At 43.1% G+C, this 1,153,433-nt stretch overlaps 18 protein-coding genes and 2 non-coding genes across 38 annotated transcripts; 13 read left to right on the top strand and 7 right to left on the bottom strand.

The window, feature by feature from the left end:
* Positions 1-290: 290 nt before the first annotated feature.
* Positions 291-1,208, top strand: LOC131812730 (olfactory receptor 1L6-like). Its single transcript, XM_059142587.1, has one exon. It carries the CDS (start codon positions 291-293, stop codon positions 1,206-1,208), a length of 918 nt encoding a protein of 305 aa, XP_058998570.1.
* A 6,843-nt stretch (positions 1,209-8,051) lies between these two features.
* LOC131812999 (olfactory receptor 1G1-like) lies at positions 8,052-8,993 on the top strand. Its single transcript, XM_059143084.1, has one exon. The coding sequence runs from the start codon at positions 8,052-8,054 to the stop codon at positions 8,991-8,993; it is 942 nt and encodes a 313-aa protein (XP_058999067.1).
* Positions 8,994-13,082: 4,089 nt separating this feature from the next.
* LOC131812998 (olfactory receptor 1N1-like) lies at positions 13,083-20,069 on the top strand. The gene is made up of 2 exons (XM_059143083.1): positions 13,083-13,289; positions 19,089-20,069. The coding sequence occupies exons 1-2, from the start codon at positions 13,083-13,085 to the stop codon at positions 20,067-20,069; spliced, it is 1,188 nt and encodes a 395-aa protein (XP_058999066.1).
* Positions 20,070-37,323: 17,254 nt separating this feature from the next.
* LOC131812997 (olfactory receptor 1G1-like) lies at positions 37,324-39,321 on the top strand. Its single transcript, XM_059143081.1, has 2 exons — positions 37,324-37,383; positions 38,383-39,321. The coding sequence occupies exons 1-2, from the start codon at positions 37,324-37,326 to the stop codon at positions 39,319-39,321; spliced, it is 999 nt and encodes a 332-aa protein (XP_058999064.1).
* Positions 39,322-43,703: 4,382 nt separating this feature from the next.
* Positions 43,704-47,614, top strand: LOC131812996 (olfactory receptor 1361-like). Its single transcript, XM_059143080.1, has 2 exons — positions 43,704-43,772; positions 46,676-47,614. Exons 1-2 carry the CDS (start codon positions 43,704-43,706, stop codon positions 47,612-47,614), a joined length of 1,008 nt encoding a protein of 335 aa, XP_058999063.1.
* A 25,055-nt stretch (positions 47,615-72,669) lies between these two features.
* Positions 72,670-73,629, top strand: LOC131812994 (olfactory receptor 5C1). The gene has a single exon (XM_059143079.1). The coding sequence runs from the start codon at positions 72,670-72,672 to the stop codon at positions 73,627-73,629; it is 960 nt and encodes a 319-aa protein (XP_058999062.1).
* Positions 73,630-79,601: 5,972 nt separating this feature from the next.
* LOC131813117 (olfactory receptor 1K1) lies at positions 79,602-80,552 on the top strand. The gene has a single exon (XM_059143291.1). The coding sequence runs from the start codon at positions 79,602-79,604 to the stop codon at positions 80,550-80,552; it is 951 nt and encodes a 316-aa protein (XP_058999274.1).
* Positions 80,553-91,474: 10,922 nt separating this feature from the next.
* On the bottom strand, positions 91,475-99,679 carry PDCL (phosducin like). The gene is made up of 4 exons (XM_059142479.1): positions 99,499-99,679; positions 97,858-98,034; positions 95,289-95,470; positions 91,475-93,465 (listed from the first exon to the last, which is right to left on the bottom strand). The coding sequence occupies exons 2-4, from the start codon at positions 98,027-98,029 to the stop codon at positions 92,914-92,916; spliced, it is 906 nt and encodes a 301-aa protein (XP_058998462.1). The 5' UTR covers positions 98,030-98,034; positions 99,499-99,679; the 3' UTR covers positions 91,475-92,913.
* An 11,762-nt stretch (positions 99,680-111,441) lies between these two features.
* On the bottom strand, positions 111,442-164,716 carry RC3H2 (ring finger and CCCH-type domains 2). Of its 3 annotated transcripts, none has more exons than XM_059141345.1 (21): positions 164,349-164,715; positions 157,208-157,505; positions 154,321-154,438; positions 150,464-150,697; positions 143,156-143,331; positions 138,915-139,115; positions 138,303-138,435; positions 138,070-138,188; positions 136,615-136,727; positions 129,010-129,318; positions 123,872-124,086; positions 122,632-123,065; positions 121,850-122,020; positions 119,661-119,807; positions 119,121-119,334; positions 118,603-118,687; positions 118,250-118,331; positions 118,031-118,165; positions 117,662-117,769; positions 117,416-117,564; positions 111,442-116,779 (listed from the first exon to the last, which is right to left on the bottom strand). In XM_059141345.1, the coding sequence occupies exons 2-21, from the start codon at positions 157,436-157,438 to the stop codon at positions 116,584-116,586; spliced, it is 3,570 nt and encodes a 1,189-aa protein (XP_058997328.1). In that variant the 5' UTR covers positions 157,439-157,505; positions 164,349-164,715; the 3' UTR covers positions 111,442-116,583. The 3 variants fall into 3 exon arrangements, with proteins under 3 accessions (XP_058997328.1, XP_058997329.1, XP_058997330.1); XM_059141347.1 differs by having other exon boundaries at positions 116,601-116,779; positions 117,435-117,564; positions 164,349-164,716; XM_059141346.1 differs by lacking the exon at positions 121,850-122,020 and having other exon boundaries at positions 164,349-164,716.
* LOC131813403 (small nucleolar RNA SNORD90) lies at positions 138,522-138,632 on the bottom strand. Its single transcript, XR_009346803.1, has one exon. It is a non-coding gene; the product is annotated as a small nucleolar RNA SNORD90 (small nucleolar RNA).
* Positions 164,717-165,919: 1,203 nt separating the features above from the next.
* Positions 165,920-184,643, bottom strand: ZBTB6 (zinc finger and BTB domain containing 6). Of its 2 annotated transcripts, none has more exons than XM_059142086.1 (2): positions 184,523-184,643; positions 165,920-170,195 (listed from the first exon to the last, which is right to left on the bottom strand). In XM_059142086.1, the coding sequence occupies exon 2, from the start codon at positions 170,184-170,186 to the stop codon at positions 168,918-168,920; it is 1,269 nt and encodes a 422-aa protein (XP_058998069.1). In that variant the 5' UTR covers positions 170,187-170,195; positions 184,523-184,643; the 3' UTR covers positions 165,920-168,917. The 2 variants fall into 2 exon arrangements, with proteins under 2 accessions (XP_058998069.1, XP_058998068.1); XM_059142085.1 differs by lacking the exon at positions 184,523-184,643 and adding an exon at positions 171,565-171,717.
* ZBTB26 (zinc finger and BTB domain containing 26) lies at positions 172,669-184,620 on the bottom strand. 2 transcript variants are annotated; one of them, XM_059142089.1, is made up of 2 exons: positions 184,527-184,620; positions 172,669-177,058 (listed from the first exon to the last, which is right to left on the bottom strand). In XM_059142089.1, exon 2 carries the CDS (start codon positions 177,046-177,048, stop codon positions 175,723-175,725), a length of 1,326 nt encoding a protein of 441 aa, XP_058998072.1. In that variant the 5' UTR covers positions 177,049-177,058; positions 184,527-184,620; the 3' UTR covers positions 172,669-175,722. The 2 variants fall into 2 exon arrangements, with proteins under 2 accessions (XP_058998072.1, XP_058998071.1); XM_059142088.1 differs by having other exon boundaries at positions 184,523-184,618.
* On the top strand, positions 184,244-191,247 carry LOC131812993 (serine/arginine repetitive matrix protein 2-like). Its single transcript, XM_059143078.1, has 3 exons — positions 184,244-184,935; positions 185,513-185,634; positions 190,166-191,247. Exons 1-3 carry the CDS (start codon positions 184,244-184,246, stop codon positions 190,243-190,245), a joined length of 894 nt encoding a protein of 297 aa, XP_058999061.1. The 3' UTR covers positions 190,246-191,247.
* Positions 191,248-194,998: 3,751 nt separating this feature from the next.
* Positions 194,999-348,089, top strand: RABGAP1 (RAB GTPase activating protein 1). 6 transcript variants are annotated; one of them, XM_059142080.1, is made up of 27 exons: positions 211,137-211,268; positions 222,229-222,512; positions 223,242-223,281; positions 234,308-234,542; positions 235,625-235,829; positions 237,581-237,755; positions 238,345-238,502; positions 245,192-245,302; positions 245,687-245,753; positions 246,430-246,532; positions 247,433-247,602; positions 258,221-258,395; positions 262,225-262,318; positions 266,799-266,949; positions 308,649-308,762; positions 314,032-314,106; positions 317,197-317,322; positions 317,955-318,098; positions 319,868-319,909; positions 320,149-320,277; positions 331,948-332,040; positions 332,460-332,570; positions 341,232-341,336; positions 342,139-342,222; positions 342,778-342,849; positions 344,848-345,045; positions 346,359-348,089. In XM_059142080.1, the coding sequence occupies exons 4-27, from the start codon at positions 234,362-234,364 to the stop codon at positions 346,479-346,481; spliced, it is 3,006 nt and encodes a 1,001-aa protein (XP_058998063.1). In that variant the 5' UTR covers positions 211,137-211,268; positions 222,229-222,512; positions 223,242-223,281; positions 234,308-234,361; the 3' UTR covers positions 346,482-348,089. The 6 variants fall into 6 exon arrangements, with proteins under 6 accessions (XP_058998062.1, XP_058998064.1, XP_058998066.1 ...); XM_059142079.1 differs by lacking the exons at positions 222,229-222,512; positions 223,242-223,281 and adding an exon at positions 194,999-195,088 and having other exon boundaries at positions 211,069-211,268; XM_059142081.1 differs by lacking the exons at positions 211,137-211,268; positions 222,229-222,512; positions 223,242-223,281 and adding an exon at positions 195,026-195,088.
* On the top strand, positions 217,645-217,752 carry LOC131813308 (U6 spliceosomal RNA). The gene has a single exon (XR_009346731.1). It is a non-coding gene; the product is annotated as a U6 spliceosomal RNA (small nuclear RNA).
* GPR21 (G protein-coupled receptor 21) lies at positions 275,449-284,165 on the top strand. The gene is made up of 2 exons (XM_059142087.1): positions 275,449-281,838; positions 282,269-284,165. The coding sequence occupies exon 2, from the start codon at positions 282,660-282,662 to the stop codon at positions 283,707-283,709; it is 1,050 nt and encodes a 349-aa protein (XP_058998070.1). The 5' UTR covers positions 275,449-281,838; positions 282,269-282,659; the 3' UTR covers positions 283,710-284,165.
* Positions 348,090-351,067: 2,978 nt separating the features above from the next.
* On the bottom strand, positions 351,068-496,428 carry STRBP (spermatid perinuclear RNA binding protein). 3 transcript variants are annotated; one of them, XM_059143363.1, is made up of 19 exons: positions 496,275-496,428; positions 424,626-424,794; positions 420,777-420,997; positions 415,557-415,722; positions 411,109-411,253; positions 403,245-403,336; positions 402,612-402,707; positions 401,421-401,532; positions 400,661-400,758; positions 400,342-400,453; positions 387,302-387,394; positions 386,685-386,884; positions 381,304-381,462; positions 377,465-377,599; positions 377,124-377,264; positions 373,924-374,047; positions 369,609-369,653; positions 363,577-363,710; positions 351,068-351,308 (listed from the first exon to the last, which is right to left on the bottom strand). In XM_059143363.1, the coding sequence occupies exons 2-18, from the start codon at positions 424,626-424,628 to the stop codon at positions 363,706-363,708; spliced, it is 1,947 nt and encodes a 648-aa protein (XP_058999346.1). In that variant the 5' UTR covers positions 424,629-424,794; positions 496,275-496,428; the 3' UTR covers positions 351,068-351,308; positions 363,577-363,705. The 3 variants fall into 3 exon arrangements, with proteins under 3 accessions (XP_058999346.1, XP_058999344.1, XP_058999345.1); XM_059143361.1 differs by lacking the exons at positions 351,068-351,308; positions 363,577-363,710 and adding an exon at positions 366,424-367,068; XM_059143362.1 differs by lacking the exons at positions 351,068-351,308; positions 363,577-363,710 and adding an exon at positions 366,424-367,068 and having other exon boundaries at positions 496,334-496,417.
* Positions 496,429-577,056: 80,628 nt separating this feature from the next.
* Positions 577,057-600,938, top strand: CRB2 (crumbs cell polarity complex component 2). Its single transcript, XM_059142347.1, has 13 exons — positions 577,057-577,222; positions 584,246-584,569; positions 586,413-586,608; positions 586,743-586,882; positions 587,326-587,511; positions 587,738-587,851; positions 590,572-591,447; positions 591,539-592,047; positions 592,624-592,789; positions 593,573-594,359; positions 595,215-595,331; positions 596,029-596,146; positions 597,750-600,938. The coding sequence occupies exons 1-13, from the start codon at positions 577,126-577,128 to the stop codon at positions 597,972-597,974; spliced, it is 3,855 nt and encodes a 1,284-aa protein (XP_058998330.1). The 5' UTR covers positions 577,057-577,125; the 3' UTR covers positions 597,975-600,938.
* On the bottom strand, positions 600,842-1,096,864 carry DENND1A (DENN domain containing 1A). Of its 8 annotated transcripts, XM_059142348.1 has the most exons (24): positions 1,096,550-1,096,788; positions 1,055,924-1,055,994; positions 971,899-971,942; positions 948,505-948,554; positions 937,320-937,439; positions 864,689-864,758; positions 859,407-859,487; positions 854,485-854,538; positions 838,362-838,472; positions 818,536-818,636; positions 801,883-801,928; positions 778,231-778,332; positions 754,937-755,062; positions 664,768-664,872; positions 664,291-664,378; positions 662,790-662,830; positions 660,481-660,552; positions 659,168-659,224; positions 650,580-650,711; positions 626,878-626,934; positions 620,130-620,218; positions 607,111-607,239; positions 604,302-604,560; positions 600,842-603,277 (listed from the first exon to the last, which is right to left on the bottom strand). In XM_059142348.1, the coding sequence occupies exons 1-24, from the start codon at positions 1,096,564-1,096,566 to the stop codon at positions 602,063-602,065; spliced, it is 3,237 nt and encodes a 1,078-aa protein (XP_058998331.1). In that variant the 5' UTR covers positions 1,096,567-1,096,788; the 3' UTR covers positions 600,842-602,062. The 8 variants fall into 8 exon arrangements, with proteins under 8 accessions (XP_058998331.1, XP_058998334.1, XP_058998337.1 ...); XM_059142351.1 differs by lacking the exons at positions 948,505-948,554; positions 1,096,550-1,096,788 and adding an exon at positions 1,096,796-1,096,864; XM_059142354.1 differs by lacking the exon at positions 607,111-607,239.
* On the top strand, positions 1,069,073-1,069,237 carry LOC131812610 (small ribosomal subunit protein uS14-like). Its single transcript, XM_059142356.1, has one exon. It carries the CDS (start codon positions 1,069,073-1,069,075, stop codon positions 1,069,235-1,069,237), a length of 165 nt encoding a protein of 54 aa, XP_058998339.1.
* Positions 1,096,865-1,153,433: the final 56,569 nt, after the last annotated feature.

Here is a 1,153,433-nt window from a genome sequence, read left to right as displayed (position 1 = left end):
GAATAGCCTAAGAACATGGGTATTATACATTTTGTCTCTTAAATAAAAAACAGATGAAGTACCATGTTCAAGTCCACAAAATTAGTCAGATGCAAAGTTGGAATTGAAATCAAGGTAGCCAACACTAGTGCTGTGAAGTCATATCATAAAATACATGGTGGGCTAAAAGAACTCCCCTTCTGCAGGGCACAAGTTGGAACAAGTTATAGATATCTCCTCTACCAGACTGAAGACCCCAAGCCAGGACATACACCAAACATTCCTCCATATGTTTTACTTATAGGAAAGCAATGCTAAGGGGAAACCAGAGCCGTATGACTGAATTCTTCCTCCTGGGACTGACCAGTGACCCCAAAGAGCAGGGGTGGCTCTTTGCCAGCTTCCTGACCATGTATCTGGTCAACGTGGCTGGCAACTCAGTCATCATTGCAGCCATCCGCCTCCATACCCCCATGTACTTCTTCCTTTCCAACCTCTCCCTGGTGGACATCTGCTTTACAAGTGTCATTGTGCCAAGGATGCTGGCAAGTATGCTGAGCCAGAACAAGAAGGTCCCCTTTGCCCAGTGCCTCACACAGATGTATTTCTTTGTGGCCTTTGGGATCACTGACAGCTTCCTCCTGGCTGCCATGGCTCTTGACCGCTACACAGCCATCTGTCACCCACTGCATTACACCACAACCATGAGCCCCCAGCGCTGTCTCCTGCTGGTGATGTCGTCCTGGGTGCTGTCCCACCTCCACTCACTCGCCCACACGATTCTCATGGCCCGCCTCTCCTTCTGTGGGCCCAACATCATCCACCACTTCTTCTGTGACGTCCAGCCACTGCTGACGCTCTCCTGCTCTGACACCTCTGTCAATGAGCTTCTGGCCTTCACAGAGGGCTCCTTTGTGATCATGAGTCCCTTCATCTTGATTATTGTCTCTTATGTTTTCATCACCCGTGCTGTTCTGAGGGTCCCTTCCGGGGGAGGCAGGTACAAGGTCTTCTCCACCTGTGGATCCCACCTCACAGTTGTGGCACTATTCTATGGAACCATAATATTTGTGTACATTCGCCCCTCATCCACCTACTCAGTGACAAAGGACCGTGTGGTCACTGTCATCTATACAGTAGTTACTCCCATGCTGAACCCTTTTATCTATAGTCTTAGGAACAAGGACATGAAGCAGGCCTTGAAAAAGCTGATCAGAAGAGCAGAATAGCAAAACCCATTCATTCATTCAACAAGAACCCATGAAACACCTGTTGTGTACCAGGAACTGTATTGAATTATGAAAATATTGCAAAGATATATCAACCATAGCTCTGTGTCAAAATTAGCCACAGTCCAGTAAGTGGAAATGAGACAATTGCAATAGAAGGTTATTATACCTTTTGGTAAAAATAAATAAAATGAGACACAAATATTGATGTCTTACTGTATCAGACACACAGTTTCCTTTTTTTTTTTTTCCTTTTGTAGTCTCTGGCTCATATGAGTCACAGACATAACCATGTTGTGTAAAACAGTATCCTGAAGAAAAGCTGGAAAAACTTCTGTTGTGATGTTTTTTTAATCTCATATGAAGCCTCAGTAAGTCAAGATTGTCATCATATGAGTTATTCATCTCATGCACAAACTCCTTGGGTCTGGCTAATGGATATTCCTGTTACCTTTAGAATAGCTCATAACCTCTCCAAAGCTGTTCACATAGTTGTCAAAGAAGGTAGCTTCACTGGCATAGTAATAAACTCCTAAGATTCAGAGTGAAAACTTAAGTTGCATCTTGATCTCACAAATTGTGTGACCATAATCAAGCCATGAAATGCCCTGAACTCTTTTTCCTCATCTACATAATGGATTCAATAAATAATCTCACTACATGGTTGTGGGTGTCAAAGGAAAAATTCTAAGTTTAGTCACTTTGAATCATTTACCTAACCCCTCTGAGCTTCTGCTCCCTAGTTCTGAGATTATACTACTTGGCCTAGAAGCCCAAATCCACCATTACCAACCCCATGATCTTGAGCAAGTACATTAACCCCTCTGTACCTCAGTTTTCATATGAAAAGTAGAGGGGATTAAATGCTGTGGGGATTAAATGATGTAGTAAGTGTCCTAAAATATATATTATTTCTGTTTTAAGTCTTTGAGACAGTGCCTTGCATATAGCAAGCTTCAGATAAATTTCAGACACTATATCAAAACTTGATGACAGTGTGTCCATGGACCCTTCCCAGATAACATCTGAAGATTTGTAATAAGGTGGGAATTATCACACATCCTCAAAGTGAGTTCAGTCTAAGTGTCTCCTGAAATTATTTCAGTGTTTCCAACTGTTTCACTATAAATGATTCTGTCTTTAGGTCCTTACCACTATATTGTCAACTTTCTTAAGAATTCCAGTGGGTACAGGAAAGGCCTCACCAATATCCACAATAACAAAATGTCCCCCAGCCTCCTTTCTCCATCCCTCCTCCCTCCAGTCCAGAATTTCACTATCAAAAGAATCTTCATGAGGAATGCTATTTGACACTTCCAACTCCTGAAATATAATCTAAAGCTGTGGGGTGTATAGGATTCAAGTGAGGGAAAGTTGGGAGAAAAATATAACTTTATCCAGGAGGAACTAAGAAAATTGGATATAAAAGAGGGACGGGGGAAATGTAGCCACCTTCTGGAGAGGAAAAGAAAAGGTGTGGTGGATGATTAAGTGAACCTTCAAAGAGTACAAGCTCTCAGCTATAAGATGAGTGAATTCTGGGATCTAGTGCACAGCATGGTGATGATGGTTAACAATACTGTATTACATACTTGCAATTTGCTGGGAGAGTAAATAATCTGGAGCATTCTCACCACAAAACAAAAATGGTAATTCTGTGAGGTGATTGATATGTTTATTGGAGTCATCATTCTACAAAGTATATGCATATCAAATCATCATAAATATGTACAATCTTATATATCTAAAATGAGAAAGTTTCTGAATTCCAAAATGAAAAGCCCTAAAGATATTAGGTAGGACAATGTGACCCTTTCTTATGCATCAGTGAAAAAGAATAACCTGTAGCTACAAGTATCAATATGAATGAATGTCAAAAACATAAAATTGAACATGGATGGACCCACAAGGTATTACACTAAGTGAAATAAGCCAGACAGAGAAAGACAAATACCATATGATTTCACTTACATGTGGAATCTAAAACACAAAACAAATGAATAAACAAACAAAAAGCAGAATCAGACTATAAATACAGAACAAACTGATGGTTGCCAGAGGCAAGGGAGGCAGGGAGCAGGCAAAATGGGTGAAGGGGAGTGGGAGGTACAGGCTTCCAGTTATGAAATGAAAAACCCACAGGAATAGAAGGCACAGCATAGGGAATGTAGTCAGTGGTATTGTAATAGTGTCGTATGCTGACAGACAGTAGCTGCACGGGTGGTGAGCCCATCATGACATAAAGAGCAGTTGAATCACTGTTGTACACCTGAAACTAATGTAACATTATGTGTCAACTACATGCAAATAATTTTTTAACTTTTAATTTAAATTCAACTTAATTTACACATGGTGTATTATTAGTTTCAGAGGTAGAATTTAGTGATTCATGAGTTGTGTATGACACCCAGTGCTCACTACATCAAGTGCCCTCCTTCATGCCCATCACCCAGTGACCCCATATTCCCAGCCACCTCCCCTCCAGCAACCTTCCATTTGTTTCCAAGAGTTGAGTCTTATGGTTTGTCTCCTTCTCTGATGTCATCTTAATTTGTTTTTCTTCCTTTCCCCTACACTCATCTGTTTTGTTTCTTAAATTCCACATAAGTGAAATCATCTGATATTTGTCTTTCCTTGACTGACTTATTTCACTTAGCATAATACCCTCTACTCCATCCACACCATTACAAATGGCCAAGAATCCATCCTTTTTGATGGCTGAGTAATCTTCTGTTGTGTATATATACCACCTCTTCTTTACCCATTCATCAGCTGATGGATATCTTGGCTCTTTCCACAGTTTGGCTATTGTGAACATTGCTGCTATGAATCACTGTTTGTATCCTTTGGATAAATACCTAGTAGTGCAATTGCTGGGACATAGGGTAGTTCTATTTTTAACTTTTTAAGGAACCTCCATACCATTTTCCAGAGTGACTGCACCAGTTTGTATTCTCACCAGGAGTGTAAGAGGGTTCCCCTTTCTCTGCATCCTTGCCAACATCTGTTGTTTCCTGAGTTAATTTTAGCCATTCTGACTGGTGTGAGTATCTCACTGTGGTTCTTTTTATGGTATCTTTTTTTGTTCTTTATTTAAATTCAATTAGCTGATACATAGTACCTCATTAGTTTCATATATAGTGTTCAACAATTCATTAGTTGCATATAGCACCCAATGGTTTTGTATATCCCTAATGCCGAGTGCTTTTGAGCCTTTTTTCATGTGTCTGTTGGCCATTTGTATGTCTTCTTTGGAGAAATGTCTGTTCATGTCTTCTCTCCACTTCCTGACTGGATTTTTTTGTTGTTGTTTTTTGGGTCTTGAGTTAATAAGTTCTTTATAGATTTTAGAAAATAGCTCTTTACTGATAATACATTTGCAAATATCTTCTCCCATTCCATATGCTGCCCTGTGTCCTTTGCTGTGCAAAAAAGACTTTTATCTTGATGAAGTTCCAACAGTTCATTTTGGCTTTTGTTTCCCTTGCCTTTGGAGATGTGTCTGGCAAATAAGTTGTTGTGGCTGAGCTCAAAGAGGTTGCTGTCTATGTTCTCCTCTAGGATTTTGATGGATTCCTGCCTCAAATTTAGGATTTTCATCCATTTTGAGTTTATTTGTGTGTATGGTGTAAGGGTCCAGTTTCATTCTTCTGCATGTGGCGGTCCAGTTTTCCCAACACCACTTGCTGAAGATATTGTCTTTTTTCCACTGGATATTCTTTCCTGCTTTGTTGAAGATTATTTGACCATAGAAAACAATTTTTTAAAAAAACAAAAACATAAAATTGACAGGTGCCTGGGTGGCCCAGTTGGTTGGGCAATTGTCTTTGGCTCAGGTCGTGGTCCTGGGCATCGGGCTCCCGGCTCTGTGAGGAGTCTGCTTCTCCCTCTGACCTTCTCCCCTCTCATGCTCTCTCTCACTCTCTCTCTCTCTTTCTCAAATAAATAAGTAAAATCTTTTAAAAAATCATAAAATTGAGTGAAAGAAGGTAAATGTTCCATTCATGTAAAAGACAAAAATAGGCAAATAAAAATAATACATGATTCACATATATACACATAGCTGGTTAAACTGTAAGAAAATGGTCTTATGTGTTTTGCATGCTGTGTTTTATACATGATGTATTTCACAATTTAAGAAATTTAAAATAACCTTGCATGCAGAAGCCTCTACTATTTCAGCAGATATTTATAGATGATCCATCTCTCTCATCTCTGGAATTATAGGGAACAAGTATGTTCACCCTTTCTATGTACAGAACAGTAGGAATTTGAAGACAATGTGTAGCGCATCCTACACCAAACCTGTCCAATTCATTTATTATTATGATTTTCTGAGAAAGTATAGGTTTTCTTTAAGAGGATTGGAATCTGATTAGAGTGTGTAAACTCCATGGAAGGTTGGGGAAGGAGGAGATAGAGCTCTCCCCTGCCTGTGCCCAGGGCAAGGGTAGCAGGTGCAGGATTCTCAGGAGTCACAGACAGATGTGGTCACTCTGAGACAAAGGTGCTCCTGACACTGCTGGGACTCACAAATCCAGGGCCCAGAAGGGCCAGCTGGGAGGTTGGACATTTGCCCCATCTTGTCTTTAACTAGGAGATTGGGGATTAGGTCCCAGGAGATACTACACATGAAAAGCCTACAGCTCTCCTTGGCTCCTGTTCCTGACGACGGGTTGCTCCAGCCCGAACTCTTTAGTCCATGCTGCTGTTACAGAGGAGGAAGAATACTGAGGCTGTAGCAAGTCCTCTCGTTTTTTTTTTTTGTTTTGTTTTGTTTTGTTTGTTTTAAGATTTATCTATGCGTTTTAGAGTTTGGTGGGGGCAGAGGGAGAGAGAGTGAGAGACTCCCAGGTAGACTCCACCTTGAGCACAGAGCCCAACATGGGGCTCAATCCCATGACCCTGAGATCCCAACCTGAGCTGAAATCAAGAGTAAGATACTTAAGCAACTGCATCACCCAGATGCCCCATAGCAAGTCCTCTTGAGGAAAAGAAGGGGAAGCAAACCAAATAGGCAAGACAGACCCAACACCTAGTGATGGACACAAAACCTGAGGATGGTCAGATTTTCCAGGTAAGACCTGAGGGGGTGAAGATGGGAGGTACTTGTCACAGATACAGACACACACACACACACACACACTTCCTTCTCCTCCTATTCCTTCCTCCTTTCCTGTCCCTTCCTTGCTCTCAGTCAAATACAACCAGGCTTGCTTAACCACCACAAGGAGAGCCTCTACTTGATATCCATGAATTCCCTGATAATCCAGCCTGAAGTCAGTGCAGATCAGGGATTCCCAAGCCCCCGGCAGTGGCTAAGACATTGTATCTGTGCAATAATAGTGCTCAGGACCCCTTGACTTTCATGGACAACTCCCTCTCAGCCCACGGGATTATGAGTGGCTTCCAGAATCAGTCTATACCACCACCAAATGAAACAATCTCCACAATAATTAACAGGCCAGCACACCCTAGCTAATTTTTTTTAAGTATCAGAAGTATTTGCAATAGATTTATTTAGGCTCATTTTCCAACTGAGGTTCTGAGAAGGTAAATGATTTGGCCAAGATGGTAGACATGGGACTCAAACTTGGGCCTGCACATGTCACATGTGTGAGTGGAAGCTTTGTCACAGTACTACTAGGTCAGAGCTATTGCCACCCAAGGGCATGATGACGAAATTGGCGACAACGGCTCTTAAAACTCTATATATGAAACTTAAAGTTTTGAAAACTCAGCTTCCCACAGACCGGGACCAAGAAAAAGTCCAACTTTCTCAGGACTGAGGGTTTTTCCTGGAAGTGAAATGTTCAGTTTTGAAAGGGGGTAGAAAAGTCCAGAGCAAACATGGAGGACTAGTTGGTCACTCACTCCAGAAGGCACCCTCCTTTTGTTACCTCTGTCAAAAGAAAACAGTAGTATCAGGGAAAGCTACTATTTGATGAGCATTTGATATAAGTCAATCACTCTTCTAGTTCTGTACAATCCTTCTATAATTTAATCCTCAACAACCTTCTGATTTTGGCATCATTATCCTCTTTAAGCAGATGCAGAAACTGAAGCCAGAAACACTGAGAAGACTTGTTCAACATCACAGGAGGCTGGGGCCCCATGAAGGCTCATCAGACCCAAAGGGAATATATCTTGTTGCCACTTCAAAAAGCATGCTCATAACATGAGCACAGGCTGACATTGCCTGTTTGTGGGTTCATCCTTCTATACCATCCAAATATATGAGATAAAATCTCTCAATTTGGATTTTACAACACAGGTCCTGAAAAAAACGTTTCATTGATTCTGGTATTTTGAGGCATTCAACAGTCCTATAGGGTAGGTTTATGTCTCCATATCTTATAGGTAAAGAAAATGAGGTTCAAAGGATGTAAGTCTAAAATATAAAAAGTAATGAGGATTTAGACAGGATGCTCCTTAGTAACTGTCCAGCAAATTCCCATCCTCAAGATATCTTTTCTCAGACCTCTAAGCTATGAGCTTAAGATTTTAGTTTTTAATAAAGTAGAGAGTGGACTAAGACCTGGGAAGATTCTTTCGAGCTAAGCTCCAGTTCAGCCTCATCCAGGAGGTCTACAGGACAATTTATGAGACACCTAAAATATGAAGTTGACCCCCAAAAGATCTCCTGTTGCTACTGTCCATAGTACTCAGATCTGTACATGCTTACATGCCCACCAGTGAGAGATGGAGTGCATCATGCACCAGGAGGGCATTTTAGTGGCATCTGAAAAGAACAGAGAAAACCGATGAAAGGCTTTGAATGATATAAATTGTTGGAGTCTGTGTACACTTAAGCAAGAATTCCCTGCAATTCTGCTACTATAAATGGCAATTAGAAATCAAACTAGCATCTCCGACTTCCTGCTCCTGGGCTTCTCTGACCACCCAGAGCAGCAGCCTCTCCTCTTCGGGCTTTTCCTGGCCATGTACCTGGTCACCATGTTGGGGAACCTGCTCATCATCCTGGCCATAGTTTCTGACCAGCACCTCCACACCCCCATGTACTTCTTCTTGGCTAATCTTTCCTTCGTTGAGACCTGCTTTTCCTGCACCATTGTCCCCAAGGTGTTGGTGAGCATTAAGACACAACACCATGCCATCTCCCATACTGGGTGTCTCATGCAGATGTACTTCTTCATGGCATTGACCCTGCTGGATGATTTCCTGCTGGCTGTGATGGCATATGATCGCTATGTGGCCATCTGCCTTCCTCTCCACTACACCACCATCATGTGTCCCCAACGCTGCCTGCTGCTGGTCGCCTCATCCTGGCTCTGCGCCCACCTCCTGGCCTTCTCACTCACCCTCCTCATGGCTCAGTTCTCCTTCTGTGCCTCCCATTCCATCCCACACTTTTTCTGTGATGTACCACCACTCCTCAAACTTGCCTGCTCAGACACCCAGATCTATCAGGACACAATGTTAACTGAAGCAGTTTTCACAGGCATGATTCCTCTCACGTGTATCTTGGTCTCTTATGCCCACATCATGCACACCATCCTCAGGATCCCCTCATCTGGAAGGAAGCACAAAGTCTTCTCGACATGTGGCTCTCACCTATCAGTGGTCACTCTCTACTATGGGACACTTTTTCTGGTGTATTTCCGGCCCTCATCCTCCTACTCAGCAGACACTGGAATGGTTGTATCTGTGATATATACAATGGTCACCCCCATGCTGAATCCGTTCATCTACAGCCTGAGGAACAGAGACATGAAGGGGGCTCTGTGGAGGCTCTCAGGCTGGAGAAGATACTCTACTCCATAATGGGTCCTGCCCCAGACTGGAATTTCAGGCTCTCTGAAATGCCTTCTCCCTGCACTTCTCCACAGCAATTTTGAAAACTCAAGTTCAAGGCAAGATGGATGCTCACCATCATGAGCAGGTTCATCAAACAGAGAATGCCTGACTGGACAGAATGAGAATAAGATGAATTTGCCAAGGACACAGCTACAACCTGGAAGAAGGAGTGGCCCCCCATTCCTACAAGGTGACTTGATTAGTGGGTATACAGGTGTCCAAGAAGATTCAAACCACACAGTGGGAATCACCAAAATTGAGAATTTTGAGGTTCAGACAGAATTGAGGTTCTGGGATGAAGCCAGGTACCAGCCCAGTCTATGACTAACAGGTCCCACTCACCAACAAGCAATGCTCACAAGAGTTGGAAGGATCAAATGCTCTCAGTTTCAGGGACCATTTCCAAGCCCAGCTTTTGAAGCAACTCACTGAGAGGGGAAAACCTACACACACAGAAGGCTGAACTGAGAAGACACACAATTTCCTGGGACTGAGAAAACAAGAATAATTCTAGGGGGGAAATGAGGCACAGAGAGATCAGAGGACTGGCCCCAACACACACCCCAGGGATCAGATCAAAGATAGTGACAAAGAGATTACTAGTTATGGACCAGTCCTTGATTTTTTGGTTTTTAAACTCTGGGTTATTTCATGTGTCTCAACTGCAGAATAATACATGCTCATTAGAGTTAATTTGTAAAACATAAACAAATAGGAAAAAGGAAACACAACCCCTCCTTGTAAAGAAAAACATTGATAATATTTTACAGTATTTCCCACCTACCTTTTTCTAATGACTTTTTGTCTTTACTATGTTGAGAAAATATTGCTGGTACAATTATATGTACTTTCTTGGTTAGTCTTAAAACATGAGTTGTCTCCCTGTGATTATCTCTTCCTGAATGTTTGGCTCTCTGAGGTTACATCACAAAAACATCCATGATACATTTGCTTTTTCACTACGGTTGGATGATTAGGGGGTTTCTAAGCTTTCACTATTATAAACAATGATGCAAAAGAAATTATTTTCTCTGAAAAGGAAAGAAATGATTTCTGAAACCATTTCTGATTCTGAAATCAGAATTTCTCTGAAGTTCTGAAAAGAAATGATTTTCATATATTCATAGTCTGTTACACTTAATATTTTCAAAACTAGAATGCTAAGTAGTACCTTTTTAGGGCCCTTTATCCATTCTGTCAAGATGCCCAAATGAGAGTGCCAATTGTCTCCATCTTCTCCGTATTTTGATGTTCACATTTTCCCCTTAATTAAAACTGATATGATAGACAAAATGGTATCTCTTTGACTTAGTTTTAACTTCTTTGATTTTTTTATATTTTTCTTTATGTTACATTAGTCACCATACAGCTCATCATTAGTTTTTGACGTAGTGTTCCATGATTCATTGTTAGCCTGGTGATGAGTATTAAGGAGGGCATGTATTGCAGGGAGCAAGGTTTTTTACACAAACTTCTTTGATTTTTTTAAATTTTCTATAATTTTATTAGTGAAGTTAATAATCTCAATATGTTTGTTTTTTACATATTGTTTTAGGTTTTTTTAAATTTTTTTCATTTATTTTCAGCGTAACAGTATTCATTGTTTTTGCACCACACCCTACTATAAAGCTGTGATCACCAAGACAGCATGGTACTGGCATAAAAAACTTCTTTGATTTTTGGTGAAGGAACTGTTTTCCTGGATCTGCTAACCATTTTTTTCCCATTTCATTCTTTTTTAATATTTTTATTTTTTGTTATTATAATTCCAGTGTAATTAACCTACAGTGTTCTATCATTTTTTAAATTGAAGTGTAGTTGACAAATAGTCTGCAACATAATAATATCAGCTTCATATGTATGACATAGTAATATGACAACCATATACATTACAAAATGTTCCCCACAATAAATTTATATTTGGGAGTTGGGAAATTCAGCTAGAAATAATCTTAGGAGTAAAAGAAATCAAAATGGCTTTCAGAAAATATTGTTATCTGAATGAAAACCAATTATAAAACATTATTTACAAAATATTTTTCACAAGAAAATTAGTTATATGCAAATGTAAGAAAACCAAAGAAAAGGTTACAAAACACTAAGTCTAGAATCCATCTGAAAAAAAACAACAAATATCAATCCAAGCAAGAAAACAGCTGAGAGCAAAATATGATAAAATAGAATAAATCTACAAAGCTAAAAGATTTTTTGAAAAGTTAATTTATATTCCTCTGATGAAAATGGTTATAGGGTAAAATACTAATTATCAATAAGAAGAAAAGAGTGACATTACCTCTGATATTAAAATAAAGAAGATATTACAAACAATGTTATATAAACTTCAAAATTTAAATAGATTTCTAGAAAAACATATCACATCAAAACTAATATAGTAAAAAAAAACAAAACCTAAATAAACCTATAACCATTGAGAAAGTTTCATTAGTAGCCCTTCCTTGAAGAAAGATTCAGGCCCAAATGGCTGCAAGAGTGATTTTCTATACACAGTTCAAGAAGGAAAACATAAATCCTTTCAAAAAAATAGAAAATGCAGGAACACTCATCCAATTCCCTTTATGAGATTAACACAAACTTCATACCAAAAGCTGATAATAACATTGCAAACAATTACCATAACAAGTTGATCTCCATGAGGATAAATGCATCAAAGAAATTTATAAAATAAACGCACCACCCAAAGTAAAATATTAGCAATACAATCACAACAATTCAGAAGAAAATAAAATGTATCATTATCAAGCTGAGTTTTCCCAGGAAGGAAAGGTGGATTTTACATTCAAAACTCAGCCAAAGAAAGTCGCCATATTTATACAGCAAAGGCCAAAAATTATCTGATGCAAGAAGAACATCTCAACAGATGGAAGAAAAAACATGTCATAAACTCCAACATCCACTCACTGAAAGGTCCTCTTGGCAAAATGGGGATGAAAGAAAACTTTCTTAACCTGAAAAAGGTTGCCTTGTTTTAAACAGATGGCATATATAATACATAAGGGTTATCACACATTTAAATCTGTTGTCTAAACAAGGAATGAGAATACCAGCTCTCACCACAGCACTCCAACACTAGACCTGAGGTCTCATCCAGGGCAGTGAGAGAGAAAAGACAGAGAGGATGTAAATTCTCTACAGGAAGAAACATGGGAGCATTTTGTTTACAGATAACATTTCCATACAATTGCAATTCAAAAGAGTCTATGGAAGAACCACTGGAATTAATCATTAGTGACCATCATACAAAAACAAATAAAACACAGACACACACAACCCCCCCCCACTCAGACACACACTTCACTACACACACAAAAATCAGTTCCAGATGCACTAAAGAACTGATTGGGGAAAGCAAAATTAAAAAGTTTTTAAAAGAAAATGCTGGCAAATATCTTCCTGAACTCATGAAAGAAAGCACCACTTCAACCAGACACAAATAAAGCACTCAGGGGAAAAAAAAAAAAAAAAACTGATGAATTCAATCAGTTAAAATAAAAATACTGATTTAGCAAACAGCACTATAAACAGTGAAATGACAAACCAGAGATAGAGGAAATGTTTATCATATACATAAATCAACAAAGGACTAGGATCTAGAATAAATAGTTCTACATAGTTCTATAAATACATCTGAATATGACAGATAACTAAACGGAAAAAATGAATAAAAACTGAAACAAGCACTTTCAAAATAAGGAAATAAAAATACTAATGAGTGGCACCTGGATGGCTCACTCAGTTAAGCCTCACTCTTGGTTTCCCCTCGGGTCATGATCTCCGGCTGGTGAGATCAAGCCCTGAGTCAGCTTCTCTCGTCCCTCTCCCTCCATCCCTCCCCCTGCTCCCTTCTCTCTTGCTCTTTCACTCTTTCTCTAAGATAAATAAATCTTTTTTAAAATGCTAATGAGTATTTATAAGGAACTCAATCTCATAATTAACCACTGAAATATAAAATCAAACCATCAGGAGATGAGACCCAAACCACACACACAGCAACATGACCACAGTGGAAAAGGCTGAAACCACCAGGACTTAGCCAGGATGTGGTCCAACGAGCGCTCTCACACGTTGCTGGTCCAAGTGCAATGTGGGACAATCTCCCTGGAGGTCAGTTTCACAATGTGTACCCAGCTGGAGGATACGGATATCTTGGAACCTAGCCTTGCCATTCCTGGGCATGTACACAACAGAAAGGAACGCATGTGTGCACCAAGACTCAGGTACCAGAATGATCAACTCACAGCAATGGTAATGAACATACCGCCACTACATACACATATCCAGAAAAATCTCCTATAAGTAAAAATATTGAACAGAAGGAGCCAGAGAAAAGAATACATAGTGGATGAGCACATTTATTTAAAGTTCAGAAACAGACAAAGCTAAAAGAAACTGTTCCAAAGGGGACAGGGATTATTTTCATCCAGAATGAAAGAAAAGTCATGATTATTAGCAGGACACATAAAACGAGTGTCAGATGTACTGGCCACATTTGACTTCTAAATCTGGGAAGCTGCACAGAGGGGACTGGTTTCTAATATTTCTTGGGGGTCGAGGGGTGTTTGTGTTTTGCACAGTTTTCTCTGTCTTACTCTTCACTGATTAACTTTTTAAAGTACATACCATGATTACTACTACATTGGCACCAGAATATCTATATACATTTCTGTGATACAAAAATCTCTCATGAGAGAAGGATTTTCTATGCATTTGCAGTGAACTCATTGAGCAGGTCACCATAATCTGAATTTACACGAGGGTATGTATAGCCTGAACTAGTTGTACTCAGTGTGACTACACATTCCTTCTGTTGTGGAAATAAGGTATGTTTGTGTCCCCAGGACCCTGTGAGAGAATCACAGACAACATACACACACAGTAATTCCAAACTCAAAATGTCTGAAATCAGAATTCTGGCTGGCTACAGGGGTGCATAAGGAGATGCTGTGATCTGTACGAGATACCACTGAACATGAACACCCTTCAGTTACGTGCCTGAGTATGAGGAAGAACGCTAACCAACAAGCCCAGTTCACAGAAGAATGTAAAAAGTGTAATTCCATTCCCATAAAGGACAAAAACAGGCACATTTAGAGTTAACTATACAGTGTGAACTGAACACTGGAAAAGAGAGCAGGGAGAGACCAAGGAAAGAGATAGGCCATGCCCATTGGTAGCAAGAGTGTTATTAAGCAAGGGAACTTACACGCAGAGCATGTCTTATCTAGGGCACCCCAAGACAAGTAGATGGGCACACCCTCCCACCAGAATCACAAAAGTTTATATACAGAGAGGCTTCACAGGGGTTCAGTCACTTAGCCTCCCAGAGGGTCTCGAAGGCACATGGCTAACTCAAGGCTGTGTGCTTGAAAATGGCTCCCATCATGGGAAGAGTGGGCAGAGCTACATTCTGAGGTCAGGGGAAGGGATAGGGAGCCTCCCATTCCCTGGGGCTAATTCATGAGTCAACTGGGGGGTCACATCTTCTCCAGGACCTCCCCCAAAGATGCATATGTGGCAAAACTACAAAGAGCAACAAGAAATGATACACAGTGCTCACAACGGTGATTTCCTCAAAAGGGGGAGGAAAGGATGTGATGGGAAAATGGGTCCACACAGGGCATCTGCAGGATTCAACTATTTAAGCTGAGTGCTGGAAGAATGGGCATTCATTATATTACCACTCGTTCAAGAGCACAGATGTTTTACAAACTTTTTTTGAGAGTATGATACAATTACAGCAAAAAATTAATTTAAAAATTCAGAGATTAGGACACCTGGATGGCACCTGCAGTTCAGGGTCCAACTCTTTTTTGTTTTTTTTTTTAAATTTTCAGCATAACAGTATTCATTGTTTTTGTACCACACCCAGTGCTCCATGCAATCTGTGCCCTCTCTAATACCCACCACATGCTTCCCCCAACCTCCCACCCCACACCACTTCAAACCCCTCAGATTGTTTTTCAGAGTCCATAGTCTCTCATGGTTCACCTCCCCTTCCAATATCCCCCAACTCCCTTCTCCTAACTCCCCAAGTCCTCCATGCTATTTGTTATGCTCCACAAATAAGTGAAACCATATGATAATTGACTCTCTCTGCTTGACTTATGGGGTCCAACTCTTGATCTGGGTTCAGGTCCAGATCTCAGTATTATGAGATCCAGCCCAGCATGGAGCTCAGCTCTTGGCACAGAGTTGGTGTGGGATTCTTTCTCCCTCTCCCTCTCTCATCCTACCCATGCTCTCTCCCTCCAAAACTGAATAAATCAATCTTTAAAAAAGAATTTAGAGATTGCATCCTGAGCTTTATAGACAGGCTACATAGTATTCATATCTCTGATCTCTAGGGACACTGAAAATAGGAATAGTCCCTCTACTATATGATATTTGAAGTGGGATTTTCTTTGTATTTTTTAAAGATTTCATTTATTTATTTGACAGAGAGAGATCACAAGTAGGCAGAGAGGCAGGCAGAGAGAGAGGGGGAAACAGGCTCCCTGCCGAGTAGAGAGCCCAATGCAGGGCTCCATCCCAGGAACCTGAGACCATGACCCGAGCAGATGCCCAGCCCACTGAGCCACCCAGGCGCCCTAATAGTTGAAGTATTGATCATTTTCTTAATCTACAGTTTTTTAAAGATTTTATTTATATATCAGTTGATTCATTTGATACAGAGAGAGAGCACAATGAGATGGTGGAGGAGCAGAGGAAAAAGGACAAGTGAATTCTTCATCAAGCCTATACCCCAACACAGGGCCATCGCAAGCCGCAAGATCATGACCTGAGTGAAAATCAAGAGTTAGATGTCCAAACAACTGAGCAACCCAGGTACCCCTGCTCCTGATCTGTTTCATCTTCATTCTTTTTTTCTTATTTTCCAGGATTGACTGTATCTCATCCATGGGGACTGGGCTCTAATTAGAAAGAGTGACTCTATGATACAGATAGGCCCCATTCAGGATCAGACCAGGAGGATGCAGCCAAGCAGCATCTCACACAGGGGAAAAACCAGGAGTCCCTCAGGGATCCCAGCCCTGGTCATCTGAATGGTATTATCACTGACGCTGCCAGGACACAGAGGGTCCTGATGCAGATGGACCAGCTGGTGGTTGGACAATTGCCCCATCTGGGCTCTAACTAGAAGATTGGGAATGGGTCCCAGGAGACACTGCCTGTCAAAAGTCAGCAGCACCTGTGCCTGAGATATCACCAAGACTGGAGTCTTTAGTCTGTGCTGCTCCTACAGACAGGGAAGGGCTCTGTGACTCACTCCAGCCATGTCTTCTCTAGCAAACCCTATCTCCTCCCTGGAAGTGTCAGAGACTGAGGCTGGCCAGCATGTCCAGGTAAGAACTGAGGCATATGGATGGCAAGAGAGCCGTATACCTTAGCCCCCTTGTAAGCATGCTTGCTCACACACACACACACACACACACACACAAAACACACAGAGGTGCACACACACACACACACAGAGCAATAATCCTGCTCCTTCTGCTTTCCCTCTTTCTATCCTACATCCTCATCTGTCAATCAATTTCTGGCTCTTCAGATCATGAGCAGGGCCACCTACCTCGGGGGTTCTTCATGTCCCTGATGATCTAGTTTGAAGTCATTGAAGAGAATGGGCTTCAGACCACCCTTCCCCAAGCCCCATCTGTGTCCTGGACAAAGCACACTTCCCTCTCAGTCCACTTGGGCGGGTGTGGTTCCAGAAACTCTCTCAGCCACCACACCAAGTCAGTACTGGTCACTGACTCCTCTACATCCCATCAGTTTACCAAACTTGTTCGCACCCTCTCTTCATCTAAAAACTCAAGCCACCAAAAACTATTCCAGATAGACTCATTCATTCCCATTCCTCCGTTAATCACTGAGGCAAGGGGGAGCTCTGATGATTCTGTGATTTGTCCAAGTTTACACATGGCTTCAGATCCCAAAATGTCAATGGCTTTGCCACTGACGGGTCTGAGTAGAGATATAACTCTTCAGAGCCAGTGCTGCTGACGCTACTGATGGTTTCATGGTCACAGTGGTGGAGGTGGCTTTTGATGTCCTTACCCCACAAGTGGCAAGCCCAATCTAGAGGCACAGCCCACAACACCACAACCTCAAAGCACCCGCACGTTATTAAAAAAGGAAAAAAGCAATTACAATACTAGACCCTATTTACTGAGCATTTACTATGTACCAGCCTTGGTCTAAACATTACACCATCATTTTTTGTCCCAATGTAATCTTCGCAAACACTGGATTCATAGAATTCAGATATTATCCCATTTAAAAGATATTATCCCATTTAAAAAGTTTAGCAACTTTCTCAAAATCATATAAAGAGTAAAGAGTGGGGGCACCTGGGTGGCTCAGTGGGCTAAAGCCTCTGCCTTAGGCTCCGGTCATGATCCCAGGGTCCTGGGATTGAGTCCCACATCGGACTCCCTGCTCAGCAGGAAGCCTGCTTCCTCCTCTCTCTCTCTCTATCTCTCTCTCTCTGTGTGCATGTCTGCCTTTCTGCGTACTTATGATCTCTGTCAAATAAATAAATAAAATTTTTAAGGAGTAAAGTGTGGGAGTGGGGCATCTTGGTGGCTCAGTCTGTTGGGCATCCAACCCTTGATTTTCGCTGGGGTCTGATCTCAGGATCCTCGATCAAGCCCTACGTGGGCTCTTCCTCAGGGGGAAGTCTGCTGGAGATGCTCTTCCTCTCCCTCTGTCTCTCCCTCACTCCTCCCTCACTCACCGTCATTCTCAACCTCTCTCTCTAAAGAAATAAAACATAAATGAAAAAAAAAAAGAAAAGTAAAGAGTGGGGAAATTCTGTCTAACTCCCAAGGGTATATTACATTTTTTTTTAAAGATTTTATTTATTTATTTGACAGACAGAGATCACAAGTAGGCAGAGAGGCAGGCAGAGAGAGAGGAGGAAGCAGGCTCCCTGCCGAGCAGAGAGCCTGATGTGGGACTCGATCCCAGGACCCTGAGATCATGACCTGAGCCAAAGGCAGCGGCTTAACCCACTGAGCCACCCAGGCGCCCCCAGGGTATATTACATTTTTATCACAACCCGAAACAAACATGGTACAGGAACAGAGCTCTAACAGGGCATCTGATGCTTTTCCACTGCATCGTGTGTCCCTGCTTCACAGTCAGCAAGTGTGACCAACAATGGCAGGAGCGTCACCACCCTCAACAGTAGCCTGCCCTCCATACATGTTATCTCAGTCATCATCTCAATGACTCCATGAAGGTGCTGCACATGGTCCAAATGAGGAAATACACAATCAGAGTTCAGAAACTGGCCAAGCTTAGACCGAGATAAGAAGCAGAGAAAAGCTTCCCATCCTGTCTCCAGCACATCTTCTTTTTAAAGAAAGATGGTGGTGGCGAGGTTGATGAAGACAACGAAACTGGTCTGTCGTTAATAAGAGAACACATCTCAGTTTCCAATGTTCTCATGTCCACGCTGACTCAGCAGAATGGTTCTCTAAGACAAAGGTCAGCAGAACACCCCACTACACCTAAAAACCCCTGGTCTCCACTGGCTCCTCTCTGGAGAGACTCCTCCACCATCTCCCCCAGGATGCACTCTCACACTCACACACATACACATAGGCTCCCTGTGCCCACAAAATCCTGGTAGATGCAGGACCCCAAAATGAGCTCCAAAAGAGAAGAGACCAAGCTTGTTGTTCTAAGTTTTTTAGAAAGGGAACGGAATTTGCCAAAGTTCTCTCAGGGGAATCCCAGTTCATGTCACTCAGATAATCCACGCAAAAAACTTGCTACATGACAAGAATCTAGAACCCAAACTACAGCTCATCCTCAGGCCTCATTACCATAGTCCACAGCCCTCAACGTTTATAAACCCAGAGTTACAGCTCCTAGTGAATCTCACACCATTCTCCACACCATTTCAAAGTGACCATTTCAAAGAACACAGTGACCATTTCGAAGAACACAGAAAAAACAAATCAAAGCCCTTGCGGTCTGTATTTTTCAGAGCCTGCCTTATTTAAGCAAAATTCTCTTCCAATTTCTCTACTTAAGGAAATCAGAAACCACACAAGCATCTCCGACTTCCGGCTCCTGGGCTTTTCCAACCACCCAGAGCAGCAGCCTCTCCTGTTCGGGCTCTTCCTGGGTATGTACCTGGTCACCATGTTGGGGAACCTGCTCATCATCTTGGCCATAGTTTCTGACCAGCACCTCCACACTCCCATGTACTTCTTCCTGGCCAACCTGTCCCTCATTGATACCTGCTTATCCTGCACCATTGTCCCCAAAGTGCTGGTGAACACCATCACTCAGCACCACACCATCACTTACACTGGCTGCCTCATGCAGATGTACTTCTTCATAGCATTGGCCCTGCTGGATGACTTCCTGCTGGCTGTGATGGCATATGATCGCTATGTGGCCATCTGCCTTCCTCTCCACTACACCACCATCATGTGTCCCCAACGCTGCCTGCTACTGGTTGCCACATGCTGGCTCTGCGCCCACCTCCTGGCCTTCTCACTCACCCTCCTCATGGCTCAGTTCTCCTTCTGTGCCTCCCATTCCATCCCATACTTTTTCTGTGACCTTCTCCCTGTCCTCAAACTTGCCTGCTCAGACACCCAGATCTTTCAGGTCATGATGTTTGCTGAAGGAGCCCTCGCAGGTGTGGTCCCTCTTGCCTGTGTCCTGGTCTCTTATGCCCACATCATGCACACCATCCTTAGGATTTCCTCAGCTGGGGGGAAGCACAAAGTCTTCTCAACCTGTGGCTCTCACCTGTCAGTCGTCACGCTCTTCTATGGGACACTTTTTCTGGTATATTTCCGGCCCTCATCCTCCTACTCAGCAGACACTGGAATGGTTGCATCTGTGATATATACAATGGTCACCCCCATGCTGAACCCATTCATCTACAGCCTGAGGAACAGAGACATGAAGGGGGCTCTGTGGAGGCTTCCAGGCTGGAGAAGATACTCTACTCTGCAATGGGTCCTGCCACAGACTGGAAGTTCAGACTCTCTGAAATGACTTCTCCCTGCATTTCTCCACTGCAATTTTGGCAAAAACTCAAGTTCAAGGCAAGATGGATGCTTGCCATCATGAGCAGGTTCATCAAACAGAGAATGCCTGACTGGACAGAAGGAGAATAATCAACTTGTGAAGGACACCGCTACAACCTGGAAGGAGTGGCCAGCCATTACTACAAGGTGACTTGATTAGTGGGTATACAGGTGTCCAAGAAGATTCAAACCTCACAGTGTGAATCGCCAAAAGAAAAACATCAGACAGAATTGGGGTTCTGGGATGAAGCCAGGTTCCAGCCCAGTCTATGACTAACAGGTCCCACTCACCAACAAGCAATGTTCACAGGAGTTGGAAGGGTCAAGTGCTCTCAGTTTCAGGACCATTTCCAAGCCCAGCTTTTGAAGCAGCTCAGTGAGAGGGACTAACATACACACAGAAGGCTGCACTGAGAAGACACACAATTTGCTGGCACTAAGAAAACAAGAATAATCCTAGGGGGAAAATAAGGCACAGAGAGATCAGAGGACTGGCCTGAACGCCACAGGGATCAGATCTAAGACTGTGACAAAGAGATTACAAGTTATGGAAAAGTCCTTGATTTTTTGGTTTTTAAACTCTAGGTTATTTCATGTATTTCATGTCTCTAAACTGCAGAATAATACATGCTCATTAGAGTAATTTTGTCAAACATAAACAAATAAGAAAAACAGAAACACTCACTGCCCCTCCTTATAAAGAAAAACATTGATAATATTTTACAGTATTTCCCGCCTATCATTTCCTAATGACTTTATTTTAATTTCTTTTTGAAATAACAGAATTCACTGTTTTTGCACCACACCCAGTGCTCCATGCAATACGTGCCCTCCTTAACCACAAGGCTCCCCCAACTTCACATCCCCGCCCCTTCAAACCGTCAGATTGTTTTTCAGAGTCCATAGTCTCTCATGATTTACCTCCCCTTCCAATTTCCCTCAACTCCCATCTCCTCTCCATCTCCCCTTGTCCTCCATGTTATTTGTTATGCTCCATAAATAAGTGAAACCATATGATAATTGACACTCTGCTTGACTTATTTCACTCAGCATAATCTCTTCCAGTTCCATCCATGTTGCTACAAAAGTTGGGTATTTGTCCTTTCTGATGGAGGCATAATACTCCATAGTGTATATGGACCACATCTTCCTTATACATTCGTCCATTGAAGGGCAACTTGGTTCTTTCCACAGTTTGGCGACTGTGGCCATTGCTGCTATAAACATTGGGGTACAGATGGCCCTTCTTTTCACTACATCTGTATCTTTCGGGTAAATACCCAGTAGTGCAATTGCAGGGTCACAGGGAAGCTCCATTTTTACTTTCTTTAGGAACCTCCACACTGTTTTCCAAAGTGACTGCACCAACTTGCATTCCCAACAATAGTGTAGGAGGGTTCCCCTTTCTCCACATCCTCTCCAACACACGTTGTCTCCTGTCTTGCTAATTTTGGCCATTCTAACTGGTGTAAGGTCGTATCTCAATGTGGTTTTGATTTGAACCTCCCTGATGGCTACTGATGATGACTACTTTTTCATGTGTCTGATAGCCATTTCTGTGTATTCATTGAAGAAGTGTCTGCTCATATCTTCTGCCCATTTTTTGATATAACTATCTGTTTTGTGTGTGTTGACTTTGAGAAGTTCTTTATAGATCCTGGATATCAACCTTTTGTCTGTACTGTCATTTGCGAATATCTTCTCCCATTCCATGGTTGCCTCTTTGTTGTTTAATTTATTTTTTTCAGCATAACAGTATTCATTATTTTTTCACCACACCCAGTGCTCCATGCAATCCGTGCCCTCTCTAATACCCACCACCTGGTTCCCCCAACCTCCACCCCCCGCCCCTTCAAAACCCTCACATTGTTTTTCAGAGTCCATAGTCTCTCATGGATCACCTCCCCTTCCAATTTCCCCCAAGTCCCTTCTCCTCTCTAACTCCCCTTGTCCTCCATGTTATTTGTTATGCTCCACAAATAAGTGAAACCATATGATAATTGACTCTCTCTGCTTGACTTATTTCACTCAGCATAATCTCTTCCAGTCCCATCCATGTTGCTACAAAAGTTGGGTATTCATCCTTTCTGATGGAGGCATAATACTCCATAGTGTGTATGGACCACATCTTCCTTATCCATTCATCCGCTGAAGGGCAACTTGGTTCTTTCCACAGCTTGGCGACCATGGCCATTGCTGCTATAAACATTGGGGGCACAGATGGCCCTTCTTTTCACTACATCTGTATCTTTAGGGTAAATACCCAGTAGTGCAATTGCAGGGTCATAGGGAAACCCTATTTTAATTTCTTGAGAAATCTCCACACTGTTCTCCAAAGTGGCTGCACCAACTTGCATTCCCAACAACAGTGTAGGAGGGTTCCCCTTTCTCCACATCCTCTCCAACACATGTTGCTTCCTGTCTTGTTAATTTTGACCATTCTAACTGGTGTAAGGTGATATCTCAATGTGGTTTTGATTTGAATCTCCCTGATGGCTAGTGATGATGAACATTTTTTCATGTGTCTGATAGCCATTTGTATGTCTTCATTGGCGAAGTGTCTGTTCATATCTTCTGCCCATTTTTTTCTATGATTGTCTGTTTTGTCTGTGTTGAGTTTGAGGAGTTCATTATAGATCCTGGATATCAACCTTTTGCATGTACTGTCATTTGCAAATATCTTCTCCCATTCTGTGGGTTGCCACTTTGTTTTCTTGACTGTTTCCTTGGCTGTGCAGAAGCTTTTGATCTTGATGAAGTCCCAAAAGTTCATCTTCGCTTTAGTTTCCTTTGCCTTTGGAGACATATCTTGAAAGAAGTTGCTGTGGCTGATATCGAAGAGGTTACTGCCTATGTTCTCCTCTACGATTCTGATGGATTCCTGCCTCATGTTGAGGTCTTTTATCCATTTTGAGATTATCTTTGTGTACATGTAAGAGAATGGTTGAGTTTCATTCTTCTACATATAGCTGTCCAGTTTTCCCAGCACCATTTATGAAGAGACTGTCTTTTTTCCACTGGATTTTTTTTCTTGCTTTGTCAAAGATTATTTGACCATAGAGTTGAGGGTCCATATCTGGGCTCTCTACTCTGTTCCACTGGTCTATGTGTCTATCTTTATGCCAGTACCATGCTGTCTTGGTGATCACAGCTTTGTACTAAAGCTTGAAATCAGGTAACGTGATGCCTCCAGTTTTATTTTTGTTTTTCAACATTTCCTTAGCGATTCGGGGTCTCTTCTGATTCCATACAAATTTTTGGATTATTTGCTCCAGCTCTTTCAAAAATACCGGTGGAATTTTGATCGGAAAGGCATAAAAAGTATAGATTGCTCTAGACAGTATAGACATTTTAACAATGTTTATTCTTCCAATCCAAGAGCATGGAATGGTCTTCCATCTTTTTGTATCTTCTTCAATTTCTTTCATGAGTGTTCTGTAGTTCCTCGAGTACAGATCCTTTACCTCTTTGGTTAGGTCTATTCCCAGGTATCTTATGGTTCTTGGTGCTATAGTAAATGGAATCGATTCTCTAATTTCCCTTTCTGTATTTTCATTGTTAGTCTATAAGAAAGGCATTGATTTCTGTACATTGACTTTGTATCCTGCCACGTTACTGAATTGCTGCATGAGTTCTAGTAGTTTGGGGCTGGAGTCATTTGGGTTTTCCATATAAAGTATCATGACATCTGTGAAGAGAGAGAGTTTGACTTCTTCATTGTCAGTTTGGATACGTTTTATTTCTCGTTGTCTGATTCCTGTTGCTAGGACTTCTAATACTATGTTGAACAAGAGTGGTGAGAGTGGGCATACTTGTCGTGCTCCTAATCTCAACGGGAAGGCTGCAAGCTTTTTCCCATTGAGGATGATATTTGCTGTGGGTCTTTCATAGATAGATTTGATGAAGTTCAGGAATGTTCCCTCTATCCCTATACTTTGAAGTGTTTTAATCAGGAACAGATGCTGGATTTTGTCAAATGCTTTTTCTGCATCAACTGAGAGGATCATGTGGTTCTTCTCTCTTCTCTTATTGATTTGTTCTATTATTGATTGATTTGCGATGTTGAACCATCCTTGTAACCCAGGGATGAATCCCACCTGATCATGATGGATAATCTTTTTAATGTGCTGTTGGATCCTGTTTGCTAGGATCTTGTTGAGAATCTTAGCATCCATATTCATCAGTGATATTGGTCTGAAATTCTCCTTTTTGGTGTGGTCTTTGACTGGTTTGAGGATCAGGGTAGAGCTGGCTTCATAGAAAGAGTCTGGAAGTTTTCCTTGTGCTTCAATTTTTTGAAACAGCTTAAGGAGAATAGGTGTTATTTCTTCTTTGAAAGTTTGGTAAAATTCCACAGGGAATCCTTGTTTTTCGGGAGGTTTTTGATCACTGCTTCAAACTCATTACTAGATATCGGTCTATTCAGGTTGTCAATTTCTTCCTGGTTCAATTTTGGGAGTTTATAGTTTTCCAGCAATGCATTCATTTTATCTAGGTTGTTTAACTTATTGGCATATAACTGTTGAATAACTTCTGATGATTGTTTCTACTTCCTTGGTGTTTGCTGTGATCTCTCCCTTTTCATTCATAATTTTATTAATTTGAGCTTTCTCTCTTTTCTTGTGGATTAGTGTGGTCAATGGTTTATTGATCTTATTCTTTCAAAACCCAGCTTCTAGTTTCATTGATACATTCTACTGTATCTCTAGTTTCTGTCTCATTGATCTCTGCTCTAATCTTGATTATTTCCCTTCTTGTGTGTGGAGTTGGTTTGATTTCTTGTTGATTCTCCAGTTCTTTAAGGTGTAGAGACAGCTGCTGTGTTCTGGATTTTTCAGTTTTTTTGAGGGAGGCTTGGATGGCTATGTATTTCCCCCTTAGGACCGCCTTGGCTATATCCCATAGGTTTTGGACCGAAGTGTCTTCATTGTCATTGGTTTCCATGAATTGTTTCAGTTCTTCTTTGATCTCCTTGTTGATCCAAGCATTCTTAAGCAAGGTGGTCTTTAGCTTCCAGGTGTTTGCGTTCCTTCCAAACTTTTCCTTGAGATTGAGCTCCAGTTTCAAAGCACTGTGATCTGAGAACGTGCAGGGAATAATCTCAGTCTTTTGGTATCGGTTGAGTCCAGATTTGTGACCGAGTATGTGGTCTATTCTGGAGAACGTTCCATGTGCACATGAGAAGAATGAGTACTCTGCTGTTTTAGGGTGGAATGTTCTGTATATATCTATGAGGCCCATATCGTCCAATGTGTCATTCAATGCTCTTGATTCTTTATTGATTTTCTGCTTCAATGATCTGTCTATTACTGAGAGAGGCATGTTAAGATCTCCTACTATTAATATATTCATATCAATATGACTCTTTATCTTGATTAATAGTTTTCTTATGTAATTGGCTGCTCCCATATTGGGGGCATAGATATTTACAATTGTTAGATCATCTTGGTGGATAGTCCCTTTAAGAATGATGTAGTGTCCTTCTGTATCTCTGACTACAGTCTTTAGTTTAAGATCTAATTTATCTGACCTAAGAATTGCTACCCTGGCCTTCTTTTGAGGCCCATTGGCATGAAAGATGCTTCTCCATCCCTTCACTTTCAATCTGGGTGTATCTTTAGGTTCAAAATGGGTCTCTTGTAGACAACATATGGGTGGGTCCTGTCATTTCATCCAATCTGCAGCCCTGTGTCATTTTATGGGCACATTTAGGCCATTCACATTGGGAGTGATTATTGATACATTTTTATTGACATCGTGTTACCTTTGAAGTCTTTCTTTCTGTAGATTTTCTCTATATTTCTGTTCAATGTTATTCTTGGGATTATTCCTTTTTTATAGAAACCCCCTTAATATCTCCTGCAGTGTCGGCTTAGTGGTCACATACTCTTTTAAGCCTTGCCAGTCTTAGAAACTTTTACCTCTCCACCTATTTTTAATGTCAGTCTTGCTGGATAAAGTATTCTTTTTTTGTTTCTTTGTTGGTTGGTTGGTTTTTTGTTTTTTTTTAATTTATTTTTTATTTATTTTCAGCATAACAGTATTCATTAGTTTTGCACCACACCCAGTGCTCCATGCAATCCGTGCCCTCTATAATACCCACCACCTGGTACCCCAACATCCCACCCCATGCCCCTTCAAAACCCTCAGATTGTTTTTCAGAGTCCATAGTCTCTCATGGATAAAGTATTCTTGGCTACATGTTCTTCTCATTTAGTGGCCTGAATATATCTTGTCAGCCGTTTCTGGCTTGCCAGGTTTCTGACGTTATTCTGATGGGCTTTCCTCTGTATGTAAGGAGCTTCTTTGTCCTAGCTGCCTTCAAAAGGGCCTGCCTACAATTATAATTCTTCATTCTTACTATTAGGTGTCTCAAGGACTTTTGAGCAATCTATAACCTTGGGGGTAAACCATTGTGCCTCAGTACATGAACGCTGGTTCCATTCGTGAGATTGGGAAAATTTTCATGGAGAATTTGTTCCACTATATCTTCTAGACTTCTTTCTTTCTCCCCCCCCCCTTCAGGGATTCCAATAATTCTGATGTTGGAACATTTCATGGCATCATTTATTTCCCTGATTCTGTTTTCGTGGCTTCTAAGCTGTTTGTTCCAGGCTTCCTTCTGATCCTTTCTCTCTATCTGTCCTCCAGATTACTAATTCTATCTTCTATCTCAGTTACCCTAGCTTTTAGAGAATATAGATTAGATTGGAACTCATTGAGAGCATTGTGAACATCATCGCTGGTGGCTTTCAGTTCTGTCCTAACATTGTGAACATCATCCCTGGTGGCCTTCAGTTCTTCCCTAATCAATTCCGTTTGGTCATCCATGGCATTCTCCAACCTAGCTATTGCCTGGATAATTCTTAGCCTGAATTCCCTTTCCGACATATTGTCTATGTCAATAGCCATTAGCTCTGTTGCAGAAGGCCCATCCTCTCAATTTTTATTCTGTTGGGCATTCCTCCTCCTAGTCATTTTGGTGAGAGATGGCTGAATGGATGTAGCTGGATGTATCGACCGTGGTGCAGTCAAGGTTCTCCCTCGAACACTTCTGAGCAATCAGGAGTCCCCACCCAAACGAAAGAAAAAAGAGGGAGAGAGACAGGGAAAAAAAAGAAATATAAAAGAGAAGGCTCAGCCCAAATGGGCCCCAAGGTAAGATTTATGACGTATAGAAAGACAGACAAACAAAAAGACTGATAAAAGTATATGACAAGAGAAAAAAAAATATATATATGCAAAAAAAAGAACTTCATCAAAAAGAATGCCAAGTATAAGATTTATATACTATCAGAACAAACACAAATACACAGAAACACTGGCGGAAGAAAAAGATGGGAGAGTGGTTATAAATTCTCAGTGTGGGCAAGGAAGTTATTTTGATTCTTCCTGGATGTATCTTGATATTTTTGTTAAAGGACTCAACTTTCCTAAGATAAGGCGGGATTAAAAATTGGCTAACCTATAGGGGTAGCACTGATTAGGGAAGGGGATTACCTTGAAGTTTAACTCTATATGAATCTTTAAAAATAAAAATAAAAAAAGAATAAACTAAACTAAATTTTTTTTAAAAAAAATTAAAAATAAAAAAGCAACAGAAAAACATGGGTATATGTATCAAAAAGTTTAGGTTAAAATGTTATTATGCAATTTGATGTACTGGACATCTCATTGTGATGGTAAATAGGTTAAAAAATTATCTATATTTACCTTAAAGATACAGATGTAGTGAAAAGAAGGGCCATCTGTACCCCAATGTTTATAGCAGCAATTGCCACGGTCGCCAAACTGTGGAAAGAACCAAGATGCCCTTCAGTGGATGAATGGATAAGGAAGATGTGGTCCATATACACTATGGAGTATTATGCCTCCATCAGAAAGGATGAATACCCAACTTTTGTAGCAACATGGGACGGGACTGGAAGAGATTATGCTGAGTGAAATAAGTCAAGCAGAGAGAGTCAATTATCATATGGTTTCACTTATTTGTGGAGCATAACAAATAACATGGAGGACAAAGGGAGTTAGAGAGGAGAAGGAAGTTGAGGGAAATTGGAAGAGGAGGTGAACCATGAGAGACTATGGACTCTGAAAAACAATCTGAGGGTTTTGAAGGGGTGGAGAGTGGGAGGTTCCAGGAGCCAGGTGGTGGGTATTGGAGAGGGCACGGATTGCATGGAGCACTGGGTGTGGTGCAAAAACAATGAATACTGTTACACTGAAAATAAATTTTAAAAATTAAATTTAAAAAATTATCTATATATTTTTTAAAAAATGAACCAGAATAGTGGGAACAAGTTAAAAATAAAGGTTGTATCTATGAAGTAGTGGTGGTTTTTCTCTGAGGTTACATCAGAAAAAAATCCATGATATATATGCTTTTTTGCCATGGTTGGATGGCTAGAGGGCTTCTAAGCTTATGGGATTACTAATAATGATGCAAAAAATTCTGAAAATAACTGATTTTCATATATTCACAGTCCATTACATTTAATATTCTCAAAAGTAGAATACCTAAGCAGTACCTTTTTAGGGCCCTTTATCCATTCTGCCAAGATGCCCAAATGAGAGTGCCCAATTGTCTCCATCTTCTCCATATTTTGATGTTCACATTTCCCCCTTAATTATAACTGATATGATAGAGAAAATGGTATCTCCTTGCTTTAGTCTTAACTTCTCTGATTGTTGGTAAAGAAACTATTTTTCTGAATCTGTTAAATATTTTTTCATTTTGCTCTTTCTAAATGTTTTAATTATTTTATTTCCAGTGCAATTAACATACAGTGTTAGATCTTTTTTTATTTAAATGCAAGTAGTTAACATACAATATATTATTAGTTTCAGGGTGAAGTTTAGTGATTCATCAGTTGAACCCAGTGTTCATTCTACCAAGTGTCTTCCTTAATGCCCATCACACAATTACCCTATAATCTCACCCACCTCCCCTCAAGCAACCTGTTTGTTCCCGACAGGTAAGAGTCTGTTACGCTTTGCCTCTCTCTGTTTTTATCTTATTTTATTTTTCCTTCACTTTCCCTATGTTCATCTGTTTTGTTTCTTAAATTCCACACATGAATGAACTTATATGGTATTTTTTTCTTTCTCTGGCTAACTAACTTTTCTTAATATAATACCTTCTAATTCCCTCCACATCATTTCAAGTGGCAAGAATCCACTCTTTGCGATGGCTGAGTAATATTCCATCACATATATGTACATATATATATTTATACCACCTCATCTTTATTGACTCATCCGCCGATGGACCTCTGGTCTCTTTCCATATTTTGACAATTGTGTACAATGCTGCTCTAAACGTTGGGGTGCATGTACTCTGTTGAATCACTATTTTTGTATCCTGTGGTCAGGAGGAGCAATTCCTGGGTCAAAGTGTATACCTATTTTTAGCTTTTTGAGGAACAGTATAAGAGGGTTCCCATTTCTCTATATTCTCGCCAACATCTGTTGTTTGCTGAGTTGTTCATTTTACCATTCTGGCCAGTTGAGGTGGCATCTCATTGTGGTTTTGATTTGTATTTCCCTGATGCCAACTGATGTGGAGCATTTTTCCCCTGTCTGTTGGCCATTTGCATGTCTTCCTTATAAATGTCTGTTCATAACTTCCCTCCATTGCTTGACTGGATTTTCTTTTTTTTTTTTTTTTTTTTTTTTTGCATTTTAGGAGTTTGATTAGCTATTCATACATTTTAGATACTAGCCCTTTATCTGATACACCATTTACAAATATCTTCTTCCAGTCCACAGGTTGCCCTTTAGTTTTTTGATTGTTTCTTTTCCTGTACAAAAGCTTTTATCCTGATGAAGTTCTAGTAGTTCATTTTTGCGTTTGTTTCCCTTGCCTTTGGACAAGGTCTAGCAAAAAGTTGCTACAGCTAAGGTCAAAGAGGTTCTTGCCCATGTTCTCTAGGATTTTGATGGATTCCTGTCTCATGTTGAGGTCTTTCATCCATTTTGAATTTATTTTTGTTTATGGTATAAGGAAGCAATCCAGTTTCATTCTTCTACATTTAGATGTCTGATTTTCCCAACACCATTTGTTGAAGAAACTGTCTTCTTCCCATTGAACATTCTTTCCTGCTTTGTCAAAGATTCATTGACCATAGAGATGAGGGTCCATGTCTGGGTTCTCTATTCTGTTCGATTGATCGAAGTATCTGTTTTTGTGCCAGTACCATATTGTCTTGATGATTACAGCTTTGTAATATAGCTTAAAGTCCAGAATTGTGATGCCTCCAGTCTTGGTGTTCTTTCTCAACATTCCTTTGATGATTCTGAGTCTTCTGGTTCCATACAAATTTTAGGATTGTTTGTTCCAGTTCTGTGAAACATGCTGGTGTTATTTTGATAGCAATTGCATTAAATGTGTACATTGTGTTGGGTAGTACAGACATTTTAATAATTGTTCTTCCAATCCATGAACATGGAACAATTTTCATTTCATTGTGCCTTCTTCAATGTCCTTCATTACTGTTCTATAGTTTTTTAGAGTATAGATCCTTTACCTCTTTGGTTAGGTTTATTCCTAGGTAATAAACTGGTTTACTACTGGTTTTGGTACAATTGTAATTCGAGCAATTCCTTGATTTCTCTTTCTGCTGCTTCATTATTGGTGTATAGAAGTGCAACAGACTTCTACGCATTGATTATATATCCTGCAACTTTGCTGAATTATCAGTTCTAGTAATTTTTTGGTAGAGTCTTTTGGGTTTACTACAGACTTACCATATTGTCTGAAAAGAATGGAAGCTTGACTTCTTTGCCAATTTAAATGCCTCTTATTTCTTTTTCTTCTCTGATTGCAGAGGCTGTGTCTTCCAGTACTATGTGAGCAATAGTAGTGAGAGTGGACATCCCTGTTGTGTTCCTGATCTTAGGGGAAAACCTCTAAGTGTTTCTCCATTGAAGTTGATATTAGCTATGGGCCTTTCTGATATGGACTTTATGATGTTGAGGTATTTTCCCACTATCCCTCCTTTGTTGAGGGTTTTAATCATGAGAGGATGCTGTATTTTGTCAAATGCTTTTTCTGCATCACTGAGAAGATCTTGTGGTTCTTAACCTTTCTTTTATTAATGTGGCATATCACAGTGATTGATTTGCTGATACTGAATCATCCCTGCAGTGCAGGAATAAATCCCACTTGGTCATGGTGAATAATCCTTTTAATGTACTGTTGGATTCTATTAGCTGATATCTGGGTGAAAATTTCTGTATCTATGTTCAACAGGAATATTGGTCTATAATTCTTCTTTTTGATGGGGTCTTTGTCTGGTTTTGGGATCAAGCTAATGCTGGCCTCATCAAAGAGTTTGGAGCTTTCCATCCATATCTGTTTTTGTGGAACAGTTTCACCAAAAAAGGTAAACATTTGAAGAATGTTTGGTAGAGTTCCCCTAGGAAGCCATCAGGCCATGCATGGATTCTTGTTTGTTGGGATATTTGATTACTGTTTTAATTTCTCGTCTGGTTATGTGTATGTACAGGTTTTCTATTTCTTCAGCTCTTGTATTTTATATATTCTGGGAATTTATCTGTTTCTTCCAGATTACCTTATTTGTTTCTAATAACATTTCTACTAACATTCTAATTTCTTTTTTCTAATATTTTTGAAATTTTCTTCTCAGTGTTCCAGAATTTATTGCTTATCCACCACAACCAGTGCTCCATGCAATACGTGCCCTCCAAAATACCCACCACCAGGCTCACCCAACCTCCCTCCCTGCCCCGTGAAACCCTAAGTTTGTTTCTCAGAGTCCACAGTCTCTCATGGTTCATCTCTGCCTCCAATTTCCTCCAACTCACTTCTCCTCTCCATCTCCCCATGTCCTCCATGTTATTCCTTATGCTCCACAAATGAGCAAAACCATATGATAATTGACTCTCTCTGCCTGACTTATTTCACTCAGCATGATCTCTTCCAGTCCCATCCATGTTGATACAGAAGTTCAGTATTCATCCTTTCTGATGGGTGTTCATCCTTTCTGATGGAGGCATAATACTCCATAGTATATATGGACCATATCTTCTTTATCCATTTGTCCATTGAAGGGCATCTTGGTTCTTTCCACAGTTTGGCGACTATGGCCATTGCTGCTATGAACATTGGGGTACAGATGGCTCTTATTTTCACTACGTCTGTATCTTTCACTACATCTGTACAAAGATACATCTGTATCTTTGGGGTAAATACCCAGTAGTGCAATTGTGGGGTTATAGGGTCACTCCATATTTAATTTCTTAAGGAATCTCCACGCTGTTTTCCAAAGTGGCTGCACCAACTTCCATTCCCACCAACAGTGTAAGAGGGTTCCCCTTTCTCCACATTCTCTCCAACACATGTTGTTTTGGCCATTCTAACTCATGTAAGGTGGTATCTCAATTTCTAATAATTCTCTCTCTCACTCATTCACTTTTTTTCTAATAACATTCTCTTACAAATTTCTATTTCTTTGGTATTGGTTGTGATCGCTCCTCTTTCATTCATGATTTAATTTATTTGGCTCCTTTCTCTTCTCTTTTTGATAAGTCTGCATAGGGATTTATCAATTTTGTTAATACTTTCAAAGAACCAGCTCCTAGTTTTGTTGGTTTGTTCTACTGCTTTATTTCTTCATCCTTAATTTCTCTTCTAATCTTTATTGTTTCCCTTTTCCTGCCCGATTTAGGCATTGTTTGCTGTTCCTTTGCTAGCTCCTTTAGGTGTAAGGCTAGATTGTGTATTTGCAATTTTTCTTGCTTCTTGAAGAAGGCCTGTGCAACTATATACTTCCCTCTTAGGACCATCTTTGCTGCACCCCTTTGATGTTTTCATTTTCATTTGCTTCCATGTATTTTTTTAAATTCTTCTTTAATTTCCTGGTTGACACATTCTCTCTTTAGTAGGATGTTCTTTAACCTCCATGGATTTGCGGTCCTTCCTAATTTATGCTTGTGGTTGATGTCAAATTTCATAGCCTTGTGGTTTGAAAATATGCATGGTATGATCTCAGTCTCTTTGTACCAGTCGAGGCCTGATTTGTGACCCAGTATGTGATCTATTCAGGAGAAGGTTCCACAGGCACTTGAAAAGAATGTCTCTTCTGCTTCTTTGGGATGAAATACTCTGAATACATCTATGAAGTCCATCTTGTCACTCAAAGCTCTTGTTTCCTTGATCTTCTACTTAGATGATCTGTCCATTGCTGTGAGTGGGGTGCTAAAATCCCCTACTAATACTGTATTACTATCGGTGAGTTTCTTTTGGTTTGTTATTAATTGATTAACACGTTTGGCTGTTCCCGAGCTATGAGCATATTTAAAATTGTTAGATCTTCTTGTTGGACAGATTCCTTTATTATGATATAGCATTCTTCTTCATCTCTTACTACAGTCTTTGATTTAAATCTAGTTCATCTGAAATAAGGATGGATACTCCAGCTTTCTTTTGATGTCCATTAGCTTGATAAATCATTGTCCACCCCCTGACTTTCAATCCAGGATATCATTGGGTCTAAAATGACTCTCTTGTAAGGAACATATTGATGTCTTGGTTTTTTATCCATTCTGATATCCTATGTCTTCTGATTGGACCCTTGAGTCCTTTTACATTGAGAGTAATTATTAAAAGATATGAATTTACTGTCATTGTATTACCTGTAAAGTCACTCTTCCTGTAGGCTATCTCCATTCCTTTCTAATCTTTGTTACTTCTGGGCTCTCTTTCCTTTATAACATGGCTGGTTTGGTGTTCATGAACTCCTTTAGTTTCTGTGTGTCCTGGAAACCCTTTATCCCTCCTTCTCTTCTGAATGACAGCATTGCTCGATAAAATCTTCTTGGATGCACATTGTTCCCATTGAGCACACTGACTACATCATGCCAGTCCTCTCTGTTCTGCCAGGGCTCTGTAGACAAGACTGCTACCAGCCTTATGTGTCTACCCTTATAAGTTAAGACTTTTTCTCCTGATCTACATTCAGAATTTTCTCTTTATCTCTGTATTAACCAACTTCCACTATAATATGTCACAGTGGGCACCAAGGTGGTGGATGATTTTTTTAAATACTCCTTACTATTTTTTTAAATACATGGTTACTACTACATAGGCACCAGAACATCTACCTACATTTCTATCATACAAAAACCTCTCATGAGAAGGGAATTTTCTGTATGTTTTCAGTGAACTCATGGAGCAGCAAACCACGATCTGAATTTACACAAGGGTATTTAATGCCTGAACTAGTTGTACTCTGTGGAATATACATTCCTTCTGTGGGGGAAATAACATGTTTGATTATGGAGTGTGACCACACGACCTTCTAAGAGAATCACAGACAACATACATACACACATAATAATTCCAAACCCAAAATGTCTGAAACAAGAACTTTGGCAGGCTACAGGGGTGCATAAGGAGGGGTTGTGATCCGTATGAGACAGTTCTGAACATGAACAACCTTCAGTTACATGCATCCACCCACTGAAAGAACGAATGTGAAAATAAAACGCTGAGCAATATGCCCAATTCACAGAAGAATATAAAAAGTATAATTCCAGGACACCTGAGTGCCTCAGTCAGTGCCCAGTCAACCTTTGGCTCAGTTCATGATCCTAGGGACCTGGGATCAAATCTCGCTTCAGGCTCCTTGCTCAGTGGGAAACCTGCTTCTCCCTCTGCCTGCCTCTCCCCTGCTTGTGCTTGATCTCTTCCCCTCTCTATCTCTTTCTGACAAATAAAATCAATAAATGTGGTCAAAAAATGTAATTCTATTCACATAAAGGACAAATCCAGGCACGTTTAGAGTAGACTATATAAGGTAAGATCTATGTATGTGGGCTATCAAACTCAACAATGAAAGAGACGGCAGGGAGAGACCAAGGAAAGTGACAGACCACTCCCGTTCGGTAGTCAACAGTGTTACGAGATCCAGCTCAGCACAGTGTTCAGTCCTTAGCATGGAATTCGTTCCCTACCTCCCTCTTCCTCCAACCCATGCTCTCTCCCTTCAAAAATGAAAAAAATCTTAAAACAAAAAGAAATTCAGAGATTACACCCTGAGCTTTACAGACAGGCTATATAGAATTCATAACTGATCACTGAGAGTATAGAAAACAAGAATATTCCCTCTACTATGTGACAGTTAAGTCTTGGTCATGTTCTCCATATACATTTTTTTGAAGATTTTGTCTTCCTTTTTTTGTTTTGAGAGAGACCAGGAATGGGTGGATGAGCAGAGGAAGATGGACAAGTAAATCTGGGCCAAGCTCAAATGCCAAAAACAGGCCAGTCACAGGACCCCCAAGATCATGATCTGAGCGAGAATCAAGAGTTAGATGCCCAAACAACTGAGCCACCCAGGCACCCCTGCTCCTGATATGTTTCATCTTCAATTTTTTTTTTCTTATTTTCTAGGACTGACTGTATCTCATCCGTGGGAACTGGGCTCTAATTAGAAAGTGTGACTCTATGATACAGATAATCCCCGTTCAGGATCAGGCCAGGAGGATGCAACCAAGCAGCATCTCACACAGGGGAAAAACCAGGAACCCCCCCAGGGATCCCAGCCCTGGTCATCTGAATGGTATTATCACTGATGCTGCCTGGACTCAGGGGGCCCTGATGCAGACAGGCCAGCTGGGATGTTGGACACTTGCCCCATCTGGGTTCTAACTAGGAGATTTGGGAATGGGTCCCAGGAGACTCTGCCTGTGAAAAGTCAGCAGCGCCTGTGCCTGCACCAAGACCGGAGTCTTTAGTCTGTGCTGTTCCTACAGACAGGGAAGGGCTCTGTAACTCTAGCCATGACTTCTCTAGCAAAACTGATCTGCTCCCTGGAAGTGTCAGAGACTGAGGCTGGCCAGCATGTCCAGGTAAGAACAGGATGGCAAGAGAGCCGTCTACCTTAGCCCCTTTGTAAGCATGCTTGCACACACAGAGGCACATAGACACACAATCATACAAACACACACACACACACACACACACAGCACTAGACCTGCAGACCTGCTCCTTCTGCTTTCCCTCTTCCTATGCTCCACCCCCATCTGCCAATCAATTTCTAGCTTTTCAGATCATGAGGAGGGCCACCTACCTTGAGGGTTCTTCATATCCCTGATGGTCTAGTCTGAGGTCATTGAAGAGAATGGGCTTCAGACCACCCTTCCCCAAGTCCCATCTGTGTCCTGGACAAAGCACACTTCCCTCTCAGTCCACTTGGATGGGTTTGGATCTGGAAACTCTCTCAGCCACCAAACCAAGTCAGTACTAGTAACTGACTCCTCTACATCCCGTCAGAGTTTACCAAACTTGTTCACACCCTCTCTTTGTCTAAAAACTTGAGCCAGCAAAAACTATTCCAGATACACTCATTCGTTCCCATTCTTCATTAATAACTGAGGCGGGGTGGGGGGGCAACGCTGATGATTCTGTGATTTGACCAAGTTTACACATGGTTTCAGATGCCAAAATGTCAAAGGCTTTGCCACTGACAGTTCTGAATAGAGACATAACCCTTCAGAGGAAGTGCTGCTGACAGTGTCATGGTGACAGTGCTGGAGGTGGCTTTTGGTGTTCACACCTGACAAGTGGCAAGCCCAATTTGGAGGCACAGACCAGAACACCACAACCTCAAAGCACCCTCACATTATTAAAAACAGCAATTACAATACTAGACCCTATCTATTGAGCACTTACTAGGTGCCAGCCTTGGTCTAAACATTGCACTGTCATTTTTTTATCCCAAATTAATCCTCACAAACACTGGATTCATTGAACTCAGATGATTTAAAAGATATTACCCCATTTAAAAAGCTTAGCAACTTTCTCAAAACTATATCGAGAGTAAAGAGTGAGAGTGGGGCGTCTTGATGGCTCAGTCTGTTGGGCATCCAACCAGTGATTTTCGCTGGGATCTGATCACAGGCTCCTCAGATCAGCCCTATGTTGGGCTCTTCCTCAGCAGAAAGTTCAGTGGAGATTCTTTCCCTCTCCCTCTGTCACTCACCCTCATACACTCTCTCTCTTTCTAAACAAATAAATATTAAAGGAAAAAAAAAGTAAAGAGTGGAGAAATTCTGTCCACCTCCCAAGGGTCCATTATGTTTTTATCACAACCCTAAATAAACAAGACATGAAGACATATTGCCACTGACCGTTTGTCGACTTTGTTCTCAACACCATCAAACAGGAATGTGGGAATTTCTCATCTTGACTGCGCATCATGGTTGATAAAGAAACTTCATCGGTTTCCAGTCTTTGGTCCCCTCAACACGCCTATCAGGTAAGGCTAGCATGCATATCTTACAGAGAAGGAAAGTAAGGCTCCAAGTGAGAAAAACTGTCCCCGAGTTTAAAAATGCATATAAGGAACAGAGCTGTAACAGGGCATCTGATGCTTTTCCACTGCCCCTGCTTCACAGTCACCAACTGTGACCAACAATGGAAGGAGCCTCACCACCCTCGATAGTACCCTCCCTCCGTACATGTTATCTCAGTCATCACCTCAATGACTCCGTGAAGGTGCTGCACATGATCTAAATGAGGAAACACACAATCAGAGTTCAGAAACTGACCGAGCTCAGACCGAGATAAGAGACAGAGAAAAGCTTCCCATCCTGTCTCCAGGACATCAAAGCCCAGAACATAAAAAGAAAGGTGGTGGTGGTGAGGTTGATGAGGACAATGAAACTGGTCTGTCGTTAATAAGAGAACACATCTGTTTCCAACGTTCTCATGTCCACGCTGACTCAGCAGAATGGTTCTCTAAGGCAAAAGTCACTGGAACACCCCACTACACCTAAAGACCCCTGGTCTCCACTGGCTCCTCTCTGGAAAGATGACTCCACAACTCCTCCACCATCTCCCCCAGGATGCACTCTCACACTCACACACATACACACAGGCTCCCTGCAGTGCCCACAAAATCCTAGTAGATGCAGGACCCCAAAATGAGCTCCAAAAGAAAAGAAACCAAGCTTGTTGTTCTAAGTCTTTTAGAAAGAGAGCTGAATTTGCCAAAGTTCTTTCATGGATGGAATCCCATCCATGCCAAAAACTTGCTACATGACAGGAATCTAGAACCCAAACTACAGCTCATTCTCAGGCCTCATTACCATAGTCCACGACCCTCAATGTTTACAAACCCAGAGTTATAGCCGCTAGTGATTCTCAGTGACCTTTTCAAAGAACATAGAAAATCAGATCAAAACCCTTGTGGTCTGTATTATTCAGGGCCTACCTTATTTAAGCAAAATTCTCTTCATAATTTCCTCTACTTAAGGAAATCAGAAACCACACGAGCATCTCCGACTTCCTGCTCCTGGGCTTCTCTGACCACCCAGAGCAGCAGCCTCTCCTCTTCGGACTCTTCCTGGGCATGTACCTGGTCACCATGTTGGGGAACCTGCTCATCATCTTGGCCATAATTTCTGACCAGCACCTCCACACTCCCATGTACTTCTTCCTGGCCAACCTGTCCCTCATTGATACCTGCTTCTCCTGCACCATTGTCCCCAAGGTACTGGTGAACACCATCACTCAGCACCACACCATCACTTATACTGGCTGCCTCGTACAGATGTATTTCTTCATGGCATTGACCCTGCTGGATGACTTCCTACTGGCCGTGATGGCATATGATCGCTATGTAGCCATCTGCCTTCCTCTCCACTACACCACCATCATGTGTCCCCAACGCTGCCTGCTGCTGGTTGCCACATCCTGGCTCTGCGCCCACCTCCTGGCCTTCTCACTCACCCTCCTCATGGCTCAGTTCTCTTTCTGTGCCTCCCATTCCATCCCACACTTTTTCTGTGACCTTCTCCCTGTCCTCAAACTTGCCTGCTCAGACACCCAGATCTTTCAGGTCATGATGTTTGCTGAAGCAGCCCTCGCAGGTGTGGTCCCTCTCGCCTGTGTCCTGGTCTCTTATGCCCACATTATGCACACCATCCTCAGGGTCCCCTCAGCTGGGGGGAAGCACAAAGTCTTCTCAACCTGTGGCTCTCACCTGTCAGTCGTCACGCTCTTCTATGGGACACTTTTTCTGGTATATTTCCAGCCCTCATCCTCCTACTCACCAGACACTGGAATGGTTGTATCTGTGATATATACAATGGTCACCCCCATGCTGAACCCATTCATCTACAGCCTGAGGAACAGAGACATGAAGGGGGCTCTATGGAGGCTCTCAGGCTGGAGAAGATACTCTACTCTGTAAGAGGTCCTGCCCCAGACTGACAAATTGCGCTCTCTGAAATGCCTTCTCCCTGCACTTCTCCACAGCAATTTTGAAAACTCAAGTTCAAGGATAGATGAATTCTTGCAATCATGAGCAGGTTCATCAAACATAGAATGCCTAACTAGACAGAAGGAGAATAAGATGAACTTGCCAAGGACACAGATACAACCAGGAAGAAGGAGTGCCCAGCCATTCCTACAAGGTGACTTGATTAGCATACAGATGTCCAAGAAGATTCAAACCACACACTGGGAATCGCCAAAAGAAAAACATCAGCCAGTACTTGGGTTCTGGGTTGAAGCCAGGTACCAGCCCAGTCTATGACTAACAGGTCCCACTCACCAACAAGTAATGTTCACAAGAGTTGGAAGGGTCAAGTGCTCTCAGTTTCAGGGACCATTTCCAAGCCCAGCATTTTTTTTAATTTTTTACTTTTTATAAACATATATTTTTATCCCCAGGGGTACAGGTCTGTGAATCACCAGGTTTACACACTTCACAGCACTCACCAAAGCACATACCCTCCCCAATGTCCATAATCCCACCCCCTTCTCCCAAACCCCCTCCCCCCAGCAACCCTCAGTTTGTTTTGTGAGATTAAGAGTCACTTATGGTTTGTCTCCCTCCCAATCCCATCTTGTTTCATTGATTCTTCTCCTACCCACTTAAGCCCCCATGTTGCATCACCACTTCCTCATATCAGGGAGATCATATGATAGTTGTCTTTCTCTGCTTGACTTATTTCACTAAGCATGATACGCTCTAGTTCCATCCATGTTGTCGCAAATGGCAAGATTTCATTTCTTTTGATGGCTGCATAGTATTCCATTGTGTATATATACCACATCTTCTTGATCCATTCATCTGTTGATGGACATCTAGGTTCTTTCCATAGTTTGGCTATTGTGGACATTGCTGCTATAAACATTCGGGTGCACGTGCCCCTTTGGATCACTACGTTTGTATCTTTAGGGTAAATACCCAATAGTGCAATTGCTGGGTCATAGGGCAGTTCTATTTTCAACATTTTGAGGAACCTCCATGCTGTTTTCCAGAGTGGCTGCACCAGCTTGCATTCCCACCAACAGTGTAGGAGGGTTCCCCTTTCTCCGCATCCTCGCCAGCATCTGTCATTTCCTGACTTGTTGATTTTAGCCATTCTGACTGGTGTGAGGTGATATCTCATTGTGGTTTTGATTTGTATTTCCCTGATGCCGAGTGATATGGAGCACTTTGAGGGAGACAAACCATAAGTGACTCAATCTCACAAAACAAACTGAGGGTTGCTGGGGGAAGGGGTTTGGGAGAAGGGGGTGGGATTATGGACATTGGGGAGGGTATGTGCTTTGGTGAGTGCTGTGAAGTGTGTAAACCTGGTGATTCACAGACCTGTACCCCTGGGAATAAAAATATATGTGTATAAAAAATAAAAAATTATAAAGAATAAATAAATAAATACATGGTTACTACTACATAGGCACCAGAACATCTACCTACATTTCTATCATACAAAAACCTCTCATGAGAAGGGAATTTTCTGTATGTTTTCAGTGAACTCATGGAGCAGCAAACCACGATCTGAATTTACACAAGGGTATTTAATGCCTGAACTAGTTGTACTCTGTGGAATATACATTCCTTCTGTGGGGGAAATAACATGTTTAATTATGGAGTGTGACCACACGACCTTCTAAGAGAATCACAGACAACGTACATACACACATAATAATTCCAAACCCAAAATGTCTGAAACCAGAACTTTGGCAGGCTACAGAGGTGCATAAGGAGGGGTTGTGATCCGTATGAGACAGTTCTGAACATGAACAACCTTCAGTTACATGCATCCACCCACTGAAAGAACGAATGTGAAAATAAAACGCTGAGCAATATGCCCAATTCACAGAAGAATATAAAAAGTATAATTCCAGGACACCTGAGTGCCTCAGTCAGTGCCCAGTCAACCTTTGGCTCAGTTCATGATCCTAGGGACCTGGGATCAAATCTCGCTTCAGGCTCCTTGCTCAGTGGGAAACCTGCTTCTCCCTCTGCCTGCCTCTCCCCTGCTTGTGCTTGATCTCTCCCCCTATCTCTTTCTGACAAATAAAATCAATAAATGTGGTCAAAAAATGTAATTCTATTCACATAAAGGACAAATCCAGGCACGTTTAGAGTAGACTATATAAGGTAAGATCTATGTATGTGGGCTATCAAACTCAACAATGAAAGAGACGGCAGGGAGAGACCAAGGAAAGTGACAGACCACTCCCGTTCGGTAGTCAACAGTGTTACGAGATCCAGCTCAGCACCAGATCTGTTCCGTGATCTAGTAACAGTGTTACTAGATCCAGCTAGCATGGAGTCAGCTTGGAAATCTTTCCCACCTCTCTCTTCCTCCTACCCATGCTCTCTCCCTCCAAAAATGAATAAATCTTAAAAAAAAAAAAAAATTCAGAGAGATACCTGGGTGGCTCAGTTGGTTAAGCTGCTGCCTTCAGCTCAGATCATGATCTCAGAGTTCTGGGATCGCATCCCACATCGGGCTCCTTACTTGACTGGAGCCTGCTTCTCTCTCTGCCTCTGCCTGCCATTCTACCTGCTTGTGTGCTCTCTCCCTCTCTCTCTCTCTCTCTCTCTCTCTCTCTAACAAATAAATAAAAGCTTTTTTTTAATTTTTTCAATTTATTTATTTTCAGAAAAACAGTATTCATTATTTTTTCACCACACCCAGTGCTCCATGCAATCCGTGCCCTCTATAATACCCACCACCTGGTACCCCAATCTCCCACCCCCCCACCACTTCAAACCCCTCAGATTGTTTTTCAGAGTCCATAGTCTCTTGTGATTCTCCTCCCCTTCCAATTTACCCCAACTCCCTTCTCCTCTCTAACACCCCTTGTCCTCCATGATATTTGTTATGCTCCACAAATAAGTGAAACCATATGATAATTGACTCTCTCTGCTTGACTTATTTCACTCAGCATAATCTCTTCCAGTCCCGTCCATATTGCTACAAGAGTTGGGTATTCATCCTTTCTGATGGAGGCATAATACTCCATAGTGTATATGGACCACATCTTCCTTATCCATTCGTCCGTTGAATCTTGGTTCTTTCCATAGTTTGGCGACCGTGGCCATTGCTGCTATAAACATTGGGGTACAGATGGCCCTTTTTTTCACTACATCTGTATCTTTGGGGTAAATACCCAGGAGTGCAGTTTCAGGGTCATAGGGAAGCTCTATTTTTAATTTCTTGAGGAATCTCCACACTGTTCTCCAAAGAGGCTATACCAACTTGCATTCCCACCAACAGTGTAAGAAGGTTCCCCTTTCTCCACATCCTCTCCAACACATGTTGTTTCCTGTTTTGTTAATTTTGGCCATTCTAATTGGTGTAAGGTGATATCTCAATGTGGTTTTAATTTGAATCTCCCTGAGGGTTAATGATGATGAACATTTTTTCATGTGTCTGATAGCCATTTGTATGTCTTGATTGGAGAAGTGTCTGTTCATATCTTCTGCCCACTTTTTGATATGTTTGCCTGTTTCGTGTGTGTTGAGTTTGAGGAGATCTTTATAGATCCTGGATATCAACCTTTTCAGAGATTACACCCAGAGCTTTACAGACAGGCTACATAGGATTCATAATTCTGACCACTGAGATTATAAAAAATAAAAATATTCCTTCTGCTATGTGACAGTTAAGTCTTGGTCATGTTCTCCATATACATTTTTTTTTTGAAGATTTTATTTCTTTCTTTTTTTTCTTTGAGAGAGACCATGAATGAGTGGATGAGCAGAGGAAGACAGACAAGTAAACTCTGTGCCAAACTCAAATGCCAATAACAGGCCATTCACAAGACCCCAAGATCACCTGAGCCGAAATCCAGAGTCAGATGCCCAAACAACTGAGCAACCCAGGCACCCCTGTTCCTGATATGTTTTATCTTCAATTTTTTTTCTTATTTTCCAGGATTGACTGTATCTCATCCATGGGGACTGGGCTCTAGTTAAAGGGTGACTCTATGATACAGATAGTCCCCATTCAGGATCAGGCCAGGAGGATGCAACCAAGCAGCATCTCACACAGGGGAAAAACCAGGAGTCCCCCAGGGATCCCAGCTCTGGTCATCTGAATGGTATTATCACTGATGCTGCCTGGACTCAGGGGGCCCTGATGCAGACAGGCCAGCTGGGAGGTTGGACAATTGCCCCATCTGGGCTCTAACTAGGAGATTTGGGAATGGGTCCCAGGAGACACTGCCTGTGAAAAGTCAGCAGCGCCTGTGCCTGAGATATCACCAAGACCGGAGTCTTTAGTCTGTGCTGCTCCTACAGACAGGAAGGGCTCTGTAACTCTAGCTATGACTTCTCTAGCAAACCAAATCTCCTCCCTGGAAGTGTCAGAGACTGAAGCTGACCAGCATGTCCAGGTAAGAACTGAGGCATATGGATGGCAAAAGAGCCAACTACCTTAGCCCCCTTGTAAGCATGCTTGCACACACACAGAGGCACACAGACAAACTCATAAACACACACAGAGCAATAGACCTGCTCCTTCTGCTTTCTCTCTATCATCCTACATCCCCATTTACCAATCAATTTCTGGTTCTTCAGAACGTGAGCAGGGCCACCTACCTCAGGGGTTCTTCATGTCCCTGATGGTCTAGTCTGAAGTCATTGAAGAGAATGGGCTTCAGACCACCCTTCCCCAAGCCCCATCTGTGTCCTGGACAAAGCACACTTCCTTCTCAGTCCACTTGGGTGGATGTGGATCCGGAAACTCTCTCAGCTACCACTCCAAGTCAGTACCAGTAACTGACTCCTCTACATCCCATCAGAGTTTACCAAACTTGTTCACACCCTTTGTCTAAAAACTTGAGCCAGCAAAAACTATTCCAGATAGATTCATTCGTTCCCATACTTTCATTAATAAATGAGGCAGTGGGGGCAGCTCTGAGATTCTGTGATTTGACCGAGTTTAAACATGGTTTCAGATGCCAAAATGTCAAAGGCTTTGCCACTGACAGTTCTGAGTAGAGACATAACCCTTCAGAGGTGGTATTCTTGATGCTCCTGATGCTGACATGGTGACAGTGCTGGAGGTGGCATTTGGTGTTCACACCTCACAAGTGGCAAGCCCAATCTGAAGGCATAGACCAGAACACCATAACCTCAAAGCACCTGCACATTATTAAAAACAGCAATTACAGGGCACCTGGGTGGCTCAGTGGGTTAAGCCTCTGCCTTTGGCTCAGGTCATGATCTCAGGGTCCTGTAATCGAGCCCCATATTGGGCTCTCTGCTCGGCAGGGAGACTGCTGCCTCCTCTCTCTGCCTGCCTCTCTGCATACTTGTGATCTCTGTCTGTCAAATGAATAAATAAAAAATTCTAAAAAAAGGGGCACCTGGGTGGCTCAGTAGGTTAAAGCCTCTGCCTTCAGCTCAGGAAATGATCCCAGGGTCCTGGGATTGAGCCCCGCATCAGGCTCTCTGCTCAGTGGGGAGCCTGCTTCCCCCTCTCTCTCCGCCTGCCTCTCTGCCTACTTGTGATTTCTGTCTGTCAAATAAATAAATAAAATCTTTTTTAAAAAATAAAAAAAAAAGCAATTACAATACTAGACCCTATTTACTGAGCACTTACTAGGGCCAGCCTTGGTCTAAACATTACACCGTCATTTTTTATCCCAATGTAATCTTCACAAACACTGGATTCATTGAACTCAGATATTATCCCATTTAAAAGATATTACCCCATTTTAAAAGTTTAGCAACTTTCTCAAAATCGTATCAAGAGTAAAGAGTGGGAGTGGGGCATCTCGGTGGCTCAGTCTGTTGGGCATCCAATCCTTGTCTGATCTCAGGTTCCTCAGATCAAGCCCTACATTGGGCTCTTACTCAGTGGGAGGTCCACTGGAGATTCTCTCCCTCTCCCTCTGTCTCTCCCTCACTCCCCACTCACTCACTCTCATTCTCTCTCTCTCTAAACAAATAAATCTTAAAGAAAAAAAAAAGTAAGGAGTGGGGAAATTCTGTCCACCTCCCAAGGGTCCATTATGTTTTTATCACAACCCTAAATAAACAAGACATGAAGACATACTGCCACTGACCATTTGTCGACTTTGTTTCTCTACAACATCAAACAGGAATGTGGGAATTTCTCATCTTGACTGCACATCATGGTTGATAAAAACAATTTCAGTGGATTCCAGCCCTTGGGCCCCTCGACACGCCTATCAGGTAAGGCTAGCATGCATATCTTACAGAGAAGGAAAGTAAGGCTCCAAGTGAGAAAAACTGTCTCTGAGTTTAAAAGGCACGTGAGGAACAGAGCTGTAAAGCTGTAAAGTGGGGCATCTGACGCTCTTCCACTGCATCGTGTGTCCCTGCTTCACAGTCAGCAACTATGACCAACAATGGCAGGAGCGTCACCACCCTCAACAGTAGCCTGCCCTCCGTACATGTTATCTCAGTCATCACGTCGATGACTCCATGAAGGTGCTGCTCATGGTCCAAATGAGGAAACACACATTCAGAGTTCAATAACTGGCCGAGCTTAGACCGAGATAAGCAGCAGAGAAAAGTTTCCCATCCTGTCTCCAGGACGCCAAAGCCCAGAACGTAAAAAGAAAGGTGGTGGTGGCGAGGTTGATGAGGACAACGAAACTGCTGTTTCATTAATAAGAGCACATCTCAAATAATGAATACTGTTATGCTGAAAATAAATAAAAAATAAATTGAAAAAAATAAGAGCACATCTCAGGTTCCAACATTCTCACATCCACACTGACTCAGTGGAATGGTTCTCTAAGGCAAAGGTCAGCGGAACACTCCACTACACCTAAAGACCCCTGGTCTCCACTGGCTCCTCTCTGGAAAGATGACTCCACAACTCCTCCACCATCTCCCCCAGGATGTACTCTCACACTCACACACATACACACAGGCACCCTGCAGTGCCCATGAAATCCTAGTAGATGCAAGACCCCAAAATGAGCTCCAAAAGAGAGGACCCCAAGCTTGTTGTTCTAAGTCTTTTAGAAAGGGAGCTGAATTTGCCAAAGTTCTTTCGGGTGAATCCCATTCATGTCACTCAGACAACCCATGCCAAAAACTTGCTACATGACAGGAATCTAGAACCCAAACTATAGCTCATCCTCAGGCCTCATTACCATAGTCCACAACCCTCAACATTTACAAACCCAGAGTTACAGCTGCTAGGATTCTCAGTGACCTTTTCAAAGAACAGAGAAAAACAGATCAAATCCCTTACAGTCTTTATTATTCAGGGCCTACCTTATTTAAGCAAAATTCTCTTCCAATTTCTCTACTTAAGGAAATCAGAAACCACACGAGCATCTCCGACTTCCTGCTCCTGGGCTTCTCTGACCACCCAGAGCAGCAGCCTCTCCTCTTCGGACTCTTCCTGGGCATGTACCTGGTCACCATGTTGGGGAACCTGCTCATCATCTTGGCCATAGTTTCTGACCAGCACCTCCACACTCCCATGTACTTCTTCCTGGCCAACCTGTCCCTCATTGATACCTGCTTATCCTGCACCATTGTCCCCAAAGTGCTGGTGAACACCATCACTCAGCACCACACCATCACTTATACTGGCTGCCTCGTACAGATGTACTTCTTCATGGCATTGGCCCTGCTGGATGATTTCCTGCTGGCCGTGATGGCATATGATCGCTATGTGGCCATCTGCCTTCCTCTCCACTACACCACCATCATGTGTCCCCAACGCTGCCTGCTGCTGGTCGCCTCATCCTGGCTCTGCGCCCACCTCCTGGCCTTCTCACTCACCCTCCTCATGGCTCAGTTCTCCTTCTGTGCCTCCCATTCCATCCCACACTTTTTCTGTGACCTTCTCCCTGTCCTCAAACTTGCCTGCTCAGACACCCAGATCTTTCAGGTCATGATGTTTGCTGAAGCAGCCCTCGCAGGTGTGGTCCCTCTCGCCTGTGTCCTGGTCTCTTATGCCCACATTATGCACACCATCCTCAGGGTCTCCTCAGCTGGGGGGAAGCACAAACTCTTCTCAACCTGTGGCTCTCACCTGACAGTAGTCACTCTTTTCTATGGAACTGTCTTTCTTGTGTATTTCCAGCCCTCTTCCTCCTACTCAGCAGGCACTGGAATGATGGCATCTGTGGTGTACACAATGGTCACCCCCATGCTAAACCCGTTCATCTACAGCCTGAGGAACAGAGACATGAAGGGGGCTCTGTGGAGACTCCTTGCCTGCAGAAAATGTTGCATCTTATAAAGAGACCAGAGTAGACCAGGCTTTTTGAAATAGTTTCCTCAATGGAATTCTCTATTACAATTTGAAAAGCTCAAGGTTATGGCAGGATTAATGCTTAGAAGCACAAGCAGGTTTAAGAAATAAAGTTTGCCTGACCTGGCAGGACTGGAATAGAACCGTCTAGCGAAGGACAGCTCTGCAGCCTGGATAGAAGGAGTGGACAAAAATCCCAATGGGATTTCGAATAAAAAATGGCACCAAAGTTAAACAGAGGCTTTATTCCAGATTCTTGCAATAGGAGTGAACAGAGCTCAGTCTGAGCTAAAGTCTGCTGAGGTAAATGGTAAGATGACTCTTTTTTATTTATTTGTTTGTTTATTGAGGGGGGTAGAGAGAAAGTATGTGCAAACAAGTGACAAAAGTGCAGAAGGAGAGAATCTGAAGCAGGCCTTCTGCTGAGCACAGAGCCAAAGCTTGGGGATAGATCTCAGCACCCTGCGATCATGACCTGAGCTGAAACCAAGAGTCAGACACTTACCCAACTGATTGACTCAGGTGGCCCTGATAAAAGGATTCTTAAGTGCTGGGGTGATTGGTGAGTTTTTGAAAAAACACAGGCCATCCATATTCCCTAACTGTATTTACACAAAGGTAAAATAAACTTGTCACCTCTCTATGATAGGAGGTAGTTTTGTAACTTGAAACAAGCATTGTTTACAGGAGTGAGATTTCCACAGTCTCACAAAGAATGGAAGATGTGGGCTTCCTTCCCTGTTCATTGTATTTCAAAGACATAGTTCCCATCTATTGAGTTGGGACATTCTTGCTCTGTGAACTAGCAAGAGGATTTTGCTCAAAGGAGCAAAGAAAGAATTTATGATTATAAATTTTCTAAAGTAAATACTCTAAGAAAATTGAGATCAAAAGCCTAAAGTTGGAAGAAGCTTGTAAAAAAGTTCATCAACCTGAAGAAAAGGTGAAGGCCATCTTGGTTGTGACTTAATGAATAGGTATAGGTGTGCAAGTCAATTCAAACCAGAGAGTGGGAATCAACAAACGAATGACATCAGATGAAATTCAGATTCTAGGAGGAAGCCCAATTAGTAGTTCTATGACTAACAGGCCCCCACTCAACTATAAGAAATGTTCACAAAACTTGGAAGGGTCAAATGCGCTGAGATTCAGGGACCATTTCTAAGCCGAGCTTTGCAGTGATTCATTCACAGGGACTAAGCCACAGAGAAAGCTAAACCATGAAGACACACTATTTGTTAGAACTAAAAGAACAAGAATATTTCTAGAAGAATCTAGGCATGGACAGATTTCAGGACTGGCCCAAAATCACACAATAGGGGTTGGATCTAAGATTCTGCCAGCGAGAGGTTATTAATTAATGGGACAAGTCCTTGATTCTTTGGGTTTTCATCTCTAGCTTATTTTGTCTCTAAGCAAAATTTTTTTGCAGTAAACATCATAATAAGAATATAAAATGTAAAGAACTAGAAAAAAGGAAGAAATCACCCACCCTCCCCCCACTTAAAGACAATCAGTGTTGGGGCTCAGTCAGTTGAGTGACTGATTCTTGGTTTTGGCTCAGGTCATGATCTCTGGGTTGTAGGATTAGATCCCCTACTCACTAGGGAGTCTACTTGAAGAGTCTCTCCCTTTTCCCTCCCCCCACCCTGAACTCTCTGTCTCTCTCTCAAATGAATAAATAAATCTTTCCAAAAATAAGGACAGTCAATGTTCATACTGTACATCATAACCTTCTCCTTCTGTCTTTTGCAAAATGCTCTTGTTTCTGCTTTCATGAGGAAATACTGTACACACAATTATACATTCTTTTTACTTAATCTGTAACAGGAATTGTCTCCCTTTGACTTCTGTATATCTTTCTTTCTGTGTAGTAATATTGAGGGGACATTGTGCAATATGACTGCTCTTTTCCTGAGAAAACCTCTGAGGACTGGAATCTTATTTTGACAGGACAGTAAAGCATCACAAAAAATAGATGTGGTATAAGTGGGAGAGAAATTGAGGAGAAAGCTGGGTAGAGCCGAACAGGATCCGGTCTTCCTCCATGAGAGCCCTGGCAGCCCGAGAAGAAGGGAGCACAGGTAGATGTGTTTTGCTGGGAGAGGAGCAACTGCTCAGGGGACGATTGTACTGTGGCTGGAGCAGGGCACAGGGAGCAGCATATACCCCTTATGAGAATCACACAGTATCAGCAGAGCATCTTTTTGTACATTAAAAAAAATTTTATCTCTGTCTACCTTGATGTTGATATTCCCAGTTAATTCTTCATCTTTTAAAAGTTCTCGATCTTTTTATGTAAAGAAGTTTTGAATCTGTATATTATGTCAGACACTTTTGCCTTGTTGTGCCTCTTCTACTGGTCACAGAATAGAAAAATCTCTGTGCAGAGTTCATAGGAACAGGCAAACTTTCTTCTCATTTTATCATGGTGTATGATTTCTTACAAATTACTTTAGAAGGAAATCAGATAGTTCAAAGGGTTCTTTCTGAACATATTCCCCTTCGCTTCCTGCAAGGGTTTTCTCCCCCTTTCTTGTTTTGCTTTTGGTGTTTGTTTGTTTCATGCACTTATTAACATATAGAAATACTAGGTGTCTTTCTGCTTGCTTTTCTCACATAAATCTGGTACATTCCACCTCAGGGTCTTTCCCTCTGGTTTTTCTTCTCCATGGTGCCTTCTCTTTCTCCAGCCCAACTAAGACTCCCCTCTACAGGGATCAGAAGGAAGGGATCCACTGGTAATTTGCATCTTCTTCTTTTTCTTTTAAATCATGTTCAGTTAGCCACTGTATAGTACATCAATCATTTTTTATGTAGTGTTCAACAATTCATTAATTGCTTATTAACGTGCGTTAAAGCTGTTGAGTCATTCAAAAGGAGTTAAACTATATAGGCAGGAACATTTTGAAATTCTCTTTAGTAGATTAATTAATTCTCAGTCCTTCCTGTACAGAATGATAGAGTTTGAAACAAACAGATATCTCAGATACTGTGGCCAAGCAAGGTCAGCAGTGAATATTTTGCTCCTAGTCACCAAGGACAGCAAATACAAAAGCAAGCAAGGGAATGCAGAATCCAACATGGAATGTATTCAGAACCTCACCTAATTTCACCTGGGACCATCAGAGCAGTGCAATGACTCTTTCAATGCTGTCTACACAGCCAACCAAGGCTTGGTTTCTACTTCACAGACAACTCCAAGCATGAGAGACCTTAGCTGAACACAGAATGTTGCAAGCAGGTCTTTCTAACTCAAAGCTCACCCTTCTTTTGCTACCTTGTGCTGCCTCCCAACTCCCCAAAACCACATACACAAAAAGGCAGCTCATAATGAAATGGACAAGAGGCTAGACTAGATGTGCCATCACAAAAAAAATGTGTAGATGAAGGGTCAATAAACAAAAAAAGCTCTCATATGATCAGTCATCAGGGAAACGCCCATTAAAGTCACAGCACAATATCAGCAAACACCTACCAGAATAATTACAACTGAAAGACAGACAAAATGACAAGTAATGGCATGATATGAAGTAGTATCAGACATTGCTAGTGAAAGTGTAAATTTGTAGAAGAGTAGAATTATTTCACAGTATCTACTTAAGTTGACATATGCCTTATCCTATGAGCCAGAAACTTCATTCAATCAATATATCCAAGACAAATCCAAAAGGCAGGTATAAAAATGTCCTTAGCAGTGCTGTCTTAACCAGAAGCTGGAAAAAACTCAAAGATCCATCAACAGTAACATCAACAAATAAATTCTAGGATATTCATCAGTGCAATCTACATAGCGATGAAAATGAATCAACTACTGTTTTGGTTTTGTGGGGGGGAGGGGCAGAGAGAGAGGGAGAGAAAGAATCTTTTTTTTTTTTAAGATTTTTATTTATTTGTTTGACAGAGAGAGATCACAAGTAGGCAGAGAGGCAAGCAGAGAGAAAGAGAGGAGGAAACAGGCTCCCTGCCAAGCAGAAAGCCCGATGCAGGACTCGATCTCAGGACCCTGAGATCATGGCCTGAGCTGAAGGCAGAGGCTTAACCCACTGTGCAATCCAGGCGCCCCAGAAGAGAAAGAATCTTAAGCAGGCTCCTCATCCAGCACAGAGGCTGACGTGAGAGGCTCGATCTCTTGACCCTGAGATCATGACCCGAGCCAAAATCAAGAGTTGGTCACTTTACTGAGCCACACAGGCACTCCAAATCAACTACTGTTAAATGTAAATATATGGATGCTTCTCATATTATTGGGTAAAGTGAATCTTAGATTAAAAACTATGTACTGGCAGATTCTATATGCATAAACTTCAAAAACAGACAAAACTAATCAATGTAGTTAAAAGTTGGGTTGTTCTTGGAGGAATGAGAGGACTGGTGATTTAAAGGACACACAAAGAGGTTTCTGGATTAATCTTCAGGTTCTCTTTCATGACCTAAGTGCTGGCTCAGTTAGTATGTGTGTTTTGGAAAAATTAATCAATCCATACATTTAAAATGTTGTACACTTTTATGTATACATCAATAATTCTTCAATGAAGTATGTACTTGAAAACTTAAAAATGCATAAAGATTGAAATAAGTCAAGCAGAGAGAGTCAATTATCATATGGTTTCACTTATTTGTGGAGCATAGCAAATAGCATGGAGGACAAGGGGAGTTAGAGAGGAGAAGGATGTTGGGGGAAATTGGAAGGGGAGGTGAACCATGAGAGACTATGGACTCTGAGAAACAATCTGAGAGGTTTTGAAGGGGCAGGAGGTGGGAGTTTGGGGGAACCAGGTGGTGGGTATTGGAGAGGGCACAGATTGCATGGAGCACTGGGTATGGTGCAAAAACAATCAATACTGTTACGCTGAAAATAAATTTTTTTAAAAAAGATTGAAAATAGAAAGTTGAGGTGTGCCTGGCTGGCTTAGTTGGTAGAGCATGCAACTCTTGATCTTGGGGTGGTGAGTTCAAGCCCCATGTGTGGTGTAGAGTTTAATTTAAATTAAACTCTATTATTATTATTAACTCTATTATTAACTCTATTATTATTATTATTATTAACAATAATAATAACAATAAAAAATAGTTGGAAAAACGTAAACTATAAAAATTATGTAGCTATATCATTATTGAATAACTAGACTTTAAGACAAAGAACATTATTACAGATACAAAGGTTCATGTTATAAGCATGAGGTCTTTCATTCACCAGAAAGATACAACCATTCTAAATTTTTTAGTACAACAATTGCTGTAAGTAGGCATATTAAATTGATAGAACAACAAAGAGAACTAGATAAAAGCACACATAAGAGAAGATTTTAATATACTTCCCTCAGTAACAGAACAAGTAGACAAAACGAAATCAGTAGATATATGAAAGATTTGGAAAATACAATTAACAATATTAACCTAATGTACATCATATAAAACACCACATCTAATACTTGTGAAGAACACATTCTTTTCAAGGATACAAGGAATATTTTAAAAACTTGACCATATACTGAACCATAAAGCAAATCTCAACAAATTTTAAAGGACTGAAAAGGGGAGGGTGTGATCTGGGAGCAAGACAGTGGAGGAGTAGGAGACCTAAATTTTGTCCCAGGAATTTAGCTAGTTATCAAACCATTCTGATTACCTGCAAACTCAACAGGAGATAATAGCAGCAATTCTATGAACAGAAAAGCGACCACTTTGGAAGGTAGGAAATGTGGGGAAGTGAATCTGAGGTGAGACTGTGGGGGGTTGGGGGCAGGAAGCCTCCATCAGCTGGTTACCAGTGAGAGAGCAGCAGAGCACAAACTCCAAACTTGCAGAAGTCTGCTCCACAGAGGGACTTCGCTCCAGTGACTAAGCGGGGAGAGTGGGGGGCGGAACCCTCACTGGGACAGCATGGTCTCGGGGCCCTTGGGGTCACAGAAAGACTGGGGATGCCTGAGTGTGGCAGAGCTCCCAAGTATCACAGTGAGGAAGCCAGTTGCAAAGACAGAACTGAGGAGGCGGCTCTCAGCACAAGATTGCCATAAACCATGATCCATGGCACAGATGGGTCACTACTCTTCCAGTAGGAACCCAATAAGCAGCAGATCTGGGGAGACTCCCCTACCTCCCCCAGGAGGAGTGGCACAGGAGCACACCACAGGAATCTGCTGGGTTTGGAGACTCCAAATAGGGCCATGCACCAGAGATAGATTCTCAGTCACAGGCCAGGTGAGCTTGGAGTGTGGCCGGACACCAGGGAGACAGGAGTGACTGACTGCTTTTCTCCGAGGAGGCACTGAGGAATGGGGCCCCAAGCTCTCGGCTCCACTGTATTGGAGATCAGGAAGTCACCATCTTCATTCTCATCCTCCAAAACTGTACAGAAAGTGTTCAGAGAACAAAAGTTTCTGAGAGCAAACCCAAGCAGATTACTTAGCCTGGCCACTGGCAAGGGTGGTACAACTCTCCAAGAGACCCCCTCTCCCAGAAGATCAACAAGAACATCCACCCAAGACCAAGTTTACTGATCAATGAGAACTGCAAAACTCCAGCACTAGGGGAATACAGCACACAGAATTCATGACTTTTCCCCCATGATTCTTTAATCTTTCAAAGTTAATATTTTTAATTTTCATTATTTTTTACTTTTTCTTTTTCTTTTTTGGTATTTTTCTTCTTTCCTTTTTCAACCAACATCTTATCAATTTCTTTTTAAAAATCTTTTTTCAGTTTTCATTTTTACAGTCATACTCTAGCCCTTCATTGTATTTAACCTTATTTTTTAAATTAATTTATTTATTTTCAGAAAAACAGTATTCATTATTTTTTCACCACACCCAGTGCTCCATGCAATCCGTGCCCTCTATAATACCCACCACCTGGTACCCCAACCTCCCACCCCCCGCCACTTCAAACCCCTCAGATTGTTTTTCAGAGTCCATAGTCTCTCATGTATTTAACCTTATTTTTAATATAAGTTTTCTTTCTTTAAAATTTTGGGATACAGTTTCGTCCAAAGGACAAAAATATACCCTAAATAATAGTGTGTGGCTTTGTTCTAGTCTCCTGTCTGATCACATTCTCTTTTTTATTTTTTCATTTTTTTCTCTAAAACAACTTCTTACCTTATCAATTCCTTTTTTAAAACCTTTTTTAATTTTCATCTTTACAGTCACATTCCATCCCTTCATCATATTTACCCTTATTTTTGTGTGTATATATAAGCTCTTCTTTCTTTAAAATTTTGGGAGGCAGTTTCTCCTAACAGACCAAAATACAACCAAAATCTACTGTGTGGCTCTATTCTATTCACCAGCCTGACTGAATTCTTTTTTTTTTTTTCTTCACTCTCCCCCATTCTGTTTCGGGTCTCTTCTGATTTGTTTATATTTTTTTTTTCTGGAGTTGTTGTTACCCTTTTAGCATTTTGTTCTACATTCATCTATTCTTCTCTGGACAAAATGACAAAGTAGAAAAACTCGCCTCAAAAAATAAAGAAAGAAAAGAAAAGAAAATAGAATGACAGGCAGTACTGACTGCCAGGGACCTAGTCAATAGGGACATTTGTAAGATGTCAGAACTAGAGTCCATAATGGTGATTATAAACATATTAGCTGGGCTTGAAGAAAGCATAGAAGATACTAGAGAATCCCTTTCTGAAGAAATAAAGGAACTAAAATCTAACCAAGTTGAAATCAAAAAGGCTATTACTGAGGTGCAATACAAAATGGATGTTCTGGGGTACCTGGGTGGCTCAGTGGGTTAAAGCTTCTGCCTTTGGCTCAGGTCATGATCCAGGGTCCTGGGATCAAGCCCCACGTCGGGCTCTCTGCTCAGCAGGAAGCCTGCTTCCTCTCTCTCTCTGCCTACCTCTCTGCCTACTTGTGATCTCTGTCAAATAAATAAATAAAATCTTAAAAAATAAAAATAAAAAAAAATTTTTTAATGGCTGTTCTAACTGCTGGGATAAATGAGGCAGAAGAGAGAATTAGTGATATAGAAGACCAAATGATGGAGAATAAAGAAGCTGAGAAAAAGAGAGAAAAACAACTACTGGGTCATGAGAGGAGAATTCAAGAGACAAGTGATACCATAAGACAAAACAATATTAGAATAATTGGGATCCCAGAAAAAGAACGAGAGAAGGGGGAGGAAGGTATATTGGAGCAAATTATAGCAGAGAACTTCCCTAATTTGGGGAAGGAAACAGCATCAAAATCCAGGAGACACAGATAACCCCCCTAATTTGGGGAAGGAAACAGGCATCAAAATACAGAAGACACAGAGAACCCCCCTCAAAATCAATAAAAATAGGCCAACACCCAACATCTAATAATAAAACAAGTCTCAGAGACAAAGAGAAAATCCTGAAAGCAGCTTGGGACAAGAGGTCTGTAAACTACAATGGTAGAAACAATAGACTGGCAGCAGCCCTATCCAAAGAAACCTGGTAGGCCAGAAAGAACTGTCATGATATATTCAGGGTACTAAATGAGAAAAATATGCAACCAAGAATACTTTATCCAGCGAGGCTGTGACTGAAAATAGAAGGAGAGATCAAATGCTTTCAGGACAAACAAAAACTAAAAGAATTTGCAAATACAAAACCAGCCCTAAAGGAAATATTGAAAGGGGTCTAAGCAAAGAGAGAAAGTAACACAGGCCAGAAAGGAACAGAGACAGTATACAGTAAGAGTCACCTTACAGGCAATACAATGGCACTAAATTCATATCTTTCAATAATTACCCTAAATGTAAATGGGCTAAATGCCCCAATCAAAAGACAAAGGGTATCATATTGGATTAAAAAAACAAGACCCATCGATATACCATTGCAAGAGATTCATTTTAGACCCAAAGACAATTCCAGATTTAAAGTGAGGGGGTGGAAAACCATTTACCTTGCTAATGGACATCAAAAGTAAGCTGGGGTGATTAGACAAATTAGATTTTAACCAAAGACTACACTAAGAGAGGAGGAGGGATCATACTTAAAGGATCTACCCAACAAAATGTAACAATTTTAAATATCTGTGCCCCTAACATGGAAGCAGCCAATTATATAAGTCAATTAATAACAAAATCAAAGAAACACATCGATAATAATACTAGCATGGGACTTTAACACCCTACCCACTAATGGACAGATCATCTAAGTCAAAGAACATGGAAATAAAGTCTTTAAATGACACACTGGACTAGATGGACTTCACAGATATATTCAGAACATTCCATCCCAAAGGAACAGAATACACATTCTTCTCTAGTGCAAATGGAAGATTCTCCAGAAGAGATCACACATCCTGGCTCACAAATCAGGTCTCAACTGGTACCAAAAAATTAGAATCATTCCCTACATATTTTAAGGGCACAATGCTTTGAAACTAGAATTCAATCACAAGAAAACTGGAAAGACCTCAAATACATGAAGGCTAAAGAGCATCTTACTAAAGAATGAATGGGCCAAATAGGTAATTAAAGAAGAATTTTTAAAATTCATGAAAATGAAAACAAAACTGTCCAAAACCTTTGGGATGCAGCAAAGGTGGTCCTAAGAGGAAAAGTATACAGCAATACAAGCCTTCTCAAGAAACAAGAAAGGTCTCAAATATACAACCTAACCCTACACCTAAAGGAGTTTGAGAAAGAACAGCAAATAAAGCCTAAACCCAGCAGGAGAAGAGAAATAATAAAGATCAGAACAGAAATCAATGAAATAGAAACCAACAGAATGGTAGAACAGGTCAATGAAAATAGGAGCAGGTTCTTAGAATGAATAAGATTGATAAACCCAACTCAGACTTACCAAAAAGAAAAGAGAAAGGACCCAAATTAATAAAATCATGAATGAAAGAGGAGAAATCACAACCTACACCAAAGAAATACAAACAATTATAAGAAATATTATTATCATAATTAGACAATCTAGAAGAAATGAATGCATTCCTTAGGGACATATACGAAAACTAAACCAGGAAGAAAATGAAAACCTGAACAGACCCATAGCCAGTAATGAAATTGACGCAGTAATCAAAAATCTCCCAAAAAGGGACACCTGGGTGGCTCAGTAGTTAAGCATCTGCCTTCAGCTTAGGTCATGATCCCAGGGTCCTCAGATCAAGCCCCACATCGGGCTTATCTGCTTGGCAGGAAGCCTGCTTTCCCTCACCCATTCTCCCTGCTCATGTTCCTGTTCTCTTCTGTCTCTCTCTCTCTCTGTCTGTCAAATAAATAAATAAAATCTTTATTTTTAAATCTGCCAACAAACAAGAGCCCAGGGCCAGATGGCTTCCCAGGGGAATTCTACCAAACATTTAAAGAAGAATTAATACCTATTCTCCTGAAATTGTTCCAAAAAATAGAAATGGAAGGAAAACTTACAAACCCATTTTATGAGGCCAGCTTTACCTTGATCCCAAAACCAGAAAAAGACCTTATCAAAGAGAATTACAGACCAATACCTCTGATGAACATGGATGCAAAAATTCTCACCAAAATACTAGCCAATAGGATCAAACAGTACATTAAAAGGAATATTCAGCACAACCAAGTGGGATTTATTCCTGAGCTGTAAGGTTGATTCAACATCTGCAAGTCAATGTGATATACTATATTAATAAAAAAAAAGAACAAGAACCATATGACACTCTCAACAGATGCAGAAAAAGCACTTGGTAAACTACAGCATCCTTTCTTGATTAAAACTCTTCATAGTGTAGGGATAGAGGGTACATACCTCAATATTATAAAATCCATCTATCAAAAACCCACAGTGAATATCATCCTCAATGGGGAAAAACTGAGAGCTTTTCCCCTAAGATCAGGAACATGAAGGGCTGTCCACTATCAACACTACTATTCAACATAGTACTAGAAGTCCTAGCCTCAGCAATCAGACAACAAACAGAAATAAAAGGCATCTAAATCAGCAAAGAAGTAGTCAAACTTTCATTCTTTGTAGATGATATGATACTTTATGTGGGAAACCCAAAAGACTCCACCCCAAAACTGCTAGAACTCATACAGGAATTCAGTAAAGTGTCAGGATATAAAGTCAATGCACAGAAATCCAGTTGCATACACCAAGAGCAAGACAGAAGAAAGAGAAATTAAGGAGTTGATGCCATTTACAATTGTACCCAAAAATATAAGATACCTAGGAATAAATCTAACCAAAAAGGCAAAGAATCTATACTCAAAAACTATAGAACACTCATGAAAGAAACTGAGGAAGAAACAAAGAAATGGAAAAATGTTCCATGCTCATGGATCAGAAGAATAAATATTGTGAAAATGTCTATGCTACCTACACATTTAATGTAATCCCTACCAAAATACCATCAACTTTTTCAATGAAATGGAACAAATAATCCTAAAATTTGTATGGAACAAGAAAAGACCCCTGAATAGCCAGAGGGATGTTGAAGAAGAAAAGCAAAGCTGGTGGCATCATAATTCCAGACTTCAAGCTCTATTACAAAGCTGTAATCAAAGACAGTACATTACTGGCATAGAAAAAGACACACAGATCAATGGAACAGAATAGAGATCCCAGAAATGGACCCTCAACACTATGGTCAACTAATGTTTGACAAAGCAGGAAAGAATGTCCAATGGAATAAAGACAGTCTCTTCAACAAATGGTGTTGGGAAAACTGGACAACCACATGCAGAGAATGAAACTGGACCATTTCCTTACAGCACACATGAAAATAGATTCAAAATGGATGAAAGATCTCAACATGAGACAGGAATCCATCAAAAATCCTTGAGAACACAGGCAGCAACCTCTTTGACCTCATCCTTAGCAACTTCTTCCTAGAAATATTGCCAAAGGCAAGGGAGCAAATAGAACTATTGGGACTTCATCAAGATCAAAAGCTTTTGCATAGCAAAGGAAATAGTCAATAAAACCAAAAGACAGCTGACAGAATGGGAGAAGATACTTGCAAAGTGACCTATCAGATAAAGGGGTAGTATCCAAAATCCATAAAGAACTTATCAAACTCAACACCCAAAGAACAAATAATCCCATCAAGAAATGGGCAGAAGACATGAACAGACATTTCTGTAAAGAAGTTATCCAAACGGCCAGCAGACACATGAAAAAGTGCTCAACATCACTCAGAATTAGGGAAATACATATCAAAACCTCAATGAGATGCCACCTCACACCAGTCAGAATGGCTAAAATTAACAAGTCAGGAAACAACAGATGTTGGCAAGGATTCGGAGAAAGAGAAACCCTCCTACACTGTTGGTGGGAATGCAAGCTGGTGTAGCCACTCTGGAAAACAATATGGAGTTTCCTCAAAAAGTTGATAAGAGAGCTACCCTATGACCCAGCAATCACACTACTGGGTATTTAACCTAAAGATACAAATGTAGTATTCCAAAGGGGCACATGCACCTGAATGTTTACAGCAGCAACGTGCCCAATAGCCAAACTATGGAAAAAGCCTAGCTGTCCATCAACACATGAATGGATAAAGTAGATGTACACACACACACACACACACACACACACACACACACACACAAAATGGAATACTATGCAGCCATCAAAAAACCCCAAAACCTTGCCATTTGCAACGATATGGATGGAACTAGAGGGTATTATGCTGAGCGAAATAAGTTGATCAGAGAAAGACAATTATCATATAATCTCTCTGATATGAGGAATTTGAGAGGCAGGGTGGGGGGCTCGTGGGGGGAAGGAAGGGAAAAATGAATCAAGATGGGACCAGGGAGGGAGACAAACCATAAGAGACTCTTAATCTCCAGAAACAAAGTGAGGACTGCTGGGTGTTTACAGGGAGGGATAGGGTGGCTGGGTGATGAATCCTGGGGAGGGGATGTGCTATGGTGAGTGCTGTGAATTGTGTAAGACTGATGATTCATAGGCCCGTACCCCTGAAACAAATAATACAGTATTTGTTAATAAAAATATATACATATTTTAAAAATCGGATGTTGACTACATCTGAACTATCACTCACTCATTTATACCATCTACATTTCCACTCAGGGTCTTTTATCTAATGTTATTTTCCCTTCCAAGGCACCTTCCTCTCCTTCAGGCCCACATAGCTCACTTAAGTCCCACATCATCTGTAGACAGCACCCTCTTACACAAGCCTACCCTAATCACCAGGACATGATCTGCTCTTCTTGTGAGCTCCACTATCCTGTTATCTATTCTTCTACCCCGCCCTTCCAAGATCAAGAATGACAAGGGGCACCTGGATGGCACAGCGGGTTGAGGGTCCAACTCTTGGTTTTGGCTCAGGTCATGACCTCAGGGTGGTGGTATCAGCGTTGCAACAGACTCGCACTGGATGAATAAAGAAGCTGTTTGTGACTCTCTATCTCCCTCTCCTTCTGACCCTCCCACATGCCCCCTCTCTCTAAAATAAATAAATAAATCTTTAGAAAATGACATAAAGATGTCCACTCTTGCCACTTCTACTCAACATTATACCATAGTTTCCAGCCAGAGCAATTATGTAAGAAAGGGCAATATAAGGCATCCAGATTATAAAGAAGTAAAACTACGTCTTTTTACAGATGACAACCATCATATATTTAAAGATTCCTAAGGAATCCATCAAAAAACCTACTAGAACTAATAATGTGGATTCATGCAATCCTTACAAAAATCTCAGCTATCTTTTTTTGCAGAAAATGTCAAGTTGACCCTAAATTTTAAATAGAAATGCAAGGGACACAGAACAGGTAATATATCCTTGAAAAAGAAGAGCACATTTGGAAAGACTCACATCTTCTGATTTCAAACCTTACTACAAAACTGTAGTAATTAGGCAGTATGTACTGGCACAAGCCAACATCAAAGGGAGAGATTTGAGAGCCCCCAGATAAACCTTCGTGTTTATGGTCAGTTATTTTCAGCAAGGCTGCCAGGCCAATTCAACAGGTAAAGAAGAGTACTTACAACAAATGGTTCTGGGAAAACTGAATATCCAAATGCAAAAGAATGAAGCTGGACCTTTAACTCAAACCACAGATAAAAATTAATCAACATGCAATCCAATTGCATGGAGCACTGGGTGTGGTGAAAAAATAATGATACTGTTATGCTGAAAATAAATAAATTTTTTAAAAATTTAAAAATATATAAATAAAATAAAACTAATAGACACCAAAAAAAAATTAATCAACATGGATCTTTGACTTCAGTGTAAGAGCCTACAAAACCCTTAGAAGCAAACATGGGGATAAATCTTTCTGACCTTGGATTAAGAGATGGGTTTCTTCAATATGACACCAGAAGCACAAGCAGTAATAGAAAAAAATGGGCAAATGGGATTCATCAAAATCAAGAAGAAAAGCATGAAGAAAATGAGGAGAACATAGGCAGTAATCTCTTCGATATCAGCCACAGCAACTTCTTTCAAGATATGTCTCCAAAGGCAAAGGAAACAAAAGCAAAAATAAACTTTTGGGACTTCATCAAAATCAAAAGCTTCTGCACAGCAAAGGAAACAGTCAAGAAAACAAAGAGGCAACCCACGGAATGGGAGAAGATATTTGAAAAAGACAGTACAGACAAAAGGTTAATATCCAGGATCTATAATGGACCCCTCAAACTCAACACAAATGAAACAGTCAATCATATCAAAAAATGGGCAGAAAATACGAAGAGACACTTCTCCAGTGAAGACATACAAATGGCTATCAGACACATGAACAAATGTTCATCATCACTAGCCATCAGGGAGATTCAAATTAAAACCACATTGAGATATCAACTTACACCAGTTAGAATGGCCAAAATTAGCAAGACAAGAAACAACATGTGTTGGAGGGGATGTGGAGAAAGGGGAACCCTCTTCCACTGTTGGTGGGAATGCAAGTTGGTGCAGCCTCTTTGGAGAACGGTGTGGAGATTCCTCAAGAAATTAAAAATAGAGCTTCCCTATGACCCTGCAATTGCACTACCGGGTACTTACCCCAAAGATACAGATGTAGTGAAAAGAAAGGCCATCTGTACTCCAATGTTTATAGCAGCAATGGCCACGGTCGCCAAACTGTGGAAAGAACCAAGATGCCCTTCAACGGATGAATGGATAAGGAAGATGTGGTCCATATACACTATGGAGTATTATGCCTCCATCAGAAAGGACGAATACCCAACTTTTATAGCAACATGGACAGGACTCGAAGAGATTATGCTGAGTGAAATAAGTCAAGCAGAGAGAGTCAATTATCATATGGTTTCACTTATTTGTGGAGCATAACAAATAGCATGGAGGACAAGGGGAGTTAGAGAGGAGAAGGGAGTTGGGGGAAATTGGAAGGGGAGGTGAACCATGAGAGACTATGGACTCTGAAAAACAATCTGAGGGGTTTGAAGTGGCGGGGGGGTGGGAGGCTGGGGGAACCAGGTGGTGGGTATTATAGAGGGCACGGATTGCATAGAGCACTGGGTGTGGTGCAAAAACAATGAATACTGTTATGCTGAAAATAAATAAAAAATAAATTTAAAAAAAGAAGAAGATACACACATGGTCAACAGACACATGAAAAGATGCTCAACATCACTATTATCAGAGAAATGTAAATTGAAATCACAATGAGATTATCACTCCACATCTGTAGGAACAGCTAGCATAAAAAAGACAAGAAATAACAAGTGCTGGCAAGGATATGGAAAAAAGGGAACCTTCGTACACTATTGGTCGAAATGTAAATTTGTGCAGCAACAGTGGGAAACAGTATGGAGCTTCCTCAAAAAATTAAAAATGGAAATCCATATGATCCATTAATTCTACAAATGGTTATTTACCCAAAGAAAACAAAAATGCTAATCTGAAAAGGATATCTGGACCCTTGTGTTTATTGCAGCATTATTCATGGTAGCCAAGCTATGGAAGCAAACTAAGTGTCCGCCAACAGATGAATGGAGATAGATAGATAGATATCATCAACTTTTTGATAAAAAAAAAAAATATATATATATAATGGAATATTACTAGGCCATAAAAAAGAAGGGAATCTTGCCTCCTGTGACAACATGGATGGATCTAGAGGGTATTATGCGAAGTGAAATAAGTAGGACAGAAAGAGATAAATGCCTTATCATTTTACTTATATATGCATATATGTTATATACATTATATATAAGTAATATATATATAAATATATATGCTTATATACGGAATCTAAAAAACAAAACAAATGAACAAACAAAACAAGACAGACACAGACTCATAAATACAGAGGACAATCTGGTGGTTCCAGAGGGGAGGGTGTGGAGGATGGGCAAAATAGGAGAAAGGGAGTGGGAGATATGGGTTTCCATTTATGGAAGGAATAAATCACAGGGATAAATGGCACAGCATAAGGAATATAGTCAATGGTGCTGTAACAGTGTTGTATGGTGACAGACCGTAGCTATATTTGTGGTGAGCTCAGTATGACTATACACAGAGTTGTCGAATCACTATGTTGCATACCTGGAACTATGCAATATTGTGTATCAACTATACCTCCATTAAAAAAATGTAGACAAGCCACCAAAAGGGAGAAAATAAATGCAAATCATATATTTTCACTGAATATAAAGAACTCGGACAATTCAACAATAAAAAGATAAATAACCCAATTTTAAAATGGCCACAAGATTTGAATAGACATCTCTCCGTATAAAATACACCAAGGGTCCATTAGCACATGAACAATGTTCAACACAGTGAAACATTAGGAAAGCGCCAAGTCAAAACAACCAGATACCACTTCACTTCCACTAGGATGGCCACAATCCAAAAGGTGGGCAATATCACACTGAAAAAGTTAAAAAAAAATTTTTTTTTTTTTTTTGAAATGGACAATATCAAAATCTTGGCAAGGAATGAGAGCAAGGTGAACCGTCCTATACTGGTAGCCAAACTAAAATACTGGGGCTGCTTTGGAAAACAGCTGGGCAGCTTCTCAAAATACTAAACACCGAGTCACCGTGTGATGGGGTGATTCCATGCCCAGGTGCCTAACGAAGAAAACACGTCCACGCCAAAGCGTCTACGCGGATGTTCACAGCAGCATCACCGACAACCAAAGAAAAGCAACCTGAAAAGCACACCACTGTGGCAATACTCTGCGAACTCCAGAATCAGCTCAGGTCTATGAGAAACAAAGGAAGAGCGTAATCAGAGGAGGAAAAAAATATGTTAGAAAGAAGTCGTGGGCGCCTGGGTGGCTCAGCAGGTTAAGCGCCTGCCTTGACTCAGGTCATGATCCCGGGGTGCTGGTCTCGAACCCCATATCGGGATCCTGCTTCTCCCTCTCCTGCTAGCCACCCTGCTTGTGCTCTCTCTCCCTGTCAAATCAATAAAATCTTAAAAAAAAAAAAAAAAAAGTCTTGTGCGAGATCAAGGGGAACAGCATCGTCACCCCCACGCAGACCCTCCACTCACTGGGAGCGCGGTGCACGGCGCGGAGGAGAGGGGCAGGAGCCCCACGCGCGGACACTCGGGCTGGCAGGCGGCAGCGTCTCCGGCGCCACAGGCAGATATCCGCACCCGGTGGCCGCAATCGTAGAAGTTTGTAGAGAGAGATGTCTCACAGGGGCTCAGTCGCTTGACGGTGCAGAGGGTCTCAACAGCGCCCGGCTCGCTCAAGTCCACGGCCTCGAAAATGGCTCCCACTGTAGGAAGAGTGGGCGGAGCTACCTGCGGAGGATAGGGTCAACCGGAGGTCACGAACTCTCCGTGACCTCCTCCACCACTCCACCCCTGGGACCAGGTCTTACGGTCCCACAGGTCCTCCACTCCCGCAGTGTGCCCCGAGCGGTCTGCAAGCGGCTCCGCTGGCCTGGAAGTGGCTCCTTCGCTGCTTCGGAAGCAGACACCGTAGCAACAGTATAGGTACATACAAAAGAAAACACAGATTACGGTGAAGATTCCCTAAATAAGTCATGTGTTTTTCCACAGAGAACCCTATGAGCCGAACCACTGATTTATTAAGTCCGCTAGGCTTGTGGGGGGAAGGTCAGTTCGCTCAGGGTGTTCCCTTGTGTCCTCCTGTTATTTAATAAAGCTGATACAGATATTGTAACAGTGTTGTATGGTGACAGGGGGTTGCGTAACATACAGAGACATGTATCACTCTGATGTGCTCCTGAAACTAATAGAACATTGTGTGTCAACTGTACCCAAATTTAAAAAAAAAAAAAAAAGAGGGGGCATAGGAAGAGAAGAAAAGATACATTAGCAGACCCATCAGGTATGAACACAAAACATAGGTTTCTGTAATAGCCCAGGGGCCTCCTTGCAAGGCAGTAGTAACATCAAAGTCCATGCTGTTTTGGAGAACAGCTTTTCTCCTTAGAGACATTTCAGAGTTAGGCTTCCATCTCCTGACTGGACACCACAGAAGCAGCAGACATCTGAAGCCAAAAAGACAGATCTGTTGTAGGAACATGAATGAGGTTTTCCCCTTGTATAAGGATTGCACCCATATGATCTGACCTGCCCCTTAGATGTCAATGTGGCTGCAGCTTTAGGAATCTGGCCTGGTTGTGGCGACCACACAGTTGCTTAGGCAAGATAGCCCTGCCCTAAGGATGGCAGCCTGGCTTCCCCAGTGACAGGGGTTAGACCAGACAGTGTCCACACAAACCAAGGCGTATTGAAAACAGTCACTTGAATGAAGGGGCCAATGTATCTATTCACCAATCCTCACCACTTGGAAACTTTGGCAGATGGCTCCAGATTCAGGGTCCTGGGATAGAGCACCACAACAGGGAGCCTGCTTTTCCCTCTCCCACTCCCCCTGCTTGTGCACTCTCGCTCTCTCTCTCTCTCTCTCTCTGTGTGTCAAATAAATAAATAAAATCTTAAAAAAAAAAAAAAAAAAAAGCACACGTGCCTGGGTCCAGTGTAAGAACATGCATCTCATTTCCCAAGTGCTGACTCCATGACTGGCGCTGGCCTCCGGTTGCTTCCAGTCTGCTGCTGCGTCACACATGATCCCATTTTCTCATCATCTCAGAATCCTGCTCTCATACGTGCCGCTCAAAGACACGCAGAGGGCAACAGTGTCTCTGCGGTGGAGGCAGGAAGCCTTCCTGTAGAAGGTGATATTGAGCTCATTTTGCAACAAAAAGAGCTTTTCAGGTAGACAAGGAAGAGGCTGGACATTTCAGGCAAGAGGAACAATGTGGAGTGTTAGGGGAAACATAAGAAGAATTTTGTGTTGGTCGAGATCATAAAGCGAAACAAAAAAAAATATTGAGCCCAAAGAACGGATGGGGGAAACGAGCCATGCTGCTCCCCAAACAGCATGATTGTCTGTCCCACACAGAACCTGGGGACCCACTTAATCAAACTTTCCCATTCTCCCCAGACACCAAAGAGTGAGTCATCCCTGGCATTCCCCTGCCACCGGCTTTCATGGAGTCCCCAAAGGATGTGGAAAGGGAGTCTCCATGGAGTCTAGGACAGCAGAGAGAGAAGGAGTCAGGATGAAAACAGAAAGACACCATTCCCCCCAGACCCAAGAAGTGTATAAGTCCCCCCGTTCCTATGTTAGGGTGGGGACACCCCTGCTACCTGTCTCTGCTGTTGTCACCCCATAAGCTGGATTGAAGCTGCTCCACCAGAAGATCTCCCACCGTCCTCCATCTCCTAGGTATGTCCTAACAACCCAGTAACCACACACCATCACGGGGCAAGCGGCTGGTATCTGGACGGAGACGTATCAAATGCCTGTGTCCTGAGGAGGAATGGGCTAAGGGAACGGGCTTGCTGGGAAATGGCCAAGCCACATGTAGAGAAATGCCAGGAGGCCATCCTCACCAAACTTAAATGTGTTCATGAGTATAGTGAGGCCTGGAGAGACCTCTCAAAACAGAGTTCAGTAGAGAGAAAGGAGCTAGCAGGAAAAAGAAGTATCCAGAAAGCTACAATCTTCAGACATCAGAGCTGAAAATGCTAACCAATATGAGCTAGGGTCTTACTAGTTAAAGATTTGGTGCCCAAATTAGCAGCATCAGTAACATCTGGAAGTTGGTTAGAAATGCAGCATCTCAGCCCCCTCCCAATTCTGGGGCAGAATTCGGATTTCACAAGATCCCCAGGTGATTCCTATGCATACTCAAGATTAAGACGCTCTTATCTGCTCAGGAATCCCAAATCATGCAACACACCAGAATCACCTGGAACATTTTTTTTCAAGTACAGATTTCTGAGGCCTGCTCTAGATCAACTGAATCAGAATCTCTGGACACTGTGCACAGCCATATATTTTTACCCAAAGCTTCACCAGTACTTCTAATGACAGTAGTCCGTAGACTGGAAACCACTGATCTGGCCCAATCTGCTCAATCTAACGATGAGAAGACAGAGACGGAGACAGTGGAAACCGCAGACTGGGGTGATCTATTATGCAATCTAGTTAGAGTCTCTGCCTGGAGACAAAGAAGTCGTATTTGGAGTCTGATGTGAGTTTAAGCCCCATCTTTATCCCTCATGGCTGTGCATTTTGGGACGAGTCCCCATTCTTTGGAACTCAGTTTTCTTGCCTTCAAGAAAAGATACCCTAGAATGTTCTCATGGACAGTAAGGGAACAGAGAGAAACTAGTAGAGAATTAACTCTGTGTTTTATGCATGTGCGTGTGTGTGCGCACACACACACTCTACTACACAACTGAAGTCTGGGGATCCTTGTACTCAAAAATTTCAAAGCAACCTAAAATCTCTCAAGCTTCATTGTCCCCATTTTACAGATGGAGAAATGGAGGGACACTTGAAGCTGCTCTGCTCCTCACATTATAAAGGTGAGTAGTGTTTGTTTTCCAGACAGAACACAGAAACACACAAATAGTTGACTACCAGCTGGATTGTGAATGCAGAGTGTCAGTCATCCAGCTGACCTGTTCATGGAGAACCTGTAGTTTCTCTACCCCTCGAGGCTTTCTCACCTACACCAGGGACGCCACTGAGGAGGAGAGGGTCCCTAAAATTCTGTATCCCTAAGGCTAGAGGGAAGAAGGAGGTATAGTCGCAAATGCTTGATTGGGTGAGACAGACAAACGTTTAGGTAATTGGGTTATAATACGCAGTCTAGTGACTGGGGTTCCAACACAAGAGGTTGGTCAGTTGGGTGTTGAGATAAAGCTTCCTGGCAAAAAATGACCCTGAATCATAAAAGATAAGAAGGGTTAGTTTTAGTTCTGGGTGTGTGGATAGGGCAAAAGTGATGCAACATTCTGAAATGTCCTGAGGTTCTTTAGCCAGGATCCCATCTTTGGTTGGAGCCCAGCAGTAATGGTTCATATACATGGACATAAAAATGTGCATAAATATACAAAAAATGATTTTGTGCCTTTTTGTGAGTTTGTATATTTTTCTGAAAATCATGTTTTCATGTCAATGTGGTTTATTTTTCAAGTATGTCAAAGAAGAATTTATTGTAATTTCACTTTCTTGGCTTTAAAAAAGACTAATTATTTGTATTTAAAATATACTTCTTAGCTTGCCTTCAAAAGAGAATATTTGGTATGTTTGACATTTTATCATAGTATAGTGACAACCTTAAATATTTTTCAATATTAGCTCATCAAATACCTTTGCAGGACTCCCAAGTGACTAATATGGTAAAAAGGTAATTATAAATCCAGGCCGTGAGCAAATTTTTGTAAGAATGTAGAAAGAAAATATCATAAACCAGTTTTAGAAGATCAAAACACAACGGTGATTTTATTTTTTTTTTAAATATTTTATTTATTTATTTGACAGAGAGAGATCACGAGTAGGCAGAGAGGCAGGCAGAGAGAGAGAGAGGAGGAAGCAGGCTCCTGCTGAGCAGAGAGCCTGATGCGGGACTTGATCCCAGGACCCCGAGATCATGACCTGAGCCGAAGGCAGCGGCTTAACCCATTGAGCCACCCAGGCGCCCGCACAACGGTGATTTTAAATATACTAACAGCTGCCTTCCCTTTCATACCATTTAAGATGAAATATATAAAAACTAGGAGCTTCTGAATATTAAAGAGCTAAGACAGTGACAGTTTTTTGTTAATGATATACAATAATTCATTGCAAATCAAATTTTCTCCCATTAAAATTTCAAAATCTGAAGTCATTTAGTTTAATTTTGTGGCTCTCCATCCAAAGGTGGAACTACATACTCTAATTTTTTAATAAGCTCTTACCCATAAGAACTAACATTTTTATCATAGGTTCTCTGTTGTCTATGTCATTATGTCTTTTTATTTTCTCAGTCGGAAAGTCAGTTCCTACGTGCTGTTAGAAGCTTCACATTCCCTTAAGTAAATACCTCCTGGTGCAACTGCTGGGTAGTTCCAATTTTAACTTCTTGAGGGATCTCCATACTGTTTTCCAGAGAGGCTGACCAGTTTGTGTCCCCATCAACAGCATAAAAAAGGGTTCCCCGTTTCTCCGCATACACCCCAACAACGGCTGTTTCTTGTGTTGTTCTTTTTAGCCATTCTGACAGGTGTGAGGTGATATCTCACTGTGGTTTTGATTTGCATTTCCCTGATGCTGAGTGATGTTGAGTCTCTTTTCTCATGAGGTCTCCTTTGGAAAAGTGACTATTCATTTCTTCTGCCCATTTCTTAACTGGGTTATGTGTGTTTGGGTGTCGAGTTGGTCATTTCCTTATACCTACCCTTTATATCTGACTTTATCAGATATGTCATTGGCCAATATCTTCTCCCATTCCATAGGTTGTCTCTTCGTTTTATTGTTTCCTTCACCATGCAGAAAAGTCCCAATAGTTCCTTTTTGCTTTTGTTTCCTTTGCCTTTGAAGATGTGTCTAGCAAGAAGTTGCTGCTGCTGAGGTCAAAGGTGCTGCCACCTGTGTTCTTCTCTAGGATCTTGATGGTTTCCTATCTCCCATGTAGGTCTTGTAGCCATTTGGAATTTATTTTTGTGGGATGCCTGGTGTGTGTGTTTTGAGATTTCTCCACATTGATACATACAAATTGAATCCATTCCTGTCTAACTCCCATGAGCCTACTGACAAAAATTTAGGCTTGGCTAATGCTTGGCCATTACCAACAGTCCCGCAGGGTGTGCACCCTTGTGCATATCACCTTGTATATGTGTGTGAGAGTTTTCAAAAGTAAACACCAAGAAGTAGAATTACTAGCCATTATGGACTGATTGTGTCCTCCCCAGTTCATATGTTGAAGTCCTACCCTCAGTGTGATGGTATTTGGAAGTGGAACCTTTTGGAAGGTAATCAGGTCTAGATGAGGTCGTGAGGGTGGGGTCCTCACAATGGCATGGTGCCCTAATAAGATCGGACAGCTTGCTCTCTAGCTCTATCTGCCATTTGAGGATACAGCAAGAAAGCAACGATCAGCAAGTCAAAAAGGTAGCCTTCACCAGAAGCCAACCATGCCAGCACCCCATCCCAGACTTCCCAGCCTCCAGAACTATGAAACATAAATGTCCACTGTTTCAGCCATCCAGTCTATGGTACCTTTGTTATGGCAGCCCCAGCAGACTAAGATAGTAGGGTATGCACAGTGGGGGTCTTTAACTGCCAGAGTCTCTTTCAAATGTCCCAGATTACATTTCCACCAGCACAACCTCACCAACATGTGACATCTTGAAATTTTTCCAGCCAAGCTATCCTTTGTAGGAAAATCTTTGTCATCCTCACCAGGCACACGTAGGTGCCGAACATCTTAACTTCTCTCAAAGGAAGCGGAAAGAGCAATTACTCAGCTCCGGGCTGTATGCTGCACACCTAACACCTCTCAGAAACCCCCGACGGAAGTAGTCTAGTTCCTAATATACAATAGTGAAGTAGCTTGCCCAAATTTACACACCAGAAAGCAGTGGAACCTGGACTCAAAACCAAGTCTGCTCGCGGCTTGTGATCATACGCTTCACTCTTCCACATGAAACTAACACTTACTGAGAACAGATCATACACCAGGCCCTGGAGATACACAAATGAATTGCAGGGCCATTCTTAGTGTGAAGTGGTATTCAATAAATGTTGCTTGAATGAATTTTGGATCAAGGACCTCCTATCCCACAGGAGAGGCAGACACAAATATGGGACTAGAAGGCTGACGGGCCACAACAGATGGAAGCTTCAGCACAGCAGGGTCAAACAAGGGAGTGGTTTTGTTTCCTTCGAATGCATTAGTTAGGTAAGCCTTTACATCGAAGATCGGTTTTGCCAAACACAAAAAGAGGAAACGGATTCTAGGCAGAGGGAGCAAGTGCAAAAGCACAATAGTGTGAAGTGATGTTACACTTTCTAGAAAATACACTATTTTAATTGCCTGAAAGTTGCTTCCTTCCGGTAATGAGGCAAGGCACTAGCTCAATTCAGTTCATTGATTCTTCCTGAAAATCCCTGTTGTGTACTGGGCCCTGTGTGAGAGAGATATTTACATATATTATCTCTTTTAATCCTTGCACCCTTGTCTCTCATTACACAGATGAGAAAATTTGGGCTCAGAGAGGTGGAGAGTCTGGCCCTGGAATACATTCAAACTTCTGTCCACTTCCTGTTGCCTCCCCAAGATACTAGACCACGTCTGAACTCTCTCCACTCAGGTCGTACTCCAGTGGGAATACGTCCTCCCAGAACCTCAAGATCCATCGCTAGTTACTCTTTGAGATTTTTCTGTTCATTTCATTGTCTCTTTTCCTCCTTGGGAAACTGGAGAGCACAATGCATCTAGAGTCATGGAGTGTTCCAACCTTGGCCAGATGTTAACTATTGCCCCATCCATCATTCATTCATTTCACAAACATTTGTTGAGCACCTACTATGTGCCAGGCAATGTTCTCAGTACTGTGGATACAAAATTGAGTAAGACAGACAAGAATTCTGCCCTCAGGAAGGTTAAGTTGCAGTGACTCATCAGAATTAGAAAGGAAGGTATGGAGAGGTTATGTGGCCTGTCCAAGGACACATAGCAATGTTGTTACACAGGTAAAATGGAAGTCCAAGTCTGCCTTCCTCCCAGTACTCTCTCCTCCATCTCCATGGTGGGCATAACCTATGTCTTATATCCCTCTTGCTTTGCCTCTCATTAGTCTCTGTTCATCAGGATGACTACAGAGAACCTCACCTGGACCAGGGTTACCCCTGCTGAATTCATCCTCCTGGGCATCACAGATCACTGGGACCTACGCATGACCCTGTTCCTGATTTTCCTGCCAGTCTACCTAGTGAGCCTGTTGGGAAATATGGGCATGGTGCTGCTGATCCGCCTAGATGCCCGACTTCAAACGCCTATGTACTTCTTCCTGGCCAACCTCTCCCTGCTAGACGCCTGTTATTCCTCAGCCATCGGCCCCAAGATGCTAGTGGACTTGCTGCTGCCCCATGCCACCATCCCTTACATGGCCTGTGCCCTCCAGATGTTTGTGTTTGCAGGACTGGCTGACGCTGAGTGTTGCCTATTGGCAGCCATGGCCTATGACCGCTACGTGGCCATCGGAAACCCTCTTCTCTACACAACAACCATGTCGCCGCGTGTATGCCTGGCCTTGCTGGGAGCATCAGCACTGGGTGGAGCAGTCAGTGCCTTTGTCCACACAACCTTCACCTTCCGCCTGGATTTCTGCCACTCCCGGGAGGTCAACAGCTTCTTCTGTGACATCCCTCCACTACTGGCCATCTCCTGCAATGACACCAGTCTCAATGAGCTCCTCCTCTTTGCTGTCTGTGGTTTCATCCAGACAGCCACTGTGTCGGTCATTGTCGTGTCATATGGCTTCATTGTTGGGGCTGTGATTCGCATGCGCTCGGCGGAGGGTCGCCGCAGAGCAGCCTCTACCTGTGGCTCTCACCTCACGGCTGTAGCCATGCTGTACGGGACACTCATTTTCATGTACTTGCGTCCCAGCTCCAGCTATGCCCTGGACACCGACAAGATGGCATCTGTGTTCTACACTCTTGTCATCCCAGCTCTCAACCCACTCATCTACAGCCTCCGTAACAAGGAGGTCAAAGAGGCAGTCAGAAGGACTTGGAGCCGATTCTGCTGTCCTGGTCCAGAGCACTAGTAAGAGGTCCAATGAGCCTGATTAGAACTATGACAAGATAAGAGCTCCCTTTCTGACCCCTATCCCTGTGGGTAAAGATAGATGAGCCTCTGGCTTGGCTGACTCTTGCAATTGTTGAAGGGACTAGAAAGGGGGAGAAGCAATAGAAGGGAGGCAAGAATCTCCCAAGGAGGTTAATCTAGGACCAACATCTAGAGCCAGAACCAAGGTCAGGCTAATGTGGCTGTTGAGTTGCCTTAGGTTCCTCAGTGTTCAAAACTTGAGTCCCTAGATATTACCAGATGAACTTAACGGATGTTTTTGCCACTTGAACTTCTAGAAGTCTGTTTCCCAGAAACACTGGGTAAAATCTGTGTTGGCCCTAAGTGTTCCTAGATTCTTGCCCTTTTAAGGTTCTTCATGACCAGTAAGGCTGCTCCTGCTCTCTTTGACCCCCAGAGAGCATCTTCAGAACCCGCTCACACCAAAGAATGGGACTGAATCTGATAAAACAAATACCCCTCCCTATTAGCCTATATATTCCATCTCTCCAAGAAATGGCTGAATAGCACAGGAACATACACAGGCTCATTCCAAAAATTCCAGTAGTTAGGTTAAAATCTGGCCCCTGCTACATTAGGTCAGGTATATGATGAGGTTAGGAAAGGGTCAGAATTATGGATGTGGTTAGGATAGGGTTAGGATTAGGATTCTGGTTATGCCTAAAACAACGGTTAGGGTAAGGATAGAGCCAGGGCTGGGTTTGGAATTTTAAAGCAATCAGATAAGTTTAGGATTGAATTGAAATTACAGATATTATAGGATTTGGGTTGATTTTAATTAGTAGTAGGTTTGGGATAAATTTAGCAGTCAGAGTTTGGATAAACTTGAGCTCTTATTACAAATAATTGAGGGTTAGTTTTAGAGTACAGGGCTAATTAAGGCTGGCATTGAGGTTTCAGTTTTATTGCTAGAGTACATTCGGGTTAGAGTGTAGTCCATATCAGAGATCTTGTTAGGTAAGTTAAATTTATGTGTGGATAAAATTTGTGATAAGTTTAAGTCACGGTCTAAAGTTATTATAGCAGTTAATCTAGGTTCAGAACTAGATAAGGGTTAAACATAAGAAGAGTATTTTAAGTATTTAATTGACATGTCTTGGGTCTTAATTTAAGATTTATTTGGGGTTATAGATAATGATTCACATGTCCTAAAGCTTAGGGGTACAAGATGTTTATTGGCGCATTTACATTTCATTCAGAATTATGAACATACTCAGATTAGCACATGGCCCAGTACAATAGACAGCTTTGTGTTTAGATTACAACATCCAGAGGCAGAATTAGTTTTAGGAGAAGGAATGCCGTAGCCCAGACCTCTTGGCTAACCACAGTGCTCTCAGCCTGGGGTCACTCTGCACCCTTCTGACCTAATGCTCTGGGGATTTTCATCTACCCAGAGTTCACAATGTTGACAGATTTTCTTTGCCTCCCTGATTCAGTTCCACGTGAGCAAGGCCAAGGCATGGCATTCTGTCTGGAAAGCCCCTTCATGCAGAGGAGCAGGACAGGAATGGGCCCTGAGAGTTAGAGCAGGAGCTGAGGAGAGATGGAGCATGGCCAGAGCCAATGTCGGCTCCCACCTGATCCCCCTCCGGTTCTCCTGATTTGGCTGTGATGAGGCCAGAGATGGAGAGGTATGGCGTTCAAACTCCAATAAGGTTCCCCACAGAGTCTCTTCTTTCCTCTTCACCTCACCAGTCCAACCTCCCTTCAAGAGAAATCAGCCACCAGGCACGAGATTGCAAGAAGACTGAAGTTTCGGCCTGGCTCCCTGGGAAGATGACGTTCCTTGTCACCAGGACCAGGACCTTCCCTCTCAGTAACCATGGTCTTCTGGAGTGTCCCAGTGTCATGGAGAGAGGGATATGCACAAGTGTCTTCTTTATCTTAGAAGATTTTATAGGTCTCCTGAAAGGGTCACCAACTTGTCCTGATTTGCCCAAAGCTGTCCTAGTTTTAAAACACCAAGTCCCATGTGAGCTCTTATTAGAACCTAAGAACCTGTGTGGAACTCAGAAAACCAGAATGGTTGGTCACCCTGTTTCCTGATGAGCCCACATCTCAACAGCAGAGGGTACAATATCCCAGGTCAACACATTACGACAAAAGTTTGCCTAAATTAAAACCCCTTCTCCCATCACAGACTTTTGTAAGCCTTTCCCAGTCCTCGCCTCCTTATCCCTGTAACAACTCACAAGCTATGACAAGGGCTAGAGGCATTATCAGAAAATCTGGCAGCCTCCAGACTGAGAATATGAAGTTTGCCCCCCAGCTCAGTAATTTATACTTAAAGACCTCCTCTCTGATCTTTTCTTCCTTGTGCATGTTCTTGGGCTCTCATGACATGTACAGGCCCCACCATGATCAGGGAAGTTTCTAGAGGCATCTGGCCCCTTCCACTGTCTTGACACTACAGGATGTCCACAGGTCCTCCCACATGGATAGCATCAGTGGAGCAGCAATAATTACAATATTAATTACATAAATAATAAAAATAATAATGCAATCATTGCAGAAATCCTACACATTAACGTGAAGTTGCAGGCTACTATGCTGGGCCTATATGATAGACGGAACAAGCAAAAGAGAAGGGGAAGGACTGGGAGGCAGTAACAGCCTAATCCGGAGGATGAGGGAAGAGAAACAGATCCTTGACCCCAAAGTGAAATGTCCAGGAAATTTCCCCAATTCTGGTCAAATATTTCCCTTTTAAACCTCCTTCAACACCATTTCCCAAGATAAGCGGTCAGGACAAGAGCAGGCTTGAGGTGGGGGGAGCTGGGGGTCTGATTCAGGTCACTTACTGCACAAGGTGTTGTGGGCCTTACAGCGTGGGTGGGAATTGGGAAAGGAACATTCCATAGGGGAAGGACAAACAGGTATAAAGACATGGCCATGAAATGAGCCCAGACCATGCAGGAGATTTTAAGGACACCAATTTAACTGGCTTGAGAGGGGCATACTAGAAAAGAAGTAGAGGGAAGTCTGAAGACTGAGGGACTGATAAGCGAGGTCATGGGTGGGGTCTTAGGTAGGGGAATGCGGAGTCTATCCGGTAGGCAATAGGGAATCACTGAAAGTTCTTATGTTCCAACCCCCCCTTTATGGCTGTTCCGACACGGAGTCATGCAAAGCCATTCCCGCCTGGAATGCTGTGTGTGGCACCATTCCCTTGTGTCACAGTACACACCCAGCAACGCAGACCCCTCCCCAACACAGAGACATCTATGCACAAAGAAACACTCTCATAGACACAGCCACCCACACAGAAACAGATGCAGCAGCACACTCACACACGTGCTCCAGCCAGTTGCATGGAGACACAACCACTCTCTCCACACCCAAGCATATAATCCTGCACACTCACACTTGCAGTCACACAACCACACACGCTGACGGTCACCAGAGACACGGTCCCTCCCACACTCCTCCACTTCCTGCAAGAAGCCACCAGCAGCGTGTTTATCAACACTTACTATGTTGAACCACCTACCAAAAAAAAAAAAAAAGAAGAAGAAGAAGAAAAGAAAGAAAGAAAAAAAAAAAAAAAAAAAGAAGCCACCAGCAACAGCAGAGGGGGACAGGAGGGTTGGCCACCCAGGAAGCTACGGCTGTAAACCCTGGGCTCCCCTGCCCCCGACCCCAGTCACTGTTGCTTGGGGCTCAGGAGTCAGTCTGACCCTTCTTTCTGGCCTTCCCAAGACAGGGACAGAGGGGCAGAACCCTCCCTATGCTTGAGCTCCTGAATGTCCCTTGAGCTGGAGGCAGCACCAAGCCCCCCCCTTCTCCCATCAAATTGGGCCCTAGAGAGGCAGCATAACAAATCCCAGGGCTGAGCTCCATCCTGCCCCAGGGATGAGGGCCAGGGGAAGGCGAGGTATTGCCTCTGGGGGTGGGGAGGTTGCTAAAGTGTTCCCAAGCCCCCAAACCCCATCAGCTGTGGCCAGTCATTCCCTCCTCAGATACCCCGGTGACAGAGCATGCAGGGGTCCTGCTGCCATTCCCTCCTGCGATGCAGAAAGGCCAGAGGGTACACTGGGGCACAGCGTGCAGACCTGTTTTCCCACATGCAACTGTGAGCATGAGACGTATGTGTGAATGTGAGAGTGCCTGCTGTTTGTGTGAGACCATGACTGTGCATTACTGTCACTGTACAACGATGTCGAAGGGGAGGCAGGCTGGTGCAGCTCTGCAGTGACCCAAGTGAGTGAATGTTGCCACATGCATGACAGGGGGAGGTTGTGGGCCCCTGAGGTTGTGCGTGATGACTAGGTGATGAGCGAAGGGATCGGGTGTGCCTAGCATGGGCACGCACTGGTAGAGCGCTTACACAGGGCAGGTGGTCGGCGGAAGCACAGATGGGCACGGCAGGTCCCAGTCGCTGTACATGGTGCTGTGAGTTTCCACGAACAGGAGCATGTGACCGATCGTTACTCTCTGGCCTCAGCACTATGTCGTGATTATATCTGACCGTCTCTCTAAGTGTATGATGATTTGAGTCTGGGGGGTTGTGGTTTCACTTGTCCACTTTTGTGTGATGATGCCTCTGCCAGGTCCACATTTCTGTATATTACGGATTGTGCCTGTGCATTTGCAGAGACCAGACCCTCCTGAGGCTGTGCAAGTCTGCAAGCCTGCACGGCCGTCTCTGTGATTATATATGGATGTCCTACAAACAGCTTCGTGCGTTTTAATGTTCATTGACACCAGTGTAGACACAGGTCAGAACAGGTCCAGTTTGTAAAGATCTTGCCCCCACTACCCTACCCTCCATCCACTCACCCTCCTGGAAGGTGGCACGTGATGGGGACTTTGTGAAAATGCTCTACAGGGAGCCAAAGCCAGAGGATTCTTCTTACACAAAGGAGGGGCGGGGGGGAAGGAAGACACTAAGGTAGGGAGGGCACTTATTTTATTTATTTTATATTTTTAATAGAGAAGGACACAGGAAGAAATTAGGAGATCGTTCCCCTGCAGGGATGGTCTCAGCAAAGCCTCCAGCAAACCTTGTGCTAAAACCCCTCTCTCAAGGTTTCTGCAGCAGATACAGATGGGGGAAAATGAGAGACGTAAAACAAGTTGCCATCTGGCTGGTGCATCTGTCTGTCTGTGCCAGTTTCTCTCAAAGGGTTGGGCATTGATTCCCAAAGAGTACTTGATCTCATGGGGAAAGTTCTCCAAGCTATATGGGGAGCCATCCCGATTCTTGTGCTCTTTTTCTTTTCTTTTTTTTTGGCAAGTTTGAAAATACCTTTATTCTTCTCTCACACTTGATTATTATTTTGCTTTAGCATCAAATTCTAAGTTCAATACACTTTTTTCCTTCAGAATCTGAAGATCTTGCTCAACTGTGTTCTATCATCCGCTGCCAGTGGAACACCTGAAGGCAGGTCCGGTTATGAGAACATCATTAGATCCTTGTGCTCTATCCCCTTGAGAAGTTGGGGCTCTTCTCTTTATCCTCGGGGTTCTGAAACGCGTGGTCCTCCCTCCTATCTTGTTTTGTTCTGTTTTTCCCCATTTTTACTTTGTGGAAATGAGTGCCTCGTGGTCAGAGCTCTTACCTGCTGTGTGGACCCTTCCTCTGTCTTTTCTTCCATACTTTCTTCCTGCTCCAGCCTCCATCCTGGGCAACACCTTTTATTCTATTGTTGCTTAAAATCACAAAGTATCTGGGTTGGAAGTGGCCTAGAAGATCACCTAGTTCAGTTCCCTCATCCTACAGATGGGAAACCTAAAGCAGAAAGGAAGAGAGTTCGGGCAGTGACGTGACTTGCCCACAGTCACACCTGTGTGTAATACCAGGGCTGGCTGACGCCAAACCCATGATTTCCCCCATGGCCAGGAAGCCTTGAGAAATGTAGTCACACTTCGCCCTTTTCCTAGACACTGGGGAGATGCCCCAGGAGTAGGGGAAGAACCAGCCCAGCCATGGATGCTACCAATGAGTCTTCGGAGGAAGCCCCATTTATCCTACTGGGACTGACCACAACTCCTGGACAGCGGCGGCCTCTCTTCGTGCTATTCTTGGTCCTGTACGTGGCAGGCATCCTGGGTAATGGACTCATTGTGGCCGCCAGCCGGGCCAGTTCAGCCCTGCACGCACCCATGTACTTCCTGCTGGCCCATCTGTCCTTTGCTGATCTCTGTTTTACCTCCGTCACTGTCCCCAAGATGCTGGCCAACTTGTTGGCCCATGACCGCTCCATCTCCCTGGCTGGCTGCCTGACCCAGATGTACTTCTTCTTTGCCCTGGGTGTGACCGATAGCTGTCTCCTGGCCGCCATGGCCTATGACCGCTATGTGGCCATCCGGCACCCTCTCCACTATGCCACAAGGATGTCCCGGGCCGTGTGCACAGCCCTGGTGGCGACCGCGTGGCTGGTGTCCCACCTCCACTCCCTCCTGCATATCCTGCTTATGGCTCGCCTGTCCTTCTGTGCCTCCCACCAAGTGCCCCACTTCTTCTGTGACCACCAGCCTCTCTTAAGGCTCTCCTGCTCCGACACCCGCCACATTCAGCTGCTCATCTTCACCGAGGGCGCCGCGGTGGTGGTCACTCCCTTCCTGCTCATTCTTGCCTCCTATGGGGCCATTGCGGCTGCAGTACTCCGGCTGCCCTCAGCCTCTGGGAGGCTCCGGGCTGTGTCCACCTGTGGCTCCCACCTGGCAGTGGTGGGCCTCTTCTACGGGACAGTCATCGCCGTCTACTTCCAGCCCACATCCCGGTATGAGGCAGAGCGGGGCCGAGTGGCCACGGTCATGTACACTGTGGTTACCCCCATGCTAAACCCTGTGATCTACAGTCTCCGGAACCGCGATGTGCAGGGAGCGCTCCGAGCCCTTTGCCCCAGACGGAGGATCTCAGCTGCGGACTCCTAAGCCCCAGACCCCGCCAAGGAGAGACTGCATCACCCACAGGGACAATTCAAGAATGTGATCATCTGTTCTATGCTTTTTCCAAAATCATAGTCATAGCTATCACCTGCTGCGAAGCAGAGCCTTGCCTGATCATACGTTATTGCCACAAAAACCAGGAAAGCGGATATTATGATCCTGTTTCATAGACGTGGAAACTGGATTCAAAGACAAGAATGGACTTTTCCACGTTTACATGATTTTAGGTGGCAAAGCTTGTGCCCATTCTTCCTCATCATTCCTTCTTCCAACACTCACTCCCGGGCACTTAGGGTGCATACTACCATTTTCTGACGGTCTAAAGCTGTAAGGGAGGGTGCAAATCCCCCAGTCTTGCTCTGGGGGGACTGGCACCTTATTTTCCATCACATCACCATGTATTCCCAAATAATTGACTTCTCAACTGCCTGGGACACGGACAAAAGTTCACATACCCATGCGTCAAGGGATTGACCTCTCCCAGTGTACCCAGTCTGGTGGGTGGGTAGGAGGCACTCCGGACATCTGAGATGAATAAATGATCATCTATTTTTATGCTGATCAGCATTTAGAAGCTGTGCACACTTCAAATTCTTTGTTATTGTACTTGTTTACTATGACGCCACCTGTCGGCTACACCAGGAATTCTGCAGAAGGTGCGTGCGGTGGGCATGCACGGTTAAGTTCATGAAATGAACCAAAGCAGGAAAGAAGGGCAGGGCTGTGGGCATTAAGGACGGGTGGCAGGTGGAAGAGGTGGTCTTTAAGTCTTTACCATGGGCCAGCCCTTCGTTTGCTTTTACCCACACAAAGCAAGGGTATTCTTTTTTTTTTTTTTTTTTTTAAAGATTTTATTTATTTGACAGAGAGAAATCACAAGTAGATGGAGAGGCAGGCAGAGAGAGGGGGAAGCAGGCTCCCTGCTGAGCAGAGAGCCCGATGCGGGACTCGATCCCAGGACTCTGAGATCATGACCTGAGCCGAAGGCAGCGGCTTAACCCACCGAGCCACCCAGGCGCCCCAAAGCAAGGGTATTCTTACTGCCACTTGACAAAGGAGGATTGAGGCTCCGAGATGGCAGACGAGTCGGTAGCAGAACCAGAACAAGCTCTTCTGCAGCTGGAGGTGCGCAGGTGCAATTTAACAAGGACCCCACAGAATCCAGACCCCAGGTTTGGGGGCCTCAGTGGAAGAAATTGCAAGAAGAAATCCCAGACCGGGGCAGGTGCACTGGCTCTGGTGAGGACACATTTGGGGTCTGAAAGGCTTCATGATATGCCCAATTTTTTACCAAATAAGTTTATTTTTTTTATATCCACAGCTCTGCAAGAAATCCACACCCACCCCTCCCTACCCCACACACCTTCCCCTTTTGGGCTCTTCCCCTTCCAGGGAGGAGGAGGGCTGTAGCAGTCTTGGCTTACCCACGGGCCTTTCCAGGTCCCACTCACAAGCCTGCCACCGCCTGGTTCAGGAACTGCTACACTATGCTGTTTGATCTTAATTAATTAACTAATTAATTAATTAAAAGAGAGCTTAAAGATCTTTAGCAGTTTTAGCAGAACAAAGCAAAAAACAAAATTTTTTTTTAAAATGTTTGTTTTTTCTGGGAGCCTGGGTGGCTCAGTGGGTTAAGCCTCTGCCTTCGACTCAGGTCATGATCTCAGGGTCCTGGGATCGAGCCCCACATCAAGCTCTCTGCTCAGCAGGGAGCCTGCTTTCCCCTCTCTCTCTGCCTGCTGCTCTGCCTACCTGTGATCTCTTTCTGTCAAACAAATAAATAAAATCTTTTTTGTTTTTTAAAGATTTTATTTATTTATTTGAGAGAGAGAGACAGTGAGAGAAAGGATGAGCGAGAAGGTCAGAGGGAGAAGCAGACTCCCCATGGAGCTGGGAGCCCGATGCGGGACTCGATCCCGGGACTCCGGGATCATGACCTGAGCCGAAGGCAGTTGTCCAACCAACTGAGCCACCCAGGTGTCCCCAAATAAATAAAATCTTAAAAACACTTTTTTTTTCTAATAAACTGACACAGAAACATATATAAAACTGAAAGGGGAAAAAGCAGCACAGTCTAGGTGAGATGAGAATCAAAGGCACCTTCTCTACTTCCTTGATGCTTCTCCTCCACCTCCCCGAAGGGCCCCCCAGTCTAATCCAATCCCTTCATTTGATACACTGGGGGAATGAGGCCTGGAGTGGTTAAGGGACCTGCCCAAGTCACACACACTAGGTGGTAACCTTCAGGCTTCCTCGCTCAGCCCACCAGACTCCATAGCTCACCCTGCACGGACACTGAGGCCACTTTTTCCTGGTCCCCCTTCCACCCATCCACTCCCAGATTATCTGCTCATGATGTGATGCCAGATCTTTGCTATTCTCCCAGTCACCTGCCCCTCGCTTCACAACCCACATCCTCCCTCTGCCTTCTCTGAAGTTTCACGAAGATACTGGTCGTGAGGCTCAACAACCAGTCCACACCTGCACCATCAGCCCTAACCAAGGGAAGAGGGTGTGTCCCGAGGGACCTGGACACACCCTATGAGCTGACCATGAGGGACCTTATCTGAGTTCCCTTGGTGTCTCTAGAACCTGGCACAGAGAATACATATGCAATATGCTGTTGCGTTGTCTCTCTTCTGATCTTTGTCCGGGTGATGTTTCTGCATAAGGGGAGAGGGACACAGTGGGGTTTGGGAGATTACCAATACTTCCTTCTTCTGGACCACCAGCCCTGCCCTGGTCATCCTACCCAGGTGTCATCCCAAAGAATTAGTCACACCCTGGAAGGGTGCTCCACTTCCAGACCCCCAGTAGGACAGGCAAGAGAAGGGAATGGCAGTCACCAGGCATGTGGGTCCCTGGGCCCCATCCCCAACCCACTCCTACCTAGATCTAGCCTCTTGCTTTACTTTGGGTAGACCTCTCAGCTGACATTGACATGAAGACAAGAGGATAAATCCCTCTCCAAACTCCAGAAAGACTACAGAGGAGTTCGTAAATCCACTAAAGAATATCCCCCTAGAGTTTTTTCACATGAAACATAAAGAAACAAATTTTGAACCCCTTAAGCAAAATAAACATATGCAAATGCTTGTATTTTCTGCTCCCAGGCTGTTCCCCTGGAAGAGCTTATGCTTATCCCAGTGAGGCTGCTGTAGTTCATGGCAGTCCCTCTTCAGAAAGTCTTTATGCTGCAAACGGAAACCTGCTTCTTACCCACCATATCCTTGACTTTGTCCTGAACTGACTTCCGGCCATTTTAAAATAGATCTAGCCCACCCTCCCAGAATCAATACGCTCAACTTTTCAGTTTATTCAAAATAACATGGAGCACTATGGCCCACCTCATTAAGAAAAAAACCAAACAACTGCATTTCAAGAAAGGAGTTTGAGTCTGCCTCTATACCCTTGATTCTCATGCAATATTCCTGCATTATAAAGCAAGGCAGCCTTGTTTCAAAGGTGCAGCAATTGGAGAGATCTCAGTAGGGAAAGAGACTCCAATCATAAATGGTAAATTGATTACTCCTTCTCCGGGTACAAAGGAAATTTCTTTTTTGGGGGGGTGGAAATTGGAAGGGGAGGTGAATCATGAGAGACTATGGACTCTGAAAAACAACCTGAGGGGTTTGAAGTGGCTGGGGGGGTGCGAGGTTGGGGTACCAGGTGGTGGGTATTATAGAGGGGACGGATTGCATGGAGCACTTGGTGTGGTGCAAAAATAATGAATACTGTTATGCTGAAAATAAATAAATTTAATTTAAAAAAATAGGAGAAAAAAAGGAAAAAAAAGAAATTTCTATAACCCTATATAACCTTTCATGCAAGGACTGCCACCAGGAAAATGCAACTAGTACACATGAAAAATAAGAACACAAGACTCCTTCTCAATGCAGATATGGCTGCTTTAAATACTTGGGATAGATCAATATTTCAGGCAACTGATAGAGCCAGCTGCTTAGTTCAGATGATTCCTTAACTCACCCCATTCACGTCTATTTCAGTGTCTTTCCTCCACTCCCTTTACTTTTATGTGTCTCTCCTGTTTTCTCATTTCTGTTACTGGCTCCTCCTCTCTTCCATTGTTCGCGGTCTTCTTTCTCTTACTATTACTTACCAGGCACCAGGACTATGCACACAGCTCTTGCACTCATGTACATAATGGTAGCATGGATTATGATCCAAGCCAGAAGACAGGTAGGAAGTGCTATATAGCAGCATCTAAGAGGAAGCAAGGACTTGAGATCGAAGCAGAGTTGAGGAAATTCATGGAGGAATCTCGTCAATTACATCAATGGCCCCCATTCACCCATCCCTGAACCCATGCCCTTGGCCACATGACTTTGCCTCCATATCTCTGGGCTCAACCACATAACTTGCTTTGTCAATAGAATATTAGTAGGTATGAAAAGAAGCTACAATACTGGGCTTATTCTCTTGCGTTTTTCAGCGCCCTGAGAAGAACATGCCCACTGGCCACAGAGAAGGATGAAAGACACATCGAGCAGAGTCACTTAACCCGAATCCCTACCTAACCTGTAGATGTGAGAGCAGCCCAGCCAAGATCAGCCAGGGCCCAGCTGTCCCAAAGACACAGGACTGAAAATAAATGACGCATATTTTAACCAACTGAGTTTTGGGGTGATGTTACCTAGTAATAGCAACCTGATGAAGCTCCCAGAGTTATTTCTGATATTTTCCTTTATCCCCAACACAGCATGTCCCAACCCCTTTAATGTCCCAAGGATTGCTCTACCAAAGCATGAATCTACAGAGGATTCTTTGAGAGTAGGAGTTATGCTTTTCCACTGGACCAGGAGCACCCGGAAACAGGAGTCACGGCTCCCCCTTTCAGTTCTCATAACCAAGTCCACCTTCTCTCTGCACAGAGTCAGGTTCATCTCTTGGCTCCTTTCTTTGGAGACTTTTATGCTCATTCCTACACTTAAATTCAAACCACACTGGAACACTGTCAGTGCCTCTCCTCTTGTGGGAAGGAAAACAGAAATTGACAAAAGCTGGAAAAAATAAGATGAGCAAAACTAATCAAATAACTCTCTGTTTGGCAAGTAGCCAGACACCCCACACGCACACACAGAGAGACACTATTTCCACCCCTTCCTCTCCAAGGACCACAAAACAACCGACATTTGGTAAAACCATGACCAAGACCATCACCACATGCATCACAAAATCCAGTAACCACAGACCTCAGAAACCACAATGACAAGGTAGAAAGCTACTTAATGATAGGCCAGATTTCGTGCTGGTGGCTTTGCCTTCATCATACCATTTAATCCTCATAAAAATACTGTGCAGCCCACATTATTATCCCCATGAGGAAATTGCAGCCCAGGGAGGTAACTTGCCCAAGGCTCCAAGCTACAAAGCAGTAGAATCAATATTTGAATGGAGATCTGGCTCTGGGCTGAAATGAGGAATTAAAAGCCCTCCCCTTACCCCCTTCTTAGTCTGAATCTATTTGCTGTGCATCAGAATCACCTGGCCTGTTTATGTAAAATGCATATTCTACCCTCCACCCCCAGACATCCTGCATTGGAGGGTCATGAGTGAGGGCTGGAACCGCATTTTAAATAAGTACCTTCGGAGATTTTGGTGCAGGTGGCCTCCCACGCACACTCACAGAGTCCTGGCCCTATATGCTATAAAACTTGAGCTTGCCAAAAGGGAGACAGCATCCTTGCCTTTAGAAAGATTGTGCTTACATGGGAAGTGTTCAGAGGTAGTGCAAAGGATGTAGCATATACACAGCTCTGGAAAATATGGACAGCAAGGTCCACCATGAACCCCAAAGGCCAGAGGATTCTGTGATTCTTCCCAACTCTCCTTCCAGGTAAGTTTGAGGTGTCCTATTTCTCTATCCTCTCTTGAATGTATAGAAATTACTAGGAATCAGTGTCTTAGTTAGTTCAGTGCATAACACCAACCACGGGGCAGGAACCCCTCATCTCTTCCCAGCAGCCTTTCTGGGTGGACATCATCATAGCCTGTGCAGAGGTAAGGATGCCAAGCAATACTAAGATCCTGACTTCTGAGCTCTGAGTTCCTGGGCACGTTAAGTCCTGACATCATTCTTCATCGGCTGGTTGACCTCAGGCAAATTGCTTAACTATAAATGAGGATAATAGTATCTCTCCGGGGTTGTTATGAGAATTGTCCAAGAAAATATATATAAAGTCCTCAGAATAGGGGTGCCTGGCTAGGTCAGCTGGTGGAGCATGTGACTCTTAATCTTGGGGTCATGAGTTCAAGCCCCACATTGGCAGTAGAGTTTACTTTTAAAAAGTTAAATTAAAAAACTAAAAAATAGTTAAATAGATACTGAAGTGCTTAGAGTAATGACCTGGCACCTGGTAAGTCTCAATATATGTTGGTCACTTGCACCATCACAGGGAGGGGACAAGAGTCATTGGGGGATCAGTGGCAGGATTGGGATTTGAACACAAAGCCTGTGCTCTGAACTAGGGAGCTTGGGACTGTTCACTGGGGACTAGTGAGCGCCCCTGCTTTCCTCTTCTCTTCCTGGGCCAGCTTTTCTCTCAGTCTTAATATGGACCATAATATGGAAGTTAAGTGCACGCATGTTGTATTCATCAACTACTGTTTTGTTTTCTCTGTTACTCATTAATAAAGTGTGTGCATGTAATACTTTCTGGTTCTCTTTCCGAAAAACAAATTCTCTAAAATGACTGGTACACGGTAGGAAGCATCTCCTTCAGCCCCTAAATACGGAAGTCTGTGGCTGGGCTTACCAACGGCAACGAAACTATTCTTTCCCTCGCCTCTGCTGCCACCATGTGGCCAAAACCAAGTTACAACTGGCATTTCCTCTTGCTTTGCCCAGGCAGAGGGTTTCACTGGAATGTAACCTGCTTGAGGGAGCATAGGTAGTTCACCTCCGATCAAAAACATGTAACATTTCTGGAAAAGCAGCATAGCGGAGAGCCTTCTACCCTGATGTGAATTTCAGCGTACTTCAGCCTTGGCGATTTTCCCCACTTAAGCAGCCAACGTGAGCTTCCATCAACTCTAATCAGAAACCAGAAATAACAGGAAAACAGTCCCTGTCCCCAAATACTTCATGGTATTTTGTGTAAACAAATACTTACAATTCAACTGGGGCAAGCACAAACACTGAAGAAGGGGTTACTCTACAGGAAAGGGAGAAAAGGTCATTCTAGCCACACTTAGGAAAAAAACCTACATTTTTCAATGAACTAAAGAAATACAAAATGATAGCATGAAAACAGTAGATGACTTACTGAGACATTCCTTTGTGTTAAGCAAAGTGCTAATTACTTTACTGGCATTAATTCATGGGCCTGTCAAACAAACTACTGTTATCCCACTTAGGTGGGAAAGCAAAGCCATGGCCAGTTTTTGCTGGAGTCAGCCATTGAGCCCTCAAAAAGAAAGAACTTTTCTTTTTTAAGATGTATTTATTTATTTTAGAGAAGAAAAGTGCATGAGTTGGGGGTGGGGCAGAGGGAGAAAATCTCGAGCTGATTCCCCTACATGGGACTCGATCTCAGGACCCTGAGATCATGACCTGAGCTGATCTCACGAGTTGGATGCTTAATCGACTAAGCCACCCTGGGGGGGGGGGGGCTCCCTCAAAACTTTTCTTTATCAGTGTTGTCATAACCCCTAGAAGTACGTGCAATGGTGTGACTGCTTCTTCCTGAAGAGACAGGAAAGACTTAACAAGGTTCCACAAAAACAACAAAACAAAACAAAACAAAACAAAAAAACAGAGATACAGCAAGTGTAGCAAAATGTTAGGGGTAAAATGAAGTGAAGGCTATACAGGTATTAACTGTAATATTCTTTTCATTTTCCTGTAGTTTTCAAAATATGAGGTGATTTTCAAAAATGCATGAATTCATAAAACTTGAGAGCCCGACGGGTCTTAAAAGAGTATATAATTTAGCTCTTATTTTACAAATGGGGAAGCTAAGGTCTGGGGAGAGGAATAGGTTTGTCTGGGGAACAGAGCTGGCTGCCAAGAGAGAGCTAGAGTTCATGTTCACTGTTCTCTGGATCACTGTCACCAACAGTGGACAGGCATTGGCAGTATGGTTCTGGGTAGACTTTTGGGGGAATGACTTTGTGGCATCCTGGCAGGGAGGGGAGGACCCCCAGCAGGTCAAAGCCACAGCCCGGATGGGCAGAGGTTCTGACATGAAACACAGGCAGGACCAGGGACCTGGGCTCCACCCAGCTTAACTCCTTGTTCTCTTAAAATTTTCTCCCTAATTTTCTTCCTCCAACTTGTTCTCTCTACTTTTTCTTTTGTATTTATTTTTTTTTAATTTATGTATTTACTTTGAGAGAAGGATTTTGTATGGGGGCGCAGGGTAAGGGGCGGAGGGAGAGAGAGAATCCTCAAGCAGACGCCTACTGAGCAGGGAGCCGAACGCTAGGCTGGACCCCACCAACCCAAGATCATGACCTGAGCTGAAATCGAGAGTCGGACACTTAACTGACTGAGGCACCCAGGTGCCCCCACTTTTTCTTTTTTAAATTGATCTGTTTTATTGTCCCTTGATCATTTGCTTCCTCCATGCAGAACTAACATGACATTGTGGAAATGGTATACATTCTGGAAATACACAGACCAGATTTTATACCCTGCCCCGCCCACAAGCTGGAATGATCACTTAATCCTGCTAAGTCTTGGCTTCTCCATGTCTGAAAAGTTACTATTTATTTCCTACCTTGAAAGGCTGTTGGTATTCAGTGGGTCAATATAATATGTCCTTTATTTTTATATTTTATCTATTTATTTATTTATTTTTGTTTAAGGATTTTATTTATTTATTCATTTGAAAGAGAGAGAAATCACAAGTAGGCAGAGAGGCAGACAGAGGGAGAGGGGGAAGCGGGTTCCCCACTGAGCAGAAAGCCCGATGCGGGCCTGGATCCCAGGACCCTGAGACCATGACCCGAGCCGAAGGCAGAGGCCTAAACCACTGAGCCACCAAGGTGCCGTATTTATTTATTTTTAATTATGTTCAGTTAGCCAACATTATTAAATGTTTATTGGTCCTTAGCAAGAGTCAGGCACAGTAATGGGCACTGGGGATGATTAAAAACTTATTTGAAGGCTGTGTTCTAAATAGTTGGTACGAAAGGACTCATGTTACTCATCCCCATTTCACAGATCAGGACACTGAGGCACAGAGGGATTCAGCATCTTGCCCACAAAGCCAGTAAATGTTAGCCTATCATTCCTGGAATGAAGAGTGATTACACCACACACTGGAAGGAAAACAACGCCTGTGCCTTCCCAGGACTCTCGTTTTGGAAGAAAGTGCAATCTGGATACTACAGGGACACAGCTTATGACAGACAAATAGCCGTTTCTTTCCTTTCCTCCTTTCCATGGCTAAAAACGAGAATCACATCAAGAGGAAAAGAAAAACTGAGCGTCTTGTTTCCACTCCTTTCCTCCCTTACTCAAATAAGCTGTTTTGTGATTACTGCTGTCATTCACCTCAATCTGTACATCAGTGATTTTCACACCTGCATGAGTCTGAGTCACCTGGAGGACTTGTGGAGTGTGCTGGGCCACTCCCAGCATTGCTGATGCAGTCAGTGCATCAGGGTGGAGGTGGAGAATCTGCATTTTGATCAAGTTCCCTGGTGAGGCTGACTGCTCTGCTGCAGGAACACGCATTGAGAACCGCTATCCCGGAAGAGGTGAAGCACAGTGTTCCCATTGCAGAGGTGAGGAAACTGAGCCTCAAGATGCCGAGGTCCTCACGAGGAGCTACAGCAGTGACAGGATTCAAATGCAGATCTTTCTTGACTCCTGAGGCCCTGCTATTTCTACTATACCTGAGTAAGAGATTTAGTACTTGAGAACTTCCCCATTCCATGTCTGTGCATTTTATTCTAGAATCTCTGTTCTTGAAAAGCAAAGTGAAGGTTCTGCAAGTGGTATTTTCATTTCCAAAAGGAGCAGAAGATGTTTTCTAAAAACTATTATGCGGGGCACCTGGATGACTCAATCCGTTGGGCATCTGGCTCTTGGTTTCGGCTTGGGTTGTGATCTCAGTCATGAGATCAGGCCCCAAGTTAGGCTCCATGCTCTGCAGTCTGCTTGGGATTCTCTCTCTCTCCCTCTGCCGCTCCCCCTGCTCAGGCAGTTTCTCTCTCTCTCTTTAAAAAAATTTTTTTGTAAATGTTCTTGCCCACCCACCAAGAACTCCTCTTCTAGAAACCTATACAAGAGAACAACCTAACATTTCAGCCCCAAATGCAAAGATGCTAAGTGTTTTAATGAAAAACTGGAATCTAAATACCCAATACTGGGGCGCCTGAGTGGCTCAGGCAGTTAAACATCCGACTCTTGGTTTCAGCTCAGGTCATGATCTCAGGGTCATGAGATAAGGCCCACATCAGGCTCTGCACTGGGCGTGGAGCCTGCTTAAGATTCTCTCTCTCCCTCTCCCCTCTCCCACCACTCATGCATGTGTGCTCTCAAAAAAATAAATAAATAAATAAATACCCAATATTAAGGAACTAGTTAAATCAATCATGGTATATCGATATGATGGAGTATTATGAAGCCATTAGAATTATTTATTTAGAATTTTTATAACATATTGAAGTAGTTATGATATAATATTAAATAAAGTAGAACACAAAATTAAATCCAATAAGTTCTCGATGTTATTAAAACACTAAAAAAAAAAAAAAGACTGAGGGAAATAAACAAGAACATTGACAACAGTTGTCTCTACTTTTTCCACGCTTTCTACAGTGAGCTTTTTAAAGCAGATAAACCGTACACTTTCCTCCTACTGATAAAGCACGAAAGATATTTTCAAGATCCTTCTACATTTAGTCCACTCTTGAATAACCAGGAAAAGCAAAAATGAATTTTAAAGTTAATCTTTTAATTCCAGATTACATCTCCCCGACCTTAGAATGTATGCCGTTTTAAGTAAAAAACAGGTGAAAAGCATTCAAATGACAATCATTATTATAAATATGAATACGAATAGAAAAGACTAGAAGGCTACCTATAAAAATGATAAAGCGGATAATTTTTGATTGGCAGAATTACAGGACTTTTAAAATCACTTTTTAACCATAATTTTTATTACATTTTCTACAATGGACATCTATTACTTCCGTAGTAAAGTCTTTGCTGCTTTTCTTTTTAAGAGACAACCACCAAGCAAATTACAGCGCCATCTACATAGTGGAATATCAATGGCCATTTTTTAAACGTTGTAGGTTATTCAATGACAGGAAAAAAAGCTTGATCTATATTAGCTGACCATACTATAAAACAGTATGTTCAGAATGATCCCATTGTTTTGTTTAAACACAACCAAAATGTCTACATATAAAAGAAAATACAATGGAAGGAAATATGCCAAAATGTTAATAGTGTTTTACCCTAGGCCGCAGATAGGCGGTAGAATTAGATATTATTCTTTCTTATTTTCACTTCTGTATTTTGGCAAATGTTCCTCTGTTAAATATTATTTTTCCAGTATCCAAAAAAAAAAAAAAAAGCTTTTTAAAAAGCTACATTAAAACAAAAACTTACATTGTTAAATAAGAGAAAGACAGACAAAGAAATGAGCAGGAGTTATCTTAAGAGATCCTCCTTTCAAAAGGCTTCCTAGCTCCAAACCAGCTCTGATTTCTAAATCAAGCTGACCTTCAGCATCAAGAGGGCAGTCAGCATCAATCTTTCCTCCTATTCAAGACCTAATAATGCTTGAGCGGGACACTGGCTCCAACAGCAGAGGTCACCCCTCTTGATGGGGCCAACATCCATTGTTGGGAAGCTTTAAACAAGACCCTGGTAGAGAAGAGGGTCTAGGGTAAAAATGTAACTGCCTTCCAGGACTATGGATCTGATTACAAGTAAATATAATTTATGATCATTGATGAAAGAGACACACTATTTATGTTGCAAAGAACACACTAACTATAGAATTATATTCCCAGGCCTGGCAGAGACCTCTGAGACCATCTGAAGACAATTTCTCAGACACTGTCTTTAGGATGTTATGTAAATATTGACTAGAAACAGTAACAGAGATGTCATGCTGGAGAATCTTAGGTAAACAATTCAAAAGCCTGGCTTCCTGTTTACACAATTTTAAGTCACTGCTGCTAGCCACAAGGTGATTCAGCATTCCAATTTAATCTAAGAATTTCTTGACTTTACGTATAATAAAAGGGACTACAAAGAACAGCTGAGATGCCACACAACACAGGAAGGAACAAAAATAAATACACAGCCATGTGTCTTCCAGCCTAAACAATGAGAAATCTATGCAATTAGACTAGCAGTTCAATCTATTTCCAAATCGCTATCCTCACTGTGACAGGTGGCAGAGTTACGCACAGACGTCAGCACCAAGACTTCCTTTTCGGGGAGCAATCCAAATTCCTGTAGAAAAGCTTCAAGGTCCACAGCAAAGAAATCTTCCCCCAGCTGGTCAGTGACACGAACAAAATTGCCGATCAATTCACCTCCCTTGTAGATCAGCAGGGCAGGAAGGGCGTTCCTGGTGAAGCGACTGCTGGCCCCAATAACCGAGCTCTTCACCCGGCAAAATTTGACAGCTGGGTACTCGGCAGCAAGGCAAATCATGCAGCCATTCATGGCTTCGGTCCCAGGAATGCCGTCCTCATAAATATGGACCATGATGAGGGTGCTTTTCTGTTCTTTATCAATCATGTCTAAAAACCCTTCTCCGCTAGGGATCTCAAAAACCTGCTTGAACTGGGGCCCTCTGTGAAGCTGCTGCCGCATCTCCTCCATCCTCTGCTTCCGGTACTGCTGGAGAAACTCTTCATCGTCTTGGTCCTCGTTCATCATGGCGAACTCCTTCAGAGTCATCTGTAGGACGACAGGCAAATGAGCAGACGCCACACAAACCCGACTCTGCGCTCGCAGGATGCACCCGGGCTCACGGGACGCGAGGAACCCTACTCAGTGCTTTGTATGCATGAAAGCCCGCAGGAGTGTTCCGAGAACCCCATCGGGAGGGAACTTTCATTGCCCCCATCTTGCAATAATAATAATAATAACCTTGAGTTTTTGGCGCCAGTTCAAGAAGGTACGAGCCCAGGATTCAAACTAGATTTTGTAAAACCCCAATCTTGGAACTACTGCGTTATGACGCCTCTCCACCCAAAAAGGCAGCTAATATCAGTTCATAAGCTTGGTTTTTTTTGGTCAGTCTTGACAGTGGATTAATTATTTTACCCACTGTGTCATTTTTGGTAAGAAGACAACAGGATAGTAAGGAATTTTAAAAAGAACACTCACGTTCTTGCTCTGCAGCCCCCCCGCCCACAAAACACACAGTCACATATACTCTCTAAAACTGAATGTTGCTTTTATTACCAGTCACAAGCTGAAATTATTTTTGCTTTTATAACAGCAGCTGTGGGTGTACCAGTGAAGCCATAACCTGCTTTTGCCACTTGGCATCATTACATCATAAATATTTCCTCATGTTTCTAAGTGTCTTTTTTTTTTTTTTTTTTTTTTAAGAATTACACATAATGTGCCATATTTTGCTTAATTTCCATGTTTCTGGCATGGAGCCAGTTTCTGGCTCTGTTCTATGGCACATAATCCAGCAGGACAAGGACAGCTTCTCTCAACTGCCCCATGTGGTCATGGGATACGTTGCTTCATCTGCTCTAATCTCAGTATACGGAAGCCCTGGGAGCTGTGGGCACACTGCCCTGAAGCCAGCTTATGTTACGAAAGTATCTTCCTTCTCCTGGCCCGGTGTGGCAAGACATCCTTGCGCCTAGCTCTGCCTAGTATGGCACAGAATAGACGGTGGGCCAGGGGACAACAGTAGATCAGAATGGACATTTCTGCATCACGGCCAGTACCATCCTTCCCCCCAGCTCCCAACTCTCCAGTCCATCTGGGCCTGCCAGAGTGGCTCTTTCCGACCGTAACTGCTCAGAAAGAGCTGTTTCTGAGCTGTTACGGTCAGAAAGTCTCATGCCCCCAAATCCTTCTCCTACTCCAGGAAAATGATCCCTCTCTTAATCCCCTTATGTGCTCCCTGATCCTGGCCAGTAATTTCCAGCCAAGAGCTGTTTGGCAATAGCCAAATGATCTCGGGCACTCCTAGACATTCATCCATCTTCAGAGGGCAGGTGGGGCGTCTATATGGTCCTTTTGATACAGGGGAAAATAAGAGAGTCAGGGATCTAGTCCCAAATATCTTCCAAAGTATCCATTTGCTTCTACTGTGTGGCCTTATTCCACTAAATTCTCATGAACAGGCTTCCGTTGAAACAGAGCAGCATCACAAAAAGCAAAAAAATCTGGCTGGAGATCCTACTTCCCATCAGCATTTACTGGTTGCAAACCCTGAGCCAAGGCCCCCCTCACCTCGAGTTAATGGTTGCATTAACAGTAAAACAGGGATAATACCACCGACCTCAGAGGCTTATTCCTGCCCCAAAGTAAGGCCTCAATAAAGGACAGAAAACTCCCATTTACTGAGCACTGTTAATGGGCCAGGCTCTGCAATGGGCTTTGTACCCCGAGAGCACTGTGAGGTAGAGACGCTGACCTCACCTAACCCAAGCCGGACTCAGAATGGAAGATGCATCCCCACCATCCCCACGGGGCACCAGTGGCCCTACTGAGAAAAGCCTGGGGCTTGGGTGGGGGAGGCTGCTAATTACCTTCGCACCAAGCTTCTCCTGCAGCGCCTCCTGCTTGTGCCGCTCCTCCTCTTCATCCAGATGGGACCTGCAGGTCATGGACAGCTTCTTGACCAGCCTTTCCATCTCCCGGCACTGCTCCTCCCTCTGCTCTGTCTCCAACTGTTTGAAGCGGCGCCAGTCATTTATCACCCCTTTTGGACCTGAGTGGGGGGTGAATGTGGAGATGACCGAGAAGAGTGGCCAGAGGACTACGGGCCTGTTCACATGCGGCTGGAGCCTGCTCCACTGGGGGCACGGTGACGTGCACACAGAGCAGCGTGGCTTGCCCTGATTAAATGGACGAGCTAGGGCCCAACATTAGGAGGGGCACTAAATAAATCATGATTTAGCTACTCAGAGGAAAATAAGGCAACTTGTAGAAAGAGTGAGGTAGCTCTATGTTCCCTGCCATGGAAGATGCTCAAATACATTAGGTCCAAAAAAAGGGAGAGCAAAATGCAGAACAATATCATGGTAGGATCGTCCACTTTTTGGAAAAGGAATTATGTGTGTGTGTGTGTATGTACATATGTATGGACATTTCTTTATACACACGTACCTTTGTGTGTTCACAGAAAAAGAACTAGAAGGAGATGGCAACAGTTAACAGAGGCTGTCTCTAGGTAAGGGGATCCAAGGGGACTAGTGGGACAGAACCACTACTTTTTTCATTCTACATTCATACATTCTGTATTATCCAGATTGTTATAACAAGACTGTGGCAGGTTATTCTGTTAGTCAGGTTACCCCCAAGCCTCCCTGCCCACTGCCATGTGATCTGTAGGGCCTCTTACGGTATGAGTATATGCATTCCTGGCTCACTGATGTTGGGCTTGGCCATGTGACTTGCTTTGGCCAATGAATCCTAAGCAAAATATTTATAAGCCATTACATGTTTTCAACAGTCCTCTCTTGCTCGCTAGACTTGGTCATGAAAAGGCACGTCCTGGTCCAGGGTTGCTCCTTCAACCCTGTGGCAGATAAATGAAGCAAGGGCAGGACTGCTGCTGACCCACACCAGTAGCTTATAACACATCTGAGAAACACACCTTCGCTATCACAAGCCACTGAGGTCTGGAGGACCTCTGTTACCACAGGAAAAAAATATAAAAATCTCTATGAAGAAAACTTTAAAGTTCTACCAAGAAACACAAAGAAGGATGGAAAAGCAATACCATATTCCTGACCAGGAAGACCCAACATCACAAGGGTGCCAATTAACCCTAAATTAATCTATATACTTAATGCATTCCCATGTGTGCATTCTCCTAAATTTGTTTTGGAAAAATAAGAAAGCAAAAGTTAAGGGGCACCTGGCTGGCTGAGTCAGTAGAGCATGTGCCTCTTGACCTTGGGGTTGTGAGTTCAAGCCCCACGCTGGGCATAGAGCCTACTTTAAAAAAAAAAAAAAAAAGCTGGGACAATGATGACAAAGAAGAGTATTGAGGTGGAACCAGCCCCACTAGATACTGAACCCTGTAACACAGTAATGAAAAACAGTGTGATATAGCACAGTAAAAGACAAATCAATGCAAGAGACTACGAAGTGCAGGTAAAGACACAACTACAGGGAGGAATTCAGTAGATGATAAAACTGATGTTTCAAAGCAACAGAAAAAAGATGATTTATTCACTATTTAGTGTTGAAACCACTGGGTAGCAATACGAAGACAAAAAGAGGGCCCTACCACATTCCTTGCACCAAAATGAATTCCAGATGAATCAACATTTAAGTGAAAGAAAGAAAGAAAGAAATCATGAGCGTACTAAGAAAAAGCATGGGAGAATCTTTTTGTAATCCCGGAGTAAAGAATGTTTCAGTAAGAAACAAAAGTAAGAAAGTATAAAATAATGCTTTCAGGCACATAAAAATAAAAGTTTCCTGCCAGGAAAAGAACAAAGAATCAAAAGACAAACAACAAATTGGGAGAAATAGTTACAGCTCATACCACAGATGAGCTTCCTTACTATATAGCTCCCCCACCAAAAAAACACCAACCACCAAATTTTAAAAATGAGTAAAGGATAGGAAAATAGCTCTTAAAGTTAAAAAGGCTCAACATCCCTCTTGAAAAAGATAGAAAATAAAACTACAGTGAGTTACCATTTGTCATCCAGCAGGAGGCAGAGATCCCAGATTCTGATAACACAGCAGGAGGGCTCGTGTATGGGGAAAACCACACTGCTGGTTACATATAAAACAGCGCCCCTTTAATGGCCACAATTTGGAAATATCAAAATGTAAACGTGTAAATATGCCATTTCTAGGAGTCTATACCACCACATAGTATGGATACCTATGACTTCTGTGATATCAAACAACTATGAATTTGAGAAGCCGGATTCAAAAGCAAGTCAGTCTGTGTTCACAGTCTGTGTATAGTGTGCACACATGTGTGCACTGTGCACTGAAATGGCTAGAAGCACACACAGGGACATGATGACACAAGAATAGGAGTGAGACTGGAATTAAAGAGAAGTGACCAGGAGATACATATTTCACGGATATTTGTTAAACCCGATCCCAGAGCTTAGAGATGTCCAGTACCTGTGTTAACTGAGATGCCTTCGCCTGCCAACTCAGCATCTGCAGGCATCGAAGTGCCGGCCAGCGCACCCCTGCCTCCATCCTTGTCCTCGCGGTCGCTATCCTCATCGTCACTGCTGCTGTAATAGTACTGCAGCTTCTCCCCCAGCAACTTATCGTCCAGGGTCGTCATGGTGCCTGAAGGAGGCAACATTATCAGGCTCTTTGGTGGTGTGAACCAGACAGACAACGGGCTAGGGACTCACTTATGTTAAGATCCTACTATTTTTAAGACCCGAAAACTGATTTTTTTTCTTAAGCATGCCATCCATGCCATCACCCTAGGTGACCGGGTCAATCACGTTCTTTGTGCAGAAGGTAAAACTGAAGCTCAGATAAGGGAAGGTTCTTTGCCAAGAACCAGCAAATGGTGGAGCTGGGATCAGACCCCAGGGTACCCGACTCCACCAGAGTGAGGGTGTCGGTCACTGTCTTCCATATACCATAGCTGTACCAGCGTGTTGGCTTGAAGGAATCTACTTACTGACTAGAGGTTTCACCTACACATACTTTTAGGATTTCCTAATCGACTACGACTGCTGGGTAATTATAAACTGGGCCAGATTCCTCAGGAAAAACTCCAAAGAGCAGCATCAAGAGTATGACGCTGAGTCACTGTTGGTCTAGGTCAATCACTTATCTGTCCCCTTGCCTTCAACTTCCTTGAAGAGCTCAGTGACCCTGTGGATGGATGCGCTCTGAAAGCCCTACCAACTCTGGTTAAAAGAAGGGCCCTGACAAGATCCTACTAATTCCCAAGAGTTCAAAAGGCAATGGTTGGAGCCAAGACTCTGCAACAGAAGATGCCAAGGGCACCTGGGGAGAAAGGTACTGCTCAGCTCCTCAGAGGACAGCTTGCCCTTCCAGAAGTCATGGTGACAAGTTGAGTCCCTCCTCTAAGCATCGCAAACATGCTTCCTTCATTAGAGGAAGGGAGGGCCTGTCAAACTCTGCTACAGCGTGGCTCCCCCACGAGGCAAGGGGTTGCTGAAAGCAGGGGCGTCCAAGGTCCAGCGCAAGGTCTCCGCACCATTCACTAAGCACAGACGGACGCAGTCCGGGTCCGCGCGGGAACGCGAGACCCCAGTAGTCAGACAGGGAATGTGCACAGAAGGCAGGGCTGATGGAAAGAAACGTGCATATACGGGGGTCTGGGGGTGAGGAAGGGCCGCGGGGGGCCAGAACCAAACTTAAAAGAGACGAGGAGCGGTTCGGACTGCACAGGATGGGCGGAGAGACTGGCCAGGGGTGCGCTCGGTGAGGGCGGGGCCTCTGAAGAGGACGCGGCTAGGGCGGGGCTCGTGGAGAGGCTCCCGGAGAAGGCGGGGCCGGCGGAGAGGGCGGGGCTCCTGAGGGGAGGAATCGGGGGTGGGGCTGAGAAAAGCGGAAGGGCGGGTGGAGGAGGCGGGGTCGCAGGGGGCGGTGAGGGTGGGGCCAGCGGAAGGGCGGCAGAGGGGCGCGCGGAACTTTTGGGGGAACCTAATGGAGGTGGGACCAGAGAAGGGGGGCGGAGCATGGGAATCGCGGCGGCCGTAGGGGCCGAGGGGCGCGCAGACATCACCTCCCACCCGTGTCCATGCCCGCCGCTTCTTGCTGACTGACCTCAGTGCAGTTACCCCGCCTAGCTCAGTCCGGATCCTTTCGGGCCGGCAGCTCTGGGCACTTCGGAAGGAAGGACGCGCTGGGTTGGAGGAAGAGAAGTGGGTCAGCGCCTTGAGCTCTCAGAGAAAAGCCGCCGGAGTCCCGACTGCGCGAACCAATGAGGCGGCCTTCCTGTGGTCGGGCGGACGCACGCTGCCCAATTAGGGAAGGCCTCCTCCGGGGCTGAGGGAAACGCTACGGGTCCTTCTTTGGGACAAAACACCTCGACGTCGGTAGTACGCTTCAGTCGGCTTTGTTTTAATTTAAAAGAAAAGTTACCTTGTACGTACCTAGTTTATAATACCAAGAAAAGTTTGTTTAGTTATCTTTGACATTTCTGAAACCATTCCACTTGTGTTTCTTATTGCTTCTTAATCACATCGCGGCCCTTAAACAAGACAGACTCAGAGACGTAAAGTATTTTGCCCCAAAACACACAGACTTGCATTAAAAAAAAAAAAAAAAGGAAAGAAAAAAAGCCAGGACCCTGACAACGCTGGTGAATTTCTGAATTGGATCCTGGAACGGAAAAAGGACATAAACGGGACAACTGATGAAATAAGGTTTATTAACAATAATAGTGTATCAGCAGTATTGATAATTGTACTATGGTTATGTAAGATGTTAACCTTCGACTATTCAGGGTGAAGAATATAGAAGTCCATGTTACTTTTGCAACTTTTTAAAAAATCTAAAATGCTTTCAAATTGAGTCCTTATTAAGTGTCCAATACACAGCCATAAAGTAATTCATAGAAAGCTTTTGTACAAACTGAATCATCCAAAATAACCCTAAAACAATACACTCTAAAATAGGGCTCCTAATTTGAGGGAGAGATCCTCAACTTGTGGTCCTGCAAATTGTCTGGAAATTGGTATATGTGCGCATTTTCCTAAGAAGCTGTTAATTCAGGCTATCAAGAGTGAGAACTTCGCTCCCCAAATTTAAGAACAGTTCATCCTGGAGACCTTATGGTGACTTTGGTGTTTTTGTTTGCAGAGTGAATCATCTTAACGTAATCAGGTTTGTGTGTTGAACGGCAGCCAGCCGGAGGATGATTGTGATCTGCCCTAGGTGACAAGCCAGAACCCAGCAACCGAGCTTCTGTGAGGCAGATTCCCCATTAATACCTGTTAAATGAATACTACATGAGTGTATTTGCTTTTAGATTTTTTTATTTATTTATTTGAGAGAGAGAGAGTGAGAGAGAGAGAGAGCATGAGAGGGGAGAAGGTCAGAGGGAGAAGCAGACTCCCCATGGAGCTGAGAGCCCGATGCGGGACTCGATCCCGGGACTCGATCCCGGGACTCGATCCCGGGACTCGATCCCGGGACTCGATCCCGGGACTCGATCCCGGGACTTCGGGATCATGATCGGAGCCGAAGGCAGTCGCTTAACCAACTGAGCCACCCAGGCGCCCCGAGTGTATTTGCTTTTAATTCTGTTTTTCTGACATCTCCCTGAAGCAAGGATCTTCTTCATCCCTGGTAGTGCTTTGTCCTTCAAAATTTGAGGGCACCTGGGTGGCTCATTTGGTTCAGGTCATGATCCCAGGATCCTGGGATCACCCTCCTGGGCTTCCTCCTTAGCAGAGAGCCTGCTTCTCCCTCTCCCTCTACTTACTTCTCTCTCTCCCTCTGCAGCTCCCCCTGGTTTGCTCTCCCACTCTCTCTTTCTCTCTCTCAAATAAATAAGTAAATAAAATTTTAACGAAAAAAATTTTTCTTTTTCACTTTAAATTGAAGGCTGTAATCCTCAGTGCTACCCGAGGATCCTTGTTTCCCTGGGCAGGTTACCCTCCCATTCACTGAAAGGAGCAATTCACATCTCTTCTCAAATCCTCAGTGCTCTCTCCCCTCTCCTGGTTCAGTATATGACCTTGGTTCTTATTTTGCCTAAAAAACAGAAGCCCTCGGGAGCTGAAGACGCCTCAAAACAAACAAAACAATCAGAAGCAATCAAAAGAGACTTGTACTTGTGTCCACCCTCAAAACCTACCAACAACCTCCTGCATCTGTACCTATCTGTACCTACTCACTGCCGCAGTGGCTTCTGCTCCTCCAGCTTTGTAAAGGACTCTTCTGGCAATGACCTCCCCTCAGTCTCCCCTGCAGATACAAACTTGCTTTCTACAGCCTGCTAATATGCTTTCCCTGTTCTTATCTCCAAAAGAAAAAATCCGCTCAGATACCATTTACCACCACTCAAATTGTTAAAAATCAGAAAGTTTGATAACAGCAAGAGTATGGGGAATACATTGCAGGTGAGGTGTAAATTGATATAACTCTTACATATGAGATACATTAGTCAATAATACAAAAATATATACCTTTACTCTTAATCATAGGAAACAAACTGAGGGTCCCTGGAGAGGAGGGGGGTGTGGGTGGGGATGGGTCATTGGGTGATAGACATTGAGGACGGCATGTGATATAATGAGCACTGGGTATTAGATAAGACTGATGAATCACTGAATTCTCTACCTCTGAAACTAATAATATACTATGTGTTAATTTTAAAAAGAACTTAGGGAACAGTGAATGACTGACTAAAGTTTTCAGAAGAATCTGGCTCAAGGTATTCAATAGTATAAAAAATATAAATACCTTGTGAATTATATATTTGCTGTTTGAACATTAGAGAGAATCAACAAACTATAAAAAATACTTTTAAAGATTTAATATTTTTTTAGCTCAGAAATTCCACTGCTGGAAGTTCATCCTTTCAATATACTTGCATGAACATAGTATTTAGTTTAAAAAAAAAAAAAAAAAGGCAAGTTGGTGGAGAGCATTACGTATTAGTTTCCTGCCTTCTGCATAAAAAATATAGACAAATAGGGACGCCTGGGTGGCTCAGTTGGTTGAGCGGCTGCCTTTGGCTCAGGTCATGGTCCCAGCGTCCTGGGATCGAGTCCCACATCAGGCTCCTTGCTCTTGCAGGGAGTCTGCTTCTCCCTCTGCCACTTTGTCTGCCTGTGCTCTCTCTCTCTGACAAATAAATAAATAAAATTTTTAAAAAATATATATAGACAAATGATGTTATTTGCTTATATTTGCTCAAAGAAAAACATTAAAGAATATATAAGAAACAGAATGGTTATCTTCAAGGGGCAGTGAGTAAGAACTGGAAGGCAGACTTTTTATATAGAACTTTATATGTGTATGTTCTAGAGTTCTAAAGGATAATTTTGGGAGGTGTCTCGGTTGGTTAAGCGTCTGACTCTTGATTATGGCTTGGGTTATATCTCAGTGTCCTGGGATCAGCCCCATGTCCCACTCTGCACTAGGCATGGAGCCTGCTTGGAAGTCTCTCTCTTCCTCTGCCTTGGCTCCTCCCTACCCTGCTTGTGCTTTCTCTCTCAATCTCTCTCTCTTTCTCAAAGAAAATCTTTGGAGTTAATACTACCTGAAATTGTCCCTTCTGGTACAGTTTTTTGTTTTTTATTTTTTTTTAAGGTTTATTTATTTATTTGACAGAGAGAGATCACATGTAGGCAGAGCAGCAGGCAGAGAGAGGGGGAAGCAGGCTCCCTGCCGAGCGGAGAGCCTGATGTGGGGCTCCGTCCCAAGATCCTGAGATCATGACCTGAGCTGAAGGCAGAGGCTTAACCCACTGAGCCACCCAGGCTCCCCCCCTTCTGGTACAGTTTTAAGACTTATTTTCATTTATGTCTCTTAATATATTCACTCTCTTGGGTATATATGACTGAGGGATGTATCTAGTGGTGTCCTTGTTGGGAATATAGTTTGACATCTGTCAGGAGTATGTCTATGTGAGTTAGTTACCTAGCGATATTCAACAGGACTGCTCAACGTAGCAGAATTTGGGGATGGTTTGGACAATGACATTTCTGTCTAATAGGAATACCATGTGTAATTTATAGTTCTTAAGGTGATTTACTTGTAGTGCTTTTGTTTGTTTATCCAAAGAGTATATTGAACATATTTCTGGGGCACCTGGGTGGCTCAGTGGGTTAAGCCTCTGCCTTCAGCTCAGGTCATGATATCAGTGTCCTGGGATGGAGCCCCACATCCGGCTCTCTGCTTTCCCCATTCTCTCTGCCTGCCTCTCTTCCTACTTGTTATCTCTATCAAATAAATAAATAAAATAAAATAAATAAAATCTTTAAAAAAAAAAAAAAGGAAAAGAGAGTATTTCTTAGCGGGAAAACCAAAATCCATAGCTGTTTTGTGACTATTAAAGCATTTGCCTTTTATCAAGGGAAAATCTTGAGCCAACCGAAAAATTTCAAACGGTTATTAAACATATTTGAAGTTTTGAGGTAACTGAATGAAATTCATATAAAGATGCTTAAATGCCTTGACACATGATGGGTTTCAGGTCTTGCTCTACCCTTAGAATTTATCTGGATTATGATAATAAGACATAAAATGGGATTTGGTCTTCCCCTGAGTTTTCTACCAAAATTTTTGTAGATTTAGAACAATTTGTCCCTGTCACTTTTTTTTTTTTTTAAGGTTTATTTATTTACTTTAGAGGGAGTGAGGGAGAGGGAGAAAAAGAGCGCGCACGAGAGTAAGTGAGGAGTTCGGGAGGGGCAGAGCGAGAGGGCAAGAGAAGCAGAAGCATCTTCAGTGCTAATGGCAGAATCCAACGGGGGGGGGGGCGGGGGCGCGGGGCGGGGGAGGGCTTAAGGGCTTAATCCCACAACCTTGATTGAGATTAGGACCCTGAGATTAAGACCTAAATGGAAATGCCAATTGAGGTATTGCATTTGTATCTTTTTCTATTTACTTATTTGAGATTGCTAGCACGGTGGGGAGGGGTAGAAGAGGGAAGGGACAAGCTGACTCCCTGGTGAGTGCAGAGACGCACCCTTCCATCCTCCCCGCCCACCCCCGCCCCTCCCCGCACAGCCGTGCCCCCCACCCCCAACCTCAAGGCAGGGCTCCATCCCAGGACCCTGAGATCAAGACCTAAGCCTAAATCAGATGCTTAAACGACTGAGCCACTTAGGAGCCGTGGGATTTTTTTCTTACAGAAGTATTAAAGTGTCTAGAGACACTTTGGAGTGACATTAAGCAGCATGAGGACTGTTTGGAATAACCAGTCTTTCTTATTCTTTCCTTTCTTTCTTTTCTCTCTCCACCTCCCCTTTCCTTCCTTTCCTCCTTTTTGGGGGTAGGAGCCAGTTTGTGGCAATTCAGTGTCTTTCTTGTTTAGAAATTAAGCAGCTTTTCTTCTTGTATTAATAAATATAAAATCAGGGCGCCTGGGTGGCTAAATGGGTGGAGCCTCTGCCTTCGGCTCAGGTCAGGATCTCAGGGTCCTGGGATGGAGTCCTGCATTTGGCTCTCTGTTCAGCAGGGAACCTGCTTCCTTTTCTTGCTCTCTCTCTCTGCCTACTTGTGATCTCTGTCTCTGTCAAATAAATAAATAATCTTTAAAAAATAAATATAAAATCAATAATACTTCCTTATATAATATTTAGATACATTTTTAAGTTTCAGAAGTGTTATCTATGGTGAAGACTTTAATTTTGTTTACTGAAATTTTCTTTAGATGTTGGGTTGTCTTTAAGGAGCAATTAAATTTCTTTTCAGAGTTTTGATTAAGGCATCTGAGAAAAATCAGAAAACCTCTTTTGTTTTCATAGCATTAGTAACACTTATTTCTTACACATAAGCGTAAGGAATGAAATTTCCTCTTTTTTAGAAGTATTTGAGTTTTTTAGAATTTCATATATATTTTTAATCTCTATAAGTCATTGGAGTCCCCCTTAATTTTTGAGACGTTATAGCAGATATAACCTTTATTCTGTTAATACAGTGGATTACACTGATTGGTTTTCATATGCTAAAGAAACTTTACATTCCTGAGATATGGAATATCCATATCCTGGATATGATGTATTGTACTTTTTATAAGTACATAAAAGTACATAAAACTTGATTGGTCTAGCAATAATTTTCCTGTGGGTTTCTCAACATGAAAACTGGTGCCCTGAAGACCTCCTGCCTACATTGTTACCTGAAGGCTTCCTGTATGCACTGGTGCCAATTACCTGCATAGGTTCCTATATAGTTCACCTGTGGTCCAGAGACTTGCTTTCTGCTGGCCAGCAACCAGTTCCAGCCTGGGAACACCAGCAAACTTCTCTGCTGTGCTGTGGGCTGAACTTCACCTTCTGCACTGAGGTCTGCACCACAGTCTTGGGAAGGGGGCCTCTTTCCAAGTATGTCCTTCCATAAGGTACCAAATGGAATTCTTCATAGGGCCCCATATGGAATTTCCTTTTATCTTATATTCATTTATTAAATCTTAATAATTCTTTACATGAAATTTCCCCTGTATGGTTTCTGTCTCCTGACTGGAGATAAAGAGGTCACTAGGTTTAGTCCACACTTAGGGGAAAGGATCACACAGAACATGAAACAGGAGCTGGGTGGCTCTGGGAGCTCCATCAGTCCCTGACTGTGGTCTGAGCCAAATGACGCTTCTAGGTAATAATGACAAGAGAGAGGGTTGTGCTTCCAAGATCAGGTTACAAAAGATTGTGACTTCTTTATAAAGCCCCTTTCCCAGGTCTCTCCCCCAGTCGTAGACTCTTCTGTTTGCTGCTTGGATGAACCAAACCACCATACTGATTGTGAGGGGCTCCAGTGGCAAGGAATTGAGGGGAACCTTCAACGGAAAAACCAAGGCCCTCATTCCAACAGCTGGAGAGGAAATGAATCCTGCCAACAATCCAGGGAGTGGGCCTGGCAACAGACACTTCCCCAGGTGAGCGGGGAGATGACTGAGGCCCCAGCCAACACCTGTGCAACCGGAAGCACAGGACCCATTGAAGTCACACGCAGATTCCTGACACACAAAAACTGTGGTATAGTAGATGCTATTGCGTTAAGCCACTAGGTTTGGGGGTAATTTGTTAGGTGACAATAGATAACCATACTAGATAACAGTATAATAGATAATACAATATAGATATAGATAATAGATAATACAAGAGTCGTTCCAATTTTCCTTTTGATTTTATATGTTTTGAAAATTGTACTTTGAAGGAATTTGTCCATTTTTAAGTTAAGACGGCCTAAGTCCAATTTATCAATTTCTTTCAGAGGTGGCCCAAGTGCACCAATTTATTTGCTCAAAAAATACGAAACAAAAAACATATGTCCACACAAAAATACGTATACAAATGTTTATAGCAGCTTTATTTGTAAGTCAAAAATTTCAAACAACCCAAATGTTCTTCAACGGGTGAATGTTTAACAAAATGGTACATTTGCTACTCAGCAATAAGAAGGAACAGACTTAATACATGTGACAATTTGGATGGATCTCAGGGGAATTAGGCTGAGGGAAAAAAGCCAATCTCAAAAGGTTACATCCTGTATAATTTCATTTGTACAACATGCTCAAAACGAAAAATTTATATAGAGAGAGGATAGATCAGGGGTTGCCAGGGATTAGGGATGAATGAGGATTAGGGAAGGGAAGGAAAGGAATGTAAAGGGGTAGCATGGGGGATTGTTGAGCAAAGATCCTTACTTTGTTGTTGTTGTCCTTCAGTTCTTTTAACTTGGGAGTAGTGGTGGTTCCACAAATCTGCATGTGCTAAGAGCTAGACACACACACACACACACACACACACACACACGCAAATGAGTGCATGTGAAGCTGATGACATGGGAATGAGGTATGTGGATCTTTACAAATGTCAGTTCCCTGGTTTTGCTATTGTACTATAGTTAAGAAAGGTGCTATCATTGGGGAAACTTGTGTGAAGGGTACATGGGTCATCTAATATTTTTGCAACTTCCTGTGAATCTATATCTACTTCAGAATATAATTTAAAAAAAAAAAAAAAGAACATTTGAACTCATGGTCTCTTGGGTTAAAACATCTAGTTTAAATAGGTACCCAGGCCCCACCATGGCTCTCCATCCAGTTTCCACAGAGGTTGACTTTTGAGTAAAGACCTTAAGAAAGGGAGTATCTCAGGGCGCCTGGGTGGCTCAGTGGGTTAAAGCCTCTGCCTTCAGTTCGGGGCATGATCTCAGGGTCCTGGGATTGAGCCCTGCATTGGGCTCTCTGCTTAGCAGGGAGCCTGCTTCCTCCTCTCTCTGTACCTGCCTCTCTGCCTACTTGTGATCTGTCAATAAATAAAACCTTAAAAAAATTTAAAAAAAAAAAAAAAAGAAAGGGAGAATCTCATCATGAAGATATCCACTGAGGGTGGGGAAGCATTTGTCCTTAGAGAATCAATCATAAGCAGAAAAGCCCTACGGTGGAACCATGCCTCGTGTGGTGAGCACCTAAGTGGCCAGTGCAGCTGCAGCATAGTGAGCAAAAAACCAGAGAAAAGAGGCCTTGTTTTTCACCCTGATGATGATGCCGCTCAAGGGTTTTGAGCACAAGAGTGAAATGGTCAGACTTCACAGTTTAAAGGGATCACGCTAGCTGCTGAACAGAGGAATCAGCAGAAGCAGAGAGAACAGGAGGTTCTTCAGGCTAATTCAGGTGACAGATCATTGTGGCTCAGACTTAAGTGGCGAGAAGGGGTCAAATTCGGAATGTATTTTGAAGCTAGAACTGGCAAGATTTGTTGCTGGACTAAGTGAGAGGGACAGTGATCCAGGGGAAAGTAACAGAAATGGCGGGGGCTGGGGAGAGTGGGGTGCAGACTGGAGGTTTGAAGACTGTAGGAATCCCAGAAACTCTGTCTTAGTCACGTTGAGTTTGAGAAGTTTATCAGGGATCCAGACAGGGATGTTTGGCAGCCTGCCCTACCTGAAACTGTCTACAGTCCTGAGAATGACCACTCCCACCTTACAAAATCCCATCAGTTAACTGTATTATATTCATTCTGGTTGTATGACTCATGATCTAAATTCACCTTTTATTTGTTTCTTGTCTATGCCTCCATCTATAATGTCAGTTTCATGAAGTTAGGGACTAGTTCACTCCTGTATCCTTTAGGCCTGGTGTGTAGTAGATTCTCATTAAGGTATCTGCTGAATGTCTCTAAGAACCATACCAGCCTGAACATTTGACAGTGGATATTATTTAGGAACTTGGATAAGATAGGTCCCAAATCCATCTTCATCCATTACAGCAGTGGTTCCCAAATTTTTTGCACATTGGAAGCACTCGGGGACCTTTAAAGGGCAGATGCCTTGGTCCCACCCTGAGAGACGGAGAGATTGTGATTTAGTCTGTCGGTATGTTCTGGGCTTTGGGATTTTTTTTTCTAAGTTTATTTATTTGAGAAAGAGAGATAGCAAGAGAGGGAACACAAGCAGGGGGAGTGGAAGAGGGAGAAGCAGGCTTCCTGCTGAGCAAGAAGCCTGATTCAGTACTCGATCCCAGGACCCTGGGATCATGACCTGACCTGAAGGCAGACGCTTAATGACTGAGTCACCCAGGCATCCCTGGGCTTTGGGATTTTTTAAAAGATGCCCAGGTGATTGCAATGTGCAAATAAGTTTGGAACCACTGCACTGCGGAATTTTCAATTAAGGTTTTTCACTTCCTCTTTGTTAAAATGAATGCTAATTATGCCAATAGGTACAATAAAGGAAATAAAATCTTCCTGGACTTTCATCTCCTTAAGTTTCCTCTCCTTTGCCTGGATCCACTATCCCTGGTTCTTTCTCCTCCTCCTGATCTAAGTTGTCACTCCCCGGCTTACACAAGATTACACGTCTCACAAATACAGCACTCTTCTCAGCAATGAGGTCTGGGACTCTCAGCCAGATCTTATCTCCTGTAACGTGTAGATGTCCAATTATCTTTTCTCTACAACAAATCCTGTCAATTGCTCTCTCCTGCTTCTCAGATCCACCTCTCTTACCCTCCATCCTTGGTGGGCCATGCTCTGAACACTTCTTACCAAGACTGCTGACCTGGCTTCCCCGCCGGTCTACCTTTAGCTTCACCTCACTCTACTACTGAAGCGATCTTTTTAAAATCCCAGATTGTTCAGATCATCTAACTTCCAAGACTCCCTGTTTCTATTATGGTATTCAATGTCCTTCATAGAGATTCCTACCTACCTCATCTAGCCATGTGAATTCAGGCAAATTTGCGAAGGTGTCTGCCTTGGTTTTCTCATCTATAAAATGGTGACAGTAATGGTCGTAGATTTTAATGTACCTATAGAACTTAGAACTGTCTGGAACATGTTAAATGCTCTAAGAGTTAGTTACTCCTTAAACACTCCTTCCACTATAACATGGCTAAAACAGGTTCCAACCCCCACCATCACTACCTTTGGGAAGGTAGAACAGACTTGAGTCCTGAATTCAGACTCCACTACTTTCTAGCTAGGAGGTCTTGGGCAAGTTACTTAACATCTCAGATACAAAATTAGGGATCATAAGATCTACAGTGAAGGACTGTTAAGATACAGAATGGATTCTGTGAAGGTAAAGTAGGTGCTCAGGGTGTTTTCCCTCTCTCTTATTCAGCCTACAAAGTCTAGCCTGGGATCATTTCTCAAAGAATTCTCTCTCCTGGCTCACCCCCACTACCATCTGCCCCATAGTTTCCCTTCTGAAGTTTCCATACACCCTACCTTAGAACATCACTCCCTGAGCTGCAGATTCAGATTTGTCTTTCCCATTTTTCACACTATGAGCTTCCGGAGGAAGGCTTCATGTTTTATTGACCTTTAACGACCAGCACAGACTGGGGCTTACAATTATCAGCTGAGTGAATGAGTACAACTACTCAAGGCCAGTGAAAATGGTGTTTCGATGCACTCAGGCCATTATCTGTTCATATTCTGAGGTTCCACAGAAGTGTCTTTGTACTTCTATGACATATTAGTTATTTATGAATTTGTCCTATTTCATTCCTCCTCTAGAGTGTGATCTGCTAGTATTAGCTATGTCCTCATCTCCCATATAGAAAGTACTTTATCTGGGGACATCTGGGTGGCTCAGACGGTTAACCATTTGCCTTTGGCTCAGGTCATGATCCCAGGGTCCTGAGATCGAGCCTGCCTTGGGCTCCCTGCTTAGCCAAGAGTCGTCTTCTCCCTCTCCCTCTGCCACACCTCCTGCTTGTGCTCTCTCTCTCTCTCAAATGAATAAATAAAATGTCTAAAAAAATTTAAACAACAACAACAACAAAAAAGTAAGTACTTTACCTGTATTGAATAATTGAATTGACTGACTGCATTGTAAAATACTTCAGTCTCCCTAGTCTATTCATTCTTTCAGATCCTTACCAGGCAATGTATGCATGAGGTAGGTGATTATTTATTTATTTAAAAGACTTTTTTTTAAAAAAGATTTTATTTATTTATTTGACACAGAGAGAGAGAGAGAGATATCACAAGATCACAATGGCAGGCAGAGAGAGAGAGAGAGAGGGAAGCAGGTTCCCCACTGAGCAGAGAGCCCGACATGGGGCTTGATCCCAGGACCCTGAGATCATGACCTGAGATGAAGGCAGAGGCTTAACCCACTGAACCACCCAGGTGCCCCTATTTTAAAGATTTTTAATTTTAGGGGCACCTGGGTGGCTTAGTTGGGTAAGTATCCATCTGACTCTTGGTTTCAACTTAGGTCATGATCTCCTGGGTTGTGAGATGGGAGCCCTACATGGGGCTCCACGCCCAGTGCGGAGTCTGCTTGAGATTCTCTCCCCCTGCCCCAACCTCTCAAATAATACATCTCAAAAAGAAAAGAAAAGAAAAAAAAAACTTTTAATTTTAAGTACAACCTCCCCCCTCCTGTGGGGCTTGAACTCACAACCCCAAGATCAAGAGTCCCATGCTCTATCGACTAAGCCAGCCAGGTACCCCAAGGCAGGTGATTATTTAAATCTCAAGGAGTATCCTGGTAGCTCATTTAAGCCAAACAGTATACCAAGGATATAACTATAACTAAAATGCACCATGAACTTAATATTGACACTAAAACAACTTTTAAGGTGGACAAATAATTTTATTTTGTGCATGCAAATACATGTCAAGTACTGCAAACTTTTTCCATCAATTTTCTCTCAAACACTGAAAATCATGATGCTCTATTCTGTGAACAGCCAAAGCTAATATCTCTTCACTTCAGTGCTACAGCAAAAACACACAGAATTCACTCTTTGCTATTCACTATCATCACAACCCTCATTGTTCCATCTCTGCCCTCCCCCCATATACAGGCCTTATAAATCCTAGCCTTCCCCCATTTAATCCTATTCCTATAGCACAAAGGGAAACATTACAATTTGGAAATTCAAATTGAAATAAATGGAATAGAATTTATTCCCATATATATTCCCCATTTCATTGTACAGAATTATTTTAAATTATAGTTTTAAATAGAAGCTGAGTATATGCCTTAAAAATGAGCATTAAATCCATCTTAGAGATGGTGCCTGCTTTTTACATGATGGGTGTACACCATCTTTAATTTCATTTACATTTCAATCGAACAATAGATTTGCAAAGAAAATGTCTAATACAGACGTAAAAATATTCACACTAGAGCTTCACAATCGGTTGTACAATTGACAAACAGGCCTCTTTTCCCAAACTTTCCAGCTAAGCAAATTTATAAAATGTAATCAATGCAACAAGAAAAACATTTCTCTTTCACTTCCAGGGAAAAGAATATGCAATAAACAGTATAAATGCAGACAGCAGTTGCTGCAAGCTAACCACGATACTCCCAAGTGGCTGTACAGTGGATATGTGCAGTACAAATAGAAGCCACATGTGTTGTATCACAACTACAGTATAATTGTTTGCCCAGCTAAGAGAATGCATGCACTTCCATGCCTTGGGTTATAAAGTGAGGCCTAATTCTCGACAGATTGATGGAATATATGCAAATGACCTTGGCTTTTGGCAGTACTAAGTGCAGCCAGTGTCTGTGTTCCACTGGTTTGAGGATATTTTTTGAATTTTTATTTAAAAAAAAAAAAGAAAAAAGTTGCCAATTTCAGATTGGGGGGAATAACTGCTCTTGGAGTAGAAATAAGACTCCACTCAAATGTGGGGTGTTCTGATCAGTGGCCTTGACTCCTTGTATTCCCTTGCCAGCAAAGGGATACAAAGGAACTGCTAGCTAGTATAAAGGAATAACTAGCAAATGTATCCAATTTATCCAGAAAATGGGATACTCCTTGAGCGAGTTCATTTGTGTTCTGCTTGCAGAAGGGGTTCTTATGAAGGAGTTACAGTAAGTGATCCCATCAACACTCTTCAATCACTAAAACACAAGGAAAGTTCTTCCAGGAAACTAATACATAGTTGCAATGCAACTTTTCCCTTTAACTGCGCAGTCACCAATAAGTGGTGACAGTCTGCTCAGAAAATGACACAAAGAAGCTAGGGAAGAAATACTCAGATTCAAAGTTGAAATCACATGCTGAATCTGATCATTACAATTCCATTCCTGTCAACTAGACAACATGGGCTTTAACATCTAAAATGCAAGAGCAAGCTAGATGGTTTTTAAAACAATGTTTTCAAATGTTTAAATGATCCCATTTTAAATTCCTAGAAATTGCTGTGCATCCTGTAATTTTCTCCAGGCAGTATATAAAATTGGGATGTGCTTTATATACTTAGAATCAACTCAAAATTTGAGTGAAAGTGACTAGATCCATACAAATGGGATATTTCAGTTCTCGTATACGACGTGAGGTTTCTTTTATCCTCTGTGAGAGTAAGTAACTACTAGGAAAAAAATCAGTGCCACTGACCCAGTGAAGTACTACCTTCTCTTGCAGACTGTAACACACAAACTCCACCCATGACACTGGCTTATCAGATGGTACTGAAAGGAAGTCATGGCAGGAAAGGCAAGGGAATCTGCTCTGCTCAGGTGCCCACTAGATGAAATACATACATTACTTTTTCAGGTTTTAGAAAATGAACTGCACGCTACAGAAGAGAACTACTGAGGCTACATTCACAGAATCTGAACAAGGCCCACAGCCTCCAGAGTGGGACTTAGAAATGGAAAAACAAAACCACGAAAAGTAAAACAAACACCCCACCACTTTCCCACTTTCCAGACCTCAGACTACTTTTTCCTAATTAGACCACAGGCACCATATTCAGTTTAATTACCAACATCACACCTTTCCTCTCCTATTGCCTTATATACTGATTCCAAATATTTGTACATCACAACATGTTGGTAAAGGGTCAAATGACAGGGAATGCACCCAATTTTAAAAAGTCATATCCTCCGTCTGATTTATAATTTTTTTCCTCCTCCATGACATCAGGGAGTAACTCTTTGAAGGATCAGAAAAATTGCTCTTTCTTCTAAAGGGGCAGAGAACCAATGTCTTTCCTTATGTGAAACCACCGTGAGAAACAGAAGATGGCCACTACACAGATTAAGGATGCAATACAGAATAATCCCAACACAGAAACAATTCCTATGTTGTTAGTGAGAACGAGAGTAAGTTTTTAAGAACAGGGAGTTATTGTCTTATGGGATCACCTGCTGCAAGACAAGCATTATTTTAATATAAATGTTCTGAGACATACCAATAAGGTTGGCAGGTATATACATATACTGATGCAAATGTAATTTCACTGGACAAGTAGGCAAACACCTAAGCAGTTTATCCCAAACCCCTCCAGCAGAGCACAACCAAATTTCAAAATTTCAATTTTAAAATTAAAAAGATAAGGTTAAATACACAAGATCAATTTATGTAGTATATATTCACCCTCAGAACGTGCTGAAGATGTTTTGCGTAGTTCTGTTGCACAGAGGGTTCTTTCCCTGAGGGCACATAAGGAGCTCTCAAACTGTTAATAGGTCTCTATTTTGTAACAAAATAGCAATTTTAAAATCTTAAAAAAAAATACATTACCTTCAACATGGAAGATCTCACTATTTAAATATCCATGAAATAGACATACTGGTTTGCATATCCTTTTTGGAAATACAAACAGCAAATAAAGTACGTTGGAAGCATTTTAAATGTAATAAGCGCATATTTATAGAAGGGTTCTGATATAAATTATATAACAATCATGTTCTTGTAATATCCTAGGCTAATTTATAATGTCAGAAATAAGTTAATGTAACATGGTTTAAAACTCTTGTTCCTATTCATTTCAGGTTACAGAGCGAAATAAATAAAATGTCTTTGTAGGGATAGGGAGCACTGGCCATGGCAAAAAGGTACAGTACTAACCGAAGGAAACGAAGTCAAGGCTACTGTGCTGTTATGCTACAAACAAACATCTTCATACATCTGAATATTAAATAAATGTGTAAGATCTTCCATACTGACACCAGAATATCAAAACTACCCCTTTGTTTCTCAGGTATATTTACAACTTATCAGTCACCTTATGAGCATGTTCATTAAGACAGGTTATCAAACACCAGTATTTACTCATTCTGATCAAGAAATTTCAGGGAAATGTCAACCCTCCCGCCCCTGGAAATGTGCACAAAACTTTTTATCAAAATCTTATCTGATACAATGCTGTGGTTTTGTAAAACAACTAAATAGCTCAGACGACCAATAACATGATCCTGTTTAAGCATCTTGCTAGCAGGAAAAGCCCTTACATACAGTACACCTGGTGAAAGATCAGCTTGGCTTAAAATATTCCAGTACAATTTTCAGAGTAAACAACTTCACAGAAGTTAATTAAAAAAATAATAAAAGTCAAACTAATCTCAAAGAAACCGGGGGGGAAAACAAAGAGACAAACTATAGGTAAGATCACCAGTAAGGAATGCCCGGCTTTTGTTTCCAAATGTTGACTGAAATTTAGGTTTCAGTAATATACCTCCCAAAAATCTGGGGCATGGCTGGTTGAACATACTGCATACTTCCAGATGCCAGATCCAAACACTTTTCAGTCACATTTAGCAGGGCAGAAATTATTTGTGTTTTTAAGTATGAATAAAGGTTAGCCAATGTTCTATTATTACATGGTTCAAAGTCTTATTAACCTAACAGTCAGAAAATAAGGAAAATTAAACCCCAACGTGAAGTAACAATAAACAATATTTAACTAAGATATTGCAATGAACATCCAAATTAATTAGTTTAAATTAAAAAAAAAAACAGCAATACCATCTTGTTAGTCAGTGCAAACGCTACATACAGGGTTTTCTCAAGAAAGCTGAAAGCACCTGATTCTTTTGCCAAGTCATCAGATTCAATAATGTACAGGCTTAAATCTGCATTTTAAAAAACTGCCGTTACATTAGTGCATAATTTATCAAAATTGTAAAAACGATTCTGCATAACTTAGGAGAATTTAATATCTAGTACATCAGCTGAAAGACTTAGGCACTTGGTTATATATTTAATTACTTACTTCAACAAGTAGCCTGTGTATAAATATTAACAAAGCAGAAACTATTCCTGAAAAATGGAAAATTAAAAAAAATTTCAATGCTACAGATAAAAGCACTGCACCACACTCCTACATATAATGCAGTAAAGAAAGCTAGTATATAACCCTGTAAAATTCTATGGTAAGAACGTCTAACTCCACTCTTCAAAGTTAAAAAAAAAAAAAAAAGAAAGAAAAGAAAGAAAGGAAGGAAGGAAGAAGAAAGAAAGAGAGAGAGAGAAAAAGAAAAATCCATGCAAAGTCCCATGAAAAAGATAAAGCAGCTGGAATGAGATGGAAATTTCTCTCAGCAAAACATAAAATAGAAATAAATAAGTTAATTAAGTCTACTTTCACTAGATGTATCATTGTAGGATCCTGCTAGTTTAATAACTGAGTTGTTAATTTTCTATAGAAGCCATTTAAAATAGGAAATGGCTCAGTTACTGCACCGGATTGCTACAAACTCATAAAAAGCTGCTTGAAGCTTAAGTTAAATGTCCAAATTCCAATCACTTCTGGAAAGTGAACGTGTTACCCTAGTAAAGTAAATTTTCTTTTTTTTTCATAATGCTAATGCAAGAGGGCTTGAAGTATCAAAGAGTCCACAGGAAATGGATGCCCCCAGTAATATCTTTTTTTAAAAAAAATATACATTATATAATATATATTATATATATAAAAAGCTAGTGTAAATGCTTCCATGGTATGGTCACAAATTTGAAAGATGAACCTCCTTTCAGCTGTTAACCATCTTCCCATTTGCAACAGGTTTTAAAAAGTCGTTTTTATCTTCAGACATAACATGAGTTTTCAGAATGAGGTTGCCAACACTGACAGACGTGGTGATGGGGAGGCAACTTGCATTGCTAATGGGCACTGGGAGTGGCTGGCTAAAGCAAGAAGTTACCGGCAGAATTGTTTTTTGCTCCTCCCTGGGAGAAAATAAATGACATTGAAAACAAATTAGCTTTAAGTGAAAACTTGAAGAATAACCATACATGCTTAATACAAGTTGTAATAAACCTTAAGAGCTCCTAGGAAAGGCAGGTCTTTATCACTAAAAAGGATCAGCGCTCACTAAAAAAAGTCCCATTTTCCAAAAATCGTATTGAAGAAATTAAAATACTGGTTAATTTAAGGCCAACACACTATTAAGTTCAAGACTAACCCATATTTCTTGGCAGTAATTATATAAAATGGTAATATTAAACCCAAGAATATCTTAACATAATTTTTAAAAAGGGAAATCCTACATCTAGGTTTTAATTCTCCATTTTGCCATCTGGAAGACTGCATACCAGACTGAGAAAGTAAGGCCTGATGTTGGAGCACAGGGACAAACTTTAACCGAACAAAAATCAAGTTTCAGGCGACTTAAATGGGCTACTTTGTCAATTCAAATTTACCTCTTCTCTCCTAAAAATCCAGACTGACCCAGTCATTGTCCTATTACATAGGGTCTTCCCCTCATACGATAAAGCCAAAAATGCATTTAATACTGTATCTGTTTTTCTTTCAATATTCACAGCCTATGTCCATTGGTGAGGAATTATCTGTCTAACACTCACAGAATCACATGGTCTTCACCTAAACTCTGTCTCTTCTGCTCCAGCGGCTCCTTTTGGTGCTGCTGGACTGGATGCCCATTTTCCACTGCTGTTCCATTCAGCAACTGATCATTTTGAGAACTGATACCAAGCTGTATGTCCAGGATCTCCTAAGGAAATAAAACATTAATCCTTCACTATGAAGGCACTTTGTACTTTCATTTCCAATGGAATAAAGCCTCCTCAATATATAATTGTGGTACTTACTTCAATTTGTTCAGCCTGTCCATCAGGTTCATCAGTATCAAGTGCCGAAAGCTCTAACTCAATATCCCTATCAGGCTTAGTATCGCTTGTATCTTCTGTATAATCACTCTGTAATTTAAAAAAATGATGACTTTATACCTGTGGAAGCTGGGGGTTCCCTTTTAGATTAAAATAGGAATCCCAAAGATTGAAATAATTGATTGAATAATAAAATAATCTGGTACTACAATTTTATTTCTATTCTGAGTTTTAAAAGCAATCATCCACCAGAAAAAGGCACACTAACATGTACTAAGTAATGGCAGAAACCAACACAACAGCAAAAAGCCAATATATTAAGTATGAAGGTGGGAGGTTCGGTTTCTTTACCTCTCCATTTCTCAGTTCAATTTCCTTGCTTAGAAGATTTAAGCTAAGGTGACGGCCTTCATCCAGGGAATTCCACTTCTGTTGCATGGCCAGAGCATTGGCCTCCCTCTGAAGAAGCAGTGAGTTACTCTTGGCCTACAGTAAAGAAAAAAAATAAAATTAGCTTCCAACCACCATTTTATTTTTTAAAAACTCAAAGCTGAGCAACACAGAGCCTACCTGCTGAAGTTCAATGCTCAAAAGGTCTCCAGTACTGGAATGCTTTCGATGACCAGATAAATCGGTAACAATGAATCTATCCCTTTAAAGAGAAACACGTTTACAGTTATAAAAAAGAAACTGATGAAGCAACTAAAGCCATATGGCCATATGCCATGCATGTTTTCAGTAATGGATCAACCCTGAGAGTTTCAGTTGTCATTCCAAATGTAAATTATTTTTTTCAGAAATTTGTTATATAGCTAAAATCATCAGAGCATACTTCATGAATAATTGGGGAGGTAGGAACTATACTCTGAGGAGAACATACAGTCTGAGAAGAGAATCCAGGAGAATTAAGAGTAACTAATTACCGTTCAATATAGTGTGCTGATGATGTGGCCTCATTACCATATGAACTCCACCTTGAATCAACAGCATTGACATAAGGAACATAATCTACAGAAATGCAGAAAAAAACAATGATCACAAAAGTGAAAAATTAGTATATAAATATGAACATATATTTTTAAGAAAAGATCCCTATTTTAGGGGCGCCTGGATGGCTCAGCTGTTAAGCATCTGCCTTTGGCTCAGGTTATGATCCTAGGGTCCTAGGATGGAGCCCCACATCAGGCTCTTTGCCCAGCAAGAAGCCTGCTTCTCCCTCTCCCTGCTCATGTTCCTGCTCTCACTCTTTCTCTCTGTGTCAAATAAATAAAATCTTAAAAAAAAACCACCCTATTTTATCCAGCCAGCCATGTTCTCCAGGCTAAACGCTTTAAATCTGAGCTTCCTGTGATTATTAATGGAAGGAAATGTTCGGTACCTCACAAAATGAGGTTTAAAAAGCACAGTGTTAGAACATATCAGTATTAGTAAGGGGGATTACCTGATACACTGATAGGCTTAGTGGCACTTCCTTGGGAAGCAGTGGCCTGGACAGGATCTGTGGTATGATAACCTGTACGTGAAGATCTGGAAATTGCACCCCATTTTGAGATGATAGGTCCATCACTAAATGGAATTATTGGGTCTTCTTCTTTTGTCCTTCTCTGGGTTTCAAATAAATGCACTCTTCTCTTAACATCTCCACTGTCCAGGTCCTACATAAACCAAAGAAAATCAATAAAGGGACTGCTAGCAATTATTTCAGTTAGTAATATAGATATAGGCTTTCAAAAGACATGTAATTAAGTTTTCTGGTAAATTTAACACTAGCTATAGATGTCAGTGGTAGTCCAACATCTATTTTAAACAACTAAACTATGCTCAAATAATTTAAACATCAAATGCAATTTATCTCAGACTTACCTAAATGTAACTCTGCTACTTAGGAGTTATATAGCAACAATATGAAGATGAAAGCACTCAATCACTCTAAAACTTGAGTCAACATGCATGATATCCTCCTGCCCCCCACAAATCATACCATTAATACAGCATTTGAATTAGCAATTACATCTCTGGGCTCTGAATCGATGGCATTTATACAGGAGCCTATGGTGCCACAAGACCAGGGAGAATAGTGAGAAAGATGATCTTCTTCAAATTTTGTACCACTCACACTCTCAGAGAACTGATTAAAAAAAAAAAAAAAAGGCATAGTTAATTAGTATAAATCTTAAACTTACAAACATGTAACTCATACAAAGTAACAATTATAGAATATACAGGACTTCACAGTGAACAATTAAACCTTCAATAATTAATATAAAAAACTGTCATAAGTAACAAGTAGTATCTATACTCTTTGTGTTTACATTATTCATTAGAAGAAAAGAGAATGAATTCTCTTTTTACTGTGTCCTTTCAGTACTCATAAGAAACCCCTGACTGCTACTGTCAAAACCAATCAACAAAAAATTACAGCATGACTCAAACGTAGACCAGGTGCTCCAAAAACTGAAAAAAGCAAAAGAAAACACATACACAAACCACAGCCTGTAGTACCAGTTTATCATTCTCCTGAGAAGAGACCAATATTAAAAATATGGGAATATAACTGATGAACCATGCAGGATTAAATTTAAAAAAACCCAAAAACCTCAAAGGCAGCTCTTTGGAATTAGAAGAAAAAGTGGGCAAATTTTAAAGGGACTGTCAGAATTATTATAGGATCAAAATATTAAAGTTGTAATAATCACTAAATCTAGTTTACTGATTGTACAGATACAGAAAGCCAAGGCCAAAAAAGGTTAAATTACTTATCTGAAGTCATACTGCTGGGAAGCAGCGGAGCTGAGTGTCAACAAAATACTTTTTTTTTTTCTCAAAGTAATCTCTACCCCCAATGTGGGGCTTGAACTCACGACCCCAAGATCAAGAGTCATAGGCTCTACAGCCAGGCTCCTCAGGGAAATACTTATTTCTTAAAGCATAATATAAAAAAGTGTAAATATATTTTTGTATGAAGCAAGTGGCAACTTTATTACACTGCTGTCAAGATGTTCAGCTGCTTTGAAGAAGTCTAAGTTTTTTTCAAAGATTTTTTAAAAAATTTATTTACTGGAGAGAAAGAACAGTGGCGGGGGGAAGGACAGACAGAGAAACAGACTTCCCACTGAGCAGAGAGCCCAATAAGGGGCTCGCCCCCAGAACCTTGAGATCATGACCTGAGCCGAAGGTAGATGCTTAACCAACCGAGCAACCCAGGCACCCTAAAAAAAGTCTAACTTTGATGAGAAATTTGGATCTAGTTTAAAAATTCAATGTTTTATTGAAATATTTATGGACAAGAAAATATGATGTCTAGGATTACTTCAAAATAACCCAGAGGGAAGAAGGGATACAAATGAAACAAGACTGGCTGAGTATATAATTAGCGGTGATGGGTACATGGGGTTTATTATCTACTATCCTCTCTATTTTTTACGCATTTGAAATTTTTCACAGTAAAATTTTAAAGAGTTTTTTATATGAGAGCCTATAGAAATGGGAAATAAACCCAACTAGAGAAATTTCAAAAAGTAATGGTTTGTTCTACATATAGAAGTACTGAAAACCACAGGGCACACTGAATTGATCCTAGTACAAAAACTTGTTTTGTGAGAAGAACAACAGTTAACAGTGATGTAAAACTGTACAAATAAAACAGTAGGCATTTCTGCACCTTTTGTAAAGTAGGGAAGAAATGCTTCTGCTAGACTAGGACTTCAATCCCAGCTACTTACAGGATGAATTTACTTCCTGGACAAATTAATTTCTCTGAATAAGATTCCTTAAAAAAATACAGATTTAATACCTGCCCCCTAAGATTTTTGTGAGAATTAAATAAACATTATGTAAATGCTTAGTACAGTGCCTGGCACAAGTAGGTGCTCAATAAATGGCAGATATAAATCTTATTAAATTAAAACCAGAAAAATACTAAGAACTACACTGCTGGGAAGACTTCCAGTTCTTGGTGGGAAGAGGACTGTGACTTCACGGTCTCCGGAGTCTGCCAACGCCTAGCTGCAGGGCTCACTACATACTCAGTGTTCACGGAACTAAGCAGACTCGACTGTACACCAAACCACTACAAAATGGCCACCACAGCTAAGACTGGTTTGAAGGAGTGCCCTGACGTCAGGTGTCTGATCTGTCCTTGCAACGTCAAGTGATTAAGACCTTTCTTACGTCAGTGCGAAAGTCTACACTGAATAGAGGAGAAGGTGGTGTTGGTGACTGTGTTGCCACAGGAAGAGTTGGAGACACAAGAGCTGCTTTCTGAGTGTGGTACTGTGCCCACTGCTCTGGCTTTCTTCTTATCTGCTCCTCGCAACTGGTCTTCAAATGACCACAAGGTTCCTAAGGGGGGATAAAAGAAACAATCTTAATCATCTAGGGAGCAGTAAATAAATGTAACTATGCTGTGTGGAAATAATGTTAACAGTTTATTATATCATCGGGACCAAAAAAAAAAAAAAAAAGATACCGTAAGGAAGTCACCTTAGTCTGTTCACACATTTAAAGGAAAGGGTTAATACTGAGTCCAGTGATGTTAAAAGTAGTATCTGAGCACTCAGTTTTTCTGGTTTAGGGAAGTCATTTCTAAGTGCATGGGATACTGAAAATAGGCCCTGCCCTTCTATTCTGGAGAGTTCTTTTTACTTTCCCATCATAGGATAGTTTCCTATCCAAGCATAACATTTATTGAGCATTAATATGTATCAGGTCCAGTTCTAAGGGCTTTGTTTTTCTGATTTAATCCTCACAACAGCCTTATGAGGTAGGTACTACTATCCCTGCTACCAAATGTGAGAAACCTGATGCAGAGAAGTCAAGCAACTTCTGTAAGTCACACAGTTCCTAAGTGGAGGAGCCAGAAACCTATACCTGGGTGGTATGACACCAAGTGTGACAGCAGGCTCTTACCCACTACACTACAGTAGCACTCTCCTATTTCCATCATCACTTACCCTTGGTAAAGGCACATTTGTCCTTGGCTCACTTGGTGGCTGACAAGCCACGGAATAATACCCATCTAATGAGTTATATCTTTCTCGCAAAGATGTCTGATAAACAGACGAGTGCATCACATCCATTGGAGGTAAAGAATTGCTTCTAATAATGTCATCTCGTTGGTACATAGGTGGGCGCCAGATGCGCCTGCTGTCGTACACAGGAGCATACATTCCAGAAGGTACTGGGGGAACTGGTCCATATGGCTGCGGAGGAGGCGGCTGGTAAGGAGAAGAACTCATTCGATCTCGAGGGGAAAATGTACTGTAATGATCGGCATATGGCATAGAAGCAGGTGGGAGGGAGGACTCTGGAACATTACTGGACCTCACAAAGCGAGGAACACAGGGAGCCACACCAGCTGGTACCGTTGGAGGTGGTGGGTAGTACCCTTGAAAATCAGAAAAGAGGAATATTTAACGTAATCTTAGTAAAATCCAACATTTTACAAAGGTTTAAGTCTAAAGTAGCTTTGTGAGAAAAGAAAGTAAGTTCTGAACCTTACTTAATTACCCCTGCTTTAGAAAGAAATCAAGACACTACTACATGAAAATTCACTGAAGTTCACTATTTTCTTAAACTGCTCCTCAAAAACCCAAGACAGAGCTATTAATAGAAGGCTGGTAAGCTTCCTTCTAGGGCATCTATTGCCGCAGGTTTTGGATTAAGTAGTTAGTTACATTATTGACTCATTACTTTAGGGGAGCAGAGATTAAAGACCTTTCAAAATCTGCGTTAAGTTGTGCACTGTCTTTCCAAAATTATACCTAAGTATATATAAACCAAACATTCTACAAACTATTTAAAAGGATTCACAAAACTCCCTGAAGTCCATTCATCTGATGCATGAGAAGGATAATCTTAAAACTTTTGGCATGTAGAATATCGATTTTTAGGGCAGAAAGAAAACTTAGTCCAAAGGATTATTTTCTTTTCTTTCTTTCTTTCTTTTTTTTTTTTTTTAAAGTAGGCTCCATACCTAGCATGGAGCCCAACACAGGGCTTGAACTCATGACCCTGAGATCAAGACCTGAGCTGAGATCAAAAGCCAGATGTTTAGCCAACTGAACCACCCAGCACCCCAATTAATTTCTTAATGTACATATTCTAGGTAAGTGATTCACTTGCTTATCTAAGGACAACACATGTTATACTATAGTTTCTTTTTTTTTCTTAAAACTATCTAAAGTTACTTACCTGTCTGTGGGTACTGTGGGACTTCAAAGGGTATCTGAGTCCTTGGATCTTGAAAATACTGAATGTTTTCAGAATGCTGAGGATATACTGGTACTCTAGTTATAAATGGGCTGGATTTTGGAGGCACAGAATTCAGCTCTGTTCCAACATTAGAAGGCCCAGCTGAGGTAGCCGCTACATTACTTACAGGAGTCTTGGGTGGAGAGCCAATTTTACTGGAGAGATAATTTATCAAGAACAAAGAATAAATCACTGTCTGTAACTACTGTCTTCCTCAGTAGGAATTTTTCATAAAATTATATAATGAAACCAATAATAGGAAAAACTTTAGATACTTCCATAGTGAAGAATTAGGCAATGAATTTCATTGCCACCTTCCACTGCTCATTCATAGAATCATAGTAACAGCTCTCATATTCTGAGAAAGGCAAAAAGAAATGCAAACATATCTCAGGCACTAAAGTGACCCATCAATCCCCTTTTACTCATTCTTAAACAATGGATTTTTTCCTAGAGGAAATTAAAAAAAAAAATTACTGTTCAAGAAGTTCTCAACAGGAATGATATAGTTAACCCTTGAACAACACAGGTTTGAAATGCACAGGTCCATTTACATACAGATCTTTTTTCAATTAATGCAGTCCTGTAAATGTACTTTCTTTATGTTCTCTCTCTCTTTTTTTTTTTTTTTTTTTTTTTTACTTTTTTTTAAGTTAACTCCACCCTCAATATGAAGTTCGAATTCTTGACCCCAGATCAAGAGGTGCAGCTTTTACTGACTGAGCCAGCCAGCCAGGCAGCTCTCCCTATGTTTTTTCTTTCCTTCCTTCCTTCCTTTTTCTTTTCTTTTTTTCTTTCTTTTTTTTTTTTTTTTTAAGATTTTTTAATTTATTTGACAGAAAGAGACCGACCGACCATGAGCACAAGCTGGGGGAGTTGCAGGCAGAGGGAGAAGCAGGCTCCTTGATGAGCAGGGAGCCCAATGCAGGGCTCAATCCCAGGACCCCAAGATCATGACCTGAGCCGAAGGCAGATACTTAAGCCACCCAGGGATCCCTCCTTATGTTTTCTGAATGACATTCCCTTTTCTCTGGCTAACTTTAGAGAAAGAATACAGTATATAGTACCTATAACCTACTAAATCTATGTTGATTGATTATATGTCATCAATAAGGCCTCTAGCTAAGAGTAGGCTATTAATATAGTTACATTTTTGGTAAATCAAAACTTGTACTCAGAGTTTGGACTACACAGGGGTTGCCACCTCCAACCCCTATGTTGTTCAAGGGCCCACTGTAGTCCACCAGAATTCTCTGGGACAAAGAAGACAGACATATGAAACAAAGGTTGTTCTATTAAGAGCTAGGTAGACATTCTGAAATGTAAACTCCCCAAGAAGAGGCCATTTTTTCCTTTGGCAGGGAGGGGCAGAGAGAGAGAGAGAATCTCAAGCAGGCGCCAAACTCAGCATGGAGCCTGACATGGCGCTCAATCTCACAACCCTGAGCTTGAGACCTGAGTCAAAATCAAGAGTTGGATGCCTAACCAACTGAGCCACCAGAGGCCCCATTTTTGTCCATTTTGTTAACTGTTATCTCTCCAGAGTTTTGTTAACTGTTATATTTAGAAGAATTCCTGGCACCCAGTAGTTACTCAGTAATATCTCTTAAACAAATGAAATAGTTCTTGCCACATAGTAGGTAGTCAGTAAGTAACTAGTGGGTGATCAAAATGCCAATATATGGTTACCCATAAACTGAATAAATAAGCTTATTATTATTATTTTTTTAACAAAGGATTTTCTTTGTTGAGTCACCAAGCAATCAGCCCCAGCGGATCTCATCATGGCTTTCTTAGGTCCTATTAAGAAGTCCAACGTAAAAAAAAAAAGAAGTCCAACGTTAGGGCACCTGGATGGGTCAGTTGGTTAAGCATCTGTCTTCAGCTCAGGTCATGATCCCAGAGTCCTGGGATCGATCAAGGTCTGCATTGGGCTCCCTGCTCAGTGGGAAGTCTGCTTTTACCCTCTCCCTCTGCCCCTTCCCCTGCTTGTGTGCTCTCTCTCTCTCAAATAAATAAAAATCTTTAAAAGAAGAAAAAAAAGTCCAACTTTAGCAGAGGTTAGATATGTGGTAGCTCCAGAAAATGTACTTGTTAATGATGCAGGAATTCAGTATGCTGCATCCCAAGGAGATTAGAGGGTTTTTCTCAAACTAGAGAAACCCTTTTAAAGCTAGAATATAAACAAGGAGTATGGGCTGCCTTTTAGTCTAACACAGCAGATTAGTCTAGCAGATGTTTACTTCTATGTGTAAAATGAAGATAACTACAGAACTGTTGGAGAATAATAGTAGATACAAATTTACTGACTTACAGTTTAAAGATATTTTAGGGCTATGCTTATTCTTTGCAGTTAAATAAAGGCAACAGGAAAATGATTAGGATTTCCTTATAGCAGTTATACACTAACTCCTATTGAGCAATTACTGAACACATTCCAGGCACTATGCAATGAGCTTAACACAGGGTATCTGGTCCTTCCATATCAAAATGTTATACACGGGACGCCTGGGTGGCTCAGTTGGTTAAGCCTCTGTTTTTGGCTCGGGTCATGGTCCTACAGTCCTGGGATCGAGTCCCACATCAGGCTCCTTGCTCAGCGGGGAGACTGCCTCCCACTCTGCCTGCTTGTACTTTCTCTCTCTCTCTGACAAATAAATAAAATCTTAAAAAAAAAAAAAGGCAAAAAACCCCCCAAAATGTTATACACTATAAGACTTGGCTAAGTACTTTGAAATGGCAAATTTTTAGACTTGTCAGCAAAAAGGTATCAAAATCCATGACAACATTCATAGCCTCATGAGATCCTGCAAGCTATCTGTAAAAATCAGACTTAAGGAAAATGCTAATCTTTAGTCATCCTCCAGTCAGACAGCTAGACTCCTACATCTGTAGCCTACAGGACTTTCAGGATTCCAGGCTCTTCCGCAGCATGCCTCTCCTGTGTACAGGATTTTGCCTGTGCTGCTTCCTGTACTGAGGAGTCCTTCCTTCCCAACAGTCCATGTTTTTGGAACTAGTTTAGGTCTTCTCTAAGGAGCCTTCCACAATAACTCCCTGCAGAATGGTATTCTTTTTTTGTGTGTTCTAATAATACTTGGAACACAACTCCATTATAGTACCGGTCAGAATATATTATATGGTCTGTTTACATCTGCCTACCAAACCATACTATAAGACCCATCTTAGAAGCAGGAAGTAGTATTATCTAGTTCATGTTCATTACATTTTCACCAACTGGCTGGTGTTGGGCACATGGAACATTCATAATTTCTGAATGAATAAATGACTTATTTATTTATTTAAAGATTTTATTTATTTATTTGACAGAGAGAGATCATAAGTAGGCAGAGAGGCAGGCAGAGAGAGAGAGGAGGAAGCAGACTCCACGCTGAGCAGAGAGCCCGATGCGGGAGTCGATCCCAGGATCCTGAGATCATGACCTGAGCCGAAGGCAGCGGCTCAACCCACTGAGCCACCCAGGCGCCCCAATAAATGACTAATTTAGATTTTTTTTTAAAGTTTTTACCCTAGTTTCATCATTTTTAAAAAACTGAGATATAATTTACCCTTTGAAGGCACACAATTTGGTGACTTCTGGTATATTCCCGAGGTTGTACAACAACCCTCACCACCATCTAATCCCGAGACACTTTCATCAGCCCTGAGAGAAATCTCTACTTGTTAGCATTCACTCCCCAGCCCCTGGCAACCACTCATCTACTTTCTGTCTCTACGGATTTGACTCTTCTGGACAATGACATAGATGGAACTCTGCAATATATGGCCTTTTATATCTAGCTTCTTTCACTTAACATAGTTTTCAAGGTTCATTCATGCTATAGTATATACTAGGGCTTCACTCCTTTTTTATAGCTGAATACATCCCACTGTATGATATAAAACAGCTCTACATGACCTTGCCAAAACCCTTCAAAAGCTCATTTTCAAAACACACATGTAACACAAGGTCTCCATAATCTGATGCCAGCCTCTCAATCTAATAATCTTATTTTAACCAGTCCCTAACAAAACTTTCAGTTCAAAAAGGCTGGTTTCTTCAAAACTCAGATTTTAAGACTCTAAAACAATAAATACTAAAGCATGAGATTTTAGAGGTAGAAGAAACCTTTCAGATTGTTAGAAAGTTGTGAAAGTTTTTTCTTAAGGCACCAAAACCTTTTCTTGTAAACATTTTTTTTTTTTTTTTGGTCAGAGAGAGTGAGCACAGGCAGACAGAATGGTAGGCAGAGGCAGAGGGAGAAGCAGGCTTCCTGCTGAGCAAGGAGCCCAACATGGGACTCGATCCCAGGATGCTGGGATCATGACCCGAGCCGAAGGCAGCCGCCCAACCAACTGAGCCACCCAGGCGTCCCCAAAACCCTTTCTTACACTGAGACTCAACAATATTGGTAACAACAACAACAACAACAGATATTTATTGAGTGCTATTTGGCAGGCACTGTTCAAAGCACCACACTTACAATTCACAAATCTGCACAACCAACATATCTAGCAGTTGCTATTACTGCACAGATTTTATGGGTGAGTAAACTGAGGAAGATAGATTAATTGGCCTAAGATCAAACAGCTAGAAAACAGTAAGCCAGATTTTGAACCCAGAGAGTTTGGCTGCCAAGAGTACCCTCTTAACTACCACACATCGTTATGGAGTACAGAGAGGAACTGTTTTGACTGTAGCAGAGTCTGGAGGCTGGAAGCTCAGCATCTCACCTTGCTTAGGTTTTTACTTAGTTTCCCTTTGGCACTTCTATGGACTCGACCCCAAAGTTCAAGGAAGTTTAAGTGTGAAAAAAAAAAACAACCCAATTCTGATCCAGCCTCTTCAGTTTATAGTCAGGGAAAACAAAACCCAGAGATGAAGTGACTTTCCAAGGCCACAGAGCTATTCAACTGCAGAGCCAGGACTAGAACTCAAATTTTTTGGTATTTAGTGCTTTCTTTAATGTGAAACATTCTGCATAAAAATTCTGATTAACTGTTTTCCCTTAGGGTAAATAAAAATACTCATGCATTTCTAAAAAACTCAAAGTAACCATTTTTTACCTAATACTTACTTTTCAGTGACAGACTCTGTAGAAGGCCCAGTAGCATTCTGACCATTAGTGCCAACCTTCCCCACCTTCTTCACAGTCTCCAGAGCTCTTAACGTACTGTCAGTACTACGTGGGATTAGCTGGGAAACACTGTTTTCTGCATTTGAAATTCCGTTTGTACTTGGAACAATTTTCCCCGTTGTTTCAGAACTTCCTATGACAGAAATGACATTTCCGGCTGTGGTTGTGACAGTGTTGTTTACACCAACTTTATTTAGAAGAGGAAATGTTCTTACAGTTGCATTGATCTTTTTGTTCCTTAATCGATACCTGTTTCAAAAACAATCAACATATCGGTGAATATTTCACTACATCCTACTCTGAAGGGAGAAAAAAAGGACAATTGGAAAAGACTTAAATAGGAGGAACAGCTTTAAAGAAGTTTCTTCAGCTAAATATCACATACAGCGTACATCAAACTCTGCTGTGATAGCTGCCACATGAAAATATATATGCCTCACATACACACATACATGTATGTGGGCACATAGTTAATATAGCAAGCACAATACACATGTATTCAAAGAAGCCTTTTGAGGGTGTAAGAAGAGATCCTTTTGAAAATTTTACATAATTGGAATATAAAGTATACTATACAAAAAATGAAAGGAACCATACCAAATTTATTTAGCAATGCCGAATGAAAAAAGGGATGAAAAAGTTGACAAAATTCTGTTATTACCAAATTGTTGAGAGTATTATATATATTTTAAAAAATTATGATACTGGGGCACCTGGGTGGCTCAGTGGATTAAAGCCTCTGCCTTTGGCTCAAGTCATGATCCCAGGGTCCTGGGATTGAGCCCTGAATCAGGCTCTCTGCTTAGGAGGGAGCCTGCCTCTCCCTCTCTCTCTGACTACTTGTGAACTCTGTCAAATAAATAAATAAGACCTTTATTTATTTATTTACTTATTTATTTTTTAAATATTTTATTTATTTATTTGACAGACAGAGATCAGAGGCTTTAACCCACTGAGCCACCCAGCGCCCCACAGACATAACACTCTTAATATATACAGCAATCTGATCTTGAAGTCCATTTAAGAAAATTTGTTTCCGGGGCACCTGGGTGGCTCAGTGGGTTAAAGCCTCTGCCTTCAGCTCAGGTCATGATCCCAGGGTCTTGGGATCGAGCCCTGCGTCGGGCTCTCTGCTCCGCGGGGAGCCTGCTTTCTCCCCTCTCTCTGCCTGCCTCTCTGCCTGCCTCTCTGCCTACTTGTGATTTCTCTCTCTCTGTCAAATAAATAAAATCTTTAAAAAAAAAAAAAAGAAAAGAAAATTTGTTTCCACTTGTACAGTTCAAAAACTTCATTCTAATGTAGTCCTAGTCAATGTTTCTTCTAATACTTTAAAGTGAGGAACAACTGTTACATGAATAGAAAACAACTACACACATTTGCAGTCATAATTACATATGCCTAAATTAGTCTGATACTAATGTTATACAATCAAACATATGGTAATTAAATATAAGTAGTGTTATTGATGAGCAATGCCTCCATAATAGCCTCCCTTTCAGTCCCTCAGTATCTATAAACAGCCTCATTACTCAATCCTGCTCTTCTCCCTCCCTCTCTCATTCTCTCTCTCTCTTACACTTACACACACACACACACACACACACTCTCTCCCTCTCTCTCTCTGACAGGCATGTGGGAGCTCAATAAAGCCAAGTGTCCCCACATGAGACTGGCTGAGAGTGCAGTGACAGAACACAAAGCTTAAAAAAAAAAGAAGAAGAGATTACAGCCAGTTTATATATGTCATCTCAGAGATTCTGGGGGGCCACTAATTATGAAGAGGGGAGTAAATGTCTACTTTAGAAAGGCCATTTGGTAGTGCGGAGAGGCCTGCACTTTCCTCAACATGCTCTCTGAAACCTACTCTTCATTCTTCACCTCAAAAGGTTCTTGCACAAAATACCCAGTTACCCCTTGCTTCCCGTCCTCAAAGGACAAATCTCAGCTATCCTTAAGATTACTCTGGCAGAGGGCGCCTGGGTGGCTCAGTGGGTTAAGCCTCTGCCTTCAGCTCGGGTCATGGTCCCAGAGTCCTGGGATCGAGCCTGCATCTGGCTCTCTGCTCAGCAGGAAGCCTGCTTCCTCCACAAAGTTGTGACTGTGACTATCTTAGAAGAGGTATAAGAAGTAAAACCTCAACTAAGGGAGGTTAAGTCAGTGACAAGTCAGGATACATATTGGACTTCTAACAACTAGGCAGCTAAAGACTTGGACTTAGGGTCTGGACCTCACACTTGAAAAAAGCTAATTGTTTCCTATTCTTTTAAAATCATCTTTGAGCTCCCTGAAGTATTCACTCCCTGCCTTACTCAGCTTTGAATCCACTATCTGCCATTAATTCCTCCCTTGTAAATATCTTCCACTCCCTTGGCTCACTCCCCCTGTTGAACTCACCTGGTAAAACCCTAATCTCTCATTCTGGGCCTTCTCCTCAGCAGCTGAATGCTGTGGAGAAAAACCATGCCATCATGCTTTCTAGACTCCCTTCAAAATTATGATCAATTATTTAAAATGGCCAAGCAATATGTTAATACATTTCTCTACTAAACTCACTTTCTCATCTCTAACATCCTTTCCACCTCCACTCTCCACAGCTCCTCTGCTACTGATGATACCGCCTCCCACTTCACAGAGAAAATAGAACCAAAGGAGAATACTTCTTTTACCACCAATTCCAGTAACCTTCCTGCATCTGTTAACTACATGCTCCTCAAAAAAAGGGATAGAGAGCTCCTGCTCCTAACTCAGGCCAATCTTGCCGGTTGGGTTCTACCAAGGGCCCATCTCTCCACTTGAGCCCCAGATCCCAAGCCCATCTGCCTTTGAAAAGACTTCCTATAACGATCTGTTCTTCTAGTGCACCATCACTTCACTTAGGTGTCTCCTTACATGTCATATCCTCTGAGATACCTCCCCAGACCATCTAATCTAAAATATCTCCCCCTGGGGCGCCTGGGTGGCTCAGTGGTTAAGCCGCTGCCTTCGGCTCAGGTCATGATCTCAGGGTCCTGGGATCGAGTCCCACATCGGGCTCTCTGCTCAGCAGGGAGCCTTCTTCCTCCTCTCTCTCTCTCTCTGCCTGTCTCTCTGCCTACTTGTGATTTCTCTCTGTCAAATAAATAAATAAAATCTAAAAAAAAAAAATCTCCCCCTTCCCAATCATTCCCTTTCTCCATACCTTGTGTTATTTCTCTTCACAGCATGGATCAGTACCAGGTATTATGCTTTCTATTTACTTGCATTATGTCAATCTTCTCTACTACACTGTAAGCCCCATGAGAGCAAGGATTTTTGCCTTTCATACCCACATCTCTATTTTCAGCACATTATACAGTGCCTGTGCATACTAGGTGTTCAATAAATATTTGCTGCATGAATGTGGAGTAAGCCTCTAACTTCATATGGCCAAGAGAACTAACTACTGATTTTCTACCCCAAAAGCATTTCCCATCTAAGTAAAATACAGTACTTGGTTATGCAGATCCCAAACCTCTGAGTCATTCTTGATTTTTCTCTTTTCTTTGAAGTTCATATTCAATCTATCAGTTTTATTAGCCTCAATTCTGAAATACATCTCCAATCTGACCACTTTTCATCATTTCCATTACTATGGTCCTAGGACGAAGATACCAATCTTGTGCCTGAACCACTGTAGTAGTTTAACTGGTCTCCAGCCATGCGGACATTTAGTGACATTTCTAAGACAAAATTAAAATCTCATTGTTGCAGGGTGGCTGGCTGGCTCAGTTGGTAGAAAATGAGACTAGATCTGACCAGGCTCCTGAGCTCAAGCCCCAGGTTGGGCAAAGAGCTTACTTAAAAAAACTTCTTTGTTGCATTTGAATAAAACCCTACAACACCTTCCAAATGCCTCACCGTGGTCCATAAAGCCAGTAAGACCCGGCCCTTGCCTACCTCTTTAATCTTATGTCATTCTTCTCGTTCTCCATCTTCCAGACACACTGGTCTTGTTTGTAGTTCCCACGCATGCCAAATTTTTTCTACCTCAGACGTTCTTAAAGTATGTTATCAGTAACTGAAATTGTGTTTACATGTTTACTGTTCCTCTTCCTCCACTAAACGCCCCTCAAATAGTACCTAGCACTCAACAATCATTTTTATACATATTTGTTGAACTGATTGATCCCAGACTTTTGACACTTTCCAGAATGTAGCAACTCTTGAAAACATGATTCTAATACTCTACGTTCTAAGATACATTCACATAAATATTTATTTTTAGGAGATTGTTGGGAATTTACATTAAGTTTGGTAAGAGAGAGATGCACAGTAGTGAAAGCAGGCTGGAGTAAAATTAATTTTAAGTAAAATGAATGTTTTCTCCTGGTGTACTACATGAAATAAGACAAAGGTTCTATAGGTAGCAACATGTATTTTTTTAGCCAATAGGATAGTGACATCTTCCACTTCCTCAATCCTTTGTACCATCCTGTTTTTTCTTCTTTTTTTCACACAGCAACAAAGAATGTAAGGCTGGGTGGAAATATGAATTGTAGATTATTTGTTCTTTCAACATAAATATACCAAATATATGTATCAGATACTTGCTAAGGGCAAAAAATATCAAGATTAATTACCTATAGGATAATTGAAGTCCAGTGAAAATACAAACCTGCAAATAAATAGCTGCAATATGAGAAGAGAACTGGACTTTATAAAGGATAAAGCACTACATCAGCACAGAAAAGAAAGCAACTAACTCTGCCTGGGCAGTCAAGAAGTCCTCAGAAGGAAGTTGACATCTGAGTTTGATAAGGAACAGGTGCTCTCCAAATAGAAAAGAGAAAAGCATATGATACAGAGGAACAACATGGGAAAAACTGAAAGAATTTATGTAGTAGTGAACAGTGACTAATGAGATGTACCTTAAAATTATAAAGACCGCAAAAGGTAGAATAAGGCTGGAAAGCTACATTAGGACCAGATCCTATGATACACTAAGGAACCAATTTAGAATGTAAAGCAGAAGATGGACATGATTAGATGCTTATTTGCAAAAGAAAATCTGGATAGCAATAAAATAGCCAGGTTGAACATAGATGCCAGGTTAAAGGCCAGTAGAGTACTAAATAGATAAATTGGGTAAACGCAGGTGAAACACTAAAAATGGTACCTGACACCAAAGAGACCAGTTAATTTGGCTATAATTATTATTTTTATACTACTACTATTATAATTTCAGACGAGATAATAAAATTCTGAAGTAGGTAATGGAGATGGAAAGTAGAAAACCAGCTTAAAGATGTAAGAGGTGAAATGGCTTTTCAGCTGGGGCACCAGTTATGGGTGGAAGGGCAATGAAATCAGTTTCTCCTCTGACCTTGTTAAATCCAAGTACTCTTATGCAAGGCCCCCTAAAAAGTTCTACTTTAGCTAAGAAGCTCTATTTCAGGTACGGGCAGGTTCAACAGATCTCCTAGAGTCTCAAAAAAACAGCCTGATGTAAAACTCTGTACACAGAGCTGCTTAGACTGGGTGCAAACAGCAGAGGACTCCTGCAACCTCTCTAGGCTCTTCCAGTAGGGGGAAAAAAAGAGAACCATGTTTCTTCTCTTCTTTTTAATGCACACACATGTATCATCTATCATGTTGCTGCTGCTGTGGAGCTCATTAGGTACAGAGGCCAGTGCTAGCAACTGAGGAGAGGCGACCGTAATCAACAAGACAGATACAGTCCATTGAGCTTACACTGCAACAAGGCAGACAGTCAATAGATCAGAGGTCAGCAGGCTACCTCTTGTGGCCCAAAACTGCCTGTTCATTGTAAATAAAGTATACAGCTATGCTCGTTTTATGCACTCTGGTGGCTTTTCTGCTACAACGGCAGAACTGAGTGGTTTTGACAGTTCACTGCATGATCCACCAAAGTGAAAATATTTACTATCTGGACCTTGACATAAAAAAGTTTGCCAACCACTAAAATTTACCGATAAGCATGACAAAGAAGAACCTGGTTTAGTATGTAATATTGGGAAGATCCCCTCAAAGAGTGAAAGAAAAGCTCCAAAGGCAAGGCCCCAAGGAATAGCATGACATAGAAGACCTAAGGTGGGAAGGAGCATTCTGCATTCCAGAGACAGACAGAAGGAAAGCGTGGTCTGAGTACAGAATACAATTTGGGAGCACTGTGATGAGATCAGAAAGATGGTAGATGATGATGCAGGGCCCACAATCTAGATTTTATAACTTGATCCACAGGATAATGAGAAACCCCTCCTTATTATTTGCAATGAGCTTAATATATAAAGTTCTCCTTGTTTTGTGCGGAATGATGGGTTTGGGGATAGGCAACAACAGCTCTAAAATGACTAGTTAGGAGGCAATGGCAGACTGAGAAAAGGGGATGATAATTTGGAATATAAGGCTGGAAAGAAGAGTTCAGAAATGAACACCCAGGCAGAAAGCTGAACTGACTCGTTGACTAAGATAAGTAGGTGAGAGAAAGGTGACAATGATGGTGTCTTTAACATGGCATGTGTAGCTGGCTGGACAGGGTACCCAGAGGGAGAGCAGAATGAAAGGTGGGAGAGGATATATGGGAGGAGAAAATCAGCTCAACTTGAGCTTAAAGTGTCTAAAAACAAGAAATGTCCATTAAGAGTTGATACACAGGTTGATTCGATAGAAAGGCTGGAAGCAATTTTTGGCAAGATCTCAATGATGAATGTTTTGGTTAAGAAACAGAACAGGGGCACCTGAATGGCTCAGTTGGTTAAGTGTTCACCTTTGACTCAGATCATCTCAGGGTTCTGGGACCTGGCCCACGATGGGCTCCGGGCTCAGGGGGAGGGGAAACGGGACAGCTACTACTGCTTCTTCCGCTCCTCCCTTTACCCTTCTCCCCAGCTCCTGCTCTCTCTCTCAATAAATAAAATCTTTTAAAAAACCCCAAAAACGGGACGCCTGGGTGGCTCAGTTGGTTGGACGGCTGCCTTCGGCTCGGGTCATGATCCTGGATTCCTGGGGTCGAGTCCCGCATCGGGCTCCCAGCTCCATGGGGAGTCTGCTTCTCTCTCTGACCTTCTCCTCGCTCATGCTCTCTCTCACTGTCTCTCTCTCAAATAAATAAATAAAATATTAAAAAAAAAAAAAACAAAACCCAAAAACAACAACAAAAAAACCCCAGAAACTTGGACAATACATATAAAGAGACCAAAAGCCATAAAAAGAAAATGTATCTGCTGTACTGTTTTACCTGTGACTTTGCTTCAGTTGAACCTGAGCAGAAGTAAGATTGCATGGAGGGGTGTTTTTGTTCTGCACAGGTGCTTAGCAAAAACATGGATTCCAGCGAAATAGTGATCTAAAGTATGACCCCTGAATAAGGTTCTAAATCACTTATCATGTTACTCTTGCTCCCAGAAGCAAAAAGGTATAGTTTCAAAAGAAAAGATTATCTTGCAATCTAAGGAACTCTACAATGAATCACATCTGTGAAACCCACCACAAACTTTAAGACTACATAGGACACTTTCATAATGACCCCAAATTAAACCCATCTGAAAAAGAATTTCTGTAACTTACTTTTCAAGCTCTTCCTGAGAATGGGCAAAAGTACAGTTTGTTCCTCGGGGACACCCTCCTTGTTGACGCAGATCTCGGCACATGCTAGTCTTGTATTTGCTGTTTGGTTGAGGCTACAAAAAAGAAAATCAGTGTGTGGAAAAGTGAGGACTCTTGGGATTTCAGAATTTTATGATTAACCGCTTTAGTTCTTTTTCAGGGTAGAGAGGTTATTCTTGTGCTGAAACAACTGCCATTCCACCATTTCCCATTAGGCATTACATAGGGTAGCTCTGAACTGCTGTTTTAAATATTCCTTCTGAGGAGTATATGAACCTGGTTCAAATGTTACGTCTATTTATTTGTCAGGCAATATATGCCTACAAAAATAAAAGATTTTCTCCTCAATTTATTGCTGTCTTAAAATGATACGAAAACAAATGATTTAAAAAGCATTTAAAGGCCATAAGCTTTCCCCTGGGGATAAAAATATATGTTTATAAAAAATAAAAAATTAATTAAAAAAAATCTATTAAAAAAAAAAAAAAAAAAGCATTTAAAGGCCATAAGCTTTGTCCACTTAAACTTTTCCAGAAGAGGTAGAATATGATTTCCACTGAACGTGAAAATTTATAAAACCAAATTATTTGTCAGCTTGAGGGTACAACTTTCTTCTTAGGCTTGGAGCTATTTAAGTTCATAAAAACAATGCGGCAAAATATAAGAACCTCATCATAACTGCATCAAAATTTAAGATGGCATTGTTAATTCTGGGACCTAAATGATGATGAAACATTTATCCGTCAGTTAATGTTTGAATATTACAATGTTTTCCAAAAGAATAAGGGTAAAAGAGTGAAAAGATCATTTTTGAGGAGATTTGATCCCAGCTCTGTCACTTACTGCCACCAGGACCTTAGATTTGTTATTTAACCTCTTTAAACTTCAGCTTAGGAACAGCAATTATCTTGCAGGTGGCTGTGAGGATTAGAAATCATATAAATAAAAAACCAAATATAGGAACTTGGCTCACAGTGACCTAATAAATGGGCATCATTATTAGAATAAAAGATTATACCTTAAACAACTTCTTCAAAAGTACATGTATTTTAAAAATTCAAACTCCACACATTTACAAACAGATTTATTTGTATGAGAGCAATTGAGAAAAAAGTAACAATTTCCCTAAATTAGAGAAGAATTAGGCAAAATGTCTGGAAAGAATCATTGATTTATACTCCGTCAAAAACAGTGACAGTGAACTCATGTTCAAGATACTCTCCCAATAGTTGCTGTGCTAGAAATTATTTGTCAGGCATACTAAAATTCGAGTTTCTCCCGAAAGAACAGAGATAAAAGAAACCTAAAAGAGCACAGTCATGTAAGAAGTCCATTAACTGAAAAGCTTGTTCAAGATGTTCAGGATGAACCTCTGTTAGAGGCAACAGCTGTCAGAAGTGCAATGTATGTGCTTACCTGAGGTGTCTCATGGCCTTTTCTACTATAATTTTGTATGAAGTCCACAAGGCCATGAACCACTGTTTTAACAGCTACCATTGCATTTTCTAGCTGCTCCCAAGTTGGCGAAACAGCATCTAAAATAAGCCGTCAAGGGGATGGGGGGGGAAGAATTTGTTAGCAGTAATTCTCTTGTGTTATTTACCTCAAGGGTAGAAAAAGTGTAAGCAACTGAATATTTTTTCACATACCTGGATTAGGGTCTATGTTTGCAAGAAGTTCTAAATGAGGCCTCAGTCTATTTAAGTTAGCTGGGTCACCCGTCCGTTGCAAAACAATTGTCAATTCCTGGACGCTCTTTGCAAATGATTCTGGAGACTGCAGCTACCAAACAGAAAACAGGATGGCTTTTACTCTGGTTCTCATGACACATCTGTATTCCAGTGCTTTATTCAGTCAACATACTAAACAAGTTTTCAAGTGTCTTCAGATTCCATAGTAGGAGTATCAATGATGAATGAAATTTTCACCTCAGAATCTGCCCTATGAAATTCATCATTAGACACTTAGAAACCTTACTTCTTATAAGCCATATTCGTTCTCTGGGGTCAAAACACAGATTAACCACAGACTCTGAAAGCCAGGTTGCTTTTATGCTACTACCCTGTATGTGCTTCCCCACTGCCTCCTGTCACTTATTTTGAAAGTTAAAAAAATAATAAAAAGAAATAAAATAATATAGAGTCGGATATTTAAAAACATAGGACTCTCCAACTAGTTGTCTCTTTAGTTCCTTTAGAACATTGGAATGCTCTTCTAAGTAAGAGCAAGGATATAAAACAAACATCACTAATTTCACAAACCTTATCAATGATAGACTGCATGTGTGATTTATGTGCCAAGTCACCATAGAGAAGTGAGGACCACTGCTCGGGTGAAATACGGAGTCCTGCCTCCATAGCAATATGAACAATTTGGGCATCATGTTCTCTGCGTAATGCTTCGTAACTCCGAAACTCTTCCTTTAGCTGCATCAGGGAAGAGTCTTCATCCCTTTTGGTAACCTAAAAGAGAACGGAGAAAAAAAAGGCCATCCGAATTGGTCTGCTCTCCCTGCTTCTCCAAAGAATTTTTTGTGGGGAGAGTAGAGATACCAGATACCAGACAAAAGAAGGTGAAATGAAGAGACTATCCTCATCACAAATTCTTTTTGGAATGAAACAGAACTTACATAACCCAGCACACAGTTTTGATTTCTTTCAATGAACACAGGAACTGATAGAGAAGACACTTCTAAACAGAAAATTATAGTATACATGCTATTATAATGCTCCATAGCAACATAAAGGAGATGCAATTAAATCTGACTTGGGCGAGAAGGAAGGGATAAGAGAGAAGGCTTTCCCTACTTGAAGGCCACGTAAACTGAGTCTTGACGAATGAATGGAGTTTCCAGGTAAGAAACAGAATCCTAACAACAGTAGCAAGTGGTGAAACAGAAAAATGAAAGAGCAAAGCACACAGAATTGAAGGCTATGATAGAGTCTAGAGAAGAATCAGAGAGCCTTAAAAACTGTGGTGAGAAGTTCATATATTACGCTGAAGGGAATGGGAAGCCACTGAGGACTTTTTTTTTTTTTTAAAGATTTTATTTATTTATTTGACAGAGAGAGATCACAAGTAGGCAGAGAGGCAGGCAGAGAGAAAGGAAGGGAAGCAGGCCCCCTGCTGAGCAGAGAGCCTGATGCAGGACTCGATCCCAGGACCCTGAGACTGGGATCATAACCTGAGCCGAAGGCAGCGGCTTAACCCACTGAACCACCCAGGCGTCGGCCACTGAGGACCTTTAAGCAGAGGAATGACAAATCACTCCAGCCAATGGGTAGACATATATTAGCACTGTCACATGATGATTACGAAATCTTCTATCAGGGCACCTGGGTGGCTCAGTTGGTTAAGCATCTGCCTGCAGCTCAGGTCATATCCCCTAGTCCCAGACTGACCCCCACATTGCGCTCCCTGCTCAGTAGTGAGTCTGCTTCTTCCTTTGTCCCTCACCCCTCTTGTGTTCTCACTTTCTCAAATAAACAAATAAAATCTTTGGAGGAAAAACAGAAATTTTCTATCAATACAAAAATGATCATTAGGATATTTATACAGCCTTAATTTATACCTGACTTAAGTAATTTAAAAAACATAAATTCAAAAGCTTACAGTTTCACATACCCTACTGAAATGGTCTAATTCTCCAAACATGCAAATGTATAACTAGATAATTTCCACAATAAATGATATCATTTATCTAAAACTTGCATAATGAAATTTGAAACTTGGCTAGGATTCAGAATACCTAGGACTAGTACAGACTCTGAAACTCAGACTGGACAAATCATTTAAACTGTTCAAAATCATGATTTCCTCAGTGGCAAAATGAAAATACCTCCAAACCAACTCACCGGCTATTTCTGTTGCTGTCAAATGAGACAACAATAATATGACCCCAAGAATATGAAGATGGGAAAATCAAGTTATCATCTGAGAATTAATAGTATCAGTTCAAAATCTCTTTGGGAATATGTAATTACATTATAGAAAAGTATGGGACACCCAAAATTCTAAACAACACAATCATAGGTATAATTTAAGAGAGAGCAGAGTATATAACTTAGAAGTCATAAAAATCTATATTCTACCCTAACCTACCTAAAGAAACACTGAGAAAACAAAAGAAAGAATTATTAACCTAAAAAATAGAAGAAAGAAGCCCAAGCATCAGACAACAGTAGCACTCATCCAACTACCATATAGGCTACAGGGTGCCTAGTAGGCAGTCTAAGCATCTGTTCACCTGAGTAGTAAAACAGACCCAAGTGGCTAAAAGAGCTGGTCAAATTAAAGTTCTCACTACCATGCATCAAAATCACCTGTGAAGCATTAAAAACTTCAATTTCAGGTAATCACAATTCCTGGCTTTGAAGACCACAAATTTAAAAAGTATGCATGAATGCTCAAGTCCCACATGAGATACACCAAATCAGAATATATCTACCAATGGGACGAGGAATGTATACTTTTAAAAATCCCATAGATACGGGCACCTAGGTGGCTCAGTGGGTTAAGCCTCTGCCTTCAGCTCAGGTCATGGTCTCAGGGTCCTGGGATAGAGCCCCACATTGGGCTCTCTGCTCAGCAGAGAGCCTTCTTCCCTCTCTCTCTCTGTCTGCCTCTGCCTACTTGTGATCTCTCTCACTCTGTCAAATAAACAAATAAAATCTTAAAAAAAAAAAAAAAAAAAAAAACAGCAGCCCTTGCCCTGCCAGTCTCCCACGGGGCATTCCTGAGCTCCTGCACAGGGGCAGCTCCTCCTCTTCCCTCCCTCTCCCTCCCAGTTCCCCAGTTCCCCTCCCTTCCCCGCTCTACCTCCCTCCCTTTAAAATAATTAATTAATTGATTGATTTAAAAAACAACAACAACAACAACAAACCCCATTGATAATTCTGATGCAGATCATCAGCTGGGATTCACTGCACCACATGCTGGAATCAGTAACTCCCCTTCCCCTTGTGCTGATTCCATGCTACTCAAGCAAAGGCTTGATACTCTTTGGCAGAAAAATATCTATAATATGATGATTTAAGGTGAGAGCTGCACTTCTCATTACAAATTAATAAAACTAATCATCCATTGTGGGTGACCTTGGTAAGGGTGTTCTGTTCCTGAGGAAAGATTCTACTGTATGCATCCACAAAGTTCACATCTCTAAGCCTATAAAATCAAGGAAAGAGCTTTGACAATGGTGATTTTACTAAAGTAAATGACACCCAAGAGAGGCCTTTTGGCAGTTGTCAGTATGATATCTTTTTATTAATCTAAACACTGCTTCAACATTTTAAACTAGGGGTCAGTGAGGATGAAATGAGAGTATAAAATTGAAATCACTTTTTATACTAGTGTTATTCAAATGTCAGATATTTGTAGCAACTGTAGATGTATGACTATCATAAACCACAAATCATAGTATGATCCCTATGAGAGAAAAAAACACATTAAGTCACGAATACACAGTGTGAGAACCTAGTCAGTCACTTCAGAATGATAAATGATGTCTGTAATTTGGTTGCTTAGCCAAAAACATAATATGTGAGGAACCAGGGATTAATTTCTATTGCTGCCCTAAAGGACACAAAATCAAGCACTGTAACTGTCAAGGAGATAGTGTCCAAGCCTCATTAATGGAGATAAGTGAGTTCATTTGAACATATTTCCATCAGCAATTACCTGTTATTTCAAACTAAGCAATCTGCTGAAAAAACTTTTTTGTCTCTACTGTTTTCACTCTTAGACTGTAAAACCAGCAAAATAGCTTTGGCTTTTGAATTTTGATGTTTTACTTTTACAAAAGCCAACGGACCTTTGCAATTCCAAGTCTTCGGGCCTTTCTCAAGATCCAGCCAGCAACCCCTTCTCTTCTAACTCACAGAAACTTCCAAGGATTCAGCCTACTTTCCACCACTCTCGATACCTGTAATCACTCACAAGTCTATAAGACAATGCAACCACGTTTCTAAATATCTTGGGGTTTTTCCGTCTTCTTCACCAAAACAAAACATACCAAAAAAAAAATCACACCTCCTAAATGCAGAGTGGGGCATGTACCTCAACTTTTCACTCTCTTGTCCTGAAGGCAACATTATAGGCCATCTTCAGATTAAAGGTCATAATCTAATAACAAGGAATAAAATAAAAATAGTAATAGGAAATGGAAACATTTACCAACCTTTTATGTATTTTTACAGAGTTTTTCCTTTTAAGATGGGAAATTCATTTGAATTAGACTTCTTTAGCCTACATTCATTATTCTGAGAGTCAAGTTTACCAAACTACTTCCTTACGCTCTGGTTTGTGTTACTGACACCTTCACCTATGTTTATGCTCAAGAGGCAGTATCACAGATGCAAGCAATGCAGAAGTAAAACAAAGTTTCCTTCCAACTCTTGGAAGCATTCTGCATTCCTGGATCCTCTAGACCAGGTTAACCCCCATTTTAGAAAGCCTCTGTCTCATACACAGGCATGGACTGTCTAGATAATTGTTTGGTACTTACTTTGAAACATGAAGCTCGATACAGTAGTTGCACAACATGACCAATACTTGTTTTTGATGCCTGAGGAAATCTTGGTTCTAGTCTTTGCACAACAAAAAGTACCAGTACTTTCCTTGAGAGAGCAGAACCATCTTCTAATGCTAGCAATACCAGCTTCAAGGCCTCTTCTTGCATAGCTAGAAGAAACATGAATTCACAATAAATAAGAAACCCTGCAGATCACATCTGCCAGTTTTTTGGGGGGACATTAGGTTCATGAGCATCCATTATCATCCACAGTCTATATTTCATTAGCATATAAAGAGGACAACATGCATTAAAAATGCAGTTTACTTAAAAAGCAATCAAACAAAATATAATTTCTACTAAACAACCATTTAGAACGTAAGTCAACAGAACTTAAAACTTATCTGCAGGTATTGAATAATCAACTAGATAATAATAATGTTATAGTGCAAAGAAACAATCCTCATTTAGAAAATACATAGAAATACTCTGACATACTAAATAACATATAAAGGACACGTAATAGCTTTATGGTAAATGGTAATTTTTCTTTGATGCTTGAGACTTGTTGCTTTGCCTGACAACAATTTTGCACATGATTACCCTGCAGATGCAATACCTAAAGAAAGTATTAATTTATGTTGTTTTCCAGCCAGGGATGTATACAATCAGTATAATCTGAATCTAATCTAATCATGAGGGAATATCAGACAAACTCAAATTAAGAAACTTTTAATAAAATAACTGCCTGTTATTTCACGGCAGTTGGGGGGCTCAGCTCTTTACGCGTCTGTCTACCTCAGGTCATGATCCTAGGTCCTAGAATCAGGCCCCAGGTAAGGCTCCTGGCCCAGTGGGGAGCCTGCTTCTCCCTCTTCACCTGCTTATGCACTCTCTCTAACAAATATAAATATAATCTTAAAAAAAAAAAAAAAAAACTGCCTGTATTCTTCAAGAACACCAACATCAGACAAAGAAGGGATGAAAAATGGTTCCAGATTAAGGAAGACTAAAAAGAGATGACAAATAAATAGAATAAATGATCTTGGACTGGAATGTATTCTGGAAGAAAATAAATTCCATTAAAGACATTTTTTGGAATAATTGACAAAATTGGAATACAAACTAGATTTTAGTACGGCATGTAAGTTAAATTTTCTTAATTTGATGAACATACTGTTTTTCTTGTTTTTAGGAAATTCTTGTTTTTAGGAAACATTCTTTAAAAACATTCTTGTTTTTAGGAAATACATTGAAGTATAAAGGTATAATGGGGCACTGAAATATGCAACCTGTTCTCAAATAGCTCAGAAAAGAGGATAAGGGCAAACAAAGTAAATAAAATATTAAAAACTAGTGAATGTGGATAAAGAGTATACAGGATGGGAGGTGGGCAGGGCAAGGGTGGTTGGGTTCTGGACCCTGGGAAAGGTTACGTGCTATGGTGAGTGCTGTGAAGTGTATAAACCTGGTGATTCACAGACCTGTACCCCTGGGGCTAATAATACATTATATGTTTATAAAAAAATAAAAAATTATAAAATTTTTAAAAAAAGTATACAGGAATTCTCTGCATTATTCTTGCCACTTCTGGGTAAATCTGAAATTATTTTAAAATTAGAAGTTAAAAGTGTGTTGGTTCTCAATTAAAACAGTGGAACTTCAAAGCTGAGGGCTCATCTGGAATGTGGATTAAAAATTAAACCCTCGGGTCGCCTGGGTGGCCCAGTCGGTTAAGCGGCTGCCTTCAGCTCAGGTCATGATCCCAGGGTCCTGGGATCAAGCATCAGGCTCCTTGCTCAGCAGGGAGCCTGCTTCTCTCTCTGCTTCTGCCTGTCACTCTGCCTGCTTATGCTCTCTCTCTCTCTGACAAATAAATAAATAAAATCTTAAAAAAAAAAAATTGAACCCTTTACAAGAGAGGAAATGAGGTCAAGGTTCATAACTAGTTAGCAGCAAAACCGTACTTGCACCAAGGACTTTTTAAAAAAAAATTGAGGTAAACTTTATACAGAATTAACTGTTTAAGAGTATACAATTCACATGAACCACCATCAGGTCTATCTAGGAAACCTACAGCCATTACGCAGTCATTCCCCATAGCCTCTACCCCCCAGCCTCTGACAACCACTAGCCTGTAGTCTGATTCTATAGATTTACTTTTGTGGATACTGTAAATACATGGAATCATAGAATATGGGACCTTTTTTCTGGCTTCTTTCACTTACTATAGTATTACTGAAGTTCACCTACATTGTAGCATATATCGATTTTAATTATTTTTTTAATTTTTATGCTGACTTTACATAGAAATGAAAATCTTTTATGTGTTTCAATTCTTTCTGTGGCTGAATAATTTTCTATTTGTGTTCAAAGCACATCTGGCCATCCATTCATCAGCTGACGCACGTGTGGACTGCTTCCACCTTTGGACCCCTGTGATGAATGCTGCTGTGAACACTGGTGTACAAGTATTAGCTTGAATCCGTTTTCAGTGCTTTGGGATATATACACAAGGAGTGGGATTGCTGGGTCATAAGGTAACTCTGAGTATATGAGGAACCGTGAAATCGTTTTCACAGAGGCAGTACCCTTCTGCTTCCCAAGTTTCACCCACATCCTCACCACCACTCTTTCCATTTTTTAGACTATGGCAAACTTAACTGATGTGTAGTGATATCTCATTGTGATTTTGATTTGCAGTTCCTTAATGACTAATGATGCTGAGAATTTTTTCAAGTGCTTTTTGGCCATGCGTGTACCTTCTCTGGAGAAATGTCTGTTCATGCCCTTGGTCCATTTTTTATATGGTGTTGTCTTTTTGTTGTTGAGTGGTAGAACAAAGGATATTTGATACCCAGTGTAGTGCTCCTTGGGTCAGGTAAATAATTATGAGGAAATATCCAAAGGCAGTATTCTTAAATTACATATAAATGTAGATTTTTAAAATTATTTTTTCAACATAACTTCGTATTATGGAAAATCTTCAACATACATAAAAGTAGAGATCACATGAACCCAAAAGATAGCTGTTGCCAGTTCTTAACCACTTTTCCAGTTGGCTTTGGCTGGAGTGTTTTGATGTAAATCCCATACAACATAGTACTTCATTCACCCTTAAATAATTCATTATATAGGGGTGCCTGGGTGGCTCAGTGGGTTAGGCCTCTGCCTTCGGCTTGGGTCGTGGTCTCAGGGTCCTGGGATTGAGCCCCGTGTCGGGCTCTCTGCTCAGCGGGGAGCCTGAAGCCCCTCTCTCTCTGCCTGCCTCTCTGCCTACTTGTGATCTCTGTCTGTCAAATAAATAAATAAAATCTTTAAAAAAAAAATTCATTATATATTTCTAACATGTAAGGACTTCATAAAAAATTATATACCATTATCAATTTTTAAAAAGTAATATATAGCCTTACTATCATCTAATATCCAGTCCACGTTGAATTTTTTCCCACTGTCTCAAAAATTTCTTCTTATAGTTGCCTTCCTTAGTAAGTATCCAAATAAAGTCCATATTGTTTTTGTTAATATGCCTTTAGGCTTAAAAAATATATATCTATACTAGCTTCCTGCTATCCTTTACCTTCCCATTTAAGAGAAAATGCAGTTTTTCTCTGAATTTTTTGAAGAAACAATCATTTTTCTAAACAATTTCCAACATTCTTCATTTGGCTAATTTTGTGCTTATGGTATTTCTAAGTATATTCATTTAATCTCCTTATTTCATGTAAACTACAGGCTTGATTAGATTCAGAATGAGTTTTTGTTTTTTGAGGTTTTGTTAGTTTTTCTGCCAAGCTCACTTATTATTCCCTATATTACATAAGGAGACACTTAAGGCGTAGATGTCTCACTTTTAGTAATGTTAGTAGGTTTAGTAATGATCAGTGGGTTCAGGCCTCATGGATCTATAGTAAATTTTCCCAGCAACCTTACATCTAATGTTTTTGTTTTTGTTTTTGTTTTTGTTTTTAAGATTTTATTCATTTATTTGACATAGATCACAAGCAGGCAGAGAGAGAGGGGGAAGCAGGCTCCCTACTGAGCAGAGAGCCTGATGATGCGGGGCTTGATCCCAGGACCCTGGGATCGAGGTTTAACCCACTGAGCCACCCAGGCGCCCCATATCTTTTCCTTTAAATGCTGAAATACCATAGTATTACTGAAGTAATACTTGGTTCCTGATGGCATTAACATAATTACTTACTTGCTTTATGCTACTGTGTACCTGAATATACCTTAGGATTATACATCCCTCTAAGAATATAAAAATCAAAAACACTGTGTTCGACAAACCATAAGTGACTCTTAATCTCACAAAACAAACTGAGGGTTGCTGGGGGAAGGGGGGTTGGGAGAAGGGGGTGGGATTATGGACATTGGGGAGGGTATGTTCTTTGGTGAGTGCTGTGAAGTGTGTAAACCTGGTGATTCACAGACCTGTACTCCTGGGGATAAAAATATATGTTTATAAAAAATAAAAAATTAAAAAACCAAAAAAACACTGTGTTCTAAAGTCACCTGCAGTAATTCACCCCAGATGAATATGCAACCAATTTAATGTATGTTTCAGCTTTTTTATTTTTAAGTATTGTTTTGTCTTACTCTTTTTTTTTTTTTTTTAAGATTTTATTTATTTATTTGACAGAGAGAGATCACACATAGGCAGAGAGGCAGGTAGAGAGAGAAAGGAGGAAGCGGGCTCTCTGATGCGGGGCAGAGAGCCCGACGCGGGGCTCGATCCCAGGACCGTGGGATCGTGACCTGAGCTGAAGGCAGAGGCTTTAACTCTCTGAACCACCCAGGCGCCCCTGTCTTACTCTTTTTAATTAAATTTTTAAAATTCATTTTTCCTACACATTGTTTTATAATTACATAAAACATGTACATGAGTCCCAAGTATAAAATACGGTACACTGAGAAAAGTCTAGTTCTGTCCTGCTTTCCCTTGGTTCCTTCTTCCTCTATATAAGTTTATTACTTCTAAATTTCTCCTACCACTGTTTCCTTTGGAAAATACAACAAAAGCAGACAATGGTTGTCTCTCTTTCCCTTTCTTAGATAAAAAATACTATATTAAGCACACTATTCTGCACTTTGCTGTTCTTATTTTTAAAGATTTTATGTATTTATCTGACAGAGAGACTGAAAGAGCACACGTAGGGGGAGCAGCACAGGGAGGGGGGAAACAGGGAGCCTGATCCCAGCATCTGGACCACCCAGGTGCACCTGTTTTTTTGGTCTGTTTTTTTTCCAAAGTAAGCTCTACACCCAACATGGAGCTTGAACTTATGACCCTAAGATTAAGAGTCCAATGCTCTACTAACTGAGCCAATCAGGCACCCCTTTTGCTTTTTTTTTTTTTTTTTAACTTAAGGTATATAGAGATCACATCCTAGCAAAACATATACATTGTCCTCATTCCTTTCAACAGCTGCAGAGTACTCCACTGGAAGGATCTACCAGTTTATTAAATACATCTCTTCTTCTTCTTCTTTTTTTTTTTTTTTTTAAAGATTTTATTTATTTATTTGACAGACAGAGATCACAAGTAGGCAGAGAGGCATTCAGAGAGAGGAGGAAGCAGGCTCCCTGCTGAGCAGAGAGCCCGATGCGGGGCTCGATCCCAGGACCCTGGGTTCATGACCTGAGCCGAAAGCAGAGGCTTTAACCCACTGAGCCACCCAGGCGCCCCTACATCTCTTCTTCATAGACATTCAGGTTGCTTCCAGATGTTTGCTATTACAAATAGTACTTTGTAACTATGCATTCTAGGGGCACCTAGCTGGCTTAGTCACAAAACCACACAACTCTTTACCTCAGGGTTGTGAATCTGAGCCCCACGATAGGTGTAAAGAGTACTTAAATAAAAAATTTTAAAAAACAAACAAACTATGTATTCCGTATTTTTTGTTATATCTTTGGCAAACATTTATAGAAATGGAACTGTCAGGCCAAAGAATAAGTGCATATGTGATTTTGGTAGAAACTGCGGAATACCTCTTTTTAACATGTACACCACTTAGTACTGCCACCATTATTGGATGAAAGTACCTATTTTCCCACAGCCCTGACAACAAAATATACTGCAAACTTCTGAATTCTACCAATCTGATACATGAGAGATGGTCAATATAATTTTCATGGATATTTCTCTTGCTATATATGAGAAACACTGAGTATATTTTGTATGCTTTTTCTCATCCATGTTGTTTGTATCTTTTGCCAATTTTTCAATTGGGTGGCTGATATCTTTTTGTCATTTTTTTACTTTGCTAATATTTTCTGTGATTCAATTAAAAAAATATTCAGTCGTGGTGCCTGAGTGGCTCAGTTGTTAAGTGTCTGCCTTAACAACCTGGCTGTGCTTAACAACCCCAGGTTGTGATCCTGGGGTCCGGGATAGAGCCCCACATCAGGCTCTCTGCTTGGTGGGAAGCCTGTCTCTCCCTTTCCCACTTCCCCTACTTGTGTTAGCTCTCTCGCTGTATCTCTCTCTGTCATATAAATAAATAAAATCTTAGAAAAAATACTTCGTCATCTATCAGTCTTTTCTGTTACTGCTTCTGGATTTGGAGTAAAAAATAGTGTTTCCTATATATAGAGAGGAATTCACTCTTGTATTCTTTATTAGTTGTATGACATATTTTTAACTAACAAATATTTATGACCTACTTGGAATTTAAGTAGCTATGGTGTATAAGAAATATATCCAATTTTATCTTTTTCCACATCTATTCAAGTTGTCCCATGTCACTTATTGAAAGTTTCCTTCACACACACTCACACACAAAATTCTACCTGACTAAAGTTCTAAATCAGAAAGGTAAAACAATAAAGCTTCTAAAAGGTAAATGTACTTCATTCATAACCTTGGCATAGGTTAAGATTTTTTAAATAGAATGCAGATGGTAAAGACTATGAAGGCATCATCCCAGTGGTTCTTATTATATTTTTGTTTGTAATTTCTGTTTTCCAATTTTTAAAGACAATTTTTAAATTTCTTTCATTAAAAAAAAAACTTCTACTTTTCCTTTACTTACTATCTGTATAATCTTTGGCCTCTCTAACTCAGTTCTTTAAATTATAAAAGTGGATCTGTGTCACTTCTTTTTAAGGCTGCTAAATATTAAATGAGAAATTTATTCTAAAATGTTACAGCACTATCACATAGATTATGATCACAAAAACTGATATGTAAAAATAAAGATGGGGTTGAGTCTGGGGATTCTTAGCTAACTCTAGAAATTGTCATCCTCTTGCCCTGATAGCCAGTAAGAGAGACAAGATAGTGATCTATCTTACCTGGCCCCAGAAACTGGCATCCTCGAGCCCTGACAGCAGCCCACAGATTGGCAGACAATTGCTGGGGATTCTGGTGCTGTAATATTAGTTCTGTTACAGTTCTTTCTCCAAGCGAACGGGCTGCTCGCATTGCTCTGACACGACCTTCTTCCTCCACCAGTTGACAGTTTACAAGTGTCACCAGTTTCCTTTGCATTGGACGGCTCAGTGCACTCTGGTTCAAACTAGCTACACCTTTAAGAGAAAGGAAACAAAGTAAAGTTTTTTCAATTAAATAAGACAAGTTAATTTTCGTTATCCATACTTAACTATGAAGCCATATTTTGTAATGCGTCCTTCTACTGTTTTAACAAGTTTGTCCTGAACCTATTTATTACTATTCTGTGGTAACAGGAGTCTAATTTGCAGTTACTTCAAATTTTATATAGGTATACTGTTCTCTGAATTGTATGTGTCCCTCAAGAGAGTACTTTGGATTTATTTAGTCTGTTCTCCATCCAGTTAATTAATGAAAACTTTAATCAAAAGTATGATTAATAACAGCTCTAACTTTATTGTATACATGACATTTAGAAATACAAATTAATGGCAAGCTCTTAGATCATAATCCCTTTTCCTGAGGATATGCTCCAGCAATTCTTTCCTCTCTCCTGTATCATTACATTTCTATTTGACTGTTCCCATCAGCAAACACTAAAAACAAGCATGCTGTTACTTCATCCATCTTAAAAATAAGTAAACCTTTTTATTCATCTATCCTTGCCTAACTCTGCCCCATTTATTTCTTCTCTTTTGTACCAATTCTCTAGTATTGTCTATATTCACTATCTCCAAATTCCTTGCTTCACAATATTTAAAACCTATTCCAATCAAGTTGTTGCTACTATCACTTCATCAAAACTGCCTGTTCATGACAATTACATCTACTCTGCTAAGTCAATGGTCAATTCTCAGTCCTTACCTTATTTCACCTTCAGCCCTCAACACAGATGATCCTCCTAATTCCTTTAAACACTTCCTTTAATTGGCTTCCAGAACACTCCATCCTCCTGTTTTTCTTCTTTCCTTTTATTCCAGGTCTTCTCTTCTGATTTAACCTTTTCTTCCTGACTTCTTAATGTCAAAGGGCCTCAGGACCCAGTTTTTGTTTTCTTCTTTAACTACATTCACCACATACATCATCTTAACCAATCTTATTAATTGCTCTAAATACTACCTGTATGTTAAGGACTCCCAAAGATAGTTTCTATACCTCCTTCCTTAACACATATCCATTGGTTACTCAATAGCATCCAAATGAAGATTTGACACCAAACATAACATGACTAAAACTGGTGATCTTCCCATCCAAACTTGATCTATCTTCAGTATCCCTTGTCTAGACTGATGGTAATCTCTTTTTCTAGGTGCTCAGACCCCAAAGCCCAGGAGTCTTCTTTGATTCTGCTCTTTCTCTCACGTCCCACAAACAATAATTCAGAAAATCCTCTTGATTCTATCGTCAAAATATATCCACGCCATTCACTTCTACCTCCACTGCTATTCTTTTTTTTTTTTTCTTTTAAAGATTTTATTTATTTGACAGATAGAGATCACAAATAGGCAGAGAGGTAGGCAGAGAGAGAGAGAGAGAGGAGGAAGCAGGCTCCCTGCTGAGCAGAGAGCCCGATGTGGGGCTCAATCCTAGGACCCTGGGATCATGACCTGAGCCGAAGGCAGAGGCTTTAACCCACTGAGCCACCCAGGCGCCCCCTCCACTGCTATTCTTAGCCCATTAGCCTATAAGCCAATACCTGTTCCCTTTTACATTCACCCTCACCCTTTTACACTGCATTCTCAACAGAGCAGCTACACAGAGCCTAGGATTGTGTCACTCCTCTGCTTAAAACCCTAGAATGAATCCCCAATTTCACTTGCAGTAAAAGTTCAAGTCTTTAAAATGGCTTGCAAGTCTACACGTTATCTGGTCTTACTACTTCCTTTCTATGTCCTACTGTTCTCCCCCTAACACACACTACTCCAGGCACACTCTCCTATTATTGTTCTTTGAAGATACTAGGCATGTCTTGGGGACTTTACTACTGCCTCTCTGGAAAAGTCTTTTTTTTTTTTTTCCTTTCAAGATTTATTTATTTATTTGAGAGAGAAACAGTACAAGGGAGAGAGAATCCTAAGCGGACACTATGCTGAGCACAGAGCTCACATGGGGCTCCATCTCAGAACCCTGAGATCATGACCTGAACCAAAACCAAGAGCTGGATACTTAACTGACTGTGCCACTCAGGTGCCCCATCCTTACTGCTGCTCGAACACTCTTTTCCCAAGAACCTACATGGCTATCTTACCTCTTTCATCTCAAGTTTAGAAGCTAACTTCTTAAAGCACCTTCTGTAAAACTTCAATCTGGCCTTGTCCCCTCATCCGGACATTTCTGATTCCTCTAAATGTATTTTTACTTTCATAATGATTATCAATCGTAACATACTAAATAATTTTTATTATGTTTGTCATTTATTATACTTTTTCCCTTTTCTAAAATGTAAGTGCTATAATGGCAAGCATTTTTTTTTTAATGGCAAGCATTTTTTTTTTTAAGATTTTATTTATTTGACAGACAGAGATCACAAGTAGGCAGAGAGGCAGGCAGAGAGAGAGGGGGAAGCAGGCTCCCCGCTGAGCAGAGAGCCCGATGCAGGACTCGATCCCAGGACCCTGGGATCATGACCTGAGCTGAAAGCAGAGGCTTTAACCCACTGAGCCACCCAGATGCCCTATGGCAAGCATTTTTATTCATATAAGCCAAATACAAAAATATTGCCCAGCACTTAGTACATGCTTGTTAGGTATCTGTTCAATAAATGAATGACTGAATTAATGAGGCAGATAGGCTGTTTCTCAAAGAAATCACTATGTCCTCAGTATTCAATGGCACAAAGCACAGACAGGTATAAAATAAATACTTAACTGATTCATCTATGATGTGTGGGTCACTACATATGCAATGATGAACAAAACAGAATTCTGTTTCTGTCACAACACTTAAAATAATTTATTGCACTTACATGCCTATCTCCCTCAACAGACTGTGGGCTCTGTGAAGGCAGGGACCCTAACCACAGCAAGTGCTCAATAAAATTGAATGAATGATTAAATGAATACCTCAAATTGTCTTAGTACAACTTATCAAAATTAATATTCTGCTACAGCACTATTACTTTAATGAATAGGAACTGTAGAAATTTCAATATGTAGTGTCTGATGAATTCTTAAAATAGTAACAATACCGGTTATTTTCAGAAAATGATATAATGTTCTCCATCAGAAAGTTTTCCAAGAATTGTCCAAACTTTTTAAAAACTCAAAATTAGGGGCGCCTGGGTGGCTCAGTTGGTTAAGCATCTGCCTTCAGCTCAGGTCATGATCTCAGGGTCCTGGGACTGAGCCCCACATCTGGCTCTCTGCTCAGCAGGGAGCCTGCTTTTCCCTTTCCCTCTGTCTACTTGTGATCTCCCTCTGTCAAATAAATAAATAAATAAATAAATATCTTTTTTTTTTTTTTTTAAAGATTTTATTTATTTATTTTACAGAGAGAGATCACAGTAGGAGAGAGGAAGGGAAGCAGGCCCCCTGCTGAGCAGAGAGCCCGATGTGGGACTCGATCCCAGGACCCTGAGATCATGACCTGAGCCGAAGGCAGCGGCTTAACCCACTGAGCCACCCAGGCGCCCCAAATAAATAAATATCTTTAAAACAAAACAAAACTCAAAATTATTTAATAAGGTATCAACATTAGGTCTTTCGAAGTAAATGTATTACCAAATCCTGCTCACAAGTAAAAAGACTTTTTAGGAACTTACCTTTACCTCCACTTAGTGGTTTCAAGTAGAGTGCCAAATCCTCAACACATTTCTTTGCAACCTCATAGTGTTTATTCTCACCTAGATTACTTAACTTTATTGACTGATGATCTGGTACCTAAAAACAAAGAAAAACCGAGGAAATACATTCATCCAGCTCATGGAACTATTATTTACATATTTGATAATAATCTTGGTGAATATAAAATTATAATACAGAGACAATATATCAAAGTAGCTTAAGCAAAATTAAAGCCGAACACCTAGCCAAACTGCCTTCCAAGAACCAAAGTGACCATACTTAATAGCAGGGATTCAGTGTATTAATAAATGGAAAAAGCAGCAGGTAGTTAATATTGTATTAATATTAATTTCTTTGGCACCTGGGTGGCTCAGTTGGTTAAGCAACTGCCTTCAGCTCACGATCCTGGAGTCCCAGGATTGAGTCCCGCATCGGGCTCCCTGCCCAGCAGGGAGTCTGCTTCTCCCTCTCTCTCTGCCCCCTCATGGTCTCTCTCTTGCTCTCAAATCAATAAATACAATCTTTAAAAAATATATTAAATTTCTTAAGCTTGATAACTATGCTATAATTTTGACAGATGTTAACATTAGGGGAAATTGCAGAAAGTTATACAGGCTCTCTACACTATTTTTTGTAACTTTTAAAAAAGTATTTCAAAATAACTAGGAAAAAAGTACTTAGCACCCTCTCACTATATAATTTACTTATTACATTTATCAATAATGGTCTGTCCCCTTTCTGTAGAATAGAAGCAACACAAGAAACAAGAAACAGTATTTTTTTTTTAAAGTAGGCTCCGTGCCCAGCATGGAGCTCAGTGTGGGGCTTGAATTCACAACTCTGAGATCAAGACCTGAGCTAAAATCAACAGTCAGATGCTCAACTGACTGAGCCACCCAGGAACCCCAAGACACAGTATTTTTTTTTTTTTTAAGATTCTATTTATTTATTTGACAGAGATCACAAGTAGGCAGAGAGGTAGGCAGAGAGTGAGGAAGGGAAGCAGGCTCCCTGATGAGTAGAGAGCCCAACGTGGGGCTTGATCCCAGGACCCTAGATCAAGACCGGAGCCAAAGACAGAGGCTTTAACCCACTGAGCCAACCAGGCACCCTCAAGACACAGTATTCTTAATGAAAGGTCAAAACTTGGGCATCAACTAAAGCTCCACCACTTCTATGAGTGATCCTGAGTAAATTACTTAAGTGCTCCAACTCAAGGTTTTCCTATATGAACAATGGAGATAAAAATCTCTATTTCATACTGCCACTATGAAAATTCATTTTAATCCAACCAATATTGGTATTTATGGAGTACTTTAACATGTTCCAAACACAGTTTTGGGCATTAGGCATCTATCAGTAAGCAAAACAGTTAAAATTTCTTGCCATTGTACAGCTTACATTCTCATGAAGAGAGGATGGAGCCAATAGATCAAAAAACATAATAAATAAATAGGTAATATGATAGAAACTGGTCAGTAAAAATTACACGGCAAGGAAAGGGGGATCAGGAGTGCTGGATAGGAGCTGCAATTTTAACAGGGGTGGTCAGGATAGGTTTCCTTGGAAATCATGACATTTGAATAAAGACTTGAAAGAGGAGAGAAAACGAACATTCTAGGAAAAGATAACAGTCGCTACAAAATCCCTCAGTAGGTATTTTTAACAATTTAACAATTGGCTAGGAAGCAATATAGCTTAAGCAGAAAGAATGAAGTCTGTGATAGTCGTAGGTGGGGCTTTAAAAGTAACAGATCACACTGTATAGGCCTGTAGGTGATTAAGGACCAACTGAGAGGACATTTATAAATGTCCTAAAACATAATACCTGACCTATTTAGCAGGCGTTAAATAAATGGCAGATGGCTAGAATTATTACCAAGAGTATGGTATCCACGGATCTAAGATGCCACTGTTTACAAAACGCACTGTTATTTTATATGCCATTAAGAAAAACTGTTGCCAATTACTACATACTATTGATTATAGATGCATCTTGATTTCACAGTGTCTAACTGGATTATGAACACTGGAAATAAAATAGGTTTTAAAATAAAAACTTCAAATATCAAGATACTAAAAGAATGGAATATTTTTAATTCACTGAATTTTCCAAGAAGTGATTAATCAGAAAAGTCCTTACTTTCTTGCTTTAATATATAGTGCATGATGAACAGAATTTCATCTTCTTCCTAACCTGTAAAATGGGGATAATAACTATCTGAAGAGCTAATGGAAAGAATTAGTAATAATAGATGTTGAATACTTACTATCATACCTAACATAAAGCAAGCCCTTATTAAATGGAAATTATTATAGGTCTAGGGTCTTGGTCTGATTCAGTAAAAAGATTATAAACAAGAAATATTAATTTTATAACACAAGAGCATAAAAACTGTGCAGAAATTGTTACTGATATTCCAGAAACTGGTTTTCTATATATACATCCCTAAATAGACCTTATTTTCTCATTTGTAATATCATCCTAAAAGTGAAGTGAAGTTAAAAAAAAAAAAGACTCTAAAACCTCCATTTGAGGGTCCTAGTTGGTTGGTATCTAGCCAAAGCTTTGATTATATTTCTTTTCATATCACCTAATGAATATGCTTATTTAAAAATGTTCCTTATCCACCAAAATCACTTATAAACATAAATTTTGACCACTGCATTGAACACAAACACATAACTATAATGGAATTCATGTGACATTATCTAAAGGAAATCTTTTGCAGAATATAATCATGACATCAGGTACACTGAATATTTTTGCGGTCTCAAGTATCACTAGACACACTTCATATCCCTTAATGAACAAAGTTCTCTAATTATTACATATACCAAATTAGTAAAATCTTGAAAGCTTACCTGGGCTCCTACTAACTGGAGAAGTGCGAAGTTGACAGGAAGCACATCAATGTCTGTGTTGATGGCAGTCTGGTCAAAAGGACAAGCTTTTCGGTGAAGTTTATTCAAGCAGGTCTTGCAAACAGTGTGTGAACAACCTAAACTTATGGGTTTGTGCACATTCTCATCAAATTCATTATAGCAGATTGGACAGGACAGAAATTCTGTCCATTGAGCTGCCTGCACAGGCATTGTGGAAGCTGGATGCTCGGGTTAGCAGTCTAGCAGATCATTATTTTGCTGTGTAGTGTTTTGTAAGCTGGAAATGGACAAAAGTAAGAATTAACAACGTATTCATCATTCACCTTTTAAGAGTTAACTGCTTAAGTCAACCATCATAGCTTCAAAACCTAAAACACTGAATAATTTTATATGGTTTGGATGTCTTTTTCTTTAAATCTATTTGCTGAATTTGTTAAATTTCTGAAATTTTGTCCAGAAGCTATATCTGAATAGTGTCCTTTTCAACTAAACATGTTTATATTGGTTGCTCAAGTTAACAGTGGACTCTCAAAACTTTTATGTATTTTTCTTAACCACCACATCAAGTAAGTAGATTAACTTTGCATGTTTCGTTTTTAGAATACAAATTACTTTGGACTGCTTAGGGTTTTCTGGATAGCTACTATCCCCAAACATATTAAGAAATGGCCTAGGAGTTACTAGACTTCGAAAACTATTGATCTAAAGAATATCATAGTGAGTCAAGTGTCATAGTGAGTCAAGCTACCTGCATGACCAAGTCAGACAATGTTCGGCTCGGGAGCTTCATGAAAGAAGAAATCTCTGGTCAAGATTTGACTACTAACAAAGGTACTGAAAATCAAATTATCTGAGATGATGATAGAGCAGTTTGTCAGAAAAAAAAAAAAGTGCTAACCTTAAGATACAGAATTACAGTGCCAAATTTGAAAAAAATTGTCTTACAAATCTAGAATGAAGTTCCCTACAATACTTTTGATAAAACACATCTTTTAGTAAGACAGAGCTATAGATAAACAACCCCAAATTGTCAGGTCCAAAGAGCAAGATATGGGAAGAATAAAGCAATATTCTCATCTAATAATTCTAATCAGAAAAAAAAAGCAAAATATAAATTTTTATCTTTACATAGGATTAAAAAGCACATGGAAAAAAACAATAAAATTATTTTTCCTAAGATTAAAATGTTTATTCCATGATTTGTAATAAAATAAAATATTTGGTATCAAAACTATATGCACTCTAACTTGAAATCTTTAGATACCTAACTTGAACACTACATTTCACATTTAACTTTTTATATTTTTCAATTCAAAACTTACATAAGTCGGACAAAGGCTCTCTAGTGAACAGAAATCTAGGTATTTAGGGCAATTAAACAGCCACTACTTTATTTCCTAAGAATGTTTACCAACCCAAATATGTTAGTTCCACAGAAATTAGATGTTTAAAACTATAGTCATACTCAAGACAGAAAAAGTATGTAACTGATGATTCTCCAATATCTCCACATCCAAATGAAGAATTCTGTTAGCCTTTATTTTGCTTCTATGTTCAACAAAAACTAAGGTTTCAAAAAATATATTGGTAAATAAATCACAGGGCTTGTTATATAAAAAGCACCCTGTACAAATTTCTCCTCAAACAGTTCTAATGTAAAGTTCTAATATCTTTAAACTAGCAAAATCTTGCAAGTTATACCTAATTTTATACCTTTTACCTTATACCCTTACATTACCACATCTAGTAAAGCCATCAATCTTAAACCTGATTAATCTGCTTCCAACTTCAGAGATGAGCACTGAACAGGTAAACATACCACTTCTTCAAACTATTTAACATTTGAAATGTTCAGTTTTCCAGGTTGTAGAATTATACAAGGAAAAGGCCTCTGAGGAAGAAGGCATTTTATCTTGAATCTACTACTGAGAGCCCTAATGTAGTTAATAACCTGAACTGATACAATATTTATCAAAACAAGACACTGCATCTATTTTTTCATACAGCCACCTGTTTGGAAATGCTATAATTTTGTGGGTTCCGGTATCACAGACACTGGGTAACAGGACACTAGTAGAAAACAATTTTCCTTATTTCATTTTCCAAGATCATCCTGAAATACTTTACATTAGTAAATGAGTAGGGGGTGGGAGAAGCTGTTTAAGTTTGAACTAAACATAAAAATGCTATCTTTCATATTTTCTTTTACCTGTTAGTTTTCAAGTGTTTCATACTTCTCCAGAATATAATTAATAGTTTTATGTTATAATATCCCACATGTGTTTCCAGGTCTACAAACACCAGATACTGTAATATAATTAATGCTTGAGAAGTTTGACTTCTAGTAGAAACTGAATTAATACCTTTAAAAAAAAAAAAGAAAGAAAGAAAAATTCTGCCACAACTTGTCAGTAATTCTGCCAAATTCTCCTGCTATGTGTCAGAGTCTAACTTTCTGACAGGAAAATATGTACTGAATTCTCCTTATATAAGTCATAAGGAAAAGTTTGATTTTTTTAAAATGTTTTTTCTTCAGTACCATTATCAATAAATTGTAGATTCCTCAATTAAGATAAAGAGAGATAAAATTTTATCTAAAACACAGAAGTAGCTTATATAGTCCACCAAAATTTTTTTTTTAATATTTTATTTATTTATTTGACAGAGAGAGAGATCACAAGTAGGCAGAGAGGTAGGCAGAGAGAGAGAGGGAAGCAGGCTCCCTGCTGAGCAAAGAGCCCGATGTGGGACTCGATCCCAGGACCCTGAGATCATGACCTGAGCCAAAGGCAGCAGCTTAACCCACTGAGCCACCTAGGCGCCCCTAGTCCACCAAAATCTTTAATTCATGATAGCAAAAGTGACTTTCATTTCTTTTTTTTTTTTTTTTGTCTTTCATTTCTTTAAAAAGGGTACTTCATAAACATTTACCTAGGAAGTATTTTTATAACCCAAAATGATAAATAGCTTATTGTCTTTATAATTTAACAATCATCTACATGAACCATAGCAAGCAAAGAATATATACTGATGTATAAGACTTCCAGATTTATACTAATAATTCCATAGTAACTTATTTGACTCTATGGAAGTCTAAATTGCTAATAACACTTAGAGTTAAGAGTCAAGTATCAAACTTGAAGATACTCCCAAAACATTTCAAAGTGAGATAAAATGGATTAAATAGCCAAAACTCAAAACAAACAAAAAGCCCACAACTCTAAATACGTAAAGAGACTATTTAGGAAAACCATTCTAATTAAATTACTTGAATTAACTGAGTAACTTTTAGTTAATTGTTAGTAAAATTGAAAAAGAATAGCAATATAGAGAAGAGAAGAAACATTCCATTAGAGTGGGACCTTAAAAAGATTTTCCTGAAGTAATTTTCCAGGCTGTAAGTTCCCTGTTATGAATACTAACTTGTAAAATAGAAAGAGTAATTAATAGGCTTTTCTTATATGATGCAAATTATGCATTGCTTTATTAGGAGCAAACTGCATACCAGCTAAGTACTCTCAATTTTTGTTATTAGTCCACCATGACATTATACAGCCAGTTCTGGACTATGCCATCTGATTTTAAAATGCCAGAATAAAGGTTATAATTCTTTCACTACTGTATAATAAAAGTATCTAGTATTTTACAATTCTCTTCATAAAAATGTAAACATTAGGGCTCAAGTGTGTTAAGACATTCATTGTTTTCATTTTAGTTCACCTACGTGAGGAATTTAAGCTACTGAAAAGTACTGAGAAGTACTTCTCAATTCAGAAATCTTACAAATAATTAGTATAGACTTCAAAAATTATATTCAAAGCATCAGGTACAAATGAGACCTTAGCCTATTAAAATAGCAAACAAAACCAATGGAAATAATGTACAAACTCTAAAACTCCGCACTCAACACACTAAAGGGACTAGAGGAAAAGGAATTGAAGTACAGTTTTAAAGACTGCTATTGTAAGTGACTTTAGTATAAGTTAGCAAAGTATAAGACTCAACTTTTTCTTAAATTCACGCTGAGACTGAACTAAGTTTTTTATTTTTTAAAGATTTTATTTATTTATTTGTCAGTGAGAGAGAGACAGAGAGCAAAAGCAGGGGGAGTGGCAGGCAGAGGGAGAAGGAGAAACAGGCTCCCCGCAAAGTAGAGGGAGCCCAATGTGGGACTCCATCCCAGGATCCTGGGATCATGATCTGAGCCAAAGGCAGACAGACGTTAACTGACTGAGCCACCTGGGCATCCCATAAACTCAGTTTTTTAATCAGTATAAGATTTAACTTCTCATCTTCTAGTATAACACAAATACAATAATTTTCTATTTTAATTAGCATATCCAATAAAGATTTGCTTTAGTGATGACAAGACAGGAACAATACTTATTTTTGAGACAGAACTTACTCACCTCTGACTATCACTAATGGCCACTTGAGAACTTTAACCTTCATATTACCAAAGTCATTAGTCTTTTGATTACTCTGATTGCAAGATGATACTATGTTAGGAAATTTTTGGTTTTCAAGTGCTTACTTTTATTCAGGTAATTTATTTCTCAGAAGAGCAGTGTTGTTTTAAACAGTGCTATCTAGGGGCGCCTGGGTGGCTCAGTTGGTTAAGCAACTGCCTTCGTCTCAGGTCATGATCCCCAGGTCCTGGGATCAAGTCCCACATCGGGCTCCCCGACTCTGCGGGAAGCCTGCTTCTCCTTCTCCCTCTGTCTGTCACTCCCCCTGCTTGTGCTCTCATTCTCTCTCTGTCAAAGAAATAAATAAAATTTTTAAAAATAATAATAATAATAAAATAAACAGTGCTGTCTAATAGAAACACAATGTGAGCTACAAGTAATTTAAAGTTTTCTAGTAGTCATATTAAAAAAGGGAAAACATGAAAATAACTTTAATAATGTAATTTAACCCAATTTATCTAAAATACCATTTTGACATGTAATTTACGTAAAAAATTATTAAGGTAGCTTCAATTATTATTTTTTGCACTAGGTCTCTGAAATCTGGTGTGTATTTTATTTTACATTTATACCACATCTCAACTCACACTAGCCACATTTCAAGTGCTCAATTGCCACATGTGGCTATAGGCTTGTATTGGACAGTGCTATTCCAGAGTACTTAAAATTATAAAGCAATAATCAAAAGTAATATTTATTAAGAATTTGAGGTGAAAGTCACAACTACACTTAAGAAGTTTTCACAAAACTAGAAATCCTGAGAAACATAAAGATGCAACTTAAGAGAGTTACCAGATTGGATGCAAAACATTACTTTTAATTTTCAGTTAGCTTTATTTTACCACATGCTTCCTTTTTCCATAACTAGAAAGTGAAACTTCAATGCAGTCCAACCAAAACAGTAAGTGCTTATTATAATAAGGCCTTGTAGTAAGTTTATTTAGCATTCTTAGGATACTGCATATAGCTTCAAAGTTCTATTTCCGAACACAAAATTTTGTGTTAAAAGAAAGCTTTCCCCACCAAAAGAATTTTTGTCAGCTTTTTCAGACTGGAAGATATAGCAAATTACAAAAGCAGAACATGAATTAATGAAAACATATGAACAAAGGACATAAGTCTTCTATGTCAGGTCAACACAACAGTAATAACAGATCAGGGATAACTCAGAGGATCCACTAATGAACATGACTGCAATTCAATCTTCAAATAATAGGAGGCAATTTGAATTTTAACATCTGCTTTTCCTAAACAATATATGCTTAACATTTTGTCCTTCTAGCAATTTTCCTAACTCTAAAATTTGGAAAACATAAATTTCCAAATTAACGAAAATAGCATTTAAAAATTTAACAGGATTTAATGGCCTCTCTTCCTTCAAAAACTAATGGGGAAGTAAACAGCAAAAGAAAAAAATGTTTTAACAGTGGTGTTGCTTTTTAGATAGATAAAAGAAGGTAATAACAGCAAAATCCATAAACTTTTCTTAATGTTTGAAGAAGCCTTAACTAAATTTGTGTATTTAACTAGAAAAAGGCTGCACAGGCTGACTAAAGCATTTTGTTTTTTTGCTTTTGGGTGAAATCATATCAGTGTAGCATAGCAACGTCTGCATTCACAGCTTAATCAAAAGCTCCTATTAGAACTTAATAGTTTGACTAATACAAAAAATGGAGAAAAGATTACTTAAGCACTTTAGCAGTTTGGGGGAGAGTAGGAATTAAAAAGGGGCCCAGGTAAGGAGAGAGTAGGAATTAAAAGAAGGGAACCTAGATGGTTACTTAAAAATAAAACAGGCTGGGAATCACGAGATTACATCTACTTTATGTCAGTGATTACTTGAGACTATTTCGGTGTCAAGGTTCTACCTGCCGGTATCTTAAACTCCTCTGTGATTAGAAGGATGGAAATGACAGCTACTCTCCTGTTCTCCCTTCCTGAGGCTAAGGGCAGAGAAAAGTGGAGCTGCTTCTGAGAAACAAAGATGCTTTCTACCATTCTTCTAAGATGGTGGAAGAGTCTTCTTAAGAGGCTTCCCCAAGAAGGAAAAATGAAAGAAGCAAAGAAAAAAGCCACAGCAGAATTCCGTGGCCGTGTTTCGTGCCATTGCTCCGTCACATTCACTGTGCAACCACTCTGGTCCGGCCATCTCCCTCCCAGGAGGTTAAGCCCTCCCAGGGCATTGTTTGGCCGCGGTCCCTATTTACCACTCGGATCGCCTCCACCATCCCTGCTCTGGGATCTCGCGGAGCCCCAGGACAGAACGCCGAAAAGCTAAGAGAGGGCTTGGTTTCGAGGACCTCCTCCAAAAGCCCTCTCGCCAGCTGGTGTAGAAAACGGAGAGAGAACCCCGGCCTTTGCTTGGGTGGGTTCCTTAGGGGTCAGAGGCTTCTCCTCAGCCGGTGTTGAAGGGAGGTGGCCATTTGCGCCGGGCGCTCGGTATTGAAAAAGCCCTACCAGAGAGGGGCCTCCGCAGGCCCCGGACTCCGGGCCGGGTCCGAGTGTCAGGTGCGGCCCTCAGTTCCCAACCCTCGGGGCACCGGCGACGACAGCACACAGGCCCGGGGCTGAGACCAGTCTCCCACCCGACCGCCGAGGACTTAGGGACCCGAGCTAGGGCCCCAGCCGCATCGTGCCCGCCCCCGCCCTACCTGTGGGGGCCCGGGCGGGGTCGCTAAGGGCCGCTCCCGGGAGCCCCGCGACGGCGCGGCTCGGAGACGGAGGCGCCTCGTCTCGCCGGGGCAGAGCTCGGCGGCGGTTTCACGACCTCAAACTCCATCGGGAGCTATAGGGACAGCCCCGTTGGCGGCGGCGGAGGCCGCGACGGGGCCTCCTCCTCCTCCCTCCGCCTCCGCCTCCTCCTCCTCCTCCTCTCCACGGAGGCGGTCCTGGAGGGATCCCGACCTAGCTCTCGCGAGAAGATACTGCCTCTTTCACGCGAGATCACGCAGGACTGGGAGTTAAGGAGGTGGAAGGAAAGAGTAGTAGCCCCCGCCACCTGGACTGCGCATCAGCTTCCCTCTGGTCGAGTCTAACCACCCCTGTCACGTGACCAGGGAGCCCCGGAGCACTGTGGGAGGTGCTGTTAGGAGGCCTAGAGAAGCCGAAAGGGTTGATGGGAAACTCCCTGCACCTTCATCAGCGCTTTGAGTCAGCCTCCCAGACGCTGATGTGAGACAGAGTCTGACTCCCCTCGTGAAAAGGTAGTCTCCATTGAGCATGATCTGATATATCTGTATTATATTCTATGCACTCTCCGGTAATCAAATACTGACCCGTTCCCTCAATTCCTCCACATATTTGCCAAACAATCTCCCTATTAAAAAAATAAAGAAAAAAAGAAAAGGAAAGCATTTGCTTGGCAGGCACTAACACAGATCTCTTTCTTAAAAAGAAAACTTAACTCTTCAGAAGCTGACAAGGATAAAAATTCAATTAATATCTCAATACTTGTTGAAGGATTTTTCACAGCAAACTGTAAAGCCTAAATTATATATATATTTTTAAGATGAAGAAGCAGAGAAATAAGGGAATTAGCATTTATAAAGTGCTTACCATGTGCTAGGTCCTGTGTTAGGTAATAAAAATTTCATTTTTACTATTGATTTTGGTTTTATTTATTCACTCATTAAAATAATCCTAAAAGGCAGATACTACATATTCTGTTACTGAGAAACTGAAAAACACAGACTAAGAAAAATGGCCATGAGTTGTATTTAAACTCAAGGCACTTTCCTATGTGAAACCAGATGTCCAACAGAGGTAGGTATGAGAGTAAATCCACTATGAATTAAAAGACATATGAACAAGTAGTTTATGAACTGTAAAGATATATGTATATATTCATATATATTCAAATATACATATATATAGACACATACACATTATTCTACTGGATAGTGTATATGACAGTCTGCTGAGATTTTTCAAAGGTGGCCTGACCATCACAGTTAAAATTATACTCCCAATTTCCATTCCCTGGCACTCTCTACCCCTGCTTTATTTTCTCCAACTTCGTTTTCAAAATCTGATATACACCGATTTTACTTGTTTACTGTTTTTCTCCTTCTACTACAATAAACCTTTCATGAGAGCGGGGATTTTTCTCTGCATACCTAACTTCTAATACTATAAAGACTCAGTAAATACTCTTTGACTGAATGAATGGCCAGAAGAAATAGTTTCCTTCTTTAAAATTCACAGATGTAGACATAACACAAAGTTCTCCATTCCCATCTCCAGTTTATTGTTTTTTTAAAATGTAAACATATAGAATAGTTACATCCAACAAAAAAACAGCAAGAATTTTCTCTTATACCAAAGTAACAGTTAACTTTCCAAGACTCTTTATACATAAATGCAGTAAATGAAGAGACTGAACTCAAATATGTTGCATTTTCCCCCAACATATCAGAAACACAAAAAGTGAATGTTTTAAATGAATAAATTCAACAATTTACTTTGCCATACCTGCATTTTTAAAAAGATTCCATTTTCCTGAAATTGTTTATATACATCATGCAAACAGACACTGTCCTAGGAATGTTCTGAGATCACTCTCTGCTACTGGACAGGAATAAATAAAAATAAATAACAACCATCACTTTCACAAAACATCCCTTCCCCCAAGCAAATATCTCAAAGTGCTTACAAAAAATATCACAAGAATCTTACAAGGCACACATAAAACTTAAACATATTTCAACCATAATTTTTTCCAAACATCAAGGATAGTAGATACCAATTCCTAAAAAAACCAGTTTATTACTATTCTTTTACCCTTCCCTCCCATCTCTAGCCCTCCCCCAGAAAATTTCATCCTAGAAAGCAAAAATAAGAAAAGTACTTCAAGCACAAACTATTTCTGAAAGGGAAATGTTTTCATAACTACAATCATGGCCAATCATAGATCAAATCGCAAAGAAATTTAAACGCTGCACTATCATGTTCTCCGTTGAAGAAAAACTGTATTTACTTTAGAAAAATTCTGTCTCCAAAGTAGTACTCAAATAGCAACATTCATAAAGACACAAAACTCTCCTCTCTTGCTTTCCCCTCTTCTCTGTTCTTAGAAACTCAGGAAGATTTAAGTATAAAATCATGGATTTTTGGACCTGGAAATGATCTTTCAAGTTACCAAGTCCAAAGTTACTGTTTTACATATTAATTTAAGAAAAACTGGTAGAGAGGTGACCTGTCCAATGTCATTAACAAGTGACATGGCTGGGGGAGGGGGTTATGAAGTTGGTTTTCTTATCCAAGATGAGAGCTGGATTCTTTGAAGTGTCTCCAAGAGTTAAAATTCTACAGAGAATATATTTTTCACAAAAGTCTCACAAAAAGGATATTTAACATTTATAACAATCAACATGGGATCAATCACGAAATTCTTATAAATGGTACAAAGTATATTACATTTTAAAATGTGGAAGGGCTTCAGAACCTAAGTATAGCAGAGATTCTACATAAAGCTGAGGTGAGTAGAGGAGAAATAGAACATCTTGAAAGTAAGATGCATCCAGTCAGGCTTCCTTAACTACTTTGTTCCTGCATTTAGAGAGTATGATTTGCCAGGCAATAGATTTTAATCTTTGCTTTGACAACAAAAAGTTTTGTGTTATTTGTACACAGGGATAGTAGAGAGCAATGGCTCATAACACAATCAGAATATTACGCTCACAAAAATAACCATACAGTCATGGTTTTGCTTTTGGCACATTTCTGGAAATACAGAATAAAACTCTAGGGATGATTAGGATTTTTACCAACATGTGGTAAATGAAAATTACATTAATATAAATGAAAAAAGTTAACAATTAAGAGAACACCAATAGCTAACCATATTTATTTAAACTGTTACTCTAGTGACAAGGTAATATATATTGCCAATTCAAAGTAAAAAAGGGAATCAACTGTTGATACACACGACATAAGTGAATCCAACGGCATTCTGTGTGGTGAAAAAAGTCATCTCACAAAGGTACATACTACAAGATCCCCTCATGTCATTCCAGAAAAGGAAAATAATAGCAATAGCAACTGTTACCAGGATTTAAAGATAGGTGGGGGAGTTGATTACAAAGGGGCATCAAAATGGAGTTTTTAGGGATGATGGAATGTTCTATATCCTGACTGCAGTGGTGGTTGAACAAAATCTACATGTGTTAAAATTCATGAAAATGTAGACCAAAACCAAATGTGTTAGTTTATGTTAGCTAAAAAATTAAAAAATAAAATGAATTTAAGAGAGGAAACAGTAGAGTATCTTTGGTAAAGTTGCAATTTCTATAAGAAAATTTTCAGAGGGGCACCTGGGTGGCTCAGTGGATTAGGCCTCTGCCTTCTGCTCAGGTCATGATCTCAGGGTCCTGGGATCAAGTCCCACATTGGGCTCTCTGCTCAGAGGGGAGACTGCTTCCCCCCCCCTGCCTACTTGTGATTTCTCTCTCTGTCAAATAAATAAATAAAATCTTTTAAAAAAGAAAAAGAAAAGTTTCAGATCCTCATGCCAATGGTATAATTTTATTGGTCATAAAATTATTAAGTATAACTGCATGAAATAAAAACAAGAAACTTGGCCTTGATTAATCATTTCTAAAATATGTATACTAACAAATCATGGAAACATTATTTTAAGGAATTTTAGCCCATGTCCAAGGAAATTCTACTACTCCCAAGTGAATTTGAAGTGTGTTCCCTTACAGTTTAAAACAAGTACCTTGGTGCTTTGCTTCAGAATCCAACTAGTTTGTTTAAAAAAATTTTTTTTCACTAGTCCTTCAAAGAATTAATGGATTACAGCATGTTTTGAAGTCTATTTTCTCTTCCTATTAACCTAATTGATTAAAATTATTATGTGGTTGGGATTTTACATGTACATCATTTATCTAGAGAGTTCAAATCAGAATTTAGAAATACTGCTGGATTCTCTGTCACCAGAATCAGGAATATTTAAGAGTGAAACATTATTTCTCTAGATACACCACTGTGACTTACATATACTGTACAAGATAAGACAGCATCCCATTAGCTTTATCGTGTCTCCCACACTTTGGAACTGCTAGTAGAAGTTCAGAAAGAGTAACATGTGTAGGCAGACCAAAATTAAGACCCACAGATGGGGGGGCGGCGCAGGGGATGCAATATAACATATGCTGTGTTTCTGTGGAAAAACTTGCCTAACTATGATATAAGGCTTATATAGCAAGGTGTGGTTCTAATTACAGCAGATTTTGCCTTTTGAGATCATGCCTGGGTAGTTTTTCACCACTGCTTCTGCCATGCACAGAAGTTAAGTGCTTTTTAAGGGCAGATTTGTGCTTGAAATCCATGTCACAACAGTGGCATTTGTAAGGGCGATCTCCACTGTGTATATTTAAGTGGTCCTGAAGTGTGCTTTTAGCAGTAAATGTCTTCAAGCACACAGTACACTGAAAGGGCCGTATGCCCATGTGCCCTCGAATATGCCGGTTGAGATTTTTCTTCTGCGTAAATGTTTTCCCGCACTGTAGGCACAAGAAGAGCTTGTGCATCTTCAGGTGGCGCAGATAGTTTTCAACGTGAAGAAATCCTCGAGGACACCTGGGGCACTGGTGCCTCAGTGAATAAGCATCCTCCAGATTCTGAATCTCACTCACTGTACCATGATTTCCTTCAGTATTCTCACAAAATACGCTCTGATCTTGATTCCCAGGAACTTCTGCCACTCTGCTCTCAACCGTAGAATTGATCAGTGAATGCTGTGTTTCAGAGAAATACATGCTTGCTTTTGAAGAGGTACAAGGCTGTGAAAACTGCCCATTTTCTACACTGGCAGTACTAATAGATTCCACGTGGAGGATACAAATTTCATTATCTTTAAAACCAATGTCTACTGAAGATAGTTCTGGTGACTTCACTTCCTTTCTCTCTGATGTCAGCTCCACTGTAGACTGCAAAACATTGCTTTCCTCTTCTTTTACATGAAAATCTATGTTTATAGGACTATCCTCTGAAATTTCTATAATCTCACAGTCTTTATCTGAGTTTTCTTCTTCATTCTTAACATCCAGATCAGAGGATTGACACAGGTCAGTATGTTGATTATTTTTCATAGAAAGATCAATTTCCAGATACTTTGACAAAGCTTCTGTGCACTTTTCCACAATGTGAACCATCTGCAGGTAACTAGCAGCAGTCAAATATTTCAAAAGCTCTTTCCTTTTAACTTCAAGTGCTCCAGTATAGCAAGAGAGCAACAGTTTTCTGCCAACTTCTGCACTCTGCAGGATGGTGATTCTGACATGTTTTGACTGCGTGAGTAAAAACTGATCTCTCATGAAAGTGGAGCAAGCAGCTAAAATCACCTTGTGGCCCTGGAACTCGGTGTCATTTATATAAATGGACACATCACAAAATAAATTCTGTTGTCTCAAGAGATTCATTTTCTGCAAGACTACATCCCCTTGCTGTTCAAACTGGAAGTGCAGAACATCAGATTCAGCAGCCATGGTCACAATCTATGCAAAAAAAAAAAAAAAAAAACACACAAATGTTGATGCAAAGATAAGGAATGCTTTCCTACACTGTGATGGTAAAAAAGAAGAAAAAAATCCCAAACCTGAATTGGGTAAAAGAAGATTCAAATTCTAATCTAGGTGCAAAGAGTGAACTCCTATGCCACCATTGCAAAACCGAGAAAATGAAAACACATTTCTTTATGATCTCATGGCCCGTTCTTCGTAATTTTGTTACAGCATCTACTACACTGAGTTGTACTTAATGGTTTCTGTTTTTCTCCTTGGCTAAATTTTAGCCGTTTTGTGGTCCAAGACGCTGTTAATGTCCACTACTAAGGGGACTTAATGTAGTTTCTCACATTAGAAACCTGAATGTAATGTCCAAATTTCCTATTCTGCATCACTACTGCAGGTCCTCCTTCTGTTCCCTTCGACCTTTGCAAGGTCTTCCAACAGGTCTCCTTTATACCACACTCTCCCATATTCCAACCTACCCTGAGTGCCACCAGAACCAACACCTCTTAAAACTTAAAAAAAAAAAAAAAAAAATTCTCTTTTCTACTTTCTTTTTTAAAGTCTTTTTATTTATTTCAAAGAGGGAGAGAGAGAGCTAGCAAGAGTGAACACGAGTGCGGGGAGGGGGCAGAGGAAGAGGGAGCAGCAGACCTCCTGCTGAGCAGGGAGCCCAATGTGGGACTCCATCCCAGGCCCTGGTATCATGAGCTGAAGACAGATGCTTAAGCAACTGAGTCACCCAGGCGTCCCTCTCTTGTATTTTAAATCCTCCATTGCTCTCCTCTACCTCCAGGACAGCCTACCCTTCTTAGCAAATACAAGATCCCTCATTATTTGGTCCTAGCCATCTTTAAGGCTTTATCTTTCCTCAGTATATTCTCTTTTTCATCAAAGCTCCTTCGATATTGAGATTTTCACCACTGCCCGGACAAGAAGACCAAATACACGTCTGCACGTTTCTATTAAAACCCTCTTTCAGCCAGTAATTTGGCTCCTTTAAGACCCAAATCAATGAGGACTTCTGTGACTTCTCCTGTCTCCCCAACAGTGAGTTGCTCCCCGAGCACCACGAAAAGGTGCCTGCTTCATTTGAGTTTCTGCCAGGAGCACAGAGGCCGGCGCAGAGCACGCACAGCGGAGGGAACATCTGTTAAACTGATCGGGACCCGAGGTGGCCTGGAAGATCCTGCAGCTCGCCACACACAGGTCTTCCCGAGCTAAGCCTCCCAGGACCATAGGCCCTGTCCGCCAGGCGGTTGCAGCACCAGCGCAGCCTCCCTGCCCGCGCCTGGCTGCCTTCTTCCTCCTCCTCTTCCGGCTTCCCACCCTGCCGGGCTCCAACGCGCTCACTCACCGACTCAGAGAGCCAGAGCTCAGCTTCCCGCAGCAGCGGCGGCCCAGGCCGGAAGGTGGACTTCGCTTGGAAGGAAACACATCCGGTGTCAACTAGCTTTACTCCTCGCTGGGGTGGGCTGGGCGTCCCGGAAGGACATCCGCGGATATTCTCGCTTCCTCATCCCCCCACCCCCCCAGCCCCGCCGCCGCGCTCCTAGAATGGCGGAGAGGCACCCGTGTTCCGGCAAATCCCATCTCTCCTGCCCCAGTTTCGGCGAGCGGGCCTTTCCCTTCGTGAGTTCTCCCCAGTGGCCGTATCGCAGACGGGTTGTGAGGCTGAAGTACAGCGCGTCTATCGGAACACCCTGAATGGGATCGCTGGGAGGCCCTCGTGGTTGTCACGGGCCCCGTTCTCTCCTCTCTGGGCCATCTACAACTTAAAATGTGACCGAGGAAAGGAGACCGCCATAAAAATCGACATTCGAGATTGCTTGTCTAATGACCATCAGGATCTGGCCCCTACCTCTGGATCTTCCCTCATCCATCGCGATGTCACAGTGACCCGACCCCCCTCCCCACACGCCAGTCCTAGGCAAACCCAGACCTTCTGTCTGCTCTTTGGGACTGTCTCTTCCCACGTGCCCTTTCTCTCCCCCCACTTATCCTTCAGAATCTCGTTCGTAAATCACGTCGTCCCTGAAGCCATTCTGAATTGCCCTTGAATTAGTGGGCTCCCAGTTGGGAGCCTGTGAGCCCTTAGGGGCTGCCTTCATTATTATGATACCTGTACTGAAGTCTGTGACCCATCTGGGCAGAGGTATTTCAGATTTATGATCCTTGCATCCCCGAAGTCTAGCATGGAGTAGACATTAAGTATTTCCTAAATGAAGGAATGTCTGCACTAGTTCTTAAAAGGAGCAGCTCTACCCCCTCAGTTAACAGGTTCTGGAAGTAAGACCCTACTAACTATTTCTAGTTAACCAGATTTGCTTCAGAACCCATGCTCAGAGCGCTTGATTAATATGTGTTTTAAACAGTAGGAGTGAAGCATTCCTTATTCGAATTTAGGCGACTGAAAAGGAAAGCAGGAGGGACAGAGAAAAGAAACCACTGACACCAGAGATTTAATTGTCACACTTTTATTAAGGAAACTTCCCCATAATAAGTGAAGAGGTAGTTCATAGTATGTCTAACATACAACAGATTTAGAACAGCTATTCACCAGCTGAAATAAAATATTCTGGTTTGTTTGTTTAGGACAATATTTTAGAAGTGGTGACATTGGTCACCCTCCATTTATAGATCTTCTAATAAAGAAACTAAAACAAAACCACATCTGATTTACCTCAGAGCCACTTCAGTTTGGAGTTTGTCTTTAAAATTAAATAATAAATAAATAACGGTGACACACAGTAATTTTTTAAAAACCAAACTATGGTAAAGAGAGTTCTTTTTAGTTAGCCTAGGGATCCATAAAATACAAATGCAGAATGACTTAAGGTTTAAAAAATCTTCCTCCTCTATAAGAATATGACTAGTTTTGAAAATCATCTTCCCTTATAAAATGTATTTGATATCAGTTAACTTGACCACTTTGCAATACAATCTAAGAAACATGTATAAACAAAGGAGAAAAGTCAAGTCCCACCAAAATTAAGAAAATGTCTCACAGAAACAGAACACCTCTCCAGCCAAGAAATGGAGGAGACTGTAAATCACTTTAGTGGTTTGCAGCTGCAAAAGGTGGGAATTAAAATTTTTACTTATAAAAAACTATCAAGATGCTGATTTTAAGTAATCAAAGGAAGCAAGGCATTTTCTTTATTATTCCTAGTTTAAATCACCTTATCTAAGACCACACAAGACTGTTTGAGACCATAAGCTCTGTGATGGCAGAGACCGTTAGCAATCTTACCTTCATATCCTCAGTATCTAGCATAGTGCCTGGCAACAAATGTGCCCAATAAATGCTTTTCAACTACTGAATGAACCTAGAAATCGTCTCCAACCAAAGAGACCAATCTTACTTGAACCCATGTCTTTTAGTCTTCAAACCAATAACAAAAAAGGGATATGAATGTAAGCAAAGAAAGCACTCCAACTTGAAATTTCCCTACGGTGAAATGATGTTCAGAAAAACATCGGCTAACATATTAATGTCTCATCGTTGCATAGACTTGGTACTCTTTGGCTGGATCATATAAAAATCAGAATGCTAGGTAGCATCATTAGACCATAAAAATGAGTGACCTTAGGCATAAGATACCTATTGGTCTTATCACTCAATTTTATTCTCATTTTAAGTGTTTTAACAAAAGGTTGAAATTGTAACTCAAATCAGATTCACATGTAAATGCATTAAATTATAACAACTTTAAGAATTCCCTGTGACTATTCAAGTTAAACTTCAGTTTTGGTTTATCTGTACATGCATTCTCATAGCTCAAAAATAAAAACAGAAAATCCTGATGGAAACTAAATAAACACTGCTTCCAGACAAAAATCAGTTTCACATTTTGATCCTTCTCACATTATTTTTACTTGTCCTTTCCCTCCTTGACCACCACCTACCAAGTCAGTCAATTTCTTGAGAAGAATGTAATATTGACTCTAACCCCCCCAAAACAAAAAACAAAAAAACAACCAAAAAACCCCACATCCTTCCTGTGATGTTTTGTTTGCAAATTCCAGGCTGTCTCAAAAAGCCAACAGGGATTCCCAAAAGTGAAGCACAAACTGGGAGCTTTTTGCTAATATACTCTTGATCATGTACTGTATCTTTTTAAGCCAAGAGCTAGTGAGAAATAAGAAGACATTAGCTCATTCTTAGTCACTTCTCTACTTCGGCCAACCTTGGCCAGGCCACCTCTTTGAGCTTTGGATACCCCAACTTAAAAAAAAAAGAGGTGGAGTATACGATTTAAGATTCTCTAAGTACTCTAAGACTCCTATTACCTAAATCTAACTGATGAGCCAAAAGCTACTAAGATTCAAAATTTTATTTCTGAACTATAACATGTGCTTTAGGAAAAACACAGTTGTGTTTTTTGGGGAAAAAAAAATTGCGTTTTTCCATATTGGAAGATCAATTTTGTAGTAGTGATCTATCAAACATGGCAAGGTGGGACTGTGTACCTTTATAGGAATATCTGAATGCAAAAACCTGATTGCTCCTCTGTGATCCACTTTTTTCATCCATTTTAGAAACTAGTGTACAGGAAGAAATGAGAATTCAGAAACTACACCAGATAAAACTGTGAAGGCCAAACTCCCCTTTCTGATGGCTAGCCCTCTAAAACAAAGTCCAGAGATGGACCCCCAAATAGCCTCTTTTTAGAGAGACCATTATACTTGAGCACATTTTAAGTGTGCCTGGAGCAATCCTGACTTCAAAAGCATCCACAAGTAAATTATACATTAATTATAAGCATTTGGCTTCTTTCTGGGAAGACCACCTATGTAAGTGCTATTATACAATTGTACTTCTGTCCTTTGTTAATTATGCTCCTCATGCTGATCCCTAACTACTGGTCTGTAGGTGTTGCTGAAAAGACTGTACTCTGGTCTCTGTGAACCACTCAGTGACATGAAGTTGGGCCATAATACCGTTGAAGAGTACAGAACAACCCAAAACACTTCATAGCCAGTTGCAAGACAAGTACAAATAGTAGGAGGCAGATTCATTATCAGTAGGCAATTAACAGTAGGCAACCAGAAGTTCTATCACATATTCAGGCCAAGAGCAGTATCACCTTGTACCTCAGCCTATTTTTTTGGCCAAAGAAAAATACTACTCACTTCTCTTAGCATAGCATCTATTAGTGGACTGTAGGTGATGTTATTAACTTATCGGTACCTTCAGAATGTGCCCAGTGAAAAGCCTAAAATAGTGTCAGTCTAAGACAAAAGTCAATATTAGGTAGACAAATGGAATACTCCTTGGGAAAGGAAAATAGGCAACACGGGATAAATAATTCAAAACACAAAATGGAAGAGGGCAAAAGGAAGGCAAGACCACTCCAAGTGGTAAGTTGCCTGGTCTGTTAGTGCTTTGACTCACCCCTACAACCCGCACAGAGGATTTGGAGAAGTCAGACTATCAAAATCACTCCTAAAAAGACTCGAGACTATTGCCACATTTTCAGTCCATTCTAAGTTGTGAGCATAAAGCCCCTAATCAATTCACACACGCACTATCATTTCTCAAGTTCAGGACAGCTTGGGCCAGTTTACCTGCATCCAGGACCTGTGTTGCATCAGGCTGTGGCTGACACCCTTTAGAGTCTGTGACTGTTGTACATGCAAAAGAATCAAAATCCACTGTGAGGTCTTGCACATTTCTTTCATTGGCATTATCAAAGCTGTTTTTGCCATGCAGCTGTTTAAGATGTTTCCTCAAAACTGGCTTATGTGCAAAAACCATGTCACAATAGTTACACTTATGGGGCTTATCTCCACTGTGAAGGTTAAGATGATCCTGTAAGGAACACTTCTGAGAAAAGGTTTTCCCACAGATCTTACACTGGAAAGGTTTAATGCCGGCATGCACACGCATGTGTCGATGAAGGTTGCCTTTCTGAGTAAAAGTCTTGCCGCAGAGTAGACACATAAAGAGTTTGTGCATTTTTAAATGGTTGGCGTAGTTCTCCAGGTGACGAAACACCCTGGTACACTTTGGACACTGGTGATGCCACTGTAGGCCTTTGTCTACACCTCGAATATTAGGCCCAAAGACATCTTTTGAGGCCATGATGATATTATCACTGCCTGCGTAAGAAAGGGCATAATTGTGGAGATGGTTTTGTTCTATTTCACTTACTCTGTTTTCCACAGTTGAATTTATCAGGGAATGCTGGGGCTCTGATGAATGTAAAGCAGTGGGTTCAGAAGAAATAAACTGGTTCTGATCTTTTTTACTTCTAACCTCGGATACATCCCCAATAGATTCTACCTTAACAATCTGAATATCACTGTCCTCCATATCCATACTGTCTTCAGATGCATGAACACAAGGTGAATCCTGCTTTGGGGAGCCTCTGGCATCTCCCTGCTGTTCTTTTGACTGGGGAGAAGCACTCTGCGGTTCACATCCCTCTTTACTATCCATTGGTTGTTTTGGCTTTATAAACTTCCACAAGGCCTGCGTGCACCGCTCTACAATGTGGCTCATCTGAAGAAAACTTGCCGCAGTCAAGTAATTGACCAGTTCCATCTCAGGGAATTCCAGCACACCACTATAACAGGATAAGAGCAATTGTCTCCCCACTTCGGAACTCTGCAATATGGAGATTTTCACCTCTCTGGAATCATTCAGTAAAAACTGGTCTCTTAGGAAGGGGGAACCTGCAGCAAACACAATTTTATGCCCCTGTACCTCAATATCATCTATGAGAACCGTAACATCACAAAATTTATTCTCTTCTCTTAATTTGTTCATTTTTTGTAACATTGAATCTCCATAATTTTCAAACTTGAAGTGAAGGAAATCTGATCTTTCAGACATTTTGGCAGACCTAAAGAACAGAAATGTAAAAAGGATGAATTTAAGAAAATTCAAACAATTAAGAAACCTGGATTTTTCCTTCCAAAAACAAATCTGTGTTGACATATCTCTGTGTATGTATCCAAATGAAATTTTCCTTGAAAGAGGAAGCTAGTGTGACAGCTTTCAAAGGCTGTGAAAAATTATTCCATATCAAGTATCAATTGCACCTAAGGAGTAGACTTGTATCACTGTAAATAGTTTGGCATCCATTCAACTTCTTAAGATACTTAATACAAGAATAGTGCTTGCTCTAAAAGCATTTTTTCCACTCCTCAAATGAGAATTCTATAGGGTTTCAAAAACGTACTAAAAACATCCCAACAAGTAGCAAAGTAACTTTTTTTTTTTTTTTTTTTTTTTTTGCATGATACCGTCCGTGAACCTGCTTCTTCAAAGGCAAAAAAGAAGAATCTCCCTTTGCTTTCTACTTTAAAGAACTGTAGTGACCTTGCTTGCCCCATTCCTGGGTAAACACTCTTCTATTTAAACTGATGTGCATTTATTCATACAAGCATTTCTGCAATAAACAGAAAGTAACAGACTTAAAGGGACAATGTTTAGACAGTGTCAAAGGTACAAGTCTTTATCCTGTGCATTTTGGACAAATCTAAATTCTCAAGCAGCATTTCTTGATATAGAAAGTAAATTAAATATTTTATATAGAAAAACCAGATGAGCCACTTGGTAGGAATCTGAGCAGGAATAAAGTCAATCAAATTAATAGCTTATAGATTCTGGTTTTTTCTTCTTTACTCCTCTTTATCCATCATTACTCATCAACTGGACTACTAGAACAGGATCATAAATGCTTCTTGGGTTCCAGCTTCTATTTCTTCTAATACAACTTCTACACCACATGTTAACTTTCAAAAACACTGGATCTGACTAGATCCAACCCTGCCTAAAATCCTTCTGTGACTTCATCCAGTTGTCTCCTGGATGAAGACTAACCTTGGAGTATAAACTGATGAAGTAAACCTAATAATAATTAATTAAGGTAAATAATAATAATTAAGGTAAACATTGGGATAACTATTAAACCACGGATAAGGTGTCTGCCAAACTCTTTGCCTATCTGTCCCTTATATAGCAATTCCTCTGGAGAAAGTTTCTATGTTCTGATTCTATACTCCCTAAATGATTTTCTGATAAATTGGCTTCCCATGTTTCTCTCCAAAGGGAAGGATGAAATGGCTATGTGAACATGATAATTCCAGTCCACCAGTCATTGTAAAAATAATAAACTGACATTCTGTTTATACACCAGTCTCATGTGAGTGACATCAGTAGGTATATCAGCTCTAGCCTTGAAAAACAGCTCTACAAATTTAGTGCATCAAAAAATTCACCTTGAACTTTGTGCATTCATCAACTCCATAGTTGAGAGTCACAAGAGATAATCAGCTGTAATTGATCTAATATAGATCCTGAAGATTAATCTTTATAATCTTATCTTCTATAACAGTGGCTTACCAAGGCTCATAGAACCCAGCTCCTGAAGCAAAGTCCAGGTCCTACAGTGCTCAGTGCCTGGTGCATGACAGCACTCTATTGACTCCAGGCCTTAGCTCAGTTATTTTTTTTCTTTCTTTCTTTCTCCCTCCCCTTCTATCCTCTCCCCTGTCCCCGTTCCTCCCTCTCTTTCTTTCTTTTCTTTCTCTCTTTCTTCGTTTTAATATTTTATTTATTGGGGGAGGAGAGATCACAGAGGGGGAAGGAGAAGCAAACTGGCCACTGAGTGGAGTGCCCAATGTAGAGCTTGATCCCAGGACCCTGAGATCATGCATGACCTGAGTCAAAGGCAGACTCAACCAAATGAGCCACCCAGGCACCCCAGCACAGTTACTTCTTTAGTTTAAAATACTACTCCTAGTCATTTCTGACTGACTTTCTTTTCCTTCCTTCCTTCCAAGTAATCTCCACACCAAATGCAGGGTTCATACTCGTGACCCCAAGAGCAAGAGTGGGATACTCTCAACTGAGCCAGTCAGGTGCCCCATCACTCCTTTATTTCTTGAGATGCCCCTACCTAATGTCTTAGACTGGAACAGTTGTCTCTACTGGACCCATAGTATAGCACCTCTACAATAACATTCAGAATACTTTATTAAGTACTTGTTCCTTCTCCTCCAAACTGCAAGCTTCATGACATTAGAGGGAAACATCATCTCACTCAATGAGGCTGATGCTGGAAACCTGCATCTTCTACGGCAAAACACTTCCCTTTTGCTTCAAATTCTACTTACTGCAGCCACATTACCGGCCAGGACCCTCTTCTGTTCAAACTGCTGTATCTTCCCCTAAACTAATATTGTACTAAACACACAGGAGGGGCTCAGTTTGTGTTTACTGGACCTATAGAATTTGACAGTGGAAGGAAGAAAGAACTGCTGTTGAAAATCTGTAAAAGCATTACAAGTCTGAGCCCCTGAGAGCCTAGAAAGGAATGAAAATGGGAATGCCGAGTAAGGAAAAATAATAAAATATTTTGAAGAACTTGGTAATTGACTAGATACAGAAAATGAGAGGAAAAAAAAAAAAAAGGAATGTATAAAGATTCCAAACTTAAGAGTTCAGCTGAATGAAACTGGTGAAATGTAGGAAGGAGAACTGGCATGGTTTATTAACAAAAACAGACATGCAGAAATTATAAAGCTTTTCCTTTGTATGGCATTCTGAATGCACAGGTAATGAATTATCACAATAAAGATGAGAAAGGAAGGACATACAGAAGCAAATGCTGTATGAGAGAAAAGATGGTGAATATCAAATAAAAAGGAAAAATCTAGGAGATACAAGAAACATATTAATAAAGAAAGCAGCAAAATTATATAATCACTGGTTAGTTTGAGCAATTACAGTGGCCTCATACATTCATTCTGGCAACAGCGAATGCCCGAATTTATAACCGTAAGTTATAAAATTGCCTGTGCTTCAAGTGGCCAACAAAAGGGGCATTCTTTTTTTAGAGTTTAGCTTGTCCTGAGTCTACCCTCAGGTCAGTATTTTCTGACACACACCCCACAATGATCATTAATGCCTTCCATCTATAGGATGATAATACTCAGAGTGCGTTAGATAACTATTCTCAAGGGTAATTGTTCCTTGGAGCTTCAAAGATGAGGAGCTGGAGTACTTCTATCAGTCTCAAGAAACTTAACAGCAGGAGCAGCCCAATAGGTATGTACCCCAGGAAAGTGCTTGCTTTGATTTCTCTGATACAGTCCAAGAATATGAGGAAAATTTGTTCTGTTTAAGAAGTTTTGCCTAGTATGTGTCAGTATACTCCACTGGCTGCCTTTGATAAACTCTTATTTCTGGACCACACAGTTTATCTCTTTAATTGATTCCTGCCACTAGTTTCTCTTTTCAATACAATATTAGTTGAGGGCAAGGACCAAGTGTTACTTTATACACAACTCATTCAACAAAACCAGCAGAATAATTAACTCTTTAATGTCCCCTGTAAAATTATTATTGTGCTATGGAAGAGAGGCCCTTCATTATCACCATATTCTCTTTTGAGTGTTCTGGGAGAAAATTCCTTTCTAGCCTTTGTTACCAACATAGATTTGACAGTGTAAACCCAAATTTTATTTTATTTATTTATTTATTTATTTTTATAGAGAATCTTTTTTTTTTTTTTTTAAAGATCTTATTTATTTATCAGAGAGAGAGAGGGAGAGAGCGAGCGAGCACAGGCAGACAGAATGGCAGGCAGAGGCAGAGGGCGAAGCAGGCTCCCTGCCGAGCAAGGAGCCCGATGTGGGACTCGATCCCCGGACGCTGGGATCATGACCCGAGCCGAAGGCAGCTGCTTAACCAACTGAGCCACCCAGGCGTCCCTAAACCCAAATTTTAAACAATTTTTTTTTTTTTACTTTAAAAAAAATGTCAAAATGAAAAGGAATGATTGTGTTTCTTATAAACCGGTTTAATGAAAGAAAAAGGATAGCTAATCTTTACTGAATCCTTGCTATGTCCAAGGTAAAGTGCTAAGTGCTTTACCTAAATTGACCCACCTAATCCTCAAAATCTCTAGGAGGTAGGTATTATTAGCATCCCATATTGCATATGAGGAAGCCCAATCTTGGAGGATATAAGTAACTTACTCAACTTATGAGAGGTGGAAAATATTAAGTGTTAGAGCTGGAACTTGGGCCCAAGCTACCTGATGCTAAAGTCCATGTATGAAACAACAAGACTAGTTGAAGTTCTACCTCATGAATAATGTTAACTATGTAACTGTTCAGACCTCCCTCCTCATATCCATTCAGCTGTACATTTAATGATTTTCATACTTTTCTGTATTGAGTTATGCTTCAACAAAAGGTTTATGTTTCAAAACAGAGTAGGATGTAAGGCCAAATTTGTGTCAAGTCTAGAGGACTTTAACAGTAAGCCTTTTATGTAATAGTCATATTCTTTTTTTTTCTTTTAAATATTTTATTTATTTATTTGACACACAGCGAGAGATCACAAGCAGGCAGAAAGGCAGGCAGAGAGAGGGAAGCAGGCTCCCCGTTGAGCAGAGAGCCCAATACAGGTTCCATCCCAGGACCCTGGGATCATGACCTGAACCGAAGGCAGAGGCTTAACCCACTGAGCCACCCAGGAGCCCCTGTACTAGTCGTATTCTTGATTGCAATTATTCCCTTATCTTTGTTTTACATTTCTCACCTATTTTCACTTTGTTATTTTTCAATCTTTTGTGTATTTATATTTGTATACTAATTCTGAATATCATTTGCAAATAACCATAATTCTAAGTACAGTAGCAGTTATTCATAAGTTTCATAAAAATCACTCACATAATTCTAGATTATAAAAGAGCTTTGAGTAACTGAAAGGAAAGAACTTAATCAGGTAGAATAGAGACTTGGTCCCACATTCTGTTGATCCCTCAGAATGACTTCCAAATTCTCTCTCTTTATTCCGTCTGTCTTTGCCATGGTTCAAGCCCTTATCATCTATTGCCTAGATGACTACAATTAAAGCTGGATAATGCTGAGTTTCTTTCAGCAACTTTTTTTTTAAAGATTTTATTTATTTGAGAGAGAGTGAGAGTGAGCATGAGCAAGGGGATGAAAGGGTTCTTATATACATTCTTTGATTTCATACTTTTTTAAAAAAAGATTTTATTTATTTGAGAGAGAGAGCAGAGCAAGAGAGAGAGAGAGAGGACATGAATGGGGGTGAAGGACCAGAGGGAGGAGAAGCTGACTTGGGACTCGACCCCTGGACACTGGGATTGTGATCTGAGCTGGCAAACTCCCAACTGAGCCACGCAGGTGCCCTGATTTCACACTTGTATCTTTTCCCTTTATTATTATTATTATTTTTTTAAAGATTTTATTTATTTATTTGACAGAGAGAAATCACAAGTAGATGGAGAGGCAGGCAGAGAGAGAGAGAGAGAGAGGGAAGCAGGCTCCCTGCTGAGCAGAGAGCCCACGGAACTCGATCCCAGGACCCTGAGATCATGACCTGAGCCGAAGGAAGCTGCTTAACCCACTGAGCCACCCAGGCGCCCCTATTTTTTAATTTTTTTAAAGATTTTATTTATTTATTTGACAAAGAGAGATCACAAGTAGGCAGAGAGGCAGGCAGAGAGAGAGGGAGAAGCAGGCTCTCCACTGAGCGGGGAGCCCAACAGGGGGCTCCATCCCAGGACTCTGGGATCATGACCTGAGCTGAAGACAGAAGTTTAAAGGACTGAGTCACCCAGGTGCCCCTATTAGCAAGCTGTGAATGACCTATTTATCAAACATTGGTGTAATAGGAATATTTTCACTTAAGACCCCTTTCTCTTTGTTATATTTATACAGTTCTTTCATAATTATCTCCGTAACAAATGTGCCAACTAATCTGAAAATTCCCCTCGTTCAAACAGGAGTAATCAAAAAGGATCAGTGGATGTTCTAAGTCGGACAATGTTTACTGCTCTGCTACAGGTAGTGAGAAAATATCAAAGTTTCTTATTCAAATACCTCTAAATATATGGAAAAATTTTCGATTCCACATAATAAACTCCCAAAGCTATTTGTCAGTCTTATTTTGTCATCTACCTCATAGAAATAACCTTATCTTTCAACTTATTACCACAGTTTCCACTCACCTCTAGCCACAACACTGAGGTTAAGCTGCAGATTTGCATTTCCAACTCTATAGTGGACAGTTTTATGTGGCTATTCTATTATACCTTTAATTCAACATGTCAAAAAAATATTTTTTGTAATTTACTTGTAATCTTGTAATTTACTTGTAAACTTGTAATCTACAAGTTTATGGTTTTATTGCTGATATTAGCATCAACATTCTCCAAATGCCAAAGGCCAAAAACCTAGGAAACAGCTTTGTTACATCTTTCTCCCCCAGCATTCAATTTATTATGGAGTTATCATACCATTCACTTAAGCATACTTCCCTTCTTTCCAGTAACACTGTCATAACTCCATTTCAGGCTTCCTTAACTAGGCTAATTTCATTACTCCTTCAAAAGAATTTCCAGGAAGAGTACCTAGACATTAATTGAAGAGTCCGTATCAGCTTAGAGATAAGCTGTTCTATAAGCTGACTTCTAGAACAACATTGCTTTCTACATTGCAAATCTGACTATGTATGTCTCCCTCTTAAAACTCTTTTAAAACTACCCAACTCCTTTAGGATTAAACCTTTCACTATCTGGACCTCAGCCTACTTTGCCAGATACTATCTCCTCCTACACACAAGAGCCCCCTACTTCCTCCTCTTCACTCCTCAGTCATTCCTACAAAGCTTTGCGAACTGTTCCTTCTGCCTGAAGAGCTCTTCTCCACTTTATCCTCTGCAAGAAGTGTAATTCAGACGTCACCTTCTTTCCTCAGCCTTCCCTGCAACTGCCCGTTGGGTAGTTCACACATATATGCCTGATACAGAAATCGCAGGAGCAACTATTTGTTTATTATACCTGGCTCCCAAACTTGACCCTGGAATACTGAAAGGGTATCTTAAGAAGCCCCAGTACCTAGCATAGCGCCAGTAATAGGAAAGATGCTGTGGACCGGCCAATCTGGGGGAAACCCCGGCAAAAGGGTAACCTAAGTCAGCACGCATAGTGAATCCAGCGGGTTGGCACCGAGGCCTTGCCAGGGCCTCCTGCACTTCCTACAAGATGCCAGAATCAGGCGTCCAAGCCAACCACTGGGCTCTCAGCTGGGGTCCCAGGAGGAGGTCCCTGGGGCACAGTTATGCGCCCCATTCCAGACGCCGGGAAGAAAAAGGGGCGGGGCACAGCGTGGGCCGGGCCAAGGCTTCCTTAAGTCCCACCCGGCCTAGGCCAGCTCCTCGCCCCCATCCCAGAGCAGGTCCCGGCCAATCCAGGGCCCCAAGGGGGCTCCCTCTTGAGAGACCCCGTACCCCTGCCCGGCGCTCCGGCCGCCTCCGCACTTACAGACCCGGGGGAAGGCCACCGTCTGGATCCGGCACCGCCAGGAGCTCCGGCCCCTCGGGGCTCCGGGAAGGGGGAGGGGCAGGGAACCCGAGCCAAAGGGGGACCCAACGGAACCGGAAGGGCAGCCCTCGCCGGACAAAACAACTTCCAGGTCCCTTGGTCCTCTCCACCAATCGGAAGAGTCGGAGGGTGACGGGGCCCGGAGAGGGACTCTGCGCGCGGAGGGAAGGGAGCAGAGGATCCGAGAGTGGTGTTGCGAGAGTCTCGCTGTTGACCCGGAGCTGTGGCGGTTGTTTCGCGTCCCGGGCTCAGGTCCTGCGCGCTTCGCCGCTTTGGAGCCGCTCTTCTAGAGCTGGGCCTCCGCCGCCTGCTGCGGGCGTGGGCTTGAAGGGCACCTCCGCACTTAAGCCTTGGTAAGCCCCTCCCGCCTAGGATGTATGTGGACTCGCGAAGCTGGGGCCCTGAAGGCAAAAGGTGGTGGACTCCTCCTAGCTTTTGGAAGTTGCTGTTTCCCAGAGAGCTCTCTCATCCCGGTGGCTTCTGTCACTTGCACCGTGCTGACCATTCAGAAATCACTCACGCCATCCGGAACTGGTCTCTTGAGCTCCAGGGCGGCTGCCCGGAAGACATCTCCAGTTGGTTGTCCCAATCTTAATGTACCTTAATTATCTCAAGTTCGTTTGCATTCCTGCTTCTTATGGCCTGTAGTCCTTGTATTGGTAAACGGCATCATCCGCGCAGTCCTGCCAACCAGAAAACTTTATCATCATTCTGGAGTCCTTTCCTTCTCCTTGCCAATTCAGTAGCTCCCTGGGCTCTCCTTTTTTTTCTTTTTTTTAAACCCCCCTTGGGGAGAGGGGTATTATGGTGGTATAACAAAGTATTTATAATTTTAATCATTTCTAAATGTAAAGTTCGGTGACATTAAGTACATTCGCACTGTTGTGTAATAGTCACCACAGCTGTACCCAACTTCATATTCTTTTGTAGGTGGATATCGTTTTTCCAGCACCGGTTCTTGAAGACTGTTCTTTACCCTTTGAATGGTCTTGACACCTTTGACCATATATGTGACGGTTTATTGCTCTCTGTCCTCTCACCTTTGAGGAAGCGTGAGTTCTTCAACTTCATGCTTTTTCAAGATTGTTTTGACCCTTTGAAGCTCCATATAAATTTGAGGATGACCTTTTACATTTCAGAGAAAAAGGATGTTGTAATTTTGATCTTATGTTGAATCTGTAGATCACTTTGGGATGGCATTGCTGCTTTAACAAGTTTAAGTGTGACTTCCTGTGAATGCAGAACGTCTTTCCATGCATTGAGGTGTTTACTAATTTCAGCAATGTTTTCAGGCTCTCAGGGTATTTAATTCTTTTTGATAATATTGTAAATGGAATTGTTTCTTCATTTCCTTTTCATAGTTTTCATTGTTTCATTGTAGAAACACCAGGTTTTTGTGTGTTGGTGTTACACCCAGCAACATTAATTGAATTTTTGTTTTTGCTTCAGTAGCTTTTTTGTGGGTTCTTTGAGATTTTCTCTCCATATAATCATGTTGTCTGTTAATAGAGATAGTCTTACCTCTTCCTCTTCACAATTTGCTTTTTATTTTTTTCTTGTCTAATAATCTTGGCTAGAATTTCGAGTACAGTGTTTAATAGCAGCAGTGAAAGGCGACATCTTTGACTTGTTCCTGATCTTAGAGGGGTACCTAAATTATTGAGTATGGTGTTCAGTGTGGGTTTTTAACAAATACCTTTATCATGTTGAGGAATTTTCCCTCTAAAATTAGTTTTATGAGGTTTTATTATGAAAAGCATTATAGTTTGTGCAGAAAAGTCTGCATCCATTGAGATGATTGCGTGTTTTTCTTCTCTTGGTTTTCATTTATGTGATATATTGCATTGATTGATTTTATGTTGAACCACCCTGCATTCCTGTGATAAATCCCACTTGGACATGGAGAATAATCCTTTTAATATGTTGTTGGATTTGATTATCTTAAATGTTGAGGATTTTAGCATCTATATTCACAGGAGATACCAGTCTATAACTTACTTACGGTTGACTTTATCTGGCTTTAGTATCAGGATAATGAGGATCTCATAGAATGAGTTAAGAATATTTCCTCTCTAATTTTTTTGGAAGAATTTGAGGAGGATTTGTGTTATTCATTTAATGTTTAGTACATTTCGGGGCACCGGGGTGGCTCAGTGGATTAAGCAGCTGCCTTTGACTCAGGTCATGATCTCAGGGTCCTGGCATAGAGAACCACGCTAGACTCCCTGCTCTGAGGGGTGTCAGCATCTCCCTCTTCCTCTGCCTCTCCTCCTGCTCATGCTCTCTCTGTCTCTTTCTCTCTCAAATAAGTAAATAAATCTTTAATAAATAAATAAATGTTTGGTACATTTCACTGGTGGTCATCTGGGACAGGACTGTTTTTTTTTTTTTTTTTTTCGGGAGTTTTTGATTACTCACTTAGTCTCTTGTTATGTGTATGCTGAGATTTTCTATTTCTTCTGAATCAGTTTAAATAGCTGGTGTGTTTCAAGGAATTTGTTTTCTTTTCTAGGTTACTTAATTTGTTGGCTTACAGTTGTTCACAGCATTGTTTTATAATCCTTTTATTTCTAGAATGTTAGAAGTGATATCCACTTTCTGATTTTAGTTGTTTTCATAAAGATCTGTTGCTTTTTGTTGTTTTTTTTTAAAGAAACAGGTTTTGGTTTCATTGATTTTTCTCTTTTTTGTTCTCTAGTTTATTTCCACTCTCATCTGTTTTCTTTCTTTCCCTCTGCTAGCTTTAATTTTTCTTGTTTTAAGGTATAAAGTTAGGGTATTATTTTTGAGATCTTTCTTCTGCTGAGCAGAGAGCCCGATGCGGAACTCGATCCCAGGACCCTGAGATCATGACCTGAGTCGAAGGCAGCGGCTTAACCCACTGAGCCACCCAGGTGCCCCTAATGTAGCCATTTTTAATTATAAATTTCCCTCTAATCAGTGCCTTCATTGCATCCTATCAGTTTTGGTATGTTGTGTCATCATTTTCATTTGTTTCTAATATATGGTCTAATTCCCTTTTGCTTTCTTCTTTAACCTATTGGTTGTTTAAAAGCATGTTATGTAATTTACATTTATTTATGTTACTGATTTCTGACTTCATTCCATTATGGTTGGAGAAGATACATTGTCTGATACCTATCCTTTAAAATCTATTGAGGCTTGTTTTGTGGCCTAATTATATGGTCTGTCCAGGAGAATATTCCATGTGAATGTAAAAAGAATGTGTATTCTGCTATTGTTGGGTGGACTTTTCTGTACATATCTGTTAGGCTTAGTTGGTTTCGCATGATCTTCAAGTTTTCTGGTCATTTTTTCTTCATATATTTTGATTTTTCCAAAGTTCATGTAACTGTGATCATACTAGGAGTACTTCGCCTTCCATGTCTGGCTTCTTTCACTTAACATCATCCCTTAGAGATCCATCTGTGTGGTCGGATGTATCAGGAGACTGTTCCTGTCAGTTGTTGAAGGGTACTGCTACAGTGCATTTATCCATGCAACTTCTATCTGGTTGTTCTATTCATGATTGAAAGTGGAGTACTGAAGTTTCCAACTGTTATTGTAGAACTTTTTATTCTTTCCTTTAATTCTGGTCATTTTTTCTTCATATATTTTGAGGGTCTCTTACCAGGTATATTAATGTTTATAATTTTTTTTAAGATTTTTTGTTTGACAGAGAGACAGTGAAAGAGGGAATACAAGCAAGGGAAGCAGGAGAGGGAGAAGCAGGCTTCCCACCAAGCAGGAAGCCCAATATGGGGCTCGATCCCAAGACGATGTGGGCTTAATCCCAGGACGCTGGGACCATGACTTGAGCCAAAGGCAAACGCTTAATGACTGAGCCACCCAGGCACCACAATGTTTATAATCTTTATATGATCTTGCTTCATTGAACCTTTTATTAATAAATAGTGTCCTTCTTTGTCTCTTGTAACCAGTTTTTTGGATTTACAGTCTATTTTGTATGACATTAGTATAATCACCCACTCTCTAAGATTATTATTTATATGGAACTTTAAAAAAATATATTTTTTAAAGTAAGCTCTTGGCCCAACACGGGAATCAAACTTAACAACCCTGAGATAAAGAGTTGCATGCTATACTGACTAACGCCAGCAGGAGCCCCTGCAATAGCTTTTTAAAAATTCTTTCACTTTAAACCTATTTGTATCTTTGGGTCTAAAGTGAGTCTTTTCTACGGATGTTGGAACTTTTCTTTTTTTTTTTTAATCCATTCTGCTCATATCTTTGATTGAAGAGTTTACACCATTTACATTTTAAGTAATTACTGCTGAGGATGGGTTTATTTCTGCCATTTTGCTATTTCTTTTCTATAGGCCTTTGTGCCTTTCATTTCTTTTATAACTGTCCTTTTCTGTGTTTGATTTTTTTTAGTGAAAAGTTTTAATTCACCTCTTATTTCCTTTCGTGAATATTCTATAAATATTTTCTTTGTGGTTGTCATGGGAATTGCATTTAACACCAAAGAGTTATAACAGCGTAATTGAATTGATACCAACTTTAATAGCATACAAAACCTCTTGTATAGCTCTGCCCCTTCTTTCTGTTATTGATGTTACAGATTATGTCTTTATATATTCTCTGCCCAATAACATAGATTAATATCCTAATGTACTTGTCTTTTATTTTTTTTTTTTTTTTTTTTTTTTTAAGATTTTATTTATTTATTTGACAGAGAGAAATCACAAGTAGATGGAGAGGCAGGCAGAGAGAGAGAGAAGCAGGCTCCCTGCCGAGCAGAGAGCCCGATGCGGGACTCGATCCCAGGACCCTGAGATCATGACCTGAGCCGAAGGCAGCGGCTTAACCCACTGAGCCACCCAGGCGCCCCTGTACTTGTCTTTTAAATCAAAAAGGAAATAAAAAGGGGAGTTACAAATTGCAATTATAATAATACTTACTTTTATAATTCCCCACACATTTATCTTTACTAGAGATCTTTATTTCTTCATATGGCTTCAAGTTACCATTGAGCATCCTTTCATTTCAACCTGAAGGATTGCCTATAGCACTTCTGATGGCCAGGTTTATTGGCAAACTCCCTTAGCTTTTTAAAAATCAGATTATTTTAATTTCTCCCTCGTTTTTTTAAAGATTTTTTTAAAAGATTTTTAAAAGAATTTATTTATTTGACAGACAGAGATCACAAGTAGGCAGAGAAGCAAGCAGAGAGGAGGAAGCAGACTTCCTGCTGAGCAGAGAGCCAGATATGGGGCTCAATTCCAGAACCCTGAGATCATGACCTGAGCCGGAGGCAGAGCCTTCACCCAGTGAGCCACCCAGGCGCCCCTCCCTCATTTCTGAAGCACAGTTTTGCCAGATACAGAATTCTTTATCAAGTTTTTTTTTGCTTTTTGTTTTTTGTTTTTATTTTCCTTTCAGCACATTGATTATAATGAACCTACTGCTTTCTGGCCTCCAAGGTTTATGATGAGAATTTGGGTGATAATCTTATTGAGGCTTCTTTGTATGTGAAGAATCACTTCTCTTTTGCTGCTTTCAAGAGTCTCTCTTTTCTTTGGCTTTGTACAGTTTGATTCTTTTTTTTTTTTTTTTAAGATTTATTCATTTGGGGAAAGGGCGCAGGGTTTGAAACATGGCGGACGACGTGGACCAGCAACAAACCACCAACGCTGTAGAAGAGCCCCTGGATCTCATCAGTCTCAGCCTGGATGAGCGAATTTATGTGAAAATGAGAAATGATAGAGAGCTTTGAGGCAGATTACACGCTTATGATCAGCATTTAAATATGATATTGGGAGATGTGGAAGAAACTGTGACTACTATAGAAATTGATGAGGAAACATATGAAGAGATATGTAAATCAAAAAAATGGAATATTCCGATGCTTTTTGTCTGGGGATGGTGTTTTACTAGTTGCCTCTCCATTAAGAGTTGGCTGAAACAAAGAAGTTTATCGTGTCTGAAATATAGGAGTTTTTGTATGATTGCCTCTTTAAATGTAGAAGACATTCAAAAGAGAAACCTGTGTAAATTTTGATATTAAGAAGTGACCAAGGATTCTTCCACTCCTGAAATGAGTTGATTTACAGATAACTCAAAAATTCTTAAGCTAACGGGGCACCTGGGTGTTTTAAAGCCTTTGCTTTCGGCTCAGATCATGGTCCCAGGGTCCTGGGATTGAGCCCCACATCAGGCTCTCTGCTCGACAGGGAGCCTGCTTTCTCCTCTCTCTCTGCCTATCTCTTCTGCCTACTTGTAATCTCTGTCTATCAAATAAATAAATAAATCTTTAAAAAAAAAATTCCTAAGCTATTGGGGCACCTGGGTGGCTCGGTGGGTTAAGCCTCTGCCTTTGGCTCAGGTCATGATCCCAGTATCCTGGGATCAAGCCCCGCATCGGGCTCTCTGCTCAGCAGGGAGCCTGCTTCCCCCTCTCTCTCTCTGCCTGCCTCTCTGCCTACTTGTGATCTCTCTCTCTGTGTCAAATAAACAAATAAAATCTTTAAAAAAAAATTCTTAAGCTAACGGGCATTTTAATTTTTTTCCCAATGCTTCCAATAAATGTGATTGCCAAGATGCAGAACTCTTTTCAGGAATTAATTTGTTCTGTTGTTTTCTCAGACAATTTCTGGATTTGTTTTTCTTTTAAATTAAACTTGATGTTTCCTTTTTTGATACATTAAAAAAAAGATTTATTCATTTATCTTAGAGAAAGAGAGACAGTGTGCACCAAGTGCAGGAAAGGAGGGAAAAGCAGGGGGATAGAGAGAATCTCAAGCAGACTATGTGCTGAGTGTGGAGCCCTATGTAAGGCTCAATCCCAGGATCCTGAGATCGTGACCTGAGCAGAAATGAAGAGTTAGACCCTTAACCAACTGAGCCACCCAGGCGCCTCTGATTTTTTTTTTAATTAATTTATTTTTTTCAGCGTAACAGTGGCGCCTCTGATGATTATTCTTTCTCCCCTTTCTCTCTTCTTCTGGGATTCCCACAGTGGTACGTTTCTCTTGATAGTGTCCCACAGATCCCTTAGACTCTATTCACCATTCACATTTCTTCTTTTCTTTCTGTTCCTCAGATGTAGTAGGAAGCACAAGGAATCCGTCTCTCTACCTAGACAACAGTTGTACTGGCAGAAACTGAAGTAACTATTTGGAACTCTGGAGTCTATTTGAATTCTTGCATCTTCCAGGAGAAAGTTTGGTTGGTAAATTGAGGTTAGTTTCAGTCAATGTCAGCCTCTAGAATGATAACACCCCCGTTTCCTACCCTTCAGCCCTGTGGCCAGCAACTATGTTCACATTTTGGTGTGACTTGCTGGAGCTGTGGTGGGAAATAAGAATCTTGTTCACCAAATACCTGGGTTCTGTATTTTGATTGCTTATTGCTCCTTTTGAGTTCTGAGATTCAGGCATAGAGTGGCTGCCTTTGTTTCAACCTCCATAGGCTGAGCTGGGTTCTATGGGATTTGAAGGAACAGCTTCTGTTTTGTGTGTTTGTTTTCCCTTTTACCCCATTTGGGAGTCAGACATTTAAGGATTAGGATTAGGACATTCAGAAGCAACCACTTACATAGGGAAAATTAGAAAGCCAATGTGTATAACCAGGGAAAGATGAAGGCTCAGAAAAGAACTGAGAAGATATTGACCTTTTACCTTAGGCTGATCCTGATCCCTGGTACAGAGATAACCTTCAACAATAAAAACAAACAACAACAAAAAAAAAAACCAAAACCAACAATCCCTAGGATGGGGGAGAATCTTATTTCCACATTTATCACATTATAACATTCAAATGTCCATTTTTTGGCAAAAAAAAAAATCAAAAGGCATATAAATAGGAAAGTATGGCCTGTTCAGAGGAATGAAATAAATCAGCAGAAACCATCCCTGAGGAAGAGGAGACATCTGACTTACTAGACAAAGACTTTAAACCAACTGTCTGGAAGTTGATCACTGAGCTAAAAGGAAACATAGATGAAGTCAGAAAAGCTATGAGAAAAAATTGGAAATAGTATTAAAGATATAGAAATTATGAAAGGAACCAAAATAAAATTCTGAAGTTAAAAAGTACAATAGCAGAAATGACAAATTCACTAGAAGGGCTCAAAATCAGGTTTGAGCAGGCAGAAGATCAGCAAGCTTGAATATATTTCTTTTTCAAATATCTCTTGAACCCTGTTCCCTCCAACCCCATCCCCTTTGTTCTGCCTTAATCCAAATCTTTCTGATCTTAGGTGGCCTCTAAACTGTTCCATTTACCCTGTTTTGCCTTTTCTACTTCTGCCAGAATGGTCTTTTAGAAAATCCAAATCTGAAATTGGCACTGTCCTGAAAAACGTCTGAGGGCATCCATGGATGTATAGATTGAATTTCCTTTTTTTTTTCCTTTTCATTTTAGCATTCATGGATTTTCCCATTCTGGCTCTAACTCACCACATTAATCTACTGAGCCTTGAAACAGAACTTCTAGTTTCCAGGAAATACCAGGTCTAGAGGAACAAATTCAATAACCTCTTAGGGAAGCAATCATTCAAATCCAGAGAATGGGAAATTTTGCACTCAAGTGGCCTGATTTCTTCAGTAAACCTGTATCTTAGTATTTTTCTTAAGTGCTAGAGTAAAAATATACTTAAGGGATAGAACAACCAGATGTAGTGTGTGGCCCTGGATTGGATACTGATTTAGGAAAACTAGCTTTAAAAAAATATATTTCAGCCAACAAGGTATTTGACTATAGTAGATAATAGATAAGAGGCAAACAATTGAAATATTACATGATTTGGGAAAGCCAACTGTAAAAATATATTTAGGTTGAAAGAGAATTGGATGTGATCTAGGAATTGGATGTGGGGAAAATATACTGAAATGATAAGGTGGATATTGTTAATTGAATAAAGCAGATTGCTAAACCACGTGATCTCATTCTGAAAAACTATGTTGGCACACAAGGATCTGCATTACGGTATTAACATTGGTGGTGGGAATGTGATGTTTTATTTGTTACTGTAGCTTGTCTCTGTTTTCTATTCTCCAAGGCATACTGTACTGAATCTGTAATAAAATTTTATTTAAAAAGCTTATATTAAGATTTACATATATATTTGGGGTATACATAGTGAATCAAAGAATACACGAATGTATAGTCAACAAAATATTAAAATGCTTCAAGACTTCAGAAGATTTCCTAATATTGCATCTATTATTTGAAATAACTACTTTAAAATGGGTGTGTATTATTATGTAACTGTATAAGGAGAAAAAGAACAAAGCTATTTTCCTGCGGGAGTGCAGCCAAGTCTATTGTAATAGTAGACAAGTCACATAGAGGACTGCAACAGAGCACAACATTTTTGTGTTTTCTCTGGTTGGTCTGGATACATTATCCACAGGAAAACATTACATGACTCATTCACCAGGAAAAGAGCATAGGCTATTTTAATAAAGAAAAAGGAAGAGTAAGGCTGTATGTTTTATAAGTTGTCATAACTTACTAGCACCTTTAGTAGCCATTGTTTCTGTTACCAGCTACATTGTAAAGTTATTCAGGACTTTAAATCTCATCTTATTACTTTTGCTCTATAGATCACTTTTTAATTTTTTTTTTTAAAGATTTTTAAATAACCTCTAAACCCAACGTGGGGCTTGAGCTCACAACCCCGAGATCAAGAGTCACATTCTCTAGGAGTGAGCCAGCCAGGTGCCCTACTTTTGAATGATTTTAAGATAAAATTTCAGCCCCTCTTCAGGTGACACTGAAACAAACTTGTTTATTTCTGGTCTGTTCTTTGTGTCTCAAGTACCTCAAGGCAACTGTGTTGCTGCCAGTGGCCCATGGACTTGAGGCAAACATTTTTGGCTTTTGGACTGAATTGTTACTTAGGCTGGACTCCTTTATAAAATGAGAAAAATCGAACATTCTCGATTTTGTGGTTAAGGCCAAATGAGATACCTATAAAAGGACCTATCACAATGCACGCCTTCAATAAAGGCCAAGTGAGTCGAGTAACGTTGTTAAGGCTGCTTTTGAAGCAGCACTTGAACGTGAAAGGTGAGCAGATTTCTTGCTGCAGCACTAGTAGTCTTTGCATGGATACCTCCTTTCAGGCGCTAACAGGTGCTAGCTAGCCTGATTCCCCCGTCCCCTGTCATCCTGCTTCCAGTCCCTGAAGCAGTCACAGCCGCGGCCCGACCGAGTCCAAACACACAGCACAGCGTTAGCCCACCTTCAGGAGTGCAGACTCGGCGCAGGCGCAGACTCCCGTGGCAGGGTAAAAAGCCCAGGTGGAGCTTCGAGGAAAGGAAGTACGCCCTCGCCGCCTGCTGCTGGGCCAATGGGGCTGTTCGGCTTCTCCGCAGGCCTATGAGGCGGGGCGGGAGGCGGGGCGGAGGGCGGAAGAAGCTGTTCTCACGTGAGTAGGGGGCGGGGAGGGCGGGGGCAGGGCGGCTGGGGAGGCCCAGGCGGCGGAGCCTCCGGGACGGCGAACGGCGGGCGGCGGAGGAGGAGACGGCGGGTCGGGTAGGGCCGCGTTTCCCCTCCTCCTCCCATCCTCCTATCCACCAAGCCCGGGGGAACCTGTGACAGTCCCTGCTGGGGGCCCGGCTGTGTTCTCATCCCGCGGGGCTGGGCCGGCCAGACTGCGCTCACCTCCTTCGACGAGCCGGGTTCTGAGGGGAGCCGTGATTGGGGGGAGGGGGAGCTGTGGCGGAGGGGAGAGGGCGCATGCGCAGGCGGGAGCACTCTCGCAGCCCCTGCCCAAACCGGTTCCCCCTGTCTGGGTGGGTGTCTGTCTACCGAGTCCTGGGCTTGCTGCAGTCCCTCTGACCCACAGGCAAAGCCGGATTGTCTCTCGACTTTCAAATTTGGGGCCAGGTCCTTTTTGGGAATCTGGCTGCTCCCTCCGCCTCAGTTTCTCCCTCTTACCAGTTGATGAGGACTTCAGCTGGCTTGGGCCTCAAGCTAGCTTCGTGGGCTGCGCCAAATTTGAAAGACTTGCTTTCTTTTACTGCTGGCCTGCCAACTTGTACTGATCTTTCTGTCTCATTTTCCCACCTGCGGTTCAAGTGTCTCGCTCTCCCCATGTCCTTTAAGTATCTGCTCCCAGTACCTTGTTGCTGCGTCTTGGTTCTCAGCAACCCTTAGGGTTTTTCAGGTGTTGAGCCAGAGGATAACCCCAGACTAGTAAGAGTTCGCTGTCCATTGCCTAGTACTACTTTGGTCCCTGCTCTTCTAACGACTGTTAGCATCTGCACCTGTTTTACAGGCATCTCCGTATTTAAGCTTTCTCGGAGACTCCTTTATCGTGGAAGCAAAAGTGCTAGAAGACCGTGTTAAGTGATCATGCTACTAGTGCTTCGTTAGTTTAAAATCGTGTTCCAACTTGAATTTGAAATCTTTTGGCTTTTGTGGTTTTTATTAGTAGGGGGAAAAAAACTATCGGGCATGGTTTCACCATTCATTTGATTTTTTTTCATCCGTATAAACACCTGTGTTCCCGTACATGTGCCTGGAATAGTGTAATGTTTCTGTTTCTAGCTGCTTTGTTTATTTAAAAAGAAAACAATGGAGGGTGAATTGCACTGTGTTTATCACATTAAACTGATGTTTGAAAAGTTGAAAAAAAGTTAAATGCCAAGGAAGTACACATTAAACTTCTTTTAAATGAAGGACCTGTTGGCCTCAATTCAACGTGTATAAGGTGCTATTTTAATATATATTGAAGGTTTTTAAGTAGAGTTTACTTATAAAAACTAATAATATGGTAAAGCGTTCTTTATGTTCTTCCTTTATCGATCTCAGATCGTATTAGATTTGTATCCATGACTGTTTTGTATTTACTAGTAACATTTAAAATTTACATGTAGCTTGAATACAGGTTAACTCAAATTCCTAATTAAAATTGAACTATTGCTATGTTGTAGTGTACTTCTTTTCTGTTTTATAACCCAGTTTACTGTTGATTAAGTTAGGTCATTGGTGTTAAAGCATATGTTTGTTTGGATAGTTAACCTACAACTTTTGTGCTTTTTGGACTTACTGGAATAGTGTTTTATTAGCTGTTGACACGTCCTTAATTTGAGTTGAGTAGTAATTTAGTGGGACACTGAGAGTGAAGACACCTGTTTCCTACCTTTTACATTACATATTGAAAGAAGTGCATTGTGCACATTATCTACACGAAGAGACATGAGTTCCTCCAAATATATATCAACTTTACAGCCCAGATTCTTTGAAGAAGTCATTTTCTTTTGAGTGTATTTCCAGTTAAACTTTCCAGCCCAAATTCTTTTTAAGAAGTCACTGTTATTGACCGTCTTTCCAGCTAATGTGTAGCCTATTTTGAAGGTCTCATCATTTTGCAGTAATTAAACAAGTGATCTTTGAGTACAGGCTTCAGAAAATAATCAGTTTAAATCAGTGCTGCTGTTGAGTGTCTTTATAGACAGTGGTGTGCTGAAGTTCTGGTGTAGGCTACCCATAATATCTTTGTAGTTTTCAGTGTAATCAGATATGATTAGACTTCTCAAGCATGTGGAGTAAATGAACTCATAAATAATCTTTCATAGAGTTAGAACTTAAATATCGAAGTGCTGATTTAACCAACATACTTAAAGAAGGGTTTGGCATGACATTTGGGTACTTTGTATGCAACTGCCTTGTTTTATTGGTTTTCCATAGTTAGATCCCAGAAAGAAAATCCAAGGCCAAGGACTCAAAGTCGGTGGGCAGCAACCTAACAGCTATTTCCTTTTTGCATAGATTGGTTACCCAGTCCATCCCCCACCCTCTACCTTCTGTGCTGCGTTGTTTCTGAGAGATATTGATTCTTTGGAAAACTTTTAAGTCAAAATAATACTGGATAGACGGTTAAGCTTAAAACCACTCTTATTGACCGTAATAACTTTGTTTCTCTTCCTATACAGAAACTGAACAAATATGACAGTTTGCAAGTCATGACGAACACTTTAGTTACAGAATTTAGCCTGGAAGTTTCCCTCTTAAAAGCAACCAGTATTTCTGAGGCAGTCATCAATGAGACTCTCTTGACGATTGCCTTTCCAGCATAGTAGAGTTTTATGAGGCCTAACTTTTCCCCCAAATTCCTTTTTTTGTGGATCACATGTAAAAATAAAGCCCTTATTTCTAAGTTCATACCTGACGTTAAATAGTATATACTACCATGCCCTCTGAAGCAGGAGGTGTATCTTCTTAAATATATGGTTGTGCTGCCAGATTGGGAGGTCCACATCACTCATGAGAGTCCACGCATGGTTGTTTCAGATCTCCAGTTAAGGTTGCATCACCTTTTTATGTTATAAATCACCACTCCTAGGAATCCATTAATCTTTGTAGGAATACGTTTTTCTCCATGCTAAAATCTGTTATTTCTTTAGGTACATTAGCAAACTAGAGCCTGTGGTAACTTTAACAAAATGTTACTAACTCTAAAGCTTTAACAATAATTTGACTATTTAAAAAATTTATTTTATATATAATATGTAAAATTTATTAAATATAATAATTATTTCATATATACTTATAGGTATACAAAATGTATATTATAATTTATATTTAAAATTATAAATATAAAAATTTATATTTTATGTATAAAGTATACAAAGTTATAAATATGTAACATATAATTTTATATATTTATAATTTTATATACAATATATAAAGATTATACATATATTTCCTTATTTATACATTTTGGAAATTACAACCAACAACCTGTGGTTATAATCTCATTTTCCCTTTTTTTTTTTGAAGATGGCCCTTGTATCAGAAAAAGGAATTGATATACAGAATCTTTTGGGGGGAGCATATTTTAAATATCATCATGGGTATTAAGAGACAGCATGCAAGGCTAAATTGGATTAAATGTTGGGGATTTGTATAATACTACTGAGAAGAGCTTTGAGTTAATCATTTTCATGTTTTTTATTGTAGAGGTAATAAACTGTTTTATGCCCTCAGAGGATGCTGATGAACGGATTCTGGCAATGTAAGAGTAGGAACGTGTCATGTAAATCTCTTTTGCTGTGACACACCATTTTCTGTGAATAGACATCTGATATATCTATACAAGAGAAATGGTTATATCCTTATTGTAGTTACCTGTTGAATTCTCTATGAATTGAAGAAAAATCTGAAATCTGTCTAACCTCAAAAGCTAATACTTCTTTGCAAAAATTATTCCCTAGCAGAAACAAATCTTTATAAATTTTTTGCTTTTGGTTGTGAGAACCAATCTTTTCAGATAGGTTTAAAAACATCTATGGAACTTAGTATTTGTGAATTTTTTAATATTCTCACACAGTGTCTATTCCAGTACTGTGATGAAAATGTGTAATAAATGTTTGCCCATCCCTTATTCAACACACTTGTCCTATGTTCATCAGCCTTGTGTAATTCTGGCCATCTTATATCAGAAGGTGCAGAAAACAAGTGTGGATCCACCAACCATTTGTGGTTTGGATACACACTTTTCCCTAAAAGTAAAAAAGAGGTTATAGTAAAGAGGGTGCCCGGTTGGCTCAGTTGATTGGGCATCTTCCTTCGGCTTAGGTTGTGATCCCGTGGTCCTGGGATCAAGCCCCACTGTGGGCTCCCTGCTCAGCGGGAGCCTGTTTGTCCCTCTCCTCCCTCTCTGTGATCTGTCTCGCTCTCTCTCTCACTTTCTGTCTCTCTCAAATAAATTTTAAAAATTCATACTTCCAGATATATAAAGTACTAATGTAAATCATTATGCCTTAGGAATCTGTTCAGGAAAAAGAGAAAACTTTTTTTTTTTTTCCTTCAAATCTATACTAGGGAGGGCAGACATAATCTGACTTTCTGAATGAGCTAACTTTCATTGTTCCCAGAAATAGGTTTCTATTGTGGAAATGGCATCCGAATAATTTAAATCTTTAGTTTTGGAGATACTGTGTTGAGGTGGCATAAAGTCATCACACCGTGAGTTCTGGAAAAAATTAAAGTGGTGTTTCCTGAAATATCCATAGGAACATAGGGAAACCACCTACATTTTCCCCCCTTTTAGCTGTCAGCAGTACTGCATTCAGATAATCAACTCAGAGTTAAATGAATTATTTTATGTCCATTTCTTCCACTCTTAACCTCCTGTACCCTTCATCTTGAGGTGTCAGATATAGGGGGTGAGTGTGAACATTGGAATCAGAAATACACAGATATCCCAAGTCTTGTACTTACTGTGTGACTAAAGGTAAGCTACTTAATACCTCTGAGATGCCGTTTCTTCATTTACAGAAATGGAACTGATTATGCTTACATCATGGGTTAAGATTGGACAGCACCTGGCATCTCCCCACCCTCTTCCTGATTACTCCCAATGAAGAAAGAATAGAAATGTTCATTCCTCTTTTTTCTCATAAGAGAAAACTGAAGCTACAACATTGTTTAAGTCACATCAGGAAGGACCAAGGAGTTAATTTTTTTTAAAATATTGTACCAGACTATTAACTTTACTAAAGCTTTGTTACTCACGACAAAGTGAAAAGTAACTCTGGAAACACTAGTTGTCTTCTTTGGGCCCTTTACTAATTTTGTGAGTTTTACCTTAAAGATCCTAAAATGTTAACAGTTGGGCTTTAAAAACTTGTATAACCAGGACGCCTGGGTGGCTCAGTTAGTTGGGCATCTGACTCTTGATTTCAGCTAAGGTCATGATCTCAGGGTCTTGGGATGGAGCCCTGCATTGGGCCCCCCCTTCCCTGAAATAAATAAATCTTTAAGGAAAAAAAATTGTATCGAACAACAAATGGATAAACAAAATTTAGTATATATACTCCATAGTATATTACTCAGTCTTAAATAGAAAGGAAATTAGGACACATGCTATAACATAGGTGAACTCTGAAGACGTTATACCAAATGAAATAAGCCAGCCACAAAAGGACAAATATTATGTGATTCTGCTATTTTTATGAGGTACCTGAAATGGTCAAATTCATAGAGAAAGAATAGTGTGTTTGTTGCCTGGAGGAATGGGAGTTAGTATTTAATGGATATAGACTTTCAGTTGGGGAAGATAAAAGAGTTCTAGAGGTGGATGGTGGTGATAGTTGCACAATAATGTGAATGTACTTAATGCCACAAAATGTACACTTAAAAATGGGTAAAATAGTAATATATATTTAGCCACAATTTAACAAGATTAAAACTTTAAAATCTTTTTTAAAATTAAATATAAACCCTTCTGTCTTACAAATTTCTATATTCCTATAATTAAATTATCCTTTTAAATTTTTCTGGAATTGAACTAAAACAATCACTTTATAGTTGAAGGAAGTGAATTGCAGGTTAAAATTTGCCTGATGATGACTTTTAGATAACCTGGTTTTTCTTGCTTTTACTTGCTGTAGGCCCAAAATGATTGTTTTGTTTTCTTTTGTTTCTGGCTTACTAAGCTAAGTTGAAATTATTCAGAAGGCTTAAATTAATATGGTTCTCTTAGCTGACTAGAATAATTCAAAGAAACAGCCTCCAAATTCAGAGTTAGACTTCAAGAAAGACACATCTATTGTTTAGCAATTACTAGTGGTGGAAAGGAATTTATTTTTATAAAGAAGGGATGATTTTCCATTGAGTTTTGTTAAATTTGTCCCACCCTTCCCAGGGCTAGGCTGTGAGAAACTCATGTGAAAACTAGTGCAGGAAAACATCTGAGCCAAGGAAAAAAGAAAAAAGCTGAGATTAACATAGTGTGATTAAAAAAATAATAATAACTTCTTAGTATGCTGTTTAATTTTAAAGTGCTACAGACCCAGAGAAATTAGCCTGTTACAGCATCTTTGAGATTTGATTCTCTTCCTTCCTGTTTTGTCTTTTTCTGAACAGAGAGTAACCTTATCCATGTTTTAGATAGATACAACTGGTACCTAACATAGAGAATGGATTAGAATGGGGAGATAATGGAGATAAGGACACCAAGGAGAAGAGCTGCATTCCAGAAAAGGACAGAGGTGCCTACAGTTTTATGCGTGAACTTAAGCAGGTTATGGAACCTGTCTCAGCTTGAGTCTACTGAGTTCATTATAAGAAGTCAGTATCTGTTCAAGTTTATGTGAACATTAGAAATAATGCTTATATAGCTTTTTAGTACCGTGTTGGCCATATAATTGGTAGTAGGAACTAATAAGTATTACTGTTTCTTTATATTTAGCAAGATAACTTAAGTATCCCCTTTAAGATTCCCTAAAGCTGTACTCAGTTTGCTCGCTGATTGAGCAACAGAAATGATGGGTATTGTGAAGGAAGTGATGAGTGTTTTGGTCCGAAGGCAATCTAAGATCTATTTTTTGACTCAGTGTTAACTGGTTTTGAGTTTGACAGTTGGGAACTTGATGAAGAGTCAGCGAGGCACACTCAAAGATAGTCTTTTTGAGTCTCTTCATTCTAGTTGCCATCCATATCCATATCCCCAAGTCACATGTATATAGTGTAGCATATTTGTCATCTGTCCTCCTACCAGTTAAACACTGATTAAAGAGTATTATTCAACCAAATTTATGTAAGGCTGTTAGTAAACAAGGATATAAAGATAATACGAATAAAACCCAAGATCCCAGTCCACAAATAGTTCACAGGGACTGTCTGTGCTCATTGTATTCCCAGTGTTTACTGTAGTGGTTTTTATTTAGTAATTGTTTCTGGAATAAAATGATCAACCAATGTGTTGGAGTAGGGAAGAGGTATAATATTATTCTACTGTGTGATAAATGCTATAATTTTGTGATAGAATTAAAAAGCAAGCAAAAGCCTTAGGGAGCCCTTGAGAGAAATAATGAATATTGCAGAAAGGAAAGGGGGAGTTTGGATATTTGATTGTAACATAAGATTGCTGGTGAGGGAGAAGAACTACCTGGGGAAATGGAGACCTGTTCCTAGATTAGCAAACAACATGGGCAAAGGCTTGAAAGCATAAAAATGTATGACATATTTGGTGCATTTCTGGTATGGTTAGATAGAAGGAAATAAGACTAGAATGATAGACTGTTTCCCTGTTTTGAAGACTAATGAGAGTTGGGGTTTTATTCTGTTTTCAGTCAGGGGCAGTCAAAGGTTTTGAGGAAAGGGTGGGATATATGATCAGATCTAAATTTTAGATACTTGATAATCAATGACTAGGAAAAGTGTAGATTATTATTATTATTATTATTTTATTTGACAGAGAGAGAGAAAGAGAGAGCGCACAAGCAGGCGGAGTAGCAGGGAGAGGGAGAAGCAGGTTCCCTGCTGAGTAAGAAGCCTGATGTGTGGCTCGATCCCAGGACCCTGGGATCATGACCTGAGCTGAAGCCAGTTGCTTAGCCAACTGAGCCACCCAGGAGCCCCATAGGGAGAGTCTAGGAAAGTAAATTTATGTTTTAGTTGAAAGAGAATAGGGTACTCATGAGTCAGTGACATGAAGCATGTCGGAGAATAAGATTGGGGTGTTTTAGAACCAAAATCTATTAGTGTTCCAGGGGAGAACATCTCTGTCTTGGATCAGTAGTTGTTAACCAGGATAAGGAACCTATGAGGAAGAAAGAATATGTTTGTGTGGTTGACAGAGGTTTACATGAAATTGATTTTGAGATGGTCATGAATACATGTAGCAGAACTGTCCTGTGTATTCTCACAACATCCTTTGCATACCTCTATTATACCAAGCACTATATTATAATTTCCTGCTCATCTGTCCATTTTCTGTACCACTGTAAGCCTATCCTAGGTAAAGACTACCTATTATTCCTCACCATAACATTATACATAGTGCCTGGCACATGTCAGACACTTAATACAAAATAGAAAGGAAAACACAGGGGCACCTGGGCGGCTCATTTGGTTGAGTGTCTGGCTCTTGATTTCAGTTTAGGTCGTGATCTCGTCGGGCTCCGTGCTGGGCATGGAGCCTGCTTAAGATTCTCTCTCTCCCTGGGCGGCTCAGTGGGTTAAAGCCTCTGCCTTTGGCTCAGGTCGTGATCCCAGGGTCCTGGGTCCTCAGCAGGGAGCCTGCTTCCCCTCCCCCCCGCCTGCCTCTCTGCCTATTTGTGATCTCTCTGTGTCAGATAAATAAATAAAATCTTTTTTTAAAAAAAAGTTTTAAAAAAATGACTCAGAGAGTAAAATACTCAGGGCCACAGATGAGGTGTTTTGTGTGTGTGTGTGTGTGTGTGTGTGTGCGCGCGCGCGCATGTGTGTGTTTTTAAAGACTTTCTTTATTAGCACATGAGAGAGAAGGAGTTGGTGGAGGGGTAGAGGGATAGAAAGAAGCAGACTCCCTGCTGAGCAGGGAGCCCAACATGGAGTTCAGTCGCAGGACTCCTGAGAGCATGACCTGAACCGAAGGCAGATGCTCAACTGACTTGAGCCACCAGGTGCCCCCACAGATGAGGCTTTAAATTAAGTTTTAAAAAGAGGAGGTTCGATAAGGGTTGGTGAGAGATGGAGGAGCCAGATTTTTGAGAGAGAGACTTCTCTTCGACTGGAGTGTCCTCATGAAAGTGGTGTGGAGGCGGTTAATATTACTTTGGGAGGAAAGAGTTTCAAGGAAATAAAGATGAATTAGAGCCCTGGAATAGTGGCTGGGAACTAGCACATTTTGTCTCAAGCATGTCAAGTTCAATTACAAGTATCACTCACACCTCTTTTATTGAGTTAGGTAGGTCACTTATTGGGAGGTGATTTTTGCTTCTACTAATTGCACATAAGCAAATTCATGTCACTGCAAGTTTGCTGTTTATATTACTCCTCTGAATGTTAGTATCTGATAGTACTTTGTCCAAAAAACGAGTTTTTAAAAAGTAAACACTGATTGCCCAGGAGCCCACTGCTATTGAAGGACTATCAAAAGAAACTTTATCATGGGCAGTTCTTTTCTTCTTTTTTTTAAAGATTTTATTTATTTGAGAGAAAGAGAACAAGCAGTGGGGAGGGCAGATGGAGGGAGAGAGAGAGAAAAGTAGACTTCCCACTGAGCAGAAAGCCAGATGTGGGACTTGATTCCAGGACCCTGGGATTATGATCTGAGCCAAAGGCAGATGCTTTACTGACTGGGCCACCCAAGTGCCCCATTTCCTTTCCATTTTACTCCCCATTAGCTGGGTCTCTAAGAAAGAGGAGATTGAGAATGAACATGATCTTCTTTTGACAAGACTGAGGTGCATTATTTGCCATGATCTTTGCAGAAGTATAGTTAAGTATAAATTGTCACTTAGGGCACAGAACAGTAAATTTAGGCTAAAAGTTTGTAAAGAGTTTTGATATCATGAGACTAATTTTCTTTCTTTTTAAAAAATTATTTTGAAAAGATTTATTTGCGTTGAAAATAGGGCTACCTACCCTATGACCCAGCAACTATCCTACTGGGTATTTGCCCTAAAGATACAAATGTAGTGATCTGAAGGGGCACGTGCACCCGAATGTTTATCGCAGCAATGTCCACAATAGCCAAACTATGGAAAGAACCTATCTGTCCATCAACAGATGAACGGATAAAGATGATGTGGTATATATATATACAGTGGAATACTATGCAGCCATCATAACCACAGAATCTTGCTATTTGCAACAACATGGATGGAACCAGAGGGTATCATGCTAAATGAATTAAGTCAATCAGAGAAAGACAATTATCATATGATCTCTCTGATATGAGGAATTTAGAGGCAGGATGGGGCTTTGTGGGGGGGAAGGGAGGGGAAAAAAGAAACAAGGTGGGATCAGGAAGGGAGAAAAACCGTAAAAGACTCTTTAGTCTCAGGAAACCAACTGAGGGTTGCTGGAGGGGAGGAGGATGGGAAGGATGGGGAGGTGGGGTGATGGGCATTGGGGAGGGTATCTGTTACGGTGAGCGCTGTGAATTGTGTAAGGCTGATGAGTTTCAGACTTGTACCCCTGAAACAAATAATACATTCTATGTTAATTTTTAAAAAAGGATCAGTCCAACAAAAGAATAAAATAAACTACCCATCGGGGAAAAAAAAAAGATTTATTTGAGAGAGAGCGTACTAGCTGGGAGAGCAGCAGGCAGAGGGAAAGGGGGAGAGAGAATTCCAGGCTAACTCATTGCCCAACATGGAACGTGACTCAGGACTCAATCCCATAACCCTGAGATCATGACTTGAGCCAAAATCAAGAGGTGGTTGCTCAGTTCACTGAGTTACTCAGGTGCCCCTTTTTATTTTGTAATTTTTAAATTTTTAATTTTTTAAAAAATTTCTAAAGATTTTATTTATTTGACAGAAATAGAAAGTGCACAAATAGGCAGAGTGGCAAGCAGAATGAGGGAGAAGCAGGCTGTCCACTGAGCAGGGAGCCCAATGTGGGGCTCGATCCCAGCACCCTGGGATCATGACCTGAGCTGAAGGCAGCTGCTTAACCAACTGAACCATCCCAGGCACCCCCAATTTTTTTATTTTTAAGATTTTTATTTATTTATTTGACAGAGATCACAAGTAGGCAGGGAGGCAGGCAGGGGATTGGGAGGAAGCAGGCTCCCTGCTGAGCAGAGAGCCTGATGTGGGGCTCGATCCCAGGACCCTGAGATCATGACCTGAGCAGAAGGCAGAGACTTTAACCCACTAAGCCACCCAGGTGCCCTCCCTTCATTTTTTTTTTTTTTTTATAGCGTTTTTATTTATTTGTCAGAAGAGAGAGAATGCACAAGCAGGGGGCGCTGCAGCAGAGGGAGAAGCAGACTCTCCACTGAGCAGGGAGCCTGATGTGGGATTCAAACCCAGGACCCTGAGATCATGACCCATGCTGAAGGCAGGCACTTAACTGACTGAGCCATCCAGGTGTCCCCAGGCACCCCTTTTAAAAATAATTTTTTATTAAATTTCTGTGCCCAACATGGGGCTCAAACTCACGACCCTGACCAACCCTGTCTACTTACTAAGCCAGCTAGGTTCCCCCATGGGCCTAATCTTCAATCAGAAAATCTCTAAGGATCTTTTATATGTTAATAAGGGTAAAAGTAGTAAAAGAAGTTCTGAAAAACTTAACAGTTGAACTTTTGGGTTTGATGCTGGAGGCTGCGTAAACAAAATCACCTATCATTTTAAGTGACTTTTTAAAGGTGATAGAGAAGGAAACATCCTTGAACTTGACTCACCAATCTGGTGCTGTTGGTAACTAGATATGCTAGGGTCCAGGTTGTCACTTGTTTAAAAGAAGGAAATAACTAGTGCCTACCTATACCAGGATCCATGTATGTATATTATCTTATTAAAATGGGATAAAAATCCTTATTCTGTCTACCTTTTAGAATTGTTACGTGGTAAAATGAGATTAAGAATGTGTATGTTTTAGTAATCTGTAAAGTATCATATAAAGGTAAAACATTTTTTATTTAGAGTATTCCTTCACATTTATTTAGATACAAAGAAATTAGAATGTAGAAAATAAGAAAGCTATGTATTTTTGTCCTAGTATTGTTTCTGAAACTGAATTACCTTAATCAGTTGATACTTGTTAATTTAATTCTTTTTTTTTTTTTTAAGACTTTATTGAACATTTTGAGACAGAGGGCACAGGGTGGGTGGGGGATGTGCCAGAGAGAGAAAGAGAAGCTGACTCCTTGCTTAGCCAGGGAGCCCAACGCAGGGCTCCATCCCAAGACCCTGAAATCATGACCTAAGCTGAGGGCAGACACTTGACTGAGCCACCCAGGTGCTCTGATAGTTGTTAATTCTTTTAAAACTGGAAGTTAGCTTAAAAAGCTGTAACTAGGGGCACCTGGGTGGCTCAGTGGATTAAGCCGCTGCCTTCGGCTCAGGTCATGATCTCGGGGTCCTAGGATCGAGTCCTGCATCGGGCTCTCTACTCAGCAGGGAGCCTGCTTCCTCCTCTCTCTCTCTCTGCCTGCCTCTCTGCCTACTTGTGATCTCTCTCTGTCAAATAAATAAAATCTTAAAAAAAAAAAAAGCTGTAACTACTGGGTGCTTATACTGTTTTTCGTGTGTTAATAAATAAGGTGTACATATTTTCCTTAGTAATTTTTACAGTAGTTTTGTAAGCTACATAGTACATCATTTTCACTTGTGGAAACTAAGGCTCATTATGACAAAGCTCACACTATTAGGGAGTACAGCCAGTATTCTAACTTAGGTTTTTCCAGCTCTTAATTGTGTGCTTTACTGTCAAAAATGTGACATGTGTTCTGTCAGTCAGTAGATGATCTTACCTTTTCATTGGGTGGCTCTTGTTCTTTTCCATCTTTATTTACCATTTATCCTAATTTTTTAGCAGGTATTTGAGCGCCTACTATGTGCTAGTGTCCTGGGATGGAGCCAGGCACTGTTCAGGTGCTAAGGTACAGCAGTTAATGAAACAGACACATCTCTGTCCTGGTGGGACTTAGGTTCTAGCTTACATGATATTTAAAAACAAATGATAAAAACATAAAGTGTGTCAAATGGTGATGGATATTATAAGGAGAAGTAGGAAGAGAGCTGGTGGTGCAGGATGTTTGGAGGAAAAAGCTTATTTTAATTATCCATGAGGTTTAGACCTAGAGTTGCAGTCTGAAGGATGAAGGATTACAGTAGGGACTTCTTTTGGTAAATGATAAAAGTAGGGATTAAAAATAAAACAGTTACTCCTCGTGGTCTCCAGAGAGGTTGCAAATATAGCTTTGCCAGGAGTACACCAGGTTCTGGGATACTGCTTTTTTTTTTTTTTTTTTTTAAGATTTTATTTATTTATTTGACAGAGAGAGACCGCAAGTAGACAGAGAGGCAGGCAGAGAGAGAGGAGGAAGCAGGCTCCCCGCTGAGCAGAGAGCCCGATGCGGGACTTGATCCCAGGGCCCTGAGATCATGACCTGAGCCGAAGGCAGCGGCGTAACCCACTGAGCCACCCAGGCGCTCTGGGATACCTCTTTATTGTGGAGGCCAGAGGAGGGGAGTCTTGTTTAACTTTTCCTGTACTACTTCATGTTTTGATAAACCTCATCCCCACTTAGTGATTCAGTTTTTTTACAGGTGCCAAAACAAATAGTATTTTATAAAGTGTATTTTCCTATCACCTCCTCAAAGGAAATAGGTTGAACTTGGAGTCGGCCAAGTCTTCTCAGTTCCGTAGTGTTTAAATACCAAAGTATATTATTTTTTGAGTCTACAGTATTATAGAAAGTAGTCAGTGTCTCAGATCATAGCTTTAGAGAACTTTCTGAGGCATTCTGCTATTAATCACAATTTAAAAGAATGGAAATCCAATTAAGCATGAAGAGCCTTGCCTGAAGTATGAGCATGTTCTACAAAAGATAAAGATTTCTTTACCCAATACTGAGTGTTTTGGGACTGGGCCCAGATTCGTGGCATTGGGAAGGTATCATAATCTGACAGAAAGAGCATAGCTTCTGGAATAACAGATAACTGGGTTAAATTTTTGCCTTTGCCTCTAACCACCTTACATTACAGCCATTATCTTGAACAAGTTACACCTCAGTCTAGGTCTCAATCTCCTTATCTGTGTAATAAATGATGTGAAGATTAAATTAAGAGGCAGTTACCATCAAATTGTAATACATCATAATACGTGCTATAAAAATGTAAAATGTTAGAGGAGCAGAAATAAGGCAAGCAGTTTACTTGGTTCTGGGATGAGGATTGGCAGGCTACTAGGAAAAGGAGTTAGATCATGAATTGATGAGTTGGAGTTGATGGAGTACAAAAGCAAGGAAACCACTTTAGTAAGAGGATCCAATAAGGGCAAATACATGGGTATTTATTAAAGTATCTATCTTGGGGCGCCTGGGTAGCTCAGTCATTAAGCGTCTGCCTTCGGCTCAGGTCATGATCCTAGTGTCCTGGGATCAAGTCCCGCATCTGGCTCTCTGCTCAGCGGGAAGCCTGCTTCCCACTCTCCAACTCCTGCTGCTTGTGTTCTGTCTCTTGCTGTCTCTCTCTCTGTCAAATAAGCAAATAAAATCTTAAAAAAAAAGTATATATCTTTAGTAAGGACATTACCTCTTCTAATAATTTCTTTTTTTTATTGGAAGTATAATTGACATACAATATTCTACTAGTTTCAGGTGAATATATTCCTTAACTTTTAGTGTCTAGGTCCTTCTCTAAACATGTTCCCATAGTTTTCTTTACCCTAAATCAGTACCTCGTAACCTGTTCATTGTGCCTCTGTTCTGTACATTCCTTTGGAGCAAGATTCTATTTTCTCTCATTTACCATGTATTATTCTTTATATACTAGACACTTAGTGAGTATTGCCTGAATGGATGAAGCAAAACTACATTAGAGAAAGTTTTCAAAAAATACATTTTAAAGTGTCTTTGAATGCCACAGTATACATCTAAATTTAGTCCTATGAAATATAAAGCTATGATAGCCATTTAAACAAGGAAATTAGTTTAAATAGGAAGCAGTAAGTAGTAGAAGTAAGGGTTCCATCCTTAGTTATGCCTAGGTAAATTACCTTCTTTTGGGGTTGCCATTTTCTTGTCTGTTTAATGGTTATACTCAGGGATTGTGTAATTCCTGCTGCCAGGTGTTTAGTTTTGAGCCTTTGAAGGGAAAGTAGTGCTTGGCACATGGTGTATGCTCAATAAATATATGTTCAGTTAAAAACACAAAGCATAAATCAGGATTTGTTAATTGGAGAGATTAAATAGACTCTCAGCACTTTTACCTCTTTGGGGTACAAGATGAGCACAGAGCGAGAGCTACTGTTTATTGGTTACAGCTTTCTGAGTATGTTGCATTGTTTGTTGCTGTTTTGGCAACTAAATGGGAACATTGCCATAAAGTATTCAGAACCAGGTTTTTGAATGGTGAATGAGTTTAAGTTTTTTCCAGTAGTCCATAAATAATTGAGTGGCTTTTCATAAGTGACATATTTTTATACTTCTTGCTGGGAATTTTTGGCATGAAACTTACTGATAATGTTCATGTTGAGTTGAATTCTAAGAAACCATGGGATGGGAAGATTTGAGTTTTTAATGGATTTCTGATTTCTTGCTATGTAAGGAATTTGCTCTGTCTTGAATTTATTTGAGTGTGAATATGAAATTTTATTTCTTAAAAGCATCTTACTAATATTTTAAATTCAAGGATCAGTAACATTAGAAAAACTTTAGTTATTGTCCTGTGTGCTTTCAATTTCATTTATGTGTATAGATTTACAAATCAAAGGGTAGAAAACAGAAGTTTAGTACTTTATAATAGTTTTTGAGGTCTAACAATAGAGTCGTAACATATGCCAAAAAAAAAAAAATCACTGTAGGTAGGAAGTTATTCTCAAGGGAATCTGTTTCATTTATTTGTTTTTTAATCTGAAATATCTTGGCCCTGAATAGCATCAAATTCCTTTATTATCTGGAATAGAAAGCCTAAGTTGTAAGTAGTGAAAGTCTTGGGAAGAGATTTTGAAAGTATTTTTTTAAGTTTTTCCTTATGTATTTTGTAAGAATTAGAGCATAACTGAATATCTGGCAGACATTCTATATGAGTATCTTTATGGTTTTTGTTTTTCAGGCATTTTTAGAATATTTAATCATTCATGAGTTGAGCTTCATTCTTGAGTCATGGATGACAAGGCTTCTGTTGGAAAAATCAGTGTCTCCTCAGACTCTGTTTCTACTCTTAATAGTGAAGATTTTGTCTTGGTTTCCAGGCAAGGAGATGAGACACCATCTACAAATAATGGAAGTGATGACGAGAAAACAGGACTCAAGGTAAAACTCCATAACCTAAGATTCCTTTGCTTAGCCTTGCTAGGCTCATTGCAAAACTTGGCCTATAATAGGAAGGTATATGGAGTGCAACTAAAAAAAGGGAAATAGTGTCCTAACTTTTTTAATAGTAAAGTCTTTTATTTATAATTAGTGATGGTGATGAATTTATATTTGATTAAGGATTTTCAATTTGATTAGCTTCTAAGTCTTCCAGTACCCCAATTGTGAAAACTAGTGGTCATAGTAGAAATATTTATGACCTTAGTATTGGTTTTATTTTCTCATTAAATTAGAGATGATTATTTCTTCTGGTTCTGGCATATGTAGTGTAAAAGCAAGGGCAGGTCAGCAGTGTAATTTATAAAAATAAATTTTAGGATTATTGAAACAATATTAAATACTTTGATATTGGCCATTTTTGTTTGTTTATATTTTCTAAGCCAGATGAACAACTATTTTACTTTTTTTCCCATACTTTGTTAATCATTGTCTTTATGAATATTAGGAAGAACACTGTTAATGCCATTTAAAATGTAAATCGCTTTTTTTTAATGTAAATTGCTTTAAAAATATTTCAGTTCGTGTTTAAGTTTATTCATTCAAGTTTTTATTGAGTGTTGACTGTGTGCCAAGTACTAAATACTGGGGATACAGTGGTGAATAAGATTGCAAAGCGCCCTACCCTCTTAAGAGTTGTTATTCTAATGGAGGAAACAGACTTTAAGCACATAAGAAAGTGAATAGGTTACATAAATTTAGGTGCCGTGAAGAAAATCAGAGTGGGATACATGGATAAAGAAGAAAGGGCAGGTACTATTATAGAGAATGTCTTGAAATGACATTTGAGCAGAGACCTGAATAAAATGGGGAAGAAGGCCAAGGAGAAATCCAGGAGGAGAGCTTTTTAAAGGGAACAGAAGACAGATCCTGAAGAGGACCACCGTTGTTAGGACAGAGATTAGAGCAGAGTGACTAAAGGAAATAAAAAGTGGTAAACTGATATCCAGTGCTTGGCTGAGCCTGCATCATGTAGACCTTTGTAGAGCTTAGGAGAAATTTGGACTTTGTTATAAGTGTGAAGGAATCTTTTGGAGAGTTTTCAATGGGGGCATAATCTGATTTGCATTTTAAAAAGCTCACTGGCTGATAGAGACTTCTAGCATGGCAGCATAAGGAGATGTGTGGACCTGCTCCTTAGCAAAATTGGTGGCAGTGATTAAAACAAACAATGATTTACAGTCTTTGGAAATGTTCTAAAGGGTATACAGCAAGTAAAGAAACATTTATTCAAGGAAATTTACTAAAATTTGGTAAAGAATCTGTGGTATTTGAACCAAGAGAGATTGCTTCCCTCATCTCTCCCAGCTGAGCAAAATGGTAACCCCATTCTCAGTGCAATCAAGAAGACAGGATTCTCACCCGACCCCCGCCCCTGACTCCTAGTTGGAGGGCTATCTTCCAGGGAATAACAGAGCAGTTGCATTTCTCATCCTGCCTCCAGCTACATTTTGCTAGCCAAGTGTGACTCAGAGATTGGGGGTGGGGGGTGCCCTTTTTTTGCCCAGCCCTTGTTCTTGGGATAGAGGCTCTCCTTTGGGCACAGTGCTACTTAGAATACTGAGCGTCCAATTGCCCTAGCCTCTAAAATAGTGGTTCCCCACCAGTACAGACAAACCAAGAAGACTTGAGACTACTATACCACCTACAACCACCATGTACTCAGCTTCTAAAGATGGGATGTCACTCAGGGTAAAACATGCTATTGTTCCATCTCCTAACTTCACGACCGTGGCTCTCAGATTTTCCCTGTAGTGAGAAGGGTGTCATAAAACAGCTCCTAATCCCTTCCCAGAGAAACTGACTTTATTTACAGTAGAGTGTAGAGAAATTCAAGCCTAAGGGTACTCTCAAAAACAGTAGACCTTGTGGTGAAAGGTAATTGGAGAGGAGATTGATAGATTGATTGAACATATAGATTTAAGTATAGGTTTACTGGGAGGAGACTGACTCTTAGAACAGATCTAACATGGACCTCTGAAACTCCCTTCAAAGTAATATCAGTTTGGTTAGTTTATTCTGTAGAGTAGTTTATACCCAAGTGCATTGTTGAAAACTATAGAGCAGTTGGCCATAATTAGTGGAGTTTAACATCTATGGTGGTCAGAGAAGGAGTCCAAGCACTCTTTCAAAATTGCTCTCATTTTAGGATTACTATAGGCAAAGCCACATCTCTCCAGGGGAGCAAGTTAGAGGTTTAACAGTATAGGAATGAGGGGAATGGAATTTAGGGAAATAAGCTACCTAGCTACTAAATAAACAAGCAAGCATAAAAAAAATAACAAGTCCCAGAGTGGGGAGACCAGTACTGTGAATTGGTACAATATATTATCTAAAATACCAAGTTTCCAACACAAAATTGTGAAACATGCAAAGAAACATGAAAAAATAACCCGTATGTCCTTTTTTTTTAAAAGAGCAGACAGTAGATACTGGTTATAAGAGTGGCATGTTGGACTTAATACATAGATTCTTCAAAGTAGCCATTAAGTTCAGTGAACTAAAAGAAATCTCGCTTAAAGAAATAAAGGAAAGTATGATGACAGTGTCGTATCAAATACAGAATATCATTAAAGAGATAGAAATTATTAAAAAAGGAACCAGTTGGAAATTCTGAAGTGGAAAAGCACAGCAGCTGAAACCGAAAATTCACTAGAGGGGATCAACAGTAAATTTCAACTGGCAAAAGAATTAATGAGAGGTGTTTTCAGGAGTTTTAGGATAAACTTTACTACCATCCTACCCTCAAAGAACACTAATTTAGACAGTCAGTCATGGACCAGAGTGCCTTTGTGGAAGTCGAGGGGTCTATCAGGTTTCAGCATGCTTGGACCAAAAAACATCCAAGATTGGATCCATTGAAGACTGTGAAAGGAGCTGTTTTACTTTACCTGTGTCACCTTTCCCCCAAGATAGCACAGCTCAATGCCAGTAGAGACTTTCTCTGCCCATGATTTTCTCCATGTGGGAAATTGAGAGCAAGTGCTGGATTCCCCAGCTGTGTGGGATACTCCCAAAACCCATTTCTTTCTCACTCCTTCCAGAATATTGGGTTATGAACTATACAACTTGGGGGTGGACAGTCTTGCTGGGAGAACACTAGCTAAGGCTGAGAATGGAACATATGAGAGGAACACACATTTTATTAACTGCTTTGGGAACTCTATCAGGAAGTCTGTTCATGAGGTTGTCTCCCCTGCTGATCACTTCATCTGGGCTATGGGTACCACCAAGCTCTGTGCAGCTCACCCAGACACACCCACCCCCAGTTACTGCCTTCTTGTGCATGCTGCTGAGGACAGGAATGGTCAGAATGAATCTTTGCAGATGGCCAGTGAGCATGCATAGAAACTGGATTCTGTGGGATTGAGAGAAACCACATGCTTGAGCAGTCATCGCCACCTTAGGGAAAGCAAATGAGATGGAAATCATCAAGCAGAAGAAATTATTACAAAGGAGAAGAAAGATTATTTAATATTATCTAGTTCAAAAACAAAAAAATGCAAAAGAGTGCAGAAAGCCTGCATGAACCATGGTATACCATAAAAATAATCTCTGCATTTATTGGTGTGCCAGAGGAAGAGAGGGGGAAATGGGTTGAAAGGTTATAGAGACCTAATGCATGAGAATTTCTCAAATTTGGAGAGAAATTTGGACATTTGAGTTCATAAAGCTAATAGGTTTCCCCAAGATTTCAACCCAAAGCAATTCTTCCCAAGACACATTATAATAAAACTGTCTAAAGTAAAAGACAATTTTTAAAGGAGCAAGGGGGGAAAAAAATATCACATGACAAGGGAGTCTCCATAAGTCTATTAGCAGATTTCTCAGCAGAAGCTTTGCGGGCCAGAAGAGAGTGGGATGATACACTCAAAGTGCTGAAAGGAAAAAAACAAACAAACAAACAAACAAACAACCAAGAATGTGTTACTCAGCAAAGTTGTCCTTCAGAAATGAAGGAGAGAAAAGATATTCCCAAATCCAACTAAGGGAATCAATCATCACCAAACCTTACTAAAAATTCTGAAAGGTGTTCTTCAATCTGAGATGAAAGAATATTAACTAATAAAATGAAAAATATGAAAGTATAAAACTGAAGAAGGTAAGTATGTAGTCAAAATCCTAATACTCTTACACTGTAAGATGGTGTGTTGATGAATTCTAGTATAAAGGTTAAAAAGACAAAGATATTAAAAATAACTATAGTGATAATGAATATACAATATAAAAAGTTACATTTTTACACCAAGACCCTAAAATATTGTGGGGGGAAGGGTGGAGTGTTTATATATGATTGAAGTTGTTACAAATATAAAATACACTGTTATATGAGTAATACATATTAAAATATTTTATGTAAGCCTCATGGTAGCCATGAAGCAAAACCTACAATAGATAACATGAAAGCTAACAGTAAGGGAATCAAAGTATACCACTTTGGAAAACTTCATTTCACACGGAAGACATCAAGAAAGGAAGAAAAGAACAAGGGAGCTATAAATCAGTGAGAAAACAGTAACACAGCATTATAAGTTCTTACCTATAAATAATTATTTTAAATGCAATTGAATTATATTCCCCAAATGACATAGTGTCTGAGAGGATAAAAAATATGATCCCCACTATATTCTGCCTGTTAGAGACTCATTTCAGCCTTAAGGACATACACAGACTCAATGTGAAGAGGTGGAAAAGCAGTTCCATGCAAGTGGAAACCAAAAGAGAGCAGGGGTATCTGAATTGATACCAGACAAAGTAGACTTTAAGTCAAAAACTATAAGAAGAGACAGAAGGAATAATATAATGAAAAATGGGTCAATTCATCAAAAAGATGTACCAGTTGTAAATATATATGTATTGAGCATCAGAGTACCTAAATATATTAAGCAAAAGAAACAGATCTGAAGGGAGAAATAGACCATACGATAATGATAGGGAACTTTAGTAAACTATTTTAAACAATGGATAGATCATTTAGGAATAAAACTAATAAGGAAACATTGGACTTGAACTGTACCATAGACCAAATGGACCTAACAGGCATATATAGAACATTCTATCATTAGCAACAGAATACTTACTCTTCTCAAGCATACACAGAACATTCTCCAGGATGGATCATATGTTAGGTCACAAAACGAATCTTAGCAACTTGAAGACTGAAATTATGCTAAATATCTTTTTTCTGACTATAGAGGTATGAAATTCGAAATTGATAAAAGGAGAAAAATTTGAAAATCACAAATATTTGGAAATTAAACGATATATTCCCAAAGAACCAGTGAATCAAAGAAGAAAACAAAAGAGAAATAAAAAATACCTTGAAACAACAACAGAAAACATATTTCACATTCCACAATGTGGAATCTGAGCCAAAAATCGTGGTTGCCAGGGGCAGGAAGTGATGGTGGGAGAAATACTACGTTGGTCAAAGAGTACAAATTTCCAGTTGTGCATTTATGAGGTTTGGGGAATGTAATGTACAGCATTGGGATTATAGTTAACTATACTATATTACATAATTGATTGAAAGTACCTAAGAGAATACATCTTGAATGTTCTCAACACACACACAGAGATGGTAATCGTGTGAGTTGTTGGATCTATTAACCTTATTGTGGTAATCATTCCACAACATGTACACACATCAAATCACGTTAAACAACGTTTTTATTTCAATTAAGTCTCAAAAAAGTTGGAAAAATACATAAAAAATAGAGACCCACAGATTTTTCATAACAAATAAAATGGGAGAAGGGTTTAAAATATTTTAAAAAGCGAAATGTTACCACAGTCGTGAAGAACTATCAAAATAAGCTGAGTGGAAGGCGACAGACCCGCCCCGCTCCAACACCAAAAGCTCATATTGCACATTTTATTTGTATATAATTCTAGGAGATACAAAACCTAGAGTCACAGAAAGCAGTTCGGTGGTTGCCTGGGGGTATGATGATGGGATGGGGAAGAAGAATGGGATTACAGGGGTGCCTGGGTGGCTCAGTCTGTTAAATATCTGCCTTCAGCTCAGGCCACGATCCCAGGGTCCTTGGATCAAGTCCTACATCAGGCTCCTTGCTCAGTGGGGAGCCTGCTTCTCCCTCTCCCACTCCCTCTGCTTGTGTTCCCTCTCTTGCTGTAACTCTCTCTGTCAAATAAATAAAATCTTTAAAAAAAAATGTTTTTTAAAAAAGAATGGGAGTACAGAGGAGTGCAAGGAGTTTTGGACATTATGGATATGTCCACTGCCTTGATTGTGGTATGTGCATATGCCAAAATTCACCAAAGTGCACATTTAAGTTATGTGCATTTGAATGTACATGTGCTTGCTTTGGCAGTACACATACTAAAATTGGAACAATACAGAGATGATTAACATGGCCCTTGTGCAAAGATGACATATAATGTACATCAATTACATACTGTAATAAATACATTTTTTAAAAGATTTTTTAAATTTCTTTGACAGAGACAAAGTGAGAGAGGAAACACTAGCAGAGGGAGTGGGGGAGAGAAGCAGCCCTCCTGTCAAGTAGGGAGCCGGATGCGGGGCTCAACCCAAGGACCCTGGGATCACGACCTGAGCCGAAGGCAGAGGCTTAAACCACTGAGCCACCCAGACACCCCACAAATATGTTTTTTTAAAAGAAAGAATTTAACAATTTTTGTTATTTTTATTTTATTATTTTTACTTTTTTATTAAAGAGGCTCCACACCTACTGTGTGGTCTTGAATTCACCACCCTAAGATCAGGAGTCACATGCTTTACAGACTGAGCCAGCCAACCACTCTTAAAAGAAGGAATTAATAAACTTGAAGATCAGTAGAAATACCCAAAGAACAAAAAGAATGAACAATGAACAAAACTACAGAAAAATGAGATGTTATTAAGTGTAATAACATCCTTGTATGTATTTCAGAAGGAGAGGAAGAAAATGAGAAGAAAAAATATTTAACGAAATAATATCTGAAAGTTCCCACATTTATTTATTAAAAAGCAATACATATCTAAGAAGCTCACCATACTCTAAGTAAGATAAACTCCGATCCACAAAAAGGTATATCTTAGTAAAATGTTGAAAACCAAATTCCGGGGGGAGATCTTAAAAGTAATGAAAGAAAAATGATTCATTTCCTGGAAGGGAACCTCAGATTTATAGCTGACTTATCAGCAGAAATAGCAGAAGCTTGAAGCCATTGGGATGACATATTCAAAGTGTTCAAAGAAAAAACTGTTAACCAAGAATCCTAGCAAAACTGTTAGTCAAAACTGAAGATGAAATAAAGATATTTTGAAATAAAAACAATTTACTGCTATCAGAACCACCTTGCAAGAAATACTGAAAGACGTTACTCTGGCTAGAAGCAAGTGACCCCAAATAATTTTAATCCGTAGCACCAGTAAGGATAATTGTGTAACGATAAAGACAGTATGAATACATTTTTCTTCTTTTGTGTTATATATACAAGATGTACTCATAATGTACATATATTGTACCCATTATATACGGATATATGATTTATTTGCCAGTCATTAAAAAAAAACAAGGTAGGTTAGAGCAGAGCTGTATTATAGCTTAGGAAATGACTTAATATGGTAATTCAAAATTACAAAAGCAAATGAAGAGGACTAGGATTGATAAAATTAATACAACAAAATAAATACATATTTTCTCATCTTTTCTAGAAGACACAATTATATGAAGTAACAATTATAAAATGTGTTGGTTTGTAATATTTATGGATACAGTATGTATAATAATACCATGGGGAAATACTGCTATATTTGAATAATTTTTCGTATCTTACTACAATTAAGGTAGTATAAATTAGAACATGATTCTAACAAATTAAGACATGCATGGCAAGTTCCACAACTACTAAAGTGATATACACACATTAAAGAAATATCAATGCATATTAGAAAATATTCACTAGATACTAAAAAAGCAGGCAGTATGGGATACAGCTTATTAAATGTATATAGGAAAATTTCTGCCTGTAAATTCCTATATTATGAAAGAAGGAAAATTTCAAATCAATAACCTCATCTTTCACCTTGAGACATTGGAAAAAGAAGGGCAAACTAAGTGTAGAACAGGCCAAAGTAGGGAACAAAAGATTAGAGTAGAAATCAGTGAAACAAAATAGAAAAGTAATGGAGAAAAATCAATAAAACGAGCACATGTTTCTTTCAGATCAACAGAATTAGCATTACCTTAGATTGACCAAGAAAAAGAGAGATTACTAGGATTAAAACTGAAAGAGGGGGCATTACTGCCAAACTTAAAAAGGATTATAAAGGCTTATTAGGAATAGTAATATGCCAAGAAATTAAAGAACTTAGTGAAATGGATACAGTTGTAGAAAAATACTAATGAGACTTAGTGTGAATAGACCTTTGACAAGAAGTTGAATTAGTAACAAAAAATATACCACAGAGAAAAGCTCAGGCCTAGATGGCTTTATTTCTGAATTCTACCAGATGCTTAAATCAGAATATCAGTTCCTTATAAACTTCCAAGAAATAGAAAAGGAGAGAATATTTCATAACTAAATCTATGAGGGTGCCACTGTACCAATGCATCAAGACAAAGACATCACAAGAAAGCTATATGTCAGTATCTTAAAATATGGACATGAAAGTCCCCAACAAAATATCAGGATATTTAATTCAGCAGTATATGAAAAGGATTACATACTATGATCAAGTGGGATTTATCCCAAGAATGTAAGTTGGTTTAACAACTGAAAATCTGTGAATGTAATATAACATATTGATGGAACTAAAAACAAAACCACATGATCATTTTTAGTAGGCACAGGAAGAATGTTTGATGAAACCCAACACCTTTTTATAAAAATAAAGAAATGTAGAAAATAAATCAATTGTGAATAGAACTTCCTCAACCTGATTAATAGTATCTATGAAAAACTCAACAGTAAGAATCATTCATGCTAGTGAAAGAATAGATTCTTACCCTTTAGTTCAGACTCAAGACCGGGGTGTCTGCACTTGCAGCCTCTGTTCACCATTGTACAACCAGGGCAGTTGGGCATGCAAAAATATTATACCCAGGTTGGAAAAAAGGAAGTAAAAACTCTGTTTGCAGTTGACATGAATTTATATATGGAAAACCCTATGAAATGTGGGGGAAAAAACCTATTAAAACTAATAAGTTCAGCAATATTACGGGATACAAGATCAACATACAAAAAGTTCAATTTTTTATACACCTGGAATGAACAATCTTAAAATAACAATGAAAAAACATTTATGATAGCATGAAAAAGAATGAACTAAGGGCACCTGGGTGGCTGAGTTAGATCGGTGTCTGACTTTTGATCTCAACTGTGGTTTTGATCTTGCACGTTGAAGCCCCCCATTGGGCTCCATACTAGATGTGGAATCTACTTCAAAAAAAGAGAAGAAATGAAATAGTGTTAAGTTAAACAAGTGAAAGTCTTATACTTTGAAATCTGTAAAACATTGTTGAAAGAAATTAAAGAAGAGCTCAGTAGATGGAAATTCATACAGAGTTCATGAAACTGATCTGCATTTTCATTGCAATCTATTAGAATCCTAGGTAACATCCATGTAGATGTTTATATGCCAGTTGTTAAAATTCATTTTGCATTTCAAGGGACTTTGAATAGGCCAAAGTAATCTTGAAAATGAAGAACAAAGTTGGAGGACTCAAACTTTGTAATTTCAAAACTTATTATAAAGCAGTGGTAATCAAGACAGTGGTACTGACATAAAGATATGCATATAGATCATTGGAATACATTTGAGAGTTGAGAATAGAATCATTTCGGTGGTCCACTGATTGAGACAAGGTTTACTAATGCCATTCAGTTGGGAATAGGTTTTTTTGTCTTGTTTGTTTTTTTTTTTTTCAACAAATTGTGCTGGGACAACTAAATAGCACCTTTCAAAAGAATGAAGTTGTACCCTTACCTCACACCATATACAAAAATTAGCTTAAAATGGATTATAGACTTCAGTGTAAAGCTCTTAGAAGAAACAGGGGTAAATTTTCATGACTTCAGATTTGTCAGTGGATTCTTTGATACCACACCAAAAGCATAAGCAACAAAGGAAGAAAGACGTAAGATAAAGATAAAGATGTTTATCAACTACTAAATGGATAATGTGGTATACAATTATTTAAAATATTTTATTATATATATTATGTTTATCATCTTTAAAAGGAATGAAGTACTGATACATGCTACAACATAGATGATCCTCAAAGACATGTTAAATAACAGTCAAGTCACAAAAATCCAGAAATTACATGGCTCCATTAATATGAACTGTCTAGAATAGTCAAATCTTCAGAGGCAGAGGATCAGTTAGTTGTTGCTTATTTAGGTCTGGAGTTATTAGGGGAAAGAAGAGTTGAAACCTAACAGTGGTAGTTTTGGTGTTTTGGGGTTTTTTGGTTTGTTTTGTTTTGTTTTTTGAGGTGATGAAAACATTTTAAATTGACTTTGGTGTTGGTTGCACATACCTGTGAATATACTCAAAACTATGAGTTATATCTGGCCTGCTCCATGGAGAATGGGCAATCAAGAGGCAACACCAATAGCAAAAAAATTAGATAGAAGGCTGTTTCATTCATTAAAGGGAGAGAGAATGTTGACTTAAGACTAGAAGGTGAACGTGGTCTGATTCAGGATATATTTTCAAGGTAGAACTAATAGGGTGGGCAAATTAGATGTGGGATTTGAGGCAAAGAGAAATAAATGATGGTTCTTAATTTTTGGCCTGAGCTGTTACATATATGGTGGTGCCATTTATTTAAATGGAAGGAGGATCAGCATTGGGTTAGAGGGACCAGAAGTTGAATATGTTAAATTTGAGATGACTATTATGTGTCCATTTCTTGATGTCAAGTAGTTGATTATATGAGATTGATCCTCCGGAGCGACTGTGGCTGTCATCAACAGTATATAGATGGTATTTAAAGCTATGGGATTAGATGAGATCACCCACAGAGTGAGCATAGAAACTGAAGAGTTGAGTGAAGAACTGATTCTTGGAGTACTTCAACATTGAGAGATGGAGATGAAGAGAAACCAGCAGAGAAGACTGAGAAGATATAACTAGATATAAAGAAAACTAGATTGGAATGCCTTTGAAAAGAGATGAAGAAAGTGTTTCAAGAGAGCGGGAATAACCAGGTATGTTAGATTCTGCTGAGAGGTTGCTTTCGATGGTGACTGAAAAAAGACAGGATAGAGGCCTGGGTGATCCTTAGAAGGGTGTCTTTGTTTTTGCTTGCTTTTTGTTTTCAAGAGAGAGATTAGATTATTAGCAGCATTCTTAATGGGTTGGGTGGTAAATGGTAGGTGAGGAAGAAGTGGTGGTAGTATAACAACCATTTTAAGGATTTTTGCTAAAAAGAAAGAGAACAAGAAAAAAAACCATGGTACCTGAAGAGGAATAGGGATTCCAGTGACAGATGTTATGATACAAATGCGCCAATAGGAGTTATTCATTAAAGAGGAAGACATTACTAGTACCAGAGAAGAGCAAAGTCTTTGATTAAGGAGAAGGGTTTCCAATTGCGTGAGTAGAGGGATTAGCCTAGGAACAGCTTCTGTAAAAGGAAGGAAGATAGCATGAACAAGTACACTTGCAAATAGATCAATCTTCTCTCTTTTTGGGTGTCTTCCATTTGAAAATTTTCTTGTTAATTTTTGAAGTACTGTTTGAGTTACTCTTCCAGTTTCTAATTTGATGAATCTTTTTATGGTAAATGGGAAGGACCCTCGGGACTCCTCCAGAGAACTTTTTTTCTTGCTCTCTCATCTTATCTTGTTTACTGAAAAGAAATGTTCTATTTTTTAGACCAGGAAATTGAGCAATATGCCCTACAAATTTAAAATGTTTCCTCTCTGTATTTTCAGTACATCTCTGCAGTATATTGGAGTATTGTATGTAGAACTGGTAAGTGAAGAAAGTAATAGAATTATTGTTCAGTCTATGGGATTAAAGTAAAGTATGATGAAATTGCTGCAACATGTTGCTCAGTGATACTCTTCTTTTTGAAACTGTTTTTTTCAGCTACTACTGTATTTTAAAATTGCATTGGATTTAGGAAATATATTTAAAAGCCTGTCATTCTTCCATGCCAGAAGTCCTAATTGTTTTGTTGAATATTGAGTTGACAACCAGTAATCTACCAAATGCTGTTTTTAGGCACTGAGGCTGACAACTCCCATTTTTGGAAATGTGATGACCTAGAAAATCCAAAAATGTCCCAATACAAAATATTTAGGAGAGCTGGGTGAAATACAAACATCCTTTCACAGCTATATTCATAAGAAAGTAAAGAAACCCAAAGGAACAAAAGCAAAGAGGGACAGTGAAAGCCAGATCTGTACATAAAAGCTTACACTGGGGCTAGACTGGGGGATTTTAGTGTTCTTCGTGACCAGTAGGCATGGGTTTTGATAGATAAGTTGGGTAAGAGATAAGGCTTTGGGTTTTACAGAGAAAGGTGTTGAAACTGAGATTTCCTTATGTAGCACCTTCAGGGGATGATGCATCCTAATTGAAAGGATAGACTTGGAAAAAATAACTTAAAATCACAGGAACAAAATAAGGAAACTTAGCTTAAGTCTTCTTAGGATGGACACAGGTTTGGAGAGGAGTCTTGAGAATTTATACCCATAGGCTTGCCTTAGGATTTTTGGGGTTTGAATTTACACTACTTGAATATTTCTGGGTTGGTAATACTTCTAGGGCACCTGACAGAGTCAATTGCAGAACTACTCTGGAGGGACATGCCTGCCACCCAGGCTGCCTGGTATTCCCACAGATTACCCTGATAAAGAATATCAGATAATCCAAAATTTATAAAGAACAAAGAACAGGCAGACTGTAGCAGGATCAAATCTTGTCAAAACTTGAGCATTTGAGTTATTAGCTATAACTTTTAAGATAAATATGATTTAATTGATTGAAGATTTGAAGAAAAATTGGAAAATATTAGAAATGAACAAAATTATCTAAAAGACCAAGCAAACTTAGTGAAATAAGAGCTAGTGAAGTTAAAGGTGCAGTTGATGTGTTAAATAGCAGATTAGACATGGCTGAAAAGAAAATCAATAAATCTGCATAATAAATCTGCAGAAGTTATGTGGAAAATAGAATGGGAGAGAAGGAGTTACTTGAGATAATAGCGGAATATTTTCCAGAAGTGGTAAAACATAGATCCCCAGCTTGAAGGAACAGTGTGTGAGTCCCAATCAGGATGACAGTAAAACTGGCAAATATCACAGACAAAGAGAAGCTCTTAAAAGGCTGAGTGAAAGCAGAGAGAAATTGGATATGGTTCCTATCTTCAGGAAGCTTACAGCTTGGGGTAGATGATCGTTGTTAAGATTCTTGTTGAAGTGGTTTGTACTGATCTTTGCTTTGTAACAGATTACGTCAGAATTGAGTGGCTTGAAACCATTTATTCTCATGATTTTATCCATTGAATGGGTAGTTTTGCTGGTCCTGTTTTTGTTCATGTAACTTCATTGATCTGATACATTGGTGACTGGGCTTGACTGGGATGGCTGAATCTTTCTTTTCATTTGGTCTTCTTGGACTTCTTCACAGCAACATGGCAGTCCTAGGGCAGATACGGAAGCGGCAATGCGTCTTTTAAGGCAAAGGCTTAGAGATTACATGGTGTCACTTCTGCCACATTTTATTCGTCAAAGCAAGTCACATGGCCAGTCCAGATTCTGGAGTTTAGGGAAATTGACTTATACCTTTTGATGGAGGAGCTGTAGAGATAATTTGGCTATATTTAATTTTCAACATTAACAGATAAATGCTACAATAGAGATTAACAAAGGGTGATAGAACAGAGAGGATGGAAACCTATGTCAATTTGGGGGAGGAGTCTGAGAAGCCTTCTTGGAAAAGACAATGCTTTAGTTAAGCCTTTTAAAGAAAGGCTTTATGCAATGGTGTGGTTATTAAAAATCTAGGCATTTTTCTTCATAAAATGTTTGGAAAACTCACATCATAATCGGAGAACTTCTCATAAATTCAGAACATGGTGTATTTTCTTTACCTGACTCCTGTGTAGGAATCTTATACCCTTATCTCTTAACCAAAGATACTCTGTAAATATTGGTTGGAGGGTACATTGCTGAGCGAGTACTTCTTTGGTGGAAAGTTCAGTTAGAGGATTTAAAAAAAGTTTTAATCTTTTTCTTCTTGAAAAATTCAATAGACATTATTTTAGTTGGAAAGAAGTTGCCAAACTGCATTAAAATAGCTGATATAGAAGTCACTCCTCACTTAGAATTGCCTAAGCCAGTCTTCTGACTCAGTTTCTGATATTACTTGTTTTTAGTATCAGGTGATTTTGTCCTCTAATGCAGATCTTTTATTCAGCAAACAAAGTAACGGAACCATGAACACACAGTTTAATTAGGGGGATCATGGTGATGGGGGAGATACATAAGTAACCCAGTCATCAGTGATAAAATTCATCAAGTGCTAGAATATAGATAGGAACAGAATTGTATGACAGCCTAATGCCTAGAAAAGCAAAGAGTAGGTAACAATTTAGCAAAACCTTAAAGAATGATTAAGAATTACTTAAAGAACTGAGTCTGTAATGTGTAGAGAGACGAAAAGAAAAGGGCCCAAAGTCAGGAGCATTGCATATAGTGGAATTGAATATGCTTGCTTTTCTTTTTCTCCCAAATAACCTTTTTGTTACTTGTTCTCTGTAGTTATAAAAATAATGTGTGCTTGATACAGAAAATTCAGACAATAAGAAAAGGAAAACCCAGTCATAATCCCATTATTTTGCAACACAGTCATAAATACTTCGGGTCTGTCTTCAGTTGACCTTTTAGGATGAATTCACAAGGTGCTGTTGCTTCTTCTTTTTAAATTAATGTTAATGATTCCTCGTGGTAATTTTAGGTGGTTTCTCTGCTCCCAACTTCATACAGAAGATAAAGAGGTGGATAGTCAAAACAGCTGCAGTTTATAAATGAGGCACAAAGTAATTTAGTGATTTACCAAAGATCACAGAACAAGTATGTGAGTGGATTTGAGGTTAGTAACGATACTTTCTAGGATCCAAATGGGACTTCGGGTTATTTTGTGCTGTGCTTTCTGGTAAAAGTGAGCTTTATGTACTTGTTTCAGAATGCCTTAGTTTTTATACTGAAGCTGAGTAATATTACTGTCTGAAGCATTGTCATTTATATTTTCATTATGGTCTGACTCAAGTAGTGGGAACTGTAGATATCATGGATGTGTCTTTAATTTTCTGATCATCTATGGATTTTTCAAGGCACACTGTCATTTCCTAAGCATGCCTCTTGAAGACAAAATCCCAAGAAAAAGATCCCGAACTACCTAAAGTAGCTTTGTATAACTGTCAGATCCAGAAGGGCCTAGCTGGTATTGTTGCAGTGACAGGAAACAGGGGCTATAAAGTTAGGAGTAGAAAATTAACTCCAGGAAATGACTCTGGCTGTTGTCTTTGAAACATTTTGTCCCTTTCTTCTATAAATGCAGTTTTGCTCTCAAGGATACAGACCTGTAGCCACTTCTACCGTATAAATTATTACTTTTATTTGATATATTTTGGAAGGATAGGTGTTATTTCAGTAATGGGTCTTTCACATAAATAGTAGGTGTGTTCTTAGTTTTCTCTGGATAATGGAAAGTGGAACTTTTTTTTTTTTTAAGTTATTATTTGCTTTTTCAAACCCCAACTCCAGTAGGTGGGTCAGAGTTTATTTAGAAATAGCTGCAAGTGGGGGACGCCTTGCTGGCACAGTTGGTAGAGCATGGGACTCAATCTCAAGGTTTTAAGTTCAAGCCCCACGTGTAGGGACTGGGTGTAGAAATTAACTTAAAATCTTAAAAAAAAAAAAAATGAAATAGCTGGAAGTGAGATAGGGAGATACTAATTGGATGCTTACTAATTGGCGGGTACTACCATGTGAGAAATGAGATAATTCCTGTAAAAATCACATATAGTGCCTGAATTATAAACAAATGTCCTATAGTATTATTATTATTATTATTATTATTATTATTATGTCATTGAACCCTCCTAGAAAGGAAGTCTTTTTTGGACTTCAGAATAAAATTGGTTTGCATCATGCTAACTGGTCTTGCCCAGTATTCTTACTGTAAACATTAAACCTTTAATGACTCAGAATAATAGGAGATGATGGGGTTTTGTTTGTGTTTAAGTAAACAAAGTGAAAATAAAGAATTCATATTTCATTTTTCATAACTAAGCCAAAATCTGTAGAATATTCAATATCAAAATATTTGGCATTTACTCCTTGCATTTATAAAATTCAGTTCAGTAAACATGTATTGTAGGTATATTGTGCAATAAGTATATCCAATGCTTTGGGAATAATATAAAGATAACTTAAGCGGTCTGTGCCATCTAATAATGCCCAGTCTAGTTCAAGGTCTGGTTCTCTAAAACATGTATGCTCATGTGATGGTGGCATCCCTAGGGAGGAAGTAATTACACCCCATATTGCACGATTAAGATATCCCAGAGGAGGTAACAGAATTTAAGCTTGGTCTTAGCAGAAAGAAGGGAAGGATTACTTTCTAGGGAAGGGAATAGTGTATACAAAGTCTAGATGCTTGAAAGTTTATTCTCTGTCCTGGGGAAGGTGAGTAATTTGGTGTGATTGGTAAGAGATGGAAACATAAATTGGGCAAAGTTGTAAAGAATTCATAGACTATAGTTACAAATTTGGGCTTTATCTTAAGGGAATTGAGGAAACATGGGAGGTTTTAAAAGTAAGGTAGTACTTGATCAGAACTAAGCTTTGCAATTGTAACTTCAGTGGCTGTGTGAAAGATAGGTCATAGGAGAGAAAAGGCAAGGAAACTCCTGTCTTCCTAAAAATAGGCTTATGTAAATGAACATTAGCTGTCCTGTGGTATTACCTATGCCGAGAGAGGAAGGAAAAACTGCACAGTTGACAAGGATCAGTAGGATTCATGAGTAATGTGGGGATTAGAGAAGTGAAGGGTGAGGGGTGATCGTGCTCTTTCATTGGCCCACTAAGTGGGTAGTAGTGTAATTCCCTAATTAAAAACAAACAAAAAAACCAGGTGGCACCCGGCTGGGTCAGTTGGTATAGCATGATCTTGGGATCATGAGTTCCAGCGCCACACTGGGCATAGAGCTTCCTTAAAAAAAATAAAGAGGATACAGGAGGAAGAGGAGTCAGTGAGTTAAGTTTGACACACTGTCTGGGGCATCTAGCTGAAGATTTTCTCTCCAGTAGACAGTTGAGGAAGGGGTTGTAGATACATACTAGGGATTGTTTCTGTATCTTGGCAGCAGATGAAGTGGGCACAGGAGAGTCTGTAAACTGAGGTTATTGTTAAAAAACAGAACTCTGGATGAATAGCTTTTGACATGCAAATAGAAAAAATGAGCAGTGTGTTCTCACATTGCATCTTTTATAGAAACCATGCTTATTTTCTCTTTTTTAAAAAATAAACTTTAGGGGCGCCTGGGTAATTCAGTCATTAAGCGCCTGCCTTTGTCCCAGAGTCGTGGGATCAACCCCTGCATCAGGCTCCCTGCTCAGCAGGAAGCCTGCTTCTCCCTCTCCCACTCCCCTTGTTTGTGTTCCCTCTCTCGCTGTATCTCTGTCAAATAAACAAATAAAATCTTTTAAAAATAAATAAATAAATAATAGACCTAATTTTTTAGAGCAGTTTTAGGTTCATAGCAAAATCAAGACGGAGGTACAGAGATTTCTCATTTAACCCCTGCTCCCACAAATGCATAACCTTTGCCACTATCAATATCCCCTTTCTATTTTAAGTTTATTGAGGTAAAATTTACACATAGTAACATGCACCCCTTTTAGGTATATAGTCCTATAAGCTTTCGTGAATGCAAACTCATAACAACCACCATCACCACAATTAAGATGCACAATATTTTTATCACTCCAAAAAGTTCTTTGTGCTTCTTTTTTGTCCTCTTATCTCCTTCCCAGCCCCTGGCAACCAGTGATCTGATTTCTGTCCCTCGAGTTGTGCCTTTTCTAGAATGCCATATAAATGGAATCTTACAAGATGGTGTAGCCTTTTGTGTCTGGCTTATTTTACTCGGAATAATCCATGCTATTGCATGTACTAATAATTCATTCCTTTTTATTGCTGAGTAGTGTTCCATTGTATAGATATTTGCAGTTTGTTTATCCACTAAGCAGCTGATAAACATTTGTGTTCAGTTTTTTGATGATTACGAATAATAGTGCTATAAACATTCACAGGACATATGTTTTAATTTTCTTCGTTAAATACCTAGGACTGAGTCATATGGTAAGTGTATATTTAACTATAAAATTCACCGAAAAATGGCTAAAGTGACACTACTGTTTGCATTCCCACCAGCAGTGTTTGAGAGTTTTTTAGTTATTACATATCTTTGCCAATCCTTGGTTATTGTTAGCCTTGTTTTCATTTTAATTTTATCCAAGCTTATAGGTTTGTGGAGGCATCTTGTGGAGGTTTCAGTTTCTCTAATGGCTAATGAATTGAGTTTCTCTCATGTGCTTATTAGTTAGCAATCTCTATACCTTCTTTGGTGAAATGCCCATTTTTAAAATTGGGTGGCTTGTTTCCTTATTGAGTTATAAGACATTCTGGATATAAATCCTTTATCAGATACATATTCACCATGTGTGGCTTATATTTTTATTCTATTAATGGTGTCTTTTGAGCAGAAGTTTCTAGTTTTATCATTTTATCATTTTTTTTAAAGATTTGTTTTTATTTTAGAGAGCAAGAGTGTAGGGGGAAGGGGCCGAAGGAGAGGGGGAGAGAGTCTCAAGCAGACTCGGTGCTCAGTGCAGAGCCTGAAGGAGGGGCTCAAGCTCACAACCCTGACAGGTCATGACTTGAGCCAGAAGGAGGAATCGGACACTTAACTGACTGTGGCACCCAGGTACATTTTTTTTCTTTTATGCTACTTTTTGTGTCATTAGAAATCTTTGTGTCCCAGGATTTTCACAGATTTTCTCCTTTGTTTTCTTCTGTAAATTTTATAGTTTTAGGATTTACATTTAGACCATGACCCATTTTGTGTTAATTTTTATATGTGATGTGGAGTATTGGCTGAGCGTCATGTTCTTGCATAGGTATAGATGTCAGGTTCATTATTCAGCCCCATTTGTTTTATTCCCTTTCTCCATTAAATTATCTTGCCAACTTTTTTGAAACCAATTGGCCATATATTTGTCATTCTGTTTCTGGATTCCGTTTTGTTCCATTGATCTATATGTCTACCCGTTGGCTAATACTGCAGTGTGTTATTTTAGAAATGATTGTGTTTTCTGTTAAGAATGCTATTGGCAGGGGTGCCTGGGTGGCTCATTGGGTTAAGCTGCTGCCTTTGGCTCAGGTCATGATCTCAGAGTTCTGGGATCGAGCCTCACATCGGGCTCTCTGCTCAGCAGGGAGCCTGCTTCCTCCTCTCTCTCTGCCTGCCTCTCTGCCTGCTTGTGATCTCTCTCTCTCTCTCTCTCTCTCTCTGTCAAATAAATAAATAAATAAAATCTTTAAAAAAAAAAGAAGAAGAAGAAGAAGAATGCTATGGCAGGACACCTGGGTGGCTCAGTCAGTTAGGCGTCTGCCTTTGGCTAAAGTCATGATCCTAGGGTCCTAGGATCAAGTTCCGCATCCCGCTTCTTCCTCTGCCTGCCACTCTCCTTGCTTGTGCTCTCTCCCTTTCTCTCTCTCCCTCCTTCTCTAACAAATAAATAAATTAAGAAAAAAAAAAAAAGAATGCTGTTGGCAACAAGGAACAGTGGGTTTATTTTTTTATTATAACACAGAGTCTAGTGATAAGCAGTCGTTGGTTTGTTTAAGCTGTTCATCAGGATCAGGGGTCAACAAACTGCAGTCTGCTGGCCTAATCTGGCATGCCAACAGTTCTGTAAATCACTTGTAGAGGTTCTTCAAAATGCATATGCCCAGGCTCTACCTCTGAGACTGATTTACTCGTTTGTTTGGGAGATGAGGGGGCGGAGGGAGGAGTACATATTTTAATTTTAGCATGCTTCCTGGTGATATGGGTTATTATGCTATGTAGTCATGGTTAAGAACAATTAACCTAAGGTTGGTTCTTAGAGCCTGGTCCCCAGACCAGCACTGTTGCCATCTCCTGGAAACTTTTTAAAAATGCAAATTATCAGGTCCACCTGGACTTACTAAATTAGAATTCAGCTGGGGCTGAACAGTTTGTGTCTTAAAAGTTCTCCAGCAGCTGGAGCGCTTGGGTGACTCAGTGGGTTAAAGCCTCTGCTTTCGGCTCAGGTCATGATCCCAGGGTCTTGGGATCAAGCCCCACATCTGGCTCTCTGCTCAGCAGGGAGCCTGTTCCCTCCTCTCTCTCTCTCTATCTCTCTCTCTGCCTGTTTCTCTGCCTACTTGTGATCTCTGTCTGTCAAATGAATAAATAAAATCTTTTAAAAAAAAAAGTTCTTCAGCTGATTCTGATGCATGCCAAAGTTTAAGACCCCTGAAAGGCATGGCTAAATGTTTCCTAGATAAGCCTAGGGAAGACTGTCTTGATAAAGAAAACAACAGGTGAGCGCTTTAGTGCCTCAGTCAGTTACGTGTATGCCTTTGGCTCATGTCACAATCCCAGGGTCCTGGGATCAAGACCTGAATCAGGCTCCCTGCTCAGCAGGGTGTCTACTTCTGCTTCTAAACTCCCTCCCTCACCCCGTCGCCCCTACCCGTGATCTCTTTCTCTCAATCATTGTCTCTCTCTCTCTCAAATAAATAAAATCTTTAAAAAACAAACAAACAGGGTGCCTGGCTGGCTAAGTCCGTGGAGCATGCAGTTCTTTATAACAGGGTCATGAGTTCAAGCCCCATGTTGGGCATAGAGATTACTTAATTAAAAAAAAAAAGTTATTAAATAAAGAAAACAAAAACAATGACAAAAACCTTAACCTGGTTTAAGTATGTGTATTATAATGTCACAGTAATTTTGAAATTAGATCGAAGGTTCACAAATGATCTAACATAATTGTTGAGTACTATATTGACTCTAATCTTCCAAAGCATATGTTGCATTGCTGTTTTTAAACAGTTTTTATAAAATCAAATGTTTGTGTGTGTACATTTCTTTTTCCTAGTTTTTAAGGAAGAGTTGTGGAAATAGAAGGCAGTTCTTATGTTTATAGACTCTGTAAATGAAAGAGGAATGCAAGATAAACATGTACAAACAAAATACAAGTATATAAACGTGTTTTCTTTCAGGCTTAGGTGTATTTTTGTTATTGAAGAATACGTGAAAATGTAGGCAGCCTATCTAACAGAAGACTTGAGTTTAATTACTCTGTAAAACAAAGAACAAAACAGTACTTTGTAACATGTAAAATATAATGTTTTCTCTTTGCTTTAGTTTGCTCTTTTGGTGATAGTCTCCCCAGTTCTAATTACTAATTACACAAACAGGGAGTCTAATATCTTTTCTCCATCTGTGTTCAGGAAGCTGTAACTATCCTATTTATGTTCTTTTTCTTTCCCCTTGGAAAACAGTTTAGGTTCAATTAGAGTATCTTTTATTTACTATAGGTGATGCAGTAATTGCTCTCCAGTTCTGGAAGAATGAGAGGTTAATTGGAACTAAGCTGTGTTTGTTTTTTAGATGGCTTAAAAACTTCTGAAAGTACAACTTCTGAAAGAAGAAATTGGGTTGCATTTGTGGTTGTGTAGGATCAGGCATAACAAAGAATTAAAATTATGGGACCCACTTGTAGTTCCATTAGCAGTAACTGTAAACATAAAATGAAGTTCAGGGAAATACACATTGTCACCGAAGCCACGAGACTAGACACCTGTGTGGCAAGAGTAGCTGACATGTCACATTTCCTTGGGAAAATGTCAGCAAGAAAAAGACTTAAGACTGTTTGTTTCTCAGTTCTAATTTACAGCCAAAGGAACTTGAAGCTTATAGAGTTAAAAAAAAATTTTTTGAACTGGGTTCTTTGGCAGTCCAGAGGTATGTCTGTTATTATTGGAATTTTGCTTCTAACTTCTGTGTTTATTTGACTGACTGGGAAGACCTCATTCTCTTTAACATAGTCTCCTAGCCCCACCCATTTTAACTTGTCAGCTTTTAGTTTTCAGAAAGCCTCCAATCAACCCCCTTTCTTGATCATGACTTTTTCTAAATTGTTTTGTTGAATTTTTTTTTAGTGTTTCTTAAATAAGCATTTAGTGACAGTACTGAGTTTTGTCACTTGTGGTTTTCCCTAGCATCGGGCAGTTTCCACTAGATTTTGCACTTGTTTACTTCCTTATTGAGCAACTAGGAATAAACCATCATGACTCTAGAAAAACACTTGACATTACTGAAATGGTGTGCTTCTCCTCAGGCCATTTTATATATACCAGCTTTATTCCGGTGCCGTCAGAACATTAAGAAACTGTTCATTTCAGAGGAGTCTCCCTTAGGATTACAAGAGACTGACTTACAGTAGGAGTGGTGAAATACATGTGAAAATTTATTACCTAATAAGTCTGTTTCTATGATAACTTCTGTAGGCAAACGCATTTTCCCTGTTTCTTAAAGATTAGAGTATCCCTAAAGATACTCCTTTTAATAGATTATTTCTCACCAGACAAGTAAAATTATGGATGTTTTGTTAGTTGAGGCCACTGTAGAAAACTTCAAATAAACACTGTCACATACATTTCTGGGCAATAGTCTCAAATTCACTATACACTTTTTCATGAAAAACTGCGAATTAAGAGAGCAGCTGCAGCTCTTATTTATTGCAGATCTTGACTTATTCTGTTAAAAAAACATTCAGAAGATATCTTTCTATCAAAAGAAATGCTGACAGTTTTCTCTAGAATACGGAACCATTTGAATTAGTACCGGCCTCTCTTTCTCACTTTGCTGATTGCGTGTATTTGTGACCCTTAGATTATAGGGAATGGAAGTGAGCAGCAGCTGCAAAAAGAGCTAGCAGATGTGCTGATGGATCCTCCAATGGACGACCAGCCAGGGGACAAGGAACTTGTGGAAAGGTCACAACTGGATGGTGAAGGAGATGGACCTCTTTCTAACCAACTCTCAGCTTCATCTACCATTAACCCCGTGCCATTAGTAGGGCTTCAAAAACCAGAGATGAGCTTGCCAGTGAAACCTGGACAAGGAGGTTAGGACTGCTGCATTGCTTGCTTAACTGAAGGTTATTGTTTTTAATATGTGAGTGCCCACCCTGTGCTAGGTTTGATTCAGAGCAAGCAAAAACCGTCATCTGTTTTCTAGAATGTTCCGATTCTAGGTTTAGGGGCATATGAGAAGGGTAGGTATACGTACCCTTCTGATTTCCCTTTAAATGTACGTCATGGTTATCAAAGCAAGAGATAACAGCAGTTAAATGACACTGAGGAAGCCTTGTTTCAGAATGTTTCAAGATTTTTCCAAGAAAAGGAATTTGAGGACAGTGTTAGAGATGTGGAGGAATAATGCTTGGGGAAGAGATATTTGCTGCAGGCCTGTATAGATAGCTCTTTGGGAATAGTTGCCAGTTTTTGTTGTTGTTGTTGTTGTTTTAAAGATTTTATTTATTTTATTTGACAGAGAGAGAGATCACAAGTAGCAGAGAGGCAGGCAGAGACAGAAGGGGAAGCAGGCTCGATGCGGGGCTCGATCCCAGGACACTGAGATCATGACCTGAGCCGAAGGCAGCGGCTTAATCCATGGAGCCACCCAGGCACCCCAGTTGCCAGGTTTTTTAAAAGGCAGCACAGAGAAGGAGGAATAGGGGAATTACAAAGGCTCATTGGGAAAACTAGAGTGTTAAAACTATGCAGCTTTCTTGAGAAAGGGAAAGCAGGGATGTTGGGAGAACATTAAGTAGCTAAGATGATGAATGAGAGAAATGAAGCAATACAGATCAGAAAAAAGAGAATTTTTCAGAGTGGTAAAACACTAAATATATTTTTGACCTAAATGTGAATTTATAAAGTCAGAACAAATTAGAAGAGGCAAAATGTAAATCAGATCTAACCTCAGATCACATTTTAGATTTGGGATTTGACAGTAAAGGAATCCCTGAAAATTTGGGTGTTAGAGTTTTAATGTGAAATTTCTGGCTTTAATGGGCATTTCTTCTGGGGCATTAGCATATTATCTCATTAGTTTTTAATTGTAGACCTAAATGTAACTTGTAAGTTTTTACTTGGTGTTCATGTCAACAAAATATTAAAAATGATTTCATTTTCTTTCTTTCAGATTCTGAAGGGTCAAGTCCTTTTACACCAGCTGCCGATGAAGACAGTGTAGTTTTCAGCAAACTAACTTATTTAGGCTGTGCTTCAGTAAATGCACCCAGGAGTGAAGTGGAAGCCTTACGGATGATGTCCATCTTAAGAAGCCAATGTCAGATTTCACTAGACGTTACCCTGTCAGTGCCGAATGTGTCTGAAGGAACCGTGAGGTAAGACCGGCTTCTTGAAATGTTTGGATCAGATTTCTGACCTATAGATTTAGAAAGAAGCAGTAGTGAACAAAATACATAATTATCTTATTCACGTAATATTTAATTCACTTGGTGCTTAACGTCCCAAGGATTGTGACCCTTACGAAAATTACTCATTTGAACAGTTTTTTTAATATTCTTCCCCACCCCACTTGTGTGTGGTACCTTAAAAATTTAAATGTTTTGGGGATAATTGAAATATGTTGACCTGAAAGTATGCCTAACAAATTAATTTATATTTTCCCTGTTCCACCAGTACAGATACTAGCTTGACACATTAGTTCAGTATGAAGTTTCATATTGAATCTAACAACATATTAGAATCAGCAATAATAATACTGACATATCAGAATCAGCATTTTTTAAAAGACTGTTTTGGAGAGAGCATGCACATATATGAGTGGGGGAAGGGGCAAAGGAAGAGGGAAAGAGAATCCTCAAGTAGCTTCCCCACTGAGCACAGAGCCTGATGCAGAGGCTAGATCCCGGGACCCCAAGATTATGACCTGAGCCAAAGTCAAGAGTCAGACGCTTAATCAACTGAACCACAGGCACCCCAATAATATGAAACTTTTTATAAAACTTGTTTAGTGCTCATTTCTGTGTCCTTCTTAGTAGTTGTTTCCCAACTGAAATTATACTTTGTTCTGATACATTTTAATTCTGTAGACAAGCAAAACCCAGTTTTTCTTGCTCATGTGTTCAGAGTTTTTATCAAAGTGCCTTTGAATGTGGATTAGATCCACTTCCTGTGTATTTCCATTATGCACGGACCCCTAGCTTTCCTCATCAGTGGCCCTGCCCATTCAGTGTTGAAATTGCAGTTTCTTTTTATTACTTTCATATTTGTGTCTTCAGTATCCAGAACAGAGCTTAGAGTATTATAGGTATCATGTAAGTATTTGTTGAACCAATAAGTTTCTTTCTTTTTTTTTTTTTTTGAACCAATACGTTTCTGAATGAATAACACACTTTTGATTTTCAGCGAATGGCATGCTTTTGATTAGTAATTATCTTTTTTTAGGTGTTAACATTTTGTACTTTCTTATTTGCCATGAATCAGAAGAATATGTTTCACTCTGAGAAAACACATCAGTTTTTTGTTTTTTTAAATAATAAAGCAGATTAGGTCATTTTTTAGGAGGTAGTAAGAAACACAGCTTTAATGATTCATTTTGGTAGTCTGATTTACTCATTGATCTAGTCTTTATTTAGGTGCAGACTATATAGAAAACCTATGTACTTATTGTTTGTCTTTCTGATTGCCTCCCTAAAGCATAAGATTATGTAGGTTTTAGTACCATGGAATTACATAATTAATAATTCAGGAATCCACGTACTGGGGCTTCTGGGTGGCTCAGTCACTAAGCGTCTGCCTTTGGCTCAGGTCATGATCCTAGGGTCCTGGGTTCAAGCCCCGCATGGGGCTCCCTGCTTGATGGGAAGCTGGCTCCTCCCTCTCCCACTACCCCTCCCTGCTTGTGTTCCCTCTCTTGCTATCTCTCTGTCAAATAAATAAAATCTTAAAAAAAAAAAAAAAGAGGAATCCCCATATAACTTATTTGTTAAGACTTAAGATTAATATGATTAGCATACCAAAAATGGTTTCTATGATCTTGTTAGAAAGATGAGTCTCGAATCATAATATGGATTTAGTGAGAATAGTCCGTAATCCCTCTAAGCTCTTTATAACTTTTTTTCCCAAACAGACTCTTAGATCCTCAGACAAACACTGAAATAGCAAACTACCCTATCTACAAAATCCTCTTCTGTGTCAGAGGGCATGATGGAACTCCCGAGAGTGACTGTTTTGCTTTCACTGAAAGTCATTACAATGCAGAGCTCTTCAGAATACACGTCTTCCGGTGTGAAATACAAGAAGCTGTAAGTCCTTACCAGAAAACTGTCTGCAAATGAAGCTTCACCTTTACCCTCACTGTGTTGAAGTTAATTGCAGTATTTATTATGGTCACTTAATAAGCCAAATGAAATTCTTTGCTGATGTTTTATTGACTCCAGCCTGATGGGCTGAAATCTAAAGAAACTAAAAGTTTGGGTAACCAGAACGTTGTTGCTAAGCGTGCTTGAGACCAAGACTGCTTCTTGATAGGTATCTTGGTTTCAGGAATGACACATTTCCAAACTGTTCTTTTAAAGCTAATCTTGTAGACCTTTTTTTTTTTTTTAACTGTAATAAATATATTCAGATTGTTCCTAACAATTTAGGAAATCATTTTTCAGTTGGATTTCTTGTGTTTATAACCATTTCTTTTTTAAAACCCTTTCTCTGGCCATTTTTAGTGTTGCTTGCTTTCTAGGCCTAACAAATTAGGTAATTTACCAAAAGAAATCAGTGAGGGAGAGATGAATTACTACCCGCCCCAACACACACACAAAATAGGTAACTTTCAGCCTTAATAAAGGTATTTTATTTCTTTGGATAACAGCCCATTTTCTAATTTGTCCGCTGTAGGTAAGCCGGATACTTTACAGTTTTGCCACTGCCTTCCGCCGTTCTGCCAAGCAGACCCCACTTTCAGCAGCTGCTGCACCCCAGACTCCTGACAGTGACATCTTTACCTTCTCTGTGTCTTTAGAAATAAAAGAAGATGATGGTAAAGGTTATTTTAGGTAGGATATTTTATTCTTTTCTTTTCTTTTTTTTTTGATTGAAGTTTGTATTAACATGGTGTATCATCTGTGGTTCAAGGGAAACTCTGGGTCAGGTTATTTAACTTTCATGTATAAAATGTTTGCTTTTTTTTTTTAAGATTGCTTTTATAGGTAGAGTTTTTTATATTGTAAGTGCTAAACGGAAATAGGCAACTTTGCAGAGGAAAGGTTTTTTAATTTAAATTTATTTAAATTTTAATTTCAGTATAATCAACATACAGTGATATATTAGTTTCAGGTATGTCATGTAGAGATTTAAAAGTTCTGTGCGCTACGCAGCACTCACCACAGTAGGTGGTTTCTTAAACCCCGTCACCTCTCTCACCCATTCCACTTACCTTCCTCCCTCTGGTAACCATCAGTTTGTTCTGTATGGTTAAGAGTCTGATTTTTGGGTTGTCTCTTTTTTTCTTTGTTATTTTGTTTCTTAAGTTCTATGTGTAAGTGAACTCATATGGTCTTTGTCTTTCTTTTATAATGGAAGCAGCTCAAGTGTCCATCAATAGATGAATGGATAAAGAAGATGTGATAATTATATATAATGGAATACTACTCAGCCATAGAAATGGAATGAAATCTTGCCATTTGCAACAGCATGGATGAGGGTATAATGTTAAGTGAAAAAAGTCAGTCAGAAAAAGGCTGATTCCTTTCTTTTCATTTTTTGTCTTTATGGCTGAGTAATAATAGTCCGTGGTATGCATTTGCGTGTATATACACACACACCCCCCCCAATCTTCTTTATCCATTCATCTACTGATGGACACTTGGGCTGCTTTCCTGGTTGGGCTATTTAAATAATGCAGCAGTAAACATAGGGCTGCATGCATCTTTTGGAATTAATGTTTTCATATTCTTTGGGTAAATACCCAGTAGGGAAATGACTGGATCATAAGGTAGTACTGTTTTCCACAGTGGCTGCACTAGTTTGCATTCCCCTCGGTAGTGCACCAGGGTTCCTTTTTCTCCACATCCTCACCAACACTTGTTATTTCTTGTCATTTTTGATACTAGCCATTCTGACAGGTGTGAGGTGACACCTTATTGTGGTTTTGATTTGCATTTCCCCAGTAATGAGTGACGTTGAGCATCCTTTCCTGTGTCTGTTGACCATCTGTATATCATCTTTGGAGAAACGTCTTTTCATGTCTTCTGTTCATTTTTAAATTGGGTTATTTGTCTTTTGGGTGTCGAGTTGTGTAAGTTTTGTGGGTTTTTTTTTCTTTTTGAAGACTAACTTTGTTTGTCAGAGAGAGTGAGCACACAAGCAGGGAGAGCAGCAGGCAGAGGGAGAAGCGGGCCCACTGACTTGATCCCAGGATCCTGGGATCCTGACCTAAGCTGAAGGCAGATATGCTTAACTGACTGAGCCACATAGGCGTCCTGTATAAGTTCTTTATATACTTTGGATACAAACCCTTTATTGGATATATCATTTGCAGATACCTTCTCCAGTTCAGAAGGTTGTCTTTTAGTTTTGTTGATTGTTTTGTTTGCGGTGCAGAAGTTTTTATTTTGTTTACAATAATTTATTTTTGCTTTTGTTTCCCTTGCATTAGGGGACATACCTAGAAAAATGTTGCTGTAGCTAATGTCAGAGAAATTATTGCCTGTGTTCTCTTCTAGGATTTTTTTTTGGTTTCAGGGCTCACATTTAGGTCTTTAATCCATTTTCAGTTTATTTTTGTGTATGGTGTAAGAAGGTGGTCCAGTTTCATTGTTTTGAATGTTGCTGTCCAGTTTTTCCAGGACCATTTGTTGAAGAGATGGTCTTTTCCCCATTGTATATTCATTATTCCTTGTCCAAGATTAATTGACCATATAATTGTGGGTTTATTTCTGGGTTCTCTGTTCTGTTCCATTGGTTTATATATCTGTTTTTGTGCCAGTACTGTACTGTTTTCCTTAGAGAAGCTTTGTCATGCATCTTTAAATCTGGGATTGTGATACCTTCACTTTTGTTCTCTTTTTCAAGATTACTTTGGCTATTCAGAGTCTTTGTGATGTCATGCAAATTTTAGGAGCATTTGTTCTAGTTTTGTGAAAAATGCTGTTGGCATTTTGATAGACACTGCAATAAATCTGTAGATTGCTTTGGATGATAGAGACATTTTGTTCTCCCAATCCATGAGCATGGAATATCTTTCCGTTTATTTGTGTTGTCTTCAGAGTATAGGTCTTTGGCTGCTTTGGTTAAGTTTATTTCTAGGTTTACTGTTTTTGATGCAGTTTTAAATGGGACTTTTTAAAAAATTAACATATAATGTATTATTTGCCCAAGGGGTACAGGTCTGTGAATCATCAGGCTTACGCACTTCACAGCACTCACTACAGCACATAGCCTCCCCAATGTCCATAACCCAACCGCCCTCTCCATACCCCTGCCCCAGCAACCCTCAGTTTGTTTTGTGAGATTAAGAGTCTCTTATGGATTGTCTCCCTCCCGATCCCATCTTGTTTCATTTTTTTTCCCCTACCCCCTAAATGCCCCAATTTGCCTCTCAAATTCCCCATATCAGGGAGATCATACGATAATTGTCTTTCTCTGATTGACTTATTTCACTTAGCATAATACGATCTAGTTCTATCTACGTTGTTCCAAATGGCAAGATTTCATTTTTTCTGATGGCTGCATAGTATTCCATTGTATAGATATACCACATCTTCTTTATCCATTCTTCTGTTGATGGACATGTAGGTTCTTTCCATAATTTGGCTATTGTGGACATTGCTGCTATAAACATTCGGGTGCACGTGCCCCTTCGGATCATTACATTTGTATCTTTAGGGTAAATACCTAGTAGTGCGATTGCTGGATTGTAGGGTAGCTCTATTTTCAACTTTTTGAGGAACCTCCATGCTGTTTTCTGGAGTGGCTGCACCAGCTTGCATTCCCACCAATAGTGTAGGAGGGTTCCCCTTTTCTGCGCATCCTCGCCAGCATCTGTCGTTTCCTGACTTGTTAATTTTACCCGTTCTGACTGGTGTGAGGTGGTATCTCATTGTGGTTTTGATTTGTATTTCCCTGATGCCAAGTGATGGTGAGCTCTTTTTCATGTGTCTCTTGGCCATCTGAATGTCTTTGCAGAAATGTCTGTTCATGTCCTCTGAATGGGACTGTTTTTTTCATTTCTCTTTTTAAGAGGCAAGGTTTGAAGAATTTTAAAGCTATTAAATTCTTTTGTATGGGGAAATACGTTACGTTACTATGTTCTTTTAGACAGAGTAACCAGCTGACTGCTGATATGAAGTATGACAGTATTTAAGCAAGCTGGATTTGTAGCTGCATTTGTTTTGCTGATTCTTTTGGTCTTTTTTTGGCTGGTTAATTTGTTTTAATAATCTAAAAGTCTTAAGGCTGTTGACATCAGTTTTTCCATTAAAGTTTACCTGAACACATTGGATGAGGAGAAATGGAGTCTGTGTCTGAAGTCTTAATCTTGCATATAGGGTCAGAAATAACTGGCTTGGGCTTTTACGTAAAATGATACTTTAGAGTAGTGGAAAGAACCCTAGAATAGAAATACTTAGATTTAGTTTAATTATTGCTACTATTAACACTGTGAACTTTTCCAAGTTTTTTTATATCTCCTGGCAGTAGTTTCCTTACTTATAAAATAAGTTGGCTAGACTCTAAAGTGCTTTCTAACTTTAAACTACTACAGTTACAGATGATTTTTTTTTTCCTTTATAACCCATATCACATATTAGGTGCTTCTTGGATCATAATTGATAGTTGCATATTCAGAGTGTCTCCTTTATGATTACCTCATAAAATGGGTAAAATGAAATTACATTAAAATATGAATGTTTTCTACTATTTTGCTTTCAAATTAGAAAACACAGTGACTGGTTTGTTTGAACAACTGATAACAATTGGTCTCCCTGCAAAGACTTTTGGAATTATCATGCCATCTGGTGGCCAATTTCATGTACAATGCAGCTTCAACTTTGATTTGTGCACTGAAATATTAGACATGGTCTGTGGTCTGTGCCCACTCAATAGCTGTATTTCTGTTCGCACTGCAACTTTGGGATATGCTGCTTCCCGCAGTGTATATGCCGGCCCTAGGAAGTGGAAATTATAATCTTTAAACTTTGTAACAGTTTTTTTCCTTTTTAAGAAACAAAAGTTTCTTTAAACTCCATTTTCCCCCTTTAGTAAAGAAATTTATGTAGATCCCTTTTATAAATTTCAATTACAAATAGGAACGATGTCTAAGATCTCAGAAGCACTAAACTGCTTCTTAGGCATGTTCAAGATAGAATGATCATAATCACAGACATCCCTGTTCACCCTCATACCAAGGGGTTGCTATATGAAAAATCCCTAGATGGTCATTTTGCTTTTTGCATTTGTCAGGGCTTTGTTATTTTTTTTTAACGTGGTTTTATTGAATTTGTTGTTTATGGTAAAAATAGTGTTGTGTAGGCCTATCATAGTGATAGTGACTTGTTGAAAATTAGCATCTCTTTATCAGATTTGAACAGGTCAAACAGCTGTTTTTTTCTAGTGATTCTGTAAACATTGAGGTACCCAAAGAATTGTCAAGATGTATGTTCCCCTTAATACTGTTTGTAATAATAAAATTAAAAGGTGGAAGTTAAATGTTCACCAGAATAGAATAATTAAAATATGATGCATTTCACAATATATACAAATGTCAAAACATTGCTATACACCTCAAATAAATATAATGTTGTATGTCCGTTATATTTCACTAAAAACATGGTGGTGCACCCATATGACTTAGCATCTATCCAAAAAATATAGGTGTAATAAGTAACCATAACACAAGATAGATTGTGGTTTTACTCTAACAATGCTGTGACATTTAGTGATATTTCACCAAAAACATGGTGGTGCACCCATATAACTTAGCATCTATCCAAAAAATACAGGTGTAATAAGTAACCATAACACAAGATAGATTGTGGTTTTACTCTACAATGCTGTGACAAGACTTAATGCTCTTCTTTTCATCCTTGAAAAGGTATAATTCTTAATATTACAAACCTACTTTCATTTTAGCCCTTAGGAAGATCGAACGTTTTCATTTATAACATTCAGAGCACTTTTTGTCTTATTTATTCTACCATATAATCCCATTAGATATGCTGGGTATTTGATACTTTCCTTGTTTTATAAGTTAAGAAGCCTGGGGAAGTTAAACCTGGATCTCAGTATTGTAATTTATATAATAGGAAATCAATATAAAATTATTGGGGTGGATCTGTTCAGTGATATGATGACAAAACTAGAAATATAATCTCCTTGAAGTTCACTTCACTGCCCACTCTGTTCCTGTTAATAGGGCTTCTCCTTGTACTTCAGCATTAAGACACCAGAGACAACTTTGTATTTGCTGTTGTCTTAAATACTACTAAGAGATGGGATTATATTTATTTCTCTGTCAGCATTTGTAGAACATAAAGAGTAGTGTAGCTTTTATCATTTAAAAGTTGAGACCTGTGTACATATCCTTAGAGGTGAAAATTCTGTCAGCCACAAATGTTTAATAGTTTGGTATGCAGACATTTTTCTTTGCACGTTTGTCATTTCCAGACTCCCTTGCTAAGATTCTTCAGTTTTCTTTTCTTTTCTCTCTCCTTCTCTTTTTTAAAAGATTTTATTTTAAAGTAATCTCTACACCCAACATGGGGCTCAGACTTAACAACCCTGAGATCAGCCCTCAGTCACTGACTGAGCCAGCCAGGCACCCAGATTCTTTGATTTTCTTATTCTGAGTTTCAGAGAGTGTTTTTGAATTGGTTACTCTCTAAGTACAGATGGCCTTCAAACTAACTTTTTATCTTCAGAGCCACTTTTTCCTTTGAGTCAGTACCTGGAAATCTCATTTAGCCTTTTATAGTACCTTTTAATGGTTCTACTGCCATTATTATTTTAAAGTTATACAGTACCAAGACATAATTTGTATTTGCTGCACATTGGCAGATTGCCATTGGCAGATATTTGCTTTTAGAACAGAGGGGCCAGAGAAAGTGGTGTGTGGGAGAGTAGGGGATTACTTTGGTAAATTCTAATTTTAAGGATATTTTCAATTTTTTTTCTTAAGTAGATGTTTAACTATATCCTTAGTATTATTTTTATAGTTACTGCACAGGTGAATAATAAGGTTATCACTGCTTAAGGGAAGCACTAAGCAACAGTTTACTGTTGGCCATATTTTCCTTATCTCTATTATTTTTTGAAGGTACCTTGTTTAGAAATTCAAAAGATCTATGATTTTTTTTTTATTACATATTTAAACAAATAAGGCAGTAATTATTTGTAAAAAAAAAAAAAAGTGACTAAGTTAAAAGAAAATTAACATTTTTTTTGAGTACCTATGTGTTAGATGCCTGCTAGGTGCTTTATAGATATCTAACTTAACAACAACAGAAGATTAAGAAATTAAAGCCACATTTTAGGGAACATATGAGTTTTTTCTAGCTGTTACAAATTGTTTAGTGGATTATATACAGCAATGATAATATTTTCACTGAAGAGGTTGATGATGATTTTTAAATTTCTGTTATGACTTGAAAACCAGGCATAGAAAAGAATCCTAGATTCAAGGGAAGTTGTTCTAGTATATGTCACAAGAAAATACTTTGCAAAATTAATGAAACATGCTGTTCTACAGTGCAGTTCCTAAAGAGAAGGACAGACAGTGCTTTAAACTTCGCCAAGGAACTGATAAGAAAATTGTCATCTATGTGCAACAAACAACTAATAAAGAGCTGGCCATTGAAAGGTAAACATTTTTAGTAAATTCAGCTTAAACATAAATTCTGGTTTTTATCAATCCAGTGGAGTAACCATATACTGTATTCAGAAATGTATTTGGAAGAATTTTGTTCTCTGGGGAATTCTTTGGTCTATTGAAGTGAATACTTTGTTCACTTTCAATTAACTCCTATAAATCTTCAGCTAATATGCTGACTTTCGCTATGTGATAATGAAAGACACATAGAATTTGTTGATGTAAATTAAAGAAGTAAGGTTATTTGGGCAATACTAGTTTATTGATAATTTTAATGTGTCCTTTATCCATCAATAAGAATTTTAAATGACCTAATTTAAACATCTTTTTTTTATATTATCTTCTTTGCAAATTTATGCCTGTTCTTTCTTGCAGGTGTTTTGGTCTTCTCCTTAGCCCAGGAAAAGATGTACGAAATAGTGACATGCACTTGTTAGATTTGGTAAGACTTGCTTTTCATTTTAAGGTTATACACTATTTCCATGATAAAGGGTTCACTTCATCTGACCTGAATCTGATGGTAAAGGACTTCTATGAAGGTGTTCTTATGAGCTGCAGTAGCAGTAAACAAAGATAAGGAATTTCCTCATTTCTGACTTGATATTTATTAGTCTGACCTTAGACCTATTTAGTCTAAGCCTCAGTTTTATCACTGTATGATAGAGAATAATCCTTGTTTATAATTTAAGGTTGAAGTTGGAATCAAAGAAAAGGTTCACGAGAGTAGATACTATCATGAGTTTTATAAATGTAGGTAGTATTAGTATTGTTGCTATTATGAAAATCTTTATTTTCAAAACTGAAATTTATGTGATAATTATGCACTTGTCAGAAGCATTCAGCATAGACTCAGGTGGTAAATTTCTCTGAATTTGTAGTTTGATATGATTTCTAAGCATTTACTTCATAATTTTTTCAGGAGTTTTTGCATAAATAATTGGCGTATCTTTTATTTTAACTGCAGTCAGTCTCATTCACATATATTTCTATCTGTTTTTAAAATATCTGGCCCTCTTTCATATTCTTACATTTTTATGACTCATTCTTTTAAAGGCAGCAAAATGGGAATTAGCTGTTGTTACTTTATTTTGGCATTAATGTTTGTCTTTACTCTTTAGGAATCTATGGGCAAAAGTTCAGATGGAAAGTCCTATGTTATCACTGGGAGCTGGAATCCAAAATCTCTACCTTTTCAAGTTGTAAACGAAGAAACTCCTAAAGGTGATGCAGATTGCTGATATCACGAACAGAAATTTTAGTCCCAAAAGATAAATATCAGTATTTTCTTTAATTCTGGTGAAACCAAAGAATTTGTTATAGGTCTTTGAGTTTATTATTAAATTTGACCTATAAACAAAGTATCATTCCCCTCCCTTATTTTTCCCTCCTGTCTTAATTTTTCACTTCCCTGTTTCCTTTTCTATTCGTGTACTTACTTATATACAGAATTCTAAATTTTATTTTTGTGGAAAGATAATATATGCACATATGGTTAAAAATTAAAAGGATATGGAGGGAAAAGTAAGACTCTACCACGATCCTCAGGGCCCTACCCCAAGGGGACCATAGGGACCAGTTTCTTAAGTAGCTTTTCAGATACCCTTTGTGCAGAAACCACCTTTTTCAAGTTATTTCCTACTGTTTCTGAATGTCATTTAGTGGCTGCATAATATTCTCTCCTGAAAATGTAACATTTGCGTAACTAGTGTCTCCTATTGAGCATTTATTTTTTTCACCTTCATTTTTTTCTTATTACTCATAGCACTATAGATAAATGGATAAGTTAACCAAGATTTTAAAAGTTGAGAATCCCCACTGTTGGTGAAAGTGGCATGAAGAGGCCATATGCCACTTTTGCAAATCAATTTGACAGAACATTTCATAAACTTTTATATAATGCCGTCACTAATTACAAGGAGTCTACCCAAGCAAAGAATTCTCAGTACAGAAAAAGAGTTTTCAAAACAGCAATGTATCTGATTACTTTAGATTTTGATTTAATTAATGGATTACCTTAAGCTATCTTGAAAGTTTGTGAGAAAAGTAACTAATTTTACATTAATTGTATGAGCAAATATATTTCCGTTTTTTTTATTTGCTTCTCCCCACCTCTCTCTCTAGATAAAGTGCTGTTTATGACCACAGCTGTTGATTTGGTAATAACAGAAGTACAGGAGCCTGTTCGATTTCTCATAGAGACAAAAGTCCGCGTTTGCTCACCTAATGAAAGATTATTCTGGCCCTTCAGCAAACGTAGTACTACTGAAAATTTCTTTTTGAAACTAAAACAGGTACTACACTTTCTTATAAATATGGGAGGGAGGTAGATAAAGGAGAAACTATTTTTGAGGCTGATTTATCATGAAGCTAAATTGTCACTTTTATCTTTAAATAGTCATGTGTATTTTAAACATATTAAGAGGAGAAGTGTCTTTTATTTTTACCCACCTATTTATCATTTTTTTTTCTCTTCATTTCCTCCTCAAGAACCAGGTTCTTGTCTGATCTTACTTGCCTTCAATCTGGAGAACTGATTTTAAGATTTCTTCTGGTGGCCATCCACTAAAGTCCTATAACTCTTAGACTTCTTTATCTGAACATGGTTTTATTTCACCTTCATTCCAGTGGGATATTTTCACTGGCTGTAGTATTTCTGGATTGACATTTTTTTTTTTCTTTTAGCCTTTTAAAGATGTCATCTCAGTCTCCTGGCACATTGTTTTTGATGTGAAGTTAGGGTGCATTTATTGATACTCTTTCTCTGTCTGGAATGAGTCACTTTTTCCTAACTGCTTTTAAGATTATTTTTTATCTTTGATTTTCAGACATATAAATATGATGTGCCTAGGCATGATATTCTTTGTCTCACTTGGGTTTGTTGAACTTCTTGAATTTTTATTTATTTATTTGACACAGAATGAGAGAGGGAGGAGTGGGAGAGGGAGAAAAAGACTCCCCACTGAGCAGGGAGCCCAATGTGTGGCTGGATCCCAGGACCTTGGGTTCATGACCCCAGCCAAAGCAGACTTAACCTACTGAGCCACCTAGGTGCCCCAAACTTCTTGAATTTTTCAAGTTTTGTTTTATCAATTTTGAGGAAAATCTGGTTTGTTCTTTCTTTCTTTCTTTTTTTTCTTTCTGAATCTTAAAAAAAAGAGGGGGCTTTAAAAACCCTTCCTACAATTTCCTCCCCATCCCCCCTCTTTTTAAAAATTTCTTAATTTTTTTATTTTGGTTTGTTATTTCTTTTAAACTTTTTTCCTGCCCCATCTCTTTTTTTCTCTCCTAAGATTCCACTTACATATATTTTAGTCTGGTTGTTTTGTTTTCTAAAGATTTTATTTATTTATTTGATAGAGATCACAGGTAGGCAGAGAGGCAGGCAGAGAGAAGGGGAGGAAGCCAGCTCCCAGCTGAGCGGAGAGCCCAATGCAGGGCTCGATCCCAGGACCCTGAGATCATGACCCAAGCTGAAGGCAGAGGCTCAATCCACTGAGCCACCCAGGCACCCCTCTGGTTTTTTAAAAATCTTATATTTTTTTTCTGTTTTTACTTCAGGTGGGATATCATTTTAACTCTCTTTTGATATGCTTAAAGTTGGCTTGCCCCTTTCATCATCCCCAATTTTTTATTAAGCTCATTCAATTAAGTTTTGTTTTTGTTTTTGTTTTTTTAAATTTCAGGTCTTGAACTTTTTATTTCTGGAATGTCCATTTGGTCATTTGGTTCTTTTTTATAGTTTCTGTTTTCTTATGAGATTTACTCTTTGTTCTTTCAAGAAGATTCTCTCTTACATCCTTGAGCATAATTACAATACTGCTACTTTAAAAATCCTTAACTGCTAATTCTAATGTCTGGTGAGTCACATTTTTCTGTTTCTTTGTCTAGCAATTTTGGATATGTTAGATATGTTAGACATTTTTTAATAATCGATTTTTATGGTATGTTATGTTATGGTCTCTTTTGAATATCAGCTTTAAAAAAAAATCTGTCAGTTAATTTGGTCAGAGTCAAATTCTACACTCTATTTTACCTGTGGCGGGCAGCAGATGAAATCTGTGTTTCCTTCTTTTAGTTTTTCTTGGTTCAGATGCCCCACTACTTACCCCCCCCCCTTTTTTTTTTCCGCTTTCCTTTCCTTTGTATCAGCACTTACTGAAAAAAAATCAATTCCATAATGACCTAAATTGCTAAATCTGGTGGTCAGAGTCTTCATAGTCCTTGACCTTTGAGCAGATGATCACTCTCCCCTTCCTTATCCTTTCACTTAGCCTTCAGGATATCTCAGATTTACCTCGGTCCTCCACCCTCAACCACCCTCAACCTGTCTTCACTGTCTCAGTTCATGGACATCATCTCCTAATTGTCGCTGAGAATTTTACTTTGATTTTTCACATCCCCTATCTAGTCTGTCAGGAAATTCTGTTTACTATCAAAATCAATCATATTCTGGCTGCTGCTTAGCATTTAAATTACTCTAATCTTATTTGAACTGTCACCTTTACCTGAGTTACTGTAGTAGCCTCTTCACAGCTCCCTGTTTCTTTTTGTGCACCCCCCACCATACATTCTCAACACAGCAACCTAAGGTCAAATCATATAACTTTCCTGCTTATAAATCTTTAAAGCTATTTTACTCTGTAAAAGCGAGAGTCCTTTCTGTGGCTTTTAAGACACTATGTGGTCTACTGTCTGTTGTGTCATGAACTTTCTCTCTCAATGCTCTTCTTCCTTGCTGCTTCTGCTCTAGCCATGCTCTTAGGGCCTTCTGCTATTAACTGTTTCTTCTGCCTTAAATACTCTTCCAATTTCTCACTTGCTATTATTCACCTTTTTCAAGTCTTTATCTTCTATAAATTTGTGCTTAGATTGACACCTTAGTAATGCCTGACTGCCACATGTAACACTGCAGTTTGTCTGCTCTTAACTTCCAGTGTACGATATAATAAATTTTATTTTGCTTATTATCTGTTTTCCCTGTTAGAAACCTCTACTAAGGGGCACCTGGGTGGCTCAGTGGGTTAAAGCCTCTGCCTTCAGCTCGGGTCATGATCCCAGGGTCCTGGGATAGAGCCCCGTGTCGGGCTCTCTGCTCAGCAGGGAGCCTGCTTCTCCCCCACTCCCCGCCCCCCTGCCTGCCTCTCTGCCTACTTGTGATCTCTCTCTCTCTCTGTCAAATAAATAAATAAAATCTTTAAAAAAAAAAAAAAAACCTATTTAAAAAAAAGGAAACCTCCACTAAGACAGTATTCCTAATCTGCCTTGTTCACTGATTTATCCCAAGCATCTAAAACATAGTAGTTCTCTGTAAATATTTGTTCAATTGATTCTTATTGACATGTAACTTCGATTTTTCAGTTTTACAAAATTAAAGTGTTGCTTGTGGATTTACTTGAGTATACTTTCTGGTAGTAATAAATATTTTAGTTCCAGTGTTTTCAAGTTATCCCTTTTGGTTATAGTTAGAGAAAGGTGGCAAACAGAAAAGGAATAGAGATTTCTCTTCCATGTTGTCTTAGGAGACAGAATGTAAACCTGGGCTCCAGCACTGTTCTCCCAGCACATCACTATGGCAGCAGAAAAGGATTAACATAGGGTTATCAACTAGAAGTTTGCTTTGGAACCAGAAAATGTGGATATTACCAGTGACTAGCAAGTACCTTAAACTCTGTGAGCCTGTGTACTCAACTATAGAATGGCAGTAATTGAATCTTCCTCACAGTGTTATTGTGACATTAAGTGAGAAACTGTATAACACATTTGGCATATAGTATGTTCTTCATGTATTTTAGCTGTTATAGAGAGGGACTGTGAAACCTTAGTGAAGCAGAGAAAGAATAAAAAATATTAGGTCATTGAAATGCCGGGGTGGCTCAGTCAGTTAGGCATCTGACTCTAGATCTCAGCTCAGGTCTTGATCATAGGGTCGTGAGTTTGGGCTCATTTTGGGCTCCACAGTGGGAATGGAGCCTACTTTAAAAAAAAATCCTAAGACATGAAATCAGAACAACATTGATTATTATTAGTGGATCAGCCCCAGAAGAACAGCACTTCAGAAAGAAAACCATTTTATGGGTATTATTTTAAAAGTTTAGGGAGTAGGGATGATTCTTAACTGTTTAGAGTAAGGGATGGTAAATAGAAATTAATTCCATAATTTTAGTACAAATTTGTATGTAAGAAAACATACTCTCTTTAATTAGAGAGTTCTGTCTTTTTAATCTTAGTGAACATCAATAAGATTCCTTTGATCTCTCTTTTCCCTTTAGATCTTAGACAGCCTTATATTCAAAGACTGCATGAGTTTACAGGAATATTATTTCATGTGGTTTGGTCTAAAATAATATATCTAAGTAGGCCAATAAATGACTTAGGCGTGTCAAGTAGCCAGAGGCACATATACCTGAGACCTAATCCAGTAGTCTACTCTAGACTCTGTTAAGGTTACAAGCTAAACATAGGCCAGGTTGTCAATATTTTCTTTGCAAAAAGCAGAAGTTTATATGTGAAAGCTAGGAGGAGGGCAAGGAATTCCTGAGAATAATCTTTCATTTTTCTCCTTATTTGGGTAAGTCTTATTTTGGGGGTGGGGGGAGGAATTTTGTGAGGGGTAGGGAATAGGAAAGAAGAGAGAGTGTGAAGAATTTAAGCAACTTGTTGCTGTCTTAATGCACTTAGAGGACTGTTAATCTCATTTCTTGTAACATAATAAACTAAGTTTATTCCCTTCTTTATATTTATGGTATTAAAAAGTAATAACTACAGTGTTGGAGAGCCTAGTGTGGCCACCACTGTACTAGCTACTTTGACTTTTTCTATTGTATAATTTTTATAGTGATCCAGTGAAGATAGTATTTTCACTTTTATAGACCCAGAGATGTAAAATTGATTTTATGGAATGTTGTGTGAACAAGATGCATACCTGAGCCTTCTAAGAGTTCTCAGTCAGGATTCTTTTCATAGAAACATCCTCCCTTTAGGATTTACTTAAATTAAGGAGAATTTAAAATTTTAACCCTTTTGCAGTTCTCATCAGACTAAAAAAGAAATAGTGGTGCAGACCAAATTTTTTAAATATACAGCATATAGTTTCTGTTGTTATCAATATGGGAAAATAATTATAGAAATTTTTTAAAATACATGTTTAAAAATTGATCCTTTTTCCTATTACTAAAATTATCTGATGACTCTATAACTCCTCTTTAGCCTGGAAGCCTACCCACCTGTGAGTATTATTATATGAAGATGGCATCATATTAGAGAAGAAACTTTGAAAATTAGTGGGGAAAGAAGCACCTGGGTGGCTTAGTTGATTGAATGTCTGACTCTTGGTCTCAGCTCAGGTCTTGATCTCAGGGTTATGAGTTCAAGCCCCACATTGGGCTCTGCACTGGTCATGGAGCCTACTTAAATAAATAAAGGGAGAAATAATGATCGTTCTCTTGGATTTTAATATTTAGAATATTGTTTAGTAGAAGTGGAAGAAACTAGTCTGAAGACTAGATTTTCCAACAGTAACATAGAGTGAATTTAAGAGCAGCTAAGCATTCTTAAAACTATAGAATTACAGAATTTTATTGCCAAAGAAAGGTGTCTTAGAATCTTTTATGAAATTATTTTATAAATGATTTTATAAATGATTTCTACATCATTTATAAATGATGTCTATAAGACTAAGTATCATGGCCAGCATCACATGGGCAAGTTATTAGTATAACCATGATAGAAACCCGAGCCTCTTATTTCTCTTTGGGAGGGGGTGTGTATTTGTGCGCGTATGTGTGCACATGCACGTGCCATGCACACGTATGCAGTAAACCACTGTGCCTCTCAAGGTAAAAAATACGGAAATGCTCTCTATACTAGAGATCTTCTACTGCTAAATCAGGAGGCATATATTATTGTGGTATTCCGCTATTCCTGAGAAGTGTGATCACTGGGTTCAGGTGGTGACCCCTGGATTTCTCCTTTGTAAAAATAGTTTTTTCTCTTTGTATTTAGCAAGTAATTTTTGGGATGTCTGGGGTGGTTCTTTGGCAACTTCCAAATACCCTGTTCCTCAACAACTTTCTAACTACTGGTTTTAGCATCCTTTAGCATTGATGATCCTTCCCTCAATCACTTGAGTTCATTCTCATATTTTCAATAATAATTGCACCTTGCAGGGTTTTCTTCTTTTACATTTATATATGTTTCTAATATTGAATATCTTAAATACAGTAACTGTAATATATTTATTTGCTTTATTCTACTTTATCAAAGAATTAAAAAATGACAGTATTGCAGGAAACACCCTTAATACAGATCTTTCTTTTATTGGTCCTAGTATATTTATAAAATCTTTATAAGCCTATAAAATGTTAAGAAAAGGTACTGTTATATTTGTTTTTGAAATACAAATTTTAATTACTTAAAATTTCAGTGAGGACAAACATATATTAATACAGTTACTGATGGGGTAATTAAAGCATTCATTAATAAACTTGTACCATTTCTAAAATATAGATGATGCCACATTGCAATTTGTGTACAATTTATGTTGTACAAACTTCTTTCGGTTGGAAATAAGATGCATATTTTAATATCAGCATATGAAAATCAGTATGTAAAACATCTAAATGAAAAGGTTTCCAGAATATTTAGTATATTCTGAACTTAAGTTTTAGGAAAAACTTTTATTAATATACCTGTAATATGTAGATACAACAAAAATGGATGTATATAATATGAAATTATTTGTGTCTGTACAGTTTCAAATTACCATTTGTTGATATTCATTCCAAAAATGTCAGTATTACAGTTAATAATGAAACTATTGAGTGAAGTTTAAGATTTTATGGAACTTTTTTCCCCTTTGAACATATTCCAGTAAGATTATAAAATGAGTGATGTGTTCAAAAGTTAATTGGAAAAAAATTTTTTTCCATTATAGTTATTTTACCATTTGACATATAGTTAGGTTTATTTGTTTCCGTATTTTCAATTTGGGGTCTTTGGGTCTTTTTTTCTTTTTGGTTTAAGTTTTTGAGTATTTAAAATACAGCGATACAAAAGTCAAGATTATGTAAAAATGTACTCAGAAATCTTAACTTTAATTCATGTTTCTCCATCCAAACCCATAAGTAACCATTATTAGTGGTTTCTGGCTTATCTTCCCAGTATTTCTTTTTGTGAAAGTAATAAAATACTCCTATATATTTCTTAACTCCCTTTTTAAATACAAACTAGCCTATGTACGTCCTACACCTTTTTTTTTTTTCAAGATTTTATTTATTTATATATGAGGGAGGGAGAGCAGGGGGAAGAGCAGAGGGAGAGGGACAAGCAGACTCCTTGCTGAGCACAGAGATGGATGGAGTGCAGAGATGGACATGGGGCTTGATCTCACAACTCTGAGATCAGCCAAAATCAGAATGTCAGTTGCTTAACCAACTGAGCACCCAGGTGCCTCTTTAGAGAGCTTCCTCATTCTTAATGGCTACATGGTACTTTGTTTGGATGAATCATGATTTATGATTTTTTTTTTTAATATTTTATTTATTTATTTGACAGAGAGATCACAAGTCGGCAGAGAGTCAGGCAGAGAGAGAGAGAGAGAGAGAGAAGCAGGCTCCCGCTGAGCAAAGAGCCCGATGCGGGGCTCGATCCCAGGACACTGAGATCATGACCTGAGCCGAAGGCAGCGGCTTAATCCACTGAGCCACCCAGGCGCCCCTGATTTATGATTTTTTAATTGTCCTCTATTGACAGATTTTTGGATTTTAAAAATCATTTGTTATTCCAAATAATGTTGTAGTATAGAACCTTGTGCATAAGTTGTTTTGATTTAATGAAAGTGCATCTTAGAGTAAATAATTTTGCGTATGTAATTTTGTTATATTTGCCAGATTTCCCTTTCTCACTCTTGTAATCATAGGGATGAACAGGATATGAAAGTACCTGCTTCTGCATAGGCTTGTCAAGGGTATGTTGTTAAACTTAAGGATCTGATTGTAGTCTTAATTTATCCTTTAATGAACGAAAACAGGCCCCTTTTTTTTTCATATGTTTAAGGGTAATTTTTCTCGTTTTCTCTAAACTGTCTTTTCATATTTTTGGCTTTTTGGTTTGGTCTTTTTCCTTTTAGTTTTTTGAAGCTCTTTCTGTATTTGTGAGATTAACTCTTTGAGATATAAATTGCAAATATTTCTTCTGGTTTGTCATTTGTCTTGTGACTTAAATTATGAAGAGTCTTTTCAGCTTTTTTGCCATATAGTTTATTTGAATTTATCAAGTTTTTCCCATTAAAGCTTCTGGATTTTGAGTCATAACTAGAAATACTTTCCCTACACCCAATAATAAAGAAATATACACATTTTCTTCTATTACTTATATGTTTTTGTTTTTCTACTTTTAGATCTCTGATTCATTAGTGTTTTATTGTGGTATATGGTATAAAGTATGTGTCTGATTGAATCTTTTTCCAAATGGTCTGAGAAATTTTTTTTTTTTTTTTTTTGAGTAAAATGCTATTGATCTTTGAACTCTTTTAGATAGTAATTAACTGTTTCGGACAGTAATTTATAATGAATGAAAAAAGGAAATGCTATTCTTTTATCAAAGTAAATACTTAAAAGTTAAAAAATCATAATTATAAATTTAGAATAAACATATGTCATAGACTTTAATTCAATTCATTGAGTAATGAGGGAGCCAGTATTTGGCTCTATGTATTTGAGGAACTTGAGTTGATACAGTCCTTCTTTAAAAAAAGAAAAAATGTTGGAACAAGATTGTTAGGTCAGAAATAAAACTGACTACTATCTTATAGGTAAGTTTGGGCTATCTTTTCTACTGGACAGAAATCATTTGCCTATCTATTGGACACATATATGTAGGTTAATATATAGCTTCATAGAGTCTGAGTCTTTAATATTAAGTAGCTAAGTCAAAATCGTTTATTCTTCTAGAAAATTAATCCATAGGTGGGCATGTTAAAACAAAGTTGGCAAAATATGGGTCAAATCTTGCCTGGCCTTCGTTTTTATAAAGTTCTTTTGGAATATAGCCATATTCACTCAGTTAGTGTCTGTAGGTGCTTTTGCACCATCATGGCAGAGTTGAGTAGTTGTGACAGACTGGTTGCCCATAGAGCTTAAAATATTTACTCTTTGGCCCTTTACATAAAGGTTTACCGACTCCAGTATTAAGCAGTGCTTCAGGATGATATCGAAAGTCCATGTTGCCACTAATTTGGTCTTCCAGGATTGGTATAATTTTTTCAAAAACCTACATGAACATTCAGATGATAAAATCTACTCTGCCTGATACTTCTGTACCTCATGAACCTTTTAATCCCCCTCTCTTGTATTTTTATGTTGTGCTTATACATCTTTCTCATTGATGTAGCCACATTTCTAATTGTCTTTGTATCTTTTCCTGTAATTCTGCCATTTTGTCCTGCTCTGTATTTCACTCTTTTTCCCCCTTCGTTATAAGCTGGCTATAATGTGGTGTATTAATATATTTAAATTTGGTGCTGGAAAAGTTTTATATTCTCGGTTCTTAATTTTTAATTTAGGTGAGTTCAAACTGCTATGTGTTTGCCTTAGAATGCAAACCAATTTGAGATACAAAATTTTTGTGAGTTTCATTAATCTTTTTTCTACCACTCACCTTCTCCTCCTGACCCCCAGTTATAGTTTTCAGTTGAAGAAAATTCTCACATTGCTTTAATCAAGCTGAAGGAGTGGGAAGAAGCATGGAAATAAAAGGACTCTCTAAAGAGAGTTTCTAAACTGTTAGAATATTTTAAAACATTTTTTTTCAGGGTGCTTGGGTAGATCATTCAGTTAAGCTTCTGACTCTTCTTTTCAGCTTATTAGATCATGTCAGTCAGAGTATGATGAGCCCTTGGGTATGGAGCCTGCTTAAGATTCTCTCTCTCTGCCCTTCCCCATCCTCTCTAGTTCTCTAAAAAAATATAAAATAAAAAACATTTTCTTAGGGATAGTTTATTTTTTTTAAAGATTTTATTTATTTGATACAAAGTTCGTGTGTGAGAGAGAGCATGAGCAAAGGGAGGGCCAGAGGGAGAAGCAGATTCCTGCTGAGCAGAGAGTCCAATGCAGGGTTTGATCCCTGGACCGTTGGATCATGACCTGAGAGTCTAAGGCAGATGCTTAACTGACTGAGCCACCCAGGCACTCTCCTCATGGGTAGTTGCTTGTAGGAAACCTTGAGGAGACACCTTAAAGTAACTAGGAAGTTACCGATTGCTAACACTTACCTAAATATTAGTAGCTGCATGTATGATGACAATAAGTAAAACTGCAGAATTAAAGTCCTCCTAACCCATTTTCTTCTGGATTTTTAAGTCTAAACATATTTTTCTATTTAGAAAAGGTTACATTTAGGAGTGCCTGTGTGGCTCAGTTTTGCTGAGCCCCCGGCTCAAGTCATAATCCAGGGGGTACTGGAATTGAGCCCGGTATCAGGCTCCCTGCTCAGCGGGGAGCCTGCCGTTCTAACCCTAACCCTCTCTCACTGACTCTGTGCCAAATAAATAAAATCTTTTAAAAAGAAAAAAAAAAGGTTACATTTAGTGTAGTCATTCAAAGTAATATCTTTTTCTTTTTTTTTTTTTTAAGATTTTATTTATTTATTTGAAAGAGAAAGATCACAAGTAGGCAGACAGGCAGGCAGAGAGAGAGAGGGGGAAGCAGGCTCCCTGCTGAGCAGAGAGCCCGATGCGGGGCTTGATCCCAGGACCCTGGGATCATGACCTGAGCTGAAGGCAGAGGCTTAACCCACTGAGCAACCCAGGTGCCCCAGTAATACCTTTTTCTTCTCCTGTATGAAATCAGAAGTATAGTCATCAATTAAAAAATAATTGTACCACTTAGTAAATAACATTTTTTCATCTTCAAGATAAAGCAGAAGGAGAGAAAGAACAATACTGACACTTTATACGAAGTTGTGTGCTTGGAAAGTGAATCAGAGAGAGAGAGGAGGAAAACTACAGCCAGTCCCTCAATTCGCCTGCCACAGTCTGGATCTCAGAGTTCAATGATACCTTCTCCTCCAGAAGATGATGAAGAGGAAGGTAAATTGTAGGGAGAGCTTAATTTCTATTATGGGGTGGTATACCATGCACACCATTATAAGTTTATCAGGGAATTGGTAACTGTGACATAGCATTTGGAATTCTTTCAGTAAACACTTACGAGAATGTACTGTATGCAAAGGATTATGGGAGATTTGAAAACGATGAGCACAGGACCTTCTTTAAGATTACTGTAATCGAGTTGGAAAAAACGAGATTTATAATTAGTGCCTTTTTTAAGAATCAGCATGTGCTAGCTTAGTGTATCAACACATTTTTAGAGCAAACTTGACATAGCTTCCACCTAAATAAATGTTCCCATTTCAGCTGATTCATTTTACAGGGACGGTTTCACTTGCCAAAATGCAGCTTCCACCATGACGCTTTCATAAAATATGAGTATTTAAATATACAAATCATGTATGTATAGTATTGGATTCTCACACTAATAAACATTAGGAATCAACCACCTCTCTTTTTTTCCTCCTCTTTTTTTTTTTTCATGGTTATATCCATTAACTAATCTGTCAGTCTCTGTTAAAAGCTACTGTATAGACGTGAGAAGTGAAGAGAAGGAGCACAGGAAAAGCAAAAGTTTCGGAGGTATTTTCTAACCTGTAATTTTGTAGCAGGATTTTTTATTTTTGTAAAGAGGGAGGAAAGCTGATTATGGTAGAAGGTCATATGAAGCATGTATGTGTGTGAGGTTCACAGAAAGTGTCTGGAAATTCATAGAGGCAAATCATTTTTTATTTTGGGGAGATGTGGCAGGACATCATGAAGAGTAGTTTTTGAGCTGGGACTTTTAAAGTGCAAGAGATAAATGGGCAGGTCTGGGTATTTCTGGCTAAGAAATTGCATTAACAAAGGCCTAGAGGTAGCAAGAATAATTGGGTTAAAAGAAATATATACTAATGGTTAAATGTACTTTTTTCAAGTTAGAGCCAGCCCTTACTTTCCAATTCCCATTGTACCCTGTAACTTTCACTTTTCCTATGTCTAATATTAATGGCCACCAGTTACTAGATGCTTAATATATGGTAGGTAGGTACTTAGTTTAAAGTAGAATGATATTTTGTTTATATAATCCTCACAAAAATTCTGAAAAATGAGATTTCTATTATCCTTATTTTGCACGTAAGGAAATGGAATCTCAGAAAACGGAATTTGCCCAAGGTCAAACAGCGAGAAATAGGCAAGGAGGATCTTTGTCCTGTTCTGAGAGTTAGCATTCTGAGCTCTATTCTGTAATCATCTTGGTGCCTTTAGTTCACATAAAGCATTTTGAAGTGCAGAGAAAGCACATATATTGCTTTGGGAGAAGTTAGAGATACAATTTGAAGTCTTCCTGCAGAACCAATTTAAGTAAAAGTTGGGGAGATAGAATTGTTCTCACTGTTTGAGACTGTCTGCTCTATAACTGGTAGTCTTGAGACTTGTAGTTTACCTTCTAAGTCAATGCTGCTCAAGATGGAAGAGCAAGTAATAGTTCAGAGAACTCTTCTCCCCTTAAACTCAGCAATAAAAACAAAACCCACCATGAACTGAGGAAGACACTCTGTTTTTATGTAGCCAGAGAATGGTCAAATGCTGGATCTCAGTGCTGCAGATTTTAAAGAGTATCTGCCTTTTACCAAGTTTGGGCCCAGCTAAAGGTTAACATCTAGACTAATGTCTAGTTCTAATCTATGGCAGGCATACATTTTTCAGTGGAATTGAGGAGTTCAGAGGGGCTCTAGTAACAGTAGTTAACTAAGAGAGATAAGGACCAATAACAAACATGGGAGAGTTAGGGAACACTAGAACACAGCTTTCACAAAGGACAAAAGTGTCCTTTTTTGCCCACATTATTTCCCTAGTGTATAACACAATTCTGTGTGTGTTATAGATGCTCAGGAGATACTGGTGGGATGGGTTTCCCACCACCATCCCAGCCCCCAATCCATTCCTATAGTGCAAGACTAATGACAGGACTATGGTGCTGAAGAAAGCTGTGCAGTCACCCCACCTCTTCATCCTCTAACCTGTATGTGGACCAGGGAGACCCATCCTATTGTCATATGTTTGTTTCCTAGAAAGAAATGGCTGTAGTCCTCTAGCAGAGAGACTTCTTATCCATAGGACATGTCTTCTCCCAAGACAGGAAACCAGCAGGTAGTAAGGGAAGGTGTTCAGAAACAATATTCTGAAGCTGGTTGCCTGGTCCCTGTCCTCCCGCCCCCCCATACCCCTGTCTTAGGTAGATGGAGTTCTAAAGACATATTTCAAACTGCTACTGTCAAGATATGTTGAAAGCATCCAAAGCAATAAAAGAGAATTTGGTAAGACAGGTCTTCTTTATCTCTTTAAAGGAATTGTCACCGTCACCTCTGGTACATTTTAGTACATTTTTTATAGGTGCTATTCCCCAAAGAGTTGTTGTGTTGTGTTGATATTTGAGTGAGGAGAGAATTGCTTGAGGCATTAGAAAGTAGGGCCAATTCTGGCAAAACAGCAAAATTGGGAAAGTTTATCTTCATGCCCTCAAGGCTTTCTCTTTTCCTTATTTATCCTATATCTCATTTGTAGCAAAAGAGGTCTCACTTACATTCATTCTGTGTCTTTCCTATCTCACCATCAAAACTGATGCTAATGTCCAAGGTGTTTTAATGTAAGGAAGTAATAAGTATCATGGATTTCTGAGCTGTCCATAGTAGAGATGCAAATTCACGATCTACTCATTAAAGGCCTAAAGATCCAAACTTTGTTTAGGCAGGTTAAGCCGGAAAACTTAGAAACAGCATTGTTGTCCCCTACTAGGAGAACTAATTGTAGAGCCACTATGGAAGGCAGTTTGTCAGTAAGTTTCAAAATCCTTAAAAGTATGCCTTTTTTATCCCAGGAAGTTCACTTCTGGGCATATACCCAATGAAAACAAGAGTTAAGTTCCTCCTGATACTATTTGTAGCAGAAAATTGAAAACTCCCCAAGTATTCAGCAAAAGAGGATTGATTATGTAAATATCTTAGTCTGTGTTTCCCCCTTTCATTACACTTTTAAATTCCTCTCACAGGCCTTTATCAGTGTCACTTTTTTTTTTACTGCCTTCATTTCTTACGATCTTTAAATTCCTATTTGAGCTTACTTTTCTTAATTACTAGAGTTAGGTTTGAAATGACTCATTTTGGTCTTTTTAAATATTTTTGTGCTTTCTGTAATAAATGTATGCCACTGTAGAAAATTTGGAGTCCTGAAAACATAAAGGAGGGGGGAAAGAAATCATAATTCTGTCACTCAGATTGTAATTGGTAATGTCTTAGTATAATTTAGTCTAGACTATTTTCAGCACAGTGAGGATTTATTAGCTCCTGATATTTTTGTTTTATGTGGCATTTTGCCAGATTATTAATGTAAACACATGTCAATATGTAATTACATTGTAACCATGTTTTATAATTTAATCAGCCTCCTATTGCTGCTCTCCTATTGTTTGTAATTTTTTAAACTGTGGTAAACAAGACTGCCATATATGTTCACGGATAAAGTTGTTTGCTTTGGAAAAGGGAAAAGAAGATACCATATTTTGAGTCTTAGAAATGGCTCTTTTCTGCAGTTAACATAATGTGGACTCTATGGAAAGCAAAAGAGAAATAAAGAAGTTACTGCAACATTGTACCTAGGATCATTTTTATTTCCTTTGTATTTATATCTGTATGCTAAAAGAGAGAAATAGAAATTAAGACTTTACGTTCCCAGTAAAATCTTTTAAATTTGATTGTTATATTACCATTCATTCTTCTGGCTAGCATAGCCACTTCTGTTATCCTTTTTTGTGTTTTATTTATTAAAGATAATGATGAACCTCTCTTGAGTGGATTTGGTGATGTATCCAAAGAATGTGCAGGAAAAATTCTTGAAACATGGGGAGAACTGCTGTCAAAGTGGTAAGTTAGAATAGTTCTCCTTTTCATCTGTAATTTTCATTTTATGGATAGGGTATCTTCCCTAACTACAATATCCAATTTTGGAACCGTTCTGTTTTTGCAACCTATTATAGAAACCAAAGTATGGGGTTTGTGTTCTAGAATCTCTGTTTTTATAGATTTATAAGGGTAAGTAGTGAAGGTCTGAAATCACCTTTAATTTTTTTTTTTTTTTAATAAATGCTATTTATTTACTTGACAGTGATAGATAGCAAGAGAGGGAACCACAAGCAGGGGGAGTGGGAGAGAGAGAACCAGGCTTCCCACTGCACAGGCAGTCTGATATAGGGCTCAATCCCAGGACCCTGGGATCATGACCTAAGCCAAAGGCAGACGCTTAATGACTGAGCCATGCAGGTGCCCCTGAAATCACCTTTCAGAATATAAGAAACCTAATAAATTCTCATGGCTGCAGAAAATATTAATTCAAACATGGAATGTGTGGAGAGAATAAATTATGAAAGAGCTCCTTTTTATTAACGTGGTTAGGAACCACTGACTGGTTAAGATAATATGTAACAATTAGTACACAATAATTGGAGATTTGGAAGATGCTCACACAATGCATAGAGCCAGAGTAGAGACCTCAGGTGGGATTTCCCCTATCTGTGTTATTTACCTGAAGTGACAGCGGAGTGTTAAGAACATGCTGTATATTGACTGTTCTAATGGTTACTTTTCCTACTGACACTTGTAAAACTCAGAAATTTCTTGTCAGCTTGACAACAGTGTTAAGAAGCACTATCCTTATAGACCGTCTAGAAAGGATACACTAGCTTCAGGTGTTTCCTAATGAAACCAGAGATGTCAGGTTGGTGAGACATTTATGTAGTTTCCTTTTTCCTCTCTGTAGGATGCCAGTATATGCTGGGGCTAAAAAAAGCTTGAAAGTGATCTGAGCACTTCTCTATTTCTGACTTTCTGGTTGTTAAGGTTGTCATGTAAGCTCCCATGGGCCTCTTACTTTGGGGTCTGATTTTTCTCAGAAAATTTAACTGTTGAAGGCTTTCATTCTATTCTTAGAAAACTGTGTTTCAGCATTTAAAAATCTTCCATGTCCTTAAGGGATGGGACTACAAATGGGCATGCATCTGCTTCCAGCATTCTCACAGTGCTTTACACTTTTGGTGAAACATGTTCGACATGGGGAAATGTCAAATGTGTAGAAGAGGAGAATGCATACCAAAGCATGGTTTTTCTTTATACAAGTGGTTTTAGTAAATGAACTCTACAGAAGCCTCCCCTCCAACCCCCCCTCCAGGGTACAGTTCTCATTTATTTTTAATATTCCCTTAGCAGTCAGGAGACAAACCTGCTGATGCTCTCATCAGAATTATATTTTCAGTTCAGTGTATTTGGAGTGTTTGGACTGCTGCTGGCAGGCATTTCATCTGTATAAAAAGGTTTCTACTCTAAAATAGAAATGTAATTGAGTCTTGACATGGTTACATAATAGTTTATTTAAAATCATTCAGATACAGCATTTAGACTCTAGATTTTATTAGATGAACTCCACCATTTTATATAGTTGCTTGGAATTTGTTTTATTACCATATTTTTAAATTTATTTGTTAATTAACTAATATTATATCTTTCTTCCACTTCCTCAAATACATTTACTGAGTCTACAGATATTTCTGAAACTATTTTTGCTGGTTTGGGTCATGTCTTCAGAAATACTAATACAGTTTGTTTCACTTCTTTAATTCATTTTATCTCTTTTTCCCATCATTATTATATATGTTGTATAGGTAGGAAACATTATAATATCGTGGAATTCTATAACCTAGTAGGCCTGGCTTCAAATCCTGCCTCTCCTATTTCCAAACTGTATGGCCTTGGGCAGGTCACTTAACTCTTCTGAGTCTGTTTCTTCATTTACAAAATATGCAGGTCTTTAAAATTACCATTCAAGATTATTGTGAGTTAAAAATAATGGATGTTGCACTAGTAGTAATAGTAGTGAGAATTAATGAATTTATTATATGCCAGGCATTGTGCTAAGTTACGTGCTTGATTTCAGCCATTATAACAGCCCTATGAACTAGTATCCATTTAAACAGATGAGGAAACTGGTTCAGAGATTTAGTCAGCAATTCTAATTAGTAAGTGGCAGACCTAGAATTTTTAACACAGGCAAGTCCGAGCCTAAAGTTGGTTTATTTAACTCCACATTAGATTTTTTTTTTTTTTTAAGATCTTATTTATTTATTTGACAGAGAGAGACCCAGCGAGAGAAGGAACACCTGCAGGGGGAGTGGGAGAGGGAGAAACAGACTTCCCGCCAAGCAGGGAGCCTGATGTGGGGCTCCATCCCAGGACCCTGGGATTATGACCTAGCTGAAGACAGATGCTTAACACCTGAGCCACTCAAGTGCCCCTCCACATTAGATTTTTAGGGGCAGTATAAGTAATAGTACCTTTGAACTCTAATTTCCCCAAGTATATTTTAGTGTGACTCTTAGTGAATAAGAGAACTAATGTTGGTATAAAATAGTATGTTGAGGGTAAATAAAGTTAATACAATCAAGGACATAAAATTATTCTGAAAATAATTTTACCAATATAAATTAAGCTAGGATTAGCAAATAAACCTAGGTTAGGTTTATTATTTCTGTAAAGGGCGAGGTCATAAATACTTGGGCCATTAATAAATATAGCTCATGAATATTAGGTTCTGTGGCCCAGTAGACTCTGTCACAACCACTCAACTCTGCTGTTGTGGTGCAAAGGTAGTCATAGATGATACATAAACAATTTTAAAAGGCTGTGTTTCAATAAAAGTTGCTTTACAGAAATAAGCAGTGGGCAGATTTGGCATACAGTCCATAGTTAACCAGTTCTTGAATTAAGTAACAACTGTTTTGTTCTTTCTGCTCCCAATCCTTCAACTTTATGTAACTTTTTTTTCCAAGCAAAGACAGAAACCATATTGAATTGTCTATAGCTACCTTGTTAGGCTACTAGCATCACAGAATTAACCATTTTTAAAGATACTGCGCATTGTTCGTTAGAATTCTGGGAACGTTTTGAGAAAAGTCTGAGTCCTTGTTGTATTTTTTTTTTTTAAGATTTTATTTATTTATTTGACAGACAGAGATCACAGGTAGGCAGAGAGGCAGGCAGAGAGAGAGGGGGAAGCAGGCTCCCTGCTGAGCAGAGAGCCCGATGCGGGGCTCGATCCCAGAACCCTGAGATCATGACCTGAGCCGAAGGCAGAGGCTTTAACCCATTGAGCCACCCAGGCGCCCCTCCTTGTTGTATTTTGAGAGTGGTCATCAGTAACTTCTGTTTAAATCTGGTGGTCACAGAAGACTTTGCAGGTCAGGATGCTGCTTTACTGACTCAGTAATGGTGGCTTTCAAAACACAAAGCAGCCATGATACCCAACAGAGCATTTATTGATCTGAGTTTGAGACTACCTGAGTCATTTAATCAACTTTACTGAGCTGCTTTCTCCATCGATTAAACTGGAAGTACTAACCACCTACCTCAGATGGTTATTGTGAAGATCAAATTCAAGATTATATGCAAATTACTTTATAAATTGGTACAACAATTCAAGATAAGTTTTTTTCCCCATTTTATAGATTAAATAAATGAAGCTCAAAGACTTCCATAATTTGTTTTGATATTATCAGAGTACAGTAGAAACTTCGTTAGCGATCATAGTCATTCTAAAATGTTACTTGAAGCAAGGTATCATAAAAACAGCTGAAAGCTTTATTTTTATATTTATTTTAACTTAGAACATAAAAATACACAACTCACTTGTGAATTTTGATGCATCGCCAAGCCCTTATCTTTGGCTTTGTTTCTGCTGATTAGAATTCTGCTTTGTTTTTCTTACGTAAACCACAATCATGAAGCTATGGTTTCTACTTTTGATTTTTATTAAAAAAATTAAAAATAGAGCAATAATTTAAAGATACTTAGGAAACAGTCTGCACAGTTCTTCACTCAACCTTTTAGTTACCTTGACCACATCCAATTCAACAGATCTATTTAATTTTATTTTTTTAGTATGTTACCTTTATTAAGTTTGTGAAAATCATATAGTCTAGTTTCCATAAAAATTACACTGTTTAGGGGTGCCTGGCCAGCTTAGTTGGTGGAAGGTATGACTCTTGACCTCAGGCTTTTGAGTTTGAGCCCCACACTGGGTATAAAGATTACTTAAAAATAAGATTTTTTTTTAGTATTTATTTGAGAGAAAGAGAGCGAGAGAGATGACAGAAAGGGAGGCAGAAGCAGACTTCCCGCTGAGCAGAGAGCCTGATGCAGGGCTCAATCCCAGTACCCTGAGATCATGACCTCAGCCGAAGGCAGATCCTTAATTGACTGAGCCACCCAAGACCTCCAAAAATAAGATCTTTGAAAAATTAATACTCTTTAGAGAATCTTCCTTTAATCCACTTACAGATTATGGCTTTATTTTTAGGCATCTCAATTTGAGTGTGAGACCAAAGCAGTTGTCATCCTTAGTAAGAAGCGGTGTTCCTGAAGCTCTTCGAGGAGAAGTCTGGCAGCTGCTAGCAGGATGTCACAACAACGACCACCTGGTAGAGAAATACCGAATTCTCATTACAAAGGTAAGGGGCTGATAATTCAGCATTAATCCTTTTGGAAATTTGTTAGGAAAAGATCATGTGGCTATTTGATTTCAGGGAACATTTTATAATCCCTTTATCTAATATAAGAATAGAACTTTATATACACTTTTAGCCCAAAGTTGTTTCTAATGTTGGCACAGAAAAGAAAGAAAAAGGTTTTCTTTCTTGATTGGCTTCGCCTGAGCAAAGCTCGGAAGCAAAGGATGTCCTCTACTCATTTTGTATCCGAATCCTTTCCGAATATAATTGTATTTTTAGATCATTCGTGCTGTGCAGTATGAAAAACTTTTCTTTTGTTTATTTTGTTTTCACACTTCACAGAAATGTATTCTTTGTAGGTAAGGCCTATTTCTACAATTGGAAGAACATGATTTTATTCTCTTCAATTGTATTCCCTTTTAGCTCATTCCTCTAAAATGAAGAATTTTCATTTTTTTATAGTATCCCTTTGCAACTTCATACATTCCTCATGGTTTTACAAGCAAAGCAATAAAAACTATTCTTTGTGTAGCATACAAGAATTTAAAGTAATTTTTTCAGGTTCGGTGATGCTTTGTGTCTTTGCACCTGTCTTCATTGGTTTTAATTTTTGTTTTCATTTTCTCACATTCTTGAAATATTTATCTTTGGAAAGCAGTTTCTCCAGTCCCAGACCTGGGTTCTGAATGAATTGCTCAGAACCCTCAATAAAACATCAGCATCTTTCATGTGACAAAAGGTGGGGTTCTTTTAAAGATATATTAAAACCTTAAATGAATAATATCTCCTTAAAACTATTACTTTAAAAACGCTTATAGAGGAAGAAAGGCATTTGAACACAAAATTGGATCTTTTTCCCCAGAAAATGACTTTCATTTGATCAAAATTCTGCTGTTGTCATCATTTTGTTTCTAGACAGTTGTTTTTTTCTTTCAAGAACTAATATTCTGATTCCCTCCATTGTGTTGCTGTCATTGTTCAAGCAGCATTTATGGAGTGCCCATTACAGCCTCAGTGCAGGAGCTGGGAGGTGAAACACAAAGCAATGATTTGTCATTTCAGTAGACACAAATCATATGATGGTCTGAAATAGCAGTGGGAGCCATCAAAGGAGTGGTTAATTCAGCCTGGGAGAACAGGAGAGTCTTTATCAGTAATGTAACATTTAAGACCAGTTTCAGAAAAGAGCTCTCCAGCCATGGGAGGATGGAAGAGTGTGAATGGAGGCATCAAAGAAAGAGGATACATAACAGGTATAGCTAGTGAAGGTACCTCTACTTGGGTTTTGGTTTTGGGTTTTTTTCTCCTATTGTTGGCAAATTATATTTTGGATAAACAATTCTCAGTTGTATGTCTATCTCTCCTTCTTCTTTTGAAGTCCTTTGAAACATTTGGTCAAAAATTGTTTCTTAATGGTTTTGGTGTGGCTTTCAGACAGATAATTTTTTAAAATAAGAACTGTCTTGCTTTTCTGGTTCCATGAAAATGGTGTTTCTTGAGTAGAAACCTGGTAATTCTATGATGAGTAAAAGATCATTTTATTAACAAAATCTGATATATTTGATCAATGCTTTATATATGCCGGTGTCATGCGCTTTTTATTTCACCTTAAAGTTCAATTATGCGGGTGGCTGGAACCTAAAAAGATTTCTCATGGATGTATAATTATTTAAATTGCTGGTAGATGATCAGAAAATAAAAATGACTTAGCCATCATAATATTGGTGAATGTTTCTTTTTGTTTTACACTGCAGCGTTATTTAATATAAAGTTGTTTGCTTTTCTTTCCAGCCTTCCTGAAAGTTATAGTTATCCTTGTGTAGGAATGGTACTTGACATTTTACATTTTGTTCTGAAATTTTTTTTAGGGGAAAGCTACTTTAAAATTTTTAAAATTTATTTTCACAGGAAGGTGTAATGTATATAGGCTAAAATACACATATTTGAGGTATACAACTCAGTGATATTTTACATATGAATATACAGCTGTAACTACTACTAAGAGGAAGAATATACCCAGCACCCCAGAGAGGTATTTCTGTCCCATTCTAGTCATGACACCCCTTCTCTGCCCTTGAATAACCGTTATTCTGACTCTTCTCTCCATAGCATTAGTTTCAGTTGTTTCTGAACTTCATTTAAATGTAATCATACAGTCATGCAGCATGTACTTGTTTGTACATGACTTCTTTTGATCATCTATTTTGGGAGTGTATCGCGAGCCCTCTTCATTTTTTTATTTTATTATTTCACAGAGTAAGAGATCACAAGTAGGCAGAGAGGCAGGCAGAGGAAGAGGGGGAATAGGCTCCCTGCTGAGCAGAGAGCCCAATGTGGGTCTCAGTCCCAGGACCCTAAGATCATGACCTAAGCCAAAGGCAGAGGCTTAACTCACTGAGCCACCCAGGCACCCTGTTTTCATTTTTTTAGTTGCTGAGAGTATTTCATTGTTTGAATAAACCACACTTGAAAATTATCTATTTTGCTATTATAGATGTTTGGTTTTGCTTTGTTCTTTTTCAATTTTAGCCATTGTGAGCAAAGCTGCTGTGAGCATTCTTGCATTTAACAAATGTTACGGTCTGAATGTTTGTCTCCCTCGAAATATATATGGTTAAATTTTATTCCAAAAGTGATGATGTTAGCATTAGGAGGTGGGGACTTTGGGAGGTGATTAGGGCATGAGGACAGAAATCTCATGATAGTGATCAGCACCCTTATAAAAGAAGGTCCAGAAAGGTCCCTCGCCACCTTTCATCGTTTTAGGGCATAGCAAGAAGTCAATAGTCTGCAGTGAAGGAAAGGGTCTTCATCAGATCCCAAACATATTTACACCTGATCTTGGATTTCCAACCTCCAGAACTGTGAGCAATAAATTTCTGCTGTTTTTAAGCCATCCAGTCTATGGTATTTGTTATAGTGATCCAAATGGACTAAAACAGCAGGATTTGTACATATTAGTATACCTATATATAGACATTATTTACCTACATATATGTATTACATTTTTAATTTATTCTGGATATGGGTTCTTTGCTAATACCTGCTTTATATTCTGAAATTTCACCTGCAATATTCCTTTAGAGGGTTGTTATTTTTTTAAGATTATTTGGGAGCTGGAGCAAGAGAGAGAGAGAGAGAGAGCGCAGAGGGAGAGGGAGAAGCAAACTCCCATGCTGAGCAGAGAGTGGGGCTCAGTCCCAGGATACTGAGATCAGAACCTGAGCCAAAGGCAGACACTTAACCGACTGAGCCACCCAGGTGCCCCTTGAGGGGTTTTTTGCTTAGCTTCTTCAAAGACTAAATTTAAGGCAGCAAACAGTGACTTGATTTATAGAATAAATCCCCGCTCCAAATTAACTTGCAAACAAAACTGATGAATGTCTTCATCATTATCTTGCTTTAATTGTCAAGCTTGTCTTTAAGGGGGTAGGATTTTTCCCATATGACTTTTGTAATCCAAGGACAAATGACCATTCAGTAATAGAAAATACATAGGTATATATATATTTTTTAAGGTTTTATTTTAAGATTTATTTTTGTGTTTGAGAGAGAGCAAGACCATGTGGAGGGGGAGGGGCAGGAGAGAATCTCCAGCAGACTCCCTGCTGAGCAAGGAGCCCACATAGAGGTCCATCCAAGGACCCTGAGATCATGAACTGATTTGAAATCAAAAGTTAAATGCTTAACCAGCTGAGCCATTCAGGTGCCCCGAGGTGTTTCTTATTTCTTTAAAAGCAGTGGAGTTTAGAGGCACTCTTCTCCCTTTTTTTGATTTTTATTTTATGTTTGGGGGTTTTTTGTTTTTTCATCTCAAGAAGGGAAAAATATAATAATAATAATAGCTGCTGCCCCTTTTGAGTGTATGTAACACATGCTAAATTGAGCACTTTATAACTGTTATGTCATTATGCTAAGAAAATCCCCGTGAAGTGGTAATTACTATTTCTATTCTAGAAATGAAGAAGCAGGGGTTTGATGAAGCTTAGTAATTTTTTTTTTTTTTTTGAAGCTTAGTAATTTGCTTACAGTCATTCAGCAGATAAATGATAGAGGCAGAATTTGAACTCAGGAATTATTCCAAAGCTGGTTCTTTTCCATTATTCTGTCTACTTATCTATCCTTGAATTTAAATAAAAATTTCTTTACACAGGCATGTATGTACTCATAGAGAATTTCCCGTGGACACATAAACATACTTGTTTTTATGTGTACATTTTTATTCAGTTACTCTTCTGTTGGTAGGCATTTACTTGTTTCCAGATTCTAGCCTAAGTAGTGTTTTACTAAATAAACATCCTTATATGTGTCTAAATCTTTTACTTTTATGGAATAGTGTCTCAGAAGTATGGTTGCTGAATCAAAGGGTCACATTTTTTTTAAACTGATTACTTAATTTTTTTAAAGATTTTATTTATTTATTTGACAGAAAGAGATCACAAGTAGGCAGGGGGTGGGGAGGGGGGAAGCAGGCTCCCTGCTGAGCAGAGAGCCCAATGTGGGGGTTGATCCCAGGACCCTGATATCATGACCTAAGCTGAAGGCAGCAGCTTAACCCACTGAGCCACCCAGGTGCCCTTAATTTTTATATTTAATTTACTTATATCCAGTTTGGTTCTCTGAAAGCCTATTATTCCTGTTTATAGTTCACCAGCAATGTAGCAAAGTACCTGTACCCCCATATCCCAAACAGTGTTAGTTATTACTAACTGTATTTAACTTTTTGCTGTTAGTGGATATAAGTGATACCAGCATATCTTCAGTTTGCAGTTCTCTGTCTACCAGTAAATTTGAGGGATTTACTATTCTGAGTTACCTCTTCATCTTTATTAAACGTGAAATCTCAAAGCCAGAGTTGGAAGAAAATCACTTTTAAATAAAGCAAAGATTGTTTACCAAAAGAAGAACTCTCTAAGTACTCTCTATTATGTGTATTAATCCTTTATCTTCATTGTAAATACCTTTCTAAAACTTTAATTCCTTGCTGACTTTATTGATGGTTTCATGCCATACAAAACACTTTCAATTTTTATGTAGAAAATTGTCTTTTTTAAGGTCTCCTACCTTAAAGTTTTGTTAAGTGCAATTTCTAAGATTTTCTTGCAAGATTTTTATTGTATGTGTTATATATTTATATCTTTAATCCATCTGGAATTTATTTTTGTACATGGCATATGATAGCAGCCCAATTTTATTTTTTCCCAGATGGATAACCAGTTGTGCTGCTCCTGTTTTCCTACTGAATAGAACTACCATCTTTGTTAGATCTTATATTCTTATATATACTGAGAGGCTTCAAGTTATGTTCTGATATGTGCTGGTAAATAAAATCTTTTCTCACTATTTCTTATTTCATATTTTTCTTATCTATTCCTTGCATATGTAATCTTCCATATAAACCTTTAAGTTCTTTTCTTCAGTCTCACCACCACTGCCTCCTAATAAGGTTATGTAAGGATTCTAATTTGAATTTTAATTTACATATTAATTTAGGCTATAAATTACATTGTTATAGTATCTTTACATCTAAAAGTATGGTATGTCTTGCCACTTGTTCAGATCTTATTTTATGTCTGTTAAAGACTTTAGAGTTGCCTTCCTTTATGTCTTGTGCCTTTTTTGTTAAATTTATTCCTAAGAATTATCCTAGAGTGTTCTTGCTATTGCAAATGGAGTATTTTTTTCTGATTTCTATTTCAGGATGCTAGTTGCTACAAAAGAGAATGGACATTTTTTTTTACTCTCTATTCATCTGCCTCTTGATATTTTGATTAGTTCTCCTAACTTTATATTAGCATCTTTTGAGATTTTCAGGTATGTAGTTATGGCAGCAACAAAAACAGTTGCAATTCTTTTTTCATTGTTTCTGCAGGCTGTTTAATTTTCTTTGTTTTGTTTTTATGTTAGAAACATTAAGATGGGGGCACCTGGGTGGTGCAGTCAGTTAAGTATCTGCCTTCATTCAGCTCAGGTCATGATCCCAGGGTCCTGGGATTAAGCCCCACATTCAGCTCCCTGCTCAGTGGGGAGCCTCCTATTCCCTCTGCCCCTCCCCCCCACACACACACTTATGCTTTCTCTGTCAAGTAAATAAAATCTTTAAAAAAAAGAAACATTAAGACATTTTAAATGATGATGGTGATAACTAGCATCCTTATTGAGTTCCTGATTTTAATTAAGGCGGTTTTAGTTTTCCAGTCTGTTGGGAGGTATGCTGTTCATTTTTGGTTTTTTTGTAAGTAATGTACTTACATGTCCTTCAGTGATTTTCTTCCATCTTTGACTTTGAAGATTTTATTAAAGAATGTCTACTAAATTTTATCAAGAGTTTTTTTTTTACCCCTTAATACGATTTTTACAAATTACCAACATTATGATCTTGATATTGAACTACCCTTGGCTTCATGAAATAAATTTCTGCAGACCAAATATTCCTAAATTTTTTGTTTTCTGTTCTTTCTGGCCTTTGACCAAAGGTTCCTCAACCCTGGTATCTAGATAGAACTTGTCAGACTCTTTGGGAAGGAGCCCTAATAAGCCACAGGGACTCCCCTACCCTTCTTACCCCCAGTTGTAAGAACTATATAGCTGCTTGGGTCTAGTGAATTAAATAAATTGCAGTTGACAATGAAAGAAACATAGAGACACTTTCTGGTCTCCAACTTCCAGAGTCGGACTCTGGCCCTTCCTTTTGGTTATTTCTCACCTTTTATGTCAGTGACTCTGGTTGTTTTGTTTTGTTTTTTTGGGTTTTTTGTTTTGCTCAGTAGCAAAGATTTATGTCAAAATTGCTTCCTTAATGGATTCTCCTAATGAAAAAATAATGAAATAATGACACATTCTGAAACGTAGTCATTCTTTTCATCAGTCAGCCTTGTGTTTTCTGGAACCTGTTTACTTTTATTTTTATAGTGGTTTTATTGATAAACTTTCAGTGATAGGAATCTTTTGTTATGAATTTCAAGTTTTTATCCAAAATCTAAACTAGTGACAAGTCCATGTAACCAATATTTACATTTTTAATTATTTGTCTGAGGGAGGTCCTGGAGGCCCAGCCACATTTTACCAGTCTGGGAAAATAACTTAAATATCTAATTATAACTTCATTATTATGCAGATTGTTTTGGTTTTAATTACAAGTATCTCTTTAATAGACTTGTTAATAATCAAACATTCAATAATCAGAGAACCTGCCTATAGGTACCAAACAAAAAGGTGGTTAGTTTACCAAAAAGAACATTGGCCATAGAGTTAGGAAGCCTGAGTACTAGTTTCTCTGCCATTAGCTTATGAACTCAAATGAGTTCTGCTCTTGTGGCCATTCACTTCCTCTTCTCTGACATAGATCACTGCAGTGATTGGTTAATCTTCCTCTGGGCTTGAAAATTCTGGAAAATTAGGTATGTAACATCTTTGAGTCCTGCCCTCCAAAATAGTACATGATTTCACAACTGAGTACTCTTGCTATCTGATTCTATAAGAAAATGGGTTTTGAGTACCCTTTTAAGAACTGCATTGTGTCTCCCATTAGCAGTTGCTGTAGTTGGCCTGCTGTAGACTGAATGTTTATGTCCCTCTAAAATCTAGATGCCGAAATCCTAACCCCTACAACATGATGGTATTTGGAAGTGGGCCTTTGGGAGGTTAGTAAGTCTAAAGAGAGCAACCCTCAAGAATGCAGTTGGTATCTTTATAAAAGAGTCTCCAGATCACTCACTCCCTTGCCCCTTCAGCCTTATGAGGACATAGTAGTATCTGGCCATGGGTCCTCACGGGACACCAATCTGCCAGTACCTTGATTTTGGACTTCCTCACCTCCAGAACTATGCTAAGTTTCTGTTGTTTATTAAGTCATTCAGTCTGGTGTTTTTGTTATAACAATGTGAATGAACTAAGAAGTTTTTTCTTAGATTGTTATTTGCAAAAATCATTTCAAGTCTGCATATCCCATCTCTGTAATGTCATGTCCCCTCTAGTGAGTTTCTGTAAGTCATATCTGTCCAGGGAGTTCTAAAGGTTTCCTGAATTTTAAGACTGGAAACATAATAGGCTTGATCATATTAAAATATCTGGTATTTGATCATTTTTGACCTACAGATAGGTAAACATCAATCTAGTAATTAGGTGAATTAAACAATTATATTAGGGTTTTATTTGAGATATCTTCCCATCTAAAAGCAGAATTGCTGGTTGTCTTATTAGCCATTTGTTGTTTAGTCAGCCATAAATACCTTTGAAAGCCTACTTTATGTCAGCCCTGTGCTAGGTTTCATAGATATGATCATGAATAAAATGTATCTGCTCCCTGGTTTGGGAAAGACTATAATCTAATGAGGGAAATAAGTAATTAACCATTTACAATAAAATTATATAAGAGTTACAGAAGAGAAAATGCATAGTCATGTGGCATGAGACAAGAACTTCTCATCTTGTTCAGAAATTATTGAGGGAAGGGGATTGTTGGGGTGGGATAGGATGCTGCATGGCATGTGTGATATAAGAAGTCTGTGGAAAAAATGCTTGCTCAAGGGTGAGAGAGAGCTTGGCAGTTTTACAGATTGTAAAATGAAATGAGGCCAGAAAAGATAGGTAGGGGCTGGATCTTCAAAAGCTTAAATAATGTATATTTGAGATTTTTATCAATAGAAAGTCACTGAAACATTAGAGGGCACTATGGAAAGTGGATTAGATTGTCTTGATTCAAATCCTTATTCCTACTGTATTTAAGCCATTAATATTGGGCAAGAAATTACATTTGACTTGCTTCCCTGTCTGTAAAATGAGATGACAGTAGTACCTTATTTGTAGAGCTATTAAATGAACTTTAGATAATGCATGAAAACACTAGGTACAGTTTTAGCCCATAGTAAGTATAAATTATTGCTTGCTTATTTTTATTATTAAATTTATTATCATTATTAGTTTAAGAATGATCATTCCAGTTGAGTTAGAAGAGGTAAGATTAATTGAAGCAAAACCTGTGAGTAATTTAGGCAAGAGAGGATCGTGACTTGGAGTATTGGCAGAACAGATAGAGAAAGATTACTGTTTGAGAGAAGTTCCAGAAATACTTGGCATTTGGTGATTGACTGAATGAGGGAGATAAATGGAAGAGAGGAAAGAGTAGAAGATGAGTCAGAGGACCTCACATTGGTTTTGGAATGACATTGATACAAATACATCCCTATGAGATGCATTTAAATAATATGTTAATTAAATCAACATTTAAAGCTCATTTTTACTGAATAATAAGTAGTAGGTAATGCTCAGAAGTGTATCTTATGAATTTGAAGAACTGAGATTGATCCTTCTCCTCTGTAATATTTAAGCTAGTGAATAGGTTGAGAGAAGAATAAATATAACTTGAACAGTCATTTCCCTTTTTTGTTTCATGTTTCCTCTTTTTGCCTTATTTTCTTTTTAGTTCTGTCACTTTTTAGTATTAGATTGAACCATATAGAAGTTGCCAGTTTTGTAGATCAGAAAATATTTATCCAGAAATGAAATGATTAAATACTGGCCATTTTACATGGCTCATCCAGTCACATTCTCATTCTGTAAGAATTTTTAACTAGGGCTCTGAGCATCCGTTTTGAGTTAAATTGAGCATCAAAGCCTGTCTGAAAGATGCTGTGATGGCATAAGGACCAGTGGAACTGAGTCCCATGAAGTAGGTGACTTAAACCTGGCATCATCCATTTACTATGGCTCTGGGAAGACATCTCATGGCCAAAGTTTTTGTTAGATTTACCGAAAGGGACATGTTATATATTATTTTGGCTGTTTTTTAAAACCTAATTATAGGGGTCCCTGGTGGCTCAGTCGTTAAGCATCTGCCTTTGGCCCAGATCATGATCCTAGGGTCCTGGCATCGAGCCCCGCATCAGCCTCCTTGCTGGGCAGGAAGCCTGCTTCTCCCTCTCCCACTCTCCCTGCTGTGTTCCCTCTCTCCCTGTGTCTCTCTCTGTCAAATTTAAAATAAAATAAAATAAAATAAAAAATAAAACCTGATTATAAAAATGGTACAGTTGACCCTTGACCAACATTCAGGTTAGGGGTGATGAGCCCCCCCCCCCCCACATATTTGAAAATCCACATAAAACTTTTTGCTCCCTGAAAACTTTACTACTAATAGCCTTTTATTGATTAGAGGCCTTACTAATAACAGAAACAGTTGATTAGCACATATTTTGTATGTTATATGTATTAAATACTGAATTCTTACAATAAAGTAAGCTAGGGAAAAGAATGTTAATTAAATCATAAGGAAGAGAAAATAAATTTACAGTATTTATTTTAAAAATCCACTTGTAAATGGACCTGTGCAGTTTAAACTCATGTTGTTCAAGCGTCAACTATACAAAGAAATTGGGAAATTTAGAAACTATAGGAAAACATAAAATAAAAAATCTCTCATTAACCCACCCACGATCGACTAAAAAGTAGAGTTGATTTCCATTGAGCTTTCTTCCAATTACATGTATATGCAGAGATACTGTTCTTTTTTTTTTTTAACCAAAAAACACAAATATATCATGAGACTGCATTATTTATTTAAAGATTTTATTTATTTATATGACAGACCATACAAGCAGGGAGCAGGAGAGGGAGAATCAGGCTTTCAGCTTGAGCAGGGAGCCCAATGTGGGGTTCAATCTGGAGACCCTGAAATCATGACCTGAGCTGAAGGCAGACACTTAACCAACTGAGCCACCCAGGTGTCCAAGACTGCATTATTTTAAAAAGGAAATGAGTAATGGGTGGAGCTAGCAAGTATTATGCCAAGTGAAGTAAGTCAGAGAAAGACAAATACCATATAATTTTGCTTGTATGTGGAATTTGAAAAACAAATGAGCAAAAGGTGGGGGGAAGAGGGAGGCAAACCAGGAAACAGACTTTTGTTTTTTTAAAGAGTTTATTTATTTAACAGACAGAGATCATAAGTAGGCAGAGAAACAGGCGGGGCAGGGAGGAGGTGGGGGTGGGGTGAAGCAGGCTCCCTGCTGAGCAGAGAGCCTGATGCAGGGCTTGATCCCAGGACCCGGGGATCATGACCTGAGCCAACGGCAGAGGCCTTAACCCACTGAGCCACCCAGGAGCCTCAGGAAACAGACTCTTAACTGTAGAGAACAAACTGATGGTTACTAGAGGTGGGGAAGGGGGGATAGGTTAAATACATGATGAACACCAAATGTTACATGGAAATGTTGAGTCACTGTATTGTACACCTAAAACTAATGTTACATGGTAAACTAACTAGAATTTAAATAAAATTTTTAAAAAATGAAAAGGTAGTTTATATAGATTTTTTAAAAAGATTTATGTATTTATTTTAGAGAGAGAGTGTAACAGGGGGAGGAGCAGAGGGAGAGGGAAAGAGAGTACCAAGCAGACTCCATGCTGAGAGGGGAACCTGACTCCCAGGCTCTATCTCTTTATTTCAGATCATGACCTGAGCTGAAATCAAGAGTCAGAGGCTTAACTGACTGTGCTTCCTATACAGGCACCCCTGTATAGATTTTTTTTTGAAGACATAGATTTATTGCTACTATATGTCCTTAATAATTTTTTTCTCCTGAAGAAAATGTTTTTCTTTAATCTGAAACAAAACACTTAACTCTTGACTGATTTGATAAAGTGTGGCTCTCAAGCTTTTTGTTGTTTTGAGTTTCTTGTATGAATATTTTAATTGTAGCACTAAGTGTTTTTACTAAAATAGAAATGAAGTTGAAAGAACTATTATTATACTAGTGATAGTAACATAACAGCTTATATTTTTATTACCTTAATTCTTTCAAGCTATTAACCAATGTAATGTCTTTTTTTTTTATCATCATCATAACTGTTTAGTTTTATACATGAGACACCTGAGTTAGAGCATAAGTTACAGGACAAAATTCACAAATGGTTAGAAAATGTTGTACTACTGACTTTGGTGAATGGCTTTTCTCTTTATTGAAATGTAACTGTCAGAAATTATTCCTTTTTTCATTCAGTATTAACCACTCAAACAATGAGAGTCCAAAAACAAAGTATGTGTTAAATGTACAGAATAGTGTGTAAACTGGTTTGTCTGGAGGGCAAGGTGTGTTGGGGGGATGGGTATGGAATAGGGAGATCAGATTGGAGAGGCACTAGGGAGCGGTTGACTTTTGAACTGTGGGTACCATAATGAAGCATATACTATTAGATATTTAGGCAGAAATGAATAGATCAGAAAAATGAACTAGACTAGAAACCCAGACAATATGTAATGATGGCCTAAAGTATTAAAAACTGAGTTGAGAGCCACTGTAGAAACAGATTCCCAGGAACCTGTTGAGTAATAGTACATTGAGTGGGGAGAGAGTGGTCAAGATAATTCCTTAGTTTCTTACTTGAAGGCTTAGAAAAAATAAAAGAGTGTTGGAACAAGAGAAAGAGGCCAGTTTGTTGAGAAAGATGTATTTAATTTTGGACATGCTGTGGGTGAAGTCTACGGGACATTAGGTGGAAGATGTATGTAGACTAGCGGGCAAATTATAAAAGGGAAAGAATGCTCAGTATAGAGTCAGGGCTGGAGACAAAGGCAGAGGAATAATTAGTGCAGAGGAATAATTAATGTTATATCATTGTTCATTTTTTACTGCCTTACATATATATAGCCTCATTGTATTTGAGGAATGTGTGACAGCAAAGTATCCAGAGTATGGGGCGCCCAGGTGGCTCAATGGATGGAAGCCTCTGCCTTCGGCTCGGGTCATGGTCTCAGGGTCCTGGGATCGAGCCCCACTCTCTGCTCAGTAGCGAGCCTGCTTCCTCCTCTCTGCCTGCCTCTCTCTGTCAAATAAATAAATAAAATCTTAAAAAAAAAAAAAAAAAAAGGATTCTTTTAAAAGAAAAAAAAAGTATCCAGAATATCCCAGTGCCTCGGAACTGGGCAGTCACAGTAAGAGAGGCGCTTTAGGAATCAGAGGAGCCCATCCTCAAGCAGTACAGCATGGTTGGCAGGAAAACACAGACTACCTAGGAGGAAGGGTATTTTAATTCTACGAAAAGAAAGGGAATAAAGTTTTATACCCACTACATCCTAAGTATTGGTAAGCTTTTGTCTGTATACACTGTCTCCTTCATTTTGCAGTAACTGTGAAATAGGGAGTTTGGTCCTCATTTTACAGATGATGAAACTGTGGGTAAGAGAGCGTTAGTAATAGAAGAGCAAGGATTTGAACCAGATGGGTGGTCAGTGCCACTGGTTTTTATATGCCACACTTTGCCATGTTTTCCAGTAAGATCTCTCAAATATAGCTATCCAAGCTTATGCTCCATAGGTTTTTTTAGTGTTGCCTTCCTATAATAAGCACAGTGCTTTAGCTCTTAAAATATAATTAACTAAATTCTGATTATGGGAGGCCATTTGCTTTCAGTGAGGAAGCATATATGTGAGACTAATAAAAAATGGAAATCAGATGACCTAACCTGTATCCCTGCCCAGGTGTGCCATCTTTCTAGAATGCTTAGAAATGCCAACCTTTGCTTATTTTCTTTCACCCTACTGGGTATGTAGAACTTTACTTAAAAGAATGAATTGAGAGTCCAAAGATACCTGGAGGAAAAAGTATGAAAAGTACACATTTCCGGTTAGCTGAAAAAATTGTCATCATTTATGACATTACCAAAATATAATACTGACACAGTGTAATATATCCCACAATATAATCCCAACTTGCATTGTTTAAAGTAGGCACAAACAAGATTATGTATTCTAAGATACATAAGCTAATTTGTACCATGAAACTTTTGCAGTTTTAAAGCCTGAGTGGAAATGGGTATATTTACTTGTCCACTTTTTGTGTGTATTTTTGTGCTCTGCTTCTTAGTAAACTAGAAGCAAGAAATGGAATCTCAGGGGTGCCTGGGTGACTCAGTGGGTTAAGCCGCTGCCTTCGGCTCAGGTCATGATCTCAGGGTCCTGGGATCTAGTCCCGCATCGGGCTCTCTGCTCAGCAGGGAGCCTGCTTCTCTCTCTCTCTCTCTGCCTGCCTCTCTGTCTACTTGTGATCTCTCTCTGTCAAATAAATAAATAAAATCTAAAAACAAAAAAAAAAAGGGAAAAAAAAGAAATGGCATCTCAAAGCTATAGTGTAGCATTGAATATACGACAGCGTGCTTGTGCTTGTGTGCTGTTTCCTCAGTTTTGAGAATGGGTGAGGTTTTCTTTACGTTTTCTCTTGAAAAACTAATTTTTAAGTTTGCTTGTTATTTTTGTCATCTTTCTTAAAATTAACCAATATCCAGTGAATCATGAGAGGAAATTAATGCTGAACATTTAGCCTTCTAGCTAGAACTTCTTGTGCTACTAAATTAGGAGTCCTCAGTTGCCATGCACGGTTAACATACTTTCATTCTTTAGCATTGCTCTTTGTTCTTGAGGAAAATGCTATAAGAAAATAGGAATTTCCTCTCACCATTACCCCTTTGGCAGTGTGTTTCAATCTAATTCCTGGTTGGCATTCTGTCCCGGCTACAACCCCTTCTCTAAACTCCATCTACTAAAAGGGGGATTCCAGACAGACGAGGAAACAGCTTTCAAACACTGCACTGCAGGCATATTAAGTTATTCCCCCACTGTGCAGTGGGGAAATCAGGGACCACTTCTCTGGCGATGAATTCTAATGAGCTGCTAAGGATGCCGTAGGGTGTGTGCGCACAGGCGTTTTCTTTCCCCTCCCCCGCTTCTTCCTTTTCCCAAGCCCCCTCTTCTCCCCGTTTCCCCTCCTCCTCCTTTATCCCCTCCCTGTGTGTCTCAGTTCTGCAGTAAACGGGGCTGAGGCACATTCCTGCACTGCAAGGCTTTCTGTTAAGGATGTTTTGTGGCTTTTGTTTGGATTGCAGCATGCAGAATTACAGGTAACACTCTGAAATCGAGCTAGACAGATAAATTCTGTTGAAAGGTTTTCAGAGAGGCGAAATATTACATTGGAATCAATGAAGGAAATGAATTACCTTAAGTAATTTTATTAGTGGTAGTTCTAGTAAAATATTTTCAGAAATGCTATGCGCAGATTCCTTTTCTTCCCCCAGAAGGCTCAAATGAAAAGAATGGGGTTAGATTGATCTGGCTTGCGATTGATTTTGTTTTATGTTGATCACGAAAGCTTGCTGTTGTTGCTCCTCCTCTGTAGAGTAAGGGACCAGTTATGCCGCTGAGAGTAGCCATGAATAGTTGTACCGGGTGGGGTAGGATGGAGTGGGAGGGTTACCAGCCTGAGCTAGCCAGGTTCTTTGATTAGGGCATTGGATGCAAAATGTAAAATGCTCTCTCCTTTTCTTCTATCAGCTGTTCAGAGGAGACTCATTACAACTCCTGCTGAAGCTCCTAATCTTCCTCCCTTCTCTTCTGCCCTTACCCCTACCCTCATTGGCCTGAAGACACTGTACCCAGAGTTTGGCTTACTTCCCTGGTGCTATGTGTATGGTAAACCTGGTACTATGGCCACATCTGGGACTGGCCAGACAACTGCTGCTGGTTCTCCCTATTCCAAGAAGGATTTAAAAGGGAATTGTACTGCAGGCAATGCACCAGAGCAGCATCAGGAGCTTGGGGACTAAGACTCCTCTGGCATTATTAAAGACACACAGAGCTGACCGCAATGACAGCAGCTGCTCCTTTGAACTGTTGGCAGCAGCCAAGCGGCAGCATGAAGTGAGAGATCACTCCCAAGCTCAAGATGAACTCTACCTTGGATGGTAATCAGAGCAGCCACCCTTTTTGCCTCTTGACGTTTGGCAATTTGGAAACTGTCGATTTTTGCCTTTTGGAAGTGTTGATTATTGTCTTTCTCACTGTATTGATTATTTCTGGCAACATCATTGTGATTTTTGTATTTCACTGCGCACCTTTGTTGAACCATCATACTACAAGTTATTTTATTCAGACTATGGCATATGCCGACCTCTTGGTTGGGGTCAGCTGCCTGGTCCCTTCTTTATCACTCCTCCACTACCCTCTTCCAGTCGAGGAGTCTTTGACTTGCCAAGTATTCGGTTTTATAGTGTCCGTTCTGAAGAGTGTCTCCATGGCCTCTCTGGCCTGTATCAGCATCGATAGATATATTGCCATCACTAAACCTTTAACCTATAATACCCTGGTTACGCCTTGGAGACTACGTCTGTGTATTTTCCTGATTTGGCTGTATTCCACCCTGGTCTTCCTGCCTTCCTTTTTCCACTGGGGCAAACCTGGATATCATGGAGATGTGTTTCAGTGGTGTGCAGAGTCCTGGCATACCGACCCCTACTTCACCCTCTTCATCGTGGTGATGTTGTATGCCCCGGCAGCCCTCATTGTGTGCTTCACCTATTTCAACATCTTCCGCATCTGCCAACAGCACACAAAGGAGATCAGCGAAAGGCAAGCCCGCTTCAGCAGCCAGAGTGGGGAGACTGGGGAGGTGCAGACCTGTCCCGATAAGCGCTATGCCATGGTCCTGTTCCGAATTACTAGTGTATTTTACATCCTCTGGTTGCCATACATCATCTACTTCTTGTTGGAGAGCTCCACAGGCCACAGCAACCGCTTCGCCTCCTTCTTGACCACCTGGCTTGCTATTAGTAACAGTTTCTGCAACTGTGTCATTTATAGTCTCTCCAACAGTGTCTTCCAAAGGGGACTAAAGCGCCTCTCAGGGGCCATGTGTACTTCTTGCGCAAATCAGACCATAGCTAAGGACCCTTACACAGTTAGGAGCAAAGACCCCCTTAATGGATGCCATATCTGAAGTGGTTCAAACACACTGGGTCACTGTGGTGTGTATGTGTGTTTGTGTGTTTCCTTTTTCTCTCTGTATTCCTGTTGCACTAGGAAATCTGGGACAAAATAATTAGACTCTAAGCAATAGCAAACAAATGATCATTCGAAAATACCCTCTAAGTTTGCAGAAATTATTTTCTAAAAAGTGTTTTTGCATCAGAAGAATCAGGACGGTGAAGATAAATTGCTCTTGGTTCCAGGTTTTGCAGTGTCACAAAAATGACTACATTTTTAAGATTTAAAATAAATAAAGCCATATCTAACACCTCTCTTCAACGGGCATGACTGAACCTGGGTGTGAGAAGCCTCAGCATTTTTAAAAAGTCATTTTCTTGTTGCTTTTCTGGGTTCTTTCCAGCTGTTTGGGCTGCATATGCAATTGAATTCTTTTAATGTGGAATATTAAAAACCAGTGATGAATTAACAGGATTTAAAATTTTTCTTTATATATGCCAAAGTAGAACTACACTGCAAGTTTTAGCATTGTCCTTTAGAAAGCCAAATGTTTCATGTTTTTTACATCTTATTCTCATGAGAGAATTCTCAATACAGTGAAAAATGTGAACACCTAAACACGAATTTTAAAATTTTGCAGTGTACCATAAATGAAGCAAAAGTGCAGTCAAATCATGTAATTTTGATGAAAAATTGAACTGCTCTCCGTGCCATGCTTCATGGAGATCTGAAGAAACGTGTGCATAGAAAGTGATTGTGGTGTTGTATTTTTGCCCATGCTTTTGTTTATGTGTGTATTGAAAATATTTGAATTTAGATTTCTCTTTATAGCAAAATGTGTTTCAATAAGCTGCAAAACAAAAGATAGGTTAATTGCTGCCATTTTTCTGTGTAATGGTGAAAACATACAAAAGTAAATCTTTAGTCTTCTCTCTCTTTTTTTTTAATCCAGAGAGTTTTGAAATATCAGAATATCTGGGAGAAAGGTGTCCTAAGCAACTGAGTCAGGAAATATACTGTATATTTAACTAGTACTCTTAGAAAATAGAAGGGGATTGAGATGTTCTCTTTTTGGTTAAATGGAATCAACAAAGTAGCAATCTAATTCTTTTTATAAGCAATCTTTCTTAGTTAGTGTTAAGGAATGCACATTTGAATGAGAGAAGGAGAATGAGAAAGGACTTTATTGCTATTCTCTTTCTGAGGAAAAAAAAGTCATTTAGTAACAGTTCTTTACTTAGTAGTCTTCCTTTTTTTTAAGCCAAAGTACTAGCAAAACCTATAGGATGTTATTACTGTAACTCTGTAGAATTATTGAGAGTGCTGTATATTTGTGTGTTCTAGTGCTGTTTTGTTCTTCGAGTGATTATCTTTAGAACAAGAAGTTTATTTTTCTAAAAGGAGAGAAGGACTTCCCAGGAGCTCCAGGCAGGAGAGTATTTCCTCTGCTTTTTCTACTGGTTTTAATGTTTTGGAAGTCTTCAGGGGACTTACATGATCTCTGCCTTTGGCTAGATGTTATAATCTGAATACAACAATGGTATTCAGTGAGATGGAAGAAACCCAAGGGAAATGGGTTAAAGTGGCATTTTGAATCCAAGAAAGGACATGGATATTTATAAACCAGGGAGATAGGCTTTGGGGGATTTTTTGTCATATATTAGAAAACCTACTGCCCCCGTTTAAAGTGAAGGACAGCAGTCTTAGGATTTAATAAACCTCGAATATGTGTTCTACTTAAACTACTTAATTTCAGGTGAATCAGTGTTACATAAACATTGAAATTTCAGATTCTGAATTCTTCCCAAAAGCTTGCTTGCTTGTTCTTTATATTTACTATTAGAAAACTAGATTCTAAGCTGTTTCAATATTTAGAACTCATTAAAATTGTAAGTTATTTTAACAATGAATGGCTGTTAAATTGCCATTTGAATTGGAAAACCTTTTCTCTTGGATTCTGAAAAATGGTTCTGTACATTTCTCTTTTATTTATGGGGCACAGATCTAAAAAAAACCAAAGTTCCCTTTTCATACGTGTTGGAGAATGTAACCTGTTCAGATTTGCATTTGCTTGTGAGTTTTTAGTTTAGCAAAATGAGAATCTCAAAGATTTTTTTTTTAATACATAGAAAACTGATGTTAAATCAGTGGATTTTTACTTTTGCAGATGCTGAGCCCTTTTAATTTTTTCCTGCAATGGAGTTCCATCTTGTGAGAAAAGAGAAAACCCTTTGGTACAGATCTTGGGAAATTTTATGGAAAAGAGAAAATATCTGTTTGATTTTCTGGAAGTGGCTAATCAAGCTGATTTTTTTTTTAAGATTTTATTTATTTATTTGACAGATAGAGATCACAAGTAGGCAGAGAGAGAGGAAGGGAAGCAGGCCCCCCGTTGAGCAGAGAACCTGATGTAGGCCTTGGTCCCAGCTGAAGGCAGAGACTTTAACCCACTGGGCCACCCAGGCACCCTTCAAGCTGATTTTTTAATGACTCAACTCTTTTAATAAGAGCTTTTGTTAACAGATTTTTACATTTCTTTTGTCCAAGTACCAAATTTAGATGTTATTAGAAATACTTTTTCACGTTAAAATCTGTCACTGTCTCTGCCTAAAACCAAAGTAGAAACTAAGTATGTGTAATTTTAAAGAAAAATTCTCCCACTCCCCCAGCTGATACTTGCTTAATATCAGATGTTTTTCCTGTTTATCTTGTCTTTATTGGACTATATAAGGTCTGCCTTTTCTTTTAGTTATTAGTTCTTTTCTCACCTTCAGTGTCTTTACTGTTTTTTAATTTTGTTTTGTTTTTTAATTTTTATTTTCTTATGTGTGTACATGTTGGGGGATGAGCCTGGATGTAATCACTAAGTCTTTTTTTTGTGTGTGATACATTTGAACAGTTTGTATTTAAATAACCTTTTCATTCTGACAAATTTATTGCAGCATTTGATTGCGTTTGGTTTAAATACCAATCTGGCTAGTTCAGAATGAAAAAAAAAGAAAAGTATATTTTTAGATTCAATTACCTTGGGCCTTGGCAAGACAGTGCATTTAACTATATATGGTATACGGCTGATAGCAGAGGAAGCATAAGCTTTTGGTGATTGTGTTGAAATTGTTTCATAGTAAATGTTCAGATAAGACAATAACTAATTGTTATGTTTGTAAATTAGTTGTACATGATTTCAGAGGAGATATGTTTTGTTTTTCTCTTAGAACAGAAAAGCAGTTACAAAAAGACAAGTGGTCTACTTTAATGAAAGAACTGTCTTACACCAGAAAGGATATTTAAATTGTTCATGGATCTGCGCACTCCCACATTCCATTTTGGAAAGGGTTTTCTTTAAGCGTTATTGCTTGATGGATTTCTTTTTGAGCCTTTTTAAGGGCTTTTCCTTTTTACTTGAATAATGGTCTTAGTGTTTTTAAAGATTGGGAAAACTTGAATTTTTGTACTATAAATGCATTGTCCACTCTTTGAACTTGAAATTGAAGTAACAGGGTTACAAGTTCCCAGACAGCAGAGTGGTTTCTGGGAGTGTTTCCTCAGCCTTTCAGGTTTGATTGAAAAATCTGTGCAGTGGCTTTGTGGGAAATGTTTTAATTTCACTGTGTTTTTGTACCATAGAAGACTTGTGAAATAAATTATTGGCAAACCAGAATTTATTGTTATATGAGCAAATTATGCTAAGATTAAGAATGGGAGAATTGTGGCATTTATGATTTTTTAAAGTCTTCACAAATTGCTCTCTGTGTTGTTTTCGTATAATTTTTCCATTTCAGGTTGAAGGAAACCTAATTATTTTATATTAAATGTACACATTATTAATACATTCTGCAGATCTTGGCATTATCCTAGTCATTTCTTATAGTTACAAATGAATCATTAGGCTTTTCTTCAAAATTTGGGTGAAGAGTGCATCATGATATGATTAAAAGGAACTTTGAACTGAAAATAAAATATCTAGGTTTCTGTTTCAAATTAACTAGTTTTCTAAGGGCAAGTCACTTCTCTGAGCACTTAATTTCTTCTTTTTTTTTTTTTTAAGATTTTATTAATTTATTTGACAGAGATGGACCCAGCGAGAGAGAGAACACAAGCATGGGGAGTGGGAGAGGGAAAAGCAGGCTACCCGCTGAACAGGGAGTCCAATGCTGGGCTCAATCCCAGGTCCCTGGGATCATGACCTGAGCCAAAGGCAGATGTTTAACGACTGAGCCACCCAGGCACCCAGCACTTAATTTCTTCTATAAAAGGAGATAATCTCCTCATCCCTCATAGGGTTACTTTGACAATTGAATTAGATATGGATTTAACTTTGTGATGTGTTTTCATTGCAAAGCACTTCACATAAGTACTATTATTTGTATTTACCATGGTTTCACATCTGAAGAAGTCCACATAAGGATATGGTATCTCCCCCACATTAAGGTCTTAGAAGCTCGGTGTGGGTTAGCAATCCCAAATTTGGGAAGAGAGGCATGATAAACCCTCCACCTTCTGAAAACAACAGTAGCATTAAATTCAATATAAAACTATTTTCATTTACTTCCTTTACTTGTCTGTAAAGTCTCTGAAGGCAAGAACAGTGTAGTATCACTTCAGCTCTTTATCCCCAAAATCTAACATGGGACCTGGCTCAGAGCCTAAGTTCTGGTCAACTCTACAGAATTAATGAATGATTCTTTCTTATTATTACTTCTAATCACTGATATTACTTCTAGTCATTATAGAGCAGTGGTGTTCAAAAGGTGGGTCAGAGCCTATAAGCAAGCAGTCTTCTCTTTGCTCAAGGCTATTCTTAATTCTAAATGATAAAAGATATCTTTTTAGGACCAAAAGACCAGTGTGGGAATGTGCGTTCTCTGTATGCCAGCTCCCACTCCTGGAAACCCTGTAGCCTGGGCCAAGGGAACTTATGGTGGTGCTGTCAAACTGCCAGTTTCTCCCTCCTGGATAAGGAATATGTACTTGGATAATGGCACCTTCTTGGCTCTGATTCCAGATAAGGTATGCCATAAAAATCAGTCACAAGGAAAGAGGAGGTAGAGCCTAGCTTGGTGACTAATTCTGTGGTTTTTCTTTGTCTTTCAGTCTTTACCAGTTTTCTAGTTTTGTCTTCCTTTCTTTTCTTAACATGCTGTCAGTCATCAGTTTGGAGGGATGTGCTTTAGGTGATACGGCTTGGAAGTGTGGAAAATTCTATTATGAAATAACAGTGGCTTTAGGAAAAGCTTAAGAAACAGTTAAGAAGCCCTTATGTAGCAAGCTGTGCTATATGCCAGTCATTGCAGTTAATTGGCAGAGTTATAAAGAAGAATCACGTGATTCCGTTCTTGTAAAAAAAAAGTCTGTGTATTAAATAATCAGTTTTCTTTTCCTTCTGTGCTTCTAAAATGCTCTCAGTCACCTTTAAATCTTCTAACCAGAAGGATCTCAGTCACCTTTAAATCTTCTAACCAGAAGATAAGGGACTGCTACTTGAGGGTCCCCAAACCAGTCATGTTACCTGCCCAAGTCACTTTAAGTTGATGCCTGTCAATCAGCCAATCCCACCTATCCATACAGACAGTGTATTTCCAATTAGCGTATTTACTCCTCTTTTACAGTTAGCCAAAGATCACTGGTCTTTTGAGAAAGGCATCTTACATAATACACAGGCCCAAACAAAACAAAACAAACAAAAATCGGAGGAAATAGAAACGATGCAAGTCACAAAACTTTTAAAAGTAAATCCAGTATATTTTCCAAATATATTTTCAGAGAAGCTTTTGCATCTGTGAAAAGAGAGTAGGTTGCCATTTTTTAAAAAAAATGAACAGGAAGAGAATAGGAAAGAGCTCTTGAGATTTAAAGTATAATCAGGCATTTTTAATTTTATTATTATTATTTTTTAAGATTTTATTTATTTATTTGACAGAGATCACAAGTAGGCAGAGAGGCAGGCAGAGAGAGGAAGGGAAGCAGGCTCCCCGCCGAGCGGAGAGCCTGATGTGGGGCTCTATCCCAGGACCCTGAGATCATGACCAGATCTGAAGACAGAGGCTTAACCCACTGAGCCACCCAGGTGCCTCTGATCAGGTATTTTTTAAATCAGAAAAGTTGGAAGGTAAAATTAAAGTAGGCTGGATAATGAAACAAAAGATGATAATACAATTAAAAACAAGACAGATGCAATAGAGGAGGCCCAGTATCTGGCTAACATGATTTTCAGAAACAGAATGGAGGCTGGGGAGGAAATGAGGAAATTCTCAGAGAAATATCAGAAGAAAAATTTTTAGAACTGAAGGATATGAGTTTCCATAATGAAAAGGACCAGGTTGGTGTATGAAAAAGACTCTATGATGGTGAATCATAAAATCTCAGAACACCAGGGATGAAGGAAAATCTTAATAGCTCCTTGGTCTGGAGTAAGAATGGGAGAGTGGGAACATGCTAAGTACAGAGATCTAAATAGCACTGGACTTCCTGCCACATTGAAGCAAGGAGATAACTGGGAATAACTTCGAATTTTTGACAAGTGTTTTTTTGTGTTTTTTTTTTAAACCTAGAATTCTATACCCAGTCAAACTTTCTTTCAAGTGTAAGCGTAAAAACCCATTTTGAGATATGCAGGGTCTCAAAAATATTTACCTGCCTTACATCCTTTCTCAGTGAGTTACCAAAAGATATGCTTCCCCACAACAATGGTTGAAATTTAAAAAGTGGAAGATAGACAAACCAGGAAGCGGGGGCTCCCAGCACAGGACGGAGGGGAAGAGAATTCCCATGATGATGGAGAAGGAAAGCCGTGGGGTATCAGCTGTGCAGTAGACCTAGACAGCAACTTATCCAAGTTGGAGTAGAAGGAAGGAGGACACTAGGAAGTATGTCTTTAGAAAAAAATAACTGAGAGGAATTTACAGTTCTATTTATTTTTTTTTTAATTTTAAAATTTATTTATTGAGAGAGAGGTGTGTGTGTGAAGAAGGGGAGAGAAGGAGAGAGAGAATCCTAAACAGGCTCCATGCCCAGTGCAGAACCCAAAGAGGGGCTTGATCTCACAACCCTGAGATCATGACCTGAGCTGAAATCAAGAGTCAGACGCTTAGCTGACTGAACTGCCCAGATGCCCCAGGAATTCATTTACAATTCTGTCAGATCTGTTGGGGAAGAATTGGTGATAGATATACATAGAATATTGAGAAAAATGGAGCAATTAGTAACTGTGCAGACAAAATGGAAAATTAGGAAAGGAAGTCTAGTTATGATATATTCTGTGATTTAGCTATGAGCAATATTGATTTAACTAAAAATTGTAGCAAAATTACATTGAGAGTGAAGGAAGAGAAGTGCGTGTGGCAGGTGGTGAGTTTGGGGACTATATCAGGTACAGTATCATCTTCCATACTAGAAAGTCTGAACACACACACACACACAGAAAATAGCAATTTAAATATATTATATATATATATATAATTATATTTAGATATGTATTATTATATTTAGAAATAGGAAGAAAGAAATCAGCCAAGAAAAAAGAAAAAGGAAAGGAAGAATTGGTTGCTTCTGGGGAGCAGGGAGCAGGATGGGAGGAGTGAGGGGTCTAGGGTCTGCTGTTTTTCTTTGTAAGCTTTGTACTGTGACCTTTCCAAATAAGTAGGTATATTATTTTTTACAAGAAGCATAAACCATGTTTAGGAAAAGGCAAAGAAATTTCAGCAGAAGTAGAGGGAAACCATAAAGCATGGGTTTAGATCATACTAAAGTAGAAAATGAGAACCTTATAGCACTCTGTTGTCTCTGGTCCTATATAGAGCAACTTCCTATTCTTATCCTCCTAGGAAGACAGGCAAAGGGGATATATTATCCCTCTTTTACAATTGTGGAAGACTGTTTTGGGGACTGTAAGACCTTTTTGATTGCAATCTACTACATTATCATGATGCATAGGTATCTGTTTGGGTCTTTTTATATTTTTTTAATTTTGGTTTTTACCAAGGAAAGATAACAGACTTGAAAGCATCTTCTTTGACATCCTGGGAAGGAAATCATGAAAACAAACCTGTGTGTGTGTGTGTGTGTGTGTGTGTGTGTTTGATGAGTATATGTATACTGGTATGCAGGTGTCTATAGTACAAGACCGTATCAGATGGCAAGTGGCAATATGAGATGATGAGTGGAACGCGAAGTACTATGCAGTATTCATAGGTAAGGAGATGTGTTTAGATGACTTTCCTTAGAAGGCAGTATATGAGATGGGCAAGGTTCTGGGAAAAGTAAGATCTCTGTAGTGTTATCTCAGCCCACCCCTTGTAGAAGGTTGCTGAAAGTATCCAGCTGGGCAGAGTTTAAGGAACCTAAAAGATCTATAGACAATAGACTAATAAAGTAACGTACAATTATCAAAGCAACATATGACACGAGAGTGCCCTTTGCAGAGTAAAAAGCACATCTTTATGTTACATTACCATAATAGAAATCACTTAATGAAAGATTTATTGGTTTGTTACAAAACGATTGTATTGGCTTTGAACAACATTCAAAAGTAAGTCTTTTCAAAGTCAAGCTTTAAATTCTGTGTCTGTCAGCTTTTAATAAAAACCTGTTGAATTAGTAAATTAATATTTCGGGGAGAAAGCAGAAGTTACAGCATTAAACAGCATGATTTCTTTATGAATTTTTTTCCAGAAAGACTGGGGAAATCCCCATTGCCAAAATCAGTTATTTATAGCTAGACCAGAAATAAAAAAATTAAAAAGGCCATTTGTGGGTCTCTATCTTCATTGGCCCTTGGGGAGCAGAATCTAACTCAAAAGTCTTTTTCATTTTTAAAAGTTCTTTTTCTTCATGACATAATATTTGTAGTAATTGAAACCTTTCCTACTTAGACTATGTTACCGTCATGAATTGTTAACATCCTTGAACCGAGGATGTGTGTTGTATCCTACGGAGCACTGGAAATGAAGTTAAAACAGAATTTAGGTACTTATTCTGGCTATTTGAGTTATGATGATGCCAACACTAAAGGGGTTGATTTAAGATCAGATGCATGTTACATTAATGTAAAGATCTTTATGTTTATATTCTTGGATCACTTTTCTCCTAAGATAAACAGGAAAGCAATGAAAAGAGCATGGATTTTGGAATCTCTAGCCCTTGGTTCTCTATTCTATAAAATGGGCTTACTCCCCTTTTTGTTAGAATTATTGTGAAATTCAGACACTATGCATTTTAAGTATTAGAATTGTGCATAGAAATTCAGTAAAAAATTGTTGCTATTATTTCTTTGTCACACAGAGGTCAGAATCTCCCAGTAACCTCCAGGGCTTGCTGCAAACTGGAATGTACTCCAGAGGAAAGCCCTGGGTGAATGTGGAGTGACCCATCCTTTTTTGCAGAAATCATAAACCCTCAAGTACTGCCATAATGATTTGCTCCATCAGTACCTTGGTATTTTATGTATTTTGTCCTGCTTTTATAGTATGTTATGCTGGAGGATTACTCCTGTGCAATTCTTAGACATTAAGGTACATGCATTTAGATGTACTTCATTAAGGAACAAGTCATTGAGGCTTAGAATAAAAGCTTTATTTAGTAGGTTAGAGGTAGAAAGGAAATTTGGGAGTGCAATGGTGAAGAGGTATCCCTTTCATTGAAATTCAAAAATGAGTTGTACTGGGAAAAAAATGAAACCATGGCAAGGGGTGTTTTAAGCTTCAAAGAGCTCTGAATGAAGAGGGGTCATTTATGCACTTAAGAAATAGACCATGTTGGTGGCTGGGTGGTTTTAGTGGGTTAAGCCTCTGCCTTTGGCTCAAGTTGTGTTAACTTATGTGTTAATTGTGATAATTGTGTTAACTGATCTCAGGATCCTGGGATCGAGCCCCTCTCTGCTAAGCAGGGAGCCTTCTTCCCCCTCTCTTCTCTGCCTGCCTCTCTGCCTACTTGTGAGCTCTCTGTCAAATAAATATATAAAATCTTAAAAAAAAAATGAAGAAATAGACCATGTAATATGTAGTGATGAAAAGTATGTGCTTGAGAGGCAGACTTGAGTTTGAATTCTAGCTCTGCCAGTTAATAACTGTGAACCTACGGCAAGGTATGAAATCCCTTAGTCTCTGTTGCCTTACTTAATAGCACTATTTCATGCAAGTATTAGGATTAAATGAGCTAATGCATGTGAAGCTCTTGGCCCATAGTAAGCATTCAGTACATGTTAACAGGTGCTGCTATCTTCCTTGTGTAAATACAGCAGCGTGGATGAACCAGAGGTTTCAAGTTGAGGTATAATGCAGAGTAAGGTCAGAAAGATAAAATTGCGGGGGGATTGGGGGGGCGCCTGCGTGGCTTAGTCAGTTGAGTGTCCGCCTTTGGCTCAGGTCATGATCTCGGGATCCTGGGATCGAGCCCCACGTCAGGCTCTCTGCTCAGCGGGGAGTCCACTCCGTCTCCCTCTACTGCTCCCCTTAACTTCTGCACGCACTCACTTGCTCTCTCTCTCAAATAAATAAATAAAATCTTTTTTAAAAGGAAAGAAAGATAGATAGATAAATCGGGACGACCTAGTCTGGAATAAATGGCTAGGGATTTGATTTTAATTAGGAAGCGGAGATGGACTTAAGATTTTTGAAGAGGTAAATTACATAATATAGAATCCTAAAGTCACAAGGCTAGAAAACCCCTTAGAGGTCTCAATCTAAACCCTTCCTTTCACAGATGGGGAAAGGGAGACCCAGAGTGGTGACTTAATTAGTTGTGGAGCTGGGACTCAAGCTCTGCCCAGTCTTACACCTCCCTTAGGCTCAGTCATAGCCCAAAATAAGCCCAAAGGATTGTTCAGCATTTGTCAAGTGCTTAAAAAATGGGAGTTGCTAGCAGGTTTGGGGAAAAAAGGAAAACAGGTACTCAGATTTTGGTGTGTTATTAAATACTTTCCATTGGCACTTTGAACCAAACCAATTAAGATTCAAAAAATCTTAGTTCGAAAGTTCTGTTGATGACTGGCAGCCACCTCAGAAATGTTTGTTAGGGTAAGTGAAAATACATGACATGGGTGGTTCTAGAAAGCTTGCATGGCTATTTATAGTACTTGTACTGCTGTTGAGATTAGAGGGCAAAGTTTTTGCTTAAATAAAATTGAAGATCACTGCTTGTCCACTATCTTTTAAAAGTGCTGTTTCCCAAGAACTTTAAATAGAAAATCATTTAAAAAACTTAATTTCAGGAGGGCTCTTACACCTATGTAGAAAGGCATTACTACAAAGTGCTAATAGACTTTGGTTAATATTATACCTTTGTGCAGATAAGTTTTGAGTTTTTAGGTTGATAAAAAAAGATCTATATAGTTACAACTTTATACATTAATGGTGAAATAAGATAGCTTTTAAACATTTAATATTTCTTGGTAATTGTTTCTTAAGATTAATTTTTTAGGGAAATATTAAAATCTCAAACATTTTTCTTATATATTGGGGCTCAAGGAAACATTATTTTTGCCTGAAAGCTATATAAAAATATATAACTAAAATAGATATCAAAACCCAGAACATATAGTGTGAGAGTTAAGTATATGAATGCAGACCTCTTCTAGATTTCTTTTTTTTTTTTTTAATATTTTATTTATTTATTTGACAGAGGGAGATCACAAGTAGGCAGAGAGGCAGGCAGAGAGAGAGAGGAGGAAGCAGGCTCCCTGCTGAGCAGAGAGCCCGATGTGGGACTCGATCCCAGGACCCTGAGATCATGACCTGAGCCGAAGGCAGCGGCTTAACCCACTGAGCCACCCAGGCGCCCCTAGATTTCTGAATGCAGTTCAGTAGTTCACAGATGAAGGTATCTGTGATTAATATCATTCAAACACAGATTCTCAATTGTGTTAACTGTTACAAGAGCTGGGAACTCTGTAGAGTTGTAAAGTCATATTAATATATCTAGCTATTCTGTAGTTGCTATATATTTTTGCTACTTAATTCTCTAGCTTAGAAGAAACTAACTTTAAAACTGAGTGTTTGTTAAGGATTATGAAATATAAATATTTTCTTAGAAATCATAATTTAATTATTTGGTTATATAAAAATATAGCTTGAGGAATGTATCTTGATCATGTGTGTGGTATATCATGAATGGGTGATTTTAAGAAGATTTGGTTCTGGACATAGAATGCTTTATAAAACCTTTAAGCAAATAGTGCAAGTCAAACAATAGAGTCTTTATTAAGCTGTACAAAGAAGGCATTTGATACATGATCTTACTCAGTACTATAATTGAAGTAAGTATTTGGAAATTATCACAGTTATCAGAAACAAGTGTTTGGAATATGCCTTTGTATTTCATAGTTTTGCTATTTCAAATTTAGCTGACTCATCGATTACCTCCCCTCCCAGCTTTTAATCAAAATGACACTTTTTGTGTTCACTTTTGTCAGGTAACAGTTCATGAGTATTTCCTGCTTCTTGGGCCTCTCCATGATGGATTACTATGAAGAAGAAGCAACAATAACAAAGCAGGAAAAGGTTGACAGTGCAGTTAGCATTTATGCCTTATCTATACATGATTTGGGACCATTTTGCCAAACATTGAATAATTTTCCTGTGGGAAACTTGAGCCCTAAAAGGAAATGAACATAGCTAAAAGACTGCATTTCACAGGGGACTTAAGTTTATTTTTAGAATGGCACTATAATGCCATATTTGGATTGAAACCATGTGATAGCAGTACATTATTTTATTAAAAAGCTATCTTTTCTGAAGAAGTCATCTGATTTTCTGTCATACTGTATGGGATAGAATTAACATAAGTATATAATTGTTCAACTAACAAGGGCTAAAGTATGTATTAAAGTAAGAGGCACTTGCTTATCTGGCAGACATTACTGGAGCCTTCTTTCTGAGTCTGCTCTGTATAACATTCTCTGGCAGTTCATTGCCATAGTACATGGTTGTCTTTTTGTTGTGTATGTTTAGAGTAAGTTTTCTTTATTGGAAGGGAAAAAGAGAATAAAGGAACATTAGTAGCATTGGGCGTTGGTATAGTTATCTAATTGTCTTGAGATATAAGGGCACTTTCCTAAATGAGACAAAAATAGAGAAATCCAAATGGGTTTTGTTTCTGAGAAATGATTAAAAAAAAAAAAAAGATGATTAGCAAAGGTATTTCATACTGAGCTCTACAGTGTTCTGGTTAACATTATTCACAGGAGAAAAAAAACAAAAACACTTACTGCGTCATTTATATTATATGTCAACATTTTTCCTGCTGCCTGATTTACCTCCTTTATAATTTCATTTGGGTGAGATAAATTATGATGTTGGTAATATACAGTGGATTTCTGAATTATGTACTAAAATTGTAGATCCCCCACAGGGCGCTAAGTCCCAAACAGGAAAACCTGACAAATACACATTTTGTCCCTTGGCTCTCTCCCAAAGTTGGAAATATGCCAAAATCATAAATCTCAAGTCTGATGGGAAAGAGCCACCACTGATATACAAGGTCTTATGGTTAAGATATATGTTGGAATCCAACTAGCATTTAGGGAAAATGCCTTTTCTTTGAATAACTTCTAGAAGGGCCACATGTTGATATTTTCTTCACTTTGTTTTTGTGTTTAAGATCATTATATATATTTCTCTGTCTGCATGAAGGGCCTTAGTTACTTCTGTTTTAAGCCCACTGAACAACCCTTATCCAAGAAAGCACTTCCATATGAGTTAAAAGAAAAAGCATATTTTCAAAGTCTCTTATGTCAGTTTTAGGTATAAGAGCTAGAAGACAAAAGCCTTTTTTTCATATGTTAGGAACTAGAAAGGTCACTCACTACTGAAGGGAATTTGCTCACTTTCACAGTATGTTTGTCTAGGTTAAGAATGTGAGCTAAAACACCAGAACAGTTGGGTTCCAGGCCCAGCTTCTCACCTTTCAGGTGATTTAACTTCTTCCCCCGTTGTCAGAGGGTTAAGATGGGTCGTTCTGTCTGTGTGATCTGTCTATACATAAAGCAGTTAAAACAATGGCAGCAGATCCATCTTAGCTCTTGTTATTGTTGCTTAATTATTTTTAAATCTCTAAAAGCAAATTTGTCAGTAAAAAATGAGTGACCCTGGACCTTAGCTGTTTCATATATCCCTTTGAGAATTCATTTATTCAACAAATACCTGATGAACGTCTACCATTTGTCAGACTCTTATAGGAGTTGTAGATGGCACATGAAAAAAACAAGTCTCTGTGCTTATGAACTTACACATTCTAGTGAGTCTTAAAATTCCTAAACATCCCTCTTATAAAAATACATGCAAAGCATCGATCGCATGCAGTGTCAGAGAATTTATGGTAACCTGTAAGTCTGTTTACTAAGTCTCTAAACACATCTCAGGAATCTTCAAAATTTCAGAAATCTCTAGGAATATCACAGATACCTTCTTTTTATTTTGTCAGAATTCCTGTGTGAGGCATTCTTTAAGAGGGTTATAGTATTTGATTTTTTAAAGACAAAGCTATTGTTCAAGAGACAGAATAATTGTTACTGTTTTCCTTAATCACCTTTTTTGGTTACATCAAATTAGAAATGCTTAGATTTAACATGATCAATGGAAATAAAATTTCCAGATTTTTCAGATTTTTGTAGGACCATCTTGGTCTTGTCCAAACATAAGAACATCTATTTTCACTGGCATAGAAGTCTTATTCTTTATTTTTTAACTTAAGCAAGTCTGCTGTTTCCAGAACATATATAATTAAATAACAAATGATGAGAGTTACAGAGCTAAGAGAGAATGATTATACCTCAAGGATGTTTTCAGTCCTCATTTATTCCCTTATAAACATGAAGCACCCCTTCAATTTCTTTTTTCTTCTTTTGAGTTTTTATCCTAGGGGATTTTAAAAATTAAGTCTTTAAAATTCATTTCTTACAAGCTATAGCTGACTTTAAGAGCAAGATATAATCAATTTTTTTTTTTTATTTCTGTAAAAACATGTAAAGATAGAATACGGTATAATAGATTTGAGTGAGGTTTTGGTGGTTTCTGTTTTATTTTGTTTTCTTAAGTGTTACATGATGGCTTTTAACAAATCATTTATTAACATTACACACTAGTCCCAAGATCTTTCTTTTTCTTTAGGCAACAAGCTACTCTGGAAATAATAATCTTCCCTGTGTTGGTTATTTCTCATGGCAGCCTTCCACTGTATTTTCTTTGTTTGGGTACTTTCCTTTTCTTCCTGCCATTCTTAGCTTTCTATTTTTCAACTTGAGTTTACAAAGGGTGTGTATTCAAAGAGTTTCCGCCAGTTCCCAGTACCTTGTTAATCCTGAGAAGTTACCCAGTGGGCCAATTCTCACAGTAAGATATAAAAATAGTTATCCAGAAGAATTACAGAATGTGGTACCACTGTGATTTGAACTAATGGATGACTTTCAAAACTTCAATGGAGAGAAGAAAACAGCATATAAGTATTATTATTTCCTTAGGGTTTTCTCTGCAGACTTTTTTTTAGAACTTTAAAAATTAAATAACAAAGCCTCACCATCGCTTTATATCGTATACACTAAAAGGGCGTAACAGTTCAGGCCAAGAAAGAAGTCATCTATAAATCTGTCACATGAACAGAACCTACTTTTGATTACTAATAAACTTATACCCACAGCATTCATTTCACCAGTTTTATTCCACATATTCTGTTCAGCATTTTATTGAGTGGCTAATAAGTGCAGATCATTATTGGTATGTGAACTTGGGTGGCTTAACCTTGCTAAAAGTCCAAATTTCCATATTGTATAAGGAGATAATGCCATTTCCATTTTTTTCTTTTAATAACTATATTTAAGAATTGTTTTAGATTTATAAAAATTGTGAAAATAGTATAAGATGTTCCCATACCCTGCATGTAAGATGTTAACTAAACATCTTATGTTTAGTAAACAATATAGTTGTATTAATATTAAGTGAAATCTATATTTAGGGGTTTTTTTTTTTTTTTTTGAAGATTTTGTTTATTTGAGAGCTTGAGAGAGCACAAGCAGGGAGGGAAGTAGCAGAGGGAGAGGCAGGTTCCCCGCTGAGCAGGGAGCCTGATATGGGGCTCTATCCCAGGGCCCCCAGGATCATGACTCAAGCTGAAGGTAGCTGCTTAACACACTGAGCCACTTAGGTACCCATATACTTTCTTTAGTTTTGCTTAATTTTTATCTAATGCCCTTTCTTTGTAGTGGATCCTATTCAGGGGTGCTATATTACATTACATCCTCGTGTCTCCTTAGGCTCCTCTTGACAGTAACAATGTTATATACTTTAACTTGTTTTTGATGATTTTGATGGTTTTAGGGAATACTGGTCAGGTATTTTATAGAATGCCCTTCAGCTGGAATTGATCTGTTTTTCTTATGAGGTTATGAGTTTTGTTGATGAACATATAGGTAAAGCACCATTTTTATCATCTCTTATCAAGGGTAGGGACGATCACCATGACTCACCACTGTGATTTTGACCTTGATCATCTGGCTGAGGGCATATTTGTCATATTTCTTCACTGTTAAGTCAGTTTTTCCCCTGTCCATAGTGTATTCTTCTCAAGGAAGTCACTCTGCACCACTCAACACCAGGAATGGGCTTCCTCCAGGAGGGCAGTGTGTCTGCATATGTTACTGGGAATTCTTCTGCATAGGCTATTTGTCTCACCCCTCCCCATGCCTTTATTTATTTAGTCATTTGTTTATGTAAGTATAGACTCATGGATTTTTGTTTTATACTTGGATTATAATCCAGTACTACTTTGTTTATTTTAATTGTTCCAGCTTTGGACATTGGGAACTCTTTTCTTTGACTCCTCTTAACCCTCTGGCAACAACATACATGTTGTTGTGTGTTTGTTTTCTTCATAGTCAGGATACAGGGGAAGCACTTCTTTACTCTTCTGGCACTTCTAGATAGTACAGGTTCATCTTATATCTCCTGCCCCGGTCTTAGAAACAATTATTTCTCTAAGGAGAGGTTCCTTTTACTGGTAACTGTATCAGAAACCAAGATCCTGGCAATAGATGTGCTCACTGCTACTGGATTTTATTGCTTCTAGACCCTCTAATCAACTGACCAAGCAAGGAAATACCTGTGCAGTATGCCTTTTGATCAGTCAACATGTGGGTTCAGCAAACAGTGCATTGGAATTAGTATGGGCTGGACTCAGTAAACTTTATATGTAGTTCTTTGCAACTTTAGATACAATTATTAGTCATACATAGACTAGAAGAAGGGTAAGACAAGTACATAAAAGAGTCTTTCAAAACAGCAAGATAATTGCTGTAAGGGTGCTACTAATAATGTGTGTACACTGATTGGTGCACTTTTCTGGAGAACAAATTGGCAATGTAATTCCTAATCCAAGACACAAGGCTTAAATGCTGAATCTTGGGGGAATGATAAAATTGTGGGAAACTGTCATTCCCTTAGGAATCATGGCTCTACTTTATAGCCTTGTTTATAGCAAAAGAAATATAACAGCCTGAATATTCCAAAGTCAGGGATTTAGCATGGTAAATTATGGTATAGCCCTGTTACAGGTAACTGTGCATTAAAAATGGCAGGGTAGATAATTGTCAAGTGATATGAAAAGATGCTCACAATGTTTTGCAGGTAGTAAAACTAATTATCAAAACAGTATGAACTTTTATAAAAATAATTACATAAAAAACACATATCCATCAAACATTAGCTATAGTTATTTCTGAGTTGTGAAATTATCTTTTTTCTTATTTCCTCCCAGTATTATCATAAGAAGAGAGTAAAATAACTTTTATTAAAATAAAAGGGTTTTGTTACTATATGAATAAAACAAAAAGTTGGATTTTTTCTTTTAAAATGCAGTATGGTGGGTCACTTTGGTGGCTCAGTTGGTTGAGAATCCAACTCTTAATTTCAGCTCAGGTCATGATCTCCGGATCATGAGATCAAGCCCTGCATCGGGCTCCATGGTGGGTATGGAGCCTGCTTAAGATTCTCTCTTTCCCTCTGCCCCTGCTTATCCTACCCACCTACCACCCTCAACCCCCACTCACACTTGCGTGATAAACAACAAAATGCAGTAAAGTGTATCATTAATGTTGTTATTTTTGAACAGCAGTGAGTAGTCCCATTTGGCAGGAGTATGAGAAGGGGCAATAAAAGAGATTTAGATGTTAGTATGACGTGTTAATTCTCAGTATTTGTTTTGTGAATAAGCTTTAAATGTACTGAGATTTTAGAATATAATTTTTAATGAAATTATTTCCAACAATGTACATATGTATTCCATTATATTATTATACCATAATTTATCCCTTTTTCTGTTGATGGACATTGGGATTTCTAGTTTGGGGCTGTTACAGATACGGTTATTATGAACATTCTTAACTTTTTTCTTTCTTGATTGTATGTTTTTGGTTCTCCTACGTAATATTAAGGATGAGAATTGCTGGGTCTGGGTATATGTATGTTTGACTTTACAAGAAACTGCTGTGTAATTCATCAAAGTGGTTGTATCATTTTATACCTCCATTAACAACAAGCGAGAGTTCCAGTTGTTTCATATCCTTACCAACTTCTGGTATTTTCTTTGTATTTTAGACAGTCTTGTATGTTTCAGTGCATATGTTTATAATAGCTGCGTAGTAAATATGGTATATATGATTTCTGAGCATTGCTGATTGAAATGTAAGGGACATATACCACCATATTTCCAGGATTTAATTTAAACTTCTGCTACATTGGGGATACAGAAATATATAGACTTTGGGAGAACTGACTTCTGTAAAATGCGGCAAACATTTTTAACGTTCATTATTACATGAAAAGCGTGTATGTTCAAAGGGATATACATTTTAAGTTATTGCAGCTTATTTGTGACAGAATTTATGCTTGTAAAACATGAAACTAATCAACAGCATGTCAGTATGTTTAAAATCATTACAAATCTCTGTTCATGTTGCCCATGAAAAAAATTACTGTGATACATATTTAGAGCAGGAATTGGCAAACGGTGGCCCAGGGACCAAATCAGGCAATGCTTCTTGTTTTTGTAAATAAAGTTTTATTAGAAAACAGAGTGCTTATTTATTTACATATTGTCTATGGCTACTTTTACTCTGCAAGGGAAGAATTGAGTAATTTTAATGCTAAATGACTTGCAAAGCCAAAACTATTTGCTATCTGACTCTTAACAGAAAGAGTTTGTAAAATGCTAATACTGCATACTCATAGGACATCTTAGTTTTCTTCTGGAGAGTAAAGCTCTTTTTCTTGGGATGAAGTGACAGAAACATAAAACCAGTCGATGGAGGAAAAAACCCTCTTCTGCCATAACTTTGGTAATTTTCAGGACACATATCAACTGACAGTTTTGCTATTCCCTGTTCTTCAGTCTTTTCTAAGTTGATGATGTCACTCTTCTGATACAAACTTACTAAATTCATCATTGTTAGAATTTCTTGATCATCTTTGTACAGCTTGACTTCTGGCAAGTCAAATGGATTTAATCCCAAGTTTTTCAGCGTACTTTCTAAGACTAGATATTTTAAGTCAGTGGTTGACCATAGACCTCCCCAATACATTATTATTGTTGAGGCTTTGAATTTTAGGATGTGAATTTTCCAATGCAACTTTTCTCAAGGGTGTTTTACCCCTTAATTCTCTGATGACTCCCATGATCAATGGATGAAGGATGGCAGAGTAATAGGACAGACCAGTTATAGAGTATTTTCCTATCCTATGTGCATTTGAATTTCCAAACCATATTTCTCTAATAACTGTGCCTTCATCTTATCTTCATTACCAATCTGATATGACTGATGTAACTGGCATAGTCTATTTTGAAGTTTTCCATATCCCTCTCAATTCTTAATAGAATTTATTTAACCTTCGTGCTTGTGTTAAGCCACAATCTGTCACTCTCTTAGAATGTTTCAGAACTTACACTGTTGTTTCATAGAATTTCTAGAGTAAATGCATCTGACATTTTCTTCAAAAGAATTCTCTTTAGAGGTGCAGATACAATTCAAGAATAGAATTAACAATTTTTCAGAATAAGTTTTTGTAGCTATTCCAAATATAGATCAGTGACATATCTGTTCATCACTTTGGGAAAGCTTTGTCAATGTGAAATTCATCTTAGTCATTGTTTTAATGTTTCCAATCTCCCTTCTCTTTTTCTTTCAAGCTCCAAAATCTTTCAGAAACTGCATTAATGCTGCTTCGAAATTATAATTCTGATTTTCCAAATTGTCACTATATTAAATAACTCTTCAGAGTATTCCAGGTAATATAGCCCTCTTTATCAGTGCACAAGAAATCATTCTCTTTTGGCAGACATTTTGGCTGGCTATTTCATTGTGGTTTTAATTAACTTTTTCATTTACTTATTTGCTGTTGATTTATTTTCTTTTATGAAGTGTCTGCTCAAATTTTTGTCCATTTTATTAGATTATCTTTTTTTGAGTTCTAGATATATTCTAGATACAGTTTTTTCACAAATCTGTACTACTGACTATTTCTTACTTAAATGGCATATTGTGTTTTATTTGTTTAATTAAGTTTATTGTAATTTCACTATTAACTACAGTGTTATATCAGTTTCAGGTGTACAGTATAGTGATTCTGTACATTGCACAGTGCTCATAATGATAAGTGTATTCTTTAATCCCCATCACCTGTCTCACCCATCCCCTCTCCACAACCCCTCCAGTAACCATCAGTTTGTTCTCTGTAGTTAAGAGTCTTTGTCTTGGTTTGTCTCTCTTTGTGTTTTTCCTTTGCTTGTTTGCTTTCTTTCTTAAATTCCACTTATGAGTGAAATCATATGGTGTTTGACTTTCTCTGACTGATTTATTGCTTAGCATTATACTCTAGCTCCATCTATGTTGTTGTAAATGGCAAGTTTTTATTCCTTTTTATGGCTGAGTAATATTCCATTTGTGTGTGTATATCACATTTATATTACATACATGCATACATGTACAGGTATACATGTAGCATATCTTCTTGATCCATTCTGCTATCAGTGGACACTTGGGTTGCTTCTGTAATTTGACCATTGTAAATAATGCTACAGTAGACATGGGGGTGAATGTATCCCTTTGAATTAATGTTTTTGTATTTGAGGGGTAAATACCCATTAGTGTGATTCCTGGAGAGTAGGACAGTTCTATTTTTAACTTTCTGAGGAACCTCCAAACTGTTTTTCCCAGTGGCTACACCAGTTTGCATTCCCACCAATAGTGCACAAGGGTTTTTCCTTTTTTTCCTCATTCTCACCAACACTTGTCGTTTCTTGTGTTTTTGTTCTTAGCCATTCAGACAATTATGAGGTGGTACCTCATGGTAGTTTTGTTTGGGACTTTTTTTTTTTCTTTTAGTTTATTTATTCATTTAAGTAATCTTTATATCCAGGATGGGGCTCAAACTCACAATCCCAGGATCAAGAGGTACACACTCCTCCGACAGAGGCAGTCAGCCGCCACTCTCATTGTAGTTAAGATTTGCATTTCTGTGGTAATGAATGATGTTGAGCATCTTTTCATGTGTCTGTTAGCCCTCTATATGTCAACTTTGGAAAAATTTCTGTTCATTGTTCCAGTTAATAAGGGTCTTTCCTGATTACGTGGTGCCTCATTCGCATGGATCTTGAATTAAACGTTAGCATTAGAGATCCTGGTTTGGGTAGGGCTGTTGACCACATAATGTTGCCATTGCTTAGTCCTGTGAAAGCATTTGAACTTTATTAGGTATGTTTATCAAGCGTTGACTGACTTTATGCCCTACATTATGCTGGGCTCTGTGGAAATTATAAAACCGAATCACAATTTCTGTCCCTATGTGAATAGTTTTATAGGGAACTTAAGATAAACAAAAGTAAAAATATATATTCTAGGAACCTTGTGTGTGTGTGTGTGTGTGTGTGTGTGTGTATTCTGCATATCACTAGTGATTGTGTACACATGTGTGTTCAGAGGATAGCCCCAGCTCTCAGCAGTGCTGGAGATTGCTTCTTTCCACTTTTATCCAGCCTTTTCTGTATCCAAGTCAGACACTTGTAGATGCTTTTTATAGATTTAAATTTTATGTATACATTTAATGTAACCCTTACTACAACTTTATAAGGTAGGCGATATTAGTCACAGAAGATACAAAACATACCTAAAGTTATACAGCTTAAGAGACTGACCCAACTTCCAAACCCAGATACATGTCCCTCTAAGCTGTGCCCTAGGTTTTAAGACCTTGAAGTAAATATGGACTTACATCATTTTCATCACTTAGCTGTATATCGCTAAAGTAGGACTGGGAACTCTTACTACTTTAAAGGGCTAGAATCATCTTGGGTTTCTCATTTGTATGAGCATCCTCTTTTATTTTTCCATTTTAAAATCATCTTTATTCAGTTGTAATTTAAAATACATGAATTTTAAGTAAATGATTCAGTACATTTTAACTACCATCGTAGTTGTGATGGATAATAATACTTCAAAAAGTTCTCTTCATATTGTGTGAGAATCAGTTTTCTCCCTTTAACTCCAGCCTCTTCCAAATACTGATCTACTTTCTATAACTTAAAATTTTGTCTTTATAAGAACTTCATACACCTGGATTAATGGAAAATAATCTTTTGTGTCTGGCTTCTCCAGTCACTTAGAAAATGCTGTTGAGATCCATTCATGTTGCATACATCAGTGATTTTTATTTCTGTGTAGTAGTATTCCACTATATAGGTTGTACCACAGTTTTATTTATCATTTCACCCATTAGAGCACTTTCGTATTATTTCCAGATTGGGTTAGTATGACTAAAGCTGTGACCATTCAAGTTCAAGTCTTTACATTTATTCATATTTTCATTTCTCTTGGATAAATATCTAGGACTGGAATCACTGAATTATATGTTAAGTGTATGTTTAACTTTATAAGAAACTTCCAAACCATTTCCAAAATATTTGTACCATTTCATGTTCCCCCCAATTTCTGGGAGTTCAGTTGTTTCACACACACCCTTTGCCAACACTAGCTATCTTGGTTCTTTTTAGTTTTAGCATTTAGTTAGATGGATAGTAGAATCTATCCATCTATAATCTGGTTTCAGTTTATATTGTTCTAATGACAAAGATGTTGAGATTTTTTCACATGCTTATTTACCATCGCTGTCTCTTGCCCTGTGAAGTATCTCTTCAATCTTTTACCACCATTCCCCCCTTTTTAAAAATCAGTTGTTTGCCTCTTTATCTGTTTTAAGAGTTATATATTCTGGATACAGCACCATTATCAGGTTTTATAGGTATTTTGTCCTGGTCAAGGTTAACATTTTCATGTTTTTACCAGGTGTTTAAAGAGTACAGTTTTAAAGTTTTAATGAAGTCCAGTTCACTTAATTTTTTTCTTTTATGATTCATGACTCGTGGGGACTCCTAGAGATAGCTTTACAGATCCCTTTCTGTTCAGCGTTTCCTCTCCAGTACTCTGACCTACAAACTCTAGCGGCCTTGCCCTTTCCATATCCCGCTCTTTTCTCAACTCAGGGAAATACTCCCCACCCCAGCTCTGTTTCAGTTCCCTCTCCATGTGCTGCAGCCTGGAAGCTGTCACCAGGCAATAACTACTGTGGTCTTTGGTCTCACCTTGGATCTTGTCCTTTTGTCAGAGAGCACCATTGTTCTGAGTTGCCTTAATGGTTAATAACATAATAAAAGTGAGTAGTATGCCAGTAAAGCTCTTTGGGAAGCAGTTTGGCAGCATCTCTGAAAGTTTAAATAGTTTAGTCATCAAAAAAGAGCATAGGCTTTAAAGTTAGCTCACTGGGACGAGTTTGGGGACTCGTAGTGTACAAACTTGTAATGAGTAGTAAAAAGCCATAGAGATCTGATGCACAGTATAATGAATATACTATGTAATGTAAGAAATATGGCTATAGTGGCAGTCATATTATAATATATAAATGTATCAGAGTAATAAAACACTGTACAACTTAAATTTATACATTACATATCAAATATATTCAATAAGACTTTAAAAATGTAAAGTTAGTTCACATCCCACAACTGTAAAATACTTAGGATCCCGGGAACATGATGACCCAAAAGACTGGAGAAATTACTGAACAAGAGAAAAATATCACTTTGATTTTTCATCTTGAAGCAGGAGTATCAGTCTCTTAGATGGTATGCTGATGTGATGTAGTCTGACCAAGGAGAATCAAGTCCATTGTTTTATGAAGACAATGCACTGTTAAAATAGAAGGTCATGTTTCTGTGCTCCCATTTTTTAGCATATGAACACATGAAATTTAACAAGGGGAATTTATTAGGAATACCTGAATGCTTGCTTTGTTATTTAAAGGATTGCTGTGATATTATTGACATTTGTTTAGTTTTCTCCATTGGCAAAAGGAAGGGATATTTTCCTATAGCCTGTTTGAATCCCTTGACATTTGGTGATCTAGTTTCATATTGAGTAAACTGCTGTATGCACTTCTATACCATTTACCCTTACAGTAAACCCCAATTTAGGGACCTCCCTTTTCTTTTTGAGAACCTGGCATATGGGCATCATGCCAAAGGATCATTTAAAGCAGCAGTTTTTATACCCAGTTTTTCTAATGGGAGCACTTTACCTCCTTTTGAGATTAGTTTGAATATTTTCCTATGGGAACTCCCATTTTGGTTACCACATTTTCCCTCTTGCAATATAAAGGTCACAGCTGCACTTCTTGCAACAGAGATGGAATACATATGAGGTATATGCAGTAAGCAGGTTCCTTTTCTTCCATATTTTTCCTTAATACTTGATTTTGCTTTTGCTTGAATAGTTGGTCTCTGAAGATGCAGTAACTCTGGGCATGCACATGTATATGTATGTCCCTGCAGCTTTAAAGCATGTAAATGAGAAGTCCTTGTTGTATAAACTTACACAAATATGTACATGATTAACTACTAAACCTCTTTCCTAATGTTTCCGCAGGAGTCTCCCCAGGACAGTGCTATCACTCGGGATATTAACAGGACATTCCCAGCTCATGACTATTTTAAGGACACAGGAGGAGATGGACAAGATTCCTTATATAAAATATGCAAGGTATTTCACATCAAAAAAACAAAAACCTTAGGTTTTAAAGGTGATTCTGGTTCTTTGAAATTACACAGAAGGTAACTACAAAGTGTAATTTGTAATTTATGTTTAAGAAGGCAAAAAAGGGGGGTCCCTGGGTGGCTCAGTCGGTTGAATGCCTGCCTTTGACTCAAGGTTGTGATCCCAGGGTCCTGGGATCAAGCCCTGCGTCAGGCTCCCTGCCCAGCTCAGAGTCTGCTTCTTCCTTTCCCTCTGAACCTCGGCCCTGTTTGTGCGCTTGTGTTCTCTCTCTCTCAAGTGAATAAATAAAATATCTTTAAAAAGAAAAAAAAAAGAATAGATTTTCTGAAATTGTGATGTCACCTTTAATTTTATGCTCTTAATGAACAGGAAATCAATTAGTCATAAAATGATAAGGTTTCTTTTACCCTTTTAATCAGGACTTGCAGATGACAGTCCCCTGATTCCATACGTATTATTTTTTTTAGGGGGAAATGGGCAAAGGGAGAGAAAGAATCTTCAGCAGGCTCCACGTGAAGTGTAGAGCCTGACATGGAGTTTGGGATTCAGTCTCACAACCCTGAGATCATGACCTGAGCTAAAGTCAAGAGTCAGATGTTTAATGATCTAAGCTACCCAGGCAACCCCTCCCCACCCAGTTCTACATTTGAACTTTCAGAAATTGGCTTATGTTAAGAGCCTCTAAGTCCTGTAACATTGTAAACTCCCTTTGGTATTCCCATTATAAGTTATGAACTTGGGAGCTAAGACACATCCAACAGCAGGAAGTACTGATGCCTATCTAGGTGGACTTTTTAGCACTGCAGCATAATAAATGGTGGGAAATACTGATGTCTGTTCAAAAAACCTGTAAAGGAAATGTTCAATTCAGCAGTAGTGTTCAATTTCAGCAATCAATTTTCCAGTAGATTTTGGTATTCAGAGCCATAAGGCTAAAAAGTCTTGGGACTTGGGACCAGAGTTCTTCAACCTTCCTCTGTCCTCAGAATCAGTCTTTAGTCTTTTCCCCCCAAAATTTATCAAGTACCTATTTAACATCTACTCTCGAGGAAGTACAGACTAGGCATGAGACATATCGTTAAGAAACTTGCATGTTACTCATTGAGAAGGTATAATTAACAAGTTTTAGGGCAGGCTGCTAATAAAGGGCACGTTCTCCAGGGATAAATTAGATGCTTCAACTATAAGGACAGTTAGGTTGAGAGAAATGTTTCTTTAATTTCCACAAAGTTATCGTTTCTTTTGTACTGCTCTTTGAGCATCCTTTTTTAGCCCCTTCCTAGTTGTGCTTCCCACGTAAGCAGCTGTTCCTCAGTGCAGAATTTCCCATGAAGAAACCCTGTGCTTACTGCCTCTGAGCCCTTCCTCCTGATCCCACTGCTCCTAGTGTTTGTTTCACAATGATCTTCCTTGAAGCACGCTCTCCTCTTGACCTCTCGACCTCTGTCACCCTCCCAGGTTTGCTCTCAACCTTCTCTTTCAGCATTGCTGACTCCCTCTTTGTCTCTTTACCTGCTCTTAAAACAGAAGCATTCTCCTAGGTGCTCAATCAACTACTATATGCCAGGCATATAGTAGTTTCTGGCGCTCTGTACTATCTCCCTGGGTGACTCCTTCCATCCCCACAGCTTCAGCTTTAATCACTGCACAGATGTTCCCAAATCTGCAGTTAGTTCAAGGCCTAAATTTCCAGCTGTCAGTCAGTCTTCCTATAGGCGGTCCATTAAGTACATCAGACAAAAAGGTCTAAAGATAGAGTTCATTTAAAAACATGTTTTATTAATGAGAATTATCAAATGTAATAAAAGTTGAATAATATAATGAATTTGTATATATCCCCCCCACCAGATTTAATATTTATGAACATAATACCCTAGTTGCTTTCTCTATTCCTTTTAAAAAATTTCCTGAGGTGGGGCACCTGGTGGCTCAGTCATTTAAGTGTCTGACTTTTGGTTTTGGCTCAGGCCATAATCTCATGGGTCATGAGATCCAGACCCACAGCAGGCTCTACGTTCAGCAGAGAGTCTGCTTGAAGGGTTTCTTTTTCTACCCCTCCCCTATTCACACTCCCAGGCTTACTCACTCGCTCTCTCAAAAACAATTTTTTATTTCCTGAAGTACTTCAAAGCAAATTTCAGGTATTATGAATCAGTCCTTCACTATACATCTCTAAAAAAATTAGATCGCTATTCATCCATAGCAGCCATCATTATCAATCTGGGCCATCCAGTAACCTTCCAGATTTCCCTAAATGTCTTTATATGTTTGGTGAGAATAAGATCCAATAGTATCCATAATATGTTTAGTTGTTACTGCTCTTTTAATTGAAAACAGTCTTCCTTTTTCCCTCCATGCTATTGTCTTGCTGAACATATAGTCATTTCTCTATTAGTTTTCAGTTCCTTCCTTTGGCCACATTGAGTTTGATAGGATTGATGTCTCTTACAGCCCTTCTTCGGATCACTGCTGGCTACAGGCCTCTATCATATGTGCCAGCACTTTCACAAAAGCTGCCTTGCATTAGTCTCCCCCCCTTTGGGTTCTAACCTATTTATTATTTTCTCCATGTTGACCCCAGAATTGGATCATTTGTGGGGCCTCCACAAAAGCCTTTAGTGCTTCCTCCTAACCCACAGAATGAAATCAAAGTCTCTTACTTCATTTCCTGGTCCCATATTTCTTAGCTTAGCATTAAAGTCATTTTGCAATTTATCCTGCCTTAATTCCTAAACATTTTATGCTTCAGCTGCATTGAACTTCTCACTGTACTCTGGTTGATTTACACATCAGACTTCCTAACGAAACTGTGAAGTTCTCAAGGGCAGAAATCACTTCTGTATGTTGGTGTTTGTAGCACTTGGCATGGTGCCTGGCATATAGTAGGTGCTCATTAAATGTTAATGAACCGATGAAATGCCTTTTATTCCCCATATTTCATTACAGCTTCCATGCATTTTATATCCTAAACATGTCTCAAATGTGTCATGTACTTTCACATCTGTATGTATTCCTTCAGATTTTCTCATGACCCTGAAAAATAAGCGCCCCTCCATTTACTGCCTATAGAAATTCAATACATTTCGTCATGGTACATAATTGGGTCCTGTGCTGAGCAGTTCATAGTGAGAGATCTGAGAATATATCATCAAGTCTGTCATATAAATACTGGGATTATTCACATCTTACAGATAAGAAATAAAGGTAATGGGCCTAAGTTCCAGACCTAGACATCAGTAGTTGTGGGATTTCAGACCAACTCTGACTAACTCTGAAGCCTCTTTTCATTCTTGACCAAACAACTATTAATTGATAATTTTACAGACATTGTCAGACTGCTCTCCCCAGAGCTCTATCAGCATATACTACTGCTGATTTTAACACAGTCTTAACAAAATTATTAACACTTCTTAATGTTAATAATGACAGATACAAAATAATGCCTTACTGTATGAAACAAATTGTTTCAAAAGCCCTCTGGATATCTTGTCTTTGAAAAAGTATATAAGTTAGAGTTTTTCATCAAAAGCTAATGATAAAACCAATGTGTATATTAACTTAATTGCCATCTAAAAAGCATCGACATCACATTTTGCTAAATGATCTTTATTTTGGACATATTCTAAATTGCTTTCATGAGATGCAGAGGAACCGTGGTACAAAAAATAAGTGGGGAATAAATGGAATTTCATCAGAAATAAACTTGTTAAACAGGGGGATAGCATCTTGAATCTGTAGGAATTTCCCTTTCTACCACAGCTTACATGAGAACTGGAAATATTTGTCATAAAAACAAGACTCTGGAAAACAACCAAAGAACCAAAAAGAGTAAACCACAAGGAATGTCAGATGTCAGTATTCTGTTAAAGATAATGAGAAGAGATGGGCAATAATCATCTCCCGCCAAAAAAAATACAAAATAAGAATCCAGAGGAACCCACAAATGGTTTTGGAGTAATCCCTCTTATCAGAAAAGTTATTACTGGCATTGTGGAAAGAACTGTATTTGGGTGTCTTTGCCAAAAGATTTTTTCCCAGAAAGAAAAACGAATAATGTTAACAGTGTTTAGTTAAAGCGTGCTGTATGATGGGCTAGGTTGAAGGCGTGAGGTCCTGGCTAGGTTGGATAGGGCATCACTCCAGCCCCTAAGAAACTCACAATCCTGTAGAGAAGATGGACATTTAAAGATTTTTTTTTTTTTTTAATCTGACAGAGATCACAAGTAGGCAGAGAGGCAAGCAGAGAGAGAGGAGGAAGCAGGCTCCCTGCAGAGCAGAGAGCCCGATGTGGGGCTCGATCCCAGGACCCTGGGATCATGACCTGAGCCGAAGGCAGAGGCTTAACCCACTGAGCCACCCAGGTGCCCCGAGAAGATGGACATTTAAAATGCAGTGTGAGAGGCGCCTGGGTGGCTCAGTGGGTTGGGCCTCTGCCTTCGGCTCAGGGCGTGATCTCAGGGTCCTGGGATCGAGCCCCGCATCGGGCTCTCTGCTCAGTGGTGAGCCTGCTTCCCCCTCTCTCTGCCTACTTGTGATCTCTCTCTCTCTGTCAAATAAATAAATAAAATCTTTAAAAAAAAAAAATGCAGTGTGATGAGTGCTGTGATAACTATACTTGTGTAGCAAGTACTGTCAGAGTACAGAGAAGAGAGGGAAACCTGGGGTAATGGAGTGTTTGGAACCTGAAGGAAGAATACATTTTTCCAGACAGAAGAGGGGAAGGCAAGGGCCAAGACAGAGTCATGGCAACCTTTTTTTTTAGAGGTGAAGTGGCTTTTGCCTAACTTTTCTCCACTCCTGGGCTATAGGAGGTCATGGCGACAGTTGTGTTTATTGTAAAGAAAAAATTGGTGAGGGGCACAAGGGTGGCTCAGTCACTAAGTGTCTCCCTTTGGCTCAGGTCATGATCCCAGGGTCCTGGAATGGACTTCTCTTCAGGCTCCCTGCTCATTGGGGAGTCTGCATTTCCCTCTTCCTCTCACTCATGCTCTCGCGTGCTCTCATATTTTTTTAAAAAAAAATCTTTTTTTGAAATGTAAAAAAAAATGGCAAGAAATATTTGCATCACTCATTGACTATCAAAATGCCATAACGGAGTGTGAGTATCTTCCATGTTCCTGTATGCAAGGTCCTATAGGGCAGCTGTGGCCCATGAGTGAGTGACTTTATTTATTTATTTATTTATTTATTTATTTATTAATACATACATACATACATACATACATACATACCTCCCATGTTTTTCTTTCTCCAGGCATATTCTGTGTATGATGAAGAGATTGGCTACTGCCAGGGCCAGTCATTTCTCGCTGCTGTTCTGCTTCTCCATGTGAGTATTTGGTCTCTGCTCTGACTTACACATGACCTGCCTCAGCTTATGATAGCCTTAGACTTGAGCATGGTTTTATATGGCCTTTGGCCAAATTTTAGTGCATGAGTTTTACTCCTATATCTGGAAACCTTTTCCTTAATTTGATATGATAATGGAAGAGAAACATGGTAAGAATAAATGACAGTGTTGAACACTAGTACAAGAGTAGACTTCATTTTGATTCCTAGATTGGATAGTCTTGGTTAATTGAACCCTTATGGACATTTTTTATTCTGTCACTAGTGCCACGGTCACTAGTATTGTTTGGGGATCATTTGTGTATTGGGGTGGGAAGGAAGCAGAGAAGTTGGCTTTCTTTTAGTGCCATTTTATTCATTTATTTATTCAGCAAAGACCTTTACCCTCCAACTTACTGATATTCTTTAAAATCCACAGCAGAACTGAAAAATCATTCAGGTGGAATACCCATAAATTCTTCGTCTGTTTTACCAGTTACTATTTTACCCCATTGCTTTCTCTGTCTGTCTGCATCTCTCTCTTTTCCTCCTTTTTTATACACATTTTATTTTTTACTAAAAAATATTTTTTGAAATTATTTTTGGAAAATCAGTAGCAAACATCAGTTACTTCATTCCTATAGACTTGAGCATAATACTGCAGTCACATCCAAGAAATTCCACACTGACTCAGTAATGTCTTACACAGAGTCTGCATTTGAGTTTCCCCAGTTGTTTACGCAGTCAGGTCCTTTATAGCTTTTTTTTTTTTTTTTTCCCCTAACCAAGATCAGTGAAGCAATGCATTTGGTGTCCTTTTTCTTTACTTTTTTAATCTCAACTACCTCCTTCCCTTGCTTTTCTTGTGATTTATGCCATTGACAGTCTTGAAAAACTCAAGCGAATTATCTTGTGAAATACTCCACATTCTTGATTTGTCTGATCATTTCGTCATGATTAAAATCGAAATGCTTGGCAAAAACAGCACACAAGTGATGTTAGCGGAGAGTGTGTGGGCACTTCCATCTTTAGCATAATAGATGCTAAAGATCAGGAGTCCATAAAGTAGACTTGGTCCCAGTCTTTGGATACAGAGCTAGTGAAGCTGACTGGCTATGAGCAGAAAGTCCCAGAAGCATGTCATTATTACCTCAGTGGTGACATGAAGGTATAGTAAAAAGTTTTATGCAAGATTACAGCAAAGGAGCCTTATTTATATCACAGGCTTCTCCAGGGAGGTAACCTTTAAGGTGAATGCTGAAAAATGAGAAGGGGTATCCATACTCTTTGTGCTTGTTGATATCATTTAACTTATTAAAGCTAACATTATTGTGAAAATAAGAAAACTATTTTAAAAGCAAGAGTGGAGAGTAGAGCACTCCCAACAAGAGGAATAGTACAACCTATAGAAGCACTGAAATGGGGAAGACTTGGCCTGTGGAAGGGACTGGAAGCTGGGCAGTGTGACTGGAGCATTATCTGTGATGGGGGATGGGGTGGGAGCTGGAGAGGCCAGCCCAAGGACTTTGGATTTTGTTTCCCCAAATAAGGGGAAGCTTTTGAAGAGTTTTAAGCCATCTTGTGTAGGTTGTAATAGAAGTAAAACCAAAACCGATCTTCCTTCTGTGAGAACCTAGCTTTTTGATACTAGTAAGCATGTAAAAATATGATAAAGCTATAAAAGGGTCAAGTTTTTTCCCAGCCTTATTGATATATAATTGACAAAAATATGTGTGTGTTTGGTGTACAATTTGATGAGTTGATAAGCTATACATGGTAAAATGATTGCCACAGTGAAGCTAATTAAAATCCATCAAGAGCTCAAGTTTAAAAATTTTGTTGTTTTTAGTAAGAGTTGAAATCTCGGAGTCTCTCAAGCTCGTGTGGTTTGTCTTTGTTCTCAGCTTCAGTCCAAGAACATTTGTCCCCATTTAAGTATCACAACCCCTTTAAAATGGGTTTCCCAAACAAATCCATGGTGTCTTGGTTTGCAGTCCGTGCTGCTTATCATTGTGTTAGGATAAATGCTTGTTTCAGAGGAAAAGCAGATGTGCTACCTGACATCAGAAATGCCACTCTGGGACAGACCAAGGGTCCCTAGTATGCAGAAGAAATTAGAAATTGCCTTCCATGATAGAGACCTCTGAGATCTGGTCCTTTGCTCCAAATGCCCTTACTTGGCCAGTAATAATTTGCTGTGCTTTTCTCATTTATTACTTAATCTGATTTGTTCTTTGGCTCCGCTTTATTCTCAGTGATGTCTGTGTTCAACCCACCTCATCCCCTGGTTCCACAGAAGCCCGCCCACCTTCTTGACATTTTGAAGGCTTGCTACAGTCATACCAAGCCTTAAATAACATTTCCAGTACTTTTTTTTTTCTATTTTGTAAACTAGACATTTGCCAGGTTCTCAGGGAAATATTTTTCCCACAAAGCTATGGAAGATGTAGGTATTATTATTATAAATCGGTAACATCTGTAAATAGAAGTGAAGTGGGGGGTGTTGTAGTATTTTAAGTATTACCATAAACCCATAGTACTTTGAACATTACTGTTAAACTCTAGAATATTTAAGGTTCTCCTTTCAGTGGCTATGTTTGTAACAACGAGGAAGAAAAAAATAGCAGCTAAGGAAGTAAAATGATTTAATAGAATTGTCATGATTTGAGAAAAATGAAACCTATACTTGAGTGTCAGCCTATTGCTACTCAGTTCAGATCTGCCCTTACAAAGCCTATTCTTGGCTCCCTGAGGCAGACTCAGGCTTTCTTGTTCTTGATCCAACTGATCTTTCTACCTAATTCATAGGTAATTGTGAGTGTGAATTCTGCCCAATTCATACTTACTGTATACTACTGTATGGGAAGCTTCTCTAGGATAGGAACACTATGTGAAACAGACTAGTCATCGTTAATATCTCTTGGTTGAGTGAATGAATGTCATAAAACACAACTACCTGAGTTACTACGTATCACTGAAATTTCCTAGTATGTAGATAGAAGTGGAAGGATGAACTTATCACTCTGGCAAAACTTCTGGGTGTGTTTGTGACCCTCATCTCTACCCCCACCCCATTCCCTATCTGTTGCAGATGCCTGAAGAACAGGCATTCAGTGTGCTGGTCAAGATCATGTTTGACTACGGACTCAGGGAACTTTTCAAGCAAAACTTTGAAGATTTACATTGCAAATTTTACCAGCTGGAGCGCCTCATGCAGGTAAAAAGGGAAACCAGCTTGCATTTGCCACTAAGAGCATGAGACATGAGACTCGAGACTCTATGGAGAACCAGGTTGATGAGTGGATGCCAAGGAGCAGTGGTGATTGCGTTGGCCATCCAGGGTTAAGGGGGGTTAAGGACCAGTTAGATGTTTTTCATTTCTCACTGTGATGATGATGCCAAGATTAATAAGGTGTGAGCCTGATGGGTGTGAGCGAGGTTTTCAGTCCTCATAAACACTCAAAAGATCAGATGACTTTTTAGGGACCTTTGACATGGCAAACTAAGTCAAGAAGTACCTGCCAAGGCTCTGAAGCTGACTGGTTAGGAATATCATAATAAAAGTGAAACAGACTTTCCCAAACATTTCATAACTTGGAAAGAAAAACTGTCATTCCAAAACTGTCACCGTCTTGGGGATTCCTCTTTTGAGCTAGTTTATGGGCTGGAAAAGGGAGCCAAGTGTCAGTTTAATATTCGATAATAAGTGTTCTTCTGAGCACACTGGAGGTTTGTAGGAAAGCACAAATATGTGACTTTTTTGGCCTATTCCTGGCAGATTTATGAGCCTCCCAAGTGGGAGTTGAACAGCTGTGTCTATGCCCAAAACTAATTAGTTTGCTATTTTAGGAATACATCCCTGACCTGTACAACCACTTCCTGGATATAAGCCTTGAAGCGCACATGTATGCCTCCCAGTGGTTTCTTACGCTTTTCACAGCAAAATTCCCTCTCTACATGGTCTTCCATATCATTGACCTGCTTTTATGTGAGGTATGTATCAGAGGCCACAGCACTTTGGCTTTTGTTTTCAGTATCGTCCTGTGTCACCTCCATAAAAATAGAATTTCTTCTTAGTTAATTTTATTTTTGTGCTCAAAAATCCAGACTTAAGTAACTCTTCCTTGGGCTAAAGCTAATGATCACGTTTTGTTAAAGGTATTCTCTGCTAAACAACAGACAAACAGCCCACTATGACACATTTGTATTACTATTAGGTTTGGCTGTATTTATTGAAGAAACCCAAAATAACAGTGACTAAATAAAGTAGAGGTTCAATTCTCTCATGTGAAAGAAGCCAGAAGGTTGGCAGTAAGCTTCCTTCCCTAAAGGGTCCGGGGACAGGGTAGGATGTGTCCCCTCTTTAAAAGAGACTTCCTAGAGGTTCCACCCAAATTTTCACTTACCTCTTGTTGGCTGGAACTTAAGTACCTGACCGTATCTAGCTGCAAAAGAGAGCTTTTTAAAAGCTGAGTAGGAATTTGCTAAACCTGGAGGGTCTATTAACTAAAACAAAAAAAGATACAGAATACATAAGTCTTTGCCACAGCATTTTTTGGGGTATATGTGTTTAAGAAAAAAATAATTTCATTTGTAAGTGATGTATCCATTACCTCTATTAAATACTCACCTTTTCCAGTGAGATTTTTTAAAAAATAATAATTTCAAAACTAATAACTGCATATTAGAGAAACTGGAAAACACAAGCAAAAGGATTTCAAAATACTTTAATCCCACTTACTCTCTAGAAAGTAACTCAACATTTTGGAGTATATTCTTTCAGCCATTTTTTTGTGTTTATGTACATGTGTTATTTCTATACAGAATAACTTTTTTCATATGGAGTATTATGTAATAATGTATATTATGGTTCTCTAAGTATATATTTTAAACATATATACTTGAGCACTTGAACACTTACAGACACACATCTGTACCATCCTTCTTTATGTTTAATTATCCCATTTTCAAGGTTTACAAAAATCCATTAAAGCATTTTTTTTACCAAGCTAAAAACACTGTCAGAAACACTGATTATTTTTACCAGTTGCAAATTATCTCATTCTTTGGGTATACCATAGTTTATGTAAAATTTTTAAGTTTTACAGTTTCTCAGCATTATAAACAACCATTTGTTTTAAGTAGTTACCATGGGCCTGGTCATGCTAAGTAATTTAAATGAACTTTTCAACCAATAAGCTCCAGAAACCCTTGGAGGAGAGTATAAGTTACAGAAACCGAGGTCCAGGAACTTAAAAGAATTTAGCAGGTCTTCATGCCTCCACTTATCTTTCCTTTGCCCTAGCACTCCTAGAACAGTTAGCTGAAGAAAGGCAGATTTGAGGGAGCCCTGAGCAGGTTCTGTTCTGGCGTGAAGGGCTCACAGGCAGAGGGACTGCTGCTATATTTGGAATGGGGTAGCACAAGATAAGAGGAGAGGCCACCTGCAGTTATATCCTGAAAGATCACAATTTTTTGTCTCAGATGCTTTGGTTGGGAAGCACAGAATACTTTGGAAAAGCGTTCTTTCTTGTTGATTGTGAGAATAGGACTAAAAAAGTTCAGAAGAATGGGAGACTGGTTCTATTTTAAGCTGTTTTTCAGTAGCAGACCTATAATTATTATTTTCCAAGATATCCCATTTCTTTACTTAGTTAAGTTTTTATACTTTCTTTAGAATTGTGGGGCATTCTGGGGACAGATAGCTGACTGGTCCAGATATAATCAATGAAAATCTTCTCTTTTTGTGTTTTCTCTTTTAGGGAATAAGTGTTATTTTTAATGTCGCCCTTGGATTATTAAAGGTACACATTTATTTGTAAATTGAGTGACATCCCCTGTCCAGCACTCGAAGTATCTTGGTCTTGATCTCCTTCTAAGCAGCCACCGTGCGGTAGCCGTGGCCCTGACAGTGACTCAAGGCACTGGCTAAGAAGTATCTTCTGGGGATTGTAAAGGTGCTGGTGTTTTAAAATGCTTCTTGTGTATCTTCAGTGCGAAGAACTTTTCCCATACATGGTTGTGTTTTCTTTCTTTCTTCAAGACTTCTAAGGATGACTTGCTGTTGACAGACTTTGAAGGTGCCTTGAAATTCTTCAGGGTTCAGCTTCCTAAGAGGTACCGCTCAGAAGAAAATGCAAAAAAACTAATGGAATTAGCTTGCAGCATGAAGGTAAAATAATATTTGCATTGATTTAGATTCTTTAGTTTGTGTCTTACCGTTCCTGATCAAACTATGAACATTTATATGATGATGTTTGTATTGTATAATTTTTTTCCAAATATTTTCTCACATATTATATATACTCTGTGCATTAAATCTCATTCACATCCCAGCCTTTGGACTTCAGGGAAGGTATTCTTCTCATTTTGAAGACTCAGGAAACAAAGAGGCTGGAGCTCCTAGCATCATACAGCTAAGCAGTGGCAGGACTCCGGTTTCATGATTTTCCCTCTGTTGTTCTTTATAACTTCACATATTTATGGTTTTGGTCAGAAATTCCCTAAAATGAAACTAATAATGATGGAAACTCAATTTTATCACTTTCAGTGACATTTATGATTTGCATAAATTTTTTTAAGGTTAAAAAAAAGGTAGCATCTCCTTGTATTCATGTTGTAATGTGAGTGGGAGAAACTTCGTTATATACTAACCAGAGCACAGACTTGGAATCAGGGAGATCTGAATTCAAAGTGATGTTACCTATGTAAGGCAAAATTTCCTCGTATGTAAATAATAGTGGGCTTCCGGTTCTGTTTATATGTCTAAGCTAACTTAGGCTGCCCTTCTTTAAACACTTGGAGGTATCAAATACCTGGATGAACTTGAAAGAAAAAAGAGAAATCCCAGGTGCCTAAATCACAGTAGCTCAAAGCTAGTGTGTGTGAAGTGGTAAAATAGCATCCCAGGGGAATATGGAGGGTTTTAATGCTCATGAAGACATATAATATGATTTGGGGCCTTTGGGAAGCAGCTGAACCTGGAAACTCTGGGTAACAGACCCTGGAATGCCTGCCCTCTTTGTGAAAAGGGAAAGGAAGTACTAAAACTACCTACCTGTTAAGCCTGAGAAACAATAGAAATCCTAATATAAATTGAATCAAGGATTTGAAAAAGAAATAGAGACTCTAGTTAGTGAAATAATTAAGTTATTGTTCGACTTAAAATGTTACATAGTTCACAAGTACTCTGGAAAAGATTTAATGATATTTTCCCATGTGCCAGGTACTGTGGTTAAGTGCCGTCATGTGTGAGGATTAACTACGCTGTGTACAGTGCTTATCATGTTGTCTAGTAATTAGTAAGGGTTCAAGAAGTGATGGCTCTTATTATGGTTATTGCCTCTCTGGTTCTCTTTTTCTTTTTTTGTAAAGATTTTATTTATTTTAGATAGAGAACACAAGCAGGGGAAGCAGCAGAGGGAGGCGGGAGAAGCAGGCTCCCTACCAAGCAAGGAGTCCAGCATGGAACTCAGTCCCAGGATCCTGGGATCATGACATGGGACATGAGCCCAAAGCAGATGCTTAACCGATTGAGCAACCCGTGCGCCCACTGGTTTTCCAAGCAGATATCAAATGCACACGTTTTAGAAGCATTTTCACAGATGGTGGTTTGTGCACAGAGCACAGAACCAGGTGAACTCTGAGGTTCTCTGAGTCGCTCTTCCCACTTCAGCCTGATTCATACAAGAGAGGTCCTCTTAGTTGCTGATGATTTCCTCCCTTCCAAAACCTCCTTTCCCAGTGTCCTATCTTAAGTTCCTGGAACTTGGTTTCTCAGGCCCAAACTCTTGCTTATTATCAATACCTTTTTCTCTCTCACACCACATCTTCATTCTCCATCCCAGCCTTGTTTTCACAGTACACCCTGAATCTGATCACTTTTGCCCCTTCTTTCTAACACCCTAGTGTAACCATCACCGTCACTTGTATTCTGGAATGTTCCAGTGGACTCCATATCTTTCTGTCTCCACAGTGGTTTTTTCTTTTTCTTTTAAGAGTTTTTTCACTTGAGAGAGAGAGCAGGGGGGAGGAACAAGCAGAGAGGGAGAGAAGCAGACTCCCCACTGAACACAGAGCCCAGTGATGATGCTGGGCTTGATCCCAGGACCCTGAGATCATGACTTGAGCCGAAACCAAGAGTCGGATGCTCAGCAGACTGAGCCACCCAGGCACCGCAGTGGTGTTTTTTAATCCCATCTCTCCCTTACTTAAAACTCTGATGACTTCTTATCTCAGAATGAAACTCAAAAGTTTTTGCCTTGGCCTACAAAGTGCTATACCCTCTGACCTCTGACCGTCTCTCTGATTTCACCTCCTCCTCCTTTTCCCTCTTACAACTTCCACTTCAGACAACCTGGCCTTCTTGCTGTTCTCCCACATGCTGAGCATGTTCACTCCTCAGGCCTCTTGCACAGGCTGGTCTCTCTGCCCATCATCTTCCTGATGTCAACAGGGTGTCACCGTCACCTCGTTGAGTCTTATGATCAGATATCATGCCATCAGAGAGGCCTTCTCTAATTACCATGTCTAAAGTAGCAGCTCCCTCAACACTTTACACCCTGATCTCTTTACCTTGCCTAATTTTCCACATATCCCTCATTCTTACTTAACATTATTTAATATGTTCATTTGATTATTGTCTGCCTGCCAGATCCCCAGCACAAGAACAGGATTTGGCATATAAAAATTGTTGAATGAGTAAATTAAATGATACACTGCTGAGTTTCTACCAAGTATTGTCTTATGAAGAAGAGTTGGAGAGTTAAAGGGGCTTTGGGGAAGGCTTACAGTAGCTTCCAGCTGAAGGTTTTACTTTCTGTGTTTTCAGTAGCTTGAAACACTTTAACAATATGTGGATCCTTTATCTCCATAGTCCAGATTGGAGGTGTCTAATATCTTTTTTTTTCTTTGCCTGTGCTTTCATGGAGTTAAGGTAGGCAAAGCTGCACAGCACATACATTTAGTGCTTAGATACATAATTCCTTCTAGCCCTGGAGAACACTGCCTGGCAGGCATACACTTTGGATGATTCCCCCTACTTGCACATGGTTTTGGGTGGGAAAGATCAAATTTTTCTTAAAATTGACTCATGGCATGGAAAGCCTGTGCATTGAACCAGGACATAAGAGTGAAATTGTTCTGCTAAAAGGTGGGATGTAGTCTAGTTAGTGATGGTTACTTGTACTCGGGTAGGTTTATTAATGCCAAAAATTATTAAGAGAAATATAGGCAGTAGTTAAGCCAATTATTGGCAAAGAATCTCAGTCCCAGTGATAATTTGCTGACTCAGAAATAAGGAAACTCATCGGCAGGCTTAATCATGAGCCCTGCATTATGTGGACTGCGTCAGTGGGCGCGCCTCTGTCAGCAGGAAAACGATATATGATCATCTGTGGGTTTGGAGCCCCCTCTAGACATGGAAAAGGGGATGCTTGCTTTGTTGTGAGTAGTTTGGAAACTGGCTTTTAAACCTTCTTGAGAAAGGAAACATTGGCTTTGTAACTCACTGAAATCCCATTCCATTATTTTTTAATTTCTTAAATATTGTGGCTTGGTTTTTCTCAGTTGTACTTCCTGACTAGGGTGGGAATTAGGAATACTTTGCCTCACATGCCAGTTGAGGAAACAGTTACCTGCTTTTATTGTTGTTGTGTTTTAACAGTTTTGATGTTGTAATTTCCAGTATTTGTGTAATTTTTATGGGTATCTCATTTCTTCCCTTCAGTGCCCTGTGAGGTATGCAGGGCAAGTCATGTGAGGCAGCTGAGGCTTGTAGAAGCCAAATGACTTACCCTGGAACTAGCTGGGTGGGGACGCGAGACCTAGTGGAACTCAGGCCAGGCCTTCTGACTCCAAAGCTTCCCAAAGCTTTCCATGCCATTGTGTGGCCTCTTACTGCAGAATTGCAGCAGGAATTAGGTTTGGTGTGGCAATATCTGAAATGGCCACCAGATGGGTGTGTTGCTCAAAAAGGTCTGTATTCCTCTCTCTGCCTGTGTGTCTTCCTTTTCTCTAAAATCTTTTTCTGTGTCAATCTTTACTTGCCTCTTTCTTCATTTCTTTCTCTTCAGTCCTTTTTACTTCTCCCCTTCTCGTTCTTGCTCCTCACTTTTATTATGCAACTGAGATATTTTACTTACTTTTTTTATAAAAGAGTCTTAGATCCTCCGCTCTTAATCTCAAGTTTAACAACATACATCAGAATTCATTGAGCCATCCATAGAGTTCCTCCCTTTATGGGTCGTTATCTTGAGATCAGAAGATTGTTTCCACCTCTGATAGAAGATTTAAAAGGAATTTCACTTTTTTTTTTTTCAAGATTTTATTTTTAAGTAATCTACAGCCATTGTGGGGCTCAAGCCCAAGCATGGGATCAAAAGTCCCATGCTCCATCAAATGAACCAGCCAGGCACCCCAGGAATTTCTCTTTATAAATAAATTGTTCCAGGAGATCATTAATGGTCCTGAGAGCTCCCTTTTATACTCATAACTGGGCCACGCATCGTGTTTAGAGGGAGAAAATGCGGAAAAAATTAATTTGTAGGTCTTAAATTTTTTTGATTCAAGAAATAAGGGAATAACTGTTTTTTTAAGATGTTTGAGAGCAAGTCCAATATGTAAGGTTTAGGTTAGTTTAGAAGAAGTAAGAGCCATAACAGAGATGGCACAATGGGTTTCTTAGAGCAAACCTGAATGAAAACTTGGATCCTTTTACTCTGGAATCCTGTCTAAGGTGAAATGGATCTTCTGAACCATTGATTGCTTCATTGGGATGTGTTATTTCAAACTTAAAGTGAATGTGCAAGACTTCAGACTATTTGTAGAAAAAGATATTACAGAAACCAAATAGCAGTGTCTCCAAATTAATGTAAGCCTAACCATTTGCTATTTAGAGAAACAGAAAACCCTGGCATTTGGGAATATTTGCTTTTGGGGGATATTTTTCTTCAGGAGCTGAAAGAAGTATTAGTCTGAACTTCATCCTCTGCTCTGATCATTTGTATATTAGTGTGTGTGAGTATCTTAAACCCTGTGATTGCCATGGCTTCATCAGTGTTGTTTTCTTAATGTGTTCACATAATCTTGCATAATGTTTGCACATAGTGACTTAATCCTTACAGTGATCATATGCGTGTACTGAAGCTTAGAGAATTGAAGAAAACTCTCAAGAAGTGTAATGTTAGTAAATGATGGGGCTGGGGTTAGATCCCGGGAATTTCAGACTAAAGTCAGTGCTTACCCTCAGTGTACCGTTCTGTAAAGGAGGGATTGATGAACGGGAGAGGGGCCCTTTGTATTTTTGGTGATGTTTGTCTTGTAGTGGCAGGTAAGTGCAGTCTCTGTCAGTTTAACTCAGTTGTAGCTAAGTTCAGTTTTCCATAGGACTAGACCAGGCTGCAGTTTTACTTCTGTACTTATTTTCTACCTTTTAGATTGAATTTCATGAGAAAACTTGTGAGTGAAAGCTCTTTTTTTCTGCATGAACTCTAAATTTTGCTGGTTGTCATAGGGTAGCAGTGCCCACTGCTGCCTTAATTTATTTTAGTAAGCTGTTCTCTCTTGGTTCTTATCTGTGTTTGGATTCTCTGCTACTTATTCGCTACTTGCATTTTAGAAAAATACTCTGATGGGAGGATCAGAATGCCTAATTCTATTTAGTGATCTTTGAGGGAGTTCGAGCCTGAACTGTTCAAACAAATTAAATAAAAGGGCTCAGAAATTAAATAGGATGTTGATTTGTTTCAAGTGGTTACGAGTGCAGGCCTTGGAGTCCCACGGACCTTGGCTCTCACCCTGGCTCTGCCTCTGCCATGTGACCTGAGGTAGGTTAAGGCCACAGGGCTAGAGAAAGAGAATCCAGGTGGTACCTGTACAATGACTGTTGTAAAAAGTACCTGTTGATGACCTTTGTCTTTGTCCTCATCCATGCTCATTTGTTCTGACCTCCTCTACCCAGATACCGACTTTCCTTAAGTCCGTTCACAGCAACAAACATTTGTAGATTTTCTTACGTGCCAAGAACTATGCTCAATGTTGAACATATTACAGAGGTAGATGAGAAACAAGAATCACCCCAGACTTGTGTTCTTCTGCAGCTCTTGTCAGCTAATGGACTGGGTCCTTGGCTTTCGACATGTCACTTTACCTATCTAGGTCTCGAGTCCCCATCAGTAAAATGAGGTGATCGCAGACAGTTGTTTTGGGGATTAAGTAAAATAGGTGTAGAGGTATCTTACTATCTTGAAAGTCCCATGTAAGTCTCGGGATTTTTAAATCAGTAACTAAAAAGTGAAATCCCTGTTACAAACAGTCTGAAAAAGGAAGATGGACCTACGTCTGAGGTCTTTATTTAGCAACAAGGATTTTGGGTTCAAGATCTCCTCACTATACCAGACATCTCCATATCCACCCGCCCCCTGCACAGTAAACTTTACCCCTGCCATGCAGAGCTACTAATAACATTCAGCCTTCCGCTTTTCCTGGACTACCTGTGACTCCAGCCCAGAGGGGATTCCCACCTTTGCGATGGTTTCTTAAGCCAGAGTTGGAAATCAGCTCCCATTTCCTATCCGCAACCTATTTCCTGCTCTCCTGTGTCAAATCGACTTGTTTAAATGGCTCATTGCTTGTAGCACATGTTCAGAGGGTAACTCTGTCTCTGAGTCAGGACAAGAATGTAGGTATTATTAATAGTAACACTTAATAACCACCCTTTTCATGAAAAAGACCTCATGTGCTAGGCACTCTTCTGAGCTCTTGATGTGTTTTTATCATGCAGTCCTCCTAACAGCAGTCCTCAGAAGGACTGTTGGAATTCTGTCAGATGAGGAACCTGAAGCTGAGGTAAGGCAGCTCACCCTCAGGGACAGAGTGGGTCAGTGGCAGAACCAGGGCTTAGGCCTGGGTCCGTCCATCTGCAAACCCAAGCTCTCCACAACAGACTGTACCATTCCCTCCCGCCCATGTCAGTGGCCGCTCCCTCATGTTCTCTGCCAGGTCAGTACCAGCTCTCCTGGTGATGTTTTAAGAGAGCCTTATCTAATTCCTATAACAGATAAATGACCAGTGAGTGAAAGAGAAGTGTTTGGGATAAAATACATATTTCTACCAAGATACCAAACTGGCATGGTCCAAGCCTCCACCTTCTCTCTGATTCAAGGTTCCTTAACCTGAGACTGTGGATGGCCTCAGGGAGCTCATGAGTCCTCTCAAATGGTATGCAGAATGCTTTATTGCTGGTGTAGGGTTGGGGCAGAGTTGACTCCTATGCTCTTTAGGGTTTTTTAAAGATTTTATTTATTTGAAACAGAGCGCATGAGAGCATACAGGGGCACGAGGCAGGGGGAGGAGCAGAGGCAGAGGGAGAAACAGAATCCTCACTGCAGCAGGAAGCCCGATGCAGGGCTTGATCCCAGGACCCTAGGATCATGACCTGATCTGAAGGCAGACGCTTGACCAAGTGAGCCACCCAGGTGCCCTGGCTTCTATGCTTTTTTACAGGGACAGTGGTTTTTTGTTTTTTTTTTTTTAAGATTTTATCTATTTATTTATTAGAGAGAGACCACAAGTAGGCAGAGAGGCAGGCAGAGAGATGGGGAAACAGGCTCCCCGTGAGCAGAGAGCCCAACGCAGGGCTCAGTCCCAGGACCCTGAGATCATGACCTGAGCCAAAGGCAGAGGCTAAACCCACTGAGCCACCCATGTGCCCCGGGACAGTGCTTTTTATGGGAACCATGGCTTTTAGGAGACTTTTAAAATAGTACTGTCTCTAACAGTGTTAAGAAACAATGTACTAATTACAGTGGGACATAAAATGAGTTTTACCTAAATTACAAACATAGCCTTATCCCAGGGATAAGAGTTTTTTCCCACTGAAAGTACATTTAAACAGAACAAATTTCAAAACTAAGCATCTTTGAGGGCAAAAATACCTCTGTGTGTGAGGCTGTGGCTTTCACAGCCTTCTGATAGGCTTTCACAGCCTTTCACCTAATGGTAGGTAAGATTCAGAGCTTCAGGACTGCGCCTGTAGCTTCCCTTCTTCCTGAATTCAATTAACATGTCATTGGTATAAGTAAGAGACAGATAAAATGAACCGTAGACTTTTAAGAGTGGGGACTTTGTCTGTTCATTGAGTGTTTCCATGCTTACAGTCTCTTCGAGGCATTAGGAATTTTATAGTAAATGAAAGTTCCTACCTTTGCGGAGCTTGCATATCGTGTTCTGTATACATCTTTGTATCACTAATGCCTCACAAGGAACACTGCTCAACTGTTAGGTAAACAAATGTCCTGCTGCATCCTTATTAGGTTAAAAGGAAGGCCATTGGCTTTGATTTGTTCGGCATCTGATTATCGAGCCCCAGTTATGTTCCAGGCATTGAGCTAGATCGTGGAGATGTGGGGTAAGCAAAACAGATGGGGTGTGTTTCCCAGTGGGAAGACAGACAAATCAAGTAAGGACATAAAGAAATAATTGTGAACTTGGACAGGTGCCATAAAGGAATTGACTTGATGTTATGAGAATATGTAGCGAAGACCTAGCCTGGAAGGGGGAAGAAGTGCCAGGGAGGGGTTCAGTAAAGCAGTGCTGGAGCTCGTCTCTGAGAGGTGATTAGGAGGGAACCAGGTACGGGGTTGTCCAGGCAGGGGACCAGGCTTGCGCTCTGTGTTCACTGTGGTTGCCATTTCTGTTCAGAAGAAAGGTCGATGCAAAGAAGAGGAGGGGGTCCTTTCTCATTAATTTAACAAGCATTTGTGGGCACCTCTCTTTGTGCATGGGCAGGGGACGACAATGAGACAGTTCTGGCCTGGGGAGGGCACTGATAATGGGACAGGCAGGCTGACAGGTACTGGTCTCTCTGGGCTGCAGCCTAGTAAGGAGGCTGGAATTGTGGCTTTTGTAGCTGGTACCTATCGGTTCCCCATTTAGGTATCAGGCATCTGCCTTTTCATGAGGTCCATTCCTCAGGGGAAGCCTGAACTACTTGGTTGTGGCATACAGCCACCCATGCTCCAAAAGTCAGGATCAGGTGAGAAACCACTATAAGCAGCGTTGGTTTTATTTATCTTTGGTCTGTGGTGGGGGTGGGGGATAAGGTGGTGAAGAGAGGGAGACCAGGAATAAGTGAGGATGAGAAATGGGAGAGCAAGCCAGAGCTGGTGGAGTTAGACCTCGGGACCAGTGAGGAAGATGGTGAGCTCTGTTTGTATCTGGTCCTGAGGGCTGGCCCCTGAGGACTGACTCAGAAGCACAGGTAGGGGCCACTGCCTGGAGAGATGAGCAAGAAGGTACCTTAGGGAAGTCCAGAACAATTACCAGGATTATTTTAAAATTATTAATAATTATTTTTAAACAGTATTTATTTTATATTTTATTTTTATTTAATTCAGAGAGAAAGTGAATGGGCAACAGAGAATATGAGCAGGAGAAGGGGCGGAGGCAGAGGCAGGCTCCCCACTGAGCAGGGAGCCTGATGCAGGACTTGATTTCAAGATCCAGGCAGGTCTGAAGGCAGACGGTTTGACCGATTGGGCCATCCAGGAGCCCCTATTTTGTTCACTTAATTATAAAAATAAATAATGCTCAAGGCAGAAAATTTGGAAAATGTGGGAAGTACATAAAGAAATGCCTGTATTCTATCATGAAAACGTCAGAACCAAATGTGGTAGCATGTGTAAAGAGTCTTGCGTCTCTCAGGTACCCAGTGTACAATAATACTGTTACAGTGTTGAGGCAGAGTCAGCCCTTTGGCTTTGAGAATGAGGTATTTATCTTAAGGGATAAGAAAATGTAGAAGAAATTACTTTATAATCAGCCTTTTATAATGTATGTTCATTGGGGGGAAAATAGCTCTTCCCTACTCCATCATGAGAATGAGAAGGTGAAGATTCATGAGAATGTTTTGTAGGATTTGGTGTCAACTCTTTTTTTTTTTTTTTTTTTTTTAAATCAAGTACCAGGGCGCCTCCTAACCTCTGTGCTCCCTGATCAGTTACCCATACTGAGCGCAGGGAAGTGTTTGCTGCCCGCAGACCTCATTTTTGTCTGTTCCTCTACTATTGATCTGTTAGGATTGTTTATAAATTTACTGATCACATCAATGTTTTATTTAGGTGCTTCCCTTGTGAATCACTTACGTACACAAACATTTACCCCAGCATTGTCCTTAAACCACAGAAGATCTGGTTTTAAAGATGTCACTTTCTTGTGGCCTCACCCCAAGTGTTTAATGGGCATCTCTCTAAAGACGGCAGCCAGGGCATAGTGTTATGTTCTTGGCTGCATGCCCACAGGCAGTAACCAGACTCCAGGAATAAGCTCTGATTGAGGCATACCTGTAAACATCGGACAAGGGCAGTGTCCAGAGAGTCAGCGGGAGGGAGACAGCAGGCAGCTGCAGTGAGGTGGAAAGGGAATCATGGAACAAGAGACTGGAGATGCTGTACACCTGGGGCTGGCCCATTCCCATTTTGAGGTCTCCGTTTCTTTGCCTGTAAAATAAGGAAGTTAGACGAGCCCAGTTCTGAGATTCCTAATGACCCGGAACTGAAAGTCAGATTTGTGAGCCAGAAGTACTGTGCTGATTATACTAAAGCCTCGGGAAGCAGTGAGTGTTCACTTTCTAATCAGTTGTTATGCTGCGCATACTGGTTTTAGCACTTCTCTATTTTGTATGTTTCCAAGTATTTAAAAGTATAATTTAAAAGATACCAAAGGGAGTGAGTTAGTGGTTTAAAGGAAGGAATCAAAACAGTAAGAGTTGCATCTTAAAGGGATGCCCTTGTTTATGTTCAAATTGAAGGAAAAAACAGGCTAGCCTGTAAGGTCAGGGGCAGGGGACTGCTAAGGTAGAAGGAGAGATGAGAGAATAAAGAGAGAGATGATTTTTTGGAGGGAAGAAGAGTCATTTGGTCATGTTAAAGAAGGAAAGGCAGGAATTTTGAAGTCTAGTTGGGGAGAGTTGGGACCCACTGGATGGAGTGAACAAGAAAACGCTAGTGATCTTCAAGAGAGTCTTCCTATTGGGCAGTCAGAGAAAAAGCTTGATTTAGAGAGACTGAAGAGAGCCCATGAAGCACTGGAAGTGAAATGTATATGCCTGTGGTTTGCTGTGGCTGGTAAGAAGCAGCTTGAGAGCAAGAGGACAGTAGTCTGCTGGGCAGAAGAGCAGCTAAGTGGAGTGGTTGGTAGAATGCTCTTGTGTTTTTGTTTTTGGGTTTTTTTTTTTAAGATTTTATTTGTGTATTTGACAGAGATTACAAGTAGAGAGATAGGCAAAGAGAGGAAGGGAAACAGGCTCCCTGCTGAGCAGAGAGCCTGATTCGGGCTCCCAGGACCCTGGGATCATGACCTGAGCCGAAGGCCACCCAGGTGCCCCTAGAATGGTGTTTTTAAGAATTGTGTCTATTAGATGGCTGCACAGAAGGAGGTAGTGGAGAGGGAAAGTGATAGGTGTAGGATAGTGAGGTGAGTACAGCTTGGACTTTGCATGGAGTTTAGCTGCCTGGGCTGCACTCCCAGATCTTCCCGTCTTAACTGAGTGACCTTGGTCAAATTACATAACCTCCTTAAATCTCCATTAAGTTGCCTATAAAATAGGATGATAAACTGTATCTTGTCGAGGTATCCTGAGGTCACAGACGGAAAGCACTTGCAGCAGTGCTGGTGTGTGCACAATAAAATGGCAGAGGGGGCGGGTGGTGATCAGGGACCACAGGACTCAGGGCGGAGGTTGTGGGGTTACACCACTCCCGCAGTGACGGAAGATGCCCAGGTCAGCACAGGCCCTGAGACACTTTCTGATGCTTTTTAATTTGTGTCATGGTTTATCCTACAGATTAGTCAGAAGAAGTTGAAAAAATACGAAAAAGAGTATCACACCATGAGGGAACAGCAGGCCCAACAAGAAGACCCTATCGAGCGATTTGAGGTTCGTTTGCTTTTGTCCTGGGTCGGTGTGAAGAGCTTTTAGCCTTTCATTTCCTATAATCATGCATGTAACTGGGTTTGCTGAGTTCTTTTAAAAATTCAGATACATTGTTTGTAGGTTCAAGTTTCAGTTTGAATTTGCAAGTAAGAAAGTAAGATCTGTTGGGCTTTAAACCAGCTGTCTGGGTTGTTACAGTACAGTGGCCGTTAGTCACGGTTAATCAGAAGTAGCTGCTTGGGAAGGTCGCTGGGGCCAGTTAAGTATTTCTGGTCAGAGAAAGAAAAGAAGAAATTGTTGCTTGCTAGCACATTAGGACCAGCCACTCCTTCCTTCACTTCCATGAGGGTTAGCCATGAGAAATTATCATCTCCATCTGATTTTTTTTACATGTCCATAACTGGTTTCTTTCTACCCTTCAGCGGGAGAACCGGCGTCTACAAGAAGCTAACATGAGGTTGGAACAGGAAAATGATGACTTAGCCCATGAGCTGGTGACCAGCAAGATTGCTCTGCGGAAGGACCTGGATAACGTGAGTCTGACAGGGCCAAAGGGATGGATTATTTTGAAACTCTCAGCTTCTCCCTTTATCACATACGGTCCTTGAGTCACAATATCTGTTGTCCTAGTGTGTCACCTGTAAAGTGTCCCTCTTGCAGAATCATTTGTTCATGTCACTGTTGATTCCCTCCTTTTCCTTCAGGGGTTTTCTGATCAGCCCTCCTTCCCACACACTCTTCTCTTGTCCTACAGGCCGTCCCCGAACTCCTTTCCCAGCACTGTTTGATGACAGGCCTTTTGACTAATTCTTATGCTCCCACAGTTGGCGGTAGCATTTAATCATTATCCTTTACTTATCTTTCCTAAGAGATTTTGTTACCCTGCGTGGTAGGTGCCTGTGGAATAAGCACAGGAAGCTCGGGGCCTGAGCAGCTTGCGATTTCACCGGTAATCTCAGCTGGCAGCTGTTCTTTCTTTGCTCCTCCTAATCTTAAAAAGTTCAAGATGATGGCTTTCGTGGCAGGGTATTTGTCCATTTTCTATGCTAGCAGCCTTCCTTTGAAAAACGTGTGGTCTTTCATTCATCGTTTAGGTCAGAATTTGGCAAACTTCCGCCTTGAAGGGATGGATAGTAAATATTTTAGGCTTTGTGGGCCAGATGGTCTCTGTGGCAACATCAAACACTGCCATTGGCACAGAAGTAGCCGTAGACAATAAGTAAAGGAATGAGTGTGGCTGTGTTCCAATAAAACTTTATTTACAAGCATAGGTAGAAGCTGGACTTGGCACATGGACTGTAGTTTGCCAACATCTGACTCATATATTTCCCTGTCAGACTCCTAAGACTACTGTTCTGCTCATTGGTTTCCTAAGGTTCTAGATAGAGGCTCAGGCTGTTAAGGGCTTATAGGGGACTTGCGGGATGTATTGAACCCCATAAGATCTGTGAACTTCACAAGGCCCTTGGCATCCACCAAATGTTTAGGAAAATACCGTGTTCTGTATTTCTTTGAAAGTCTGTGCTTTCATTAGGTTCTCAAAGTGTTCACACGTTAGATGAAAAGAGAGCAAGATGGCAGTATCTACCAGTGTTTGTTTTCTTTAGAAATAGAGTTGTGAAGGGGCACCTATTTGGGCCCTTGGTTTGGGCTTTTGCCTTTGGCTTGGGTCATTATCTCAGGGTCCTGGGATCGAGCCCTGCATTGGGCTCTCTGCTCAGCGGGAAGCCTGCTTCCCCCTCTGTCTCTCTGCCTTCTTCTCTGCCTACTTGTGATCTCTCTGTCAAATAAAAAAATAAAATCTTAAAAAAAAAAAGAAAAGAAAAAGAGTTTTGAGTAGACTTTTTTTTTTGAAAATATTTATTTGAGAGAGAGAGAGTGGGGAGCAGGGAGAGGGTGGGGGAGGCAGAGGAAGAAGGAAGGAGAGCCGGACACCGGGCTCAGTCGTACAACCCTGAGATCACAACCTGAGCCAAAACCAAGAGTTGGACGCTTAACCAACCTCTCACCACCCAGGCGCCCTGCATAGACCCGTATTCTAATACCAGCTACTGTCCTTTCAAGTAGAGCAAAGGTGGGAAGGGGGAATATTAGCTGTGTCCCCGCGCACAGGGAGAACACCATGACTTGGTGAATGTGAGAAGCACCACCAAACATAGCCAGCCTCGGGCCGCGCTGATTCTTCTGCTTGTCAGCTGCGCCTCGCTGCGTGTGACTGAGAAGGAGGCTTTTTCCGCTTTGGAAGGGAGGCAGTTTCCAGGTCATTAGCCCTCAGTAACCGGAACCAGGAACTCTCACTGTTTATTAGTTCACCACAGTCTGGCCCTCAGGTTCGAGTCCCTGCCTTCTGGTGCAGAGTCCTGGCATGCCCTCTGTTCTTGGTAGGAATGCTCTAGAAGTCGTCTCCTCCTGTTCAGGCCTTTCTGCCCAGTGCGTGGAGGGAGGCGGCTGACCGTGAGCAGCAACCACTGAAGCCAGGCCACAGTGCGCCCTGAAAGTGGCTCCGTAGCAACTGGGGATCATGCAGAGAGGAGGTGAAAAAGACAAAAGAACAGGGTCCTGGATAGGAGCTTTGTGTTCAAAAAATTGCAGGAAGAGGCAACTTGAGCGAAGACCCCAGGTGGATATATTCAGTGTGAGCTGCTGCACTGTCCCCTGCCAGGCCCAGCGGTTGCACTGTTGTCCCCTCTTGCGGGTGGGCACGGATTCTCATGTTCTCGAAGTCTGCTCCTAAATGGTGTGAACTTTTTTTGCAAGTTGCCTTATCTTGACACAGAAAAGAGCTAGGTTCTTCAACCTTCCTGATAACCAGGAGTGAGAAATAGTCAAAATAATGTGAATTCCCCTTTCTGATGTTCTTTGTGATCGGCACTGTCAGAAGCACTTGGCTAACATCTAGTATCTCCTACCCTTGCCTCAGCCTTGTGAGGAGGGTTACATGAGCCCCACGGATGGATGAGGATTTTTGTAACAATCATGAACTTGAGATGCAAAGAGAGATGGATGCGCCATGGAGAAAGCAGAACCAGGAATCTAACCCAGGCCCGACTGATTGGAATGCCCCAGGCTTGTCTACAATGCCTGCTGTCTCCAAAATAAATATGGAACAGGAAGCTGCGATCTGGTGTCATAACTACATCAGAAACACAGATAGTGACACACAATAAGCAAACGTTTTCTGGGCACTTACTGAGTTCTAGGCGTTGCTCTAAGAGCTTTTGTGCCCAAAACAACCCATGTCATGTCAGGGATACAGTATGATCCCTGTTTTACTGATGAGGAAACTGCAGTATAGCGTGACATTTCAGATTAAAACCCAGGTGGCCTGACACCAGAGCTCACACTCCTAACTCGGCTCAGAGGAGTATGGCCCTTCCTCCCCTTAGGGCTCAGGGATTTCAAACTGGAGTCTCTTTCTCCGGCTGGCTACTATGGTGCTAAGGTACACCTTGCCCACACTAGGCTTGGAGTCCCTTTCCAAGTCTGTCTTCTCCTGTTCCTTTAGAATTATCACTGAAAGCTAGGTTCTCAAGCGAGGGGAATGGGGTCCTCTCACCCCCTTTTTTTGTTTTTGGCCTTCAGGGACTCAGGGTTTTTTGTTATTTTTGAGAGAGCATGCACAAGTGGGGAAGGAACAAGGGGAGAGGGACAAGCAGACTCCCTGATGAGTGGGGAGCCCAATGCAGGGCTCGATCCCAGGACCCAGAGATCATGACCTGAGCCACCCAGGTGCCCTTTCGTCAGGTTTTTGAAAGAAATTCATTATTTCCAGCTTTTCCCTTTTTGTATCCCAGAGTAAAACTCTGGTGTGTGCCTTACCAGGTTTCCAGAACACTCTTTGAATTTTCAGTTGTTTTATGTCACTTTTGTTACACAGTAGATTGCTAGTAAGCCACAGAGACGCTAGGTGAGCCTAGCCATGCTGTCGCCTCTATGAAGCAGGAGTCCTTCCCAGACCTAACACTGCATGAGGCCATTGCATAGGGCCAGCAGGACCATACGTGAGTCCCCTCTGGCACACTCTCTAAACTGAGGGTAATCAAGGTGAGGGAAATACTCAGGAGCCCACCTGCTGAGATTTACAGTCTGGCTACACTGCACCCTAGATCTGAGATCGTGGACAGCTGGCAAACCTTTCCTGAATGAATTACTTTGGCTTCTTTATCAAAAATCAATTGTATGGATGGTCTCCTCAATTCCATGCCTGCTCCATTGATCTGTATGTGTATCCTCATGCTAACAGCATGGTCTCAATCCCTGTAGCTTTACAATCTGAAAATCAGGTCATGGGAGTCCTCTAACTTTGTTGTTCTTTTTTTAAAAAATAGTTTGGCTATTCTGTCATTTGCATTTCTATATAAGTACTAGAATCAGTTTGTCAACTTCTAGAAATAAAAGCCTCTGGGATTTTGAGTGGAGGTGCATTGAACCTGTCAGCTTGGAGAGAATTATCATCTGAATAATAATTGAACTTTCCAATCCGTGAATAGGTTATAATTATCATTTATTTGGGTCTTTTTCAGTTTCAGCATCATTCTTTAGTTTTCAGTTAGCAAGACTTATACATTTTTTTTAACTTATTGTAAAGGATATTGTGTTCTCCAATTGTTTATTGCTAGTCCTTAGAAATAAAATTGATTACATGAGCTTCTGTCCTATGACCTTGCTGAATTCACTTACAATTCTAGTAGCTTTTTGGTTTACTATCTAGCATTTTCCATATACACAGTCAATTCATCTCTGAATAAAGACAGTTTACTTCCTTTCCAGTCTTTTGAGCCTTTTTCTTTTCCTTGCCTTCCTGCACCGACCAGGATCTTCAGAACAGTGTTGAATGGAAGGAGTGGGCCTCGTCGCCTTGTTTCAGCCGTCCCCTGTGGGGTGTTCCTCGGTCAGTTTGAGGAAGTTCTCCTTTCCTCCTCTGCACTGAGCTTTGTCGTGATGGGTGTTGAGTTTTGTCAGATGCTCTTCCTCCATCTGTTGACATGGTTACTTGCTATTTCTCCTAATTCTGTGAATATGGTGATGTAATTCGAGTTTTCAATATAAACCAACCTTTGCCTCCTTAGCAAACTTGGGGTTTCCTTTTTTTCCTTATGATTTTTATTTGTATTAAAATTTTTGTGTTCATGAGGAATATCTTGTCTGGAGTTTCCTTAACATTTTGTCTTGTTTTGGTGGCAGAGTAATGATGACCTTCTAAAATGAACTGGGATGTGTTCCCTCCTGTTTGCTTAAGGAATTTATGTAGGGTTATTCCTTGACTAAATCTTTTAATCCCCAGTGATGCCATGAGGGCCTGGAATTTTCTTGGGAAATTACTTAATTATGAATTCAGTTTATTTCCAGATATAGGAATTTTCTAATTCTTGTCTCTGTGTTCATAATTGTGTCTTTCAGGTAACTTCATCATTTTAATTGTGAAAGGTATTGGTATAATTATTGTTATTTCCTTACTCTTTAAATGTTTATAGGATCTGTTGAGATAGTCTGTCTTTCATTCCAGATATGAGTAATTTGTGTCTTTTCTCCTTTTTCCTTAATCTGACCAGGAGTTTATCAGGTGTGTTGGTTTCTTCAGAATCCAGCTTTTGGTTTGATTTTTTTTTTTCTCTCTCTATTTGTTTTGTTTCATCGATTTCTGTTTTTTGGGGGGTTTTTTTGTTTTTGTTTTTTTTTTTTTTTGGTAACTTTATTTTTTGTTTAATTTTTTCCTTTTCCTAGCTGATCTTTTCTTGTTTTTTTAAGATTATGTATTTTAGAGAGAGAGAAAGAGCAAGTTCATTTGCAGTGAAGAGGAATGGAGAGAGAGAGAGAGAGAGAGAATCTCAAGCAGACTCCCCACTGAGCACAGAGCCAGACTTGGGGTTTGATCCCATGACCTGAGATCATGACCTGAGCTAAATTAAGAGTTCGACACTTAACCGATTGAGAAACCCAGGCACCCCTGCTCTTTTTCTAGCTAATCTTCAAAAGAAAGATCATTAATTGATCATTAATTCTAGACCCTGTTTTTCTAAAATAAGCATTTAAAGTGATAAATGTCCCTGAAGCACTATTTCAGCTGTCTTCCACATATTCTGATATTCTGATATATTAAGTTTTTATTTTCATTCAGTTCTTACTGGTTTTTCTTTGACCTGTGAATTGATAAGTGGTGTGTTGTTTAATTTTCAACTATTAGGGATTTTTCCCAAAACTCAATCACTTTTTTTTTTTTTTTTTTTTTTTTTGAGCAAGAACAAGTGGAGGGGAGGGACAGAGGGAGTGGGACACAGGGCCCAATCCCAGGACCTGAGCCAAAGGCAGACGCGTAACCAGCTGAACAATCCAGGTGCCCCTCCCGGAATTTTTTCTGTTGTTACTTTATAATTTAATTCACTTGTGATCAGAGTACGTATCCTTTCTGTTTTTAATCCTTTTGAAACATACTCATGCTTATTTTAGGGCCTAACTTAGGATCTATTAGGGTGCATGTCCATTTGCAGGTGGAAAATGTGTGTGTTTTGTTGTTACGGGTGCAGCGTTCTATAAATGTCAATTTGGTCAAGATGGTTGAGTATTATTGAAATCTTCCATGAATGTACTGGTTTTCCTTCTCCACTTCTTCTGTTGCTTACTGAGAGGACAGTGAAGAAGTCTCTAATTGTGCATTTATTTCATCTTTCAGTTATGTTAGTTTTTGTTCTCTGTAATTTGAACTTATTTATACATTTCAGATTATTACACCTTCTCAGTGGAGCAAGTCTTTTATTGTTATGAAATGCCCCTCTTTGTCCATAGTTGTATTCTGCTTTGAAATCTATTTTGATATTAATAGTCACTCCAGCTTTCATGGTCTTGCCTAGTATACATCCTTTTCCATCCTTTGACCTTTAATTTATCTCTGTCCTTATAATTAAAACTGTTTTTTTGTAGCCAGCATGTAGTTGGGTCTTGATTATTTTATTCAGTCTGATAATCTTTTAATTGGAATGTTTAGACCATTTACATTTAATGTAAATATTTATATGGTAGATTTAAGTCTGCCACCTTGCTTATTGTTCTCTATTTGTTGCATTTGCTTTTTCTTTCTCCTTTTCTGCCTCCTTTGGTTTAAAGATTTTTATTTTTATTTATTTATTTATTTTTTAAGTAATCTCTACACCCAACATGGGGCTTGAAAGCACAGCCCAGAGATCAGGAGTTGCACGCTCTTCCAGCTGACAGGCAGGCACCTCTCTGTCTTCTTTGGTTTAATTGGGTACTTTCATATTTTCAGTTTATCTCCGCTATTACCCTATTAGCTACTTCAGAGCTTTCTTATTTCCAGGCCTCTGCCCGCCAGCTTCCAACCACCTCAGCATCCTTGGTCCCTTAACTCTGCCTCTTTGACCTTTTGAGACATGCTCTGTTTAGAACCCTTCACCCTCCTCCTCAGTTCAGAATGTGCCCCTAGGGAGAAACCCAGGGTGATAGTGGGACTCATCTTGTTTTCTTTCTCCCAGGAACCACAGTTCTTCATGTATTGTTTTCACTGTCTGAAAACAGTAGTTTCATACACTTTGTACAATTTTTTGCTTGCGGTGGGAGGATAAATCTGGTTCCTGTTAGTCCTTCATGAGGAGAAGTGGAAGTCAGGATTTGTGTTTATATAATCTCCGGATGCTCCCTTTTCATATGCTCACGCAGATAGAGTGCAGGGAGTGTGGTGCCCTGAGGGGACACTGGTCAGGCCAGTCTAGTAACTTCTGTGCACCTCCCACTCACGTAGCCTTGAGAGTCATCAGCTCTTGGAGAGATGGCACAAACACTGGACTTAATGTCACACCATCGGGTTGTAGATTATAGCTCTGCTGTGTGCGCCCTGCGAGCTTGAGGGCAACCGGGGTGTGCAGGGAAGACTTGACTTCAGAGACGCAGTTCGTAACCTGGCTCTTTCACACTCCTCGAATCCCTACTGTGATAGTAGTGCTGCATGACCGAGAGAACGTACGTGTGCTCAGGCTCCAGAGCACTGCTCAGGAGATGGCAAGGGAGTCCGCAGAGAGAGGAGAAAGATTGAAGAAAAACCAATCTGTAAGAGGACTTAGTTCTCCTTACTAGATATTTCCTCTGTTTTTCGATTCTCATTTCCTTTCATTGTTTCTTGGGTTAGAGGTAGAGAAGGAGCTGACAGGCCACAGCCAGACAGGACAGGCCTTAACTAACTCTTGAGACCCCACTTCACTGCACACGTGTGCAACTTGCCATAACGCATGGCCACTTGAGGTCGCGTTAGCAAGCCGTCCTCCGCTCTCCGTGTAAGGCCCCAGCCCTGCCGCTCCTGCTCCTCCCGGAGAAGATCCTTCAGAGCAAGTGTGGTATGGTGCAAAGTGCAGGCGCTCCGTGACACCTCTTCAGCTAGTGACATCAGAAACTGTTTAATTTCAGAGACTGTTTAATCCACTTCCATTCATTGTTAAAAAGAGGGCTGTGTGTAAGGAGCCGGCAGAGACTCTCTCTGTCTGATGCTGTGGAACTCTAGGAGCTTCGGCCCCGTTTCTGTGGCTGTGCTCTGACGTGCTCATCTTCGGTTATCCGTGGAATGCCAAGTGTCAGGGGCTCCTGCGTCAGGCATCAGTGTCTCATTTTCACTTAGGTCACCAAATCTGCCCACCAGACCTTTGCATGTTTTCAAAAAGAACTGGGGTGTGGCCATTTCAGATCGTGGTAAGTGAGTGCCAGGAAAGAGGCGGCCTCCCTTATCACGTGATGAGAATGAAGTGTAGACCTTGTTTGAGGAAGCAGAGGAAATACTGAGTCTTGGGGAAGAAAACCAGGATTTATTATTACTGTTAGTGGTCATGACCACTACCTTTTATTGAGTGTTTACTGTCTGCCATGTGCTGTGCTGAGTCCTTCCTGTGCCTTATCCCTCAGATGACAAGCCAAAAGCTCAGAAAGATTCTCAGTGACTCGTCCAAGTGGCACATGGTCAGAGAACAATGGGGGCTGAGCCCAGGCTGTCTGATGCCAAAGGCTGAGCTTCTAACCACTGTCCCGTGTGATGTCTGTGCAGGAGCCTGGGCCAGGCAGTCTCCGTGTGACCTCTAGCATCTTTCTGCTCTCTGGCTCACTTTCTCTGTCACATTAAAAAGGGATTGTCCTGAGCAATTCAAATCCCATCTGGTTCTCAGTTCTTGTTCTGTGACAGCGTCTTTTACATGTTTCAGGCTGAAGAGAAGGCAGATGCACTCAATAAGGAGTTGCTTATGACTAAACAAAAGTTGATCGATGCTGAAGAAGAGAAAAGACGGCTGGAAGATGAGTCTGCCCAGGTGAGGGGAGCTCTGCCCCTCCCACGCGCCTCGGTTTCTCGTCCGAGCCTGAGAGTCTCGAGTCCAGCTGGCGGCTTCCTGTTGGCACTGGGGAACCAGAGACAGCTGCCTTCAGTTTCTCTCCCAAGGCTTTTTCTAGTTACTGTGTAAAATGTAATAGTTAATAATTAGGGCATAAGAGGAGACACTGGGGCAGAGCCCATCCTTCCTTGGGACAAGAGAAGTTCCTGTGTGTCAGCAACTGGATGTGACAAAGAGAGTTAGCATTTCTGCAGAAGGAAAGCAGACATGATGTCGGACTCGTCCCCTGCCTGTCCCCCACAGAGCAGACTCTGGAAAGCCTGTCTTGAGCCAGCTCTCCACAGTCATTGGGGACACAGTATGCTGCATACCCTGCAGGAAGCCCCTTCTTCCCCCCGTGGTTCTCCATGATGGTGACACTCTCTGGTGTCTGGTAGGATGGCCTGAGGTGAGAGACGATGAGACCCTGTCTCTGTTCTGAAGACACAACAGTCCTCTGAAGAGTTTTAGTCCATTGGGTCTGTGCTGCCTCCTCAGCTCAAGTTCACAGGCAGGGAGGAACCTTAGCAAAAGCCCCATTCCAAAATGGGGTTTGATCTTTTAGGAGTTTTGACTTTTCTCTCCCTCTCCTGGCATCGAGACCACGTGGTTGAAATGCAGCCCTGCCAGAGTAGTCAGGTACTTTTTCGAAAGCCCAGATCGAAGCGGCCAGTGCCAGGGCTTTATATTTCCCTTAAAACATTCACTTTTCCTTTTCCTTTCTTTTTTTAAATGTGTGCAGTTAAAAGAAATGTGTCGTCGGGAACTTGACAAAGCAGAATCTGAGATTAGAAAAAACAGTTCTATCATTGGTGACTACAAGCAGGTGAGTCTGAGCAGCCTGTAAGTGGGCGTGTTTTCTGGAAGCCCTGCTTTTCTGGATAAATGTGTCCCCTCCACGCCCACCTGCCACCTACACTGACCGGTGACTTCACTGGGCAAGTGACTTCACTGCTTCTCCGCGCTGACACAGAGAAACTATCACTATTTCAGAGAACTGTCGAGAGGATTCCATAAGATCAGGTCTGTAGAGAGCCTGGCATAGTGCCCAGCCTATAAACAGGCATTTAATAAATGAAAGCCACCCTGTCCTTCTGGCCTCGTGTTCACGCGCGGTCACATGCTGTAGAACCGCTCCTTTCTCTGGCGGGTTGAGTTTCAAGAACGTAACTAAACTGGTCTTGTTCTTAACTAAATTCGGATCTTGGGCTGGCTCGTGAGGTTGTCAAGTGTCTATAAACCGGAGGAGGCAGAGCAGGGGAGCCTGGGCTCGCCCTCCCACCACGCGCCCTCAGCCACTCCGCTTCTCCGTAGAATTCCTCCCAGGTCCAGCTTCTGCACGACATTGCTCATGAGATTGTCACTTTGTTTGTTTCTTCAGATTTGTTCTCAGTTAAGTGAACGATTGGAGAAGCAGCAGACAGCTAATAAAGTGGAAATTGAGAAAATTCGGGTAAGTTTTCCTTTACCAAAGAGCTTCTGTTCTGTACCAGCTAGCTCATTGTGCTTTGCTCAGCCCCCGAGATTTTGGGAATGGGGTGGTTTACTTGGATTTCAAAAGTGAGAGAAGCTTGCATGTACCTGACGAGGGGCCAGTCATGGCCTGGCTCTGGGGCTCAAAACTAACGCTCTGCTGGTTTCCTCTGGAAGGGAGTACGACGCAACCGGGAGCTCTGGTTTTAGATCTCGAAATACAAATGCCCTTTTCCTCACGTAACATCGTCTGGATGACGTGACTGTCACAAAAAGTGACCCGAGATTTGCAGATGTCAGTAGAGCAGGTGATCACTGCGGTGCTATGCGGGTGAAGGAGGCCTGCCGGCGGCAGTTGGGCACAGGGTGGGGGTGCAGAGGTCAGGACCCTGTGGTGTCATTGTCACTCCCCACGTTGTATAAAATGAGGGCACTCAGCTCCGTCTCTGGGCTCAATTCCTTGTAATGGATCCAAATCCAATGAGGACTTTCAGTTTTCAATGTTTCCGTTTCCCATTCAGGGGCTTTTATAACTTGGTGCCTTTTTTTTTTTTTTTTTTTTTTTTTTTTTAATTTTTAAAAAAAATTTTGGAAGATTTTATTTGTTTGAGAGAGCGAGCAAGAGTGCACATGAGCAGTGCAGGAGGAGCAGAGGGAGAAGCAGGATTCCTGACATGCAGGGCTCATTCCAGACCCCTGAGATCATGACCCGAGCCAAAGGCAGACGCTTCACCGACTGAGCCACCCTGGCAGCCACTGCTGTCCCGTAAGCCGTCCCCGTAGTACTGTGCTCGTCCAGTTATTCCATGACGAGTAACTTGCTAAAGGACGAAGGTGGGAGAGTTCTGGGCTCATGGCCTTATTCACACACGTCACCATTCTACCTGGAACAAGACCCGGCCTCCATCCTAAGCAGTGTTTAACTAGCAGTGGTGATTTTTTTTTAATGTAATTTATTACTAATTTACTATGTGATTCTAAAACTAGCAGTGCTCACTGCAGAAAATTTTGAAAATAAGAGAAAATAAACCCTTAAAATTATATTGCCCATAGATAATATCGTTATTACATGTTGGTGTATGTTCTTTCGGTGCTCATTCTGTTTATTTCAGTATACAAAATGCTAGTCATTCTGAGATACGCATTTTTTTCAAGTTTCCGTCCTGAAATTGGGACATATTTTATAACTGATGGCCTTCTAAAGTGGTGTAACTGGGGGTGCCCGGACGGCTCAGTCAGACAGCCATCCAACTCTTGATTTGGGCTCAGGTCTCAGTCTCAGGGGTGTGAGATGGAGCCCCGTGTGACCCTCCTGTCGTCTGTGCTGGGGTGGATGCTGCTTGGGATTCTGTCTCTTCCTCTCCCTCTGCCCTTCCTCTCTCTCTCAAAATAAAGTGGTTTAATTGGCAGAATATTTTCTTAGAGGAACATGAAATGAGGTTTCTCCCAGTCAGGGACATCTTATTTAAATGAAAGGTGGTGTCTGTTTGTAACTGTGCTTTACAGACATTTCTGTGTCCTGGTTCACTCAGCATTTAACCATTTTACCATGTTATGAAAAATTCCGCACTTTGTAGAGGCTGCCTACGTACTTCCTTGTATAGATGCAGCCCAGCGTATATTTAATTTTCTCGCAGTGGTTGGATAGTTAACCCCCCCATCATTTCTCTGTCACTCATTCTGCAGTGAAAAATCTTTGTACATAAATCTTCAGTCACCACCGCATCTTCCTTTTTTTAACCAAGTTCCTTGGACGTGAGATAACCAGACCATGATCTAAGAATGTTCTGATTGATCTTAGTGTGGGATGCTGCATGGCTTTCCCTTTCGGGTATCTGCCGGTTCCCAAGGGAACCGCTTTCCGGGAGCCGGGGTGCTCAGCCCGGCAGCCGCCTGTCGGCTCCCCAGAAAGGCAGGGCCCACACCTTCGGGCCGGGCCGCTTCTCCTCGCCCGTTCACATCAGACTTTCCCTTTCAGCAAAAAGTGGACGACTGTGAGCGCTGCCGGGAATTTTTCAACAAAGAAGGTCGCATAAAGGGCATGAGCTCAGCTAAGGAAGTTGTAGATGAGGACACGGACGAAGAGAAGGAGACGCTGAAGAACCAGCTGAGGGAGATGGAACTGGAGCTGGCGCAGACCAAGCTGCAGCTGGTGGAGGCCGAGTGTAAGATCCAGGTACGTGCCGGCCCGCGCCGTGGGCTGCAGACCCCAGAAACGGCGTCTGCCGTGTGGGGTTTTTTTCCCTTTTAGACTTTGGCCATAATCCTTCTAGGAAAAAGCCCCATTACTTGTTATTTACCAGTGGGTGTTTAATTAGTATTTGGCCTGTCATGAACTGGACTTTCTCATAATGAGAATTGTCCATCAAGCTTGGAATCTTTTCGGTGGAGCAGGGACCTGCTTGGAAATCCCCACGGCGCCACCAGCAGCTGTGACGTGGGTTTGTTCTCAGCCTCCTTAACTTCAGGCTCCTCATCTGCAAATGGAGATGACAAGGGCCCCATCTGGCGGTTTGCTTTGAAGTCTAAATCCGACAGCACAGAAAGGGCTCGGCAATGTCTGAGGACTTCCTCAGTGCCACCTCTTAGTGCCAGCTCCCGTCACTTAACTAGCTCTGTGACTTTGGACGGGTTACTGATGGATCTGAGCCTCCATTCCCAACGAAGAAATTGGGGCCAACTTTGGTCACCTTTATCCTGTGTGGCCAGTTCCGTGAGCAGCCTCATGGAGCGCAGGGTGGGCCCTAAGCGCTGTTTGTGAAAGGAACCGAGTTCAGGACTGAGCTTAGGGCCTGGTCTCCCACATGGCACACATTCACAGGGCGTCTGCTCTCTGCCAGGCCCCGTTCTAGGTGCCGGGGTTGCAAAGCTAAGACATGGCTTGTATGACTGTCCAGGACAATCAGGAAAAGCACCACCGAGGCAGCAGTATGTGAGCTGTGGTCAAAGAATGAACAAGGGTTGCAGCTGCAGGAGAGAGAGAGCAGTGAGCGTTCCCGGTGCAGGTGCAGGGAGCGGCGTGCGGCGCAGCAGAGGGAGGACAGGGCCCACCCAGAGAGGAGTGTCAGGAAGCTAGGGGTGGGGTTGGGTCCTGAGCTGGCCGAGAGTCTCTGGGTCCGAATCATGAAACACCTCAAATGTCTGGCCTGGGAGTCTAGAGTTTAAAGGTCTTTGCTGGAAGAGAATGACACGGTCTCAGCTGGAGCGCTAGCCCATTCTGCCTAGTGTGTGATAGGTGGACAGGGGAGGGAGGCGCTCGGTCCGGAGGTTGTTTTAATAAATAGACTAGGCAAGAAATGGAGAGGTCTTTACTAGGAACGATCCCAGAACTCTAGGGATTCCAGATCCTTCTATGCCAGTTGGAGACTGGGGGAATTTCCTGAGGCCTCTCAGAGTCAATGGGCTAAAGTCTTGTCTTGGCTCAGCTCTGCGGAGGCAGTGTCGTCGACCCCAGAGCCAGCACGCTCATGTACGTCATTCCTCTTGCAGGACCTGGAGCACCATTTAGGCCTTGCCCTAAACGAGGTACAGGCCGCCAAGAAGACCTGGTTTAACCGAACACTGAGCTCCATAAAGACGGCAACGGGGGTTCAAGGGAAAGAGACTTGCTGAGCGAAGCGGCTGCCTCCAGACACCTTCAGAAAACACGACACCTTTTGTTGCCTTCTTTGGCCAGATGTGTGATTCTGTGACATGTCCCAGGACCAGAATGTACCTAAGTCAGATCCATAGAAGCATGTTGGTAGGTCATTGGACCAGAGCTCATGAAGCAGGCAGCCTCTGGGGTCAGGCTCTCCTAACTGCTGATGCTGACAGGCCTGAGGGCTGAGCGGCGCTCTGCACGCGCGCTGGGACAGCGTCCTCGGTGGGAGCGCCCGGGCCTCTTCCGGGTATGGGTCACCACCTCCCCGGCCCGAGGGCTGAGCTGACATTGTCAGAGTTTGGGGATCCTTCAGGCTTTTGGTTTTTTTCTAAACCTTTAATCTTTTTTTTTTTTTTTTTTAATATACATATTATATGTATTGTGGGGCTGGGGGGGTGGGCAGGCATCAGTAACTCAGATAGTTCTTACCTACTTCAGTGCCAGCGCAGGGTCCTCCAGGCAGACGCGGAGAAGCACTTTGTTTTAAATCGGAGGGTTTCCTGGTTATAGTTGCAGCCACCTAGTTTTGTTAAACTACACGATGCACAGGTTTGGGGTTTGGCATTATTCACGTTTCTGATCAATTCTATGCAACTCTCGTAGTTCCTGTTGTTCTTTAGTGTTAGCTGCCAAAACTTCACGGGGCTGGGCTGGGTGACTTGACCGATGTGAGACAGGATTAATCATAACGTGGACAAATCTTATTTTGCTTCATGTGTCATGTGTGTGTGTATATATATATATATATATAAATATCTTCTCCCAGTGCGCCCAACTGACAGTGTTTAAATCCCAGACCACAACTGATCTGCACAAGCTAATTATTTGGCTTTCTGGGCACTTGCTCTCACTCCGGGTTTGTCGGGTTCCCCCTCCTCCTGGCCCTCACAAGAGCTGGGAAACGTTCCCTCACTAAAAAAGTTCCTAGTGTTTTTGCACAAGGCATATAAGCGAGAAGGACACTGCACTGTGTGTGTGTGTGTGTGTTTGTGAAAACGCAGGTGTGGGATGTGCGTGCCGAGGCCCCGTCCTGCTGGCCCGTGTCCCTCCCCAGAGCGTGGCTGCGTGCAGACCTCGTTGTTCAGATGGATTGCAGGTTCTCACTTCAAACCTATGGAATGGAGGTTTTAGCACCTTTAAAAAAAAAAGAGAAGATCGCCGAGTCTCTGAGTTGATAAAGCGGTGTATGGACAGCTGGTGCCGAGGGTCTCCTGGTCTCCGCGTGCAGGGCGCAGGTAGCTGTTCTAAGAGGCACTGGTCTGTGTATAAAGATACTTGGCTTGTTTTGTATCTTTTCCCAGTGACTGTCCTAGTGCTTGCTGAGGTCATCATCCGGGAGGTGACAAGTGGCAACCCCCCACCCACCCACACCCTCCACTGCTTTGTGTCTTTCTTGTTCAGTTACCGAAACAGCTGTAAGCCCATCTAAAACTAGGTGCGTGGAAATTGTGCTAGGGTAGTTCCAGTGTGTCAACTTTATGAATTGAAATATAAACCAGTAAAACTGTATTACTATTCCTTTTGTTGGTTTTATTTTAACAGCATATTCATTAAATATTTTGGTACAAAGAGCCTCACTTTGTAGAAAGCGGTTTCATCATTCCGTGCTCCTGCCCCGTTTCCCCCGCTCGCGCACGCGGCCTGAGAAGAGCAGCCCGTGCGCTGGCGGACAGGCGCGCGCCGGCACCAGGCGTTCCCGCTCGCGTGCGCCGAGCGGCTCCGGGGGGCCGGCTTTGCAGGGGTGCGGCTAGACCAGCTGCTCCTCTGTGAGGCTGATGCCTGCGCCCTCACAGCGAACACGGATTCTGCGAAATCGAGTGCCACGCTTACAGGGAGAGGTGCTGTGTGTGAATTCATAGGGTTAGGGAAGTCCTACAGCAGGAGGGAAGGGTGTAGTGAGACCTGGAAGGATGAACGCATCTCACCAGGCAGAGAGAGGACGTGGAATTCCAGGCCTAACGTGTGAATGGGAGTAGCAGCCGGGGGCCACTTCTGCTCTGCTGGAACTTTCAGGAAGAGAGGGGGCATGGACGACACATCTCGCAGAGGCTCCTTTCTACTCACCGGTGGGGGTGGGTGGGGTGTTCTTCCTGTGCCCTGCCCCGTAAGGACACACAGGCTGCCAGCTGCCCTCTTTACCACCTCACCCCTTCTCTGCAGCAGGAAGAAGAGCAATCTCCCCAACCCTGCGGTTCTCCCCCCGTGCGGCCTGCCCTCCGGGACCCCTTCTACACCTGACCTCGGATGGAGACGGGCTGAGATGCAGGCCACAAAGAAGGGAAGGCGGTGAGTGAAGCCCCCGCCCAGTCTGCTGTCCCCTGCGAAAACCGGGTGAGTGCCCTGAGGGGCCTGGGCCATGGCAGGTGCTCGACAGCGGCCCCAGAACACATCTGGGATCCCTTTGCCATTCACAGGCTGGAGAACCTATTTCTGGGATCCGCATTCCTGGCCAGCTGGGGCAGGAATCCAGAAAGGCCAGCTTTGCCCCACGCTTTTTCAATCCCAAGGGTCTTAGTGTTTGGGAGTGCAGGGACACAGCAGCAATCCTCATGTCACAGCGGGGAGAGGAGAGAAAGGAGTCCATGTGCCTGTCGGCCTGGGCACGGCAGACCTCAGGCAACTCCGATGGGCTCTGCTTCAGGAAGGTCCCCTGATGGTGTTGAGACCCAGACTGAGAACACTGAGTGCTGAAACAGGTATACAGGGCCTTGTGGGGACAGGGAAGGATGTGTCATGACAGGGACTGTTTTCTGCATTGCTGACCAAGGGGGTTGCTGGAGAGAGAGCTGACAAGACATTTAGCTAGAACAGTCAGGTAGTTAGCCTGTGGTCTGATGGGGGGGTGCTGGGGGGAAGACTGGTTAATGAAGCTGAGGCCACGAAGGTCAAGGAAACCATTGGAGAGTTTTAACCCAACTTGCTTTTTAAAAAAATTGAAGTGTCTTGTCAGTCCTTTAGGAAGAAAAGTTGGAGGAGAGATTTAGAGTCTAAAGAGAGGTGATAAAATAGGCCAGATTGGAGACAGTTCCTGGAGAGTCACTGAAACTTGGTGGGGGTGGGGAGGTTGGAGGGGGAGACCCAGGAAGAGTCCTGGAAACACCACTGGGAGGAGGCCAGAGCCCACAGATGCTCGGACTTGTGCAGGCAGCTCTACCCTAGTGTTCCGGAACCTCAGTGGTACTGATCATGCTTTGGTGTGGGGCGCCGTCGCGCACTTACGGCTGGTTAGCAGCTCTCCCCCCCACCACCCATTGTCCCAGCTGTGCGAAAGTCCCCCCTAGCTGTGAAGGCCTGGTCTGCCAGGGGAGGGGAAGCCAGGAGAGTGGCTAAAACCGTACGGGATGTCCGGAGGAGGCAAGGGCTTAGCTGCAGGCCTAGGAAGTGCCATTTGCGGAGGAAGAGGGGCCACAGAGTATGGTTGCCGCCACTGGGAGGAAAAAGGAGCTCATCATCTGGTCCTGGGCGGGACCAGAAAAGGCTCGTTGGATTTGGTATCGGGGAAGTTGCTGGTGCCCAGGGTGGGAACAGACTCAGAGGTGGGTGGGTACAGCCGAGGGCCCGCCTGCAGCCAGTTGAAGGGGGAGAGGAGAAAGCAGAGCCGGGCAAGTATAGATTTCTAGGAAGCCTGGCTGAGCAGGACGGGGGGTGGGGGTGGGGGAAGGTGGGTAGTTGGCCGGAAACTATGGGAGAACGAGCAAAGAACATGGGGCTTTGTGCTGGAAAACTCAGATCCTGGTTCCGACCACCTTTACACTTTCTCCTGGACTGTACTCTGTCGGGGCTGCTGGAAAAGTCCGTGAAAACACACGGTGGGCTGGGCGGACTGTGGAGCAGGCCCCATTGAACCCAAGAGCCTCTGATCTCCAGGGCCCTGGTTGGTAGTAAGTCCCAGGGGGAGGAGGCATCTTCCTCAGTCTCCCAGGAGAGCTGCCACCCTGTGTGCTCTGCACGGGGAGTGGCTGGTGGCAGCGTGCTGGCAAATCCAGCCTGGTGGCATGCGGGGAGAAAAGGTGGGCCCTGGGGGACAGAGTGAAGCAGGGGGCTCAGTGCTTGTCCACCCAGTGGCCGCACTTACCTGGAGGGCAGCCGCAGGCCCTGGCCTGGCTCTGCCCTCTCTGTCCTCCACGCTGCCGTCTTTGCTGGTCAAGACTGCGTTACTGGGGCAGCTTCCCGGTGGGACCCTCACGAGGGGGAAGAGCTAGGCAGATGGTAGCTGCCGTTTAGAAGGTCTGTATTTTTATCTGTGAGCTTTAGTGTCCTCATGTGCCATGTGCGGGCACTGCCAGCCCTGGGGAGCAGGTATGAGCAGGAGGAGTGGGATTTGTGCAAAGTGCCCAGTAAATTCTAAGGTTTAGAATTCGGCCCTCGCTTGGCACCCCCAGCGCACCACCTGCAGGGTCAGAGGGCCGGGCTAGAAGTTTCAGGTTCAGGAAACTTTCTGCACCGCTAGCAGAGAAGCAGCAGAGAAGTCATAAGGAAGGGCCAGGAGGACAGTCTGCGCTTGACCGTCTCCTTGGAGCGGCCGCTTCACTGAGCCAGAGCGGGTCCACGGCGGTTTTAAGACAGAAGCTTTTATTTGTATTCATCCAAGTGGAGAGAATGCAACATGTCAGGGCATTACAGACGAACCGCAGCAGCCAGACGAGAGGGTGAGTCTACGGCAGAGTCCGACAGTCAGTGCGAGGAGCCACAGTGTGGGCGCTGGGGTGGCACAGAGTCCCTTTGGATGAAGGCCAGGCATCTCTGGGCGAGGCACTGGTGACAGTCCACACATGCGGGCTGCTGCTTCAACCACGCTGCAGGTTTAAAGTTCAGAGTCCTACGTGTCATCATTGCCCCAGAGGGGAAGGACAATCCGTGGCGGCCGTGTTTGCCAATGTTTTTCAACATAATATACAACATAAAGTTATTGCCAAGAACTTTGCACTGCAAATTATACTATTTACACTTGCGTATTCAGAAAAAACAGTAAATAGGTATTTTAAATTGTTACCTAAAAACTACCTTGGCCATCACCAGACCAGAGTGACAGTAAGCTACAGCCAGGAGTCCAATGTCATGTGTGTAACCGTGCAGTGGGAAAAGAAAAGTTTTCTACCCACAACTACACTCGGCCTTCTCCATGCCTCCTGCCTTCCCCACCCCGGGCTGAGGCTGAGCAGGGCCACCTTACTCCTGCATGAGGGAAGCCCCTTCTCGAACAGTCCTGGTCCTCAGTCTGGAACTGGCCTCTTCCTCCCCAGACCAGGCTACCCTTCCTACTCTGCTTGGAGTGGTAACGAGTCATACAGGCCCCTCCGCGAATGCTACGCGGCGCGCAGACCAGCGTGTGGGGCTGTGGAGCGAACAGGCTGAGCCGGGCCCATCAGCCTCACTGCTCCTAGAAGTGCCCTCACCCTCATTAGGACAGAGCCCGTCCTGTCCCGTCCTCTCGAAGGTGTGGCTGGGGCCCCACTGGCCACTCTGGCCAGCAGACCGCGCCCGGGGGAAAGGCCTGAGCTCAGAAACACTTCGGGCTACGAAAGCAAGGCAAGCCCCGCCAAGGGCTGAAGCAGATGAGACCTGCCCGACAAAGGTGGCTCGTGCCTTACTAGAAACTCACCCGAACCCGGGGGGGTGGGGGGGTGGGGGTGGGGGGGGGGGACCAAAGGCAGAGGACGCCCACCTCAAGTCAGCATTCACTTTGCTTCCCATAGCCCCTGGGAAGGAAGTGCATCCGAGGGTGGGAGACGGCACAGGAGCCAGCCAGAGCCACCTGCCCCGGACTCGGGGGCCCTGAGGTTGCCTGTCAGTGGTCTCCCCAGCGGGGTTTCTAGACACAGTCTCCGAGAAAGGGAGCAAGAAATGACTGGCCCCGCCGCTGAGAAACCACGGCAACCAGTGAGCTCGGAGTGCTCCCTCGACGGAGGAGGGGTGCACTGTGAACCCCGCCTGACTGCCCAGGGCTGCTCTGAGCGTGAGACGCTGTCCTGGTCAGGGAAAGGGACGCATCTAATGGCGGCACTTCTGACACGACAGGGGAGAGAAGAGGTATTTGGGGAATCGGCTTGCCCGGCGGCATTCCAGTTACAGCTCGTGTGGGTGTCCTCAGGACCCCAGGGCTCAGTGCCACGGACGACGTACTCCGCGAGGCCAGCACAGTGACACGTATCACAGAAGGAGCCCGCCTGGAGCAACGCATCTCGCCCCTGACACACAAATTCCCACGCCGGAGGTGGGGAGCAGTGCTGAGCCCAGAGAAGACGGGGGAAGAGGCTGGACACAAGAAGTCACACGTGGAGAACGGACCTCTTTAAGGGTCTTCTGAGTGATCTAAAACTCCTATCTGTCCCTACCCCAAATTTCCATGAGCAACAACAAAAATCTGACTTTACAGAACAGCGGAAATATTTAGGTTAGAGTCCAAAAAAAGAAGAAAAGCCTTCTGACCATCTGTGTCCCTAAGCGGGAAAATGGCATCAAGCCTGCGCTCGTGGGGCTAGGAGAGGGCAAGCGCCTGGGCCAGGCTCCAGCTCCAGAGGGGACTGTGGTGCCTGACTGACACGCGCTCCCTCTGAGGCCTGAGCTGCCTGAGGAAAGGCCAACACCTGGCATCACAGCCAGGCCCAGTTTTGTCCTTTCCTTTCCATGAGCCCAGAAATGCTTCTGGAAAAAGCATTTTCTGCTCCTCAGAAAAGTTACCCACCTACTATCAGAACACGATCGCCCCCTCCCCCAAGCCCCAAAAAGAGACAAGACCAGGTCCAAAGTCTAAAAGGCACGCCCTCCACGAAAGGGAGCCTGACCTAGGGAGCCTGACCAGCCCCAGGCCAGCTTCCAACAGGCCTTGGAGGCACAGCTTTGATCATAACTTCCTTCCATAAACTTCCCCTGGTTCCCAGCACTGACGAGACAAAGCTTCACTCCACAGGCAGCATGCGGTGTTCGTAGGTTTCCAGGGGTTTCCTAGCACCACCTGCCCAGGGTAGCACCCAACTCCTCACCTCCAGTCTGGGGCTCCAGAGGACCAGGGTGCGGGCAGACCATGTGCAAAAAAAAGCACCTGCAGCTTCGGGGCCTCCGGCGGGTGCCTTCCCTTCTGGGAGCTGCCGGGGAGCCTCGCCTACCGCCACAGGCCTGCTGGGGGCTCGGTGAGGGCGCGTGTGCGGGCACTCGGGTCAGGCCCTGCCACGGCAGCTCCTGTCACTGCACGGGAAGCACACAGCCCCCTCCTCCCCAAAGGAGGAGGAGGGCGGCTTCCAGCCCCCGGACTTAGCACCTCTCCGATGCTCCACTACAGCAGCTCCCTTCCCCTGCCCAGAAACTTCGGGGCGGGAGGGGGATCTGGAAAGCAGAAAGCACTACATACATTATAGTCGTTTTCATTGCCCCAACTACATCAAGCACCTTGGGGCAGGCACCATGAGTGACTCCCTGCACTGTCCCCCGTACCCAGTGGAAGGCCTGGCCTCAGGCAGCCTGTGATACACCCGGCAGGGCTGGCTTTAGCCTGTGACACACATACATCTTGCCTCAGGAGTGTGCGGGCTTCTTGAGAGTCCCGTCACGTGGGCTGGCTGCACGCAGACAGGAAGAGAGTCCTGCCTAGAAGCCCTCCTGCCCCGAACTCAATTCTGCAGAGGGAGGGAGCTCATTTTTACCCTCACACACCAAGGCCCCAGGCCAAACTCTAATTCTGGCTTGAGACCGAATGTTCAGTTTGTCTTGCCCTGGCCAATGGTCTTTAGGACAGCAAGAGCGAAAAAGCCTGGATGTGGAGGATTTTATCAAGCCCTGCCCAAAGTGGGGGTACTCCCTGCCCCCTAAAGCCAATGGCCAGAAAGACCCAACTCTCTTGTCCTCTCATTCCCACTTGAATACCAACTCTAACCAAACTCTTGCCCAAAAAGCCCAGACGAAATACAGATACCATTTGTGACCACAGATCTGGTATTCCGCGACAAGAGTGATGGATCTAAAAGGCATCTGTGATGAGTTTACCATCTTGCACACAACCTCTCCCTGGCTCCCGAGCGCCCGGAGAACGAGGTCCCACGCTCTTTGGCCCGGCACTCAGGGCCCTTCCCAGGCTGGGCCCCATGTGCCCGCGTGACAGCGCGGTTCCTGGTGTTCCACACACACACCCTCTCCTCTCCAGAGCAGCTTCCTTCCTATGGCTCTCCTGATTCACCCTTACCTTAACCTTTCTCTCCTCGGGGCCCCTGTCACCTTGGACTTCCCTGAGCGCCATTCTGCTCTGTATTTAGCTGTCACCTGTCAATGCACCCGCCGCCCCTGCCACTCCCGCCGACACACACACTCAAAACCCGTGATCCTTCTGGGCCAGGACCGCACCTTCCTCCTCAGCGCTCACACAGGACAGACGCTCTCAGGAAGCCCTGGCGGGAACGTGGACAGGCCAGGCAGCAGAAGGAAGGAAGTTCCCAATCATGAATAAGCCAAGGGGTGAGCAGTCGGTCTCCACAGTCTAAGACAGGCTGGCAAAACACGGCCCACTACGCGTTGCGCTGGTTTGTTTAAGTACAGTTGGTGGGGTCACAACTACGCTGTGTGTAGCACCGTCTCTGGCTGCTCTCGTGCTCCCACAGCCTTATTAGGATGCACACAGGTGATACTAAGGTGGCCTGCTGGGACAGAAAGCCAGGCCGCTTGTCGTTAAGAGACACTGGGCCCTGGGGTCCTGGCCACCCCAAAGGCTGCAGGGGTCTGCATCTCTGAGCACCTGCAACCTTTCATAGCTCTGCCCTGAAGGTTCAAAACTGCAGCTGCCTCTTTAACCTTAATCCCCAGCAGAGCTGCAGAAGTCACAGGTGCAGAGACCCACCTGACGCCGCGGTCCTGCGTGTCACCCGTCCGGGACAAGCCCCAGGTGGCAGGCCTGAGCTGACGTCACACGTGCTGTTCTTCCCCTCTGTAAAGTCCTCTGTAAAGCCAGTCAGCTTCCCACCAGCTACAGACCATGTTCCACAGATGCTAAATCCAGACTCAGCGGCCAAGAACCCAAGCTCCAGACCTTGCCCAGGTAAAGAAACCAAAACATTGCTTTAAAAAACACACAAAACAGAAGGCCTCTGCTCGAATGAACACCCCGTATTTGTCACTCCCTCTGACTGGCGAACCCGGCAGGGCAGACGTGTGGGAACGCTTGAGGAAAGGGAAAGATGCTGACCGGCCGCGTGCAACCCTGCCTGTCTACTGCCAGAGGGCACAGGAGGCCTTACGCCTCACCCAGCGAGGACTGGGGCCGACCGAACTCCCACTCCCCAGCCCAAAGGAGATGGCCTTTGCCACACTGCCACCCCTCTCCTGTCAACTCCCTGCCCTGCCAGCACCTTCCTCCCTCCCCCACCTTCGCTATCTTGGCCCCAAGTACCACTGTCCTCTCAGTGACCTACTGAAGAGAAGCCCAGGAGAAGTGCTTGGGCAGTGCCCCCCCCCCCACTACCCTTAGGACACTGTGGTGCCCTGGCCCCCTCCTGGGTGCCACCACGTCCATCCTCCCACTCAGTGGGGGCGAGGAGCCCGGCCTGTGCAGAGACCCCATTCTTGCATCTGTGGCGGCCTCTGCCTCCCACCTCCGGTCCTTCCTCATCCAACTGTCCGAATCAACCCTCCAGAATTCTCTCACCATTTTAGAAGAGGAGGATCACTGAAGGGCACAGTACGCAGGACCTTCCCCCAACTGACTCCAAATTACACATCTCATCTGTCACCACCCTTCTGACCATCCTAGTTCCCATGAGGAAGTAACTTCATGCTGCTCCAGGCCATGCCCTTTCCGCGCACACCATGGGCTGCCACCCCCCAGCCCCCCCTCTGCCACACCAGCCCTTTCTTCAAAGCTCTCCTCACGACCCTCCTGGCGGACTCCCACCCAGCTCGGGTGGCCATCCTGGGGGGGAGACTCTGGCACTCCAGTCAGAGCCGCTCAGGTCCTCAGCCCTCACAGGCCTGGCTCCTGCACTGAGCGGAAGGCCCGCCAGAGGTTTTGCCAACCACAGAAGACGGCTCCGATCTGTTCAGACGCCCGGGCAACGCCTCTCTCTTCCCATGTACTCCTCTCGGGCAGCACGCTCACCTTCTTCTCTGCTGTCTGAGCCGAAAACCCTCCCATTTTCTCCAGCTGTTCCTTCTGCCCCACCACAGAGCCTGGTACGCAGCAGCAGGAGACAGTGAAGATTTCTCAACAAATCCATATGTCCAAGAGGGGAGAAGTGCTCTCGAAAGTGTCCCCATAGGCATCAGTGTTCCTTCCAAACCTGATATCCCATGGAAGGAATTCCTCTGCACTATGCCAACAGCTTGCTTAAACGTTCCTGGTACCATGGGCTCCATTTCTCACCATACGTAATCTCCCAGGGCAGCCCGGTCATCATGGGAAGCACACGTTAGCCCAAAATGCCCAACTGGCTTTCTATAACCATCCTTACCCTTCTAGAGCCACATACAAGTAAACAGAACCCTTTAAAATAGCAAAGGGATAAGTCCTCCCCTTCCTCAACCTTAGTGAATCTCATTTTGAGGGGCTTTCAGCTTTCCAGAGTTCCCCAAGTGCCACTTTCCAGAGGTTTCTCACGTCCTAGATGTCCACAATATTTTCCTTATGTAGCCTCTAGGGACATGAGGGTGTTAGAAAGCTGAGCAACTTCTAAGACCATCTCCATAATGGAAGGGTCCAACAAGATCCCAGCATCAGAGCACTTGGGCACGTGTCACTGTGAGGGGGACTCCTGTGGTCGGAACAGACACTGAAGGCCTAGGCAGGGACAGACGACAGCCAAAATGCCGGTGAAGCTGAATACACAAAGTACAACCCTAACCGCACCCCGGACCTCCCCCCCCACCGGCCCCTGGGGGGTCTCCAACAGCCATCACTGACTTGCACATGGTTGCAGAGTCCAGTTACAGAGCAAAAAAGATGGTGCGAAACAGATGGAGCTGAGGCTAACCTGTCCGTCCCCTGGCCCGGGGCGAGCTCAGGAACAGTTCTCCAAGGGAACCAGACCAGTAAGCCTGAAGTCGGGATCCTTTTCTCCCCACATGGCAGGGGGTATGAGAAGGAGGGGGAGCGTAGGTTTCTGCTTATTTTGTTTCCAACCACAAGGGATCTACTCCAGGAGCTGGAAGGGAGGTCCGTGGAATGCATCACAGCACCGAGGGGAACCGGCTGCCCCGCGGGTTTACTGGGGCGGGCAGCAGCGCCCCACAGGGACACAAAGCACCAGTACTGCGCACAGTGAGTGCTCTCAGGCCAGGGAGCCGAGCTGGGCTGGTGGCAGGGCTGTGTAATTTGGGGCAGGTCATTGTGGCTAAGCCTCCATTTCCTCCTCTGTAAAAGGAGATCATTTCTGGGTCCCAGAATTGTGGTGTCATTTAAATCTCATCTCTAAGAAAGGGCTTCTGTTAACTCCAAAAACAGTGGAAGACATGTTATTTCTTCTGTGTGGTTAAAAACTCACTTATTAGGAGCCACAGGGTTTTGCCACAGACAAGCTGGGTGGCTTGGCGAGGTCTGTGGGCTTCCGCATCCTGGTCCGCGTGGTGGAAACGACAGCCCGCGCTGCAGCTTCTCCAAACCGCAGGAGTGGCACAGGACGCGGCGTGGCCCCTGGGAAAGAACTGCTAAGGGAGCGTTGGCACAGGTGCCCACCCTGCTCACACACAAGTCACTGTTCTGGAACTCAGGCAACCTGGGTTTAAAACTGTTCCTTCTTCCTGCTCCCCTCCAGCATCATGGCAGACGGCACAGAGAAACGGCCTACTGCCAAGGACCATGCCCTGTGGTGAGGGAGAACTGTTCTGCCCCGGAGAGGATTCGGTCTCCATCCCCAGGCAGAGACCCAAGTGGCCATCATCAGCAAAGGAGCCAGCAGCCGGGTGTGTAGCAATGGGAGAAGGGACAGGGCTGCCGAGTGGCTCACAAGACCTCCAAGCCACCCCAGTGGGGATCACCAATCACGGCCCAGCTGGGGTTGTGGGGGGGGCCGCCTGCTACTTTCAGGCTGGCAGCCTGACCTGAAGCCTTGACTGGGAAAGTCCTGCTGATCAGGACAGGCCACTGCCACCTGCCACTCCCCCAGGACCCCTCAAACCTGGGCTGCCAGCACCTGGGCTCCTCTTCCTTTTACCCCATAACTCAAAACCTCACCAGGCTCAAATCTTCTAAGCAATCCTATGGTAATAAACCATTAGCTAAATGCAAGCAAAGACCTCAAGTGCTCATTGATATTCAAACAGAAAAACAAGCTTGAAGTACAACAGCTTCCTTTGTTTAAAATGCAGCCACACCTTAGTCTTCTAGCCTATCTTTCCAGTTTATTAAACAACCTTATCCAATTGGTCTAACAGAAAATAGCCCTAAAAGCCCAGGATATCTGGTCCAGAACAACCTCAAGTCAGAGAGCCTGGCTTCAGCACCGAGGCCCCGATCGGCCCGGCCCACTGGCCGCGCACCCCCTTCCTGCCACACAGTGCTGCCCTCATGGTGTGATGGAAAGTGGCTTTAGCATCGAACACAGTGGGGCTTCATTCCTAACTCTAGTGCTTAACTCTGAGCCTCGGTCTCTTCTGCTGTAAAATAAGAATCCTACCTCCAAGAAGCTTGTTGGAGAAGAATGTCCGAGTGCCTGGCCCACACAAGAGAGTATTTGAGCATTTCTTCCTTTTCTTTCTTCTGTTCCTTCAATCTACCGCTGCCCCCAGCCCAAAATAACTTAAACGGAAGGCTATTATTGGCTTCATTCCCTGAAAACATTTAGCGTGGAGATTATAAAACATTAGGTGGAGACCATTCATCCCAACCTTCCGCAGGATCCAGGCAGGTGAAATCAGACCAAGACTGAGAGCCTGGGCCCCGAGGCAGTGCTAAGAGAACGCCCGCTCCTCCGCAGCCAGGCTAATGTTACCTCCTGTGGACCAGAAGCAGCCAAGGAGGTACCTTCATACATCTCCCGCTGGGACGTGCTAACCAGTCTCCCTTAAGCTGCCTGGGCAGATGACTCCCCCCGATCCCCCGCCCCAGCAAAGGCAGCACAGTTTGCAGAAAAGGCAAAGTTCTGCCAAGTAAAGACCAAGACCCTCCTTAGAAGGACCAAGTTAAAATTGACTGGTCAAGGCGGAAGGGGTGGTGGCAGGGGAGAGGGGGAAAGAAAATAGAAAAGAAAGGCCCTCCCTCAACCTTGGCTCAGTGAGGCAGTGATTCCTCCAAAACAGCCACAGCTGTGGAACGCGGTGGCTTCTGCCAGGACATTAGTTATGAGTATCTCTTGGGTTCAAGAAAAGCCTTCCGCTTTGGGGCTACAGTGAGAGAGTAGGTCTCTGGAGTTTCCCCTGGAGCTGGGGGCTGCTGAGGCCCCTCCTCTTTCACTTACCATTGCAAACAATAAATGCCTTTGGTACAATTAGAAGAAAAAAAAAACCCTCTTGACTATCATGCAAGTCTATCTTATTTACCTTTAAAGGTAATGCTCAGTCCTTGTCTATACAGTTTTTATAAACTTAGAGCGTCACAGAATTCAACCTAAAAAAAAAGAGAGAACTCATTGTGTAATCCCCACCCAGCGTTCAGTACCACCTGCTCAGGGACAGGGCCGCACGCTCCCACCCTCGGGGCAACCAAAGCCTGCACGGAGAGACCAGGAGCTGTATAACCGATGGCGCCCGTCTGACCATCTACCCGTCTTTCCTTTTCCAAAAAGAGAAAGAGATGGATGGACAGGCAGACGTGTTTTTTCTAAGATTCACACACGGGAGGCCTCATGTGGTGACGAGTGCCAATTTGTTCCAAAGCGCTAAAGCAGACTGGGAGAGAGAGGCTGCAGGAATGCTGTGCAGAGAAGCATCGGCCTGCCAGACTGACTTCTAGAGAAGTCAGTGGCCTTCAAGGCATGCCACCCAGGCTCCTCTTTCTGTGGTTTATAACAACTTGCTTTCTACCTGCCAAACACTGGCGAGCTCTAGATGTTGGCTTCCCATGCTCGCTGCAATCACACACCCCTTGTTCTTATTAATGCACTGGGAAGAAAGCTGGAATCAGCAGGTTGATATTCTAAGCTCAGCCCTTTTGAAGTTCTAAGCACACTTACAGCCCCAAGCAAGTATTTCCAACTCCCTGGCAGGAGACCGGCCAGTGATTTCACCACCACCACAGAAACGCGAGCATTTTCAGTCAGCACAGATCTGCAGCGACCTCCCCACACTACCTCTCCCGCTAAGTGTTTGCTTTATGCTTCCTGTTTAGTCCCCAGATGCCAGGAGTCCTCTCTCAAAGTGTGGGAGCACCCCAAACCTATAAATACCAAGGAACCAAGGCCGCTCCCCCTGAGCAGGCCACGCACTGGCTTCTCCCCTACCTGCCGGCACAGTCATGCTGCCTCCCTCATGGACCTTCTGTCCCTTCAGCCAACCGTGATAGGAACTGTCAACATTTCCTGAGTACTTACTGTGCACCAGGTACTATGCCACTAATTCACTTACGTGAATTAACTCATCTAATCCCCAAGCCTCATGGGAATTTGCTGGAGGGAGAGAAATGCTTTGGCCCAGATTCCCACACGGTTTCTACCCCCTCTTTCTAGCTATGCTGTAAAGCTTACATAACCTAATTTGCAGTATGGAGCTATTTTTTAAAAATCTCCAAGGATCACTGCATCAAGTATCAATGGAAGCTGTTAGCTCCCACCTAAAATGATAATGTGGGAAAGGACATCTATTCTTACAACGAACTCAACTTCCGTTGGGAGCGTCTTTCTGGAGGATGGGATGAGGAAGGGAGGAGAAAGCTTCCTGCGGACGGACGCGCTCCCTGCGCTGCGTGCGCTCCCGCTGGGGACACCGGGGGGGGGGGGGGGGGGGCACCGCGTCCCCGCAGGAGGCAGTACTTAACTCTGGCCGTTACTCGCTGGCTCCCTGTCTCCCTTCCAGGCCTCCTGGTAACACTGAGAAAGCTCTGGTCACTGCAGGGCATCAGATCCTTATCGTTTGCAAGTACAAATACAGCAGGACATTTCTTGCTCTGAGGACTTCAAAGAGACCCTGCCCCCTGCTCCCCCTAACCCCACCACCCCCAGGACGCACAGGCCTGTGCTGAATGGGAGGTACAGGAGGACCATTCACAGAGCAGCTCGTTTTCAGCTTTAACTGCTCCTAATGTCCCTAGTTCCTCTGGCTCTGGATTGCTAGAAATCTAACTGCTGGGGGGCATGGGGGGGGGCGCATCTGCAAATCTTAGTTCATTCCCCTCCCTACTGAAGATCTGCCTCCACTGCAGTTATTAAAGAAATCTCACAAACAGGTAAGTTATAATGAATGATGATTATAAGGGTAAAATTCCCCTCACTTGTCATCGAAAAAATGGTGTCAGCGTTTAAAGCAACCACTCTGGTCTCTGCTATACTATAAACTCTGCTTTAAAGGACTGAAATAGGGCGCCTGGGTGGTTTTGTGGGTTAAGCCTCTGCCTTCGGCTCAGGTCATGATCTCAGCGTCCTGGGATCGAGCCCCACATCGGGCTCTCTGCTCAGCGGACAGCCTGCTTCCCCCTCTCTCTCTGCCTGCCTCTCTGCCTACTTGTGATCTCTGTCTATCAAATAAATAAATAAAACTGCTATAAAGGACTGGAATATTTGCTCTTCATTTCATTCCATTCACTTACTCGGAGAGAGGTCCATGAACATAAACCAGAGTTGGTTTCAGGCTCTCAAAACTGCCAGGGAAATATTTAAAATGAGATTTCCAAATGATGGCCAGTTTAGTGATATCAGAGGGCCTACATTATTAAATAATTTATAAACTACTAACCAAGTTAATTATCTTTTGACACTGCTAATGCATCATTTGTCTCCCAACCTAGGAAGTTTATAATCGGCCCAATTCCACCAACAAGAAGACTCTCAAACTTGAAATGTTTTCACTGGGCAGAGACACTGTTTCGCTAGTACCCAGAGAAGGACCTGGCACATCATGGGCACCTCGGCTGCTCGATAAGGACTGGAATGTATGTAGTACTAGTCAGCTAGACCTCATACAACCGTCTATAGATGCCAAAACCACATTCGACGTAAGACAGATTTTGTACGGGGAAAACAATGTTCCAGCAACCTTCAAAGTTAGTATTAACAAGAAAACTGCTACTTAGAGACATATAAAACATGAAATTCATTTTAATCTCTATATATCAAATATGGCCTCAGCAAAGAACATCTAACACATGTGAAATGTATTTGTGGGACACACTAAATGAAGCAGACCCTTACTAAAATATTTGGCCTAACCCTCCCATCTTTTAAATGAACCCCACGATGGCTGAGTCAGGTGGGAAACCAATCGTCTAGCTGCCTAACCTGGAAGAGGCAGATAGAAGAACTGCCTTCCGTCTATTTGGTCTCTGCAAACTGGGTATTTACCATTCTGAGTCTTGCCAAAAGTTGGTTCTGCAAATAGCTTAACTCAGTTAATTACATATTCTTCCATAGTTACCTTAATATTTTGGTTTTTTTGATTGTTTTCTATTGCTTTTTCTTTTTATGGCTTCTTGCTACTGTTGTATAGGGCATACAACACAGATCAGAGATTTTCATTTCTCAGAAAAATTTCTCTCCTTGAGAAATTGGCACTTTGATCCTCCGTTTGTGTAACAGCTACGCATAAATGGGTCCTACCAGCAATGTTACCAACCTCGCGGCTTATAAAATTCCAGCACTTTGGCCAAAAGAGTGCCCTGACGTTCAAGTCTTCTTAGGTGAACTCTTCCCACCACCAAATTCTTTTATTTAAACAGCTCCATGTGTGTAATTCACATACATGTAATATCGTAAGTTTCTACACACATATACACATTTAACTCGTAAAAGTGAAATGTCTCTCTTGAATAAAAAGTAATTACAAGGGTATTAAAACAAATGCTGAAAATAACTATTTTACATTTAGATCATAAAAATTTTAAAGGTAATATGATGACAGAAGACCTAAGAGATCAAATACATCCTGTATGATTGTCATATATGCACGTTGTGTTCATTGACTTTTAGTTATTTTTCTCTTTAATCAGAAAATAAAAGAGCTTACCTTTGTTTACTGAGACCACAGCTTACAGTCACTAGATCTCAGCCTATTTTATACAAGTGATATGGCTACGAAGGTCCGAGGAGAACGAGAATAAAGTGAGATAAACGTGCTGAAAACTGCTTAAAAGTATTAACCTGAAATACACAGAGGGTCCAACACCAGTTTTAAAAATACATTAACGAGGTATTCCCAGCTCTTCAATTAATAACGGTGACTGACTGATTCATGATTTTCAAACATTCACCCGAATTTTAAAAAAAGAAGGAAAGGCTAATAGCAGAAAAATCTATCAGTGGTTTGTTCCCAGGTTAACGGTTTCAGAGAGACTACAAACGACTCGGGACCCCTTGCTGCACGCACCATGCACTGCATCTAGTCAGCATGAGGTATGTTGGGAATCTACTAGACCAATTACCTTGCACAAGAGAGGAGGTGGTCCTGCAGCCGGAAGAGACCGGGGCTGCAGGCCACAGCCCTGGCTGGGCGCCGGCCCCCATGCAAAGAATATGGCTTCAAGGAGGACCCCTATCTCTGAGAAATTATAATAGCGCTAACTGACGCAGTCAGGAATGCAACTACCCAATTTATGTGCTACAAAAGTCTAAAAACTGTCGGGAGATAGCACAGCTCACACACAGAGTCGAAGTTCTACATTGGTCTGTAAACTCCCTGACAAGAGACTACTATAGGAGGGGTTAAGTACATATTGCTAGGTTCCCAAAGGAAAAGTTTTAAAACAGACACCGTGGCTTTGAATAAAGTATTGCTCTTCTTTAAAATGCTCAGTCATTGCTTTCCAAAAGAAGGTGTCAGAGTGGTGTATCTGAAAGCTGGAAAGCCTCAGGGGGTCACAATGCTCTTAAGACCAAGACAGAAATTGCCATTTCAAGCCAGACAACCTGATGGTTCTAGAAGTCAGAGAAGAAATCTTGAGGGCCCAAGTGAATAATAAGTGGCGCGACGCTCAGAGGCTGGCAATAGGGGCTGTCAATGAAAAGACCGCCTACAGTGGAGAAAAGAGCAGAGAAGCAACACTTGGTGTTAATGTCACAGAATTGGGTGAAGCCAAGAGCTTCATTTATATTTCTCTGCTCTTTCAGCTGTAAGTGGAATTTTCATTACAAAATGGAGGGGTGGGGAGGGCAGAAGGGGGGGAGGGGGACACTTAATTCATTACAAAATTTCAACAGTTGAACTTGCATGGTTACCACTTCTAACAACGGACTGACAGCTCAATTATTTTAAGTAAAGCAGAGAAATGTAAAAGTTTGCAGCAACTGGGCAGGTTTACAACATGGTTAGTAACTTCCAACAAACAACAAAATTAAAAAAAAAAAAAAAAAAAGACTTGGTAGAAACCATTTGAAATGACTGCCATCATGTTGGAAAACAGCACAGCTCCCTTTGCACCACCATAGAGGGGTTAAATTATGAAGCTGAGTCAGCTACTTCAAAAGAATTTTCTAAAGAGAAATCTCCAGAGAGATTCCAACTTGGAATGCAAATTTGACAATCAATTTCAAGTAACAATCCGGCTGCGGCTGCCAATTAATAATATTCCAAACACAGAGAGGACTATTGTAAATATTGAATTAATAAAAACTGGACACTACCAGCCATGCTTTTTCTTCTCAGTGATGGCTCTGTTTCATCCATAGGTCAGCAAAATGAATCAATGAAACATGAAAATCCCAGCTGCAATGGGCCCTCAGGTTTATGTCTAGCCACTAATGCACAGGATGAGAATGGTAAGTTCACAGCTATTTCTAGCAAGTGATGAGGTTTTATTAAAGTATCACCCACCACTAATAAAGACTAAAGGTCAAAGAGCAGAAGTAACAAGCCACTGTGTAATAAATCCACATCTGAGAAGTGACACTAACGTTTATTTTAAATTGCCCGTCTCATTCTCATTTAGTGGTCCGAAAGAAATCTGGTACATAAATTTGCTGTATTTTGCGAAGCCCCTTCTCACTGACAGCCACTACTGGGCTCTGAGAAACAGAATTTAAGAGGGAAGAGGGAAGCTAATTCATACTAAGAACAGACATTTTGAAGACACAGCAACTTAGAAATCTCGACATGGGACCACACTGGTGCCTTCATGGGGGTGAGTACCTTAATGAAACCATTACCTTCTAGTAACATCATCGGCTCTCCAAACAAGGCGAGAATGCAGGGGAAGGCTCAGGTCTGCACCCTTTATAGGACAGCACAATGTTACTGACTGATCATATTTCACCAGCTTAATCAGATAAATTTTAAGAAAAACTTAAAAATAAATGCTGACCCATGGCTGAAACCTGTCACTTTTCACAGCAGCACTCAACAAGAACTGGGACGATCGAAGAGCAAGTTTTATGGGGACCCTGTTGCTGCTTTAGATTCTGATGTAATTGAAGAGGAAAAGAGACCTTTCAATGAATCCCAGAAAAATCGCTAATCTTCTATCTGCATGAAAAAAGCCAGGGAAGTGAACACAGTATCTTACAGAGTGAAGAAGGCCACAAGAACAAGAGAGGGTGATTGGTCGATTAATTTATTCTCTTTTAAAACTTGGAAATTAGGAAACTAAAATAATCACATTCCTCCTTCCCCATCTCTGGGTAGTGCCATCATTTTAAGAAGCAATGCTTGGATAACAGAATATACCTTTATCACGGGGATGCCCTTGTCCAGCAGTACAAAGGGCTTACAAAGTGAGTAGATTGGCTCAAACTAACAAATTGCCTTTGCTTTGTTTTAGCAGTTTCCTTACAAATGAATGGGTTTCTAGGGCTACGTTATTATTAGTTTTCAATTCCTTGTAATTTGATACCAAAACATATCAAAAATAATAAGCTAAAACAATATTCAAACCCATATTTTATTGGCTTTAATTACACACTTCAGTATTTACAAAGTTAAAGTTTAAATGAAAAGTCTCTATTGTATTAAAAAAAATAACTACAGCCCGAATTCAAGTGCCCTGGGGCAAATACATATCGATCAGAGCTAAGAATCAGTGACTGCATCAGGAACCAGGCAGTACTCTGTGTTACAACAAAGCAGTTTATTTGTGATCAGTGTTTGAGACTCTATACATCCTTCACAAATTTAATTTTACATAATCTGATACTCCTCTTAAAACTTAAACTTTGAACTGCTAGACTTATTTCCCTAGAACAGAAGGGCTGGTATAAGTTATTTTCCGGAAATGAGGTACCGTTTCACAGAACTAGTTTCTTTTTTGTTTGTTTTCAAGTTTTAGAGAACTAAATTTGCATTTGTTAAAATCAAAAAGTAGGAAAGATGTTCTTTACAAATAATTTTGATCAAGTATGTGTTCAAAGAAAGCAGGATAAAAAGGCTTTTTCTCTAACATTCTGTATTGTACTGGGTTTGTTGTTCAATAGGAATTAGCTTCTGTCATTTGCTAAAAGAATGAGTAGTGGGGAACAGGATATGTTGGGAATTTCATAACGGGCAACAGAACCATTCTCTTGGGTAAACCTACAGAGAGAAGAAACGGAGAGGACTCCAAATAAGTTTAATAATCCAAAAAAAATTTCAGGAAAAAAAAATCTTACAGTAATGATCATTAACCTTTTCCAGATTAGTCAGTCAACATGAACCATTTTGGAGGAGACCCACAAACCTCTCCTGTTTTGAAATTGCTAATATTTTGATAATTAGTATTTTCCACTCGAAATTAAGATGGCTATGTCGCAGGAAGAATGATATTCAGAAAGCAATTTCATTTGTGTGAGCGGCCATGAATTCTCAATACCAAAAGCAGTGCTCGCTCTTGATACAATATTCTAACGGGACTCCAGAAATCCGTAATCGTTCTCAATTTGGCGCATCACACATTGTAGGAGAAACAGGGATGACTGTCAAGACTCAAAGCACAGCTTTCTGTGCAGGCCTCCACTCCCTGGAAACACAGCTCCAACTGGAGTCGCGACCGGGTGTTTTATCTTCTTAATGGCTGCCGCGGGTATTGGCATGGCAAATCTGGAAAGATTAACTACTTTCTTAATTTTGTAATAAACGAGTTCTTGTGGCCTCACAAACTTCTGCATACTCAAGCATGATTTGAAATCTGCTCCTGTCTCTAGTCTAGTCTTTAACCTACGGAGAAATCACAAAGCAGCAACAGCAGGTATTCAAGAGCACCAGATGATCAGAGGGAAATTACCCCACATGCAACAGCTTTACAAAGGCCAAAAGACATATTTACCTTACAGCCAAAATAAAGCATTGTTTTAGTAGGTTGGCATCACAGTAACATTTAAAAACCAAATCTTTTATGTGAAAAATGGGGGCATCAAATTTCACCAGCTTTGGAAGTCAGTTATATGGCACATGGAAGGGAGGAGCCTTCTGAAGTGGGGGCTCAGAGGCCGCAGGGTGAAAGTACAATGTTAGAGGAAAGGGAGGAACAAGAGAGAAAAATTAAAAAGACCGAGGAAAGACATGAATGCAGCTTAAAGCCCAGACATACCCATGTTTTAAAGAGAAAAAATTCAGCCCTAGTAAACTGTACTAAAGAACGTGAGATTTACAATGTCTGGACGAAAGACACGGAATTGACAACCGGCCCTAGCAGGCAGGTGCACTGGCGCGCACACGAGACACACCACAATGGGACCAGTGAGCCAAAATGTATTCGGATCAACTGCCCAGACCTAATTCACGGGAGGGAGGAGGTGGTCAGGGCACCCAGAAGTTGGCTGCATGGTAAAAGCAAATGGCCAAACCAAAAGGAGCTGGAGAATTTGAATTTAGAGGAAATTCTGGGTAAAAACATTTTCTCAAGGAGTTCTCAATTCCTAGTCACCCCACATCTGGGGACCTGGGGACCAAACCTGAGCGTTCCAGAGGAGACATTCAGGTGAAGGATGAAACCCCAGACTTGGCATTTTGCCATAGCGAAGACTCACCCCAACTGTTTGACCCTTGCAGCTTCCCCACATTTTCCCAGACTATCCTAATGGGGAAAGTGGTCAAACTGTTCCTTTTCTCTTTATTTTTACAGTTATGAAATCAAATGAAGCGACCCAACCTTTTCATCTGAACAAAAAGGGAAAAGCTGATGCATGAAGAGAGAAAGCATTATGAAGGGTCCTGAGGCTTGTGTGGAGGACTAACACCACAAGGAGTGGGACATTCAAGGTCCTTCCCCAAAGTGCACGTGCACGCCGAGCCCAGGGTCGCACCGATACGCACTCACACATGCACAAGCACACACTCACGCTCGTGCGCACACACACTCTCTTCTTCTCTCAATGGCAAACATCCTGCAGATGGCTGACCTGGAACATGTAGCGCCTGAGTTAGAGAAAATGTCTAAAAGGGCATATCACTGACTCCAAACCTACTGCCTCCATTGCCACATAAACCTCATTCAAAAGTTATCCAAAGGGCCACTGAGATTCATTTCTGCATATGCTTTCATTTTTTATTTTTGGAGGGAGAGGAGACACTCCTATGATTTTGTAACATGTACCACCGACTCTGGGCGGGAAGCACTTCAGTGACACTGCCGGTGACACGCGTCACCAGGCTAGGGCCCATTTATACCACCTCTAAAGCAAAATTTATGGAAAAGGACAATGGCTACAAATTTGAAGTGAGTATTTCCTAACCCTAACTCAAGTCACCAGATGGTTTCAAGCCAGAAACTTCAATGCAGCCATGTAACCGGCAAGCAGTCAAGCTGGAAACCGGGTATGGCCCTTCAGTAGCCTTTGAATGGAGTATCAGTTGGCTGTAAGAAGAACTACTTAAAATATTTAATTTCATTATGGTCAGAAACAGGCAATTAGAACAAGCAGTCCTTCAATCAGGCAAAGCAGAGAGAAGAGCAACTCCAACCAAACCAAGAACCACAAGGTTGTGGCGTTTTCAAAGGGAATTTAAGTTGGGTCACTAGAATGAACAGGTCTGAGATCCTCCGATTCATTTAAAGAAACCCTGGACACAAACTGTGCTTTAGATTGCTGTGACAGCATTGCTAAGAGGAGAAATAAGAAAGATGGCGTACATACCATAGGCAGGGGCAGCTGTGCTGTAACCATACGGTGCTCCATAGCCTAGTGCAAAGAAGAAAGCAGATCAGTTCAGAGCAAAGGACAACCAATCGGTACTGGCCCCATTCACCAGTACTGCCTGGCCCAGCACCTTGCGCCCTGAGGACTTCTTCCAGATGTTGGTTGAATGAGAACTATTCCCAGAATGGCCAAACCCTCCATTCCTGCTTAACATGGAAGCTTTCCCCCATGACCTACAAGGTTCTCCTGACGTACCAGAATACCCTGTCTTTCTCTTTGCACTTATGACACTGTGTTATAATTATCGACTCCTTGTCTGTGTCCCTACTCGAGTGACAGACACCAAGTCTTAGACATTTTTTTTTACGTCAACTTAGCAGAAAGTCTGGCACATACTAACCACTCACTAAATATAATCTGTTGAACAAAGTTGTCTCCTCTCCCTGAACTTACAATCACTCAAGTTAACCAATTTCTTTAAAGCTGGAAAGCAGAACTTCCCAGGTCTCTTCAGAAAATAGTGACAGGACAGGCTGAGGCCTCAAGTGCTGCTGAACGGGCATGTGGATTGGGTTGTAGGCTTGGGGACAAGGTCCATGTCTCCTGGTATCTGACTTCCTGATCCCAGCTCAGTCTCTCAATAAAATTGACCAAACTGACATTAACCTCTGGTGCCTATGAGAAAGGCTCATATTATCCATCTGAAGAACAGTGAAGCTTTTGAGCCAATCTGTTCTGGAACTGGTTTCTTATATGTCCTTAAACATGTAATTTCTGAGTTGCCTTTGCATGCCTGTAAAATGAAAACTCTTCTAAGCTACTTTCTCTAGTGTTGTAGGGATTAGAAATACAGTGCTAATAGAAGCCATAATGTTTAATCTTCCAATAAAACAACTTTAAAAATATAAATACTAACTTGCTTGGGTAAAACTTTAGAGAAAATTGGGTTCTAAAACAGAACGAAATCTACATGGGCCCTTCACACTGTACCTAAAACAAATCAAGCCTTTTTAACATTACAAGCCCTTTTCCTATAATCCTTTCTGCTGCTTGCAAGGACTTTTTTCTTCTTCTCTAGCTGCCCAACTGCAACACGTCCTGTAGAGCAGGACCAAGTATCAGCTCCTCTGCGAAGTCTCCTGGGTTTGCGGTCTGCTCCTTTGCGCCTCTCTCCGCAGTGTCACAGCTCGCGTCACAGCGCACAGTGTGGATGCAAACGTTCGTTCCTACCCCATATGACTTTCCAAGCATTCAGCAGGGCACATGCTAGTCACCTTCAAATGCCCAGGCCCAAATCTCTTGCTTGAAGCAAAACACTCAAATGTATGCTGAATAAGTAAACTGCTTTCAGGGACTAAGAGAAACATTTCCTGAGAGATGGAAATTTTCACTTTTTAGTCTATACTTAAGTCACATAAAACTGGGCATAATACAATGTAGCCTTAGTCTTTAGTCTTCATTGGAGTCTTTAGGGCTCCCTGAACCCTAGATTTCAAGAGGATACGATGCAGCTAAAAGAAGCAGCAGGAAATATGCAGTAGGAACTGAGGCCAAGAGAGAAATTAATACTTTAAAAAGTTTGCATATCACATCTATTCCAGGAAAACGTAGCCAGCTGGATGACTAAGGTTACAGTTTTAAAGGTTTAACCAAAACCTCCTTAAAGAGAGAGAAAACTACAACCACTAAGCTGGTCACTGATCAGGCTGTATGGTTTGAACCCCGACTTCACTATCACTAGGCAAGGTGACTTTGTGCCTGCTATGTCACCACTCTGTAACTGAGTTGGCAGGGGAATGTAATTAAATAATGTATGTAAAAATACTTACTACAGTCCCTGCTGCACAGAATACACTCCGCAAATGGCATATAACCTATTCATAATCTAATTGACCTAACCTGAATCTTCTCTGGGCTACAAAAGAACTTCATTTTTAAAAGCTTCACGAGATAGGCCTTTCACAGAGGTCAATGTGATGACAAAAGAGAAAAGCTACTATAGACAAGCATCCACGCGCGCAGACACGCAGACACACACACACACAGCCTTTCCCAATGACTGCCCCTAGATGATGGCTGGGTGGTAAGCATCCATGACCAGGTGACTGCCGGTGCTCTCAGACAGAGGAAGCCCCCGCGGAACATGTAATCAAAGGCAAGCAAGTTCATCTCGATAACTTGCCTATTATTAATACAAGCTGCTTTCTTGAAATAATGATCGAACGAGGCAAAAGAATATTCATTATCAGTAGAAACAGTGAGATGCCCAGAAGAGTGTCTTAATTTGGGACCTATCAACAGAACCCAGCACGCTGAACGTCCTCCTCTGCCATCCCCCACCCACCTCCTCGTCCTTCAGCATTCGCCTCTGCTTACACGGCACAGTCACGGACCCAGTTCCTCTGGCTGAAAAAGCTGGGAGAAATCCTTGAAACCTCCCTCGTCTTCATTCTCCACATGAAATCCATAATCCATTACATTAATTGTGCTTCTCAGTCTGTCCTTAATGTGGTCGCTTCTTGCCGCCCATCTGCTTCCCCGCACACCTGGGGATGCCTGCACGGTCTCTGGCCTGAGCTATGAGTTTATCAGAACCTTCTAACTTGGCTTCTCACATCTACTTCTGTACCTACAATCCATTCTTCACACTATTGACGAGGATCTTTACAGGAAAGTCTGATGTTGTCATCTCTCCCCTTAGAACCCTTCACGACTTTCCACTACACTTAGCATTCTAAGGCCAAAACCCACACCTTGGCCTCTAGGACTGGGCTGAGTGTCTAGCTTCAGCTCGAATCACTCCCTGTCCCTGTCGTTCCTCTCCTCACCAGCCCCCACCCAAAGCACACACTAGAAGACATTCCTCTAATCCTTCTCACCCGTCAAGTTCCCTGGCCCAGCAGTGTGCTTCCTCTGTGTACAACACTTGTCCAGCCTAGTCTTCTCCAGGTTAATGCCTCCTCCTTCTCTAAAGCTCAGGTCAGGTGACACTTCTTTGGGGGAGGCCTTCAGGCCCCAAAGCCTAGACCCAGTTTCTCTTGTTAAATTCTCTCACAGAACATACCCTTGTCCTTCATCACAACTTTCTCAGTTGATCATTGGGACTATATGATCAGCCTGTCTCACCTTAAGATCATAAGCTGCACAACAGTAAAATCCCGAAGCAGGCACATGTTACTTCAGTGAGCGAATATATTCATTATAGGACACATCTTTGAGGGATCAACTCCTACCAGTATAATCCCCAAACCATATAACCCACAGAACTTCCCGAAGAGCCTATTCTCTTTCTTAAAGAAAGAAAGAGAGGGAGGGAGGGAGGGAGGAAGAGGAAAACACATACACAATCTAAGTGAACTTCTTAGCAATGTTACATAAAAAAATAATGATGGGATAAGATCCAATCCTTCAGAGAATTTCGTCCCGATCAACAATTATAAGCAGTCTACCTGCTAAGTGAAAAGTTCCATACGTTCAATAGGGCAGACGACCTGACTTGAATGAGACAGCTCTACACCTACTGCTGCCATGACGTCAGTACCAGAACAGCAGGCAGAAGGAGGGCATCTTTTCCCATCTCCCTCAAGCCATGTGGTGAAATGGAAAGAATATAAGCTCTAGAACTGCAAACACCTACATTCAAATCTCTGCTCTGCTGTTGCTATGTCTCAGACTGAGCTAGTTGCCTTCTCTCATTAAACCTTAGTTCCCTCACCTAGGAAATGGAAAGCACTTCTACTTGAGGAAACACTGTTAAGATTAGAAAACAAGTAAGTGAAATCATACACGCCAAAGTATCTGTTGTACCGTAAGCTCTGGATAAATAAGTTTCCCTTTTTCTCTTTTTACACTTCTGTAGACCCTCGCTGGATCCCACACACCGAGTTCAAGAAACGCTGTTACGGCTAGGGACGCCCCAGTGAGGGAGTCTCTCCGCAGCCTTCTTCCTCTCCTGTCACACCCTCCCACCCTCCACCTCCCGCTGAATGCACCCCGCTCGCACGTGTGCACTCCTCAATCTGCGGAGTATTTATTAGCTTCCTCATTGTCAAAATACGTCCCCTCAACCAAATGTAATATTCCTCCTCTGTCACCTCCCTCCAGGATGCCTCCAGTCACTGAGCAGATTCCAGGAGAAAACCTGGACTCTGTGATATTCTGTAGCTTCTCTTATTCTGAATGTCCATGCACACCCATCTTACACCTATGTTATGTTTCCAGGGATCGCGTTAACCCTGGAGAAGAAAATACATGCTGTTCTTCAAAGTCTGGCCCCGACGAGGAGGCAGACCTCTTACAGGCTATACTCTACCTGGAGCTATGTAGCCAGGAGCAGCTGTAGCCCCAACAAAAGCTCCCCTTGTTAGAGTTCCTCTTCCTCTGCCCCGAACAGCTTGGACTGCTGCAGATACAGCTGTATTCACAACACCCTTTGCCTGTTAAAAATAACAGATTTTCATTACTGAGAGAAATAAGAACTAAGATCCCACCATCCCTCTAATGCACAACCTATATGAGAAACCTGAGCCTGTAGATGAGTCAGTGAGTCATCTATGACCTTGAACCTTTAATTTATCATCTGTAAAATAAAAATGACACCTACTTTACAGAGCTATTCTGAAGAACATTCGGGCACATAAAAGTATGCAAATAACTTCTCCTTTCACTTAAGGGTTACTCAGAAAGAGTTCATTTTCTACACACAAATTTCAGTAGTCAAATTACATCTGTTGTATTTCAGGCCTAACTAAAGTAATCACAGACACTTGATACCCAGGTCTAAAATCCACTGAATTCTCCTCCCAGAGACAAAAACTACACAACCAACCACCAAGAATTATCTGTGAACCTGAGTGGAGTTTAAAAAAAAACAGAACTGGGCGCCTGGGTGGCTCAGTGGGTTAAGCCGCTGCCTTCAGCTCAGGTCATGATCTCAGGGTCCTGGGATCAAGGCCCGCATCGGGCTCTCTGCTCAGCAGGGAGCCTGCTTCCCTCTCTCTCTCTCTGCCTGCCTCTCTGACTGCTTGTGATTTCTCTCTGTCAAATAAATAAATAAAATCTTTAAAAAAAAAAAAACAAAAAAAAAAACAAAAAACAGAACTATGAAGGAAGACCAAAAATGAAAACTCCAGGAAAAGTCATGTGATTTGTGTCTACATCTTCTGCTCTACGTGTATGTGCGTATGTGTATTTACCTGTACCAATCGTTAGATAAACACCGCCTCTAACGTGCCCTCTTGCTCTAAAATGCCATGGGACTCTGGTAAAATCCTAAATCTCTATGTCGATCAGAGTCTACCACTAATTATACAATGAGGATAATGATATCCTCTTTGTTTTACTTCAGAGGAGAAAAGGCCATTGAGAAAACAGTAAACTCTGAAAAGCAGACTGGATAAGGATAAACGGAACAGAGGGCTGCTAAAACATCCCTTTCCAAAACTGAAATTTTAAGAAAACCAAGAACACCTAGTTTTCAATGAAATGTTATATTTATTTTTTTAATATAAAGACACAACACGGGCATGTGGGTGGCTCAGTCATGAAGTGTCTGCCTTCGGCTCAGGTCATGATCCCAGGGTCTTGGGATCGAGCCCCGTAGTGGGCTCCCCACTCTGCGGGAAGCCTGCTTCTCCCTCTCCCACTGTCCCTTTGCTTGTGTTCCCTCTCTCATTGTCTGTCTCTCTCTGTCAAAAAAATAAACAAAATCTTAAAAAAAAAAAATAAAAGACACAACAAAAACTCAAAAAACGACCACAATTCCCTCCTATAACCAAGGTGCAGAGCCTCAGAGCTCCCAGTGGAATAAAGTCAACAGTATCTCGAACAGCTTTAACATTCAGAGCATATACACATTTATCTCGTGCTGAAAAGCCATCATCTTTTATTTCTCATGAGAACACCTCTACCACCAGCATAACTGGGGAGAAGACAGTTTCAAGGTCAAATGGATCATGCACAGGGAACAGCCATTTTTCTGTTTGGCTGGGGGGAGAAAATGCAACCCACACATCCAAAATAGACTGCCTCCTGGCTGTCAAGCATATTGAACACAAGAGTTTTAGAGCTTCTAGTATGGAAAATTTCTAAAAATGGGTGAACCTCATGTAGAAAACTTTTTTTTTTTAACACAGTTTAGTCCAAGTAGTCAGGAAGTAACAATCTGGTGGGAGCAGAGTGACTTCACACAAATCAAACTCATGTCTACTAGAACCAAACTTAACTAGTACCTAGTAAGTATTTGCACTCACTTTCTAAACTCTAACATTAACTGACCCAATACAAGATGTAACTCATGGTAAAAAACACTAAAACAAACAAGGCAACAATTATCTTTCTACTAATTTAGCACATTTCCTGGAAGGTTTTAGGGAAATAAACCAATTCTTCTCTCTCCGAATGTGTATCAGGGCAATTTAAACACTTTATTTGTATTTCATCTCAATAAAAGTTATCCTTGGTTATATTTTGAATCCTAAAATGTAAGCAATGTTTATTACAATAAGTACAAGGCAAGACAAATGTCTAAGATGGCTATAATACGCAACAAAATGCCCACGGTCTTTGGAAGGAGAAGAACCAGTTAGCTGTGGCCCTACGGGCAGCGTCTGCATCTCTTCAGGCCTCATTTCCTCATCTATAAAACAAGATCAACTCTAGCCAGAGTTGCACTCAGCTTATGTAAAAGAAACTAAACAAACAGTTTCGTTCAGAATTTTAAGTAATCTTCCTCCATTAGTCTAAACATTTTTAACCCACTCGTTTCCCCCACATCCTCCATTCAGACATTACTGCCCCAGCACTCTCCACGGGGAGAGAACTATCTTATATTTAACAATGTATCTCCTTTGCCCTCATAATCAAGCACATAGTATAGGACTAGAAAATATTTTTGAATGCATAAATGAATGAAGACTCTGTTGTCCAAAAGTATGTAATTAGGAGCCCATCTTTCCTAAAGACTTTCTACAGTCCTGGGCCTTCAGCAGGACTGACATGTCCATGTCAGGAATGAACAGAAGCTGTATCAGGCAAAGTTTTACTGTGGAACCTCCAAAGAAAAACACAAAATAAATAATGCAAAAGGACAAAACTGGAAAGGAAATGGAAGTGCATCTTCAGACTCTGATGAAAGTGAGCCCCTACACTCTCGGCAATTTCCCTAAACAGATGCTAACACCTCATTACAAGTCCAGATCCCTCAAGGCTCGACCTGACCAAGAGTGACTGGAAGGCCCCAAATAATGCTAATACCTTCTTTTTAATATATAATTTGCCTATGAAGACCACAGAACAGGGAATATTACAGTATTCATGATCTAACCCAAAGAAACCCAAAGTAGTCAGGAAGTAACAATCTGGTGGGAGCAGAGTGAGTCCACACAAATCAAGCTCATGTCTACTAGAACCAAACCCAAAGAAAAGGCCAAATGCAAGAAAAAGAAACAACTTCAGGAAAAGCTAAAGTGGCACCAAGAACAGAAAAGGAAATTTAATTTTGGTAATTCATACCTGAGGGATAATCTTCTTTTTCTTATTATTTGCTGCATTGGGTCCAGAAAACAGCTTCTCCAGGGCAGCTAAAGCTGCACTTGCCTTTGCCACTTTCTTATTTGGACCTGCACCTCTGAATTTCTGTCCATCTACTTCTACCTAAAATCAAGAACAACACTCTGCAATTATCCCATGCAATTCCTCTGTGTAGTTTTAATTTAAATGTACCACAACACAGAAAACACCAAAAGTCAAATAGTGCCACAAGAATTAACTCAGACTCAAACTTTTTTACATATAACCAAGGACAGCCTATGTCTGTGAGGGAAAGCATGGTGGGCTTGAATGCAGATACACACCTCCATTACAAAGCGTTTGTCATGGCTTCCACCAGTCTCCGAGATGAGTTCATACTTAAGACCTCTTCTTTTTTCATTGAGCTCCATGACAGGATTTTTGCCACTTGCTGTGAGGATAGGGCCCTGAGTTCTGACCTAAAAGGAGGTTCAACCAAGTAAGATTTTAAAGTATTAAATTTCTTATTGATATAATTATACTATGTTTTGCTTGAAAAGAGGCTCAAAAATTACACTTTAAAGCATTTATAGATTAGGATGTGATCACCTCTACATACAAAATGACAAAATATCGTTAAAGGTATAGAAACTCCGTAAGCAACAAACATGGCAGTCAAGTCATCCAGCCAGCCTGCCCCTAAAGCCGGGCGGTCTCAACACTGTTCAAGAGCAATGTGGCCTCGCCATTACATGGTACTCTAGGATCTGCTCCGTGGTGTTCATGATCTAAGAATAAAACTTTAAATGACTAACAAAGTGGACAAACAGTTGAGATTCACCTGACACCTGAGTATTCACTGATTTTCATCTTGAGGGTTATGAAGAAATAACTCAGTTTGGGAAATGGAAGAAAATGTTCCTACACAGCTCTCAGTTCTCTCAAAAGAGACTTACGGGCACCTAAGGTAAAAACAGTAGGCTACAGACTCTGGATTCTGAAATTTAAAAATAAGAATAAAAACAGTCACTCCTTGCTCAAAGGAGCTAAAGTATAGTGGGAGGGACAGACATAATCACTGTAAAACAGTGTATTTTATAGAACAGATGTATGTTATGGAAACAGAGAAGCAGCACTCATTTTCTAGGGCAATCAGGATAGTTTTCCTGGAAGTGACATTCAAATCTGAGCTTAAACCTTAAAGAGGTGGAAACTAAGGAGAAGGGCAATCTTGACAGAAGAAACAGCCATGGAAAGGCCCAACAGAAGAAAAGAACATCTGTTCGGGCAATGGCAAGAAGCACAGTTTGGCTGTATAAGGGAGTGAGCACAGGAAGGTAGGACCTGTCTAGAAATGCCCTTGATGGCGCCAATTCATAAAGGACTTTGCATGCCATGTAAATGAGCTTTGCCTTTGTATGAATTATGGGAAGCCACAGAGGGACTTTAATCTAGAAAATTCAGGGTTAGATTTGTGTTATAGAAAAGTCATGACAGGAGTGGCAGAAAGAACTGACTAGAAGAAGGATTAAGACTACAGTAACGGAAAAAAAAAAAAAGGAATTCATCTGAGAGTGTGAAGCCTCAAATGACGAGAGAGTGCAGCACCAAAAATAAAAACAAACCACAAAATACTGCACCTATAATTTGGAGAAAGGAGAGACCCAAAGATTGAGCACTTTTTAAGGTCAGAGATCATGTTTTTAATTCTACCATAGCAATTGCTCAAGAAATGTCGTACAAAGAAATGAATGCCCTAGGGGCACCTAGGTGGCTCAGTCAGTGGTTAAGTGGCTGCCTTCAGCTCTAGTCCTGATCCCAGAGTCCTGGGATGGAGCTCCCCGCTCAGCTGGAAGTCTCCCTCTCCCTCTGCCCCTCCCCCCATGCCCATGCTCTATCTCTCTCCCCCTCAAATAAATAAATAAAATCTTAAAAAAAAAAAAAAAGAAAGAAATGAATGTCCCAAACAATTATTATGTATACAAACCCAATGAACAGCAAGATTCTCTTAAACTATTCTAATGCTAATTTGATAAGTGGTTAATGCTGTAGAAAAAGAAATGAAACACTGGACAACTTTGCAAGACAAATAAACATGCCTAGGTCTTCTGCAATTAAAAAAAAAACTCACTTCTTGAAGAGTTATTGTAATCTACATTTTTTTAAATTTCAAAGCAAATTTCTAGTCTTCATCTTTAAAAGGTAATGAGTAATTTGTGAAACTAGGTCTATGGTAATCACTCTCTGCTTTCCAAATCTGAAATCACTTTTATAAAAATGAGTCAAGACATACAAACATTTGCATTTTAATATTTTAATTTTAAATGAAGAATAAGGGGTTTCTTTCCCCCAACCTCCATGCCATTACTACATTACCTAGAAACGAAGCATACATGTATTCCTACCAAAGGCACCAGACATGCACGTGGCTGCTATCAGTGCCGCCTACACTGCTCTCTCTCTCTCCCTAATTCCCCTGAACTTAACAGTCTCAGCTCATAATTAATGAGCTCTTTCTTCTCTAAGTATTTGTAACACTGCCAGAAAAATATCTTGCCCTGCCTGTGACTATCACCTGTGAATGACTGGTGAAAAGCCACCTGAAAAGCCAGGTGCCAGGACTCCTCCACAGTATCCCATGAAAAGTCAGATGAGGGCATCTGGGTGGCTCAGTGGGTTGAGCCTCTACCTTCTGCTCAGGACATGATCTCAGGGTCCAGGGATCGAGCCCCACATTGGGCTCTCTGCTCAGCAGGGAGCCTGCTTCCCCCTCTCTCTCTCTGCCTGCCTCTCTGCCTACTTGTGATCACTCTCTCTGAATAAATAAATAAATAAAATCTTAAAAAAAAAAGTCAGACGAGGCTTCCATAGGCCTCAGCCTCCATCTTTCCCCACACACTGGCCCACCTGGCACCTCTCAAACCTGTACTTTCACAGTCTCAGGTCATCAGACCTCCTATTCCTTTGACCCCAAATGCCTTCTTTCCACCTCTTTTCCGCATAGCAAAATCCTACACATCACCTCAAACTTGACTCACATTTTACTCCCTTTGATTTACAAGTGTCTGGGTTTCCTGAATCAATTCTTCTTTTGAGATTTTTACATTATTATGTTCACTTTGCCATCACAGTACTTATCACATTACATTATAATTAGTTATGGAGATCTCCGTTGTGCTTCCAGCCTGAGAACGTTTTAAGGCTCTGGACGCAATTTCTGCAGCATCTGGCAGTAGCAGGCACTACAAAAGGTTTATAGACTGAAAATATTATGGCCCACTAAGTGTTTGATAAATACTCATTCCCACAAATGAAAAAGAAAATTTTTTAATTTAATGTAACCTCTTGCTGTTACTTTAGAGCAGAATGCGGTAAATACGGGCTCCACGAATTCCCAGAACTGCCGTCTAGTCATTACTTAGATTTCTGCCCCATTCTATTATCTGTGGCAATAAGCTCATTTGTTAGAACTTACTCAGAGTCTGAGGAACATCCTAGATCAGGCTATGCCTTCCTCAAGGCTAGATCGGCTCCATGAGGACCCACTGCCTCCCAGAAGCTCGGCACAAACTTCAAATAATCCTAAATTCCCTCTGCTAGACCTTCTGGTTTTTCACTGTTTAGCTATTGTTGATACATTTTTTTTTTAAAGATTTTATTTATTTATCGGGTGGGGGGGGGAGAGTGAGCACAGGCAGACAGAATGGCAGGCAGAGGCAGAGGGAGAAGCAGGCTCCCTGCTGAGCAAGAAGCCCGATGTGGGACTTGATCCCAGGACGCTGGGATCATGACCTGAGCCGAAGGCAGCTGCTTAACCAACTGAGCCACCCAGGCGTCCCTGTTGATACATTTTAACTGTGAAATAAATACTGGAAGGAACTTCCATGGCCAGCAAAAGGAAAATGCTAGTTAAATACATTCATGTGTTGTGTACTATACAGTTATGTTAACAGGTTTTTTAAAGTTAAGTGGAAAAAAAAAAAAAGATGTAAAACTGCATGACTGCCCCCCCCAAAAAAAGGCTAGATAAAAATAAATCAAAATATTAATAATGGCTGTCTCTGGAATATATACATCTGTATATGCTTTTGATTTTCTTCTTTATACTTTTCCACATCTCTAATTTCCTACAATCTAAATACACTCCATTTTTTTCTAAGGAAAAAAATACATATAAATATACCTCTAAGGTACTGGAGGTTTCAGTTGTAGAATTTCCAGTATTATTGCTTGAGTTTGAAGACACTGTTTCATTTTTGCCTTCATTATCTGATTTTTCATCGGAACTCATACATTCAATATCTGCGTCAAAGCCCGTTGGGTATCCCATTGCTTGTAACACCTGTACAAATTACAGTAAGACTCAGTTTTACTCAAACATCAGAAACCACAGAGAAGGGATGAAATACTGAATATAAGGTTCAAATCCATAACATCTGAATGCAAGAGCGAGGGGTGCTAAACCTACAAATCCTTGTAAACTAAGTTTACCTACTGAAGGTTCACCACAGAGAATGGGAAAACATCCTCAGAGTAATAAGGTTTAAGTAAAGGATTAAAGAAATGCAAACCTGAGGCTACTACTGGCTCATTTAATTTGAAGGCTGGGGATAGAGAAACAGAATAGCCACTTTCAACCAAGGAGGTGAGGGGAAAAGTAAAATAACATAATGAAAACGTACAATGGACTATAAAGGAAAAGACCTGGCAGTCTAATCCTGCATTTCTCCTCTGGTCCTTAATTTTCCAATCTGGGAAGCAGGAAGACTGATTAGCTGACCTCTAAATTCTATGATTCGATCCACAAGGGGAAATCAGCAAAGAAAGGGAATCAAGAAGTCTTCATATTAGAACCAGTTTGCCTGTTAATTATATAATATCTGAAGCTTTCTACTACTGACCTCCTTGCTTTCAGTTTAAACCATAATCAATATTTGAAAGAAAGGATTCAGTCTCGATATTTATTTGCTATACTAGGTGAACCAGGAACAATATTAGGCTTGTATTTCCAACCCTGCCCCTCAAGGCCTAGGTACATTATGGCTTCCTCCAATGTCCATCCTTCTTCTTCTTCTTCTTTTTTTTTTTTTTTTTTTAAGATTTATTTATTTATTTATTTGGCAGAGAGAGATCACAAGTACACAGAGAGGCAGGCAAAGAGAGAGGGGAAAGCAGGCTCCCTGCTGAGCAGAGCCCGATGTGGGTCTCAATCCCAGGACCCTGACATCATGACCTGAGCTGAAGGCAGCGGCTTACCCCACTTGAGCCACCCAGGCATCCTAATGTCCATTCTTCTTATATTACCATTTAATGCCTGGCATTTCTTATTTTTTTTAAATAAAGTTTTCTGAAGAGTGTTTGTGTGTATGTGTGTGTGTGTGTGTGTGTGTGTGTGTGTGTGTCTGGGAGCATGTACGTGCCCATGCGCAAACACACATGTAAGCATGGCTTTTAGTATCTCCTGCCAGGTTATACAGCTTTTTAGAGGTTTACAAGAAAATACATTCTAGCATTTTTAAAAGCCTCTTTCAAATAGGCTAATATTGCACTGTCAGTTACTAATTTAAAGGTTTATATCAAAACATATGGATAGGTTCCTAAACATCTCTGTATTTGTTTTCAGCTTTTGACTAATGTTTTACATGCTAGAGTATAAAAGCAATATCATATTTCTTTACTATTCCAACTATACTTAGTGTCTCAAAAAACAGTTATGATAGTCCCACAAATGAGAGACCAGGCAACCAAAACTTTCATATGCAATGGCATCTTCTAGAATGGATTCTGCCAATATAAATAAAATAGTACATTAGTAAAAAAACGGACATAAGTAGAACTTTGAACCAAGAGAATTTGAAATTAATTCACCCAATTCATAAGGAAACTCTGGCATTCTGTTGAACATTTCAAATCATAAGTCAATTCTTTGTAATCACTTGGAAGAAAGCCAAGAACCTCTTTTCAATATCTTAAGTTTTAGAAGTTCTCAGTAGTACTATAAAACTAAGTATATCAATATCATTCGGCTTATCCTCATCAATATTTTATGAAGAAAACACCTCCACTGTATGAGTCCTGTAAATATGCTCTCCCTGCAAAACCCCATCTCTGAAAGAACAGTTATCAGTTTGGAATGAACACTAGCTAATACAGGCTAAAAGTCAAGAGTCACAAATAAATTTGATTTGTTTATTCCAATAAAAACGAAAGACATGCAGCTTTTCCAAATTTAACATAGACAGTTACAATCAGTTTAAGGTGACTTACTTAACACCACTTCTCCCTGGGCTTTTCTCACGTATCATATTCATTTATTTGTTATTGGAGCAACATACTTCACTACACTATAATCTATAAAACTGATGGATAATCTCAAGGGATACAGTGTATTTGCAATACTGACCAACTAACAAAAAATGTCAAATTACATCATTTTTCTATTATTAGCTAGTATATGCTACAAACGTTTTAAAAAAAAATAATAAAAGTAATGAGTTCTCAGACCTCTAAAACCGAAGATTGCTTGGAATCAATACTGAAGTCAACAAATTGATACATGAATAAAGTGAGCTTCACGTGTCTGGTGAAAAAATCAAATCTAATAAATCAATTGGGCTGAAAAATCACAAGATTATTCCTGGAAACAAGGTGACTGGGAAATCAGTTAACAATACCTCTTTTTCCCCCCTAGAAGGTGGTTAAGGCTGGGAAAGCTGATAACCTCAAAGACTACAGGACAAAAGTGAAATGAAAACAAACTGTACTCTATGGCTCTCCACTCAAAAGAAAGTCCTAGAGTTCCTGGATGGTGGAGAGCTGAGGGCTGCAGGAACCTCTCCCAAAAAGCCTCCACTCCCTGCCCTCTTCTAGCTGACCTTTTCTCCACAATGACTACGATTCTTTTCATGGAATATGGCTGATTATGTTCTTTGTGAGGGACTATTGGAAAAAAACACTGGAAGAGGAAATCAAAGATTGGCAACAGATCTCCATCACTTCGGGGTGTCTGCAGCTGGCGGGCCAGGCTCCTATGACAGGAACCACTTTTTCATATTTTGTTTTCATTTGATTCTCCGGTATGATTTGTCATGACAGGTACAGATTCCTACCAAGCTTACTTAGTAGTAAGAAATCTAAGGATTTTTATCTAGCAGGATCTACTTTGATAAACACATATTAGATATAAAACACTCTCAAATTCATTTGTAAAAGAGAGCTTGAAACTTGTATATAAATGGCAAGTTGGCAATATACATATATGCCTGACATATATGTGTGTGTGTATGTATATATATATATAAAATATATATATTATATATATAATATATATATATATTATATTAAATAGAAAGCCCAATACCTTTTTAGTGAATTAATGGATCATTCAAATATGACCTTTAATCTAGAAATTTCATTCTGGAATGTATCCTTAATTGTTTCTTTTGTTTTTTTAACGTAAACTCTACACCCAACATGGGGCTTGAACTCACAACCCCATGATCACTAGTCGCATGTTCTACCAATAGAGCCAGCCAGGTGCTCCTAGAATATATCTTAAGGGATAATTAGACTAGTTTAAATTTAAAGATATAAAGCACCAACTGGAAGCATCTAAATCTAAAATCATCAGTTACATTACAGTAGATTGAAAATAAACATCAGGCCATCACTTAAAAGGAGAACAAACTTTGCGATAACTAAAAAACTCATATTCTTAGATGAACAAAAATAATATTTGTTTTAATTATATATTTTGTATACACACTACGTAGGTCCCACCACTCCTTATCTAAAAGTCTTGGGGCCAGACTGTTTTGGGAATTCATAGTTTTTCAGAGTTTAGAAAGCTAATACAAAATATTTACTATATATTTTCTGAATCCCTAGTTGAGTTCAGATGCTATCCCATGTTTGTGCAAAGGAACATATAAAATATTCACACTAAATGGAATAATGAAGACTAAAAGTCGTTCTACATCAATTCAGGTCAGATTTTCCCATCAAGTGAGTTTTCATCAAACCTCGGAAATTATTTTTCATTTTCAGCACATTCTGGGTTTTGGAACTGCAGATTAAAAAAGGTGGGGGTGCTTGGAAAAAATACATGCCAAAATGTTAATAGTAGTTATGAGAACAAATAGCATCTAAGTCCTGTCATATTACAAAATCTGCTATTCTTAGTTCCCAAATTTTACTGAATTGCAAGTTGATGTGAGGCCACCAGCTTACATTAAAGGCAATAACCCACAAATTGTCACTGCATCACATATGATGTTAAAGGATGTCACTGCAATCCTCTTTTATGAAGACCCACTCAAGGAGAAAACCCACTTGACCTCTACACCAAAACAACTATGATTCTTATAGTCAACTATTCTTATGTCTGTTCTTATGCCACTGTGAAGGGATATTTCACAAGCTTTTTGAGTCAGATCCTAGAGAACTGAGATTTGAATTTGTGACTCAGTCTCAGCATACATTACAGCTAAGTTATTGAACTGTATTTTTAGCTTTATTCCTGGATTCATTTTTTCTGCCTCATTTTAAACTCATACTATTTCATCATACTTGAAGCGCCCCTTTTATAAACAAGACACAACATAAATAGTATGTTGTTTTATATGTTTACAGATTAGTTATTATTTTCCTACACTGTGCACTTATTACTACCTGCCTTATCATTTATTCATTTGTATATTCATATTGTATATTGTATATTGTCTGTCTCCAATCCTTTCCACACTAGAATGCAGGCTCTAGGAGGCCAAGGGGTTTGTTTTATTCACTACTGTATCCTTAGAATCTAGGATAATGTTTACATCTATGTTAATAATCCTTATAAAATGGAATGATCATGAAAACAGACCAATTCTATCTTATGCTATACTGTTACATAACAGAACTTTTCTTAAATTAAAATTGATCTTTGACATTTCTATATCTGTCTGTAAGAGAGCAAGTATACTAAAAATTCCAGGATTTAGGGACTTTCTACAAACCTATAAACAACCATGATTGGCTGGTTTAATCCGGGACTGCATTCCCTATAGAAATACTCTGAAATACAGTAAAAGCACCAAATGCATGAAGATAATAATTAAATTTATTTACGACCAGAAAAGTCTGCAAACAGCAAAATATTCAATGAATAGTAAAATGTCTAAACAAATAATAGTATATCCATATCAGGTTAATCATACAGCCATTAAAAATTATTTGTGAAGATTCTAATAATATAAGAAAACACTGATGTCACAGTAAATGAAAACAAAATCAGAGGATAAATTATATACACTGTCAGCTCAACCTAAACAAACATCCTATACGTAAATATTAATGATCTGCCCCATGGTTTTTGTCTTTACTTTTCTCTGCATTTCCCAAATTCTATATAATCAATACATATTATTTCATAACCAAAAAAAATTTTTATAATCTAGAGGTGACAAAAATCTTCAAATCATTATCATTAAAATCTTTAAAAATTGTGTTATTTTCGAAAAGTAAGCACCTTATTTACAACATAAGATAACAAAACCCTGCTAAATAAAAGCAATACTGTACCTTCACTGCTACATGAAGTTTTGCTGTTTTCTTGGATGGTCCTGAGGCTTCGTATGTTGTACCGTCCACATCTACAGACATTGTGAAGACTGGGGCGTGGACAGGGCCAGACTGAGACAAGAGCTTATACTGAAGCCCAGGCCTGATCTGATTTAGTCTCATTAGTGCGTTCATAAGGTCTATTGCTTTACTATCCAGAACTGTTTAAAACAAACAAAAAAAAAAGGTAAGAAATTAAACCATTTTGATTTTAATCTTTGCATCTGTAGATTCTAAGTGACCACTACAAATTCACCAGGCTTTAAAAAACAAGAATTTGAAAACACATACATAAATTATTTTCACTTCATAAGTAATTGTAAAATCACGTTAATTATACTAACATTTCATTGTACACGTGATATGAACTACTATAGCATCAATTTTCGTTTGTCAATACTAATATATCTGAAGCAATGAAGTCTGAAAAGAAAATAAAGTTATCTAATCATCAATCTCTCAGGTAAGATATAGTCTTAAAACTCTAATTCAAATCAAATTTGTCACTTTGTAATTTTTATCTTTCTATCTGAGACTACAGATCTTTTCACTTCTCTAAGAAGAAAGGTTTTATGTACTTTTCCGTAAGTTTCGTTTCATCTTCTTATTGGGATCTTTATCATCCCCTAATCCATCTTCAAATGGCCTCTTCAGAGCTGAAGACCCAGCACCTAAAAAAATTATGAGAGATTATCAGTCAAAACAATGTGTGTACTTACTCTGCCAAATGTAGCTAATATTTTCAGGAAGGAAAATCTTAGGAATAAACAAACACCACAGTATTTTCACTGATAAATTACCACATATATAATTTTATAATAGCAAAAATTCTTTTTTTTTTAAAGATTTTATTTATTTATTTGAGAGAGATTAATTGAGAGAGATCACAAGCAGGCAGAGAGGCAGGCAGAGAGAGAGGAGGAAGCAGGCTCCCTGCTGAGCAGAGAGCCCAATGTGGGACTCGATCCCAGGACCCTGAGATCATGACCTGAGCCGAAGGCAGCAGCTTAACCCACTGAGCCGCCCAGGCGCCCCTATAATAACAAAAATTCTTAAATGAATCTCTATGAAATAATTTAATACTATCCCTTTATATCAGTATTTATTTTCCTATTTATTCACATGTACTGATAAACATTTGCACAAATATCTTTGGATTTTTTACACCTGTATATGCATGAACAGGAAAAAATCTAGAAAGATATATATCAAAATGTTAAAGGCAGTTATCTCGGGGAAAGGACTTATTTTTATTTATGTCTTTTCAGATATGTCTGTAATTTATTATTTGTATAAATTTTTAAGCCCACATATTAACATCTTATTCTTTGGGGACTCTAATTCTCATACTACAAACCATCCTTTTGTCTGCCTACTCAAATCCTACTCAAGATTTTATTTACATAATCAAAGTAATGTGGTACTGGCACAAAAATAAACACACAGATCAATGGAACAAAATTGGAAGAAAACCCAGAAATAAACCTACACGTATATGCTCAATTAATCTTCAACAAAGCAGGAAAGAATACAGAATGGGAAAAGGACAGTTTCTTCAACAAATCGTGTTGGGAAAACCGAACAGCCACACCAAAAAAAAGAAACTGGACCACTTTTTTACACGATACATAAAAACAAAATTCAAAATGGATTAAAGACATAAATGTGAGACCTTAAACCATAAAACCCTAGAAGAGAACACAGACAATAACCTCTTTGACACTGGCCACAGCAACTTTCTCCTAGATATGTCTTCTGAGACAAGGGAAACAAAAACAAAAATGAACTATTGGGATTACATTAAAATAAAAAGCTTCTGCACAGCAAAAGAAACAACAAAACTAAAAGGCAACCTATGGAATGGGAGAAGATATTTGCAAATGACCTATCCAATAAAGGGTTAGTATTGAAAATATATAAAGAATTACCACAATTCAACACTCAAAAACCAAACAATCCAATTTAAAAATGGACAGGGCTGCCTGATTGGTTCAGTCCGTGGAGCATATGACTCAATCTCAGAGCTGTGAGTTCAAGCGCCACAGTGGGTTTAGAGATTACTCTTAAAAAATAAAAAAACAAAAAAACAAAAACCAACAGTGGACAGAAGACATTTCTCCAAAGAACACATACAGATGGCTAACAAACACATGAAAAGATGCTCAACAGCACCAGTCATTGGGGAAATGCAAATCAAAGCTACGATGAGCTACCACCATACAGTATGGCTAAAATAAAAAAACACAAGAAACAACAAGTGTTGGGGAGGATGTGGAGAAAAAGGAACCCTCTGCACCACTGGTGGGAATGCAAACTCATGCAGCCACCACGGAAAACAATATGGAGGTTCTTCAAAAAGTTATAAATATAAAACTACTCTCTGATCCAGCAATCATGCTACCAGGTTACCCAAAGAATACAAAAACACTAATTCAAAGGGATAGAAGCACCCTGATGTTTACAGCAGCCTGATTCACAACAGCTAAAAGACATGGAAGCAACTCAAGTGTCCACCAACAGATGAATGGGTAAAGATGTGGTGTGTGTGTGTGTGTGAAGATAAACATACAGTATATATCTCATTCTTTATTTTATATACACACACACCCTGGAATATTATTCAGTCATTAAAAAAAAGAATGAAATCTTGTCATTTGCAATGACACGGGTAGAGCTAGAAAGTATAATGCTAAGCGATAAGTCAGTCAGAAAAAGCAAACACCATGTGATTTCATTCACACATGGAATTTAAGAAACAAAACAAATGAGCAAAGGGGAAAAAGGAGAGAGAGATTAAGAAACAGACTCTTAATTATAGAGAACAAAGTGATGGTTAACAGAGGGAGGTGGGGTGAGGGTTGAGTAAACGGATGAAGGGGACTAAGGAGTGCACTTGCCATGACAAGTACCAGGTAATGTATAGAACTGCTGAATCATTATATTTTATACCTAAAATATAACACTGTAAATTAACTAACTAGAATTAAAATAAAAACTTCAAAAAAAAGATTTTATTTACAGTCCATCTTCAACTTTCCTCTCATCTCAACCTTTTAAAACAATTTCTAAGTTATCAGAAACAGTGTCAAAAAAAAAAAAGAAAGAAACAGTGTGACATGCAGTCTTGTGCCATTGCCTACGTCAAATACAGAGATGTATTTCCACTACACTTGGTGAACATCAAAGATACTTTCTCCTTCTCTTTTATTTTATAAACTAACATGAGGACTTATAAATGATATAATGGGTGTGGAAAAGAAAACTAACTGAACTGATTACCAATTTCTTGAACAAAGCAGCTAGCTGATCACACTGTCAGGCATAAGGGAGGAACCTGGCTGTCGAAGTTCAAAACAATCAAGGAAAAGCTCATCAGTATGTGTAAGGACTTTAAAGAACTCTGTGTCTTCAACTTAAAAGGTCGTTGCTGGACTTTTCCAAAAGGTAAGTTATACTCAAGAGATTCATTCCACAAGATTTCCAGATACTTCTAGTGAAACTCTGTAATTATACTGAGATTAACTATATATTCTCTGATCATCAAGATTTACTATCCCTTGTGGTAAACACTGACCCAGCATTTGCTTGAGTCAATACTTATCACTCAGGGTCAATCAATCTTGATGTTCTCCTCAATAAGAACAATATTTGCGGGGCACCTGGGTGGCTCAGTGGCTTAAGCCTCTGCCTTTGGCTCAGGTCATGGTCTCAGGGTCCTGGGATCGAGTCCCATGTTGGGCTCTCTGCTCAGCGGGGAGCCTGCTTCCCCCTCTTCTGTCTGCCTCTCTGCCTACTTGTGATCTCTCTCTCTCTCTCTCTCTCTGTCAAATAAATAAATAAAATTTAAAAAAAAAAAAAAAGAACAATATTTGCTTGTAACTGCTTAGTATCATATTTCACTTGTGTTACATAAAACTGTGAGCATGCCAGTCTCCCAGAATGGAGTTCTTATGAGATAAAAGTTAAAAAAGGAATGATGTCTATTCGATCACTCTTACTCATTAAGCTACATTAAAAACTGCTTCCTGATTGCCTGGAAATCACAAACTGGCTTAAACACACAGATCTATTCTCTAAATCCTACATAAAGAGAGTTCCACAGATTAATAAGCTTCATTCTACCATCCCAGCCCCAGGGTTGTAAAATCTGGTGTTAATCATAATAGTAATGTGAGCAAAAAAATAGGCTTGCTTTACAAAAAGCCAAGAAGTTTTCAGTCTCTATAATGTCTAGAAATGAGAAGTGATCATTTGAGAGGCAACAGTTTTGAAAAATAGTATGTATGGGTAAGCCCGGTGGTGGATATTAAGGAGGGCATATATTGCATGGAGCATTGGATATGGTGCATAAACAATGCATTTTGGAACACTGGAAAAAAAAAAATTAAAGTAAATTAAAAAAAAAAAAAAGAAAGAAAAATAATATATGAACTTACCATATGCCTGGCACTGTGCTTAATACCTTAACTGTAAATGTCGTCACTTAAATGGATTAACTTATTTAATCCTCACAAGCACCTATGAAGCCCATGCTTTAATCATAATTTCATTCTTATATTCATTCAACAATAAATATTAATTGAGCATTTCCTTTCTTTTTTCCTTTTTAAAGAAGGGGGTGGCGCAGAGAGAATCTTAAGCAAGTTCCACTCCCAGCGCAGAGCCTGACAAGGGGGCTTGATCTCATGACCCGGACCTCATGACCTGAGTCGAAATTGAGAGTCAGATACTGAACTGACTAAGCCACTTAGATGCCCCTAACTGAGGACAATTTTAGGTGCTGGACATGTAACAGAACAAAACGATGTCTCCTGGAGTTTAGGCACAGAGGTGGAAACTAACTCCATGTCATACGATGGACAGCAAATGGGAGAAAAATATGAGACTTGATGGGGTGGAGGTGTTGCTATTTTGTACGTGGTGCTCATCACTGATACGGTGACCCTCTGATGAAGACCTATTGAAAATAACAGAGTGAGCCATTCAGCAATTTGGGGAAGAACCCCAGGCAAAGAAAACAGCAAATACAAAGGTGTTAAGATAGGAACATACTGAAAAATACCATAAAGGACTGAGTGGTTGGAGTAGCCTAAAAAAGAAGGGGACGATTACAGAAGACAAGGAGGAGCAGTAACGATCAACCTAGCTACCACCAATTCACTAAAGGAACTTTTACAAAATACTTAAGTTCCACTTACCAGTATGAGAAGTAAGTAAATTCAAAAAGCCTTCCTGGGGGGCGCATGGGTGGCTCAGTGGGTTAAAGCCTCTGCCTTCAGCTCAGGTCATGATCTCAGGGTCCTGGGATCGAGCCCCACATAGGGCTCTCTGCACAGGGGGGAGCCTGCTTCCTCCTCTCTCTCTGCCTGCCTCTCTGCCTACTTGTGATCTGTCTTTCAAATGAATAAATCTTTAAAAAAAAAAAAAGCCTTCCTGGGAAAAACAAAAGAGAAATTCCTACAAAATGTAGGAGAAAAAAAAGCTACTCCTGGACACTAAAGAACTGTGCAGTCAAGATCTGCAAGATAAAGGAAACTGGGCACTAGAGGCCGTATTTCCCCTAGGTGCATTCTCCAAATCCAGAAGAAGCCACTAATAGGAACTGGACCAAGTAACTTTCAGCAGGCACTCAGGACACAGGGGTCAAAAACTGAAGTTCACCAAGCAAAGAAGGCCCGCTGAATCCCCCACACTGGGGACTGGGCCTCTGCAATATCATACACTGGAAGTAAATAAAATAGAAAATAGTCTGCATCACACATGGACTCAAGCCCATCTTAATCCCTAATTTCATTCAAATGATCCAGGATCACCAATTCCACTAGCCATCACCCAGAAACAAATGTAAATCCTCCAAAATATCGTTATTCTAGCTTTTAAATTCTCTACAACTGCTCATTTAAAGTCTCCAGCACTCACAATAACTAAGTAAATGAGAAGACAAGATAATGTGATCAAAAATCAAGGGACAGAGCAGACAACAGAAACAGACCCAAAAGGGACCCAAATGATTGAGTTCTCAAAAACGCACTTTATGAAGAAGAATGATTAGGGGCACCTGGGTGGCTCAGTCATTAAGCATCTGTCTTTGGCTTAGGTAAATGATCCCAGGGTCCTGAGATCAAGACCCTCATTGGGCTCCCTGCTCAGCATGAAGCCTGCTTCTCCCTCTCCCTCTGCTGCACGCTCTAATAAATAAGTAAAATCTTTAAAAAAAAAAAAAAGAGAGAGAAATATCAAAGGACAGAAATCATAAAAAGTATGTTCTCAGGTGGCAGAATAAGCAAGTACACAAAAAGAGATAACTTGAAAATCCTCATTTGTCTGGAAATGAAACGATGGCATCTAAATGGCTCATGTGTCAAAGAGCTGAAACAAGGGAAAACAAAAAATAGTTCTAACTAAGAATGAAAATACTCATGTTGGGACGCCTGAGTGGCTCAGTTGGTTAAGCAGCTGCCTTCAGCTCAGGTCATGATCCCAGCGTCCTGGGATCGAGTCCCACATCGGGCTCCTTGCTCAGCAGGGAGCCTGCTTCTTCCTCTTCCTCTGCCTGCCATTCTGTCTGCCTGTGCTTGCTCTCTCCCCCTCTCTCTCTCTCTCTGATAAATAAATAAAATCTTAAAAAAAAAGAAAAAAGAAAAAAGAAAATACTCATGTCAAAGGAGTGTAGGGGCATGTGGATGGCTCAGTCAGTGGGGCATCTGCCCTTGGCTCAGGTCATAATCTTGGGGTCCTAGGATGGAGCCCCACATTGAACCCCACATCAGGATCCATGCTCAGTAGGGAGTCCGCTTCTCCTTCTCCCTCTGTGCTCCCTCTTGCCTTCACTCTCTTTAAATAATAAGTAATATTATAATAAATTATAAATATAATTTATAATTATAAATATATAATAAATTATATATTATAATAAATATAATAATTATTATATAGTATTATATAATAATAAATTATAAATATAATTTATTTTAATAATATTATAATAAATAAATAATCTTTTTTTAAAATGAGTGTAACACGGGGTGCCTGGGTGGCTCCGTCAGTTAAGCATCCAACTTTTGATTTCAGCTCAGGTCAACATCTCATTCTTGAGATCAAGCCCTCCATCTGCTCTGTGCTCAGTCTGCTTCAGATTCTCTCCCCCTCTTCCTTTGCCCCTCCCCCTACATTCTAAAATAAATCTTAAAAAAAAAAAAAGTGTAATGCACATAAATCGGACTTATAATGGAAAATTTATGGCCTTAGTAGTACATATAATGAAAGACCAAGAGATTAATAATGTATTCAGCTATCTCAAAAAGCTAAAGAAAACAAAACAAAACAAAAAAACAAACAAAAAACAAAGAAGGTAGTGAGGAAAATCAAACAATAAGAGCACAGATGAATGAAATAGAATTTAAGCATATACCAGAAGATAACCAACAAAGCCAAAGCTGATTTTTTTAAAAGATTTATTTATTTATTTTAGAGAGAGTATACGAGTGCAAGCAGAGGGAGGGGCGGAAGGAGGGGTGGAGAGAGGGAGAGGGAGAGAATCTCAAGCAGAAACCCTGCTGAGCACAGAGCCTGACTGGGGCTTGATCTCACAACCTGAGCCCAAACCAGGAGTCAGATGCTCAACCAAATGAGCTACCCAGGCATCCCCAAAGTTGATTTTTTTTTTTTAAAGATAAAACTGATAAACCTCTAGTGAGTGTGATCAGGAAAGAGAGGAGGTGTAAAATGTACACAAGAGCACATCACTAAAGATACTGCAGACAATAAAAAAAATAAAATCATATAAACTATATTATAAACTTTAAATTTGGGTAGAATGGACAAATTCCTAGAAAAACATAATTTACCAAAATTCTGTGAAGAAGGAAACAGCCCTTTCCTTATTAAGGAAACTAGATGCATAATTTAAAACCTACCCACAGGGGCGCATGGGTGGCTCAGTGGGTTAAAGCCTCTGCCTTTGGCTCAGGTCATGATCCCAGGGTCCTGGGATCAAATCCATCATCGGGCTCTCTGCTCAGTGGGGAGCCTGCTTCCCTCTCTCTCTCTGCCTGCCTCTCTGCCTATTTGTGATCTCTGTCTGTCAAATAAATACAATCTTTTAAAAAAATAAAAATAAAACCTTCTCACAAATGATAAATTCTTCTAAACATTTAAGGAATAAATAACATAGATTTTCAACAAATTCTTCCAAGGAATAGAAAAAGAATGGACACTTCCCAGTTCACTTTATAGGCCAGCATAATCTTAGAGCCAAAACTTGACAAAACATTACAACAAAGGAAAACTGCTGGCCAATCTAAGAAACAAAAATTATGTTTTTGTGAACTGTTCACAAAAATCTACAAGAGATCGTTTGTAGCAGCTTTATTTGTAACAGCCCAAAACTGGATGCAAACAAGGTGTCCAAAACAGGTGTGTGGTTAAACGAACTCTGGCTCATCCATGTCATAGAATACTACTGAAGAATAAAAAGGAATTAACTGATACACACAATAACCTGGATGGACTATAAGGAAATTAGGCTGGGGCTGGGGTGGGGGTGGGCATGCAGCACTCTCAAAAGATCACATGTGGTATAACTTCATTTATATAAAATCTTTGAAATAACAAAATCATAGAGATTGAGAAAAATGCATGGTCTCCAGGTCTTGGGGACAGCTGAAGGAGAGGAGTTGAGTGTGGCTACAAGGAAGCAAAATGAGAGAGATCAGGGTGGTAGTGAAATAGTTCTGCATCTTGACTGTGACGCTGATTACACAAATCTACACATGTGATAAAAATGCATAAAATATATCAGTATCAATTTCTTGGTTTTGATAGTGTACTCTAGTCACATAAGATATAACCTGGGAAAAACTGGGTGACGGGAACATGGTGACCTCTCTGTACCGTCTGCAACCTCCTGTGAATCTGTAATTATTTCCAGATAAAATGTTAAGAAGGGGGAAAAAAAAAAAAAGACCTACAGCTTTGCTGAGAACAAACAACAAGGGCAAGGGCAGAAGATGGAAGACCAGATAGGAAAGATAATTGCAATAATTCGGAAAGAGATGATGACGAGCAGTGAAGGAGCTAAAGAAACAGCTGAATTCTGGACATATTTTGAAAATAGGAAAATAGAAAGGATTTGCCACTGATCTGGACAGAGTGAAAAAGAGGATTTAAGGGTGAAGGTGTCTGACCTAAGCACACAGTTTCTAATGACTGGGACAGGGATAACTATGGAAAGAGCAGATCAGAGGCAGGGTTAAGGACAGGAATTTTGATTTTAGACACCTATGAGATGTCTCTTGGACATCCATGTGGAGATACTGCAGAGGCCTCTGGATATCTGGGTCTACAGTCAGAGGCTGGTGGCTACGGCTGGTAGTAGAGATACATATATATTTCATGACAAGGGACTAGATGAGGTCACCTGAAAATCAGGTGTAAATAAAGATAAATACTCTGAGGACTGCACTCTGCGACACTCAAATATTCAGAAATCAGGAAGATGGGGGAAAGCCAACAAAGCTGAGGAAATGGTTCTGTGGCTAAAAACAAACAAACAAACAAACAAAACCAAGAGAAAATAATGACCTAGAAGTCAAATGAGTAGTAGTATTTCATGTCAGAAAAAGTGTATGACAATGTTAAATGCTGCTGAGGATATAGGGCACCAGGAATTTTCACACACTGCTGGTCAAGGTATAAACTGATATATATATATATATATATATATATATATAACTATTTATTAAACCATATGCTAGCCTACAGTAAATCCTGGATATACACCCCAAGAGGCACATATAAAAATGCTCAAAGCAATATTGCAGGTGGATGCCAAAAAATTAAAAGAATCCAAATGTCCTGCAAAAGTAGATGGATTAGTTGTGGTACAATCATAATGGATACTGTGCAGTTACTATAATGAACAAACATTAGCTCCATGCAGCAACATGAATGTATCTCAAACAATACGGAAGAGAAAGAAGCCAATCATAGAAGATTAAACTTAGTTTGAGCCCCTTTCTATAAAATTGTAGGCAATATCAAACTGTTTAGGAAAGCATACACAGGTGGAAAAGCTATAAAGAAAATCAAGGAAATGATTATCAAAAAGTCAGGAATGGTTACTAGTTCAGGGGCAGGGAGGTGATACAGAGAGACAAGAAGATACTTTCTGAGAAGCTAACAATGTTGTTTCTTAACAAGGCTGGTGACTGCATGTGATTTTTTTAATCTTTTTTTAAAGATTTTCTTTATTTGACAGAGACCAACACAGTGAGAGGAAATACAGGGAGGGAGATTGGGAGAGGGAGAGGCAGGCCTCCCACTGAGCAGGGAGCCCAATGCAGGGCTCCCTGGGATCATGACCTGAGCTGAAGCAGACACTTAAAGACTGAGCCACCCACATACCCCTTAATCATTATTTTCTAAATGATACGTTTTGTACTTTTCTGTATACATACTATATCGTAACAAAATTGGGGAGGAAAAAAAGTGTTCATCTGCATCAAATGTGGCTAAAAAGTCAGCTAAGATGAAAACTAACTGCTGAGTGCCAGTAACATGAAGGTCACAACAAAGACTTTGATAGAGTGGTGAGGAAGAAAGCCTGATTAGTGAAGGAAAGGAGTGAGTGAAGGGAAGGAGAAAGAATACGCTACTCTTTCCAAAAATTCTGGTTATAAAGGGAAGCAGAGAATGGGACTCGGTTGGAGGAAACTACAAAATGGGGGGATGGGAGGAGTTTGGTTTCATGTTTAAATTTTTAAAAAGATTTTATTTATTTATTTGGAGCAGGGTAGAGAGCACGAGCCAGGGGCTGGGGAGAAGGAGAAGCAGACTGCTGCTGAGCAAAGAGTCTGATGTAGGGCTCAATCCCAGGACCCTGGGATCATGACCTGAGCTGAAGGCAGACATTTAACCAACTGAGCCACTCAAGCACCCTTAGTTACATCTTTCAAACAGGAGGCATTACAGCGGGTTTTTATACTGAATGATCCACTAGAAAGGGAAGAGTTGATGCTGGTGAGAAAAGAGAGAACTGCTGGAATAATGTCCATGTATAGAGAAGTAGAAAGATTGGTCTTAAGAGCCTGGATAGTCTATCACAGTCAAGGGACCTTATCCAAATATATTAGTCCTTTGAGCAAACAAGATCATCGGATGACGGTGAAGTGCTGGAAGAGAAGTATGGAATGAGAAAAGGTGTAAAACAGTTATCTCGGAAAACTGGAGAATTCCAGAACTTACAGGAGGATTGGTGGACAACACAAACAGTCTACTTAAGGTTATTTACACCTGAGACCTAAAGGGAAAAGTCAAGATGACTTTATTTTTCCTCCAACAATGTTCAACATCCTGGTCCAGGCAAAGAGTTAGATTTCCCCAGAGTCAGAACTGTGCCAGGAAGAAAAGCTCGAGAAAGTGAACGCATGTGCTAGGAAGTCATCAAAATGATGGACCATGGAATATAAGCAGAGAAGGGACAGAAGAGGGAACACAAGGAAGTTGAGAAACTATGAAAAGGTAACAGAATCAGCAGGAAGGCTCGAGAACTGGAGTAAGGGTTCTAGAGAGAATGATGATGACAAGAGGCAGTTAGAAGTGGTATTTTTAAAAATAAGATTATGGAGAGGGTAGAGTTACTGAGGATAGGTCTAGGGTATGTCCACAGTATGAGTAACTGAGGTAGGATAGAAGACAACATATTTGTCGAAGAGGAAACCAGGGAACTAAGAAGTCAAAATTTTAGGAAAAAAAATCATTTGAGTGCATAGTGAAATCACCAAGAATTACAAGAATAAAGTTTAAATGCCAATGTTAGGAAGCGAGATACTAAAAACATGAAGATATAAGGAACAATGCCATAAAGTTTGGAGGCAATGGACATGGTCCCCTCCTCCTATAGCTAAGGCAAGAGTGGTCAGTGACTTGCCCAGCTCATGGCTTTCAGTAGTTGATACTGCTTGAATACAAACACTGACAGTCTGGTTCTATTTTAAGCTATAAATTGACAGATCAGCAGTTTCCTAACTTTTGAAAAAGACCTTTAAAGTTAAAACAAAACAACAACAACAAAAAACCTAAGCCATGCAACAGTAGATATATTTTTACTATCTAATGAAAGAAAAAACACAAAACCAAAAGAGCTATTATGAACTCAATGATTCAAACAAAATTTTCTACACCAATCACAAGAATCTCTATAAATATTTGAAAATTTTACTCAATCACAGACAGTGCTTAATGTCACATGGCTATGTGTATCATTTTCAAAAAAATCTTTGCCCCCTCCATCCCCGCCCCCCACCACGCCAAAAAAAAAATCTTTGCTGCTGTGTGAGCACCCTCTGGAAGAAAGTAGCTTTCATTCCACAAATACTTACTGAGCATAGGTTTTTAAGCTACGTAGTAGCATCTGGAGAATTCATTACCCCTGAGAAGTTTACAGCATTAGGCAGTGATTCTCAAATTCTTAATCTCAGGATCATTTTATCCTCTTAAAAAATTACTGAACACTCGAAGAGCTTTGTTTTTTGGGTAATATCTATCAATATTTAGCATATTCAAAATTAAAACAATTTCAACATAGGATTACACAAAAAAGCATTCCATTCGCCAGAGTGATGATGCTATCACACGTCACATGCAGCCTCTAGAAACTTGTGCACACTCATGAGACAAAGAATGGAAAAGACAAAAAAAAAAAAAAAAAGAGGAAGAAGACTTAGTATTATCAAGAAACAGTTTTGGTTTTGTGGACTCCCTGGAAAGTATTTTAACCTACAACCCACCAGAATTCTGTTGCCTAAATAGATAGAGTAAGCCACTGCACTACTTTTGTCATATAAAAATTATTAGAATAATATCTACTATGGGAGATGGGCTGAGTCCCAGGTAAAGAGTAACTTGTGTTAAACATCCCACTTTCTAGCATAACAAGAATAAGGGAAGGGTAAGGGGACGTGTATTGTGCACAATGAGGTGAGTAAGTGATTCACGTCTCAGTATCTACTGTAGTCCAGGCACTGAGTTGGGCATTTTAATGTGACATCAGCCAATGAAGTGGGGGTAATATCCCCAGAGAGAGATGAACCCATTGCTCAAGGCCTAAACCTAGTAAGTAGTAGAGCTTTGATTGGAACCAACCAAGGTCATACAGACCCCAAGGCCTATGATACTCTGTTGAAACTGCGAGTTCAGACAGACTAGGTCAAATGGAATAGTCCTGAATTTTCCAGTATAATTTTCTCCTCTTCTAGATCTTTCTCTTTCTTAGTTACATAACACTTCCAAGCATGACAAAGATCTAACTGGTCAGGGACCATGATAACATCTTCTCTCGGCTTATGGCTCATCTTTTCCCCTTCAACCAACATAAACTGGAGAGACCTGAATCTGGGCAACATAGCTAAGTGAGTTTGTCACTACTAAGAATAAATTGTATTAAGCTGTTAGATGGGAGAAAAGCTCTTAGATGTTAGATGGGAGAAAAGCAAAGAAAGTCCGCAAGAAAAGCAATACACAACTTGGATTAACAATAAAGTTCCCTCCACTCTAACAACAGATGCAGTCCATGACCATTTCCACCACTGACCACACCCACTCCCAATAAAACACTCACCTTCTTTATCAGTAACTGACCAGGAATATTTCTGAAAAGGCTTACTAGATGGAAGGGGGTCCATCTCCAGCACTTTATAAATCTGGCCAAAGGCTGATAGTCTGAGTGCATGCTAAAGACAAAAGATTATATTTATTCAAATTTCAGTGGCCATTCATAAAGTCTTTAGTACACATAACTAAAAAGACACTCATTAAATGTTATCCTTATGATGACAAAAGCCCTAATAACAGCCAAGAAAAAAGTGTTTAAATGATTCAGAAAATAAAGTTATGATCTCTCACTCTAACAGATCACTGTGACATGCCCCATCTTCTACCTGTGCACTGTGGGTAATATCTTCCTTTTGCTGGACGGTCATATAGCTGAGAGCATCTGTTGGATCTCGCTCACAAGGATCATGTAGACCAGGACCCCCTTTGGCAAAGGCAAAAGAAAGACACAAGCACCACTTAGAACTGAGTTTAGAATTCCATGAACTAACACAAAAGAGAAAAAAGAATGGTGAGAAAAAGAAAAAAAAACTGAGGAACTAGGTTAAAAGTCTGCTCAATTAAATGGAATAAAAAGGACACTCATTTTCAATATGTTAACACTTAAATGTCCTTATTTTACTGGAAATCACTTGCATATCTAAGGACAAAATTGGGTCTTACTCTGAGAATTTAGAAACAGCATGATGAACCATCCCAGATCTTTAAAGGGATTATGTATGTAAAATAAGACCAAATTTAATTTTTCAAAATTAAACACCAGACCGCAAACAGAATGAACTTCAAACACTTTAACCAAACATCTACATTGTCAAATTCAGAGCTCTAGGTAAAGCAAATTCATAGCAGACACAATATCTTATTAGTACCTTTTATGTTAGTACATATAAAACATAAATTACAGTTATTGAAGGAGTTTTATAGCACTTCTCTAACATTCAAACATTCTAGTTGCTAACATTCCAAGCAAAACACCACCTACACATCATTTTCCTGTGCAGAGGACAAATTTAGCACATATTTTAAAAAAATAAACTAAAATGAAATGTTTCTGATTCTTCTGCCTCCAGAGTTTGAAACCCTTACCAGGAAGTAGTATTCCAGATGCCAAACACTCCATTACTCGTCTCAAGGCCTCCCCAGCGCCCAAAGGTCTATTACAAGTACCTATAGACTTTTCACATATAAGCTCTAGTGGCTAGAAGATATTAAATTACAAATTAGTACATGCACCAAGTGTTAAAAGGATTCCAGTTAAATGTGAGCTGACATTTCTATCTACAATGGAGGCCAAAAAAGGTGAAAGTCAATTTAATATCTAAGGCCCAGTTAAACTTCTCCTGCTTGATTATCAACTTTCATTCCAGGCACAGTTTTTAAATCAATCATTTTTGAGATAACATATTCAGAGGACATTTTGTTACCAAAACTTTGTTTCTGGTTAACCTAAAAGGATCAATTAAGAAACTGTGATCACTTAGTTAATTTAACAAATATTTAACAAGCTTTCATCTAAGTTAGTAATAGCTAATAACTAATCAATGTTCAAACCCAACCCACCTATCTCCTACTTAACCTAGGAAGCACTCAAACCACCTACAACTTCACTTCAGACAGCCTGCCCCAAGTACTATTAGAATAAACAAAAGACCAAATCTCTATAGCTAATAAACTAAAAACTCATGTACTATACCAAATAATGGCTAGATTAATCTAAAATGACCCTTTATAGCTTTGTTTTATAACATTCTTCACTGTGGTCTTGACTGGGCCAAGCATAATAATTTCCAAATGAAATAAGTTTTGCAATATACATTATAAATTACATCCACAATTGTATTAAGTGTACTATTTGCCCAACTCTACTTACTAAAACAAACTTATATTTAAGGGTCTACACTCAAAGAGAAAGAAAAAGAGATATGGGAGCCATATCCTGGCATATCAGGTAATTTTTATTTTAAATGGAAGTAGCCCTGAAAGAGAAATGTGCCAGTCAAGGAGGCTTTCACGGGCAGTAGGTGAATAGTAATCAGCCATCAGTACAGAGTCACTTCTAACAGGTATAGAACCTTTTGGTCAATATGAATATAATGAGGTAGAAGAGACAGGTTATATGTGTAAAAAAAGTATATTAAAAAGATGTACTTATTTTTCTAGAGAAAAGATAATGCACACCTAACTCAGAATGCAGCCATTCTACAGTAACATGTAATTTCTACATGTAATTTCCTCTAACTACGGCTACAGAATTTGCTTTTAACCATAAGTACTTACCCATCCTTTTAATGGTGCCCATGTGGGAACTCTGTTGCACAAATCACGCAGAATGCGGAGGACAATTACACATGATTTTAATCCGTTTGCCCTTGCCTAAAACAAACAAAATGATTCCAATATCCCTGTTGAAAAACCAATCTTCTGGTTTTTAAGTACACGGATCATGGATACGTTCTTTAAAGTGAATACTAATCAGCCACTCAGTCATCAGTTGTCAAGCAAACCAAAAAATTAAGTTATTAAAAGCAGAAGAACTGTAATCTAGAAAGGCAGATTTTAAAGTAAAGGAAGCATATTACGAAAGAGCTTTTATAGTCTCATGGCAATCCCATTCTGGGCAACCATCTATCTTATCTTTTCTTATCCCTATTTGTATTTTATAAGTCATCATTTGAAATTCAGAGTACTAAGCCAAAAAAGATACATGATAATTAAACATCATTAACTGTAGTAGAAGCTATACTCTGCACCTTACCTAAATTAACTCATTTACTCCTACAATAATGCTACCAGGTAGAAAGCACCCCATTTTATACATTACATGCACAGAAACCATTATTAAGCGGCAGGTGTTCTAAATGAAACCTGCACAAGGCTACAATAACAATAAAATAATAACAAAAAGCCAACCTGAAACCATTTGGCATGTCGAAGAGACGCCAAGGCGTTCAGGCATTTCTGCCTGTCCAATAAGTCCGGAGGATCTTTCATCGCAACCTTTTCTAATAGGAAAATGGAATAAAGAAAGACAGATACAATTTGACCAAGGGGTTCCTGTCAAATTACCAAACAGTAAAAATAAAAAGAAGAGCAGCATCCGAGTGAACTAATAAGACTCTCAGAAGATTTCATGATTTAACTTTGTTTTGTTGCTTTCTTCTTAAATTACGTGCACAATGATTCCTTAAGTAAACAGTCATCAGAGCCGTTCTGTGCACAAGTAGGGCAGGAGCACGAAACATTCATTCAGTAAACAAATACATAACCACTGCTACATAGAATCTGGGATCTTATTAAGCATGTGTATAACATTACAGAGGCACAAAATAGGTACATAGCACTTTTGCCTTTGGCGGGGCACAAAGAGCACAAATCTGGGACCAGGAGCAATAACGACTTTCCTTTACAGAGGAATTGCTGGTCAGGTTCTTCAGAGAAACTGGGCACTTTCATGTAAATAACTTGAGACTTACTAAGAATACACTGAATCTAATTTTTTTACAACTAAATAAACTCATACTTTGCTCCACTGATGAGAACTCTTCAAATGTCACCTTAAATTCTCTCATTATTTCTTTCCTAAAACAAAATTGTTACAACTACAAAAATGAAGTACATTGGAATATTTCAAGTTTTATCTACCTTTAAAAAAAAAAAAGAAAGAAAAGGCAACAAAGAATACTATCTAATTACAGTTATCTGACTTGCCTTAACATTTTAAAGTTGGATTAGATGGCCCAGAGCAGTAAAAGAATTCAAACATGTGATTAATGATAAATATCCCCATCTGAGAAGATGTCACAGGAAACTAAATCCAAGTATGGATCATCAAATTTATATCTCCTCTAAACTCCTAGGCTTTTAAGCAAAATTGGTACAATTATTTATAATGTATAACATACAAATATTTCCTGAGGGATAATTCTTTGTCTAATCCATTTAAGTCAGATTCGCCATTTCCTTGTAAGAACTCTTAGATGTAGGAGAGCCCATCCAACACTTCTTCCTAGTATAATCCTAACAGTCACAGAAGGGTTTGTGTGGGCCAACTGATACACTGCAAATATTTTTAAATGGGATACAAGACCACTGATACTTTTTGGATTCCTCATATTCTAATTGACAGAATTCTATGAACTGAAACCAAAGGCATAATGCCCAACAGAAAACAGATCGATGAAAGAACAAACCGTGGCTCTCTCCCCTGGCTGCAATGTTCTAAAGGCTGAAGTGCTACACACTTATTTTCTGACCAGGTGAGCTCTACAGCAGATACTTGCATTGCTTCACATTCTAACCTCTGCCCACAAGTTTATGACACAGGATCTCATTTCACTGCCCCATTTTACTCATAAAACGTGAACCCTCAAAACAAACAAACAAACAAAAAAAACCTATTAATGTAATTTATAAACATAGATATATTATGAATATGTAGCCATATCCTATGGGTATTTACTTCAGAGAGGATCTAGTTCCCGGATTTGCTTAACTCTGTTTCTAATAACGTAAAACATACAATTAACTCATTTTAATAGAACTATGGTCAATACAAGCATCTTTGTAAAGCTCATGTACCAGATAAAACAAACTCCTATAAATGATTAGAATCTCCTAAAAGTTAGATATGACAAAGGTTGACTGACTGCTAAGTAATGTAATCTCAAGAAAAAACATGGAATGTACTTATTTTTTGAGACTTTAAACTTCAAATTAAAAGTAAGGCAAGATAAGTTTTATTCAGTCATCTTAGCAGGAGTGTTAGAAAAGGGGGCAATGGAAGACAGGAGTGAGTCAGAGGAAATTTGCATAGGAAAAGACAAGGCAAACCAAAGGTCTTTTCGACCTTTCTGGTATTTTTGTCCAGTGGTCACAGCTTGCAAATAATGTCCACTGCAACACAGATATTTTTAAAGGGGAACAACAGTAAAAATATTTAGGTAACTTCTTTCATTCCCAAGGTCAGATTTTCATCACAAACTCTTATTAAAAAAAAAAAAAATAGGGCGCCTGGGTGGCTCAGTGGGTTAAGCCGCTGCCTTCGGCTCAGGTCATGATCTCAGGGTCCTGGGATCGAGTCCCGCATCGGGCTCTCTGCTCAGCGGGGAGCCTGCTTCTCTCTCTCTCTCTCTGCCTGCCTCTCTATCTACTTGTGATTTCTCTCTGTCAAATAAATAAATAAAATCTTAAAAAAAAAAAAAATAGGTATCATCTTGTTACAGACAGTCAACATTTGGAGGCAATAGATTCTGCTAAAAAGAGATGAAAGGCACAGGCAGTGAACAGAAGGCTTGCCCTGGACTCCCTTTACATCACTACCAGAATGGCCATGTTTCTTCATGCTCTCGTAGTCAAAAAGTCCAAAGATCCAGAATGTTTCAATATTCATGAGGTGGGAAACAGCAGAAGAAATATAATAACTCATCTCATTTTATCTTCAAAGTTACTTATTTTAAAACAATATAAATTCATATGGCACTGCAATGCTTGCTTGCAAGCCCTGCTTGCCTATTTGCTTTATATAAAAATAATAGTTTTATGGGGCATTTGGTGGAAAAACAATGCTGCTTTTCATAGTAAAATCTCAAGCTTAACATTCTGTGTGAACTTTAACAAAGGTGTTTCAATTTTGTGGAGAAGCAAAACTTTTCTGAATTTGGAGTCTTCAAATTAAAAACAATGAAACTGTGAGCCATTTCATTTTCCTTCAGTGTCCAGTAAAACAGATGAGAAACAGCTGAGGGGAGGGGCTTGAGAAGTGACAAAAATGCCAAAAGCAAAGAAAAACAGCTTTTAAAAATTTATTGCTCAGGAACCTGGTATCAGGGCATGAAGGCACATGAAACATTCTGAACAATGGAAGCACTGGAACACAAGTCTACTATGCCTAACTTTGCTTATTTGATTAGAGGTTAGATCAGTGACCAGAAATCCACCTGAAATATACGGTACTGCAGGAAATGTTGGTCAGTTTCTCTCAATCCCTTTACCTGCAAGCTAGTTCTCTGTTAACAAACTGCTAGTCTAGAGATGGGGTGGGGAAAAGCCAGAACATGACTGTGTTAAATGAAAGTTATTTGTGAGGAACCGGGATTCTCCAAAGGTAAAATAGTTGAGCTGGGTTATCATAATGGCCTCCTTGACAATCTGGACGTAGCTGAGCCACTGAATTCATGCTGACAGAATTTTCTAGTAAGCCTGAAGATATCCTGGCAGCCCTTTCTCTCAATTCCTTTGAGGCTTTGTGAAGAGCAGATACTAGGCACCAAGCCACTGTCCATGCAAAACATTAGGCCACAATAACGCAGACAGGTAAATGCAGCACTTAGGTAAAACAGAGAGCACTGTTTTCCTAATTTATGGTAGAAACACCACTCGATATGACTTTTCTTCAATGCTTCAGCAGGCAGCCAGCCACTGGAAAGATAATGGCTAAAGATTTGCACTGGATAGTGTGGGTCTAGCAGCTGGGGAAGATAGGAAAATAAAGCCTACAGCGTCGTTATAATCCCAGTTGTGATCTCTGGACTGTGAGAACTTCCATTTTGCAGAACTCATGCTAGTGAATGGCCAAGACACACCAGAAGTTCATACTGGCACCAGTATGTGAAACGGGACTTTTGAGCAGATTCTCTGTGAACCCCTAAAAATCTACCTCAGTACTTAGGACAGAGGTTCATCTTACTTAGCCTAAGCCATAAGACTTGTTGTAGGTTCCCTATCCACCTGGTTTCGAATTGCATTGTAAATATAATAGCTAACTTACCACCCTCATAGCAAACATACTTCTTAAAATCACAAGCACTGAAAGAAGCTGAGACCCTGTGAGGCTGAGAATAACTATATCAGCTAAGAGGCTCCTCCACTCGTCCTAGAGAGAAATGGGAGCAGACAGCACATTGGACTTCAGAGTGGGAGGAGCTCGGTAAAACCTGAGATGTTCCTCATTTATCAAGCAAGGCAGATAGCCACCTCATAGGGCTGCTGTCAAGGTTAAATCATGTATAAGAAAATGCTTCTAACATAGTAAGTTATAAAATACTTTAACACAGCTAAATCCTCAATATACATTGCTTGAGTATCAAGATGCCCATTGTTAAAGCTTCTTACACACCACACAGTCCTATTTAATCAGGTAATGTGCTGGCTACAAAAATTCATTTAACAGATTTTTTTTTCTTTTTTTTTTGCAGGGGTGCAGCACACCCACAGTGTATTAGGTACCATTCTAGGCCCTAGGGATAAAGGACGTGGGTAGGGAAAAACATACCCACCTCTTGATGAATCATAAAGTATATAACAAATTAGCTCATTATTAGCACTGCAGCAAATACAGTATACTGATTCTAATACTACATTTCAGTGGATGTTGAAGAATTTATCTGTGTTTAGGTTCAGTGCCTCAGATCTATCAAGCATTCATTATTCTCGTTATGAAGTGAAGGCAGTTTTAGTACATGACTTTGCACTGGGAGTCTTTTTAGTATAAGCTGAGTAAATGTAACTATCACTACCACTATTAATTGAGCAAATTAGGTATAGTACAGGTCACATTATATAAATTCTGTCATTTGACCTCAAACACCTTTCTAAAGTATTTCTTATCCACGGTTTAAAATGAAGAAACCTGTCAAGATCACACAGCATGAGTACCTAATGGAGTTAAGAATCGAACTCCTGGGCGCCTGGGTGGCTCAGTGGGTTAAGCCTCTGCCTTCGGCTCAGGTCATGATCCCAGAGTCCTGGGATCGAGTCCCACATCGGGCTCTCTGCTCAGCAGGGAGCCTGCTTCCTCCTCTCTCTCTCTGCCTGTCTCTCTGCCTACATGTAATCTCTCTCTGTCAAATAAATAAATAAAATCTTTAAAAAAAAAAAAAAAATCGAACTCCTAACTGCCAGGCGCTAAGTGCTTCTTCTCCTATCCCTTCTTTTTTTGTTTTTTTTTTTTAAAGATTTTATTTATTTATTTGACAGGCAAAGATCACAGGAGGTAGATAGGCAGGCAGAGAGAGAGAGAGAGAGAAGCAGGCTCCCTGCTGAGCAGAGAACCCGATGCGGGACTCAATCCCAGGACCCTGAGATCATGACCTGAGCCGAAGGCAGCGGCTTAACCCACTGAGCCACCCAGGCGCCCCAATTAATCTCCTATCCCTTCTTTAACAGGAAGCATATAGTGATGGGGAACGGGTATTTTACAGGGCCTTGAAGTAAAGGTTTGGAATATGGCAAGACAACTGACAGCACGGGAGGGATTTTACCTGTGAAAGAGTAAGCAATACTAAAGAGATTCACTATATACTCTGGCCACTGAAAATTTAAGTAGCAGTCTGAATGACAAGTTAGACCTACTTCTGCAGAGACAACCCTTAGGGGTTAAGTTTGATGTTCTCAGCTGCCCCAGTCCTCTGGTTCTCCCTGCTTGCAACCACGCTTTTTCCCCTTTTTTAGATTTTACCCAAATATGCACCAAGTGAAGAAAGGGAAGAGAAAGATGTAAGTGTATATGTACTGTGAAAAGTTGGTTTGTTTTGCAGGGAGGGGAGCTGTTGCGGTTCAATAGGAAAGTGTCTCCTCAAAGAGAGTTACAATGCATATTTTTTAAATACTGAGAAAGAAAGGGAGTGGAGATTTTGAAAAGAGGGATATCTCCCAGTCTTAGAAATTCCTGGAACCCAAATGAATCCCGTACTTTCACCCATGCAGCTGAAAATAACCGCATCAAAGTGAGAGGAATTGTCTGGTAGGAAGAAACAAGTCCTACAGAATCACAAGCCTAGGTCTTAAATGCTCAGTCACGCTGGATCATAAAAGTTGCTCAGGAATACACAAAAATGGCAGTGCAGATCAAAAAGCATTTTGAAAAAGCCTAAGTTAGACAAAATGCACAGATTGTAAAAGATAACAGTGACTCAACAGGGCTGGGAGGTTACAGCTCAAAAAAGGGGTCTTGGGATCCTTGAGTAATACAAACACCTTGAACAGAGAGTATTTTACAGTAACTAGTCTTCTAGTAAGAGTGCAGTGCAGTCTCTGTTTCCAACTTCTATGAGCAGAAATTAAAGTTACAGAGGCAACAGACCAAGCTTAAGGATATCACAGAAAACTATTACCTAATCCCACATAAGCATACAAAACCACAGGAAAAAAGAAGCCTGATGTCCTCTCACTATTTTCAAAGAAATAACAGAAGAGATGCCTACAGCTACAAACAGATGTAGAATTAGTCTAGTCTTTGGTGATTTCAGTCTTTTTCTCATCTCTCTATACTCAAATAATTGTTAATAATTCCCATAATTGTAACTAGTCTAGGAAGTTGCTGACTTTACACTAAAGAGAGAGTCAAGTAGAACACAGCTTATCAGAATTAACAGAATTATCTTGACACTTCAGAAATTATTTTATAGTTCTATAGTTAATGGTGAACTATAAAGCTGTTAAAAAATTAAGCTGCTTAGGATTGGTTCTTCAGAGGTATTAGAGATATGATACACAGCCCAAAAAAAAACAAAAAACAAAAAACAAAAAACAACCCATACTGGCATTAGCCCAATTACAGATGGATGCTCTTTAACTTTAAAATTTGACTCATAATGTGTCTACTTTGTATCTGTTGGGTATGGTAGAGCTAATTTTAGTTATTCCAAAAAACTTTTCTGTAAAGGAGTGTATCACTTTTACTTTAAAAGATTCTATGAGACACGTCTGCCAAACTCTAAATTTCTCAATCTTAACATTACTAATGTGTCTCTTACTACACCTTTATCATCAATTTGACATAAATGAAGAAACTGGCCAATATTTCTTACTGCACTGGTATTTCAGGTAGGGGAGTGAGCAATGGGACTTGCTGAATGTCTAGTGATGAAAAAACAGCAACAGGGAGTCCCCACCGGCCCAGATAAGCCACACTGCCTCTAAATTGTCATGACAGAGAAGGGCCAGTTGGTCAAAGGTCTGACACAGGACAAATATCATGTGGCAAGTGTTTCTAGGGATAGGACTGAGAGGCAGAAACAAGCTAACTTAACAGGATAAAAACACCAGATAAAGAAGTTCAGCTCCATCATTCTTTCTCAAAGCTGAATACAGATTTTTCACTCTACTTTTATGAGGATGACACTGCCAAACAAGAATTCTTTTTAACTTCAGAAGTAAGTTAGTTTAAAGCATAATTCCCATATATATAATATACAAAATGTTAACAGGATCACAAACCTCCTAGAAAAAAATTTACTGAAGATTAATTTTTAGAAAACAATCCCCTAATTATATCTGTTACATTATAAAACATATTTATACATGGGCAATTAGGTAAAGCATAAATCTTACAAAGTTGTAATAGTTATTAGAAGTCAAGAGCAAGGTACAAATGAGTAACTTGAAACAACGAGTGAGCAAATATGAAAACAGTATTCTTCTGGACCACATTTAATCCTAAAATCAGACCTAAAAGCCAAACTACGCAGAATAAGTCGGCTGATACCAATAACAGCGTAATAACAGACAAAGATTAAAATAGAACACCATAATAGTATAAAAATTAAAGCAGAGTTAAGACCAACATGATAATCAACAGGTTTCTGAATTAACATATATTTTAAATGTATACATTTTTGCAAAATATGGCAATCATGTAGAAATAAAGCTTTTTAAAATACTAGGAGTGGTAAAAAACGAATGAAGACAGAACCATTTCTTAAATCCATTAAGTACACTTAACACAGCATTCAAGAGAGGTCTTATGCGAACAAAACAAAAATATATACATGTGTACCTCCATCCTTCTTCTCCAATTCGTCCCTAATTAGAGGGGAAGTAAGTATCACCTTCAAAGTTAGCGTGGGCTCTTTTGTATTCCGAATTATAATAGAAGCCTCATCTACACATTGTTCCACTTGGTATTTCTCTTCTGTGAGTTTCTGAAAGTCACCAAGATTTCAAAAACAACCAGTTAATTATTTTAAAATCTCAAAAAATGAATGACTGCCGCTTAGTTTTCAAATGTTATTAACTATTAATAATACTAGGCTGAAAGAGTAAAGTCCTTAACTAGTTTAGTTTAAGGATAACATTTCTCTCTCCTCCCAACTTACCAGAACAAATCTTTCTCCACACTTCAAAATGCAACCATAATGTCAACTCTCTATACAATTATTAAACAACCTTTAAAACCATTCTTTCTAATATTTGAAAGTAAAATACCAACAGCATCATTATGTGATAATGGGTGAAATTCTGTTCTTAAAATTCTTACAGAGAGCTACTGTAAAATAATGAATTGCTGAGAATACTCTCAAATTCCTTTTTGACCAGACTATCTCAAAAGGAACTCCTACTTGTTAAGGACTTCCAAATATAAGATTAATAGGTTTTTACATAAGATTATGTAGATTTTTAAAGAGCATCAAGTAAGAAAGAATGAGAAAGGATTTCAAAAATTAGTATAAACAAGTAACTTCCTTTCTCAAAGGAAAGGTAGATCTCAGAGATCACTCCAGTGAGACCTATCATCATGGGACAAGTCACCTGACCTCCACAGGGAAACATACAGTACTTCTTTAAGCATATAATTACACATATATAATTTAAGGGCCTTCCACAAAATAATCACCAATTAGAATCACATATTAAGCTATATTTAATATTATTATACATTGAATATTTAGTTTAGTAAGTCACACAGATCTTTCTTGGTGGTGAAATCTATATTTATTACCTGACATAGAATGGAAACACTACTAGGTCTTTGCATATCAGTGTGCATTAAAAGAACTCAATGCCCTTTTCATAAAAATAGCATTTTACCATTAAACATTTATATCAAAAAATATAGCAAAATAGAAAATTCATTATCCTAATTTTGAATAAAGAAAACCAGGGAAGGGAAAAGGCCACACACAGAGTCACTGAAAAAACCAGAACTAGAATATAGAGAAAATGAAGAAACCTGTTTACATTGACACTATAGTAACATTAAAGATGCCAGCAGAGAATTAGTCAGACTAAATTTTCAACTATGTATGCAGATCACCAGATATGAGTTCTGGGCTAATTAGAAGTGATTCTTGGTTTTGGTCACCCTTATCGCTTGCTCAAGGAAGTTCTAAAATTGATCTAGAAAAGAGTGTGTAGAGAAAAGGTATGGTACAACTGCAATTAAATAAGATACTTAGATTACTGGAAGTTTTGCTATGGTAAGTGCTCAGGAAAAGATTAATTCACAAGAAAATAAGATAGTATCATATCAGAAACCGGTTTTCCATACAAACACCAAGAAAACAATAGAGAGGCAGGGAATAAAGGTAGAAATCACGCTTAAAATGATTTTTCTGGGTGGCTCAGTCGGTTGAGCTGCTGCCTTTGGCTCAGGTCATGATCCCAGGTTCCTGGGATCAAGTCCCACATCAGGCTCCTTGCTCAGCAGGGAGCCCGCTTCTATCTCCACCTCTGCCTGCTAGTGTGCTCTCTCTCTCTCTGACAAATGAATAAAATCTTTAAAAAAAAAAAAAAAAGATTTTTCTGAAATATTAATAGTAATAATAATGTGTGTATGTATAAGGGCATATATGTGTACATGTTTACAACTGAATCTGAAATGGGTATACAATTATGTCCCCATTTTACTTGGATACCTCTTCTGAAATACTTACAGCAATGGATCTAACCATCACACAAAGTAACTGGTTTCAGGGTTGGATAACTATTGGCTATGATAAAGTGAAATACTTTTAATGTCTACCACTGGTCTTAAGAGCCCAGGCTTCTTTTAACTTCTATAAGAAGCCCTTCAAAGACCAAAAAATATGTGTCTTTTTTTGTCTTCTCTTGCCTAAAAAGCCCCAGTCTCTTCCAATTTAAAATGGTTTACAAAGATTGCACTTTCTTTTGGGTCCTTTCCTTTGAACACTTACTTGCTAACTCAACAAGAACATTTTAAAATTGTGGGGCCTGAAATAAAGACCCTCACCAAGGAGACAAAAATGTAGATAGAGTTTATACAGTTCTGATCTCCACAGAGAAAGATCTATTAATGCAGACTGAAATTTGGCCCAATCTCCCATATCAATACTTGAGAAATGTGATATATTTTCAGAATAAGAACTTCTGTTATTTATAGCCCTGGCTCTCAACTCCTTTTCTACCCTGACACAGGTAAGGAATAGGACCACTCTGATAAGAAACAGGACTCACTACAGGGAGCAGAAACAGGGGTGAGATGGTTGATGGATTACTTTACCCTAGATTTAAGAGTAACAGTGTTCATTGTAATAAAAGCAGGAATACAAATTACATTTTAAAACAATATAAAAAACAGAAATGAGGGGGTGCCTGGGTGGCTCAGTGGGTTAAGCCTCTGCCTTCAGCTTGGGTCATGATCCCAGGGTCCTGGCATCAAATCCCACATCGGGCTCTCTGCTCAGTCGTGAGCCTGCTTCTCCCTCTCTCTCTGCCTGCCTCTCTGCTTACATGTGTCTACTTGTGATTTCTCTGTCAAATAAATAAATAAAAATCTTTAAAAAAAAAAAAAAAAAGAAAGAAGGAATTTTATTAACATTCTAATAACAGAGAGTATAGCTAGCCAGAAAGTCCTGTTATTGAGCTGTTTTTTAAAAGCTCTATTGGAGGGATTGGGTAGCTTAGTCGGTTAAGCATCCAACTCTTAATTTTGGCTCAGGTCATGATCTCAGAGTTGTGGTATCGAGCCCCACACTGACCCCTGTGCTTAAGATTTCTCTCCCTCACTCTTCCTCTTCCCCTCACCCTCACTCCTCACCCCCCCCCAACACTGTCTCTAAAAAAAAAACTCTATTATTATATCCCATGTTCCTCACCACTCTCCCTCCCCAAATGATAACAAAAGGACTTGAAATAATTTTTTAGGAGAAATCAATTTAACCCTATGAAGAACCAAAAACATTTCTTCATTCATGAACTAAAAATGGAAATGCCAAATGTATGTTCAGTCCCTTACAAAACCATATCTTGAGATCTAAGGCAAAATGAAAATATAACGCTCCAAAAACCAATATAGGGAAATGTGTCAACAAGTAAGACAAATCTGAGTGTCAATAGATTAAAAAAGGAAGATGGTTTTGAAGATCAACTTGTAAATGTGAAAGAAAAGTATCCAATAACAAAGCTAAAAACAAATTTAGAATTCATATAATTTGGTGTGTGGGGGGGGACTTTTTTAGAAGAAATACAAATAAAAGAAACAAATTCAACAAAAGAGAACATTCAACTCAAAGGACTTCGTAGGCACCTGAGGGCTGGTATTTATTCATGTGACATGGATATAAGGACTAACCAATATGAAATCATCAAAAAGCTACAATCTGATTATACCACAGACAACACATGTGAAACTGGAAGATGATCACAGCTTTCCAATTAGTGATGCAGCTGGCCCTTGGAGCAGACTGGCAGACCAGGTCCTGGGGCGGCCACAGCCCCAGACCAAACCATTGTCTTCAGCCCTGGAGAGCCATCCACCTTCACAGGATTCTCCAAAAAGCATGCCAACATCAAAATTTTCTAAAACCATCCATTGGAAAAAGGTTTGGAACAAGGAATTTTAGTGACTTTCTATGAACAGGATGAAAGGGTTACTGTTAACTTAGTTTTCAATTTTATTATCACCTATGAAAGTCTCTAGTTGTCTATGCTCCTTCTGATCTTTCTTGCATTATACCAACCCTTCCAGAAGTTTTTAAAACTGAGAGACCTAGTCTGAAAAACATGAAGCCTCTCAATAAGATACACCTGAAAATTGAAGACTATACCTTAAGAGCCATCTTCGGGGTGCCTGGGTGGCTCAGTCGTTAAGTGTTTGCCTTGGGCTCAGGTCATGATGATCCCAGTATCCTGGGACTGAGTCCCATGTTGGGCTCCCTGTTTACCAAGAAGCCTGTTTCTCCCTCTCCCACTACCCCTGCTGTGTTCCCTCTCTCGATGTCTGTCTCTCTGCCAAATACATAAATAAAATCTTTTAAAAAAAAAAAAAAAGGGAAAAAAGCCATCTAGTAAATATATCCTGAGCACTAATCATCAGAAGTTTGTTTTAGATGTGATGGATGTGTCACTGACGCAGAGTAGCAGTATTCCCTTTTTCTGCACCTACCCTTTACTATTACCAATTCCTTATTATTAATTTCATCAAGGTCGCTACCTACTTTCACCTTTTTACAAATTCTCCTAGAGGTTCAATTAAACTGTACTCACCTGAATCTGAATAGGAAGATTATCTTTGACTGTATTTAACAGGGTCTCTGTGGGTTTGTCTTTGCACATTAAAACCAGCTCCAAGTCCATATCATCTTTAATCAGCAAGCCTTTTGCAACCAGGCCAATCCTCATTACACCACACAATGTCCGACCACCTTGATCCCTAAAAATAAAAGTCTAAATGATTACTTTTACAACCTATTTCCCAAACTATAACTTAATCATCACTTGGCTTCCTGGGTATATAAGAAGTATATAAATTCAGACATCAAAAATTAAGTCTCAGTTTTAAGACTAATAAAGTATCTGTCTTCCCCAAGGAATGAACAGGGAGCATCTTCCTTTTAATTCTTTATTAAAAATCTTTTAATTCTTTATTACATCTATGTGTTTGTTCCGAGGGTCTATATGTACTATATCCCCTTACACATTTTTAAAAATATTTTTAAACTTCTTTTATCTTTTATCTTTTTATTGGTGATTAAAGAAATTTGTGAGAAACCTGAACACCAAAAGTATACTGAAAAAGAGCATCAGGGTGGAAATCTAAAAGACCTGAACTCTACTCTTACGGGTGCCTGCTGGCTCAGTACCCGTAACTGCAAAACGGCCATTAGCTGCATGAGCCGTAGCTCATCCCTTCTAGCTGTATCATTCTAGGAATCTACAAAAGTTTATGGGGAAAGCAGAACAATGTGATAAAACTAGAGAGCTGAAGAAAGAAGGAAGAGACCAAAGATAACCTGCCAGTATATGCATTCTAAATCCAGCTGTGGCTAAAAGAACAAAGAACATCAAGTAAGGAATGGTACATAAAAATAATGTTAACATCTACCCTTAATTTTAATACTAAAAATTTCTTATAGATTCATTTCCCTCATCACCAGGGAAATCTTAACTGAAATGTAACTGATCTTAGCAGTCATGCAGCCAGTAAGCAAATGTCTGAGTACAGAAAGTATACGAAAGATCCCATCTCTCCTCTTCCCAAGGCTCACCCTGTAGCAAAGTATAAAAAGTAACCTGCTTTTTAAAAGGGGAAAAGAAAGTAACATCTGAGAACAAACTGCATGCCACCGACTCTCATTAAACCTTACAGCAAGGGCACCCTCGGTGGCTCAGTCACTTAAGCATCTGCCTTCAGCTCAGGTCACGATCCTGGGGTTCAGGGATGGAGTCCAACATACGGTTCCCTGCTCAACGGGGTGTCTGCTTCTCCCTCTGCCTCTCTCCCCTCCCCCACTCCCACCCCATTCCTGTATATGCACACATGCTCTCTCTCTCAAAAATAAACCTTTAAAAAAATAAAAATAAAAAATAAATCTCACAACAAGCTTGCATTTAAAAGACAAGTAATGTCAATCTCAGAAAGGCTAATTAATTGTTCAAGTTCACATAGAGAGTCAAACACAGCCTGAATTCAAACTCGAGTTGGTGTGATCACAATGCTCAGGCTCTTTACATTATAGGGTTGCTTTCCAAGTTCAGGAGAAAGAGAGGTCAAAATTAGAGAGGTCTGACTTCAGACTTTGATAAGGTTAGAGAGAAAAAAGGTCATTGTAGCTGGGGCAAAGAATCAGCAGAGTGGAGAATGAACTAGAGAAAGGATAAGGGAGAGAAATATTGTGGCAGTAGAAATAAGACAAGAAATTATAAATAATCCAGACACTGGCTAAGTGGCTGGCATTCCTTAGAGATTCAATTAATATTAAATCAATGAAAAACTATAAAGGGTGATTTAAGTATAGAAAGAAATATATAAGTATAGAAAGAAAAGGGGTTTTAAAGCAAGTGATCCAAACAGGAAATTATTTGATATTCAGAAGAGATTCCATCGCCTTTGATTCTTCTCCTGTATCCCTGTCCTCTCCTCATTCTCCCAAATCTAGTAACAGTTGATAAATTTTCCCTCCAGAATCACCCTCGAACAAATGCCTTCAAACTAGTTTCTGTTCAGGCTCTTACTACGTCTTACCTAGACTACGCTCAATAACCATAGCTTCACTGGCTTTAATGAGTAACTTCTGCCATTCTGATCCACTGTATACCACCATTACCAGAGTAACCTTCCAAAAGCAGTCCAAAGACGACACTCTGCCTGTACTTTCTTAGTGTCCCACTGAACACTCAGGCACTTAGCACACTGGGAGCCAACTGAGAAGACAACATGACTTTGTCATTCAAATTCTGGCACTGCCACTCAGTACTGTGACATTGGATAAATTACAAATTACCTGACTCTTTTGAGCTTACCTTCTCATTTGTGGGGAAAAAAAAAAAGAAAGAAAGAAAGAAAAAGAAAAAAATGCCTTTTTTACAGAGTAGTCCTTAAGAACATCATGTAAGTAATGAACTTTAGTGCAGATGCTGGCATACATTAACAGCGCAATAAACAATGCTATTAATCCCTAAATGGTCCATAAGCTTTCTCACACCTAGAACTTTGCTGAGATTTATGTTTTCTTCCACTTTTAACTGCCTGCCAAAAGCCTTCCCGGACTCTGAGCCTACTGCAAATGCCACTTCCTTCATAAAGTTTTTTCTGATCCCCAGAACCAGCATATAAACTCTCCTTGCTCTACACTTTCACATTTTCGTCACAGGAATTTGAGGCGAATGTGCTAAGAAAATTGGATTTGGAGTCCCAACAGATGAAAATGAATCCTGGCCCACCACACATACTCATTCACTGACCTCAAGCAAGTTAAAGTTTGTTAATGATTCCAAGTCACTCTTTTCATATGCAAATTTGAAGCAACAGAAATTTCATAGGTAAGATGGGGGCAAAGGAGGGGAATGATAATAACCCATACCAGCAGGTTTGTTGTAACGTAATGTGAAAAACAGTTGGCTAGAGTAACTGGCACTCAGTAAGTGTTTAGCTATTATTAACTATCCATTACTACTTGCTTATTAAATTCTATGTCATAATTCAGATATACTTGATCCTACGCAGATGACAGCATGACAGAACTGAGAAAGGAACTCCTACTTCAGCCCTGAATTTAAATAATTAATTTAAATACAGGAGATACCATAAAGCAAACACCCAAATATAGGGAATTACTTAAAATTAAGAACAGAACCCTAATATTCCTAATAATATAAATAGTGGAAGGTTTCTCTGAGTCAGCTTGTAAAAAGGTAAAATAAAGAGAACACAGGTAAAAGCTGCCTAACAGTGCCTGGCAGCAGAAGGTGCTTAATAAATAGAACATAGCCCTCACCCATCTTGGTGCCTTCTGTAGTACTTAGCATACATCAGGAGCTCAACCCGTGTCTATTACTAGAAAAGAGCTCTGTTCTCAGATGTGCCTGCCTCTGTTTTACACAAAATAAGGACCCAAACATTGTGCCCTCCTTGAGTTCTGACACATGGGAGGAATCAAGACAAGTGTTCAACCTAGAAATGTTCACAAAGACAGTCTAGAGCACCCACACACAGAGCTATATTTACAAGTCCAAATGAAAGTGTGGAGCACATTATTTTTTAAAAATCTTCAAAATACAGTGACCTGATCCAGTTAAGCAAAAGTCTGCTGGAGCACTTTTCAAAAGTCTGCGCAGCCTTGAAAAAACAAACAACAGAAGTAGTACTGAGAGAGTCTAAATTCCAACAGTAAATGAAACTCCACTTAAAAATGGTAAATTTAGGGGGCACCTGGGTGGCTCAGTGGGTTAAAGCCTCTGCCTTCAGCTCAAGTCATGATCCCAGGGTCCTGGGAACGAGCCCCGCGTTGGGCTCTCTGCTCCGTAGGAAGCCTGCTTCCTCCCCTCTCTCTCTGCCTGCCTCTCTGCCTACTTGTGATTCCTCTCTCTCCGTCAAATAAATAAAATCTTTAAAAAAAAAAAAAAAAAGGTAAATTTTGGGTGGGAGGTCGGGGTACCAGGTGGTGGGTATTATAGAGGGCACGGATTGCATGGAGCACTGGGTGTGGTGCAAAAATAATGAATACTGTTATGCTGAAAATAAATAAAAAATAAATTTTTAAAAAATGGTAAATTTTATGTTATACACATTTTATCAAAAATTTTTAAGAAGTTTTTGAAAGGGCATAAACACATTCCATAGTACAAATTTAAATATGAAGTGCAAAACTATTTAATTTGCACAGGGACTGAGATATATAGAGCTAGATTACTGGATACTACTAATTAACATAAACCTCAAAATTTGACAGTATCTATTTTAAAGCCATCACATTCAAGAAAAACTGAATTACTGCCAAGAACCTCCAAGCTGACAAGGCTAGTACTATACACAATGTAGATATTACCTGTAAACAGCTAACAAATTCAAGGAATTATGTTCTTCAGCTGAAAACTGATACTGATTATCTTGCATGTAAAGATGAAAAAGTTACACTATATTTCACAGAAGAAAATCGATTTATCAAAACTTCCCCACTATTCTTTATTTATCACAATTTAAACTGTAAGCTGAAAAAAAAAATTCTATAACCTGTATCTTTGATATAGCCAAAGTAATGCTCTTAATCCTATAAATACAGTACAATTAAATGAGCTTCTTCTTTCTAAGTAAATCATATTTATTCCAATTATAGTGTCACTGCTCAAAACAGTAAGCTTACTACGTCATACAGAGTTTCTTGATCTAACTTCAGTTATCATGAAGCTTCATCTCACTCATCTCTTACTGTTGTTATAGCACTGAGAATACTCTGCCCTAACTGCTGAAGGTTCTGGCTCCTGTTAGTCCTTCATTCATTCCACAAATATCCAGTGAGCATTTACTACATGCCAGACACTGTGTTGAATCCTGGGACTCAACAAGGTAGGTATGGTCAAAAACACATTTAGAACACATTTTCCTCTTCACCAAGATTTTTAAATACCTAAAAAAAATGACATTTTATGATTTCCCCAAAGACCTATTTCTGAATTCAGAAGGCTGAACCAACACATGAAAAAAGTAACATTTCATAATCTCCAAAATGACAACTTCAAAGGGCTTGGTGCACTCTCAAAAGGCATCCTGAACAAGTCCATCTTCTTTTCCTGGTCTAATCGTTGTTTCTTTCTTGACTTCCTTTCAAATGTAACTTGAAAAAATTCCACAAACATTTACTTCCTTGTTTACAGTCGTATAAATGAGAAAACCTAAAGAACACCATATACCAAACGAAACCCAGTGGGAGAGGACTCAGCTTTTCTGAGCACTGCAGTACAGCTCCACAAAGGTTAGGCCACACTCACTTGGAATAGGTGTCTACGGCCTCATCCTTCTTCACTTCTGTCTCACCCTCTGTTTTTGTGCCTTTATTTGTTTCATCGAGCCAATCTGACACATGTTTAAGAGCACATTCAACAGTAGACACCATATTCTGAACAGCTTCAAGTTCCTCTGGAGATGGATAGATTGTTGAATGTTTCACCATAACATGGCGATCATCATTGGCAAAAGATCTAATAGATCTCTGTCAAAAGAAAGAAAACAATTACTTCAATAAAAGTAATGTTACCTGAAAAGTATGATATACAAATATATTAAAATACATATATGTATTTCAGTCAAGTCATAGCATTGTCAAACCACTGCAGAAACAATTAATGTTGAGACAACAAAAAATTGCACAGAATAGAAAGTAAATCATCATTCTACTGAACTCCACATTAGAAAATTAGCGATTTTTCATTCTTATTTTGCTAAGATTCACCCAGGTCACTTTTCGCATCATGTACATGCTACCTTTTAGCTGAATCTAGTATTTTGAATACCAATACATACAGACGATCTTTGAAAAAGGTCATCTGTATCACACATCATCTGCAAGAAAAAGATACTTCCTAGCTTTGACAAAGTATCTAGGAACCATGATGGTGACTTGTGATAGCCAGTCACTCCTTTCCAAACTGCTAAAGAATTATGCAACTTGAAAAATTGAGATTTCATAATACAGTAATAATATAAAATACAAAGATATGTGTCAACACTATAGAAAAACTGTGGGTAACATCAGAACTCTATTTACTATTTGGCATTCACACCCTTGGTGCAAGGCCTTAATTTTTAAAACAGATTAGCAGAAAACATCCCAAACTCCAAAATGGGGAAAATACATACTACAAAAGAATCAACTCCCCAAAGTAATTTATGAATGTATTACGTTCTCAATCAAATCCTCTCAAGATAGCAAAAATCATTTTAAAGCTCATCTGGAGAAAAAAAAAAAATCAATGAAAATATCAAGAAATATTCTACAAAGATGGATGAGTGGTACCATTATACTAAAACAAAATACCAAAAATTTAAAAAGCAGTAATTAAGGGCGCCTGGTTGGCTCAGTGGGTTAAGCCGCTGCCTTCGGCTCAGGTCATGATCTCAGAGTCCTGGATCGGGCTCTCTGCTCAGCAGAGAGCCTGTTTCCCTCTCTCTCTCTCTCTCTCTGCCTGCCTCTCCATCTACTTGTGATTTCTCTCTGTCAAATAAATAAATAAATCTTTAAAAAAAAAAAAAAGCAGTAATTAAAATGACACGCTGGCCCAGAAATCAGTGGAGCAGATTAAAACCTAGAAATAGAATGAATTTCATGAAAATTTAATAGAGCAGATCCTTCACACTCATGAGTCACACTTCCAGAAACTTTTGAATATTTCCAAATTTACAAATACCATGAGGACACTTGTACCAGTACACCGCAAACTGAACGGGGATAAGTTGGTGAGTTTCCATAAAGCCCAAAGTATTCCACTTAAAGGATGGCTACAGTGTCTTTACTTAAATGAACTAATATGCCAGTAGATGGTAAATATTTTATTCTAAAGTCTACCACAAACTAAAATATTCTCAAGTCCTTATCAGTCCTGCCTCTTGTTTTATTTGAATATTAATGTTTAAAAATCACACTAGTTTGAACACTAGTTAATTAATACTACAGTATTACCGTCCCCTATAAAATGAAGCACACTATAGCTAAAAAGGTAAGTAAACCTTTGAAACCTTCAATTATTATAAGGACTCAAATCAATCACAGAGCTTTCCTTTTTTTCTAGATACAACCCATTTCTGTCTAGATTTCTGCCTTGCTCACAGTCCAACCAGTTTTCTAACTGGAATCTTTTGCTGCAAAGAAACCAACTTTTTAATCACTTCTTGAAATTACTCACATATCCCAAAATAAGTAACAAGAAAACAAAAAAGCCATATAACAAATTGGAGATGCAAGGTTGTTCTAGAGAAAAATTATTAAATTATTTGACTTCTCTTTAGAGAAGAAGAAATTTACTAATTTTTTAGTTCTGAATGGTGGAGAAAAAAACTGTTAACTTGGGATCGTCTCTGTCATTTAGTTTTATGGTGAGTTACTAATTTATTTAGTTAGCTAAAGTACTCAGCCCTGCACACTGGCCTTCCCTTAACAAAATGACATACTGTGACATACCACAAAGCTTTGGTGTTTCTCTCACAAATAACACTCTGCCAATGTTAAATCCAAGAATATTAAATCCAAGACTCTACTGTTTGTGACAGGATAAGCACCATGAAACAATGGTCAAAGGAAGAATAAGCAGTATTACAAAAAAAAAAAAAAGACCAAAAAAATGGGAGGGCGGTCTTATTTACCCCAACAAGTTCCAAATGGACTTAAAGATTTTTTTTTTAAAGATTTTATTTATTTATTTGACAGAGAGATCACAAGTAGGCATAGAGGCAGGCAGAGAGAGGGGGGGAAGCAGGCTCCCCACTGAGCAGAGAACAGATGCGGGGTTCAATTCCAGGACCCTGAGATCATGACCTTAGCCAAAGGCAGAGGCTTAACCCACTGAGCCACCCAGGCGCCCCTTAAAGATTTAAAAAATTAAATTAGAAATAATATGCAGAGACAGAAAAAGTTGTCATTCAGCCCTAAGATCTAAGGTGTAAAGCAACAGGAAAAACTGGAAAACACCTACCAACCAATTAAATTTTAAAAACACAAAATTATGTAAACACCAGGAAATCGAAACTAAATTTAAAATGAATAAACTAGGAAAGGAATTTTTATCAACTATGACAAATGACAGTAAAAAGCAATTAAACTGTAAAAAAATCAAGACTATAATAAATAAATTTGAAGAAATGGAAGTCACAGTATCCTTTCTTAAACCTCACCTAAAACGAAATGACAGAGAAAATCCCAAGTTAACTAACATTTCTCCCCACCATCCAGAATTAAAATATTTGGGGAATTTCTTCTCTAAGAGCAAGTCAACTAAATTATAATCCTTAGAACAAATTTTTTAAAAAATCAACACTTAAAGAAATACCATCAGACTTGCTAAACAACATATTTCAAACATACTGATGATTAATATTTTTGTGCTTTTTCTCCCACTTATAACATCTTTTTTAAGTCTTTTCTCACTTATACTTAGGGAAAAAATTCACACAACATCCTCCAGAACCAAAATACTAGAAGAAAAAAAATCAACACATTTTACCAGCTGAAACACTAGGCACCAGAGATTATGATCTCATCTAACATCTCATCTAATTTGAGTATGAACTTTCCACAAAAAAGCAAGATTTACTTGAGGTTAGGTTCAATGCCCCCCAATACTAAACACTTAACCCTGTTATTTTAAAAGCATGTGGAAAAGGTAACTTTTGAGTTCAATACTCGAACATTTCATAAAATTCTGTACCATCCGTATCACTCATTAAAGCATTAATTTCAGATTTTTTATGTCCATGGGAAAAAACTGAACTTCAGGTAGAAGACTAGAGAAAAATTATACAATTTCAAATTCAAGGTCACCTAAGCCATCCTTGTATCAGTTTGCTAATGTCAGTTTTATTAGAAAATATTATTTATGAGCCTTCCTTCCTTTGTATTTAATAATTTATGGCCTGAGGGCTCATGGGGCTTCATCTTGTGGTTTAAAGGGCTCATAATAAATCTGAACTCATTGGCTTTGCTTAAATAGTAGAGTGCCATCTTTATCTGATACACTAGAGCCAAAAATTAACACCATTGTCTTTCACTTGCCTTCACTATTAAATTTTCAATTTTAAACTACTGGAATCTTTTATAAATAAATGAAGGAAACACAAATAATACCTACCATGATTTTCTATAGCGTTTTAGCTTCTTTTTCCAATCCTTTCCCCACTTTCTTGTCGTCTTCACTAGACACTGTTTTGTGTAACAGTACCTCCTCATAAGCCTGAGTCCCCTGGCAACTCAGAGTCAATATGGCAAAGATGTTTGAAGACTTATTCTCTAGAATACACCTGCAAGAGAAAAAGAAAAACAACTTTTCAAAAATGATTATTTACAATTAGCTTCATATCTGAGTGTGGAGCCCATAAACATGTTATTAACTAAAAAGAAATAATCTTGGAGCACCTGAGTGGCTGAGTCACTTGCCTTTGGCTCAGGTTATGATCCCAGGACCCTGGGATGGAGCTTGGCGGGAAGCCTGCTTCTCCATCTCCCAAACCCTCTCCCTCTCTCCCCAACCCTCTCTTGCTATCTGTCAAATAAATTTTAAAAGTTAAAAAATTAAAAAAGAAATAATCTTTATAGAGGAAAATGACCTCATTTCAAACAAAATAAGCTACAGTATCTTTTGAAGGCCTGAGGCCAAGAGCCTAAGTGATATGGCCAAAAAAGTAACACTCCTGGTTGTCAAAATGTGGCAGCTGGCTGACTTGCATTCAATGAAATAAATAAATAGGCACAGATTCAGCAAAGAAGTATTACCTGAAAAAGTAATACTACTATCCATGGCAACAACACTGCAGTTAACCATAAGATTTTCTATTAGAAACTGGCATTATCCAGACCTATCCAAAGAGCAGATAATATACCTGAAAATACACCACCATTGACTGAGACCATGAAGCTTTTCCAGTTGAAATTGCCAGTATATGCTGGCACAATGTTTCTTCCTTAATCATTTTTAGGCCTAAAATTTAGAATGCTTTTTTGGCTCTGTTCCCCTAACTCCTGAGAAACCCTGCCTCCTGACTTCAACCTGTAAGTGCTGTTATCACAAACTCCTGAATCTTCACTAGATCCTGACTTCATTACCCATGGATGACTCTCACCAAAACCCCACTGTGTATATCAGCTCAGAGGTCTATCACTATTCTATTACTCCTTTATTCCATCTTTATGAAGTTTTATTCCAGGTAGGGTAAAAGGAAACTCTTCTGAGCACTGATGAAATCCTTATAAAATTATAAGCCAAGATGTTAAAAAAACAAACAAAAGTAGACAGCAACCATCCAATGAGAATACATGCTTAGCTGTGTGGCTATCAGAAGTTATTTACACACCACAGTATGTATAAACTCACAAAAAAAAAAAATAGCTTCCTCAGGCGCCTGGGTGGTTAAGCAACTGCCATCAGCTGAGGTCATGATCCTGGAGTCCCGGGATCGAGTCTTACATCAGGCTACTAGAGCTGCAAGGAGTGGGCTTCTCCCTCTGACCTTCTTCCCTTTCATACTCTCTCTCACTGTCTATCAAATAAATAAATAAAATCTTTAAAAAAAAAAAGTAGCTTCCTCTTCATCTCAATATCTTTCCTTTAAATTTCCTTTAAATAAGGAAACCCCCTATACTTCTGTCTGTAAGTTTCCTAATACTATCAGCTGCTCTCTTAAAGAAAAAAATCCTTGGGGCGCCTGGGTGGCACAGTCAGTTAAGCATCTGGGTCTTGGTGTCCACCAAGGTCATGATCTCACGGTTGGAAAATAGAGAGCCACTAAGACTCTCTCCCTGTGCCCCTCGCCCTCCCTGCTCACATGCTCGCTCTCTCTCTCAAATAAATAAATCTAAAAAAAGTTGTTTAAGTCCTTTTTGAGTTTTTGAAACCAAGAAAGTTACATTTAAGGCTCCCCAATACTGCAATGAAAAAAGAGACCCACAAATGATACTCAGCTGTGACCTACATGCAAAACTATTCCTATCTGGTCATCAACTTCCCTGACTCTACAAAATTCACCTGAAATAAGCTGGCAAAACTTGATTTAAAAAAACAAAACAAAAACAAAAAAAAAACAAACCATGGAACTAAATTAATCAATCAGACTTACTTTATTATACATATCACACGAAGGTAGGGTGGGAACACAGACATGCTGCAATTCACAGGGTCTTTTCATACAACAAAGTCAAACAATCTAAAACATGATCCCATGGTAAGACACATCTCAAAGATCCTTTTGTATAAAGATCGTACTACACAAAGAAGTCTTCAGCATTTCCCATTCCCAACCCCACTTCACCATTCTAGGGGATTCAGCCATTCAATATTAGCTGTGAATACAGCAGCCAAAAAAGACTGCTATGTGTTCATTTGAGAACTGGCAGCAAAGTTCATGTGCTTCACTCTGTAAAAAGGTAAAGCCAAAAATTCAGCTGTATTAACAAAGTAAATTGAAGGCAGGAAAGAGGGGTGCCTGGGTAGCCCAATCAGTTAACTGCCTTTGGCTCAGGTTACGATCCCAGGATCCTGGGATCCAGCCCCAGGTCATGCTCCTTGCTTGGTGGGGAGTCTGCTTCTCTCTCCCTGTCCCTACTCCTCAAATAAAATAAATAAAATTTTAAAAAGAAATGAAAGGAAAAAGAAAAAAAGGGAAGAAGCTAAGAAAAAGTGGATGTAGTGGAGAAACTGTGGATCGCCAATACCAAAATACAGCATTCTTCAGTCATTTAGCACAGAGAGAACCACTCTACACATAAATCAAGCAGCTTTGGGAACTTCAGAGTATTATAGTATAGTGCAATAATCCATGATAAAAGCAGTGTATCTCAAGATCACATTATTTGTGCTATAAAAGCAACTTGGAAATCATCTGGCCCAACTTCATCCACCCTTCGATTTACAAATGAGCTAAAGAGATATTAAAGTCACACAACTAACCCAGGGGCTCAGGCCTCTTGATCCAGAACCTAAGTTACAGCCCAATGCTTTTCCCCTACTATATCAACCTGAGTGACCAAAAAAAAAAAAATTTTAATTATATTTGGTGTACTGTAAGCAGATAGAAACTGCAACACATTTTTAGAGTTTATCTTAAAAAACAACAACAACAAAAACAATAAAACCCATTAACAGTAGATAAAATTCTGGCCTTGAAATTAAAAAAAAAAAACTCAACTTTGCCATTTAATAGCTATGTGACTTTAGAAAGTTTAAGACTCAGAGAATCATTTAATTTCTTCGGTTCTCAGTTTCTTTTATCTATGATATAAGGAAATGTTCCACTACTAATTAATAGCTAGTATTTATGTAACTCATATTCTGTACCAGGCACTGTTCTAAAAGCTTTTCATACATTAACTCATTTAATCCTCACAATTTCAATTCCTACCTCCATTCAACACATAAGGAAACTAGAGCATAAAGAGGTAATACAACCTTATTAAAAACATAAGACAGAAGTAGGCAGTAAAGCCAAAATTGTGGTTTTAGAGCCAAACAGGCCTAGATTCAAGCACCAGCCTTGCCACTTCATTTCTCTGAGTCACAGCTTTTTCATCTGGGCAATGGGGTAAATAGTATCTACTTCAAACTAAATGCAAAATACCTGAAAGTTTCTGACAAAAAGTATACACTCAATAAATGACTTCAGAAGGGGGGGAAAAAACCTGAAATAGCAAACAATATGTTCACCTTTAAAAACAGAGCCTAGGGGCGCCTGGGTGGCTCCATGGGTTAAAGCCTCTGCCTTCAGCTCAAGTCATAATCCCAGGGTCCTGGGATCGAGCCCCACATCGGGCTCTCTGCTCAGAGGGGAGCCTGTTTCCTCCTCTCTCTCTCTGCCTGCCTCTCTGCCTACTTGTGATCTCTGTCTGTCAAATAAATTTTTTTTAAAAATCTTTAAAAAAACAGAGCCTAGGAAAATATTAGATGTACTCTACTTATTAATAAATAAGAGTAGCTTTATGCAACAGGTAGAATGTAGGCACATATGTGAATGTGTAGCACTTTTTCAATCAAGCACTGCTTTTTCAATTAATGACTTCTTTTTATCAGTTTTATGTTTACAGAAACAACTGAGTGGAAAGTAGAGAAAATCCTGTATACCCCTTTCTCCCTACCACAGGGTTTTCCCTACTATTAACATCTTACATCAGTGTGGTACATTGTTACAACTGATGAACAACCAATTATTAACTAAAGTCCACAGTTTACATTAGGGTTCTGTGTTGTACATTCTGTGAGTTTTGACAAATGTATAATGACACATATCCACCATTACAGAATTATACAGGACAGCTTCACTGCCCTAAAAATCCCATGCTCCACCTACTCAACCCTCCCTCTTCCAAATATCATATAGTTAAAACCATACAGTATAAAGTCTTTTCAGATTGGCCTTTTTCATTTAGCAATACGCATTTAAGATTACTCCATGACAATTCTTTTTATTGCTGAATAGTATTCCAATGTCTGGATGCACCAGTTTATTCATTCACCCACTTTAAGACATCTTGGTTGCTTTCTAGTTTTAGTAATTATGAATAAAACTGCCAAAAATATTCATGTGCAGGATTTTGTGTGGATATAAGTTTTCAAGCTATTTGGGTAAATACCAAGGAACACAATAATGGGATCATGCGGTAAGACAATGTTTAATTTAGCGTTGTAAGAAACTTCCAGGAGCGCCTGCGTGGCTCAGTAAGTTGGGTGTTTGCCTTCAGCTCAGGTTGTGGTCTTGGGGTCCTGGGATCAGACCCCTAGTTGGGATCCCTGCTCAATAGAGAGTCTGCTTCTCCCTCTCTGACCCTCCCCTACTCATGCTTGTCCCTTCTAACTCTTTCTCAAATAAATAAACAAAATCTGGAAGGAAGGAAGGACAGAAGAAGGAAAGAAACTTCCAGACTCCTTCATCCAGCATGGCTGTACCATTTTACATTCCCATCAGCAATAAATGAGGTCCCTGTTGTACCACATCCTCATCAGTATACGGTGTTGTCAAGATTTTGGATTCGAGCCATTCTAATAGCTATGTAGTAGTATCTTACTTTTGCTTAATTTGGAATCCCATGATAACATGATGTTGTGTATCTTTACATATACTCATTTGTCATCTGTACATCATCTTTGGTGAGGTGTCCAGATCTTCTACCCATTTTTTGATGGGGTTGTCTGTTTTCTTGGTGTTTAGTTTTAAGACTTCTTATATATTCTGGTAGCAATCCTTTGTCAGATATGTGTTTTGCAAAGATTTTCTCCCTGTGACTTCTCTTTTCATCACCTTTACAGTTTCATTGAGCAGAAGTTTTTAATTGTATGAAGTCCAACTTATCAACATTTTCTTCCATGGGTCATCCTCTTAGTGGTGGTATCTTTGTTTTAACTGACCTTTAAAGGTGAGACTACCAGCCCACAAAGCTAGGTTTTTTATAGGTATGAATATTAGACCCTTTTCCTACAAGCAAACCTCAACTGAAGAATGACTATGCTCTCTATATTTATACTATAAAACTAAGTCAAATATTTAGGCATTTTTCTGAAAAGCAATTAAGAGAAAACACTAAATATTAAGGCAAATAATTATTACAATACACTTACTTTCTTAAGAAATTCCAAGTAATGTCTTGCAAACACTATGATATAAAGAATCCAGGAAATTACTTACTACTCTCAAAATAATAGTAGAGTAGAAAACTTTATTTTTTGTTAATACTAATATATGTAACCTCTCCAAAGAGGCTATTTTTTGTTAATACTAATATATGTAACCTCTCCAAAGAGGCTATGTATAAATAAAATATCTGGGTTCTACTTCTTCATTATAAAACATTCACATGTCCACTATATTAAAGATGGGCAAGATAAAATTAGAAAAAGACCTCACTGATACTCCAAGAATATTACTTTAAGATAAATTATATGAGATTTACGACCAAATACACACTAATTAATTGTCTATTGTGTACCTGGCACTATGGTTGGTAGTACAGGGAATACAAACAGGGGATGAATCAACTCAGACACACAAAGGATAAATACTCCTTCTCAAAAACCATTCAAATAAACTGTCTCTACATGGTGTCATTGAGTTTATGTATAATATTCACATGAGAAGAACATAGAATTTCAGTATTTTCCTCTGGAAATTTCCTAAGGCATACAGGGGAAAGCTAAACTGAAAAACCTATAAATCACATACACCTACTCCAAAAATCTAGCTATTCATCCCTACCCCAAACACCCAGAAGAAGGAAAAGTTCAATCCCACCATATCATTTGAAGCCTTGCAATACTGCAAATCAGGTCAAAAGGCCCTTTATCAATTAACAGTTAAACAAGAGTGATATACCCATGGCTATAATCCTAACATAGAATGGGCTGTTGGAGCCAGCTAAAGTTGAACCAGAACACTTTCTGAATGCATACTGACTGTCCCTGAGCAAGATGGAAAAGATATTATCAAGTAACCCATCGAAGGAAATGGTCATAGGAAAATGTATTTCCTCACTAAAATAAACAGACACCAGTCCTTCCTAGTCCTTGACAGAATAGTTACATGATAAAACTGTACCACCCTGTTAGATGGCCCATTTGGTTAAAGAACCAATAATTCAATTCATTTCAACAAGTCCTTACTGAGCACCTCTAATATCCAGCCACTATGATGCATCAGTGAGCGAGACAGACAAAAATCCCCGCCTTTGTTGTTTAAGAACAGAGAGGGAAAAACAATGAAGCCATAAATGCAAAAGTAAGTAAACAGTATGTTAGAAGGTGTGAAGTGGTATGGAAAAGAAAGAGAAGAGGGGCAGTCAAAGTACAGCTGAGGCAGTATTCGGAGAGGAATGCAATTTTACACAGATGGTCAGCCCTTACTGAGAAGATGACACCCAAGCAAAGAACTGATGAAGTAGGGGAGTTAACCACGCAGGTATCTGCAGAATGAGCATTCCTTTACGAAGTGGACGAACAAGGAGGCCACTGTGGCTGGATAGCAAGAGAAGGGTGAGGAGAAGAAGAAAAGGATAGCAAGGGGGCACCTGGGTGGCTCGGTCAGTTGGGCACATGCCTTCAGCTAGGGTCATGAACCTGGCGTGCTGGGATCAAGTCCCACATCAGGCTCCCTGCTCAGCGGAAAGACTGCTTCTCTTTCCCTCTCTCTGCTACCCTCCCTCCCCGATCCCGCCGGTTTGTGTGCCCATGCTCTTTCTTTCTCTCTCAAATAAATAAATAAAAATCTTTTTAAAAAAAGAAAAGAAGAAGGAAGGAAGGAAGGAAGGAAGGAAGGAAGGAAAGAAAGAAAGAAAGAAAGAGGAAAGGGCAGCAAGGACAGAAGGGTGATAGTGAAGGGCCAGATTACTAAGGGCAGAGGTGAGCAAATTTTTTCTCTAAAGCACTAGGTATTAAATAGCTTTTCAAGCCATGAGGTCATAACTACTCTACTCTGCCTTTATTGTACAAATGGAGCCATAGACAAGATGTGAACAAATGGGAGTGGATATATCCCAATAAAACTTTATTTAGAGGCACAGAAATCTTGATTTCATATAATGTTCATATCCCAAAATATCAATTTTTTAATTTTTTAACCATTTTAAAACATAAAAACCATTCTTAGCTGGCAGGTCATACAAAAACAGGCAGTGGGCCATATTTGGTTCATGGACCAAAGTTTGTCAATTCTTAATACTGGGAGACTTTCCAGTCACTTTAAACACTGTGGCTTTCACTCTGAGTGAGATGGAGAGCCCTTGAAGGGTTTTAAGCAGAGAAGTGATAATATCAGACTCATATTTCTAAAAGGTCACTATGATTGCCATGTTGGAATATATAACAGAGAAGCCAAGAGTGGAAGGAAGGAGACCACTGGGAGGTTTAGTGATCAGATTATGTATATTTTCTGAAAGGAAAGAGGACCGGACTTTCCAGCAAAATGGATGTGTGAGTATGAGTGAGCTGAAAGCATGAGTAACTTCAAGGTTTTTGGCTTGAGCAGATGAGTTAGGAAAGGTCAAAGGAGAGCAGGTTTGGGGGATTAAGATTAGGAATTCACCTCTGTACATGCTGAATTCCAGATACTGATGTCTTAAGTAGGCAACTGGATATGAACCTATAGTTTAGAAGAGAGGTCTGGATTAGGATATACAGTTGGTATTTTTGGGCATCAAGCTAGCATATAAAGCCACAAGATCACCAAAGGAGTAGGTAAGTACACTAATGAATGGGAGAAAGCAGAAGAGTCACAACTACAGTCAGAGAAGGGATGGCCTAAGACTGTGCTGTTCTGAAAGCCAAGTATAGAAAACTTATAAATAAGGCAAGCTCCTTGAATTAAAAACAAGAAAAGGGACATAGCATGAGAATGGAAATCCTGAGTTTTGATCCTCGCTTTACTGGTATACCAAAGATGTTTCCAAATCAAAGATACCTATATTTTGAAATCTTATACACTACAATGTCTAGCTTTGCCGTGTTTTACTATATTTTTAATAGATTTTCTTTATTTATTTTGACAGAGAGAAAATGAGAGCACAAATGCAGAGGGGCAGAGGCAGAGGGAGAAGCAAGCTGGGGAGGGACAGAGGCAGAAGGAGAACCAGGCTCCCGGTTAATCAAGGAGCCCCATGAGGGACTCCATCCCAGGACACTGACCTGAGCCAAAAGCAGACACTTAACCAACTGAGCCACCTAGGTACCCCATGTTTTACCATTTAGAGGAACTTCACCCTAGCCTACACTATTCTCTCCCCACTCCAGCCCTTCTTTGGGGGAAACTTAACCTTGAGAATGTCAAGTTCCCCTTCAAAAACTTCAATGACTAATCATTACATATTCAACCAGCGTTCCATTCATCCACTCTGTGTGGCACCAAGGTCCTCCATAATACAACACTAATGTAATCCTTTCCCTGTCCTTCCTCTCATCACTGTAGTTCCAGCCAAAACAAGTATAATGACTCCTCCCCAGAACATCTTGCAATGCACTACTACTAAGTTTTATTTATAATTTTTTAAACTTTAGGGCGCCTGGACTTTAGCCACTGGGTGGCTCAGTGGGTTAAGCCTCTGCCTTCAGCTCAGGTCATGATCTCAGGGTCCTGGGACCAAGGCCCGCATTGGGCTCTCTGTTAAGCTGGGAGCCTGCTTCCCCCTCTTTCCCTGCCTGCCTCTCTGCCTATTTGTGATCTGTCAAATAAATAAATAAAATCTTTAAAAAAAAATTTTTTAACTTACTTATATAGAGAGAGTGAGTGTGTGTGTGTGCGCGCGCGCGTGCGCGTGCATGCGCACGTCCAAACAGGGGGAAGGGCAGAGGGAGAAGGAGAAGCAGGCTCCCCACTGAGCAGGGAGCCTGATGTGGGGCTTGATCCCAGGACCCCAGGATCATGACCTGAGCCAAAGGCAGACACTTAACCAATTGAGCCACCCAGGTGCCCCTACTGCTAAGCTTTTAAAATTAAACCTTTCCCTTACTTGGACTATAACCTCTACTCTACCGTGATCTGTCATTATTCTATCCTTTAACCGTCCATCTCAAGTCTACCTCTCCATGAAGCTTTACCTAGTACTTGAGATTGATATAATTTCCTTCTTTAAGACATCCAGCATTTTTTCAACTTCCTTTCAGTTATTTTTATCATAAGCTCCTTACTGAAGTAACTTACTCTACCTCCACAGCACCGCCTACAATGACCTACACTCAGGGAGGCTCAATAAAATTCTGAATTCAATCCTTAGAGAGCACCTAATTGCAGAATTCAAGAAGGTTCCATCTGAAAGGTCACCAGCTCTTCCCATATATTTCCATGGCAGTCATCAATACAGTGACTTACAGGGAATTTCTGACTCTTCCTCCATAAACAGAAATTCCATTATTTATTTGACTTATTTCACCCATCTTGGATTAATCCCTCAAACCCTCTCCCATTCTTTCAGGACTTTACCACTTAACTCACTCAAACACACTCACTTTCTACTCCTAGCCTAATTCTTAGCAATTTCAGTAACATCAGAGATGATTCTTTTAAAATTCTGGGCTTTCCATTCCTTATATTCCTTTCCTCCGATGTTCTCATCTTCTTTCCTACTTTAGACACCCACTCCCCACCAAGGCTCCTAATCCCCCGGTCCAACACACCTTTCACAATCCCCCACCCTTTTCACACCCTCACTCTGTCCTTACCTGACTGAAATTATACAATCCATCATCTGTCACTCATTTACACCAACAACTCCCTCTGTTAACCCCTCCTGGCAAAATTCCACACCTGCTTAAATCCAACCTTCGCTATGCCACACCAATAACCCTGGACAGCTGGATGTGACTAAGAAGAGAAAAAAAAAATCACATAACTATGCTTATTGGTCTTTTTTCTAAATTCATGATCTATCCTCAAAAGGTCCAACAATCAATAGTTCTCAAACAGTACTGCAACCCTGGAAGATTTGAAAATGTGAGGCAGAGTTTCTTGGATGTCATAATGACTAGTGAGTAATCCTAGTATTTGGTATCCCAGGATGCTAAACATCCTTCAATGTCCAAGAAGCTCCATTGGTGGGGAGGCGGTTGGGGGTGGTGGTGGATAGAAATTCAGGGGCACCCGGGTAGCTCTGTGGGTTAAGCACCTCACTTCAGCTCAGGTCATGATCTCAGGGTCCTTGGATCAAGCCCCGTGTCAGCCCCATGTCAGCTCTTGCCAGGCTCCCCACTCAGTGGGGAGTCTGGTTGTCCCTTTCCCTCTGTCCTTCCTGTGCTCATGCACATGAGCTCTCTATCTCTCTCAAAGTCTTTTAAAAAGAGAGAGAGAGAAAGAAGAAAGCATTCACCTTGGTTTTTTTTTAATTTTTTATTTTTTATAAACATGTATTTTTATCCCCAGGGGTACAGGTCTGTGAATCAGCACTCACCAAAGCACATACCCTCCCCAATGTCCATAACCCCACCCCCCCTTCTCCCAACCCCCCTCCCCCCAGCAACCCTCAGTTTGTTTTGTAAGATTAAGAGTCCCTTATGGTTTGTCTCCCTCCCCATCCCATAGCAGCAATGTCCACAATAGCCAAACTATGGAAAGAACCTAGATGTCCATCAACAGATGAATGGATCAAGAAGATGTGGTATATATACACAATGGAATACTATGCAGCCATCAAAAGAAATGAAATCTTGCCATTTGCGACAACATAGATGGAACTAGAGCGTATCATGCTTAGGGAAATAAGTCAAGCAGAGAAAGACAACTATCATATGATCTCCCTGATATGAGGAAGTGGTGATGCAACATGGGGGCTTAAGTGGGTAGGAGAAAGTATTCACCTTCTTAACGATTATTTTACACCTTGTCTTTTTTCAAACATCTATGCCTCCATCCCATAGTCTCACAATTGACTGCTCATCCTGATTTCTATTTCATCAAAATACCAACCCTCTGCATCTTTTCCCACATATTCTTCCTCCTTTTCACTATGAATGAATTGTTCCTATTCCTATTTGTGGACAGCACTGAACTCAAACCCTACTAAATCCCATCCCCTTTTGCCTACTCAAGAATACGACTCCAGTAATCACTCCCTTTGCACGCTCTCTCTCTCTTGCATAACTTTCCTTAACCTCTAGCTCTCCATCCCTAATTCTCTGCCCCTTTTAGAGCATAACTCTTTGAGTTTACATTTTTGGTTTCCATTTCCTCTCCTCCCATTTTCTTAAATTCACCCCCATCAGCCTCTCACCCCAATGCTCTACTGGAACAGCTCTTGTCAAGGTCTCCTATGACTCCCATGATGTTTAAATACTATGAACAATTCTCTGTCCTCACCTTAGTTGACCTCTCTCACTAACAGGTGACACAGTTGACTGCTCCCTACTTGAAACATTTTACTTCCCTTGGCATCCATCCAGAACTCCACTCTTAGTTCTATTCCTACTTCATAAATTACTCTGCTGGCTCCTTTCTTTCTTATCTTCAGAGCCTCTAAATGCAGGAATGCCTCAGACTCAGCCCTCACGCTGAATCCCTTCACCATTGTATATGTACTCACTTGACAATCTCACTCAGGCTTGAGGCTTTAAATACCATCTATACACCAAGGACCACCAAATTTGTATCACCTTGAATTCCAGATTCACACTCAAATACATAATCAAGGATATTTAATAAACATCTTAAAATGTGTCCCACCCCCCCACACAAAACTTTGCTCCTTCCAATTCTCTCACTCAAGAAAAGGCAACTACTCCTTTCCTCCAATAGCTTATGACAGAAAGTCATCCTTGACAGCTCTCTTCCAATCATAACCCACATCTACTCCATCACCAAATCTTTCACTTTTACCCTGTTCTCTTTACCTGGCACAACAGCATCCAGAGTGTTCTTTTTAAAATTTAAATTACGTTGTGTTATTCTTTTTTTAAATTCTGTTAACATATAGTGTAATATCAGTTTCAGGAGTAGAATTTAGTGATTCATCACTTACATACAACAACCAACGCTCATGACAAGTGCCCTCCTTAATGCCCATCACCCACTTAGCCCATTCCCCACCAAACTCCCCTCCAGCAACCCTCAGTTTGTCCTCTGTAGTTTTAAGAGTCTTTTATGGTTTGCCTCCCTCTCTCTTTTTTTCCCCTTTCTCTTATGTTCATCTCTTTTGTTTCTTAAATTCCACATAGGAATGAAATCCTATGGTATTTGTCTTCCTCTTACTGACTTATCTCACTTAGCATAATACAGTCACGCTCCATTCACATCATTGCAAATGGCAAGATTCCATTCTTTTTGACGGCTGAGTAATACTTCTGTGTGTTTGTGTACCACATCTTCTTTTCCATTCATCAGTCGATGGACATTTGATGATGAACTCTTTCCATAATTTGGCTATTGTTGAGAGGTCATGTCAATTCTTTGCTCAAACCCCTCCAATGGCTTCTGGTCTCCTAGTAAACACCTCATATAATGGCCTATAAATCAACCTGATTGCCCCTAACTCACATCTTCCCCTCCTTGAAGACTTTACATTTGCTATTTATTGTCACAGATACCCAAAAACCTCCTTCCCCTACTTTTTCAGGCTGTTTTCTCAAATGTCCTTATCATGAGCCTATCCTTGATCATCTCATATAAACTAGCAAGCCCTGCTCCAGCACATCTCTGACTGGTTTACATCTCCATAGGATTTACCACTGGCATGTTATCTTTGTGTAGTCTTTGTTTTGCACAGCTAGAACAGTGTTTGGCACAAAAGAGAAATTCAAATGAATTTCTCAAAATATTTTCTCATAAAGCATTACATTCAATGTTTACAGCCCCCTGAAAAGTAGTAAACAATGGAATAAATGGTATACATTTTATAATCTTTTAAAATATGAAAGTACAAATACACAAAAATGTTAAATGATCTGTCTATGATCACACATCAGCAGAGCCATCCTTAGAACTAGGGTTGGGTCTCTAGCATCTTTTCCAATTCACATCACTGTGCCCATGAGTAAATCAAAGACCAGGTGTGTATGTAATTTTACACAGTGATCTCTAACAGCTCAACGTGAAATCTAGTCCTTTATATCACAATCAAACATGAAGTAACACCTGAACTGTACATGCCTCAGTAGTTATTTTCTTTTCACTAAAAGGCTCTGATAGAGGGCATCAGACTATCTTTGAATTTACAGATCTTGTGACAATTTCAGTCAAAAGGAAAAAGCAGGAATGAATGTGCCAAGAAACAGTTAAGTATTCAAGTATTCTCTGTCTTCCTGTGCCCACTGCAGCACACTTAACACTGGAGGGTAAACCAGCACCTTGGTAAACAAGCTTCAAAGGGTGTCTCTGGTTCTCAAAAGACTTTTTGTTGCCATTCTACAGAACAGAGCATGGCAAAGAAACTGTATCTGGAGAGAATGGACATGATAATTTTTCTTAATTAGCTGTTTGCAAAACAACCTCAGAACCTGCAATCTAGTTATAAACAAGCAATAATGTTAAAAATCATGAATTTTAAAACAAACAGAAGTTACTCTTCACCTTGGCAAAACAAATAACTGGTTTTGACTCTAAAAATGCATAAATTCACTAAGTATTATGTTGATGCAGAAAAATTTTTCATATATAACAATACTAAATATTAAGAGTCAGATTAGATCCTTCAGTAATAAAATAATTTAATTTCCAGACTCTTGCCAACACTCATTCTCCTGTTTCTGGCATCCTCTGCCACAGTTGGAAACTGTGTATCTAGGTCAGAAAAGACAAGTAGCTTTTCAGAACAGCTCAATATCTTTGGCACAAGTGTTGATATTATAATTCAATCCTTTCACAAATTCCTTTAAAAATACACTATGATGTAAATCACAAGATTAGTACTTCACAGACAGCACAGTAGTCTAATATTTAAGAAAAGCCACTGGGGGGGAGGGGAACACATGCTAGATTTACAAAACTGATAAAGGTCATGCGTTTGAGCTCCACTTTGGGGATACAGATTACTAAAAAATAAATAAGAAAACTTTAAAAAAAATTGATAGAGGTAATGGACTAAAGTATACAAGGCAGCCAATACAATGTAATTTGTGTTAAGAACAAAGCGTTCAGGGTCAGAAGATCTGCCTTCTAATTCCAGCCCTACTACAAATGAACTAGCCAATTTTGAACAAATCTCAACCTCTCTGAGGCTCAATTCTTTTGTTTATAAAGTAAAAGGGTTAGACTATATCCAGATCACTTTTTAGGTACTATGTTTATTTTGTTTATTTTTTATTTTTAAAGATTTATTTATTTGACAGAGAGAGAGGGAACACAAGCAGGTGGAGTGGGAGAGGGAGAAGCAGGCTTCCTGCCTGGCAGGAAGCCTGATGCCTCTGATGCGGGGCCTCAATCCCAGGACTCTAGGATCATGACCTGATTCAGCAGAAGGCAGAAGCCTAACAACTGAGCCACCAAGGCGCCCTTGGTACTATGTTTAAACATGATTCTGTAATAAATCAGAAATCTACAAGTACATTTTATAGGAGACATATTAAACTTAAACCTTGAAATTATCTGTTTTTAAATGTAATATAAATACTGTAGATAAAACTAAAAACTCGATACCTTGGGAAATTTGAATACAGAATAATGACATTATAGAATTATCTCAAGAGGGTGAGAACGATATTGTGTGAGTTTCTCTTGGTGGGGATGTTGATATCTAATTTGAGAGATACACAGTATTTACAGATGATACTATTTGAAAATCCGAGATTTCCTTTAAAATAATGTAGTTGGGGGGGGTTATAGGATAGTGAAATAAGAATGGATTTATGTTGATAATTATTGCAAACTCATAGGGGTTCTCCATGGTTCACAGGCGCTCTCTCTACTTGTATATGTTTAAATATTTCCATAAGAAGGTTTAATCAGGAACAAATTTACCAAGAATCTAAACAGACAATTTTCAATTTACCTGTAGAAAAATGAGATTTTCATGTCATATTTCCTTCAGCACAACATGTGGGCTTTAGGGAATCCATTATACTAACTGCACAAAACCAAAACTATAAAACTATCTTAGGGAGCAATTTAGTAATAACTAATAAGCAAAGGTGTGGATATCCTACAGCAACAATACTATTTCTGGTTATATTATGTATAGAAACTCCAACAAAAACACAGTAAGATAGGTTAAAATCAATGTTCACAGCAGCACTTTTTTATAATCACAAAACACTGGAAACCTAAATGTCCATCAACAAGAGAATGAAGTTATAAATTGTACAGTTAATGAATTACAGTGATACCTTTCATCATTTCTAAACCCACAAAAATGTTGGATGGCAAAGCTAGTTGTAGAATAATGCATATAAAGTGATTCCTTTTATACAGAGCTTGAAAATGCGTAAGATAATGTTATATATAATTTATAGATAAATTTTTAGTGTAAAAATCATTCGAGGTAATGACACAAAATTCAGGAGTGGTTATCACGGGGAAAAAAAGGAATAGAACAGCATCAAGGAGGGATACACACATGGTACATATGTGAGTACTACTTCCTAAGAAAAAGCAAATTTGGCAAAATGCTAGCTTGTGAAAATGTTGTGTGTGGGGAGTACATATTATTATATTCTATTTTGCCTATATGCCCAAAACAATTCAAAATTTCCAAGTGTTTTTAAAATTATACCCACATCTATAAAATATTCAGAAAGAAAAAGGAAACTTGTTTGGTTTTTTTTTTTTTTTTTTAGATTTTACTTATTTATTTGACAGAGAGAGATGGCAAGAGAGAGAAACACAAGCAGCAGGGAGCTGGGGAAGGAGAAGCAGGCTCCCCCCTGAGCAGGGAGCCTGATGCAGGGCTCAATCCCAGGACACTGCAATCATGGCCTGAGCCAAAGGCAGACGCGCTTAACAGCTCAGCCACCCTTAACAGCTCAGCCACCCAGGTGCCCCAAACCTTGGTCCTCTTAGTCAGAAAATTATTTTAGTTCTTAAGCTAATTCTTGGGGATTACCAAATTTTTCTATTTAAACTAAATACTGATGTTGGATAGAAGATACAAGAAAGTTCCCCCATCAAAGAAGACTAAAAGTTTGTGTGTGTGTGTGTGTGTGTCTCTTTAATGGAATGAGATATATTCCTACATAGATTTATCCAGGTGAATAACCAAAAACTTTCAAAGTATTACAGAATATAGGCTAGAGTCACTGTCACTGTTTGAAGATCCCAAAACAATACAGGGGGTAAAAATGCTTAGAGACATTCTAATTCTAAATAAAGATCAAGTAGTACTTTCGTTAGGGCAAAACTATGGAAAGCCTAAAATGTTTCCCAAGTCTCCATAACCTGGCAGAACTCAACTACCAAGTTCTGTCTCCTCTGAAGATTTTGTCAGGATTTGATTGCAGGCTTTGTTATGTATGTTATGTAGTAGACTAGGCTTTACTCTAGGAAAAGTCAGAAAATCTTTTCTTACAGAGACATGCAGTGAATTAACACTGGAGGCCTGCAAACCTACAGTCCTGGTGGCAGTATTGAACTCTGACACTGCAGAATGAAAATAAGTGGGTGTGGTTGTGTTTTAATAAAATTTTATTGACAGAGTTTACCAATCCTTGCTTTACCTCATAGTCTTTCTATGCCTGGGCCAGAGCTCCAATATCCCACAGCTATACAACCTCTAGCATCTCTGTTCCATTCCCAACTCTGGAGCAGCCACTCTGATAAACCTTCCAGCCTTTCTCCCCTATAGACAGCTCTACCCTTCACCAATAATTCATGAGGAATCCACACAGAAACATTTGGGAACCCCTTTCTTAGTGCTTCCTCTTCTCGGGTGTCCTGCCCTGAAGATTCTAGCCATTTTAGCTGCCCTAAATTCTGACTCAATACAGTTAGGCCACCATGCTCTACTTAGATTCCAGCTCAGGAAATTGTTCTCGGGCAGAAAACAGGGGTAATCCCGAGGCTCATTTCATGAATTTCAAGATCACAGGCCTATCATCCAAAGCCTGTAAGATCTGCCTCATATATTTTGTCCAGTTTCATGTTTTTTAACAGCAGAAAGGCTAGTCCAGAACCAGTTACTCCATCATAGTCAGAAGCAGAAGTTGTAGTCAATAAACATTCTAGTTTCTACTATATATCAAGACCTCTGCTGGGGCATAGCTAAATATGAAGCAATGGTATAATCCAAAGGGGATCAGGGTGAGCATAACTAACTATTTCCTCATTCGCTCATCCACCCATCCAACAAATACGAAGTATCTTAATGTACCAGGAACATGCTGACTTTATGTCTTCAAACCTCAGTATTACCAGTCTAAAGTAGGACTATAAGTTGCCCTGTCAATCACCCACGTTTTAGGTAAGGATTAAAGGGGAGGAAATGCATATAAAAGCACTTGATAAAGCCCTACACGAATTCTTGTTATTTATGTGATGGCAACAATGATACCCTTATTAATGAAACATAAGAAGTTCTCTCTGTACACTTTCCCAACAGCAGAAACACGTACAAGGATGGCTCTGGAAGAGCAGGGTATGCGTGTGTGCACATGTATGTGCACTCATGCTCGGAGGAGAGGAGATTTCCGAATTCAAATCTGCCAGAGAACAAAGTATGTAATATATAGAAGTGACAGAAGATAGGGGTTCCTGTCATATAAATATGCGTGTGACAAGCTGCATGAATAGCAGAACAGCCTTTAATTGAAGTCCTTTTTAGAAACTTAAGACCAAAGTAGAGAAAAATAACTTCCGAAAATGTTTTATTGCAGAATGCCCTAATACAAATTTCTTTAAGCTTTATTCCAACTATTTTAAAATTCAAGAATAAAAATAACTTCTAATATAAATAATATATCCATGTAACATCCTTTTAATGTTCATCTAAATGAATCAGGAAGATCATATTCATTTTCTCACCAACAGTCATTATTAAAAAAATATTTTTGAACCATATGTCCAGAGAAAGGGTAAATCATTCAAGAGACATACAGGATGGTAAGAAGTTAGGGGAAAAAAATCATGACAGCAGACCAGTGACCTCCGCTCAGGATTAAAGCACAAATGTGAAACCAGTTTTTAACAAGGGTTTATTTTCTACTGGGGGTTAGGGATGAGCAATGAGTGTTATTCACATCTTAAGCTACATTGCACCTTCTCTATTGTCCTACCACTGCAATCTCAGGCCTTGAAATAAATGTCATGTGCACTGTTAACAGATACTGGCACATAAAATAAGAAAAAGAAAAACAATTCCTTCAAGATACAGAAGTGTTGGCTATAAAATAAATTCAACTGTATTAAAATCACTAACTTTTGGTCATCAAAAACACCCTAAAAAACATGGAAAGTCACAAACTGAAAAGACTTTGGGAATATATACATCCAACAAAAGTACCAAAACTATATAAAGATGACTTAAAATCCAAAAGAAAAGCACAAACAACCCAAGTGGAAGGATAAAAAATAAATAAATAAAACCAGAACAAAGGTCACAAACATCTCACAGGAAAAAAAAAAAAACAAAAAACACAAGACCAGTAAAAATGTAATACCATTTATACCCATTCAAGTAACACAAATTTAGTATGACAATTACAAGCGTTAGAAAGGGTATGTCCACAGGGTCTTTTATAGATTGATAGTGGGAAAACATGTCTGTCATAATTTTCACAAATTGAATAATCCCACTCTCTATTACCCAGGGGTTTTACTCCTAGGTATGTATGAAGAGAAACTTACTTGTACGAAAGATCATTATTAAAATGATCATAGCAAAATTGTTCACAGTAGCAAAAACCTAGAAAACATGGAAAATGCCCATACACAGGAGAATGAATGAACAAACTATGTTACTTTAATATAATGGATTATTACTCAGCAAAGTGAAGGAACTACAATGACATGAAGCAAAATGAATAAATCTTAGCAATACAATATTAAACAAAAATACTAAGTCCCAAATGACTACATATAGAATGCCTTTTTTGTAAAATTAAAGCCAAAACAAAAAGATACATTTTCTAAGAATCCCTAAAGATGTGATGAAACTATATGAAACCAGAAAACTAGAGAATAAAAACACAGAATTCAGATTGTAGATTGTGGGGGGAGGGGAGAGGCATAAGGGTGAGAGAACCTAAAAAAAAAAAGTCAGACGCAGATTATTAAGGACTATCCTTTTGCTCTGGTGGTGGGTTCACAGGGCCTTCTTAATTTCTTAAAAAGACAGTAATCCTGGGAGGCTCAGTCGGTTGAGTGTCCCACCCTTGATTTTGGTTCATTATGATCTCAGGGTCCTGGGATGGAGCCCAGCATCAGGCTCTGCACTCAGTGCGGAGTCTGCTTGAGATTCTTTCCCTCTGCACAGCCCCCAGCCACATGCACACTCAATCTCTCTAAAACAAATAATCTTTTAAAATAAATAAAACAAAAACAAGGCTATGTGCAAACCAATGAGAGCATGCCCTAAACCAGGATTACAGTTAATCTATTATCCAACTCCATCCACATTATATCTAATTTTTTTAAAAGATTTATCAGAGAGAGAGCACAAGCAGGGGGAACAATAGGCAGATGGAGAGGGAGAAGCAGACCCCCTGCTGAGTAGGGTGCCCAGTGGAGGACTCCAGGACTGAGCCACTCAGGTGTCCCTATACCAAATTTTTTTTTTAAAGGCTCCCAAGCCTATGTTAACTAAAGCCTATGCTAACTAAACTGAGTTTTGGTCTTCTTGACTGGAATATAACTTTTTAAATTAAAGTCAATCTACTCAACTATGAACTGTTATTACAGTATTTTTTCGAATGTGGATAACTTTAAAAATATGAATTGCTAAAATGGCCTAAGTTATTAGGCCAGTTATTTTGTCTAAGTCACATATTATGATTGGAATCCTGGCACACTCAACACAACAGTATTTATGAAACTGCAATTTCATACTTACTACATACTGGAAAGGGAACAAAAACGTCCATGTCCATAGATAATATCCTTGTATTTTACAAGACAACTTGTTTCTCGCCCAACCCTTAAAATACAGATGCCAACTCAAGAGTCTCATAATTCATAAATGACACTTTCAAGTCAATCTCAGTATTTTATCACAATCTCTGTTCAGAAAAGGAACAAGTAAAATGCAAAAATTCTTCCTTAACGTAGATTTTCTCAGTTATTAGAAAACTTAAAATTAGGATTTTCACAACAACTAACTCAACCATTTAATAAATAACTACCCATGTATATATTTAACACTCAAGAAAAAATAAGTCTATACAAGCAATTCGTTTTACTCAATTTAAACATTTTATAATTTCCAATTAATATGGTATTTATAGGACTATATATTCACCTGCCTCTGACAGAGGTTCATGAGGAAAACAATAAATAACTGATAAACACAATAAAAAATGATCTTCATATTTAAAAGAAATCCCCTTGTCTGAATATCCCATGGGAAAGAAACTTTGAGCTTCTAAAATAATGTATTTATTAGCTTGAAAGCTTTAAGTTGTTTAACCATCTGGGAAATACTAAACCAAAAAAACAGAGAGAGGAAGAGAAAGACAAAGGGGAAAGATCAAGCAATGCAAGTAATGATGTGAAAAGTAGATTGTTATTTTGTGGAAGTGTTATTATTCACCTGTCAAACACTCCCAGATCACCTAAGTTTTCCCAAGACAGTCTTCACATCATTATCCAAGATCTTACCCTCAAATAAGCAGGATAAAAACATTAGAGGCAATACTGAAATAGGAATATTTCCTCCCTGCATTATCATTAGGCTGATAGGACACCAATTAATAAGCATGTGTCTTAATACACACGACCCTACAACATTATACAAAGCAATTCTTACATAGCATTACACAATGTAAATTCAGCATCACAGACAACCCTGGTGATTCAAAGTCTCATCATCTGACAGATGCAAAAACAGACTCTGAAATCAAAGAACTGTTACAAGATCACTCAACTAGTAAATGGCAGCAACTAAATGCAAACTCAGGTTAACTGACAGACTTCTATTCACAAAAAAAAAAAACTAAAGAAAAAAAAAATGGAATGTAAGACAGAAGACCAGGGCTCTATACTGTTGGAATGGCCACTAACAGCTGGCCCTGTGGATTCCACTTCCAGAAGAATAAGACTTCCCAGCCTATGTGCTTCACGAGGCTACTGTGAGGATCATGGAGTAACAGTTGGGCAAGTATTTTAGAAAGCACAGTTTTATAAGCAAGGAAGATGACCCTTCCAACCTAACCAATGACAGCGAGTCCTGAACTCAAGGAACAGCAACACAATACCATGAGCTTGTGACTGGTGTTTTTTTCAGTCTGCAACAAATTCTGCAGTTCAAGAAGAATCTGGACTAAATCTCAATTATTCAGTGTTTGACTCATAAACGGAAAGATACAACTACTAGATTATTATCAAAACTTGATAGCCCCTGGGTGGCTCACTCGTTGGACATCTGCCTTCCGCTCAGGTCACGATCCCAGGATCCTGGGATCGAGCCCTGCATCAGGCTCTCTGCTCAGAGGGGGAGCCTGCTTCTCCCTCTCCCGCTCCTCCTGCTTGTGTGTGCGCACACACGCGCTTTCAAATAAATAAAATCTTAAAAGAAAAAAAAACTGATAGTTTATCAAGACAGAACAGAATACAATCTCTCTTGCCTATAAAAAGGCCTCCCCAATCCCTATCAGTAATAATGATGATGCCACCGTAGTAATAGCAATGTTTGCTATATGCCAAGCACTTGGGTAAGCACTTTACATGCATTATTTCATTTAATCCTCAAAAACCCTCTGTGGGAGATGTGATTATATCAATTTTACAGAGGAAACAATAGTCTAGAAGATTAACTTAACTAAGATCAAACAGCTAGTCAACGGCAAAGCCAGGATTCAAACAAGATAACCTGTCTACAGAACCAGATCTCCTCATGACTCATTCTGCTATAAAGCATCTGCCCAAAAAAAAGCCCACTCATCTCTCAAAGGCTACCTCTCCAGGAACCCTTCCTTCATCCCAACCCAAGTCTAAAACCATTTTCACTTCAAAGCACCATTCCATTTCATCTCTACCTATCTTACACAGTTACAGAAGAACAAACATAAAATCTATTAACATTATGAATCTTGACACACACACACACACACACATACATGCACAAGAACAAACACATATATACACGCATATATGTGTACAGAAGAGTAAGCATGTAACTAACCTGAGTCTTGGACTCCTCGTTCCTGAAAAACCATCTACATCAACAAAACCCATTTTGAAACTAAACATCATCTTCAAACATTCTTAACAGGGACATTAAGTTATTTGCCCAGTACCATAGGGTGAGTGACAGAGCCAAGGTACGAATTCATGTTTATTTATGTATTCATGTCATTTATGTTTATTTTTGATTCATGTATTAGATCAGCTGCCTGATTCCAAGGCCCAGTGTTCTCAGTACTCTCTACACTGCTCACCCAACCATTTAGCCTCTCAGATCTTACTTTTGAAGGATGGAGGTGGGACAGGGACCAGAACCATGCCAATCCCTTTGGCAATTGAGTCAACAAATATTTATTGTAACAAAATTACTGAAACTAAATAGATACATTATTTAAATAAATACAAGTAATGTTTAAAACTCCAGCTTCCAAGTGAGATCCCCAACTCTAGTTTGTCCAGGGCACAAAGTTAGGCCTACCCCTCCCTATCCCCAATAACAAAGAGAAAAAGAACGGATTTCTAAAATCTGATTCCCCACTTCCGCTGGAAATTAGACTCAAGCATGCTTACTCAGTAACCTATCCTCAGAAATAAGATGCTCGACTCTTAGAATAAAAATTTCAAAATACCACCATTAACTTCTTGAACCCTTTATCTTCATTTTGCCCTCAGCTTAGACAGCACCTTCCCCCATGCACTGACCTCTCCCTCTGCCCCTTCCCAGCCAGGATTGAATAAATTAGCCTTCCCATATGCTGCCACTGCACTAGCTTTGCCTTATGTTGCACCACTTACCAGTTCTATAACTACATGCTCCTTAAAGGAAGATACTACATTTCATTCTCTGCTATATTCCTTGTATGTAACACAGTACCTCCATAGTAAGCTCAAATATTTGTCAAATGAATAAACAAATGAATAAATGACAACCCAATTATGGCTCTGTCTTGGTACTTTTTTTGAAAGAGTGTCAGAGAGAAAAAGAGCAAGCAAGTATCTGTGTGAACAGGGGACAGGGAGAGGGAGAGAGAAAATCTTAAGCAGGTCCCATGCCCAGCCCTGAGCCCAAGCAGGGCTTGATCTCCCGACCCTGAAATCATAACCTGAGCCAAAATCAAGTTGGATGCTTAACCAAATGTGCCACCCAGGTGCCCCTGTTCTGGTATTTTTGTGCAGGGCATATGAGACCTCCCCATCATTCTCCACAGCTATAACACAGCTAGACTCATAACTTAGACAATCTTGCCCTAATGGCCATATCTCTACTAGGCTGTAGACAAGCAGGAGCTATGAGCACAGTTACTGTGCACCCTTTGCTTGCTGGGGAGCAAATGAAAGTTTATAAGACACTGACTGCAATTCATTCTAAAGGTGCTTTATTCCCAGATAATTCATTTGAATAAACTGCTCATATAAACAGCAAACACTACTACCACATCATACACAATTACATGACCAATCTTGTAAAATGATCACCTTGGCAGTTACTTCATTTTTGATCCCCCATGTTCCACAGTGTATACAAAACACTTTACATTAATCATCTAACTTAATGCTTCCATCAGCTCATGATCAGTCTCCATTTTAAGGCTCCTCATTTGAGGAACTGAGACTCACCACAAAGGCAAATGTACAATTTGAACCCAAATCTTTTCGGTGCCAAAACCTGTGGGTCTTTACACTAAAGTACCTTCAAGCAAAAGACATCTGCCCTATCTGCTTTATAAAGTATGGTCAATCAACTGAAAATTCAGCCAAGGGTCAGAAAGAAACAATAACGCAGTAACTTAAAAGGTAAGGTTAGGTTTTGCATTCAGCATTATACAGATACAAACTCAATTCAAAAGATAAAAGGAATTTCAAGAATCAAAACTGTCATAATGAAATAAGTTATACAATCCTAAATGTTGCTGTCATGAGAAAACTTACATCACTGTTACAAGTTGAGCTTTTTAAAAAATAGTTAATCAAAATGATGAATATAAGGATAAATTGATCATCTGTTAACAGGGTGGTTAGAGGTTAGGAAAGCAGATCAGAAAGAGAGGAAAACCAGAAAAAAAAATCTCTTATTCCAATAAAAACAGACCATATGCAAAGTTCTTCCCTTTCTAATTTTAGAAAACAAAGAATATAGAAAATTTTAAAACTGTGAAAGTATTTATAGGAATTTTCTTCTTTAAAAAAAAAAGCTGCCAATTAAAACAAAAATGTCCAAATCATTAGTAATTAGAGACCACAGAATATCTGAAATACAATATAAAAAATAGCACCATGTGTTTAGTTCCTCTAGACTTAAAGTATGTTCCCTAAAAGGCAATTTGTCTAGCAAAATCATTCCAATAAGTTAAATAAGTTATACCTCACTTAAAATTACAATTAGCTGCTTGTTGTGTATTGTCAATAAAGGCATCTGGTTTTATGCTGAACTATTCAACCTTAAAAGAAATACATAAGTGGTGTCCATTCTTAAATCATTTCCCATTCTCCTTTGTGACAATATTTGAAGACACTGCCATTTTAATACTGTAAATCCACAATGCTTCTCTGACATATGTTTGCTTTTCTACTTCTTAAAAGATTAATGAGCCCTCACTTAAATGCATTCCTACTCCGTCAGTCCTGATGCTTCAATGGCTTTATACAATTTCCCTTGGGAAAAAATGTTAACAGAGAAAGCATTTTTTTATTCTTCATACCTATGGCAGAAGCTTAGTTAGCATCCTCCGGTTACACGCTGCTTCCTGAAGAGACCATACTAAACAGAACCCAGATATAATGTTTCTAAATTCAGCAACCAGCACAATTCCTACATCTTTCCTGTGGCATATTTACAGCTTCCTCCTATGATACATTGTTTCATCACAGATTTAACTACCTCCTTCCCTCTCTTCTGACTATAGATACTTTTTTTTTTTAATTAAAGAATTAATTTTATTTATTTATTTACTTGCTTATTAGAGAGACAGAGCATGAATAAGCATGCCGGGAAGGGCAAGGAGAGGAGGTAGGGTGGGGGGGAACAGAGAGCTAAGGGAGAGGGAGAGAGAAACTTTAGCAGAGTCTGCACTGAGTGTGGAGCCCAGACCTGAGCTGAAACCAAGAGTCAGGACACTTCACTGACTGTGCCATCTAGGCACCCCCTAACAACAGATTCATAACATGGGATGTTTTCTTCACTATTATTTTTACTGATAAATTGAATTAACTGAGGTGCAGATTAGGAATGGTATGTAATATGTAATCACAAAATGATGCAATGGGGAAATGACTTAAGTAAATCACATACATTATACAACTTCAAAGATTTTACATTCCCTATACCCAGGTGCAGTGGTATGAAAAGATAACTTGGTTAATAATATTCACCCTATACATATGCTCTTGGTAACCATTATTGTGATTAACCATGTACCAGACACTGGTTACTAATATGCATCATCTCATTTAGTAATAATAATAAAATGATGCCAAATACTTAAATTGTGCTTACTCTGTTCCAGTCATTGTTCTAAGAACACTGCCTATATTAACTTATTTAATGCTCATAACAACTATGAGGTAAGTACTATAATTATTTCAAATTCACAAATGAGGAAACTGAAGCTTTGAAAAGTTAACTCAGAGTATTAATGAGGAAGTGACACTGCCATAATTGAAATTTAGGTTGGAATATGGAATCAGGACAAGCTCTTACCCTCCAAGTAATACTTTCTGCTTTCACCGCATCACCCCACCCCAAACAACTCTTCAAGGACTCCCTGCCACCTAAAAGAATGAGGCACCCCCTCGCATACAATCTTATCCCCAACAACATTTACAACTTTCAGCTAGAGCCAAATCAAACGCTGCCATGCCTGGAATCCATCAAGTCCTCTGTCCCTTTCTTCCCGTGATTTGCTCCTAAAACAGCTTCTACAATCTCCACCCTCAACAAATCTGCCTGGAGTTCAGACAACATTCCTCCTCCTTTCAGGGCAATCTTCGACACTTTCAGTCAAATGTGACATTCTCTTTGCATAAATTCCTTCAAGTAATTATAACAAGCTATCACGATTTTAGCTATTAGCCATATATCGCCTCATTTCAACTTTAATGTTTTTAGCACACTTTTCTCTAAACTATAAAATTGGGGGTCAGAATTATATTTCAAAATGTGTAGTCTGTAGCAGTATTATACATATAATGGGAGCTGGATAAATACTGTTGAAGAGATGAATATACAGTCTCCTTTAGTGAGAGATAGTAAGGCAAGGGGGGAAGGTATAGGTGTTGATGTCCAACAGACCTGGATTTTAATCTACCATTTGCTAACTCTTTGGCAAGTTGTCCTGAGTTTCTATTTGCACCTGCACAAACAAAAATAAAACCTACATCCCAAAGGATTGTTTTAAAATGTAAGTGAGAACAAAAAGACAAAATACCTTCAAAGGAGAGGCAGACTGACAACTCTCAATATTTACAATGGAAGCCAGGAAATGGAGGAATGGTTATCTTCAATCACTTAAAGAAAGTAACTTGCATTACAGAATTCTGTATCCAGGGAACATATCCTGTAGGAATGAATGAAATTTCAGGGGGAGAGAAAGAAAACAGAGAGTGTTCAGCACCAGAAGACCTATACTAAAAGAAATTCTAAGGGCTGCTCTTCCAACAGAAAGAAAATTATCACAGGTCAAAGACCAGAGTTCAGACAGAAGAAGAGCAAAGAAAGTGATAAATATAGTTGACTCTTGAACAACACAAGGAGTTAGGGGTGCTGACACCTCCCCGTGCAGAAAATCTGCATAAAACTTTTGACTTTGGGGTGCCTGGGTGGCTCAGTGGGTTAAGTCTCTGCCTTTGGCTCAGGTCATGATCTCAGGGTCCTGGGGCTCTCTACTCAGCAGGGAGCCTTCTTCCTCCTCTCTCTCTGCCTGCCCCTCTGCCTACTTGTGATCTCTCTATCAATAAATAAATAAAATCTTAAAAAAAAAAAAAAAACTTCTGACTCCACCAAAACTTAACTATTGATAGCCTACTGTTGCCCTGAAACCTCACTGATAACATAAACAATCAACACATATTTTGTATGTTATAGGTAATATATACTATACTCTTTTAACAATAATGTATCCTAGACAATGGAAAAGGTATGTGCTATGGTGAATGCTATGAATTATTTAAGACAGATGAATCACAGACCTGTACCCCTGAAACAAATGATATATTATATGTTAATAACATAGTAATAATAATACATGCTGGAGAAAATGTATTAAGAAAATCATAAGGGGTGCCTTGGTGGCTCAGTTGGTTAAGGGCCTGCCTTCAGTTCAGACTCCCAGGATCAAGTCCCGAATCAAGCTTCAGGCTCAGTAAGGAGTCTGCTTTTCTCTTTTCTCCCTGTCTGTGTGCTTTCTCTCTCTTGCTCTCACTCTCTCTCAAATAAATAAAATCTTTTAAAAAAAGAAAGAAAGAAAGAAAATCATAAGGAGAATACATTTACAGTACTATATTAAATGGAAAAAATTCACATACAAGTGGACCCATGCAGTTCAAACCTGTGTTGTTCAAGAGTCAACTGTGAACAGATACATCCAAATTAATATTAAAAATGTTACCAAAAAATAACAATATTGACTTGACAAAACTGACAATATTGAATTGTGACTTGACTTGTGGGTGCAAATATATAAAGTACACAACTGTAACAATTTATAATTTGAGATGAGGGCAAAGGAAGTTAAAGTGTTCAAAGATGCATACACAGTCAAGATAAAGGGTAACAGTAACAAATAAAAATAGACTCTAGTAAGTCAAAGATGCATGACAAATTTGCTTAAAAAAAAAACAAACCATCAAAAGAACTGAAAAAGACTATGTAGCTTCCAAAGTAATCAAGGAGAAAAAGTTTATTTAAAAAATACCTCTGTCTCCTTACCTTTGTTTGTCTGTTTTCATAACAGTGACTTTTTTAGGAGTACAGGCTAACTGACATATGGAATGATCCACATTATGATTTCTCTGATTATTTCTTCATTTCTGGCAATAATACAACCAGAAGTGTTACACAGCTTTACTACATCAAGTCAGGGAGTACTTGATGTCAGCTTGGTGATCCTAAGCTTAATCACTTGGTTAAGGTGGTAAATGCTAGATCTCCACATTATGAAACTATTTTCCCTTTTGTAAGCAGTAAGATATTTAATACTCTGTGAATATCCTTTTTCCTAGCAACTTAAAAATTTTAGCATCCACCAATGATCCCGGCCAGAACTAATACAGTGGGGTACACAAAAGGGTGATTTTCTACTTTTATCATTCCTTTTGCACTTATTTTCTGGTGATCTTATTGCAAAGAAAAGCTCTACCTTTCTCTCCAAACCGGTTTCTTCCCTCTCCCCTCCCCCAACACATTATGAACTAATAGAATATTCTTAAAATCCAATGTCTGCTGCCATTGTTCTTTGTCATTCATACCCAAGTTGTCTCAAATTTGGCCAATGGTAGGCTTTACAAGTGAGTTCCTGTGTCCTTTGGACATGAACTGTTCATCTTGGACAGCTCCTTGGCTTTTTTCTTTTTTTAAAGATGTATTTATTTGAGAGAGAGAGCCTGTGAGCGAGTGACTGGCGGGAGGGACGGAAGAAGAGCATCTTCAAGCAGACTCCCTGCTGAGTGCAAAAGTCTGATGCTGGGCCAGATCCCCTGACCCATGAGATCATGACCTGAACCAAAACCACGAGTCAGATACTTAACCAGCTAAGCTACCCAAGCACCCCAGCTCCCTTGCTTTTTGACATAAGATGTATCAGACTCAGCTAGCACTTTTCCTGCCCCACATGTGGAACCAGATCCAAGGAACATTTCTCCAAGGTTCCTATTAGTGGGAAATGGTACTAAAAATTAAATTATCTGGGCACTAGATATTCTCTTCTCCTCTGGATGTCATTGCTACTAGGTCCTTTCAGTGGATCAGACAAGTAAATATATTTATTGTTTAAATTGAGATTTCCAACTCAGATTTAATATTACAAGTTTTTCTTCTTAACCATTTTCTCCCACTAGAAATCTAATTCTAAAAAACATTTATGTGTGGTTGTTGTTTTAAAGATTTTGTTTATTTGAGAGCAAGAGATCACACAAGCAGGGAGAGCAGCAGGTAGAGGGATAGGTAACCAGGCTCCCCACTGAGCAGGGAGCCCAATACAGGGCTAGATCCAGGACCCTGGGATCATGACCTGGGCGGAAGGCAAAAGCTTGGCCAACCGAGCCACCCACGCCCCTATATTTATGTGCTTTTTAATTAACAAAAATCATGAAATGAAATCTGACATCTATTTGTGATATAAGTCCTCAGAGGCAAGAAACTTCATGCCACTTTATAAAAGTTTTATTTAAAAAAAAAAAAAAGTTTTATTTTTGATTACTGAAACAAACAGAACAAAGTTGCTAGAGTAGAAAAAAAAAAAAAAACAAAGCACAAGAGAATGTAGGCAAGCCACTCTGGAAATACTACAGTTAGCTAGACAAAATTCCACAAGGATTGGCACTGGAAGAAGCTGAACTTCCATTCTTTCACAAATTATACTTGGCAACATACATTTTAAAGTTCTGAATCTTGGACTGCCATAGAATAAAATCTACCGAGAAAAAGAAAAAAATCTACTCACATTTTTATATTAGTTCTAATCTTGACAAGAGAGATGTGAAACTAAGAAAAGATAAAGCTGACCAAATAGACACCAGCCCATGCTTTGTCTAACCTGTATCCAATCATCGGCCCAAATCTTCCTAAGAGCTAGGCACACTTTTAAACAAAAATGTAATTCTTCAGAACAAAATAGGTTTCATGAACTCTCTCCCAGTTCCTAAAACAAAAAAGAGCTATCTATTACCTACAGAATCCAATCAGATTCCATCTGACTGAATTCAACCCTATCATTGTTTCCAACATACCATTCACTTCTAATTCAGTCAGATCACAAAGTTCTCTCTCCCAAAAAAATGCCAAGATTATCCCAGCCTACACAGTCTTTATTTTTTCATGCGACTTCCACTGAGCACTTATTTACTATATACATCTTATATTCTGTACTTAATACTAAAAGAACAAAGATTTTTTTTAAAAAATGAAATCTCCCATCAAAGTCTTAATATAATAGACACATGGAACTCATCAGGTAGAATCAAGCAAGTATTATCCTGGGAACAAAGTCTTACTGAAAGGATAAAGACGTTTAAAAAGATGTAACAAACCAGAACCCACATGTATTACTGATGGGAGTATAAAATGGAAAAACTAATTTAGAAAACTTTTTGGCATTCTCTCCTAAAGCTACAGATACACAGAATCCATGACCCAGCAATTCCACTCCATGTTATATACCCACAGAAATGTGTGTATGTAGGTATGTGTATATATATGTATGCGTGTGTGTGTGTATATATACACATACATACACATGAAAAGCCATGCAAGCATATTCATAACAGCACGTACTTGTATTAGTCAAAATGAGAAATAATCCATACTTCAATCAATAGAATGGATGGTGTTATATTCATACAACAGAATATAAAATCAACTCTTGTCACACACAAGAACAAGAACATAGATGAAGCTCACAGATGAGCTTGAGTGTGGAAAGAAATCATACACACCAAACTTACAGCTTTGATTATATAAGTTGGTAAGAGGCAAAATTACTCATGTCGAGATAGCTGTTACCTAGTGGAAAAGAAAGTGGGGAGTTTCTAGGAGGGGATATGAGAGAGGCTTCTGTGACGTTTGTAATACTCTATTTCTTCTTTTGGGTACTGGTTAAAAGTATGAACTTCATGAAAATCCACCAAGCTGTATATACTTGAGATTTATGCACTATTTCATTATACTTCAATGAAATTTACTTTAAAAAGACGAGAAAGAAGTAGACAGCTAAGTAAACAAGCATTTACATCCTATTAAGGAGAAAGGACCTAATAAGTTCTAAACATTACATAGAAATTACTTTATCTAATTACAACCACGCCTGGAGGTAGATATTTGTGATACATATAGCCCACTTCCTTTAGTAGCCCTACATCTGAACCCCCTTTTCTACCTCTGGGGAACCCCCTGCCTTACGAAATCACCTCCAAAAAGCGATTCAAAAGTAATGACTCAAAAAAGCTAGGCTACAGAGAGTGGATTCTGGCCAATGCTAGCAGCACTGAAGCTTTATCAGGTTTCCAGAGACAGCAGTTCTACTTACAGTGTCTGTGCCCCCGATGGTGTTGGCAGTTCCAACTCTAGTGTCTGTGCCTAGGATAATGTTCCTAGATACATAATTGAGCCTCTCTCTCCAGCCCTCCAAGGGATTCTGTGAGCCACCAAATATCTCATTCCTAAGTTCCCTTGCCACAGCTCATTTTTGTTACTTGCAACTAAGAGTCCTAACTAACAGCCCATTTGATAAATGTGAAAAAAGACTCATCACTCTGAAGAACAGTTTGACAGTTTTTTATAAAGTGAAAATTACTTACCATACAATCCCACTCCTCGGTATTTACCCATGAGAAATGAAAACGTATGTCTACCCTCCAAAAAATATTTTTAATGTATATATGATACATAAAAATGTATAACACCTTTACCCGTAAGTGTTAAAAACTAAGAACAACCCAAAAATCTATCAACTGGTAAATGAAAAAACAAATTGTTATTATATCCATACACTGGAATTCTACTCAGCAATAAAAAGATATCAACTCCGAATACATGCAATAACATGTATGAATCTCAAAAGCATTAGGCTAAATGAAAGAGACCTGACTCAAAATGAGTCACACCTAGTGGCTACATGTGTATGACATGCTAGAGAAAGCAGAACTATAGAGAAAGGAATTAGATCAGTGGTTGCCAGGGATGGGAGATAAAGGGAGGTAACTGACTACAAAGGGACCCAAAGGACCTTCTTGAAGTGACGGAAATATTTTGTATCTTGATTGTGGCTGTTACATAATTGAGAAAATCAAACTTCAAACAACTGTATGCCCAAAAAGGGTGAACTCTACTAGATGTAAAGTATATACCTTAATAAAAATTACTTTTTTGGAGTGCCTAGGTGGCTCAGTCAGTTAAGCATCTAAGTCTTGATTTTGGCTCAGGTCACAATCTCAGGGTCGTGAGACTGAGCCCGGTGTCAGGCTCCGCACTGGGCTTCTCTCTCTCACACTTCCTCTCCCCCTGCTCCCTCTCACATGTGCGTGCTTGCACCCCCACCCCTCTCTCTCAAAAATTTAAAAAAAAAAAAAAAAAAAGGAAGGAAGGAAGGAAAAAAAGCAAGCTTCCTAAGTTTTAAAATAAATAAATAAATAAATAAATAAATAAATAAATAACAATGACTCAAAGAGTGGCCACAAATCTTGCTCAGGACCATATACACAATAAGAAGCAGATTCAAACTCCATCCTAATTCATATGCCCATGCCTTGAAGGATAGGTGATTTTGTGAAAGGCAGAGAGAGGAGTAGGAAAATAAGATTCCAAACTGCTCTTTTCTCCTGAAAATTTTTGCTTATCAAAAGATTTCAAGATCTGCCTCAGATCCCACCTCTCCCACATAGCTATCCCATTTATTTGTTCATTCCACAAATATTTGTTGAATGGCTAATATGTACCATCACTGCCCCTAAACATTTAAGACACACCAGTAAACGAAACAAATGTCCCAGCCCTCGGAGCTTCAGCCTTGCAGAGGGGTTTGGAGGGAAAGCAATACATGAACAAGTCAACAATGCAACCAATCAGTAACTCAAGTGTTATGTAAAAAAGAGCAGAGTAAGAGGAACCAAGTATGGAAAAAAGTAAGTTGTAGAATTAAAAATTTGAGTAAGCTTAAGTCACAAGTTTAGAATAGATTTTAAAGAGGTGAAGAAAATTTCAAGCAAAAGGAACAGCAAATGCGAAGGCCCTGAATCTAAAGCATGCCTGACCTGTTTGAAAAATAACAAGGGGTGGGGCACCTGGGTGGTTCGAGCAGGTAGGTGGTGGGCTCTTGGTTTGGGCTCAGGTGGTGATCTCATGGGTCAAGGGATCCAGCCCTGTATGGGGCTCTGCACTCATCGAGGAGTCTGCTTGAAAATTTCTCCCTCTGCCCCTCCCCCAATTCATGCATGCACACACGCATGCGTTCTCTACATTAAATAAATAGATCTTTTAAAAAAGGAAAGAAAGAAAAGAAAAATAGGAAGGAGGTCAAAGGAGTAAACCTGGAAGCATAATGGTAGATAAGGTCAGAAAAGTAATACAGTCAAATGAAATACGATGTTCTTTGGCTGTTACTGAGTGAAATGGAAAGCCAATCCAGAGTTTGAGCAGAAAATGAATAGGATATGACATACTCCTCAAGGGCTATTCCAGTTATTGTATTATGCTACTGCTAGAGGCAAAGGTACCTTAGCAGGGGATTTAACTAGGAATTTTTTTTTACAAAAATCCAGGTGAAAGATGATGACCAGACCAAGATGACAGCAAAGGCAGAGGTGGTGAGAAGCGAGCAATCTGACTGTATACTTTCAAGATAAAGGCACCAGGACTTCTTAGAAGACTGGATATGGGATGTGAGAAAGGAGTGAAAGTTAACACTGTTTTTCGCCTGAACAACTAGAGGATGAAATTCTCTTCATTAGAGATGGGGAGACCTGTGAGTCGAACATATGGAGAGAAGAAAAGGGTTTTAGTTTTAGACATTTTCAATTCAAGATGTCTATCAGACATCCTGGTGAGGCTGTTAAATAGGCAGACAGTTGAATATATGGCTCTGAACTGTAAAAAAAAGAGATCTCAGAGGTATCAGCTTGGGAGCCAGCATACAAATGGTATTAAAAGATGTGTAAGTATACATAAGATCCCCAATGAGAACTCCAATTTTAAAGAGGAGAAAGGAAGAAACAACAAAGGAGATTGATAAAAACAGATCAATAAAATGGGGGGAAGAGGCAAAAATGTGTGGTGTTCTGAAAGCCAAAAGTGAAGAATGGAGGAATGAGTAATCAACTATGTCAAATGCTGTTTATAGGTCAAACACAATGAGCACTGAGAATTGACAGTGAATTTAGGTACTCTGGTGTTACTAATGACCTGTCAAGGGCAGTTTCAACTGAGAAGCAGGAAAAAGGTCTGATTAAAGTTGGCTTGTGAAAGAGTGAGATGGGGAAACTGGAATTTACACACACTGCTGATGGTAATGTAAAATGCAATTCTTTTATACAAGTTTAATAGTTCCTCAAAGTGTTAAACATAAGGTTGCTAACGTGACCCAGCAATTCAACTCTAAGATAGGCACCCAAGAGGGCTGAAAATACACATTCACATAAGAACCTGAATATGAGGGCAACTGGGTGGTTCAGTGGGTTAAGCCGCTGCCTTCGGCTCGGGTCATGATCTCAGGGTCCTGGGATCGAGTCCCACATCAGGCTCTCTGCTCAGCAGGGAGCCTGCTTCCTCCCCTCTCTCTCTGCCTGCCTCTCTTCCTACCTGTGATCTCTCTCTGTCAAATAAATAAATAAAATCTTAAAAAATAAATAAATAAAAATTTAAAAAAAAAACCGAATATGAAAGTTCATAGTAGTGTTATTTCATAACAGCCAGTAAGTGGAACAGCCAGTAGGTGGAAATAACCCAAATGTCCACCAACAGATGGATAAACAAAATGTGTAGGTACACATCCATAAAATGGAGTATTATTCATCCACGAATAGGAATGAAGCACGGATAGATGTCACAACATGGGTGAACCTTGAAAACATTACCAAGAAGCCAGACACAAATGGTCACATATTGTATGATCCTATTTATATGAAATATCCAGGATAGGCAGATTCATAGAGACATAAAGTAGATTAGAAGTTGCCAAAGATTGCCGGCAAAAAAGAAACAGTGAGACTACTAAGAATAATGTTTCTTGTGGGGACGATGAAAATGTTCTGGAATTAATGGTGATGGACACACAACTTTATGAGTGTACTAAAAACCAATTAATTATACACTCAAAATGATAAATTTTATGGTATGCGAATTATATCTCAATAAAAAATAATAGAAGAAAAGAGAGAGAAAATAGGAAGAAAGAAATTCAAAAGAGTTGAGGAGAGAACTCTTTCTAGAAGTTTTGTTACAAAGGAGGGCAAATAAATGGGACAGTACCTGGCAATGAAAGTGGGATTAAGAGAGTATTTTTAAAGTGGGAAAAATAACATGTTTATATGCTATGAATGATCCAACAGAAATGAAAATAGTGATGTGGGAAAACTGGAGGGGGGGGATTCTTGGAGCAATATCTTTGAGTAGTTGAGAGGGGCTGCTATCTAGCAGACTAGTAAAAGAGACTGATAGAGATACACAGACAGTTCATCTATGGTAATAGGAATGAAGGAAGAATGCATAAATATAGAGTGCTTCAGTTTTCTTAGTGAAGCAGAAGGCAAGGTCATCTTGCTGGAACGGGAGGTGTTACGGGCTTAAAGTGAAAGTGAATGGTATAAAAGAGCTGTCTAGGAGAGTGACAAAATGAATGGACTACGGACATATGATTGCCTGGCAGCATTAAGGACCCACTCAAGGTCCAAGGTAATAATTTTAAAAATACTATCAGTTGGCATGGCTGTGGGAGTGTGTGAGTGCACTTAATGCATGAGTGCACATCTGAGTAGGAGAGTCAGGTTAGCCAGGGTTGTATGTTTTGCCAAGTGAGTAATAAAGCAAGAAGAGCATGGGAGTGGAGGATATATAAGTTTGTATTAATATGGAATCTAAGCTGGCTGAGGAAGGAAGTGTGAACATCAAGAAGATAAAAGACAATGAAACAATGGTAAGATCACTTGATCTTAGCCAAAAGGCCGAGAAGCGATGAAACAATGGTAAGATCAATGGATCTGAGGTCCATCATCTGACTGATATCCATGGAAAACAAGATCACTAGAGAAGAAGAGATCAAGGAACCAGAGGCCCGTGTGTTAGAAGAATAATCCACGTGTAAGTCATCCCTAAATGCTCAAGCCCAATAAATCATTCTAGTTTCTGGATTCTTATCATTACCAAATAATTTTGCATACAACTGTCATTTACACACCCTCCTCAACTCAAACTGGCATGCCTACTGCAAGTCCCGTGCATTTTTATTTTATTTATTTAGTAACATACATAAATTTCCTAATATACTCCTGGGCATACTCCAGGTGCTATTATTACATATTGATGGATACAGGACCCTGCTGAGTTATAAAGCCATGTAGGGAGGGAATGAAAGAATGATGAGTGAGCAACTGTCCTTTCTGTACCCCACAAATATCAGAGAAAATCTCTCACCATTTACAGCTGTCTGCCTTTCAGACTACATTACACACACAATTCATTTACCAATCATTGTCCTTCGTATTTACTATTCAAAGACACTGCAGCTGATGAAGCAATTTTCTAAGTTTGGCTGCAAAGACTATACGCTATTAGTAATTGAAATTAGAGAAGACACAGTCATTTCTTCTTTTTTTTTTTTTTTAAAGATTTTATTTATTTATTTGACAGAGATCACAAGTCAGCAGAGAGGCAGGCGGGGATTGGGGGGGGAAGCAGGCACCCTGCTGAGCAGAGAGCCCAATGTGGGGCTCGATCCCAGGACCCTGGGATCATGACCTGAGCTGAAGGCAGAGGCTTTAACCCACTGAGCCACCCAGGCGCCCCAGACACTGCCATATCAATAATGGAAAGCTTTTGTTTTAAAACTATTTTATCTAAAATAGCTGTATCTTCCACATATGGTTTTTAAGAACACATGTGCATCACTGTTTTAACAAAAAGCATACTTTTTAAATCTCCAGCATTAATAGGGGAAAAGCACAAGGCATATGAATTATGTCCCAAAAAAACAATAAACCTATACTGAGTTCTAAAACAATTACAAAATCCTCTTTGCACAACTCTCTCTCTGGCACAGAATGTAGGGAATAAGTGATCTTTCTATAACCCAGCCGTTCTCATCTCTGTGCATTAGAAGCTCAAGAAGCTATTTCAGCTAGATGTTGTGCCCTCATACCCCCAAAAACCAACTTAATCAGACTGGGGTGGATCTAGGTTATCAGTACTTTTTTAAACTCTCCAGAAGATTGTAATATACAGCCAGGCTTGAGAACTACAGACCTAATCTAAACTAATCCTTTCATCTCTATCGGCAGCAGTCCGTAATTCTGGACTTCAGATTTCAAATCCAACTGCTTTCTAAATAGCTCCACTAAAAAAAACAATGAAATAAAATATATACCTCCACTGGGAGGGTCACATGGACACCCCAAATGCAAATTGCAACCCTAAAGTCAGCATCTTTTCCCCCAAATGTATTTTCTACTTTTTTTTTTGCTGCTGTTCAACATTGTGAAATTGATTGTGAAATATAACTTAGAGAAAAATGCATAAAATATATAAGCACTATTTAAAGTGCCCTTATAATTATCAGTCAGATCAAGGATATACCACCAACAGCACCTCAGTCTCCTATCTCTTATCTTAGATGGTATCCCAATTCATCTAGTCACCCAGATCAGAAGATCAGGGGGCATCATCTTTTTTTTTTTTTTTAAATATCTTATTTATTTATTTGACAGAGAGAGATCACAGGTAGGTAGAGAGGCTGGCAGAGAGAGAGAGAAGCAGGCTTTCTGCTGAGCAGAGAGCCCGATGCGGGACTCGATCCCAGGACTCCGAGACCATGACCTGAGCCGAAGGCAGCGGCTTAACCCACTGAGCCACCCAGGCGCCCCAAGGGGGCATCATCTTAAGAATTATCCTTCTTGGGGTGCCTGAGTGGCTTAGTCAGTTAAATGTTTGCTTTCAGCTCAGGTTACCACTCCAGGGTCCTGGGATGGAGCCCCACATCAGGCTCCCTGCTCAGCGGAGAGTCTGCTTCTCCTTCCCCCTCTGCCCCTCCCCCAACTCATGCGTGCACTCCCTCTCTCTCAAATAAATTAATTAATTAAATCTTTTTTTTTTTTAAGATTATTTATTTATTTGACAGAGACACAGCAAAAGAAGGAATACAAGTAGGGGGAGTGGGAGAGGGAGAAGTAGGCTTCCCGCTGAGCAGGGAGCCAGATGAGTGGCTCAATCCCAGGACCCTGGCTGGGATCATGACCTGAGTCCAAAGCAGACACTTAACAAATAAGGGCACCCAGGTGCCCCCCCTAAAGAAAATCTTTAAAAAAAAAAAAAAAGAATTATCCTTCTCCCCCTACATCTAATAAACCCCAAGTACTGAAGATTTTACTGCCTAAAAATCTTTAAAGATTCTATTTATTTATTTAGAGAGAGGGGGGCGTGTGTGAACAGGGGGAGGAGCAGAGGGAGAGGGAGAATCTCAAGCAGACTCTCTACAGAACGCAGAGCCAGATGTGGGGCTCAATTCCACAACCCTGAAATCATGACCTGAATAGAAAGAGTCGGAAGCTTAACCGAATGAGTCACCCAGATGCCCCAGTATCTCCCCTCTTCTTTTTTACTGCCACTCTCTTAGCCCAGGTTCTCAAGAGGATGAACCAGCCTCCAGTTCATCCAGTGGAATGATCTCATAAGGAAACAAACCTGACCGTCACCTACTCTTTGTGGGTTTCTTTATCTTAGCAAGATAGGTTTCTCCATGAACTGGGTCTGGTCTCGTGCTCTCCAGCCACCAACAAACCTGCCCCACTTCAAAAATTATACCAGTAACATGCTTACAACTACCAAAACACACTATGCCATCTGTTATCTTTCTATTGCTGCTCTTCTGTAGAGCAGATCCTTCCTTCCCACTGCTGTACTTGATTATCTTTCAAAACCCAACTCAGCCACCAATTCCTCCAGGAAGCTGTCCTTGACCCCACTCCATCCCTAAACAGTGATTCGTTCACCCTCTATGCTATTTCTGTACCCTGTTCTCGTCTGTAGGATTATCTATCACATTTGTAGTTAGAAGCATTTTTCAGTGTCAGCATCCTCACTTATAATAGTTCCCTACTTGCTCTGAGAAGGGTCGCTTCTCTTTCCTCTACTTCACTCCATCCACAAAGGGAGAATTCCAATAGGAGATAAGTACTTCAAAACCCTGCCATCAGCCAAAGTCAAAGCAGAACTCAGCCAGTTAGATTCTACCTCCCAGGAATTTAAAATTGAAATTAAAATAGAAAATTGGTGTCTCTGTGTGGCTGAGAAGTGTTCATTTTAAAAGAAAGGCTGTGGGGGCAGGCATATTCTACCATAGGTACTAAAAAGAGGAGAAAGCCGATCTTCAAAAAGAAAAGAATGAACAGATGGGCAAAGTGAAATAGAGGTTAAGACAAGACAGCCGTGTGGGTCAGCCAGGTCTTGGTTTCAGTCCCTCCAAATGCCCCTGAATTCTTCTGAAAGTATCTTTCAATTCAGTAGAATACTGAGTTTATTTTTACATAGCTTTCCCCTATTTATCCTACTAGCACCATAAAAGCAGAAGCTGTGTCTTCTTCATCTATTTCCCAGACTAGCACAGACCCTAGATGCTCAATTAATAGGTCAGGTGCTCAATTAATAACTGACATCCATGGCACATTTAAGAGTTGTGTATTTTTACATATGTAAATTTTAGCTTAAAAAGTATAAACAACTATTGAATGCTAGCTAATTATATGCATATCCAAGAGTTTAGTGACAAATACTAAGGATGTCTGCAACTCATTTTGAAATACAACAAAAATAAGATGGACTTGGGGCACCAGGCTAGCTCAGTCAGTAGAGCATATGACTCTTGATCTCGGGGCTGTAGGCTCAAGCCCTATGTTGAGTGTAGAGATTACTTAAAAATAAAAACTTAAGGGGCATCTGGGTGGCCCAGTCAATTGCATCAGACTCTTGGCTGCAGCTCAGATCATTATCTCATGGGTCATGGGATCAAGCCCCCTCTTGGGCTCCATACTCAGCAGGGAGTCTACTTTAAGATTCTCTCCCTCTGCCCCTCCCCCACTAGCATGCCCCCCCAAAATAAATAAACTTTTTAGCATTTTATTTACTTGAGAGAGAAAGCACAAGTGCAAAAGTGCAGGGGGCGGGGGGGTAAGGGGTTTAGGGAGAGGGAAAAGCAGATTCCCTGCTGAGCACAGAGCCCAACACCGGGCTCGATCCCAGGACCCTGATATCATGACCTAAGCCTAAGTCAAACACTTAACTGGCTGAGCAGCCCACGCACCCCAATAAATAAATTAAAAAAAAATTTTTTTTTAATCTTAAAAAAAATAAGATGGATTGATAGATGGGTAGTGGAATAAATAATAAGTGATAAAGCAAATAAAAGAAAATGTTAATTGTTGAAGTTGAGCTAATTATAGAATATACAGGTGTTCACTGCAACTCTTTCAACTTTTTTGCACGTTTAAACTTTTCTAATAAAATACTTACAGAAAAATGTGATAGCAATACATTTGTACTAATTTATATGGCAAAGTTCCATACAAGTACTCATATTAACCGATTTTATTGCCCTATGCCTAAAAAATGGAAACTCAAAAGACTTTACTAAGTATATGAGATACCTTTTAGAAGGTTTTCAAAGTGTTTTGACTGTCTTTCCAGTTCACATGCTTGTTTTACACCGACAGCAGTGAGACACAATTAAAATGTATAACCAAGCTGGCCCTGTGGTGCAATGCACAACAGAGTGGACTTCTAAAATGTTTAACAAAATACTTCTAATTTTGTGCCTCCTTGAAAACAAATTTTAGAAAACATATTAAAGTAGGGATAACTCAAATCATGTTTTCTTTTTTTTTTTTTTTTTTTTTAAAGATTTTATTTATTTACTTGAGAGAGAGAGAGTGAGAGAGAGCATGAACGAGGAGAAGGTCAGAGAGAGAAGCAGACTCCCCATGGAGCTGGGAGTCCGATGCGGGACTCGATCCCGGGACTCCAGGATCATGACCTGAGCCGAAGGCAGTCGTCTAACCAACTGAGCCACCCAGGCGTCCCCAAATCATGTTTTCTATTATCAATACTTTTCACCAAGACAAAAGAAAAACAATTGGTGGCTTTATATTGTTAACTTTCTCGTCAAAAGACAACACACACACACACACACACACACACACACGGGGAATTGGAGAATTAGGAGATAATCAGAATCACAGACTGCTAAAACTGGTCAAAAAGACTAACAATACAAGACCCTTACTTCTCAAAGAGAAAACTAAGACCCTTGCCCAAAGTCACCAAACAACTTTTTAGCAAGGCTCAGACTCAATCAAACCCTGGACTCATTACCAAAAGTCCAGTGCTCTTTCCATCCTCCTTTCAGTTTTAGACCCTTTTATTAGGGGAGCCTCGGTGGCTCAGTGGGTTAAAGCCTCTGCCTTCAGCTCAGGTCATGATCCCAAGGTCCTGGGATCGAGCCCCACATTGGGCTCTCTGCTCAGCAGGGAGCCTGCTTCCTCCTCTCTCTCTGCCTGCTTCTCTGTGATCTCCATCTGTCAAATAAATAAATAAAATCTTTAAAAAAAAAAAAAAAAGTAGTGTCACATGAAATGCCTTATCTCAGCTTAAATATTTTGCATTTGTCCTACTGGTTTAATCTTTTTTGAACTAGACATTCAGGTTATAAATATAAGAATCACATTACAACCAGAATTCAAATGACATACCTTAAAATTCACTGTAACTGAACATTAAAATGTCCTGAAAGTCCTGTCCCATTTTAGGCAAATAAAGAAGCCCTGAAAGAATTTTAGCAGTACACATGCCTGCATTCTTTGTCTGTGGTAGAAGGTCAAAAGTTTACATGTACTTTTCCAAAAAGTGCGTAACTCAAAGCTATAAAAGCTGGAGAATGAACTTTTTTAAAAATTCAGTCTATTTTTAGACTTTTTATTTAGAGTGTATATGTTAAAATAAAGGATTATAGAAGATCTGCATAAGTGTGTTTTTATTACAAAAGCACTCAAAGAATGCTAGTCTTATTGTATGAGGAACTCAATTAGGCTTCAGTGAATTTATGAGACAACCACTACATTTTTATTGATATTCTGTCACACAACTGAAAATCTAAGAAAAGACTAAATCATTTAAGGTAAAACTCCAGCAAAATACACTGTCATCCCACAAAGGTATGGATCACCAACCAAAAGCAAAGAGAATGGTGTTTCTTTGTCTGATCTTTGTCCCAATCATGGCAAAATTAAAGCTGTAAGGAATGTCCAAAGGGTAGTTTGTGACATGGGAAATAAACTTAGATCATGCTACTTTCAACTATTAAAATTCATTCTGTTCTAAAGTCACCTCTTCTGAGATAATTTAGGAATAAAGACAGAGTTCCAAGAAAAATAAGTCAACCAGAATGAGCTTGCTGCCTTTGTTATACTAAAATGGGAATGTGTAGATGTCTCTTACTTTCTGATTAATAACCCATCTGTACAAATACATTAACATTCTGCCATACTCCATAGTTTCCAATCCCTAAATCAAATTACCACAAACTCTGCCAATGAAAATGTACTTCACCAAGACTACTTCAACAATGATGAAATACTCAAAACACTAAAGAATGGCACCTAATCTCCTAGGATAAACGAGGGGAAAGGACATCACATTTCCAAATCCATCCGGCAACTAGACAATACAATGAGACTAAGCCGTTAGCAATGGAAGTGAGCAGAAACTGTACTTGCTTGAATTCACCTCAGCTGCTCAAGAGAAAATCTCTTGCCCTATACTTCTAAAAGCCACCTTGGAAGCCATGCATTGAAGATGTCAGAATCCCCACTGGCCCTAATGCCCAAAGGCCCCTAAATGTTATACAAAGGAAAGCCACATGCTGATGTGGACACCTGCTCTGGACTATTATGCACTGTATTTTCAGGTTTTAGGCAATGTATTTCAGGGCTCTAAATCAGCAGCTAGGGTTACTTAACTAAGACAATGACCAATCTCTCATATAAGGTGATGGGTACAACTATAAAATCCCTAACAGTAACTTAGTAACAAGCTTACAATGCCCTCACACAAAGTAACACATAAAAGATAAAATTAAATTCCTAATATGACAGTTTCCCAGGAAGACATTATCTGAGAAGACTGTAAAGCACAGTGGGTAAGAAAACAGGCCCTGAAATCAGTCTGCCTGGGTTCAAATCCCTGCTCTATTACTTACTAAGTGTGTAACCTTGGGACAGAAAATTAACCTCTGTCTCACACTTAAAGTGGGAATAAAAGCAATATTCACCTGAGTTGCTGTGATGTTTAAATGAAAAATATTCTATAAGCAATTTTAAATCTGTCTGGCAGAGTGCATGGCTTAAGTGCACTAAGTAAATGTCAGCTTTATTATTAAAATTATAAAAATTCATCAAGCTATTGCTGATCATGTATCAATAAGAAAAGCTTTTGGAATGCTATCAAAAATTCTCTGTAGCCTAGTTGGTGGTACAAAGCACTCAAGTAGATATGCAATTAAACCTAGATTCCCTTAAAGACAAATTAAGAGCATCTAACTTCCAGTAACCAAGAAAGACAGCTGCATAAAAAGAAGCATGACCTAGGGTCGGGCTATTTACAAACCATTACAGTGACCAAGAGAGAACAGTGCATTGTATTAACTCAACCCAATTTCAGCACAGGCTGTACGGGGACTCTGATGGCACTGTTTTCCAAAACAAAAAGAGTCATCCTAGCATCCCACATATGCAGATGAATTTATAAACTGTTTAGATCCAAATAATCTAAAAACATGCAGAGAGATTACCTAAGGAAATTTCAGAAATTTGCCCTGCCTTTGTAACAATAAATCTTACTGCAAAAAAACAGAGAGGGCTTTGTTATCTATACACATAAAAAAGAAACCCCCTTAACAGATATTAGACCTAGGTATATCATAAAAGCAATCCCATATTTTAAAAAAAAAAACATTCCAAAAATAAATTTTACTCTATTATGCCATCTGGAGAGCAGGCACGAGTTCAATAAATTGTACAGGGAAAAAAGTAAATTTCATTGTAACATTACAGAAGTTCCAGAATGAGGATCTTTTAGGTGTTACTAATGATTTCCTCAGCAGTGGCAGTAACATTTATGTTTTGCTACCCCTAAAAATAAGCTGTACATAAAGTAAAATAAATTTTAAAAAATAAATAAATAAATAAAAGCCCTCTTAGAATGGAATGCATAGACTGCCCTCCCTGACTATCCAAAATCTTACCTTTTCTTCTGGGCCACATTTAGTCTCATTGTCACAATGAGGCCCAGTGAAGATGCCTTGCCTGTCATCTTTATTTGCATGTGCATAACAAATTAAGGTACCAGGGCAGAGACTTTTGGTCTCTGTCTTACATTCCTATGAGGATGACTTATCACCAAGAGCAAAACTCCAGAAGGGAAAAGACTGTCATCGCCTTTTGCTATGCTATTCTTTAGCAGGAGCAGGGTAATAATAATGATTATCACCTACAATTTACTGAATGCCTCACATTCAGTAATGTCTATGCTATTCTTTAGCCAGAGCAGGGTAATAATAATGATTATCACCTACAATTTACTGAATGCCTCACATTCAGTAATGTCAATAATGTCTAGGAAACTAGACACTATGCATAAATAATTTGTAATGGAAACTTGTGAAATATGTGATAAATACAAATTACTAAATGAGACATTTGAATTTATGAACCATGTTATTAAAATGAGTATCTGCAATAAATGAGTATTAGCCATCTCATATAAGAATGAGTATATTGTCATTAGAGTTGAAGCAACCCAAGTCTTCATCTTTATAGCAGCCTTAAGAGGCAAGCAGAGTGGATACAGGTTCAAAGGGACTCAACCAAGTTCACAAGGCGATTAAGTGACAGAGCCCACATTCAAACCAGGTCTTCTGAGTAAAAAGCTCATTGCCTTTCTATCACACCTTATTCTGTTACCTGGATTTGTTCTTCTCCCCTGCCTACTTAAGTCCTACTTATTCTTCAAGCCCCAACTCCTCCAAGAAATCCTCCTCTGCTACTGTCACTTACCCATTAGTATTCTTTTTCGCCTCTTTCCATCACAGTACAATGAAAGTATGATCTACATTTCACACTTCTTTTGTTGTCACCCCCAATTTTAGCATTATGCTAGACCCAAGTAGTTACTCAACTGCTTACCATGTATATCCTTTTTTTAAATTATTATATTCAGTCAGCCAACACACAGTACATCATTAGTTGTTGCCATAGTGTTCAACAACTCATTAGTTGCTTGTAACACCCAGTGCTCATCACAACACATGCAAGTATATGCTTTTATACACATATATACATATGTGTATAGTCCTGCCATACAGACTGTAAACATATCCTACCACTGTGCCTCTAAAATACATCCTGAATCCCTTCCCAACATTATCTTTCATCTAAAATGAAATAACCTCCTCATTCATCTTCCTACTTTTATTCTGGCCCCTATATACAATCCTTTCTCCATACAACTGAGTCATCATTTAAAACATCAACCCTTTTCACTCCCCTATTCAAAATCTTCCAACGTTTTGTCATCATTCTCAGAAAAAAATCATACTCCTCACCCTGACTTATAAAGTACTAGGTGATCTGGCCCTGCCTACTTCACCGAATTCCTCTGAAACTGTACCTCTCCCTCTCTCTCCACCCACCCTCTTCTCTTTCCCTCTTGCTCATTACACTCCAATCGCTCTTTTTAGTTCCTCCCACATACCAGTTATGTCCTTGGACTGCACTAAGCTGTTTGCACTGACCAGAGTAGTCTTCTCCCCCTTTTCTTCCTAAGGCCAACTCTTTCTTAACATTCACATCTAACCATAAGTGACATCTCTTCAGAGGCTTTCCCTGATCATCCAGTCAAGTAGCCACCCTACCACCATCAGTCCATTTTAATTCTCCACATAGCACTTAACTGATGTATTTCTTGATTACTTGCTTACCATTTCCCCACAGGAACATAAAGTCAATGACAGTAGGGACCTTGTCTGTCTCATTTACCACTGTACTCCAATGTCTAGAACTACCTAGCCTACACTAGATAACTCAAAGAATGCTGAGTGAATATATAACAGCATAAATGAACAACTACTTCCACTTCCTTTGCTCTGTTAATGGTGTTTTTATAGCACCAAAAGGGGAGTGGGACATAAAAAATTAACACTTTATTAGTTATAAACAAATCTCTGCCTGATTTAAGGAGTTTGTATACTTTCTCTATAGAACTATTTCTCTCTAATCTCATTCCAATCTACTGAAATCCACAGTAAAGATAACCATAGTAAAGCTATCAATTCTCCCCAAACTGATCCACAGATTTAATGAAATTCCTATCAAGGTTATTTTTAGAGACAAACTTACTCCAAGATTTGGACTATTCTAGAATATGGAAAAGCACAAGACCTAGAATTGCTAAAACAATTTTGAAAAAGAGTAAGAGGGGAGGAGTCACTCCAACCAATTTAAAGACTTCTTATAAGCTATAGTAATACACATAGATCAATGGAACAGAGTAGAAAATCCAGAAACAGATCCATACAAACATGTCCAATTGGGTTTTGACAAAGGTGCAAAAACAATTCAACAGAGAAAGCAACTCAAAGGAGGAAGGATAGCCTTTACAACAAATGACGCTGCAGGAACTGGACATCCAAAGGCCAAAAGAAAAAAAAAGAAAAGAAAGAACTGTGATCTAAACCTCACATGTTATACAAAACAAAACAAAACGAAACAACAACAACAAAAAAAAAAAAACAAAAAAAAAAAAACCTGAGTCAAAATGGATCACGGACTTAAAACTATAAAAACTTTCAAGAAAAAAATCACAGGAGAAAATCTTCAGGACATAGAGCTAGGTCAAAATGTCTTGGAGTTGACATGAAGAGTAACATCCATAAAAGGAAAATTTGATCAACTAGACCTCATCAAAATTAAAACTTTTAATCTATGAAACACCCAATTAAGAAGATAAAGGGATAAGCTAGGGGTCCTAGGTGGCTCATTCGCTTAAGGGTCTGACTCTTGATTTCAGCTTAGTTCATACACCAGGGTTGTGAGATCAAGCCCCGTGTTGGGCTTTGTGCTCAGCAGGGAGTCTGCTTGAGATTTCTCTCTCTCCCACTCCCTCGCCACTTTCCCCGCTCGCACACTCTCTCCCTCTTTCTGAAATAAATAAATCTTTTTAAAAAGAAGAAGAAGGAGAAAAAGGGAGAAACTAAAGACTGGGAGAAAATATCTGTAAGTCAAATATCCAGTAAGACTTATATCTAGGATAAAGTACTCTCAAAAATCAACAGTAAAATAAGTGATCCAATTAGAAAGTGGGCAAAAGATGCAAACACTTCACTGTAAAGGACATACAGAAGACAAGCACATGAAAAAGATATTCAGTATCACTGGCCATCAGAGAAATACAAATTAAAACCACAATGAAAAATCACTATATATTAATCTAAATGGCTAAAATAAAAAATAATTCATTGCTGAAGGGAATGAAAAATAGTACTTAAGAAAACCATCGGGGGGCGCCTGGGTGGCTCAGTGGGTTAAAGCCTCTGCCTTCGGCTCAGGTCATGATCCCAGGGTCATGGGATCGAGCCCCGCATCGGGCTCTCTGCTCGGCGGGTAGCCTGCTTCCTCATCTCTCTCTGCCTGCTTCTCTGCCTACTTGTGATCTCTGTCTGTCAAATAAATAAATAAAATCTTTAAAAAAAAAAAAAAGAAAACCATCGGGCAGTTTCTCACAAAGCTAAGCATAGTCTTATCGTACTAGGTATTTACCCAAATGAGTTGAAAACTTATGTCTACACAAATACCTACACATGATACCTGCACACAAATGTTTAGCGCAGTTTTATTCTTAATTTCCCAAAACTGAAAGCAACCAAGATGCCTTTCGTTAAGTGAATAAACTACAATATATCCATCCATACAGTGAAATATTATTCAGCAATTTTTAAAATGAGACATCAAAAAAAACAAAAAGAGCCATCAAACAACCAAAAGACATGGAGGAACTTTAAATGCAGTGAAGGAAGCCTACCTGAAAAGGCTACATGCATATAATTCCAATTATATGACATTCAGAAAAAGATGACTGGTTGCCAGGGGCTGGGGTGCGATGAATAGGTAGGGTACAGGAGATTTTTTTTAGGACAGTGAAACTATTATATACGATCATGCAACAGTGGATACAAACACACTTGTCAAAACCCACAGAATGTACAACACAGAGTGAAACCTATAGACTTTAGCAAATTATAATGTACCAATACTGATCCATCAATTTTAACAAATTTACCATACTAACACAAGATGTTAATAAAAGGGGAAAGTGAAGGAGAAAGGTCTTTATGGGAACTCTGTATTATCTCTTCAACTTTCTATAAATCTGAAACTACTCTAAATAAAAAAGCTTATTATTTTTTCTTAAAGAACAGTGATAACATCAAATGCTGGTGAAGATACGGAGAAACTGAACCACTCATACATCGCTGTGTGGGATGTAAAGTGCTGCAGCCTCTCTGAAAAAGTACAGCAGTGACTTAGAAAATTAAACTGGCATTTACCATTCAATCAAGCAATTGCACTGTTGGGCATTAATCCCAGAAACAGGAAAATTTATGACCACACAAAAGCCTGTATGCTAATGTTCAAATCAGCTTTATTGATAATAGCCAAAAACTGAAAACAATCCAAATATCCTTCAACAGATGAAACAAACTGTGACACACCTACCTACCATGAAATACTATTTGGCTATAAAAAGAAAAAAAGCTATTGATACATGCAACAACTTGGATATCTCAATGGAATTATGCTAAGAGGAAAAAGCCAATCTTAAAAGTTTACATATTATATGATTCCATTTATGACATTCTTGAAATGACAAAATTATAGAGAAATTATTATTGGATATTTCTTACAATAGCAAGTGATCCTACAATTATTTCAAAATAAGTTTTTTAAGCTCCAAAGATAAAGATATAATTACCCTTCAAAGTCAAGAATTTCCCCTTGGGTGGGCAGACAAATCTTGCAAAGCAGTAGGGTCTCAGCTTCAAATACGCACTAAGAATCACCTCTAAAAACCCTCATGTTTAGGAAGCATCCTAAACCAACTCAACTAGAGCCCCTCCAGGTGAAACCCAGGCATCTGTATTTTTTAGGCTCTCAGATAGTTACAATGTACAATCAAGACTGAGAATCAGTATCCTCCAGAGCAAGATTCTTTTTATTTTTTAAAGATTTTGTTTATTGATTTGACAGAGAGACAGAGAGCATGAGTAGGCAGAGCAGCAGGGAGAGGGACAGAGAGAAGCAGGCTCTCCACTGAGCAGGGAGCCAGATGCGGGGCTCGATCCCAGGAGCTTGAGATCATGACCTGAGCCGAAGGCAGCCGCCTAAGTGACTAAGCCACCCAGGCACCCTGCAAGAGTCTTTTTAAAGGCAACCTGTTGATGAACATGCCAAGATTATTAAGAAGCATTAACGATTTGGCCATTAACCATTTGCTAAAATATTAGCTACGAAAATCATTTCTCTGATAAATGGAAACTTTAACTCAAATCTCACCCACCTTCCAGAAATAAGCGTCAAAAAATCAACTCAAGAAAGACAACAGTTTACAACAGTTAAACTCCATTGTCAAGTAGAAACATTATTTAAGTCAGAAGTTGAATACTAGCTTCGTTTTTATCTGTGAAATTTCTCTAACTATAAAAATGGAACTAATTAATCTGGCTTTCTAAAATCTTTCAAACCAGAAGTTTACCATATTCCTTTGGATTTAACCTAAAATCAAAAGGAAGTTTATAAAATAATCTCACGACTTTCAAGAATTTAATTACCTCCACATAAACCATGAGAACAAGGTAGAAAACATGAAGCATTTCAAATGAAGTGCTTTCCTATCTGGATGTGAAGCCGCAGCAGTGGCAACAGCATAAAAACTGGTTTTAAAACTAAATGTCATGCAGGAACACTAAACACACCCAAACAAACCCACATACCACATAATTCAACGTATCTGGACAGCCATGGCTAAGAAATAGAATAACAGGATACTGCAAAGATTTGGCAGACCGATGTGAAAAGATTCATATTTTCTTTGTCTTTAACCATGCCTGTTAACATTACCAAAGTAGTTTTTGGTTTTAGGTTTGTTTGGAGGTTTATTTAGAGGAGGGAAGGTAATTATACTATATAAATTATTAATTCACAATATTCTCAGCCCAGAAAAATTAAGAAAACATGGACACTATAACTGAAGAGAATTCGACAGTTGTTAGTTGCTTAAAACATTAAAGTGATAAGGTCATTTTTAAATATGTGTAATCTTTTTACAAGTTCAGAAGAACCACAAATTATGGTGATACAAACCACCAGCTATTCAAAAGAAAATTGTAGCTTATAAAATACTGGCTAACTGCCAGTACAAATGAATTATTTTTCTCACACAAGCTTTGTAAGCCACAATACTCTTTCAAAAGTGACTATAACCATATTATTCAAGCAGAGAGTAATGTATCAGACAGTAAAGGTAGGTCAATTCTTGGCCTAAAACAAGCTGTAAAAGCCCACAAACTGTTCTTCACCAATAAAATACAATGTCACCTTGGAAAAAAAAGAGATCTTGAAAATTTTAATTTATTTCTATTTTACCATGATTTCATCAAGCAATTAAGTAATCAAATGACTAACTCATTAAAAAAAAAAAAAAAAAAAACATGGAATCCAAACACAAACCAAATACATGTAAAAAGGGAGAATAATCACCATCCAACTCCCCTCAGTGACACATGCACGCGCGCACACACACACACAAATACACACAAACCTGTTCTTTGAAAAGTAGCTAAATCCCCACTATATCCCAAAAATATTTTCTTCAACTTACTGCCCAAATGGAAAAGTAGAAGATAACACCTTGGAGACAGATAAGGATTCAAATCCCAGCTATACAACTTAACTAGTAAGAACCTTGAGCAGCTAACCATTGCCAGCCTCATTTTTCCCATTATAAAATGGAAACACCAATTCTCAACTCATAGTGAGACTTACAAAGATCTAAAGAGGCAATGCATGTAAAGCACCTAGCACAGTGCCTGAAACACGATAAAAAGGATTCCACACACAGAGACCAAAACAGCTGAATAACTACCACTCAACAAATGAACGTCAGAAATGGACTAAGTTAAATGTCTTATCAAACTTGTACATGAGAGATAAATCCGAGTTGAATAGACTGTAACAACAGCAACAACAATAATAATAGCTACTACGAGTGCCTTCTAGCACAAGGCACTTTATAAAATTTAAAAAAAAAATCTTTAAAACAAGGGTGCCTGGGTGGCTCCGTTGGTCGGGCATTTGCTTGTGGCTCAGGTCACGATCCCAGGGTCCTGGAATTGAGACCCACATCGGGCCAGGGAGCCTGCTTCTTCCTCTCCCTCTGCCAATCCCTCTGCTTGTGCTCTCTCTCAAATAAATAAGATCTTTAGAAAAAAATCTTTATAACAATCCAATAAGGAAATAACCAAGCACAAGGTATACACAGGTACTTTAGGAAGCATTAAAATATTTCTACAAAGTCTTGAGTGGAGATATTTACACTCTGTATATAACTATATTTGTATATATTTTTCCCTAAAGAAAAAGGATCTGAGTATTTTATATTCTATTTTGAGCATGTATACATATTTTCTAATATGTGCAAGTAACATATTACTCATATGTATGTGTTCTGGGCAGATTTTACTTAATCTTGTTTTCTTATCTACCAAATAGTGACAGTGTTTTGGTAAGATGTTTGACAGATCTATCCTACACACAACACAATGAATTAGCCTAAAAAAGAAAGCAAGTAAGAATCTATTAAAAATACTAGAAACCATACAATCCTACAAAACAGGACAACAATGTAAAAATAAAAATATAAAGTGCAACTTTATTTTGCAAGCCTAGATTAATTATTCTATATGAATTTTCCAGTCTAGCCTAACTGACATAATGACTTTCTGAACAAGCATTGCAGTTTTCTTTCATAAAGACAATGGCCTCCTCTCTCCACCTATTTAAAATACACTTTACCCAGCACTGTATGTCACACTTGTTACCAGAGAACACTGTATTAATTATTTTTTCATAAAATTATGTCTTACCTCTCCGGCTAGACTGTAAACTACTGAAAAGGAAGCCTTTTTCATAATGCATATCTTTGGTAGCACCTCAACACAGTATCTTGTCTATAAAAAGCACTCAAATGTTCAATGACCAACTCACTGCATTTCAAAATTAGGCTATGTTTTATTTCAAAGAGTAAGATGGTTTCTAAGCCTAGGGCTTGTACAACAATCCATTCCATTATAATTACCAGATAATCCGTTATTAAAGCTACATACAGTCTGCAAGCCTGGTCACTACCTTTAGTTAGTTAACCTTTAGTTAATCTAACTCCCTGGTTCTCTAATCGTGATCCAGGACCTCTAGGGGTATTCAGGATTCCTTCAGGGGTGTACAAAGCCAGAAGTATTTTCAAAGTAGTAGCAAGGCATTATGTGCCGTTTGAAGTCCCTCTCATGAACGTAGCTTTCCAGAGACTACATAATGTGTGGAGATATATAATGAAATGTGTCACATTTGGAAGCTCAACATAATTCAGTGAACCAACACCTTCCAAATGACCAACATATGATATTATGAAATCATGCAGGGATAAAAGATTCACTTTCAAAATGCAACAAACTACTGCATTTTGACTTAACAGAATATGAAAGTGCACCGATCTGGCTTCAGATTCCTTCAAGAAACTATCATTTGTCAAGTTCTGGTGTAGTATCAAAGAATATCCACAATTATCTGAAAAGGGTATTAAAATACTCCTCCCCTTTTCCAATTTCAAATCTTGTGAAGCCTAATTTTCTTCTTTATATACTTCAATCAGAATAACATAACACAATAGGCTAAAGGCAGCAACAGCTATCAGAACCCAGGTGTCTTCTATTAAGCTACATATTAATGAGATTTGCAAAAATGTAAAGCAATGTCACTCATCTCACTAAATTTTTTTGTTGTCGAAATTCTTTTACATTAAAAACCTATCATTTGTAGAAGGTGAGTGAAATGGGTAGATACTGGTCAATGGATACAAAGTTGTACTTATGTGGATGAGTAAGTCTAGATATCTAATGTAAAACATGATAGCTACAGTTAATAATACTGTTTTGGATACTGGAAATTTGATCAGAGTAGATTTTAGGTGCTCTCACTGCCCCCCACTCTCCACACACATAACTATAAGAGAGAGATGTTAATTAGGCTAACTGTTGTAACCATTCTCTAAGTGTGTTTATCAAAACATTATGTTGTACCTCCAAAATATATACAAATTTTTTTAAAAAGGAGGTCATCAAACAACATCTACTGTATGAAAGAGAGAAAGAATTTATAATCATATAAAAATAGTTATAGAAGAATACATGCTAAACCTTTGACTGCAGGGGTGGAATGAGTATATGACAGGAATGAAATAATTTCATTTTTTGATTCTATATTATTTAACTGTACATGTACTACTTTTGTAATTTGAAACAAAAAATTAGAAAACTAAGATCTTAAAATATATATTTATATACATATTTGTACATAATTTGTATTAACATACAATGGTTACTATTTTTTTTTAAAGATTTTATGTATTTATTTGACAGAGAGAAATCACAAGTAGATGGAGAGGCAGGCAGAGAGAGAGAGGGAAGCAGGCTCTCTGCAGAGCAGAGAGCCCGATGCGGGACTCAATCCCAGGACCCTGAGATCATGACCTGAGCCGAAGGCAGCAGCTTAACCCACTGAGCCACCCAGGCGCCCCCAATGGTTACTATTTTAAATGAATACATATGTAAATATTATCTGATATAATTTCTAATAACCCAAATATCAACAGCTATAACACATAAACAGGGATCTTTGGCATCCTCAATAATCTCTGAAGAGTGCAGAGTACTACTGAGTTTAAAACTACAGAGTTAGGCTTGCCTAACTAAATGTACACTGATTTGGGTGTTCCTCACACTAGCTCCATTTCATTTGAGAAATGCAAAGATTTCCCAGAAAAGAACTATGACAACAACTGTACAACTTGGAGCACTATTCTCTAAGCTCTTGATGCATGTTTTGCACTTGTTTTGCAATAAGCAGTCCTCCTACAATGAGCAACTACTTAGATCTTCAGTGAAAGGATTTGGCAAAAACATCAACCATTCTCATTGATTCCCATTTCATAAAGAAAAATCACTTAGCCATATGACCTGTTTTAAGTAATCAAGAAAAACAGTACAACATAACAGACAGCATTTATTGAGGCCATAACATATGTCAGGCACTATACACTATACTTTACTTCTATTATCTCAAATCCTTACAATCCTGCAAACAACATACAACAGAGCAGCAAACAGACTCAGATGCACTTGTCAAAGGTCACACAGTTAATAAATGGTGGAACAGGGACTCAGAACCAGGACTGTGTGACTCCAAAGTCCAGTGCTCTCTCCACTCTACCAGGTTAGCTTCATAACCCCAGATTGGAAATTAGTCCCGTCGCTTATTCTGTGTCCTTGAGCAAGTCACAATTTTCTCTCAGCCAGTTTTCTCATCTACAAGAGGGTTAGTCTAGCTGATCTCCAAAGTCCCCTCCACAGCTAATATTCTTGGATTATGATTCATCACAACTTCAACCCTAAAGTTTTAGAGTAAAAGGTCCTCTGTATCCTTTTCTGAACAGATTAAGGGAAGCGATACAAATAATGGGGAAGTAATGAGCAAAATTTATAGACCAGGATATAGCTCTTCATGCTTTAATATTAATAATTATCATAAAATATACTATAAACACTAAGTGGGCACTCTGTACTTCTTTCATTCCAGGTAACCAGAGCTTCCTTCTTTGACAAAAGTTTGGGCATTCTGCCAGCAGACATCTCTGAAGGTGGTAAGAACCTGTTAGCATGCAACACAGAAACACCTAACTGAAGGATTGCTATGGGAAGCAAATGCCTCATCATTAACCTCTATAGGAAGCACCATCTATTCTTTGAGGCAAATTATACAATAATCAATGGAGATATTTGCCAAGCATTTCTGAGAAAAGAAGGGCAAACTACAGGAACTAGTGAAAACTGACACACGGCACTTCCACACACACACAAAGAAACAAAAAATCCAAGAAGAAATGTATTGATTGCAGGACAGTGTACATTAGGAGATGAGGTTTTACCCTACTTGCATACATTAGTATTTGTCTAGGCTACCAAAATTTAAGACTTCTTCCTGCAACAGTTACAAACTGAACACAATTTAGTATGTGCCAGACACTGTGCTGAGCCCCTGTGAGATATTGCTCTCTAATCTTATTCTACACGATTGTAGATATTATATTCATTTTAAAAGGTGAAAGGCCTTACAGATAGTAAGTGGCAGAGAAAGGATTTGAAAATAAACCTGACCAATCCAAGGCCTGTGTTCTCTACAACATATTTTGTCTGGTTCCAGAGTGAATCAAACCTCATCTCTAGGTCAAACCAGAAAAATAATGTGTAATGTTTGAGCCAAGATACAAGGGCATTTTAAAATTTTTAAATAAAGTTTTTAAAAGCTTGAAATCCATTTATGGAAGTACCTACTATTTAGATATTAGCAAAAGTCACAAGGTCACTGCCAAAAATCTATACTTTTTTGGATAACTATCAATACACTTAAAGTCAGGACATCTCAGGTGGCTGCTGTTGCTATAGCTTACATTCCTGCTATGCTCACATTACCTAAAAAAATCTCTTTGTCTAAGTAGCCAGGAAGCTATCTTTTACTTACATTTCTTTTAGCCTAAACCTAACACAGTGAACCAAATTACTCCAGAAGTCACGTCATTCAAAACACAGTAGAAAATGGCAAGGGGGGCGAGGGCTTGACTGGCTTAGTCGGTGGAGCATGAGTCTTAATCTCGGGGTTGTGGGTTCGAGGCCCAGACTGGGTGTAGAGATTACTTAAAAATTAAAATCTTAAAAAAGGAGAAAAAAAGGAAAATGACAAGGTTTACCAGATGACTTACTAGCCACTTTAAAAGAATGACTGAAAACTGGCCTATTAAAGTCCTTTCAAACTTTAAAAAAGCTAAAAGGGTTTTCTTCATTGGGGCAAAAGTATAACAACAAAATCCTTCAACACACACAATCTGAATTATTCCTCATTGAAAATAAAGTATCTTATCTAAGATACTTTTTCTAAAAAAAATATTTTATTTATTTATTTGACAGACAGCGATCACAAGTAGGCAGAGAGGCAGGCAATAGAGAGGGGGAAGCAGGCTCCACACTGAGTACAGAACCCGATGGCGGAGCTCAATCCCAGGACCCCAAGATCATGACCTGAGCCGAAGGCAGAGGCTTAACCCACTGAGCCATCCAGGTGCCTCCTAAGATGCTTTTTAAAAGTATCTTAAAATGGGAAATCAATGGAGTTCCAATACTGTTAAGACTAATCATTAACTACTCAGCAAATCAACTTATGATTTTAAAATAATGAGCAGGGAAAGAAAGAATTTCTAAAAACAAAATCTCAGAAGCTACACACTTTTTTCTAATTGCTTATAATGTTCATTAAAGAGTTCCAAAGGTTATTTCATATTTTGCTTCTCTCATATGGAATACAGATCACAAGGGGTTAGGAGAAGTGGCGATACGTCAAACTCAACCTCCTTCCCTTATACACTATCCTGCTAAAACAGTACCAGGTCCCCCATACAAGATGATCCCTTCCATTTGTCGCTTTTGCCTGTCTACTCCCAAATTTAGTAAAGAGAACACCCAACTCTTGGAATCAAATAGACATGGATTTGAATATCAGGTTCACATCTTACCAATTAAGTGATTCTGAACTTACTCAACAAGCCTCCATTTTCTTCCTTTTTTTTTTTTTAAGGTTTTATTTGAGAGAGAGAAAAAGAGAGAGCACGCACACAAGCAGGCAGAGGGGTAGAAAGAGAAGCAAGATCTCCACTGAGCTGGGAGCCCAACATGAGGTTCGATCCCAGAACCCTGGGATCATGACCCGAGCTGAAGGCAGACATTCGGCCGATGGAGCCACCCAGGTGCCCCAAGCCCCAATCTTCTTATCTGAACTAGAGCAACCACTTTAAAAGGCTAGTGTGAAGATTAGTCATAACATGCATAATGTATACCTACTCTTAGTATTGTTAATCATTACATGTCTGACACTTTCTTTTTTATGTTGTCATTATAAGTGTAATGCATCCACTACTAATTAATGTAAAAGGATTCACTTTAATTCTCCCTGGCAAACCAGAGACGGGGAGCAAAGCGCTAAGAGTGACCACTAGTACCAAACCTGCTACAGTCAACCTTGTCAGAGTAAAGATTTTTATTTTAATTGTTTAAAGATTTTTAATTGCTTAAATAATCTTCAAACTGCTTAATGGGTCAAGGGGTTTCACTTTGGAGTGATGGAAACGTTTTGGAACTAGAAAGGGTCGTGGTTGCCAGACAATGTGAATGTACTAAATGCCACGGAACTGTTCAGTTTAAAATGGTTAATTTAAAAAAAAATTAATTTTCAGAGGGAATGAGGAAAAAAGTAGCATAATTATTCCTACTGAACATCATTAGATGCCAGCAATGTGACCAGTTAAGCTGAGTTTATTTGAGGTTTTCTGGTCCACATTTCCAAAACAGCCTGGAGGTGAAGAAATCCACTTCACACCCCAACTATGCCACTAGTTATGTGTGTGATTCTGGCCAAGTCCCTTACCACTCAGGATATATCCTGAATTCTTCATCTGTCAAAGAACAAAGTGGGGCTAAAGGAACATAAAAGGTTTCTCAAAGATGCTATACTTTATATTCTTAGCAAACCAATTATGTGAAATAAAATTATCCAGATTAAAAAAAAAAAGTTTAACTACAATATATGCTAAATCTGACCAATTAAAAGCCACCACATGTCCACTGAACTTAAAATGTGTTATCCTACATAAGAAAATTTTCTCATTTCAGGGTGACTGGGTCCTACTGACTCCTATTTACTGGTAACAAAAACCAATTCTATAATGACAGTGCCCAAATCATATTCACTGACATTATGATCTAAGGACAAAGGAAAAGACTTAATTCAGATACAACTAATGAGGTAAGCTCAAGGTCACCATTATAAGCCAAGTTGGTGAACTACAAGTTTTTAACTAATAAACTCAAGGATGTCTTTTTATCCAACTTAAGTATAAAAATATAAGTATAATGCATCATTAGACAGCCTATAAATAAAATTACATACATTAATCAACATTATTTTGCAAATATGTCTTTTTTCCTATAAATGACCTTCAGATTAAAAACTCCTCCTGCTATACAGCTCTGAAAAGTTTTTAAATCTAAAGGAATCTTATTCTGTTCTTGAATATGCCTGGAAGAGAAGCTAAATCCTCTAGTATCTTCTGGTATTTTGTTAAGTGTAGGTTGTTAAAGACATGTTTTGGCAACTAACACCTTAACTACCATTAATTAGGGTGGAAGGTTGTCTTCCTCCACTGTGCTTCTAAATCCTAAGGGGAAGGAGAGGGAGTTTGGCATGAGCATTCAAACCTGATAACTCAACCGGATCTCAACATAGTGACGGAAGGGACTAGTTGGGAACTCTGATCTGTTGTTTTGCTTTTTAATATTTTGTTTATTTGAGAGAGCAGAGGGAGAGAGAGCACATGAGTGGGGGAAGCAGTAGAGGGAGAAGCAGGCTCCCCTGTGAGCAGGGAGCCAGATGTGGGGCTGGATCCAGGACCCTGGGATCATGATCTGGGCCAAAAGCAGACACTCACCAACTGAGCCACCCAGGTACCCCTCATCAGTTGTTTCCAAAAGGATGGAACAGACAGAGTTAGATATCCATAGCCCATGAAGCAATAAAGGAAAGCTCAAAGGATGACATCTAAGTTGTAACAAACTGCTGAGAACATAAAATGTTTTACAATCTAGAGCAACTTATTTAACAAACTTTATTGAAACAGTGGAGACATTTACAAATCCAAAGAAAAGTCTGGAGGGCCTTACCAGAGGTTTCCAAATCAATTATCTAGATTCAGACCTCAGTAACCGATTCAGCAATCACATCTCTTTCTGGCAGTTAGTATCAAAATGAAAGCATAAAGCCACAGATGCACATCCTTTCTAAACATTCCTAATTTTCTTTTTATCAAAACAATCATCACCTGAATGTCACCACCACACTTGCAAATTCAGTACCAAAACTAAACTAAACTTGCCTCCTGATGCCACTGTCGGATTCCCTAACCAAGGCACCAAGGCTGCCCAATCAACCTGGCTTGAAACCTGTAGACATGTCATTCAGCCCTCACATTCAGTTTCAAGGCATCCCTTCTATTCCTGTTTCCACAACTTTTATCGCTTTTTTTCTTCAAACAATACAATACAATACAAAGTACAATAGCATCTTAATCAGTGTATGCATTTCTGCCTCTCTTTTCACATAAAGTTACCAAATTCATAAATATAGCCCTAATAATACCATCCCTCCACTGTTGCTTAAAAACCTTTCACTGAAGCCTCACTGTCAACAGAGTAAAAACGGAGTTCCTCACCTTTGCATTCCAGGCCTTCCATCATCAGTGGCTCCAACATTCTTACCATTTCCTTTGATATTCTCTCACCTTTAACTACTGAATCACTTATTCTTTCTCAAAGAAATCTTGAGCATTCTTATTTTGCTAATGCAATTTCCTCCATATGCAATTCTCTTCCCTATTTTCTCATTACCTAATCCTACTCATTTTCCATGGCTCAGTACAGATGTACGTATCACATTCTCTCTGAAGTCTCTCTCTTATCCCTCTTAGCTAGAAATAATATCTTGCTCTTCTGAACTCTTAAGGTCTTACCTAAAAAAAAAAAAACCAGACACACACACATACATACATGTACATACACACACGCGCGCATGCACACACACACACACACATCATCTATCTCAATAGAATGTAAGCTCTTGAAGGTCAGGGTCTATGTATACTTTATTCTTGTATCCCCCCCCATCCAACTAGCACACTGCATAATATTCAAAATTATGATGAATTAATAAAACCAACAGCAGTCTTTGAAAGAATACTCATTAAGAAGAAAGACACATCATAAAGACCTCAAGGTACAGAGTATTCCACAGAAAAAACTGAAATTCCAACTATAGCATCTTTACCAAGAAACAGACTATAACTAATAAAAAAATATTCATTCAACAAATAGTCAACAACCTTAGTCCCAGGTACTGTTCTAGGTGCTTAGAATCTGCACAATACAAAACCAGTATTAATCCTTACCTTTATGGAGCTTATACTCTAGTAAAGGTAAAAGGGCAATACACAAAATAAGCAAAATATAAGTTAAATCGTTTAAATGGTAATGAGAAAAGGAAGGTGGAAAAGGCTGGGAAGGGCCAGAAATGGAGGAGCTGCCATTTTAACAGGGTAGAAAGGGAAGGCCTCACCAGAAAAGACCTAAAAAGGATGGAGCAATCATATATCTGAGTAACAGCATTCTACACAGGGCAAACAGCAAGTGCAAAGGACCTAAGACAGAAATACATGCCTGTCACATTAAAAAAAATAGCAAGGAGGACACTTTTCTGTGTCCAAAAAGTAGGAGGAGATTAAATCAGAGAAGAAAAGGGTATCTGATCACAAAAGACCTTAACAGGACGTAGCTTTTTATTCTGAGCAAGACAGTGTTCTGACCAGAAAGAGACAAAATCTGACTTACCTTTTTTTTTTTTTTTTTTTTTTTTTTAAGATTTAGTTTATTTATTTGAACAGACAGAGATCACAAGTAGGCAGAGAGGCAGGCAGAGAGAAGGAGAGGGAAGCAGGCTCCTTGCTGAGCAGAGAGCCCGATGTGAGGCTCATGACCTGAGCCAAAGGCAGAGGCTTTAACCACTGAGCCACCCAGGCGCCCCCTAACTTACCTTTTTAAAAGGATCATTCTTGCTATGTGATTGAGAACAGAATATGAAGGGGCAAAGAGCAAAAAAGGGCTACTGCAATAATTCACAAGAACTGATGTAAACTTAAATCAGTAGAAATGATGAAAAATGGTCAGAGTCTGGATGTATTTTGAAGGCAGAATTGGCAAGATTTCCTGATGGGTCAGATGTAGTGTATGAGAGAGAGTCAAAGATAACTCTTTTGGCCTGAGCAACTAAAAAGATGGAGGAAGTTGCTATTAACTAAAACATGGAGGGGTACCTGGGTGGCTCAGTGGGTTAAGCCTCTGCCTTCACCTCAGGTCATGATCTCAGGGTCCTGGGATCAAGCCCTGTAGCTCAGCAGGGAGCCTGCTTCCCCCTCCCTCTCAGCCTGCCTCTCTGCCTACTTGTGATCTGTCAAATAAATAAAATCTTTTTAAAAAAGAGAAAAACAAAACAAAACAAAAAAACCCATGGAATACCACAAGAGGGGCAGATGAAAGAGGGGGCAGGGTAACGATCAGGAGTTTGGTTTGGGGCAAGTTTAGTTTGAGATGCCAATAAAATATGTAAGTGGAGATGTCAATCAATATAGGCAGTAGGACAAACAAGTCTGGAGTTTCAGAGATACACAGTAATAAAGCCAGGAGATTGGATGAGATCACTGGGGGAATGAGAATGAAGAGCAGAGATCCCAGGTGGTCCAATATTAAGAGGTATAGTTATGAAGAAGAACCAACAAAGGAGAAGCCAAGGAGACAGGAGGAAACCAACAGAATATGGTATCCCAGAAACCAGAGCATAAAGTATTTCAAGGAAAGAGACATCCACTGCACCAAATGCTGCTAACAGGTTAAGAATTAAAATTGGTGGTTTCAACAAGAGCAGTTTCAGTAATTAAGTTGAAAGTCTCTTATTGTAGGTTCAGGAGAGAACAGGAGAACTGAAAATGAGTAGAAACAACTTTTCCAAGAAGTTGAGAAACTGGGTTGCATCTAGAAGAAATAGCGTGGTCAAGAAAGCATTGTTTAAAAAAAAGAATACATGAAATAACAGCATGTGTGTGCTGACTAGAATGAGCCACTAGGCAGGAGAATAATGATTTAGCAGAAGAGAGGGGGAGAACAGACATGATTTCAACTGTGACAGAATTTCACTAAAAGAGTCAAACAGCCCAATGAAGAGAAATTTCACTAGCTTAGTGGACAGTCATTTCAGGGCACTGTTATTCTTTGTGATACTAAAGAAGGAAGGAGGGCGGCCCATAATCCTAATTCACATGCCATAGGATTTACTGAGAACATTCATGTTAGGCCTTTTGTATGTTATTTCATTTAAGCTCAAAATAACTTCATGAGGTATTATCTTTATGCTACAGATAAGGAACCAGAAGCTCAGAGAGAGCAAGTAATTTGATTAACACACAAAGCTAGTGAGTGGTAGAGCTATATTTCAAATCCAGCTCCTCCTGAGCATTAGATAAGGAATTATAGTTAATTTAGACAGTTAAAAGTTTTGTGGTTGTATCTTTTTTTAGGTTCCCACCTGTTAGAAATACTGAAGTATTTATGGATGAAAGTATATGATGCCTAAGATTTACTGTAAATATTTCAACAAAAATAACAGAAAGTAATTCTGAGTGAGGGGTAGATGAAACAAAAGCAGCAAAATGCTGGTAACTGCTGAAGCTAGTTGACGGGTACGTGAAAGTTCATTGTACTGTTCTCTTTCATGTACATTTGGACATGCCATGATAAAAAAAATTAAAATTCAGGTCCTCTGAGTCAAATTTTTCTCATTACTTCAAAGTATGCCCTTAATTTCTCTTCAATCCTCCCTTCAAAAAAAAAAAAACTGTTCCATGTTTCACAGCTTACAAACAGCTTTCTTTTCTTCTTTAATCCTCACCATAACTGTAATTTAGGGGGTTTATTCCAATTTTATACATAAGGAGTGAGATCTACAACTAGGAAATAACAGGATCAGACGTCAAAGCCAAGTCTTCTGGTGCCAACAACATTGTACTACCCAGTACAGCAGTCTGGGTTGCACACAGGATCATCTCAGGGAATAACCTAAAAGGAGAGTACACCCAAGGGCTAGCCCTCTTCTTCAGGTTCATTACTACTGCATAATCCTGGGCCCCAAATCTCCTATGAAGGCCATGCATTACTGCAGGCAGTCTTTGAAAAGCCTTGCACTCAAAGCTTGACTGAAACAAGCAGATTTCAAATTTGCCCAGACATCAACCTTCCTGCCCAAATTTGGGAACCAAAAGGAACCTCTTTAGGGGTGTTCTGAAAGTCTGCCTATCTCTGCTCTAGAGTCAACTCCGTGCCTCCATTTCTCTAAATGTAATGCTCTCCTGTTCACCTACATTATACTCCCAGAGGGATCAAAGTCCAGGTATGCAAACCGTGGGCTCTAGAAATAAAGACTACTACTAAACAATAATACTGACCAAAAGCCAGTTTTGAAGATTTTATTTTTAAGTAATCTCTACACCCAACATGGGGCTGGAACTTAACAACCCTGATGTCAAGAGTCACCTGCTCTAGCCACTAAGCCAGCCAGGTGCCCCTCAAAAGCCAATTTTGTAGAACTCCACAACATTTACCACAAAGCTGGCATTTCAAAGAGCATCAGTTAATATTTATCTTTAAGATACCATCTTTTTAAAAATCTCATCACTAATATGTTTGATATCTGTCCTTCCATACTAACCTTGACATTAAAAGCTTATGTACAGAGGCACCTCGGTGGTTCAGTTGGTTAAGCGACTGCCTTTGGCTCAGGTCATGATCCAGGAGTCCCAGGATTGTGTCCTGCATTGGGTTCCCTCCTCAGCAGGGAGTCTGCTTCTCCCTCTGACCCTCTCCCCCTCATTTTCTCTGTCTCTCTCTCTCAGTAAATAAAATCGTTAAAAAAAAAAAAAAAAAAAAAAAAAAAAGCTTATTTACAGCTTACTTCAAAAACAACTGAAAGTATGCATACCAAAGGCTCCAAACATTATTCCCTCCAGCCGCTAACCTACATTATCAAGATTGCAACACCTTTCCCCTCTAGTTCACTAACTTTGCTAACTAAAACTGAATTGTCCAGAGTTAAGACAAGAGCTACCCAATACCCTATACTTCATTAGGTAAAAACGTAGGTTGTCTAAGTTGTACAAAAGCCTATGATTAGATGCAATATTTAACGAGTTTTAGATTTACTTGGAATTATAACTACCATAAGAATAAACTGCCTCTATCTTAACTGTTAGAAACAAACCACCTCTTTACCAGGTCACTACCTAGGTAACCAAAATTATAGACTCCATTTATACATTAAGGGCCAATCTATCAAGGGAAGGATCTATTCTTTACTCAAAACAGTGTTATAGAGCCCTACTAAGAAATCTTGGGTCTTGGGGCACCTGGGTGGCTCAATGGGTTAAGGCCTCTGGCTTGGGCTCAGGTCATGATCCCAGCGTCCTGGGATCAAGCCCCGCATCAGGCTCTCTGCTCACCCGGAGGCCTGCTTCCCTTCCTCTCTCTCTGCTTGCCTCTCTACCTACTTGTGATCTCTGTCTGTCAAATAAATAAATAAATACATAAAATCTTTAAAAAAAAAAAAAAAGAAAAGAAAAAGAAATCTTAGGTCCAGCACAAAATGTGCCTTTGAGCCTAAGTCAATGCATGTTTGCTGAATTAAACTAGTAGAATAGGTAAGTGTAATTTAAAAAAAAAAAAAAATCTAAACAGAGTCTTTAAGGACAATTACTATTTGCTTTATGTCAAGTATGAATATGGTTAAATTCATACTTGATTTATGTCTATAGTATTAACATGGTTAAATTCAATTTATAAACAAATTGCTGATCTGCCTAATAGGATATTGTGAAAAGTGCTGGTACCTGGAAAACTGCAAAGAACAGGAAATTCTGCAGGTGCAGTAAGAAACTACATCTTATCCATGACCCAGAAACGCCTCTGAATTTATTACACAACCTGCTGCAGAACTCACTCTTCAAATGGAAATGAACCATGAAGTCACACAATGCAAGACTGTGATTTTATTGATATAATCAACTATACCCTTTCGAGTTGTGCTAAAGTTAACTCAAGAAAGCAGATGTTCGACACAGTGTTAGTTATCTCAGAAGAGAATTTTAATATCAAATAACTGAAATTTAGGATGGCATTCATTCACTCAGCAACACATATATATGGAATGTCTTTTGTGAGACAGATACCCATACTTCTCAAAAAGGATGTACTTCAAGGACCCTTAAAACAAGAAATACATTAAATTAGGCATGAAAGTGACAAATCAGGTCATGTGGTTACCTCATTATTGAGTGCAAGACCTAAAAGTTACAGACTTGCAGATCTTTCAGGCTTAAACCATTTAAATATTTATATTACCACTAATCTGGCCTCATCACTTTATTCTTTTCTGTTTCAACTGACATATAAATTTAACTTACATTTCTCAATAAAGGTTTCTAAAATTAGACTGGATGAAGCCTCTCATAATTACCTGTCAGAAACAGTTTTTCTACAGCTGAACAAATTTTTTAAAACAACCAATTTTCCAATAAAATCTATATAAAACAAATGAAAACAAAAAGAGCAATAAGATGGGTAACGGAGGTCCAAACATGTTATACAAGAGAATATAAACTATTAAGAATAGATCAGAACCTGGTCAACTCAACTGGTAGAGCAAGTGGCTCTTGATCTCAGGGCTGTGGGTTCGAGCCCGACATTGGGTATGGAGATTACTTAAAAATCAAATCTTTAGGGGTGCCTAGGTGGCTCAGTGGGTAAGGCCTCTGCCTTCCGCTCTGGTCATGATCTCAGGATCCCGGGACAAGCCCCACATCGGGATCTCTGCTCAGCGGGGAGCCTGCTTCCCCACCCCTCTGCCTGCCTCTCTGCTTGTGATATCTCTCTCTGTCAAATAAATAAATAAAATATTAAAAAAAAAATCTCTAAAGGGGCGCCTGAGTGGCTCAGTCAGTTGGACATCCAACTCTTTCAGCTCAGGTCATGATCTCAGGGTCTTGAGATCAACATGTCGGGTTTCCCACTCAGTGGGGAGTCTTCTGTTTGACATTCTCTCTCCCTTTCTTTCTGCCCCACCCCTCCACTTGCTAGCTTTTTCTCCCCTGCCAAAATAAATAAATCAATCTTTAAAATAAAATAAAATCTTTAAAAAAAAAAAAAATCAGCTAGCACAAAAGACTACTATCAGGGCTGGGTATTACCAAGCTCAAGCAAATTAATGCCCAAAAAGCAACTGACTATTTACATTTTTGCAATATCAATCATAACCAGCATACAGAGGCTTTCTACAACTAATAAACATTTTAAAAGCATTTCAACATCATTCTTCCTCAAATAGAGCATAACCTGTCAACAGGCTTGGAAATGTCAACAGGATGGGTATGAGAACTAAAATTTTAAAAAGGAAAAAATACTCAATAATCTAAGGGAGGAGGTTTAATGCCTCTAGAAGAAGGATAGCTCTATTCTTCTGTTCAAGTCACTTAGAATTAGTTGATTTTCTGAAAAATACACAGGAAAATGTATTGTATTTATTATTCCTGATTTAGGAAGTGAATTCACTGAGTGAGAGAAGTACTCATCTCGGGAAATTCATGCTTATAAGTAATCTCAGGCTACAGCCACAATGCAGAATGTTTCTCACAATCTTCTGCTCATACTCAAGAATTCAAATCAGCACCAACACTCAACTACAGAAATGAGTCAAAAAAGATAAGCAGACAGTAGAGCAAAGAATGAAGAAACTTCAATTTGCAGACACCTCTGACATTCAGAGAAGTTTCATCTCTATCCAAGTTTCCCACTATAAATTAACTCACCTAATGCCAAATTCCGAAGCACCAATTATTATTTGACCGAGACAGAGAAAAAAGGAGCTATCTCCATATTTACATAGTTCTAATCTTCCTGAAAGACTTATACTTCTTTTATATAAACCATCTCAATTCTCATGGGAAGTAGACAGAGTCAGGTTTCTTGGAGGAGAAACAAGCACAAAGGGATTAAGTATCTTGTCCAGCAAGTCACCAGTGAAAATAAAACCAGACCCAATTATTTAGTCTACAAAGTCTAAATAACCTGCTTTCCTTGGTTCATAAACTTAGGACAATATTTTCAAGTGCCTACCAACTATCCCAAACCATACAATTTCACGGAACAATACATATAACCAGAACACTCCCAGAATTGAGTTTTCTGAGCAAGAAAATACTGCTTGCCCCAAATCAATAAAATGAACTAACACAATGGACTTTAAAAATTCAAGGAGGAAACAATAGCCATATCGGAGAGAATTTTCAAAGGTTACTCTATTCATTTTATATGATACTGCTCAAATTCTCTGCCAGGGAGCCAAAGGGGCCAAACATGCCCTTATAATCATATCCTACACATATATCAAGTCTCAAAATACTGCAAAGAATTTCAATGAAAGGCATAGTGTCCTTTAAAAACCTTTCCCTCCAAAAATAAAATCTTATAGCAATGCCTTCAGAACATTATTTTGTTGCCTTCATGATGCACTTTAAATTTGATTTTAAAAATCAGCTTCCAGTTTACTTTTTAAATATTTATATTTACAGATTCAGATTATTTAAAATGTGTTGTTCTGGGGCGCCTGGGTGGATCAGTGGGTTAGAGCCTCTGCCTTTGGCTCAAGTCATGATCCCAGGGTCCTGGGATCAAGCCCCACATCAAGCTCTCTGCTCGGCAGGGAGCCTGCTTCCTCCTCTCTCTCCGCCTGCTGCTCTGTGACCTCCGTCTGTCAAATAAATAAATAAAATTTTTAAAAATAAATAAATAAAATGTGTTGTTCTGCTCAGCCTCCATTATGTTTAGGCAAGATTCTCACTTCCACTCAAACTTATTATTTGAAGCTACAACGGCCACATTAAGATACTTCCTAAATTGACAAAAGGAGAAAACAAATCAAACCAGAAAGCTTCCCAAAGTATCAAAGCATACCTTTTATTTGAAACCACACAGGTACTACATAACACACTACATGAAGCCCACAAAGAGATAATTGAAGCTATTTCTGCAACATGAAATAATTTTTTTGCAAAATCTGACAAGACTGAATTTTTGACTGTCAAAAGGGAAATCGTTTCCCAAGATTGTAGAAAACCCTGCTTACTACGGCAGTCTCAAAGCAGTTTCCTTAATCCTTCCAAATCCCAAAGAATCTAACACAAGCCACAGAACACTGAATGAGAACCGCACTGAAATATATGTGCTCAAACCCCTGAAGGTTATTTCCTATGTGTCTGGCAAGCTGATTGGTCGTTATGTCCTCACAACCCCAAAAGTCTTCCTCAATAAAGTTAACACTACACTCCCTAACTCAAATCAAAATACCAGAAAATCCAAAAGCCTCCAACCAAATTATTACTTGAACTATTTGGGAGAAAAAGCCAACAACCCAGGATCAGTTACTTTTACCCTGAAAGAGAGTTAAAGAATCGCAGATCTCCACTCCTGCCACTTTTAGGAGCTGGATGTACATTACCTCTGTCTGCCTCTAGCATGGGACTCAGATATTACATCACTCAAACAAAGCCCGAAAACTGCCCCATTACCCAGAAAGCACCAGGGTAGCTGAGACACTGCACTAAGGTATTCCTTCCTCTCTGATACACAGCCCTCGAAAGGCACGGACACTGGGCCCAGCTCTCTTGCAGTATCTTCAAAAAGGCATCTGCCCTGCACCTGCTGCAATCCTATTTCTATTCACTTGTGGTGCAATCCACACAACCCTGTGTGGCTCTTCTATATGCACACTTGTCAGCACAATGCAATAGGACAATATTCTACCACATACCTCCTCCAACTTGGGAGTGTGTACTACTCAGCTCTACCCTGTCCCTTCCCCATTCATAGGGTTCTGGAACTAAAATCTGGCTTCTTGATTTTTCTGATCCTAGAGGCATGAACTTTCAAATATATACAGGGTTTAATGTCCTCTGTTTTTCATTAGCATCATTCCAGAATCCACATACACTGGCCATACACACTCTTCAGTTCTTCTACGTCCAGAATATAATCCCCTCTTCAGTTTGATTTTGGCTTTTGTTTTTTCAACTTCTGCACTCTGCCTTTTATTTCCAGTGACCTAAAACTTTTGAACCCCTTAATCTCTCGGGACTCAAAGTTTTCCAATCTCACCCCACTCTTCAGCACCCTGCTCCTTCCATTCTCTTTTAAGCAACCTGTTTTCCTAACTCTCTCCAGCCTGAATAGTCATTTCCTGCCGCTAAACCTGGACAACCTGCTTCCTCCACCATCACCCCAATCCAATACACAACCTATCCCTTTCTAGTCACAGACACATTCACGCACCTCCCTACCTTGCCCTTCTCTTACCCCGTTATATACTGTGCATTATTCTATGTCCGCTACCCAAAAATATCCTGTTTTCCCCCATTCTTCCCTCTCTTCCTTGCCTATCCCCCACCAGACAAAATCTAGCACCCCAAGCTATGTTTCCATCCCTCTACATACTCTATGTACCCCAGACCTGACCTGCATCCCTCCCCTTCCAAACCATCCCTTACTACCTCCCTCTACTGATTTCCCTTCACACACGTACCACCCCCACTTCTTCTCCCTAACTCCCCTCCACACTTCCTGCCCCCAAAACATTTCCTTCCATCTGTTTTCATACCTCAGCTGCCACTCCAAGAATATTTTCCTCACCCCTTACACCTCTGGCCCTCTACCTCACACATACTCCACTCCACCCGTCCCCTGCAATGTCTCCCCAACCCCAAAGTTTCCTCATTTCACTCAAGTCTGCTATCCGCTAAATACACTGCACACCTCCTGTCCATCGCCACCACCCTACTCCACTGTCCTCACTTCTCTCCAACTCTGGCCCTGCTCCAATCACCTTCCTCCTCCCCTCCCCCCCCCCATACAGTTCTCCCCTGAGCACCACTCGCCAGTGAGACACCTGTCTTCTCCCCCGCCCCACATGTCTGCCCTTTGCGTGTCCCACCTATCCAGTCTCAACACTATTCCTGCTTCCTTCTTGTCTTCCCTACACACCTCCTGGCCAGACGCAAACCTCACATCCTTCACCGGTCTCCTGAAACCTCTGGGCCTACCCTCACACACACCTCCTCCCTGCAAGCCTCCATTTCCCTCACCATCACTCCAGAGACCCCTAGACACCTCCGTCCCTCTCTCCCCATCACACTTCCCCCTACCTGCACACCTGCCTCCACATTTCCCTTCCCATTTGTCCCGTGGCCTTCCATAAATCTGCCCCCACGCCTTGCCCCTCACACGCAGCCCCGACCGGGACATCCGCTTCTTCCACTCCTCCCTCGAGTCCCTAATTTCCTCCCTCCATTCCCATCATGCTAGCCTCTACCCTCCCCAAAGCCTCCCTCACACCCTCCTGAACCCCCAAAGGCTGCCCCCACCCGCCTGAATGCCCTCCCCATCCCTCTCGCACTCCCCCTGGCCCCACTGGGCGCCCGAACCTGCTCGAAGGCCCTCCCGCTCCGTTGGGCCGGATCCCTCCACCCTTCATTCTCCCCCAAGTCTGCCCACACCCTCCGCCAGCCCCCCCCCCAAGCCTCGCTCACAACCCCTGCCCCCAATGTCCTCCAACACCTGCCCAGAGCCCCTCGCCTTCCATCCTACCGAGACCCCCGGCGCCGGGTCCCCCCCAACACTGCCCACGCCCTCCCCTCACTCGGGGCCGGGACCCCGTCCCCCACGAAGGTGAGGAAGGCTGCCCGCTGCCCTTGCCCGAAACGGCCGGGGCACCGCAGCGGCGGCCACAATGCCAGAGGCACGGGGGCCGGGATTGCTCCCTGCTCTCCGCCCGGGCCGCCGCGGCCGGCGCCGCCGCTGCTAAGGACGCACAACAAACAATGCGGGGCCCGGGCCGGCTCCGCCAACCGCCTCAACCGCCGCCTAAACCGCCGCCCGCCCGGGACGGCCCGCCGCGCAGGCGCCTACCCCACCGCCGCAGCCTACCCGCGCCGCCGCGCTCTGCCCGCGCCCGGTCCCCGCTCCCGCTCCGCCGCCGCCGCCACCTCGTCCGTCCGCGTCTCCGGCTCCTCAGCCCAGCGGCGGCGGCTGCGGCGGCTGCTGCCCTGGTGGCGCTCGCGGCTCCGGTCTCCGCTTCGGCGGCGGCGGCGGCGGCGAGCACGTGACACCGCCCAGCGCGCCCATTGGCCGATCCGGGGGGCGGGCCCGCGGCTGCTGGGGAACGGAAAGCCCGCCCCCTCGCTCGCCGCGCTCCCCTTCCACGCGCACTCTGCCGTACCTGAGAGCGCCGGCCAGCGCCCGCCGGCGCCGTGCCGCGCCGCCGCCTGCGCCAACTGCGCACCTGAGAGCGCGCAGGGACCACACGCTGGTGGAGGCCGCATGCACCTGCGAGCAGACGCTTACGTAAGCTGCGTCCCCGCCTTTCTCCAGGCGCCAGGCCCCCGCCCGCTGCAGCACCTGAGCCCCGCTGCGCTAGCAGCGTAACTACTGCGGAGCGGGGACGAGCTGCGCAGAGAAGCTAGCGAAATGTACGGAAACTTCGTAACTTCCGAATCTGGGAGCGGCTCCCGGATGCCACTCAGAGCCTGCCTCTCCGGGCCCGCGCGCCAGTGGCGAGTGCGCCCCCAACCCCAGAGGCTAAGCAGCAGTGTAGGCTGCGCAACGCCTCCCCAGGTGGAGGACCGGGAGGCCTCTGACTTGGTAAGAGGTTCTCTCCCAGCCTCCGCCCCGCTACACTTACCAGCTGTGTGACCTTGACCAAATTAGAGAACCGTTCTAATCGTCAGTTTTATGGTAGGGAAACTAGGACAATAATTCCGATTTAGAAGCCGTTGGAGAGATGGAAAAAGACAATAGGTGTGAATTCTCTCATCACATATCAGGCACTGAGCAGAAGTTGGCTGCTTAGTCAGCAACCATCTCTCCTTTTCTCACCCAATGGACCTACCTGGGAATTCAGTTTGAGGCCAGGACTTCTCTGGCCTCCTTATTGTTGTGTCAGACTTTGGCTGAACACCCGTCTGGGCAGTGCTAAGGAAGAAATTATGTTTTACTTTGTATTTTACAGAGTTACTCCTGGGCACTTTTTTGGTTACAGCATTCTGCCTACCAGTTCCGCCCCTTACTGAGTACCCGCTGCATGCGAGGTGCTGTGCTGGGTGTTAGGAAGCACAAGTGAATGAGACAAGGTCCTCGCCCTAAAGGAATTCCCAGCCCAGGGTGGGAAACAACCTGACGACCCAGCAATCGGATTTGGAGACCTGGGGGTCAAGAGGCAATCTTCCATAACAGCCCCTTCTGGGTCTCTTCCCTTCTTTGTAACATGCTAGATTCAAATGTTTTAAAGCCTCTGCTTTATTCAAGAGATAAAGTATGAATACTCTAACTCAACTTCACAAGTTTGGGTGATCTGGCCTTAAGTTTCAAGATGAATGCCCTTCCCTTTGCCCCTCCTTCAGGCCAGCTTGACCCTCCAGCCACACTGAACTTAAGTACTGTAGTTGCCAGGGTCTGTAACACTTTCTGAGCCACCTGAGGGGGGAGGCAGGCTAGGCCCAAAAGTCCCTTTCTACACCTTGTCCCCCACTTCCGATCGCTCTCAACTTTCTTCACACTCCTGGAAGCCTCCGTGGGATTCTTAGTCAATTCCGAATGTATTCTCTCAAAAGCCCACTGGCTGCTTCAGACACATCGTCTGAATTCCTCCGCTTTGCACACAGCTCATTAAACCATGTGTTCTTACAGCATTAGCTTGTAATTGTTGGTCACCTCCCTGGACTGTAAGCACCTGGAGGACTTGAGTGGGTTAGGGAGGACTGCATGTGCACAGGCAATGAGGTCATTAAAGCTGGGCTTTCCAAGAACATGCATCTGCTTGGAGAAAAAGAGCCACTGCAGTATAAAAGGTCTGGGTTCTCTGCAGACCAGCTATGTGACCTTGGAAAATCAGTCTCTCTAGGTCTTAGGTAACTCATCTGTCAATTGAGACCATAATATTGCATACCTTGTGTAGGATCGCTACAAGGATTCAGTGAGACAGTGTATCTCAGGCACTTAGTTTAGTGCCCAGCATTAGGTCAATTTCTAAATTGTTTTAAATAGGTGGACTGCACAGAATTAAGCATTCAACGGTGTCACTTATTTGGGTCTCTTTATTGGGTTCATAACTCCAAACATTCCTGACCAAAAAAAGCATGCAAATGCTGTAAAAGTAAAGAAACTAAAAATTTCAAGTGTGCCTCTCCCTTCCCACCCCCACTCTACTCCCTCTACCCCTAATCCCATGTCCCAGGGCAGTTACCATTTTTCATGTCCTACAGTGTATGTTCAGAGAGAGAAGAAAATTGCAAAAAAATTACATGTCTATTATGTGTATTTTTTACTTAGATTTTGCATAGAAAAAGGCTAGAAAGGGTTAAACACCAACTACTACTGTTATGCCTCAAAAGTAGAGCTAGGGTTGGGGATAGGGTATTCTGAATACTTCTACATTGCTTTAATTATTTAAGAAAGCATATATATATACATATGTATGCATATATATACACACACATACACATATATATTAAACAAATGTATATATAACACATTTTTAAATGTTATTGAGGTATATTTACCTATCCTAAAACTCATGCATTTCAAGAGAACAGATCAGGGATTTTTAATAATGTTACCAAGTGATGCAACATCAATATTTCAGTTTTAGAACATTTTCCGCATAAAATCCCTCAGACCCATTTACTGGTAATCCCACTCCCACTCCCAGCCATAGGCATCTACTAATCTACTCTGTCTCTATAATCTTGCCTTTTCTGGATATATTAGATACATTCTTTTAATTGAAATAAATGTTTTAGAAAAAAAGTGGGGTTTTTTTTCAAGATTTTAATTATTTGGCAGAGAAAGACACACGCAAAGAGAGAGAGAGAGAGAGAAAGAGAACGCAACCAGGGGGAAGGGAGGAGGGAGATGCAGGCTTCCCGCTGAGCAGGGAGCCAGATGCGAGGCTCAATCCCAGGACCCTGGGATCATGACCTGAGCCGAAGGCAGATGTTTAATGACTGAGTCACCAAGGCACCCCAAAAAAGTGTTTTATCCCTTAATCTCACCCAGTGATAGTAATCATATTTATATTAATTATATCTATTGTTCTAAACTTATCCTGTGCATACAAATATATATAACTTTTATAAAGTGAGACTATAGTATACCTTCAGGTGTTTTTTTTTTTTTTTCACTTAACAATACAAAGTACATACACTTCTTTTTATGTCACTGAATACTCCCTGGCATAATGTATCTTAAGAATCATTTAATTAAACCAAGCACCTGTGTTGGGTATTTGGGTCTTTTTCCAGCATTTCCAGTTATAAACATGGTAAGGTAATAGATATTGTAAAGTTATAGAACTCGATGAGTTCTTTAAAATCACACCTAAATTCAAATACTAGCACTTGTCATTTCATCCATTCATGTACAAATATTTACTGAGAACCTACTACGTGCTAGTCCCTAGAGATACAAAAGCAATACAAAAGAAAACAGCTACAGTATCCTACCTCTGTGACCCTAGAGGCCAATATACATTACTCAAATAACATCGAATGCCTCAAAGAAAAGGAAGTAGGCAATAGAGGTGGATAGGTGCTTTTCTCAAAAGCTCTCTGAAGAGGCATCTTTGGAACATACACTTGGCACAGTACTCTGCCATTCTTATAAATGGTGCTTGGTAGGGGCGCCTGGGTGGCTCAGGCAGTTAAGTGTCTGCCTTGGGCTCAGGTCATGATCTCAGAGTCCTGGGATCAAGAGCCCCGTGTAGGGCTCTCCACTCAGTGGGGAACCTACTTCCTCTGCCAACAGCTCTGACTGCTTGTGCTCTCTCTCTCTCTCTGCCAAATAAATAAAATCTTTTAAGATTAAAAAAAAAAAAGTGGTAAAGGGAGGTGAATTGGTAACCTGTTGAGAGCAGTGGGCAGCCCTTCCCAGTTCCCAGTGCCTTACTACCCTTAGCTCTCTGGACCCTCATGTCTTCCCACTAAAGAGAAGAAAGCAGAGGAAATTGAAACCTCGATAAGGAAGCGCATTGCCTAGAGTCACCAAGCCAGTAAAGTGCACAGCTGAAATTGAACTCTGGTCTGACTCTCAGCTCAGTGCTCTTGGTCCCCAATGATACTACGCTCTATAAAATGAATTCCTCTTTGAAGACCTACATTGAGATAGAGGCAGAAAACACACAACACTGTACTCTCTGCTACAAAAGATACTAGCCACATGTGGCTATTTAAATTTAAATAAATTAAAATTAAATAGGGATACCTGGCTGTCTCAGTCAGTACACTATGTGACTCTTGATCTCAGGGTTATGAGTTTGAGCCGCACATTATGGGGAGAGGGATACTTAAAATAAATGATTAATTTAAAATCAAGTTCCTCAGTTGCATTAAGCATGTTTTAAGTGCTCTATAGCTACATGTGGCTAGCGGCTACTATATTGAACAGCACCAATGCAAAACATTCCTGGGGCACCTGGCTGACTTCCTCAGTAGAGCATGGGACTTTTTTTTTTTTTTTTGAAGATTTTGTTTATTTATTTATTTGAGTGAGAGCATGAGGGCGAGGTGGAGGGTAGAGAGAACAGAGGGCGAAGTAAGGGCAGAAGGAAAGGGACAAGCAGACTCTCCCCTGAGCACTGAGCCTAAGGGGGGCTCCTGAGCTGAAGTCAGATGCTCAACCCACTGAGCCACCCAGGCACCCCAAGCACCTTCACTGTATATTATTTTCAAAGCAGTTGCCCTGGGAATAGAGAGGTCGGCCTGGTCTCCCTATCCTTCATTTCCCTACCCCTCTCCCTACCAAAGGCTGGCTCTACAGAAAGAAGCTGAAGACAGAAAGATGCCTAGTCCCACTGTGGGTGAGAGGCAGGACACGGGATGTGACATCCTTCAACTTCCTGCCACCTGTCACCTTGTTTCTAAATCCACCTCTGCATCTCCAGCCATTCCCTCCTTCCCGCCTTTTACAAAAACCAGCCCTCTCACCAAAGACCACATCCTTTTCCTGGGCCTGAAGGCCCCTTCCTACTCTCTAAGGAAATTTACTCTTTATTATTTTTTTAAGATTTTATTTATTTGACAGAGAGAGAGAGACAGTGAGAGAGGAAACACAAGCAAGGGGAGTGGGAGAGGAAGCAGACTTCCCGCCGAGCAGGGAGCCTGATGCAGGGCTCAATCCCAGGACCCTAGAATCATGACCTGAGCCAAAGGCAGACACTTAATGACTGAGCCACCCAGACACCCAGGCAGTTTACTCTTTAATCCACCACTCTGTTATGTCAGCCTCTCCTTCCCTACTGGATTAGATTCTATTACCCAAATAATCCTTTCCATTCTAAGGGAAGAAGAAAGGGAGCGAGGGAGGAAATAAGATTCCCAGGTGATCCCATGCACCTTACAGTTGAGAAGACTGACCCAAAATCAACAGCTACAGACACCAACTGAAGACTAGAATACTACAGCAGAATCACTGTCAGCGACCTGATTTTCGGAAATGGTGAATAACTCTTGGTAGAGTCTTGAGCACAGCAAGGTATGATCTTCATTCACCTTACACAGTATTTGCCTCCCTGGAGTATTAAAATGACACTGGAATATTCTTTATCTCTATATGAAAAATGGAGTTAGTTATTAGGCTCAGATCATTGCACAGAAGACTTTCCCCTACATAAAAGTCCAATGCGACATTCAAAGGTCACACAGTACTGTCCATGCAGTGAGGGACATCTGGTATTCCTGGCTTCTCCCCAGTAAGTGCCCTTATGACTACCCAAACTCCACCACAAATGTTTAAAAGGCCCACGTGAGAATTGTGGCTCTAGATTCTCATGCAACGGCCTACACAGGGTCCCTATCTGGATGTCTCACATGCTACCCAACTGTCTGTAACTGCCAGATCTTTCCCCTAAACCTCAAACCCATTGCCCCTACTGTCCCCCATTTCTGTTCCTTTATCGAGGCTACTGATAGCTGGTAGCTACTGATTCTGAATGGTCAGTAAGCTGAAGGTTTCATGTAGGCAGACTGATTTGTTCTACTTGTATGCCTTTGACTCATGCCAGACACAGGATAGTCACTTAATAAATATTTACTGAATGAATACCCAGCAAATTGGAGAACAAACCCCAAAGAAGACAAGAAGGTAGCAGGAATTCCTGGTCAGGAAGTTCCCACTTCTTACAGGCTTTCTTCTAATACTCCTGATACTTTCATTAGCCGAAGATACACAACAGCCCAGAGCTGTTCAGCTACTGCTGAAACTCTCCCACCAAAGATGTCTCACAGCAGGGAGGACAGAGACAGCCTTCCCGAAGGCCTGGGGTTGACGCCCCAATTCATCAGCCTCAAGCACAAAATTTCTTTGAAGTCTCATGTGTTATCTTTAAAATCCATGCAAACTTTACCTTCTATTCCCATTTTTGTTTAAATATGTGAAAATAAAGTTTTGATTACTTCCCTTTAGGAGGAAAATTCAAAGCCTGTGTTTTCCAACTCCTCAAGTAGAAATTCACACTCCAGGAAGATGCTCCTGATCTGTCCTGTGGCTCTGAGTATTTCCTGGCACACCACCACCTAGCCCTGATGGTAATTACACTAACAGCCAACATTTATTAAGCACCTATTATATACCAGGCAGTATATTAAATACTTTCCATGCATTATGTCTCTAATGCAATTATTGTCTTCATTTATCATTGGCGGGACTAAGGCTCCAAGATGGTAAGCACTGGCAATATGTCACAGAGCCGATAAGTTAGAGACCTAGGATTCAATTCCGTGATCTCAATTACTACCCTGTCCACCCCTATTTGGAAAAGCAAGCCTCTAGGCTTTAAGGACAAAAGTATTCAGACAGAAGGAAAGCCCTAAGAAATCACCTAGCTCCAGAATTTTACAAAGCAGGGAAAGCACAGAGGTTCTTCCCTGGTCCTCTCAATGGACAAATTTTCAGAGGTCCCAAATTATAAGAGAAGTTTCTAAATGGGTGTGTTGGTTTCAATTACAATTAACAAATAATAAGTATATTATGGATCACTGGGACAGCCACTTTATAAATAATTCCTGGCACCCCAAATGTAGTGCTCATATTGGTGCAAAAGTGATTGCCTAAAGTGACTAGTTTAATGTTAACTGCAGATATCTTAGATCAGGGGTCAGATTTTCAAGCCAGCAAGAAATTGTCTCCTTTAAAATGGTGATTCTCAATGAGCTATAATTTTGGCCCCTACACAAACATACATTTAGCAAGGTCTAGAGACATTTTCAGTAGTAACAACTGGCGTTTAGTAAGTAGGGACCAGGAAATCTACAAAACATACTTCAGTACACAGGATCATCGGGCACCTGGGTGGCTCAGTGGGTTTAGCGTCTGCCTTCAGCTAAGGGCTCATGACCTGAGGTCCTGGGTTTGAGCCCCACATCAGGCTCTCTGTTCAGCCAAGAGCCTGTTTCTCCCTCTCCCTGTGCCTGCCGTTACCCCCTGCTTGTGCTCTTTCTCTCTCCCTCCTCCTATCTGTCAAATGAATAAATAAAATCTTGAAAAGAAAAATACAGAGGATGAGCACCACCACCACCCTTACCCATACCAAAGGATCATCAGCCCAAAATGTCAATAGTGCTGGGCTGGAAAAAGCTTTAAATGGGCTTCTATAGGGGAGAAAATGAACAGAGTGGAAGGGAAGAGATTAGAAGTAAGGCTTCTCTGAATGAGCCTTGTTAGATATCTTTGACTTTGAAATCTCATAAATGATTCATGTAAATATTTAAATCATTAAATCATATAAATTTTTAAATAATCCCTAACATGAAAAACAAGCCAAAATATAAACATAACTTTATATCAGGTTGATAACATGATCACACAGGAAAAAAGAATCACTCTAATTGACCTTAAAAAGAAATGTTTTTAACTATCTGTCATTAATGAGATATATGATAGGAATAAAGGGGAAAAAACAAAAAGAAATCTTAAGCTCTCAATAGTCTTAGTAATGATATTAGTATTGCTACTTTATTTTTTAAAATATTTCTAAACTTTTAAAAAAGATTTTATTTATTTATTTGAGAGAGAGAGAGAGAGCACGAGAGGAGAGAAGGTCAGAGGGAGAAGCAGACTCCCCCTTGGAGCTGGGACCCTGATGCGACACTCAATTCTGGGACTCCAGGATCATGACCTGAGCCGAAGGCAATCGCTTAACCAACCGAGCCACCCAAGCGCCCAGTATCACTACTTTAAAATATGTCTATCATGGGTTAAAACATTAGTAATGATATCAATGATGTTAAGATCCAAAATTTTTAGGACAAAAGTGATACAAATATAATATCAAAGGAGTTAAATAAAAAAACTTACAATCTTCAATTTCAGGAAATCTCAGCATTGCTATTCAACTCTCTTCAGGAAATTTCATAAAAACTGGAGGGTTCTGTTTAAAAAAAAAAAAAAGTTGAGCATTTATTCTGTCTTTTATTATGGACTAAATTTCAAGTATCCAAATACCCCCAGAGAATAAGAAAAAGATCTATACAAAAGAACTTCAGCTAATAAATCAGAATGAATGCTAAAAATCAGATCATCACTATTTTGCAAATGCTAATAATATACCTGGCTTAAGGGATGGTCATCAATAGATGGTAAAACTTTTGAGCCAAGGATTGATAGGGAACATTATAATTACAATCACAATGAAGAAAAAAGGGGTGCCTGGGTATCTCAGTGGGTTAAAGCCTCTGCCTTTGGCTCAGGTCATGATCCCAGAGCCCTGGGATCGAGCCCCACATCCGGCTCTCTGCTCAGCAGGGAGCCTGCTTCCTCCTCTCTCTCTCTGCCTGCCTCTCTGCCTACTTGTGATCACTGTCTGTCAAATAAATAAATAAAATATTTTTTAAAAAATAAAAAATTAAAATTTAAAAAAAAAAAGAAAGAAAAAAGGGTGTCACTCCCTGAATCCACTGATAAATGTTAGCATCACTCAAAGTTACATGAACATATATTCTGTGCCTCCTGATGAGATGCATTCTAAAATACACAGCATCTCTATTTGGGCCAAAAATATTTAGTCTGAATCCAATGAAACTTTTAGATAAAACTTAATCTACAGAAAGTAAGGGGCAAAAGGCACAAGTAAATGACACACCATAAAGAAACAACTGGCAAAATTCAGAACATGTCATCCTCAGGACCACCAGCCCAGTTATTTCAATAAGTCAATAACATGAAAAAAGAAGATCTGGGAGTTAGGAAGGGAAGAAAGAAGGAATTTTTCTAGATTACAAGTGACTTTAAGAGTTTTAACAGGGGTGCCTGGGTGGCTCAGTGGTTGAGCCTCTGCCTTTGGCTCAGGTCATGATCTCAGGGTCCTGGGATCAAGCCCCACATTGGGCTCTCTGCTCAGCGGGGAGCCTGCTTCCTCACCCCACCCCACCCCCACCTGTCTCTCTGCCTACTTGTGATCTCTCTCTCTGTCAAATAAATAAATAAATCTTAAAAAAAAAAAAAAAAGAGAGAGAGAGTTTTAACAAACGGGCACCTGGCTGGCTCAGTCAGTGGAGTGTAGGACTATTGATCTCAGGGTTGCAAGTTCAAGCCCCACATTGGGTGTAGTGACTTAAAAAAAATAAAAAATAAAAAATTTTGAAAAAAAGAAGAGCCTTAAGAACCAAATAGAATGATGAACCTCCCTTATATCTCCATTTGAAGAAACTACCAGTGAAAAGACATTTTCTAGACAAACAGGGAAATTTGAATATATACTATTTATTAAATGCCATTAAGGAATTATTGTTGGTTTTTTTTCAGGTACTATCATAACCTTGTAGTTGTGTAATAAATTCTTCCTTTTTAAAACTGCAAACCGAAGCATTGAAGGTAGGGTTGCAAGATAAAATACAAGATGGCATGAACATATTTTTACTAAAAAAAATTATTTATTGTTATCCAATTTAACTGAGTGTCCTCTGTTATCATTTACTAAGTCTGGCAACCCCAGTTTAGGGGTGAGATGATATGATGTCATGTGCCAGTAAGGGGGGAAAAAAGGTGGGGCCATGAATTAAATACAGTATGGCAAAATGGAAATGATGTTGAAAATAGATGACGGGTACATGAAGGTTCACTGCGCTCTCTGCATCTGGGTATGTCTGGAAATTTTTATAAGAAAGTTTTTTTAAATGCAGGAGTTAGGGGTACCTGGGTGGCTCAGTGGCTTAAAGCCTCTGCCTTCAGCTCAGGTCATGATCCCAGGGTCCTAGGATCGAGCCCCGCATCAGGCTCTCTGCTCAGCGGGGAGCCTGCTTTCCCCTTCTCTCTATGCCTGCCTCTCTGCCTACTTGTGATCTCTCTCTGTCAAATAAATAGATAAAATCTTTTTTTAAATGGAGGAATTAATATATTACTCAGGTTTTAGAAACAGCCCAATTCTACCCCAGTCCCCTTATCTCAGAAAAGGAAATGAAAGCCCAGAGAGGGGAAGTGATCTTGCCTGAAGTAAAACAGCAACTGGACAGCAGAGCTGGGGCTCAGCTCCAGGTCTCCTGTCTTTGAGATCCGAGTGGTTTCCATTTCCACCGGGTGGACAAAGGCAGTGCCAGGTGTTTCGAGGTGAAAGCCTGGGTGGTCTAGACTCCCTATCTGAGCTGAAAAGAGGGGCAGGCTTGGGAGAAATGAAATGATGTACATAACCGGCTTCTCACGGCACTAGTTCTTCTGGACTATTAAAGATTAGTCCTAGGACTGGTCCCGTGTCGCTTTCCCTGCATTCAGTTGGTCAGGTCATCAAAGACCAGATTCAAGAGAGTATGAAATGGAGTCAACGCGGGAAGGCAATGCACATTCCTCAGAGGAGGCGAGCTCCTAGATGGATACGGCGACACTTCTGGAGCACGGGGAAATGCCTTTTCCCCTTGTTCATTGCACAGGTTAGACCCCTCTCAAACCCACCCTTGGCTCTCTGTCCTCTCTCTGCCACTATCTCAGGCCACCTCAGAGAGTGCTGACCTCATCTTCCCTCATTCTGTTTATTGAGAAATTGGTGCATGCTCCCTGAGAGCTTTCTGGAAGACCAGAGAGCCAAGATAAAATGAGCAACTTCGTAAGGTGAGATTACTCACTGGCTCACTTAAAGGAAAGAATTGCTAGGTCGTCTGCTTCTACCACTGCTGGTCACTATGTGCCTCTGCAAAGCTCACTTCTTGAAAGCAGGTCACAGAACTGGTCCTTGCTGAGCCGCAGTGAGTTTGGATTTCTTTAAAAATAGCTTGCTCTTCAAGTGCAAAAAATAACATCTGAGACGTTTGTTTAAGTGTGAAACACACCTTTGTCATGACTCAGTACAGGCTGAGCGGAAGTTTATTAAACTTTCCAAAAAGAAAAATTTCCTCTTGAACTAAGCGAGCCTGAGAGACGACAGCCTGGAGTGGGGAGGGAGGCGGCGGGAAGAAAAAAGACACGTGGAAAAGCAGAAAAAGCGGGACTAGATCTTTCTCATCTCTGAGGCTTTCTCGTGCCATTCTTTCCACCTTGAAAGACCTTCCTCTTCCAACCGGACTGATCATGTTCTCCTCCTCCCCCTCCTGGAAGCCTAATTTATTTATTTATTTATTTTTTTTTAAGATTTTATTTATTTGTTCGACAGAGAGAGATCACAAGCAGGCAGAGAGAGAGAGGAGGAAGCAGGCTCCCGGCTGAGCAGAGAGCCCGATGTGGGGCTCGATCCCAGGACCCTGGGATGATGACCTGAGCCGAAGGCAGCGGCTTAACCCACTGAGCCACCCAGGCGCCCCTGGAAGCCTAATTTAAATGTCACCTCTGTGAAGCCTTTTCTGACCCCTCCAGGCAGAGTTACTCACACCCTCTTTGTTCTCAAGACCCTTTGTACGAGACTTTATTATTAGCACATCGTATTGAAGTTGTCAGTTTACAGGTCCGCCTCCCTTCTTAAACTGTGAACTTCTCAGCAGCAGGGGCACTGGGTGAGTCATCCCCAAGCCCCTCCACCTGGCGCCAGGCCTGGCACAGATGGGGTGTTGGGAGAGGTTGTTGATAAGAGACAGTCTTGCTGGGAGCCACATTAAATCCGAAAGGTACTGGTTTTCATTCCTGTTCTGCTTTCCAAATGCCTCCTGACTGTCTCCGTGCCCCGCTGCCAAGCCTGCCCATCCACCTGCACCAGAGCCCGGACGCTCAACCTTCCCTCGAGACACAATGAGAGAAAAGTCCTCCCTGCTCCCTGAGGCCAGCTCCTCCCCGGGTCCCCTGGATCACACGCCCTTTGATCCGGTGGTTGTCCCCCTTTCTCCACATCATTGATTATTTTCCTTTTCTAGTAGATTATTTCCACAACAGGAAAATACTCTGTACATTCAGCTGAATGCACACACACAGAGCCTCCTTCCCTTTCAATTATCCTAATTCCCTGCTCAACCCCCTCCACTCTGCTCCATTTAATCTTAAAATCACCAGCGGCTTCCATGTTGCCAAATCCAAATGGTTTGTTCTTTCTCTGCCTCAGTTTACCTGTCTCATCAGCAGCACTCAACACTTGATCCCACCCTCTTCCAGAAGCATTCTCTTCCCAGGCTTCCGGTATTCTACACCCCCTCCTTATCTTCTGCCTCACTGGCCACTCCTTCTCCGCCTCTTCGGAGCCGGACTCTCCCCCTTAACCCAACCTCTGAATGTCACAGGGCCCCAGGGCTCAGTCTTCAGAGCTCCTCACAGTCTCCCTAAGTGATCCATCCAGTCCCAAGATTGATGTAGCTCTCGATAACATCTATCGGGTTTTTAACTGGAACTCCAACCTGGACTCTGGACTCAATAGCTAACTGCCTACTCAAACCTAAAAGGCATCTCAGACTTAACATATCTAAAACCAAACTTTTGATCCATCTGGACTTATCTCAGTGAAGAGCACCACAATTCACCCAGTTGCTCAAGCCAATGGCTTTGGACTTCTTAATTTCTCCTTCTCCCAAACCCATATACAATATTTCAGGAAATTCTACTAGCTGTGTCTTCAAAATATACCACCTTCCCCACTCCAACTACTGTCCAAGCAATAACCTCTTAGTCGTGCCACCCACCCCCTGCTTTCAATCTCTTTCAACCCAGTAGCCAGAATGAGCCTTTTGAAACAAAGCTCAATCTTGCGTACGATCTCCCAATGGCTTCTTCCTTTACAGTTGAAATAAAAATCCTAAGTCCTTATCATTCTCTGCAAAGTCCCCCACAGTCTAGGCCCTGCCTGCCTCTCCTACCTCATCATCTTTCACCCTCTCCCTCCCCCACTGTGCCCCAGCCACACTGGACTCCTTGCTGTTTCTCAAACATGAAGCACGTTGCTGCCTCAGGGCCTTTGCACTTACTGTTTCCCTCTCAATCTCTAAACATCTATATGATTCACTTCTTTCAGGTTTCTGCTGCTTTTACCCTCCAAAGAGGCCTTCCTTAACCATTCCATCTAGAATAGCCCTAATCCCTTATTCTTCTTTATGTTTCTTCATAGCACTTTTGAATTGCTCATTATTTATGTTCTTTGTATGCCTCTCTACCTAGACTGTAAGCTTCACAAGAGCACTACTCTGCCATTGTCAGTTACAGCTGTCTCCCTAATGCCTAGAAAAGTACCTGGTAGACAGGCAGTGTTCAATAAATATTGATTGAATGAATTACTACCTGAGTGAATGAATGAATTCACTTCTTTCTACTGCCCCTGCCTTAGGCCAGGCTTCAGCCTGTGTGCTGCAAAATAGGACCACAAATTCATCCCATGGAATGCTAAGTCCTTTGCAATGTGATTTTGCCATGCCTCCTAGAAGAGGCACAGCCTCTTTTTCCCCGGTGCTCAAATCGGTGCTGGCCTTGTGAATTGCTCTGGCCAATGAAAGGAGGCAGAACTAAGATTACATGACTCCCAAGGCTAGACCTTAAAAGACCTGGCAGCTTCTGCCCCCATCCCCTATAGAACACCATCTCCAAGAGCACCATGCAGACAAGAAATCAAGGATGAAAGACCACGCTGAAAGAGGTCCAGCTGTTCTGGCTAGGCTAGCCTCCAGCCAACCCACCCAATGACTGCAGCTGCATGAAGGACAGGACCCCTTCATGCCACGGACCTTCAGCTCAGGTCATGGTCTCGGGGGTGGGGGGCGTGACTGAGAGTCCTCTTTTGCTGGTGAGGCCAGCAAAAGAAATGCCCAGCCAACCCACAGAATCAGAAGAAATAAGAAACCATTGCTTTGGGGTGCCTGGGTGGCTCAGTCGGTTAAGCCTCTGCCTTCCACTCAGGTCATGATTCCAAGGTCCTGGGATCAGGACCCACGTAGGGCTCCCTGCCCAACAAGGAATCTGCTTCTCCCTCTCCCTCTGCCCCTGCTCTCTCTCATGCACTCTCTCTCTCTAATAAATAAATAAAATCTTAAAAAAAAAAAAATCATTGCTTTAAGCCCCTAGACTTGTGGGCTGTTTTGTTACCATGTAGGAAACTCTCCATGACCCAGCCTCTGCAGACCTCTTCAGCCTCATATGCAAATACAGACGGCATCCTCCGGGGACTCCGCGGTGGCCGCTGGGAGGAACTGTTCTCAGACCCTCCGGACATCAGAAGTACTTGGGGAACTTCAAAAATTCTAGTGCTCAAGCTCCTCCCCCAGAGACTCAGATTTAATTGGTCTGAAATGGGACCCAGGCAACAGTATTTTTTAAAAGCTCTCCGGGGGATGCTAATGTGTAGTCAGGGTTGAGAACCATTGAGCGGGAGGATCTAAAAAGTGTATTTTGAAATTGCTGATCTTGCCTTCAAGGAAATTCAGAAGCTTCAAGGAAAGATTAAATTATGCTCAGTGTCCTTTTAGCATTAAGTAAGCAATATTGCGTTCTAAGTTTTGGGAAATTGGTAATAGACTCTAGGAGAACATTCTTTAATTACGTGAAATATTAAATTATCAATACTTTATTTCCTCAAATTGGAAGACACACCCTTTTCATATTTTAATGTTTCTAAGATCAGCCTCCATCTTATTATTAAATGTGTACCCTTTATGTTACTTTATTTCACAGAAAACACAGTAAGACTTAGACTGAAGGCTTCAGCCTGTCTTATTGCCAGTGGTGATTACAATCAAGGACACTGCTTTCTGGGACACAGCCTCATGTCGTGTGCAAAATGTTACAGCCTCTTTGATTCCAATTGATTCTCCTATCGACATCAGGAGGTGGGGCTCTTGAATTTCATTTTATTTATTATAACTGCCACAATTTATTGAGCATTCACCTTGGGCCCGACACTGTTCTAAGCACTTTGCAAATACTATTTCATTTAAGTCCTGCAGAACCTGAAATGTGGCCACGTGTTATGCACAGGGAAGCTGAGGCCCACGGTCCCACAACTGGGATGCTTGGGGAATGTGGACTATTGTCCACATGGACTCTGAAAATGCCATGGGGTTTTCAGGAGATGGTGTACCCTGTTTGTTTCTCAGAATAAAGCACAGGTGACTTAAACATGACATTCAAGGCCTTTTATAATCCATCCCAAATCCATATTGCAATGGTAATGAAAAGTCCAGAACACCCAGGTAGAGAACAGCCAGCAGCTGAGAAGAATCCCAGTAGTGTGGCGCCTGGCTGGCTCAGTGGGTTGGGCCTCTACTTTTGGCTCAGGTCATGGTCTCAGGGTCCTGGGATCGATCGTTGCATCAGTCTCTCTGCTCAGCGGAGAGCCTGCTTCCCCCTCTCTCTCTGCCTGCCTCTCTGCCTACTTGTGCTCTCTCTGTCAAATAAATAAATAAAATCTTAAAGAAAGAAAAAAAAAAGAACCCAATAGTTAAGGGCTCACTGCGCACCATGTACTTTGCACTTCTTATCTCTGATTCTCCAAAGGATCTCACATGAGGGTATTTGCAAGAGGTCTGGTTGGTTTTGCTGCGAAGCACCCTCTCGCCTTTCTGCTAGATTCTCCGTTAGGCATCAGCTCTGCCCCATAATTTGTTAGTCTCCATGGTGCTGTCAATCAAGATACTCCAGGTTCCTCTGGAGTAAGGGAGTGGGTAAGTGACCCTAGCTAGACCCATCCTACTCCGTAAGGATTTGAACCTTGGACAGAGCCATGCACTGTCAGAGAAAATGTCCAATTGAATCATCCTGGCAACAAGGCCCTGTTAAAAATAATAATAATATTGAGAGTCTTGAGCACAAGGCACTATCATAGGTGTACAAACAGACATTAATTCATTTCATCCTCAGTACACTCCCTATCTACCCCGTCTAGCAGATGAACAGACTGAGGCAACAAAGCCAAGCCTCACATAGCTTTCTGGGCAGAGCTAGGTTCGAACCCCAGTAGCCTGGGGTTTGGAACACATGCTTCACCAGGAAGTCCAGAGCCTCTCAGTTATTGGATCTTTTCTTTCTGAGCCCGGTTCTTTGTCCTTTCCTCTAAGCACTGCAGCCTTCCAATAAATTCCTTTTTGACTAATGAGCCTGAGTCAGTATCTGTTGCTTAGACTAAGAAACCTTAACTAATTAAAGTGTTATAGCTTCTGTTTGCAGGTAAGGAGCCTGAAGCTCCAGGAGGCTAAGGAACTAAAATCACCAGCTAGTCTTGTAATGAAGGTCATGGTCGTAGTAGCTGGTACTTATTTGAATTATGCAGCATCAAACGAGTGCTTGCTGCAAGGCAGCCTCTGTGCTAAGGGATTTACCTAAATGATCTCATTGAAGTGTCACCAAAAAAAAAAAAAAAAAGATGTTTTTTATTGAGATGTAATTCACATGCCCCAAAACTCATTCTTTTGAAGTACGCGATTCAGTGGGTTTTCTGGTATATTCACAAAGTTGTGCACTCATCACCACTCACCAATTCCAGAACATTTTCAACATCCCCAAAAAGACGTCCCATTACTCATTAACAGCCATTCTTCATCTTCCCTCTAGTGATCCCCTATCTGCTTACCGTCCCTATGGGTCTACCTATTCTGGATATTTCATGTAAGGGGAATCAGACATTATGTGGTTTTTTGAGACTGGCTTCTTTCTCTTAGCGTTGTTTCCAAGGATCAACGTCATATGGGTGTTTCACTCCCTTTTACTGCCAAGTACTAGCCCACTATATGGGTAAACCACATTTTGCTTATTCTTTCATCGGCTGACGGAGATTTGGGCTGTTTCCACTTTTTAGCTGTTAATGAATAAAGCCACCGTAAACATTTGCGTACAAGTTTTTGTGTGGACATCTGTTTTCCTTTCTCTTGGGTAAACACCTAGGAATGGGATTTCTGGGTCAGTTATGTACTAACTTAACATTTAACCTTTTGGGGAACCAGGCGGGGCTATTATTATCCTCACATTATAGATAAGGAAATAATGGCTAGAGAGACTGGGGTACTCAGGGCCACAGAGCTGGAAAGTAGTGGCTGCGCTTTGAGTCTGGCCGGGCTGGTCCAGGAACAGGTATCACCGCCCTCTCCAAGGAAAGCAACTTTTTGGTCTAAAAATGATCACTAATGGTGGGGGATTTTTCCAGAAATTTTGATGCCTGAGGAGTTGAATGCCACCCCAACTCTCAGCAAAACACTCTTTTTTCTTCCTCCTCCCCACCCCCGTCCTCTTTCATCATTATCGTTATTATTAGCTACCCTCTATTGAGCGCCTACTATGTCTCTGGTATTTTATATAATATTTGTTTTCAACTTTAAAACAGTAGTAGAGGAAGCCCCCAGGTTTGGGTCCTGCTCTGCCACTTGGGCAAGATAAGGATACCAAGCCTCTCAAAGCCTTGGTATCCTTATCTATAAATGGGACCAATGATAGTAACTATTCTACAAGTTGGTTGTGAGGTTGTGTGACTTAGCACAGAAGATCAACAAATGCTAGTTTTAGCAAGAGCTTATAAAAACCCTCTAAAACCCACTCTTCAGGCATATTTCCCAGTTGAGAAAACGGCGAGATATAATGTCTTCCTGTGAGGATAATGAAGCTAGGGGTGGCAAAGATGGCGTCTTTTTCACCTTTGCTGTTTCTGCTCTTGGCCATCCTTGCTCTCCCCGCTCCATCTTTGGACCATTTGCACACCTGGAATTTCTCCATCCTGCCCTCCTGGTGAAGACTAAGGAAGTGAAGCCTTTTGTACTCCCTACTGATTCCCATTTGCACTCCCTTTCCCCTCACTTGTCTGTGTCTCCCAGGATACCTCCGCCATCCGCTCTCCCTCCCCGCCCCCCCACCCCTGCCCAGGAGCTCTCTGTACTGGCCGACTACAGGCTGCCACAAGACAACTTTGTGAAGGGGAAAGAGTGTGGGCTCTTTGCCTACACAGTCTTGAGTTCAAGTTTTAGCCCACCACCTAGGACACATGGCTTAATCATCCCTGACCCTCAGCTTCCTCAGACAACAATTAGGAACAATTGTTACACTTTGTGGGATTGCTGGAGCCGATTTGAGCATGTACGTGAAGCATCTGGTACAGGTGCCTGGGGCACCATAGGTACTCGGTAAATGATCATGACCCTTGCTTGTCTAGCCCTGCTGGTCTCGTGCAGTGGCAAGGAGAGGCTGAGGCTTCTATAAGACAAAGCTCAAAGATAGGCTCCACAGGGCTGGGGAAACAGCTCAGCTGGAGTGAAAGCAAGGGAGGATGGGGAGGCGGTGGCCTGAGATCAAAGGCTAAATTATGCAGATTATTCCTTTGTTCCTTGTGGTTTGCACTTGCCTTGGTGCCTCGTGGGGCATGAGCAGAAGCAAGGTTACACTATATGCACACAGATACACACATGTGCAAACATGCACATAAACCAAGATGCACACAAAATACACCCTACCACACACACACACACACACACACACACACACACACACACACACGGTCACGGACACACATGCATGCATACATCCTCCAAACACATACCCATCTACGTGCTCAGGCAATCATCCAGAAGCTCGCTTGCCCATGAACGCGGGTAAATGCACAACCATGGGAGTTCGTGCAAGCACATGCACAGGCACACACATGTTCACACCTACAAGCCCACGAGCTTGCACACAAATGCTCGTCCACGTGTGTGTGCGTTTCTCTTTTCAAATCCCCAACTCTAAATAGAAGCATAAGCTGCAACATATGTGTGCCTCCCTGTCGTTTGGAAAGAGGAGGCTTCAGAAACACAGCTTTGCAAAAATAAGGTAGAGAAACTGACAGGGTTTCCACGCGCTGCAGGGAAGGCTGAGAAGATGGATGCAGCCCGGTGGCTGGGTGAAAGGGGGCAGAGGAGGAGATGGTTCTGTCACGGACAGGAGACAACCCCTAAAGTCATTCCCCATTAACCTGAATCCAAATCAATCAAAGGTTTGTATCAGAGGCTCCCAGCCTTATTGATGGCTGTTCCCGATTAAATAAGGCTTGATGTGAACACTTACCGCCGCCAGTGGAGTCGGGCATTTTTCTAAGCCCCGGAGGTGGAGTAACTCATTTCATCCTCGACAAGAATAGTCTGCAGAAATAATAGGATAGTTATGAATATTATTATTATTCTCTTCAATTTGTAGCCTGGGGAAACGGAGGCAGAGTACCACCCAGCTTCTGACTCGACCTCCAACTTCTGAGCACCTCTCTGGACTTGTTCAGATGCCACCTCCAGACTCCCTGCTGAATGGCCCCGTCCTCACTCCTGGAGTCCCTGCCACTCCATTGCCCTCTGAACATGCCCTCTGAACACGGGCTGAACCTGTGCCCTTGCTCATTCATCCGCCACCGTGCAGATCATGAATCAGTCACTCATACTCACTGTGTCTACCAAAGAAAGATAATACAGCCTGGGGAGTCGGAGGTGGGGATGGGCGGGGGGTGTTCAAGGCCTGTCTCATTGAGGAAGTCCTTGGGTTTTTTATAGCTTTGTTGAAGCATAATTAATATACAATAAACTGCACATATATTGAACATATACCATTTAGGGGCGCCTGGGTGGCTCAGTCAGTTAAGGGTCTGACTTCTGCTCAGGTCATGATTTTGGAGAGATCAGCGGGGAGTCCGCTTGCCCCTCTGCCCCTCCCCCTACTCATACACACACACACACACACACACACACACACACTCATTCTTTTTCTTTCTCTCTCTCTCTCAATAAAATCTTTAAAAAAAAGAAGAAAATATATAACTTGGTGCATATTATTATTGAGATATATTATATCCATAAACCATCACCACAATCAAACTAATAAACGTACCTCTCGTCTCTAAAAGTAGAAAGTGACTTTTAAGCTAAAATGTGAAGCGGAAGTTGCCCAGGTGACAGAGGAGTAGGAAAGAAAAACTATTTCAGGAAGAAGAGACCCCTCCAGCTAAAATTCTATGGCAAGAAAAATCAAGCTTCAGGTGAGAGAATAAAAGAAAATCTGAGATGCAGTGGCGGGGAGAGACGGGTAACGGAGTCAGACATAAGGGGCAGGAACAGTTCCAGGCGTCAGATGAGAGCAAGCCTGTGCTGGGTCCTACTCTTGCAGTCGGGGCTTCTCCAGCCTCCCAGACCTGCTCCATGCAGGTCAGGCTGGTCCCCAGGATGAAGGGGAACTGGAAGCATTTCTTCCATGGACCAAGCAGGTTCCTTCTCCTGTAGAACCCATGGAAGTGCTCGCTCTTGGCTTTGAGCCCTCAGCCCACCTGTTCATGGCTGGGCTTTAATACACATTACTCTGTATTTCAAAATCTGTAAAGATTTTTTAAATGGGGCTTGAAAAGAATTATTTTGAAGATATTTAAAAATAATCACAATCCCATGCACCTCCCCAGATATAACCAATATTAACATTTACATGTATACTCTTCCTCTTCCAGATCCTTTATATATAAATACATTATATATATATACATACATTTATATACTCTATTTTATTTTATTTATTTATTTGAGAGAGAGCATGAGCGAGGAGAAGGTCAGAGGGAGAAGCTGACTCCCCGTGGAGCTGGGAGCCCGATGTGGGACTCGATTCCAGGACTCCGGGATCATGGCCTGAGCCGAAAGCAGTCGTCCAAACAACTGAGCCACCCAGGCATTCTATATACCCTTTATATATAAATATACGGTCTATATATTTTATATATTTATTTGTTTTTTCTTTTTTTTAATAGATTTTTATTTATTTATTTGACAGACAGAGATCACAAGTAGGCAGAGAGGCAGGCATAGAGAGAGGAAGGGAAGCAGACTCCCTGCTGAGCAGAGAGCTTGACTCTGGGCTCGATCCCAGGACCCTGGGATCATGAAGCTGAGCTGAAGGCAGAGGCTTTAACCCACTGAGCCAGCCAGGTGCCCCTATTTGTTTTTTTCTTACAGGGATCACACCAAGGGCAGGTTCTTAGCTATATGTTAAAATTTAAAAATATATCATCACATTTCCACAGCCTATATAGTCTATAACATTATTTCAAACAACTCTTTACTACTGTTTCAAAAAAAAAAATGTGATAAGCTTTCTTGCTTATACACCTGTACACCATTCCTTTTTTTCTTAAAGATTTACTTATTCATTTGAGGTGGGGAGGAGCAGAGGGAAAGGGAGAGGGGAAGCAGACTTTCCGTTGAACATGGAGCCCTATGGGGGGGAAGGGGGGAGGTTCAATTTCACAACCCCAAGATCACCATCTGAGCAAAAACTAATAGCCAGATGCTTAACTGACTGAGCCACCCAGGCACCCCTATACACAGTTTCTTAATAATTTCTTTAAGATATCCAAGGAATACAATTACAGATCTTTAAAACAACTTTATAGAGAAATTACACATTTTGAAGGATTTTGAGATATATTGCCAAATTGTTCTTCAAAAGCCTGAACCAAATTATACCCAGATCTGCAGTATGCAAGTGCTTCTCTTCATACTGTTGCCAATACATACATGCTGTGTACTAACAGGTTTTTCTTCTAAAGTTGGTCCACGAAAATAGGATTACAGTGCTGCTTTAATTTGCATTTTTAATAATTAGCAAGGTTGAGCATTTTTCATGTTTATTAGTTGTCTTGCTTCCATTTTCATGGATTTCCTTTGCCTTTTTTTAACACCAAAAGTAATTTCGTTGTTTTTTCTAATTATTAAAGCACTATATCCTCACTGCAGACAATTAAGAGAATGATAAATATCAAGAAGAAAGTAAAATTTAGTCAGATAGTCACAGTTAACCATATCGTGGATTTTTTTTCTGGATAGAGAGGATTAGAAACAGATCACATATTTAGAAAACCAAAACAGGATCACGTTGTGCATAGCATCATATACTGCTTTTGAATGTTATTGTAGAGCAGTAATTTTCCTGTAATTGGGTATTATTTTAAAAACATGACTTAGGGAACCCTGGGTGGCTCAGCCAGTTAAGCTTCTGCCTTCTGCTCAGGTCATGATCTCAGAGTCCTGGGATCAAGCCCCTTGATAGGTTTCCTGCTCAGTGGCGAGTCTCCTTCTGCCCCTCCCCGAGCTCATGCTCTCTCTCGATTTCTCTCTTTCTCAAGTAAATAAATAAGATCTTTTTTAAAAATTTAAAATTAAAATAAAAGCATTATTAAGGGGTTTCTGGGTGGCTCAGTCAGTTAGGTATCTAATTCCTGATTTTGACTCAGTTCATGATCTCAGGGTCATGGGATTGAGCCCCATGTCAGGTTCCATGCTGGGCAAGAAGGGTGCTTAAGACTCTCTCTCTCTCTTTCTCTAATGAAATGAAATGAAATAAATTAAAAAATAAGAACATGATTTAATATGTGCAAAAATGCAGTTATACAGTAATTAACTTAATTACTGCCCTAATTTAGATATTTGGTTCCTTCCACTTTTTTACTTTCATAAATAAAAGAATAATAAATATCCTCGAGTTTTTTTCCATTTTTTATTATCTTCAGCATACATTTTTTGTAAAAAGACACAAAGGATTGTTTAAAGTTTTTCTAATACATATTGTCAAGCTCAGGTCCAGAGCACACTGCCATTACTATATAAAACAGTGCCTGCTTACAGACACTCTTGCCAAACTGGGTATCAAGATATTAGGTGAAATAATATCATTGTTAACTTCAGTCTCGTTCTTTAATCAGAAACAAGACTGCAAGAAACAAGACAAGGCACCAGTTTTATTCAAGGTAGTACTGGAAGTCCTAGCCACAGTAATGCTACCACATAAAGAAATAAAATGCATTCAGATTGGTAGAGAAGAAGCAACACTTTTACTATTCGCAGATGACATGATACTATTTATAGAAAACCCTAAAGACTCCACCAAAAAAATACTAGACCTGATAAATGAATTCAGTAAAGTTGTAGGATACAAAATCAATATTCAGAAATCTGTTGAATTTCTATACACTGATAATGAAGCAGGAGAAAGTGAGATCAAGATAAAAATCCTGTGAGGCCCCTGGGTGTCTCAGTCAGTAAAACATCTGTCTTCAGCTCATGTCACGATCCCTGGGTCCTGGAATTGAGCCCTGCATAGGGCTCCATGCTCTGCAAGGGAGTCTGCTTCTCCCTCTCCCTCTGCCCCTGCTTTGTATTCTCTCTCCCTCACTCTGTGTCTCAAATAAACAAAATCTAAAAAACAAAAAAAGAAAAGAAAACAATCCCATTCACAATTGCACCAAAAACAATAAAATAACCAAAGAGGTAAAAGACCTGTACTCTGAAAACTATAAAACACTGGTGAAAGAAATTCAAGGTGGGGCATCTGGATGGCTCAATCTTTATTGAAAGAGTCGGCTTTCAGCTCAGGTCATGATCCCAGGTCCTGGGATGGAGCCCCACATCGGGCTCTTGCTCAGTGGGGAGCCTGCTTCTCCCTCTCCTTCTGCCTGACCGTTCTGCCTTCTTGTGCTCACACACACTCTCTGTCAAATAAATAAATAAATCTTAAAAATAACTGCTCTTTTTAAAAAAGATTTTATTTATTCATTTGAGAGAAAGACAAAGAAAGCACAAGCAGGAGGAGAGAGAGAAGCAGACCCCCAGGACCAGGAAATCGCAACCAGAACCCAAGGCAGATGCCCAATGTTCTGAGCCATCCAGGCGCCCCTAAATAAATAAAATCTTAAAAAAAAAAAAAAAAGGGATGCCTGGGTGATTCAGTCATTAAGCATCTGCTTCAGCTCAGGTCATGATCCCGGAGTCCGGGGATCGAGTCCCGCATCGGGCTCCCAGCTCCATGGGAAGTCTGCTTCTCCCTCTAACCCTCTCCCCACTCATGCTCTCTCTCATTGTCTTTCAAATAAATAAATAAAAATCTTAAAAAAAAAAAAAAGAATTTTAGGGGCACCAGTGATTCAGTGGGTTAAGCTTCTGCCTTTGGCTCAGGTCATGATCTGAGGGTCCCAGGATAGAGCCCTGCATCTGCCTCTCTGCTTAGTGGGGAGCCTGCTTCTCCCTCTGTCTCTGCCTGCTGCTCTGCCAATTTCTGATCTCTCTCTGTCAAATAAATAAGATCTTTTAAAAAAAAGAATTTTAAAACACTTTTAGTAATATTAACAGTTTTATTTAAAAACCTACTAGTCTTGGGGCACCTGGGTGGCTCAGTGGGTTGGGCCGTTGCCTTTGGCTCAGGTCATGATCAGGGTCCTGGGATCGAGCCCCGCATGGGGCTCCTTGCTCAGCGGGGAGCCTGCTTCTCTCTCTGCCTCTGCCTGCCTCTCTGCCTGCTTGTGATCTCTGTCTCTCTCTCTCTCTGTCAAATAAATAAATAAAACCTTAAAAAAAAAATAACCTACTAGTCTTGGGGCACCTGAGTGGCTCAGTGGGTTAAAGCCTCTGCCTTCGGCTCAGGTCATGATCCCAGGGTCCTGGGATAGAGCCCCACATTGGGCTCTCTGCTCAGTGGGGAGCCTGCCTCCTCCTCTCTCTCTGCCTGCTTCTCTGCCTACTTGTGATCTCCATCTGTCAAATAAATAAATTTTTTTAAATAAATAAATAATAAAAACCTACTAGTCTTTCCTGCCTCTTTTCTCGCAAGTCACTCTCCGTGTATCATGAGTGAACTTTCCAAAACACAGATCTGGTTGTGTCACTCCTCTATCTAAAACTTTCAATGGCTCACTATCACCTAGAGGATAAAGACCAAGCCCCCTGGCCTTCAGGCCATTAGAGGGCCTTCATGGTTTTGCCTCAACCTTCCTTTTCAGCCTTATCTCCTATGTATACCCCAGACTGTACTGCCTTGGCCTTGCAACTAATCTCTTAGCCACGCCAGACTTCAACCCGCTATTTCCCATACAGATGTATTACTCATACTGTAATACATACCTGTGCTTCTCCCTTCTTCAACTAATGAAGACCTCCTGGGCCTCTGAGATCCAGAGAATGTCCACGTTCCTGATTCCCCAAAGAGAGAGCTTTGGTTCCCCCTCCCCCAACATGCCCCCATAATGAAATGTTCCTACCTGGTTGCTCCTATCTCCTGACACCCCTCTGCACCTTTGTGCTCACGTCTACCTCCCCGATGCCCAGACTAGTGCCAGGCAGAGAGTAAGGGCTTCATGCTATGACTCAGCTAATTTAATATTTGATTAGAGGCCACACACTCTGACACAAAAACCGTCATTGAAGATGTATAAATTAAAACACAACTTCTCATGAGAATGTCTCCTAGGAACAGCTGGGTCAGAGCAGTTGGCTAGCTGCTGCTAAGGTGTTTAATAAAACCCTAGTTAATTAACAAGAAAAAGATTCCTTTGTGGTTTGCTTCACAGCCGAGGACAGCAAGAAGCTCCTGCTGGAGACAGATCTTGACCTGCTTCAGGTTGCGCTCAGACCTTTTAGAGTTAAAAGAGTTACAGGGCGGACGCCTGGGTGGCTCAGTTGGTTAAGCCACTGCCTTTGGCTCAGGTCATGATCCCAGAGTCCCAGGATCGGGTCCCACATTGGGCTCCCAGCTCCGTGGGGAGTCTGCTTCTCCCTCTGATCTTTTCCCCTCTCATGCTTGCTCTCTCTCTCTCAAATAAATAAATAAAATCTTTAAAAAAAACAAAAGAGTTATGGGGAGATAGGTGCTGCTCCAAACCCGGACCAAGTCATGGAAGGGCTGTCCTTGTTCCCCTGAGTCTGGCATGCCCAGCCCTCCACACACTCCCAGAGGGTTGGCGGGAGAAGAATTCAATCGGTACAATCCCTTCAGAGAGCGATTTGACAGTATGACAATGTCTAACCACTCTGATCTCCCACCCCACTGCGAGGAACCCAAACTGTAGCAATGCTGTCAGGGTCTGCATCTGAGGATGAGTTGTTCCTGTGTTGTTTAGGAAAAGAATAAGCAAATTATGACTTATCCAGTCCTAGCATTCAAGCAGATGTTCGAAAGAATAAGGTAGGTTTTTTGTTATGAGATGGCAGCAAAATCCTATACAGGTTTCCAGTCTACAAAGCAACAACAACAATACATTTCATACGTGGAAGAATACACACACACACACACACACACACACACACACACAATTTGTAAAGGTAGGAGAGAAGATCTAGCAGGATGCCCCATCTAATCTCCTGGGGGAGACCTGTAGGGAGGTGAAGGGGTACTTTCACTTTTCACTGTCAAAGCTGTGGGTTGTTTCCATTTTTACAAGCATATATTAATGTTGTAGTTAAAAGGAAGATAAACAAAGCCCCTTACAAAGCTGGCTTCCATGTATCTTTTCAACCTTGACTCACAGGGCTTCCTCATTCCAGGGATGATCAAGTTAGAATAATCACCAGCAACTGTAAATTGTGTGTGTGTGTGGGGGGGGTGTGTTTTAAGATTTTCTTTCTAAATAATCTCTATACCCCATATGAGGCTTGAACCCATGGCCCCAACACCAAGAGTTGCATGCTCCACTGACTGAGCCAGCCAGGTGCCCCAAATTGTGATTTTATTCTTTTATTTCTTTAAAAATTTTTTTAAAGATTTTATTTACTTATTTGATGGAGGAAGAAATCACAAGTAGGCAGAGAGAGAGGGGGAAGCAGGCTCCCCGCTGAGCAGAGAGCCTGATGCAGGGCTCGATCCCAGGACCCTGAGATCATGATCTGGGCTGAAGGCAGAGGCTTAACCCACTGCGCCACCCAGGTGCCTCTATTCTTTTATTTCTTATAAAGATTTATTTATTGGGGTGCGTGGGAGGCTCAGTCAGCCAAGTGTCTCCCTTCAGCTCAGGTCATGATCCTAGGGTCTTGGGATCGAGCCCTGCGTCAGGCTCCCTGTTCAGTGGGGAGTCTGCTTCTCCCTCTCCCTGCGCTGCTCCTCCTGTTTGTTCTTTCTCTATCTGTAGAATAAATAAGTAAAATCTTAAAAAAAAATTTTAAAGATTTATTTATTTATTTGAGAGAGAGTGAGAAAAGGAGAGAGAGTGCTTGAGTCGGGGATAGAGCAGAGGGAGAGGGAAACCCAAGCAAACTGCCAGCTAAGCACTGAGCCAGACATAGGGCTCGATCTCACAACCCTCAGATCAGGACCTGAGATGAAACCGAGAGTCAGTGGCTCAACCCACTGCACCATCAGGCACCCTGGGTGTGTGTTTTAAAGCACACCATACCCACCATGTGCTTTGATTGTGGCCACCAGTCCATGATAGATTCCACTATTCTCGGGACGCCTGGGTGGCTCAGTTGGTTGGACGACTGCCTTCGGCTCAGGTCATGATCCCGGAGTCCCGGGATCGAGTCCCACATCAGGCTCCCAGCTCCATGGGGAGTCTGCTTCGCTCGCTGACCTTCTCCTCGCTCATGCTCTCTCTCACTGTCTCTCTCTCAAATAAATAAATAAAATCTTAAAAAAAAAAAAGATTACACTATTATCACCTTCATTTACTTCTCAGGAAACTTGGACTCATGACCTCTGGTTTTGAATTTATAAGATTCACCAAGAAGAAAATCATACCCCATGTTAGGGGAATCACTAGAAAACGGGCACCCTATCTTCTGCTAGTAGGAATGTAGAGACACGCAAATCTTCTGGGGAACAATTTGATAATACATATTAGCATTCTTCAAAATCTGCATCCCTTTATCCTAGCACTTCCTTTACTAGAAACTTATCCCAAGGACATAATTAAGGATATGCACAGAGTTTCAGCCACGAGGAGGTTCGTTTAGAAGATGCTTATGATACTGAAAAACTGGAAACCACTTAAATATCCAAGAATAGAAAATTACTTAAATAAATTATGTTCCATTCATATGAGAGAATACTGTAAAGTCATTAAAGAGTGTTGAAGACGAATATTTAATGACAGAGAATACAGTTCACGATGCATTTTTAAAAGTAGGTCACAACAGTATGTACATGAGTCCATTTCTGCTTTTGTAGGAAAGAAAAGAGAATGTATATAATATATTTGCGTAGGATAAAAAGGGGCAGGGGATTACAGCAAAACGTTAATAGTAGTTACCTCTGGGGAGGGAGAATACCCAAGATTACCTCCTTCTCTTAATTGTATGTTTACAGTTTCCCCCCTTGTTAAATGTCTTTTTTAAAAGATTTTATTTATTTATTTTTGACAGAGAGATAGACATCACAAATAAGCAGAGAGGCAGGCAGAGAGAGCGGGGGAAGCAGGCTCCCTGGTGAGCAGAGAGCCTGATGCAGGGCTCGATCCCAGGACCCTGAGATCATAACCTGAGCTGAAGGCAGAGGATTAACCCACTGAGACACCCAGGTGCCCCCAACTTGTTAAATGTCTTATAATAAAAATGCATCACATTTTAGGGGCACTTGGGTGGCTCAGTGGGTTAAAGCCTCTGCCTTCGGCTCAGGTCATGATCTCAGGGTCCTGGGATCAAGCCCCGCATCGGGCTCTCTGCTCAGCGGGGAGCCTGCTTCCCCCTCTCTCTGCCTGCCTCTCTGCCTATTTGTGATCTCTGTCTGTCCAATAAATCTTTAAAAGAAAAAGTGCATCACATTTTAAAAAGCAGACTCGTGTCCTTGCTCTTTCCCCTGAAGCAGCGCTCGTGGTCCTGTTCCTCTCCCTCGAAGATCCCTGTCCTCTCTATGCCCTGAAAACCCTGCCCATTGTGCAAGGCCTGGTCCTCCAGGAAGTCTGCCAGGATTCCAGTGGGCTTCTGGGCTCTCGAGCTCACACTCAGCTCTCTGTCTCACTTGCAAGGGACACAAGTGTCACGGGACAAGGCGTGCTGGGATGTGGCTCATTAGCCTAGGAAGCTTACAGCATCTCCAAAGCAACTGTTCAGTCCCTGGTCCTTTAAATAGATCATGCTGCTTACACAGCAGGTAATTGGGGGCCTAAAAGCCCTTGTCCAGGTGCCAACTTCTTCCCCTTAACCGGTATCCTGTGCTGCTCCTACACCACCATCTGGAACAGGTCTGAGAGCTGAGAAAACTGAGTTTGGGCACAGGTAAGTCATAGTTCAAGGTCATTTCAGCAGAGGATCAGAGAGGCCTGGGAACTCAGCGTGAGCAGATGATGGTCAGGGTGAGACACTGAATGAATGAGAGGGTTGCAAAAGGGAAGAGTCCGGTGTGGGTGAGGAAAGGGGCTAGGGTCCCCACCAGGAAAGCAGAGATCTAGCGCTGAGCTCCAGTCAAGGCAGGAGAAGTGAAAGCTGGGAACAGAAGCTTCCTAGGGCTCCCTCCCATCCGGAAACACCACCCACCAGTCTGGCACAACACAGCCATTTCTAGACCATACCTGCCACCGTTCCCCTAGGCCTGGGGCTCAGGAACCAGGCGGAGCTGTGTCTGCTGAGAAGGGCGGAGGTGGGGGGGCACAGGGCCTTCTCGTGTCTGGGGTGGGGTGTCGAATAAGCCACGGCTCTTGGTGTACACCTGCTACAAGGGAGCTGCTGTGAGCAGAGGCAACGCCTCACACCTCATCTCATCCATCTGGAGCACAGCATAAACCCCAGGTGGTTGATCCTGGGGGCCTCAGGTGACACGATGACTCTGGGCCCTAAAGTTCTCGGCTCAGGTCCTGGTTCTGCCACTCACTGTCCCTGGGACTCTGGCATGTCACTTTCCCTCTCGATGCTGTGATAATAGCTCCCCTTGGGGCTGGGCAATGATGTGTGTGGGAAAGTGTTTTGAGAGCTTGAGTCAAGAATAGCTAGTGCAGCCGCTTTGGAAAACAGTCTGGCGGCTCCTCAGAAAGTGAAGCTCAGAGTTCCCACGTGACCCAGCCATGACACTCCCAGGTAAAGAACCAAAGAAATGAACACGTGGGGTGCCTGGGTGGCTCAGTTGGTGAAGAGTCTGCCTTCGGTTCAGGTCATGATCCCAGGGTCCTGGGATGGAGTCCTGGGTCTGGCTTCCTGCTCAGCAGGGAGTCTGCTTCTCTCTCTCTCTCTCTCTTTCTCTCTCTGCCCCTCCCCCTGTTCTCTATCAAATAAACAAAATCTTCAAAAAAAAAAAAAAAAAAAAAAGAAGAAGAAGAAGAAATGAGCATGTATGTTCACACAGAAACAATACCCAAATGTTCATGATAGTATACTGATAGTACCCCCAAAGTGGAAATAACCCAAATGTTCATCCGCTGATGAATGAACAAAATCTCTTCACCGGAGAAGAATATAATTTAGCTTTAAAAAAAAAATCAAGGGACACCCGGGTGGCTCAGTCGTTAAGCGTCCGCCTTCGGCTTAGGTCATGATCCCAGGGTCCTGGGATTGAGCCCCACATTGGGCTCCCTGCTCAGTGGGAAGCCTGCTTCTCCCTCTCCCACTCCCCCTGCTTGTGTTCCTTCTCTCGCTGTCTCTCTGTCAAATTAATAAATAAAATCTTTAAAAAAAAAAAATAAAAAGAACCAAGTGAGCCTTCCATGCTACAATAGGGAAAACATTATGCTAAGTGAAGATGCCAGGCACAAGAGGCCACCACACCTATCTGTATATTTACGTGTTTGTGAAGTGTCCACAACAGGCAAATCCGTAGAGATGGAAAGTAGATTTTTGGGTTGCCTGGGGCAGTGGAAATTGGGGAGAGTGACAGCTCAGGGGCACCGAGTTTCTCTGGAGCGATAAAAATGTTTTGGAACTTGTGGGTGCCCAACCTTGTGAATATACTAGAACCCACCAAATGGTACACGGGAAAAGGGAGAACTGTATGGTAAGAGAATTAAAAAAAGAAAAAAAGAAACAAGAACAAAGAATAGCTAGCATCTACTCAGTGCTCACTCTTCCCAGCTCTATGCTGAGGGGTCCCTGTTTTCCTTTACTTAATCCTCACACCAAGACCAAGAGGGGAGAACTCTCTTCTCCCCACCTTGTAGACAGGAAGTGAAGCAGAGGCAGGTCGGTAACTTGCCGGAAGTGGCGCAGCGACGACGTTCTGCTCGGGCAAGTTCAGTGCAGCCGACACGCGCCACCTGCGAGGGCCCACACAGGGCACTCAGTACCCCTGTACGGGACCAGTCTTGCTGTCTGTGGGGGCCCGGGGAGCAGAAGTCTTCTCTGCTGACTCCCAACTCGAGGCCTGGCTCAGACACATTTACTGAATGGACGGAGCAGGGCGCCATCTTTGCCCTCTCGGCGGGTTTGCAGAGAGACCGACTTTTCACAAAAGCCCAGCATGCACTGTGAAATCTTAAGGCTGCCAGATGCTGCTTCACATTCACCCTGAGGTTGCTGAGACAGAGGCAAGAACCACCTCAAATAGAGGCAAAATGCATTTGTGGTTTTGGAGGAAAGTCTCTAGAAGACACAGTCTGTCTTCCAAGGCCAAGGTTGCTCCAATTCCGTTTACTTAAAGTAGAAAGAAGACAATCCCTGCCCCAGGAGTCTGGGCTGGCTTGCAGGAAAGAGGTTTTTTTTTTTTTTTTTTTTTTTGTGCTGAGCATCTACCACTAACCGCAGGAGAGAGCAGACGGGAGACAGTGGGAGCCAAAGCAAACATTCTGAAGTCAGAGATAATGGGAGAAGGTGGGAGGAATGGGAACAGGTTTGGAGCCCAAGCAGGAAGCAGGGCTGAAAGGAAGGCTGGGAAGGCAGGAAGTTTTCCGCACTTTTAGGAAAAGATCGCCCTGCTGAGTTTTGTGGGGAGGCCCCTAGGATCCCGGGCCTGCTGAGCTGGGGTCCGAATCACAGCCAAGTCCAGCCAAGAGGACTCCCAGGGCCTCTACCTGGGCCTCCCTGACTCCCGCCTAACCCCCTCCCCGTCGTCCCACATTTGAGCCCAAGGCATCCTTCTAACACATGGTCCCATCCCTGCACTGCTCAAAACCCTTCTAGGACTCCCCTTGCCTATGGTTTAAAGACCCATCTGTACAAGGACTTCTAGGCTTGTGTCCACCGGCTGGCCCAGCGTTCCGTGTTTTCCTGCTTCCACCCAGTCCCCCCTTGCTCTGCATCGCCACCCACCACCCAGTGCACCAGGCTTCCTGCTCTTCCTGAAATGAGCTCGGCCGTTCCCACTTCTTGTATTTTCTCTTTTTCAGATACGTCTTGCCTCCTCAAATAGCCCCTGAGGGACTCTTTTCTCCACTTCTCTGCATCTCCCTCAGGGTCTAGCCCAGTGCTGGCTACGGACCGAAAGCTCAGTTATTGCTGCAAGAACTAAGAAGTCACCAGAAGTGCACAGTGGACAGCAGGATTCTGGACAATCAACCTGTCTGTCTGGCTCCTACGTAGCTTGATGCATTAGGTTGGGCTCCCCGGCAAGCAGACTCTGAGGAAACCGCTGGGTTCCAAAGGGGGCACTCGGGAGGCATGGACCAGTATAAGGTGCTTTTCTGAGCAGGCATCATTCCAAGCACCTGGGGCTCTGTCTCCCTGGGGACTTCTGGTAAATGGGATGAAACACAGCTTCGTGTTACTCCACCCCAAGGGCCAAGGATACCTGCCATCTTCCATTTGTCTGGGGTGAGGGCCCTTCCTGGGGTGCTTACTCTGGGCACCCATGGGCTGCTTCTGGAGTTGTGGCTGCCCACAGCAGGGCCCCACAGACAGGCTCCAGACGTGTGGGAGGGGTTGGAGGGGACAGCCGCAAGGGCTGCCAGCCTTGTCAGTCTTCATCTCAAATGTGGGCCCGTCTCTCCCAGCCTCTGTGCCTTTGCTTGTGCTGTTCCCATCCCTGGCCTGCCCCCCTCTAGGCCTCTTCTCCCCCAGTGGGTGAACTCCCCCCACCTCCTCCAGGCCCCAGCCAGACGGTCTCTCTCCTGGAGGCTTCTTCCGAGCCAACCCAGAGGAGTCACCGTCTCTCCCCTCCCGGCTCCCACGGCACCGACCCTCTGGGATGGTCAGTGGTCCAGCCGGCCTGCCTCTCTGGACTGGGAACTCTGCCAGGGCACGGTCGCATCTGTGTCCCTAGTACCCAGCAGTGAGGGACTCCTTGAGGGAAGAAGCAGCAGTAATATCAAACGGTTACCGAGGGCTCACTATGTGCCAGACTCTGATCTAAATTCTTCCCTCAGGATGCCTTATTTAGTCTCCACAGCCACCTACCCCAGAGGGACGTGCTATAACCATCACTGTCTCTTAGAGGAGATACCTAAAGCCCAGAGGACTTGAGGAACTTGCCCAAAGCCCCACAGCTCTACGAGCTGAGCGAGGAATGGCTGGAGGGGCCCTGTCCCCGGTCCGTTGGCCACTCACCACCCACCAGGAGCGAGGCCAGGGCTGGAGACTGGCAGCTGGCCCAGGGCTCCTGGAAGTTGCCTCAGACTAAGAAAAGTCTTCTGGGAGGATGGAGAGTGAGGAAAACACACAGAGGCCTGGAACCGGGAAACCTGACCGCGTCTTGGATGAGGGAACTGCAGAGGAGGGGTGGGGGGGGGGCTCCCCTGAAGAGCGAGCAGCTGGGCTCGGGCTGTGAGGGAGACAGGTCAGAGGGCAACGGCAGACATATGCAGCTCGCAGCCACACAGCCCCCTCTGGGCCTCCAACATCTTTCCTTCACACACGCTCCTCACCTCACCCCAACCCCACTGACACGGGAGAGGCTGGGTTAGATGATTTTGCCCAAGGTCATAGACAGAGCTGGCACTTCAAAGGAGGTGTGTCTGACCCTGAAGGCTGCACTCTTTCCACGGTCCCTTAGATCTCAGTCAAGATGGACTTGGGAGATCAGACTTCCCTTGGTGGCTGGTGGGGGAGGGGAAGGGAGGCAGAGCACGTACAGTAACTCAGGCTCCCAGTCCATACCAGAGAAATCTCAGTCCTTTCTCTCCTGTCTCATCACGGCCTTAGGAGAAAAGGATCATTGCTTCCCTTTCACCATTGAAGAAACTGAGGCCCAGAGAGGTCAAGCACCTCAGCCAAAGACACACAGCAAGAAACTGCAGAGTGAGGATGGGGACCCGATATGATTAGGCCCCAAGGCACAAAGTCGAACAGGTAGACAGAAGAGGGCATTGAAGGGATTGCAGACTGGGTTTCACCAAGTTGGACCTGACACTGCACTGTTCACCTACAGGCTACTGCCCCACGTGCAGTCACACCCAGAGATCCCTCAGACCAGTGAACAGGAGACACGCAACTCACCCAGATCCCTGTACGGCAGACACAAGGCACCCACCAGCACGAGGTTGCCAGCCAAGGTCACGTGTGAAATGATTATGCCCACCGGCCCAGTGGCCAGAGGTAGCTGCACGGACTGGCCACAAACTCAGGGGTCCCTAAGGCTCTGTGCACATTCCCCTGGGGATAAGGGATGCGCAGAGATGCACAAAGGCATCTCAGAGGACGGGAAATCATTTTGTTAGCTACCAAAATCCTGACTGTTTTGTGCGATTTTATTTGGCCTCTGGGGAAGGAACTCACTGTGAGCTAACAAGGGCAAAAACACAGATGCAGGGAAAAAAACTCAGCTCTGAAAATGCAAAGGCTTGATGGTGCTTTCTGGAGATTTCACTGAGGTAAAGTCAATGGTAAAAGAGACATCCATCTAGAAAGGATGAACATTTCATGGGAATCACAGGGCAGGTTTAAAGAAGACATTTTCCCAAGTAATACGAGTGAGCTTTGAGCAACAAAGTTAGCTTTTAAGAAACACTAGCATTCCCTTTATTTCATTAGAAAGGTTTGGGATCAATAGGGAACCCGCACTGCAGTCAGGGTGGCATGTACGTAACAAAATCCAAAGGTGTTTAAAAATTAAGCCTGGAAAGTTGCGACTGTTTCTTGTCTTTACAGAATTTTCCAAACCCACTCAATTTCGGTTGTAGCACATGAGCTGCATCACCTCATTTGGCCGAAGGGTAGCCAGCATCACACTTTTTACTTTTATCGATCTATTTATTTATTTACACTTTTTACTTTTAAAAATAGCTTTTTGGAGATATGATTCGCATACCACACAGCTCACCCTTTTAAAGCGTACGATTCATTGGTATACTCACAGAATTGCACAAACATCACCACTCTCTAATTCCAGAGCATTTTTGAAAATAAGCCCTGTACCCATTAGCAGTCAATCCAAATTCCCTCTTTCCCCCAGTCACTGACAACCACTAATTCACTTTCTGTCTCTATGCATTTATGTATTCTAGTTATTTCCCATAAACGGAACACTATAACGTGTGATGCTATGGGTTGAACTGTGTCTCCTCAAAATTTATATGTTGAAGTCTGAACCCCCTTGGAATGTGACCTTATTTGGAAACAGGGTCTTTTTTTTTAAAGATTTTATTTATTTACTTGATAGAGATCACAAGTAGGCAGAGAGGCAGGCAGAGAGAGAAAAGGGTAAGCAGGCTCCCTGCTGAGCAGAGAGCCTGATGCATGGCTGGATTCCAGGACCCTGGGATCATGACCTGAGCCGAAGGCAGAGGCTTTAACCCACTGAGTCACCCAGGCGCCCCTGGAAATAGGGTCTTTGTCAGTGCAATCATTTCGGCTGAGGTCATTAGTGTAGGCCTTACTCCAACACGACTGATGTCCTTATAAAAAGGAGAATTTGGACACGGGGGAACACCATGTGAAGACAATGGTAGGATTTAGGGCGGTGCTTCTACAAGCCAAGGAAGGCCAAAGATTGCCAGCAATCTTCAACCAGAAGTGAAGCCAGGGGCAGACAACATGTTCTCCCTCACAGTCCCAAGAAGAAATCAATGCCGCTGACACCTTGATGTTGGACTTCCAGCCTCCAGAACCCTGAGACGATACATTTGTGTTATCAAACCAACCCAGTCTATGGTCCTGTGTTAGGCAAACACACACACATGGCCTTTTGTGACTATCTTCTTGCACTTCGTGTGCTTTCAAGGCTTATCCATGTTGTAGTAGGTGGTCCTTGGTTCCCTTTTGATGACCCAAGAATATTCTACTGTACAGATTCTACTATAGAAACATACCACATGTTATTGTTCACTCCTCGGTTGAAGGACCTTTGGGTTTCATTTCCTAGTATGAAGAAAACATCGCTGTGACCATTCACGGACACGTTTCTATGTGGACCTCTAGTTCCATTTCTCTTGGTTGCACATCTATACACTTCTTTTACAGGTATGGATGCAGGCCCCATGTGGTGACTTGCCCAAAGTTACTAGCTAGAACATGAACGAGCTGCCCTTCTAACCTAGAATGTGTTTGAGTCCAGATCAGAGCTCTTTCAACAAGGTTAGGGTACACACACTCACACTCGTGCAAAGATGTCCCTACATAAATGCATCATACTGAACAGGTGTATTAGTTTAAGCCCACTGCTGTGACCAGCATGCAGAAATTCAGCAAAAGCAATCAAACAGACGTGGCATGATGCCGAGGGAGATAAATGAGACTTCCAAAGAATAAACAAGGGAAAACATTGATTTGACTATACCGAGCGATAGACCAAAAAAACATTTAGGACAGTATAAGGAGATTGGTGAACAGCAAATGGCCCACACTTGGCCTTCAAAAAGGTGCACCCAACTTCTATGGATTGGGATAGATTTCTGGAAATAAATGCACTTTACCAAAAGCATAGTACACCAGGCAAGGATGTTTATGTGAAGAGAGGCACATTTGAATCCTGTTCTAACCATCCAGTTACCCATGGAGGGCAGGGGAAGCTTTCGTAAGCAAAGGCACTGACGACGGGGTTAGCGCAGGAAGATTTGATTTCACCTTGTGTGTGAGTGAGCAGGATCCGAAGCTATTCTGAGCGGCCTCAAAGGAAAAGCGCCAGCAATCATAAATAAAGAAGTCAAGCGTGTCCAGCGGCCATATCAAATATGACATTCCTGAAGAATGTGTGAACATGGCATTTTTCAAGCTGCTGCTTCTTTTTTAAGAAATAGAAAACGCCTGTCCCCGGCAACAATAGCTTTCACTACAATTGAAACCTAACGGAAGGTAATTTGGGACGGAAAGAAAAAACGTCCCATTGATAGAGGTGCACGATTCGGCCGTTCAGGCAACAAGGATTTATCTTTGACACTCCGTGCCTGTCATTCTGTCCCCACTGTTCTCTAGTCCCTCGTCCTGCTTCCTTTCCTTTTTCTTTCTTACTTTCTCAGGACTACCTGAACATATATAAGTATGGTGTTTATTTGCTTATTGCCTGTGATGGTCAATTTCACCTGTCAGTTGCCGGTCTGTAAGGGGGCTAGACGTTTGGTCAAATATTCTTCCTGGTGCATCTGGGAGAGTGTTTTTGGATGAGATTAAATTTGAATCAATAGGCAGAGTAAAGCAGATTGCTCTCCCTAATGCGGATGGCCCTTATCCAATCATTAAAGAGCTGAGTCGAACAAAAGGACCGAAGAAGAGGGAACTTTACCCTCCTGGCTGTTGAGCTGGGACATTGGATTCTTCCTGCCCTCAAACTGGAACTGGCACCATGGGCTTTCCGGCTCTTCGGGCCTTTGGACTTAAGCTGGGATCGTATCACTAGCTTTCCTGGGTTTCCGGCTTGTCAAACGCAGACCCCGGGACTTCTTAGCCACCATAACCGCATGAGCTAATTCCTTAGAATAAATCTCTTGCTATAGACACACAGATACAGATATAGATAGAAATATCGGTATAGATAGTTCCTGTTGGTACTGTTTCTCTGGAGAACTCTGACACATTGCCCATCTCCCCACTGAAGTGCAAGCTCTCCCACTCACCTCGCTTCCTGATGATGCCTCCAGCCTCCTACGTCGTCTGTCTGGTTCTCCTTTCCCCTCTCCCCATCCGGTTTCCCACAAATGGGGCATGTCATTCTGCTTAAAGTGAAAGGTTTCCTGTGGGGGATAGAGGGTTGTATGGTGAAAGGTGCCCGGGCTCCCTGTTCTTGAGCCCCTGACAGCAGACAGCCACAGATGGAGACAACTTTCAGACCGGCTCTCTGACCGAGGTTATCTCACTTGTCTTGAGGTCACCTCCACCCCCCTGATTTCAGCATCACCCCCTTGAGTGAGAGATCCCAGTAGCCATCTTGGTGCACCTGTCAGCAGAGCTGGGCTACCTGTCCTCTTTCCTCCTCACCTTCCTCCAAAAATTCCTACTGGCTCCCGCTCAGACTCGGGGTCACCACCGCAGATCAGCCCCGTTCCCACAGCCTGGTATTAAGCTCAGGCATGCACTCTGCTCACTTGCCGGCGCATGGCAGGCGCTCAAAGCCTAGTAGTACTTAATTTTCTTAATAATAGCTTTGTCGAGATTGTAATTCTCATACCGTAAAATTCATCCCTTTAAAGTGTACAATTTGGCGATCTCTTCAGAGTTGGGCAACCATCACGATTATCTATTTTCAAAACATTTTCATCACCCCTCCCCCAAAACCCTACCCATCAGCCGTCTCCCCCTTGCCTCCCCCCCCCCCAATCTATGGTAACCATAGATTGGCTTTCCAATGGGATTTGCCTATTCTGGACATTTCACATAAGGGGAATCATACAACAGGTGGTCTTTCATGTCCAGCTTCCTTAACATCATGTTTTCAAGGTTCATCTGTGTTCTAGCATGTTATCTGTTATTCATTCCTTTTTATTGCCAAATGAGATTCCATACGTCACATTTTGTGTGTCCACTCCTCATCTGATGGACGTTTGGGTTGTTTCTGCTTTGGGGCTATTATGAAAAGTGCTTCTGTGAACATTCATGCACAAGCTTTGGTGTAGACACACATGCGGACATGGGTCTACTAGTAACTAATTGCTGAGTCATATGGCAACCGTGTATTTAACTATCCCAGGAAATGCCAGACTTCAAAAGTGGTTGTAGGGGCGCCTGGGTGGCTCAGTGGGTTAAGCCACTGCCTTCGGCTCAGGTCATGATCTCAGGGTCCTGGGATCGAGTCCCGCATCGGGCTCTCTGCTCAGCAGGGAGCCTGCTTCTCTCTCTCTCTCTGCCTGCCTCTCCATCTACTTGTGATTTCTCTCTGTCAAATAAATAAATAAAATCTTTAAAAAAAAAAAAAAAAAAAAAAAAAAAAAAAAAAAAGTGGTTGTAGCATTTTACATTCCCACCAGCAATGTGGGAGGGTTCTAATTTCACCACATTCTCAACACTCGGCATTTTCTGCCTTTGTTGTTTTAACCATCCTAGTTGGGGGAGCATTTAATATTTACTGTTGGGTCTGGTGTAAATTCTGGGTTCAAGAGTCCATGCAGCTTCCCTGTGGTCCATCTTTCACCATCCCGGCCCATCTTAGTCTCTAGACTACATTGCTGTCCCCTAACATCCCACGTCCTTCCCCTGGTTCCATCCCTCCCCTTCCTATGCATCGAGACACCTTCGTCACTTTGTGCCACTGCGATTGTCCCACTCTAAACCAGACAAACATCTAGAACCACGTAAGGCCACCTGCATGAAGAATGTGGTCGGTCTCTGGAGCCTCAGCTGTTAGGAATGTTCTCGGCTACAGAGTCCAGCCCACATTGAGCCCAAGTACCCTTTGGGTGCTGTCCTTTTAGATACTACAAAGGAAGGAGGAATTAGCTCTGATTTGGGTTGCTTCCAAAAACAGCTAATGATGCATGGCAATAATGATAGTATCGGGCAACATTTATTTATTCAGTGCTTACCATGGGCCTGGCCCTGTGCTAAGAACGTACACATATACTCTTCATTAAACGTCACAACGCTCTCATGAGGGAAGTGTAGTTATTCCCATTTTACTGCTGAAGAAATTCTATAGAAAGGACGAGTCACTCACTCAAGATACCCAGCATGCAAACACTGGAAATATAAATCCTAGATTATCTGAGGCAGAATCCCAATGCTTAATTTGTATGCAGGGCCTGCCTCCACTTTTGAGAAGGAGTAGGTACAGTCCTGCACCCCACTTTCAGATACCAGAGTCTGCATTAGTCTCCTATTGCTGCTGGGACAAGTTAACACAAACTTAGTGGCTGAAAACAATACAGATTTATTATCTTATAGTTCTGGAAGTCAGAGTCCTCCCTGGACCTTAGTAGGCTAAAATAAAGATGTCAGGGTACCTGGGTGGCTCAGTGGGTTAAGCCTCTGCCTTTGGCTCAGGTCATGCTCTTAGGGTCCTGGGATCGAGCCCCGCATCAGGCTCTCTGTTCAGCAGGGAGCCTGCTTCCCCCCACACACACCCCTGCCTGCTTCTCTGCCCACTTGTGATCTCTGCCAAATAAATAAAATCTTAAAATAAAATAAAATAAAGATGTCAGCAGGGCCGTATTCTTTCTTGGAGGCTCTGGAGGAAAATCTGTTTTCTCATCTCCAACCTCTAGGATACTCCTCTGCCCGTGGTTCCTTCCTCCATCTTTAAAGCCAGCAATGGCCTCTTGAGTCCTTCTCCTATGTTTCACTTTGACCCTCTCTTCCACCTCTTTTGCTCAGTTATAAGGAGCCTTGTGGTTCCATTGGGTGCACCCAGATAATCCAGGATGTTCTCTCTCTCTCTTAAAATCAGTTGATTAGCAAACTTAATTCCACCTACTACCTCAACTCTCCTCTGCCATGTAACTTAATATAGTCACTGGTTCCAGAATTAGGGCATTAATATCTTTGGAGGCCATTATTCTGCCTACCACAGGGAGCTTGGGGTGTGGGTAGGGTGACGAGCACAGGTATAAATCTTTTCAGCTGAGGGGCCTCTTAGTGGAAGAGAAAGTGCTGAGTTCCCATAGCCTGCCATCCAAGCTACCCTAGCTAATAATTTCACCTGGTTTTTCTCTAGGACTCTTACAACACCTTGTTCATGAAACAGTCTTACCAAAGACAACCTGCTGTACCCGTGTCTTAGCGTTTTGTCTCCTCTCCCACTGGCTGATATCCAGCATGTAAGAGATTCTAGGGATTGCCTTATCTGTTGGTGATGGACATGAGGGAGGGACTCTGGGGACAGCCCCTGGACCAGAAAGAAAGATCTATGGGAAGTCTGGATTATTTCATATTCGTGAGTAGAATGTATAGACCTGTGTCAGGATAAACAACTCTGAGCTCAGGGCAAAGATACAGTGGGAAGCGGACAGATACCACCTGTCATTAGATAACGTTACAGTTGGGAGGGGGAGCTGAGTGTTGGGGAGGAGGGATTATGAACAGTTGGAATGGAGAAGTTCTGTTCTTTGTCTTTGGTTTTTAATAATCTTCCTGGGATGAGTACTTTGGATCTGAATTAGAGAAGTGCTAGGACCCTCAGACTGTCTCTTTTTCGTTCTGCTCGCCCTAGGACCTAGGCTACCAAATGGGGCTCTAGGTTCATAAACTCCACAATCCGTTTCAAATGGGGTGAGTGTCCCGATACACGCAACAGCATGGGTGAACCTTAAAACAGGCCAAGTGGGGGGTACCTGGGTGGCTCAGTCTGTTGGGCATCCGCCTTTGGCTCGGGTCATGATCCTAGGGTCCTGGGATCAAGCCCCGAGTTGGGCTCACCATTCAGTGGGGAGCCTCCTTCTCCCTCTCCCTCTGCCTGCCTCTCTGCCTACTTGTTGTGATCTCTGTCAAATAAATAAATAAAATCTTTTAAAAAAAAATGCCAAGTGAAAGAAGCCAGTCACGAAAGGCCACATATTGTATGATTCCATTTGAATGAAACCTCCAGCATAAGTAAATCTGTAGAAACAGGAAGGAAATTCATGATTGCAGGGGCCAGAGATGCTGAGGGAAAATGGTGAGGGGCTGCTAATGGGCACAGGCTTTCTTTGCCGGGGAAGGGGCTGAAAAACAGTCTGAAATTGGATAGCGGTGATGGTTGCCCAGCTCTGCACAGATCACGGAACTGTATACTTCAAAAGAGTGAATTTTGTGCTGTGTGAATTATATCCTACTTAAGCTGTTCCTGTCAAGAATGTGATAAGCGTAAAAGGCATTTGGGGACACAGAAGAGGTCTCTTAGTCAAGGATGGGCTTCCGGAAAGGTTCTTCAGCAGAGATGCTGCCGTGGCCATAGCTGGAAGAGGAGTGTCGGGCGACGGAAGATGGGAAGGGCATTCCACCCAGAGAGAAGCGCACGGATAAAGACACGGTGGGGTGAAAAAGCCTGGCATCCCCAGAGCTTTCCTGCTAAGGCCAGTCCGCCCAGACCCGAGGCTTGATGGACGATTGTGGTCGATGGGTGAATGGATGGACGGACGGACTGGTGGATGGATGGACCGTGGGTGGATGGATGCGGTGGCCACTCAGGGACACATAATCCAATGATCTTATCTCAACACTTATCTCGGTCCTTTTGGAGCACTTCCTGGATGCTGGGACAGGTTAGGAATTTAGAGAATGTCAGAGAAGACTTTCCCCTCAGGGAGTTTGCAGTCTACTTGGAGAGAAAGTCCCAAGGGCACAGTGAAGGGGTCAGTTGTGGAGCAAAATTACTCTGCTGCTATGGGACTTTAGAGGAGAGGGACCGATGTTACATTCAAGGAAAGAACAGAAGAACCAGAGAAGGAAACAGAGACAGAGAGGTAGAACAGGAAGCAGCACAGGGTACCCTCACCCCTTAATTCTGCAGGGAGGAAAGCAGCCAGGGAGCAGGCTCTCAGGACACCTACAGGGGAGCATGACTTTCAGGGGAGAGCCCCGGCCTGGGGCTTGGGAGACCTGGGTACTTGTCCCCTTTGAATTCCTGTGTGACCATGGGCTGGTCACTAACCCTCTCTGTGCTCTACTTCCTCATCTATATGTTGATGAATGTGACCTAGAAAACTTCAAAGGCCTTTCCACAAGGCTGAGTGAGTGGAGTTTGAGCTCTTAGCAAAGCAAGGGCAGAAACACCATTTCAAGTCGATGCCAGGCAGTGTGCTAGAGGAAGGAACATAATCCTGGGAGTTAGTCCTGGATTCTCATCCAGGTGCAGACTAGACCCCATGTCTTGAGTAAGTGCCTTAACTTCCCTCGTTTGCAAGACAAGGTTATTAACGCTTATCTCACACAGTTGTGAGAATTGCAGTCGATTAAAAAATATATGTACCTTTTCTGAAGCCCTCACTATGCCAGTTTTTAAAAATGTTCATTCCTGTCCCCTGGCTTTAGCTTGGTTTAGCACACACAGTTTAGGTCTCAGTCTGCACTGTGCTCCCTTTGTCCTCCCAGGGAAGCTACAGCACGAGGGCAGACGGCAGCCACCAGATTAATACTACGTAACCCTGTTCCGTTGGCCACGGCTGATTGGCTCCCCGGTGGTCACCTGACCCAAACTGGGCCAGACTGAATTTAGAATTGGGGCAGACACCCGTCAGACTCTGCTGGGTGCTCGAGGCAGCAAGTGATGCATTTGAGAGTCAAGTTCGCTTGAGGAAACAGAGGGAAGGAGGGAGGGAAGAACGAAGGGACCTTGACTGAATTTGGCCAGCCACCCATCGAGGGCGTGGTTACCTCTGAGGAGATATATCCCTGAACTGTCCAGGCTGAAGGCAGGTGACATCCTGACTGATGTCACCAAGTCACAGCAGGGTCCTTCCTGTACTCTGCGCCTGATAGGGACCCCTCTGGGGAAGAGAAGGTTCGAAAGAAGAGGGAGGCTCCTGCTGAGATGGGCTGACCTCCTCCTGGGGGGCGGGGGACTAAAGGAAGGATATGGCTGCCTTAAGGAACAGAACTAACCGGTTCCTGTCCAGGGCTCCCATCAACGATACCTGTGACGACAGGGGAAGGCAGGAACCTAAGCCACCTGACTAGGTTTCATGGAGATAGGAACATGCTTTGGGGTCTTGTGTTGTTTCAGTGTCCAGGATTTGGGGTGCCCTCTGCCAAAGCTATTCTCTGTCCTGCGGCCCCTCCGTTGGCTCCTTGGCCTCAGCCATCCCGTGCCTTCCCCTGCCCACGAACATCTCTCCGTACCTTCACCTCATCTTCTGGGGGCCACCGCCACGTCTTCCTGAATCTTGGCTCCTGCTGACTGCCTTCTCTGTGTCTCTTGGCTTCTGCCCTTGCAAAAACAGAGCCCTGCCTCTCTCTGGAGGCCCACTCTCAAGCCGAGAGAGAGAGAGAGAGAGAGAGAGAGAGAGAGACTGTGCTGGAGAGACTGGTCTCCTGCTCTGCTTCCTCCAAAGCTGCTGGCTCTTGGTGGCGGCGGGGAGGCAGTGAGTGGGGGAGGAGGGGGAGGGCAGCTAATTTATATCAATTGCAAACCTTATTCTGGTGTGCAAGGGGTGGGTCACACAGGTAGCTTTATTCTAGAAGAAGGGACAGTGGGCAGGGCAACTCTCAGAGCACAATACCTATCTCTCCAATTTAAATGTAGAAGGAGCAAGTGAGATTGTGGAGGTGGATGTGCTTTTGAAAAGTATAATGGGCTGTCCTGGCACAATATATTAATTATTGATGACATTAACAAGGCATTAGGTCGCTATTTGTAGAAGTTTTGCTTCCCTGGAACTTGCAGGCCGAGGGCCGTGGTTACCCATGACCATGGCTTTGATTCCCACACTCTGTCTGGGGAAGTTGCCGGGACACCCGGCTCCTCTCTGCCTTCTCTCATGAGGGCTGCTTCATCTAGAATCTTCCTTCCCTGCTTCCCTGCTTCCCTGCGGTTGCTCTGGTGGCTCAGGGCTCCCAGATCTCCTTCAGGCTCCCAAAGGGTTCCCAGGTGCTTTCACTTTAGAGCTACTTCCACGGAGGGCTGAGAACATTCCAACAGGCTGGGGAATCAGCTTCCCAGTCTTTTCAGCCCTGCCCACCGGGACTTGAGGGGAGGAGGTGCGGCTGTCTTAAAGCCACATAAAGTTCACATATTCTGGCCCTTTGGAGAGAAGGCCTCTGCCTCTGTCAAGATCCCAAATTCCAGAGATGGGACATGGACTGATTTCACTTGGGCCAGAGGTCCACGCCGGGACCAGCTGCGGGATCCTCGGGCCATGTGGCTTCTATGAGGATTCTAGATGAATAGGCTAGACAGCGGGCATCAGCGGGGGGAGACACCACTACTGGTACCAATCACAGGTCCTCCACACCAAGGAAACTTGGCGCAATCGGAGGCTGTCTTAGGCCGCCCCGCAACCATTGACCCAGTGACCCAAGCTGGCAGCCATTCACCAGACACCCCGCTTCCTCATGGAGCTTCCTGCCCACCTCAGGTTCTCAGAGACAGCCTTTCCTCCCTCTCGCCTTTTATTTTTCATTTATTTTATTCATATTTTGTCTTTTCTAAAGATTTGATGTATTTGAGAGAGAGTGTACAAGGCAGGGGGAGGGGCAGAGGGGAGGGAGAAGCAGACTCTCTGCTGAGCAGGGAGCCCCATGCAGGGCTCGATCCCAGAGCCCTGAGATCATGACCTGAGCTGAAGGCAAACGCTTAGCCCACTGAGCCACCCAGGTGCCCCCTCCTCTCTCCCCTTTTTCATTTGAGCATTTTTTTCCTTTATGCTGCAGGGCTGGACTCCCAGGCCCCAAATTCCCTTCACTTACTGTGGAATCCGAGGAATGAAGGGTGGGGAGGGGGTAACTTATCAGACAGTCAGCCCTACTATCTCTGAGTTTCCAGGCTGATATACAACTTACGCCCCTCTTTTCCTACCTCCTTTTTTTGGTAATAGCTTTACTGAGATATAATTTGTATACCATACAAATTCACTCATTTAAAATGTACAACTCAGGGGCACCTGGGTGGCTCAGTGGGTTAAAGCCTCTGCATTCAGCTCAGATCATGATCCCAGGGTCCTGGGATCAAGCCCCGAGTCAGGGTCTCTGCTCAGTGGGGAACCTGCTTCCCACTGCCCCTGCCCTGCGCCTGCCTCTCTGCCTACTTGTGATCTGTCTGTCAAAATAAATAAATACATAAATAAATAAAATGTACAACTCAATGTTTTTTGTGTATTCCCAACAATCAATTTTTTAACATTCCCCCCCAGTCCCCATCAGCGTCACTCCTTTTTCCCCTTAACACATCCCCCCAGCTGTAGGCAACCCTCCTCTGCATTCTGTCTCTATAGATTTGCCTCTGCTGGACATTGCATTCAAGTGGAATAATGCAGCACATGATGGTTTATAATTGGCTTCTTTCGTTTTTCAAGGTTCTGATGAACAGACACATAAGATGCTAAAAACTCATCATCAGATAAATGCAAATCAAAACCACAGTAAGTTATCACCTCACACCTGTCAGAATGGCTAAAATCAAAAACACAAGAAACAACAAGAGTTGGCAAGGATGTGGAGAAAAAGAGACCCTCGTGCCCTGTTGGTGGGAATGCAAACTGGTGCAGCATCATGGAAGACAATATGGAGGTCTCTCAAAAAATTAAAAATAGAATCACCATATGATCCAATAACTCCACCAGAGGGAAATTTACCCAAAGAATATGAAAACACAAATCTGAAAAGATATATGCACCCCTATGTTTGTTGCAGCATTACTTAAAATAGCCAAACTATGAGAGCAACTCAAGTGTCCATTGATAGATAAATGGATAAAGGTATGGTATGTATGTGTGTACACACACACAGAGGAATATTACTCAGCCATAAAAAATGAAATCTTGCCATTTGAAATAAAATGGATAGATCTGGAAGGTATTATGCTAAGTGAAATAAGTCAGAGAAAGACAAATACCATATGATTTCACTCCTATGTGAAATTTAAGAAACAAAACAGGGGGGAGAAAAGATAAACAATAAAAAAACACAGATTTTTGACTATAGAAAACAAATTGTTGGTTACCAGAGGGGAGGCGGGTGGGGGCTTGGGGATTAAGAGCACAGTTACTGTGATGAGCCCTGAGTGGTGTATAGAATGGTTGAATCACTGAATTGTACACCTGAAACAAATGTAACACTATCCATTAATTATACGGGACTTTAAAAAAAATCGATTTCTTAAAAAACTGAATTTATTAAAATAGGAAACAGACCAATTCGGCCTGTGGGCCATAGTGTACCAACCCCTAAGAGTCCTTCTGGCTTTAAAATAGAGAAGGTTTGTTGATCTGCAAGAAGAAAAAGAAGACGAAGAAAAAGGAAGAAAGAAAGAAAGACAGGCAGACCGACAGAGAGAAAAAAAGAAAGAAAGAAAGAAAGAAAACATTTTCGAGGTTCAGCCCTGTGATAGCAGGTACCAGACTTTATTCTCTCGCACGGTGGAATTATATTCCGCTGTATGGATGGACTACATTTTATTTATCCATTCATCTGACGTGTAGGTTGTTCCTACTTTGGGGTAATTATGACTCATGCCCCTATGAAGATTCATGTACAAGTTTTTGTGTAGACATGTGTCTTCATTTCTCCTGGGTAGACAGCCAAGAGTGGAATCTCCAGGTCACACAGTAGCTCCATGTTTTTTGTGGCCCCGCCAGACGGCTTTCCAAAGCGGCTGTGCCATTTTCGTTCCCATCAGCAGTGTATGGGTGCTCCGGGATTTCCACACTTTCATGTACACTGGTGATCATTTGTCTTCGTGATTACAGCCCCGAGTTCTTACTGCCCATCCTTGAAGGCCTCATTCAGAGGTTCCCGCCTCAGGGATCCCTTCTTTACTCCCTGGCTTCTCTCCTTGGAGCTCCCCATCATGATTCCATGGAATGGGGCATTTATGACTCAAATGATGCCATACAAGGGACTTATGGGGGTGGGGGCAAAGCCAGAACCAGCTCCCCTCTAGCACTCGGTGTGACCCGAAAAGAGATTAAGGAAAGCCCAAGCCAAACCAGATCTCCAGAAGCTGCTGTCACTAGTGGAAGTTTGGAAGTTTCCATTAGAGATGTTCCTCGGGGGCGAGAGGCTGGCCCTGAGTTTATTCAGGGTTTGGCTGGTTTGTGAAACAGCTTCACTCCATGTTAGAGATGCGTTGTGTGTGTGTACACACGTGTGTGTGTGTGTGTGTGTGTGTATTTGACTTTCATTCCCCATTGGTCTGAAAAGAGTACTTTGATTTTTTTTTTTTTCCTAACCGTTTGTGACCCTCTCAGTCTATTTAGTGGACGTAGGCCTGATCCTAATGCTCAGATCCAGAGGTAATGGGCTCACTGGTTGGCCCATCACAGTTTACGGGTCAGGGCGGTCACATGACCCAATTGGGACCAGTGAACGTCAGCCCTGGGACCTTTTGCTAGAGGAGCCAGCAAAAATACCTGTTAGCCAAGCTAAAAAACAAGAAGCAGATTTGCAGACAAAAAGCAGAAATAGGAGATTGTGTGGCCTGAGAGAGAGAGAGAGAGAGAGAAATGGAGTCAGAAGCAGTCTTTCCAGGCCTGTGATTTCTGGTTATACTTCCCGCAGTGGATTCCCTTGTTCTGTAATACACCCGATGTGTAGTTGAAATTCAAGATTCAAGAATCTTTAGTCAAGATTCATGCGATTTTACATGACAGAAGCTCAAATCAAACTAGCTTTAACAAGAAAAGGGGGATTTCTGGGCTCACACACTTGGAAAACTCAGACTGAATCCACGTGTGGTAGGACAGAGGAGTTCAAGTGACAGCACCAAGGAGCTTTTTGTTTATGTTGGCTTCATTCTTGGGTTTTCCCATGAGGTCGGATAAAGAGCCGCCCCGGGCTGTGTATGAATCCCTGAAAAGGGGCACCTGTTTCCCAATAATTCAGTAAAGTCAAGCTGATTCCCATGAGGTCCAAGATCTTTCACTGCTGGTCTTGGCTGTATGCTTTCAGCCTGATGGAGAGAGGGATACGGAGAGAGAGAGAGGAAGAAAGGGCATACATTCGTTTGGTATTTACCAATGGGAAGTCACTATTAGACCCACTCATAACCTCAAATGACCTCTTTCCAAGGAGGGTCAATCCCATTCAAAGAACAAGCCCTTCTGTGCTTAAATATGTAAAGACATGCTGTATTTGGGATAATGCCGAGAAGTTTGAATTGTTCTGCCTAGAAGAATAAGAAGAGAATCTGGAGGGGTTAATAGTAATAGTAGTAATAACTAACATCCTTGAGCCAACCCTATGCTAAGTGCTTCCCACAGACTGCTTTATGAAATCCTCACCACAAGTCGTATTAACTTCAACTTATATGATCCTCATAAAAGATAAGCTTGAGGTTCAGAGAGGTTAAGTAAACCTCCTTTGATCACACAGCTGATAAGATGCAGAAGCAAGCTCACAGGGCCAGGCCCTTGCACTGAAGCAATGCACTATTTTGCTTTTCAGGGAAGAGAGATGCAAATAAGGAATATAAAAAGCCAGGACCAGGCTGGGGAACTGAGTGAGGTCAAAGGGTCCTTGAAACTGTCCAGCAGTGTGGTGACCCAAGAACTTTTAAGAACAGGATATCTAATGCTGTTTGAAGTTGATTTCATTGTAGCCCTTGAAACCACCCCCCCAACTTCCCTAAACCCTCCCTCACCTGCCCGCCTGCGTTACGCACCCAGAAATACTTTCCATGGTGTGTGTGTGGCGGACAGAGTAGAAGGTGCCTGCTGTACTCCCCTTGTCAGCCAGAGCTGTGTAAAAACCAAACAGCAGGCCCGGGGCAGCGGCCCAATCCAGACACTAAACGGATTTAGCAGAAGCCGCAGCTCTGATGCAGAGGGGAGTGTGAAAAAGCGAACCATTCCAGAACTCTCCAAAGGATATTAAAGATATTTTTGCATTTCCACAGGCTGTGGAATATGGCTTTGAACTGGTATTTTTGAAACTCTCCGGGACTGGAGGCCCCCAGCTGACAAATGGGTTGTGTACAGACGGCCAACGATGGAGGCTTAGAGAGACCCCAGAGCCACAGAGGACCAGCTCCCGCGGCATCCCTGTGGCTGCAGGCGGGGCTGGGGTTTGAAGACGCTGAGGCCGGTTTGTGTGGGCCAGGGATAGGCATACGTGACCGGCCAGTCCTCGGGACTCGGTCTCAGACGCGGAACTGGGTGTGAGGACAGACACAGAAAAGCTCGTCATGGGGAGAGCATGAGCTCTGCTGCCTGAGGCGGGAGGGGTCCCTGGGCCTGGCACGCGGCTGCATCTGCAGACGGGCCCCAACTGGCTCCTGCTCTAAGGAGAGGAGAAGACAGGGGCAGGGAGCCAGGCAGAACTTGGCGAGAGGCTCCGGAGAGGGAATGAGACCAGGCTGGTAAACTGATGAGGAGAAAGTCTGGAACGCAGGGCCCGAGGGGGAGGGCAGCCCGGGCTGGCCCGGGGGGAGCTGGCTCAGCAGCCGCCCAGAGCAGGAGCCCAGGCTGGAGGGGCGGGGGAAGGGCAGGAAGCGGGGACGTGAACTTGTCCCGCTGCCCACCTGGGCAGACGCAGGCCCTTAGGTTTCCCAGAGCAGGAGAGATGCATCTTGGCAGCGGCCGGCGGGAGGGGTTCTGGCCCAGAGGGTGGCCAGGATCTGGCAGCCGCAAGCTCTCTTGCGAGTTCCTGCCACTCTTTCTCCCAAAAAGTTGGCTTCCCCCAATCTCCCTTCTCCTGCTCTCATTTTGACACCAAGGTTTGTGGCATTCCCTCTGTCCTGTTGACTCCCAGATTCCTGTCTTCTGCCCTAGTTCTCTCTTGAGAGAGCCCCTGACCTCGTATCTTTCTGCCTTGGATAAGCCACAGGCCCCTCAGATCCAGAAGCTAGGCTGAGCCCCTCTCTACAGCCCTAGGTGTGGGGAGCGGGGGGGGGGGGAGGCAAGAGCTCCTTCCTTCTCCCCATCTCTTCCCTTATCCCCGCCCCAGGGAGAGAGCTAGACCTCAGGAGTCAGGTTTCCTGAATGGGCTTCCTGATCCAGCAGGTGGACGCCAGGAGGACCCCGAGGTCTCCAAGCCTTGTACTCATGTCCTCTTCTTCGTTCTGCGCCACCCTGCTCTGCCTCGGCCACCTTCGCAGCCACGTTGTGGACGTGGTGGGCCAGTGAGACGCGCTTCTGCTCACTGCCCCCTGGAAGGTCATTGGCATGACCCCTGCTGCCTCAGACCCGTCCCACCTGGCCCACTTAACGGGAAGGGATCCTGAGATCTGGGTCTCGCCTTGGAGGAAGCCAACCTAGAGAGGGCTCGGAGTCAGAACGGGGGCGGCGGGGGGCGGGGGGGGGGGCAGAAGCCCAACCGTGTTTCCCGTAGATACGGCTCCCCCTGACCCTGTGGGGAGCGGGGAGCGCACAGAGGCAGGTGTGAGACCTTCCCAGTCCCCCTGCTGAGTTCATTCACCAACACCTCAGTCCGTCCTTCTTTCTAATCCTCTTCATCCTTTCAAATCCGCTTGCCTTTTTGGGTTCCCTTTGTCAACAGCTTATTAAGGACTTTCTGCTCCTTAGGTTACAGGTACAATTATCTTTCTAATAATGGCCACCAGCTGGGCCCCCGAGGAACCCTCCTAGCAGTTGGCAGACGCGCACCTTCCCACCTTCCGGGGCACTTTGGTCCAGTTTCTGACTTGGAGGTATTTTGGTTCTAGAAGCAGTCTCTCGTTCTGCTTTAGCCCTGGTCATTTTAAAACATTTAAAACTCAGATTTGACCCCACACTTTCTTCTTCCTCCGCAAGGTAAGAGAAGTTGGGAGCTCTCGGGGCTTGAAGTGCGTGTGTGTGTGTGTGTGTGTGTGTATGTGTGTGTGTGGGTGTGGGTGTGTACACCTGTGCATGCATGCACTTTGGGGAGTTCTGAGAAGGGCAGAGTGGTCTCTGTCTCACACACACACACACACACACACACTCACACACACACACCCCTCTCTGGGCTCACCCCTAGGGTTGGGTTTGGAGAAGAGGAAGCAGCTGCCCCTCTAGGGACTCATAGCTGGGCAGTGGTGCCCTTGTGAGCCACAGCTGTGGTGGACGTAGCTCAAACCCTAGTGATGAACGGTGGAGGCCCCCAAAGATCCCACTGACCAGGGACTGAATTCCCAGGCCTCCCCCCAGGCACGGGTGGTCCCTCTCCGACAAAGCGGCACCTGCCAGCTAAGCTTCAGCCTGCACCTCAGCCACTCGCGCCCCCCACGCCGAGAAGGTGCCAGCGAGCCTGCAGCCTCCACTCCCTTGGGCCCTCCGCAGACTCTAGTCGGCGCCATTCCTGTGCCTCCCAGAAACCAGACCCCAAGGGGTGTTACACACACACACACACACACACACACACACACCCCTGCCCTGGACAACCATGTCCCACACTGGTGGCCCAGGGGCGGGTAGCAGCCCAGGACTAAGCAGATATCCAATCGGGGAATGACATGTCAGTTTCCCCTCGTGGCAGTCACCCCCAAACATTGCAAGCATCTCCCTGGGGCTCCTATTTCTCAGAGATGGGGCGGGAAGCCCTGCAGGCCCCTCTTTCCCTCCATCAGGTCAAGGCAGGGCTGGGGGCGGGGGGAGGTGCGGGGGCGGGGAAGGGGGGGGATGAGATCTCTGAGATCTTGGTAATTGTTTATTTCCCTCAAAAGGCAAATCGCTCCAGGCTCTGCGGTTCTCTGGTAACACCTGCCAAACCAGCTTGCTCCACCCCCACCCCGGGTGGGGGGTGGGGTGCGGTTGGGGGTTGGGCACTGAGGCCCAGGGTGGCCCTCTCCTTGGTGATCTTGCATTGTTTGCTGACCTCCAGAGCAAAGATTCCCATCAGGACCTCCCACCGTGTTGGCACACCTGCCTGGTCAGGCACCCAGAAGCCTGGGAGGCCGCCTCCATGCCTTCCTCTTCTTTTCCTAACCCACAGCATCTGCTTGGTCATCAGGCTCCCTTCTGTGCTCCCAGGTCAGTGAAGGGGGCATGCCTTCCTCTCTCACCTGGACATCAGCACCCCCTCACTGCTTTCCCTGCCACGGCAGCAACCTTCCTAAAACTCCTGAAATGTCAGTCTTCGGTACATCCCACCCCGCGACATCATCTGATGGCTCCCTAACACCCAGAGAAGATTCCAGCTCCTTAGTTCCACATTCTGGGTCTCTCTCCGTTGGAACTTCAGCCTCCTCCCCAGCTAAGTACACACTGTCCCATTGCTGAGGCCCTGGTGACAAGTAGGTTTCCTCTAGGGCACAGCTTGACAACTGGAAGTGACTGGCCCCAGCCCTGTGTTGAGGGCTGGCAGGTGGGATCCGTGAGGAGAGTGCTGTGATCCATTAGTGATGCCTGCTCTGGGCCCAGGGGTGGCAGAACAGTAAGGTTTTGCCACTCTGTTCTACTCGTACCAACTTTTCCTGTCTGGAGTCCACCCTGGGCTCTCCTTCCGCCCCTTCTCCATGGTCCAGGTACCAGGTTATTGTCAACATAAACTCCCCACTTACCCCGAACGTGCCACGTCCTTGCGCATACCATTACCCCGGGCAAGACTCCCTTCTACCTGTCCTCCCTGTGTCAAGTCTCTCCTCACTTGTCCATCCTTCTGTTGAGCTGGAGTGAACTTGAACTTGTATCCCTGCTTGGGTCGACACCGTGCTCCCAGCAGAATTGTTAACAGCACCCTCGCTTTCACACGCTGCCCAGTTTGGGATAGGAATCATGTGCACCCACCCTGCCTCTAGCACACGCTGCTAAAGGCGTTCAGGTTAGCTGTTTAAGTCAGTGCCCAGCCCAGACTCCAGTACAGGTAGGGACCGGGGGGTGGCACGGATTGAACCGGGAAGAAGAGAGAGAGAAAGCAGACAGAAGGGACAGAGGTGGCTGTTGTCAGCTGGCGATTGAGTGTGGGTCCCTCCGCCTGGAGGCATCCGCGAAGCAGCCAGGGATTGGGGGGCCTTCCAATCAGCCCTGCAGCTCAGGTCTCCGAGGGGGAGGGCTGTGCTGGATCCACCGGCAGTAGGAGACTATAAACGTCCCAAGGAAGGACCAGATACTGCCAGCCCACCAATCATCAGAAAGTAAGAGATCTAAAAATACAGCCGGCAGACAGAGAGGAAGTGGGCCCAGAGAGGGGGACGCTGAGAGTCAGTCACAGGCCCTCCCCCCTGCTCCTCTCTGCCGGGGCTCAGAGGGGTCCTCCGAGAGCCCTGGGGCTGCAGGGCCATCCAGCTGGCTGTGCTACCCTCTCTGAACGCTCCTCCTTCCCTGGACCCATTCCCCTGTTGGACACTTCTTCCAGAAGTTCTTGGCTTAGAGGACACTTCTAGAAAGTCTTCTCTGACTTGTTACCCCCTCCCCCCAACCTGGATAGATTAGTTCTGATCTCTCCTCCACAGCTCTTGTCATTAGATCATTATTTAGCTGATCACCACCTACCTGACCTCAGCCGAACTCCCTTACACAACTTGGATCAGAGAGGCTGAGAGCAGGGACTGGAAATCAGATGCATGGGTTCAAATTCCAGCTCCATCATTTACATGGGCTGTGTGACCTTGGGCACATTTCGTACCTCTCTGTGCCTCACCTATAAAATCTTGTGTTGCCTATAAAACTGAGACAGTCTCAGCCGCCGCCTCACCGGGTTGTTATGAGGGGGGGTGTCCCTTGAAGCAGGTCGGGTGTTTGGAACCTTCCCTGACTGGTCACAGTTCCCCTTACTATTAGCGTTAGTACTAGTATTACTCAAGGTCAGGGCCAAACTGATATTCTTACCTCATCCACCAGCACCTTAGCAAAGTGCCTGGCTTGTTCAGTAAACAGCTAACAAATGAACGGGTTTTTGTTTATGTATCACCTAGTTCCAAAAAAAGACTTGAGGCCACATGATGACGTAGGTACGTCAGGAAGAGTCTGCAAATTTAGATCACACTGAAGATGATCGTTATCTCTCCTTGACAGCCTGGTCTCGCCCCATGATAGCTTGTCCCTCCCGATGGCGGTCTGCAGCGGACCGGCTTGTACCTGCTGGGCCTGGGACCCGCCAACACTGCGAGCCTCAGGTAACTTCTGGCCCTTGGTCCTATTTCTGCCTTCAAGGCCTCAGCCCCCCTCGGCCCAGAGGTATGTCCGAGAGACTTGAGGACAATGAGGCTCCCGGGTCCTGGGATGTATGGGTTGCGGTGGGGGGCTGGGCCTGATGTCCACTTGGCTGCGTGGGGAGGTGGCCCTCCCTGCCCAGGCCTCTGAGGGCAAGTTGGGGGTGTGAGGACGATGGAGCCACGCTTTAGTTAAACCTTCGCTCTTGGTGGAATCCCAGGGAGCCTGAATAATTGACAGTGTGGTCAGCAACCGACCGCTGACTTCCCAACACGGTGGAAATCGATCTGGTCAACGTTTACTGGCCTGGCCCCGGGAGGCCTGGGGGTCAGAGGTGAGAAACACCACCCCAGCCTGGAGACCAAATCAAGAACGTGACTGGAGCCACGCAGACCCCTGTGTGCGCAGTCCTGCCCTCCTCCAAGCCTCCTCCAAGCCTGCTGCAAGGACAGAAGGCAGGATGCGCACTCGGAGGGAGGGGAGCAAACAGCGGGCGGGAGGTGAAGACCATGAGTCTGATTCGGGATGCGTTTGAGTCCAAAGGGCCTGGAGGAGAAGGTCCAGCCTCTGGATAGCTGTTGGGTCTGGAGCTGCTGGGAACGTGCTGCTCAGAGTGGTCCCCAAAGCCACGGGAGAGGAAGGGGCAGTTCAGGCTGGAGACAGGGCGAGGGGAGGAGCCAGTACAGGCCCTGGAGGTCACGGATATTTAGGGAATCGCTGTGAGCCCAGGGAAGAGGAAAAGAGCCCGAGACAGAATGGGAAGGGCTGCCCAGAGGTCCGGGAGGATTGGGACCTGCTGGATGGAGCCGCACGAAGGCCTACTGGGGACCCCTGCGGGGGCAGTTTGGGGAAAGGTGTTGGGTGGGGTGGGGAGAGGACCGGCTTTTCCTATCAGCAGGGTCTCTGGAAGCTGGGACGCGGCGGGAGCCCAGGAGCTCCCACACACTCCCTTACATGGATGGAACCTGGACATCCTGGAACACTTGGGGCTTATACCCAGATCAGCCACTCCTTGCAAAAATCCTAATTTTTAGTCTGATAGTTAAGCCTTTTTCAACCTAGTCCCCCCCTGTCTTTTTGAGCCTCTTCCCCCAGAAAACTCACATTCTCCCTTTAAGTCCCACTTTGAATATCACCTCCCACGCCCCCGGCAGTTCCTGACCTCTCCCTGCGTAATAATCCGTTCTTTCATTCATTCATGGATGTTGGCTGCGCACCTACTATGTGCTGGGCTCTGGCCAGATGCTGGAGACTCAGTGGGAATAAGTCAGACCGTGACAGACTCCATGTCCAGCGAGCTGAGGTCACAAGTGGGGAACCTAAGGAAGTAATGGAGAACCAAAGCGAAATGAGTAGCAAACCAGCAGGGGCACAGCTTGACCTCAGGCCAGGAGCCAGGATGCAGCCAGCTCCCTCCCCTCCCCCCTCCCTCGGCCCTTCCTGTCCCTCGCCCCCCCCCCACTTCTCTTTCTTCCTCTCTCCTCCTCTCTCCCTCTCTCTACCCCTGTCTCAGTCTCTCTCCCTTCAGCTTCCCTGTCCTACTCAAACTGGCTTCCCCTACTTTGTGGGAAACGTGACTGCTCTTAGCTCCGAGTCCCCACAGGGGGAGAGAGGACCTGGAAGCCCCCTCCCGATTCCCATTTAGAAAAGCAACTGCTGAGGGTGCCTGGGTGGCTCAGTGGGTTAAGCCTCTGCCTGCAGCTCAAGTCATGATCTCGGAGTCCTGGGATCAAGCCCTGCATCTGGCTCTCTGCTTAGCGGGGAGCCTGCTTCCTCCTCTCTCTCTGCCTGCCTCTCTGCCTGCTTGTGATCCCTCTCTGTCAAATAAATAAAATTCTTTAAAAAAAAAAGAAAAGAAAAGCATCTGCAGAGAAGAACCCATCTGGCCTGGCTTGGGTCAGGAGCCTGCCCCTCCCTAACCAGTCAGCTGACACCGGCGAGTGAGGTCACAGGTGACAGAGCAACCTCTTCTGGGACCACCTACCTCTATCCAGAGCGGTGAGAGGAGGTGGTCCCAGAAGGAAGTGGGGATCTCCTCCCAGAAGGAATGAGGCAGGGAGGACGGGCTGCTCTCCCCAACCAGTAAGGGTTTCGTGAGGCAAAGGGGCCTCGTGTGTCATGGAGGAGGGAATCCTGTTACCGGCAGTCCCAAGGCCACAGCCCAGAGGGACCCTCACCTTTTTGGTGCCCTGGATCCCCTTAGCACCAAGTGAAGACAGTGGACCTCTTGTCAGAATAATGGCTCTAAACGCATAAAATGCATAGGATCACAAAGAAAACCAATTATGTTAGTTCTGCCCACAGCCCTCTCGAGGACTTCGAATGTGGAAGGAGTGCGAACAGACAGGTTAATTAGAGATCTGCTCAGAATCTCCTGGAGGAAAAGAGACGGGAGCCGCCTTGGCATGAAGCTGTTAGACCTGTGGGGAGGTGGGGGGTGGGGAGGGGTTCTGGGATGGCCCCCGAGTGGGTCTGGCAGCAAAGGACATCCTGGAGGGAGTGGGGTGGAGGTCCGGGTGCTGCCCGGGCTACAGAAGGAGGGTCCTCGGCTGTCCTTACTGAAGACTGGCTCTGGTTTAGCCAGAGCAGTTGTCTGGAAAAGTGTGAAGTGCTGCATGCGATTGACGGGGACTGAAGAAACAGGCTTGACAGGAACCCAGAGTTCAGGCCCGGCCCATGGGGCCAACTGCCAACGGTCACTGAGGCTCCTGCTGGCACCACGGGCCACAGAGACGATGCATCACACGTCGCTGGATGTCATTCTGCTACAGTGGCCTTTCAAACCCAACTGGCCCTCTGCCTGGGTCACCCTAAAGATTCAGAGTCCTGGGAGGATGTGTCCCCTGGACCACCCTTCGGGCCTTGTGCATGACGCCGAGTTGCTGGGGGCACAGGCTATCTGTCCCAATCAGCTTCTGCAGCGGGAGATCCTCTCCCGCCTTGGGATCCCCCCAGTAGATATCAGCTGACCCAAGCGGCAGTTGTCTGCGATGGTCAGTTCTGAGGGCCGCGTGTATCCACGCGAGCGCGCCCGTGGGCGGGTACACTGAGAAGCCACGTCATGTCTCCAGACCTGTTCTGGTGAGAGCCTAGGCAGGTGGCAGTGTGAAGGACAGGTACTCCTGGGGAGGGAGGCCCCTCTTTCTCCCCCGAGAAGGAAATACTATAGAGAATAGGGCCTTTCAGGAAGTGAACCAGGCCTTCCAGGGTCTTCTCTGCAAACTTTTCTCTCTCTCTTTTTTTAAAATAGGCTCCACACCCCGCGTGGAGCCCATCACAGGGCTTAAACTCAAGATCCTGAGATTAAGACTCTGGTGCTCAATCGACTGAGCCACCCAGGGGCCCCCTCTGCAACCTTTTAGAAGCAAAGATTGCTGACTCCTTTTGGGCCAAACTGCCAAGGACCCCAGGAGTCTTGGATTTATCGTGGCATCTGGGGGAGAGGGTGGTCTCTCTGGAGAGAAGTAAATGGACTTCCAGGGGTCAATGGGAGGGGGGGCTCAAAAAGACAAGTCCTCATTCTGAATTTCAAGCTGGGACCATCAGCCAGCTGCACCTGCTGCTCCCCTTCCCCACTAGCTATGAGCCCCGAGAGAGCGCAGGTCGGCCTTCTTAGTCATCCCCACCCAGGCAGCTTCCAGCCCAGAGCCAGACCCTGAGACCCTGTCAGCTAGCTGCTCACCAGCCTGTCTCTTCTTCCTCCAGAGCCCACAGCCAGGCTACCTCTCCCAACCCCCCGTGCAGCTCAGTCTGGAATGTGACTCTAGAACGGGCCCGTGGAACGTGCACAGAAGCAACATGGGCCACTCCCCAGCCTGACCTAGAAAAACCTCGGTAAAAATCCATAAAGACCTGCCATCCTCTGAATCCTTTCCCTATCCAGCAGAAAGCAGACGATTCTGAGGCCCTCGGGAAGGGTGCAGCCACGAGGAAAGGGCCTGGGTCCCTGAGTCACCGTGGAGAGGGCTCATCTCCAGAACACCGGCCATGTGAGCGAGAAAGACAATTCCACTGTGTCACTGAGGTCGGGGGCCTATCTATCACAGCACCTGGGGGTCACTAATACACTCAGAAAACAGTTGCTGAACCAAGCTGCTCAGGGCTCCTGGACTAAGCACTATGTGTCCTGGGCCTCGGATTCCTCCACTAGGACAAGGCTAGACCAGGTAATCTCTAGGGACCTTCTTGGGGTGGCGGGGAGGATTTCTGTGGCCAGCTGGGGGCTGTTTCTGCAAGGGTGCCTTGCAGTGCCTTCCCGGAAACGGCTTCTCCCAAGTACCCAAATGAGGACAGCCTTCTGGAACCTTGTTTCTAACAGACGTCAGCAGACGAAAACACATGCCATCAACCAGTAAAATGCGATGACCAACTCCAGGGATAAAATGTGTTTGTTTATATGTATTTTTATGGCTTCCTGGATAATAAAAGGGATTGTATTTTAATCGGATGCTGTTGTAAATCGGGTAAGGCCCCTCCGCACTCCTCTCTCCACACAGCCAGCACCGCAGGGGAGAGGAAGTGGCAGCTTCTGTTCTTAGCACCTTGTGGTCCTGTGGGACTATGTGGCTGTCCTTGCTGCTGCTTCTCCGGCTTCAGGGCTGGTGGGAGGGGGAAGCGGGTGGAAACAGCAGAAGCTGTCAGGGATGATTTCTTCCCAGCTCCTGCCTAGGGTCCTTCTCTCCTTTCTTAGGGGAGGAATAGTACCAGTGAAGCTGCAGACTCGGGCTGGGACTTGGTCTCACGGCTCCTTGGACTGTGGGGGCCAGGCACTGCTCTAAATGCTTGAGAACTTGGCCAAGGTCACACAGCAGGTGTGTTCTCACCTGGCCAGCTTTGGTTCTAGAGCTATCTCTCTAGGTCAGAGAGAGATTTTGATCCTTATCCTAAAAGCCACCAGCAGCAGAGAGAAGGAATGGCTCAGTAAACAGCCCCGCCACTCCGGGTGATTTTGTCCCAGCCCCCAGCCCAGGGGACATCTGGCAACATCCAGAGGCACTTTTGGTCATCACGAGTGGGGAGGACATGCTACCAGCCTCTAGAGGGTAGAGACAAGGGCGAAAATGTCCTACAATGACCGGGACAGTCCCCCACCCCCAAACCAAAGAAGCACCCGACCAACAAGATGTCACTAATGCCCAAGCTGAGAAACTGCGTGCTGAAGTCAGACAGGCCTACAGCCTCTGCCACTTCCTGGCTGTGTAGCCCTGGGCAACTGACTGCCCCTCTCTGAGCCTCAATGTCTTTAGGAGAACATTAGGGATGGCAATGATGAGAGAAAGCCTGGCACATGGAGGAGGCTCAGCAAACACCAAGTAGGGTGTGTACATCTTCCCCCTCCCTGCACTTCCCCCACCTCTCAGCCTACCCCAGGCCCCACCACATCTCCTAACCAAGAAACAGAACGCGGCCCTCCGCAGTGAGCCTGGGAGAGTTATGAGTTTATATTCTCCTGCTCACTCCTGGCTGTGCCGACATCTTCAGCTCTTCTAATTACTTATTTAAAGGCTATCGATTCCTTGGCTGCTGCCGGGAGGCCTCGCAGAATTGCAGGCCTCGCAAATAGCCCGAGCGCCCGGCAGCGACTGGGGCCTCGGCCTGACATAACCAGGCGGGGGGTTATTTTCGCCGGGGATGCTTGTGAAATATTCATGTGCTGATTTAAATACTGAGGATGTCAGAGCTGGAGAGCGCCAGAGAGATCAGTTCAGCAAAGCCTGCCTTGATCCAGGAGAGGATGCGGCTGGACGTGGTGGGGAGGGAGTCTGGCGGGAGTGGAGGCCAGCACACGCAGGTTCAACACCAACGACACGGCCCCGCGCTCAACATGGGAGCTGGGATGGGTCACTTGCCCACTCGGAGCCTTTGATTCCTCAACTGGAGTGAGGAAAAGGGGGTTGCAAGCCTGAACAGAGATAGGTATATAAAAATAAACTTGACATATAATACACCCGCAAAATTTAATTGCATTTGAAGTCAGCAAGCCTGTCTGAGCCTGAATTTCCTCTTCTAGAAGTTTCCCAGGGTTCTTAAAGCTATATGAGATGACAGGTGTGATCACTGTACACCAGGTCAGAGACAAAGTGGTGGCCGATAAATGTTAAGTGTGTTTAACTAGCGCATATTAGTGCCTGGGTGCTGTGCTAAGTCCCAGGTGCTGTGCTAAGTCCAGGTGCTGTGCTAAATTTTAATAGGCAATAGTTCTCTGAATCTCCCAACAACCACGATGAAAGTTTTCTTACTTGAGTCCCGGTGGCTGGCGTGTTGATAAACTGACTGTCGGGGGTGGGGGGGACATGGAAGGGGAGATGGGGAGAATCTGATTTATAACGTTTGCTAACTTGTTTGGTGTTGCCACTCCCACTGTGGCCCATTTCAAGCTAGCGACGTGACATGACTAAACAGAGTCGTGATGAGATGTGCACACCGCTGGATGTCTATTTTTACAGAGGAGGAAACTGAGGTTCAGGGAGGCTGAGTGACCTGCCCACAAGAATTGGCTGAAACAGGTCCGTCCACCCCTGTATAGGTCAGCCCTTAACTGTCTCCCAGGTTGGAGCTGAATGGGGACACGGAGGCTTAGAGATGGGAGTGGCTTGGCCAAGACTGCACATCACGATGGGCCAGAACTAGAACTTTCTTCCGGGCCAGTGACCTCCCCTCCCACTGTGCAGCTTGCTCAGGAAGGCAACAGAACCATACTTTGGGGAGCACCGACTCTAGGCTGGACCCCGGGCCAGGGGATGGACCCCAGCAGCCCCATGCAGTAGGAATTCTGATCGCCAGTCCACGGGGGAGGAGACGACGTACAGACGGGTGAAGCAACTTAACCAAGACCATAGAGCTGGGACGTCTTAAGACAGGGATTCAAACCCAGTCTCCAGGGCCTTCCAAGCCCACACACCTTCCTTTCTACCATCCAGCCAGGCCCTATGCCTAGACTCCCAGCCTATAGACCGCCTCAGAGGGCCTCATGTGGAAACCCCACCGGCAGCACAGACACATTAGTTAAAAAAACTCAAAAACCTAAAACCAAAAAAACCAGTCCCTTTCTCTGGCTCAGGGGTGTGTATATCGGCATCCACTAGGGTTTTCAACAAATCATAATCAGATGCTACATCAGACGTTTGAATGGATCTTGAGGGAGGAGGTATGAGGCCTGTGTGGTTCTAGGGTTCGATACTTTCCAGGGGAGTCTGAGGTGAGCCTGTCCTGAGAACCACTGCCCTGCCCTTGCTAACTCTCCAGGGAGGCAGTCGTTGATGGTGTCAGACCCTAAGAAGGACCCCCAAGTGTTAAAGTTCACGTGGCCCTCAAAGGAGCCAAGAACGTGTTAGTACTCGGTCGTTTCTGGAGCCTGAGACAGACACACATCAGCTTCAGCCTCTTCCTGAATTAGTCCCTTTGCCACGGAACTGACCTCCAAGACCAGAGGGTCACTGACAACCAGAAGACAGCTTCTCCGGTCCCCCTGCCCCAGTAGCCCCCCCCCCCCTGCCCCGTCTACTCACCTGTACCTTCACTCACCACGGACTTCCCAGCCGCTTCTGGGGCCCGGATCCTGGGCTGGGGGCTGGGCATAGAAGAGTGAACAGGGACACAGTCCTGGCTCTGAAATGTCACATCGACCCAGGGATGCAACTAGATGAAGACAACTTGCCTTCATCACAACCCTGGGAAGAGTCTGGCTTTGTTCAGAAAAAAATGAGGTATGCTGCACGAGGCCAAAGAAAAAATGTCGATGTCTTGCTTCTAAAAGTTAGGCGAGGGAGAGAGGCAGATGCCAGCGGTGGGGGGAAGCCTGGGATGAGCTCTGAGGGCAGGAAGATGATTCTGGAGCAGATTCCAGCAGACCCTCCTTTGTCTGTGACATCTACAGCCAAGGCGCTTTGCTCACACATGGCTTGTGTAAGGAGCTCAGAGGAGTTTCCACTTTGGGGTCCTCATCACATAGCCCAGGGGCCACAAGGAGACAGGGCTGGAGAAAACGTTTCTGCAGAAACTCCAGTGGGGGTGGGGCGCGGCTCGAGCTGGATGGAGATGGCCCAGGACCCCAGCTGTCCTCTGGGTCACATGATAAGGCAGGCTTTTTATCAAGGAGCTGCAAATGTGGAGAGGCCCAGGAAGGGGGATTGCATGGCGTCAGAAGGCACAACGGGGCCCTCAGAATGGGTCAGGGCGTGGCAGATCGAAGATACTATCAGTGACTTCTTAAGTGTCAGATTTTATGCCACATGTGCCATAGACGCGTCTCCAAATCCTCACCAGTTTTTTGCAAGATAATGACTATTACTGGGCCCATTTTACAGCTGAGGAAAGGGCGGCTCAGAGAGGGATGTGACTCACCTAAAGACACACAGCTGTATCTCACCGAGCCAAGATCTGAATCCAGGTCTTTAGGACTTGAAATCCCATGCTCATAACCCCAAAGCTCTAGAAGCTGCCTCACCTTCCGTTTCTCCCCGACTGGAAGGCTCCCGGGCCTATGGAGAGCCAGAAGGGACAGAATTTGCAGGCACACTAGGCCACCTAATGCCTACAAGCAAATGGGCATTATCAATCTGTGAGAGCTGAAGGACTCCTGACTCAGCCTAAGGGAACTGGCCCAAGGTCATAGGTGAAAAAGTACCAGGCAGAGTTAGGATTGGAACCCCCTCGCCGCCCACCCCGGAGGGCAAATTCACAGACCGAGGCCTTTGCACTATCTGCCTCCAGCCCTTGAACCCCTGCCATCCTGTCAACCCAGGGGCAGCAGGAGCTCCGGGCTGGGTCTCCAGAGCAGGCCCAAGTCAAGGTCATCAGGCAGCCCGGGAGCTCACCACCTCCCCAAACCCACAGGGAAATCTTTAAATGGTGTCAGGTTTATTGCCTTTGTGGTAGAAAAAAAAAAAAATTAAAAAGATAAGGCCTAAGTGCAAGGAAGATGGGGCTGATTCCTGCTTAACTCATCCCGTTGGGCTGAGTCAGCGCTGCCGGCAGGCCTCCCTGGCCTCAGAGCAGAAGCTCAGGAATCTGCAGATACTCTGGAATTTCTCCGCGCCGGCGGGCATGGGCGGCGACGGTGCCGTGACCAGCAGGGAAACGGGCTGCAGTTTCGATCCTCTGCTTCTCGTCCCTTTCTCTGCCCACTCCCACCCTGCTTCTTGCCCGTGGCTGTGAAAGGCCACTTGTTTCAGACGTGCACAGCCCTCGACAGTCTAGAAAGCCCTTAGAAAGAGCTCTACGGTCTCTGGTTTCTGAAGTGATTTATGATTTTGAAGTGCCTTTCAGGTTATAAAAAGCTAATAATCTACAATAGCCTCCTTAATGCGGCAACATTTACAAAACACTTTGCAAGTCACAATGCATCTTACAGTTTGCAACCTCCTTTGCAGCCAAAAAAACAAAACAAACCAAAACAAAACAACAAAAAAAAAAACGCTTGCCTCTCAAGAGAGGACTTTACGGTGTGTAAACCCCAGTCACACCCCTTGCTTCATCTGAATGGCAGAATAGCTCCCTAGTGAAGGCTAATAATAATATCTATCACTTGCAGAAGCGCTTTACGTAGGTGAACACATTTCACGGGCACAGCAACCGATGACGCTAGTATTGTTACCATCTCTACTTACAAATCAGCACAGCGAGGTAAGGCCTGGTGCCCGAGGTCACAGGGCTGTTAGCAGCAGAACCTGGATTTGAGGCATTGATGTTTGAGGGGTAGGGAGGCAGGTTTTGCACCCATTTTTTGGGTGAGGAAAGCAGAGGCCGGGTTCTGCCCTGCTCACTGTGTGGCCTTGGACTGGACTTGGCATTTCTCTTGGCCCTCCCTTTTCATCCTCTACAGAATCAAAGGGACAGGCTCTCCCCCGCTGGCTTCCGAGTTTGGAACAAATGTGAGATACGGAGGTGACCAAGGAGGAGGGCCAAGCCTGGGGATACACCTTGGTTTTGTTCCCTGTGCCATGGTTGGCTGTTGTGTGGAGGAGTCCTCTGGCGCCCGGCACAGAAGGTCACCTGGAGGTCTCCGTGGAGACCTCCTGTCTCACACCCAGGAGAGGGGAGAATGGGGCAGTTGGGGCATGGGGGACTTCCCTGGGGGCCTGACTTAGAGAAGGGAGCCGCAGACAGGAGGGCAGGCTCCCCTTGGCAACCTCCAGTGAGAGCCTGGAAACGTCATGCAGTCCAACCCCACAATCTATTGTACAGATGGGGAAACTGAGGCCCCAACTGAGGGCTCAGTTCTGGTTGGGCAAAGACTTAAAGGCTGAAGTGGAATGAGAATTTATTTCTAGGCTCTTCCCATGGCCTGGGCTGGGAATCTAGCTTTTGATCTAACGTCTTAGATCATTTGTTCATTCATGCATTCATGCATTCATTCTTCCCTTCCTCTAGTCGCTCAGCCAGTCATTCAACAAACACGCCCTGAGTCTCCCTCACAGGCTGAATCCTGGAGCTAATGGTGGATACAAGCGTGGTCCTGGCTCTCATCACAGTATAGTCTGGAAAGCTGCTGCCCAATACAGTAGCACCTGAAATGTGTCTAGTCCAAACCAAGATGTGTTTTACATACATGAGACACATGGGATTTTTGAACACTCAGTAAGAATAAAAAGTTTTTAAAAATCTCAATGATTTTTTTTTTTATCTGGATTACATGAGATGATATTGGGGCCAAATAAAACATTAAAATTAACTTCAGCTGCTGCTTTTTTTTTTTTTTTCTTTAAAGTGGCTACTAGAAAATGAAAAGTAAAAATGCCATAGGTGGCTCACACTTCACTTGCAGGGAACGGCACTGGTCTATGCGGAAGGTCTGGGGACGAACCAGGTAACCGCCTGCAGCCTTACCTCTGTGCCACAGGCCGGCTGGAGGCGCACGCAGGATTGCACACAGGTTCGGACCCCGGGCAGAAGGCTCGTCCCAGTCCAGGGAGGGTCTTGGAGGTGGGGCCAGCTTACTCCTCCATGGGTGTCCTGTGCCCTTGGCGGGGGCCCTGGGAGCCCCTTTGCTTCTCTTTCTCCTCCTTTGCCTTCCTTCTCCCCGGGGAGCCCTGGAGTCAGCACCACTTCCAGCTCCGTCTCTCACCACCCTGGGGTGTCTCTGACAGCCTGAAAGCTGCTTTACCTGGTGCGGTCATCACCCGGCCCCACCCATGCACAGGAGAGGAGCAGTTAGGTGGCACAGCCAGCCCGCCCCCAAGCAGCCAAGCACTCGGGGGCACCCAGTGGGTGGCCCCGCGGCTGGCAGCCGGCCCTGGGGCTGCCCTGGCCAGCGGTGGCCCACCACCCGTAATGACCCACGCGGTTACAGCCGAGCCTCAGCGTTTGCAGGGAATGCAGAGGGGGGCCTGAGCGGCGCTGGAGGCCTGGGAAGAAGTGGCACTTAAGCTGAGGCCCAGCGTAGGTGGAAGTAAGGAGAGGGGAATAGCATGCCTGGCAAAGGGAACAGTAGTTACGGAGGCCAAGAGCACTTGGTCCTGAAGAGGTCCCAACAGAAGGGCTCTGTGTCTCAGAGATCGGAACATGGTGGGAGGTGGGCTCAGGGGGCAGCCAGAGGCGAGAGCACAGGGGTCTTAAGGGCCTCACTGAGTTTGGTCTTTATCTGGAGGGCACTGGGGAGCCCTGAAAGGCATGGAAGCAGAGCAGGGTCTGGAAGCCTGAAGCTCTCTCTGTCCCCAGACAATGAGGAAGGAAAGCAGAGCCGGAGCGCACTTGCTGTTCTTTGGATGGCGGCGGCCCCTCCGCAGGGCTTGTCCGCTGCCTCCTTGCTGTGTGACCTTGACCGGATGACTTCCCTCCCTGAATCTGAGCTTCCTTACTTGCGAACTGGAGACAACCGACAGTAGCGATTCTCTGAGAGGGTTTTTAGGAAGACGCAGAGACATGCTGCTTGTAAAGCTTTTGGTACAAAGTCGGTCCACAAGTGGTTGCCCCCTTTCCTTCCCTCCCGAGTTCCCACCCCACCTGCCAGGCCCCGGGTCCCCGCTCCTCAGGCGGCAGGAAGCAGGATCCGAGGAATGGTTCTGCACCCGTCAGAGTATTTATAGCTGTGTTCTGTCAGCACGTTGTTTTTCAGTTACATATATATATTTTTACATTCTCCTCCGTCACACATGGTTTCTCGGTGTGGTTGAGAAGCGGCGGGGGTGGCTGGAGGCAGAGGGTGGCAGGTGTGGGAGGCGGAGACAGATGGCCCCGGGACAGCACCTAGGGACCTGGGGACCCAGCCTGGGGCATCTCTGTCCCAGCTCAGAAACCATCAGTGGCTCCCCAGTGCCCTCTGCACCAAGCCCATACCCCCCGGCAGTGCCGGGAGGGGCCCCTGCAGACTCCACCGTGACATTTTTTTGCTAAATACCATTTGCTCTTTGCTCCCCCAATCTGAGCGGGGGAAACGGAGCTGGACGTGGCTCTGCCACCCGCCAGCTGTGTGACTGTGTGCAAGTCTCTGTACCTTTCCGAGCCAACATCTCACTTCGTACGAGATGGGAGCACAGCTGCCCACCGCCGGAGCTGCACTGGGGACTGAATGTAAACGGGTCGGGCAGGAGGCAGTGTCGCTGTTGCTACGTGGGCACCGATCTCCGGCCTCTGGGCCGTTGAACGGACGTTGGCTTCCTCTGCCCATTCTCCTCCTCCCCAGCCACCCCACTTAGAGAAGTCCCATCGCCACCTCCTTGGGGAGCCCTCTAGGCCTCGTGCTCCCACCCAGGGCATGATGTCCTCTCTTAGAGGGGACTGTGAGAGGCCTTTGCCCCAGATCTTTCTCCTCTAGAAGCAGCCTGCACGTTCCGCGAGTAGAGTCCCCTGGGCCCGCTCTATCCCCACAAGGACCCCCTGGCAAGGGGGCATGCGCTCCCTTCTACTGATGAGGAAAGGGATTGAGGAAGGAAAGTGACTCATCCAAGATCTTCTCCAACCCAGGGCCCCGTGGCCCCTGCTCTGCGCAGCTGCAAGCGCCTCCCCTCCCCCGTGCCCTGCAGACAGCCTTTGGGAGAAACGGCTGGTCCAAGCAGCCCCTCCCCCAGGCAGGTCTTGGGGCTCCTTTCTCAGGGCTGGAGCCCAGCCGGGCCCGCCTCTCTGGCCCTGGCCTTCTTCCCTCCAGCCTGAGAGCCCAGGGTCCCTGTTCCCCGCTGGCTGCAGGTGCCCAGCTCCGGCCAGCTCAAGGGGGGCGGGGCCAGGGTGAGGGCCCTGTTGCTAGGCAACAGCCTGGCTAGAAGTCAAGCCGCCCTGGGAGGAGGAAAAGCCCTTTTCCTGAGAGTTGGAGGTGAGACAAGTGTAATGACTTTCCCCTCTCCCGCACTCTGCCGAGATCCACATCTCACCTTGGCTCCCTCTGTCCCTCCTTCAGCCCCACACCCTGTATTTCCCCTCCTTTGCTCTCATCCGTTTACTGTCATTACTCATCTTATCAGTGAGTTTGCTGATTGAGTTATATACTTGCTGTCCAGTGGATCAAGGCCTTCCCACTCACTAGCTGGGTCTCAGTTTCCCCACCTGTGAAATGGGCATGATAACAGTATGGCCACAGCGTGGTGGTGGCAGAGCCCACGGTTTATGAGTGTCTGCTCTTCGGATGGTTCTTTATTCATGGAATTTTCTGAGCATCAACTCTGTACCTAGTATCATGCGGTGACGGAGATAAACTCTCAGTTTGGTGGGCGGGACAGACGAGACCCCGGCAGAGCAGCCTGGGCACTGCCCCTGAAGCGTCCAGATTTCCTCCCCTTGTTTGCTGAGCACAGTGGGGGAGTGTTAAGAACTCATTCTGACCCTTTAACCTGCTAATTCTGTCCTCTCAGGGGACAGATCCCTCCTCTCCTGACCTTGGTTATTCTGTCTGTAAAATGGGTCAGCAGTAAGGCTCTTACTGAATGAAATGAAATTGAAATGAAATGACAATGAAATGAGAATGAAATGGGGATCCCACGTAGCCCTCTTTGGGGGCCCAGTTAGCCTTCAAAAGCAATTCTTGCCCCTGGTGTATAGGGGGAGCTGAGCCCCCAGCGTGCTGGTGAAGTCCCTGGCGACCAGGACTCAGCTTCTCCTCCCCTTTCTCTCCTCGCTCTACCTTCCTGTGTCTGTCTACTATCCCCACCTCCACACGTATGCTCATGCTGTTCCCTTCTCCTGAAATAACTTCTCTTGTGTTTCCTAAAGCTCTGATACAGTTCTTGGATGCTGTAGGCTCCAGCTGGGATGGCTCACAAGGCAAATCTGGAGGGAGAGTTACAAAGGCCCCCCTCCCACCCCACTTACCTCCTGACTTACCTCCGGCTGCAGCCAAGGCAGCCCATCGGCTGGAAGGGCCCGGTGGGCTGGCTGTGGCCTCGCCAAGCCAGTTGGCTCCACTAGGGCATTGTTCATGGTTTTCTCCTAGCTTTTGTCCCCCGAGGCCCAGCCCATGGGGCTGTCTCAGCGGGTGTCTTGCCCACCAGCTCCCTGGGGCCCAGAGAAGACTCCCGAGAGAGACGGTCCTTGTTACACCCACTCAAGGCCTCCCGAGCTGCCTCTTCCCAGCACTTTGCACAATGTTATGCACTTGGGCTTTGTGGGCTGTTTGTTTAACACGTGGCTCTCCGGCAAGCGTAGGCAGTGCCTGCTCTGTCCCTAACACCCAGCCCAGACCCGGTGCGCAGAGATGCTTACCACACAGCTGTGGATGGAGACATGCGTGGACGCACAGGGAGACGAACACGTGGAAGGAAGCAGGCATGGATCTGTGCATGGACGGAGGTTTGCATGGACGGAGGTTTGCATGGACGGAGGTTTGCATGGACAGAGGTTTGCATGGACGGAGGGGAGGACGATCAACTGTGAGGAACAGATGGGGGAAGAGGCTGCCTTCGTTTCCATTCGGGCTGCTGTACCAAAATGCCACAGACTGGGTATAAACAGCAGAAATTTATTTCTCACAGTTCTGGAGGCGGGTAAGTCGGAGATCGATGTTCTAGCTGATGCAGTGTCTGGTGAGAGCCCCTTCCTGCTTCACAGACACTGGTCTTTTTGCTATACCTTCACAGGGCAGAAGGGGCCGAGGATCTCTCTGGGGTCTCCTTCCTAAACGGCACTCTTTCCATTCACGAGGCCTCCGCTCTTATGATCTAATCGCCTCCCAAAGGCCCACTTCCAAATACCCATCACACTGGGGGCTGGGTTTCCACATCTGAATCTTCGATCGGTGAGCAGTGGCCTCCGTTCTTCCACATGCTGAGCCGAGGACAGGAGACCAAGTGTCAGGAATTCTTGAGTCTCCGCTCTGCAAGCCTGAACAAGCCGTATGCTCTCTCTGAGCCACAGTTTCCTCTTTTGGGGCACACAGATGGGGTTTGGGATCCAATATACGAACTGGAGGGCCCTGACAGGAAGAGTGGCCCGCCTGGAACTGGGACTGGGTCACAGGGACGTACTCACGGACTCACGCTCTTCTCCTGACTCCCCTGCTGCCCTGGGCTGTCACAGGCCCTTGGCAAACAGCTAATTCAGGTGATCCCCGGGGCCTGGAAGCTCTTTAGGTGCCTTTCTTCAGGACGCTGGAGTGTGCTTGAGTCTAGATCCTGCAGAAGCACAGAATGGCCCAGGGTTCGAATGCTGGTTCTGCCACGGCTGAGGCACAAGTCATTTCAGCCCTGGGAACCTCGGCTTCCTCATCTGTAAAATGGGAGAGAAGAGAACCCCATGAGGTTGTTCTGAGGAGACAGAAAGGGCATGAAGCCGATCCCACGGCACGGTGCCCGGACGTCCTCCGTGCTCGAGAAATGGCAACTATTATGACTAATCTTATCATTCTTGGTTCAAACTTAGTTTTTCCATAAAGAAGATCCTGTTCAGCTGCTTTCGAAAAAGACCTCCCTGTGAAGTGAGTCTGTGACCTTGACCTCCTGGCCGCTCTGGGTCATCAGTTCATCTTCTCCAATGAGGTTGGCTTCGGTCCTGTTCTCCGGCTAAGCCAGACTCCAACCCCCTTCTACCTCCCACTGATTAGCCTCTAGGTCTGCCTCCCATATGATAACTGGGCTCAGCCAGGGAGGAGGAGCAGGGCTCGGGCTGGGGCAGCTCGGACTGGGGGTAGGCTCAGTCTGTAAGCAGTATTAAGTACTAGGGACCTGCACAGGTCTCCTTTACTGATGAGACTGGGCCTTGTCTGTGACAAGTGTGTTAAATGGGCTTCCTAGAAACGTGCCGAGCTGGAGGACCACACACAGGCTGGTTGGGGCATGCCCTCGAATGGTATACCTGGAAGGAGCCAGGGAGGCAGGAGTGGGCAGGGGGAGAGCCTAAGCTGCAGTGAGGCTGTGGATAAGGCCCCTGCAGGGGTCCCTGGGGCTGTGAGACCCTTCGGGGTTGTTCCAGGTGAGGAAAGGGTGCTGGGCATCTGCCCCTCTGCACCGGTTGGGCACTGGGTCCTGCTGCCCCGTGGCAGTGGGCATAGCCTAGAAGCCATCAGCGGTCAATATTCCCAGCGCTGGGGTGGGTACCTTGCCCCGAAGGGGGGCTCTGTAACACCCAGTATCCCCTACAACCAGCCCGTGGGCTCTGGCTCAGGCATGGGTTTTAGCCAGATGCTGGAAGTAGAAGATAAAAGACCCTGAGACTGAGTGTCCCCCCCCAGGACAGGATCTTTGTCCCCAGCTTCCAGCACAGGGCCTGGCTGGGCAGCACAAGCCTCAGCCCACAAATGGAGGAAGAAGAGAAAGTGTGAAGTAGGCTGGGCCAGTCAGCCTCCCAAGAGACTCAGAGAGGGTAAGCGACCTACCTGAGGTCACACAGCTGCTCAGAGCAGAGCCAGGATTGGAACCCAGGCCTGGCTGAGTCCAGAGCTCATGTTCTCTTGACAATGGCAGGCTGTGAGCTTATTAGAAAGCAAAGGCTGGGAATGGGAGGAGGAAAGTGCCTCCTCCCAGTTCCCGGAGCAGCCCCGGCACCCGCCAACTCCGGCAGCCTCTGGCTGGCCCACCAGGACCCATGCCCAGGGGAGGGAGTGGCATCTTGCGGGCGGGCAGCCCTTCTCGGGTAATGAGGCCCAGCCAGCCGTTCGCAGGTCCTACAATGTGAATAATTCATTTGCAACCAAGTCTGGGAATTAGAAACCGTTACTGGATGATTTATTTAACAGGGTCTGCTCCTGGGGAGAGGGGAGGACTTTGAACCCTAAGAGGGGAAGTGCACGTCTTCTAGATGGGTTTAGGGAGGCCGACAGGCCTGGCTTCCAATTCCAACTCTGGCTTCTAGCTGCTGCATGACCTCGAACAAGTGATGGGACCTCTCCGTGCCTCAGTTCCCTCGAGTGTAAGACAGGGACCACAGCAGAGTTGTTAGAAGGATTAAATGAGTCAGAATTTGGAGAGCCCTTAGAATCATGGCAGTTCCTAGTAGCTGCTCAGCAAGTGTTTGGTGAATGAATGCCTGGAAGCTTAGAGACAATAATGGGACCACCTGGCTTGCACACCTGCTCTGAAGCGGGCCCTGAGCTTCTCGGTGTGCTATCCCACAGCACGTGCATACAGTGGGGCTTCTACTCATAATTACAGATGAGAAAGTAGAAGCTCAGAGAGGTTAAGTAACTTGTTCAAGCTCACACAGCCAGTCTCGACAAAGCAGTGATTAGAACCCAGCCCGGCTTCTGACTCCATGGCCCACACACCTGTCCACATTCCCATACCATGGATCTGGCCCACAGATGGTGCCGAAGAAAGGTCTGACTCTTATTTTACTCAAAATTTCCCTTTCCAGGGTGCCTGGGTGGCTTGGTGGGTTAAAGTCTCTGCCTTTGGCTCAGGTCATGATCCCAGGGTCCTGGGATCAAGCCCGGCATCGGGCTCTCTGCTCGGCAGGGAGCCTGCTTCCCTTCTTTCTCTGCCTGTCTCTCTGCCTACTTGTGATCTCTGTCTATCAAATAAATAAATAAAATAATTAAAAAAAATTTTTCCCTTTCCCTCTGAAGGCACTGCCACATCCATCATCAAATCTGATTCTAACAACAAACCCAACACGGGGTCTGGGAGCTCCAGGGGTCCCCATTTCTCAGATGAAGGAAACCGAGGCTCAGAGGAGAATGTGAACTGCTCAGTCCCACAGCCCAGGTGCAGCTCAGCTCCTTGCCCTTTGTTTGTCTTTGTTTTGCCTGATTCACAAATGAATTATATTTGCAAATGTAAATAAGTTTCAGAGGAATGAATGAAAGAAGGAATCCTAAAGCCACAAAGTAGCGGAACTCACCCATCTTGACTTTGCCCCTGTCGGCCCCCCAAGAAGAAGACATACACTGGAGCCCACTGGCGTACACAAGCCTATTGGGAGGGGAGAGTGTGGGGCTGAGCGAGGGTGGGTCTGGGGACCGCTCCAGGCCCCCCAGCTGCCTGGGCACTTGCATGAATCAGCCTGGGCTCGTTGCACAGGAACCTAGCGTCCTTGGGCTCCTGCTTGCGCCCGTCTCAGATCCCCAGGCCCCCACAGAGTCAGGGTCTCCAGGACACTCCTCGCTGACCTCAGTGCCACCACGGCGGGGAGAGGGGGGATGGGGGAGAGGGGGGATGGGGAGCCAGAGGACACGGCTGTTTAGCCCCGAGTGTTGGCCGGTGGGCCTCACGGGACTGTGCAGTATGCTGGTCGTGTGAGTGTGTCCGTGAAATTCAGGAGTCTGCGCTGTTGTGTGAGTGGTGTGTGTGTAGATGTGTACTGAGAGATGGGATTGGATCTCATTTGTATCTGTAGATATCTGCACGTGTGTGCCCTGTGTCGGTATCTGGATATATGTGAGTATCTAGACTTGGCGTGATCAGACACTTGCGGGTAAGAACACCTGCGTGTGTGAATGCAAATATTCTTGTCTGTGTATCTGGGTGCCCTGGGGGGTACCGAGTGGATGTCCCTGCACTTCTAGCCAGGCAAGTACGCATGTGTCTGTGTGAGCAAATCTGTGAGTTTGTGGGATCTTGTTGCATATCGGAGTTTGGGAAGCATTTCCTGTGTGGGGTGGGATGTGTATGTGTGTGTGTGTAGGTGTGTGTGCAGTGTGTGTAGACAAGTAGGCGTGTACACAGAGAGGAGACCCAAGCTTAAGAGTCGGGAGTCTTTGCTCCAGTTCCAGCCTCACTGTATGACCTTGGCTTAGTCCCTGCCCCCCACCTAAACCTCAGGCAACCAGAGCAGCGCAGCTGAAAGGGATTCAGCTTCGGGTTCAACTGAGCAGGCAGCTTGCTCTGACTTCCGCTGGGATCGCACCTTTTGTCACAGCTGATTACCATACGATCCTGCGGGCATTCTCTGGGGTTTGGATGCGCTCTTTCCATCAGATTTAAAAGGAAATGGATTTCTTCTTTCTGGGTCTCCATTCGTTATTCGTTTGTTGTTTTCATGAAAATGTAAAAGACTGTGCCATTTGGACTCAAGTAGAGAGGCCAGTCACTTTTCCAAAAATTGTAATCCTGCCTCTCCCCTCTCTGCAGCTGGAGCCACGCTCTGCAAATACCAGGCTGTCCTGGCGTGGAGCTCTCCGCACACTGCCTCATACGGAGGAGGCCTGCTGAAGCCTCCTGCCCCCAGGTGGCCCCCAGACTCCCTAATGGCGCCCCCAGCCCCCCAGCAGCGGTCAGCGCTGCAGCCAACCCACCCTTCGCCCCATCCTTTGAACCTACCAGCCTCCCTGCCTCCAGGTCTGGAGAGCTGTCACCCGGGGAAGGAGGCTCAAGGAAATTCACCTCCATCCCAGGTTTTTGTAGGAAGGGCCAGGGGAGCTCGCCCAGGCTGCTTGCCCGGTTCTGATTCAAGAGCTGCTCTGACTTGGGAGCTCTGGTTCATTTCCATCCCCAGCTGCGGAAAGCGGTTCTGGCTGGCTCTGGCGTCGCCTCTGACAGTGATGTGACCTTGAGCCTGTTGCTCCCCCTCTCCTGGTGGGAGTAGAGGGTGAGGTGCCAGGTAAGGCAGGACTGGCTGTCTGTGCTGCTTGCTGGCAGTCCCCAACCTCTGCCCCTACCTGCTCTCAGCTCAAGAAATGCCCCCTGCCCCCGGCAAACCCAGTGGCTGGAGAACGAGGTGGCCCAATTCTGTGAGCAGCTGCACTTGGGCCAGTCTCAGCAGGACCCCCAAAGCCCACATCTGAGCAGCATGGTGGGTCCTATCCCCCCAGGGAGGGGGAGGAGGCCCACAACGGGTGGGAGAGGGGAGCCTGGCCTATCCTGGAGCTCCCTCTAGTGGCTCCAGAGGGGCCTGCAGCCCGTCCTGTGGGTGGGGGAGGGCGGGGTTTGTGGGGACCACCCTCCCCAAGCCACCCCGACTGCTCCTGTCTCCACCCTCATCACTGGGGCATTCACCAAGCTGGGATGCTTCACCTGAGACACACACTGGCCTCCCCCCTCTTTCTCAGCCCCAGAAAACATCGACCTCTGTTGTGTCAGCCCCACAAATGCCCACCCTCTCTCGACCCTCATCCCTGTCCTAATTAGGCTTTGTGACCTTTCCCTGGATTATTTCTACTCCTGCCTTCCTACAGCGCATCTTCCACGCTCCTCCCAGAGGGCACTCCGCAACACGCAAACCGAATGTATCATTCCCGGGCTTCAATCCCTCCCATGGCTCCCCAGTGTCCCCGGGGACAAAGCCCGACCTCCTTGGCACCTTCTGCATGAGTTCTTTTCTGCGGGTGCACCAGCCTCACCTCTGACTGCAGCCCCTCCCCGTCCTGACCGCAGGCCATGCTCACCTGCCTGCAGTCCCTGATGGGAAAGCGGAACAAGTGACCTTGGAAACACACTGAGTCTTCAGCCAGCTAAGCCTTTGTCTCCCCTTCTTTACCTGGAAAACTATCCACACCCAAGGTTCCACCTCCTCTTGGAAACTGCCCTCTGGCGGCTGGCCTCTCTGTCCTCGGGGCTCCCACCAGGCTCTAAGCAAGTGTCTCCTGGAATTGTCCATGTGTCTGTCTTTCCACTAGATGTGAGCTTCTGAAAGCCAAGGGCTGAATGGCTCTCACCTGCTATGTGTTCTGCTTTAGGATAGTACAGACATCCTAAGATGGACACTGGCAACAGGAACAGGGGATGGTCAGTGCTGAGGTCATTCAGGGAAGCCCACAGGGCTGGGGAAAGGGACTGAGGCTGCTCTGAGGAGGGGATGCCAGACCGGGTCTTAAAGGATCAGCACAGGATTCAACCAGGTGGAGGGAGGAGCAATGAGCTTTCCAGGGAGCAGACCCTGGGAGTGAAGACTTGCCAGAAAAACACACTCCCCCAACCCCTGGTTTGTGTATGTGTGTTTAGCTGGGAGTTGGGGGGACCACAGAGCAACTGGATATAGGGGGGAGGGGAGAGGGTGAAACCCCATGATATGCATCTGCATCTGTGGGAAGGTAAGCAGGGAGCTGAATTATGAGGAATTTGGGCATCAGGCTCAGGAATTTCAACTTGGCCTGGAAGCCAAGGAGACACAATTGGGATCTGAAAAATTCTGGCAGTTGGTGTAGAAGCCAGGGGCCTCCTGAATGCTTTTGGGGGGAATCTCAGGGAGTGCTGTTTTCATGATGACGAGGGGCCACGGCTGGCACTGAGTGGTGGGTGGGGACCGGGATTCTGGACACCCTGCAATGTGCAGAACAGACTGGACCAACAAGAATGTCCCATATGCCCTTTGACTTTGGAATGTTCTACCAGGTATCTAAGTAGAGGAAAAAAATACCTGTTTGTGTCTGAGCAAGAGCTCAAGTCTTGCTCATAAGTACAGAGCATTTTTGTATGAATGCTCTGAATTTTGACATACACTGAAATTGCCAGATATACGGTTTCCATGTAAATGGAAGGAACAGTGCTCTTTATCTTGTTCAGAACCTTCCCCAGAGTTGTCACCATTCCAGAAAATCACATACTTGATGTTAAGACTACTTGTGGTATCTGAGTTGCCAACCTGACAAGCCCTCACCGGTCCGCATTTGGGTCTGTCACGTTCAGGGGACTCTATGTATAGGTACAGGCGTCTTGTTATTTTATCATGTCTTTCTAGTGTAGTCAATGAAAGTATTTACAACTTGAAATACACCTCCTCTTAAATTACTTTCCTTATTAATTTAATCAGAACTTGCTCAGCTCTTAGCATGTGCTGGGCACTGTTCTAAATACTTCATGAATAATTACTCACTTAATCCTCATAATAACCCTTTGCAGCTAAGTACTACATCGAGGGAAAAAAAAATCCTCCTCTCCCCCCCTCCACCTTTTTTTTTTTTACTGGAATGCTAACTGAGGCACAGAGAGGGTAAGGGACTTACCCAAGATCACACAGTTGGAAAGTGTAGAAGCCAGGATTTGAACCAGTTTTTGTGTACTTCACCATTAGCCTATGATGGCTCATTGTGATATTTTGGTTAAGGCGTTGGGATGGATCTCCTTGGGGAATTATATGCATACCTATGCTATTTCATTGCAGCGGAGTAAAGGGTGATAGGAGATACCTATCAGGGGGGAACTGACATGGTTAAAAACCGCTGGCATGGTGCCTGGGTGGCTCAGTGGGTTAAGCCTCTGCCTTCAGCTCAGGTCATGATCTCAGGGTCCTGGGATTGAGTCCTGCTTCCTCCTCTCTCTCTCTCTGCGTACTTGTAAAATAAATAAAATATTAAAAAAAAAATCGCTGGCAGAGAGCTCACAAGCATCCTCGGGCTCACCCAGGGAGGGAGGTGTGAGAAGGGCAGGGGGCTGGGAGCAGATCCCCACGCACCCCAACATTTGGGGAGGAAAGAGTGAGCAAGGGATAGCCAGGAAAGTAGGAGGGAAGCCAGGGGAGAATGTTCTAAGAAGAAGGGAGAGGGTGAGAGTGGGGAAGAACTCGGAAAGGTCAGGGAGGTCAGGGCTAAAGGGGGTCCCACTTGGCCACAAAGGGAACTGGGTTCCTGCGCTGGTGAGAGCTGAAGCAACAAAGGGGCCTGTGCTTGGAGCGGGTCCTCAGCAGCGTCGCTGCGGGGCAGTGGGGTGGAGGGCGGTGGGGCGCGAGGGGTGGCAGAGAGGGAGGAAACACCCCGGGCTTTCCCCTCCTCCCTCTCTCTTCTCTCCTGCGGTGCCACCACGGGCCACTTCCGGGAAGCCAGGGGACGGAAGTCCTTGGGAATCAGTGGGCCGTATGGGGGGAGGAGGGGTCCCTCCCCCCTAGGTGTGGAGAGTGGGAGACAGAATAACCAACAGGGTCCCCTGAAAAGGGAGTTGCAGGCCCCTGGTGGGGGTGGGGGGGATCCAGGGCAGGCGTCACTTGGAAGGGCCCAGAGGCATCCCTCCTGGAGATCCCCTCAGCGGGGAGCAGCGGCTGGGCTGGGGGCGGTGCATCCGCTTCCCCCGGACCGCGCCCGGGGCCGGCAGCCCACTCGGAGCACTGCGATGGATACTGTTATCCCAACTGCCGCATGGGGGAAACGAGGATCGAAAAACTAAAAGAGACCCACAAAACCCTGCCTGAGGGCCGAGCAGATTCAGGATTCCTACAAAGTGGGGCGACGCCAAAGGGGGGGCCACCCAGCACGAAGCTTTCCTGTCACATCCCCCTCGGCTCCTCTTGCTGGGCGCCCCCGACCAGGAGGAAGTCAGCAAGTAGCTCCCGAGCAGAGCGAATCCTCGAGGGCATTTACTCAGCCTGGAGGCGAAGACTCGAGAAGTGGAAAGGGCTGGTGTCCGAGCTGGAATCCCGCCCCTGCACGGAGCAGCTGTGGGGCCCCAGCAGCCAATCCCACCCTCCCGAGCCTCCGTTTCCTCATCTGTAAAATGGGGACAGCGCTGACCTTGCAGTATTGTTGAGGGGGTAAAACAAGGCCCCCCTCCACCTTCACAGCCGCCCCCCAAGGGGGACTGGGTGGGGAAACACTCCTACCCAGTCGGGCGGGGCTGGCCCACGGTCACGAACAGGGAGGGCGGCAGGACGGCCTGCCCCCGTCTGACCTCGGCCTCCTGCCAAGCGGTGGCTCCCCAGCCGCCGCCGCCTCGCTCCCACCCGGCTCCCGCGCGCGCGCTGAGTTTCCGCATCCATCCCTCGGCGTCCGCCTCCGCCCATCCAGTGCCCTCCCGACCTCGCACGGCACTCCCAAGTCTGGCCACACGGTGGCGCACAGCAGCTGCAGGACAGGGGCGGGGCGCGGGGGGCGTTGGGACTGGCGTCCTGCTGACCTCAGGGTTCAGTGTAAAAGCCGCATGTCTGTGTCTGCGGCCGGCCGGGACCGGGGGTGGATGGGGGGAGGGGGGATGGGAGCCCTTCCGTTCTGTGCGCAGCTCCCCGGGCTGCTTGGAACGCTCAGGAACCTCTGAGACACAGAATGAACAGAAGTTTCACTGCCGCTTCAGCTCATTAAAGCTTTACCAGATGGGAACTGTTATTTCCATTTTACAGATGAGGAAACTGAGGCCTGGGGAGGAAGTCACGTGCTGAGATGACTCGGCCAATCAGTGGTAGAGCTGTGCTCAAACTGGGATCTCTTTAGCGGCGGGGTCTGAGCTCTTCTCACAAGGTGGAGGAGGGTCTTGAGGGTGGTGGGAGCTCCTGGTGTGTGAGAGGCAGGGACCCTCTGAGGAGAGTCCCAGAAACCAAGGAGCATCTCCCATCCCAGAGGAAACAAGACTCCAGGTGGGGATGATGTGAGATGTGGACCAGGGGTCCACCCAGGTCTTTGGCTCCCTTTCTGAGCACTTTGCTAGGGTTGGAGGACCAGCGTGGCTCTGGGCCACCCATGAGTGTGTGATGCCCACTGCCCTTCTCACTCCCTCCCTCCGTGGACCTGCTAGCACAGCCTGAGCTCCCTCATTCACGGCTCAGGTCTATCTCTCCAGACTGTGCCCTCCAGAGGTCAGGGCACATCCCAGAGCCCACCACGGGATTCCTGAGTCCAGGTCCCCCAAAGAACACCCCACCCCACCCCTGCAAGCAACATTCCCTTTTCCAGCCGGCAGCAAGCAAACATCAAGTGCAGCAGGAGACTATAAGGTTAGACAACAAGAAGGACTTCCCAGCAGGGGAGCGGGAAAATTCGCTTAGTTGGAACTGCCATTCACTAGAATGGGGTGCCTTGGATTGCAGTGAGGTTTCCAGAGTTATGAATGGCAGAGGCAAAGATTTAGGCCAAAGGGGAGAAATGGAAAAGGTTCACCTTGGCTGGTGAGGATGAAGGGAGCCAGGGGCCTTATCCTGAGGGCCCCACTGGGAGGGGCGGTTTGTGAGCATAGGTCAAGGAGAGGGGTGAGATTAGGAGAGTGAGAAGGAAGAGCCACCAGGGGCTGGTGGGCGGAGTGTGGGGAGGGGAAGGGGGCCTTGGCTGCAGGCTGGGGGGTACCTGTTCAGGTGGGGAGCAGCGGGAGGGAACAAGCTGGGTGGGAAGGGCTGGGGCTTCTGAGCCAAGAGGAGGTCTGGGAGGCTGCTGGCTGCTCAGCCCTGGGCTGGGCAGGGGGGCCCGGAGGCTGAGGAGAGATGGGGGCGTGTCCGGTGGGCTGGGATAACCTAGGACTTGGGAGTAGCGGGCATCATCTGGGAAAAGAACAGAAAGCCTCCCCAGCCAGGAGGCTGAGGCAGCAGGACCTGAGAGGTGGGAGGAGGGGGGAAGGGGGGTGCACAAGGATCGGGTCAGACCTGCAGGGCCCCGAGGTCTCTCTGGAGCCCTGGAGCTTGGGGAGACGGGGTGGGTCCGACCCCTCCTCTAGAATCTGTTCCCAGTGGAGCAGCCCGGGAGGGCCTGGGGTGGGGGAGGAGGCGGGAGGGGAGGGAGGGAGGGGCCGGGCCTCTGTCCACGGCATTAGTGCTGGTTGGAGGGAGAGGGGGGTGCGGAGCCAGCCAGGCCGCCTGTTCCCACAGCCGGGAGCTGAGCGCGCTGCCATGGCGCTGGCCAGGCCTGGGACCCCGGCCTCCAGGCCCCTGGCCCCTCTCCTGCTGTGGCTGTTGCTCTTGGCTCCGGCCCTCGCCCTCCTGGGTGGTGAGTTGGGGCACAAGCCTTGGGGTGGCGGTGGGGGCGGGGGACTGGGACTGGGTCTGTCTCTGTCTCCCAGCGCAGATACCCCGGGCCTGTGTGGAGTGTGTGTCCTGGGCCTTGGGGGGTTGCTGGGTGGCCGGGGGCCTTTGTGAAGGGGCCGTGGGTTGGGGCGCTGCGGCCTGGGAGCAGTGTTGGGACTGGGAAGCCCCGGGCTGAGGCTGGGAGCCGGGGGTTTCAGGTAGTGGGTGTCTCATCCCCGAGTCTGTTGTGAGTGTGCGCCGGGCTGTGGGTGCATGAAGTTGTGAGCTGTCCCGGCGGAGCTGAGAGTCCTTGTCTGAGGCTTTCTGGGTGTGGTGGGCTGCGACCGAGCACAAGTTGTGGGGTATAAGTTGTCAAGTGGGTTGAGCTGTGTCTTAGCTCTCCACAAGGGGACCCGGGGCGGGGGCAGCAGACCCCAGCCTCGTGGATCACGGTGGGGAGGGGGAAGGGGGCCAGGGGAGCCCAGCGTCCACGTCCACCTGCATCCCCTCCACGTGTGTGTTCCCTTGCCTGCACTGGGGCCTGAGGGTGCTCTGGGGCCCCTGGGAGGTGGCCAGGCACTGGGGAGCACGTGTGTCCCCTGCCGCCCCCTCCCTGGCATTCCCAGACCTGGCTGAAAGGGCTTCCTAAGCCAGACCCCGTTCGCCAAACGGTTTTGCTTTTGTCCGAGAGGATTCACATGTGCTGCCCGCAGCCTGGACTTCTTCCTGGGGGGTCTTGGGGACGCTTTGTCTTGGTCACTATAGCTACGGGGCCAGGCCTGGGAAGTCCCCTGACCCCGCCTCCGCTGCTGGCTGGCGGAGGGAGCCAACCAGGGCCGGTGGCCTGGACTTCACAGCAGGGGGGGGCGGGGGTGGAGAGGCACCTCTCCGACTCCCAGGGTGGGAGGTCAAGCCTCCCCAGGCCCCGACCTAGGGCCCTCCTCCCCATTCATGGGGCCTACTCACAACACCGTCGTCTCCTCCTCTCTGAAGGGCCCCTGGGGAGGATGAGGACCCCACTTTGTAGGGAAGGACCCTGAGGCGCAGGCAGGGACGGGGGCTGAGGAGCGGGCCTCCTGACTCGGATCCCGGATCCCGGGCTCAGGAGAGGAGCCGAGGGCCGGCTCCCTGCACAGGAGGGGCACGGAATCTTGGCGTGTGGATCTGCTCTCTGCCCCCTGCCCTACCACGTACACATGCACATCTGCAGACACACACACATGCACCTGCACGCTGGTGTGGCACGTACAGGGCACAGCTCACCACGTGAGCAGGGGCCACGTGCACTCACACACAAATACACACGGCCCTCCAGGTGTGTGATGGGTGCCTGCACACACCAGGGTACGGACAGTGACATGTGCACTCACACTCAGACACATGTTCGCGTGAACACAAAGGAGACGGATGCTGCAGAAAAAGTGGCCACGGAGGGACAGGCTCACCCCAGTCTAACCCTGCTAGGGTGCCCGGGAGCAGCTGTTCTCACTGTGATTTCTTTGCAGGGAGCCCACTCCCTGGGGATCCCCAAAAGCTGGGGTGAGGGCACCATGGGCACAAGCATTCCTGGATACCAGCGCCCGACGCCTGGCTGCCAGGAAGAGAGGGGCTGGGGACCCTGTCCCTGGGAAAGTAATTTCCATCCTTGAGGGGAGGAGCTTTCTGGAAGCCCTGGGCCCCTGGCTCTGCCTCCTAGGCTTGCCAGGCCCTGAGCTGAGCCCCTCCATCCTGGGCCCGCTCTGCCACAAAAGCCTGGCTGGTTTCTGTGGAGAGGACCAAGCATCTTGGAGGACAATGGGGGCGGGCTGGGCTCTCACAGCCCGGGAGCCTGGCTGACAAAGGGCAGCAGTCCTGTCCCCACGTCTGGCCCCTCCTCCCCCCAGTGCTGGGGGTGGGGCGGGGGGGCTGTGGGATGGAGGCAGAGAGGCAGGGACAGCGGGTGACGGGAGCCACACACATGTGAACCAGTGTCAGGACTGGCTGGCTAGACAGCGTTTGCTCCAAGTAAAGGATTGTTGGTCGGTGAATAAAGAGCACGGCCGGATGGCCACCCCTGGGAGATATTATGCTAATGGGTTGCCGTGAGGGACTTCGTCTTTTTGTTGTTTTTCTAACTAAGGATTTTTTTTTTAAGATTTTATTTATTTATTTGACAGACAGAGATCGCAAGTAAGCAGAGAGGCAGGCAGAGAGAGATGAGGAAGCAGGCTCCCTGCTGAGCAGAGAGCCTATGCGGGGCTCAACCCCAGGACCCTGAGATCATGACCTGAGCCAAAGGCAGCGGCTTTAACCCACTGAGCCACCCAGGCGCCCCTACTAAAGATTTAAAAAAATCTCTTTATCAATTTTAAGTCATCCCTGTACCCGACACAGGGCTTGAACTTCCCACCCTGAGATGGAGAGTCCCATGCTGTACCGACAGCGCCAGCCGGGGGCCCCACATGACAGACTGAGAATCTCCCCCAGCTGTGTGAGGTCAGCGCTAACCCCCCCAGTTTATAGAGGAAGAAATGAGGCCCGGAGAGGATTAGGGACTTGCCTCAAGTCGCACAGCTACTGTGCTCCGTACCTGCCTATTTAAGACACGTCCCTTCTCTGTTCCTCTACGCCTTCAGGGGGCCGCCCAGCTAACTCTGCATGATCTGATGGGAAAACACAGTGGTTCTCCAACTCAGTTTGGCTTGCAGTTTCCAAGGACATGTTAGCCCAGAGACCACTCATAAAAGTGACTGGCTTGGGTGGCAGAGCCCCATGAGAAAGTGTCTCCATGGACTTGGGCTCTGAGACCCAAGCTGGAAACACTGGGATAGGGCAGTGCCGGGCACAGGGTGGGTGGTGAATCGTGGCAGCTATTGTCACCTACTATCGTAACCAAAATTATCAATATTGAACCCCCCTTTTAGCCTCGGGGGAGGGTGTTAAACATTTTTGTGTTAGAGTATTCCAAACTGTCCCATCTTGTTAGGGTAACTTAGCCCTTTCCTGGTGGCTGTGGGGCAGTGGGGGTTCACTCCTGTCCTGGGGGCCTAGTGGGATTAGATGAGCAGGATCTGCCCCTCAGAAGCTCCCACATCTTACAAGATCTCGGGCCACTTCTTTTTTTTTAATTTTTTAAAAATCTTTTATTTATTTATTTATTTGACAGACAGAGATCACAAGTAGGCAGAGAGGCAGGCAGAGAGAGGAGGAAGCAGGCTCCCTGCCGAGCAGAGAGCCTGATGCAGGGCTCGATCCCAGGACCCTGAGACCATGACCCAAGCTGAAAGCAGAGGCCTTAACCCACTGAGCCACCCAGGTGCCCCGATCTCGGGCCACTTCTTAGAAATATCCTTTCTTGCCACGTTAAGACAAGAAGCTTCTCAAAACTCACCCTCGGTAAACATTTCCCATCAGCCGTCAGGAGTTATCACAAGGTCTGTTATAAGTGCACCTAAATGTGTTGTACCTGAGCCATACAAAAGCTCAGTTTATCCTGCTGCAATTAAATCCTGAGTAATTTAACTCTTGGATACCTGTTCAGTGATTATACACAAGCCACAAGTGCACATAAAGTAGGAGTTAGTAGGCCCTTAGCAAGGAGCCCACAGAAGCACAGTGGGTTGCCCACAGCCCGGTTCTGCTTAAAGAGGGAAACCTGACCGCTCTGCCCAGGCCCATCCGGGGACCTCCACCCTTGTGCCAACCTTCAGAGACTTTTTCCTGTGATCTGGGATGCCCTGAGATGACAACAACGGGTGGCAATGTAGAGTTTGCAAAGTGGGGATTTCACATGCCTTGGGAGATGTGGGTCTTTCAGGAGTCTGGAGACAACCTGCTTCTTAGTGTTTTGAGGGCAGATTTGAGGCAAGTTTATAACCTCTCCGAGTTAGAAAACAGAACTATTCTTAACAGCACCCGCCCTTCCTGGAGCGCGGCTCCCGGCCCATAGTACGCACTCAACAAACGGGTGCTGTTATCATAGGACAATGGTCCTCCCTTCTTGGTGGTGGGATCTGGGCCTTCCCCAGGGACAGGGCAGCAGGTCGAAGGGGAGGGGCGTGAGTCCCTTAATCCCTCCCCTGCCCGGTTGTCCCCGGCAGCCTGAGAGGTCAGGAGGGATTTGTAAAGATAAGCACAGGCCCCTCGTCACCCTGGCAACAGGCCACGCCCCCAGCCTGGCCCAGGGCCCGCCCCCCTCTGCCCCATTGCCCTCACCTCCACCTCCCAGCCCATGGCTGGCCTGGCCTTCTGGTGTCACTCCCGCCAGACTGAGGCCAGCGGTTCCAAGGCCTCCATGTGCAAAGGGTTCCCCAAGGAGCTTGGGGCAATGCCGATTCTCTGGGCCCAGGCCCAATAGCTCTGAATCTCTATAGGTCTGGAGTACAGGGCCAGAAATCTGTATTCTTTCTTTCTCATTCTCTCTCTGTCTTTAAAAGATCTATTTATTTATTTCAGAGGGGAGGAGGAATCTTAAGCAGACTCCCCCCTGAGCACGGAACCCGATGATGCAGGGCTCGATTTCACGACCCTGAGATCACGACCTGAGCTGAAACCAAGAGGTTCACTGACCGTGCCACCCAGGCACCCCCATAAATCTGTATCCTTAATACAGGCCGGAGGTTCAGAAGCCCCGGGGTGAAGGCCTGGAGTAGTGGGACCTGGTTTGGATTCTAGCCCCTCACAGGCTGCGGGACAGGGTAGTCCCTTCGTCTTTGAGGTCCCTTCCCTCAGCTGTAGAACAGGAATAGCGTCTGCGTCTGCTACGGGGAACGGGAAGATAACGGAGTATACAAGAAAGAGGGGTGTCTCCCATCCAGGCTTTTGGTGCTACTGCATGCCCCGTGGGATAAGCAGCTTCCTTCCTCTCTGCCTGACTCTCACTGGAGGAGCTTCTTCCTCGCCTGTCACTAAACTCTGACTCCGTGGGGCACCAGCATATAGGGTCCTGGGCCACCTGCTCCCATGGTGATCCAGAGCCTGATCAAAATGGCCACAGCCCTTCATGAAGCCTCACTGGCAGCCAGGCCTTCACTCTTGTCCCCTCTGTGGTTTCTCACAGCATGAGGTGGCACTGTTCAAACCGCAGAAGCCAGGCCTGTCTGATGCCCATCTAGCCCTAAAGGACATGGCTCTAAACAGATCAGCCACCGCAGCTGCGGTGGGGAAAAGAAAGCTGAGCTGCCCAGAAGCTGCTCCAAGAGAGGCCCAGACGCCCCGGCCCTCACCTACATGGCCAGGCTTGGGGGAGGGGGCTGGGATGGATGCCCTGAGCTGGGGAGGGAACAGTGGTCAGAGAGGGGCTGTGGACACCACTAGAGCCCCACGCGGTCATCTTGGCCTGACGGTGTTTCAGCCCCTCTGCCCCCTTGCCACATGCTTAGCCCTGGGTGCACGCTGGTGGCCCACGGTTAGGGAGTGAGTGAGCCCATGCCCAGCTGTACCAGGTGCTCTGGGCGCTGGGGAGTGCCAGCCAGGTTCTCTCTCTGCTGCCAAGGTCTGTGTCTCCATATCCCTGTCCCCTAGCCTGCCCTGGGGGCTGGGAAGGGCGGGGGTTGGCCAGTGGAAGGCCCTGCCTGGTGGAATGTGGATGCCGCTGAGCCTTATCTGGGGGGTCTTCACCAAGGTGGGGGAAGGGAGGTGCAGGGCCTGAAGCTGTTCTAGGCCTGGTTAGTGTCTGGATGACAACCTGGGCAGGGGAGGGGCGCCTCTCAGAGCCCCAGGTTGGGGGTGCCTCCTGCTTTATGGCGGTTCCCCTCCCCCAGCTCTTACTGAGTTCCTGCAAGTGGCCAGCAGCAGTACCTGAGGCTCTGAATCAGCCCCCGTGCTTCGAGGCCTGCCCTGTGTTCATCCCCTCTCTGATGGGAGACAGAGGCTCAGCAGGAAAAAGGACCTGCTGGGGTCTCAGAGCTGGTAACTGAGTGGGGATCTGAACCCAGGGCAGTTCTGCTTCAAAGCCTAAGTTCTTCACCAGCCGTGCAGGCTCTCAGGAGGGGACAGGGCTGACTCTTCTAGGGGCTTGGCTTCCAGACTAGCAGGTGACCCTCTGGCGTGGTGGAGGCAGCAGTGGCCTGACCCAGCTGTCCTGCACCCTGTGACCTTGGCCAGGCGGACTGGTCAGCCGGTTGCTGAGGCAGGGAATAGAATAAGGGCTGGGGATCCCTGGAGAGGTTCCCAGGCCCCCAAGCAGGGAGCGAGTGGAGGCTGGGAGGAGGGCCCGGGTTGGGGGGCGGCGGTGCCCAGTTCCCAGTCCCTGCCTTTGAAGTCCTCCATCTCCGGTTTCACCCTGGGATGGAGTTGCCAGACCCCCAGCAGGAGAGGTGGACAGGACGGTGGAAGGAAACCCCTTCTCTGGGCGGTTGGGGGTGATGAAACCTGGGATAGGCTCCTAGGCTGTCCTAGTAACTTGCTGTGAGGCTCAGGCAAGAGTCTTTACTTTCGGGGCCCCAGGGTGGCTCAGTCAGGTAAGCGTCTGTCCTTGGCTCAGGTCAGGATCTCAGGGATTTGGGATGGAGCCCCACTCCTGCTTGGCGGGAAGCCTGCTTCTCCCCCTCCCCACCCCGCTTGTGCTCGCGCACGCTCTCTTTCTGTGAAATAAATAAATAAATCTTAAAAAGGTCTTCCCTCTCTCGCTTGAGCCTCAGTTTGTTCTCTTGTAAAATGGGTATGACAGTGCCTGCCCCAAAGGAGCTCTGCGAGGAGGGGATGAGCAGGGCGCAAAGCTCTCAGGGTCAGAGAGCGTCTGTCCTCTAGTCCTGCTGGGGCACGGTGGGGGAGGGGAGCTGGGGTGGTGGCGTGGAAGCTTCTGGTCCCTTCCCCTTCACAGAGACCCTCCTGAACCATCTCAGTTCCAGCTGTAGTTGTGCAGGGGCGTTGGGGATGCAGCTTATAGAGCCTGTGGCCCTCTGTCTAGCCTCCTGAAAGCAGACAGACCCCTCCTGCTTTCTGGCTCTGTGGTCTGGGCTGGGCCGGACAGTGGGGAGCGGAGCATCCTGGTCTACCCCGCCCAGCCCTTTTTCTCTCTTTACAGGAATGGTGCCTTCGGAGGCCCCAAGTGTCTGTGCCTCAGCCCCGTGTGCTCCAGGGACCACGTGCCAGGCTACGGAGAATGGCAGCTACACCTGCGGGCCCACAGAGCCCCAGGGCTGTGACACCCAGCCCTGCCACCACGGCGCTCTGTGCGTGCCCCAGGGTCCAGACCCCCACGGCTTCCGCTGCTACTGCGTGCCCGGGTTCCAGGGCCCACGCTGCGAGCTAGACATCGATGAGTGTGCCTCCCGGCCCTGTCACCACGGGGCCACCTGCCACAACCTGGCTGATCGCTACGAGTGCCGCTGTCCCCTTGGCTATGCAGGTAATGGCCTCACGTCCTGGACGGAGGTCTGTGATGTCCATCCCGTCGGTGGCTCAGGCTGTAAAATGACGCACTGAGCTTTGACTTTAGCATAGAGAGCCCCCCCCCCACCCCCAACCCCAGCCGCCAAGGCATCCTGGAAACTCTGGGGTATTCTGCTCTGGGGCTTCCCACAGAATGGACGGACTGTACGGAAGCCAGGAAGTGGGGAGCAGCTAGGCACAGGTCTGCGAGAGGCTCTGCACAGGGCAGCGGGGACCCTGCAGCATAGACACTCCCAGTTCTAGTTCAACCCCGAATTCAGACAACTCTGCTCTGAGAAGGTAGTTTGAGGTCGTCTCAGAGTAAGGGGTGCACCCTGGGGGGGCCGGCTCCCAGGGGAGGGAGCGTATAGTGAGGAACTTTGGGACGGACTCTGGAAATGGGTCCCATGTATCCTCCTCACGGTCTGAGAGTCTGGTTGGAGTGTCAGCTTTGCGTGTGTGAGGGAGGTCACGTGAGGGGCCTGTGTGTGTCTCTGTCTGCGGGTGTCTGGGCTCCCGGAGTGCATCCATGGACGTGTGTGGGCCAGCAGGTGCATGCACCAGACGTGCCCAGGGGGCCCTGGGGAGCACACTCTGGGTGAGCTGCGGCTGCGAGCGGGGGCAGAGTCTGCCATGACTCACTGCGCTCCTCCTCCCTCCGGTCAGAGCCGGGCGGGGGAGGCTGGGATTCCAGGTGGCTGGGGCCTGGCTCCCCCTGGCACAGAGGGTGGGAGTGGGACTGGGGCGGGAGGAGTGAGGGGTCACGGGAGGGAGGGGCTGTGTTTGGTGCTCACTGAGCTGGGAAGGGGGTGGAAGGTTCCAGCTGGAGCCAGCTGGGTCCCTGGTCCCCCAGGGCCAACCCTATCGTAGTTGGGGGCAGGGCTTCTGGGGTCCACTGTGACATGTGGGCCCCCCGATGAACTCAGGCAGTACATCCCCAAACCCTGAGATTCTCCATCTCCCCTCGTCTCCACACGTCTCCTGATCCCTGAGGGCCGCCCAGATGTCTCAGTTTGGCCCAGGCAGAGGGGCTTTCCTGGGTTTGGGGTTTTAGAAGCAAGAAGGTGCAGGGGAAACCAGAAGGAGCTGGTCACTGCAGCAGTTCTCACTGGGGCCTGTCCCTCCCCGACGGAGCCCCTCTCTACACTCTCTTCAACGCCGGCAGAGTGAGCCTTCCACAGTGTAGATAGAATCGTGTAACTCAGTGGCTTCCGACTTTTAGGATAAGCCCAGATTGGGGCCCCCGAGGCCACCGCAGCCCCCAGCCCTCCCTGACCTCCTCTGCTCTGTCCTCTGCTCCTAACCCTCCCTGTTCCCCTTTCTGAGGACATCATGCCTCTGCCCCAAGCTAGTCTGGGCCAGTTCCCCAGCCTGGAAGCCAAATCCCTGCACAGCCCTGGCCCAATCCAGTGAATTCTTATTCATCATTCAAAAGTTTCTTCTTCCAGGAAGCCTTCCCTGACTCCAGCTGTCCAGGCCGGAACCCTGGGTCTTGCTTTTAGGGGATCCACTATACTCCCACTGCTGAGCTTATCACAGTGAAAAATTAGCATCTATGTCCTGTAGACCTCTTCCCCGTCTCCCCAGCTCCACGGCTGTGAGCTCAGGGAGGCAGGGACGGCCGTCCCGTTTCTACCTCATTGCTGTTGCCGGCTCAAGAGATACCTCCTCCGGACGAATGGACCAACGGATTCTCTCGGGATCTTCAGGTTTCCGCTCCTTGTAGCTGTCTGAAGCTGCTTGCAGGTCGGCCTGCCTGGGCCTCGTTCGACCTCCCTCCGGGTGTCCATCTGTCTGTCTGTGTCTCCGGCCCTGTCCAGGGGTGACCTGCGAGGAGGAGGTGGACGAGTGTGCCTCGGCGCCCTGTCTGCACGGCGGCTCGTGCCTGGACGGCGTGGGCTCCTACCGCTGCGTGTGCGCGCCAGGCTATGGGGGCGCCAGCTGCCAGCTGGACCTGGACGAGTGCCAGAGCCAGCCGTGCGCGCACGGGGGCGAGTGCCACGACCTGGTCAACGGGTGAGCTGCGGGAGCGGGCGGCCGCGGCCCCGTGGCGCGGGGGCGGAGGAGGTTGCAAGCCAGAGCCCGGGCAGGTGGAGGCGGGTGGAGGCTCAGGGCGCGCTCAGCCGGGCCTGCGCCCCGCTCTGCTCCAGGTTCCGGTGCGACTGTGCGGACACGGGCTACGAGGGCGCGCGCTGCGAGCAGGAGGTACTGGAGTGCGAGTCGGCGCCCTGCGCGAACAACGCGTCCTGCCTCGAGGGCCTCGGGAGCTTCCGCTGCCTCTGCTGGCCAGGTGCGTGTGCGTGCGCGTGCGTGCGTGCGCGTGCTCGCGCCCCGGTGGCGCCGCGTGGGCGCCCGGGAGGTGTGTGCCAGGGCTCTTACCCCCTCCCGGTGTGTCTGTGACTGCGGCTTCTCTGAGCGTCACTTCTGTGGGGATCTGCAAAATCGGGCTAATCGCAGCAGCTGCTCCGAGCATTGTCGCCAGGAGGGTCGAGGTGAAATGTCCGTGAAGCCTTGGCACGTGCGAAGGGCTCCGTAGTACTAGCAGTGATAGTAACAGGACGCTGACCGCCTGCCGCGGTCGTTCCCACTGTCCTCAGTGTCCCCGTCCCTCACCCCATCGGTGAGCGTATTCTGAGCAGTCACTCCAGCCTGGCCCCGCGTTGGCCGGCAGCAGCGGAGGGGTGCTCCCCGGAGATCCCGTGTGACCTGCTACTTACGCGCGTGTGCCCCCAGGCTACAGCGGCCCGCAGTGCGAGGTGGATGAGGATGAGTGCGAGTCGGGCCCCTGCCAGCACGGGGGGCAGTGCCTGCAGCGCTCAGACCCGGCGCTCTACGGAGGCGCCCAGGCCACCTTCCCCGGCACCTTCAGCTTCCGCCACGCTGCCGGCTTCCTGTGCCGCTGCCCTCCCGGCTTTGAGGGTGAGTCCCCTTCCACCCTACCGGGAAAGCGGGCCCGCTGGCGTGTGGATGGGGGGAGGGGGGGAGGAATGCCAGGGCTCCGCTCGAGGCCTGCTCGGTTACACAGGTGCAGCCCGCCTGTGTTAGCACTTCTCCCTGGGCCTCAGTCTCCACAGTTCTAAAATGGGCTCTTCCAGCTCTCTGGTTCTGAGGGCACAGGTGGGAACCACAGCTGGCCCTCTTGCAGGGGACGAATGTGGTGTGGATGTGGACGAGTGTGCCTCACAGCCATGCCTCCATGGTGGCCGCTGCCAGGACCTGCCCAACGGCTTCCAGTGCCACTGTCCAGATGGCTACACAGGTGCGGGGGGCAGGGTGGGCATCCAGGACAGGGCAAGGGCAGATCGGGGGGCCTGGGCTGAGAAACTTCCTCTGGCTGATGCATGGAGGCTGGGTTGATGGGGACAAGGAGAGCAGGAAGAAGGTGGATGTGCTGGGGACAGCTAGAAGGGCTGAGCAGGGACCTGGGCTTTGGAGGCGAAAGTGGAGGGAGCTAAGTGGGTTGAGAACTATTTCGGGGGTGGGGGGGAGTTCTGGAGGCCCTGGGGGTTAGTCCAGGCATGAGTGAGAAGGGTCAGAGATGCTGGCTGCTTCTGCCCTGGGTGATGTTGGTTGGGTGTCCATACTTATCTAGACCAAGTCCAAGTGTCTGCGGAGCACCCACAGGGAGGAGCCAGGATGGGGGCTGGTGGTCCGAAGTCGGGCCCAGGAAGAACCAGTGACCAGCCAGGTGTGGCTGGCTGTCCTCAAAAGGAGGCTATGGTGGTTGGGGGCTGACGGGAGTGAGGGTTCAAATCCCGGCGGCCTTTCTGGGCCTGGGCTCCTCTAGTCCTGGCAGCTGGAGCCAATGTGTGGAGTGACGGGCAAAGAGAACCTTAAGCACCTGACATCCTAGGGCAGGGCAGAGGCCCAGGGCCCCTGCAGGGACAGGACAGAAGAGTAAAGGAGGGGATCACAGATAGAAGGGTGAACTTGACCTCTGCAGAGCTGGGGCCTATCAGGCAGGAGCTGGGTTGCAGAAAGCCTCTCCCTGCCTCGGGTACAGCAGATGCTTAGACACGCAGATACCCTTCCAGGACACTGGTGAACCCAAAGAGGTGCTCACATCCTCCTCGGGTGTCCCTGCCCCCTCTGGAATGTGTGCGACACCTCCCCTGCGCCCGCCCGCATTCCTGCTTGGGCACACTGCCTCCTCTCCCTGGCAGGTTTCCTGGGCACTGGCTCCCCCGCCCAGGGCAAGGAGGTGCTGATCACCACCCTCCCTCCCAACTCAGCAGCCCAAAGATGCTGGGCTCAGTGTCCCCTGCCCCAGGACAGCCACCCACGAAGCCCATCAACTGCCCCCCGTAGCCTGAGACTCCCCAAGTCCTGCCTGGAAGCAGGACTTCCAGGCACCCGGAAGGCCCACTACAGCGGGCGCGACCCCTGATGAGCATTTCTGTGCATTTCGTTCCCTCCTCATCACACCCCCACGAGGTGGAGTTCTTACAGATGAAGTCACGGAGGTTTGAGAGAGGGGGTGTCGTTCCCTGCGGTTCGCCAGCGTCAGCCAGAGCCCAGCTCCTCTCCCAGCTGAGCTCAGCTGATGGATGACAGGGAGGTCAGAGCCGAGGTCAGGGCCCGAGAGGGGGAGCCCCAACCATAGGGCTGGGCTCCTTGCCACTGTCCACCCCCATTCTCTCTTTGGGTCGTGCTGGCCTGGGGGAGGCCAGTGCCTGGCATTCCTGAGCCAGTTCTGAAGGAGGTGGCTGGTCAGGCGGGGAGCTTAGCTCCCCTGGCCCACAACCCGCCCGGCACTCTTGGCCATCCATGGGGAAATGCAATGGGGCCGCGGGCTCTGTGGACTTTCCTGGGCGGCCTGTGGCTCCTGGCAGGTATGCAGGGCTGGGGCTTTGGGCAGGATGAGGTGTGGCTGGCTGTCCTCAAAAGGAGGCTATGGTGGTTGGGGGCTGACGGGGGTGAGGGTTCAAATCCCGGCGGCCTTTCTGGGCCTGGGCTCCTCTAGGTGGGGTATGATGGGAAGGGCTGGCCTTGGTTGTTTTGTGGAGGCTCCGGCTGAGCTGGAGTTGGGCTTTGGCCTTTTGACCCAAGCTGGGGCCAAAGTACTTCGTGTGGGAGCCCTTGGAGGAGAGGGTGAGGTGACCCCCTCCATAGTCAGCCTGGGGTCTCAGGGCAGAGGGACTGGGGGATGGAGCCTGGGTGCATCCATCCATCCCCTCCTCCCCCATTCTGATACTTTGTCTACAAAAGCCAGACCAAGCCCTTTGCTGGGCATATTCAGGCCCCGTAGATCTCAGCTGAGTAAACAGATAGTTTCAGTACAGGGTTCTTGGGTGCTGTGTCTAGGCAAGGAGTTGGGAGTGACACAAGAGCTAGGGACTGGGAATCTAAGAAGCTTCCTAGGGGCCTTTGAATTTGGGCTTTGCAGGATGAGTAGGAGTTTGACTGGGTAAGTGAGGAGAAGGCATTCCAAGCAGAGAAACACTATGAGCAAAGCCCCTGGGAAATATTTTCTAGGAAATGCTTAGAGGAACAGGCAGTTCAAGGTTTGGAGGAAGCAGGGTTGAGACTTGGGGCCATGGAGAGCCCGGCCCGTAAGGAGTATTGAGTGCCAAGGTGATTGGACCTTAAGCAGGCGAATCTGGCGAGGTGATGCTTTGGAGATAGGCCTCTGACTCCTTGTGGAGATGGATGGTAGAGGGGGTTGAAGGCAGGCAAAGTAGAGGACATTAGACTGTGGCCCTGTGAGCTGGTGAGTCAGAAAGGTGGCGTGGGAGAAAAGGCGAGACCAGTGAGTGTTTAGGGGATTGAATCCACGGGGCATGGGGATCCACCAGACATGGGAAAGGAAGGGGTATCTTGGATTCCAGCCTCCAGGGACTTAGGCGACCATGAGAAATCCTTTGGGAATTGGTTCGGTCACTAGGTGCTGAGATCCCCGTCCCACAAGGCATGTAAGCTTTGCCTTGAGTGCTCGGTTCTTGCCTTGAGTGCTGAGCCTTGACCTGGTCTCTCCTGAAGGCCTGGCATGTCAGGAAGATGTGGACGAATGCCTGTCGGAGCCCTGCCTCCATGGCGGGACGTGTGACGACACTGTGGCAGGCTATGTCTGCCGGTGCCCAGAGGCCTGGGGTGGGCATGACTGTTCCGTGCAGCTCACCGGCTGCCAGGGTCACACTTGCCCACCTGCTGCCACCTGCATCCCCATCTTCAAGGCCGAGGTCCACAGTTACGCCTGCCACTGCCCACCTGGTACTCACGGACCTTTCTGTGGCCAGAATACCACCTTCTCTGTGGTGGCCGGGAGCCCTGTGCAGACATCCGTGCCAGCTGGCGGCCCCCGGGGTCTGGCACTGAGGTTTCGCACCACACTACCTGCGGGTGCCTTGGCCGCTCGCACTGACGCCCAGGATAGCTTGGAGCTGGCACTGGCAGGGGGCACACTTCAGGCCACCCTCTGGAGCCACGGCAACACCACTGCGCTAACGCTGAAGCTGCCGGACTTGGCTTTAAATGATGGTCACTGGCACAAAGTGGAGGTTTCATTGCGCCTGGGGGTCCTGGAGCTGCAGCTCTGGCATGAGGACTGCCCTGCCCGGCTCTGTGTGGCCTCTAGTCCTGTGGCCCCAGCTCCCGGGACTTCTGAAGCGCCGACGCCTGCCAGGTTCTGCTCTGCCCAGCTGGGCGGCACAGCCTTTGAAGGCTGCCTCGAGGACGTGTACGTGGATGGACACCTCCTGTTGCCCGAGGACCTTGGCGAGAATGTCCTCCTGGGCTGCGAGCGCCGTGAACAGTGCCAGCCTCCACCCTGTGCCCACGGAGGGGTCTGCGTGGACATGTGGACTCGCTTCCTCTGCAAATGCCCCCGGCCCTATAGCGGTCCTACCTGCGCTGATGGTGAGGAGCGAGGCAGGTGGGGCCCCTGGGGCAGAGAGTGGGCCTTCCCCTGGCCTACAGGCCTCACACTCGACATCCTCTCTCCCTGCAGAGGTTCCTGCTGCCACCTTTGGCTTGGGGGGCACCCTGAGCTCTGCCTCCTTCCTGCTCCGCCAGCTGCCAGGCCCCAACCTCACCATGTCCTTTCTCCTCCGTACTCGGGAACCCGCTGGCCTGCTGCTCCAACTTGCCAACGACTCAGTAGCTGGGCTAACAGTATTCCTCAGTGAGGGCCAGATCCAGGCCGAGGTGCTGGGCAGTCCTACTCTCGTGCTTCCTGGGCGCTGGGACGATGGGCTCCGCCACCTGGTGACGCTCAGCTTCGGGCCTGACCAGCTGCAGGGCTTGGGGCAGCAGGTGCACGTGGGTGGAAGGCTCCTCCCTGCTGACGCCCAGCCCTGGGGTGGGCCCTTCCGAGGCTGCCTCCAGGACCTGAGACTCAATGACCTCCACCTCCCGTTCTTTCCGCTGCTGCTGGGGAACTCAAGCCAGCCCAGCGAGCTGGGCAGCAGGCAGTCCCGGAACCTCACCATGGGCTGCGTCTCCGAGGACACGTGCAGTGTGAGTTCCCCAGGAAAAGGAGTGGGTCCCTTTCTCGGGATCTACCCTGCATCTCTGGGGGTTAGCATGTCCTTCTGGTGAGGAGACTGGCAGGAGGTGAAGCGCTGTGCCCACGTTTCCTCTGCTAGAGAGTGACAGAGCAGGATTCACACTGATCTCCTGGCCCAGCTGCTCCTGGCCTCTGCTCTGGCCCCTCCCCAGTCTTGGTGTGAGACAGATACCCTGACCCAGGCGGAGGGCTGCCTGAGCCTTTCTGTGGGAACTGTGGGGGAGGGGGCGCGGACGACAGGGATGTCCTTGGGTCCGTGGACAAAACACCAACCTTGGCATTGGAATGGCCCGAGTGTGAGTTCTGGCTCCCCTATTTCCTGCCTGGATGAGCCAGGCAAGTGGCTTCTTCTCTCTGAGCCTCAGTTTATCTATAAAACGGGGACAATAGTGACTTCCTCTCTATGTGTTTGTGAGGAGTTCATGTGTTTGTAGTAGGTGCTCAGTGAAGAGCCCGTACAGTGATGGTTATGGTGGGATGACGCTAGCCCGACGCCTGAGCCAATCCCTGCCCTGATTTTTCTGCAGCCTGACCCCTGTCTCAATGGTGGCATTTGTCTCGTCACCTGGAATGACTTCCACTGCACCTGCCCTGTCAACTTCACGGGGCCAACATGTGCCCAGCAACTGTGGTGTCCTGGCCAGCCCTGCCTCCCGCCTGCCACCTGTGAGGAGGTCCCCGATGGCTTTGTCTGTGAGTGTGTGCTCTGGGCAGCCTACATACGGGGTTCTGGACACCCAGGCTGGGTTAGAGCCCACCCTTACCCTGAGGGCTCATAGGCAGTAGACCAGGGTGCCAACAGCCCCCAGTGTGGTTAGGCTACTGCATCCAGAGGGGCAGGTTTTCTGGAGGAAGACAGCACTCACCAGGTTTCCAAGGACAAGAAAGACTGACTAGGCATGGAGGGGGGGACATTTTCAGGTGGGGCAACAGCATATGCAAAAGTCCTAGGGTTTATAAGAACAACCGAAGCACAGTTACAGGTGTTGAGGTCCAGATATTGCCAGGAGGGGCCTTAAAAGCTAGACCAGGCAGCTCAGAACTTTTTCCTAAGGGAAGTGGGGAGCCACGGGTTGGTTTTAGACAGGAGAGGGATGTGATCAGCATTTTAGAAAGATGAGTGCGTTTTATTAAAATGCATGATCAGCATTTTAAAAATCTGCGTTTAAAAGAGATGACTGCAGTGAATAGTGAGCCTCAGTGCTGAGACTCCACGGAAGAGGGAAGGGACAGAGGAATTATTGCGTGGTGTGTGACCTGGAGGGTAGAGAGGGCCTGGCGTGGTGGGGTAGGGTAGCTCTCTCCCTTCGCTGCCAGAAGCTGGTAGGGAATTATGAGCCGTGGAAGCCAGGGTGGTGGGGGCGATGGCTCCTGGGATTGGATGATGGGGGTGTGGGTGTGCCCCCTCGAGATGAGCTGGGGGCCCTGGGGATCAGGTGTGTCATTGGGCCTTCCCAACACTCCCTCTCCCCGCAGGTGTGGGTGAAGCCACCTTCCGTGAGGGCCCCGCGGCCACCTTCAGCGGGCACAACGCGTCGTCACGGCTGTCGCTCAGTGGCCTGTCGCTGGCCTTTCGCACACGCGACTCCGAGGCCGGGCTGCTGCGCGCCACCGCGGGCGCCCACGCGGCCGTCTGGCTGGCCATCCGCAACGGCTCGCTGGCGGCCAGCATGCGCAGCGGCCGAGGCCTGCCCGGGGCAGTGCTGCCGGAGTCCGGGCCGCGCGTGGCCGACGGCGCCTGGCACCGCGTGCGCCTGGCCATGGAGCACCCGGGGGCCGCCGCGTCGCGCTGGCTGCTCTGGCTGGACGGGGCGACCGTGCCCGCCGCGCTGCGCGGCCTGGCCGGTGACCTGGGCTTCCTGCGCGGCCCCGGCGCCGCCCGCTTGCTGCTGGCGGAGAACTTCACCGGCTGCCTGGGTCGCGTGGCTGTCGGCGGCCTCCCGCTGCCCCTGGCGCGCCCGCGACCCGGCGCAGCCCCCGGCTCCCGAGAGCACTTCTCAGCCTGGCCCGGGACACCGGTCCCACGCCTCGGCTGCCACGGCGCACGCGTGTGTGTCCCTTCGCCCTGCCTGCACGGCGGCAGCTGCCGCGACCTCTTTGACGCCTTCGCCTGCTCCTGTGTCCCGGGCTGGGAGGGCCTGCGCTGCGATGCCCGCGCGGACCCGTGTCGCTCGGCACCCTGTGCTCGTGGCCGCTGCCATTCGCGCCCTGACGGCCGCTTCGAGTGCCGCTGCCCGCCTGGCTTCGTGGGCCCGCGCTGCAGGTGCGGATGGCCCGGGCGGCCTGGGCCGGAGGGGCCCTGTGGGTTCCCCGGGCGGGGGCAGGTGTGGGGCACCCAAGTCCACGGGCTCCGCATCCGCAGCTCTGGTTCTGTGGGCGCTTCTCTGAGCCTCTGCCCTCATCTGTGAAATGGGAACAGCCGCCCCCTAGAGCTGACAGGTAAAACCCAGATAACTTTGAATTTGAGATCAATGCCGCTCTTGTCCTAGGCGGGGCAGGGTGGGGGGGAACCTAGCTCTGGGGGGAAACCCAGAGCTAGGTTTGGAAAAAAAAAACCTGGAGGCTTCCCTACCTGTCCGCGTTCACCCCTGTTAGTCCTATGAGGATGACAGGGGCAGAGGGAGCCGGTTGGACTTTGATGCTTCCCCTTTTCAGTCTCGTTTTGACTTCCTGCTCCCTTTGGAGCCAAGCTTATGGTGGGTGGTCTGGCAGAGGCGTGACACACACACACATACACACACACACACACCCAAGTTTTATGTTTGGGAACATGCTTTTGTTCCAAGGAGATTTCTGACGTTGTTCAGCTTCTCCAGGGACTCTAAGCCCAGGGAGATGTTCCCAGCCTGCGTCTGGAGGTTGTACACCTTGTTGGGGGAGGGGACTGGAGCCGCAGGAGGACAGCCCCATGCCTCATCCTTTCCACCTCGGACACCACTTCCGTGGCGGGTATCCGGGTCTCTATTAGGCGGGCCCTGGACGCTACAGCTCAGGACATGGAGGCTCAGGTGGCCTGTAGTAGCCTCGGTGGCTGGGGGCCCAGCCAGGTGGCTGGGGGCCCGGCCAGGTCCCCGGGGTGCTGCCCCCACCCAGTGCGGTCTCTGTGCTTTCTGCCCAGGTCACCTGTCGTGCCGGAGGAATGCAGCCTGAACTTCACCTGCCTCAACGGTGGCCCCTGTGAGGGTGGGCCCCAGGGGACCAACTGCAGCTGCCAGGAGGGCTTTGGTGGCCAGAGGTGGGCCTGGGAGCTGGGCAGGGGAGGGGAGCCTGGATCCCCTCCAGACAGGGCAGACAGAGTGGGGTGTGGACCCTTGATCACCTTCTCAACCCTCACAGTGCCCACAGTGCCGGACGGCCCACCTCTGTCGCTTGAGCTCTTTCCTCCCGGAGTTTCCAAGGCCATTCTTTGTTAGGCTGTCGCTGGGGAAGTGGTGGCCTGGTGGTGATTCTTAGGGCCTCAGCCCTCAGCCCTCATCCACCAGCCTCAGCCCTCATCCTTATCCACCTGCCCTTGACCTCAGCCTCAGCCCTCAGCCTCAGCCTCAACCTCAGCCTCGGCCCCTAGTGCCCATCCCTGAGCCCTGAGCCCATCTCAGCACCACCCAGGGAGACACAGCTGGGCAGGTTCTGGGCCTGTTGCAGAGAGAGGGCATCTGCATCCCTCGGCCGCTGCCCTCACACAGGCTCCCCGACGCTTCTGCCCCAGCAGGCCGTTCTCTGTTGTGATTGCTGGGACACAGGGGGGCGCAGTGCTGGAGGTCACAGTTGGCCTCAGTCACCTGGCAGGGCCCTGCCAGGCGGGGACCGTGCATGGCGACAGCGGGTAGACACCTGTGTATTTGGAGGGGGGGTTGAGAAGCTGAAGCTGATGGGGGAGCAAGAGGCCCCCAGGAGGGAGCAGCTCTCCGACCCCCGCCTTCTTTGCCTTCCAGGTGTCAGGTCCCCTGCAAGGTCAACCCCTGCGTGAACGGCGGCACGTGCCGGGCTGCGGGTGGGCTGTATGAGTGCATCTGCAGTGCCAGATTCTCGGGCCGGTTCTGCGAAGTGGTGGTGAGTGATGCCTGGGGAGCTTGGCAAGGGCCCTGTCCTGGACTTTGGTGAGATGGTCTGGGCGGGGGGTTGGGGGAGCACCTACAGAGCCCGTGGTGCTGTGCCTGGACCAGCGCTGTCCTGCGGCAGGAGTAGGAGGGAAGGAGACTCCGGGAGGGCCTGGGAGGCCCCACCGTCCCTTTGGGTACTGGCCGTGAAACAGTGGGGCTTTGCCAAATCTTCTCTGGGACCAGGACTCAGGTCTCACAGGATCTTAGGATTCTGGGGTTTCGGTTGGTGGCTCCAAGGGCCTGTAATCTCCAGTGGTTTGCGTGCCAGGATTCCAGAGTAGGAAGACTTAGAGAGCTCTGGATTCTGAGCCGGAGCAGCCAGAGACTCAGCTGAGGAGGGGCCCAATCGATGAGGGGAGCTTGAGTTTGAACCTCCCCCTGGCTCCGCTTTCCACCAAGGGGCGGGACCGGTGCCACAGGCCCAGTGGGCCGCGAGCCCACCGTGGGTGCTGATGGGAGAGAGGTAGGCAGGGGCAGAGCCTTGATCTCCACAGGCTTCTGGCAGCCCTGGTCATAAACCCGCAAATCCCCTCTGCTTCTGGGGAATGTTTCCTTTCAAGTTGAACTTTACAGCCTCTGGCGCCCTTACCTCCCCTCCTCTTGGGGCCAAGTGAGGAAATGGCTTTACAGCTCTCGGGGGTGGGGGGGGTGCACGGAGGCTGGGGACGGCCCATTCTGGGTTGGTCGGAACTCTGCTCTCCAGACCTGGGCGCCTTTCCTCCTTCAGGGCTGGGTCCTGGGACTTGGGACCCAGGCCCCAGTGGCCGAGAGGCTTCACAGGACAGAGGGAGGGCCAGAGAGTCTGAGACCCTCGGGCCCTGGAATCTAAGAATTTGGTGATTTGGGGGCTTCCAAGGTCCAGGCCTTTGATGCGGGCATCCTTGTTCTGTGCCTAGAGGGGAAGAGGTTTGGGGGCTCCCTAAAGCCTGGTCTCAGGTCCCCTTGCTGGGCAGACCCTGGCGGGTTCTGAGCTTGCCCTCAGCTGGGCGGGCCCCCTCCACTCCCGCCCGCCACAGGCCACCTGGCCCGGGAGCGGCTCCTACATACTGCCTGAGGCGCCTCCCCCGGGATGAAACAAGGTCTCCACAGACACTAAGAAAGCAGACCACCTTCTGGGACGGGGCGGGATCAAGTCCCCAGTGCCTCAGACTGGCTGGGTTTATGGCAGGGAGGGGGAAGCGGGTGGGGGAGGCCGGGTGGCAGAGCCCGCTGTGGCCAGGAAAGGAAGGGCCTGGAGCTGTAATTCAAGGCTGAAGGATGGTGGCCTGGGCATGGCCTGGGCCCTGGGGGCAGACGGAGGGGTCTGCCAGTCCTGGCTTGCTGGTCCTGGGTCTGGGGAAAACCTCTGTTCTCTCCTTTGCGACTTACCCTGTGCCACCCACCTGTGGCGGGCGCTTGGAATTCACCGGCCCACAGAATAGAGCAGAGGTTCCTGTCCTCGTGGGAGTGAGGGCGTATCCCCACCCTTCCCTGGACCATCAGGAAGTTTGGGACCCCCCCCCCCCACCAGCCCGGACCCGCGCCCCCAGCCCTCATTACCGCGTCTCTCGCAGAAGGGCCTGCCGCTGCCCCTGCCGTTCCCGCTGCTGGAGGTGGCCGTGCCCGCGGCCTGCGCCTGCCTCCTCCTCCTCCTCCTGGGCCTTCTCTCAGGGATCCTGGCAGCCAGGAAGCGCCGCCAGTCCGAGGGCACCTACAGCCCCAGCCAGCAGGAGGTGGCCGGAGCCCGGCTGGAGATGGACAGCGTCCTCAAGGTGCCGCCGGAGGAGAGACTCATCTAGGCCTGCCTGGCTGCCAGCTCCGGCACTCAGGAGCTCCCAGGCGATTTCCACCCGAGGCCCCCAGGTGGCCGTGGCCGGTGGCCGGCCTCCTCCCGCAGCAGCGGGGCCCAGGACATCTGGTGGCCAAGCGTCCCCTTCGCCGGCAGCCCCTGCCTCCGCCCCGTTGTGGACAGGAGAGGGGAGCACTCAGGGAAGCAGACGGGGGACCTGGCAAGGCCGTGGACTTCCCGCCGGACCTGCGGGCTCTTGCCTCCGGAAGCCCACAGCTGTGCAGGGGGGCACATGGGGGCACCCACTGTGCGTTCGGGAGTGTATGTGAGCACGTCCCCGGGGCCTGCTAACCTTCAGAAACTGGAACGGACTCGTGGGCACATCCGAGTCTCTGCTGGGTGTGCCTGTCACAGGGTCGTGGGTGCAGGTGATCCCGTGGAGGGGCGGCTGGGCTGGCGGGGGGGCTACCCTCTCCAGCCCCGGGGCAGGCGTAGGGCCTGCTCTCAAGGCAGCCTGGTCAGAGCTAGCCCAAGGACCAAAGCGCCCCAGCTCTGGGAGCTTCTCCAGCTCTGGAGGCCGACCCCATTCTGGAGGCAGCTGGGAAACTGGGTGGGGGTGGGGAGGTCATGAGCGAGTGGCCCCAGAGACAGGATGCGCGGGAACCCGGGCCGTGTGCAGGGCAGACCTGCGGGAGCGGAGGGCCAGCTGCCCCGAGCTGTCGCACCTTGCCGCTGGGGGGCCGGCTGCGGGGGGGGGGGGGGGGAGTCTGGGCCTACCTCACCGGGCGGCTGTGAGGCTCAGTGACGGTAAACGGGGCAGGAGCTCCAGGCCTTATCTGTTGCCAGGCTCTCTGGGTCGCCCTTTGAGGTTTCAGGAAAGGCTGTCAGCCTGGAGCTGAGCAGGCAGGGGAAGAGGCTTTCCTGGGGGCGCGGCAAGAAGGCCAGAGGAGGAAGGAGCAAAGCCTTTGTCCCTGCTCCTCCAGCCCGGACACCTCTCTCCATGGCTGTGTATGTATCGGGGGGTGGCGGGGTGGGATTCAGGACTCGGAGAAGCCCTCTGAGTCGTTTGCTGAACTCAGCAAATGTTGGCGCTGCCTCTGGGCCTGGGCTGGTCCTGCAGACACAGACACAGACGCACAGGAGAAATCCGCTTTGCTTCTCGGCCCTTCCCTGGCAATGCCATCGCACCGACCCCAGAGGGGCACCCCCAGCCCAAGTGGCTGGCCTCCTCCTACTTTCAGGAAGTCCCATGCCCTCCCATCCTTCCGCTTTCCCAGGCCAGTGCCCCCTGTGCCAAGGCCAGGAGGCCCCTTTCCACTTCGAGTTGACTTTCCCCAGCTCCCCTCAGGGTCTCACCAGCTTCCAGAGGCCCAGGCGTGAAGCCTGAAGTAGAGCCATGTGGCGGCGGGGGCTAAGGGAGCACGCGGGTGGTCGGGACCGAGGCGTTCGGCCGAGGCCGGGACCGAGTGCCCTGAACGCTGGGGTAAGGGGCTTGCTTCGTCCTTATCCTGTAAGAGGTGGTGCCTTTCCCCCAACTCTCTCCAGCATGATCTGGTACCAGCAACTTAGCCACAGGCTGGCACCTTGGTTATTTTATTAAATCAGGGATTTGGCAAACCTGTATTCTTGCAGACTCCTCTAAGGCACGTGAAACCCCAATAAATAAAAGTGCCACTTTTGGGGGAGCCCTAGTTGTCCTCTTTTGCTCCTAAGGGCTGTGGCATCTGTCCTTTTCAAGGGCAGCCAGGGGAGGGGAGCATGGCCAGATGATGGGCTGATGAGGGGCACCTGGGGGTGTTGAACCCCGACTCGGGGGGGCTTGGTCCAGCTCTCCCAACACAAACACCCCACAGAGGTGCGGGTTCTAAAGCTCTGCCCTTACTAATGAGAGATCTGTGGGGCTGAATTTCCTGCTGTTCTCTTGCTTGAACTTGTTCCCTGGAGTCCGGGAGCACTCAGCGCCGTTGGTGACCGGCAGCCCTGCTCCACGGACCCGCCAAGCCTGCAAGTGCCTGTGACCAGCTCCTGCCCCCGCCTCCCCCCGCACCCCCTACCCCGCTGCCCTGCTTGGGACAGGGAAGGGCCTGGGCTCACAGGCTCAAATGGAACAAGCTGGGGTGTGGGCTAGGGGCCAAATCCTTCTCTGACTGCTCTAAACCCTCCCCTTTCCCCAGAGCTTCCTCAGGACGCAGGGATACCAACCTTCTCCCCAAGATGATTTTATTGAATGTACACACAACATTCATCCTTGGGTGCGAATTCAATCCAGCAAGTGAAGAGAAGACAATGCTCCTGGGACACGGAGGGCTCGCCACCAGCCCCCAGCACAGCCGGGGAGACAGGCCATGGGTGGGCTCTGCTTCCCCGGGGCCCCACCATACCTCTGGTCCCATTCCCTGTCTACAGGGGTGGGGTGGGGTGGGGAGGTTTCTCTTCCCCAGCTGGGCTCAGGGGTCTGCCCAGGATGGGTGGGCAGATCTGGAACTTGTCTTGAAACACCTGAGAGGCCTGGGGGTGCCCGCGTGCCCAGACACCCCCCGGCTCCCCACGCCACCTCAGCAGCCAGAGAGGCCTCCAGGACTGAGAGCCACTTGCCCAAGGGGGCTGTGTCGGACTCAGGCAGGGGCACTGTGCTGGGCCAGCAGCTCCTCACATCCCCATGCCCGAGAACCTCAGGGCCCGCCCTCCAGGCCTCAGGGTCCCTCAGACGGGGACAAAGCTCCCCGGGGCTAGAGGGGCCTCTGGGGGCCCCCTTGCCCTGTCAGACACCTCTGAGACTGTGTGTCTGACCACTCACAAATAGGAAATGAGAAATCAGGTCAAAATGCTCACAATTTCCTGCATGTCTCAGATGGTTGTTTTCTTACATAGTTGGGCTGTATTTTAACTCGGTTTATTGAAACTAGTCAATTTTAAGATTCATCAAATCAATAACGTAAAAAGGAAAAGATAGATAAAAGAAACAATAACAAAACATTTCAACTGAGCTTTGGTGACGGTGGCCTCAGGAATTTCTATGCTACGTGGGCGGGGGAGGGGGTGGCTCCTGGCCCTTCTGTCTCTGCGCAAGAAGCCGTCTGTCCGCCCCACCAGGGCCTAGAGAAGGGCTCAGTGCCCCCTGGCCATTCCTGACTCAGGGAGCCTGGGCGGCTGGGCCTCCTGCATCAGCCTGTGGCATGAAGCTTGTCTTCCCAGTTGGAATCTGGGTGCCTGCTTCTCAGCTCCGCCCCCCACAGTCCCAGGCACGAGAGGCAGAGCTCCATCTGATCAACACTGGAGAGCTGGAGAAACCCCAGCGGCCGGAGGGAGAGTCCAGGACGGTGGCCTGCCTCCTCCTAGTGCACTCGATTTACCTGCTGCTGTTTTTCCTCCTACAAATCCGAGTTGCTGGTGCTCCCAGCCCCCAGTCCCCAGCCAGGGCCGGCTGCCCGGCTGGGTTTGGCTTTCAAGAGGGTTCCCAAGGACCCCTCAGCCCCAAATCCCTACCAAGCCAGAACGAACTGAAGGTTGAGGGCTGGGGTGAAGACTGACGAAAGAGCGAGGGTGCGTATTGCTAGAGAGGGTTTGGAAATGCCCCGTCCTAAGGCCGATTCTCCTTACTCCCAACTCCCAAACCACATGAGTCTGGTGCAGACACGCTCACGCGAGGCTCCCACGTGGCCTCCTGTGCTGGTCTTGGTGGGGTGCGCAGGCCGGGCTGCCGGTGGGCCAACAGGGCTGGGGAGGAGAGGCCTTGTGGAGCCTCGGGCTCCTGGTTTCCAGGGGGAAGGCGGGTGGGGCCTGGACAGTCATTCGCCCAGCTGACCGCTTTAGTGCAAAACCTAATTGGGGTCCAGGGGAAGGGTGGCGGCAGGGTTGGGGGGTGCCCAGGGGCTGAGCCCATTCCCAGGCCAGAACTGGCACCATTCTCTAGCAGCCAGACCTCGGAGATGGGTGGTGTGCAGGGGAGGAGGGGCGGCAGAGAGGGGTCCCATTCCTTCCCACCAGTAGAACCTGGGCAGAACCAGAGCAGCAGGGGAAGCAGGGCCGGCTAGCCTGGGAGCACAGCGGCCCGCAGTGCAGCGCAGGGGCCCTGCTCGCCCTCTCCCAGCGACCAGCTCACTCGAAGGTCTCCCACTGCTTCCTGAGCTGCTCTACGGAGCCTGGGGCCGGGGCCGGGGCCGGGGCCGGGGCCGGGCTCACATCTTGCCTGGTCTTCCGTAACAAATCCTCAAAGGGGTCTTTGGCCTCCCGAGGAGCGGAGGGCTGCGGTGCTGGCTCCAGGCCCTGTGGGGGCCTGGGAGGGAGGAGTGGGGGGTCTCCGGGCCTCAGGGCCAGCCCCTGCTTGGCCTCGGCAGCCCTGGCGCTTGAGCGGGCCAGGGGCAACGTTCGGATCCTTGACGGGGCGACCATTGGGGGGCCCAGGGGCTGCAAGGGACTGGCGGGGGCACCCATGGGCATCTGGCCGAAGAGGTTAGGCATGGAGAGGGCAGACAGGTTGGGCTGAGATCTGTGTGGGACACAGAAGCCAGAATTGGACAGCAGGAGGCTGGGGGCAAAAGCGGGCCCCAGGGAAGCAGGAGGGGCCCCAAAAGGCCCGGCTGCAGTGGAGACCAGGGGCACGGCAGGCAGCGCCGCAGGCACAGAGGAGATAAAGGGATTGAGTGATGGCTGTGGAAACGGGGTGGGGGTCCCCGCTGGTGGGAAGCTGAACTGGGAAGTGAATGAGGGGGCTACACTCGGGGCTGGAGGGCGTGGCGGAAGAGGGCTGCCTGACCAGGCTGTGTTTAGTGGGTCCAGGAGGGCCAGCAGGGCGTCACTGCCCGAGCCCGTGGCCCCGGAGGCCAGACTGAGTGGCTGGAGCAGTTCGGTGGGTCCTTGTGGGGTAGCACTGGGGAGGAGCCCAGGGAACGGGGCTGGGCTCCGGGGAGCTCGCCTTTCCCACTCAGCCTGTAGCCGCTCTGAGGAGAAGTCCCCGAGCACAGCGCTGGCAGCCTGAAGTTTGGCCGGGCGGGCGGTGGGGGGTGGAGGCACGATGCCCAGCTCTGGGGTCTTCCTGCCCTGGGGCCGGGGAATGGTGATGCTGCCCGGAGTGGGGGCAGGTGTCTCCTCCTTGTCACTGGGGTTCAGGATGCTGTCCCGGGTCGGCAGCATGCGGGGCAGAGCCAGGGAGTTCCCAAGCAGGACCGAGGGCTTCTCGGGGGAGGCGGCGGGGGGCTTGCTGGGGATGGCCATGTCATCCTGGCCCAGGCTCCAGAGCTTGTTGTACGGGTGGGTGAGCTTCAAGGCCATCGGCATCCCACGGCTCCTGTCACTCCTGCTCAGGTCCAGCCTCTGGGGGAGAGAGTGAGGGAGGCAGTGACCAAAGACTGACTTGGACAGACTGGAAGGCAGCAGGGCCCCTTCCCCGGGACCTTCCCGCCCCCCCGAGACTCAGGGCAGCTGGGGAGCCAGGCCCAGGTCACCAGCAGAGAGCCCGGGTCTATCCAGATACCAAGCCCAGGCTTTCCTCACTGTTTTCCTCACTTTTCAGACTCCATGCCGGGCTTTTTTTTTTTTTTTTTTTTTTTTATCTCTCTCACTGCACAAAGAGATTCCAGAAAAAGCCCCTGTCCTTTGACATCGGTGTTGCCAAGAAGTTTTAGGAAAATGACTTCATTTATTGACCATCTACTGGCCGGGACTTCTTCACTTTTCAAAGCATGTGAGCACTTTTAATCACCTGTGAACTTGAGGACAAGCGAGGCACGGGGCCAGGGCAAAGGTGTCTTCCTTGGTAGGCAGAGAAACAGGACTGGGCTCCTGTCCCGGCTCTGCCCCTCACAAGTGACGCTACCTGGGCGTCAGCAGCAGGGACCACGAACTCCCTGTGGGAGGGCATGTGTGGATCGCTGCATTCACTATGGTAGCTTCGGGAATTCCAAAGACCCAGTGACTCTGCCAGCAGCCTCCACTCGCAAGTGGGCCAACAGGCCCAGGGAGAGAGTGTGACAGATTGCAAGTCATGATGGACGATCAGTGTCCCACGCAAAACCCAGGAATTCTGACCCCGAGGCTCTCCAAGGAGACTTAGTGGGGCTGGGGTCCCGGGAGGGAGGCCTGGCACGGCAGCACACCTCTGCCCGATGCACACACGGACTCGAGGGGCTGATTTCCATCAGGAGTAACGTTTCTACAGCCATCCCTGGCTGCTGGCCTGCCTGGCAGGGTTTGCAGGCAGAATGGCCCTGAGCATCGGCTGAGGACCCGGGAAAAGTTGCTGTTTCTCCCTTGGTCTCCTTCCCTGTCCCCTGAGGGTACCTGCCTCCTGTGGGGACAGCGACAGCCCTAGCAGGTCCCGTCCCTGCGGGCAGCATACCTGATAGTCGAAGGTTCCCGGTTGCTCCCTCAGGTCTTTGGGGGTCCGAAGGTCCTCCAAGCTCTTGGCCTGGCCCAGTGGCTGCAGTGGGACCTCCATGTCCAGGTTGTTGAAGACGTCTTCCAGAAGGTCGATGCTGGCAGCCCGGTCAGGTGGAGCCGGGGCAGGGCTCATGGGCTCCCGCGCTCGCTGCTCTGGGCTCTCTCCCTCGTCACCTTCTGCACTGTCTGATTCCTTGAGCGTCCGGTAGGGCTGAGGCCTGGGAAGGGGCAGAGCAGTGGGTTCTCCCACCCAGAGCCTCCATGGGGGGAGCAAGCAGCCCCCATCCCCAGGAACCTGTGGGCCTTGAGGGGCACACTTGGGAGCCCTGGGGCCAGGAGAGTGTCCTGGGGCCCCTGTGAGGGCTGGAGTCTGTGCAGGGGCGCTCTGCCAGACCTGGGGCCGCATTTGGGTCTGCTGCTCAGTGTGGGACTCATTTGCACTAGGGGAGCCACCTGATTCCCTCGAAAACCACAGGACGCATCACATAACTGGCTAGTAGGCTTGCAGGCCATCCGGGCAAGGTCGGAGGAACGGGACAGGACTGAAAAGGGAAGAGGGGGCCTGCTCATTCCAGAGCCAGGCCTCTGCTCTCCCATCACCCTGTAACTCAGAGGGAACTGAGCTGGGGAAAGTGTCCCCAGGGCGACTCAGGACCCAGGGTGGCTCAGGACGCCCAGAGGGAACCGTGTGGGCCTCAGCCTGCGCTGACGGGTTCTAGCTCTGATCTTAACATCTCTTGCTATGGGACCTTGGAAAAGGTTCTTAACCTCTCTGAACCTTGGCCTCTCCCCATTCCAGAATGTACTTCCCTTGCATGTGGGGGTGGTAATTACGTGAACCAACTAACAGAGGCTGTTCACAGCATTCTGTACCTTTGACCCAGGTATAGGTGACAGAGAGCTTCTTTTACTTTGCTTTCTCACAAGCCTGAGCCCTAGGGAACCACTGGCTACATGGAGAAGGGTGCCTGGATCTGGGTGCCTGGATCAACCCTGAGTTGCCTCTGCCCTCTGCATTCCTGCAGAAACTGCCCAAAGCTCTGGTAAAGTGGGGGAAGGGCGCCACCTGCTGGCCCAAAGGCCCCCCTGCAGGAACCAGGGCAGGGACCATCCAGGGAGGGGAGGGCTCAGGGAACATACTGGATCTCTCCACAAGGATTCATCAGCCTTCAGGATCTCACTCAAGTTCAGAGAGGCTAAGTAACTCACCCTATGCTACACAGCGAAAGGTAGCCATGGACACCAAGTATGACAGCCTTCAAAGTCCCCACTCACTCTAAGGCATCTGACCAAGGAATTAAAGACCTTTTAACCAAGTCTGAACACAATGAAGGGGATAAAGAAAAGTCCAAGTGCTCCGAACACTTCAGGAAAAAAATGTATTCTTCCAGAAAAAACCATTTTATTTTGACTTAAGATGGTACCTTTTTTTTTCTTCTCCTGTGCAATTTATTTTTATTTATTTAACTTTAGTTAACATATGGGCCACTGCCTTTTTAATCCCACACGTGCAAAAGCCTGTACTTTTCATAGGTCCTGCTAAGAAAGTGAGCACTATTACTATTTAAATAATTAAGGCATCGATGAGTAAAAAGACAGGAGACCCACTGGAGACCCCACTGTGGTGGGGAGTCCTTGGATGCCACCCAGGCAGAGCACTTTTACCTGCAAGGTGATTTTGAGCTGATACATGGATGAGCATTTCTTACTCCAGTGGTTCTGCCTTTATTTCAACTAACAGTAGAAATGATCATTGATACTTTAGGCCAATGATATCAGATATCACCGCTCAGGACAAAGTTAACTTACTAAAATTTTAACAGAAAATTTTTAAAGAAAGATTCAACGTACAGAGAAGGTGGCATGTGAGTTTGGGCAGCCCTGACCTAGGCCACCGCTTTCTATGTGAGGGGATCAGGAGGGGACTGACACGCCTGTGCTCACAAGTGACAGAAAGGGCCAGAACCCTCCGACCCCCGGGGGGCAGAGGTAGGAGCAGAGCTGGGGGTTTATCAGGTGCCCTGAGGAGCCCAGAGGTCTGGCCCAAGGGAAGGGTCCTGGGAGGGGGGCGGAGGGATGAATCCCGTCTTCTGTAAGGCCCCGGGGGTGTTCAGCAAAGGGCAGCTCTCTTCCCTGAAAGGCTCCCATTAAAGACAGACAAAAACTGTCCCTTTGCTCAATCCCAGCCCTGAAAAACTTGTGGGTAGAGAACTAGTGAAGGAAGGGAAACTGCCAAAGCTTAACACTGGGGGATGGCTGGATTGTGGGTGAACCTTCTTTTTACTCAGATGAGGCTCAGGTTATAAACAATAAAAATTATCCTACAGTCAGGAAGATCAGTAAGACACTTGTCTCTGTCAGCAATAATACACACATTCCCTATCAGTAAGTTTTTTTTGGTTGTTTTTTTCTAAGCTTCAAATCTGACCCTCCATCTCCAGAGTTTTTGGAAATGTGCTGAGATAAGAAGAGGTCTCAGGCATCCACAACCACTTCTGCTAACAGTCAAGTGCATTCTCCTGGGGGAGGGCCAGGGACTCAGCTCCCGCCCCCTGGCTCCTCACCACAGAGCCTGGCAGAAGGGCCGTCCTGGGCAGGGGCACACAAGGGGGCCCTCACCCCGCGGGCTGGCATGAGGGCACTGGCAGGCAGCAGCTTCAGACAGCCCTCCCCCCGCACAAGGGCAAGCAACACCGGCCCCCCTCCCCCACGCGGCCCAGGAGAGTCACCCAGTTGAACTCAGAGAAATGGAAGAAGAAAGGAGAGACCATTCAAAGGGGGCGGAGAAGAAAAAGCTTTCGGTGAAGCCAGAGCTCGGGCCCTCTTGCCGCTGGCATTCATCGTCAGAGGAGTCTTCGGACAGGAAGACCGCATAGTGTCGCAAGGGCTTTACCAGGCTGGGGCAGAGGAAGACAAGAGAGAAGAGGCGGTTAGGAGGTACCCTCGGAACGCCACGTGGCGGGGTGGGAGGGGGTGGCCTCTGGGCACAGCGCCTGGCCCTGGGCTCCCTCTGCCAACCTGAGGTAGAGGCTCCCTGGAGAAGGCTGGGGGGAGGGCCCAGGAGGCCTGACAGGTCCCGAGGCGGGGAAGCTGGTCCCAGACAGGAAAGAAGCCGAGTGTTTGCCAAGCATGTGATCCACTCTCCTATGACCTCACCCCCTCCCCTTCCATTGAGATAACCCCAAATGTAGCAAAGAACAATGCACAAAGATGGGCACTGCCGCTTTGCTCACCATCTTCAAACACGGCACATCCTACGTTTCCAGCAAGAGGAGGCTGGTGAATTCCAGTATCCTCGGCCAAAAAGGAGCCACCCATCACCCAGAATGTTTATGAAAGAGAAAAATCTCCACACCACGATGCAGAACTGTGATTAGACTACATTCTCTCTCACCTGCTTATGAGAAAAGGCAGGGAAAAAAGACCGGAAAGGGCTGTATGTACCTGTCGACAAAAGCTAGGGGGCTCGGGGGTGACATGCCCCCACCCCGCCTCCTTTAATTTTTCCGTGTCTTCTGCACTTTCTACAATGTGCGTATCAACTTCAGTAAGCAGGAAAACATAAAAACAGAAAGTTACAGAAGAAAGTGAGCCACGTGGAGGGGCTCGGGCTAGAGGGCCCCCTCCTGATTAGCGGCTGCTCTCCTGAGTCTCTCTGGCACGCCTCTTCAGAGAGTCTTTTCATCTGTGATGTGGAAATTAAATATTCATTGTTATAAAAAATACATCTCCCTTGTCAGCCACCTGTGAGCTCTACCTCCATAAACACAAACACGGCGCAGCCCTGAGAAAGTCCACGCGGCCGTCATGAATTATACACCGACCCGGGCCCACGAGTGGACGGCTTGCGAGAGGGGAGCCGGACCCAGCAAGCTCGGGTCCCATCTGGGCCCCCCCACCCCCCAGCCGAGGCGGCTCCAGCCTGCACGTGCTCCAAGGATCCCCGGGGGCGGGGGGAAGTTCGGGAGAGGGTGGGGCGGGAAGTGTAGGGGTGACCGAGCTGGGGGCAGTCTCCTCTCCCCCTACCCCTGGACAGAGCAGGTCCTTTCTCTGCTTTCTGACGCAGTTCCTTCTGGGTTTCATGGCAAAGAAGTGAATGGGAACCATGCTGGAGGGCGGTGAGGGACCCGGAGAGTGGGCTGTGCCGTGACCTGCCGTCAGGTGCCAAGCCAGTTGTCCCCAGCGATGTGCTCATCTTCTGTAAGTAGAACCAGGGCTGGCCCCCAGTGCCGCAGAGCTCCCCGGCCCATGCCCGCCTTGACTCTCCCTCCTCGTGTTATCCCTGCACGTCAGGCAGGCTAAGAGCTTTGTCCTCATACTGAAGCGGAGACCAAGGCTCAGAGAAGGGAAGCCGCTTGGCCAGGGTTGCGCACAGGGACAGGGAGATGGTGGGTTACAGAACTCCTGTCCTTGCCCAGGCCACCTCCCTGGATGGTAAGGGACGCGGCCCTTCCTGGACCAGAGAGAGCATTGGCTTAGGTCATGTGTTTTCCTCTGGTGTCAGGAAAGAGGGCAGGACGATGTGACCCACAGAATCAAGGCTGCCCGGCTCCTGCCACATCCCCTGGGACCTAAAACATGGTGTGGCAAAAAGGGCCACTCCATGCAGCCCCTGGAACCCTGCTGTGCATCACAGACCCAACCTTGTCACTCTCCAGCTTAACGCCCACACATGCATGGCCCCAGTAGTGATGCCGAGCGCGTTGGTTGTGTGGTGAGTAAACCCGTTAAGGGTTCGGAACAATGAGGTTCAGACATTTACAGAATGGTTTACTCAACCATTTAAAAGTTAGGGGGATGCACCCACTTCTAGCACTGGGTGGCTTTCCCGGGCAGGTGAGGAGGGCTAGAGGGGTAGACAGGTACCCTGGCCTCAGGCTCCACACTGGGGAGATTGTGGAATGTGCTGGGTGGGCAGGGGCGAGGGCTGCGGGTAGGCAGGGCCAAGCCCAGGCTCCATGCAGGGTAGACACCGTGCTGTCTGCCCAGCCCTGTCCACTTCTGCTGCCTCCTCCTGCCCTCCCCTGCACACCCCACAGAATCCCGTCGCCTCTGCCTGGGGCACTGACTGCTCTTCGGTCTGAAGACCCGGCTCACTTGGTGTTCTCGAAAGCCTTCCTGGAACTCCCAGCTGGAGTCCTCCCCCAGATGGAGTTCGCATCCCCCTTGGCTGCGTGTTGGGGCACTTTATCGGTATCCCTGAACTTCCCGCAGTTCCGTTTCTGAGTCGAGGTCCTCAAGGGCGGTGGCCTGGCTTGTCCTTCTCTTGACCCCCATGTGCGGCACGTTTGTGCAATGGAGGTTCCTGATCTCAGGAATGGAAGCCAGTGCGCTGGGGAGACAAGGCAGGCTCCACCCCAACCCCCATCTTCCCGGAGCCCCAGAATAGCACCCGTCCCTTCCATCCGCTTGCGGTCACAGCAGAAAAGTGTCCCCTGGGGTCCTCATCTGTCCTCTGAGATGCTGAGACGGTAGAAAGGGACCACATTTGGGGGTAGAGAAGCAGGCGGGAATCTCGGAAAAAGGTTTACGATGACATCGAGGGGCTTCCCATGGGTGACTTCCACCCCTCCCAGCAGCCTAGCGGAAAGGCTTCGCTGCACTGATTTTATGGAGGACGAGCCTGTCATTTAGTCCATCTGTCCATCCGTCCATCCATCCATCCATCTGCACACCCAACTGAGATGTACTTCCGGAGCGCTTGTTGCGAGCAGACCCAGTGCTGGCTGAGCGCTGGGGTACGTCCCCGTCAGCCAGGCTGGTGGCAGACGTGCGTGAGGGGGACGCGCACCCGTCCGAGCGTGCTCCCCTCCTCTGGCTCTGACCAGGAAGCCGAGATTGCAGCTCCGCACACGAGCTGCCAGGAGTGTCTGGATTCACATGCGAGCAGAGAGCCTCTGTGCTGGGCTGGACCGTGGCTTCACCCAGCCAGGCTGCTGGAGTTCATGGTCCTGTCCAATCCCGTGTCCTCCCACACTGGTGTGGTGGCGAAGCGGGCCCGGGGGGGCCAGAGGGAGAAGAGGGAACCTCAGCTTCCAGCTCACAAACCACTTCCCCTCACCAGTCAGCTCTCCTGGCCAGGCCAGGCGGGTTGGGTTGGGTTGTGGCTTCAGTAAGAGGCCCGGGGTGTCTCCTTAACACACCATCTCTCTCTCTAGAGTGACAGAGAACCTTGCCAGGGGTGGTTTGGTCCGATCGGTGTTTTTTTCAGGCTCCGGGCCACACAGATGACAGTGGGGAGACGGGCTGTACTTACAAGTGTTAGGCTAAATGCTGTTTGTACAGTTTCTCATTAATTCCTGGTCACATCCTCCCTTTGCGGACAGAAAAGCCAAAGCTCAGAGAGGCGTAGTCACTGGCCCACTGTCACACAGCGGCTCTCGGCAGAGCCAGGAATCTGGGTCTGCCCGACTCGAAACCACTTTGGGGTCCTGCCTCTTCAGTCCTGCAGACCTGAAACAATGAAAGAAAGGCTAGGGCGCTCCCCCTTCTACTTTTAATAAAAAGTGAGATTTCAAAATAAACTTATTTAAATTCGGCTGCTCATGTCCTCCTAGGAAACATACAGCCAGATATTTGTCAGAGATAAAGGACGAATTGTTGAAAATGTCCAGGTTTAAATTTTTTATTAGCTTAAGGCAGAATATGAGGGGGAAAAAAAAAAGTGTACCTCTTCCCTCATTAACCCAATTCAGCGACTACCCTGCAGTCTGCCACCCACCACTCGCCTGGATTTTCTTACACACAAAGAGCTGTCTGTGAAAAGGCAGGTCGTGGTGAACTTGGCTACCCGGCGAGGGCTGCCAGAGTCTTGGCAAGAAAGAAAGGCCCGCTGTCCATCACCATTCAGACCCCATCGCCTCCCACGGCTGCTCCCGCCTCTGCCCACCTCATCTCGGCTCGGAGTTCCCATGCAGATGACTTCCCGAACCCTTTCTAATGTTTGGTTTAACGTGTCGCCGGTTAGCGGGCGCGTGTGACAGTGGTGACAGGCGCGGCTGTTCCTTTTTAAATACCATGTCAGAGACACGGCGTCAGGAAGCAGGGACGTGCTCTGTGGCTCTCCGCCTCGCCGGGATCGCACGGGCTTATTTTTTAATGAGGAAGATCTGCATCTTGAGAGTTTTTTTCATGTGTCACATCGCGTGGACAAATCAGCAGCACGTCACGCTGGCCCAAAATGAAATGCTGACAAATGTAGATATTTCAAATTTAATTGACATTTAAATGTACTTGAGATAAAGAAGGGGAAAAAAAAAAATCAGCAAGGACTTGGTCTCCGGAGGTAACGAGGGGAGCTGGTGATCATTTTTAAAGGATCCTTTCACTCCAGCACAAAGGATCTTTCCTTGGTAAATGTCTCGGCCACCCTGGCATCCTCCGATGACGAGGCTCTGGTTGGGCTGATGAATGGGGACAGGCCCCAGGACGAGGCCAGGTCCTGCCTGCCCAGCGATGCCAGTCTGTCCCGCTTTCCACCATCCCCCACTTCCCAGCCAGATGAGCTCAAAAGTCATTTTATACCTCCCTGCACCTCAATTTCTTAGCTGTAAAATGGGGATCCTACATCCCTCCTTATGGGGTTTTCAAAAAGCTGAATGGAATTATTCATAAAGGGCTTTGCCTCATGCCCCGCACCACAGTACATACTCAATTACTACCAACAGACCACGTTCACCTGCCAACAAATAGATTCTGCGCATTTTCATCCTGTGAAGGGTCTTCCTTAGGCATTCGAAGATGAATATAATTTTCTTGCCTTCAGAAACCTTCCTGGTCAAGGTCAGTGGTCCCCAGCCTGGCCTATCACAGCATGTCAGAATGACCGGACAGAACCCGTCTTGGGATCCGGTCACACCATCTCCCCATCACTGTAGTGTGGGGCCGGGACCCCAGACCATGCTTGCGCATGTGCACAGGTGAAAACAATAGAACAAGACTCCGAAGCAAGTCAGGGTGGTCTTTGGGGGAAACGAGCGTAGTGTGAGACCCACGGAGGGGAAGCTCTGGACTGGCGCTGGCGTTATCCTCTGTGTGACCTGGGCTAACGGCTAGGACCATTCCCAAGGAGAAAGAGACAGACAGACAGAGAACCTGCTGGACACTGGGTCTTTCCACGCCGCTGTATGTGAGTCTCTACTGTGAAACAGTAAGACAGAATCACTGCTGTAATGAGTCACGATCACCAGTTCTGCCTGTCAGGTGAACTGGCCTTGTGGGGACAGGTGGCTGTGAGATCAGGTTTTTCTCACACCCCTGGGGACTTGCTCTGCCGGAGGGCAGCGGTGGGGGTATACTTGGCTCAGGGGGTCTCGGAGGAGGCTCCCTTGGGAAGGTGATGTGGGAGCTGCGCTTTCAGTCATGAGTACGGAGGCGGCGGCAGGTGTCCCTGGGAGGTGTGGGCACAAGGGGCTTGAGGTTAGGGTGGGGGTTTCGAGAAAAGGGGCTGGCAGGGTGGGCAGACACCAGGTGGTGGAGGGTCTTGAACCTGCATGAGGACTGAGACGACAGGAGGGTTCAGGGGGTGATGTGGGGGCTGTGGAGGCAGCAGAGGACCTTACTGGCTTGGCTCCATCTCTCTCGCTCTCGGGCTTGTTAGGCCCTTTGCCTTTCTGATCTGTGTGAGTCCATCTGTTTGACCACTTTATCAACCTCACTGTACTCACTGTACTTATCATACACTCATTCATTCCTTCTTTGAAAAAATCACCAGTGTCAATTTCACATGTCCTCACCCCTGCCTCCCGACACCCTGAGAAGTCCTTCCCGGGCCCCTGGGTGCACACACACACACGGGTGGGGAGGCCCGAACGCAGGATAAGGGCTTCACTCTACTGTGTCACTCTTCGGGCTCCTTAGTAGCGGGAAGATGGGGATGGGGACACCTTGGGGGGATGGGGCCACCTTCCACACTTTTCCTATCTGGAAAGGAAGCTGTATAGATTGTGAGAACCAACTGCCCCTCTCTCCCCGAAGATGGCCTTTGCCTGCCATGGGCCCGAGTCTTTCGTGGGGACCGTGGGAGCCGTGGCGGAGGGCAGGGTGTCTGGTGAGAGAGCGGTGGACGCGGGCGTGGGTGCACATTCTGGATCCAAGGTAGGTCATTCCACCTGTGTTAGAGCCTTGCTTCCTTCATGGCTGAACAGGCCAAAACACCTGCACTGTGAAGACTTTTGGGGTGTGGGGAGGTTAACCAAGGTGACATGCGGAAGTGCCAGCCTGAGACAGGGATGAGACGTGGCGCCGTGATGCCAGGAAGAGGGAGGGGCGCAGGTGAGGTGGCAAAGCTTTCGGAGGAGGCAGAAACCAGCAAGTCTTGCGGGTGGGGCACTAACTCCTGTTGCCACTGCTCCTTGGAGAGGTCCTTCCCTTCGGCCGTCAGGCAAAAGTGGCTGCGGATGAAGGAAACCTGTGTTTTCCTGCTGCTGCCCATCCCTGGGGACTCCGTGGCAGTTCCTGCTTTTCAGTCTGGGCTCAGACCCACATCTGGCTCCTGGCATGGCTTTGTCTCCAGGGCCCAGAACCCACTGTTGGGAGAGGGAATTGGGGGCCCGAGTTGGGTCAGGGGCCTCTCACATTGCTAATTGGGTCTGAGACCTTCTGCTCTGGTGTTTGGACTCCTGGCCACTCAGGGAGTAGGTCCTGGAAGGCTGCCAGTGGGTAGTACCTAGACAGCTGTCCCCACCCCCGGGGCCCAGGGCCCAGCTGGCATCTTGGAGACTGGCTCCTGGGGCAGGTGGCAGTTTCTGGCTCTTAAATGGCTCTGGGCGGGAGAGGGGCAGGTAGCCTTAGAGTCACAACCGAATCACACCTGGCATGTAGTAGGTGCTCTTTTCATGTTTATGGTTAACTGACACCCCTTCCCCATGTCCAGGGTGCTGGCCTATATGCTTCAGAGGGCCTTCAGTGATTCCCTTGTTCATTCATTCAGGAAACATCCCGGAGCAGAGGTCTGGCCTAGGCTCTGGTCCAGGAGCCCAAGAGTCAAAGCTAAAGGGCCCTGCCCTGGAGGAGCTCCCAGGCCCCCAGGTGGTGGGCAGGCGAAGGAGGCGGGGGGGGGGGGGGCGGGCTGCATGTGTGCACACGCGCCTGTGTGTCACGTAAAGGGAATACTGCAACGTGGAAGGTCGGCGCTGTATCTGGGGAAGCGGGGGGATTGTGGGCATGGGGAGGGGAGGGTCCAGCTCATGGGGAGGCACCAGGGTAAGCATTAGGCCGCTGTGGGAGGGGAGACCAGTGTACCAGCCACCTTAGGATGCTAGGGCGGCTCCTGTGGGCAGTTTCCCAAACTGTGCTCTTTGGGATGTGAACAGTCATTGTGTTGGAAAAAAGAGGGGAGAGTCTTGCCCAGGGTCTCTGGCTGGCCGCTTTGGGGTGCCAGAGTCCCCCCTGCCTCCCACACACCAGCCCACCAGCCTAGTGGCTCACCAACCACACCCCTGGGTCAGCTCTGGGCCTGGCGGGGAGAGAGAGGGGGTCTACCCGTGTGTGAGCCATGGCCAGCACCACTGAGGCCGTGCCAAGCCCAGGTCTTGAGATGGCGGGGAGCAGCCCATTGTGTGCCCACTGGTCAAAGAGACACAGCTGCAGAGTTCTTGAGACCTTGTCTTTGGGCAGAGCTCTCACTAAATGCTTCTGGCAGCTTCTTCTGATCTTATTTTAATCTTCTGGGGCTTTGGGTGCTGGGGTCACGTGGTGCAAGTTGGATGACGAGACTGCCATCCTTAAGCGGCGTGGGCCGGCAGTTTGGTACACAGACTGTCTGTCCGGCCAGAGCAACCCGTAGGATTTCTCCTTGCTCAGAAGGATTTCTAATGCATGTTCCTCTGGGTCCCCCAGACCCAGATTCGCAGAGAGTCCAGAGTTTTGGTGGAAGTATAAAGTGGTACAATTTTTTTAGCAAGTTCTTTAGCAACATGGAACAGAAGTCTGCCTCTAGAACTTGTGGTACAGGGCCATGACAACCTCTCAGGGTCGCAGCTACTCCTATAAAATCGAGCTAACGATACCTACTCCTCCGGATTTCTTGGGAGGATTAGATGAAATGGCGTACACAAGGTGCTTAGCCGGCAGTTCTTGGCTAATGGTAGCTGTTAATCGTTCCATGCCCTAGATGGTATCAAATGAGAAAAGCTTTAAGAGCAAGGGTATTTATTTTGGTGTTTCGTGTTCGTGAACCCCTAGAACAATCTACAGACCAGTATGAGGGGTCTAGTGATACGGACCACGCCCGCACACCAAGCGGGATCCTGCCACAGCTGTGAGCAGCGGGGGTTACAAGGACACGGGGCGAGTCCAGTGGCTGGAGTACAGCAAGGAGACTGCGGCTCTGCAAATGATCTACAGGACAAACCCCGGAGGGGAAGCTGCAGAATTGCTAACAAGGAGTGAGGTTCAGAATGAACTTGTCTCTTTTCTCAAACTCCTGGATTCTAAGGTTATCGGGTTATTTTTACAGACAAACAGAAATTGTTTGAAAAGAGCAGATTTTGTACAAATCCGGTCAGCCAGGTGAGCCGGAAGGTGGCTGGTGGGCCCTCGGCGCCTGACTCTGGACCACTCCTACTCAGTACAACGAAACTTCAAATAACCAGCCCGCAGACAGGAACCCCGTGAAGGTGCTGTGAGGCCCACCCGCCAGAGGGGAGACAGAGGTGTGCGGTCACGAGTCCAGGATGTGCAGCTGGTCTGCCCCGGGTGCGTCTCTGAGCTACCCTGACTGTCAGCCTCTTGGCCATTAAGGCTCAGAAGACAGCAAGCTGCTCCCTTCTGGGCTGCTGAGGTTAAACAAGGTGGAGGCTGACCACATCCTGTGCACCCTCCTCGACTCTGAGAGGGGTACTGCCTGACCCCTGCTGTGGGGAACAAATGACAGGCAGCCTGGAAGAGAGGGGCGCCTGGGGACCAGCAGGTGATTCCCTGCCTTTGGCCTCCTCTGCATGCTGGGCGTGTTCCTGACGGCTGGGCAGTCCTGAGGGGAACGTAAACTGGGGCCTGACAGCCACGCACACTGCGGCTGAAACGACCGTTCGCGGGAGGGAGACGGGGACCACATCGCGCCCCCTGCAGCCACCTCTGTCCCCATCACTCGGAGTAGCTCATGGTCCTACTTAGGTTCTCAACAAAAAGGCTGGATGGTAGAGAGGGAGGGGTGAGGTCTGTGTCAGCAGACAGCTGATGCTACCAGTTTCTAGCCTGCAGACCCTGCGCTAGTTCTACTAGAAAGTCCCCCACTAAGCCTCAGTTTCCCTGTTAGATGGGAAAGCCACCACCTCCCCTTCACAGTCCCAAGGACATTCAGTCAGTGTTGCTTGTCTTTCCTTCTCCAGGTAGAAACACTCAAGCACCAGGGAACACTGGTGGACAGAACAGCTCCAATTCCTGATTTTGAGGAACCAGAGAAGAGAGGCATGTGGGGAAAGTCATCTTAGGACACAGGACCCAGAACCGTCTCTCTAGGCAAAGCCAAACTGACAAGGGACCCCCGCGGGCAGCAGAGTGTAGCTGAGAAAATGAATCAAGCAGCATCTGGAGTCCTCGCTCTGCCACCTTCTAGCCGGGTGACCCGGGAACAAGGAGCACATATATTTGCTGAGTTCCCCTTCGGTGCAAGAAGAAACAAACACCAGTCGAAGAGGGCCTAGAACACAAGAGGTGCTCGACTGCACTTGCTGTTGGACAGCCTCTGACCCACAGCCCGTGCTGCCTGACCCCTCCTAGCCCAAGCTCTCACCCTAGGGAACCCTCAGGGCCTTCCATCAGCCCGTCCTGAATAATAATGCAAGTAGCTAGTACTTCTTGAGGAGAAATAGTCACTGAATATTAATTAACAAGTATTAGCTGAAAAACAGAGGGAATGTTTTCCCCTGAAAGCGTTCTTCCTGTTGTTATGGATGGCTTTAAAGGGGCGAGAACACCCACCTTTGATGAGGAAAGGGCATCTGACATATGAGAAATTTTGTTTCGGGAAAACGCGAGTCACAAAAGAGTCAGCGAGGGGATTGTCTTTAAAGGCCTTGTTTTAAATATCCCAACTCGCTCACACCTGGTCGGTTTGGGAAGCTCTCTGCTGAGTGAATGGATGCGTGAATGGACAGATGGACATCATCTGGAAGGAAAAAACTGGATCCAACGGAGGGCCCGGCCGCAGAGCTGGCAGTTGGTGCTACCAGGCCTTGATGAATTCCAGACGCTGAGCTGCTGCGGGAGGCCAGGGAGACCGTCTTATTGTTAATCAGCTCCGTCTTGCTGTCCACAAAGTTAATTATTTAATGTGCTGTTTGGAAGTGAGAGTTGGGGCCAGAAGTCAGGACGACTGAACCCTTCCCGCCACTTCAAAGATCCCGTATCTCTCTCTGCGGGCCAAACCCTCTAAGTTGCCGTGTACTTTGATATTCCCAGTGGAGACAAAGATCCGTGAGTCCAGAAAATCCAGGCCAGATTAAAGGGCCAGGCACGGAGTCCATGTGCCCCACACAGAACCACCCGCAACAAAGGCCCATTAGGATCTGGCTCCTGCCTGCCGGCTTGTCTTCTCGTGTCTCCCAGCACAATGCTGACAGATTGGTGGAGCTGGTTTCTTTCCCCCGCAGAACAATATTTTATGAGGAGTCTGTTTTATTAAAATATTTTCCGCTGGATGCTTCCTGTGTTTCAAGAACTTGGTCTTGCCAGCTGGAGCTGATGACAGTTGAGAAAAACACATCCAAGTGCTGTTGTGACATGGTATTTGGAAATGGAGGAGCACACCGGGGGGTGGGGGGTGGGGGTGGGGAAGCAGCATGGGAAGAGATGCAGGAAAATACCCCAGTTGTACCGAGATGTCACTGGTATTATTGGAGAACAGCCCCCCCCCCCACCATTAAAAACTGTGAACAGAAACTCTCGGAATCATATCCCCAAACGTGCACCTTGATCACCTGGAGGGCTGGGGCTGCGGAGCCCTGGCCACAGAGAAGTTCTCATTTGTTTCTGATCGCTGCCAGTGTGCCAACCCCCTAAACTCGCTCCCATGTTCCCACTGGTTTGTTTCAACCCCAAACGTTTCCTGAACAGACATCCAAACAAGGCACACTGCAAAAAGAAACGGAAAGTGACATGGGCCCAGATGTGCTGACACCCAGGGGGACAGGATTACCAACCAGACACTGGCTCTCTGGCCTGTACTGAAGACACATCCCCTGTCATGGGGCTGGGTGAGCAATGGCATAAATAAACATAATTAGGAATTCCGACCTCTACTCGGTGACCCGGACACAGCATGGGAAATGCTTTTCAGTGAAACGTGGAGCGTTGCTGGTCTGGTGTGCTCTTGGGCAAAGCAAGGACACTCTGGGTTTGCATTTTAGTATCCACAGGCCGGTGACCCTGTCTCCCCGCACAGCATCTTAAAGATTTAGCCCAGTTTTAAAGACATGGTTTTCAAGAAAAGTAACTCATTTCATCCCTCCCTAAGGAGAAATCTTTGGGGTCTAAGGCACTCTGAAGCTATATGGTATTTTCTCCACAAGGGGGCAATCATAATCCATGCCAGTGGTGGCCAGGGACTTAGTCCTTCATGTTCCCACCGTCCTATTGTGCAGGGGATCAGTTATGCCTACAACCAACTTCGGGAGTCCTCTCTTCCAAATTTTGCATAATCAAGCATCTTTCAAGATGTGCGTACACACACACACACACACACACACACACACACAGTCTCCTACCGCTGTCCGGGCAGCCGTAAGCAGGCCCAGGTAGGCTGGCTCTCTAAGAACACAGTGGTCTCAGGCAAGGCCAGGCTGTAAGCCAGAGAGCCCTAGAAGAGCTGAAGTACACTGCAGCCTGGGTTAGGCCACGGCGTAACCTTTCAGAGTTGTTTCTTCCTTCTGGCTCCTTCCCTGGCTGGGGCCTGCCATTTCCCTTAGCTTCTTTCCCTGACAACTTTTCTGCAAGTAAAGCAGACAGGAGGAGCATTCCTCTCCTCACCCGAGGGACTTCAGGGTCCCTGGGGCAACTGTACGGTTCCCCTAACAAACCCCGGACTGAGACGATTTCGTGTACTTTTTCAAAGCCTCCCAAGAAGCCAGTGTGTAGCTGCTGAGTTGTCTGGGCAGAGCCCCAGGCCGTGGGCCTTGGCAACAAAGGGCAGAGGGTTCTGGACTTGGGGCTGTGCGCCGCTCCATCTCCAGGCATCGCTGGTGCACCTGCCTCGTCATTCACCCCCTCCCTCCAGCATCTATCCTGCACGGGACTCCGAACCGGGCCCTGTGCTAGTTTCTGGCAGAACAGCCAGCCCGGGCCCCTCCGGACCAGAGGGGAAGCAGAAAAGCCAAGTCCGAATGAAACAAATGCGGCAGCCCAGGTGAGCAAAGGTACTGCTGGGGATGGGGCGGTGGACCAGGACAGTTCTGGGTCTGAATCCAAGCTGCAGAGCCCTCCAGCACCCCAGGCTTGGGAGAGTGGTGGCCTCTTGTTAAACAGATTGCCCCCTCGATCAGGTCCCAGCTCTCCCCTGCTGACCCAGGCCTGGAACCTTCTTCTGAGCCTGTCTGAGTACACTTCGGGTGTCGCCACTCAAAACACAGCCCAGAGGCCTGGCTCCCTGGTCTCTGGGGCCTCCTGCAGGAGTGACAACTGCTAGCAAAAGCCGACATGGAAGATCAAGCCCAGCTCCCCAACTGACCTCTTTGTTGAAACATCCGCTCAGGCCAGGGAGCCTTTCAAAGGCCACGGCTGCAGCACGAAGGCCTGGCCCCCTGGGCTCAGGCTCTGGCAGACAGAGGGGAGGGGAGCAACGGGTACTCACTGCTCAGGGCTTGAGATAGAAGTCCTCCGGCCTTCCACTGTGATGTTGCTTTTCGGTCTCTTCACGACGTGCGGACGGGGCGGGCGTACCTAGAACGGGCACGGGGGAAAGGCCCCAAGGAGTGAGTTGGAAAAGCCATTCAGGAACATTCTGCAGATCTAGATCCCCCAGCCCCCAAATAAACCCTGAGGCATTTTTGCATGGTACAGGCTTCAAAAGCTCTGCTTATTTCGAGAATGTTGCCACTGAATTTGCAGCAGACACACGACCCAGACTTCTGTGGTCCCCTCAAGTGGGAAAGCTTTTTCTGAAGAGCTTGGTTTCCTCGTCTGCAGATAGGGGACAGCGCCACCTGACTGCTTGCAGGGCTGCCGTGGGAGTTCAACAAGATGCTGTCCATGCAGGACCCAGAACACAGAGGCCCTCATTTATGAAAAGTTCCCACTTCTTCAAGAACCCTGAAACTGGTCTGGTAGAACAAAAAGGTTTCACTTGGACTTGAACTCTAAAGTACACATGCTCACTTCATTCTTTTTTACGACGGAATCCTACAATGCTTATTTTCTTCTGAGTCGGGTGGGGGGAATAAAGCAAATGGTAGCATTACAGAGTGCCGATAAAAATCCTTTTTCTGCTCCCCAGGCCATCTCTGGGCAGTCCTGAGCAGGACTCAGCCTGGACACTGCATGCCCCATGGAGCTCCTGCATTCATGGGGACCCAGCTTGAGGCTCGGCGGCGGGTGTACTGCACAGTGAAGTACAGTTTCCTAATCAATCCACAGCTGGGCTACAGCAACAAGATGGGGTGGGTTTTTTTTTTTTTTTTCTTCCTGATCCGCTGCATCTGAAAGCCAAGATGGGGGCCTACAGGAAAAGACACCTCCCCCCCGCGACCATCGCCTGTGATGGGAGTTAGGCTAAGAATCTGAGGGTGCCCTTACAAGGATAAAATCCTCGTATGGTCCAATCAACATTACATGGCTTTAAATTTGGCACCATCATCTCTGAGCATTTCCAATGCCAGAGAGGGACTAGAGAGAGCTAAACCAAGAAAGTCTGTCTGTGACTTTTGTTGCCAATAAAAATGCCTGGACATCCCAGTGTAGGGGTTTGCTTTCTCTCTGCAGACAAGGGGCCGAGGTAGATTAAATGCCACAATCGTTAAGGTTCCCCAACAAGACAGGGAAGGAGAGCACACACATGTCCCATTCAGTGCCTGCCCTCTCCCCTGAACCCTCTGGCCCCCCTTAGCAATTTGTGGGCAACCAGCATAATGGCTGGAGAACACAGATTACAGAAGTTGGCTGCATGAAAGACAAGTCTTTGCAGAGTTTCACCAAGCTCTCGGGTCTCCGCATGTCTGATCTAACCAGAGGTTTTCCTGTGGAGTGGCCAGTATGATCTCAGCCTTGTTTGGCAAATCAGAGGTGCGGTAACCGCCAAATGCGTTCCTCTGTGGTCTCCTTCCGCGGGGTTCCTCTGAACGAAGGTCCAACGAGATGTCACAGGGAAAGTGCCAGCAAGGAGCTGGCGTACATGGTGGCTTCTCTGTGACCTTATCAATAACAGAAAGGAGACGGGGATGGGGCATCTCTGAATTAGAAGACGCCATCTAAGATCTCTAAGATGGCCTGACCCTCGCTTAGCATCCTGCTCAGAGCTGCCTCGCGTTGCAGTGGTCACCCAGCGAGACTTTTAGGAACAAACGGATGAGGCTGCTTGGAATCTAAGAAGTGCCCAAGAATGCTGCTGTTCTCATCGGTGTCGTCAGAATGGGGCCTGCTACAGCACAGACATTCGGTCACCACTGCTGAATGAATGGATGGCTAGATCCCCCAGCCCTTCCAGCTCGAAGCCGGCCTCCCTGATCACAGCCAGACTGCTCTCCCTCTCAAGGCTGCTGCGCAGGATCACCGGGTTGGAATGCTCCCCCAGGCTTTTCACCACGAGGGCGGATGTGCGGTGTGGGGTAACAGAGCCGTTCTGCCCTGCCCCGGGGGTCCCGGCAAAGCTCAGCTATGAAGGCCTGTCAGCCTGTCCTTGCACATGGCCGCTGCTCGCTACAATAAAGGCGGGTGAGGAATGTGAACTTGTGGCTGAAATGGGGGGATTAAGTTTGTGGCAACTTCAACTGAACTTGCAACGTGGTGAAACATGGGGAAAAAGAACAACAGAGCTAATTAGACGAGCTGAGCTGTCAGAGTGCCGCCGAATGGCTCAGCGCCAACAAACAAAAGGAATGGGTTGGCAATCAGCAGGATCGATGGAGAAGACTGCTTCATTAGGGATGATAAAACAGACAGAGCAGGGAGAAGGGGGTGGGGGAGGGGAGCAGGGAGGCGGTGAGGCAGGGGAGAGACAGGAAGGCACAACAGACCCAGAGACAGTCACCTGCACGGCTCAGACACACCCAGAGTCACACACACCTGACTAGTGTGGACAAAGCCAGACACAAAATTATACTCACAGGCAGCCATCCCGAGACATGCACGGAGGCCTTGAGGCGCCGGCATTCACGCAGTCTCACAACTACACATTCACAGAGGCACGCACGGGAGTCGAGGGTATGCGCGCGAATCACACACACACACACACAGAGCCACAACCAGGCACCGACACACACAGACAAAATGGTCTAATGAAGCCCGAATCGTAAGACGGTGCCGACAACCGGCCCGTCATATTTCAGCAATCACATCCGTCTTTTAGGGGGTGCTGGGGAGGGGTGGGAGGCTGGGGAGGGGGTAAGAAACCGCACGCACGCACACAACACACATAACGGCGACAGGCCCCGCCGGTGCTGGGATCCCAGCAGCGCCAGGGGAGAAAATGCTAAACAGGGATTTTGAGCTCTGTTCAAGGGGGACTTGTGGGGAAAGTTGGGAAACCAGCCAATTCCCCACTGGATTTAAAACCTGAGAAATCTAAGTCGGCAGGGTTAAATGTGTATTGAATACAAAAGCTCCGAGTACATTTGATTTTAATGGTGAGCAAGAAATAATAAATACCGAGCTTATAAAGCGCTTCACATGTGGCCGACCACAGCCCGCCTCTCCCCTGCACGCCCCCATCCACTCCCCTTAGTCCACCAGACACTGGCAAGGCTTTCTTCTGCTCTTTCCTTTTTCTTCTTTTAAAAAAGAAAATCTAAATCCTCTGGTAACATCTGAACTCCAGCCACAGGTGCCAGGCTACAAAGCTCCTTCCAGAAAGGCTGAATGCCTAGCCCCCATGTTCCTGCCACCCTGCGCCAATGGCCCTACTCCTGCCCAGATGTTTGTGGCTAAGTACTTGATAAAGCCCGGCTGGGGGCCAAAAGGCCCTGACATGAGCACTGGTCAGGCCATTCTCTTCAAGGCTCTCGAGGGGTTCCATACCCCATGTCTCCCAGGATCACCCTGAGTGAACAGTGGTGCCCACTGGAAAGGCCTACATGAGTGGATGCAGAGTGAGCAGATTCTGGGGCACAGGGTCCTGCTGCGCCCAGAAAGCCCAAGCCTTCCAAGACTCCCAGTTTAGTTCCACAGTGACTCTGCTTGGCACAAGGTATCTGGGGTGACAGTAGTAGGGTATATGTGCCCACTTCCTGTCAGGCACTGTGCTACGCACTATATACACGTGACTTCATGACCCTCACCAGGCAGCTGCAGCTAAACCCATTTTACAGATGATGAAACTAAGACTCAGAGAGAAATTAAGTGTCTTGCCCCAAGTCATACAGCCAGGAATTGCCAACCCGTGATTCCAATCAGGGCAGGCCTCTCTGCCTTCCAAGTCCAGGAGAACTGGTTCCGCTAGGTCCCCTGCCCCATTAGCACACTGTAAGCTGGGGCCGGCCCAGCACCGAGCAACAGGGTAGCAGCCTCCAGCACCAGCACAGTGGCAGAGGCAAATGCTACTTGGGCTGTTCTCAGGGCCACGTGTGCCTTCCCAAGCCTGGAGTCGCCAGTGGGAGTCTCCCCGACTCTGCACAGGTCCCCACGTGGATGAGACAGCACAGAGTCCCTGGGAGTGGTCTCCAATACCTGTCCTGCCCCAGATCATGCTTTGCGAGAGAGCCCCTGCCTGCCTTGGGTCCTAGGTCTCTACAGGAGATTCGGAGAGCAATTCTCTGGGTGGCGGGCTTAAGGAGACACGGGCCTGGGCTCCAAGGCCAGCCTGGCCTCTTATCTCTGTGGCTTTGGTTGCAAGCTGGAGAAACAGTCTCTGTCTCCTCTGGGCTGTTGGAGGGACAAATAAGACCCTCATTATACAAGTGCCTGGCACAGTCCTAAGCACAGAAAAAGTACCCAGTAAATAAATGCTAATTCTCTTCACCTCCGTATCCTTGCCAAACCCCGACACAGCCCTAGAGATTCCATAAGGAACCCAGCTGGTGCTGCTAATCATTATTTTTATTATTTAAGAAGACAACTTTTAAAAATTTATCATATTTAAAGATTTTATTTGAGAGAGAGAGAGAGAGAGCGAGTGAGCACACGTGGGCGTGCGTGTGTGAGTGGGGGAGGGGCAGAGGGAGAGACAGAATCTCCAGCAAATTCCCCACAGAGTGTGGAGCCAGATGCAGGGCTCGATCTCCTAACCCCGAGACCATGACCTGAGCTGAAATCAAGAGTCAGATGCTTAACAGATTGAGTCATCGGGCGCCCCACCCTACCCTTTAAAATTTTTATTTATTTATTTTGAGAGAGAGAGAGAAATTATTTTTTTCAGAGAGAGGGAGGGAGTGAGGGAAGGGGGAAGGGCAGAGGGAAAGGGAGAGAGAGAATGGAAAGCGGGCTCCATGCCCAGTATGGAACTCTATGTGGGCCTCGATCGCACAACCCTGAGGTGATGACCAGAGCCGAAGTCTCGAGTCGGACACTTAACTGACCGAGCCATCCACGCACCCTACTGCTCCAGGATTTTATGCTATGACAGACTCCAGGGAAATGCAGACAGAGGGCCCTGGGAGCTTGGTATGCTGGAAAGACCACAGGTTCTCGAGTCTGGTGACCCCTATCTCCACCCAAGGGGGTTGGGTTAAGCATCAGTTTTCTCATCTCTAAAATGGGTGGAGATGATGCCCACTTCGTAGAATTACTGGGAGGCTCGGCTGGGATGACTTGCTGACTATAAAAACTCGATGGCAAATAACAGTCACCAAGAAACCAAGTCCTCCCTTAGACGTTGTAAGGTTTAAAGACCCATTAAGAGTAAGAACTACTGTTGCGGGCCGGGCATCAGGCTCTAGGGCTGTCATCTCCATTCACTGTCAAAGCGTCTGTGGATGAGGGCACGTCAGAGAGACAGAAGGCGCGTTCAGGGGAGAGTGTGGCAAGGCTCAGAGCTTCAGTCCTTGCCCACAAGCCCCAGAGCCTGGATCCCCAAGCTCAGCTCCCTCTACTCTCCAAACCATCATGCCAGTGCCTCATCCCGCAGCTCCCACTAAATCACACGCGCTTGTACCCAGGAGGGGCTTCCTGTTCCACAAAGCAGCTTCTTTTTGCTGTTTGTGCCTTCCTCCCAATGACAGTGAGCAGGAACGTTCCAGCCGCCCCCTCCGGAGCCTCGCTGATGGGGTTTGGGCTCATCGTGGTTTGACTGGGTTCGGGAGGGATCCGTCACACGTGGTTGGAACTGCAGACTCACGACTGCCGTAGGTGAAGTATCTAAACCCCGCCATCCTCCCCGAGGGCCCTCTAACTCCCACACACGGGAGGGAAGGGAAGGAAAACAGTGCCACAGAACTTTCCAGCATCCACGCAGAGAGCAGCCACCCAAGCGATGCTGGGCGTGTGCGCTGTGGATTAAAAACAGACACAGTCCGGCAGGACCACCTGCACCCCTTGGCTGCCACATGTCACAGGATTGCTGTGGACATGTGCCTTGGTCAGGGGGAGGGCGGGAGCTGGCACATGGGTTTGTGGGGACTCTGGTCACAGCTGGCCAGGAACCTGACCTCTTTTGCTGGGCTGCAGGAGCGGTGGCTGCTTTGAATGAGGCAGAGCACCTCTTCTGGTAAACAGCCCTCACCCAACGGTCTTGGCAAGTTTCCCCACTTTAAAGGATCCCATTACGGTGGTTATGCCTCGCCAGGGCCAAAGTCTGAGCTTCCAAGGAAAACGGGGCCCTGCACCCCAGATTTTTCCACAGTATTTGTCTTGAAAAACCTCGGAGGGGTCTTTCTGCCTCACCCACTCTGTTCCCAGGTGCTGGGGGGCTTGTCGCATGTCGTCCTGCTTTTCCGCCCTGACTTGGCACTTCACTGGGGAAGGTGGGGTTCTATGTGAGGCTGGTCCCCACCCGAGGCCGCTCGAGATTCTCTGGGCGTAGCCTCTGCCCTCGCAAAAGGGACATCAAATGCCTTTCCAAACCCGGCTCTGGCGGGAACGAGACCCCTGCTGCCACACTTCTGCTTCCTTTGTGAGGAAGAGGCGGCTGGAGCTCGACTTTGAAGCTCATTGGCTAGAATAGGACTCAGCCTGGGAGACGGGCTCAAATGATGCGCACACGGCAAACACACCACACAGTGGCTCGCAGCTACCTACAGCTCCGACCGGCACGGTGCCAGACGGGCTCAGGACAAAGGAGAGAGAAGCCCAGAAAATGCAAGTCCGGGTTCATGCCACACAGAGAGGGAAGCTGAAAAACCCAATTCCCGGTTTGGTGTTGCAAGGCAGCTGGATTCAAACTCCCGAGGTTTAGTCAGGCGGGGAGAACGGCTCAGGCAGTGTTAGGCGGGAGGGCAGAACCACCGGCTACTCACGGGCCTCGAGCGCTGTATCTTGGGCGGCGGCAGGCGCGTGGGACGGAGTCTTTGTGGCTGCATTAAAGCGAAACTTAAGACATCAGTACACATGGAAGTGATCCCATGCATGTGCACACCTGGCACACGAGAGGAAGCATCCGGTTCCCCCAAGCCAGACCCCCGAGGAACGTTCTTGATGCTTCCCGCTCTCTCACCCCCACGCCAACTGGTCACCGGGTCCGGCATGTGCATTTCTGAGGCCTGGATCTCTGTAATCCTCTCCCAGCAGGACCTCCTCCAGCCATTCTCCGTACAGGCCGGGGGAAGCTTCTAAGATGTGAGCCGACCCTGTTGCACCCCAGCCTCGAGACCTCTGCGGTGCCCCCCTCCCTCCTCGGGTGACAACGCAACCAGACTCTGGGCTGGCATTCCGAGTCCTCGGGGACCTGGGCTCTGTCGTGCCTCCCAACCTTCTTCCTTGCTCACCCGGGCAGACCCTCAAGTGGCCCCAGGTTCTCATGCCTTGTTTCCTGCCGCTCTTCAGTGTGGAATGACCTACCCCATCCCCATCGGCCTGGTAAATGTCCATTTGTTATCCAAGAGGGTAGGTCAGATGCCGCTTTCAATGTCCCCCTGCCCGGTGCCCCCTGCTACATGGCATCTACCACCCAGTGTCTCCCTCCCACCAGACCCCTGCACTTCCTTTCAAATGTTCATTTCCTTGAGGGCTCATCCTTATTCCTCGGGAGAAAAAAACATTTGCAAAATAAATGTCTGATGAAGAAATAAAGTCGTACAAAACACTCGGCTTTTGAAATTAGGATCTGAATAAAAACCAAGAGAGCACAGCTTCTTGGCTCTACCCTCTAACCCTTTATTTGGAAAGTCAAGCCCTGTCTTTTCAACCGCCTGCCCCGTGTAGATGCCCCAGCAGGTGTGGGAGATGCACGGGCAGAGTAAGGAAAGTGAGTACACGCTTGAGACCAAGACTGCGGACCCTCGGGAAACCCCTCGGGGCTTCTGGTTGGTTCCTTCCCATTTGGCCACGCCGGTCACAAAGGTGCGTTTTTATCTGACAAAGTCCAGCCCTGTACTGCCCACTTTGGCAGCCAATGGCCATGTGTGGTGAGTCTGAATTAAGATATGCTCTAAGTATGAAATATACACTGGATTTCTGAGACTTAGTCTGAAACAAGTACGTAAAACATCTCTAACTTTTTTACATTGGTTTTCTATCTTAGGATTAAAAAACAATTTGGCCATGGTTTAATATTAATTTCATGTTTCTTTTTACTTTTTAAAAATTTTCTTTAAAGATTTCATTTATTTATTTATTTGGCAGAGACAGTGACAGAGAGCGAGCGAGCGAGCGAGAGCATGTGCACATGCACAAGCAGGGGGAGCAGCAGAGGGAGAGGAGAAGCAGGCTCCCCACTGAGCATGGAGTGCGATGTGGGGCTCAATCCCAGGACCCTGGGACTGCGACCTGAGCCGAAGACAGACGCTTAAAGACTGAGCCACCAGGTGCCCCTCTTATTACTTTTCTAATGTAGCTACTAGAACATTCTGAATTCCATACGTGACTTGCACTGAGGCTCCTGCCACGTTTCTCTTGGATGGTGGTGCTTTAGAGCCTCGCTTGGCTGGAGACAGTCTTCAGACACCAGACCGGCCGTGGGACTCACTCTCGGTACCCAACTCCCAGAGAGCAGGGGCCATGTCTCAAGCATCCTGGACCCTTGTTGCCCAGCAAGGGGCCAGTGGCAGAGTCGGCAGAGGGACTCAGTAGTGTCCTGGGGTCCCCCACAGCACATGCAGAGCATGTCTGGTGGGAGGTACACTACGGCTTCCAGGTCGAGGGCTGTTAGTTGGCAGTGCAGGCCACACCAGGCTCACAGATCTGCCTTCAGCTGGGGGCCTCCTGGGGGTGGGGCTGCCACCCCATGCGATGAGCATGGAAACCCACTAAGCCCTATTTCTTCTCCTTCATGTTTACAGGGAAAGTATGGGGCAAAAGAGGATAGAGCCCCTCAGCTCACACTGCTCAGCAGGTGGACGTCAAAGGACAGGGAGAGGGGAGCCACCTGCACGGTGCACAGGCCGCTGCCTCGTCCATACCTGCCTCCCCCACTGTCACGCGATCCCCCACCTTCACTTGTTTTTGGCCATTCTGCTCCAGTCCACAGTCCTCAAGGCTCATTGCCTCTGAACAAGCTGTTTCCACCCCTGCTGGGGGGCGGGGGGTGGCAGAGTGCTTCGGGGGTGGCCCCCAGGGTCAGACAGTCTTGGACTTGACCCCCTACCCTTTGGGTTTCTACAGACCCGTGATTTAACTATCTGAGCCTCCCGTTCCTCATCGGTGCAAACACAGGTCACGGCCCCACCCACCAAGGAGGCTGTCAGGAAGATTCAGAGACACCATATTGGCCACGATCTTCCCACAGGGCTGTCAGTGGACGTTGGCAACTATCACTGTTAGCGGGCTCCCGGCGCCCAGTCTCTCCCCTCCCCATCCGTCTCCGTGCTTGCTCCAGAGGGGACTTAAAAAAAAAAAAATACAAGCCCACTAGTGTCTCTCACCAGCTTAAATCACCCCAGTGGAAGGCCAGAGGAAGGCCCGCTTCTCCCAGTGCATCCTAGGAGACGCACTGTATGAAGGAAGGAAGGGGGTTCCCGGGCCAGATGAGTCTGGGAAATGCTGTCTATTGCCTTATTCCTTTTGGAGATTCACAATGCCAGTCAGCACAGCAAAGGCTACCAAGTCTTGCAACCAAAAAACCCCACCTTAAACAGGCAAAACCCTATTAACGTTTCTTCTTCTACGTCCTATTTGTTCAATCGATTTGAACCCAGACTCGCTTTCCCTATACTAGCCGTTAACAGCCTCTGAAAAATGCCACCCGAAGTGTTCTAAGCCCTCCAGACGCCGGGTCCCACCTACAGACTTCTGTAGTCTCATCTCTGGGGCTTCCCCCGCATCTCCCTGGGGTCCTACCACCCGCAGCCGACCCAACACACCGTCCAGCTCCCCCGAGTTGCCTCCCATGTTCTTGAGGTTCCATGCTGGTCCTTTAGCCTAAAATACCTTTCCGTTTCCTTTTGTCTCACCCTGGGTGCCTCTTGTTTATCCTCTGGTGTCTGGCTCATGCACCACCTCCCCCAGGAGGCCCTCCCTACCCTTCCCGGCCCACGGGTCATCACAGCACACAGGCTGTCCTTCTAAGCCTCTTCATCTCAGCTCTCTTGTGTACCCTGGGGGCCAGCCCAGCACTGGTCCATAACAGGTGCTCAGCAAATGATTTTTGGCTTAAACTTCCCTGGCAGGTGTAGAGACTCAAAAAAAGTTCTCCAGATTTTGTAATTAACTTATTTTCCTTTGAGGGTCACCAGGAAGTGCAGGTTCTTCTGCAACTGACTTTATCAACGATGGGAAGAAAGTAGACTCTTGATCACACCTGACCTAGAAGCGAGCAGAGTAAGTTGGGGGGATTTAGAGACACTGTGAAAGGGTAATGTGGTCCATCTGTCAGGGCCTCACCGCTGGGGTAAACTGGGTCAGGCACCAGAGGACACACCACTGTGACAGCTTCCCAAGCCTGCTGGGCTGGGATGACAGTTGGGGACACAGGCTGGAGAGAGCGGAGTACCCTGGGGACAATTAGAAGAGTTTACAGGGGTGACCGGTGGTGATCTGGGTGGGAAGAGAAGGTGAACTAAGAAGCCAGGGAAGGATCAACTCGACACATCCTTTTCCAGAACGTGGCCCCAGGGTTGGAGGCTGAATCGAGACTAACTGAAAGTGGGGCTATGACAGTGTGAGTGGGGCCTGGGGAGGCTGCGGATCTGGCCAGCGCACCCTGAAAGTCTTTCAGGTGAGCCAGGGGTACCCCCACACATTTCTACTCCCTGAGGGTGCAGACCGACTTTCACTCTTCTCTGCCCCTCACCCCACAGTCCAGGGCCCAGACCTGCTTGTTCAGCTCTTCCGGTGGCCCCAGTGGCAAGGAGCACATCCATCTGTGGGCGGGGAAACAGACCGCAGAGAGGTAAAGCGCCCCGCGCACGGCCCCCAGCTGGTAATGGGGGAGTGCCAAGAGTGGGTCCCAGGCCTCAACTGTGGGTCCAGTGCTCTTCCCACTGCTGGAGGAGGTGGAAGCAAACCCAGGAGAGCCTCACTTTGGAAGGAGCTGAGAACTGAGAGGGCCAAGTCCAGGCCCCTTTGCACAGAAATCACGTTGTATGGGAACCCTAATTCCCTGGCTGGATCAAAGTGTGGCTACACGGACTGCTGTTTCTTAACTGAGTTCAGAAGGCTGGGCCTTTGGCTATCTCTTGCTAAGAAGAGTTCCATTCAACAATTCATCTCACACTTTCTGAGCTGGGCTGGGGTGGGTGGGGGGCGATGGTGGGGTTGGAGGTTTTGATAATCAACACATGCACCTGTTTTCCCGAAGGTCCTGTCCAATTGGAGAAGAAGTTTCATTCCCGAGTAGTGGAAAGATTCCTCCTGCGTGTGTTTATGGAACAAAGTCAGGGCCCGTAGATTCAGAAAAAAATAAAATAAAATAAAGTTCTTGTTCTTAAGAAATGTATGGTCTGGTGGCATTTGAAGCACATCACGGAAAAAAATCTCTCTTAGATACAAAGAGTATTTGGGCTGAAACCGCAGAAATATACTTTGGATTAGAAAGATGTGGGTTCATGTTGTGGCTCCGCCATTTCCTAGCTGAGTCCACTACCGGCTCTGCCGCTTGGGTGAGTTACTTCAACCTAAGTCCCAGTTTGCTCTTCTGTAAAACAGGGATAACACCCGAGTCGCAGGTTCTGGCGAGAGGACGGTGTAGGGCTGCAGTTCTGGCTGGGGGCTCTGGCCCAGCCCCTGACGATGACCCCAGCCAATCCTCTGTCTCTGTTGGGCTCACAAATCTTCCCAGAAAAGTCCTGTGGATGTGAAGACCTTGGTCTTCCAAGGAAGTGTGCTATCAGCGATGCACTGTCGAAGGTGACTGGATTTTAATAATAATCTCTCTTATTTATATGATGTGTTTTCCTTTCAAAGCGTTCCTGCTTCTCTTCTTTCCTTTGAGCCTTACATCCCCTGGTGAGGCAAGTTAGAGGAGGATCATGTCCCTGTTACGGTGGCAGGAAACAGGAGGCCCAGAGAGGTTAAGGGACTAGTATGAGGTCACACAGCTAGTGGCAGGAACTAAAACAAGCAGGTATTCTTAGGACACTGCACTACCCTTGTCAACCCAAATTTCTAAAGCCATCTGGAATCCTTTCTGATACAGCTTTCTAACCCATTTGAAGTTGGAATCTGTTGTTAGAGATCTGTTTAAGAGAAAAGGCTGGTAAGAGAGTGACTCACATCTTCCCCTTCCTTCTTTATTTGAGCAGCTCTTTCCATGGCCTTCCAAAGGAGGCAGAGGATTCATCTAACAAACATTCAACTAATAAATGGCACGTACGCTGCACATCAGTCAGCAAGATATGGTCCTGTCCTCCAAGGGCTCCCTCTCTGATCGAAGGGGTTACAATGCAGGGAGGAGAGAGGGTTGCGGAGGTCTCTGGGGGTCCAGAGGAGGAGCTTACTGGATGGGCGTGGGAGGAAGTTCAATTGCATGGTAGAGGGGAACTATGTGGCTCACCATGATTAGAGCAAGGATGGATATGAGGGCAAGGCAGGCCAGGCCCTTGGATGGGTTGGTGGAGGAGGGGTGGGTCCCATAATAGGGCCTTGACTATCAGGCTAAGAGATGCGGCTTTTCTCTGGAGAGCAGCTGGGAGGGATTTAGGCAGGGAGGGACATATCAGAGGCCTCGGTGTCCTTGTTGTAGAAGATGGATGGGAGGAGCCTGGGTGGGCTTCTAAGGACAGATATTCTCCCCCAAGCTACAGGGCCCTGCCCAAGCCTCCAAGTTGTGAACTCACCACCTCTGGCCACCTGATTAGGCAAGATGTAAACGTGAGAGGGTAAGCCCGGAGGTATGATTGACACAGAGGTCCCAAAGAGGAGAGGAACTCTTTGGCCTCTGCCCGGCCCTTGACATTTGCATCAGTCAGCCGTGCGGACCAGGTGAGCATGCTCACTGGATAAGAAACCCACATGTATGAGGACAGCATCTGATTTGCAGTTAATTTGTTGATGCAGCAAAACACATTGTTTCCAAAAGGTCAGGAGGGGAAGTCGCGTTGGAATAGCAACTTAATTACCTGGGCAGCATGGGTGAGTGGATGCCCTGCACTGGGCTCCGGGGTGGAAAATGCTGGACTGGCGGCAACGACCCGGGGCAAGAGTGTGCAGCGCGTGCGAGAGGGGCTGGGGAAGGTCCAGCCTGCACAGAGTGCAGAGCCAAAGCACCTCCTGCCTGCCTGGGCCGGGGCATAACCAGCTCACTCGCTAGCCAGGGGAATCCTCTGGACGGGAATGAGGGTCATTACCCCATTTCATAGATGGCGGGGAGGCAAAGGCTTTCCCTGGGTCACAGAGAGCAGCGGATGATGGATGACGGGCCCTTTGGAATAAGGTCAAAGAGCTCATCCCGAGTTAATTGTGGGCGGGGGAGGGGCTGACTGTTTAGAAAGTGAAGCATGGATTTACTCAGTCCCCATGGAAGGCACACCTGGGATCATGCCTTCAAGGTCACCATCAGCAACCCCGTTTGGCTTCTGGGAAAGCAGGCAGAGGGAGCCGGTGGAGGAACAGGTGCTACCTAAGGCCACACAGAAGGTGGAATGTCAAAGTCAGCGGGGAGACAGGCCAGACGCCAATGAGAGCCTGGTCGCAAGGGGAAGGATGTGGAAGAACAAAGATGCCTGGGGCAGAAGGCTATGTATGCAAAGCTTGGGGTAGGGAGGCAGCCAGGGCCCCCCCGCACTTCCCCTTTCCAAGGGCTGGAGGCAGGAGAGCTAGCCTCTGAGGCTGGCCCCAAAGGGGGTCTCAGGTCCTGTGTCTGAATGATGCTGAGCTCTCTCTTCCCCATCAGACTCTATCTAGTCTACAAGGAGGCGGCCCTGGTGGCCCCAAAGGGGAGGCTGGACAGATGCCTGGGATTTCTCTGTCCTAGGGGTATGACCCATTTCTAGGGGTATGGCCCAATCAGATAGGCTGCCAGAAGAGAGAAGAGAAAATTCACGATTAAGCTCTGTCACTGTTTAATGAAGGAGGAGTTCACCTGGTTAATTTTCCTGGCCAGTAGCCATATCAGTGCTCTGACCTACGCATGAAACAGCACTGGCTGGGAGAAGAAGACAAAGCTTTCTGTGGCTTTACAGATGGCCTCTGGGCTGAGAGCAGGGCTGCTCTCCTCCTTGGGACCGGAAAGCCACTATTATGCAAGATATGGAAATAAAAGAGGCTTCTTTTTGATACGCCTCCAAAAAGGAGTGTATTGAAGCTATATTTGTGTGGAGTGTCTCCTTTGAAATGCCCAACCAGCTCTCTCGGGCACGGCTCCTACCTGTCCCCCAGCAACTGTCATTACCTTCGGGCCTCTCGTCCACCCTTCAGAGAGCCCATCCTGCTTTTGGGAGGATCAAATGCCTGCCTTGGCTACAGAGTTTCAGCGAGGGTGACTGGAGGGGCTGGGGCCAGGGCCCCCAGACGGGATCCTGGCCATCTTCGGGCCCTAAGCACCTGCAGAGGTAGCTCTAAGCTCGGGGCTATGGTCTCAGAGGGATGCTTCTTACAAGATGTGGCTCAGGGTGGACTTCTCTTTTGTGGTTGAGGAAGAAGTTTCCAACTTGCCCGTAGCAGGTGACGAGGAGGTGCTTCTTTATGAGAAGGAGGGACTGGAGTGGGGTGGGGGTGGTGTCTCATCTTGGAGCGCCCTGGATGGGCCAGTGTCACTCCGAATATCCCAGTCAGTCCTGAGACTCTGGAGAGAGGCTCTATCATGACCCCCATTCTCTAGACGGGGAACCGGAAGCCCCATGCTGACCTTCGCACGACATAGTTAGGAAGCTGGTGGCGCTGGTCTTCAGTCTGTGGCTGTTGGGCTCCAGAGGAAGGTCTCCACATGCCCTGTGTCATGCTGCCTGGAGGCACCATCTGCGAGGGGCCCGATGGTGGCCGTCCGAGAAATGCTGCAGCCCCTGCCGCGGGGTCTGTCAGCCATCGTCTCTGGAGAGCGTGTACTTAGGATTCGGTCCCCTCAACAAGTCACCTGGCGAGGCCACTCTGGCAGGCTGGTCCTAGGCCCTTTCTCTGCAGTGAGTGAGTGCCGAGCTGAAAGACACCTCAGCCTGGTCCTGAAGAGCACGGCGTTCCTCCCTGATGTTGACAGGAGTAGTATTTTGTAGTGGTGCTGGTTAATTTGTAGTGGCATTTGTGGTTTGAAGCCTTGTCAAGGTCCCTGATTACTTCCCGTGCAAGGAGCTTGGCTGCTGGGGAAGTTCACATGCTGAACAAAAGCGGCGAGGCAGCTGTGAGGAAGGCTGTGAGGGGGCCGGGTGACCCTAGCCGCTCGGGGGGCGAATAGGGAGGAGGGCCAGAAGTGGGGAGGGGGAGGGGAGCCTTTTGTTGTTCGTCAGGTGCAGCTGCTGGGGTTGAATAGGGGGCACCCACTGGTGGCCGGAGGTCGGGCACCAGAGGCGGCGGCCGGTGGCTGGGCAGCGAGCTGGGCTGACATGTGCCAATCGCTGCCCAGACAGAAGCTGGAGGTGCTGCCTAGGGTGCCTGGGTGACACTCCCAGGAGGTGGGGGACAGGAGGAGGGGCTTCTAGATGTTGGGAGAGAAAAGGCCCTCACACACCAGCACTGTTTTTTGGCACTTACTACGGACCAGGTCCTCTGCTGGGAACGCTACACGTAAGGTCTCTCATGACCTTGACAACCCTGCAGAGAAGGTAAAATCCCCATTTGGCAGATGAAGAAACTGAGGCTACATCCTCAGTGACTCATCCAGTCCAGGCCTCACAGCTAATGGATGGTAGAGCCTGGCTCTTCGCCCAACTGTGTCTGACCCCCAAGAAGCCCACGCTCCCTCCATCACAGCCAATACACGCACAGCAGAAGGAAAAGGTGCTGAAACGTAGCCCCTCAAGACCAAGGGTGCTCCCCTCTCCTTAGGGAGTTGTCCCCGAAACCACTTTGAGCTTTTTTTTATCCTGCTACGTCTGTTCTGACCACACACAAGGGCCCACCTTTGCTGCCACCTGCATTTTCCCAGGCTGTGTCCTGCCTCAGTGAGGGTTTGCTCAGTGCATTTAAGGGCCAGGACCAGCTCAGCAAAACCGAGGCTAATTTATCATCTCCAGAACGATGTCCACCCCATGCAGAACGCCATCCCCCGGCAGCGTGGAAAGCTGGTCATGGTCCCACACACTGCCCATGGCAGGCCAGCCAAGGCCGGCTCTGCCCCCACCCACCCCACAACGCACCACCACAAGCGGCCCCTTCCGGCCAGACCCCGATACAGAGCCTGCCCTGTCCCTCACGTGCTACTGCTGTTCGCGATCACGTGCTTGTCCTGTGTGCCCTTCTGGCACTCGCCTACCCGACAGGTCCTGCCCATCCCTCGGGTCTCTCCCTTCCCTGGAAGCCATGTCTCTCTTTCTGGCTTGACAGACTCAGGCTTCTTTCTTCCATCCCCCCGGGGAACACAGAGGCCCCTCAAAGGCAGTGCTGTGTCTATTTCCCACCCGGACCCGAGGCTCCGGCACAAGGCCCGCACATGATAAGTGCAAAGTACATGCTTGTCCAGGACTGTGGAACCGGCCACCAAACGACCAGGGAGGCCATTTCCCAGCATTCCACAGACCGGGACCAACCAGTCATTGTCTCTGGATGCCAGTCGCTCAGTTTGGAAGGCTGGCAACCTTCCTGGCATGCTTTTGATCAGGAAAAACTCCCAACCTAGAGGCATCCTGGTTCAACAGGTTGAGCCCCAGGGCCATCCCAAAAAGCAGGAGACTTTCTGAGTGGAATGCAAAAGCGGGACGCCACAGCAAGCTTAGATGTGAAACCTCCCCAAATTTCCCCAGTGTGTCTGTTAAAGAAAGACAGTCAGGTTCACTCGACAGAGGGGTTTTTTTCTTCCCTTGTAACAAATGGATGGAGAACGGGGTTTTAAAATTCCTGGACCCTGGAATACATTTCTATCTGTGTCAAAGTCTACCCCTCCACCGCCTCAGCAGAGTTTAAAATCCTAGCTAATAGGTTAACAACTGTTTTTCTTCAGCTTCAAATGAAGAATATCAGAAGGCTGGGGGAATATGCAGCTCTCCAATTTGTACGGACTGCACACAGCTCCCCGCAATGTGTGTTTGACAGGACTGACATTTTGTACCGCTGTGAGATGGGAAAACGTGTGACATTTTTATTCATGGTGGCGTACGCCCTTGTAATGATCAGCTCTGGTCGATGTGCTTACCGCAGCAGCCCCAGAGCCCTCGGAGAACAAACAGGAACCCAAGGTGCCAGCAGTTCGACTGCCTTATTAAACACCGCCAGGATCCTAACGAAGACCAACTGCTGGAAAATCTCACTGTCAAATCCTCAAGGACATTGTCAGCGCACAGCTAACTGCATATATTTTTCATTTAAAATACTGAAATCCAGCATTGTGCCATTACGAGCGAGGGGAGGGGCGCCCACTCCAGTGGCCATTCTGTCAGCTGCTTCTTCGGAACTCCAGATGCTAGAGCCAGAGGCCCAGTGGGGTTCATGGCTCAGAAAGGGGCAGCGGAGATGGGGAACTGCCTTTCTGAGAACCTAGCCCTGCCTTCGGGGTGAAAGGCTGGAAGGAACAGGCCTCTGGTGACAGTCACCTGGAAAGTCCACCACTACGGGTTCTTTTCGTAAGCCAAAGCAAATCTGCATGATCTGAAAGTCCATTGTCGGCCCCCTCCCTCCCCTCCAGCCAGCCGTCTTCCTGGAGGTGCACCCCATTACATCTTGCAACTTGGTGCTAATCAACCTTCTGTTTGGCGGCAGACCTTAAGACATCTGTAGGAACACACGGCCGCGGTAGGTTTCAGACCCTGGCAGGAAGGCTGTGTGTCAGGACGCCCACCTGCGATCCCACCACTTGCCTCAATTCAAAGGCCTCGAGGTCAGCGGGCAGGAGGACCCCCTCCCTCTGGCGGTCATTTCTAATGCTGATGCACACTGATGGATGGAAGCCAACCACGTGGGCGACCCTCGGAGCCTTTCGGGTTGTTACGCTGGGTGATTTGGTTATGGCTGCGTACGCTAACGCACTGATATATTTGTTTTGTAAATATGTATTATTTATACAGTGCCCCTATTTCCATACTCCAGCCCTGATGCACCAAGATGCACTCTGCTATTTATTTATGGGGTCCTTGTCGCAACAGGCCTAACAAGACGCCTGTGTGTGGTTCTTGCAGGTTTGCAACAAACCGAAAGTGGTCGGCTAAACAGCGCCTGCTCTCCATCCATCACGGGCAGCGGCTTGCATTTTAAGGGGCCGCCCGTAAACTTGGTTTAGCATAATACTGTACATCATCTGTGGCGGAGGTGACCCGGGACACCAGAGAGCTGGCGACCCGGAGAGCAGGAGCCGTAACGCTCCATACCCTGGGACGGCGGAGAGGCTGGAAGGAGATATGGCTACCCTGGTTCCAAGACCCAGAGAAAGTAGAAAAAGGAAGGGGGCTGGGAGACAGCCTTGGGGCAAAAGCAGGACAGAGAGGGTGGAGGTCACTGGACCTATTTCCTACTCTGTTCCTCAGCAGAACTTTCACCCTGGGCTACAGAGGGCGATGGCCACTGGCCCTGACACCGACGGGGCTCCCGTGGTCCTGGCTGGCGCCTCAAATCTCATCAGAGCACGTTGGCTGGAGGAAGAGAACCGCAGTGTGCGTCCAGCCTCATTCATTCTAAGGAAGGACACCAGCAGCTCTCACGGAGAGCAGCCAGCCGACCACCCAGATCTCTCAAATCTTTCCCTTCTCTTCACGGCCATAATGGGGTCTGAGGTCAGACGCCCACTAGCTCCCGGCCGCGAGCCAGCAGGCTCATTAGCAGCTTCCCTGTTTCACCTTCTTCCTCCCCTTCCCACGGGGGCCCGGCGTCCATCTTCCCAGATGCCATTCCCTCAGACACAACCCTCACTGGCTCCTTGACACCTACAAGATACATTTCAAGTTCTCGTGGCCCTGACCACCTCCGCAGTTTGGCTCCCAGCCCCCGCCGGGTGCCCCCTGGCCGCCTGCTTCCCCACATCAGCCCTTCCTCTTCTCTGAAGATGCAGCCTCTCCTGTCTTTTATGTATGTCACTCTCTTCACCTGGAATGCCCTCCTCCTCTGGCTCCACCTAATATAATATAATATATATAATATATAATATATATATAATATATAATAATATATATAATATATAATATATATAATATAAACTTCCCATTCGAGATCCACCAGGAATGTCACCTCCTCTGAGAAGCCTGCCTAGGTTTCCTGAGACAGTTTATGGCCCCTCTCCAGCCAGTACACTTAGGTCCATTAGCATTTCTCTTTCCATATGGTTTGCTGACTGTCTCTCCCAGACAATGAGGGTCAAGGAGGGAGGCAGGACATCTTCTTCCTCTGTGACCCCAGGGCCTGGGGCAGGGCTTGGCAGCCGACATGCCTCATTATAAGCTGAATCAGTGAAGGAAGGAATTAAAGAGGGCATGAAAGAATAACTCAGAGCCCTGCCTGGCAAAAAACGTCAAGATTTTTAGCCACAAAGACAGGAGGGCAGCAGGGGAAGAATTTTTAGCTGGTCCTCGCGGTTTGGGAGAATGGAAGTGTTTGGTAGACAGCCCTGGGGAAGAAGCTTCCCTCCCGCGCCCCTGCGCCCCAATCTGTGGCGAGAATGATCCGATGGTGAGCACACCTGGAGGGTCCCAGGCTCCTGGCTTCCGCTGACTACGTTAGCCCACCTGGCCTCTCCAGGCATCATCCTGTCAAGAGTCAACCCACCGTCCCTCTGCAAACTGTCTGCTTTCTGGAAAAGTGCAAGCTGGGATCCACCTAGAAGGAGTCCGGGACTGGGGCCTGCCGGGGAGGGCCAAGAAAGTAGCTGTAACCATGGAACCATATGGCTGATGGGCAGCAAATTCTCAGAAATTCAGTTTCAACTGCTTCCCGGCAATGTTAATCCCATACCACACTTTGCATTTCAAGTGGGATATAACCAACAATCCCCTGGGAGAAGGCCCTTTTATATATTCTGTTTCCGTACTTTTATTACATTTTAAAATTCTCTGCAGTATAAACAAACAAACGCGATACAATATTCCAGAAGACAGGGAACAAAGCAGACTGACAATAAAACGAACGTGGGCCAAACAAGATCCTAAATGAGGGGCACGGTCAGTGCGATCTCAGATCGCGTGTGCAGGAGGCTGGCATGCACCTTTGCTGCCACGCTGCCTCAGGGTCAGAGGAGCTGGAGGCCAGGTAGGAGAAGCCAGGGCTTTGCCTCTGAATCCATTCTCCCAGCCAGGGGATTAGAGTGAGGCCCCTGACCATCCTGAAAAGCGGGGCAGTCTAGACCCTTCCACACCAGTCTGGGTAAGGTCCTGTGAAAAAACAAGGCAAGCACCTACTGAGCACCCTGCCCCATGCCAGCGGGCGTCAGGAGGGTGGCATCACTGTGGCTTTGCACACCCCTCCCTGCCCCCACAGTGCTAAGGAATCTGGAACTCTGTAGGTTTATTTTTGGGGAGACAGCCAAGTCCCCAATCCAGGCAGTGGCTGGGAGCTTTGGCCAGGAAAGAGGAGGAGGCAAAACAGAGTGACCGTGACCTCCATGGCCATCCTAAGCCACACTGTTGGAGCCTAGGCAGGTCCCAGGCTACCGGCAGCTACAACCAGACGCCTCAGGAAGCACGTGTGAATGATAAGGGTCCGACAAGAGGGGAAGACGGGAGGGAGAGCCCGGTCGCCAGCGTCAGACAGACCTGGTTTGGAATTCTTGCTGCCACTTACGGTGTGACCCTGGGAAAGCTGCTTAGCCTCTCTGAGCACTGGCTTTCTGGAGATAATAATAAGCATGAATCTTACAGGACTGCTGAGAAGATTAAGTGAGGTGATCCCTGTCCGAGGCCCGAGTCCCAGACCGTGGGTCCGTGTTATTATGAGAACCAACCCAACCCATCTGGCCCCTCCTTCCAGGGCCACCACTCCATTAGTCCCTGTCATACCTTCTGTCTGGGCACAGCCAGGTGAATAATTTACCTAGTTCACACGGGTGCTTAGGGACCGTTGGGGGACAACAGGACAGGTGGCTCCTGGCACAGCACTCCCAGAGCCATGGTGGGGGTACTCCCTGCATGGCCCCTTGACACCGAGTTGATTCTCCCAGAGGATCTTGCTTGTGGGATATAATTTATTTTCAATATTTTATGTTTTATTTCCCCTTCCCTACTGTGATAAACTCCCCACCTTTGGCACAGAGAATTCTAATCTGAGAAAATGCCTCCTCTGGTCTCGCTGAATCAGATTTCCTGCTCTTGTCCTGCTGGGCTCAATATCTTCCTGGCAGGGAGCTGGATTCCGAGCTGCTCTGGCGCAGGCCTTAAAAGAAATGCTGTTTTTAGGCTCTGGTCAGTCCCTTGGCAAAGAGGCCCCGCTGTCACGCTGCTGGGTGGGCAGAGACGCGGGGGATACAGGTGGCCTGTCACCCAAGCATGGCACTGCACGTGGGGGTTTAATAGGGAGCACAGGCACCACGGAACGCCAGCCACCCCTGTGTCCGGGTCCCCCTGCTCTGCTGAGCTGACCAGCTGCTCAAGGGCGCAAGGAGTGCTCCCACTTTTCCCACCTCTTCTGTGACTCACCGCCTTTCAAGTCTGCGCTCACTCGCTACTTGGTCATTCCCTAAGCTCCCCCCTGGGTGAGTCATCTGTGCCAGGCCCTGTGAGGCGGCCAAGGTCACAGAATGGAGGCTGACACTGTTCCTGTACCGGGACAGTATGTCAGGCAAGGGGATGGCACTGATGCCGAGCAGGGAGGGAACAGCTCTGCTTGGAGGAGTCAGGGAGGGGTTCTGCGGGAAGGAGCTCTCGAAGTGGCCCTGACAGGTTGATGGGCTTTTGTCAGGAGGAAGAGAAGAGGAAGGATATTCCTGGCAGTGGATAAGGGTAGGAGCGGATTCACGACCCCAGCGTGGGGTCTGGCCTGGGGCAGATGCCCACGAGGAGCAGTGAGATGAATTATATAAACAAAAGGATGGGACTCTGTCCAGGGTGGAGGGGCACTTAGCAGGGTCTTGCAAGGTGATAAGCACTGGCCTTGATGTGGAGGACAGCAGGTACCTCTAGCCCAAAAGGGGTGTGGGCAGGGGAGCTTGGAAGGGGGTGACTCTGGCGGGGACCTAAGATTTGGGTAAGTTCTCTGACCAGGTGAGTCTGTGATCAGAGAGGGAATCCTGGGGACAGTCACACTCTGGGGGACCGAAGGGCCTGCCTATCTCAGCGCTTGCTGATGTTTTCTGAGGCCCCTCTGCCTCACTGACCCCTTGAGGACAGCAACATGCGACCCTGGAAACAGAGGGATGTTGGGGTCCACTGGGCTGACGCCTGGGTAGAACTGGGGTGAGGCAGCTCTGGGGGAGGCCCACGACACACTAAGACACGGGGCAAGAGAAGCTCAAGAGGAATGAGTCAGAAGCGGGTACCGGGGCCACCAGAACAAAGGTGCCACGATCTCAGCACAGAGCTGGGGTACAAGCCCGAGCTCTAGTCACAAGCAATGTGGCTTTGAATCCTGACTGTTGCTTCTAAGCTGTACCAAGTCTCTATCCTCTCTGTGTCTGGCCTGTGTCCCCCTCTGCAAGGGGAGATGCTACCTGAGGCTCCCCACTGTGGCTGAAAGGATGAAGTGGACTAACATGTGGGGACCGCCTAGCACGACAGCCGGAGCTGAAATATGTTTCTCTGGGTCTTGGCCTAGTGCCGGGCACACGGTGAGCAAGTCACGCTCATGCTTCTCCCATGACTGTCCTTAGACCACCCCCTGCCTGGCATGTGACAGGTGCTCAGACTACCGCTAAAGGGCTCAAACGTCCTAGGGGGTGGGGGCTCAGGGAGGGAGCCTGGCCCCCAATCCTGCAGCCATCCTCACCTGGGCTGAATGGGGCACACAGCACATTGCCTGTGAACCTGCATTTTCTCCTGGCCGCTGACACCTCCCAGGCCGCCTGCGGTGTGTCAGGAAATCCACCCCCAGTGATGAACTCTCCGGCCTTCTCAAGCTCCCAGGCACGCCCGGCTTAAGCGGAATTCTCTGGAATTTTCCACTTGTTCCGAATTTCCAGAATCTGAGTTCTCCCTCTGATGGGCAAGTGTTCCCTCCCAAATCGAACGTGTGCGCTCAGAGGAGCAAATCCTGGCCTTGTGAACCTCCCAGTGGAAAGCTGTCTGTGGGCTAGCCTGGGCTCTGAAAAAGTGAGTCCATACGGATGGACAGGCCCGTCAGTCACCCTTCCCAGGCAGACCTGACAAACCCACCAGCAATTAGGCACCTTGCTGCTTTTGGAATGGCAGCGAACGAGTCGAAACAACTTGGGAGGGCCACCCCACCAGGACTGAAGGCAGAACAGCCTGTGGTCACGCTGCAGCTGGCAACAGCTGGACTGGAGCCAGAGGGGCTGGACTGGGGGACCCACCGCAGTAGCACCTGCCTTCTCACGCACAGACATGGCTGAGGGAGAGGAAAGAGGGGTGACGGAAAAGGGGGAATAGGATTTGGAAGGAACAGGGTTTGAAAGAGCAGTGGGCAAGGGCTCTGCTTTGTGGACTGCGAGAGCATGGCTGGTGAGTTAGACCAAGAAAATGACTTGGGACCAGCGCCCACGATGCTCGTCACATCTGGTGCCCCAGCGTGCCCCATGGCCTCCCGCGCCCACTATCCTAGTCAGCCGGGAGCTCGGGTACCTGCTCCTTCTGGCGCCATCTCCTGGCCACGCCGTCAGCCCCTGGTCCTCTGTTCTGGGGCGTAAGCCTGGCTCCTATGAGGTGTGGGTTTTCCCACCAAGAGCTGCAGGGAGCTTCGTGTGCTGGGCTGCCAGGCCAGCGGAGGCAGCTGGGTCACTGGGTGACTGACAGCTAGCCCTTCTCCCCCTCTCCCTCCCCCCGGAGAAATACACATATTTACCGAGGGCCTACGGGCAGCACTTGGTTGAACAGACTCACGGAACCATTACAACAACTCACGACAAGGATACTATTATCCCCACTCCCCAGATGGGTGAGGTTAGTTCGTAACAGCTAGATAGTCACAGAGCTGAAACTGAATTCCACAGCTGCCCGATGCTAAAATCTGGGCTTTCCCTCTCTCCCACATTGCCCCCCAGCGACCACTCAGCATCTGCTTTTTCAGTAGTTACATTTTTGTGGGGGACGGGGCTGTATTTTCTTTTTCTGTCTCCATGAATGGGTATGTGTGCCCTGCATGACATTCTGACCACACCACTTGAGAGCAAGTTTCAGACGTCCTGGTATGTTGCCCCTAAATGATTCTGTGTGCATTCCCTAGGAATAAAGATAACCCCCGCCAAACCAGAATATTAACAATTCCACCATACATAGACTAACATCCCAGTCCATCTTCAAATCTGCCAACTTCCCTATGAATGTCTTTAAAGCTTAAAAAAACCCCACCATAATCCAAGTTAAATTAATACTTTGCATTTGGTCATGCAGCTTAGTCTCTTTTATAGACAAACTCTTTGCTTTACACGATATAATTCAGGAGACGCCAGGCTTTTCCTTCGCTTGCCTGCTCTCTCCCTCGCTCCCCTGCCACCTAGGTCAACCCATCCTGGGGATGTGGGCAGGTGTCCCAGTACTCTGCTTCTCTCCCCGCCCTCCCTCTCCTGAGGCATACAGGACTAGACCTTGGGAGTTCATAAAAACATGAACTAAGAGGATCTAAATTCCTATAATACAAAGCTGTTTCTACTTGGACATAAAACCCTTATTTATGGAAAGTGATTTGGAAGTGGTTTTTGGCCACTAATGGAATATTCATTTTTCTTCTTCACATGAACAGATTTATAAGCGTAGCAACTGAAATAAAACCAAGTAACTGGCTGGACACAGAGCGCGTACTTAAACAATAATCAATCAATTATTAATCGATTTAAAAATCCACATCAATAATAAAACCTTAAGACGTTTACTGCCTGCCAGTGCAGCGCCAGGGCCTGTGGTAGAGAGGCTCTTTCCAGAGGCTCATATTCTCACAGGGGAGGACAAGCCTTAAAGAAATAATGACAGGCTGTGGGAGATGCACGGCATGTGCCAAGCTCTAAGGGTAGCATAAAGACAGGAGCAGCTAGCTCTCCCCAGGGGAGCCTGGGGATTTACAAAAGGGACCTGCTCTGAGGCCAGACAGGTGGACCATGAAGGGCCTTGTGTGCCAAGCCAAGGATGAAGAGGGAATGTTTGGGGGTGGGGAGGAGCAGGGAGGTGACCAGGCCACTCGTGGATCCCTTAAGTGGACCCCGCAAGGCCAGGTGGGGTGTGTAGTGGGGTAAGTTTGGAGGGCAGAGGCCAGTCAGGAGACTGGAACCGTCCCGCTGAGTGATAACACAGCTTGAACCACAGCCGTGAGGGAAGCCATGGAGAGGAGAGGACCCAGCAGTGTCCAGGAGGCGGAAGGGAGAGGCCGTGAGGTGAGAGTGAGCGCACCTAGGCTTCTGGAGAGACAGCGGTGCCGTCCACTGAGGTGGAGATGGCGGGTGAGGAGAGAGTTTGGCGGGGGGGGGGGGTGTATGTCAGATTTCAGATTCGAGGCTTGTGGTTTGAGGTGTCTGGGGAACACGGGAACATCTGTTGGAGATGTCCGTGGCTAAACTGAAGGGAATCGTGTGTGACTTCCAAGCTCAATGGGGCAGAAGGAGTTTCTCAAGGCACTCGGAGCCAAGGGTGCTGAGAAGGCATTTACTGGCTGGGCAGCTTTTCCGGCCAAGTGTGAGACTGGCACTAAGTGACCCAGCTCATGCTTGTCAAGCCAGAGCTCTCCATGTGCACAGACGAGCAGGCAACCATATTCCAAGAGCTGTTCCTGGGGGGTGGAGCCAAACCCCTCTGTCCCGGATCTCTGGGAGACATGACAGTGCTTAGTTTGGGCTTCGGTTTAACTGGCTTTTCAAGCTTTATGTTAAAGAGATTCAGAAACCTTGGCTCCATTGGGAGAATGTACATTTTGGAAGCTACCAGATTGGAAGGCAGGCAGTTATCCTGCAGTTATCCTCGTCTGCAGGATCAGTCATTTGGAGTGAACACAGGAAGGGGGCCCTGTGGGTTTACCCTGAAGTTTCTGGGGGAGCCCTGTGTTCCCACTTCCTGAGGAGGCCTGGCGACCGGCCAGGCACGCGGCACTGCCAGCATGTAGGCGGGACCAGAGGCTAGTCACTGGGTTCCCACGGTCAGTCAGGTGGCCCTGGCCAGGGGTGGGGGGGTGGCCCTGAGAGGCAGAGCTGCTGCTGGTGACGCAGTGTCAGTTAGCTACCAGTTCAAGCACACGTCTTCCACGCCCGTCTCCTTGTTAGCACAATGCGTATTGTGCTTTCTTCCTCACCAGCTGGTCAAGACTCAGTGAAACAAGCAGAGATGTGAAAGCACCTAGTGGCCTGTCCACCTTATTAGAAGCAGGGAGCGTCTGCCTCTCCCGGAGGTGTTACCTCTGCTCATCTCCCTGAAGAAGGGGTCGAGACAAGAGGTTCTGGCTGAGGGGTGAGTGCAGGACACTGCTTCTTCAGTCTCCACACCTACAGAGAGGAGGGCATGTCCACTCCCCTGCCCAGGAGAGAAAAACACAAGGCAAGGGGGGGAGATCCTTAGCTTCTCTCTGCAGCCCCTTACTCACTCCCGCCAGGAGAAGAGGAGGGCTTCCCTGAGCATGTTCTGGGCTCCACGGGTCCTCGAGGCTCCCTCCCACCGAGCGGCCGGTCCGGGGCCCTGCTGGGTGCTGCCTGCAGCTGTCCCCTTCTCCTGTGCGGGTAGCTTCGTCTCTGTAATTCTGAAGTGAAGTTTTAGCAAGCCCATCTGGCCTCAGGTCTAAAACAGCATTCTCCTTTGAGTCTTATCAGTAAAAAAAGGCTGGCATTTTCTTCTCGTTTGTCTATCTCCTGGGCCTTATTTCTCAACTATTCCCAACTTGGGAGGGGAAACAAAAAGAGTTATTTAAAGCCTCTCCAAACCTAAATACTTTTCAAGGTAGGAACAAGCATTCTCAAGTTATTTGAGATTTCTGAACGCTTCACAGAAGCCGTGCAGGGGCTCACTGAAAATCTGTTTTGCTCGTCTGGAACCATCAACAGTGATCGCGAGCACCGCGTGGTGACACGTGTGCCTGTTCTAGAAAACAAATGAACTATTCGTGAGTTCAGCTGGTTGACAAAACACTTCTTAATGATAGGGCCCAACTTGGGGCTGCAGAGAGTGGTCCTGAGGGTACAGGGATGGCCTCTGTGGGGCCCCAAGTGTCCCGGGCTCACCTCACTTCCGTTCTCACCGCTCTGGGTTGGACTGTGCATTGGCTGTTCTGTCTCCCTCATTCTGCCCCTTGTAAGTCCCAATACATGGATGGACAGATGCATCATTAAACGGAAGGGGTGGTCATGGCCTCAGAGAAGGAAGCTGCCATGAGGCCGAGAGACAGGAGAGCACCTTCTCTCCTCCGGCAGAGGCAGCTCTGGCCAGCGCCTCACACAGCTGCGTCTGAGGGGTCCCACACAGGCCCCCGCTGGCTCCCTGCCACCCCACCCCGTGTCCCCACGAAGGTCCCCTGGCTGGCGACACAGAGCACTCCTGGGATGTAATAACCACCTCAACAGTCTCTGTCCCCGCTGGAGAGCTCAGTGCTCTTAAAGAATGAGATCCACCGAAACGCTAACCCAAGGCAAAGTCTTTCTGAGGACATCATCGCTGTCTGGCTAGTTCAAATTATCTCGCTGGATGCACTGGCTTTCATAGACATCAAACAACTGAAATCCCTGCTTGGTGAGGGAGCTGGCGTGGGCTCTGTAGCTAGACTGTCCTAGGTTGCTGTATTGGCTACCGTGGCCCTGGCCAGGTCCCTTCAGGTCCCTGGGCTCTAGCTCTGGGTCCCTAAATTGCAGCTAGTGGTCCCTTCCTCAAAGGGCTAGGGCAGAGATGACACGCTTTCCCAAAACAGAATGCGTACTGCTGGGCCCCCATGAGTGGTTCAGGCGATGTATGGATTGACACTTAAAAAGATTTTTTTGATAGGCCTTAGGAAAAAAAAAAAACTGGACTAGTACGTCAGGCCTGTGATCCTGTCAACGTCATTACTTATCATACGACTAAAGCTGGTACGGATGTCAGGTCTGAGTCTATTTAAAGAAAAACAGCAAGGAAAAGAATAGCACAGATGGTAGGAGGGTGTGGCACAAATTTCTGAAAGGGAACTCAAAAGACTGTTCTTTGAGGAGCCTAGAAGTCCCTAAAACTCATCCCTGCCAGTAGTAGGTGCTCTAGAAACACTGCTGGTTCCGGTCACGGGCTCATCAATCCGGGCGGGCGCCAGGGAAAAGCGCTGAAGGACAACCGAACAAGGGGGGGTTGGCAAAGCCAGCCGGAAAGAGTTAAAAGAAAGGGGTCTGCGGTTCCCCTGGCCCATCCCCCTGCAGCTAATCTGTCACCTAATGAAGAAGCGGCCGGCACAAGTGAGCTGGCTGGCAGTTCACTTACAGCAAACTGATTAAGAATGTTCAACCAACAGCAGACTGTAGACCTTTCCAGAGAAAATAAATAGAGTGTAGACTGTATGCAAATGTGTTTGTCACTTTGACAGCACGTCTCAATTAAGGCATCTCGCGGCTGTGGGTAGGCTCTGCTGGCTGCAGCTGTAAGGCAGAGCCCGCTGCATGGCTGATACTTGGGGCTTGACCTTAATCCGCATGCATGCATTAAAAAAAAAAAATTCCTGCCTTCCTGTATACTTGCATAATGCTGGCAGCCACGCGAGGGAAGTGACAAACGGGGAGAAAAAGCCACTTTCATCCTCTCCAGTTTACAGACCTGTGAAGGCACAGACAGCTCTTATTTCAACAGAGTTTGGGGTGGCTTTTTTAATTGTTTATCCCCCACCCGCGTGCGTGCGCGCGCACACACACACGCGCGCGCGCGCACACACACACACACACACACACACACTCTTATTCTGCATTTAGCTGGGAATGACATTAAAGCATCTCTACTTCTTGCTGAAATGGAAAGAAGGTCTTTCTCCATTTCAAATAGGGCCTCCTTTTTTTGTGTTTCGAAAATGGAATGTTTAACACCATGAAATCCCTCTCCCCCGCCCCCTCTTTCTCTGTAATGGGCTTCAAACTCCAGCGAGGGGCTCTCTTCATGGGAAGGTTGGTGTGTGCAGGAATGAGCACAAAGGAAAGCAGGAAGCCGGCTCGGGAATGCCATGCTGGTCACAACCGGGGCCGTGCTTGCAGCAAACTCCGCCAGGAAACCGGGGTGCAGATTTCTCCAACAGGGCCTGAGCCCCACAGAAGGCAGCTCTTCAGGGGTGGAAACACAACATCATCCAGAAGAGAAGCATGGACCAAGGGAGTACGGCCCCGAGAATGCTCCTGTCTCTCACTACTATGCTTCAATTCTTAAAACGTCCTTTTTAAGTGTAAAATCCGAAAGAGGGACGAACCTCCCCAAGTTTAAGATGTATGAATGCATTATCTGAAAACACTAATTACAGAGAAGATTCTCATGTGTCAACAAACTCACCCCTTAACCTAATAACCCAGAGCAACCATTTCATTAATTCTCTTCATTTCTAAAGAGCTCAATGCTGGTACACAGTAGGCACTTGTTAAATGTCTGTTAAAAACAGGGCACTTAAAATGTATGTTTTTAGATCCTTTATGTGATGAAAAAGCAACAGTATTTAAGATAAACTCATAAAGACGACTTTAATCATGCTCCATCTAATAAATGGCTCAAGAATCAAGTGATTTAAAAATAAGGAACCCTGCAAATGCTGGTCACAGTCCCATCTTGCTGACAGCCATTTTCCACAAACGAAATAAGTATGACTTTTGCTCATCAAGAGAGTCAGTTCGAGAGAAATCGGGGGCAGTGTACAATCTTTTTCAACTAAAAACACAACCATGGCTTGGAAATAGATTTAAAAATTCAGTTTCCATACAGAATGCAATGTTTTACTTAAAGGGGAAGAAAAATCAAACAAATAGACAATTTTTCCAATGCTCGGGTCATCAGAAATAGTTGGTGAAGGAATTGGATCTCTCGAAGAGTAGCGCGGGGGTTTGCTCTGAGAAGCACGACTCCCAGTATTGATTTTCAGGAAGTACATTAATAAAGAACTCCTAATTGATTTTTTTTTAAGAATTCGCTTGTTGCCTTTTATTTGAAGGTGCAAAGAAGGGCCTGGGATGCTAAAGTGTTCTAATGAGATGCTTAGCTAACAGAGGCGCCTTCCATGGAGGGCCTTGGAGTGGGGGAGGTGGCAGCCGCATTTAATGACTTCATTCAAGAGTTGAGCTCCTTTATGACCAGAGCCATGCTGTTTCCTCAAAATTTTTGAAAAATTCCCCTTCGAACCATGTTTGTACCAAATAAACATTCAAAGATGTGCAAAGCTCCATGGAGTGGTTTTGCCAAAGAGAGTGGAAACGAAAAGCCTGTCTCCTGCAATGCTCCAGCTTCTGCTAAAACAAAACAAAACAAAACGAAAACAAGACCAGTCCAAGGGCCAGGGTACATACCTGTCCGAAGTGGACTGTGATTGGCCTCCGGTCTTCTCGGAGCTTCGCGTCCTTGGCCTCCACCAGCGGGGACGGTACGGTCTTCGGCAGCTGCTCTTCCGCAGTGGGGGCACAGCCGTTCTCGGTGATGTCCTGTAGGGAGAAGCCGGTCGGGGTTGGTGTTGGGGTCAAGGCACCTGCCGCGAGCAGGTGCCCCCCTCTGACCCCACAGCTCAGGGGCCTGCCACAGAACACTCCCTCTGGGATGTTCACAGCCTCTCCTCCTGCTGGAGATGGAGGAAGCAGAAGGGTAACTTTGGCTCTTTGACTTTTAAGGACAGGGTAAACCACAATCATACACACGAAGTTACAAAGACAACATAATAATTCATAATAGCGGAGGGGGGGAATCTTTCTGTCCTACTACCTTACTTACACAGCTATTTCCATTTTTACATATTCACTTTGTCCACGTGCAGACATTTAAAAATTACTTGCAATCACAGCTCATGCATAATTTTACATTCTATTTTTTCCTACTATATTATAAGCATCTCCACGGTGCTACAGTCATTTTAATGATAATTTTAATAGATGCATAATATCTCATTGAGTGGATATATAATGATTTAATAAATTATTCTGCTATTATTAGGTATTTAGGTTATTCCTTCCCTCCCTCCTTCCTTCCTAAACACCACAGTGATAAGCGTCAGTTTTTCTTTCTTTTGGATTCTTTCTTTTCTAGAAATCCCTAGGAATGAAATTACTAGGTCAAACGATATAAACACTTTAAGCCTTTTTATTCACTCTACCAAATTGCTTTCCAATTTATACCAACCACTGGCAATGGATGAGTTACCAGTTTCATGGTACCTGTTAGTTAGCCTTATCATTTTAAAAATGTATTGCTAATTTAAGAGGTGCAAAATTAGACCTCATTGTTGTTTTAATTTGCGTACTTTGTTATTTGTGAGTATGGACACTTCCTCCAGGCTTGTTTACTGATGACGTTACTGTCTGTGAAAAATGAGATGTTTGTGCTCCCCGCCTTTCCTAGCCTTAGTTAGTCTCTCTGGCAGAGAATGAGGAGACCCAAGTCTGAGTTTGGATTTTATGACTTGGAGAACATTTGGGGGACCAAAGTAATATACTGAAATTCAGAAATGTACATTTAATTTTGGGCTGCTGTTGAATGAAGTCGATGTATAAAGAAAAGAAAAATCCCAATATGCAAAAGGCAGGTGACGCTTTTTTTGGTTCTTTGGGATGGGGATGGTACCCACTTATGCTGTACGGATCACACGTTTCCCCCAAGTTGTGAAAGTTGCCTAGCTGTTCGTTGGAGCAAGGCAGAGAATAAATGTATAAATAAAAACCATTTAAATAATAATCTTTTTTAACCAAGTAAAAATACTCCCAGTCAGAATGAGGTAATAAATAAAAATTCCAATTCTTTTCATTGCAAAAACAAAGACATATTTTGGTCAAGAAGACATGGGATTCTAGTACTCATTAAATTTTGCACACAAAAGACTTGACAATGGGTTGCTTTTAACTTAGGCAAATAAAGAGAATGGTGACAAATGGAGGACAGTGTTCCCTCCCTGGGTAATAACGCATTAAGGAAGAAACGCATGGAACATGTGTGAATCTCTGTCTCCTCGTCTGTAAAATGGGAATAGGGTAGCTGTGAGGACTAAAGGAAACAGTGATATGAGTTTGTCTAGAATATTAGGACTCAATAACGTACTAAGTACAACACTTGGTAAAAACAGAAGACCAACTAATAAGGTATAAACTTTATTATAATAAACTGCAGGGACCTTGCTACATTCAACCCCACACACCCAGCTGCCGCCTCTAGCCCTGCTTGGTAACAACACAGGGAGGTGATGATGGCCTCTTGGTTTCGCAGGGCGGGCCTTCGGTAAGTGGCCCCCAAGTCTTAGCCTGGCTGAGGCTGCGTGATGAGAGGCTGCCGACAGCCAATTAGAAATGGCTCTTTTAGAAAAGGGGCTGCCCTAAGGTGCTCGGGTCAAGTGGAACAAAGAAGGGGAGGGGCTCCATCTGTGCCAGAAAGTAACAAAGGGCAAGACGGGCATTCTGGATCCAGGTGGGGTTACTGAGCAGACAGACACAAAGGTTGAGTAAAGCTAAACAGTTAAAAAAAAAAAAAAAAAAAAAGAAAGAAAGAAAAGAAAAGAAAAAGAAAAAGAAAAAACAAAAAAGAGAGGAAAAGAATCCATTTTAGTTCAGGAAAAATACTGAGTGACTAGCTGAAAAGAAAAAAGAAAGAAATGGAGCAGTAAGGGTACATGGCGGGAAAATACTGATGGTAATAAAAACTATAAGATGATAGCTCTTTTAAAAAATTGTATGTGGAGGTTTTGGGAAAGGTGCCTTAGTTTAAGCTTAGAAGGAAACACTGTTTTCTAGATTTGTTTTTGCCATTAACTAGTTGATCTTTTCAACCTTTTTGTACCTATTTCTTTATTTTTACAAAGGGGAGACCACCACCTGCTTGGTGAACATCAAAGCTAAGAAAAGAAAGAATTAAAGGAGATGAAACATGAGGGAGCTTGGAGCATGCTACGGTCCCGTGCAAACGGAACGTCAGCTCTGCATCCCCTGCAAAATGGAAAAAGAGCACCATCTAGAAAGAGCTTCCCTGGGCTGTGTTGAGCGCCTACTACCGGCAGGCACTTTTCCAGACCCTTGACCCTCAGGATCACACTCAGTTTCCACAGCAACCACAAGGTAAACAGGATTATCGCTCTTTTATAGGTGAGGAAACAAGGCTCAAAGGGGGCAACTCACCCAAAGCTAGACAGCTAGAAAGTGGAGGAACCAAGAGCTCTGTGATTTCTGACATTTATACCAGTATTGACCCATAACAACACATCCGTGAAGGTACTGAGTTGAGGAGGCACTCAACGGACCATCAGGTTTTCCCCTTGGGTTACACTGGCCCTCGGCCGTCACCCCTCATGCTCTCTTTGCACTTACTTCCTATCCCTAAAGACGGTCAGGTCCTTGGGGTTTGCGTTCTCTGCCCCAGAGCCTTGAATATACAGTACACGCTCCCGATCAATCTGTGTAAATTGAGTTGAGTATTTGGAAGGCAAATGTGTCCGATATACAAATGTGCTTGTGCATCGAAAAAACAGTGCCGCACATTAATTTTCTTCAGTTAGAAGATCCCAGAGTGCAAAAAGACTTCTTACAAAGTCCCGTGGCTCGCCCTGCCAATTTATTCACTTCTTCACTATTTCCTGTAGCTGGGGAAGGACAACCGCTTCCTCCCAGGGACAACAGAGTTGGGGGAGCCCTAGTCGAGAAAGAAATAGGGCCAACTCACATCCTCTGCTGTATCTTCTAGCAGGGATCTCACACACACGGTAGAGATTTTGTGATTAAAGAAACTGTGGGCTCAGAATGAGCTGAGGGTTTGGGAAAACAGGCAAAGGGTTTGGGAAAACAGGCACCCTCATACCTTTCTAGAGGGAATACAAATTGGCAATTTATAGCAAAATCCTAAAAGAGGTGCGTGCCCTTTGGCCCATTAATTACATTCCTAGAAATTTATCCTAATGAAATAATTAAGAATTCGTGCCATGTTTTACTACAAGAATATTTGGCCTAGAAAATAAACTGGACCTAAGTTAAGTATCCAAGAAAGGGACTGATGAATACATGTCCATCAGATAACATTTTCTGTAGCCACTTAAAACAATGTCGTGCAGAAGAAACATTCAGTGGTCGGGAAATGCTCAGAATACAGTAAGTGAAAATGCAGGTTATAAAACAAGATCATTTTCTTTTTGCTTGTCTGATTTGTTGAACTGTCTCCAATAAACATGCTTTTTGTTTGTAAACAGAAAAAAAAAAAAAACTGTCGAAATGTCATTTTGAAAATGCAAAACCAAGAAGCTGACAGGAGGGGTAAATCTGTTCCTTCCGGAAGGGTCACACAGGAGGAAGAAACTAGACAGAGCTGTGGGTCAGGGGCCACCACAGAGTAACACATCTCTTACCAGGAGCCCTGGGGCCCAACCAGTTCTCATCTCTTGGTAAAGTAAAGGGGTCAGAAACTCATTCAGTTCCTGTCCCTTTCCCTAAGAGTTTGCTGGAATCAAAAGTCATGACTGGGGGCGCCTGGGTGGCTCAGTGGGTTAAGCCGCTGCCTTCGGCTCAGGTCATGATCTCAGAGTCCTGGGATCAGCAGAGAGCCTGCTTCCCTCTCTCTCTCTCTGCCTGCCTCTCCATCTACTTGTAATTTCTCTCTGTCAAATAAATAAATAAAATCTTAAAAAAAAAAAAAAAAAAGTCATGACTGGGGGTGTCTAACCTCCACCCGCCTATGGAGGAGGCAGGGACAGCATATAGTACATCGCTGGACTGAGTACCTCTGTGAAGTCAGAGGCAGAAACCCAGGGGAGGAAGGGGTCTGAGTGGCCTTGGGTAGGAGCTGGGGAAGGTGCTGGACCCGGAAGGAGCTGAGGCTATGACTTCATGAGGCAGAGACGTGGTGGCGTTTTCTGGGCCAGGGGTATGAGAGAGCACTGCCTGGTTAAGGAAGGACAAGTCGCTCAGAAGCTGGGGCATTCCAAGAAGTCCTCCAGGCTGAGGTGGAGGAAGGTCTGAAAGATTTTAATCAAGAGAGGGACTCAGTGCTGTGTTCTAGAAAAACTGCTCTGGTGGCCAACTGCATGACCAAAAGGGAGGGGATCCCCTGCAAGCCATGCCCTCAGAGTGTGCACACGTGGGGGTCTGGACAGATCGGCTGCTCTGGACGTGGGATAAGAGGAAATGAACAAGATGGAGATTCCCGTTTCCTGAGTGGCTCCTAAGTGTTGTTGCTGCTGAAAGCGATTACCTTTTCTAATCCTTCTAACAACCCAGTAAAAGTCGATCCTTTCCCTCGTTACATGAGAGAAAAACCGTTGGGAGAGGTCTACTAACTTACTCAAGTTCACGGAGTTACTATTCTTTGCAACCCCCACTAAACCTGATTAGGTACCTCAGAAGCCCAAACACACACCGCTGTGCTGGGGGTTCAAAGGCCCCCGGGGGGAGGGGGCGTGAGGCAGACCCTCTCACACCTCTGACTCGGGCTGCTGGTCTCCGTTTTCAGATTCGTACACTGCCCTTCTCTCGCAGTCTACTTCACACCACAGCGAATGCAAATTAAAATATGAATATTGATATCAAAACAATATCCAGAATTGGAATATCTGTGATTGAGGCTGTAGCGTATTTTAATGTGCAGGAGACAGGGAGCTGACAGTTGTGGGGTAAGGTGTGAAAACATCTGTTCTACGAGAGTCTACCTAGATCTCCCTGCCCCACTCATGCTTACTCCCTTCTATACACTAGGAAACATGTGTCCAGAGACTCAAGGCTACGTTGACCTAACTGTGAATTTGCTCCTCTCCGTCACAAACTTTCACATCGACAAGCTCGACTTGGCTTTCTGGGAGCAAAGATTTAGGAACTTTCAAAAGGGCCGTGAAATGGGTCCATGTGACTCAGTCCAATACCGGAGGAAGAGAAGTTCATCTTCCAGGGGTTTCCCAATGGACGTAAACATGATGCCCTTAGGTGAGTATCTTAATGTTCCCTGCAGGCGAGAAGGAGCAAGTGTGCGGCCATCGTCTTTCAGACAGGCCACTGTGATGCCAGCCCTGCATGGCATGGGCAGAGGCGGCAAGTCGGTTTGACAGCTGGGAGCCCAGGCACATGGCATCCTCCCACACGCCAGGTCCGGCGGGGAGACGCCCCGTCCTCCCTTTAGAAAGCGGCAGCTGGGTAGCATCTTGGCCGCTTCTTCTTCCTAATTTTGAGCAAGTCAGACTTCAAAGGAGGCCAAGCTACAGAAGAACTTGACCACCTTGCTGCATTTATCCAGAGAAATATGCTATCCATCCTTCTTTTTTTGTTGCTGGGCTGAAGCAGAGCCGGTACGGAATAAAGCCACACTATAGTATCTATTAACAATTATTTGCCAATGGTCACACGGATACCCTGAAAGCTCCTCTCTCAGATGCTTTGAAAATCTGCAGCACAAATGAACAAGGGATGGAAAAGGGGCCCTGCTCAGTCATATTAGAGATGGACCCTCCACACACCGTGGTGACCTCTCCGCAGGTCGGCCCCACATTTTCTATTTGCAATTCAAACCCAAGGCGAGAGCGCAGAGGGCAAGACTGGGTTCTTGATTATATCTGCGAGGTCACCATCACTATGCGGAGGTAGAGGAGGCCAGGTGGCAACCCAGTACATTTGAAAATTGGATCTTTGTTGGGAACTGCCTCGATTTCATAGCAGAAACCAAACTTGAGATGTCTGTATTAGACACATCTGGGGAGCCACACGGATATGTTGCCATTCGAAGGGGAGGGGGCAGAGGGGAGGGGAACAAAAAAGCCAAGGAAATATTTTCTACTGCAGTGAGAGAGGTCAGATGGAGCCAAATCCTAAATTAGCTCAAGAAAGGGAGCAGGAGAGCACGGCTGAAGACCAAGTCCTGTCTGCACTGAACAATGCTAGAGTTTCAATTACAAAATCGCTCTTCCAAGAACAACTGCAAAATATCAAGTCTGTAGAAATCTGTAAGACCGAAGGGGGGAAAAGTGAAAATTGAAAAAGGTGCACTAATAGATCTGTCAACAGTCCGATGGTGACAAGCCACATTTCTATAAAATGCCTTCACCATTCGTGTCACCTGAAATGTACTGACACTTTCTATAGAACGTTACCTCCTGAAGCTATTCTTGAAAAGACTGGCAGGGGGAAGAGGAGAAGGGGAGGGGGGAAAAAACCTGCTTCAGATACTATCAAGGAAAGGAAGGGGAGGTGGTGTGGAAAGAGGGTGATCTAGATTGTTTAAGCGAACCTTTGAACGACAACATCAAAAAATGGGGGCTTCGCTGGTTATCTGCAGAAATGTTACGTATCAGAAAGAGGGGATTTTCGTCAGGCCCAAGGCTCCCACGTACTGGGAGGGAGGTGATGGCGTGCAGAGAGCAGATCCAACCAATGGAAAGCACCTGTCCGCGGCCTGAGGAGGGACCCCTTCCTCGACTTAGTTCAAGGACTGTTCTAACACCAGCTGAGCCTACGATCAGGTCGTCAAGGAGGCTTGAAAGTTTGGTGTGAGAACTACCCCCTCCCTGCCACTCTATATTTTATCCAACTCACTTCCATGAGACTGGGATAGGAGATTTAAAAAACAAAAATAAAAACAAAAAACTATGGATCAGCCTTAATATCCAAGGGAAGAATTCCACCTGCCCACCGCTGGCAGGGCACAACCGACCACCGTTAGGGTCTACCTGGATGTCCAGGACAGGATTTTTATTTGGGGACTGGAATCTCAGCTGTTAAAAACTTATTCTCAGCTGAAGCTCGGAATTTAAATGCTTAGTCGGAACAAATTATTTTGCAATTAAAAGAAAGGAATCAATTCCTTGGACCGTTTCAAGTTAATTAGAGGTCCGTTCTGACTTCATAAAATTAAAACTGCTTTCAATTTTTTAAAAAAACTGCCGAGACAGACAAAGGCCCTTGTTAGAGTTGCACATCTGGGGGTGGGGGATAATGAAGTACGTGCTCCCAACCATCTTTTGGAAAGCAAACACTTGTTTCTGGAGGGCTGTATGAAAGTCTGCCATGGTAAGGGCATGGACACTGGAAATGGAGGGGTCTGGAACCCGATCCAGACTTTACAGGCCCCAGCAGTGTGACCTTAGGCAAGTTTCTTCACCTCTGCACCACAGCCTAGGCTCTCTACACAGGAAATGGGAATCATAACTGCCCAGGGTCGTTCTACGGCTTCAGTGTGACAGCTCGCGGCCTGGTCCATTCTCAGTAGGTGGTTATCAAAGGGTGGCAATTGTGATAAGGACGACATCCGTTATCATATAAAAATTCCCTCTGCTGTGTTAACCTCCTTGTACTCGGCCAGACAATCAGGCAGGAGGCTCCTGGCCAGCATGGAACCTGTAGGATACCGTACCATTTTACTGATGGTCCAAGAAGACAAATCAGAGTCCTTGCCCTGTTGCCCAAGAGTCTCAGACCAGAGCCGCTGGGTTCCTCTTGGTCAGGCCAGCACTGTGAGGACAGCCTGCAGCGTCCTCCTGAAACCCACCCCTTTGTGTGTCCTGTGTTTGTGTGGCGGTCACACGCACGCCCAAACCACGGAGGTCATTTCCCTGGAGATGCTTCTTGGTTTTGGTGACCGGCCGTCCCAGGGCAGAGGTCAGCGGTGGGAAGCAGACTGGCCCGGAAGGGGAGGCCGAGCCGATTCCCAGAGAGCCCTGTGAGCCCCAGGCCCGGAGGGGTGGGCAGGGGGCAGACCGACGGTGCTTAACTCTGAACTTGCTTGCCTTTGTGGGTTTAAGCCAGGCTTAATGTTATTTGAAGACAGTTTTTTGTCTGTGAATATTTATAACAGTGTGAAAACTCCCGGACAGCTGGTAATGCATTTTGAAGTGTGCTAACAACACTATGTCAAACAGCCCTCTATTGATCACATCATACTTTTTTGTGGCCACGCATTTCATACACGGTGCTTATACATTTTGAATAAGAACTTCAAGTACCTTTTGCTTCAAGCGGTTTTTCACCTCTTTTATTCCCATTTTTGCATGATCTTTTGCCTGCATGAAAAATTAATTTAAGTTAAGATTCCCTCTCTGTTTCCAGCAGGGACTATGCTTGATTTCAATCCGTCGTGAATCACCTTCTCTGATTACTAGAAAAAAGAAGGAAAAAAATGGGATCATCAAGTCGAAAAACATAATGGCTACGAAAACAAATACAATGTTAAAAGGTTAAAAAAAAAAAAAAAACGTTAAAGAGGCGACAGAGATTTTATTTGCTGCATTTTGATGGCACTGAGTTTTTTTTTTCCCCTCCCTCCTTCCAAAGGCCTTCTTCTGCTCTCTATAATTATTTATCTTAGCAGCCTGGTGACAGCTCCCAGCAAGTGTAGATGGAACAGCAGCTTTAAGAATCTGAATATCTATTACATTTCACCAGGCCAGGGCCTCAGGACCAATTTTCTGCCTGGGCTGACTGGCCTGAGCAGACACATCGCTGGGTTCCCCCGGTGCCATTTCTTCCAATCTCATTTCGGCACACACCCTGGCTTTTATTTTCTGTCATTTTAGACCTGTGTGGTTCTGTTGGCAGCCACCCGCCTGGTTAAAATAACTATAGTTTAAGCACAGAAAGGACTAACAAAATTAAAAATGGAAATAAAACAAAACCACCCCATGAAGTGGCTCACAGTCAAATTAGCAAGCAAGAGAAACCATGAGAAAAAAAAAAATACTTGAGGCTTGTAAGGGATGGAACATCAGAGCGGGAGCTGACATGTTCTCCTATTTTCTCTCTGCTGTGGGCATGAGTCTCACAAACAATGCACATCCTACAAGGCAGTGGTGAGAGAGACGAGGAAGGAATTGGGGACAACGGTCAGGGAGTGTGTCCCACCATGAACGCTCTTCACTAACCGGCAAAGGAGCGGCTTCGTTCAGACAGGACGGTGGGGATCCCCATAGGAAAGGTTTTGCCAGAATGCTCGGCTGGCCACACCTGCGGGTCTCAGGGACACACGCATGGAGCAGCCAGCATCCGCACCCCCTGGTCTACCCTCTACTAAAAGCTAAAACCAGTGGCTTCCCATTTCTTGATTGCAGCAACTGGGAGTGGAAACCGTTTAACATGAAAAATGTCACTGACCTGGTCACCAGATAATCAACACTACGTAATTCTAAGAGCCTTGGAAGCTCTGGGAAACCGCACAGCAGCCCCTGAATCCTTTCTGCGGTACAGGGTCAGGTAGGCTGAAGAGCTTCCTCATGCCGAGGGACCCGTCTGTCGGGGTCCTGGGACCGAGACCAGTACTCACAAATTTATAGACCGTCTTCATGGCCGGGTTCGCTTTCGTTTTCACGGTATTCAGAATTGCTCCGCTTCCTTTCTGTAATAGAAACGTCAATTAGCGACCGGGACTCAAGACAGAGTGGGCCAACACCAACAAAAAACCTCTTCTCTCTGAACAAGTTAAGCAACATTCCAAGAGCGTGTAATTTAATTAGAGAAACAGGCCTGGATGGTAACCGGTGCCGGGCAATTAGTTATGGCGGCGGCAGAAGCGCTATGGGTGGGGACCGGGAGAGCCAGAGCCGGGAGTGCACGCGGGTGGCGGTAACTGGCTGCAGGGGGACGCAGTGTTGCACTTGGCACCTGTCTGCTGGCTGGAAGAAAAGCTCTTCGCAGGCTCTCTGAGGCCAGGTTTCCCCACAGTAATCTACGGCTTCTGAAGAAGTTCTAGTTGGTTTGGCTAGAGCCTTCCTTTCCTCACCTGGATTTTCTGTGTTGTGATTTTTAATCACCCTGGTAGGCTGCCTTCCTTAACATCGACATCTTGAGGGAAGGAAAGAATGAGTAGCCATCAACGTGAATCATGGCTTTCGTACAAATCCAACACACCAATTTCTCGGTTCAGTTTCTTTGGGAGAACAGAGGAGAAGGGGAGGGAGGCTGGCCTTCTCAGGACACAAAGGAGGCAACGAACGGACATGAAGGGTGCACAGGCTCTAGATAATTCATTGAGGGCTTGCTGCGGAGACACCCTGTGTTAGCCTCAGAGGGTACTGAGTCACAGGGAGGCTGGCCTTTACCCTCGAGGGCCTCTGGTCTGGGAGGAGGGGAAACCCCAGGGCAAACAGCTGCAGCCGAAGGTCGGGCCAGCTGCCCTGACTGTGTGCCAAGGTGCGTGGACACAGCTCCCACTTTGCATGGTCAGAAAAGGTATTAGAGGACGAAACATCTGGCCTGGTCCGTGAAGGACAAAGAGTTCATGTGGGGGACAGGAAGGGTAAGGACATTCTAGGGAGAGAGGACTGCACAGGAAACAGGGGCAGATGCTGGAAACCCCTAGTGTTCCTGGCTAGTGGTCGGTATCATGGGGAGGATGGCATGTGGGGCCAGCTCTCGAGGGGCCAGGATATGGAGTCTATATTCCAGAGGACTTTTAATCAGATGCATCAATAATCAGATTGGTGGCGGTTTGGAAAGATAACTCTCACTGATTTGAACAAAGAGACAGACTGGATCAAGTGGGTATATAAATGAATAAAACACAGTAATGTAATTACAGGGATTAACTCTTAGCACGGTTTTTGGTTCGGCCCATTATTAGAAATTTTGAGCTTTAATTAAAAACATTGCAGTTTGACCTAGAAAGCATTCTATGTTGTAGGCCAATATGAAATTTTTACCCACTCATTTATTCCATACTGCTTTCCAAAATTACTCAGTATCTTATTTCAATGGTCCTTTGGAATATTAAAACTCCTTTTATCAATCAATCAACAAGTCCTTATTGCTTGTCTACGATTTGCCAAGTAGTGTTTGGCCATCCAAGAAGAACAAAAGAGGTCTTTCATGGAGGAATTGTTTACTCTCGGCCAACGGCAGCCACTTCCAAGGGCCCTGCCGTGGCAGTGGTGAGCTCAGCCCGCAAGCAGGAGAGAACACTTCTCACATTATGCTGGGGTTGCCTGTTTACGCGTGCAACCCCAAGAAGACAGGGAGTGCCCCCAGGGCAGGGACTGTGTCCTCCTGCTCCCGACTGTATCCCCAGTGTGGCGCCTGGTCCACCGGAGGCCCTCAGTACATACACACTGATAAACCCAAGCAGAGGCTTTATTGGCTTCTGAAGACCAAAGCACCTAGCTTCTAACACACAACAAGACATTGTTCATAACAATAGTGAGGGGGTGAAAAACTCAGTGATGTGTTCTCCATCTTCCTAGGAGCCTTTGGTGTGAAAAACACCGCAGAGCAGCAACAGGAACACATTTTTGGTTTTGCCATGAAAATTTCCCAATTGCATTGGTCTCGAAGGAGACCCCCAGAAAGGCTCTAGGATAACAACATCCACTCAACACACCCTGGCCAGCTTCCCGAGATGAGGATGTTTCTCCTGGCTCTCCTTGCCCTCACCTAAGGATGCTTTGGATAGTCTCATCGTGCAAGCCTGCACCTAGATGGCCTGGCTTTGCAAGCAGAAGCATCTCTGGCTGCAAGAATGGAGGGCCCTGGGCTGAATGACCACCTTGCGGCAGAATGGGGGGGTATGCGGCAGTGGAAGCGGAGGACTGCCAAAAGGCTCAGGAGAGGCCCTCGGGCTCTATGGGGCTGCACACTTACCCGGACTGTGGAGAGCCACTGATGGTAGAGTTTATCGCTGCCTGGGAAAGAGAAGTTAGAGAAGTGGTTAAAGCATATGCTTTCAGGAGTTCCTCGAATTGCTTAGCGAGCAGGATTTGGAAAGTTCAACATCTGGAGAATCACATGGAGGCTTCCATGCTCCACTGCTACAGGAGGGAGCGGTGAGTTGCTGCCACAGGTTCTTTCCAGACCAGAGATCCGATCCTCTCAGTGGCCCCAGTCGCAGCCTAAATCCTCCTTCCTCACTGCGCACTGGACAGAGGTGGGGTCAGACTCCTGAGCATGCCTGGTTCTCTTCTCCAGTCTTGTCTTGGCCCCACCTTCTCTCGGCCGTTGGGTCCCGTCCGCCCTCCACTCCCTCACAAACACTGTTCCCCTTGCTGGCCACCATTCCCTACTCCCTCTGCTCACGATGCTCAACCAACAGCTCCAACGTCATTTCCTCTGCAAGTTTCACCCACCCCTTCCTCTGAACAGTCCCCTAGAGCCGGTAACCCCCGCTCCAAAGCCCACATTCTCTGAAGTTCTGCGAGCCACTCCAGGGCAGGAACCGGAGGGCTGCATGTCCCCACACTGCCGGACACATGCTCAGCCCCAAGACCCTTGAGTAGCGACAGGGAAAGAAAAAGGAGGCATTGTTGGGGGACTTGTTCATTTTATCCGGTGGGATAAGAAGGTCTTATCACCGGACAGCTTTTCTAGCAGCTCCGAACGGCCTGCCTTAGTTCAACGGCACATAAAGCTCGTCTTCTCCTCAGACCCCACGTTCCACTCTGAGCGCGCTGTGTCTCTGTGAAGCTTCCACACCACAGAGCGTGGATTAGTGGAGTCCTGTTTTACCTGCCTAAAAGCCTATTTCTGCTCCTTTTCTTGCACTGGTTTAATCTGTATTTGTTTTTAGTTATGCATCTCTTTCTCCTACCAGTAGACTCTGCTCCTTGAGGGCCAAACCTGGTCTTCTGTTTCTTACTCTATGGGGCTCTGGACGTGGCAGGAACACTGACTCGCTCTGATGTCCGTGGACTGGTTTTATGGGCACTTTTGCGCTCTCTCTGCAGCTCAGGCTGGTCAGGCCTGTGAATGGGGTTTTGTAGGCGAGGTTATGCCTGACCCTATGAACCACCGGTTGTGTGATACAACCACCAGTTGTATCACATCACAGAAGCATAGTCCAGACCTGGCATGGGCCGAGCAATAAGAGCGGTCTGAGCTGCAGCACGCCAGCTACTATGTATCACTAGACTCTGGCCACCCAGGGGAAGCGACTGACCCCCAGACAGAGGATCTCAGACAGGCCAAGTGCCTCTGTCTCAGCAGAAAATGAAGAGGAATTCCTCACACATTTCAAGGCCGAGGGTGAAGTGAGTCTCTCTCCAACCCGCACTGAAGGAAAGAGAGAAGCCACAGCCACTCCCTGCCACGCACGCCCTAGTCCCACATAACAGTCCACGGCACAGGGGGGAAAATGAAATGAACTCACCAGCATACTCGCCCATGCTGATCTCCTCTTCAAAAACGTCACTGAAACCTTCGCCGGAATTGAGAAGGTCCAGTCTCCCATCTATAAACTAGAGAAAGAAAGAATAAAAGCGTAACAGCTTATGCAAAGACACAGGGGAGAAAACCATTCAGCCGGACGCCTTGGTGTACACCCAAAGAACCACCACGTTTCCCAAGACAGGAAAGGGCCTTTGGAACGGTGAGTTAAAAACAAGTTTTGAAAACACTGGCTATGAGTTGACGGTAACTTGCTGAATGCCACTTGACTGGCATATTTGTGTTGGCGCTGCCTGGCTACTGACCCCCCCTTCTGCACCCATCCTACTCCTCAGACCCCGAGCCCCTCTGGTGGGCCTGGGTCCCCGATGCCCACAGCTTCAGCGCTCACAGTAAGACAGCTGCAGAAATCCCCGCCGGGGGTCCAGACAGGCCACCCTCCACGGGGAGGGCGAGGTACCTGCTTGAAGAGCTGCAGCTGGGTGGCGTTCTGCAGGAACTGCCTCATGGCTCCCGAGCGATAGTGGGACACGAAGGCTTCCTCACAGAAGGTGATTGGCTCCTCCTGGGAAACAGAGATGGCAGAGGGGGGTTGGAGGTGCGGGGTGAGGGTGGCGGTCAGTTCTTACACTCGGTTAGATGGCTCTTCTGCATCTGATTGACTTAATTCTCGTTTACTTGGTCGAGTGGCTACTGTCATCAAAGGCTTTCTGTTCTGTGGAAGAGGAGGAGGTTTCAGAAAGGAAAAGTCATCCCCCAAAGTCCCAGGGCTGGTAGGAGGCTGAGATTCCGAACCCCACCCCTGGCCCCTTCCGGAGGAGCTGGTCGTACCCCAGCAGCAAGTTAGTGGGATGTTCCCTCCAATGTGATCACTTCCAGACTTTTCTTTTCACTTTGAAGAGAATCCAAGCAGCACCTTATGCAGGGGGAGCCTTGTCACATAAAACTGCCCAGCTGCTCTTCGGGAAGCGGGGGGTGGGGGGATGCTGGGGTGCAGGGGTGGTGGCTGGGCAGTCTCCTCCCCCACCTCAGCACCTTTGCAGTTCCCGAGGCGCCGGCCGTGGAACACACTTTGAAAACCATCTACACAGTGATCTCGACCAAGAGCAAATTATCATTTTATTTTTTTAAAGATTTTTATTTATTTAATTGACAGAGAGAGAGAGAGACAGCAAGAGTGGGAACACAAGCAGAGGCAGTGGGAGAAGGAGAAGTTGGCTCCCCGCCGAGCAGGAAGCCGAATGTGGGGCTCGATCCCAGGACTCAGGGATCATGACCAGAGCCGCAGGCAGATGCTCAACGACTGAGACCCAGGCGTCCCACAAATAACCATTTAAAATAATTATTTATGTAAAAAAGCAGGGCTAATAAAAAATAGGATTTACCGCCCAGTCAACTGTGTGCTTTATAGCGCTCGATGAGCAGTCATGCTTTCACCAAACTACGTTTTATGAGTGAAGAAAACAAGAACCGAAGCTGAAGCCGCATTCCATCCTTGTAGTCAACACCTCGATCCTTCTTTGAAGGGATCTGGAGTGCTCATCTCCTCAGACAAGTCTTTAATTTCGGTGGTGTATCCTCAATTCTGAAAGATCAGACTTTGACACCTTGAACTGAATTAAAGGTGCCCCTCCCTTCACAGACTTGGCGGCAAACACAGAGATGTTTGAAGTTGTACTTTTATCCTGTTTTAATGAGTTACGTAAGTGTTAAATTTACTGTCTGGCTGCTGTGAATTCCAAGGGTTCCTCCTGCTTAAGTCTGGCCAATATTAGCTCAGCAATGGTGCAGACATTTCGCAAAAGGTGTAAGGATGACCCCCAGAAACTAGGTTGGGGGGAGGGCTTGTTTTTACACAGATAAGCCCCACCTAATTTTACAAAGGATCTGAGGCAGCCTACATGAGCACCCAAAGGAAAGGAAAAAAAAATAGAGCTAAAGAATACGTGAATATATAAAACATGTTTACTTGGGAAAAGAGTGTCTGGATATGCAGGTCCTCTACGGTTTCTAAAACAAAGGTTCAAAATTAGCTCTGAGCTTCCTGGCTGTGAAAGCAAGAAGGGAAACAGGCAAAATTTACATTGTGAGGACATTGTCTGTGAGGACAATTTCCTTGTTCTCCAGAAAAAAGAATATTCTATGACATTACTAATTTGGCACGGATTTACATCTTTCTTGCTTAACAGCTGGGAGATGGGCTAGTGATAACAAGCTAAAGCCCACCCAGCATCCCATTCCCGTGGCCTGCCAGTTCTACTTCCATCCTGGGAAGCACAGCTGGGCAATCATGTCCCTCTCCAGGCCGTCCCATCCATGAGTGGTGTCACCTACACACTGATGGCCTGTGGTAGCATCATAGCTCAGACCTCCTTCCCTCCAAAACTGTATGTCTCAATCCCACCTGGATGGCCCTAATATTAGCACCTCAAACTCAAAATGGCCCATACTCCCAATCATTAGCCCGCCTGGACTGTACCCCACATCTGTTTCTTTCTTAAGTTGGCATTATCATAGCTCCCCATGACCTATCACACTGCCCACGTCCCCCCCTGCTTTGCCAGTGAAAGGAGTCAAGTTTGTCTCCGCTCACCATTTCTCTGCCTGCCATGGTGGAGATTTAATTCTGTGTGCCTTCCAGTTGCCTCCCTACGTCTACTCCAATTCTCTGATATTTTTTTTTAATTTTTTATTTTTTATAAACATATATTTTTATCCCCAGGGGTACAGGTCTGTGAATCACCAGGTTTACACACTTCACAGCACTCACCAAAGCACATACCCTCCCCAATGTCCATAATCCCACCCCCTTCTCCCAACCCCCCTCCCCCCAGCAATTCTCTTAGATTTCTAACACACGCACATTGGCTCACGCTACTATGCTACCCAGGAACTTTGACTGCAGAGGCATTATGCTGGGTGGTTACTGGGTTAACTTTTTCCACTAGACTCTAAGCTTCATGCGGGCAGCAATGGCACCTGTTTCACTCAACACCATATACCTAGTGGCGTGTGTCACATACACAGGGCCCTGTGTGGGAGAGGAGAGGAAAAGTCCTAGCTCCCTAGCAGGGCAAACAAACCCTTCCTAAGCTGCCCAGCTTTCTTTTCCAGAGTCCTTTTGTGTCCCTTTTCCTCTGCTCCCCCAGGTAACTTCTGCTCCCAATGCATCTCCTGATCATACGCCATGTCCTTTCCCACTTGCTTCCCGCTTTTGCCAGTGCTGTTCCTTGCACCTGTACTACCCTTCCTTCCTCTCATTTCTTAAGACTGTATGTATTTAGAGAAAGAGCCTGATCTGGGACTTGATCCCAGGACCATGAGATCATGACCTGAGCCAAAGGCAGACACTTAATGACTGAGCCACCCAGGCGCAGTAGTCATTCTTGCTTAGTGCTCCCATTTGGCCTGGCATACCCCTGGAGACTGAATCTTCACTGGTGTCCCCTGCGACCCGGAGCTCCAGAGGGCAGAGGCCTGGCCGGACTCCCCGCTACACTGCCCGGGGAGAGCGCCGAACCCACCCCCCAGTTAGAAGCTCAGGGACACTGGCTCTAGAACCACAGGTTGAGTCTGACCCTGGTTCCTGCCACAAAAGCCCAGTGGTCTCGCTGTGGCTGATACTACTTGACCTGACAGTAAAGAGGTCTCAGAACGCGACGCCAGGTGAGTGACACTTGTGTCCGGGGAGTTTAGAGCTCCTTGGAGGAAATGCTCGCTGGAGTTGTTAGCATTCACTCCTAGAGCTGTGGCCCAGCACTGCCAGGAAGGAGTCTGCTGAGGGACCAATAAATTCGAGAGAATTTGCCACCAGATCTGTGTGGAAGGGTAGCCTGAGGCAGAATTTAGCTGCAGGAGAGCAGAAAGAATCTCAGCTTTGGGGGAGACACGAACATTTTGGACCTGTTGTCTCCTTAGTGCAGGCGACGTCCCCCCGGATCAGATGTCTGTGCCATACAGACAGACAAAAGGACATGGGCACGGATGGAAAAGATGAGAGGAAAATGTGACAACGGGGGCTTTTTCTGCAAAAAGCTTCAAGAACACCCCCAGCGGTGTCAGTCAGCCATGGGAACGAGTACCACTAGAGTGCAGTGCCACCCGCGTGGGGCGGCTCGCCAAGCATCCACAGGAGCCAGGAGAGGAAAAGGCTACCCGCCTCGGGCAGCAGGTCAGAAATCTTGAGAGAGAGCAGGCACATGTCAACAGAGTCTAATAGGGGGAATGGGGATTGGGTAAGCAAATCCCATCTGTTCAGGGCAACTGTTTCATCCTAATCCTGGTGAAAAACAGAGACGCGGTCATCCTAATCCTGGTGAAAAACAGAGACGCGGTCACCCGTTGTCATGTATAAAGTGCTGACCGGCCACAGGCTAGGAGGGCTCACACCCCCGGAGCTACTCACTTTCTAAGGAAATGACAACCACCACACTCCACCTAATTGTTACAGAATAACAGGTAGGGTCATTTGCCCAAGCTCCCAGGACCCATAAATGTCAGAGTCAAGATTTTATACGCCACGGCCCCCCAAGCCTAGCCGTCATGCACGTGGCCCACCCCCAGCCTGGGGCTTCTCTTGGGGCATCAGTTCAAACTGTTTGTCCGTGAACACCTGTGAGAGCACAGGAGAGTTCTTGCAGGTGGAAGCCTTCGGGTTCTCCTGGTAGATGGGTACTCGAAGCACCTACGCTCCCAGGAGTAAACAAGCCACCAGGAAGGCTCTTTCTGCCCCAGGCCCATCTGTACCAAGGATGCTGAACCATTTGGCCCAGCTACTCCTGGTTCCCCCTCCTGTAGCTGAAATGGTCACCCCACTCCACTCTCTGCAGCGGAGAGGAACAAGGCAAGGTGTCTCGTTAAACCCTCCTTTGTAAGAATTGCTGATTTAGTTCTCCCGTTGCGTTGATTAAATCTTTTGTCTTAGGCGGCACTCAGCATTGGGACTACTGGCTGATAGCTCCGTGAGCGCACGCGAGGCGAGCCGTGAGTGTTCAAGCTTAGATCACATTAGCAGAGTTCTTCCATCCATGACCCGGAGGACAGTTAAACACAGCTGCTTAACCCTATCAAGGATTCTGTTACAGACAGACAAGTTGTACTCGCGGATTATCTTCCTGACATATGCAATCAATTGAAAATTCCGTTACTAATGAATCCACCTTTGTTAACAGGTAAAAATGGTGATTCCGAGCGTTTCTGATACTTCCAGAAATAAACGGCTTTTGTCCACAGCACTGTGGGTCCTAGCATAAAAATAAATTCTCCTCTCAGAGTCTTTTGAGGGGACAATTCTCCTTGTTCTGCTGATCTATACTTACAGTACTAAACTCTTATTTTCCTGTGCAAATTTATCAAAATTCTGTGTGTACATTTACTCTGCAATTCTAAGAAAAAAAGGGGTTCATTCTTTTGCTTGCTTAAAATTTTAAAAACTAATTTTGGAAGATTTATCCATTCACACATTTTATTTTTTTAAAAGATTTTATTTATTTGACAGAGAGTGAGAGAGAGATCAAAAGTAGGCAGAGAGGCAGGTGGTGGGAGGGGAGAGGAAGCAGGCTCCCTGCTGAGCAGAGAGCCAATGTGGGGCTCGATCCTGGGACCCTGAGATTATGACCTGAGCCGAAGGCAGAGGCTTAACCCACTGAGCCACCCAGGCGCCCCTCCATTCATATTTTATTTTATTTTTATTTTTAAAGATTTTATTTATTTATTTGAGAGAGAATGAGTGAGAAAGAGAGCATGAGAGAGGAGAAGGTCAGACGGAGAAGCAGACTCCCCAAGGAGCTGGGAGCCCGATGCCGGACTCAATCCTGGAAGTCCGGGATCATGACCTGAGCCAAAGGCAGCCAGTCAACCAACTGAGCCACCCAGGTGCCCTCTATTCACATTTAAAAAACACCTTCTATGTGCCCGATTCTGCGTTAGAAGAAATCAAAGATGAATAAAATACAATTCCTGTAAGTAATACTAATAATCCGTCGAAGGTGGGGAGCAGCCCAGGGGATAGTGCCAAGTACAGCAGGATGTTGTGTTTATGGCAGCATTGCTCACGGTAGCCAAAAGACAGAAGCGATCCAAGTGTCTGTGGATGAGTGGAAAAACAAAATATCCATACAATGAAATATTGTTCAGCTTTAAAAGGGAGAGGATTTCTGGCACAGGCTATGATGGAAAAACTTGACGACCTCATGTTAAGTGACAAGCCAGTAACAGAAGGACAAATACTGCTTATTTCCACTTGTATCTAGAGTCCTCAACTTCTTAGGGACAGAAAGTAGAATGGTCATTTCCAGAGGCTGGATGGGGAGGGATGGGGAGTTTAGTGGGTAGAGACTTTCCATTATGCCAGATGAAGAAAGTTCTAGAAATGGGTGATCATTGTACAACAGTGTGAATGTACTTAATGCCACTGAACTGTACATACACTTAAAAACGGTTATAGGGGGCGCCTGGGTGGTTCAGTGGGTTAAGGTCTCTGCCTTCGGCTCAGGTCATGATCCCAGGGTCCTGGGATTGAGCCCTGCATCGGGCTCCCTGCTCAGCGGGGAGCCTGCTTCCCTTCCTCTCTGCCTACTTGTGATCTCTGTCTGTCAAATAAATAAATAAAACCTTTTAAAAAAATGGTTATAGGGGTAAATTTGATGTTATGTGTATTTTACTATAGTTAAAAATTTTTTTTAATCTAAAAAAAATGACAGAATGTTTATAATTGTGGAAGCTGGGCAATGGGTACGTGGGAGTTCATTTACTTTGTATAAATTTGAAATTTTCCATTATAGAAAGTCTAAAAGAAAAGCTCCTATTATCAAAGAATCCTATCTAGTTCAGGGACAAATAACCACAATACAGTGTGAAAATGGCACACCAGTGGGGGGCTGGTTATTTTTATTTTTAAATGTTTTGGGGGGGGGGTAAAGGCCCTTTAAAAAACCCTTAAGATTAAAAAACAAAAATGGAGTCAGTTAAGGTAACACAATGTGGTGGACAGAGAACGTGTCTTGGAGTCAGAAAGACTTGGTCTTGAACTGTGGTTCTGACCAGTTGTGTGACCTCAGGTGACTTGTCATTCCCCACCTATGACACTTACTCAAGGCCAGTCCAACTCATAGTGTTGCTTGGAAGATTATGGCAAAGAACAGCAAGCAGATTTTTCACAAACAGCTATTTTCTTGAGGGCAGAGATTGGGTTTTTCCAGGGTGGGCGACATAATTCGTGCAACACAGGGCAGAATGGATGCATGGGAAGGAAGGGCTGTTAAGTCTCTAAGTGCCATAGCAAAATATAAAGCTTTTTCTTTCTTTCATGGGTTTCTTTCTAGGCCCATAATGGAGCTTTTCAAATTTACTATTTAATGTCATTCTACGTGAAGAAAAAAATAAAAATTTAAATTATTAGCATGAATCTTATTGCTCAACTCTATACTGTGCCATGCCAGTTTTAAATGCGAACATATGTGGAATCATATTTCGTAACTCACAATCGCATTTGTATTTTGTCCTTATCAGACAGTGGAAATGCTGCACAAAACTCAACTGTTTTTATTTCAGTTCTTGATGTACACATATTCTACTAGCGCTCTCTGCCTTCGGCTTACTGATCAGAAAGGAAAAGGAACTAAAGTTGCTCCATCCGTTCCTTCTAGGCCATCATTTGCACAAGTGGTAGTAGGCTAATACAGGCAAGTAATGTGAACGAGAAATAGGATCACTGAGGTTCTTAGTACAGCACTGCCTTCTGTCGGCACCGAAGCGCGTTCTAGTTCTAACACAAAGTGGGGACTGTTGGGGCTGTTGGTGTCCCGCTGCCTCAATTGTGGACCCCACAGCTTTACCTTGTAAGCGCTCTGAGTCTCGCTGAGCCCCCATGTACCGTGGGTCCACTGCAACTCTGTGCAGGCTGCACCCAGGGGGTTCTATGGGCCCGGGATGGCAAGTCTCCGGGGAGGACAGTGGTGCAGACGTCCTCTGCTCCTACACATGCTCCACTGTCTCATAAGACTACTTTTATAATGCACAAGTTTCAAGGTGGAATTATCAGGAATTTCAAGATGGTGGCTGTGGGGCATTGAAGGAGGCACAGGTCTTTCAGAGTCCAGGACCCTGTGACTGCACAGGCCCTGCATGTCCCCAGCTTCCTCTCCCTCTGCGGGGTAGTCAGTGGGGCTCCGGCGGTTGACTCCGTTTATCATCTGATTCAGTGGCAGGAGCACAGAAGAGCTTCAAGCAAGGTGGCGGGTCCATGTAAGTGGCGTGTCCAAACTCTGCCTCAGGACACTCAAGGCTATTTGTGACCTTCCCCGGACGAATTTTCTTGCTACGACATCCTGTCTACCTCATCCGGACTCTCATCGCCAGAGACTCTGGACTGTCTGCTGCCAATCTCTCCCCACACATGCTCCCCTCTGGCTTCCTTCTTCACATTACTTACTCTAAGCATCTCACCTGCTGCCTTCAGGTGACGAGAAGCCCGCGGAGCCACCTTGATGTCTCCACACCAAGACCACCAGGGCCCAGCCAGCAGCCACCGACCCCCCACCCCAGCCCGCTGCAGGAGGAAGCAGGCGGGGGAGTGCACCACGGAGCTGGGTTCTGGTCCCAGCTCTGCCCCAGTGTGCAAAGGACAGCACCTCTTAGATCCTCATTCCCCCACCTGCCTCAGGGGGCTACAGGGGGTGGGGGGGGGAGGACATGCTGGTGTGGTCAAGTAGTGTTCAACCCTCCACCCATTAGAATCACTTGGGGGGCTTTTCAAATCCCCAGTGCCAGGGCCACCGTTTCTAAAACGCCCCAGGACTCAGTATACCCAAGGCTGATAATCACTGGTATAGATACAAGAGATTAGCATAGCACCTAGGCCAATCGACACTCTTTTTTTGTTTGTTTGTTTTTGTTTTGTTTTTAATTTAAGAATGAAGAGAGCTGGGAAATCTGGCCCCATTTATCACCAGCACTCCCAACCTGGTTGCATTTTGTTTAAATATCCCCAAATTCTTAATAAAATATCCAAGTCACTGGCTAAAGGGCAGGGCAGCCAGGAACCCTGTTCTGAAGGCGGAGGGGGGCTTTCTAGACCCTGCCAAGTAGCTCATTCTGCCTCACAGGCCACGTGGAGAGCCCACACTGAGCCCCCTGCCCGGGGCCACGGCACCACTCCCAGAGCTGGGTCCCTGGGGCCCGCTGCTCACAGGGTCAGGTGTGGCGGTTGCCCCCAAAGCAGGGTGGGCTCCCAGCCAACAAGGAAAAAACTCTGCTTTGTGTCTGGTGCAGAGAACACAAAATCCTGACTGGAGGCAGAGGAGGGAGGGACAGCTGGGTCCGACTGCAGTAATCTCAGGTCAGCCACAGCAGGGGGGGAGTCCAGGGAGAAGGGAGCCAATGCCCGCTGAGTGCCTGCTGAGGCCCAGCCCGACCCTTCCCCTCACTGGATCCTAACCACAGCCCTGAAACACTCAGGAAGGGCTCCCATTGTACAGATGGGGAAAGGACATCCATGCAGGCCAAGGGTTTCTGCCTGAGGTCGCCGTACTGCAGGGTTCGAACAACTCCCGGATCCACACACGTTCTCCCCTCATCGAGGTGGACGTGGGCAGGTGGGTGTCGCATGGCTACGTGCGGATGGCTCGGGCCGGGCTGCCCCAAGACAGCTTTCTGAACCATTTGTGCAGTGGCCCAGGCACGCCGGGGGCAGCCTCCTGGCCTGGGCCCCCAGCACCGTAACAAGCCCTAAACAAAGAATCAATGTGTCACGGGGGAAGCCGGCTCACTGTTCGGATGATTTAAGTCAGGGGGAAGGCGGGTGTCCAACAAGAGCTACTCTCATAATTTGCAGGGGACGGGGGCTGCCGGGAAGACGGGAGCTGCCCGTTCTGGCCAGCCGCTCCGGTATTGACAGAAGCCCCCACACACACTCGCTAGATTACAGTAAAGACATTCAAATCACAGGCGCGTCGGCCCACGCCTGGCTCCTCTGCGCCAGCAGCCCCTGCCTTCTGCATTAACCGAGACAAACAGGGAGAAGTCAGGAAATTCTGATTAGCGCAGGAACGGCAGATGAGCGGGGAGGCCTGTGGAAGCTGAGGAGACACAATGAAGAGGGTCTTCGTGCATACCGGCTTAAGATTTTCTCTCCATAAGAAATGCAGATGGGAATCGGCTCTACTAGGAAAGCAGGTGCAGTGATTAAAACCAGCTCCCGCTCACTGAGCGCCGGCCCGGTGCTGGTGGTTTCACATGCATTATCTCACTTACTCTTCCCCCCCATCCTGTGAGGTACGTGGTGTTATGATCTCCATTTTACAGATACAGATACTGAGGCTTAGGAAGGCGAAGTCTGGTCCTGGGCTCATGCAACATGCGATGGTATTTGACCTATCGGCCGCCCGGGGCTGCTCCAACGGTTCGCAGAGATGGACTAGAAGGCAGTGATGAGGAGAGGGGACTCTGGAGAAATGGAATGTTCTGGCTCCCACTATGTGCTTAAGGAAGGCATCTCATTACCCGGAACCTCCGCCTGCTTCTGGATATCCTGGAAATAATACCTACCGCATGCTCTAACTGCCCAGTACCATGACGTCAGAAGCTCCAGGCAACAGTGTCCGGCTGAAGTGACCGAAAGCTGGAGACTAGGCCCGTGCTGCAGGACAGCGACAGCTCCCCTCTCCAGTACAGAAGGCAGACGGGATATGCTGCGATTGCAACGTCAAACTCCTTTTGTTTTTCCTTTTTTAGGATTTTATTCATATATGTGACACAGAGAGAGTGAGCATAAGCAGTGGGAACAGTAAGCAGAGGGAGAGGGAGAAGCAAGCTCCCCACTGAGCAGGGAGCCCAATGCGGGACTCGATTCCAACCAAGACCTTGAGATCATGACCTGAGCTGAAGGCAGACGCTTAACCGACTGAGCCACCCAGGCGCCCTCAATGTCCAATTCCTGCTGGACCTCCATCTTGGCCACACCAGAGTCTGCCTGTCACTGAGGGCCAGACTCTGGGTTTAACACACTGTCTGTTGCATCCCAGGTCCCAAGAAAGGAGGTCCTAAATGGATTCGAGAAGAGGGTTTCAGTTTCCTGAGAGTGAGGAGAAGATAGTTTCAGGAGTGTGCTCCAGAGAGTGTGGGCTCAGAGGGCCTGACGGGCCCCTGAGAGAGACGTCAATGAGCCTGAAAGTGACCGGCAGGAAAACCAACATTAGCTGTAGCCGCAGAAATACAGGACTCACGGGTCAAAAGGCTAAAGGACATGGAGATAAAACCAAAGAAGCACAAATCAGTCCGGAGGAAGGAAAAATCCCAGCCTTCTGACTGAATTCCGCACTGCCTGTCAGCCTTGGTGACATGGCCCTCAGGGTGGTCCTCCACAGCACTGTCAGGCTCCCTCGCTGGTCCACGTGCTTATGATCACCTCTCCCCACAAATGTCACTCGTTCGGGGCCCATCTCTCGTGTCTGGTGGGGGCTTGTGCTTACGAGGCCTGGGCAGCAAGCTTTTTCATCATGAACAGATGGCAGCGGTGTGAAGGAGAAAGAGCACAAGAAGAGTGAAACCACCCACCTCGGGCCTTATTTCCCGTTCCTTGTACAGGCCTCAGTTTCTTCATCTGTAAAATGGGAAGGTGCTATGCTAGAAGATCTTCAAGGTGCTTTCTAATGCTAATGTATGTTGTTTCTAAGAATGGAAAGGGCCTTTCTCTGGGAGGTCACCCACAGCCCCTGACAGAGAAACGGGTCCCAATGCACAGCCCTCGGGGCAGAGTTGGGAACAGAGGACACACTCAAGTGAGAATGACGGCTCTGCTGCTTACTGCATGTGGAATGTGGTGTATGGCCTGAACCCTTTGACTCCCATTTTCTCATTCATAATATGGGGGAATGCTTCCTCATGGGGGGAAGGGGGGCTTGGGAGCAGCAGATGATTCATAAAAAGTGCTCAGCTCAGGGCTTGACCTCTAGAGGGGCTAAACACTACCAGTCTTCTGCTCCAAATAACGACAGTTCTTTGCCCAAAGCACACTTACAGTGATTTACTTCAAGCAGCCCTGTTTCAGAGCATGCGACCTGTGCTACCTGCCCCAGACACATATGGGGTCACTGGAGTCAAGACCATGACTCTGAGCAAAGGAGGAAAGGACCGGGCACAGCAGACACACGTTAACTGTGGCAGAGGGATGGACCTGCATAATAACCCTATTAGGAGAGGCTCTTTTATCCTCATCTTACAGAGAGAGGGGATGTGACTTGCCCAAGGCCACAGAGCTGGGAAGAGCCAGAGCTGTACTTGAAGTCAATGCTGTCTGACCCCAAAGCCCAGGTACGCTTTCCCTGCAACACCCCAAGGCACTCTGAGCATGCTCAGTTGCTCTCCCCCCCCCCCCCACTCTGGGAAATTTCTGGGGATTTTAAGATACCGATGATGGCTCACACAAAAATGTCCTTTTTCCCCACATACGACATAGCCAGTCAAAGGAGTCCAGAGTCTCTAGGTGGGGATTATGTATCACCTGGGGACTCAAGAGGCTCAGTGCAGCCCAGAGCTCCATGAGTGGGGACACAGATGAGCCTCTGTGAGCCTCAGTTTCCTCATCTGTAAATTGGGGATGTTATGTGCTTCATCTCGAAAGGTCTGAGATGATATAGGATTTGTCAAGCCGCCAATACTGAGTAGCACACAGAGGGACTCAGCGGAGGTTCAAGTCCTAACAGCGCTTTCAAAATGCCCTTTGAGAGCTGGGTGTTGCATTTTGTGTGGAACCTTCTATACCTTCCACTCAACGAGAACCCGCCCGGGGACTTTGTTGGGGAGGGTGGGGCCCAACAAAGGCCACAAGGGGGAACAGATGCTATAAAAACCAGGGAGCAGGGACTCACTAGATGGAAAAGCAGAGGATGGCAGGAGCAGAGGAGAGGGGCTCTGACGAGGCCCCGCTGACACTGCGCGGTAAGGAGCTGGTGTCCCTTGGGCTCCGGGGGCACACCATGTCACAGAGGGAAGGTGGGGGTCAGTGAGATGCTGATGCTCTCCTTCTTTACTCGGGGGCACCTTCCCTGAGAGCCAGAGCTCTGAGCAGTGGGGGACGCTGGGCCCTGGTACACACGATTGCTCTGCTTGTGCCGGAGCTCGTCCCGGAGCTCGTCCCAGAGCAGCCCACCCAGCCCTGAGTGGAGGCCTCTGGTTCCAAGGAACAGACCTCGTCCACAGGGACGATTACTGGAAGGGCTTCATTTACTCAGAGCGTCACTCCTGAAACCACCCCCCACCTGCTGCCAGAGGCCAGGCTGCACCAACAGCCACCCTGTCACTCCCCTTGCCCGGCTCCCAGTGCCCGCAGATCCAAGCGGAGAGTGGAGTTGGAGAGAAGCCCTGCAAGGTGTGACCCCGTGCGTTGGGCCAGCCACAGCTCCATGCCTCCCCAGACACCTTGTGTCGCCATGACATGGAGCCGGTCACAATTCTCCAGACTGGTCCGCAGGCCCCTGCCTTTGCAGGTGCTGTGCCCTCTGCCAGGAAGGCCTCCCACTCCTGCCTCTTCCGGCAGCAGAAGTCCCCCCTCAGCCTTCCAGGACTAACGTGGGGACAGCTGCCCTGCAAGGCTCCCCCTCACCTCCTTCCTGCCTTGGGGAGGGTTAGGTGTCCCTGGTCTGGTCCCACAGCCACTACGCTCGCCTCCGCCACAGCACTCGCAGCCATCTCTGTGCTGCGCAGCTGTCCTGGGGTCCCCTCGCTAGAGGCCGGACTCCCCGAGGGTGCGGGCAGCGTCTCCACTGTCTCTGCACCTCCAGTTCCTAGCACGGGACCCAGGTCAGCGCAGACACTCCTGTGCTTGGTGAATGAATTATTCACCACCGACAAGGCAACGGGAACATTTTTGAGAAAGAGGCCAACATGGTGCAGAGCCAGACAGACAGACCGAGGACGTGCAAAGGAGGGCGAGTGGGAGGGAGGAAGGGAAAGCAGAGGACTCAGTATGTGTGCAAGGAGGGGCCGAGGCGGGAGGCGGGAGGCCGGGAACGCCGTCTAATTAGACCACATGTGCAAGCAGCATCTGGCTCAAAGCACAGCAGTTTACACCGCTCCTGGAGTTGTCGTGGAGACAAGCACATGACCAGCCTGGAGCCGAGACTCAGGGGCAGCAATCCAGATGCACTCCTAACATATTCTGACAGAGAGCAGATGGGCAGCTATTTGCAGGGCCAAAAAATGCCAACTCCGCTCCCCTCCAGACCTGCGTGCCCTCACCGATCATTTTCATCTTGTAAAGTCATTCTTCTCTGCCCTGGAACCACCAGTTCCACCCGTGCAGGAATCAGTGTGAAAGCTGCTATTTTTGTAGTTCCCCGACCATCATGACTTCCGGCCTGCTCCTATGGGTGAGGAAATGCCACCACCTTTAGTGAAGGGGTGCTTGGGAGGCTGCGCTCCACTGCTGCAGGCTCCCCCTCCCCGCCATCTCTTTCTCAGTGAACAGTGTTTAAATTCCTCACTCTTTGGGCCCTACCACACAGATCCAGGCCTGGGAAGAGCACTGTGGGGCGGCGGGGGAATACAGGCTCCGAGGCGGAGTGCCCGCCAGGTGGTTACTTGCCTTGGGCATGTACTTGGTCCCTCTGAACTGTTCACTCCTCTGTAGAATGGGCTTTGCGACACCTACTTTCACAAGATTATTATAAGGATTAAATTATTAAAGAAGATCCCTGAAAATTATAAAATTCTACATAAATTTTTTACTGGGGTAAAAGTTCTTTAGAAACCTCGAAGATTTTAAATAGAAAGACTTAGCAGAATAGAAGGAAAATGACAGAATCTTAGGCTCTGTAGGAAACTATACTTTTTTACCCACACGTATGGCAAATATCTCTCTTTTGAGGCCTTTGGTGAGGTAGGAAAACATCTACTGTTGGAGAATCAAGTTGGGTTTGAATTCTGGCTCTGATCCTTGCTTAGTAAGATGATCTTGACTGTGTAATGTAAAATTTTCTAGAGCCTCAGTTTCTTCATCTGTAAAATGGGAATAATCTTTCTTATCTTCTGTGAACGAATTCCACTTGTGAGTATTGGGACAATATATGCAAACTGCCCAGCACACAGCAGACACTCAGTAAATGTCATTCCACTTCCCTTCTCCCTCGTGGTTTAACAAATCAGGTAAGACAGGCTGAGAAAGTACAGAGCAGCGCGGATTCAGTCACAGCATGCTGGGATCCCACCTACTGGCTCTGTGGCCTTGGGGAAGCCCTCATCTTTTCTGAGCATCCGTGTCCTCTTCTGGAAGAGGAGGGGATGTGACCTCCCGGGTCATGTTGTTGTGTGGTTTAAAGGGAACAATGAACATAAGGCTGATAGCATCCAATAAATGGTTGTTGCTAGGGTCCTCCTCACCTTTCCTGGAGAAATCCTTCTTGAAAAAAATCATGACTTATGTGGGTCCAGCCCCGGGCACAGAGGCTGCACAGTCTCAAGAGAAACGAATTTCAATTTTGATGCTGGGGAAGTAAAGCGACATGAGGACCCGGAACGGACGTGTGGGCGGCTCCGGGCGTGCACCGGGACAGCTGTCGGCCCGGCCCCCCCGGCCGCCTGAGCAGCATCCAGCAGGCCCATCCAGGTGCAGGGAGGCTTATTTATAAAGCACGCAGGGCTTCCCGCTGCTGCATGCTCGCCTGCCGTCACAGGTGTGGGGAAGGCCCAGCTAAAAATACTGCTAACGTGGGTTTAATGTCGCCCAGCAGAGACTAATGATTGTTTTAAGTAAATATTAATTATAAGAGTCACCCAGATAGAGCGCTGGAGTGGCGTAAATATTCCCACATCTACATATGTAGATGGAGAGACCATTTGGGAACGGATGTCTTATATGCTTCCCTCAGGGACTTATTTCCTGGCTGCGGACTCTCAATATTTGGGGGATTCCTGGTTAAAACTATCTGGGCAGTGTCTTGATACGCAGGATAGAGGGAAGCTTCCTTATTTGAGAGACGAGCTTCTCCAGACCGGATTGCTGATTCAGTTCTGTTGGACCCTTCACATGAGAGCTCCTCACCACAGTATGTAGAGCCCGGATTTGGTTCAAGGCCCGCCCAGCACACTGGCTGGCTGATCTGGGGCAAGCGTCTGCCCGAGGGCCCCATTGTGAGGGGTCAGCAGTCTGAGATGGTGCTCTTGGTCTCGTGCTGTCCCCTGGGCATGCTTTCTCCCTCCCCAAGTCTCAGCATCTGCACCTGTATGGGAAGCCAACTTCGATCAGTGGTTCCTAGGTCCAGTATCCCAAGAAGATTCACCAAGGGAGGTTTTAAATGCAGCCTCCTGGGCCACGGCTCAGACTTTTGCGCAACTGCTTAGATTCTAATGCATTCGGGAACCTGGGGGTGGGGGGGGTAGGGAAGGGGGTGTTGGGGCTGTTAGAATAGTAGTACCAGGAGTAACAGATCCATGTGCTTTCCCTATGCCAGGTGCCCAAGGGTTTTACATATACCCACTCCATTCAACCCCATGAAATAGACACAGTCGCTGTCCCATGTTATAAATGGGAAACTGAGGCACAGAACTAGTAAGGCAACTTCCCTGGGTTTACACAGGCAGGATTTGACCCAGGTGGTGTGACTCTGGTCTGACAGACTGTGGCACCAAGAGGGCTGTGGCTCTGCTTCTCTTTTTTATCACCATATCCCCATGCCCAGGGCAGAAGCTTCCAGAGCTGGTGATGGACATATTCATTAAACACTTTTACACAGGCTGCATCGCACACTACCCCAAGGAAGCTGAGATCCACTTTCAGATGGACTCGAGGGCTGGACCGTATACTGAGCCACTTTAGACCATTTTCCAGTGAGGGTGAGACCGGGTTTGAGGCCAAGCCTGGTTCACTCCTTCATCTCCTACCACAGCCTAGTGGGACATTGGCAGCAAACTCCTGGCTCCATGGGAGGAATGTAAGGATTAAACAGACGTGGGACACCTTTATAAATGAAACTGATTACCAAATCCTTCTGATTGATTGCCTCAGTTTCTCCCAAGGCTGTTATCTTCAAAGACGAGGGGGCTCAACGAACATTTGTTGACTGAATGTAAACATACCAATTGCAACTATGACTCCACATGGTTCTCGGAAAACGGCAGGTTCTTAGAGGAGAGTCTTTTATACCTTGGACTCCTTCACTGGGACATGTGGCCAATAATGGTCCTAGGTGAGGACAAGGCCACCAGCCAGGGCCCCAGATTCTGACTTTCTAGGACCTAGGTTCATGACCTTTCAGCTCCTGACCTCTGTGCCCCAAGTTCCTTCTGTGATAGACAGTGTTGAGAGAGGAGTGTGGGGCGGTCTCTGGGACAGACTAAGCCTCGACTAAGCCCAAACCCAACCTTGCTCTGCAGAAATCCACTGTGAAAATCCCTAACCTCCATTTTACAGTGGCATTATTAAGTCTCCCAAAGGATCTGGGAGGTCGTCAAGCGGATGAGCATCCAGGGGATGGGCTAAAGTCCGTGCCTGGGGTACTGCGACTTCCAGCCATTTCCCTGTCTGAGGCTAGTCCATGAAGTAAGGGCAGTTTAGTACCCAGGAAATGGCAGGCTCCTCTTAACACCAAGGCAAACAGGTGACTTATCTCTGGGTACATCAAATCACCATGACTGTTCCCCTTTCCTTAATGACGATGACGAAGATAGCAGCAGCCATTTACTGAGGGCCGCTATTCATTAAAAGTATTTATTACAGAGATATCCATGTTGAATTGTTTACAGGCAAGTACTGGTATCTGAACTTTTTAAAAATGCATTAAGGTACAAGATACGGTGAACAATGGATAGACGCATGACAAAGTACGCGCAGTAAAACGTTAATGGTACGATCGAGGCGGGAGGTCTGAGAGAGTTCACTGTGAAATTCTCACAAGGGGACATGAGACACCAGACTTCGGAGGGGCGGGGGTGGTGGCAGGATGTGCTGTCCTCTGATCAACTTTATCCTCAACTTTATCCTGTTATCCAAGTTTTTGGCAGGGAGGTATTAAAAGAGAGTTCTAAACAAGAAACCAACTATTGTACATCTGCTATGAGCCAGGCACTGTCGAATCACTGGGACAGTAATGGCTAAATTAGTCAGGGACCCTCCCCTAAAAGATGTAGGGAGATCTCTCTCTTTCTCCCTTTCACGCACGCACACACACACACACACACACACACACACAAATATATATGGGACGAGTATATGAAGACATCTGCCCTCCTTTTAAAGATCCAGAAACAAAGCTCTGAAAGATCACGTGACTTGTCCGCGACCACATAACAAGGAGGTGGTGGGTGGGGGCTCACATCCAGCCATGTCTGCGGCCAAGATCTGGGTTCTTGATTCTGTGGCCTGCCACCTTTCAAAAGGTCACTACCATCATCGAATCTCATTCCCTTTTGCTGGGCGGAGCTACATGAGAAAGTGACATCCCAAGGTCGCTTCCAAGTTTCATTCTAGTCCTTCTTTTCCACCTCGCCCCTCATCAGACTGAGCCCTGGCACACCAGCAACCAACATTTTTAATTCTTTTCACTTGGGAAACCTTGTAGCTTTTCAGGTGGCTTCCCTAATCGTTACCTCATTTAATCCTCACATGATCCTGAGAGAGGACTCTGGAATCCCTTCTGTCCCGGGACAGACTTTCTGCTCAGGCCCCCACTTGCCTCTGCCCCGGGGCCCAGGAAGCGTGGGGGCTGGTAGGAAGAAAAGAGAAGCTGCCCAGAGAGTATCTGGATAGGGTCTGACCAACAGTTTCATGCCTTTCACTGCCCACTGGGTCTGTCTGCCCCACCAGACCCCAAAGGCCTCTTGCCCATAACCTCTCTACAGGAACCAAACGACTCTCCCTCTTGCTCTGGTGGTACACCAGGAGCCTCCCACTTCTTGCTTCCTTTTGAAAGTAACTGCAGGGTAATCTGTGGTCTGGCCAGGGGGACTGTCGAAAGACATTCCAAGAAGCCCTGGAAAGAGATTCGTTTAGTAATAATGAGTGGCAAAGGCAAGCGTCAACTGAATTCCTTTTACCAGCGATTCCTTCCCTGTGTCAGGATAGACCAATGCAACGCAACACAATGCAACACAATGCAACGGAATGCAAAGACAACAAAAACCAGCTGGGAACTCTGGTATTAGGAACAAAGTTGTTTTAAAAGAAATGCCAAGGTAAGAGATTTTCTGCTGCAGGACCACCTTCTTTACCTTCTGAACTCCCTTATCCCCCTGAACTCTACCTCTGATCCTGTCAGGCTGCCCTGGTTGGTTCGGGGTCTCCTCACCTCCCCTGGTCTCTGCTTCTAGGCTTTCTGCACCCAGTGTTGCTGAGCCACACCCCTGAGGGATCTTTCCAAAGGGCCTCTCTGACCATCCGATCCCAACACTCATGTTTAAAGCGCCACCCTACTCCTTGCTGCCTTTGTGGGGGCCCCAAGGCTCCTGGTTGGCCTGTGAACCCCACAAAGACCCCCTCTCCAGCCATGCTTCCTAACACGTCCCTCTGCAAGCCAGAAGTCTCAGTCCCTGCACACTGCCTTCCGCTTCCCATGCAGGGCACTGTTTCAGACCTCCCCGCTTCTCTCTTTGCCTGGAGTGCCACCTCTTCCTGTCAGTAGGCTAACCCCCGCGCATCTTACCAGGCAAAGCTCATGTGTCATGGCCTCCAGGAAGCGATCCCTGTCCCCATGGCCTCCCCTCTCTGGAATGTCTTCTGCGCCCCCAAGGAACCCAGGCCTGCTTCTACCACATTACACAGAGTTACCCGCTTACCCACTGGCCTCCCTCTTGAGGACAGGAGCTCTTTACAGATAGAGAGCGAATAGCCTCATCGTTTGTGGTCCCCTTACTGGGCACACGGCCTCACACGTGGTGGCTCTGAATGCCTGTGGGGTGAAGCACCGAAGGAACTCAGCGTCTACAGTCCTTATGGGACCGAGTCCCATGAAATGAAGTTGATTTCTGAGAAGGAAAAGAATACCAAGATAGTTCGAAACAGACCTGCGCACTCCCAGAATTCTTCCTGAAGCAGACGGTGTCACAGCAAGGCTACAATTATAGACGTGTGCACACACACGCACACACGGTTTAAAAAAACTCAGAGAATGCACTTAACACTGACTTTTTTTTTTTTCCTTATCGGAAACCTGTTTACAATCTTGTCCACTGTCAGTCTTAAATGTCACTTTTCAGAGAGATGGCTGCTGCCAGGAGAGATTTATTTTCAAATTGAATCACAGCATGTTCATGCAGAGACGCGCCTCTTTTGAATTCTCCAAATTGGAGGGAATTCAGGGAAGAGAAAGCAAGGTTATTAGAATCTGCAGAGGCTGATTCAGGAGGCAAAATTATGAGGGTAAAATATGCATGGGCGAGTTAACCAGCAGCTAGCAGTCGGTGGAGACGCAGCTGCCTAGAAACCCACGAGGGCAGTGAGGACGCAGAGAGACAAAGTGGCAACGGGGAGGAATGGAGTGGGGGAATGAGATGGTGGGGAGAAGTCTTAGCAACAGCAGGCAAGTGCCCATCTGTGCCAGGTACCGTGCAAATGGCTTCACTCATTCAGCTTTCGCGCATGAGATATCGTTATCCCTACTGGAAAGGTGAAGACGTCTGACAGTCTAAGAGGTGAAGAAACCCAAATGAGAAAATGTATGGTCAGGTTCTACTGGCTGTGCTGCCACCAGCCAGTGACGAAGACAGGGTTTGTAGCAGGCATCACTGTCCCTGCTCTTTGCTATATGTGGGGGTGATCATGGAAGACTTCCTGGAGGAGGAACACGTGGATGAAATCTGATTCTGCTTCTTTGTCCCTGCTCAGGAAAAAACTGTTAGCTTTTAGGAAAGGGAGTCTGACCTTGGCAAAGCCTCGTGAGTAGACCCCTACCCCGGGGTCCCTAGGTTTGGCACACACCTGTGCCCCCACGGCAGATTCTGGGCCCCTGCTGCAGCAGGCACTCTGCATCCTCGTTCCTGTGCCTATGAGCCCCACGAGCCTGGCCAGTCTGAGCCGGGCTACCTCCCCAAGAAACTGGAGTCAATGCTGCCAACCTCACGGGGGTTACTGTGGGGACCGGAAGCACCAGTGTATTGTAGGAACTCAGTACATATGTTTTCTTTTTGAAAGCAAGCATCATACACACTGTAGATCATTCCCTTGGTCAAATGTATACTCCTCCTTCAGGCTCCAAGCCTCAGCAACCCTTTCCCACAGGGTGCCCAGGTGGCTCAGGGGGTTAAGTCTCTGCCTTCAGCTCAGGTCATGATCTCAGGGTCCTGGGATCGAGTCCCACATCAGGCTCTCTGCTCAGCAGGGAGTCTGCCTCTCTGGCTACTTATGATGTCTCTCTCTGTGTCAAATAAATAAATATTAAAAAAAAAAAAAATCCCTGCCTTTCATTGATCAGTTCTGCCAGTAGTGGCTAGGGCCCTGCTGGGCCATCACAGCAGCTACGAGAGGGGAGCTGAGCAACCTCACACTCTATCCCACCTGGGATCATGGCTTTAAAGCAGTTCTTGCTGCTGGCAGAGCATCTAACAGGGTGCTGAGGTCTGGTCTGGCCAGGAGGCAGTAGGAAGTACTCTAGGAAGGGACAGGTATGTTGATGGAGGAAGGGAAGCAGGCCTCTGTGCAAAGGGAACCCAGAGAAGGCCAAACCTGCTGGGACACAGAGGGCGATAGGGCAAGGCTGTGACTCCAGCGAGAGTAGGGTGGAAGGCTGGGCCCAGATCTTGCAGGCCCTTTTAGGCCAAGATCTTTAAAAGCAACGGGGAAGCCCTAAAGCTTGGGGGGCAAAGGGGAAAAGGGAGGTATTTGCGCTTTGGATCATTCGGGACTCCAGAATATGTCTGCCAAGAAGCAAGGAGGGAGCAGGCGTATTCCCCCTCCCCCCAGCCGAGGAGCTGCCAGGAGGATGCAGGTGAGAGATGACGGAAGCGAGGGGGCAGGAATGGGAAGGGAGGGACTCAAGAGCTATTTTAGGAGGGAAGAGTAGATACGGACTGCCGGACTGCCGTGGCCTAGATCTGACAGGTGACCACCCCTTACCAAGCAGAGCATGCCCCCTGCCCCCACCCCCTGCCCACACCCAAGGCAGCCTCCAAGAACCCAGGAAACTAGTTCCAAGCAGAGTATAAACCATGTGTCTTGCACACTTGCCTCTGTGTGCGGGCCCTCTCCGTCTGAAAAGCACAGGACTCTCCGTCCAGTCAGTCAGGCTTGGGGGTGCTGCCGGGTTCCACAGCCTTTGGCTGACCCAACACCTGCATACTCAGCTTGCCAGAATCTGTCCTGCATTCCATCTGTCGTGAAGGAAATGCCCTGTGTTGACGAGTGTCACATTCTGGATGGCTGAGGGAGAGTGTGTTCTGGGGTAACTCAGGCTCCGGCGTGGGACCGGCTGGGCTGGGCAAGCCTCCCGCTCACTCTCCATAGGAGTGCGGGAGGTTTTAGCTCCCCTAGCCTCACTCATTTGCAAAATGGGGATAATACAAGCTACTGCACAGAGCTGTCGTGAGGGACAGATTTTATAGAAAGTGCCTGACAGTAGTAGAGGCTCAGTGGTTGGGAGCTGTTACTACTGTCCCTGAGACATGGTTTTTTGTTGTTGTTGTTGTTTTTAAATGCATTGTCTCTCCGAAGACTACACAGCAAGCTGGTTAGTGTCTCCTAGTAAGTGTGGTCATTGAATGTAAGCTGTTAAATGTTATACGTATTCATTTCCAAGTTCATCTAAATTGGTCAGTGATGCAGTTCTATTGTGTTGGCTGCTCTGGTTTTTGGGAAGCCTGTGTGCCTGTTCTGAAAGTTTCTTGTTTAGTATCCAAGGAGCCCACGCCAGGAGACTCTGTGCTCCCAGCTGCTTAGTAAGCCTCCATCTAGCAGTCCACACAGCGAAGGCAGAGTTTGGGCTCCGCAGACAGATGGATCTGGGTTCAAATCCCACCTTCACCACCTAAGGTTGGGCAGCCTAGAGCATCTCTCTCACGTGGAGACAAGGGCAAGGGTGAGGACTTGAACCTCAAATCCCGGAGTCCTCTGATCCATCCCAGTGTGAATGGAGAGACCCACCCAGGCATTTCTCCAACCAGCCCTGTGGTACTGTCCCTCTGCTGCCTGAAATCTTTCAGTGGTTTTCCTGCCTTCACGGTGGGGGGTCCTCTATTCAACCCCGACCAAAAACCTGCACCTACTTTAAAGCTGTGCTAGGGACTGGGGAAGGTACAAAGCAGGGATGAGACAGGGTACCAGGGACAAAGTGCAAAAGTCTTCACTCTGCATTTCAGGGCCTCCTGCTCTGGTCCCCGTCTGCCTATTCTCGCGCCATGGCCCCCAGTTGCCCGGCTCCTTGACTCAAGCTGCACAGAGGACTTGCAGGTCTGTGAGTGCACAGGGCACGCTCTCACTTCTGAGTCTGGCTCGGGTTCTTTCTGCTTGGGCGGTCCTTATCATGACATCCGTCCATCCGCCTGCCTGTGACTCCTGCTCACTCCTGGCCTCAGGGCATGAGCTCCCCTCCATCTGGCCCTCACTGCAGTATGGGAGGAAAAGGAGCCCCCAGGCAAGAGTGGGGAGTGCACTGGTCATGGAGGCCAGAAGACCTGGTTCCACTCAGTTCCATACTCCTCCCACCTCCAGCACCTGGGGCAGGTGACATTCCCTCTCTGCCCCCAGCCTCCTCTTCTAGAACACAGAGGTACTAACGTCTGCCGTCTGCCGCCAAGTTTTATTTTGGGGATTATAGGAGAACCATGGCGGGGGGGGGGGGCGCGTTGGTAAACGGCAGCCACCATAATGGTCTACGTAGTTTCTCGCCCGTCACTCTAACTAGACTCTGAGCCTCCTGAGGGCGACAGCTGTGCCTCTGCCATCTCACGATGACCCCTGTGAGCCGTGCAGCCCTGCGTGCTTGAAATGAGCAGGTGTGAAGTCTTGGGGAAACGTGTCTCTTTAAATCAAAAGCCTTTCTGGTGCTGAAAGAGTTAACATGTGCTCGTGCTTATAAACAAGCCCCATTTCAGCTCAGCACTATCACTGGGTGTGAGTCACAAGGCTTAGCAGGTGTGGGCAATAATTAAAGGCTTCAGCAATCTACCTGGGCAAGGTATTTTTGCCTCTTATTCCAAAGAGGAAACTCTCTCTATGGAGAGCAAAGGAGCTCATTAATGAGACTAATTAGGTGTAAAGGGGGTAGAGGCTGGCATCAGCTGCAGCTTGGTGGAGCTAATCATTAAGCTCTGTAATCTCCACTGAACACAAGCAGACCAGGCTCAGGGGCGGTGAGCAGGGCTCCCACACCTGAGTACCTGACCACAGGCTTTGGAGAGGCTGAAGGGCCTTACCTCTCCCCCTGCCATGTTCTGCCAGGAGACACCACACACACACATACACACACACACACACAGCGTGGGGTCAGCTTCCAGGGAAAGGAGCCAGACCATCCACAAAGATGCTTTCCTCTCAGTGTTCACTCATCTTTGAGGAGCATGGACTAAGAAGCTGTGCGCTGCGTTCTACATCCAGCTTTCCTGGCCATGAGGAACGGATCAAAGGAACTCCTTCTGGCCTCCACATGTGGAAGATAAAACTCTCATGTCTACATTTCCAGATTTTCTAGCCACCACTAATCTTTAGCTAGCACCGGGTGGATTTTTCTTTCTGGACCCGTCTTCTCCTTGGCCTGTGAGCCCAGTGACCTGTGGATGGGGCGAGGGGTGGTGGTGGTGTGGTGGTGGTGGCGGGAGGAAGGTTTCCCCTGGGACCTTCCGTGGCAGGCAGTCCAAGGTGTCAGCCACACACTGGGTGCGTGGAGGGCGGTGGGAAGAGAAGGGAGGGACAGATTTGGGCACTGCCACTTCTCTCAGCTCTGTGGCTTTGGTCAAGTCACAGCTGAGCCCTAATTTCCTCATCTGTAAAACGAGCATAATAAAATCATGGGCTCAAGAGCATTAAAAAAAAAAACAAACCAAAACCCATTTGTAAAGTAGTTCACTTATAATCCTCATAGGGTTTAAATTTCAGTAAAAGGAGAGAGGGGTGGATCATCGGGGAAGGGGGAAAATAATCCCAGGTCAGCCCCCACCCTGGGCTTGAGTTAGCCAAAGGGCAAGGCCTCCTTGGGCAAGGCCACCGGAGCAGAGACGTCCACCTGGAAAACTGGGCTCTTGGATGCTGGTGCTGGGGAGTGCCTGCACTGTTTACAGACCTCACTTGCTGTGGCTTTGGGCCCTGCCACCAACCTGCCCAGGAGGCTTTCGATCTCAGCAACGCGCCCTCAGAGACTTCTGGGAGGCAGGGAAGGAAGCATCTTGGCAACTTGTCTCCCCCATGAGACTCACTTGGCACAGCACACCCCTCTGATCTACCATCCCCGCAGCGACCGCCAAGGAGCTCTCAGAAAGTTACTGCAGCTGAACCGCACGTGTCCAGTTAGCCAAGCCCGAGGGTCGGTTTGCTGGTGATATCCTGTCCGTGCAACCTCTGCTCCAACATGAACACGGCGGCGAAGCCCTCCCCAACAGCCCCCTCCATCCCCCAATCTTCTGTAGTCCCCCCCGCCGCACTGACCCGGGATTACTTGTCCCCCACAATTGTCTCTTCTATTTGAACATGAATGCAAAGTAGCAACATTCTCTTTTCCCACTGGGGCTGATCTTGCTAACCTGCTCCCAGCCAATGGCTATGCCTGGGACCCTGGCCTGACCAACCAGAGGACCCCATCCTTTGGTCACAGTCATTGGTTCAGGGGGGCCAGATGGGGCCATGCTAGGTCAAGTGGTCTCCTGTGAATGTACTTCAAGCTCTGAGGACCGCATAGACCCTCCATATGCCTCTATCACAAAGCAAGAAAACGTTTGAAAGTAGTAACTGGCAGGCAAAGAAAAGAAAAACCAAACAGCGGTCATCGTCACTTGAGCTCCTGAATCCAGTCCTGCCTGGAGCAGGAGAAGCTCTGGATTCCTCAGTTATATAAGCCAAGAAATTCTCCCTCCTGCCTCTTCTGTCCAAGGTTGGTTAGGCCACTACCATCTGCAACGCAATGCAGAGAGGCCAAGCCAGGGTTTAACCAAGTCTAGGGCCACTTCAGTCAGACCACAGATCTGCTGTTTGTTTTGTTTTTCTCCCCAAATATTATCGCAGCTATTGTCCTAACTCGAAGAGCCTCCATCTTATTTCTCCCCTTCCCGTCTTTAAGTTATGAAGCCAAAGTCAGAGTTCTTGAACAAAGACATGGCAGGACCCAAAAACGCTTTCGGATCAATGTCTGTGGCCCCCAAATGACTCTCCTGATGCACTTGTCCTGTGGACATTTTCCAGTCCCCATTCTCCTGTTAATTTCTCAAAGTTTTTTTTTTTTTTCTTTTCTGAGCTCATTTAGAATGTTCTCCACCATTTTCTTGGTCTGAACAACAAAAATCACAAAAAGATAAATATATGCAATGTCCTATAAAATCAAAAGCTTTAAAATAATTGGAATGGGGGGTAGAGGGGAACCAAAGACCTGCCTCAGTGGATAGTATGAAGGCCCCTGAAAAGGGATGCTGATAATGTCTGCAGGCTTTACGTTTTAATGGATGGATTGCAACCCCTTTTAACAGATGAAGACACTGAGACTCGAAGAGGGTTAAAGAAGTTGTTTTTCTTTTCTTTTTTTAAGTTTTTATTTATTTGAGAGAGAGAGCGAGCGCACACATGCATAGAGGGGGGGAAGGGCGAGCCAAGTGCAGAGCCCCATGTGGGGCTTGATCCCAGGACCCTGAGATCATAACATGAGCCCAAACCAAGAGACAGATGCTCAACCAAATGAGACACCCAGGTGCCCCTAAATCAGTTGCTTTCTATGACTCTCCTTGGCCAATGCGTCCTCCTGCCTCCTCAAGGCCCAGCTCCAGTGCTGTCTCCCATGTGAACTAAAGCGTCCATCTGGCAGTTACCACAGGCTGTCCCTCCTGTTGGCTACAGGTGGGCCTCTGCCATTAGACAAGATCTCAAGGCAGAGCCTGGTTTTCATTCACCTCTACATTCTGCCCAGCAGCACAGGGCTTGCTTGGCCCAGGGCAGGGCTGCAATGAATGTTTGCTGGGGGAGATGAATGGATGATGGAGTCGTGGTCTGAACCCTGCTTGTTCAACTGGAAGCCGGCTAGAGCTTCCCCTCCCCCAGCTGCCTCCGTGACTGCCAGCACCTCCGAGTCTCCTGCTTGTTCTCCCTGGAGGGAGTCAGGCTGGGTAGTAGAAGTGGTTACAAGACCAGAGGGAGCACGGACAATGGTAATAAATATGTAAAACCCAGAATTCATTACATCCAGTTAATTCTAAATGCAAAGGACATCACATCCTGTGAGAGAGACCCCAACGAAGGAGTCTGGTTTGCAGCAGTATGAAGAGTGGACCAGAATTGTTTGGTCCGACTCCAGAAATCACTCTCCTCTTGATGGGCAAGATATCCATAAGGCTCTCCATCCCCTCCTGATTTTGTGGCCAAGGAATGGTCCCCGCCCTGCCGCAGTTTCCGTTCTGTAAGAGACCCTCCCTGTGGTCCCTGAGAGGCCTTGCCACCCAGTGGTGCTGGGCTAGTGACCCTCTTGGCAGGAAACAAAATCTGTAAAGCAGAGGACGTCGTTCTCTTAAAGAGGCAGTTACACAAGATGTTAACGTTACACAAAGTAAGCTCTTGTCCTCTTGGGCGGGGGAAGGGGGATGCTTCACAAACTAGAAATAACGTGAGTATCCCTCATGCAGTGCACTTGAAACCAGGCACCTTCGTGTGGTGCCTGCCGCCTTCTATTAGCCCCAAAGAAAGGGAGAAAGGGCCTGCTGAGCCACCCAGGAAAAACAGCTCATGCTTACAATTGGGCCAGGCAGGAGGTCTGCAAATGCTCCCCTCTGGCCTCCCACACTCGAAACATTCCCTACAGTGAAGACTTCAAAGGTAGAAAGGGGAAAAAGATTTTCCCTCTGCCCTATGCCAGCTGAGAGAATATCTTTCTGTTCCCTCCATCACACACACACACACACACACCCTCTGCACACGCACAGCTGCATAAGAGAAGCAAATCTACACACCTAGCTAGAAAGGAGGGGACTGGGTTTGAGGCCACAGATGAAGGTCATACCAAAAGCACGGATCTAAAGTCAGAGGTCCAATTCCTAGTTCTAGAAATTACAAGGACTAAAGGCGACTATGAGAGAGTGTGGGTCGAAGTGCACAACCAGCACAGCAGGGGGTACACAGAGCAGCCGCTCCATGTGCGAATCCCGGACTTGCTAGATCATGTTGACTGAGTCTTCACCAACTATAGGAAAGAAGTGAGCAGGCTGGACAAGGCCCCATCCTTCCTCAGCTAAGTCCCAAGACGTCTTCCCTTTGACTCTGCCTTAGCAGCATCAACTCCAAATAGAGTTCTCCATCTGTCTGTGGTACTGAAGGCCCCACTTAAATCATGTATTTTTTTTTTTTTTTTAATACGAAGGTGAAGTTCAGACCTTCCCATTCATTAACCCTAAGTGAAAATGAGTCCATCCATTTGGTGTCTAAAACCAAAAGTCACACCGTATTTTTGTTTGTTTGGGTGAGACAGGATAGAAGAAGCGGAGGCTGCTTTGGATATAATGCAGGTTGGTGTTAGACATCTAGAAGAACTGTCTCCATGTGGGCAAAATGGAGGAACATGGACTGAACAGCCACCGCTGAATAATGGGTTTGTAGCCAGTGTTAAAACTGCTGGCCAGTGTGGTTGGTATGCAGTAGAACTCTCTACTTTGTTCTGAGCTCAACCAACATCATCGACAGCGACTTAGATAGAAACATAGAAAATGCTCATCAGATCTGTAAAGGAGCTGGTGACAGCAAGGATTAAAAAAAAATACTGCCAGGAGACTGGAACAATGGGCTGAAACTAACAAGTTGAGATGTATTGGGGACAAATGTAAATGCCTAAACTTAGGTTCAAAAAAATCAACTCTAGATGTACTAGTCAAGGCTGACCTGTTTTAAAAGCCATTTATATGGTAGGTGTAAAAGAGGCAAAATTTGATGTTCAGTACGTGGTCAGCAATGGCCGCCAGTGTGATATGGTTCAAAAAAAGAGAATAATGTAGGGGTGCCTGGGTGGCTCAGGTGTTAAGCGTCTGCCTTGGGCTCAGATCATGATCCCAGGGTCCTGGGATCAAGCCCCACATTGGGCTCTCCGCTCAGCGGGAAGCCTGCTTCTCCCTCTCCAACTCCCCCTGCTTGTGTCTCTCTCCTTGTCAAATAAATAAACTAAAAAAAAAAAAAATCTTAAAAAAAAAAAAAAATGCAACCCGCTAGATTCACGTAAGTAGAAAATTGCAAGTTGCATTCAAATGTGTCAGAGTCTAAAACGGAACAGTAACGTGGGCTCAGATGTAATTTTATGCTAGTAGCACATTTGAAAAGAAACAAGAAGTATGGGAAATTCTAATGGATTATATTTTACCCAATGTACACAAAAATTACAATTTTAACCTGTAATCTATACAGGAAATTATTAATGAGTTTTACGTTCTTTCACTCATACTAAGTCTTAGAAATCCGGTGTATGTTTTACCCTGGTAGCTCTCCACCTGCTCAGCGGCCACTGTATTGGACACTGTATGGCTACCGTCAAGGTTAGGGGGAAGGGGGAAGAACAGATCCTCTAAGTTCTGTTCTCATCTGATCATATATGGAATATCTGGTGTTTGAGACTTTTTATTTTTTAAAGCTTTTATTTATTTATTTGACAGACAGAGAGAGAGAGCACAAGTAGGCAGAGAGGCAGGCAGAGAGAGAAGGGGAGGCAGGCTCCCCATTGAGCAGAGAGCCCGATGTGGGGCTCGATCCCAGACCCTGGGATCATGACCTGAGCCAAAGAAGAGGCTGGCACCCGGTGGTGTTTGAGATGTTTGAGGATGGAAAGTTACAAAATGTAGTCCTCCAAAGGCTAGCTGAAGGACTGGCATGGGAAGGCTCAGGGCAAGAGGACTGTGCTCTTCTAGTATTGGGAGAAAAGTCATACTAGCGCTATGGGACTACCAAGTATAAAAGTAGGGCTAGGGGATGAAAACTGTGGTAAGGTTTTGGCTCTTGAAGAGGGAATTTCCCTGACATCAGAGGTGTGGAAGCAGAAGCTGGCTGGCCTGCCGAAGAGGATATATGCATCAAAGTTCCCTATCAACTCTGCGCTTCAGACTTGGAGACACTAAACAGGACCACAGAGTAAGAGGGCTGCCCAGCGGACACACCAGAATGCACACATCCAAAGATGGTTTCTCCTTTAAGAAGCCTTCTTGGGAGGAGACAGGCCTCTTTTGGACAACTCTCACAGGCTGCCTGTGTAATTCTGGTTGTGAGAAACGGGGATTGTAGGGTGTGGCTTTGTGCAGTTCTAGTCCTCACGCGCTTGTGAGTGTGTGACTGCAGAGAACGTTCCTTGGGCAACATCAACTTGCGGGCTCTCAGCTGACTAGAGTGAGCAGGGAGTACTGTAAGAAAGGTCTTGAGGTCTCCCCACTTAAGACTCTGTGAGTGCTGCTCTTGCCGTCTCATGGAAAAAGAACACTTCCACTAGCCCTTATGGATTTCAAGGCTGGGGCGCCTGGGTGGCTCAGTAGCTTAAGCATCCCCCTCTTGGTTTTAGCTCAGGTCATCTCCTGCTCACAAGCTCCAGCCCCGCGTTGGGCTCTGCACTCAGCATAGAGTCTGCTTAAGGTTTTTTCTCCCTTGAGGCGCCTGGGTGGCTCAGTGGGTTGAAGCCTCTGCCTTCAGCTCAGGTCATGATCCCAGGGTCCTGGGATCGAGCCCCGCATTGGGCTCTCTGCTCAGCGGGGAGCCTGCTTCCTGCTCTTTCTGCTTGCCCCTCTGCCTACTTGTGATCTCTCAGTCAAATAAGTAAAATCTTTAAAGAAAAAAAAAAGACTCTTTCTTCCTCTCTCTCTGCCCTTTCCTGCTGCTGTCTCTTGCTCTAAAATAAACAAACAAGGCTTCCAGGCTGCCAGGGTGGCTCAGTCGGTTAAGCGTCTGCCTTTGGCTCAGGTCATGATTCCAAGGTCCTGGGATCAAGCCCCGCATTGGGCTCTCTGCTCAGCAGGGAGCCTGCTTCTCTCTCTGCCTCTGACATTCTGCCTGCTTGTGCTCCCTCTCTGTCAAATAAATAATAAATGAGTGAATGAATGAGTGAATAAATAAATTAATTTTAAAACAAACAAACAAACAAACAAACATATCTGTTCTTCCAAGGGGTACATCATTTAAAACGAATTTCAAGGATAGAAGGGCCTCGGGCCCATCAAAGATCCTGGGAAGCCCAGAGCCCTGCTTTGAATGTCTCACTAGCCACTGGTCTTCTCTGCCTGAATGTGCCACAAACCCCTCGACAGTAACCTGTTCCAGACTCAGCTCCTTATCTCCTACCCCATCCTTCAACCTATTCCTCTGTGACCCCAGATTTGAGGGAGCTCCCTGTTGAGCCAGTGGCTCTCTGTGACCTGGGTACTGGAGCTCACAACCTAGTAGGAGAGGTATACGAAAGTAATAAAAAGAAAACCGGCAGAAAGAGAGGGCTTTCATGGAGCTCCTCTGGAGTAGCAGAGGAAGACGGAGACAAATCTCACTTGGGGGAGCCTGGAAATCTTCTTGGGGAAGGACTTTCTTTCATTTCCTGGGTGTTCATAGGGTTCCCCGTGTGCCAGGCTCTGTGCGGGGCACCAGAAGCCATCAAGGACTCACTTGGATGGGGCTCCTGTCACCAAGGGGCTGGCAGCCTCCCAGGAGAGACTGGCCCATGAATAAGGGCACAGAAAGGCTTCGGTGTTAGGTAGAGGCTTGCCTGGGTATAAAGGAGGCCAGAAAGAAGGTGTTGATCCCACCTGGGCCATCAGGAAAAGTGTCACAGAGGAGCACAGGGTGCTGGCGCTTGTACTGAGCTTTGAAAGCCTCATTCAGCGGATCCCAGAGGGCGTCTCGGGCAGAGAGATGAGCAGGAACACAGAGCAGAAGAGCTGGGCCCCTGGGAACAGGTGTCTCCACAAGGGGAGTGAGGGTGATGAGAAGAGTCTGTGAAGTGAGAAGAGATCCCTGACCAGATCGTGAAGCTCTTGGACACCTGGCCAAGAAGTGGAGACGCTGTCCTGTTTGGACAAGGGGACACAGGAGGGTTTTAAGATCACGTCTGTCAGGAGTGAGCGTACACTTTTTTATTTTAAGAATCTTTTTTTTTTTCCTGTCCTGCCTTCATTTTAGTAAAAATGAGGCATTATGGAGCTGGCAAATCATCTCTGCATCCCAAAGACAGTGCGACATGTGATAATGACTGCGAAGCACGGCTAAGCCTGTTAGCAAGAATGACCAGGGAGTGAGAGGCAGGAGTGACGCATAACCCTCCGCCATTGTCTCTTTGTTGGAGGATCATTAGGAAGGAAACCATTAGAAAAATGCCAGCCAGGTAATAGGAGGGAAACAGGTCTTGGCAGGGCTGTGTTTCCCACGGAGAAATTAGCAAATACAATTCGGAGAAGAAAGCAGGGGGCTTCTGCGCTCACCCGGTGAGGCTCCTGGGGAATAATGGCACATGTGGCTCCCACCTGAGGAACCCCTGATGAGGCAGCTGACGCGGCCAACATTCTGTGACAGGCTTCGGGTGAGCAGGGCGTCCTGCCAGGATCCCCGGGCCCATCCCCAGAGCCGTCCCTGAGCCCCTGGACCATGCCCCCGCCTGCCCGGGTGATGACAGGCACAGCCCTGTCCTCAGGAAGCTCACGCTCCCCAAGGGAGAGGGGGCAAGGCTGGCCTCCTCATCCCTGAGTCCATTCCCCATGACTCTACTTAAACCAGGTTCCTCTCGTCCTAGTGATCATTCAGGATATCAAGAGTGGAAGACAAGAGGGGACTCACTAGTCAAAACGAAAACCGAGGGCCGGGAACTGCCATTAAATGGGCAGATGGAGGTGACCCCAGGAGGGGTGCCACCACACCAGCAACTCTCTCAGGTTCCAGACGCTCCTTCTGCCAAGAACTTCCTGGCGTGCCCATCCTAGGCCAGGAGTTACAGAGATGAGTAACCACAGCCTGTGCCCTGAACAGTTCCGTCCAGTCTGGCGTTTCTAACTGGGGCTATGACATTAAAGAAATTTAGCTTGGCCAGGGATCTGATTTCTGGGGGTCACAGTCAGACCCCTGCCTTTAGGGCATCTGAGGAGCTGCCAGGGGGCGAGGAGCTGACTGACAGGTAAAGAGTGGACAGGGTGTGACCGACGGAGGAGACAGAAGTTGATAGCTTGGACCACCATACTTCACCAACAGCTTGGGGCTCTCTCTCCCCATGGCACTCTGGATCAGAAGCAGACATCTTAGGGGGAAGGGGGTGGTATTCTGTCTCTAGGACTCTAAGAGCAGTCTGCCATCATTTCTGGAGAAGTGCCCTCCACCGGGGCTGCGACCTCCTGGGGACACACAATGGGCAGGTGGCCAGAGGTTCCTCACGTTTCCTGGTAGAGAGGCAGGGCGCATCTGAGTGTCAACCGATGGCTGCTTCGATGGCAGGAATTTTCATGTCACCTTGCACTGCTCAAGGAGATCTGAAGATGAGGCGGGATCCCCCAGAGCTCACCACTTAGCTCCCGATCCCAACTTTTTACATTGGTTCTCCAGAGGAACCCGGAGCAGTGTGGCGTACAGGCCCTGTACCAGTGGGCCCCACTTGAGCTCAACTCTGGATTCTGACGCCCACAGCTGTGGCGTCTTGGATCACACCTGCTCCATCACGAGTCTGACAGAGTGGGTGCTCCCTCGAGTTTGTAGAACAGAAAACTGAGGCCAGATGACTGCTGGGGGATTTACATGGCTTCTAGGGAGTAAATCTAGGGCTAGAATCCAGGAACTCTGATCCTGAGTTCAAGATTTTTTCTATAGCCTCTGGGGAGCACTGGCATTGGCTCAAGGCTGCAGAATACAGCCTCCAGAGTGCAGCTAGGAATTCTATTCCAGATAGGTCCTCAATGGATCATTAAGCCAGCTCCTCCCTGTTAAGGACGCACAGTCCGATTGCTCCACATCCTAGCCGCTGCACAGAGGCCGAATTCCCCTCCTGACTTTGAAGCAAACTCCTATCCTCCTTTAAGATCAGCCTCATAGGCTACCTTCTCTTCTGAGAAGGCTTCAGGCTTCCCTTCTCTATACTTCTCTTAGACTTCCATCTGTTCCAACCCAGCACTGCCTCGTGCATTTTTAAAAGAAATTTAATTTTATTTAAATTCAGTTAATTAACATCCAGTGCATTGTTAGTTTCAGAGGCAGAGGTCAGTGATTCATCAGCCGTGTGGTACACCCTGTGCTCGCTCCATCACGTGCCCTCCTTAATGCCGGTCACCCAGTTCCCCCACCCCCCTACCCACTACCTCTCCAGCAACCCTGTCTGTTTCCTAGAGTTAAGAAGAATCTCTTGTGGTTTGTCTCCCAGATTTCTTATTTTATTTTTCCTTCCCTTCCCCTATGATCTTCTGTTTTGTTTCTTAAAAATTCCACATGTGAGTGAAATCATATGGTCATTATCTTTCTCTGGTTGACTTATTTATATTAGCATAATACCCTCTAGTTCCATCCATGTGGTTGCAAATGCCATTTTTTTTAAAGGTCTGTCTCTCACAGGCCTTGACGAGCTCCAGAACAAGGGGTTGCACCTTATTCATATCTTTTTTTAAAGGATTTATTTATTTATTTGAGAGAGAGAGCGCACATGCACGAGTTGGGGAAGGAGCAGAGGGAGAGAGAGAATCTAGAGCAGACTTCCTGCTGAACAAAGACCAGACATGGGGCTCAATCCCATGACCTGAGCTGAAATCAAGAGTCGGACGCTCAACCGACTGAGCCATCCAGGTGCCCCACTTTATTCATCTTTTCATCACGTTACCGGCAATGCTAGACACACACAATGGGAGTCAGATGAACGCTTCCTGAATGCACGGTCTTCCTAAGACGGGGCGGGGTGGCCCTCTGGGAGCTAGAAATATCTACAAGATGATGAAATTTCATTAATACCCTACACCTAGTCCTTCCATGGGTAGACACTCAAATGGCCCATATGGCCCAATTACAACACCACAAGACGAAGGCCACCTTTTCTCTTCATAGGAAAAATGTAATAAACCATGGATGTTCCAAATTGCCTCTTTCCCCAGTATGAAAGATCTCTTGGGGTAGGGTAGGTGGGGAGGAGACAAAATAATCAGGGCTTAGTAGTCAGAGACCATGACATTTCCTGAAAGAACCTCCAGATCAACAATGGGCAAGCGATCTCCAATTCTTTTAGCAGGACCCTACCTATTGGTTAGAATTTTGGCTTCTTTCAAAGATAACAAAGAGTCTTAGAGTCTTCTCCAGTGTTTGTCCATCTCTTTCTTCCTAACATCCCTCTCTGAGTGATCTTCATGGCCCATGACAAGTATGGAAAGTAACTCCGAGTGTTTTAAAGCACTATTTTTCTATTGTTTTAATGGCCCCAATAAAGGCACCATTGTTCCTTAGCGGTATACACGCTTCATTCTAGTAATTAGCTGTCAGAGAGGACCCGACAGCAGCCTAATGTTGTCCGCTCAAATCATATTAATGAAATGCAATCCACTCAAATGTCCTGAATGCATATCTGTAATTGCATTAAGCGGAGAGACTGGGGACATCAGGATCAAACTTCAGTCTCTGAACACAGCGTTACGATCAAGCACATTAATCCATTATTTCTTCAGAATCTGACAGCCAATTAATATACCAGGCCTTCATACACCAGGCAAAGGATTGATGTCCCTGTCATGATTTTGTTTTTAAAAAAACCATTAAAATGACTGTTTGTACTCAGGGATGTCAAAGTAAATGCTGGGTGTAATGTTTCTAATCAAAATCAATTGTTCAAAGGTGGAAAGGTAAGAAAGAAACTTTAGAGGAGCACTGTCATCTCTCCCAAAAAAGGAAATTCAAAGATCTGAAAGCCTGGCTGCTTTCCCTGGTGCTTTCAACAAAAAAGTAGCTAAAATTAAGTACTAGTCAGAGTTCAAAAAACTCAGCTTCATCAAGCGATTTTTGAACAGGACATATTTGGTGTGGGTTCTTTTTTATTTTTAACACAAACAGGTCTTCATTTTAAGGATTTCACCGGTATTTACAACTAAGCACATAAACACACAGAGCAAGACGACCAGGCTCTGAGTCTTCCTGCTTCACGCCACAGAACACACTTCGGGAATGACCCAAACTGCCTCGCGCGAATCAGAACTTCTGGACCACGAAGGCAAGGAACCGAGGACAAATACCTCTTCAAGACTGCAGAACTGCACAAACGTCTTACGAATCAGACCCACCTGGAGGAGTGTGGAGGTGGGCGCTGTGTTCAGGACCATGACAAAATTTAATCAGAAGCGGCTATGAGAGAGCACTGTTAACACCAGTGCTGGGGCTCGGAGAGAGGACACCGCAGCCTCCGAGTTGCTGGTGTTCCCGCAGGAGCTGTTTTCATGGGGCTGTGCTGAAATCAAACTCATTTTGGGTTGAGGGCCGGAGTGTGCCCTCCTTGGTTTCCCGGGATCTGGACCCTGTCTGCTCGTCCCGTGCAGTCCCCCACAATTCCCCCACCTCTTCTAGTACGTGCTAGCTACACGACAGATCGCCTTACAAATTTTCCTGGGGTGACAACATTCAACACCGAGCCCCTGCATGCCTGTCTCTGGCCGGGTTTGGCAGGCTCTCTGTGGGACTCCCCGGCTCCTGTGCCCCTCTTTATCGCGGGACCGGCCCATACCGCTTTGGAAGCATCTGTTCCCCAGCTGACTTTCTTCGCTTGACCATGTGCAGCCAGAGCCAAGGCTCTGGACAGGAACTGCTACTTTGTTTCTCTAGAAGAGGGCCTAGGAGTATTACTCCCATTGTCGAAACTGAGCGTGCTAAATCCAGCTTCTGTGGCTAGCTATATAAATCCTGGGCTGCTGCGAGATTTCCATAGACCCATCTCCCTCCATCTAAAAAAACACAGCTTGAGTCACTCCTCAAGTTACATCCAAACCTTGGGAAACAGGACATTCATTTGACCAGCAGATCCATAAAAGTGGCAGTTGTCTCCTCAAGCCAGACCCCACGCAAGGAGAGGAAAGTTTGTAGTCACTGTGCATAGATGCCCGAAGAGTGGACATGGGCACGTTTGGGTTCTGAAGAGAGATGCGTGCAATTTTCGGGTTCATGTCAGAAAGACACTCTGGTAGAAGAATTTACATGCTGACAACTATGAGATGGTTGAATCAGGTAAAGCCTTGGCTGAAACAACTGCTAGGGAATTCTGGTTATGAAGAAGAGACCTGGCACATCATGGAAGGGTGCGGAAAGACGAAGGGACGCTTGACATTCACAGAGTCCTTACTCCGGGCACTTGGCACATACTAGCTTTACACACATTTCTCACTCATCTCACCACGACCATTCCTGGGAGGTAGGAATTAGTATCCCTGTTTTACTGAGGGGGCTTGGGAAGGAAGGCAACTGGTGTAAGGTCACCAGTGCGCTGGTCAAGAGCCGAGCTTGCCCGAGATCACCGGTGTGCTGGGCAGAAGCAGGGCTGGGATTGGAAACTCAGATCTTTCTTGTTCTAAAGCCCGTCCTTTCTCTGTATACCATACTTTACAGAGGTCAAAAATTTTCTCTTATGAAAAAGCTTTAACTACCACTAAAGCAAAAACACTATCCCAAAAATCCCAGTGCTTGGAAGAAAGTGCACAGTCAAGATGTGTGCACAGGTGTAACAGAGGCGACCGGGGCTTTGGGGCCCGGGAGGCTGGCTGGTGTTCGGCTCGTGACTCAGTCACGAACTAGATACGTGGCTTTTGGTAAATCACTAGGCACTTTCAACACTTGGTCTCCTCATCGGAATTATGGGCATAAAACCACATACCAGGAAGGCGTGTGGGGAGACACTGAAGCACTATAATCTGGTGTCTGGTACAAGGCAATGGAGGTTTACTGCCCTCACAAACGCACTAGGCAGTATTCTCATCTCTTTACAAGTAATGACTCAATTAATGGTCACAACAACCCCAAAAGGGAGAGCCTATTTATGATGCACATCTTACAGATGAGGAGACAGTGTGGAGAGAAATTGAGCACTTGCCAAGGACACTCGGAACAGGTGTGGGGACCCTGCAGTTTGCCTCCAGAGGCCCCACATGCTTCCTCCCCGCCTCTTCCTGTTCACAAGTTCATGGCAATGGTGGTCATCCAATTTTCAAGGCTTGGCTCAGCACCTCTTCTGGAAAGTGCTGCTAAAGGAAATCTGTCCCCCAGCTCAGCTGGCTGCTCCCAGAGCTCCTCCGCCCACGACAGACACTTCTGACTTCTCTACTCATCTGTGTGCACGTGGTGAACAGGACCTGTGTCCTCCCTCTTCGTACCCGCAGAGCCCAGCACAGGACAAGGATCCTGTCACTGACAAATAAATCCGTGAGCGAGAAGGCAGGTGATTCCTTCACAGCTGGGCTCATTCTAGCCAGTCAGCCTAAATGGGGTGAGGTGGGAAGGCAGGTTTAATTAAAAAGTTGAAAGTCTAATAATTTGCTTATTTTTTCCCCAGGTTTCATCATTTCAATGATTTTTAAATGAAGCGTGTCACCCAGATACACCACGCTCTCTAAGTAAACAAACATTTTTAATGCTGCTCAGAGAAGACACACGTAAAAGGCCTCCATGGGTCACCACATCTCAGGATTCCAATCTCGTCAGCTTGGCATTCAGGGTGGGATTAGATTTTTCTTAAAAGCAAATCAAGGCCACAAGGGCACTGATTTCAAGTTCTATATGAATTCTGCTACTGTTGTGAAGTGGATCGTCAACATTCAACCCAAGGGAGAGAAATAAGCTCACATACTTTCCCCTTCGCTGTTTGGCAAACTCCTATGCATCCTTTAAAACCCACTGCAGACACACATCCTGGGAAGCATGCACTCATTTCTCAAATAGAGTTACTTCCCCTTCTTCTGGGTTACCTCCACAGGTTTCTATAATCGCACTTAACAATGCTGCACGGAGAGCTCACCATACACGTATTCTTCTCACCATTGAGTACGGAGACAAAGTTCTGCTCAGGCCTGAATCTCTAGCTCCAGGCCCAGTGAAAGGACTAGAGTAGGGGCTTGGGGACACATGACACATTTCCTGCAGTAACCTCTTCACTCAAATCTGAGTTTTGCATGGCCAACATCAAGGCAAGGATTGAACCACTGGGCTCAACTCAGCCCAGAGCTGGAGTATCTCTGCACCAAAAATAAAGTCCACTGATTTCCTAGTATTTCTACAGAGAAACATTTCTGAGCAATTTCTTGAACAACCGCCTCAGAATTATTTAGTGGGAAGAGTGAGCAGCCAGACTAAAGTGCAATTCCTGGCTTTACCATGTCCAGCTATGACCTTGGCTACTTAACAAAGCCTTAGTTTGCCTGTGGGTGAGGCAGGGGTAACATCGGTTACCTTATAGGGCTGCAGGGCAGAGTATGTTAAAGGATGTACAGTGCTTTGCACAAGGCCCGGCAGATGGTCAGCTTTTTTACAGGGAGGCTCTCTGGCGCAGGCAGGACAGCCCGGGGGCTCAGGAGTCAGGTGGGTGTGAGACCTACGGGCCATGGAACTCTGGGAGGGCCAAGCACCCCCTTATGCCACTTGCTCCTTACACATCAAAGAAGCACAATAGCAGTGCCTTTAGACGGTGTCAAGGAATAGTTGGGAGTTAATGTAAAAGTACTTAGCACAGTCCCTGCACAGAGAAGGCCCTCAGCCTCATCTCCTGCTCCCAACTGCCTAACATCAAACTCATTCCCGGGTTGGCCACCGATGTCATCCGGGAGCTCTTGAAAGGCTGCCAGGCAGATGACTTTTGATGTCAGCATCTGGAGAGCCCGTCTGTGGGACTCCCTCAGAGCTCACATATGTGCATGAAGGTGTGGACTGTAGTCGGGGGGGGGGGGGGGGCTTGATGGGGGAGGGGTTCTCCCGGAAATGCACCTCGAGCAGCTCTGAGTGTAACCAGGTGTCTTATTGCTTTTCTGATACTGGTGACATTCTCCCCGCCTCCTCAAGCTCCTGTTCGTCCTCCAGGCCAGAATGATCTTTCTAAAATGCGGATTAGATCTTGTATTTCCACAGACCATAGCTCTCCAGTGGGACTCCCTATCTCAAGTTGAAGTTGCTCCCATAGTATCAACAGGTCTGTCTCAGAAGGGTTCAATGTTCAAAAGTTTGAGAAACACTGGGTTCAATCCAGTTTAGTTCAGATAATTGCTGAGATGTATGTAGAGCATTTAGCATACACTGTGTACTCCTAAGTGGGGGGGAACCAACTCAACTGTATTCCCAGAATCTCTTGGCCACAGAACCCTATATATTCAAAGAATACCCACCACTACCAGTCAGAAAAACAAGGGGCACACACCTTACACTGGAACTTAAAAGAGTTCAAGATTTTTCACAAGCCTTCTTTTCTAGTTTTATTCCTCACTCAGTCCACCCCCTGGTTCCAAAAGTGCGGAACTCATCGCTTTGCCCCTGTATGCTGCCCTCCCCCCACCCCCATTCCTGTGTCTCTGCCTAGTTCCCCTTTTCCAACTGGTGAATGCACTCACCTTTCAAAGTCCAGCCAAAACACGCGCTCCTCTGGGAACCCAGCATCGTCCCCTCTCACCCCCGCCCCCTGCCCCAGAGTATACTTTATTCAATAAAGGGCTGACCTCTTTACTTGCTTTTTGCCTCCCTGCCCAGGAGATAAGCTCCTGGAAGGCAGGGCCACGAATAACACGTCTCTGTACACTTGGCATTGGGCCTGCCGAGAATAGGTGTTCAATTACGCTGAGTCAGTGCTCCCTGAATGTCAGAAGGAGCCACCGCACGCAAACCCACAGCAATTTTTTTTAATGTGGTTTAAATGCCTTAGGTTTTATGGTCTTAAAGACTTCTTATTTCCCAGAACATAAATCCTTAGCATCTGACTATAAATTCTTAGTGGATTTAAAAGTATCATGTACTTTCTGCTCTACTGAATACAGAATCTGAGCAGGGCACGGCCAGGGAGCTTTCGAAGGGCACAGACCCTGCTCAGTCATTTTAAAGATGAAGAATCTGAAGCCCAGAGAAGTGAGGGGCTTGCCCTGTGGGCAGGGGCCTGATGCCCAGGCCACCTTGTTTCCCAGCAGCGTCCTGGGATTACCATGGCAAGTCCTTGGAGGTGTGGAAGTGACCCATAAGGGTCCTACAAGCCAGCCGCCTCCTCCTGCCTTGCTGGGCAGAAGAGAACTTCCCCACAATGCCACGAAAATTTTCTGCTTGGTAATTACGAACTCAACAGTCATGAGGAGCTGTGGCCCGTAAGAGAAGGCTACAAAAAAAAGTAGCGACAGCATGACACAAAACCAGCCCCCACCCCACCTCCCAGAAGCGTTGGCTGGTGCTCACTCTTAATGTTAGATGATGAATTCTTGAGACAGTTGCATATTTCTTCAAGATAACTCTGAAGGAACTCCGTGATAATTTGGCATCAATATCCAACTTATGTTACCTAACATATTTTAGCAGCTCTAGCTCCCTGTGTGAGATATTCTATATGGACAGATCTATGGTGATTGGTAAATTACAATATGTACAAGTACAAATGCTTCTAGGAAACAGGGCTTTATGTAAATACGTGATATTTTCTACAGAATCCGCGCTACCTACATACACAGGTTGCTGTAAAGGATGTATCAACAGAGACGCCTTGAAGAAGATGTTTGTCTTTAAGAGGAGTTGAGCTTATTTCTTCTTTAAACAACAGAGGGGGAAGCGGGATTTACAACTGCCCTTTACATCCCGAGGCACGTAGGCAACACAGTCTTAAAAGAGTTAACATATCCCTACCAGAAGTCCTAACAAATTGAATCTTATTTAATTAGATATTGTATTTGGGGGGGGGGAATGAAATAAAATTCTTTCATTAACTAAACCAAACTCCCTTAAAGGCAACAATATGTTCCTCTCTGTCAGGACAGAATGGAATGAAATCTTTATTTTAATTGGGGTCAGATGAGGAGCCATTTGGCTTCAGATGCTTTGTTTATCAGCCCTGAGCTTTATGGCTGAACCGGAACGTGAAATATTCCATTACACAACCGTTCCACTTAAAAGCCCGCTTTCCCAACGATTTTTTGTATGCTAAATGCTGTAACTATAGCTCGAACCAGCTTTGAAATTTAGAAATAGCAGATTTAAAGATTCCTCAGTAACATGATGATCCCAGATAGCGCTGGGTCAGAGGCATTCTTTCTTCCATCCGGCAACGCAGCTTCCCTTCGACAAGTACCTTGTGATCAAGAAGAGGAGACTAGGAATGCCATCTTCGGTGCCCCTGCTCCTCAGCGGGCCTGAGTATGCCTCCTTTATACACCTGAGTTGGAAGGTTCCAGAGAGGACAAGCATTTATCAAACGCCACCTACAGGCCGGGCTCTGAAGGACAACATCCCATGGTGAATCAGAGCGAGGGCTCTCCACTAGACCCTGTGCATTAGAGTTACAGCCTGAATGCTTACTATCTGTGTGACCTTGGGCCAGTCGCATAACTTCCTGTGCTTTAGTTCTCTCACCTACACAACAGGAAAAGTAACAGTGTCCACTTCACGGGGTTGGTGTGAAGATAAACGGGTAGTGGGTCAAGGGCTTTAAAGAGTGCCTGCCACCGAGTGGGCACTATCACCGTCACTGGTAGCAGTATTTCCACATTGGTCCTCACAACAGTTCACCGAGGTAAGGGTAAGGAAGGTCCTTTCACAAATGAACCAAGAGGCTCAGAGAGGGGGAACTGGTTGTTCAAGGTCACGTGGTCATTGCAGCCCAGGTTTGTCTGAAGTTCAGGCTCTTTCCACTAAGAGATGCTGCTCACAGGATAAAACAGAATAAACACCTATTTAAACTTCAGAACCCAACCATGGCTCAAAGTTTCCACACACGCTGAAAAAGAAACACTTATCATATTTTTGTCTGAGTAACTGAGCGGAGAGAATTAAATGCAATCACTTCCATTTTCTCTTATGAGATCCATAACTTCAGTCCAAAAGGAAATTCCAGTAGATTTTATTATCTACAAAAAGATGACCTAAGTCATCTGATGTAGCAAATGATCCAAATACAAAAGCTGGCATCTTTATTATAACTGAGGATCGCAAGAGTTATGATTAAGTGTGTTTTAACTCATTCATTGTGTGTTTATGGGCAAGGCTCTAGGCTGAGAGCCATTCAAGTTGATATGTGAGATTATGACTTTTCTCTCCCAAATGGATGAAAGCCAGGGGAATATTAACATAGAAAAACAATTTTTTGGGGTCTTAAAATAACTAGTGTTCAGAGACTCAAAAGATACTTTCTCATTTCTACTGTGAAATTTCATTCAGCCTTGCTCAATTGCCCTTAAAATGCATTCACTCAGAAAACAACTTTCTTTGTCTCTTTCAAGTTCTAGCATCATAATCCATCTAGAGTTTGAGGATTCCTTTTCAAGCACGTTGGCAATGGATTAATGATGACATTATCTGACAGCATAGGCAAAGAGGGATGGATCTAATCAAGGAAATGTTGCCTCAGCTAGACTCGGCAAGTCCACAGCCAATGTTACACAAGACAAGCCTCCTCAAGTGAAACTGGGAAAGTAGCAAAAGTTTTGGCAAAAGCCACATTTTTTTTTACTTTCGTTCTTGGTGAGGACAACAGATCACGTTATCTGCACCTGAGAGGAGACAGTCAAATTCTAGTGTGTCTCGAAATCGGTATTCACACACGCTTACAGAAAACAGCCATTTTAAAATAAATGCATCATGCGTGGTTTGTATATTCTGAGAGGAAAACCATGAAGTTCTTCCTATCCATTTTCCTATCTTCTGTGAAATGCTCTGTTCTGGAAAATGTGATAAAATGAGCTGTTTCTGCGACTTCACAGCAGGTGTACGGATTTGATGGTAAATCACTTATCTTTCCTATTTTCACATAATTGTGTCATGATCTTTTGATACGTTAAAAAAAGGTAAGTGGATGTCCACATGCATGTAATTCACTAATTGCGTATCTTCAGTGAGGAAAAAATGCTTATGTTAAAAAGTTACTGATGTTCTTAACCAGAGTTCAAAGCGAAGGTGCCACGAACATCTAAGTAAATATCAAGGAAGTGTCAAAGGTAACCGAGGAGGGACCAGGTGAAGTGTGGAGTGTTAATTGTATCTAAAAAAGTATAAAAGAATAGAGGAAAAAGACAGATATACGGAACTTCCAATTATCATAATGTTACCTTCTTCCCAACACATTTTCAAACTTGAAAAAAACATAGAAGCCAGAGGAATTCAGAGCAGAGTACCCCCGGCTGTGTCCCGCACCTGTCTTACAGTCTGTGTGCACGTGGTTTATTTAAACGTAAAGTAAAATTACAACTTATGTGGTGCATATTCACACCACGATACCCTATCAGCCCCCAAAAGACACAGTGAAGGAACTGGACAGGAAATGAGGAATGAAGGAAAAGAGATGGAAGAAGACTCTTCTGCATCTGTTGGACAGGGTGCCAGCCAGACTGTTTCCAAAGTGAGCTGGGGATGGTGCCCCCGAAGATCGTCACACTCAAACACACAGCAGCACATGTAGATGATCTGCAAAACTAAGATGCCTGCTGGAGACTGAATATACACGGGGAGTCGTGAATGGGCTTGGCTCTGAGGGCAAAGCGGCCAGGCAAGGGTCAGAAACAGTCTGCTGAAGGCGCTCACCACCAGACAGCACAGGGGAAGGTACACAACAGCGCCCAGGGTGGGGGCAGGGGTGGGGTTCAGGTGCGTGTGTCTTCTAAATTGGCGCCAGTCAGCTTTAATGAGCTCTTCTGAACCTCAGTTTCCTTCTCTGTAAAGTGGGGATGCCGATCCTGACTGGGAGGGACGCTGCAGCCTAGCAACTTAAGTTAATACACAGGTGGTGCTCAACGAAGGGAACCGGCAGTGACTGTCCTGTCTTCACGACTTCTCTCGAGCCCCCTCTCCAGGCTGCAAGCGGATGGCACACACCCAATGAGCGCACAAGGGTGTCTTCCATACTCTTGGGTAGCACCAAAGAGGCCTCTACATTTTTAGATGAACTGACAAGAGAGGAAAGCCTTCCAACTCTCCATCTCCAGGCCAGAATTCCCACCGAAACTCCGAGACCTGTTTCTCCAACAGCGCACCAGGGGCCTCTCCTGGGATGACCCACGTGGTCCTCAAACCCAACATGCCAACTCTGAAGTCTGCCCCGCCACTCAGCCTGCGGCATTCCGGACCTCAGCCAAGAAACCTCCGCTCACTCACTTGTGGGGTCCTGCGCCCAGTCTCGTCGCCAACTCCTCCCCTGCTTCTGAGAAGCCACCTAGTTCGGATGAAGCCACCTGTGAAATGCCTCCCGCGGCTGTCCCTGCCTCTTACTTACTCCCTTTCCCCCGCTTCCTGGCTCAGCAGAGTTGCCCTCTTCAAAGACAGCTTCCAAGTCCAGGCAAAGGTGCCGCCCGTGGCTGTCTGCCCCACAGCCCTCAGCACTGCCCGAGGCCCCGAGCCTCTCAGAGTTTTGCTCTCATCTCTCCTGCTGCCCTGAGAGCCCCTGAGAGGCTGAGGCTGTATCTTAGGGACCTTCATGTTCCCTGCACCTACCCCAGACCCGGGCCCATGGCAGCTACCCAGGAACATGGGTAAAATCTGTTGATCACAACTCTATACACGGCGTGCCCACGCATAGTAGGTGATAAAGAGGGCTGCCGCCTCGATTAACCACAATAAGCTCACGTGGACAAATCCTGAACACGCGCCATCACGACAGAATATGGATAGACGGCGAGGCCTCTGCGGCACGATGGTACGTATGAGAGCACCTGTGATGTTCTGTGGACAGCAGCCACTTGGCAATGGGTAGAGTAGGGCTCCCATTCCACAGGTGAGGAAGTTAAGGGGAGGAGAGAATATGAAATCACATTGCAGAACTGGTCAAGTAGATGTTGCCGAGGGCCTGTGAACCCCACACCACTGGCCTTCACACACCAGGCCCCTCTCCGCAAACAGAAATGCAGAAACCTCACTTCTGGTTCACATTCCAGCCACTACTGTCAACTGTTTCCAAGGACTAGTGTTGTGGCCCCATGGTGTTCCCCAACCTGGGGGTGGGGTGGGGAGCACAAAAGGGAACTTCTCACAAAAATAAGTAAAGATTCCTGGGGCGCTCGGGTGGCTCAGTCAGCGAAGTGTCCAACTCTTGATTTTGGTTCAGGCCAGGATCTCAGGGTCATGAGCTCAAACCCCGAGTCGACCTCTATACCCAGTGCAGAGTCTGCTTGTCCCTCTGCTCTTTCCCAATCCTGTATGGTCCCCCCCCCATCTGTATTTGAGAGAGAGAGAGAGACAGAGAGAGAGAGAGTAAGGGGAGGGGCAAGGGGGAGAGAATCTCAAGCAGATTCCATGCTGAGTACGGAGCCTGATGCGGGGCTCGATCCCAGGACCCTGAGATCATGGCCTGAGCCAAAATCAAAAGTCAGCTGCTTAACTGACCAACCCACCCAGGTGCCCCACCATAGGAGCATTTTAAAGACGGAACAGGATGCTTCAGAAGAAAAAAGCCCATTTCCTGGCACTGGAGGTGTGCTGTAGAGGCTAGAAAGACTCACGAATGGGTGGGGGCAGGGGAATGTTGTGGAAGAGACTCAAGCATGGAGCAGGTGAGAAGACCACAAATCTAGCCTTGAGATCCTCGGGTGCAAAACACTGGTTCGGAAAACAACGTGAGCCCAGAACGGGTCAGGAAGCAAGCTGCAGAGAAGCCCTGCGACAGCCCTCCTCTTCCTGTGAGACGCACACTCATCCTAAAGCCCCACTCCAGTATCCCTGCCTCCGGAAAGTCTTCCCGGACTCCCTCCCCAGGTCAGAATCCCTCTGCTCTGCTTCCACAGCCTGGGTACATGCCTCTTCTGCTAAGAGCACCGATGTCAGAGCAGCCAGAGCCAGCTGCAGTCCTGGTCGTGGCACTGGAAGGGTGACCTCAAGAGGGCTCCTTCAGGTCTCCAAGCTCAGGTTATGGCGAGGGCCTGTGCACTAACACAGGCCAAGCACTCAGCACCGTGCCCGGCCCAAAGCAAGCGCTCAGGAGGCAGCAGCTGCACCAGACAAGCTCGCACCGAGGACAGAGTGGCTTTGAGGCCAGTGGCTGAGAACGTAAGCAGCCTGCCATTGATGGACAGTGCGGCGACCCGGCTGTACGGCAGCCCCGGGTCCAGCCCCGGACTGGCCACTCACGAGCTGGGGACACTGGCAGGGTCACGTCCCAGTTCCAATGCCCCGTTCCCTCCACTGAGAACTGGGACCAAAGCCGAGTTATCTGCACCCCCGCCCTCCCAGTTTGCTGCGTGCGCTCTAGAGGGCTTTGTGAACCACAGAGCGCTAAGCCGACATCGGCGACTGCGTGTCGCGGGGCGAGGCTGCGACAGGGACGGAAGAGCTACCGCCCAGCTTGGCTGGGAGGCCGGGGGCTGGCTGCAGTCCAGGGTCCCTGGGCTCTCCAAACAAAACCCCGCAGTTATCAGGGCCTCGTGACTCGAGGGTCTCCACTTCGCTTGTATGTGGAAGCTGTGTGCGGTCAATCACACGGGAAACCAAAATCAGAGAGGAAAATGACAAAGGGAGAGAGAGAGAAGAGTACAGAGGATCGAGTAGGTCAAAGTGTTCCTGGAAAATAAAAGCTCCAAACAAGAACCAGCAGAATGGCAAAAAGGCAAACAGACGATCAAAAGCAGGAGAACAAAATGCAGGCCGGGAAGTCAGTGCCAAAGAATTGATTAGTCAAACATATGAATCTCTCATGCTGAAGCAGAAATATCACAGCCCCGGCTCCTCACTGCGGAGCCCTCTCGTCATAATGGGAGCTATGAAGAGGCCGGGGAATAAAGCAACTTTCATTTTTCCTCTGTGAACGCCGAGGGCCAGGCCCCATGAGGACCTCGCCTTGTGCTGGCTTCGGGGGGGAGCGTGGCCCCTGGCCACGGGAGTGGGGTGCGAGTGAATGGGCCGGCACTTGGCTCACTTCACTTGAAAGCTCAGAGGCCTCTATAGACACAGATCTCGGGCAAGAACAGCATCCTGGGACGCGGACTTAGAGATTCAAATGAGGAAAGGTGAGTGTCCTTCTCAGCATCACGGGGACTAGTTCCTTCGCTTCTCTTTTCAGTGTCCTTCCTTGCTGCACGGGCCCCCTGGCTGCTCCAGCAGCCGGCGATGACAGAGTGCCACGGAGCTCCGCAAAGCAGGAGCCAGAAACTTACCAGAAGCGAGGCGACTGGAGGACTTCCAGATCTGCAAGGTGGCCCCAGAAAGGCTGCCCCTAAATCGGGCTGGCAACAGTCAGGAATGGTGGGCAGCTTGGAACAGTGGAAGGAGGAGTCGACTTGGCGCTCGCAGATGCTGGTTCTAGTACTAGCCTCGCCGTTAATGGTTACGTGATGTTGGCCGATTACCTCATCACTCTGAGTCTCAGTTTCCGAAACTGGAAAATACACACCTTAAGGGGTGCTGTGAGGGCGAAGTTAAACGAGATGGTAAGATGCCTGGCAGTGCGTCTGCCGCGTGGCTGTGCAATTTAGGTAATCTGAAGAAGTCATGCTGCCGTATTTTAAAACATTTCTGGCATTTCTGGAAACTAGAGGATGAGCTACAGAACTTGTGGCTCTTGTCTGAATGGGCTGGGAACGTGGATCGTTCAAGTTTTTTACTATTGAAATGTCATTCTGAGGTCTGTTTACCTCCTGGCCATTCTTTTCCAGCGCCCTGTGAGGCGGTCGTGGACTGAACTCTGGATGGAAGAGCTCAGGGCAAGTTTCTCTGTTGTGTCTGATTCTCAGTGCAGCTCAGGGTCTCCTTGTTCACCCCACAGCCACAAGGAGAGTCAGCCCAGCACAGGGGAAGAAGTTCAGGCTTTGGGGTCAGAGACTCTGGCTAGAAGTCCAAAGCTGCCACTGGCTCGCTGTGATAAAAGCACATCGCATTCATGTGGTACCGGAAATTTCAAGCAGGAAATGCATTTTTTTCTTAGGGTGGGTCCCCATGGACAGGTGAGATCCAACAAAACTGACACAACTAGAAGATTCTCTACATAATGACAGTGCTGCCCTGTCATCTTCTCAGGCAAGATGAGACTGAGTTCCTTGGTTTCTAGGAAGCCAACTAAGGGCCACGGTAAAAGCATATCAGAGCTGGAAGAGTTTCCGGATGTCATCAGGCCCATCTTTTCCTTTTACTGCTGGAGAAACTGAAGCCCAAAGGGTCAGGCAATTTGCCCCAAGGTTACACAAGGAACTGGAAGTACTGCTTGGGGTTGGTGCTGCCCTGATTGCGTCTAAAGTCAACATATGGGGCCTTGCCCAACACCTATCCCCAAAGCGTGGAAAAGACAGGAAGGAGACACCTGGGGACAAATAGAAGCCGTATACCTGGTACTCAAGGAACTACATATCAACAGTCGTTTTGAGAATTCCCAGTCCAAAACAAGTATTTGTAATCTATGTCATAATCAAAGAGGGTATTAACCTAAAACATAAAAAATTTCCTAAAAATCAAGAAAATGAATACACGCCCAGTAGAAAAATGGAGAATCATACAGTTTACAAACAAGAGCCACAAATCACCCTTCAATGTAAGAGAAGATATTTAATCTCACTTGTAGCAATAGAGATTTATATAAAATTTCACTGAGATACCACTTCATAGCCATCAGATTGGAAATAATCCATAGATATTTTTTTTAAAGATTTAATTTATTTATTTGACAGACAGAGATCACAAGTAGGCAGAAAGGCAGGCAGAGAGAGAGGCGGCGGGGTGGGGGGAAGCAGGCTCCCTGCTGAGCCAAGAGCCCGATGCGGGGCTCGATTCCAGGACCCTTGGATCATGACCTGAGCCGAAGGCAGAGGCTTTAACCCACTGAGCCACCCAGGAGCCCCAATAATCCATAGATTTAACAACACACACTACTGGAAAAGCCATAGTATTAACAGGACAGGAAAGAAAAAATGATGAAACCCCCATGGAGGGGAATTTGGCAATATCCGGTAGCAGTATACGACCCAGCCGTCTGACCTACAAGACCTAGCCCAAAGATATATGTAGGAAAATAGAAAATGATTGGTTTATTTGTCATATGACATGACTTCTAATAGCAAAGTTCTAAGAACTTCAACATAGTACTGGTCGCAAAAACTATGACATCCACACTATGGAACAATATGTAGCCGTGAAAAATAACGGTAAAGATTTTTCTACACTGTCCTAGACTGATTTCCAGGATAGAGTAAGTGAAAAATAGTAAGATACTCACCACCCCCACCTTTTTTTTTTTTAAAGTAATGGAGAGGGATTAGGAGGGAGGTAAGAACTGGAGTAGAAGGAATTGGGATGAAAGCCTGGCTTCTCCAAATGAACCTTGCTATATTATATTTGAAATCATGCAAAGAGTTTATAAAATAAAAAAAAATTAAAATTTAAAGAATTCCTAAAAATTGAGAAGACGCTGAAACAATGAACCTAATTATATATTTTCATTGGTGACATATCCACTTGGAGAAAAGAATTATTGCAATAAACCCTACACATGCTCAGAAGGTAATCTTTAAGGACAATAAGAACAATAAAGGGGGACCTGGGTGGCGCAGGTCATGATCCTGGGCTCCATGGTGGGCTCCCTGCTCAGCGGGGCGTCTGCTTCTCCCTCTCTCTCTGCTCCTGCCCTGCTCCTTCTCTCTTAATCATTTTCTCTCTCTCTCAAATAAATAAATAAAAATCTTTAAAAAAAGAATAAAAAACATAATTTGAGAATTACTGGCAGCCATAAAGTTGATTTTTAAATTTAAAAATAACGACGTATATTATTGTATGATAAAACAATTAATTATATCCATTAACATTTTTAGGAACCAAGAATTTCAAGATAGAATAAACACAGAAGTATAAAATCAAAAAAATTAAATTCTGAAATTTTAAATTTGAAAAGACAATATCAATACAAATCCATTATCATTCTTTTCCCCTTTTTTAAAAAAATAGACATTTGGATTCTATCCACTGAAAATCTCTAGAAGTCATAACAGACCAGTAGCAATGACCACTGCCAGTATTCGGAAAATGGTCTCTAAAGACCATTTCTTACTAAAAGGAACCAGGGCTCACTGAAGAAAAGGCTGATTCTAGATCTGGGGCACAAGATGTACAAGATGGACCGGAAGCCTCTTGTCATACTGGAATATATGAGTTAACAATCCATACCGTGGGACATTCTATAAGACAACTGGCCTGAACTCTTCAAAAATGTCAGTGTCATGAAAGAACAAAATGAAACAAGAAGCAAGGGCGTTGTTCTAGATTAAAGTCATTTAAGAGATAACAACAACCAAATGCCATGTGTCATCCTTGATTTGACCTCAGGTATATTGAAAAAGGCAATTATAAAAGATCTGGAACCAGGGCCCCTGGGCGGCTCAGTTGGTTGAATGTCCAACTTTTGGTTTCACTTCAGGTCATGAGCTAAGGGTTGTGAGATGTGAGATCAAGCCTGGAATAGGGCTCTGCACTCAGTGGGGAGTCTGCCTGAGATTCTCTCTCCCTCTGCCCCTCCCCCTGCTCCCGCATTCTCTCTCTCTCTCAAATAAGTCAATTTAAATAAATAAATAAATAAATAAAGACCTGGAACCAACTGGGAAAACAATATAAATGTTAAGTTAGACAATATCATTGTACCAATGTCAAACTTCTTGAGAGCGATAGTGGCTTTTTGGTTATGGTTGAGAATGTTCTGATTCTTAGGTGACTGAGGCTAAAATATTTAGGAGTGAAGGGTCATGACAGCTGCAACTTACTTTCAAACTGGTGCAACAAGCAGAACAAAAGGTGCAGTGTGTATACAGAATTAGAAAGACAATGCAAATATACAGAACATTAATTGTCAATGCACTCAGGTAAATGGGTGCTCATTGTACTGTTCTTGTAACTTTTCCATAGGCTTGAATTTTCTTAAAAATAATGAAATTGGATAAAGAAGAAAACATCAAATTCTTATTTATGAAAGATCCTTATTTATGATCTTATTTATTTATAAATAAGGTATAAGTACTTATACCTTATTTATGATTCTTATTTATAAGAAAGATCTTATTTGGGACGCCTGGGTGGCTCAGTTGGTTGGATGACTGCCTTCAGCTCAGGTCATGATCCCGGAGTCCTGGGATCAGGTCCCGCATTGGGCTCCCAGCTCCATGGGGAGTCTGCTTCTCTCTCTGACCTTCTCCTTGCTCATGCTCTCTCTCACTGTCTCTCTCTCAAATAAATAAATAAAAATCTTTAAAAAAAAAAAAGAAAGATCTTATTTATGAAAGTGGACAGGGTGGGATAGGAAATAATTATGAGAGAATGTTGATGTCTACAGAAGCTGTGCGATGGAGATGTAGGGGATCTGCACTCTCTACTTTTGTGTATATTTGGAAATCCTTGTAATAAAAAGCAAGAATAAAATAAAGTCCTGATTCACAAAAAGTTATTTGCTACAAATTGGTAAGACTGTTAATATCCAAAACATATAAAGAATGCATGTAACTAAAAATAACACAGAGAGCCCAGCAGATAAATGGGCAAAAGATGTAACATGAAAACAAATACCTGGCTCATAACCATGAAAAGTTCAATGTCACTGGTAATCAAAGAAATGAAAATTAATACAGAATTTTTCTTTTACATATTAAATGAACAAAGATAAAAAATAAAGAGTCCTAGTTATAGCTCAGGGGGACTGTAATGGAAGGTAGATAAGAATGGACAGCAGTAAACCGTTATGAAAAGTAATTTGGTAAGTATACCAAGAACCTTAAATATATGCACATCCTGGGCACCTGCATGGCTTTGTTGGTTAAGCGGCTGCCTTCGGCTCAGGTCATGATTCTAGGGTCCTGGGATCAAGTCCCGAATTGGGCTCCCTGCTTGGCAGAGAGCCTGCTTCTCCTCTCTCTGCTTACTTGTGCTTCCTCTCTCTTTCTGTCAAATAAATAAGTAAATAAAATCCTTAAAAAATATGCATATCTAAGGGCGCCTAAGTAGCTTAGTTGGTTAAACATCTGCCTTTGGCTCAAGTTAGGATCCTAAAGTCCTGGGATCCAGCCCCGAGTCAGCTTCCCTGCTCCACGGGGAGTCGGCTTCTCCCTTTGCCTCTCCCCCTGCTCCTGCTCTCTTGTGTTCTCTCTCTCTCCCTCAAAGAAATAGATAAAATCTTAAAAAAATATATGCCTATCTTTCAGTCTAGCATTGGAATTGCTGGGAATGTAGTTTAAGGAAATACCCCCCTCAAATGCCAATGAATCTCATCAGAAACAACAACAAAAATTTAAATTTCCCTCAGGAGGGGCACAATTAGGTAAACTGTGGCACAACTAATCAAAGGAATCATACAACTATTTATAAGAACTGTATCTCAAGGTGTGAGGAAAATCTGTATGACGAGGACCACATGGAAAGAGAAGAAACAAACAGTATTGCCTGTATAAGCCCAATAATGTAAAAAGATATAAAAACATTTGAAAAGATGCCCCCAAATTTAATGCTGGTTGCCTCAGGGTAGTGGGAATGTAAGTGACTTTTTTCATATGCTTCTCCATCTTTTTAAAATAACTACAATGAAAACATACTAGTTTTATAATCAGAAAACAAAACAAAACAATACACGTTACTATTTTTCCAATATTGTCCCAACCTGGCCCTTTGCCCTGGTGTAAATTTCTATGATTGCTCCTGTTATTACAACAAGAAGATAAACTTCACAAGTGACTGGAGAGCCCTGAGTGGTATTAGGGATTCACCTATGTGGGATGGATCTTAACTAGCATGAAGGACCCTATAAGTAGGAACATTCAAAGGCAATTAGTTGGTAACAACATTATAAATAGAAAAGGAGCCAAATAAATGTTTCCTGGATATCATTAATTTAGTTGTAAAATAGATTCAGAGTTATACTGATAACCCCATATAAAGAAGGAAACTCCTTATAAAGACAGCCATGTGTTAAACAAGAAAACGTAGATGCAGAGATGGTTCTGCTGTACACAATGGAGATATTCCCACGGAGACAGCAGTTCTCAAAACATCACCCTGGAAAACAGAAGCTTCATCTAGGAAAGCGATCCCAGTGCGATACTGATTGAGAGGTCCAGCAGCCAGCGTGATTTAAAAAAAAAAAAAAAAAAAGGCACCAAAAACATAAAATTGATTGTGTTACACCTGTTTTAAAAATTCTCATGGTAGGGTCCCTGGGTGGCTCAGAGGGTTAACGTCTCTGCCTTCGGCTCAGGTCATGGTCTCAGGGTCCTGGGATTGAGCCCTGCATCGGGCTCTCTGCTCAGGGGGAAGCCTGCTTCCTCCTCTCTCTCTGCCTGCCTCTCTGCCTATTTGTTATCTCTGTCAATTAAATAAATAAAATCTCTGAAAAAAAGCAAAAAAACAAAGAAAGCTCCAAAAATACCCCCTCCCAACTCTTGCGGCTTTCCACCGACTTAGAATAAAATCCCAACTTCCCGTGGCCTGGAAGACCTGGTGTCATCCAACCCTGTCACTTGCCTCCTTGCTCACTGTACCCTAGGTCCCCAGTTCCCTTTGGTTCTTCCAAGACGCTGTGTTACCTCTTTCCCTCTCCCTGGAGCATTTTCTGCCCCCACCCAGTCTGGGGGGATGGTTCTCATCCGCCACCTTTCAGGTAAAAAGTTTCAGCTCCAAAAAGAGCTTCCCTGACCCTGACCACTCCGTCTGGAGCAGAAGCAGGGGAGGATGACTCAGATGACACATTTCAAATGCTGTCTGTCTCCTTGTTTTCTATGCCTATTTCACTGGAATGTAGTGTTTCTAGTCCCTACTGCTGGCTGCCTACCCAACCCTCATTCTCTCCTCTCTCTTTCCCAATACAACCCCAACCTGTCCATGCCCCCAACCTCCTCAAGTCCCAACCCAGAGGTGGGGGATGGGTCCTCCCATCTGAGCCCACCCAAGTGGTCTCATTTCTTTCCGAGTGTTTGGTTAGGGCATGAGCATGTGACTCACTTCTGCTCAGTGACACATGACAAGTCACCAGGAGAGCCTCTGGCAAAGGGTTTCTCAATCTCAGCAGATATGAGGAAGGGAAGGTCCCTTTCCTGCCCTGACAGATTACTGTGAGGATGTACCGCATGGAAGTGATACGGTCATCTTGAGACCAAAAAGGAAGCTGACTTGGTGGCACAGCTGTCAGGCTGAGGGTAACAGACTCAAGAATTAAAGAATGGGGTTCTTGATATCATCAGCAAATTGCTAAATAAGCCAATCTCTGACCCTCCTCCAACTGATAATAAAATCTGTATTATTTTAGCCAGATTTCTGTCACCTGTAGCTAAATGCTTCCTGGTACGCTGCTCTGTTTGTCCTATCTGGTCCAGGGTCTAACACACAGTGGGCTCAGTAAAACTTATTTGAATGCATGAATCAGAGTGTTCACTGTAAAGTGCTAAGGGAAAAAAAAAATCTTTGCTAAAAGTAGGAGTCATACCATTTCTATGAGAAAAAGATTCAGTTTTTGTCCCCCCTTTTTATTACACAAACTACATTGAAAGAAAAAGAGGGAAAAAGAGAGAAAAAAAAAATTTAGACACAATTCTACCATTCTGCTGCAGTGCAAAACTGAGCTGTTAAGGGGAAGGTTCTCACTGGAAACAGAGACCCAGAGCATTGAGGCGGGAAGTCCCTCTTCATTCCAAAGCTAGGCTGTGCACGAATGCAGTGTAGTTTAAAGTAGCTTTACAAAGAGCTCAGGAATGGAAAGAAAAGTTTCCCATTGGTGATCAAGCTTCTGAATAGGCACAGGAAACGTTTTAAGTGTATACGGAACAGCCATTTCCAAATAAGCCCCAAGGGAGGCAGCCTAGTGGTTAAAGAACTTTGCAGTGGGACGTGGATTTGAATCCTGGCGCTCTCACCTCTAGCTGGTATGACTTAAAAATTATCACTTACCTTCCCTAAGCCTCAGCTTCTCCATCTAGACAGGGGGAACAGTATCAAGTTCATAGACTTTTTGGGTGGGGGGGGGGTTTAAGATTAACTGTGGTAGTCATATGGTTTTGAGCTTGGTATATTGTTAATGCGTAAAAAAGGCTATAATTATGGTAAGTTGTTCCTATAGTAATTCTTAAAAAGTGTCATGATTGTTTGAAGAAGGACATGGAAATTAGCAAAATGTCGTATGCCACAAGGCAGGAGAAACCTGGATTCCCAGTGCTGCCAAAAGCTGGCCTCCTTCCTGAGACCCAGCGTGGCTCAGTGAAAAGGGCCCCAGCCTTGGAATCAGTCAGAGTTGGGGTCGAATCACAGCTGTGCACTTGGTGGCTGTGACCTGGGGTCTGACACTAGATCTCTGCTCTTCCGTTTCCTCATCTGTAACAGGGATCACACTCCCCCCCACGCCCCAGTCCAGTGTTTCTGTGGACTGGGTAACAGAACGCGGAGGGTGCTTGGGATGGGGCCTGGCACATGGGAGGGCCACAGTATGTGCCAGCTCCCTGCCTCACTCCTTCCAATCACGTTCAGGTTAAAACCAGAAGTTTTCACTACACCATAAACTGGGTCCCCTGGCAGGCGGGCACAGGAAAGGTACCGTTGGCTTTAAAAAGAGGACTAAATTGCCCAACAATGGCAAATACATATAATAAACCTATCCCACGAATGTTTTATTTGGTTTTAAGGCCCTGCTGCGCCTGCATCCCGCTACCCTCTTGAACATGGGGTTCTGCACGGCTCGCTCACACAGAGAAAATTGGCAGACCCCTCTCTCCCGCTCAGAGCTGCTTCTTGTGCCCTCTGCCCGAGGATGGCAATGTCACAAGAGCAAGGGAGCTGCACAATGCCCACAGATTTATGAAAATATGCATCTGAAAAAGGGATTGCTGTGCAGAGAGTGGTCGTGTGGGCAGGCCTGGTGCATGGGAGCAATTAGAGCCGGTTTGCAACAACTCGGTGCTGTTCTATTCAATTGCTTAAAGAATTGCCATAGCAACAGCAGCCACACATAGTAAAGTGGCAGCAAGATGGAGCAAACACTTGAAAAAGACTCTCTTGTTAACCCTCCTCCCCTCCCCAAAGCGAATAAAGGGCCATTTTGTTTCTCTAAAATAGTCTTGCCATCAATGTCCACACTTTATGCCAAAGTGGGTGACTAGATGCCTGTCTTTTCTTCCTCCTTCTCCTCTCTCTCTCTTTTTTTTGGTTCTAATAATGATAACAGCAGCTACCTTTTAATGAGCTCCTACTATGTCCTGGGCCTTGGACTGACGAGAACTTCCCCGACTTCCATCAGCTGGCATTTATGGAATGCAAACTGTATCTGCCCTGGGGACATGAGACATCCTGGGACACTGTCTCCACCTGCAAGAACCCTGAGGTCTAGTGAGAGGGAGACATAAACAAATCTGCTCCTGGGAAGGGGCAGCATCTGAGCCAAGTCCAGAGAGAACATTCAGTGGAGGAATAAGAAACTTTCATTTCTTTCGAAAAGCTTGCAGTATAATGTAGAGGGGGGTGGGGAGGGGAAACACGGAGGTCAAACATCAATGGGAGCCCACACCTAACTGCTAACATACAGAGTTAGGAGACTACATTTGGTAATTTTGTTGACAAAACAAAACAGATTTCAGGACAATAATATAACTCCCTCCCATGTTACAGCAACAGAAGGCTAATCCCCAGCTGCTCGCCACATGGTCTGCTCAGCCCTTCACGTTCCTCATCCCGTCGTGGCCTTGCTCACGAGAACCTGGGGAAGTGGTAGCCCGTATTCCATGTGTACGACAGGAGGTGGAACCGAAGCTCAAAGAAGGTGTGACTTGCTTTTAGGATCGTACAGGCTTTTAGGATCGTACAGCTACTGTGTTACAGAGTCACAGAAGTGAACTCAAGTCATCCCGGGAAAACACGCGTAGTGTTCATCTGGGAAAACACGCGTAGTGTTCATCTGGTACGCTGAACAGCTTCAGATGGATACATCACCTTGTTGAAAAGTTCACAGCTTGTTCTCGGAATAGTTGAGTTGGAACTGAAAGACACCTCATACCATTAAACTAACCTACTTCTAATGGAAAGTGGCAACTAATGACCCAGCGGAAGAGCTCTTGTACTCTAGGTGCTTGGTGGCTCGGCGCCAAGGGCTCTGCTCCTCGGCATTTTTTTTTTTTTTTAAAGATCACAAGTAGGCAGAGAGGCAGGCGGGGGCGGTGGGGAAGGAGGTTCCCTGCTGAGCAGAGAGCCCGATGTGGGGCTTGATCCCAGGACCCTGAGATCATGACCTGAGCCAAAGGGAGAGGCTTGGCCCATTGGGCCAACCAGGCATGCCTCCTCAGCCTGTCTTGGTTTGGAAAGGCAAACTTGACTCTAGGGTCAGAATTTAGAATGAATGTACCAGCCAGGAAGTACTTCAGTATGTGCAATACTCGAAGAAACCATCTGGGTCTGCTCTTTAGAATCAACCCTGCAGTCGACAACCATTTGAATTTTGGGCCAGAAGCTGGAGTCTCTAAGAGGTGATAAAAACAGAGGCCTGAGACTCCCTAAAAACTCAGGAAACAGGGGCGCCTGGGTGGCTTAGTGGGTTAAGCCGCTGCCTTCAGCTCAGGGCATGATCTCAGGGTCCTGGGATCGAGTCCCGCATCGGGCTCTCTGCTCAGCAGGGAGCCTGCTTCCTCCTCTCTCTCTCTGCCTGCCTCTCTGCCTACTTGTAATCTCTCCATGTCAAATAAATAAATAAATCTTTAAAAAAAAAAAAAAAAAACTCAGGAAACAGCAGGGTAGGCCCTTTGCACCTTGTAGAAAGAGCATGGTGATAGAAAGGGTGATCTGAGCATTCAGTCTGAAAGAAGAAGAGAGAAGGAGCCAGTGGCATTTTGGGGATGAAAATATACGTAAACAGGAGAGTGGACTTGCCAATGAATGATGTCTTTTCTGTAATTACCCAAGCGGGAACACGCTGCTGCTTTCTGATACCTGACAGAGGCCACTTACGTGGGGCTTCCGACCGACGGCACAGAGATATCGACAACAGGGCACATACGGTATTTGGCACACAGTAGGCACTCAGTCAATAGACTTGAATAGATAAAGTGAACCACATCCTCAACAATATGCTTCTGCAAACACAATGAGAGGATTCCCAAGACTCTTGCAGTGGTATCTGTGGGGTTAATGGTCAGGATTCCTTCAGGACCAAGCTTAGACTGGATCTAGAAATAAAGGCTGCAAACTCCAATGCCCTCATGATCCCCAGGAATATAAACGAGATGAGTGACGCAGCCATGAGCTGTGGAAACAGAGCAGGCATGCCCTGTCTCCATGTCTTCAAGTATCTGAAGGCAGCCCTCCTCCACCAAAAAAAGGTTAAAACACCACTTCACAAACTACCACATGTAAGGGCTGGGTTTGGTGACTCTGGCCCACAGAGGAGTGCAGTTCTGACCTCTGAGAGAGGAATGCATGGACTATGCCGGTCCTACCATCATAAATGCCTTTACAATTAATGTCTCAGACTGGCTATGGATGGGGTTCCTGCTCTGGAAAAGCCAGAGTGGGAAAGGATGGGGAATAGCCATGAATTTCTGTAAAGTAGGTATCACTGCTCCATTTTACAGATGATAATACTAAGACTCAGAAAAGGGGAGACACATTCAAGGTCACACTGTGAATAAGCAGCAGAGCCAGGACCTGAAATTAGGCGAGGTTTCCTTCTAAACAGACTTTTTATTTCCGCAGGGAGACTGCAGATACCAGTGCAGGAACCCAGACCCAGGGAGAAGCCCACTTCAGAGACAGTCCTTCATAGAAAGGGCTCTTGCCCTGACTCTCAGGGCCCGCCTTTAGGTACAACCCGGTCTGACCCTCGCTACGGTGAGTGGGAAGGTAACTGAAGGAAGGAGCAGAGCCAGAATCCTGGCTTCCCGTTTCGAGGGCATCCCTCACATATGTGCTAACCATATAAACTCCAAGAGAGAAGACATTATTTGAGAGTTCACCTTGGTCATTTATGTACTAACGTAGGTGGCAGGCAAAGGCCACACGCCAGAGGGCACAGAGAAGACTGCTTTAACTGGATCCTTCTCTCTCCGATCGATAACTCAGTGAACAATAATCAGTCGGCATTATGACCCTTCTCCACAGGAGCCGCGGGGGAGAAAATTTAAGAACACGCGGCAAACAGGACCAAACAAGGCGGGCCATGGCAAGTCCACTTTCTCATCACAACTGGGTAAATCCCCCAGCATTAGGTCAAAGAAAATCATAAACCTTCCCAGTCGGCTCAGCTAGTTCTCTCACCTTTGTCTATTCAAACCTTCTCCATTCTCCCCAGCTGCTGGCCCATCCCTCTTCTGTCTCCAACCACTGCCCACGCCAACTCACTCACACTCCCCCCCCACCTGCATCATCACCCCTCAGGCTTCCTTCCCCAGTGACGCCGAGGCAGAGGGGCACAGGCCCCTCCCCTGCTCCAAGGCCAACCCACCCACCCACCCTGCTTTGCCAAAGCCCTTCGATCACAGGGCCTTGGATCTTTCTCATCAGCATTTCAATGCGCTCCAGTTTCTTCCAATGTTAAAACCACACACACTAAACCCCCCAGCTTTCCCTTATCCCCAGAAAACCACGTGGCTGTCACGCTTTCTCTCTGCCTCCTACCAGTCTAGCTGCCCAGAGGAGCGGTCCAAGTTCACCCAAGGTTCCCACGCCCTTCTTGGGGCTAAAGCCCACAGGAGTCTCCGTCTCTACCCAGAAGCACGGAAGCACTCTCCTCCCTGAGTTCAGAGTGTTATCCTGCCTCAGACCTCTCTCTGGACGCACCTTTTCTGGCTCCTTCACTGGCTCCCCTTTCTTGGGCAGTTTAAATACAGATGTCCTCTGGCTTGCGCTCTCTACTTCCGACCTTAGATACTTTCCCTGGTTAATTATTTACCATCCAGGCATTGCCATTCCTCAGATCTATGTCTCCATCCCACGCCTCTCTCCCGACCTCATGGATCCATATTCAAAACTGCCTAAAGGGGCATTTTTTGGTCAGATGTCCCGTGACACCTTGGGCACAAATAGAACTGAACTTGTCTTCCTTCCCAAACCAGTTCCTCCTCCTCCATCCCGGCGAATGCTTCCCCCCACCCCGCCCTGGCCCCAGTCACCAGGGTCAGTCTGGGTTTACTTTTCTCTCCTCTCCCCTTCCCTCAGTCACTGAGACCTGTGGATTTCCTCCGTCACATCTCTCAAGCCCACCCACGTCTCACCATGCCTGTGGTGGCTTCTGCAGGCCAGGTTTCCCTGCGCTCTCCCCTCATGGTAATTGCCTCCGGGGTGGCCTCCCTCCGTGCTTGTCCTCCTATGAATCATCAGTCTTCTAGCGCTACCACCATAGCCACCTCCGAAAATGCCCGCATGTTCATGTAACTTTCTTGTTTACAAACTCTTCCGGAGTCGCCCCTGCTGACATTAGAATTCATCATATGCTTCCGGATTCGGCTTAGACAGCGCTCCCTGACCTGACCCAAATCTGCCTTTAAATTTCACCCCCTGCCATGCCCTCCCTGGGCCTGGGGGCTGTTTTCCTTCCTCTTCTCCTGGCTACCTCTCACTCCTCAAGCCTCAGCCCGGGTATCACTTCCTCTGGGGCACTGTCCCTGAGCCCCGGTTCCTGGTCAGGGTCCCCTCCTAGGATCTCCCCATCATCCTCTACTTCCCCTCGGGGGCACTCATTAAACTGGATTATAACGGCCTATTTGCTTGTCTTTCTCTCCACTGGTCTGTCTCACTCCTGTGGCCCACCCAGCACCCAGTCTGCTTACTGACATGCAAGAGGGGCCACTCGTGCTTGCAACAATGAATGGAGGAGTGAGAGAAATCTCAAAGAAAGATGTGTTTGTTAAAGAAAAAAGTTCAAGCTGCACGAGTGGACAGCCATACAATGGGAGAAAAAAACCACGAGATGTGTGGTATGAATCAGCTTCTAACCTTGACTCTGCAACGGATCGACTTTGTGACCTGGGATTGACTGTTTAATGTCCTGTCATGTCGGTTCCCCACCTGGAACACTGGTGCCTCCACTTCTCTCTCAGGTCGCCGTGAGTCTTAAATGAGAGACCACGGGAAAGCTCCTGCCGCCATCCAGGGTGCATAATAGGCATCAGAAATGTTTTTTTAAAATTAAGTGAAAAAGTCTAATTATTCAAAAAGAACATTTTGAGGCACATGAGAATAGAGCTGGCTGGTAAGACACATGACCAGTGTTCCATCTGCAATGATGAAAGAAAGCTAAAGGCAGGAGTCATGAACTCGATATCAAAGCTGTTCTGTGCAAAGGAGAGGATTCCTCCAAAGACGTTAAATCACGAGAACTAAGGTTCCACACGTTGTTCTCATTACTTTTTTCGCGAGCAGCTCAGAGAGTGAGGCCATCTTTGCCTTGGGATGCTTCTTTAGTACAGGGTCCTTGTAGGAAAGCAATATTGCTGGTTTCCTCCAGGACCGAGGGGTCACTTGGCAGAAACCAAGACTGCCAAGAAATATTTGCCATATTTACTACTGGAGCCCGAGGGTGTGAAAACGTCTCCACTGGGGGCCCCCCCAGCCGGAGTCCTCAAAGTCATCCTGGCCCACTCCTTTTCCTGCCAGTCCCCCATTTTTGACTGATTGACTCCATCTCTTCTCTCTTCCCTCAGATGTGTTCTCTTTGCTTCATTTCCACTTTAGAGTTCTGGGTTTGGTTTGTCCTTCCAGGACTACTACAACATCTTTCTCACTGGTCTCTGCTGGGGTCTCACCTCCTTCCAGCCAGCTTCCTCCATGCCTCCAGAAAGGTAAACACTCCCCGCTTAAAAATCCCCCAGTGATGACAGAGGGCACCCAAACTTCTTGTGAAGCAAAGAATTCCACAGACCGGCCCCTACCGCTTGGCGTTGCTTTTCAAAGAGAACCCTGTAATCCAGCCACACAGAACGACTTGAGTTTTTTCTAACGGGTTAGCTTTGCTGTCCTCTTATTTGGAGTAAGGTTTTACTTTCTGGAAAACTCTTTCAAGACCCATTTCAAGGGGTGCCTGGGTGACTCAGCTGGTTAAACGATTGCCTTCCGCTCAGGTCATGATCCTGGAGTCCTGGGATCGAGTCCCGCTTTGGACTCCCAGCTCCATGGGAAGTCTGCTTCTCCCTCTGACCCTCTCCCTTCTCATGCTCTCTCTGTCTCTCTTAAGTAAATAAAATATTTAAATTTTTTTTTTTAAAAAAGGTCCATTTTGAGGGAGCATCTCCTCCTGTGGGAAGCCACTCCTAACCTATGTCAGCTGAGCTCACCACACCTTCCTTATGCCACTCACTTTTCTAGCACTTTCCTTCATCATACTGCATTGCAACAGTTTGTTTTCCTTATGGGCTCATGAGTTCTCCTGTCAAGTAACAGATGATCAATATAATATATTTTAAATGAATGAGTGACAAAATAATGTGTGTGTCACCCTCATCTCATCTCTGGCTGTAATGCCCAAGCTGGGTGGTGTGAGCTCTCACAAAATGTTACTGAACTACTTGAGATAAACAACAGATATAATATTACAAAGAAATTTTAAGGGATGTGATTTGCACAGAAAAGAATCTGTGAGCTTGGACCCTTCCTCCCCACCCCCCCATAGGGATATTCAACACCCAGCACTCTGTGGGCGCTTAACAAATGTTGAATAATAACAACAATAGACTCTTTTATATTTATAGAATAACGTTGTAAACATTTCATCACTTCCCTGTGGTTGAAAAATTCTAAGTTTAACAACATCTGCCCAATAAAACAAAACCAAAATTCTGCTACTGAGAAGAGACAAGTGGTATACAAACAAACCTTGGTAAACAGTCTATTTAGACAGCCAAAAGAATGGGAACGATGGAAATTTTGTGCACCATAAAGGACAAAAAGGAACTAAAGTTCTCTTTCTCAGAAACAACTCAGGGTGAAAATGGAAAAGAGGCCAAATATAACTCTTGACACCTCTCCGGTCTTCCCAGCACATGGCATCTTGCTCTGAAGTCACATTCACCCTCCCAATTACAGCCACCCACATGACAGGAGAATGCATTGATCTGAAGCTATTTCATTATTCTGGGGCTTTAAACTTTGGCGATGAACTTATTAATTCACAAATGATAGAACCTATGTCAGAAGTCAAACACACCTGGGGTCAAATCCAGGCTATCTTACTAGCTGTTTTACCTTGGGTAAAATATGATCTCAGTTCTTTTTTTAAGGCATAAATTTGAAAATTATCAGCTAGTCTGAAAGATTGTAAGAAGAGTTCAGCAGAACAAAGCAGAGAGAGAGATCAAGAGTAAAAGAAGAACATTTGAGAGCATGGCTTATAGGTTGGGAAGTTCCAACTATTTATATAGGAGTGTCCAGAATAAGACACAAAATCAAAGAAACACTAGGCCTGGAAGAGAAGTAGTATTTGAAGAGATAATGGCTATGAATATTCCAGAATTGAGAAAATGTGTCTCTTATATTGCAAAGACACTATTATTACACAAGTAGAATAAAAATAAACCCATTCCTAGATACATTATACCAAAATTGCAGAACAGAAGGTGAAAAGTTCCTAGAGAGAAAAGATGTTTGTTTGTTTGTTTTTAAAGATTTACTTAGAGAGACAGCATGCACAGGCATGCATGAGCAGGGGAAGGGGCAGAGGGAGAGAATATCAAAGAAGACACCCATTGAGCATAGAGCTGGATATGGCTTGATCACACGACCCAAGAGATCAGGACCTGAGCTGAAATCAAGAGTCCAAGAATCAGATGCTCAAGGGACCGAGCCACCTGGGCATCCCAAGATTTTTATTTTTATTTTTTTATTAAAAAAAGAATTTGGATTGATGGCAGATTTGCCACCAATAAAAACAGATAAGACAAATCTTCAAAGGGCAGAAGGAAAAGTGTCAATATACAGTTTCATACCCAGATAAACTATCCTTCAAAAGTCATAGCGAAATAAAAATAAATTTCTAGACATACAAAGACAAAAGTAACCCTACAGAGAAACAGTAGGACACACACACTGATACACTAATAAAACTAATTATAGTTTTATTGTTAATGTTCTTTTTTAAAGTGAAACTAATATTCTAATAATGCCGAAATTTGTATATGAGGGTGTCCGATGAGTAAAATATATTAAAATCCCTGTATTATTTAGGAAGAGAATAAAGATACTAATTTAGAATTGTTAATTTATGTGATTTCCATATATGTAAGTTTATTCTGTTTTTCAGTATTCTGGGCTAGACTCCCAAAAGAAAAAAAAAAAGTCTTCCTGGAAAAGCAAAATGTCTCTCTTTTCCATTTTGTAGATGTACTCTTCCTATAATATTTTATAAATGCTTGCCTCAAACTCAGCTCATGTTTTAATCTACTCTGGGAAGGTGTGTTTAGGATCCTCTCCCCCCATCTGCTTTGCTCTTTTCCCCACATGAGTCATTTTCCTTTCCCTTTTAATTTTCTTCCTTTTTCACATGTGAACTTTAAAAAAAAAAAAAAAAAAAGTTCCCCAATACTCCACTCCTTTTCTCCCTTTCCCCTCTTATTTGGACACAATTTCAGATTTACAGAGAAGTTGCAAGAATAATACAAGGAATTCTCATTTACCCTAGATCCCTCAGATTTAACATTTTACCACAATGGCTTTATCCCTTCTTTCCCTTTGCACATGCATGTGAGTGTACAAATATGCATTATTACGCTATATATCATATAGGCTTTATCTGTTTAAAGTGTTTTTCTGAACCATTTGAGAATAAATTTAAGACACGATGTTCTTTTACCCTCTGCATTCTTAAGTACAGTCAGTTATGCTCTCATGTGACATATATGCTCCTAAAAACCAACATGCTTGGAGGCACAATGCTCAAAAACTTCATCAGTGACATGTAGAAATAAGATAAAAACCTAATATAGGGGCACCTGGGTGGCTCAGTGGGCTAAGTGTCTGCCTTCAGCTCAGGTCATGATCTTGGAGTCCCGGGATTGAGCCCTGCATCGGGCTCCCTGCTCAGCGGGGAGTCTGCTTCTCCCTCTGACCCTCTCCCCTCTTGCACTTGCTCTCTCTCAAATTAATGAATAAAATCTTAAAAAAAAAACTAATAAAAACAGTAGCACTGTTTTATACATGGTCGATGTTTAAGAAGTATATAAATATGACAAGAAATATATCATTTTTACCTTGAAAAAGGCCTCAAGTTTGCCGCGGACATGTGTGTCAGGAGGACGCAGCATGTGGGCAGTGTGTGGTGTGGTGGCAGAAGGACAGAGAGTTAAACACTGTCGTGGACAGGACGTATGGCCCCTAACACACGCGGTGAACTGAGGTCACTGGCAGAGGTGAGGGCCGCGTGCGTATGTGCCTTCTGTGTACTCTTACATAGCTCAGTTCGTCTGGGTGCAGTTTTCTGCATTCACCTAGTATTTCTCACAGATGATACCACGCACGGTCAAACATGAACTTCACATTATGCTGCAATCATTCCCGAATCTCTCGGTGGCGTTAGGACACTCTGGTGTTGTTGAAACAGGCATCATAGCAAATGACTGTATTTTCTAAAATTAAGAATGTTACCACAGTGTAATGATCAAAATCAGGAGATTCACATTGATAAAATAAAAAATCTCATCTACAGAGTTTATGCAGAAGGCACCAATTGTCCCCACAATGTCTTTTTATAGCAAAAGAAAAATCCTGGATCATATATTGTATGCAGCTGTCCTCTTAGTTCCCTTTAATTTAGAAGAATTCTGGGTCTTTCTTTGTTGCAAGACATTAACATTTTTGAAGAGTGCAGGCCAGATACTTTGTGGAACGTTCCTTAATTCACATCAAACCCTCTATTCTTACCTCAAACTATCACTGTCCGCTAAAGTACTATTAAAGCCTGAAATCTTCTGAATGTGATTCAAGTGTGGGGTGGGGGAGTGGCGGGGGTAGGGGGGGGAGTAGGGCGTGCAGCTACGTTCCTAGCTCCCTTCGAAAAATCAAGTGAAATCTGCACTGAGAAACCTACAAGATAGTAGCTAAAATAAAACAACTGCCCTTAAAATGAAAGTCTTTTCTTCTAAGAGAATTAAGAACTTGAGACACCCAGAAAACTTGTGCACAACAAGAAGGAACTAGCTTACCATCCCCCAAAGTGTAGGAAGTTGACACCGCTCACTGGCCATTTTCCAAAGTCTGACAGGTTAGTACCACGGGAAGGTCGTGGCAACTGGGGTAGGAAGCCTGGGAACTGACATTTCTGAGCATCTACAAGGTGATGATCAAACCTATTACAGCAATACACGCTTCACCCTCCTAACAGCTTCTGAAATTGCTGCTAAAGTTCCAAATTTATAGATAAGGAAACCGAGCCGGGATACGAACTCCTGCCTGTCTTGCTCTAAAGCTTAGTCTTTCTCACTGTATCTTCTAAGAATTGAAAGGGTTCTTGAGCATATGAGTCCATGAAAAAGGACCCAGTAAGGCTGCACATCCAGGGCAGAACCCAAATCGGCTAATCCCGGTAAATAATGGAGAGCAGCTGTCACTGCTTGACCAGGGCTGGCATTCACAAACAACAGTCCCCCGCACGAGCAGCTCTACACCATTCTATATACAAATACCGGGGTTACAAGTTCATATTTGGGTGAATTATCTCATTCTGGTTTCCTCGTTCCTGCTCTTGAAACGTTTCTCCTGCAAAAGGAAAAGCCCATTTTCTACAGCACTGAGCTCTGTGCCTGGATCACAATTCTACCACTTACTTGCCATGGGGTTGTGGAGTGCTGAGCTCTGTGTCAAACACATAGTAGGTGCTCAATCCATGTTGTGAAAAACATTTACTCATTTCAGGGTGGGCTTTCCCTCCACCCCACTGGATTATCTTGACTCAAAAGAATATGGCATAAATTCATCCATCTATCTGTCCATTCACTAAATCACTCACCCTCCTTGGCACTTAGGCTAAGGAATCTATAAGAACAATCTATCCAGGGGTGTCTCGGGGTGGGGGGGTTCAGTCATTAAGTGTCTGCCTTCAGCTCAGGCCATGATCCCAGGGTCCTGGGTCCCATTGGACTCCCTACTCAGTGGGGAGCCTGCTTCTCCCTCTCCCACTCCTCCCACTTGTGTTCCCTCTCTCACTGTATCTCCCCCTGTCAAATAAATAAATAAATACAATCTTTGAGGCACCTGGGTGGCCCAGTGGGTTAAAGCCTCTGCCTTCGGCTCAGGTCATGATCTCAGGGTCCTGGGATCAAGTCCTGCATCAGGCTCTCTGCTCGGCGGGGAGCCTGCTTCCTCCTCTCTCTCTGCCTGCCTCTCTGCCTACTTGTGATCTCGATCTGTCAACTAAATTTAAAAAAAAGAACAATCTCTCCTGTTGCACGCAGAGGTTTAGAAAAGAACTATTTTAAATAACAGATAAGGAGAAATGGGGTAATAATGCCATGATTACTCTAGATAATAGAGAATTCCTTGTAATTCCTCTCAATGATGGAACAAGAAATGGCATCACACTAGAGTCTCACTTTCTCAGATTCCAAAGCTGACTTGCCATTCCCTGTGCTAGAAATGGGGTTCAGAAAGACAGATTTCTTAGAGTAGTCACTGTGCATGGACCCATCCTTTGGGGAGACTGAAGTGCTGGAAACTAGAGAAGAGTCTTCGAGTCAGGCAGGTTTTAGAATAGGGCACATGACATGGCCACTATTGTGAGAGGGACCCATCAGATCATTCTGAGACTGTCTGTCCAAAGCTGCAGGGAATAGTTGTCCAAAAGAGTTTTTGAATTCTTTCTTCCTTTTAGCGTTTCTGTGTTTCGTTACCAAAAACCTGGGAAGGAATGTTGACTGACATTCACCTTGAGCCACCCCCTCTCTTTCACAGCCACTAAGGAAATCGAGAACCTCAACACACTGGGTCAAGCCACATTTCAAGATCCTTAGGAGGTCTGAAATATGTTACACTAGAAGGGTCCAGAGCTTGCAAAAAAAATCCGAGCTGGATTTTAAACATAATGTTACAAAATGATGGGATTTGGAAATTATTAATACTTCACCTATTTTGTAATTCCACTGAATTTAACATGTAATTGATATTTACACATGAAAGACTATCTGCAACCTATATTGAGTTGTGTAGCATGATAATAAAATGAACATCTGTAAAACTCCTCCTGAACTTAAGAAAACACATTATTTTTGCATTGTCTCTGTATCCCCTCTACTGCCTCCTCCTGTCCCTCTCCCCAGACCCCAATAATATCTGTCTTCAATTCTGTTTCCCATTCCTATTCTCATTTAAAAAAATAATTAGCACACACATGATATGGCCTAAATAATATTTAGTTTTACTTATTACTGAGCATTAAAAATTGGTAGCACACTGAATGTTGCTAAGATTTATCCATGTTGTTACTTCGAATTCACTGATTTTCATGTTGGTGTAATACTGTAACACATAAATATACTCTAATTTATCTATTATCTAAATAGATACCTATTTATCTAAATAGATAAATTTACTTATCTATTACCCTTCAATGGCATTTGAATTGTTCCCCATTTCCCATTGTTGTTGTCGTTGCTGTGACAATTTTTGTACATGTCTCCTAGTCTAAATGGGATAGAATTTCAATTTGTAATACTGAGATACCAATGTTATGCTTGAACCAGCAAAATAAGACCCCCTGTTACTCCACATACAGCCAGAGATTTCCTAATTTTTGCCAATTCAATAGGTGCAAAAAGTAATGATGCCTTGGTCTTAATTTCAGTTTCCTTGATTTCTTAGTGAAGTTGAGTGTATTTTCTGTAAGTTTATGAACCACTGTTGTTTACCTCTCCTGTGTAATGTCTGCTGACATCTTTCCCCATTTTAATTTTTACAGGTTCACAGAAATTCTTCATATACTCTAGAAACCAAGACTCTGCTCTGTTGCAAATTATCTTCCTCCAGCCGGTGGCTTGTTATTTTTCACTTGCTTTATAGTATTATCTATTTATTTGTTCAGGAGCTAAGTTCTATCTGACCTTCTCCAAGAAATAAGCTTCAAAAAGACAAAAACAAAACAAAACAAAAAAACCAAAAACCAAAAACAAAACAACAAACCAAAAACAAAACAAAACAAAACTAAAAAATCTGGAGGTAGACCAAGAATCTAGAGGGATCCTTGACTCTTCTCTTCCACTCATCAATACATTGGCAAATCCCGTCACCAAATTATACCCCAAATCTGACCACTCTTCTCCCTCATCACTGGGCCACAGGTCTCTCCCCAGTATCTTCCACTGTTCCCTGACTTCTGTTCTGCAGTCCCTACAGCAGCCAAAAGAAGTTTCTGAAAACTTGAACTGGTCAGATTTCACTTCTGCTTAAAAGTCCCTCCAGTGGCTTCCACTGTACCTAGATTAAAATGAAACTCTTTCCTGAGCCTGCAAGGTCCTTCCTCATCCGGACCTGCCTACCTCTCTGACTTTGTCGCCTATGACTCTGCCCATGTTGGTTGTGTGTCAGCCATACAGACCTTGCATTCTGAGCCTCAGACGAACTAAACCCATTCCTACCTTACTGTCTGCTCTGCCTAGAATGCTCTCCTCCCCGGTACCTGTACACCTATTACTTCTCATCATTCACATTCTAGCTCAGATGCCAACTCCTCGGAAAAGAGCATCAAAATGCAAAGCACTTGCTCTACTCCCCTCAAACTTACCTCTCATTACCGCTTACTGTGTTTCCTTTCCTTCATAGTACCTGCTGCTGTCTGAGATCATCTGTTTCCATTTTTGGTTCATGTTTAGTACTGGTCTTCCTCCAGTACAATGTAAGTTCCACAAGGGCACGGCCTATGCTTGTGGGAGATATGCTACCTTTTGGATTTCTCAGGAAGAAATGAGAAGCAGGTAAGAGGAATTCGGGAAATTTGGTGGTGGTGATATCCCCACATAAAAAAGGAAGGACAACTGGGTAGCAAAACCTCAAACATGCAACACTGACAGCAAAACTAGATGAAAGATGGGCCCCCAAATGCAAGCAGCTGAGTGCAGATTACCAACAGACCAGACCTACTCGGTGTTGGCATCTGCGCTGACAGAGAGACGGGAGAAGAGTGAATCTCGAAACAGCTGACAGGGCCTTGCAGAAAGCTAGGTGGGCCTCTTTAAGAAAAGCAGATGAAGCTGGGAGGGTTCTGACCTCCGCAACAGCAAGGAGCGCAAGGGACCAACAGGAAGGACCGAGGGGCTAGAAGGGACAAGTCCGAGGAGCACCTACAGCCTCCTGAAAGAATGTGTCAGGACTCCCTTTCGAGAAAGGGATCCATAATGGGGAGAAGCCTCTGGGAATGTAATCAAGAAAGAGCAAGACTGAGCAGGACAGACATGAGAGAGGAAGGGAAAAAGAAGATCTCCGTCAATGCAGGAGAAGAGAATCCAGCCAGAGAAGTTTAGAAAGCAGCTGAGGAATTTGTGAACACTACCAGAAATGACAGAAGAGGGAGCTCTATGAAGTGAGGAAAGCTTTCCAGCACTCCATCTCATTCTCAAGTCAGGCAAACTAAGTTCATATAAAAATTAATAACATAAAGGCACTGAGGTCAAATCCTACACGAAGTTATAAGACAAAAAAGGAAAGGAAACATCCACAGAAATGTGGCCTGAGCATCTGTCTACAAAATAGATTAAAACTGAAATCTATGGCGTCAAAATGTGCTAAAGACATTAAGAAAATATACAAAGCACGAAAGGACAACATATATCTGAATTATAAAAGCTTAGACACGAGGGGATAGAATGCCAGCAAGAATCAGAAACAGGCTAGAGGAGATGAGAAAGCAAATCAATGGTAAAGATGTTTTAACAAAAGAAAGAAAAAAACATTAAAAACAAAAATTGAAGAGGAATTCTATCTCAATATAAGAAGTTAAAAAAAGAGATAAAGATTTTGAAGAAAGTGAAAAACAAGATCAAATAGAAGAATAATTGGAGCCCCGCAGAAGAAAAATAAAGCAAAAGAACAGAACTGAAGCTGAAACCTATCATTCAAGAACATTTTCTTGAAATTAAAAAGAGAAAAAACTTGAAACTGTACGCATCCCATACCCTGTGAGACCACATTATATACCTGAGACTATGGAAGGACCATCCATGGCATTGCAAAAAAAACTACTGGACTTTAAAAGAGGAAAAAAGAAAATCCCTGGCATCTAGTAAAACAGAACATGTGACTTATTAAAGAAAATTAAGATTATCATCAGACTTTGACAGCACCACTTTCTGCCAGAAGAAAATGGAGTTAACAGATTTAAGATACTCAAGGAAAGAAGGTATGAACCAAGGATTTTATATCCAGCCAAACTGACTCACGTAGAAAGGGCACAGGAAACCGATCAACCTTTAATAACAACAGGGACTATTGTTCCGAGGAGCCCATCCTGAGAAAATCCAACAGTGAGCCTCAGACAACCCACAATGACTGAAGAGACATCCCCATTCGAGCGCTAGTTACGGTGACCTGAAAACTAAGACCTGGAGGGCAGAGACGGGGAGAACGGGCAGATAAAGGCTGAAATGTTCCAGCAGTGGAAACACAGTGCGACTAAACAAAAGCTGGGGAAAACAGGGAGAGAATATGCAAACAAGGGTTAAAAGGTTTTCTGCAATCATGCTGGTGCTGGTGTTAGTATTGTTCACTGAGGCTGCTGTGTGTGAAAACAAATGAGTAATTATGGGATATTCTAATTCTATTATCCCCTGTGCCCTTTGGAGAGCCAGAATTCTCAGTATGGAAGGAAGGAAATACAAATGTAACAGAGAAGAGGTTAAGCAAAAGCTCTATGGTCTTGAATTTGAATTGGAAACATCAATACGTGTGTGTGTGTGTGTGTGTGTGTGTGTGTGTGTGTCTGTCTGTCTGTCTCCCTCCCTCCTTGCTTTGCCCACTGGAAAGGCCTGGAAACTGACTAGTCAGGAGCAGGGAGTATACTTAGCACCCAGGTTTTAGTCTTGAGGTATTTTTTGTCACTTAAAAAACAAACAAACAAACAGTGCTGGGTGCCTGGGTGGCTCAGTGGGTTAAGACGCTGCCTTCGGCTCAGGTCATGATCTCAGGGTCCTGGGATCGAGCCCACACTGGGCTCTCTGCTCAGGAGGGAGCCTGCTTCCCACCCCCCTCTGCCTATCTCTCTCCCTACTTGTGATCTCTGTTAAATAAATAAATAAAATCTTCTAAAAAATAAATAAACAAGTGAAAAATTAAGAAACCAGTGCTATCTGAAGAAATGTGTGATTCCAGGGTTGGAGTCAGGAAATGTATAAGACAAACCTGGAATATCTTGCAGTATCAGATAATAAGGGAGCTATCAAAGACTACTAGGACCGTGTTTAAAGAAGGACTCAGGCACAGAACTGAAGAAGTTAGAACGGTTTGAATTTCGTTAACAATAATAATTGCAAGAGACTCCAAACCATCAAATGTTTAAATCCACTACGACTTTGGGCACCTGGGTGGCTCAGTTGGTTAGGCATCTGCCTTCGGCTCAGGTCCTGATCCCAGGGTCCCAGGATGGATCTCCACATCTGGCTCCCTGCTCGGCAGGGAGCCTGCTTCTCAGCGGGGAGCCTGCTTTTCCCTCTCCCACTCCCCCTGCCTGTGCTCTCACTATTTCTCTCTGTCTCTCGCAAATAAATAAATAAAATCTTTAAAAATAAATAATGAATAAATAAACCCACTGGGCCACAATCTACATAAATGAAAGAACTGTCACATTTTAAGGATGTTAGGGAACAAATTCGTTACATTAAAAACTGTCAAAGGGAAAGAACCAAGTATTTATCTTTGCCACATGAACTGTGTCAATGGGTAACAAAATAGTAAATTAAGGGCAAGTGTCTCTTCCTAAAAATATTCCAGCCAATAAACGAAAAACAAATCAGCTTAGAACATCCATCATCATTCTGCAACTCCTACTGAATAAACAGACACAGGCACCAAGCATTACTGGCTACTAAGAGTTCCCAGAAGAGACACAATCAGCCTTGACATGCCTCCTATTGCCCTGCCAAGGGGATTGAGCCATGGTCTGTCCCATCTCAGGATCCAGTTGCCAATTAGCAGGAAATACAGAAGACAGAGGAACATGGTGAACAGCACAGTCCATACCGGGGAGAATGCTAGGTCTGGGTTCTTCAACAGACAAATTGTAATAAAAGGAAAGGGACAGAAGAGGAACATATAAAGGGGAACTAAAACCGTACAATTTTTAAAAAAATGGCCAATACTATACTAGAGAATCTAGGAATACACATTTGTGTAAAAAAACTATTTTTTTAAAAATAGGAAAGTTAGGATGGCGGGGACTTTTGGCAAGAGGGAAAGGGTTTTCATGGAAGGGGGTTTCTGTGATGGGTAGTAGAGCCCTACTTCTTGTCCTGGGCAGTGCTGGTCTTCTAACAATGGGTTAAGCTGTTCATGTGATTAAGGCAGTTTTCTCGATCTACAAGTTACTTTACAGTAAAAATATTTTTAAATGTATAACGATACCTGCCCAGTGGGGAGTACTGTAAAGACTGAGTATCAACATTTCTTTATAATCTATTGTCATGATGAGAATTCCCACCATCATTTTCACTAAAATGAAATACTGTCTTCACTATGAAAAAGAAAACTTCCTATCTACTCCACTGTTTCCTCCTAGGATAGGATGTAGAGAAAGTTCAGCTATAAATTAAAGAGTTATCTTTAAATATTTAAAAATGAACATTATTAATGGAGGGGGATACGCATGAGTGGGAACAGCAGATGTACGGGAAATCTCTGTACCCTCTACGTAGTTTTTCTGCGAGCGCAGAGCTGCTCTAAAATATAAAGTTTATTTTGAAAAGAAGTCTACCTAATATTAAGTTCCTTCCAAATGCTAGGCACCAGGCATCTTATTTCATTTGATCTTCACCACAATCCTATGAGGCAGATCACACTTGTTCTCTCCCTTTTACAGAGGTGGAAACCAAAGCGCAGAGGGTTAACTTGCTGAAATTAACTTGCTCGAAATTACTTAAGCGGAAAAGTGGAACCCAGGTCCCGTTGACTCCTGTGGCAGGTTCCGTATCTGATCCGTCTCTTGGTGCCCAACGCTTATGGGATCAAATTGCCTTACTGAGTATCAGAGATCAGGAAACAGAAATGAAGACTACCTAAGCTACTACCTATGACATCACTTTTTGGAAGCAGAGAGAAAAGAGGCATGAGTTCCTTTAAGCCAGCAGTCACAGGGACCCTCCTCTAGGATAGACTGGGCTCCTCAGCACGAGGGCTTGAGTCCAAGCTGGCAAGATGCTTTCTGCATCGAGATGAAATGTGTTTGGGAAACCAGAGAGATGAAAGAGACAGCTACATGCTGCTGACAGCAGGGAGTGCCCCAAAATGTCTTCTGTGCCCTAGGAATGCGATATCATCACCCTGACACACTGAACTGTCAATTCCAGAATAAAGAGCAAAATGTCCAAGTTTACGTTGTTTCCCTAGTTGCTGGAAACCATCAGAGGACTAGAAGGAGAGTGGGACCAGTGGGGAAAAAGCATGAGTTCTCCAGGCCTCCAGTCCAGCTCAGTCACTTACCGGCACCTGCCTCATCTCCATCCCCTTTCTCAGCTTTCTCTTCCTGCACACTGGTCACCACCCAACACTTACAGACTCACTTTCAACTCTGCTTCCTGTGTCTGCCTGCCATGGAAGGGATTCAAGGGCTGGGACTTGATTCTATTCACTGTTGCATCTCGAAGCATCTAGAACCACGTCAGGCAAAGTAGGTCGTGGGAAACGTTTGTTCCAAGTTGCTGATTTAAATTACTTCAACTCTCTGCTTTCAGTGCCTCACCTACCGGCTGGGGATAATACCATGCACACTTAACCAAGAAAATAAAAATAAAGGGCAAGAAGTTTGTGCTCAACAGATGGGTTTCACCCCCTCCCTCCCTTTTCCTCTTTGGCCTAACACTCATTGAACAAGGATAAAACTCATGAACTCAGGGTAAAAGTTCCCCTTCAAAGGATAATGACCTTTTAAGCTGACAACTGACTTGCTCAGGACACCCTCAAAACCTACAGACCATTTTTAATGTTGTGAAGAGGAGGCTACAAATGCATCACAGTGGGAATATGGGCAAAGGAAGTCTCCAGAAAATGGCTTATGAATAATGCCAGTGAGCTGTGACTGACGAGAACAGGGTGCGTGGAGGCCTGCCAGGTCACCTCACTAACAGGGACCAGCAAACCAAACATAAGTATCTCCTGTTAAGGCTTTCCAAAAATCCTGCCATGCCGGCATGGAACGCAGCAGCCAGTGAACTGGGCCTTCACGGGGCGGGGGCGGGGGGGGGGAGCTGCCTCTACAGTCTGCTGGGAAGGGCAGGGAAGACGTGTGGACAGCGAGTACTTTGCCCCTGCCATCTCATTTAATTCTTAAAATAATTTTCTGAGGCCAGCATTTTTCTCCCCATAAAATAAGAAAAAGTCGCGGTTCAAGGAGGAAGTAATTTCCAAGGTTTAACATCTCTGAAGTGGCAGCTTTCCTGGAATCTCAATTGTCTTTACTTTATAGCGAACTGGTAGCTAATAACATACACAGAGAACCTCTCCAACACTTGAACGTTCCGCTGCCCGTTTTACAAGCTCTCTCCCACTCCAACATCCCGAGGAAGGGAAAAGATTAAGAAATGAGCCATCCACTAGATACTGATTGCTAGCTAACAAAATTTCAGCCAATTCACTGAAGTTCAGAGTGGCTGACCAACACATGCGGGGTGCTAACTCTCCTATTAGCTCCACACTAAGCTCCAGAAGTTGAAAATACCTTGTTCTTGGTTCATTATAAAACAGGAACCAGCCACGATTATGCCAGGGAGGCCCTGTAAGGGTATCCTTTAAGCAGAGATTCTTTTTCCTGTTTCACAACTGAGCAACCAAGGTTCAGAAAGGGATAGTAACTCGCCTAGAGACACACAGCTGAGAAGAGGCATAGCCATGGTCAGCGCCACATCTAACTAGAAATCAGGGGGCTTTTAATTTCATCATGTTGTTTATTATTGCCTGGGGCATGGTGAGGTGCATCACTAAGTAGCTTAATATCTGGGATCTAGGAGCTCCCTATCTGACCTTAGACCCACTCTCCACTCTTCAGCTCTATTCTGTATAGAAGGAAAACTGAATCCCCTGGGCTCCCAGGTCAGCTGGCCTCCTGCCTGGTTGGGCCCATGGAAGGGACTGGTGAGAGATAAGGATGAACAGGAGGGAGAAGCTGAGGTTTTCTTCTCTCTCTCTCTCTGCCTGGGTGGCTCCTCTGGCAGGGGTTTGCCTCCTGACTCAGACACCCACTGCACAGACCCATAGCTTCCAGCTGTAGTCAGTTGACCCTGACCCTGACCTCAGGTGCACCAACCTGGGCTCCTGCGGATCTCTGGATTACCTCTCTGCCCCCTTTTGAGTCTCAGCTGCTCTCTCAGTTGGATAACCATTTCCTTGAATTATTTTCCCTCTTATAAACATCTGAAGGGGTTTTTACTGTCCTGGTTAGATCCTGACTGAGATGTTGACCAAGTTGCTGGACCGAGGGAACCAACTGGCAGCTCATGATCCTGCACTGAGAGTTGAGGAACGGCTGGGTTCTGCATCTCAAGACCACATGTTGGCCACAAGCCTCTGTCTGGCCAGACAAGAAAGCTTTTGGAAAAGGCACACACTTTTTCTCTTTCTGAGGTTCACAGCAGGGAGATGGGGGTTGGGGGGGGGGTAAAATGACCACAGTTGGTATCCTAATTCCATGGTCTTAGAGTGAAAAAAAATTCATCATCAATCACTAGCTACAGATGTGTTTCCTCAACTGTGGTGAGGAGTAGTAGATGCATGGAATGTTAATAGGTATTTTGTGGGGGGAAAGGGTTTTTGAAAAATGCTAGGTTAAACAAAGTTAACCGGATTTCTTTACAGCCAGGCTTTAGTAACGTGCATAGTAAATATCTTAAAAAAGAGAGAGAGAGAGAGATAGATAGATAGAGAGTGTTACATTATGCAATGTGTGACAAGCCCAAATCTTATATGATCAGAAAAACAACATCTTGTAGATCTAATATTTCCAGGAACATTGTTCTAGAAACACTGGTTTATGGTACTGGTGCTAAAACCCTTTTGTGGGCATCTGGGTCTTTCACGGACTGGAGCTGGCGCCTTCCCACTTTACCCTTGGCTACTCTCCGGTCCATACTCCAGACAGGTCACCCCCCACACACACACACCAGGCCCAACCACATCGTGTGGTTTCAATGCCCCTTGCCTTTGCATGAGCTTCTCTCTGCCCCTGCTCATGGGGAAAGGCTATTCCTCCTGCAAGGTGTCACCCATGTGCATCTGTTCCCAGGAAACCTCCCCTTGGGGCCCAGGCGGAGCAACTCATCCTGCATTTGGATGTCACCTACCTCGTGCAACAGTCTACTACAGCAGTTACCATATCTCAGGGGCAACTCTGTCTCTGCCCTGCACTGTCTGTAAGTGCAGTGATCAAGCCTTACTTGTCACTGTGTGCGAGGCAGTGCCCAGGGCTGGGTGGTTACCATGGTTACCAGTCAGGTTATGGGGGGAGCAAGTGGGGGGACATGACAAATACCCCAAGATTTTATATTTCTTTTTTTTAACTTAAATAATCTCTATGCCCAATGTGGGGCTCAAAATCATGAACCTGAGATCAAGAGTTGCATGCTCTACTGACGAGCCAGTCAGCCCAAGATTTTAAATACTTACATCATTTTCTGTTAGCAAGGCTTGATTATAATTGACTTGCGTTTCATGTTAAATCAAATAGAAGTTCCATTGTTAGGATGAGCCCAATAAGTTAACCTTACATGAATGCAGCTAGTTTTATTATGATGAAAATAGTTGATTTTTTTTTAATAATTTTTTATTTTTTATAAACATATATTTTTATCCCCAGGGGTACAGGTCTGTGAATCACCAGGTTTACACACTTCACAGCACTCACCAAAGCACATACCCTCCCCAATGTCCATAATCCCACCCCCTTCTCCCAAACCCCCTCCCCCCCAAATAGTTGATTTTTTTAAAAAAATCCTAAAATCAATTGTTTAACAACCATCAACAAGATTTAACACCCAGATTAACACTGCCATGACAAAACTGGCCACTAGGTGTCAGCCCAGGAAAAGAGGAGGGAGGGCTACCCCTGAAAGTGTTTTACTTTTTCCTCCAATTATCACCATAAATATCAAATATTTAAACAACAAAATATTAGGCAATTAAAATTATCCATTAAGGGAATGTTTTTTTAAAAGATATCTAAAATTTTGACGTTTTCCCTTTGCAAAATAGTTTATAAATGGTGTTAGTTTAACCTGTATTTTTCAAGAAACATTTGCACAGATTGGAGATATTGACTCCTAAGAGGAAACCGGCTCCGTTCGCTTCTGATATGCCCTCAAATTGTATGTAACATGGACCATATGGTAATCACCACTGTGGCGAGCGGTCAGAGGAAAGAGCGCGGTTGCTAGATTCAGGCAGATGGAGGGTCTGAGTCCTGGCTCTGCCACTTCTTTAAAAAGTGACATAACCTTTCTTAGCCTTGGTTTCTCATCAGTAAAATGGGGATACACTACTCTTTCCATAGGAGAACTGTAAAAATCAAGTAATGGACTATATGTAAAAAGTCTAGCACATAACAAATTCTTCATGTTATTTTCTTTTCCTTAAGACTTCAAGTCTTAATGATTTATTTAACAAAACTATGTTCAGCTCCTGAACAACGAAGGACGTTATAGGTAAGAACTATTATCATTTCATTCACTGCACAGATAATTACTGAGCGCCTTCTACATAGCAGGCTGTGTGCCAGAGGTCCATGAGTCATCACGACATTCCTCCACTTTCCAGAGTGGGTTTCCATCTCTTTGTGGAAGGGGAGCACGAGACTGAATGTAATGTAGCTGTGTATTTCTGAGAATGTATCCACACCCCATAGAAAATCAGTGTGGACTCATGTCTGGGAGGGTGGGCAGAGAGGAAGAAATCTACAAGTTTATCCTCTAATCACCACAAATACCATAAAGTCCCCCACAGAACCATCCCACCATCACTCTGTCTTAGGTTACTGAGCTGCTACTATGTATGCGCTGGGGGCAGAAGAAGGAATACTCCAGAATCCTGTTTTTAAGCTCACGGTCTAGCTAGTACATGGAATCATGAATCACTGTTTTAGGCTCAAAATTGTCAAATGTTAATCACTGCTTAAAAGCGGATCAGAAAGGTCTCTTTTTCAGAGTCTCCATGAAAAAGTAAAAGACCCTAAAATGAGATCATTTGACTAAAGACTCCAATAATAGCACCCATTTCTCTTTGCCACTGTCCCCGAAGATACAATATTTAAAAGTGAGTTTACTCCACTAATATACTGATCTCTTCTATGTTCCTACCTGGACCTGATTATTTACTGCATGGGATGATCCCATAAAGGGTGATCTTCTCTAGACTCTAACTGCCTCTGGTCAGGTACCACGTAGCTGCTGGGTTGTGTCTTTGTTTTACACTTCTACACTGACGGTACTGTGTTTGCGTCCGATTCTTCTCACACTCTAAGGGATTGTGTGTGTGTGTTTTTAAACTAAGCATCTCTACTGTGCAACACTGAAATACAGCCACTAGTCTGATGCATAGTATTGGAAAACAGGTATCGCTCATTCATTTGTTCTTCCACACATTCAGCAAATACTTAACAAGTACCTATTAAAAATATCAGAGTATGTGAGGAACACCAAGGAATACAGAATGTGGTCCAATCCTACAGGAACAAAGTAAGAAAGGAATCAGGATTATGATATGAGATCAAAGTATGGAAATCTCCCCCTGGATAGTCTAAGGTACCACTAGGTGTGGTTTATTTTTCAAGTATTTTAGAACATGTGGGAATTTCATTTTGGTCATATTCAGTGATGCTCTTTGAAATCACTCAGGGAAGCTTGATCATCATGTTTAAGCAGATTTCCTGCCAGTTCTTATCTTCTCTCACTTAAGGACCTACTTTTTACTTGAGCAGTCTACTTCTAGAACAATGGTTCTCAGTTCAGCAAGCATTTGTGGTGTGGCTCCAGGATGTCAGGACTCCGAAATTATGTCCACAAGCAGCATCAGTGTCCCAACCTGGGAGGCGGACTATAGAGGTTTGGGGTCAATATCGAATGATGGTCATCTTCTCCCAAGAGGCACAAAATATTTTGATGAAATAGAACAAAAGATTCTTGATTATATTTTCTCTTGTGCATTAAAAAAAGTGGACTCCAATGCATTTCTTAATTTTAAACCCTTGGTACCTATCCCCCTCATATTTGCCTGTAAGTACTGGTGAGCAATAACATAAATGAGTAATTATTTTTTTTAGTTTTTATTCGATATTATGTGTTTTCTTACAAATCCTTCAGTTACTTCATGAGGTAGGAATAAATAAGCCAAACTCTCATTCGTGTTGTGAATGGCTTCGGATACTCTGACACTTGAACAAGAATGTTTGGCCACTGTTGTTCTAGAATGTGGCAGTGTCATTCTCCACTTCCTCCTTTACTTTCTTGACCTAAGAGGGGTTACTATCCTTGAGTTACTATCTACTGTCAGCAAAAACACTGTGCTGGTGTTTTACGCACATTACTGCTATTTTTATCAGCAGTCCTATAACGTAGGCATTATCTGCATTTTACAGATGAGAAAACTGAGGCTCAGAGAAGTTAAGAGACTTCCAGAGCCAAGACAAAAATCCAGGTGACTCCAAACATACTCTTTCCATCGCACTCTGCCTCCTTGGCTGTTGAGAGCAGCAGAGCTCCTTTCCTCCCTGCTTCATCTACAGGGTTATGACCTTGACTTGGGATGATCACTATGAGGAGAAAGACTGGCAACTGGTACGTTATGAGCCCCTTCTCTAGTCCACTATAGATTCCTGCTGTCAACACTTCTGTTTAGCTCAGGACAGCAGGTTTGGGCTATAATTCCCTATCTGCTTGCTTAAAATAAACTAAAAAAAAATAAGAAAATCTCTGACCAACTTTCCCTACAGAATATCCATGGGGACATATCCACCCTTCACAAACACACCACTGTCTGCTTAAAGACAGCGTGGGCTCTGTGTGGAAAACAATTTGGTGGTTCCTCGAAAATAAAATCACCACACGACCCAACAATTCCATTTCTAGGTATGCACCCCAAAGGAACTGAAAATGGGGCCTCCAACAGATGCGTGCACAGGAAAGTTCACGCAGTATTCACCACAGCCGAAAGGCGGGAGCCACCCAAGTGTCCATCCATCCATTCAAGACTGGACAAGCAAAATGTGGGAGATCCATACATACAGTGGAATATTACTCAGCCTTAAAAGGGGATGAAGTCCCGACACCAGCTACATACAGTGTGGAGGAGCCCTGAAAATGTTATGCTCAATGAAATTAGCCATACGCAGGAGGACAAGTAACTCACTTCAGGAAATATCTAGAATAGGGACATTCATAGAGAGTAGAGGAGAGGTTACCAAGGACTGGCGGGACGGGCAAGTGGGGAGTTACTGCTTAATGGGCTCAGAGTTTCTATCTGGGGTAACGCAAATTTTGAAAACACGGTGATGGTGCTTGTACAGTATTGTGACTGTAATTAATGCCACCGAATAGCATACTGAGCGATGGTGAAAATGGAAAATTTATGTTATATGTTTTTACCACAAAAAAAAAAAAAAAAAATTTAAAAAAGGGGGAGAAGAAGAGGAAAAAGCGTGAGCTCATAGACAGACATGGGTTCAATTTCCAGCTCGAGGCTCCCAAGCAGTGCAGAGAATCTCAGAGCCAGCAAAGAGGAGCACACGCCAGCCTCTTCCAGGCTTTCTCCTTTCCCCTGCTTCCCTTACCTCCCATGTCTCGTTCTCCTGCACACACTGTTTTCGGGTTCCTCAACCCTTTCTTGTAGCACAAGACGGAGGCACAAATTAGTGACACTCCTTGTATATGTTCTGGGCATCCTCTGCTTGCCCGCGTGGAGAGCAGGGAGCGCATGCCAGGAAGGGCTCTCTATGCTTTCCATCCTGAGCTGTGGTTAGACCGAGTCAACGCAAATCTGCTCCTTACCACGCTGTGACAAGCTGGCACCCCAAGTCAGGCTTCTGCACGCTGCTGACTTGCACTTCTTCTATTCAGAAGCCTTCAAAATACGGCGTTTCAGACCTTTATTCACAAAGGCGATTGTTGCGATATTAATTAAAATATTAAAAGACTGGAAACTATCTAAAGGTCCAATGAGAATAGTTACAGAAATGATGGTGGCTGTCCTTGATGGAATGTTCGGCAGCTGTACAAAAACCGCGTCTGATGTAACGTTAGATGGAGGAGGAACAAACTTTTAACTTAGGTTTGACAGCAGCTACGGAAACACTTCGCAACATGAAAAGTTATTGACAAGAGCATATGAAAGGTAGTTAAATTAAGGTAGGTGGGTTAGTTCAGTGGGACCATTGTGGTGTTCGAATGTTTCTAGTTTCTAAATACTCTTCTGTTTTCCGTTACACTAAAAACGCATAGAGATATAGTTGTGCCTTTTGAAGCCATGAGATCAATGGCGTTACTCAACCAGGAAACAGATATACATGGTGTTTTTCCGACCTGTTCCAACACAGCCTCGTCCGTTCATGCTTGAAAGCCAGGCTATCAATTTGCTTTTATCTTAACTTGTCTGTCTTTAAGGGGTTTTTTAGGTGGATAAATATGAGTCAGCAGTATCATGTGCAAAATGAGGGGTTATAAGGTGGATGAGGCCAGTGTACCCACAGCTGAATCTGGAAGCCAGGCCTCCTGGGACAGACTAAGCAAGCGGAGTCGGATGCTGCCTGCACAGCCTCCTTCCGAGCACATGAATGTGACCGCCTGTTCACTGCCCCCACCCCAGCACCGGCTCCCTGAGGGCAGGGGCTGTGCTCCCTTCATCCTAGGGAGGCCCAGCTGGCAGCCTGGCCCAGAGAGAGCCGCGCTGGCCTGCTGACTCAATGACACTCATAGTACCCCATCTATCCCGGCCTTTCTGCAGACCCTGGCACGGAACAGGATGAGTTCGAAAGCACCAATATCCATCAGTTTTGCTCTTTGATTTGATGTTTTACCAAACCCTGCAGTGGGCCAGAGGTGGGAACAAGTACCTGTAAATGTACTATCTTGAGGCGACTCCACGTATGAGCTTATGAGAAACTATGAACGGAAAAAGGCAGGAAATTAAAACACACAATTCTATTTTTGAAAGTTCTTTCAAGCTGAGGCCACTGTGCTGTCTTCCAAATAGAGGGTGGTAGGTTAGTCTTGCTCAGATTCCACAATGATATAATTTTAAACAAAGGAGTGTGGGAAAAGTAAGATTCTTTTAAAAATTCATTCGTTCTCTCTGAGAGGGAGGAAGGGGAATGTTCGTGGCAAATTCAAGAACCACACTGCTATACATATCCTCCAAAAGTTGCCATCTTCCACCAAGCACAGAAAGGATCCTCGGTCTAGCAATTAAAATCATTTGTCTTTTATCCCCTTCTTGCCAAAAAGGACCCCAGCCCTAACTAGTTAATCCCTAACACACACTGCTACTCCCAGAGTTGCCTGGCAACTGCAAGGAGGCGTGTCAGAGAGCAAGAAAGGCCTAAGTAAATGAGCTAGAGCCTGGGCCGCTGCTTGACATGGATAAAGGGGGTTTTTCTGAACGGGGCTGCCTGGCTGCTTGTGGTTCTGTCATTTAAGTGGAGAAGAACAAGTTGACATGGCCGATACTGTTAAATATCTTGGGCTCTGCACCTCCTATTCTCTGCGTGGCTGAAAAATGGGTCACATGCCCTTGCGATTTGTAGGCACTGTCCCCTCTGCCAGGGAGCACCAACCTCCAGAGCCTAAAGACAAGGCAGGATGTGCCGTGTTTGCGTTGCACACACTGAACACAACCCTGGCCTTGCACACGTCTCTGCTCCTTACTTTCTGTCACCCATCCCTCCAACCACTATTCCAAGATTGACTCACTGACACCTGCACCCTGCCATGACCTGCGCCCGGCGCTGGCACTGCGGAGAGAGTTGTTAACGTGGAGCCTGAGGAAATCAGAACAAAGAGAGGCAAGAGGGTGCGGTGGAAGGAACCTGAGTTTTGGAGTCGGGCAGACCTGAGTCTGCCTCTTGGCTCTCCCGCCCACCAGGAAGTCACCGGCGATCTCCGCCTTCATCCCCCACCTGGGATGCAGGAAGGAAGGGGGCCGTCGTGGGAGACGGCTGAGATCACGGAAGCGGAGCCACTGGGGAGATGAACCGAGCTCCATCCAGCCTTGTGGGAGGCCGCCGAGCGGGTATCCCACTCTCTGGCCCTTTGGGAGAAGAATTCACCTGGCCCTGAAGAGACACTGCCAGCTAGCCCATGCAGGCCCTCCTGCCTGGGTCCGGCCTGGAGCCCTAGGCAGGGACAGGGAGCAGCGAGGCTCTGGCATGTGGCCGGCCTCAGCAGGGGGATGCCGTTCCCTTCCCTTCCGGGCAGGGGAAAGAAAGCGACGCTCGAGATTCCCCAGCCAGCTGCATTTTGAAATTTTTCCAGTCGGACAGGGCAAAAAAAAAAAAAAAAGGCCAAAGAGTTAAAAGTCTCCAGTGAGCCGTGGGCCGTGGAGGAGGAATGGCGCGTCCTGGCCCCTCCGGTGGGGGCTCGCCCCCCTCCCCGAGCCAGGCAGGGCACCGAGGGGCGCAGCGGGAGCCGGCCGCCAAGCAGAGTAGAAAGCAGCGCTGTCTAGTCTGTCACGTTTCATGTTGTAAAAAATCCAAACCCGGTGACTCCGCAGTGACCTGAGTCCCGAGGCTGCGCCTGCTGGCCCAGGGTGGGAAGCCAGCACACTGTAGCAGTGTGGCAAACGCTGGGGACATGCAACAGGGCAGCTAGAGGGGAAGAGCCATGGGAGCTCTGGGGGTCTGCAGTGCCCTCCGCACCCACACCCGCTTCTCGGGGCCCCCCACCCTGTAGGCTCCCTCTGCCATCAGCCGTGGAACATTCTCCACATGTAAGGCTGCTGCTTGGGCCCTGCCCTCAATCTGTCTCAGGGGCTCTGCCCGCCAGGCTGCCACCTGCTTCTGGCCGCCAGCTTTCTCCCTCACCTTTTATTTTAAAAAATAAAATAAGATAACCACTTAGAGTTGCCCCCATGAAAATTAGTGACCCCAGCCCAAACCACCTTATAAGTAGTAGGTGTTTGCTACCCTGCTGTCTAGACTCTCCCTGCTGGGGACCTGGGGCAAGGGATGACCCTTCCCCTGGCTCATTGCCAACCACCTTCCTCCCCACCCCACCCCTAATTTCTGGGATGTGTAAGTAATGAACCTTGTGACTTCCTTTCCTTCATGTGGGTATACTGACATTGCTCCTGCAATCAAAAGACCTCATGGTTTTCACGTTCCCAAAGTGGGAGCCCAGAGGCCAGGGGACCTTCCTGGTCACCCTGGGTTATAATCTGCCCATTCTTCATTTAATTCACCAGCTCCAGCCCCCAAACACACCCAAACTCATGTCCTCTAGGACCTCAGAATGTGACCTGATTTAGAAATAGCAAAGGTTTCCATGTACTTGGACCGTCTAACCAAGTAAATCCATGTCAGGGATTCTGCCTGAGGAAATAATTCAGACGGTGCATGAAGATGTCTATAAAGATGTTCATCACAGTGTGATTTAAAATGGGGAGAGGTTACCCACGATCTGAAGAACCAGCATTAGGATGATGGGGTGGGCCTCAGCACTGACTGCAGATTGTGGGAACTTGAGAAAAATCTCAGACACTTGCCGTTTTAAGAGCCCCACAGGTGGCTCTGATCCACGCAGAGTTAAGAACCACAGGGGTCACCTGATGGGGTACGTGCTGTCATCGTAAGAGATGTTTAAGGAGAGTTTTTATATAAGGTGAAAAAATACTACTACAACATACTAAAACTACTACAGCATACTAAAACATAAAACAACATACTAAAAGGCAAAACCAAATAACTGAGAAGTGGATTACTTTGCCAGGAATATATCAACTGTCTTTAAGGAAAAAAACCAAAACCCAAAACCTAAATGAAACAAAAACAATCCTGAAACCCTAAAGCCTAGGTAGAAACATGCTAACATGTTGTCTTAACTCCAGACGATAGGATTATGGGTATTTTCTCATTTCTAGTCCTCTGTTAAACTTTTTTTTTTTTTTTCCCTTACCAAGAGCAGGTGCTATTTTTATAACCAGGGAAACAACTAAAAGACAAGTGGCCCTGGGGAGGGCACCCTAACCTCTCAGCACCGTGCTTACTGTCACCCAAAACAGGCTCACCCAAAGTACCATTCCCCATGCCACCCCCGTGTGGCCAATGCCCACCAACCCTTATCTCTTCTTGGGCTCATTTGTGCTTTGCAGTCAATTATTTTAATTAATTCCCCAAACAATCTTGCATAGGAAGTGTTGTTAGCCCATCTCTCAAATAAAGAGAAATTCCTAGAATTAAATCTATGGTTTAAAAACCATGGGGGTAGCATGGTGATGATGCCTGGCCAGAAAATTGCAGGCCCTCTGGCTTCCCTCCTGGCCGTCCAGAAAAAAGCTATTTGGGAGCTGATAAATGGGACCAAAGGCACGACAATCTGCCATATTTCATTGATTCTAAGATGCAGATTTCTTCAAACTGTAACATCTCTGGAATCCGGATGTGTCTTACAACTGATGGCATCCAACTGTGATGGATCCAGCACCCTTTCCTGTTTCGGAATGGTACCCAGAGTAATGGTACATCTTATGACTGAAAGGCAACCCAGGCTCAGTGAAATGTACCTTGTTTTCAACCAAACCCATCATCCTATCCTCAGAATGCCACTTTTAATAACTATATAATATTCTAGCATACGGATAGACTTTAATTTCTTTAACCAGTTGCCTATTACGGACACTTAGGTCTGTTCCATGTTTTTACCATTATCAGTACTGCTACTGGGAATACCTTGCATTAAGTTTTTCGCTTTTTCTACTTACAGGCATCATCACCTTCTCCTAGGTCCAAATCTTGGGAGACATTTGACATCTCTTGCCCCTCGTCTCCCACATCTCGTATCTTTGCAGATGCATCTAGTCATTTCTTCTTCATGGTACCTCTTCCTGGTGTTACCACCAGAGGGCTCTCTTCTGAGTCTCCTGGACAGTCCCCTGGTCTCTGCTTCAAACTCCCCTTTCAGTCCATCACTCTAGTACTGGTCAAACACGACAAACAGTCTTAGCATATCTCTACTCAAAACCTGATATTTCCTACAAGGCGAAGTTCACACTTCTAGCCTAGCATCCCAGGCCCTGTCAAATTTGGCTCCAACCTCTCCAGCAGCCTCTTCTCCCTATCCAAACCCACGACTCCAGACAAAGTGGAAATGAGGGGTACTGCCTCCAAGCCTTTGCTCACTCAGTTAACTCCACACCTGCCACATGGAGGGACGCTCTCTCTTTTTCCAAACCTGAGCCATCAGACCCAGGTCAAGTTTTACCTTCCCTATGAAACATTTTATGGCTCATTTGATCCTTATAACCATCTGGAGATGTAGAATGATAGGTATTCTTAGCTTCATTTCACAGGTGAAGAAACTGAAGTTTAAAGAGATGAAGTGGCTTGTTCAAGGTCATATAGCTTAGAAGTGCAGAGCCCGGCTTTGAACTCCAGGGCTTCCGTCCTCAAACCCAGGGACTTTTAGAGTCAAGTGCAAATACAACCATAAAATTCTTCTGAGGAACAACTTGTGCCCAGATCATGTATCCAGCAATCCCTCCCAAGATTCAACAGCCTCTGTATTCTAGACAATCATACGACAAAATGAAATCATTTTAAGAGTGGAAATACTGCATGTTTGTCAGTTCCCAGCAACGCAAGGAAAGGACTAGACCAGTTATCCCATTCACCTTTCAGAGATGGAAAGACAACAGTATCTTTCTTGAATTATATGAGCTCTCCAATGAGCACTAGACCTGACTGGTTCAGCTGGGCCCAGGGTATGGACAAAGAATCAGAGCTGCCTCACTTGGAGACAAGTAAGACATGGGGAATTTGCTTTAACTAAGAGCTTTCGTGGACCTCAGGGAAGCAGCTCTAAGGAAGCAAAAAGAAAGTACATCCCTTGTGTTATGACCATGACATTGCCTGAAGCAGAGGCAGCTTAGAAAGTCAGGCCCAAGTGCTGGACAGGAGACAAGGAACAAGGAATGGTGGCACCAGACTGCTGCTTCCTGAGTCCCCGACCTGGCAGCAAGTGTGCTCTGGGTGAAGGGAAAACAAGGTGGTTACTATTATTCTGGGTCTCACTTAGACACATGATGGAGTCACAGTAATCAAAAAAAAATTCTTAACAATGTGTAACGGTGGCTCATGGGGAAGCATAACCAAGATTCACTGTCAGAGTTTGCACGTGAAATGCACCGCCTGACATATAACTCACCTTGTCATTTAACAGAATAAAATGCCGTGGGTTAAAACCAAGACGGAAACGAACAGTCCCGGCCTATAGGCAGTGCGACCTATGGCTGGTTCCTCAGACCCACTCCAGCCAGGCTGGATGCGGCTGCCATCACCGGCCGGCTCAGGATGAAGGAGGCTCTGCGCTCTTGAGAGAATAGGGCTGTTGGCAAGGTCACCCCCCAGTTTCCCTCCTATGCATGGTGACTTGGGCCCAAGCCCAGTTCTCCATTCTCTGTGGCCAAGAGGCCGGAAGTAGGCAGAGGAGAGGGTTATCAGGCGGGAGCTTCCCACTGAGGCTGGGGGAGAGCTCGTACTTTTTTTGGTTTTAGGGTTGCCCCTAAATATCTTCGCATCTTCACAGTAACTTCCCACCGCACAGGGCAGGCAGGGGAATGGACGAGGCTACTGAGGCTCAGGAAGGCCGAGTCAGCACGCCAAGTGCACTTTGGGAGCACCTGAGGAGTGAATCGCTAGGATGCCTTGCTTTCCCAAGGGTGGAGCCGAGGCCCCTTCCTAGGAAAAGGGCCTTGAGACACAGAGGGAAAGCATGGTTTTGGGACTATTCAGCTCCTCTGCTGGGTTAGCAAGTCATATCTCTTTTGAGCCTCAATTTCCCCATTTGTCAAGTGGAAAAGATCCCCAGAGAGCAGGTATGTGAGAGGTCTGGGCCCTGTCTTAACACGCAGCTGGTGCCACTGTCCAGGGAGGGGACAGGTCTTTAACGTTCACAGGAGTAGTGACCGCTTCACACAGAGCGGCATGGCTTCCTCATGCTAAGAGGAAAGGCAAGGGGAGGCACCCCCAGCCCCTCACAACGCAGACGCACAAACCCTTCTGGGTGAATTCAACCACCAGATGAACAGCTGAATTCCTGTGACCCCTGAGGTATATTTCTCAGCCCTGACGTAGATTTATAGATGCCAAGAAGCTACTCACCGGCTCAATTTTCAGAGCATTTCGGTAGCTGCCGAAGAAAGCCGCCTGGGCCTTGAGGAAGGCCCTGGCCACGCCATCGCCAGTAGTTGTGGACACCTTCTTTAGCCGGTTCTTCAGGGAAGAGATCTGGTGACAGAGAGAAAGGAGACGCGGGTTGAGGGCAGGGTGGGTGGACGGCTGGCAAAACCCGATACATACAGAGCTCGAGAAACTTCCTGGGAGGGGGATGGAATTAACAGCTCAGGGGCTGGAGAACAAACCGCATTCAATATTGGAGCAGGTTTCTGAAACTCAATCGAGCGTATCGAGTCAGAGCAAAAACAAAACCATTTTCTGAGTAGTTTCAATGTACTAGATATGCCCGTTCACATGCATTTTCTAATTTAATTCTTTCCGCAGTCTTGCAAGGACCAGCGCTCCTGTCTTACAAGGGTGAAACAGTCGCAGAGAGGTTAGATTACATGCCTAGGAACAAGCCCAAGAACTGGCCAACTGGAATATGACTTGAAAGTCTTATAATCTGAGCCCAAATGACAAAAATTATTTTAGTTCAAAGTCTACTCCGTCTTTAAATTATTTACAAATATTAGAAATGAATGGCTTATTTATAACATATATACCTCACACCTCATACTCTGGATACATGCTAAATACATAAACACATGTGATATATATTTATTAAATATATTATAACTTATGTTTATTAAATATAAAGTAACTAGAGGAATAACATATATATTCTTACATCCTTCATACTCTAAAGGAATCATGGCAGCCTTACAGATATGTACTCAAAGAGATTCAGGAAAATAGTTAAGAAAGCCATGGCACTGGGAAAGCAGCCAGAAATATTTAGTATATAAATGTAAGCTATAAGGCCTTACATGGTGGCTAGACTGGCCTGCAAATTTGACTTAAGAGCCTCCTAGTGGTCAAAGCAAAAAGAGAAACTCAAGTTGTGAGATTCTTTGGGTCCATGTAGTACAAACAAACCACTTGCACAAATGAAAACGCATTTTCCTGAAAGTGAGAACTCAAAGAGATTTCTCCTGTGAATCCTCAGTGTAGGAAATCCTCATGTGTGACGTGATGGCTCTTGCCCTCAATGTGAGAGACAATACCAAGCTTCCTGGTCTGTTTCTAACAACCTTTCCATTCACCTCAGGCTGCTGCACTACACAACTTCTGGGCACACCATTCACGTTGTATTTGTTCCATGTGAAAAGTATCCCTGGAACTTGGCAATGTGATAGCCTTGAGTCAACGGTGATCTAACAGTGGAAAAAACCAGACCTGGGCCCTGCCCACGCGAAGCTTATATTCCGGTGAGGAAAATACCAAACCCGTGCGGCGTTGCTACGCGATGAGTCTATGCTAGAGCTCACTGAGGAAGTCAGCAAGGCTTCCTGGAGAAAATCAGGCTTGAACAGAAATCTGGAGGATGAGCTTAGGTAGAACCTGGCAAAGACGGGAAGGAACAGTGTCCGGGGAACAGGAGAAAAAGCCTGTGGTGACAAGGAGCTCGGAGAACAGAAAGGACTATGGCTTCAGGGGAGACAGTGATGGAGAATATGGCCTGAAACGAGACTAGAGGAAAAGGCAGAGGTCAGAAGTGCTGTGAGTACAGTAAGGAGTTTTTTTTCCTTTGTCTTGAGGGAAAATGTAGACCTAATGACTGTTTTCAAGCATGTAGGTGACATATCGAGAGAATATTTCAGGAATCTGTATGGGCTTCGAAATAAGATTACCTGATGGCCTGATATTATTTAAGGATAAAATAGAAAAATTAGATTCAGGTGGTCCATGAACCACCTACAAACTTTTAATATGAATGAGTGACGATCATTTTTCTGGGCATAGGCTCCACACTTTTCCTCAGATCCCTAAAGGTACCCATGAACCTAAAAATACTAAGGATCGCTGGTCTGGGATAGATTACACAGACTTTAAAAATGCTCCTTGGGGGTGCCTGGGCAGCTCAGCTGGTTGCGTGACTCTTGGTTTCAGCTCAGGTTGTGATCTCATACGTCATGAGATCGAGCCCCATGTCACGCTCTGCTTAAGAAGAGTCTGTCTCGGGACGCCTGGGTGGCTCAGTTGGTTAAGCCTCTGCCTTCGGCTCAGGTCATGATCTCAGGGTCCTGGAATCGAGTCTTGCATTGCGCTCTCTGCTCAGCAGGGAGCCTGCTTCCCTCTCTCTCTCTCTGCCTGCCTCTCCACTACTTGTGATTTCTCTCTGTCAAATAAACACATAAAATCTTTAAAATGCAAAAAAAAAAAAAAAAAAAAAAAAAAAGAAGAGTCTGTCTCTCTACCCCCCCCACTCGCACATGCTCTCTCAAATAAATAAATTTAAAAAAAAAAAATGCTCCATGGACATTATTTCTTACTAACAAGCTTCTGATAAGGGATTTTTATTTTAAAAGTTTTACTTATTTGAGAGAGAGAGAGAGCATGAGCAGGGAGGAGGGGCAGAGGGAAAAGGAGAAGCAGACTCCCCTCTGAGCAGGGAGCCTGACGTGGGGCTTGATCCCAGAACCCTGGGATCAGGACATGAGCCGAAGGTAGACAGACGCTGAACTGAGTCATCCAGGTACCCCAGGGATTTTTAAATAGCTTATTAAGATCTACTGTGTGTGGACCATAAAATTCACTCATTTGAAGTATATAGTTTAGTGGTTTTGAGTATAATGGTAAGGTTGTAGAACTATCACTATTATCTGATCCCCAACTATTTTTATCACCCCCCAAAAAAACCCATCTTATTGTCAGTTACGTCTCACCCCCCACCGATTTTCCTCCCCTCCTCCTGCACCCCGTCCTAGGTAACCATTAGCCTACTTTCTGTCTCTATGGATTTACCTATTTTGGGCATTTCATACAAACGGCATCATACAATAAGAGATCTTTTGTAACCGGCTTCTTCCACTCAGCATAAGCTCGTTGTAAACAAGGTGACTCCATGCTGTGGTACTTATCACCACTTCATTCTTTTTCACAGCTGAATAATATTCCGCTGTGTGGCTATGCTATGTTTTATTTACCCTACATATTTAGCTGGTTGACGGGCATCTGGGGTGTTTCCACACTGGGGCTATTATGAATAATGCTGCTATGAACATGCATGTAGAAACTTTTATGTGGAGACACCAAGAGATTTTGAGGCCAGAGTCTGCATGGTGAAAATCCTATTGCCAGAACTTATGAAGATAAGCTGAAAAGGACATGTGAAGTCGGGGACAACACCTGGGTGTCCACATCCTACTGACTGGGATGTCCCTATTCTGGGACACATGAGCCCCAGGGCCACAGTGGTACGAGCCCATGCAGAGCAATGCAGACCACTCAGCAGCCGGGCAGACTCTGCCGTGGACTTTCAACTTGAAATAGCAACATGGAACAAAACAAAACAAAGCATCTTCATTAAAAGGTTCAAAATATTGCCCTCTTCCAACTCTCCCAATAATAGAAATCCTGCCTCTCCCAGGGACGAGGGTGATGTCTCCATCCTTTGAAATGGTGCAAGCCACTGTCACTCTTCTAGCTCCTCAAAGGCCTTGGGCCACCTGTGCCGCGGATTATTCCTCACTTAACCTTCCCTGGCCTTTCCCTTTCATTCGGGAGGTGTTTAATTACCTTGGATTCACAACGCTGCACTTCAGGTGAGCCTCTCCTAATGGCCTCATTATCATTTTACACAAAGAAGTCGTTGCTGATTGTAACTGAGCAAATAAGAGTGTGTGCCTTCCTGCCCGCCCCAGATGGTCGGAAACCAGCCAAGTGGTCCTGGGCTCCTGGCGCCCCTGTGACCACTCAGGCCAAGACTTCTGAAGACCTCTCCTCACCCTGCAACACGGAGAAGCTTTTGTCAGCACTTCAAACTTTGAAACTTCAAGTATATGCGCATCTGATAACTGGTGATAGCATTTTGTCCTTTAAATAAAAGTGAGGGATGAAAATCGGAGGCTGAAAATAACCCAGAGTCATACATCTAAAACTGAACTTGCCAGGAGCCCATGTGGGGGTTCTGGTCAAATCATTAACATTGGGGTTCATCGGGCATAATCTGGGGGCGACAGAAATGCTGATGAGGCTCGCTTTCTCCTTTAATGAGGTATCAGGAGGAAGACAGAAAACAAAGGGAAGAGGAGCTACACTGAACGCATCAGCCTCTCTCAAATGCACCCCCCCCACCCCCATTGCCTTCTCTGTCCTATCTTGGCCACTGCAGCATCAACCAGCTCGTCTCCTAGGCCGGATTCCGAGGTCAGATTCCGTAATCCTCCTTCCCTCCCCACCACCGTTCTCCGCATCTTATCAGCACCACCCCACATATCCCAAACCCACCCTCCCCTTTCAGTGCCCCTGACCTTGGCACTGTGCCACAGAGCTCCATCCCTCCTCTCTGGCCCAGACTGGTGGTGCAGCTGCCTAGACAGGCTGTGCTCAGTATCCCCTCAATGCCACCCACCCACAGCTGTCCTAGTAATCTCAGAAACATATGAATCTGGTCATTTCAATCCCTCCATCAAAATCCTTCCATGCTCCCCACCCTGGGCCATCACCACCTGCAGAAAAACATCCCAACTCCTCCAAGCAGTTGGTGACACTCTGCTCAGCTGGCCTCACTTCCCTCAGCCCAGCTTAATGTATGTTGGACTGACAGTGAATTATGATTTAGAAGCACTCACATCTCTCCAGCCCATACACAGGCCAACAACTCACACAGCATTGTCTCTTGTACCTTCCTGGTCTATTTGTGGAAGAGTTAGTCACCCTTCAAAAGACCATCCAAGTGCCTATCAATGGGGGTCAATTAAGTAAATTATACCACATCCTTACAATGAAATACTGCATAGCTGCTGAAAAGTATCTGACAGGATTTGAACTGACATAAAGAGATGTCCACAAAATACTGCCAAATGGGAGGAAAAATGCGAGTTGCAGAGCTAGACAGCATGAATCATTTAAAAGTTTATGTTGATATAGGTAGTAAAAATCTAAAATGCCATGCATCAAACTTTACCTACAGATGGATGCTTTCACTTTCTATTTTATGCACTTTCGATTGTTTTGATTATCTTTTATTAAAAAGCACATGTTCCTTTTAAAATAAAGAATTCAAATGAGGTATTTTTCCTTAGTAGTCAAATTAAAGGTTACTTTGGGTTAAGGGAAAGAGGGGATCCAGATGTCTCACCATCTAGAAGCCTTCCCTGACTACTAAGGCAGGGTCCACGACACCCTGCTGGCCCCTTGGACTGCCTTGGTGGGTCTTTGGTGAGAGGTCACTACCTCTCCTGCTAGATAGACTGAGTTCCCAGAAGGGCCAGCTGGGCTTGGCTGGTATAATCAGTTAGCAATTGCAGCTAAATGAAAGAGCGGGCGAGTGAGTGTTTAGATACCCGGAGAGGCGCTTCCAGTGGTCAAACCCCTCCGCTTGGAGGAAAGTCTGGGATCACATTCTTTAGTAAATGATCATTAGAAGAATCTGGTCTCCATTGGGAAGAATGGGGCTGGGGAGAGAAATTAATACCCATCCGTCCATTCCCCTTCTGCAGAAAGCCACCACTTAGATGCAACCAGAACTGCAAGGAAAACAGAATTCTCGGTGAAAGCGGACACCTTGCCCAGTCTTAACTGCAAACGCAACTCGTGCAATGACGAGCAGCATTCCCTACCCCCGGTTCCTGCTCTGCCTGCTCACCGAGGGTCTCTTGACTTCTCTCATCCACTTCTCTGTCCCCATGCACTCCTCAGTCTGGGATCGGACATCCAGCTCTCCTACTTTCTTAACCTTTCTGAGCTTCCGTCTCCTTTGCTGTAAAATGAGGTCTCTGCTATACCCGTCTGCTCTGAGGCTTAAATTCCAGAGGATTGGAAATGGCTGGTGGAGACAACGAGTGCCTCAGTTCTTCGGTGTTCATGTTTCCTTTTGTCCCTAGACCACTGCAACCGTCTTTTAACTGCTGGGCTCTATTTTCATCCCAGTTTCATCCGTCTTTTGCATGAACTTGACTTTCTAAAACAAGAGGCCGCATCCCATCACTCCAGTCCTCCAAAAGTTTCACAGGCTCCGTACTGCAAACATGATCAAGTCCAAATTCCTTAGCACAGTATTCGAGGCCTTCCACGGACGGGCTTGGCTCAAGCTCCATGTCCAACACTGTCCAGCACTCTCTTGAGTTTTGGAGACCTCTAGGCCATGCCATGCTAAAAGCCTGGGGTATTCTTTACCCACCCCCATTCTTGAACAAAATCCTTCTATTGAAACAAACAAACAAACAAAACCAAACAAACAAAACCCAACCAAACAAAAACAACAGCAAAACCCCCAAAGCCTCTTTCTGCCATGCCCTCTGTCAGAACAAACAGCTCTTTCTCAAGGCACAGGAGCTCATTCCTTTCATTGATGCCTCATCTTTGCAGGCCCAGGGCCGGGAAGGGGCTGGGAACAGCCTCGGATGACCAGGGCCCAGCAGCAGAGCTTGCTGTCAGCCTCCCCCAGAAGAGCCACAAGGTAGCTCGTTACCACTTTAAAAGGGACTTTCGAGTGGCATGCGTCACCATCCTAGTGTTGAGCTTTTTGTATAATCAGTATTTATGTATCTTCCTCCCCACGAGAATGAAGAGAAGCTCTTTGTGCTCAGTAAATATAGGTTTCTTTCATTAATACTTGGTTGCAACTTGTGGCAGGTGTGGTGGGGTGGCACAAGATGGCAAGAAAGGTGGCCCACGATTCACCTAGCCACCTCTAACAGGAAAAGAGGTCCACAAAATCCTGCCAGACGGGGGCAAAAATGCAAGGTGCTGAGCAATTCATACGGCACAAATCATTTAAAAAGTCGTATTATCCATATAAGTTTATATACACACGAAAAATCTGAAATGCCATGGATCGCGCACAAAAAGCATGAACCTTGCAGGGAGGTTTTCAGCTTCTGTTTTGTGCCCTTCTGAGTGTGAGGGCCTTTGTGCAGATTCCCCACTGCTTGGACGAGAGAGACTAAAGTCTTAGCCTGGCCTGTGAGGCCCCGAGTGACCAGCCTCAGCTTCTTTCAGATTTGAGGCTCCGTATCCCCTCCACGGCAGCGGCCACACCATCTGGGCCCCAGTCACACCGGCCTCTCTCACACCCCGGGCCCCGCGGGAGGCCTGCTCCTCTGGAGTGCTCCCAGCACCATCGCCTCCTCGCCCGCAAACCCAGTGCTGTCCACCTGGCTTTTCTGCCCGTAATTTATCACCCGTGTCGTCTGCTGTGGCAGCTGTGAGCGCGGGCAATGTGCCTTGTGTGACTGAGGAACTCAAAAGTTTTACTTTATTCCATTTTCATCAATTAAAATTTAAATAGCCGCATGTGAATAGCGGCTACCATGCCGGACAACGACTACTCACTCTTCAGGTCTCGGCTCAAACAGAATCACTCCCGAGGTCTGATCCCTCAAAACAGACCAAGGTTCCCTGTCCTATACTCCCCAGGGCCCTTCCCCTCAGAGACACACAGCAATGCGTTCTTTTAAAGAGTCTGTCTCAAGCCAGACTATGCAGGGGGCCCGCCCCACTTGCATTAAGCGCTCAGTGTCAGAAATGAAGTTAAAAGACTTGTTGTTTTGACCAGTAGGACACCCAGCAGCAGCTGGGGGAAGGCCAGAGACTCACACTTTCTTTGCCCCTTGGAAAACGGCCTGTAAGGACTAAGGCAAAGTAATTCTTCCTTTCCAGAAGAAACTAGCTATCAAGGCTTTGTTATAAGATTTCCTGGGGGAGTCTGGGTCTGGAGAAGTGAGAATGAACTACTGCCTTGTTTTCCCATTTCCAGGGGCACACCTACATCGGCCCTCTGCTACTTCACATTGGTAGCGAAAAATGGCAGTGTATCTACCAAGGCCTTAGTTCTTGGCTCCCACTTGAAGCAAAAAGTCTTGAAATGTAAAGGTAATCCCACCCCACTGTCTCTCACAGTAACAAGTTTCTGGGAAAACCAGGAATTCATTAGGAAAAAGCAAGAAGAATTAGTGTTTATCAACTCCCCTACTAGATACCAAATGCCATGGCAGGTGTTTTCAAACCCAGTTGTATTAAAACTTCAGAACCAGGTTAGACAGGCAGGATTATCCCCACTACATAGACAAGGAAAGTGAGCCTCGGCTCCATGTCACATAGCAAAGGGCAGAGGCCAAAGTCAAGCCCAAGTCTGTCTTACTCCAAAGTCTATGCTATTTCATTGATTCTCACTGGTGCCAGGATTTCTTAAAATCAGCAAATTAGATCTGTCCTTGATACTGGTTTATTTATTCCCCAACTTAATATATCTCCATTATTGCTTCCTTTCATTCCTTGCTTTTCTGCTTCTTTCTTGAGAACATGGTTGTACCTTGACCTCAGTTGGCTTTAATTGGTTCTTCTGCATCCCATTTTCCCCTCAAAGATCCCAGTTCTCCATGGGGGAGTGGGGCCTGTGCTAGTTATGTGGAGCTCCAAGCTGGAGCTGGCTATGACCCTAGGGGCCCAGGTTTCTGCTCCCTCTGTCTCTCCTGACATCTCACTGGTCGAGCATTAAGTCAGAAAGTTAGAGGCGAGCCTTACAATCTAAGCAGCTTTTGTTAGACAAAAGGATCAATTTTCATTACGTGAATGGCTACTTCACTATATGCTATAATGGCTTTGTTGAACATCTTGAGAACAAACTATCGAGTCCGCAGGATGACATTCTTGGGACTAAAAAAGCACAATTTTAAAACAAAAAAGCACTCCAGACCCTCCCGTGTGTTTAATCCAAGTCCCTCTGCATTTTAAATTGAAACACAGCAGCAACAACTTTTGTGTTTTTCTACCTATCTGTAATACTCTTTTTCCTCCAAGTGCTTTTTTTTTTGCCCAGAGGAAGTGAAATTGTCTTTGTTTTCCCTATAAAACAATTTAGCTTTAACACACCACACACCCACACCCACACCCCCCCACACACAATTAATGCAGCTGAAAATTCTGCCCAAGCTCAAGGAGGCTACAAGCAAGATCTGAGCTCAGAATAAATGTGTATTTATATTATTAGATGGTCATTCAATAAAAGGATTATTTCTAACCAAATATGTGCATACGTGTATGCCTATATCCATATATATGCATCTGGGGAGTATTCTTAGAGAAGGGTTTTCTCCCCCACACTTCTGGCAGTTTAGGTTTAAAGGTCAGATTTAAACTATCACCATGTTTCACAATGCAATCTGTGCAGTGCCGCGTAATGAAATGGTTCAGTAAAGGTGCTCGTGGAAATTCTTTTAATTAGGTCTAAGGCTTTTCAGTTGTCAACATGAATAAACCAAGAACCATTCTCTTGCAAACACAAGGCACAAAATACAAATGTAAGTTACCTTTGAAAAAACAGATACGCACTTGCGAGAGGGATGTTATACATGTTTTGTTTTGTTTTTTGAGTTTTTTAATTTTTTATAGTATATCCTCCGCCAATTTTTCTTTTTTTTAAATGCCAACATCTTTCAACAACAAAATGGACTGCAAATCGAAAATAAAAGGGATTGGTCTATTTCTAATGAACCAGGCCACTAATGCCTGGTTCTAATGAAAAGTATTTGCAGAAAGACTAAAGTTAATCGTTAACTAAAAATGTTTATCAAGAGATTAATGATGTTCTTCATGGGCAAAAGCCACCTATCTGCTTAACCATAATTAATTCTATAGACCAGCGGTATTTCAGGCAGAACGTGAATGTCCCAGAATGACTCCTGCAAATTGAATGATATCTATTAAAAATGCACCAAAATGCACTTTTGCCCTCAGCAGCACTATCTGAGACCTGAAAGATGAGCGCATCACAGCAGGAACATCATCAAGACTCCGGCTTTTCAAAGCAACGTTGACAAATTAAACTACTCAGATTTGGAATTTTTAGCCATCAGCTCAAAGCTCAATCTAGGGACCAAAATTGCAAAATGCAAACTGTAAGAACACGGGCAGTTGCTTGGGGAAGTCGGATTAGATGCACACTGAGCTCTGATAGAAAAAGCAAAACTGAAGGACCAACTGCAAACATCACCTGAGCAGCTCAGAGTTTGGTGGACACGGAGGCGTTGGTAAAAGCCAACCGGCCAGAGATGCCACGTGGTCCTGATAGACATGTGGAATGGATCAGTGTATTGACTGACTGATGGATGAATGTATTGTCTAGCAAACCCTGAGCATGAAGGTACAACACACCGAAGTGTGTTGATTGAGCTTGGGTTCAAATTCTGCCTCCGAGGCTGGCTATCTGCTTGCTGGAGGCCTCTAGGCAAGTTACTTAACCTCTTCTCTTCTCTATAAAAAAGGGGTAAAGTATTCCCCCCACCAGACATTTGTTTCAGAATTGTTATGTAGATTAAATGTCAAGATTTTCAAGGCTTCTAGCACAGTGCCTGGCACACAGTAGGAGCCTAATAGATGGCCACCATTCTTCCACACAACTCAACTCCAAAGCCAAAACTACACAGCCATTGTTGCAGCATAGAAAAGAATAATGGACTCACAATTAACATTTTCTAGGGCATCAATTACTGAAATGTCACTCATTATGCTAAGCCTGGTGGGTTTATTTAGTGACCCAAACTTGGTGTATATTTGGGAGTTAATGAAGTGCGTGGTGTTTACAGAGATAAAAGCAGGATCTGTCTCAGCAACAATGCTGGGCTGAATGGATATAGAATTTCCATGCTTAGGGATGCAGCCAGGCCGGATCCTTGGTGGATCACATGGATACATCCACACGGAGTGAGATATCTCCCAACGGGATCTGGGCATCTCCACCTCCTCGGGGGAGAAAAAAACAGGAAGGGGGGGGTGGGAAGTGTGTATAATAGATGTGTTTCACAGTGTCCCTGCTGTGATGAACAACTTGATCCACTTACAGTTCCAAACACATGATGCATAAAAGAGCTGACAGAAATTCAATTCTTGCAAAGAAAAGCATCTGCTCTCTAGTGGGAACGGCCAAATATTAAGCAGTTTTAAGGCAGGGCAAAGACCTAGAGGAGCGCACTTCATTATCTAGATAGCCGGAGTGAAGCAATGCAGGGGATTACAAGCGGACGGACGAAAAAGTAGCCGAGATTCCAAGCATTAATTACCCGGAGTAAAATGATTCAAGTTAAATCTTTGTTACGACAAATATTAAACCCAGCTGTGTTTATGTAGCAGTTGTGAAAAAGAAGAAAAAAAGAAATCCGTGTACAATATCTGTGAGCTCTGCCAGTAAATTGAATTCGCTGGCAGCATTTCCTCTACCACGAGCCAAACATCCTCAAAGATAAAATGTAGCTTTTAAACAGACCTGGGGAAACGGAATCAAGAAATTTCAACCAATAAAACACAACTCTTTACTGGTATAAAAGTAAAGTAAAATTCAGTAATGAAAGGAAGGAAGTCTCTTAAACATTTACTGCATTCCAAAGCTTGGAGTTGCGGTTTATTGCTGAGGTCTCTTCTGATGTCCCACAGTGCTCCTGCTCCAGCATCTTTAATGAAGTCCCATAAACTCCCATAAAATACTTGATTGTTGACAAATCATATACACACACTCAGGGCAGGGCCCAATGGATCACGATGCTCCTTCTCTCTCTTTCTCTCTCTCTCTCTGCATGAAACTTACAAGGTATGGAGTGGACACTGTCATGGAGACTGGCCAACACAGAACAGAGACCTACAGACAATTACTTAAAAGGATGAAGGATGAATGACTGGTGACAGGCAGACACCTGAAGACATACAAGCCATGAGGCCCAAAGCCAAAACATTCCAGTGTTTCAGATGAAAGGAGGAAAGATGATTTTTCCATTATAAAACTGGTAATAGTCATATTATAGAAAATCTGGAAAATAGGAGAAAAAGTGCTAATCCACAATGTTACTGTCTTAATACACTACTGTTGGCAATTTGGAAGGTGTTTTAAAAATCTTTTATTTCTGGGTATCTAATTGTTTTTCTTCATGATTCTCATAGTGGATATGTCACTTAATATTCTGCTTTCTTCTCTAAATTGAATCTTTAGCATTTCTTGTGTTGCCCATAATCTTCATAACCATCATTTTTAATGACTTCAGGGTACACAGCACTGAATAGCAATAGGTTAGATCACCTTAACTACTCCCCTTAATTTCAGATTATAAAGTTGCTTCTAACTTTGGTTAACATAACATAAACAATGCTGTTTGGTTACGTGGCTTTCTCCATGTAGAAATACTTGACAGGAAAAAAAAATCTTAGAAGTCAAATTTCTGGGTCAAAAAAGAATACATTTTAATGTCCCATTACATATATCCTCATATAAGAAAGTGTGTTATGAAAGAGCACCACTCAGGCTATAGAAAGCATTAAGTTAAAAAAAAAACAACAAAAAACAAAGAGTAAGCAGACAGTACAGGCTTCCCCATATATGTACACACACAAAAGCCTACAAATTCCAGGCCAATGAATATTAAAAAGGACCCTAATTGAGCCATGAGCAATCTTGTTCCCCAGTAATAAAATGCGGTATGTCCACATCACTGGAAGCCTGAAAGAGTCTGAACTCCCTTTGATCAAGTTTTTTAAAAGCACTACAATCTATGTATTGACTAAGCAGCTTATGCTTAATACCTTTTTTTTTCAAGAATTAATTAATAATAATAATAATAATAATAATTATATTTTAGGGGCAAGTAAGAGCAGAGAGAGAGGAAAGGAGAGAATCTCAAGCAGGCTCCATGCCCTGCACGAAGCCTGATGCAGAGTTTGATCTCATGACCCTGAGACCATGACCTGAGCTGAAATCAAAAGTAGGACGCTTAATCAACTGAGCCACCCAGGTCCCCCTACACTTAATATTCTTGAAGGAATAAGAGATGTTATTTAAAATTTAGGAGAGAAACTGATGAAGCAGTTAAATGGCTGTGTTCTCTGTAGCCATGCGGCCTTGAGATAAACATGAAGTCTATAAACAGGCATGGAGATCAGTAAGAGATGGACTATTCTTGCAACATCCCTTCTCCAAAATCCACAGCTGGGGAACAAGATGGTCAGTAAAAAATATTACATCTGCAAGTCTCATGGAACCCAACAAAATACAATGGTATTAACCTTGTCCATCTGGTATTTTTTTTTTTTTAAGACAGACAAAGGTAATGGAGATTAAGATTATGGAAGTTGAAACCCAACTGTCTAGGTACCTAGTTGAAAGCCTAGTAGAATACCATCCTATGTCCAAAGTTACCCCTTTACCCATTTTTTGTAAATTACATGAAAATCAACAGTGCTATTCTGAAAGCTACTCAATACTGGAGCCCCCTTTTAAAATTCATTTCCAAGTCCTCTTCTTTTTAAAAATTAATTTGAGTCATAACTGATATGTGATAGAATGCCTACAGAACCATCTGAGGAGTTCTGACAAATGCATGGCACCTGGGTAACCACCAACACAATCAAAGATACAGAATGCTTCCTTCACCCCAAAATGTTCCTTGGTGCCCTTGTCAGTCAGTCCCTGTCTTCTCCAACCCAGCCCAAGGCAACCACTGATCAGCTTTCATCCACCAAAGACCAGCTTTCTCTCTTCTATAATTTTATTTTATTTTATTTTTTAAAGATTTTATTTATTTATTTGACAGACAGAGATCACAAGTAGGCAGAGGCAGACAGAGAGAAAGGAAGGGAAGCAGGCTCCCTGCTGAGCAGAGAGCCCCATGTGGGACTTGATCCCAGGATGCTGGGATCATGACCTGAGCTGAAGGCAGAGGCTTTAACCCACTGAGCCACCCAGGTACCCCTCTCTCTCCTATAATTTTACATAAATAGGATCATATAGTATATTCTCTTTAGCCTGGCTTCTTTTGCTCAGTGTAAGATATTTCAGAATCACCCATGTTTTGGGGCAGATCAGCGGTTTCTTTCTAGTGCTGAGTAGTATTTCTTTGTTTATACATTCACCAGTTAAAGGACACTTGGGTTATTTCCAGTTTTTGGCGACTATGAACAAAAGCCACTAGAAACATTTACATATATATATTCGTGTACATGTAAGTTTCAGTGTTCTTGGGTGAATACCTAGGAGTGAAGTACTTTTGTCAAAGAGTAAACATATGTAAGATACACACTTATAAGAAACGCAGTCATTTTACTGTGCTCATACCAGTGGGGTGGATGGTGGTACACTCACTGTGTTATAGCTCCTCAAGGACCATGTTTTCATGTGTTCACTGGCCATTTGAATACCTTTGACTGTTAAGTGTCTCTTCAATCTTTTACTACTTTTTAATTGGACTGTTTCCTTACTGAGTTTAAGGGTTCTTTGTATATTCTGGAAAAAAAAAAACACCCTTTTTCATATATACATATGGAGAATATTTCAGTCCATGGCATGCTACTTCATTTTTAAAATTGTCTTTTGAAGAAGGTAAGCTTTTATTCTTATGAGGTTTAACTGATCATTTTTTCTTTTATGATGTGTGTCGTTGTGTCTTATCTAAGAAATCTTTGCCTTCCCCAAATTTATGAAGATTTTCTTCTCTATTTTCTTGTGCTTACAGTTTTTTTTTTTTTTTTTTTTTCTTTTAGGTTTCGGCCTATACTCCATTCTGGGCTTATATTTATATGAGGTAAAAGTCGAGATTCACTTTGTTTCTATATGGAAATTCAGTTGTTCCAGTAGCATTTGTTGAAAAAAAAAACCACCAAAAAACCTTATTACTTCTCTACTGAATTACTTCGGCATATTTGTTACAGATCAACTGGCCGTTTAAACAAATATTTGTTCTGTTTTATTGAACTATGTATCTATACTATCTACATTTATTATAATTTCATAGTAAGTCTTGAAAGTAGGTAAAGTAAGTCCTACAACTTTGTTCTTTTTCAACATTGTTTTGGCTATTCCAGATCTTTCGCATATTCATATACATTTCAGAATTAGCTTGTCAAGTTCTTTTTTTTTTTTTTTTCTAAAGCCATCTGGAATTTGGGTTGGGAATATATTGAATCTATAGATCAATTCAGGGAAAATTAACATCTTTAAAATGTTGAATCTTCCAATCCAAAACATGGAATATCTCTCCATTTGTTTAGGTCTTTTAAATTTTTTCTCAGAAATATTTTATAGCTTTTAGTATACAAATTTTACATACATTTTGTTAAATTTATTCCTAAATATTTTATGTTTAGCAATTTTAAGTGGCACTTTGAATTTTTCATTTTCCAACTGATTACTAGCATATAGAAATATATTTTTCTTATATGCTGACCTTATTCTGCATGCTGCTAAATTCATTTATGAGCCTCCTTAGGATTCTCCATACACATGATCATGTCTGAATGAAGACAATTTTACTTCCTCCTTTCTAATATTTAGGGTTTTTCTTTCCCTTGTCTTAGCAAACTGGTTAGAACCACCAGTACAATGCTGGATAGAAATGGGAAGAGCAGACCTCCTTTTTGTGGTTCTCATTCTGAGAGGAAAAGCATTCTATTCTTTTGCCATTAAGTAAGATGTTACCTGTAGGTTTTTTTCTAGATGCTCTCGATCACAATGGGGATACCCAGTTTGGGAAGCTCTCTTAATCATGATAGGTGTTGTGTTTTTCCTAAAATAATTTGTTTGTATGTTTTGATACCATTTTTCTTTTTTAGTCTGTTGATAATGGTATACTAGACTGACGGCTTTTCAAATATTGAGCCAATATGTATTCATTTCTTCACCATGTATTAACCTTTTCATACATTGGATTCAATTTGTTAATATTTTATTAAAGATTTTTACATCTGTATTTATGAGGTATATTGGCTAGGGGTTTTCTTTTTTTGTAAATTTTTCATTTGGTTTTCATGTCAGGGTAATGCAAATCTTATAAGTAACGTGGGAAGTGTTCCTTTCCCCTTTATTGTCTTTTTCCCCTTAAATTTTCTCAAAAAGTTAGCTTAAGTTGATACCTGTTCTTTTTCTTTCTTTCTTTAAAGATTTTATTTATTTATTTATTTGACAGAGAGAGACATGGCGAGAAAGAGAACAAGCAGAGGAAGTGGGAGAGGGAGAAGCAGGCCTCCAGCAGGGCAGGAAGCCTGATGCGGGGCTCCATACCAAGACCTTGGGATCATGACCTGAGCCAAAGGCAAATGTTAACGACTAAATCACCCAGGCGCCCTGAGATGTATCTGTTCTTAAGAGCATGACAGAATTAATGAAAATATCTGGAACTGGAATTTTCTCTGTGGGAGTTTTAATTACAAAATCAAATCTACTTAATAGAAATAGTGCTATTTTTCTATTTGCTTATTGTGTAACAGCCTGTAATTTCTATATTTCCAAGAATGTTTATTTTACCTAATTAATCAAAATTGTAGGCATCAAGTTCTTATAATTATTCCCGTATTTGCTTTTCCCTTTCCTTTAAAAAAAAAATCCTATTTATTTTGGAGTATTTTCAGACTTCCAGAAAAGTTGCAAAGCTACTACAGAGAGTGCCCATCTACTCCACACTCAGTTCTGGTTTCACTTAATAGGTATTATATTTCCGCGGCACTTTTGTCAAAACTAAGAAGCCAATACTTGGCACCTTCTCAACTCAACTCCAAACGTTATTGTGATTTTAGCGATTTTTCCATTGATGTCCTTTTCCTATCCTAGTTTTCAATCCAGAATTCCACCTCGTGTTCTGTTTGCCATTTCTCTTTAGTCTCCTCTGGAATGTGACAGTGCCTCAGTCTTTCCTAAGGTTTTTTTTTAAGGACCTTGACAGTTTTTTTTTTTTTTTAAAGATTTTATTTATTTATTTGACAGAGATCACAAGTAGGCAGAAAGGCAGGCAATGAGAGGAGGAAGCAGGCTCCCTGCTGAGCAGAGAGCCCGATGCGGATCTTGATCCCAGGACCCTGGGATTATGACGAGCCGAAGGCAGAGGCTTAACCCACTGAGCCACCCAGGCACCCCAGGACCTTGACAGATAAAACACTCAGCAGGTAATATGTTACAGAATGTCCCTCAATTTGGGTTTAACTGAGGTCTTTGTCACTATCTGGCTGGGGTTTTGGGAAGAATACCAGAGAGGTCATGTATCTCCATTGTATCAAGGTTATGTGATATCCACACAACATCACCGGTGGTATTAATTGCTTAAAGTAGTGTTGGACATTTGTCCACTCGAGTTACAGATTTTCCCTTCCTCTACTCCATTTCTTGGAAGCTAGTCACCAAGTCCAGCCATGCTCAAGTGTAGGTGTGAGTGTGTTGCTGGGGGAGGGGTGAGGGGGATTAAGCGCCTTCTCCTAGAGAGGGGAGTATCTACAGATATTATTTGGAATTCCTCTTTGAGGAAGATTTGCTTCTCGTCCCCCATCCACTCCCTTTTTGTTGGCGTTTGCGCTCTTTTGCATCCTCTTACTTTTCATCTATCTGACTCTTTAAAATGAAATTCTTGTGGATAGCATACAATTGGATCCTGATTATTTATGTAATTTATTACTCTCCTGTAATTAGAGCATTTAGACAACATATGTTTAATGTGATAATCAATATAGTTGGGTAAATCTTGCTAACTTTTCTATATGTTGCATCTGTTTTTGGTTCCTTTATCCTTCCTCCTCCCCACAAATGTTTTGGGATTCTTAATATTGACTTATTAGCTAGCTACACATTTTTTTTTCCCCTTAGTGGGTCCTCTAAGAGTTACAATATACATCTTTAACTTAATAGTCTACCTTCAAATAATGTTATATCAGTTTACATAGAATTTAAGAATCTTAAAACTGTACTTCCTTTCTCCATCCTCACCCTGTCCTCTGTGCTACCGTTGCCATACAATATATTTCTACCCATGTTACAACACACAATAATACATCGGTATTATTTTTACTTTAAATAGTCAATTGCCTTTTATAGAAACTAAAAATGAGAAAAGAAGTCTGTTATATTTGCCTACATATTAACTATTTCTGGCACTCTTCCCTCTTCATTGTTCAAATTTCTCTACAGTTTCATTTTTCTTCTATCTGAAGAACTTCCTTTAATAATTCTTGTGGTGTCTGCTGACAATGATTTTCTCTCACTTTTTTTGTCTGACTGGGTCTTAATTTTGCCTTCATTCTTGAAGGATATTTTCATCCTATAGACTTGTAGGTTGACAAAAATTGTCATTTATTTTTATTTTTATTTTATTTTTTCAGTGTTCCAAGATTCATTGTTTCTGCATCACACCCAGTGCTCCATGCAATACGTGCCCTCTTTAATACCCACTACCAGGCTCACCCACTCCCCCACCCCTGACACCTGCCCAAAACCCTCAGTTTGTTTCTCAGAGTCCACAATCTCTCATGGTTCGTCTCCCGCTCTGATTTCCCCCAATTCTCCTTCATTACTTTTAAAATGTCATTCCATTATCTCCTGGCTTAGGTACCTTTCTTGTAAGAAGTCTTCTGTTGTTACTTCTTTCTTTTATATAATGTGTCTTTTTTCTCCAGCTAATTTTAAGCCTTTCTATTTATCACTGGTTATAAGTAACGATCAATTTGGGATTCTGTGTGGTTTTGTTTAGATCTACTATGCTTGTGGTTTGTTGAGCTTCTTAGAACTCTGAGTTTACAACTTTCACCAAAAGTTTAAAAAAAAAAAAGCTATAATCTTTCATTTTTTTTTTTTTTTAAATGATGTTAAGTGTTTTAGTCCTCTTGATATTGTGCTATGGGTCCTCCTAATCTTTACTCTAGAGCTAACTTAGAGTACTACCAAGACATGGCCTCCAAGAAATGGTCTCTACCATTTGCCCTGAGCCATCAGCAAGATCTCCTTCCTTTGCCTGGTCAGAATCCGAATGTCGCCTCGTCTGCATGAGCTCCATCCTACACATGGGCTGGCCAGTCTTCAGCACATTCGCCAAGAGGCCCTGATTCTGATTTCTGGAGCTCCTTTCGATGAGTGGCTTCCGGTCTGGTACCCTGACCCACAAATGTAAGCCACCTCTCGCTCAGATCTCTGACCCTTCAACCTACCAAGACTGTTGTGCTTTGCTGGGGAGCCCCCATCATTGCACCACGGTCCAGAAATGCCCAAGGCAAAAAGCCAGGGGAGATGGTAGGCCTCCCCTCACCCGCCTCCTTTCTTTCCGGAATCAAAGTCCTGCAGTGCCTGTTGTCTAACATGTGAAAACTGTTGTTTTTATATTTGTCCAGAGTTCTAGTTGTTAGTGGTAGGAGGATAAAGCCAGTTCCAATTATTCCATCATGGCTAGAAGCAGAACAAAGGCCTCTTTTAATAAAATTTCCAGCACGGGTGCCATGTTTTGCAAGATTTCATCTACCAAAATAACCCAATCCATATGTCCCTTCCACCCTTCCATCTATCTAGTCAGTGGCTGCTGCATCTCTGCGAAGCAAAGATGAATAAAACTTAATTCCTGCCTTCACAGAACTGACATTTAAAAGGAAAAGCCAGAAATGTGTAATAAATTATATTGCTGGGTGACAAGTATAATTACACAATCAATACAAGGAGCTCTGAAGACATAGAGAAAGATGTAGTCCAATTACTTAGAGAGGTCAGGGAAGGTTTTTAATATATATATACATATATATTTTTATTTATATTTGTATTTATTTCTAAAGCCGGCTCCACACCCAACATGGGGCTTGAACTCACGACCCTGAGATTAAGAGTCACATGCTCCACGGACTGAGCCAGCCATACGCCCTGGGGAAGGTTTTTATAGCCTCCCATTTAGAGTAAGTCTTGAAGAATGAGTACGAGATTGACAGGTGGGATAGGACATTTGGGAAAAAAGAAACTCTGTATGCAAAGTTTGAAGTTATAAAATAACATGTGTGGTTTGGAGAACTAGTAACCGTACCAAATACCTACAACATAGGGTTTGGAGCTGGGAAGGGAAAGAGAGCTAACGCTATGGAAAAACACCAGGAGGGTCCGAACCTGAAGGAAGACTGAATGCCAGGCTCATCGTCATTTGCGTCCATAAATCATGACCACTAACTACCATCTATCATACTCGTAGGATATATGTTTTGCATGTATTATATACGTTACCTTCGATTCCCACAACAGCCTATGAGGAAACGAAGGCTCAGAGAGCTTAAGGAATTCTGACCGAGATCACACGGCTAGTAAGTGAAGAAGCCAGGAATTAAACACACATCTGTCTGATTTCAAAGCCAACGAAAGGAATTTGCCTCTAAGCGATAGGCACGGGGAAGTTCAGGGAGGCTATTTTGTCTTTTCAAGGTTTTGTTTTTGTTTTTGTTTTTGTTTTTTTTTAGCTTTTTAATTACGTTCATTGATGGAGAGGTTTTAAGAGGGAAACATAGTTAGATTTAGTTTTGGAAAGGTTGCTCTGGTCCAAGAGAAGAAAAGGCCGGAGTCTGAAGACCACGTTTGGAGGCTGCTGAAAATAGTGCAGGAGAGAAGAGCCTGGATACGGTGGTGTGGGGAGAGACGGAGAAGAGGACTGGACAAACAGTTTAAGAAGCCGGATCTGCCAGATGCCGTGAACAGGCCGCTCTAACGAAAGGGGAAATTATGAGGTCAATTACGGGTATGCTGGTACCCTGAAGGTACCTGGTCCTGTGCTGAATGCAGGGGACACAGAGATGCTCAGGACATGATTTCCTCTCAAGGACCTGGTAGTTCCCACAGCCTGAGAGAATCGTGTCTGTGCATTCCACTGGAACACACGTACCTCAGAGACCACAGTCCCTCTCCATTACTGTATCTCTGGAGTCTTTAATGGGTCTAGAGCCAACACCGTTGTAGAACATTCTCAACGCTGCCACAAACCAACCTGCAAACAAAGAGGCTCTTTCCATGTAGGCTGAGGACTGTTAAGGAACTCACTGTCCTCTAACGCTGGCTGTAACTACTAACAATAGTTTTGTGAAAAACAAAAGCAGGTACCTTTGTTTGAACACTGATAATGTGTGAGCTCTGTCCCAAGCACCTGAAGGGCATAACCATCTCATTTCTTTGCTACAGCAATCCTAACTTACAGGGCTCGTACTCCTTCTTCTAAGGTGGGAGACTGAGCTCAGAGACAAAAAATAACTTGCTCACATTCCTTGGGTTCCCTGAGACCACTTCACTGATCATCTTGAGTCGGGGACACCTGGGTGGCTTGGCTGGTTAAGTGTCCAACTCTTGATTTCGGCTCAGGTCAGGATCTCAGGGTGGTGAGACTGAGCCCCGCATCAGGCTCCGTGCTGGCCATGCAGGCTGCTTAAGACTCTCTTTCTCCCTCTCCTCCGTTCCTCCCCACCCACTTGCGTACACTCTCGCACACGTGTTTGGATGCATGCTCTCTCTCTAAACAAACAAACAAACAAAATAGCAAACAAAGCATCTTGGAATGTGCCACCTTCAGGAAGGCTCTATCTATTACCTGTCTCCCCAATTCTGTCATCACCTGGGACCTTCTGGGCCTCGTTCCTCTTTCCCCTGCAGCCCCCATTCTGCTATATCGTGATGTAGATGTAATTTAGGTATCTGTTTTCCCCCTACTTTCCTCTCTGAAAGAAAGGACTAGCTCTGCTTTATTGTTGCTGCTTAATGCCCAGCACTGGGTCAAAGCACTGCAGATGGGACCAGACATCCTCCTGCATGGTTTCTTAACCACCAGTCACTCATTCCGGGCTGTCCCCAGGTCTCCTGGCCATTCCTAGGCTCACTTACCGTAGTCACTCGGGAGCTGCTAGGCCATACCTCTGGCACCCATGGCTTAAAGGAAAAGCTCTCCTACCGAAACGGAGCCAGGGTGGAAATGACATATTCTTTAGACCAACAGAACTCAAACTATGGTCAGGAGGCCCAAAGATCCCAAGCCCATACTCTGTCCTGACATGAATAGCAGACCTCACAGCGTCTGTTGCCTCCACTTCTCCTGCTTCTGCCATCTCTCTGCTGCAGAAGAGAGCAGTGTACGAGGAGGGGCGGAGTGGGCTTTGGTGGTATTGAATCGCAGTTCTGGCCCAGCCAGCAGTGTGACCTGTGGCCAGGCATGGACTCTCTGAGGCTCTCTTCCCCTGTGAAAAGCACAGAGAACACCTCCTCCATTGGGCTCTGATGCTAACTGAATGTGATCCCTGGAGGCCGCAGGCCCTGGAGAGGCAGTGGGGGCCCGGTGGCTCTCAGGAGAGGCGGAGTTGGGGTCGCCTCCTGGCTCCTCCTCTTTCTAGCTCTGTGAGTAAAGTGGGAATCAGGAAAATACCTTCCTCAGAGCAGTGGGAAGACGAAATGAGAGGCCAACAATGAGCTCTCAGCACAGTGCTCAGCTCAGAGGAAGTCAGTTAATGGCAGCCACTGTTTAACTAGGCTGCAAATGGAAGGATTTACATAGCATAAATGACTTTCCCCAATCTTATACTGAGTTCAGAGTGGAGGAGTTTGAAACCATGTTGCAACCCACTCACCAACAAACAGCCCTCTCTTCCAGACAGCCAACCCCCAAGTGCCATCAGCACTCCTGGCAGTCATGGAGCTCCACCTGCCATGACACAAACCCAGCAACACAAACCCAAGTCCACGTCAGCACACACGGAACATCAACTCCTTCCAGTCTGGAAGCCAGAACAACTTTATAGATCTCCCAGCAGACAGAGCTGCAGAGGTCAAACCAGAAACATCAAACCATATTTCCCAGGGTGTCCCAATCCTCCTCATTCATCCGGACAAGGAGGGGACTGGGGCTACTTCAAACAGCTGCCCATGAGGCAGCCCAAGTAGCAGCGCCAAGACTGGTGTGTGGTCAGGTGTTAGCGCGGTAAATGTGGCAGCCGGCTGCTTTTGCTAAAGTGAGCTCACTGTCCGGCCAGACCGAAGGTAACAAAGGATTATGGGACGTGGAACCACATTCAGAGCATGGTCAGCAGATACCCTGCTACATGGGAAAACGCCTGCTTGATGGTGGTCCAGGAGAGAAATGTAGACTTGGAAGTGCCCCATACTGTTCACAAGGAAAGCCCTCCGCCCGCCCCCGCTTCACAGTCAGGGTACCCAAGGGACATGGCAATGTGATAGAGAGGGACAGCAAGACCCCCAGACCCCCACAGAAAGAGGAACTGGCCAGACCCGGGTATCAGCCCTCGAGATGCAAGTTATGACAGCAAAGCAAGACGAACAAAATGAACTGCCCTCCAGCTTTCTCCACTGAGACAAAGGTGGCAGAGACAGCAGAGACAGAAACAATCACAGCGGTCTCCCCTCCTTCCCCTTCTCTAAAGTCACATCCACGTCCCCCCTCCCCTTCCAACTCACAGGAGTCAGACCTCAAGAGTTCATTACCCACCACATCATTTGGGAGGCTCTGAAGGTCATCAAAGGGAGTTTCCAGGGTGTTGGTGTCCACGTTGAGGATCACGACATCATCTAGGGCCATGTTTCTGACTTTCTGCAAAAAAAGAAAAAAAAAAAAAATCCAAGAGAAAAACAAATCATTGAAGCACCATGAGGACACAGATACTTCCACTGGCCCTCTCTGGGGAAAGGGCATAAGGAAGAACAGTGACAAAGGCTTTGACAAAGGCTCATTTTGTGGCAGGCCCAATGCTAGGTGGTTCACATTTTCTGAGGCCTTTTAACTGTCACAAAAACTCTATAAGCTTTACAGTCATCCCCAAGTCCCAGGAGTGGAAAGGGTTTCACAGAGATGAAGCTGACTAAGTTAACATGCTCAGGTCACACAGCTAGGAAGAGAGAGCTTTACTCTCCAACATTATTTTTTTTTCTTGTATTTTCTTTTCTTTTCTTTGTTTAAGCAGTAGAAGCTGTGGTCTAAAGCTCTGGGCCCCAGGAACTCTGATGTACAGCTCGGCCCTTACGACACCCACATTCAACCCATCCCCTTTCATTTACCAAAAGCTACTTGCCCATCTCTCTTTTGGACCTTGTCATTCTTGGGTATGGAATACAGTGTATGGCCTGGTGTTAACATGTTAACATTTCCCTTAGCCACTAAGTAGGAAGGTCACACTTTTAGTTGGATTCCATTTTCCATAGAAACCCAGTTAGTGAGTCAAGGCTCAGAGGCTCTGGCCAGAAGTCCTAATTCCCTGGGCACAGGAGCAGAGAGGGTATGGGAGACGTGCTTACTGGGTGTGCACACTGGTACGGGGAGGAAGGGATAGGTAAAGATAGAGAAAGGAAAAGTCCACCGTCTGGGAGCACCTCTCCACAGACGATGTAAGTATGAGATGACGCTTCTTTCTTTCTTTCTTTCTTTCTTTCTTTCTTTCTTTCTTTCTTTCTTTCTTTTAAGATTTTATTTATTTATTTGACAGAGAGAGAGATCACAAATAGGCAGAGAGGCAGGCAGAGAGAGTGGGGGAAGCAGGCTCCCTGCTGAGCAGAGAGCCTGATGTGGGGCTCAATCCTAGGACCCTGAGACCATGATCTGAGCAGAAGGCAAAGGCTTAACCCACTGAGCCACCCAGGCGCCCCTGAGATGATGTTTCTAATCACGATATTCACCCGCTGCTGGAATCCACCTCCACTTTTCTCCTGTTCACCCACCACTCCCAATCTCATTTAACCCCCTTCTCCTCTCAAATATCAAAGCTCATTCCCTTAGAGTCTAGAACTTCAGAACTGTTGTCTTTATCCCAGTGGGCCTCAGTTAATTAGAAAGACCCTACAATTCCAAAACTGGAATGCTTGTGGGTGTGAAAGACAACATATCATGCCAGGGCAAAAGACATACAGTAGGACATACGGTCACCTTACCTATATAAGGGACCAATGTATTAGCTGCCCTCTGAGGCACTGCAGATGACTGTGCAGATGTGCGCTGCCCGAGGACGCCCAGCCAGCCAGCGGGGGCTGAAATCTGCTAAGCCGCACACCTGGGTCAGGGGTGGTGGCAGTGGGAGGAGGGAGATGCCTTTTCCTAATTCATCCCAGAGCACTGCATTGCCTAGTGTTGGGGCTGGACCATCCCAATGGCTGCTAAGCCAGAGTCTGCTAATGCCCTAGAAATGGACAATTACAATATAGAATATATAATAATATAATATAAACTAGAAGCCCACTGGTATTTTATACTTTATCTCATTTAACTCATACCGAATTCTGCAAAGTGTATGTTATTGCTTTCACTTTATGTCCCTGGAGAAAAAGCAGGCTTAGAGAGGTGAGGTAAGGGGCCGAGGTGACAGCGAGGGCCGCCTCCCCAGCCATGCTCCTGTGGCACCACACTGTCGCTACTTGTCATTAGACACCCTCAGCGAGACCTCTGCAGAGCCCTTGTCATGCGCCCAGCACCCCTTTGCCTGCCTGCCTTCCTCTACTGGGGTGCGGGCTCCTTCAGCGGCTCATCTGTTGGGCTCACCGCTTCCTGACGATCAGAACCCGAGGAAATGGCACTCGGTCAGCGCTCAGTAATGCTGGTCAATGCTTGTTCTCTCCAACAGCAGAACTATAGTACCAGAACCTGGTACTTTTGTAAAACTTTTGACATTCTGCCAAGCAGGAGTGGGGCACTGAGCTAGACAGAAGCCTCACATGGCTGAAAATGGTCTCAGGGGATGACATTCCGGGTCCCTCCCACTGAATACACCTAGAAGCCTCAAACTGCTTTTGCTACTGAGTTTTCCAAGCTACCAGGGGCTAGCCCACAAACCTCTCAATCCACGCACCAGCACTTCCCGAGGGCCCACTCTGGGCTGAGAACCGCAGAGAAGGGATAAGACTGCCTCCTTGCAAGTTTATTGTGCTCTCCAAACCCCGACACTCACATTAATCCACTGCTTTGTCTACAGGGTAAAGAGCTATCAGCCAACAGCCTGGAGAATAACACAAGTCACTAGAGTTTCATAAGCACAATCCCCACTTTTCAGATGAGAATATTAAGGCTCATGGCGAACGGTCCAGAGTTCCTTTGCTGTCTCATTTTTCAGTACAGGAGGTTAAACACCTCACAATGTGCTGGTAGGAAGTCACACAAACAGCCTCTACAACTATCTTTTTCACTTTTCTCCCTCGGTGTCGCTCACACAGATTCTTTCAGATTCGCCAACCCAGCTGAAGACAAAGTCTCACCATTCCCACCATAAGAATTGGCTTGCCTCAGTTTATGCGGCTACTATTTGGCTACTTTTTGTCTATAAAACTGGTAAGACAACTGGAAAGAAAACCTGCCGGCCCCTTCTCAGTAGCTCATGGGCTGTCACTTTGAAAGCAGAGACACCAGAAACGGAACCAGAGAAGGGGGTACAAGGAACTCTGTAACTCAGCAGGGGACTCTAGGCCTGGACGGCCAGTGTACCCCAGAGTTGCCTCTTCTGCCTCATCTGACCTTCTAAACAGCCCCAAACAGAAGGGGGGCAGGGGGCTTGGCCACTGGAGAGAAGCCTCCGAGGCTGAAAGGCTCAGACAGAGGGATGTTGATTCTGGACCAGAATCGGGCGTTGTTTCTGTGTTCCCAGGAAGGCCCCAGCAAGCACAGACCAGCCCTTGTGGGCTCTCCATGGCCTGGGCTGGAACAGGCTTTTGATTTCTTCCCACTCCTGGCTGGAGGGCTTGCCGGTTAAGCTGTGTGGAGTGTTTACTTTTTCAACAATGGCAGCAGGCTGAAGAAGAGGAAAAAACCTGGCCCTTTTCTCTGACTTAGCAGGCCAGGGTCCCCTTAGTAACCAAGATGCCCAAGCACCAGGCTCCAGGCAGGAGCTGGGTCGGCACAGTTTCCTCTTACAGGACAATGCCGCCCTCCTGGCAGCAAGGCCTCTTCCAAAGGGGCTGGCGTAGACTCAAGGGCCTTCCTGAAGCTCAGTGTTCCCAAGGAGGGAATCGGAGGCCAGCTTGGCCGGATGGTGCCTTATCCCTGAAAGGCTCAAGGAAACAGGAGCAGTGAAGAAAGCCAACCGCCACTCCCCCTCCCCACTGCCCCCCTGCCCCAACAAAAACCCAACCCCACAAAAACCTCCAAACTACGGGGGTGGCGGTGGGAAGTGCTGGTGGAGGAGGAAGCTGGACCAGGACTGGATGCCAGCTCATTTAATCCCAGCCACGCTAAGGGAGACAGGATCACCTCTGTGGTAGGGATGAGAAAATGAGGCTTGGAGACATCAGAGAAACTGCCCCAGATCACACAGCTGGTGAGCGCCAGAGCTGACTTTTGGACCCACTCTCGACTCAAAGCCTAACTATTTCTGAAGACATCCCAAATCCAATTGCTCAGACCTCAGAACAAGTACCTGTAGGGTGTGAAGCTAGAGGAACACTCTCGGGGCCAGCTTTCTCGGACACAAAATAAGCACTTGCCTTTTGTATCATAAAAATCACATATGCCTGTTAAAAATAAAAGAAGGGATGGGGCACCTGGGTGGCTCAGTGGGTTAAGCCTCTGCCTTTGGCTCAGGTTGTGATCTCAGGGTCCTGGGATCGAGCCCCACATCGGGCTCTCTGCTCAGCGGGGGAGCCTGCTTCCCCCCACCTCTCTCTGCCTGCCTCTCTGCCTACTTGTGATCTCTGTCGGTCAAATAAATAAATAAAATCTTAAAAATAAAAAAAGGGGACGGACAAGAAAGTTCAAAGGAGGAAATTATACTCGCTTTCATCCTTCCATTTGTAGACAATGTTTTGATGTCTCCTTCTATAACCCTTCACCCCAATCCCTACTTTTAAAAATATAGTTAAAATAATTCTTGTTTCTTTCTGATTTTCTCATTTATTACAATACAGGAATGCTCTATTTCATTAAAAACTTTGTGAAGACCATTACTAATTGCCACAAAATGTTCCATTTCATGGCAACAAAGTCAACCAAGCCCCTCCCGTTGGCTATTATTTCCAGTTTTTCAGCAATTTTTATATATAATATTATCACGAAATTTGGAGGCATAAAGCCTTGTGCTTTAGGATGGATTCCTAGAAGTGGAATTTACTTTCCACTTCTTAAAAAGTGTCCCTCTCAAATTCGACTTTGAGGGAGATATCTTTACTTCCAATTATTTTAAAGTCATTTTATCCACAGCTTGTGTTTCCTACTCTAAGTGAAGAAAAATCAGCAAAGACACGAGCAGATGTCAAAATAGTCCTCCAAAAACCCTACCCAATTAAAACACTTACTAGTACCGCAGCACACCGAGACAGCTCTCCGGTAGCTTGTCCCACCAACACATTCCCTCTCTTTTTAGTTACAACATATGCCAAAGCTCCTGCCAGCTGCAAACCCTCCCCCCCACCAGACTCTATAGGCTTTTTCTCAGAATGAAAAAAAAAAAACACTGACATGCACACCGACTTTCCAAATGGCATTTCTTGCACAGAGAAACACACAAAAATGGCATCTTCCCATAAATATTGTTAATCAAAAATGTCTTTCTCTTTATGCTTTGTCACAGACAGACTTAGCCTGACCCCAGCCTCTCAGGACAGGGAGGGAAACATCATCGTACAGGAGGTGGTCAGGGCAGCTGAGAGGTTTATAGACTCTAATACAGGCTTCACTAAAGGATCGCGCCTCTACCTTGAGGGCTACCTTAAGGCAATTCAGGTTTTCATCTATGAAATGGGGATCAAGACCGTTCCCCCTCACAGAGTTGCTGTGAGGGTTCGATAAGCAAGTGTATGTAAAGGAGTCAGCCTGATTCCTGGACACCCGAACAGCCATTCAACAAACAGTGGCTCTCCTGTCCGTCAGTCTCCTTTCCTCCGATAGTTCCTGAGAGCTCGGTGGAGCCTGGCCAACCTCACTTCAGAGGGACTCAGTTAGCAGTAAGTTTGCCTTTCCCTGTGCTCCCCTGAGGTCAGTCCCACAACCAGAACAACATGCCAACGAGTTATTTACAGAGGTATTTGCTTCCTCTCCTAGTCTTCGGGCTTCTTGGAGGTAAAAAGACTTGTCTCTGCTCTGTCAGTTCCTACCCCAACACCTGGCTCATGGAAGGCAATTCCTGAATGAAATGAATGCATGAACGGGGGGCAGCAGAGCAGAGCGGTGAAGGGCACAGGATCTGGAAGCCAGTCCGTGAGTTCTAACACTCACCAACTGTGCCAGCTTGGGCATTTCATTCCATCTCTCTGTGCCCCAGTGTTGTCCTCTGGACACTGGGGATGACAACAGTGCCTCCTTCACAGGCTTGTGATGAGGACTAAATGGGTTAACGTTTTTAAAGTAGTGCAGGGTGCCTGGCACAGGAGAAGCTCAAGATAAGGGAATTTTATTTTGTTAAATTGAAAAGAACAATCCTTTGAGGATGGTGGGAATAGTCTATATATTGTGATGGCAGTGGATTCATGAGTGTATGAAGCTATCACAATTCATTGAATTCTACGCTTCAAATGGATGGTTTGTCCATAAATTGTATCCCAATGAAGTTGATAAACATATTAATACTATGTCCAGAACATGGAATAAAATCACAGTAGATGGTAAAAAATTAACAACACAAGAATGGTGAATGGATGTTACAAGACAAGGTAATTAGTCCCTGGTACATTCAATTTGCAACTGAGTTTGGCTCCCTGCTTCTTTCCTTTCTTTGATCTAGCCCAGGATTTTTTTTTTAAACTTTGTTTTTCTTCTCATGCCTTCTTAAGATAAACATAAAAATCCAATGCCCCTAGAGACACTGATATAACTCCCTACACAAAAGTAGAGTCTGTTTGAGAATCACTCTACCTTTGGTGTTTCCCCTGTAAACCAAGACTTTATTGAGCCTTACTTTCTAAAACTGGTCATATGAAAACAATGGCTTTCCTCCCCTAATACATAAAATAGGGACACTAGTTTAAACCACACCAATACCCCTCCTCCCCCACAGATGGGGAGTGATCCCGCCTGTCTAGAGAGGGGACTGGGCAGCTAGTGACAAAATGGAGGACTCAGAACCAGTCCATAAGATGAAGTGGAAGGGTCTGTACTGGCAGTGTGATCTCGGGAATTCAAGAAGCAGTCAGAAGCATGTAATGCTCCCCTGGTTTAGGAAGCTAGGAGCTAGATGTGGAGGAAAGCTGGTCCTAGACCTTGAGGAACAGATCAGCTTCCTCAGCTGAGCGCTGGGCCCCTATCTAGGATGGGGGTCAGTGAGGCAGCAAGCACGGAGTCAATGAGCCAGCAGGCCGTACATCTTTTCTCTTGTCCTTCCAGAAGGACTGTCATCTGGGCAGAGCTGGGGGGGCATGTTTGTCTCTCCTCTTCCAGTGCCCAGTGCGGTGCCTGGACATAGGGCAAATGCTTATTAACTAGAGAATGAATGGGATATTGTGGATGGATGCACTCTGCTGGGAGGCAGGCTTAGAAGCAGATGTCAACGTAAAGCCCACATGGACAAGGGAAGCCCAAAGTAAGCAAAATGGAGTTTGCTCAAGGAAGTGCAATGGGAATAAGAATGATGATGGCAGTGATAATAATCGTGTGAAATTATCATGATTAATTAGTACAGAATTAATTCACGGTTGACATAGAAAGTAAGATAGGAGTTAACATGGGAGTTAAAACTGTGAGCTCTGGAATGAGACAGCCAGATTCAAGCCTTGCCTCTGTGACTGTGTAACCTCTAGCGATCTCTTTACTTCTGAGCCTCAGTTTTCTTATCTATAAGATGGGGATATTGGGACACCTGGGTGGCTCAGTCCTTAAGTGGCTGCCTTAAGCTCAGGTCATGATCCCAGTATCCTGGGATCAAGCCCTGCATAGGGCTCCCTGCTTTGCAGGAAGCCTGCTTCTCCCTCTCCCATTCCCACTGCCTGTGTTCCCTCTCTCTGTCTCTCTCTGTCAAATAAATAAATACAATCTTTTAAAACAAATAAAAAATAAATTAATTAAATTAAATGGGGATATTACTACTTAGTGCACAGCTGGGTTGTGAGGGTTAAATGATACAATGTGCAGATAAAATTTAACACAGTACCCGATTGCAGTAAGTGAACAATAAACTGGGTGGCGGGGGGTGGTGGTGGTGGTGGTGGCTATGGAAATGGAGTTTCTGTCCTTGCAATCTGAAAGTTAGGCCCACTAACATGGATTACAGTTCCAAGACTGTAAGAATTTAAACTGGTTTTCAGACCAAAGGCAGAAGCTGCTAAGACTCCACTATGACAATTTTGTGCTATTAAAACCGAAACCAGCACCAATCTAGGGTTCTTTTCCTAGCTATGTCCCAGGGATAGGAGCGCATTCTCTGGAGCCAGACTGCCCAAGTCTGAATTCCCAACTGTGCCAGTTATGCATATGCTGTCTTGTGCAGCAGTTTCCTCATCTGTTCGATGAAATTAAAATAGTACTGATCCCTGGGGACAATAATGGTTATCCTTAGGTAAGAGGCCAAATGACTACAAGAGGACACCAGAGGGGCTTCTGGGGGACAGTTAGTATTTTGTTTCTCACTCTGGTGGTGGTCACATGGCTGACTGACCTTGTTGTGTGCACAGGATGAGTGTGCTTTGCCCTAGAAATCTTACACTTCAATAATAGTATTGTAAACAAACAGTAAATGGCACGGACGTCACTCGATCGTCATGGTCATTGCATGAGTTAAAATATGTAGAAGAACTTAGGACCGTGTTTGCTACACAATAAGCACTGAGTATTGATTATTCTGAAAAACATCATAAGGGTAATTATTTTGACAAAAAGGATTCACTCTAGAATGTATTGCATGGTCAGAAAATCTGTCTGCAAAGGAAGACACCTCCAGGGCACATGGTATTTCTTCAGTCTGTCCTGCTGTCTCTCCAGTGAAGATCAAAACAGAAACATTGCCTGGGCACCTTCTGAGAGACCCTTGTGATCCTGTGTCAGTTGGGTTTCAGGGAGCAGCAGGAGGGAGCAGAAGGAGTGTGAGTCAGATGGACAGGGCTTTGGGTTTTACCTTCTTTAATTCTTACTCATAGGACCCCGGGCAAGTTATTTAAATCTAGCTGAACCTGTCTCCTCATCTACATAATGGGGCCATCACTACATACTATATAGTATTATGAAAAGATTAAGTAATAGGAAAATAAAATAGAAAGAGTTAACTCAGCACCTATGTGGCCATGTTCCGTCCCATCTGCCCAGGGCACTGGCCTTGACTACAGGCAGGCCTTCGACCTGCTGAGGCCTGCAAACCTGGTCTCCTCTCCTGTGGCTGAGGCAGCACCTCTGAGACCAGCAACGAGACCACCAAGGAAAGCGGTCGGGTCCAAGACCGACTCTGGGCAAGGACACTCTGTTTCAAGAGAACGTAGCATGTTCCCAAGTCAGAGTGTTGTCACATGCACAACATGCTTTGCTGCCTCAAAGAAAATCCAGTCTCTGTCCCTCTGTGAGAGAGGCCAACTGATATGGCTCCCAACATTAGGTCTTCCTTCACTCTGACTTCTCGGCAGCTGTTTTAATTTTGAAAGATGGAGAACATGGCTCTTCCATCTTAATAATGTGTTAATCCAAATTTTATGCTGCACACTACTGCTGGGTTCATGGAGTCCCCTCTGAGGCTAATTCTACTCCTGGTGGGCCAAGACACTGCAAGGCAGACTGGAACTGGAGTTTTACATGAGTACACCATCATCTTACGAACTCTTACAACAATAACAACACGATAGCCACTAGCCTGTGTGCTCCTCCCATACCCAACCCTTTATGAGTACCCTATCATATCATCCCCACCACACTCCTGTGGAGAGGAGATTGAGGATCAGGGAGGTCAAATAGCTTGTCCAAAGTCCTCTGGCTTGGAAGCAGTGGAGCTGCACACTGAACCCAGTCGAACACCAACACCCCATGACCCAGTGTACCTTATGAACTGTCTGTGTGACACGTTGTTTCAATCAACAAACATACTGAGCAACTGTAACTTAACAGATGTTTGTTCAACACATACCAAAACAATTAAGCCCTTCAGGAACTTGATGGTTGGCCCAGACCCCATTAAAATTCCCAGGGGAGAGGGTTTTCTCCAGAATAGCATACCCATTTGATGGATGAAGAAACTGAGGCTAAAGAGAGTAAGCAGTCTGCCCGTGCTCTTTACAATCAGTGTTTGTCAGAGAAAGGGATTTGAATCTTGGTTCCACGTGCCAATGTTCTTTCCATTATACGGCACATAGAAAATGTGCCCAAATGCATGCGCATACATATAAGCACATAACAAAGAACAGCATGGGAGCTGGTGGCCTCCTAGGAAGAAAGGAAAGAGAAATAAGAGGGAAAGTGGAAAGGACGAGAGGAGGAAAGGCAAATCTTCAGGTTTTCTAAACTCTTTATTCCCTCCTGAAATCTTGGATCCACGCAGAGGGAACAGTGACATTTTCCTTCCCTTCCTCAGGCCCCAAAGGTCACTGAGCTGCCAAGCAGTTGATAAACGTAGTGGTTTTTCCTTTGGAGCCAGGAGTCACTGATTTGCTCCTTCCTGCTCCGCAAAATTAAAAATCTAAGCCCGACAGTTCAGAGGACCCCTGAAACCACCGCTGGAATTTCCCAGTGTGCTTTAAACAGAAACAGAAGCTTGACAAGCGAGGGAAGTGGTACAAGCCCCTCCCAGGTCAGGCCAAATCCACTCCTCGCAAGGTAATCAGCACCGACTCTCGAGTCCAGGGATTTTCGACCCAGGTCGGCATGGAGCGGTTTCTCCGATGGGCGATTTTTCCTTTCCTGATTTTTCTCTACTGGACGTTCCTTCAGTCATTCACCCCTTCAGTCGGTCATGCGTCAGTCGGTCATTAAGGCCAACTTGATGCTAGCTTTTAAGGCCAGTCAGCCACGTAATGAAACGTGATCCCTGAAGTGAAGAAGCTCGGCCTCCTGACGGGGAGGGCATGGATAGGGAACGGTGGGGTAAGCTCTACCCAGCTGGCCTAAGAAAAGGCACAGGAACGTACGGTAGAAGAGAACATCTCCCTTTGCACGGAACTTGCTCGATTCCCTCCACTGGATGATCCAGGGTCCAAGGTCAGAAAATCCCAAGGCTGGAGTCCCGGCTCTTTCACTCACTAGCCAGGTAGCTTTAGGCAAGGCACTTTACCTTCTCGGGCATTCGCTTCTCTGTGAGATGGGAGCCCCCGTCCTTACCTTTAGGACTTCTGAGAAGATGAAAGCTTAATAGGGCCTGTGTTTCCTAGAGGGCCAGCTACACGGTCAACTACATGGCCTCCCTGAGAGCTGGGTTCTTCCCTCCCCAAGCCTGCCCTTGTGGTGGTGGTGTTCTGCCTCAGACTGGAGCGGGTTCCCCAGGCTGGAGACTCAGCTTCCTCATGTGTCACAAACAAAAAGATGAAGAAGGTCTGTGGTAAGGCACAAAGGAAGGATGAAGAGGTAGAGCACTTGGTGAGATGCGAAGATGGCTCAGACCTAGGTCACCATGGTCCCCTCCATCCCACAAGACCATGCTCTTCTATAAAACCTTCCTGATTACTCCTGCCCCACAGCGAGTTGCCTTCTGGAAGTCCTAAGCGCCAAGCGCAGTGGATCATATATGACCGGGCCCATAAAAACCAAAACCAAAAACAAACAAAAGACTTGTTTAGTGATGTTTCCAACTATTTCATGTATCGCTGTCACGTTTCCTTGAACCATTCTAACCTTCCTATCTTCACAGAAACTGCAATAACACTATGGTCGTCTATAAAGTACCATAGGGTTATTAAATACTATCATTTTAAAATGCATTTTTTCATCTGATCCTCAAAGCAACCTCCCAGAACAGGCATTATTAATCCCATTTTACAGACAAGAAGACTGAAGCATTCGCACCAGGTCCCTGTGTAGTAACAGGGCTGGGACAAGAGCTCAGGACTGCCCGAGCCCAAAGCCTGGTGGTCTCCCTCTCCTATCTGTGTAGCCCCTCTACTTTCCCAGCTGAGTGAGTGTCAAGGACAGTGACTAGGTGACAGATTTATTTTGTAACCTCTGGATAGACTTATCAGTGGCTAGTTGCAGAACTGCAAACAGACCCTAAACCTGGACCAGTATCATATTTTTCTTTTGTATATACAACAACACTTCACACAATGAAACCACTTGGTTTGAGTGCTGGTTCTGTAATTATTAGCTATGTGACTTTGGACAAGTTACTTAACCTCCCTGTGCCCAACTTTCATCATGTGTAAAACCGGGCCTCCACCACCGGAGCACAGGCTGGCTGTGAAAATTCAGTAATGTGTGGACTGTGGCTGGCAGGATTTCAGAAACAGTATCCATCCAATCTGAAATGGTGAAACTTGAATGTAAGGGTTTCACTGGGGGTAGAAGGGGATGTCGATTCCCTGGTCCCAAAATGGTTTGGGGTCACCCTCCATAAAATAGGGCCTCATTCCTCCCACACAACTGCCAACTTGCCATCATCCATTCATCACTAGGCACAGAGAACCCGGACTCCCATCTCCACCTGCCTTTTATTTGAAATGTCAATTTTTAAAGAGTGGAGAGGTTGGAAACCCAATTTAACAAGCACGCTGAAACATTGTTTATTGCCCCCATAAACATGGCTTAGTGAGAATTATGGACTTAATCAGAGTGAACTTATCTCACGGTGAAAAGGAACACTTTAAATTTCAGAAATGGCACCTTCACTGTGAAAATCTCTTAACTTTTCAAACAAACTACAGGGGGTCTTAAACAGATGGGCAGTAAAGGGGCAGCCATTACTGTGATTTGTCTTGCCCAAGAGCCAAGGAACCCTAAAGGTCCATAACAACTTTAAGATCTAGGAAAAGTGTTTGGAAAATCATATTCAGGAGACACGTCTCTAAAAACACCCAAAAGGTCTGCCGAGTAAGAAATAATTTCTGTACAGCGGCTGGGGGGGCGCCCCAAGAGGATGGACCTGGTGTCATCAGAACGGGCTACTTAACGAAGCAGCCGCACCGAGAAAGCACCCCACGCCTCCTCTGTGTAAGAGTAAGCATTTAGCAAGATGTAATATTTTGGTGACCTGCTTTTCAGAAACGAGGTGTTACATAAATCACGAAGGCGGCTCAATGGTTTGTGTGTGTGTGTGTGTTTTAAGCTATTCCAGAGGATGAGGTGCTGTGAACCCCAACTTCCCAACCTGAAGCTTCATTAGGGCTGCTCTGATCCTTCCAGGAAAGGTTTTCATAAAGACGCCCCATTTTGCTGAGAATCTATCAGCCTGGCTGCCAGAGGCAGGAAAGGCAACAGATATAAAATTTTATTATTTCAATGCCCCAGTAGCAGCCAGGAGGACTTAATGAAATCGCCAAGATTTACAATCTGAAATAGCTATTGCACAGACAGATATGGTTAAGGGAGCTGCGCCCTCTGACCTTTCAACCCTTTGATCCTCACACAGCAGGTGGCCTGGAGCCCCCTCCTGGGCATCTTCCCTCTCTTCCGACTCTGCCGAACCTTGATGTGCAATAAGCCTGACCCTACACAAGTGACTCTCGTGGTGCTTATCACTGGCAGCTGCTGCTAATGGAATGGCCCCAATCACTTGGCCTCGAGATTCTAACTCCGAGATGGGGGAAGAGGAGTCTGCCGTGTGGTGTCCAAGTGGTGCTGAAACGATGCTCAATAATTCAGCCCCAAGTCCAGTTGTTTGGCAATGCTTAACAATGTCATTACAAAAAAGCTGTCCTAGAAATGGAACTATGTCTCCTCCGATTTATACTTTGAGTTGGGGAAAAAAAAAATCACCTTTTAAAAATAAATCACAAATCTCAGAAAAAAAAAAAAAATCAACCCCGAAGTCCCAAATGCATCTCTCAGAACTTCCCTAAAACCATGTGCAGCAAATTTATACCAATGAAAATCAAAACAATTTTTGGAAACCTAAAATTGACTGTTTTCAGTTCCATGAAATTTCATTTAAAAAGCCCCATATGCCAAAATGTCCAAATTCTCTTATTTTTAAAAATTGGGATGACTTCCAAACTCATAGCTATCTTTTTCTTCCTTTTTTTTTTCTTTTAAAGCTAGGGATGGGTAATGTGCATATGTACTTATCAAGCTTCATAATTTAACCCATTCGGTCAGTACAAAATATTTGCAATAAAATGCTGCAGAGGCAGGATATAAATTTATTACCAATAAATCATTCAAAAGCAATTGATGCCAAGGTTTAGCAGATATTACATTTGGTTAAAGACATGTCCAGAACCCTAGGCAGCCCCAGCCTGCAGCTCTTAGTTTTTGTCAGATATCTGGGTTTATGGAGGAAAGGATTTTAGGCAGGACACATAAACCACTTTGTGGGATACTGATAACTTCCAAACACAAAAGCAAACTTTAGTGCCACTGTTGATCAAACTCAGGGAAAGCCCTGAGCCAGTGCCTTTATTTTTTAACAAACATGGTATGGTGGCCCCACTCTACCTGCAAAGGCCAGAGCTCAGGTCATTAATGTCTGAATCCAAAGGCAAAGAAAACACTCAGACCTCTTGTAGCCTACATGGCATAGCTCTGAAGTACTCAACTTTAAATTCATTTTGAAATCAGCTGAGAATCAAACAATATGTAAAGAGAGGTTTACAGACTCCAATTTTAGTCACACTTTTCTCTATGGGTGTTTAAGTTTAGTACAGAAAGCAGTTTATGGAGAAATCAGTTTAGCAGGGGGAAAAAAAGGTACGGTTACTACATTGGAGTTTGACCACTTTGTACAAAATTAATTACTAAGCTGTCTTCTTCAGAGACGCCCAGTGGAAATCCTTTATTAACAATAATCTCTCCATTGAGTGAGGGCAAACTAGTGGGCGTGGAGTTTTAGTCACATTCTTTCTGTCATCGTGTAAAGGCAGGTGCCCCATTTCACAGATGGTAAGGCACACGCACACAGGAGTTCAGGGACTCGCCCACATCCCATGCAGACAAATGGTGGAGCTGCCCGGAAAGCCAATGGTCCATCCATATCTTCCCCCAAGCAAAACAATAACACGCAATAATGTGTGCAGAAAATACCAGATTTCAGCCTGCTTACACACTGCCATGGCCCATTTAAAGGCCTTCCGAATCAATTATTTTAGGTCATTAAGAGGAAGTTTAATTTGGTTGACAAACACCCCTACTGCGGTGACCTCACCTATCAACAACAAATGTCTGATGGTCACAAGCCCGGACCATGAGTCTGTGGAGCACGGTGTTAAACAGAACCACATGTGCCCGGATTCCAAGTGGGATCTGCCTAGGCCAAGGGTACTGCTCTTCAATCATCACATGGCTGGTCTCTGAGCTCCCACAGGGGCCCCGCCCCTAATCACTTGCAAGGACTTTATGAAAAGAAGTCACCAGTCCCATGTGGCTGTGCTCGGTTAAAAGTGCCTTTGAGTTAATGTCAATTTAGAAAAAGTCACTCACTAAAAAATACAAAAGGAGGCTGGGAAAGGGGAAAGTCAATCTTAGGTAGATGCCTTTGAACTACAGAATATTGATATACGTATAGTTGCTTCCATTTATTTGGCACCATGGGCCCGGTACCAATTCCCTCATTTACTGCTCATTAAAAACTCCTATGAAGTGGGGAATCAACCCATTTAAAAGTGAGGTGTCTGAGGTTTAGAGAGATAACACAACATCCTCTCTATAAAGTCTATACTCCCCTCACAGGGTGACCATTAGAAATGGTATGGCTCAAGGGCCATGTACACTGGGAGGTCCTCATTCAATGGTTGATATCATTAAGTATCTCCAACAGGCATCTCTCTCTCTCTCTCTCTCTTTTTAAAGAGTTTATTTATTTAATATATAGAGAGATTGCACAAGCAGGAGGGAGAGGGAAAAGCAGGCTTCCTGCCGAGCAGGGAGCCCGATGTGGTGCTCGATCGCAGGACTCTGGGATCATGGCCTGAGCCAAAGGCAGACGCTTAAAAGACTGAGCCACCCAGGTGCCCCCCCCCCCTAAAAACAGATTTACTTATTTATTTTAGAAAGAGAATGAGAGCACACGAGCAGGGGGCAGGGAGGGGCAGAGTGGGGGAGAGAATTGTCAAGCAGACTCCCCGCTGAGCGCACAGCTCCATCCCAGGATCCTGAGACCATGAAACCGAAATCAAGAGTCAGACGCTTAACCGACTGAGCCACCCAGGCGCCCCCTGAATAGTCATCTCTCCAGAGGACAACACAGTAATCCTGTGTGGAAAGGAGTCTTAACTATGGGATGCAGCAGAAATACCACAACTGACCTCTTGGTTCAACAAAGGAGCTTGTTTAAAGCCACCTTGACTTAAACTAGACATTAACTAGGGCTGGAATTTGAATCCAGGGCCACCTAGCTCTGGAGCCCAAGAGTCCTTTCCACTCTTGCTGCACAGCCTCCTAGCGCGCCGCTCCTTTTCTTAATCTGACAGGATTTTGATGAGTTCAAGCTTCTCTTAGTAACAGTTGATAAACTAAATTTTCTTTGAAGTCAGTTTTCACATTGCTAAGCGGAACCTACATATAATGACTGGCTAAGTGATGATGGGAAAATTGGCAAACAGGAGCATCAATGATGGTTTCACATTTTCTACTGGGATTCTCCCTCATAAATTACTCAGTTTTGCTAATCTGTAACAGAGGCTTATCTCATCTCACAAGAGAACATTTCAGTCACAACAAATTAGACTGAAAATGTACTGACTGCAAGAGATACTTAAATCAGCCAGAAGAACTTGCTCCCTTTGATTACATAAATTACTACCAGAGCTCTAAATTGTTTTATATGAACTAATTCCAACATTAGGGTAAGTGACATTTAAGAATCATCCTCATTTTAAAGTAGATGCTGTGTGAGGAGGAAAAGCACTTTCAGGGGAAACCCAACCGGCGGAAGGCAGGAGCTCCATCCAGCCCTAAGCTGAACAGAGCCTCTGAATTGTCACTGAATGCCGTGCTTGTGACAGGGACTCTGGTGTGGTGTTCCGCACGGTAACAGACAGCATGCTAAGGAAATCCCCGCAAAACCAAGCCATTTTTTTCTTTATATGATAAAGCAGGCACCAGCAAGTGTGCTGAACTTCCCTCCTCACTGCAAAGAATAATGTTCGGTAGAGTGTTTTAAAGAAGCTCTTCGCATCCATTGTATCACTAAAATCTCACAAGTCCTTTAGCTAGGTGACACAGTCCTCATTTTACTGAAGAGAGAATGAAATCATGGCGAGGCTAAGTCACACAGCCTCAGATACAGGTGCACTCAGACCTCTGCTCTGGAGGCACTTGAGGCCACCAGAGGCGTCTCCCCGAGCCCTTCACCACAATGCCCAGTGCATGGTAGGGGGCCACCCTGAGAAGGAAAAGCTTGGGCAAAGCTGGGGCCTCTGCCCAGCACGGGATAGGGTGAGGCCGGAACCACATGGCCTGCTCAGATGGTGCTCAGAGCAGAGGCTCTGGGTCCTCACAAACCCCCCGCAGCAAAGGGATTCTATAGAAATGACTTTCCCTGAGCCTCAGCTTCCCCACTGGCAAATACGGATACCCCCCGCCTGGCAGGGGGATTTGGAGGAACTCTCGAAATTCAAAACAGGTGAAGTATCTGGCACAGCGTCTGGTGCTGAGCAAGAATTCAGAAGCTGTCTCAACCTTCCTATCTTGTTCCTTCTTATAAAGGAGGAAAGGAATGACTGAGCACTAACCAACAGGTCTTCATTGAATTTCTCAATTCCTGGGAGGATACATATACAAGCCACCACTTACATCTGAATATAATTATGGCTCCGAGTTTTGCATCAATCTCAGCATCAACAAGTGTGAACTACATCTTATTACCGTCTACCTGTGGAGTCCTGCGAAGAAGCAAAATGGCACAATGGTAAACAGGAAACACTCTTCTCCACTTGCTGTGAAACGGTGTAAAAATAAATTTATATGTAAAAAAAAAAAATAAATAAATAAAAGCGAACAAAGGATTAAAGACTTTCTGTGCCCAGGGAAAAATGAAAAGAAAAAACAAGTTAAAATTGTGTCAACTCATTTGACAAAAATTCGGGTTCTTTGAGATGGGTAGGAAAAAAGAAAGGTTATTTTTCTTTTCTGTAAATAAGTAAATCCTGTGATTTTTGTGTGTGTGAAAGCCTGCTATTTACACCCTGAGCCCCACTGCAGACAGAAATTGCTGCCTCTGGCTCCCACAGACCAGTAACTTGGTCCCTGGATGTGCCGACCCAGTGCTGAGCCAAGCACCCGGTTCAACTGCAAAGTTGGCTCCTAGGAGCTCCCGCCAAGCCTCCCCAGGTAAAGGATGGTGAGAAAGAGAAAGGAATGCTGTGACCTTGTCCTCATGCCCTCATGTACCTATCACATGCTTTTTGACATTGCAGTGCTGGGAAAGATGGCCAGGGGCCTGTGAGCCTGGTTTCTGGGTCTCACTCCCCCCGTTTTTACTGCCTGAACTATCACTTAGTATACAATCCAAATTTATATCCTCAAACTGGGCTGTAGAAAGAATATCTAATTCATAAAAAGTACTTGGAAACACGGAGGAAAAGACAAAACCTAGTAAAAGTGGTGCTTAAACCCCTGAAGAAAAGTCATCACCACAAACACCTCTGCCACTGCGTGGCGGCAAGGGAGCCATTCGGAAGCTTGGGTTTGGGACGCTAACACATCTGAATTTTATATATATGGTCGTGGTGTGTAATTTACTTAAGAATTACCTTGATCTTTATAAATATCAATTTACTTTATTAACATGGTTAAGCAGTTTCCAAGCATTTTATATGGAAGGACTGTGTTTCTAATGGCCCAGAAGGAGAAGGCCTGACCATGTTCCTCCCCTATTTACACACTCCAATGGCTCTCCATTGCCCTATAAAGTTCAAACTCTTTAACAAGGCTTACAAGGCCCTGGATAGCCTGGCCCTTGCCTGCGTACCTCAGCTCTCCTCTCTCCCTTCAGCTCTGTGTTCCTGTCAGATACTGAACTACTCAAACTTTCTGGAAAATTCCATGGTGTTCATTTTAAGTCTCTGTCGATGCCGTTCCCAGTTTCCCTGGTTTCAGTTCAGGTAGTCGGAACTGAAGTTGGAAGCACAGCCCTCAAGGCTAGATGTGGTGTCTGCTCTTCCAGGCCCAGGGCATCCCAGATTCACTGTAATTACTTTCCACTTATCTGCATCTGCCCCAGACAAAACCCTGTGAAGGCAGGGATCATGTGACGTTCACCATTTCATACAGAACTCGTCACACGATGCAGTGCCTGTGTATGCAGAAGGCTCTCGAAACATTCTTGTAGAAGGGGATACAGACAGCATTTTAACCATAGGCCAGGCCCTAGGACGTGATGGACACATACAGGACTCCCTTCTTTAATCCTTACCACAATCCTAAAAGATGGATACTAAGGACTATTACAGATGAAGAAAGTAGGATAGAGAGAGACAAAGTATCATGCCTAAAACTCTTGCAGCAGGGAGTGGTCCAGCAGGGGACAGACAGCGCCTTCGCATTCTCCAGGTGCTGCTCCCACCCCTGACTCGGTCCCTCTAGCACTGCAAACACAACAGGGTGAGCACAAACCAATCTTGTGACACTCTCCTTGCCCAGATGGTGAGGACGATGAGCCTGGTAACCTAAGTGTCTCTGAAACAGAAGTCAAAGCCATCAGCTTAACAACGTGAATGACTTACAAGGCCACTGAGGAAATGAAAACAGTGATGGTCATTGATCTCTGTTGAATTCCATGTGCCAGGCACTGTGCGAGGTACCTAATAAGCATCAGCTCACCGGATCCCCCAACAGTCCTCTCAGGGAGATATGGCCACTGCCCTCACTTGATACGTAAGACAACAGAGGTTAAGAGGTCAATCACCATTCCCAAGATCGCATAGGCAGGCAGAGGGGAGCCGGCATCCGGAGCCCACATTCCAGCCACTATGTCTAGGTGCCCCTGTGTCTAGGTGGAGCGGCACCTACACGCCAGCCCGAGCCGCTGTCTGGAACTGTGCCAGGCCTATCGCCTTTCCTACTTCCTTCCTGAGCATTCTGCCGGCAGGAGTGATACATACATGATCTCCTGCATCCATCCCTCACGTCGCTCTGAGGCCTGGACACAAAGCATTGTTTGCGAGGCTTGGAAAGGAAAGTCTTCATTTGTCAAATAGGAGAAGCACCATCGACCAGATGTGACCTGGCACCTGCTACTGGCCATGGCATAGAACAGGGGCGGCAGAAACGTCTCCTGAACTGAACCGAGGTTGAGAGAAATGAAAGGGAACAGCCACTGTGTAATTTGGCCACGTTTCGGTACTTCTTAGCTGCCAGCTAACAAGATCATTCTCTCCAAGAAGAAACTAGGTCTATGCCAATAGCCTTGGCTATCCTGCTAACTTACCACTAGCCTCAAATTAATGTTTGCTTAAATGACAGAAAGAATATAAAAAGGCAGAAGGAGGGGTAAGAATCAGGATCAACTAAAAACTTGTCACTTTAGAAGGCAGGCAGTCTCTTTAAGGGGATGAGGTTACCATTTGACACACAGCAAGGGCACCCTGGTAGAGCACGGAGACCAGAATGAGGTCTTTCCCCAAAATAACCTTTTTTCAGATGAGAACACTAGGTTATAATTTATATTTCCTTTTGTGCAACAAATTTGAGTGTCATAAAAATGGTTAAAAAGTCTTCCTATGGTAGCTTTTTCTAAACTTTTATGAACATCTGCCACATTCATTTGAAGTTTAAAAAATTCTGGCACATATGCAAAGGCATAATAAGGTGCCTATAGCTTTCAAGAAAAAATAACAAGACAGTCAAAAATAAGCCTTTTGCTGAATTGCCAGTAAGAAAACTAGTGTGCGAGAGGAGATGGGCCTTCCCGAGCTCCTTCCTTAAAGAGCTTTCCTTTGGCCCCAGGTACGAGCTCCTCCCCGAGCATTACAGCCCATAGTTCCTGGAAGAAATCTCAGGAAAGCATTTCTCTCCCTTGAAGGGCATAACAGAACCAGATAATCCCAATCAAAAGGAATGACTAGAGCACTTGGAGCCTGAGCTCAGATGCACGCGAGGAGACAGAGAGACTCAGTTCCATGAGTGGGTCGTTCGCAGCTGCCCAACACACCCTGGAAACACCACTTTGTCTGGAAAGTGGCTTAGCTGGCCTCCAGAACGGGGCGACAACTACTTCCGTTTTCCTTCTAGTGCTGACCACACAGGCTGCAGCATGGCAAACCCCTCCCCAATTTCAAACAGGTCTAAGATTTATCTTGCCTGGTACTTCCTGAACCTTCTCACTTAAAACCCTTCAAAGGCTGAGGACAGCAGACTTGCACCCCATTCACCTAAACACCAAACGGTCTCAAATATTCGCTTCAAAATTTAGGTACATTTTGCATTGCATGTTTTACTACCAAAGGCCTTTTCAAAAATGCCTTATAGTCATATAAAAAGGGGAAAAAATGGTACTCCGTCTTTCAGTAAAATTTTAGTGCTGGGTTCCCTGGAAACAGTGATGCCCAGTGGAGGCTCTAAGTGTGTTCCGAATTCCCGTTTTCCAAGCGTGCACTCAATTCTTCTTTTCAGGAAGCACCTGTTCGGTGTCCCGCTAGGTGCTGACGACACCACACAAATGAAACACGGTCTTTGTTCTCACAGAACTCCTACTCCTGGGGATGACAGAGAGGACGGGGAAGCAAATAGCTATCATCCAGAGCAAGAGGCACAGGAAGTGAAAGATGACAACTGGGGGACTTTTGGAAAGAGCAGGCTTAGTGTTCAGGGATCACTGAGGGCACTGGCTAGCAAGGGACAGGGAGAGGACATGAGGCGTGACAGCGGTGGAGAAGGGGCAGAACACGGGGAGGGCAGAGAGAGCTGGGCCACAGAGGTACAGTGACGGGGCAGACGGCAGGCCACCAAATGTCGGGACTGTGCCCTGAATTTCGTCTCCGTCTTCATCCTTCCACAGCCGAGCTGATGTCTGGAACACAGAGGCTGTCATTTTGCTTGTCACGTGAATGAGGAAGGCTTCGTAAGAATCCAGCAAAGAAAAAGGTCAGTGAAGGCAGTGAGGAAGGAACTGGGTGAAGAGTCGGGTGAGAACTGTGGTCACTACTTTGAGAGAAAGAATGAGGAAGAGGATTACTCCATTGGGCTCTGCAGGTCCGGCCCTGGTGCCTTCGCAGGCCCTGGTGCCACTCAGGGACCCGGAGCACCAGAAGGCCTATGCGTGCGTGCGTGCGTGCGTACGTGTCTCTGTGTGTGTGTGGATAATGCATTGTTTGGGGAAGACTGCATCTGAGGTATCGGCAGCACACCAGGTGACAGTCAACTGGCGCTTGAAACTTTGCATCTGAAGTTCAAAGAAAGGGACCCAGTATGAGAATCACAGCCGAGTCCCTGACATTGCCTTGGTAGCTGAAGCAAAAGGCCTCAGGTGAGATGACTAGAGGGCATGTGGAGAAGAAAACCGAGCTAAGACTAGAAACGTGGACAATGCTGAAGGTAAAGGCACATGAAAAGGAGTCTGAAAAAGCCTGTGCTGGAACAGTCTGGAAGGCAGGAGGAGGGGCGGGAGAGAGCTGTGGACTCTGACAGACCAAATGGTCTTCAGATTCGTGTTTCAAACTCTGCAACAACTGGCATGAAAGGTCGATGAGAAAGGATTCACTTTTAATTTTTCGCACAGGAGCGTTGAATGCACCCCGAAACTTCACAAACAAAGGTAAAACACAGAAGAAATCTCTTCAATCTGATCTAAATACACCATCCAAGATAGTCCATAAACTGTGTACTGTATGTGCTCAGGGCTGGGTGATGACAAGGAGGAACTGTTAACAGAATGTAGGAGCCACATGGCCGTCCTGTCAAATTAGAAATTTGAGCAGATTTCTGTGGTCTATTTTGATCAAGATTCTCAATGTCAAACAAACAGGTTTTTCGATAACCAACTTGTTTCATTTTCGTAAGCACAATAGCACAGTGTGCAACAGTTAGTGAAGAAGCAGGTGGTCCTCGTCGACGTGAAATGAAGGGAACAGAAGAAGAGAAGTAGCACTTCCTTTAAGACATGCAAAGCATCATCACAGACGGACATGGCTCTAGATTTTCCCTCTGAGAGCGTATCTCCTGTGCAAAACAGGCAAGCCCCCCACCTCCCACCCCGTTTTGCTCTAGTACAAATTTAAGCTCTCTCTTGAGGAGGGAAAAGCTTAAGGTTCATGTCTACGAACCAATGGCACTTACAAAAGCACAGAAAAGTCCTTTAAAAGAACTGCTATCTAATTGGTACAGCCATGCAGAAAGCAATCTGGCACCAGATTCATAGCTTTGACCAAGCATTTCTACGTTGGGGGTTCTGTGCTAAGGAAGTAAGTCAAAATGCAGATAAAACCTTATGCATAAAAATGTTCACCGAAAGACTATAACAGTGAAAAATGATAAACAACCTAAGTGTCCAACAATAATGGGGAAATGGTTAAGTTGTGGTATATCCAAATGGTGGACCGACAGGCCCCAAATTAAAAATTATTATTACTGAGAGTAGATTAAAAACATGTAGAAATCCCCATTCTACAATGTTAAGTGAAATAGACATAAAATTATATATATATATGTATGTATATATGGATATACACATCAGTTATGCACATTCATACAAAATATATATTCACAGAATATAGACTAGGAGGAAGAATAGTGAAATGCTAACAGTAGTTGAATCTGCAAATAATGGTATTGTGGAAATTTTAACTTTCTTCTTTATACTTCCTTATACCACATCCTCTACAATGAAAATGTAATACTGTTCCAGTGATTTGGAATAAACATCATTTTGAAGAGCAAGCAACTTCCCTTCCCTGGTTCAAACCCTTGAAGAACCCCTTTCTCCTGCCTCTTCGAACCTCACTCTCTCACCCATGGAAATCGACAATCTCCAAGCAAAGTGGAAAAACACTGGAAACCAGAGCCCAGTGGAAATGGGGTCTCGGCGGACTGCTCAGCTCTGTGCACCTGGGAGGGGGCCGTGCAAGACGTGCTGCTCGGACATGCTCCCACGTGCAGAGCTGTGAATCCAGAGACCGGGTCTTTTCCACTGTCACGGAGCAAAACAAAGCTGCAAGTAGAGAGATCTGGGGAGGAAAGGCGCCAACTTACCTCCATTAAACTTAAATGGATTCCTATGAGGTAGGGCATGGGAGCACTGTGAAGAGAAACAGAGACACACAGCTGCTTTAATGTCTGTTGCTTCCGACAGAAAATTACAGATGGTTCACTATTTGGAGAAAAACTGTTTTAATAAACGTATGCACAGTTACATTTCCTTTCACAACAAAAATCCTAATGTGACATTTTGTTCCCAAGCCTAGAAACTTCCGAAGAATTTCAAAATGTGGGCAGCACGAGAAGAAGCACGGGTGGTGGGAAGAGCACCGACCCTGGCGTTAATCCGTCAGGGGCAGCCCTGTGATTACACAGACTCAGTGGCCTTGTCTTTAAAATGGGACACTGGAATCAAATGGGCCCCTCGCGATCAGAATGCGAGAGACTACATGTCAAGTGATCAGTACAGTTCCTGGCACCAATGGAAATGATCACCGCCACAATCACAACAGAAAAGGCAGTTAACAGGGTTGAATGGAAGGCATAATGTGTTTCAGTGAAGGATGATTTTTTTTTCTTTATTTGCTGTTTCCTTCTGCCATCAGGGATGTGCTCTAATGGTCCATTCTGACTGGCCTAAGTATGTGGGGAACTTTGAGCAATCCTTTCCCCACCAAATGCACATATGCCATCCAATGGCGCCACAATCCACAAAGCCCCAAAGCTTTGTGGCCCCAAAGCCACAAAGCTTCATTCACAGGGAGGGCAATGGTTGCTCCCTCAGTGACTGGGCAGGAGTAGAGAACCCAACTCCAAAGCTCTTAAAACCTGGGCATTATGCACTGATTTCCTTTGGTTTCAGGAGTGTGTGTGTGTGTGTGTGTGTGTGCACGCTCACACACATTATCATTTATGATGCTACTTACCAATAAAGGGGGTAGGCGTTATATGAGGAACTTCAAATTCATCTTTCCTAATCTGCACAACAATGGCATAAGGCAGGTGTTATCCCCATTTTACAGAGGACCAGAATAGCCCCAGAGAGCTTAAATCCCTTCTCTAATGCCACAAAACAAAGGGAGCAGCCAACCGGAGAGGACTCTGAAGTCTCTTCTTTTGGTGACTTCATAACATTGAACTTAAAGTCCCTGGGTCCACCTCCCATGACTACATTTCTTAGGGACGGTAAGGGAGGGAGGTCAACAAGCAGGAGGACGAGAGCGAGTGGGCACCTTTTCCCTAGGTCTCTCCAGTAGTACATAGCACATCCTATGAAAGGTGCAAGCGTATTTTGTGAGCCTCTGGCAAAGACACCAGGCTCTGATCAAGGTGACCAGGCGCCTTTCCTCTGGGGCGGCCAGGAGACAGCAGGTGGATCTATAAGAATGGCTTTCCTTGGGAACAGGGTGGGGAAAACCAGAGGGGTAAGAAGTAAGAACGCAGAGGTGTGTTTTCACTTGAATACTAAGGAGTTTAGGCATCATCCTGAAAGCAATGGATAGGGAATGAAGGTTTTTAAACATCAGATGTGCATTTTTAAATTGCTCAAACATTTAAAAATAAGAGAGGGCACAATTCCCCCATCACCATTCAACAAATAACATTCTTCAAGCAAAAAATCCTTCCCCAGAATATAAAATGTCCTCCTTACTACAGATCTCAGCAGTAATATATCTTGGGAGCCTGTAAAACAGACTTGAATATTAGCAGCACAGTTTGGGAACTATTCTTCTAGAAGACTTTTGTATTTGATAATAGCCAAAGAAAGAATTATACACACAACTGCAGTGAAAGTGAAGTTGTCTTTTCTTTGCTTTCTTCTTCTTCCTCTCTCCTTTTTAAAAAAGGTATCCGCTGTGCACATTCAGCTTCTCTTCGCTTCTAGGGGCAAGGAAATGCCCTATGATATTTTTTTCGCTTAAACTGTAAACCATTAGTTTAGCCGCCAGCTACACAAATGCTCAAACTTCCCAGTGTGCCGGGCTCTGCTGTCCAAGCTTTTTCCAGTGTACACTGAAATGAATGTGTTTCTAATTAAGTAGCTTCAGGAACACGACAGCTTCAATGTCAAAAATACAAAGTCTGAACCCTGGCAGGAAGTCTTAAGACTGCAAATGTCTCATCTAGTGGAACCTTGCCTAATGTAATGAAAGGAAGCAGGAAGAGTGCAGAATTCCAGAAAAATGGTCACTTATTAATTTGTCCAGAAGCACAGCCTAACACATAGAAGGGAGAAAAACTCTAATCCATAATATTTAACCAAATCTCATCAACTTTTCCAGCTTGTACATTTAATCATACAACTGACAAAGGACGGTGAGTTTTAACTAGAATTTTAGAACTGAAATTTCAGCAAATGAGTTAATGTACAGAAAAAGGCCATTCAAACAACCCCAAGAAAAAGGTGAAAATAAATCCTGCAAAAGTCTCTATAACTGAAGCCTCTTACCTGAAAATGAAATGTTTTCTAGAATTTTAAATATGTAGGTTTTAATGCCATGCCCTTTGTCCTGCAATAAAAATCACTGATACTCTGAAAGAGAAGAAAAGGAGTCTTGCAGAAGTGGCTACAGATGCAAAACGGGACAAAGTGAGACCCACACTTCAGGTATCATAAGTGAGACCCACACTTCAGGTATCATTAGGTAGGCATTTTTGTTTTCAGCCCAATAATTTCCCAAAGAGTAATTATGGCCTATCATAGAAGTGCAATTTCTTAGCCAAGCATTGTTAGGGCTGCACCAGCTCTGTATTTAGAAAATATTGAAAACACATTTACTCTGAAATCACAGCAGCTCCATGTTTTGTATAAATGCAAATTTAGACCAATACCTTTTACACTGTCATCATCTGCTGATAAAGCCTCAAATACTTCCCTGAACTGACTTGCATTTTTGCTCTGCAAAGATACTAATTACGAATTCCAAGCGGGGAGAGGAAAATGGAAATGGGGGGGGGGGGAAGGAAACCCAGAGTCTCCTTAACATCTCAATGTAGCAAATATGTAACTGGGTAATTCTGGGTGCGTTCCGAAAATTTCCATCCTCAGTAACCCTCAACTGTTACTGCAGCTACTGACTCGTTTTCTTTGGAAACCTCTTTTCTTCGGCTTTTTATTGTAAAGAGAAATTTGGGGGCGGGAATCACATCACCTTAACGCTACTTTGACTTTCACATTTTTCTTACTCGAAAGTAGCCCACATTAACAAACATATTTATATCTTTGAAATTATAGGGTACATACATATTTTATTTTCTCATTGGCCACGTTAACCTCTCCCATAGTAGCCTACACTCTTTGTGATTAAAGACTGTGTAATAGTCCACCACATACGGATGTGCCTTAATTTACTGCATCCTAGTTCTGGAGTTAGACATTAAGTCTAACGATTCCAACGATTCACTGTAAGTCACGCGGTAATGACAATGAACAACTTCATGGGCATGAATTCCCAATCATAAAAATTACTAAGTCAAGAGGCAGGGCTGCTACTGTTGTTGTTTTCCTTTTCTTACTGTTTTTGTTTCTTTTTTTTTTTTATATATCTTTTGTTATTTTTTGGCAAAGTGCTTTCTAAAAGGGTAGGACAGGCCCCACTGGAAATCTTCCAGGACGGTGGCAAGGGTTGGAGAGAACCCGTGAAGTCCTTGTTACAGGAGCAGCACGTGGTAGGCTCAGTGACTTCTCACATCCATGTGGGTTCTCTCCGAGGCCCTGACAGGGCTGGTCCCACTGGACCCCTTCTCTTTGCACCCCAAGAATGATATTCTCGTTCCTGTCCTAGTCCTGAGGGATACCTGGCCAAGCCCTGGTGAGGACAGTCGAGGCTCTATTATGAGAGCAGGGAGCTGAGAGGCATCGTTTGGCTCGTGGGCTGCTGACACCAAGCACGCTCTCATCACCACCCTTCTACTCACTGAGCTCGGTAGGTTGCTTAACACTTTCTTTGGAAGGCAACCTTTACTCTTAGTTTCATACACCACCAAGAATGCAAAGACCACAAGTAAACTGTAATTTGTTACTTTTTCACCACTTACAATGACAAAATTTAAAAGCCACCTATCACTCCTGAGCATACCTTCAAAGGAAAATACAGCAAAATACGTTTGGTTTTTTTTTGTTTTTTTTTTAAAGATTTTATTTATTTATTTGACAGGCAGAGATCACAAGCAGGCAGAGAGGCAGATAGAGAGAGAGGGGGAGGCAGGCTTCCCGCTGAGCAGAGAGCCTGATGCGGGGCTCGATCCCAGGACTCCAGGATCATGACCTAGGCTGAAGGCAGAGGCTTTAACCCACTGAGCCACCCAGGCGCCCCGCAAAATACGTTTGTTAAAGCGGTTCCTCAAACACTCCTTCAGCATTCGGAGTTCGATCACTCAGCATCACTCTGTGATCCAGTCATCAGTGTGAGTGTTTTCCCAAGGGTATCTCAATAACAAGACATAATCCAACTTCACCTAGAAGCTACCGTCCCTTATTGGGTCCTCCAAAGAACGTGTTGGTTGCTTCTCAAGAACACAGCAACGCAAATATCTGTTTAACTACTAGCAAATGAACACCATGCTCCTCAGCTCTGACTTTCAGCATTCATGGTGACTTTACATTTCAATGCCGATTCCGATTTCGGGGACATTTTAAATGTCAGTTAGACACAACATATGCGGAACCAATAGTGCACATAATTAAAGCGGTGACCATATTAACAGCTATGACCATGTTCATATATACAGGCAGGCCATGACAACTGTGTCACAACTGCCCTGTGGCCAACAGCAACTGTGGGATGCCACTGTGCATCTCTGAATATAGCTCTTTTAGGCCTTTGTTCTCGGGGAATTACTGTACTATCTGACTTCATCAGTTACATTCTAGAAGAGTAGAAACTATTCTTTCTTCTTTCTTCCCTGAGAAGGAAAGATGGTCTGCTGCTGGTGAAAAGGCAGTGACAATATAATATAATATATAATATAACCTAATACCGGAAAGGTATGTTTAATTTGAAAGGGAACATTAGAATATTTATCGAGCTACTGTAACCCAGCTGCTTTTATGCATTATTTACACGGAATTCTCAAGACAACTCTCCAAGGCAGTGCTGTTATCCACATTTTCAGATTGGAAAACAGGCTCAGAAAGGTGAAGTAACTCGCGCAAGACCACACAGCTAGTAAACAGGGAAGCTGTAACTCAAACCCAGGGCTGTGGGATGGCTATGCCCACGCTGACCCACGGCACACGCTTGATACTTAAGCCAAAAGCTGTGCCGGTATCCCAAGGGGGCTACTCACCCAATCCGCCTACGAACTCAAGCCTGTGACGAGAAAACTTTCTTATAGGTAAGTTCTATGCACGGGCTCGTTCCCCGCATGAATGCGGCTCCTGCAGACTTATTAATGGTCTTGCAGCCCCGTTCAGTATTACCGCACGTTCACAATTTGTTTAATTCCTTTCCCCAGACAACTAGAGCCCTCTTAATTATGTTCCCCTGAGGTGAGTGGCTACTAATTGGAAAAGAGTCAGGTGAAATAAAGGAACACTGGCTGCTCAAATCATAAAACACAGCTTCCCAAGACAGAGGGGGAGGGGCGGGGTAGGACCTGCGGAGAGGTGGGAGCACCCCCCCCCCCAACCCCCGGGGCCAGGTAAGCAACACCTCTTTGACCCCAGCACGGAATTAGCTAAGAGCTGCCCAGGGACTTGGTAGGTCCACTGTGCGGCTTTTCTTTTCCCCATAAAAATGCACAGTCAGCACTACAGTTCCCACGCCGCAGGGCCCGGTCCACCTCTCAGAGGCACACACCTCCTTAGTCACAGGTCCTGACTGGCACAGGGGAGCCCATAAGTCTTTCCTCAGTTCACTACTTTTAAGGGAAAGGAAACTCTGAAAGAAGTCCTCTTCGTTTCAGCTTTTCTTTTTTGGAAAAGAAACAAAAGTATAAACACAGCTTGTCCTACACTTTTAGATTCTGCTCTGAAATAGGAGGCTTGGCCTGGGTAGAGAGGTTTCGGGACAAGAGGTGGGAGAAGGAGCACCAGCGAAGACCTCACAGCACATCTTGTCAGAGAGCCCTCACTGTCACAGTTCTGGTCTCAGCGAGAGCGACCCAACAGGTGGCCCGCCAAGGGCCATCACCAGGCTAGGAGCTCAGCAGACCCTCACGACAACAGCGTGAGGCAGGTGCTACTGCCACCGGCACCGTACAGATGAAGAGATGAAGGTCATGCAGGTCACACACTCGTCAATGGCAGAACAGATGAAAGGCCAAGTCCATTCTGCTGAGACAAAATGAGCAGACAGTTTCCCAGAAGCCCAGCCTTTGCGTGGCCTATGGAAGGAGAGGGGGAAGGAGATGAGGTCGTCCGCAGTCTGCTTTCTGAGGGCTGGCCCGAAGCCGTGCCAAATCAAAGGCCCTGTCTCATCACGTCAAAGCAACCAGCTCCCTGACTCCCCTCACCTACAGGAATCCTCTTGTTTCAAGTTTGCCTCTGAGCCCCTCCCCAGATGGTGTCTCTGGGCCCCAAGCCCTCCTGCTTCAAGTCCTAGTGAACCTCTGCTGCCCAGTGGGACAGAGCATCGCTCCTCACAGGACCCCAGAGGTTGTGAACACCTCTCTGGGTAGAGGCCTTTGTGTGAGTTGCCCATTTGGCATGAAGCACATGTTAATTTGCATGGCTCTTCTAGACAATCAGTCACAGGAGAAACGAAGGGGTTCCTGTTCGCAGCGCCTACCATATGTGGAGCCCAGAAGAACGGGGACAGTGGAGCGTGCTCCCCAAGTGTGCGCCAGAGGCTTGAGCCACCTTATCTCACTTGATCCCCAAATAATCCCATTTATACCACCCATTTTACAGATTAAGAAAAGGATTCCCAGAAGCCTACCCATGGTTACAGCTAATGGTGATTCCAGCTCAAATCCTTCGACTTCAAAGTCTCTTATGCTACTCTTGCTTAATATTCTCTGACCCCTCACACTAACTTAAGTAAAAAAAAAAGTTATTTCACCATCGTAACTGAAAAAGAAAACAGCCAAGTGGATACTTCATAGAACAAAACCATCTACTTTACTAGTTAAATGAACTGACATTTTTTGTTCTAAATAAGATTTAAAGCAATTTAATAGACCAACAAGGGCAGGAAAAGAAGTAGGGGCAAAGGGATGACATGGAAGCCGGGGTGAACGTGATGCTGCAGTTGTGGGCTGTGAGGTTTTCGGCACACCTGCTGCGAGGGCCACAAACTCGGCTGTGAGCACTGCAGCTGCCGACACCCAAAGAGCGAAACGGGACTGTAACAGGGCTTCGTGGTGTCCAGAGAGAAAAAGCAACTAGTTGTTCAGGAGCTTAAATCTAAAGAAGACAACTGGGGAGGGGAGAGAGAAAATGAATGTCTTACACTACATTTGGTATATGCTCAGTGTCTTCCCTCTGCTTGTCGGGCAACCCACAGCTACTACTGTGTGTGGGGCATCGCATCGGGCTTGGGATAGAGGACAGAGAAAACAGTTCGGGTCCCTGACTATCAGGCACTCACAGTGAACAGCAGACATGAGATGAGTGTATTAGCATATGTGTGTGAATGGAGGTAAAGGAAACATACAAGGTGCTGTGGGGCGGACCTGAAGTGACCTCTTTTCATCATGACAGCAGTCTTGAGAGGCTGGTCTCCATAATTTAGAGAGGCATCTATGGCTCAAACAGGTTAAGTGACTTGACAAAGGTCACAGCTGGTGAGAGGCAGAAAATATGGCTTGAAAAGCAGAAGGGGTACAAATGCCATGAGTTAATCACAGTTTTCTTATGGGAAAAGGTATTTAATTTCCACCCATCCCTCCCTGATTTATGAGCAACAGTCCGGGATGAGGACCCATGAGAGGACAGGAGCAATTCTGGATTGGGAGAGGAGGCCCAAACTGCCCAGCTTCCAGGCGTGCCGTCGGGAGCCAGCTTACAGGGCTTGTGCCCTGTGGGGCAGCGTGGTGTACATGGGGTTAGGCACTGGAGATGGTTTCCTAACGCATGTCTATCCCTGCAGCTGAAGCACGGGGGGGAGGGGAGGCACGGGAGCAGTGCTCTTCTCAGTGTGTGCCCTGTGGCTTCCTGGGGTAACCTTGGGGCTTGGGGGAGATGCCTTCCAGAGCTCCAAGCCCCCAAACCCAACCTAAATGAACACATGAGCTACAAAGATAAGGCCTGGATGAAAACCTGGAAAGGTCAACATCAAAGCCTAAAGTGGTCCGCCCTTTTGTGCCTTCTCAGTCTACCGGAAGGAGACATACTTGGAAAACATCAGGAAGGGCTCCATGGCTAAGACCACTGTAGCAGGAGAAGTTAATCACAGAGAAAAGGTCAGGAGACAGGGCTTTCTATTGCCCCAGAGAGTTCAATGAGAACCATAACAGCCAGAGCCAGCTGCAAAGGGACGTCTCTAATCGGGAGCCACCAGCCGCCCAGGAGACTCTCATAGAAATGCAGGAATGAAAGAGGGAAGAAAGAAATGAGAGAGGGAAAAAGAAGTTTATGGATAAATCAAAAGGAAGTAACTCCCCCGCAAATGTAAAAGTTTAAAAAGAAGAAAAGAGTTCTTTTTGTTTTTTAAGGACTGAGACACGTCACATGCCAAGATGTAAAGCATCAAATCCCTTCTCAGCCTAGCCTCTCAGTCCTTCAAATGTTTAAGGGTAAGAACAAATCCCCTGTGCCGAGAGATCACACCGAGCCTTGCACTGCGCTGGTGGCTTCATGCACTCTGCCTCGGGCCCACCCCGAGAGAGGCAGGGACGCTCATCCCAAAAGTCCTGCCATGAGATAGGGCCCTGCCCCGCTGAGGCACGATGGCATCACAGGGTCTGTGACGCCTGCCCTGTTAGAATGTTTGCTGGAGAGACCACACCACGCAGTGCCATAGAAATTCCACAGTTTTCTAAGTCCTGGGTCCAAGATAGGCTCCAGGTACGGGAGGAGTGAGGAATTACACACTGAATGTGTCTCAAGAACCGGAAAGCAAGGATTGGTTGTATCAGCAGAGGTCAGGGCCAGCCATGTTCCATGCAGAAGTCAGAGACTGGGGCAGGGGAGGCAAGCGGTGTGGCCCCTTGTCACATCCGGCAGCAGGACCGGGCCTGACAAGGTGGACCAGCAAGCCAGGTTCTGACGCTCAGACATAGATGAGGTGGCGGGCCCACAGCGGGGGGTAAGCTGTCATCAGGAGAGCTCCCCACAGGGCGGCTTGCGACAACCACCAGTCCCAAGCGGGGAAGGGCCATTTCCGCAGCAGGGCGCTTTGCCTTCTCTAACCCTGCAAGTTTCTGCACCACTGCGGGCATACGCCACCGAGGCTGGATGACTGCCATCTCGCCGCACACCTAGCACCTGTGCCATCAGGGGCACCTCGGAGGGACCAAGTGAAGGGTCTGATGCCATCCACCCACACGCGCTGCTCATTTTCACCGAACACTGGCTTTCTGCTGTGGGTGCTTTTGGAAGGTTAAAAGATTTCTGTTTTTAAATAGGACCAATTACCTTACTAATGATAAAGACTATATTTAAAAAATCTAATGGCTCTGGATTAGTAGTGATGATTGCACAACCTTGTGAAGACACAAAAACCCCAGAGAACTGTACACCTTTAAAAAGGCTGTTAAGTGTCGCAGTACAGGAGTTAAGATTGAATTTTTAAAAATGGAGAACTTGAACCTAAAGAACCCACAGTATTAGTAAAGATTCCTATAGCGTCTATGGCTCCAATAATGCAAACAGCTCCCAGTCTCTCCTCTCTGCCATTTTTCCACCAGGAAAACAGTTTACTCATAAATTGTCCAAAACCTCCTCCAAAGGCTCTTGGCACTCTCAATCTGAAGGAAATGGAGGGGCACTGAAATGTGGTGACTGTCAACACCAAACGAGTTTTTAGATTGCCAGGCTTCTCACGGAGAACATATTTTCCCCCACACTCTTGTGGACGAGGAGACGGGAGGCTCGGAGGGGTAATGTGATTCACCCAAAGACATGTATTCAGTGGGACCAGAGCCAGGATTTGGACCCGAAACTTAACTCGTCTACTACTCAGCCTCTCTGTTCAAACCTCAGGGTCAAGTTTAGCCAAATCTTACTAAGGGATTTCCCTGGAAATCTAGAACTTCCCTTTGTTCAACATTGTACGCTTCCTCCCCATCAGGCCAACTACAGACACAACTTCTCTCCTTCTTCTGTCTGAAGCTGAAATCCTGGTCCTTTTCCTACGGTTCCCCAAAGGAGCCCCTGTTGGCGTGGTTCCACCCCGAGCACTGGACCTTGTCCCCTGCTGCTTCTTAGCTGGAAAAGTCTGTTCTCCTACTCCTGCCTGGACACCTGAATTCTTTTGGGAAGGAGTGTTTTATCAGACCCAGGACCATCTACAAAGAAGCTCCTACCTTCCTGTGCCCAATGCCAGGGATATAGCAGGCACTCATAAATATTTGCTACAAAATACAAATGACAGTTTCTGCTCACTTGGATTTCAATCTTTAACAAAACCTACAGGGCCCAGACTTTGGTATATACAGAAGAATTTTAGCCACACCTGTCTACCTAAACTACACCCATCCATTTCACCCGGATGTTGTGCATTTCAACTGGATTTTGCTATGTCGTTCCTATATATTCACATTAATAGATAGGCTATAAATCTATCTATCTGTAGTTGTTAATAACAAAAGTAGTACCTACTGTTTATGGAACACCTGTTTTTTGTTTTTTTGTTTTTTTGTCAGTAGTAATTACTATTCATGTTTGACAGAAGAGAAAGGAGGCTGAGAGGTTCGGTGACCTCAAAGCTAGTAAATGGGGAAGCCAGAACCACAGTCAGGTTTATCTGTTTCCACCACACCACACTTCACTGATTTCTATTTCTGTCACTAAGAATATCAACAATCCCACTGACTCTAGCATCAATTTATTCCCTACGCAAAATCTCATGGCATCAATGGAGACGGAGATTAGACTGGACCCAGCCCCAAGTCAACCGGAAGTCACTTCCTAGACTGATGCCCCTTCACCATGTGGACTGGGGACCCTGTGATCAGGCACATTTCAGCCTACTTGCTAAAAATTCTAGATGGAAAACGTGATGCAGCATGTGCAGATTGATTCGGAACCCAACAGGCAACGTGGATAAAGAGCCTAGAACTAGAATCTCTCACACGGAGGTGGAGCATACCCACTCCGAGTGGAAGAACAGTTTCCAGAGTCAGGAGATACAACACATTTTACAAAGACAACTGCAAAATTCAAACCTTAATTGTTCACATAGGATATAATTTTTGGTTCAGTCATATCCTCAAGAGCATGGGGAGTTAGGTACTAACTTGGCTCTTGATCTGGCTGGTCTTTGGGGGACAACATGAACTTGCCCTGATCTGCTCTGGAAATATTTTGTCACAAAGGCATGTTAACAAGTGTCCAGAACAACCCAAATATACAATTCAATTTGGGAACTGACTTGTAGTCCTTATTTAGGACAACTTCTGAAAGAGTAAGGCAGAAAAAGGAATTTACATGGGAAATACCATATGGTTTCTACCGGGACCTTTTATTAGCAACATCTAATTAGCATAGTGCCGGGTACATAGTAAGTGCTCTACAAATATTTTCTGAATGAAAAACATAAGTCATCAAGACGCCTACATGAAAATTTTTTTTTTTCACAAAATCTTGGTGATGGGTACAACTTATTCTCTCATACTCTGGAGGATGTTAGTAAGGAAAGCTTTAGTATCAGATGGCCTTACATTTCAACCACAGGCTCTACCATTTCCTAGCTGTGTGACAGTGGTTTAAGTCACGAGAAGTCCCTAAGGTTTGACTTCTGAATCCATACAATGGAGCTAATAATGAGATATTATTTACGGTTTGATTTTGAAGATTTGCAATAATGTTGATAAAGAGTTACACACACACACACACACACCCCTCAATAGATGGTGATTATTATAATGAAGCAAAACGCAGATTCTCATCAGCAAGTTAATCCCTTTGTCCCAGAAATGGGAAGGCCCTCCCAACACCGGCCAAGGTCAGGGCTGCCGTCAGCCAAGGTAGGGAACATTCTCATTTTCGCTTTCAAAGTCAAGAAAATGGTACAGATCTAAAGTAGAAAGGAACCAGCAGCACATGTTTTTAAATATTCATAAGGGCTGGAAATGTCTTACTCCTTTCGTTTTCTCTGCCATCTGCTTTTGTTTCTTTTCTTTTCATTCTTATGCCACAGCTGCAAATGAAAACAACCATACAATAACTCAAGTTAAATAAAAAAAAAAAAAAAATCAAAATAAAAACAATCTGAGGGGTAAAAAGAAAAGATGAATTATAAAGTTTTCCCCTGAGCTCACAAAGCAGCAGAAATAAGAATATCTGATCTGAGTTAAACCTTCTGGAAACCCAAATCCATGTCCCGTGTTTATAATAACCATGTAAGAGCAGCCACCATTTGCTAAGTGGCCCCTGAGTGCCACTTGATGACCAGTATATCTAATTCTAAATCACTCTTCAAAGTAGGTAAATCAAACCCACTTTACAGAAAAAGACACTGCAAGTCGAAGAGATCAAATAGATTTTTAACGGTTACACAGCTAATAAGACAGGGTACTGAGATCTGAATCCAGGTCCTCTGAATCCAAAGCTGAGGCACTTTCTCTACCACCCTCTCCAAAAATGTGAAGGGATTTGAAAATTTTAATTTGGGAAATATTTGGGGGCAGATCATTTGTACTACACTGATTTATTCAGATAATTAAAATCTGTGATTATACCTCTAATTAAAGTTAACTCAGATAATTGGTTGCTGTATTTCTGAATGTGCAATTAGAGTCTTCCACATAATTGTGGGGTTTTCGGCATCATACTTTCCATTTATTCACCACATCCCAGAGCTTTGCTCTACTGGCCTCTGTTCTACGTGAGGCTGCATTACAGCTCCTGGGGTCTCTGGGCCCAAGGACCATGACTTGTGATACCACCAGCAGGATCTGGACTCAGCCCCATTTAACATGTCTTTGTCCAGAAGTCAATGAACACCTCATCTTCAAGTGCAATGTAAAAAGCTCTCACAGCCTACACTGTTGTCCTGAAAACCCCTAGCAGCATGTACCTGAAGAAAAACTGGCAGCAGTGGTCCTCATGTGTTAATTACACTTTCGAAGTCTATTATGCATAGAAAGGGCACCTGCTGGCAGTGAAAATGACTAGAATCTGCCCTTCCTGTGCAGTGAGTAAATTGAGAGTTCATTTCTACAGGAGATAATAGTTTTCAGATTCCATTTCGTGTATCCCCTGCATGGGGACGTACTTAACATTTAAATCATCTGCAGAGGAACAAACCTCCTTCAAATTTACATGTTTCAAGCTCCTAGCACTTTACTTAAAATGCTAGTTATCCCTGCTGGCTCTCACCACCAAGGATTAAACTCAACAGTGGTGAAAGTCACCGAGTACAATAGAATAAAGTTATTAGCATTGACTCAAATTTCATGACATTTGTAGTTTCTGACCAAAGCAGTTGGTAGCAGGCTGAAGGTGATCAAATCAAGCCTTGAATGGAAGATCTGTTTTTTTTTTTTTTTTTTCCTCTCGGGGTCTTTTATTTCCACATTCTTAACATGTTGTAGTTAATAAACAGATACCAACCTCCACTGGCCTGTAATCATCCTTTGGTCAAATGTCAAGAAAGTTCTTTCATGAAAACAAGAGACCAGGAGAAGAACTGCTATCATGTACACAGATACTTCCAAGATGGAGCCTAATCACAGAACCCGCTCAGGCTCTGAAAAATGCAAGTCTGAGCTTCGATTTTTTTGGAGAAGTTGGGGTTGACAAGGGCTAAGGAGACGTTATTGTCAAGTCTTCCCTTCTAAGGTAGACCTGCCAGCATTGTTGCTCTCGGGCAGGCTGGTGACACAGCTCACGAGAGGGCTGGAGTTAGAGAGGAAGTCGGAAAGAGGACCTCAGATCACCTTCCACAGGGAAGAGCAAAACAGCCAATAAATCCTTTGAGCAAACAAGAAAGGACGGCTGGAAAGAACAAATGGCTAGAATAAATACTAATTTCTTTGTAAAGTGAAACTTTTCAAGTATAGAAACCATACGTTTTCATTGCAGAAACAGAATAATATAAAACAAAATAAAAATAAAAATCACACCGAGTTCCTCCCCCTCCTCTCCAAATCCCTGCTAACACTGTGGTGTGTTTCCTCTTAGATCTCTGCCTGTGTGTATGTATGTGTGTGTATGTGTGTGTGTGTGTGGTATGTGTACATATACACATATAGATATATCCACATTTGTATACACACATCTACACACACATTTTTGTGTCTCATAGACACACATAATGTTTGTTTTTATAAAAACAGAAGCATACAGTATATGGTATTTACACTAGAATAAGTTACTAAACCTCTTGGGGCCTTGGTTTCCCGATCTGTGAAATGGAGCTAATAATATGCGCTTCACGGGGTTGCTAGAAGAATTAAGTGAGATCACAGACTGGGGCATTGGAGGTCTTCAACACTGGCAGCTATTGTTACCACCGAAGCTGACAAAGCCTTTCTCTCTGCACAGTTCCGGAAATGGAAGCTGCCAGTTTCAAGCTAGCTGACAATTTAGCAACCAAAGCTTTCGAAATAATAGAAGAATAAAGTTGTACTATTTGGGAGGCAGAGGAACTACAATGACTCTGCCAATTCCTGCACACAGAAGCCCATTTGTGCTTGCATCTGAAGCTCAGCATCAGGACACACAGGTGCGGGGCACCTGAGTGGCTCAGTCAGTTAAGCATCTGCCTTCAGCTCAGGTCACGATCCCAGAGTTCTGGGATCAAGTCCTGCATCAGGCTCCTTGCTCAGCAGGGAGCCAGCTTCTCCCTCTGCCTGCCACTTCCCCTGCTTGGGTGCTCTCTCTTTCTCAAATATATAAATAAAATAAAAATTAAAAAAAAAAATAAAATAAAAAAGGACACACAAGTGAGTCTCCTCCAGGGAGAATTCTAAAGTTTTCTCTTAAAGCACATGTCTGGGGGGGAGGTGTACAGGGGGTGTCTCTCCGCGGGGGCATCAGAGACATGTGCGTAGGGAAGGGACCTGTGTCAGTGTGTATGTGTGAGTCTGGGGGCCACGTGTCTGTGTGAGGGTAGATGCCTATGAGACTATTCTATGTTGGTGGGGGCTGAGGGGTTGTGATGGCAGCAGGCTTCAATGGGCTGAGAGGACTGGGAAGTCTGTCTTAGGAACATATGTCCCCTTTCTACCTTTTCCATCTATTCCTCTCACGATCCTCCTCCACCTTTGTCTTCCTTCCCCCTCCCAATTCCCTCTCTCTTTCTTCCTGAGTGTCAGCGGACTCCTCGGCCCAGCCCCCCAGTCTTTCATTGAAGCAACAACGAACACTACTGGAGAGCAAACATGGTCCTCTCCTTTGAGACACGTGGCAGCATGGAAAAAGCCAAGACAGTCGGTTTAGAAGCTCAAAAGGAAGCAGCAAGTCTGAGCAGAGGAAGAGTTCCTTAATTTCATTAAGTGGGAGAAAGGCACGGATAAAAACAGCTACCTTGATAAGAAAGATACATAACTAAGAGAGAAATAAGTTGATCCACTTTGTGCTATGCGCTGGAGAGGGCCACTGATTTTCTCCTGATGGCCCTGAGCTACATCTTGGTTGCACACATGGCTTCTTGGGATGAGAGTGAGCCCAACACAGCCATATGAGGAGTCCTGCAGAATACCTTTAAGCTCCCAGCACAACCTGGCTACTTGAGTAAGCCTTTTCAGTGACAGGACTGCAAAATGGGCTGGGAGAACCTAGCAAAGACTATGACTGACCTGATAATAAACGTCCTTAAATCGTCAGTTTTTAAGTGACAGCGCTGTGACCCCTCCGTGGGTCCTTTTCTCCTGAATTTCTTAATTTCTGGCAGGCAGTACCTTTTCCTACATACATACAGTGCTCCCTTATCAACATCTGCTGACTTGAGCTGTCTGGAGACAATGTCTTTAATCACATTATGCTGGAGAAAGAAATTATTCAGAAGGAAAACAGATCCAAATCCGTTACAGTCTTTCTTGGTAATCTATCGACTCCACTTTGCAGATGAGGAAACAGAGTCTTAAGGCAGGTGACTTGCCGAAAGCAGCAGAACTGACTCTAAAACCTGCCAGCCTGCCTTTTGCTAAAATACATGTCCCTGGACAGTGAAACTCTCAGCAAAAAAAAAAAAACCAAAACCAAAACAAAACAAAACAAAAAACGCAGAGGGTTCTGAAGTCTGGCCTGTGCGCCCAAACCATAGCTGGAAACAAGTCCTACAGAACGTTTCAGGGTATGGCTGAAACCTGAAGACCTGGGGGACCACAACTGTGCTTCTCACCCGGCTCCGATCCATCTTGGGGGAGAAAAGGAAACAAAACAAAACAAAAACACACCACTGCTTGGTGCTTTGGTCTCTCCGAAGTGAGCCATGGAAAAAGATCCACTGCCTTGCACTCGGAAGAATGCCACAGCATAGCTGAAAGCCATTTGGAAACCAAAGAGCCATGCGATCGATTGCCTGGTCTAAAATTCATGTCAGTCCAGTTAGGAGTTTCCGGTTAGTCAGCAGCTGCATTATAAGAGACGGCCCTAACATCCTTCTCGGGTGCTGGGGAAGGAAAAGCAGGGGACAGGGGGAGTGGCAGCCTTACCAGCAGTAGTCCAACAGGTGCGGAGGCAGGACGGGGATGTACACGTGTTGCCAGAACATGGGGTACAGCATGGCGGCGGCCCCGTGGATGCAGGCGGTCAGCTGTAACACAAGCGAGAGCTTCAGAGCTACGGAATCCACGGGAGGCAATGCGCTCACTGGAGGTGAGCAATAAAATTCAGTACCTACTTCTCCACATTTTAAAAATTACAAGCTACCTCAACCACTCAAATTCAAATTTAGCAAGAGCTTGCTTTTCCTTTCTTTTTTGTTTTTTTTTTTGTTTTTTTTTTAAGGATTTTATTTATTTATTTGACAGAGAGAAAGATCACAAGGAGGCAGAGAGACAGGCAGAGAGAGAGGAGGAAGCAGGCTCCCTGTGGAGCAGAGAGCCCAATGCGGGGCTCGATCCCAGAACCCTGAGATCATGACCCGAGCTGAGGTCAGAGGGTTAACCCAGTGAGCCAGCCAGGTGTCCCCTGAGTTTGCTTTTCCTAAGAAAGCTTCCTCCCCACCCTGATTACAAAGCTAATGCAGGATGACAGTAGCGATTTTAGAAAATGGAAAAAGGGGCAGAAGAAAATAAAAGTCTTTTGCCACCTGAAGATAACTGGATGTTCTGGGGAATTACAAACAAAGCACTTTTATTCCCTTTTCTAATAAAATTAGGATTACTGTAAATACAGTGCTCGTTTGCCTTCTTTTAAAGTCCGTGTTTATTTGCTGGCATTTTCCCACATCCTTAAATAGTCCTAGAAAATATATCTCTTAAGGACACTCAGTGAATTTCCCACAGTGTATTAACCACTCTCCCAACATCACGTTATATAATCAGATCATGTCAATAATTTTCAGACATGGTTCCTAGATGGAAGATTCAGAGACAACAACTGTAGTTTAAATATAATAAATGTATTAATATAATAAGGGATGGAGGCTCTTTACACTCCTGCAGCCATGCTCTAGAATGTCTTCTCCACAGCTCACCAGGGCTAAGAACTGCAGTCAAGTTAGTAGCTTTGGAAGTGTATCTGTTTGGATTTTATTTTTATCCCTCCGATCATGTCTAAAGCTTAACAGCTTGTCATGTTTCTTGGTTCTATTTCATAGGTAAATGCTCTGTTCATATTCGTAGTCCACTGATGAGTATTAGTATTTTTTAAAAGTGATTTATAAGTGAACACTGGATATTTACAAAGGATAGTAATGCTCCGTAACAGTTCTGAAAATAACTTATCCTTCTATAATCTCCTTTGAATTTGGGGGCTGGGGAAGAGAAGGTTTAAATAATTTCACAGACAAATCTCATCCTTCACGATGGTTTCTACTGCTGTTATACTACAAACATCCCCCAAATTCTTCCTCAGCATTTAACTCTTTAATCCATCTGGAATTAATTTAGGTTTAAGGACAGAGGTGAGAATTTATTTTTTCCACATAGTTAATCAATTGCCCCAGCACTGTTTACTGACTAATCCTTCCTCTCCCTCTTCTTTTGACATGGCCCTATTTCATATTCCTTCTTTTTCTTAAGAGCTAGACACATCATATCAGGATTTGATGTAATTAAAAACTTAGGGACAGAGATGTAATGGAATAAAATTGCTACAAAATTCAATATAGTGAAAGAAGGAAAAAAAAAACCAACACCTTTGGAGATAGGGCTATGAAGTGACAAAAGCCAACAACACATGTTTCTTTCTGCCTTTTTTCTTTAATGTTTCTTTGGTTTCTGGCAAGCCTGTTCCCATGAGGACTTTGCTTCTCTTGGAAGCTGTTAACTGGCCTTTGCTGACAGAAGGACATTTACGTGGCGAAAGAGTGACGTGCCAAGGCCCAGTTAAAAGAATCCCAGAGGTTAGTGTAACATGAACAGCTTTAAATTGGATATTCTGCTGATGTTTCCCAGTTGTGAGAGCTGTGTATGAAATCCACGGCTGCTACTTTCTTCCCCCTCCTTCTCCCTCCAGACCCTGTTCTTTAAATCAGGTACATGTCATGAACAGAGGCCGACCAGCAAGCTCTCAAGAGTTGTTCCCAGAGACTCTGCCAAGGCTGGTAGGTTTAATCCATCCCTTCTCAACCCATTTCAGTAGGATTCCATGTAAAGAAGGCTGTCATATTTTACATGACTCATCTCTTCAGGGTTAGAAGAGATGAAAAATCTTTGCTGGTGCTGAATGAGGGGAAAATGAACCAACTTCACTCCAGCAGCACCCTGCAGGGAGGCTGGAGGATGACCCTGGCTTTGGGCCCCACTTCTTCCTGTCCATCTTTTAACTGGCTGCCAAAGGACTCAGACTGAAGTGCAGGTCCCGTCATGTCCATCCGCAGAAGTCTCTGCGGGCAGGAGTGTCTTCACCAGCTTCCGTCTAACTATGTAGAGCAACATCTCTGGCCACAGTCTCTACTACCTTCTCTAAGCTCATCCTTTGAATAAGTCATTTCAGACTTGGGAGTAGCTAGGGACTCCTTACCCAGGTCTATGCCCCTGGCAAACTCCTCCTCCTCTGGGTCTCTGTGAAAGCACTACTTTCCTCGCATAGCTCTTTTGGGCATAAGCCCCCATTACTAATGGGACTATACCTGGTCTGCAAGTTTGTCCTCTCTCTGTAAAGTGATACCCTGCCTCTCTTCCTCTCCATGTTCTCAGTGGCACAGCACCTATTAAGTGCGAATCAATGCAACGTTTCTTCCATAAATAAAAAATAATTCCTACTTACAATATATTCACATATAAAGATAGTGGCCTGGCTTTTAACTATTGGACTAACATTTTCCTGAGTCTCACAGAGTGTGGTATATAACTCAAATTCCAAAACAGTAATGGCAAGCTTAGACACACAAATATGTCACTTTTGGGAAATCATATTAATGGATTCCCTCCCTCTTTCTCTTTCTTTCCTTCAATAATACGTCTATTCTGTAACTCTACAACACATCAAATAAATAAGTAAAAGCATTTTAAAATCTCTAAGGTGCTGTACAAATATAAGATGTCTTCATCACATGAATTCATTTGTAATTCTCTTTGGGAAAGTCATTCAATAGAATGTTCCTGGTTGAGACAGAACTTGATTACTTCCCTCTTTTTAGCTTGAATTGGTTTGAGTCAAATCCTATTTCAAGCAATAAAGCGACAGAGATCCTATCTCCAGACAATGTTCTTTTCATGTCTCCTTTCCCTCAAAAAGACCTAAAAGCTAAACACCAAGATTTTAAAATTACCTATCCCTTATAAAAATCAAACATTTTTAAAGGTGCTCAATCATCATCCTCATTGGGGGTTTCCTAAAAGCCAAATCTCTGTAATTGGAGTAAAATGCATTGATCCATTTGGTTAAGAAAACAAACAAACAAATAAACAAACAAACAAACAAAGAGAATTGTTTGGCTCTTTTCCAAAATGCAAAGCGGCAAAACGATGTACATCGGTATTTAAGAATAGTGGTGAGTCAACCACAAGAAAAGTGTTATGATTTATCTGTGCTTAATCAGAAATAATGCTATATCCCATAAATTATCATTAGCCACTTATTTTAAAAACAATTCTAAGGCCAACTCCATTTGTAAAATAAGGCTTTTAGAGGCCTATGCTCATTCCTTACAGAATACAAAATTTTAAAGTAATGAAAGTATACAATTTGGATTATAGTCAACAAAGAGGTATTGTGAGTATCTAATTGAAGTGCAAGTTGAAGAAAATGATCCTATCAAAATCTCACTCAGTGGGAGAATAGAAAGATAGTATGTGTAAAATTTGCCCAAAGTCATTAGTCACAATGAATATTCATCAGAAGCCAATTATCAATCCCATTTAATGACACCCCAAAAGATTTTGCCCTGAAGCAGCTGAATAGTCTAAGACTCCAGACAAAACTAGACAAATTACACAGCCAACAGCCAGTCTAGCCAGGACACAGACTGTAAAGTAAACCACTGGTGGGTTTCTAGACGCACTTTTAGCAAATTCTGTCCTCAATTAAAGGTGCACAAGGTCAGTTCTATCTTGGAGCTTTCTGCATGGCTCCATTAGTTTTCTTTGAGGCAAAGGGAGAGAAAGAAAGAAGGCAACAGGGATAGGACAGGGAGAGGGACCAATGACAGAGCTGGAAAAATTATGAAGACACTGTGTGTGTGCGTGTGTGTGTGTATTTTTTCTTAGTTCAAGGTAGTTCTCAGATATAATGCCCAGATAGACACAATCATAGATTCTAGTTCCTTGGCTGATTCCTGACGGCAGCTCTGCAGTTTAACATGAAAGAAAAGTAAGACTCTCCCCTTAAAACAAAACAAAAAACAGGGGCGCCTGGGTGGCTCAGTGGGTTAAAGCCTCTGCCTTCAGCTCAGGTCATGATCCCAGGGTTCTGGGATTGAGCCCCGCATTGGGCTCTCTGCTCAGCAGGGAACCTGCTTCCTCCTCTCTCTCTGCCTGCTTCTCTGCTTCCTTGTGATCTCTGCCAAATAAATAAATAAAAATCTTTAAAAACAAAACAAAAACAAAACCCCAAGAAATCCCCACAGTATATGCTCCAGGCACCGTGTGAGGGGTTTAGGATTCTGAAAAGCATTGCTTAAGAAGTGTGCACGTTTACAAACGTATACACTCATCACCATACTTCACAGATGCGAAATCAGTCTCAAAGGTGAAATAACTTTGCCCAAAGCCACATAGCTCATCGGTGACAGAACTGGGACTCACATCCAGGTTGGTCAGACTATAATGGCCACTGCATTTCCACAATGCGTAAATTAACTAAAAACATTTTTGACTGCCTACCCTGTGCCTATACCCCATGCGGAGGAGCTTGAACTAGGTGACATACTGTTCCTACCAGCACAGCCAAATTATGCAGAAATACGTCTGCCTTGTTGTTAGATGACCAAATACCTGGGGTAAAATACCAATTAACAGAAAATAATCATTTCTAAAACAAACACAGATCTGATCATTTCCTGGGGGTTAGTTACCTTTAACTGGGGTGCTGGATGGTCTTTAATCCACTGGAAATTCTAGACAAGGGCATAATGATTTTTGGTCAAGTGGGAAAGCTTACTCCCCAATCTGGCCCACCGATTTCAAAGTCTGGCTTTCTGTCATTTTCCCTTTCATATACTTCCATGGAGTTGCCATTAAGTTTCTTCTTGATCTGAACAAGCCGCTTCCTCTCCTGAGTCTCATTTTCACTTACAGGGAAAGGGAGGAGTAGGACCCCGTCATCTCTGTGTCCTCTTCCAGCTTTATCAATTTCTGATCTAGAGGAATTCCCATCCTTTGAGGTGAAGAATGTGCCTCCTGTACCCCAGCTTACCTTCTTCAGCTACGCTGAATGTAAGTAAAACAGGGCCTGTCTCAAAGCTCGTCTTACTTTTTCAGGTCTGCAGTTACAGGGGCTAACCGGAATGCCTGGGCTACCTTGGCTACCCCCGTCAGCCGCTGCAGGCCTAACCCGTGGAGGTTAGACTGTGGAGGGCACAGCCTTCCCCAGTGCTTGGCCCCCAACATTCCGGATATCTCAGAGGTAGATGATCTGAGGAGACCAGGGGGCATGAAACTAAAGATGTGAGCTCCTCAAGGACACAGACCACGTTTGATTTCCTCTCCCTATCTCACTATGCTTGACACAGAGCAGGCGCTGGGCAATCGGTGGGGAATGTAAGAATGCCTCCAGCTTAACACCATGAGGAATGGGAGACAAGATTACCAGACAGTTAACAAATTGTAATTGCTTAAGAGATCACAATTAGAAGCTGTACATTTCTAAAAGGTATTGAGATTCCAAGTACTAAAGGAAAAATCAGATGGTCACAGTCATTCTTCACATCCTAGAACTCAGGATGCTGAAAGATCAAACTGACGCCTGCTTCATCACAGGCTTAGTTCCAGGCAGAATTTCGCTTTCCCCTCTGAGGCCAAACACCAGGAAATTGATAAAAACAAAGAGTACAGAAAGAATACCCGATTACTAGCTTTAAAGACAGGTCATTCTTATGTCCACGCATTTCAACCATGAATCATCCTACGTAGAACAGTTGCAGAAAATGTTGTGTGTCTTGTAGAAGTTCTTAGCTCTCTCAGTTTGTGAACTAAATTCTTTTATTTGATTATAACCCATGTTTATAATCATCAAGGAATAAATGGCTCATGATTCAAACAGTGTTGCTGATTTTGTTTCTCATTTTTATTTACTCTCAAATAGCAAACCCACTATGAGATCAACAAAAAGGCTTTTTTTTTTTTTTTTTGCAGGGGCTACAAAAGTTAATCTACTTAACCCTTCCAAGGGTATGAGAAAAACCTTTTCATTATAAATGGTTCAGCTCTGATCAAATTCGGTTTACTATATTTAGTGAGGGAAGAGTTGGCTTTTAAGAAACTATCAAAGATGCTTTAACAGAAAGACAATTTATAAAGCCTTAGAAATCAAAGACCTTCAGCTGGTCTAGACAGATGCCAGACATGTGCGTGGAAAGAAGGAAAAGAGCAAAGAATGTCCTGCTTTTCTTAGAAGCCAAAATGTAATGCTTCTTTAGTTTTGTTTTTCAGGGTTTTATTTTTGTTTTGTTTTGTTTTGTTTTGTTTTGTTTTGCAGGGGGTGGGGGCAATCTTTCTTCCAGTAGTTTCACTTAGTTGGATGGAACACATCCTACCTCTTGCTTCTCCACTATCCGCTGGGGCGTGTCTACGACCATACCTCCCTGAACACAACTGATCTCGTTTGATCTTGGAAGATAAGCAGGGTTGGCCCTGGTTGGTACTTGGATGGAAGACTATCCACTGGGGAAGGGGAAGAGAAAGACAAAAAAAATCCTAGTGCACCAACATGGAGTCGAGCAGAGTGCCTTCCTCTAAGGGCAAGATCATCCAGTCAACAGGAAGCTTTCTCAGGAGATCACCTGCTTAATCACTTCTCTCTTTTAAAAAGTGACCTACTAGGTAAAGTAATTAGAGTAAGTTATTAGCCAGGGCAACAAGCTTTTGTGCCAAGATCTGACATTGCAAAGTATCAAAGCAACTAAAACTGCCAGAGAAAAGCTCTCGCTTCCAAAGCAGAGGCAGAAAGGATGGAAGGGCACACTGTAATGTAAATAAGCCCACAGGACCGAGACTGAGGAGAGTGAAGCCTTTTCTTTAAGATGAAAGAGAAAAAGGCAAAGTTACATTGAGATTGATAATTCATTTTAATACAGGGACAGCAAGGTGCTGTCACTCCTCCATTCTGTGCCTGTGACAGACACTATTAACTGTGGAGTCAGGACATGGCCTGAAGATTCTTCCGAACATGCAACCATTGTCAATGGATCCAAGTTGGCACTCAAAAAGAAATTTTTTAAAAAGATTTTATTTATTTGACAGAGAGGGAGAAAGATCACAAGTAGGCAGAGAGGCAGGCAGAGAGAGGGAGGGAAGCAGGTTCCCTGCTGAGCAGAGATCCCAATGCAGGGCTTGATCCCAGGACCCTGGGATCATGACCAGAGCTGAACACAGAGGCTTAACCCACTGAGCCACCCAGGTGTCCCCTCAAAAAGAAATCTACCAGCCACCTCAAGTTCTGTGTAAGTGGATATTAATAGTTCTTTGGAAATATTTCTAAGATCATAATTTATGTTTAGCTAACTTACACTGCTGCTTTAATAAAGAACCGTATTTTTTAAAAGGAAAGACAGCATAGGAGCGCCTGTGTGGCGCGGTCGGGTTAAATGCTTGACTCTTGGCGTTGGCTCAGGTCAGGATGTCATGAGATCGAGCCCCGAGTCCAGCTCTGCACTCAGCACGGAGTCTGCTTAAGACTCTCTCCCTCTCTTCTGCCTCAACCCCTACCCCTGCCCCTGCACACACACTCTCTCTTAAAAAAATCTTAAAAATAGTAGCATAACTAAACATGGAATCATGAGTACCTATCTATCAGGTATCCAACCGTACCTGAAGAAACTGGAAACGTCAGGTGGTAGGACTCACTAGATTTGAAGGCATGGGGGCAGAAATCTTCCCTGTAGCATTTTTTCAGGCAAATCCAACCTTAGAAAATACCAGTAAATGCAGAAATATTGAAGCTGTAACAAAGCCACCACCTTGACCACTTTGCTTCCTCTGCATTTACTACTGCAAGCACTGTTCCAAATGCTTCTGTGTGTTTACTCAATCTTCATAACAGCCCTATAAGGTAGGTAACACTACTGTCTCTACTCTACAGATGAGGAAACCAAGGTGACTATATATTTAAGGACCTCATGCAAGGTCACAGAGCTAGTGGCAGAGTTAGGAGATGAATCCAGGGAGTTTAGCCCTGGAAACTGTGTTCTTAGCTCACAGGAAATGGCCTCTGTGCTGGGATCTGTATTAATCGGACTATTACCGAGAATCCACTCTGTGTACAAGCCATGCCCTCAAGCAATTTAAAATAGAAAGATCAAAATGCAATCAACTTCAACACAAAGGCATTATGAAAGAGGGGGTATAATAGAGGTTCAACTGTGTTAGCACATAAAGAAGGAGTCATTAATTCTGCCTGGGGCAAGAATCAGGCCTGCTTCCTAGAGCGAGCGAGAGAGACATCAGAGCAGAGTCTGGAGGGATGAAGACAGGAAGCTGCTAGACCTCCTCTCCAGGAGCGTGGTCAGGTAGTAACGCTGGGTCCAGTACACACAGCAACTTCTTAGGCCACTCAACCGCTATGAGGTCATGACTGTGGAGACTTGAACAAGACATGACAATTTGGTCAATGACTGAGTGACCAACGAGAAGTGAGTGGGTGTGGAAAACCTCCTAGGAGTTGTCATGACTATCCTTTGTTGCCTGGATTCATTCACCACCGACTATCCCCAGTTATACTAATCGGAACTTCCCAACACTTCCAGGATCTCGATAGCCCTTTTGCTTCTGAAAGTCAAATCAGGGTTGACTGACCTTCAGAGTCAACTAACCTCTGCTGACCAAGCAGTGTGTGCCTAGCACTGGGCGATGCGCTTTCACGTCGACAACCACTTAATACTTATCCCCATTTTTAAACAACAGGACAGAAAGATTCAACAAAAATCAAGTACGTTGCCCAAAGCCAGATGGTTAGGGAGGACTGAGCATAAAGGTAGGAAGTGAACAAAAGCATCCTGACTTGAAGCCTGGTACTCTCCTGCTGTCCTTCCTCTTGGGAAAAGATCACCAGCGTGACTGGCTGAATCGTCTAGCTGGCAGACCACAGAGCTATCAGGATAGCAAAAGAGAAAAAAATGTGAGTTTTCCTAAGATCTGTACCAACCTAACAGCACAGCCCAATCTCACATCACGCTATGGTTCACCAAAGTGACCACACTTTCAGCCTACAGAAACCGCAGGAAATCACAAGTCCTTATTCTTGCTGACTTAGCACCTAGTAGGTGCTCAAATTTCTTTAATAAAATCCACATGACATCTGCCACCATGGGTGCTGTTAAGGGCTTTTTAAGCATATGAAGATATCGGTGACTTGACTATTACCCATTAGTGCTTTTTCGTAGACATTTGATTCCTGAGAGTCATATAAAAATAAGCTATCATCAGGCCTATAACCTAAAGAATACACTATTTCACAAACTGACCACACCACTAAAATAATACGTAAGATTCTTGACCACATTCTCAGTGCAATGACTGAAAAGAACCGTCACCTTGTTCTCTTTATACCCATGCATCCTGAATTACAATGGTGCACCGCATCAGCAACCAAAATTATTGACAGCTTACCCAGATTATACTTAGCTCTGCCTGATCCCCGACTAGCCAGTGCCAAAATCAAAACTCTCCTAAAGAGAAACATGGAGTCAAAGCATTTTTTAGTGCTAGCCTGCGGTCCTGTCTTCCAAACAAACTTAATCAGGCTCCATTATGTAGTCTCAAAATGAAAATTAGTCTAATGATGCAAAATAACAGTAATCAAAGAAGAAATAATTGTTTTTGTCTTACAGAACAGTTTATTCACTGTTTCTGAATCTGGGTGTAGATTAATCATTTAAGGAACCTTAAAAAAACAGACGTTTTGTGGTTTTCATGCTAGGCCTTTTGAACCAGAAAAGTCTGGAGGTGACACCCCCAAACCTGGATTTTTAACAAGTTCTCTGGATCATCCTAACACAGATAGCCCATGGACCAGCATCTGGGGATCACCAGCAGTCTGAATCCCGTGTCTAGTCCAAAACAGGTACTTATTAATGCTCACTGAAGCAAAGGGAGCAGAAGCAGGAGAGGAAGAACAAGAACTAGTTAGGGATACCTTGGCTGGTTGAAATCACAATTTTCAAAATATTTCCAGTTAAACTGTTGATGCTGTCTATATTACAGAGCCTCTATAACATCTCAAGGCTCTTCATTCTAGATGCAGATCAACACAAACAGGAGAAAACGAACTCACACATAATCAAATGAAGAACATCGTTCAAAAAGCAGTTAATTGTATTTATACTCCAAAACCAGAGAAAAACCTTCCAGTCTTTTCTCCTATTTCCGGCCAATGGAAGCTCCTTTCATCCCTAAGTTTTTAATACTCTCTGAGCCACAATAAAATTTTAGGTGATGAAGATCAGAGAGGCTACCCTATTTGAAAGTTGGAAAGTTTGGCTGCAGAGTCTGTCTTTCACGCCCCTTCATTACATTTTGTTAAGGATTTCCCTCTTCACCAAGAGGATTAGTTTTCTTCTCACTTCTTTGAATACTCCTCTTGGGTTGTTAGTGTGAACTAGGTTAATCTCTCTTTTTTAACATATAAAAGATGAACAAACAAAATGTTCGATTTATTTTATTTTTTTTTTAAATAGAACACTAAATTTAGTCTTAGAATTCTCTGTTTGGTAAGTTTCCAGTTACAAGGTCTTGGCTTCCCTTGAGCACAGTTTGAAACAAAATAATGCAGTTTGTTCCTACGGCTGGAACATGCAGAGTGGAGTGTGCAGGCAAAGAGGCCCTGGCTCCGGTCCAGGATTTCCAACCTTCTTAAACTGCCGGCTCTCATCTCTGCTTTGAGGGCGGCAGATAAGCAAAACGGGATTAGTTATTTCTAGTCCAGAAGAGCTGGGAAAGCTTGACACCCGTCATTTGGGTGCACTTCCTGTGACACAGGCTGGCATAGGCATGAACAGGTGGAGTTCATCAGGAAAGAAGTGAAAATGAAACCAAATCTGAAAACCCGCATAGTACACTACCGGGCCCTTCTTAGGTGACAAGACCAGGTGGTGGGAGATAATGCAGGCTCTTAGTGGGAGTGGGTGGGACCGGGGTGGGGCGAGGTTGGCAGGGCACCCATCCCCATCCCTCACACCCACACTAGGTATCACCCACGTTGTCTGGGACTAATACTTAGGAAGAAAGTGTCAGGGAGAAGGTATTCGTTGGGTTTTTTGTTTTTTGTTTTTTCCCCTTCCCTATATGAGGTACTATCACAGTTCTTTTCACAGTTATGGGTACTACATCAATAATTAGGTGTGGGAGCTCAATTAATTCGGTAGTGGTCTTGTCACTAAACTGTGCCTCCTTCCTCAGAACATGTTTTTAAAAAGCATCCACTAACTAAAACAAATATCCACTCTCTTGGCAAGTAAATATGCCTTTGTCATCATTTGCGGGATATTCTCAGTTTACAGAACTTCTTGCACTACTCCTAAATTATAAAAGGAGCGATTAGGGCCAAGATGCCCAGGGGCTGGAAGGAACTGCAGTACATGAGCCCAGAAGCCACAAAGAGTTAGGAAAGCTATGCCCCAGGGACCCACTAAGGTTGTGCTCATGGCAAGGGAATGGCAGGGGTGAGGCTCCTGGAGAGGCAGATCTAACCACCTGCAGTCAGAGTGGGCTGAATCTGAGCAGTGCTCATGGAAACAGGGCTTTGCCTAATAGGGTGAGTGTGTCAGTGAGAAATTCCGATCTAAGCCTTCTGTTCCCCTGGTGCCAAGTGGTGCCGGGCACAGAATAAGTGCTCACGAAACCCAAAATAAAAAGCTTTGAATGTGCATTCAAAGGCAATGGGTTTTAATCCCATCTTTGACAAGGCACTTAAGCTCTCTCAGTGCCAAATATTCTCATCTACAAAAGGAGGATAAAGTCAACCAGCTCCCGGGGTTGCTGCGAGCAGTAATGAACACCTACATATATGATTAGCACAAAGCTGGGCACATAGTAGGTAGTTCAAAAAGGTTAACTGAAAATAATTTTAACAGGGTGTGAGGGAGAACTGGGGACCATATAAAATACAGGCTATGAATCAAAATGAGGGCACGCCACATACTTAGTCCACGGGTGTGGTCAATACACCTCTTTGGCAAGTCTTGGAACTATTTACAAGCTACCCAAGAAGTTCCTCTAAGCACTATACCATCAGGACTCAAACAAGTATTACTCAGCTCCATCAGGCTCCTTATCCTCTAGACTTGGCTCAGACTATCTTTTTGGCTAAGAGAATTCACAGACTCCCTTAGTGGGATGGATATTCTTAACCATGTGCTTCTACTTTGACAGTTCCCACGCATGGGTTCTGACAATAGTTTGAGGTGACACCCAACACACAAAATTTGATCCCCAAGGCAAGCACTTTGGAGGGGCTATGTTTCGTCTGTATATGTAATTCTACCAGTGGTTTCTTCCTGAAGCCACACTGCATCACAGTGACCCACTTGCACAATTGCCTCTCCCAACTAGGACATGACCTTTGTCAGCTTACTCCGTCTCTCATCGTAGATGAGCTATTCTGCAAAATGGGGATAATATTGACCATCTAGGACTGCTCTTGGAATTCTAAGAGATCATCTCCATAAAGGTCTTATTTTAGACCGACCTGCTACCCAAAAGAGTTAGCAAAAAGCAACATGAGTTAAACTCAGTTATAAAAATCTGGAAGAAAAATGGGGCTTTTGTGCTAGAAGAGATCACAGTGAAGTATTTACATGAGAGAACAAGATTTAGTTAAGCCTCCCCTATTTATCATTTATAAAGGAAAAACAATCAATATACATTAACTGAGCAAAGAGAACAAAAACTCACATTTTTCTTATACAGAATATCATATTATTGACCAAGAAAGCGTGAAATGAATATTACCTGACTCTGAACTAAATACTGCTGGGCTTGTCTCTATTGACATAGTCATCTTTATAGAAAATGGCACTCTGGAGTGTTTGACAGCTTTTATCTTTCAGATGCTTGATGGTCCTGCGGAGCATCAAGCCCACATCTTATCAAAGAAAATTGAGAAAAATGGGGTTTGCCAAAGTATGATAGGCCACATCTGGGTTCGTCAAGAGAGGGTCATCAGAAACCTCAGGCTATTAAAATAACCTTTATGTCTCCCCGCCCATTGAAAAGATTTAAAAAAGCCACTACTGAGAAAATAAAAGGCAATAATTAGAAAACTTTCGATTCTGAAATTGGAGAAAGGCTTGGATAAAACTGAAGTCTGCTCAGCTACTTAATCCCCAGAGAAATGACACATTGGGGTGCTGATCACATGTGAGATAAAAGGAGACCCCTGCCCCTTCCTAAAAAGGTTTCTACCATCAATCAGTAAAACGCAGAACACAATTAAAAATCAATTGTTTTTTAAAAAAAGTTTAAGTCAAAGGGATACATGGCGGCAGTCCTTAACCTGGATTCATAGTAATCACATTCAACACAGCAACTTTCTCCTTATTTCTAAATAGCAACAATAAATAAAATAACAACAATAGCATCTATCTCCTTATTTCTAAATAACAAGTAACGAGAAAAAAATTTCTTGATTTTAAATTTTAAACAATATTTGACTTCCCATTACACATGCTAGTAACTTATTATAAATACACATACCCACACACACTATGCCAGACTCTGTTCTAAGAGTTTTATAAGAACTAACTCACTTTAATTTTACTTGATAGGAGGTCATTGGTGACCTGAACAAAAGCTGTTTCAGTGGAGAGGACGGGGCTAAATCCTGACAGAAGACGCGGGAGAGGGGAGGGGAGCAATTAGACAGTAAATAGAGAGAACTCTTGAGACACTATGTTCTAAAAGGGAGAATAAAAATGGGATAAAGGGGGATGTGGAAGTTTTGTTTTTAAGTCTGGGAGATATTATACCGTGTAAGCAAGCTTGTAAGAATGGCCAGTAGGGGGGCACCTGGGTGGCTCAGTGGGTTAAAGCCTCTGCCTTTGGCTCAGGTCCTGATCCCAGGGGTCCTGGGATCAAGCCCCGCATCAGGCTCTCTGCTCAGCAGGGAGCCTGCTTCCTCCTCCTCTCTCTCTCTGCCTGCCTCTCTGCCTACTTGTGATCTCTGTCTGTCAAATAAATAAATAAAATCTTAAAAAACAAAAACAAAAAAAGAATGGCCAGTAGGGAAGAAAACAGTGATGCAGCAGAGAGGAGCTCACGGCTGGAGGAACTCCCTGATGGCAGCAAGAAGGAAACTGAAGCGTCACCGTCTCAATAAGGCATTCCTTGGCCATCGATCTAAAACCACAATGCCTGCCACCTCACCCTCCCCATTCGGTCTCCTTCTTCCTTTTTTTTTTTTTTTTTCCTTCTTCCTTTTATTAACACTCCTTAGTACTCATCATTAGCTACTGTACCACAGTATTTATCTTACCTAGTTTACTGAAGGCCTACCTACTAGAATTAGAATGTAGGCTTCAGGACAGGGAGTTTGGCCTATCTGTTCACTGTTGTAACCCCAGTGCCTAAGACAGTGCCATGAAAAATACTGGTTGAATGGAGTCAGCTGGATAAGCAGAGTGGTTGGCGTGGAGAGGACAGACGGTGCATCCACAACAGAGAAGCGGAGTGGAGGAGCAGCGACAGGTGACAGGTAGGGTAGGGGCCGCACCACTCTCTTCTGAGGGCGTCCACTAGATATGTATGGAATTTCAGGAAAGGTCATTTTCCCCTAGAAGTTCAAGATGCTGTTTCACCGTCTTCTGGTTTCAAGAACTGCCACTGCCAAATCTCGTGCAATTTTAATTCTTAACCTTCCCACAAGAATTCTTCTGCCTCTACCCCTGTGTTGTCAAATTTGAGGATGAAGGGGCTTGGTATCTTCTTTTTTTTTTAACTTTTCAAAAATTTTGAAATATCTATACATATAAAAGTATGTACATTACATAATCAACTTTCAAAAGAAAAAAACTTAAGAATCCAAAACCCAGCACCCTAACTTCATGGTTGGCAAACCACAGCCTGAAGGCCAAGTCTGGCCTGCCTATTTGTGTAAATAGAGTTTTGTTGGAATACAGCCACACCCACCAGTTTACGGACTGTAAACTACAAGGTTGCAGTCCCCCCCTAATTGTAAGACTGTATGGCTTACAAAGCCATATTTTCTACTGGACTCTTTACAGAGCAGTCTGCTGGTTCCCTAACCACCCTCAAGAGAGAAAGCAGTATTTTTGATGTCCCTTATATGCCTCTTCCCAATTATACCATTTTCATTCCCTTTGAGGAAACTACTACCTGAATTTTGTGTTAATCATTTCCTTTCATGCCCCATGCAGTTTGTATGTACCCCTAAATCATACACCATTTAATTTTTCTCACTTGAATTTTATGTGAATGAAACCGTGCTGTATATTCTTCTGTCGCTTCTTTCATTAGAGACCTAATCATGTTGGTGGGTCAGTTCTTTTTTACGGATATAGTACTCCATTGGATGACCATACCATAATTTAGGGGTTCAATGCTGGTAGTCACGCAGGCTCTGTCCAGGTTTAAAAAACAAAAAGCAAAAAACCCAATGCTGCTATGATCATGATGTTCATATATCCCACTACAAATGACCAGTGAGTGTGTATATGTACACACAAGCTGGCATGCACACACTATTCTATCCAAGGATGGGATAGCTGAATTGTGAGTGTATGCAAATAGTTTTGTGCCAAATACTTTTCAGCATAGTATGTGGATTCTCCAGTACAATTCAATATAACACTAGACTTTGTAGATATCAAGTCTTTGCAAACCTAGTGTTTTAATCACTGTATGTTTTAATTTGCTTGTCTAGGATTACTAATGTAGTTGAGCATCTTTCCACATATTTATTAGCCATTTCGTGTTTCTTCTGTCAAAGCCTATTTGTGCTTTTGGCCAATGTTTCTATTGATAGATTTGTCTTCTGCTTTTTTAACTGCAGTAGTTCGTTATATATTTCAGATATTAATCCTGTCGGTGTTACATATGGCAAATATCTCAACTCCAGCTTGCGACGTGTCTTTTCATTCTCTGAATGGTATTTTTTAATGAACAAATATTTACAATTCTAATCTTTTCCTATATACAATGTATATTTTGGATTATTTGATTAAATCCTCCCCTACTCTGAGATCACAGACATTATCCATTTTGTCTTCCCAAAGTTTTAAAATTCTGTCCTTCGCATTTAAGTCCTCAATCCATTTGGAATTCAGTTTTCATACAGTATAAGGTAGAAACTTGTCTCCCTTTTCTTCCCCATGTAGATAATCAGTTATTGAAAAATCCATCCATTCTCCCAGATTTTACAGTGCCACCTCTGTTGCATATAAAGAGCCCACCACATGGCCTGTTTCTGCAATGTCTATCCTGTTCCATCAAGACTATTTGTGTATTCCTATGCCATTACTAGCATCTTAATTACTACGGCTCTATAAAAAGTTTCGATTCTGGTAAAGCAAGCTTCCACAACTCATTCTTTTTCTTCAGGTATGTCTTGGCCTTCCTTGGGACCTTCCTGCATTAACTTCAGAATCAGTTTGCCAAGTACCGTGTAAAATCCTAACGGAATTTTGAATGGAACTGCATTCAGTCTATAGATTGTTCTAGAGCAAAAAGACATCTTCAATACATTAAGTCTTCCTGTTCATGAACATAGTCATGCTTTCTCTCCAACTACTGGTGATCATATGAATTTTCCCTTTTATTTATTTATTTATAAACATGTATTTATTTATTTCAGAGGAAGACAGAGAGAAAGCACACGCAAGAGTGAGCAGGGGGAGGGGCAGAGGGAGAGAGAATTTCAAGCAGATTCCCCACTGAGCATGGAGCCCAAAGCAGGGCTCAACCTATGGACCCTGAGATTATAACCTGAGCTGAAACCAAGAGTGGGACATTCAAGTGACCAAGTCATCCAGGTGCCTCATGAATTTTCCCTTTTAATACATTAATGTGGTGGATTATAGTAATAGATTTTTCTAGTATTATCAACCTTACATTTCTGGAATAAATCCAACTTAGTTATGAATCACATTTTTTAACATATTTGCTACTATTTTGTTTAAAACGTATACAGCTAGATTTATAAGCAAGATTGGCTGACAAACTTTCTTGTAATGTCTCCTCCTTGTGTGGTTGAATGTCAAGGTTATTTGATCATCACAAGAAAAGATGGAGTGTATTCTTTTTTTCTCCCTAGACTCCCAAGAAGACATTTGTCTAAGACTGAAATGATCTGTTTCTTGAGATGTTTGATAAAACATATCTGTAAAACCATCTGAGATGAATGGGGGAAAATATGTATTAATTCAATTTCTATAAATTAAATGACCTACTCAATTTTTCTCTTTTTTGATTCAAATTTTAGTAAGTTATAATTTACTGTCCATTTCATCTTAGTTTTTAAATACTGGCATAACAGTAATAGTAATTTCTTACTATTTTTAAAAATCTTTGCTACAAAAAAAATCTCTGCTGCATCTGCTCTTTGTGCTTGTTGATTTATTCTTTAGTTCATTTTAGTTTTGGAAAAGAGCAGAAATAACTTTATGTGTTTAATCCACTATATCTAAACAAAAGAAATTACACAGAAGCTATATTCTTCCTTATCTATAAGGAGGCAGTGATAAGAGAACTTCCTACACACTGATAGAGTGAAGATTAAATGAGGTAATAGATGCAAAGTGCTTAGCACAGTGCCTGGTATGTATTAGGAGCTCAAAACATCATGATCATATTATAGGGAATTCAAATTACACTTAATATGATGTCTCTTTTTTGTTCTACTGAAGTTTAATACTCCAGTGCAACAGTAACTGGTTGTAGACTAGATTCTTTCAATTGTAGTTTTATTCTTTTTTTTTTTTTTTTAATTTTATTTAAGTAATCTCTACACCAAATGTGGGGCTTGAACTCACAACCCTGACAATAAGAGTCACACATTCCTCTGGCTGAGACAGCCAGGTGCTCCTCAACTGTACTTTGTTTTCTGACTGGCCTCATAAAGATGCAGTGATAAATCTGGATGGCAATCTTCTCATTCTCAAACTCCCTGGGTGTTCAAGCCCTGAGATTATGAACTGCAATTCTAGTTTAAAATAGAATGCCAAAACAAAGCAAGAGGTCTACGCTGGGATGTTTTCCCCTCGATGGCAAGGGCCACGCTTTTATCACCCCTACGTGCTCTGAGCCTGGCACAATCAAAAAATTGTGAGTTCTTGAGAAGCAAACAATACCGAAGAAATTATAAAATACTGAAGTTACAATGAAAACCATAAAGAACACTAACAGCTTCACAAAGTCTTCATTATTAGGCACCTCGCATTCGTGGGTGAACACACAACTGATTTTATCCACAGACTTCATTAGGGAAATGCTCACTATAAGGTCTTTCTACCCTCTCTAACAGAGAGGTACCTGTTAGGCATTCCACTCCCAGTCAATTTCTGTTTGCAAGCTTAACCTCAAAGGAAAAATACTACTATAAACGGATATTGAACTTCAGTTAATAACACACATACTCAATTATTTAGGTGGAAGTATACTGATGTCTGTGACTTACTTTAAAACGTCATCAAAAAATACGATGGCTTGATGGATAGCACGTGGGATGGGCAGATGAATAAATATGTGCCTAGGCAAGCACAGTCAAGTGATCAGAATCTAGATTGGCTCATATGGGTATTTACTGTAAAATGATTTCAGTTTTCTGTGTTTGAGAATTTTCATAAGAGAATCCAGGGAAAGATATAAACTCATATACCTGGCAAGTTAAAAAAAACGAAAATAAATAGAATACGAAAAATATTTCTATTATCCATATAGTAATAGTTGTTAAAATATAAAAGACCTCATTCCAATTAATGAAAAAAACAAACGAAAAAAAAGATATAAGATAAGATATATAAGATAAGATAAACGGGAAAAGACATTGACAAAATATAAATGGGAAATAAACCCATGGAAAATATTCAGTAACCTCTAACCAAAGAAAAAAATAAAGCAAACCTGCTATGCCATTTTATGCCTATTTTATTAGCAAAATTAAAACACATATGCATGAATACACACGCAATTCTGGCAAGGCTGCAGGAAAAATGGAAACTCGTATACGGCTGGCAGCATTCGGTATAAACAAGCACAGCGTGTTTGGGAAGCCATCTGGCAGTCCCCAAGTCACAGTGCTCAGAAGGTCCTTTGACCTAATGGTCCTAAGTCATTAGACTATGAACCTCCTTCACCAAAAGCAGCCAAAAGATGTTCAGTGCAGTATTATCTACTGAAGGATGAAGTTACGAACCACCTAAATGGCCATCGAGAGAAGAAAGCTTTAGTAAATGACAACATATCAGTACAATGGAATATGATACAGACATGTAAAAAATGACAATGATGGAAGCATATATGAAAATACGCGAAGTGTTCATAATGAGACCAAATGGAAAATGATTTATAATTGATCCTGAAGCTATAGGAATCAATGAAAACGGGCACTGGCAGTGTAAAGAAATATGAATAATTAAGGAAAATGACATGTTGAGGGGGATTGTGGCTGATTTCTTTTTCTAAAATTGCCTTTCATCTTCCCGATACATCTTTCAATTAAAATAAAATAATTATAAAAGCCCATCTCAAGACTGTCTACTCACAGTGCTGAGTTTGCTGCAGACGATGAGAATCCGGCGTTCATACAGCATACTGGCATACAGATGTAACATGTTGTTTACATCCACGGCTACAAAATATTCTGTCAGATTTCTCTAGGAGAAACAAGAATGGGAGATTTGTGGCTTATTTCATTTGTTCTTATTACAAGCGGTTTCTAAAAAAAAAAAGTAGGAGAAACAGAAGATCATCGGAAATCATGCTCTCCTCTGCCCCCGTCCTATTCTTCCCACCTGGGAGACCGAATTCCACGCTCGTGTAAAATCATGAAATGCCAAGTTGGAAGAGACCTCAGAGATGAAGCACTTGTGTGTGGTGATTACAGTTTGTGGGAGGTCACCGGTGGCACCGCACTGCCGTGCCTATCGGTTCCGAAAGGTGAGTAGGACAGGAGCCTGCAATCTTACAAATGAGAAAACCAAGCCTCAGAGAGGGATGCCAAGACCAAAAAGTCTCATAAGCGATAAAGACAGGGCTGTAGCTCAGATGTTCTGAGCCGGGATCTTAGAACTTTCCCAATGTGCCATACCAGAACATCTAGGCAAGAGAAAGGACCCAGGGACAAAATGCTTTTGGCACAGAGCCCATTTCTGTCCCAGAGATCCCACCCCCAAAGGCCTGGGCACGCTCCTCTCTTGTCATCGCTGCTGGTGTCCCCCTCCTCCACCACTGACATTCTCTAAAAGGGCTCGGCTGGAATTAGACCAATTTTGAAGATTTACAATTTCCAGGTATTTCATTCAAAAGGAAAAAAAAACCAACAACAAACGAAAAATAACCGCAGACAAGCAGCAGGAAGTGGTGACAAAGCAGTGTTTTAACTAGCTTTTGTCTATAGCCAGGGCATCGTATCTTTAATTAGTACTATAGATTGGTACTCTTCAGATTTCAGAAAAAAACATAATGTGTTTCATTTCTGCAACCCTTTCTATACCCACCTGACTTTAATAATACACATGAATATGTTAATTTCTTCAATGTTACAGCTTTTCAATGCCTCACAATATAATCCTCTGAAAATGAAGGGGGTCAGGGAGGGAAGGAACACTACTTGCCGGGGGTAGTGGTTTATAATGATGAAAGAGCTATAAACCCATAAATTCAAGTAAACCAGGTGGATTTTACATGCAAAATAGCATAAAGGGCTTTTCAACAATATTATGGGTTGGGAATAAGAATGGGCACTTATCTTATGATTTATTGTTGCTTGGCTGGAATACCAGGTTAACCATCGACCTTTATGAACAGTGAGTGAACTAAATAGCTCCACATACTACCTACCAAGTACCAGGTACCCTATCAGGTTCTTCGTATGTGTAATCTTATGCAGTTCTCACAAAACTCCAAGGAGGTATTCTCCCTCCAATATCCAGATAAAGTTTGGCAGAGAGTCGATAACCAGTGGAGTCAGAATCTGGACTCAGATCCAACTTCAGAGCCCATACACTTTCCCTTACATTACATTGTCCCACTTAAGTATTTTTAAACACCTACAATATACAAAGCTTTACATACATTATTTCACTTAATCTTGAAGCCACTCCTTGAACAGGTATTATCATCTGTACGGACAGGAAAACAGAGGCAAGAGAGAAAACAAATAGGACCAAAGTTATATGCGACGTGGATCTTCAGTCTTGGGTGAGTTTGGCTCTAAACCTGTGCTCTTTGTTTATATCAGTGCAAACAGGAGGTGAAAGTTGGATTCGAGAAAGAAAGCATAGCATCGGAACAAAGCAGACTCAAAATACTGAAAGAGAAAAAGTGTCACTCTTAAGAATTGTTATCCCATTTACTGAGTAATCCTTTCGTGCTAGACAATAGGTACTCTACCGGGGTTCTCTCCAATCTTCTCAACAACCCTGGAAAAGGCCTTATCATCTCCATTTTATACATGAAGAAACTCAGGCCCAGGAAGGGTAGGTAGGCTCCGAAGGTCACCCAGCTAGAGAGGGCAGAGCCCAGTTTCAAAACCAGGTCCCCCGAACCCACGGCCTTTGTTCTAACCACCACACCAACCTGCCTCCTAACAAACTTGAAAAACAGAAGATGAACAAGCAAGGCAACGTGAATCAGTCAACGAGTGGGTCCCTTGCCCAGTGGACTGAGGAGTGCTGAGCTAATGATGTCAGGGTGGGGTTCGTTCTGAAGACCGTGACATGGCAGAGCTATTCTCGCAAACAAAAATACAAGGCCCTCAGCTGAGCATTTCAGTAAAATGCTTAACTGCTGATGAATTACATAAATTTTTCTTTTAGGAGAGGATGGAAGTAAAAAGAAAATAGAAATGAGGAGCTTAAAGAAGGCCAGAAAGCCCATTAGCACTTTTGACAGATCCAAAGATAACTCTGAAGCCACCAAAACGTGGCCTCAAGAGTCTGCCAAGAAGCTTCACGCTGGGTAGAAATATGTTACACAGCTTGCCGTCCAAATAAGGAGACACAGCGTCAGAGACAAATCCTGCACCTTATTTTGGTGGGAGAAAAAAAAAAAAAAAATCATCACAAGGATACTTTTGTGGATGGGGAAGGAAACATTTCTGAAATCAAAACACCACTTGGTTGAGGCATAACCCCCAGGCCCAATCAGGCTCTGAGAGATTCAGGTGCTTGTTCCAAAAACTCTATACAGGTATGTTAAAAATATGTAACATTTAGCCAAATTCTCTCTAAACTGTCATGTACTTTTTTTGGTATTTCTCATCCCATCTGTGCTGATTACCAAGATATTTGTGTCTAAACAGAAGCTGTCTTTCTTATCTGCTTCCTCCCCTGCCTCTTTCCTTCTGGGATGCCACCCGCCTAGGCGGGTGGGAGTGGGTGGGAGTGGCGACAGCCCTGGGAACTTCGCTCAGCCGTGGGAGCACCTGTGGGGCAGAGCAGGGCTTGGGAGCAGCTGTAGGGAGCTTTTGCAGATTCCACCAAGCTTCATCTCTGAAGAAAACCCCTTGAAAAAGGGGTCTCCTCCCTTGTACCTTAAGCATCCGGTGGCTTAAGCTACAGCAACCCTCAATTTTTCAAAGCTGCCGTAACTTTTCATACCCTCAGGCCTTTACTTCTGTTGTTGCCTTTTCCTGGAATGCTCTTCTCTTCCTTGAGGACACTCAGTCACGTTTCAAGACCCAGGTAAAATGCCACCTCCTCCTGGAAGGCTTCCTTGATTCCACGTTTGTCAAGCTCCTACACTTTGTGCTGGCATGGTGATTTGTCTCTAGCCTATAGCCACTCATTGACAAGCATGTTTCTGTCACTAGATTGAGGTCCCTCTGGATACAGCCCATCATCTAGCAGTCTGATAAAAGAAGGAACCAGTAAGTAGAGGGATGACTGAAGACCTCAGCTCTGTAGCTGGAGTTTGAGCTGTGCGGCCCAAGAGAAATGCACCAGCCTACAAGACAATGCAGTGTAGTAGGAAGAACACAGCATTTGACATCAGAAAACCCGGGTCTAGGCTGGATGAAGTGATGGGTTACTCAGTAATGGTGAAGGGCTCATGGAAAAAGAACTGACACTGGCAATTCACAGTGCCAGGTAAAACAGCTGGGGGGCTGGGGGGTTGCTGTTTAAAGTATTTGTGGCTCCATTTATTAAAAGTATAAAGAAGGGCACCGGGGTGGCTCAGTCGGTGGGGCACCCAACTCTGGATTCTGGCTCAGGTTCTGATCTCAGACCCGCCTGGGAATTTCCCTACCCTCCCCAGCTCTGCCTCTCCCTCCATCTTTCCCTCCCCACCTCTGGCCTCTGGCCTCTGGCCCTCTCCTCCCCACCCCCATGCATGCTCTCTCTCTCTCAAAAAAATAAAAGTATGAAGAAATAGGTGGTTTGTTCATCAGATGATAGGGAGGGGGCTGCATACAGAAGCAGATATTCATTTCACAAGTCAGGTCATCACAGGTCTTACAGGTAAGACACAGGTGTAGGGAATGAGGAATAAGGGGCAGAGAGAGGGGCTCCATGGCACGCTGTCCTAGGCCAAGACTGAAGCCAGAACATACTGTGAACTTGTATTTCTAAGGGACACAAGGTATACCACTCTCCTAGCACTCTGCTTCAGTGGGACTAAGTCTTCAACCTCCCGTTTCTGTCACCTGTAAGCAGCCCAATCAACAACCACTTATTTAACTGCTACCATGTATTTAGTACCACCCTGGGAGCTGGGCCTGCAGAGATTAGGTAACGATGATCCCCATCTTCCAGGAGTGTAGCCTGGGGGTGGGAATGGCATCATATGGTGTGCAAAGTCCCATGGTCCAGGCTACTGCCCCAACAGGGCATGTTCAACTTTGGTGGATAAGATACGGCGGCAAAGCTGGGGAAGGCTTGACGGAGGAGAAGACAGCGGATGCGGGCCTCCCAGCAGGGCTTCAGTGGACGGGGGAGAAGCGTATTTCACATGGAGACAGAAGCAGGAGGAGAGAGGAGCTCCAGCAGGTCAGTAGAGTGAAGAGGAGGATACAGGGCCGGGAAGCTGGGTTCAGACTCGGTGGGAACTTAGACCTTCCCCATGGGGAAGGAGGAGCTGCTGCAGAATCATGATACAGTCACACGTGTGTTTCAGAAAGCTCTTCCTAGAGGTCCTATGGAGGATGCCCAGGAGACGGCAAGCAGGGGGGCAGGGCAATCCGTTAACAGGCTACTTACTGCCATATTCTGGGAAAGAACAATTACAAGAAATAAACTACGGAGATGAAAGCTTTGACTCTGGATGTGACAGATTTCTGGAATCACAGGACCTGATGATGAATCAGACCTGATTGTGGAAGGGGAGGAAGGATCAGAGACAACACCCAGGCTTCCAGGTTACTGAGCACCACACTTATCCACCTGTTCAGGTTTTTGTTTTTTTTTTTTTTAAATGGAGCCTACTCATTTAATAAGGGAATCAGTCCTCCTTCTCAGGAGCCATGAATCCCGTAAACATGGTGTTGCTGCGCCCCTAGTCTTGGGCCTGGTGTCCTGGGGTAACGCCACCATGGCTCAGTCTAAATCTCTACCCCCTTCACTCCCTGACAATTACTTCTCTGTGTGACTCACCTACTGGGAAGGAAAATCTTGCTCAAAGAGACGATTTCCAATGTCCGTGCTCAGAAGGGCTCAGTTTCCTCAGTGCCAGCATGTTTTTAGGCTTGAGGACCTTCCGTTTCTAGTCCCAGAGCTCAAGCATTCTTTCAGTCACATGCCCGTGAGCATTCTCCTATCTGCCTAGCTTTCACTGCGGGCTCTCTGCAGGGCTGGGTGGCAGGGATATGAAACTGACCACTACCCAGGCTGGACAGGGCTCAAGTCCAAAGAAGGGCTCTAGTGAACAGGGTCAGGACAGCCTGGAAGCTGAGTTTGGGAAAAGGTTGTGCCACACGAGCTTCTTAGCCTCTCCAGGCTCCCCATTCATCTCATCTCTACAAAGAAATGACGGTGAAGGTCCCTTCCAGATCTAACCCTCTGTGGCTCTAAATCCAGACAAAGAAGAGGGGAAGGCACCTGGCAAGCCTCATTTCCCCCAGGAGAAGCCCCATAATGGCTGCTTGCTTCTAGCTGTCCCTGCTGGCTCTTGTGCCAATCCAGGTGGCTGGGGACCTCGGGCTCACTGTGATCCATGCCCGGGGTGAGGAAGCAGGTGGGGGGCGGGGGGGGATGGGCCAAGGATGGGAGGAGATATAGTGGGGCTTAGAGAAAAAGCGTCTTAGGTTCAGTTCCTTAGGGAAATGAGATAATCCCCAAACCAAAGAACCGACTCTAAGCTGGGTACTCCTTGGAGCCCTCGAAACAGATGCTAGTCCGCCCCACGGTCTGTCATTTTATTAGTCTTTGTGACTTTCAGCTTCATACACAGTACAGATGATAAAGACTTACTGTACTGTGTCTGGAGGAGGCTTCTAAGGCGAGAGGCTTGGTTTTGCCAGTGGGTCTTATTTCCTGAAATAACTCCTGCTTAGATTATTTTATCATAATGTAAACCTTTAAAATCCTCAATTGATTTTTTTTTTTTTTTTAAGAATTTAGGTTACTTTAGCTGTGTGGGATTCTTAAAAGGGAATTATAAATTTGCATTCTAAAATAATCTGAGAAAGAATTCCACAAACTCACTTAAGCAATCACATCAGAGAAGTATATTATAGGAAAGAAGGCAGGGTTTACCCGGAGGTCAACTTTTATCCCTCCGTGTGAATGGAAAAACCATTAGAATAAACAATTACCTGACAGCTCTTAAGAGCAACAATGGAATTCTCTACAATCTCAGAACTCGATAATAGGTCTTCTACCACCACCTCAACTTTGTTTATTTTTGAAAGTCACGATGAGTTCATAAATCTTTTCTATATCATGGTACATCTTTTGACAAAGTGGAGTCTGGGCAATGTTATATGTAACTGGCCATTCTAAATGCTTTCCTCGCGTCATTAACCACTTAGTATGACACTGACCAGATAATTAAGACAGGTTTGTTTAATATTCCAAATGAAGGTCTATATGATTATCCATTAATCAAAAGTAAACTTCAAAACCTGGCTGCTAAAAAAGATTCCCTTCTATAAACCAGTTTACAATGTAATTATTAGTACGTATCTTTCCTGATCTGTGATTTCTTTTTTAAGGCAGGTCAACTGTTTAAAATTTATAAAGATTTATGCTCATTTAACTATTGCCTGTATAAAATTCACTCCTACGTGTGTTATCTTCATAGAGAAAACCCTGATGAACAATTACATAGTGACAGTTTTTCAGTGAAAAGAAAGAAAATATTTTTACGCAAAAATTGTAAAAATAATGAGAATTAACTTCAACAGCCATCTGAAAGCAGAAAGATCGTCTACATTTGCTTTTCATTAATGTCTTGCAGACATACTGGCTGAAAAGCCAACTGAAAAGAACTGCTATTTTCCCTTTTCCTGGGGGAGGCTGCTTTGCTCATTCATTCATTCATTCACCTAATCATTCAGTCATTCCACAAATACATTCTGACACTCTCCTATGTTCTGGGTATATAGTGCTAATGATAGAGAAGCAGTGATGAAGAAATATTCATCTCATCATGGAATAATCTCATTATGGAAGGAGAAATGACACTAAAGAAGTTCACAAAATTAATTACAGAACTTAAACTGACGATGGGCAATTTCTTAGAATGGTGTGGGGAACCATGGAGCCAGAGGCGCAAGACCCAGCAGCATCTCAGTGCCAGGATCAGACTGACCTGAGTGTGACTCCTGGTTTTTACATTTACTGGCTAGCTGACTGGGGCAAGTTACTTCAGGTCTCTGGGCTTCATTTCCTCTTCAGAGCAGGGATAATAACCACATGCTAAGGCTGCTGTAAAAATTCCATGATATGGCAAATAGTGCCTGATACTAGTTCCTTTCTCACTTTCTTACATTAACCATTCTCCGATGCTGTCCAGAACAACCTGATTCTCTGGTGACAGAATGAAATTCCATGTGCCAAAGTCCTTTCACAGACTTTGTCCTGGGTGGCTCAGATGGTTAAGCCTCTGCCTTTGGCTCAGGTCATGATCCCAGAGTCCTGGGATCGAGTCCCTCATTGGGCTCTCTGCTCAGTGGGGAGCCTGCTTCTCCCTCTCCCTTTGCTGGTCTGCCTGCTTGTGCTCTCTCTCTCTCTCTCTCTCTCTGTCTAATAAATAAATAAAATCTTTCAAAAATTCCTTTAAAAAAAATAAAAGAAGTCCTTTTACGGTCTTCTTTGCCTATCCTCTAAAGTTTAACATGTCTCTTAGAGGAGATAATCAATAAATGTTTACAGAACTTCCCACATGACAGGCACCGGAATCCTGGGCTCCATTCTCTGCACCATTTCCAAGCTTCAGAAATTCTGATGTCAACGGTACTTGCTAAGAGACTTGTGTGGTCAAATATACAGTCCACGAAAGGACAAATACTAATGTTCACAACCAAGAATGTTAGCAAAAACCCAGAAAAGACAAGCTCCTTGCAATAATGTGCCCTAGGCCTGAGCCACAACTCAGACCTCAAAAGAGGTTAAGACTAGAACTGTAGGAAAGCCAAGAGAAGGGAAAGAGAAGGACCATCAAAAGTAGCATCTCGCTTGCACCAAGCACTGAACGTGGAACTTTACATTTAGCTCTTCATTTGTTTCTCCCATTTTTCTTTATTACATAAGGACACTGAGACTCAGAGATTATAAGTAGTCCAAGGTCCCCGAGTGGTAGAGCCCAGTGCCTGGCTGTCTCCAAAACTCATGTTCTTTCCACTACAGCAGACTCTATCATATTAACAACCCCATGGTTATTGCTTGTTTCAATTTGCAATGCAGCAATTTAGTCATTTTAAATTAATCCTTGAAAAATCACCAAGAGATTAAAATGCAAATTTCAACAGGGCCGGAGCTCAAGACTGATTCTATGTCAAAAATCACACAAATTGGTCCTACAAAAGTTCAGATTCTCCTTAGAGGAAAAGCTTTCCTGCTTCACTTCATATCTGAGATATGAAAAATAATTTTTTGCCTCTTTCCTCATGAATATCAAAAGTCAACTGCAGGGAGGCAGGCGGGTATAATGAAAACAAAATGCTTTGGTTCCTCACCAACCTGAGTCACTACACCCCACTTCGGTGCAGACCTTGGGCTGGTTACCTGGGTCCCTATCTAGAAAATGGGGCTCACGTCTACCTCTCACAGAGGAGCTGTAAGGATTTAAATGGAGCCATGTATGTTAGGAGTCTGACAGATTGTTTTTATCATTCCCGCTTAGAAACAAACAAGGCCAGCCTTTTACCGATTTGCAAAGGAGGATTTAGGGGACAATGGGTCATACACAGGGAATTGGTTCATTAGTGGCAAAACCAGCAAAGGGAATGCAAATTTTCTTTAATGGTGGGGGCAGTGCTGACAGGAACTGGAGCTGGGGCTATGAAGAAGAGAGTTCTCCGCCCCCCCCAAACTATTTCTAACCTCCGTTGTGGCAGTTCTGAAAATTAAGAAATTATCAGAACTTGCAGGTATCTCATTTTAAGTTCCTAAGGAATTCTCAGTCCTTCAAATTGAAAAAAAAAAAAAAAATTAAAATGATGAAACTAACCTAGGCAATAATTGTTATAACATTATTTATAATAGCAAAACATCAGAAACAATCTAAATGTCTATGAGTAGGTGAGGCATAGTTAAAACCTGTAGGGATTTCTAGTAAAATAGGGTAGATTAAACACACATATTTATCTTTTCTCTGTGATACCGTCCCTCCCCAAGAAGCCCCCAAGGAAAGTCACAGTGAAAGAATTTTAAAAGACATAATTCCCAAAGAAACAGGGAAAAAGATATTATTGAAAGAGAGATGTCAAATTTTTAGAAGCCAGAAAGCAGAAGTTACTAAAGAAAGGGTTCTCAACCTGGGTCATTCACCCTCAGGAGGACATGTGGCAATGTCTGGAGACATTCTGGGTTGTCACAGCTGGGAGGGGGTGTGCTGCCATCCTGTAGTGAGTGGATCCCAGGAATGCTAACATCCCACAACGTAAAAGACAGTCCCACACGACAGAGAATGATCTGCCCCAACAGGTCAACAATGCCAACTGAGGTTGAGAAACTAAAGGAAGACAACTTGGCAGTCCACAAAGGGCGGAACACGAAAGCTGGAATAGAGGCATAGGATACACACTCGAACCCAACTCATATCACGCAACTCCAAAAAGGTTCAGGAAGTGGAGACACCCAGAAGCTTTGAAGGCTGGAGGAAGGGGGCCAATAAAAACAAAACTCTTCTCTCCTAGCTCTCTCTGCTAGTTAGCTGGCCTTCTGATACTCCTCCAGCAGAAGTGTTTACTTTCTAGAGGAACCGAACCAGAAAGGTGTGGGGACACCAGGTATACCTAAGGACAGGGGACAAGGCATGAAGTAAAAAACTGGAGGGGAGGTTGAAAGACTGCATGCTAAATGTTGATATCCCATAACTCGCCACCACATTCAGCTTCCAGGACGATGGTACATGAAGTGTATGATCATTGGCAAAAAAAAAAAACCAAAACCAAAACAAGACGAAAAAATAACTGACTAGTTCCAAAGACAAGATTCTTATACTGACATTTGAGAGCCCCCTACATACACCCCTCTAAGTAACCAGGCCTCTGAGCCATCATCTCCAATAAAGGCCACAAGGTAACAAGCCCCATTCATAAACACAGAGCTTCCACTTAGGTTTTCAGTGCCCTCCATCTTAAATAGGGCAGGACAGGTGCTTAAGGAAAGCCTCTACTATTGTAGATACAGAGTGAAACAAAACAGGAGAAAGGAAACATTTAAGAAGAAAACATGCAGAAAGAACAATTTTTAGGCCTAAGAATGAGTCTCGAAGAGACAAGAAAAAATACTACATTCATGAAACAAGATGCCATTAAAACATAATTTATTAAACAACACCAAAAAGCTCTTAGGTATATAAACAATGATAGCGGAAGAATTTCAAAAGGGTGAAACAATTTGTTGAAGAAAGCAGAGAGAAGACTGAAAAAGAAAGATAGAAAACAGAGAACATTATGGGATCAACATAGGATCCTACCATCAAAGCCCTAGAGAAAAGGGAAAAAATAAAGAATCTTTTCAAAGAAATAAGGTGACACCATTTCCCAGCTATAAAGGACATGAGTTTATAGCCACCAAGATTGGTTGAGCCACCAAGTGCCCAGCATAGCAGATGAAAAGGACAATTTCAGATACCAAAGACATATTAAGGATTCTAAAAAATAAATCAGCAATCAGGATGGCTTATGAGTCAACAGAACTAGGTCTTCAAAATTATGAAGGCAATTTCCAATCCTACGCAGAGGAGAACAGTCATTTTCAGTGATGCAAGGTCTGACCATGTTGCCTCCAACACAATACTTTTTCAGGAAACTACTGGAATGTTTCACCAGAATAAGGGAATAAACAAGAAGATGTGAAATCAAGGAACTCCTATTGGACAAAAAGTTGTACAAGAAAGAAAATGCAATCATAATTGATTGTCTCATTCTGCATGCTCACTGAATTATAAACATTATGGATTTAAAATTTTTTCTAAAGATAGAGGAAAAACGGGGGAAGGAAAACATGTGACTGAGAAGTTATCTTCTGCAGGGAGAGAGGCTCAGAGATGATAAAAGGTCTAAACTCTCAACTTCCACAGGAAAATCAATAGGTGATATTTGAAAAAGAAATACTACGAGCACCTGGGCAGCTCAGTCGTTAAGCATCTGCCTTCGGCTCAGGTCATGATCCCAGGGGCCTGGGATCAAATCCCGCATTGGGCTCCCTGTTCAGCGGGAAGCCTGCTTCTTCTCCCTTTCCCTCTCCCCCTGCTTGTGTTCCCTCTCTCACTGTCTCCCTCTGTCAAATAAAAAAATAAAATCTTAAAAAAAAAAAAAAAGTTAAGATATAGCGATATGTGCATATTAGTTTAAAACATGGAAAGAAATACTCAACTGCTAAAATCTTGAAAGTAGCTGCCTCTGGGAGGTGGAAAGTAAGGAGAAGCTGAAATTTTCATCAACAATTATGTGGTACTATATGATTTTTTTAAAAGCCATTAATATGTACTACTTTCATAAGAATAGTAATACCATTAAATTAAAAATCATTAAAAAGGGATGACGTAAATCAGTATGGACAGGTTTTAGGATACAATTTAAAGTGAGTTGTAAAACAATAGGAACAGTATCACATTTATGTCTAAGGAAATGTCTACAACATACACAGGTACTCACACATATAATACTGTAAATACACAGAGAAAGGTCTAGAAGGACATGCAAACTGGAGGGAGAATGGGACCGGGGTGGGGAAGGGATGACAGTATTTCAGGTCTTTTTTAAAATTTTTTATTTTTTTATAAACATATATTTTTATCCCCAGGGGTACAGGTGTGTGAATCACCAGGTTTGCACACTTCACAGCACTCACCAAAGCACATACCCTCCCCCATGTCCATAACCCCACCCCCTTCTCCCAAACCCCTCCCCCCAGCAACCCTCAGTTTGTTTTGTGAGATGAAGAGTCACTTATGGTTTGTCTCCCTCCCGATCCCATCTTGTTTCATTGATTCTTCTCCTACCCACTTAAGCCCCCATGTTGCATCACCACCTCCTCATATCAGGGAGATCATATGATCGTTGTCTTTCTCTGCTTGACTTATTTCGCTAAGCATGATACGCTCTAGTTCCATCCATGTTGTCGCAAATGGCAAAAAGTGGTGCATATCACTCGGCATCAGGGAAGTATTTCAGTTTTTTCTATACGTACTTGTTATTTAATGTTTTTTACAACAAAGATATTTTGTAATGAATTTTAATGACACCAGTAAACATCCATTATATGTTGTCATTGAAAAAGCACTGATAGAAAGGTATGTATGTACTTGGTATGATCTCCATTGTGTTTTTTAAGATGCAGTTTCTAAATTTCTTTCTTTCTTTTTTTTTTTTTTAAATCAAAAGGACTCTTTTATCTCAAACAAAATATTACCAAGTTCCCAATTTAAGTGGACAGGAATGAACCGGCAATGAATAAAGCCAGAGCAAGGACCCCATGCTCTGGTCAGCCACCATCCATCTCCCCCAGGCCATCCAGGGTCCTACGGCAACCTCACGGCTCTAGGCCACACAGTGTAGAAATACCTATTATCATAAAGAAAAACTTGGAACATGACTTTCTCTGACATATGGAATTACAAGTGGTTTTTCTTTTGCTGTTGTTTAATACATACACACACATGCCTCTTCTACAATTTGGAACACTTTACATAATAATCTGTTCCTTACCATGCCTATATAACCACCCAAACCTCATATACTTATAGCAGCAAGGTGCAGAGATGGTTAAAAAAGCTTCATTAATCTTTTCAAGTTATGGTTCTATATTTATATTTCCTATTTCTTAGGCTGACTTCAATCACTTATATTTTTCTGGAAAATTTTATCTTCTATCAAATTTATTGCATAGTTTTATTTTATTATTCTTTTCAAATATTTGGTTTTTTAAAAGTCTTATTTTTCAGTTCTACTTTAACAATATTTTCTAAGTAAAATTATAATTAAATGCTTCTAGTTTTGGCTTTTTGGTTGCTATTAAATTTCCAGGTTTTTTTCCTAGGATTGTATTTATTTATTTAGAGACACAGCACACACAAGGGGGAAGGAAGAGACAAGAGGAGAGGGAGAGGGGGAATCCCAAGCAGACTCTGCACTGAGTTTTAAGCCTGATATGGGGCTCAAGTCCATGACCCTGAGATCACGACCTGAGCTGAAATCGAATCAGATGCCTAACTGACTGAGTCACCCAGGCACCCCTCATTTTCCAGCTTCTTAAACTGAAAGTCAAGTTCTCACGTTCTTACTTATAATAAAAGCATTAGAAGCTATCAGTTTCCCCCTGAGTATAGTTTTGGCGCATCCCTTAGGTTTTTGTTGTTTAGTATTCTTGTTGTCATTAATATCTAAATAATACACAATTTCAATGTTTTATCCCCTTTGACCCCACCACTATTTCAAGTAGATGGATATTTTTAAAATTTTTATCATTAATTTCTAGTCTTATTTCGTTGCCATGAAGAGACTGGTCTGTCAGACTCTGAGTTTTTCTATTTTAAAATTTTCAGTGTGATCTGATACATAGCCAATTTTATGATTGTTCCATGGCATTTGAAAATAATCCTTCAACAAACAGCCTTTTGCTATTTATCCATGCTTTGCCCCTACTTCTACTCTCCCGGAGGATTTTTCTAATTCTTTTTGGGTTCCTCCATTATCTACTATTTATTGACTGTTAAGTATCAGTAACCATCTCTTTTAAGTTGTGGAAATCCCTCAAATTTTCTGGCTCATGGCAGCTCCTTATGGAATTACACGGACATCCTTCTCCTTAATTTTATAGTTCTTTTGTCATTTCCAAGGAATATTTTGGAGATGAAGGGCAAAATAATGGGCTCAAAGTATAGCATAGTGTGTGAGAGCTCAGTCTCTAAAATCAGAAAGACCAATATCTGAATTCTAATTCTATTACATCTTTGCGGTAGGACCTTGAATATGTTACTTGAGTTCTTGGGGCCTGTTTCCAGATATAAAATAATAATTACCATAGTAACCAGCTAAGCTTGTTAAAAGAGAAAATGCTCACTCATTGAATTCATCATATCACATAGTAGCATTAGCTATTGTGGCTGAAATAGGAACTATGGTCCAAAGTTTTTATTATTTAATGTAAACAAAAAGGAAGCAGTGTTTTCCACCAGAGCCTGATCATAAAGATTATGGATATATCTTACAATCCCAACTAAGATGGTTCTCTAGCAATAACTCAGTAGTCTAACTTCATTAATAACACATGATTACTTGACACTCATAATTTGTCTGACTATAGACAAGTTATAAAAGAATTTCCTTTCTATGAGTCTGTAATGGTTACAAAAAAATATACCACTTACTCCAGTACTTTAAAAAAATAATCAGGTATATACCCCAAAGAATTAAAAGCAGGGACTTGAACAGATGTTTGTACCCCAATTTTCATATCAACATTATTCACAACAGCCAAAGTGTAGAAACAATTCATGTGTCCATCAGTGGATAAACAAAATGGAGTATATTGTATGCACACAACAGAATATTACTTCATCTTAAAGAGGAAATTCTGACATGTGCTATAACATGGGATGAACAAAGGCATGATGCTAAATTAAATAAGCAAGACACAGAAGGACAAATATTGTATGGCTGTACTTAGAGTAGGTACCTAATCAAATTTATAGAGAGAGTCCCGGAAAGAACAGCAGTTGTCAGGGGATGGGAGAAGGGGACATACAGGGAGCTGTTTTTTAACAGGTAACAGAGTTTCCGTTGGGAAAGATGAGAAAGTCCTGCAGATGAATGCTGATGATGATTGCACAACTACGTGAATATATTTACACCAATGAAATGTGCATTTAAAGACGGTTAAAATGGTGGGGCGCCTGGATGGCTCAGTCTGTTAAGCGAATGCTTTCGGCTTGGGTCATGATCCCAGGGTCCTGGGATCGAGCCCCACATCGGACTCCCTGCTCAGCAGGGAGTCTGCTTCTCCCTCTGCCTACTGCTCTGCCTACTTGTACTCTCTATCTGTCAAATAAATAAATAATTAAAAAAAAAAAAGACGGTTAAAATGGTAAATTCGATGTTATATATATTTTGCCACAATTTTAAAAAAGTAAACAGGGCCTCCATGGTGCTGAATCTATATTTAATTCTGCATAGCACTACTTATATTCTGAGTAAAACATCTTAAAAATATGTCTTTTTTTTTTTTAAGATCTTATTTATTTATTTGACAGAGATCACAAGCAGGCAGAGAGGAAGGCAGAGAGAGAAAGGAGGAAGCAGGCTTCCCGTCGAGCAGAGAGCCCAATGTGGGGCTCGATCCCAGAACCCTGGGATCATGACCAGAGCCGAAGGCAGAGGCTTTAACCCACTGTCTTTAACCCATATCTGTCTTAAGGCCAGATATGCAATTCAGCTTGTTCAGAAGCCAAACCTTACCCTCTGCTCCCTCAGACTCATGCTCCTTACTCTTAAATCTTTGGGGAGGAGAGTGCAGTCCTCACACTTATACCCCAAAATACTTTCTTTTACGCTCTTCAAAGTAGATATAGAAATGCAGTGTAATTCCTTGAGTAAATCTAACCTAATAAATCTTTATAGGGAAGTTCTTTACATAGAAACATTTTATTTACAACAGCAAAAACTAAAAACCACCTAAATGCACAACAGTGAAGGGAGAGCTAAGTCAACTACACAGCAAATGTTACTATTACACAGCCAACAAACAGGATTCTATGAATGAGATGGAAAAATGCATGTGTGATCAGTGATTTCAACTATGTAAAAAAATACATTTTAAAGAGACTAACATGAGACATCAACATGTTAATAGGTGATTACCTTTGAGAAGTAATGATCCTTCTTTATCTTTAGAGTTTCTCTGCTTTTCAAAGATTCCCTATTTGTTTTTGCTTTTGCAATGCATTATTTTTACTATGGGAAAATACATCCTTTTATTTTCTTTTAAAAGTAAATAAAGACAAAGAAGAATAAAAATTTAATCCCCCCCCCCCCCACCGCCCCCAGCAAGTACTCACATTCTCAGGTATGCTGGGAAGTTCTCTAGTGTCAGGCACAGTAAAATAAGAATGCTGGAAAAGAAAAGCAAATGTTATTTACTTTTGCAAAAATATGCAACAAGCATGTTATTCAGAAATCAGGTAAATGATCTGAAGGTAGTTCCTCACTCAGATGAGGAAACAGAGTTTCACTCACAGGAAATGACTACAGAATATTTTCTTTGGCTAATGCTGGGTTACAGCCAGACACATTAAATCACCAGTTCGGTAGACGGAATTCTTTTCTATGAGAGATGAACTTCTTTGGGAGATATAAATGAACAGCTCAAAGAGGTTAAAGGCTAAATTCCCCTACAATGTTTGCACACTTCTGAACACATGAAAGCTGCAGGCTTCATAATTTATTGTTCAATGAGGCAAGTGGCCTCGAGGGACCAAGTATCACTAGGTTCCCTCAGCAGTGGTCTTACCAACCAAACCTGCCATTTCATTTTAGCATCTGAGATTATATCCATACAAGCTGCAGGCAATATCTGCCCCAAAGGCCCAGGTGATGTTAAGGACAGCTCCAGCTGAAGGACTGCTGCACCGAGACCATTACAGATGGTTAAGAGTGGAGAATTCTGCCCCTAAGCATGCTCTGAAAAGAAGCCTCCTGACTTCCAACGTCATCTCCAGTGAAGAGAACAGGAGACTCAGTGGAGCTGAAAACTTGACCTGTTCAAAGAACTTTCAAGGAGGCATCCCCATGTAAGTAACGAGCATATGTCCTGGAGTTAAATGACAACAGGCTGGACTGATGACACCTCCTCGGAGCTCCTGAAGACTCGGAGGACAATGGCAAGCGGGAGTGAAGAGTCTGGTGCTGGCCAATTAAAGATGGGATTGTGCAAAGGGCAGGAAAGGTCGCAGCAGAGAAGGTCAGCTTAGCTGTGGCCTAAGTTCAAACCTGGACCCCCAAGTGACATTTCAGGAAGTCCCTCCTCCCCTCCGTTCTTAGATAATTGCAAAATAAGTAGGTCTCAAGAAGAATGAGTTGTATAGACTTCCTGAAATGAAAAGCTGGGGACACCTGCGGTAATGACAATAACAACGATAGTGTAGGCTACTTGCCTAATATTCAACAGATACCGCCCTTCTAATGGAAGGCTTTATGCCAGGTATCTGTATCAGTATTATCTTTAATTTCCCTAACAAATTTTAGGATACATATTATCTCCATCTTACAAATGGATAAATTAAGACTTAAGATGCTGAGGTCACAGGAACTGAAGGTGACAGGAACTGAAAGCAGGTTCTGTAGAACTACAGCTATGCTCTTCCCACTGTAACAGATTGCTATACCTACGCTTTTTATGAACAAGCTATAGTTAAAGCCACGTCAACTGAAATAAACTAAAAAGTAAGAACAAAAAAAAAAAATTATGAAAAGACCACTTTAAAAAAAAACACAAAAAAACACAATCCTCTGCAAAGCATCATTCCAAAAAGCTGTGGGTCTGTGCCCAATGTCACCCATGAAATATTACAGCAGAGATTATGTGGCATGAAAACTGGTTACCAACCCATTCAATTCAACAATGGCGATTAAAATAGCAAAAGTAAAATACAAGGTTAAATGTGATGCCATGAGATACCAACTGCTATATGAAATGGCTAGAAGGGAGTCCCAGGAAATGTTCGGTAATGGACATCCATGGGTGACAGAGTGACAACGTAATGGCTGGGACAGTGAGGAAGAAAACACAAGGATCAGAGTTACCACTTCCTAGCTACGTGATCTCGGGTAACCTCACTTAACAGCTCAGAGGCTCAGTTTTTGAAATTGTAAATGAGAATCATAAATATCTACCTCAAAACTGTTATAAAGAATAATATTACATACATGAAGTGCCTAACATGCACTTTTAATAGAATCTTTTAATTGAAAATTAAATCTTTTAATAGAAATTATTTTTTAATAATAGAAAATTATTATTTTAATAATAATCTTTTGATAGAAAATCTTTTAATAGAAAATTATTATTATTGCTCGGCTCCTAGTTTACACATTTCCGTTTTTCTCAATCACCTACATCAGACATACAGACATATTCTGTTCTGAAGACACGAAGTCAAGGACTGCCATCTTTCCACATTTCAGGCTTTATAAACTAGATGAGACTCAGCCTTCAAAATCAGAAATGCAACATGGAGAGAATTCCTCTCAAATTGGAAAGAAACAAATATCTGCCTTTACAGATGCAATGGGTTGTAAATAGTGAGGCATCACAATTCCAAAACCAAGTCGTCCCCAGGCTGTCCTTTGAGATTCTGTCTTGCTCCATCACCCATGAAATGCTGGGACCAGAGGAGGTCAGAAACATTCCTAGGAACCACTGGCACGAAACAGCTGCACCTCCTCCCCCCAACAGTTTCTCCTCCTGCCCCTGGGATGGCTTGTCCTTGAGGCCTGGCAGCCACTCAGGGGAAGGAGTGGCCCTTCCTCCCCAGCAGCTGGTGACCCAGCCAGGCTGCTCCGCAGCTACCTGTCGGATGTCATTACAGGCTGAAGCAGAGAGATCAAGCTGATTTAGGAAAAGGGACAGAGACAAAGGCAAGGTTGTTTAGTTATCTGGCCATGACCCGGGCAGGTTTAAAGTTCATTTCTTCATCTAGGCAGTCTTCCCTATGAGCAGATCTCCAACAAGAATCTTTTCCGACCTAGGCTCTATTGAAATGAGCAAAAACCTCTACCAGTTCCTTCTTTGTCCCCTTTCTTTCAACACTCATGGCCTAGCGGAAAGAACACAGGCTGGGAAGTTAGCCCTGGGTTTGAAAACCCCAAGCTTCTCACTTATTAGCCACATAGCTTCGGGTGAACAAGTACCTTTTCCTCTCTCAGCCTCTTCTGTAAGACGAGAACACTACTATCTGTTTTGTAGAGTTCTTTTGAGCGTTAGGGGATGCATACTTGGCAGAAATTAAGAACTCAATAAATAAAAGATCTATTATTAGTTATTAGTAGTAATACTGCTTTCAATTTGCTCATCATAAAAAAAAATGCTGTAAGATATGTTCATTTTCTATGTGGCTAAATACCAAGATACTAATCACTAAATATCAACACTGTACCTGGTTCTAGTGAAATGAAAGACAAAACTTGCTATTATTTTAAAAATCTATCCATCCATCCTTCCATCTATCTAACCAACCAACCATCTCTCTCTCTCTCTCTATCTATCAAAAAGCAGACTGCCACATTCAACACTTCATTTGGATGTGTCTAGAGTCTTGGAAGCTTGACTGCCCTACGTTCTCCTACGACTAGACCTTGAGAGCTTGTCTGCAGGTTCTAGCTGGGGAGCACAGCTACTCACATACCCTTGACTGAAAAACAGTCCTCCTCTGTCGGAGAAGGTTGTCCTCTTTGACCGAGCACATAGCTTCAGGAGGGACAGACACAGAGTGGTGAGGGAGGAAGGAGACACCTGCCTAGGGAGCCAGATCAGCCAGAACAACGGGGTGACAAATGTCACAGACTGCCCTCACATCCAGTAAAACTTTTTAAACATTCAGGGGGAGCCTGGCTGGCTCAGTGGGTTAAGCATCTGACTCTTGGTCTCAGGGTCTTGAGACCAAGCCCTCACTGGGCTCCATGCTGACTATGGAGTCTGCTTGAGATTCTCTCTCTCTGTCCCCACCCTTGGCCCTCCCTACACCCTGCACTTGTGCAGTCTCTCTCTCAAATAAAATCCTTTTTATTTTTTAAGATTGTATTTATTTGACAGAGAGTGATCACAAGCAGGCAGAGAGGCAGGCAGAGAAGGGGGGGGAGCAGGCTCCCCGGGATGCGGGACTCGATCCCAGGACCCTGAGATCATGACCTGAGCCAAAGGCAGAGGCTTAACCCACTGAGCCACCCAGGCGCCCAAAAGAAAAAAAAAAAAAATCTTAAAAAAAAAAAAAGGCAACTTTTAAAACATTCAGATCCCACAACATGGGGAAAACAGCCCCTGGTAATCAAGAGCTGGCCCAAGGGTATCCACCTGAGAATTCTGATGAAGGTGGCGACAAGGGCTTGACCTAGAGAATTAGAGAATTCCAGGAACCCGAAATATGAAAAAGATCCCCTACACCTCTTTTGATGCCTTATCCCGTCAATGAGGAACTCAAGGTCCACAGGGTTAAAGGTTTTAATTAAGATCACTCAGGTCACTGACAAAACTACAGCTAGGACTGAAGCTTCACAGTCACAGGATTTTCCACTCAGCATACTATATATCACATAGCATGTATGTCTAAAGAAACAATTATTACTACAGACCAGGATCTATGCTAGGCTCTCCCCATCCCTGTCCTTGAGGGATGTACAGCCCAGTGGCCAAGAGAGGAAAACAGATGTGGTATGACTAAGCACTGCAAAGTGTACAAGATGCTTGGGGCAAAGAAGAAAACCTTGACTAAGCCTTGGGGAAGGGGGTCAAGGGGAGGATTTCTCTGGAAATAAATCCAAGGTGAGTTCTGAAGGATGAATGTAGGCCGGCTTGGTAAAGAGGAGAGAGGTGGTGTTGAAGGTTCGGGGTAACAGGATGGGCAAAGAGGCACGCACAGCAGTGCTGGGGGGGTAAAACAGGAGGCAGGGAGCCCAGAATGGGGGCAGATGGGGCAGGTAGGGGCCATTCCAAGCCAAGCACCTGCCATCTAGGAGATGCTTGTGATGGGATGGCAACCAGGAAGAAGGGAGCCTGGGGACGTTTGGGACCCATTCCTTATGGAATCCCAGAGAAAGGAAGAAATTGAACTCCCTGGCCTGTCTTGAGTCCAGAGGTTTCAGAGTATTCAGAGGGAGGGCTGGGGAAGGTGCAGACAACAAAAGACAATCTTGTTCCGCTAACTCTGCCTCCTTGCTAATAATGAAATGGTTTCTTGGTGATCGCTAATTTTCTGCCCCCACTTACCACGCTGAGATGAACAGACACTCCTGGGTCGGGAATGGGAAGTTTGTGCAGAGTTTCAAGAAGCTCATTCCACTGATTCTCCTGAAAGAAATAAAAGGCCTAAGTAACAAAAGCCAGGCTGAGCCCTTCCGTGAGAGGCCTGCAGGGAGGTCTGGGCACACGGTAAGCCGGAGGCCCCCATGACTGAGGGGGCTGGGGAGGTGCTGGCCCCCGTACAGAAATAGGCTTGATATTCAAGCAGGGTTGGACAAAAGACACTGCTTATGGCTCAATATAAAAGCCAACTAGATCCTCCCACACCAAGTCTGACATTTTCTACGGAGTGAGACACCTACCATGACCGCCTTTTATGGCTCATATACCATAAGCTCTCAGCAAACCTATCCTCTCAACTCCATAGCAACAACTTTTAAATGCAAGCAGGCCTAGCTCACGGGGCGGGGGCGGTTGGGAGAAATAAGGATCACACTATAGATCTTGTCTTCATCATCATTACCCTCAATTAATTTTATTGAGTGTTCACTGGATACACACAGCAGCATCCAATTATGGAAAGTTAAAATGAACTACACGCAACAGTATGCAATACAGTATGGTGGCTGTGCATTTTAATTAGTGAAACGGAGCCACAGAATGAAATACAAAGCAGTACAAACTATTCGATTGAAAACAGATTCACTTTTAAAATGCTCAAAAGAACGCTGCTTACAGAATTATGCAAAAGCCATTTCTCCCACCCTGCGGAATGGTCTGTGCTAACAGGACAGCATTGAGCTTCCATGGGTTTCCATTTGTTATCTGTCTGATCCTCACAACTACCCCACTTCACAGATTGAAAACTGAGGCTCCAAAGGGTGCAACAACTTGGCTCAGATCAGCCAGTTAGTAAGTTGCACAGCCAGAAGCTACATGTGGGTTCGCTGTGTTCAAGCCCAGAGAACTCTCCACTGCTCCACAACAGTTGCGGGTAGTGGATTTAAAAGAAAGGCAAAAAAAGTCAATGAGCCCAGATTAAAAACCTGCTTCAGTCTGAACTCTCATCATTCGCTCTTCTGACAGGGAAATGAACGTGTGTGCATGTGCACACGTTTAATTTTGCTACACAATTACAGGAAGCAATTCTGTATTTCCCGAACTACTTAAAAGTGAGTTGCTGACATTACGTTCCATCATCCATAAGTACAAAGGACCATCTCCAGTACAACCCACAACTAATCATCAAAAAATCTGGAAATTAACATTGACAGAACATTACCATCAAATCCTCAGATCCCTTCAAGTTTTATCCACTGTGCCCATAATGTCCTTGGAGAGCAAAACCATCCAGGCTCAGAAGCGCATGTTGCCTTTAGTTACGATTCTCTGGTCTTCATCAGTCTGGAAAAGGTCCCGAGTCTTTCCCAGATTTGTAGGCACTTGACAGTGAGACCAGCCATTTTGTTGAATAATTCCCAATTGTCTGATGTCTTCTATTGATTCAGACTTCAATTCTTTCCACTACTCGTGATGTTCACTTTGATCATTTGATTAATTCTTCTGAAGTCTCTACAGGGAAGGTACTCATTCTCCCGTTGTGTTTAGCAAGCATTTTGTGGAGTGATACTTTATGTAAACATCCCCTTCCTCAACAAAACTTTGAACTTATTTATGTATTTATATTGGTAAGCATATATGGTTTCCTGTTTTATTCAATGATTATAAATCTTTGCTATCATTATTTGTTTTAATGCTCAAATTGTCCCAGATTGGACCAGTGGGAACCCCTTATCCATTTCAAGCTCACTTCTGTGTCTTTCTGACATGTCCCTGACATGCTTTGAGCACTTCTTCTGAGCATTTTTTGACACAAAAAGATATTGCAGGCTCATTTTATACTTTCCCTGCAATGGCCTTAGAATTAGACATTTCTTCAGAGAGCCCCGGCTCCTTTTAATGGAGAATGTTATTTAGAAACCACAATGTGCGTACTAGGTACATTCATTGCTACGTGGGTATGGCTAACCCCAGACTCTTTTAGTGGTTAGAACCAGAAAACATACTATGCACACAGAGACCCACAATATATGCATTTTTATTGATTTCTATATCACATATTTGGAAAGTCACCAGGTCATACTGATGGCTCTAATTCCAATCCAATATAGGAATCCTTCTAGTTTCCTACCTTTTCATATTTGTAACTAAATTCTATAGAAATGACAATCAATCCTATTTTCTTAATATATTTATTTATTTGTATGTAACCAATCTTTTATTGGTTACATACCAATAGGGCCCCTATCCACTCAGGGGCCCTCCTTGTCCTGCCTGAGAACAGATATTCAATGCCAGGCTGCTACAGTCCACTCCTCTCCAACAAGAATGCCCTTTCTACCCTAGGATCCAACACCCCAGTGCTGGACCGCTGCTTCCCCCTCTCCCTTGTGGATCCTTCTAGGTCCTCCTAGGGTTCAGATATTTGCTGCCAAGCCACTGCCACTACTACTGCACGCACATGAACGACCACTTCGTCCTCTTGGGCTCTGACACCCTCAGCCAGTCTGCTCTCCAGCTCGGATGCCCTCTTCAACCCCTGCCAACTCTTTCATAGGGATGCCCTCAATGCCCGATCCAGGGTCTGATAACCGTGGTAGATCAATGACCCAAACAGACACCCCTATCCTGTGTCTTAGGCTCCAACACTCCACTCTGAGCTGTCATGGTCACTATCCACCCCCAAGCCTGTCATGGTCACTATCCACCCCAGTTGAAGCCTACCATGCCCAAAGACTTTTGGACTTGGGGAGGGGATTCTGTTTAATAAAAGCTTTTATATAAACAACAGAAAAATAAAAACAGAGCTTTTATTGTTCTAATCTAATGACTCACACCTTGCCAACAAGTAAGCCAATTGTAGACAGATTTCCTATCATTAGTGTCATAATTCCTTTAACCAGAAAAAAATTTAATAGAAAGAGTACTGGGGACAGTGGAAACAGACTCCACTAAAACACATCACTGATTACAACTCAACACTTCAAGAGGCAGGGTCCTTCCTGGGGCAATGGCCCAGAGGACTGATACACCAATTTCCCAGGGCAATAATCCTAATTCCCCTACGCACTGGGTGTACAAACCCAACCTTTTCTATACCACAAGACAAGTGTTTAAAAGTCTAATGTGTTTTGACTGGAGCATTAATATGGAAGAAAAAAATATGTGAGCCAATCTCCAATTCCAAGACTGTTAAGAGCCTACATGTGATACAATTCTATTTACTAAAGGTATCTTTCAAATTGAGTGAAAACCTGAATGTTTGACTAAAGTGAATTGTGAACATCAATCGATGAACAGACCCAAGGTAGCCTCTGAATTCATTCATCAAAGAATAAATCAGTTCAAAGAATAAATCACCTCCTTCATGACACAATTCCCTTATATCTAAGCATCCTTTCAGAGTGAGTGTAGTGACCTAGGGAGCCATTTCTATTAGTTATTCCTTCCATTTACTGTGGCCTCTGGAATACACTGCTAGTGAGTAAATCTTACTTGAAGGAAAGATGTCTCCATTATACACACATTTTCCACTTTTTCTCCAAAGCAGCATTTCCTCAAGTATGTTCTAGGAAACATTAGTATCTCAGAATTTTAATATTTGTCGTGGAATAAAAAGGGCTTGGGACCAAATAAGATGGTAAGCACTAAGGAACACACATTTCCCCACGGCAGGACCTTCTCAGCGCCACCAGGAAAAGAATCTTAAGGAGACAAAAACGAAATACAGCTTTCCCTCTCTCCAAACCCAAGGTTACTGAACTATACCCCCCCCTTTTTTTTAATGGACCTAATGTTCTGTAGAAAGTATGAGGACAAAAAAACCTCTGTAACATTTAATAATAATGTATCATCAATTAAAGATCTTAGGCCATTTACAAAAAGGAAAATTTAATAAGTTAGATATAGGGACAAATATTCAACTCATTAGCAATCAAAGAAATGTAATTAAAACAATGAGACTATTCACTTGTCAAATAAACAACAGATTCAACAAATGATACTGGTGAGAGCATGGTCAGCCAAGCGCTCCCATATATTCCTAGGGAAGGGCGTCTTTTAAGAAAACAGTACAATTCTTTTGGAAATCAGTTTGGCAAATTCTTTTAAATATTTATGTCCACTGCCCTAAAAAATGGCCCCTCTGAGATTTTCCTCTTAAGGAAATAATCCAAAATGAAGAAGATGTTTTATGTTCAATGATGCTAATAGCTACATTTAAACAGTGCGCCCGCCCCCCCCCAAACCCCCCCCCCAAAAAAAAATACCCCACCAGGTGTTCCTTGGTGGCACAGTCGGTTAAGTGCCCGACTCTTGATTTCAGCTTGGGTCATGGTCTCTGGGCTGTGAGACTAAGCCTTGCATCCGGGTTGGGCTCCACACTTGGTGGGGAGTCTGCTTCTCTCCCCTTCTCTCTCCCTCTGGCCCTCCCCCCTCTGTGCATGCATCCGTGTGCACGTGCTCTCTAACATAAATAAATACACTTAAAACAAAACAAAACAAAACAAAAAACCTCCAACAACAGGGAAATGTTTCTAAGGTCCGTAATAAAATGCTATGCACCCATGAAAAATATTCAGTCTTTTTACTAGCCTGGAGGAAATGCTTCTGTTACCACAGCACGTGAAAAATCTGAGCTATGAAAGTCTAAATACAGCTCCAGTAGACTTCTGACATCCATGGGAGACACTTCCACATATCATTTCTTCCGAAGTAGAAGAAAGTAGAGCTAACTTTTTAAAGAATTTTCCAAAACCTTAAAAAAATTACCGGAAGTGCACAATAAAGCCTTACTGGAAGGGGAACTTGGCACAGGTGGCCAGGTCTCTTGCCAGTTAAGTGTTTTACACACAAATCGAGCTTTGCGGCATGACGTGAGCAGTTCAAATTCGTGCCTCAGCAAAATTATAATTTAATAAATGTCATGAACTTCCAGGGCTGCTTGGGAGTATCAGCTATCATCTATCAGAAGATTAACTCTGAATGCTAAGGGTCTATCTATTATTCCTTTAACTCAAAAAGCAAAGGAAGAAAACACACCAAAATTCTAGCGATTGTTATTTTCAGGTAGGAAGGGGGAACACATCAGGAGTGATTTTTCTCTTCTTCTCTATTTCCAAATTCCCCAGACTTTCTATAATGGGCATGCACTACTTTTTGGTAAACCTTCTGGTGAAATATAAGGCACGTATTATTTTAATAAACAAAGTTGAAGTTACTTGCTAAAAAGAAAAATACAAGGTAAATACCTGGCCTTTTGTTGTATAATCCGCCAAGATGTTAAGCAGCTTATAAAATACTTCGAACCAGGGAAGATAGCTGGGGAAAGAAGAGGAGAAACATGACATATTAGTATGCAGGTCAAAAACTTGAACCAGGAGCTGATTCAAGACTGGTACATTTCAGTTTTTCCTCTACATCCTAAAGAGTCTTCCTGTTATAGGCTGCTGAAAACACAGACTGGTAGAATGCTAATTATTTCTGGGATTTTAAAAAATTGCTTGTGTAAGGTGGAGGATTGAATGTCCATTATAAATTATTCCCATGCCTCAGAGCTAGAACAGGCTCATAGAGAAGAAATTCAAAGCAGACTCTGCAATCAGGAACCATCTCTGCATCGCCCTCCAGGCCTCTCCCACCACACCCACCCTTTCCAGGAAGCTTCTGTGCAAGTTCCGCATGATTGGACACACACAGCCACGCACTCATACATACAACACTTCCCCTGCTGCTGCCTGCAAGGTGTCCCAAAGGCCCCATGAGCCTGAAACCAATCATACTGTGGCATCAAACCAAACTTCCTATCCGTACCGCACCCCCTCTAGACTGACTTCGGGACAAGCTCTCTCTGTCCCCACTGCCCCCTACTGGGTCCTGACCATGGTGCCCCTTCACTCTGAGGACAGTCTTGTCCTGACCTCACTCTACCCTCCATGGGGCTTCAAGAATATTCTTTCTGAAATGCACAACTAAGTGGCCCACGGACCCAGTTCCTGCAGTGGTGCCATCACCAGTGGACTCTGAAGACGGCGGTGGAGGCTCTTCGTTGTCAATCCCTGACTGGCTACCCGCTCTACTTCCCCACGTGCACTCTCCTCTCACGGCAGCCTCTTTCCGAGAATGGCCAGGCATCCTCAAGCCTGCCCGAGCTTTCATACACTGGGCCCTTTTCTCCCTCTGACCTTCATGGTCCAGGCGAGCTGATTTCCACGTATCCTCCTTACGGTCCCCCGCACGCTCCCCATCCCCACCCCTCATGCCCTAATTCCCTCTTCTCTGTGCTGCCCGGGTCACATGCATACTCGCGTTATAACATTCCACACACCACGTGGCACTCAATGGTGTGTCTGTTCTGCTAACAGACCGTGCACCGAGAAGGAAGGATCTCATCTTTCTTCACTCTGTCTTCCAGGGGCCAAGCAAGGAGCCCAGCACACCACTGGTGCTCAGCGTTGACGGAGCAAACACAACTCAACAAAGGCTGAGAGCAAAGGCATGTTAAGGTTACAGAATTGTTGCTGAACTATCTCCCACCCCCAACCCCCTCCGCCCAGAAGTTCTGTCCCATAATGTAAATGGCTTTATTCTCCAGTAAGAAACTTTTCCAAAGTGACAAGTGGTCAGACGAGGAGGCTGTCGCACCAAACCCCTGCTGTCCCGCTCGCATCTGCCCTGCTGCGCTCACAGGGTCCACTCCTGGGAGAGCTGGACGGGCAGCGGAGCGCTGATCCCACCGGGCGGGGGGAGCTCAGCACTCGGCCCTGACTCCCAGCTGTACTGCCGAGGGTAACAGATGAAGTGAGAGGCAATCCAGAGGACAGATAAAGTGCACAGTTCTCCATCAGGAACGACCGTCTGAAGCCAGCACATGCTACTGTAAAATTTAAGTAGCTTATCAAAATATACTGATAAGCAACTTAACTTTTCACTTCTATGACAGTATTATCACTTATGTTAATATGTTTCAATCAGCCCTGGCAGCTGCATATTGACTATTACACAGCAAATGCCTGCTGCCACTTTCCACAGCATTTACTTTGGCAGAGCAATGTAAACATTCAAGAGGGATTAGGGAGGAGATAAGTTTCTCCCTTCCTATTCTGCTAAATAAACCTCGGCTGAGTTAAAAGCCATTATAGTGGGAACAATAAATCCCCTCAGACGAAAACTCTTGCCCAGATTAGAGGACTCTTAGTAAACAAATTCAACCAAGGATTACAAATCCCTCCCCCTCCCAATACCCAAAAGAAAAAATACCACTAGTTAAATCCAGCGACTCAAAGTCAGGAAAGGGGGGGGGGGGCAGAGGCAGGGAAGGGGAGCGGGGGGGAAGTTGAGAAAATATTTTCTTGCAAGGAAATCCCGGCCTGAAGGAAATGAGAGAAAAGCTGAAGTCATTTCAGGAATCCTAGATGAGGAGCTGTGGGGCAGGCCGGATTCTCTGGTAATTCGGGACTATGGGATACATGGATGTCGTTTCTGCCATGACGTCATACTGGCCCACCAGCTCGGGCCCTAAGCCCAAGTCTCCCATGGGGTAGCCAGGGGGTAGAGGGAAGGTGGCCTGGTAGGGCCGCCCAGCTCACAGCAGGGCGCACAGCTTCTCACCCGCGGCCTCACCCTCACCAAATCGATTCTTTTTGGCTCCACGAAGCAGAACCCTCAGCCACGGGAGGCTTCGCAGTTACCCTGGAGATCAGCTATTCCTTTCTCCCTGTGGCCTGACCGGACGCAACTGTTCCCCACATGTTGTCCCCTGTGCACTGACAGATGAATATCCAGGGATGGCAGCGTTAAGGTCTTGAAACCAAAACCCAGCTGTCTTCTTCTTCAAAGGATCCCTCTTTTTCCCTGTTGGGAGGCCAGGGTTCACAGCTGAACCTTATCCAGTGGCGTTTCCTGTACCGCTTCATTAGTGCTGGCACAAGGGCTCTGCCCGCCTGCGGGGCTGCAGGTGAGGCCGGGGAGCCTTCCACTCCATTCTGCGCGTGTCTGTCATCATGCAGCAAACACTACTTCCTGGGCCAGAGACAGGATACAAACACTCCATTACCCTGCTTGTCCCTGGACATCTACAGGGGTCGCAAACGTCTCTGGGCCTGCTCTACTTGCCTCCGTGCGAGCACCACCGTGCAGTGGGCTCAGTCCGAGGCTCGGGCCCCAATGACAAACAACAGAGGGTCCCTGCCTTCAGGAGGGCCATGGTCCTGGTGGGGAAAAGAGACATGGACGGTGAAATAGTTTGTGTGAGGGGGAGCTGGAACTCTTTTCCAAGGGTCTGGTTTAGCTCAGGATTTGGATCAAGTTGTAAAATTACCATGGCCAATCAGCAGAGCCTTCCTTGATGGGGGGAAAAGCCAAGGTGGGACAAGCCTGCTTCCCAGGCACTGGCCACGATCCACACATCTCTCACCAAAGTGTGTCTCGGATAACTCTGTCCCAGGCTCTGCCATCAGTCCCTGGCCTAAGAGTCAAATGGAGAACGCTTTTGTTTTGTGTGAGGCAATACAGAGTCTTAAACTTGAGAAGAACTCAGGCAGCATCTGTGGATTCCTACACACATGGCTGCACTGCTACGGGCTGTCACAGGCCCTTGTAAGATGTGCCGGGCAGGCTCGAGACATAATACTTAAGAGTCAAACAGCTCATGGAAAAAAATCACCTGTAAAAGGCCCTTCGGTTGCCCCCCACATAGAGCAGATGTGGTTTTAGAGACACAGAGTAGCTGGCCTGAGTTTGCGGGGGCCCATACTGAATGAAAACTGTCTATGCTCCAATCTGTCAGCTTACTGAGCTGCTTACCCTCCAGCTGAACTCAGGAACTGAGTCCGACTGAGGACAGATGACTTACATTTCTAATCTCGCTCCACTGAGTGGACTGTCAGGATAATCATTCCCACTGTTTTGTGTATACACGCATGTGTGTAAGTGACCTTGTACGAGTGTACATGTGATAGGATCCCACTCCAGTGTTGTAAGTACTTAGATAGAAAACCATTACAAATTTTAAAAAGCTCTCCCACATCTCTTGCTAATAGTTGAGTTCAAAGCCATCAGATGAGCCCAAGCAAGACAGGGGTGTGTGTGTGAGGGGGAGCAATGGAGGCAGACCCTGACCAAACTGAGGAAAGTGTCCCTTGACAGAACACCAGCTGTGAGCAGATGTCAGAGTTCAAGCACAGAGAGGAGGAAATCCTCCTGTAGGGGCCACCAGGCCTCAGAGTTTTGGAGTCTGAATGGGGTGAGACGGGTTTCCTCGTGAGGAAAAGTCAGGGCTCCAGCAAGATCAGGAGAGTAAAAACACAGAAGGTGGCCTGGCTTGGAGGGTCAGAACTCAAGAAGGGGGGGAAGTGGTGTCTAAGTAAGGGCAAGGCCTGATGCTGGGTAAGAAAGCATCTATGTCTAGAGAAAGAGGTTGACTAGACTGGTGTCAAAAAAAACCCAGAGCATCTGGAAGGCAGTTCCATGTGTTATGTCAGAGCCTAAGTAGGTAAAGGGCTTCCACGAAGGGTGGCGAGACAGAGCCCAAGCAGTTGAAAAGGTAGGAAGAGAAGGCAGTGCCTAAGAGGTCAAATCCAAGTGTGGGGAGGAGGCCGGCCACAGAGGAAAGGCGCTACAGCAGCAAGAGTCTGATCGAGACTGATCAAGCATGTAAACATATAATGGAATTACTACTATCAGAGAAGAGAGTTACAAATATGGACCAGGATAAAACAGGAATGAACCTATGGTGTCGTATTGGAATTAGAGATAACTGTGTGAAATCATGGAGACAAATGAAAGAACTAGAAATGCAAATGTATGTATGTGCATACTGATGTGTATATGTACATTATATATGCATAGATACTCTGGCTTTAGCCACTGAGAGACCCTGGAGGAAGAGACATCCCAATTATAATAAGCATACTTAAGTGTCCAGATCTTGGTTTCTAAGTACCAGAGCTCCTTGAAGAAAAGTCTGATTCCAGAGCTGAGGCTGGGAAATATCTTGTGCTAGAAAAAAGGCAGGTTCAACACCTAAGATTAGGACAGGTCAACAGGACAGAAAAGCCAGTGTGGAGGGTCTCCTGCTGACAAAAATCTGTGACAATCTGAGCATAAACCCAATAATGATAGAAAGAGAATATGTAAAAATAAATAAAATAGGAAATCACAATTCTGTGCTAATGTAAATAAATGAATCGTTAAGTCTGACGAGGATAAAATGAGGATACTGAGAATACACTTTTTAATTATAAAGGGAAAAAGAAGGGAGAAGCCTGGGAGACACAACCTTAAGTAATACAACAAGCTGAAAGTGTGCCAACTGACAGGATACGGTAAAACAATACAAAATACGTCCATCACATTCCAGCCACAGACCCAGAACCCAATCCCGAGGATAAGAGACTTTCTACAAATTAACAGCCAATGTCAAGTTCATAGAAGTGTAGGGAATGTTGAGAATCTACTCCAGAATAAGACAATAAGAGAGACAGGACAACTAATCCAACATGTGATTCTACACTACAGCTTGCCCCCCTATATATACGAGGTCCAAGTACTACACGGAAGTATTATGTTAAAAGCAACTTTCTGATTTTGACAATTGCATGTAGTTATGGAAAACAATCTTCCTTCCTTCCTCTCCCTTCCTCCCTCCCTCTCTCCCTTCTTACTTTAAGTAGGCTCCATGCCCAGTGTGGGGGCTTCAACACACTACGCTGAGTCAGAGTCATGTGCTCTACGGAGCTAGGGAGGTGCCCCAAGAATATTTCCTTTAAAAAAAAATACACACTAAAGTATTTGGGGGTTACTGGGTATTATTTGGCAACATCTCCCAAATGGGCATTTGTATTATACCCACAACTTTTCTGCGTATCTATCTTTAAAGATTTTATTTATTTGAGAGAGAAAGAGAGCATGAGCAGGGGGAAGGGCAGAGGGAGAAGGAGAAGCAGATTCCCCGTTGGACAGGGAGACTGACAGGGGGCTTGATCCCAGGACCCTGGGATAATGACCTGAGCTGAAGGCAGACGCTTCACCAATTGAGCCACTCAGGTGTCCCTTTTATATGTTTGTTATTGTTTCAAAACTGAAATAAAATGGGAGAGAAGAGGATCTAAAGGGTCTTTCATTTCATCAAAAACATCATAAGTAGAGCAGTTTGAGTATACAGAATAAGAACATGAGCTGGGAAAAGAAAATTTTGAATTTTAAGCCATGGCTCTAGGGAGGGGCATGCAACAGAGAGAAGGGCGGGTTGCAACGGTGGGAGTCAATAGTCCCTGCACAGAGAAGGCCGAGCATCAGCTAAGTCCTCAAAGAGGTTGTTCTCAGTGTATGGGAGGAAGGCTGGAAGGGGTGGGGATAAAGTACATTAAGGACAGAAAAGAAACCTCGCGAGCACTGACTAGCAGGCTTGGCCTGCTGGGCCTGATCTGAGAACTGTGTGCAGCTGGAATAGCCAAAAAGAAGGGTATGCGGGCTGTAGGACAGAAGGCCAGGTAGGGGTCGAAAAAGCCAGACCTCAGAGGCCTGTCATATGCCAAACTGATGGGCCTCCCCTTTTATTCTGTCATCACTGGGGGACTGAAGGGCTGGTTCAAGAGCTGTTCTATTCTGAGGACCAGTATTTAGAACTAGGTATAAAGTGATCATTTCCCCCTCGGCACAGTCCAGCAGATCTCAGCCTGGACAGAACATGTCCACTTTGTGTTACCCTAAAGAGAAAAATCTTAGATAATCTAGTTCTATCCATAATATTTAAAGAGATCAAGGTAAGCTCTGGTTCTACTAGAAATAATAAAAAGAAAAGTACTTTATAACAACATTTTAACATGGAAACACTCAGACACCATTGTATTAGAGATATAACGAAGTAGTTTCTCCCTGGGTACTGTAGAGCTGCTTTTAACTTAGGTCTGGAATGAGTTTAAAGCTAAGGAGAGTGACACAGAATAAGGTCTTTCAATTTTTCTCAGCGATTTCCGCTGCCTGAGGAGCTCTTAAAACTCCATCCTGGGTACTCCAAGAGAGGTAATCCTTTCGTCTCTCATCCCCTGTCAGATTTTGCCGAGATTCATCAGATGACAAGGCATCCCTTGGTGAAGGCTACCTGGCATTCAGTATTTAAAGTTTTCAAAAAACAAAAACCCCAAAAAATTAAAAAAAAAAAAAGAAAAGAAAGAAAGAAAAGCAGAGCAGCATGGCATATGCTGGAGACAACATGGACTTGTGTCGAAGAACCGTGGGTGAATCTCAGTTCTGGTTCTAGCTGTGTGACACCTCAGGAAAGCAATCTTGCAAAGACTCAGTTTCCTCTTCTGGAAGACGTCCACCACCTCACTAATGTCCCTGAGGTAGGCAGACACACCCAGTCCGGTGCCTGGACTCCTCCTGGACTGCTCTTCCCACCCCTCTCTGCCTAACGTTCTTGTGGATCTCAGCTCTGACAGGCTCCTTCTGGCTCAGAGGTATCTTTAGAAAGCTGTCCAGGAATTCCTCCCACCCTGCAGTCACCAGAGCGAATAGGAAAGCACGAGCCATTACAAGAGGAAACTGCTCATGAATGATGTGTCCACTTAAACCAGTAAGTTCCCACCCAGCCCTTCTGGTTTGACCTAGCATCTCTCCCTGCTCCGTCAGTGTCTTGTTGGCCAAACATCTACAAGAAAATGTAAATAAAACTACAACCATGGCAAAGGATTCAGGATTTCACAAAGCCCTTGTTGGAGATGCTGGACACCTGCTCAGGTGTGCGGCCAAGTGGCCAACAAATGAGGACCTGGTGGCCTCAGACTGAGTAACAAGGGACAAAGAGAAAATTCAAAACAAACAAGGATGGTGGCACAATAGTCACATCAAAAGGAAATGAATTCAATATCAAAGGATTTGGAGAGGCCTGGGGGAAATTGATTAAGCCCTCAAATATTTTTCAGTTAATTACTCTTTTTATGATTATGCTGAGAAAGTCAAACATAAAGTGTTATTACATCAGAAAAACCATAATCGCTCCCCTAAAAAAAAATTGTCTCATACTTTATTCTATCCCAGAAAGAATGCATTATTGGAATAAAAGCTAGATTTTGCTGAAATCTGATTTCCAAACTTTGAGTTTCATTTTTTTTCCCAGATTAAAAATCCTAAATAAAGTTTCCCCTCATTTTTACTATAAAATTTTGGCCCCCAGTTAAATAGACACATTTTACTCCCAGAATGTGAGGCCCTTCTGGTCTGAGCCTACATGCAGACTCACCATAGTTTATAATGCATGCTTCTTTTTTTTTTTTTGTCTTCTCCAGTAGTGTCAACTCCATGAGAGCAGGGATCATGGCTGGGTGCTGACTGTTCGGTCTCTAATGTGTGCCTGGCGCAAGTTAGACACACAGTAAGTTCCCTTGACAGCTGTAACTCATGCCTGTATTTCCTACTAAGTCCACTGCCACTGGGGTAACAGTCAACCAATCTCATTGGAAGGCAGGGCACTTTGGTAGGCAAATGATCCAGAACCAAAAATGATTCCTGCCAATGGACTGCTGGAGTCTGTGACAAATAATGAGAACCGAGTGAGCAGTCAAAGCAGACCATGAAGGACGTACAAAGTTGAGGCTTCTTGCCCCTTGCCTATCTCTCTAACACAAGTAAACACCACCATCTACTTTTCGTGTTCCTACTTCAAGTTCTATGGAAAAATGTCACAAATCCCAGCTGATTATTTTCATTTGTCATCTTAGTTTTTCAAGCACCGGTGAATGTTTAAAATTCTTCAAGAGGGGGGCCTGGGTGGCTCAGTGGTTTAAGCCTCTGTCTTCAGCTCAGGTCATGATCTCAGGGTCCTGGGATCAAGCCCCACATCGGGCTCTCCACTCAGCGGGGAGCCTGCTTCCCGCCCCCCCTCTCTGCCTGCCTCTCTGCCTACTTGCGATCTCTCTCTATCAAAATAAATAAATAAAAATCTTTAAAATTCTTCAAGAATCCTCTATCAGTGCGCATCAGGCCAAGTTCCCCAGAGGGTTTGCTCCAAAGTTTTCCTTCGTCTCCCGTCTCTACCCTTTCCTCCTGCTCTCCAGAAGATATTCTTGTTTCCAAACCTCCTGATGAGAAAAGCTCTTCCACTTCTAGACCTCTCATGTCTTCCCCTTTCCCTCCTAACTGGAGGTGGGAAGTAGAGAAGACCCTAGATGTCAACCACCTTGCCCTCTGTAAGACCTATCTTCTCTCCCATTATAGCCAGCCAATGAGCACTCCATCCATAAGCACAACAAAACACCCATGTGTGGTGGTCCACAGTTTTCAAACTACAGCCTTAGCACCAAGGTGCAAGCATTCCTCCTTCTAATAAAGGAGCACCCCATCCTCCTGAGCTAACCACATTAAATGTCAATAAATGCTTTCTGGAACTTAAAACTGAAGTGACGTTTACAGTCCAAACATCACACATTTCTAGATCATTCGTTCTGCAAACGTTGCAGTCAATCATCCATCAAACCACATATTTCTCCACACTTATTAAGACCCATCCAGTATATGCCTGGCATTGTGTGAGGTATGTGGGGAATGAGAGCAAGGGCCCAGCATTTGGAGAGCACACAGTCTAACGAGGGAAGCAGACACATGGGCAGACGATGTCAGCAACACAGCGTCTGTGTTATGATAGAGGTGCATAAAAGGAACAAAATGACACTTTGTTGATCAACTTTCCACCGAGTGCAGTCAGAAGACCCACCTGGGTTTGGGTATCAGTTTCTATTCCTGGGTGTGAGCCATTTGTATGTATTCTCATGCAACTGTTGTGAAGGTGACCTAGGTGAGTGCACCTACCACTGTGCCTGGAACAGAGTAAACACTGTTTTTCCCTGAGAAGATCACACTCTTGGTGCTAGGAAGATCAAACGTCAGAGGAACCTAAAATAGGAGAACAAACAAACCCCTTTGGGAGATCAAAGTCAGTCTCACTCTATCTGAGCAGTCTGCTTGGCTCACAGCTGCTGATCTCAACTTGTAAATTTATTATGGTAGCCAGTTAAGCTCAAAAACCTCTGATTTATGTCCATAATTAGCATCCCATTGTGAAACCTATTACATCTATGCAGGAAAATGTATTGCATGCACCGAATGAGTAGAAATATTAATTTGCATTAGGAAAAAAACCCCAAAAAGTTCCCATAAAACATCTGTGCTTATATAAATCTACCCAAACACACACTTGGATTTGATTTTGGTAACAAGGCTCTTTTCTCTCTTGATGGGTATTCAATAATTGTTGCTTTTAGAGAGCAGATCTGCCGTCTTCTTTTCTATGACAGCGTTACTGTGATTGAGGGAGATTGCTCAGGAGGAAAGCACAGAGGCACTTTTCTGTTATCACCGGTGAAGTGTTGGTAACAGAAGATCTTTGGAGTAATGACACCTGCACTGACAATTGAGTGTAATTCTCAGATATTTTCCATTGAGCCCAGAGAGGGCGAGCACATAGGCCTTTCATCATTTTCCTAAGAGAGTTTATGATGCTTCCCACTCCTGTATTCACACACCTGCAAGTTTTTCCCCATTCAGAGTATCTTATTCTAGGGTTCAAATTATTACTGTAATATAATATAATGGGTTAGTGAGGTTCTAACTAAGGCCCACCTTACACAACCTTTCATAGACTAAAAGAGAAATACATGGTCTCTGCTGAAAAAAAACCACAACAAGGGGAAGAAACAGCTGCACCAGAAATCCTGTCTGTCCTACTTTCAGGAGTAAACAACAAAATTAATGAACCCACTGAGACACCATTTGATGCTATTCTCATTTTAGAGCTAACAAGTGAAAGCAAATGGAGGAAGGGAAAAAAAAACACTGACCAAGTTTCCGGTGCTCTGAAATATTAGTCTTTACAACAACTCTAGAAGGTGAGTCATCATCCCATTTTATAGGTGAGGAAACTGAGTCTTGGAGATGTCAAGTGATGTACTGGGCCAAGCACAGCTCAGACACAAAACTGGTTCCGTACGATTTCTAGCCTCCTCGCTCCGTGCAACACGTCACTAGTTGCACAACACGATCAAGGGTAATGACCCATCCTGAAATTAGGATTTAAAATTCTTACCTCGCGGTTCTCACCGTAATGCCCTGAAAAATGAAAGCTTGCCTCCAAAAGTCCGTCAGCTCCAAGTGTTCGGAGCAAGCTGACTTTGGCTGCCTCCCAAGCATTCAGCGTGTTTTCTTACTTTGCCAGCCCCAGGACATTAGCCATGTGTCAGCTCTTTCTTGCTTTAGGTATTAGTGTACATGTTAGATTCAGAAACACAGATATTAATGGTTTGATTTAAAATGTTTGATGTTTTTTGGTTTTTAACTTTCCAGTGCTTGCTATCAAGACCCAACGCTTCGGCTACCTATTTTTAAGAACTTATCTAGAAAGATCACGGCCTGTGTCATATATTCTTAAACAGACTGTGCTGCCTTTTAAAATTTAAAATATAAAGCTCTGAATGTATGCTTAGGGTGACAATTAAGGAAATACTAGATTAGACAGGGCATCGGTTTTCCGCGAACAGCACTCATTTAAGTTCATTTCTACCCCAGATCTCTGTTCGAATGCTCTATCATTCAATCGCAAATCTCTCTATAAAAGTGTCTGGCTGTCTCTTAAACCCATTTACGCTCTATGCTTCAGTGCCTTTCCTCGGCAACTTTTTCCATATGCTTAACTTCTTTCAGGGAAGCAGTTCTGTCTCCATTCACAGAACAGCACACCAATCACCGCAAGCAGGCAGGCAGGCAAAGAAAGGAAGAAGGACAGACAGGCGCACAGAGAGAAAGTAGGATATGAAGGTAGCTGGTCTAATAAAAGTAATGTTTTAAAAGGCCAAGAGGTTTTTTTTTTTTTTTAGACTAAAAGAAAACTAACCTAGCACCTAACCCCAAGCAATCACAGGGCCCTGAACTTGAATTTATAACCCAAACACCCTGTACCATATGCAACTCGAGACACACAACTGGTAGCGCTGGTGGGGATTTATGACTTATGACTTGTTCATATTTAATTTGTAACCAAACACTTCCCCTTCCTCTTAGCTACCTTAGAACTCTTGATTAACTCTTGTTTTCACAGGTCAGAGGTTAAATAAAGGAAGGGAAGCATTCTGGGGTGAGACTGCCCAGAGCACCACATCCAGGAGTGACCCGTGCAACGAACATTAAAATAAGTGATAAGACCAGAGATTGTTCAAGACAGCTGATGTTCAAAGCCTCCTTGGGGTACAAAGCAGACCTTACTAAAAGCTGGCCATAAGGACAGACAGGAAACTGCTCTCAAGTTACCTTTTGTGACAGAGCAACTCTCTCACCAAGAGGCTTCTCCCAAAATGCTCCTGGAAATGAGATTGAAGTTTCCAAGGGAAGGAATCACAGGAATTTGTCCAAGTCCGGCAGCCCTTCCCCTGCTTCATTCTGCCACAGGCATCTGTCTTCCCCACCAGATTCTCGGACCCTGGAGAAAACCTCTACTGCTATGTCATTCTGTAGCACACCTGGTCCAGGGTGAAGGAAGCATTCTCTGCATGACATTGATCACACAGAGACACAGTCACCCTGCTGAACAGGACAGTATAATCCGTCCTACTACAAGACCCATCTAGAGCCAAGTACCTTTACCACTGTGCTACTCGTCATGCACTGAACATGAAAATAGTAACAGGAAAGACCACCATTCATTGTGGAATTACCACATGTCCGGAACTCTCCATGCCCTGGCTTATTCACCCCTCATCATAATTCTATTAAATAGGTACCATCATAGCCCCAGATAACAAATGAGAAAACTGAAGCACAGACAGGGTAAGTAACTTGCTCAGAGTCACACAGCCACAAGGTAGAGCAGGGTTAATTAACTTCAGGTCTGTGCAACCTGCTACACGGACAGACTCTTCTCTGAAAAAACTCTCTCAGGCCAGGGGATCAATGCAGGGCCCATTGCACAGCACATACACTTGACATCTGATTCAGTGTTTTCAAACGGTCAAAACAGAACAACCATTACACTCATTTGTTGTGTAGCTAGCATTCATGCACTCAATGCCTCACGTAAGCCAAGCACTGGGTGGAGGAAAATAAGGCACACCCTCCACAAAAGTAGGTCCCTCGTTTCGATTGGTAGGTGAAAGCATTACAGCATTAGGAATGATCTAAAAACACAACTTGAAAAATGTGAGCAGTAGCAGCTGGACCTCTGGAGAGGAGGTGAGGTCTGCAGTCCCTCTGAACCATAACCACAGAACACCACCATGGGAGGAAACCGTTCCCTCAAGCGGGCCCTTCCACAGGAACGGCGGGCCGGGTCCTGAGCAGTGAGGAGCTGGGGAGCCACCAACAGGATCAGTTGAAACACCACGCCATTAGTCACTCTCTGTTCTGCTGCCCTGATTTAAAACCAAACCAAACCCCTACATCTCTCAGTCACTCCTTATTTTTTAAATAATATTGGTCCTTACAACTTGCCGCTTTATTATAAATCTAAAAAAGCAGCCCACGATGTTACAAAAGCCCAAAACTGGTGTTTTAAACTCCCTCAAAGTATAGTAGCTTAGAGGAAGGTGAAGTATTTGATAAATTAAGCCGTAAACCTTATATTCCCAGTGACACTACCACCTGTGTGTCTCCCTCAAAAGAAACCCTAAAAACCATCTTCTTTTTTTTAAAAGATTTTATTTTTATTCATTTGACAGACAGATATGACAAGTAGGCAGAGCAGCAGGCAGGGTGGAGGCAGGAAGCAGGCTCCCCACTGAGCAGAGAGCCTGATGCAGGGCTCGATCCCAGCACCCTGAGATCATGACTTGAGCCAAAGGCAGAGGCTTACCCCACTGAGCCACTCAGGCACCTCCCTAAAATCTAATCTTTAGAGAAAGGAGATTCAAACAGCAAACCTGGAGTAGAAATAGGTTTCTCTGATATAAGTTTTTAAATTCACATAGTATGAAAGACAGCAGGAAAGCTGACTTTCAATGAGTTTAACTACTAAAAGCAGAACATTAAAATGAAGGTCAGAAAACATACACATGAACTATTTTTACTACGTTTTCACTAGCATTAAATGTTGTGACTAATTTGAGGGGAATAGATTTTAAATGGTAGTTATTTATTATGTATAATAGCAATACATATATACACACACCTAAACATGTACTAAGAGAATGATTAAATTAATTGTGTTAACTCCAGGAAATAAGAAAATTAGGTTTTAAAATATTTTTAATGATAGGAAAATGTCCATGAAATGACAGAGATTGAAAAGAAGCAATAATCACAGCTAGGTATCATAGGCAATCATATAGCACGGCTAGAAGATAAAAAATTAACAGCGGTTATTTCTAGGTTATGGGATTTGTAAATAAACTTTTCTTCCTTTTACATTCTTTTCTGCATTTCCTACAGCTTATGTACTGAGCATGAAGCATCTTAAAAATTAGAGGAAGTTGTTCTTAAGTACTTTGTGTTATTTATTAAGTGCAAATACTTGGAAGCAAGCTAAATGTACAATAGTTCACAATAAATTATGAGCTACCAGAATGATGGAGTATTATATACTCATTAAAATCAGACTATGGAAAAATACTTTAAATACTACTAAATACTTACAATGTATTTAGATATAAAGGCAGGTTCTGGGGAAGGGGCCTGGGTTGTTCAGTCAGTTAAGTATCTGACTTCAGTTCAGGTCATGATTTGGGGGTCCTGGGATCAAGCCCTGATTTGGGCCTCCACGCTCAGTGCGGAGTCTGCTTCTCCCTCTGTCCCTCCCCCTACTCGTGCTCACGCTCTCTGTCCCTCTCTCTCAAATAAACAAAACTTTTTTTAAAACGCGGGGGGCAGGTTCTAGGGGTGCCTGGGTCTCAGTTGGTTAAGTGTCCAACTCTTGATTTTGGCTCAGGCCATGATCTCATGATTGTGAGATGGAGCCCCAGGTCGGCTTCTCGCTCAGTGTGAAGTCTGTTTCAGAGTCTCTCACTCTCTTTCTGCCCCTTCCTGCCCCCCCTCAACATGCACAAGCACACGCTCTCTCAAACAAATAAATGTTTAAAAAAAAAAAAGCAAGCTCTGTAATATGTACAAATAACCTTTCATTTTTGTGGTTTTCTATATTCTCCAAACTTTCTACAATCAATACATGTACTTTTATTAACTTTTAAATTAAAAAATAGCCACGTGTGTAATTCCTCCCTACCTACCAACGTCCAAGTCACCTTGCTTGGTGGCTGGGAGGATTCATGATCGGAGAGAATGGAATCACAAGCCTACCTGCTCGTTTCCTTAAGTGTGCTTCATAACTGTGATGACCCAGTTCCCCAGCAGGCTCTCTGGATGAGATGGAAGGTAGCAGTCTTTGACAACCTGGTCACACCAGTCTCATGCTCTTTCGCTGCACCATGCTTATCATGGATCTCAGTTCAAGGGCAAGGGTGATTGGCTAATAAGGTTTTCAGTGACCTTCCTTAATGTGCAAACAGTCAGCCTCAATAAACTCTAGAGGGCCTCAGAAAGTGAAACACCCTTACTTATCTAAGGCCATCCTAAGTTGAGAGGGGAAAGAAAAGGGGTCAGAATCTATTTTTCCCTGTTAGGTTTTTGAGGCCAACTATTTAAGCCTGGGTCATTTCTGTAAACATTTAGTAAGCATCAGTACATGCCAGTCCTGTGCCAGATAGCCAGGATAAATACGAGAACAAGACACAGTGCTGCCTGTCCTCAAGGAACCCAGATCTCTTGGGGGAAGACGGACATGTAAACAGCTCTTCATAAGGCAACGTGAGGATTCTGTGATGGGTGGGTGGGGGTTGAGGCACTAAGCACTATAGGAACATGGAAGGAGAGAGCATCTTGACTAGACCAGGATGTCAGCTAAATGAGGAAGAAAAGTCAGATCAAATCAAGGACTGCTTCCATCTGGAGAGAACAAAATTTTCCAGAGACAGAGAGACAAGGAACAATAAATGGCCTGAGATGGTTAGATCCCACCTAAAGGTGGGGCAAGATGTTTCTCTATGTAATATTTTGAGGAGAGGGGGCTGGGGAAGGGAAATTCTGGCAGAAGATGATACTAGAGAAGTCCAAAGTGACCAGCTTGTGAGTTTTATGCGCAAGACTAGGGAGTTTAGCTCCTCTCCTGAAAGCAGAGTTTTAAGCTGAGGAGGGATTTAATCAGACTTACCTTTTTAGAATATCACTCACTTCAACAGAGTGGAAGATGAATTGGAAGAGGAAGAGGGAAACGGATAAATTCAAAGGTCTTCAGACCCATGTAGTTGGCCTAAGTCCTCAAAGGAAGGAGATTCTAAAAGTGAAGGCTTTTGTCAGTGCCCTTTTAATTAAATTACTGAATTTACTCTAGAAGTAGAGCTTAAAAATGGGTTCCTGGTAGGCAAAGGATGGCCTGCAGGTGAGCTCCCTTCCGAAGCAGCATCGCTTCTTGGGAGAGACATGGTGGGAGAGAAGGTTGAGCTGGACTGCGGGAGCAACAGATGTGATCCACCCCATCTTATCAAAGGGACCCTCCAAGCTATTGCTTACCTCTCCAAGCTTACTTTCTCTGCAAAAGGATATCACCTCCTATCGACCCAACAAGGCTATGGCATGGAACAAATTAATCAATTAAATAACAGTTTAATGCAAATAATACCTAGTGCCCACAACAGTTCACAGATTGTAGCGAGTACTCAAAAATAGGTATCCGCTGTCACAATTGTTAGAAAGGTCTACTTGATCTCTCAGGCGACAGAGTGGTTCTACACCATATTCTGGATCGTTTTAAATGCCTTTAAAATGCTAAGAACCACAAGCATATGTATACCCTTTACAGTTACTTTTAAGATTGTACTTGTCACAGAAGAGTGGACTAGGGTCAATGCGGATCTTATTACGATTTCCCCACTTGACACAAGAAAAAGATTTCATTTCAAGGACAGAATGAAATCAAAGGAAATAAAAAATAGGAATCATAAATGTATCACCAGTATTTTTTTTTCTGATCATTCTTCAATGAATGACTCTTTTCAAAATAACACTGCAAAGAGCACCTTGTGCTTTCCCATATTGTTCCTAACTAATTAAATAAGATCTAACCCTAGAAGACTTAATATGCTAGAGTGATAGAAAAGATAGCAACAGTAGTAAGACTCTAAGAGCTATCATTAAGCAAACATATGGACGCTAACATCTTTACCTTTCACAAATGTCTGAATTTAACTTTTATGGGTCTAAAATAGAGCAGCTTCAGCTAAAAACCAGTTCAGCACACTGAGCCATTAATGGGATGGGAATGAAACTATCTTGTACACCTCAGCCGTGTCAGGCATCGGACCAAGCAGTTCAAGGCCATTCTCTCTCCTCACCTCAGCTACAGGACATGGGTTATCTTCAGCTACAACAGACAGATGAGGAAACGAAGGTTCAAAGATGTGCGGCGATCACCAAGCTAGTGGAGGACAATGGGATTTGAAGTAGTGTCTGGTTCCAGAGCTCATGGTCCTGTCTTGATCAGTCAACTCTGAATCATGGGTATATACAGGTACATACAATAAAACGCATCATTGGTTTACATGGTGTACATGCAGTGTACATACAATAAAACCCATCATTGGTTTACATGGTGTACATGCAGTGTACATACAATAAAACCCATGAGAGGAGTTGTGAAACTGCACACAGCTGTGTGACCACCACCACAATCAATATATGTAACATTTCCAGGACCCCCAAATGCTCCCTTGTGCTCCATCTAAGTCAATCCCCCTCACCCCTTATGGGGTGTCTATTAATGTATAATTCTAGGTCCTACCACACTATGTGAAGCTGTCACTCTGTCACTCTGTCCCAAGGGAGGGGATATTAAAGGAATACCTTCAGTCCACCTAACATACTAAAACAGCTTATCATTCACATACTTCATTAGCTGTGTAATTTAATACTAACAGAGTATGTGAGATGCACCTCACAGGTGAAGGAGCTAAACCAGTCTGTCTACACTGGGGTTGTAGTGGATTATATCTCTGCATTATTGCGTGCTTTCTCCTAGTTAAGAAGCTATGCCCAGAGGTTTGACCATAATACTGTAGGCGGTAGCAAGAGGTTGCCCCATGACCGGGAAAAGCAGAACCCAAATTCTCCATCACCTAGCCCACCCAGGTGAGCCAAAGGAGGTGTACAAGCAGCCAGCTGCTCTCAACTGTTCAACCCTTTTATTTTGTAGCAGGAACAGTAGTCGAAACAGTGGAAGAAACTGATGCAAAGCCATGCATTTGCAAAGCATAGAGGAGAGATGGACAAACCCAGAAGTACACATCTCTGTCCCATCAATGGCTCTGCACTCCCTCAGTATTACTCTTTTTCTGCCGTACCTCCTAACAAGCAGGGTGCAAAACAAAACAAAACAAACAAACAAAAACATGGATTCTCTGGTCTGAAAGAATGTATAGCAGTTGTGGTCTTCAATACTTGAAATTGTCCTGAAACATCAAAATTTTAATTGGATTCCACATGGAATTCCCATAATCCCTTACCAACCAGGATGTAAAATAATGTCCATTCAGCTCCAAACTGCATGATCTTTCTACCTACTGTGTATTTTGGTATCTACCCTGACGCCCATTTGGCTCTAGTGTTCTTTGGTTTATTTGGTCATCAAACATTTACTGAGGAGGAGGCTCTTTGCTGGCTCCTGGGGCTAACAGGTGAACCGGGCACCGTCTATAATTTTAAGGCGCTCAGTGTCCAGAGGGGGAATCAGACGCATAAATCAACAAGTGTAATTACTAAGATAAGCACTATGAGAGAAGTACGCACGGGCACCAATTACCTCTCTCAAATGAGCACGCACACCCATGGCAGACGATCAACTCCATCAGATGTGACAGAATTTCTTTAAGCCCTAAGAGGGGTTGTTAATAATTCTAAAATTAAACAGAAATGGTCACATTAGAAGATTCTTTATTTAATAAGAAGGACAGTTGAGTAAAAGCTACTAGAGCACAGAATCCAATAGTGATCCCCGAAAGAGCTTACTTGAGTCTTAGGAACAATTTTCTTCTTCTTCCTTTTTCTGTCAATACAAAAAACTGGTACCTTTGTCTGGGTCCAGAATGTAAAATCAGGAAATAAAATGGCAAGTCTTACAACTGTGAACTTCAATCAGCTCATTACAAACCAAAGAGATACATTTGAATGCATGTTGCTACATTCATTTACCTATTCTGCCAAGCCATTCAATTACACGATTTCAGATTTTGTATAAAAAATACGGCCATGTTTCTTTCAAAAGCTGGTATTTGGAGAAAAGTGATTAGAACAGCATGCTATGATACGTTAATACAGTGGTTTCATTTAATGGACAATGGCAGTTTCTCAAATGCTCCCTGTATTTTAAATTATTGCACTTAGAATTCATGACTACAACGTGTCTCAACTTTTTTCTTTACTGCTGCACAATACACTCCACTGCCACTGTGAATGCAAACAAAACACATTATCAGAAGAGTTTTGTTAGCATTTGTAATCTTAACGAAAGTCATTTCTAAAGATGGGGGGTGAGTATGGTGGGTTGTTCGAATCGTGTGAGCACTGAAAAGGATCAAGCATCCTACCAGAGGAAAGAGTGAGGAAGAGAGTGAAAAAGCTAAAGAAGGAGAAGAATCATCAACCGAAATTTCACATCCCCTTGGAGAGACAGGGCACAAAAGAGAGAGAGTTTATCCTAAGCAGAAGCAGCTGTTGCTGTTCGAATTAGGAAGCATTCCTAACGAATCAGCGGTTCTTATAATAAATAGACTCCCCTTTGAAATGTGAGGATTCTGCTATGAGTATTTCTTTTGATATATTTTTTACATGAACTCATTAGACAGAGAAGAGACAGAGATCGAGCACATTCCTTTCTAAATTATGATGGCTATTTTATCCCTATCATGTCCTCTTAAGGTTACTTAAGGCATATGAAAACAAAAAATAAAAAACGCCAAGCTCACCAGGACCCTTTGTGGCTCACTCCCGATGCCTTTAAAGATGCTATGTAACAGTCCCATCTTACCAAATACCTGCCATAACTAGTGCCCGTTAAATTTAAATCTGAGCTACACAAACAATGAAAGAGGCATGCCTTTTGCATTAGGAGGAACCCCCTAATTCCAACAAGGTGAAGATCTGCTTGTAGAGTACATTCTGCTCCCTAGATATCCTTCTTGCCATTTTAAGAAAAGGGAAAAAGCAGGCATATTTATAAAGATGCGCACATGCATATTTATTTTGCCTCCACCTAGGTTCCATACTCTTTTTTTTTTTTAATACTTAAAAACAATCATTTTTTGAAACAAGATGGGATGGGGAGGGAGACAAACCATAAGAGACTCTTAATCTCAGAAAAAAAATGGAGGGAGGGAGGGAGGGTGGAGGGTCCCTGGGGGGTGGGGAGGAGGGATAGTGTGGCTGGGTGATGGACACTGGTGAGTGCTGTGAATTGTGTAAGACTGAAGATTCACAGACCTGCACCCCTGGGGCAAATGATACATTATATGTTAATTTTTTTTAAATCTTTTTTTTTTAAAGATTTTATTTATTTATTTGTCAGAGAGAGAGAGAGAAAGAGAGCAAGAGCGAGCACAGGCAGAGTGGCAGGCAGAATCAGAGGGAGAAGCAGGCTCCCTACAGAGCAAGGAGCCCGATGTGGGACTCGATCCCAAGTCGCTGGGATCATGACCTCAGCCGAAGGCAGCTGCTTAACCAACTGAGCCACCCAGGCGTCCCCTAAAAATCATTTTTAACAAAGGTTTCTCCAAGCAAAAAATCACTATGCCTCTATCAATGCAGACAGAAAATTGAAAGGTACACCTGCCCATCAGCAGAGGGGAGTGCGAGTGGATGGGCACTATTCTACCCACTTGCTAGCTTTCTTCGGCTTTTATCACTCTCCTCCTCCTCCTCCGCCTCTTCTGTGGTGGGTTTCCAGGATTCCTGGAGCCTCAGTGCAAAAACCAGGAACACTGGAAGCAGTTATAGTCTAATACAAGGTATAACGGAGAGACTGTTAGAGCTGTCTTATCTTTTTCTTCCCCTAACACCGAGTGTACTTAAGCCTTGAACTTGGAAATGGAAAGGAAAGGATATTCTAAATGTAAACACAACCTTTAGGCTGCTTAAAAACAATTCTTCCACAAACTTAGACGTGGCCTCAGATCTCACTCAGGTCCTCTGTGCTCTCAAACAACAGGTTAAGAGAATGCAAAGGCTAGGCAGAACTGCAGGTAACAGAAGTCAAGGACCAAGAAGATTTAACTCTCCTGTTACCATGTCATTATAGAAGAGGCTGAACTGAGGACTCCTTGGAGGAAGGAAGACTTGGGTCACACGAAAGTGTGTGGATTACCCTGCTTCTTGTATCCTAATTGTGGGGTCGAGGGGCAGAGGGATGGCAGTGTGCAGAGAGGAAAACAAACAAAGGACTCTTGAGATCCCTTTGTTTAAAAGATCAGTATGTGTGTTTTCTACATTCTGAGAAATTAGAAAAGTGGGGCTCAAAAAGACTCAGGAATTGTGTGTGAGATCACCCCATAAATGTTAGAGCTAGATTTGAACCCAGGTCTCTCTGGATCCAAAGCCACAACACCATGTTACTTCCCCGGTCTCTTCCAAATCATGAATAGGTAAGATTCTGCTCACTGGGAAATACTCTGCCTCCTTAAGACATTTCACTTGGCCATCCAGCTCTAACTTAGTGACCTTCTCTCTAGATGAAAAAAGGCAGAGAAGAGTTAGATGACCTGACCAACATTACATAATTCCATTTTGAAAGTGGGACTCAATGGTAGATGTATCATGATCAGCACCAAGTAATGGAGAGTAGTACTGTTGAGTTACTATGTTGCACACCTGAAACTAATGGAACACTGTATGTTAACTATACTGGAATTAAAATTAAAAACTTCATAATAAAGTGGGACTCAATGTTCTAGGGGACAGACTACTACAGGGATGAATCATCACTGAAGGGTCAGCTCCACAGAACTCCCTTAGAATCGTTCCTCCGCAGACTTGGATTCCTACAAAAATGCCTGCCCTGACTGCTGATTCATGAACCACGAGGGCAGCTCTGCGGTTCATATACTGCTCTGCCCTACGTGCTATGCTGGACAACCATGCTGGCTCCGAAAATATCCCATTAGATGAGGGTGGATAAAATATATGAAGGAGTAACAGAAGAAAAGAAGTTCAGATGTCTGAAATGTAGACAACGATTTATACACAAATATATATCCAGCTCAGAGCTTCTTAGGATAGCAAAAAATTGTAAAGAGGCTAAAAAAAATTGGCAGTCTATTTTTCTCAGGGACTAAAATAAAAGACATTTGATTATAAACCCAAGCTTCACACATTAGAGATAGGCAAGTTCCTTAACCCTTGGTTTCCTTTTCTTTAAAATGTGCTAAATATCTCAAAGTTGTTGTTAAGGATTCAGTCATATAATTCATGGAACATGCTTAACAGCCCCTAGGTAGAAAGTAACCAATAAATGGCAGCTACTATTACTAATTCCAACAGTAAAGGATCATTAGGAAAGATATGGAACACCATGATTTAGCATTATGTGGCTCTCTGAAGGACATTTTAATGTTATAAAAATATGTAAAAAGATAACAATTCAGTTAAAAAAGGTACATGATCTCAAATATGTAAACTGTAAAATGTGTGCATATTACTATAAGTATATTACATATAGCATTAGAAAAGGAATAATGAGCATCCACCACTACTTCTGGTTTGGGATGGTGTTTATTTTTTTCTTCTATATTGAAAAAAGTATATTCATTCAAAAGTCAGTTTCACATATTTTTTCCTCTGTGGATATCCAATTGTTCCATCAACACTTTTTAAAAATAGATTATCCATTCCCCTCCCCCACCACGAATAACCCTGTCACCATTCTCGAAAAACAAAAAACAAAAAAATTTGATTGATTCTGTTCCACTGATACACACGCCCATCTTGATGCCACTACCACAATGTTTTGATTACTATAGCTTTATATTAAGACCTAAAAGCAGGTAATGTGGTTCCTCCAACTTTATTTTTTTCTTTTTTTTAAAAAGTATTTTTATTTAATTATTTTTGAGAGAGAGAGAGAGAGAGAGAGAACGAACAAGCATGAGCGGAGGGAGTAGCAGAAGGAGAGGGAGAAGCAGGTTTCCCAGTGAGCAGGAAGCCCAATGCAGGGCTCGATCCCAGGACCCCAGGATCATGACCTGAGCTGAAGGCAGACACTTAACGTACTGAACCATCCAGTCGCCCTATTCTTTTTTTTCAAACTTATTTTAGCTAAGTCCTTTGCCATATAAATCTCCATACAAATTTTAGAATCACCTTATTGAATTCTAGAAAAAAGCCTAGCAGTATTGCATTGTACTCTATAGGTCAGTCTGGGAAAACTGACATCTTTGTAACAGTACTCCAGAGAAAACACTACCAGTAGGGGACATGTATGTACACACAGACACATCGAGGGAGAGATTTATTCTAAGGAATTGGTTTGAACAAGTACAAAATCTATAGGGCAGGCAACAGGCTGGAAATTCAGGTGAGAGGTGATATTGCATTCTTGAGTCCAAAATGTGTAGGGTAGGCCAGCAGGCTGTAAGCTCAGAGAGGATTTCTATGTATCATTCTGAGGCAAAATTCTTTCTTTTCATAGAAAGCTCAGTTTTTGTTCTTAAGGACTTTAACTGAATGAAGCCCAACCATACACTGGAGGGTTATCTCCTTTATTTTAAGTGAATGGATTATAAATATTAATCACAGCACCAACTGAAGTTTGTTTGTTTGTTTGTTTGTTTTGTTAAAGATTTCATTTATTTATTTCACACAGAGAGACATAGCGAGAGAAGAAACACAAGCAGGGGGAGTGGGAGTGGGAGAAGCAGGTCTCCCCCCCCGAGCAGGGAGCCCAATGCAGGCTCCATCCCATGATCCCAGGATCCTGGGATCATGACCTGAGCCCAATAAAGACACTTAACAACTGAGCCCCCAGGCGGCCCAGCACCACCTAATGTTTGACCCAACTGGGCACCACAGAGCAGCTAACGGGCACGTACAATTAACCACCACAACATCCTTACATCACTGAGTTCTTGAATCCATGAGCATGGCGTATCTCACTTAGATCTTCATTTCATTTCATTTCATTTCATTTCATTTCATTTCACTTCATTTCATTTCATTTCATTTCATTTCATTTGACAGAGAAAGAGAAATCACAAGTAGGCAGAGAGGCAGGCAGAGAGAGGGGGAAGCAGGCTCCCTACTGAGTAGAGAGCCCAATGTGGGTCTCATATCCCAGGACCCTGAGATCATGACCTGAGCCGAAGGCAGAGGCTTAACCCACTGAGCCACCCAGGCACCCCTCACTTAGATCTTTAAACATTTCTCAGAAATGTTTTACATCTTGGTAATGCAAAGATCAATTACACCCAAGTATTTGATCAATTTATACCTAGGCATTTCATTTTATTAAAATGAAGTACAGTTGACATAGAACAGTAATTTTAGGGGTATTTCATATTTGAATGCTATTATAAACAAATTCCTTATTAATTTCAATTTATCACCTTTTTTTTTTTTTAAAGGCTTTATTTATTTATTTGAAGAGAGAGACACAGTGAGAGAAGGAACACAAGCCGGGGGAGTGGGAGAGGGAGAAGCAGGCTTCCCGCTGAGTGGGGAGCCCGATGCGGGGCTCAATTCCAGGACCCTGGGATCATGACCCGAGCTGAAGGCAGACGCTTAACGACTGAGCCACCCAGGCGCTCCCAATTTATCACCTTAATATCAATTTCCTTACCTCATATCATATACAGAAGTAATAGAAATGGATTCCTAAATATAGGAGAAAAACCTGTGAAATGTCTATAATACAGGAGAAAAATCTTTGGGCTCTAGGGTTCGGCAAAGATTTCATAAAACACAAAAAATGGGAACCATTAAAGAAAAAATTGGAAAAACTGGATTTTGAAGTTAAAACTTTATGATACGCAAAGACACTGTTAAGAAAATGAAAAGGAGGGGTGCCTGGGTGCCTCAGTGGGTTAAGCCTCTGCCTTCAGCTCAGGTCATGGTCTCAGGATCCTGGGATCGAGCCCCGCATCGGGCTCTCTGCTCAGCAGGGAGCCTCCCTGCCCCCACTCTCTGTCTCTCTGACTGCCTCTCTGCCTACTTGTGATCTCTGTCAAATAAATAAAATCTTAAAAAAAAAAACAAAGAAAATGAAAAGGAAAGCCTCAGATGGGGAGAAAATATTTGCAAAGCATATAGCTAATAAAAGATTTGTATCTGAAATTTGTAAAGAACCCCTACATTTTAGCAATAAGACAAAGAACCCAATTACTACATGGTCAATAGATTTGAACAGACATTTCACCAAAGGAGATACATAATACAGTATCTTCTAATAAATAAGCACATGAAAAAATTTTCCACATTTTATGTCATTAGGAAAATGCAAATTAAAACCACAATGAGACAGTGCCATGATTTTAAGGGAAAGACTAAAATGAAAAAGACACTATCAACAGTTGGTGAAGACGAGGAGCAAGTGCATCGTATATTGTTGAAAAACTCACAGTTTCCTATAAAGTTATTAAATCATAAGACCCAGCAACCATAGGTCCATACAAAAGTTTAAACATGAATGTTCGGATCAGTTTTATTTACCATAACCAAAACCTAGAAATAACCCAGATGTCCACCAACAAGGGAATAAAGTGGGATACATCCATACACCAAAATACTACTCAGCCATAAAAAAGGAATAAACTATTCATACACAGAACAATACAGACGAATCACTAAAGAAGTTACGCTGAGCCAAAGAAGACAGACATGGGAGTCCATAAAGATGATCCCATTCACGTGAAATCCTAGGAAAGACAAAGCTAATCTTAATGAAGGAAAACAGATCTGTAGTTGCCTAGGGCCAAGGCTGCAAAGGGTGACTGAGAAGAGGAGCAAGGAACTTTTTGGGGTAACAGAAATGTTGTGTATCTTGACTAAAGTAGTAGTTACCTTGACTATAGTAGTAGTATACATTTGTCAAATCTGCTAAACTGTACACTTAAAATTGGTGAGAGAGAGAGAGAGAGAGAGAGAGAGTGTGTGTGTGTGTGTGAGAGAGATTAGATCTTCCATTCTGGCATACTGGAAGATTAGATACTTTGAAAAACATAGTGCTCATCCAGCAGGAAGTAAACACTTCAGGGAGAAGATGAAATGGAAACTGAACTCCGAACGGTAAATTAGCAATAAAGCTAGCTTTTAACCCTGCAGCTCTTTGCCGGACTATGGGCACTGTGAATCCCAAATGATGGAGCTACAAGGCAGAAGTGAAAGGAGGTAAAGCCTAAAAACTTCCTAAGTATACTACAACCTAAATTTAGGTGCTTCACGGCTACATCTTTAGTGTAAAAATTTAAAAATTTGCATAAACTCTGCCAGCAGAAATGTTCTATTCTTGATGCTACTGCAGGGTGGAAACAAATATCTCCCCGACAATTTCTAATTAGAAGTATGCTCTCACATAGATTTGTAACCCAAATTTACCTACTATGGTCTGATAAAATGGCAAACAGATAATCTACAGAACAGCATCATTATCAGTACCTCTAGGCGACGGCAGCATAAGTGAAATACAGATCTAATGAAGAGGAACTCAAAATTTAACCAAGGCTTCAAAAATTTCCTACAAATACAGCTTTATAGACAACTAAAATAATGAGGAATGGAAAATTTAAAAACTATTCAATATGTTTAAAAAATAAAGATTGAAAATGAAGAGAAAACAAAAAAGACTATAAAAAACCCAAGCAGATCTATAAAAGAATTAGATGGAACTTCACAAAATGAAAAGATTAGACACATGTAAAGGTAAAATTAGTGAACTGAAGAATAAACCCAGATACATTATCCATACTGTGGTCTAAATAGACAATGAGGAAAAAAAAAAAAAAAAACCTTGGGAAAAAGAAGATCATCTACAGCCATACCACCTTTCTTCCAACTGGAAAAAGATAAGCAACATAAAAGAGTGAAAATGTCTAATCATTCTAAACAGATTTCTAAAAGAATGTAATGAAAAGAATGGAGAGGTGCCTGAGTGGCTCAGTCAGTTAAGTGTCTGCTTTCAGTTCAGGTTATGATCACAGCGTCCTGGGATGTAGCCCTGCGTGGGGCTCCTGGGAGTGGGGAGTCTGTTTCCCTCTCCCTCTGCCTGTCACTCCCCCTGCTTGTGCTCTCTCTCTCTGTCAAGTAATTAAAATCTTGAGATGCCTGGGTGGCTCAGATGGTTAAGTGTCTGCCTGCGGCTCAGGTCACAATCCCAGTGTCCTGGGATTGAGTCCTGTGTGGAGGCCCCTGCTCAGTGAGGAGCCTCCTTCTCCCTCTGCCTGCTGCTCCCCCGCTTGTGCTCACTCTCTCACAAATAAATAAATAAAATCTTTAAAAAAAATTAAGTAGAGGCAACAGTCAAAGAAATAATGGCTGATAACATTCCAGAATTGCTGATCCAGAAATCCCAAGCAAGTTAAATAAATCTGTATCAAAGACAAAACACTTTTGAAATTGTACAACTCCAAAGACAAAACAGGAAGACAGATAGTGAATTCATTTAAGAGCAACAATTAGACACATTCATTTGCGGCAAGTAAATTAGTAAAAGCAAATTAGAAACACAAAAGAACCTCTTTAATCTAATAAATAACTAATTGAGATCTATCCTATTGGAGGAATATTAAAATACTCTTTAGAAGCAGACACAATAAAAAAAAAAATCGCTATCTTTAATTCTACTATACACTGTACTGGACATGTGGAGCAGCACAATTGACAAGAAGAGGCAGTAAAGGTTATAAAGAAAAGGGAAAAAAGATAAAATAGTCATTAATAAGCTACATGATTTTGTATCTGAAACACAAAAGAACATATATACTAGAATTAATTATATACATGGGCAAAAGATCAATACTTTAATAACTGAACTGTCAAACAACACAACAGAAAATTAAAGATACTCACCTTTTACCACAACAAAGTAAGTTCTTAGGGAATAAATGATCCAAAGATGCACAGGACCATTATGGAAGATATTTTTAAAGATATTAAAGTAAGACCTAAATAAACTAACATGTTCAAAGTTGTAAAGACTTGTTAACATAGAGATGTCAATTCACCACAGAACCTATCCATATATTAGATCAAAGTCTAATAAAAATCTCAACATGGTTTTGACGAAACTTTGTAATACAAGTCTAAAATTTATTTGGAAGGGTAGGGAACCAAGAAAAGCAAAACATTTTTGAAGAAAAGATGGTGAGGAAATTATTGACAGATATTAAAACTATCCTTAACAGTGCAACAAAATATTAGCATAAGGATATGCAAATTAACTAATAGAAAGAATGAAAAGCCAGAAATAAAACCTGAAGATATAGGAAAACCTGATGTATGACAAAGTCAGCACTGCAAAGCCCTAGAGGAAAGAACGGATATTCAAAACATGTTAGGGGCAACTGGATTTCCAAATGGAGGGAAAAAAAAAATGAAACTGGAACCTAACTGTATTATATCCATAAAAAATAATTCCAGGTGGACTATCTTCAGTTGGATCTGAAGCAGAAACTTCAAACATCTAGAAGAAAAATAACCCCAATAACAATACTGAAGCTGTAAATACACACAACCTAATATCACTCATGAACACAGACAAAAATTCTATACTAAATATCCAACAAAGTCCAGTAATATGTAAAAAGGATAAAATATCATTACCAAGTGGGTTGGTAGAACATCTATAATCAACCGATTATAATTCACCATTTTAAAAGAATATAAGAGAAAGCCAGATGTTCATAGTGATAGATGCAGAATAAGCAGCAAAATTCAACACCCATCCATGATAAAAACTCTCAGTTAACTAGGAATACAAGGAAACTTCCCCACTTTAAGGGCATCTCTAAAAAAAATCTGCAGTTCTTATTATACTTTATAGTAAAACATTGAGAACAAGACAGAGATACTCGCTCTCACTGCTTGTGTTCAATATTCTACTGGAGGTGGCACTGGAGGTCCCACCTGATGCAATGAGGAAGGAAACAGAAATGGAAGGCATAAAAATCCAAAAGGAAGAAGTAAAACTGTCTGTATGCAGAGGACAAGATTGTTTACGTTACCTAGAGAATCTAATAAAGTACTCTAACAGCTAATAACTGAAATTAACAAGGTCACAGGATACAGTGTCAACATACAAAAAAATCAATTGTGGGTGTGTATATATTTATATAGCAAACAATTGGCAAATACAATAAAATAAACAACCAATTCTGTTTATAGCATTGTAAAAAAAAAAAAATACCTAGAAATAAATGTAACAAAAGACATGTAAGACCTTTAAATTGAAAAGTAAAAATACCGCTGAGAGAAATTAAAGACAGAGATATGCCATGTTTACGGATTGAAAGATTGAATATTGTTATGTCATCTTCTAAGTTGAGCTATCGATTCAGTACAATTCCAATCAGATGTTTTTGTAGAAACTGGCAAGCTGATTCTAAAACATACATGGAAATACAAATATAAAGCAAATCTAGAAAAAGGCCACAGTTGGAGCATATGTACTACCAATCTTCAATATTCACTCCAAAGCTACAATACTCAAGACAGTATGGCATAAAGATAATTAAAAATAAAATGGCACAGTAGAGACTCACACTTATACAATCACTGCAAAGGCACCTAAGTAATCCAACAAGGAAAATAAGCTTCACAAGAAACGACGCTGAAAGCCTGGATAAACAGATGGGAAGAAAAAAAATGAACACTGAACCCCCCACCTCATTCCAGGTACAAAAATCAATTTAAGATGAACCATGGATGTAAACACAAAAGTTAAATTATAAAGTTTCTAGATGAGAACACAAGAGAAAACAGAACAGCATGACTTAGGGGTAAGCAGAAGTTTCTTAGAGCACAGAAAACATAAGCCATAAAGGGAAAGTAATAATAAGCTTCATCAACATAAAAAACCTCCTTGTCAAAGAGACAACTAAGAAAATGCATAGGCAATGGGGGCACCTGGGTGGCTCAGTCGTTAGGTGTCTGCCTTCTGGCTCAGGTCATGATGCTGGCGTCCTGAGATCGACCCCCACATTCACCGCATCGAGCACCCTGCTCTGCGGGAAGCCTATTTCTCCCTCTCCTGCTCCCCTTGCTTGTGTTCCCTGTCTCTCTGTCAAATAAATAAAATCTTTAAAAGAAAAATAAATGCACTGACAAGCTCCAGACTGGGAGAAGATATCTGTACAACATATATGTCTGACAAAGGATCAGTATTAAAATATATAAAGAATTCCTACAACCCAGTAAAGAAAAAGTCAAAGATTTAACTACTTTTTTCATGTGCCAATAAACATATTAAGTGCATATTAGTCACCAGGGAAACGCAAATTAAAACCGCAATGACATACACCCACCAGAACGACTAAAAATAAAGAGACTGACAGTACGGGGTATCGGTACAGATGCAGAACTGGAACTCTCATACATTATCGGTTGCAAAGCAAAAATGGTACAGCCTCTTTAAGAAAAGGTCTGGCAATTTCTCATGAAACTAAATATACAACTATCTTGTCATCCAACACTTTTACACCAGTATTTCCCATGGGAAATGAAAATATGTGATCACAGAAAGACTTGTATAACAAAGTTCACAGCAACTTGGTTTGTAATAGCCGAACACTGGAATGGCCCGGATGTCCATCGACAGGAGAAGCAACAAGGTGTTATATAATCATCCAATGGACAAATGCTCAGCAAAAGAAAGCAAAGAACTGTTGATAAAAGAAACAACACCCATGAATCTCAAAAATATCATGCTGAGTGAAAGAAGCCTTACATCGAAGAGCATATATGATTTCATTTATATGAAGTTCTAGAACAGGGAAAACTCTCCTATGAAAATCATAAAAGTGGCTTCTTTTGAGGGACAGGCACAGGGTTTGACTGTGAAAGACCATGAGGGAACTTTCTGCGGTGATGGTAACGTTCCACATTTGGTAAGTGCTTGGACCACACAGGTGTACGCGTTTGTCTAAACTCACCAAATAATTTATCTAAGATTTATACATTTCATTGTACATAACTTTTCTCTTGGAAGGGGGGGCAAGAAAGATAAATAAATATTGGATGCTAGTTAATAATACATAAGTAGAAGTGTTTGGAGGTGAAGTGTACCAATGTCTGCAACTTACTTTGAAATGCATAAAAAAGATGTATTGATGGATAGATAGACATGTGGTAGAGCAAGTATAGTAAAATGTTAATTTTAAAATCTAGGTGATGAATATATGAATGTTAAATATTGAAGAAAAAAAGCACAAAATGAAGAGGGAAGTGGTAACAGGGAAATCAAATTTCCTAAGGATAATGAGAGCAAATGGAAGGATGAGAAAAAGAGAATGGAAAGAGCAGGAAACAAATCAAGGAAGGGGGCTTTAGGGGTGATTTTAAGTTGAGGGGCCACAGAAGGCCACACTGCACAGGTGACATCTGAATAAAGAAGTGAAGAAGAGATGAGAGCAAATCGTGTCGTTATCTGTAAGAATAAGGACCACATGAAACAACAGAGGGACCAGAACGGTTGGAGCAGAGGGAGTGAGATGCAGAGTAATGGAAACGAAATAAGAAGAGGTAGGTTGGCGGGGGGGGCACATGACCTTGGGCCTTGCACTGTAAAGACTTTTCCTCTAAAAGGAAACCACTGGCAAACTTGGGACCAAGGAGTGGTCTGACAATTAAAAAAAAAAAGTCCCTCTAGGTGCTAATTATAGACACTGTCATTCTTTTCTCAAAGTTCTAAGGAAAAAATTAAGTCTTAATGCATTGTGCTAATCATTTTATAATACATGTATGTATCAAATCATTACACTTAATATAATGTCAAATGTCAAATATATCTCAATAAACCTGGGGAGGGAGTAGGTGGTACTTAATGCCTTAAGTATTCCTTTGTAGGTGATTTAATTACTCTTTTATCTATCAAGAATGATACTATTTATGTTCCCTCATTGAGAGAATTGAGAAAATAGTCATTTGAATCCTTCTCTGCATTCTGGGATTAGATGAGAAATGCTGTTTGAGAAAAGTTGCATCTAAGAGGTTAAGACTGAAAAACCAGGAAACCAGTTATAGTAATCCATAAAGAAATGGTGGTGGCTTGGGCCAAGGTGGTAGCAGTAAGGTGGAGAGAAGTGAGGACATCCTAGATATACTGGATTATAAGCTAAAGCCAAATTCGCCAGTGAATTGGATACAGAATGTGTGAGCCAAAGAGAGAAGTCTAGGACAGCTCCAAGGTTTCTGGCATGATCACATGGAAAGATGACATTACTATTAACTAAAACAGGGAAGACTGAGAAAAGCAGGAGCTGGATTTTGAACAGACAGCCAAGCAAAGGCACAGACAGCTGGAGTTCACAAAAAAGTCCAGGCTTGAGATTGATGTTTAATTTTAAGAGCTGTCACATGGTACTTATAGCCATCAAATGACACTAGATGTAATCAAGGGATTAAATATATTTAAAGAAGAAAAGGCAATCTGTCTAAGGACTGGGTCGTAGAGCACATAACCATTAAAGGATCTGGGGGGCCATCTAAGAATCAGCAAAGGAGACAGAAAAGCCCAGGAGGTAGCAAGAAAACAGGGAAGTAGGGGTCCCCGGAGGTCACATGATGAAAGGTATCAAAACATGATTTAACAGAGTGATTTCCCACCTCCCCATCTAAGATGGGAAAGATAGCCACATGCCTGTACGATGAGGGGATGGGGCTGGGAGGGATAATAATCCTGAATAGAAAAGGGAGAGTTGCTGAAATCAATCTGGAATCCAAGAGAGAGGATGGATCTTGTGTACAGATGCAGGGTTTTCCTCTTGCTAAGAATCGGGCCAGTACCTCCATGACAATGGGAGAAAAAGTAGAATATATGGGCAAACTTGCAGGTGGGTCATAGGATGTGGTAGCAGCAACTTACAAAATTTCTCCTCTGATTGTTCATTAACAGGGCTGTTTGTTATAGCAAAACAACAACAAATGAAAAACAACTGGAAATGGTCCACATATTCAGCAGGAATAGTTTTAATGTCACCGGTCATGTTTTCTGGGAGGGCAGTGGATTCTCAAATATTCATTTTATCATATGTATGTTATTTCATATGCATCCAATAACATATTGATAACTATTTATGCATAAAAGTGATAACACGCATAGAAAACTGGAATTGAAGGATGATTAATTTTACCCTTACCTTATACCTTTATTATTTTAATTATGTATTTACATATTAACTATTTATGAAGAAAATACTCAGACATTGCTTACATAACTACTTGGACACATAAGTTCTCTGGGTAGATGGCATTATGGGTCATTTTCTTCAATTTTGATGTGATGTACATTTACGTTAGAGCCTAAACATATTCATACCTGAAAAAATAAATTTTAGTGATACATAAAATATTATATGAAAAACACTAAAAGAATGTGTCATAATTGTTGCACGCAGATGGTTGGGTTGTATGGGTTTCTTTCTTCTATTTTTTTTTTTTAATATTTATTTTAAGAGAGAGAGAATACACAAGCAGGGGGAGGGATAGAAGGAACAGGAGAGAGAGAATCCCAAGCAGACCCCACCCTCAGAGCGGAACCCCCAGGGGGCTTGATCCCATGACCCCGAGACCAAGATGTGAGCCAAAACCAAGAGTTAAAGACGCTCAACCGAGTACACCACCCAGGTGCCCCTTCTCCTATTTTCCTACAGCACCTTCTGTTTGGTAGGGAGCAAGATGAGCAATGAGCGTGCACTGATTATATAACTGGGAATAAAATCAAAACAAAACTCCTCGAGCTTTCTGCTCTCCACCTCTTTTAACATTCCCCAAACTGAATTTTGTTTTTAACTGGATTCTAATCTCTTAATAAATGATCACTTGATTTCCTTGTGATGTCACTGGTGTTGACACTTTATTTTCAGTATTACATAATAAATAGGTGACCTGGGTTAAACATATGACTTGGATTTCATTTACAGTTTGGGGACAACTACTCCTGTCTGAACCCCTTTTGGCTATCACGAAGTCCCCTACTGTTCCTCTGGAACCAACCTGGAAGCAGCTGGTCAGCATATTAAGAGCTGTCGCTCCACAACCCAGCAGGATGGAAAATGGTCAGGTCTGTTCTCTGTCTAAAAGTGGAGATGCCAAGCATTATGCAACCCTATCAGAGGGAAGGCCTAAGCAGAGTAGACAAGTCTCCTGTCAGCTCAGCAGCCCCTCTGTATGGGGTCTCCTAATTCCAAGGACTTCTCTTTCCCAACCCTGCCCCCGCCCCTGGCCCCTCTCTGAGCACCAGTGCCCCAGTTTCCAGGTGAGAAGGTATGGTCTTTGTTCTCATGCCTTCTGGATGGAATTGTTGTAATGATCAAGAACGCACTCACATTGGGATGAACTCTGCTCTAAAGCCTTCCCTGTCTTATTCTTCCCAAAGTGATTTCCCTTGGGTCTCTATGCCTGGCCTGGCACTGATTCTGCTTTGTTACTTCCAAACTTGACCTCAGAGAACAAATGCCGGAGGCCTCTTACTCCCTGTGCCCCTCCCATGGGCACTTCCCCATGTCCTGTTAATTAAGTATTCTGCAAATACCCACAGTCCTCTAGCATCAAGGCTTCCTACCTTCTTGGTGCATGGCCTGCTCAACAATGGCTACTATCCACCCATATATGCCAATCTCTGCAGGTGCCAATACTGGCAAATATATCTATATTATGAACTGCATTTCTGATAGTACCTACCTCTCCTAAACTTTGGCTATGCTCATGAAGGCTGGAAAATGTATGATAAACTCTCCACTTAGAATTTCTAATGAACTTGAAAAACCAAGGTTTCCTCAAGCCAATGATCTAGAATTAACTAGAGTAGAGGGGAAAGGGGTCTTAGAAAGGGAAAATTAACATTTCTTAAGCAACTACTATGTGCCAGACATTTACCCACACAACTATTTAATCTTTGCCACAACTCAACTTATTAAGAATTACCACTGCAGGGGGGCACATGGGTGGCTCAGTCGGTTAAGTGACCAACTCTTGATTTTGGCTCAGGACATGATCTCAGGTTGAGATCAAGTCCCACCCTCAAGCTCCACACTGGGCATGGAGCCTGCTCAAGATTCTTTCTCTCTCCTTCCCTCTGTCCCTCTTCCACCTTGCCCCTGTGCTCCAACCACCCCCCACCAAAATGGCTAAGATGGAGAATTGGTAGCACTTGGTAGAACAAGTTTTCAACCCTGGTCTTTCTGATTTCAGATTAATGCCCTCCCCTTTTTAGGTTAATGCTCTTTTTATCAAACCATGCTGATAGTCAAACTTCCAACATACTGAGGAGCTACCAAAGCACTTCCAATTCCTTACCTAGCCATGTAAATACTACTCAGATTCATAAACATCTATCTTTGTTAATTAAAATACATGCATTTAATGTTACAAAGACTAAGATAAAGTAATTGCAAGCCATTTTGATACAAGAGATTTCGGCTTGTTTTGTTCTGTTTTTTATACCACCAACCAAATTCTGTAACAAGGTGCAGGCATTATGAGTTTTGAGGGCCTTCTGTTCAGTTACAGGAAACAAACAACTGGGCAGTCACTATCAGAGTTTGAATGCCAAGTCTGCAAGCCTGAGTTCAACAGAACTATCACCCCATGGAATCCTTCCCGGTCACTCCCCAGCCAGAGAAAGAGAACCCCATAGTGCAGCTGCTCTGTTGAATCATCTAAAGGTGGCTTATCTTAGTTAAAAAAAAAAAAAAAATACAAAAACAAACAAACAAAAAAATCACAGCATCATATAAATTTGGCTTGCATTTTTTAAAAAACTAATAATTTTTAGATGTTGCTAGGGACACTTGACACCCCCTTTAAATTATAATATAATGAAAAAATCTTGGAAGAAATTGCTTCAATTCATCTCTCCCCCACCCCCAATCTACTTGGATAAGCAATGTGCACCTGAAAATGTCTACACAGAAAGGAATAAACAAACATACATCAATATTTGTGTATAACACTACGTGAAAGCAGAGGCACACATTCATCAGGGGTGGTCAGCCTTCGGGGATAGGTCATCTTTCTGACCACCTTCTTTACTGAACCTTAGCCACCTTCTCCTTTATTTAGTCTCTCCTTGACCTTGCCGCTGCTGAAACTGCTCTGCCTCTGAAATCACTAATGCAGAATCCCCACTTTGGAAACTAGTTTTCTACCCTTGGTGTTTGCTCATCTCACAACTCCTACTATACCATACCTGCCCATTTTCTAGACCTTTCGTTCTTCACTGCTGCCTTATCTGGCTTAGTTCTGTGGTCCATCATGGAAGGTCCACATTTCTCTCCCTCTCATCACACGTGCATGGAAAACCCCTACATTTAGGGGCCTACATTTAGGCTGATATGCATGGCTGGGCAAAGAAGTCCCCCCAGACATATTGAATCTCTAAAAATCCTACATTTATAGAATCTACAGCATCAACTAAGCCTTCAGCGCCATCCAGCAATTCTGTTTTCACTAGTCAGCCTACATAACTGTTTTACATCTTCTCCATTCTCCACTCAAACATCTCATCTCCACACACGCTCTTCTTCCTTCTCAGTGTCTGATCTCACCACCTACTTCATAAAGAAAATAGAAGCTAACAGACAGGAACTGCCTCAACTTTCCAAAAACACATTCATTCAATAAATATTAACCACCACTGGATGACTGGGCTCTGGAACTAGATCAGTTAGGTCCTTATCTTCACCCTGTCCTTCGGGTGAGTTCCTTAACGTCTTTGTGCTTCTATTTGTTCCTTTCTAAATTGGGGATAAGAGTGGCACCAACCTCACAGGATTGTATGGAAATTAAATAATATATTTGGAGTATTAAGAATGGTGTATGGCACAAAAGTAAGCTTACCATAAATGCCAGCTATTACTACCACTATGTATGCCCATCTCTTCCTCTTCCCCTTCTGTCCAAACATAGGAAATGTCCATGTCTCCTCCATCTCAAGCCAATAACTTATTTCACTTCCCTTCTTTTAACTGGGTTTGAGAGGATGAAACCAAAACCAATACGGCCTAATGTGAGAAGACTTGAAGGCAAAGTATGGGCCCAAGGTCAAAAAGCTGTTAAAACGTAGAGCTGAACTTAGACATCAAGTCCAGCTCTGTCACTACATCATTCTGCCTTCTGAATCTCCAACATATTTAATTCGACAGAATATTCTACCAAAATACCTCAACTTCTGCTACAGAAGTGAAGCTCAGATTTGACACATGAGAACTTCCCCCAAAGTTAAATGTGGGCTTTGAAAGGCCCGCACCTACAAGTATGCATAAAACACTCTAAATTACGGAAGAGGGAGGACTGAATGCTGAAGGTGGTCAGGGAAGGTTTCTTAGCCTATAGGATGCCAACGGGAATACTGTGAACAGAAGTATGCAGAAAATCCCTGGCCGAGAGTTAACAAGGGGCAGGGAAAGCCTTGATGGTGAGAAAAAGTTAGAGCTGCTACCGGCAGGAAATCTCCTGGACATGACAAAATCTGTTTAATAAAAAAGGAGAACATATTAAAACTATTTGGCATGTGGGCTCGAATCAAACAGTACAGCATGAAAGTCTGGAGATCACCTGAGGACTAAAAGCAGCGTCCCTTCAAGTAGGGAGTTAGAGTTCCAACAGCTGTCAAGGAACCCCGATCCTTCAAATACTATTAAAGAGGCAATATAAAAGAACTTTAAGGAGTAACTGTGGAGGTGGCAGATAAGAGATTTCACTATGTTCAGAACACCTGGAATCACTTAAGAGACATCTGTTATCATCTGGGAATCAGAGATTAGAGCACAGGACCACTGGTTTAGGTCAATTCAGAATAACATTTCCATTTCTTCACAGCAACTGTTCATAGGAGTAGGGCAATGGGACTTCGGGCTTTTCATCATAGCTTTGCACAAACTCCTTATTATGGCATTTCAAACTATACAGTTTTCCCACAAATCGCAGTAAATACAATGAATAAATTTTAAAATCTGAACTAAAGAGAAAGAGTAAAAACATGAAAAGCCTGGACTAACCTAAAACATCACAATCTGCCAATAATTCCTGTATGCATTATATTTAATTCTAGCAACAACAACGAGAGGGTAGTAATTTGCTGATTGATAAATTAATGTTATTATCTTTAAACTGAAGTTTGGAAGTGAACTGTTTTGCCCAGGGACATATAGTTCATAAAAGACTGGCTGAGATTTGACTCTAAGACAGGACTCTGCCATTCTACTTTTTCAAACAGGGAGAGGAGGTTAAAAATAAATCCTAAAACGATGTCCCTCTTTAAAGCTAGACCAATGGCTTACACACAAAAGCTATCTAGAAACCGGAATTTACTTCTGAAATTACTTTAAAACTAGTGTGTATAATTAGAAGCAGTCTTGGCTAGCAGGCACGTTAGAACTGATCAAGTAAAGGGGCGCCTGGGTGGCTCGGTCGTTAAGCGTCTGCCTTCAGCTCAGGTCATGGTTCCAGGGTGCTGGGATCGAGCCCTGAGTCGGGCTCCCTGCTCAGTGGGAAGCCTGCTTCTCCCTCTCCCACACCCCCTGCTTGTATTCCCTCTCTCATTGTATCTCTCTTGGCCAAATAAATAAATAAAATCTTAAAAAAAAAAAAAAAAGAGTTGATCAAGTAAAGACAAGACAAAGTAAGCAGCATTATCTGCTGGAGAATAAACAGGAGCGGGATCAGCCTGGATAGTGGTAACCAGTCCTCATCCTCAAACAGTCCAAAAGTCATCCTGGTGGGCTTGTCCTCTTGACTTTCAGCTGAGCCTGCTTCAGTCACAGGAACCCCAGCAGTGTGGGATGCTGTGCAGATGGCATCCCCCAGGCCACCTTGGCTCACCAGGCTGGAAGGACAAAACCTTTCCAAGCCGGCCCTCTTGGAGAGAGAGCCATGAGGGCTGTGGCACGAGAAAAGCAACACAGTCTCATACCACTCCCCCATGCCTATACGTTACCACAACCATAATAACGGTAAAAATTGGGCTGCGGGCAGGGGGACAGAGAAATTGAAAATGGATTCCCTTATAGGCTCTCTCTCCATAATAAAAGTCTTCAGGTTGGTTGCCAGGAACAAACATTTCTCAGCAACAGATTTTACTGACTTCCTAAAAATTCTTTTTTCACTCACTTCTAAAATATATTTTGCTCACAATTTAACTTTTCTGGATTAGCAAGAGAAATGAGAATACAAAATTGTCGCAAAAAGTAACTCTGTGACTTAGACACCCTGGGCTAGGAGCACATCCCATCAGCATAAAGTTTGAAAACTTGTCTAAAAACTGCCTTGGTCAGACCATCCTAAAAGAGACTGGGAGCTACCTGAAGACAGAAAGGATAGTTCATTCATTCATTCATCCATCCAAGGAACTTTCTTCCCTGCTTCCTTCACTCAAATGCCTGAATAAGGAGGTACTTAATACACACTTGGTTAATGAGTAAGTACAATTATTTAGCAAATGACGTAGAGTCGGCCGTAAAATCTCTGTACAGAAACTAAGCTAAATCCAACCTCAGGTACCAGATTCCAGGGTCGTCAGCTGTAGGAGTGGAGGTCGAGGAAATCAGTGATGAAGCCCTAGATCTTAAAGCCCCCAGGAAATGTCCCTGAAGGGCATGACTTGAATGGCCCAGGACCATTCCAGAGAACAGCCTCTTTGAGCATTTATGTGAATTTGGCCACTACCTAAAGCACAGCAGAGAACAGCAAATGTTCATCCATTCCCTTCACAAAGACAATGTGAGCAATTCCAGAGAGTGGTGGAAAGGCCCTGCATAAGAACAAGAGAAATTACCTCTCCTGCAATCATTGTTTTTCAGTTAGCATCCTCCCAGATCGCTACTCCTGGGTCAAATTAGATCTGATCAGGTAGAGAGGGGACCCATGGACAGCACTTACCTTCAAAGAGGAAAGAACACTTATGAAGCCCATTTGCTTTTACAGGTTCCCATACAGTGACGGTATTAAGCTCTCATTTTCGGCATTAGCCGAAAGACTGTTCAAAGGCTTGAAAGGGGTGTGTGTCGGGAGTGGGAGGGGGGTGTTGAGGCGTCACAGCTGCCGTGAGAGCTGGAAGACCGCTGTGGTCACAGCCCATCAGTTTCTTGCCTGCGGTTTCCTTTCATTCTCAGAGTCAATTTAAATTACTAATAATCAGGAAACCTACATGACAAGACATCTATTAAAGACAACTACTAATAAAATCAAAACTAAATATCAAATCGGATCATGGTACGACTGGCTCCTGGGTTATAATTGGAGCTTGCACGGAGTGCAAACGAATGCAGGGGAGGCACTGCTCCGAAGAACAAAATTAATTGCCTCTGTGAGTTCTCCCAACTCACAAAACTCCTTCAAGGAAGTTACTGCTTTGTTAACAAACAGTAGCCACTTAAGATCCCAGATGCTCTCAGTATCGCATACGTTCTTGGTGGGATGGAGGAATACATTTTTAGGTAAACTCAATAAACCACGCCAACAATTTTAAGCCAGGGCTACCTCACTGTCATATGAACCACAGATGCAAACGGGTGATCTAGTTGTTAAGTCCGATGAAAGAACTTGGAGTTGGCAAGTGAATGAATGTGGCTACTTTTTACTTTTTACAAAACTGAGAAGCCACCGGATTATCAGGTGGCCCAGATACTTCTCTCAGATCTGGCCAAATAACCTTGGCATGTTAACACCTTCTCTGGGCCTTACTGGTAAGCTGAGGAACAAAGGGGCTCAGATACCAAATGTGGCTGTAAATTTCCTGATAGATAAGGAAAAGGAGCTCAAAAAGCAAACAAGCCAGCTGTGCAAGATCACACAGCTACTGGGCAGACAGGGGATTTGATCCCCAGTTTGTCGACCCCCCCCAAACCTAACTCTATTTTGCTAAAAGAAAAATAAGTATTTCTTTGAAATTGAATTATGTTATGTATACTGCACATGTTCCAAATCATTTTCATCCATTCAAGAAAAGAGACCATATAGCATTTTTAATTCCCAAACCCTACTTTAATTTAGGGCTTTCACAGCCTGTTTCCATGTATGGAATTTTGAATAATAGTGCACGAAGCATTGCAGGAGCCCATGAGCTCCTGGAGGTTGCCTGTTAGCCACTCCTTTTCCTCACAGCTTTTGCCAGAGTACATAGTTTATTCCCTGCCATTCTAATCCATTTCTGAGATGCCAAGCAGTGTGTTGTTGGAATGGCCCCTATCCCTCCAGCATGCACGGTCCAAATTTTTGTAAAGCAGCTACAAAGGCAATTTTGGAAACATACAACTCTTAACAGCTCTCCCATCTGGTTTTCACACGGGCTCCTTCCTCCATAAGCCCACAGAAGTCACCGTCAGCTCCTGTTTTCTGGGAAACTAGCAGTCTTTTCATCTTGCTGGGTGTATGTTATGTCTGTCTGTCAGCAAATTGGGAAATGGCCTCCATCCTGACAGATACATTTTGTAAAGCCTTAAAAGCACACACACTAATGTGAAGGAAAAAAGGGGAATTTTTCTGTTTTTGGACTCTGGCTATTTGCTCTTTACAGCTTATGTGTCAAGGGAATGGGATTTCCCAGGTAGATGTACTAATGTAAAATGCATTAGTGTTAAGGTGGGGGCTCCCAATCCACCTAGGGCCAAAGGGTTAATACAAAATGACAGAATTTAATGACTGCTATTATGGTTGCCAGGCAACCAAGAGAAGGTGTGCCATAAAGGCCTAATTAATGAATGAGGTAGCAAGAGTTTCTGTTAAGTTGGTAAGCAGTTCACAGTTCACCATTGGTTGGTTTTGCCCAGATGGTAATACTCTTAAGCTTTCTTAGCTCCACTGAGCAGCAGCAAAATAATGTGATTACAGTTGCAGCTCTGGCTAAAGTTCTGACATCCTTTCCCTACCCAGTGCAATTTCTCGAGGCAGTTGAAACAAGAGTCTCCTACAAAGATTCATGCGGAGGATTATATGTTTGCATTTGATTCCTCATCCACTCCAGGTCTAGAGCAACACTGGAATGATTATTTTCTGGGTATTCTTCTGTTGCAGCAACATTAAGAGCAATCAAAATTTGAGGCCAAAACTGAACCAGAACTAGGGGCTTTGGAAAAAAAATTTTTTTTCAAAGGACAGCCCAGATGACAACAACAAAGGCCTAAATTCAGGGTCACCTATGACTTGCCAAGGTCTGAATCAGTGCTTCGCATTCACCTTCTCAGTCTTCACAGCCCCGTGAGGCAGGAAATCACTGCCCTCATTGCATAAGCTAAAGCTCTGTGAGGCCAAGTACCACATGCCCTTTTAGAATGAGGTTTCAGGGTTAGTGGATGCCCTGGCCTGACTCCCAGGTCCATTTTCTCTACAGCACAACATTCTGCCACTGCTGTGGATGTCCAATCATGATGACAACTGCCCTCCAGAGAGAAAAAAAAAGAGCTGGTACTCAATATCTATTAGTTTATATGACCTTCATCCTCGAAACAACAGAGATTCTGCTGGTGTTATTAAATCCCATTTTATTTTATTTTTTTTTTTTTTAAAGATTTTATTTATTTATTTTTCAGAGGGAGAGCGAGCACAGGCAGACAGAGTGGAAGGCAGAGTCAGAGAGAGAAGCAGACTCCCCGTGGAGCAAGGAGCCCGATGTGGGACTCGATCCCAGGACGCTGGGATCATGACCTGAGCCGAAGGCAGCTGCTTAACCAACTGAGCCACCCAGGCGTCCCTAAATCCCATTTTAAAGAGAAGGAAAATGAAGTCCAGTTAAATATTTGCCCAACGTCACAAATCTGGCCCATGAGGAAACCAACACTTGAACTCAAGTCTGTGGATTCAAAGCCCTTCCCCCTTTTCACTGCGCCTCACTGCCTCAGTCACAACTGCAACACTTAATTAAAGGCTGGCTCTAAGTTAATTTCCGTCCTGAAAATGGACAATATACTCAATTACTCTGTTCCCTCCAAGCCATGATCATCAATTAAATATGTGAACTTTTCTTTATGGACTGTACCTTCTACATCAAAATGTTGCTCAGAATCTCCATGTATTCAAATAGGGGAAGGTCCCCAGGAACAGTGTAATGGATTGGCAAAAGAGGAAAAAAGGTTTTCTTCACCCCAACCCTCAGCTAAGTCTTAAAGAAAACAGAAAACAAGAGGGCCTGGGGGGTGAGAGAAGGCAGCTGTCTCAGATGACCTGAGCTCCAAGGGAAACTGCTCTTATTCTTTAGCGGAAGAAGGTCTGCCCATGCTGAGGGGCCAAAGCGGGGGGTGGGGGGAGACCCCAGATGAACAAAGGTGAAGAGAAGAGGAAGAAAGATTGGTCTGAGACCAGCTAAAGTGTTCTCATTAATGGGCCTGCAACTTCAAATGTCATCAAAATAGAGGAGCCAGTGCAGTCTAGCAAAAGATCAGAAGAATTGCCCCTCGGATCCTTTCATTCAGCAAAATATGGTCTTTTTACTAGGCCCAGCAACTAGTACAAATGTCCACCTTTCTGACTATCAGGGCTATTCAAAACACATTCAAACTATTTTCAGACTCATCGTAGCAGAATTAACTTCATCATTTTTTTTATGGTTTGGCCCATGATTATTTACAACTGGTTCTTGCTTATCACTGGCAAGGTTCAAAATCCAAGACTGGCTTCCCGCTGCCACCCAGTCTATGTGTGGGCTATCTCAGTTCTGTGCTTTGTGCGTGTACATTCGGGATACACAAAAAATGAGAGTTTAAGCAAAATGGAATGAGAGGACTAAATAGCCACCTTTGCCCTTAAGAAATGGCAATTCATTCATTCAACAAACACCCCATGAGCATTTCAAGGACAAAATGCTAGGAATTCAAGTATAAAAGTCATCACTTTTCGATCATAAATGATACTCCTTCCAAGTACGTAAGCGAGGGTCTGTTCTTGCCTTAGACAGCAATTTTGCTCACTCGCTCACTATCTACCCACCTCAACCCCTCCTTCTACCCTTCTGCCCTAACAAGGGTCAGGAGAGATCTGGGACCCACATCAGCTCCTCCACACTGGAGTGAAAAGGATTTTTCTCACACACAAATGTGATCATGTCACTCCCTTCCTTAAGATTCTCCAGGTCACTCTCCATGGACTTCAGGTTCAAGTCCCAAAGCAACAACATGGCCTATGAGGTCCTTGCTCTCAGGCTCTTCCCTCCCACCAGAGGCAGTCTGCTCCAGGCACAGGAAAGGCCTTGTGGTTAGGCAAGCACCATGCTGCCTTGCTGCTGGGCCTCCGCCCGTGTGATTCCATCTGCCTGCAATGCTCTACTGCCCATTCCTACACCCCAGCTCCCCAGCTCCCCGGGTTAACACCTGCACTTGCCCGGTCAGTCTCATTTTACTTCCTACCTTGCCCCACCCAGGGCTTTCCTCCTTCACACACTTACCCCGTTGAAACCATTGGCTTGGCCACAGTCTCCCACAAGAACACCTCATCCCTGCATTGCCTGCCTCGTGTAGAACACAGTAAATGTTTCCTAAATGAAGGAACGGACCATAACTAACACTAGCCATACTCTGGGACGATCTTCGCTTGCTACTCTGATTGTTAAAAAAAGAAAATTCCAAATTTTCTTCCCTTCCTTCCTCTCAAAGGCACGGAACTAGTCTAACCTTTGCAGTCTCAGCAGTTGGTGCTCACTCCCATTTTTAAAGTCAATTGACTTGCTCCAATTAACCTGCATTTCTCATCCTAACCCCTAGAGCTGGAAACTGAGAACCACAATTATAAAACAAGCACCACTCATCAGAGGGGACTGAAGAGAGGGAGGGTCCGGGTCACACAGGTGGAGCATCTAATCAACTTCTAAAACCACACACGCCTAAACTTCCTTCCTAAGATGTTAGTCTGAATTTCGTCCTTTAGTGGTACTGCAAAATAAACACTGTATTCTCCATGCTGGCTCCAGGCCAAATCTGTCTTCAACTCTGGCACTGAGAGTTAACCACCTGGAGTGAGGGGGAGGAGAGGGGAGGAGAAGAGAGAAAGTGAAGACAAGACAAGAGGAGCACAAAATGGCAAAAATATTCATTGAGCGAACTTCAGAAGAAAAGCCGGGTTGATTTCAAATGAACGCTAGGATACAGACAGGAGGTGGCAGCATGGACTTGAGGTCTGAGCGTCAAAATGCCTGGCCAGGCCTCTTCAGCCTCTCTGTCAAGGCCTGGCCACAGAGGCCAGATCATAACCTCTCTGAGCACAAGGAAGAGCAGCTCACCTTTGTCTTTGTTAGTCTATAGGGTGTTCGTCTATAGGGTGGTCTAAGAATAAAACGACTAAGATGATTAGCAATTCCTAAGAGAATCAAGCTGTAAAAAACACAAATTATCCTCAAATGTTTTGATAGTGGATACAAAATTGTGAAAAATGTGGACTTGCGTTCTAATTTAGACTAATATTCTAATTCGGTTTCTAATAGCTCAAAAACATGAAACTGGCTTTATTGTGGACTATTTCAATCTGGCTCAAAACACATTAACAAATGCATCTTCAGGAAAGTTCTCGGCAAAAAGAAACTCAAAGGCAACTCTTACTCATTTCTGAAATCTCGTTTTCAATGAGTTCTAAGTTTATAGTATACCGTCTCTGCAACTGTAATGCCATTCAGGGTGCAATGATACCAATTCTGTCCCAAGCCTCACTAATTGTTAAAGCTTTGGATATAGCTAGAAATTTAGAAGTTGCATATGAAACTTGCTTATGACCCTCATTATATTTTTGCCCCCAAAGTTTCAATATTAGTGCATAATTGTGAGTTAAATGCTAAAATTCAATGGCACTCAGAGACAGAATTTACAAAGCCTTTTAAGACACTTAAAAGCTGAATGGCTCAGGGCTTTGATGTGACTGAATGCTTTGCCAAACCAACTTGAGAAAAGTTTCCTTCTCTCCAGTGTGCAAAGGCAGCCGCCCATGACTACAAGTTCTAGAGTGTGACTAGGAAGCATTTTAGCATCACACTCCTCATAATTCAAATCCTGGTTTGTGTCTGTCTTTATAGGTCATCGCTGGCCAGATGGAAAATATTAAGGAAAAGATACGGCAGTGAAACCAGCAGGCTGCAGCCCACAGTTGCCAGGCCCCAGTGAAGCGCGAGCAGACCTGCAGGCGGGCTCCGCTCAGCCACAAGCATTGCTCTGGCGCATCCTCTCTCTGCCCAGCAGCAGGAGGGCCCCAGGCCAGCTGAGAGCGGCCACTGTGCCAAACAGACTGTGCGAGTCTCACTGCTCGGATGCTTCCAGAGAAAGAGGGAGAATCGATGGGCTCCTTTGTAAACAACTTCTTGTGCTCTCAGGCTGTGACTGACTTCAAAGGTGGCATAACTTAATCCTGTCACAAATTATGCCATGGAAATCCTGAGACAGTTTTCCTCTTGAGGAAATACCTGTGTGGTCACTGGGAAACTGGATTCTCACAGGTAAACACCACACAACAAAAGGAAAACCAAACGCAGCTTTCAGCAAGCAAGAAAAACTGCACAGCCCGATAGGACGTCAACACACTATTTAAAACCATTTTCAGTATAATCTTGCTGGGTATTAGCAAATACAGATCTTAAATGCGGAAGTTTGTTTTGCACTAGGACATTTCTTCATATGCTCATCTCTAGTAACAACAGGTCCTGATGCACAGCACTGACTCACCCTCAAATATGTTTTTGAATAAAAAGTTTCAATTGCTAATAATGGCTAAACATTATTAAAAGCTGAAGTCTTTTAGTTTCTTCTGAAGCTTCTGAAGTCTTGGGTATATTAAATTTCTGGAAAAAGTCATTTTTTTTTTTAAATCAAGAAAAGCTCTCATTTAGAAATGATATAAGGTAAGTGACATCCACAATTCCCTTTACACAATGGCCTAGAATACTTAATACCTTGCCTAAAATTTAATCCAGGGCTGACTGCAAATCCAGATTCTTCCACTCCCCCATGCTGCCTCTCCACATCATTTGAACAAACTTTAGCCATTCCAACCATGACTATTTCCAAAGTGCACTAGACCATGAAGCCCTTGAGGATAGGGATAGAGTTTTATTCACAGCAAAATCCCCAGGACCCAGAGCAGAGCATGAACGAATGAAAAAATGAATGGAGCGAGAAGGAAGTGAAGAGTAGAAAGAAGAGCCTCAGGCGTTTCCCCCTTACCCATATGAAAGCACCCATGATAGGTAGTGTTGAATTAGCATCCAAGCGTCATAGGAGAGAATATAGCGCTTGGGTGGTTCCTGATAACTGGAAAAAAATAAATCCGTGCCTAAAGAAGAAATTGAACATGGATTTTTTATTCTAGGATCCAGAGGGCATAGAAGGGGTTCTGGAAACACTCTGGAAAACTTTAGAAGGACATCCAAAGACACGTTTTTGGAGATAGTTCCTGGAGCTTTCAGCAGATTTTCAAAGGATTCCCATCACCCAAAAGGTCAACTCCATGAAGTATTAAAATTGGAGAAGACCATCTGGGAGAGCAGAGTGGGAAACACCAGGGACTCTGGTGGTCGGGGAGCCTGTATTCAAGTCATACTCTCTGAGCAGCCACTCAACATTGATCAGGCCACTATCACTCTGAAGGACAGTGCTATCATCTGTAATTTACATGGTTGCCACAGGAACTAAACTGGATGGTGAATGTTAAAAGTATTAAGGCATGGGGGCACCTGGGTGACTCAGTCAGATAAGCATCCAGCTCTTGCTTTCAGCTCAGGTCATGCTCCCGGGGTTCTGAGATTGAGCCCCATGTCAGGCTCTGTGCTCAGTGCAGAGTCGACTTCAGGTTCTCTCCCCCCCCCCCACCCCTCTCTCTCTTTTTCTCTCAAATAAAGTATTTTTTTAAAAAGGGTATTAAGTCATGATACCTACTCTCTACCTGGCTGCCCGCCGATTGTGTATGGTAGACAACAATAAGCCATGAACAGGAGATGGTAGAGAAGCACTGAGGAAATATAATGAAGGTGACAGCTGCTGTGATTTTCCCTGAAACTGTTCTCACTTAGTCGATCAAGGGTAAATACTCAGAAAACATCCTTTTTTCCAGAGTGTATACCACAAAGCCTCATTTTAAATCAAGCTAAAAGTTAATATCCATACTTCAGACTAGATTTTGAGGTAAAAGAAGCTGAACTGTATTCTCGTATGTGAAGCAAGACAAAAGAAATTCAAAAATCCCTGTGACGCCGAATGAAAGAAGGAAACATGGATTCTGTCTCAAAACCTCTCCACCTGTACAGGGAACCCCTTGCAGATCCCTCCCAGATATATCCTTTGAAGCTGTTTTGATATCTTAATTACAAAATGGCGTGAGGGCCACGGATCACAAACAGATGAAGAAGACTCAAAGAACAAATATCAAGAAATAATCTGGGGGCGCCTGGGTGGCTCAATGGATTAAGCCGCTGCCTTCGGCTCAGGTCATGATCTCAGTGTCCTGGGATCAAGCCCCGCATCGGGCTCTCTGCTCAGCTGGGAGCCTGCTTCCCCTTCTCTCTCTCTGCCTAGCTCTCTGCCTACTTGTGATCTCTCTCTGTCAAATAAATAAATAAAATATTTAAAAAAAAAAAAGAAATAATCTTTTACTGCTGAAGACCTTAAATGATAGGCAAATATCTTCAGAAAACAAAGATTATAAATTAGAGTGAAATTAATGAAAAAATTAGTATTTAATTTTTCTTTAAAAAAATTTTTTTTTATTTCTTTTCAGTGTTCCAGAATTCATGGAGCACCACACCCAGTGCTCCATGCAATATGTGCCCTCCACAATACCCAATACCAGGCTCACCCAACTTCCCACCCTCCAACCCCTTCAAACCCCTCAGATGGTGTTTCAGAGTCCACAGTATTTAATTTTTTTAACTGTATGCACATTAGCACCTCCTCCCAAGAACAACAACAAACAGGAAAAGACACACTTAAGTTTAAATCTAAGAAAGTATGAATGGGAGCTGGATGCTGAAAACCTCAAAACACCAAAGAAAGAAACTAAGGAAGTCCTAAACAGATGGGGAGATGCACCATGCTTATGGATTGAAAAACTCAAATGTTGTTAAAATGTCAACTTCTCCAAACTGACTTATAAATTCAGCTCAACATTAATCCAAATCCCAGTAGGATTTATGCAGTAAAACAAAGGACCCAGAATAGCAAGGACAATTTTGAAAAAAAACACAGCTAGAAGAATCATGCAACTGACTTACTATAAAGCTACAGTAATCAAGACAGTATGGTAGTGATAGACACACAGACCAGTGAAACAGAACAGAGTCCAGAAAAAGACCCACCCAAATACAGTCATATTTTTAAAAAGGTACAAAGGTAATCCATTTAAGATGGGACTTTTCAAGAAATGGTGCTGGAACAACTAGACATCAACATGCAAAGAAAAAAAAAAACCAACTCTCAACCTCATACCTTAAAAAAAAATTTAACTCAAAATCAATCACAGACCTAAATGTAAAATATAAACTTCCAAAAGAAAACAGGAGAAAATCTTTGTGGCCCTGGGGTTAGGCAAATGGTTCTTAGATAGGACACTAAGAGTATGATCCATAAAAGACGTATTAAACTTTATCAAAATTATAACCTTTCGCTTTATGAAGAAACACTGCTCTGAGAATAAATAGACAAGCCATAGACAGGGAGAAAATATCTGCAAATCGTAACTGACAAAGGATTTGTATCAATACTTTAAAAATTCTTAAAACTTTGGGGCACCTGGGTGGTTCAGTTGGTTGAATGTCCAGCTCTTGATTTCGGCTCAGGTCATGATCTCAGGGTCATCAGACTGAGTCCTGTGTGGGGCTTCATGCTCAGCAGAGAGTCTGCTTCTCTCCTTTCCCCTCCACCATCCCCCACCCCCGCTCACACTCCTGTGCACTCTCTCTCAAATAAATAAATGAATCTTTAAAAAAAAAAAAAACCCTTAAAATTCAACAATAAATGAACAAACCAAATTTTTTAAAGAGTTAAGAGATCTGAATAGACACTACCAAAAAATGGAACACGGTTGGTAAAAAGGCCATGAGTAGATGCGAAAAATCACGAGTCATTAAGGAAATGCAAATTGAAACCGTAACAGATTCCACTAACACTTAACAGAATAAAAACTAAGAAAACGGTGACAATACCAAATGCTGGCGAAGATGTAGAGCAACTAGAACTCTCAGACATTGCTGAGAGAAATGCAAAATGATACAGCCACTGGAAAGTTTGGCACCTTCCCGTGAAGTTGAACGTACGCTCGGCACACAACCTAGAGATGGCACTCCCTGACATTTAGCCAAGAGAGACAAAAACTTGTGTTCACACAAAAATCTGTATGCAAATGTTTATAACAGTCTTATTCAATAATCACAAAAGCTAGATAAAACCCAAAATGTCTTCACTAATGGATGAAGAAACAAACTGTGGTTGTACCTATATGACAGAATGCCTACTCCACAAGGAAAAGAAAGAAGTCACTGATACATTCGACACAGATGGATCTCAAATGCATTTTGCTATGTGGAAGAGTCCAGTCCCTCAAAGAAACAGATATGATTACATTTTTTTTAAATATTTTATTTATTTATTTGATAGAGAGAGATCACAAGTAGGCAGAGAGGCAGGCAGAGAGAGAGGGAAGATGCAGGCTCGCTGCCGAGCAGAGAGCCCGATGCGGGGCTCGATCCCAGGACCCTGAGATCATGACCTGAGCTGAAGGCAGAGGCCTTAACCCACTGAGCCACCCAGGTGCCCCAGATATGATTACATTTTAATGGCACTTCAGAAAAGGCAAAACTTGGGATGGGACAAAGACCAGTCATTGTCAGGGGTTAGCAATGGGAGGAGGGTTTGGCTACAACCAGCAGCACAAGGAAATTCGGGGGGAGTTATGGAACTGTCCTTATCTTGGTTGCAGCAGTAGATACGGGACTATGCATCTGTCAAAATGCAAAACTGAACATTACACAACTGAATTTTATTGTATGTAAATTGGAAACTGAAAAAAGTATAATTAATAAGTCAGAGTATCTCTTAATTTTGTAAAAAAGAAATAGATTTTATTTCTCTAACGAACTTTTTTGATTGAATCTGTTTAGAAATGCAGGCTTGGGATCAGAAGAATCCTGTCATTTTTTTTTTTTAGTTGTATCAACAATATCACTTTAGTTGTATCACTTTAGGCAAGCCACCTCATCTCTCTGATCCTCAGTTTCCGCATCTATACAATGGAGACCACAGTGGCCTCTCCTAAGGTCATTGTGAGGATTAAATGAGAAATGGAAAGCATTCAGCAAATAGTAAGCATTTAATAAATATGAGCTGTTATTGAATTTGTAAGCATATTTTAGCAAGGTTTTTTTTAAGTTATGGAAATAAAGGACATTACATTCACTCAAAAACCAGAACTACTTTAAGATTATAAGATTATAATGTGATGGGGCGCCTGGGTGGCTCAGTGGGTTAAGCCGCTGCCTTCGGCTCAGGTCATGATCTCAGGGTCTTGGGATCGAGTCCCGCATCGGGCTCTCTGCTCAGCAGGGAGCCTGCTTCCCTCTCTCTCTCTCTCTCTCTGGCTGCCTCTCTGTCTACTTGTGATTTCTCTCTGTCAAATAAATAAATCTTTAAAAAAAAAAAAAAAAAAGATTATAATGTGATACCTGAAACCAACAGAGATCCACTCTTCAAAGGAAATTGTTTGAAATATAGAATGACTAACCATTTACACAGTTAGCTACTATCCTATGCTTTTCTTAGGAGGGTTCAATATTACAACTGATTGTTTAGTTATGTGTCTATCTTTAGACCCCTGAGCCATGTGAAGATGAGAAATGTGTATGTCTTATATTGCTGCATCCCCAGTGCCTACAGGGGAAGATCCAGACCTATAGACACCCAATAATTGTCTCCTTAACCTATATTAGACAAGGCAGAAAGTACAGGATGGGGGCAGCAAAAAAGAGTGGAAAGCATATGGGTTTTAGAATCAGGTGACAATATTGGTTAATAACTAATGTCCAAGGCTCCTTTTCCTCTTCCGTAAGATGAAAATAATGTTTCCCTTGCTGATTGTTGCGAACATTCCATTGCTGAATGGAACGTACTGACAGTCAGCTCCCTGAACACAGTGGCTTCTACCATGGCAAATTCCTGCCTCATTCTCTTATATTAACACACCCCAAGAGGGGACTGGGAAAATTTCAAAAATAATAAAAATTAAAAACCATATTAGAGTTTCAGTTGGTTACCAGGTAGAACTTGTACGGAGATCAGTACTACCAAGTAGTAACATGTTATTTTTTGATACTCGTAACAATCCTTTGAAGGACTTATGACTATCCCATTATATAGATGGAGAAAAGAAGTCCAGAAGAGTGAAGTCACGCTTACGGAAATGTAGATTAAAAGACAAAAGACAAAAAAAAAAAAAAAAAAAAGCAAAAAAGCTGGGACTTGAACCTTCTGAGTTTACATTCTGGGCTTTCTCCCCTAGGAGGATCAAGGAACAAATCAAAGGACACACCTCATCTAAAGGCTCGGTGACCTCCTGAGTACCAACCAGTTGATGAACACTAAAATACTCCAATTTCTATTATGATCACTTCTAAATGCTCTAAATGTCTCCATTCAAGGAAGAATACATAGTTACCATTCAGAGTCCCTACTATTTACTAGGCACCTTGCTGATTTCCAAATACTCTCTCAAACAACAATACCTCGGGCCAAATCCTTATGTCTGAATTTCAGAGATGGGGGAGAAATGGTTTCTAGAATTTAGATAACAAAGATCATAAGCTGGCAAGTGGAAGCTCAGAGTCAAAACCAAACCTGTCTTATCCCAAAGCTCCTGTTCTTCCCCTTATATCACAGTGCTCGCTTCCAGAAGCTTTATGATATTCCAATGATTTTTAAATTTCCAAAGAAGCCAGCTTCATGATTTCTTCAGATCACCTTCACTTCATACATAGCACTCAGTATTCACCTGGACATCCAGAAATTATCCTTTCGAAATAATGAGTCTTGGAATATATAGTTCCTTCTAGGAAGTTTTTATTATTAACCAAGAATTCAGAATTGCCAAAGCAACATCCACCTTTCGATTAAAGACAGACTACACCTTCTCTATAGATACTATCTAGACACATGGTTCTGATGAGAAGCAAAATTCCTCACAATAATTATACACGCCAATAGCAATGTTGTCTTAACTGAGGCTAAAAGCACAAACAAATGAGAAAAAGGTCTTCAAAAGTGTTTGCAAACAGATGACCTATAAGAGATGAAATATATTGTGAGTTCAGAAGAGCTAACATGATCATTTCCATTTTACAGAGAGAGAAAAAAACCAGCATCTTACCCAAAAAGTCATATAGCCCATAAGTCTAAGCAGAGTCGAGATCAAAGGTCTTTACTGTCCTAATCCAATTCTACATCAGGGTTCCAGGCTGGGTCATGTTCCCATGTTGCAAGGAAAAAGTCCCTGGCTGTCTTAGCTTCCCCAGGCAGAGATATCAGGGGAAAAGATGACAACAGCAGAGACCCACTGTCCCTACCTACTTTAAAAAAAAATGGATGAGGGCATATATTTAATGTTTTCCTTCTAAAAGTGACAAAAAGTGCTAATAATCAAATGCAATTTTAAAAAATGTTTAAATACTACCGTGCATTTACAAGACTGTACTGAAACTTGTATAATCCCTCTGATCATGCATCTCAAACACATTCATGGGAATAACGGAAAAAATCATCCAGGAAACAAGAACTTTAGCAATAAAGCCCTAATGAGCTCACTGGAACTTAAGAAGTTGGTATGATTTTTAAAAAATCACAGAATATTTGAGTCTTATGAGATGATGACAACTATCTCATTCAACTCTCTCATTTTACATTTGAGGATTATCCACATCAGGCACCTGGTCAGATGCCACTGGCCTATTAGTGGTACATGTATGAAGCTTGAACCTGGGTCCTAAAACTGTTCTATTCTGTACATACTAACACTGCTGCCAATGAAGACTGCCTCAATTGATTAAGATCAGTAGCCTCACATTGGCACTTAAAGCTACAGAAAGTCAATGTAATTTAGTCAGCATTTTTAAGACAATTTCATTAAATCCAATGAGATGAGCTAAAGCAGTAGACTAGTTAATACTACCTGAGTTAGCGTTATATTAGGTGGGAATCACTGTTGGCATATAATATGGAAAACATTCAAAAATCTCTAAATTTAACTTTGAATTGAACTCAGTCCTGAAAGGGCATCTCACCAAGTAATTGACTAGTCTGAATTAAATTTACTAAGGAAATCTAGCTGTGTCTGGAAAAAATGTAACAAAAGCAAAGATTTTTGTGTGCATCCCTTGATCTCTAAAATAGGATTGTATGACAACAGGACACCCCCTCTCCCACCTCTGAAAATAAACTTCTAACTCTCCATTCTCTTTGAGGGACTTAGCAGCCATGCAGGGCACTTCAAAGGGGGCAAACAGTGGATTGGTGTAAATTATGAGTGACTCCCATCCTCTGAAAATATTTTGAAAACAATACTCTTTTAAAACAAATACACCTCAATTCCAAGTACATAAATGGACCACCATTTGGCAACTGTTACCCAAATTTGCCATTTACATTTGAAGCTGTTATGTAACCAAAAAATACAAATATCCTTCTGGGAAATTTACATGAGAAAATTCTTTCGAAGACCATGTAAAAAGGCCCACTAGTTTAACGATTTTAGCTGAGAAAACTTCCTATAAGAATGAGAAATGGAAATAAGAGGAACAATACCCAGAATGAAAAGCAACCGAACATATTAACATTTATCAGGGGACTTGTAACCAGCATTTGTTAAAGAGGACTTTAAGATTAATAGCTAAAATAAGATGAGACTTAATACATATATTACCCTATATGTTTGTTACACACACAGATCTCGAAAATAGTCACTAAATATAACTTACAACCCTAAACAACTGTTTGCGGATTCTCCTTTTACAAAGTAAAAACCTGAAGATAAATAATCATCCCAAAGACGCACACTGCTGACATCTGGGCCAGATTACATCAAACACTGCATTTCTGTTCAAATAGCGCAAGAGAATAAAAAATTTTTTCCCAATTTAAACCTGTCCCTAGAGCCATAAAGAATGAAAAACTGCCGAGTCAACAGCTTCTGGGTTTGCGTGTGTGTGTGTGTGTGTGTGTGTGTGTATGGGAGGGGTGTTTTTGTTTGCTTGCTTTTCATTTTTTACTTCACCCATTTGTAATACGTCGATGTACTTTTCTCTCCCCCTCCAACCCCCACCCTGCAACCATTCATTGGCTACGTAATGCTCTAAACTTGCACTTTGAATTATTATGGAACAAGCCTCATATGCTAAAATGCCAAAAGAATTGGCTACTAGCACAGAAACCATTTGAAGGACACCAGTAACTTTTGTTAAGGCTATTGTTTTATAGTTAAATGCCATTCAGAGCAACTTGAACTGGACCTTTCTACTATCAAAGAGAGCAATTCAGTGGGTTGCCTGGGATTTGGCTGGCAGGCCATCCTAATATTTATCTGGGGACAACCTTCATCTTTGGCTAGAAAATACGAACACAGAGCTTGAAATTGACCAAAGTAAGGAAAGTAAATACTACGGGAAAGACTTAATCTGGATTTGCTGGAGCTATTACGCAAATGATGGAACCCATAATACTTTGTTATAGCACACTTGTATATGTGCGTGCATGCACATGCACATATATATAAAAGCAGCTAAAAATAATTAGTGTGGCTTTTAGCTAGAATACAACATTCCAGCCTTCACCCCAATCTACAACTGTTTTCAAAAATAAAGTCTGAAGGACATAACCAGTTGTCCTTCCATACTCTCAAAAGAATCTGTTTAACCACTCCGATTTCAGTGCTGCTTTTCATTAGCAAAAGGTAGGAAAAAGGGAATTTGTGAATTTTTGGAGACAATTTCAGAAGTTTTAAATAGTTATCTTATAGATCCTAGACCAGGCAGTGAAGTTAGGGAGTAAGAAGTCCTAACACAGAACGTGTGGAGAAGAGGGAGAGACAAGAACAAGCATACCCTGGGCTTTCTTCCTAAGCTTCAGCATTCCTTATCTTCTTATTAAGAATAAATTTTCAAGCATTTATCTTTTCTAAGCTCTACAACTAACTTCCTATCCCAAATAAAGATAATCTTCAGATATAATAAAACTATGGGGGAAAGGCAGACTTTGTAGCATCTGGAGTGACAAATTGAGAAAAGAAATGTGGTAACCCACAGAAAAATCTCAGTCCGGCTTAGATCTGACTTGTAGCTAAAAGTTTGCTCAACTTCTCAGGTTCTCCTCTTCTGAGATGATGAACTCATACTATCATTTTTTTTTTAAGATTTTATTTATTTATCTGACAGAGATCACAGGTAGGCAGAGAGAGAGGAAAGGAAGCAGGCTCCCTGCTGAGCAGAGAACCCAATGAGGGGCTCGATCCCAGGACCCTGGGATCATGACCTGAGCCGAAGGCAGAGGCTTTAACCCACTGAGCCACCCAGACGCCCCTCATACTATCATTTTTAATGAGAGGCTCATATCTGTCTTTGATGTGTGAAAGACACTCCCAGCTGGAGGAGAGTACAAGAAAGATCTAAAATATTTGCTTCAGCTGCAAAGAGCTATTCATGAAAGTTTAGAAAATGAGGTAGCATCAGAGGGGGAGATTTTTAGGAAAAAAATTGACATGCTCTCATCTTGTGAACTCTGGGGGGAGAAACAGTCCAGTAAAATGAAATCTGACAAATAATCTTCTTCCCTTTACTACACACCCAAATTCTTCACCCTTCTCCACCTCGTCCAGAGTGCATTCTTAACCCCCAATAGGCAGGGGACAGAAAGCGGGCTTCCCAGAATTTGCTATTCATACTAAACACCAACAGTGAGGCTCACACAATAAATACATGGGTTAGGAAACCCAAGAGATTCATCAGCTCATATAGAGAAGTTTTAGAATTAATTCTTCTAAGTAAGTGTTTGTTTGTTTTTAAAGATTTTATTTATTTGTTTGACAGAGAGAGAGATCACAAGCAGGCAGAGAGGCAGGCAGAGAGAGGAGGAAGCAGGCTCCCCGCTGAGCAGAGAGCCCGATGCAGGGCTCGATCCCAGAACCCTGAGATCATGACCTGAGCTGAAGGCATAGGATTAACCCACTGAGCCACCCAGGCGTCCCTGAGTAAGTGTTTTTAAGGAGGAGAGGATGTATAGTGAAATCCTGTACGAAGGCGAACTCTTAACACAAGTTTGAAGAATTCTAGAAAATTCTCTGTACCGCTTCATGTTCTGAGATTATGAGCATTTCCTTTTTGTCAAAAAGCAAGCCAAAGGAGAATATGGCTTTCTTAATCACCTATTTAATCTATCTAAATATATTTTCTAACAATCCATTCTTAGTTCAGTGTTCAGAATGCTACCATTAAACAATTTCCATAGGCCACTGAAATTTTTTTTTCAATTTAATGCAAACAGTAACTATTAACCATACTGACATATTCGTAAAATATCACAAAGTAAAATACCACTCTAATTCACCATATTACACAGCAGCTACATAAGGCAAGAAAGTCTACGGGAGAAAAAATATTTACTTCTGTCCTTGGCATTAGAAATCCACACAAATCTGTAGCATTTAAAATTTCCAATACAAAGTATTAAACATAGACAAAGATGTAATCAGTAATGAAAGGAGGCTCTATAAAGATTTTCTATGCAGACTCTGGGACATTTTCAATCACTCTTAGCTGGTCTACAGAGTAACTACAATCCCTGAATGAGTAGTGAAGAGTCATAGAGGCAGCAAAGCATCTGAGACCTTTTCATAGGATTTCCCTATGATAGAAGGAAAAGCGAAGCACATGATGAAAATATAAGTTCCTTTCTGGGGGGAAAGAAATTCTGTTACTAACTCCCAAATTCGATGCATTATATAACATTTTTACCGTATATTAACTTTACAAAGTAGGTCTCATTATTTTATAGATGTGGGAAATGAGGATCAGAAGTCATGTGTTTTCATTTGTCCCACGGCTAATAAGTCAGAACTTGAATCTAGTTCTGACTAAACCTAAGAGCTTTACTTTAGAACTTGAGGTGACTCAGCATGAAGGCATCATCTACCTTCTGTGGGAGGAATAAATGCTGTAAGGGTTGAAGAAAGACAATTGCGACTGGGATATTTCACCAGTTTTATTCATTCAACAAATACTTATGGAGCACCTACAGATCAGGTGAGAGAACTCATAGATGTTCTCTCTTAATTACACTGACAATCTCATGAAGCCTCTAGGAAATTATATAATTTCTCTTCCCAGAGTTTCCATGTTCCTAGGGCCTATCTGCCATCAATTCCTAGGCCAACGTGACATTTCTTTTCTTCCCCTCACACATGCCTGGTTGAAATCACGCCAACCCTCAGAGATGGCTTTGCTAGAGTATTTATGTTAAAAATAACGATTTTAACAGCATAACTGAAACTAAATATTATTTTCCAACAACCAAAATTTAATAAATGGTTAGGGAGAGAGATGGACAGATAGGATTGTGTATCCTGGGATGACAGTTGATAACTAAGATAGATTTCCTACCCACCATCAACATGTTACAGTATTAAAATAAATAAACTTTGTAAGCAGAATAACTGCTTCCTCTTTTTAGTATGATTATCTTACTCATTTTTCCAAACATTCTATTTGCCTCCTTGTCTTTAAATTCAGATAATGTAGCCTTTGGATTAAAGACAAAAACTAGGGAAGATACTTGTTTCTTGTCTCAATTAAGATGCTGGTTTACAGAGGCAGCAAATCATCTAAGGCCTTAAGATTCTTTTTCATAGCAGGAGATAAGAAACTGCTTCACTTCTTCATGCCTCAGTTTCCTCAACAGGTACAAGGAGGAGACACCACGGCTGTCCCTTCAGCTTGAGAGAAACTAAAATCCGTCACATGAAGCTCCTGAGTGGGTGGGTGCTGAGTACCATTCAAAACCAACAATTCCCCTATCTCAGTTGCAAGTTCTTACTTTATATCTGAGTCAACACAACACCAATGAAAAGATTAAATGAAGGGTTTTGAGGGGAGAAGGGAGAGGCCAGGCTCAACACTACTGAAAAGAAAGGGCAGCTTTTTATCCCCCCCTTATATTGAGACAGAATTCTGAATTGTCCCAGCCAGAACACTAGGAAGACGTGTGCAATTCAGGCCAGAGTGTGGCTTTTGGAGTGAAGGGGTATCGCAGTGCTCTGGAGTTCAGTCTCCCCCGCACATACACAAACACAAGTGCACAGCGCCCCAACGCTGTTTGTCCCCTCGGCCTCAGAGCCCTGCCAGTTGGCAAACCCAAGCCAGGAAGTTGTCAATTCCAATTGCGTTTAAGGCCATGTAGTCCTATTAAAGAAGCCTTGCTGGTTAAGGGGCGTCCTCTGTTTCCAAAGCATGGGAAAAAAAAAAAAAAAAAAAAAAAAAAAAAAAAAGGGCGCTCTGCTTAGATTGGAGCTGGCAACTTTCACTGACTAGAGTTTTCAAGGAGCTATGAATGAGTTTAACAAAGGAGGTCTGTGGCTAGTTTCTGGCTGAAGTCCATGTCAACAGTTTTTAAGGTCACAGGCCACACTAACTAACATTTATTCCCAGCAGACCCTGTTCTAAACACAAGCTGTAAGTAGTACAAATTTGGAATTTCTCTGTAATCCCTTGAGATATTCCTGATCCTTCCACATGTTTCTGCCCAATTAAAAACAATTCTCACTTTGCACCACAAGAGAGGCCGAGCTCAGCGATCTCAGTCCATCCTTAGGGTAGATGAACAAAAACCTGGCAAATCAAAGAGCTCGAGTGGAGAAGGGAAGGAATTCAGCTGGATCACACTGAAAAGTGCAGACAGCTCCCCAGGGGCTCAGTTTGTGAAAGAATAAAACGGGTTATGACAGAGATCCTGAGGCCATAAAAAGCAGGTTTGAGGCACGCACTGGGAATAGATTCCTAGTCCCCTTACACAAATAAGATAGAAAATTTCTGAGAATATTAAAAGAGGTCAGCTAGGTGAGTAGAGAACAGCTATAATCGATAGGACAGAAATTAATACAAACATTTCTCAATTAAGATAAACTCTAACTCACTTTTAATATTTTCAAAATCAAGATGCTTCCTGAAAACTTAACACAGCCCTCTTCTCCCCGCCCCCCCATGAAAAGCCATTTTCACATCAATGGTGCATTTCACAACTGATCGTGTTATTTTAAATCTTGCAAGGCAACACAGGAATAATGACTTTGAGCTGAGCATCAAAAATCTCACTTAATCCTCAAGGCTACCTTGGGAAGTATCTTCTATTTTACGGATGAGGACACGGACTCAGAAAAGTGATATGACCTGCTTACATTCCTAAAGGAAGCAAGTGGTAGAAGGATAATTTGAACACAGATCTTCCCAGGGCTCAAAACACAGATATTCCCAGAGCTCAAATCTATACCACAAATGGGGGGGGGGGGGGGGGGAAATAACACAGACCCACTAGAGTATCAGTCATCAGTTTGGTAGTTAAAGCGTGTTGTTTGTAACTTCTGTATATTTGGAATCATGTGTTATATGAAGGTAGCTACCATTTTCCAAACTAAAAAAATACATAAATTGTGGTACAATGAATATTTGGATTGTTCATGAGAGGATAAAACTGCCAGAAGAACTACTCATTAAAGACATAAAAAGGGGCACCTGGGTGGCTCAGTCGGTTAAGGGTCTGCCTTCAGCTCGGGTCATGATCCCAAGGTCCTGGGATTGAGCCCCTCCTCAGGCTCCTTGCTCAGGGGGGGAGTCTGCCTCTCCCCTTCCTCCCCATTTGTGCTCTCTCTCTCTCTCTCTCTCAAATAAGTAAAAACTTCACACACACAAAAAAAAAGATGTAGAAAGAAGAAAATTAGAAATGCCCATAATCCCATTACCTAATAATTCTTATTGTTAATACTTTGTTATCTAAGCAACCCATCGTTTTTTCTATGAATTTTTTACAAATACAGATCATATCATAATTCCTCTCTTGCTTCTTCTGTATAACAGTATGTCCTAAATGTTCCTGGTAACATTAAAGGATCAACAAAAACATCATTTTAATGGTGAATCGGTATCAGAGTTTTAGCTCTCTCCCTCCACAAACGGTTTTTAATTTTTTATTCCATATGCTACAAAAAACATCCTCATATGCATACATATATATATATTTTTTTCATTCCTGAGTTTTCCTTAGAACAGATTCCCAAAAGTGGGAATAATTTAAGGGTTTTGAGTATATATTGCCAATTGTTTTTGAGGAATGTCAGACCATTTACACCCTCCCTTACCAACTGTGTGTACATGCCCACCTCGTGGCCATCAAGAGTCATCTTTAAGCTGACATGACCATGTTCATGCAGACTTGGTTACGTAATGCCCACACAAATCACACCTATGCAAGGACATGATGTTCCAAACTGGTCTGTCCTTCTAGCAATAACTCCAGCACTGTGTAATGTTGTAAGGTGCCAATGACCACCCTGCCAGGATCTTTGCTTATATTATCTCTAATCCTCACTGAAAAAGTAGATAGGAGAAAATTAAGGCTCAAAAAGAGTAAATAGAGCAGCAAAAAGCACATGTCCACATTGGCAGCACATAGGATTCAACCCCTTCCTTGACTGTGACCGTGCTCTCCAGGACATGCTACCTCCGAGTTCATCCTACCGTTCCAGGGATGCTCAGCCTTCCTCCCACCTCCCCATGGGCTGCCTTTTTACCCAGCAATGCCTCTTTAGAGAATGAGCTCAGCGAAGGAGGACAATACCTAGATCTCATGGACTTTGAGAAAGAAGAGAGCAGGTCTCATGTCTTCAAGAAGCAAGGAATAAGTAATAGCACTGTGGGACTACGGCACTGCTCAACACAGCTGGCAGAACCAGAAAATGGCACTGCCACTTTAAAAAGCAATTTGGCATTATCCAATAAAACTGAAGAGAAACAAGTCCTACGACCCAGCCATTCAATTCCTAGGTTTATATGCCAAAAACCTAGTGCCTATGTACACCAGGCTACCTCTTCAGGAATGTTCATAAAAGCCATGAACTAGAAACAGCCCAAATGGCTACCTACAGTTGAATGCTTCAGCAAATTATAGTATAGTCATACAATGTGGAATGCTACAGAGCAAAGAAAACAAACAACTCTAAGCAAAAGCATGGTTGAATCTCCAGTGTTCAGGAAAAGAAATAAGATTTAAATCCAGATTGTATCATTCAATCCAAACAGAGCTCAAAACCAGAGAAAACGGTATCACATTACTTAGGGATATATACACATGTGACAAAAATTATTCCGGGGTGCAGGAGATTTCTTACATAGATATTTGCTATATAATTAGTAATGTGTACTTCTATTTGCATATGAGTGCACATATATGTACATCTTTATATACTCATGTATACATACATGTGTATGTGTATGTGGTTTAACTCCATGTACTTTTCTATTTGCAGATTTTATTTCACAATTTGCAAAAGACAGGCACAGGGCTGTAATTAAATATTTACATAGCAGACAATAATCAAAGAACTTTATTTATCAAGTCTTCACTGTTTTAATTAATCTTCACTACAATATTCTGAATTAGTATTATCATCAATCCACCACTGAAGTAACTGAAACAAAGATAAACGATGGATAAGCGAAAACATTTTTATTATAAAGGCAATTTTTAAGATTTAAAAAAAAATCAAATATGGCACAAGTGTTCTTTTTATTACAAGTACTGAATCTGAGGAAAGGGTGAGTGCAGGGAGGATCTCCACTATATGAAAGTTAACTAACTCTTCAAATATAAAGATCTAGAATTATAGTATCCGAGGAATTTTAATGAAAAGTTAAAAAAAGGAAAGAAAGAAAAAGATATATATAAAAATAAGTATTGTCTCCAGTGGTCAGAAAACACTGGTTATCTTTAATGAGGATGATCAATATTTAGTATACTTTCATATACTAATAAAAAAGAAAAAAGTACAAACTAAAAATTTCTCTAAAGCTGGTTTCCAAAACTAGAGTTCTTCTAAACAGAGGTGACCATAAAATTTCTAACTAAGCAGGAAACTAGACCCTAACAAATATATTTCCTTAAGTCTTTTGGCTTGGGATTGTTTTTGTTTGCAGTGGCTTTTTGTTTTTTTGTTTTTCAGTCCTCCAAAGACTTCTTGCTTTCCTATGGGGTTAAAATTTAAAAAAAAAAAAAAAAAAAAGAGGAAACCAGTCATTAAGAGCTCAGGCAAAAAAGTACAGGGCACTAAATTTCACCCAACTTCGTTTTCCATCACTTTTTTAAAGTTTTTTTTTTTTTCTTAATGTTAAGTTTTTTAGAGCAAGGGCTTTTTGCTGCATTTTGGGCTCATTAATACACATAAAGAGCTAGTTAAAATACCAGACTGAATAAATGAACAATGGGACAATTAACCCCACATACAAAGCTCCGCCCACTTTACTTCAAAGGCATTTGAAATAGAATGGATTAGAAACCATAAACGATGCCTCTCAGAATTAATTTTATAATAAATATTGCTTTGTGTTATAGATAAGGGGTTAAAAATAGATAAGGGGTTAAAAAATAATGAGTTAAAGGGCCACTGCCCTTGGTTGTGCTGAAGATTACTGATACTTTCCTGTACATAAAGTTTTAAGATATGTGTAATTTGTTCCCATTCAGAATGTAATTATTCAAAAATCAAAAATGTATATTGCGATTTAACTTTAAAAGTATTCCCTCTATGCTACGTTACTGTTTTTGCCATGTATAACTCATACTGATGAAAAGAAATTAAAGATGTAAATATGGAGAGGAAAAGTAAACTAAGTACTTTATTTACCACTCGATTTAATGAAGACTTTTGATACTATTTCCATATTTTATGTTCACTGTTTTCAGAAGTTAATAACTACTCCTCCTCGTCAAGAAACTGGTAATAGCTCATGCCTTAAGATAGAAAGTAGATGAGGGGTTTTGGTTTGTGTGTGTGTGTGTGTGTTTTTAAACAAAATTACCAAAGTAATTAGCCAAATGACAAAGTCACTACAGCAAATTTTTTAAAAGAATCTAAGTTTCAGCAAAAAGTACTTTCTCAGATTTTCCTAAGAGTTTTCTTCTCTTATAAATCACACAGTCAAAAACATTCTCAGGAAAGAATATTTAATGACATGCAAAGATGCTTACACTATACTACATGAAAAGGCTAGATACAAAACTATACCTACAGCATGATCCCATTCAAGGGAGAAAACTCCTCTAGTCACTATTAGAGCCATGGGGTGTTAAATCATCGCTTCTCTTTTCTCAAGTTTTCTAAATTCCTCTAATGAGAAAGTGTATCTTCATAATCTCATAAAATGACATCCTGAAAAGAAGTGGTTCATAATTGGTTATGAGAACTCTAGGATCTTCCAACGTTAGATGGCATAATGATTTTTGTTTGACATGATGTAAAGAGGTACACAATTACCTCAGTCTCCTGGAGCTTCTCCATGAGGGACAAATGCTAGGCTTCCCACTGCTTCTAAACTGATCACTGGAAGGGCCAGACAACCTAAATTCAGACTCTTCTTTGTATTCACAAATCTAACTAGCTCTTAAAATAAGAGTGCAGCTTAGATCCAAAGGGCAAGTTTAGGTGTGAAGCATATTGAGTTATTTTCTTTCTACCTCCTGCCCAGTGAAAAGCAAAGATAAGGCTCAAATGAATGCCTTCTGCTTGTTGTTGCTGTTATAGGAAAGTGGCTTGCTTAGGGGAAGGCAGGGGGAGGGTCCCAAAATATTTGCTGACGCTCAAACTCCACTAAAAAGCATCAACTGGCTTCTCCTGTAGAATGTTTTCCATCTCCCAAAAAAGGTTCCTCAGGAGGAATTCTTAAGACTTTTTCAGAAGGCAGGCTCAGTTTTACTGGTTTTCCATTCAAACATACTTTGCCTCAGATTTAAACAGAACTGATCATTTTCTTTATAATGATACGGTTGGATAGTTCACATAGGCTGCAATGACGCTGCCCTTGATGCTAACTGGAGGTTACTGAGTTTAGAAAACACTTAGATCCAGGTGGCCTTGGCCTTATTCTCCTGAGCTGAAAGGATCATTGCCATATCCTGGACAAACTCTGGACTAGGAGGTCAAAAAGACCACTATTAGCCAGCTAAAGAATTTGGGACAAAAATCTCTTTTCAGGTCTCGATTTCATGGTTTATAAAACGAGGGTGGGCTGTGGTATATTATTTCTAAGAACTCTTTTTGACAGCTCACCTCTGAAATCATTGTGCAGTGGCAAACTACCCATCAAGGCTCCTTTAACTAAATATATACAGAGAGATGAAAAAACTTTTGAAACTTGTAATGGCTGCTTTGGTGGCAAGAAAATAAAATTTGAGTTCTGAATCAGGGCCAAAAGTAAGTTACTAGAAATATGCCCAAAGCTGTTGAGAGCATGAGCTTTGGCTTGGATTTGGGGTTCCGAACCAAAGTCCCTCCCCTACGCCTGGTGAGATCTCAAACAAGTCACCCTATCGCCCTCAGTCTCAAGCCCTGACTTCTCTATAAATGGAGATAATTTCATAAGGTCACAATAAGATTAAATGAGAATTATGTAAGCCACCGGGCAGATCAAACGCTAATGAATGATCATTCCCCCCTCCTTTCCAAATCCTCTGTAATGAGTTGTCCTGACTCAGTCTACCCATCTACAAAATGGAATAACAACATTAACCAACAGCGGTAGTTGCTAGAGGTGACAAGAGGAGTGGTGTATGGGGGTAGGGAGGTGGGGAGAGAACCAAAGTGCCCTCCTGGAGTTCCTACGGTGGGTGGTTTCACCTGTTGCTCTGTAGTAAGCTTCATGAGCCTTAAGACAAGGAAATCCTCTGTTCTCAAAACAAACCAAGAAAATATCATGGCCTCTTGTAATCTCCAACTCATTCAGTCTCAAAATAAAGAATTTCTTTTGGCCAAAGTCTTGAAGTTTCCCACATCCATAATGCTGGGCTCAGATCGCTTAAGGGAAGGCTGCTCTACGCTGGTGTCCTTTGAAAAGGACCAGGAGGAGGAAAGAAGTTTCCTCCTGAGGAAGGCAGCCCTGAGGCTGGCTGCTGCCACAGAAGACACACCTGTCTTTCCAACTGTCCAGATTCCCAGCCCTCAAACAGCAGGCTGCTAGGAGAGCAAGGACAGTTTCATTTATTTCCCTTTCTGCTCTTCAAAGGTGATTTTTTTTAAACTGGACGGCTTGTTACTATTGTTGAGTTGTGGCTCCCCAGAGGATTATGTTTCTAAGCATGAAGGCATCTGCATGGCAATAAAACATTCAACATTCCCCAACCAGTACATTTTTTTTAATTAAGAAAAAAAAAAAGTTATCACCTCCCACCAAGGGATGTGATGAGCACACATCCCATGCAAACCTTCCAAAATACTAAAGATCTCAAAAAGGGTCTTAAACCCTAAACCGTAAACGCAGAGCCTCCACAGACCCGCTCCCACGGGTTCAGCCGCTGACAGATCCACAACGGGCAGAACTATACTCTGCCATAGCAATGGGGCCTTCTCCCAGCTGACCATTCAGAAGACAACACCGTTCCCACCCTACTTTTACAGGGAGGCATTAAGAAGAAATCAAACAGCTCCAGAGAGATGGAAATATTCAAAAAGCAGAAGAAAGTCTTCCGTTAAATAGTATGAAAGATCCAGGTTTTCCAAATGGTGCTTAAGGCATTGGGGAAGAAAGGCTGATTTCTCCCAGAGGGGCCCCAGCTTTGATGCCCAAACTGCCCTCAAACATCAGGCTGTGCCGTTTTGTATAGCAGGGTACCCTCAGGCGAGACAACCATAAATAGCTTAAAACAAGAATAGGAGATTCCATCTGTTTCTGGAATATTTCAGCAGCACCTGCTTTCAAGGTAAAAATCTGGGAGCTGTCCCCACAGCCTTCTTTCCCAACTCCCTTCCCTATCCCCCCACACACTTATTTTAAACCAAAGGAGCTAACACACAATCCATCCAAAAGGGCTTCTGCCACTGCACCTGCCTAAGGAAAGAGCCCTTTGATTTTTCTCCTGAACTGTATGCGTTGTTTTAAAAACACTGGACCAGTTAGAGAAACCGAGGTTCTTAAAACCAGACTCTTTTATTACTTCTAGTTTCTTTTTTTTCCTCTGTGAAAACTGAGCTTTTCTGTGTTTATAGTAGAAATGAGTACCATGCGGATGAAAAAGGACGTAATAGTTGTGTCTGCCATTAAGTCAGAAAGTGTTCCAGAAGGAAGATGGTTATCACTTAACACAATTAATGTCTAAACACAAGCCCATATGCCAACTTGCATGGAAAGGAGGACAAAAATTCTCCAACAGGGTCCCAGGAACATATTTCATTGTTAGAACAACAATGACAACAAACAAACCTAAAGTTGAGGCTTGAAAATTCCAATCGAAATCAGAGTGGTACCCCCAACGTGCTGGGCAGCGTCCCTCTAACAATGGCCAGAAAATCCCAAGCAGGTGCAGATGGCAATTGCAGGTACAAAAAGCCATTTTCCCTTTGGTCTACAAACATCAATGTTTCCAGTGCCTGCTCTATCATCTGATGATGCTTATTTGCTATGGGGTAAATCCAAATTCTTGAGCATGTCCCACAAGGGTCTTCCCAACCTGTCCCAACTCCAAGACATTTATGGCATCAGCTCCAGCCGCCATCACGTTGGTGTTCCGTCTTGCCCAATCTTTCATTCTCCAGGCCTTAACAAGACAGTGCTCACTGCCTACAAAATTCTCCTCCAGTTCTCCACCAGTTAAACCCCCAGTGGTTCCTTAAGATCCAGTTTAACTGGAAACCATCAGCAACACTTCCCTGATTCTTCAAGCCAGGAAGGGGCAGTGCCAAACCGGTGACCCCAAGGAAACTTGCACAAGCATATTTTTTTTAAAAAAAGGACTTATCACAGTATATTTTGCTTCTTTACTTAGTCCCTTCCCAAAGACTCTCACGGTGGCTCCTGAGACAAAGGATGGCCAAAGGGAAACAGATAGAGGAGGTGGGTATCAAAATCTGAGGTGTCCAGGGGATGGTGCGCCCAGATGCACATTAAATTTTAAATTTGGTAAAGGAACAAAAGTACGTATTGTTTTCAGTTGGTAAGACCAAGTTTAAAAAGTTCAGCTCATCAAAATCTTGAAATGAACAGGATATCTGATTCAGTTCTCATGGGGGAACCTACTGCCTATTTTGGGATAAACAAAGGCTAAAGACCAAATGTTACAACTGCTCATTCCTGGCATGTAGAAGGTACTAAGGTACCTCCTAACTAAGTAACACTTAAAACATCAAACTAAAAAAATCTTAGATATTGTTTTGATGTAACAAGTTATTTCTTCCCAAAATGTATAACAGGTCCTGAACAGTTTTAGATGGGTGTACATATAACATATTTTTAATATTTTATTTAGTTACTTGAGAGACAGAGAGTGAGCAAGCACAAGCAGGGAGAGAGGCAAAGGGAGAGGGAGAAGCAGGTTCCCTGCTCAGCAGGGAGCCTGTTTCGGGGCTCGATCCTAGGACCCAGAACCATGACCTGAGGGGGAGGCAGATGCTTAACCAAATGAGCTACCCAAGCACCTCTTTATATGGGTATAAAGACAGTATTCCTCAATATACTTTAGGTATATTTGGGAACACAACAGATAAGACTTCCTCAAGATTTAAATAAGATTCTTACACATAAAGGAGAAAATTGTAAAACATAATTATTTTTAAAGTTCCTTTATAAAGAGTAAACAAATTTAGTTCTTGTATGACATCTCTCCCATAGTCCACTGCCCACAAACAACACAGTTAGGACTTGGGCTCTTCCTCTTCCCCCAAAACCAGAAGATGGCTATAAATAACGTATTTCATTACAGTTTTAGCCTTGATGGAACATGGGTCATTTGAACAAATCAGAAGCTGTGAAAAAAATTATGGTTCTAGGTCACTTTATGCTCTTTGAAAGACTTCAGAGGTAAATGCTTATACCACACATCAGACTCAGCTGGTGCTAGCGGCACATGCCACCACACTCACACACGCTCCTGGATGAGAGGAAGGTAATGAGGAAGGACCTATCCGTAACTGTTGTTCTCCTAGCTGTGCTCTTAATCCCGTATTGACTACCATGCAGCACAGAATTAAATAATATTATGGCCAATCGCAAGGAAAAGTAAAACATTTTACAAAGAACTAGTCAACTGTGGGAAGACCTAACGCATTTGACTTTACACACTGTGGTATTTGTGTTCATGAGACTTGTTTATACTCTAGCACAACTACATTTCTGTCAGAGTTAGCTGGTGATAGAATTTTAAAAGATGTTTAAACACTGGGCTATGGATCAGGAATTCTTTCCTTCATAAAACAAAGATTACTAAGTGCCTACTGGGCATAGACATTCCTCAATATACTTTGGGTATATTTGGGAACACAACAGATAAGACTTCCCAGGCTTCATGGACCTTACATTCTAGGGGGAAGGAAAAGACAATGCTTCTTACAATGAACCCAAGCGTACACTGTATAAAGGATGTCTACGAACCTTTCATCGCAACATGAAGTTTGCATTTTCAAACATGGGCCAATCCTTTATGGGCACAATGGCTGTCACTCAACAGCTAGATCTCCTTGGTGAGATTCAAAGGTAGTACACCTCTTACAACTAACAGACATAAGTTTGAGAATATGAACCACATCTCCCTATAAATAACTGTATTTCACATTTTCTCTTGAACTGGTGTCCCACAAAGCCTGTCCTCTCACTCAGAGCCTTCAGCGTCCTGTTCTTCCATTCAAATGGAATACATCCCGTCTCTGAAAGCCACGCACACAGTATCTTGGCCAAGCACTGCACCACGTACTGGAGATACAAAGTTGTGCAAGACACAGTCTTTATCCTTAAAGAGTTAATTTCAGAGTAACAGGAGGAAGAGGTAAAAAGAAGCTCAAGGTTTGTGAGTGTGTGACTGAAGTTCGCAGAGCATGCTGGGTGCACCCAGAGGAGAGGATGATTACCTCTGCCTGAAGAACGCTGCCGTGGGTGGACGGATAAGTGTGTGAAAGCAGAAAGGTCCAACAGCTCATATGGGCCGGGAAGCACAGGAGCCTGGGAGAGCAGTCCAAGAAGAAGTGATCCTAAGAAGCTAAATCCTGAAACTGGGGAGGCTATGTCTGCACAGACACCATCACCGGAAGTTATGCCTCCCATGGGAAGAAATGGAAAGCAAAAGCAGAGGTGGCTTAGGAGCAGATGAGTTAGAGGACTGGGCACACCAAGAACAGTGACTGGACCTCAAGGCACTGGTTAACTAATGGAAATGCATCGGGGGAGTAGGGGGGAGCAGAGGGTCCAAGCATTTCCAAATGGCAAGGAGACCAACAGTGCTAACAGAACCCTGACCCAAATCACACCTGCGTTCTCCCGGCAGACCTCTCCAGTGAGCACGCTACCAAGTCACTTAAGGTTAAGAGCAGACCCTTCCATTCATACGCCAGTCTCAATTCACCAGTGTTCCCAATCCAAGCCACAGGGAAAGTGCCACTGGGCGTACCTTCCACATACGCACAAGCTGGAAGAGATAAAGTGAGTCCCCCCCCCACCCACCCATGGCCCAGAATTTATCTGGACTCTATTTTTAACCACAGTCACTATCCTCTGGCACTAGAACATCAATAGTAAGAAGCCACAGTGCCATGGAATTGCCCTGTGCATTATATATAGCATTCTGCAGTGGCATCAGTCTCCCCAGTTAGGCTTGGGACCTCCTCAAGGGCAGAGACTAGCTAACAGTAGGCACTCAATTAAGGGCTGACAAACAAATGAGTGAATTAACCCACCCCCTTTTCCTGCAGTTCCAAGCTAGTATAACGGATAGAAAACACACCAATGGCTGCTATTTTTCATTCTAAATGATGGCAACAGGAATGCTAAGCAACCAGCTTTTTGTAAGCACGACACCCATGACCTCCATGCAGACACACGCAGTCAAATACTGGAATCAGAGAAGAGCAATTTTTAAATTTGAATTTTTAAGTAAACAGTTTTCCAGTCCCAGAAATTTGAATGACTCTGATAGTGTCAGTTCAGAGTACGTACCAGCTTTGAAAGGAAGAAACACTGTAAACCCAAATATTCTGAGAAAACAAACAAAAACCTTTCTGCAAAACTTGAACAACTTGTCTTAAACCTTCCTCTCCTCTAAATGACCATATAAATACACAGTGCCCTGGCCAAGGCTGAAACCGAACAAAAAATGGAAGAGAAAATTTTATTTAAAAAGAGAAAACAAAAATTCAACATTGTTGAATCAAAAAAATAAATAATCATTTACATCTGACTCTGATACTCTGGGCAGGTAAGCCCTGGGCCTGGGCTCCTGAGGTAAGCTTGAGAGCAGCTGCACCACTTAACCTCACAGACCATCTGGGTTGTCCCTCCTTCCTGTAGTCTTTCCAGCAGTTGCCCTCGAGGGCCTGAATTACATATGTGAAGCCTGGTGAAGGAGAGAGCTGACTTTGCTGATTAACAAGAAGATTCGTGTAGAGAAACGCAAACGTAATAGCCCAGACTGACAGTTACTCAGCAGAGGCACCTCAAAAGCCCCTCTTTCTCCTGCAGTGTGAGTGTGTGTGTGTGTCTGTCTTTGGAGGGCTGGGGTGGGAGGTCTTTTCTTGGTGAGGAGAAGAAAGTCCAAAAATGAATGTACCAGAGAACCACTCTTTCTGGAATTCACAGAGCCTGGCCTTTTATCCCTGGGCACAAGCCCAAGATTGGGGACCCGGGTTTTGTCAGGGGCGCCTCCCTGCTGGCCTGCCCTGGGCTGCTCCACATGAGCAGAGAGAGACAGGAGGCAGGCCCCTCTGACACCTACTTAACCGAGGCAGACGGAGAGGAGAGTGTGTGGGATGCCTTTACTTCCCCCAGAGGAGGCGCCCAGCAGGAGCCCCCAGAGCCAGCAGCTCCAAAATCGGATTTCCACACGTCCTCCCGCCCCAGAACACACCTTGCCCCTCTGGCAGAAGGAAACAGAGCATTAAGCAAGTGTGGCTCTGGTGTGTGAGGGGGCTTTAGAAGACCTAAAGAAGCCTTCTTCCAGGATTCTGTACTTTTTCCAAACCTCTAGAGAAGTAGCCAAGTTGGGAAACAGTTCCTCCCTCACTGACCCACAGAGGGCAAGGGTGTTACTTTGAGGAGGACACAATCAGTGTCTGCAAGACGTCCTGAGCTACAGACACATACTTTATTAATAATCTTACATACACAAAATGTCCAAGGGAAAGCCTAACAGGCTAATTTCTGACAGCTCCAGATAACAGCAGGAGGAACTGAAGCCATGCTGACTCCCCAGCTTCCACATACTCCACAGAAGCAATGATCCCTTTCCCACCCAAGGGATGTGATGCAAATAAATAAATACGATTATCTGCAGAACTTAAAGTGCAAGAACAACACGGCGAAGTCCTTCTCCCCAAGTGCAGTGACTTGTGGGAGACAGATAGGAAAATGGGAAGAGCAGCTGGGAAATTTAATGACAGAGGAACGACGCAAAGGCCGACACTGTTTCACAGAACTAGCCAATAGCCAAAGCCACTCTCCCTTACCTTAAGATACAGAAGCAGCTCTTCGCTCCTGAAGATAAGCGGCAGAACCCGAATCTCTGTTTGCTGTCAATGTCAGTGAGCACGAACGTGAAGTTCTGGCCAACTTGGCTCACTGTGAGGCTGCAGCAAAGACAGGACAAAGGGGGAAAAAATGAATGTGCAGTAAGTTTCTTGATAAAGCATCTGATCATGACAAGTCGTTGAACCTGTAACATTTCCTTTCTCAGTGGAACTCTTTGTAAATGAACTCGAAATTTACACACTTCGAGGAAACAGACTGAGCTAGTTTAAAAAAAAAAAAAAAAAGAAGAAGAAGAAGAAGAAGAAGAAGAAAAGAAAGACAGCAAGCAGCCCATTCTAGTGACCACCTCCCTACCCAAGCAGCTACCAAACCTGCTTACTGAGTTCAGGCAGGTAGCCCTGCTAATCATCCGCCCACATCCTGAAAGGAGCATTCTATTAACCTCATTTTATAGCCGAGGAAATAGCCGGGAGCAGCACTGCCTAAGGTGCCAGCTGGGAAGCTGCAAAAAGCTGTGTTTGAGACCCAGGCCTCTATGATGCCAAAGCCTACTCTGCCAGCTTGCCGCTAACAGTTCTCCCCCAGCTATTCGCCTCGTCGGGGAGCAGTAATGACAACAGTATTTAAGTGTCCACTTCGTGCCAGGCATCCAGTTACACACTTGATAAATAGCATCTCCCTTACTCATATTAACCCCGGAAGTTAGATGATGTTCCCATTTTACAGAAAAGGAAATGGAAAGACTGACCAGGTAGGTAACTGCATCCTACTCTCAGAGCTTCTAAGGAGAGATAATGCATTCCGGAGAGCAAGGTTAGCTACTACTTTCCTACATTCCTGTGTCTTGCAGAATTTTTGAATTTATGAGGAACATAAATGCCCAATGTCTTTTTTATGATTTTATTTATTTATTTGACAGAGAGACAGGGAGAGAGAGAGCAGGAACACAAGCAGAGGGAGTGGGAGAGGGAGAAGCAGGCTTCCTGACGAGCGGGGAGCCAGATGTGGGGCTCGGGCAGACATCTAATGACTGAGCCACCCAGCCACCCCGAAATACCCAAAGTCTTAAGGTGAGGTGCTTAGAAATGGAAACGGGCTTTAAAGAAAGAATAAGGAGAAAAAAGCTAAAAGTTCCCACATGAATGCAAAATTCCGTTAAAATGCCACAGATAAGAGTGACATAAAGTAGGAAATATGTTTCAAGCAATAAAAAAGCATACTACTAATCAGATTAACCTAGAAACTAGGTTTGCAGGTGCAAAATGTTTTAAAGACCACTTTCTAAAATCAGCTTACCACTTAGCTTGGATTTCTTTCTAAAAACTTAACTATTCCAAATCCTGATACATAAATTTATGCTAACATAGTATTTTGAAATTTGACATTGAATTATTCAAAGGAACTCATTAACCTATATTGTATTTTACGTACATTGTATTTTACAAAATATTCTCAAATTGACAAAATATTCAAATCAGTGCTCTCACCTATAATTTACTTTCTAAGTTGCCAGCAGAAATGAAAATCATTCATCAGGCCTTTTCCAAAGGCAGACTTATTGAGTCTTTGGATACAATATGAATTAGTTTTTCAAATATGGATCGCCTTCCTTTCTAAAACTCCCTTATAGAAACCACATAAGCAAAAGAAAATTAAGGAGACTTTCAAGGTATCCCAGCACAAAAAAGGTCAATGGACCTTACCTGGTCATGTTTAAGGAAACAATTCCATCCCCTAGAGAGTGGTTAGAGAGTGCAAGAAAATAATTCAGAAAGAAAAGAAAGTGTTCCACTCTCCTTGTTTAACTAGGAAGGTGAGCGAAAACAAGGTGGCAATTTAAAAGCAGTGTGGTAATAAAACAGGTGTAAGTAATGCTATCCCTCCACCATACACAAGCCAGAAGAAGGAACACATTTCTATAAAAGTTATAGAGCTGTCCAGGGGACACCAAACTCTACCTTCTTATGGCTGTTATGCTTTATCAATAAAGCTTGGATACTGTGTTACTATGGTGATTTAATACTATGTTTTAAAGGGGGATTATATGATTAATTTTAACAAGGTTGAGAACTGAAGATGTGTGAGAAACAGGTTTCTAGCTCACATAATTAAAGTGATTGGGGAGAAAAGTGGGCCTCACTGGGGGAGGTGAAAAACTTGAATTATTAAAATATTTAAAGCAACCGGTCACAATGATTCTAAGTTGCAAATAAGGTCATGCTTTTGTGAAATATTATTATGTGAGCATATAAAATATGACTGTTCATTATTTTAACTCAGAGTCTGATTTCCCTTCTAGAATGTTTGAAATAAAACATCCTAGAAGGAAAGGGTATTGATAGGACTGAAAGAAAACACTCTGAATCTCTACGAAAAGGACACAGAATGAACACAACTCGTTTGTGAATTGAGTGTCATTAATTTCCCCATTATCTTTTCACTACCATTAAAAATGCTGAAAATGCTTTTAGCGACATCCTAGGCTCAAAGAAAGATTCATTACTCATTTACTTGGTTCAAATCCCAACTCAATCACTTGTTAACTCGGCCTTCATTTAGCAAGTGACTTAACCTCTAAGCACTGCAGTCTCTTCACCTGGAATAACAATGCGAAACTACTACCCAACCCAAAGGAGGTTTCGGAAATAAGTGAGATCAGCATTTACAATAAAGGCCAGTCCATAATGCAAAATAATTAATAGAAGAGATGCAAGCTGTTAAGTTACCATCTAAAGGAAAACAAAAATTCATATTGAAATCATGCATTTGCTCAGAATCTTCCCCACTGACTCATACTTGTAACCCTTATATGAGCAGAGAAAGGAAGTTGGCCTTTCTCTCTTCTCTGTTCTGTATTTTCCGTCAAGGACAGTCCTCTGGGTGACCAAGGGAGCTGCTCCTGCACTCAATAAAGTGAACAAAATTCTCTTGGTGTGGGCGGGGGAGGGGTCGCAGCTTAGGAGGGAGCACTTGTTATTCTCAGCTGACTCACCTTTCTAATTCCTAATAGGGTGAAGTATAAGCCATTTAAACAAACAAACAAACAAAGGGGGCCCAAACCATCAAACCCTAAAATCTTTTCTCCTTGGACAATTTCCAATCAAGTACAAGCCAGGCAAGGGTGGTCAGAGGTTAACTTGAAAACTTCGAAACCTTCAAGGAATCTGTCATTCCCTCTCTGCTGCAGCGCTCTGGGACAGTGTGCAAGCTTTCTCCATAAAAAATGACTTTGGGGAAAGGGTCTGCTTCGTTAAAGGCTACAGGCTTCGTGTTTACCTCCAGTATTAGAATCCGTAACTTTTTAACAGGAATCAGAGATCTCGCGATGTTTAAAACTGGGAGGAACCGCAAAAAGCATCTCGCTTTAAGATGGGAAAATGGAGACACAGGGCTGTTTTTGGTTTTGTTTGCTGTTTTCAAAGTATCAGGACTAACACAGAATTCCAAGCCCAATTCAGGTTCAAAGTCCTCTCCATTCTGCCAGGCTACACTAAATACAAGGAAACCCTTGCCTCACCTGCAGCTTGCAACCCTGTTAAAGGAACTCAAGTATGTGGGAATCCAGATAATTGTCTTATCAAACACACCACTTCCCACTAAGCAAGAGAAACCAAATTTGAGTATTTCCAGATATATGCCCAGGAGACCAGGGCCAAGACCACCCTTAGCTGTGCTTCCCAGGACTAGATGAATATGGAAAACCAGGGCAAAAAGGAACAAATACTCAAACCAGACTTTAACATTCATGCTGACTTTTAAATGCCCGTGAGCCATTCAAGGCTCCTCCAGCAGCATTCTGCTTAATCTCCAAGTTATTTACACACTGAGTGTATACACGGCATGAAGCATGTCAACAGGCGGTGTGGTTCCAATCTTCCAGGGAGAGATGCGATTCTCCATATTATCAGCCTTTGGGTTTTCTTGTCCCCTTTGTAAATTGAGCAACTACTACACTGGGCACCAGAACAAGGACTGGCCACCTGTCCTGCTATGGAGATATCCCACTAGCTAGAGAGGAATAACAAACAAATGTACCACACAGCACACAGCTGTATGCGCCAGTGTTTTATGAAACCAAAGCCGGAACAAAGATAGAAGCAAATGGAGAAGGCAAAGCCATACTCAACTAACAAGGTTAGAGACAGTTTTTCAAAGGTGACAATGACCCTGACCCTGAAGGATGAGGCAGAGCAACCCCTTCAGAAAGGGGCCTGAGTGTTTCAGGCAGAAGAAGGAGCTAGGCAGAGGGCCTCCGGCTGGAAAAAACAAGGCATGTTCAAGGAACTCAACGGACACCAGGACACCACCGCAGCTAACATCGGGAGCTAAAGGCAAAAAGGCATGAAGTGAAGGGGCTACACTAAGCAACAGCTAGATTATACACAAGGCCTCACAGGTTTAGGATTTTTTTGTAAAGGTGATTTAGGATTTAGGAAAAGAGATTTAGGATTTTTTTTGTAAAGGTGAGGGAAAGCCACTGAGTGGTTTTCTTTAAGAGAAAAACAGTCTAGTGTACAACGGGAAATGTTACATGGAGAACAGTTTGGAAGAAGCGGAAGCAAAGAAAGCAATGAGGAAGCTGGTGTACTAGCGCAGGTGAGACTGGATGGAGCCGAACTTCACGGAGGGGGTGGGGGGAATGGAGCTGAGCGGACAGTTCCCAGTTCTAGCCAGTGTAATAGCTAGTGAACTAGCTAGAACCAGTTCCTAGTTCTAGCCGGTGTAAATGACAGGCTTGCAGATGTACTGAGAGTAAAAAGACAGCAAATTACCATTTCATGATAGAAAAGACAAGTTTGCGGGGAGATCTAAGAGTTCCATTCGGGATATGTTAAGTCTGAGAAACCTTAAAATAGAAATGTCAAGTACGTGGCTGAACATACTTCTTAGAAAATCAGAGAAAAAGTTTGGGCCGGAGCTATAAATTGAAGTCATCTACACACAGACGTAATTTAACACCATGGTAAAGAACAAGATCACTTAGGGAGAGCATTCGGAAAAACAGAAGAGGATCCAGGACGAGGTTAGAGAAGCACCGATTTAGAGACACAGGGAGAAAAGAACATCAAAGGAAAAACGGAGAACGAGCAGGAGAGACTGGTCAACTGTACCCACGAATCAGGATGAGAGAGGAAAAGTGGCTAGTGAACTGAGCGGTATCGAGGTTGCAGAGGACCTTGGTAAGAAAAGCTCGAACTGAATGACAGAAGCAGAAGACAGACTGGAGAGGGCTGAGGGATAAACACATGTGCAGCTAACTCTTCCAAGAAGAGACAATGAGGCAGTGGTTGAGTGGGAATGAAAGGGAGAGAGAGTTTGCTGCTGGCCGCTGGAGAAGACTCTGGAGAGGCAGAGTCATGACGCAGGAGGGAGAAGCTTAGGTGTTTAGATTCCAAGCCCAGATATGCTACACGTTGGCTCTGTGAGCACAGGCAAGTTATCATGCCTCTCTGAGCCTCACCTACAAAATGAAAATAAAACTTTGCAGAGCGGTTTTTTGGTGAGAATTATAAATAATGTATACGAAGTAGCATATAATGGATACAAGGTGAAAATTACTGTCCTGAAACTACAAAATTCGAGAGCTGGAACTCAAACATTCTGTGATTCTCGATGTAGTACAGCTTACTGATAATTACCTGTTGGGCCCTACTGCAGGGCACCCTAAAAGCTGCTTTTCCTTTCCACCTGTGCATGCAGGGTATCAGGCAGGAATCACATTTTATCAAACTACCCCATCTCAACCTTAAGTTACATGAGCCTCAAAGTTTTCTTCCATAAAGCTTTCATCTGACTGAGACTCAAGTTCCTCACATTCCAAGCTCAAAGATCCAAGTGGCAAGAATGACACTGACCCAAGATGTCTGGGGACCAAGAGTAGGTCACATACTGCCAGAGACATGCCTATCTGCTCAAGAAACTTATCAGAGAATACTAGACTCCCTCGTCTACATGAGCCTGACAAAACACAAATGAATCATAAGTAGGAAACCAAAAAGTAGCAAAACCAGAAGGAATAGCAAAGGTCTAATCCAATCCCCTCAGTTTACCCATGAAGAAGCAAAGGCCCTTGAGGGGAGACATCACTTGGCTCACAGCACAGAGCAAGTCAATGGCAGAACAAAGATGAAAACCTGGTCCTCCAGGTTGCTACTCCCAATGTTCTGTCCAGTGAGGCCTACATGTTTCATTGTTATCAAATGTCGTAGAAAACGATCACAGGGCGCAGCTTAACCCATGGGACCAAACCAAGGAACTAACCCAAGGATGAAACACAGGAGATGCAAGTGGGCCAAAGGAATTCAGTTTTGCAAAGCAGAGCAGGATGAATGTGTGGATGTGGAACAAGTGCGAAGGTCTGGGCAGATACAGATGAGCATACTAGCCAGCACATCAGTTTCAGTCTCTGCTCGGTTTCTTCTTCAGTTACCAGAATTTGCTACTTTTCTACAATAAACATACATTGCTTTTGAAAGAAATTGAGGGGCACCTGGGTGGCTCAGTCGGTTAGGCAGCCGCCTTCAGCTCAGGTCCTAGAATCAAGCCCTGGGTCCGGCTCCCTGCTCAGTGGGGAGCCTGCTTCTCCCTCGCTTCTCCTCCCCCTACTCGTGTGCTCTCAAGCTCTCTCTCAAATAAATAAATAAAATCTTTTTTAAAAAGAGAAAATTTGAAAGTTCTTTTGGTTACTTTAGTTATGGTCTGATGGAACTAATGATAAAGTAGAACGATAAAGTAGAAAAAGGAAGGCGGAATTGGAAGTCAGATAAATGCAGGTTCCAAAAGCAGCTCTACCGCTTACTGGGAGTGGGGCCTTGGGGCAGTTACTGAACTTCTCTGAGTCCTTCTCCCCATACATGGCATTATGGTAATAGTAAGTTGCAAATGTGTACGTCTGTAGAGCAGGAGAACACAGCACAACGCCCGGCACATAACAGACTTATGAAAGAGCAAATAGCATGTGAATCACATTTGCATCTGTGGTTACATCCGAAATCATGAAACTATGCCTTCCTTTGACCCTTAAAAGATTATGTCATTTCATTTTGTGCTTGTGTCATCTGTGTGCAGAAGGATTTACAGAGCACCTGAATGACAGCCGACTCACTGGGTTCCGAATGAGGATAAGCACAAACCTGGGAAGGAAGAGCTTTTCCATCCTCCAGTGAGTGCTCTGTGCTCTGACTGAAGCGGTTGCCAGCTACCAAGTAGCACCGCAGTACAAAATGGTATACAAATCTCTCTTTTCCTTCCTTTAAGAAACAGCTTTCCTTGTCCTTGTCCAACAAGGACAAGTTTTTGAGAGTGATAACATTTCTCACTGCTGTCGTTTCAAGACTCCTCTCTGCCAAGAGCCTCAGAAACAGCCTAAGGTAGAAATAACTCTGTGCTAGGGATACCTGGGTGGCTCAGTCGGTTAAGCATCTGCCCTCAGCTCAGGTCATGATCCCAAGATCAAGTCCAACATCAGGCTCTTTGTTCCTCAGGGAGCAGGCTTCTCCCTCTGCCCGCCACTCCCCCTGCTTGGGTGCGCGCGCTCGTGCTCGCCCTCCTCTCTCTAGCAAATAATTGAAAGGAAGGACAGAAAGAAGGAGAGAAGGAGAGAGAAAGGCATGAAGGGAGGGAGGGAACAAACTCTGGACTGGGAGTAAGAGTATGGGTTTCTTTCCCAGCTCTGTTATTACGTAGTTGTGACCGTAAGCCAAGCATTTCACCTCTACAAATCTTGGTTTCCCTTCTGTAAAATGGGATGTTTGAACCAGACGAATTTCGTCTTATTCTCACACATTTGCAAGGCCTCCTGTAGCCAGAGCCCAAGCTCTCACAGTACACATCACCCTCTCCCCAGCAGGCTCCATCTGCTCAGGCTGAACAATCTCTAGGCTCACTCGTGGTTTCTCCTCTGCTTTGCTCCTCAGGCATATGGGGTGTTAGGCTCTCCCTTCCACTTACCCGCTTCTTACGGTCCTTGCAGACTCAACACAAGTCTCTCCCACTGTGAGAAGTTTTCTCTGACCATCTCAGTCTTCCCTAACCTCACTATCCTTTTGGAGAGATACTGTTTGATGTGTATTTATAATACTTCCTGAAGTAGACTGAGAAACACATGGAGGGCAGAACTCCAAGTCTAATACCATTTCCATATCACCCAACATAATGCTACACATTTGGAACCTTCCTTTGCTCTTTTGTAAAAGAGCTACCACCACCGTCTATCTTTTAGAGTTGCAGGGGAAAAGAAATGAAGTACTAATGTGAAAATGGCCAGCACTCTGACTAGCATCACTCGAATGTAAATTTCCATCCTCTCTGCACTGTTTGGTGACTGATCTTCCCACAACATGTTCTACAGAAAAATGTATTCATTAATGTGGGAGATGGACATCTATGTTATGTTAGCAGCCTAATAAGAACCTAGGGTAAACTCTAATTTCTCTGCAGCCTAGACTTTTTTCAAATGAAGATAACAACACCTGTTCTCATCTCTTAGGATAGGAGGATAAAGTCAGGTGATACATGAGAAAGCACTTTCTTTTGAAGAGATACTGGCATTATTATTTTTCATAAGTCCTAGTTTCAGAAAGAAAAATCTTAAAACAACACAAGAGACAGTAAGATGTCAATGTTAACAGGTGATTTGATGATGACTGTGAAAATCCCACTCTTGATATAGACTAGAAATGTTAGAAAGTTGTATTACTGTTCCTTGGGATAGAAAAGCACAGATACAGAAAAGATTAGGAAGCTTTCTTTTTTGAACATAATCACCTAGGGCATTACTCATCTCCCATGCTGACGTATATTTTTTTAAGGCAAACAGTATCAAGAATACATCTGGGGGGCTCTGTGGGCCCCAGAATCTGGGCATAGCCATTCAACAGTGCTAATGCAAAGTAATAAAAAAAAATGGTAACATTAAAACCTTTGTGTTTATTGTAAGTAAACTTATCATTATCTCTTCTACATGAAAGTCTGCAAAGGTTAAAAGTGGGGAAAGAGAAGAGAAAAAATATAATCCTCAAATAAAGTGGAATTTTTTGTTATCAATAAAAGTTATCAACACCTATAGGGTGTGGAATATAACAAAATATAAGACAGAACCACTGTAACAAAGCAAGGATTAAAGTAGATCCATAAAGAGACATTTCTGTCCCAAATCATTTTGTGAAAAAATAGGAGAAACATGATTAGGGGAGGGTGATCTAGACAGAAATGTTTTTAGAAGAAAAATATTCTTCTAACAACAAAAAGGCATCAGGACATTGGTGACAAGAAAAAGATTTTAGAACTATTTAAGGACTCTGCTTTTTTTTTTTTCCATTTAAGAATGTAATCACCCAGACAGGTAGGTAAGTAGAGCAGTGTGGTTGTTGAGAGAGGAAGACAGAGGTTTGTGAGTTGGGGGTGGATTTAATCTCATTGTGCATTTCTTTCAATATTAGTTTACAAAGTTAATTAAAGAATATCTATCCAAAACAGATCACCACTCTTACAAGAAGTCATGTAAAAATATATTCTCTTATTTTTCTTTGTTAGATACCTAACCACATTTTAAAAACATTTCAGCTTTATTAATTTATATAAATATGCCCTTGCCATAATTTGTAAGACATTTTATAAGTGACTGGAGGAAATTTCATGCATCGCTAATTCATACATATAAATGTGAAGTTTGCATTAAATGTCTCTAAACAAAACCCTACTTCCTTGCTATTTTTAGAAGGAATAGGATAAAGAAGAGACAAGAGGACTCTCATTACAAAGACTGACCCCCTTAAAATTAAGGCTATTCTGTTTTGAGCATCAACCCACTAACTACTAAAACAACCCTGATCCCAGGATTTAAAAAGGCCCAAGTCTGGGAATACTACAATGGCTGATTGGCTTAAAAATAACATGTTAGAACCAGGGAAAACAGTGATTATAAGTGGTTGGCAACATTCCAGTGCTGCTTTTTAGTACTCTTTTAAACTCCTTTGGCTACCAATTCTCATCTCACACCATTTTTAGGTTTGTGCCAAACAAAGCAGGATACCACTCCCACAAAGTGTAGAAAAGACCAAGCAGCACACTACCCACGTGCACTTGAAACCACTGAAATCCTTCAGGCCTGCCGGGTTCGGTACTCTGAAATCCAAGACAGACTCTTCCTGAAGATGGGCCATTTTCTAGCTTTCTGAGAACATTATTATGGCAGTTATTACTTAGGATATTTTCTAAAACCTCTGACACTAGAAGTGGACTTTTTAAGACATACTGTAGGCACAGTTCATAGCTCAATTCTCTCAGAGGAAATTTAAAAAAGAGTAAATGGCGGGCAAATGGCTGCACAAATAATATGCTTGAAATGTCATTTAAAATGTAATGAAACACATAGTAGACATTTCTTGAAAAGAAGATTAAGAGGACCGCTTTGACATTTTATTAATACTGTTAGTGAGTTATAGTTTTATACAGTCAAAAAAAGAAGCTCTTCCAAAATTGTTACCATTAACCAGTGGGTTTGTTTTTTTTTTTTTTAATCCACTAGACTATTTTAACTATCTTAGAGTTCTTATACTGACACCTTTCCAAGAGTTTACCATACTGCTAAATCTTAAGAAAATGTTCGATTTTTCTATAGAACCTATAGAAAATGCTTAGTTCCCCAGAGATACCATTCTTAGCCACATAAAATGCAAGATACTATGAAACAACATGCCTTTTAAATAGCTGAACACCTTTAAACAAGATAGGCCCGTGGCAATCTAAATTTTACGTTGAATCAAAGAAAAACAAAGTCCATGTAATACTCATAAGGCCATGGAATAATGCCACATTACCTAAGTTAAATATGTTCACACTTAAATAAGAATGAAATAGCATTGGAATAAATACCAACCATTCTTAATCATGGTTCAAGTCTGATAACCAAAATCAAAAATTTAATGTCATGCAAAATCCACCTCAGAGACCAACCAACGCAAAGCTCCAAGCTTTAAACTTTTTGATAGTGTCCATAAAATCCCCGGGAAAGGAGAACACTGCAACTCCCCTTCAAACATAGACGTTTTAAATCTTGGTTAAACAGACGGAATGTTAAGAATGGTATGGTTTTTATTTTCCATAGCAGGTTTATTGACACTTTTTTTTTTTTTCTAGTAAAGTTTGAAAATCTGACACTACCTGTCCACATAGAAGGGGAAACAAAACTTGGTCAAAGTCTGTAGAACTTCCTGTGGAGAGAAAGAGAGATAATTTATACATCTAATGGGACCAATAAATCTAGCATTAACCACGGCACACAATCTAGCAACTTTACCCTAAAGAAAGAGGAGACAGATGAAGAAATATGGGCTTTATCAATTACATGGGAGGAGTACAGGCAGTCAATCATGAGAAATAATAAACATGATCAAACTTCATTAAAAATGAAAAATTAATCAAGAATCACACATGGGCAAGCAGCAGGAGCCACGCAGGAAAGCTCTGAAGGGAGGGAGGCGGTTGGGTTGCTGAGTGTTAACACCCCTCCAGGGACCATCTCCAGCCTGACCATATGGATCAGAGTGAATAACACCGAGCCACATGGGTTTGGCCTGGCAGGGCCGCTGTTGCTGGCACCGTTTTTGCCTGTTACCTAGGAACAGAGGGGGCCGGGATTAGACAACGCTTTCCTACATCAATAGGCCAAATCACAAGCAGAATAGAAAGCCAACTTGAAGATAATTGTCCCTGAATGTTGTCAACTACATTTTTTTTAGAGTTTAAAACTTCATTTCCTTACTTTATAAAGAAGTTGCCATCTCTGGCATAAATAAATTTTGTAATCAAACGATAATAATTTTAAGTATGCACTATTTTCAGTAAATGTCATTGTAAGTGGACACACTTACCTGCTTATAATTTGTGAAAATCCAAAGCAATTAAATATCTTTCTACAAATATGTAGGTAATAAGACCAAATCCATCATTTAGGGGAAGTGCACAAAAAGGAAGCAAAAAGCAGAGCAACATTTCTTATTCATAAAAGGGAAGCTTCTTGCATTAAGAACAGCACAATAAGAGACACAATACACAGTGTGTGTGTGTGTGTGCGCGCGCACGCACATGTGTCTTTTTCCCAAGAGACACATTTCCACGTATACGGCATATATACACATAACTAAACACATATACAAGTAATTAATTATTACTTCCTTCATAAAATTTTCTCTAGCTTGACTTAATTTAACAACAGACTTGGACAGCCCACAGTTGGTGCTTATCATAAGTTCACAGACCAACGTTATAAATTTTAAAAAAGTATTCCTTTCATGCATTTGATTTGCTTTTTAACTATTTGAAAATCCCAACTTCAAGACAAAATGAAGAACACATTGTTCGGTCATTGAGAAGCTGGTTCAAATTAAAACAAACCTGCCCATTGCAAATCCTAATCCAAGTGATAAATTATAGATCAGTTTACAAATGTAGCACTTTTCTAACCAATAATAATGAATTATCAATGCTAACTGAATTGATGCTTCTCGCTTCATTTATTTTTAAAACCAGTTCTATCATTCAAGAAATAAACCACATCAATCTAATAACCCACTCAATGAAGCAGAAAGCACATTGACTTGCTCTGCCAGAGCATGTTCCGCCTACATAATTCAATTGAGCATATCCTATTTTTTAATATCATCTTGGCCTGGTACTATGTATATCACAGCACTGTTAAGGCATGTCATGAAAGAGTAAAGGCAGACGAAACTAAAAAATGAAAAAGAGCAGGTAACAATACTTCAGCACATTCTCTGAGGCATTATTGCTACACCAGTTAATTCCATCATGTGGCATCCAGAAGTCCATACATGTTGTTTTAAAACTAATTATGTTTAAGTAAATTGCGAAAGTTCATCAAGAATCAGAAAAATGAGCCATGTCTCAGAGCAATAATGTTAACATCAGGCAAATATTGGGGAAAAGGTCATAGAAATCAGTTCAATGTCTGCAGTCTAAAACATACTCTAACCCACATACGCTCAACTCTTATGATTTACATGCACACACACAAAAAAATCCTTACAAATTTCCTTTCACATCAGGTTTCAGATGCCACAAAGCATCTCCTGACTTCAGTGTATGTACTGAGCATCCTTTAACACTCAGTACCTAGTGCTCACTCACTGCCAACATCAGCTACAAAGATAGTTATCCTTTACCCTCAGAAGTGACAGGTGCAGAAGTGTTTCTCTACTGTATGCTGGAGTAGAGCTGCCAAAAGGCCTCAAGATTTTTGAAAGAAAGGACCCCCATGGCTCTGAGGAAGCATTGTGCTCTACAGCAGAGTCAAAGGAATCTAATATGCCCAACTTATTACTCACTACAATATAGAAACTACTTACCACTTTCTAATGTTGAGAGTAATAACCAACCATGAACTTGTCTGTCAGATAATATTAGAACAAATATCAAAATACCCAGTGTAGGCTGGGTGTAGTCCACCTCCCAAGAGCTTTCCTTTTAACCAAGAAAGCAGTGATAAGTCTAATTAAGCAATGGGGCAGGAGGAGGGGAGGAGGGAAGGGAATAGAGGCAAATGTAGGCACATGTTTGTGCCTTACAATATGTTTCTTCATGTTTGTGATATTACAAGAGCTTGATATTCCAATTTAAGTCAAACAAGCCAGTGGTGTGCTGTCAGAGGAGAAAACAGAAATGAACATCTACTCTGTGTTAGGCATATTCACACATTATCTCAATCAGAACTGAAAAATCTTCTTAGTTTGATAAGCAGAAGACAGGGAAAAACAAGCAGTGTTTCTTCTAAACAAAAACTGCTGAAACAAACCAATTTTCTTACTACTGATTTTTGCCTACACACACACACACACACACACACACACACTTAACTACTTTATCCTCTATTCCAAAGAAAAATACAATTACCTGAAGACGAAAAGTACCACTCCCCAAGAGAGGGGACTCCAAAACCCTGATTTAAATATAATTTGAGCATTATATTTATGAAAGAGTGTCTTTCAACATTAACTTTACTGGAAAACGTCACTAAGTAGTTAGCAACCCCTTTTTTCCTCTCCAGGACCTGTGTCTTTGGCTAGGGAACTTTCTTTGAAAATGGTAATGTTCCTGTTTTCTCCCCTTTTCCTCTTGCCTACACAAGCTCTTTCAGACAACCAGCCTCAGTACAACCACAACTACTACAACATAAATCAGATCTTCAAGATGCAGTACGGCTGATGAAATGTAAATGACCTCATTGCTAAGGCAGGGGGTGGGGGAAATCGTGCCAGCTCCCCAGATCAATTCCCAAGTTTATATTTTCACAAATCTTTTTATGTACAGTTTGATTTTTTAACATTTTAATGAGCAAAAAAGTGAATCTATAGTAGCCGGTCACCACAGTTAAAGTGCAGGGCATGAACTAGATCCCAGGAGGGAACCAGTCCACCATGTCACCACTGGCTTTAGGACATTCGCCACCTGGTTCCATGTCCCCAGGTTCCAACTCTTTTCATAATCAAAACACTGCTGACATTATAAACCCCAGACGGGTTTTCTAAAATCCTTCCCAATCAATATATCCAACACATAACTTATTGGAGACAACACTGAGCTCATTGATTAAGGTGAGTTCAGTAGCAAAGTTTTCAAAATAAATGAGACAAGAATTCAGCATTCAACCCCTAGTGTCACTAGACAATTTATGAAATAGGCAATTTCTAAAAGGGCTTTTCTTCCTAAGAAAATCAACGATACTTCATGTGGGAAGAAATAAGAGCAAGGCGGGGGGTTGGGGAGCCTCGTGGAGGACAGACAGTTGCACAAACCTTTCAGTCATGCATATATCAAACAGCAGATTGCACAGTGTAGTAGAAAAGCAACAACATCTACAAAGCTCAGCCCACAAGGAGATAGACACCAAGCCTCAGAGTTTGAAGCAAACATGAAATCCACACACCTAACACTGGATTCACTTGCAAATGAAACTCAGAAATGAACTCAAGAGACATTTCAGTCTCCTTTGGATTCATTTCATCCAATGTGAATTCTCCTCTGGACGGAAGTCCCCATTAAGGGGACTCGCTCCAATCTGGAGAAAGCGGATTTTGTTCTGCTGAAATTGAGGCGTTCTCTTAAAAACCTGGTAAAGTTTTACATTTACAATAGAATCTATTGGGAGCAAAACTTGGAAGACTCAATTTGACACAGTTAACAGATTATTAATAAGGCTAAACCAATTTGCTCTAAATTTGGGGTGTGGGTAGGGAGGTGTACAAGATCCTACAACCATCAGTTTGGAGGTCCATACTTTGTTTCCATTGCTTCACTGAGACCCATAAACGAAAATTAGTTGTATTCAGCAGATGAAAACAACCCACAGTCAGACACTGACATATACACCCCACAAATAAATGCCATCTGAAAGACAAAAGCGCAGGCTGATTATAATATCCTCTGGGGTTACAGAATGTGGGGAGATGAGACACATTTTCAAGAGTTCAAAGGGAAAAAGAAAATGTTTGCAGGAAAACATTTAAATAAAGGAAAGAGATAGCCTGAGTAAATGAATGTATTTTAAAACACAGAGAGCTATAATCAGCCACTTTGCAGCTTGCTGAAAGCTAGGACAGCAGTAGATAATTTACCCTTGTCCAAAAAGAGTGAAGGAGGGAGAGACAGGAAAACAGTGGGAGAACATTTCCTGAGTTTTTTTTATATCTAATTTATTTGTTCATTTCAAAATGTAAATGTGTGATGAAAAGATCAGGGGAGCAAAAATTCCTAAAATATTCTATTTCAATGCTCAAATTTTTTTAATAGCATGAGGGAAATGCTGACTGTCTAAGTCCTGCCATTGAGATCAGTGCCACTGACTTGAAAGAAAAGCCTTTGATTGATGATCTTAAAACTCAAGCTGAAAGTTAAAAACAGGACACACACAAAATCCAAACACACAGAAAGCTAACAAAATTTCTACTCTAAGCCATTTCAACTTAAAACCAGGGACTCCAAGGGAAAGCTACCAGAGGTTTTAATGCTTATGATCAAGAAGGGTAAAACAGAATGGTAAGTTTTTAGAAGCTTAATTAGCACCAAGTTCAAGAATGTTGATCAGAAATTTCTAAATATGAAAATGGGAAACACAACCTTTTCTCTATCCCTATAAATGTCAGATTACATCCAAGATCCATAACAGAGTTACAGCCAAAGTTTTTTAAAAAAAGAAAAGTCTTTGAAAAAGAGAATTTTACAGAAAGGCCTTTCAACACCTAAACATAAAAGCTGGGTCAAATTTCTAACAATGCTGCTCAAATGCTACAGAATCTGTTTTCTTTCTTTGGTATATTTCAATATTTACTCCCAGTTTACCTTTTTTTTTTCCCCTTACAAATGTTAGTTAATTTTGAGTCATGTATATGTTATCATCATGTTAATTTGTATAATGCCTAATATACACAGTCAATGTAATTCAAAGATAAAATTACAAAAAACTATAGAAATTCTTTATGTTCTATAACATGTATCATATAAATTTTATATCTAAATTAAGTAGGTTGGTGGAATGCTTAACAACAGCTGAAGAACCACCTCTTCAGTAGCTTCACTATTTTTAAGTACAGATCTTCATGACCTTGGAAGTCTAATGTAAAAATACTGGATCTTACAGAAAAAAATCTTAACAAAATCATTTTTTCCCTTTTGTATCTCTCCGTATCTTCAAAAAATTACTTAAAACTAAGTCATTCCCAAAAGTATTATCACATCCTCTATTCTGAGATTTCATTTGATTAACTTGAAAGCTTATAGCAAAGAGGTGAAAATGAGAGAGCTACATTTTTAAGATCAGTAAACTTCTTGACATTTGTTTCACATACTTACAAAATGAACAAATGATTTGGTTGGAATCTCTTACGATTAGCATTTGGTGGCGTCAGTAATGGAATTCCTTGGACGTAATATTACTACTGTAAGATATTTTGCCTTGTTCATTTCCTTAAATATTTTAAACCCTGTTATCTGAACATTTATATTATCAATATATTTAAAAGGAAGAAAGATTAGGGGAAATGGGGGAGGGGGAAACACAAGTCAGCACATACCGAAGGAACAGGGTCCCAAAAGTAAAAGTGCAAACATGATTTCACTGAAGAAGCAACTTGCCCTCAGGAAGATACTACTTAGAAAAAAAAAAAAGAGCACTGATAGAAATCGTATTTTGTAAGCATATTAAAAGCTGTCAGCTTTTAAATATTTTAAATGCACACAAAAATGTGCACAGATGGGCAACTTTTCTGCTCACATTAGTCTAGAAAAAAAAAAATCTTTCATTATCAAGCTCAAAGTCCTTGAATTTTTTAAACTTAATTGTGCCTCTATTTCTTAGAATTCACACCCAAAGGCCAAAGCTTTCCTGCCACCAGTCCTTCAAATCTGACTTGGACATTACACGGGAGGAGGCTCCAAGCCTCCCTGAGGTCTCACTCCTTTTACAACACACGAGAAAGCAGTCGATAATGGGCCCATGCTGAATTCACTGCTCTCCACGTCTCCTCTTGGGACACAAGCCTAGCAGATGTGATAAAAACTGTGTCAGAGAAGTGGCTCTAGTTTGTGCCTTAATGACAACTTAAGCCTCTAAACCAATACAACCAAAGGACTAACAGAACTGGCTGTTACCTCTCTCTCCTGCCAATCTTTGAATATCTCTGAACTGAATTAGCACCTCTACCCACAGCATCCCCTGCCACCCCACAAAATCCATTCTAATTTTAAAAGACAAATGAATTCAGCAAACACATCGGTGGCACAAGTGTCTGGGCTCTGTGTGTGTGTGTGTGTGTGTGTGTCTGTGTGTGTGTCCTATAATTAAACCCTAACACGTATTTCATGTAGTTTAGATTTTCTCAAGGTATGATTGTGCATGCAGAGGTCTTGAACGAGTGCCTGGTTTATTTCCTCTGATCACCACCCCAGTAACCATATTAACACGTATGACTGGTAGACTTCCAGGTTCCAAAGAGTGCCTACGGGTCGAAAAATTATTTTTAAATATGTTCAACCACAGGAAAGAAAAGTGATATTCTGAGTTACTGAAACATTCTAATTATTAAAATTTATACAGAAGAATTTTTAAAACCGTGGGTGGTGATACTTTTAACTCGTAAGAACTCTTTGTCTTACCTAATGATATGGTACCAAAAAATAGATTTAAATGTGTACTTCTGATAACATTTTCTAAATTCTATAATTCAGCCTTCAGATGATAGGTCTTGTTACCCAGTATCTTGAAAGCCTATTCAGTCACAACTGCATACCCACTTAATCAGCAATCATTGTTCTGGGATGCAGGACTCTGTTGTCAAGACAAGCACCAAAACCTTAAAAAAAAATTTTTTTTTCAGAACTGGCATAAGAAAAAAGTGATCTTTGTCAGACAAGGACAAATTTATGCAAATCTTTTATAAACATTCACAAACATTTATTTAGCTTTTGAAATGTTGGCCTCATTTGAGAGCATGAAAATGAGGGGGAAGTAAGAAAACGCACAGGACAGCTTAGAAGCCGGCGCGCTACATAAATATTCAGAAGGAAGATTATAGGATTCATGTTAGGCTGTCTTAGGCTTCTCCAAAGTCCACACAGAATAGCAAAGAACAAAACTAACGAGAAGTACAGCAGATGTTAGACAATGCATCAGCCTCTTTCCCTCTCTCACTTGGCTATACTTGGCCGCTTTTATATTTTCTTTCAATATGGTTAGGTCATTCAAGGATTCTCCTATAGACTCTGTATTGTGGCTACAGATCTATAAGCTGGAGGTCTGTCAGCTTTCCAAAAGTTTCCAATGAAAAGGCATTATGCAAATTCTACCTCTCTTACCCTCTTTCAGGGGGGAAAAAAAAGCCTCCAGTATGCAGTCATCGGAGTATTGGAAGCCCCAGCCTTCATTTCTGTATAGCTGTGTTTGCCTCAGGGCCACGCTGCTTGTTTTGACAGTGGATCCCCCTAGATAGTTGGGATTAGTCGAGCTTGTTTAGATAAACTTGAAATCAAGGCCTTCTCTAGGTAGACAGCTAGATGTAGCTACCGAGTTTCCAGCTGCCTCCGCCTTTCATCCCCAAACAACTGGAGATTCACAGTAGCTATCACAGCCACAGGCTATGTCACATACATAAGTACAAAATTAAAGGCTGCTAAAAGAAGCCTTTGTAAGTCTTAGTGCTAAAATAAGGAATCTGTACTGCTTGGTTTATACAAATTATTCTAGCACTACCAGTATGGAACTGAAATCATCAGTTAACAAGGCATATTAATCAAGGTTCCCAGCTTCTTCGGAGAGACAGGATCATAGTTTGATAATATAGCTAACCTTCTGCTTCTCAGCTCTTGTATGAGAGTAATCGCTTAAAATGTTGAAAAAGAAATAATAGGCTTTATTTATCCAGTGGCAGGAGATGTCAGACACCATCAACAAACACTGGGAACACACTATGAAGATCAAACTGTAAAAATCAAATCCGCTTTTGAGAGAGAATTATTCAGCAATTGATTAGACGGGGCCCCACTGAACAGTCACCTCCAATTACAGAACTGCTTCCAATCAACTTTTATTTCCCCACAAGTTGCAGATTCTAATAAAACGCTATCGGGAGGACTCAAGCACTGAGGAAATTTATACTCAGAACAGATCAATGACATCTCATTATAAAGACAAAAGGCAGATGCTACGAAACAGCAGTGAAATTTTTAAAATTATACAATTTAAATAGTTTTCCGAAATCTAATACTCAAGGATTTCACTCTTGCAACTAGAAAGTGTCTTTTCAGAGGGCCGGCAAAGTGTAAACAAAGAAAATAATTCAATTCCACATGTATGTTTTATTTTACTTTATACACCGTGCTCTTTACATGTGCGTCCCAATGTTTACCCAAGGCTGGGATAAACTATACACACAACAATAGTATCAGAATAGATGTCAACACTTTCCAGAACTATGCTATGAGACACCATATGGCCCTGAGAGCCCTCTACCCTCTGACCACACCATCAAGTCGCACAAGGCAGACATCAATCAATCACCAACAAAAAAATGTTCTCATAATTGAACAGCTAAGCCACTATTTAAAAGAAAAACTTAATGACGTGCAAGACATTCTGGAACGGTAGTCATCAATTTGAGGTTTTCCTATGGAATTTATGGTTCATTTCAGTTACAACTTACAAACTAAAGATGGAGTCAGCAAACTTTTTCTCTAAAGGGCCAGACGGTAAATATTTGAGGCTCTGCAGGGCACTGATGGACTCAGTCACGGATTCTTCTGTTTTGTTTGTTTGTTTTTAAGTAACTCTTCATAAAGGTAAAACCACCTTCGCTCAAAGGCCACACATAAACCTCCACTAGGCAATACTTGGCCAGCTGACTCTAGTTTGCCAGCCCCTGATCTAGACTGTCCAGGAGCCTCATCATACAACAGAACCCAAACTTATCAACACTCAAATTCTGAAATTTCTAAAAGGTGAAATGACCAGGCCAATCATACTGGCTCTAGGGTGATTCAATAGTTCTCACCTGGTTATCGCTAAATGGCTAATTGTCTACTGCATACAAACATGTTCTCTTTTTGGAAAATTATTTAAAATACAACAACAACAACAAAACAGAAACAAAGAATTACAAATCAAACCTATTTCCACCACTCAACATTCACAACGGTCTTGTGGCATAAACTCTTCAGAGAAACAATTCTTTCTTAACAGCTCACTATTATCACAGGTGAGGTTCAGGGGTTTTCTTAATAAATAAAATGATTGACACTCTTTGGATCACGGACAGCTCTTCAATAGTTATTTTGTCCATAATGTCATAAAAAGTACTAAAAGAGAAGAAAGCTTTACTCACCACTCCCACAAACAACACAAGCTACATACCCAACGTTCTGCTCGACACAGAACATGGAAGAGCCTTCAAACTACTGAATTTCTGGCCCTTCTTTCAACCTCTTCCCCTGAAGTGTGTTTCCCAGGATTTTCTCTTCCTTTTTCTCACTCCACATTCTCCTCTGTTAATAGCCTATTTACACTTTAATTATCATTATGTAAAGGTCTTAAATTCAAATCTTCACCTTAGATTATGTCTAACACCAGGCTCTGTTCTGTCTTTTTTCTCGTGTCCCGTAAGTACTTTAAGCTTAGCATGTTGAAAATCCAGATGCATCATCTAGGTTCCTGGAACACTGGGGCTCACTAAGCTCTTTCACTCCATCAAAACAAGAAAGGAGCTCAGACAACCACTATTACTTGTTTGGGGATGGGGGCAGCGGGAGACACGATCCACTTGAGTGACTTAGGTTCAAGTACTGGCCAATTGGTTGTTGAATTTTAAAATAACTCTGTGAAGAAAAGCTTCTGGTTCCTTAAAAGCTCCCCAAAAGTTAATAAACAAAAAGGCAGACAGAAAGGAGACCCTGGAATGAAGCGTATTTCAGTCATCTTAGAAAAGGAAATGTGTATATTTCCCTAAGCAAGATAATATCTTAGAACCAATGTGCTACGGCCCCTGTCTGCACGGAGCTTCTGATCTAGTTAGAAAGACAGATGCTTTGCAAATGAATACATGAATGTAGAATTGGACTGTGAAGGGAGCTTTGAAAGAAGAGGGTCTTCTGACAGAATGATGGGGGGTGAAATTAGATGGAAGGGTCACGAAAGATCTCAGGAAGTGGCATCTTGAGCTGAGACTTTGGGAATGAGTAAGGGTTCACCAAAGACTGTTAGAGGAATAGGAAGAGAAAGGCCAAAAAAAAAGTAAGAACATGAGCAAAAGCCACTGAATAAGAACCCTTGACACACTCAAAGAACTGAAATCAGCCTGGCATGCTGAAACAGAGCAGGGCAAGAAGAAGAAGCTGGGGATTGCCAGGGTGACTCAGTTGGTTAAGCATCTGCCTTCGGATCAGGTCATGATCCCAGGGTCCTAGGATGAGTCTGGCTTCAGGCTCCCTACTCAGCAAGGAGCCTGCTTCCGCCTCTCCCTCTAATGCCCACCCTCCACTTGGGCTCTCTTGCTCACTCTGTCAAATAAATTTTTAAGATTTTAAATTTAAATAAAATGTTTTTAAAATTTTAAATCTTAAAAAATAAATAAATAAAAAAGATCAGGTTGCACAGGGTGTCAGGGGCCAAATCATAAGGAGCCTTATAGGGCATGCTACGGAGCCTGGGCTTTATTCTAGTGCACTGAAGTCACGAGCAGGTTTTGAGTCCTTTACATCACTTTGCACGTCACTTTCTGACTTTGCCGTAACCCCCACGTCTTCCAGATTGCAAGGGGTTCAAGCGCTATTCTCATCGAGCTCTTCACCTGAGCTCCCACGCCAGTCCTGCAGCCATCATTCCTAGCATTCAACGGACCATCATCTCAGGACCCTACATTTCCACAGGAGAATAAAGACACACACCCAGGTGCCTGTCAGGCCTCCGATTCCTGAGAGAAGGAAGGGAACCTCACACAGGAGCCTTAATAATAACGCAGCAGCACGGAAAGGGATTATGGTTGAAGAGAACAACAAAGGAAGTGTAACAAATTTGAACAGGATCAGCTTAAATCTCTCTTCAGAACATGCTCCTGATAATCTGGTGTTCCTTCTGAGACCCCAAAGTCCATTTTCCTGTATACGAAGAAAGCAGGACTTTTTATTGCAGTAACGTGTTATCTATCATTGCATTTCAGAAGCCATTGGTTATAAGACTATTATTTTTCAGTACTACTAGGGGGAAAAAAGCTTTGAATGATACACCATCAACGGTAAGATGCATCCCAATTTCAGAGAGGTTAAAAAGTGAAAAATCGAATATATTTCCCACTTGACTGAGTTAAGAATGGTGGGGATTATATCCACAGTCAGTGTCTAGTGGGGTACCCAGCACAGAGGAAACACCCAGTGAAAGGTGGTGCTGCAAGATGGCTGGATGACAATCTGGAGATTTAGATGCAAAAATAAGAGCATTAACTGAGCATTTACTATTGCCAGGCACTGTGCTAAGAGTCTATAGGTTGTATTGTTTAATCTCCATAGGAAACAGTGAGGCCACACAGGCCAAAGGAGAACTGAATTTATCGGAGAAACAATATTTATTCTTCTTTTTTTTTTTTTTTTAAAGTAGGCTCCATGTGCTGTGTGGAGCTTGAACTCACAACCAAGAGTCACATGGTCTGCCGACTGAGCCAGCCAGGTGCCCCAATATTTATTCCTGATATAAGAAAGAAAAGGAATGGAAGAAACTATTAAAGTTTGTATAAATGTGGTATAAGCCATTTCTGTCAAAAATTTACTATTTATGCTTAATAAATATAAGAATTATGTACAAAATTTAAGGTATCTAATTGACCTATGTAACTATGTAACTTGTTCTGATTCAGCCTTCATTGTGTCGCTCATATACCAATGGTCATTTGCTCTCTGGAGGGGTAAAGTGACAAGCAGAAGGAAGCCGAAACGGGTCATGCTCTATGCTAGAAGTTTTACATATGCTCAACGAACCTGCCAGTAATCTTGTGTATCATAAAGATTATCAACCTCTTATGCGTGAACTGAACCTTAAAAGTGGAGTAAAATTAATCAGATAGAACAGTGAAGTAACTTGCCTAACTGGAAGTAGACAGTGAATGGAAAAGCTAACATTTAAATCCAAGTTCATCTATCCCTGGAGCTTAAGTTCTTTCCACAGTCCTCAGCTTACTGCTTTGTTGACTACAAATCGGAGTCTCATTCTTGGCTCCTGCTGGATTAGGATTCTGTCACCACAGTTATAAACACTCAGCTCCAACTTTGCGGTAGTAGCCCTCCATGCTGAAGGAAGCTAACGCCTCTTTCCCACCTCACTCTCCAACTACAGCAGTGGACTGACTGCAAGGCTTGTGTTAACACAGGGTCTTTGGTTAGGGGAGCCTCATGTGCCGGCTTACCCAGGACATCCTGGTTTGCTCAGTTTGTATAATCATGATGCCCGTTTCACTCTTCAAAGTGTTCTAGATTGGCTGCTATGGTCTTCAGACTCTTGGAAAACCATGGCGTGTCTGGAAGGTCCTGAAAGAACAAAGAGCTGTTCTATCTGCCTTGTGATGGGAAACTGGGGAGTGATGTTAAAAAGGTTTTATCACTTGACCCCAGGCTCTTTATTTATCCACATTAAAGACTTACCTACATTCTAGTACTTAATGCAATACCAGACACATCATGAACTACATGGAAACAGCAAAATCTTCCCTTTGCTTCATTTTCCTCATGCTACATCAGAAAACAATTATCCAACTAGGCTAATCTGGGTATTGTGTATACATCACACCCACATCTCCTGCCAGTTCTACAAAATTAGTATTACTTCTTGTTTTACAGATGAGGCTGAAAAAGTAAAGCCTTTGCCCAAAGGGCCTTTCCAAAGCCAGATCTCCTACAATGTGGGGATACCTACCTTCTACTATTTTTCTTTAGGCCAAACATACCAAAAAAGAAGAAAAGGAAAAAGAAGAAAGAGGAAGAGGAGGAGAAGAAAGAAAAGCAGTTAAAATTTGTAGGGGGGGGATGATAATTGTTAAGAAATAAGTGAGACATGAATAATGCAAAGATTTTAGCTGCCATTAAATCTGTTTATTATAACAGATATTTTAGAAATTCAGAAATACTTCTCAATTTACTAGCAGTTTAGATCTCTAGAAATGGTAAGTATCTGGAAGGTTGGAAGAGTTCTCTGTTAAAAATAATGTTCTCAACAATTTACAGTTTACACTTCTAAAATCAGATGTTACTGAAGAGGCATCATGTTTGAATATTTTCGAATGTAAGAATCTTAAAAGCGTCTGGTAGGTAAGATAGGATTTAATAAAATGTATGTCTTCGTTTGTCCTACCTCGTTCAAATTCTGAGCTCAGAAATCATAGTGTGAAAGCTATTCTAATAAGCTTTTATTATTACATATCAAATATCTGGACTACTAATATCCAAGCACAGTACCAAGTGCTAGAGATATGGACACAAAGCAAGCAAGAAACCCTGACCTCCTGCTTGGGGGGAGGGAGAGGATACAAAAACAACAACATGCAATAAAGTGTTTTCGGTTTTCCGACAGATGGTCATGGAGAAAGGAAGGTATGGAGAGTTCTACCGGGGGGATGTGAAAGACCCCTCAGAGGTGGTCACATGCGACCTGACTTTTGAGAGATGAGTATTTACTAGACAAACTGCTAGATAAGAATATTCCAGGAATAAAAGCAACGTGAAAAAATATTTTATCACATATTTCACAAGGCTGGTATATAAGCACATGAGCTTTGTTAAGCTCAATGTTCTTTAAAAGATCATCTTAATTCTTTTATAAATACCTTTTCATTTTCTACCCACGGACCCCCACCTGCTATATACCCACGTACACACAGTACAGACTAGTCCACGGTATGGGTTTCATCCTATTTCACATTTGAAATCTGAAATTGACCAAAGTTACACAGTTTGTAATTACAGTAGCCACAGGACTCTCAACTCTACTGTGTGTATTGAAAAAAACAAAAGCTAACACAATAGTACAAAGCACTATAGGCGACCAAAAGGGCTAACTTACAAGGACAATGGGGGCACATTACTAAATTTCTAAGATTTTGAACACGCAAAGTCTCAATGTGCAGATTTCACAACTGAAATAAATTAAAAATAATTAGCTATATGAAACCCCTTCATCACCATTTAAAGAGTTTCCATATTTTCAGTATATTTTCGAACATATTCAAGAACTGTTTCTGATTATATCTCTTCATCTTTACTGGACAAAGTACTCTCTCTTCCTCTTGCAACTTCTCTAAATTTTGCTCTGGAACAGCACAGGCTCAGAAAGGAAAGGCTTTCCAGAATTCTTAGGTTCTGCCAAATTCTGGAGGCAACAGCTATCACATATAACCCTAATACCCAACAAAACAAAAGCACCGCACTGGATTACCCTGCTGCCTTAAATCCTTCCCTAGACAGGGGAGCCACTACATAACTACTGGTTATTAGATGCCATGAATGATTCTGAGCCCTCTTACACACTTCAAATCACTTAACCCCCACAAAGACCCTAGGAGGTCTTTACTATGATTACCTCTAGCTTACAGATGTGGAAATGAAATCCTGAAGAGGTAAGTCCAGTAAATGACAGAGTTGGGATTCAAACCCAAGCAGTCTGGCTCCGAAGTCCATGTTCTTCATCACTGCTATCATTCATGCCTCTGTACTCTGCTTTCTGGAATCTGAACTCCTTAACAATTATGTCTGTGTAAGACGTACTTCATATTCACAATTATTCACTGGCCCGTAATTTATCTTCGCTGCTGAGAAGAGCCTCTAACACGGATTATAGTCATTCCTGTACTTAAAGAGTTCAGACTGATAGACAAATAATACAGTGTAAGAAGTCAATGTTCCAAGAGCTCTCCAAGTGCTGAGACAGAGTGACTAACTCTGCCACGGCCAGTTTCACAGGGGAAGTGATATGAGCAGGACAGTTAATGCTGAACAGAAGTATACCTGGGGAGCAGGAGGGAGCTTGAGGAAGGATCTCAACCATATAAACAGCTTGGGCAAGAACAGAGGTGGGAGAAAGCAAAGCATGCTGGGAAATGGTGAGGTGTTCTTGGACTGCTTATAGAGTGAGGAGTAGGAAACTAGGCTGCAAAATGAGTCAGCTCAGACTGCGAAGGGCCTGAAATCCAAGTTTTAAGAAATTTGGAGTCAATCTTGAAGGCACCAGGGGACCAGCAAGAGTTCTGACTAAAGAGAAATGGTGGGATTCGAAATACGTTTTAGAAAGTTATCTCTGGCCGTCTTGCAGAGGGAAGTGATTAAAAGGGCACTGGGCTGTAAGCCATTAGGAAGAGTTCACAGGAGAGAAACTTTAAAAGTTGAATGCAGAGGGAAATAGACTGGGGAGCAACTTGGGAAGGATAATAAACAAGACTTGCCTGATCAACTGACACTGGTTACACGAAACTAAAGTTAAGGCTCAGACTACCATGCTCAGAAACAGCTCCCATCCACCTAGTTATAACCATTGAGTAACTCAAAAGAAACAAGACCATCCAATAGTATTCACAGATGTCTAAAATCTAGTGGAGCTTTTTTGGAGCCAGAATAAGACCAGGAGAACACTTCTAATAAGAATGTGTAAGTAAGAATTGCATAATTACCATTTCCTGGCGTTAGATTCAAGTAAGTAGTAGTACAACGTAGCTGCATAGCTTGGCGTGCTTTCAGAAAGAATAGCTCAAAAAGAATTTGTCTTTTTAATGAGTTCCTTCTATATAACTGTAACAGCTGGGGAGTGACCAAATTGGGAAGAAATCTTCAACTTGAAAGAAAAGCCTTAAGTCAGAAAATGTATCAATTTTTCAATTGGGTTTAGTTAAATGTTTAAGGTTTTGAAATACAGTTTTCATTAAAAAGCCCGTCCAACCCCATCCCATTCTTAAATTCACCCTTTTCTGGAAATGGAAGTTGGGGGGAACTCATGATATCAATACGGTAGAGTAGCAGCATTTATCTACAAGGTGGTTTCTCTTTAGCAAACACTTTAAAAAGCATCAACTCTGACATTTGTCCAAGATGATAAATCTGACTTGTAACAATACAAGGAAAAATAAGAAGCTACACGTGACAGATTTTTTAGGATTACTGTTTAACCATCCATGAACCTATACTTGAAAAAAAAAAATAAATTAAAACCAAGCCAATCATCAAGAACAGAACACTTTTAAACACATACAAGGAAACTAATGTTTAATCTGGGATGCATTTGTCCATCTGCATTCTATCAATGAATCTTTTCAAAATTTGCACTGTGGTCCATCAAAATGGCTACATCTCATGGCATTTGTGGGGACTGGTGCACTTCCTGAAGAAAGCTGCTTCTGCAGGGTGCTTTGCTGCTGTTATGTTAAACAATCAGCTCCTAGGGTCTGAAGAGTTTGAGTGTTTATATCTGTGGATGAGAAAATTACATTTCTATCTACAATCCCAGACTGCCAAATTGCTAAGAATTATGGAAACTGACCTTTCCGAGCAAGAGGTGGGAAAATCCAAAAATCAACAGTGACTCTCAGGAAAAGCACATCCAAAACAAACCTAAAAGATGATCTTCTGTAAGGGCAGCTTCAAGACTTTCCCACTTGGGTTTCTCTGTACCACTATTGTTAACTCTACTATCTTCTAAGGCTTCATAACATAAAGGACAAGAAATTGTAGGAATGTGATTACATGGTGGCATCACTACCATTAATTTTTGGAGACACCCCCAATTCTGGTCATGCCACTGTGCTACAAACCGACAAAATGACCTGAACGTGCATTACGCTTATAGCCTACGAGACAGTAAGGTCCTTCAGGGAAGAGTAGAATCTACTTCTTCTCTCCTCCTCTTTACTTAGCATGGTGCCTGGCTCACATTCTGCAGACACTACACTTAATAGTCTCTCATTCAATTAATGAATTAAAAAAATTAAATTAAAAGTTTAAAAAATTAATAAAATCAAATCTACTCTCCCAGTTTCTGCCACCCAAAAACACACACTAAGGCGACGAAGAAAAGATCAGAAAATGCAGACACTTATAAGTTAGTCTTCTTAAGACCAGGTTGTAGAGTCATTTCAAAAGCATGATCCACTTGATGCTTCTATAAGTAAATCCTCTCAATGAGACTTAAATGAATCAATAAATTCTGTCCCATGTATATGGTGTCAAAAAAAAGTTTCCAGAACCAAACTTGACCTCACCATTTCAAGCGGATCAAATCTGAGCAGTTTGTGTGAGCAGACTGGAAGCATGACAGCACCCACACTTTGGAGAAGAATGTGGGAAAAAAAGAAAGCTCAAAATTTCTAAGGGAAATGGGATACACCCAGGTCTGACTCCATTCTTCGTGAGCTTGGTGAATGCAAGGCCCAAAGAACCACAAACCCAAAGTCTCAATTCCAACTTGAAGATCCTCCAGTTTCAACAAGTCTCTAAAGAAAGACTAGCAGAATCTTTCGGAAATCAAAGTCACAGTTTATAAAAACCAGGTACAAGGCTGCTTATGGTTTTCTAATGCCTAATGACAATGAGAAAAATCAGATTTTATCATTTCTTTTAAATTTTGTGTGACTATTACAAATGTATGTCACATTATACAATGCCAGTATGAGACGTCCTTTCACGGTAACAGAAAATTTATTTCTTTCAATGAATCAGGGCATGAACAAGTTTTGAATTAAAATGTTTAGTCTCTGGTTTATCGAGATTTAGAGGAAAATAACATGAAAGTTTTCAAACACAAGAGCACACCAAAAGAACGAGGCAATCACCAGAATACAAGCAGCAAGTCTTGATTAAATATTATCTCTGTTGTCTTTCTAACCAGAATCTTCCAATCCATTTACATAGGTTAAACTATGAATAATTGTGAGCCTAAGAAATGTTTTCTTTAGAGCATACCTGAAGCATGAACAGATGAAAACTCCATATTTAAGCAATTACACGCAACTCACAAATGCCAATTTCCATCACAATTAGCCTAAGTTATGCAACATATTTTTGTTCCTTTTTAGTATATAGGTGATGCATGTTTTTATAATTTGCTTAACTGCCTATAGTGAAATTTTAAAATCACATAGACCATATAAAACCATAAAAGAAAGGGTACCTTTTTATTTTTCCCAATGTACCATGTTTCTACATTGCTTATAGAGCTTGTACAAGCAACACTGTTAGTTTCTATATAAAGATTTCCATAAAATTTTTATAGTTTCTATAAATGCATAAAGATTGTTGGTTTCATTATAACCTCTGTTTCAGTGCCAGTGGAAAGAAAAATTACCTGCAACTCTAAACAGCGAACTATATATATAGAGTAAGTAAGTGTGCTCAGACCTCTATTCAAAAAGCTCTAAGACACTAGCTATATTTCACCAAAATATGCATAAGCGTACCGGAGAAGCAACTTCTAGCACACTCACCCCTAAGCACCACTCTTGGAACAAACAGGCTATAAAAAGTGCAATTGTGAGAACAAATTATTAATTCTACATATTTTAGTACAAGAGGTAATCGTCTTATAACTAATATGTTTTAAAATGGTATGTGTAATGCCTATTATACTTGACATATTACAAGGCTATTTATGGAAATTTTCTCTCTGATAAGTTACCACAGCTTTACTCTACATTAGCCCACAGTACATATTGTAATTACTAAAGGCTCTTTTTAATCTGAAAAATCATATAATGTTTTGAAACCAAAGATGAGAGTTTGATGAGAATGGTAACCATAATTTGCTAACATGTTAATTTAACTATCCTCTTCTCCCTTAATTCAATTAGTATTCATTAAAATTGCACTAATCACAATGAGTAAAGTTTTACCAATTATTTCCATAATTATGAATGAACACAGTAAACAGAATAATTATAAATCTACTTAATTAACTACAGGCTATTTCCAGCAGAAAAAGATATTCATGTTTTGTATTTTATTTTTAATGCTAGATTGACATGCTGATATCTTTGAGAACCATTTCTAGAAATTAAAAAAAAACTCATTGTGATTCTGTTTTTTAACAAAATTTTTCTACCGTACAGGCTTTATCAAGAACTTCACTCTCTAAACGTGTATGAGAGACTGAAAAGAATCTGGCTTAAGCTACCAAAACCAAAGTAACTCACAAATTGTATCTAAAATATTGAATCTTCACCACCCTCCCCCCCAAAAATTTAGACTACTTCATATTATGCTTAGAGGACAAACCCATTTTTAAAATTTCTTATGTAAATTGCTAGATTTTTTTTTAATGCAGGATTCAAGTCAGGACCCTATGAATGTTGATGTTTTAGTATTTAAACTAGCTAAGCATTAAACAAAAGGTGATGAATAAATAATGTGAACTCTGAAAAGACCTTGCTTTTGCCTTTTTGGTTTGTTTCTCTATTTTCAAAAAAAAAAAAACACAGGCATTGCAGGTCTTTCAGAAATTAACAAAGCCTATACTTACAGGTTTAAGGATAGCAGGCTTACCGGATTTGAAATGAAATATTGGGTGCTACAGTGATTTAACGGTTTTAAACCATAGATGTCATTGAGGTCCGGGGGTGTCACAGACAACTTAAGGAAGAAAAAAAAAATGGGGCACAGAGAAATCACTTTGTCAGTAATTACAATCAAGAGTCCTAAGATGTGGCTCAGGCTGCTCATTACTTTTTCCTTCTGAATCAAGACCCTTATTTACATTTCAGATTACATTTTTTATGAAACAGTAAGATCTATCAGAGCTGAGAGGAGCGAAATAATGAGGGGAAAACATTTTAATAAAACGTGTTGGGTCTGCATTACTTCCGTGTCAGAAAGAAAGGCTACTTCTGTAGTGATGGATCATTTATTCTGCTTCTAAACGAGAAGCAAAAAAGATGAAACTGATGAACTTTTACTGCCCATTTGTCTTTAGCAGACAATTAAGACAGAGAAGATCAAAATGGATTATCATACCACGCAGACAACTGGTCCAACAGTAATACATCTCCGGGACCACAGATTTGTAACTCTCTTTTATCCCTCCCCTTTCTTCTTACTTCTTTTTCCACTCTAAAGGCAGTGCTAGCTTTGTGGCTCAAGGAGAGCCAAAAGGCTGGTCATCATTATTCAGTCACAGATGTCAATCTAACCTCCCTTTTTTCTCAGTTTCTAAAGCAGTGAGCCACAATAATTTGTGACAGATTCTTTTACTGTAAGGTACAAAGAACACACAGAATAAAACATCTAGCAGCAGCAAGTGTCTCTGATCAAGTGTGCTGGTACATGGGAAACACACTATATGTAAAAACAACCACTGGTAGTTTAGGCGAACGAGGAGGAAAATCAGACCGGGGGGGGGGGGGGGGGGGGGAATGTGTGTGTGTGTGTGTGTGTGCGCGCGTGTGCGTAATAACAAGCGGTATACTTTATGGTGAATTAGTTCAAATATTCCTTATGGATTACATCATAAATGTTTTAATACTAGAAATGTCATCTAGGTTAAGTGCATATTCAACATTTACAGTTTGTAGGTAATAGAAATAGTTCTAAGAATTCCTTAAAATAGTACAACTGAGGGGAAAGATAATTTGGTTTAATCCAACAAATGCTGAAAAGAAAAAAAAAAAACCTAAGATCAGAACCCAAATGGTAAAAAGGGAACCAAAAAATATGCAGGTCCCATTCCCTTTACCAACAGATCAAGTGTCAAATCAACTTCTGGGAATTTGGAGGTAACTTCTCAAAAAATAAAGTAGACCTTTCATTCATCTACCATTCTTGAGCTACCTGTGATAAAGAAGGGAAACTACCTTTGCCAGGTTGGAAGAGATGTTGAATAAAAAAACTCTCATAAGTTTACATCTAGCCCATGAATATCATCCTCCAAATTTTAAAATTGTGTCCCCGATCTAAACAAAGGAAACAAGTTAACTATCCTGTGAGCCCTTTAAGATAGCTGAAGACTATCGTTTTTTAGGTTCTTTTTTTTTTTTTTAATTTTTTTCAGTGTTCCAAAATTCTTTGTTTATGCACCACACCCAGTGCTCCATATTTTTTAGGTTCTTACTGTAATTTTAAATTATTCCAACTTCAGTATATGAAATAGATGTAATATCATCCATTAACCCAAGTAAAGAGAACAAAGTTCATAACATAACATTTAATCTGTAAACAAGGTTCCATATGCAACAACAGAATGGATAATAGCCTGTATTTCTCTCTCTGTACACACATCTACTATATATGCATATGGATGTATAGTACCCAAATATATACACATATATTCCACCCCAAACACAAACATAGTCACATAAACATGAAAAAAAATGAAATTTTCATAGTAGTTATCTTTGAGTAGTAAAATTATAGATGACTTGTATTTTTCTTTGCATTCTTTTAAAAATTTATTTCTATCTATATTTCCTAAATATTTTGTCATAAACATATTACCCATGTGGCTATTACCCATGTGATTTATACCCCCCCCAAAAAGAAAAGATCAAAAAGTATCAGATATAGTAAGAAACTAAATTTAAAGGACTAGAACCAGATGTTAACCATGGTTATTTTCAACCATTTTCAGTTTTGTCCAACAAAATTTTCTCTTGTTGGGTAATTCAGAACCTGGGACCACAAAGTTTATTTACCTAGCCACAAAACTTTAGAATAATGATTTTCTTAAGAGCTATTGGCTTCAAGTCTACTCAAAACAGCACTTTAAAATTTTCTACCCTCTAGACACTGTTTAATGAGAAAAAAATTATTAATAAAGAGGTCCTATAATCTCTGGATTGTGTAGTTTAAATCCAATGGGCTCAATCACATAGCAATTCAGGGCAAGATAAAAATTTAACTCTCCTGTTGGAAGATGAAGCAAGGGTTAGAGAAGATTAGTATTTTTTAAATCTCATTTAAAAGTCTTGAGATCACACACAAAGCAAGCCATACCAGTTCTCTTGGGTTCTTGTACAATAAAACCTCATTACAAAGCATCTCATTATACTGATTATCCAGTTATATTCCTGGTCACATTATGTCCCCAGGATTCATAAAGATGTCTCAGATACCTTGCCCTCATACAACAGGCCACATTGCAAAGGTGTAACTACTACTGTATTGCGTATTTCTATTCCATTCAAGGACATTTTTTTTAACAGACAAAATTCAATGGATGGCTTTATAAAGTTGCTTTATTCAGTGTAATCAAGGATGCTTCTATCTTGAAATAGTTTTTTTAAAAAGCACAGCAAATTGCCTATTTGAACTAAAAGTGCATGATGACCCACAGAAAGCTATAAAACATCTCTAATATTTCTTAAGACAAACACTGGAATCTAGAATGCATAACCTGGATCTAATTTTCAAGAGTAGAGCAGCACCAGAACTTCAGTACTATTTTTGTGATTAAAATAGTTCCTTCCATCCCATTCCATGCTTGGAAGATACAGGAATTTCGAGATGGCAGGGCCAACCGGCCAACCTCAACTTTCTCTACCATCATTAGAACCTTACCCAGAAGACCATTCCTCAATGTGTAGCTTCTCCTTGGAATACTACCATTACACATAATTTCATAATCTATTTCAAATTCCAGGAAATGTTAGAAACTTCCTTCCTCCTCCTCCTCCTCCCCTTTTTGTTACACTGGTTCTTGACTGCTTAAATGGCATTTAAAAAAAAAAAAAAAAAAGTCACAGGCAATCCACAAAAGGATTTCCTAATGAACTGCAGACTATAGCATACCTCAAAGTAAAACGTAAAATTTGTGATAGATTTCTTCCTTACTTTCTGTGCATTTTTTCCCTGAAGGTAACACCTCAAACCTAGCATAGTATTTTCAATCTGATCTCCATTTGTTTTTATTTTTTGTCTTGGGTTCCTAATTGCTATTTCTCTTCCCTCTAAAAATTCATTTATCTCTTTCAGTAAAAAGAACAGTAATAATATGTTGAACAACTCTGAAATAAATTTTGTCATGTAAAAAATTAATTACGCATTCCGAACCTGGTCACTGTAGTCCTCCGGGAATTGCCTCTGCACCTCAGGATCTGTAAATAATTGACAGATAATATTAATTGGCTTTGGATTAGTGAGCAAGCAGAGGATCACACATTAATATTTGATCAGAAGATGATAGCAGCCCTGGCAGGGGATCCAAGGGGGGCAGCTGGGGCTGCTATGTTGATGAGCACAAGGAAGGACTCAGCAAGGCACTCCCATTACCCTCCTCCAGAAAAATAAAAAAGAAAAATTTTGAAGACCTGATGCTACTGTTAACTTTAGACTATTACCTAATGCAAAAATCTTGCCGACTGCAAATTGCCCTCAATATATTTTTCCAGAGAAAATGAGTCCTAAACCTGGCTTGACTCTTTTTCTCTAATCAGAAGCCTCCTTTTCATAGTTACAGATGTGGGCTTGACAAACCACCTTAAACACCAGTTTCAGATTGTGTGTGTGTGTGTGTGTGTGTGTGTGCATGCGCACGCGCGTGTGCGCACACGTCTGTGTGTGAGTGCACCTGCTGGCAGGATGGTGGGGGAGTGAGAGAAGAATTCTTTCAAGGAACAAATACAAAACTCTTTGCTTTTAAAAATAAAATGTATCCTTACCAAAATACTTATGAACTCCTGAAAATACAGATAAAACCAGATGAAGTTCTCTTCAAAAACAGAACCAAATGATACACTTTTGGCTTGTCAGTACAAAATATCATGAGATATTATGTTCTACCTAACATAATTAGACTTGCACAGCAACTATAAAAATACATAGGTGAAAACACCTTTTATGACCATCTGTTTAAAACAGAATTACTAAAGGGGTCACTTGATTTTTCCATCATAATTGCAAGATAATCCAATACCATTGTCTCTAAGTCAATACAGAAGTGTACTAATTAAATGCTATTAGCACTCCATTTGCTATTGATTAGGAAAACATTCAATCTTTACTAATAAGAGAAAGACATTTGGTTCCTCAGAGACACATTATGGGGAATGATAAGAATAATATGTATTTGAGAAATCACATATCAATGCAAAAGGTATATGGAAAAACACAGTATTTGAGGGCCCCCTCACACACTGATCACAAAATATACCATGTTTTCTTAGCTATCTTTTAAAATATCAATTTACTTCTCTGTGAGAGTGAATCCACATAAAAGTTAAAACCCTCCAAATCACAAAACAAAAATGCAGTTAATCTTGCTGTAGTGGAGAATCAAAAAGGCAAAAAACTAAGGGCCTATTCACATACTACATTTAAATCCTAGAAATACCAGTTTTCAAGTCATTAAAGTCAGTGGATGTTATTTTTCAAAACTCAAGGCTAATAACAAAAACAGGAGTATTCAAAAGGGCATACCAAAAATGCAAAGCTTCCAAAAACAGGTGGTGCAAAAGAGGGGAAACTATCTATAGACCATTTCCACTCTTGAGGTATCTTCTGGTTGACTTAAAAACTGGAAATCAATTCCTTTCCTTACCCTCATCTGCAAACACTCAATGGGACAAAGGACCTATCTAGACTATGACCAGCAGAATGCTGGAGTGATCCCCTCTGTGCAGGGCTGCTAGTGGGCCAGAGGAAGATGCTATTGCTTCTCTCTGGCTGGAAGGGCTGAAATCATGCAAGGAGTTGGCCCACTTGAGACAGGAGGCCAGAGGGCGCTAAAGGCGTGACATGAAAAGCACCAGGTCTAGAGGGAAGAATGAGCAGGATGCAAAAGGACAACCAGACACACCTCTAAAACGGTGCTTGCTGCTGGGTTGGGGATAAGGGGAAGTCTAAATAAGAGGGTAGCAGTTAAAATTCCTAAAACATAGGTAAATCACCCTGCACAGAAAAAAACTGATATTTTAGGATTTAAAATTTGGTCCCAAGACAGAAAAAAAAAAAAAATGTACTTGTAAGCCACTGAGGGACACAGTAAAATAGAAGTTGGGAAAGCCACAAAATAAGGCTTATTCTTTTTCTTCCAACTATCACGTGGTTAACTCTTACTCTTCAACGAGAAAACTTTTATAGAAATGACTCGACATAAATTTTTAATATCATGTCTTCTTGCAGTAGTTTGTGCTTCTTAGGAACCACAAATACTGATGGAAACCAAGACAGAATAAAACCAAAGACGAATTTTTTTTTATCACCATTTTGTGAGGGGATGAATGTCAGAAACGAAAATGTATGATACGTTCTTCAATTTAAAAAAGATTCTTGTTTATAGGTGGGAGAAGGAAAGTTTTTGTACCTTTTGTCAATTATGTTAATAAGAAACTATATGAATAACTAACTTATTATAAACATGTATTTTATTAATATACACAATATAGCAACATTTTAAGAAGAGAAGGAAACATAGATTTTTAAAAATCTACTTATTTTAATATACTGAAGGTAAAGACCATGGAATGCCAAGATGGGAGGCACACAAATCATGGTATCCTAAACACTGCCTCAGTGACAGGCACGAAAATTGTCATCAACCAAATTCCTTCAACTGTCCTACAACAGCCCAGAGTGAGATTCCCAGATTTTTGCAAAATCGTGTTCCAAGATAATACATGGATTATTATTTACTATGATCCAAGCATAAAGCTTGTGATTTAAGGCCCTGAGGTTTACAAAAGCAAACTTCATGGGTTCTTAACACTCTCTAAAGCAATATTTTAAAAAGGGGGGGGGGGCACACGCACGATGTTTTTTAAAAACCAAATTCCAATCTACAAAGTTCCACTCACTTAGCTCAAACATCCAATCTGATAGTTTATAAAGCTATGAAAGCCATTTTGTAAAAACTAACCAAAAACTGAAAAGAATTGGAGTTCTCTTAAAAATGTCTATTTCACACAGTGGGTTGAAATCCTCTCTTTTCACTTTGAGTCGATCACAATGCCATAATGTCACCAAAATATCGACATTGGAAACATCTGAGTTTAAAAGGTCCAAATACAATCTGCTTTTCTCAAGCAACACAACACCCGCCTTACTAACAGTTTCAGCATGGCACATGTACAAAACCTCGCACCCCTGCAGTTGAGCAAACCGCCTTTAAATTTTCTGTCTGGCAGCAATCCACTTGCGTGTCTGTATGTTTTTACAAGTACTCTATGTATTTCATTGCATCAGCTGCATTTCTTTGAGTTTTAAATGGTCTGGGAACATTTTATGAAATGTTCTATATCTTTATATGGAAAATAATGTACACTGGAAAAGTGTGCATCAGTCTAATATTTATGTATCTATTTCTTTATCCACCATCCAATACTATAATTGCTAATGTTCCAAAACACCTTCTCACATTCATACCCTCACCGCCAAGTGCAGTGTCACCAAACAGCTAACTTTCAACACAAAAATCTGCAGATCAGAGAACTACCAAGGAAAAAAGCAACAATTTGCTCAGGCAATTGGCAGTAAGAACAGAGTCATGGGCATATGTCAAGCTTTTTCTCTAAGAATTGTCCCTCTGACAGAAAATTAAGAACATTCGTTTTCCTTCTCTCTCAGCAACTTCCTCCAGATTTAAGTAGTAGATTCTTAAAATTAAAAATCAATTTCATCATCTCCTAGGAAAATACGAACATAAAGTATTTTAAATACCTTGCCACAAGATGTATGGTATGGTAGAGTCCATGGATCTCTCAACCACGTAAGCCGAAAAGAGGCACCTGGCTCTGGAATAAAGCTTCACATTGTGTCAACGTGATGGGCCACTACGTTCTCCTAGCACCACAGCCACACAAAAGGAGGTCTCCACAAAGACACGTGTGCACCACCGCTTTTCCACTGGAGGCCACAAGAAGCATTTCTATACTTAACACAGACATTTCACAGCACAGGACTCCTGATCTGATTCAGGCACAGAACATGACCCATGCTTAAGAGGCTAGGTCCTTGGGGGGTTCGGCAAGGGTGAGGGGAAAGTCTCAGAACAACAATGTCTTGATTTTTTTTTTTTAAGAAAGGTTAATTTTCTTCAACCTCAATTGTTCATGTTTTCTAGTATCCTACTGTAACATACTTTAAGTCTTTAAGATATACCAGATTGCCACAGGATGTTTAATTAATAGAATCAGAGTTTGGGCAAGACTTGCTGGAACAGTGCTATAAATTATTTTACACAGGCTCCAAAACCTTGAGTTCTGCCTTAGGCTTAAAGTTCCTAGAAAACGTGGTAGACAGATCTTTTACAACAGAAATGCAAAATAATTCATAAAAGTACTGTGGTTATGTATGAGGGCTCATTTGTAGATCAGTAACTAGTATGTGTACGTACACCCACACACACACCTCTTACCAAATTATTTTCCTGTTTTCCTCTGTCATACCAATGACTCCATATGAAGGGTCAAGGCACGACACTTTAACTCTTTATTGAAAAATACACTGACTTCATTTTCTATGAAATGTGGGACAACTACACACGAACCAAATGTTACCATCTTCCATAACTGAAGCTCTTTTAGGAAATTTAAGAGAGACTGCAGGCAAATGTAGCCGCTAACATGGGAACCTATGCTGCTTTCACTTTTAATGTGGCAGGTATCAAGGCAGAAAAAATTACATTTAATGCCCACTAAAAATTTATTCAGTCATTATCCCTAGGATATTTCAGTCAGTAACAAAATATTGAACATATTTAAAGCTTATAATTATTTTAAAAAAAAACCTCCTCTTTAAAAGACTTAAAAATTAGCCATAAAATGGTATCACCTCATTGTTTAATTCCATATAGTTTAAGAGATTATCCTCCTCTCCCCCACAACTGTAAATGTTAATCCAAGTTGTAATCAGATTTAATTTTCCAAATGAGAAGATAGGAATATGCTGCAAATGAGGGAGAGCCCATTACACTGCTCTTTCCCTAATGCCATGTTCAAATTTTATACGCTGAAAATGTATACACTCAGCGAGTAGTCTGAGAAGTTATACATTTTGAGGACAAGCTCAATCTTCTCCAATACACACTCAGAAATAAACTTTTTCTTCTCATCTTCAAGAAGAAAAGTTCTTTTTTTTTTTTTGTATAATGTAGAAATAAAAAGTTTCTTGACACTGTGATTACAAGATGGACTCCACTAAAAAAAAAAGCTTAAAGGAAACTCCCTATTAAACTCACTGCTGCTCTAATGAATCAGCTTTTCTTACTTTATATTATAAAATACCTGAATCATTTGTTTAGCATTTTAACTCAATACAATTATTCTAGTAAACTATTCCACTTACGATAGTTAAAATTTAATTAAGAATATATTTCTGAAAGGAATGTTTCAAATGTTTTACATAGAAAAAAAAAACTATCGACATGATTTCCTTTTCCTTAACAATGAAACAAAATAGTTTATGTTGTCATTGCTTTAAAAATGTTTTTAAATTAAAAGTTACTTGCTTCAAACAAAAATTGCTGCAGATTTTATCCTGTAATTACAGAAGAGTATACTTCACGAATTCAAAAAAAAAAAATCATTTCCAAGTACTTTAAATGAACCTTGGGTTTCCACGTACAACTGGAATTTCTTTTCTTTTCTTTTTATTTTAAGATTTTATTTATTTATTTGACAGAGAGAAAACACAGCAAAGAGAGGGAACACAAGCAGGGGAAGCAGGAGAGGGAGAAGCATGCTTCCTGCTGAGCAGGGAGCCTGACGAGGGGCTTGATCCCAGGACCCCGAGATCATGACAAGCCAAAGGCAGACGCTTTAACAACTAAACCACCCAGTGCCCCACAACTGGAATTTCCTAAAAATTATTCCAGGTATTAACTTCTTGATCTAAAACATGAAGACCCTTAGACACAAAAACTTGAGTCATCACTAATTTTAAAACTGTGTTTCTATTCCAGCCTTTCCTTTCAACACTGGCAGAAACACACTCAAATATTACACTTCACAGCAGCTGGCCTGATAATACAGGACCAGTGCACCATCTACACCTATAAAGAAAACCCAAACAGCATTATTTAGGGAAGGGGAACACAACCCACCTCAGTATGGCAAGCAATGGGACCACTCACGTGCCAGATTCCTCCTCGAACTAACAGATTCTGCCTTTCAGACATATCCTGCTCTGATGTGACTCTCTATGCATAAACAGCAGACACTGACCTATTGTTTTCAGCTGTTGGGAGTTATGAATGTAGTACAGTTATCAATTAAGTGAATCAACAAGTCTTAAATGCATCAGCTGTTCTACAAATAAAGAGTCCACTGACATTATGCAGTAAAATCTTGGGAGTTACGTCTCTTTCTAGAGAATGGTGATAGATTTTTGACCAGCCAATGCCACTACTTACCGATAATTAGAAATACTTTCCATAACTCATTCCATCTACAAAAGGTATATAAATCTGATTCTCAACCAAACTTATGCCACTTAACCCAAAAATCAAACATAAGTCGAATTCCAAAGGGAGCTTTAAAATGGAAAGAGAGAGTGTGCTGGAGAGAAGAAAAAATCCAGAGACTGTGTTCACTTATACTTTCCTTTTTGCCTGAATATCCTAGCTTTTAACTTTCATTATTATTATTTAAATATTTAGGTTTTTAAAAATTAGTTCAGGGTTTGGAACTATTCCTAAAATCTATCAAATTGATAAATATTGATGAAGGCCCTTTTTTTTAATAGCTATAATCTCAGGTTTCTGTTTAATTTCCCTGAGAGTTAGGGTTCGTTTTAGCCCTTCTTTTTGAATGAACATCGTAAGTGTCCGATTTTTATTCCAATGTGAATAATTACTTCAGACTTCACCTAAATGACAGCTGTGCCCTTTATGTACTACAAACATGACATCACTGCATATGGTCTTCATAAATAGATATATCACAACTGTCAAATCTGGTGGAAAGAGATAACTTCATTATTTACTCAAATGCAACTACTGATTGCAGACCCACTACGTGTCAGGCACCAGGACAGGCATTTTATACACAATTTCTAATTTAATCTTCATGACAACACTGATATTGGAACTATCGTTAAGTGTATCATCGTTAAAGAAAGCAATAGTTTACCATTTGTCCAAAGTTAGAAAATTAATATTTACTCATGACACAAATATACTGGTGTGACTGGTGCAGGTGAGGAAAAAGCCAGTCCTTGCTGTCAAAGAGTTTACAGTATGACCCTAATGGAGAACCCGCAGAATTAATTCACCGCAGAGTTTCACAAAGTGCTGTGCTAGGATGAGCAGGGGGGCATCAAACCTAATTCCGACCAGGGCAGAAAAAGCTTTGAGGGAGGAAGTGGCCAGATGCAGAGTCTAGGACTAGACCATGGTTCATCTCATGCTACCACAGCCACCTTTGAACAGACCAATGGACAGGAAGTCAGTATCTATTGAGGCCAGGGCCCTTGTTCTACTTAGCTTTGTCTGCTACAGAAGGTCTTCTCGGTTACAAATGCTCAACAAATATTTTGGCATAAGAGAATAAACTCATTAAATACCCTGTCTCTCAAAATGGAGAAAAGGCCAATTTCAAAACATCCAATTGAGAACAAGCCTCTGAATGCTATAGGCTTCCCTCCTAAAGACACAACGGCATATAAGTAAGCACACAATAAATATTAGTTGTTGTTTTATTATTAACCCAGTGGAGAAATAAGCAAGCACCATAAATTAGATGGCTACAGATGTATAGGTATGCCTCAAATTGGAAATACATGTGTTCCTGAAATAAACTTTTATAAACCCAATTAAAATTTTCCCATTGCCTGCCATTACTTACCTAGAAATGTTATAACTTTATCAGAAACTGATTTTCTCTTCATCGTCAGCGGTTCGAAAATCCTTAAGCTACAGTTTATTTGCCTCCTGGCATCTGTTTGCTAATGATCTGTAAACATCAAATGCACTAGGGACTCTCCCAGATTTACAGAAACCCTGAGGTGAATCTCTGTATAAATTGAAGGACCTTTCTGCTAATTTCTTTGCTTTCTAAGTTTGCATTCTGGGTTTCAGAAACAGAGTTCCATTAAACATTTTTGCAGTAATAATTAGAATACTACCAGCTACCAATTACTTAATCCCTATGTATACCAGTAGTTGCCAAAGGTGGTTTATTTTATTATCTTAATCATAACAAAACTCTGCCAGGTAAGGAGATGTACCCGTTTTAAAAATAAGAATGAGGCTCACTAAGAACAAATTCAATTAAGCAACAGAGCTGGGATTCAGCCTGGATCCATCAGACTCCCAAGAATCCAACAGTGGCTTTCTTTTTTGGCTTTATTTATGTATGTCCTCCTGTTGATCTGTCTTCTAGTTATTATTGTGACTCAACAATAAGAATACATCTGGACAAATAACCAAAACATGTTGTCATGAAATAGGCCTTAGCAGACTATGAATGAGAGCTTTCCAATTTCTCTATTTAAACTTCTTTGCCAAGTTCAGGATATAAATAAAATGACTCCAGAGTAACTAGCACTCAATTCAACTAGCAAACATGATAATGAAAAAATGAATTCCTATTAACAACTTAAAATAATTCTGAAGACTAGAGGGTATCCTTGAATAATCTATAAAAGAAATTTTTTTGCTACACGGAATGGATGAGAATGTAGAGAAATGTTTTCTTACTTAGAAAATGTATTTCCCAAGCACCTCTAAGCCATACTGAGAACCCCAATGCCAAGGCCAAACTACCACATACAGTATACACAAAGCTGACACGCCAGCAAGGGAAACATACCATGCCTGTCAACCAGAAGACTTTCTAGTCAACAAAATTCTGCCTCTCTTTCCCTGGAAACAAGCCATTGCTACCTAGTCCATATCTGTACCATGTATCCTATATGATACCTATATACCCTATACCACTGGGGGGAGGGTGCTGGGGGGAGCAGGGAGTAAAATATACATAAAATTTGCCATTTTAACATTTTTAAATATACAACTCAGTGGCACTAGGTCCATTCACGTTATTATACAACCATCACTATATCTATCTCTAAAACTTCTCCAACTAAAACTCTGAACCCATTAAATAACTTCCAATTTTCCCTTCCCCATAGCCTTTGGCAACCACCATTCTACTTTCTGTCTCTATGAATTTAACTACCCTAGGTACCTCATATAAATGGAATCATGCAATACCTGTCCTGCCTGCCCGGCTTATTTCACTCAGCACAATGTCTTCAAGGCTCATCTATGTTGTAGCCTGTGTCAGAACTTCCCTCCTTTTTAAGGCTGAATAATACTCCATTGTAAGAATACCACATTTTATTTATCCATTCATCTATAGACACCTGAGTTTCTTTCATCTTTGGCTATCATAAATAATGCTGCTATGAGGGATACCTGGGTGGCTCAGTCGAGTAAGTGTCTGCCTTTGGCTCAGGTTATGATCCCAGGGTCTTGGGATCGAGCCCCATGTTGGGATCCCTGCTCAGCGGGGACCTGCTTCTCCTCTCCCTTTGCTCTCCTGTTCTTGCTCTCTTGTTTGCTATCTCAAATAAACAAATAAAATATTTTTAAAAAATAATGCTGCTTCCATGAACATGAGTGTACAAATATTTGTGCAAGTCCCTATTTTCACTTCTTCACGATATATGTCCAGAATGAGAATTGCTGAATCATATGGCAATTTTATGATTAATTTTTTTGAGGACCTATCCTACTTTTAACATGTTTCAAGATGAATGGATAGAGAAGATATACACAATGGAATAGTACTCAGCCATCAGAAAGGATGCATACCCAACTTTTGCATCAACATGGATGGGACTGGAGGAGATTAAGCTAAGTGAAATAAGTCAAACAGAGAAAGTCAATTGTCATATGGTTTCACTTGTTTGTGGAACAAAAGGAATAGCAAGGAGGATATTAGGAGAAGGAAGGGGAAAATGAAGGGGGGGTGGGATCGGAGGGAAGATGAACCATGAGAGACTATAGACTCCGAGAAACAAACTGAGGGTTTTAGAGGGGAGGGGAGTGGGGGGAAGGGTTAGCCCAGCAATGGGTATTAAGGGAGGTACATATTGCATGGAGCTCTGGGTGTTCTACACAAACAACAAATCATGGAACACTACATCAAGAACTAATGATGTACTGTACGGTGACTAACATAACATAATAATCATTAAAAAAAATGAATTCCCAAATCTAGCCAGGCTGATCAATCCACTTTCCCACAAAACTTGACATGTTTTGCTCATCTTTCTCCTCTTCCCTCATCCAAATCAGACCCTTCCAAAACATGCTCTTAGGCATCACAATTTATAAACGTGGCCAATTGTATATTCCTCTATGAATTAACATTCAATTACACTAGCAGTTTAAAAAATTAAAAAGACAAAGAACCATGTCATCCATCACAAGTACAGTGAATTTTAAGCATAGCTGGCAAAGGAACAACAAAACTGGTACACTCGCTGAAACTCCTTCACTTGCCTTCTGGCACTCCTGGTCAGTGATCAGCACAATTCTCTAAGAGACTGAGATTCTCATTCTTACATTCTTCCTCTGACCTAATGCTGGCTTCCTCTGTAGGCCTCTCAAGTGGTCAGTGTTTCCTCTCCACCCCTCCCACTGGTCTGGAGGTAGGGTAAGCAGCCTCTGCTCCTTGTTTCCACTTCCAGACCTTTCTCCCTCATTTTCCAACATCCCGGATTTTAACCTGAGCTCACCAGCCTACACTCCCCACTCCTACTCTGCCATCTACTAATCCTAGGGTTATTCCTCATTCCTGAGTCACATGGATCCTGGTGTACTGCCCCTCACTCTACCAGTACTTCTACCACAACCTTAGCGATTTCAAGTTTACACATAGCCAATCCTTCAAAATCCCAGAATTCTTGGTTCCTTGGGCTTCTCCCTGCCAAGGTTTTCTACCCAGTCTCAAGCTACTCACTCTCATGGTCACATGCAAACTCTATACAGTTACCAATAACTGAAACTCCCTGAGTTTTAAACACCTCAGCCTCCAACCATGACTTACCTCCTGCCCTTCTAGTTTAGTCCCTACAATATTCTGTCTTCATTCTTCAATCCCACAGGAACACTATTATCAACATTTTCAGTGTCCTTGATCCACCTGAGGTCCACCCTATCCTCCTCGCCCAGCTTTAATTCTATTTATAACTATTCTTTTCCATACATCTTCAACATCTTTGTGCTTCTCTTACTTTATCAACCTCACTTGGCAAAAGTCCAACCATCCTTGTTAAATCCAGAGATCCACCTACACTCCTGTACCAGGTGGAGAAAATCACCCTACTGTGCTTAAAATACTAAAATACTAGCTTTAAATTTGGATTACTTACTGTAAGTGAGCTTGACTAATTGTAACATATTTTCCTTAATTCGTTCACTCTCTTGTTCTCCTCGGTGACTATGTCATACTCTCCTCTCTCCCTTCAAACCTTCTCCAACCTCAAATGCCACTAATTGACTCATTTGCCCCTTCACTGAGAAAGCCAATCAGAAGAGTCCTCCCACGAGCCTCCACTACTACATCTACCCACTTACTATCACTGACCCACAGACGCTGCCTTCATCCTACCACCATAAAGAACTACCCGTGCCCCCTTGCAAAGGCTCTTCCTCCACTTGTGACTAGGAGCCCATCCCCTCCCACCAACTAAAACATTTCTCTACCAATTCTCCCGTGTTATTAATTTTACCTCTCTACTGGAGTCTTCCCATCAGCATGCAAACATACTGTTATTTCTGCAAATCTTCTTTAAAAGGTCAAGCCCCCACTAGCTGCCACCCCATTTCTTTCACTGTCTTCAAAGCTAGATACCTCAAAAGGATGTCTGTTCCCACCTTACCAGTTCCTCTCTTCTCTCTCTTAAACCCATGTCAATCAAGCTTCTACCCCACCACTGCTGTGAAACTGCTCATGCACTAATGACCACTCTAACTCACTTCTTACTCCTAACATCAATTATCTATCCTCAATCCTCATCTTACTTGACCTAGAAGTACCATTTGACATCCTGGATGGGTTCCACTTTCTCTGTTTATGTGGCTTCCACAGGTCTGTCCCAGACCTGTTCTTGGACTTCACTTTTCTTTCCTGATGTCCTCTTTTGCTGGCCTTTTTCAGTCTCACCACTTCAAATACAATTATGCACTGTCAACCTCACATTTATTTCTTCCAACTCCAGACTCCTATATCTAATTGTCTGCTCAACATCTCCACTTGGATGCCTAGCGGACATCTCAAATTGAACATGTCCCAAACTGATCTCCTGATCCTTCTCCCACATTTCAGATCCAATCTGTCAGCCAATCTGTCAACTAAATCTTCAAAATAAATTCAAGTTCTGACCATTTCTCTCCTTCTCCACACTACCACTCTGGTCTAAGTCACCATCATTTCCACTACAACAGTCACCTAACAGGTATCTCTGTTTCTGCCTCTGATTCCCTACAGGCTGTTCTCAAAACAGCAGCCAGAGTAATCCTGTTACTGACTTAGGTCAGGTCCTACTTTACCAGCAACTCTCTGACCTCATTTCCTATTACTCTGCCCCCCTGACTCCCTGTTCCAGCCACCTGGGTCTACTTGCTGTTCCTCAAACCTGCAAGCCATGCTTCCACTTCATGGCCCTTTCCCCTGCTGTTCATTCTGTGGGATAAATACCAAGGAATGACGCATGTGCTGTCTTCATCCACAAGTTACTTTCCTAGTGCTGCCTTCCCCAGTCACCTTATTTAAAATTATAATTTCCCTATCCCCACCATTCTTTATTCTCTTTTCCTGTGTTTTTTCCTTAGCACATTTTATCACCCAACATACGATATACACTCTCTTATTATCTGTTTTCCCCTACTAGTATAGATGGCTTTATGATGGCAGGGATTTTTGCCTATTTTGTTCACTACTATATCCCTACAGCCTGGAACTGGGCCTAGCACATAAGTACCGAATGAGTCTAAAAGAATGAAGAAAGAAAGGGAGCATATATTCGACCACTCCTTCCAGCAAATAATTTGGCAATACATTTCCAAAGCACTAAGAATGTCCACAATCCACATCCTAGTAATTCCACTTCTCAGAATCTGTCCCAAGGAAATAATTGGAAATATAATTATTTTTATGTTTGTTTCAAACTTCATTTCAAACACTAGGAGCATTAATAAGCTCAAGTGACCCACCACCTATGCGACCATTAAAATTAGGTTGTGTCTGTAATAACGTGGGAAAATACTAACATCATTGCATTAGGAAGAATTAACTCAAAATGTAAAGATTTATCACACTGTAACAGCAATTACTTTTAAGTTTTTCAAAAAACACTAAATAGAAACCCACTGAAACTTCTAGCTATGAGTGCCTCAGTTGTGAAATTATAGGGATTTTCCTTATTTCCTGAATCTTCCACATTTTTAAACAAGGCTCATAATTTAAATACACACACACACACACACCCCAAAAAAACCTTTGTAAATAAAGAAATATGTTCCTGAGAAATTTGATTTAAATGGCGTACAACAGCATATAATGTCCCCATCTGCCTCTCTGGGAACCTACCCCTGACTACTTTAGCCCACATTGACTGATTTCCTCTGAGCTTCTGTAATATTTACTGTTTTGATAGCATCAAATTATTAACACCTGCTTGCACATCTAATCATTTACTATCTTAGACTGTTACTTCTGTAAGTACTTGTCTTCTTAATAAATAAAATAAGCAGCTCCCAAGGCCAGGACCCATATCTCCCCACCATCTGCACTCCTCCCAAGAATCAAGGCGCCCCAGCATTCAAACACAGTGCTGAGCACAGAGCAGGCTGCCTTCCATAAAAGCTTTCTGATTTGAACTCTACTCTGAAATGCCTTTGAACATTTCCCAAGATAAATTAATTTAGGGGTGCTTCTGGTCAAGTCTCCTCCAAAAGACTTCACAAAATGCCTATGCTGGGTATCACATACTATGTGAGCCATATGCCCTGTCATGTCACTTAAGTTTGACAACTCTACAGGGTAAGTACCGTTACCCCACAGGCTCATCAACACACAGATGGGTAAATGTAAAAGCCAAGATTTGAACTCGGAAAGTTCAATAACAAAATTCCAATAACTTCATCTTGGGTATGATTTTGGTTCCACCAATTAGATCCACTTGGTGAGGCCTGAAATCAGAGCACCACCAAGAAGAGAGCCGGGAGGTAACACAAAGAACCCAATTCTCTGATTCAGAACTTGTAGGAATGGCATGATGGCTCTGGAGGCAACAAATTTGATGGAGACTTCCTAAGCCCAAGTGGTCAAAGGGCTGACCTGGATTTGACACTTGGGATAGCAGCTTCCAGAATCCCTCAGCTTCCTGACACACCAGCCGTGGCCAATCTTTCGGTGTGCTACTTCTGCAGAGTGATTCTGAAAGTCATTCCTGGAGATTTAGCCTGAAGCATATTCCTCCACTCTTTCCAATGATTCTCTAAGACGGAATTCTCTGTACTCACTCCTTTTCTGATGGAGTGGTCTCTCTCTTCTTCAATTAGACCTTGACTGACACACATCTTGTATCACACTGGACAATGTTCCATCTACTTGCTGACCTTCCCTACCTTAGTCCAAGCCTTCTCGGTAGTTGAACCACTTTTATTTAGCATTGTGTCTCCTACACCTGAATAATATCTGACTTTTTACATGCAATCATTTTCAGTAGGCTTTCAGACAGTCACAATAACATTACAACATAAGATTTAGCATGAATATTAAAGTATCAGATTGGGAATCAGCAGGCCTAGATTCTGCCACTATGTGATCATAAAAAGTCTTTGAATATAAATTCTCTCAAATATAAACTGAAAGTGTTGACTAAAAGAATTCTTTGGACTCTAAAATTCTGTCATTCTATGATCTAAAAATCCTCAGACAACTCACTGCTTTGGTAAAATGTCCATAGCTACAAGTATCCTTTAAAAGAAAATAGCCCTAAGGAAAGCACTTCTTTCTGGTTTTCCCTGTGGCCAACCATCCTACAGAGTTAAGACTCTCACAAAAGAAAACAAAACAAAGCCCTTTCAATGAAGTAAAATTCTAAATTTAAGCAGCAGTGGCCAATACTTAAATACCATTCTATATATGCCTTTTTTAAATTAAGGATTTAGGAAGTCTGAACATTGAAATATATATTTTCCATTAAGAAGCAATTAGCTCAGTAACTGAGTAATTGTTCTAAACTAGACTGATACACTTGACATAACAATGAGAATTGTAAAGCCTCCTTTCATCCTCTCCGTTTGGCTCCATGACTTTACTCCCATGGTTTCGCTTCCTCGTCTAGAGGGGTTTCCTCCCTCCTGCCATTACCATAAAACTTGTATTCTATGAAGCCCCATCCTCCATTTGGTTGAAATGGTTGAAACTGAACCAATAAAACCTTATATATAGGAGATAACAGAAGGATTCTTAGCTTGGAATAATGCTACAAGAGCTCTCCTCAATTTGCATTTCTTCAATAGTCTTAAAAACACAACCCTCCCCTGGGTGAAAATCAGCAAGGTTTCCTCAGCCTCTGGACTGCGCATCCATGCCAACAACAAGTGAAGGCAGGCTCCCTGGAGCCAGGTAAGGGGCCAGGCCTTGAGAAACTGGACACACAGGAAATATGGGCTGTTGGGGGCATAGAAGGGAACAGTCAAGAGGGCAGTAGAAGGCTGTTACACAAGACAGAGAGAAAAACAACCCAAACCCTACAGTGCCTCTGAAGCTAACCACTGTTGAAATTCCAGTAATTTCAAGCTCCTCAAGACAGATTAAACTAGGATTCTCAGAGAATTCGTCTGTGCTCAGGGAGCACTGAGATAAAGGTTTGGCAAAGATTCTCTTCTTAGACTTGCTCGCACCGTCCCTCACACAGATATCTTTGAACAAACAAGCAACCCATCCTGGAGAACAGGAATGGGACTTTGTCAGGGTTGGGTCTTCCCAGCTGCAACTGGGGGTGGGGATGGACAACTGGATTCCCAGGAGGCCGCAAGCTCAGACTACAGAGGGCTCTCTCGGGGCACTGATCAGGCCCTTCTCGCTCCGCATCCTCGCCAGGACAAACCTGCTCTGGAATCTGCTGTGTGGGGCCATGGCCCTACCCTAGGACTATGTAATCCAAGCAGCACTGCTACCTCCAGTACCTCACCTGATGGTAAAAAACCCATATGCTGCCACAGTAGCTTAACTCACACAGCAAGTTTAGTTATACACCTTCTGGAAGCCTCTGGCACCTGCAGGATTATAAGAACAGTAAACCATAAGGTGATCCCTGTGCCTGAGAGGAGAAGGCTGAAGACTCTCAAGGCTAACGAAGGTGCTTAGAAACCATCCGGGCAAGATCATTCCAGACTATGACCCAAGAAGGTGGTGTGGACTGGATTTCAATATGGACTCTTCCAGGAATTAGCTGTGTGACCTAATGAAGGTTATTTAAACCTCCTCTGCTTAGTTTCCTCATCTGTAAAGTGGGCATTAAGACAGCATCTATTTTATAGCGTAGTAAATGAAATAATGCACTTAAAGAAGCCGAATTAGTGCCTGGCATGTGGTAAGTGATCAGCCTATTTTAGACATTATATTATTTTTAATGTTTTTTTCATAATATTGTGGCAAGTGAAGAGAATGAGGACTGAAGTCCTTCCCATTTCCTTTTTTAAAGATTTTATTTATTTGAGAGAGAGTGAGAGAGCGAGGGAGGGAGAACAAGAGGAGGAGCTGCAGTGGGAGAGGGAGAAGCAGGCTCCCCGCTGAGCAGGGAGCCCGATGCGGGGCTCCATCCCAGGGTCCTGGGATCACGACCTGAGCCAAAGGCAGCCACCTAACCAACTGAGCCACCCAGAAGCCCCAGCACTGAAGTCATTCCTAAATCAGAATCTCAGTTCCACTACTTATCAGCCGTGTGAACCTGGACAAATCAGTTTTTCTGAGCTCCACTGCCCTGATCTGTAAATGGGGCATAATAATGTCTGCCTCACAGAATTTTTCAGGGTTAATAACGGAAGTGAAGCACTTTGAAAGGTAGCTGGCACCTAGCAAATGCTTAGCCACCGTGAAGGAGGAGGCATACGAAGACCGCAACCACTTCCGCAGTAACCAGCGCTTCCATTCCTCTCCGTGAGCCTCTGCTTATGTATAATTGGAGTCCTCACCACAGCTCTATGTCTGCCCTGGACTTAAAAATGCTGGCCTTTCCTTGCCAGCGCTGCTGTCCTGTTATCCTGGTTCAGCCAGAGAGGAGCCTTAACTCATGCCGGGCTCCTTGCCAGTCCTTGTCCACTGTTGCTCTCCTCTGGCCCTCTCCAGGAAGGTCCAATCTTGAGGAGCAGTAATAGGACATTGTCATACTCTTCTGACATTTCCCTTCCAAAGTGGGCGGGGGAGGGGGTCCCAGTGAGTCATTCACGGAATTTACATGTGCACTACTAGTAGCATGTTAGGCATGAAGAGGGCATTAAGACACATGATCTGCGGTCTCTCTCTCATAAGAGGCACACAAATGCTCTCCTGAAGTTGCTCAGGTACAACAGAAATTAGGACAGTTTTGAAAGGAAGGGTGAACAGGTAAATTAAGGACTCTTATACCTCATCAAATGAGGTAAGAAAGGCAGTAGCCTCTGTCAAGGAATTGTATCTGCTCCTCCATCCCTTACCAACATAGTCCGGGTGTTATCTAGGTAGCCAACATTTTGATTCAAGCTTGAATTCTCTCATCCTTCTTGCATGAAGCCTTGATTAGATCCCATTAAGAGACCAACCCGGCCTCTCCTTCCCCTCAGAGCCTGCAAAACTGAAAGCATTTTCAAAGGAGATGGGACACTAGACCCCTTACCTTACCACCTGAAAGATGCCAGAAAAGGGTTGCAAAGTGCTGAAGTGTTATGGTTCCCTAATTTCTGTTGTTTTCTTCCCCTTATCAGTTTAGGAAAGGTTAAAAGTATGGGAAACATACAGAGACTGAAGCATCTGGGGAAACAAGCAACTCTCATAACCTTGGTAACTGAGAATGTGGTTGGATGGAAAACAATTGAGTGTAATTTTTTAGCAACACAAACAAAATCCATTTTAAATGTCCATGCCTTGGGGCACCTGGGTGGCTCAGTGAGTTAAGGTTTCGGCCTTTGGCTCGGGTCATGATCCCAGGGTCCTGGCATCGAGTCCCGCATCAGGCTCTGTCTTCAGCAGGGAGCCTGTTCTCTGCCTGCCTCTCTGCCTACTTGTGATCTGTCAAATAAATAAATAAATGTCCGTGCCTTTTAAGTCACCAATTTTATTTCTAGGAAAGCATTTATGGAACTCATCAAAGCACTGTTTCTACAAAAATGTTCATGAGAGTTTTATTCAAAGTACTGAAAATATGAAACCACCTAAATATCGGTCAGTAGAGCAATGGCTAAATAAAGTGTGGTAACCCATGCCACAGAGCCATGCAGTGGGATGTGGAGCAACTGGAACTCTCAAGGACCGCTAGAGGGGAAGAAACTGGCACAAGTACTTTAGAAATTTGACAGTATTTAGTGAAACTCAGCGTACACCCAACTCATGACCCAGTAATTCTACTTAGATATATAACCAAGAGAAACAAGTGGGTACGTTTACCAAAAGACATGTACAAAAATATTCATTGCAGCTTTGTTGCTAAGAGTAAAACACAAGTGTCAATCAATGGAAGGATGAACAAAGCTGCGGTATATCTACCATGGAAAACTGTACAGCAATCAGAAAGGATGAACTAGGGGCAAATAAGTGGCTCAGTCGATTAAGTGTCCGACTGGTGATACTGGCTCAGGTCATGATCTCCGAGTCATGAGATGGAGCCCTGTGTGAGGCTCCATGCTCAGCTGGGTGTCTGCTTGAGATTCTCTCCTTCTCCCCCTTCCCCCATTCATGCACTCGCTCTCTAAAACAAATAAATCTTTGGAGCGCCTGGGTGGCTCAGTGGGTTAAGCCTCTGCCTTCGGCTTGGGTCATGGTCTCAGGGTCCTGGAATCGAGCCCCATATAGGGCTCTCGGCTCATCAGGAAACCTGCTTCCCGCCCCCCTCCCTGCCTGCCTCTCTGTCTACTTGTGATCTCTCTCTCTGTCAGGTAAATAAATAAAATCTTTAAAAATAAAATAAATTTTAAAAAAATAAATCTTTAAGAATGAACTACATGCAACAACCTGGACGAATCTCAGACATATTTTTAAACCAAAGGAACTATATGATCCTATTTCTATGAAGTTCAAAAACAAGACTAACACTTAATGATAATGAAACAGTAGGAGGCAAGAAAAGGGAGGAGGCTATGAGGAAACACAACGGAGCCTTCTAGAGTGCCATATAGGATATTTTACTCCAGCTTTATTTAGGTATAATTTAAGTATGTTTTGATATACATATACATTGTTAAATAGTCAGGACGACCCAGCTACATAATATACCCATCACCTCACACAGTTACCTTTTTCACGTGTGACAGGAACACTTATTTAAAATGTACTCCCTTAGCATATTTCAAGTATACAAGTCAGCATTGTTAACTATAATCACATTACTGTAATATACATGATCTTGATCTGGGTAAGGGCTACACAACTATATACATTCATGAAGCTACACACTTTGTGGATTTACCTCCTTCTAAATCTCAATACATTTTTAAAAGTAATAAAGTGATTTGGAACTATAAATGACATGAAAAGGTGTCCTATTTAATAATTTTTAACAGGACCCCTGAAACACTTTTATATTGACTACCATACAGACATAAAAAATATTAACTTTTTATAACTTCATTTGGTAAATCTTATATATATTCACCCATCTCAATTGTATACTCCAATGATTATTAGTAAATTTGCCAACTTGTGCAACTGTCACCATAAATCAGTTTTAGAACACATTCATTATCCCAGTGAAATTCCTCGTGCCCCTTTACTATTAACCTATTTTCCTACCCCAGTGCCAAGCAACCATTAATCTACTCTATCCCTCTAAATGTGCTTCTCCTGGACATTCAATAAATGTGATCATACAATACATGGTGTCTTGTATCTTGCTTCTTTCACTTAGCATAATATTTCTGAAGTATGCCCAAAGCGTATACCAGTAGTTTCTTTTTATACCTGAATAGTTTTCCATTAAATGAATATACCACATTTTATCTATTAATTCACCAACTGATGGGCAGAAATAAACTTCTGCAACATTCCTATTTACAAATACAGCTTAAAGCACCACCTTCCACCCTCATCTCATCCTTCTCCTCCTTCCAAAGAATCACCGGTCTTGAGGTTAGTAAGCCTTCCCCTCCATGCTTCTATACTGTTAATACACATGAATGCACACATGACAAAAGTTTCATAATTTTAACATTTATGTATCTGTATACTGCTTTTTCAACTTGTTTTTTACTCATAATTATATTTTTGAGATTTATCCAATTTGTGTTAAGTAGATGAGATTTCATTTTAATTGCTATACAGTTCTTCGATTATAAGTAACTCCTAATTTATCCATTTCCTCCAGGGATGGTCATTTAGGTTTTCAGTATTTCTCTATTACAAAAAAAGAATGTTGCTATGAACATTCTTGATTCTGTCTCCTTGTGCACACGTAAGAATCTCTCTATATCGTCTACTTAAAAGTGAAACTGTTGGTTCCCAGGCTATGAGTACCCTTTTCTTTACTAGGTGTTGCCAAAAGAGTTGAGTTTTTGTGGTCCTACATTTTTACCAATACTTGGCATTTATTCAACTTTTAAAATATTCTACCACTCTCACAGAAGTAGCAATATCTCACAGCTTGGATTTGTATTTCCTTGATTTTTAATGATGTAATCTTTCTATATGATTATTAACCATTTGGGTCTCTTCTTTCGTGACCTAGTATTTTGTCTGTTTTCCTGTTTCCTTCTTTCATGTTCCTTACGTATCCAGATCCCAAGCTTGCAAAAATCGCCCTTCAATCTGAAATTTTTATTTTGTTTACAGTTTCTTTTGCCATACCCAGATTGTAAATTTTAGTGTGGTTAAATCTAGTCCTTTCCATCAGGGTTTGTGCTTTCTCACAGCTTACTGAAGAAATTCTTTTCTATCCAGATCTCTAAAACTATCCTCACATTTTCTTCAAATATTATTAACTTTTTCTTTTTTAATGTAGGTCTCTAATCCACCTGAAATTTATTTTTATGAATGCTATCAGCAGGCAACTGTTTTCAACCAGATAGTCAACTGTCTCTCAAAATAGCAGAACCCCCTGACATGGCCATTTACTCTTAACTCCTCATGGCAGCTGGCAAAGTCCTCCTCATCTGAAAAAGACATTTAAGATAAGGATATTCTTAATATCCCTTAAACATAATAAGTCATAGCTAAAAACATTTGGTAGGACAGAACAAACCAGAATATACTGGGTCAATTTGTCTTAGATGCAAGGAAAAAGACCCAGTCAGCTTTATCCAACAAAAAGATAAGAATCCAAACAGATACTAAACTACCTAGCAAGTGAAAACACTGGGCAACAGCAAAGTGGTCAGGCATTCCTGCGAGCTTTCTTTTACCATCACAAAATGCCAAATTTTAAGAGTTTCATGGGGACACAAATCCAAACTTTTATCTAGCCCTCAAAATCCATACTCTCACACTTCCCTCTCCTTTCCAAAGCTTAACTTTAGAAAAGGGTCACTCAGGTAATGTATCTTAATAGTTACAATGTTAAGAGAAATGCTGTACCTTGGTACTACCGTAATCATCACTAAATTTCATTCATAGTGATATTCTTGAATAAACTAACAAAAAATTATTTCACTGGATATAAATCCTCATATAACTACTACTACTTTGTAACTACTTGGGAGGTTTTTATATAATATTACACTTAAACCATAATAATTTACATAATATAGCTAGTATCAAGCAGTTAAATGTGAATTCCTTGTTCTCTTGAAAAAGGGAAAGAACACCATTTTAAGTTAATGATATGTTTCTGAATAGGACACTCCAAGGCATTCTTAAGAAGGTGTATAATATGGAGATTGATAATTTACCAAATAAATTCACTGTGATCACTTCCTTTATAAAAATTCACAGGAACTATTAATAACAGCAAATGTTAATTTAATATTTTTTACCCCTTCCTTCTTCTGCCATCTATTAGAACTTATTGAGAATACAATTTTTTAACAGTATTTCTTTGGAAATGAATGCTATAATGCAACTGCTGTATAATTATCTCTTAGGCTGCAAATTTTCAGCATTCTACGTACTTTATAGTATATTTTACATACACTTAAAAACGTAAACTCAATGGTCAAGGAAACAAAAAAGGTACTCTTTGGTTTAAATATTCATTAAGCATAATAAATTCAATTAGACACAGTATGAGGTTTTCCTCAAAGCCATACAATAATAATACAAGTTTGTATTGTTCAAATATTCTCATTGTTATACAGGTTGTCACATTTCACTTTTAATAGGAACTGACTCAAAGAGACCTTGGAACAAAAGTATCCTAACCAAGTAGCAGTTCCCAAAGTGTCATGCTAAAAAAACATTACTCTCCAATTCACACAATTCAAACAATCAAATCAGAGAACAACCACTTCTTTATTAATAGAACAATGCACATTAGTTTCCTGTGCCCAAGTGATGTTACCTAAAAAATATTCAAACATGAAAAACTAAAGATGCAATAACTGGAATAATATTAATACAGTATTTTTTTAAACTGTTAAGATCTTATTCACTGAATGATATTTTCACGAGCTTAGCAATGATTCCAACTTCATCTGAAACAAAATGAATTAAAATTCCTTACAGGAAATCCTACTGCTGACAATCTTCTTCATTAAAAACATAAAACTAAAAACGACTCAACCTATAAAGACTAAATCCCACTAGAAAAGAAGAGATGTGGCTAGGTAGGAAATTAGATCTTACTGAAATTAAGATGATGGAGATAAAATGGTACCTTCGTTACAAAGATATCACAAACGGCTGTATTCTTTAAAATTATTCGTTCAAGATATAATTTGCTCTCCTGCAGTGTCAGATGCTAATACAACCAATTTTATACAATCTAAGCACTGTCTACAGATGCACCTTCTGTTTTTAAATCAGCAGGAACCACTGACCAGCATAAGCAATATTCCTAACTAGATAATCAGCAAATGTGTAAAGTCTGACACCCCCCATACGCATTTGACCACAGAAATGCTTCAATAAATTCAAACGACTATAAACAACTGTACATACTGAACCAATCTAATTCAAAAAGCATCAAAAAGTCAATTATTGCAAATAGCCGTTGTGTCGCAGATCAGGAATCACATCTAATCCCTAAAATCAGAGAACTGTTTTCATTTATTGAAAGCATGTTTTCTAAGAGAATTCCTAAAGATACACATTATTATGACTATCTGATTTTCTGCACTGACTCTATTATTCCCCTTCATTACATAACATCTAACAATACGAAGAGGCAAAAACATATCTATAATTTCATCTTTTAAGACAATTTAGCAATCTGTATGAAAACAAAACAAAACTAGTGGAGTGATTTAAGAGAACAGGAAAACTTCAACAATATATTCAGAGGGTAAGGAGAAAGGAAACAATTATTGAGAACTTGTTTGCCGATGGGCCCCAAACTGACATTTTCTTTTTTAGTCTTCACAGCCATCCTACGAAAGAGGCACAATATTCTTTACAGAAGAAGAGAACAAATCTCAGATGTTAACTGATTTTCCCAAGGTGACAAGGCTACTAAGGGGACAAAGCCAAGATTTAGCCTAAACTCTGTACTACTCCAAAGTCTAACCTATCATCTACACCAAGTTCTACACCCCACACTACACACACACACACACACACACACACACACACACACACACACGAGGAGGTAGATGAAATGGGCTTCATGGACTGGGCCTGAGAAAAATGCTATGAATGAAGTTGTGCCTAAGGAGGTTTATAATTCTAAATAAGTATTTTATAAACTTAATTAAATGAACCCCTCCTAAGCTGGGAACATTTGATACATCAAAAATCCATGACAAACACCTGTAACAAAAATCTGTAACAAATATCAGAAAACAATTTAGAGGAATATAAATAATGACCTGGCTCTCTGATACGAATTCATTTAGTCTCTGAATAGAGCCAAACATCATATTGCTTTGAGTTCCAAAAAGACTATACAGTTTTCAAAGCGCTTTCACATGCTTTAGCATTCATAAAATCCTCAAAAGAATCCAGTGGAAAAGTTATACAATGGATACATAAAGAGGAAAATAAAGAGAGGTACTCTAAACACAAAGAAGAGTACTCCTCAGTCCTTAGCTACTACTATCCCCACACCTTCTCAAGGCAAAAAACATGGCCACTGGGACAGAAAGTGCAGCAGTCCATTGACTGTCTCTCACTTGTGATCCTCTCTCCAGGCTCAAGCAAGGTCACTTCAGTCAGAACTCCATGGGCTACAGCAAGAGAATACGGCCCTGTTTCTAGAAATACCCAATCTCTACATAAACAACTCCCGGTGTTACTATCTTTTTAGAAATGACAACTAGAGCTTAGATTATTAATGAGGTCACAAAGTAAGTAGCAGACACAAGATTCAGGTCCCATCTCTGGCCTTCAAGATTAGAAACTATCACCCTCCCTAGAACGGCTTTGAAAGAGAACTCATCTTTATGCCAAATTACAGCAGGAAATGCAAAATTACAGAGATTTCACTGTAGGGACATTATAAATGATAAACAACAGCATGTTGGTCCACATGTTGGGAGGTTTGAAGAAGAAGAGACCCTTTTATCTGATAACATACACTTAAAAATGCTAATCACCACGTGCAAGGTAAAACAGTCACATAAATTGATCAATTTTTTAATATATTAGAATTTTTACATCCAAAGGAGTATCACCCTCACAAAATAATAACCTTACAAAGGCAATACACTTATTTCAATGTTAAATTATTTTGAGAGTCCCCTTTGAAAATTCCCTCAGACACTTTGGAATGTTCATTTAGATTTCTCATATTTTCCTAGTTGGTAGTATAATGAATACAGTCTTCTGGGATATGATTAGGCATCACATACTAAAGGCATTAAGAAGGGCACCTGGGTGGCTCAATGGGTTAAGCCCCTGCCTTCAGCTCAGGTCATGATCTCAGGATCCTGGGATCAAGCCCAGCATCAGGCTCTCTGCTCAGCAGGGATCCTGCTTCCCCCTCTCTCTGCCTGCCTCTCTGCTTACTTGTGATCTCTCTCTCTGTCAAATAAATAAAATTTAAAAATAAAATAAAACAAAGGCGTTAAGAACACACCAACCTTTTGACCAGGTAATTCAACTTTTAGATATATATTAAAAGGAAATGCTAATAAATGTACGTGACCATCGTTATCATATTGCTTGAAACAGCAACACTAGACAACATGACTTAAAAGAGATTGACTAAAGTAGAATATATTTATGTGATTAGCTGTAATATATCCATTAAAAATCATATTATAGAACAGAAGTTCTCAAAGTGTGGTCCCTGGGCCAAAAGAATTATCACTTAGTATACATATGTACACACACACACACACACACACACACACACACGTGTGCGCATAGCTATCCTTCACTGTGCAAACTCTAACCATCCAAACAGAGTCAAATAATGTTTAAATGAATCTCTCACATATCCAAGTTCTTGCCATGTGTCATCCAAAATTCAGGAACCAATTATTATAGACTCAGATAAAGTAGAAGCCAAGCCCTTAGCACTCAAACTCAAGAAATAGATTCAGGAAACAAGAGATAGTGGATAGAAATTGGGGAGTGTGTGCATGTGTTAACAAATACCAGAATGTTACCAATGATTATACCTAAGAATTAGGAGTAGAAGCTATTTTCGTTTTTTCTTATCTTTGCATTGCTGAGTTTTGTAAATAATCTTCAGTATAGGTATTCTAATTTGAAACTTAGGATTATTAAAGAAACAAATACATATCAACCATGCAAACTAAATAAGACTTTATTTAGAGATACCTACATATATGGTGAAATGTTCATAAAAAGCAAGAAAATGAAAAAAAAATGGGGGAAGGAGCAGTGATTATCTAGGGATGGGAGTAAGGCACAGGAGGAGGGCAGATTCAGGGGAGGAGCACACAGAGGGCTTCAAGACCGTAGCAATGTTCTGTTTAAACTAATATGGTAGACTGTCTTCAAAGATGTCACCTCGGGCATATGCCACTTCTCTCACCAAGCCATGAATTCTGTTTCCCCCTCCTTCCATCAGGCTGACTTAGTGACTTTCTTTGAACAACAGAACAAGCCGCAGAAATTACACTGAGCTGCTTCTGGACCTAGGTCTTTAGAAGCTTGGCAGCTCTGCCTTCATCCTTTTGGGATCCGGCTGCCACGTATCTCAGGCTGAACTCCTGAATGAAGAGGGGCCACAGAGACAGAGAAAGACCCAGGCAGGACCCAGCTGTTCCAGCCACCCAGGTGAAATGGGAAACACATGAGAGAAGCTGTCTTGGACATCTGAGAACTAAGCTGAATGAGTGGCTCTAGCCAACAACTCGGAGCAGAACTGCCAAGGTAAGCCCAGCCAATTCACAGAAGCACGAAAAATAATAAATCAGTACTGTGTCCAGTTTTGAGATGATCTTTATAGGCAGTGATAGAGAACTGAAAATAAATTTGTATTGCTATTTTCAATATCTTATATATGACAAATCATCTTTTGTAGGATGAAAACTTTAATATTAAGTTATTTGTATCTCAAGTGAATAATAGCATTTTATACTCAAAATATACAGAGTTTATTCTCTTGTAGGATTCAAAAAAACAGCTGGTGCAGCAACACACATGATCACTGATGATCCAACATCAGTTTCCTTATCATAAATGAGACAAAAAAGAAAAGTACAGACCAATCTTATCTTTTTGGCCAGCATTTTTGTATTTGGGTTATAACAACCTAGCAAAATGAAGAAGCATGACACTGAAAAAAGTAATTTAGAACAGTTTAAGTAGCATAGGCATTGTCTACAAAGATGTGAATACTGACTAGCTAAACCATCTGGAACTAGCAACTTTTTATGAATAGTGTTTTGACAACTTTATCAAATTCCTCCAAGAACATCATTCCAGGCTAAGTGTCCTACTTCTTCTTCATCTACTTTAGTAATTTATTTTCCCTGAAAAACACTCATTTCATCTCAAATTCATCAGAAAAAAAACACATGCAGTATTCTTTCATGTGTAAACAGACAATAGACTGTAAAGTATACAAATAAAATAACAAGAATTTACCTGAGGGTTGGGAAATTTTTATATTGCATTTTAAATATTTGATTTCCCCAATTTTCCAAAATAAGTGTCGCACTTCTAAAATGAAAAGAATATAAATACACAAGGAACCATTGTTTAGTTCCTTCTCTTAGAATGAAACAGCGTCTAGCTCACCAGTCTGCAATGGCTGACAGAAATCAGTCATGAGAAAACCTGAAAAACTAAACTCTGTGACTTGACCGCAGTCTTTCCTTACGGTGGGTTGGAGGTAACAATTTGAATTATTTGAGCATTTGCCACGAATATCCACAAAACAAATTAACTGTGAGTAAGGAGACACTCCATGCTTGCATGAGATTTTGTAAGATCCCCAGAATAATTTCGTTCCATCAAGTCTGTAACAGTTCCAATCAGACCACTTAACAGGACTGCTCTCATGCCTTTTAAAATTCATTGTTGTCTCCAGCTTTGCAGGGAATGGGATCCAGTTCTCAGCCCAACAATCTGTAGAGGACAAGCACACAAAATACCATCCCAGTGGACACAATAATGCAGCAGCGACCACAAGCTCCAGCCCTCCTCTTGCTTCCATTATCATAATTTATGCATCCTTGGAGACTGGAGTATAAAACAATGATTAATGCTGAGGAAGTCAACAGCATCAAAGGTTTGGAAGTGACCACTGGCCTTAAAGAAGAAAATCATTGTTTAGTTACACAAATGCTTATCAAACCTGTATTTTTTAAAAATGCATTGAAAAATGAAATCATTTACCAAGCTACCACAGTCATACCTATCATGGTCTTAATCCTTAAATGCTCTGCTTTTGTCTGGGTCTTTCTATGAAAAAAAAAAAAAAAAAAAAAAAAAAATATATATATATATATATATATATATATATATATATATATAAAATCTGTATAATCTTGATTTTATCAAACTAATAATACTAGCCTATAAAGTCACCAGAGCAATAAAATTTAATAAGGGCAGTACTTGGAGCTATTAGAGAACACCATTATAACACAAAGTTAACATCATCACTATACAGTTTATATAAGACAGATGTCACCCTAATAAATACTAACAATATTAGATCTTTTCAATACCCTGGAAAAGGCCATGGTATATAACGTACGGAAGTGAAGGTTACTTTCAAAAAATACGCAAGTTAGAAACAGATAATTATAGGTTCTATATAAAAGGAAAAACTAGGGATCTCACAAGTTTTGGTGATGACATTGATGCCTAAAGAAGATTCTCGGCCCTTGAGTAATGTAACAAGTCAGCAAGGGTATATGGAATTACATTTAAGAACTGGATATATCCGGGGGCACCTGGGTGGCTCAGTTGTTAAATGTATGCCTCGGCTCAGGTCGTGATCCCAGGGTTCTGGGACTGAGCCCCCGTATTGGGCTCCCTGCTCCATGGGAAGCCTGCTTCTCCCTTTCCCCCTGCTTGTGTTCCCTCTCTCACTGTGTCTCTGTCAAATAAGTAAATAAAATCTTTTAAAAACAAACAAACAAAAAAGAATTGGCTACATCTGCATTTAGCTGCCCTAACTTAAACACCATGTTGCTTAGAAGCTATATACATACTACACTGTGTTATAGCTACAATCATAGCTTTCAAATTTCTTTTTCCCATTAATTACCCACATTAAGAAATAGGTTATATCTCCATTGGTACATACATGACACCCACAGAACAAAAGTTTCAGGAAACAATACTTGTTCTTACTAGATGTTATTTTCTCTAATAATTGTTATTCTATTCCATTTTTTTTTAATTCACTGTAAGACCCACTGAATTAATTTCATTGCCCACGAGTGGGTCACAACCTATCACTTGAAAACTGGTAGACCCTTCTTAATCTTTAGAATGAAGGGGAAAAAAGAATAGTATCACAGACCCACTATGTGCCACATAACATACAGTAAGATACCATTTGTGTCCTCATTTTTATACCAACCCTACTGGGCAGGTAATATTCACTCATTTCAATAAAAGTATCATCCTTGCAACAAATGTTGATTGAGCACTTACAATGTGTTAGGGACCAGGGCTAAAACTCTGGGGACAACTGAGCAGTGGACAAAACCCATATAGTCTATGCCCTCAAAAAACTAGATTCTATGGAAAGAAGATCTTTTTTAAAGATTTTTATTTATTGATTTGACAGACAGAGATCACAAGCAGGCAGAGAGGCAGGCAGAAAGAGAGGAGCAAGCAGGCTCCCCGCTGAGCAGAGAGCCCAATGCGGGGCTTGATCCCAGGACCCTGGGATCATGACCTGAGCCAAAGACAGAGGCTTTAACCCACTGAGCCACCCAGGCACCCCTCTATGGAAAGAAGATCTTAAATGGGAGGTAAGCGCTACAGAGAAAAAGCCGGCATGCTATGACAGCACATAAAAGAGAGATTCAACTTAGACTGAGAGGTTTTTAGGTTTCCAAAAGAAGTATCACATGAGCATAGACTTCAAGGATGCAAAGGAATTAGACAAAAGTGGGGAAAGTGGTATGGGTGGAGGGCAGGAAGAGCATGGACTAGAAGCACACTTGAAACAGGAAAGAATTTGGGTCAAAAGAAGAAATCAAAGAAGGCCAGCGTAACAACCACTGAACACAAGGGAAACGAAGCCGGAAGACTCTGGTGCCAACCCATGTCAGTTCTCACAGGTACATGAAGGACTCTGGACTTTATTCAGGTGTAAAAGGAAGCCACTGAAAAGTTCTGAATGAGAAGGAGTGGGAGGGAGGGACGAGGATCAGATATGTTTTTCCAAAGATTACTCTAGCTGTTCCATGGAGAATGGACTGTAATCAGGCAAAGCCTAATAGAAGTTCAGGTAGGCAGCTCCAGCAATTGTCTGAGTGAGAAATGGTACAGGCTTTGATGGCAATGGAAGTGAAGCTAGAAGACTGGAGCAAGAGACAGAACTAGACATGAAAGACGAATGAGGGAGAGGAGAGACAAAGACAGAGAGAATGACTCCCAGGTTTCTGATACAAACAACTCTAAGATGGGAAAGCTGTAGAAGGAGCCAAGTTGGAGGGCAAGAGCCCAAGTCCAGTCTACAATATCCATAAGAAGAAACTCGAGGGCACCTGGGTGGCTCAGTGGGTTAAAGCCTCTGCCTTTGGTTTGGGTCATGATTCCAGGGTCTTGGGATCGAGCCCCACATCGGGCTCTCTGCTCCATAGGGAGCCTGCTTCCTCCTCTCTCTCTGCCTACTTGTGAGCTCTATCAAATAAATAAATAAAACCTTTAAAAAAAAAGAAAGAAAGAAATTCGAGAGGAGCCTTCAAGCAGACAGTGTGATACCACACACCTAACTAAATATCAGAGACAGACTGGAATCCTGCCAGGCCTATTTGACATCAAAGTTCTTTCACGACACTGAAATGCAGATGAGAATTATGACGGTGAGAACGAGGAATACGATACAGCATCAACTAACAGTTACTGAGCTTCTACAACGTGCTGGGTGCTCAAAACCACCACCCTACTGAAGAAGCTGTACTTGGAGAGGGAAAGTACCTTGCAGAAGCTGACAAAGTAGAACATCAGGATTCAAACTCAGATCTAGACACCCTCCAACAGTTATGCCATTGACCTCTAAAACACAATGCCACTCAAATCCAGAGTGGGGATACCAATACGTTTAACTCTCAGCCACCTGCCAACACGAGATTTCAAGTTCTCTGAAGGCAGAGGAGTTGCTCAACTCATCTCTGTAAATTCTACCATAATGCATCATTATAGCTTGCTGCACAGAATGTGAAGAAGGCGTGTTCTCGATTTGCTATTGTCAAGGTTTAGATTTGGAAGATCACTTAGAGACTGTATATCACTTAACTTTTTAAATAATGCATATAATTTAAATTCAATACACACAGGTAACTTCAGGACACTTCTGTGGCTCAGTTGGTTAAGCCTCTGCCTTTGGCTCAGGTCATGATCTCAGTGTCCTGGAATGCAGCCCTGCATCAGGCTCCCTGCTCAGTGGGGAGTCTGCTTGTTCCTCTCCTGCTGCCCCCAACCCTAGTTCATGCTCTCTCTAGTGTTTTACTCTCAAATAAATAAAATCCTTTAAAAAAAAAAAAAAAATCATGTAAGTAACTTCAAGACCGAGAGGGCCACAAAGAGGAAAAAAAAAAAGATGTCCATGTGTGTTCTTATATATGTATCAGTCAACCGTTTCCTGACACCAGCCTACTTCCCAATCTACCACTACAAACTGTTGTTTTAAGAGAGAAGGTTTAGCCATCTACTCCCAAAATAAGATTAAATTAGAAAATAAAAGTCATCTTCTTACCAAAAGATTATCCTTTTAGAGAAAAAGGTTAACTTCACTGTGTGCTACCAAACAATGGTGAAATGATGAAACTTCAGTTCAAGAACACAAATATTACTAACCCATCTTCTATAAATCTTATGTAAAACTAGAATGAATAAACTTAGTTCAAAATTAGTATCAAGATGTGCACTATAAGTAAGTCTTCTAAGAAAGAAACCTTGGCTCTGTTTACCCAATATATACTGAACATCTTTTAAGTATGCAAGAAGCAAGCTATCATTCTTCACTGAATCTAAGAAACCACTGAGAATAAGATGCACTAGGCTATTACTATCCCCCCACCCCCAAAAAAAGGAGGGAAAATTAAATTACAGTACAATGGTTTTTTATGTAAAATTAACTTACTCGTTTGGAACATACTTTTTTAATCCGACACCACTGTGCATACATAAAACATAAAATACATGCACAATAAATTAGTCAAAGTATTCCTGTAATTTTTTCACAAAAGAAAGCAACTCTTCTGAATCGCTTTTCAGCTCAGAGTCCTCAATCCAGGTTTTGCACACAGTATCACCCATTGAGCTATGAGGAGCGCTTAATAATGCGGCTTTTCCAAAACAAAATTAAACCTTTCGTTACTGCCTCCGAGACTCTTCCCAAACTGCTGACACCCAGTCTGTAATAGATGCTGATCTTGCAAGAAGAGGTCAACAGAAAGTTTTCAGATTAAAATCATGCCTCAAATTACTTTCTCAAATGATCCTGAAATGTCCATAGCTGCAGGTGTCCCAACGTACCACCGGGACTCACAGCCAAGTTCTTCCATGCCTGGGCAATGACATCAGAACAGCTGCGTGGCTTGCAGTGATTACAAGATCTCATCTATTGCAGATACATCATGACATCAGACATTAAACTATGGGAGAAAATGTGTCCTAGAATCAATAAGGTAAACTAGCTCAAATCCTACAAGATTAGAAACACTTATCACATGAAAGTCTCATCTGGAAATGAAGATGTGGTTGGCTATAATTCTGTACCCAATTTTTCACTGCTCCTTCCTGAAGAGAATTCTAAACCCCTGTCTGTTGCCACACAGCTTGCAGTGGCCTTCTCCATGGAAGTAGTGGCCAAAGTGAATGCAGGTGACTCTGCATCAGCTCTAAGGTTCAAACAACAACTAGATTCTTTTAGTTGGGAGATCTACCATAAAATGCTTTAAAAATTCCTCTCTCAAACTCAATATGATCCCAAGCAGTATTGAAACAGATAACAAACTATAAAGTACAACTCTAAAGTAAATTAAATGCAACTTAAAGCTGGAAAATAATTTCTGTAATTCTAAAAAATACATGATTAATCACACAGTATGGATGGAAAATTATATACAAAGATTCAACAAGAAGTCAAAGCTTGTGATGTATGACAAATACTTGGAAGATGATTTTTACATTGAAAAATAGCTAAATACAACTTAACTGATTGTGTGGGAGGATTCACACCCAATTATTCATGCACACAAAATTAATTATAGGTTTTTCTAGAGTCTATATTCCATATATATACACCCACAGAACACTCATCCTCTTTGGACTCGTTCCTCTATTACTGAGATTTCTTGTGTACCTACCATATAATATAACAAGGTACTTGTTATCCTAAAGTCCAAAGCCTGAAAGAGAAGGTCTCCTGGAATGGAATTACTTAGTGCCTTAAGGTAAAGATTTTTTGACCTTGGACAACTTCATTAACCTATTTAGGCATCAGTTTCCTTGTAAGGAAAATGGGAATGATACCATCTGCCTCCAAGAGCAAATGTTAGGATTAGGATACATTACAACAAACTTAAACCACTGCCTGAATAAAGGGCTCCCTTATAAAAAAGCTAGCTGGATTTCTACTCCAGTTAAGGTGAATTAGGATTTAGATCAATGTTCCTATTCAGAAAAAAATAGAACAGATGAATAAAATATAAAAAAGAGCAACTGTTCAAAGGCATCAAAGAATTACCAAAAAAGTATCAAATTACACTGAGCCAAGAACCAGGAGAAGAAATCTTCAAAAAAAAAAAAAAATTTATTATAGCATTTGAGGCCACATTTCTCCTAAAGACATGTGCTGATTCCAGGAGAAGCAAGTAAGAGGCTAAAAGCTGATCAGAGTTTTCAAATCACCAACAGGTTAAAAGGACAAAACTGGAATTCAGGGCCTATCAAAGGGAGGAGGCCCCAGGAAGCACCTCAGGCTTTGGGTTGGGACCCCAGATAATTAGAACTTCTCATGAGAAAAGCGAAAAGGAAACAGATGAATCCTCACAGAGACTGAAGCACATCTTCAAATCATCTAAATCCTTGACTGGGAAAGAAGGAAGGATGGGGTAAAGAGATGGGAGACTGCTAGTGCTCCTAGCCTGAATCCCAACAATAAATGTAAATCCTTACTCTAGGCCTTAAGATAGCTCTACAGTTTTGAATATATAATAACAGGCACTAAAACAAAACAAAACAAAACAAAATAACCAAGAAAACAGAAATAAAAGTAAAGTAACTGAAAACTACAGGGTCCCACAGGCAAGATAAACAGACCCAAAAGAGATTCAAATAATGGTGTTAAAACACACAGACACTAAAATAACATTGTTTAAACAGGGGGCGGACTAGGATTACAAGCAATAGTTAGGTAAATAATGGTGAGAATTACCCAAAATTAATGGCAAAAATCAAATCCTATTTTCGAGCAGTACCCCAGACTTTAAGCAGGACAAATGCAAAGCAAGACAACATACCACAACTGTTGAAAACAAACGATGACGAGGAAAACCTTCAAAGCAGCCGGGAAAAAAAAAGAAAGAAAATTACCACTGAAGGAACAACAATGAGACATATGGCTGATTTTCCAGTACAAACAATAGAAGCCAAAAGACAAAGAGATAACAGCTTTCAGATTTGGTGGGGGGAAAATGACTGCAGATAAGATAACTAAATTTTTATACCCAATGAAAATATCAAAGATGAAGAGGATATCCTGCGGAGAAGTCTCGTGGACAGCCGCACAGTTTTTGAAACTCCAAATCTTCATGTAAGGGATAAGGGCCTCCAGTAAAGGGAACCTACTGGGAGTGGAACCAAAACTGACGGAAAACAGAGAGGAAGCAATGCAAAGAGAAGGTTCAGATGAAAGTGAGAGAAGAGGACAGAGCCAGGGAAATTACACAGCAAACCATCATAGACTTTTAACCACCACATGAAATAACAGTAGAAAGAGTCCAGTGAAGTTATAAAACCACCTAACTGCTTCTCCTCCTAACATTACAGGAGAATTAATTTCACATAAAAATGAGCAACAGAGGGGCGCCTGGGTGGCTCAGTGGGTTAAGCTGCTGCCTTCGGCTCAGGTCATGATCTCAGGGTCCTGGGATCGAGTCCCGCATCGGGCTCTCTGCTCGGCAGGGAGCCTGCTTCCTCCTCTCTCTCTCTGCCTGCCTCTCTGCCTACTTGTGATCTCTGTCAGATAAATAAAGAAAAAATCTTTAAAAAAAAAAAAAAAATGAGCAACAGAAATGTGTTAAGAGAAAATCCCATAGGTTCAGCTCAGGTCATGGTATCCGGGCTATGAGATCAAGCCCTGCTGTGGATGTGGAATCTACTTAAGATTCTCTCTCTCCCTAGGGTGCCCAGGTGGTTAAGTATCTGACTCTTGGTTTTGGCTCAGGTCATCGTCTCAAGGTCATAAATTGAGCCCTGTGGCAGGCTCTGTGGTCAGCGCTGTCTGTGAGATTCTTTCCCCTACCCCAACCTTCCCCCTCGCTCACATGCACTTCCGCTCAAAAAAATAAGTATCTTTTTTAAAAAAGATTCTCTCTCTCCCTCTGCCCCCTCCCCCCGCTCTCTCTCCCTCTCTAAATAAAGATCACTTCAAAAAAAGAAAAGAAAATCTCACAGAAAGTTACAATAAGATAAATCAGAGTAAGAATCAGACTAATATCCATCCCTACAGCCAGAAAGATAGGACCACATAATAATCAAAACTATACTTTCTATTTCAAAATAGCTAAAATACATTAGGAAAATTGTATAGACATGAAAGAACATAAGACAGAATTATAAAAATGTACAAATGAGGTAAAGAACTCAGGGAAGAATCAGAATTAAAAGGAAAAAAGTATATGAAAACTAATTAGAGAAAACACAAAAACCAAACACAACAGATAATGCCTGAAGAGAAACAGAAGGTAAGGGGGAAGAGGGGAGTCATTTCCAAAAGTGAGGAAATAGATAAAAAGAATTCTAAATAAAGTAGCAAATACTAAAGAGAAGCAAAGAAAATCAAACAGATGCATAAGAGACAAAAAGAAAAAAACAAATGCAAGGAAATACTAAAATAATTCAAGAAAACTTTCAAAATTTAAAAAAAAAAAAAAAAAAGACTTGAAATCACATATTGAAAAAGCACACCTAGCACCAGAGAATACAGACCCAGAACATCCAACCATCACATCATCTAATAAAATCACCTGGCTTTGGGTCAAAATGGAATAGTAACAGAGACAGGATTTACTTCCCACCTGAACAACAACAACAAAAAAACCACAAACAACCATGAAACAAAGTTTTCAAGACACTGGACATCAGGAAATGAACAACAGTGGTCCCTGAGAAGGAAAAACAAATGAAGTACGCCTACAACTGCACCAACGTACTGCCTACTGCAAGTCCCCAGGCCAGAGCACAGGAGGGTGAAGCCCGGAGGATCCCAAAAGACTCCTTGAATTGAAGAGACACAGGTAAGGGGGTAAAGGGAACTCAAAGTGACTTGAGTTAGCAGGGAAGAACACCAGAAAGAAAGCAGCTGCCCAGACACCTCTGGAAAACCTTCAGAGCCTCCCCTGAATAATCAGGACAGTGCTGATCTGCACGTGCATGTGAGGAAACTACCCCAGGATGAGGATAGAATCATCCAAGAGAATTGGAGGGAACAGTGCCCACACTCATATATGGCCAAGAATAGTGACTGTTTCTTCCAGCTAGCCTGGAAAAACACTCGTGATTCACTGGGCACCAAATAGAGTACAAAGAAGGGTCTGGCCTTAGTAGTAGGGAATAATTAGTCCCAGATTAATGCTGCTTTGGCCCTAACAAATCTTAAAAGCACAACCCAAAAGGATCAAATTGTTTCCAAGTAAATTAACTGTGTCCCAGAACAAAGCTCACTAATATTTATAGGAATACAAAAATATCCAGCACCCAACAAGGTAAGTTCACTATTTCTGGCATCCAATTAAAGATTACCAGGCATGCAAAGCAGCAGCAAAACACAAATTAATTCATTATCCTGAAAACTGGTAAATAAAGGGAAAAAACAACCATTTCCCCTGCCTTTACCCAAGACCAGTAACACATTTACCAAATAGTAAACAAGGGAGAGTGTCTCCTTGTACAAGCAGTCCTACTAACAGATTTAGACAGTTAGTGACAATAGCTGTTAACATAAAAACAGAGGTAACCAGACATTAGATGCCTCCACTTGAAAAAACATACCACCTATGTCCTGACAAAGAGATCAAACACGATTCCAGTCAAGTCTTTGGACCCAAAAACCAATCTGCAGAAAATACAAAGGAAAGAGGAACACGATAAAGTGCACACTGAGTACACAATCAGCAAAATATGTACTATGGGAACCTCTACAAGTCACATGCCTGGTGTTCTTCAACAGATAAAGTTCAATGAAAAGAAAGTGATGGAAGGTAAGCTTCTAGTTTAAAAGAAATCTAGGGGCACCTGGGTGGCTATCGGTTAAGGGTCCCACTCTTGGTTTTGGCTCAGGCCATGATCTCAGGGCAGTGGGCTCAATCCTGGCTTTGGGCTCTGTGCTCAGTAGAGTCTGCTTGACATTCTCCCCCTCTGCCCCTCTCCCTGCTCACACACTTTCTCTAAAAATAAAATAAAATCTTTAAAATAAATAATTTAAAATGACACATTAAAATTTTTTAAATGGGCAAGACTAAGTGATGGTGGCTAGGAGACACGTCTGAGTGATAAAATGATAAAGAAAAATAGAAAGTGATCACTATAAACTTAGGGTGGTGATTAAGAGAAGAAAGGAGTTGAGATCAGGGGAGGCCATATGAAGTATTCTTCAGCCCTAAGAAGGAATGCGGTAATACATGCTATAACATGGATAAACCTCAAAAACATTATGATATGTGAAAGTAAACAAACCCCATGAGATATTGTATGATACAATTTGTATGAAATGTCCAGAATAGGCAAATCCATAAAGACAGAAAGTAGATTAATAGCTGCCAAGGGATGGGGAGAAAGAGAAAGGGTAGAGACTGCTAATAGACATAGGGTTTCTTTTTAAAGGATTAAAATGTTCTCAAATTAGGTAGTGGTGATGATTGTATAACCCTGTGAATATTCTACAAAACCACGGACTAGTATACTTTAAAATAGTGAATTTGGGCGCCTGCGTGGCTCGGTGGGTTGAAGCCTCTGCTTTCGGCTCAGGTCATGGTCCCAGGGTCCTGGGATGGAGCCCCGCATCGGGCTCTCTGCTCAGAGGGGAGCCTGCTTCCTCCTCTCTCTCTGCCTGCCTCTCTGCCTGCTTGTGATCTCTATCAAATAAATAAATAAAATCTTATAAAAAAATAAAAAATAAATAAATTAAATGGTGAATTTTATGGTATATAAATTATATCTCAAATTTTTAAAATATCAGTTGAGGTAAACTTTAAGACAAAAATCATTACTAAATATAAAAAGTCATTTCATAATAAAAGGTTCAATTTACCAGGAAGAAATCATTCCAAATTAGTTTGCAACCATAATAAAGCCACAAAAATTATTTTTAGAAGGTGACAGAACTATGAGGATAAAGGAAAAAAAAACCATAATCATAGAATGAAATTTTAATATATATTTCTTCTGCAAGTAAAACAACAAGAAGACAAAAAATTGGTAAGGGCACAGATGAATGGAAAATATCAACCTGACATAGAACACTATAGCCATAACCACACGATATATTTGACTTAAAATACACATGGAATATTTACAAAAACTGACCAAATTCTGGGTCAAAAACCAAGACCCACCAAATTTCAAAGAATTAAAAATCATATACAGCAAGGAGTCAGCAACTTTTTTGGGGGGGGGGCACTGCCACCCTATACCTCACTGCATTTAAAAAAAAAAAAAAAGGGACGCCTGGGTGGCTCAGTTGGTTAAGCTGCTGCCTTCAGCTCAGGTCATGATCCCAGTGTCCTGGGATCGAGTCCCACATCAGGCTCCTTGCTCCGCAGGGAGCTTCTTTCACTGCTTCTGCCTGCCACTATGCGGGCCTGTGTGTATTCTCTCTCTCTTTGACAAATAAATAAATAAAATCTTTTAAAAATAAATAAATAAATAAAAATAAAATGTCAATTCCAGGTGAATTGCAACTCCAGGTGAATTCACTATATGTGAAAGGTAAAATTTTAAAAAACCTCTAAAATATAGGAGAAAATCTTTTAAATCCCTGAAATAGGGAGTTTTAAAACAGAACACAAAAAGGACTAAGCATAAAGAAAATTAATAAATTGACCTACATGAAAAGTAAAAATTTCTGTTCAGCAGAAGACTCCGTCAAAGTGGAAAAGATAAACCAGAGAACAGAATATAGATATAACTACCAAAGGGCTTTAAATACGCAAAGAACAAATAAGAAAAATGATAACCAAATAATAAATATACTAAAAGATATTCAATTTCATTAGTAATCAGGAAAATGCAAACTAAAACCCAAATGAAATACACCACACAAACACCGGGAAAGGCAAAAATTGGAGAGATGTTTTACATTAAGTGTTGGTGAAGACACAGCAACAGAATTCTCACACGTCGATGGAAGGCAAAAGGATCGACCACACTGTAAAACTGCTTGGCATTTTATGTTAACGTTAAACATATACTGTGACCTAGCATTTCACTCCTAATTATATTAACAGAACAGAAATGTGAGTATGTAAGCACCAGACAGAGTCTCAATATTGACATACAGCCACATCATTCAAAATAGCTGAAACAAGGGGGAAACATTAATGTCTATCAACAAAAGAATGAATGGATGATGGCATAGTCAGGGAATGGAACACTGTACAGCAATGAATGAAACCAGCAAATCACAGGACCACACAACAAAGATAATCTCATAAATTTAGTGTTTAGCAAAAAAAAAAAAAAAACAAATACCCTCATAATTATTTATATGATTCCACTTACATGTGTTCAAAACCGGGCAAAAATGGTCAATTCTGTTAGAAGATAATGGTTCTCTTTAGGGAGAAAGGAGGGGGTGATCACTGGAAAGACAAGTAAGATACTACAAGATATATAAGACATAAGATATCTACTAATAAGATACTACTAATGTTCCATTTCTTGACCTGGGTGGGAATTACATGGATGTTTTAACTTTGTGATAGTTCATCAATGTATGTAGGGGGAAAACTTAGAATGTAACATAGTTTGTCAGCCAATTTTCTTCTCTGAAATCCTTGGGCAGGAGGGAGGCGATGATATTTCCCTTAATGATCAAATGAGGACCCTATTAATTCTGAATCACTATGTCATACTCAGAGGTTAAAAGGCTTAATGTATGATTTCAGAAATGGGATAGCAAAAAGTCATCATCAGTTTCACCAGCAGTGAGGACTTCCTGAACTTGCATCCATGTTTTATTTAACTGTCAGGGTGGGGTAGAGAGGGGTGGGTGGACATCCCATGTATTTTTTTTGTACCTAAGCTTTCAAGTGAGCAAATTGAGAGAAATTTACCTTTCAACTTAAAAAAAAAAAAAAAAATTTTATCTGTATTGATAATTCACATCTATGGGTCTTCAAACCACAGTTTGAAGCAGAATACAGCTGTGTGTTTCTTATTATCTCTGTTAAAGAATGAGTGCTTGATTTTTATATCCTGGACACAAATTAAGGCATTTGAAACTCCTTTGCCAAAAGAAAACCTGATGAAAGGAACCTACCTCCTCCAAATTTTAGCAAGTACCCAAAGAATTTATTCAACATCCTAACACAATAATAAAAGCAAGTCATCATTTCTTGAGTTTTACCAAGCGCTGGGCACTTGCTAAGCACTCAAGAGAGTCATTTTATTATAACAACAACAACAATGCCAGAAAGATTATTTTCCCCATTTTACAGATGAGAAAACTGAGGCTTAGAGAACTGAATAACATCATTCACCCAGTTAATCAGTTCTTTAGTTTGGTATAAACAGTGTTTTCTAGTTATATTTCTATTTTGTGTCAACTTTTTTACCTTGAAATTTTAAGCCTAAGTACAATGTAGAGCAGGGAACATGCACATACACTTACACTAACAAAGGTTTGAAAGACGAAAAAGCGTACTCACGTCAGCAAGTCCCCTGCGTATCACTGCACCCGAACAGAGCTGAGGTTTGCCCCAAGAAACAAAACGGACCTCTCAATGGTAGACGAGCAGGCCAAAGCACTGCATATAGTAAGTCTACAAAGCATTAACTGGATTAATTAGCAAGGGATTTGAGAAGCAGCTTGGAGCTAGGAAACCAAAACACTAAATTGTTTAAATACTTTGGCAAAAGATCAAGGTTTCTAGGCAGCACTGGGTCTCCTTCCATCCTTTTCATTCCATGTTTTAACACATTTAACCTGTCTGAGGTACTTTTTCATGAGATATGAATGACATTGTCAAAATACCAAAAAGAAAAGTGAATTAAAAAAATTCTGCAAGCTGTTACCAATTCTGCCAACATGTGAGAGCCCAGGCAACATTAATTACAAATCAATCGCTTAGGACATAAACAGCTCTTATCACTAGTAAACTCTCCCTCTAAAATAACTTGCTTTAGAGAAAAGAAAAAAGAAAAACAACAAAGCAAATGTCTCCTCTATTATACTTGGTGAACTAATCAGGACAAAGAAACAAAATAAAACAGGAGAAAATGCACCAAAGAGCAAATGTGAAAAAGGAATCCTAGCTAGATGAACGTCTGGAATGCTACAAGAGCAGCACTATCATTTAGAAATAACGAAGAGGAAGTGGTCAAGGCAGGGACACTTACTGAATGGGTTTCTGGTTTCCAGGAAGTAAGAATTTTACAACGCAACTGATTTCACAAACACATATGGCAGCAAAATGATAAAAGAAAGCTTTCAACTATACAGTCTTGGAGGGGGAAAAGAAATCTGTTGTCCCTCTAGTTTTATGAGAGCCAAGCACACATATCACCACTCCCCCACCTCCACCACACACAAATATCCACTCACAATAATAAACTCAAAAATCCTGTGGTCCTTCCAGAGATCTGATTAACCTAAACTCTGCCCACAAACTACTAACTACCCTCACTCTTTGTCGTGGATATTTCTGAATTCTCCTCTTAATTTTCATGAAACATTGAAGAAAATCTAAGTATCTTTCTGCCACTCCTCTACAACACACTTCATTTATTCCTGTTGCGGGGCGGGGGGGGGGGGGGGGGGACCTAGGTAGAAGGCAATCACTAACTTTCTATCAAAATACATTCTGACTTCCACTAGAGCCATTGGGATTGCATGAATACAGAATAAAAAAGTGGGGAGAGGTCCAGCTATGAAGCCTGGAAAAAGCCATGCGACTGGGGCAGTCTTCCCAGCCTCCATCAAATAAATGACCAATACGCTCCATTATGCAGAGTTACAAGGATTAAAGTTCCTATTTATAAAGTACCCAGCAGCATGTCTGACACACAGTAGGTGTATAGCATTTACTATTATTTCTTCTTGACTCTTGGCACATTGTAGGTTAAGTTTCCAGGATAATAAAAAGTCTTTGCTGAACCAGAAATTTTACAGACAATTACATAAACAAGGCACTGGAAGATTATGATACTTTGTTTTATGCCAGCTGTGAACAAAATTCACCCCTGTATGTCCAAGGCACTGGGTCTCCAAAGAGTGCACAACACTTACACATCAATTCCGACTTTCACAAAATAACTGAGGAAAGACTAATGGGCAATAATGCCCCTGGGTTCATATACGAATTAACAGGACTAAAGGAAATCTGGGCGTTAACAGTGTAACCAAGCTCATGCAAATTAGCTATGGGTGTTTTACTCACTAGTCTTGGCCGCCTGTGAGAGGAAAAAAGTAACCAAATTTATTTTTTCAAATAAAATTATAAAGAGGAAAAACATGGTTTAAAAAAAAAGAGCTAATACAGTTTGTTTTTAATTAAAAGGAGAGGATATAAAATATTATTTCCAAAGAAAAGTGGCCCAAAAGCTAAATAGGCAGGTAAAATATATTGTATTTTTGGTCTAAGTTTTTTAAATATTTCATATAATAGGAGTTTTTGAACTGACAATATAACACACTATTCATTTCAAATTTGAGAAAATGCTAAAATACTACTGCATTATAACAAAATTTTACATAAATGTGTACACTCCTTTTTCAATAATAAATGCCGTCTTAAAAGTAGTTATTCACATTACAAAATTCACCAGACTTTCTTAGAAGAAGTTCCATTTCTGTCTCATGTGACAGTGATGTATTACAAAAGAAGAAACAACATGCGGCACCTGGGTGGCACGGCACAGTCGGCTTGGGATTCTCTCTCCCTCTCCCTCGGCCCCTCCTGCTCGTGCTCTAAGATAAATAAATCTACCTCTTAAAAAACAGTAACAATATAAAATTATTTGGAGTATTAATGGCACAAAACAGGTTAAACTGCATTTCTGTGAACTTCTCTGGTTCCCTTACTAAACATTTATTAAAAAGCTACTATGAGGGAGACACTCAGGATATTTCTATCATTAAATTTCGAATGCCATCAAATTCTCAAAAGAACCCTGTGAGGCAGATGGGGATAATTCTGCATCATTGGTGAGAAAAACAGAGATCCAAAAAAATTATTGCCCTGCTCAAGTCAGTTTATTGGCCATTGATGGGCCAGGATTTAAAGTCCAAACTCAGTATCGAGCCTGTAGTTCTCATATTATGCATGCTGTTTTCTTCCCCTATTACTATATTTTCTGTAATTAAAATAATCAAAGTGATAAACTACCCCAATGCATGCACAGACACAAGTGCCTCAACACTCAACAGAGATACTCCATTAGCCACCCTTGCTTGCTTCTAAAAGGACTGAGCATTTTCAACAAACCAGGTCAAGTTAAAGGAGGAGAGAACACAACTTCAAAATAGTCTTATTGGATCACCACAATCCAGAAGCAACCATATTCTTCTATCTAGGGGTAAAAATATGGATAGAAACATACATACATATGTATCTTTTCTGAAAACTGAAATATTATTTTTAAATTATTTTTCAAAGTTATGTAATTTCTATTAAAAAAAAAAAAGTCTGCAAGCATGATTTCAGGAGTCTTTAGCCTATCAATGCCAATCTCATTCCAAACCTCAAAATCAAAATCTCTCTTTCTGAAGATCTTCCAAAAAAAAAAGACAAAACTTAAAGTTGAAAATCTACTCAAAGATAAAGATCAAGAAAAACAGTGTTAATCTACTTTGAATTCATCTAATGTAACTTGGGGGTACAGACAAACCAATGCAACTTCTACATTATTGGACACCCTTCCTCTCTTTACCAATTGGCTACAAGTGAATCTGCATTACAGAAACACATGTGACAAAAACTGTACTAGCTCCTTTATTCTTCATACCAAGCCCCTACGACAGCCCCATATTACAAGTTAAAAAATAAAGAGCTAACTCACACAGCCCATCATCACACAGCTTATAAATGGCTGTACCTAAACTTACGCTTTTATAACCACACAGACCCAAAACCTTGTTCCATCGGAGAAGCTGAACATCCCAGAACACAAGGCAACCACAATCCTTGAACAGATATCAAAAGCACAGGCGTGTGTTTGGAGGCAGCACAGTACAGTGGAAGGAAACAGGCCAGAATCACATCACTGATCCACTACTAGTAGCTCTATCACCTTAGGGCAAGTTACTTACTTCATCGCTCTGTCCCTTAGGTTGCAACAGCTGTAAAACAGAGACAATAATTCTTATCTTATGGGCTCTAAGAAGAATAAAATACCACACGTGCATACGTGTGTGTGTGTGTGTGTGTGTGTGTGTGTGTATAAAGCAACTAGAAACTCAACAGATGTCCTATCCACACTCTTATCTACCCCTGGAGTTTGCTCCATTTCCATGCTAAGTTACAAAAGAAGCAAGATGATGATGTTGATGATGATGATGATAGCATTTAGGAGCAAATGCAGAATCTACTAGTATTTTAATGAGGTCACTAGGAAATTGAAATGTTGGGGCGTCTGGGTGGATCGGTAGTTAAGCATCTGCCTTTGGCTCAGGTCATGATCCCGGGGTCCTGGGATCAAGCCCCACAGCAGGCTGCCTGCTCAGCGGGAAGCCTGCTTCTCCCTCTTCCATTCCCCCTGCTTGTGTTCCTTCTCTTGCTGTATCTCTGTCAAATAAATAAATAAAATCTTTAAAAAATAGAAAATTGAAATGCTGACAAGCATGAGTCATTAGCCACAATGGACCAAACTCAAACACTGCAAAACTTCCTCAAACTATATTAAATATTTCTGCCAAGCATTCAGTGCTACACACTAACAAGTTTTATTTTTCTTTGTAAACTTGGTTTCCTTCATAGTTGCAAGAAGGATCCAACTAATGATTTGGACCCTTAGGGAATCCTACCTCAGAAATATCATTCCAAAAGAAAATCATGCCATCTACCCTCAATGATATCCCCCAAAACCTCTCTCTACTTCCTCAGTTTCCAAACACTGCAGATGACTAAGACAGTTCAGACATTTTTATTTACAGGGAAGTCCTCTGCACATTGAAGTAGAAATTAGCATTTTTATGTGCATTATCTTCATGAAAGGATATACACAAGCAAAGGCCATGTCTTATCCACTCAGTTACATTCCACTCTCCATTCACCCCAGGCCCCCCAGAAAAGGCAGTGCAACGCAACACCTGGGTGACCGCAGGGATCATCCAAGGTCTGGGCTGAGCCACATGCTCTGTGCTGTTAACAAACACAGAAATGTCTGTTAGCCATGGGAATCCAGGTTTGAAAGATCATATAGGCTGAAGACATCAATGTGAACCGTATCAAGATATAAGTAGTGAACCAAGGGAGCCTGGGGAGGGGGTGGCGGGCAGAATGAGCAAAGTCACAATGAAAGAGACAGAGTCACAGGAGCCATTACTTTCCATTTCTAGTTTGTCCTCAGGAGCCCCAGCTGCACTTTGCTTCCTGATCTTCCCTCTACAACAGATTCCCTCCACTTCCATCCCTGCCCTCCGTGAGGCAGTTTTAGTGAAATTCCTCTCCTTGCGTTCAAAAAAGCCTTAAGAGGGACACGAGCCCATTGCCTAGCACACAGAAGGGATTCAATTAAACACATTTAAGAAAACAGGAGTACAAACCTTACAAAATACCTGACGTCTGATGGGCATTCCTATAATTACAGTTCTCTCAACAGATAGGCCAATTTCCCTTAATCCACTTATCAAATTACTGTTAAGGAAATAAACAGTATTTGACACAACATGACACTTTATTCTAATTTATCATCTAATAATAATTAAGCATTCAAAGCTTACAATGAAAGCGCGGCTCTGTAGTTCATATTGTTCTTTTAAATTGAATAATTTGGAATCCTGTGAAGAGTTCCACCTTACAGCATATCCCCTCATTCTTGTGCAAATACAATCTGTCTATCAACATATTAGCATTTCAATCACCCTTGCTTTTTTCATAACTGGGAGAAGCTGTCTTCATTTATTCCTATTGAGCATCTACCACCTATGAATTATTTCTAAAGCTAAGCAGTAAAATTGAATTTAAATCCAAGTAAATGAGAAACTGAAACTATTTTCAAACATAAATGTAGGACGTTAGTTTCAGTTACATACTTCCAAATATTATAAAAACTCTCTTCAATGATTAATTTACTTTAAGCTGAAAATAATTTCCTCTGAATTAAGTTGTTATAATAGCTGGAAATGGAAATCCAACAGAGTTGTTATTTAAAGAATTCCACATCAATTTATATTCTGAGTAAATGCATCCACCATTTTAAGAAAAAAAAATTTTTTTAAGTCCCCTTTAAGCATCCCTTTAAGGCACTGACCATAAATGGTGTAATTTGCCCTGGACATCATTAAAATGTAAAGTTAATGAGGATTCAGCTGAAAACAGAAGGAATGTAACCTATTTTCAGGCAAAAGTTCTAACACAGCAATCAGAGGAAAAAGCTCTTTGATGTTTCTTTGTCTCTTCTCATTAATTTTTTTTTTTGTCTCAAAAAAAAAAAAGGCTATTTAAACTAAAAAAAAAAAAAAAAATTATACACACACACACCCGAAGTTTAAACATGATAATTATAACAGAACTCCAATGAGGTCATTAGAATTTTTTTTATGAGATAAATAAGAGTCAGTCACATATACATGGGAATAACACCACCTACCTGGCAGAGTTGTTATAAGGTTTAGATATATTGTAAGTACAGCGTGTAGCAGAGTAACTGACACGTGGAAGCTACTCCCTGTTATTAATTCTCTCCTCTTTTGTCCCTCTCCGTCCCCAAGGACCCAGTACAGTGCTGACACAAAAACAGTGCTCAAAGAATAGCCATTACTATTATCCCATATGATGTATTCTTTTTTCCTGCTGAAAAATTCACTATATTAACCCTAACCTTCTTTTCAAGATTTATGCAAGACTCAGCACCTCCTGTCACCAGGCAGGTGGGGCATTATCCAAATAACCAGCATGGAGTAAACAGTCCCGTGTGACATTTTATCATGTGAAGTGCCTGCACAGGTATAAATATTATATCCTCTCTGGTTTTATTGCCTCATTTTACAATTATACTACTAAAGAGCAAACTAGCATGCAGAATGTTAAGTGGCATTCTGCTGCTTGGAATTTCATCCCAAGGCTCCATTCAGAATAACAAATGTGGGAGCTATTTCATCTCTGCTCTATTGTGAAGAAAGTCATCACCTTTACTTGAATATATACGAGGGTCTGGCTTTCTGCAACCCGTTCTGTGCTAAGTGAAATCTTAAACCAAATGTGATAATTACCAAGAAGGTGTCATTTAGGAAGGATTATAGTGCTTTCTAGAAAGATCTTACCATATACTTTGTTATTGTTATACTAATTCCATAATCCAAGTAAACAAAACCTAATCAGTAATAAGTAAGTCTATCCAAGGTGATCCACACTTAAATACCACCAGAACTTAAAACTTCTCTACACCCAGGCAAAAAATTGTAAATTCAATAAACTAATTACAGTTACTCTAAATGTTGAGATCAAAATGTTTCTCTAGCAATTTTCATTTTAAAAGCATTTCCACATAAATTATCTCATTTTCACTGGTTCATTCATTCCATAAATATTTATTAAATCTTCTTAGTATTGAGCACTGGCCATATAGCAGTAGAGAAAACAGCAGGTAATCCTACCCTCACAGACTTGTAGTAATTGCAAGCTATGATAAATGCTACAAGAGCGTACAGTGTAAGGAACAAGTTTACTTTGGTGATTTGTAAAGGTTTCCCTGAAGATAGAATATATGAAGTATGATCTGGAGGAATGGGAGTTACCTAGTGGGGGGTGTGTGTGAGAATTTCAAGATAATGATAGTTGAGACAGAAAGAAATACCTAGTTTTTAAAGACATTCAGATAAATCAACCAAATATTCTGATATATTGAATATGGAGGATGAGTGAGAAGGTATGTGACAAGGACAAAGCTAGTAGGTTTCTAGCCTACAGAACTGGATTTTTTAAAAAATGTGTTGCTCACTAGAAGGGGACCAGATCTTCAATGGAGCTAACCTGATAAAGGGCATCTACAAAAAAAATCTACAGTTAATATCATACCTTAGGGTAAAAGACTGAATGTTTCCTTTAAAAAAAAAAAAAAGACAATGATATTCACTCCTGCAACTTTTACTCAACTCTGTATTGGAGGTTTTAGACAGGGCAATTAGGGAAGAAAAAGAAATAGATGCCATCAAGATTGGAAAGCAAGAAGTAAAATTATCTCTATTTGCAGATGACAGGATCTTACATAAAGAAGATCCTAAGAAATCCACCAAAATCTATTAGAGCTAGTAGACTAGTTCAGCAAAATTGCAGCAAGATTACCAAAATAAATTGAAAGACATTCCATGTTCATGGAATGAACAATGGAATCTCAACAATGTTGAGATCGCGATGCTCACCAAATGGATCTAATTAATCCCTATCAAAAACCCAGCTGGGTTTGTTGGGGATTTGGGGGATTTGGGGGTTTTTCTGCAGAAATTGATAGGCTGATCCTAAAATGTGTATGGAAATGCAGGGAACCCAGAAAAGCCAAAACAACCTTGGAAAAGAACAAACTTGGAAGATTCATACTTCTTAATTTCAAAATTCACTCCAAAGGTAGGAAAATCAAGATAGTGTAATATTTACATAAGGATATGAACAGAAAAGTCTAAAAATAAATATTTACAATTGCCAATTTTTTAAAAAGATTTTATTTATTTGACAGAGAGAGAGATCACAAGTAGGTAGAGAGGCAGGCAGAGAGAGAGGGGGAAGCAGGCTCCCTCCTGAGCAGAGAGCCTGATGAGGGGCTCAATCCCAGGACCCCAAGATCATAACCTGGGCTGAAGGCAGAGGCTTAACCTACTGAGCCACCCAGACACCCCACAACTGTCAATTTTTAACAAAGGGGTCAAGACAATTCAATAGAGGAAACAACAGCTTTTCAACAAATAGTTCTGGGACAACTGGATATCCACTTGCAAAAGAATGAAGTTAGACTTCCTCCTTACATCATACACAAAAATCAGCTGAAATGGAATATAGACTCAAATATGAGATATATAACTATAAAAACTTTAGAAGGAAACATAGAAATAAATCTTTGTGATCTTAGGATGGAAAATGGTTTCCTAGAACACCAAAGCACAAACAATAAAACAAAAAATAGATAAATAAGACTTCATCAAAATTCAAAACTTTTGTGGTTCAGAGGACATGATCAAAAAAGGGAAAGTTAACCTACAAAATAAAAAAGTACTTGCAAATCATGTATCTGATAAGGGACTTGTATCTAGAATATATAAAGAGCTCTTACAACTCAATATTAAAAAGATAAATAACCCAATTAATAAATAGACAGAAGATCTGAATATATATTTCTCCAAAGAAGATATACAAATGTACAATAAGCACAAAAAAGGTGCTTATCATCATCCGTCATTAGACAAATATAAACCAAAACCACAGTAAGATACTACTTCACACCCACTAGGATGGCTATAAAAAGATGATGAACAATAGCAAGTGCTGACAAGGAGGTAAAAAACTTGAAACTCTTGTACCTTGCTGTGGGAATGTAAAAACCCAGTCTTCCTATGGGTCTATCCTTTACTCTCACACTACTACCATACTCACAATACTTCTGACACCAGATATGTAAGGGTTTTTTCAGCTGGGTCTCCTCCTACCTACCTGGAGACAGTGTCAGATCTGACAGCTTAAGGGCTTAGTCCCACAAGATTGCCCCCATTTCAGATGACCATCCCAAGAAGTGGTCCCCAAGTTGCCCACAACTTCTTGGCAAGTGACATATGTGATAAAGGGTTAGTATCCAAAATATATAAAAAAAGATATACAACTCAACATCCAAAAAAATAATAATAATCCAATTAAAAATGGGCACAGAAAACACAGACATTTCTCCAAAGATGAAATATGGCCAACAGACACATGAAAAGTTACTCAACACCACTCATCATCAGGGAAACACAAATCAAAACCACAATAAGATATCACCTCACACCTGTCAGAATGGCTAAAATCAAAAACAGAACAAACAACAGGTGTTGACAAGGGTGCAGAAAAAGGGAAACCCTCTTGCACTGCTGGTGGGAATGCAAACTGGTGCAGCCACTATAGAAAATAGTGTGGAAGTTCCTCAAAAAGTTAAGAATAGAACTACTCTATGATCCAATAATCACACTCCTGGGTATTTACCCAAAGAATACAAAAACACTAATTTGAAAGGATATATGCACCCCGATGTTTGGTTGTTGCAGCATGATTTGCAATAGCCAAATTATGAGATCAGCCCAAGTACTTCAATAGATAAATGGATAAAGAAGATGTATGTGTGTATATGTATGTGTGCATAAATATGCATGTATATATGTATGTTTATACACACACACACACACACACACACAGGAATATTACTCAGCCATAAAGAATGAAATACTGCCATTTGCAACAACATGGATGAATGGAGCTAGAGAGTATAATGCTAAGTGAAAAAAGTCAGACACAGACAAATACCATACAATGTCACTCATAACTGAAATTTAAGAAACAAAACTTTACTAAGGAGAAAAAAGAAAAACCAAGAAACAAACTCCTAACTATGGAGAACTAATGGTTACCAGAAGGAAGGTGGGGGATGGGAGGGGGGAGTAGTCCCCAGATTACCCGTAACTTCTGTCTGGCTTGGCTATAAAGCAGAGGTTCAAAACAAAAACAAAGCAGAGGTTCCCTTGACTTCCTTTCCCTTGGACTGGTTTATCTGCCAGAAGAGCTCAAAGAACTCTGGGAAACACTTATGTGTATTGGTTTATTAATATGATAAAAGATATGATAAAGGACACAGATGATAAATAGACACACAGGGCCCAGGCCTGAGACAGTCCCAAGCACACGGAGTTAGGGTATGTAACCATGTCAACGAATGGATGTCTTCATCAACTTGGAGGCTCCCATACTACTTTTATGGAGCTTTCACTGTGTCAGCTTGATCAATTACTAACTCCCTGTCCAGCTTCTTTCTTCTCTCTAGAGAATGGAGGTTGGGCCTGAAAATCCTAAGCTTCTAATCATGGCTTGGTCTTTCTGGAGACCAGCCTCCATCTAGGAGCCACTGAGGAGCCCACTCAGAGTCACCTCATTAAAATAAAAGACACTCCTACCCCATAGGAAATTTCAAGGGATTTAAAAGCCCAGTGTCAGAAACTGTGGTCAAATCCAAACAGTAGAACAAAAGATGCTCCTAGTGCTCTTAGGACTTGGGAAATTACAAAGGTTGTAGGATGTCTGTGCTGAGAACTGTGATCAAAGATGAAGTGTTAGATGATCTCAGGGGGCTGCGACTGAGCCCACACTGGGCTCCCTGCTCAGCGGGGAATCTGCTTCTCCCTCTCCACCCCATTGCTTGCATGCACTCTCTCTCACACTCTCCACTCTCTCAGATAAATAAATGAAATCTTATAAAAAAAAAAAATGTTAGAACAAAAGATTCTCCTAGCACCTCCTTACAAAGATTTTAGGAGCCCTGTGTCAGGGACTAGAGGCAAAGACCAATATACGTTACTTCTTATTATTTCACAGAATGGAAAATGGTGCACCTGCTTTTGGAAAAGTGTGGCAGTTCCTCAAAAGGCTAAAAATATAATTACCATATAATCCAGCTTCTAGGTATGTACCCAAAGGAATTGAAAGCAGGGATGCAAACAAATGCCTGTATGTCATTGTTCATTGCAGCATGACTCACAACCTTCTCAAGTGTCCATCGACAAATGAATGGATAAGCAACATGTGGATAAGCAACATATATACAATGGAATATTATTCAGCCAAAAACAAAGAAAAAGAAGATCCATTACCTGCTACAACACAGAAAACCTTGAAAACATCACACTTAATTAAATAAGCCAGCCACAAAGGATAAATATTGTGTGAGTCCACTTAAATGAATAATCTGAAAAAGCAAATTCAGAGACAGGAAGTAGATCAGAGGTTACCAGGGGCTGGTCAGAGGGAAGATGGAGAGTTACTGCTGAACGGTTACAGAGTTTCTATTGGGAGTGATGAAATGGTTTTGGTAATAGATAGTGAAGATGGTTACACAGTAGTGTGAATGCATTTAATGCCACTGAATTGTACAATTAAGATGGCTGACATGACAAATTTTATAATGTAGACACATTGCCACAATTTAAATAAATTAATGTAATATATCAAACACCATCGAACTTTACTCTCTAAACAGGAGAACTGAATGGTAAATGAATTATATATCCCAATAAAGCTGTTAAATAATTAAAATTAGGGGCACCTGGGTGGCTCAGTCAGTTAAGCATCCAACTTTTGATCTCAGCTTAGGTCTTGTTCTCGGGGTTGTGAGTTCAAGCCCCACAATGGGCTCTAGTAAAGCCTACTTAAATAAATACATACATACATACGTAAATAAACAACTAAAATTAAACACTGAACTGATGGCTTTAACAGCAATTAGACACAGCCACAAAGAGAACTAGGAAACTGGAAAAAAGACTTGAAGTGATTGAAATGCAACAGAGAGAAACAGTCTGAAAACACAAAATAATATGGTTTAAAACTGTAAAGGAAAAAGTGAGGAGGAAAGAGAGTGTGGAGGGAAGAAATGAGAATTAGAGGTGTAAAGAAGAAAGATCCCAATCCTCAGAGTCACAGAGTTAAATCCTAGCCAAGATACATAAGAAAAACCCACTGCTAGGCACATGTGATTGCTAAACTGGAGAACAAGACAGATAATCTACAGAAAAATGATAACTAGTATGCAAGGTGACTTCAACAGCACCAACAAAAGCCAGAAAACACTTAAATGATAGTTCAAATGTGCTTAAAGAAAGGAACTGTCAATCGGGGGGTGGGGGGGGAGAAAAACACAACAACATACTTTTCAGATAAACAAAAACAGAGATTTGTCAGCAACAAAGAGATATTATTCAAGCTATAATAAAATTATCCCAGGCAGAAAAATATCTGAGATGCAAGGAGACAAGAAGAAAAAAATAAAACAGAAAATAGGTTAATTTAAATAACTGGCTATCTAAAAATTAACACCATATAGGTTTAAAGTAAAATATACAACAATAAAAGCATACAAGCTGGGAGAGGAGTGATCAAAGTTTAAACAATATAAGGTCCTTATATCTTTCAGAAGGAGGATAAAGATGCCAATTAACTTGCTAAATTACATAAGCAGGTTCTGAGAGACTACATATTTGTTCTAGTTAACATCGTGAATTCTAAAGGCCCACTATGTGGGTAATGCAGGACTAGAACAGATCTACTACTTCATAGCTGTGTGCCATTGTGCAGATTACATAACCTCCCCATGCCACCTGTTTCCCCACCTGTCAAACTGAGACAATAATAGTATCTATCTCACACGGGGTTTGTGAGGATTAAATGAGCTATATGTAAATCATCCAGAACAGTAACTAGTACATAGCAAACCTTACATTAAGTCGTAGCCACTATTATTTTTAGTGTAACTATTAAAAAAACATAGAAATACTACTTATGTTCAAATTACAAGAGAATATAAATGGAACAATAAAAATGCCTGATTAATCCAGAAGAAAGCAAAAAGGAAAAAAATATATATATGAAAAAGCATATAAGCAGCTTTCCCAGTGAAAGATATGGATAATCAGACTGGATTTTAGAAGATCCAGCTAAAATGTTACTTATAAGAGACACATTTCAACATTAAGATGGAAAAAATAAGAAAATGAAAGGATGGAATTGTATAATTTGATAAGTTTTAGCCTAGTTTTTCACTGATGAAACCATGGCCACAACCAACCACTTCCCAAAATTTCCTCCTGCTCCTTTGTAATCTACCCCTTCCCGCCACTGCCCACCATCCATCCCTACGAGACCACTGATGTGGTTTCTGTCACTGTAGATTTATTGCGTTTTCTATGAGGTTATATAAATGCAGACAGTATATACTTTTTTGGGGGGGTTCTGCCTTCTTTCACTCAGCATCACCATGTTGAGATCTACTCATGTTGATAAGTGTGTCAATACTTTGTTCCTTTTTATCACTTACTAGTATTCTATTGCATGCATGTAACTGGATTTCTTTATCCATTTCTAGCCCCTACAGAGGGCAAATGATGATAAAATTAAGAAATGGCCTCTGGGTAAAGGTCAAATCCAGAGCGTTCCTAGGATAACACTGTCTAAAGATGAAGCCGAAAGTAAAATTTTTAAAAGTCTTTGTAAGACCAGTGAAAGATCCAAGGTGGTATTATAGAGAACCATTCAGTCAAACAACAGGGCTTTAATAAGCTTAAGAGTATAATTCCCTCAGTAGCCTCATCAGAAACCCAAAGTAGAAAGGGGCTAATCTCAAAGACATTTGTGGATATGAATGTAATGTGAAGGACCAAATTCCAAAAGATCCAGAGAAGAACCAAGGACTTTACAGACCTGTGCTGGGAAAAACACTACCAGCTAAAAGTTACAGAGACAAAATGAAGAACAAAACCAAACCAAACCAAAACAAAACAAAACAAAAACAGGCATTGGAAACACCAAATTCTATAGGCCAGAAACAGGCTGCAAAAACTATTGAGTTTAAAAAAAAAAAAATTTTTTTTTAACTTTTATTTTAAAAATAAATAAATAAAAAGAAAACTCAGAATCCAAAAGCCTAGAAGATGGAACTAAGAGCCATGGAGAATCATTCTCAGGAGTAGGACTGAGTCTCCATCAAGAAACTTCTGACATTTGCCCAGCCTTATTTCAGAACTGCTATGGAGCAGGACCTTTTGTGTGATATGTGCCTTCCTCTTTTTTAGAAGAAAAATGTCTACAGCAAACATCTTAAGCTAATCCTGCCATTACAGGGCCACCTGGGTGTCTCAGTTGGTTAAGCGTCTGTCCTTGGCTCAGGTCATGATCCCAGGGTCCTGGGATGGAGCCCCGCATCAGGCTTCCTGCTCAGTGGGGAGTCTGCTTCTACCTTTGCCTCTGCCTGCTTCCCCCCCTGCTTGTGCTCTGTCATCAAATGATTAATTAAAATCTTAAAAAAAAAAAAAAAAAAGTCAGTTTTGGCTCAGGACATGATCTCAGGGTCATGAGATAAGAGCCCCGCATCGGGCTCTGCACTGAGCGTGGAACCTGCTTGGGATCCTCTCTCCCTCTGCCCCTTCCTCCGCAACCCCTCCACCCCCGGCTTGTGTTCTCTCAAACAAAACAAACAAGAATAGTCCCTTTATGGACCACAACAGCACACGGAACACTGGAAAGTAGGACTGAATCTGAGGAACATCCTAAAAACACCGCCCGCCCTATATATAAACCGTACTTTAATAGACTGACATACTCAAAAGCATTGTCTGATTAGAGTACAACTGGTGAAGGGAAAAAACCTCCCAAAGATGATTTTCTTCATTTTAAATCTGACTGTAAATAACCAGTGATAGGTTATGCTCAGGGCAGGGTAGAGCTGGCTCCCCAGCTGTTGTGTAAAAGAAGAGAGAGGGGTGGAAGGCGAAAATCCTTCATCTAGAACACTTGTAAAAGGCCCTGAATGGAAGACACTGAAATTATGAGTTCTAGCTAGTTGACTCAGCTAACACTAGAGTTTTCGGGAATAGATCCTTCTGTGAGGGCTTCTAAGCGATTTCTTTTTTGACACAAGAAGGGCTCAATGACAGAGTAAAGAAACCACTCGGTATCACTCCAGGGCAGCCCTCAGAGACAGCTTTCTGTCTGCAGATGCCTGCTTCTCCACAAGACTACTGTCTCTCTCACTAGGCTGGAAAATTTCTCAGATTAAGAAGCACCTCTAGGGCGCCTGGGTGGCTCAGTGGGTTAAGCCGCTGCCTTCAGCTCAGGTCATGATCCCAGGGTCCTGGGATCGAGCCCTGCATCGGGCTCTCTGCTCAGCAGGGAGCCTGCTTCCTCCTCTCTCTCTGCCTGCCTCTCTGCCGGCTTGTGATCTCTCTCTGTCAAATAAATAAATAAAATCTTAAAAAAAAAAAAAAAAAAAAAAAAAAAGAAGCACCTCTTTTAGATACTTTTTTATAATACACCCAAATGAGCTACTTCGAAAAGAAAAACCCCAGGTGACACAAGTATAGGGCAGCGACAGCTGGGGCAAGGCGAAAGGATTTACAAATGAGTTTTGAATTTGTTATGTTACCTCATTTTAAGCCTGATCATGCTTAGTACCTTTCTTCTAATAATCAGACCTCCCGGTGTCTTGTAACAAAAAATGGCGTAAGTAGTGAATGTTCTTTACAGCCCTGGGCTGGCTCTCCTGCCCAGGAACCTGAGCCTATTCCCTTGACCTCAATCACAACCTTTCTACAGAACTACCGCATGTTATAGGACCCTAGAGGTTACAACTTTGCCTCTGATCAAAAAATTCAATTCCAACTGATTCAGAAAGCAAAGTGAACCAAAAAACAAATGAATTGAGTGATTTCATCAATTAGCAAATGGTTAACAACGGATGTATTGGGAGACATGTCTGTCTCCCCTCTCCTGTCTCTCTGTCAAGCATATCTTTATCAGCTATCTAAGAGAGTCGCTACTGCATGCATAGTGGTAATAAGTGCAGAGCATGGGAACGAGAAGATAATGAACCAATCCTTGATACGCTCTAAATCTCTTTTTCACCGTGCTAGGAGAAACAAGGATAAATCCCTGGAGATATCCTAGAAGTAAATATAACTATAGGTAAATCCCACTCTAAAAAAAGATACAATTATAACGTCCAGTCCTATGTAAATGGGACTATTTCAAAAGCCTCACAAATAACTAATACTAATATTGCTGTGCTTATTTGGACAAAACAAATCTCGCTAACTCAGAAAAACTCTAAGACAGAAATATTTTTAAATGTCTCTTCACTTAGCAAGCTACCTACTGAAGAGGGTAATCCTTTGGCAAAGAAGGTAGGCAACACGGTTCCTGCCCTCAGGTATAACAGGAAAAGACAGTTAAAATACAATATACAGGGTACCAAGAGGAAAGTCTTCTTACGAAGTCTACATGGGGTAAGGGAGGGGGAAGTAAGGGTGGACAGAGAAAAGGAATGACTAAAGGCAGCCTTCTAGAAGACGGGGTACCAGATCGGAAGTCCTAAAGGACAATGCAAGTTCACCAGGAAAATAAGCAGAAAGCAGATGGTACAGAAAAGGAAAAGACCAAGTCCTAAGGCATGGAAGCAGAAGAGATTAAAGTGATTTAGCTAGAGCACAAGGTCAATGACAGGGGTTGGTGAGAGATGAGGGAGGAGAGGTCTGTCAAGTCATGAAGGTCTTGGTATGCCACGCCTGGGATTTCTATATTACCCTACGGGTAATGGAAAGGTGATGAAGAGTTTAGGGATGAAGCAAGGGACAGGCATGATCAAGTACATCTGTTTACTACACGTATCTCACTGGCAGCAGGATGGAAGGATAGGAAGGGGAAAGACTCCAACCAAAGAAGCCAATAAGTGGCAATAATCCAGGAAAGAATAAGGAGGGCCAGAACTAGGACAAAGACAATGGAATTGGATGACAAAAAAAGAAGATAGGAAAGAGTTCAAGAAATTAAACTTAAAAAAAAAAAAAGAAAAGAAATTAAACTTCCCCTTTCTCTTCCCCTCTTCCTAGTTAATAATTTAATTCTTTTTTAAAATGTTTTATTTCTTTTCAGTGTAACAGTATTCATTGTTTTTGCACCACACCCAGTGCTCCATGCAAAACATGCCCTCTCTAATACCCACCACTTGGTTCCCCCAACCTCCCACCCCCCGCCCCTTCAAAACCCTCAGATTGTTTTTCAGAGTCCATAGTCTCTCATGGTTCACCTCCCCTTCCAATATCCCTCAATTCCCTTCTCCTCTCCATCTCCCCTTGTCCTCCATGCTATTTGTCATGCTCCACAAATAAGTGAAACCATATGATAATTGACTCTCTCTGCTTGACTTATTTCACTCAACATAATCTCTTCCAGTCCCGTCCATGTTGCTACAAAAGTTGGGTATTCATCCTTTCTGATGGAGGCATAATACTCCATAGTGTATATGGACCACATCTTCCTTATCCATTCATCCGTTGAAGGGCATCTTGGTTCTTTCCACAGTTTGGTGACTATGGCCATTGTTGCTATAAACATTGGGGTACAGATGGCCCTTCTTTTCACTACATCTGTATCTTTGGGGTAAATACCCAGTAGTGCGACTGCAGGGTCATAGGGAAGCTCTATTTTTAATTTCTTGAGGAATCTCCACACTGTTTTCCAAAGTGGCTGTACCAACTTGCATTCCCACCAACAGTGTAAGAGGGTTCCCCTTTAATAATTTAATTCTAAGGCCAAGGAACACGTCCCCACTTGGCAAGAAGTAGCCACAGTGGTCTAGAGCAGGTGAAGGATGATACTGCTAAAGAAGGCACCCAACATGGGGAGACAGAGTCCAAGCAGTATGGGGGAGGGGCAGTGTCCATGCTGTAAGAAGCAATCCAGCACAGGGCGTCAGAACCCAGGAAGAGTGACAAGGGGGTCCACACAGGGGGAGCTGCCCAGTGTCAGAAGTCAGAGCACAAGCAGGAAGAAAGGAACAGGGAAGTGAGATGTCAGAACACCTGAGAGGCTAAAGGGACATCCATGCAGAGGCCACTTAGTACAGGGTGTCAAATCCCGAGCAGGATGAGGACAACGTGGAGGGAAGTGGCAGTCATGTATGGGGTGTCAAAACCTGAGAAGAAGCAAACATGCATAATGAAAGGCTAGCCTGTCATGGGTTGTCAAAGCCCAAGCTGGATGAGGCGGGCATCCAAGTAGCCGAGGCAGAGTGGCATATGGTATCAGAACCCTGGTGGGGAAGGGCATCCATACTAGGAAGGGCGTGGCGACAGCCATGATGAGAGAATGGTCATACACCTGAGATTAATAAGCAAATGTATTAAGTATAATGGGAAGCTGGCTGCTTGCTGCCAAAGAAGGAAGTTACAAATGTGCCCGGGAGGAAGCTAGAAGACTCCTGTGGTGTTAGATTGAAACTGAAAATTTCATGCTTTTCAATATACACAGATGGATACAGAAATACATACAGATGTAAACATATGTGCACATGCACAGCACATACTCTCCAGCTCTGTCTACTAAAAAGGCCCAGAGATAGTGATACCCAAAGAGCAATGAGCACATCCACCATCCAGATTTTAAATAGCACTCTCCACTAGGAGGAACCAGGACTCATTGGAGAAACGGCAGCTTTTAGGCCAAAGAAAAGGAAAGTAAACATGAGCATGGAACATCTTATGCTAGAAAGCAAAGAAGAGCTCAGAGAATGAGGAGGACATGTCAAAAGAACATAAGAGCTCCTTCATGCTGGCTCCTACTGATCAAAACTGGAAAAGACTGAATAATGCAATTTAGTCACATAATAATCTGAGTAATTCAATAACAGTTTTCAATAAAAAAGGAAATGGTGAGTCCAAAGCCAAACAAACAAACTGAAAGTGTAGCAGAATATTTGTAGAATTTCAAAGTACTCTCCCCAAAACATCTGTTCATTACAAAGTGGTGGAACCCTTGGGTGGCTCAATTGGTTAAGTTTCTGTCTTCAGCTCAGGTCCCAGGATCGAGTCCCACATCGAGTCTGCTTCTCCCTCTCCCCGTCTCCTGCTTGTGTGCTCTCTCTCTCACTCTTGCTCTCTCTCAAATAAATAAAATCTTTTTTAAAAATCATGTGATCACCATCAGGAAGGGGACAAGTTGAAATCCTGCATTCTCTGATTAGATACAATGAGAACAGCACAACATCACTTCTACGATTTTCCTACCAAAGATGCTTAACCTATGGGTAACCACAGGGAAACATCAGACCAAAAAAATGGAGGCCTGCAATCTGCAGATGTCAAGGTTGTGAGAGTTAAAGAAAGCCTGAGAAGTGTTACAGACTGAGGGAGACTAAAGAGACATAAAACTAAATTCAGTCTGTGGTCCCGAACAGAGTCCTTCTGCTTTACAGAACATTACCGGGACAACTAACGAAACTCTGAGATTTAGATGCCAGTACTGTATTAATATTAATTTCCTCATTTTGCTGGGCATAATGCAGGAGAATCTCCTTGTTTGCAGCAAAGACTCAATTATTTGAAGGGGAAGTCTGCAACTTATTCACAAATAGTGCAAGGGAAAACAAGTTCCCGCAGTATAATTACAATTTTTCTGTGACTCTGATGATTGTTTAAAATATTTTTAAAGCTTTTTTAATAAGAAAAGAAATACTGAAGTTTAATTAGATGTGGGGTGAATCCAGGATGATTTTCAGGTTTCTGGTATGAGCAAGTGAATGGGTACTAATGCCATTGACCAAGACCCTGTAATAGAAGGAACAGTTTAGGACTGGCTTTTCAGTTTTGTTTTCCTGGGTAGCCAGCAATGGGTGGTGGGGGCCGGAGGGTAGGGGTAGAAGATTGAAGAAACAGATGTGTCTGTGTTGGAGGGTGTTAAATTCAATTTGGAGAACTTGTGGCACATCCAGAAGCAGCATTGGCAGGGGGATCCAAGCCTGGCAATCGGGAATCTGAGCCAAAAACACAGACTGAGGAACTATCAGTCTGTAGGTGACTGGAGAAACCAAGGTAGGACTAAGATCACACTAGGAGAGTTCACACTCCAGCACATCCCAGGAACAGTTTGAGATGTCTTACAGAAATATATATAGTTCAGGGGCGCCTGGGTGGCTCGGTGGGTTGGGCCGCTGCCTTGGGCTCGGGTCATGATCTCAGGGTCCTGGGATCGAGTCCGGCATCGGGCTCTCTGCTCGGCGGGGAGCCTGCTTCCCTCTCTCTCTCTCTGCCTGCCTCTCCGACTACTTGTGATTTCTCTCTGTCGAATAAATAAATAAAATCTTAAAAAAAAAAAAAAGAAATATATATAGTTCAAAGGACAAAAAATACACATGTAACCTGAGTAAGAATAAAAGGAAAATAAAATAAAAGGACAAACAAAGCCAGAGATAATAATAGCATACAGAAATGAATACCAGAAAAATCTATACACCAAAAAAAAAAAAAAAAGAAAGAAAGAAAGAAAGAAAAACGCACACAAAAATAATAGCTTACTGAAAAAGTTGTTATGTAGTTCACAGAGCTAGAAGGCAAATATGGCTCTAAGGTTCTTGAGAGGCAACCCAAGGAGAATGCATAGCGAAGACAAGCCTCTAAACACTGCATTTGAACACCCGTTCCCCATACAGTATGTGCTTCCTTTGTTAGTTAGCATTTACCAACAGTATAAACCTGACATTTTCTTTATGAAAGAAAAACAAGGGTATACTGTCTTCTGTTTGCTATCAAAGCGGGCTTATATTTTAACACGATATGAATAAAACAGTTCTGATGTTCTTTCAGTCATTAAAACACAAATCTATCTATATCCATGAATGCTTTCTCTTCATTTATAGGACCTGGAATACATTAAGAATATTCACAGCAGAAACCAACATTTGCATGGGGGTTTACAGTTTGAAAAGCATTTTTATTTACTGTACATTACTTCACTCAGTCCTCCTACCATCTAATGGGACAAGCAAGGCTAGTACAGAGCTCGTTTTACAGGTTAGCAAGTAGGTTGAGAGGTTAAGTTACTTACCTGAAATTACATGGCTAATAACTGGAAGAATTTAAACTCTAACCCCTGCTTTCAGACTCCACAGTCCACTCATTCATTTATTTATTCATCCATCCGTTCAAATACTAAGTACCTCTCAGAAAACGTGGCCCATTCTGTATTGTTGGAGTGAAGATCAAACAGAAGAGCATGGGACCATTTACAGTGTGAAGCCTATTACGCATTAGCTTTTCTCAAAACATCCACATTAAATCCTCTTTTAAACATATCAGCCTTTCGTGGGGCACCTGGGTGGCTCAGTTGGTTAAGTGTCTGCCTTCAGCTCAGGTCATGATCCCAGGGTCCTGGGATCAAGCCCCACATCGAGCTCCCTGCTCATCAGGAGGCCTGCTTCTCCCTCTCCCACTGCTTGTGTTCCCTCCCTTGCTGTGTCTCTCTTAGTCAAACTGTCGGAGTCAGTGTCAGTTGGGACATACTGGAAGATGCATATTTAGGAGGGAATGAACTGAACTAAGATGATGCTGAGACAGGCAGGGAATAGATCACAGAAGACCTCGTTGGCCCTGCTTAATGAGCCTGACTTGAGCTTGTGGGGATCAGAGGACACAGGTATAAGAAGGGATGTCCTGCGGTCTCAGCTGTGCTTTTGAAAGATGCCAAGGATGACAGCAATAAACATGGATGTGAAAGAAAGCATAAAGGCCAGTGAGGGGGCTCTCGTAACCAGCTAGTGAAAAAGAGAGTGGATGCCTAAGCTTGTAACTGAAGGTGGCCACTTAACTTTATGCTAATTTTAGTTAGCATAACTAACTAAGCAACATTATGTTTCTCTGGTCTCTAAAGCCCTTAGGGAAACTGAGGCAGGCCCCCAGGCCCTTGGAAAGAGTAAGTTTTAAACAACTTATACAATCATACTATGGACACCTAAAAAACTAAAACGATCGTCCCTGGGACTTTGTTTCCACGATGGAGTTGCACAGTATAATTACTATTCTTATTAATCTACAGGGAGCCTACTTTAAAGTCATTAGTTCATTGTTTCTTTTTAATCTGAATGATTCTCATTAATTAAAGTTTTTATCAGTTAGAGAATTCTCTATAGTGAAATAGAACAGCTGACTTCAGATGTATTATGCTTTAAGCAAAAACTAACACTCATTAACAAGATTACCTGTTGTGATTAAATAAATACAAACTGTTTACAAAGTTTGTAAATGAGTACAACAGCATAAAAGTAAAACTTCCCACTTAGCACAGACCTTATTTTGTTAACTCTTCAAGCACACATAGGAAACAGGGCAATCCCTCACTTTTCGCAGCTTCCCATTCCCCCCCTGTGCATTGCCCAATAAACACCTCTATTTCAATCTCCACAGCTTTAACTTCCTCAATTGTATCTGCTAATAATGCCTAAGCATGTTGAACAAAGCAGCAGCACATGAAAGAGAGCCTGTGTCCTCTGCTTTACGGTGCTCACGTGGCACAACGGAGTTTCTAAAGTGCATCAGGTCGTAAAAGTTGTACATATTATGAAATTGCTAGATGGCTATTTTGCGGCCAATGCATTCATTATATTTACAGAAAGCTCTTAACAAATCTTTAGTAAAGGCCGCAATTAATTTATGGAACCATGAAAAGTCTACAAAGGGTATCAGTGATAGTAACAAAAGAAGAAGGAGTTTTCATCTGGCCTTAAACTGCTAAGTTCATGTCTACTTTGGTAAGAGTCAGGCCCCAGACTCTTTTTTAAACTTGGAAGGGATCTTAAAAAGGTAGTCCAGTCAAATGCCTATGCCCCCTGCTTCAAGGGTGGAAACCTCATGCGAGACCCTGCCTGACCAATGCTAATGTAGCCTATTCTACCACCTCAATTTATTTAGGAAAAAAATCTCCTTCACATATTCAAGTTTCGATTTGGCAGTTAATTTCAGTCTGCAGTTAAAAGGCACTAGCTGTCAGTCAGATCTCTCACCCAGCTCCCTCCTGAAAAGAAAAACTGACAGATCACAGGAGCTTTCTTTTGTAAACCAATTCTGGAACTTTCATGCTTCTTATTTGTTAGGTTAAAGGTTAAATTGCTGACCTGTGCCCTCCTGCTTAGCGGCCTTCCCCTTTTTCTGTAAAGCTTTATTTTGGGGCTGTATTTACATGGATTAGTCCCTTTTCACGCTAAGAAGGAATCTGTTCACAGCCAAAGCCTTAGTTCTGGTTGTACAAAAAGCAGCCACAATTATTCACCACCAGACAATGACCATATTGTGGATTTACAAAAAACCCACCCCAGCCATGGAAAGATCTGTTCTTGCTGCACAAAACAATAGAAGAAAAATCTTATCAAGCATTCAAGAGAAAGCAAACAAAGCAAGCCCACTGTGAACTTGATGAAGATGTCAAGCTCCTTTAAAATATATATATATAAATCAACAAAGAGGGGTTTTCTTGTAAAGTCTTGGGAGTGAGACTTTTTCTACTCTGAGTTTCCCTTTCTGGTTAAACACAGTCAGTAGCAGCAAGACATTGACAGCCAAGACCAGCAAAAGCTGCCATTTTCTAAGCACGCTTACAGACACTTTTCTAAATGCACAATGCAAAGAGGCTTTCCTTTCCAAATATGCCCAGTGCAATTGCCAGGCAAAGCATTTCAGGCTAGTCCTTAACTACACAAGCTCTTTCTGCAAAGGCAAAATTCTTGTCCCAATCTCTAAGGAATGAACACAGGCTACACCTCCCCAAATCCTAACTTACTAATTCCTTTAAGAAAATAACATAAAAATAAAATAGGCTGCTGGCTTTAATTAAACCATAGTTCCAATAATATTTCTTCATCTGACACCCATGAAGTATTGTACATACCCTATTTCTTTGGGGTGGGTTTGAATGACAGCTCCAAGTCACCAGAACAAACATTCACTGGGAACATTTTCTGTAAGGTGAGGACTTCACAGCTGCTATAAAAGCTAACTCCAGTCTAGGACACAGCTGTCTTAGCAAGGCAGAAGAGCAAATATGAAGAATTTCTCCCACCAACCAGTCTTTTAGGTAGATTGTTTCTATTCTCTTTAAGCTAAAATGACCTAAAACTATCCATGGCCCTCAAGATAAGAAAGTAAAAATCAATGACATAAGTATGCATTAAGAACCCAAGAATCCCTAAAATCCAAATTTTTTAATTTAGTATTCATGGTAAAACAAAATACTATCATAATACTTTTTTTGTAATCTTAGAAAATGGCTCAATTTCAAGCTCCTTACAAATTACAGACGTAAGGACACCTGGGTAGCTCAGTGGGTTGAGCACCTGTCTTCAGCTCAGGTCATGATCCCTGAGTCCCAGGATCAAGTCCCACATCGGGTTCCTCGCTCAGTAGGGAGTGTGCTTCTCCCTCTGCCCTTCACCCAGCTCGTGCTCTCTCTCAATATTGTGCACTCTCTCTCAAATAATAAAAATGAGTAAACTCTTTAAAAAAAAAAATTGTAGACTTAGAAAAACATTACCATCTCTAACAGTTTATCTTTGACAAAGCCCTCCTCAGCCCTCTCTGTTCCTCCACCTGCCTCTCCACCTCCCCAAACTCTCCCTGTCGCCACAAGGGGGTGGGGGGGGAGGCAATACTTAAGATTTTCTCACAAAAGTCCATAAACTTGTGAGTACTGTGGTTTTTATTTTAAAAAGAATTTGTATATGTAATAATAGGGAACTGGTAAATCACACTGTAAGACTGTGATAGAGCCTTCAAAAGTTGATCGAATTGTTTATCACAAACATGGTGTTACTTTCTCATTTAAAACTATACACCAATTGCAATTGTGTCCAATAGGAATATTCAAAACTTTAAAGTGGGATTGTGATAGAGGTGATTTTATCTGCTCTATTTCACACTTCCTGAAATATTTTGTCTTTTTTATGCTATTTTCTTCTATGGTAATCAGTGCTTCGAAAATGAGATAATTCTGGCCAGTGGCCCTGCTCAGATGACTGTGACAACTGTACAAAGCGTTTCCAAGCAAAGCCAACGCACATTGTCTCAGGAGTTTGCTTACTTTGAATTAGGAAATTTATGATCCCCGAGAAAATTAGGATGGCACTACAAGGACCAGAACACAAAGTAGGAAGTACTTAAACTCTTCACCAACTTCTAGGAGGAATGAGATTAGGGCACAAGCTACACTCAGAGCTGATTCAAATGTAAATGTTCTGCTTCCTCTCAAACAATGATAAACTCCCTCAGAGTTAATAGTTTCTGCCTAAGAGATTCATCTCTCTTTTCAACTTAGAGGTATGTTTTGGAGAAAAGGAAGAAACACATGGAGGGGCTTAAAGCAAAACCTTTTAAATTCTTTGCCATAAAAGCTGCAGAGTAAACTACATTTCCTTTACTAATCCTTCGAACACTTGTTAAACTTGAGTGCGCTGACAACTTCGCCACTGCAATCACATTTTGGTTTCTAACAAGTTAAAGAAAATACTCTGCCTGTACTAAATTGTATTACCATCTTCCTTGAACACCAAGTGAGAATTTATGCTGCCTTCAAAAACTGTTGAAAGAGACACTCCCTAGGGAGAAATAACTTTTGGCACATTGCACAGAGAGCTAAAGTTACAAAAGCAGGCTAAAATATCTTTTCCACCACACATATTTTCATTCTTTCTTTCTCCTTCACATACACATGCTCGCTCGCTCACTCACCAACATGTAAACACAAAAACATGCTATGTCCTCTTTTGGAAGCAGAGTACGGGCAGAGGAATGGTCTTGGAAGATCTTTACTTTAAAGGTCATATTCTGAAAAACTTTTAAATTAAGTATGAGATGTTTGGGTTTTTTTAATGTAGCTTTTCCATGTTTTTAAAAATGCATTCGTAAAACTCCACATTGCTTCAACACACACACACACACACACACACACAGAGAGAGAGAGAGAGAGAGAGAAAACCATTATCAAAGACTCTATAGTTCTCTGAGTTACGAAAAATAACATAGGTGTCCTTTTGTGTCAGAAGGATAAGAGTGAAAAACAGTGATTTGACGTGACAGAAGAAAGAAACTAACAAGGCACTGTTTAATTTTTTGTTGCTAGAATTTTATTCAGTCTTCGCAACAACCCTTACAATTATGAAACTCACATTTGCAACTGAGAAAACTCAGCAAAAAGGATGAAGAACTTCCCGAAGGCCAGACTGCTATTACTTGTGGCCAAAATTCAGACACCGAGGCCAGAGTTCCTGCCACTATACCCACCGCTTCTCCTGAAGGAAAGGGTGGGGAAAGAGTTTTTAGTGAGACAAATTCCTATGATGCCAGACCACCAGGCAGTTTCCCAGGGGTGGCAGAAAAAGCCTAAAATGCAGAAAGTATGGGCTGCCGCTGAGGCCTTGGGTAAATGCCTCATTGTACTCTGGGAAGTCTGATGGACACTCACTAAATGAAGAGGAAAAGGCATTCCTCGCCCAGTGAGCCAAATGTGAGTGAGTACCCCTTTAAACTTTTCATCCTGAGCACATCTGCTCAGAAAAACTGCTGGAGAAACTATAAGGTACCTCTTGCTTCTAACATAAATGCCCCCCCCCACCAGTTCTAGCCAAGAAATTTCCATTAAAAAAACAGAATATAGTGAAATGAACAGTCATTAACCTACTGGAAATGAGGTATTAGTCTACAAGAAAACCTCAGAGACTAATCAAAATATCAAGGTTCATTGCAATCAATTAGAACTGTGTCAATTCATTTGTCCAAAAAAATCTGTCTAACAAATATATTTACTATTATGCACCATTCACTGTTCTAGGTGCTGGGGACAGATCCGTGAACCAAGTAAACAAAGATCTCTGCCCTTGCAGAACTGTCAGGCTGAGCGTGATTGTAAAGGATCCCTTCAAACTGATCATAATCTAACTACAAATCACATTTTTTATATTCCTCCATAGCTAAGCTTTGCCTTCTGTCCGGAATCCCCTCCCCGTGCTGCCCCCCTCCCACCCAAGCACCTATCACACACCAGGCTTGTCATAAATATTGCCAGAGGGATGAAGTGTGATGTAAAAATATCTTTCTAAACAAAAAGGAGGAAACACAGCAGTGGTCAGCCCTAAAATCTCAACTTAAATTGGTCTAGACCTAAGCTTTAATGCTGCATCAGATCCAGAGAAGCTCAAATAAAACCTGAGTCAATTCAATCTCCATTCCACAAACACAAGAGAAATTAGGTCAGCTTGTTCCAGGGTCCACCCCAGGGATTAAAAACTTTTTAAAAACCTACATCAGACTTGCCAGGGCTGCTGCTGAAGGCAAAAAAGAAACCTCCCAAACTTCAAGCCTCCCAAAGGCCCGGAGCCTAGGAGTACCTTAGACCTGGTCCTAATGTCCTCCCTCAACAATGCTAAACTTCTAGTGTGAAAAATCAAAACAAATCCAACTTATTTTTCTTTAATGAAAGTTCAAGCTGAGAGGCACTCTGCCATGTCCCATGTTGAACTAATTTCTCCTTTCTCTCTAATCTGTACAATAACATTGAGATACTATTATGACCATCGCCATTTTACGGTTTAAGAAGCAAAGGAGAGAGATTAAGTAATTTGCCCAAAATCACACAGGGATATAAATCATAAGTGGTAGAGTGAAAACGTGAATCCAGAAGACCTGATTCTAGAAACTATGCTCTAAGCCAGATTTTGCTAATTATATGCTTGAAATCGGGGGGGGGGGGGGGGGGGGCCGGGGGAGATAGTGGGAGGAACTCCAATTAACCAAAATATTTAGTAGGAAGAGGGAATAATGTTTTGCTTAGCTGATTTTCTACTTCATTGTCAGCCATAATGAAAAGATTTTTCATTTCAGTCTTTGTAGAAAATCTTTCTCAAATACTTTTGTCAATATTCCTTTCATATTAAAAACAATCTAACAAACTAATAAAACTTTCATGTTTTTAGAAATCAGTTCCGTCATTCTAAGTATCAGTAGTGATTACTGCTGAGGACAGAGAACTAGGCTAAAGATAAGCTAACTTATACATCATATTCCAGAAATGGGCTGCTTTAATACTTTTTTTTTTGACACTCCAAGTTATTTATAGAAGAATTTCAAACAGAATGTAAAATATACACAGTTCAGAGTTTCCTTTGATACAGTATGTAGTATTTTATAAGTTAAAAATCGAGAATGCATGGAAATCAGCATTGTTCTAGACATAGAATTGGTATGTTCGTCAAAGCATTACCAAATTATCAGGTCCCTGATACCGGCTTATTTTCTTAGTATCTGGCTCTTCTCACAAGAAGACTGTTTAAATAAAAGATACTCTGGCAACTGACGATTGATCCTTGTTTTTGTTAAAGTTTAACTGTAACACGTAAGTAGAGGAAAAACATATACATATGTAAGTTGATCATTTAAAATTATCCACGTATCCCAAGTATACTCTTCTGGAAACACAGAACTAATCCTAGTTTCTGAAAGAGAATATTGATCATTCAATTTTCATTAAGTTTCAATCTTCATCTCATTATTATTCTAGTATTTGGACCCTTTCAAATAAGAATTTATTTCTTTCAGAAAGAAGATTTTATCTCTTAACAAAATCACAATTACAGGAAGTTTCCTTGTCTGGGTTTTGGTTTGGAGTTTGGGTTTGTTTTTCACTTAAGGATAATGTTGAACTACGTCACCACAAGAACTCCTCATGTGCACTGGTTTCTGTGTTAGGCATTTAAATACATATTGCCTCTAACTTAAAAAACAACCTGCCAAATAGATAAGTCCCACTTAAACAGTGCCACGTTAGATCTCAGTTTAATAACTTCCCCAAGGTCAAACAATTACTGCGTGGCAGAAGAAATCTGATTTCAAAGCCTACAGTCTTTCCATTAGGTTGTTTTTATTACAAATTATCCATGAAGATACTTAATGACATTGTTATAATCTAGACAGCAACTCATCTGCATCTATTTTCTCTTCAAATAAGGCTTTGTGATAGCATAAAATTCTAATGCCTATGAACACATTAAAGGTAAGAAAACTGTCTTTAAATCAAGCAACTTATTACAGTTTCCTGCTGGGCAAAGCAAGCTCATAGTGAAATCTTCAGTAAAGCTTTCTTTTTCTAATGAAAGCCTTTGAGCACACTGCATGCTTTCAATGTAACATAAAGAAGGAAATGCAAAATGTGTTGTGAAATAATACCAAAAGAAGTTCAAAAGCTAGAATACAATTTTCTAAAGGTTAAAAAAAAAAAAGTCTCCTAAGCATTTAAAATACGAGGTGTAGTCCCCGATTTACAGAGCTTACACTCCACTTTCTAGAGAGTTTAGCAGAGTGCTGAACCTAATGCAAGTGCTCAGAGAATAAGTGATTAAGAAGCTCTAAAAATTAGATGTAAGATAATAAGATCTCATTCACAGACTCCTGAGGAATCAGGCTTATATGGCAATTTTTAAGGAAGCTAAAGACCTATACTTTTAAGCACTGAAACATTTTGGTTGTAAATCTTTCCAAACTAGATTATACATCTCACTGCTTTTTTGAAAAGAATATTTTGAATAAAACATTTTCTTGATGACTGCAATGGACATCTGTTTTGGCTGCCTAGCATCCATTCTCCCTTCTTCTGCTAACAGCACCAGATTTTCTCTGCAAAAGCTACCCGGCCCCACTCTCAGGCTATAGAATCCAGGTGGCACCGAACAGGCCCGCACACACATACATACCCCCTCATCACCCAATCAACATCTCAGAGCAACCCCCTCCCTCTAAAAATCTTGGTGACTGATTCATAGATCAGCCTATGACCCAAACTGGGCCTAGTGCAACCAGCCCTGTGACTACTACTCAAAATAATGTAAGACCCTCTTTTTTTTTTTCATTTGGGTGACTAAATTGGTAGACTATAAACTTGGGTTGTCAGCAGCCATGGTTGCCATTGTATAGGAAGCACCTGAACCCAACATAGGAGACAAAACCAAGAGACAAAAGAGACAACAAATTTCTGAAAAGGTAAGTAGAACACCTAGATCCAGCAAAACCAAAAGCCCATATTACCACTACACTTCTCAGTGTTGAGAAGCAATAGATCCCCTCTATTGCGAGATTTCAAGCCAGATTTCATTGGGCTTCTGCCATTTAGGATAAAAAGAATCCTAATAAAACAATGTCACCAACACGATCACTAAGCATGCTGAACAATGTAATAAAAAAAATTTTTTTTTAATCCTCAGAGCAAACCAAAGCACATAGGGCATAAGCCAAAGGCTTTCCCAGGAATAAAAGATGTTAAGTTTAAATGCATGGATTCTGAGAAATCTACTTTGGCTAGTTACTTTTACTTCCCATTTTTCAGCTGTGTTAGCTCAATAACAACTGCTGAGCAGCAGACTTCTGGGCAGACATGAACTCTTGACTTAAACAAAAATAATATAAAATAATTTAAAATAACAGCTACTTAAGTACAAACCTAACCCAAAAAATGTACAAGAACTACAAGAGAAAAACTACAAAACTCAGATGAATGAAATCAAAGAACTAAATAAGGGGCACCTGAGTGGCTCACTCACTTCAGCATCTGCCGTCGGCTCAAGCTCCCACATCAGGCTCCCTGTTGAGTCTGCTGCTCCCTCTGCCCCTCACCCCGCTCATATTCTGTCTCTCAATCTGCCTCTAAAATAAAATAAAATAAAGAACTAAATAAATGGAGAAATACAGAGGCCCTGGATGACACAGTGGGTTGAGCACCCAACTCTTGGTTTCATCCCAGATCATGATCTCAGGGTCATGAGATCGAGCTCCGCATCAGGCTCCATGCTCAGTATGGAGTCAACCTGAGATTCTCTCTCCCTCTACTTCTGCCCATCCTGCTCATGTTCTCTCTTGCTCTATGCCTCTAAAATAATAAATCTTTAAAAAAAAGAAAAGGAGAAATATTACATATCCATAAATAAGGACACTCCGTAATGTCAAGATGACAGTGCTTTGTAAGTTGATCTATAGACACAATACAATCACATCCAAAACGTCAGCAAGTTATGTTGTGGATATTGACAAACGGACTCTAAAGCATATGGAGGGCAAAAGACCCAGAAGAATGAACACAGTATTAGGAAGAACAAACGTGGAAGGACACTGACTTCAAAACTGACTATAAAGCTACAGTAACCAACCCAGGACGATCCTGGTGAAAGAACAGTTAGCAAATCCAATAACAGACTCCTATGTAGTAACTGACCTTTGCCGAAGAGCAAGACAGTCTTTGTAACAAATGCTGCTGGAATAATCGAACACCCATGTGCAGTCAAGCAAATGTACACACAGACCTTCCTTATACCCTTCACCAAAATCATAACAGATCATAGATCAAAATATAAAACACAAAAGTATAAAACTCCTAGAGATGACCCTGGCATGGAAATGCCTTTAGATACACCACCACACATACGATCCAAGAAAGAACCGACAATCTGGACTTCTATTAAAAATAAAAACTTCAGGGTGCCTGGGTGGCTCAGTAGTTGTTAAGCATCTGCCTTCAGCTCGGGTCATGAACCCAGGGTCCTGGGATGGAGCCCTGCATCAGGCTCTCTGCTCAGTGGGGAGTTCGCCTCTCCCTCTCCCTCAGACTGCTGCTCCCCCTGCTTGAGCTCACACTCTCTGTCAACTAAATAAATAAAATCTTTTTAAAACAAACAAATAAATAAATACTTCTGATCTACCAGAGACAGTGTCAAGAGAATGAGAGGACAGGCTACAAACTGGGAGCAAATATTTGCAAAAGACACGTTTGATAAAGGACTGCTGCCCAAACTATACAATGAACTCTTAAAGCTCAATAAGAAAACAACCCAATTTAAAAAAAAAAAAAAAAAAAAAAAAGGGCCAAAGACCTTGACACCTCCCCAAACGAGATATACAGATGGCAAATCAGAATATGAAAAAAATGTTCCACATATGTCATCAGGGAGATGCAAATTAAAACGAGATGCCACTACATACATATTAGAATGACCAAAATCCCGAACACTTAGAACACCAAATGCTGGTGAGGATATGGAGCTGCAGGAACTCTCACTCACTGCTAGCAGGAATATAAAATGGCAGGGCTACTCTGGAAGACAGCTGGCAGTTTCTCAAAAAACTAAACATACTCTTGCCAACCGGCAATCACATCCTCAGTATTTATCCAAAGAAGCTGAAAACTTACATCCACACAAACACCTGCCCATGGATGTTTACAGCAGCTTTACTCGTAATTGCCAAAACCTGGAAGGAACCAAGATGCCTTTCAGTAGGTGAATGGGCAAACCCGCACATCCGGATAATGCAGTATGATTAAGAACTAAAAAGAAATGAGCCATGAAAAGACAAGGAATAACCAAACACACATACACACACAAAACCATAAATGCATACTGCTGAGGAAAAACAGCCCACTTGAGAAGGCTAGATACTGTAGGACACCAGCTACATGACACTCTGGAAAAGGCAAAATCATGGAGACAATAAAAAGATCAGTGGTTGCCAGGGGGCTGGGGGTGAATGAAGGGATAAACAGGCAGAACACAGAGGCTCTTTGGGGCACTGAAAAATATTCTATATGATACTATAAATGGATACATGTTATCATACGTTTGTCTAAAACCAAAGGACACACAACACCAGGACATAAACAGTGGACTCTGGGTGGTTATGATGTGTCAGCAGAGGGTCACTGATATTAACAAGTGTGCCCTCTGGTTGGGCATGTTGACACTGGGTGAGGCTGTGCATGCCTGGAGCAAAAGCATATATATGGGAAATCTCTGTATGTTCCTCTCTATTTTGCAGTGAACCTGAATCTTCTCTAAAATATCTTTTTAAAAAAATGACAAGTAACAGCTCCCACTTACTAGGAACTTTCCATGTCCCATGCACTCTGCATTACTATGTAATCTATCAACTAAATGAAGGAGATACTATTAAGGACTCCATTTTATAGTTGACAGAATGAGACTCAAATTGTCATTCTGAGGGAACTAAAATACAGATCAACAAACTCACTGCTCACACGAATTTTATGGTTCAGTGGGTCAGTGAATTGCTGGTCTACCTGGAGGGTTAGGGCCTTAAAAACACCATGAACCACAAATACAGCAAGAACCACCACACTGCCATGAATTACCAAAAATCATGAGACTCTCCTATATTGTAATTTATACCCAGATGGCCCCTAAATTGCACACTTCAGGAAGAAATCTGGAATCAGCTTCAAATAACTAAACATGAAGAAAATATATGGCTCACTTTCTGTTACTTTTTAAGAACAGCAATTCGAAGTCATTCTACATAACCAATTTAGAGCATCAGCATAGTGTAATAAAAAGCACAAGCTTCAAGGAAAGATACGCAATTAAGGTAAAATTCAAAATGTGATCTCTGTAGGAATACAGAGGGACTTCAAAGACACAAAATGTTCTATTTCCTAAGTTGAGTAGTGGGTATGTGCATTTTCGTTTATTCTTTAAGCTGTGCATACACATATAATTTGTGTTATAGTTTCATAAACTGGTTTAAAGAATATAGTCAGAGTAGACCTCAAATCCCAACTCTGCCTTTGGGCGAGTTGTTTCCCATCTCTAAGCTTTGATCACTCATACTCATTGAGGGCCTACAGTATGCCAGGTACTGTTCTAGCTGCTGGAATTTCAGGCACAAGAAAGAGGTCATTTCTACCTTAGTGGAACCCTGTTTTTCTTACCTAGATAACTGAGCCCACTACCTCTTACTTCATTAGGTGATGAGCAAAGGCTTTATTACAATGAGCTTTCCTTGGGCTTAACTATAGTTTAAAGAAATGCTCTAACAATCCTACAACATAAGGCACATTACAATTCTCAAAAGCTTAAAAGCTTAAAAAGTTCAGTGAGGGGAACCTGGGTGGCTCAGTCTTTAAACAGCTGACTTCGGCTCAGGTCATGATCTCAGGGTCCTGGGATCAAGCCCAGTGTCAGGCTCCCCATTCAGTGGGGAGTCTGCTTGTCCCTCTCCCCTTGCCTTTCCCCTGACCCTGCTCAGGCTCACTCACTCACTCACTCTCAAATACATAAAAATCTTAAAAAAAAAAAAAAAAAAAAGGCACAACGAAATGAGGTTTCATGCCTCTATTCCAAATAAGTGATTTTTAAGTGGGCATGTCAAGTACTCAGAGTCAGGAAAAATTAATTTTTAAGTAATCCATGTCTTTTGAGTGAGTGGTAATTTGTCCCTACACTACTGCAAATTATGTTCATACCTTAATACTCCATAAAGTGGATTCACTTTCACTAGAAAAATCCAAGGATGTAAAAGAAGAAAAATAAAGAAAAGCTAAAGTATCATGCTGACTCATTTAAAAGGAAAAAAAAAAAAAACCTATAAGAAATCCTTGTACTGTTCATGAATGAAAACTGCCTCTCCCCTGATTTTCTACATAAGCCTGATTTTTCTTCCCTCACAATGTCTGATTTTTCTAACTACTGCATGTGGAGGTAATATTAGCCAGTACTTTTCAGGATGATGCCATAAGAATGAAGTTTAAATCCTGAATCAACAACCCAATGGTTGTCCCATCTGGGCAAACAAATAAACCTTTTCGAGCCTCAGGTTCCTCAAAAATATAACCTATCTTAAAAGGGCCATATATTAACAATATGAGAACAATACTAAGGAAAGTGTAACAATATTAAGAAAAGTGACTGAAATATAATAAGGACTCAATAAAAGTTAGCCACTTTATCACCATTCTTCAAGAGTTTGCTGTGACTATATTACTGAAAAGAAGATAATAAATTTGGTTAATACCTCTAATATTTTAATCCGAAGTAAAACAACTCTCGGGCTTCCCCCCCCCCCCCCGCCCCATCCCACTTCTAAAGAAACAGCATACATTTTTAAAAAATTTTTAAGATCTTATTTGAGAGAGAGAGTAGAAGGGAGCACAAGATGGGGGGGAAGTACAGAGGAAGAAGCAGACTCCACACTGAGCAGAGACTGAGATCACGACCTGAGCCAAAGGCAGCCACCCAGGCACGCTGTTTTTATTTTTAGACCAATGTTTTATTTTTTTTAAGATTTTATTTATTTATTTGACAAAGATCACAAGTAGGCAGAGAGGCAGGCAGAGAGCGGGGAGTGGGGGGGAAGCAGGCTCCCCATGGAGCAGAGAGCCCAATGCGGGCCTTGATCCCAGGACCCTGGGATCATGACCTGAGCTAAAGGCAGAGGCTTAACACACTGAGCCACCCAGGCATGCTAGATCAATGTTTTAAAACTATCTAGTCACACTGACTATCCACTGTGGTCACAGATCCAAGTAACGTTCATAGAATTAGAGACCTGCAAAGTGAAAGCTCAGATTCAGAATATAACAAATCTGGCTCTCAATCCCATCCATTTTGGCTGAGACTTGCTTTTCTTCATGATACTGTGGATCCAGAAATGTGAACGGCTATTTAAGAGAGATTTGAAAGCCAGAGTGTTTGCGTGCTTAAGTTACTGATCATAGCTGAAAACCACAGCTAACTGAAGCATCACGTCATAAGATTCCTTCCAGAGCTCTCACAACAGATTCTTCACTGGACTATCCACTTCTTGCTACCAAGTGGCCACTGGCTATGGCAGTAGAACACTGGGCAGGGAACGGACACCGGAGAAAGCAGGTAGGCAGAACGGCCTCAAGACCCTGATGCTGCTAGCCACTCTCTTGGTCAGCTACACAGCTGCCCAAGCAGGGAGCCCACAGCAGGCTCCGAGATGCCAGCTATAATGACACCCTTGTGCTGGAAATGCATTCCAGAATTTCAGCATGGCCGGTACCATCTGATCACAGGACCAGCACGCTCATTGACCTTGTGAGAGCACCCTCTTCCAAGACCTTCAGGCAGACAGGCTAAACTCAGCTCTGGGAGCTTTCCCAACTCAAGACGACCTTCTTCGTTTTCTGGGGTCCCCAAGTAAAGGTGGGTTCTTGAGCAAAGACATAAATCAGAGCACACAAAATGGAATGTGGCCAAAAAGCATAAAAGTTAAGAACAAAGTAGGTCAAGTATCTGCTTGAAATGTTACAACTTCTTTTTTTTTTTTTTAAAGATTTTATTTATTTATTTGACAGAGAGAGATCACAAGTAGGCAGAGAGGCAGGCAGAGAGAGAGAGAGGAGGAAGCAGGCTCCCTGCCAAGCAGAGAGCCCGATGCGGGACTCGATCCCGGGACGCGAGATCATGACCTGAGCCGAAGGCAGCGGCTTAACCCACTGAGCCACCCAGGTGCCCCGAAATGTTACAACTTCTTTATAAAAATCACATACCGGGGCGTCTGGATGGCTCAGTGGTTAAGCCGCTGCCTTCAGCTCGGGTCATGATCTCGGGGTCCTGGGATCAAGTCCCGCATTGGGCTCTCTGCTTAGCAGGGAGCCTGCTTCCCTCTCTCTCTCTCTCTCTCTGCCTGCCTCTCTGTCTACTGTGATCTCTCTCTGTCAAATAAATAAATAAAATCTTTAAAAAAAAAAAAAAATCACATACCGAAGTAACAAGTACTATACACAGTGATGTTAGCCGGCATTATTTACAATAGAAGAACTCTGGAAACAATTTAAAGATCCGATTGTAAGTAAATATCATATAAATATGATGTAATAATTCATAGCAAATGAAATTATTTTCACAAAGCTATATAATAATTTTTGGAAAAGCTTAATGATTTGGGGGAGACCAGCAAGGAAAACATACATAGAGCACAAGTTCAGGGAAAAGTTTATATGTATGTTTATATTTACATATATATTTATATAAATGCTTTATTTTCACACACTGACACACAAAAGACTACAAGGAAATAAATATACCAAAATATTAATAGTGTATCACCAAGTGATGATTTTTCTCTTTGTAATTTTTCAAAAACTTTTGAATTGTATACATACTCAAAACAAGGTACTAAAAATTTAAATAGGAAAAAAAACAAAAACACAAACCAGGATAATTTGTCAATATGTACTCAAATAACTTGAGAAAATTTAGTTTTTTTTAAAATGTACAATGAGAATATAACACACCACAGTATAAGAAAAGTTGTAAGAATGAAACTCCCACAGAAATTTATAGAACAAAATGTATACTAAATCCTCCAATTAAAGACCCGTAAAGTAGTTTCAGTGCTTTCTAACCCACCTTCTCACAGCAGGGAATTAATCCTTCAGGGGGATGCAAACCAACTTCAAAGAGAAGATTATGCCCAGACACTAGTACTGTATAGCGTAAGGTTTATACCTAAGTTTGCTCAGATACTTTGGCAGGGATCAGAGATGCAGATCCAAGGAACAAAGACTAATCTTAAGACAGATTCCTTGCCATCATTTAAAAAGACAAAAATAATGTATTCAATAATAGCCAAAAAAGGCAAATATAATAAGTTTTATTAAAAACAAGAAGGTTTTAGAAGTAGACAAAAGATACCTAAAATCAAACACTAAGTGACAGCTTATTCCCTGGTAATAGTAACTCAGAAATCTCCGAAACTCCCAAAGAGGCACCGCAAGTTATTTGCGTACCCAAATCTTACTGGCACGATGTTTCTAAGGTGTCCCATTCAAATGTGTCCAAGGTCCTGATGCACTAAGTGGAGCTGACAGATCACATGTCCCTTCCATGGAGGTCACAGAATGTTCTCAAGTACAGTAAGTACACAGTGCACTTATAATACATGTCTTCAGTAAGGGAGACATTAAAAGCAATTGAGGGAAAAATATTTCTAACATCTAGTAATTTTTTTTTAAGATTTTACTTATTTATTTGAAAGAGAACAAGAGAGAACAAGCAGGGGTAGGAGCAGAGGGAGAGGGGGAAGCAGGCTCCCCACTGAGCAGCAAGCAGATGCGGGGGCTCGATCCCAGGACTCTTGGATCATGACCCGAGCTGAAGGCAGAAGCTTAACCAACAGAGCCACCCAGGCACTCCTACAGTCTAGTAATACTTCTCACTGGCCTGTTTCACATCTGTCATCTTTTTGTGAGGTGACTTTTTTTTTTTTGTATGATTTAAAAGTACCTGATTGTTTTATTTTTTTCTAAGACTTCATTTTTTAAGTAACCAATACACCCAGCATGGGGCTTGAACTTAGAACTCAGAGATCAAGAGTCACATACTCTACCAAATGACCCAGTCAGGTGCTCCTAGGAGTACCTGATCATTTTCTGAAAGCATTTTAAGTAAAGGAGTAGCAGACCCCAGTAATTCAGATTTAGTTTCCCAACTGTTTCCTTGGTTTTGGTTTTGGTTTTGGTTTTTTTCAAGTAGGCTCCATACCCAAGGGAGGCTTGAACTCACAACCCTGAGATCAAGAGTTGCATGTTCTACAGACTGAGCCCATCAGGTGCCCCCAATTAGTTTCCCAATTTTTTAAATTAGCTAATCATCTAAATGAAAACTAGAATCCTTACTAGATTAAAGACCTAAATGTGAAAGGCAAAGCTATACATTTCTTAGAGGAAATTATCTTCATAACTGTGGGGTAAGAAAATGCTGGTCCATTGTACTATATCATAATTGAGAAGTTATGATCAAAGTTAACATAAAGAGGGTGAAAGACAAACCACAGAGTGGAAGAAGACATTTGTAATACATACAATAAGATAATCAGTATCCACAATATAAGCTTACAAATCAATGAGAGGGTAAAAAAAAGGTAGAAAACTCAATAAGAAAAATGAGCCAAGAGACTTGAAAATCACTTTAAAAAACAAGCCATTCAAGAGGCCAATAAGCAGAAGGTGCTTGGTCTCATTAGTTATCAGGAAAATGCAAATAAAAACAAGGAGATACTCCTATATAACTATCAGGTTGACAAAAATCAACACATCTAACTGTACCAAGGACTGATGAAACTGTACAGCAGTAAGGACTATCAAACACTGCTGGAGGGAGTGTAGACGAGCACAATTTTGAAAAACAGCTTATCATGATCCAGTAATCAAGTATGGTACTATCCTAAGGAAAATACATTTAAGTGCGCCAGGATTCACGTATGAAGAATGATTACGGTGGCATTGCTTGTAATAGCCCAAAACTGCAAACAACTTCAAGTGTTTTCAACAGAATGGATAAATTGTGATATAATCCTAGTGTATTACACAGTAATGAAAATGAATGACTACAGCTACACACAACATGAAGAACCCTTACAAACATAATCTTGAGCAAAAAAAATAGCAAAAGTACACAAAAAATAATTCTGTTTCTGTAAAATTCAGAAGCAAGCACTATATTGTATTTTTCAAGGAGGTAAGCTTAGGTCATAAAACTATAAAGAAAAACAAATGATTATCATAAAAGTCAGGATAGTAGTTCCCTCTCGGGAAAGGAAAAAGGCGAACTCTGGGGTGCCAACCAAACCCAACTCCAACACTTACAGGGCCTCAGAAAGAGTACACATAGAGGCCCTCATTCCATATGTGTTAATACATAACAGATATGAAACAAGCTTACAAAATATAAATATCTTCTATCCTCCTATCATGAAAAACATACCTTTATAATTGCCTGGAAAGCCAGATTCATACAGAGAATTCTGGGATTCCCCAGAGTTCCATGCAGAAACATGGTGGTCCAGGGAGAACTGGCCACTGGTCCATCTCCCATCATCCTCTTCTCCATCCCACACAGCCAAGGACCTCACACACAAGCATGCAGTCACCTCCACTCACAAGTCCAAGCTCCATTCCATACCCTACTCTCCACACACAACCACACTTAGGCCATCCCTTGTATAGACCAGCAGCCATGCCCACCCTCAGAAGTATGGGCCCCAGGAAAGGGACTCACACAGGCTCTGGAAACAAGCTCAGGGCCCTTCGGGCAGGAAATTCTGAGATCCTAGGTTTTTAAAGTATGGTCTACCATGGAAAGGTTCAGACTCTAAGCAGGCATGTCCCACAGGTCCCACAGACTCTGCACCATGGAAGAGGGCCAAAGCAGGGCCCACTAAAGCACAGGGCCAGGGGAGGGACCCTTCCTGCAGTAACAGTATTTCCTTACATCCAGGCAACATTGTATTTCCTAGTCTGGAGAGCAGTAACATGGGTACATGATCATTATTTGCTAAACTATAAATCTAAGTTCCATGTATTTTTTTTTTTTTTGCACAAATAAGGGATAGACATCACGTGCCTGTTGGTATGATACACAGTAACAGAGAGACACCTGCCAACATTTCATAACCCAAATCTAATCATGAGGGTATGATCAGATCCAAATCTAGAGACCTTCTGCAAAACAACAGACCTAAATTCTTCAAAACATGTCTGTGATAAAAGGTAAAGAATGGCTGCAAAACTATTACTTAGTGAAAGAAACTAAATACATATGACGCTGAATGGACTGCGTGATCCTGATAGATCAGAAAGGAAAATGCTGTAAAGGACACTATCGGCAAAACTGATTGGATTTTAACACACCAACTGACATTATATCAACATTACATTCTCTCCTTTCAATAACTGTACTAGAGTTAGATATGAAAATTCTGAGGGGGGGGGCACTTGGGTGGTTCAGTGGGTTAAGCCTCTGCCTTCGGCTCAGGTCATGATCTCAGGGCCCTGGGATCAAGCCCCACATCGGGCTCTCTGCTCACCAGGGAGCCTACTTCACCCCCCTCTCTCTCTGCTTATCTCTCTGCCTACTTATGATCTCTATCTGTGTGTCAAATAAATTTTTAAAAATATATATTTTTTAAAAAAGAAAAAATTCTTAGGAGATATATTCTGAAATATGTAGCGGTGAAGGGTCGATATGTCTGCAATTTATTCTCAGACGACTCAAAAAATAATATGTATATACATACAGAATAATAAAGCAAGTATGGCAAAAAAGGGTAACAACTGATGAACCTAAGGTAAGGGCATATGCACTTGACCATTCTTATAATTTTCATCTTTTAAAATATTTTCAAAATAAAAAGTTTTTATAATATACTAAAGGGTTATACAAGAAAGAAGTTGTCTACAGAGCAGATGAATTAGATGACTGGGGTAAGATACTAAGACTTTGCATTTTGTTCACTCTTCCATCTTATTTGTAATTTTTTTTTTTTTTAAGATTTTATTTATGTATTTGAGAGACAGTGCATGAACAGAGAGCGGAGTGGGAGAAAGAGAAGCAGACTCCCTGCTGAGCAGGGAGCCTGACGCAGGGCTTGATCCCGGGACTCTAGGATCATAATCAGTACCAAAGGCAGATGCCCAACCCACTGAGCCACCCAGGTGCCCCACCTTATTTGTACTTTTCTAATTTTGTTCTTTTTCCCAAAAAAATTCCTTTTAACTTTGGGAGGAAAAAATATCCTCGAACACTGAAAGAGGTAGCAACCGTAAAAAAAGAAAAATTCTGTCCCTGAATTTGTCAAATCATAGCCATCATCAAATGGTTACTCTGTAAAGTAGGCCCTCAGAGGGGCTGCTGCCGGTATGCACCTAAGAACAGAGGCTTCCCAAGGCAATAGTTTACAGAGTAAAAGGGATAACGTAACACAGGTGCTAACGTTCCACTTCTAGAATGACCATAAATTTATAATCTTCGTTAGATAACGCAGAAAGTGGCACACACAGTTATCTCACTTTCACTATTAAGAGAAATTCATTCAGGGGCACCTGGGTGGCTCAGTGGGTTAAAGCCTCTGTCTTTGGCTCAGGTCATGACCCCAGGGTCCTGGGATCAAGCCCCACATCGGGCTTTCTGCTTAGCAGGGAGCCTGTTACCCGCCCCCTCCCCCCGCCCGCTGGCCTCTGCCTACTTGTGATCTCTGTCAAATAAATAGATAAAATCTTTGGAAAAAAAAAAAAAAGAGAGAGAGAGATTCATTCATTTAACAAATATTAGTGGCATCATGCAAAGCCCTGTGGATGACAAGGAGAGATGTGCCCAACACGGTCACGGCCCTACAGGCGACAACTTAGCAGAGTAAAGAAGACTTGAACCAAAAATCTTAGTTATTCCACACAGTGGCCATGTGATTCCGGTAAATAATTTGACCGGAGATTCTATTTTCTCATAGGTATAATGGAGATGTCACCCAACTATCTTTAAAAGGTTGTATTGTAAGGATAAAATGTCCAACACCTAGGACAACAGAATAGATACTCCATAAAAGTAGCTATTTTATGAGTTTTACAGTCTAACATAATGAAACAGAAAATGTTGCACAGTCAGCTGAGAGCATAACTATCACTGGAATCCTGATTACTCCAAGTTTCTAATCCAAGTAAATTCACTTTCCCTAAACACCCAGTAATAGGCACAACTGTTTGTGTGTGTGGACCAAGAGCGGCTCCTGACATACCTCTGGTAAATGCATCACTCCTAGTTAACAAGAAAAAGAATACTACGTTATAAGGTTATTTTTTTCTTATTAACCAAGAAGGATTTTAGTTGAGAATATACTCAGTCTTTTCAAGATACTCTAACCTTAACTAAGACCCTGTTGTCCTACAATACATGTCCAAATCAGTCCAAAAGCTAAAGCCAGAGGAGGCTTTTCCTTGAACTAGTTTCCAACTTTTACCAGCAGACATAAAATTTACTACACTAAATCCATTTCAAACATCTCCTTCCAGTTGAGTGGCAGAGTTTTCCCTTTATATTATTTTGTAACCTAATTCTAAGCCTTCCTCATTAGCAAGGTGACAATATGTCATACTAAGCAGCTGGCTTTCAGGCATCTGTGAAAGATACAAACCAAACCCAATGATCACAGTGAATAGAACCATACTTCAAGCCTGATATAGTAGTGACTTGAATTGTTTGCTGCACTTATTCTCCATTCCTTAGGATGATGTGGAATAAAAGGGGAAGACAATTAAGTATACTTAAAGATAAATCACTGTTTAGAATATTCACACATCCCATGTGCACAGCTCTCTCCACCTGATCTTAGCCAAAAGGCCAAGAGGCAATGTCCTGCACAGCTATATCATACAATAAATACAGATCATAACAAAACATGCAAATACCTGAAAGAGTGCCACCCGTCCTCGGATAGGCCACTTCAACATAGACTTCAAATGTGGTCTCTGGGTTCTGCCTACAAAAGAAACAGACTGTGATTACTGACAAGGATAGAGGCAGTGTGGTATAGAACATGCGGGCTGTGGTATAAGGCAGACCTTACTTAAAATCCTTGGCTCCACAACTTAATAGCTGCGGAGCTTTGGCCAAGTTACTCAATTTCTCTGAGCCATGCCTACCTAATCTATAAGATGAAAACACCTGGGGTACCTAGGTGGCCCCGTCAGTTAAGCATCTGCCTTTTGCTCGGGTCATATCTCAGGGTCCTGGGATCAAGCTCCTTGTTGGGCTCCCTACTCAGTGGGGAGTCTGCTTCTCCCTCTCCCTCTGCCTGTACAACACCCCCCAAACCCGCCACCAATTGTGCTCCCTCTCTCTTCACTCAAATAAACAAAAACACTTAAAAAAAAAAAAATGAAAACACCTAACCAGAAGAATTACCATGAAACTTAAAACAGAAAAACTGTCCAGGTATAATGGCTGACAAATAATGGGCTATAGCCGTGATTATGATTTCACAGGAGTCAGGTTTTGAATTTACACAGCTGTACCTCCAAAGCCATAAGCAGAATTCTGAGGAAACTCAAACCAAGGCAACATTAGCACAAAGTAGCTTCTCCCGCATAGTCCAGGATAAAACACATGATGCAGTCGGCTTGCTTATTTACAAGTTTTAAAGACTGAAACAGAGAAACAATATCCTAAACCACTAGGCTATTACAAAGACAGGATGCTAATCTAAATACAAGATACTGTTTCCACACAGGGGGCTTCACGGGTACTGGCAATGGCAAGTATATGACACTTCATTATTATATCCTTTTACCTCTTTATGCCATAAATATTTCATAATAAGCCTGAAAAAGATCACAGCACTAACAGAACATTAACAGTTGTTAATTCTGAATGATGAGAACATCGGGTTATATTAGCTTTGAGTTTTCTCTTTGATTCTGAAACTACAATAAAAAGGTATTTCCAGATTGACTGAAAATGGTTTAGAAGAAAATGTTATACTTTCAAAGGTCTGTAACGGAATTCTATTTTAAACCTGACAACAAGGCTCAGAAACTTTGAGTCACCCGAACAGATCTAACGGTTACTTTCAATCAAATAAATACCCTGAATTTGCCCAGCAGATTCCGCTTCTCAAAATAAATCATTCATCTCATTTCGCCCTCATAATCCTATGAGGACAGGTAGATAGGTTATTATTATTCTCACCATACAGGTGAGGAACCTGAGGCAAAGAGATTCTATGTGACTTGGCGGCGGTGCCACAGCTAGTTAGAAACAAACACAGCTACAACCAGAATTCACCCTCCTGGGGCTCAAATTCTGTGCTTCATTGATTCTAAGATGAACTTTTTCCCCCACATTCCCACATCTCTTACAATCTATTGCATCTGACAACGCTAAATAGCAGCATTTTTTTTTCCTCCATAGTAATATACATAATGGTACATTTTACAAATAATGGCATCTGAGATTCAATAAATAGGTTAATATTCCTTCTACTTCCTTAGGAGTAGAAAAATGTGTCCTTGTCAATCAGGAATCCATTTCTCTTGTAAAGGATCATCATTCTTTCCCTGAAGAGAAACTTAAGCTTTTGCTTTAAGTGAAAAGAGTTGACTGCTCTAAAGTTCAAGGTATTTACATACACCTTGTCAAATATAATTTTAAAAATCAGACAATAGGGGCGCCTGGGGGGCTCAGTCGTTAAGCTTCTGCCTTCGGCTCAGGTCATGATCCCAGGGTCCTGGGACCAAGCCCCACATCGGGCTCCCTGCTCAGTGGGAAGCCTGCTTCTCCCTCTCCCACACCACCTGCTTGTGTTCCCTGTCAATAAATAAATAAAACATTTTTTTCTTTTTATTTATTTTAAAGATCTTATTTATTTATTTCCCAGACAGAGATCACAAGTAGGCAGAGAGGCAAGCAGAGAGAGAGAGAGAGGAGGAAACAGGCTCCCCGTTGAGCAGAGAGTCCGACATGGGGCTCGATCCCAGGACCCTGGGATCATGTCTTGAGCCAAAGGCAGAGGCTTAACTCTGAGCCACCCAGGCGCCCTAAATAAAACCTTTTAAAAAGAAAATCAGACAATAAAGTAGAATGTTTTACTTAATAGGCTAAATAAAACAAAGTAAATTGAAGTTTTAAAAAAGCCTTAAAATTTTTGTGTGTTTTCCCTGCAGGATGATACAAAAAGATCTATCAAGTTAGCCTCCTTTGGTCACCAAACATTGTGGAAAATGTCTTATGGAAACACCCCTTTTGTTCAAATGATCTCAAAATAGAGTGTTCAATTGAAGACAGGAATGTTCTAAGGCTATTTAAAGAGCATCAGAAAGACTCCTTCTGAAATCTAAACACAGCCTTCTTCAGGTGCCTAGGTGGTGCAGTTGGTTGAGTGACCAACTCTTGGTTTCAGCTCAGATCATGATTTCAGGGTCATGGAATCGAGCTCCACATTGGGCTCTGAGCTGAGCACACATTCTGCTTAGGACTCACTCTTTCTCTCTCTCTCCCTCTCTCTCTCTCCCTCTGCCCTTCCCCCTAAACTTGCACTTCCTCGCTCCAAAATAAATCAGTTTTTAAAAGAAAACTTTGGGACACCTGGGTGGCTCAGTTGGCTAAGCATCTTCGTTTGGCTCAGGTCATGTCAGACTCCTTGCTTAGCAGGGAGTCTGCTTCTCCCTCTGCCTGCCAGTCCCCCTGCTTCTCTCTCACAAAATCTTTTTTAAAAATTTTTAAAAACTTTTTAAATCAACATAGCTTTCTTAGCCTCATTTTTCAACTGGCTGAATTTCATCTCAAAATTTCATTTGGAAAATTGAAATAACAAACACTCACATACAAAGATGTTACATAACAAGTTTTTTTTGTTGTTTGTTTGTTTTTTAACACTGGAGCTCTGATAAATTAACCTGTGCCATTAGGTTAAGGCATTTTGTACAGACCTGCTATATCTCTAAGTGAAGACTGGCCTCACATGGTCTATACTCACTTTCTCTAACACACTTCAACCAGGCTTCTGAACCCACCACAGCACTGAAACAACCTTGTCATATTTACCAACAACCTTGTCATATTTACCAACAACCGCATTGCTAAAATATACTAAAATGGCCAACTCTCCTAACAGACACATAAAGTGTTCATCATCATTAGCCATCAGGGAAATTCAAATCAAAACCACAATGAGATACCATCTTACACCAGTCAGAATGGCAAAAATCGACAGGGCAAGAAAGAACAAATGTTGGAGAAGCCGTGGAGAAAGGGGAACCCTCTTACATGGCTGGTGGGAAAGCAAGTTGGTACAGCCACTCTGGAAAACAGTGTGGAGGTTCCTCAAAAAATTAAAAACAGAGCTCCCCTATGACACAGCAATTACGCTACTGGGTATTCACCCCAAAGATACAGATGTAGTGAAAAGAAGGGCCATATGCACCCCAATGTTCATAGCAGCAATGTCCACAACAGCCAGACTGTGGAAGGAGCTGAGATACCCTTCAACAGACAAACGGATAGAGAAGATGTGGTCCGAATACACAATGGAATAGTACTCAGACATCAGAAAGAATGAATACCCAACTTTTGCATCAACATGGATGCGACTGGAGGAGACTAAGTTAAGTGAAATAAGTCAAACAGAAAGTCAATTATCATATGGTTTCACTTATTCGTGGAACATAAGGAATAGCACAGAGGACAGTAGGAGAAGGAAGGGAAAAATGAAGGGAGAGAAATTGGGAGTGGGAGATGATCCATGAGAAATTATGGACTCCAGGAAACAAACTGAAGGTTTTAGAAGGGAGGAGAGCCTGGTAATGGGTATTAAGGAGGGCCCAAATTGCATGGAGCACTGGATGTTATACACAAATAGTGAATCATGAAACACTACATCAAACACTAATGATGTACTGAATGGTGACTAACATAACACAATATAAATAAATTAATTAATTAAATGGCCAATTCTCAGGGCTCGTCTTACTCAATATCTCAGCAGCATTTGACACAATTGACAGACTTTTCCTTCCCTGAAACACTTTCTTTGTATTACAGAACATCGTTCTCTGTTGGTTCTCTTCCTACCTTACTGGCTGCTCCCTTTGTTAAATCGTTCTCATGTAACCTCTCCTACCCTCAAATTTAGTCCTGGACCTCTCCCTCTCCCCACTCATTACTTAGATGATCTCATTCAGCCTCATGGCTTTAATTACCATGCAAATGCTGACAAGCCCCAAAATCATGTCTCCAACCTGACTTCTTCCCCGACTCCAGATTCCCTTATCCAACTGCCTACTCAACATCCCTGCTTGGGTATTCAAGAAGCATTTCTAATTTAGCAAACGGCACTCTTCTTCCTCAAACCTGCGTCCCTTGAATTCCACCAATTATTTAGATTTAAAAAAACAACAACAACTTGGTATCATCTTTGACCCCTCTTTTATATATATGCCACAGTCATTTACCTGTCAAAATCAGTAGATTCTGTCGATTTGTTCATCAAAATACATCCAGAATCTGAATGCTTCTCAGCATCCCCAACCCTACGGTCCTTGCCAGATCACAACCTCACCTTGACGACTGCAACACTCTCCTGACTGATCTTGCTGCTTCCTCTCTTGCCCTCCTTTGATCAGATTTCAACTCTGGTCAGTCATCTTTTTATTGGAAAGGTCAGTTTAGGTCAGTCCTTTACCTAAAACCTCCCTGACATGTCCCCCATCACCCAAAGTCAAAGTCTTGGTTCTAGAGATGGATGACAGGCATGGCTGTACCACAGAGGGCACAGCTTAGTACCCCTGAACTGTATACCGCCAAAAATGGTTAAGATTGTAAATTTCACATGTATTTTACAATTAAAAAAAAACACACAAAAAACTGAGGATGAGGGGGAAAAGTCCTTACAAGGTCTACATGATCTGGCCTCTCCCTCTCTCTCCAACTTCATTTCATACCTTATTCCCCTTGCTCACTGCACTCGAGGCACACTGGCCTTCCTTCAGCTCCTTAAACACACCAAATTCTTTCCTATATAACAGACCTTTGCATCCATCTTCATAAAGGTAGCCCTTCCTGTCATTCAAAACTCAGCTTTTATTTCAACTCAGAAAGACCTTCCCCAATACACTCTCTGCCATCTCATTTTAATTTTCCACAGCATACCCATCACAATCTTGGTCATTGTCAATCTTCCTCCTATGAATGTAAACTTGCAGGAGAAGGATTTTGTCAATCATACCCACTAGTGCTTCCCAGGTACCTAAACAGTGCCTGGGACACAATCCGAATCAAATACTGAGCAGAAAAGAAGGAATAAAGGAAGTACAGACCAGCCTTTCCTAGGGTCTGAAAGAGTTCAATAAATGATAGGAGTGATTATAGACTCCCATGATTCTCAAATTTCAGCATGTGAAAAGAGAGATTTCAGCCCTACTTCAAAGTCTGGGGGGAAGGAGGCAGGGAAAGCCCAAGAATTAGCATTTCTAACTTGTAGCCAAATACTTGTCTACTAACAGGTAATACTGATGCAGCTGCACTAGTGATCACACTTCAAGAATGAACCACTGAGGGGCGCCTGGGTGGCTCAGTGGGTTAAAGCCTCTGCCTTTGGCTCAAGTCATGATCTCAGGGTCCTGGGACAGAGCCTTGCATTGGGCCCTCTGCTCAGCATGGAGCCTCCTTCTCTCTCTCTCTGCCTGCCTCTCTGCCTACTTGTGATCTCTCTCTCTCTCTCTGCCAAATAAATAAATAAAATTAAAAAAAAAAAAAAAGAACACTGATCAAGTTAAATGCAATTGTTCCTCCAAATAATTTAGTACACAAAACAAACTTAAGGTATACTTAATAATCTATTAACAGAGCTTTTGCAATAAAACAGATTTCAAAGAAAAACAGCATTTGTAGGACAGAAGCTTATTCCTCTTCTATCGCTATCCTTAGTTACTAACCTCATTCTTCTAATGAGAAGAATAAAACTACCTGGGGCACATGGGTGGCTCAATTGCTTGGGCAGCTGCCTTGGGCTCAGGTCATGATCCCAAGGGTCCTGGGATCAAGCCCTGCATCAGGCTCTCCACTCAGCAGAGAGACTGCTTCTCCATCCCTCTGCCTGCAGCACTCTGCCTACTTGTGCTCTCTCTACCTTCCTGTCAAATAAATAAATAAAATCTTTTTAAAATAAATAAATAAAATCTTTTTTAAATAAATAAATAAAATAATAATTTAAAAACTACCTAAGTTTTTCACTCAGTTCAAATACTTGCCAGAGTTCTATTACATGGAGCTGGAGATCAAAAAAGCTGACTAAAACACTAAGAACAAATTGGACTATAATTATAAGTTATAGTCATGCTTATCCATGATCACTTACATGTTGCCTTATGGAAGAGGTGGTGACTAATGTTATGACAAGTTATGTAACATACCAACAAATATACATAAGTTATTTTAAGGGCCAGTGAACCCAATGCAGATGGAAGCATTTTCTATTTCTTTGCGAATCAAAAAATAAATTTAAAAGTGCCTCTTCTAAATGCAAATGGCCAAGAGACTCTTAATATTTTCATTAAGCCTATAAACAATGAAGACTAACAATTTCCAGAAAGTCCCTGAGACTACCTTGAGACTGCTTATTTCCTCCATTACTCCTCTCAAGATGCTCAATATTTTTAACTACTTGGCTAAAGGAACCGAAAAACCTATTTCTGTCCTATTAACACTCACTGCTAATTCAGTACACGTAATGATGCTGAGAATACCATATTCAGAGCCAATTTTCCAATATGGACCCAAGTTTTCCCAGAACACTTCATGATATAGCTTAACATATTACCATGGTAATGTCCTGGTACTGCCACCATATCCCACTATTAATTGCCTTACGTCTCTATACCTTAATGATCTGGAACCCTGCCTACCTGCCAAACAACTTTTGTTTTTGCCACCCACCCTTACCTCCTGCAGTCCTGTACCCTAACATCCAGCTGTACAGAACTAGCTGTAGCCCACTCAACAAACCATGCTCTGGTTCACCAGGGACACCGTTACTGTTCTACTTCCACTATGGACTGCTTCCGTGTGCCAGGCACAATGCTAAGCACTTTACATGCATTATCTCAGTTCATCTTCAACCACCCTATGTGTGTTTACCCCCATCTAAAGAGGAGGACCTGGGACACCTGAATGGCTCAGTCGGTTAAGTGTCTGCCTTCAGCTCAGGTCATGATCCCAGGGTCCTGGGATCAAGTCCCGAATCAGGTTCCTTGCTCAGCAGGGAGCCTGCTTCTCCCTCTGCCTGCTGCTCCCCCTGCTTGTGCTCTCTCTGACAAATAAAATCTTTTTTTTAAATGGCTATTAAAAAAAAAAAGAGAGAGAGGACAATACTGAAACTCAGGATAAACTAGCCAAAGTCAAAGCAAAGGAGTAGCAGAACCAACAAGAATCATCCAACAGCTCTAACCACTTTACCATTTGACATTACTGACATTATTCAGATGCGCTTCTGCAAGGAACAGTCTTTCCAGTCTTTTGCACTTGACAATCTCATTCATCAAGCCTCAGCTCAGGCATGCCCTCCTTTCTGGAAAGCCTTTCTCAATCCCACGTAGCCATAGCACAGATAGGGTTAAGTACCCCTCCTCTACATTCCTAGGGCACCCTGTGCTTCCCCCACTCTTGCTGTTCTTACCACATTCAACCCTGACGCAATTACAATTACCCAAGGGGCTTTTAAAAATCCTAATGCCCAGGCCACACCCCCAGAACAACTAAATCAGAATCTCCAGGCACCAGTATTTGTTTAAAGCTCCCCCCTCCCAACTTAGTCCAGTGGAGAACCACCCACGTCCCTTTGATTAAATATCCACCTTCCCCTCTAGACTGGCAGCTTCTTGAGGGCACCGACAGTCTTCTCATAGCCCTGGTCTGACACCTGGCATAGTAAGTGTCTGATGAATGAGTCTTCCTCCAACATCTGACATGTGGTTTCCAGCTCCTAGTAACTGCTTCTCCCTGACAAGAGGTAATTTACTGGATACACACTGCTTACACATGACTGTTACTCTTTAAAGATCTCTTCCTTTGGAGTCAAAGGTATCAATAAGTCACACCTGCTGACAACAGCCTTGGCTCTTAAATACAGAAAAATGACACACAAACAGCTAAAATGTGTTTGAAAGAAGGGAGGTCTGTTCAGTTCTTGCTTCTGGGAGAATGAAGCCTGAAAATAAGCCAAGAGAGCATTTCTATTCAATACCACTCTTCTGAACACAATTCTCAGTGATTCACTGGAAGGGCCATGCTCAGTGCTCAGGGCCATGTTCTCAAAATGATTAAGTACACTCAGCTTGAAGTCATGAAACAGACAAAGGCTTTGACAATATTCAGGCAGCAGGAAAGCTTAATGGGTTTTTTTGTTGTTGTTGTTTTAGAGTATCATGCTATTGATCACTCCACTGGATCATCAGCTTTCAATTAGGATCTATTTTTCCTCAATTACAACATATTACGAGATTAGGAGAAAAATATAACACTAACTCCTCATAAAATGAATCTTCCCTGCATATGGTAACCATGCTACAATGCTAGGCCCTCATCCCTTTAAGTGTTTTAGAGCTACAGATTTAAACACACCGTGTTAGGACCCCTTACTCATTTCACAGCCATCAAATCTTCAAACCAGATAATATCTATCAAGCAAAATAGCAACCTATTCTCTATAGACTAATGATGTGACTTCACCACACTGTTTCTTTGGTTACAAATTTACATACTAAGGAAGCAGAGAGCGAGCAGTTTATTTCAAACTTCATACCAGTTAAACTGTCTTAAGTTGACAACAAAGTCACTCAAAATTGTATACACTTCAGCACATGCTAGCGAACATCACCTACTAAACATTGATTCCTTTAAGCCAGACAAACAAGCAAAAGGGTAGTGTTAATATTTCCAACAAGTCTCCATTTGTTCCAGTGAACTCTGAAATTAAAGCCGTTTTTTCCAGGCTGAAAATGCTGTATCAAAGGGTGCTTTCTAACCCATAACAAGTTAACACCTCCATAGAAGAATGCAGTCATTGTTAAGACTTGTTAGAAAATGATTAACTTAGTTGTGTAATTATACAAACAAGTCGTTTCAAGGTTTTACACTTAACTTTTCATTTCTAATAATGCTCTCAGGATCAGATTAATAAAGATACACAGATCCTGCTGTGCGAGGAGTTGCAAAGTTTCACCTTTTCATATAGGAAAGATTCTCGTGCCACCCTGTGTAAAGCAAGCTAATGGAAGAAATTTAGCTGAGTTCCAAGAATAAAAACAGTGCCTGCACACCCCTCAGCAATGCGAAATACTCCATACATTTTTTTTTAAAGATGTGTTTATTTGAGACAGAGAGAGAGAAAAAAAGAATGTGTGCCTGTGAGAACAGGCGGAGGGGCAGTGGGAGAGGATGAGGGAGTCTCTGACTCACCCACTGAGCACAGCCTTGATGCAGGGCTCAAAGAAGGCAAGACCCTGAGATCACGACCTGAGTGAAATCAAGAGTTGGGACCTAACCAACTGAGCTACCCAAGCACCCCAATACTCCATACTGTTTAAAGAAATTCTCCTGAGCTACAGTGTAAAATATAGACTCTTCAACCATATTAATAACATTTGCAGGGGCGCCTGGGTGGCTCAGTGGGTTAAAGCCTCTGCTTTCGGCTCAGGTCATGATCCTAGGGTCCTGGGATCGAGCCCCGCATCGGGCTCTCTGCTCAGCGGGGAGCCTGCTTCCTCCTCTCTCTCTGCCTGCCTCTCTGCCTACTTGTGATCTCTGCCTGTCAAATAAATAAATAAAAAAAAAATCTTTAAAAAAAAAAAAAAAAAAAAAAAAAAAAATAACATTTGCAAAGATCATGTCTATTTCATTAACATTTTTGTGCTTAAAAAATATTTAAAAGCCTCCCCTTCCCTAACTTTTCCTCCGTTCTTTCTGAACAATTGAGTCCCAAAGTTATTACCTAGGCAAAGCAAGGTAGATGTTCACGTGGGCAATGGCCCAGTGCGCACTGTCAGAGCCTGAGCAGGCTGAGGAAAGTATCCCTCAAGGTCCCTGCCAAGGGATGTCAGAGCATGAGCAGGGTAGGAGGATATCCATACAAAGGGGTGGCCTGGCAATACAATCCCAGATCCAAGTAGATAAGGAAGGCATTCATTCAGGGGGAGCAGCCGGGCAAGGGGAGCCAGAACTTGAGTGGAATGAGAAATGTGTCCAAACACACGGATGGCCAGGCCTGAAACATGAGTGGGGAGAAGAAAGTGACCCCCAGAGGTACAAGGCTGTCAGAGGCCAAGAGGGTGAGGAGCATGTCCAAGCACAAGGGCACCCTAGAGTACAGTGTGGAAGCCTGGGTCGGTATGAAGAGTTTGGCCAGATGGGTTTGGGGCAGGCTTGCTCAGCATGATGGAGAGTCAGAGTCTGAGCATGGTACCCACAAGGCAGTGGAGAGGGCAGGGATCCACTGAACTACAGGAGTAGGTATGATGATCCTAGGAAAAGAGGAGACCATCCATATAGGGTAGGGATGAAGGGGCCCAAGACCAGTACAGAGGGCCTGCTTTCTCACAGATGAAGTAAACAAGAAACTAGAATGAATGCTATAGAGTTGGGTTTGAATTGGAGGTATTAGTGTGAACTCAAGGTTTTCAATAAATATATAGATAAGGAAATAAAACATAAATGCAACCTGACTTTTAAACATACGCATATTTCCAGGCTCTGTCTACTGACAGGGCCTAGTAGCAGCAAAACCCCCACTAGTAATGAGCATATCTAGTACCCAGACGTTGGGTTCCTAATACAACTCTTCTCTAACAGGAACTAGAGCTCCTCGGGGAAAGAGCTGATTCCAGGGCTGGGGCAGAGAAAGTACAAAATGAGCTGGAACATCTTATTGTGTCAGAAAGCAAAGAAGTGCTCAAAGAATGACAGGAACTGTCAAAAGACCAGCTTGAAAAGACTCCCACTGGCCAGATCTGGGAAAATTTAAGCATCAAGCTCAATAAGGACATTAACAGATTATTAACTCATCAAATAAAACAGGAAACCATGAGTCCACATTGATATAAATAAGAGAATTGAAAACTGAATGAGAAATGGACCATTTACATGGTTTCAAAGTACCTTCCCACAAAATACTTACTAATTGCAAGAGGGAAAAGAGTAACTTTTTAGTGTAGAAGTTTAGCAAAAAACTACCTTAATCAACTCATTAAAGTGATCAACGTACGTAATGAAACAAATTGTTAGTATGCAATGGGAAAACGGCATCATTTCCAGGACATTTCTGTCAAAGATGCTTCACCACGATCTAATCTTAAGAAACATCGGACAATCAGACAAATTTAAATTGAGAGTCATCTAAAAAAATATCTGGCCTGTAATCTTTAAAAGTGTCAGGTCATAGAAATCAAGGAAAGACTAAAGAGCTCTTCCAGATTGAAGGAAACCAAAGAGACATGACAACTGCACACAAGGTATGATTCTGAACTGGATCTTTTTGCTATAATAAAAAAATGTTACTAGGGACTACTGAAATTTGAATAGGATCTAAGGCTTAAATGTAGTAATGCATCAACATTAATTTCCTGATTTTGATGTTTGATTGTGGTTTTATATTTGTCAGAAAAGCCCACTGAAGTATTCAGGAGTTATGAGGCATCAGATCAACACCTCACTTGAAATTGTTTTGTTTTTTAAAGTTCTTTATATTATTTACAGTGCACTGGATAGAACAGGGTATTACCTTAGCAATGGGGAATAATTAATCCTAGGCTGAGTACTGCTTTAGTCCCACCTAACAAATCTTAAAATCAAAACCCAGAGGATCGAACTCTTTCATACTCAACTTGTGAAATATATGAAACAATGGTTTTCAAGATGTCAGGCAGCAAAGCACAGCAATTTCTTGAGAGATGGAAAACAAATGAGAAGAGCTTTCGATTGCCTCAGATCACTGCCAGAAGTCCAAGAATATTCGTAGGAACCCAAAAATACCCCACACCCAACAATATTAAATACACAGTGTTTGGCAGTCAATAAAAAGATTACCAGACACGCAAAGAATTAGGAAAATACAACCCATAACAAGAAAAGGCAATCTGAAACTTACACAGATGTTAGAATTAGAAGACAGGACATTCAAATAGTAGTTCTAACTATATTCCAAGTGTTTACAAAATTAAGAGAAAAGATTCAAAAAAGAACCAACTGAATTTGTAGAGATAAAATGACAATGAAAAATCTACCAAATGAGGTTAACTACAGAATAAACACTGAAGAAAAAATTAATGAACTTGAAGACATGAAACATACAAAGGGAAAAAATTCAAAGAAACCCAAAGCATCACTGACCTATGGAACAACTTTACACTGCCTAAATATATCAGTGACTGGAATCCCCAAAGACAGAAGGATGCAGAAAAACTAAATAACGATCAAAAACTTTCTAAATTTGATGAAAACAATAAATGCACAGATCCAGAAATCTCAACAAACTTCAAGCACAAAAAACATGAAGAAATCTAAAGCACATCATAACCAAATTGCTCAAAATCAGTATTAAAGAGAAAATCTTAAAAGCGGAACAAAAACACATGTTATATTCACGGGAACAAAGATTAGAATGACAGATTTCTTGTCAGAAACTAGGCAAATGAGTGAACAGCAGAGCAGCATCTCTTAAGTACTGAAAGAAACTGACAACCTTGAATTCTATTCCCAGAGAATATTTCAAAAGTGAAGACAAAATAAAGATTTTTTTCAGACATTACGGATGCTGAAAGAATTCATCACCAGCAGACCTGCACTACAAGAAATGTTAGAAGTCCTTCAGGCAGAAAGAAATAATGGAAATATGGAAATAAGGACCTGTACCAAGAAATAAGGAGCATCATAAATGGTAACTACATGAACTAAATAAGTCAAATGATCATCTCATTAGATGCAGACGGTTCCCCTGGAGAATTCTAAGAAACAATGAAAGAATTAATACCAATTATACCTTGTGCCTTTTGCATCTGATGGGGATGGGAAAGATGGGTCACCAGCAGTTCTACTGGAGCCATCTGAGGAAATGTGGCCAGGGTTCTTGTTGTGTCTGCTCAAACCCACATGGTCTGATCCAGATACACACCCTCAATACGTACTGCCAGTGTTTCTACCAGTACTCAAGGGATACAGGCTTCATTAAGTTGGATTAAATGAACTTCCTTGAATGGGTCATCCAAGAGACCTACTGAAGATACCCAAGATACCTACCCTAATGCTAACTCCCTGTACATAAAATAAAAATATTTCAATTAAAAAAAAAATACCAAATTCTATACAATATCTTCCAGAAAACAGAAGAGGATAAAACATTTCAACTCATTATAGAAGACCAGTATTACTCTAATACCAAAACCAGACAAAGACAGTACCAAAAATATAAATTATACACACACACACAGTAGATCAATACCCTTTTAGCCACAAAAATCCTTACCAAAAAATTAGTAAACAGAATTCAACAAGATACACCATGACCAAGTGGAATTTATTCCAGGGATGCAAGGCTGACTTAATATTGAAAATCAATCAATAGAGTCTATGCCATCTTAATAAGCTAAAAAAGAAAAATCAAAATTATATTAATCACAGAAAAAGCAGTTCATAAAATTCAAAACATATTCATGATAAAAATTCAGAAAACTAGGGGCGCCTGGGTGGCTCAGTGGGTTGAAGCCTCTGCCTTCGGCTCAGGTCATGGTCCCGGGGTCCTGGGATCGAGCCCCGCATCAGGCTCTCTGCTCGGCAGGGAGCCTGCTTCCCCCTTCTCTCTGCCTGCCTCTCTGCCTATTTGTGATCTCTGTCAAATAAATAAATCAAATCTAAAAAGATAAAATCAGAAAACTAGGGATAGAGGGGATCTTCCTCAAGCTAATAAAGGACCTCTATGAAAAACTTACAGTTAACATTATACTTAATGGTGAAAGACTGAATACCTTCCTTCTAGGATTAGAAATAAAACAAGGATATCCACCCTCACCACTTAGCCATTACACTGAACAGTTAAGCTAGGGCAATAAGGCAAGAAAAACAAAAGGCACATGGGCTGAAAAGGAAGCAATCATTTTTTTCCTATTTGCAGACATGACCATCTATGTAGAAAAGAGTTTTGAATTGATATTGAGATAATTTCATTCTCTTCTATCTACAATTTTTCCATTTTCATCTAACCACCTTCTAAGGCTTTCTCCATGCACTCCTCTGATGGTGTTCAAAATCAAACCATAGATTTAGATAGCTAAGGATATAAGACTTCCAAAGCAAAAACCAGGGGCGCCTGGCTGGCTCAACTGAAAAAGCATGGGACTCTTGAACTCAGGGTTGTGAGTTTGAATCCATGTGGGATGTAGAGATTACTAAAAATAATAAACTTTTAAAAAGCACAAACCATAAATAAATAAAAGCTTTTTTAAAAGGGAGAGGGGGTGCCTGGCACGCTCAGTGGGTTAAGCCTCTGCCTTTAGCTCAAGTCATGATCTCAGAGTCCTGGGATGGAGCCCCGCATAGGGCTCTCTGCTCAGCCTACTTGTGATCTCTCTCTCTCTCTCTATGAAATAAATAAATAAAATCTTCAACAAGCACAAACCATAATGTGAAAAACTAATGGGTTTGATTACATCAAAATTAAGAATCTCTGTTCAAAAAAGGAATTTTTACTTAAAATGGAAATATTCTGTCCATTTAGGGGTGTGTCTGTGTGAAAGAGAGACAGACAGAGACAAAGACAGAGACAGAGACCTATGGGAAAATATCCAGCATCATTCAATTTTAACAGCAACTCATGGAACACCAAAGTTCTATGGGAACACGGCTTAAAAACTGCTATGAATTGATCCACCACTAAGAAGCAAAATACAGGGGATGCCTGGGTGGCTCAGTTGGTTGGACAACTGCCTTCGGTTCAGGTCATGATCCTGGATTCCTGGGATCTAGTCCCGCATCGGGCTCCCAGCTCCATGGGGAGTCTGCTTCTCTCTCTGACCTTCTCCTTGCTCATGCTCTCTCTCACTGTCTCTCTCTCAAATAAATAAATAAAATATTTAAAAAAAAAAAAAAAAGAAGCAAAATACAGGAATTTTCCCTAAGAACATAAAGGGACCGGAATTAAAAACAAGTTGAGTCAGATTCTCTCTGCTAAGAATCCAGAACTGACTCTCACAGCTGGCATCAGCTTTACCACTTGTTCTAGAACTTAGGTCCGTCCACTGTTTCAACAAAACCACCTGAGGAAACTTTATGAAAACATAGATTCCCGGGTCCCCAAGAGTCTAGTTCAGAGGTTCTAGAGTGAAGTCCCCAAAATTTTTTTAAGTTCCCCAGGTGATTCTGTTGAATAGCCAGCGAGGTTTAGGACCCACTTAAATAACAATGCTTAAAACTGAAAGAGGGAGACAGAAAATCCAATGCAAGAGTCTGTATGGTCCCTGACAGACTAGAAGACCCTAAAGGTTGTGGGAGTGCTTTAAAGGCCTAAATATGGTACTTTATTAGCTCCTGAGTAAGTGGTCGGGAGTGTGCAGGCTCTGTGTGACCAGTCACGGACACCCATTCAAATGTCTGCCATTTCCTTAACATCAAGGGCATTAACATAGTGGAAAACAACTTTAATTTTCCTAATGATTTTCAGCGATGGTAGGTCTGCTTACTCACTGAGGTAAATAATATCCGTTTTTAATTTAGAACATCATTATTTTTCATGGTTTACCTCTTTTCTAGATTTACAGATAGATGGTAATTAGTCAGACACTTAAACTTATCAATATAAGGAAAGGCATCTTGGAATACCTAATGAGCCCAAGTCCACAGGCCCTTACTCTCTGAGAACTCCAAGACCAACCGGAGGAACAAAAAACGATCCATAGACTCACCAAGTAATACATTAAAGCCAAGAATACATACTGTAAAACAGCAAGAGGTGAAAGAAGCAGAAGTCCTAGAATGGTGAAAACTATCTGCTTGCCCTGGTTCTGGCAATGAACTAGCTGTGCAGCTTGGAGCAAGAAATGAGAGCCAGGAGGTCTAAAACATGAGCATGTGGGGACTGGCTGTAGCATAGCTTTAAAGACTTCCCTCTGTAGGATCCAATTTTCCCTCTATGAGCAGATCACTAAGAAAGATCTATTCCTGTTCTGACATCTTGTAGCCCTAGCATTCTAAATCAAAGAGATTTGCAAAATCTTTTTTTTTTTTTTTTTTTGCAAAATACAAAGTCCTATTTTAGTTGTTAATACAAAGGCTCATGATATTTATATCAAAATATTGATTCAGGGGTGCCTGGTTGGCTCAGTCGGTTGAGCCTCTGACTCTTGGTTTCAGCTCAGGTCCTGATCTTATGGGTCAAGGGTCACGCGATGGAGCCCCACAACAGCTCCTACCCCAGCAGGGAGTCTACTTGAAGGACTCTCTTCCTCTGCCCCTACAAGCACACACTCTAAAATAAGTAAACCTTGAAATATATACACTGATGTAGACTACTACAAATGCTAATTTCCCAACTTATAAAAGTTCTTTGTCCTGATTATCAATTAGACAAATACTTAAGAGAAAGACCCCCCCCTTTTTTTTTAAGATTTATTTATTTACTTTAGGGGAGGAGTAGAAGGAGAGGGAGAGCAACTTACTCCCCATTGCACAGGGAGCCTGATGTGGGGCTCACTCTTACAACCCTGAGATCATCACCTGATTGGAAATCAAGAGTTGGATCCTTCACTCAGCCACCCACGAGCCCCAACATTCACTTTTCTAAGGCAGTGGTTTTTAATGTAGACCAGAGATGTATCAGAGGCCTTAGGGGGAAAGGGAAGGGAATGAAAGAGATCCATCACATAGATCTACTTTTATGGGTTTTTTTGAAGATTTCTTTATTTATTTGAGAGAGAGAGAGTGAGCCATGCCCCAGGGTGCATGTGGTGGGGGTTGGGGGAGGAGGAGCAGGGAGCAAGCTGGGGAAGGAACATAGGGAGGGATGCACATTCCCCACCCAGCAGGGAGCCCCACACTGGGTTTGATCCAGGGAACCTGAGCTCATGATCTGAGCTGAAACCAAGACTCAGACTCAACCTGAGCCACGGAGGCACCCCTACTTTTACTGTTTTACCTCTAAATTTTACATAAGTCTCCTCTGACACAGAGTTCCACACCTTAAAAAAAAAAAAAAAGAAAGAAAAAGAAAATAAAACTCTAAAAGCATGTTTGCAAACAAAACAAACATGTAAGACAGCTATGTTTATTACCCAGTGTACCAGTGAAGAAACTAACGAAGTGCAGACTGTTCAAGTACTTGTCTGAGCTCACACATTTAGGAAATGAAGCTGGGACCAGAACCCAGGCATTTTGGCTCCAAAGTCCATGTTCCTAACTACTATGCTAAGCTCTACATGGCACAACACAGTTTAGAAAATGAAGACAAAACTCTAACATGAATCTCTGAGACTCCCAAATGCATTCAGTAATAAAGATACTAATTAGCATGAGAAGCAATGTTGTTTGCAACTGAGCCTCCCTAGACCCTTCAGCTTCTGCCACGACCAGCTACCAACACACACACAGAGTCCCCATGTGACAGTCACATTGACCTTCTCATCAGGCCTCAATCACCTATGCCTTGTAGGTATATTTACCATGTGTTGAGCTAATTCCGAAGGGCTGGGAACTGTGCAGAGCGTTTTATACACCACACCTCCTTTTAGCTACATGACAATCCTGTGAGGTAAGGGAGTCTTGGAGGATTTTACAAAATAGTCTTAAAGAAATTAAATAGCTTGCCCCAAGGGCAAATATCTAGTAAAGAGCAGTGAATGAACTCAAACCCAGGTCTGCTGTGACTTCATAAGATATGTTCCTGAGCACAATCTCCTTCCTAAAACATGCTCTATCACCAAGCATAATACTCACTCAAGATGCATCTACAACAGGGCTTGGCAAATAGTAGGCACTGGAGATATGTGCCGAATCAATGACAAAATGAAAGAATGCCTCCTCTCCGCTGGAGGCCTCTCTGACTCCCTCACAAAACACAGTTGCTCTCTCTACATTGTCACAAGACTTGTTTCAAAGCTCTACTGTAAGGCTTCCCAGGAGCTAGTCCATTCTTTCTAGTTATATGTACATAGAACCCACTAGACTGGAACTTTGTTTCACTTCATCTTTGTATCCTCAGCCTCTAACAAAAGGCCTGGCTTTTAACAAGAACTTGGTAAGTTTGTTAATTGAATGAATTTCCCTGAGGAGAAGGGAGATGAATAAGAGACTCATGATTCATATTAAAACTTCTTTTTCCTCAAGAAATAAACAACATTCAAAGCTGTGATATACTCAAATGTGTGTTCTATAAATATTTTTAGGTTTCAACTATCATCAGAGGCATCTAAATTTAACTCATTCAACACATATTTATGAGTAATCTAAATACACACATATAATGGCTCTTAAGGAGCTTACAGTCTAGTCAAGGAGATAAAACATAATAAAACGTAAAGGTAAACAGTAAGACATGAGCTGCCATGAGGAAATACAAGACTAGGTGCCACACCATTGGTAAAACTAAACGCTATGGGCTTGCAAGTTGAAGACCTCCTCCTGGCTGCAGGCCATGGGTCTGATTACCTGTGGACAGTCTACAGTGAGGCCCTTGACAGTCAATAGCAAAATGAGGGGGACAACAAGGGGACAGCGCAGTGTGTTTTCCATATAAAAGTACGTAGTTTTTAAAACCACCCTTAATCTGACATGTTCTTCCTGCTCTTCGCTGTAAAAATGTAATTTTTTTTCAAAAATGATGATGATGGGCGATGATCATTTCTTTGTGGTTCCACAAACCTTGTTTTTAAGATTTTAGTGGTGCAAAATTCCAAACATCTGGAAACTACTGAGCAAGGACACTCTGCGATGCCTCTCTTGAAGAGGGAGAACTTGAAGTGAACCTTGCAGAGTGAACAGGATTTAGCAGGGTTGGGAGGACAGGAGATTTGAAGCAGGGGAAATGGCCTGATAAAAATACAGAGGTGCTAAGTGTTCAAATAAAGTCTGAAGAATAGTATCTAACTCGGGTTGAAACTTGGAGAAACTGCAGCTGTGAATTCCATTTCTGGCAATATGATAAGCTAAGTATACTTCTGATTCTCCACTGGAACAATTATAAATAATGGATGTTTTTATCTTCTCAACTAAATACACTGACGAGCTTGGAAGCAAATAAGGAAGATTCAGATGAAGAACTGAATGAAACTAAGAACCCAACAGGGTAAAAAGCAAAACACAAAAACTAGCTTTCCCCTCGAAGGCATTTATTTACACCACCCAATGCAAGATTTCATTCTCCCAATTAAATGGGGCTCAAGGATTACAAGGCAAAAGTAACATCCAGCCTGAGAGAGAAATTATAACATATGCTCCTCCCTCCTAATTTAAACTGGGACTACAAAGGTGCTCAAGATAGAAACCCATGCACATACACACACATCTCAGGAACTAAAATGAAAACAATTACTCTCAAAACTTGGCAATCTTCCTGCAAGTTCAACCACAACCTGGCCCTCACAAGGGATTGCTACTGAATGGTCAAAAACCTCAACCCAGGAATGCAAGTTGAAATGGTCACAAACTGAAAGCGGCCACAGAGCTCTAACAAGAAATATGTAAATCATCTCTGGAAAAATTCACTTCAACCTTAGCCTAAACATACACATATACACACACAGTTCCAAGAAATAGTTCGTGGGCAAAAATTACATCCCTCCGGGAAACAAAGCCCATAAATAAGAACCTGAGAAATAGAAGATGACGGAATCGGACTTTTGAAGACTTCAGATACTGGAATTAGGAGTTACAGGACATGGAATGCTCAATAAGCTTAAAGAAATAAAAGATTGAAAATGAGTAGAGTAAAACTATGACAAGATCAAGCAAAACTGAAAAAGAAAAAAGTATTTCTCAAAATAAAAAAATAACGGTTGGCTAAGAGCAGAAAGGTCACAATCAACACAAATTAGAGATACAACCAAAGTGAATTAGTGAACCTACGGAAATTAGACAGAAGAGTGTTAAGAGACAGAAATTATTTAAAAAAAAAAAAAAAGCAGAAGATAGGGATACCCGGATGGCTCAGTTGGTTAAGCATCTGTTTTCAGCTCAGGTCATGATGCCAAGGCCCTGGGATTGAGTCACATCAGTTCCCTGCTCAGTGGGGAGCCTGCTTCTCCTTCTCCCTGCTGCTCCCCCTGCTTGTGCTCTCTGGCTGACAAGAAAATAAATAAAATCTTTTGATAACTAAATAAATATAAAAAAGCAAAAGACAAAGATAAACCCACAAATTCTAAGACTAATCAATATTCCAGAAGAGGTAAAGAGAATGGGGCACAACCCAAGCTGGTTTCAAGGCTCTATGTACCCTTTTTGGATTCCCATCTTCACTTAGTTCTTGGTATGAAAAGAGCTGAAAATTTTCCAAAACTGACAAGAGATACATATTCACACATTCAAGGAGTCCAATGAATGCAGAGAAGGATAAATAAAAAGAAATCTGGAAGTTCTGGTTCCAAGTAAAATATAGTCGGCATACTCCACCTTGTCTCTCACAGCTATAAAATACTTCTATACACCCAGGGTCAAATTCAAGAAGCACCTATGTGAGGGATCAAAAAAGACAAATAATAGCACATGGACTGGGGCAGAAGATCAGAATTCGAAATTTCACCAAATCAGCGGTAAACCATACCTTTACCATTTCCTTTCCTCTGGTATCACTCAGCATGGACATACGGCGGCATAAAAACTGGAAGCTGACAACAGCATAGACAGAGTTCCAGGAAAAGCACTCTATTTCAGGCTCAAGGAATGGGAAAGTGGGAGGATCTACAGACACCTAAAGCAGTGAGTGAAGAACCTTCCTTTCCAACCAGTAGTGTAACCCAAAGAGAATGGGGCAAATACCAATTACTTATTTGCCCTCTGTGCCCTCCCACTGCTAGGTCTGGACCACAGATGTAGTCGTGGGAGGTACACAGCAGAACAGGATAAATAAAGCCCCAGTTTTCTGGCCAGGGAGCCCCAGGGAACTGGGGAGATAAATAGAAGGAGGGAAGCTCAGGAACATGACCCCATAAACTTGGTTTTGAACACCATGGCCCATCTCTGAGTCTATCAGGAAGGCATGAGGGTGCCAAGTGCTCCACATTCTTCCTAACACTTCCTAATGTAAGTCTCTTTAATTTTAGCCATTCTACGGGATGTGTCAGGGCTTTCTCAAGGTAGTTTTAATTTGCATTTTCCCAATGACTAATGATGTTAAGCATCTTTTCATAAGCTTATTTGCCATCTGTATATCTCCTTTGATAAAGCGTTCAAATCTTTAGCCCATTTTTCTTTATTAGACTGTCTTACTGAGTTGTAAGAGTTTATAAATTGAGTTTTTAGAACTCAGTGCCTTGACTTGTCATTTCCCTAAAGAGTGTCTTTGGATGAGCAAAAGATTTCATTGTGATAAAGCCTAATGTATCCATTACTCTTGTATAGTTTCACTTTTGTGTCCTACTTACGAAGGTAAATTTGACAGCACTTCATCCTAATACTGAAGGGACAAGTAATAGGGGAGATATTGAAGAGAATGCCCAGATTTCTGTCTTGCGTGAATGAATTAATGCATATAATACTGAGACCATTTTCTCAAAGGACATCTGCAACTCATTGTTAAACCAAACTGTCTCCTCTGGATTCCCATTTCTACTGACATCCCGGCAGCACTCTACACTATCTAAGTCTCTTCTCTCCCCCAGGTTCAAACCTTGAACCGCGCTTTGCTATATTCAGCCTGAAAACAACTCTCACAGCTTCATTTTCTTCATTCGCACCAATGATTTCCAAATCTCTATGCCCTCTTCCCAGTAACAGTGGCCCCGGATATTTACTGATGGCCTTACTCTATGACAGGCACTAAGCCTACATTCTAACTGCCTGTTGCATTCTTCTCCTTGGCCCTATCATTAGTTTCGAGTCAACCAAAGCCACTCTTCGTGACCTCCCTCCTAGTTCTCCTGACTCACCAGTTTCTGTTCATGAGGTTTTGATGCTCCCAGACTGAAAACTTTGATATTGTCACCTTTTACTTTACTTCCTCTGCTCTCCCCCATATTCAATTAATTTAATAGTTCTCCAGTTATGCTACTTAAAACACTGCAGGTTTAGGAACCAGGCTGAAGTGCCAAAAATGGCCACTTCCCAATTTGCATGAAAAAATAATGTAATCTAATTTAAGTTTTCCTACCATAAATTTTTCTTAAGCCTTTCTCACTCCTATTCTATTCTAAAATATAATATAAAATAGTATCTGATTGAGGGGGAAAATGTAGTTTGACATTTAATATATAAATATTTCAGAGTATTCCACACAATACCATGACTTTTAGGTACCCCATCACCTGAACGGGTTTGAGCACCACTGAGCTAATAATGTGCAACTCCTTTTCTTGCTAAATTGCTCTTTCCTACGCAATATGAAACTTTCCCAGTGAGGAAGTCAGACCAAGGTGGGAAAGGTGAGACCAATTTGCCAGAGAAAACATTAAGAAGTAGGCCATCAGAACTCTCTATAAATTTCTTCCTTTTTAATTCCAGGCTGTGACTGCCCGTCCTCTAGCACCAAAGAGAAGAGCCGTCTTACAGGTAGAGGAGAAACAACTTTCTCCTCAGTGATCAGTATAAAAATAAATGACTTTATACTGTAGTCACCACAAGTAAGACACACCCAGGCTGCATCTTCCACATTCTGGACTTTCTCTGCTGACTCTCAGGATTTACTCCAGGAATAAAGCATAACAACATTAGCCTCAGAAAATAAATACAAATATTTATAATCCCAAAGGGGATCTGCCAAAGCCACATAATTTGGGGATCATCAGTTATTTGGAACAATCACAAATAGTGGGGTTAAATATATGAAAAGACTACTTACTGATTATACTCTTTTAAGATTTTATTTATTTATTTATTTATTTGACAGAGAGAGAGAGAGAGAGAGAAAGATATCACAAGTAGTCAGAGAGGCAGGCAGAGAGAGAAGAGGAAGCAGGCTCCCTGCTGAGGAAGAGTCCAATGCGGGGCTTGATCCTAGGATCCTGAGATCATGACCTGAGCCAAAGGCAGAGGCTTAACCCACTGAACCACCCAGGCGCCCCTGATCATACTCTTTTAAGATGAAACCAAATCGGGGCACCTGGGTGGCTCAGTGGGTTAAAGCCTCTGCCTTCAGCTCAGGTCATGATCCCAGGGTCCTGGGATCGAGCCCCACATCCGGCTCTCTGCTCAGTGGGGAGCCTGCTTCCTCCTCTTTCTCTCTGCCTGCCTCTCTGCTTACTTGTGATCTGTCAAATAAATAAATAAAAATCTTAAAGAAAAAAAAATGAAACCAAATCAACACTAAACCTCTACACTGTATTAAACATTCATTTAATTATTCAGTCTGTATTAACTGAGTACCTACGATGTGCCTCACACTGTGTAAGTCACTCAAGGTTTAACAGTGAACAAGGCTTTTACAGTACCTGATTTCATGAAGTCTGTAGACCACAGGAAAAACAAGAAGAGTAACAGTGAACTGACCTGATCAGGTCTGCCCTTTGGAAGACTCATTCTGGACATGTACAGATAGGACTGGAGAGAAGCAATAGTGGTAAAGAACCCAGTCGGGAGGAATCACAGCCATTATGCTGAGAGTATGGTGGCCTGGACCAAGAGGACAGCAGTGGATAAGGAGGAGAGGACATGAATAAACAGGACTTGATATCTGGATTTAGGAGGTGAGATGTCTCCAACATCTTACTTATCTTTCCCTCCCTCCTGCCCTCCATCTGCCTACTTAGGATTTATGAAATATCTTTAGTTCTCACTACTCACCACTCTGTAACTGACTCCCAAACTATATTTAGCTCCCACCTCTCCAATGACCTTCAGGTCCAAAATTTCAACTGTCCCTGGAGAGTACCCGATGGATAGTAAACTAATCCTCAATAGAACCCAAATCAGGGGCACCTGGGTGGCTCAGTGGGTTAAGCCTCTGCCTTCAGCTCAGGTCATGATCCCAGGTTCCTGGGATCCAGCCCCACATCTGGCTCTCTGCTCAGCAGGGAGTCTGCTTCCCCACCCCCTCTCTGCCTGCCTCTCTGCTACTTGTGATCTCAGTCTGTCAAATAAATAAATAAAATCTTAAAAAAAAAAAAAAAAAAGAACTCAAACCAAAGCAATGAAAAAAAAAAAAATCAAGCCCTGTAATATTCCGATACCTACTTCTTAACAACTCTCACTGATAGCTGGATTCTTAAAAGACATTGTGATGCAAACCAAAAGGAAACATCCAAATATCAATCCTCATTACCTCTCTTCTATTATAATAGGTTAATTGGTCTACCCGCCTTCAGTCACTGTGTGCTTCAATTCTGGTTACACTCATGGATCACACACACATTTTAAGTAGGGAGAGCCACTTAATCTCTTGAATTATTTTTAAAATGAGTTATATTGGTTATAATAATTACACACAAAAAGCACAGTGAGAACAGAGACAAGAACAACTCTAGTGGAGTATACCTGGAATTTTCATTTCTTCTATAGGTGATCAGAGTTCAGAATAGGAGAGTATCAGGCAGTGAGGGAATAAAATTTTACCTCAGTAGCACAGATGCCTGCTAGTCACTAGGAATACTACTGGAACAGTGAATATGAACTAGTCCTTCAGATACAAGATCTGAGAAGGGGACCTGACAGCCACCAAGGGCACAAAGAACAGTGCCCATGGTAACCCATTCGCCTTGCTTATGGCAAACAACAAATCTGGATAGCGCTCACCTTGCTCAAGGGCATACAGAAAATAAAAGACCTTTTAAAAATACTGCAAATTGAGGAATGGGAACATCGTCTCTTAGAAGTATGTATCTCTGAAAATGATTAAGAAATATGTTTCAGGAAACTGGTATCCTTAAATAGAACAGAAAAAACATGACTTTTACAAAACAGGAACAGAAAGCTACAAGAGGATAAGAAAGCCAACAAATAAGAGCCTTTAAAAAAAAAAAAAAGGATGGAAGAAAACAGAATAACTCCAAGGAGAATAAAAATGCATAACATTAGACATGTTACCCATGGTATTGTTGCCAAAATGTTTGTTTTGTTTTTAAGATTTTCTTTATTTATTTGACAGAGAGAGTGCGCGCGCACAAATAGGCAGAGCGGCAAGCAGAGGGAGAAGCAGGCTCTCTGCTGAGCAGGGAGCCTAACACGGGGCTGGATCCCAGGACTCCAGGATCATGACCTGGGCCGAAGGCAGCCACTTAACTGACTGAGCCACCCATGCGCCCCTTGCCAAAATGTTTAAACATGAACTTAAGCATGAGAAAACAATGAGACAAATTCTAAATGTGAGAAATTCTATAAAACAACTGGTCTGGATGCTTTAAAAAGTCAATGTCAGAGCCAAAATGTGGGGGGCAGAAGAACAGTTCTAGATAAAAGGGAACAAGAGACAGGACAACTAAATGCAACATATGATCCCTAATTGGACCCAGGCTCAAAACAAACAGCTGCAAAGGACATTATAGGAGCTGGGAAAATTTAAATATGGATTGTTTGTTAGATAATGTTGTATCAATGTGAAATTTCTTGGTGGTGGTAAAAGAATCCTCATTATATATGCAGAATATAATTGTCCTTCGGAGATATGCACTAAAACACTAACAGATAAAACATCATGGAGGCCTTAACTTGACATGAGATTATTCAGCCAAAATAAATAAAATAAATATAAGTAGATAATGGAGTGGAGGTATAAGGAGGGATTACCTATCCCCTCACATTACAGGGAAACACTGATAAGCATTTCCCTATTCCCACTGCTTATGAGTAATACTGAATTTTCCTAAATTCACACTCATCCAAAAAGCTGCAATCACTGATGACTTTCTATAGTAAAAACCACACCACTTCTAGTTTAAAATACAATCCTCTATCCTTTTTATGAGGCCAGCATGACCTTGACACCAAAATCTGACAAGAACATTACAAGAAACAAAAATTACAGCCACAATCTCCAGTGAATATAGATGTGACCATAAAATAAGTATCAGGAAACTGATTCTAGCAATATGGATAAAAAGGATAATATATCATGACCAAATGGGTTTATCCCTGGGATGCAAAGTTAAACATTTGAAAATAAATGTCACTTACATTAATAAATGGGGAAAATCGTATCATCTCAATAGATGTAGAAAAAGCATTTGATAAAATTCAACCTCCATTCATGACTAAAGTGGCAACCCATAAATAGCAATTAATGCAGACCAAAAAACCTCCAAAAAAAGCCAGCCAAAAAGCCAGAAAAGGGACACCCTGACAAGTGAGAAAACCCAGGGGGAAAAACCACCAAACATCAGCCACACACCACAGAAAAACCTGTGTGGTTTTTCCACTCAAGCCAGCAAAGGACAAGCAGGGAAGAAACCAAATTTCTATCTTGGCCAGGCTGTAAAGAAATTAAGTCAGGTAGGGGGCTGGGACTTTCATCATCGCCAGCAGTAACAAGGACATCCTCACTGTGGTTTCAGTGGAGAATGTGGAGAACCTGGACTTCCACTCTCCTGTGGCAGTAACTGAAGCCGTGGCGAGAGCAGCAAAAAGGCACTACGCTAGGGGCGCCTGGGTGGCTCAGTCGGTTAGGCAGCGGACTCTTGATTTAGCTCAAGTCATGATCTAGGGTCCTGGATCCGGCCCCGCATTGGCCTCTATGCTCAGTGGAGATTCTGCTTGAGGATTCCCTCTCTCCTTCTCCCCCTGCCCCTCCCTTCTACTCACATGCGTGCACATATGCACTATAAAATAAATAAATAAATGTTTACAAAAAAAAAAAAAAGCACTACTCTACCCAGCCAGAGAACTATCAGTGGAGTCCTCTGAGAGAATCAGAACTCTCACCCACCACTCATAAAAGGGAATTTCCCACGCTGGTGTTAAGGAAGCCTGAACAAGGAGCCTACACACATACCCCAAAAGGCAGTAAGAGGGCAAAGTATTCCCTTCCCCTTTGGAAGCAGGGTCGGAGGAAGCCAGCTAAAGACAGTAGGAAACTTTCTTCAAAGTTCTGGGGGCAAATTCTAGAGCCTAGAACTCCAGCAGCATACAAATTATCAACCGGGTTTGAGAAAGCAGACATTTTTCAGACATGGAAAAACTCAAATGCACCCTTTCTACAAGTCCACTGCTGTGACTGTCTCCTATAAGAACTGGAATATGGACTCCGGCAAATGAAATAACATAACACAGGGGCCAGGAAATAACGAAATAGGAGCATGATGAAGGGACATTCCAGGATTACAACAATGTAGCTAACTTTGCACAGATCAGAACAGGAAAGTAGGAGGAAGCCGTCAAGGTGGGGGGGGGGGGGGGTGGAGAAAGCCTTAAGACTGCAAGTATTATTTTAAGTTTGGAAAAAATTAAGGATATGATAAAGCAAATAATGCAAGAGGTGAAAAGGATTAGAAATGCAGGGAGAAGGGGAAAATGAGACTAATATTTAAAAAAAATCAAAATCCAAATACAGCTCTTTCTTTTCCAGTCTCAAGCACTTTCTGAACGCAGGCAGCAATGCAGACATGGCAAAGTCCAAGAACCACACACCACACAGTACCAAATGGCACAAAATGGTATCCGTAAGCCCTAATCATAAAGATAGGTTAAGGAGGTAGAATCTAAGTTCCTAGGAACTTTAAACTTTTATCAAGAAATGCAAGAAGGCTCTAAAGAAGATGCAGACCAATAAAATAAAATTAAAGCCATCATCGAGGCTTTTGCCAAATTCAAGGCCCTAAAAGGCATGTCTCAAGTTTGAGAGACATGCCTCCCCTCCCCCCGTCTGGGTTTTGTTTTTGTTTTTGTTTTTGTTTTTTTTTGAAGAGACACATTTATTACAACACTGCCAGGGCACCAGGCTGTGCTGGTCTTGAGGCTACTAACAAGGTCAAAGTCAAAGCCAAGGCTCATGCTCCAAAAAGTGCCCCCAACCCCACAAAGTGTGCAAAGTAGAGCCTTCTGTCTGCCAACGTGAGGATGGAAGGACTCATGTGACATCTTGAGCTGCTATCTATACAGGGTGGGTGTCCCCTTGTGCTTTGTTGTGAAAATAATTACAAAACTAATCTATATATTAGAATATAGAATATAGCTTTTAATTCTGGATGGATTATAAGAAAAAAAGTTTATATGACCCTGATGTTAAGAACATTCTCCTTCAAATGGGATGGCACTACACCAAAAAGGAAGAAAAGGTTATTCCAGCACACTACTTGGCCTATGTTGAGCAGTATTTAAATACTTATAATAACACTTTTATTTAAAAACTCCAAATAACATTTAATTCTTAGACTTAACCTAAGGATAAATAAAGGACTTGGTTCTGGCCATGGATCAGAACTAAAACACCACATAAAAGTAAAAGTACAGCTTAGAGAAACTAGAAACAATAAGTATCCTTCCTTTAGAGAGTGGAGAATAATGAAACACTGTTGAAGGTTAATGGAATAAAAAGGGTTAAGTAACAATGTCAAAATAAAACCATTATAAGAATTAAAAATTTAAAAAAAAAAATTTAGAAATAACAGAGGCTCCTGGGTGGCTCAGTCAGTTAAGCATCTGCCATCAGCTCAAGTCATGATCCCAGGGTCCTGGGATGGAGCCCCACATGGGGCTCCCTGCTCAGTGGGGGGTTTGCTTCTCCCCCATCCTATGTACCTCCTCTGTATTTGCATTATCTCTCAAATAAAATATCTTTTAAAAATTAGAAATCATATAAATAATATATTAAAACTATATATTAGCATATATACCAATATATATAATACATATGTGTATATATATTTAAAAATATATAAAACCCTAGAAGAGACAAAGAATTACTATAAAGGCACGCATCATCTTTCACTTCAGGGAGTCAACAAATATTATCTAAAGTTATATTAAGTGAGATCTATCTAAGGGTTATGGGTTAACATTCTAGAAGAACTAGAAATAAAATTGTTAATACAGGTTCTTGGGGGGGATAGAGTATAGACTCAATGCTTCCCATCATCAGTGCTTACAAACTATTTTACCATGTGCATTATAACTTTGATTAAAACAATTTTAAAGTCTGACAAACACATTCCATTGGTGAAGCTGTAAGGTAACAGGCACTCTCATATGTGGGACTATGTACTGGCACAATCCCTGTGGTGGGGAATCGGACACTAGCAAAATCACATACAAGTTTGCTCTCTGATCCAGCAATTCCACCTCTAAAAATCTATCACAATGGTATAATGGTAAAAATATAGAAAGACACATTTATAAGAATATTCATTACAACACCATTTGTAATAACAACACTGGAAGCAATCTAAGAAGCCATCAGTATAAGATTGCTTGAATAACCCATAATCCATCCATCAGAGTACTAACTATGCTGTCCTTAAAGAGAAATGAGGATGCTCGCCAGACACTACTAGAAGTGATCTCTCTACAAACTATAAAATGAGAAAAGGGAAGGAGAGAAAAGTACATTCACCATTTACCTGAGAAAAGGTACTTCTATTGGTGTCACGGGAAATCAGCACTTTTGGGATGAGCACTAGGAGATTCAGATACAAGGGTGAGGAGGTTAAATGGAAATGCTATAGTCTTGAATTGGAAATATCAGTACAACAGTCTACCTTTAGCAAACACACACTTATTTCCTAGTGCTAACCCCTGGAAAACCCTGGAATAATGGCTGACCTAGTAGCAAAAAAACTAAACAAAAAGAGTCCCAAAACCCAGACTATAATCTCTAATACCAATTCCCACCAAAAGGAAGCAAGACTCCTTAGAGAAACAGAGGAATACAGGTCTGGAGCAGGAAAAATATAAGACAACCTCAGAACATCTTGTCCTACCAAAAGGCAAGGGAGCTATTTTAAAAACTACTGGGATCAGGATCCTGTCAAAAGGATTCTAGAAGCTAACGTGAAGAAGCTGTCACTAGACAAAGATAGGACAAATTAAACATCAGTGAGAACTATGGTAATTCAAATATAGTAAACAGGTTTAAATCTATGTGTTTAAGTCTTGGGGGAAAAATACAGTCATCTTTGGAAAATACCAGCAAACTCAGTTTGAATCAAATATTTAATCCTACTTTTCCTGGATGAACTGTACCTCACAGTAACCAAATAGCGGATATGGGCAAGTTTTCCTGTATAGACATACTGTGGCTAGTATGAAGAAATGATAATGTGAAAATCACCATTTTACAGGCCCTAATAAAAAGACAGAAAGAGACATAATCAGATATAATGTCCCTACTGATGAAAATAACTATCACTACATTTTAAGTATTCTTGCCAAGAAAAGAACTTGAATCTGATCAAGTAACTAAATCTAACTACCAATTTGTAGGAAATAAAGGGGACAGGACATATTAAAGAGGATGCAATGTAAACTACATAGGACAAATAACACACCTCAATAAATAAATTGCAAGAAGGAAAAAAGACACTTACCAACCAACTGCAAAGTATGATCTTACTTGATTTAAGCAAATCAACACTAAAAATACACATGACTAGAAAACTCTGAACATATTTGATTATACAAAGGAATTTTTCTTTTTTAGGTGTGATGTCGTTGTTATGTTTTTAAAAAGAAAGTCTATCTTTTAGAGACACGTTTGGCAATATTTAAGAATAAGATAGGACAGGACGACTGGGTGGTGCAGTCAGTTGAGCAACTGACTTGGTTTCGGCTCAGGTCATGATCTCAGGGTCCTGAGATGGAGCTCCAGGTCAGGCTCTGCACTGCTTAGGATTCTCTCTCTCCTGCTCTAAAGATCTCCACTCTCAGGGCCTTAAGTGGGTTAAGCCTCTGCCTTCGGCTCAGGTCATGATCTCAGGGTCCTGGAATCAAGCCCCACATCGGGCTCTCTGCTCAGCAGAGAGCCTGCTTCCCCCTCTCTGCCTCTCTACCTACTTGCGATCTCTATCTCTATGTGTCAAATAAATAATCGACCTTAAAAAAAAAATCTCTACTCTCCCTCTCTCTGAAAACAAAAAGAACAAAAAAAGAATGAGATAGGATAGTCAGAATTCACTTCAAAATAATCCAAGTCTGGAGGACAGGAGGAGTTACAGTCAGTTATCTATAAATGGAACTAAATAAGCCATACATTAATAAGTGTTTTAACACTGATGGCCATTTGAGGGCTCATTGTACTATTCTCTCTACTTTTGTAGATGTTCAAAATTTCCCTTAAAAAAGTCTTAAGAATAATAATTTTAAGCACCCAGGAAAAAGAAATGAGAAGTTAGGTTAAAAAGACTAAAAGTGGGAATGCCTGGGTGGCTCAGTTCGTTAAATGTCCGACTCTTGGTTTCAGCCCAGGTCATGATCTCGGGTTGTGGCATCAAGCCCTGTATCAGGCTCTGTGCTCAGTGTGGGGGTCTGCTTCAGATTTCCTCTCCCATCCGCCCTAAATAAAATCTTAAAACAAAACAAAACAAAACAAAAACTAGAAATGAACAGTACCATCAACTAAACAAAGAAATATAAATGATGCAAATCTTATGTAGAACTGAATAAAAATTTTCAGATATTGTTTGAGAGGAGAGGCATCAAATGTTAAATACTATTGTTCTTACTCATGTGCTCATCTTATCTATGTGGACTTTAAGCTTCTTTTCTCCAAGCCAGCAAAAGGAATAATTCTTTGCATATATGAGGATCACAGAACTTCAAATAAATTCAGTAAAATATACAACACATCACACCTAACATACTCACAAAGAAGCAAATACTTTCTCTGTGGCTTTAAAAAAAAAAAAAAAAAAAAAAAAAAGCTATAAAAAGGAACACTTGCTTTGACCTTGATTCCAGGGGTTCAAATAAGTGTGCCCATCCTCGCCAAGCAATGTTAATGACAGCTGCCATTCACGCCACAATCATTTCTCTGCTGAAGGTGAGATACAAAATTGCTTCTAATCCTTACAACAAACCTACAGGTCAATTTATCAGCTTCCTTCTACAAAAAAAAAAAAAAAAAAAAAAAAAAAAAAAAAAACCGAGGCTGAGAAACTTGGGACTGGGACAGGGACTGCGTGTGTCTCCAAGGCCCACATCCCCCAGCTCCTCTCACACGCTGAGCACAAGAACTGTTTGCTTGGAGTCAAACAGCATCTTGCTCTAGACCGGTTTCCTTCCTCCTGTTTATTCAAACAGACTAGGCGAGATCAATGAAACATCCCTGAAACCTTTCCTGCGGCTCAAGTGAGTTCGAAAGTTTATTTTTTTTCTCTCTCTAAATCGAACGTGGACGGATTTCCCTTCAGCAACCTGGCTCAGCCCACTTTAAGTCTTACTCACCGGATGAAGTACACACATTCACCAAGGAGCCCTTAAAGATCTCCTTTCTCACTGTAGACTACAACGCCTTTTCCCAATGATAACTTTCCACTTTCCCTCAGAAAAAGCAAACACATTACATGACTGCCCCTCACCTTCCAAACACTCATTTATAACTTTGCTAACCTTGGCAAGTCATCTTTGATTCTTCTCTTGCCCCTTACATGTAATTTGTCACAAGTCCTGTCAATTCTACCTAAAATCTCTCCCCAATCTTTCCCTTTTCTTTCAACAACCAAAACCCCACTTCGGGCCTTGATCTTCTACAGCATAAACACAGGTCCATAAACCAGCGGTCTCCAGTTTTTTTCCATGCATCCCTTCCCATCAAAATATTTGAGCATACATCTGATACACATATATTTCTAAACTGTGAGAATGTCTTCCTATACTTATATATCCAAAAACACAAAAACAGAAATTTTGACAATTAATATAAAAACAAATATAAATTCTAACATTTTTTTTCACACCCCAGTGGATCATCGTCTACAGGCCAGAGTTAGCATAGTCCTATACTAATGCTGCCAGAGTGATCGTCCTAAAAACCCCAACCTGATCGTATTACATTCCCAACTCAAATCTTTCAGAGGCATCATGTTCCAGTGGCATAAGCTTACTTTTTTCAACTCCATCTCCTCTAGCCCTTATTCACATGTCCTGTATTTCTGCCATACCTGTCTTTTACACAGTTCCCTCTGCCTACAAATTCTTTATCTTTGACACCCATGGATTTCTATGTTAACAGTATCTCCAAGAAAAAAAAATACATTCTAAATACTGTAACCAATTTACAAAATGAACTTTGGGAATATACCCTATCTTTTCTATAGGAAGTCAAATATTTTAAACATACCTTTTGTTACTTCCTTTATATGGCTCCTTTTCAAGGAAAAGGAAAGAATGGGTATGGATTCCAATAAAAGTCAAGGAGACTAACTGTTTTTGTTTTCTTTGGTTTATTTTTCTTCCTTGTTTATCTTTCCATTTCCCAACAAAATCCTTTTAAGCAAAAAGGATGTTGTAAATCCAGAGATTAGTTCCCTCTAGGGCCAGGAAAAAGGCTGAGCCTTCGCAACCCACAATGAGAACTCCAGCCGGGAGCTTACACACAGATGTGACAGCCTGAGACACATTTTTCTACAACACCCCAGGTTTAACCTTCCCTGTTTCAACTTCCTAGCTGCTGTGCAAAGCCCTCCACGTTGACTGCAATGGCTAAGATTAGAATGGAGTTGCACCAATACACTATCCAGAAAAGTCATGAAAATTCAAGTGACTGGCTTTGGGCACTAATAATGGGGAGATCAGTCTCCCACAAGATTCTCATTCCACCACCCCAAGTTTTTGTATGGTCTTCCACGGGGACTGGCAGGGGAACACCACATGGTGAGAGGAAAGAGAAGAGGCAGTAGTTGGGGGCAGGAGAGGGGTTAGGTAAACCCCTAGATGAAGGACATCACGTTTCAACTTCTGGTCTTATCCCACAGTAGGGAGACAGGTCAACTCTGCTATGTAACAGGCCTTACAAAACAAGCAAGTCTGTGGTGCATTTTGGTAATGGGATCCTATGATGAGCAGTCCAAAGATAGGACTGAAAAAGAGCTATCCTAAGAAGCCAAAGCTGCTTTTCTATACCAGAAAACAATGCAAAGGGGTTATCCCATTCCCAAGTCTCCCTCCGGGAATGCCTCCTCCCTTAATCAAGTCTCACCTTTCTTTCAGTTCAAGTTTCAACATCTTCTGAGAAACTTCTCAGTCTACTGTGATTTTTTTGTTTTCTACACTATCATTTGGGCCAAATCAAAACCACAATGAGGTACCACTTTACACAAAGTGGTACAATTGCTTTGGAAAACAGTTTTACGGTTTCTTAAACAGAGTTACCATATGATCCGGCAATTCCACTCCTAGGTATATACCCAAGAGAAATAGAAAACATATGTCCACACAAAATGTTCACAGCAACATTATTCATAACAGTGAAAAAGTGGAAACAACCCAAATACCTAACAACTGATGAATAGATGAACAAAATGTGGTTTTATCTATACAATGAAATATTATTCACCAATTAAAAAGTAATGAAATATTTATATGCTGTAACAGAAATAAACTTCAGGACCACAATATTAAGTGGAAGACAAAGGATTATATATTGTATGATTCCATTTACATGAAATGCCCAGAATAAATCTACAGCAACTATAAGCAGATTAGTGACTGCTCAGGGTTGAGAAGGTTCGGGGAATGGGAAGTGAATGCTAATGGGTACAAGGTTACTTTCGGGGGGTGATGAAATGTTCTTAAATTGGATATAGTAGTGATTGATCCCACTTTTGTGAGTATGCTAAAAATCGCTTAACTATATATTTAAAAAAATAAATCTTACAGTATGTTAATTACACATTAAGTTGTTTTCTAACTGCCATGGCCTACAAAGCCCTACTCAGCCCCCCATCTGTATGTCTAACCTTACCTCAAGACTCTGTCCCATCATTCACTACCCAAACCTCTGGCCTTCAAGCAGTTCCTGAAATGTATCTAGGGTTTTCTCACCTCGAGGCCTTTGTATATATATGCTCAACTCCAACTGAAATGAAGTCTTCCCCAGTCCCTTTACAGGACAAATGTTTTCTCATGCTCAAAGTCTCCACTCAAATGTCAGCTCTACAGTAAACCTGTTCTAAAACAGGACAGCCGCCCCTGCATTCTCCCTCGGCATTCCTTTCCTTTCTAGCACATCCACGTGGCCTTATGGGAATTGATGTTATTTTTAACCTGTTGGGTCCACCAGACTCTAAGCTCCATGAGAGCAGGAACAAGTATGTGTTATTTAGCCTAATTCTGAATGTCTAACACAATTCCTGGCATGTGCCTAAAAGTGGTAATTAACAATTTTATTTCCCTAATATGCCACATCTTCGCACGTACCGCTTCTCCCTCTATTGAGACTACTGCCGCCGCCACCACCACTCCCCTCTGCTACCACTCTTGCCCTTTTCACACCTGTACTCATCTCTCCTGTCTCAGCTAAAACACCTTCTTTTTTTTTTTTAAGATTTTTATTTATTTATTTGACAGACAGAGATCACAAGTAGGCAGAGAGGCAGGCAGAGGGAAAGCTGGGGAAAACAGGCTCCCTGCTGAGCAGAGAGCCCGACGTGGGACTCGATCCCAGGACCCCGGGATCACGACCATGAGCTGAAGGCAGAGGCTTTAACCCACTGAGCCACCCAGGCGCCCCTAAAACACCTTCTTGATGAAGCCTGCTTTCCTTGCTTGAGCCGTCCTGGGAAAACAGTCTCTCCATTTCCTTACCTATTCAGGACTAGCTGCACCTCCACCATAGCACTGATTAGAGTGTATCATACTTGGGTTTTTATTGGTGGGGAGGGGACTTGGAGGGAGTTTATTTTGTTTTGCATTTCTGTCCTGCTACAGAGAGTTTGGGAAACCTTAAAGTGAAGAAAAACCTTTTCATTTTTGTGTCCCTAGCACACAGCCCACTAGCAGGCACATGATACTAATCATGACAATACCAGTTTAATGACTAATATTTTTTGAGGGCTCAAGATGTGCTTCGCACCCTTAGTTCTACAGTGAGCAAGTGAATGAATAAATGGATACATTTCTTGGTCACAAACCTCAAAGAGGTCACAGTCTGACAGGGACAGAAGACAGGTATGTTGGCTAATGCAGAATTAATACCACCACAAGGCCAAATGAACTGCCCTGTCCAGTCTCTATGGCTTCAAATCTTAAAGTATGCTCTTCTCTGCATCCATAAATGTCAGGTTTCCTCAAACTCACTTAGAATACTTCCTTCGATTACTTAAAATCCACTTCCTGCCCTTGGTGCCTGGAAACAATTTCTAGGATGTCACCACAAGCAATATTAAACTGCCACACAGTTTCCTGCTGTATGTCTGCATTATCAGTTAAATTGCTTCATATTAACCACATTCTAGTCCACTGGGATCACTCAAACACTAAATAAGATTTAAACCTACCTGTCGAAGATTGCCAGTTTCCACTGCTCCTTTTATCCCTCTAGATAAAGGTCTGTCAGGTTTAAAGTTCAGGAGCTTTCCAGGGTGCTATCTGCACACTGGTGACCTTTTCTTTCCCTGCCAAGTAGGTGCTTGGTTTAAAGCTAGACAATGTTCGTTTAGATGAACATGAACTTAAAAAAAAAAAAAAAAAGCACTCTTTAGAAAAAGTAAGTAATTAGGCACCCGAGTGGCTCAGTTGGTTAAGCATCTGCCTTTGGCTCAGGATGTGGTTCCGGTGTCCCGGGACTGATTCCTGCATTGAGCTCCCTGCTCCCTGGGGAGCCTGCTTCTCCCTCTGCCTCTCTGTGTCTCTCATGAATAAATACACAAAATCTCTTTAAAAAAAAAAGAAGAAGAAGAAGAAAAGAAAAGAAAAAAGTATTTCTCTGCACAGACCAGGGCAATTACCTTAAAAACATAAAACATCTTTCTTCTCAAGAGTACAGATAGCAAATTGTTCTTATAACTCTATGTAAACTCACCTTGGAGCCTCAGTCAGGATCTTCAGATCCTACCACACTTCTTAAATCATTCCATAAACTCTTCCTAAACAATTTTGTATGTCAGGTACCAGGTCTGACACAGGGAACTCAAGGACAAATAAGATAGTCCTGCTCTCAAGAAGTTTACTCTCCAGGGGCACCTGGGTGGCTCAGTGGGTTGAGCCTCTGCCTTCAGCTCGGGTCGTGGTCCCAGGGTCCTGGGATCGAGCCCCACATCGGGCTCTCTGCTCAGCAGGGAGCCTGCTTCCCTCTCTCTCTCTGTGTCTGCCTCTCTGTCTACTTGTGATCTTTCAAATAAATAAATAAAAAATCTTTAAAAAAAAAAAAAAAAGAACTTTACTCTCCAGTTTAATATGGAAGATGGTCAAGGAACTGAATTTGGTGCTAGAACAGTGATAAACACAAGGGGCCACAGAAACATACAAGGGGCACATGGCCTAGGATGAAGAAGGAGTGCACAGATGAGGGTCACCTGCTCTAGGCTGAAAAGAAGACCCACAGATGAGGGGCACCGGGCCTAGGCTAGGGGTGGTTGCACAGATGAGGGCAGCTGGCTGAGCTGGGAGGGGCTGAGAGTGCAGAGCCAGGATCAGGACAGGCTTCCTGGTGACAGCAACCAATCTTAGGCAAATAAACTCCCTTTCTCTCATGAAAAATGTGGTCGGTGGCACCTCTATCATTGGACAGTTGTGGGGATTTGATTAAATGGTTCACAAAAAGCAGTACCACCACGCCTGACACAGAGATTATGCTCAACCGGCCTTAGCTTGAAGTCTGATCAAGCACTATAACTCAACACCTGTGCTAGCAATGCAACCACTTTATTACTAATCATACAACAGACACGAGCTGTACAATTACACAGTATTGTTTTAATCAAATTTTATTTCATAAGAGAATGTTAAGTCCTGCTCTTCACATTAACAGTCTAATTCCTTGATCAAAACTTTCTTCACTTCTTAAAACATACCATTTCTGACATTTCTGGCATAAAATATATGGGTTTTCTTGTTTTTTGATAGAGAAAGTATAAAAGAGAACTAACAATTGCTGAATTTTTAATACAGGCCCAGCAATCATGTTGATACAGCATTTATTGCTCATTATGACTCTGCGACATAGTCCTCCCCATTATACCCTCAAGGAAACTGAGGGTGAAAGAGGTAGTTTGTGTGAAGTTCCAGTCAGTACACAAAAGAGCTGGAATTTGAACCAGCTCTGATTCCATTATCATCAGTCTGACTGGGCCACATAGCATCAGAGATAAGAGGAAACACTGGCAGCCATAGTGCTCTCCTATTGAGGGGCCCCAGAGTGCTGTGTTCCACCCCCACCCCAATACACACACACACACACACACACACGGCTGTCCCTACACAACAGAGCCTACACACTTAGATTTCAACTCTTTAGTTCAATACCTTGAGCTAATTCTGTTCTTTCCTTTCAGGGTAGAATAGTTAGTGACCAAAGTTCTGTTTCCTCCAAAGACTAGGGGGCAGCATCTACGTAGATGGTCCCTAGCCACCTGTCCATCCCCATTCCTAGCTGTGGACAGAAATCAACAGTCACCATAAATCACAACTATTTTTCATAACTTCTCCTCATGTTCTCTTTCAGTCCCACCACAAATAAAGCAAACATATTTCCCAAGCCTAAGCTTTTATCTCAGAGCAAGGTAGTTTGAAGATCAAAAAAGCTATTCTTTACACTAATTTCACACCTCAGTAAGTTCCTTCACCCAAGTAACAGTAATGGGTTCCACAAAACACACCTGAGAAATGTATGTTAACCTGCAACCTTCGAAAGCAAGACAGAGACCTTAGGTCTAGGCAATTGACCTTCCACTGGTTGGATTTTCATGCTGGTTCTGACACGGACAGCCGTATGTCAATCAGGCAAGTTTCTGAACGTCTCTATAACAAAGGTAAGCATCCTCACAAGCATACTCCGCGACTGTAAGGTGGCTTTTGGAAAGTGTTTCTAAGTGCTATTGAAATTCAAGTTTACAACTCTTTCTTAGAATCAGGAGCTAAACTTGGAGTACCTCCTTAATCCCAATGCTTTACAAACTATGTCTTTTTACCTCCCAACCCTCTTAAGCTGTTGTTTGGAGCACACTTCTAACTCTCTCCCCTTGTTTCCACAAAATCAAGAATGAACAGGGTGCTCATCCGACTGTTCCATTTTCATTATCATAAGCGAACTTTTCTAGCTTCATTTAGTGGATGTCTCGGGCCTGCCGCTGCACATATGAGCCAATAGTGAATGAGAAGCCTAAGCCAGTCAAGGGACTACCAAGGATGGGCAGGGGCCACGCTGCATGGACATCGGCTGGACATGAGAGACATTTGAATAATTATTAGAGTTTGTCCTCAGGGCCCTTCCCCTTTCAAACTTCCCCAGCATTATTCTCAAAGTGCTGAAATAAACACATTCCACAGACTTTCTTGTAAGCAGGTTTAAAGTGTCCTATGAAAGCCGTTTAGGGAAAAGCCTATACTGTCAACTTTGTTTTTAAGTGCCCTTCAACAATTCTATTACTCACAGAGAAAAGTGAACATTTGTTAGTGATTAGAGATAAGGCATCTCATGTTCTGGAGCTGAGGAAGGGAGAGGCCCAAAAAGGACCTGACGGGAAGGGGAGATAGAGTCTAAAGCAACACACCCAAACTGGACTGCATAAAAGTTGCACTTTCCAAAGTCAACTTCTAGGTCTAGAAGCAAGGCAACAATGTTTCAATGGGTCCTGAAGTTTGATGTATCAACAACATCCCCAGAAAACGAATCCCCCACCGAGGACCCCAGGTGAATGAATGAGGGAATTTGCCAGACTGGATTTACAAAGCCTCTCCAGCCACTATCAAGATCAGGTGCTCAATTACGACACAGAGGCATCTTTCTTCATAGCCTTTGGCCCTTGCTGTGTGGCGACTTTCACAGATAAGAGGTAAAGGAGGAAAGAGAAAGGGGCCTTCCTCCTCAGTCCATCCAGACCTTAAATCCAGGAGTGGCCCCTCCGAGGACCTCAGGCGACTTTCTGTGGGGACCGGAGGCCGTAAGCAGACCTCTCAGGACCTGCCCAACTCTCAGGGGCGCCCCAAACACACCCATTTGGGGAGTTGCTTCCGGAGATTTCCCACCCTCCCCCCCAACAGTTGTGTGAGCGTTTTCAGAGGTTCTGTTATCCCGGGAAGGGGGCCACCTTGGAATCTCTGCGACGCCCGCCCTCAGGTGAGGAGGGGACACCTGACCACCAGAGCCTTTCCACCCCGCGCGCTCCCCGCCCCCGCGCCTCCCTGGATCGCCATGGCAACCGTCCCCCTCCCCGCGTGACGCCGGCACGCGGGGCGCCCCTCAGGCCCCGGCAACAAGTCCCCCGCGCCGCCCGCGGCCTGCAGCCCTCTCCCGGCCTCGCCGCCCCGCGCCCGGCCCGGCTCCGCCCGGCCGCACTCACTTGATCCTGGAGCCCATGGTCCCCGGGCCTCCTCATGGGCCCGCGGGCCCCGCTCGGCGCTGCGCTGCAAGCCCGCCCGCCCGCGGCCGACCGGCCTCCCTCCGGCGCTCTCCCCGCCCCTTCCTCCCTTCCCTCAGGCTGGGCCCGCCCGCTCGAGGCTCGCTCCCTCGTCGCCGCCGCCGCCGCCTCCCGGGGTTAATGTACTCGCTCCAGCCCGGCGAACGCCATGGTCGCCGGCGCGCGTACCCGGCGCGCACCGCCCCCTCCGCCTCTCACACCGCCACCTCCTTCTGCCCGCGCCGCTGCCGCCGCCACCCGCGGGGGCTGCCGGGAAGTGTAGTCCGCTCGCGGGGGGGCGGGGCCGCCTGAGGGCTGTCGGGGACAGGAGCGGCTCTTCAGCACGGCGGGGGACTCGCGGAGCTGGGCGAGCCGTTTCCCCGAGGTCCCCCGAGGACTTCCACCCACCGTGTTCCCGTACCTCTTCCTACAGAGAGTGGGGAATACACCCTCATCCTATGGAGGCCCCCGAGCGCACCTGAAGAAACCTCCACCCGTTCCAACGTTATGAGTCCTCCCGCCCAGTAGCTTTGGCGTTCAGATGTCTCCCACTCAGGCCTCCGGGAAAGCGCAAGTTTTCCCTTTTTTAAATGCCATCCATACCTTCCAGTAAGGAAGCCACTTATGTTAAGCCACTGTGGCTTAAGGGAGCCTCTTCTCTATCACACTACACACTTCCCCGGCATGGTGCTTGACAGAAGCCCCTTCCTCTTCCCTTAGGTCTTTCAGGAGAGGAGCACCTGGGTGGCTCTGTTGGGTAAGTGTCTGTCTTCGGCTGGAGTCATGATCTCCTGGTCCTGGGATGGAGCCCCACATCAGGCTTCCTGCTCAGCAGGGAGTCTGCTTCTCTCCCTCTCCCTCTGCCCCTCAGCACTGCTCATTCGCTCTCTCTGAAATAGACAAATAAAAACCTAAAAATAAATAAAAATAAAAATCTTTAAGGAGACCTCTCCTACCCACAGGAGCATCACCGCAGACTTCGTACTACCCTCTTAGTGGCTCTGTCCTGCCCTACCCTTGAAGACTTCTGCCTCACTATATAAGCCATTATGGGGGCTCCAATACAGACAGGACATGTCGTGGTGATAGTCCCTGATAGAGAGTAGTAACTCAAGGTGAATGAGCGAGTTTGAGTCAAGTATCAACCTGCTACCTGCCTCCACCCCTCCCTGGGGCTCACCTTCAGGAACACCCCAATATCATTTCCTCTAGGCCTGGGGGAATCACAAAGAAAGCAATAAAGAAGGCCGCCCTTAGGACCCACCATTCACTGAGTGAGTGAGTGTTATCCCTGAACCAGGCACGGCTGGTTCTCTACTATTTCCCCTGCAGGGTTAGCACCATTCCTCACAACCATCTTGTGTGTGTCCACCTCCCACCCCAACACACATCAATTTCACAAAGAGGAAAGGTTACATAACTTGCAACTGCTGGAGCAGAGATTAGCTTCCAGGCGGAATAATTCCAAACACATGTGACATAGTTGCGCTGTAGGATGGCACCTTTGACCACAAGTCAGAAGACATAGTAGGTTCATGGTTCACTTTTGAAAATAATCCTTTCTTCTCCTTCTTCCTCCTCTTCTATTACAATTTTCTTTTTTTTTCTTTTTTTTTTAAGTGTAGATTACTGGATCTTATGGTTCTACCCCAGTCTATTCCACCTTCATTGTGGAGTAGGATGTTGTCAGAGTGGGATGTTTTGTGGTTTTTGTTTTGTTTTGTTTTGTTTAAGATTTTATTTATTTATTTGACAGACAGATCACAGGTAGGCAGAGAGAGAGAAGGAAGCAGGCTCCCTGCAGAGCAGAGAGCCTGATGTGGGGCTTGATCCCAGGACCCTGGGATCATGACCTGAGCTGAAGGCAGAGGCTTTAACCTACTGAGCCACCCAGGTGTCCCTCTTTTACAATTTTCTGTTCTAAAATGCCATTCGTTCCTTCTGCCATTTTAGTTCTTGTAAATTCCTAAGATGTCTCCCCACCCCTCAATCACTATAGTAACTAGTCCTAGGTCCCTGCTAAGCAGGTAGCAAAGAAAACAAGAACTGCCTCTTTTGGAGTTACATTCCATATAAAGGTAGTTTCTCTCCTTTGCCTGTGCCTTGAGATTATTGAAAGCAAAGAATGAACTTTATTAAATTAAAGCAAAAACATTGAAAATCCAAACCACCATTTTGAATTCCAAGTCTTTTGCACCCAGACACCAACACTGACTTATAAACACCCCCAGGAGCAAAGCTCTGCTAGACAGACAGGGCCTCTGTGGTGTTTATTCACCTTGTTTTCTATGAACCCTCTCCAAAGAACAGTTGTTATCAAGATCTTCCCTGGAATGAACAGCCAGTTCAAAAGCTCTGAGCAGGAGACTATAAATAAAACAAAGTTATTTGGTGGAGGGCAAAGCTGGCTCCTTTTCAAAGGAGGTTGTAGCCATCCTAGCCACAAAAATGTCTGGGTGCCTGCTGGGTGGTGTGTGCGTGCGTGCGTGCGTGCGTGTGTGTGTGTGTATGTGTGTGTGTTGGAGGGGGAGACTGGAGGTGGTTTTGGGGGGTTATCTATCTGTCCAGGTGGCCTCTGAGACTGCAGGGTGGTCTGGGGAGAGAGCATTGAGCTGGGAGTTAGGATACTGACTTCTAATGCTAACTGCACCACTGCCTAGCAAAGCAATTTAAAGGAAATGATTAGAAACTTGCCTGCTCCAGTTTCCTCCTCAGTAAAATGGCTAGAGAGGATGGGGAGGAGCTCACCTCATAAGAGAGGGTATAATGTAAGAGTTAAGAGCCCAGGATCGGGAGCCATACTTCATGGCTGAATCTCAACTCTACCTCTGACTAAGTGTGTGCCCTTGGGTAAGTTATTCACTCTCTGTGTGCCTCAGTTTCTCTGTCTGTAAAATGGAAATTATAGTCATAGATCTTACTGAGTTGACATGAAACTTAAATGAGTACATGATACCTAAAAGTATTTAAACAGTGACCTGCTTATAGGAAGCATGCAAAAATTAACAGTAACTATTATATGCACAACTTAGCACAGTTTTGCTTTTCTTATTAATAGTAATAATCTTCATAATAAATAGTCCTGTACTTAGATTCAGGAGACCTGAGTTTCCAACCTAGAATGTAATTGTTTACATTGTGGGTCAGAATTTAGTTCAGCTGTAAATGATAGAAGCCTGAAAAAACAGTCACTGAAAAGGAAAAAAAAGAGTTTCTCTTTCACATAAGGTCTGGAGTTGAATGTTCCAGAGCTGGTATGGCAGTTCTGTAAATCATACCATAAGACTTGAAGGCACAAAAACAGGACAGGGAGGGTGATTTGGCTTTGTGATTATACCTGTCTTCTGTTTCCATCAGACTCTTTGGGGTTGGTGGCCCAGAATTCTATGTTATCGTGCTGTTATTCTCCCAATAAGCTTCTACCTTGTGGTCCAGAACAGCTGCTTGAACTCTAGCCTTCTAATCTGCAACCCAGCCAGCAGGAAGAAAGAGGGTCATGCCCAATCCCAACTGCTAATCTTTAAATACACTTCCCTGGAGTTCCTCACACCACTTCCACTTACGTTCTATTGGCCAGAACTTAGTTATACAACCACATCTCATTAAGGAAGTATAGCCCTTTTTTCAGACGATCATGTGCATTGCTGAAGGGGGTCATTTCCCGGGAAGAAAGGGAGAAAAAAAGGGACACCTGGGGGCTCAGTGGGTTAAGCGTCTGCCTTTGGCTCAGGTCATGATCCTAGGGTCCTGGGATTGAGTCCCACATGAGGTCCTTACTCAGCAGGGAGCTTGCTTCTGCCTCTGCCTGCCACTCGCCCTGTTTGTGCATGTGTGCGCTCTCTCTCCCCGACAAATAAATAAATAAAACCTTTTTTAAAAAAGAATGGGAGAAAAGATATTTTAAAACAACTGGCAGTCTCAGCCAAGCACCTTGGGCAAGCCGCTGTATTTCTCTGGGTCTCAGTCTCCCGAAATATAAAGTAAGAGAATCAGGCCAGATGATCCCTCTTCAAATCCCTTTTCAGAGGTACCTGGGTGGCTCAGTTGCTTTAGTGTCTGACTTTGGCTCGGGTCATGATCCCAGGCTCCTGGGATTACCCTGCTGGGGGCTCCCTGCTCAGTGGGGAGTCTGCTTCTCCCTCAGCCCCTCCCCCCTCAAATCAATAAATACAACCTTTTTTAAAGAAGCCCTTTCCAGTTCTAAAATTCTATAATTCAGTTTTATAAACCTAGATGAATCAGATGTTATTCAAATAAAAGGAGACATCTCTGCCAAGTACATGGGATAATCAGTTGTTGGGATTGAAACCTTCCGGTGATGAGGAGGGGTTTAGGAACTTTGCCTTCTGGCCTGTTGTCAAAATAGGCTAAGCATACCTAGCCGATAAATAATCCCACAGTGTGTGCAATACCACCCGCGCAGACACTCATGCTCCTGTTTCCAAGCTTGCCCTTGCTCTCTGTACCTGTTTGGGTTTTTCTGCTTAGGATTTTGAGAGCTGTTACCTATTGAGGGAAGGATAGCAGCCCCAAAGATCTCTAATACCTCATTAACGATACTGTATGAAACAGCAGGACCCACAGGCCAGTGGTATGTTGTTCCTGGTCCACTTAGGCATGATCATATATATATATTTTTTAAAATAGAGATAAAATTCAAATGTCATAAAAGTCATCATTTTAACATGTGCAAGTCAATGCTTGTAAATATAGTCACAAAGTTGGACAACTATCATCACTACCTAACTTTGTAACACTTCATCACCCCAAAAAGAAACCCTGTATCCACTAATGTTCACTCACCTTTTCTGTCCATCCCGCCCCCCCCCCTTGTACCCTGGCAACCATGTATCTTTCTGTCTCTATGCAATTGCCTATTCTGGATATTTCATATAAGAGGAAACACATGCTCATGTGGCCATTCTGCCTGCTTTCTTTCACTTATTATAACGTTTTCAAAGTTTATTCATGTCGTACCACCTGTCAGCACATCATTCTTTTTGACTACCGTGTAACACTCTATTGTGTGGATGGGCCACATTTTGTTGGTGGTAGATGCTTAGGTTGTTTCCATTTTTTGGCTGTGATGGATAATGTTGCTCTGATCATCCACATACAAGTTTTTGTGTGGAAGTACATTTATAATTCTCTTGGGCGTTGTGGTTATGTTCTTCGGAAAGAATCCACAGTTCATTAATAGGGGTGCTGCTGCCCTTACCCAAAAAAGGAGGAGTTATGTAATGAAATAAGTTTGGGATATGCAGAATCACATCAAGTCAGATAGGTTTGGGGCACCTGGGTGGCTCAGTATGGGTTAAGGCCTCTGCCTCTGGCTCAGGTCATGATCCTGGGGTTCTGGGATCGAGCTTCTCATTGGGCTCTCTGCTCAGCTGGGAACCTGCTCTGCCCCCCACCCTCTGCCTGCCTCTCGGCCTACTCGTGATATCTGTCAGGTAAATAGATAAAACCTTTAAAAAAAAAAAAGTTAGGTTTATTCCCCTGAGCATCTGATCGACATTTATGTAGCAAAGTGCCCCATAGATCTCCTTGGAAGAGAGCATACGCCTTCCCAGTAGTAAGTGAATGGACAGTGGAATCAAGCCTATCCAAGGCGCTCATGGAGTGAATTTGGAGAATGTTTCTTAAACTCTGTGGGCCTTAGTTTTCTCATTTTAAAATATATTTTTTTAAGATTTTATTTATTTATTTGACAGAGAGAGATCACAAGTAGATGGAGAGGCAGGCAGAGAGAGAGAGAGAGGGAAGCAGGCCCCCCGATGAGCAGAGAGCCCGATGCGGGACTCGATCCCAGGACCCTGAGATCATGACCTGAGCCGAAGGCAGCGGCTCAACCCACTGAGCCACCCAGGCGCCCAGTTTTCTCATTTTAAATAAGGGGATGATAATAGCCACCTCAAGAAGATGAAATGAAGACTGTAGGATTCCTGCTGTATACATTTAGAATTCAATAAGTGGAAATATTACTGTGCTAAATTGTCAGATTGATAAAGACAGAAACCACATCAGGCTTATCCATATCTAAACCTCAACATCTAGTACAGAGCCTGGCAGGAAGGCAGGGATCAATAAAAATTTATTGAAGGAATAAATAAATGACCTCAAAACCTTCATTTTGAGCCTCCTCTCCTAGAAATAATAAGCCACAGAACATGGGATGCCCAGGTGACTCAGTCATTAGGTGTCAGCCTTCGGCTCAGGTCACGATCCCAGGGTTCTGGGATCTAGCCCTGCATCAGGCTCCCTACTTAACAGGGGGACTCCTTCTCCCTCTCCCACTCCCCCTGCTTGTATCCCCTCTCTGTCAAATAAATAGATAAGATCTTTAAAAGAAAGTGAAAATCTTTAAAAAGAACAAATAAAATCTTTTTTTTAAAAAAAGTAAGTCGCGGAACAAGATTTGGGAAATGCTTTCTTCCTTAAATTTGAACTTATTGTATTAAATTAATAAATTTCTTTACCTCCTATGTTTTATATTTTCTTTTTATTTTTTAAAAGATTTTATTTCTTTATTTGACAGAGAGAGAGATCACAAGTAGGCAGGGAGGCAGGCAGAGAGAAAGCAGGCTCCCGGCTGAGCAGAAAGCCCAATGCAAGTCTCCATCCCAGGACCCTGAAATCAGGAGGCACCCAGGAGCCCCTATTTTCTTTTTAAAATTGTGATAAAACACACATAACATAAAACTTACCACTGTTGCCATGTTTAAATATACATTCAATGGCATTAACTGTATTCAGAATATTTTTCCACCATTGCCACCCTCCATCTCCAGAACTTTTTTCCAAATCTCCCCAAACTGAAACTCTGTACACATTAAGCAATGACTCCCCATTCTTACCCCCCGCCAGCCCCTGGCAACCACCAGAGGCTTTCTGTTACTACGAGTCAGACTACTTTAGGAACCTCGTGTAAGTGGAATCATACAGTATTTATCCTTTTATGACTGGTTTACTTCATTTAGCATAATGTCCCCAAGGTTCATCCAGGTTTTATTTTGTTTTCTTTTGTTTAAGTGGGTCCCGTGCTTAACCCGGAGTTTGAACTCAGGACCCCAGGACCAAGAGTCCCATGCTCTACTAAGTCAGCCAGGTGCCCCAAGGTTCATCCTTGTTGAGGTATGTGTCACAACCTCCTTCCTTTCCACTGTATGTATACACTACATTTTGTCTCTCTGTTCATCTGTCCACGGACCCTCAGGTTGCTTCCACCTGTTTGGCTGTTATGAATAATGCTGCTATAAACATGGATGTAGAAATATTGCTTGAGTCCCTGCTTTCAGTTCTTTGGAGTATATACCCGGAAGTAGAATTGCCAGATCATAGGATAGTTCTATTTTTCATTGTCTGAGGAGCCGCTGTACTGTTCCATTATGGCCATGCTATTTTTTTTTTTTTAAGATTTTATTTATTTGACAGACAGAGATCACAAGTAGGCAAAGAGGCAGGCAGAGAAAGAGGAAGAAGTGGGCTCCCTGCGGAGCAGAGAGCCTGATGCGGGGCTTGATCTCAGAACCCTGGGATCATGACCTGAGCTGAAGCAGAGGTTTTTTTTGTTTGTTTTTTTGGTTTTTTTTTTTAAGATTTTTTATTTATTTATTTGACAGAGAGAGATCACAAGTAGGCAGAGAGGCAGGCAGAGAGAGAGAGGAGGAAGCAGGCTCCCTGCTGAGCAGAGAGCCCGATGTGGGACTCGATCCCAGGACCCCGAGATCATGACCTGAGCTGAAGGCAGCGGCTCAACCCACTGAGCCACCCAGGCGCCCCTGAAGCAGAGGTTTTAACCCACTGAGCCACCCAGGCACCCCATGGCCATGCTATTTTACCTTCCATCAGCAGGCGGGAGAGTTCAAATTTCTCCACATCCTCACCAACACCTGCTGTTTCTATTTCTTCATAGTAGTCATCCTCATGGGTGTGAGGTGGTGTCTCATTGTGGTGTTGTTTGTTTGTTTGCTTTTAATTAATTTATTTCTTTGGCACAGAGAGAGAGAGAGCCTGAGCTGGGGGGAAGAGCAAGAAGAGAGGGAGAAGTGGGCTCCCTGATGTGAGACTCGATCCCAGGACCCTGGGATCAAGATCTGAGCTGAAGGCAGATGCTTAACTAACTGAGCAACCCAGGCATCCCCTCGTTATAGTTTTGATTTGCATTTCCTTAAAGATAGCGATGCTGAACATCCTTTTGTGCACTGGCTGGCCATGTGTGTATCTTCTTCAGAGAAACATCGATTCAAGTCCTTTGCTCATTTTTTAAATCAGGTTGTTTGTTGTGTTGGTATCATTGAGTTATAGGAGTTATTTATATATTATGGATTCTAACCTCTTGTCAGATGTGTGATTTGCAAATAGAGTCTCCCGTTCTGTGGATTGCCTTTTCACTCTGTTGATAGTATCCTTTGATGCAGAAAAATTTTAAATTGTGATGTAGTCCAATTTACCTATTTTTCCTTTTGTCGCATGTAGCTTTAGTGTCATATCCGAGAAATTATTTTCCAAACCAATGTCACAAAGCTTTCTCCTATGTTTTTTTCTATGAGTTTTATAGTTTCAGCTCTTACATCTAGGCCTTTGATCCATTTGAGTTCATTTTTATATATGATGTAAGGTAAAGTTCTTTACCTTCTTTTTTTTTTTTTTTAGAAATTTTATTTAAGCATGCATGTGAGTGGTAGGTGGGGGGAGGGGACAGAGGGAGAGGGAGAGGGAGAATCTTAAGCGTGAAGCCTGAGAGAAGGCTTGATCTCAAGATCCTAAGATCATGCATGACCTGAGCCAAAATCAAGAGTCAGAGGCTTAACCCCCTGCACCATCTAGCTATCCTAGGGTCTTTACCTTCTTTTGAGGGCTAAAGGTGCTTGAACCTGTCCTGTATCAGTAAGCTCAGCCAGAAGGCTCACCTGCTCTCTGATTATATGGTGCATTATCTTACTATAGTTTAATAATACTACCTTGTAAATACTTAATAGTTTATATCTTTCCAACTGCTCAGTAATCAGGGAGAACCATTGTCCTTGCTTGAGGATACACAGCTGGCTTCAGTAACTTCGCTGAGATGAAACAGCTAGAAAGTGGAGCCAGACCTCAGCTCAGTTGCCCTAGCTCCCACTTGTGGATTTATTTCTTAAGATACAGTGTTTTATCTTGCTGTGGTTTTCCTTCATTGATTAATTCATTAATTCATCAAATATATTATTTTTCTTAGTGGCATTAATAACTTAACATTGTTTAAATTTTTTTAAAAGACAAGAATAAATAGTGCACATAATCCCCTTGTAGGCCTTTCCTAGTTCTACATGGATGTGAAATGATATGCTTAAGTCTTTTCTTGTGGAACCTAAGAATATAGGCCCTGGAACCAATCACTAACTAGCAAGTCACTAACCTCTCTCAGACTCAGTTTCCTCATCTGTAAAATGGGATAATAGTACCTTCTTCCTCTGGTCATTGTGAGAACTGAATGTCTTAATGTGTGTGAAGTACATAGATTAGCCTTGCATTTAGTAATGGCTCAGTGTGTGCTGTTATATAGTTGTCTTCTTGATAACGAACCCCCAACAAAAGACAAATTCTAAGGAAGGTCAAAGAGAACTGATGATTTAAGGCTTTGATTCCTATAATTAGCTATGGGCGTCAGTACCACCTGTGATGCTTGTTTGTAATAAGGAGTCCGGAGTTCTGGTCTGGGAAATTCTCATTCAGAAGTGAAATCAGAGGCTCTGCGTTTTAACAAGTTCTGCAAGTTATGTAGAGCCACAATCAGGTAGGGAACTACTGATTTAAGCCTTACCCAGATGCCAATAAGGATTGAATTCCCATTAGTACCGACAGAGCCCCAGCAGGCCACCTGCTCCACTCCCAAGATTCACCAGCCTCCAGCTCCGGATCCTGCATTCCACCTGCTGGCTTTCTGAAATAGTCAGGGTGTGTGGCTGAGCTTTGTTAGTACTTGGAGACCCAAGGGAGGTGTCATCAACAAACCATTCACTCATGTACCAAATTCCTCCTACGTGCCAGGTCCTGTGTTAAGGACTGCTTCCTGCTCCCAGCTGAGACCCATCCCTCTCCTCCACCCCTGCAGTGTAGCATTCAGCAAACATTCCTAGTGAGCTTACTGTGTGCGTGGTCCCCCTGCCTGTGCTAAGGATACATCTATAAACGAGACAGTCAGTAGATGAGACACAGTACAGAGTCTGGCCTGGTGTGCTCCCCTCAGCCACCTTGCTTACTCCTGATATCTCATGCTGGACACCTGCAAAAGCACCTCTGTGATCTTGAACTTGCTTCTAAGACTCTTGCCTTGCCCCTGGTCCTTTAATCTCAGGGCTGTCTAGCGCATTACCTTGCAATGTGTTCTTCCACATTCCCCCTCTCTGCAGCTTGAGTATTTGACATGTAGATTGTCTGCCCAGCCCTGACCTTGGTGCTTCTCAGGCCAGTTTGGGTGTTAATCCTCCTTGTCAGGACTTCTAGGACCTCTTGGCCCTAGAGCTGCTCCCATTTCCACCTGACTGACCCAGGCTTCTGGCAAGACTCAGGCCTAAACTCTAGAGGTACAGCCCTGTTCCTCTATTCCATATTGAAGATGACAACCATGTACCTCTATGCTTTCTGAACTGAGCTGGAGAGTTTACAGGACTCTGCCCAGTTGTACTCTTGGACTCTCTTACCAGTTTTCCTTTATTTAACACATTTTTTCCCATATGCATTTATATATATTGTATATTATTTTTCCCTATTTATTTCAACCAACTACCCTTTCACCTAAACTAATACCTCCCCTAATCATTTTAGTGTTTTGGTTGTGAGCAGAAAATCAGTTGAATTTTTAAGCTTCCATCCCAAAATACCTCCCATTTCCCAAATCAGGGCACACAAAATGAGTGACAGTGATGACCTGCCTAGCATCTGAGTAAAGATTAAGACCCCTGTTCTCTAACCTCTTAGCCTGACCAGAGTTTTCATTGGTCAGAGTGGCCATGACCTTGAAGAAGAGATCCTCTGACTCCGTTCAATGATGGTGTTGTTTTTAATTTGTAGGTAGCTTTCTGAGGGTCTCAAAGGAGATTCTACCTCCTAAATCTGAGATCTCTGCTCCCAGGAGTGAAAATCCTGTCTCTTTAGAAGTGATGGGGGAGGGGCACCTGGGTGGCTCTGTCAGTTAAGCATCTGCCTTCAGCTCAGGTCATGATCCCGGAGTCCTGGGATGGAGGCCCAAATCGGTTTCTCTTCTCAGCAGCGAGCCTGCTTCTCTTTCTCCCTCTGTCTGCCACTTTCCCTGCTTGTGCTCTCTGTCTGTGTCAAATTTTTAAAAAAGGAAAGAAAGAAAGAAATGATAGCGGGAGCATCACATGGTAGTTAGGGCACACATTGCCTGGGGTTGGATCCTGGCCCTGTTAGTGCAAATTATGTAACCTTAACTTAGTTTCCTCATCTGGAGAGTGAAAATACTGCTAGTATTCGCTTCACAGTATGATGATGAGGATAAAATTATTACATCCATAAACACTGAGGACCCAGGGACAATAAGCACTTGATAAATGCGTTATTATTATCATAGGGAGAATTGGTGACCACTGACCACATCATTCCCAATCTTTGTAATACCCCAGAGAGGCTGGTACTATGAATACATATTTTCCAGGAGGGAAGGTGATTTGCCCACAGTCTCCCAGCCAAAAGCAATGAGAGCTCATAGAAGAGCTCAAGGGCCATCTGATTCTCAAGCTGCCTCTTCTTCCAAGATAACTTCAACCATGCTCCATTCTCTCACCCTCTTTCTGTCTTAGCTCAGCTAAAAATATCCAGAACAGCATCCTCATTGGCTAATATGCATACCTTTTTTTTTTTTTTTTTTTTTTTTTTTGGCCTTTTGAACGTTATCAGTTCATTCAAAGAAAAAGCTCCCACTTATATGAAGGAAGGAGCTGAACTGCTCCTTTCCTTCCATGAAAACTCATTGGAAGGCAGAAAAGGGAGCTGCCTGTTGAAACCCTTCTGCTTCTAAGCTTGTGTCCCTAGCTGGATGGCAGCATAGCAGAGCAGGAAAACAAACTCCCCTCATCCACACACTCCCACCACATTTGAGCTGGTCGACTTCCCACAAGTCCCTCCCCACTGCCCTGAGAGCTGGTCTCCTGGGCTGTTCCGCTGAGCTTATAGGAGCGCTGGCCTTACAGAATTCTGGTGAGGATTAAATGAGACAACCCATGGAGCCTGGCATGTAACATGGGGCCCCTCAGAAGCTGAGAGCTTCTGTGACATAGGCAGTATGAATGGAGTAAATCACCAGCATTCGCAGAAGAGGCAGGACAGCCTAGTGATTAAGTACGGGGGTTCTGCAGCCAAGCAGGGGATGGCTTAGACCCCAGCATGTACCACGCTCTGGTTCTCTTACAGTTTCTTTCTCTCCCCAAACCTCGGTTTTCCTGGAGTAAAAAAGATATAATACGTATAAAGAGCTCAGTAATGAACGGTGGCTGCATTCACAGCAAGCCTCCCCAACCAGATCATCTCTCTAATAGCAGTGGAAGTAATTGATTTCTGCTTCTAGGGCAACGCACACACGGACACCACAGAGTGTGCATCCTGGGGCAGCTCCGGGCAGCTAAAGCCAAACTGTCTGCCCCGAATTCTCCTGCTGGTAATGTGGCTGATGACAGCTTAATGGACTCTTTACCCTTGAATGCTAAGGAGAAAATAACTCATGGCATTATAACATATGAATGTAATATGTTTTTTTTTTTCCTTGAGCAACGTAGAGAGAAATTCAAAAACATATGTGGACTTGAGTCTGTACCCTGAACCTCCCTCTTCCTGGCCCTGTCTATATGGGGAAAAGATCGAGCCACTGCAATCACCCAGATCATTCATGTTTGTAAAATATAGCCATATCTGTGTGTGTGTGTGTGTGTGTGTGTGTTTTCCTAAATGATCTGAGTCTAACAAAACAGAATATGTAGTCAGTTTATAAAGACAGGACTGTGAATGCCCCTAAGTTATTGATTTTCCAGGGGCAAGCCAGTTCCTCTTGGAATGGGTGGGTAAATGTACACATTCCCGCATGCTTGTGCACACACACACACACACACCACGCACACTCAAACACACTCACACTCTTTCTCATCATGGGGAAGCTGGTCCGAGATCCACCTGCACAAATTTCAGAAAGCCATGCCATCCTGACTAGACAGATGGGGGCCCCTTTCACTGTGGGAAGCTAAAACTTTCTTTAGCCTCACAGTCTGAGGGAGTGGCAGTCACGGGAACCTCCATTAGACTGAGGGGCTGGGCAGGAGGGGAGGAGGGCAAGGAGAATTACATGAGAGAGGGGCAGATCAGAGACTTGAAGAGTCAGGGTGTTCCAGGTTCAAGTCCACCACCCTGACTTTGGGCAAGTCTCTTCCTCCTGTTGGAGCCTCAGTTTCCCCAGCTGTGAAATGGGTTTCATAACAGCCAGCTTCCATGGTGCTTGAGAACGAATAATAAAGCAGATAAAGGTCTGGCATGAGGCACAGTGCCAGGCTGAGGGTAGAGCCGGGGACAAGGTGGCTCTTCTCCCTCGGAAGGAAATCCAGGCCAGGCAGGAGTTGTAAGGAGTCCCAGCTCCCAAACAGAGTGGGCAATGTCCTTTCCAACCACCCAGAGCCTTGCCGAAAAGGAAGTGTGTGGAAGCACGACTCTCCATCTGGCTAATGTTCACTTGTGTTTCCTACTGGAGAGCATCGCTTTTTTCACCTCACCTGGTTTGTTTACCCAAACAAGCTGCTCATTAACAACACGAATTGCATTTTTTGCAATTCTGTTGACAGCACAAATGTCTGCAGTCAGCTTGGGAGTTTGGTGGGAACTGTTGCCGGATCCCACCCAGCCCAGCTAGCACAGCTTCTGAGGAAAGAAATCCAGGCCACGCTGGGGTCTGGGGTAGGGGCAGGGGGCCTGGCCTGGGCCGCTGGCAAGTCCAGCCCAAGATCTCCAGCCCCTGAGTGGAGACAGCCCTGGGCCTCCTGAGAAACAAGGCACTTTCCAGAAAACAAGGAGACAGATTTTCCAGTGAAGGGGAAGGAGCCAGACATGAAAGAGTGGATAAGACCCCAGGCAGAGGTAGAGATCTGGCAGGCAGAGGCTGGGCCTCCAGCAGAGAGACCCTCAGGGGCTTCCCTTGTGGACTCAGCAAAGCCCACAGTTCGGCTGCCTCCGGCACCTCCACCACCAAGAAGCGGATGAGAAAAATAAAAAATAATTATCCCCCTTCTTGGTTTGGCCCCAAAAGGCTGAGTTCAATCTGGTTTGCCAAAGCACTACTTTCTCATCTCTGCTGCTCAAGCAGGGAGAAAGACGAGGTGATTAATGTGTATGTTCAGTTATTTCAAATGATTGTCCTCAGAATGCTTTCTTTTCTGTTCATTTCCTCATTCAGCAAGGTTCTATTGAGGACTCACTGCTTGCTATGCAGTTGTTGCCAAGGGATATGCAAGTGAGAAAAGACACAGCCCCTGCCCTCTTGGACTTGGCAATCTAGTGAAGGGAGTGGTTATTAAATGATATGACAAATAATTGCAAATCTTGATGAGTTGAAAGAGGGAGAAGTCCAAGATGTTAAGGAAACAGGGGACCTGACCTCTGGCAGGGACAATCAAAGGCATCTTCCTGAAAAAGTGAGCTTCAAGTTGACCCTCCAATTAATAGGAGAAGTTATCAAGCCCAGGAGTGGCAAGAGGCAATGGACCTATGTATTTGGTCTCAGACTTCATCAAAACCCCAAGGATAGTCTTTGGGTTCCTATTCTGTTTAAGGGAAAGCTTGCACAGAACCTGGGAAGTCAATGGTACCTGCCTTACTATTTGAGGTTAACTCTAGGAGGCAAGGATCCGGTCAACACCATGGTGTGGGGCCTATAGTACACACACATACATATTTGTTCATTGTAAAAGCAGGGGCTGGGGTGGGGGTCGGGGATTCCATGCAGGGAACAGCATGTGCAAAGGCTAAATATGTGCCTATCCCTCTTCTCTCTTGTAAGTGTTAATAATAAATCAATAAATAATACTATTTAACATATACCTGTATATATATATATATATATATACATATATATATATATACACACACACACACTAGGGTTCAATCTAACAACATCTTAGTGAAGTTAGGATAAATCTTCAAAGCTAGGGAAATCCCAAATTCAGGGTTCTTCCATGATGATAAGTCACAATTCCCTCCTGCCCCACTCCCCACCTTGGCAGATCACGTTCTTAACACAGGTGTTATCTCAAGAATGGGCAACACCAGTCATCGACCTGTGCCCAAAAGTAGAACAGAAAATACTGGTCTTCCCTCTCCTTACTAGGGGATCAGGCATTCCTCATTGTGGCCTCTACTTTCCCCACCCACCTAATGAATGACTGATTCTTTTTTTTTTTAAGATTTTATTTATTTATTTGACAGAGAGAGAGATCACAAGTAGGCAGAGAGGCAGGCAGAGAGAGAGGGGGAAGCAGAGAGCCCGATGTGGGGCTCGATCCCAGGACCCTGGGATCATAGCCCAAGCCGAAGGCAGAGGCTTTAACCCACTGAGCCACCCAGGTGCCCCAACTGATTCATTTTATATGGCCTCCTGATCCAACCTAAAGTCAAGAGGAATAAGATAATAATAACAGCAGAAATGTATGGAGAGCTTACCCCATAGCAGGCACCAGTCTGTTACTTGTATTAACCCTTTTAATCTTCTTCGTGGATGACAGTAGCCATTATACCCCCCCACCCCGCATTCCTGCTCAATTCTTTCTGGTGGTGGGTCAACAATTATCAACACCTTTGCACCAGCCAATGCATGTATGTTATTTCCTTTAATCCCCACATGAACCACCAAGTGCGCAGTGGCTCTTTGCCCCATGTGCAGCAGGAAAGAGAAATGACTCATCCCAGGCTCCTGGGTTACAGAAGATCTTGAACCCAGGTCTGCTGGATTCCAAACCACAGGTGCTCGCCCCAACTGGCAAGTCAGGCAGGATTCTAGTGCAAAGAGCACAGAATCCATTAAAAAAAAAAAAACCTCAGTCCCTTCTTTGTAGCCCCCTTTTTGCCCATTCTATTGTCTCCTGCAATTCTCACCCAAATAATCTATCCACACTGGTATCTTCACCTGCACACAGTGGGGAAATGCTAAGAAAATGTGGGAGAAAGAGCATGCAGCCTCAACTTCGATCCTTTCACTTGAAAATGGAAATAAAATCCCTAAATCCTAGGATTATTTAGCAGATTAAACAAGATCATGTCTCTTAAATACTGGGCACACAGAGGCATGTGAGAAATCTTTCTTTGCTCCTTCTCCCAGTTTGTTCTTCCCCGTCATTCAGACAGTCCTGCTCTGTGCCAGTCCATCCACTTCCTGTGGGCACCTAGTCTCACCATCAGCCAAGGCAGGATGTCCCTTGAGGGCAGAAACATTGCCCTCTGTTCCAGTTTCCTCTGGGCATTGTAAGGTGCTGTGTACACCTACGGCCCCATACAAATAATCACTAATAGTGGTAATAAACCACTCGGCTTTCATTTGCCGCCAAGCACAACGCATTCTGACAAGTCTCCCTGGAAAGGCAAGCCCGTGGCTGCACAGACATGGGAAGTCATTTTCCAAATGGGCATTTTCTTTGGAAGAACTAATTTAGCCTCATTTCCAGCAGGCTGCATTCCTGAGGTCTCCAAGTACAGAAATTCCAACTGGCTGGGTGCATCCTGGGCTCAAGGGAGGCCAGTGTTCAAGAGGAAGAAGACCATCCACTCCAAGAAGCAGACAGTGGCTGGAGTGCATCATACAGGTGGGGAAACTGTAGGGAAAAGCAAAGCATCAAGAACAATCAGCCTAGCTACTGTTTACCCAGCTGGAGAGGATGGTAGAGATGGTTCCAGAAAAGTTTCCTCCAATGGGAGGCAATCAGCCACCAGGTAGAGCAATCCAAATGAGCCTAAACATTCTTAAGACTGGAATGGTAAGTTTTCAGCCTTTTCAGAAAGCAGTTTGGTGTATGTGTCCAAAATGTTTAAAAGTTAATGCTCTTTGAGATGTAATTTCCTCTCTCAGAATCTGACATTAACAATCAATACTGGAGACAAAATAAATGCAAGAAAATGGTCACTGCACTATTTCTTATTTTGTGGCTCGGGTTTTTTTTTTTTTTTTTTTTTTAAGATTTTACTTGTTTTTTTAAAAGATTTTATTTATTTATTTGACAGAGAGAGATCACAAGTAGGCAGAGAGGCAGGCTCCCTGCTGAGCAGAGAGCCCGATGTGGGGCTCGATCCAGAGAGCCCGATGCGGAACTCGAACCCAGGACCCTGGGATCATGACCTGAGCCAAAGGCAAAGGCTTAACCCACTGAGCCACCCAGGTGCCCCTGTGGCTCAGTTTTTTATTGAGCACCTACATATGCCAGTCAGTGTATGACACTGTCCTAAGGTCAATTAGGCCTCAGGGTAGCCAAGGTCATTCAGTCCCATTCTTTCATTGGGAAGGTAATGTGGCAGATTAGAGGGAGAAAAGCCTGGATTTTTTTCTCTTTCTTTCTTTCTTTCACTCGTTTGTTTATTTATTCCACAAATATTTATGAAAAGCCCCCTATATGTAGACCTAGCAATGCTGCTCCCAGGTACATAACCAAACTAACTGGAAACAGGTATTTGAGTGAACACTTGTGCGTGTTTTTACAGCATTATTCATAATAGCCTCAGAGTAGACGCAGCACAAGTACCCATCATCTGGCAAATGGATAAATGTATTGTGGCGTGTCCATACAATGGAATATTGCTGAGCCATAAAAAGGCACGAAGTACTAACACATGCTACCACATGAAGAACCTTGAAAACATTACACTAAGTGAAAGAAACCAGTCCCCAAAGGCTACATCTCTTACGAAATGCCTGGAATACGCAAATCCAGAGAGACAGAAAGCAGACTGGTGGTTGCCAGGGGCTGAGGGGAGGAGGGAGTGGGGAGCAACTACTTAGCGGATATGGGGTACACTTTTGGGGGGTGATTAAAAAAATGTCTTGGAACTAGATAAAGGTGAAGGTTGCGTAACATTGCAAACGTACTGAATGCCACTGGATGGTGCATTTTAAAATGGTTAATTTTGTGTTATGTGAATTTCACCTAAAAAAATAAAACCCTTCTGTGATTTTCAGGGGCTTAGGCATTTAGGGCCTTGTTCTAAGAATGAGACAAATCTCTGCCTCCATGGAGCCTGGGGCAGGCTGTCAACAGACGAGTAAACAAAACAAAACAAAAACAGGATGACAGCAATGTATGATAAAGCTAAAGCAGAATAAGGAGGTAGAAAAACCTGGAAAGGGGATACTTTAGGTCACGTGCTCTGGCTTTCTGAAGAGGTGACATTTAACAAAGATTTATAATGAGTGGAAGGAGTAGAAGATGTGGCTATGGGGGGGGGGGGGGTAGAAGTTTCCAGGCAGGGGGAGGGGTGAGGACAAATGTGGCAGAACAAGTTGGAGATCGGCAAATTCTAGCCAAACAAGGAGGCTGCTGTGGTGGAAACAGAAGAAGCAAAGAGACTCTAGAAAGAGAGATTGTAGCCTGCCTGGGCTGTCTTCTCTGGGCCGAATTCTCATTTCTTTGTGGTGGTTTTTATTCCCCCCAACCAAGATTTTTTTTATTTATTTATTGGAGGGGGAGGGGTGCACACACATGTGCAGTGGGAGCAGGGGAAGGAGCAGAGGGAGAGGGAGAGAGAGAATCTCCAGCAGACACCCTGCTGAGCGCAGAGCCCTTTCGGGGACTGGATCTCTCGACCCAGAGATCGTGACCTGAGCAGAAATCAAGGTCAGTCGGTTAAGTGTCCGACTGAGCTGCCCAGGTGTCCTTGACTCCTCATTTCTAAAAATGGGGCCAGAATTTCTACCTTGAAGATCAGCTACAAGGTTGGGATAAGGTCCTAGGATTTGCTGGCTTTGAGAACAATACACCAACGTTTTCTCTTTCTTGTCAAGAAGTCCCGCCTTTCACAGCTGCACCACAGTTCTGGAATTCCCAGAACACCTCTTTGTGCCCATATCACAGACCTGGACATTGCCCACTAGAGCACGTAGACAGACTAGGACCCAACGAGGACCCACACCTGCACAGTGGGGCACTCCGGGTGCCTCCAAGCTAGGCACCAGAGAGCTGGAAAGCTGGAAGCCCCCATTGTCACCCTTGTGAGGCAAGGAGCGCATTCCCCTGTGTGCTCCCTGTAGGAGCTCAAGGACTGTTGGAGCCTTAAGTGTCACAGAAGCTGGTGAAGGATTTCAGTTCTTTCAATTCAAGAACAAAGCCCTTTGCTCCCTGGGGCACACAATGGGATGAGTTTCATTAGTGCCCTGTTCATCTTCCTTGTAGAGTCTCACTCATTATGCCCAATGACTGGTTGTTAAATTCTCTTAGGCTCTCACCCATACCCTTTACCTTCTGCAGCATCTCCAGCACCCAACCCCGTCTTGTCTGGGTAGGTCCAAATCTCTGGGGTGGGTGGGGTTCAGTGCATACTGGGTATTTTCCATTTACTCCCCAGATCCACTCCCACTCTGCCACTCTGCACTATGCCCAGGAGGCTGAGCATATAGACTGTGTCTGCCAGGCTCCCTTACCCTTTGGTTTCTGGTTGGGTCCAGCCAATGGGGAAGGCCAGCAGAAGACCGGAGAGCGGGAGCGGGGAGGGATGGGGCATGACTCTCTGCTACATCGTAGTTTGGAAGAGGTTACCTCTTGTCTCCATGGCCATGGGTCCTATTGGTGACATTTATCCTCAGCTGTGATTCTCATCAAATTCCAGTAACCTGGGTGCCTGGGGGGCTCAGTGGGTTAAGTCTCTGCCTTCGGCTCAGGTCATGATCCCAGGGTCCTGCGTTCAAGCCCCACATGTGGGTCTCTACTCAGTGGGGAGCCTACTTCCTTCTCTCTCTCTGCCTGCCTCTCTGTCTACTTGTGATCTCTGTCTGTCAAATAAATAAATAAAATCTTTTAAAACAAATTCCAGTAGCCTCCCCTTCTCCTGGCTTCTTCACACAAAGGATAGTAATGGCTCCCCGGTGTGGTTCATTCTGAGGAACTCCACCATCCCTTAACCCTGCCCACCCTAGGAAATAGTCCCCTCACACTGAGATCTTTTCATGCATTCCCTTTGGAACATGTCCCCTCTCTCCATCTTGGCCCCTGAGGGATGCAGAGTCTCTTCCATGGAGCCCCTCAGCTCCCAGGCAACCAGGGAATGTAAGAACATCACCACCTCAAGGCCCATTCTTGGTCCAGACAAGTGGCCGTGTTACCTGAAGAAATGAAGAGTGAGCTCTTTCGGATCCAAGTTCGAGATGAGGAAAGCCTAAGGCTAGGCACTTGGAAAGACATTTAAGGATGAACTCCTTTCAAAGCAAGCAGAGCTCTGGAAAGCTGGAAGATTTTGTTATGACGGGTGAAAGCGAGGTGGACGACAGCTATCAGGCCCGTCCGCGGCCTTCTAGGGGCCCTAGTTCATAGTCATAGACATGCGGGAAGAAGAGGAAGCACTGAAACCCCAGGTCTGGCTGCCGGAAGACATGGCAGGATGCAAGCCTGCTGGAAAGGCCCAAGTTAATAGTTTGATGGCTCTCAGCTTTTCACAGGGAAAAAGAAGCAAAGGTGAGATGTTTATTTTCAAAGCAAGCAACAGATTTCTTATGTTCCTACATTTCTTATGACAGTATCTCCGCTTAATGGCCCCATCATGTCTAATAACTTAGGAGATAAAATGCGTTTCTTTGATCTGAGCTAGTCAAGAAGAGTGACAGCTGGCATTCTGCACAAGAATTTAGTGCCTTGTCTAATTGTGTTGACTTCTCATTATTGGAAAGTCTCACAACCAGTAGAGGATTTTTTTTTTAATTTTATCAAAATTGTTAACCATTTTCTGGCTCCCACCACCTCCCCCCGACACGCACCTCCACTTGGAACTGATAGACTTTCGAGAATGGAGTCAATGTTGGGCATGACCCTGCTCTGGGCCTTGACTTGCACGAAGGGCTCTCGGGAATTTGGCTAATCAAGAACTCCTCATCCTGTGTGTATCTTCTCTTCCAGTCTGGGATGGTTATGCCCATTCGAATGCGATGAGAACATTCACCTGGGCTGGCTTTTAAAGGATGTGTGTGATTTTTCCTCCAGCCATCAGAAGCCACAGAACACTATGCGTACATAAAGACTGGAAAATAGAAACACATCAGCATTGATCTCTGCCCGGAAGGACCCACTCCTCAGGGGAGGGATAGGCACTTAAGGACTGTATTACTGTGTGGTAACAGCATTAGAATCCTGGCTCTGTTGTTTCCTCCCTACATGGTCTTGGGGATGTCGCTTCTTTTTTCTGAGCCTCAGTTTCCCCAAAAGAAAACAGTCTCTTCAAAGAGCAGTGGCTGGCCAACCTTAGATTACATTGGAATCACTTGGAGAGAAAGCGCAGGTTGCTGAGCCCCAGGAGTTTCTATTTCAGTAGATTTGGGCTGAGGCTTGAGGATGAGGTTGAGGCTTGCATTTCTTTTCCTCCCCTCCCCTCCCCTCCCCTCCCCTCCCCTCCCCTCCCCTCTCCTCCCCTCCCCTCCCTTCCCTTTCCTTTCCTTCCCTTTCTTTTCTTTTCCAAGATTGATCTATTTGAGGGGCACCTGGGTGGCTCAGGGGGCTAAGCCTCTGCCTTCAGCTCAGGTCAACGATCTCAGGATCCTGGGATCGAGCCCCACATCGAGCTCTCTTTTCGGCAGGGAGCCTGCTTCTCCGTCTCTCTCTGCAGGCCTCTGCCTACTTGTGATCTCTCTCTTTCAAATAAATAAATAAAGTCTTTTAAAAAACTGGTTTTAAAAAAAGATTGATCTATTTGAGAGAAAGAGAGAAAAGGTACAAGAGAGTGAGCGTGGGGAGGGGCAGAAGGAGGGGCCGGAAACTGCCCCCCCCAGCAGACTCCCTGCTGGGTGCAGAGCCAGACACAGGGCTCCATCGCAGGACCGTGAGATCATAACCTGAGCTGAAACCAAGAGTCAGACGGCTCAACCAACTGAGCCACTCAGGGCCCTGAAGCTGCATTTCTAACAAGCTCACGGGGAGTTTGGATGCTGTTCCGAAACCACACTTTGAGAGCCACTTTCATGGCACGATGGGGCCGATTCTGCGAGCTCAAGTGTATGACAGGCGCCGGGCAGTGCTCAGTAAATTCTCTGTGGAAACCAGAGAGCTATGTGGTCCTGTGCAAGCACAGGGTGGGGTGTCTTTCCAGAGGTCATTTGGCAACAGAGGCCATGAGGGAGAGGTAGACAGCAAAGCTCATTTGGGGACTAGCCGGCCCTCTCCTCTGCTGAGGAAAGCCATCCCGTATTTCCCTCTGGAGGCCCTGGCTTTTTACTGTGACCCACTGGAAGAAATTTCTTTAACACTGCGACCCTGAGCACAAACGGGCATGTGTCTTATAGCAGGAACACGAAACAGGGCTTCTCCCTCTTCTGTGTGACACACTCTAACTTCTGTTTCATTAGGCATTGAAAGAAATACTGATTGCACAACATTAGATAATTTAAATAGATTCTGTAATAGATGACACGTGAGTCAGATTGAGAGCGGTGTTTACATCAGAATTGGTGCTACAGGAGAAAGGAGGCTGGGAAGCTGTCTTCTAATAACTAACCTTGGGAGGTGCTTACTGTGGGTTCGTTTCTAAAATTGAGCTAAACTGTACATGAACAGATTAAAACACACACATACATATATTCATGTTTTTGTGTACACGTGTGCTTTGATTCAATCCTCAATATCAAACCTCCGAAGTAGATAATATCACCACCATCTTCAACCCTCATTACAGATAAGGTTAAGTGACCTGCCCAAGGTCATACAATCCAGGAATTACCTAAGAAGGACTTAAGAAGCCCAGCCCCAGGTTCACAGCCACTGTGGCAGACAGTGTCTCTGTGCTAATGGATTACAATCCACAGGCTGGAAAGGTCTCTCCCTGGAGACCTCAACCACAGCCCACCAACTGGGTCAACAGATATTTAAAGACTTCCTAAGTGGACGCCTGGGTGTCTCAGTTGGTTGGGCCACTGCCTTAGGCTCAGGTCATGATCCCAGTGTCCTGGGATCGAGTCCCACATCGGGCTCCTTGCTCAGCGGGAGCCTGCTTCTCCGTCTGCCTCTGCCTGCCACTCTGTCTGCCTGTGCTCACTCTGATAAATAAATAAATAAAATCTTTAAAAAAAAAAAAAAATAAAAATAAAGACTTCCTAAGTACCAGCCAGAGCCCTGCGCGTTGGCACAGATCTAAATAAAGAGTGATTAATTTATTTTGTCTTTTCTTGAGGTCCTAGTAAGTGCCGTGCCAGGTATGGGAGTACACGCAAATTAATTCATTTGCTTGCACACTCAAAATGGAGTCACTGGTACCCATTCTTTGCCCAGCTCTGTGCTAGAGCAGCTCAACATTGAGGGGTTAGGGGTCCAGGAAAGGTTGGCCACCCCCTGCTTGGTTTTCCATGCACTGACCATCTGATCCATTAGATCCCTTCTCTTTCCTTGAAGAAACAGAATGGTTCCTCCCTGCCCGGAGCTTAGACATATAGAATGCCAGACAAGCAGAGATGATTTATAGTAGGTATTAATTGGGCCAAATTTGCCATGGGCAGTTTGGTTGCAGTCACTGCGTCGTGTGCTCTGGGCAGCAGGAGTCACTGGGAACACCTGCTTAATGAATTCTGTGGTCCTGTCTTTGGCCCTCATCCTGCTGAAGTCCTGCCTCTACCAGGGCGCTCTGCGAACAGGCATTGCTGCCAGGAAGTGAGCAGTTCGGCCCTTTGGGGGCCCTCCTCTGCTAGTGGCTAAGCTGGAGCTTAGCTTGACGCCTCTGCATGACTCCCAAGGTGCATACTCACCAGCCCGAGTCTCTTCCTCACTGAACAGATTACCTGGACTTTGGCTGTGTTTTGAGTAGATCATGCTGAGTTAGTATTCTAAAGCTGTAAAGCCAGTTCTCTACGATGTAGTCCTTTTTCTCCCTCTGAGCTTCTCACTCTCTGTGTGCTGATCTGATTTGGAACATTGGATTTTTTTCCAATAATTTCTTTATAAACGGTAAAGACTTGGGCTTGGAGGGAGACGGACCCGGGGTGGGATTCTACCTCCACGCCTACTGGTCTGTGACCCTGGCTAGTGACTTCTACACTGGACCCTCTGTTTCCTCAACTGAAAAAGAGGATAAAAGAACACATGTAAAGGTTCCCAGAGTCTATGGGGATGTGATTAAGAGTGATGTCATGTCCTGGATCAAACTGTAGGACAGCAAAAGGACATTAGTAGGAAAACTGTTGAAATCTGAGTAAAGCCGGTAGGTTACTGAATGGGGTCACACCAATAATAACTTATTTTGACAAATGTGCTTTGGTTAGGGAAGGTGTGAACATTAGGAGAAAACCCAGTGAAGGCGATATGGGAGCCCTTGGTACTATTCTCGCAACTTTCTGGCAACCTAAAATTGTTTAAAAGCAAATAAAAAGTTAAAAATCAATGCAGATAAAGCCCTGAGCACAGCGCCTGACCCCAGTACGTTCTTGAAAAAGAGGAGTTGTTATCATCCCCATGATGACTGTCTCATTTATTCCTCACAGCAATCCTGTGAGGTAGGTACGATGATCAGCCCATGTTGTGGACTTGGAAACCGGAGAGGTGAAATCCTTACCCAAGGTCACACAGCCAGGAAAAGGCAGAGCCCAAATCCAAGCACAGCCACAGTGTAGCCCTACCACCCATGCCCTTAACCCTTACCCTCTCTTCCTCCCACCCCACCGAGCTAGCATCACTACAGTAAATGATGATAAATACTAATGAGCGGGGAAGAGTGGGTGTAAAATGAGCACAGGCTTTAGACCTGGAAAGACTCAAGTTCAAGAGCTACGTCTTTGAGGCAAGCTGTTTAGTCTCTCTAAGCCTCAGATCTTTTATCATTAACATGGACATGAAACTCTCAGGTCTAACTGAGAGGGTCGTACAAGGACTAATAGGAGAACTCTGTTGATAACAGCGCTCAGAACAAGAAAATCTTTGACCCCCTGGCTTGGACAATTGACATTGTAGGAGTACGTCAGGGGAAGGAACAGGGGCTCTTATGTACGTGGCTGTCAACTCTGATTCGGCTCCTTTCTCATTGGCAGCGTGGAACAAACTACTTTCTTTCCTATCTCTGAGTGTCAGGTTGGTCAAGTATTAACTGAAGATAACAGTCCCTGCTCCGAGGATTGTTGAGGACATTAGGGGATATATCTGAAAAACCCTTGGCACAATGCCAGGCACGTGATCAGTACTCAGTGAATGGTACATACCATTTGACAAATATTTCTGATTCTCTCCCCTAACAGGCACATGATAGGTTCACCTTGGCCCCCCGGTGATTAGGTGGGCCATGTGACATGTTCTGGCCAATGAATTGTGTCTCGAAAGTGGTATGTGTCACTTCTAGGCCAGAACAGTTAATTAACCTTAGGAGACCCCCCCAAATCCCCTTTTCCCCTTGGACACAATAATCATAAACAAGATGGCTACTGCTGCCTTATCCTGAGTCCCTTTGTGGCCACAATGAACAGCATCCCCATGTTGACCCATGATGAACATGGAGCATGAGTGAGAAATAAACGTCCGTTGTGTTAAAGCCACTGGGTTTAGGGTTGCTTATTGTTGTAGCAAAACCTAGCTAAGTCTGACCTTACTATTATAATTTTTACTTCCTACAATTCTAAAAAGGAAGTTTTAAAAGAATAGCACTCATAGTAACATGCAAAACGTGTCATTATTTTAGCAAGCTGAGATTTATCTCCATTGTATAGACTCAGACATGGAGGTCAAGGACACTTGTCCAACGTCACACAGCTGGAAAGTAACTGAGCCTGGACTTGAAGCTGGCTTCAAATCTTCAAACCTGTCTATTTATAGCATGATTCCCATCCATAAGCTATCCATTCAAGGTGAATTTGGGTCAGAAACTTGGATCCTGGAGAAGTTTCTGGAAGGTGGTGACAAGGCTGAATTTCACTTTGTTCTCTTTCCATCTCGGCCTTTCACATCCTGCTTTGCTCTTTCATAATTTTAATATCTGAAACCTCACACCAACCACGTAAGTGATGTGAATATTTTCAGAAAACATGTGCTGGACATATGATTCTTTCTTAAGCTCTAGTGCTTTGTAACATCCGTATTCTCTAGCCAGACGGTTACTTCTCTGCCGCGTCATCAGATGTTGTGTCTTCACCGTGAGTTTATTTCAGAGTCTCACCCAAGCTCCAGCCTCCTGTTCTTTCCACAGCCCCGATTCAGTTGTTTACCTCACGAACTTCATCTGTGAAGTGGGATCATGAAACTGACCTCCCTTGCTAGGGCCAAAGACAAGCATCTGTCATTCTTCAGACTCTGCGGTTTGCTGCACACGTGTTAGTGATTACCTAGCACTTTGCTTATTTACTCAACAGCAGACATTTATTGAGCACCTACTGTATATGGTGCTGGGGGCCTGGAGAGAAGAGATGAATGAGATGCCACATGTGCCCTCAAGGAGGAAGTATCTTTTCGTGATTAAATGTACAGAGGGTAGAGTCAGAAAAACTCTGTCTTTTATTCTGTCCCTTATTCTGTCACTCGTTTGTGCCCTGAGCCTTTTGTCTTCAACAGCAACATGGTGACGATTACTAATATTTACCTCGAAGCACTTTTGTAAGTGCTAGAGCGTGCAGGTGAGGCCTGGAAAGTGCAGTGCCTGACAGATGGGAGATATCGAATAGGACCCCAGTGTTGAAGCAGTGTTCGGAAACAGTAGAAGTTCTATGAATGTCTGTGGAGAAAAAGAGTGAAGAGCATTGTATGCCCACGAATGAATGTGGGTAAAGGTCCTGGCTTCCATGAGGGATTTGGCCACGCTAATTTCCACAGCAGCTAAGCTGAAGCCTGTAAGCCAAGACCCAGGAAAAGGCTGAGGAACCTCTAGATTCTTCACTGCAGAAGCGCCCGTCTGGGGTCAGAAACCCTCAAAGCCCAGGACACTCTTGGCTCCACCCTGGTGCAGAAGAAAACATGCTTCTAGCCAGCACTCCCTTCTTGGGTAAGCAAGGGTTAACAGGAGAAGTGAGAAATGAGAAGTGAACATATGGAATGCCAATGTAATACAGAAACGTGGGATTAAACAACTCAGTAGCACAGGAACAGCCACCCTCCAGGCTCCAACACTCTGTTGGGCTCCCTCTTTCTCTCTCTGCTTGCACTGGCAGTTACTGCAGGTTCCAGCTCTAGAAAACAAGCTTCCGTGCAGAGTTGAGCTCCCACGTGGGTGACCCCAGGGCCTCAGAGTCAGGAGGATCAAGGTTTGATTCCTGGCACCCCACTTTCCCGCTGCAAGATGATGGCAAGACGCATCGCCCCTCTGAGCTCAGACTCCTTCTTTGTGAAGTGGGAGTGGTACCACCGTTCCCACCAGGTTTGGTTGTGTTATTATGAATGGCTAACATCTAGTGCGTGAGCTTTATGTACATTTCCTGCATCCACTCAATTAACACTGACAAGAACTCTAATATGGGTCATTATCTTCCCATTTGACCATTAGGAACCTGAGGTTCAAAGATGTTACCTCGCTTGCTCACAGCAGGTAAGGAGATGAGCTAGGATCTGAACTCGGGTCTGTCCAACGCTAATGCACATGCTTTCTCTACTTTGCCCCTGGAAGACATTTGGCTCACATTTCCTCCACTTCTAATACCTCTAAATCTGGGAAGACACGGGGGTAGGGGAGGTGGTGGGGGGAAGACACCCCTTTTTTTAATGACCAATTTGAATAATTAAATCTGGCAGCAGAAAGTTCAGTATCGGAAATACATTTCACCACCCCATTGCTGAATCTGTTTAATGTATTTTGAACCAGCTTAGCTCGGCTAGTTAAGGAAATGGAGCAGGGGTTTAAATTTGAAAGTAGCAGCGAGGGGTCATATCTCTATGTGGTTCAGGGAAGTCTGCGTTCAACCTTGGCTTCCCACAGGAGTCGTGGAGAGGTCACCCTCACCTCTGAACTCATCTGGGACTCTTTAAAGGTAAGAGCGGGGAAAGAGAAGAGCACGAAGGAAGACTTGAAGAAAGCTTTGCGTCTCAAGCCATTTATTTCCATAACAAGCACGTTTCATCTTCAAAGCCCTTTACAAGCCATAATTAATCTTCACAACACCTTAGTGAGGTGGGTGCATGGCATTACCCAGGTTTTATAGGCCAAGGTGGCCGAGGGGAGGCCTTTGGATGGTCTGGCAGGCCAGCCTCAGATTTCCCAATCCCAAACCAGGCCCAACTGATTAATCTTCAGAAAATGTTTCCTGATGTGAAGAAAGGTGGGTAGGAAGAAGAGGGACACACACCGGACATGCAGGACATAAGCCCTGGTGTTGTTGTCATTTAAATGTGTTTCATTTTATTGGGATTATACCCTGCTGGTTAATTTCATTTAAATAACCATGAGGAATAGTAACTTCTATTTGTATATGTACATCCAGCATTGCCAAGGGCCTTTCCTACGCAATATCTCAGGTGATCCTTACAAAATGGGTCATTTCAGTCAACACACATTTACTGAGTACCTACTTTCTACCAGGCTCTGAGAGGCCTGGGGATGGGGTAGGGAGGCCTGCCCTCATGGGGCGTGCAGGAGTACAGCAGCCCTACAGGGGAAGGTTGCTATTTTCTCCCCTAACCCCCTTCCTTTTTAACAGATGTTAAAACTGAGGCTTAAGTTCATACACTGAATGGGTGGCAGAAGTTGAACTCCATCCAAGTTTGATGGACTGTGTCGCCTCTGTTCTGGCCAAGTACAAAGATGCTCATCACAGCCTTGTTTAAAATGACAGAGAATTGGAAGCAACCTGTATGTCCGTCAGTAAGGAAAATGGATACGGAAAATGCGGGGAATATATGAGATGAAATATTCCATACCAAAGGGAACGACTTCCATCTCCTTACAGATCATGTCAAAAGAAAAAAGAAAGAAGCAGGAGATGGACTATGATATCACTTCCATAGACTTTTAGAAGCACACTCAAAGCAATGCTGTATCTTTACATACGTGTGAATAAAGATATGAAAGATGGACTGAGACAACCTGTGCTAGATACACAAATGTGGGTGCCTTGGGGAGAGGGGCAGGGTCATGAATGATGGGTAGCGGACCAAAAACCTAGGGGTGGGGGTCATACTAGATGAAGACAGTGGGTGCCATAAATCAAGGCACAAGGCCAAACAGACTCCATTCACGTATGTCCCCTTGTAGGGTCCCTCGAAAACCAGTAACATCACAAGACACACACACCGTCTGCTCTTTTACAGGCTATGTTCTCTCCCCTCCATCTCAGTGTTGCAATTGCCTGTCGAACTTGAACCAGCCAAAAATCTAAATGGAAAACAGGAACAAAAAGAGCAAAATTTAAAACCAACTCGAGAAGTGAACAGTGTCTGTTTGGGCTGCAAATGGGTGCTGTCGAGCGTGTGTGACAGCCATCACGGAGCAGAGACCAGTAGCAGCTGAGCTGTGAGCCCTTAGGTGGCTGGGCCCGTCCCCCAGGGCCAGGTCAGCCGCGATGCCACCGTAGTCCAAGGGGGCAGCAGGGGGAAATCCTGGCTGGAGGGTGCCCACGGAACCTTGCTTACGACTTCTCCAAGCCACACTTGCCTGCTTCCTTGTTGGTTTCCTGCCACGACATGATCGATTCTTACAGATATGTTTTCTAGAAGTTGAGTTGTGCCAGGCAAACCATGCCAAAGCAGCCTCATTTCCATGTGTGGTCGGGGCGGATTGGGGGAGGCTGTAGGCAGAGTGCTTCTGGATTTCAGCAAGCCGCTTGGAGGGGTGTCTTTCCTACCTCGACCTCCCTAAAACACAAGTCTGACCTGGTCCTCCTCTGTTAGCACCTACAATTCCACGGGGCCCATCGGATAGATTGGGATCTCCTCAGCTGTGCATGTGAAGCCTTCGATGATCTGGTCTCTACCACACCTGCCAGCCTCCTAGGCCAGTGCTCTCTTCTGCCCTCTCCTTCCCTGCTGTCCTGACTCACCGCAGTTCCACAGTACATCTTTACTCCCCTTCCTCCAGGATCTCTCTGAGGCTGCCACTACCCCCCTCCCAACCGGCACCTCCCCTCTCCACCACTGCACCCTGCAATGCTGCCCTTCTCTGCCTTGTTCCCACGGTTAATCTGCTGTCTGCTTCAGGCTCAGGTTAGCGCTGCTTCCCTACAAGACTTCCCAGACCTCTCCCCTTCTGTTCCACCCAATCAGAATTGACACATCAACTTATTTAGTTACTTCTTACAAAACGCTTAGGACAGTAAGCATTCAGGCCGGATGTGCCCTGAAATTCAGAATTTTTCATATTTTGTAAAATGTCTAAAGCTCATACACCACCGTTTACAGAAGAGCTGGAGCAGAAAACGGAGCTGGTCCCCATAACAAAACTGATGAACGTTTCTGCAGGAACTGCTTGGATATTCACACGCTAAATAAAGAACTATTAAATAGCTCCATGTCAGGTCAGGGAAGGTTTTGCCACTAAACTCCTGAAAGAAAATGCTGGTGTGTTGGTGTTGTTTCTCGAGGCATTTAGGATTTTTGAATCGTGGGTCTGGATAAAGATGACTACGATGAAGACGATAATGATGGTTCTGTCTCTTTTCTCACCGATGTGATGATAACTATCTTTAGGACTGTCACAAGTACTTGTTATTCATCAAGAATTATGCAAAGCAACTGACAGAAGCGATCTCATCCTTGTGGCCACCCCCCTCCCACGAAGTATGAAGGGGCTCAGTAACTTGCCCTAGTAAGTGCAACAGCCGGGACTTGAACTCACAGCCTTTCTGATGCCACAGCCCACACTCTCAGCCTCATCCAGAACTGCAGTTCATTGCTAAACTTTCCATCAGGGTACTTATCTCCTTTTGCTGCAATTCATTCTTTATGAGTCTCTCTCTCCAACTTGGCTGGGAGTTCCTCCACGGTGGGGACTGGAGCCGATCCATCTCTGCCTATGAATGAATGAATGAAATCCCTATGCACAGGATGGTGAAATGCTGTGAGCTTGCAAAGACTCCCTTGGCTGGCTGTGTCACATGTGAATGAGGAATTCATGCACCAACCATGTTTGCATACCCGACTGCTCAGGGTCCTGGAGTCAGACAAAGAAATCAAGCCAGAGTCCCTGCCTTCAAGGAGCTCACAGTCTAAGAGGAGAGACAGACGCATCTCTGTGCCACTGTAACATGAGATTGAGGTACGAGAAATATCGCATTGGGAGCTCAAGGGTGGAGAGCCAGTCCCTCTGGGGAATCCCAGAGCGCCTCAGGGATGTACCCATTGCCTAACAAACTATCCCAAACCTTAGTGACTTAAAACAATGTTTTCAGCTCATGAGTCTATGGGTCCGCTGGGCAGTTCTCCTCATCTAAGCCAGCCTTGGCTGACTCTCTACCTGTTCCCCCAAGACAACCATTTTCCTGACCTCTAACACTGTGGATTCATTTTGCTTATTTTTGAACTTGACACAGATGGAGTCTGGCTTTACTGAACATTCTGTTTGTAAGATTTATTCATGTTGTTGCTTGTAGCAATGATGCATTCTTTATTGTTGCTCTGTAGTAGTTCCTTATACAGAGTTACCACAATCTACTTATCCTTTCGACTCTTAAAGGATAGTTAGGTCATTTTGAGTCAGGTGAACATGAAAAAAGATGCTATGGTTTTTCCCTTAAGGTAGCATGATGGACATGTTTACCATTTTTGCCCCTTTTAATTGTACAGTTTGGGTCATTAAGTACATTTACTTGGTTGCATAACCGTCATACTATTCCTTTCCAGAATTTTTTTTTCTTCCCAAACCAAAACTCTGAGCTTATTAAAAAATAACTCCCCAGGGGTGCCTGGGTGGCTCAGTGGGTTAAAGCCTCTGCCTTCGGCTCAGGTCATGGTCCCAGGGTCCTGGGATCAAGCCCCATATCGGACTCTCTGCTCAACGTGAGCCTGCTTCCCCCCCCCTCTCTCTCTGCCTGCCTCTCTGCCTACTTGTGATTTCTATCTGTCAAATAAATAAATAAATCTTTAAAAACCAAACCAAACCAAAACAAACAAACAAACAAAACTCCCCACTCTCACCTCCCCAGCCCCTGGTAACCATTATTCTACTTTATGTCTCTAAATCTATGAACATTTTTATACATATACCTTGGTGCCTATGTGCCCACATTTCTATTACTAAATACTTAATAATGGCTGTGTTAAGTGTACATGGGATCAACTTTTGAAGGTCATGCCAAATAGTTTTCTAAAATGGTTGTGCCAATTTATACTCCCACCAGCAGAATATAAGAATTCACTGCTCCACATCCTCACCAAGACTTGACAGTGTCAGATTTAAAAAAAAAAAAAAAGATTTGTTTATTGGGGTACCCGGGTGGCTCAGTCAGTTAAGCGTCTGCCTATGGCTCAGGTCATGATCCTGGGGTCCTGGGATAGAGTCCTGCACTGGGCTCCCCGCTCAGTGGGGATTCTGCTTCTCCCTCTCCCTCTGCCCCTCCCTCCTGTTCATGCGCTCTCTCTCTAGCTCTCACACATAAATAAAATCTTAACCAAATAAACAAAGATTGATTTATTTATTCATTTTAGAGAGACTGAGAGAGAGAGAATGCACCTGTTGTGGGAAAGGAGGGGTAGAGATAGAGAATCTCAAGCAGACTCCACACTGACCATGGAGCCCCACATGGGGTTCGATCCCAGGACCCTGAGATCATGATCCCAGCCAAAATCAAGAGTCAGATGCTTAACTGACTGAGCCACCCAATGCCCCAACAGAGTCAGATTTTTAAATCTTAGTTGTTCAAATGGGCATGGGATGGTATCTCGCTATGATGGTGATTTCCACCTGTGACTTCTTTTTCTTTTTTTTAAGATTAAAAAAAAATTTTTTTAAAGTAACCTCTGTGCGCAGCGTGGGGTTCAAACTCACAACCCCAAGATTAAGAGTTGCAAGCTTCCCTGACTGAGCCAGTCATGTGCCCCTCCACCTCCGTGATCTCTAATGATGCCGAGTATCTTGTCATATGTTTGTTGGCCGTTTGGATTTCTGCTTTTGTTAAGTGTCCTGTTAAGGTTTTGGTCCAGTTTTCTACTAGATTATCTGTCTTCTTCGTATTGATTTGTAGACCTCTTTATGTATACCAGATAGAAGTTCTTCGTCAGATAAATGCATTGCAAATACTCTCAGTTTGTGGCTTGCTTTTTACTTTCTTCATGATGGGTTTTGATGAACAGAAGTTCTTCATTTTAGTGAAGATCAATTTGTCAATATTTGTCTTTATGGTGGAAGTTTTTGTGGCCTGTTTAAAAAAATCTTTGCTAACCCAAGGTCATGGAGATAGCCTTCTTTGTTTTCCTATAGAAGCTTCAGTGTTTTATCTTTCACATTTAAGATCTGACTAAAAGCTCCTTTCCTATGTGAATTTTCTGACACCTCTGTGCCCAGCTCCCCTCTCTTTCCCCCACAGTATGCTCCATCACTTCCCCTCCCTATCCTGTCCTGGCTGATGAAAGAGAGGATGCCCTCCTCTCCAGGTCAGCAAAGAAACTCAGGACCCGGGTTGGTGGACAAAGTGGGGAGGGAGATGCTGGCTGGGCTAGCAACCATTACAGCTACACCTGCTGCACCTACGGCCCATTTTAAGCTAGGAACTTCTCAGCAGGGAAACCAAGTCTGCTCTCCCTCAAAGATGCTTCTTTCCCACTCCAACCCGGCGGATTCCCTGATGGTGTACAGAGCTCTAGGTGTCTATTTTTTGCAGGTCCTATACAAACAGTTGGAGTCACTCAAAATCATCCAGTCAGCATCATTTTGGTGGTCTAATCTCACAAGATTCTGCAAAATTCCACATTCGCCACCAGGAATCATTTGCTTGCTGGGCGCCTTCCTGGAACCGGAGTCTGTCCAGCCCACGTAGGCACAAGACCTGAATCTCTTTGGGCCTCTGATTAAGGGGGAGAAGGGATTCCAAGGTCCACAAATTTCTAGCTCAAGCTCAGAGTATCCTAGGCCGATGACACCGCCAGCCTAGTCAGTGCCAGGCACCAGAAGGGGGCTTAGAAAATGTCAAGGCATTCCAAAGCCTAAGGACCTCTTGAGGACAACATCGGAGAAGGGTCTAAGGAGAGTTCCGGGTACTGCCACACCAGAGTGCGATCAGGGGACCCCAGTCGGCTTTTCCTGATCAAACCTTCACAATTCAGTTCCTCTCTCCTGCTTACCTTCCCCTGGATTCTGGGTCACCCGAAAGTCCCATTGTCCAGCGGAGCTCTTGGGCTCCTTGCTTTCTAGCTCCTGAGAAGTCCCGGCCTCATTTCTGTTTCTCCGTGGGGTAAACGTTGACAACTTCCCGCCACTCCCCCCTTCTCCTCTGCATCCACCTTCTCTTTCTTCTTTCATTCGCCATCACTCTCTCTCCCTCTCTCCCTGCTTTCCCCCCTCCTTCATCTATCCTGCTTCCCCTCTATTCTCCTCCTCCTCCCCCCACCAAGCACACACACCGACACAGGCGCGTTCTGAGCCCTGCGGCCCCCAGAGCCCTCCCGGCTCAGCCCTTCTCCCGGGCAGGCGTGCAGGCGTGCAGACCATATGGGGTGCCAGGAACAAGCAGAGCCTGGCGGATGTGGCGTGGCAGCCTGGGAACCATTTGTTTTCACCTGGTCCTCACGCTGCTAACATGTTGGAGCATCTCCACGCTTTAACCCTCTTGCTGCCAGTCGCAGACTTCGAGAAAAAGAGACAGAAGGGAGAGGGCCTCAGCGGGTCCCCGCTTTATTTACGCATTCGTTCACTCAGCAACCCGTGACCAAACCCTACTTTGCCCTCCACAGGGCCTGGCTGGGCTCAGGGGAGGCAGAGGGGAAACACACAGAAAAAGACACACAGAGAAAGTGTGCAAATCCAGCCTGATACACACACGATGGAGGGAGGAGAAAACACTAGACATCAAGGGAATCACCTAACCCTGTTTCGGGGTCAGGGAGCCTTGTTGGAGATGTTGCCAGCTGCATTGTGAAGGTCAGTGTGAAGGAGAAGTAGCAGCTAGCTGGGCGAGGAAGGGGGACAGAACATTCGAGGCAAAAGAAGCAGCAGATGGAAAGTCATAGAAGCTTAAGAGAGCTTCCAGGAAACTGTTCAGAATGGCAGTGGTGTGTGTGTGTGTGTGTGTGTGTGTGTGTGTGTTTGGGTGGAGGATATGGGGATGGAGGATAAGGTAGGAACTGAGTCTAGAGAAGATGGCAAAGGCCAGGTCAGAGGACCCGGAATGCCAGGCCAAACAGCTGCTACTTTATTCTGAAGGCTGTTCACAGAGAGCAGTAGAGTCAAGTCTGTCTTTCCAAAAGATCCCCGCAGCTTCAGGGCACAGGAGCCAAGAGCAAAATTGTTTCTCCTCTGACGCCTACGACATTTCACAATCAAGACTATCGGAGGAGTGGGAAGGGGCAAGGTGGGAGGCAGGGTGAGCAGAGAAGGAGGAACTTCTGGCGCTCTCTGGTGCCCCTACCCCACCAGTGGGGACTGTGGGGCCCCTTCCTTCAGCCTCTGTCTCCACCTCGGACTGGGTGTGCCAGAGACAGGCTCACTGGTCTGCAGGGCTCAGCCCACAGCCCACCAGGCTGCCAGACTTGTCCTGATCCGGGTGGGGTAGTGGGGGAGGGGCCGGCAGCCCCGCCCCTTGGGCAGGTGGGGCTCAGGAGCAGTCTGGCCTTCACCCATGCATCTGGGGGAAGCTCTGAGGCCCCAGGTGCCCCCTCGGCTCAGCTTTTACCCACCCATCTGCTGGCTGAGAGTCAGCCTGGTAGGAACGCCTCAACATCTGGACTCAGACCACAGAAGGACCTGGGTAGTGGTATAACGTATCCTAGGCGCTTACGAGTTAATCCAGGCGAAGAGTTTACAATAGTGCCTGGTATATAATAAGCTCACAGTATTATCTTCTTACTCGCGTTTCTCACGTGCGTTGTACTTTTTCTCTGATTCGAAGCTGGCTGCAGAGACGAAAACCCGTTGAATGGTGCCCTGAGCCCCAGTTCGAGCGCAAGCCGCCCGCAGCCTCCATATATTCCAACAAAGTGTTGGATGTGGAAGTGTGCCTGACGGGATTACGCCTACGACATTTCACAATCAAGACTATCGGGGGAGTGAAATGTGGATTTTGTTCGGCGAATTGTTGGGCGGATTTTCACATTGGGTGACAGCCACGAGTCACTTCTAGGTTGGAGTGGGTCACTCGTTTGTTCAATCAACAAACTCTGATCGCTTCTCTGTGGTGGAGGCGGACACGGAGGGAAGCACACCGAAATCACCACTTCTTATCAACATACAGACATGTTCCTGGATTTCCCTAGGTGGGTGATGTAAGCAAACTCCACTTCCTTGCAAGAAGAGCCAAGAGCAAAATTGTTTCTCCTCTTCCAACAATTCCATATGATGCTTCCAGGTCTGGCAAAGGCATTCCCTCTATTTAGAACCACCGAGTAGTAGCTTTCCAAGAAAATTCTAATGTAGCATTTCACTTAATCTGCAAACGACCCTGGGAGGAAGAGATGGTTATATCCCTCCCTCAGAAGAGAAAACAGAGACTCAATGATCCACACAGATTGCCAGCTACAGAATGGCAGAGACAGGATTAAAGCCCACTTCTTGGGGCACATGGGTGGCTCAGTGGGTTAAGCCTTTGCCTTCCGCTCTGGTCCATTCCAGGGTCCTGGGATTGAGCCCCGTGTTGGGCTTTCTGCTCAGTGGGGAGCCTTCTCTCCCTCTGTTCCTGCCTTCCTCTCTGTCTACTTATGATCTCTGTCTATCCAATAAATAAATAAAATCTTAAAAAAAACCCAGAACACTTCTCTCTAGCTGTGAAGTTCACGTTCCGTTCACTGTACCATACTGAACTTTATGGACCTTTCCACTCCTAAGTACTGTGATTCTAGGCTTGGGTGGGAGGAAATGTGCCTTCCAGAAGAAAGATTCCGCTCTCTGAATCAACCTTGCTTCTGGATCGCTGGAGAGTCTCAAGAATGATCAGCATCCGATTTTCCCCCCAAATCTTTATTTTTTGTCTTTTTACCAAGGTAATGTGTGTCTATTTTTAACAATTCAAACACTATCGGAATGTTTAAAAAGTGAAAGTCACAGGTATTTCCCTCCCCCAAAATAACAGCTGTTAACAATATGGAACATATTCTCCCAGTCTCTTCCCGTGCAAATATTAATAACACACACAAATAACATAATAATTATTAGTATTACAGAAATTACCCGTACCATACACCTTTTTTAAAAAAAATTTAACACCATATCAAGAACACCTTTCACTGTCAGCTCACTTAATATGCTTCATTCTTTTTAATAGATTGTTGTAAACTGTACATTCATGCCCCCCAAATTCATGGGGCAAAGCCTAATCCCCATCATGAGGTGAACCTTTGACAGGTAATTAGGTCATGATGATAGGGCCGTAATAAATGGCGTTAGTGCCCTTATAAAAGGGACTCCAGAAAGCTCCCTCATCCCTTTATGTCACTTGCCGACACAGCAAGAGGACAGTCCTCTGTGAACTGGAAAGAGGACTTTTGCCAGACACATGTACCAGCTCCCTAATCTTGGACTTCTGAGCCTCCAGAACTGTAGAAAGAAATGCCTCTTGTTGCTAAGTCACTCAGTCTGTGGTATTTCTGTTACAGCAGCCCCAACGGACGAAGACATGGGTGCACGAGAATCCAAAGTATGAATGGACCACGGCTTCCCTCCCACTATCCTGTGGGTAGAGATTTGGACTGCTGCCTTTCTTCATTCACAAAATCATTGCTTGCACCTTGACCCACCCTGCCTGGCCCTGCTCACTTCAGGTACCTGGGATCATCTCAACTAAGGATTTCTGTGAATGGTTCTTCAACGTTTCTCTCCCCAGTGAAGCTCTGAGATGTTTAAGGCATCCTAAGGGATCATAACTGTGTGTTCATGAAAATATCCTTAGCACCTAGTTCAGTGCCTTGCCCATACTAGAACCTCAGTAGTTCACTTGGTAGGAACAAGTGAAGGAATGACTTCCCGGACGGATCAATGCATTGGCTTCTGCAGGGCACACTCCTAGGGAGAAATACCAGGTCACAGGATATGCCTTTTTTTTTTTTTTTTAAGATTTTAAAAAATTTATTTATTTGACAGAGATCACAAGTAGGCAGAGAGGTAGGCAGAGAAAGAGAGGGGGAAGCAGGCTCCCTGCTGAGCAGAGGGTCCAATGCAGGACTGGATCTCAGGACCCTGAGACCATGACCTGAGCAGAAGACAGAGGCTTTAACCCACTTAGGCACCCAGGAGCACCCCCCCTTTTAAAAAGATTTCTTAGGATATGCCTTTTCTTTCTTTCTTTCTTTTTTTTTTTTTAAGATTTTTTATTTATTTACTTGATCACAAGCAGGCAGAGAGAGGGAGAGGAGGAAGCAGGCTTCCTACCAAGCAGAGTGCCCGACGCGGGGCTCCATCCCAGGACCCCGGGATCATGACCTGAACTGAAGGCAGAGGCTCTAACCCACTGAGCCACCCAGGTGCCCCAGGATATGCCTTTCCAAAGCATGTTTATAGGCTACAAAATTTTCCCCTGGAAAAAGTGAACCAGTGTGAGGGACCGAGAGAGCTGGTTTCCCCCCACTGCAAGGAAGACACACTTTTGGGGGATATAGGAGTATAGTCTATTTCACTTAGTCCCATCCAGGGAATGGGGAAGCCAGGGATGAATCTTCTCCTTGCTATTCTTGTGAAGCTCTCACCTGTTGCCGAGAGAAGAAAGCAAATATGAACCGGCTCAGCATCCCCACAAGGGAGTCACCCCCACCCTGGACCTGAGTACCTGGTCCCCATGCCACCCTGCCTGCTGTCCCATGGCCTCCAGATGCCTGAAGCCAGCAGTTAAAGCAGCGGACATTGAAGTTCTGTGTCTGTCCTGCCAGCTTGGGTATGGCTGCCCTGTGCCCTCTCCTTGCAGGAAGAACAGGAGCAACACCTAGTCTTGCTTTAAAACCGGGGATTACAAATAAATAAATAAAACCGGGGATTACACCACAGTTGCATGCGGCTGGGAGCTCAGATAGCAAGGAGCAGCACAGCCTGGAACCAGGAATAGGCTGGATAAGGTCTCTGCTTTGTAAACTTTGTATTTTAGAAGGAGGGAGCAGACTACAGAAGAATCAGCAAATCAGTGAGCTAAATAATATCAGATGGAAACAGTCATGAACAGAATAAAACAGAGAGTGCTCTAAAGAGAGCAGTGGAGAGTTCCTTCTGACTAGGTGATCAGGGAAGGCCTCCTGGAGGAGGTAGCATTTGAGCTGGGGCTAGAATGAGGAGAGGGTACTAGTCCAGTGATGAAGTGGAAATACAAGGTTCTAAGAGGGCATGACTGGTGCCAAGCCCAATAAACTTGCTGCTTTGGTTGTCTGAAGGATGAAGAGAACGGGATGTGGTGGGCCAGGGTCAGGTCAGGCAGGGCCTCGTAGGCTGAGGAAAGGGGCTTGGGTTTTATATTATTTTTAAAAATATTTTATTTTTAAGGAATTTCTCTATCCAATGTGGGGCTCGAGCTCACAACTCTGAGATCAAGAGTTGTGTGCTCTACTGACTGATCCAGCCAGATGCCCCTGGATTTGATTTGATTTGATATATTTGACGGGAAGAGATCACAAGTAGGCAGAGAGGCAGAGAAAGAGAGAGGTGGAAGCAGGCTCCCTGCTGAGTAGAGAGCCCGATGCAGGGCTCAATCCCAGGACCCTGGAATCTTGGCCTGAGCCGCAGGCAGAGTCTTTTTTTTTTTTTTTTTTTAAATATTTTATTTATTTATTTGACAGACAGAGATCACAAGTAGGCAGAGAGGCAGGCAGAGAGAGAAGTGGAAGCAGGCTCCCTGCTGAGCAGAGAGCCCGATGTGGGGCTCGATCCCAGGACCCTGGGATCACGACCTGAGCCGAAAGCAGAGGCTTTAACCCACTGAGCCACCCAGGCGCCCCCGCAGGCAGAGTCTTTAACCCACTGAGCCAGCCAGGCGCCCCTGGATTTTATTTTAAATGTGGTGGGAAGTCATGTCCTACCTTGTACGCAACTTATGATTGGACATTGACTCATTGACTCGTTCATTCATTCAGTCGGTTGGCTAGTCAGTTAACAATCCTTCTCTGAAGACCTACACAGGGAATGAGGATATCGAGATGAACAACAGTCCTAGCCCTTGCAAAACGTAGGGCCTAGTGGGCGAATACAGTGTGAACACAGATACCTACAGGCCAAAGGAACAAGCAGAGGAGTATTCAAGGTGCTGGGAGCCCAGATCAGGGAGCATTTGTTTCTGAAGTGGGAGGATCAGGGAAAATCTCCAAGAACACATGATATATTTGAGCTGAATCTTGAAACACCAAGCACCATGCTGGCACATCGAGGTGCTCAGTATATATTTATGAAACGAAAGAAGGGAAGGGAGGGAGGAAGAGAAGGAAGAAGGAAGGATGGGAATTTGCCAAGTGCTAAAGAGAGAAAGGGCAGAAGGAGCTGTGTGTGCAGACTTCTGGCAAAATAACGGGGTGAAGAAGGGATAACCACGCCTGCTTGGAGCACCTAGGGACACCTCGGAGGTAACATGGGGACAGAGCACTTCCCACCTCCTGTTCTGGGGCTCCTACCATGTGGGTCACATAGTAGGTGCACAGTAAAGGTTGATGGGTGTGGTGGTATTTAACGCTACTTGCTAAATATTTCCATCCCTCTGCTTTCAAGGCACGTGCTAGGATTACACTTCCTTGCCAATATGTAAAATTGGGTATGGTTCTGTGACTTGTCTTGGCCATTGAAATATGAGCAGAAATGACATGAGTCACCTCTGAACAGAAGCTTTAAGAGCTAGTGAGCGATCTGTGGCGTTGGCTTTTCTCTGCCTCAGCAACCATAGAAGCCCAGAGAAGGATCCTTCCTCAGCTTGGTTCTCCGAGGGAGAACAATGTGGAGAAGAGGTCCCCAGCCACCCCGCAGCGTGCACCCAGGAGGAGCCACCGAAAATCAGGGGTGGTTGTTACCGCAGCAGAACTCTATTATCCTGACTTCTAGAATCAATAAGGGAGTGAGGCGGAGAGCTAAGGGAAGGTTTCTGAGCTTGACAGGGGCACGAGGTCCCTTCAGAAGTTAGGAGGGTGAGGAAGCTGCCAAAGGATGATTCATCCTGAAGCCCATTAAAAAAATTTCTTAAAGAATCTTGAGGCTTCGCTCCTAATTCAGCCAGTCAGAGGGAACTGGAGTCTCCCTCCAGCCGTGCTACCCTCCCCCGCAGCCTTTTGCTTCTCTTCTTTCCCAGGGACAGCATTTTGGGCCTCCCATGACCACCTCTGTGGCCTTGGTCCTCCCCTGGTCTAGACAGCGGCTTTTTAAACAAACAGAAAATATCAACAGCTATAAGTAAAGATCTAGATTCTTTACAGCCCACAGACCCGGATTCAAGCCCCAGTCCACTGGTCTCCAGCTGCACGACTTTGGCAAGTGAATCTCAGTTCACTTAAGCCTCAGTTTCTTCATCTGTAATGCGGGGCCCACAACTGTATCTACCTCTTGAGGCCGTAAAGAGGACTAGTCCAAGGAAAGAACTCAGCAAGGTGCCCAGCACACAGCAAGGGTCAACCAATGGTAGATGTGATTATTATTAGCGAAGTGGGACATCATGGGGGACAAGAGTGATATTTAATGTGTGTGCAGAGCTGAGGGGGAGGGAATGGTACATACTCCGGGCTACTTTCTAAACTTCTGAGACTCTTATAGCTTGCTTCCAACATGCCTTAAATCTCCTTGAAGGTCCCTCATTTCTCTGTGTCTTGGGGGGGTGGGGTGGGGGGCACAGATCAATGAGGTAGACAGAAGGTCTGGATCAGGGACCTCTCCCTGAGCACAAGATCTTGTGTCTGTGTCACTCTGGCTATAACCTCTGGGACCAGGGAGGGGAAGCTTTGATGTGTAGCTACAAAGGTCCACCTGCCCCTCCCTGAGATGGCCAGGTCTGAGTAAGTGATGACACCCCACCCATTTTGAAGGATGTCTTTAATAAGGGGTGTGGGAGATGCTGGGTGTGTTCCCGAAAGTCCTGAAGGCTGCTTCTGGAATGACACTGGTTAATGTGAGCACAAAACAGACTTGGAGCTTTGGCCACACCCAAGTTCTTTGGCTAATTGGGGTATAATTTTCCCTTAGGCCCAAAGAGGAAGGAGCTAGCCTTGGTGTGGGCCTACCAGGTGCAGGTGCTTCCACATCCAGGATCTCTCCCTTGCAGGTCAGTCTCCCTGTCCCTGGCTCAGAAAGGGTCAGCCACCCGTCCCACGGCTCTAAGGACAAGAGACAGAAAGGAAGCAAGGCCAACCTGACCGCAAACCAGTGACCTATTCCTGGGACCTTAGGGGGATCGTGTCTTATATGCCTCCTGGGGGATCTCCTCTGTCAAGTTCAGCCCCATCCATGCTCTTCCCAGAGAGTAAATCTGGTGACGTCACCTTCTCACCTCTCACCTTCAGTCTTCTTAGAACCTTGCCATGGGCCCCTTGGCCAAAAACTCAAAGCTTCCTTAGGATGGTGGCTCCCTCCACCCATCAGTGGCCGGTGCCCACCCTCAAATGGCCTCCTGCAGCCCCCAGCAGATGCCCGGTCCTTCTGATGGATGCACCACTCCTCTGCGGGGGCCCCTATGTCTTTGCCCATGCTTTTCCCTCTACCTGCGGGACATCCCTCCACTTAAATCTCTGCCTTTTCTCTCCTGGTGAAGCTCTCGCATCACCTGGTTGGGGGAGCCATCCTCGGGGCCTTCCCCCGGTCCCCCCTACCACAGCTCTGTCATTGTCTGTTAGGGCTCTTTCTCCCCCATGGGGCCATAAAGTCTTTCAAGACCAAAGAATTTATATGTCTCAAACTCTGGTACTGGAGCTCATAGATTTTTTTAAGCAGATATTAATCTTTGCATATGCGATTTTTCCCTCCACAAAGGCTTGAGGGCTATGGTGAGGACACATTCACCCAGGGCATGGTATCTACCATTCATTAAGTCCCTGCTATGACCTAGGTGCCGTGCCAAGCACTTTCTGTAGAATCTCTCATTGGCTTCACACAACTTATGAGGAAGAGCCTTCTATCATACCCATTTTACCCATGAGAAGACTAAGTCCCAGAGAACTTGAGCATCTTGCCTAAGGTCTCTCCAGCTGCTTAGTGGCAAATACCTGATTGTTAACTAAGCCTGAAGGTATTCCTTTCAAGATTGATTCAGTCATTCAAAATTCACTGAGGGTCTACTCTGAGCCAAGGGTTGTTTGAAGCACTAGGGACACAACAATGAACACTAGAGAAGTCCTGTGTGACTGTGAGTGTGTGTATGAGTGTGGGAGCATGTGAGTGTATATGTGTGTGAGAATGAGTATATGTGTATGGGTATCTAGGAAAACATACGTGTGGTGCAGCCTGCAGATGATGCCTAAGGTGAGAATCAGGGAGGGCTTCCTGGAAGAACATGTGTAAGCTGAGACCTAGGAATAAGTAGCAATTTGATCAGCAAAGATGGGACGTAGGGTCATCTCTGGGAGGGGAGAAGCAGAGGCGAAGGCCTGCAGAGAGAAAGAGCACAGTGGCTTGGGGGATGGGGGAGGAGAGAGGGCAGAGGCTGCTGAGACATGAGGCAGCAGAAGGAGGCAGGAGTCTGAGCATGGAGGGCCATCCCAAGAAAAGTCACCTTCGTAGACTTTTAATGACTTAATCAGTTCAGTGCCCTACAGAGCTGGGCAGAGGATTTCCGTAGGTTCAATGCCAAGAGGATTTCCTGTACTGCCAGCCCTGCAGCATGTTCCTTTACTGGAGAGGGGAGATGCAGAGGGGGGATGCAGAGCCTGGGAGGGAGGCAGCCCCCACTCTCAGAAAGCTCCAGAGTGGAGGGGAGTGTCTGTTGGGTCCTAGGCCAGAAGGCAGAAGTTGGGTTTGGACCTTGGGAGCTGACCAGCTGTGTGGGCCTAGGCAAGCTGCTTTACCTCTCTGAGCCAAAAGTTATTCTGTGTGAAATAGACAAATCCCCATGTACGTGCCCTAGAAATCCTTGCCCCGTTATTTCCTCCTGGAGAAAGGAGCTTATTTTGCCCCAGAGGGTCGGCTCAGGATAGAATAAAACATTTATCGGACATGCTCTGATTCCTTGCAACCCCCAGCAGGCACTAATGCACAGGGAGGAGAAGCTATCCTAGGGACTTTCAAAGATGAAAGGGTGTCCTCCAGAGGGATGGGCTCCCTCCTGGCCTTTCAGACTCTCTTTGCCAGCCACTGGGCTGCCTCTCCACCCTGCCCAGAGGTCAAGGCTGCCAAGGGCTTTGGCATTTTCACTCTGGCTCTACCCCAAAAGGAGTCTGACGAGGGGTACTCTGCCTCTTTAGTCGGCGCTGCGTGGGGCAAGCGAGCACAGGGGTGAGGAGTGCAGGGGTGGGGTGGGGTGGTCCTTCTTAGCTGTAAGGCCTGTGGTGTGTCTCTGTGAGACTCAGTTTCCTCATGGAGAAAATGGGAGAAATAATTACCGCTGGGATGGTTGCAAAGGACTAAGTAGACGGTGGATAGAATGCAGTTGGCATGGCGCCTAGCATACGGTGAGCGCTCAGTGAAGACCATGAAGTGCAGAGTTCTTGTTTCTCGTCTTTGCCTTTTTGTCTGGGAAGACTCCTGATTAGAGTCTTCTAATCAGGGAGGGAGGGCGTCTGGCTGGCTCCGTGGGAAGAGTGTGCAACTCTCCATCTCGAGGTTGTGACTTCAAGCCCCACAATGGGTGTAGAGATGACTTAAAAATAAAATCTGAGGGGCGCCTGAGTGGCTCAGTTGTTAAGCATCTGCCTTCAGCTCAGGTCATGATCCCGCATCATGATCCCGCGTCCTGGGATCAAGCCCCACATCAAGCTCCTGGCTCAGCAGGGAGCCTGCTTCTCCCTCTCCCACTCCCCACTTGTATTCCCTCTCTAGCTGCCTCTCCTTCTCTGTCAAATAAAATTTAAAAAAATTAAAAATAAAATAAAATAAAATCTGAAAGGGGCGTCTGGGTGATGCAGTCAGTTGAGCGTCTGACCCTTGGTTTCAGCTTGGGTCGTGATCTCAGGGTTATGAGATCAAGCCCCACTTCGGACTCAGTGCTGAGCTCAGAGGTAGAGTCTGCTGAAGTTTCTCTCTCTTTCTCCGTCTGCACCCCGCCCCCCCCCACCTCAAGCTCTCTCTCTTTCCAATAAATAAATAAATAAAATCTTCAAAAAAAAAAAAAAAAAAGAAATAGGGACAACATCAGCTTTGGTTTTTTATATGGTGGCAAAACAGGCATAATGTAAAATATATCATTTTAACCACTTAAAGTGTATAGTTCAGCGACATCAAGCACATTTATATGGTTGTGCAACCCTCACCACCATCCATGTTCACTTTTTCATCTTCCTCATCTTGAACTCTGTCCACGTGAGGCAGTAACTCCCCATTCCCCAGCCCCCAACCCCTGGTGACCACCATTCAGTTTCTCATCTCTAGGAGCTGGCCCATTTGAGGGACCTTACATGAGTGCAGTCGTACAGTATTTGTCCCTTGTGTGATGGCGCAGTGTCCTGGAGGGTCATCAGTGTTGTGGCAGATGTCAGAAGCCCCCTCCTTTTCAAGACTGAGTACTGTTTCACTGTGTGTACAGACCACATTGTGTTTATCCTTTTACCTATCAATGGACACATGAGTTGCTTTTACCTTTTGGGTATTGTCAATGATGCTGCTATGCGCATGGGCGTACAGACATCTGTTTGAGCCTCAGCTTTCCATTCCTTTGGGTGTACACCCAGGAGTGGAACTGCTGGATCGTATGGTAATTCTGTTTCATTTTTATGTTGTGTATTTTCAAGTCACCATTTCTTCTGCTTGAACAGGGACCCCATGGCCAAACGGGAGCTCCTTTTTACCCTCTCCATGTAGTCACAGAGTGAATACAGACTCTGCCCAGCACCAGGCTTTGGCACCCAACCCAAGGTTCCTCTGGGCCATGCTGACCTCCACAGTGACGGTATAGTTGGAGTGTTCCTGGCCCCCCACTGGCCCCCCGCATCCAGCCATCCCTTGTTGGGTAACTCCTGCTCTTGCTCTTGCTGCAGAGAGGAATTTAGGGGCCACCTCCTGGTTTCATGGAAATCCCTAGATGAAGCTGAACCATAGCCACCAGGGACCACCACCAACCAGGAGGATAACCTCTTCCTGCTGACAGCCCAAGAGACTCCATTCCCAAGGCCCCATTATCTTCCCAGCCCCACTGACCCTCCAGAGTTTGCACTCAAGAAGCTTAGTGTCTTAGTTATAATCATGGGCTTTGGGAGCAGACAATTTGGGCTGGACACATAGTGCTGGCAGCTGCTGGTTGTGTGACTTTGAGAAAGTCACTCTCCCTTGGAGACTCAGTTTCCTCTTCTCTAAAAGGAGAGGGTCGCAGACTCTGTTAATATGGAAGTTGAGCTAATGCATGGAAATTCCTGAGCCCTCTGCCTGGTACCATAAATGGAACCTTCATGACCAGAGTCAAGGTCAGGCATCAGACTGAAGGAGGAGGAGCTTCCAGATGGAGGGGGGCTGGGACAGTGAGACACTTTTGAGCAGGGTCCTTGGGGTCCCAGCTGAGGATACTTGGGAGCAGATTCTTCCCCCACCCCACCCCTCATTGTAGGAGGATTTCTTCTGCCCTTGGCCTAAGTGTAGACAAGTTTCTCAGAGTCAGGGGCTCTGCACCTCCATCCCTTCTTGTTCCCACATGCTGCTCTGGGTGTCTAAGTCACAGTCAGCTGCATCGTGGTCAGGGAGGGGAGGGGGACACTGCACTGCCTCCCTTCCACTTATCCCTGCTCCAACCTGAAGCTTTCCAGTTTCCATGATGATACACAGGATGATTCCAGAACTTCCTATTCTTGCGTCCCATTGTCCTTAGAGTCCACCACTCCTCACCCCTGCATTCAAACCCCCTCCTATGCTACTTCATATAAGCAGGAACGCTCCACTTGAAGTTAAAGAGCCCCCTAAGGTCCCCCTCCCACATCACTGTCCTCTCCGCTGCACTTGAGCTGCTGTTGGCCACATTTCCCTGCTGAGCTGATGCTGTTGGTGTGTTCTGGAACCAGGGACAGGAGTTTATAGTCTCCCCTGCCTCCTATCATCTTGTAAACCCCATCCTGCTGAAATCATTTTGGATGCTTGTTAAGCTGAACGTGCTTATGGGATTCCTCCACTGAACAATAAGCTCTAGGAGGACAGGTACCTGTCTGTGTCTATCTGATCTTCCATTGTTCCGTCAGAGCCTAGTTCAGTTCCTGGCACAGAAGGCCCCCCCTTCACACCTGAAAAAAAAAAAAAAGTTTTATCATTCAACACAGTCTCTTGTTCTTCCTTCCATGAACCATCTGCCAGTGGGACAAGTGGGCTGTCCAGTGTTTGGCATTGTCACATGTGACTTGCATGGACAGAACAGGAACTAGTATAGAGGAGCTAGGGTACTCCACTAGAGGTCTTTTCCCATGAAACAGAGATCTGTTGAAACCCTTTCATTATGGGTAGTCAACTTCCCAATCATCTTTGAATCCATCATATACTTCTCTGTCCTGTTTGTGAGACCATCAGAGGCTGGCCTCACTCTGTCCATCATACCCCTCCAGATCTACCCATCCACTGACCCTAACGAAAAAAGAAATCAGGCTGATCTGGCATGACTCGTTCTTAGGGAATCAGTCCTTAGAATCACTGTTTTCTCTTTTAGGTGCTCTCACAAGCCCCAAGGTTTCTGGAATACTGCTCAGACTGACATTAAACTCACCATAAACTCAACACAATCTCTTGGCTTCCAGATTTTGAAAATGCAAACCACCCTTGTCCATTTCTTAGGTTCCTTCAAGGATGCTTAGGATATCTTTCAAGGATAGTGAGGATTCCCTGGGAAACCAGGACAGTGGCTTGGCAATCCTGTGTGCAAATTCTCCTGTTGCCTTGGAATGAACTCCTCCTAGCAGGGAGATTTTAACTTCTGTGCCCACCCCGCAACCCCAGACCCTCTCCCCACTGCCTCATCTTTCCTGGCCTCCTGTTTCCACTCAGCGATATTGAGTTAGGTCTTTCTGGGTTTGGTGATCATTTTTCCTTGCTGGTTGTAGTGGGTTGTAGTGTAGCTGATGACCTCCAAAAAGGTACGTCCATTTCCTGGAACCTACAAATGCGAATGTGTTTTTAAAAGGGCGTCTTTGGAATCATAATTATCTTAGGGGTTTTGGGATGAGATCATCTTGTATTACAATGAATCTTGAATCAATGACAGGTGTCCTTTTAGGAGACAGAAGAGAGAAGCAGAAATGGGAAATATGCAGTGACCAACCAAGGAACATCTGGAGCCAGCCAGAGCTGGAAGAGGAAAAGAATTCTCCCCTACAGCCTTCAGAGGGAGTACCACCCTGCTGACACCTGAATTTCAGACTTCCAGGCTCCAGAACCATGAGAGAATCCATCCTTGTTGTTTTAAGTCACCAGTTCATCCTGATCTGTTACAGCAGCAGTAAGAAACTAACGCGCCGGTGGAGACCAAAACCCCTGGCTTTGCCTGCTCTTCCTCATGAGTCCTCTTTGGGATGACTACACTAGCCTCCCCTCTAGCCTTTTTGCCTCCACGTTCAAACCCTTCAGTCCCTCAGCTTAATGTTACTAAAATACACAGTCTCGTGTCGCATTTCTGTTTAAAGCCTATCAGCTAGAATGATCGGTTCCAAGTGACAGAAAACCCAACCCAACTGGCTTACACAAAAAGGAATTTATTGGCTCATGAAACCAGAGACCAGGGGCTAGCGCTAGCTTCATCTCTGCTGGATTTGAGGGCCAAACAATGTCACTGGAACTCGTTTTGCTGTGCCCTGCCGCCTTCTGCTCTGTTGGCTTTGGTGTCAAGCTCTGCGTGGCGAAGAGATGGTGGCAGCAGCCCCAGTCCCTGCATCCAGTTAGATCAGAGACCAGCAGAAAGATTCAAAGACCTCCCCCAGGTCCTCAAGCCAGAGCCCTGGGGCGGTGTCCATTGGGCTTGATTGTCCATCCCTCAACCAATCACTGTGGCCACACGAATGGAATGTGCTGATTGGCTGAGGTCTAGGTCACATGCCTGCTCCACAGGCATCCTGATGGAGTTGCCTCTCCTTGAGCCGGGTGCACTGGAAAGGAAGAACAGGGGGAAAGGCAGGGATACAATCCCAAAAGAAAAATTCCACTCCAAGGATAGCAAATGCATGTTGAGGAGCTAAAACCAGAGAAATGAACAGGAAATGTCCATGCAGGGGGCTCTTCAGTGGTTCCTGCTAAGACGCATCAAGATCGGGATCCCTGGTCTGCAGCCCAACCTCAGTTCCAAGCCACTTGACGTCGCCTTGCCCTTATGCTCCTGTTCACGTGGTCCCCTATACGCAGAAACTCTCTCCCCCCTTCTTCACACTCTTCTTCTGACCAATGCCTACTCCTCCTTCAGGACTGCTCGACTGGAGCCTTTACCATTACTTGGGACCCCCAAAGCATCCTGAAGTCCATCTAGACTGACCCTTACCCCACTGAAGTGAACTTGACTGCTAATGAATGTATCTCTTCTTCTGAACTCTGTCTTCCACGAGAGCAGAGATTTGTTTTAATTTTATTTAACACACACACGAAGCCCTTTCCAAGGGCCAACCACCATTCTAAGCTTTTTACAGACGTTAATGCACTTCATCCTCATACTAAACCTACGAAGGAGGCTCGATTATTAAGCTTACTTTAAAGATAAAGAAATTCAGGTAGGAAGATCATATGTGATTCATCTCTACTTCCTGGGCCCAGCTCAGGGCTAGGAACACCATAGGTATTCAGAAAATATCTTTCAGGTTGTCTGTCGTGGCCCACATTCTAGGTCTTCCCAGCCTGGAAAGGGGCATTGCTGGCCCTGTGTCCACTGTCCAGGCTGGCAACCCAATGGCTGTCACTGAAGCCTGTGACCGTGACCCACTCAGGAAGATCTGGGTCTGGGCCCAGGAAATCCCTGCAATTAGAAGATGAGCCCAGGAGAAACCCAGGGGGAAGGTCTTCTATGGAAGACGCCTCTGTGTTCCAAGAGCCCAGTCCAGGTGTCCCACCCTGAGGGTCACTTACCTCAACAGACTCCTGAGGATGACTTTTGTCTCTAGAATCCTAACCTGAAACCTCCTGAGCTTCTACTGGCTCGAAATGAAAATGTATCAAAGTTTTGCCCTCACAGGAGAGATTCTTTAATTAAGACCAGCAAGCATAAAATCTTAAAATAAAATAAAAAAGACCAGCAAACCTCTACCTCTGCAGACCAACCTGGTTCTGTCTTTTGGGTCTCCCCGTCCCCGTTCTCTGTGTCTCCTCCACCACTCTGTCCCAGCTGCCTCTTCCTCGCAAGCTGTCTATCCTGTATGACCATCCAGTCCTCTCCCTGTTCTTGCTCCTTTTCCTTTGTCTCCTGCCTTGGTCTCTTTCTGCCTGGTTATGTCTCTTTTCCCTTGTCTCTTTTGCTGGAATCTTCTCTGCTCTGTCTCCCCACCCCATCCCCAGTGCGTGTCCGGGCTTTGTGTGTCTCCGGGATATCTGCCTGGTCCCCCGCCCCCCCAACCTCTCTCTCTCTCCCCATCCTTGGCTACATGGGATGTCCAGAAACAGGCCTGGGACTTCTGGCTTTCTCATCAGAGTAAGAGAACCCCTCTGTAGCCGGGCAGCCACAGGGTCCCTTGCTCAGGAGCCTCTTCCCTGTGGTCTCTGTGCCTCTACGCCCCTCTGCCCAACCCAAGAGGCAGGAACCCTCCGGGCCACATGGGCAGGGTGGCCGTCTGCTGCCCTGAGGACCCAGGTCGCAGCGGCTTCCCTTAATGAGCGCGCCTTCAGTGACACATTCATTATTCCTGTTTGGTCGCTTCGAGTCAAAACTGATTAGTTACACTTACTGCCGCAAAGATGTAATGATTTTATTGTTTATCTTCAATTTATTTTGATTAACATCTCCGTTCTTTTCATTGCAAGAGCAATTAGGTGCAATCTAACAGCGACTACTTTAATTTTGTTGAAATTAAGATGAATAAGTGACGGCTTATGGTGCTTTGTTTAACAAATAAATCATAGTTAAGAGGAGTGTATTAGTAATAAATGAAAAAAGACAGCTTAATTAAAATGCATGGAGGCAGCCTCTTGATGTACATCCAAAACCCAACTCTGAATTCCAAAAATCAGAGGGAGCTGAGGGTTAGAAAGACCTTCGCCACCATTGGAAATGGTGATTACAAGATGACAGACTCTGTGGTCCGATTTTGAAGCTGCTGTGCAGAGAAGAGGAAGGTGTATATTATGAGCCTCGGGAGACAGTCACACCTTGTCAGCAGATGCCACCAGGAACCCAGGTAGAAACCAGACCTGGGAGCAGGAAGAGAGGCCTTACCCTTCCAGCAAGAACCCACTTGCATTCTCCCTGGGAACCCACTTAAGGCAGGGGGCACTTCCCTCCCCCACCCCAACGAGGTTGCCTTGGGAGGTGGGGGGGAGCCTGGTGCCAAGCCAGGAACCCCAGGGCAAGTCTCTCAGTGTGATCTCCTCCCCCCTGGGCTGAGAGGGACTTCCCCATCTCTTGATTTGGAAACAAAGTGCAAAAAGTCAGCTCTGGAAAGTTTCCCGTGTGAAGTTTAAAAGCGCTTGTGCTGAGGAGGCTGGCTTTGAAGCAGCTTGCCGGGGCCCCTCGGCAGGCTCCTGCGAGTCAGAGGGCCAGCCTTGCCTCAGATCCGCTGCGCCAGCCTCTGCAGGGCTGGGAAATGGGAATTGTTTTTAAGCGGAAAAATTACTCGTGGAGCTCACTCCTTTGCCACCGCTCTTCTTTTGTTCTCAGTTGTCTATTTCCTCCCCTTTTCCCTCCTCTTTTGCTCCTTCTTTAGTGAAGAAGAGCAGACAGACCCGGGTTCAAATGCATACGCAGTCTCTTACTAGCTATGTGACCTCAGGCCAGCGACTTAACCTCTCTGGGCCCCAGCACTTACTCAGAAAAGCCCGGGCAGTAGTGTTGATGAGGCATGGGTGTTGTGAAGGTTAGCCAAGGTAACTGCACAAAAGCGCCCAGTCCCTGCCTGGCCCAGAGAAGGAGCTCAGGAAGCATTATCTCTCTTGTCTACAGAACAGCCCATCTCCTTCTGTCTGCATTGCTACTAACTAGACCTTCACGGCCAAGTCTCCACATCCTCACTGGGCTCACTTAACTCCAGCTTGTCCTCCATCCTTCTGCATTCCAGCTTCACTTTTCTTTTTCACCCTCTCAGCCCATGTCACCGAATACCCACCGGAGCCCCCCTTTAGACGATGCCAGGTCTGAGTAATCCAGGGATGGGCCTGCCCTCGAGAACCTCCAATCCCACACCCCGAGTCCCCGTGGGACTCCTTCCTAATGGTCACCCCAGGCCTGTGTGTTCCAAAGCGTCCTCCTGACAAAATGAGCACCTTCTGTGACAACAGGGGCAACGCCCAGCACAAAGTTTGCCTGGCCCACATCAAGCACTCGATGGCTATTGATTGTTCAATCACACACCCAATGCTGGTCTGTGGGCCACCTCCCGTGGGGCTGACAGTAAGGGCCCAGAGAGGTTAAGCCTTGGTGTGTGCTCTCAGTTCAGGCAGGGATACAGATACCAAAGCAGGCAATGGCACGGTGGAGTGGATGGTGTGGGGACAGAGCAGAGGAGAGGACAAGAGGTGATAACCCCCCCAAGAAGGACCAAAGGCAAAGGACTTATATGAGAACTGAATCTGGCTTCAGTTTTCCTTCTACTTCTGCAAAGGAGAAATCAGGATCCATGGGGTTTCCATGTACTGAGATCCAGACTTCTCCTCAGTCTACAAGCCCCTCATCCACCATGCCTGGCTCTGCCCACCCTTCCAGTCTCAACCCCCTCCTTCTTCCTGGTCCTGCCACACTGGTCTTCTTACTGGCCAGGCTCCCTGCTGCCTCCCAGCCCTGGCACATGTTGGCCACCCGGCCAAGAAGTCTCCCTTTAGCAGCTCCTTCCCACTTCCTGTCAACCCAGCCCTGACTTCAGGTCTCAGCTTCTATGTCACCTTGAGAAAACCCTTCCTGAACCCCCAGCCTGGGCCAGTTTCCCCGGATCTTAGGTCTCACTGCACTCACCATTCTCCCATGGCACTTGTACAACTGTCATGAAATAATTATGGAATTGCTGTTCACAGTCTGTCTCCCCAGCTAGACTGCAAATTGCATGGAGGCAGAGACCACGCCTGCCTTATGAATCGCTGTATCCTCATGCCAAGCAAAACCACTTAATAAGTATTTGTTGAATAAAAGCTGAACAGGATGCATAACCTTCTATAGGCTGGACACTTTAGACATACCCGAATAATCTTCAAATAATCCTAAAAAGGAGGTGATTATTGTTCTTATTTACAGAAGAGGACACTGAAGCTTAGATAGGTGTGACTGGCCCAAGGCCATGCACTAGGTAAGTGGTCCTGACCCCTCATCTGTCTGACTGAAACCACACTCCACCCAGGAAGCATCTTTGAAGCATAAAAGCCGTGTGTGTGTGTGTGTGTGTGTGTGTGTGTGTGTGTGTGTGTGTGTAGGAGGAGGAGGAATAGGCTTTTTCCTGCTTGGATCTAAGGACAGGGGAGAACGCTCCCCCCCTCTGCTTGGTGTCAGTGAGGGAGGTACAGCAGATTCCTGAGATATGGGATCCAGCTCTGGGGAGGTCCAGGGAGGTGGCACAGACACTTCTTAGGAAGGGCTTTGGGGACCCCAGAGAGCTCTTGGCTTTCCCCACTGAACTGGCTTTCTGGTACTTTTCTTGGCCCCCAAGGCTGTCGACAAGGGTTTTACGGGGCACGCTGGTGCCCAGGGAGCCCTAGTTCCAGGCAGCTACCACAGTGGCTGCTGCCTTCAGGTAAGTATGAACTCCAAGAGGGGAAACCCGGAGTCACTGAACACCCTCCTGCGTGGCCCCCACCAGTGCCCCTCCCAGCCTCACCACCAAGAGCTGCTCAACGCCTTTTAGGGATAAGGGAACTGCCGCTGGAGGAAGTGACTTGTCCGAGGTCTCCGCGGAGAAATTACTTAAGCTCCATCCCTGGGCTGCCCTTCCAAGAAGGGATAGAGGGAGGGACAGCGAGTCCTCCCAAGCAAAGGGAGAAAGGGGTGGAGAGTGAGGGCAGTGAGAAAGAAATGAGAGAGGGAGAAGATGGTGAGAGCGACCGAAGAGAGAGGGGTAAGCAAGCCAGTCAGCACCAGGATCCAAAGAGAAAAAGAGAGGCGCAGTGAGCAAGAGAGCGGGGGACCCAGGGAGAGCCCAGGAGAGGAGCGCAGACAGAGAAACGCGGCAGAGACCGGGAGATGAAGAGAGACAGAGGGAGGCCGGCAGAGACGGACAGATTCAACAGCCAGAGCTAGTGACAGTGACCGGGGCGTGGGGGGCGAAGAGCGCGCGGAGCGGGCCCGGGACGGCGGCGGGCGGGGGCGGGGGAGGCCCGGGAGGTTGAGCCGCGCGGCCGCCTCCTCCGGGCGCCGCCGCCCCCCTCCGCCGCCCCCGCCCTGGGCCGCAAGCGCCCGCAGCCTGATGACCGCAGCCCAGCCGGAGACGCGCGGCCCGCGCCGACTCGAGGCGGCCGGCAGCTGGCGGCGCGGGGCGGGCCGGGGAGCCGCGAGCGCCGCAGAGAAGGTGTCAGTGCCCCCGGCTCGGCGGGCCCTGATTGATTTGTCAGCCGAGGCGACAAAACAGACCCTCTGATCCGCGCTTCGGGTTCTAGGCTGCCCGGGCGCCGGGCCTCCCTCCCGGCGCCTCGGCCGGCTCCCCGGGCCGGTCCCGCGGGCTGGAGAGCCCCGCCGGCCCGAGGAGGGAGCCCCCCGCCCCCTCGGCCCGGGCCCCGGAGTCCCTCCCCGACCCACCCCACTCCCCCCGCCCCCATCTCGCACCTCCTCCGGCTGGGCCGGGCACGTCCCCAGGCCCCGGGGCTGCCAACTGCCCCCTCGCCCCCCCTGGGCACCGTGCCAACACCCCCAGCCCTCACCCTGCCGCTCCCCCCCAGCCCGGCGCTCCCGCCCCCCGCCCCCCGGCCCCGGCCCGGGGCCGCCCGCAGAGCCGGCCACACCCGCTGCGGAGGACTCGGAAAGGTAAGGAGGCGCCGAGGCTCTCCCGCCAGGGGCCTGAGGGCTGCGCTGGGGGCACGCGCAGGGGTCCGCCGGGCACCCGCGGACTCGGACCGGGAACCGCCGCTGCCACCGAGCGGGGGACGCGAGAGAGCCCCGCCGGGGCCGGGAGGGCTCGGGGCGAGTTAGAATTGCATAGGGAGGACCTGGTGGGAAGGGGGTGAAGTAGTTACCCGTCTGCCGGTCCTGGGACCAGGGGGTCTTGCTCTCAGGGACAGAGATCTCCGTCCCTGTCGTTCATCTTCTAAGCAATTCCCTTCCTCTCTCGCCTTCAACTCCGAGTCTCTAGAAATTTATGGGACCATTTTCCTGTGTCTCTTTTGAGGACTCAACTCTCTGCCTCTCTCTAGGGTAGAAAGAGCTTTCTCATTTCTTGCCCATTCAATTAAGCGTATTCTCTCCCTGCTTTAATTTGGAAGGATTTTCTTCCTCTTTCTCCCTCCCCAGCTTAGAAGGAAGTTCTCTCTCCTAACGATTTACAACCATCTTGTCTCACTCTCCCATTTTGGAGGCTAAACCCCCTTCTCTGTCACCTCTTTACCCCCACTTAATTCTGAGTGTGCAGACTCAATCTAAGGTTTCAAGGAGGGGGTGGACCTTGTGTTTTTTCTGGCGCAGGGGCCAGTAATGGGGACTCATCACCCAAAGCAGCAAAGCAGGGTACCAGCAATCCATGTTAGCCTCCAGGCAAAGGGCAGCTTCCCAGGTGGACGGGGCATTTGTTTCCAGGGGCAAGGAGAGAAGACTTTACCCCGGAACAAAGAATTGAGGGCAAGGAGACTGTCCCAGCCCTTTGGAGGGCTGAAGAATCCCAGCTTCTGGGCTGAGGGGCCACATCGAGCCTCCCTCCCCCATCCTTTTAACTTTAAAATAGTTTAATGAACAAGGAGAGAGAGAAATCATTTTTTTTTTTTTCTGCGTGGTGAGCAGTCTACAAAGAGAATGGGGAAAGGAGAGAGAGAGAGCTTTAACTCTGATCCCCGCAATTAGTTCCCTGGGATTGGGAAGGGGGGGCAACCGGGGAGCCTCAGTTCTTCAGATACAAAAGCATTTAGATCGCTTTAGACCGGTTAATCCTGAGTCTGGCTCGGGTCTCTTTTGTTTCCCAACTCCATTGTGGGTTTTGTGCAGTTTCTCTCTGTTCGCGTGATTGACTAGCCAATGGATGGTAATTATCCAAATGTCCCCTCTGTCCTTTGACTGACTTCTCCGTATTATGGGCAACTGTCATGCATTCTGTCATTCCATATCATATTACACGTATTATCATATGAAGTCTCCCCCCCATATAAAGGAGGGAGCCTCAGCCCAGATGCTGCTGCTTTTAGAAGGAAGGGCCCTGAGAAATTGGTCCTGGGCACGGGTTCGGAATACAGAGCAGGGGACTCCCAAAATGGGAGGTTCTGCAGGTAATTTGTTGTACTGGTTGGG

The sequence above is a fragment of the Mustela lutreola genome, chromosome 12 (genome assembly GCF_030435805.1).
Source record: "Mustela lutreola isolate mMusLut2 chromosome 12, mMusLut2.pri, whole genome shotgun sequence".
Classification (NCBI taxonomy): Eukaryota; Metazoa; Chordata; class Mammalia; order Carnivora; family Mustelidae; genus Mustela; species Mustela lutreola.
This window is presented reverse-complemented; position numbering and strand designations above follow the sequence as displayed.

Excerpts from the sequence above, each read along its gene's own strand:
- PDCL (XM_059142479.1), bottom strand. The coding sequence starts at position 98,029 with ATGACGACCCTGGACGATAAGTTGCTGGGGGAGAAGCTGCAGTACTAT. Across the intron at positions 95,471-97,857 it reads AGGCATCTCAGTTAACACAG|GTCCAAAAGGGGTGATAAAT; the intron begins GTACTGGACATC and ends CCCCCCACTCAG. Across the intron at positions 93,466-95,288 it reads AGGAGAAGCTTGGTGCGAAG|ATGACTCTGAAGGAGTTCGC; the intron begins GTAATTAGCAGC and ends GTCGTCCTACAG.
- ZBTB6 (XM_059142086.1), bottom strand. The coding sequence starts at position 170,186 with ATGGCTGCTGAATCTGATGTTCTGCACTTCCAGTTTGAACAGCAAGGG.
- LOC131812994 (XM_059143079.1), top strand. The coding sequence starts at position 72,670 with ATGACTACAGAGAACCTCACCTGGACCAGGGTTACCCCTGCTGAATTC.
- STRBP (XM_059143361.1), bottom strand. Across the intron at positions 400,454-400,660 it reads ATATTACCCACAGTGCACAG|CATGCACTCAGACTATCAGC; the intron begins GTAGAAGATGGG and ends TTTTGTCTTTAG. Across the intron at positions 367,069-369,608 it reads CACAGCTGCCCCTGCCTATG|GTTTACCCAAGAGAATGGTT; the intron begins GTATGTACGCCA and ends TTCTCTCTGTAG.
- LOC131812997 (XM_059143081.1), top strand. The coding sequence starts at position 37,324 with ATGGTTGATAAAGAAACTTCATCGGTTTCCAGTCTTTGGTCCCCTCAA. Across the intron at positions 37,384-38,382 it reads CCCCTCAACACGCCTATCAG|GAAATCAGAAACCACACGAG; the intron begins GTAAGGCTAGCA and ends CCTCTACTTAAG.
- LOC131812999 (XM_059143084.1), top strand. The coding sequence starts at position 8,052 with ATGGCAATTAGAAATCAAACTAGCATCTCCGACTTCCTGCTCCTGGGC.
- ZBTB26 (XM_059142089.1), bottom strand. The coding sequence starts at position 177,048 with ATGTCTGAAAGATCAGATTTCCTTCACTTCAAGTTTGAAAATTATGGA.
- RABGAP1 (XM_059142079.1), top strand. The coding sequence starts at position 211,119 with ATGGATGACAAGGCTTCTGTTGGAAAAATCAGTGTCTCCTCAGACTCT. Across the intron at positions 262,319-266,798 it reads GGAGAACTGCTGTCAAAGTG|GCATCTCAATTTGAGTGTGA; the intron begins GTAAGTTAGAAT and ends CTTTATTTTTAG. Across the intron at positions 342,223-342,777 it reads TCATTGGTGACTACAAGCAG|ATTTGTTCTCAGTTAAGTGA; the intron begins GTGAGTCTGAGC and ends TTGTTTCTTCAG.
- LOC131812996 (XM_059143080.1), top strand. The coding sequence starts at position 43,704 with ATGACTTCTCTAGCAAACCAAATCTCCTCCCTGGAAGTGTCAGAGACT. Across the intron at positions 43,773-46,675 it reads AAGCTGACCAGCATGTCCAG|GAAATCAGAAACCACACGAG; the intron begins GTAAGAACTGAG and ends TCTCTACTTAAG.
- CRB2 (XM_059142347.1), top strand. The coding sequence starts at position 577,126 with ATGGCGCTGGCCAGGCCTGGGACCCCGGCCTCCAGGCCCCTGGCCCCT. Across the intron at positions 586,883-587,325 it reads CCGCTGCCTCTGCTGGCCAG|GCTACAGCGGCCCGCAGTGC; the intron begins GTGCGTGTGCGT and ends GTGTGCCCCCAG. Across the intron at positions 591,448-591,538 it reads CGGTCCTACCTGCGCTGATG|AGGTTCCTGCTGCCACCTTT; the intron begins GTGAGGAGCGAG and ends CTCTCCCTGCAG.
- DENND1A (XM_059142348.1), bottom strand. Across the intron at positions 662,831-664,290 it reads CAGCATGGGCGAGTATGCTG|GCAGCGATAAACTCTACCAT; the intron begins GTGAGTTCATTT and ends TCTCTTTCCCAG. Across the intron at positions 604,561-607,110 it reads TTCTCCGCCCCCTTTGAATG|GCCTCAGCCCTACCGGACGC; the intron begins GTCTCTCCTTTC and ends GCCCCTTCCCAG.
- LOC131812730 (XM_059142587.1), top strand. The coding sequence starts at position 291 with ATGCTAAGGGGAAACCAGAGCCGTATGACTGAATTCTTCCTCCTGGGA.
- LOC131812998 (XM_059143083.1), top strand. The coding sequence starts at position 13,083 with ATGTGGTCCAACGAGCGCTCTCACACGTTGCTGGTCCAAGTGCAATGT. Across the intron at positions 13,290-19,088 it reads ATGATCAACTCACAGCAATG|GAAATCAGAAACCACACAAG; the intron begins GTAATGAACATA and ends TCTCTACTTAAG.
- RC3H2 (XM_059141345.1), bottom strand. The coding sequence starts at position 157,438 with ATGCCTGTGCAGGCAGCTCAATGGACAGAATTTCTGTCCTGTCCAATC. Across the intron at positions 150,698-154,320 it reads ACCACTAAGTGGAGGTAAAG|GTGTAGCTAGTTTGAACCAG; the intron begins GTAAGTTCCTAA and ends TTTCTCTTAAAG. Across the intron at positions 136,728-138,069 it reads AAGGCCATGAGACACCTCAG|CCTCAACCAAACAGCAAATA; the intron begins GTAAGCACATAC and ends TCTTTTTTGTAG.
- LOC131813117 (XM_059143291.1), top strand. The coding sequence starts at position 79,602 with ATGGATGCTACCAATGAGTCTTCGGAGGAAGCCCCATTTATCCTACTG.
- LOC131812993 (XM_059143078.1), top strand. The coding sequence starts at position 184,244 with ATGCCAGAATCAGGCGTCCAAGCCAACCACTGGGCTCTCAGCTGGGGT. Across the intron at positions 184,936-185,512 it reads ACCTCCGCACTTAAGCCTTG|GTGGATATCGTTTTTCCAGC; the intron begins GTAAGCCCCTCC and ends ATTCTTTTGTAG. Across the intron at positions 185,635-190,165 it reads CCTCTCACCTTTGAGGAAGC|ATTTATTCATTTGGGGAAAG; the intron begins GTGAGTTCTTCA and ends TTTTTTTTTAAG.
- GPR21 (XM_059142087.1), top strand. The coding sequence starts at position 282,660 with ATGAACTCTACCTTGGATGGTAATCAGAGCAGCCACCCTTTTTGCCTC.
- LOC131812610 (XM_059142356.1), top strand. The coding sequence starts at position 1,069,073 with ATGGGTCACCAGCAGTTCTACTGGAGCCATCTGAGGAAATGTGGCCAG.